This window comes from Cydia fagiglandana, chromosome 2 (genome assembly GCF_963556715.1).
Source record: "Cydia fagiglandana chromosome 2, ilCydFagi1.1, whole genome shotgun sequence".
Lineage (NCBI taxonomy): Eukaryota > Metazoa > Arthropoda > Insecta > Lepidoptera > Tortricidae > Cydia > Cydia fagiglandana.
Genome location: NC_085933.1, coordinates 537,369 through 1,460,279, shown reverse-complemented (window position 1 = coordinate 1,460,279; position 922,911 = coordinate 537,369). Strand labels below are relative to the sequence as shown.

Sequence of the window (922,911 nt, the reverse complement as noted above, 5' to 3'; positions counted from 1 at the left end):
TGGACGTCTGCCCACTTCTCTCTACGCACCTGAAGCGTGAGATACACTAAAACCATAAAGGGACTGAAAAAATAAATATTTACCTTATTTGTTGCCAGGGTGCCGATGGATCGATGAGGTCCAGAAAGACCTGTGTGACATCCAAGCGGCTGAATGGCGCAATCTAGTGTCGGAGGCTAAGATCCACTCCTGGTCGCTGAGCCAGAGTAAGTATTTGGTCCCGACAACTACTTACGTGGTCGTAGCCGTCGCCTCCTAGCGAATTAACAGCACACCTGACCGCGTAGCCAAGATGCCAATCGCTTACGCTCCGTAGCGATCGAGCTTTTCGTTGTCGAAGCGATAGCGATTGTAACCTTGCCTAGGCCGGCAGTACTCTCCAATCGTCCGCTCCCAGAAACTTCGCAACAATTTCTTAGTTTTTGCATCTGACTGCGACTTTTTAGCTTAACTATTTAATGATTGTCATATTAATCATATAATTTTATTACTACAGCTTTTCTAGTACATATTTAATTTTCCTCGTACATATTTAATCGTGAGGAAACCTGCATACATCTGCGAAGAAATTCATAGGTGTATGTGAAGTCCCCAATCCGCATTGGGCTAGCGTGGGGACTATAGCCCAAGCCCTCTCGCACACGAAAAGAGGCCTGTGCTCAGCAGTGGGACGTAAATAGGCTGAAATGATGATGATGATGATGATTTAATTTTACAGCGCATTGGCGCCCCTAGCTGTAACGCTGCAAAATTATATCTGAATAATTAAATATCAATATCAAATATCAAAATGATGGCGGTCGTCGGAGCGAGATAAAGATCTGAGAGTCTATCATTTAATCAGTTAATCATTGCAATAATGTACAACATTACAAGTATACAAGGTACACATACGTGAACGAAATATCGTTTGATATTTACCAGTCGATTTTCAGTGAAGGAAAACATCGTGAGGAAACCGGACTAATCCCTATAAGGCCTAGTTTACCCTCTGGGTTGGAAGGTCAGATGGCAGTTGCTTTCGTAAAAAGAAATGCCTACGCCAATTCTTGGGATTAGTTGCCAAGTGAACCCTCTGCTTCCATGAGCCGTGGCAAAATGTCGGCAGATGAGACTACAATTTTAAGGGATCGGCAACGCGCTTTTGACACAAGTTCAGTTGCAAACTTCTATGGGTTAGTAACTGCTTAGTAACGGACTGTATGCTTGTTTGCCACGACAAGAGCCACTCCCCTGCCACGCCTCCGCCACGCAACTGCGACGCAACACAAAGCAAATATCGTCGTAATGTGACTCCGCTGTCGTTTACTTTACTTAGTTATGTTTACATCTAACACAATGATTTGTTATTGTTATAACTGTTAATGTCAACAACGCCACTGGTTTTTGCATTTGGAATTGCCGTGGCTAAAAATAGTCGGTCAAGTGCGAGTCGGACTCGCGCACGAAGGGTTGCGCACCATTAGGTATGCGAAAAATAAAATCATCTTAGGTGTATGGGAGCCCCACTTAAATATTTATTTTATTCTGTTTTTAGGGTTCCGTACCTCAAAAGGAAAAAACGGAACCCTTATAGGATCACTCGTGCGTCTGTCTGTCTGTCCGTCTGTCACAGCCTATTTTTCGGAAACTACTGGACCAATTATGTTGAAATTTGGTAGGTACACATATGTAAATTAGTGACCCAAAGATGGACATGTAACGTAAACAAATGAATTTCAAACATGAGGGCACTTTTGGGGGGGTAAATGAGAAAGTTTATACATAAATAAAGTTTTTCAAACTATATCGTGTTAGATACCTATATATCAATGAAAGAGCTCATCTTGAGAATTTCAAATATATTTTTTAGTTTTGAAATACATAGGGTAGAAAATATTTAAGAAAATAGCCAAAAAATGGCAATTTTCCTCCTCCACCCCCCTTATCACCGAAACTACTGGGTCTAAAATTTCGCGGAAAGTTCAGCCAAATTTCCGAAGAAATATATATATAAATATAAATCGGAAACGCAAAATACTATCGTTTCTTATAGAAATTTCACAATTTTGGTAACTTACCGATGGCACATTAGTATTTTACACACAATAACTATCTAGAGAGCTACTTTACATTATATCTTAGCAGTTTACCATAATACAGATGTAGATAATTATTTTCCATCGTGTTTTCACGGAAACGTACGAACGTGTCTCGTTATTTCAGTCAGTCTCGGTACAAAAAGTAGGTACCTACTAGGGTTGACTGATGAAATAGCATGACACTAGTTACCTTATACATCTGTTCATCTATTCATGAACTAATTTGACCAATTACTAGAAGGTTTTTTTACGTTACTGAAATCATTTCAATTAAATTTATTTTACAGACAGACAGACAGGCAAAGTCAAACAAACGTCTCGGTAAACATACCGCATGTGATTTGAAATCAAGATCACATTAACACGATATTTGTGTCAATATTTAATCATTGTATTAATAATTTCCCCTGTTTTGCTCAGGCACAATCGAATGTTGAAAATGTTTGCGGAGCCATATATAGCCGGGTCGTAGTGAAGAGAGAAAAAGCGGGCAGTGACAATCTGACAATGTTATGGCTCCTCTACACGATGGCCCAACGCAGGCCACTCCAAGGGACGCAGCCATGCGGTAGAAGGAGATAGCAATATCACTTGCTCCCTCTAACGCATAAATGCGTCCCTTGGAGTGGCCGGCGTTGGCCCATCGTGTAGAGGAGCCATTATACCCAGTTAGTACCATTTAGTACTAATTAAGTAAAGTGGTGGTACTGTTGCTCGACGCGGTCCCAGTACATGTCATCTTGAAATTTAAGTCATTGTCAATAGAGGTGACAGCAGGGGGTCATCTATTGGGCATTAGCATATCGAGCACTAGTACCACCAGTCCAACCATAGTAGTGACGTTATTTTACAGCTACATTATAATGTATTATGTACAGTTACCTACACACATATTATAAGCTCTATAATGTGATGAGCCCTATACGTTGGACTGACCAGGTTCGCACCACCCTCGACACCACCGTACACGACGCTCTTCACGAGGCAGCAGATAGAAGTGTGTGGCGCCGAGTAGTCCACACAAAACTATTTCGACGAGATGGTCACGACCCTCAGCATTGAGGAAACCGACGCGAGGAGGAGGAGGAATGTGATGAGCATGTTATGACTGCGGCATTTGATTTCCTTGTTCAATATTCTTCTACTCATCATCAGATAGACTCAAGCTAAACTGTCGTTCAAACGCATGTTGCGCGAGAATTTCTTCGAGAAGCTCAGGCTCAGTGGTTTAATTGTCCATTGTAATCATAGTATTTTTATATTGGGTACATAAGTACATAAAGAGTTCTATTTAATTATGGCATATATTATAAATCGTTCTATTGTTTGTTTTATGTTACCAATCAAATAATACTGCGTTTTTTTTGTTTAATGTAAACATACTACTATTCCTGTTGGGTATGATGGTTGACTGATAGATAATACTTTTATGCATTGAGTCCGCCCTTTTTTAATGCAGTAAAATTTTAATGAATAAAAAGTATTCAGCGCACTACTTTTCTCTTCTCACTACGGACGGAGGAATACTGGCAAACTTACTGTTCACACAAGAAAATCCATGTTCAAACATCGACGATACATGCGAGAGATATAATATACCGTACGATCAGCTGTGATCTCATTGTCTCCAAGAATGCCTCAGGACAATTCGGTGGGTTTTCGCTTTAGGACTAAATTCAGTTTTTGCTGATAAGATGGTGGCCGGGAACGATGTGGAGGCTTCGGGGAGGAAGGAGGAGATTCCTCACGACCACCTGTTCATGGTGACGGGGTTGTCCTCGTCGAATTTGGAGAAGCTGGCGCATGGTAAGTGTTTCTTTATGTTTATACGAGTATTTATAGTTTGGCGAGCCATTTCCATCAGTAGAAAAAGGCAGTTAAAAAATGTAGGCCTCCCTTAGAAAATTTAAATTTCACGTCTTTTCCTACTGACAAATTGGGTTTGCCAGGGTATAGTTTGTCTTTTGTTTTTGTCTTACAAATTTTTGAACTCTTATCTGAGGACCTTAACCTATTGTTTGTGCTGATAAGGACTCTGACCGAACGTTTAGTTAACTACTTAACTTTTTCAAGAACGATATTTTCTGCTCTATAGGTACAGCACCTACTACTTTTGACTACCACATACGAGTATATATGAAAGGTTAAGTGATTTGTTTCCGAAGGAATTATTTTGTTTGTTACCTAGTGCAGTGCAATGTGATGCAATTAATGTAGACTATTACGTTACTATCAGTAGCGAACAATACGGGTATTTGACGGTAAATATTGATGTCTGTAAAATTTCTACTTGATATCTAAACACGAAGAAGATTCTTCCAATAGTAACAGCATAATAGCATGTACGTAGTACCTATCAGTAACAGTGTAGAGGTAGCTCACAACCCACATAAACTGAATATATTTTAATTAACTTCACGCTGGAATACATTTTTTTTTATAATTTAAACTTAAGTAAACCTTCTAAAAAGATTAATAAGTCATCAAAATTAAATTATTGAAGACCCGCTAGCCACAACTCCTACCTATAAAAATACACAAAAGCAATAAAAAGGAGTCACTTCGGTGGTAAATTTTCATTTTGCTTTTAAACAAAAAACCAATTGGAAAAACTATATTTATTTTATTTTCATCATATAACTGACAATACATTTAATTCATGTCAATAATCTTCTCTTAAAACTCGGAATGCGACGCACGCGCATACTTTTAGCGTGTGTCCGTCAAGAACATTGATAACGAAAATACACGGCATGTGAACGACCCGGGACCTGACACTGAAGTGCCCTCAAGGTCCAACCGGGAATAACTGGCCGTGGTTCCACTCTGTAGCACCCGTAAATTAACCACGATGACGTCGATGACAACAATGGCGATGGTGTATTTTAATGTCGACTATAATTATCGATGAGGCGCAAAATTATTCAAAAATTCCGTGTACAAAAGTTGAGAAAATAAGATTTTTTTTCTAATTGAATAAATCGTGCTCTTTAATTAATTTAGTGACCACTATTATAAAAAAATATTTAATACCCTACTGTTCATTTGACAACAGTAGATTGTTAACCAAGGGATGAAAGGGACTCATTTCTGCCGAGGTAGTTTGGCGCTCGAATGCAGTGAGAGCGCCAATAGTCCGAGGCTGAAATGATGCCTTTCATCCGAGTTAAACACTCTACTTTTCATTTCGAATACGACTATGGGATTAGGAATGGTTTCTTATAGTTACCAGTTTGCTTTTCTGAACATGTTCTAGATCACGTCCGAGTCTCCCGCAAAAATATGCTCAGAAAATCGTCAACAAGGTTAAGTACGTTAAATAATTGACCCATAAAAGCGTCGATCAAAACAAAATACGTCTCAGACTGTCTACTCTACATAACTGCCATATTCTTGCCGTCTTTTTCACCCCGTTAAATAGTAAATATGAGTGATAAAGATAGACTGATTGATGGTTGGAAGTTGTTTCAGTGGTTGACGCTCTGGCGTATTGCCAGGCTATAACCTAAGAGTATGTTCTCATTGATAGATTTTCAACGGCGAGAAGAGGTGATGCTGCTGCCCAGTGTACCATGAGCTCTAGCCCTGTAGCAAAATAAACGTAGTTTAATATAGTTCTTATATTGGTTTGGCCGAACTAAGAATTTGCTTGCGCTTTTCAAGCGGATGTAATGAAACTGAGCGAATGTCATTCTCGCACTTTATATTCGAATAGTTATTTAACGGTAAAGTATTTATAATTTATAATGCCGAAAGTGCCCGTTCGGTGCACGTGACGTCAATCGACTTTATTTATGGCAAAATTTAATTATGATGAGACGCTCTTCTTTTTAATGGAGTCACAGAATAAATAATAGTACTAAGTACAGAAGACTCACTCTCTAACAAAACGCGTCTGTTACGATCAGCACAGATATGGCCGGTAGGTGGCGACAGCGCCACGCGCGGCTTATGGCAAACCCCAAAATTGGGGCCGAACGGATGTACTTTTAGCTACCTGCGGCAAAGCGACGAAATCGCGGAGTGAGACACGCCTGATGGAGTTTAAAACAGTGATTTTTTTTCGTCTAGACTTGTTAGGTCATGATATCGCCAGGCTACATGTGTCCCTCTGCTGGGTCTTTTCTCATCATATTCATAAGAGATATTAAGTATAGCCCCCAACGCTACCCCAAGGACTACACACACACCGTAAAAAAAATTCGGTGATAAATATCCACATATTTTGTTCGGGAGTAGGTACCTACTAAGGTTTACTCGGGTAATTCCGAATGTCGAAAACTGTCGGATAATTCCGAAAAGAGACTTTTATTATGATGGAATTAAGGGTGATTTTCATCTGAATTTCGGAATTATCCGACATTCGGTATTACCCGAATACACCTTAATTAAATATATAGGACAGCGTCTGCAATGACAAATTACAACACAATATGTGACATTGTATTATTTGTATTATTATCTGGAACAAACAAACAGGTACTTACACTCAAATTATGTATTTGCACTGTATCACACTGCATCTAACGCAAATATATTTTGTAATGTTTCAAGGCAGGTATTACGTTGTATCAAAGGTAAATGGCACAGCAGGGTCGTATGCATTGAATCTACAAAGTTATTATGTTACTAAGTAACTAAACTAATAATGACTAAATTTTCTGCAAATTTTTATAGGGAGTTGGTCGTGATATAGTAAGTGTTTTTTTTATATATGTGTTTTAATGTTTTTGTATAACTGGTCAAGCCTAATCTTCTTCTTCCTCGCGTTATCCCGGCATTTTGCCACGGCTCATGAGAGCCTGGGGTCCGCTTGACAACTAATCCCATGATTTGACGTAGGCACTAGTTTTTACGAACTGATCAAGCCTAATAAATTTAAATATTTAAGTTTAGTTTTTAATTAATTTTATGTGTTATTAATAAAAGTTTCTCCTATTAATAAATCTTATTCCAGCTTTATTGTTACGCATTTAAATGCAACAATAGGACATATGAGTCAATCAGATAAAGAGTTCAACACCGTTCCGGGCAAGCACTGATTTTGCGCCGACCTCAGCTATAGTAGACCCAAACCAAACGGACGACTGGGATTATATCTCTATCTCTCTCACCCCACCTTCAGCCATGCGAGCGTGAATGAGAAGATTTACGACCCCGGTCGTCCATTTGGTTTGGGTGTACTATAGGGTATGCTGTTATCAGCTGGAGGTGGATTGACCCAGGGAGAGAGAGAGGTGGATTGAGTTCGTTTTTTTAGCATTAGAAAGAACTCCGCAGAAGCAAGCGTGCAGTTTTTATCAGGCTCGGTAATTGTTAATAATTATTGAATTATCTAATGTAGCATGGTCAATACATATGATTTACTTCAAATTGTTACCGCTAAAAGTGCCAGATTTAGAACCACAAGCGAAATTCTGCGAAGTTCTTTCTAATGCTAAAAAAACGGACTATAGACCCATTGATGGATAGCTTTCTTTCATTAAAACAAAGGATCATGAGTAGTTAAATCAAATAATTCTTACGACTTTTAGCCTATTCTGATTTAATTGTTACATAAATCCTGAATTTTTTTCAATGATAACTAGGATCGATTCAAATTAAGATTTTGTTATGGTTTTAATACGACCTTGACGATCGTCTTGATTTGACGCGTATCCCGCGCGTGTGTGTGTTTGTGTGTGTGTGTGCGTGTGTGTGTGTGTGTGTGTGTGTGTCCAAATCCGCCACTGCTCGCAGGATAATAGGAATTAAATCTAAGGCATCTTGAATGTTGGCTCTTTTATCATGTATGTATTTAAATGTATTGACAATGCAATGCTATGTGAAGCGGCAAGAATTCTCAAAGATAACATCTTACATGCCCAAACAACCCAGCAAAGTGCAAAACAGTTACACGTAATATTGAGCTGGTATTTGGCAAGATTAATTATAACATATGTTGTGCCATAGTTCGCAAACAAAAGTTTCGAGTTACCGGCAACGTTTCTTTAGTAACCAAATGTCGTGGTTTAAAATGTCTGTAAATATTTATTTAAAAACATTTCTACTGTGCGCTCCTGTATAATAAGGTTCCTGGGTCTAAAATTTTCGGAAAAACGCTCGAGCGTCTTTTTTTTTCTTTTCTTGGGCATGACAAAATTGAATGATTTCGATAACTAGGTGCATATTTCAAATACATTTTTCATACAACTTTTATTTACAATTACAATATAACATTAATATATTATGTTATCTTTGGGAATATAATAAGAAAATTAAGCTTTAAAGTGCGTACCTATATTATAATGTCCATAGAAAAACGTTTAACTGATAGTAAAAACGTTTTTAACCACCCTAGATTCGTAATACCATGATGCCACCATACCATAATACCACTTTAAACAAGTCTTTTAGTGGAATGGTCAGTAAACTTTGTAAATAGCTCATTTTAGTATCTTGGATTACGGATGACTCATACTCAAATGTTGACAACACGTGAATAATATTTTTGTTTTCGCGCACTGATTTGGCTGAATATACCTACGTGCACCTCTACTCGTACGTGCACTTTTGTATTTTATTTATTTACAATGCGGTTTTTAAATAACAATTTCTTTTCCCTAAGGAATATTTAACAAATGGCTTTTGGATGATTCAGCGCTGGTGGAATTGAATAGTACAATTTTCAAGCATTTTTTGAACTGTAACATGTTAAAGCAAAGAAATACGTTATTGTTGTGAAAATGTTAGCCCTAAATGTACTTTTTTTGTATCTTTCAGTACCAGAACCACCATCAGACTTCGAAACGGCCATCGCCGCCACGGGCTCCGGGCGCTTCAACGTGGCGCTGATGCTGTGCACCTTCCCCGCCTTCTGGAGTGCCGTCTCCGTCACCAGCTCCACCAGTTACATCTTCACCAGGGCCAAATGTGATATGCAGCTTAGCTTGCTTGACATGGGCACTGTTAACGCCATCACCTATGGAGGTATGTACCATCACATCACTTACACATAATTTTTTAGGGTTCCGTACCCAAAGGGTAAAACGGGACCCTATTACTTCGCTGTCCGTCCGTCCGTCCGTCTGTCCGTCTGTCTGTCACCAGGCTATATCTCACGAACCGTGATAGCTAGACAGTTGAAATTTTCACAGATGATGTATTTCTGTTGCCGCTATAACAACAAATACTAAAAACAGAATAAAATAAAGATTCAAACGTGATTTTTGACCAAAGTTAAGCAACGTCGGGCGTGGTCAGTACTTGGATGGGTGACCGTTTTCTTTTTGCATTTTTTTCCGTTTTTTTTTTGCTTTATGGTACGGAACCCTTGGTGCGCGAGTCCGACTCGCACTTGCCCGGTTTTTTTCTTACTATGTTTTCTGATGTCTCACGAGAATCTCGTAAGTCCGTGCTGCGGGCCTGGCCAAGATGACATACCTTAATATAAAACACCAATAGAAACTCAAATACAACAAACGCACACTGCCAAGGAATGGAATTCCTTGCCGGCGTCTATATTTCCGTGTTCTTATAACCCGGCAACCTTCAAATCAAGAGTGAACAGGCACCTTCTGGGCGAGCTCGCTCCATCGTAGGCCACGTCTACGCCTCGGCTAGTCTGTGGCCATGAGTAAGCCCATTCATAATTAAAAAAAAAAAAAAAATGTATGGAATTCGTCAGTGACTTTTCTTAGCATCTGTCTTATCCATACATTTTGTAATTTTCATTTGTCGTTTCGCGATGTACGGGTGTCAATTTATCTAGGCCCCTAGGGCAAATCATGACCTACAGTTTGGAAGTCACACTTATCGCTTGGTTTCCAAGGCCTGTGTGCAAATATACCTTCCCAAGTAATGGAACTGACTGACATACCCGTAGCGTAGTCTCAAGCGGCGTGCTTCGGGGTTCAATCACAGGCCTTATTTTGTTTCATGTTAATAAGTTTAATCATAATTCAATAGTCTAATAATACCTACGCAATTAAATAGAAAAATGTAACAGGTGGCCGACTTAAGACTAGAGTCAGACCGTAAAAAGTCTGCAGCGATTTTGATAGCCCACGCAGTGCAAATGTCATTTTAAACGTCAAACTTCTATGAAATTATGACGTATAAATAACACTTGAAACTGCGTGGGCTATCAAATCCGCTGCAGACTTTTATTGGTGCGACTATATCTTTGTCGTTCGTTTGATGCACTATTTACACATAAACTTCCAATCAAACCCAATATTCTTATTCCATTTCCCGCAGAAAAATACAATAAAGCAGGATGAAACTTCAGTATCTATAGTAGGTAATGGTTCGCAACAATACGAAATATATCAGACGAGCAGAGACACGCGAGGCGGCGATAACGTAATTAATTGATACTTGTGGACGCAATGTTGTGACTGATGTCGGCACATCAATAACCGAGGTGGGGTCGTGACCTTCGACCTATTTATAAAAAAAGTTTTTGATAATAATAGCTAGTATAGAGGTACATAATAGCTTGAATTAATGCTTTATAAGGCTTCTGTAAAATCTCTAGGCAATAATCTACTTCAGGCTTACTTTAAAAATATTAGCTAACTACTTAGTTACAGAAATTACCGTTACTGGCTTACAAGGTGGCGCAAAATTCGTTGTTTTAAATACACTGGAAAATATTGTTTACCATTTTACCAAATATTTGTGTTTGTGTACCAATTCCAACAGAGCATATTTTTAAGATAATACTTTTGTGTAAATTTAATTTTTTAAACGACGTGTAAGTATTTAAGAAACATTATTCTAATGTTTTTTGTTAGTATATTTTGGTGGCAACCTGTAATGTCCCAATGGCACAGGTAGCGTTCCCATGATGAAGTATGTACAGAATAAATAAGGGTATCTAAAATCAAAGGAACCCGTTGGATCATTTGCGAAAATTGTTTTTCATCAGTCCGTTATTTGTTAGGTCAGTCCCATGACTGTGACATTAACAATTTAATTATGTTTACGTCGTGTAAGGAAACACCGGAAAGTTTGCAAGCCAGCGTGTATGAGTGACGTTCAAATCCCCCGGCAAACGGTCACGACATGTAGGTAAACGTAGAAGTCGTAGCACCGTGACGTCAGCTAACGTCAGTAACCGAAAACAAGGAATGAATTAATCTTTGTGATAAAAGCATCGGCGGGTTGACAGATTTTGACATTCAAAAATACACCTTATGGCACTGGTCCCACCGCGAGCTAGTAAGCTATGAGCTATCGGCTATAAACACGAACAAAAGATAAGCACTCCCCGTGTAAATAAAAGAGACACGGCGATATTTATAAATAGTTACTCGCTCAGCGGTGAGCTATAAATATCGCCGTGTCTCTTTTATTTACACGGGAGTGCTTATCTTTTGTTCGTGTTTATAGCCGATAGCTCATAGCTTACTAGCTCGCGGTGGGACCAGTGCCTTTAGAAAGTTCCCGTTTAGATAGGGATTATTAATTTATTTATTACTTACTTAATGTTTTAAACTGTTGACGACTGTTTCATATTAACATTTACGTCACTCATTGGCTTCTATTTAGTAAGAGTAACAGAAATAAATGCCGAGGACATTTCATGGGATTGCGGAGTATATTCACAAGAGTGCTGACCGTAGACGCAAGATTTGTATTGAGCTGTCAAGTATTTTATGTAAAATCCGTGCTTAGTTAAAACAATCTTTAGCTTTACGTAGGTATAAGATTTTTTTGAAGCAGAAAAACTATAAAGGTCTTTCGTTGACTACGGAAACATAATAAATAATACACATCCAGAGAACCAAACAATAATTTGTGTATGTTTTTGTTACATCTACGTAAATAAACTTTATCTGAATATTGAATGAAAGTCATGATAACACGTGTTATTTTCAATTAAAAATAACAAAGGAACATTCCAAAAAAGGAGTATTTATTTACATTATGACTGCTTAGTCAATATTAATTGTTGCTAATATTATAGAACATAATTATCTTAATTAAATAATTACCTAGCCGACATCTAATTAAGTAGCGTGGCGGTATACACACGCCAACAATACGAACGGTAATTCGCAGTCACATAAAATAAATAACGCTGAAATTATCGCGGGAAAGTTTGTTTTCTGATTACTATTGCTCAAGAACATAAACTCTTATCTACCTATTGGTATGTAACGCGTCCCTTAGGGCGCATACGGTGATATTTCCACCATATGCACCCTAGTGACATCTACCGTAAGAGTGTTGCACTTCTTAAATATATGTATACCTACCTGTTGTTCCAGGAATGATCTCATCGGCAATGATCTGGGGGTTCTTGTCGGACACACTGGGCCGGCGCCGCATCATGGTGTGGGGCTTCTTCTGCGCGGGGCTGGTCGAGGTGGCCGCCAGCATGAGCCAGAACTTCCCCATGCTGCTGGTCACCAGGTTCGCCAGCGGGTTCCTGTAAGTCACAGTGACTTCTTGTCGGACACACTGGGCCGGCGCCGCAGCCGCAGCCTACTTTATATTACCTACTTTATTTCCATTGATTTTAAAATTTCGGAAACCACCTACGCTAAAGTTAGTTAGGCTTTATGTTAGTATCGTGACGTATCAGGTGCCCCAATTTGTTTCCCCTTCTGTTTTTAATTGTTCTCAACAGAGATCTCCTCTCACCTACCAAATTTATTACTTCCGTATTTGTTTCCTCTCTTTCCAGCTTATACCTTCCATTCTTCTCCATGTCCACATTTCAAAAGCGCTCAATCTGTCTCTATCACGCTGGATTAATGTTCACGCAAAGGTAGATATTCTCAAAATCTATTAAATTTTCTTTTCTTGTGTTCCCAGCTTCAACGGCCCGTTCGCAGTCCTGATCTCATACTTGGCAGAGATGCACCGCACGGAGCTGCGCGCGCGCGTCATCCTGCTCACCAGCCTCTTCTACACATTCGCGAACTCCACCCTCCCCCTACTAGCCTGGGGGGTGCTTACACATGACTGGACTTTCCAGATCACTGAGAAATTCGGTAAGAACCACTAGCCTTTTCTACACATTCGCTAACACCACACTACCCTTTATCACCTGGGGAGAGCTTACACATGACTGGACGTTCCACATAACTCAGTCAGTGGTGCAATAGGGTGGAAAGCGAGTAAAACGCCACGAAGGCCCGTGTTAATGCAATCACTTTACTGATCACCATCATCTTTAATATCGACCAACAACATACCTGCTCGTATGAGCCAAATGTAGTCACCAATAATTAGTATTTAGTATTAAGATTATTGCCATGCCCTAACAGGGTACCATGTACCGAATTTATAATGTTTTAATACCATCCTATGTAAAAATTAACATGGACGCAATAAAGATATTATGAATAAAACTCAAACATGACCGAATATTCCAAATACATTGGCGATAAGTTGGATAAAAATGTATCACCAAAGAAAAAAATATTTGACATTTGGTTTCAAAAATGTTTGAATGTCTGTCCTCAGTGATCCACTCCTGGAATCTGTTCCTCCTGGCGACAGCTCTGATGCCGCTCCTCACGGGTCTGGTCTTCCTCTTCCTGCCGGAGAGCCCCAAGTTCCTGATGTCGCGCGGCCGGAATGAGGAAGCCATGGAGGTGTTCAGGAAGATATACAGGCTCAATACGGGGAACCCGAAGGAGGATTATCCGGTAATTTTCGTTATTATTCATAGGTTATATCCAACATGGCAATCTTTTATTGTTATAATTAATTGAAAAGATTGCATAATCAAACCTAATCTATAAAATATAAATAAACTTAAAAATAATATTCCCTGTCACTGCCGATGGGCAGTGTGTCCAAAAGGCTGCCCGCATTGCCACGTTGGATGGTATATGTGATGTTTTGAGCAAAATAGTGGCCAGGGCCACACACATGTGAATAAAAAGTAACATAAATGTTACATTCTTATGAAGTTTTGTCTTCTTCTCATATTTTCAGATCAAATGTCTAGTGGAAGAAAAGACAGAGCAGCAGGCGAGTGGCGTGGCAGCACTCAGGGGTGGGTGGGCACAGCTGGCCCCCCTCTTCCGGATGCCTCACGTCAAGTGGCTAGCGCTCATCTGTGCCATTCACGTTTTCACCATGTTTGGGTAAGTTCCAAATGGTTGACATAAAGTCAATATGGTAAAGACCAGCATTTAATAACTGAAAAATAAATAATAAAACTAACGTACGTAGCATGCTCAACTTAGCTTTCCCAGTAGCCACTTCGATCTAAAATTTAGTAATCGGGCAATCGAGGCGCTAGGCGAAGACCCTGAGAAGACTGTTGCATATTTGATGGATCGTTGTCTATATTATATACGAGAAGAGGAAAACCGAGGAAAAGGTGGATGGACTGTGTGAGAGGTGATATGAAACGAACGCAAGTGAATGATGAAATGACAGGCGACAGAGAGGTGTGGAAGAGAGAGACATGCTGCGCCGACCCCAAGTGAATGGGACAAGGGCAAGATAATGATGATGTTGTCTATATTATATCACTAATTATTTACAGGTCCAACACGCTCCGCCTCTGGTACCCCCAGCTCGCTGCCATGATCAACTCAGACTCTTCAGAGAGCCTCTGCTCGGCCATAGCTCCTTCTAACGTTACAGTTGTCTTCGAGGAAGGCTGCCAGCCCATACAGACGGACATGATGACGTATATGCAGAGTGTTATTGTGGGCGCTGGCTCTGCACTAACCTATGGGATTGGAGGAATGCTGGTTAATCGGTAAGGGTCTTTTATAACGCGAAATAGAGTAAATTTTTTACTTAGCACTCAATATGATTGCTTGCTTGCCAGAGAGTAGCATAGAATAGCTTTTTATTCGTAAACACATATATAAATAAATAATAAATAAATATTATAGGACATTCTTACACAGATTGACTAAGTCCCACAGTAAGCTCAAGAAGGCTTGTGTTGTGGGTACTCAGACAACGATATATATAATATACAAATACTTAAATACATAGAAAACACCCATGACTCAGGAACAAATATCTGTATCATCATACAAATAAATGCCCTTACTGGGATTCGAACCCAGGACCATCGGCTTCGCAGGCAGGGTCACTACCCACTAGGCCAGACCGGTCGTCAAACATATGTAGATAATCATACATAAAAAAAATATAGTGAAAATATAATAGTGTAACGAAATGGCCCATTCTCAGCATGTTACTGGCGACTTCCAGCGCTGATCTTCCAATGAGTAAATTCTAGAATTTTAATTTGATATTTAAGTAATACTCTCGTTATAAATCGTAATTGTAAACTGTACCCTCTTAGGAGGAGAATTCCGGCATAAAAGTGTCCTGATATCCTCTTTCCATTTCTAGGTTATAAACTAGGTATCAGTGTGCCAGTTTCATTGGAATCTATTCAGTGATTTTTTTTGTGTGATGGAGGATAAAACCATATAAATGTGGCCACCACCACCAGGCTATCACATTGATTTTATTATCAAAACAAGATGTTTTTATAACTCTTAGCAATAAACCTTGCTTATTCGTTCTTCAGTATGATGCATATTAAATTTATGAATGCCAGGTGTGGTAAGAAGCTAGTGTCAGCGGTGTGCAGCATCAGCAGCGCCGTGGTCGTGATCCTGATGCCGTTCCTCGGCAACGGCGCTGATGCTGTAGTGGCTCTGATGACCACAGCCATGGCGCTTACGTCGCTCAGCGGCGCTGCGTTGTCCAGCATCACCGTAGACCTGTTCCCTACTTCTCTAAGGTAATATTTTGTGTGTACAGCATCATGATTATGATCCTGATGCTCCTCGGCAACAGCGCTGATGCTGTAGTGGCTCTGATGACCACAGTGCTGGCGCTTACGTCGCTCAGCGGGGCTGCGCTGTCCAGCATCACCGTAGACCTGTTTCCTACTTCTCTCAGGTAACATTACATTACAATACTTACTAATTTAGAATAAATTTAAAAGTGGAAAAGTTACTGTCTTGATTGAGACTTGAACTCACGGCCTCTGGATTGATACTCCAGCGCTCTGCCATCTGAGCTACCAAGACCTGCTTGTTGTTGTCCTGCTGTTTCTGCTTGTTAAAAATTAAAATTATTTACTTACTCCTTACAATGTGTATCATTGAAATTAAACTTCTAAGAGAGTAAAAATGGGGCTGAATAAGTTTGAATTCAGATTTCTACGACTCTCTCCTCTTAGGAGGATGAAAGTAGGGGTAAAAGTTTTTAACGGCTTATATTCGGACGATATCACGGGCGACCTCTGCCCTCTCCATCCTGTAATTTCTTATAATAATTAATTTTGTCACAGGGTGATGGCGATGGCAACATTCTTGATGATGGGGCGAATGGGCACCATAACCGGGACGGTCACCTTCCCCGCACTCATCGACTTCGGCTGCCTTCCACCTTTTATCACCATCTGCGCCGTCTTAGCTGGTAATACTCTTCTTGTTATGCCTTCTAGTAGTTAGCAGCAACAGTTTGAAACCAGAGGGCTTACCGCGAAAACCGAAATTCGCAAATTGCGGGGATTTTTCTCTTTTACTCTAATGAAGACTTAATCAGAGTGACAGAGAAAGATGCCCGTAATTTGAGAACTTCGATTTTCGCGGTTATAGCCCAGGTGCGTCAGATTGAAACCAGGTGCTACACTGAAACGGACTTCATTTTAATATTTTAACATGCCAACTTTAGAACACAAGGGATTCCCCGTTTCGCAACGATTTTCATGAGTAGTGACATCTAGTAAATCCTGTGAACACCAAGTTATCATATTTTGTTCTTTACCTCACTATGATAGGGTACTATTTGTAGTAAACACCGTTTGGCGCATTTCTGTTCAACGCAAGCTACGTGCGTGCATACGATAGAACGAACGAGTTCAAAGGATGCACGATAGATGGCGCTATTCTTAATTCATAGTGAATAAACTTTAGGGAATGATAAAAAATAAAAATAATTAAGTATGCTTAATCATTTCTTACACTTTGAATCGAGGTTTATATTTAGTAGCTAATAAATTCCTACTATACGTGACATTTCGTGTGTAAAATTTTATACAGGTTAAGTTATTTTTCACCACACCAGCTCGGAAAGACTTACTTTGCACTTAGAAAACGAATAGCAAAGTTGCATTTTATCCACATGTGTGGCAAAGTAATCAAATGCAAATTTTGAGTTGTTTTCTTATGTTTGCTGGTACTCTTAGAATTGACTTTTAAATGATGATTTTGGATGATAAATATTTAATAACATTCATTTGGATTTGATTTGGTTTGATTTTGTTTGATATTTGCTTCGGATTGGTGTGGTGAAAAATTTTGTGTTTCAGTCGGGGGCAAATTTTGTTTAACCCTCGTGTTTTGAAACCCTCGCCACGCTCAAGATTCCATTTTTCGAATCTTTCGCTTGCTCGGGTATCAATATTAGCACGAGCGGTTAAACAACAACTTTGCCCCCTTGTAAAACAAATAACTATTTATACTCCCTAAAGTTGTTGGATCCAGTCATTTGATATTTGATATTTATTGAAATCAAATTTTACAGCATTACAGCTAACACCAATGCACTGTAAAATCAAGTAGTAAAATAAAGTACCTAAGTAATAATAAAGCGATTAATGTCATGTCAAGCCATGAATTCTAGGACTATTCGGACTATTAAAATTTAACCATAACTTGTTGTTTTCAGTTTGTGGCGTTGCTTGTTTCCTGCTGCCGAATACAACATTGAAGAAATTGGAATAAGTTACCTAGAAGCTTCGTTTTTATTATGTTACTGAAACTAAAAATACAGGTTGAATGGCTACCTGGGATATAAAATCTTGGGTATGAGATTTTTATATTCGTGTACTGCCAGGTACCTATACTGCCTAAAATTTATATTATGAATTTTCGTGTTTTGTAACTTTTATCATTTAGGTATAGTACTTTATGTACCTACATACTCGTATTTAGTCTTGATATGTGATAATGTGAACTGTTATTAGCGTAAATATGTCAGATGGGGTAAGGTAAGACAAACACTGGGGCAAAAGTAACACTTGTAGGGAATCCACATACTGTTACTCTTGCCCCTAGTAAAATAAACTATGTTTATCTTATCTTACCCCACATAACCTTAGTATGTTTAAGAAAACTTGTCATTCCTGGCCCCGTAGACAACATGCCAATCGCTAACACTCCGTAACGCAACTGTCACTGTCACACTAATAAAAAGAGTGATAGAGAGACACAAAGTGATTCGATGGCGAAGTTCAAGCGATTGTCACCTTGGCTAGACCTGTTTTATTCTACTCCATTTTGTAAATATATTAATGTTGTATTTGTTTGTGACAACCGTCCAGGCTAGGGATAAAAAATAATTAAAAGTCTAGTTTAAAAATAATCTGTTCTTTTATTTAATTCCATTTTGATCTCAGGCGCTCACAACTTAGCTCTTAATCAGGGATAACAATTACTACCTATCTACATTATTTAAAATTTATATTATTATTTTTTATTATCAACATATTTTTAAGTAATGTAAGTTGTGTAGGGTCCGTGCACTTTGTGCATGGACTTAAGTCCGTCTAAGCTAAGTGTGCAATCTGACATCGACAAAATGTAACCGCGCCACTATAAATGCCATACAGGAATAAGACATTTATAACAGCACTGCCACACGCTTGTCGCTTTCCAAATCGATGCAGACTTATCTTCATAAATATGATTTTAGGGGTCAAAATTAAAAGACAGGCAGAGTTCCCACATCGATAACCTATCGATACTTTTCCAATTTCAGACAGTGAATTTAATTTGAGTATCATTTCGTACCTTGTCACGGTGACTATTAATATGAAAGTAGCTATAGGGACCTTATACCTACTATCGTCACTGTGACAAGGTACAGTCAACAACAGAGCTAAGAATACAGGCAAAGTGCCAAAAATATGTATACACGACCGTAATGTACAGGCAATAAAGTACATATTTTTTACACTTTGCCTGTATTCATAGCTCTGTTGTTGACTGTACGAATTGATACTGAATTTAAACTTAATGACCGTACTAGTGATAGCTCCCAGCTTTGAAAGTGTTATTTTTAGTATTATGGAGTCAGTGATAATGTAGGTTACATAAGGAACCTTCAAATTATCGCCTACTTCTGTCTTTTAATTTTGCCCCCCAAAATCCGATCTCTGCTCATCTTATACGGACTCTATACATTGTTTAAAAATACGTGTATTTGTTAAGGCGTACATCAGTCTAATGCAATGACTAAACAGCACATTATCTTTTAAACAACATTCGGTCCTACCTAATGCTTTAAAATCAACATTATGCTTCAAAACGTTTTGTGACCGCGTAAACAAAGGCTTCTATCTAGATAGGCACAATTTTAACAAGGTCAATATGGCGAAGACCGTCTACAAGCGCTTTCGTCGCTTTTAACCATTGCTTTGTACACATAGGTACTTCACTTATAGATGTACCCTCATAATGATTTTTACGCGGCCTAAAGGGACCCACTGATTAACAGTCCGCCGGACGGCCTGTCAGTTATAACAAAATTTTGACAGTTCCGAACAACTGACAGGCCGATACCGTCCGGCGGACTGTTAACCAGTGGGCCCCTTTAAACGCTAGCGACAACGTCAACTCAAACGCATTGCATCTCGCTTGAAGCAATGTCAGTATGAAGGAGCTGCATAGTGAGTTAGTTATGCAGTCGCTAGCGAATATGTCAGTGTAAAACTCGTGGTAAGGATAAAGATCGGTAGAGCAGAAGGAGTGATCTTCCTTTCCGACTGTCTCTGAGCGACGTACGCATAAAACACAATGCCCTATGAAGGTCATCCAAGCAATAAATTTATCCGAACTTCCCTATATTGACCTTAATTTTCTAAAGTGACTGAAATTTCAATGGCTATTATCAGCTAAATTTACCTATTACCGGCATCTTATAAGGTACCATTATAAATAATATTTTGACAAAACTATTGCATTTTATAGACCTATCGAACGGTTTTAAAAACAGTTTTTTTTAGTAAAATTAAACTCTTGGACAGTTCAAGTGTGACAAAAATTTGATTTAAATACATTAATTGGTCAGTGGGCATTAATTTCAAGATTTTCTATTGGTCACTTAAAAATGGAGCTACGTGTAAATAAGTAGCCGCGATAGCTTATTGATTCAGAGGGCCTAGCAAAAATGTCAATCGTTTATGCCTTAACGAAACGGTAATGTCTCTCTATCACATTTCTGTGCGACAGAGAGACATAACCATTTCTTTGAACGATTGGCATCTTAGCTAGGCCCCCGGAATGAAACAATGAATACATTGAGCAGTGCCTAGTAAAGTTACACAGAATTCGCAACAAAGATAGTCACGAGTAGCCGCACAGTTCAAGTCATTTCTTAATCTATTCCAGTAGAAAGACGGGTACCAATCGTTGCTTGAAAAATACGAATTAATAATACTAATAAGAATCCAAAACAGTAAGTATTAAAAAAAAAAATTAGCAGACTAAAGGATTAAACCGATCGGCTACTTGTGATTTTATATCTTGGTAAAAAAACTACTCCCTACCGAATCGGCCAAAATGCATGCAAGTATTCTTAAAAGTGAAACTACACATGAGTTTCATCTGGTTTGCATATATGTATATGTAAAGAAATGCCGAAAAAATATTTTTAGAAACAGTCAATAGTGAAACCGGTAGTGACAGCAAACGGTAACGGTAGTGACATTGACAGCGAGTCACCCTGGCCGAGACGGCAGCCGCGGATAACGAAGCTAGACCTTTAAAGACTAGATAAACTTTATTGTCATCGACTCACTCGGTCCTAAAGCGTGTTATGTATATACTTTACCCTTAAATTCGAGCTTTTCCATTCAAACATTTGTATAACTATGTAAAGACTTAACTTTATAGGCCAGTGAAATTGACAGTAGTATCCTACGTAAATTTTGGATTTATTATAGGTACTTGAATACAACGCAAGGCACAATGTTTATTCTGTAGACATTACCTATCTATTTTTAAATCATTTTATTATAAAATTGGCAGATCTTCGTAGTTTAAGAGTAGTGTCACGTCGGTCGGTTGACGGGAATGTCAGCACTGTTTAGTGACATCGCCATGGTTCCCGGTGTAGCTCGGCGCAAGGCCGCTTAGAAATGCTTACACAGCCTTCACATTAAACAAACTATCTCGCAATACATCAGTGTCAATTACTGTACAAAAAGAACTCTATACACTAACTCTTAAATAATTGTACAATCTAAGGTAAGGCATATTTTAAAATATAAATAGTTTAATTACATATTTATAGTACATAATTGTAAGTATTAATTTATTATTTACAGTCTCGCGTTGTCTTAAGTCGAGCGCTATACATAATACAATCCTTACAATTGTATAGGTGACTATACATGGTGCACACAGTGTTGACAGTAAGGCCTCATAAATATCATGACTTTCAAAAGTGCTACGTATCACAAGACTTGCCGCTACAAATATATCAGCCACGAAAATACGTCGTGACGTCAATGTGATCATGTTACTCCTTAAAAACAGGAATAACATGACGGGACATAAACACAACTGAAATGCAGGCTATTGACATGTGTTAAAAATGATCTCATCACCTCACTCGTGGGTATTGATCTGTTCTGAAAGGGTTAATGTCACAATGAAGCTGACATATTTGTAGATGTGACGATGTGACACAGAGCAATGCTCACAGAAAACGCAGCAGCGGATAGAGGCAATAAGTCGCACTCCACAAAAAATTGGCTTCTCCAATTTCAGCGAGTTACTTCACGAAAAATGGCGTGACATGGTAATGACTGAAAGTGACATGGTAATGACATGAAGTAATGCGGTAATGACAATGGTGGCTCTCCTAACGTCCCGCGTCTCCCGTGAGAACACATTCACACAATAAATTCATTAAAATCACTGGTCACAAGGCCTCTCCACATAAACCTGTTTAAATTTTAACATCACATAAATAATTGGTTAAGTTCATGAACACCGCGTCCGTAAAAACGTTTATAAAAACACAATCCCGTATAAAAAGTTTTATAAGCACTAGGGTCAGCTGGGGGGCGCGAGGAGGACCTCGAGCCAGCAGGGGCAGGCGGTGACGTCCCGGCGCGAGTACTTGGGGCCCCAGCCCTTGGCGAAGGAGATGCGCACGGAGCGCGGGTCCACGGGGCCGACGTGCGGCAGCGAGGCCGCGGGCGGCGGCGCGGCGGGGTCGAACACGCGCAGGCAGTGCCCGGGCGGCACGCGCCACACCAGCAGCGCGCGCGCCGCCGCCGCGTCCAGCGCCGGCGAGCTGCAGAACACGGGCTGCTGGCTCCTGTTGTACAGCCACACGCCGTCCGACTCCAGGGAGAGAGTCACGCCCAGACCGATTTTGGATCGGATCTTCTTCACCTGGAACCAAATAAATGGTCTCGTTAGTTCTCGTAGAAAATTAATAATGAATGAATGAAAACATTTATTTTCAGGCAACTATTGGGCCATAGACATAGATAAATACCTTAAAACTAGCATACATATATATCTTAAAACTAAAAACACAATTATGGCTGCGATGCAGTTCGCTTCAAGTTTCTACCGGACGTACAGATCATGATCCTATTTTAAATGCGAAAGTAACTCCTTCTGTCCATCTGTTCCCTCTTCACGTATAAACCGCTGGATCGTTGGCCCGGGGTAGGACATAGGACAGTTTTTTATCAATCACTACTTATCATAACTACACGCAGACGAAGTCGCGGGCAAAAGCTAGTTCATCATAAAAAAATATGTTTAACCGCGAGTAGGTACGCTAGTAAAATGACTAGGGCCATATATATAACGTTTGAGGTCAAGCTTGTATGAAAATGCATAATTTTATTTTAATTATTGAACCTATTTACTAGTACGCTAAGTGGTACTAAAATGGTACTCATTTTAGTACCTGCTTATCTAATTAATATTGGAATTCTAGTTATTACTACTGTTAGGTTATAATTATAATAGATTAAGCAATTAAAATTTTAGAGTGCTGATGTAAATAAATTCTCTTCGTATTTCGAAAGATATTGAAATCATTGATAATTGTAGACAAATATATACAGAGTAATTTAACATTCAACAACGGATAATGGTCAATATTGAACGATATTATAGTACAAAACTGTCAATCTGAGAATAGTTCTAATGAAATGTATAATAATATGAGCGATGACCAGTCTGGCCTAGTGGATAGTGACCCTGCCTATGAAGCCGATGGTCCCGTGTTCGAATCCTGGTAAGGGCATTTATTTGTATGATGATACAGATACTTGTTCCTGAGTCATGGTTGTTTACTATATATTTAAGTATTTATATATTATATATATCGTTGTCTGAGTACCCACAACACGAGCCTTCTTGAGATTACTGTGGGGCTTAGTCAATTTGTGTAAAAAGACGTTATTTAGGTGCAAGTGATAGTGATAGGAGGCCACACATATACATATAGTATGATAAACGGTACTAAATCTTTATCAAACTAAATTTAGCACTGATTTCAATACTGCGCGTAGTGAGACATGACATGATAACCTTTGGATCACTAGAATCATAAGTCTATACGGCCTTTAGTATTTTGTAGGCAGGCGTTATGTGTTATGTCCATTGCAACCATATAAGTTTACGTACTTAATTTTTTTTACACTGACTATGTATATTTAATTCAACATTGATCCTTTTGTCATCATATCAGAATCTGCATGATAAACGAATCCCGAATCAACCGAATCCAATCTCTTGAAATATTAAAGGCACACGGCACACCTACTTATAAGCAACAACAACAATTAACAATTGTCTTATTGCATTCCCCTTATTTTTAACGCAACTCCAACAACTTTAAAACAATAAAACCTTAACGACAAAACAATATAACAAGGTAATACGTATCTAAATAACAACAATATTTAGATACGTACTTATTACCTCTCTTGCATTTGGTGAAGTAAACATAAAATGATGGCTTTGTTGTCTTTTTCTGTTAAAGGTTGTTTACCTGATCAGCTTTAGTGGCGTCCTCCAACGCGTCGAGACAGAGGCCGGCGCGGCCGGCGCCGGCGCCGCCGAACACATCCACGCAGCGCACGCGCACGCCGAACTGCCGGCCCACGCGCCGCGCCAGCTCCCAGTACGCTAGCCGGCACCACTCCGTTTCCCACGTGCCTTTCTCTGGAATTGGAAAAAATAAGTTTCTAAACCACAGGAATTCAGAATCATGGCGGCTGCCAAATAGTTAATGAACTATGAAGTGTATTGCCAAAAGACCCATTCCCATGAATTATCTCAGTTTAGATTGGCATTTGCTGTGAACGATTGTCACCTTGCTTAGGTCCCCAATGTCGACATTCCCTATGAGACTACCAATTTTGGAGTGTTTACCTTTGATCCCATAGTAAAAAGTTGTTCACCTATGTACCTATTCATCTCGCGAATTATAGGTAAATGTTAGAAAAATAGTCATGTTGTATTTAGTTCAATAGTTAGAGCTGACATGAAATAGTTCAGTTCATGTGTTTCAAGTATGCACGCAAGTGCATAAACAGGTGAGTTCAAAGTTCTTATTTATAACCCCGCAAGGAATCCGGGCTCGCCGTGACAGCAGCATTAATATTAGGGATTACATCACTCATTGTTGTCGGATGTCGGTTCCAGCAGAGCATGCCAAGGTAGAAAGTCCACGTTAACTGGCGTGTAACGTATGGAAAGCGTTTTGACGCCGGCTAGTTTTGTTTTAGAGATTGCCACATCCTGGGTTTGAATCCTTGGTTTTAGTCAGACTGTGCAGATTGGTTATAGCAAGAGACGAAGATAAAATTGTCGAAATATAGTAACTTGACAGACTGACAGTATGATAACAGGTTTAACATAAGTAAACCTTACGGGATATCGATTTATCTAAATATTTTATGTGGGTAAAATTTTATGTAGGTACCAGAAAGCTGTGGAAGATAGTCATTTTTCGATTGAGGTACTTCATAAAAATCATAAACGATCTAAACCCAGGAGACTCTGGAGAACACAAAATCAAAATCCCACCTTCCCCAGTAGACATCGCAGTCCCACGCCGCCGGCTTGGTGGCGCCGGGGCGGCGGCGATCGATCGTCAAGGTTACACACGTGGTGCCACGGCCCTGGGTTTCTGGCCGAATCATTCTGGTGTAATTCGCGAAAACAGTATTTTGATGGGAAATAGTTCGCCCCGAAGAAACCTTAACTATGTAACTCTAACTACGGATTTCCAAACTATGCCCGCGAGACTGTCAATTTAGCTTGCGAAAATTGTATATACAATCCAGCCCGTTAGAAACTTTAAAGAGCGGGCTTGACGGCCAAAACAGTTTGTAATCCCTTGGTCTAACTGCTTTAACCTTCTGGCCCAAACTTCCCATATTCGAACATGCTTAAAAATGTTCCTGCTAAATGTCATGAACTTTGTAATAGAGTCTGTGCGGAAAGAGAAGAGTCGTGAAATGTATGGGATCCAATACATTCTACAACTCTTCTCTTTCCACACAGACTTTATAAATAGAGTCAAATCAAGTTTACTTTGCACAGACTTTGCAAAGAAACAATGTGGAAGTAAATGTTAATTCCTATAAAATAAATACACTACCATAGGTACTGTTCTGTCAAACTCAGTGCAGAATTAGCTTAGTTAGACGGACTTCATCAACAAAAAAAAATCAATTCGAAATCAAAGTTCGAATTCCACTCCTATTCTCCTCCACGTATCTTCACCTAGTTACGACTTATCAGGCCGCGTAGCCAAGATGCCAATCGCTTACGCTCCGTAGCGATCGAAACGCAACTGTCACTGTCGCACTAATATGGAAGAGTGATAGAGAGACATAATGCTTTTCGTTGTCGAAGCGATAGCGATTGTAACCTTGGCTACGCCGGCAGGAACTAAGTTCGAGTGCGAGGCCGTTGCTCCGAGATTTAACTTTAAACCGTGTTTGTCCATACGTGACGTTATCTGCTTTATAATAGGTTATAAAGGGCTAGCCCTACTTACATAATAGATAAATTATGTTAAAATGTATTAAGTGCAGGCGAGGTTCGGTCAATGTTTGTTGATACTTTTGATATACCAGGCCGCCGGTGGCAAACTTGCAAGCAGGGCGGTTTGTAAGTGATCACCACAGCCTATAGATGCTTGCGAATGTAGATATACTACTACTCTGTCCGTTGCACGTTGCCGAACATTTAAAAACCTGTTGTTCCCTTTGAAGAACTCGTTTAATACTCCCTTGGGGAAACCTCTACAGGTTAGCCAAATATCTGGCTTCGGCCAGAAATCGGCGCACTCGATGGCCTTCTGTAGTGGTAGCGCGCACCACTAAAGAGTTGCAGTGCACGAGTGGCGCGATCGAAGATAGAACAAACTCAGCGTGTAACCAGTGTTCTGGTGTATATAATCCACGCCTTCAGCAGGCGTGGCGGTGTGATGCAAGCGCGATACATAAAGCGCCTTACTCGGTAGTGATTTGTATGATGCCTCGACACTGAAAGACTTACTTTCGGAAGATACTACTATAGGTACTACTACTTGATGGCGCAGCGACCCAAAATGAGTCTTGGCCTCCGACACGAGTAAACGGCAGTTGCCTCGATCCTGGGCTATAACCGCGAAAATCGAAGTTCGCAAATTGCGGACATTTTTCTTTGTCAGTCTTATTAGCCCCTCTGCGCAATCTCCCGCCAGTTATCGGCTTGAAGATCGCGCGAGTCCGCTTTAACCTCATCGCCCCAGCGATACCAAAGTCGATAAAATAGTAGATAGGATAATAGGATAGTTACCTTCGCCGTCAGTGGCGAGAGAGCCCGCAGTTAGCCGCTCGTGGTCGGTCCTCCTCGCGTCTGCTGTGCTCTCTCCGTGGTCTGGAATCAAACGAACATATATCCTTAAATAAACCGACTAATCACAGAGGAGTTCAGAGGACTGTGCTATGCAGACCTGCAAATGACGCAGAATGACATATGGTGGCCCTAGCTATATATGCTAGTAGGGTGTCATCAGTGTCAGGTTTACCCCTAACATGTCAGGATTGCCCCTAACATGTCAGGGTTGCCCCTAACATGTCAGGATTGCCCCTAACATGACAGGATTTTTAGTCCTTCGATTGCGGAGGGACTTAGCGAGTGTCAGGTTTTGTTAGAAACCCCAACTAAACACTAGAAGACAGTTAATAGTTTAAAGTTAGGCAGAGGATAGGGAAGGTTATGCTATACTTCAGCGAAATGTAGCGAGTGGGTTGATCCACGACGTTTTGGAATAAAGAATTTTATTTGAACTAACAAGTTATCGTGTTAATAATATAACACCGCTCAGCCGGCCGGCGTATTATGGATGGCTTTATCCATCTTTATCCACGTGATAAAATAACTGTCACTTTTTAACACCGTGGGATAGAAAGTGACGGACACCGTTTTATCACGCTGTCACGTAGACAAGAACGACCACCATATCCGTACAGGACTGTACGTGTAGCAAAACTTACAGTAATAAATCAAGTTGTGAGTCACTTTCGTATGTCAAAAATAAAGTTTCATTTAGGTAGTTATATAGCCTCTTTATGACTTTTGCCTTTATGAATGACTGATTTAAATATAGTCTAAATTATCATTTAAAAAAACTCAAGGAAAAATCCTGAGCTATAACCAAAAAAACATATTCTGATCATATATCGACTATAGGACCTGTCTCGAGATGACATCACATAAGGACACCTGTGGAGAGCCGGTCCAAAAACAAAAGATCAGTCACTCCAGGATTCTAGACTTAATTAATGTTGCATAAGATCGAGATTAGATTAGCCTTGACTGTGGATTTATGTCGTTATTGGTTCTACGCAGGCGTGTGTGCGTGTACGCACACGGGCGCGTCGCAGACGGATTTATAGACCGTCTTATACTTGTTTCTTGCGAGGTTCGGTACTGATGAATGATTTTGGTGATATGTGATTTCTTTTATATTATACTAGCCATGTCTGCGGCTCCGCCTGCGGGGAAAGTGTCATTTCATGTCCCCGAAAAGGGTAATTTCCAAAATTATAACATTTATAACCCACGTCCATCCTATGGGCTTGCACTCTCTAAGTATGTACCCTGTGATTATGAATATTTGAATGTTATCGTGCATTAATAGCTGAAAAGAGAAAAGAAAAATTTGAAATAAGCATATTAAAAAACTTGGAGAAAAGTAAAAAAGCTTGGAAAAATCTAAATTACTAGTCTCCAAGTAGCGTAACATAACTGCCTATAAATTACTAGGACAACCTTTTCCTGACAGTATGTTAATTAATAGTCATTCGACTAAAAGAACCACACAATACAGAAAATTTAGTTATTTGTTCCTGCAATTAAAATGTATAAAAACAGTATATATTACGCTTATATATCATAGTATATAATCAAGAAACATACACAGGTATTAGCATTTAATCGACCAAATGAAGGTCATATAGCTTATATACGTTGTAATTATGTAAAACTGAGACCACACCTATTCTACTCATAATACAAAATAATAATGAATTAAAACGTACTTTGATACTGATACATATCTTAATTTATAACATAATGAAACGTATAATTAAGTGCTTTGAAATTGGCCGTTTTTAAGTTAATATTGCGATTTCGCTGATAAAATCTGTAACATACAAGGTGTAACATAAATAGTGGGGATCTGTTTAAGGGCATATTCGGTATCGTGTTCTGATTTAAAAAAAGCAGAACATTTTATTCGCGTCAAAAAATGTTCTTCTGCTTTTTCCTAAACAACAAAATAAAATAATGAATACATTTGGACCCCTAAGAGAGTCGTCACCTGTCACAATTTTTTATTATACCTAATATAATAAGCCTTTTTATTCTGAACTTCTCTGTGTATGAGTACCTACTAGACATGTACTTGGTTATTATAATATGCCTCAAAGCTCAGTTTGCCTCTCGGTTATTTTTTGGTAGTTACGTTTCTATTTCTATTACATTCTTAAGTCAAATCGGGCCTCACCGCTCTCAACATTTAATGTAGAAATGCTATGTTTTGAAATACCAACACGTGTACATGACATAACGCTGTACTGGAGGAAACTGTTGTTTAACAACATACTCTCTGTTTTTAACTCTACATAATAATGGACGCTGGAATGTCACACTTGGTGAAGGTTTGAGTTTACCGAAACGTGATTTAGAAAGTATAATTGTTTTTTCAAAGTCCGACTGATTGGATTCTAAGTTATATATTTTTTAAATAATTTCAACATAAAAGATAGAGATGAAAAATTATTTTAACTGCACAAATTTTTTACAGCCGGAGCTTCCGGAGCTTCGTTTTCTATGGAAAGCACCACGTGATCACCGATCAGCCGTCATAGAAAACGCCATGTCGGACGCCTCGGCCCGGGCACGGCCCGGTCTAGCGTGAGTCATCCTAGGCACTTACATCGACAAAAGGATTATTAAGGATTGCGTAGCAATGTTTTGAAATGAGTCTTTGACATATATTTATGTACCAATATTTTGTTTGAGTATAGATACATGATTTACGCACATTATTGCCATATGTACTCTGCTTGTAACGGCACTAATATAATCTTTTTAGGCTTGGAAAGGAAGTTGAAAGAAAAAATTCTTCTAAAATAGTTGGAAAATCGATAGTTTAGTACTTATAGCATAAAAAATAGAGAATAGTGATGTAGTGCCGAGCGTAGCGGGAAGTGCAATAAAAAGCTACGTGGGCATTCCTCGGCCGCCGGTGTCATTGAGCTTTCAACTATTCGGCGCCGGCGCACGTCAGGGCCGTCACACAGCTTATTCTTCACCAAGCAAAGCACGAGCGAAGCGTTCAGAAAAGCTTCTTCTCTTCTCTATGTATATATACAGATCGCATTTCTCAACAGATTCCCGTGAAATTTTGTGAGCAGGTTCGATCTTTGGATTTTTTGTCGATTTTTTTAATTACGAAATGGCTGAGCCATAAGATGTACATATTTTTTGTTATTATGTTGTTTGATGTTATATTGGTTACAGTTACAGCTATGCGAGTAAGCTACGACGATTTGATTCGTTCAAACATGGCAATAATGATAAATAAATCAAGAAAATCTTAAACATATCAACTTAGCAAGCGACAACCCTGAAAGCAGCGTGTGAATTTCCGCGCCGTGGTAGCGACAGCGACTAACGATAAGCGGATAACGACAGATATATATCGCTAGCCTTCATAAGATATACGTTTAAAATCAATAATATAAATAAGTTTTTAGCAAAAATTTCATTTTTGGTACAAGCTTTTATCGCTGTGTGTACTTTTTTTACGACAGATAACTAATACTCATCGAGACAATTCTAAAAAACCCTAATATAATTAAGTTGCGTTGTTTCATCACAGAGTTCCTATGGCCACCTCCTGTCTCCATCATCAGATCAGCTCGATGGTACCATAATATTGCATTGTCATCCGATTTCTACATGCATGCAGAATTTCAGCTCCATCGGAAACCGGAAAGTGGATCAAATTTAACTTGCAAGATTTGAGTACCTACAGACAGCGGGATAGGTGAAACTAATGGTAACATTCTATTTCTGAATTAAATATCTAAATAAATAAATAAAATAAATAAATAAATTTCTGATTGCAGCTGCACTACTACTACTGAACGCGTCGCTGTCATTGTCAATTTCCATAGTAAAATGAGCAGTAATGCAGCTTTCGTTGGAAATGGACTGTCACCTTAAATAAAATCTTGTAAAAAAATGAACATCTGAAGATGCCTCGTAGAGAGGCGAAACACGTGTCGAGTACCTATTGTTCTTTTAGTGGTGGTTTGTTATATTTCTTTGCATATTTATTTTTGCGGTGGGAGGGTGGGAACTAGGGCATGCAGTACCGGTCCCGGTACCAAGAATTTCATTTCCCGGTTCTGGGCATTGCCGGAACCGGGATTCCCGGTTCTTCCCGGTTCTCAAGGCATCTTTTGATTACTTTTAAGAAATTGTTTCTGTTAGCGTACAATTTTTATGAATGACTTATTTTCATATGAATAATTGCATAAGAATTAATAAATGACTTATTTTATTATAAACAAAGACTTAATTGGCGTTTCAACCTATTTTACGAAATTAACCGGCACACATTGCCTCCGCCTGGGCCGAGCCACACGGCCGTAGCGTAGTCGATGCACTCAGCACTATGACGGCACGAATGCCTACTTTACTAGGTTAGTTTGTCGGGTTATTTGGGTCCCCCATTTCATAGCACCATTATTAAATGTTATATAATGTCCTGAGCTAAAGTACTAAAACATGACTACTATTGAAATGGGAATAAATAGTCATATGATGAGAACCGGGAAGTACCGGTACCGGGTCTTCAGTACCGGTTCTTTTGACACCATAAAATTCCCGGGAATTCCCGGGAATATGAGAACCGGGATTTCCCGGGAGCATGCCCTAGTGGGAACATTAATTGCATGTAAAAAATACGCAAGTAAGTATAACGGGTTAGTAAGTTATCTTTTCGCATCCGCATTAGCAAAGTAATGTTTTGGTTTAAATTTTAAAAAATGATACCTGTAATTTTGTCTAGCACGCGTATTCGGGAAACGAGATAATCACAAGATCTAGAAACGATATAGAGATCAACTAGATTTACATTAGATATCGACTAGATGTGACTTGGATATCTAAGTCATAACTTGTCGAAATCGTTCAAGAGGACCTCCGGAATCGCGGAAACGTCAAATTTGACATATCTATCTTGTCGAAATCGTTCAAGAGGACCTCCAGAATCGCGGAAACGTCAAATTTGACATATCTTACAAATATCTTTAAATTATCCATATCGTAACTTGCTGAGGTCTAGTAGAGATCTAATACATTTTCAGAATCGAGCCGTAGGGCTTTAGGGCGACCAAATTTATTGCCCAAATGTATTTGCACGTCTTATCATGTATTTTTATTTTGTTTATTTTTATTTGCATCGTAATTTCTCTGTTTTCTGTTTATACCTGTGTAAGAGTTTCCTTTTCTATGACAAATGGTCAAAAATATGCACAGAACAATAATAGCCTGGTGCTTTAAATGCCAAAATAAAAGTCGCAATTCAGAAAATAAAATTGCGTCCGTATATTAATATCGATATACTTTCAGATGATGTGCACAGAGCTAATGTTACTGAATACTTGTGCCTCATGAGCGAACATGGTTTAGCGTCAGCCATAAGTAAACCCACTAGAGAGCGTGCTTGCTTAGACCACATTTTTGTCAGATCGAAATCTAAAGTAGTAGGTATGGTTTGCGAAACAGATGTAACAGACCACAAGATGGTTGCCGTTGGAATCACCTTAACCCGATCCAGGCCAGTAGTTAAGAATAAGCTCCGATCACTTATCGACTTTGGTGGCGTTGCTGCTGAACTTTCATTGGTCAACTGGGCCCCGGTCTTGGAGGCAAACGACATGAACCTCGCTCTTGATTTATTTATGTCAACCTTCGGATCCGCAGTTGAAAATAACACGCGGGAAGTAACTATAAGTAGAACGAAGTTTACATTAAAACCATGGATGACGCCAGGGCTGCTTCGATGTGCTCGGCATCGAGACAGATTACACCTAAAGGCAAGGCAAAATCCAGATGACGAAATTTCAAAAGTAACTTACAACCGGTACAAAAATTTCTTTAACAACCTTCTAAGGAAGCTAAAGCACGAATACGAACAAAGCCTTCTCTTGACCCATAACAAAAACCCCAAGAAGCTGTGGAGCACGATAAGAAACATATGCAACATCCCAAAAAAACCGACTCAACACGCTGACTTAATTGATTCTAGTGACCCCAAGCAGTCCTTGAATAGGTGCAATAACTTTTTTTCGTCGGCGGGTAAAAAGCTTGCAGATACATCTTTTGCTCAAACTGGGGATTGTTAGAAGTCTTTGGCCGCCAAGGTAAACATAACAGAAAGTCCCGCCGAATCCTTCTTCATGCACCCTACAAATGTCAATGAAATCAGGAATATTATCTCGCAGCTTAAAAATAATAGTGCGCCGGGCCTGGATGGTATCAGCGGCGATCTGATCAAATCTGTTGGCCACTTATTATTGCAACCATTAGTACATATTTATAACCTAAGTTTAAGTACGGGTCACTTTCCTGAACAGTGGAAAATAGCATCTATCACCCCCATATATAAGGACGGACCTAAGAATGAACCTGGCAACTATAGACCTATATCCCTACTCAGTGTACTCTCGAAGATTCTGGAAAAACTGGTCAATAACAGACTCATCAGGTTCCTAGAAAGGAGTGGAGCACTGTCTGAGAGACAATTTGGCTTTAGGGCACATAGGTCCACTGAGGATGCCATCTCGCTCTTGGCCAATCTAATTTCTGCCAACTTGGACAATAACATAAATTGCATCGGCGTCTTCTTGGACCTGGCCAAGGCCTTTGACACTGTGTCTATACCAATACTCCTTAAAAAGCTTGAAAAATTGGGGATACGGGGCGTGTCATTGGACTGGTTCGAAAGTTATCTATTGAACAGGAGACAACTGGTTAGAGTGGATTGCCACAAGAGCGAGCTGGATAAAGTGGAATTTGGGGTCCCGCAGGGGAGCGTGCTTGGTCCTACATTATTCTTAATCTACATCAATGACATTCACAACATTTCCCTTTCCCACGCTGAAATAATCTGCTATGCTGATGACACAGTGATCCTGTTTAAAGGTGATACTTGGGAGAGTGTTTTTGCTGCAGCAGAAAAGGGTATGAGTAACGTCGCCTGCTGGCTACGAAATAACCTTCTAACCCTAAATAGCAAAAAGACTAAATTCCTGTGTTTTCATAAATCTGCCGCTTCCAGTCCCTCTAAATCTAAACAATTAATCAAAATTCATAACTGTAATAATTTCAAGAGCTTACTATCATGTTCTTGTGAAGTAATATGTCGTACCGACTCTGTCAAATATCTCGGCTTACTCATAGACGAAAACTTAAATTTCAAAGCCCATATAAAATGTCTCTCTAACTGAATTAGAAAAACGATGTACATATTTAAGAAACTTAGACACTCCGCAGACTTGATACTCTTAAAAAATATATATATATCCCTATGTCAGTCTCTAATCACATACGCCATCTCAGTATGGGGCAGTGCCGCCAAGACGTCAATCTTAATGGCTGAAAGAGCTCAACGTTCGGTCTTAAAGGTAATGCTCAAAAAGCCCTTCCGATATTCGACAAGCAGCCTCTACCAAGAAGCTAAAGTACTCACAGTCCGCCAGCTCTACATACATAAAGTCTGTCTTTCGATACATAGAAACGCTGTTAAGTCTGAAAATTATGCGGAATTACTTTCTAAACGCGTATTTAAATTACCTATCCCGAGGGTAAATACCGCTTTTGGGAGACGATTTGGCGACGTCCTTAGCTCTTTGATCTATAATACGGCCGTAAAGTTCCAGAGCGAATTAATTAATTGCACTGTGCATGTAGCTAAAAGGTTACTTTTTAATTGGTTATTATCACTTGATTATAATGAGACTGAGACATTACTTCTAAAAATTGTTTAAAACAATTCTGGAATAAATATAAAACTAACTAAACTAGATTAAAATTTGATAACTCTAAAAATTGTTTAACTCAAGACTTTAATAGATATAGGTATAAAAATAACTGATTAGACTAAGATATTATTAACTGATACTAAAGTTGAACCTAGAAACAAAAATTAATAGTAATGTTATAACAGATTACATAGTTTTAAAAATGTTATAATTAAAATTATTTTACTTATCTTAAGTTGACTTGCATGACATACAATGTACATCTGGTCTCCCGCGATACAGGCCTAGCCTAGTGCGGGGACTCCTGGAATCTCTGAATGTCAAGTTGGTTATGCACAACTCTTATCAGTAACTCGTGTTGTTATGTTACCACTGTATTCTTTCTGTGCAATAAAAATATTTTTTACTTTTTTTTACTTTATGATAAAACCCAGATTTAACTTTTATTTTACCCCATAACTTAAAGTAATCATGTTAATGCACAATTTTGTCGAAACTCCAGTTAGGTGGTTTGTTTCTGGCCATAAATCAGCTGTGACGTGTTAAATCGACCACACCTCGGACACGCGACCCGTAGAACGAAGCTCCGTTTTTAGGGTTCCGTAGCCGAAATGGAAACAGTCACTTCCATTATACCACGTCAGTGGCAAGTCTTGTCTGTCTGTATGTCACAGTCATTTTAACTTTGTTAAGATAGAGTTTTGTACAATTTTGAGATATGACGTTTGGTTTTACGCTATACATGTAAAAAAAAAGTACCTAATCAGTTTCATCAGGCTCCTTTAACATACATTTTAGTAGAATCACTTATAATTTTACAGTAAAACTCTACCGTTATTAGCTTTTACAGTATCTCAATAAAAATAATGTAGACTACAAATAAAAATACAGTTAACCCTTTAAAACTAAACAATTAAACATACCACTAACATGTAACCCACTTATACACTCAAGAGCAGTGAAAACGAGTCAGTTTGTACACAAAGTGCTATACAAAGTGACCAATTTTCATTGCTATTGAGTGTATTTTTATCAAACCCCATCCAAAACTTAAAAGCGCTCTTAAGAACTTAGAAACGCTCAGAAGCATTACGGTTTCGTGCAGAGATAATCATCAGTATCAATGGAAAATTAACCTTAAGCGCAAATGATAGAGTTGAAATTTGTTTGTTAAAATAAGACAGAGCAGGAAGATATAAAATATGCTTAATTTTGAAAAAGGTTTTTAATCTAAGGTAAGAGTTAATGCATTCAGCCAGCCTTATTGAGAGCTAAATCCGTTCTAAACAAGGTTTTTATATCCTAAATGTTAATTATTATATCAATTTTAATAAATGCCCGCATGCTGGTAACACATACACAATTTAGAGTGCGCGAAAAACATGGTGCGCGACATAGGCCGTCGACTTAGGCAGAAGGGGGAGGACCCCCGCTCCGAGTCGTTTCTGGTGCAAAGGCTATCCATAGCCATCCAGCGCGGCAATGCCGCGAGTATTATGGGCACTTTTGCACCGGAAGCGTCTAGGAGCGGCAGCAATGTTTAGTTAGTAACTTGTGTGTGTTTAGTTTGTAAGTATGACTAACTGTATGTATGTTTTGATATAAATAAGTTTGAAACTTATGGCGTAGGTACGAGAAGGCATGTTAATTAGCTTATTATTAACAACAAATAAACCCAATAAAAATTTAGAGTATAGAGAGATTAGAGGGTTTAGAGATTTTTAGAGTACCTATACTTACACAATTTTAAAAATTTGGTCACTTTAATAGTTTAGTTAGATTCGAGTTTATGAGGGCACCTAACCTACTACTAAAAGCTATCTCTTTTATGAACAAAACTGGACCCTAAATATACCTACCTATCTTTATATGACGTAACTTAAGATATTTGAAGATATTAGTAGGTATAGATTCAGATAAAGGCAGAGCCTTGAACACAAAAAAAAAACAGATTAGGAATTGAGGTTTCAAAACAAGTCCCAACAAGTAAAATGAGACGATTTCAAAAAACACTTAGCCCGCTATCGTTTTCCGAAAACTAATTGATTCAATAGATAGGAACGCAGTTTCCTCTCAATGGACCTTATTTTTTTCTTTCAAATTCCTTTCGATTCCATTACTTGATGACAAAATCAAAAGCGTTCGTCCCTCATGTTAAGACGATGGATTAGAGTTCATTTTGAAAGAATCTGAGAGAAAAACCAAAACAAACATCTGAAACATACAAGTAAAACAAAAGCGTTCATTACCGCTCTTAAAGATAAGCTGTTAAAGTTCACTTTTGAACAATCGAAATGCAAAAGACTCTAACGTCTACATGCTTGCACTGCCACCTTTGAATCAATGTATTAAAGTCTATATTCAAGTTAAATAACCGTATAATCGAAATGTCTTCTCACGTGTGTTTCTTCGAATTCATTCATTTACATCTCCGAGTTTTGAAATTCGAATGTCATTTGAATTTCAGACGTTGGTCTTCGAAGTGTACAGGGCTTAGATGCTGAAAGATTTTGAGTCGTATTGTGTAGATTTTAAGGTTGATTTGGGGTTGTGAGTAGTTTAGGTCCTGTTACTAAGTGCTCTCGTATCGGTTGTGATAAGAGTCCATTAATGCTATCATGGTACCGAAGCGCCGGCTGTAGGTGTTCCTACGCCCTTCCTAACACGCAACTTCAGACTTTTGGTCGTTGGGATAAAATCTGAATTCGAGTGACAGGTTACGATACTTTTAACGTGTTTAATATACTGTGGGAGTATGAGAATCCCATTGATATTCTGTTTAAAAAGTATGGGTCGAAGGCATCCTCTACGCTCTACCACTAATATAGGTACCTAATATCTAAAATCGAAAGTCAATACTTAACCAAGGGATGAAAATTTACCCACTGGGCCATAACGGTCGTCAATATACCTTAACATAATTATGCCTACTTATTATTCGTAACAAAACAATCCTATTTAATTCCCCTATTTGACTAGAAAATATTAGCAAAATGGCGAATCGCGGCGTCCAGAAGGGCGAAAAGGGGAAACCCTATGATGAATCCTGGTTTCCCCGCAAGCGTACGGGATTTTCCTCCATCTGTCTGGCTCGATCATTGGATAAGTACACTCAAGAGCAGTAAAAACGGTTTGGTTTAAAAGTACATTTATTTTACTAGCTGACATGTGTTAATTTTTCTTGGATGGAGTTCTGAGACTTATAATAGTTAAAATTAACGCCAAGGAAAGTTATGAGTCCCATTTCTAATATGTTAGTTCTTTTACCAAGGGAGTAGCGAATGGAGTGAAGTATATATTTTTTATATTACGCTGAAATCTATGATTTCTTGAAAGCATGCCTTTGCCAAAAATCAAGATAAATATCTAATGACATTCTATATAAGTAAGTAGAGTTGGATTTTTTAAGATGTCCCAATGTTCTTTAAAACAGTCTTATAAAACTGCATAATGTGCTAACACTACTGTGTTTCGACAACTCATGTTTAGCCCTTTATAGGGCACACTCATATATTATGTGGCTAAAATGAACAGCCTATCTATAACGTCATCTTTTTGTATTTTTTTATGACTTTAAATAGGCGCTGAGGCTTGAAACGTGTATTTTTTTTAACCTGGACCGTTAAGGGGTTGAACTTACTTGTTTTGAAAGCCAAAGTTATACGTTACTCAGGCACATTAGAAGACCACCGAGTCATATACGAACGTTGCGGTCCACAGAGCCCGAGTCAAAAGGTAGATAACCAAAAGCGGTGCCGAGCTGCGCCGGAGTGGAATCCAGTTCGCTGTTCCCACAGCTTAGCTAGCGAATGAGTTAACCAGAATATTATTTATTTTATTTTATTGTTTCAGAATATTGTTTATTTTATTTTTTATTTTTTTAATAAACCCCTCTGCGTTTTAGATTTTGCTGGCTAGGTTCAACGAATTTAATTATTAGATCAGAAGTTCAAAATGAGTAGAGAGTAAGATCTCGTGCTATCTCTCCGATTACGTGTAGGTTTGATAGTAGATGGTGTCAAATGTAATGAAAATTTGAACCCACGACAATTATCTTAAGCGCTAGTATGAGGAAGGGTTAATAATTTACCCTAGTGAGTCGGCCAAGGGCGGCGCATTTTGATATCGTCGAAGGCCCAGCGGAGGGGCAAATGATGTAATTTTAATCCCATCAAAAACATAAATGTAAAAAAGGAGAGCCAAGTTCAATACAAAAATTATGCTTGGCTGTGGGGTTCGCCGCAAAAAGAATGGAGATTTAAATGAGTGCCAAGTTCTATGCAAAATCCAAATATGTATTTATAGGAACAAAATAACATTATAAACAAGTATTAAACTCTATTTCTTTGCTTTATTGGATACCTATAACAATTGCTGTTATTTAAAAAAAATGCGAGATCTTAAAGCAGGTTAGATTTGACTTGGCCAGTTTTCATTACATCAATCATTTTATAAAGTTATTCAACATATATATTTTGTAATTCTGATAAAAAGCCAAATCTAACCTACTTTAAGATCTCACATTTTTTTTAAATAACAGCAATTGTTATAGGTATCCAATAAAGCAAAGAAATAGAGTTTAATACTTGTTTATAATGTTATTTTGTTCCTATAAATACATATTTGGATTTTGCATAGAACTTGGCACTCATTTAAATCTCCATTCTTTTTGCGGCGAACCCCACAGCCAAGCATAATTTTTGTATTGAACTTGGCTCTCCTTTTTAACATTTATGTTTTTGATGGGATATCAATACTTTTTGTAAAGAAAACTACGCAGGTATTGAGATTTAATGTTTTTTCTTGTGTTTCCGCTGCATGTTTTTTACTTCTGTTCTTTGTATTAATTATGTGGTGCCGCGCGCCGCCAACGACACACCGTTGGCCGGTGGTTTAGCGCGTATTACAGGTTTTTTGTATGGGGACCCCCCCCTATTTTTTAACTTTTTTTATTTTTAGATTTTTTCCTACGCTTACACACAATTACCGAGCTGGATTCCAAATTTCATCCTTCTAGGTCATCTGGAAGTAGGTTAGGTTTAGGTACTATATGCCAGTCACAATAAAAAAGAAATTTGTATGGGAACCCCCCTATTTATTAACTTTTTTTTGTTTTTAGATTTTTTCCTACGCTTACACACAATAACCGAGCTGGATTCCAAATTTCATCCTTCTAGGTCATCTGGAAGTAGGTTAGGTTTAGGTACTTATATGTCAGTCACAATAAAAAATGGTTTTTTTGTATGGGGACCCCCCTATTTTATAACTTTTTTTAATTTTTAGATTTTTTCCTACGCTTTCACACCATAACTGAGCTGGATTCCAAATTTCATCCTTCTAGGTCATCTGGAAGTAGGTTAGGTTTAGGTACTTATATGTCAGTCACAATAAAAAATGGTTTTTTGTATGGGGACCCCCCCTATTTTATAACTTTTTTTAATTTTTAGATTTTTTCCTACGCTTTCACACAATAACTGAGCTGGATTCCAAATTTCATCCTTCTAGGTCATCTGGAAGTAGGTTAGGTTTAGGTACTATAGGTATGTCAGTCAGTCTTAAAATTTACGACTTTTTGACCTTCATATCTTTATAACCGTTTGAGCTAGCTTCATGAAATTTGGGCTTCTAGATGTCCTTATGGATATAATTAAACACACGTAGTTTTATGTGTTTACGTTAAAGATGTTTTGAGTTATAGAAGGGTCAAAAGTGGCACCAAGTGGTTCGTGTAATATTACACTTGGCGCTGGCTAGCCAGTTCCTTTGCTTGAACTTGGCTTGACACGCTGCCGCGTGTCTAGATATTTGGTCTCCAGGGAAGGGGGGAGGGGCATCTGCCCCGCAAAATCTTCCCTTTTAGGTATATCTCAGATACTAAAATGGCAGCTCTATTGCCCACTTTACAAGATATCTTTAATTCTGATGAGCGACAAAATTGGACAATCGAACAAAACTCACGGAAACAAAAATAAAATTTAGCGGGCAATGTCAATATAAGCTAATTTTTAAGCTCGGGCTAAAGTTCCACTGGTCAACAACATCCCACCGCTCGTCAGCCACGGGAATGTGCCGCCGGGCGGCGCCCGCGCTTCCCGGAACACTCACTAGAGATAGGCACAGTCGATAACGCTCACGATAAAAAATATAAACGCCCTCATTTATTTTAAGGGTTGATCGGACGTACTGACAGCTCGGATCAGCTATTTTATGCATCCCGCCGTCGATTAAGAACGTCACGATATTTTTTTCTGTGAATGCTAAAAAAGGAAGGTTTGAGTTAGTTATATTTTTAAATAACTCAATTTTCTACTATTTTAAGATGTACCTATATTAACAGCGTAGCGTTCGTAAGTCGTAAACTACCCTAGCTATCGTAGACTGCTCTTATCACCTCATCGCCTTTCAATTGGGGTTAAATATTTAAATACAAGCTGCCAATACAAGAAACAAAAGATCAGCTTATAACATCAGTTCAGCAGAACTGGCGGTTTGACTGGAAGTAAGTACAATATTCGCAAGGACAAAAGATAAAATAGTAGTCATTATTAAATGTAGTTCCCATTATTAAGATAGCTGCTTTCGATTTATAACAACTTGTTATTAATCGAGAGGTCACATCGGTCAATTTCGCGTTGAATATGTAATTGCTACTTATACATTACTACATATCTCAGCGTGCATGTACCGCGATAAACTAAAATAATCAGCTACTTATACATGATGCATACATAGTTATACATGCCCTAAGCTCCCGATCGTATATTATATCAATTATACTATGTATAAAATGGCGCCTGCGCGTTCTATAGTTCGCTGAGACGAGTGAATCACGAACGATAACTGATAACATTATCGGTGCTAATTAAATACTCGCGTATCCATCGACAGGCTATTCAACTAATTAGAAATAAGTATACTTTGTATAGATCTCACTATCTTATACTAACATCGAATCAACCTGAATGTGGCATATTCGTGAACAATACATCGGACGAAAAATATTGTGCTTGCAAGGTAAACGGGCCGTAAATTTTAGTATTCGATTTTTTTAAATTAGATTTCGATAATATTTGGTCTGTAGATAGATAATGTCAACATATATGTCCTAAGATTGTTCCTCTGAGTTAACGAAAACGTGATTATGAAAAATGGTATTTTCGTAACGCAACGGACAATAAAGTTGTGATTTCGTATTTATTCCACCCAAAATGCGGAGAAAATCAGATCAGACTAAACAAATCTTACTTTAGTAAGAGTTATAAGACCATCCCCGTGATCGCGTTTTTTTTTACTGTTCCATTAAAAACATCGACATGGCCAGTCAAAATGCCAATGTTTTTCTGAGAGGATTCCATAGCATAAATTGTGCCCAGGCAATTCAAATAACATCAGACTACATGATTTAAGGGATTGATAAACCATATAATAAGATATATAATTAATTATTATTTCGTTTTAGACAGATAGCAGACGCAGGTACTTATCTAAATTTATAATTCACTTAACACGATTTCACTGTTTTAGATACGTACTAAGTATTCCATAGAATTATCTACTGGGACCACCCGATAATTCGCGATTAGGATTCGGATCAAGTCCATCGCGTCATTGATCTGCGATCCGGATGTGACGTCAAATAGAAAACGGACCTTTTCTAGTCAGATAACACCAATAACAATATCTATGCATCCGTGTATTTCATTAATCGAAAATATCGTGCTCAAAACTGCATCGAAATCGACTGCGTCTCATCCCTACCGCGCATTCCATCGGGCCGCCATCTTTAAACTACATTATTAATGTGTACTGCCCCGGTAAACATCAAGTGGCGTTTTTAGGCATCACGCCGGGGCAGATATATTTGTTTTTAATCTACTCGCCCGACGCTAGGGATGTGTCAATCGGTTTTGGGCACAAAGGGGCACGTGGGAACGGATTGTTGTGATTTATTGACGGGATGATCGTCAATTGACCTGATAATTTTGCAATAGGTTTTCGTATAACCTTTTGACTTATTTTAATTTGTTTTTCTAGTACTTTATTAGATCCCTCACATGTTTTACTACCTCTATGATAAAAATGGAATAGACGCCCTCTTATAAACACACAATGTGCACTTATTAATTATGTGCATTGTGCACTAAGATTACCTTGAACTTTTGAAAGATTAGTCTTAAAGTTTAAAACTCACCCTTAGTTTTAACGTCATCCATCGCGTACGGCGTGTATGGCGGGGGAGGGATTTCTGGAACAAACATACAACATTATAGCTTCATATAAACCATTATCGTTTATGTCATTGCAAAAATCCTCTCTTATATAGTCTAAGTCGCCTTTTATTTTAAAACGACATACTTAAATTGAAGGAAATTTCTTGTAATACTAATTTAATTTCCTATGGAATGAGCTGGTCTCTTTAGAAACTAGAAGAGTCGTGTAAAGCTGCTATCCAAATATATTTTTTTAAACATTAACTTATTGACTCACATTTATAGACGGGTCTATCGTGAATTTATTTTATTACCTTTAGGGTCTCCCCAAATATATCGACGCGCATTCGGCAAAAGCCGATAGGAAAAAGCTTTATGTCCGCGCAATAAGAGCGAAAAAGTCGTCGTTCGGCTCGGCTCGCATCGGCCGGCACCTGCCAACGCGTCGACGGCTTTTTCGCTCTTATTGCGCGGACATAAAGCTTTTTCCTATCGGCTTTTGCCGAATGCGCGTCGATATATTTGGGGAGACCCTTATTTACCGACGTTTCGACACGGGTTTCACTGGTCGTGGTCGCGGCTAAAACTATAAGTATGAAGCGATAGACCCGTCTATAAATGTGAGTTAATATGTATACAAACCGCGAAAATGTTAAATATTAGAGTAAATTCTTGATATCTAAAGCAACCCCCCTACAGAATAGACAATGAAACAAGGAAAGAATTCCTGAAATATCTTGACCAATTAAAGGAAAGAAGAACAAATAACCTTTACAGCTTGGCAAAAAAGAGTAGAAATTAAAAAATTGCAACATTGTAGTGTCGTCCCGTTTTCTTATATACATTGGTTTGAAAGGGACGACACTACGTGTTGCCACTTTTTAATCTCTAGTCTTTTTTGCCAGGCTGTAAATACCCAAAACCAAGCCAAACCCAAACAAGATTATGCAAATAATTAATCAGTTTTAAAAACAATAAAAGTTCTAATTTCAAACTCGCCCGACCAGTCCGGCCAACCGCGTTACGTCAAAAAAAGAACGTTAAACAAACATGGCGCAGGTAGGATTCCGACCGTAATTACCCGCCGGGAACCGAACCTTGATCCTCGACAACCTATACTTTGACCTAGTAAAAATTTTGTTTGGGAACTGTCATTTTCTTAATTTTGGTTGTTAGAGTTGAATTACAGAAATAATTTTGTAAAAGTGGTGTTTTTCTTGCGTGGTATTGTCTTTGAACCTATTATAGTGTGCTTAAGGTTTTCTGATTGGTATCTAATATTGTATCAATATATATTTATGAGTAAAAGAAGTTTTTTACTAGAAATTATAGAATACTGTAATAGTATAGTAATACCTTTATGAGACTCTATTTCAACCTTCTTTTATTTTTAAACGAAGAATTAAATAGATCCATCCAATAAGAGCAATAGGTAACCATCATAAGGCATAACATTTCAACACGAGATTAGTTATTTTTTTTACATGGGGGCAAAGTTATTGTTTAACCGCTCGTGCTAATATTGATACCCGAGCAAGCGAAAGATTCCAAAATTAAACCACGAGCGTAGCGAGTGGTTCGAAAAATGGAATCTTGAGCGTTGAGAGGGTTTCAAAGCACGAGGGTTAAACAAAATTTGCCCCCGAGTGAAACACAACATTTTTCACCACACCAATCCGAAGAAAATATTAAATGTAAAATATCAAACAAAATCAAACCTAATCAAATCCAAATGAATGTTATTAAATATTTATCATCTAAAATCATCATTTAAAAGTCAATCCTACCAGAAAACATAAGAAAACACCTCAAAATTTGCATTTGATTACTTTGCCTCACATGTGAATAAAATGCAACTTTGCTAGTTTTTGAAGTGCAAAGTAAGCCTCTCCGAGCTGGTGTGGTGAAAAATATTTTTTTGTTTTTTAATTTATTCTTCAGAAAAGTATGGTAAATTTTAAACCTCTATTAGGTTTGCCAAACTTATGTTTAACGGGGACATGATGCACTCATTTTCAACTTTAGTACCTTAATTTGATCTTCTACGTACTTGTATCATAAAAGGAAATCATAGAATATTAATTTTAACTATATAACTCCCTTGAGACTCGAACATATTAAAATTAATTTAAGCGTTTATTCGGCTTTATTCGAGAGTAGCGATTAAAGTAATTAAAAAAAATACTTTTACATAAAATTAATAAATAATTGAATTAGAAATACTATGTGAAACCTATAAAACGCTATAAGAAGTTAAAAAGTAAAAAACTTATGTGTGTGAAGAGAAAAAAATAACCTTTAAAACTCTTAAATATACCTACATATTATTTATGCAAGTAATATTGACATCATATTGAAGAAAAATCACCCAACAACGGAGCGGTTTTATAAGGAGCGGTAGTTATTTTCTCTCAAACAGAGGATGAGACACAAATGACCGATTTTGAACGCCAAGCACGCACTCGGTGATTTCCAATTTGGCGCCACCGGGTACGTGTTGCCGACCATTTGGGTGCACATAATATCAATGAACCACTAAGTACATTCTTTATTCCTAAAACTTTGTCGACGTGTTTTTGGGCCACCTTGTACAAAGTCAGTACTGAGTTAACTACACGGACTCAATATGTTAGTATTCAAATGTTTAAGACAAATAGATAATTTGTTACGATTTCAATACAAGCCCAACCCCCTATCCCGAGTTATTTCAAACAAAACTAGTTCGCGTTCCCAGCCTGTTGTTGCGACAACTGCATGCAATAAAATACAATGTGAGTCAGCGGCTGAAAGCAGAAAAAGACGAAGTAAATGACCCTAAACGCATCATGTTATAAATAATATCAGTTCTAACGCGGGAGCTATGTGTAGTGCGCGGTATTGCAAATGCTTCGCGAGTTCAGCGATTAGGGAAACTATTTTCATAATACGTCGGTGGTAAACAAGCATAAGAACCCCATACTCCCCTTGAGAAAACCACGGCAGCTCATTCCACAGCCGGAGCGTCCGCGGGAGAAAATTCCTCTTAAACCACACAGTAGCGTAAATGTTGTTTTCAGATAAAGTATAAATTGGAAAAATATAATTCAACTTGTAGCTTCAGGATACCGGTCCATCGCTCTACCTACTTAGCCACAGTATCTTTAACTTAAGACTTGTTAAACCTAACTATGTAGTTACAGTTAAGTAGCTCATGAGCTCTAATTGTAGCGATACGAAAACGCCTAATATGTATATTATGTAACCTCTCCGATCCGACATAGTTTTAAAACTTTTTAAAGATCTCAAAGTTATGTTAAGTAAAGTAACATAACTTTGAGAACCTCGGCTCAGGAAACTCTTGTAACCAATAAGAATGAACGAACAGTGCCCATAGTTTAGAGGCGAAGCGCCGACGAGGTTGTCGAGCCCGCCGCGATATCGTACGCTCTTCAACGAGATCGCCAGTACACATAGTAATGTGTATAAATACAAAGTGGCGTGACTGAAATTTCTTCTCAAACTATTACGTCATAACCACCAAAACGGGCCTAAGGAAAACCAACTTTACATTTCAGCAATAAAGCGCAATTTTAATCACGTCTTAATTACAAGTCATTAGCTCATTCCGTCAAAGCTTAAACAAACGCGTCGCGATTTAAAACGAATTGAAACCACATAATTTCAAGGTTCAAATTGCAATGTGCGTGCGTGATATATCGTGTTTCAATTATTGAAGAAATCAGTCAATGAAGAATGGGTTCTGTTTAAATTTAGATAGAGTCTAAATTAGATAGGCGGTGATCGGAATGCTGGCTGATGAGAGAGAACGGTGGCGAGTACGGCATGTGTAATTAATCTGAACATTCAATCTATACAATAAATACCGACGGTATGTCCTTCGCCGAGTAACTGGCGAACTGGTCAATCTAGACTCCCTTATTGATTGCTTTATCGATGGAAAACAGACGTTCGCCCTTAGGTAACCTCTTGTATTGACGTACGATGCGTTATTATTTAGTTCCTGATTACAGAAAGTGTTCACTTCTAGCCAAATCAAACTGATCTGTAAATAGCTAGGAATCAAGAGTTATATGCAGTCTTTGCTCCTACTACACCAAGTTTTGAAGAAAATCAAACGAGAGATTTTAATGCAATAAATCGTCGGGTGACAAGTAGGGATGTACCGACTAGTCGCCGACTAGTCGGGAAAGCCGACTATTCGGCCACATTTGTAGTCGGCGATTAGTCGGCGACTAGTCGGAAAAAATGGCCGATTAGTCGGCACGTTATTAGTAAAAGAAAAACAGAAAAAAAAGAAAACAACAGTCAATATTTACCATATGTTTTATGTCTATTTTACTAAAATACCTATTCAGGGTGCACACGAAAACTTTTGTTCATATAATTAACCGTTTGATCGTTATTATATGTTGGTGGGCTTGTGTTTTACTCTACATACAGGTCGATCTCAGCTGATGCTCGTGTAATTTCATGGGCAAGTTCGATAGTAAAATATTTTTTTATTATTCAGTTTTTTTTAATGGTGGAGCCATGGGGAACTTTTAATGTTATTGCAAAATTTAGACAGGGCACGTTGCTCGTAAAGACGCTAACCACAGGGGATATGTTCTTAACTGGCGACTACGTACGGGAAATAGAGCCTTGAAAATACCTCCTTCAAGCTGTTCTGACGGTCTGCTCAGCATCGCAAAATAAAAGAAAGACAGAAATTGAACGAGGATTCATGTGATAGGTCTTTGAACCTGTAGAGAACACCTTCCAAGCTAATATGATGAATAGCGCAATCAAATGAGCAAAACTATTGTTTTCACCAGAACTTATACGAAACTATGATCTGGCCGACTAGCCGACTAGTCGGCCGACTAATCGGCCATTCGAGCGCCGATTAGTCGGCCAGTCGGCTAGTCGGCCAAATCAATAGTCGGTACATCACTAGTGACAAGCAAAAGTCACTATGTACTATCAAAAAATTAAAGTAGCAATGCAATTTATTACACTTGTAACACGGTTTATTGTCCAATAATTTCAATGGTGTTAGTTAGTGACTTTTGCTTGGCACCCGACGAAATACACGGATCGATTCGGGAAATGAATTAGAGACTCACTAGATATGAAATAGTTAAGATATGTGACGTTCCACTGCCAAAGGTACCTTATGGCGGCTGGCGCCGCGATTCGGGAAATGAATTAGAGATTAACTAGATATGAAATAGTGAAGATATGTGACGTTCCACGGAAAAAGGTACCTTATGGCGGCTGGCGCTTACGTCGCATAGCGCCGCAATAATATTGGAGCGGCGTTAATAATAGACAATAACATATCTTTACTAAATCGTATCTAGTTAATCTCTAATTCATTTCCAGAATCACGCAGTCAGTTAACAAAACGCGGTGACTAAGTGATTACTACGTCAGATCTTCCGACTGTATTCCATTATTGTGTAACCTTTTGTATGTAAATAAATCTTGAATTTTGTGTTTATTACCCGTACTTGAATGACGAATTAAGCATATAAGTACAGTTAAAGATGGATGCGTGTGTGTTTCTTTAAATGTATTATGACAAAAGTTATGGTGTGTCAAATATAATCAGTATCTCTTATAATCGCCGGAGATATAGTTATCATTATTTTGAGAAGTTGTCATTTCATAGCCAATGATTTATGTTCAATTCTTTAATGTAGTTAAGGCTTAAGACATATCAAAACATTTAATAATTAATTATACTATTTGTCTTAAAAATGAAAATAAATGATAAATAAGAATGAAATCCAGTCTTAAAAAATCATATTATACGAGAAATCTCAAATATAAATCGGTATGCAAAATAAACAAATAATAAATTCAATTTAAAATGCTATAAATCAGAGCGGGCGAGCTAAATATTCTGGCGTTTGGGTCGCGGGCAGTGTCTCAAGGACGGAAAACAGGAACCAATCAAAACTTAGCTTTTAAGTCTAGCTTATGAAATTACTATATTATAGAGGTGTAGGGTTAGAGCCGGCGTACCTTTATTTGACGTTCATAAGCGCATTGTAATATGCCTACTTGTAACTTTATCCTTCTTCTTAATTTTAAAACAGTGTAAGGAGATTGCAGAAATACGTTAAGGTTGGATACATAGTGTTTTTCAAATGCCAAATTTATAATCCAAATATTAAGTTATGTTATGATGTAGACTAAAGTTAAATAGAAGAGTTAAGTAAAACATGAAAAAGTAAGGTGCGTGAAATTCTAATGATACATGACCCGAAAGAAATAATCCAGTAGAAAACAAGGTGATAACGCCACGGTAAATTAAACAATAACGCACCCCACCTAAAGCTTCTAAAATTCGAAAAACGAACGCGTGTGAATCGCTCGAAATAGCCCGCCCGAATTATAACATGGGTGGCGCCAGCGGCGGCGCCGGCGCCCACGCGTTGCTTAGTGTTCTGTAGTGCTGCCACCTGTCGGACAGCTGCGTCTAGCCTAGGAGCATGTCCGGATCCAGACTTTAATGACAGCTCATATTGTCGCCGGTGCGAAGAATGAGTTTAGATTTGGTCTCAGCTTTTCTTTTCAGTTTGCTAATAATTACTTGGAATCATACTCATTGTGAGTGACTTCGTGCAAGTTTGAGAGCCGGAACAGATAGACAATTGCAACGTCCAAACAATAGTATCAGTGGAGGAAGATCGACGCTAAATGCTTATAGTTTTTGCTCGGAGGATTATTTTATTTCGTTTAAATGATGTCACTTTAAACAAAAAATTATGAGAAGATATTTTATATAAGCAGTCTTAAACTTGAATTATCAAAATTCTTGATATTTTGTTTATTTTCGTAAAAAGAAGACAGACGTCGCTACTCAAGAATCTCAGGCCGTCCATCAACTAGAATCTGCACTTTGATTTCCAGCCAGGTTATTACGTGCACGAGCTGAAATATTACAGCCGGCTGGTCCAAGTCCAAAAATTCTTAGGGATCGTTGACTCTCGGCGTTAGAATGTAGTGTGACGCGAGTGGACCTTGCCAGCACACCGGAAACATTGCATACGGAAGGAATGTGACGCCATGTGAAGCTAAAGGTTAAACCTATTTTGGATTTGCTTAGATATAAGCAACAGTACAGTTGGACATAGAAAACTAAGATTCTAAGTATGTCCACGACAGCTTTCAACGTTCGCTTGACGTCTTTAAATTTCTTGTCTTGCGTCAATCGCATACCATAGTGATTGCTACGACGCATGTAAGTTAATAGAATTTTGGGCATCTATTTCAGGCAAATACTTAGGTAAAGAACATTGGACCTGTTGGGAAACAAAACAGAACAACTCCAAAAAACTATAAGCAATAACAACAGATAACAATGCACATGTTCGTAAAAACTCGATTAGAAATTGATGATGCCATCAAGTCACAGGATGAGGTAAAGTAATAGCCAAATGCTCTATAAGGAGACGATTGAAATTCTCCTCACATAGCCAGTAAGACGACATATGACGCCAGGAAAAAGTTAATTTATGCCCGTTTGGAATAAAACTGCAATTCCTGGCTCCATTGAATTTTAATGTCAAACTAAGCATGTTTCACGTAGAGATGAATTACTAATTACAGTTAATTAGTCTCTACATTGGTGGACTGAACGTGGCGGCGGTTCTTTAGAAAAATTAATTAACACTCATTAGTAAAACACCAAATGAGCAGAAATTTTGTTTCCACACAAGTGTTGTTTTCTTATGAATTTTATAGTGGGAAGTGTGATTATGGAATCTAATCATTAGACAAATAAGCTGTGTGTAATGTACGAATTCTCGCATAACAATTACAGGAATAAATAACTTTTAAGTCTGTGTTTTGTCAATTACAATGCAATTTATACAGTTACAGCAAGAGCCAATAATGTAGACCTTTATATTATAGTGTTTAAACTGTAGCATTTCTTAGATAGGATTCTGAGATCATAAATTCTTAATATTATGGTTGTTTCCAGCGATTTATCAAACATTTCAGATGATAAATATGTTAGTTCCCGGCCGGTACTACAGTTAATAATGTTATACATTGGATCACGTTTTTGGGGACAAAGTATTGTTAGTTTAAAAACTATTCAAAATGATAGAAACTGTAAATTAGAATATCTAGAAGCGGAAGAACTTCAATAAAAATAGAAAAATATCTAAGACTCATATTCATGACTAATGCTGAATTGTATTAAGTAGATAGTTATATCTATACTACTTCTGTATATTTAAACCTGATGACGTGTATTGTATTAAAACTTTAAAAGCGAAAAAGAGAAAGTATAGAGGATTGAATCACAAAATGTCAAGTGCGCAGGAGCAGGAGCGCCTCATAAAGCAAAATCCATATTTTATTGCCGTCGCCTAGGGCGCTCAGGTTTTCCTGGTAAGATCTAATATAGCTTGATTTAGTGACTGGTTTGTTGGTTTTTCGAGCTGTCTCTGGGCCCCTCCGATCGCTTTGCTAATAAACACGATATTTTTTCCAGTTTCGCAAGCACGGGAGCAACCGGTTCCGCTCAGGCGCCTGTCAATGGGCCTCGCTCGATAGTTCTCTAAACATTCGACCGATAAACGTCTAGAAAACCATAGTCTTTTAATACCTAAACTTTAAACAGGCGACGGTGCCAGACTTCCGCATAAAAGAGTCGTAAACAACGTCGATAATAAGGCAGCCATTCACAAATCCAACAAAACTCAAAAACATCAGACAATCGAAAAAAAAACCAATCACGAAAATCGAGTTGAGCTTACGCAGTGTGGTGAGCGTACCTGCGCCGACGCACCCCCCTCCGGCGGGGCCCCCGCCCCCCGCGCGCGCCGCCCGCGGGCGGCTGCGCGGCGCGCCTGGCGCCGGCGCCAGCCAGCCGACAAGCAATTATGGCTAAATAAATATCGGCCATGCCGCCGCCGACGCGTCGCTAACAGATGGATTCTTATACGGTTATATCTAGACGACATCATTAAATTTTGGCTGTTGTAATGGCCAGGTGAAATGGCGTGTGGGCACGGAATCACTTGTAAATGGTGGTTACGAGACGATAACGTCGCCGGCTAATTGCCTGAGTAATGGACACCGATTTTGTTGTATCGGGATTAGCGGGCGATGGGCGATGTTTGTCGGTGAGGCAGCGTCGCGGCGTCGGCGCCGATAAGATAACGATCCCGCGTCGCGCTGACGCCGGCTCTCATAAGAACATTTACAAATAAAGGCCGCCGGCACCGAGATTGGCGCCGAAACGCGAATAAACGCCTTGAGCATAAACTTACTGTACGTTCGAGCGATTCGTGCGAGACTTTTGAATTTGCGAATTTATGCCTGCAATAAAATCACGGAAAATGTTGCGAACCCGGCAGGTGCACACGTAACAGCTGTTAGTAAAGATGGTGAAGCAAATCTTTTACAGACAGGTTCGTTTCATAGTTGTAACGGAACACGGTGACATAATAATTTAAACGGCGCTGCCAAAAACCGGGATGACAAATGATCGGCGTGTCGACCTGTAGTCGAGGGAAAAAAAACAGAAACAAAAGAACGGCGGGTGAAAAAGTGCACGCAAGTCGAAAGAATGACGATTAAGACGGCGTCGACGGTATATTTAGCGGCGTCTGTGGGAACCGCCGCGAAAGTTGACAAAAACAGTGGCGGCAGTCGCGAGCCTTGCGCCGCCGCAAAAAACGGCGCAGGTGAGGTCCGCGGACAACCGACATTGCCTCCGGATGTGCTCACTGCACCTACAAAGGAAATTTGAGAAGAGATTACAAAGAAAATTCCAACTGGACAAAGCTAGACGCTAAATCACCAAGATACGGACAATAAATCAACCATGCCCGTCAATAATTCCATGAAATTAATAAATATATCGCTCATGATTAATGTAAAGACACTAGCCGGACCACCATTTATAGAAGCTAAAAAACTTGAAATTTTATTGACCACGCTATCAGATTATTCTCACGGACAAGCGTCAGTATGGAGAGGCATTAAGTACCTATTTCCTCGGCTTTCTTCTTAATTAATATGCTAACAGGCATTGTCAACACACCTACGTGGCTCCTAAGTACTACACGTGGTGTGGGCGGCGGCTGTGCGTTCGTTGATGTCATGGCCACTCATTACTTACAAACTGATTCTGTAGAGATTGACATGGCAGTAAGTTATAGAATCGAATTTAGACGATTTCAGCAGAATCTTGCTACCTTTTATATGGCACAATCTGATATAAAGCAAAAATTAACAGCATATGACGAGGAAGTCGCAATCTAACATTAAAATGTTGTAGCGAATGATATGGCGAATAGTTTTGGAATCAACAGCATTACAGCAAAATCTTTTAAGAATGGAGACATTGAATACCTAATTAACAAAATCAAGAGCTTATACAAGATCGAAAATAACGGGGAAGACGCAATTGTGCTATGTAAACAGCTAGAACCCTGAACCGAAATACATATATTGAAAGCAATTTAGTTCACGAGTATGCCGCATTCCACACCAATGAGAAACAAATGAAATATGTTAACATGTCAAACGATTATGTCGCATATTTAGTCCGCATACCAATTTACAATGTGGTGACATTAAACGAATACAATATTATTGAAACATATTTAAAAATTATTTGTGATCTTTAAAATCTAATACGAGATTTCGAGTCCCCCGAAAAATCTTAACTTCAAAATTTTTAACTTTAAGACGTTTTAGCTGGACCATAAGTAAACAGTTTCGTTTAATAATTTAGTGTGTAACAAACCTTGTTTATAAACTATATTATTTTAAGTATGCTATCCTTTTTAGTTTTCTTCACTTATTTTGTTGAATTTTTTCATACCAATATTAACTACACACTAAATGAGCGCGTGCTCGGTTTTACAAGTTCTTTATCTTGTTATTTTGTATAAAGTACATTTAGATATTTGGTAAAGATTTGATAGAGAATTAGATATGCACGATACACTGAAGAAAAACAGTGATTACATAAGGTAAAATAATAATATCTAGATAGCGACAAAAGTACTGACATTGAATTCCTAACGAAGTTAAGTATATTTTACGTTTGTGCCAGTTAAAATTAAATCAGTGTACTGATTGTTTGAAAAAGAAAGCTTTTAATTTAGTACACTTGAAACAAAAACCGATCGACTATAACGCACAAGCCCGTCTCAGCATGGTAGCATTTTTTAAAACAAAAAAGTCGTGTACAAAGACGGGCCGCAATTTCTTGGGCCGGGAATTAAAAACTTGACTTGGCATGCATTGTGGACAAGTTCTGCTGCTTTTCATTTTGTGCCCGTCGTTTTCAATTGGCATTCCTTCCATTAGCTTACCCGTCTACTAGATTTCAAGGAACTTGATAAAACAGACGTTTTTTTTGTGACTCTCATGCTGCGGCACATTTCTTGTTTTAAGCACAATGTAACAAGTACTTATATGTATGAATGGATCGATTATCACAATCAGTTTGATTGCAAAAGTATGATTGGTTTTAGCTGATTTTAATTAGCTGTGGGTTTATTATTTCTTTATTTTAGTCTACTCCACACAAAGATTTCTTGAAATTTAATCCAATCCAAGGTAACTGAAAAACGGGTTGAAATTTTTTCGACTTCTACGCAGATTAAGATCTCTACAAAAATCGTCTTTGTACAACAAACCGTCAACAATTCATTGAAAACATAGCAAACCTTAAATATTGTCTATTAATAAGACAATATTATAATTGATATTTCCTATACCCAATAGGGTACCCTATTGGGCAAATGGGCATGGGAAATAATTACCAACGATTTTACATTTGATAGAATAACGCCAGTATAATCGAAAACAAGATTCTTCGTAGTTTATTTCGCGATCCAGCTGGATGCGCGTGCGTCGCGTCAGGGCGGCGCCGGCGCGACCTTGCCTGCTATCGCCGAGTGACCCTCGCAGATTAGCTGATTGCAGGGTTACCATGCCGTTTGTATGGTGACTAAACCATACTAAACACAAATAAATATTCTTTTCTCAAAAAAAATCTAGGGAAATTTCAAGATAGAAAAGACCGGTGTCTTGAAAATTTCGAAATTTTGACCTAGACTAGTAATTCAAAATTTGCCATGCTGACGGGCGATTAGCAGACTAGCCGATACTGCCATGCCAACATTAAGTATCTTCTATGGTAAGATATTTATTTTATATCTGAAAGAAAGAGCTCACGGAATACCAAAAATTTGGCATTCTACGTGTGGACCTTAGTTGTAGTACCTACTAGCTAGACTTTAGTTGGGTAGTTTGGGCTTACTGCAATGAAATTTCATGATTTGCCTAGCCTTGTTAAATCAGTCCTCTACAAGATTTTTTCTTATACATCAGGACTGCTTCGGGGTACGTCTTGTCAACAAGTTCCTAATATATTTCGAGCCAGCTATGTTAGTTTCTTCATTTGGTGGCCTATTTTAACTAGTCTTGAAAATTGGCTTTTTGCTAAATAGATGGAAGGAGATGCTTGATGTTTTCAGATATAAGTACTGATATTTCTTTTAGACCAAGACAAATGCTTTTTAATAGCAAGCTCCTAATAGAAACACAAGAGACGAGTATATGTTGAAGGTGCCATGTCAAATCTACGAAATAAGATGATTGTCTCTTTTTGTACAGGCCTCGTCCTCGTATCATACCTTCCTAAATTAAATTAGAGTGAAGAGTGACCTTTTATTGAGGCTGATAGTTTAAGTTAGGCACATAATTATGAGTAAATTGCGGAATTATTTGAGAAGGTACTATTTCAGAATTACTTCTGGATTGAAATGGTATTGGACAAAGGCACACCACACTGCAAAATGAATAGACAATACGAGATCTTTTAGAGGGTAATTATATCAATAAACAAGTATATTCTTAGATTCTTTAGACATAGACCCTGTGATAGTTAGCTATAGATTTGATAGTCATGTTAGGAACTTTGTATATGACATCATGCCAAATTGATATATCAAATATCAGACTGGGATCAAATAACTATATGTAAGTATTTAGGAATGCCAATCGAATCATCTGTATAATAGTAACATACGAGTAGAAACCATTGCCATGGAACCATCTGCTAATACTGCATAGACAAGAATTCCTTGTGTTTTTTCTCAGAACTACTTATTTAAGCATACAAATGTACCTTCATGTATTTTTCTTTATAGGTAACAATTGTATTAACATAACGCAATCGTTGGTTTTTTGTTTGCGTGGTGTCATTTTCATGTCAAATACATAATTCTTCTGATTCGACAGTTCAGCTTGATTTAAATTCGTCTTCTTTTAGCATGAGTAATAATGTCTGAATAAGTAAAACTAACAGAATGACGTTAAATTGTAATCGTCAGCTTAATATTATGAATGGCGTGGTTTTAGATGACACGTAGAAACTTGAGAATCCAGAATTTGATGATAAAGGAGTTCCAGCTAATAATGAATGGAACGATGAAACGATTAAAGGAAATTATGATGAAATAATGTTTTGTTTTCGTAGTACGATAATACAGTTAGACAACTAGAAACACGTGTTGGCTGATATCATAATTGGGGAGTATATATGTGTTAGTCATATTTAACGTAACTTTGAATTTGATAATGTGTTTAATGTATTTAACAATATTTGTCATTTGCGTTAATGAACAATCTGATGGGCGTCTAAGTGAAGTCTTATAAGAAATATTTGAACATGAGAGCCTCGTACATCATTTTGAAGATGTTTTAATGGGGGATATAAATTTTCTGCTAACGATTCACGCTCAACACTTTTAACATAGGTATTCAACAAGTGCTAACAAGTTTTAACGGATCATATAGGATCCTACCATTCCTACCTACACTTGTATCGAAACATTTGAACTTAAAGAGTTTTCCGTTACATTACATTAGTTGATAACTTCTCTGCAACCATCATGTCCATGATGCTTGAAGTTTTTGATGCACGTACGGGGTAAACTCCTGTTCCAACATGAATTCGGACTGGATGGCATTGAAAACGATGTAATCATAAAAACTGGACCCTTTGGATTTTGTTTAGAAGTTTTAGAACACGTTCAGACGCTGATGTAAGCCGCTAAAAATAGACGCGCACGGAAATGTTTACTATCCCTCGTAGATACAACCGAGTAACTACCAGTAATCTATGATAACTATACATCTTTTAAAAGATAAATTCTACAATTTGGCACATACTTGTAGGAAAAAAATGCTTAGTAATTGATAAAGATTTCAAAATCAGCGTAGTATTTGACGCAACTGCTAAGTTTGCCTAGGCTTCATATCTCAAGAACAGTCTAAAGGTTTACATTCACGATGGCAACACTCAAAACAACCAAAATGAAGAAAGCGATGCTTGACGTGACGTCACTATAACGTAACGAAGCTGATACAGAGACAAACAGTAGTGATAAGTGGTGATAACGATTTGCACTGATACCGCTGCAACGGCAAGCACGTGAAGAAAAATCCAGGGAATATTCTATTTCAACGCAGAACACAGCACTGAACACTTCACTGTTTACTTCACTTGTTGCTCGGGTCAACGCCCTGCACGTACCGGGTTCCGACAGTCTGCTCCAATGGTGAGGATTGCAGCAGTTCTGCTCCCGGCACACCGGGAGGCGCCTCAGCTCGTTGAGGTCCCTCAAGTCGGGGAATCTGAACAGTCTGGTCACAACGAGTTTGAGATTGGGATCCGCTGGCACACATTCTGAGGCGGGTGGGGTGTCCAGCGCGCGGGAGAGTCTCCTGAGAGTGTCGTCGGGGATGTGGTTTGCGCCGGCGGCTGCTAGCCGCCGCCGCAGCGCGCGTCTCCGGAACATCACATGCCGGCAGCGCTCACGAGGCGCGGGACGGCCGCGCATCACCCGCGCACGACATTGCTCGCCGCGTGCGCCCGCTCGACTGGCCGCGTCGGGCCACTGACGCGGCGGCGCTGTGTTGCCGGCGTCTACTTTTTAATGGCAGAGATAATAGTTTGAGTTTCAATGTCTACGAGTTGAATTGACGCCGCTTGAACTGAGCGACCTTTTACGTCCCCCAGATTACTTAGTCTTTGTGAGTTGTGAGACTTTTGAGTGCTACAACGACAATAGTGTAACTGCTCAAAACAACAGTCATTATACCAATATGGGCCATTGTTGTCTTTAAATAAATAAAATTGAAATTGAAATTATTGTTAATTTGTTCACATAAGTATTGTATTTATAAATCTTTATATGAAATTGATCATGAACATTAAGTATGTAATTTATCAATTTCTTACACATGTTTAAGTCTTTTAAGAAGTCTTAACATGTCTTCAATGTCAATTGAACATTAGCAAACAAATTAAGTTCGGCCGCTTACGCTGTGAGGAGAATTAGACAATTGACTAATGTTGAGACAGCTCGCCTTGTTTATTATAGTTATTTTCATAGTGTAATGTCATATGGTATTCTGGTTTGGGGCAAAGCAGCTGACATACAGACTATATTTGTCTTACAAAAGAGAGCCATTCGTTCTATATATAATTTAAGGGTACGTGAATCATTAAGAGAACTTTTTAAAGAAATTAATATTTTAACTGTAGCTTCCCAATACATATATGATAGTATTATTTATGTTGTTAAGAATCTAGACTCCTTCACTAAGAATTCTGATGTCCATAACTATAATACTAGAAATAAAAATAAGCTTGCTATCAGAAAGTTTCGTGTTCGTAAAGTACAGAAGTCATTCGTTGGGCAATGCATTCATTTTTATAACAAGTTACCTGAGGATGCTTTAAGATTACCCTTTCCAGCTCTTAAGAATTACTTAAAAAAGTCATTGATGTTGAAGGCTTATTACAGAGTCGAGGACTACTTGACAGACAAACATGCATGGTCCAAACCAGAAACTGTAATAACGACAAGTAGCAATTAAAAATATTGTATTATGTGTAGAGTTAAAGGTGACTCAGCTCAGGTAAGAAAGCACATCAAATTGTATGAAAGCATCTCATAACAATCAGTCAGATTCATATAATATGTATTCTCATTTCTTTTATTGATTTTAATTTCTTTTCCTTTTGTAAGATTTGATATGTTTTCTGAAAGAGCTACGTATTTGTGATTTCATGTACATATATGTTTATTTTTTAATAATAATAATGAATAAGGGAGTTTTTATTTAATATTTTGCGCATTTATATGCGCTACTGTACAAAACTCAATTAGCTAATAATCGTTTGTCTTTATCTGTCATTTTGACTTATATATTATCTTATCTTATTATTTTCGGGGGCCCTTGCGTATACACTTCGACCCATAGGGATCTTTTGTGCAATCACCCCCAAGCTACCCTCTAGCTTATCTATGTTGACTATAGTTATCAAAACAATCGCAACTAACTACCTACCCTACATATTTAAAAAATCTCGACTCTCTCCAAATCGCTTAGCCCTGGCCACCCCACGGCGGGTAGAGACGCGCGGGGGGGCTGGCGCCACCGGCGGCGTCAGGTGCCTACTCGTGTGTGCGTGAGGCGCCACAACCGCGCCGAGATTATACAGGCAGACGGGACACACGGTGATTATTGTAGAGCGTGTTTTGTGAGCCTCTGAGAGGACAGATAATTATCTTCTCAAAGACCCACGCTAGAACTAGTGCCATTCGTGTGTGCGTGAGGCGCCACAACCGCGCCGAGATTACACAGGCAGACGGGACACACGGTGATTATTGTAGAGCGTGTTTTGTGAGCCGCTGAGAGGACAGGTAGTTTAGTCTTCTTAAAGGCGCACGGTAGAACTAGTGCCATTCGTGTGTACGTGAGGCGCCACAACCGCGCCCAGATTATACCGGCAGAGGGGACACACGGTGACTGTTTGTAGAGCGTGTTTTGTGAGCCTCTGAGAGTACAGATAATTATCTTCTCAAAAAAAAAAAGACGCACGGTAGAACTAGTGCCATTCGTGTTGCGTGAGGCGCCATAACCGCGCCGAGATTATACAGGCAGACGGGACACACGGTGACTGTTTCTAGAGCGTGTTTTGTGAGCCTCTGAGAGGACAGGTAGTTTAGTCTTCTCAAAGACGCACGGTAGAACTAGTGCCATTCGTGTTGCGTGAGGCGCCATAACCGCGCCGAGATTATACAGGCAGACGGGACACACGGTGACTGTTTCTAGAGCGTGTTTTGTGAGCCTCTGAGAGGACAGGCAGTTTAGTCTTCTCAAAGACGCACGGTAGAACTAGTGCCATTCGTGTGTGCGTGGGGCACCACAACCGCGCCGAGATTATACAGTCAGAGGGGATACACGGTGATTGTTTGTAGAGCGTATTTTGTGAGCCTCTGAGAGGACAGGTAGTTTAATCTTCTCAAAGACGCACGGTAGAACTAGTGCCATTATAGCGCCGAGATAACACAGGCAGACGGGACACACCGTGATTATTGTAGAGCGTGTTTTGTGAGCCTCTGAGAGGACAGGTAGTTTAGTCTTCTCAAAGACGCACAGTCAAACTAATGCCATTCGTGTGTGCGTGGGACCCCATAGGTGAGGTGCCAGATACAAAATAAAATAGAAGGAAGCTAGAAGAAGAAGTGGCGTCAGTTTTTTATACCTAATTGCGACGATATCAGACGTTAAATGAATCTGACTACAACTGGCACTTAAACTGTTGGGACCTTACATAGTTAGTTACGTATGTCAACGTACTAGTAATGACTTAATTAGTGTTACTACGCGTAGCCATAATTCCTTACTACAATCGCGTCTTCCTTCACCTCCGCTTTAATAAAATAAAATTGCAGATGAGGATAAAAATTGCTTATCGTATGCAACTACAGTACAATTTTAGGTAATTTTTGAACAACCCCCTCTGAGTAAAACTTACCCAGAACTTGTGGATTTTTTCGTTAAAACAAATGAATTAATACACAATTCTCTGAAAAATCATACACTTAATTTAAGTGAACGATTAAGCTACCACCTCTAAGTCACTCAGTACAGGCATAATTTCCCACAATCGCGTCTACACCTGCACTACTCTTTGGCCCGCCGTCGTCCGGAATGCGCGGTAAAGACACATCAAGTTAATAAATATCGGCGCTCCTGCGAGTGCGGGTTCGGTCCCCGCGCCGGCATTTAGGCATTAGGCTGACCTAATGTCGCTTCTAGGAATACTCTTAGGCGTTTTGGATTTTTAGGGTTCCGTACCCAAAGAGTAAAACGGGACCCTATTACTAAGACTTCGCTGTCCATCCGTCCGTCCGTCCGTCCGTCTGTCACCAGGCTGTATCTCACGAACCGTGATAGCTAGACAGTTGAAATTTTCACAGATGATGTATTTCTGTTGCCGCTATAACAACAAATACTAAAAACAGAATAAAACAAAGATTTAAATGGGGCTCACATACAACAAACGTGATTTTTGACCAAAGTTAAGCAACGTCGGGAGTGGTCAGTACTTGGATGGGTGACCGTTTCTTTTTGCTTTTTTTTTGTTTTTTTTTGCATTATGGTATGGAACCCTTCGTGCGCGAGTCCGACTCGCACTTGCCCGGTTTTTTTATTACCAAAATTAGGGAATGCAGTAATGCGATGCAATTAAAGTTTCCCAATCCTGATTATGTGCCATTTTTATACGTATTATTTAATATCGACTGAATAAATTGGGTAAATCAAACTGTTACTATATTTACACTCAGCAGCAGAAGTTGCTAAGCGGGCGAGGTGTTCAAAATTACCTTGACGCGCTCTTATTCTCTTAACAATAAAGTCGCGTCAAGATATTTTGAACACCTCGACCGCTTAGCGACTTCTGCTGCTGACTGTATATAAGACTAACAATAAATGTCAAAATTAATAAGCCCCAACACGCAAATAAAATGCACCAATTTTGATAAATCAAGTGTAAGAACCACCGCTAAGTAGAGTTAGACCAAGAAAAGTCTGCAGCGATTTTGATAGCCCACGCAGTACAAGGTGTTATTTATACGTCATCATTTCATTGAAGTTTGACGTTTAAAATAACACTTGCACTGCGTGGGCTATCAAAATCATTGCAGTCTTTTCTTGGTCTAACTCTAGTAAACCTGCCTACATATAAAAATTTTAGTTACAGTACGTAACTTACCACATAGCGGTCAAAATCAAACCACCCAATAAAGTAATATCCAATTCCAATTTGATTCAAACAGAATTGGCCGCTTGCGTCGGTGCTTGACCTACTAGCAATACGTTTTCAATCCAATTTCAACACTATGAAAGTTTTCAGAATAGATTCGAGAACGATAAAGTTAATATAAAATATCCTCCTAATCCCCAAGGTCCTACCCATAGTACTTAATAATTTCAATGAAATTTAAACCATATTAAAATAGGAATAGAGTTGCAATTGTTTTATTTTGTTCAATTTTCAAATGAAACAAACTTAACTATTCCCTGCACTATAGGTTAAAATTTCAGTGGCTGGTTTTTGATTTTTCATTTGTATGGGTCGGCTTTAGGAGGCTATGGGCCCGATTCGGATTTTGAAATAGATGTCTATTAGATATCTTTTAGACATCACCAAGATACGATAAATAACGATACCTATGTTTAAGATCTAACCTGCCAAATTTGACATTTGCGCGATTCTGGAGATACTCTTGAAGGATTTCCACAGGATATGACTTAGAGATCCAATTCACATCTAATAGATATCTTACTCTATCTAACGTAAAAGTGACATTGGTAGCCTGAATTGCGCTGCAAAAGAGAACTAGTTGATATCTAAACAACGTATCTAGAATGGATCTAGTACGTGTCGTCTCTTGTGAATATCTTGAAGTTCGAATACGGCAGTATTATGGTAGCGTAGAAATCTGCCTCATTGTCTTTTAGGAAGACAAAGTCAAATTCAGATTTAACAATGTATTTTTAATTTATTTTTAACAATGTGGTGTATATTTTTTTTTGTAAATGTCATATGGGCTTAATAAGACTTGAAATAAATGTTTTTTTTTATTACGATTATGATCTTTTTTGATATGACCTTGAAAGGCGCTCACGCTGATTGATGCATGCGAAATAAAATAAAAGTCATGCGTGAGTTGCGTCAGAGCTGTATCAAAACCAGAACAAATTGATAAATCTGAATCGTGCTCCAGATATCGCTTCGTAAGTTTGTCAGTCAACTTGTAAGTAGTCTTATGAGAGTTTATGAGAGTAGTGTATTCAGCCGGCGTATTATGGATAGTTTTATCCATCTTTATCCACGTGATAAAATAACTGTCACTTTTTAACACCGTGGATTAGAAAGTGACGGACACCGTTTTAACTCCCTGTCACGTGTATAAGAACGATCATCATATCCGTACAGATTAAGGTTTATAATGTGAGAGAAAACCAGACGACCACGTGTTTGTGAACAATCTTAAAGTGCGACATAAACTAGTAGAAATTAAATAAAATGGAACTAAAAAAAATCCATACTAAATTGTTGCCATGTTTAAGCATTTTATATCAAAAGTGTGACGGTTACGTAGGGGTTACGTAGGAAGTGGCGCCCTCAATAATTTTCTACAATTTCTATACTATATGTGTTAAAAATTTAGAAAAATAGATATAAGTTATATTTTAACAAAAACGACTGTAAGTTAACTTACTACTGGTATTTCTTTATATCAATCACATTATCTGCTATTCTATCGCAAATATTTGGTTAATCTTAAAAGAAGAAGAAACAAGATGATTACTGTTACATGGAAATTAATTAGGAACTATAACTTGGCATACTCCCAATTTCTTTTTAAATGGGCGCCCAACATGGGGCCAAATAATTTATATTGGTTTTATCCTGTTTCTATTCTCTTCTTACATTTTCGATATTTAATGGAGAAAAAAAAATAACAGTTTTTCAATTAACGATATCCGTTGTAACTTAAGAGTTGCTTTTAAATGCACAAAGAAGCAGGTAGGTAAAAAGCTCAAATAAAATACTAATAAATTAAAAATATAACTGTTAATAAAATAATGAAATTATCAATAAGTACCTTTTCACTCCGCATGACAGTCTATAAACATCAGGAAAAACATCACAAACAACATCACAGTCAAAAATCCTCAACAATTTATAAACGTCTAGTTTCAGAAACGGCATTTAACAACACTAAAACTTCAAAAATATTAATGTGACATTTGGCTTAAATGTCTCGCATTCATAATTTAAAAAAAAAAGACTTGCGATAAACTTCTTACTTTTTAAATATTGTCGCGGGAAATTCGTAGAGTATTCATTGAAAATGGCGTGCGCTCCGTTCGGAAGCTGTGAGGGAAATGGCGGGAAGAGCTGTGGCGGCCGTATTTATGGAGGGGCTTGTGAATGAATGAATCCTTTAGAAGCTGTAAAGTTTGCGCGTTAAACAATTCACAAGTTGTCTATGGTCGTTGATGAGGTTTAATTTGATGTCTTTATTTACCATTATGTTTTTATTTTGTTTGATGAAAATATTGCTTGTTTGATAAAGTTTTTATTAGAAGACTTTTTAGGCTTTTCAAATAAAGGCAGTTTGTAATTATATAATATTAAATGTGTAAAAATATGAAGACATTTTTTTTTAAATGTCCGCTAACTTTGTAAGTTTGTATCAAATTCCACTGTTTTAGTATATAGAAGAATTAATTTTACCTTGTATAATATAGGAACTTTAACCTTACTAATATTTAAAAAATATATTTATATTTTACCGAGGATTCAGCAATGAAAATATAGTTGGTCAAGCAAATCTTGTCAGTAGAAAAACGAGGCAAATTTAAAAAAATGTAGGCGTGAAGGGTTAACGTGCCATAGAAAATTTGAATTTCGCGCCTTTTTCTACCGACAAGATTTGTTTGACCAGCTATAAAAGACTACTTTATTAAATTCTGATTTAGCAAAATATTTTTAAATGATACATTGCCTGTAAAAATCACTAGGCGTGTTTACCTTTATTTACTGGCAGACTGGCACATACAATAAACCTGTTTTCCACAACAAATGGGCCACGTAATTAAGTATTTAAGTAAGTAGATATAATAGTAAGTTGGAAGACAACAAACAAGCAAGACGTAGGTGACTGGATGGCGCGGCGCCCCGGCGCCCGCCGTGCGGCGCCAACCGAATAAATCCATACAAATATCGGCAAATAATTAAACAACCATATTAGAAGGGGTAGACTATTGGATATACTGTTGGTGAATAGTTGTAATAGTTTTTTTTTTAATTTTCATAGATAAATGCAGAAAGTTTGATTGCCGCCGCGACGTCGCGGCGTCAGTCGAGGCTTCAGCGTACTATCAGTATTATTAACTAGTTAATGTGGTGCCATGTACCTACACTGATATTCAGAATTGAAAGAGAAATGTATTTTGTGAGATTACATGTAATACGTAAAGTTAAAGTTACTTTAGTTTTCATAGTTTTAAGTTTTTTTACAAGCCTTTAATCGCAATTTATAAATGTATATTGTAGCAAATTTAGTCCACTTTAAAAACGCCCTAGGAAGTTACTACCAAAAACTAGTACTTTAGCGTTATAATCGCCCTAATCTAAAAAAAATTGCGGTTTATTCGATTTTTGACAAAGTTGCGTTCGGCGCTCGTAGTCACAAACTTGGATTAGGGTCTCCCCAAATATATCGACGCGCATTCGGCAAAAGCCGATAGGAAAAAGCTTTATGTCCGCGCAATAAGAGCGAAAAAGTCGTCGTTCGGCTCGGCTCGCATCGGCCGGCACCTGCCAACGCGTCGACGGCTTTTTCGCTCTTATTGCGCGGACATAAAGCTTTTGCCGAATGCGCGTCAATATATTTGGGGAGACCCTTATTCATTGGGCCAACATCATAAACAAGTCTGCAAAAAATCAGAACTACCGGATTTGACGCAAAAGAGCCAGGTTACAAAATTCGACAAAGTTACTGGATTATGTCTACTTCAACTTAAAAAGAAAAGTAATTACATGCACGTTGCCGAACCCCTCACCGTTCATAACACAACAGTATGGGTAGGGTAGGGTCCAATGTTACCTATTTGGCTGCGGTTTTCTGTAAGGTGGTGGAGGTACTTCCCAGTTGGGATCTGCTCTAGATCTGAAATGACATTCGCTGTGTTGTGAGTGTTCTCTTATCATAGATAGCACTATACATCGTTGTTTCCTATTCAATAAAATTGTGGTCAAAAGTAGATCTACATTATTTTTTGTTTACTTTTTTAATTAATTTAAAATTATTTTTGTAGAAAATAAAGAAAAAACAAGCATATTTAAAAAAAAATTAGTTTGGGTAAACTAAATTAAACAAAACTGTTAAGGATTGTAGTCTTAAAATAATTTCGCCTGGCAACATTATCGTTCAAACTTAAAAAAAAAAAAAACTATACCTCTTCCCCTTCTCGTATCGCGAATGTAACATGTCGGGCGCATCTCGCTGCGCTAATTATTATTTTCGAATATTATCGTCTCGGTTCATCTAAAAGATTCAATTTTGTCTGTAAACTGTGTGTACTCATTGTGGAAGGCTAATCAGTTGAAGAAGCACTGCTCCTGCTCCGTTTCGGTGTCCACGCTGGTCCAGGTAACTCGGATTCGAGGTAAGTCTAGACGAGCCGAAGGTCTGAGAAGCCTGCGCCAGCCTCCACCGAGAGCTGCACCGTCATCTACAGCTCAGCAAGGTGAGTGCTTTTACCAATTGACCTAGCCTGTCCTCAGTTCCACGGTATATCGTTTCGTATCTCGTCTCGTAATTCGCTTGAATACAGTCCACATAATTTTTAAATATCGAAGTAAAATAATCCCCTTAACATTTTTTGGTCCCACGATCCGGATAACTTGTAAGGTGACCGTGGTTATTTTCGCTTTAAATATCAGTTTTCATCAATAAATTGTTCATTATAAAATCATAAAAACATTGGAGGGTAAGATTGAAACACTTGGCTTGGGCGTTTTTCCGTTAGTTAAACTATCGAGCGTTTAGTTCATAGACTAAAATTGTGTGTCGAATTAATTACGTTTCTGAACGCAACTTTTAGCTGTCATTTTTGACAAGTTATCAATTGAATTGAAAATCATAACCTATCATTGTTATCGAATCAAATAGTTTTGTTGTTGTTTTAGTGATTCAATATACATATTTTTACAAAATAAACATGACACTTGGTGGGGATTCGTCCGAAAGTTTCGACAAGAGCCGTGTAGGTCGGGATTATGCGTTCGTGCGGATGGAGTATATAAAGAGTTCCGATCTGCAAGGTTATTGTTTACAAGATGTAATTAAACTTGAAAGTGAATTTCATGCCTTTCAAATTGAATTGCTTTCGGCGATTCCAGCTGGTGATAGGTCAAGTGAATTAGAAATATCATCACAGTTCGAACAAATGGTAAAATCCATAAAAATACGTTTAGCGGAAATAAAACCTGAAGTGTTAAATAAAAGTGACAGTTGCGGTTCAAGTTCGAGTGTTAAATTACCTAAAATTAATATAGTTCCTTTCGATTCGAAAATTGAGAATTGGGTGTCGTTCATCCAGATCTTTGACTCGCTGATTCACAGTAAAAATATCCCGGCAGTAGAAAAGTTGCACTATTTGTTGTCGAGTGTAACCGGCCATGCTTTTGACTTAATTAAAAATTACCCATTGTGTGATGAAAATTATTTAATGGCCTATAACACACTAAAATTACATTTTGAGAAAAAAAGGGTGATTGCCAGTATATTTTATGAAAAAATATTAAAATGTGAGGCGGCGAAGTCCAAGACTGCATCGGAATTAGTTAGAGTTTGTCGAACCTTTAAGGAAAACTTAGAAATTTTATCAAAGTATCAATTGCCTGACAGGAACTTTATGTTATTCCATGCACTTTGGTCAAAATTAGATGTTAGTAGTAAGGAAGCTTTTGAGTTGCAACTTGAATCAAACACAGAAATTCCCAGTTATGAGGAATTAATTTCGTTTATTGAAAAGCGGAGCCAGGCATTAGAGAACAGCGTTGGTAAGTCGTTAACATTATCTAGTAAACCAGTGTATAGTAAGCCAGTGTCGAATAAGGCTAAGCCTGCTCTCCTTGTGCCGCCAGTGAGCAACTGTGCTATGTGTTCCGCACCGGGACACAAATTGGATAACTGTACTAAATTTTTGGAACTGCAGCCATTGGAAAGGTTTGCTCAGGTAAAGGAGAGGAGACTTTGCATACTTTGTTGTAGGCCATCACACTCGGTTAAAAATTGTAAATCATCGGTGACTTGTGGCATCTGCAAGCGCAGACACCACACATTATTGCATTTCGAAAAGGATAAGGAGTTGGAACCAACAGCTCCGCCGACCCAAGTGGCATTGGCTGTGCATAATGCAAATGCACTAAGTTTATTCTCGACAGCTATCGTGCTGATAAAAAATAAATTTAATAATTTTGTACCAATTCGAATGCTGATGGATAATGCTTCTGCTTGTAACTTTGTAACATTGAAGTGCGCTCAAAAACTTGGAATACCAATTAGAAATAATTCACCAACGGTGAACGGTGTTGGTCTGTCATCGACTGACACTTTTGGAATTGTCGATTGTGAGATAGTTCCTTCGAATGGGGACTCCTCATGCAAATTTTCGTTTGAAGCGTTCGTGCTTCCCAAGATCTGCCATGATATGCCACCAGAACCACTGAATGTGTCTTCTTGGAGGCATCTGAAGGATTTATGTAGATCTTGCTGATCCGTCTTTCCACAAATCTGGACCAATAGACATGCTGGTTAACGTCAACCTTTTCGCTGCTGCACTACAATCTGGTGTTGTCAAGGGCAACGCAGATGAGCCCATAGCTGTCCGCACTGTTTTCGGCTGGTTGGTAATGGGTGAGTGCCCTATAAACGTTAACACTTCTCGTTCTCGTTGTCATAAAGGTTCAGAAGGTGATACTCAGAGGTGCTATCTCGTGTCGAGTCTATCATTAGACAATAATATCAAGCGCTTCTGGGAACTGGAAAGTGTAGATCCTCCCAAAAATATCGTTTTGTCGAAATCAGCAAAGTCGTGTGAAAACCAAAGGGAAACTTCATATTGTCGCACTCCCGAGGGTAGGATGGTAGGGTAAACCCTCCAGTGAATGAACACCCCCCCCCCCCGAGAATGAACAAAATCACGTTTTTTGTCTAAAATAAGAAATGTAGCAATTTCTTCCACTTGTCTTATTTTTTTTCTTATTAACAATTCTATTTCCTATGCAATGACAACCCGTAATAAATTTATTTTCGACCAGTTAGGATGTGACTGGCATTTGAAGTTTACGTGTTTCTGGATTTGAAGTTTTGTATGGAAATATTAGATCCCACATAAGAACAGTGTACGTTTGGAGCAACATATGAAGTGCTTATTTAATCTTTACCAGTACAAAGTTTAGTTATTTGGTTAGATTAAGAGTTGAACCTTCTATTTGTGTACACTTTGTCGGCATATTACGCGATTAAGTCTTTATTTTTTATAGTTCCATTACTGGCTCATCAAATGTTCTGAAACCAGTAAATGAACAGTGTGTTCATTTACTGGTGTCGCGTAGATTTAATGTTTTTCCCAAATGTATATGTAAACGCAATCGTATTGAGCTTGTTTTTTGTGATTCTGCATAGAAAACGATTCTGATTAATTTAGCCAGTATTGGAACAAACCAAATTTCTATAGTCCATTTACTAGATTTGTCATGCCTATGTATGAACAATACAAAATTTGGCTTGTTCATTTATTGGATTTCTACTAATTCTATGTATGAACAGTGTAACCACGAACAATGCAGTGACAAGTTTATTATTTTAAGCATTATTTAGTGAGCATGACCCCTTTTCATCAAAATATGTACGTTGGTTCTTGTTTTAATGGTTGATTTTATTTTTTCCTTTTAATATGTAACGGGTTTCTATGTTATCGGTGAATAACCATCATTTCATTACATTCTAATCGATTTGAAGTCAATATGGAGGGATAAAAAGATATAAACGCTATCGCTATACCTATTAAAATAGAGCCGGAAACGGTGTTTGTGATAAAAATGATTTTATTGTGCTAATTAAAAGAGTTAAATAATGTTCATTCACTGGGTTTTTCGGTGTTCATTCACTAGTTTTTATGTTCATCCATTAGGTTTTTGGGTAGTTTTTGGTAAATTCTGGTATAACTCAAAAACTATGAAAGTAATTAAAAATTGCATAAATTACTTTCTTATTTATTAAATGAGGATTGATTAAATTGCAGTTAATTATACCAATTATTAATGAATGCTGAGCAATGATTTTTCAAACTTGGATAATTGCTTAAGTGTTCATTCACTGGTGGTCTTACCCTATAGTACCATTAACTTATGTCGACCCTCAGGATAAACCCAGGTTTTCAAATTCTCGTGAGATAGCTCTCAAGCGTCTCTTAAATTTAGAGAGGAAATTCAAATTGAATCCTCAGTTTCGAACAGATTATGTCAATTTCATGGATGACTACCTTAGTTGTGGTCACATGGTGGAAGTTGATCCTCCCTTGTCGTTTGAAGATCAACTTCACAATTTCGAAAACGTCCATGATTTATCGTTAAAAATTCTCGGTTTGTCGTGGCTTCCCAAGGAAGATACTTTCACATTCAAGACCTCCTTGAATGATTGTCGTTGTACGAAGCGATCGATCCTCTCGGACATCGCTCGTATTTTTGATCCTCTGGGTCTATTGTCGCCTGTCGTATTTTTCGCAAAATATTTAATACAACTTCTATGGGTTTCTGGTGTCGATTGGGACAGCGAGGTTCCTATCGCTATCGCTCAAGAATGGCGTAAATTCAAATCGCAATTGGGGGAAATGAGCTCGTTGTCCATTCCCCGTAGAATGGTTGTATCTTTCGTATCGTTACAGCTTCACGGGTACTGTGACGCCTCGGAGAAGGGTTACTGTGCTGTCATTTATTGTCGTGTCGTTCAAAATGACGGATCCGTTGTCGTGCGTCTTTGTTGCGCTAAAACGAAGGTGGCCCCACTTCGTAAATGTTCTATCCCGAGATGTGAGCTGTTAGCTGCTGTCTTGTTGTCGGATTTGATTGTCTCGTTTACAGAAGCTCTAAAAGATTTTCACACTTTTGATGATATCCACGCTTGGTCAGATTCTACTGTCGCGCTGACTTGGATTCGTTCGTGTCCATCAAAGTGGAAAACTTTTGTGGCGAATAGGGTTGCGCACATACAAGAGAACGTCCCCCCTGAAAATTGGCACCACGTGTCTGGTTCGGATAATCCAGCGGATTGCGGCTCCCGCGGTTTGTTACCTGCTGATTTAATCCAGAATACGCTATGGTGGGCGGGGCCTACTTGGCTGTCTAATCCTCAAGAATCTTGGCCACAATCTGAGATCCTTTCAGATCAAGCTGCTTCGAACGAGCAAAAAATCTACAGTTTGTTCACAGACTCTAATATATCGTTGATTGACAACATCATGAGCAGATTCTCGTCTTTACAACGCATATTGCGTATATTCGCTTATTGTTTTCGGTACATGCATAACTTGCAAAAATCATCGTCGAAAATCACAGATCCAAACCTGTCGTCTGAAGAAATTATGAAAGTTCTTCATTTTCTCGTGAAACATGTCCAGGAGCGAGCTTTCGCTCCAGAATTGCGGTGCATGTTGACAGATAAGTCAACCCACTCTCTATCGAAGCCCATGCGGAAATTGGCGCCGTTTGTGGATGAGCGTGGAATGCTAAGGGTGGGCGGTCGCCTTTCTAAAGGAGACCTGTCGTTCGATGTGAAACATCCACTATTATTGCCTCGTGATCATAGGTTGACTACGCTGATCATTGAGGACTACCATCACCGGTTTATGCACCCTGGATTGCAAACATTGCAAAATTTATTAGCCCAAGAATTCTGGGTTCTATCGGCAAGAAGGGCTATAAATTCGGTTATTTCATCTTGTATGAAATATTTTCGCGCTCGGCCTAAAGTGGCATCTCCTCCAATAATGGGCAACTTACCATCGTTTCGAATTAATCAAATTAAACCATTTTCGTCAGCGGCAGTAGATTACGCTGGTCCCTTTGATACTTGTTTGGCCCGGGGCCGTGGTCTACGCACATTTAAATCGTATATTTGCGTTTTCGTATGCACTGCCACCAAAGCAGTACATCTTGAGCTGGCCTCAGAGCTCACCACAGAGGCATATCTCGCAGCTCTGCGCCGTTTCATTTCGCGCCGCGGCCGGTGCTCTAGGCTGATCTCGGATCAGGGTAGAAACTTTATTGGCGCATCCAATATGCTCCAAGAATTCATGGCCAAGGCTTCACGTGCAGAACAAATAAATTTCGTTTCTAACCCGCCCGGCAGCACACATTTCTCGGGGTTACCCGAGGCTGGTGTAAAGTCAGTAAAGACACATCTCGCTCGCGTCGTGGGCTCTCAGCACCTTACATTTAAGGAATTCTATACCATTTTGACCCAAATTGAGGCGATGCTGAACTCACGGCCTTTGTCCCCTGTCAGCTCGGACCCAAACGACCTGTCAGTTTTGACCCCCGGACATTTCCTTACTTTGGAGCCGCTCACCATATTGCCTGAAAGCAACATGGTAGATGCGAAATTAGGTCCACTTCAGAGATGGAAATTATTACAAAAGATCCATCAAGATTTCTGGCGCAAGTGGCACCTCGAATATCTGCACACATTGCAGCAGCGCCACAAATGGTTCGATGGTCAGAAAAACATTGTCGTCGGGACGCTCGTGCTCATTGTCAATGAGCAATGTAGCCCCATGAAGTGGAAAATTGGCCGGGTGGTACAACTCCATCCAGGAAGTGACGGGATTTGTCGTGTTGTCACAGTTCGCACAGAATCGGGCGAACTTAAACGTCCGATAGTTAAACTGTGTCCCTTACCTTTGCAAAACTAGTGTTAATTCACTATCTTATAGTCATAAGTATTAATTTTATCGTAAATTTAGATTAAAGAAAAAAAATATATAGTAATAAGAAAATAAACCCTGAGCCATGTCGATTCTATTTTATCCTCAGTTGACAATAACAGTACAAACTTGTGGAAAATACGTTGTATTTTGGTGGGCGGAAAATGTTAAGGATTGTAGTCTTAAAATAATTTCGCCTGGCAACATTATCGTTCAAACTTAAAAAAAAAAAAAACTATACCTCTTCCCCTTCTCGTATCGCGAATGTAACATGTCGGGCGCATCTCGCTGCGCTAATTATTATTTTCGAATATTATCGTCTCGGTTCATCTAAAAGATTCAATTTTGTCTGTAAACTGTGTGTACTCATTGTGGAAGGCTAATCAGTTGAAGAAGCACTGCTCCTGCTCCGTTTCGGTGTCCACACTGGTCCAGGTAACTCGGATTCGAGGTAAGTCTAGACGAGCCGAAGGTCTGAGAAGCCTGCGCCAGCCTCCACCGAGAGCTGCACCGTCATCTACAGCTCAGCAAGGTGAGTGCTTTTACCAATTGACCTAGCCTGTCCTCAGTTCCACGGTATATCGTTTCGTATCTCGTCTCGTAATTCGCTTGAATACAGTCCACATAATTTTTAAATATCGAAGTAAAATAATCCCCTTAACAAAAACATTATACATTAAATTGCTGAAATGGCTTTAGCATTCTTGATTTAGACGAAAGTGATACCAAACTGTACCATCAATTATTTTTAAATTTCGTTCCTCTTTAAATTAAAATATTGCACCAAAAATGTAATTTGTTCCCTTCTTAAATCAATCTGTGAGTCAAGAGGAAAAAAGTACTTTAGTTTCGTACTTAACTTGTCACAATTGTTAGTTATTCAGTTACAAATCTTATAAGCGTGTAAAAAGCAGAGTCGAAAAGTCATAGCATTTGACAAATAGCGCTACTAACTGTTATGATAGTATTTATGATCGATAGCATCATGTCAAGCGGCGAAGAAAACAGGGAACAGCGGTGACCGAACGGCGCGGCCGCGCGGAGCCGGCGCGCCAACGCCGCCACCGAAGGCGTGCCGTTCGGATTCCAGTACCGTAAGGTCGGGGTACTTTAGCCCTTACAAGGTTACTTACTCGTAGTCCATCCATGAAAACCCATTTAATGAAATAATAAATTCTTGAAAAGCGTTGAGTGGCGACTAAACGCTTACACAAAAACAGATTAATCACATAATGTAATTTTTAAGAATTTGTGCTTTCTCAGGCGGACGTAAGCCGACCAAATGTATCAATTCAATAAATAAAATAGGTGTTCATGGGTGAACAAAGTAACCTTGGGGAGCTAAAGTACCCCGACCTTACGGTACAATAGAAATAGAAATAGAAAATATTTATTTGTCGTAAAAACATACATTAGGTACAACATCAAGTTACATAAAGAAATATACACAAAATAGGATGCCGCACAGAATACCTAAGCAGTGTCCAAGTTTGTAAGACACTGCGCTGGTTTTCAGGGCACCCAAAATTAAAAAGTAATAGTTGTGTTTGTTAATTTGTTGTCACATCTCTGTATCTGATGATCCCTTAAAAACTAGACAAATCCTTTTACAAATTGATAGACTTTTTGTAAGGGAAGGCGGACCGATCGGATTTCGGTATAGAGTAAGTATAGGTATAATATACTTTGACAAATAGTTATAAAAGTTCTGCTGTTAATTTAATGACTCCTTAAAAAAACTAGACAGGTATATGGGTTTCTTAACACTTTTAATAAGATATTTAATGAGAAGAAAGACTGTCGCGATAAGAATAAAAAAATATTTGGAGAACTGACTTAAGCACTTGTATTCATTCACTAATCACCAATGCGCGTTTAAGATGACAAATTAATTTAAAGTGGCTCTAGTTAGGAACATGTTAGATAAGAGTAAGACGTTAGTTACTTGACATTTCAATTGAATTACCTAACGAAAAGAACACCAAAAAAAAACAAATTCTTAGCTGAAAATAAATAAAAGACTGTTGTAAAGAGTATCCGAACGGCCAGCTGCATCCGACATCCGGCGCGCCGGCGGAGTCGCACGCCTGAAAAATTATCATCTCCGGCCGGACCGGGCCCTTACGAGCTTACGACTTACGTAACGTGTAAATAGAGCCGGACCAAACTAACTCTGCACGGCATTTGCAATGGCTCATAGTGTTGTGTTCCTGCTGGTGAGTAAGGTTGCCACAGAGCTCAACGAGAGTGAGCTGTTAGGCTCGGCAACGCGCATGTAACACGTCTGGAGTTGCAGGCATCCATAGGCTATAATTAATTCTTCCAGCCAACATGAGTAAACAAAAACAATTCAAAATTGGCATCAATTTACTTTGCCCCTCTTTGGCTACTTTCTCATCCGTTTTTGAAAAAAAAATCCGTTTATTTAAGACAACATAGGTCCAACGCATTCGGCTTTCCTGGAACCTCGCCGTATAGCAGCAAGACGGCAACAGAGGGGTTTTAGTGGGTAAACCTGGGGTCTCATTAGCCCACAACAGGGAGTTCCACATAACCATCCCGGCCCGTCCCCGCGCCGGGTGGTATGCGTAAAAGCATTTCCCCTCTTTAAAAAAAAGTTCCAACACATCACATTACAATTTACATAGAGTTAACAATAAAATAATATATAAACACTAATGAAGAGAGCCTTTACGAGATGGTGTAGTTTCGTCGGTTAAAAAGAATAAATATCAAATTATCAAACCTGTTCACTAAACTCGTTTGAGAACTTGAGGTAATTGAGTCAGACCCAGATAGTCTGCAACGATTGTGATAGCACCCGGAGCGCAAGTGTTATTTTAAACGTCAAACTTCTATGAAATAATGACGTAGGGTAAACCCTCCAGTGAATGAACACCCCCCAGTGAATGAACAAAATCACGTTTTTCGTCTAAAATAAGAAATATAGCAATTTCTTCCACTTGTCTTATTTTTTTTCTTATTAACAACTCTATTTCCTATGCAATGACAACCCGTAATAAATTTATTTTCGACAAGTTACGATGTGACTGGCGTTCGAAGTTTACGTGTTTCTGGTCGTTTCTCAAAAAGTTGGCACCGCCACCTGTAAATAGGTTTATGTTAGAACTTTTTTTTCGTTATGTACTATTTTTATATATAAAAAATTAATACATATTTAGAGAGACTTTTTACACAGAGGCCTAATACTTTGAAAAAAATTTAATAAATATTGATTACAAAAAAAAATATTGTAACTACGTTTATCCGTTAACCTGCCGTGTCCCAACGCGAGGTACTGATGTTCCGAGCTATGAAAACCACACAAAATATTAACTTAATTTAACGGCATTACCGTATTTTATTAACATATATCCTTAAGTTTTAAAGTATTACTATCGCATAACAATATTATACTTATATTTTAAGTTATTCGGCTTCAAAGTTTGTCCAATGCAATTCTTAACAGTCACCTGGCGCGTCACATTCACGACGATTGTATAACCCCCACCGCACCTTTCCCGTCTCACTCCGCACGAGCTGAAGCCGTCACTCATCAGCTATCACCTGGTAGGACGAAGACGTGGTTATTGTGCTTCGCAAATAAAACACAAACGACAAAGTATCGGAAATTGGAGTTTGTAATGGGTAAGTACTCTTTATCCTGGAGTCGATATCTTGCTAATTATGTAACCTATCGCATTACTATCAAGATATGTAACGTAAACAATAGTTTAGTTTTATATGCCTAAGTATGGAGTTCATCAAGCTAATACATTTTGTGTATTCGCGATAAAACTGCCATTTTCCCCATCACCTGCATATCGTCCACCTGGCTAAAACTGCCAGGTGGATGAGATTTTGCGGCAGGTTAATGTCACTGATACCACAACTAATACTCGTAACTATATAATTATATAGCGGTTATATCGCTTTTGTGTGTTAATTTAGGAATAAAAACTATCCTGTCTGTTAAAACTGCATATTATTGAAATTTTTGTACTTTTGTCTTAAGTCTCGTTAACCTGTCCAAAAAAGTCAGGTGAATGATGCAATGGCAGGTGAACGAAGCGTCCTTCACCTGCCATATGACAGGTGATCGATAATTATTTAAAATCCACGTTACATATACTCAAACTAGATTTGTGACGTCCCACGGGAAAAGGTACCTTATGAGGGTTTTCAGTTTTAGACATATATTAAAATGTTTTGTAAAAAGTATAAGTATATGCAGATTAGTCCCGTTCTTGTCAAAACCCAGTTCTGATGATGGGATCTATGAAGAATCGAGGGAACTCCTCAAATCTTAAAGGCATACATATAGTGATTTTTGTGTTTTTATTTACAAATCAAGCATATACATTCACAAAAGTGACATTGGATGAAGTGGAACTGCTGATGAAGATCAGAACGAAACTCTTCAATGACGCATAGTTCACGTTTGGCGATTTGTCCTCTTCGTTATGTTTGTTAAGCAAGATAAGTTTACAAGCTGCATTTTTGTCAATCTCGAGTTCTGATGATGGGATCCATGAGGAATCGAGGGAACTCCTCAAATCTTAAAGGCATACATATAGTGATTTTTGTGTTTTTATTTACAAATCAAGCATATACATTCACAAAAGTGACATTGGATGAAGTTGAACTGCTGATGAAGATCAGAACGGAACTCTTCAACGATGCATAGTTCACGTTTGGCGATTTGTCCTCTTCGTTATGTTTGTTAAGCAAGATAAGTTTATAAGCTGCATTTTTGTCAATCTCGAGTTCTGATGATGGGATCCATGAGGAATCGAGGGAACTCCTCAAACCTTAAAGGCATGCGTATAGTGACTTTTGGATTTACATCAGAAAATCAAGCATTTTCATTAAAAACTGTCGCATTTGATGAAGTGGAACTGCTGATGATGATTAGAACAGAACTCTTCAACGATGCATAGTACACGTTTGGCGATTTAGATTTTGACTTGGATTGGGACTGGGGCTGGGACCCGGACCCAGACTCGGGCCCGGACTCGGACCCGGACTGTGACTCGGACCCGGACCTAGACTCAAACCCGGAGTCGGACCTGGACCTGGATCCCGGCTCTTATCTGAACCTGAACCCGGACCTAACCTGACCTGACCTTGCACCAAACCTGAGTTCCACTAGGTACTGCGAGGGTTCAACATCAGCTCTATCTTGGGTACTGCTTTCCCAAGTGCTCATCAAGACGTGTCGAATGACCAAAACAGCGTGTGTCTATGTTGCACCAAATCTGAGTTCCACTAGGTACTGCGAGGGTTCAGCATCAGCTCTATCTTAGTAACCACTTTTCCAAGTGTTCATCAAGACGTGTTGGATGACCAAAACAGCGTGTGTCTATGTTGCACCAAACCTGAGTTCCACCAGTTACTGCGAGGGTTCAGCATCAGCTCTATCTTGGGTACTGCTCTTCCAAGTGCTCATCAAGACGTGTTGGATGACCAAAACAGCGTGTGTCTATGTTGCACCAAACCTGAGTTCCACTAGTTACTGCGAGGGTTCAGCATCAGCTCTATCTTGGGTACTGCTCTTCCAAGTGCTCATCAAGACGTGTTGGATGACCAAAACAGCGTGTGTCTATGTTGCACCAAACCTGAGTTCCACTAGGTACTGCGAGGGTTCAGCATCAGCTCTATCTTAGTAACCACTTTTCCAAGTGTTCATCAAGACGTGTTGGATGACCAAAACAGCGTGTGTCTATGTTGCACCAAACCTGAGTTCCACTAGGTACTGCGAGGGTTCAGCATCAGCTCTATCTTAGTAACCACTTTTCCAAGTGTTCATCAAGACGTGTTGGATGACCAAAACAGCGTGTGTCTATGTTGCACCAAACCTGAGTTCCACTAGGTACTGCGATGGTCCAGCATCAGCTCTATCTTGAGTTCTGCTCTCCCAAGTGCTCACCAAGACGAGTTGGATGACCAAAACTGCATGTGCCTATGTTGCACCAAACCTGAGTTCCACTAGGTACTGCCAGGGTGAATAGACAGTAAGATTGAATGTTTACTTATTCACAGAAACTTGTTGTTAAATTGGGAATCGAATCGAAGGTGAGGTGGGTCAGAATCCAAAATTTTAATCATCGTGGTGGACAATAAGGTCCCTTTTTACAGAAGATGACACATTTTTCGATTATTTTTAGAAGGCATTGAAAATGATGTGGTGGACAGGTGGATGACACTCATTACAGGTGAACGATGACAAGAAACCAGGTTAACGGCAACGGACACAGGTTAATGACGCCTCTCGATAACCTGTCAATATTTTCATTGGAATTTGTACTTATTTCTCGATAACCTGCTTCTACTATCGATAACCTGGAGACAAAATATCTTTCACCTGTCCTTGATATCATTAACCTGAATTTCAAACGCCTATATCTCCTAAACTAATTGAAGGAATTGCTTCCCTTCCACATTTTCTAATAGTTAAAGTTGCCTTTTAACGATCCCAATAAAAAAAAATGCGAAAATGCAAAATTTTTGAAAAACGTTAACGTTAACCTGGCGGTGCCAACTTTTTGAGAAACGACCTTCTGGATTTGAAGTTTTGTATGAAAATATTAGATCCCACATAAGAACAGTGTACGTTTGGAGCAACATATGAAGTGCTTATTTAATTTTTACCAGTACAAAGTTTAGTTATTTGGTTAGATTAAGAGTTGAACCTTCTATTTATGTACACTTTGTCGGCGTATTATGCGATTAAGTCTTTATTTTTTGTAGTTCCATTACTGGCTCATCAAATGTTCTGAAACCAGTAAATAAACAGTGTGTTCATTTACTGGTATCGCGTATTCATTTTTTTTCCAAATGTATATGTAAACGCAATCGTATTGAGCTTGTTTTTTGTGATTCTGCATAGAAAACGATTCTGATTCATTTAGCCAGTATTGGAACAAACCAAATTTCTATAGTCCATTTACTAGATTTGTCATGCCTATGTATGAACAATACAAAATTTGGCTTGTTCATTTATTGGATTTCTACTAATTCTATGTATGAACAGTGTAACCACGAACAATGCAGTGACAAGTTTATTATTTTAAGCATTATTTGGTGAGCATGACCCCTTTTCATCAAAATATGCACGTTGGTTCTTGTTTTAATGGTTGATTTTATTTTTTCCTTTTAATATGTAACTGGTTTCTATGTTATTGGTGAATAACCATCATTTTATTACATTCTAATCGATTCAAAGTCAATATGGAGGGATAAAAAGATATAAACGCTATCACTATACCTATTAAAATAGAGCCGGAAACGGTGTTTGTGATAAAAATGATTTTATTATGCTAATTAAAAAGAGTTAAATAATGTTCATTCACTGGGTTTTTCGGTGTTCATTCACTAGTTTTTATGTTCATTCATTAGGTTTTTGGGTAGTTTTTGGTAAATTCTGGTATAACTCAAAAACTATGAAAGTAATTAAAAATCGCAGAAATTACTTTCTTATTTATTAAATGAGGATTGATAAACTTGCAGTTAATTATTCCAATTATTAATACATGCTGAGCAATGATTTTTCAAACTTGGATAATTGCTTAAGTGTTCATTCACTGGTGGTCTTACCCTATCACTTACACTGCACATGCGTCTGCTATCAAAATTGTTGCACACTTACCTCGGCCTAACTTATGACATACGAAAACTTTTTAAAAAGCCTGAAACGCTGCGGTAGCGCTTAACATCATCACCATCATCATCATCATCTCAGCCATAAGACGTCCACAACTGACATAGGCCTCCCCCTTGGACCTCTATTCGTACCGGTTGGACGCGACCCGCATCCAGCGTCTTCCGGCGGCCTTAACAAGGTCGTCCGTCCATCTTGTGGGTGGACGTCCTACGCTGCGCTTGCTAGTCCGTGGTCTCCACTCGAGCACTTTTCGACCCCATCGGCCATCATCTCTGCGAGCTTTCTTTCTGTAGCGCGTAACGCTCGTTGAAAAAAGAAAAAAGATGAATCACAATGTCCATAATTAAAGTTCTAACATGACTATGACAATGACCGTTTCAAACCACAGGCGGGGGCAATAACCCAATAAGTCACAATTTAATTGGCAGTGAGGTGTCGTCGACATGTCCGTGCATACAGCTCGCAAACATCTGTACGTACGGTCCAGGTCATAAATATGTATACAATTTATCACGCTTTTTAACCACATGATGTTAGAGTTCACCATTGTACTCGTATGTATGTTTTTGTGCACCATTGTAAATACAAATTCAGAAAAAAATAAAAGGTTAACTGGAAGAGATCCCTCATAGGGATAAGTTCGCCCTTGTACTTCTTACTAATTGTATGTTATTTTTAATGTATTTTCGTACAATAAAGAGTTTACTACTACTAATACTTTTGTACTTTTCAGTTTTTTTCATATTGCAATTGAAATTAAATTCGCGTAGCTCGTCTACGACTGCCGCTACGGTCCGGCTTTCTACGAAGATGCATTTTTTATTTTTCGTAGCGTCTACTAGAAACAAGTGAATAAATGACGGATAAAAGTGCAGAAGTAGAAAAATTATAGACACAGACAAAACATCCTCCAGACTGAGCATAGTCGCGCTACCCCCTCTGCCACGCATACGGTAATTTTACTCCATGTTCGAGTTGAAAGTGTCTTTATGTGACGTCCGTGTCTTTAAACGGACCAATCACGGCATGGGACTTCGCTCACCTCGTCCCGCGCACCCCCGCATTTTTGGCATCATCGGTTGCATGAAATAATTGCTCTAAACTCGGTCTAGAGGATTTCTAGTCTATGATTATAGATAACGAATGGTTCCGAATCCTACTCAGAAGTATACGGAATATCTAACCTGTAGGCACCCTGTAACCTGCAAAAGGGGGAGGCCTATGTTCAGCAGTGGACGTCTTATGGCTGAGATGATGATGATGATGAGGCACCCTGTAAGTGGAGTAGTAAAAATCTGGTATTACTCCGTGGTCTTACTGGTGGTCTCCGAATATCGACGCTTACTTTTTTAAGTTTGAGACTTCAGACTATTCTAGTAACCGAATTTTAGAAAATATATTTTTCAAATAATGTAGACCTCTAAGAAAGTATTTTTTTGTAATAAGTTTATTTCAAAGAAGCTATCTATGTGTAACATATTGAATATAAAATAACTTATTAAAATAAACTAAAACTACAAACAAATTAAAATTAATACTAAAATAAAAGAAACTTACCTTACTTAAATTTTTTTGTTAATTCAAATCACTAGATCAGTGAAAATGGGTTAGAAAGTTTTTAACCCACATATTATGTAAGGCCAGCAAGAAGCCTATTCGAACTTACTTACATTATGACATCAAAATGATGTCTGTTTGTTATCATCACCCACCCTCTCTCTTGCACCAATACATGAACTAACAAGCACGATTGAATTTCACTCGCGAAAGTCGCGAATGAGCACAAAAATACATAAATAAAAAAAAAATTAGATATTAATATTTACGGTTGAATCGGCCTCCAGCCCGATTCAGATTTAACTATTTGTTACTGTTTTGAGCTTATTTTAATACAACCTCGAAGATAGCTCACGCTGATTGGTGCAAGCAAATTGAAGTGAAATTCGTCACTTATCGATCACTACGTCATGGTCGTGTCAAAACCAGATAAATGACCATAACAAATTGTCAAATTAGAATCGAGTACCATGTCGTTTTTGAATGTCTGACCATCAGAATGGATGGACTAACACAGGTGCAGGCTTTGATTAGTAGATATCTTCCGCCCGCGATTTAGTTTGCGTAGTCATTAAAATTAGACCAAGAAAAGTCTGCAGAGACAGCATCACACGCAGTGCGGGATGTTATTTTAATCGTCAAACTTTTATGAAATTATAACATATAAATGGGTGTGCTGTCAAATCTCTGCAGACTTTTCTTGGTCTAACTCTAATGACTTCTAAGCAAACAAAATCGCGCGCGGAAGCTATCTGAAAACTAATTGACTGTAGGTGTAACATGATTTATAAACGGTGTGCGTTGATTTACGATGTAGAAATGGCGACTCACGCGCATACATTGTCGGTTATCGGATCCTGATGCGATATTCATAAGGGACATTAGGAACTTCGGCGATTTGAATAAAACAAACAGATGAACAATTTGTTTAAAGAAGTAGGTCGCACTTCAAATCGTTCTGTAGGTAACAAAGAATTTAAGATTCATTGATTATTAATATAAAAAGGAAGTGCTATTACTGACAAACTTTTCATACAATTTCTATTTCGGGGGAAAACGGTTTCATTTTAACTAATAAATCTTAACATAATCACTTTGATTTTGATGTCGATCGCCTCAGTATAATATATTCATGGTTTATAGGTTCCGCGTTTTACTTTTGTTTTGTAGGTATTTATGATTTTTTGAGTTTTTTGTTGGTAGGTACAGTCATCAGCAATAGTATCACACCTAGGGCCACAAAAATATATGACGCGCTCTTATTGCGCTCCAAATAAGAACGTGTCACATATTTTTGCGGCCCTAGTTGTGTAAGATACTATTGCTGATGACTACTACTGCTGTTCTAGATATCCTCCAGTGCATCGTGTAGGCCTCGAAGGTTGACGGTTGACGATATCGACGAGTAGAATATAGCTAGCGCCCTGGTAGCAAAAGCCATTATTACGAAAAAAACACAATTAACTTCGAAAATATACATATGAGGCTCATACAAAGGGACTAGCAGTCATAAGTGTCTTGTTTACTTGTCAATGAGTGCCCGGACTTGAGGGGGAATCGATAAGGCACCCCTAAACAGTGTCACCATTGCTATGCAATGCAAACACTCAAAAACTATTGGGCAGTGCGGTGTGGCCGCGGAACGAGCGGGGCGCCTAGCGGAGCGGACTGCCTACTGACGGCCTAGCCAAGTAGGACTGCAATCGCTTGCGCTTCGCCATCGAATCGCTTTGTGTCTCTCTATCGCTCTTCCATATTTAGTGTGCACGTTGGCTACGCACCCCGAGTTTTCCAATTCGCGAAATTTCGGAATCATATCAGAGTAAAAATCATATTTTTGTATGAGAAACAATATTTTCTATTTCCAAAATGGGAAACTTCTTTAGTTTTGTGAAACTGAATATATTTTCCAATATTTTGGAAACTTTCCGCAGATTCAACATTAGTTCTGGTGTAACTAACAGCTAATAAAAGGGATAAAGGTATAAGGTAAAGTGGGGTAAAACTCTAACATACTTAGTTTATTCTGCTCGGAGAAAGACAAAGTATGAGGATTCCATACAAGTGATAGTCTTACCCCGGTGATGGTAAGACGAGTAGGTAAAATCTTGCAATCAATATTACATCTGAAACAGCTGGACTGCGGAATATAACTGTTATGAGATGCACTATGGTTGTAACTAATTAAATAGCGTTTCAAACTGTTCTGTGAAATCGGTTATTTATTCTACTGTGACCGGCAAAATTGCTAGATAAAGGATGACTCACGCTGGACCGGGCCGTGTTGGGGCCGGGGCTTCCGGCGCGTCATTTTCTATTGAAAGCATCACGTGATCACCTGTCATGTCATAGAAAAATAAGCCCCGGAAGCTCCGGCCCGGACACGGTCTGGTCTAATGTGAGTCATCCTTAAATCTCACAAACTAAAAAACCGGGCAAGTGCGAGTCGGACTCGCGCGCGAAGGGTTCCGTACCATAATGCAAAGTAAGGCAAAAAAGAAACGGTCACCAATCCAAGTACTGACCCCGCCTGACGTTGCTCAACTTCGGTCAAAAATCACGTTTGTTGTATGGGAGCCCCACTTAAATCTTTATTTTATTCTGTTTTTAGTATTTGTTGTTATAGCGGCAACAGAAATACATCATCTGTGAAAATTTCAACTGTCTAGCTATCACGGTTCGTGAGATACAGCCTGGTGACAGACAGACGGACGGACGGACGGACAGCAGAGTCTTAGTAATAGGGTCCCGTTTTACCTTTTGGGTACGGAACCCTAAAGTGTTTGCGGTGTCCGCTAGTTTCCTGGCCCCGTGGCGCGGCCGCCGCACCGGCGCGCCGCGCCGACCGGCGTCGGCGCCGCCGCGGCGTGCGTTTTATTATAAACACGCGTTACTGAATGGTTACAGATAACATCTTAACAGTGTCAGCTTACACTGTCTTAGAGACATCACATTTTAATTAACCTTTTCAGGGGGACAAAGTTTGATATCTAGTCGTCCCACAGAAGATTTAATACTTAAATAGCTATTGAATCTTATGTGGCTATAGGTATATTCCTAGCAGTCCTAGCAGTTTAAGTACCAAAGACAACTTTCCAAAGTTGCCAAAATTATAAAGTTCTCAGAAATTTAAATTTAGCAAACAATGAATAGTACATTATTGCAGAGGCCGGGAAAGATAGTGCTTTTCTCCAAACATGCGAGGAAATAAGCTAAAATAATTATTATTTAAGCATCAAGCATCACTCAAATCAAACCTTCACATCCAAAATGTCAAAAACAATTTCCCCCTTTAATTAATTTTTAAAAGTTAAAGGCACAAACTTATTCTGCCATTCAGTACCATTCAATATTCGTTCATTCAATATAATTGCGCAATATAGTTTGTCAAACCAACTTTTCAGTCAGTAAGAACCAGGAAAACTACACCCATCCTTTTCTTTTGGGTGCTAGTACTAGTGTAAGACAAAGATAGTATGATTCTCTTTGTCTATGTTTGAAATGAGAAAGTCCTTTGACAAACTATGTAACCTTTATGAACACGGATGAGATTTAAAAAAAATATAAAAATAATCTTTGATTTTATTAAGCAGTATTCGCACGATCATACACGTGAAATGATAGCTGATCGAGTCGTGTAGAAGCGGCTCGCGGCAATAATAATTGGCTGTTTGCGTTTTTTATTATTAAAAAGTAAAAAACACTACAGTAATAAGTTATTACTGTAGTGTTTTTTTACTTCCCGTCCGCTAGAACAGGACAGCGATAGTTTGATGTTTTTTAGTTAGAGTTTGACATTAACGAAGAACTTCCCGTACTATTTTTGCTACAGTAAGGTGAACATTTCCGAGCATATTGGAGAAAAGCATGTTAATAAAATATTTCCTCTGCCTGTCTAATAGAAGTACATATGTGCATTTTAAATAATAATGATATCATCATCATCATCATCATCTCAGCCTATATACGTCCCACTGCTGGGCACAGGCCTCCTCTCATGCGCGAGAGGGCTTGGGCTATAGTCCCCACGCTAGCCCAATGCGGATTGGGGACTTCACATACACCTTTGAATTTCTTCGCAGATGTATGCAGGTTTCCTCACGATGTTTTCCTTCACCGAAAAGCTAGTGGTAAATATCAAATGATATTTCGTACATAAGTTTCGAAAAACTCATTGGTACGAGCCAGGATTTGAACCCGCGACCTCCGGATTGAAAGTCAGACGTCATATCCACTCGGCCACCACTGCTTAATAATGATATAACTAGTGATATATATAATAACTACGATGGGAGCAGCAAGTACGAATATGTTCTAAAAGTATGATTGCGATTTTATTTTAGTTGTTATTATGTTAATTTTAATTTTGTTTACCTATTTAGTTCAAATTGTGTATTTTAATTTGCATGCCACTAAATATTTAAATGGTGAATTGTGTTGAGCCATATAGGTACATATGTTATTTTAAGTCCATCGCAACACATTTGTAATTTGTACCTGACCTTAATTCTAGCAATTTAAAACTTTTAAACTATGAAGTAAGTACGAGTATGAAGAAGTAAGTACGACATCGGAGTGGAAGTTTGATATATGATAATCATAATAACGACCCACATCGTATTAACTTCAAATGGTAAACTTTGAAGTTCACCACTAACGAAATTGGGCCCCTATTGATATAATCTATCACAATATTCACGCTGCATCGGGACTTCGGGAGCCGTCGAGAATTGGGGGAGGATCTGCAGCGGACGGCGCCCGCCGAGGCGGCGCGGGCCGAGCGCCCGGCGCCCCCGGCCCGGGGTTGTCAGGCTGGTGATAGTCACACCAAGAAAAGTCCGCAACGATTTTGGTAGCACACGCAGTGCAAGTGTTATTATAATTTCTGCGAAATTGTGACGTAGAAATAACACTTGCACTGCGTATGCTATCAAAATCGTTGAAGACTCATCTTGGTCTAACTCTACGCACTTACAAACAGAACCGACATCGAAATGCAGTTCCATTTTTACAAAAGTCGCATTCAAAGAACAATTTATTTAATCTTCATGGAGAAAGAACCAGATTTTAAAAACAAATCAAAATCATATCATTTCACTCATTCATCGCGCCTACATTTAATTTGCCGCTCTTTCCTACTGACGAAAATGGCATGACAGACTTTAGTACAACCTCACAAAATTCAACAATGTCTGGGGAAATTTTGCCAAGTCTGGCAACACTGCAAGTTTGTTTTGGTCACCGTTGGCCCGAAGGCCAAATGGCGCGGACAGGACTCACAAACAAGCATGGACTGCCTAATGAGGCACAATAAATGGCACAATACGTTTTATAAGCTTTTATCTGCCTTCACTTGTTTTATTATTTACGAGTCTTGAGATGATTTGGTCTTGGGAGGTAAATATTTCTACAGGAGTTATGTAGAGTTAACTTTTGCATTTATTATCATATCATAATAAACTGCTACTGTATTTAGGTACAACGAAACTTGTAGATATTATGAAGTCTCGGACCTTTAGCCCCCTAAGGTCCAGCCATAGAGAAAAGCCATGCAAGTGAAATGTAAAACGATGATTTAAGAAATAGAACCCAAAGGGTAAAAACCGGGCCCTATTACTAAGACTACACTGTCCTTCTGTCTGTCACCAGGCTGTACCTCATGAGCCGTGACGTTCTTTAACTGCTTCGTCGACCAACAAAAAAAATTATTAACATAAACTTAGAACTGTATGAATATGACTGTGGGGACCATATATATGGACTAGCCTAGGCTTGCCTAGGCCCGTAGATGTATCTGTGGCGTATCTACCTAGTTATACAACGGTAATAGGTAAACATAATCTGGCATAGGTAGTAAGACAGTATGTTGGCGCCCGTGTATTTGGTCGACGGCGCGCCGGCCCGCCGCCGCCGCCGCGGGTTGTCGGCACGAGCCACGGGAAGTAGCGGTTAGTTGTCCGTTGTCACGCATCAGCTCTCCAAACGCCGGCCCGCCGACAGCGTACCAGATACCTACACCCCCAAGCCCCCCCCCCCCCTCGGCGCCGACGGTGGCCCGCGCGAACGTCGTTCAGAAGCGCAATATGGCCCTCAGGTATGATAATACTATTACTTATTCTGTGCCTCAGGTAAAAAAGTTTGGAGATCCCTGCTTTAGATTATTAAAAAAACTATTTATTTTATTTAGACAACTTGTAAATATGTACAATGATACAACCATTTCTATCATTTGAACTTTTACATGGGCTGACGGCTGCTGCAGCTGCTGTCTTGCTGCAGTAACTGTCTTGCTGCAGTAACTGTCTTGCTACTGTGCAATTATATTAGTGTTTAGAAGATTTGTGACTGTCCATGTATTTAAGTTTCATGGTTATTTAATTTATTTCAACTATAAGGACAAACCATGGAAGTGATCAGTTTTTAGCGATGAGAACACTTGTTTTCTTTAGTATTAGTAGTAGTAGTAGTAATCACTTTATTGTACACAACACAGGTTTACATAATATAATTATATATATATATATATATACACAAGTGTATATATATAATATATATAATTCTATATAATGTATGTAATGTATGTATGTGTGTGTATTCTTTAATAATGTAAGTAGGTTAGATACTGTAGTATTTAAGTATTTATGCTATTTTAATATCGAAAAATTAAATGATTTATTTTATTTTAATTTACCGCCGCTGCTCGTAACTTGGGGCACCCCCACAGCCCCACTAATGATTGCTCATGATTTATTTGGGAGCCCATTTTTATAGCTCACGATTTCGGGGGTCCCGACCGAGCCGCGGTGGCGCGGTCGCGGTCGACTATTGTCTTTGTACAAGGGGACAATAACGTTATAACAAACTAGAGGTTAATTACGTTATAAAAGGTAATAAGTACAACAAAGTTGCCTGGTGATATTGGGACGGCAAAAAAAAGAAAAAAAACAACGGGTTGCACTCCGGAAGAGCCGGCAGAAGTGAAAACTCAATGACATAGCTGCAGACTTTTCTTGGTCTAACTGTACTACGTCTTTAAGGTGTATGGTAACGTCACCAATTATGGGGCATTTAAGCGAAAAATTGGAGTATCTACTAGCTATATAGTACTCTAGAGTACTTACAGACAAAATTGGCGTACTTACTTTTGATATTTCACTTATACCTATATATTGAACTGTTAACTCGAAAATCTATTATTTATTTGCAAACGTTACCAATAACTGACGTGCCCGCAAAATGCCCCTCGAGTGCGATGTATAGCCATAATGTACGGATGATATTTTTGGAGCACTTTTTTTCACTGGTGATTCCGAGTGGAAATAGTTAGGTAATATAAAAATTCTAAAAACTGAAATGCAAGTTTGGGGTATGTACAGTCAAGGAATTTAAATTCCGACCCATTTCGTACTTTGTCACAGTGACAATCAATATGAAAGCCGCTAGAGACCTCATACGGTTGTCACTGTGACAAAGTACGAAATGGGTCGGAATTTAAATTCCTTGACTGTACCTACAACTTAAAATATAAATGGCCAAATGCGACACACAGAAAACATCCGGACATATGAAATCGCAGTAATTCATTCAACCACACTTTCACCCCCTAAGCGTCGCTTGCACCATAACCCAGTGTCAAATTGTACTGGTAACCATGGTAAAACCAGGTTTAATCGGTTAACTCCGGGTTAGTGAATATATCAGCCTTTTTTAACTGTTTTTCTATACTTAAAATGTTTTTCTAATTTCAATGCCTTTCTGTAGTTTAGGCTCGGAGTTTAGGCCAGCGGTCGGCAACCAGCGGCACGCGAACTTCTCACTTGCGACCCGCGAGTCTCCCTATTTTATATGTAATATTGACAAGTGACAATGTCTGATACAGTCATAAATATTAATTAAAACTAAAATATTACTTTGCTAATCCGCGAAAAGATAACGTGCTAGTCAATCAGTGCTAACCCGTTATACTTACTTGCGTATTTTTACATTCCGTTGCCGGGCGTCAGACCGTCAACAACTTCTGAGGATGCCTCGTAGAGAGGCGAAACACATGTCGAGTATTATTCTTTTGGTGGTGGTTTGTTATATTTATTTGCGTATTTATTTTTGCGGTGGGAGGGTGGGAATATTAATTGCATGTAAAAATACGCAAGTAAGTATAACGGGTTAGCACTGATTGACTAGCATGTTATCTTTTCGCGGATTTGCAAAGTAATATTTTAGTTTAAATTAATATGGATTTCCGCAAAGTAACGCCTGATTCTATTCACTATTTCATAAATATTAACAAAGTGCGGCCCGCGTCCACTTCGTTAACTGCTATGTGGCCCTTGGCTGCTAAAAGGTTGCCGACCGCTGGTTTAGGCTAACGCGATTATTTTATATGTATACATAATTAGATAGGAAAATGTATGGATAACAAGTTACCCAAATGAAAGTCCGTATTATTTATAAATCATATGTAATATAAAATTAGAATTAAAGCTAGATGACATAAAATACTTAAATCGGGTGTGATGAAAAATTCGCAGAAATACTTTTTACGACTATAAATCATATAAACTAGTCTTCTTGTTACATTTATTGAAGTCAAGTCAGGTTGCTAAATACTGTAGCTGCAAATATGACAGCTTATGTAGGTGGCGCTGCACGAACGATACCGTAAAACTATCCAACTGCCCAAAACTAACTTCAGGAGTGACTAATATTCGAATGTCGCAGTTATAAGAGAAAATGTGACGGTCCATGAGCAAAGGTACCTTATGGCGGTTGGCGCTTACGTCCAGTACCGTCTTTACCGTAAGGGAACGCGGGGCCCGTGCCCGGTACACTACACCATCACATGACATGATGATGATGATGATGGGGTTGTACTGATTACAGTTGGGTAGTTTTAAGGTAGCATATTTTAGTATTCCTCGGTTTGCGTTCAATAACAATAAAAAATAGGGTAAAAATCTTATAGAATTTCCGTACAAAACGTACCTATTATATTACTTATTATATGTTCATTGGAAAATTCCATCACACCAGGACCCCGTTTTATAGTCTAAATTACAATTTAACATGTGTAAATTGGCAACATTAACCTTTTGAACGCCAAACGGCGCATCCATTTGCCGTGCCCCTGACGTCGCGGGGGTAAAATTTAGTTTTGTGAATAAATTAATGCCAACCTAAAAGTGGGGTGTTTTTCAGTAGATTTCCATCAAAAAACGATCGTCGTCAAATGCCGCCTTTGGCATCGTTGTCACGATTATGCGTTGACGTCAATTGCCGTCTGTGGCGTACAAAAGGCCTTTTGACCGGTGTTGCCAGTACAGACTTGAGAAATTGTAATTTGATTTATAAAATCGGGCCCAGCTATTTTGACAGCTCATCTGCCGTGGAAGGAGCCACTCGTGGCAATTACATACAAAATGAGTAAGAAATCAGTATCTAACTAAAAATATCTTAAGAAATCTGACCTTGACCGGTAAAAAATATAGTTCATTTTGGAAGGGTTATTATTATTTTATGTACTTATGTAACATTTAGTCTAAATTGCTTTCTAAAACTATAGTTGAATGTAGCAAACTTCATACATTGCCGTTCATTGCTATTTCCTTGTGTTATGTTCTGTTTGATAGTCAATATTCGTATCATTTTTAAATGAACTTGAAAAATGTATACCTCGGGCTAGTCTATCATAATCAGTGACCAGTTTTCATTAATTTTGAGTGTAATCCATTTATACGTACTGGAACTGCCTGAGAAATAGATTTTTCGATAATTTTATTCTACCAATACATTTATTGTAACTGTATTTAACATATATCTATTTTAATTTTTTTATTTAGATTTAAATCAAATTAAAATTCGAGAATGATATAGACCGTGTTCCGTAATAATATAACTTCATTTCTAAAGTAGCACTTAGTATTGAAATATAAACTTTAGTGCGTGGCAATAGGATTAAATTTCTGAAGTTGCGTTTGGCTTCGAGCCATCAGGGGTAGTTCGATATACGACAGGTCTATTCATAAGAGCTGGCTCAAATAGAATGAATGAGTGAATGAAAACATCTGTGTGTATCACATTAACCAATAAAATGGTTGCGCTGACTGTATACCGATACAGGTGTCACTTATACAATGAGTTTCGTTCACTCCATTCGAGCCTTGTACATTTGCCTGTCGGTGTATTGTATGTGGCAATATAAACCGTAGTGGGTGGCAATAGAGTTCAGTATCTAAAGTTACGTTTACCGGTGGTCTTTTTACGTTTGTGTGTTGGCGTATGTGGCAATATAGACCTTAGTGTGTGGCAATTGGGTTCAATTTCTGAAGTTACGGTTGGCCTTGAAGCCGCCACCTCCTCCCCCTGGCGCTGATTTTAGGAACAGTTCGATGTAACGGTGGTCCATGTTGTTTTTGTCGCGACGCATGGCCTGCAAGATTAAAAAATTACATATTTCAAGTACAAGAAAAAAACCGGGCAAGTGCGAGTCGGACTCGCGCACGAAGGGTTCCGTACCATAATGCAAAAAAACAAAACAAAAAAAAAGCAAAAAAATAACGGTCACCCATCCAAGTACTGACCACTCCCGACGTTGCTTATCTTTGGTCAAAAATCACGCTTGTTGTATGGGAGCCCCATTTAAATCTTTATTTTATTCTGTTTTTAGTATTTGTTGTAATAGCGGCAACAGAAATACATCATCTGTGAAAATTTCAACTGTCTAGCTATCACGGTTCGTGAGATACAGCCTGGTGACAGACGGACGGACGGACGGACGGACGGACAGCGAAGTCTTAGTAATAGGGTCCCGTTTTACCCTTTGGGTACGGAACCCTAAAAAAGGAAATTTGATTAATAAAATAATATTATTTGAAAAGAGAATCATTCGGCTTCGGTTCGAGAACGCAACGACAAAATCGCGCGCACGAGATAAACTGCCTACCTTTTTCTAGTCCATACAAATAATTTTGTATTACAAGAGATTTAAATACAACCTCGGTTGTGCTGTATACAGCAGAAAAAAATGTTTTTTTTTTTTAATGCTAAAAGACTAAAAATTCTGTTGAATCCTTATCACCAGTGATCGGGGATTAGGTTGCAACGCCGTGGGATCAGTAGAATTTTTTGTATGGATACGGGAGTAATCCCGCAATATGGATTGAATTTTTCACAAAAACCGGGCAAGTGCGAGTCGGACTCGCGCACGAAGGGTTCCGTACCATAAAGCAAAAAAAAAACGGAAAAAAATGCAAAAAGAAAACGGTCACCCATCCAAGTACTGACCACGCCCGACGTTGCTTAACTTTGGTCAAAAATCACGTTTGCTGTATGGGAGCCCCACTTAAATCTTTATTTTATTCTGTTTTTAGTATTTGTTGTTATAGCGGCAACAGAAATACATCATCTGTGAAAATTTCAACTGTCTAGCTATCACGGTTCGTGAGATACAGCCTGGTGACAGACAGACGGACAGACGGACGGACGGACAGCGAAGTCTTAGTAATAGGGTCCCGTTTTACCCTTTGGGTACGGAACCCTAAAAACGCTATATTTTTGAAATACAATTACCTCCTAAAAACTTTTCATAAGAAAAAAAACATTATTTACCGCTAGTGGCAACCAAATCCCCGATCACTGCTTATCAAAGACCAGAGTGAGGTTAAAGACACTTATTACCAATATTACTACGAAATCAGTTTGCAATAAAAATTAAGTGACACCAACCCGCATGGCGTCCTCGTGGCACTCGAATTCGACGTCAGCTTCTCCCGAAGGCCGCCCGCTGTTGTCGTACAGTATGTTGATGTTCATTGGCCGGATGGGTTTGAAGAACTGTAAGCAGAAATACCATCTCAGAAATTCTACGAGGTGGTGAGGAAAGCGATGGACCGGAATCGATGGCGAGAGTGTTCGTGCCCGAACACAACCCAGCAACCACGATCATCAGTCATGATGGATGCGACAAATGGTGTTTAATTTGTTCTCCTTTTATATCTGTGACAGCGGTAAGGTCAATTTGATGTTAAATTTTGAAGTGAAGGCTCATAGACGGTGCAAGAACTCGCATGCTAGTTTCATTACATTGCGGTATTTGATTGGTCGGTTGAATAGGATGTAACCAATAGTCCTCAATGTAAATAAAATCGCACGCGAATTAGCGCGTCGTCTAAATCAGGCTTTTATTCATAGATTCAGCGACAGTTTTCATACGCACAAAGCTAAAATACCACCAACACCTACAACTAGGGAATGCAATACCGGGATACCAGGATCCCGAAATACCGGGATCCCGCATGCAATTTGCGGGATTAATCCCGCTCGTAAATTAAGCGGGATCCCGCGGGATTTGCGGGATCGAAGAGCGACGTGGTTCTTACGTGTTACTACAAGGAACACAGGCTCGGGCACGTGCCTACTGGCGAAAATTCTTCACGGAGCCTAAATGCATCTATGGTGGAAAGGGGTAATGACATGGAAGAGCATTTTGCCCGAATTTGTCTATTTATTTCATCACACTTGCTCGTAAAAGGTGTTATGTTACGTAGGCGACGCGGTACATTAAATCTTAAATTTGTACCCAGGGAATTTTGTTATGTAGGTACGTCCGAAATTAGGCATTTTTTTTATTGTTTTCCCTCTTTTTTCCTCACAGGTGTGATGAAAAACATTGTATGTGCCACGAGTGGTACAGGACTTACGAAATCGCGTTAATTATGCCTTTACACACGTTCTTAAATTCTTGATTACTGTCATTATACCGTATTCTTTTAATACAAAATGTACTATTTCTAATTTTAGTTTACTTTTTGTTTTCAACCTTCAAATTTAGTACTAATTCGTAAAATTGTATACTAATTTGCGGGATCCCGCAAATACCGGGATCCCGCGGGACTTAAAATGGCAATCCCGCGGAATACCGGGATTGAGTTTCTCATGCGGGATTGCATTCCCTACCTACAACAATTTACCAGTTTACCAGTTTCTACTTGAATTTAGGATTGATACTGTTCAGAGTATTATTTTCTTTTCCGTTGCGTTGTAACGGTTTTTTAACGCTTTGTACGTGTGGGGAAGTTCAAAATCGCCGCCTCCGCGCCGGAACCCGCTACGCCTACGCCCGCCTAAACCGCTCGAGAAGTTATCCTAACATGTATTTAGTTACGTAGACATCTGATGGTGACGCCTTAAAAGGCATCTCTCATAAAAACTCAGTGGAACAGGGATGTATGGAGGTGACATGGTGTACTTACGTAGGCGACATCTTGTGGCGACGCCTTGAAAGGCAGCCCTCTCATGTGCACGCAGTGTCCGCCGCCACCGCCGCCGCCGCCGCCTCGTCGGAACCCGCCGCGACCGCCAAAGCCGCCGGAGAAGTTGTCACCTGCGAAAAATGGAAGCAATCGTTATTCAATTTTACTCTTCAGAGACCCACACCTAGCATGTGCGTCTAGTCAGCGATATTGTATGGAAGGTGGTATCGCTGCGCATTTGCCGTCAACGTTGCGTCGAGTAGCAGCTATAAAGTTAACTAAACGTTGACGCTCGGAAGTCACTAATGTAGTCGCCATTGCTAGTCGGTAGGTGTCGCTCAGGGTTGCGCATAGCGCCGAGTTGAGCACAAAAGGTGAAGTTGAGATGCTTTACGGGAGAAACTTTTAATTACTTATAACATTGATAAGGGGGTTTGGTGATTTTAAATTACCATTTCAACAATGAATACTAAAAATTAAAAATAATACAAGGAGCCGAGTTTGCCCAGGTTTCTCATGCGAAATCGGAGTCAGTCGAGTCGTTAGAGTCTGCCCAGATAGCGCAATTTACGCGCGAGCTTACGTAGCTCTAGTATCTCGTAAATCGTGGTATCCGGAGTATCCGGACAAGGTCAGCACAGAAGCGCGAACTTGCCTCTGTTGTAGCCGCCTCGGCCGCGCGCCGGGCGGGCCTGGAAGCGGTCGTTGCGGTCGTAGGGCGCCGGCCGGTAGCCGCGCGCCGAGCGGAAGCCCCCGCCCTCCATGCGCGCGCCGTACGCGCGCACCTCGTCCGCCGAGCTCAAGAACACCTCTATGTATCTGTGGAGGAAGGGTCGGGTTACTGGTTGTTCGTGTCTGTATGACGACTCTTCGATACGCGAGCCTACACCAGAAAAGTTGAAGTGCCGATTCGCTGAATTTGGCCTGTTTTTTTTTTATATTCAAAACCTTAGCTAAAGTAATGGACAATTTCAGACATATTTCAATTTACATGTTTAAAAGAAAAAGATAAACTTTATACAAAAAACAACACAGTACTTCTGTTATTGCGAATTACCAGTTGTGTCTTTGGCTCGCGTAACGCAAGAGAATATTTCGTTTCGTTCATATTACAATATTCATTTATTACAATCATATCGTAATTATCATGAGCTTTGCACAGCACCCTTGAAGACTTTTTTAAATGAAGGATCATGGTCTGATAATCCTAAAACCCGACCCGTAGTGATATACCTAGAAATAGGTATCATATCATACAGTAAGGATAGGCGACGCACACAACAATGTTATGAATACACGTAGACGTGAATGATGGGTGTATAAATTCCATATTGCACCTTTGAAACAAAACAAAACTCACTCAAAAAAAGTGAGATTACGAGTGAATTTCTATCAAGGATAAACTGTATATAATATAATTTTATCTAAGTATACTTTTTCCATATGTATGTGTACTACCAAAAGCCTGAAAAATTCATCCGTAAATACCGTTTTATAAGCTCAAATCTACAAGACAATTTGTCTTCAAGGATACCTCTCAAAACTCGTGCCGTCTGATCATTTCACATGTTTATCACTACATTAAGTTTATACAATGCAATGAACTATAATTATACTTCCCTTTATACAATGCAAATCGTATTTTAACTGCGGTGTCTCTCACAGTCGTACCTGATGTATGTGCAAGTAAAGGTTATATTATAGCTATATGTTAGAATGACAAATTAAATATGAAGTCACTCAAGCAGATGTCATTCCGGAGGCGAGAAAGCTACTAGCGATCGACTATTTTCTCGCGTATTAAACATACTAGTATGCAGCAAAGATTCCGGTGGGACAAAAGCTTTATCAAAATAAGAACAGACTTCATAAAACTGTATGTCATCATGTTATGGTCTTTGGGCCGGGAACACACAAACTAAAAAAATTATAAACCCCCTTTCGAACTCTTGAAGTCAGTAAAAAGAAGCCCACATTCGTCGTTGATCGAAGATTGTTTATATTGATAGTATTTTTTTCAACTCAACCGTAAAGGAACACGCTCATAACTACTCGCTTTTCGCGCTCTTCTGACATGTCCTATACCCGAACGACATTACATCAGGATAGACTGTGAGTATCGCCCTTTATTTAAAACTAAACGCTGTCATAGACAACCGTTTTCACCCAATACCACAGACTAATAATCCCGCTCGTTCCTCTTCCCCTCTCCGCCCGCCGCCGCCCCGCTCCCGTCCCTCGCTCGCCCAACCTTCGACAACTCAACAACCAATCACTGGTGCACTGTAATGCTGCCTTGTATACGGCGTCTGCGTACAAGTCAGCTGCAGTTTCTGCGGCGCATTTTACAAAGTTACAATTTTACAAGTGGTGAAACACTGTTTTATAAACTTGAAGCTCTATAAAATGCGGTTTTAGGCCCTCCTGCATAGAAGTTGACTTACATGGAGGGTCAGATAACTCTGCAGCTGACAGTACCAGCATGGAGACGTAGCAGTGAGACATTACGGTGATTTTGCTAATCATAGTGACTCAGGGACAAAAAATATTAAATTGCAAATTTGCCGCTCACGACTGCGTATTTAGAAAATAAACATTATGTCATGTTATTGTGCAAAATTATAGATCTTTCTTGTCAATATAGATCTATATTTAAATTACTATTACTTCCCCATCACTTACAATAAGTTTAGTATCATGTAACAACATAATATAACTCAGCTGAAACGTCGGAATTTAAGGTAAAAACAATGAAATCATATCGCGGTAAAGCCGTTTGTGTAATTAAATATGTGTACAAAACGTGAGAGTTTAATGTGTTATATAACATAATATAAACAACCACGATCATAAACATTCATTGTTGGATATTATGAAGTTACAAACCAAGCAAACAAAAATTTATTGTCTTTTCTTTAGGCTTATAAAAACGTTACAAATGAAACTAACAAAATCACCGCATAACTTCCATAGGCAGCATTACGAGTGCAGTAATTTAAACCAACTTTTTATGCAATAATACATCCCATAAATTAACTAATTTAACTCCAATGTGTAGGCCACCTTGCTTTAAAGAATAATAATTAAAGTTGCGTCATTTGAAACATAATTACGCCCCATTTCTGTAGCTCTTTTTGTGTGATGTAGTATTATAAACATAAAACAAACAAGTTCTGTAAAGCAAGGGTCCAAAAGTAAGAGGGTCCCAAGAATAACCCACTACACCAATACTGTAGTCGTGGTTTGGTTTTGCTCGTAATTGGGGGATGGCATTATCTAAAACCTAAGCCTACCCCTTAAAAAACTTTACTTTTTGATACAGTATATTTTTGAGCCCACCTCTCGAAATAATATCGTTTTATCTGTTGTTATAAATATAGGTTCAATAGACTTCCATTTGGCAAAGGCAGACTGTATTCATGCCAATTTTTTTAAACATAATAATATTGATATGCTTTCCAAATATACAAGACAAACATTATCTTTAAATTGTGTGACATAGTTAATATTTTATTACGTTTCATGTCTGATGTCACAGTTATAAGTAAATAATTTATATTTGTGGTTCGGTACACTTATTTGATAAAAGTTTCACAACTTGGCATGCATTTAGCAAAAATGTGGAATCAAGCCATCAAGTGTTTTTTCTCCCTCCACTTTTCTATGTAGATTTTTTACATTTAAAAACATAACTGGCAAAGCCAGAAACATATTGACAGCTTACTAAAATTGCCATCACCTTGCACTGCTAATATCGCTCAGCTTTTCTTTTGAACTTGGCCATGCCACATATCTGGATGTTTTTTTTTAATCCCCCCTCTCACCACCCCCCTCACGGCCCAAACCCGACAGCAATAAACAACATTCCCCCCACCTGTGTCCTATTTTCTCCCTGTCCCTCGACAGCGCCTGATCCGCGCTCTCCTTGTCTGAGAAGTGTACGAAGGCCTCTCCAGAGGCTCGACCCGTGGCGTCCGATAGCAAATGCACCCCGTCAGTAGCGACGTTCAACCCTGAGCCCACAGTGTGTAATCAGATTATATCATGGAGTCACTAGTGTAAGTTACATCGATGGTTGTCTCAGATTGGAAATGACTTCGACTCGCATTACTACTAAAGCGCTTTGGTACCCTAAACGTCGAGAATCGAAAGTCCGTCTTTGCCTCTGTGTCAAGATAGATGAACTCGATTCTCGATGTTCGCGATAGCCTCCCGGAACGGCAAAACTGTGTTTTCGCACCCTCCCGTAAAATCTTGTGAAACAAGAAAGAAAAACTATGTGTAACTTTTTGCTGTACTAATTACTTGGTCATGACAAAAATTCATGTATCTTTGACAAGGTGTGACCTCTTGATGAGGCGATTAGAATACTGTATATTATTGTGTCATAAAATAGTACAGTAATCATTAAACATTTTTGACCGAACGATTATGTTTCCAAAAAATGTGAGCCTTATTTCTTTTTTGTTTGAAATAAATTATGACATGCGTTCATCGTTGTAACTTATAAAAGTGTTGATGCTGTTTTCGATGAAGGGGTGAAAAGGTTTGTAATTAGTGTGTGTGTAAGCTTTTAGTAAAGTTCGGATCAAAGGGTACTCACGCGAGCTTTGGGCTAATGTAACGCGAATTATGCGAAGAGCCTCTAGTTCTTTTGAAAAGATTGATACAAATTATAACAGCAAGCTGGTTCTTTTTTAAGTAACGGAAACGCGCATAATGTAGTATAGCATATATTGTACGCCCCATCGAATTTAGACGTGGCGGCACATTTTAGCGTCTTGTTGCATATAACAATATAACAATTTCGAATGTTGGAACAATTGTTCTTTTAGTCTTTGACACAGACAAATACAAATTATAACTGTTCTAATTGTAGTGTGGTATTGTTCAAGGATATGCTTACCAGTGAACTGAGACATGATTTTTGGTGGCCCTGTAAAATCCAGGAAAATATTCAGACAAATATGTTACTGTAACTTCACCAAAAGTCTCAGTTAAGTGGTATCTCCAAGTGGAATGTACTCGAGTTGTGTATAAACCTTTTCACCCCTATGTTACAGGAGTTTCCCCAAAAAAATCCAATATAACCGCAAGTCTTCACAAAAAACTTACCATCGAAGAACTGGACAATTTCTTCCTTTGAGCAGCCAAACGGCAGGCCTCGGAGCTTGACGATGCCCATATCATCGGTCACGTGGGGGAGACTGCCAAAGCCGTTTTCGCTTTGGCGCATGGCGTTCAGAGCCCATTCCATGTCTTGGCGGTCAGTGGAGAAAACTGAAACAGATAATTCGTTTATTTTTACTACAATTCAAAAAGGTTATAAACAAATGGACTGCCTTAATTAACCTCGTAAGACCCAGCATATAAAGTTTTCATATTTTTAATTTGAACTTTATTCTATTAAGTAAATTGGAACGAATTTCGTTTGTTTTAAAAAGCAATGCAACAGAACAAATGCTACTTTATTTGGTTCATGTAAGATTTAAATTAGATTGCATGATTATGTACATTGTAATGTAGTTTAAGGAGGTTAAAACCTTATTTTTAACAGCAGTACAAGATAATAAGATCACCAAAATTACCTTCAATGTATCTCTTCCCCATATTCTCCTTGTCCTTTTTCAAGGCTTCATCAACATCCTCTGGAGTCTCGACTTCAACAAAGCACTCTCCCGAGGGCCTGCCAGGCCGCACTTCAGTGAGATGCACACCTGGCAACAAAATTCAATCATTGAATAATGATACAGCATGATACAGATAGTATAGTACAGATACAGATAGTATTGGTATATTACAGAAATTTCTCTGCATGTTCATTAATGTTTCTTTTGAATGACAAGTAAGCAGAAAGCTCTAGGGCTCTTCCTGACATTTTAATACAACTCGCTGACTGATACATTCAACAATCTTAAAAGTTATTCCAACAGCTGTATTAGACCAGATCAGCCTACGTGACACACAAGTCCACACGTCTGCCCTTCAAAGCTATTTTTACAAGTTGTATAAGGATCATTGACAATGCGGCGGTTCTCAAAATCGAAATTAAAATAAATGCATATAAAGTATAAAAACCAAGTTATGCGCACTTTCCACAAGTCACCGGCGTCATTGTTTCTGGCAGTAAAAAGAATAGTTAAAAAATAATTATAAAAGAGAATAAATAGACCGGTTGTTTCTTTTTACAGTACATTAAAATACAAATATGTAGGCCCTCACCATCCTTTCCGTTCAGTACGTTGACGCCGCTGAGAAAGTCGAGGACGTCTTCAACGGTCGTGGAGAAAGGCAAGCCTCTCAGCTTCACAATGTTGCCGCCGTCGCCAGACCCCAACATTTTCGACACTAAAACTACACCAACAGTTCAATATTATGCACGAAAAGCAATACTCAAGTACGCGATCGGTGCTCAAGCCGCCAATGATATTTAATTTTAGAAAATTTTGGCGTCGTCGGCCATCACATCACAGCACGCATGCGTAAGGTAGCTAACACACTATCGCACCGCACCAAGGTCATTGAGGGACGCACCCATAAGTAAGAGGAAGAAAGCGATATCTCTTTCTCCCTCTTACTTATGGGTGCGTCCCTCAATGACCTTGGTGCGGTGCGATAGTGTGTTAGCTACTTAAACGAGAACGTCATTTCAATAGTGTGGAGCATTTGACGATAAATGGTGGATATCGATATTATTGTTTTGTCGGTGTCAAGCCTAAATAAAGCGGTTATTAAGCCCCCTCCAGAATATGCGCGTGAATCGCGCGTGAAGCCGCGAACGCGAGTGTGGAGTCGATTTCGCTGTCTGCGAAAATCGACGCCACACTTGCGTTCGCGGCTTCGCGCCGCGATTCGCGCACGAGTGTGGAGGAGGCTTTAAATCCACACTTGCGAAAGTTGAAAACGGATCTAATCTCGGATCCGTACCGAATGATCCGATATCGGCGAGCTCTAGCAAGCGTCGTTTTCCTTTTTATGAAATATCAGAACACTGTTAACAATATTTGACATGTAAAAAATATTTTGGTTTGAATTGCTAAAAATGGTCAATGTTTGATATTTACAGTTCAAATACTGTAAGCGATGTTCTGATATTTCGTGAAGCGGAAAACGACTCTTGCAAGTGTCATCAGGGCCTAGGCTTCACAGGCATCACCCTCAGGCCCAACGTCATCTTTCGACTAGAGATGCAACGGATAGTTGTTTGGCCGGATACCGAATACCGGATATCCGGCCTGGACACTGGCCGAATATCCGGTATCCGGCCGCCGGATATTCGGCCGGCGGAACTATACCTACATTTCGGTTTTTCAGGTGCGCATTCTGCAGGTTTGACCTGTTTCCTAGTAAACTTTCGCGTGGACTCATTTCTAGGTTCGAAATGAGTACGCGTGCAAGTCAGTGGAATGATTAAATTGTTTTAAAATAATAAACAAGTACGATTATGACCGTGTCTGTTTCTTAAATCCAATTTGTTTACTCCGAAATCAAGCACTATCCGGTATCCGGCCGGATAGTAAAATAGTAGCCGGATAGGCCGGATACCGGATAGTAACCGGATATCCGGTGCATCTCTACTTTCGACCGCAAGGGCCCGGCGACCGTGTGGATCTAATAAGCCCTTAAAGGGCTTAAAGTAAATCAGGGTCAAGAATGAGACAGCTGAATAAAATTTGAGTTGAAGGCTTTTGGATGGGTCATTTTATTAGAAATTAAGGTCTTAAGGTTTTTGTTTTATCATTAATTTAAACTGTGGAAAAGAAGAAATACAAAATATAATAATTGTTTGTAATGTAAATGTAAACACTTTGTCAGTCATGTTTTCAGTCAATCAACCCCTTGGCTTTTATCCCTATTCAGGGTTAGCGGGTGTCTGACACGGCTTCTGTCTCTGCATTTAGTCACTCCCTCTCCAATCATGCCAATCATGTTTTATCCATGTTAAATTAATTTGGCTGGCGCCATTTAGATAAATGAAACACTCACCATAAATTGCAAAAAAATATTGTAATTTAGTATTTATTTTTCAATACTTGGTATTTGTCGATATTGACATAAATATAATCATTTACCTCACTAGGCGTGACCATAAACAAAAACGAAAGTAACGAAACCACAGATAATGCAATACATAATGCCAAATCTTGACGAAGTCTTGGCCTGACAAGAAGAAAAAAAAACTATTGGCTATGACAGCTAACGCTGGCTGGTGGAGTGGTGGCTAGCTTTTTCAATAAATTTTATCTTCTGAATTTTCAGGAAGTGATTGTGCTTGTATTTCACAAACTGTGATTCTGTAAGTGTTAACGAGAGCATCAAAGCTGTCCAAAATGACGGTGGACGGCGACGAAAAACCGGAACGCGATCGCGTTTTCATGGACATAACGATCGGAGGGCTACCTTCCGGCCGGATTGTTTTTGAGCTGTACAATGATATTGCACCTAAAACCGCAGAGAATTTCCGCGCCTTGTGTGCTGGGGACGCCGGGATTGGGAAAGTTACAGGAAAACCTCTCACCTATAAGGTTAGTAAAAAATGTTACACTTTGGTTATTTGTAAATTTTGTGTTTGCGTCTTACGCATTTACTCCAACTATTAGTAATGGTCATCAAACTCAATCAACATGAAAGGCCATTAGCTGTTATCACTTAACGATATTGCAAACTTGACATACATTTAATATTTAATTCGTGAAATTTACTTTGATTAATGTAGCAATTCAGTTGTAAAATTGACATTACTGTAGGTTACATGTATACTTTATTTTGTACTACACCTTAACACAGCTCACAGTAAATAGCTAGCATAAGAATGAGTGAACAATTCAAAATTCAATACAATTTCAGGGTATGCTGTTCCATCGAGTGGTGAAGGATTTCATGATCCAAGGAGGAGATTTCACTAACTCCAATGGAACTGGTGGCGAGTCCATTTATGGAGGCACCTTTGAAGGTATACATTCAAATAATTATAGCATCATCATTTCTTCTCATTTCCCAACACTTCAAGAGGCTTATTTTATAGATTTTTGAAAAAACACTGCCACAACTGGGCACATGGACTTAATTTATGAAATATTTGTGTATTACTTCAAAGTTTTTTCCGATTTATTAAATGGAAACTGCATTTTAAGATATTTTTAACTTAACTCGACATCACCAATTTTTTTTTTTCAACTTTTAGATGAGACATTTGAGCTCCCCCATGACAGGCCTTATCTGTTGTCTATGGCTAACAGAGGCAAGGACACCAATGGCTCACAATTCTTCATGTAAGTTCTACGGCAAATGGTAAGGATGTTCCAAATTGTTTACATTATGTAGTGTAGGGATGCTCGTTCGGAAACAGGAGGGCTGTTGATCGCTTGCTGCATTCATTAGACTCAATTCCCTTGAGTTGGAGCTGCAGGTTACTGTCACAATGGCATTCCCACACTTCTCTTCAAATCATCTTGTTCTGCGGCAGAAAAGAAGAATATCTTTTATTTCCACATCCTTTAGTTCACTCTCATGTCATTTATTGCGACCATTATATTGCATTGCTACATACATAATACATCCTGGCAGTGCAAATTTTGAAATGGCAGCATATGTGACATTTTGGGTTAAATGACTTAATAAGATTGAATTATAATTGAATTTCCATGGCAGCAGCACCTTATTTCCAAACAAAAATTTGGATTCTCTTAGTTGAACACAACACTCGTTGTTTCCTAACTTTTATCGCGGTATTTTACGAATTTGTTTAAACAAGTGGCATTGGTAATAAAATGATTTAAATTTAATATTGCAATTAGTTCTAACAGATGGTGTTTTTTTCCAATACTTCAAAAATGACTGAAATAAATGCCGTCATTAACAATCAGGTTACGGTTAACGTTAAGGTCAAGGTTGTGGGGTTTTTAATTCCTGGATTATTTCAGTACATGCAAATATCGTTAATATTAATATTAGGGCTTCTGAGTTAGCTATAACACACATTATATACCCAGCAGGTCATATAAGTATATATGTATTAAAAATGCGAATACCAACCGTTTTAATCACAAATATTTATCAGTCTTCAACACAGGTCGTTGCACGTTGCCCGTACGAGCTAGCAAAGCAAAGCTAGGGTTGCCTATAAATGTCTACGATTAAGAAATTAAACATAAATCGAAGCAAATTGGGGTTGTATGGCTAACGCGCGCTTGTGTTGACTCTGCGGGCCTGCGCACGCATTCTTATTGTGGTGTGTTTAGGGTCAGGGCAATGTGCTGCACAGTAGCACAGTTGTACATATCATTTTCATCTCTCCTGTTCGGAAAGTTCACCTTTCATAGGCTGATAGCCGGGTGGGAAATTTCATTTTTACTTAATTACATAATTTTGACTTGCAACTGCTAACATTCTACATTTTGATCGAAAAAAGTCGAAAACCATAGACAATCCGATCTTAAATTGGGATGTATCTGAAACGGCCTTAATGTATACGCGCCTTAAAAAAAGTAAAATTGAATGAATGAATGTAATGTAATGATAATAAATCAACCTACATTTCTCGTGTTTGACTTTCCTCACAGTCGAAATGAAAAGTAGAGTGTTTAACTCGGGTAAAAGTAACCATCTCACCCTCGAACTATTGGCGCTCTCTCTTCGTTCGAGCGCCAAAATATCTCGGGTGAAATGGATCACTTTCCACTCTTGGTTAAAAATCTACTATATCAGCAATACTGGGTCCCCTGGGTTTAGCTATAGTATAAATAATGTAATAGTTCTTACGAGCAGATACTTATCTTATTGAAATGCGAATGTGGAGTTTTAAATACCTACACAATAACACAATAGAGCTACTTTCAATGAACACGTCGACAACCGCTCGCGGTGACGAAGCAACTCTAGGGCTGTCAACGCTTAGAAATATTAAACATAAATCGAAGCAATTTGGTGTTGTATGGCTAACGCGCGCTTGTGTTGTAGAGGCGGCGCGGCTGGACGCTGCGGGCCCGCGCACTCATTCTTGTTGTTCTGTGTGTTGTAGAACCACACAGCCGGCGCCTCATCTCGACAAGTGAGTATAATCTTTTTATCTTGCTTTTTTTTCGCGGTTATCCTCACCTGTTACCCAAAAATATTCATACTACTCATAGCTAGGATTTTTTCAGTAATTATCACTCTGGTAATGGTTAGTAAAGATATTTGTAGTAGTAAATGCAACACATTTTTTTAAATTTTCAACATACAGGGTGAAATTTAATTCACTGGCCAAATTGAAACAACCGAAAGAACTCGAAAAAATATTAAACACGTGTTTTTTCTTTTAATACCGCTCAGTACATTTTTTTCGAAATAACTCATCATCAAGTTGTCCTAAAAACCTCGTACGTTATGGTGAACCGACAACTACCCACTACACCCGCTTCTCTCTTATCAGTTAAGGTCATTGACACCCCGCCCCTCCCGCTGTTTGCAATCGCGTCACCAATTATGAACCCTATTGCAGCGAGATTACCTACATAAATTGCTAATTTTTCCTTTCATATTAACGGGCTTAGAACCGTCAAAATGCAAAGGCAACCCATTTTTAATCTAAAATGTTATTTCTGACTAATGATTATTAACAAAACGTCCGTGGCTTAAAAACAATGAGTAAAAACTAGGTCAGGAATCTTTGCATTCAGGCGTATTTAAAAAATTGAATCAACTTACGTACATTTGATAAAAAATCGACGCAATTAACGAAAGTCCCACGAGATGGTACTCTTGGATTCAATCCTTGTCTGCGAAGGCGTGGAACGGATTCCATTTCGTTCTTTGTGCACCACGTAAACACTCACCTTAATAAATAACACCGTACCACTTCGTAATATTCCCGGTTCGAAAACATTTTTTTTAACCTTAGTACGCGCGCGATTATTATTTTAAGGTTGGCGAGTGACGAGTGACTAATCATTTATGCTTACCGTTATGTTTACCGCTAGCGCGGAATGGTTTAGTTTAGACTACCCTCGAAATTGATAAACCTGTCTACCATCGCCAACACTAACTGGGTGGACCCTATTGCAACGATTATAAGGTTTAGTGACGGTCAGATAAGGGTTTTGCTGATGTTGTTGTTAAAACCTACTATTAGGTTTGTTTACATTTGTGGTAATAGGGTGATCACGACTCGTGGAAAATATTTAAAAATTGAAAAATGAAAATTAAAAAAAAGTGTACTCTTTTTTTTCGCTAAATAGATTCCTTAAGTGTAACCTAGTGCCGGGAATGAATATGGCCAGCGATTTAAATTTCACCCTGTATAATGAATATGATTGTCAGAATATTTTTCCTCTTTGTGGCTAATAACGGGTGGGAATAACTGCTATAATGAAATATCTTATAATTTTTCAATATAAAATATGAGCTACATTATTTAACCTTTTGAACGCCACAGACGGCAATTGACGTCAACGCAAAATCGTGACAACGACGCCAAACACAGCATTTGACGTCGATCGTGTTTTGCTGAAAATCTACTGAAAAACACTTTTATGTTGGCATTATTTATCTACAATACTAAATTTTACTTACCCCCGTGGCGTCAGTGGCACGGCAAATGGATGCGCCGTTTGGCGTTCAAAAGATTAAAGATTAAACCTCAGTGCACTATCATTGTTCTAAACTTCCATTTCCTTGGTCACAGTGTCCACGTAGTATTCGGAGCGGTGGTGAGCGGCGCGATGCTGGTGCGGCAGCTAGAGGCGCTCCCCGTCGACCGCAACTCGCGCCCTCTGCAGGACGCCGTCGTCGCCAACTGCGGTCAACTTGTGCGATTGAAAGGTTAGTTCATTGGACCATAGGGTTGAACAACATGCTTGGAAAATGATGACACTTCGACTCGGCCTTCCTGACTCATAATGCGCCCCGTCAACTTGGCCATCCTGACTTATTTCGCGGCCTGTCGACTTGGCCATTCTGACTCGACACGCCCTAATGTCTAAGTATTCGGAGCGGTGGTGAGTAGCGCGATGCTGGTGCGGCAGCTAGAGGCGCTCCCCGTCGACCGCAACTCGCGCCCTCTGCAGGACGCCGTCGTCGCCAACTGCGGTCAACTTGTGCGATTGAAAGGTTAGTTCATTGGACCATAGGGTTGAACAACATGCTTGGAAAATGATGACACTTCGACTCGGCCTTCCTGGCTCGTATCGCGACCCGTCTACTTGGCCATCCTGACTTATTTCGCGACCTGTTGACTCGGTCATTCCGACTAATCACATGCCTAAGTGTATAAGTATTCGGAGCGGTGGTGAGCGGCAGCCGGAGGCCCTCCCCGTCGACCGCAACTCGCGCCCCCTACAGGACGCCGTCGTCGCCAACTGCGGTCAACTTGTGCGGTTGAAAGGTCAGTTCATTGGACCATAGGGTTGAACAACATGCTTGGAAAATGATGACGCTTCGACTCGGCCTTCCTGACTCATAATGCGACCCGTCAACTTGGCCATCCTGACTTATTTCCCGACCTGTCGACTCGGCCATTTCGACTCATCACACGCCCTAATGTCTGAGTATTCGGAGCGGTGGTGAGCGGCGCGATGCTGGTGCGGCAGCTCGAGGCATTCCCCGTCGACCGCAACTCTCGCCCTCTGCAGGACGCCGTCGTCGCCAACTGCTGTCAACCTGTGTGTTTGAAAGGTCAGTCCATTGGACCGTAGGGTTGAACAACATGGTTGGAAAATAATGACATTTCGACTCGGCCTTCCTGACTCGTATCGCGACCCGTCAACTTGGCCATCCTGACTTATTTCGCGACCTGTTGACTCGGTCATTTCGACTCATCACTCGCCTAAGTGTATAAGTATTGGGAGCGTTGGTGAGCGGCACCATGCTGCACTGCACTCCATTTCTATAGTGAATTGTTCTCCTTATCTACTCCCTATAGTGAATTATTATTTTGTTACAGCCAAGAAACGTAAGGATAAGAAGAGTGAGGAAAGCGAAGCAGAATCTGAGAAGTCGCATAAGAAGGAAAAGAAACGGAAGAAGGACAAGAAAGAAAAGAAGAAGAAACGGTACGTAATAATCAATAGGTAATATCAGATATTAATATATGGTGAAATGGGGTAAGAAGAATATAAGTTTGTCACACACTACGGCGATTCCATAAAATGTTCTTGCCGTTTTTGCCTTACCCCTGGTCACCTCATGGCTATGCAATGTTCGAAGGCTTAACACATTCACTGCCAAGAACACGTGTGTGTTCATTTTGTACTGGAAACGGGGCGCCTAGCGTGGAAAGTGTTAAAAAAAACTCATTCACAAACAACCGACAAATGTCCATATCTGGATCTAATACTTGCGCTGCCAACAATATATAAAACTTTGACGTCAAAATTATGTTTACGTTTTGCGATCTAACATAAAAAAATATCCGTATATTTTCGTGTCTAACCCTATGTCTTGTTTTCAGCCACCAATCTACATCCGCAGACGAGGGTGAAATAACTGAACCCTCTCATCCCCTCGTGCAGACCTCGAAAATAGACCCGCGCGAGATCCCAGAGGTCCCCACTAACAGGTTCCTTATGCGAGGGGGCAGGGACAACGAGAGGGAGAGGGATAGGCCTGACCCTAGGAGGGACAGAGAGAGGTATTGTGTTGTTTTAGCAGCAAATTATGTAGCACAAGACTTTCAACCTTATAGGGGTAACACTGTAAAGTGTAAATACTATTCGTTAATGTTTTACTGCGTATCTGTAAGCTCGCATTTTGTTCTGAGTTTGGTATTCATTTTTAGGGTTCCGTACCCAAAGGGTAAAACGGGACCCTATTACTAAGACTCTCCTGTCCGTCCGTCGGTCCGTCTGTCACCAGGCTGTATCTCACGAACCGTGATAGCTAGACAGTTGAAATTTTCACAGATGTATTTCTGTTGCCGCTATAACAACAAATACTAAAAACAATAAAATAAAGATTTAAGTGGGGTTCCCATATAACAAACGTGATTTTTGACCGAAGTTAATCAACGTTGGGCGGGGTCAGTACTTGGATGGGTGACCGTTTTTTTTTTGCCTTTTTTTGCATTATGGTACGGAACCCTTCGTGGGCGAGTCCGAGTCGCACTTGCCCGGTTTTTGGTACAAACAGCAACACTCCTAACTGTACATCGGTGGACCTTATTACAAAAGGCGTAAGGTCCACAGATGTACAGTTAACAGTGTGGGCGGCGGTACTTCGACCTCTTGCAAAAATCACACTAATAACGTTGTTACAGTTTCAGCCAATTTCTCATGTAAGTTAACCTTTTGGACGCCAATGACCGATATATCCGCAGGTTCAACGCCAAAGACCGATTAATCGGTCACAGACAACAGTGCAATATAGACCTACGTGCATATGCATATAGTTCAATTTCAGTTTTGACACATCGGTGACGTGGCGTCCGCGTGACAGCTTTTGTGTTTGACACGGCGTCGGATTTTTTGAAAAGGATAAATAAAATTCTAAGAACTATTCGCGAGAAAATCGAAAGTTCATGTAAAAATCCAGCCACTGATTGGCAGAAAATTTTCGAGGGTCCATGGCATTCAGAAGGTTAACTTTTATTTTAATTTTTAGGATGCGTTACCGTGAAAGGGACCGTCATAACGCCTACACCCGCAGTGGTCGGATGATCAAGGGACGAGGCGTTTTCGTAAGTATCCGATGGTAATCTACAATAACTATTAGCCTAATAGTCTCCGCGCAACATTTGACGCTCGGACAGACGTGGCTCACTCCGCGGTTTCCTCGCGTCGCTACAAGTACATGCGGCCCATACCAATTTTGGTGTCTAGCAGAAGTAGTTGCCGCGCACCGCTACGGAACGGACATCTGCTCGCGTCACCTTGCGGTCATACGAGTATCTGTCGTAATAGATGCGTTTTATTAGAGAGTATATAGTTATATTTAAAACTTTCGCGTTTTGAACACATATTAACTCACATTTTTAAATTCGCGTGAGACCCGTCTATAAATGTGAGTTAGTATACCGGGTGTGGCCTGTAATACGAGCCAAAAATTTAACTGTAGGCTGTACTCCTCATACTGATCAACATTTGTTCAGCGACTTTTAAAAATAACTTGTGGTTTGATTTTTAATACACTTTAAAGTTTATTCTAAGACGCAATGTATTGCGAATTTTGTTATGTTCAAGGCGTGACAAGCCACGTCAATCACAGTGGCAAACATAGGGCGTGGCGGCGGCGTCCATTGAAGATAATATTTATTTTGTATGAAGAATAGGGAGTCTAAATACTTCATAAGTTTTAAAAGTTGTTGAACAAAAGTGTCATCGTTTGAGGAGTACAATCTATGTTTAAATTATTTGCTCGTGTTCCAGGCCACACCCGGTATAGTTAGTTCTGTACTTAGTACTATTATTTATTCTGTGGCTCGGAGAGCCTTTTATTGTTTTATGTGAGCCTTGAATTGAATTGAATAGAGTGTCCCACTGCTGCACAACGGCTTTTCTCCTGCCTTTCTACGTATCCCGGCCTTGACCCGTCTCCCACCAGTTCCAATCAAAGAGAGCATTTACATCTCAGTTTTAATGGGATGTTACACAGACAAAACATCCTCCAGACTATTTACATACTCGTACGGTAATTTTACTCCATGTTCGAGTCGAAAGTGTGTTTGTGTGACGTCCGTGTCTTTGAACGGACCAATCACGGCACGGGACTTCGCTCACCTCCTCCCGCCTCCCGCGCATTTTTGGCATCATCGGTTGCATGAAATAATTGCTCTAAACTCGGTCTAGAGGATTCCTAGACTACGGGATGTTATTATCACTACGTGGTGTAGTTAAGGCATTTTTACTGACAGTATTTTTTTTTTATCAAGCATTTTTTTTGTTGCAGCGCTACCGCACGCCTTCTCGCTCCCGCTCTCGCTCGCGCTCGGCGACCCCGCCTCACTGGCGGCAGGCGCAGCGGCGCATCATCAAATTATCCGAGTTTGAGGTAAAGTACACATTCCGTTATGACAAGGTTCAACGTCGAGTACAGTCAACAACAGAGCTATGAATACAGGCAAAGTGCCAAAAATATGTATACACGACCTTAATGTACAGGCAATAAAGTACTGTATACATATTTTTGACACTTTGCCTGTATTCATAGCTATGTTGTTGACTGTACCAATGTAAATACATATATAATAATATAATAATAATTCAGCCTATATACGTCCCACTGCTGGGCACAGGCCTCTTCTCACGAGGGTTTGGGCTAGAGTTGCCACGCTGACCCAATGCGGATTGGGGACTTCACAGACTGGTACAGTCAAGAAATTTAAATTCCGACCCATTTCGTACTTTGTCACAGTGACAACCGTATGAGGTCTCTAGCGGCTTTCATATTGATTGTCACTGTGACAAAGTACGAAATGGGTCGGAATTTAAATTCCTTGACTGTACGAGCCAGGATTTGAACCCGCGACCTCCGGATTGAAAGTCGGACGTCATATCCCCTCGGCCACCACCGGTTCCAATGTAAATAATATAATAAAATGTTGCAGGCCAATGGGGGTTGGGGTTGAGCTATCCTACGGATAGTGTAAAATTCTTGTTTTTTTTTTAATTTTATGGCCTGAATGCCTTTTAAGCCTAATCATGTAAAATAAGAGAGGAGGTCAACCGCCGAATCCAACTCGGTTGGGCAGCGTTCGGGAAACTACGTAATGTCTTTTCGTCCGACATACCTCAGTGCCTCAAGACGAAAGTCTTTAATCAATGTGTGTTACCAGTGATGACTTACGGCTCCGAAACGTGGTCTTTGACTATCGGCCTCATCTCAAAATTCAAAGTCGCCCAACGAGCTATGGAGAGGGCTATACTCGGAGTTTCTCTGCGTGATCGAATCATAAATGAGGAGATCCGTAGACGAACTAAAGTCACCGACATAGCCCACCGGATTAGCAAGCTGAAGTGGCAATGGGCAGGCCACATTGCGCGCAGAGAAGATGGCCGATGGGGTCGAAAAGTGCTCGAGTGGAGACCACGGACTAGCAAACGCAGCGTAGGACGTCCACCCACAAGATGGACGGACGACCTTGTTAAGGCCGCCGGAAGACGCTGGATGCGGATCGCTTCCAACCGGTACGAGTGGAGGTCCAAGGGGGAGGCCTATGTTCAGCAGTGGACGTCTTATGGCTGAGATGATGATGATGTGTAAAATAAAACTAGAGACAGGCAAAATCTGTGCTGGCGCCATCTATATTTTTTTTTAACTAATGCAAACCCCATTTAAACCCACTTGGCCACTTGTGTTGTGACGGTTAGAATTTGGGAAAATTTTCTAACAATGACAAGTGTATACATATTCGTTGTTTGTTGTAGCGATCAGAACAGGAGCGCGCAGATAGGGAACACCAGGAAGCGAAGAATAAGCCAAGCCGTCCGGACCCCAAACATACTCGAGAGCGTAAGTCTCGTTTGTTTATTATATTAAGTATACGATAAAATAATCAATTTAAGGAAAAACCGTGCTTCAAATTTGACCAATCATGTATGCAGATGGCGCAGTACGGCACCGCATATTATGCGGTAGCTCTGCTCGTTAAAAGTTGACGTTTGACATTCTAGTTACTATAAAATGTGGCATAGTATAAGCGCAATTTAATTCGGCTTTCGAACTATTATATTCTTTAAAATAAGGTTTTTTCTTAGTCTTTGTCGGTATTGGTTGTAACCAATAGTCCTCAATGTAACTAAAACGCTTACGAGCTCGCGCGCCGTCGAAATAGGCCCTTAAGGATCCAATCCAAGTATTCAGCGAATAATTGTTTTATTTGGCAGGCGCGGTGTCAGGCGGCACTCCGGAAGGTCCTTTTGAAGAGAAAGAAGAGGGCGAATGCGACACTACTCTTGGTAAGTAAACTAGTGCATTACAGTAAAAAAACTGCGTCGTGTCGAGTGTAGTACTGCCATTTGCACTATCAATTTCCGTAAAACAACCGAATCCGTTACACATCGTGCGTGCACGAAGTGCAGCCGCCGCGCCCACTCGAGCCGGAGGAAGGACCCCCGACGGGCCCGAAACATGTCGCCAATAGTGACAAAAAATTCGAGTGAGTGAAACCGTTGTGGTCTAAACAGTTTAAAATATGTCCCACAAAGGTTTAATTTCGATCACATCGTGCGTGTCGTAGGATGATCTGCCACCTATATTCCCTGAATCGGAAACTTAAACACGACACGAAAATACACAGGGGCTTTGGTGCTGCTCTCTACAATTCATGTACGCTCCCTATTTCTTGTGTGTATGAGGTTTTCTGAATTTGTAAATATGTGTTGTTCAATAATACTTTTTTGTGTGATCATACATTAATTACTTATTCTGTTTTAGAACGCTCACGTCACGAGAGAATCGACTATAACGCTCTGGACTTCGAAGAGGACATAGAACATGATGGTATGTGTTAACGAGAACTCTGTTTTATTACTACTTTAGTGTTTTATCTTTTCAGCACTTCAATCTGTTAATTTATTGACAGTAACACTGTTTTTTATTAACTATTTACAGAGGTCGAATGTTGTACCTATTAGAGTACATTATTGACCGAGTGTTAGCGAAGGTCTGTCTTTCATCTTGGGGAGAAAATGCTTTCGTATGTCAAATGTTTTCCTATACAGGTTGCAATCCTCAACCGATTCTCGTGAAACTTGTGAGCAGCAGTTTTTGCTTTTTTTTTTAAATGTCGGAGTCATACATTTAATCAGTTTTAAGTTATGCTCGCGAGGTCTACTGCTCACAGAGCGGCGTTTTATTTTAGTAAGAAAAGTTTTTTTTTTTATGTTTAAATTTCAGTACGTTAACGTTAATGTTAGTGCGCACAAGAGCTGCATGACCTGATCCCACCATCCCCTTTCCATCATCGGACGTCCAGGCGCGGGGAGCGAATGCACCCGTACGTGGTTAATATTCCATGTGTCCGCACAAAACGATTTGCCTCGTCTTTTTTGGTAAGGACGGCTAAGGAATGGAATGCGCTCCCGTCATCTGTATTCCCTGAGAAATATGACCTCGGTCTCTTTAAGGTTAGAGTGAATAGGCTATTACTGAACCGGTGAGCTCCATCTTAGGCTCGGTCTTCACTTTCCATCAGGTGTGTCTAGAGCCAATCGCCGATCAGTTTATAATAATAAAAAACCGGGCAAGTGCGAGTCGGACTCGGTCGGTACCATAATGAAGAAAAAAAACGGAAAAAAATGCAAAAAAAACGGTCACCCATCCAAGTACTGACCACGCCCGACGTTGCTTAACTTTGGTCAAAAATCACGTTTGTTGTATGGGAGCCCCATTTAAATCTTTATTTTATTCTGTTTTTAGTATTTGTTGTTATAGCGGCAACAGAAATACATCATCTGTGAAAATTTCAACTGTCTAGCTATCACGGTTCGTGAGATACAGCCTGGTGACAGACGAACGGACGGACGGACGGACGGACGGACAAACGGACGGACAGCGAAGTCTTAGTAATAGGGTCCCGTTTTACCCTTTGGGTACGGAACCCTAAAAAAGGGTCACGAATATAATGTAGTTATGATATAAGGTGTTGTTTAGAAGCGGCCGCCCGCCCGCCGCGCCGGCGCCGCTCGCCCGCGCGCGAGTCGCGCGCCGACATGCTCGCGCTGGCGCTCGGCGTCGACCCCAAGCACGACCAGAGGTATAATCATAGACAAGAATAGTACATTATTGCAGAGGCCGGGAAAGGGCAATTCGTGGATGAGTTACGATTTTCGAAAGAAGACGAATCCACGAATTGCTATTCCTGCCGAGGCATATATAGTGCTTTTCTCCAAACATGCGAGGAAAGAAGATAAAATAATAATTATTTAAGCATCAAGCATCACTGAAATCGAACCTTCACATCCAAAATGTCAAAAATAGTTTCCCTCTTTAATTATTTTTTAAAAGTTAAAGGCCCAAACTTATTCCGCCATTCAGTACCATTCAATATTCGTTCATTCAATATTTGTCAGTAAGAACCAGGAAAACTATACCCATCCTTTTCTTTTGGGTGCTAGTACTAGTGTAAGACAAAGATAGTATGATTCTCTCTGTCTATGTTTGAAATGTGAAAGTTCTTTGACAAACTATATAAGCTTATTAAATGCGGCGGCGATTATAAAAAAAATATAAAAATAATCTTTGATTTTATTAAGCAATATTCGCACGATAATACACGTGCACAACGGTCTTGTAAGAACGAGACAAGTAAGGTCGTTTATCTCACTATCTCACTCTATCCTATAGCTTGAAATGATAGCTGATCGAGTCGTGTAGAAGCGGCTCGCGGCAATAATAATTTGGCTGTTTGGGTTTTTTTATTTAAAAAAAGTAAAAAACACTTCAGTAATAAGTTATTACTGTAGTGTTTTTTTACTTCCCGTCCGCTAGAACAGGACAGCGATAGTTTGATTTTTTTAAATTAGAGTTTGACACGAAGAACTTCCCGTACTATTTTTGCTACAATAAGGTGAACATTTCCGAGCATATTGGAGAAAATATCTATGTACGTACAAGTACAGGGTAGACAATTTCATGGAATGCTCCTTTACTGGTATCTTTCTATGTTGACACAATATTCAACTTGATCCCTTGCTAAACAAACAAGTATCTTCCCAGGGAACTGGACTCCCGCCACCCTCGCCGCCGCCTCGGCCCCGCCTCCACCGTGGTGGCTGCGGCCCCGCGCCTCTCCTCCGCCGTGGTCGCTGAACCCGTCCGGGCCAAGCACGCCCAAGGCCAGGAGGAGAGGAAACCGGCGGACGGGGAGTATGACCCCTTCTCTATGCTGAGGAGCACCTTCCAGGGTAACAAGCCCAAGGAACCGCCCAGGTAATCATTATCATCACCATTTTATACTCCGTTTTATCAAGCTTACGCGAGTAAAGCATAGCCAAGGCCAGGAGGAGAGGAGACCGGCGGACGGGGAGTATGACCTCTTCTCCATGCTGAGGAGCACCTTCCAGGGTAACAAGCCCAAGGAACCGCCCAGGTAATCATTATCATAGCCAAAATGACAGCCCAATCTGTCAACTAACTAGGCGAAGAACACATGGTAAATCATTATTGTCATATACCATGACAGTTGCAGTCTCGTCTACCCGCGTCGCGCTCTGTAAGAGCTTCATGGTCGTAAGTACATTCCTGTTCAACACCATCCTTCTATAGCAATAAACTAGAATAACCATAGGCCTAGCATCAGCCGTAGTGGCTGCGGCCCCGCGCCTCTCCTCCGCCGTGGTCGCTGAACCCATCCGGGCCAAGCACGCGCAAGGCCAGGAGGAGAGGAGACCGGCGGACGGGGAGTATGACCCCTTCTCCATGCTGAGGAGCACCTTCCAGGGTAACAAGCCTAAGGAACCGCCCAGGTAATCATTATCATCACCATTTTATACTCTGCCGTAGTCGCAGCCAGGGAGTATGATTCTTTCTCCATCGTCACTCGAGAATATTAACGAATTAATCGTCGATCAGGTACTAATATTATTATGGCACAAATCTAATGGTGCAAGGATAATCTTTTGGAATGCAAAATGGCGGCCATGCACTTTTTTGTGACTCTTCATAGTAGTCGATTTCAAGGTTTTCTGGGCTGAAGATTTCGAAAATCAGGTAATTCTGGAATCCATGCACATCAGGATTGAATTGCATCCTATTATTAGTACTTTCTACCTTATTGGCCAAAAAATATCGCTATTTTGCAAACTATTTGTCTACAGAAAAGAAGAACGACCCGAACCGCGTCGAGAACGGCACCAAGAAAAAGAGAAAGAACGCGAACACAAGGAAAAGGAACAAGACAGAACAAAAGAGAGGGAAGATAGGCGCGATAGGCACAGGAGCGAGAAAGACGACAGGGAAAATCGCAATGATCGCAAAGACAAGAGGGAAGAGCGCAGCGAACGTCGCTCGCGTTCTAAAGAGAGAGATAGAACTAGAGATCGCAGTGAGAGAAAGAGAGAGGTATCAGACGATAGAAGGAGGAAAGATAGTGAGAGTGGTAGGCGCAGCGGATCCCGTGATAAGGACAGAAAGATTGACAGGGATAGAAAAGACAGTAGATCCAATGAGAGAGTGAGAAGGGATACGGAACGCACCGAGGAAGACAGGAATAGAAAACGAAGCAAGTCCAACGATCGGAGAGATAAGAGACGTAGTTCTAACGAAAGGGACAGAAAGCGCAGCAGGTCCCAGGAGAGGGAAAGAGACAGGAAACGCAGCAGGTCCAATGAGAGGGAAAGGGATAGGAAACGAACCAGGTCTAATGAGAGGGAAAGAGATAGGAAACGCAGCAGATCCAATGATAGGAGAGTGAGGAGGGACACGGAGCGCAGCGGGACGAGGGAAGGGGACAGAGATAGGAGTGAGAGGAAGAAGCGATCCAGATCGAAGTCCAGGTGAGTTTGAGATGCTAAAAGTCAATAAAGCATCTATGATATAAGGCTGTTAACCAGCTGTTCTCAATGCTGCATGAAAAAGTGACGTTCCAGGTACCTCTACCCATGGAACGTAATATATTGATAGCTGTTTTAAAAAAAACATGCCATAGTTTTCAATTCATCATGTTTACTTATTACTTAAATATTTCGTACTCAAATTTTTAGTTTTCCGTACAAAACTTTGTTCACGGAACACTTATTTGGAACAAATACAATACTATTTATAGCACACCACACTTCACACAGTTTACAATACATGTACAGAATCAGATAATGACCATTGGTAGCAACAGGCGGTCTTATCGTTTAAAAGTGATCTCTTCCAGACAAGCTTTGGGTAGGGGAGATAATGAAATTATAAAAAGTCGAACCTAATTTTTTTTTTTGGGAATAAGATTTATTGTAATTCAACATATCATATTTTCTTCGGTTTTACCGTTATTTTGATTGATAACCGTTTTATAACCAATTCAAATAGATTTTCAGCAGAAGGTAAGCTATGGGATTACAATTATTTTTACATAAATATTTTTTTTTATAATACTTATTAATTAACATCCCATAGGCGTCGGAAGACATACATTATCAGGTGAGCTGTGCCTTCATCTTAAATTCCCAATAGATTGTTTTTAAAATTGTAGGTTTTGAGGTCCCATTTATCGTCCCAGAATTACTACCTAATGATTCGGTCAAATTGTGTTTTTTGTAAAACTAATTATAGCCAGCATTCTATGAATGTAGTATGATACCTTTGGATATGGTGCTTTACACACACTAGCGTCCCGTCCCCTCCCCTGACGCAACCCCCTTTTAGCATAAATATGTCCCGGTTGAGAGTTTTTTTTGTTTTTTGGGGAAAGTATACAATATAGGAAAAAAGTGTCAATGAAAGACATGTTCCCTATTAAATTCTAAACAAAAAAGGTTATATTCATTTTTTTGATACGACGCACCATATTGATGTTATAGCTAGATGAACTTCGACAAAATTTAACCGTTGAAAAACTTGTTGAAGTTTAATATAACATAGTACGTGACAGTACAGAAAGAAATCTTCACGGAGAATAAGCTTGCAAGCTTATTCTCCGTGAAGATACCTTATATTGAACTTCACCAAGTTAATGCATGAATATGGTGAGTCTTACCAAAAAGTTGTATATAACCTTATTTGTTTAAAATTTATTAAGGATTATTTCTTACCTTGACACTTTTTTCCTAACTTTAATACTTTTCTCAAAAATAAAAAAAAAACCGTAATCCGGGACATATTTCGTGCTAAAAGGGGGGTTGCGTCAGGGGGAGGGGGAGGGACGCTAGTGTGCGTAAAGCACCATACCCTAAGGTATCATACTACATTCATAAAAGGCTGGCTATAATTAGTTTGTCTTTCCCATACATTAGAACACAATTTAACCGAATCATAAGGGATAAGATTGGCTCGGGACCGGGACAAATGGCGTACTCGAAGAGAGGCTTATGCTCAGCAGTGGGCGATAAAAGGCTGATATAACGGTGATGATGATGATGAGTGGTATTCCACCTGTCCGATTTCTTTGTCCAATGTGCATTGCGTCTCACTCTCTCATCAAGCAAAATGTGAGACGCAAATATTACTAGGCCTTATTTACTGGGCCTCGAAATACGTTTTGTCAGCCTTACACTATCCACACGCTGCTCCGCTATGTGAGCGAGGCAGCGCTATACTCGTATATAGCAATGTCCCGCTCGCACACCGAAGCATCGAGCGTGGCTCTTGGGATTATAGTATGAATAATCTCAGGTGAATTTTTCGGGCTCGGACCCTAATCTGTTAAACAAAAGATATTGTTTCCTTTATGCAGTGGTTTCAATGCTTACTGCTAATAGCCCCGACGTAAGTAACGGGAACAAACCCATTTAAAAAGCAAATTTACCATTCTAATTATATGGTTCAAATTCTTGAATCAGCCCATTCGGAGATAACACGTTTTTGTTATCTCAAAAAACAAGACCACCCTAATTGTTCTCCGAACAAGCTGTCATATGAATTTGAACCTTAATACTATCACGATAGATGCTTTTTAAACGACATTGTAGCTTTGGCACGAGCTGTAGCCCGCTCTTAACTCTTTTCGTCCTGGTGGTCATCTATACCAACCACCTATTTACATACATCCCCTTCAAAAATTTTAGTCAATTTTGAAGGGGATGTATGTAAATAGGTGGTTGGTATAGATGACCACCAGGACGAAAAGAGTTAAAAGAAACAAAGGCTTTTGTTTAACGGATTAGCACCCGAACTCGAAAAAATAATCTGAGATAATTCATACTATAATGTGTATTGTTATTCCAGAAGCAACTCGCCTTCGTCTCGGCGTGGCAAGCGCTCTGCCTCGGGAGGCAAGTCACCGCAGCATGACAAGAAAAAGGTATGTACGTACAGATTTACCCCCTTATTCATAAACGTCTACTAAAATTGATAAGCTGATAATAATCGTTTGTCCCTTTCCGACGTATTGGTATGATGGAAAGGGACAAACGATTATTAGCGATTTGTCCTTTTGATGATGGAATGATTTGATACCTTAGTGTATTTGATGTATGTGTATTATAGTGTATCTCTGTCTTACACAGGAGGAGGAGAGGGACGAAGCTCGCAAAGAGCTGATGGAGATCGTGCGACTCATCAAATCGCGCCAGAAGGATCGAGAATCCAAAGCCCAAGGTAAGACTGACCAGAATTTAAAGGCTCAGTAATAGCAAAGATACATTGATTGAGTAAGATGCGTAAAATCTAAGACAATTTCGTGCTTCGAGTTTGACAGGTAAAGGAGATGGCGCTGTACCGTCGACGTCAAAGATACTACATTTTTCGCCTTATTACAAAGGCATAAGGTGCAAAAGTGTAAACATATCTTTGACGTCGACTGTACATCTCCATAACTCTGATTGTCAAAAGTTGACGTTTGACAATTCAGTGACCGCAAAACATATGGTGCAGTACAGCACGATTTTTCCTTAGACTTTGCCTCTCTATTACAATCAATTCTCTTTAGTAATAGCTAGCAAGAAAAATCATAAATTAAAATGCAAAATTGGTTACTTGGTCCTCGCATCAATTTAGCTCTGAATTATATAGGGGCTTAATAAGGTTATCATTGAGATAGTTTTGTATATAATAGTATTTTATATGATGCAGATATAGGGAGCTTTTTAGTGCTGAGTGGCCTAAGTAGGTACGAGATTGAAAAGCTGGATTAGTAGTATCACTATTGTACACAATACTTTTTCTACGAGTCAACTAAAATTATACTTTTTCTACTAGGTAAAAATCCTAAAATATTTGATAAAAATTAGGTAAGTATCTCACTAGAATCAGATAAAATATGGTACAAAAGACATCAACGCACTGTATTATATTTTTAAATAGTAGCGCGTTTATGCCTTTTCCCCCTGACCGCGGCGACACGCGATTCGGCGAATTCATTATAGTTGACTAAAGCGTTTCGTAACTTCAAAGTTGAGTCGGCAGCCCATAGTGAAAAGTAAGCGATTTCAGTTTGGTATACGAAATCTTAATTCAATAATCTTAATTTAAAGTCATGTAGAAAAAATTTTTTAATGACAATTCTTTATTGTACTTTATTCGCAGAAGCTCAGAAGAAAGGACGGTCGGGCTCCTCCGCGTCGGACCGTAGCGCCAGTCCGCGGTAACTATGCATTTATATCATCATCATCATTACAGCCTTTATACGTCCCACTGCTGAGCACAGGCCTCCTTTCATGCGCGAGAGGGCTTGGGCTATAGTCCCCACGCTAGCCCAATGCGGATTGGGGATTGCTTTTATATATTACATGTAAATAGAGCTGCACGCGTCTATATAGGCTACGGCAGAGGCCTCCAAAGCACGGCCTGGCCCACCACATGCCATACAATGTGCGAAAAGCAAGCGGTATGGCATGAAGGTCAAAATATGTAAAAATCCCTGGGCTTTAGCAAAGACATATATGTAACTTCGTATAAGATGAATAAAGTCTACGAAAAAAACGTGCCTCGGACATCAAGAAAAAGTCATTCTCGGATAGATGCCGCACACACTTTTAGCCTATGATCAGCTAGATGGCGTGACGACGCCGTTTCATATTTAACAATTTTAACACATAGATATCATTGAATGAACATGGATCAAAATGATATAAAAATAATAAAATCATTTTATCAATATATATATATATTTTTTGATAATTTTATATGTTTTTATTTTGAGTTTTACTCGTGTGGCGATAGATGGCAGTAAATTAACTGTGACTACAAAATTTACTATGACAGGACCCCTCTATACTATCTATTCTCTTTGGCTTTAGTAACCGCTAATACGATAGCCGGGTCGTACGAGGGACGTCTGAAAACTTATAAGCCTAAGGTATTTCGAGGTTGTATATGTGTTTATGATACTGGCCGCTAGAAAGGCCATTTAAAAATAAATTATTAAGAAAACAATATGTCAGATTTTTATTATTCTGTTTCGAGATATTCAACTAGAAACTACATAATGTGTGAATTACCAGCGAATATTACGAAAATTGAGCATCGTGCTGTAATTAAGTTCCTTACAAAAAGTGAAAAATCACCGCAGTGTATTTTTGAGGAAATGGCTATTATTTACGGTGCTTCTGGGCCTTCTTATGCCACAGTCAAAAAGTGGAGTCGCTTATTTAAACTCGGGCGGGAATCCATCGAAGACGACCCCCGCTCAGGGCGGCCAATATCGGTAGTGACCGAAGAAAACGTAGCCAAAGTCAAAAAGTTGGTATTGGAAGATAGAAGAATTAAGGTTTGGCAAATAGCTGAGGTCCTAGGTATAAGTAAAGAACGAGTCGGAGAAATTTTACACGAACATTTGCACATGAGTAAAGTTAGTGCTCGTTGGGTGCCGAAAATGCTTACTGCCTTCGATAAAGAACGTCGTGTTGAAACTTCCCAGGCGTTTTTAGACTTGTGCGAAGATAATATAGACGAAGTTTGTTCCCGAATAGTAACTGTCGATGAAACATGGATCAGACAGTATGACCCGGAGTGTAAGTCCGAATCAATGCAGTGGATTGAGAAGGGAGAACGGCCGCCGAAGAAATTTAAAGTGCAAAAGTCGGCCTCTAAGTTAATGGCTACGGTGTTTTGGGACTGTGATGGTATTCTTTTAATCGATTATTTAGAAAAGGGTTCCACAATAAATGCACTTTATTATGCAGATCTTGTAAGACAGGTACGACAAGCAATAGTTGAAAAAAGGAGAGGTAAACTAAGGAAAGGAATTTTGTTTTTGCAAGACAACGCACCCGTCCACACCGCTCATGTTGCGAGGCGTGCTTTGAAGGAAGTTGGCTTTGACGAAATCGACCACCCACCGTACAGCCCCGACCTAGCCCCTAGCGACTATTTTCTATTCAATAATTTGAAGAAAGAGTTGAGGGGAAAGCGATTTACTAGTGACGAAGAGATGAAGGCGGCCGTAGAGGAGCATTTTGAAGGGCAAAATAAAGAATATTTTTTTAATGGGCTAAAAGCACTATATAAAAAATGTAAAAAGTGCATTGATTTGGGAGGAGATTATATCGAAAAATAAACAGTGATTTACCTTTGAAAATTGTGTTTTTGTATCTTAGGCTTAGAAGTTTTCAGACGTCCCTCGTATAAGGCCCACTTGCACCTTTCCTCTAACCCGGGGTTGAGCGGTTAAACCATTAACCCAGTTAGTGGAATGTAAACCTAACCCCGGGTTAGTAGAACGGTGCAAGTGGGCCTAATTGTTAGCTACTGATGATGTGGTATAGATGCCTCAGAGTAGGTACTTATAATATAAATTAAAATCTATTTAAAAATTGATTTTAATTTATATTTATGCACAAAATATCCGCCTTCTTGATGACGTCATACCTTAACAAATACGTATACTACGATACATAACGATATTGTGTAGTATAATATTAATTAAAGTTGCCTTGTCCCCGCAGCCGCCGGTCGCCGTCGCCGCGCCGCCGGCGCTCGCGCAGCCCGCGCCGCCGCCGCTCCGAGGACCGATAGCGACGACGACTTTAAACTGTGACATCTCAACAAGCCACGATGACAACGCGACAATGTTTGTTTAAAGGTCTCCCCACACTTATCCATGCGTTCAGCAATAGTCAATAGAAAAAAGCATCGTATCTACGCAATAAAGGCGTATCCAGATTAGTCAATTTTTCGCCAATCTGATTAAATTGCCCGATTGAAACAGGACGTGCGGACGCAAACGCCAATTTGGCTCGCCGAATTCAATCGCCGATAATGACCGATATTACCGATAAAATGAGGTGCGGACGCAATAATACCAATTTGTGAGGCCGATATTTTCGTTATGGGGCATTTTTTCAATTTAGAGGGCTCTAATATATTACCATAGATCTAAAATTGGAGATTGACGCCAATTTCATTTCTGGTCAAATCGACTTATTGATGAGTCTGGATACCGCTTAAGGTCCGTGCCGAGCCGAGCGACGTTTTTTTCGTTCTTATGGAGAACGGCGAGACGAAGAGGGAGCAGTATGTACACACTCGTTCTCAGCCTACGTACGAGTGTGTATTGCCGCCATAGCCGGTATCATTGCGTAGACATAATGCTATTTTGTATCGACTTCTGCCGATTCCGCGTCGATAAGTGTGGGGCAAGTCGAAATTAAAAATTGTAGGTATTCTGTTTATTCTCGTAAGGCCCAATGTGCATTACAATGTACACTCATTTTTAATCTAGAGTTAGACCAAGAATAGTCTGCAGCGATTTTTAAAACCCACGCAGTGCAAGTTCTATGAAATTATAAATAACACTTGCACTGCGTGGGCTATCAAAATCGCTGCAGACTTTTCTTGGTCTAACTCTAATTACCTTTCATAAATCAAATAATGTTGCATTTCTAAAATGTCATTACATTTTGAAATAAACGAATTTCATCTCAATTTACTACATAACACGGTTCAAATTAAAAATAGGAGAATTTTGTCAAGCAGGCCTTACGACGTTTATAATTTTGCCTTGACGTTTTGGTGTTTACTTTGAGTCCTAAAATTTATGTGTTTTATAACTATGAATTAAAAATATTTCTGTTTTCGATTAGTAGTAACATTATGATAGTAGGTAAGGCAATGTTCTTATAGTTTAGGTGTATTTGGAGACCAAAAAAATCTTGGAGCTAAAATGTAAATCATTGGACGAAAATGACCTCTAGGCCTAGCACAGAGGCGCGAGGCCTACGGGCATGTTATACAAAGATGTACGGTTGGTTTAGACTTGAGTCCTTTGAGTCATCTGCTTTTAGACTCTACAGTGTTGCCACTTTTTAATTTCAATTTTTTGCCAAGCTGTAAATTACTTTCTATACATCTCGCTTGCACTAATATGTGAGTACGAGCTAGCGGCATAGAAAGTAAGTTACTTAGACGCGAGTGAATATGTCAGTGGTACTTGACTGCGGACTCTTTCGTCAGTCTTTTCAGATTACTATTTTTTAGGGTTCCGTACCCAAAGGGTAAAACGGGACCCTATTACTAAGACTTCGCTGTCCGTCCATCCGTCCGTCCGTCCGTCCGTCTGTCACCAGGCTGTATCTCACGAACCGTGATAGCTAGACAGTTGAAATTTTCACAGATGATGTATTTCTGTTGCCGCTATAACAACAAATACTAAAAACAGAATAACATAAAGATTTAAATGGGGCTCCCATACAACAAACGTGATTTTTGACCAAAGTTAAGCAACGTCGGGAGTGGTCAGTACTTGGATGGGTGACCGTTTTTTTTTTCTTTTTCTTTTTTTTTTTTGCATTATGGTACGGAACCCTTCGTGCGCGAGTCCGACTCGCACTTGCCCGGTTTTTTTCACAAGAGCAGAGATTTGAAAAGTAGTAGAGTTCTGCTTTAGAGAAAGACTCAAGTTGCTACCAACACTATTGTATATGAATTACTAGAGTTTACACCATTTCTCATCATATTATCAATTATTTTATTTTACAATAGTCATACAATGAAGTTTAAAAGTGTCTTTCTGTATAAAACATTTGTGCTAATGACACTTTCGCTAATAATATTCTATAGATACCTTTTAATATGGCACATGCATATTTTATTTTGCTTTCCTATGGAATTTTTATTATTTAAGGACAACCATAAGAATGAATTCAGATTCAGACCAAGATAAGCCCGATTTTGAGTCCAGACAGTGCAAGTGTTATTTTAAAAGTCAAACTTCTATGAAATAATAAATAACACTTGTTCAACCCATGCTGTCAAAATCGTTGCAGAGTTATCTTGGCCTAACTCTAGCTAAATTTCACGTATCTTATAAGTTTTTGGTTTTTTAGACTGTCGACTTAATGAAAATGTAGTGTTCTAAATCGGTTCTTATTCTTAAGCTGTATGGTATATTATGTGACTATTATCTCAATAAATGTATTAAATTAAAACGTGTTTTTGTTAACAACATGCGCAACGTGTAATGTTATTTTCATCCTCCCTTATTCATAAAATTCTATAAGCTTAAATTAGTTAACCCTTTACCGGCTGACATTTCAAAAATGACAATCGAATATAAGTAGAAGACATGTTTGAAGTACCGTATGTGGGAAATACAGGGTGATTTCGGGGTCGTGGAGCAAGAGAGTCAGACATCATACAGAATCCAAAGATGAGCCTAATGATGTTGTTAATTATTGCAATTTTTTTTTTATTATGAATGGGCTTACTCATGGCCACAGACTAGTCGAGGCGTAGACGTGGCCTACGATGGAGCGAGCTCGCCCAGAAGGTGCCTGTTCACTCTTGATTTGAAGGTTGCCGGGTTAATCAAGAATTATTAACAATTATTGTTTATCAAGAATAATGATGATAATTTTCCAGATGACAAGTAGGAAAAAACATTTTTGCATACAATTTGGTGACCCTACTCAATGTGACGTCTTGTCGCTTTCCATACAGCGTATGTCAAAAGTCATAGGGTGACCATGATTACTTAGTATAACATTAATTTTACTTGAATAATTAAAGTAATTATAATTATGTTTTAATCAAATACTAAGTACCATGTGATAATGTGGATCATTTACAGAGTCAGAAAAAGTAGTTCTGGATCACCACCCAGAAATCACCCTGTATACACGGTGTAACATGAGTAAACCGAATAATTTTAACAGTGTATTCCTGATCATATTTAGAGACAAAAATGTCCTATAAACTTTGAATTTCGCCTAGTTTCAGAGATATTATTAATTTAAAAAAAAACAAGTTTTTATTGTTACATAGTGTTAAAGTCCTATTTGATGGTGATGTTGCTGCTATGGGACGAAGTCTAAATATCCTTATTGATAGATGTCAAAAAGTGACAAGTAACCACTTTGCAAAAAGTAGGTTCTACGAAAAAAAAATATAAAATCAATTTTAAGTAACAAGTTTACCAATAACATTTATTTTTTATGTTCAAATACATTCAAAAAATTTAAAAAAAAGTAAACAAAAAAAAAATTTTTTTTTGGTGAAATTGAATTGAACTCATTCATTTTTTACTTCTTTTGACCTCAGAAATGCGTGGTTAAAATTATTCGGTTTCCTCATGTTACACCGTGTATATCCCTTAGCCTAGTAAATGGTTAATTTATGTTTTATCCCTTTCGTTATAAGTCAAAATAACAAATTACTTAAGATAAACGATTAGCTAATACAGGCTTGTAGAGCGTTTGTGAATAACGCCACTCATCTGAAGGCTCAGTACGAGTGCGCCGCGACGGTATCCCTCGCGCGCGATTGACTAACCCATCCCTTTCTTAAGATCGCGCGCGAGATAATGTCGCGGCGTACTCTTGCTAAGTACTGCAGATCTAAAATGCAGGACACTACCCCATACCCATCAATCTACATCATTAGGGCGCCTAGCCAAGATAACAATCATACATCAACAAACGCCAAACAAAAAGAAAAATAATTTTTAAGAAAAAAAAACCGACTTCTGTGGGGGCCGGTGAAAGATTATTGTAGATGGTACACTATGTAGAAAAGGAGGTAAAACCACCCACTTTTCTACTAGCATTTCGCTTCTGTAAGGGTCGTAGTTCTAGCCTAACCTAACCCTTGTTCGGTTCTGTGAGGATCGCAGTTCAAACCTAACCTAACCCACAAAACGGCGGGGGTTTAAGCGGGAGGGGCTAGTAAGATTGGTATCATCATACTTTATACCTACATTTTATGGTAGGTAATCATAGTGGTTTATTTAGTTAAGGGTATCATAGTGGTTTTCCGGGTCAAGGTCCGGGTCCGAAACCGAGTCCGAGTTCGGGTCCGAGTCCAGGTCCGAATCCGGGTCCGAGTCCGGGTCCGGGTCCGGGTCCGGGTCAGGGTCCGAACCGGATCCGGGTATGAGTCCGGTTCTCGGTCCGAGTCCGGGTCCCAGTCCAAGTCAAAATCGAAATTCGTAATCACCAAACGTGTACTCTATGCGTCGTTGAAGAGTTCTGTTCTTGTCATCATCAGCAGTTTCACTTCATCAAATGCGACAGTTTTTAATGTAAATGCTTGATTTTATGATGATAATACAAAAATCTCTATACGCATGCCTTTAATATTTGAGGAGTTCTCTCAATTCCCTATGGATCCCATCATGAGAACTGGAGCTTGACAAAAATGTGCCTTAAAAACTAAACTTGCTTAACAAACATAACGAAGAGGAAAAATCGCCAAACGTGAACTATGCGTCGTTGAAGAGTTCTGTTCTGATCATCATCAGCAGTTCCACTTCATCAAATGCGACAGTTTATAATGAAAATGCTAGATTTTCTAATGTAAATGCAAAAATCTGTATACGCATGCCTTTAAGATTTGAGGATTTCTCTCGATTCCTCATGGATCCCATCATCAGAACTCTAGCTTGACAAAAATGTGGGTTAGAAACTTAACTTGCTTAACAAACATAACGAAGAGGACAAATCGCCAACCATGAACTATGCGTCGTTGAAGAGTTCCGTTCTGATCATCATTGGCAGTTCCACTTCATCAAATGCGACAGTTTTTAATGAAAATGCTTGATTTTCTGATGTAAATACAAATATCTCTATACGCATGCCTTTAATATTTGAGGAGTTCCCTCGACTCCTTATGGATCCCATCATCAGAACTGGAGCTTGACAAAAAAGTGCTTTAAAAACTTAACTATGTATTTTAAGAAGGCCAGGTTTTCCACTGATCTGTTATACCAAATCAGCGGAATCTTATCAGTTCGGAAATTGTACATCTTGCAGACCATTCTAAAAAAGCATAAAACTCTCCCGTACAACCCAAACTACAAGAATAAGAGGCACAAAATATATATTGCTAAGGTGGTTAAGACTAAAACTAAATTTGCGAGATCACAGTACGTCACCACATCTGCGCACCTTTACAATAAAATTAATAATTTACTAGATATTCACTCCAAACCGCATACAGAGTGCAAACATGTTTTAATTAAATGGTTGCAGAGTAAAACGTATGATGAGACAGAAAATTTACTGAGATAAAGCCCACGCTCAACACACACACACACCCACACGCACCCCCACACACACTCACACACACACACACACACACACACACACACACACACACACACACACATATACACACAGAAGAACCCATAAATTTAATTGTTTATGAATTAAAATTAGCATAGTTAAACCTTAGCAATACCTTACCTCCGTAGGTACCTATTAGACTTAGTTTTAGTTTATAAGTAATAAAAGTAGTGCTTCTTTTGTATTTCTGTTGTAATACTGTATACTGTAATTTTCCGTAATTGATTAGTTTAGTTTAATTTAATTGTATACCTAAGTACATTATGTTATCAAACTGCACAACGGGACTTAATCGCGTATTTAAGTTTTAAGATTTACCTCCGACGTTTCGAGGACGGCGTTGTCCCCGTGGTCTCGGAGAAGACTGGCTCAAGTTGACATCAACATCTTCTAGCCGCGCGAGTTTTTCGAACTACCCGCACTTGGTCTTGCTTATCAGTTTGAACGTTTTGCGCACTAGGGATGTCACTCTGTCGACACACAACACTAACGATATTCGATTTATCGACTGTCTGATAAACAAGACCAAGTGCGGGTAGTTCGAAAAACTCGCGCGGCTAGAAGATGTTGATGTCAACTTGAGCCAGTCTTCTCCGAGACCACGGGGACAACGCCGTCCTCGAAACGTCGGAGGTAAATCTTAAAACTTAAATACGCGATTAAGTCCCGTTGTGCAGTTTGATAATGTTTAATAATCGTGAAAGTTTAAATCAGTGTTTTACATTATGTTACATAGGGAAGAGCGGTGTTACCCAATACGGGCATATGTTTGCTTACAGGGTAGCTCCATCCCTTGCATCATTAATATGTGTATTTTTTGGAAATAAAGAATTTTGTATTTGTATTTGTATTTGTAACTTGCTTAACAAACATAACAAAGAGGAAAAATCGCCAAACCTGAACTATGCGTCGTTGAAGAGTTCTGTTCTGATCATCATCAGCAGTTCCACTTCATCAAATGCGACAGTTTATAATGAAAATGCTAGATTTTCTAATGTAAATACAAAAATCTCTATACGCATGCCTTTAAGATTTGAGGAGTTCTCTCGATTCCTCATGGATCCCATCATCAGAACTCGAGCTTGACAAAAATGTGGCTTAGAAACTTAACTTGCTTAACAAACATAACGAAGAGGACAAATCGCCAACCATGAACTATGCGTCGTTGAAGAGTTCCGTTCTGATCATCATCAGCAGTTCCACTTCATCAAATGTCACTTTTTTGGATGTATATGCTTGATTTGTTGATAAAAACCCAAAAATCACTATATGTATGCCTTTAAGATTTGAGGAGTTCCCTCGATTCCTCATGGATCCCATTATCAGAACTGGGTTTTGATAAAAACGGGACCAATCTGTATGCATATACATTCAATCAAAAAAAGAATTTTCAAAATCGGTCCAGTAATGACGGAGATATGGAGTAACAAACATAAAAAATAAAAAAAATAAAAATAATAAAAATAAAAAAAAACATACAACCGAATTGATAACCTCCTCCTTTGGGATTTGGAAGTCGGTTAATAAATCCGGATGACAGATGCTACGAAAAGTCACATTTGGCGTTTTCTATCAATGATGGGATCTTATAACATTAACATCGGCCGGCCTAGCCAAGGTTACAATCGCTATCGCTCTTACTACTATCCATATTAGTGTGACAGTGACAGTTGCGTTTCTATCGCTACGGAGCGTAAATTGGCATTTTGGCTACGCGGCCTGGGGTCCGAGCTTTGCTCAGAAAACATAACAACTCAAAAATGTGCTTTTTCCCAGATGAGACCTAGCTAGAGTGACGGCACCAATCATGGACATGTTAAGCGCACTAAATTAGAATTTCGTTTAAAAATGGGATGTTTTTTGACGATACAAAAATGGTGATTTTTTTTTCGGCACTTAAATACATGAGGAACATTTAAACAAAACCAAAAATTCTGTATGTTTAATATATAATTAATAAAAAATATATAAATTGAAATTTACGAAATCACCATTGATGGACATCAAAAATTCAGTAATGGACACCCAGTCATGGACATGGACCCAATTATGAACATCCATTAATGGACACTTTTATATTGAACACATAAATGAAACAAATGATGTCACAAATCAACTTTTATTAATACTATTTGAACTTTCATTTAGATTTCTAAGTTATACTATAAGAGTTTTAGTCCGGTTGCCGGCTGCATGAAACAAACCTGATCAAAAAATAGAATATACCTACCCTGTAGAGGTACCTGACATTTAGTAGCTTCCAACGCACTTGTTCGGCCTAGGCTTAACCTGGCAGATTTTGTACAAATGGCAAAAACGTTGGACAAAAATTCATCAAAAAAAACCTCATCGAAAAATAGAATGAAACTTGTATCGTAGGATACCTGACTTTGGGGACAGTAAAAAAAAAGTGGTCGGCCTCACCTTAGCCTGGCAGTTTTTCCAGTCCGACCAGATTTATTGGACCACATGACAGCTACAATTTACTTCATCGAAAAATAGAATTGTTGACGTATGTCTTGGTCGGCCTCACCTCACCTTAACCTGGCAGCTTTTGCATTCCGACCAAATTTATAAAAAAAAACATGAAAAAAGTATCCATATATAGTAGTATATGAAAAATCGTATGAAACTTGTATGGTACGATAGCTGCCTTTGAGGACAGTAAAAAAAAATGGTCGGCCAAATCCTGTATTGGCCGGCCGATTGGCGATTGGGTCGATCAAATTTGTGGTACCACGTGAGAGCTACAATTTACCTCATCAAAAAATAGAATGAAACAAACTGATTATAATAGCTAAAATAAACCTGTTAACGTATGGCTTGGTCGGCCTCACCTTAGCCTGGCAATTTTTGCTGTCAGGCTACGAGTTTTTGCAGTTCAACCAAATTTGTGGTACCACGTGACAGCTACAATTTACCTTGTCGAAAAATAGGATGAAAAAAAACGGATTATAATAGCTAAAATAAACCTGTTGACGTGTGGCTTGGTCGGTCTCACCTTAGCCTGGCAGTTTTTGCAGTCCGACCAAATTTGTGGTACCACGTGTCAGCTACTATGCCTACAATTTACCTCATCGAAAAATAGAATGAAACAAACAGATTATAATAGCTAAAATAAACCTGTTGACGTGTCTTGGTCGGCCTCACCATAACCAGTCAGTTTTTGCAGTCCGACCACAGTTATAAAAAAATCATCAAAAAAATCTTATCGAAAAATCGTATGAAACTTGTATGGTACGATAGCTACCTTTGCGGACAGTAAAGTGGTCGGCCAAATCCTGTGTTGGCAGGATCCTGTGTCCGACCAATTTTGTGGTACCACGTGAGAGCTACAATTTACTTCATCAAAAAATTTAATGAAACAAACTGATTATAATAGCTAAAATAAACTTGTTGACGTATGGCTTGGTCGGCCTCACCGTAACCTGGCAGTTTTTGCAGTCCAACCAAATTTGTGGTACCACGTGACAGCTATTATTTGCCTCATAGAAAAATAGGATGAATAAAAAACGGATTATAATAGCAAAATAAACCTGTTGACGTATGGCTTGGTCGGCCACGCCTTAGCCTGGCAGTTTTTGCAGTCCGACCACATTTATTCATCCATCTAAGACAAAACAAAGAGCCCAATTATGGACAACTAAAAATACCCAGTTATGGACATCGTACATTATTGGAAAATAAAGAGCAATCACAAAATCAACCCAACTAAAATGTTTAGTGCAATAAATTAAATAATTTAACACAATAAACTAAAAAAGTAATAAAAAGCTTAAGCTTGGACACTTGTCCATTACTGAATTTCATAAAATATCGAATCCAGTAATGAACAAACCCCACAAAAAACGTATTGCTGTGATTGGACATATTCAACTTAGCTCAATTTACTTGCAATATAGTATTATTCTGTAAAAATAACATCAAATCTCATTACAACATAACACAAGATAACACCATGCACAAATATGTACTCACCTCCTTAACGATTTCAACAACAATAACGGATTTTTATGACCAGCGCCCGCAATGAGATTTCACTTCGCAGCCATCTTAGAACAAAACGGCTGATTTTGGTGACGTGTGTCAAAATGACAGCTCAAACGTCTATTGGTTATGCTTTAGTGTTGCCAGTTGAAAAATGTTAGGACAGTTGCTTAATAAATTCAATCAACGTAAGAAATGTCCATAATTGGTGCCGTGTCCATTACTGGTGCCGTCACCCTAGATGGATTTATAGGCCCCGAAAACCCACATAGCTAATTTCGAAATCGTTGAGCCGTTTCCGAGATCTCCGAAATATAGGTATACAAGTATTGCTCGTTTATTTAAACGACTTTCTTATTTATATATTTACAATTCACCAGCAGAGAACCGGCACTCGTCAGATTTCGTCAAACCTAAATTTACCAATACCAAATTGTACCTATTGTATTTCATACTAGTCGCTACAATGGTGCCTTTGGTTTGCAGAGCGAATATCTCTAGGAATCGTAATGAAAAACATTCCAGGAATATCAGATTCCGGTCCACGTGTCTATTGTTACGAATCATATATTATTTTTTACCGTAATTCTCAGTACCTACTATTTCACAAATCACGCGAGGTGTATTTCGGCTACTTTTTGACTCCCCTCCCCCTTGGTTATATTTGGTGAGGTTTTTGGCTACTCTTCCTCCCCCACATAACCATACGTGTATGTTTTTGAAATTTTTCCATCTGACCGGTCAAGGCCACGCGCTCCATAATTTCGCAAAATAGACTCGCTATTTTGAAGTGTGGATTGGAGAAAAAGTATCTAAGTACTCATGTGTAGGTATTTTTCTTAGTTTCGTTCACTGTAGAAAAATACACGTGAGGTCTATACCCCCCTCGCCCAACGCGATCTGTCGTGATTTTTTCATGACCCCTCCCTATCCCCTATCGAACCTCGCGTGATTTGTGCACTAACCTATTATATTTGGTTAATTCAAAGTCCGCACGTGTTGCGTAGCGGTCACTCGGCTTAAATAAGTCCCTCCCAAGTACCCTGTTTCGCTTAATCATCCCCTTTTCAACTCGTATCATACTGACCTGCCTTAACACGCGGCCAGTTAACAAACTTGGCCTTTGTTATTACCTAATGGAGTTACAAATCCTAAACTTGATTAATATCTGAAATTTTAAGGTTTCATAAATATACAGCTTACCCAATAACAAAACATTTTGTCGTAGGTTGTGACTTTTCAGGGCTTCGGAGAGTCGAAGTTATTTCTAATATCCCAATGTTTAGAAATCATAAAAACGTTTTACAAAAAAAAAGAAAACCGACTTCAAACATATCAGTTGGTAACGCATAGACTTAAAAAGGATAATATTTTATTTCATCCTTTTTGAAGTCGGTTTTCTTTTTTTGAAAAAAGTTTTTTTTTTCCATTTTTAGTTTTAACGCATTGTTAAGAGCGCGACGCATGAATGAAAAACAACATCATGATTAACACTAAATTCGTGTACCTACTTTAATAAAAGTGTAATCAGGAATTTTCTCGATTCCATCCGGGAAATTATAATTCCTGTCACTACACTAAATCCATCCTCCGCCCCGCCACTGACCCCATCCCTCAACCCCCCGATCACTCTACCTCACGGCGCATCAACCCCTGATCCATGAACCCCTCGACCCTGAACGAGCAGCCCTTCAACCGCCATTCCCCGACCCCTTATTAACTCCTAACCCTAACCCCCGATCAGTAGCCTTACCAGCTTACCAAGAATTTGACATTGATTTATTCGCTAGCGTGTGTGTAACTTCTTTGTTTGTAAGTTACGAAGACGTTAGCGTCGCTAATTTAGCGAATATGTCAATGTCAAACTCGTGGTAAGGCTACACATGCACTACATCAAATTGGCGGTTTTCGGAAGCAAATGCTCGAGTTACTTTAGAAAACACCGAAATCACTTTACACGTGCCTTTAAAAACTGAGGAGTTCCCTCAATTCCTCATGAATTCCATCATCAGACCAGAACCAAAAATAATACGGAAATACCTTGGAGGTAACACCTTCCAAACAAAAAAAGAATTACACAAATCGGACTATGTCGGAGTAATCGGTGAACATACATAGAAAAAAAAATAGCCACAACCGAATACAGAACCTCCTCCTTCTATGAAATGGAAGTCGGTTAAAAAGAATAGCCCCCAAAAGTGGCCCCCGTATTTAGAATTCATTATTCTATTTTGCAAGCCCGTCTTTGGGTCACCGACTTGCATAAGTGTAGGTAAATTCATGCTCAATCGATGCAGTAGTGTCGGAGCACAGTGGGTATGACAAACGGACGAACAGACAGACACACACACGACACGATTCGAACGTTAAGATTAGGTAGAGTTTGTGCGGAAAGAGAAGAGTCGTGGCAGAAACGGGAACTAGCATTTTGAATTTTATATGGCAATCAAACCTTTGACACCTGTCTTGTAAAAAGTAAACAAACTTCTGTCATTGTATATTTTTATTAACAAAAACCGCAAGTTTTATGTATATAATATTTTCAAAACACGATAAAACCGTACATAAAACCACAAGGAAAATTATATTTAACATTGTTCGGTTTTGTAATTAAAGTAATTATAATTATGTTTTAATCAAATACTACCATGTGATAATGTGGATCATTTACAGAGGTAGAAAAAGTAGTTCTGGATCACCACCCAGAAATCACCCTGTATACACGGAGTAACATGAGTAAACCGAATAATTTTAACAGTGTATTCCTGATCATATTTAGAGACAAAAATGTCCTATGAACTTTGAATTTCGCCTAGTTTCAGAGATATTATTAATTTAAAAAAAAACAAGTTTTTATTGTTACATAGTGTTAAAGTCCTATTTGATGGTGATGTTGCTGCTATGGGACGAAGTCTAAATATCCTTATTGATAGATGTCAAAAAGTGACAAGTAACACTTTGCAAAAAGTAGGTTCTACGAAAAAAAAATATAAAATCAATTTTAAGTGACAAGTTTACCAATAACATTTATTTTTTATGTTCAAATACATTCAAAAAATTGAAAAAAAACTAAACAAAAAAAAAATTTTTTTTTGGTGAAATTGAATTGAACTCATTCATGTTTTACTTCTTTTGACCTCAGAAATGCGTGGTTAAAATTATTCGGTTTGCTCATGTTACACCGTGTATATCCCTTAGCCTGGTAAATGGTTAATTGATGTTTTATCCCTTTCGTTATAAGTCAAAATAACAAATTACTTAAGATAAACGATTAGCTAATACAGGCTTGTAGAGCGTTTGTGAATAACGCCACTCATCTGAAGGCTTAGTACGAGTGCGCCGCGACGGTATCCCTCGCGCGCGATTGACTAACCCATCCCTTTCTTAAGATCGCGCGCGAGATAATGTCGCGGCGTACTCTTGCTAAGTACTGCAGATCTAAAATGCAGGACACTACCCAATACCCATCAATCTACATCATTAGGGCGCCTAGCCAAGATAACAATCATACATCGACAAACGCCAAACAAAAAGAAAAATAAATCCGGATGACAGATGCTACGAAAAGTCACATTTTATTTGGCGTTTTCTATCAATGATGGGATCTTATAACATTAACATCTGGGGTCCGAGCTTTGCTCAGAAAACATAACAACTCAAAAATGCGCGTTGTCCCAGATGAGACCTAGCTAGAGGGATTTATACCCCCGAAAACCCACATAGCTAATTTCGAAATCGTTGAGCCGTTTCCGAGATCTCCGAAATATATACAAGAATTGCTCGTTTATTTAAACGATTTTCTTATTTATATATTTACAATTCACCAGCAGAGAACCGGCACTCGTCAGATTTCGTCAAACCTAAATTTACCAATACCAAATTGTACCTATTGTATTTCATACTAGTCGCTACAATGGTGCCTTGGGTTTGTAGAGCGAATATCTCTAGGAATCGTAATGAAAAACATTCCAGGAATATCAGATTCCGGTCCACGTGTCTATTGTTACGAATCATATATTATTTTTTACCTTAGTACTTACTATTTCACAAATCACGCGAGGTGTTTTCGGCTACTTTTTGACTCCCCTCCCCCTTGGTTATATTTGGTGAGGTTTTTGGCTACTCTTCCTCCCCCACATAACCATACGTGTATGTTTTTGAAATTTTTCCATCCGACCGGTCAAGGCCACGCGCTCCATAATTTCGTAAAATAGACTCGCTATTTTGAAGTGTGGATTGGAGAAAAAGTATCTAAGTACTCATGTGTAGGTATTTTTCTTAGTTTCGTTCACTGTAGAAAAATACACGTGAGGTCTCCTTATACCCCCCTCCCCCAACGCGATCTGTCGTAATTTTTTCATGACCCCTATCGAACCTCGCGTGATTTGTGCACTAACCTATTATATTTGGTTAATTCAAAGTCCGCACGTGTTGCGTAGCGGTCACTCGGCTTAAATAAGTCCCTCCCAAGTACCCTGTTTCGCTTAATCACCCCCTTTTCAACTCGTATCATACTGACCTGCCTTAACACGCGGCCAGTTAACAAACTTGGCCTTTGTTCAGTGTTGCCAGATGGTCACAAAAGTCACATTTTTCGTGAATTTTGGGCTTCTCGTGTGACATGTGCGTGACTTTCGATCATGAGGCAATTTTTGTGACTTTTTAAGCTAGTCGAATTTTGGACAAGTTTAATTCTGCAATTCGTATTATTTAGGAACGCAGTGAACGCACCCAAGTTGACACTTGCACTGGCACTTTGACGTTACATCCACCATCACGTTTATTATAATAGTCGTGGCAAAATGAGACTTGTTACCTTGACATGACGGTGTTATTTAGTTTGATAGTATACCTAGTAGTTATCTATACGCCTCTGGAGGCCTCTGATTCGATCGGGCAGTTTAATCAAATGGCGAAAATTTGACTAATCTGAATACGCCTTAAATCGGAGATTGACGCCAATTTTATTTCTGATCAAATCAGTCGATTTGTTCATCCCGTCTGGATACCGCTTAAAGGCTCTCGTGATTGTTCAAAAACTGATAAGAAAGTTGCATTTTATCCACATGTGAGGCAAAGTAATCAAGTGCAAATTTTGCTGGTAGAATTGATTATTTTCAGGAACAAAAATATCAATAGATTTATAGTGATATTAGTATATTAGTACCCCTAAATTGAAAAAATGCCCCAAAAAGAAAATACTGTCGTCACAAATTGGTATTCTTGCGCCCGTACTCCGTTTTATCGGTCATAATCGGCGATTTAATTCGGCGAGCCAAATTGGCGTTTGCGTCCCCACGTCCTGATTCGTTCGGGCAATTTAATCAGATTGGTGAAAAATTGACTAGTCTGGATACGCCTTAAAATTCATGAAATCGATCACAAAATTAAATAGCATTAAGTATGAAAATGTGTGTTTCAAAAAGAAAAATCATATAAAGTTAGTAGATTTTTGTGAAATATATTATTTTCTGAATCTGAAAATCGATTTAAAGTTGGTCAAGCAGATCTTGTCAGTAGAAAAAGGCGTCAAATTAGAAAAATGTAGGCGCAAAGGGATATCGTCTCAGAGAAAATTTGAATTTCGCGGCTTTTTGTACTGACAAGATTTGCTTGACCAGCTATACCTACCCATACAATACAATAATATAAAAATGTGACTTAAGCAGCAAAAACGTGACTTTTAGGGAAACGAAACGTAACTTAGGACTCCAGAGCCCTGGCAACACTGCCTTTGTTATTACCTAATGGAGTTACAAATCCTAAACTTGATTAATATCTGAAATTTTAAGGTTTCATAAATATACAGCTTACCCAATATTACAAAACATTTTGTCGTAGGTTGTGACTTTTCAGGGCTTCGGAGAGTCGAAGTTATTTCTAATACATATCCCAATGTTTAGAAATCATAAAAACTTTTTACAAAAAAAAGAAAACCGACTTCAAACATATCAGTTGGTAACGCATAGACTTAAAAAGGATAATATTTTATTTCATCCTTTTTGAAGTCGGTTTTCTTTTTTTTGTAAAAAGTTTTTTTTCCATTTTTAGTTTTAACGCATTGTTAAGAGCGCGACGCATGAATGAAAAACAACATCATGATTAACACTAAATTCGTGTACCTACTTTAATAAAAGTGTAATCAGGAATTTTCTCGATTCCGTCCGGGAAATTATAATTCCTGTCACTACACTAAATCCATCCTCCGCCCCGCCACTGACCCAATCCCTCAACCCCCCGATCACTCTACCTCACGGCGCATCAAACCCTGATCCATGAACCCCTCGACCCTGAACCAGCAGCCCTTCAACCGCCATTCCCCGCACTGTTAAAAATTATGTAATTTTACATGCAAAAAAATTACATAATCCTGTAAAATTCCCGAAAAATCTGGGAAATTTACGGAAAAATATGACATTTTACGTAATTCTCGTAAATTTTTCATTTTTTCGGTAAAATCAATAATTTTTATGTAGTTTTACATAAAATTTATGTAATAATCACTAAGCCATGAATATTTACATAAAATCTGTAAAATTACATGGAATGTTCGGGATAAATACATTTTGGTATGTATTTTTTACGATTGAAGAGGGAATTTTACTTAGAAATCTCGCAATATTACCTATTTTCGTGAAAAATACATTTTTATGTAAATTGACTTACGTCTTATGTAATATTCCGTAAGATATCAGTAAAATTACAAAAAAACATTATGAAATTTCCCAACATTTCTTTAATTTTACATATATTCTGTTCAATTTACTGTTTAAATGGTCTTTTTACATAACATATATGTAATAATCACTAAGAGATGGAAGTTTACATAACATCTGTAAAATTACATGGAATGTTTGGGACAAATACTTTTTTTTATGTGTTTTTAACAATTAAAAAGAGAATTTTACATAAACATCTCGTAATTTTACAAATTTTTTTTCAAATTACATATTTGTGTAAATTTACTTACGTGTAATGTAATATTCGGAATAATGTCAGGAAAATTACAAACAATAATATAAAATTTCCAAAAAATTCTTTAATTTTACATATTTTCTGTAAATTTACTGTTTAAATGTGTCGCTTTACATAATAAATATATAATAATCACTAAGAGATAGAAGTTTACATAAAATCTGTAAAATTACATGGAATGTTTGGGACAAATACATTTTTTTATGTGTTTATATCAATTAAAATGGGTATTTTACATAAAAATCTCATAATTTTACCTAATTTTGTGAAAATTACATTTTTGTGTAAAGTTACTCACGTCTTATGTAAAATTCCAAAAAATGTCATTAAAATCACAAAAAACATTATGAAGTTTCCCAACATTTCTTCATTTTACATATATATTCTGTAGAAATTACTGTTTAAATGGTATTTTTACATAATAAATATGTAATAATTACTAAGAGATGAACGTTTACATAAAATCTGTAAAATTACATGGAACTTTTGGGACAAATACTTTTTTAATGTGTTTTTAACAATTAAATCGGGAATTTGACATAAAAATCTCGTAATTTTACCATTTTTTATTGAGAAACACATTTTTATTACAATTTACTTACTTCTTATGTAATATTCCGAAAAATATCAGAAAAATTACAAAAAACATAATGAAATTTCCCAACATTTTTTTAATTTTATAAATTTTCTGTAAACTTCCTGTTCAAATGGGTCTTTTTACACGATACATATGTAATAATCACTAAGAAATGCCCGTTTACATAAATATCTGTAATACTACACTTGATTTTTAACAATTGGAACGGGTATTTTACATAAAAATCTCGCAAATTTATTATTTCTTTTGAAAAATACATTTTTATGTAAATTTACTTAAGTCTTATGTAATATTCCGAAACATGTCAGTAATATTACAAACAATATAATGAAATTTACCAATATCTTCTTAATGGTATACCTACATATTTTCTGTAAATTTACTGGTAAAATAAATAAATAATATATAGGACAATTTTACACAAATTAACCTAGTCCCACAGTAAGCTCAATAAGGATTGTGTTGTGGGCACTTTAGGTATAAATGTATAATCGATACATTCTTGAATACATAGGCAACATCCATAACTCCTGATGAACAAATATATTACGTGATAATAGACACACAAATAAATGCTCTGACCAGGATGCAAACCCGGGACGTCCTGCTTTATAGGCAGGGTCACTATCAACTAATAGGCTAAGGAGGCCGTGAATATGTTTTTTTTTACATATTCAATATGTATTGTATAGTAATCACTAAGACAATGGACTTTTACATAAAATCTGTAAAATTACATGGAATGTCAGGGACAAAAATAATTTTATTATCTACGTATTTTTCTATATTATATAAAGCTGCAATACGACTGACTGATGACACAATTGTTCTCCCAGAAGGAGGTTCGTGGTGTGTTAGACTTTGACAGTTTCATATAGAGGGCGGTCTCGTGATCTCCAGAAAATTCCGACTTTTGGTCTACCGCTTCCGGTCAGAAAAATGTTGGACGGGCCGGCCAAACGGTCAGACCTAGGTGGTGCTCGACCAAATGTCATAGAGGGACCCTGGCAGTTTTTAACGCGGCGCTGAGCTTCGAAACCCAGCGCTGCCGTGTCACGCGCATCTCATGTAACTTTAAAAGTCGAGTTTCGAGATAATTACGTTTAAAGTTTTAAAGATTCAAATGCTGTTATCGTTGACGGTTCGTCGTAATTTTTTTATTTTATCTAATCTATAGTTCGTTTTTTTTAGCATTAGAAAGAACTCCACAGAAGTAAGCGTGCAGTTTTTATCAGGCTCTTTAATTGTTAATAATTATTGAATTATCTAATGTAGCACGGTCAATAGATATAATTTACTTCAAATTATTACCGCTAAAAGTGCCGGATTTGGAACCACAAGCTTACTTCTGCGAAGTTCTTTCTAATGCTAAAAAAAACGAACTATACATGTAGGAAATATGGTCACAGACTGGGCCCTTTAATTTTTGTTTCGCATAATTGAATAGTTTTCATTTTATTCGAATTAAATGTTTCCGCATGATCAACTCTTCCATACTATAGTGGTCACACGAAGTCATGTAAGTCAAGTTACATGACATTCGCGTGATCAGACGTGACACGTATTACTATAGGAATATTGTTGTCGTATAAATCAAGCGCTCGGCCAGTCATGCCTAACTCCGGTAACTTAAGAAACGATGTTGATATTTTGGTTGTGTCAGTCATACAACTTAAGTTAACTGAGTTGTGCCTGACGCCATCGGCAAAAAAATGAAGTTACATGAGTTAGCCATATGCTTTTCTCAGTAAATAATGAAGATTTTCAAAATTTTCTTATAGAAGATATATATTTAATGGTTTTTAAGACGATTTAGACTGGTTATTCGTAACTCATGTAACTCGAGTTAACGGAGTTAGGCGTGACACGGCAGAGCGAAGGTCGAAGGCCGAGCTCCGCGTAGGGCCGAAGGCCCGGAGCGTCCTTTTCGATTTCCCAAACACGCGAGGCCGAAGGCCGAGCTGCAGGAATGAAGTGCTCGCAAGCGGATCTTTTTGTCCTAGCAAAAGTACAACTTTATTTCTTTTTCCCTTTGGAAAACAAACTACTACACAATTACAACAGCAACAACAACATTACCAACAACAACACATCAACAACAGCACCAACAGCAAACAACACGCGTACCGCGGGGAACTTTACATAAAAGTGTCGTGATTTTACCTACTTTCGTGAATTTTTTTTTATGTAAATTTACTTATCTATTATGTAATATTCAGAAAAATGCCAGTAAAATTAAAAACAATACAATGAAATTTTCCAATATTTCTTTAATTTTCTGCAAATTTACTATTTCAATGTGTGTCTTTACATTACATTTCTATTTATTTTATTTCAAACAAGTTAAACAGCATAAAAGTAAAAATACCAAACTACTACTTAACTAACTTAGCGCCACTTGCACCGTCCCACTAATCCGAGGTTAACCGGTTAAACCGTTAATCCAGTGTCAAATTGTACTGGTAACCAAGGTAACTCCAGATTTAACCGGTTAACCCCGGGTTAGTGGAATGGTGCAAGGGGCCCTTAGGGTGGTATTCCACCTGTCAAATTTGCATTCAATTTCTTTGTCCAATGTCAGTGCATCTCACTCTCTCATTATTAAGTGTGAGTGATAACAATAAATAAGTACTGTGTGTTTATAACTTTTTTTTATTATTTTGTAAGTGTTTTTATATTTTACTTTTATATTCATATTATAATTAACCTAACTTAAGAAGAAAAATAAATAAAGAGAATAAGTACTAAAAAGTACGGAACCCTCGGTGGGCGAGTCCCACTCGCACTTGTCCGGTTTTTTTCACATTTATGAATTCCTAGCTCTTGCCCGCGAGTTCGTCTGGTAACATACGAGTACCCATTAAGGGTGACTCACGTTAGACCGGGCCGTGCCCGGGCCGGAGCTTCCGGCGCATCGTTTTCTATGGAATGCATCCCGTGTTCGCCTGTCATGTCATAGAAACGTACCTAAGCGCCGGAAGCTCCGGCCCGGATGCGGCCCGGTCTAACGTGAGCGTGAGTTATCCTTTACCTACATACATAGAATAGAACACAAACTACTTAATGCCTAATGGTAACATTCCATTTCTAACCGCAGCTGCATTACTGTCAATTTTACTATGGAAATTGACAATGACAGCGACGCGTTCAGTACCGGTAGTGCAGCTGCGGTTAGAAATGGAATGTTACCATAAAGCTGCTAACAGTGCTAACACATTACCGCACCGCACCAAGGACATTGTCAAGGTTGTTGTCAAGGTCTTACTTATGGGTGCGTCGCAATGACCTTGGTGCGGTGCGGTAATGTGTCCAATGATATGTTTGTCCAATGTCATGGCATCTCACTCTCTCTCTCAAGCAAAATGTCAAAAGACAAAACACACATTGGACAAAGAAACAGAAACTGGACAGGTGGAATACCCTAATACAATTCCGTGAACAAGTTTTAACCTGCTGAGAATGCCGCCCGTGCGGTCGAAATTAAGAAGGTACTTAGGTACTTACTTAGTAAGTAGGTACAGTCACCTGCAATAATATGTTACTCTTCAAAGGCCGCAAAAATATCTGACACGACCTTATCTGTAGAGCCATACGAGCGTGTCACATATTATTGCGGCCTTCGAAGAGTAACATATTATTGCAGGTGACTGTACTTACCTAATTAATTTTAGGCAAAATCGGTTTGTGCTCACACCACATCGTTACTACTAATACCTACTTAAAGATAAATAGATTCATTCATATTATGTAAAGATAGAAATACTTAGTTACTTAATACGAAATCTACATACATATCTAGGTAGGTACCTACCTATTTATTTGGGTTCGTCTTTGACGTCTCTAAAAATAAATATGTCAAATATTCATATCAGACATAGGCATTTTTGAGAAAATTTTACAAGAATAGAATAACTTACAAAAAATGTATGTGGTTTGACAGTTTTTATGTCAAAGCGAGGTAAAGTCGCTAATTCGCCACCACCACCTGGCGGGATAAAAAGTTAGTTTTCCTCCCAATTAATTTTTAAGTAAATATGGGATAGGGTAAAATGCCCCAATTAGAAAAAAGGTAATCGATCATGACGTCTCTTTTTATTAAAAAATTAAGTCACAGCAAATATGTTACAAAAAATTATTAACTACATGTAATTAAAAACTACATAAAGCTACAACTAACTACAATATAAACTAAAATTATAAATAAAAACCTGGCTCCAGCTCTGTGCCTTTGGGCAGGGTGCCAAGAAGGCTAGCGGCATTGCCGCGCTGTCCAATTGTATTTTTCCACAGTTTTGTCTTTTCTGGTTCCACTAGGTACGGCCAGGGTTCAGCATCAGCTCAGCTCTATGTATACTAATACCTTCTCCCGAATGTAACAAACACTTTTCTGAAAACCACATCAAAATCGGTTCAGCTAAACGCGAGATAATCGCGGACAAATACACCGTGTAACATGAGGAAACCGAAATATTTTAAACCGAATAATTTTAACTGCGTATTCCTGATCATATTTAGAGACAAAAATGTCCTATAAACTTTTTTGAAATTCGCCTAGTTTCAGAGATAATATTAATTTAAAAAAAACAAGTTTTTATTGTTACACAGTGTAAAAGACCTTTTTGATGGTGATGTTGCTGCTATGGGACGTAGTCTAAAATATCCTTCTTGATAGATATCAAAAAGTGACAAGTAACGCTTTGCAAAAAGTAGGTTTTACGAAAAAAAAATGTAAAAATCAATTTTAAGTGAAAAGTTTACCAATCAACATCAAATAACATTTATTTTTATGTACATGTACATTCAAGAAATTGAAAAAACAAAACAACAACAAAAATTATTTTTTTGGTGAAGTATACCTAAACTCATCTTACATTTTTTCTTTCTTTTGACCTCAGAAATGCGTGGTTAAAGCTATTCGGTTTCCTCATATTACACCGTGTATACTTACAAACATTCCGTGTAGTTTTGGACATATTATAAAAGTTATTCAACGATTAATGCAGGTGGCTGGTAATAGGGCACTTTACCCTATGATAATAAATCTTCCTCGCGCTATCCCAGCTTTTTGCCACAGCTCATGGGAGCCTGGGAACTGCTTGGCAACTAATCCCGGGAATTGGCGTAGGCACTAGTTTTTACAGAAGCGACTGCCATCTGACCTTCTAACCCAGAGGGGAAACTAGGAAACTTGTTGGAATTAGTCCGGTTTCCTCACCATGTTTTCCTCTTCACCGAAAAGCGATTGGTAAATATCAAATGATACCTATTTCGTACATAAATTCTTTTCAACTTTACCGTATGATAAGCTCCAAAAAGAAATTAGAAAACTAAGGGATTCAGATAGGTCATTCATTGGCTCCAGGGAACCCCTTAATGTGAATTACAGCATCAAAGTTGGAAGCAACAAAACTTACGATGTTATTTATATGTACCAATGTCAGCAATTATTGGTAAAATTGTGTACCTAATTATTAATTTCGAAAAATAAACTATAAATCTTCAAATATGAATTCATATCCGTTAGCACTCGCGGATTGGACGAATTTTGTGCGGCACTAGCACACACCCAATCACGGATCAATATTATAACGCGCGCCAATGGCGCGCGAGCTACATGGATCACGCGATCGCTAGTCAGGCGCACCCCCCCCCGTAGCTGCGCTGTGCGCTGCGCAGTTCATGAGTTCACATCAAAATGGCGCTCGCTCACTCGCTGTGCGTAGAACGTAGTACTTGTGTAAACGTGTAAATAAATTGGAGATAGCATACAAGAAAACAGGTAAATATAAGTATTAGATATACCTTTACTTTCTTGCATCGAATATCTAGTGAAATCTGCATTAGACCTCAAAACGTTATGTACTTCCAGAAAGGGTTCGCGGTTCACCTTTTTTGTAACGGTTTCCTCGGCGTCCTTTACAAAGTCCAGTTGATATCGTGTCCTGTCCACGTCCAGGGTGGATCAGACCTGATCTACAAAATCTTGGAGCAGCCGCTTTCGTCGTATGCCATTAAAAAAATGTAAGTATTTATTAGCTAAGTACATCTAAATTTAAAACGATATTAGTACATGCTTGATTGTGTAGGTTAATTAAATAGTCACCAACACTAATAAATTGTGTTATTCTCTTACAGTAAAACATGCCCGTTATTAAAATTTGGTCAGTAGACCAAACAATCAAGAAAGCTGTTCCAATAATGGACCCAACTTTAAAAAATATCATTGAAAAAGGTGAGTAAATCTAAATTAATTTGACTTTTCGTAATGAAATATTTTTTGTGTAATTGTAGAATGTAGTGTATTGTAGAATAGACTATAATTGGATACCTACTGTTAAGCATTAATGTGCTGACTCAAACCACATTTATTTTGCAGTATGATGTCAATTTAAAAATTTGACGCTTGAAGTTGACAAGATAGAGCTGATGCTGAACCCTGGCTGTACCTAGTGGAACTCAGGTTTGGTGCAACATAGGCCCACGCTATTTTGATCATCCGTCACATAGAGGGAGAGCAATACCCAAGATATAATTCATAATCCATTTTCTTCCAGATGAGGTACCATCCTAAATATAGTAGTTCCATTTACTAATCTTATTAACTTTTTCTTTTCCAGGAACCATTAACCAGGGTTCAAGTTGCAGAGCTATCCGAAATAGCTGCGCCTAACATTGTATTTTTAGGTGAGACTTAATTATTATTACAATGATAAAATGCCTTACTTGCGAAGCATAACACTGTATGTTTCATATAATTTATAATTAATCATAATATAATCTATATGAAACATACAGTGTTAAAACGTAAATGTATTGAATAAATCTGTGGCCCTAGTGAAAAAGGGTACAAGTGTCGCGCAGCTTAGTTGTAAAAGGGGCATGGAACTTACACCCTTTTAAAACTGCGCTGCCCGAGACTTGTACCCTTACTCACTAGTAGTGCCACTTAACGTAATACGATAAATTATCTTATTTGAGGAGGAAGTATTAAATTTGGGGGCCTATTATATTACCTGTTTTAACCATTATGTTTTTTGTCCACAGATAATGAAAATATAATTATATTACTTGCTGGTAGAAAAAACGATTGTTAGCGAAACAGATTCTGCCTACGTCGTTACAACTATTGATGGCGGCTTACTGCAACTTGAATATGGAATATCCAGTGGACTGTCAAAACACATTAGAATTTATACAAAGGTATATTTTTATTAAAATAAATCCTAAAGAAGGAAGTCATAAGTAATCGTTTTTGATTTTTAAAAAGCGTTTTTCAATTAAAAGACATGTCAAGATCGCTTAACTTCTTGCAAGTTCTTTCTAATGCTAAAAAAACTAACTATAATTAATGTCAGTAACAAACATTTTCAGACAATTCGTTACTTGAAATGGTATAGGTTTCACGCATTAGATTCACATAGGCCTTATTAACCGAAACTTTTATAAGACTAATTCATAAGAAGTACTTATGTACATAAGATATAATTTATAGTGTCGTATATGTCTTCTACTTTTTGTACTCTGTCACAGAATAAATAATAATAATATGCACGTAGACGTGTATATACGCGTGTGCTCTATAATTTGAGTGTGTGAAATTCAATAAATTTATTTCTTTGTAATTTTGTTTTTTATTAAATAACCTCCAAACTGTAAATTGCTTGTTGTTTGTATATTATGACTGATAAAATTAGTTCGTTTTACATGTTATTAGGCGATATTTCCTAAAGAATTCAATACAAATTTTGTACATTTACATGCTATCGATAATTCTCAGGATTTTGCTATTAGCAAGTTGGTATTTGTTTTCTTATGTACTTTAATAAATGCAGTCTGCAGACAGGCTGCATTAATTAAAATACATAAGAAAAAAAACTAACGAATGGTTAATAACTAAATCCGGAGAATTACCGTAAATGTACAGAATTTGTATTGAATTTTACAGAAAAATATCCCCTAATAACATGAAATATTACCTAATTTTACAGGTAATAATACACAAACAACAAGTAATTTTACCTTGCCCATATTTAAAATCACAGTTTTCTTATGTAAAAATACATAAATTGTATCAGTAATATTACCGAATAAAATGGAAAAATACTTAAAAATCATTAAAAATACATAAAGTTTGTGGTAAAATCACATACGCAAACTGTAATAAAACACAATAATTTTGTAATATTACTGAATAAAAAGTAAATATACTTAAAAAAACATTAATAATAAATAAAGTTTGTGTAATTTTACAGACGAAATCTGTAACAAAATACATAATAATTCGGTAATATTCCCGAATAAAAAGGAAAAATACTTAAAAAAATCATTAATAATACATGTACTTTGTGTAAATTCACATACGAAATCTGTAATAAAACACATATTACTTCTGTGATATTACCAAATACAATGTAAATATACATAAAGTATCATTAATAATACAAAAACTTAATGTATTTTTACATACGAAATCTGTAACAAAACACATAATAATTGTGTAATGTTACCGAATAAAAAGTAAAAATACTCAAAAAACATTAATAATACATTAAGTTGGTGTAATTTCACACATGAAATCTGTAACAAAATACATAATAATTCGGTAATATTACTGAATAAAATGTAATCATACATAAAAATCATTACTAATACACAAACTTTATGTATTTATACATACGAAATTTGTAACAAAACATACAATTACCCTGTAATATTACCGAAAAAAATGTAAAAGTACGTAAGTGAAATTTTACGGATATGTAAAATTACATAAATGAGATTTTACAGATTATGTAAAATTACATAAGTGAGATTTTTACATATCTGACAGTATGATTATGTAAAATTACATAAATGTAATTTTACATAACCGTCAATTTGTTTGATTATGTAAAATTACATAAATGTAAAATTACATAATAATGAAATCAGGTCGATATGTAAAATTACATACGCCTTGTAAAATTACATAATTATGTAAAAATACAGAAAAGTTAGGGCAACGAAAGTTGCCCTAAAATTATGTAAAATTCCCTGAATATTTTTAACAGTGCGACCCCTTATTAACTCCTAACCCTAACCCCCGATCAGTAGCCTTACCAGCTTACCAAGAGTTTGACATTGATTTATTCGCTAGCGTGTGTGTAACTTACTTTCTTTGTTTGTAAGTTACGAAGACGTTAGCGTCGCTAATTTAGCGAATATGTCAATGTCAAACTCGTGGTAAGGCTACACTTGCACTACATCAAATTGGCGGTTTTCGGAAGCAAATGCTCGAGTTACTTTAGAAAACACCGAAATGACTTTACACGTGCCTTTAAAAACTGAGGAGTTCCCTCAATTCCTCATGAATTCCATCATCAGACCAGAACCAAAAATAATACGGAAATACCTTGGAGGTAACACCTTCCAAACAAAAAAAGAATTACACAAATCGGACTACGGATGTCGGAGTAATCGGTGAACGTACATAGAAAAAAAAATAGCCACAACCGAATACAGACCTCCTCCTTCTATGAAATGGAAGTCGGTTAAAAAGAATAGCCCCCAAAAGTGGCCCCCGTATTTAGAATTCATTATTCTATTTTGCAAGCCCGTCTTTGGGTCACCGACTTGCACAGGTGTAGGTAAATTCATTCTCAATCGATGCAGTAGTGTCGGAGCACAGTGGGTATGACAAACAGACGAACAGACAGACATACACGCACGACACGATTCGAACGTTAAGATACGTTAGTTAATAGATTAGATATGTCAGTGTCAAATGTGACGTTTCTTCAAACAAAAACGACACTTTTGACACTGACCCATCTACACTTAATCCATATCGTTTCTAGATCTATTAATTGACGAATCTTAAAGTTCGAATCGGGGAGACAGGGGTGATCCTAAAGGTATACCTACTTCCTCTTTTTTAAAATCACAGTACTAAAAATACTAAAATGGTTGTCCTGTGCTTGAAATTGAAATCATTTATGTTATAATAAGTGCCTCCGTCGTCTTGTCAGTATGTGACGATAGCCCGTAGGATTGCACAGTTGAAGTCCCAATGGGTCGGACAGTCTATTGGGGGAGACATGTACATGTCCAGCAGTGCATGTCCGCGTGGCTGATAGGTACGTAGGTAGGTATACAATCGACGTTAAGGACATTATACTATTTACATTAGTGCACCTTAAATCTGCAGCAAGCAATCTGGAAGCAGTGGTGGCCGAGTGGATATGACGTCTGACTTTCAATCCGGAGGTCGGGGGTTCAAATCCTGGCTCGTACCAATGAGTTTTTCGGAACTTATGTATGAAATATCATTTGATATTTACCACTAGCTTTTCGGTGAAGGAAAACATCGTGAGGAAACCTGCATACATCTGCGAAGAAATTCAAAGGTGTATGTGAAGTCCCCAATCCGCATTGGGCTAGCGTGGGGACTATATATATATATATATATATATATAGCCCAAGCCCTCTCGCGCATGAGAGGAGGCCTGTGCTCAGCAGTGGGACGTATATAGGCTGAAATGATGATGATGATGATGACCTTAAATCTTGTGAAATAAGACATAAAACTTAAACGTTTACCTATTTATTTTTCGACCTCGAATGCGCTAGGTAGTAGGTACCTACCTACCGTACCTACACTCACTGCCCGATTCGAAGTTTAAGATACCTCGATTAATAGATCTACAAACGATTATCTAGATTAGATGTGTCAGTGTCAAAAATGACGTTTTGTTTGAAGAAACGTCACATTTGACACTGACATATCTAATCCATATCGTTTCTAAATCTATTAATGGACGTATCTTAAAGTTTGAATCGGGGCGCCATTCGCAGCGGTAATGACCGCGTTCCCATAATTCACCAAACACATACGTAGATCGCAATCAAACTGGTCCGCCTACAAATTATGAATTGCATCGCACACATTCAACACTGAGATGACGTCACCGACTGATACGCAGAGAACTAGAGAGCAGTACCGAAATAAACTATTGGTCCCAAAATGTAATCTAGAAATGTATAAAAATAGCCCACACTACAACTGTATAGTCATTACTAATAAAATTCCATATTCCATTAAACAAGAACCTCGATATGCAGTATTTAAAAACAAGCTGAAAAAATTATTAATTGAAAAATGTTATTTATTACTCTGTAAAGGATTTTATTAACGATGACAATTTATTATAAACCTAATTTAATTATAAAATTGTATTTAGAGTATAATTTGACTTTGAAAATTATTAGAATTAATTTATTTTGATTGTATGAAATTATATTTGTTTTAACTTAATTGACTCGAATTTAATTAAATTGATTTTATTATTTTTAATTAGCTTTATTTGTAATTTTATCCAATTTATTTTATTTTGTTTTATTGTTTTAATTTAAATTATTTGTTTTTAATTAAATCGAATTTGTTTTAACCTAATTTAATTAGTTTTAAGTACTTATGTTGTGTGCCCTAGCAGGGCGTCATGGACTGACTTTATTTAATTATTTACACCTGTTTGCGTTTATGTACATGATTATATACAATGAATAAATGAATAAATGAATAAATGCTATGATCCAAAACAAACCTTTATTCTCTGCGTCCACTTTATTCATTTCCTGCGTTGCGCAAAGGGCGTACTTTGAATTTAAATTATGATAGCAATATGATATTTATCTCGTCTCGCATTTTGCATGTCTAAGAATTGGTTGCACGGGCGTTGCACCGTAAAGATTGACAAACGCTAGACCGGGCCGGAGCTTCCGGCGCTTCGTTTTCTATAAGCACCACGTGATCACCTATCAGCTGTCATAGAAAGTGACATGTTGGACGCATCGGCCCGGGCCCGGACCGGTCTAGCGTGAGTCATTCTCAAGTGCCCGTGACAGTTACGACGTGCATATAAAAATACTTTACTTATGTCCTATTTTCCAGTTTGTGTGATTTATTCATAATAATTAGGCTACATTTTGGCCTTTTCTTAAAATGAGAGATCTACCTATACATACATCACCTATTGAAAATTAACTTAAATATAATGTATTTCTATTTATTGTTTATATTTCTACCTCATTTTATCAAATTAGCAAAATTAAGGGCCCAACATACAATTTTTACATAACTTTGCCCACCATCAAATCTGCAAATAGGTGGGCAAAGTAATAATTCCAACATTATTATTTTATTTATTTAAGCATTCGTATTATCACAATTGACGTTCTAAGTAAATAACGAATATTTTATTAAACATTTTCCTATAAAAAAAACCGTGAAAATTTTGCTACATTTACGGTGTTAATTCGACAGGGACGCCTCACGATCGATGTCATCATGTTTTAAAAATCTGAATACGCCGTCTTACACTAGGTCAGTTCTTCATTTTACTGTGTAATATCGCTCTGGATCTCGTGAAATCGCGACCTACGACATTCTGATGGATATTCGTGAATATCAATATATGGGACACTATTTTTTATGCTCCTTACATGGAAAAACATCAAAAAATGGGCATAAATATGTAGATAACGTAGGTAACGTTAGATAATTACAGTCAAATACTTAATGAGCACAGAGTAGGTAAATTAAAATTACGTATTACTTAGCTTTTAGGCAATATAGCACCTTAAATGCCTTGAGATGTGTAAACAATTTCCGGTGTCGGATGTAGGTTGTCGTGGTAGTAGGTACCTAAGTAAACGGCAAGTCTTAGAGATTACCTAATAAAATATTTGAACCAGCAAGAATTTGAAAGATGTAGCTAAATCTGTCTTTGATGTCATCGACTTGCATCTCACGTCGAGGATGCACCGCGCGTGCTTAAAAGCGGAAGTATAATGCGATTATCGATTGCTATGACAGAAAATGCGTTGAATGGAAGGCGCGCGCGGGGGCGGTGCGCGGGGAGCCGCGTCGTTCGCTCGCCGGTCGCCAGTTAGTGCGCCACACGACGCGGGCTGCGACGCACGTACCACGCAGCCCGCTACGCCGGTATTTCGAGTGTAGTGCAAATGCTTGTGTTTATATGGCGCTCATGTTACTACAAGTGCTCGTGTTGGGTGTGTTCGCGGCAGCGGCCGATGGTTAGTCATTAGTGTTGTGTTTTTGAGCCACGTGCCGGTCCCGGGATATGTTTACGGCGGCCGACGCATGCGCCTGGATTGTTTGCGTCGTCCGCGGGTCAAACACCTAACCTACAAAGCCTATACTCGTTAGAGGCTGCCAAGTAAGTCTAGTTATACGGGGCAGGCGCTGGAGGCGATCGACATGCGGCCCGAAGAGTGTTGGAAACAGTAAAGGTTATATCCTCGTCCTTCCTCGTCCCGTTTTCGTATCTCAAGTCTAATGGGAGCTCCAATTTGAATGGTTATTAGATAATGCGGCATGTCCTCAGACCTGCATTCCGTTTGTTGCTCGTGCATGTCATACGCTCAAGGTCTACCTGGGATTTTTTGTCGCTCCGATGACCGTTTGATTGGAACACAATTCAATTCTAGCTGTTATGCTTTCTTTAAAAACTTGTTTGTGAGGTGTTACTGTTAGTCTTTCAAAACACAAGCCATTCATTACTTGTGTTTGAGAATATATTCACTGCCAGTTCTTTATTTAAATCGCGGACGTTGTTTGTGATGATCGTTATTTCTAGGTAAAATACCTACCCACCATTATATTTGCGAAGTTTAAGAGTACTTTCAAGTACTTGAAAGTTCCCAATTATCAAAAGTTTCCTATATAATAATTTGGTCTAACATACCTCCTAAATTGAATAATCGCTCATTGACTTGGGAGTACATAGTTAATTGTTTACTCATAAATGGCTGAACATCTAAAACAGGTAGCTTGGTAGTTACTCATGCCACTAGCAATCTGATTCATTATTCAATAGTAATTCATTACTTATCCATTATAATACAGGTTTTCTTGTTACCGCCGCAAATTACTATTGTATTTTCATCGGATCTACATACGCTTAGTGGGCGCTTATTTAAGTTGGTAAAATCTGATTGTAGAAAGAGTCGGACCAAGGTCTAAGCTACCTCTGCATCACATTGCATTGACAAAGTATGGAAATGTCATCATTCATGTCATTACTGACGTTAATACGATTTCCTCACTTTGTTCGGTTCGAGTCGCTGCTAAGTTAGCTTAGACGGACTCTATTTAGATATTTTACGTGTAATATGTAACATCAGAACCTATTGTAGATAGATAGTTTTCTTACACAATGCATTGTAAAACCAACCATAATAAATCATTCATTACCTTTTGTATTTTTATTTGTGTTTATGTCGAAGTGTCAAAATCATCTGCACATGTTCTATTACAACCTTAAAGTCAGTAGCAAAGAATGTCAGTAGTAAAGAAAACTGATCACATTAGGAGTCAAGTAATCAAGACCACCGTACCAACTGCCTGAAACTGCAAATGACAACTGAAAACGTTTTGGTCTTCGTTTACTCCCACCCAAAACCAGTATCCAAAGGCAGTAGCAAACGCCGGAGTGGGTTTAGTGGGTAGGGCCAAATTCTCCCCCTTCTCGTTAAGAGAGGGAAAAGGGGCGGCGAGTCCCACACACCGTGCGTAAATGCATTCCCACACCGTCAAATAAAGAAAGGTTCTAAAGTGGCCACACTCGCAACCATTTTTGTAAGGCATCAAGACAGGGCTTTGGGCCAGAAGCTTCCCACTAAGGTGTTAACGATCTGTACTGATATGACGGCCGTGTTGTCTACAACTCTACATGATAGAGTGACGAAGACAGAACAGAGCATGTCACTTTCAGTTGCAAGGCGTTAAAATATGACGGTTGTTTTATCACGCCGATAAAGTTATCCTTCTCCATCATATGCCTGCTGGTCAGGATCTCAGTAAACTTTCTATATAGGTACTCTTACCTAAGCAAAGACATCCTAAAGAACCTGATGAATGACACTACCACAGTTTGCTAAATATGGTTAAATAATCTTTGTAATAATTTCCAAGTACAAAATCTAAGTTAGAGCAATAAGTAAGTAGGTACCTAATGAAATAATTCCTATATTTCTCAATATTTGTGGAACTTGATTCCCAGAGAGCTTCAAAGGCACCTAGATCTAACCTCCAACGTTATTTACGTACTTAAATCTTATTAAGTGCCTCACAAACAAGAATTATTAGGTTGAATAACTCGTTTGAGATCTCGCAGCCTGAAAGCTCAAAATTGGATCAGTTATGGTATAAAAATATGAGGTAGTTATAGTAAGAAAATTCGAAAAATGGTAGTTATGTGACATACTTACATCTCTAGGTACTTACTTTACTTTATTCTTGTGCGTCCAGACTATAGAAATTTGTCGTTTTTGCATAAGTACAAAGACAAACAATATTTGTATTATACCATTATCATAAAACTATGCTAAAATTTAATTTTAAGTCTCTTTTTGCTGCCATTAGCGGAGATCCGAGATCGAATTTTAATTGGGGCAGTTTTTATTAATTGTCAATCATTATTCTACATCAAAATTCTACCTACTGTTCAGATTTCTAATTATCAGCCATTGGCAAAAAGCGTTAATTGAAAATTATCTTCATAAACCAAGATAAAGAGGCACCAGCACGGGCCAAAAATTTACACATTCTAAATGGAAAGATTATGAAGAAATCTCTGAGTTAATTTATCATAAGAAAATTTAGGTATCTACCACACTCAATGTTATGGTTATAATTATGAGGATGTGTCAAGTCAATAAGTATTTAACAAGGTTACACGTTACTGTGTTGCGAATACTGTATGAGACCTTCGCATACCATTGATACATAAATGCAGGCCAAATAGAAGTAACAACACCTCATTCTTACAGAAAGTGATCCAAGTTCAGGCGCTAATGGATATCCTTGACATTCACCTCACTTAAGTTATAGTTTCGCTATTGTTTGACGGCACAGATATGTAATACCATTGGGATAAAGGTGATAATTGTATACATATTTCTGGTGTGGTAATTGATAGGATATTCTCCCATAGCGGCCAGAAACGCGAGCCGTGTCGGCTAAGTGTTCCATTGTTGTTTTACTTGGGAAAAGCGCTATCTAGGCTATCTCTTATTATGTAGGCGATAATCTCATTCAGTGTGGGAAGCAATCCAGGATGAATTATGACGAAAGATAAATCTGCCTGAAATATTAATTGTGAGAATTTTTGGCATGAAACAGGAATAAAAAAGAAATTTGGAGATAATAAATACCTAAAGAAAATATGGACAAAGTAATATAACTTGTTACTGCAACGAAAGAACTGAAAAATAGAAAGATAATACATATACCAAGCAGTAATTGATTACACATGTAAGGTAAGGATGGAAATAAATATAACCTGAAACCTGAATAAACACAGTATCCATAACACTTCAGATCCGGAAGGAAACTAAGTTGTAAACAAAAGTCAAATATTTTGATGCGTGAGAGGTCACAGGTATCGAATCCAAATGTCCTAAAGAAAATGCAGAATTTCAGATACCTACAATGTTGATCTGTTTGAGAATGCTCGGTAATTTATTTGGCGATATTGTAATAATTATGATCGATGAATCTGTTTATCTATCCATCAACTGCGGAGTGTAGGCTTTAGTCAAATTTATCGACTGTGCGTCGTCTGATATCATGTAACCATCAAATAAGTGATATTGACATTATTATGAATGATGATAGACTTAGAGTCCTAAGTCCAGCAGCGAAAAGGCTGATAATGTTGATGAGAGATTTGCAACTGCACTGCGTAACAACGGGTCAGCAATAAAGGAGACAGGCATTTTAATAAAAACTGCCAACCTCAATCAGGTTCTGGACAAGCTCGCATACACCGGTACTCGTGGTAAATTAATAGGAATCCTCAATCACGCTGGAGGACGCATTGTGTATGTTTCAATTAATTTTCTGCTTCATTCGTATACGATTACAAGGTTCTTATTTCTTCGAGTACCTGATGTCTTTGATAAAGTTCCGAATAAACAAATCATCTCTACTGGAATACGAACCAAAATAAACAAAATATAAGAAGAAGATATCTCTAAACAATCAAAAGATAATAAGAATATTTGCAAATAACAGAGTAAACATTAAACTTCAGTCAAGGGGACGAAAATAAATATTTCTTGAATCATCTGATAGAATAGATGACATTTGGAAAGCTAAGACGAAACACCAATTAGGTCTAACTAGGACAACTACTCCTACTCTAGCAGCTCCTAAATATGTCTAAATTAATGAAATCTCGTAAACGATGTGCGACAAATATTATCTTACTGCAATCACAATGAAAAAGAAATAAAGATTTTGTTGGTATAAAAGAAACCCGGTATACGTTAATTGAAGATAAGGATGGTGACTTCTTGTATGCATATGAAATGAGAAAGGCAATTGTCCATGTGATTGTCTATCTATGGCATTGTCGAATTCCTTGGGTAAAAAGGGACCATTGACAACGATAGTGCCTTTCATGAATGGAATCTAGAAAAGTGGCATCTATTATTAGCCTTTTCCATTTGATATTTGGTCAAAGCTAAATATGGATCAGCGATGAAAATGCTCAAGTCGTTCTAATTATTAATAAAAGTAAGGAATATTAATCCCGTCATTAAAACATGTTTAACAAAAGACAGGAGTCGGCTGTTCATCAAGCGAACAACCGCTCCACGTCTCCATAGATTGTAATTAGCTGTAAGTAGGATAAGGCAAAATAAACAACATTTTATATGTATATAAATTTACTCCGTACATACACTAACAAGCAGCATACTACTTGGCACTTATACAGATCTTTCAGACAAACATAAGTAGCTGACACATCCACAGCCCGAATACAAGTAACATACGAACTAGAGAAATAAACATCTTTCTATTCTATTTCTATTCTATTCTACTATAACATGCTAGTTAAATAATTAGGTGAAAATGTAATATTACAAAGTTGTGAGATAGATGCTCGCACGGATAGGTACAGAATAAACCATCGGACTTGGTTGTATAATATACGTTATTATACGTTATACCACTACACAGAGCAATAGGATCCTAAAACACAGCTGTTACGCCAAAACGAAAATGGCAAATACTTTGTTGGTACAAGCATTTAACAAATAATCTATTTATAGCTTCAGCTTCATTGCTATTGTAATTTTATGTTATTAAATGGTATGAGATTAAAACTTGAAATAATGAATTATTATTAATACACCACATTCTCATTTGAGCTGCGAGACTTACATATTTCTACGTGTTGTCTTTGATGGGATCACATAAACGGTTAGCTCCATTGACAGTTTTAATTCTCACGCAGCACCAAATAATAAGTCAGTTAATCGCTCTGCTCTACGTATTTCATCGCTTGCCAAAAGGGGCCATGCTTATTTTTTACTCATGTCCGGTAAAAAAGCGTGTGATGACTGTAATCAAGGTTGAACCGAACGGTTAGCTAATAGATTGTAGAGCGTAGACACAGGGCCAGGGCTATAACTGCGAAAATCGAAGTTCGCAAATTGCGGGGATCTTTCTCTTTTACTCCAATGACGGCGTAATTAGAGTGACAGAGAAAAATCCCCGCAATTTGTGAATTTCGGTTTCCGCGGTAGCCCCTCAGTGGTATTATTCACAAAATCACAACGTAAGCCTTATTGAGCCTTAAAGATTGCTGTGGGACTAGGTTTATTTGTGTAAGATTGTCCAATAATGACAGTGAAGTCTTGCTAAGCGCGCTAATTAGTAATTAATATGATAATTATAGACGTACCAGCATCAGTTGCCTGCCTAATATGGAATAATACTCGTATATAAATAAATAAGAACCTAATATTATTTCAATTAATTAATTTAATTGCTCAGGTGAGCTCTACTTGCTAGTTCCCTAAGCAGTTTTGGTTTTGTTAGTTTGCAACGACACAGTTCTGAACATAGAAAGTTTGGTTAGTTTTTGTATGAAGATGAACAATTCATTTTTTTGTAACTTTGCCCACTGTTAAAAAAATATTCAATTATAAGGGTACATTATAATAGGACAAAAGTCTGTCATCCTTGTGTAATAATGTTAATAAAATATAAAAATTTAGTTAAAATGTTATCATATGTAGGTACATAAGCACAACTGCACAGTGCCGACGTTTTGATCCGCGTCTTAATAGACGTTTTCATTAATAAAAAACGTGTTTTATGCTCACTTGCACGTGCCACCGGTATAAATATGTAGTCTAATACAAGTAAGAAACAATAGGCGGTAAAAATACACATCACAATAGGTGGGCAAAGTTGCAATGTTTGAAGATACATCTTTATGGTCTGATGTGATGTCATTGTGGTCTTAACATCTGATGAAAATCTAAATAAAATTATTTGACCATACGGCACGATACGATATTATAGTGTGTTTAATATTATTCCGTTATAATTTTATATTCAGGGAGACGATTTTTGAATTTCGAGCGCTCGATTTCGTCACTCGAAAATTTGTTACAACGGCGAAATTATATTTTTGAAATACGAGCGATAGAAATTGGGGCTCTATGTAGTGGTATTGAGCACTCAAATCAATTTTATAAAATGCCTAGTAGTGGAGATAGTACCTATTCAAGAGAGAACACAAAATCGAGCGATCGAAATTAAAAAATCGGCCCCCAGATAACGAACATTCGGTCTTCAACTTTTGCAGTAGGCCCATCATCATCATCATCTCAGCCATAAGACGTCCACTGCTGAACATATATAGGCCTCCCCCTTGGACCTCCATTCGTACCGGTTGGAAGCGACCCGCATCCAGCGTCTTCCGGCGGCCTTAACAAGGTCGTCCGTCCATCTTGTGGGTGCCATCAGTAGGCCCTCAGTAAGTCAGTATTATTGATATAATGGTAGCGCTTATTATATCGTCTTGTCATATCGTCACCCTCGCACTTGTTAGACAGTGGATGGCCACGATGACAGTCGATAAATCGCGACCATCTTAGGCCCGTAGACGTCGAAAATAATACAATTTTAAACTTGCCACGAATTCAAGGTTGCTTTAATATAATTGATAATATTGAATTATTCATTTTGATTCAAAAGTAGAGTAATAAGGTATAATTAATGGGCGTTAGTCTAATTTTGTCGAGTCGTTTCACGGACTTAATTTTCCCCTTGAAATTACTTCTTATAAGAAATAGAAATTAAAGCCAGGATTAACGATTTTCTGTTCTCTATCGTAATGGTAGGGTGTCTTTTTACCCTTGTCGCTTATCTATGGCTAAGGGTTTTAATTTTTGAATTTTCGTGGTATTTCCCGACCGATAAGCGATGGGCGACGGCTTGCTTACCATCAGATTTGTCTTCTCGCTTGCCTCTTATATCATAAAAAATACCAATATTATGCGGGCAAAGTCGCGGGCGTACGCTAGTACCCTTGGTATGGATAGGTATACGTAAGTGAAAAAACATTTTGCGTTTTTTTTTTACATTGTTATCAGAGTCGGCCGGAAAAATCCGGCCCTATTCCTTTTTACCCTAAGAAAAAGTTGTGGCGTAAGCCTGATTCAAATGTATGGCATCGAGCCAAACGTTCTCAATACAGGGCCTGAATTGATGGATGGGGGAAATAGGATATGATACGAAGAGCCTTTTATATACAGAAACTAGTGAAATAATCATTAATAATGTATCAACGGATTTCAGGTCATAATTTTATGAATGCGCACCCGCCGCCATTAAACCGCACCCATACAATTGAAGCGTCGCTCTTTCATACGAATGCTTAATTTCAGATTCTTCAGATTATTTCAGAATATCTGTGTAAAATGAAAGTGTACAACTACGGTGGCGGTGGTTAGGTTCGTGTGACTCCGTCTACATCTGTTTGATGAATGACATTTCGGACGTCTCGGCCCAGGCACGGCCCGGTCTAGCGTGAGTCATCCTTTGTTCGTTGCGTCCCGGATACACAGCTATATTCGAACTTTAAGATACGTCAAATAATAGATATGGAAACGATATAGATCAGATATGTCAGTGTCAAACAAGTGTCAAAATTGACGTTTTTGTTTGAAGAAACGTCGCTTTTGACACTTGTTTGACACTGACATATCTAATCCATATCTTTTCTAGATCTATTAACTGACGTATCTTAAAGTTCGAATTGGGCCGATAGATAGGTATTTACTATAGGCACAGAATAAATAATTAGGGTTCCGTACCCAAAGGGTAAAACGGGACCCTATTACTAAGACTACGTTGTCCGTCCGTCCGTCCGTCCGTCCGTCCGTCCGTCTGTCACCAGGCTGTATCTCACGAACCGTGACAGCTAGACAGTTGAAATTTTCACAGATGATGTATTTCTGTTGCCGCTATAACAACAAATACTAAAAACAGAATAAAATAAAGATTTAAATGGGGCTCCCATACAACAAACGTGATTTTTGACCAAAGTTAAGCAACGTCGGGCGTGGTCAGTACTTGGATGGGTGACCGTTTATTTTTGCTTTTTTTTTGTTTTTTTTTTGCATTATGGTACGGAACCCTTCGTGCGCGAGTCCGACTCGCACTTGCCCGGTTTTTATTTTAGTACTAGGTACAGAAGACTCACTCTCTAACAAAACGCGTCTGTTACGATCAGCACAGATATGGCCGCTAGGTGGCGACAGCGCCACGCGCGGCTTATGGCAAAACCCAAAATTGGGGCCGAACGGATGCACTTTTAGCTACCTGTAGCAAAGCGACGGAATCGCGGAGTGAGCCACGCCTGCTATAGGTCTTAAAACGCGACGTTACCTACTACTGATTTTAGATTGAACTTTTTTCGTATCGCCTCGCCGTATTTCTCATAAAACCGTGGAAACGATGGAAAATCCTTGAACGCAGTAATAGCTCAATATATAAAGCTCATTGTTACCGAATTAAAGGCTTGCTACACGGTCGCCGACAAGCCATCTAACCGTCTGACCTTGGTCTGTCCTTGGACAGTTTTGGTCAAATTTTGTTGGTAACAACCGTCTACACGGTCCGGGACAGACCAAGGCCACGCGGTTTGGGGGCTTGTCGGCGACCGTGTAGCAGGCCTTTTATCATGGGCGAATTCCTACGTTCGATATCCAAATCGATATAAAATAAACCTGGTGGAAATCAGAGTAGCGTAGTGCGGGGCGCGGGGCGCGGGGGGCGCCGCGTGCTCGCAAGGTCAGGGGCCCCTGCGCGCCGAACCTTCGTACTTACACCGCTGACCAGTCATATACCCTATTTATACTACCGTAAGGCTCAGTAATCGTCAATTAACTACGCCAATGATGGTACTACGCGTCTATTGACCAAAAACGGCAATGTGGCATTTGCGTGCCTTTGTTTTTCGCTTAATGAATGTTTTGAACGCGTGTGTATTTTCTTTTAGGCTCGTACTGGGGTATAATACACCTGCTGGCAATGAAAAACGTTTTGGTTCCAACGCGTCTAGTCGCTTTGACGAAAAAATGGCGCAAAAAACATGGACATGTAGGTGCGCGTGAGATCTACCTAATTTTTGAGCAATTAATATTTGCAAAACGAGTTCGTCTGTCTCGCTCTCGTGTATCGGGGTTAGGGTTGCCAGATCGAAAGGCGCTAATATCGGGAAACAATATCAATTTTTCGGGATTTTGGGACTTCAGTCGGGAAAAAAAAAACATTCGAATTAAAGTAATTGTATTAAAAACAGCTATATTTTACATTATTGGCACTACGTCAGCTCGCTTGCTCGACGACAGTTCGGAACTTGAAATTATTGTTTTATAACGTGAAGCTGTTTTTCGGGACAGTTTACACTTTGTCGGGAATCGGGAACACATGCTAAAAATCGGGAGAATCCCGCCAAATCCCGACCATCTGGCAACCCTAATCGGGGTTCTTGGAATAGGCAATTACTAATGTTTTGGTGATTTCGTATTGGAATTCGATGCTATTGTGGGTTGTGGGAACGCGACGCGAGATTGCGAGATGGACTAACTAGAATAGGTATATTGGGTATATTAGGTATCTCCGTGTGCCTAGGTTTTTGGAGAAGCCTTTGAGTGTTAAAACATACGAATAGTATGATATGAATAGTATCCATCAAAATTACTTATGTTGGTGGACCATTTTTAGGGTTCCGTAGCCAAATGGCAAAAAACGGAACCCTTATAGATTCGTCATGTCTGTCTGTCTGTCTGTCTGTCTGTCCGTCCGTATGTCACAGCCACTTTTATCAGAAACTATAAACACTATACTCTTGAAACTTGGTGAGTAGATGTATTCTGTGAACCGCATTAAGATTTTCATACAAAAATAGAAAAAAAACGGTAAATTTTTAGGGTTCCCCATACATAGAACTGAAACTCAAAAAAAAAATTTTCATCAAACCCATACGTGTATCTATGGATAGGTCTTCAAAAATGATATTGAGGTTTCTAATATCATTTTCTTCTAAACTGAATAGTTTGCGCGAGAGACTCTTCCAAAGTGGTAAAATGTGTCCCCCCCCCCCTGTAACTTCTAAAATAAGAGAATGTTAAAACTAAAAAAAATATATGATGTACATTACCATGCAAACTTCCACCGAAAATTGGTTTGAACAAGATTTGGTAAGTAGTTTTTTTTTAATACGTCATAAACCGTAAACCGCAATTTTATTATGTCACTTGCTGTTACGGAACCCTTCATGGGCGAGTCCGACTCGCACTTGGCCGCTTTTTTTAAAGATGTACCTATAGGTAAGTAGTTCGTTTTTTTTACATTTTATGTTATTATTTCTACTGACTGTCCGAGGCTGAAATGATGCCTTTCACCCGAGTTAAACACTCTACTTTTCATTTCGAATACGAGGAAATTAAAATGCATGTTTTTTTTAAAACATGACTAAGTATAAACTTGTAGGTACTTGATAGTATTTTTTGAGGGTAATAGGTACTTTCAATTAACAATTTAGGCAATAAAATTATCGTTATTTATGGAAGTCAAATATCAGAATGGAAATTGTATAACAAATCCATTTATACCCAAATTTCAATTGCTTATCGTAAAAAAATTTATAAAATCTTACTTGGAACCTAAAATGCCTAGTGCAGAAACGTATCTTTTTCTGCACACCTTTTCGAACAACAATGACCCTTTTTCAGAGCATGAGAAATGAAAAAAAAATTCTATTCTTCAACATTAAAACTCCTTTTGCTTTTGCAATTTTGCAGGATACTATTCTGTAACGTCCGCAAAACAAAATTCGAATATCCCATTCAAAACTTTTGTACGAGCATAGATCTGGAACTTAACATCCTAAAAGTTGTGACATAGCTATGTCACCAGCGCGCCATGTCACCGCAGCGACGCGCCCTGTACGGAATCCGGCCACACCGACACGACGGCGCGGTGCGGGGCGCGACGGAGGGGAGCACCAACCGGCAGCTATATAACCGCGCGCAGCACTCAGTACAGGATCCATTCCGTCCCCGCCGCTTCTCGGCGACACACCTCTCCTAGCCCCTTTATTGCGGTCGCGGCCGGGGTGACATATGTGCGCCTAGGCCAGGCTGTTCCCTTCCATCACGGGCTGGAGCGGTCACCGCCCGCCAGTGAATCCTCATACGCAAGGCCTGTAGCGGACACCGCCGGCCGGCGTAGCCCCTGCCCTCAATCTAACCTTCCCACCGACCACGATTACTTACACCTCTCCTAGCCCCTTTATTGCGGTCGCGGCCGGGGTGACATATGTGCGCCTAGGCCAGGCTGTTCCCTTCCATCACGGGCTGGAGCGGTCACCGCCCGCCAGTGAATCCTCATACGCAAGGCCTGTAGCGGACACCGCCGGCCGGCGTAGCCCCTGCCCTCAATCTAACCTTCCCACCGACCACGATTACTTACACCTCTCCTAGCCCCTTTCTTGCGGTCGCGGCCGGGGTGACATATGTGCGCCTAGGCCAGGCTGTTCCCTTCCATCACGGGCTGGAGCGGTCACCGCCTGCCAGTGAATCCTCATACGCAGGGCCTGTAGCGGACACCGCCGGCCGGCGTAACTCCTGCCCTCGATCGTCCCTATCATTCCCGCCTACCACGATCTAACCCGGAGCTAGGTTTGCGTGTAGATTAACTAGGGCACTCGCGTATCCCGCCGCTACTATAGGGAATCGGCCCACCGGGGCATATTAGTGATAAGTGTTAGCTATTAAGTGTTTTCAATAAACGGCATAAAGCCCCGTCTATACCAGTGTACTATCCGTGTTTGTGTTAACAACCCGTAAATCCCCTTTCTCCCAAATCTGAGACTAGCTCGGTAAACCTCTCCAGCCTTCCAGGCCGAGGGGATATGTGACTCCTGCTTAGGCAGCACATCACAAAGTCTAGTATGCATTCTTACTGCCAAGTTTGTGCAAAGTTAACGTGATCAGAGTTAGTGAAAAGCTCAGCATTTAGGGTAAAACTCGCCATCTATTTAGTAAACTTCATAACTATACTAGTAGTTTGCCTAGATTTGTGACCTCCTTAAGTATTTGAAAAAAAAACTAACTACGAGGGAAAAGTAAATTGTTAGAGTATCACATAAAGACCAGAAAGACTGCTAAAGTTAACACCGAACTGAATAGAAGTTAGACAAAGGAAAGTCTGCAGAGATTTTGACAGCACACGCAGTGCAGCCGGCGTATTATGGATGGTTTTATCCATTTTTATCCACGTGATAAAACCACTGTCACTTTTTAAAACCGTGGGTTAGAAAGTGTCGGACACCGTTTTATCACGCTGTCACGTAGACAAGAATGACCATCATATCCGTACAGGTGTTATCTGGTGTTATTTCATATAGGGCAAACTAGGCACTGCATGTGCTATCAAAATCTCTGCATATTTTTCTTGGTCTAACTAAACCTATCCACCTACCTATCAACTAAATATTTGTAAACCTTACTGGGGGCTTATTAATAGCCAAGACAAAGATACATTGATTGAGTATGTTGCGTAAAATCTAAGACAATTTCGTGCTTCGAATTTGACAGGTAAACGAGATGGCGCTGTATATACAGCTCCATACATTTTGCGGTAACTCTGATTGTCAAAAGCTGACGTTCGACAATTATGTGACCGCAAAACATGGGGAAGCACAGCGCCAACTGTTTTGGATGTCAAACTAAGGGGCACATTTTTTCCTTAGACTTTACGCTATTATAATATTTTAGCCAAGATGACAATCGTATGCAGAAAACGAAACGAAACGCTACTAAGATCAACGTAGGTTCTATCACGCTCCGTGATTGTTGAGGCATTTAGTGTCCCAGCTAAATTGGTTGTTCAATACTTTACATGAAATTTCTAATATAGCTAGAACCCTAAATAAATGACATAACAATCACTCTAGATAGTATCGAAAAATTCGAAATGATAGTGTTTTATTTCGTTTACTGCATATGATTGTCATTGTCATCTCGAATAGGCTCCCTATATATCAAGACGGACGATTGGTATGACAGGAATGACCAAGCGCAACTAACTATAAGTACCTACATGTATACATATACACAGATTATATAGCTGGATGTATACATACATTAACCACGTGTCCATTGTTTGGCAGCGACGTTTACATTCGTTATGGCAGGGCGGGGCCGATGACTCAACCGGGCCCATTATCGGACACATAGGTACCTAATGTCGAACCACAATTACTACTGCTCTAGGAGACGCCCAGTTTCATGGAATTAAGGAATTACTGTTGAAGAAATTTGTGCTTAATTCCTATCATATATATAACTGTACAACGTTAGCGAAGGTTTCGGTTTCAGCTTGGGCAAAAATGGTTAGGCAGGTTAGGGGAGACCGTGATGAGTTGAAACAGAGGTAAGTTGAAACAACGTGAATTTTGCGGTATTTATAATCGTCTTGAGGCAAGGACACATATTGAGGAACCAACGGGTTACTAGGACGCGGCTAAACATCGTTTTTTCCACGATATCAGTTATATATGTCTCAAAAATTACGTTGTTTAAACTTACCTCTGTTTTAAGTCACCTCGGTCTCCCCTACGTATGTCCGGATATTCGGGATGTTCTCTGCATGTCGCATTTCTAAACCGATTCTCGTGAAATTTTGGGAGCAGAATTCTTCTTTCCTTTCGTTACTTGGAAAAAGTTAATAAAGGCGGAAATTGGCATAATAGTAGTTTATGTGACTGCTACATAATGAAAGGCATTAAAACACGAGTGTGGGTTTAAGAAACGAACGAAGTGAGTTTCTTAAAAGGATCACACGAGTGTTTTAATGCCTAATTATGTACAGTTACATACACTACTTTATCTACACACATATAATTACCTTCTTTTATACATTCACTAACCTCATATTTCAGCCGACATCCATCGTTACTCTCTGGCGGAACTCGCAGATTTGAGAGGTGCCGTCTCCTTAAATATGTTTTTATCACTAATTTTACATGAATTTTTTTCTTAAAACATGTTTAAAAACAAGAAAACAAATTAATTTTATAAGTACCTAAAACTAATTAAAAGATAAACTGTACGTCAAATGGCGGTAAGTAAATGAAAACTTTTTTCACACATGTCACGCATCCGTAGTTTTTTTTTAATTCATAGAAAAACGAATGAAGTCCCTATTCTCATGTCACTCGAGATAAAATGTCGTACGGTTTATATTAAAAAAATATACTGAATTGACGTTTCGTATCGATAATTGTTTTAATATCTATGGATACTAGAATAGACACCCACTTGAGTTTTGACAGCTGTTCTAAATTTAAACTCATAACCTTACAAAAATCTATAAAGTTATAACTTTAAACTCTTTAAAGTACAGATTTTACCTACTACCACAGATAAGAAAGTACTCATAGTAAAATTGGTTGTCATAATGCTAGTCATTTCCTATGGTTTCTGAATGCATTTTAGAGCATTAATGATATGTGCGTAGATAAAGGATAAAACGATATCTAATAGGTAGGTACCTACATATGCCGCGAACATCGAAAATCGAAATTACGTTATCTGAGCGTTTCTTTTACTTTTTGCCATTTTTAGCCGTACCCAAAGGGTAAAACGGGACCCTATTACTAAGACTTCGCTGTCCGTCCGTCCGTTCGTCCGTCCGTCCGTCCGTCTGTCAGTCACCAGGCTGTATCTCACGAACCGTGATAGCTAGACAGTTGAAATTTTTACAGATGATGTATTTCTGTTGCCGCTATAACAACAAATACTAAAAACAGAATAAAATAAAGATTTATGTGGGGCTCCCATACAGCAAACGTGATTTTTGACCAAAGTTAAGCAACGTCGGGCGTGGTCAGTACTTGGATGGGTGACCGCGTTCTTTTTGCATTTTTTTTCAGTTTTTTTTTTGCTTTATGGTACGGAACCCTTCGTGCGCGGGTCCGACTCGCACTTGCCCTCAGAATCACGAGCTCTGTCGGTCCTAATAGGATAAAAAATGTACCAGAGTTTTTGTCCTATTGTGTTACCATTTCCCCACATACTTTGTAATCTTTGTATGGCGGTAACAAAAACGAAAGTTTGAAATATGTATGGAAATATTAGGACACTTTTTTCTCCTATAAGGATGATAAGGGCTTGCGATCCAGACTAAAAATAACACAAATGTGGCAAAAAAGGTCACAATATATAAAAATGGCAAAAAATAAAACTCGGAAATAAAAGAAACGGTCATCTAGTCATCTATGTCTATCGCACTTTGCATATTTGAAGAAAGAGGTTTGAAACGAAGTAGGTAACTTACCGAAATTTCGGCAGTTCATGTTTTCGGCTTCACTAAGGATTCGAAATCGGTAAGCGAACCAACCACATCCTGTTTTTATGAATAATCTTGTAACTTCCAGTGTTTAACAACGCAACAAGCTGAAATACAAACAAACTCGACTACCTAATAATAAGGCAAGTGAAAGCAAGAGAGCAAACAATTTTTATCAAGTTAGGTACATACTCGTATAAGTACATATGTAATGGGACCATTAGTAGAAGTAATTGTATGCATAATATCCGATTATTAGCCAGAAAGAACGTTGATATTTTAGTTTTTTTTTTGAGGGGGCTCCAAATCATAAAGATATGAAGCTACTTAATTATAACCTAAATAGTTATAAATAGGACTATTGGTAAAATTATATACCGTAAAACGGGGTGAAAAGACACGATTATCAACTTCAAGGACGATTTTCACCAATAATCCAAATAATAAAAGTAAAAATTTACTGACCCCTTTTATTTATTTATTTATTTATCACGTAAAAGTGCTTGTTGATAGTTTTTTGCAAAAAAATGCTTAATTATTGAGAAAATTGGTGATATTATTCATTATTTAGGTAGGTACTATCTGTAGTACCTACCTAAATAATAAATAATATTACTATATTACCAGGTTAGCTAACTTTAACTACTTTAATGTCACTACATTTACCGCTAGAACAAAGTTCAGACAGGCTTCATTTCTTACCTCGGTGAGGCCTTCCTTTAGAGTCAAAAAAATCTAACTTTTCGGCAGTTTGATTTAACTTCTTTTGGTATCAATGTAGATAGTAAATAGTATACTATATACGTATTCCAAAAAATCTGATTTTAGAGATGTACATTTTTAAATATAACAAGTTGAAAGAAAAAGTTCAAAATTTCTCTATTCACCCCGCGATTTCTGTTGACCCCGTTTTACGGTACCTAATATTAGATTTTTCACATTTCTAATTTACTTTATTAAGTACCTACAGCAATAGAGAAACGGCACATCCAAACTAGCTTCACTAAAACTGCCAGGTCGGTACTGTTATTAGTCGAGAACCATGAGTTATATTTTTTTATTTCAAATTGTACATAGGTACCTACAACATTTTATGCGGATTTAATTATAATAACAATTAGCTCAATCATAACCGGAAAAGCTTTACTATTTTCCTCAATTCCCAGCAAAACTACGACTATTAATATTATCCCTATATTTTTCAGCACTAGGATTATTTACATATATTTGTTTGGCTTCGTAGAATCGCCCCGACCTTGTTAGTTTCCCTAACTAGATAAAAATATGCGCACGACATACTTACTAAGTACCTAAGTAGGATAAACACAGAGTTGAAATATAGCCAGAGATACTTATGTGCTGTCGGATGATTTTCCAAAATTGCGAAAAGGACTATGCGTCAAAATAATGGTTCAAAACCAACAGAGTTGAGATTAAGGTTGTTAGATAGGTATTTCTATGAACTTCATTTCGTTCTATGGGCACCAAGCCGATTTCCATTGTTGAAGATAAGATAAGATAAGATAAGATAAGATAAGATACCATTTATTGTTTAACTGTGTACAAGGATGTTACATAGTAATATTAGGAACCAACAGTTTATCCATCACGGACGTACAATATAATTATGACTAACCTATAACTAAATAACAAAATTAATACATGCAGACACTATTATCATAATCGTCAAACTCTTTCATACTGTAGAAGACTCTACTAATAAGCCATTTTTTTAAAATGGTTTTAAATTGTTTACTGTCGATAGACTTTATTTCAACAGGCAACTTGTTAAAAACTTTTACTGCTGCAATGTAGGCACTTTTATCCATAAGTTTATTATTGGCCTTTGGAATACGATAGTTATATTTATATTGCATTCGCAAGTTATCGTTAATTGTGGACAGTTTTGTGAAATACTCTCCATTGCGCTTTACAAAAAGGCAAAGCTCGAGTATGTATATTCCAGTTAAAGTCAAAATCTGCTTTTCCTTGAAAACAGTTCTAACTGAGTGACGGTAATGCAAGTGAAACATGTTTCGTAAGCATCTTTTTTGTAACCTGAATGTAGTTAGAACATCGACCGAATCACCCCAATAAATTATACCATACGTGAGTTGTGAATAAACATTTCCATAGTATGCGCTCTTAACGACATTCTCTGAACATGTTTCAGAGAGTATTGATAAGGCATAGGCTGCTTTTGCAATTTTACAGTTTAAATCTGCAATGTGAGACTTCCAGTTGAGATGAGAATCTACTGTAATGCCTAGGAATTTAGCGCTGTCTACTTGATCTATAGTCACCGATTCTTGTGTTACCGTGATAGACACGGGTGAAGTTCTATAATTTCTAAATTGGACGAGTTTTGTTTTGTTTAAATTTACGTTAAGGTTTAATGTTTTCAGCCATTCTACTACAGTGCCTAGTGTGTTGTTAATACTGAGTTCAAGTTGCTCGTCCGTTAATGATCCTGTAAATAAAAGCGTAGCGTCATCAGCAAATAGAACGCATAATTCGGTGACAACTTTGGGTAATTCATTAATATAAATTAGAAAAATAAGTGGACCTAATACACTTCCTTGTGGAACTCCTACGTTAACAGTTTCAAAGTCTGATTGCTCCTGCTCTATGGATTTTGTCAAATTATTAAACGATTCTATAACTGTCGCCTGCTTCCTATCACATAAATAAGTTTTGAAAAGTTGTAGAGCATTTCCCCGTATTCCTAAATTTTCTAATTGACGTAAAACAGTATTATGAACCACACAATCAAAGGCTTTAGATAGGTCCAACAAAAGGGCAAAACATGGTCTCTTATTATTAATCTCATCCCATATGTGCATAAAAATCTTAAATATTGCCAATGATGTAGATTTTCCTTTTTGAAATCCGAACTGATTGGGATTGAGTATTTTGTTTGTTTGTATGAAGCTAAATAATCTACTGTAAATAACTTTCTCGAAGATTTTCGAAAAGGTTGGAAGCAGAGCAATCGGTCTATAATTACTAATTTGATCCTTCTCACCTTTTTTATATAAAGGTTTAATTAAGGCTTTTTTTAAATCTTCAGGAAATATTCCCGTCTCAAGAGTTAGGTTTAAAATATGTATCAATGGATCAGATATAAAATCAATACTAGCTTTAATTACTTGTACTGGAATAGAGTCGTGACCAACACTTTTTTTATTGCTTAACGATTTTACAATGTTTTTCAGTTCATTTTTGTCAACAGGGTTTAGAAAAATGCTTTTGCACACGGTTTGGGAAATAACTTTATAACATTTATCACAGGAAGCTTTACTCGAGTTTTGATTAAGAAAAAAATGGTTAAAAGTCTCGGCGATAGTTGAGGGATTCGATATACTAATTCCATCATTCGTTACTTTCTTTATCATTGTCTTCAAAGGGTTTACGGAAGAAGTATGTTGCTTAATCAGTGCCCATGAAGCTTTAGATTTATTGGCACTATTGTAAATAAATTTATCATTTGTGATTATTTTTGCACGACGTATCACTTTTTTGTACAGTTTACAGTACATCTTATAATTAGTTAAAATCTGGACATTTTTGTACCTCTGAGTTAACAAGTGCATTTTACGTTTGGTTTTACTTGCCTTTACGATACCTCTCGTTTTCCAGTTTGGGTTACTCTTGTACGTCTTACGAACAGTTTCGAGGGGTATTGTTAAGTCAAATATTAACTTATACATATCAATAAACGCCTGATATGCACTATTTGAGTCCTGTTTCTCGAATACATCAGAGAATTTAGTCTGTGAAATGTACTTAATAAAAATTTCTATGTTCTTATCAATGTTTCTTCTTTTAACAAACCAGTATTTCTCTTTGAAAGCAAGTGAGGTAGGAAAAGTAATTATCTGACCTGTGTGATCAGATATACCCAAGTTTAAGACTTTGGCTGTGCATTGTCGAAAGTTTGAGATTAAGTTGTCAATGCACGTTTGAGACGTATTCGTGATTCTAGTCGGTTCTATAATTTTGGCATTAAAGTTATACTTATTTAAACAAGAAATGAAAGATTGCTTTGCTGAATCGTTACTTAATAAATTAATATTAAAATCACCTGCCAAAATTACTTTACGCTTAAAATTACGAGAACGCAGTGTTAATTTGTCAAGTAGTACTTCTAAACTTTGAAAGAAAAACAATATGTCGCTATCGGGGCTTCTGTATATACACACAACTATACAGTTTAGTTCAGGTATTAAAACGCCGCAAGCTTCGAAGTGCAACTCTTTTGACAGAGCAGAAACCCATTCTAGGTTTACAAAGTTTATGGATTTTTTTACATAAATGCAGACCCCGCCTCGAGTCATTTTGCTTCTACAAAATTGTGAACCCAACATGTAGTCATTAATCTGGAGTAATTGTGCATCATTCTTTTTTAAAAATGTTTCAGAACAGCAGAGAACATCTATGTTTATGGAGTCTGTTAAAATTTCTAATTCTCCAATTTTTGACTTTATACCTTGCACATTTTGGTGAAAAACTGAAAAGGTACAATTATTGGAGTCGAAAAAAATCACATTCGTTATGAACGTCAATTGGTTTTTCGATTATATTTTCGTCTAATTCCATTTTTGTTTGAGTATCTTTAAAGGTATAGTAGTCATACTTATAGTTAAGAGTAAGTATCCGATTTAACAATGCTGAACTTAATCTAAATTTCCTATTTCTAAAAGATAAAGAGCCGTCATATGGAGTTATATAATAAGACCATTGTTTATATTCAACACATAGCAACTTATACATTTCGTTGATACTAGGAACATTAAGATTTATGTTAAGGTATACATCGCTAAGCAAAATGTTAGTGTGTGATAATCGCTCCATGTAATTATATAGAGTTGCCTGTAATTTCATGAGGCTTTTATCATTTTGGCCACTTATTATAAGCACATAGTCATACTTGGTAAAATCCTTACACAGAATTAAACAAGATTCTAAAAGTTTGTCTGTTGATGCTCCTGGTTTTACAATAGCCGTAACAATGTGTGAATCACCGAGGTGGTTTTGTAGATACCTTCGTAAAAATACACATTTTTCATCTGCAACCACCAACCACCATTGGTATTATATCTAACGCCACAACGCGATTTGTTGATGAGTTCGCATCACGCGATTCACGCGCGCGAGCGCAGAACTAGCACCATTCTTAATGGTCCCTCCTTACATACATTATGTCAATGTTTGAAACATATTGTAAGCCACTATATTATCCAACATCGACACTGGCGGTCGTCAGTGGTACTTACTACATATTTCATTAACAGTAAAGTAATGAAATATACTTTGCGTCTCTCCTGACCAGCCTGCAGGTGTATTATGGGTATTGGGTGGCTTTATCCACGTGATAAAATAACTGTCACTTTTTAACACCGCAAGGTAGCGAACACCGCGTTTTATCACGCTGTCACGTAGACAAAAACGACCATCATATCCGTGGACCACCTTAACAGTTTTGTCCGCGGTCCTACCCCTATCTCTGTGTTTATCAACTCTGTGGAGAAACATATTATTTTAATCTCGTGTAATCAATCAAGAGTCAATCTAGATTCCCTTTCATACTCTTCCAAAGCATTATAAGTGTATTTAGGTCGATTATTGACTAAGGCCTAATTCAGACGCTATAGGTATATTATTAGGACATTTTATTAGCACAATTTTTTTTTACACAAATTAACTAAGCCCCACGGTAATATACAGTCAACCGGGCGAGCGAATGTCTTAAGTACATTCAACGTGGGTCATGCCTGTCAGTCAATATACGTACTTATATAGAATGGGACATAATACATAAATACTTATTACTATTCGTAAACATAAACACAAACGAAACAAAATATATTTGAAAAAAGGTACAAAAAAACCGGGCAAGTGCGAGTCGGACTCGCGCACGAAGGGTTCCGTACCATAATGCAAAAAAAAAAACAACAAAAAAAGCAAAAAAAAAAACGGTCACCCATCCAAGTACTGACCACTCCCGACGTTGCTTAACTTTGGTCAAAAATCACGTTTGTTGTATGGGAGCCGCCCCATTCAAATCTTTATTTTATTCTGTTTTTAGTATTTGTTGTTATAGCGGCAACAGAAATACATCATCTGTGAAAATTTCAACTGTCTAGCTATCACGGTTCGTGAGATACAGCCTGGTGACAGACGGACGGACGGACGGACGGACAGCGAAGTCTTAGTAATAGCGTCCCGTTTTACCCTTTGGGTACGGAACCCTAAAAAGAAAGTGCCATGAAATGGCCTCATCTCATTATGTTGCTTTTCCAGCGCTGATCTTCCGATGATAAGTTTCATCCTTGAATATTTTAGGACAGTAATAATTTGCAAAATATATCGCTTATTTAAGCCGCCACGCCATTTTCCTGTACCGCTAAAAACCCTTAATACCCCGTCTGGAGTTAAACTCATGTTAGCTTACGAGTATCTACATAAACGAGAAACAAGTGCAAATGCATAATATATTCGCATTTTGTTTTTAATAGTTATTTGTTTTACAAGGGGGCAAAGTTGTTGTTTAACCGCTCATGCTAATATTGATATCCGAGCAAGCGAAAGATTCCAAAATTGGAATGGTTCGAAAAATGGAATCTTGAGCGTTGCGAGGGTTTCAAAGCTCGTGCTTTGAAACCCTCGCAACGCTCAAGATTACAAGAGTTAAACAAAATGCAACTTTGCTATCAGTTTTTGAAGTGTAAAGTAAGCCTTTCCGAGCTGGTGTGGTGAAAAATTAATTACTGTTTTAAAAATTAGTTCGACTCGTTTAGATTAGATGATCGACTCGTGTTTGATAAGTTGATAACTTCGTCTGTAGCTAACTATAGACATTTCTAAAAAACATCAAATATCTATAAGATGCACACGCATAATTGGTATTGTTGTAATATAATACACCTAGTACCTACCTAAGCAAATCCGTAATATTTTCGTTTGTATCTGTTAGGAAGACCTTATTGGCTTCATGATTGTAAATATCCTAATTATAAGTTTATATTGTGTTAAAGCTGTCGGTCTTCTAAAAAAAAAAATATAAAAATAAAATAAAATAAGATTATCCATAGTTATTGTATACTCGTAGGTATTCTTAGGATTACATGGGGATTATTGGGTTCAAGGACCCCTGAAAAGATGTGCAAAGGGAACAAGTTCCACAATACGAGGGGAGGACGAATATCTCAATGTCAGCACGCGATACATAATAACGGTTTATATTGTATGGTAGGTAAATAAGTAGCAAGTAGAAGTAGGTTCAATGACCTCCTAGTTAAGGGGCCTAGCCAAGTTGACAATCGTACAACGCCAAACGAAAAGAAAAAATCGGGATGAGAGATGTTACGAAAAGTAAAATGACTATAACCAAAGAAATATGTAAATTCGTATTCATATTCATATACATATTTATTGATAAAGATAATTAATTACACGATTTACACGTCAAGAATACAAATGTCAATCATAATTCATTAATTATAAATTAATAATCAAAGTACATACAATGTGTATTAACAATATTTCATCGCGACAAAAAATACCAAAATTAAATTTCTCACTAAAATACCTACTGCAAGTGCAAACATGGACTTTACAATTTACATATTTACATTTTGTGCGTGGATCGATGACAATAAGATGAATAAAGTCTAAGGAAAAAACGTGCCTCTGAAATCAAGAAAAAGTCATTCCCGGATGGATAGATGCCGCACACACCTTTAGCCCTATGCTCGGCTAGATGGCGTGACGACACCGTTTCATATTTAACAATTTTAAGACATAGATATTAGTGAATGAACATGGATCAAAATGATATAAAAATAATAAAATCATTTATCCATATATATACATTTTTATGATAATTTTATAAGTTATCGTTTTGAGTTTTAGTCGTGTGTCGATAGATGGCAGTAAATTTACTGTGACTACAAAATTTACTATGACAGGACCCCTCTATACTATCTATTCTTTTTGGCTCTACTAATAAAATCGTGTCAGATATTTTTGCAACCTTCGTTGTGTAACATTGTAAGCCGCTATTCTATTGGCTAAACAGGCTGAAGGCCTATGAATTCGTTAAAAAAGGAACTAAAATAAGTCTCCATTAGAACCGGATACTAAACAAGTCCTCAAAAAGTTTCAAAGCTATAAATTTAAGCAGGCTCCCCTTCGTTATAAATGCCTGACCTTCCACAACGTAAGGGACCCTAGACTGGGGACCCTTATATTGTGTGTTTCTTTGCTGTTAGTTCGAGTTTAGGTCTTTGTCTATGGGCGACATTGAATCAGTCAGGGATATATATTTCTGACCGGTTTGATGTTTTATGTATGAGGAATAAAGAGTTATATGCTTGAGAGGAACTGAATTGTTCACGAAGTAACTGTTAAAAATAACTGTCTTCACAAATGGGTATCTTCTTGGTCATTCTACCAAAATCTTATTCCCCTGGCCATATTTATTCGCAATTTCCAGAAAATTCCGCTTTATTAGCATCTCAATTTTGGTTACGTGTAACTCGTGTCAAGTTCCATCTGCAATCAAAATAGGTATAGCCAGAGGAATGAGATTCCAGGGAAATGAGAGTAGAATGACCCTCTTACGGTCTTCACCAGTGTACTGAGTTGATGTAGCCTGAGAAAAGAAAGACTATTTGAACTAGATTGTTACAACGTAGTCAACTTACTTGTACATATGTAGGTACCTATTATGACTAGAAAAACTTGAGTTTAATACTCAATTAAAATTATCGATTTAATTAAATTGTATAAGGTATTGAACTATTATTCCTCTATTAATTAACTTTTCCATTGATAAGAAAGTGATAATATTTTAATTCATGTTCATTCTCTATTCGTATGTTTGTTTTTAATTAATTTCAATTTCTCGAAGGCGATGGATATATTCAGGATTTTTTTTATATTGGATAATAGGAAAATCGGGGGAACTTATATATAACATATCATATCATAATCTAGGTACCTATAATATTTGTAGTAGGTAGGTACCTAGTCGTGTTTTTACTCTCAGGAGAATATAAGATTTCAGATCATAAGATTTAAAAACTTGACAATTTACTTATTTTATGACATCGATTCTTTTTTGTTCAAGTTTGTATTAATACTTGCCTGAACTGTTGTAAAGGAAAACTGTACCTATATATAGGTACACCTACAGTGCCGCAGAAGCAAAAAAAAGGCCTATTCTTAGCCCTAACGCTACGTCTTACGTAGGCGAACAACGCGCGAACGCGGCGCGGCGCGGCGCGGCGAAATCAATCCTTTGATGCCCATAGAAGTGTCCTACGTAACGCTACGTCTTACGTAGGCGAACAACGGGCGAACGCGGCGCGGCGCGGCGCGGCGAAATCAATCCTTTGATGCCCATAGAAGTGTCCTACGTAAGCGATCTCGTTGCGAACGCGGTGCGGCGCGATTTGCACGCGAATGTCAGGCGGCGCGGCGCGGCGCGGCGCGGCGGCGGCCGCTTTCGCCGCGCCGCGCCGCGCCGCGTTCGCGCGTTGTTCGCCTACGTAAGACGTAGCGTAAGCGATCTCGTTGCGAACGCGGTGCGGCGCGATTTGCACGCGAATGTCAGGCGGCGCGGCGGCGGCCGCTTTCGCCGCGCCGCGCCGCGCCGCGTTCGCGCGTTGTTCGCCTACGTAAGACGTAGCGTAATCCCTTTAACGTCAAAAGAATTGTAATCCGTTTAATTTCGAAGAAGCTTTTACATAAAGTCCAAACTCAAGCGAGGGGAGCCGTCAAATATTGACACAGGTCATTGGATAAGGATCTGAACTTCCAAACTCAAAAGAAGACAGAATATTTAAAAGATAGATCATTAACTGAAATTAATATACCGGGTGTGGCCTGTAATACGAGCAAAAAATTTAACTGTAGGCTGTACTCCTCACACTGACCAACATTTGTTCAGAAACTTTTAAAAATAACTTGTGGTTTGATTTCTAATAAACTTTTAAGTTTATTCTAAGGCGCACTGGCGCAATGTATTGCGAATTTTTGTTATGTTTAAGGCAGGATAGCAACGTCAATCACAAATGATATGGCATGGCGATGGCGTCCATTGAAGATAATATTTAGTTTGTATGTAAAATAGGAAGTCTAAAAACTTCATAATTTTTAAAAGTTGATAAACAAAAGGGTCACCGTTTAAGGAGTACAATCTATGTTTTAATTATTTGCTCGTGTTACAGGCCACACCCTGTATACCTACTTATTATACGTATGAAAAACTCATCACAGATGTAGTGCATAATTGTTTTCCATTGCATCCATTGCATATATACCTGTACATTTATCTAGTATATTTAATTTATTGCTCCTGTTACAGGCGCCACCCTAAATGTAATCTTTGAAAGGCGGCTTTGTCCATACTCTAATATTCGCATTATCCGATCCGATATCGAATGTCGGATACGATTACAAAGAATCAATTTTTTTAAATGTAAATTTGCTTTTTTATATTTATATTTTCTTTAAATAAATTGTTTATTGCTAAAAAGACAGCGTTAGTGGAAAAATAAAAGTATCGATGTCACACTCTAGTCTGTCTTTCTCTAAGGGTTGTCCGACATCCGTCCGATATCGGATCGGACCGTGTGGAAACGCTAATAAGGGTGAGCAGTAGATCCTACTTGTTCAAATTAATTTATATAAATCTATCCATAATCCCATATGAATCCATATGATATCAGATACGAATCTTTTAAATTCGCGTCAAGCGTGAATTCTCGTATTCATTATTATCCAACTGCGTGAGTCTAAAACGGGTTATGTTTATTGTGTATTGATGGACATCGGATTTAGATTATATCCAATCCCGATTCAATTGAATAATTGAAATGTGAAATGGTCCCAAGGACAGATTTAACACATTCACTGCCAACGTTTTCGTGGCGATACCAGTGGGGAGACACTCCTGACTTCGGTTGTACTCGGCACCGCTCGGCTCAGCATTGCTCCGAGCAATTATTAGGGTTGGCACCACTTGACTTCCTTTTGCGTGCACGACCACAGATAAGATAATCACTTGATTTTTGACAACCCTAAATAGCCGAAAGGGATAGTGCCATATATTAGAAAGTGATAGCATGATTCGACCCTGAACCGCTGTCAAACTTCGGGTTTGTAGGAAGTGTCTTTTCTGTACGGTAGTACTATCATTTATTCTGTGGCGATACACTCGTAACTGATCCCAGCGTTTTATGGCTCCTCTACACGATGGGCCAACGCCGGCCACTCCTAGGGACGCATTTATGCGTTAGAGGGAGCAAGTGATATTACTATCTCATTCCAACTGCATGGCTGCGTCCCTTGGAGTGGCCGGCGCTGGCCCATCGTGTAGAGGAGCCATTACCGCTTTGTAGAGGAAAGCGATTACGAACGGAACCCGCTGAGTGAGTTCCCGGCACTCAATATGTTAAATCTGACGAAACATCGCAGATTTTTTTGTTAACCCTTTGAACGTCACCTAATTCTGAATAGTATGGCTGTGACTGTATACCCCAAGTTTTAGTCGCATATGGCTAGAAAAACAACATGTTTGTACCTATTAAACCGAACACAAAGAACTCAGACCTAACTCAATCTAAAATATCTTGTCAATCACTAAACAAATGCCAAGCAAGCTCTACTCTATGACGGTATTATCCGAACTCGTTTGCCATTAGGAAGGAAAAAAAACCGGGCAAGTGCGAGTCGGACTCGCGCACGAAGGGTTCCGTAGTACCATAATGCAAAATAAAAAACGAAAAAAAAAACAAAAAAAAACGGTCGCCGATCCAAGTACTGACCACGACGCCCGACGTTGCTTAACTTTGGTCAAAAATCACGTTTGTTGTATGGAAGCCCCATTTAAATCTTTATTTTATTCTGTTTTTAGTATTTGTTGTTATAGCGGCAACAGAAATACATCATCTGTGAAAATTTCAACTGTTTAGCTATCACGGTTCATGAGATACAGCCTGGTGACACACAGACGGACGGACGGACGGACGGACAGCGAAGTCTTAGTTATAGGGTCCCGTTTTACCCTTTGGGTACGGAACCCTAAAAAGAGTTCGGTAGAAGGGCCCTGCACGACCAAGGCCGAGCGGTAGTGATGTTCGGTGTAGTTATCGATCGAGCCAAGGCACAATCGTACATCGAAATCGCAGAGAGAGTAAAGAAAAAAATGCAGATTCAACGAAAAATCACGTGATCATTTCCAGACATGTCACTTTCGATTGGCGTTTCATATCAACGACTGTTATGTTGGTAAGCCCACCGGGAAAAGTATTTGTGAATAAAGATGAATTTGTCTATAGGTCTTAGGGTAAAACTACAATACATAATTAATTTTTCGTGTTTCTAAAAAGGTCCACCAAATACATTTAAAATAATAAAATGTAGTACAAATTATCATAGAAAACGATGTCGTTTTTCGTACCTATTATTAGAAGTAGGTACTCAAACACTAAAAGAGCTTACAAAGTTAGTAGTAAATGCATTTTAACTGCTTTGCTAGACTAGTATAAGTCTAGGCTTGTTTTACGGCCTTAAAGTAGGCTTTGGTTTACGCCATTACGCTTATCTTAGATATAAACTTGTTTTATGCATTTAATATGGTACCATTGACTTTCTTGTATTCGCATTTACTATGTTATCCGAATGTACAGTGTGTCATTGCAATCTTAGGAACTGTCCTATTTGTTTTGATGCCCTGGGGTCCAAATGATAGGAAAGGACGAAATGTTTGAAAACAGAAGCATTTTCGGATGTTTATGTAACTACACCTTTAGGAATCGTCAGTATAGTTGATTACATACAAATACAAAATAGGTAAGTAAGTGGTAAATGAACGAGTGTAATTTAAATGCAGGTCTGGTATTCTCGGTAGCTGGGCGTAGGTATATAGGTACCTCCTTATAAAATGATTTAAATCGATACCTCGATTATCGATACAATGGCTCCCCTAGCAGCGCAGATGGGCCCTACTGATGGTACTACGACCTTTAACTTAGTATTAGAAACTGGTCAAACGCGATTTGGAGAGGATGTGCAAAAAAACCCTTTTGTATGGCGACAAAGGGAGCAGAGATTTCACTCATTTAATGGGTTTTAGGAATATGTTTTTTTTTAAGGCTCTAATAGTAGGTTCTTAAGCTTAAGAGCTTTTGTCAATTATATGACGTTAATTTTAAAGTGTACGACTGCATGTACACTGTACACAGGTGACTACCTGCAATAATATGATACTCCTCGAAGGCCGCAAAAATATGTGACACGCTCTTATGGCTCTACAAATAAGACCGTGTCAGATATTTTTGCGGCCTTCGTTGTGTTACATATTATTGCAGCTGACTGTACAATAATATAATAAATTGTTGTTAAGTACATTTGTTTTCGCAAGTGACTGAGGGTGAGTGTTATTGTTTGAGGAAACGTCACTTTTGACACTCAGATATCCGGTCCATATCGTATCTTCAGCAAATTTTCGACGTATCTTAAAGTTCGAATCAGGCTAGGGTTGCCAACTTTTTTTTGGTGGAATATAGTATTTTCCAGAATAGGTAAGGCATCAAAAATATAGTACATTTCAAACAAATATAGTAGGTACTTTTAGATAAAATACTAAACATGAGTGTAATATACTAATCTGAAATATAGTATTTTAGCGTACTACATATATATATATATATATACATATATATAGATGTAGTATTATAAAAAATAAAAAAATAAAAATAAAAATAAAATGAAATATGATGATGATATGATGATGCTGTGAAATATAGTATTTTAGCGTACTACATATATATATATATATATATATATAGATGTAGTACGCTAAAATACTATATTTCACTATATTTCACTATTTTATTTTTATTTTTCTTTATTTATTTTGTTAGTATATAGTCCAGAGAGCCAAAATATAGTACAATACTATATAATATAGTACGATTGGCAACCCTAAATCAGGCCGTGATTTTAAGGACGTAGAATTTCGTAGATGTTGGTACTAACTACTAATGTGTAGATTTCCTTCCCTACCGCCTTTTTACCGATATCCTTAGTTATCACTTATCTTACCCGGGATAAAAAATAGAACTCTCTCGACGACGATCTATCACTCGAACTTTTGTGCGCCCAAGAAGCTGAAAATTACACCCTTAACTGAATATCGATATCGATAAAATAGAACTCTACATCCCAAAAATATAAATTTTATCCCAAAAATGGCTTGGATCATTTTGGAAAAGAGCTGATTGGTACAGTCACCTGCAATAATATGTTACTCTTCTAAGGCCGCAATAATATGTGACACGCTCTTATGGCTCTACATATTTTAATAAGAACGTGTCAGATATGTTTGCGGCCTTCGAATAGTAACATATTATTGCAGGTGATTGTACTCTTCAAACTGCTGGATCGATTTCTATGAAACATAGCTAAGAACTATCAAAGGAAACTCGCTTTCAGGTAAAAAAAACCGCATCAAAATCGGCCCATCCGTTGGAGAGCTATGATGCCACAGACAGACAGATAGACATTGGCGTCAAACGTATAACACCTTTTGCGTCGGGGGTTAAAACAGAGTACAGATGTATATTTCTTTTTTTTTAGCATTAGAAAGAACTTGCAAGAAGGTAAGCGATTATGACATGTCTTTTAATTGAAAAACGCTTTTTAAAATACAAAAACTATTACATATGAAAGCAGAATAAGATAAGTGATTGTTTTAGATTCATAATTGTTACATATTTGCCGTAACTTATTTTTAAAATGTGTTTTTCAATTAAAAGACACATCAAGATTGTTTACCTAATTTCTAATGCTAAAAAAACGAACTATAGTGCATAACTGTTTTCCATCGTATTTTCTCGGAATCGTTCGTATTTGTCATGCTACTTCAGTCAACCTCAGTACTTTTTGTACTACTGACTGAAATAGCAACACGTTCGTACGTTGCCATGAAAATACGATGGAAAATAATTATGCACTACATCTGTAGGTATCTATTTCAAAATGAGGCGTCTGTTGTTGTTTACACGCCAAAAATAGCCTCTAATCCTTGGGTAGTAAGACTCACAATACACACTTTTGTAATCAAGAGCTCAAAACAAACGAACGTCTGCCGTAAGCCTGCGTAACATACGTGGAAATTTGTAGATCACCGATCGCTAGATCTCGCGCGATGCTGAATTGCGAAATTTTCCACATGAAAGTTTCAGAAACTTCTCACTTTTGTATGGGTATTGAAACTATCGGAAACCCAAAATGGAAATTTCTTATGTTTCTATTAAGTCTTCAAGAAATTACCGTATATTATTCCGACTTTGTGAAACTTTCCAAAACTTGTACATCTGTGTTTCGGGATAATAATTTGGCGCTATGAAATAATAATGGATTAAATGCAGCCCCACGAATGTTTACATTTACTTCTCACTATAGTTCTCACTAACCAATACTTACTTACTTCTTGTTTTGGTTGAGTGTCAAAATCTAGCCGAGTTATAGTGTAACGTTAAAAATTTTCATGGCCTTACTCCGTCTAGCGTGCAAGTGATCAGTTCGGAAAAACCAGATATAACCGCCGCCGGCGCACGCGAATTTCAACCCCATGGCCTTGGCATAAGGCCGACGCGTGTGTAACTATAACTTGGTGTGTTCGGTTCAGTTTTGTTCACACTCGAAACCCGCGGGCGCCCCGGCCGATGACCCCGCCAAAGATTAGTTAATATAAAGTAGACTGTTTCGCAAACGCGTTTTTTCTTTTGATAGGTAAAACCAATGCTAGTCCATGGGAAATGTTGAATCTTATGTTTATTAAAAATATTTATTACTCTCCTTTGTCGCGCTGTCGGGTAAAAAGGGCTTTAGTGCTTTTGACCATGTTGGTTGCATATCCATTATCTAGTGTGACATGGGTCATTATTTATATAGTAGTAAGTTATAACATTTCTAAATTCGACATATATATAGCCAAAAAATGCTGTTTATCCACTTGACTTCGATTTATTAGCCACGTGCTCAAAAATTTTTTCTCATTTGCACCTACCGGATTAACTTGCATACATATGTATTTACAACTAGGAAGTATGTATGTATATCAATTTTTTTTATTAGATAATTCTTTTGTTGTATTTTAAAATAGGTAGCCAAACTACTATATATACATTTTAAACTTAAATAGATGTTATATACTTACTAAAGAAAAATTGACCAAACCCTTCTGAGGCGTGACCGGAATCCACCGGCGCGCTCATTCTTTCTTCCGTGCCGGAATCGAACTGCGCTCTTTAGTTGCTCACTTGGTTTGGTCACTTTTTCTTAAGTAAGTATATGATAATCTATGTCAATTTATAAAATACATATTCATTTCAAACGTCAAATGTGTTATTTTATGTCGCAAGTATAACTTTATATTTTCAGACTGAAACCAGGAAAACGCTCGTTTCCCTATTCATGTTGTTTTTAAAGGGACCCAAGAAAATATTTGGAGAAAGTTTGAATGGGAAGCTTCCGAATGACTTATCTTTATGTATTTGAGTAAACGAAGATCATACCTATAAGAATTTTCTTTATTTGAATACAAAATATTTATTTGAATACAAAATACTAAAAGCTATAAGCTTTACTTAACAAAGAAGTCGGCAGAAAAGCAAGCACTTTAGAAAACCTAAAGTTATAAAGAAATTATTAAGATGTTTTTGCACACTCACCTACATAAACATGGCATTGAGGAATAACAACAGGGGGTCATCCATAGATTACGTCACACAAATTTCAAGATTTTTTGACTCCTTGTCACAATTGGCTTACCCTCACATATTTGGCAATTTTGTTTTCATCGAAATCGGCAATTCGAATTAGGTATTAATATTACAAATTTTTATAACTTTAAATGAAAATTACATAAATAAAAGCGATTATCATTGAAAATACTATTTATTTAACTATACCTACAGTGACTAAAAAAATCAATACAGTTACAGATAAAGTAAAAGTGACGTCATACATTTTGTGACTTCCCCTCCCCTTGTCACAACATGTCACTCCCTCCAGCGTGTGACGTAATTAATGGATGACCTCCAAGTACCTATACAAGTACCCAACTACTTTATAATGTTGACAGTGCAAACGAGTTTTTTTTTACGGCAGCCAATATCGTTTTCCGAGTTTGTTTTTCCAATTTAAAACCCATCCAAGTCTAAATTAATTCAATAATCAACCCCAAGATGTCTGCCTCAAACTGTATTGATTTCGCATCAACATTTACAACGCAATAACTCGCTACAGCCTTCTTTATTACTTTTTTACTACGTATCTATAACAATGTGATGAGTTGTTGACGTTCAAAATTAGTTTTATGATTCCGTACTCGAAGCCAATTTAAATCACCACGCACAATGGTTACACGAATTGAAAATTGTCATAGATGGGGTTCACTAACTAGGTTGTATTATTCTTAGGTTAAATTAAAACTTAACTACCAATATTAAGTTTGTTGTCAATTCTTTCATTTTTAATACAAGCTTCTATTGCTGACTACTTTTCTTTCTACAGTTAACTACTTAATGCTCATCGAGAATTCTAACCTATTGGTATTAATACAATGAGTTTGCGTTGTTTTTTCTCAGGGCACCATACACATGGGTGACGTGTCAGTTATAGGGCTGTCGTAGTCTGAAAATAAATCACGTATCTCATCTTTGAACGCGCGTAGGCAGATTACTCTTAGTCATCCATGTTGTCGCCTCTGCGCGCCCCATCATCGCCCAAACGTCATACCATAAACGTTGGGAAGTATTTTTTCTGGCATCTTACGCACTGTACTAGGCCGCGTGACCTTGTAGCGCTATTCTCCAACCTTACGTCAGAGCAACCCGTCCCTTTCCCACGCACATGAGTCACGGTGCGTGCGACAGAAACCGGCCTATCGACGGATGTTTTCGTTGATAGTAGGTGTGTAGGTCGGGTTATTTCGGAAGTCGGTGATAGCGTGGTAGTGTTGTGGTGGGCGTGTGTTTTTAATTTGGTCGGGTAGGGAGGCTCGCTAAAGGGCGTGAGCGTGGCAATTCTTGAACTATCTAAATGCACAACTTTTGCAGTATTAGTGCCGAAAATATATAAACAAACATTAAAAGAGATATAGGTTGACGATTATAATTTTACTGTACTTACGAATATTAGGTACACTGACAGGATGTGTTAAAACTACTAACACTTATTAATAGGAATTAAATTGTAAATCTTCTTTTCGAGGATTGGGTTTATTTAACGATAAGATAATATGATTGAAATGTCCGATTGAGTTAACATTTTGCATATGTCGGCGGCCGATCGTAAGATCAGGCAGATCGTAATGTTCCTGTGTATTGTTTTGAGGATAGTCACATTAAACCAATATATAGGTAAGATAGGTTCGTTAGGTTGCTTCAGATGCCCGAAGGGCAAACTGCCCAGAAATACTACTATCAAGATGCGGAAAGTTTCCAAAAAGATGGAAAAGTTATGGGAAATTTCAGGAAACTTTCAAAGGAAATAAACTTAACTTTCATTTCGGAAATGGAAAATTTCGATCCCCATACAAAAAGACGAGAAGAATCTGAAATGTTTCCATGCGGGAAATTCACAATTTCTTAAATTTTCTGTCGGCACATCACAGTCGGATGTCAGATCAAAGGTAGCTTAGTTAATAGGAATTCTCTAATAGGTAAAAGTTAAATACAGTTTACCAATTTAGCCACTATATAGAATCGTTATTGTAGTAGAAGTAGGTACAATAGTTAAATACATATAAGTAGGTATAATAGTGCATAATTATTTTTCATCATAGTTTTTACGGAAACTTACGAACGTGTTATTTCAGTCAGTCTCGGTACAAAAAGTACTGCAATGAGGTTGACTGAAGTAGCATGACAAATACGAACGTTTCCGAAAAAATACGATGAAAAACTATTATGCAGTACATCTGTATCCATAAGTACGGTTTGTCTGTATAGAATGATTTTTTTGTATTACTCATTTCATATTTCCTTTACAGCTTTGGGAAGGGACATATAACTTAGCAATGATAATTATTTTAACACATGTTGATTATATTTTAACAGAATACACGTGTTGAGCATTCAAACGTCCTAATTGTGTACCGTCCTCGGCCCCGTTTCCGGGTCGCTAACTACGGAATAAACACCATTTTCAATTGTATCAATAATGCCTATGGAAAAATACTTAAGTTAAAGTGACGTCACGAAGTTTGTGACTTCCTCCTCCCCCTTGTCACAACATGTCACATTTGACCCCCTCCCTTCCCCTAAACGTGTGACGTAATTAATGGATGACCCCTGAAGTGTTAATTTAAATCCCAACACAAAATGATGGGGATCGAGAATTATGCTCAAGTGACCAGCGATTCAACCCCAGTCGTAACGTAACCTGGGGGCTACCGCGAAAATCGAAGTTCGCAAATTGCAAGCATGATTCTGTGTCACTCTAATAACGCCTTCATTGGAGTAAAAGAGAAAGATCCCCGTAATTTGCGAATTTCGGTTTTCTCAGTAGTCCCTCAGGTTAGGTACGTTACGACTGGGGTTGAATAGTCACGAAGAAGATTTTTTTCTTTTTTTATGATTTTTTTAAGATGGCAACCATGTTCGTCTAAAATCTAGTATACACAGAGAGAATACAGTAAAAACACAGAGAGAGAGCGAGTACAGTATACATTCTAGTCAAGATATATCTATGTATTTATTGTGTAATTAATGTAATTATAAAAGTTGTAGCCGCACGTTATCAACCCTTTTGGGATAAGATCAACCTTTTAAATGTTTAAACGACTTTTAGTAATGGAAAGGTCTAGTAAAGGTTTATAGTTAGGGGTATTTAGTACCGGGATTGTGTCTACGTAATGTATGTGGGTTATTAAAAAGTTGTACAATGCCTACACTTCTTTTTTAATTTGGGGATGTTGATGTTATTCCCATTTCTACACTGAGAGAAAAATCATCACCAGGAATTAAAAAACAGTTCTGAACTGGGGGAAAAATTGAAGTTTTAGTAATAATTATGGACGTTTCACTATTTCTGTAAAGTTTATTTATTTCTACAAACAGCTCAGTAATCCCAAATATAATTTCAACAAACAGATAATAGAAATTGCAAGAACTAATAGAAATTGCAAAAGTCAATTTGTTCCTATTAGTTAACTCTCCTTGTCCCCGGAGTAAGTTTATTTTTGTAATTCTAAGTGTATTTTTGTTGTACTTTTCTCTCAGTGTACTCAGAATTATGAGCTCTTTCTATTCTTAAAGCAGAAAAAAAGTTTCCCGGTGACCACTTCGACCTAAAACTTAGTGATCGGGCAATCGGGGCGCTCGGCCAACACCCTGAGAAGACTGTTACCTATTTATTTGATTAATAGTTATATAGTAACTAAAATGATATAGTCGGACCAAGAAAAGAGGATTTGATCCGCTGCAGACTTTTCTTGGTCTAACTTTATTTGACCAGTAGTCAAATCACTTTCTTTTTTCGAACTGTCAAAACGATTTTGCTACTTACTATGGAATTTATATGAAACACTAGCATGTGACGTCACAAACAAATTACCTACTCTTTATAGTTTTATACGGGTTATAAAATAGAAATTGTGTCTAAAACTAACTGCTGTCTACGTTTCTCTATTAATCTTCTGGTGCTTAATTTCAGGTTGATGTAAAATAATTGCTTTTAAATGGGCATTTTCACTTAGGGCCACTTGCACCATCCCACTAACCCGAGGTTAAGCGGTTAAACCGTAAACCTAGTGTCAAATTGTACTGGTTACCATGGTAACTCCAGGTTTAACCGGTTAACCCCGGGTTAGTGGAATGGTGCAAGTAAGCCTTAATTGAACACCTTTAACGGCCGGTTAGCAATCGTTACAAAACTGATGGTCAATGTCAAATCCCATACATTTTGTCAGAAATGTAACGGCTAGACGTTACTGAAACACGACTTGAGTCGCGCTTAACTTGTACAAGTTAAATGAAAATGCCTAAATACATTCAGTTACCCTATTGTCTACGAGCCCCGATGCAAATGATTTCGTCTAGTTCCGCGCAACAATTTTGTTTATTTTAATAAATTTTACACATGAACATATAATGACCCAGTAATGGGAACCATAATAGCAATGTTTAATGTAGTTTATTTTGATCGTATAATAAAATTGCATGAGTCTTTTATTGCTGAAAAAAAGGAGTTTTCAAAAACGTTGTCCAAATCATATTGTTCTCTCTTACAGCACTGCTGCATGCATGGGCTCGAAACAAAATTTTCAGTACATTGGCAGAGCCCTATTGCTTTCCCTGGTAATAGCCCTTTTCACATATGTTGTAATCCTACCCGTCAAAAATAAACATTTTTTTTTTCTTTCAGTAGTTTCAGTACAAACGGTATTTCTTGTATTTGGATTTAGTTATTGCAGATTATTACCATATAAAATTAAATTACATTAGTATAAGCATTAAATATTAGCAATTTTTAAACAAAAACATTTTTTTTGAACAAACGCGAGAACCTCAAAAAATGGGGTCACCTGACGAAAACATATGCATCGGAGCTCGTAAACTCTGAACGCTGCCTAATCCTAATTAGCCTCCCTAGTCAGTGTAATTTAAACATAGTTATTGAACTATGTACTCGTGACGTAGCTCGCCTATAAATACAGTTTGGGTGGGCCGGGTCGATTCGCCTTGACCCTCCCGCCCGTTATATCATCGATTGACATGCGACGAAAATGCCATGCCACAACAAACAGACTATTATTACTAGAGTTAGACCAAGAAACGACAAACTTCTATGAAATTGTGACGTATAAATAACAATTACTGGGCTATCAAAATCGCTGCAGACTTTTCCTGGTCTAAATCTATCAACATCGCGTCAGGCGGTCTAGCATGAGTTGCGTTCTCGCGCGCGACACGGTCCCGTTTTCACCCTTAAAATACCTATGGATACGGAAACGGAACCCTAAAAATACCTATTACCTGGTACTAATGAAACCATAAAACATAAGATAAACTCATTGCAGAACATTCTTACAGCTGTGAACAGAATGAAAAGTTATTGTCCGCCAAAAAAAGCTAAAAAACCGCTGAAACTGCACAATAGGAAGTCCCGGTGAAGAAATGAGTGGAGTCTTTGAACTTAGTCTTTTAAACTAAGCGTCTTTAGATATTAATTTTAAGCTCCAGTTCTTTTTACTTGTCTATTCATGAGGTATTCAATATTCTGTCCAGTGTCTTCTATAAAAGACGTATTTTTTTAATATTTCATGATGTGATCAAGAACCTGTGTGGTTTAGATTCAATAGAGGCTAAATTAATTAATGTTTTTCATTTCATCCTTATCAAATAAAACCTGTATAACAGTAATGTTTCACACATTAGCACATACACAGCTCACAATCCAAAAATATTGTTAGTAGATTTGTGTTTGTGTGATAGTGAACAAGACCGAAGTGATCCCATAAGTGTTCCGTGAACAGTTGTACGGAACACTAAAAATTTACAAATTTATGCTAATTAGACTCGAGTTAGTCCGCATAAATCTGTTCCGAATCTAAATTTCTTCCCTATACTTACACAATAACAATAGGAGGTTAGTCAACAAAGATACCCGTTTCATTAATCGGAATCGACAAAAAATCTGTATTAATACTGGATTGTTGAACTAGTTGATCACAAAATTTCATCGAGAATCGGTTGAGAAATGCGTCCGGAAAAGCAGCCGTTCATACAAACGAAAACATTTTTGTCTGAAAGGACAATAAGTGGGATCGGTGAGGAGGCTATGAAACCCGCGATTACCTTTGCAAAAATCTAAAAAATTACTTAGAGTACTTAAGTATTATATGAATAAAATTGTATAGACATATTTAGGTACTCCAAGCGAAATGTCTCCAGTATCATTATTTTTTAAGTTCCGGAAAGAAATACCTACTTATTTTTGTCGATATAAGTATTTTTGATCTTCCTCTCAATATCGTTGAGTGAGCGCAACATATTGTAAAAAGAAACAAATCATTTCTAAAATTCGTACAGGGAAGTTATCCACGAAGGTTGTGATATTTATTTATATACATATTACCTTATTGCACAAATGAAATCAAGATGGAGACACAAGATACAAAGGGCGGACTTTACACCATAAGACAATTTCTATATGTATATTGGAAACTTGATACACGAAATATTTTATTAACAAATAAATCACTACCTATCAGTAAACATAACATAGGTACTTAATTTAATTTATGATAGAATAGATTATGAGAAAGATCGAATCAGTGTAAGTACAAAAACTGTTAGAAAACTAAAACTCGTAAAAATTCAAGTGGGTTCTGAATATCGACTGATTCTTTGTCTATGGTAGGAACCTGTTTCGTGTAGAAAAAAACCGAACACCATAGATAATTTTTCATTATCCTCTGAATTTATTCCGTACCTAACCATAGAGATATGGTTTCCTAATTTCGGACCGTGTGGGACGCGCTTTACACAGATCTTACCTCCGAAGTAGAATCAAAATTAATAGTACAGTCATTATATCTAAAAAACCGACCCTACCCGTGAATAATTAGTTCTTGGATTTTTTTTTCGTAGGTCCCTCGGGGGGGTCACTGGGAGTGTAAATTCAAAAAGTAGGCTTAATCAGGCTCCTGCGTATATTCGAAAAATGGTTTTTTTCCAAAGAAACGGTCTTTCTTCAATAACTCGGCCATTTTTGATTTTACAGTAAAACCGTGAAGACAAAAATTGTTCAGAATTTGATTTTCTATAACTTTGTTTCCCTTCATTTATGCCGTAAAGCGTGGAACATAGGAGATAATGATAATATTTTGAATTCGTCGCGCTTTTCAGGTTTAATTTCTAAAATATCGATTTTGGGGGAAAGAAGGTGGGAACCAAAATTGTTCAGAATTTGATTCTCTACAAGTTTAGTCCTCTTCATTTATGTCGTAAAGTTGAAAATAAACGAGATGTTGAAAATATTTTGAATTTGTCGGTTTTTTTAAATTTTATTTCCAAACTATCGATCCTAGAAGAAAAATTGTGAGGACCAAACTTTAGAGAATCAAATTTTCTAAATTTTTTGTCCTCACGGTTTTACTGTAAAATCAAAAATGACCGAGTTATTCAAGAAAAACCGTTTTTGGAATATACACAGGACCCTGATTCAGTCTACTTTTTGAATTTACACTCCCAGTGATTCCCCCGAGGGACGTACAAAAAAAAATCCAAGTACTGATTATTCACGGGAAGGGTCGGTTTTTTGGATATAATGACTGGACTAACTTGTAGAGCATCAAATTTCCTACAATTTTTGTCCTTACGGTTTTACTGTAAAATCAAAAATGGCCGAGTTATTGAAGAAAAACCGTTTTTTTGGAAAAAAAACATTTTTTGAATATACGCAGGAGCCTGATTAAGCCTACTTTTTGAATTTACACTCCCAGTGACCCCCCCGAGGGACCTACGAAAAAAAAATCCAAGAACTAATTATTCACGGGTCAAAATCTATAATGACTGTACTATAAGTTACCTAACAGTTTTGAATGATGTTAAGTTATCTGCGTCTCTATCTCTCAAATATGCAAGAGCGGTAGAGACGCCCTCAGCAAAGAGAATTAAGTCCCTCAGTTCTCTTTCATCGAGAGCTTAAGTTATAATAATATTACCTACAAATTCGCAAACTGTTTTGCGTATTACGTAACAGGACCACTGACGCAACATCCTTCGTTTTCCGAACACGTTTCAACAAGGTTCAACCCTAAAACGACGTATACGCCGTATTATTATATCGCAAAAAACACTTTTCGGTTTTGACGATCTAAATATCCGCATATGGCATTATCAATAGTGTTAGCGGTTAAAATTATGCCTTAATTGTAGGGAATAAAGTCTAATCTTGTTAGATGAATGCGCCATATTGAATGTTTAGTGTTATGGTTGTATCGATTAGGGTATGGTATTGGTCGTTTGATTGTTATAGGGTTGATATAAACGTACTATGTACAAATTAAGGTTCGTAAAAGCCCGTTACTAGACCTTAGGTACGTACGTACACGTAGGTCAATTTCTAACAATGTTGGCAGATTCGGTTTGGGACAGCCATATATATAATTAATTTTCTAAATAATTATGTAATGCAGAGGTAACGAATACAATTATTATTTATTTATTATTATTAATACATGGAATAAACTTACTATCTAATACAGTAATCTCCATGTGTACCTATATCAAAAAATAGAAGACAGAATATTTCATAAAATGTATCAAATCATTGACAGTGCACTTCACTCCGTCAGTATCGTTAGCTACTCTAGCGCTACTCTGGAGAGATTTTGAACTTTTATTTATATATAGTGTGGTCGGAAAGAGAAGAATCGTGGAATGTATTGGACTCCAGACATCCCCCCTCTTTCTCTTTCCGCAGAGTCTAGCTGACAGCTGGACACTTTTGCAACAGTTCTGCCATAAGAGATTGACGAGATTGTCATCCTTCCTCTACCGTCCATATAAATGTAGGCTCAGGTAACCAAACGTCAGGAATTTTCCTGACATGTCAGGAATTATTGCCGTTTGTCAGGAATGCGGCCGGAATACGAAAATGACAAAAATTACAACCTTTTGTATGCAGATAAGTTATAATTGATAGTGAGTTAGCCGTAGGCGTGAGGCCAGCTTGCAAATTAACGACTATAGGTACCTACTTACATAAGAATTTACATTTATTATACATCATATACCTAATAGACACATAAATTTAAGTGGTAATAGTTTCCGCTACAAAAAACAAGCTTAAAAAACTATCGTCTACCTAGTTTCCCGCAATAGCAACAAATTTAGAAAAACCGCAATCTTTTTATAAAAGCGCCGGAGAGGCAATCGAAATGAGTGCTCTTGGAAGCCGGGGTCCGCCACGTTCGTTGTAACGTCAAAAGGTCGCCGACCCCGGTGCAGCCATTCATCCCAAGTAACACAACGTAGCTGAATATTGTTTGAATAATAGAGCATGCCGTACTTAATGCTGAATAAGGTAGCTGTATAACAGCTGAATAAGCGTTATACAGACGTTATACAGAAGGTTTGGGCGCAAAGTGGGCAGTGCCCACGCCGCTTATTTCTGAATAACAGTAATGTAATAGCTATATAAGTGTATGCCCACACATTGAATCGCTGAATAACACTTGTATAGAGGCTGTCAAAAGCTTATATACTACTTTTAAACCAAAGTTATCCAGCTTTGTACACAATGAATCAGTTATTCACACGTTATGAAGCTTTTGGTTCCAAAGTGCATTTTTACAGAAAATATATTCAGATATTTGTGTTAAATCAATGATTTGTCTTCCATTTTAATTTGTGAACTCGTGTCAAAGTGTAGTTTCTGCAGTGAAAACTTACAAAATAAGGAGGACATCACCCATATATTTATTTGATGTTTACATAACTTCAATTTCATTGCGCATGCGACTTTACTGTTAATATATATATGCATTTTATTTAAAATTTTAAAGCGCCGCGTAAATAACGCACCGTTTCAAAAGTAAATATAGAAAATTTACTACTCCACATTTAAATTTGTACTTTTTCTGCGGTGTTTAGATGTTTTAGTGATAGAAAATGTACTTTAACAAGTTATGCTACGATAAAACTAGTTTTATAAATGAATAAAATGGGTTTTTCAGTTCATTTTCAATTCCTATCTAATTGTATAGGTTAGAAAGTGAGCAACCGTAATGGCGTCCGACTGTGCTGAATATAAGCTGCTGCCACAGCTATTATTGTGCTAATTTCTGAATAAGCATTCACATTATTCGCGTTACTAAGCAACATGTTAGATAATAATGGTCTTAACACAACAAGTTTTGAATAACATCAGTATAATAGTAATTGTTTTCTCAATCTTAAAGCCTATTAGGGTTCTATACACAAATAGTAAAAACCACATAGATCCTCACTACTTTGATGATAAAACATTATAGGTATGTAACACGGGCAATATTCAATCCTACTTCCCACTAATATTATAAACGCGATATAATATATAAGTTTTATGATAAATCTGGGGGCACGGCAGTTTACACAGTTATTTTTTCCGTTATCAGTTCCGACAAATATGTAGTAGGTAAAGGTAACGCAAAGATGTACGACGTGAGTACGAAGATGTATATAGTATGAGTATGGTATGGTTACGAGTATGGTATGAATATGAATATGGTATAGGTGCGAAGGTGAGGGTATATCATTCATTCATTCATATTAGTAGCGGGTATCACGGGTATGAGTACAATTAAGTATAGTTTGATATGGGCAGTATTGTTTAGGTATGAGTACGAGTACAGTGTGGGATGGGTATGAGTAGGCCCACTTGAAAACTAAAAACAGTCTGTTCAAAATCGACAGGAGAATCGATTTCGCTATGAGGGTGATTATTTTATTTTTCTCATACCCAGTCCAGTCTACAACTTTTTAATGCAACAATATGAATAACTAGCATTTGACACATTGTTTGCCAACTAACAACAACCTTAAATGGCCATTGGTAAACTTTATCTCGTTGCAATAAGGTATGAAAATGGTCAGTTAACAGTGTTTACGATGTTAACTAGCAATTGTTTTACGTCATTAAAAGTAGAGATGCAACGGATAGTTGTTTGGCCGGATTCCGGATATCCGGCCTGAACACTGGCCGAATATCCGGTATCCGGCCGCCGGATATTCGGCCGGCGGAACTATACCTACATTTCGGTTTTTCAGGTGCGCATTCTGCAGGTTTGACCTGTTTCCTAGTAAACGTTCGCGCGGACTCATTTCTAGGATCGAAATGAGTGCGCGTGCAAGTCAGTGGAATGATTAAATTGTTTTAAAATAATAAACAAGTACGATTATGGCCGTGTCTGTTTCTTAAATCCAATTTGTTTACTCCGAAATCATGCAATGTTACTATCCGGTATCCGGCCGAATAGAAGGTCACTATCCGGTATCCGGCCGAATAGAAGGTCACTATCCGGTATCCGGCCGGATAGGAAAATAGTGGCCGGATAGTAACCGGATATCCGGTGCATCTCTAATTAAAAGGACTATGCATCTTGTGTAAAATAACCAATCGAAGAAAATTGTTAAGAAAACTAAACCTCGATTTTTTAAATAATGGTTGGATTAAAGAATATGCGTACCTATTTATTCTTGATGCGTTCAAAATAAAATAAAAACACGCTCAAGCTCAAAGCAATCAGACTCAAGTAGCACTGTTGACCGTGTATAAAGCTACGGAACCCTCTCCACTGCGCACTTGTTGATACTAAGCAGTAGTTTGAATAGCGCTTCTCATTGCGTTCATTTTGCAGCTTTTAGCAAGAAAATATAGTATATGTGTACTAAAATCGCTATAACTTAAGTATAAGTGTTGTTTTAGTATTTATTATTCAGACGTTATGTCAATAAAAGCCATAATTAACCCATATATGCAGCTACTGAATAACAAATAATATGTGGATTTTATTACAGCTTCCAGTAATAGCGTCCACCTTTATTCAAAAACTAGCGTTAAAATAGAAACTGCAACCGCTTTTATACAGTTGAAAGTCTTCACCGACGCTTCTTTTCAGCATTTAGTAGCCACTATCACATTTTTCTTAATATTGTCTGCTTAAAATCATACAACACAGAATATATACAGCTAATTGCTGCTAATGCTGCTATTATGCAGCTTTTAGTAACCACAAATGCTTTAAGCTGAATAATGTCTAAGTAACTGTGTAAGAAATAAGTATTATTCAGCTTTAATATGCAAAACCAATACTATGCAAAATTTATTCAGCATTTATTGGTATAAAGGCCCCACTAGGCCCACATATTTTCTTATTCCGAATTTAGTAATTTCCACCGCATATACACAAAATGTATGCAATCTTAATTTGAATAAGATGATAATTTTACTCTATTATCCTGCTTGTGTGTTACTTGGGATACGTTTACGTTTCATTTAGGAAAAAGTTGTTTACGGGGAACCTACGTTTTATGTTTATGAGAAGATAGTTTCATATACTTATAACATTTTAACGTCTACATTTGGGTTTAGATTTTGGAACAAGTGGAATAATTATTTGTGCAACACATTTTAAAGTTAGTTTTTGCTGCGAGTGCTTATTTTGTTATGAGTCCCGAGGAAGTGATAAATTCTATAATAGAATCACGAGAATTCCTTAAAGAAAAACATTAACCCATTCACCTGTTTACCCATTCACCCAAAATAAGACAACCCAACCTTATAGGCTGACTTTCCACTGAGTCGAAGATAAGCGGTATGAGAGGAGACATAACATCTATACTTTTTCTCCACTCTATTGCTATTGGTTGGTTACAATGATTCCCGCACGTTTCTTCTAAATATCTACGCCTCAGTGGAAAGACAGCTATAGAGTTGGATAAAAAAAATTCAGCCTATATACGTCCCACTGCTGGGCACAGGTCTCCTCTCATGCGCGAGAGGGCTTGGGCTATACTGCCGTATTCGAACTTCAAGATATTCACAAGAGACGACACGTACTAGATCCATTCTAGATACGTTATAGTTTAGATATCAACTAGTTCTCTTTTCTTTCAATTCGGGCAACCAATGTCACGTTTACGTTAGATAGAGTAAGATATCTATTAGATGTGTATTAGATCTCTAAGTCATATCCTGTGGGAATCGTTCAAGAGTATCTCCAGAATCGCGCAAATGTCAAATTTGACAGGTTAGATCTTAAACATATCGTTATCGTATCTTGGTGATGTCTAAAATGTATCTAATAGATGTCTATTTCAAAATCCGAATCGGGCCCATAGTCCCTACGCCAGCCCAATGCTAGAGTTGAATATGTAAAAACCGGGCAAGTGCGAGTCGGACTCGCGCACCAAGGGTTCCGTACCATAATGCAAAAAAAAAAAACAAAAAACGATCACCCATCCAAGTACTGACCACTCCCGACGTTGCTTAACTTTGGTCAAAAATCACGTTTGTTGTATGGAAGCCCCATTTAAATCTTTATTTTATTCTGTTTTTAGTATTTGTTGTTATAGCGGTAACAGAAATACATCATCTGTGAAAATTTCAACTGTCTAGCTATCACGGTTCGTGAGATACAGCCTGGTGACAGACGGACGGACGGACGGACGGACGGACGGACGGACGGACGGACGGACGGACAGCGAAGTCTTAGTAATAGGGTCCCGTTTTACCCTTTGGGTACGGAACCCTAAAAAAGCAAAAAGAAGAATAGTGAAAAACTAACTTCATCATCCTGTCAATAGGTCATTGACCTCAACCCCGCTGCACTCATTCAATGCGTCAGTCAGAAAACCGAACAAAATATTAGCTAGGCTTCATAAATATGCGTTTCATTATACATTCATGGCATAATATGAAATGGCGTACGTTTTCCGACTGATTCATCGTTTGATTGTGTCAGTTGGCAATATTGAATGAAATATTTTTATGTGTTAGGTTTTTTGTAAAGAAAAAGGGACTTTATACTTACTGCCGCTTAATTTGTGCAAAATGAATGCCGAAATACATTTGTTGTCGGAGAATATACATTAAGAAGATCGATGGTTCATTTATCTATAAGTACCTATTTCATGCATCGTTTATTTGAGGGTTTCCAGATTTCAGATTTCAGATTTCAGATCATTTATTCGTAAATATCACATACATATTTATAAGTCACATAATAGGTACACACAGTTCATAATTAGTCAATTATTTACATTATGCAATAAGTTTATTACCTTAAAATTATTTATTACATTAATTTGTTTTTAGTAAACATACCTACAGGTTATGATTTACATATTAGGTATTTGATGTGTTAGGGTCAACGGGTTGGTCATTTGCAGAAACTCTGAGACAGTGTAACACGCTAGGTCCATTAACATTGCCTTCAGGTTTTTAGAGAATACAGCGTTGGTTTTAGCCTCTTTTATGTTTAGAGGAACATGGTTATATATGCTCGCCCCGGCAACACTGAGCGCTGCACGGGCCTTCGCCAGCCGCCGGTTCGGAGCTATTAGCAGCGGTTGCCTACGTGACGTCCTATTTAGTGTTTGGTAGGTTTGTAGGTTCTCGCGTATGTAGTTACAAGCTGTCAGTATATATATACTTGGCAGGGTTAAAATCTTATGATTTTTAAATATTTCTTTCGCCGGATGGTCGAGTGGTTTCCGATCAATGATGCGTAAGGCACGTTTCTGTAATTTAAAGAGTCTTTCCCAGGTGGCCGACGTGGCCCATAAGTCAATTCCTTGAATTAAGACACAGTGAAAATATCCAAAGTACGCTTTACGTAGGTTATTGGCAGACAGGGTGGGCGCGAGTCTGGACAGGGCGTAGCACGCCGAGGACAGCTTGTCGCACATGTGGTCGACGTGCGCGGCCCACGTCAGCCCGGCGTCGATCATGTACCCTAAGTACCTTGTCGTGTCTACTTGGGGAACTGTGATATCGTTTACTTTTATATTTATTGGGTTGTGTGTCTTTTTTAACTGAAAATGTATTATATTAGTTTTATCAACGTTTAGTAACATACCATTTGCCGTAAACCACTCGGCCATTTGATGCATTACGTGGGAAAGTTTCAATTTTAAGTTGTCTAAATTATCGGCGTTGACTATGATGCAGGTGTCATCTGCGAACATCACATACTCGGGGTAGGGACAAGCGGTTGTGATATCGTTTACCAAGACCAGAAACAAGTTATTGCCCATCACGGATCCTTGAGGAACAGCAGAACATCCTAACGGTTCCAGAATTGACTTCGTATTGAGCACGTATGTAGATTGCCTTCGATTGCTTAGAAACGAGGCAACAGCATCATGAAAACTTCCGCTGAAACCGTAGCGGGAGAGTTTGGCTAGTAAGAGTGAGTGGTCGATCATCTCGAAGGCGCGCGACAGGTCGCAGAACACCGCAGCGACCTGTCGCCCGCCCTCCAGGTGCGCCAGCACCCGCGTCACAACATCGCGCGCCGCGTCCGCCGTCGACCGCCCGGGTTGGTAGGCATATTGCTGCCGGTTTAATAAGTTATTAGATGTAATATGATTCATTATCCTATTGCTCATCATTCGCTCAAATATTTTTGAAATAACTGGTATCAGTGATATCGGGCGGAAATGTTTCGGTAGGTGCATCTCACCTTTGCCTTTGTAAACAGGCTGTACTTTAATTTCCTTTAGGCTATCAGGATATACTCCGGCGTGGATGCACTTATTGAATAATAATAGGAATAATGAGATTACAACCGGCGGGAAGCAGTCAATAATTTCAGTAGACATGTCATTGTTGTCTTTGGATTTTTTGCGTTTAATTTTTTTACATGTTATTAATATTTCATTCAACGTGAATGGTTCAAACATGTAGGGTGCAGGCGGTGCATCTTGTAGGTATTGATCTAGATATGCGAGCGCGGTGCGAGCGCACGGGTTTGAGTTGTTTACATTCGCATCAATGTAATACCTGTTTAGCTGCGCGGCGGCAGCGGCTGCACGCTGGCCGACGCTGCTGCCCGCAGCCTTACTAACAAATACATCAATTGCACCGCCCTTGCATTTCATATTTTTGCCCGTCTCTGCCGATATTACCCGCCATACACTTCTACACATGTTATCACCATTACTGTTTGATATAAGGTTGTTAATAAAATTACTACGTACTTGCCTCAACATTGTCCAGTAGTCACATTCTAAACTTTGCAGCATCAGCCGATCGGTGCGTGACTCAGTGCTGTCAGGTTGCGAGTGCGATGATAAAACCTGTTTAATTTTGTTTATCTTTTTACGTAAAGTTTTTACAGCTTCGTTGACCCACACACTTACAGTATTTTTTACTAAATGTTTTTTTATAGGAAAATAGATATCATAATAATGTTTGATGACATTCATTAAGAGTTCAGTTGTTTTGCTAGGGCAGTCACTTTTATTAAGAATTTGATCCCATTGATAGAAATTAAGACATTGAGTGAAGTCATTTTTTCGTTGAAATGTGAATGATCTTTTAGAAATATGGTTAAGTTGAGTTAATTGATTATTTGAGATGTCAACAATTATACATACACAGAAATGGTCAGATAAATTCAAGTCATAACACGATACAGATTTAATGTCATTTTTATTTATATTGCTATATGCGTGATCGATACAGGTCTTTGATGTATTAGTTATCCTAGTAGGTACATTTACTAGTTGCTTAAACCCAAATTGATGTACTGTATTTAATAGGGAAGCAGCCAGCAGAGAAGGGTCTTTATGCACGTGGAGCATAACGACCCTTTAGGCATGGAACGTCACATTTGTATTTGTTTTATGACTGCCTCGTAGCCTAGTCGGTAGTGCCCCTGCCTACTAGGTTACGAAGCAAGAGGTCCCGTGTTTAAATCCTGTTAAGGGCATTTATTTGTGTGTTTACCACAAATATTCCTGAGTTATGGATAACTTCTATGTATTGTCGCCGTCAGATATATCAAAGAGGCCGAGGTGCTGAAAAATATGTGAACACGCACTAGCGCCATGATAATAGAGGCGTGTTCAGATATTTGTGAGCACCTTGGCCGGTCCAATATATCTGATGACGACTGTACCCACAACACAAGCCTTATTGAGCTTATTGTATTATGTAAAATTGTCCTCTACTTATTTTTTCCAGTAAAAACCAAGCAAACTATTTGAAAGCGCATAAATTCTAAACACATAAGTATACTTAGTATGGCAATAAAGTTCAATAAAAGAAAGCTTTCGATTACGTACGCGGCTAGCCACTTTCACTGTCTAGGTGCACTAGGTTTTTAGCTCGGCTCTAAAAGGTCACCGGTTTTACTGGCTGGCTACACTGTTGCCAACATAACAACACGTATTGGTATCGGTAGTACAGTACCTATTAATTGCAAAAAAAGGTAGTGAATTAACGTATGAGTTTTTGAGTTTGTTTTGAGAGTCAAGAAGGTCCCATTTTTCACTTATATCTTGGAAACTTTGCGTTTTAGCAACATGACTATTTAGACAAACCGAAAGCTGATTAAATTTGCTACAAGTTTAAGTTAGTCAAGTTTTTCGATATCTTGAAAAGTTTTAGAGATATCCTCTTTTGAAAATTTATCGTTTTCGTATCCTCGCAAGTCCCCGCGTACTTTACTGTACTTTAATTCGAGTTTTGAACTCTTATAGAAATAAAAGAAAGTTCCAAATTCAAAAGTGCAAAAATTGACTTGGGTCTTACGAGGGTATAAATCGGGAGTAGGTATATATTCTCGCCTGTTTTTACTCGTAATGACGGGAACCTTTGTTCAGACTATACAATGCTTATGTCAGCGGCCGATCGTAAGATCAGGCAGATCGTAATGTTCCTGTGTAATGTTTTGACGATAGTCACATTAAGTAATCCAAGATATAGGTAGGATAGGTTAGTTAGGTTGCTTCAGATGCCCGAAGGGCAAACTGCCCAGAAATAGGAGCCCCGCGTAGCGGGGCTCCGTCGGCTCAGGGAACGAGTCAAAGATTTTCACGTTTCACGATATGCGTAGGAATTTCACGATATGCCTGATCTTACGATCGGCCGCCGACACATAGATAAATTAACTAGATTATTGTAGTGATGCATAAAAACATAATTAAATACATAAACATCCACAACTAAGCTACAAATCCCTTAACGCTCACACAATGCTTACGGATCTCTTTCAGAACCGCCCAATTGGAAAAACATGCTTCGGTAGGCCGCCGAAAACGCCCCGAAAAGATTGACAGGTCAATTCGAACATATATTGCAAACAGAATGATATTTGAATATCTCGTAATGGATTATGCCGTCTCGAGTTATATGATTACACTGGCATGTGTGTGTGAACCTAGCATATCAAGTGCTAGCATCTCAAACTTTTATGAGAGTTCTAGTAGCATCCCTAATAGTTCTACAGTTCTAGATGGTTTTTTTTAATAGTTCTGCTCATTTTCGCGAAAAAAATGAAATTTTAAAATGAGATGCTAACTTCACATTTTGACACTCCAGCATCCCAGCCATTACCCACTCCACAGCCTCGAAATAGCATTTAAATGAAAGATACTAACATTTCTAGACGATATATAATGAGTTCTAGTCAAAACTGTAAAAAAATTTTTTTCATATATGTATGGGACACGGACATGAAAAATAATTCTAGGTAAATTTTGATTAATGCTAAGTTTGAGCAAAAATCCGAGTTTTGACAACCAGCATCTCAGCAGTTCTGGATAGCGAGCTCCCACGTGCACAAGAATAACCACAGTTCTATCTTCTAGAAGGAAATTTGACATAGTTTTGATAGACTATGTCCGAAAATAGTCTCGAAATCGAGTAAATGCTAAGTTCTGAGCGTAGCATCCCAGCCAATGCAGGTCTGATACCCAGCATCTCAGCAATTCTGGATAGCCAGTTCCCTAGTGCACTAAAATAACCACAGTTCTATCTTCTAGAAGGAAATTTAGCAGATTTTTGGAGGATTATGTTTGAAATAGTGTCGAAATAGCCTGACAATAGCCTCGAAATCGAGTAAATGCTAAGTTCGGAGCTGGCATCCCAGCCAATGCGGGCTAGATACCTAGCATCTCAGCAGTTCTGGATAGTCAGCCCCCTAGAGCACTAGAATAACCACAGTTCTATCTTCTAGAAGGAAATTTGACAGAGTTTTGGAGGATTATGTTTGAAATAGTCTCGAAATCGAGAAATAGCTAAGTTCGGAGCTTAGCATCCCAGCCAATGCGGGCTGGATACCTAGCATCTCACCAGTTCTGGATAGCAAGCACCCTAAAGCATTAGAATACATGCCGTTCTATCTTCTAGAACGAAATTTGGCAAAGTTTTGAAAGATAGCCTTTCAAAACTCCAAAAAAGTATCAAAATCGAGGAATTGCTAAGTTCGGAACTTAGCATCCCAGTCAATGCAAGCCATACACCCAGCATCTCAGCAGTTCTGGATAGCCAACTCCCTAGAGCAATAGAAGAACCACAGTTCTATCTTCTAGAAGGAAATTTGACAGAGTTTCGATAGACTATGTCCGGGAATAGTATCGAAGTCTCGAAATCGACTAAATGCTAAGTTGTGAGCTTAGCATCCCAGCTAATGCAAGTCTGATACCCAGCATCTCAGCAGTTCTGGATAGCTAGCTCTCTATTGCTCTAGAAAAACTACAGTTCTATCTTCTAGAAGGAAATTTGACAGAGTTTTGATAGACTATGTCCGGAAATAGTATCAAAGTCTCGAAATCGACTAAATGCTAAGTTCTGAGCGTAGCATCCCAGCCAATGCAGGTCTGACACCCAGCATCTCAGCAGTTCTGGATAGCCAACTCCCTAGAGCACTAGAATAACCACAGTTCTATCTTCTAGAAGGAAATTTGACAGAGTTTCGATAGACTATGTCCGGAAATATTATCGAAGTCTCGAAATCGAAAAATAGCTTAGTTCTGAGCTAGCATCCCAGCCAATGCGGGTCAAACACCCAACATCTCAGCAGTACTGGATAGCCAGCTCCCTAGAGCACTAGAATATTCACAGTTCTATCTTCCAGAAGGAAATTTGACAGAGTTTTGATAGGCTATGTCCGAAAATAGTCTCGAAATCGAGTAAATGCTAAGTTCTGAGCTAGCATCCCAGCCAATGCGGGTCAAACACCCAGCATCTCAGCAGTTCTGGATAGCCAGCTTCCTGGAATACTAGAATAAACACAGTTCTATCTTCTAGAAGGAAACTTGACAGAGTTCTGATAGACTATGTCCGAAAATAGTATCGAAATCGACTAAATGCTAAGTTCTGAGCGTAGCATCCCAGCCAATGCAGGTCTGATACCCAGCATCTCAGCAATTCTGGATAGGCAGTTCCTTAGTGCACTAAAATAACCACAGTTCTATCTTCTAGAAGGAAATTTGGCAGAGTTTTGGAGGATTATGTTTGAAATAGTCTCGAAATCGAAAAATAGCTAAGTTCGGAGCTTAGCATCCCAGCCAATTCGGGCTGGATACCTAGCATCTCAGCAGTTCTGGATAGCAAGCACTCTAAAGCATTAGAATACATGCAGTTCTATCTTCTAGAACGAAAGTTGGCAAATTTTTGAAAGATAGTCTTTCAAAACTACAAAAAAGGATCGAAATCGAGGAGTTGCTATGTTCTGAGCTTGGCATCCCAGCCAATGCAGGTCTAATACCCAGCATCTCAGCATTTCTGGATAGCCAGCTCCCTAGAGCCCTAGAATAATCACAGTTCTATCTTCTAGAAATAAATTTGACGGAGTTTTGATAGACTATGTCCGAAAATAGTCTGAAAATCGAGTAAATGCTAAGTTCTGTGCGTAGCATCCCAGCCAATGCAAGTCTGATACCCAGCATCTCAGCCGTTCTGGATAGTCAGCTCCCTAGAGCACTAGAATAACCACAGTTCTATCTTCTAGAAGGAAATTGGACAGAGTTTTGATAGACTATGTCCGAAAATGGTATCGAAATTGAGTAAATGTTAAGTTCTGAGCTTAGCATCCCAGCCAATGCAGGTCTGATACCCAGCATCTCAGAAGTTCTGAATAGCTAAAACCCTAGTGCTCTAGAATAATTACAGTTCTATCTTCTAGAAGAAAATTTGACAGAGTTTTGATAGACTATCTTCGAAAATAGTCTCGAAATTGAGTAAATGCTAAGTTCTGAGCGTAGCATCCCAGCCAATGCAGGTCTGACACCCAGCATCTCAGCAGTTCTGGATAAGCAGCTCCCTAGTGTACTAGAATAACCACAGTTCTATCTTCTAGAACGAAATTTGGCAGAGTTTTGGAGGATTATGTTTGAAATAGTCTCGAATCTAGAATTAGCTAAGTTCGGAGCTTAGCAGCCCAGCCAATGCGGGCTAGATACCTAGCATCGCAGCAGTGCTGGATAGCAAGCACCCTAGTGAATTAGAATACATGCAGTTCTATCTTCTAGAATGAAATTTAGCAAAGTTTTGATAGACTATCTTCGAAAATAGTCTCGAAATTGAGTAAATGCTAAGTTCTGAACTTAGCATCCCAGCCAATGCAGGTCAGACACCCAGCATCTCAGCATTTCTGGATAGCCAACTCCCTAGAGCACTAGAATAACCACAGTTCTATCTTCTAGAAGGAAATTTGACAGAGTTTCGATAGACTATGTCCGGAAATAGTACCGAAGTCTCGAAATCGACTAAATGCTAAGTTGTGAGCTTAGCATCCCAGCTAATGCAAGTCTGATACCCAGCATCTCAGCAGTTCTGGATAGCTAGCTCTCTATTGCTCTAGAAAAACTACAGTTCTATCTTCTAGAAGGAAATTTGACAGAGTTTTGATAGACTATGTCCGGAAATAGTATCGAAGTCTCGAAATCGACTAAATGCTAAGTTCTGAGCGTAGCATCCCAGCCAATGCAGGTCTGATACCAAGCATCTCAGCAATTCTGGATAGGCAGTTCCTTAGTGCACTAAAATAACCACAGTTCTATCTTCTAGAAGGAAATTTGGCAGAGTTTTGGAGGATTATGTTTGAAATAGTCTCGAAATCGAGAAATAGCTAAGTTCGGAGCTTAGCATCCCAGCCAATTCGGGCTGGATACCTAGTATCTCAGCAGTTCTGGATAGCAAGCACTCTAAAGCATTAGAATACATGCAGTTCTATCTTCTAGAACGAAAGTTGGCAAATTTTTGAAAGATAGTCTTTCAAAACTACAAAAAAGGATCGAAATCGAGGAGTTGCTAAGTTCTGAGCTTGGCATCCCAGCCAATGCAGGTCTAATACCCAGCATCTCAGCATTTCTGGATAGCCAGCTCCCTAGAGCCCTAGAATAATCACAGTTCTATCTTCTAGAAATAAATTTGACGGAGTTTTGATAGACTATGTCCGAAAATAGTCTGTAAATCGAGTAAATGCTAAGTTCTGTGCATAGCATCCCAGCCAATGCAAGTCTGATACCCAGCATCTCAGCCGTTCTGGATAGTCAGCTCCCTAGAGCACTAGAATAACCACAGTTCTATAACACTTTAAACTCTCGCGTTTTGTACACATATCCACAGTTCCAACCACACCACCACACCACAACCACACCACCACCACACCACACCACAGTTCCACCACACCACCACACAGTATAACCACAGTTCTATCTTCTAGAAGGAAATTGGACAGAGTTTTGATAGACTATGTCCGAAAATGGTATCGAAATTGAGTAAATGTTAAGTTCTGAGCTTAGCATCCCAGCCAATGCAGGTCTGATACCCAGCATCTCAGAAGTTCTAAATAGCTAAAACCCTAGTGCTCTAGAATAATTACAGTTCTATCTTCTAGAAGGAAATTTGACAGAGTTTTGATAGACTATCTTCGAAAATGGTATCGAAATTGAGTAAATGTTAAGTTCTGAGCTTAGCATCCCAGCCAATGCAGGTCTGATACCCAGCATCTCAGAAGTTCTGAATAGCTAAAACCCTAGTGCTCTAGAATAATTACAGTTCTATCTTCTAGAAGAAAATTTGACAGAGTTTTGATAGACTATCTTCGAAAATAGTCTCGAAATTGAGTAAATGCTAAGTTCTGAGCGTAGCATCCCAGCCAATGCAGGTCTGACACCCAGCATCTCAGCAGTTCTGGATAAGCAGCTCCCTAGTGTACTAGAATAACCACAGTTCTATCTTCTAGAACGAAATTTGGCAGAGTTTTGGAGGATTATGTTTGAAATAGTCTCGAATCTAGAATTAGCTAAGTTCGGAGCTTAGCAGCCCAGCCAATGCGGGCTAGATACCTAGCATCGCAGCAGTGCTGGATAGCAAGCACCCTAGTGAATTAGAATACATGCAGTTCTATCTTCTAGAACGAAATTTAGCAAAGTTTTGAAAGATAGTCATTCAAAACTCCGAAAAAAGTATCGAAATAGAGGAATTGCTAAGTTCTGAACTTAGCATCCCAGCCAATGCAGGTCAGACACCCAGCAGCTCAGCAGTTCTGGATAGCCAACTCCCTAGAGCACTAGAATAACCACAGTTCTATCTTCTAGAAGGAAATTTGACAGAGTTTCGATAGACTATGTCCGGAAATAGTATCGAAGTCTCGAAATCGACTAAATGCTAAGTTGTGAGCTTAGCATCCCAGCTAATGCAAGTCTGATACCCAGCATCTCAGCAGTTCTGGATAGCTAGCTCTCTATTGCTCTAGAAAAACTACAGTTCTATCTTATAGAAGGAAATTTGACAGAGTTTTGATAGACTATCTCCGAAAATAGTCTCGAAATCGAGTAAATACTAAGCTCTGAGCGTAGCATCCCAGCAAATCCAGGTCTGATACCCAGCATCTCAGCAGTTCTGGATAGGCAGCTCTCTAGTGCACTAGAATAACCACAGTTCTATCTTCTAAAACCAAATTTGGCAGAGTTTTGGAGGTTTATGTTTGAAACAGTCTCGAAATCGAGAAATAGCTAAGTTCGGAGCTTAGCATCCCAGCCAATGCGGGGTAGATACCTAGCATCTCAGCAGTTCTAGATAGCAAGCACCCTAGTGAATGAGAATACATGCAGTTCTATCTTCTAGAACGAAATTTGGCAAAGTTTTGAAAGATAGTCTTTCAAAACTCCGAAAAATGTATCGAAATCGAGGAATTGCTAATTTCTGAGCTTGGCATACCAGCCAATGCAGGGCAGACACCCAGCATCTCAGCAGTTCTGGATAGACAGCTCCCTAGAGCACTAGAATAACCACAGATATATCCTTTAGAAGGGAATTTGACAGAGTTTTGATAGACTATCTCCGAAAATAGTCTCGAAATCGAGTAAATGCTAAGTTCTGAGCGTAGCATCCCAGCAAATCCAGGTCTGATACCCAGCATCTCAGCAGTTCTGGATAGGCAGCTCTCTAGTGCACTAGAATAACCACAGTTCTATCTTCTAAAACCAAATTTGGCAGAGTTTTGGAGGTTTATGTTTGAAACAGTCTCGAAATCGAGAAATAGCTAAGTTCGGACCATAGCATCCCAGCCAATGCGGGCTAGATACCTAGCATCTCAGCAGTTCTGTATAGCAAGCACCCTAGTGAATTAGAATACATGTAGTTCTATCTTCTAGAACGAAATTTGGCAAAGTTTTGAAAGATAGTCTTTCACAACTCCAAAAAATGTATCGAAATCGAGGAATTGCTAATTTCTGAGCTTGGCATACCAGCCAATGCAGGGCAGAGACCCAGCATCTCAGCAGTTCTGGATAGCCAGCTCCCTAGAGCACTAGAAGAACCACAGGTCTATCTTTTAGAAGGAAATTTGACAGAGTTTTGATAGACTATCTCCGAAAATAGTCTGAAAATCGAGTAAATGCTAAGTTCTGAGCGTAGCATCCCAGCAAATGCAGGTCTGATACCCTGCATCTCAGCAGTTCTGGATAGGCAGCTCTCTAGTGCACTAGAATGACTACAGTTCTATCTTCTAAAACGAAATTTGGCAGAGTCTTGGAGGATTATGTTTGAAACAGTCTCGAAATCGAGAAATAGCTAAGTTCGGAGCTTAGCATCCCAGCCAATGCGGGGTAGATACATAGCATCTCAGGAGTTCTGGATAGCAAGCACCCTAGTGAATAAGAATACATGCAGTTCTATCTTCTAGAACGTAATTTTGCAAATTTTTGAAAGATAGTCTTTCAAAACTCTGAAAAATCTATCAAAATCGAGGAATTGCTAATTTCTGAGCTTGGAATCCCAGCCAATGCAGGGCAGACACCCAGCATCTCAGCAGTTCTGGATAGCCAGCTCTTTAGAGCACTAGAATAATTACAGTTTTATCTTCTAGAAGGAAATTTGACAGAGTTTTGATAGACTATATACGGAACTAGTATCGAAGTCTCGAAATCGATTAAATGCTAAGTTGTGAGCTTAGCATCCCAGCTAATGCAGGTCTGATACCCAGCATCTCAGCAGTTCTGGATAGCTAGCTTCCTAGTGCTCTAGAAAAACTACAGTTCTATCTTCTAGAAGGAAATTTGATACAGTTTTGATAGACTATTTCCGAAAATAGTCTCGAAATCGAGTAAATGCTAAGTTCTGAGCTAGCATCCCAGCCAATGCAAGTCTGATATCCAGCATCTCAGCAGTTCTGGATAGACAGCTCCCTTGAGCACTAGAATAACCACAGTTCTATCTTCTAGAAGATAATTTGACAGAGTTTTGACAGACTATGTCCGACAATAGCCTCGAAATCGAGTAAATGCTAAGTTCGGATCTGGCATCCCAGCCAATGCGGGCTAGATACCTATCATCTCAGCAGTTTTGGATAGTCAGCCCCCTAGAGCACTAGAATAACCACAGTTCTATCTTCTAGAAGGAAATTTGTCAGAGTTTTGATAGACTATGTCCGAAAATAGTCTCGAAATCGAGTAAATGCTAAGTTCTGAGCGTAGCATCCCAGCCAATGCAGGTCTGATACCCAGCATCTCAGCAATTCTGGATAGCCAGTTCCCTAGTGCACTAAAATAACTACAGTTCTATCTTCTAGAAGGAAATTTGGCAGATTTTTGGAGGATTATGTTTGCTTAGCATCCCAGCCAATGCGGGCTGGATACCTAGCATCTCAGCAGTTCTGGATAGCAAGTACCCTAAAGCATTAGAATACATGCAGTTCTTTCTTCTAGAACGAAATTTTGCAAATTTTTGAAAGATAGTCTTTCAAAACTACAAAAAAGTATCGAAATCGAGGAATTGCTTAGTTCTGAGCTTGGCATCCCAGCCAATGCAGGTCTAATACCCAGCATCTCAGCATTTCTGGATAGCCAGCTCCTTAGAGCCCTAGAATAATCTCAGTTCTATCTTCTAGAAAGAAATTTGACAGAGTTTTGATAGACTATGTCCGAAACTAGTCTGAAAATCGAGTAAATGCTACGTTCTGTGCATAGCATCCCAGCCAATGCAAGTCTGATACCCAGCATCTCAGCAGTTCTGGATAGGCAGCTCCCTTGAGCACTAGAATAACCACAGTTCTATCTTCTAGAAGATAATTTGACAGAGTTTTGACAGTCTATGTCCGACAATAGCCTCGAAATCGAGTAAATGCTAAGTTCGGAGCTTAGCATCCCAGCCAATGCGGGCTGGATACCTAGCATCTCAGCAGTTCTGGATAGCAAGTACCCTAAAGCATTAGAATACATGCAGTTCTATCTTCTAGAACGAAATTTTGCAAATTTTTGAAAGATAGTCTTTCAAAACTACAAAAAAGTATCCAAATCGAGGAATTGCTTAGTTCTGAGCTTGGCATCCCAGCCAATGCAGGTCTAATACCCAGCACCTCAGCATTTATGGATAGCCAGCTCCTTAGAGCCCTAGAATAATCTCAGTTCTATCTTCTAGAAAGAAATTTGACAGAGTTTTGATAGACTATGTCCGAAACTAGTCTGAAAATCGAGTAAATGCTACGTTCTGTGCATAGCATCCCAGCCAATGCAAGTCTGATACCCAGCATCTCAGCAGTTCTGGATAGGCAGCTCCCTTGAGCACTAGAATAACCACAGTTCTATCTTCTAGAAGATAATTTGACAGAGTTTTGACAGACTATGTCCGACTATAGCCTCGAAATCGAGTAAATGCTAAGTTCGGAGCTGGCATCCCAGCCAATGCGGGCTAGATACCTAACATCTCAGCAGTTCTGGATATTTAGCCCTTTAGAGCACTAGAATAATCAAAGTTCTATCTTCTAGAAGGAAATTTGACAGAGTTTTGATAGACTATGTCCGAAAATAGTCTCGAAATCGATTAAATGCTAAGTTGTGAGCTTAGCATCCCAGCTACTGCAGGTCTGATACCCAGCATCTCAGCAATTCTGGATAGCCAGTTCCCTAGTGCACTAAAATAACCACAGTTCTATCTTCTAGAAGGAAATTTGGCAGATTTTTGGAGGATTATGTTTGAAATGGTCTCGAAATCGAGAAATAGCTAAGTTCGGAGCTTAGCATCCCAGCCAATGCGGGCTGGATACCTAGCATCTCAGCAGTTCAGGATAGCAAGCACCCTAAAGCATTAGAATACATGCAGTTCTTTCTTCTAGAACGAAATTTTGCAAATTTTTGAAAGATAGTCTTTCAAAACTACAAAAAAGTATCCAAATCGAAGAATTGCTTAGTTCTGAGCTTGGCATGGTTTACTAATATGTGGCCGAAAATTGTATGGCAAATTATCACTTCCCAAACTATTTTTCCCATAGTATCATTTGGCAAAACTATCAGATGGCAAACCAATGTTTCGCATATATAACATGTCGCAAATGATTATTTACAATATTATTGTATGGCAAAATATTTAGTTGGTCATGTTTCAAAATGTCTTTTATTGTTATGTCGAATGTATTGATAGGCATAAATTATTTTTCGCCTAATATTGTGATGCATACTACTAAATACCCTAATAATATAGTACTCAACTACTCATGGTACAAATTACAGTAGCATTTTATTTCGTTACGTAGGTAGTTTTTTCGAGATGTGCAGTTCAATGATGGAGGTAGTAATTTTGTTTACTACATTTCTGGCAACAGTTCGTTTTCTTGGGGGTCGCAGTTCTAACCTAACCTAACCCACCTTTTAGGCAACAGTTTGTTTTCGTGGGGTCGCAGTTCTGACCTAACCTAACCCACTTTTCTGGCAACAGCTCGTTTTCTTGGGGGTTGCTGTTCTAACCTAACCTAACCCACTTTTCTGGCAACAGTTCGTTTTCTTGGGGGTTGCAGTTCTAATCTAACCTAACCCACTTTTCTGGCAACAGTTCGTTTTCTTGGGGGTGGCAGTTCTAACCTAACCTAACCCACCTTTCAGGCAACAGTTTGTTTTCGTAGGGTCGCAGTTCTAACCTAACCTAACCCACTTTTCTGCCAACAGTTCGTTTTCTTGGGGGTCGGAGTTCTAATCTAACCTAACCCACCTTTCAGGCAACAGTTTGTTTTCGTGGGGACGCAGTTCTAACCTAACCTAAGCCACTTTTCTGGCAACAGTTCGTTTTCTTCGGGGTTGCAGTTCTAACCTAACCTAACCCACTTTTCTGGCAACAGTTCGTTTTCTTGGGGGTCGCAGTTCTAACCTAACCCACCTTTCAGGCAACAGTTTGTTTTCGTGGGGTCGCAGTTCTAACCTAACCTAACCCACTTTTCTGGCAACAGTTCGTTTTCTCGGGGGTCGCAGTTCTAACCTAACCTAACCCACCATTCAGGTAACAGTTTGTTTTCGTGTGGTCGCAGTTCTAACCTAACCTAACCCACTTTTCTGGCAACCGTTTGTTTTCTTGGGGATTGCAGTCATCTAACCTAAAACATGTTGGTACAGTCATCAAATCTATTAGCGTAGTGGCACCCGTCCATGGAAATATGTAGATACGTTTGTTAAAAAAAAAGCCACCAACAGGTCAAATAGCCATCAAAATATATTATGAAAAGTAAGTATAAATAAAGCAAACGTTTTTTGACAATTAAGAGTTAGCTAAGTTGAAACATTTGCTCAGTGACTATTTGTCTTAATGAATTTTGGTAAAATGAACATCTACTAAATAAAATTGTGATCAAATAAAAAGTATGCGAAGTTTCAATTTTGGCAAACGTTATGTAACAATAAATAGTTAGGTATAATAAAACATTTGCTTAGTGACTATTTTTCTAAATAAATCGTGGTAAAATGAACATCTGCTAAATAAAATTGTAGTCAAATAAAAATTATGCTAAATAATAATATGCTAAGCATTGGTTTGCCAACTAAAAGTACTGCAATAAGTTGGTTGGGAAGTGAAATTAGGCGAAAAATATTTCGGCGAGATGGCAGTACACCGCTTGGCATCCCAGCCAATGCATGTCTAATACCCAGCATCTCAGCATTTCTGGTTAGCCAGCTCCTTAGAGCCCTAGAATAATCTCAGTTCTATCTTCTAGCACAGGGCGGACACGCCATACATCGAAAATCATTTGCGTTTATATGTGTGCACGGCACGTCTGTACACGCGTCATTGTGTGAGTAAGTGGCTTAGGGCTGACTCGTGCGGCGCGCGGGGAAGGCGAAGCCGAGGTTTGCCGAGGCCGGCCGAAGGACACGACGACACAGAATAAGTAATAGTATTAGTAATAGTATCGACGAGCGGCCCGCTGCGTTGCATAATTCGACCGAAATACGTAAAAAAACAAAATATAGGTTTATGTTTTATTTCGCTCCAATTGTTGAATTGGTTTTGTCAGTTTATAGTCCTGCACGTACTTGAACTTTCAACACGCCATTATTAAATGTACCTTATTGTTGATGGCTATTGATTATTTTATATAACATTTTAAGAAATAATTATGTAAATTATTTCTTAAATTCTTAAAATTAAATTAAAAATCAAACGCGAATGTCCCGCGACCAACAAGTTCTTTTTTGTGAAAAGAGTGTTAAACTAAAAATAAAACATTTACGAGAAATATCTGTGTAGAAGGTCTAGTTACCTTAGGTACTTTAAATATTAAATGTTGGCTTAACATTCACAAATTCAACGAACGGGTTTTAATTCATATGATATTATTATTTTTACGCAAAAGTATAGCCTTATTTACTGATACATATTTCGTCTCTTTGGAAAACTATATTATTATTCATTTCTACAATAAGTAGGTATCCGTACTACCCGTACATCGCACAATACACCGGCATTTTTAACGTTGCGTCATCGCGTCGCGGCGTCGCTAGCCGAACTGAGCGTACGTCAGGAGTCCGTCAGAACTCAGTCGCGGGGCGAGGTAATCCGAGTCGGGGCGGGGCGGTGCGTGTCCGTTCTGTATGATAATACTATTACTTATTCTGTGCTTCCAGAAAGAAATTTGACAGAGTTTTGATAGACTATGTCCGAAACTAGTCTGAAAATCGACTAAATGCTAAGTTGTGAGCTTAGCATCCCAGCTAATGCAGGTCTGATACCCAGCATCTCAGGAGTTCTGGATAGCTAGCTCTCTAGTGCTCTAGAAAAACTACAGTTCTATCTTCTAGAAGGAAATTTGACAGAGTTTTGATAGACTATCTCCGAAAATAGTCTCGAAATCGAGTAAACGCTAAGTTCTGAGCTAGCATCCCAGCCAATGCGGGTCAAACACCCAGCATCTCAGCAGTTCTGGATAGCCAGCTCCCTGGAGTACTAGAATAAACACAGTTCTATCTTCTTCTTCTATTTCGAGGCTATAGTCGGACATAGTCTGTCAAAACTCTGTCAAATTATCTTCTAGAAGATAGAACTGTGGTTATTCTAGTGCTCAAGGGAGCTGCCTATCCAGAACTGCTGAGATGCTGGATATCAGACTTGCATTGGCTGGGATGCTATGCACAGAACGTAGCATTTACTCGATTTTCAGACTAGTTTCGGACATAGTCTATCAAAACTCTGTCAAATTTCTTTCTAGAAGATAGAACTGAGATTATTCTAGGGCTCTAAGGAGCTGGCTATCCAGAAATGCTGAGATGCTGGGTATCAGACTTGCATTGGCTGGGATGCTAGCTCAGAACTTAGCATTTACTCGATTTCGATACTATTTTCGGACATAGTCTATCAGAACTCTGTCAAGTTTCCTTCTAGAAGATAGAACTGTGTTTATTCTAGCACTCCAGGGAGCTGGCTATCCAGAACTGCTGAGATGCTGGGTGTTTGACCCGCATTGGCTGGGATGCTAGCTCAGAACTTAGCGTTTACTCGATTTCGAGACTATTTTCGGAGATAGTCTATCAAAACTCTGTCAAATTTCCTTCTAGAAGATAGAACTGTAGTTTTTCTAGAGTACTAGAGAGCTAGCTATCCAGAACTGCTGAGATGCTGGGTATCAGACCTGCATTAGCTGGGATGCTAAGCTCACAACTTAGCATTTAGTCGATTTTCAGACTATTTTCGGACATAGTCTATCAAAACTCTGTCAAATTTCTTTCTAGAAGATAGAACTGAGATTATTCTAGGGCTCTAAGGAGCTGGCTAACCAGAAATGCTGAGATGCTGGGTATTAGACCTGCATTGGCTGGGATGCCAAGCTCAGAACTAAGCAATTCTTCGATTTGGATACTTTTTTGTAGTTTTGAAAGACTATCTTTCAAAAATTTGCAAAATTTCGTTCTAGAAGAAAGAACTGCATGTATTCTAATGCTTTAGGGTGCTTGCTATCCAGAACTGCTGATATGCTAGGTATCCAGCCCGCATTGGCTGGGATGCTAAGCTCCGAACTTAGCTATTTCTCGATTTCGAGACCATTTCAAACATAATCCTCCAAAACTCTGCCAAATTTCCTTCTAGAAGATAGAACTGTGGTTATTTTAGTGCACTAAGGAACTGCCTATCCAGAATTGCTGAGATGCTGGGTATCAGACCTGCATTGGCTGGGATGCTACGCTCAGAACTTAGCATTTACTCGATTTCGATACTATTTTCGGACATAGTCTATCAGAACTCTGTCAAGTTTCCTTCTAGAAGATAGAACTGTGTTTATTCTAGTATTCCAGGAAGCTGGCTATCCAGAACTGCTGAGATGCTGGGTGTTTGACCCGCATTGGCTGGGATGCTAGCTCAGAACTTAGCATTTACTCGATTTCGAGACTATTTTCGGACATAGCCTATCAAAACTCTGTCAAATTTCCTTCTGGAAGATAGAACTGTGAATATTCTAGTGCTCTAGGGAGCTGGCTATCCAGAACTGCTGAGATGTTGGGTGTTTGACCCGCATTGGCTGGGATGCTAGCTCAGAACTAAGCTATTTTTCGATTTCGAGACTTCGATAATATTTCCGGACATAGTCTATCGAAACTCTGTCAAATTTCCTTCTACAAGATAGAACTGTGGTTATTCTAGTGCTCTAGGGAGTTGGCTATCCAGAACTGCTGAGATGCTGGGTGTCAGACCTGCATTGGCTGGGATGCTACGCTCAGAACTTAGCATTTAGTCGATTTCGAGACTTCGATACTATTTCCGGACATAGTCTATCAAAACTCTGTCAAATTTCCTTCTAGAAGATAGAACTGTAGTTTGTCTAGAGCAATAGAGAGCTAGCTATCCAGAACTGCTGAGATGCTGGGTATCAGACTTGCATTAGCTGGGATGCTAAGCTCACAACTTAGCATTTAGTCGATTTCGAGACTTCGATACTATTTCCGGACATAGTCTATCGAAACTCTGTCAAATTTCCTTCTAGAAGATAGAACTGTGGTTATTCTAGTGCTCTAGGGAGTTGGCTATCCAGAACTGCAGAGATGCTGGGTGTATGGCTTGCATTGACTGGGATGCTAAGTTCCGAACTTAGCAATTCGTCGATTTTGATACTTTTTTGGAGTTTTGAAAGGCTATCTTTCAAAACTTTGCCAAATTTCGTTCTAGAAGATAGAACGGCATGTATTCTAATGCTTTAGGGTGCTTGCTATCCAGAACTGGTGAGATGCTAGGTATCCAGCCCGCATTGGCTGGGATACTAAGCTCCGTACTTAGCTATTTCTCGATTTCGAGACTGTTTCAAACATAATCCTCCAAAACTCTGCCAAATTTGGTTTTAGAAGATAGAACTGTGGTTATTCTAGTGCACTAGAGAGCTGCCTTTCCAGAACTGCTGAGATGCAGGGTGTAAGACCTGGATTTGCTGGGATGCTACGCTCAGAACTTAGCATTTACTCGATTTCGAGACTATTTTCGGAGATAGTCTATCAAAACTCTGTCAAATTCCCTTCTAAAAGATAGATCTGTGGTTATTCTAGTGCTCTAGGGAGCTGACTATCCAGAACGGCTGAGATGCTGGGTATCAGACTTGCATTGGCTGGGATGCTACGCACAGAACTTAGCATTTACTCGATTTTCAGACTATTTTCGGACATAGTCTATCATAACTCCGTCAAATTTATTTCTAGAAGATAGAACTGTGATTATTCTAGGGCTCTAGGGAGCTGGCTATCCAGAAATGCTGAGATGCTGGGTATTAGACCTGCATTGGCTGGGATGCCAAGCTCAGAACTTAGCAACTCCTCGATTTCGATCCTTTTTTGTAGTTTTGAAAGACTATCTTTCAAAAATTTGCCAACTTTCGTTCTAAAAGATAGAACTGCATGTATTCTAATGCTTTAGAGTGCTTGCTATTCAGAACTGCTGAGATGCTAGGTATCCAGCCCGAATTGGCTGGGATGCTAAGCTCCGAACTTAGCTATTTTTCGATTTCGAGACTATTTCAAACATAATCCTCCAAAACTCTGCCAAATTTCCTTCTAGAAGATAGAACTGTGGTTATTTTAGTGCACTAAGGAACTGCCTATCCAGAATTGCTGAGATGCTGGGTATCAGACCTGCATTGGCTGGGATGCTACGCTCACAACTTAGCATTTAGTCGATTTCGAGACTTCGATACTATTTCCGGACATAGTCTATCGAAACTCTGTCAAATTTCCTTCTAGAAGATAGAACTGTGGTTATTCTAGTGCTCTAGGGAGTTGGCTATCCAGAACTGCTGAGATGCTGGGTGTCTGACCTGCATTGGCTGGGATGCTAAGTTCAGAACTTAGCAATTCCTCTATTTCGATACTTTTTTCGGAGTTTTGAAAGACTATCTTTCAAAACTTTGCTAAATTTCGTTCTAGAAGATAGAACTGCATGTATTCTAATTCACTAGGGTGCTTGCTATCCAGCACTGCTGCGATGCTAGGTATCTAGCCCGCATTGGCTGGGATGCTAAGCTCCGAACTTAGCTAATTCTAGATTCGAGACTATTTCAAACATAATCCCCCAAAACTCTGCCAAATTTCGTTCTAGAAGATAGAACTGTGGTTATTCTAGTACATTAGGGAGCTGCTTATCCAGAACTGCTGAGATGCTGGGTGTCAGACCTGCATTGGCTGGGATGCTACGCTCAGAACTTAGCATTTACTCAATTTCGAGACTATTTTCGAAGATAGTCTATCAAAACTCTGTCAAATTTCCTTCTAGAAGATAGAACTGTAATTATTCTAGAGCACTAGGGTTTTAGCTATTCAGAACTTCTGAGATGCTGGGTATCAGACCTGCATTGGCTGGGATGCTAAGCTAAGAACTTAACATTTACTCAATTTCGATACCATTTTCGGACATAGTCTATCAAAACTCTGTCCAATTTCCTTCTAGAAGATAGAACTGTGGTTATTCTAGTGCTCTAGGGAGCTGACTATCCAGAACGGCTGAGATGCTGGGTATCAGACTTGCATTGGCTGGGATGCTACGCACAGAACTTAGCATTTACTCGATTTTCAGACTATTTTCGGACATAGTCTATCAAAACTCCGTCAAATTTATTTCTAGAAGATAGAACTGTGATTATTCTAGGGCTCTAGGGAGCTGGCTATCCAGAAATGCTGAGATGCTGGGTATTAGACCTGCATTGGCTGGGATGCCAAGCTCAGAACATAGCAACTCCTCGATTTCGATCCTTTTTTGTAGTTTTGAAAGACTATCTTTCAAAAATTTGCCAACTTTCGTTCTAGAAGATAGAACTGCATGTATTCTAATGCTTTAGAGTGCTTGCTATCCAGAACTGCTGAGATGCTAGGTATCCAGCCCGAATTGGCTGGGATGCTAAGCTCCGAACTTAGCTATTTTTCGATTTCGAGACTATTTCAAACATAATCCTCCAAAACTCTGCCAAATTTCCTTCTAGAAGATAGAACTGTGGTTATTTTAGTGCACTAAGGAACTGCCTATCCAGAATTGCTGAGATGCTGGGTATCAGACCTGCATTGGCTGGGATGCTACGCTCAGAACTTAGCATTTAGTCGATTTCGATACTATTTTCGGACATAGTCTATCAGAACTCTGTCAAGTTTCCTTCTAGAAGATAGAACTGTGTTTATTCTAGTATTCCAGGAAGCTGGCTATCCAGAACTGCTGAGATGCTGGGTGTTTGACCCGCATTGGCTGGGATGCTAGCTCAGAACTTAGCATTTACTCGATTTCGAGACTATTTTCGGACATAGCCTATCAAAACTCTGTCAAATTTCCTTCTGGAAGATAGAACTGTGAATATTCTAGTGCTCTAGGGAGCTGGCTATCCAGAACTGCTGAGATGTTGGGTGTTTGACCCGCATTGGCTGGGATGCTAGCTCAGAACTAAGCTATTTTTCGATTTCGAGACTTCGATAATATTTCCGGACATAGTCTATCAATAATCATTTATTTCAAATAACAAAGATTCATAATACATAGTAATACATGGTTAGTAACACAATACTTATAATCTAGGTTAGTATTCTTATATCTATGGTATTTGTACATTAATAACTAAATAAATACTCCATTGCAACAGTGCGCACATCACTCGACCACTTGTGCATAGTTGGTGATGTGCAAACTGCAGCAATGCCGTATAAATGGACAATCAATCCTATCCGCTATCATGGCCAGGATGCTGTTGCGGCTATCCCGCACCCTCCGCACCAGGGACGCGCATTTCTTTCTAATTGTTGCATAAAAGCAGTCAACTCTCGCCTCTGCAAACATCCCCGATGCGCTGCAGCAGCGGGGCAGCCGCATCAGCATCCTGAACGCATTATTATATTGTACGCGTAGGGCTGAGTACGTTTTTCGAGTGTAGTTTACCCACAGGCTGCTCGTGTAAAAAGATGTGCAATAAGCTTTAAAAAGCGTTTTTTTAACTTCGTTGGAGCAACGAGCAAACCTGCGGGCTAACATATTGGCTCTCACTGACAGCGCCCTACGCTCCCTTTCCATATCACTATCGTCTTTAAGACTCGGAGTAAGTATATGCCCCAAGTATTTAAATTGCTGCACTCTATTTAGTGGAGAACCATACAATTTAACCTCCGGCACACTAGTAGGCACTTGATTCCCCCTGCCAAAAACCATGTATTCGGATTTATTTACATTATATATCAACCCATGATCTGAGGCATACTTTTCACAGGTACTCAGCAATTTCCTTAACCCACACACCGAGGCGCTCAGCAGGACCATGTCGTCCGCGTAACTTATATTGTTGACTGCTATGTCGTCCACATGGCAGCCAACATGTTGACCGCTAAGCTCCTCGATGAGTGAGTTAATATATACATTAAAAAGCGAGGGTGACGTCAGCCCCCCCTGCCTAACACCGCACTCCAGCCTATACCAGTCAGAGTATGTACCTGCCCATCTAACAGCGTTGACCTGATTTCCATACCAGTGTTTGAAAATTTGTATTAACTCCCACGGAACATTAATTTCCTTGAGTTTTTTCCACAAGATATCGTATGAAACCAGGTCAAACGCCTTCGACAGGTCAAGGAAACAGGCATAGATAGGAGTTTCTCGATCTGTGTAGTATCTGACGACATGCTTTAAACACAAGATGGCACTTTCGGTGGAAAGTCCGGGCCGAAACCCAAATTGGTTGTCATGCAGCTGCAGGTGTTGTTGCAATCGTGCGTTCAGCATGCCGTCAAACACTTTAGCTATGATAGTGGCCAGGGATATCGGCCTGTAGTTACTAGTATTGGACAGATCTCCCGTCTTATTTTTCACAATAGGCACCACTACCGTGCGTATGAGCTCAGGCGGTAAATATGAGTGGCTTACACAGAGGGTATAGAGCACAGCAAGTGTTCTTGCGAGGTGGGGACCCGCGAACTGGAGGTGCTCGACGCTGAGACCATCATGACCCGGAGATTTTCCTTTTGACATAGATTTTATCACTTGTCTGACTTCAGCCGCAGTAAAACTTACCTATCGAAACTCTGTCAAATTTCCTTCTAGAAGATAGAACTGTGGTTATTCTAGTGCTCTAGGGAGTTGGCTATCCAGAACTGCTGAGATGCTGGGTGTCAGACCTGCATTGGCTGGGATGCTACGCTCAGAACTTAGCATTTAGTCGATTTCGAGACTTTGATACTATTTCCGGACATAGTCTATCAAAACTCTGTCAAATTTCCTTCTAGAAGATAGAACTGTAGTTTTTCTAGAGCAATAGAGAGCTAGCTATCCAGAACTGCTGAGATGCTGGGTATCAGACTTGCATTAGCTGGGATGCTAAGCTCACAACTTAGCATTTAGTCGATTTCGAGACTTCGATACTATTCCCGGACATAGTCTATCGAAACTCTGTCAAATTTCCTTCTAGAAGATAGAACTGTGGTTCTTCTATTGCTCTAGGGAGTTGGCTATCCAGAACTGCTGAGATGCTGGGTGTATGGCTTGCATTGACTGGGATGCTAAGTTCCGAACTTAGCAATTCCTCGATTTTGATACTTTTTTGGAGTTTTGAAAGGCTATCTTTCAAAACTTTGCCAAATTTCGTTCTAGAAGATAGAACGGCATGTATTCTAATGCTTTAGGGTGCTTGCTATCCAGAACTGGTGAGATGCTAGGTATCCAGCCCGCATTGGCTGGGATGCTAAGCTCCGAACTTAGCTATTTCTCGATTTCGAGACTATTTCAAACATAATCCTCCAAAACTCTGTCAAATTTCCTTCTAGAAGATAGAACTGTGGTTATTCTAGTGCTCTAGGGGGCTGACTATCCAGAACTGCTGAGATGCTAGGTATCTAGCCCGCATTGGCTGGGATGCCAGCTCCGAACTTAGCATTTACTCGATTTCGAGGCTATTGTCAGGCTATTTCGACACTATTTCAAACATAATCCTCCAAAAATCTGCTAAATTTCCTTCTAGAAGATAGAACTGTGGTTATTTTAGTGCACTAGGGAACTGGCTATCCAGAATTGCTGAGATGCTGGGTATCAGACCTGCATTGGCTGGGATGCTACGCTCAGAACTTAGCATTTACTCGATTTCGAGACTATTTTCGGACATAGTCTATCAAAACTATGTCAAATTTCCTTCTAGAAGATAGAACTGTGGTTATTCTTGTGCACGTGGGAGCTCGCTATCCAGAACTGCTGAGATGCTGGTTGTCAAAACTCGGATTTTTGCTCAAACTTAGCATTAATCAAAATTTACCTAGAATTATTTTTCATGTCCGTGTCCCATACATATATGAAAAAAATTTTTTTACAGTTTTGACTAGAACTCATTATATATCGTCTAGAAATGTTAGTATCTTTCATTTAAATGCTATTTCGAGGCTGTGGAGTGGGTAATGGCTGGGATGCTGGAGTGTCAAAATGTGAAGTTAGCATCTCATTTTAAAATTTCATTTTTTTCGCGAAAATGAGCAGAACTATTAAAAAAAACCATCTAGAACTGTAGAACTATTAGGGATGCTACTAGAACTCTCATAAAAGTTTGAGATGCTAGCACTTGATATGCTAGGTTCACACACACCACTGGCATGCCGTAATATAGTGGCAGTGGAAGTAAACAAGAAGATGACGGATGGCGTCGTTAAGGAGGGTAATTAGTGTGCAGCGATGCCACCTGCCGCGATGCCGGCTCGTGTTGCGCAGGAGTCGAGTTGTTGCGCGGACCAGCGTATTGAAAGCACAGATCCACAATGTAAGATTGCCTGTCAATTATCAAAAGTTCGAACAAAATTGAAAGGTTAAAATAAAACCCTTCTTAAAATGCGTATGATGAAAGTCTTAAAAATGTATCCAAATTGTTAACTTTTATATTTTTTACTGAAAAGAAAATGCGTCGGTTTTTCCGAATGTTGTTAACTTATTAGACTTAAAATACTACTGGGCAAGTAAAGCCTTTGCGAATAAAGACCTTATAAAATCCATGGGCCAGTGTAGTTAAGCTCTCATCTCCTACGACTAGCTTTTGAGAGGATGGAGAGCTTACTTAGGCTTTAGTTTTAGGCTAGGATTTCTAGGCCGCGCTTAACTTTGGGTTCCAAACCGTGAATTGATTTGGATAAAATGTCACATTACAAAAGCAAAAAGGTGTCTCTGCAATATATATAAATCACTTTTTCTTTCATATAGGTATGATATAGGTATGGTCAGCTTATTAAACTTAAAAAATAAAATCATATTCTTTCAGAAAACCATTTGATTTCTTCACTAGTTGTAAAACAGTCGTGTATACGTGAAACCACAGGGAAATAAGTACATAAATTGATACTGCTCACTCCGTACATAGATAAAAACCCATTTATAATAAGTTTAACAATACTTCCCATATAATAACTTCTTATTATTGGATACGTAGGAACCTAAGTAAGAAAATCCATTTCCAATGATGAAACTAATGCCACCTAATTTACTATAGGGGGCAGCATAGGAACCGTCAGATTTTTGGCGAGAGGCGTAAATGTTACATTTACGCTTCCTATGTAGCGGCCAAGATGGCAGAACCTACTATGCACAAGGAAACGTACCTACTAGAACGGTATATGGTAGCACTTGTATTGGCAATGTACATGTGCACATATCGGCGCGATTCGGGAAATGAATTAGAGATTCACTAGATATGAAATAGTAAAGATATGTTACGTTACACGGAAAAAGGTACCATTACCCCGGCTGAATATTGGAGCAGCGTTAATAATAGCGTAAGCGCCAGCCGCCATAAGGTACCTTTTGCCGTGGAACGTCATATATCTTTACTATTTCATATCTAGCGAATCTCTAAATCATTTCCCGAATCGCGCCGTATGTTTCCGATTCAGGTCACAAGATGGCAGACCATCCAACGCGCACGGTCCCTATAGGTAGGTAGGCACGGTACCTACGCTTTGTGTTGATATTCCTCATACTGACTATCATATTCATATCTTAAGCCAGCGGTCGGCAACCTGCGGCCCGCGTGCCGCATGCGGCTCGTGAACCTGTCACTTGCGGCCCGAGGGCCGCCTTGGCTATTTTGTATCTAATAGTGACATACGACAATGTCTCATAAAGTCATAAATATTAACAAAGTACGGCCCGCGTCACCTCAGTTACTTAACTACTATGTGGCCCTTGGCTGGTAAAATGTTGCCGATCGCTGTCTTAAGCCATAAGCCATGAGCGTGGCTCTAAGCCAAGCCATGTTCTAAAAGTGCAAAGCAGAATGGGGTTAGTGGCAACGGCGCGCATTCCTGCGAGGCTCCCACGCCCCTCCCCCCCACCCCCCCGCTTCGGAAATGCCCAGCACATGCAAAGCCTAGCGCACGCCCCGAGAATAACGACGTAAGTGACGTTAGAGTCCGTCTACGATAACTTTGCGTCGATTTGAATAGAACCAATTTATATACCTACTTACAAATTAACTTATTGGAAATGCAGTGTGAATTCTATATAGCGACACTCACGGGACCAGACGTTTTTTGACGCTATATAGAGTTTTCGTTAGGTATATGGATAGAACTTAATACAAAAGTAAAGCAACTATAGCCAACAAATGTCGACGTTATTGAGCGTTTACACTGTTTTTTGACACAATTTGATGTATACCAATGAACCACACCTATGCACAATAGTTTGCTTTTTTTATTTTTTCATTATTTAAGAGTTGGGAGTTGGGAGCTTTTAAAAATTTGTATGAAATCTGTTTTTCGCTTCGAACTTTTATAAAAATAAAAAAAGCTAATAAGCGGGCATAGCTGTGTTTAAAATACATCATAAGTTGTGTAGAAATATCTTCCATAATGTCAATATCCAGGGAGGAAAATCAGGATTACGTTTGTATGAAGGATCAATCGTCTCCTTTCCTCTCAAATCCCAAGCGAACCTTATAGTTTCTCACTTACATCCTTCTGCCCCTGCACCGTAGAGCAGGGTGAATGCTCGCTCGCTGACCGTTGGATCGGAAATTGCTGGGATTATGAATCATGCGCAGGTACGCTAATATCTGCCCTTTATCATCTACACGCGACTTTGAACGTTATTATGCAACACATAAAGTCGATATTCGCAAGTAAGTTTGATGGATTAGCATTTAACTTTTTACGGGATCAGTTTATGCAACATGTGTATAGTGGAGTGGATTTTGTGACGTTTATTTAAAGCTTTCTTACGTAACAATTATTTAAAAAATATCACACGATAATTTAGTCGATGGTCGCTAAGTTTGATAGAACCAATATTAGCATTAGCTTTTTCATGCTACATGTGTGAATGCGAGGAGTTTTGCAAAAAGCCACACGATATTTTAGTTCGATAACCGAAAATACAGTTTCAGTGCGGACGAAAAGTTCGCATGCTTTTTTGGCTGTATCTAAACGTGATTTTTATGACAAATTCTTCCGAAACCGAAACTTCGTTCGGACACTATCCGCTAATAAAGTTGAATAAGTAATAATAAATAAATAAGCATACCTGCTTATTTACCTTTTTACATAGTACCAGTGAATGGTAAACTCGTAAGCTCTCATGCTAGACCGTATTGCGGTAGGGAAGACCGAGGTGAGTTAAAACAGAGGTAAGTTGACCACAACGTAATTTTTGAGACATATAAAACTGATATCGTGGAGAAATAAAACGACATTTAGCCGCGTCCCGCTGTGGTCCATCAATATGCGTCCTTGCCTCAAGACGATTATAAGTACCGCAAAATTCACATTGTTTCAACTTACCACTGTTTTAACTCACCTCGGTCTTTTTATGCGCGCCTGTGGGAAAGCATTTAGCTTAGTCCAGAATAACGAATATGTAAAGGAATGTACTAATATCAATTTGGACAAGAATGCTTTCGTATGTCTGTCGTCTGTCTGGTTATCTCCTCTAATGGCTAATTTCCTCTACAGATCGCCAACCAACTGAATCAATCCATTCTCGTGAAATGCGATCCATCGATAATAATTAATCTATTATTTTTTTCGATTAATTTTTTTTTTTCAAAATTAGGACCTTTGAGATCTCCAACTCACAAAGTGGAATAGGTAGGTATAGATAGAGCTATACACGGATGCCAGTGAATGCTAGTGCTAGCTCTCACCCTAGGCCGTATCGGTATGCGCGGCGGTCACGACAGTAACGGTCGGGAACGGAACACACGCCCACGGCGCATTTGCTTATCCCTGTGGGAAACTAGCATTCCTTAGCTTACAGTCAAGGGTGAATCCGAATCCATTTATTATTATTTCCACCAACATAAGCAAAAACAGCTTTTTTTTAATTCCTTTTTTTTTTTTTTTTATTATGCATGGGTTTACTCATGGCCACAGACTAGCCGAGGCGTAGACGTGGCCTACGATGGTGCGAGCTCGCCCAGAAGGTGCCTGTTCACTCTTGATTTGAAGGTTGCCGGGTTATAAGAGCACGGAAATATAGACGCCGGCAAGGAATTCCATTCCTTGGCAGTGCGCATAAGGAAAGCCATCATCATCCTTAGCCATACTTGCTAGTTAAACAGGCAAAAAACGATGGATGGATTGTGTGACCTGCGATATGGGCAGGAAGTAAAAGAGGAAACGTTTATAGGCAAGTCATAAACTGATTGAGCTTAGCCATGAACAGACAGACGAAATATGGGAAAACGGTCAATAATCAGGGTTAATAATAATTCTTTAATCATTTATTTACAAACAAGATATTATATACAGTACAGTGGTATTACTAAACGAAATTAAAAGCTAACCAAGGATACTGGCGGCATTTCCTCGCTGTATCGCAATGCTGATACGTTGTGCGATGTAGCCGCCAGCTGTTCGGTCCCCAAAGTCAATTATTAGGGTTAATTAAATGATTAAAGATAAATGCATGCCTAATTGATTAGTCAAAAATGCAGGCAATAATCTATTTAATTTTTTTATGTCATTCAACTCGTGCAGGAAACGTGAATGTGAAAATGCCCCTATTATTGTAATCATTCTATCCTTTTTAATAGCTCATTATTGTTATCGTAGGTGCCTCTTTCAACAGTTCTCCCTTGTCCCAGGTTCGACAACCGTTGGTTGTCCATTGTGGTAGGTCTACGACCCCTTGAACAATCATTATTGTATAGTTAACAATCATATTACGCACCTAATATACCTAATACAGCCTTCGCTCTATCAGTTATTATTGTTTTGATCCTTGAACTGTAGCTAGTTAATAAAGAACACTTTATTTCTGGTTCCTGTCCGATTTGATACAAAAGTGTCCTTAATTGAGAACGGTGGGCGGCCTGAAGTTTCTTGAAAAGTTCCTTATGGTTGCTATAAATAGGTATGTAGACGTGAAACTGAGTGAAGTAAAAGTAGCGTAGGAAGATGGACTTTAGGAAAAAAATCTTGGAAAAGGTAAAAAAAATTAAAAAGTATAAATAGTATGAAAACCATTTTAAATAGAATAATAAAGGTTTATATATGGTGCTACTTTATTAGTTGCAGATATTTTACTAGGGTAGGTGGGTAAGTTTTATTTATTTATTTATTTTATTAGTTTTAGTTTTAATTTATTTAGTCTATACTTAATTTTAATAATAGTTTGTATAAGTTTTGTTATTGAATAAATTTTATCACCGATATTTTAACAAATGATACTTTACTTTAAAACAATTAACTTAAAATAGAAATTAAGAATATTTAATTATTTTTTTTTGTTTTAATTTACCGAACAAAAATTAAATTTCATTATGGTTCGGCGGGAAAACTACTAAAGGTTATGAGGATGAAGTGGCCAGACAGTTAGGTGTTAGGTAAAAGAGGTACTAGAATCTGTTCAATGAGTTCACATTTAACAATCAAGTCGACTGAGTAAAGTAAAAATAGCGTAGGAAGATGGACTTTAGGAAAAAAAATTAGAAATGTAGGTAAAAAAATTTAAGAAGTATAAATACTATGAAAACCATTTTAAATAGAATAATATTCATGCAAAGGTCACATTATTTATTTAATTGGCTACTTATTTATGCAACGGTTTAGCGAATTTCATTTAATGACTCCATATAAGTCTTATACGGCAAATACATACACTAAAATCGACTTTAAAGTCATAGATTCAGTCCGAAAGTAACGAGTCAGGTGCGCGCACACCTGCTCGGATTTTAGCTTCTGAACTTTCATTGCAAATAAATAAATTGTTTTTATTAAAATGGTCCACTTTATTGCGTTATTTAGTAATGGTGTGCGATGAGATATGGTCCCATTATATTGGACTAATGTTTATGCACGGTAGATAAGCTATTACAGTTTTAACGGCCACCGAGCCTAGTCGGTAATGACCCTGCCAACGAAGCAGGAGGTACCGGGTTCGAATCCTGGTATGGGCTTTTATCAAATTGATGCCAATAGGAGTTGTTTTACTTTAATTAAGGGCTATCCGACATCCGATATCGGATCGGGCATCGGGCATTGTGAAAACGCTCTAAGGGTAACAAATTCTCGGGTATCAAAAGGGTAAAATAACTCGCACTGAGATCACTTTATCCGTTTGGGATGCCACTACGATACCACAAATAGACTCACAGATACACTAAGGGTTGGTTGCATCAAAGTTTCAACTTTCATAGTAAAGCGCCGAGGCGCGCCGGCTGACGTTGATCAGTCTGTCAAATGTGGTGTGGTTAGTTAGGAGGTGTGGTTGGTGTGTGTGGTTAGTTAAATGTGGTTAGGAGCTGTTTTACTTTAATTAAGGGCTATCCGACATCCGGTATCGGATCGGGCATCGGGCATTGTGAAAACGCTCTAAGGGTAACAAATTCTTTACCAGAACTCGCACTGAAATCACTTTATCCGTTTGGGATGCCACTACGATGACTAGGATACCACAGATAGACTCACAGATACACTAGATAAGCCCCTCTTTTTACATCAAGGCTTATGCGTCACTTGCACCTTTTTGAATTTCGACCACTCGATTTAGTCACTCGAAAATCGGTGGATAACGGCGAAATGCTAATTTTTGAAATACGACCATTTGAAATTTGGATCGAGTAGTATTGACCACTCATTTTCAATTCTATTAGTAGAATTTGAATGCCTAGTAGTGGAGATACATATTATTGAACGAAATACACAAAATCGAGCGGTCGAAATTCAAAAATCGGCCCCCTGGCCGCCGCCATACAATCGAGGTACGGTCTCATTTTAATAACTATTACAACAACAAGTACCTACCAGACTTAGATATAAATGTTTGCACATAAAATTCACGATTCATGCCTTTTGTTTAATATTAGAGCGTAATTTCAATTGTATGGAAGCGGCTTCTTGCCAGCGGGTACGTGTGCCTCTTAAAAATAATTCACATCCATACATAAAACATTCAACGGACTGGATCTATAACATTTTCGGATCAAATAGAAAATCTGTTCGCGTCTTTTCTGTAGACATACACAAAAGTTAAGGGCTATATAGGTTAATTTTCTTATTTAACCCTCATCCACGTGAAATGGTACTCCTTTTATTTAGAGAAGTATGATAAAATCATTACCTACACGCCCACAAGCTGTTAATTATTGCCCACAGGAGAGAAAACTAGTGTGTACATTTTTTTCTCCTACAGAAAAGACGCGACCACAGTTATCTGTTTGACCCTTTCATCAAACACAAACCGTTTTCTTCAGACTGATTTCTTACAAATATCTGTCTCAATATGTCTCCCGATCATTTTGAATTCATAATACTCCCCCTTGTGGGGTCGGGGCTAATCTCGCGTGAAATTGGGGGCCGATTACTTTGTCTTGGACATGCGATGGCAATCGGTGTCTGTCTACCTACGTGGTTTTGGGCTGTGGCCATTGATAAGCTGAGAGCGTATAGCGTCAGGGACTAACGGCCCGATTCGAACTTTAAGATACGTCAGTCAATAGATCTAGTAACGACATGGATTAGTTACGTCAGTGTCAAAAACGTCGCTTTTGACACTGACACATCTATTATCGCAGTAAGTGGTGATTTGGGGCAGATTAATTTTTGTGATGGACAATGCGATGGAAATCGACCGTGGGCGTTTTCAGCAATAAATATTGAAAACCTGATTCTTTCACATCTGGACGTTCTTGGGCTCATTCTACTCAGAATCCCAGAGATGTCCCAAAATGTCCATTCCATTACGTCACGTTTTAGTATGATAAAAATTTTCACTTGTATGTGCGTGACGTAGTGGAATGAACAATTTTCATAAAAATTTTTGGGACATTTTATTTATTATCAGAATTGAATATGCTAGTGATTCTGAGTTGAAATAACCCAAAAACACCGGGATCTGTGAGAATCGGGTTTTCGATATTTATTTCTGAAAACGCCCTCGAGGTTTAAAATTGCAAAGCGTGGAGCGCCAGGGAGTTAGTTATAAAATTTAGGGCCAACTACTGTGTCATATAATCATAATCATAATCAAATCATAATCATCATTTATTAATAATATAAAATTACATGTCAAATAGGTACTACAATATGTAGGAAGGTATTACATAATATTATTCTTATTCTATGACATAGGTTTACTTATAAATAGCTCTTTGTGGTCATAGAACGTCTGCTCGAGGAGCCAGTGTTTCAGTTTAGTTTTGAACATTGACGCACTTTTTGCAGTAACAATTTCACGCGGAAGGCAATTGTACACTTTTCGACCCATTACACGACTTAGCTTTTTGGTTTTCGCGAGTCTGTGCGACACGAGTGGCAGCATTCCAGCGCGCGCGCTGCGCGCTGCGTACCTACGCGGGGCTTCGATGATTGGATTGGAGTTATATGTATATGTAGGTAACTGAGCATAAAAAGTGTTTTGAATCTGAAAGACTAGCAGGTATGAATAAGCTAAGGGTAAATGCGCGACTTGAAGTTTCTAAAAACTACCTCGCACTAACGCTACGTCTTACGTAGGCGAACAACGCGCGAACGCGGCGCGGCGCGGCGCGGCGAAAGCGGCCGCCGCCGCGCCGCGCCGCGCCGCGCCGCCTGACATTCGCGTGCAAATCGCGCCGCACCGCGTTCGCAACGAGATCGCTTACGTAGGACACTTCTATGGGCATCAAAGGATTGATTTCGCCGCGCCGCGCCGCGCCGCGTTCGCGCGTTGTTCGCTTACGTAAGACGTAGCGTAATACAAGCCAGCAGCACTCTTGACCCCAGCCTTAAGCATATTTACACGAAGAAATATTGAATAAAATTGAATTAGCCGAGCAACCTTCGGCCAAAAACGTCCAGAAACATTGATTCATCTCGATATTGAAAATTGTATTTCGATAAAATGCTCTCACGTGCCACTTTATCGATTTAACTTCAATTTGGAGCGAAAAGGATTCGATGCTAGATCAAACGTTTTATGTAAGATTTTGTACAAAGTGTACAAAGGTCAAATATGCACATATTTATTTTCACCACACCAGCTCGGAAAGGCTTACTTTGCACTTCGAAAACTAATAGCAATTTTATTCACATGTGAGGCAAAGTAATCAAATGCAAATTTTAAGTTGTTTTCTTATGTTTGCTGGTAGAATTTACTTTTAAATTATGATTTTGGATAATAAATATTTAATAACATTCATTTGGATTTAATTTGGTTTGATTTTTTTGATATTTTACATTAAATATTTGCTTCGGGTTGGTGTGGTGAAAAATTTTGTGTTTCACTCGGGGGCAAATTTTGTTTAACCCTCGTGCTTTGAAACCCTCGCAACGCTCAAGATTCCATTTTCGAACCACTCGCTACGCTCGTGGTTCAATTTTGGAATCTTTCGCTTGCTCGGGCATCAATATTAGCACGAGCGGTTAAACAACAACTTTGCCCCCTTGTAAAACAAATAACTATTGAATAAGTCAATACTTATTCCTATTCCTATTGACGGTTCATGAAAATGTCGAATAAGATAAAACATTGTTTCATGTTTGCCGCCTGTAATTATTCAGCGTTGGCGTAGGTCATAAGACTTATAAGTGTCATAACACTCATAACATAAGTGTTTGAAGTATTGTATCTTAGTGTAAGAGTTGTAATATTTCATGTTAACAACACTTTTTGCCCCGATATGAACTTTACTGATACCTTTTTATTAAAATAGATCACTAAAAAATTATCGACCACTTTGCATTAATAAAATCAGTACACGTTCCCTCATGGTTACTACGAATCTAGTGAACAACGATTCGTACTCATATTTAATATAATTTCATTGTTTTTACCTTAAATTCCGACGTGTACATCGCGGTAGAACCGTTTGTGTAATTAAATATGTGTACAACACGCGAGATTTTAAAGTGTTATACAACGATTTGTACCTCGAAGTTTTGCACACTCTGATTGAACAGTTGACAATGTAAAGCTCGCAAAAGCTACTTTTTAATCCCGCCACCGCATTGCATCCGCGCGTGACAGCTGTCAAAGTGACAGCTCGGAGGGGACCGAGTTTGGACGACTTAATCAGCTTTTTAAATTGGAAATTCGCTTTGACATTAAAGTATCAGTTACGTGCCCTTCACGCATAACTATACTCAAGTGCATACTTTTTGATGCAACATACAGTACAAAATAATACATTCACTGCCCCCGACGCACATGTGCGTTCACCGTCATACAAGTTTGTTCCTAGGCCACGCCCCCTGGCAGTGAATGCGATAATCAAGGCTTTTTGGTGCAAAATAAACTGGTCTAAGTATTATTTTGGAAAACATTTTGAGTATCGATAGAATTGGAAAACACTGAAGTCGGAAACGAGTTATGCTATAAATGGTGCGTATTTTAAGTTGGTTTGAGAGATTGTTAACTTTACTTACTCTTGCCTGCTAGGTCTGCCGTAAAAGCTATAGGTGTAATCTGCAAGGTGTAATTGACGCCTGACGTATCTTTTTAATTTTGCTACGGCCATGCACTTAATTTGTGGATAGTAATCGTATAGAAAACTCTTAAGTAGGTAAACTATCGGTGTCAATTTCCTATAAAACACCACGCTATTCCTGCAGCCACTACAAGTTAAATAGGCGTGAGTAAGAGTGTCGCGTGCCTCCCCTCGTCCTTTCAACTCGCCGCCCACCTGCGCTGCGCTAAAACCTTAGAGTTCATCGCCCCGTACTATGCATATGTAGCCGATACTTGGCAGTAGGGCGTTGTGATGTGGGGGGCCGCAGAGTGCGAATATGTTGGTTTAGATGCAGTTATAGTGTTTACGTTTGCGAGCTTTTATGTAAGTGGCTAATTAACTGGTGTTGGTTTGTTTGATAATTGTTTAAAAAAATTCTTAGCAGTGAGAATGAATAACGACTTTACGAAATTAAATTAAATTCTTTGCTGCCTGAAATGAGACCTAACTGTCTGCAATTATTTAACCAAAAAAGCGGTCTATTAAAAAATAGGCATAGTGTATTATACAAACATATCAAGTAAAATTATATTTTAGGAACGTTTTGTTCTCTACGAGTAATAAATACCGTAAGTTATTCATTTTAGTTAGACAGTGGCGGATTTCCCATAAGGCACAGTAGGCCCGGGCCTAGGGCGGCAAGATATTAGGGGCGGCAAATTGTGACAAAAAATTCGCTGATGATAACAAAAAATAACTCAAAATTAGACCAGGCAACAAATTCTCAAAAAAGTACCTATAGAGGGAAATGCTTGCAACACAATTTTTGACTTTGTACCTATTTTTATTTGAACTATCTAGGAGGTGAACATATCAAAAGTCCCCGGCCGTAGCCCTTGAGCCAGGGGAAGAGAGAGGTCTCCGAAACTGCCGGACCAATTAAGTTGAAATTTGGCACACATATGTAAGTTTGTGACCCAAAGATGGACCGATAATAGTACATTGTGCAACATGGGGCGTAAGTTGAATATTGCAAACGAGAGTAAGTTAAATCGCGACGGCTTGCCAAAGCGATTTATAGGCTCGAGTTTGCAATATTATTACGCCCCGAGATACACACAATGTTTTTCCTCACACTTGCGATACAAAAAATAAGTTTAAAGACAAAAAACTGTTAATTATGGCACTAGAAACTTCATAACTCCCTAGGGTAAACGAATTTTCTATAACTCCCGCTACGCCTACGTGCAATTCCACATTTACTGAGCGAGTGTGATGAAAATTAATTTTAAATATGGCCTCCATATTTTGGGGGGTAAATGAGAAAATTTAAAAATAAAGTTTTTCAAACTATATCGTGTTACATATCAAATCAAAGAGCTCATTGTAAGAATCTCAGATATTTTTATAATTTTAGGATAAATAGTTTAGCAGTTATTCAAGAAAATAGTTTTTAATGTTTTTGTAGGTACATGAAAGTCAATGTTATTGGTAAAACTGTCACTTAAAATGAATAAGTATTTGCTTATTTTTTTCATAAAACCTATGTTCCTATGATCATGTCACAAGGACGTATAGTTTCTAAGATATAATCAGCTTAAGGGAGGAGCTTAACTCGATAGGCAAACGAAGAAGCGTCACGGTGGCATGGGTACCAGGACACCAAGGAGTGACGGGTAATGAGAGAGCGGACGAGATGGCAAGGAGGGGGGCGGAAACGGATCACATTGGTCCGGAACCGGCTCTGCCTATGTCAGCGGACGTCACGAAGGGAGTCATAGAGAAGGTAAAAGAGATGGAAGCACAAAGAGAATGGGAAGAAGAAACTGGATGTAGACAGTCGAAGATGATGATCAAAGGCATAGATCACAGGAGAACCAGGTATCTTCTGAAACTAGGTAAGAGCAGTCTGAGACTTCTGACAGGTATTATCACAGGTCATAACACCCTCAACAGACACCTTAAGATAATGGAGATTAGCAGAGATGCCTCCTGTCCACACTGTGGTAAGGAGGAGACTAGCTTACACCTACTAGCAGAATGTATTATGTATGCCGCACCGCGATATAATACATTCGGTAAAGACACTCTAAAAGAGAACGAACTAAAGGACGTCGAACTCAAAGATGTCCTTCTGTTCTGCAGGAAAACAAGAAGATTTGAGGAGAATGGTGAGGGAATGCCGCCGGGACAGTAACCTGCAGCTCCGACTCCAGGGAACCGGGCTGAATGAACGCGACACGCGATCGACAGCCCGCCTGCTTCCGGCCAGGCGTCCCTACCTACATCTACATCTACAAGATACAATAAGCGAAAAACCGAAAAATGTGACCTTCAAACCAAACCCCCCAACTTTTGATATGTTCACCTCCTAACGAGTCCAAAAAAAATACTAAGTAAAAAATGTGTCCCAAGCATTTCCCTCTATAATATATCTTTCCGATGCCTGATCTAAATGTAGTAAATATGATGGGTGCTGATGCTGAGAAAGGGGCGGCTACAAGGCTTGGGGCCTAGGGCGGCAAAGACTGCAAATCCGCCACTGTAGTTAGATTCAGTTAAACTAGATGTATGAAATATGCCTTTTCGTGTAAGTATACCTATACACAAAACAAAAGGGTGCCTACACGATACTTCCTACACTACTCGTATGATTACTAACGATCACCAATAAAACCTGCTAATATAAGATAAACTATCCTATAAAAACCATATAAAATAAAACAATAAACCATGGCGATAAAATGTAAGATTAATCTTGTTTTACGGCAGTAACACATTTACGCGAAACACCGGAAGTACCCGTACCCCCCCCGCCCCCCACACTGGAAAGTCTGTTTCCGGTCTGAATATTTCATGAACTCAAGAGCCCTTAAGGGGTAATATTTTATTATTAAGGTAATATGTTTTTCGAGTTACAAAGTATGAAAGAAATTTGGGCGTTTGCCGGTAAACGGTGTTTTGGGGGTTATTATGTATTTAAGGGATGTTACCTCGTTTTAGGGGCCTCGTGTAGGGGCTAAGGTATAATCTTTATAAATTGCTTTACACGAAACTTCCGTGTCTACTCGTATCACCGTCAGTTCATATCACTGGTAGAGTTAGACCTAGAGATTTGTCTTAAGTCTCGGATATGCATTAGACTAAATAGACATAGACATGGAACAATTTTATTCAACATCACATGAAATGACAGAGTTAAATGATTACATGAAATGATAGTGTGAAATATAATGAGAATTATAGCCACAATTTTCTTGTTATGATGAAGTGCCTGTGCTTATTTATTTAATATTTATTGCTCAGGGAATAAAGCACAAAAGCACAAAAGGTCAGTCAACTATCAGGCCAAACAGATAAGTTTTGGCATTTGGGCGTGTTTAGGTTGCTTTATGAGGATGTTATTAATGTCGGCGGCCGATTGTAATGTTCCTGTGTAATGTTTTGACGATAGTCACATTAAACCAATATATAGGTAGGATAGGTTCGTTAGGTTGCTTCAGATGCCCGAGGGGCGAACTGCCCAGAAATAGGTGCCCCGCTACGCGGGGCTCCGTCGACTCAGGGAACGAGTCAAAGATTTTCACGTTTATACATAGATCAATATGCCTGATCTTACGATCAGCTGCGGACATTAATATAAGAAAGGATCAATTAAATTCGCTTTTAGTAGGTACGTATTCTTATTCCTATTTCTTAACATCATTGCGTGAAATCACAAATTACTTAACATTAACATAAGAGACAAATGAAACCATTTACTAAAGTAATGTACAGGGGCTGTATTCGACAAGGCACATTTGACGTATCAACTGGATATCGAGTTGATGTGGATGAATCGTGACTCAGGTCCATAACATTAGATGTTTAGGTAAGGAACTCAGGAAAGTACTTAATGTTTATGACACTCACGTGACAACGTCGGGGTAACGACTGACCGTCCTAGGTACAGTCAGTATCAGTAGTGGAGTATGAAACAACGTACTATTTTTTTTTAATTATTATAGCCTTTTTGTCGTGGCACCCTTATTAATGCTGTTTGTTTGCTCTTCCCTTTTTTTTTCTCTATTTAAATGTTTTGGGTGCCCGCTTGCCAGTCGGCATAGGCCTCCTCCAGTCTTCTCCATTCGTTCCTGTCTCTGGCGACCCTGCTCCATGTGGCACCAGCAACAGGCCTGATGTCATCATCCCATCGTTTGAACTGCCTTCCTCTCTTTCTTTTGCAGCCCCTTGGGTACCACTGGATCACTTTTTTACTCCATTTATCTATGCTTTGCTACAACGTACAGTCAAGTGTAAAAATATTGATACAGAGGTGCACATAACTTACTCAAAAATATGTCCCATAGTTCTTAGTTCGCTGACATAAGCGCTATGAAACATATTTTTGAGTATGATGTGTGTACTCATATTTTTACACTTGACTATAGTATTTTGCCACCATAGAATACTTTTCCATTAAGTATGAAATAGAAATATATTAGGTCAGTTCACGTTAAAAACCCTCTGGGACAGTAGTACTACCATCTAGTTCAACTGGTAGTACAAATGATACACCTTAGGGTCACTAGTACTACTTTTAAAAATACAAGAATATCCCTCGGGTTTTGTCATAGACCACTGTATTATCTGATCTCCATACAAACTTTCAACTTTTACTTTGTACTTCACCACCTTAGGGGATGAATTTTATAAAACGCTGAAATAAGTTTTCTTGTATTTTAATAATATATCATTTAACGAAGTTTCAAATTCGTAGCTCAAAAGAAAACTTTAACCCCATACAAACTTTCATCCCCTTTTTAACCCTGTTAGGGGATGAATTTTACAAAACGCTGAAATTACTTTTATTGTCTTCTAATAATATCCCCAAATACAAAAATTTTTTGATATACATACAAACTTTCAACCCCTTTTTCACCACCTTGGGGAATGAATTTTCAAAACGCTGAAATCAGTTTTCTTGTATTTGAATTTCGTACTTTTTTACAAACTACAGGACAGTTGTACTACCGGTCTGCCGTTATGGTAATGATGTGTGTTCTTTCATGTTTTATGTTTCTTTTTGTACAATAAAGTATTTTACTACTACTACTACTACTATGGTCACTAGTACTACTAGGGTGTATTATTTGTACTACCAGTTGAACTAGATGGTAGTACTACTGTCCCAGAGGGGTTAAAAAGTATCAGCAATAGTTTGATTATTATTTATATAACTACCAGTGACTAGCTTAACAAATGATATATTTTGATAAACTTTTCTCTAGTTTAGTGAGATATGTCTTAGAGGGCTGGTATCCAGGGCCTAAATTCCATTAAAAAAATATGAATTCAACACAATTCTAGGGCTTGACAGAGCAAGCTATGCTTGCGCCATCTGCTAAATACTTCGACCGGCCAACCCCAGGCGATCAATAATTAATTGGCACAAAAAATATTTACTTCCATAACGTTCTTATTGTATCTAAAAAAACTTGGTCTGAAGAAACTTCCTGACGCATCTATGTTTATAATTGCCGCCTTTTTATTGAGGGATATAATTGGTCAGACATCAGTCTATATTTTCCTTGAATTTCGCAATGAATCAAAGTTGCTCCGATGGGTGTAAACATGATCTTGTATTCCAGTCACATGAGCCATTGTTGAGAGGAAGTCCGTCCTAGGCTGAACGGATGTTTTTTCACCTGCGGCATTATTTTCATAAAGGTATCATTAAATCGAAATAATAATGATGAAAAAAACAGTTGGAGTATTACAGGTAGGGTTGACATATGAAAAAAAATTATATCCTGACAAAAGTTCGGACAATACCGTAAAAATACTGACATTTCCTGAGCGGTTATTTTTTCCAAGCCCACTATCTGGTATTCAAGGTATCTCGGTATCTCGGTATTCAAGGCACGGAGGCCTAATTAAAGGTTTTGGAAATCTGCTTCAGCTTTTGAGGTGATTAGTTGAGGTTTCTATAAACCCTGATTAATCCTGACATGTTAGGCGTAATCCTGACGAATGGTAGGTTATTAGACTTATTAGCAAGCCTAAATAAAATTCCAATATAAAATTGATAACATCACGGCCATTTATTCTATCTAATACAGTGGCGGATTTGAAGTCTTTGCCGCCCTAGGCCCCAGGCCCCGTAGTCGCCCCTTTCTCAGCACCCATCATATTGACTACATTTTGAGTTTTTTACAATTTGGCGCCTCTAATATCTTTCCGTCCTAGGCCTACTTGGTCTAATATGAAAATATGTCTTCTTCGTTGTAATGCCGCGGCGCTCTGCCGCCCTGCCCTCGCATCAGGTGTGTCGCAGGCCTAAAACACGTCCTAGGCCAGCCATTCTCAAAGTGTGTTCCGCGGAACCCTAGGGTTCCGCAAAGCCTCTGTTGGGGTTCCGCGAAAATATACTTGTAATAAGGGGTCATCCATTAATTACATCACACGTTTAGGGGGAGGGAGGGGGTCAACAAAATGTGACATATTGTGACATGGGGGAGGGGGGAGACACAAACTTTGTGACGTCACTTTAACTTCATCAGTAACCGAAAATTAATTTAAATTATTTTATTCGCTGTACATTTAAATAACAAGTTTTTAAAACGATAATCGTTCTTATTCGTTTAATTTTCTTTCCTAAGCAGTTTTAGGTTATAAAATTACTAATATTTATATCGCCAAAAATATTTTGATAAAATATTAATAATACTTAGGTACTTACTTAATACTTAATTCGATTTGGCGATTTCGTAGAAAAAATGTGACGTCACACTAGGGGGGAGGGGGTTTGCCAAATGTGACCAAGTGTGACAAGGAGGGGGGGAGGGGTCAAAAAACCTAGAAATTCGTGTGACGTAATTAATGGATGACCCCTAATGAGAAAAAACCAGCTCTTCTATAGGTATATCTGGTCCACAGTGATGAACGAAGATTTTTAATTTGGGGTTCCGTCAAATATTTCGCTTGCCGAAAGGATTCCGTCACTAAAAAAGTTTGAGAACCGCTGTCCTAGGCATTGTGATTCCACGGCGCTCTGCCTAGGTCTGTTCTGCGAACCCGCATTTCCTATGAGGCATTAGTATGTCCCGCGGCGTTTCTTCTTTATGACCAAGACCATTCTTTATGCTTTCCTGGTTGCTATCTTAATGGCTTTTTAATTTTATATTAAATAAGCGAACCAAGAATTCTTTTTGCGAATACTTTTTGAAAAATTTCAAGCCCATTTCCACAAATCCACACCCATAAAGAATAAATACTCGTAGTCGTATAAAGAAAATCGCTTGATAAATATTGCAAATTATAAGGTTGTCCGTTCGATCGACACCTATAATGTAAATTACATACATAAAATTATTTATAGTCATATTTACAAAACAATCAACTTTATTTCAAATCATAGTTTGACGTCTGACATTTTTGATTTGCATGATTAAGTCACAAAACAAATAAATAATATTTACGCACAATATGCCGTCGATGCCAATTCTGTTTCAAAAAATTGATAAATTTTTAATCATATTTTGATAGGACCCTGAGTCATGTCATCATTTTATTAAAATTCATTCATCATTACAGTAAAATTAGTTTTACTTAACCTTACCACCACAGAACAAGTTTTTAATATGTTCTGTGCTTACCACTTATTTATTTTCTTTCTTTACTTATGAATGAATTTTTATAATACCTAAATGTAGGCCGGATATTAAATGCAATAAAAAAACTTGTTTAGAACTTTGACGCTATTTGATTTGAATATTAATGTGTTATGACTGGCCAACACACTTTTATGTCCGTTGCATAGAGTTCAAAATAGTACCAACAAGAATTTAAGTTGTCTGATAACTTATTATAACTGTTTTTGTAATTTAAATCCTAAAACGTAGGCGATTAAGTCTATATTTAAATGGTCTATCTCGTGAGTCAAGGCGCAGTGATAGACGGACAATAAAGAACCGCTATTGTATTTGCAATTTTAGTAGTAAATCATAGAGTCTATATTTGAATGAAATATTGAATCACGTCTAGTGAAGGCTTCATGGAATACATCCTATAGACGTCGCATATACACGCTTCCATAATAACTTAAGTGACACTCAGTTTTCGCCTCAAAGTTTTTTTACGTGTAGCCGCAGCATTGTCACATTATAATTAAATTTATTCATATAAGTAATGTGTAAGTATTTACGATGCGCTCTTAACCTCTAGCACCCATGGGTTAAATCTTACCAAGACAAATGCAGTTTTAAATTTCATAATAAAGATATTTTTTTAGGCCCACTTGCACCATTCGTTATATGTCTCTCTATCGCTCACTATAAACAAGAGTAGGCGATAGAGATTCAGATAACGAAATTTCGTGCCACCTGTGCTAAGACGAACTCTATGGGCCCGATTCGGATTATGTAATAGACATCTATTAGACATCTTTTAGACATCACCAAGATACGATAACGATATGTTTAAGATCTAACCTGTCAAATTTGACATTTGCGCGATTCTGGAGATACTCTTGAACGATTTCCACAGGATATGACTTAGAGATCTAATTCACATCTAATAGATATCTTACTCTATCTAACGTAAAAGTGACATTGGTTGCCCGAATTGCGCTGCAAAAGAGAACTAGTTGATATCTAAACTATAACGTATCTAGAATGGATCTAGTACGTGTTGTCTCTTGTGAATATCTTGAAGTTCGAATACGGCAATTTATGAGTATTAAATGATCTATCTAGTCGATGAGTAATCTGTAATAGGCTCAGACAGCCTTGGTCGCGATCGTTGGCGGCGCTCACGCATCTGAAGTAGTTGTTTTCGCGCTTTTCCTGGGCTTACGTCACTCGGCTGGGCCTAGTTGACCCCACACAACTACAATGTACAAGATTGCCTGTTAAGAGGACAGTGGATGACCGTTTCTTAAATACAAGCGTAGTTCCCGTTTCACTCCCTGGATATTGATCATCATCATCATCATCATCACCACCATCATCATCATCATCATCACCACCATCATCATCATCATCATCATTATCCTTAAGAACCTAGCTCTTGTCGGCGGAGTAATCGCAATTCCGTTCTTCTCTATGCCACTGTTTTGAGCTGATACGTCACTACGTTAATTTTCTTTTTGGCCTGGTCAATATATGCAAATCTCGGTCTTCCTCTGCCTCTCTGTTTTTCTATTCTGCCTTCAATTATAGACTTGATGTAAGTATCGTGACGTATCAGGTGCCCTAATTATTGATATTGCTCTGGATATTGATATTATGGAAATATTTTTACACAATTTATTATAAAATTCTTAAACATGGCAACAATTTAGTATGGACATGTAATAGTTCCATTGTTTTAAGTTCTGCTATTTTATGTTGCACATACTTAGCGACCTATATATCCTATATTCGGGAGAATATCACTCCAGTGCGGAAATCCTTAAATATTTGTTGGCAAAATAGAACACCAGAGCAACCCGCAATTCGCCGGCCTTTAAGATTGGAGTAGGTACTCTCTTCTCTTGAAGATCCTATCGGTCCAGAAATACCGCGGACAGTTCTTTCCACATGAAAGCCGTTTAGGGATGGGGCCCTAACCTCGCCCAACACTTGCAGTGTATCGATTACTCAGCGACGGTACTTAGCGACCTATCCTAATGTCCGGGACAATGTTACTCGAGTGCGGAAATCCTTAGTATCAAAGCCCTCCTATTTATTAGCTGACTTCAATTCCAAGAAGGTTTTGTATTCGGTTGTGGCTTCTTATGTATGTTTATGGTTGTTTAGATATAGTTATTTTTTTCGACCGATCATGATACAAAAATAAATATTTTATCTTCTAGCAAACCCTCTGAGTTAAAATGTGGCAAATCATGTTCATGTAACACTGTAATTATTTGGTTTAAATTAAAACCACATTGACAACAGAAACTATCCGCACACAGTGCCTACAACTACCAGGCGAGCATACTCAACCAAGAGGTTCGATCACATTCCGTGCGACAGAGACGGCCGGCGGCTCGCCGCGGGTGCGACAGGGACAGCCATGACCTACATCAATAGCGCTGGAATGCTGCAGTGGAATGCACAATGCACATAGAAGCTTGCTACGTTGTTCCCATACGTGAGGAGAGTCCAATTCTACTAGTTAATAAAAGGACAATGGACGTAGAGAAACATACACACGTAGTCGCGCGAATTAACTTTTAGACCGACAGTTTTGAGTGTCTATTTTATTCAAAATGTCTCTGGAGTTACCAAGAAATTGGGCTTCTAATATACAAAGTTCCTGATTATTAGGTCCAATCCAATCTAATATAAAAACTACACGGACTTGAAAGTCTAATTTTCTTACTTTATCATTATAGTTATGCTAAAACCTTCTAGTTACTTCTTTGAAATGTATCGTATACTTTTGTAATGTCACAGAAAAGACGTAATAAAAATCTGTACACTCCTTTTTCGAAAAACCCTGGTAATGTATCTCCACGGAAAACCTCGACAGGACTCATTCCACAGCCGGAGTGTCTGCGGAAAGGAAATTCCTCTTAAACCGCACAGTGTTTTCTTCTTTGCCTCTAGGGTGTGAGGATGAACACACTGCTGACGGCGAGCGGTGCGGTGATAGAAAGCGGCCGTTGGCGTCTTCTTCTTCTTCTACTTAGCGTTATCCCGGTCTTTGCCAGGGTCGGCTTTCCTTGCCTTCCTCCACTTTGCTCGATCCTGGGCGTCGTCTCATGTGAGCCCGTTCACGCTCATAATATGTGCTTTTCATAACATCAGGCCATCGCTTTTTTGGTCTGCCTTATTCTTCAGAGCACAGCCCATTGTACTATCAGCCGTAAAAGTGCATGGCGACTTTATCAATGAATTCATTCATAATATTTCCAGGCAATTTCGCAGCTCACTTATACAAGACACACTTACATTGGTAATATCATGACTTCATGAGTTCCTGGTTCGCTTCTTGATGGTGAACGTTGGGAACATCGTTCCTGCATGCAGTTATTGCAGTTTAAATTGGCTGCAATGACGTAATGGTTTTATGAGATAATTTCAATGGGCGTTCTCTCAGGCCACTTGATGTTTGGACTGACTGCACCGCTTCGGCGAAATGCCAGTACATTCTCTATCTATTACTCGAATGTTTCAAATTAACAAAAGTGATTTCACTTAGCACCTACCTACCGCAAAACGATTTGCATTAATCTCGGAATAATTAAGGGTAGAGGAGCGCGTACACATCGTATAGGTCGACATCTAGAAAATGTGATTATCAACGCATTCATTTCCTTTCCTTAAAAGTTTATAGTTGAGGTTTATATTTTGAAATCGGAAATCTGCCGCTAGACATACTGTATATTCTTCAAATTTTTGCTTTGAAAACTGAAATGATGTTCTTTTATTTATTCTGAAGAACGAAAATCTTTAGGATAAACATTAAAAGGTTTCCGTTTTTCTCTCGAAGGCTGTCAAAGTTTGTAAATATTAAATAGAAGTCTCTTCGTATTATGTCCCTTGTCTGATTATGTTTAACGAAGGTATATAGGTATAACTTTTTGATCTGAAATGTCAAAGTGCCGATTTATTTCACAGTTTGTCCGTGTCCATTATTTCGACCTGAATTATAATAATTATAACGCTGTACACGTGTGTAAATGTAGCCTAGTCGGTATTGGCCCTGCTTACGATGCAGAAGTACAGGGTTCAAATCCTGGTAAGGGCTATTTGTGTGGTCATCAGTTTCTCTTAATTTCACTTCATCACTTACTAAAAAATGTCTCCCGCCCTTTTTAGTTCACTAACTTTACGATGCCTACCAGTGGCGGCGCGTCAAACATATCCATAGGCAAGCCGGGCTAATTTGGCTTACATATTTCCTTTATAACTTTACTCAAACGTCCAAAAACAGGCAAGCCGGTGGGAATCGGCTTTTATGGACGCGCCGCCACTGATGCCTACAGGAAAGGCACGAACCAGTTAAGCATACTAATATAATGTATTTGACCCATGTACTAAATTAATTAAGGTCTATTAGGGTTTAATTTCAAACGAAACTTCCTAGTCTCACAGATCCCATTCGACCAAATGCGGATAAGCCCTATGTAGCCACATGGGACTTAGAATTAATCTAATAATAAGCCCTCGTGCGTAAACTGATGTCGGAATCATGTTTATATTGTGTATTGAGTTGTTGATTTGAGGCCTTATATATTATAATGTAACTAGCGACCCGCGACCCGTTACATTACGCAAACGGGTTACACAAAACCTTAACAAATATACACATATATAAACCTTCCTTAAGAATCACTCTATTGATAGGTGAAGACCGCATGAAAATCCGTTCAGAATTTTTTGAGTTCATCGCAAACATACATACACCCAAACAGACAGACGCGTCGGGGGACTTTGCTTTATAAGGTGTAGTGAAGTTTGTACAGTCGCCATCAGATATATCGGAGCAGCCAAGGTGTTTACAAATATCTGAACACGCCTGTATTATCAGAGCGTTAGAGTGCGCGTTCAGATATTGTGAATACCTTGGCCGCGCCAATATAATAAATAAATAAATAAATATCATAGGACATTTTTACACAAATTGACTAAGCCCCACGGTAAGCTCAAGAAGGCTTGTGTTGTGGGTACTCAGACAACGATATAAATATAATATATAAATACTTAAAATACATAGAAAACAACCATGACTGAGGAACAAATATCTGTATCATAATACAAAAAAATGCCCTTACCAGGATTCGAACCCGGGACCATCGGCTTCATAGGCAGGGTCACTACCCACTAGGCCAGACCGGTCGTCATATATCTGATGGCGTTTTATAGAATTTATTCAGCACCAGCTTTTGTCAGGATTTTCAAACGGAATGTCGTAGTGTTGGTTAAGAGCCGAGTTTTTCGAGTCCCCTGTTTTAAAATCCACTCAGTTTTTTTGATCCTTACTAATCGGAATCGAGCTTCGATTCCTTTTTAACGCGTTAGAGACTCGAGTCCTTTATAGACGAGCCCTTTCCTGACAAAATAGCACAGGAAACATCGATATCTCAGGAAGAAAATATTCGTGATACACACAAATAAATGCTTTTATAATTTATAGTACTTTTCAACCGCGATGGGTACGCCAAATCTCGTAAAATAGGATTTAGATGTCATCTGCCAGCGTACCCTTCCTGTTTGAAAATTACTATACCAAGATTTCAATCCAGGATTTCCTACATATAAATATTATTATATACCTATAGTGGCTATAGTGTTACACTTATTACCCACTAAGCTATGAGGCCCTTATTTCATGCCTTCTACATGTGTGTACACTTTAAAATGTGTTAGGGCTTGGACGCCGACGCTGTACGAAATCGTGTAAAACATCAAAAACCCTCCAGAAATAAATCTGTATTTAGTATATGGGTAACGGAAGGCACGCCCGGCATACTGAAATACTTACTAATATTACGGAATACCTTTTGACGTGACCTTGAACTTCGCTTTCTTTTGATCGCGTCACGCGTGCCTGGCTAGGGTTCCGTTCTTATGGTACCCATATATGTAGGTACTCACTGAAATCTCAAATTGGCCAAAAATGCAGTATGTTGTCGTATGTTCTCTACATGTCGAATATCTTAACCGATTCTCGGGAAATTTTGTGAGCAGTTTTGATAATTATATAATTTTTTTTGTCCAATCTGAGGCCAACGAACGAACATCCAAACATCGAAAATTCTTTATCTACCTCTATATACAAGAGCGATAGAGAATATTAGAGATAGAGTAATTTAGATTTTCGTTTTTCGCAGTAGGCCCTCTGATTTTAGATATTTGTCACAATGGCGGTGCCACAGGTAATATATTTCTTCACTTTTAAGCTATGCAAAGACAGAGCTTTTAGTATTATACAATAGGTACCTCGGGCGATTTTTCATCCCACGTATTTTCGTGAATTCTGCTAAAAGTCGAACGGCGAACGAAAATTGCGGTTACCTATTGAAATTATTTGCGGGACCTCTACTCTCTCCAATACGGCGTTACCCAAGTTTTTGCTTCCCGGTTAATACTGCGCATGTCACACACCATCTCTTTCTTTCACACAACATCCCCATCCTCTCGCTCGCTCCCACGCAATGTTTTCACCAATAAATTATTAGGTTAGATTAGTAAACTTAGCCGCATCATTTCTCTTGTAGCGTTGTTTAAATGTGAACTCTATTTTTAGACAGTTACGGTGACTTTTCCAATTACAGAAGTGGACGGCGTAAGTTAGGGTAAGTTGGTAATGTCAAGTGGAGTAACTTTTTGTTTGAGTTGTTATTTTGATATGATAGTCTTTTGTTTGGTTGAATTGAGTTGTATAATTTCTTACGTAGGTAATACAGTTTACAGTTTATTTGCATTGAGTTTTGTTAGTATTTTATTTGGTTTGGTTTGCAAATCCATTTTTTATGTGCGAAGTGTGCGTTGGGGCAAATAAAAACGTATTTTCATTTTATTTTATTTTCTGTCACTTGCGTTGATCCTCTTTGGATCGCTGAGCCATATTAGTTAGTTAGTTCTGTCACTTGTGACCGTTTTTAGTGTTCCGTACAAAACTTTGTTCACGGAACACTTATGGGATCACTTCGGTCTTGCAAATCAGTTAAATGCATTTTTTTACACGTTGCGATACAGTCACGGTGTAGAAGCGATTCAGTAATTTATATTAATATATTTGAATACTATCGGTGTACGGTACCAATACAAAATAGTTCTGTTATAGTGTAGGTATCCTAGGGTCCAACAGCCAAAAAAAAGCTTAAAGGGTCATTATTTTCATCATTTAGTTTATTTTATTCCTTAGTAAATAGACCAGGTACCTTAGTAATGAGGTTACTTTGTAGAAAACTAACAATTTCGGCGAGGCAATATGTGAAGAACCAACAATCTTAACTGTTTGGAAAGGCCATAAAATAATAAAACCATCTTAGTCGAGGGTCCACCGCCAAAATTGAAAATAGAAATTTCGTTATCTGCCTCTTTATCACTCGAATATGCAGAGTGATAGAGAGGCAGGACGTTTCGATTATTGGTTTTTGCGGCAGGCCTTTTGGTACTCGGCGATCTTTCCTTGGGGCTACAACGGCATATTAGCTAAATGATCTCGAGGGCCTACCGCGAACCACGTTCGACGTGTTGCCTCTCTGTAGCACTTGTAAATTCGTACATAAGTGTGACAGGGAGGCAACACGTCGAACGTGATTCGCGGTAGGACCTCAGAGATTCTCGGGCCGCAACGTAAGATAAATTTATAAACAAGACATAAGTACTTGAAATTGCTTGAGTAATATTAAATGGAGGGTATGTGCAGGTCGAGAACGTTCTCTATTTTGTGTGGGGAACGTTCTCGGTCGTGAATATTCATGTTATTTATAATATTTATAGTTAAATAAGCTTGGAGCTTTACTGCCGTAAGTATTCGAACTTCAAGATATTCACAAGAGACGACATACGTACTGGATCTATTCCAGATACGTTATAGTTTAGATATTAACTAGTTCCCTTTTGCAGCGCAATTCGGGCAGCCAATGTCACTTTTACGTTAGATAGAGTAAGATATCTATTAGATGTGAATTGGATCTCTAAGTCATATCCTGTGGAAATCGTTCAAGAGTATCTCCAGAATCGCGCAAATGTCAAATTTGACAGGTTAGATCTTAATATCGTTGTCGTATCTTGGTGATGTCTAAATCATATAATAGATGTATATTTCAAAATCCGTATCGGGCCCTTACTTGTGTGAGTTGTGTATAAAAATTTCAACAGATGTGGTGCTTTAGTTAGCTATTTGTTTTTGTTTTCCGAACAATTAAAATGATAGTTAAACATAAAATTCTACTTTTATCACTAAACATTAAAATTAAATATTTTTGAACATATTAAAAATATAATTTAATTAAAAACATCCCTAACGGTCTAATTAAATATTTAATAATCATCCGGATGGCTACATCAGAATAAAAGCAATTAATTTCAGAGTCGCCGTCAAAATACCGGTACTAACTTTTAATTAGCCTTTTAGATAATTCTGTAAAAAAGGTGGTTATTTTTTTCCACCTGCCTATACTGCGGAGTGCGGACCCTCTGCGGACCTCCCACGGGGCCACGGTAATCATAACCAGTACATACTTTGAGATTCATATTTTGTTTTTAATAATCATACAGGATGTCCCAAGACTATGGGACATCAAGGGAAAGTACCTTAAATATCGTAGATAGGATATTTTGCTGAAAGAAGACATTATTTTAATTTAAAAAACAATTTAAACTGCATTCATAGATTTTTAAATAATTACATGGTTGAACCGGGAATAGAACCCGCTACACGAGAAAAAAAAATCAGCCTGTAGTTTTATCATACCGATAGAAAGGATTCATCATAAGGATTATTTTTTTTCTAAATAACATAGTGTCAGAAATAAAAGGAAGACCATGAATTTTAACATTTTTTAATCAAAATTAATCAATTTAATTTATCAAATGCTCAAAATGAGTCCCATTCTATTGAATACAAAGTAGCACTCTTTTGATTACTTCGCTAAATTTCACATCAAATGTTGTGTTTATTTCAGTTCATAACAACATGTTGCGAAGAAATGTATAGCAGTTATTCTTGTATGCCTAATGCCTATTAACCTACACTAAATAAAGTTTCGAATTATAGTTGTATATCGTGACTTGACGTAGGTACTGCTTGCTTATACTGTGCCTCGTAAACGAGTAGGCATTTCAATACCTTTTCGCGGAAGCCTCCCTGTGGGATCATTTTTCACCACCCCGCATTTTGTTAAATATTTGACGGGTATCTATTCGGCACGCACAAAGTCCTATAGTCATTGACGTAATATCTCGGGACCTTACAGGTACTAAAAATGGTACTGTTCAGCGGTGTCACTCACGAATTCGAGCCAATCGTGCAGTCTAACGCAACTAGTTTCGACGACGAACTCATCAACCAATCGCGTTGTAGCGGTGTCACACCGCTATTCTGAGGGAACCGCGAACCACGTCCGACGTGTTGTCTCCCTGTCACACTTATTACGTACGAATTTACAAGTGCGACAAAGAGGCAAAACGTCGAACGTGGTTCGCGGTAGGCCCTCTGCCCCATTCTTCTTGCCCGCGTAAGGTCAGTCCAGTACGTCAATGCCTATAGTCCAGTGCGACGTAAACTACTGAACCGATTAGTGTTTTCACTTTGTCCGATCCGATATCGGTTGTAGAATCATACATTCTACAACCGATACCGCGGGGACTCACGGCCCGATGAACTTCCGATCGAACTTTAATATACGTTAAATATTACGTCTAGATACGATATGGATTAGATATCCCAGGGTCACAAGTGACGTTTTTGTTTGAACAAGCGTCTTTGACACTGAGATATCTAATCCATATCGTATCCATACGTAATATTTGACGCACCTATTTTAAAGTTCGAATAGGGCCGAATATTAAATGAAACAGTCGTCCACAGTTAAGAACAAGTAGTAATATTAATCCCTAATTTGTACTTAATCAGAACTGTAATAATGGAACTTTCCAATTGTAAACTTGGATGAGAATTTTCCCAGATATTTTCAGATATTTTGAGAGAATGTCCTGTAACTTGGACATTGCTATACCTACTTCGTTTTTTTTAGCATTAGAAAAAGGTTAAATAAACAATCTTGACGTAATTTTTATTGAAAAAAACTTTTGAAAAATAGCTAAGTCACAGCAAACAGTGATAATTTTAAATAATTGTTGGTATGTTTATAAAGCGTTTTTGAATAAAAAGCCTCGCGCACGAAGGGTTCCGTACCATTACGCAAAAAACGGCAAAAAAATCACGTTTGTTGTATGGGAGCCCCACTTAAATATTTATTTTATTTTGTATTTAGTATTTGTTCTTATAGCGGCTATATAAATACATTATCTGTGAAAATTTGAACTGCCTAGCTATCACGGTTCATGAGATACAGCCTAGTGACAGACAGACAGACAGACGGACGGACGGATAGACGGCCAGCGGAGTCTTAGTAATAAGGCCCGTTTGTACCCTTTGGGTACGGAAGCCTAAAAACGAGGTTTAATATGGAAGCAGTAGAATTAGTATAAAAGGTAGGAATGGCGGTAATAAATCCATATTTAACTCGCAGTCTAATTAAGGGCTATCCCTTAATCCCGGTGATCGTGATAATTACGCTAGTGTTGGGACGTGCGAGAAACGTGGAACATCGACAGTCGCAACTGTGCGATTTTATTCAAACTTGTTCACTTCACTTTTTTTATTTAGAAAATATAGGTAAAAGGTACACTGGTGGTTAATTGATTTATGGGTGAAACAGAAAACTGTGTTACGTCTTTCCTGTAGACATACACAAGAGTTAAGGACTATAAAGGTTAATTTTCTTATTTAACCCTTATCCACGTGAAAAGTCCTCCTTTTATTTAGAGAACTATGATAAAATCATTACTTACATGCCCACAAGCTGTTAACTATTGCCCAAAGCAGAGAAAAATGTACAGTTCGCGCGAACACACTAGTTTTCTCTCCTGTGGGCAATAGTTAACAGCTTGTGGGTTCGCCTTTGTAAATTGTAACATACATATTTTGTTTTATTGTATCTTCCACCTGAATTATGTACATACGATGAAATGTTGTGTTATGTGTTACAAAAAAAGTCAACTGTCTAGCTATCATGGTTCATGAGATACAGCCTGGTGACAGGCACACGGATAGACGGACGGTGGAGTCTTAGTAATAGGGTCCCGTTTCTACCCTTTGGGTACGGAACCCTAAAAACAACCGCAATTAGGTAATTTTTTTATACTTTTTAGTTGTTAATAAAACAGTTATATTATAACTGATAGATATAATATTTATAAGCAAAGGCACATCACTAATTTCGCCCAAAGCATTACTTCAATGAAACGAGCCTTTCATGTGATTCACTTAAATCTGAGCTCGTGAACAAAAACTTTGTAGGATTTTCTTTTAATTCGCTTTGTACTAATTTTATTGTTTTAATCCTTTAAAGTGGGTTTATTTTTATAAATTACTTAACCTCGTGCTTACATTTTGTCCTACCCAGGTCATAGATCATCCTTAGGGCATTCGTAAGTTGGCGTATTGATTGCTGTAATAATGAAAAAAAAAACTAGTTAATTGGAAAATATTTTCAAAATTGCTTTCTTAGGGTTATATATGAGGATATTAGCTATACACGGCGCGATTCGGGAAATGAATTAGAGATTCACTAGATATGAAATAGTAAAGATATGTGACGTTCCACGGCCAAAGATACCATTGCCCCGGCTGAATATTGGAGCGCCGTTAACAATAGCGTAAGCGCTAGCCGACATATGGTACCTTTTGCAGTGGAACGTCACATATCTTTACTATTTCATATCTACTGAATCTCTAATTCGTTTCCCGTATCGAGCTGATAATTTGATGTAGGTATATTTTACAAAATTATTTTGAACGGTATCGTATCTGAAGAAGCCCAAACTTGATATAGTTTGAAAATTATTATTAATCTAATAAAAAAAAAATTGTAGTCTGTTCGAGATCCAGAAAACGGTGAAAAATAGAGATAATACTCCTAAAAATACGTGTGATACCTCATTGGATTTTGAAATAGACATCTATATATTAGACATCTTTTAGACATCACCAAGATACGATAACGATATGTTTAAGATCTAACCTGTCAAATTTGACATTTGCGCGATTCTGGAGATGCCCTTGAACAGTCAGCATCAGATATACCTGAGCGGGTAAGGTGTCCAAGAAAACATATACACTTCAATCGTCACAAAAATAAGGACATCTAAGTTGTCATTTTAGCATAGGCTTTCAGTTCGTCACATATATCTTAACTTCTGAGTTTTTCTTTAACACATACACCCTTATTTAATCACAATGACAATAACGGTTAGAAACTCAGTGGTAACTAAGCACTCAAATTCAAGCTGCTGTCATTAATACCTACACGCACTGCCAATCACGTACGTCAGCAGCCAGGGTGCCACTAGTTGCTAAGCAGTTGTTATTTCAATGGTAACTAAGCATCAACATTTTATCTGTTTAACTTTTAAAAAAATACTGTAGCAGCTACGAATTTACACCTCCTTTCTTAAAGAAGTATTTTATCGTCAAGTGTCAAACTTAGACAATAAATAAGTAGGTTTTACGAGAATGATAGGTTTTTTATTTTAACTATCATAGGCGGCTGTTCTTCCAAATCGTAGAGCATATTATATGTTAATATATTCATTTAGCCCGCTTATTGTACTAAAATATACTATATAGTACTAAAATACGATGCTCCGAATCGATCAAAGAACGAAGGAGAAAATAATAGAATTGAAACTTAACACGTTCTCTGTCCCAATCTGACATGTAAACCTTATGGCTTTGTAATAGAGGCTAGCCGTTAAAACCATCACTGTCATGCATATACACCTACGTAATATGCTAACTGTTGACCATAGGAATGACGAATTTTGTTTTTACAACTTAGCAGAGAGGATAGAGTATACGGAGTTATATACAGTATGTATCAGAACGAAAGGCCAAGAAAGAGACCCATAACATTAATGTTTAGGTCATACTGAGCAACTTTTACTATGGGACCAACCCCGAAACCCCGGAAAAAAATTACTCTCCCATAGAAAATTTCAACATCAGACCAGCAAAATGTATGAAACTTCCAAGTATTTTTCCGCGTTTTCGGGGTTAGTCCCATTGTAAAAGTTGTTCAGTATGACCTAAACATTAATGGGTCTCTTTCTTGGCCTTTCGTTCAAACTAACGTTCGTACTAACAATAAGTTCAAAGATATAGAGTATGTTGATACATACAACCACCACACACGTACCACCACATACGTATAACCAGTATAACCTAGCAGTAAACATCAAATGTCATTCCGCACAGGAGTAATCTAAGGAACGCTTACTGCGGGTTCAAACCTACAACGTCCTGTTAGAAAGTCGTACATACTCTACATGTGACATATCTTCAAAAAACATATAAACGTATGCGAAATTAATATAAAACCACAAATTAAGTAATAATAGAAATGAAACCCAAAAAAAAAGCTGTAATCTCTAGGTGCATCCGACTGAGATTTGAACCCGCGTGCTCTGCTTTGAAAAGCAAACGCCTTAGTAACAAGACCACAACGTGCGTTGACAATTGGTTCTAAATTCGGCTTCAGTTAGCTTTCGCTATGTGTCACTCATTCGTTTTGATGATTCTATTCAATAAAAGAAATAGTTTGCAGTAAGCTGACTGACAGGCCTTTGTCAATGGTTGAAGGGCAAAACGTGAGATAGATGTATGTGATGACAAGACTGTACTGCTTTCGATGATTGTCAAAACGCTTTACCTGAAATTAGCATAGCTATGATTCATTCAATATACGACCATACAGGTATGCTTTAAACCATGGACCTAGAATACTACGGACGTAGTTTTGCTAAGACAAAAACTGTGATTCCATCATCCACCAATTTCCTAGTATTTACGCGTGACACACACACATTGACAGTTATCTCAATGCCCTCATCCACCAATTTGCCGTCAGACGGTTCAAAACGTCAGTGAAGTAAATTTGTCCAAGGAAAATGTAAAACATGCCGGCATGTGTAGTTAAATCCTGCAAGAATTGTACCGATCGAAAGAAAAAAAGTGACGGAATAACTTTTCATAGCTATTTTTATCAATTATCATGGTATTGTACATAAAATCTCCATATTTCATTGTTTATAAATACGAAACAGGAGTGTGACCAGGAAGTTGAATAGGGTAATTCCCCGAAAGTAGGGTAATTGATGCCCTTCTTATTAAATCATTATGTACATAAGCGATCATTTAGGACATTTAGCTAAATAGCTAAATTATTGATTTTGCATTTCAAACTAGATCGGTATGGTAATTTCCCGATAATAAGGAAATTAAAGAACATGAATAATTTTTGATAGCTAACGTTTATTTGTTATGTAAGGAAAATAGTTGTTTCACCATTAGGGGAGAATTTGTGTTACATGGTATCACTCGTCTACACGCACACTTTCAAACCGTCCGCCATTGCAGGGTCACAGTTTGTCTTAAGTGACATTCCCTCTGTCAAATATATAACTCTATGCTTTAAACGTCTATTTTTCCATATTGTTCAGATATATTTGACACGTTGACCGCTTAGATACCAATGGTTTTTTGACAGCTAAGGTATCAATGATTTGTTGTAAGTGTAGAAATTAATGAATAGCGACTGTTAAGATATTTGTGACATGTTGAGCGCTCACAAGTAAATGCTACCATGACAGTCAACAACTTTTTGACAGTTTAAACGTTTACCTCTTTTTGAGCACCTGGAGTGTATAGCGACTTCTGCTGCTGACTGAACGATTACCACAGGATATAACTTAGAGATCCAATTCACATCTAATAGATATCTTACTCTATCTAACGTAAAAGTGACATTGGTTGCCCGAATTGCGCTGCAAAAGAGAACTAGTTGATATTTAAACTATAACGTATCTAAGAATGGATCTAATACGTGTCGTCTCGTGTGAATATCTTGAAGTTTGAATACGGCTGTATAGCACTAGCTGTCGCACTCACGCGGGTGGGTAACATTCTAATCCGTCGCACGCGCCCGCGTCAGCCTTGCTGACCTATACTATTTTTCATTAACCCGCTAACCCGCTCCGTACAACAGCGCCGGGTTCTGTTTATGATATTATATTTAAATTATAAAGTAACCTAAAACGTGCTGGCCCATTTTCCTGCTTTTCAATCAGCATCTTTTCCCCTGACACGGATAAATCTTGAACCCCGGATATCGTATGACTTGCACGAACTTGCTACGTTCTCTCCATCTATCAGAGGTTACGTTAGGCTCCATATTTTAGTCTTGACGGACGTAGCCGAAATTAAAGCGGAATGAATAATATTTGTTTTGTTTTATTTAGACGTAGCTACGGCGGACATTTCTGGGCTATAACTGCGAAAATCGAAGTTCGCAAATTGCGGGGATTTTTCTCTTTCACTCTAATTACGCCTTCATTGGAATAAAAGAGAAAGATCCCCGCAATTTGCGAATTTCGGTTTTCGCGGTAGCCGCTCTGGCTTTAAAAAACGATACATATGTATATGACTGACACGTTTTACTGACAGTTATTCTCATCTTCATAAACGCAGCTTTGAATATTACCCGACACACCATTTTAAAAGTTAAATCGAAAAAGAAAGACTTGATGGCAAGAAGAATGTTCCAACATCAGAAGGCCTACCCATGATTATAATCGTACATAGATAAACGCCAACGAAAAATAAAAATGTAGCTGGATGACAGATCAAAAATGATGTGACTATTTCCATACATCAAGTTTGCATTGGCATTTTCTATCAACGATTGTCATCTTGGCTAGGCTCTTAGATATGTTTTAGGTCAATTAGTACAGATGTAGTGCATAATTATTTTCCATCGTTTTTTCACGGAAACTTAACGTGTCTTGTTATTTCAGTCAGTTTCGGTACAAAAAGTACTGAGATTGACTGAAGTAGTATGATAAATACGAATGATTCCAAGAAAATACGATGGAAAACAATTATGCACATATCTATACCTACATAGTCTACATATACCTACCTAAAATTATAAACATAAGAAACCAAACCCAACAAAATGTTCATTTCTTTTGTTAAGAATCTAGTTTTCCCTGACATTAATATATCTCCATTCCATGCTCATCTTCATATTCATACCCTGACTTGCACATCACAATATTCAGTCTATCCATCACATGTTATGTGAGCCGCCATAACTCACCGGTGACGGAACGAGCTGAAATGAATCCGAACTTGCGCGCTCTGGTTGCTAAAATAATTTGGAAGCATTTATATTGTTGTTTAGGAGTTACAATTTTATTAGCTGTATAAAAGATGACTCACGTTAGACCGGGCCGGAACGGCCGGGCCAGGCTTCCGGCGCATCATTTTCTATGGAAAGCATCACGTGATCGCCTGTCATGTCATAGAAAAGTAAGCCCCGGAAGCGCCGCCGGCCCGGACACGGTCTAACGTGAATAACTCACGTGCCTTTAGATACTTTATAAATAGTTCGAGCGTAAAAAGTCTGCAGCGATTTTGATAGCCCACGCAGTGCAAGTGTCATTTTAAACGTCAAACTTCTATGAAATTATGACGTATAAATAACACTTACACTGCGTGGGCTATCAAATCCGCTGCAGAGTTTTATTGGTGCGACTATATAAAGGGTTGTCTATCTCACGTTAATTTAAAACTAAAACTAACGGCGAGATTTTTCCTATTTCTTCCCTCTTTATTTCCCCCACATTTATTTAGTTCTTGGCGCTAAAAGTCCAGGGTTGAAGAGACTGACCAACTTCGCTTTCAAGTAAGTCATTCTCTCCCTGACTTCGGCAGAATTCTGGTGCCTTCGAACTGAGGTTTGTGATAATCATTAATCATTAGTCTAGTAAATATATAAATAGTTCTATAATCAAAGAGTCCAAGGGAAAACCGTTGACAGTCAAGTTTTTTAAATTAAAGTTCCATGCTTGTAAAGAAAAACCGTTTTTAAATCGCTCCTCTTTAAAACATCTAGCTATTACATAATTATAAAATTTGTACGCTCACAGTTATAGCAAAACTAATATTTATAGACGCACTCATACAGATACAATATAAGTAGGTACTGAAGAAGATTGAGAAAAAGAAAAAAATAATAGGTACCTAATTAAAAAAGCTTTGAGGTACTTACGGTTTTTTTAAAGAAAAACACTGTGTCTGAGTTTTCCTTGGGTTCTTCGGTCATAGAGCTTGCAGTGCTTGCACTATTAGAAAATAACGATTTCTTTTGTTTTCCAGATGTTCCGCTAACATGGTATTGGTCGTCGCGCACGCTCGTGCCGTGCACCCTGCCTGCGCCGGCGCCGCAGTTACGCAAGCCGCCCCCCCTGCGCGGGGAGGACCCCCCCACCCCTTACTCCTGGCGGCGTGATGGGGTAAACGACACTCACAAGTAAGACACATTCATAAAACAATCATAGCTATAGACCGACCGCTTAAATGAGTCCTCGCCTGCGCGGTACGGGGGCGCCGGGGCGGGGGAGCGCCCGCACCTTCCTCGCCACCCTTAGTCGTCCTACCCCTTTCCCCCCCTTACCGCGCAGGCGAAGACGCATTTAAGCGGTCGGTCTATAGACCCTATTCCAAGTTTAATGGCACTCCACTTACAAGACATGTTACAATCACATGGTTCGCGGTTCGAATGGAGGCTTTTAGGTGTGCTACAACTTTTAGATAAGTACTATATCCACCTGTTGTTACAGAATCCTGGCCAACGGCACATTAGACATACGCAAGCGTGAAGGCGCAGATGGCGTATACCAGTGCACCGCCGCGTTGCGCCGCGGCGCGTTGCTGGGCTACCCTGTGCGACTGAAGACTGCCCGTGAGTACATTTCGTCATATCTATTTCTAACAAAATATTACAAAAATCTTCGGTTACTAAAGCTAGTATTGAACCAGAGTTTTCAGGCAAAGTGCTGAAAGCTAGATCTGTGTATGACCTGACTTTGAAGCGAGCTTTGGTGCTTATGCACTAAGACTTTTCTCAAACTTTAGCAACGTCAGCAACGTAATTACGGTTTGACTGAGTGATAATTTGCCTTGTGACGCCTTTCTATGGGACATAGTACTATTAAACTCAATATAGGCAGCACAGAAAAACATATATAAATATTATGTTCATACCCTGACAGATTTCTTGGAGTTTACTGCCAATGTCAAGCAATTATCGGTTCGAAACGACTTCCGAGAATCTTTCCATACCTACATACATTAGATGGAAGAATCATCCACCATTATTTGGGCTATGTAGGTGCTGAACTGTAGGTAGGTACTTATTAGTCCTTTCGTATCTAGGTACTTATATACAATTAGACAGTTATATACAAGGGAGAGGACCTCTGACGCTCGCGCGGGTTCGTACCTGGTGCAAAGGTTGGCCATCCAACATGCTATCCAACATGGTAACGCGGCAAGTATAATGGGCACCTTTGCACCCGGTACAGCCCGCGGAGGCCTTTTAGATTAAAATATTTTAATATTTAGATATATTTAAGTTACTTTTGTATGATTATTTATGTACCCTGTATATTCTTAATAAAATGTAGTAATTGATTAGACAGTTGAAGGTCTTAATATTATATGTAGTTAAGTACATAAAAAATATGAGTAAATCAAAAAACAGATTTTCAAACTGATCTCAGTTAAAATCTTCTACGTTAAGTTATTGGTAGAAGAATAGTGTTATTTCGAATATTGTATCATAAGTAAATCCCAATTATTTATTATAATACAATAAATTAAATTAAATTGTAAACTACATTCCTACTATCTAAAATTAAAAACAAAAATTAAAAACTAAAATTAAAAACCAAACTAATCTATATTAAAATAAATCTAAAAAAGGCCCCCGTGGCATTGTGCCAAAGATGCTGGCAGCATTCCCTCGCTGAATCGCAATACTGATTCATATAAGCACAACTTCTTTTCTATTCTCTATTTACCTATTCTTGTTTTATTTATGAGTAAATCTACGGTTGGAAAATAGTTTCGGCTACTGTCTGAGACAGGAAAAATACCTAAAGAATACTTTGATGTCCTCAAACATAAATGATTCAGGGTTATTTCCGATTCGTAAACAAGTTTTTCTATTTCGTTCCAGTTTGTCTTATAAATGGATTCAATTCGCCGCTGTTTTGTTTCAATTTGGGTCTCGTTGTTAACAATATATTTGTTTACTGGGTATTCATTTGACGCAAGTAATTCGCAGAGAATATTGAGATATTTCTATTTTGAGATAAAAATGTGTAATAGTCTTTATTTTTTAAAGAGGTTTGTTTGTTATGGATATTAAATAGAAAAACGCATAAAAATAATACAAAATACATATTATAAGCACATTATAAAACGCCTAAACCTAGGCTGGGCAGGGCCCAGGGTGCCGGTGGTCAGGGCCGCAGAGGAAGAAATCGTCAGAATAACTGCACCGTGTCCAAGACTACCGCCTTTTGCATCTGAGTCTGCCACTTAGCCACATTCTTTCAAGGATGTTAGTCGAGACTCTTCGCCATAATGTTAAATATCATTTGTTAGTCTATTCCCACAGCTGGACAAAGATCCCCCTCTCTTTCCTCTACGCCTTTCACTTAAATTATTTGTCTTAAAATGTCTTGGTATTATCCTGGCGATATCAAGTCAGTAGCGAAAAAAGATAATTTAATATGAAAAGAAAAAGCAATATAGGTTAACAATATAATAAGTGGGTGCTCTCCAGATTGAGCGTTGAATTTGTGTCGCTATTTACGTTTTTGAAGGGAAATATAATGTTATTGATATTACCTTATAATTTAATACCAAAAATGTATATTATATACTTCTGCCTTTCATTTTCTTTGATTTAGAATATTTAAAAACTATTTATTTCATGCTTTGGGCTTGATGGCGCTTATCATGCTATGATGTGATATAATAGGCATAACATATTGCATCTTCGGTATAGCGATGTGCCGTTACCGGTAAAATACCCAAGGTGGGAAAATTCCCAGTAATGTTACCGGTAAGATTCCCCAGAATCAGTAATATACGGTAATATTCAAATTAAGTAAATGTCAACATAAGTTGTTTTACATTAAATCATTACTTGTCAACAAATGCATCATACGAAGTGCAAAAAATCAACATAGGTTTACTTTTCTAGTAAATTCCCAATACTACTGGTAATTTTCCCAATGTTACTCGGTATTTTACCAATATTACTAGGAAGTATTCCCCTTGTCTGGGCAAGTGGGCGTAGTCAGTTCCAGTCAAAACCACTCAATGAATAATACCAGAATTTTAGTAAAACTAAAACGAAAATGTAAAAATCACATTGATTTAATAATAATCATCACATTATTATTATGAGTAGGTAAGGTGTAGTACAATGACATTGTTTTTATATGTTATTTATTTGATTTATTAAGTTATTTTCTTTATTTTGTTTATTTACATTATTTTATTTTTATTCTTATTTTATTAATTATTTTTTTATTTTTATTTAATTAATTAGTTATTTAATTAATAAATTTATTTATTTCATTAATTTATTTAGTTTATTGATTTATTTATTTTATTTATTTATTTTAGTGACAGAAAAACGCCCGCAATTGACGAACCTCGATTTTTTAGGTTATAGCCCAGTACTTACGGGATACAGCGTAATATGTACTACATTGCTTCGCAACTCCGCTAAGATTGAGTGTAAGAGATAGCTGATGCTACGAGTGGAAGAGACGTAAATATAATTAAGCCATTTCTACATGTTTTAAATTAAATTAATTCAATTATAACGTAAGCGTTCAAGTACGAGTATATTACCCGCTTTTGGGAATATTACCGGTAAGAATGGTAATTTACTAGTAATATTCCCAAGTGGTAAAATACCGGTAATGGTATTTTACTCTCGGCACATCACTACTTCGGTATAAATATAATGCATGAGGCTGCTAGAATGTAGAATATTGCTAGCATGCCTACACGCTCAGATGGCTTAATTGACTATGCCGCAATGAGAGGCGTGGTATTCAAAACTGATATCAATTAGCCAAAAAAGCAAAACGGTCCGACACAGATAATTTCATAATCATTTAGATTTCCAAATTTGGTTACGATTGGTTAAGTTTTGGAGGAGGAAAAAGAGGAGTACGAAACCTCGATTTTTGTCATTTTTACGCAGGATTTTTCGCCTCAGCTGCAGTTGTCCCTATCGCACTAATTTTAGGGGCGGAGTCAAGTTTCTAAATACGTACACAGCCAGAAAAGTGATGGGCAATAGTCGACATTTAATGTCGATAATCTAGTGATGTAAGAAGTTATCGATAAACCGTCTTGTGTGAAAATATCTAGATCCTCCTAAGACACAAGGGGTTTGCGTTGAGAGGGAACACATTTTTGTAGTTACATAGGTACAATCTATTTTGAACTTTTTGATTCTAATATTTCAAATTAGAAATCAAAATCAAAAATATTTTATTGCATGGTTATGGGTTTACAAAATTTTTAGGTACAGTCACGCTCCGTAATTGTCGAGCAATTTAAGGTCCTAGCTAGGGAATGCAATCTCGCACCAAGATTGGCGATTCGAGATCTCGCACGAAAAATCCGAATCGAGATTGGGTGTTTCGAGATCTCGACAGTCAGATTTTCGGGATCGAGATTAATATCTCGACGAGATCGAATTTGACAAAGTAACTAAAAATGTGTTATTTTAATCAATAATCTCTAGACATCGTAAAATCGGGCGTATCGAGATATTCCTAGGAATATAATGAAACGCCGACATTTCATGATCTGCCTAGCGAACACCAGCCATTTTGCGCAAACCTCAAGGTGTGATATTCTGATATTCCTATAGTCTATAGGCAAATTAAACAAAAGTCGTCTCCTTCACGATTTTCGTCGACATCTCTTCTAAATACCTAAAACTGGTATGGACGTGTTCCTCGTGGTCTCCAGAATATGAATAAACCGGTTTTTATTTTATGGAGGGGGGAGGGGGACGTGTCGAAAAAAAGGAAGGAAAAAGTGAGCGGCCGACCAGCATTGATATTTGTTCACGTCTTTAGTCCTATGGGACCGATCGGTTCGTGTGAGATGTCGTTTGAAAGAGTATTAAACGTGCAATTATTGTTTTATAATAACCGTAGTCATGACTGTAGTAATTTACAAAATATTTAAAATACATATATGATTTTTTACCGTGCATGGATGGCATAAGTACTGACAAAACATGCGTCTAACTCAATAAATTATAACTTTACCGCAATTAATGTTATTATAAAATATACGAAAAATTTCATTAGCTTTCCAAAAACATAAGTTTTATTGATGTATGATATTATACATATAACAAAGTAATGATGAATTTTGTTCCGTCACGTAAATGGCGGGCGACCGACCTCAACTGATCATTATTTCTCGGGTTCTATTTTACTGATCAATTGGTGATGCATACCATTAGAAAGAATATTAAACATACTATAATTGGTTTCTAATAACCGTAGTCATAACTGTAGTCATTTACAAAATCATTGAAAATATATGATTCTCGATCAATTATTTTACAATGCGCCCGCTATGAAGCTAGGAATATCAAAGAATGCATTGCTCTGATGGATCTGCCGTCTCTTTTATAAGGAAGATCGTGATATGCCTGGGTTAATATTAGATCAGGAAATGGTGGCGTTTCATGATACGCCAAGGATTACGATTTTACGATATGCCGCCGACATACTACTTATTTAAGGTACCTCATGTTATATTTTGAAAATACTTCTATGAAATGCTATCGATGTTAAACCACTATTTACCTTTACTTAGAAATTGCGTAACAATAATAGAGCTAAAGCCGGACACATAATAGCACTGCCTGAACAACATGAATCTAAGGTCATATATTACTTAAAACAAAGTATTTCACTTTCAGTCTTGTTCGAGATCTCGAATATATTAATCGAGATCTCGACCGAGATTGCATATATCGAGATTTCCTGTTAACTAGGTTAAATTTCGAAAATACGTGCGAGATCTAGCGAGATCTCGAAATTGCGAGATCTAGATAGCATTCCCTAGTCCTAGCTGAATTAGTTGTTTCATACACTTACTCTTACTCTATAGAATGTCCAATCCTGCCTTACAAAGACGTTAATATTTATATTTGTCATGTCTATACTTCGTTTCTGAGCATTATTGAAAAAAGAAAATACTTGATACTAGTATTAACCACTAAGTACATAAATAGGGTAATTCGCCAGTAACAGGCCACTATTAGTAACTGGCCACGCCAAACCAAAAATGAATTCTATTCACCTATAAATAGAATTCATTTTAGTATAAGGTGGCCAGTTATTGAAACCTTATACCTACTACTTATAGCCAAGGAAATTAGAATCTTGTTGTATTTTCAATTGGGTTCATTTTCATTTGTTCGAATTTTTTACGAGACAAATGAAATGCTACCTACTTTCTTTTTAATTAAGGTTGACATTCCATCGAAACTCATCCTAATGTACATTAGGCGGCACGAGGCTATAGGTGAATAGAATTCATTTTTAGTTTAGGGCGGCCAGTTACTTGCAAATTACCCTATTCGATATCGAGTTCCGTAAACGTAAGCCGGGTAAGTAAAAAAGTTCAATCGCAATAGGGTAATTCGTCAGTGGCCACCCCAAACCAAAAATGAATTATATTCACCTATAAATAGAATTAATTTTAGTATAAAGTGGCCAGTTATTGAAGTTATTGAAACCTTATACTAAAATGAATTCTGTTTATAGGTGAATAGGATTCATTTTTAGTTTAGGGCGGCCAGTTATTAAAAGTGGCCAGTTACTGGCGAATTACCCTACTTAGTAGTAGCAGTAACAAAAAGTGGCAATGCAAATTGCAATCAGTGAGGTGCGCGCCAGCGCGAGTACGGGTGCACCGCACGCGTCTGTGTGCGTGCATTACACATACAAATACAGTCTCTCACGGCGCGGTTACGCCCCGTCAGAGCGACGGGTATATTCAGCTTGAAATCTCAAAATTGACTTTTAGCTCAGCTCCCGTTTCGTCTTAAATATTTACAAGGCTTTCCGCAAAGAAAATGGCTTTTTTACCACAAAACTCTATTTTATTTCTCTGTATCCTGTTATAGGGTTCGTGGGATAACTCATAAATTGGGTGTAATGTTGCCGGCTTCTCACAAGGCCTTCTGACACGTGGTCTTTTTTACCCGACTGATAAGATAGAGATGGTTAAGCCCCCTCATACCTACCTACATACGTAAAACTTAGGAAATGAACCTGTAATAATTTTTTGACATTTTCCAATAAACGATTACGAACTTATTACATTTTATAGACGTTTGAGACCAAGGTCTGAAATAAATGATTTTTATTTATTTCATTTATGAATTACGTTTTACTGTATATCTATTATTTTTTAGCAAGCTGTGTAACCCAAAAAACTGTCGGTATGTCATTAATTCAGTATACTTAAGTCTATCTATCTAGAAGGTGATAGACCATTAATATTTTGGTGTCAGTCGGATTTTCCTATTTCCTGGGATCATTTTGTTAAACTGTTGATTGTAACATAACTTTAAAAAACCTGGCAAGTGCGAGTCGGACTCGCCCACCGAGGGCTCCGTACTTTTTAGTATTTGTTGTTATAGCGGTAACAGAAATACATCATCTGTGAAAATTTCAACTGTCATGTCATGGTTCATGAGATACAGCACGTTGCCAGACAGACTGACAGTTTTTATCCTTTGGGTACGGAACCCTAAAAATACATTTATTTTCGTCTATTCTAAAAGCCTTTTGACACGTCTTGAGCCTAATTTCATAAAATTTCCTTCTAAATTCGTCAGTTATCTGATATCAAAAGGTACAGGTGTACCGTTTGAATGATCAAAAGAGATGTCCGTTTCCGCTCCGCCATCTTGGAATCTTCTGTTCCAACGCTTTGCATTAAAATGATTGTCAGCGGTTCTTACGGCGGGATTCGGGAAATGAATTAGACATTCACTAGATATGAAATAGTAACGATATGTGACATTCCACGGCAAATGGTACCTTATGGCCGCAATAATATTGGAGCGGCTTTAATAATAGCGTTTAAGCGCCGACCGTCATAGGGTACCTTTTTTCTTAGAACGTCACATATCGTTACTATTTCATATCTAGTGAATGTCTAATGCATTTCCCGAATCGCGCCGTTAGTGTTCTTGTTCGTCTTATCGGAAAATGTAACGTTTAATGCGATAAAACTGGAGTAGGGTTGTTCAGTTATACGCAATTACTTTTAATGTAATTTAACTAATTTATTTATACGGTTCTTTGAAAAAAAATCTTTTCCGTCTTTCTTTCACTTAAAATACTTAAATTAAAATCACATTAAAATGTACCATAGGTACTAGAGTTAGACAGAGAAAAGTCTGCAGCAATTTTGATAGCATACGCAGTACAAGTGTTATTTAATACGTCATAATTTCATAGGTAGTGGTTTGACGTTTAAAATAACACTTGCACTGCGTATGCTGTCAAAATCGCTGCAGGCTTTTCTTGGTCTAAGTCTATGTTTTTATCTTGTATATGGACTACACACAAAAAAAAAACTCGTGTCAAATATTCATCCATACAGTTCCGTACTTATTCATTCATAACAATCTCATAATAATTCATAATAACAAGGATCTACCTATGTAATTTTTGTGAGACATATATGGCATATGAAAATTTGGTTTTCAACTTTTTGAAGTCCGTCATACTGCAAGAACTTTCGTAATCATATACGTACAGCCAGCAGCAGAAGTTGCTAAACGGACCAGGTGTTCAAAATGATCTCGACGCGACTTTAACGTTAAGAGAATAAGAGCGTGTCAAGGTAATTTTTTGAACACCACGCCAGCTTAGCAACTACTGCTGCTGACTGTACTTCGCAAGAAGTGTACAAACGCAATCGTTACAAGCTACAAGTTCTTCTGTCGCTTCTAACTTCATATAGTTCTATAGTATACTTCGTATAGTTTACGTTCAGTGAGAGAAGGACCTGAAGCTGAACCCACGGGGCCTAAAGATCTATTCCAGTTTACAGTACTCAAATTGCAAAGTCTGGAACGTTACATGAAACATGATTGAAGTCCTGAAACAATGTAGCTCGTCCAAGTAGCCGACACCTCGCCTCCAGGGGCATTGTTGTTGGTTTATTGCCCAACTAGTTATTCCGCGGTTAAGGGTCTTGGGAATGTCGGGTCCATTTGTAAACAGTTCACTAAGCTTCTTGATTAGTGGTTCGTATTTATTACAGCCAGTATTTAATCTAATGATAAATTCGATTATATAATAAAAATCGGCTCTGCTATTGAACGTTACTTTTTAATATACATATGTGACGTCCCACGAGTAAAGGTGCCTTATGGCGGTTGACGCTTACGCTATTAATAACGCCGCTCCAATATTATTGCGGCGCTATGCGACGTAAGCGCCAGCCGCCATAAGATACCTTTTGCCGTGGAACGTCACATATATAGTTTTGATCGAAAAAATAAATTAAGTTTACGCCATATGTCATGTTATTCGTGTTATAAAATAATTAGATCCCCTTGTACTGAGATGTCTAAGTCAGAGTCAGATCAAGCTGATGCGGCAAATTTTGGCCCGATTGAAACTTTAAGATATGTCAATTAATAGATCTAGAAACCATATGGATTAGATGTGGCAGTTTCAAAAGTGACGTTGTTTGAAGAGACATCACATTTCACACTGACATATCTAATCCAGATCGTTTCTAGATCTATTAACTGACGTATCTTAGAGTTCGAATCGGGCAGTTTGATACTCGTAGCACAGAACGTGAAAGTGTTATTTTAAAGGTCATAATTTCATAGACATTTGCCGTTTATGATAACACTTCCACACTTTTTTCTGTCAACGTTGGCGTAAGGGTTAGGCGGACCTTTACTCCAAATAGGGCCCAAAGTCCAAACGCACGTTTGAGCTATTACATCATTAGTACCATTAGGCACGTGACTTGTTTTCCGAAAATACAGTCCCTAACTCCGACAGGCTGAAATCCCTGATAAAGTTACCTAAGTACAGTCAGCCTGCAATAGTAGAGGATGACAGTACGCGAGAATAGTAAAAGGCTACCAAAATATCGTCCTTAAATAGTGTAATTTCTAAAGTTCGATCTCTGTGGTGAGCGATCAGCGAGGCGTGAAGCGTTAGGGCTCCTCTACACGATGGGCCAACGCCGGCCACTCTAAGGGACGCAGCTATGCGGTAGAATGAGATTGCAATATCACTTGCTCCCTCTAACGCATAAATGCGTCCCTTGGAGTGGCCGGCGTTGGCCCATCGTGTAGAGGAGCCGTTACGTGCAGCGTTGCGTCCAGCGTCCATTAGGCTGCGGTCTGGACGCACGCGACCGGCGGCGCGGCGAGCGTCAAATCGTCGAGCGTAATGTTTGAATGACCTTGATTTAGCAATTCTTTTAAAAGTGACCGATGATTTGCTGTAACCGACCCTATTAATGAAATAGAATGCAAACGAGTAGAGGAATTGCCTGATGGTAAGCAATTACCGTCGCATGAGGACACCTGCAACATCAGACGAGTTGTAAGTGCGGTGCCGGCCTTTAAGATGGGAGTACGCTGTAAATCTAACTAAATAATATCTATTTGGCTGTCCATGGCCATCCAGTGGGGTAATGCCGTGAGTATTATGGGCACTTTTGCACCAGAAGCCATAAAGATCGGGTTTGACTAATAGTTAGATACTTTCTTTGTAATTATTTAAGAATTTTAAGATGTAAAATTCCTAATATTTAAATAAATTCTTTATTTGGAAAATTATTAAAGGGTGCCAGATACTATTATCGCGTTTTAATATCTGCTACTATTGATAGTATTGATGTCGACTGTACCATTGTCGCTGTCCCAGAAAACAAAGTTTACGACCTATTATGTGACCCGTCTCGGCAACTCGTTAAAAACTTCTGGCTTTGGATCGTACAAACTTCCATTCAAATATTATCATTATCATTGGGCGTGATCCTGATCGCGTTTAGAGTTCGCACGTTGTTTTTATGAGTTGTGTTAGGAAGATTTAGAGGTCAATTCGAACGTACTTTGATATCAAAATGATGTCATTTTGTTATCGTTCGCACGTGTATTTCGCTCGCTTGTTCGTAGATGTACTGGCTCGAGCGACACACGTACGGGCGAATGGTAACAAAGAAACATAATTTTGACATCAAAATATTAGTTGAGTTGATGTAATGTGTGTGCTGATTTCAGGTATTAATGTTTTTTAAACTGTGACTGAGAGTAGTGAGACGTACTAACATTGAATAATTTTACGGTTTAGACTCATTTGTTTTTACAACACACATACACTGCTCGCACTGTTAGTGCTTGAGAAAGGAGACCTAGGCTCTCCGAAACATGTCGCGCGAGTGACTAAAAACAAGTGAGTCTAAACCGTAAAATTATTCAATGTAATAAGAGTTATGGCCCAATTGGAACTTTAAGATACGTCAGTTAATAGATCTAGAAAAGATATGGATAAGATATGTCAGTGTCAAACAAGTGTCAAAAGCGACGTTTCTTCAAACAAAAACGTCACTTTTGACACTTGTTTGACACTGACATATCTAATCTATATCGTTTCCATATCTATTATTTGACGTATCTTAAAGTTAGAATATAGCTGTTATTGTATTGTTTTATAATAATGTATAGAAATCATGAAAGTTAAATTTATGTTAATTGATGAAAGACTGACGAGCTGATTGGTCCGGGAATGGCAAATTGACCTCATTTACGACTTACAACTCATTCGTAGAAGCCTATTGACCGCAGAACAGCGGAATGAATTCCACTTACTAATTACAAGATCAGTCCCTGACATGATTACTGATACCGTAAAATGGGGTGAGTTGGGTGAAATTTGACTTTCAAACCTCGATAAATTTTATTTTTACATGTGAAAACTGAATGGTGTACATAATAAGTGGTTCGGATGTTTGTATTTTAGTTTGTATTTTATTTTGGGTAGTTCCATTTCATAACTTTGACGATAAAGAGGAAAACCCACCTCACCCCGTAGTGCCTCGTATTTGGGGAGGGTTTTTCATACAAAGGTGATTTTGGAAGATTGTTGGAACGTTTTTTTTTTATTATGCGTATTACTATAGCCCCACTTTAAATTGGAATACATTATTTTTGTAGCAGTAGCCTTAAAATCCCTTCTCACCCCCCTCTCAAACCTTCTCTCCCCATTCATAACCCAACTCTCCCCGCGATACCTACTCACCCCGTTTTACGGTACTAATACGACTGCTGTAGAGAACGGCTATGTTCACATAGGTGTTAACCAGGGCCGTCTTAAACTAAGCTGGGGGCCTTGGGCACATAAGAATTTGGGGCCCTTTTGGAAAGTAAAGAAAGCTAATTAAACTAAAATGTTTCTACTGTGATCTTCTATTGAGTAGGGGTAAGTAATCAAATATACTGTGACTGTATGTCCTTCGGGGCCCCAAGAGGATGGGGGACCCTGGGCACGGGCCCCGTGTGCCCTTATGGTAAAGACGGTACTGGTGTTAACTAATAAACTTATAACATAATTACTGAAAATAAAAAAACCGGCCGAGTGCGAGTCGGACTCGCGCACGAAGGGTTTCGTACCATTATGCAAAAAACGGCAAAAGAATCACGTTTGTTTTATGGGAGCCCCACCTAAATATATATTTTATTCTGTTTTAATAAATCTATATTTATTTTATTCTGTTTTACTAAATCTATATTTATTTTATTCTGTTTTAATAAATATAATAAATCTGTTTTAACATAAATACATTATCTGTGAAAATTTCAACTATAGCTATCGGTTCATGAACCTGGTGACAGAGAGACCGGACAGTGGAGTCGTAGTAATAGGGTCCCGTTTTTACCCTTTAGGTACGGAACCTTGGTACAAATGTACCTATGACTTGTCAAATTGGAAAATTGGTACACATGTACCTATGACTAGTCATCAGAGTTTTTGTACAGAACTAACTATTAACAAATGTAGTAATTAATAATTTATCATAAGTCATGAATGCTCGTTTACATAACTGCCGGCGTAGCCAAGGTTACAATCGCTATCGCTTCGACAACGAAAACCATTATGTCTGGATTATGCGATGTTTATGCCATTATTGTTTCCACCTAGTCGCGATTCTACACAATATGAATTCCACGCAGCTGAAGTTTATCACGAGCGTTATTCTTCACAGTCATTATTTCATCACAGTCTTGATTCTACCTAGTAGCGATTCTACACAATATTTATTCCACACATCTGCAGTTTATCACATGCGTTATTCCTCACAGTCATTATTTCAACACAATCTTGATTCTACCTAGTAGTGATTCTACACAATATTTATTCCACACATCTGCAGTTTATCACATGCGTTATTCCTCACAGTCATTATTTCAACACAATCTTGATTCTACCTAGTAGTGATTCTACACAATATTTATTCCACACATCTGCAGTTTATCACACACAAATATATTACTATACAATCGTCGCAACTCTTATTAATGTTCGACATCGGTCACATTTCTGGTAAAAAGGCACCTTATATGAGTATTTTTTACCCGACTACGGCAACGCAAAAGGAGGGTTATGATTTTGACCGGTATGTATGTGGGTATGTATGTATGTATGTATGTATGTTCATCTGTTCCCTCATAACTTCTAAAGTACTTATTATAATTTAATAAACGATGTGTCATTCGAATCGTCTTAATCGTCCGCTGGTTATAGGCTATATGGCGTCACAAAAAAATGAACACTGCGCCCTCTACAGGTCATTAAGTCACGAACCAAAAAACTAAAATTAAGTAATGATGATGTGTTATACATCATTGGAAAGAGCTCAATTAGCACATTTCAAATATATAAATATTGTTAGCGTTTGCACCCGGCTTTGCTTGCATGCGCCAGATAAAACATTAAATTTTCGGTTAGGTGATTCGAACTATGAATCTACAAGTGCTCTGGATTCTATCCGCGTGTTACGCGACTACGGCGATACAAGAAGGTTTTTGCAAAAGAACTTTGTTTGGCCGCTATACATGGTGTTTTTTTTAATGTCCTGCAACATTTTATAACGTGAATAGGTATAGAAGTCCTGATCAGCCAAAATGTATGAAACAGTCAATTCTTTTACAAGATACGTACGTGTTCCGAAGCCGGGCACCTTCGGCGCCCTCGTACTAAAATTGTCGGGCGTAGCCCGACGTACGCGTTCCAGAGCCGGGCGCCTTCGGCGCCCTCATACTAAAAGAGTCGGGCGGAGCCCGACGTACGCGTTCCAAGGCCGGGCGCCTTCGGCGCCCTCATACTAAAAGAGTCGGGCGGAGCCCGACGTACGCGTTGCAAAGTCGGGCGCCTTCGGCGCCCTCATACTAAAAGAGTCGGGCGTAGCCCGACGTATGCGTTCCAAAGACAGTCGCCATCGGCGCCCTCATAGGCACTAAAGGAGTCGGGCGTAGCCCGATATAGGCGGCGCTCTGCGTGCATTTCTGTACTGAGGACGCCCTCGCAAAAGTAATATAAAGTGACTTCAAAAAGTTAGTAACGAAATCATGACCCCAAAATTAATTAAATAAAAAATAAGTTCAAAAACTAAAACCCGACTACTGCAAATCGCGCTCTAAAAATTATGAAACAAGATAGAATTCTTATCTAAAATATCAAGCAGAAAATATTATAAATGTTACCATTTTTTTTATATAAAGTAGAACGTAATATAATTTACTGAATTTTTTATATATTTACAGAGATTCAGAGGATAGCCGTGGTCGTATGCCACATTACTTTATAATCGTGGCATACGACCACGGCGATCCTCTGCTTGATATTTTCTGCTTGATATTTTAGATAAGAATTCTATCTTGTTTCATAATTTTTAGAGGGCGATTTGCAGTAGTCGGGTTTTAGTTTTTGAACTTATTTTTTATTTAATTAATTTTGGGGTCATGATTTCGTTACTAACTTTTTGAAGTCACTTTATATTACTTTTGCGAGGGCGTCCTCAGTACAGAAATGCACGCAGAGCGCCGCCTATATCGGGCTACGCCCGACTCCTTTAGTGCCTATGAGGGCGCCGATGGCGACTGTCTTTGGAACGCATACGTCGGGCTACGCCCGACTCTTTTAGTATGAGGGCGCCGAAGGCGCCCGACTTTGCAACGCGTACGTCGGGCTCCGCCCGACTCTTTTAGTATGAGGGCGCCGAAGGCGCCCGGCTTTGGAACGCGTACGTCGGGCTCCGCCCGACTCTTTTAGTATGAGGGCGCCGAAGGCGCCCGGCTCTGGAACGCGTACGTCGGGCTGCGCCCGACAATTTTAGTACGAGGGCGCCGAAGGTGCCCGGCTTCGGAACACGTACGTATCTTGTAAAAGAATTGACTGTTTCATACATTTTGGCTGATCAGGACTTCTATACCTATTCACGTTATAAAATGTTGCAGGACATTAAAAAAAACACCATGTATAGCGGCCAAACAAAGTTCTTTTGCAAAAACCTTCTTGTATCGCCGTAGTCGCGTAACACGCGGATAGAATCCAGAGCGCTTGTAGATTCATAGTTCGAATCACCTAACCGAAAATTTAATGTTTTATCTGGCGCATGCAAGCAAAGCCGGGTGCAAACGCTAACAATATTTATATATTTGAAATGTGCTAATTGAGCTCTTTCCAATGATGTATAACACATCATCATTACTTAATTTTAGTTTTTTGGTTCGTGACTTAATGACCTGTAGAGGGCGCAGTGTTCATTTTTTTGTGACGCCATATAGCCTATAACCAGCGGACGATTAAGACGATTCGAATGACACATCGTTTATTAAATTATAATAAGTACTTTAGAAGTTATGAGGGAACAGATGAACATACATACATACATACATACATACATACCCACATACATACCGGTCAAAATCATAACCCTCCTTTTGCGTTGCCGTAGTCGGGTAAAAAATACTCATATAAGGTGCCTTTTTACCAGAAATGTGACCGATGTCGAACATTAATAAGAGTTGCGACGATTGTATAGTAATATATTTGTGTGTGATAAACTGCAGATGTGTGGAATAAATATTGTGTAGAATCACTACTAGGTAGAATCAAGATTGTGTTGAAATAATGACTGTGAGGAATAACGCATGTGATAAACTGCAGATGTGTGGAATAAATATTGTGTAGAATCACTACTAGGTAGAATCAAGATTGTGTTGAAATAATGACTGTGAGGAATAACGCATGTGATAAACTGCAGATGTGTGGAATAAATATTGTGTAGAATCGCTACTAGGTAGAATCAAGACTGTGTTGAAATAATGACTGTGAAGAATAACGCTCGTGATAAACTTCAGCTGCGTGGAATTCATATTGTGTAGAATCGCGACTAGGTGGAAACAATAATGGCATAAACATCGCATAATCCTTATGTCTCTCTATCACACTTCCATATTAGTGCGACAGTGACAGTTGCGTTTCGATCGCTACGGAGCGTAAGCGATCGGCATCTTGGCTACGCGGCCTGTATGTATACTCGTATTATATTGTATATATAGGTATTGTATATAAAACATTCAACACGAGCCAACTATACAATTATTTATTGATTGGAAAGCTAAGTAATTGGCCCATAACTTTGATTAAGACAGCAACAGTACACAATAAGGCTCGTGCCACACGCACAACGAGCAGCGATCGTAACAGAAACATTGTACAATAAGGCTCGTGCCTCACACAAAGCGAGTAGCGATAACAAGCAAACTTTAGTGAGGATAAATAGACAGTATGTATAACTATTGTATTGTGTAACTATTTCCATACAAAAGCGCGAATATTCTAAAGGTTAATTATTGAGTAATTGGGAATTCAGTTAGGTATTGTTACAATTTCTATAACGATGCGTGTATCGACGGCGAAGTACCATGAACTCCTAACTAACATTTTTAGTGATACCTACACATTTTCATTCATTTAGTAAAAATAAATAGGAGTTCCTGGTACTTCGCCGTCGATATCAATTATCAACTCTCTTATCGCACAAATTATCACTATCATATAAAAAAATATCACTTAAGACTATTCATCATCATCGTCATATTATATCAGTCAGAGGACGTCCACTGCTGGACATAAGCCTCCCCCAAAGAGTGCCCCAATGACCGGTCTTGTGCCACCCGAGTCCAGCGGACTCCCGCGACCTTTACCCGGTCATCAGTCCATAAAGTAATAAACGAAAAAAAAAACACGTAGAAAATCCCTACCAACCAAGAAACGTTTTAAAAGGCGGTTAAAATGCGCTCGACCATAACTAAGTACTCGCGTCTACAGCGTAGCCGTAGCACCGCTACGAATATGCTACGAATTTATTGCTCACCACTAGTTATAACAAGTAGTAGCAGCATATAAAAAGTACTTACTTAGTTATCGGTAAGTAAATTGATAAAGTATTTCCGAGCATTTTCAGCAAAAAGTTTACCAGTAACTTACTTTTTTTAAGAATACCTATATAATTTAAAAAAACCGTTTTGTATCGCCGTATATATTTAGATAACATGCGAATAGAATCCTGTGCTTGTAGATTCGTAAAGTTCGAATTATCTACCCGAGAAATTAATATTAAGTAAAGCCGTATGCAAAAGCTATCAATATGTATATGTCGGGAATTGTGGGCGTATCATACTATCTGCAGCACATCAGAACCTTCAATCGTGGATGACGAGGGCCTTCAATGAAATACGTTGTTCAACTCACAATCTTTACTGCACAAGACTCATTACAAATCACAGCACGCGATACGTTTCTTATCTTAAGCAAACCAGTGGATTTAACCCAGGAGCCGCCACAGACGTCATCTTCTCCCGTTCGTTCTCATCGTGCTTCATCTGAAGATTCATTGACAGCATAACTTCAATTATTCTGGACTTCAATTGTTTTTAACAGCGCACTCTATGACGTCTTAGCGGAACTGCGTCGAACGCCACTCAGGTGTTCGCGTAACACCCTAGTTTGCTCTATTTGTCAAGGTTTGCATGATAAAACGCCTCTTGAAGGCGATAGATGGCACATTTCAGCCGTTCTCCGACACGGCCCACCTGACATTGTACGGGTCCCTCCGTACATTATCCTCCTTTGTGACTCTCACTGGTAGACTAGAGCGAAGATCAGATTTCTTCTTCTTCCAAAAGAGACTGTAGAGCGCAGTTCATCTGCACCACCACGGCGTCCTGACATTGTATGCATCACTGCATACATCTGTGGACAGAATACAACAATCTGAGGTATCTAAGCTCAATTGCTCGGCCTACCTGACCAAAGTAAGTTCTTCCATAACTTTTGAATACTGACAGGCAACTCTTTCAATAACACGCACATAGATCATTGTCGTGAATGAACAAGTTCAGCGCCACCTTCTCAATAACAGTACCAACAACTTGACTTTACAACATCTTGGTTCCAACACACAGCTAGCCTCATCGCCTGGCCGAAACCCCGCAGTTGCAGTTACGAATAGGACTGTGCCCTCCAGCACCCAGCCCTCAAACGCCCTCTGAACAACTCAGGATCCGGTTGCGATCGCCAACTCATGTGATGAACTTCTCAAATAAACTATTCTGAATGGTATCATTACTGTTAATTTGAAAGGGGTGTGAACCACGTTTTGTCTTTCATGTCAATATCATAAAACCAAATGGTTACTTAGCTATTATTATTCATGCAAAATGCTAAACTGACAGCAAAAATGACTAGTTAAGATTTCTTCAGCTTTTATGGGGTTAAAGTCACCTTTTAGGTTCTTCAAATAGAATTACGCAATTTTAACACTTTTCAACGAATACAGTTACAATTCATAAAATAATGGTACCAACTCACATGATTTCCAACCTCCAGTGACAGTCTAGAAACCAGTAAATATGCAGCTCATCTCGGTTTCTGTAAACAAACTAAGGCACCCATGTTTATGCAACCGCAGCTGCAACCCGTGCGAGACGGGAGATCTCGCAGCAACTATCTTCGTTCTTCATGGTGAACAGCAGAGGGCTGTAAACGTGTTTACTTAGATTTACCTACAATATTTACAACAATCACAACAACATTTCCACGAATATTTCACACAACATAACATAAAACGTAATTATGAAAAAACTTGATCACAATTTACAAAACATGAAATATGTCAACTGTCATTTCACTTCAAATATTTTCCATCACGATACTTCTTTATTTTCCACCAGCGCCAGCATGAGATTTCTTCATTTTCTAAGGCCTTTATAAGTCTTGAATTAAGGAATGCCAGGGATTTTCAAATTCAGGGCAGATTTTCGGGACCTTCAGTCCACCTTCATTTGGCAAATTTGAGCTTTCAAGAGGAATTCCGTAGCGAATTCCGTGTGTTCGGCCGCACTTCTGATGTCGGGAATTGTGGGCGTATCATACTATCTGCAGCACATCAGAACCTTCAATCGTGGATGACGAGGGCCTTCAATGAAATACGTTGTTCAACTCACAATCTTTACTGCACAAGACTCATTACAAATCACAGCACGCGATACGTTTCTTATCTTAAGCAAACCAGTGGATTTGACCCAGGAGCCGCCACAGACGTCATCTTCTCCCGTTCGTTCTCATCGTGCTTCATCTGAAGATTCATTGACAGCATAACTTCAATTGTTCTGGACTTCAATTGTTTTTAACAGCGCACTCTATGACGTCTTAGCGGAACTGCGTCGAACGCCACTCAGGTGTTCGCGTAACACCCTAGTTTGCTCTATTTGTCAAGGTTTGCATGATAAAACGCCTCTTGAAGGCGATAGATGGCACATTTCAGCCGTTCTCCGACATATATATTTGACATGTGCTAATTAAGCCCTTACAAATGATATAGGCAGGACACGCCATCATTACTTATTTATATTTTTTTGCTTCGTGACATTTGTTGACATTATGACCTCTAGAGGGCGCCCAGTTCATTTGTTTGTGACGTCATATAGGCTATAACCAGCGGACGATTAAGGCGATTAGAACGACTCATCGTTTGTCAAATTTTAATGAGTACTTTAGAAGTTATGAGAGAACAAATGAACATACATACCCACATACATACTGGTAAAATCTTCATCCTCCTTTTACGTTGCCGTAGTCGGGTAGAAAACATCAACTTTTTGGTTATTTCTACTTAGAATCACGAGAAAAAAGATCCTCACTCTGTAAAAATCTAAAAAAATCAAACGGCGGGGCATAACTATGGTATACATTCAATGAGTAGAAATATTTTACATTATGGTATACGTACTGGTGCTCGACGGTGACAGCAAGGTGTCATCTATTGGGCATTAGCATGTCGAGCGCTAGTACGTTTACCTTATCCAGGGAGGAAAATGGGAACTACGTTTGTATAAAGAAGCGGTCGCGGTCGTCCCCATTCCTCTTAATTCACATAACGGCGTCGGTATTTCAACTTTAACTTTATTTAATGATATTTAAGGTAATTTATTACTTTAGATTATTGGTTCGTTCATTCGTCTGTAATTAAATTTACTTAATTTTAATCCGAACCCCTGTGTAAATTTCATTCGATAGCGTGACTAGCGTTCGCGTTTGCGTTATGTCTATTTTTATATGGGATTTTGAACAGCGCGCCAAGCGGGACGTTTTAGAAACTTAAACTCCCATATGAAATGACTCAAATGACACTCGCAAACGCATACGTCACGTCGCTTACGAATGAAATTTACACAAGGGGTACAGGTATTCCGTAGAAATAAATTATACATATAAGGGCCACTTGCACCATCCCACTAACCCGCGGTTAAGCGGTTAAACCATAAATCTAGTGTCAAACTGTACTGGTAACCATGGTAACTCCAGGTTTAACCGGTTAACCCCGGGTTGGTGGAATGGTGCAAGTGGGCCTAATACAGTCTATGTCCGACCATGGGGCTTTAAATCCAGGGCTTGATTTTACTCGCTAAACTGAGCTACTTTTACTATGGGACCAACCCTAAAATTGGGGAAAAATTTTTGGCTTTTCCATAGAAAACGTCGACATCTGATCAGCCAAAATGTATGAAAAAGTGATTTTTTTCGGGATTTCGGGGTTGGTGCCATAATAAAAGTAGTTCAGTTTAGCGAGTAGAATCGGGCCCTGGATTTAAAGCCCCATGGTCAGACACACCCTGTATATATGTATATATGTACTTAATCATATTCACAAGGAAAGTCAACATAAAAGCAAAATCTAAGTAAAATCATGTCAAAAGTCTAGAACTATACCGAATTAACACTACTGTCTAGATTTCTAGAATATTATAATACCAACCTATATTATAATTTATGTTAATTAATTTCCTCTAAGGGACGCGGCGAGCCCAAATTAATACCTACATATTTGGTATCTCTTAGAAGTCTTAGAAGCCTTATAAAGAACCTGCGATTCTTTAGGTGTTGTATACGAGTAGGTACTTTGTTTAACCAGAGACACGTTAACGGTAATAAAGCAATTATTTATTCTGTGAACTTTGTCAACACGCGTGGGGCAACGTAACAAAAGAACCAATAATCTCGGAAAATGACTGCGGCCTACGTGCAGATCTATCTTGTCGTGGCGTTTGGGATGCGCAGAGGGAGGCGTTGTTTGATATCCGTGTCGTCGACACTGACGCTCCTTCTTACCTCTCACGACCCGTCACATCTGTACTAAAATCAGCTGAAGACGAAAAGCAGAGAAAATATTCCACGGCCTGTGAAATGCGACATGCAACGTTCACCCCACTTGTAACATCTGTTGACAGCGTCTATGCACCCCAAATGTCCTCCTTTATAAAACATATGGCAGAAACCATATCTCAACGGTGGAACCGTTCTCTAAGCACCATACTGGGCTGGCTGAGATGTAGGATCAGTATCGCCGTTATACGCGCCACCAGCATGTGTATCCGAGGCACACGCCACCGTTTTAAGTCGACCGCCAGGTGGCTTGGGTTCGACGACGGTGCTGCCCTTCCACACATCGATTGAAACCACTTTTCTACCCTACCCACATATGTATTACCTAACCCTTTGCCTATGTACTTATGATTGTTTTAATGTAATAAATTTTTGTTGATTATTTATTACTAGCTGTTGCCCGCGACTTCGTCCGCGTGGAATCTTATCTTCAACATTTTACATCTTTAGTACTTATAATTTTCATATCCAAGCAATGTTGAAATTAAGTACTTTTCTTTTTTAGCAAGTTGTATGAAGTTTTAAGTCAAGTGGATTTTGATGTTGGTTGCTGAAATTACTTTTCTTATATTCACATAATAGGTATATGCCCTTAATACAAAGATAACTCAAGATAATATATTATAGGCGTTCTAAACAGTAAAAAACTCACGTCCCACGTATTTATTGTATTCTGTTTTTAGTATTCGTTGTTATAGCGGCAACAGAAATACAACATCTGTGAAAATTTCAACTGCCTAGCTATGACGGTTCATGAGATACTGCCTGGTGACAGACAGACAGATGGACAGCGAATTCTTAGTAATAGGGTCCCATTTTTACCCTTCGGGTACGGAACCCTAAAAAGTGAGTCTATATTATATCCTAATCTCTGTGTCGAGTGTTATATATGTCCATTATTTACCTAGCCTCCTCGTCTCACGCCTGTACTTAATTAAACAACGCATAATTTACCAAAACTGAAAACGTAGCAAAAAACAATACCCACACGAAACCGCCTTTGTATTGTGCTGGTGAAATATGTGGGCAATTTTCTCTTTGTGAGTAACAGTATGTTTAGATTACCTAAGAGGACATTAAGGACAGGATCATGGGGAAAATTACGTAGGTATACTTACTTAATTAAAGGTTACATTCTAATTGCGTCAGCATTGCTGTCAATTGCATTGCTGCAGGTATATTAACATCAATATCTACGTCCTAGATAAGTACCTACTTACCTATACACTGGCAGACAAGGTGGATTTTTAAACCCACTCTGAGGGCCGATTCATGATCCCGTGCTGCTATGCGAAATATTTGAAATACCTACAATTTAACATAATCTTCTTTCCACAGACCTGGACAAGTTCTCCAAATACCCTGAAAACACGACGGCCCGGCGCGGACAGCCGGTCGCCATACCCTGCGTTGTCAGCTCAGCGCCGCCCGCCACCATCTCCTGGCTGAAGGATGACCAGGACCTTCCTGCTGACGACAGGTAACTACCACCAGAACCACGTTCTCCAAATACCCTGAAAACACGACGGCCCGGCGCGGACAGCCGGTGGCCCTGCCCTGCGTCGTCAGCTCAGCGCCGCCCGCCACCATCTCCTGGTTGAAGGATGACCAGGACCTTCCTGCTGACGACAGGTAACTACCACCAGAACCAAGTTCTCCAAATACCCTGAAAACACGACGGCCCGGCGCGGACAGCCGGTGGCCCTGCCCTGCGTCGTCAGCTCAGCGCCGCCCGCCACCATCTCCTGGCTGAAGGATGACCAGGACCTTCCTGCTGACGACAGGTATGTTACTGTTATTGGCACCGATTTCCGCAGTTAGCCGGCATGTATGCCATTGTACATGATTTGTAAGTCGGCTAGATTTAACCAGTCTATGAATAGTTTTATAAGTTGGTATTCATCATAGTCTAAGTATTAATGAAGTATTCAGTATAGTATAAGTATTAACTTATACTCGCAGCAACAGGTGTGATTTAATAAAGTAATTATATTTGTTTCAGATACTATATGCTGAAAGATCAGCTGCTTATTACTGAAGTGCGAGACAGTGATGCTGGTCTATACAGGTAATCATTTCTTCCCACTCACATGCAGTACCGTCTTTGCCATAAGGGCACACGGGGCCCGTGCCCAGGGCCCACAACCTCAGGGGGCCTTGAAGGACAGAACAGTAACAGCATATTTGATTACCCATAAAAAATAGAAGATCATAGTAGAAAAAGTTTAATTCGCTTTCTTTACTTTCCATAAGGGCCCCATTTCTTATACACCCAAGGGCCGCAGCATATATAGTTTAAGACAGCCTTGCTCGCATGCTTTTATTCTCTTAATAATAAAGTATTATTAAGAGAATAAAACCACTCCTTATATATAGTATAGTACCTATTACCTACTCGTATTTTGTCCTTTTTGACTTGATTTTGACAGAGTAAAAAAGAGAAGTTTTTTTTTTTTTACTTTTATATCTTTCATATTTGGTCTTTTAATTTTTGTAATTTTGGTAAAATGGAAGGTACAGGACGGGATACGGGACAAACGCTAGGAGGATGATGAGCGATGAACCTATCTTTTGATTTTCTTTGTTCTTAAATTTGCGAGCGTAATGACAGCCAACCAGCTCTTTTGATATCATGGCTTCTCATCATTTCGTCGCTTTGTTTTGCCCTTGGACCGCTCATTATTTTTGTCCTATATCTTATTACTCATTAAATGGGTGTGTTGATTTTAAACAACTCCCTCTATTAGCTAGGTACTTCTGCATACAATTACGGGACATACTCATTTACTTAATAAAATTAACGGAGCGGGGCCCGGGTTTCCGTTGCCGGGCGTCAGACCGTCAACATCTCCTGAGGATGCCTCGTAGAGAGGCGAAACACGTGTCGAGTATTGTTCTTTTGGTGGTGGTTTGTTATATTTATTTGTGTATTTATTCTTGCGGTGGGAGGGTGGAAACATTAATTGCATGTATTAAATACACAAGTAAGTATAACGGGTTAGCACTGATTGACTAACACGTTATCTTTTCGTGGATTAGCAAAGTAATATTTTTGGTTTTAATTAATATGGATTTCCGCAAAGTAACGCCAATTCTATTCACTATACTCATTTACTTCCAGATGTATAGCAACAAACTCATACGTGAACAAAACTCGGACCAGCCACGGTGGACGGCTGCACGTGGCACCATCAGAACCTCAAGCCCTGGAGTTCATGCCCACCTTCGAAGACCACCAGCTACTGGTTCCAGAAGGAGGGGATGCGGTCCTACCGTGTCCTGTCTCTGGATGGCCAAGGCCATCTGAAGTAAGCAGAAAGATTAACTATTGCGCCACTTAGGGTCCTAGCTAAATTGGTTGTTCAATACTTCCGCTATAGAATTTCCAATTTAGCAAGAACCCTAAATGGCATAACAATCCCGGGTTACCTGGTGACAGTACCTACCTCAACAAAGCTTCTCCACGCCTCGCCGATCTTGAGGTCCCCAAAGGCAGTAGAGCAAGCTCCGTCAGGTCAGAATGCTAGGAGCACTTCAGTAGGTTGTTGAGAGTCCCTGCAGATCTTGATGGTCAAGTAGCCCCAAAGCGGACTGGAGGTAAAAACGCATAATAGGGACCGTCAAAGTCTGTGTTGTTTGTTACTCTATTTCGCAACAACCGTTAGAAAGATTCGGGTGAACTTTGAAACAAAAATAGCTATCTAGATTACACATTTCGTTACTTGAGTTTTTTAATAACAAAATTAATTATTTACTTAATAATAGGACTTATTGTGATACAGGTAATCTGGGACCTGGCGGGAAAACGGGTGTACAGCGGCCCTGTGCTCGTCTTGACTAATGTAGACGTGTCACAAGACGGCGTTTATACCTGCCATGTACCAGGGCATCAGGATTTAAAGAAGGTAAGGTCATAGTTCTAGACTATCACGTAGACATGCCAGTGGGCGTGCTAGGGCTGAAATGATGACGATGATGAAACATGACACTCTTAGGCTCACTTGCACCATCCGCACCTTGCACCGGTTTAACCGGTTAACCCCGGATTAGTGGAATGGTGCAAGTGGGCCTTTGTAGGCTTAATAGTATAGCTACAACCTCAATAGCGAGCGTCAAGCGGCGCGCTTAGTGGGGCATGCAGCGTCCAAGCTCGGCCACGATATTGCCCGACTTGCGGCCGCCGCCGTCGCTAGTCACGCAATGTCCTGACTGAGCCGTCATGCTTCGAAGGGAGCTCAGCCAAACTGTGTAATGTGTGTAGCGATAACGATAGCCCACGGTATTTCCGGGACGACCTTCAAAACTTTCAGAAAAGAGTGTGCTCCCATCTTTAATGCCGGCAACGCATTATCAATCAACCTCTGGTGTTGCAGGAGTCCCGCACGCTCCGCTCGAGCGTTCACTTGGTTTGCACACAAGACCCTTGTTGCTTCCTTGGTTGCTTGGTTTGCTTGGTTTGACATACACGGTGTAACATGAGGAAACCGAATAATTTTAACCACGCATTTCTGAGGTCAAAAGAAGTAAAAAATGTAATATGAGTTAAGGTCAATTCCGCCAAAATTTTTTTTTTGTTTTGTTTTTTTTTTCACGTTTTTGAATGTATTTGTACTTAATAAATAAATGTTATTGGTAAACTTGTCACTTAAAATTGATTTTTACATTTTTTTTTCGTAAAACCCACTTTTTGCAGTGTTACTTGTCACTTTTTGACATCTATCTATAAGGATATTTAGACTACGTCCCATAGCAGCAACATCACCATCAAAAAGGCCTTTTACACTATGTAACAATAAAAACTTGTTTTTTTTTAATTAATAATATCTCTGAAAGTAGGCGAATTTCAAAAAAGTTTATACGACATTTTTGTCTCTAAATATGATCAGGAATACGCTGTTAAAATTATTCGGTTTACTCATGTTACACCGTGTATATCTATGGACAATTGGACAGGCCTTAGGGACATTAAGAATAAACATAGGTACGGTACCTGTTTCATCATTCCATGACTTTACGTGGCAAAGGCTACTGCCTAAAGTACCAAAGAACAGACTTATATCGACCGGGATCTGAACCGTGATTACCTTTTGTATTGTTTTCGAGCTCCCGATATCTTCATCTTCACGGGTTACGGATGATAGCGGGTGGGTATCAAAGTTGTGTAGACCGCGCTCGGTCAAAACAAAACAATACAAAAGATAATCACTCCATATCCCAGTCGATGTAACTCTAGTGAAACTAACCGTGAATCATTCAAAACTGTTACCAAAGAACCGTTTGTGAAGTTGAACAGCCGTCATCCCCGCTCCCCTTTGAGCGCGACTTGTAAATGATCAAAGACTTCCCTGTTCCCATTTTGCTGATTTGTATTAAATTATATATTACGAATAATGAGCTCAGGTGAACGCCCTTCCGTGTTTTTTGTATTCCTAATTTGATCAGATACCTAATTGATATTTGAAAGGTATCATTGAAATTTACAAAATTAACACATTAACACACAAAGTAACATGTTTATGTCTTAGTTTTTTACTTCCAATTTTCTGTAAAGATGTTTTGATATCAGCGATAGTTTCTTGGTTTTATCTCACCAGGATACTTGTTGAAATTATATCAGAGTATTTTTTATTTAATGAATATAAGGAAAAATCGTATTTAATAGCAATACCGATGAAATCAGCCCCGGGCGTGCGGTGAATCATAAACAACACTCGAATTGATAAATCATAAATCATAAGTACCTTGTTTTTATTTCTTTTCTATCTCTTATACCGATTATTTGGACACGTTTAAGGGCGAGGTCATGTAAAAATATTTTTGTTTATGGTCTCAAAACATTTTATTATTTAATTCACTTTTGAATTTTTGCAATAATTCTCAGTGAAACCTGTGAGATGGATTTCCACTTAATGGCTAATAATTTCTTTTTTTTTCTTTTATTTTATAAATAAATAAATATTATAGGACATTCTTACACAGATTGACTAAGTCCCACAGTAAGCTCAAGAAGGCTTGTGTTGTGGGTACTCAGACAACGATATACATATATTGTATATTGTAGCTCGGGCGATTTTCCGCAACTCGACGTCTTGCGCCTATTTTGCGTGATAGGGGGTGGGCTAGTCTTGCCAGCCCAGCTCCTCGAGGAATCCTATCAAACCTTTGATGTTGAGTAGGACCTCGGGGAGGTCACTCGGGGATCCGAGATGTTTTGCCCTGTATGGGGCCAATCCGCTGCATTCCAACACCACGTGAGAGGCTGTTTCTTCTTCCTCCATGCATCCACGGCATAGGGGACTGTCTGTGACACCTGTTATAAAAAGATGTTTGTTAAAAAGTCCATGACCTGTTATGACACTGGTTACCATACTCAGTCGAACCTTTCCTAGTTGAAGGAGCGCCCTTGTGAGCTTACCGTTCATGCTAGGCATGGCCTGCTTGGCCTGTCTGCATCCAGTTTGGTTTAGCCAGTGTTCTGTGTGTAGTTTCCCTGTACGTGCCAGCAGCATTGAGCGTACCTTACTAAACGGTATCGGGAGGATCGGTTCCGGGCCTATCGCCCCCGCACCCGATCCTTGTCTGGCGAGCTCGTCCGCGGCGTCGTTACCTCGGGATCCACTGTGTCCTTTGATCCATTGTAAGGTGATCTTATTGTTCTGACATACCTCCATTAGTCGTTCGTGGCATTCGTGTATAAGTTTGGATGTGACTATATGGCTTTTTAGGGCCATTAAGACTGCTCTGCTGTCGGAGAGTATGCGGATGGAGGATCCTACTACCTTCCTTGCAGTGACAAAACGATATATATAATATACAAATACTTAAATACATTGAAAACACCCATGACTCAGGAACAAATATCTGTATCTTCATACAAATGAATGCCCTTACTGGGATTCGAACCCAGGACCATCGGCTTCGCAGGCAGGGTCACTACCCACTAGGCCAGACCGGTCGTCAAATTTCGGTTATTAATTCCGTAAATAGATCTTGCGTGGGTTGGAAATTATTTATATAAATAGGTATTGATTGATTCGTAAATATGGGCTGGTTAATAGAGAAGACTAAAGGCGTATCCAGACTAGTCAATTTTTCGCCAATCTGATTAAATTGGCCGATGGAATCAGGACGTGCGCACGCAAAAGCCAATTTGACTCGCTGAATTCAACCGCTGATAATGACTGGGGCATTCTTTCAATTTAGAGGGCTCTAATATCACCATAAATCTAAAATTGGTGATTAAATTTGAGATTGACGCCAATTTCATTTCGTATCAAATCGGTCGACTTGATCATCCCGTACATCCATATAACGCCGCGTGATTTTAGTTTTGTGCGTATGAAAATAGTCATGTAAGTAACAATCATAAAAATACCTAAATCTCAAAAGGAAAACACTAAAAGTACCAATTCCCTCACGATGCGTAGAAGTAAGTAACTAACGTGCATAAGAATGCTCACTGCCAAGTTTATAGCATAGAATTTAGATGACAAAGAACAACTGTCAATCTTCAAAAGTGTGACCAAAAATGAAATGCAAGTGTGTGCGTAAATTGTCTATGTGAGATCAAGAATAGTGATGTCATGTTACAACATATTAATAATCTGTCGATGTTTGATTGCTTTATCGACTACTTTTTCAAATGTGTTATTTTAAACACTAACATTCTATGACATTATGATGTATAAATAACACTTGCACTGCGTTTGCCATAAAAATCGTTGCAGACTTATCTTAATGTAACTCTTACTGTGTTAGAAAGTGAAGTTATCATGACACGCTAAACATGAACACCTTCAAAAAAGTATAACAATCGTTATTATTTGAAGTCGGTTATAAAAGATAATATCCTAATGATGTCTTGTGAAGAAATAATTACATAGCTATTAATATACCGACAAGTTATCGATACTGTCATATGAACATTTTGTCAAGCCCTAGCGTAAACTAACAGTTTATGTTTTTACACAAAATATTCTAAATTATTGACTAATATGATAAAATATTAGCACGGAACGGAAGAAAAACTTATAATGAACTGTATAAACCGGCTTCTTACACTTTTTACGCTGTTAATTTGACAAAATATCGCTATGAAAATTTCGCTCGGAATATCATAAATCCTCTGAAATGAGTATTTGCTTGGATTAACTATTTGAACCTGTGACACTGCAATCCGGCACACTACAAGACACCATCTTCACTGAATTACTTCATTTAATACTTTTCGTCCTAATCCATGTATATTTTTCAATTTGAAAATTACCGTGATACGCTCTTGGCCGTCCGCGACCGTCGTCAAACTCAAAAGTGGTTACGTTTTCTCATTGGTAGTCTGACTCTTTCGCACTCATGGGATGTTCATATACGTGATGGCTTCCTTTTCGCACACTTAAGCTGTCTGTCAAGCGTGAGCGAATCCTAGGTCTATGGTTTATAGGGTTAAATAGCGTCAAAACTATTCAGCCGATATATGTGAATAAGGTGTCAAAAGAATCGAAACATTTCAACGGACTATTTAAGAAATTCTAAAAAGTGTATGTTGTAGTCGATTTATTACTTTTTAGAATTAAATATTTTATTTGTTTTTCTCCTTTTTATTTGGTATTTTAGCAAGGACCCGACATTTTACTTGAAGGTGTAATTTCCTTCAAATATTCTATAAGGGTGCTCGATAAACATGGTTGATAAATACTTATCTTGAAAATAATCAAAGACTTGACGTGAATAGACAACGCATTATTAATGCTTAAACAGTTTTAGGACTTTTAGGTGACGCTTCTCTTAGTGACCTAGGCTGCCGTATCACGTCAAACTCCGTTAACTCGAGTTACATGAGTTACGGATAACCAGTCTAAATCGTCTTAAAAACCATTAAATATATATCTTCTAAAAGAAAAGCATATGACTAACTCATGTAACTTCATTTTTTTGCCGATGGCGTCAGGCACAACTCAGTTAACTTGAGTTGTATGACTGACACAACCAAAATATCAACATCGTTTCTTAAGTTACCGGAGTTAGGCATGACTGGCCGAGCGCTTGATTTATACGAAAACAATAAATTTGGTATAGTAATACGTGTCACGTTTGATCACGCGTATGTCATGTAACTTGACTTCGTGTGACCACTATAGTAGGTATGGAAGAGTTGATCATGCAAAATCATTTAATTCGAATAAAATAAAGACTATTCAATTATGCGAAAAGCAAAATTAAAGGGCCCAATCTGTGACCATATTTCCAACATGTATATTAGAAAACATAAAAAAAACTACGACGAACCGTCAACGATAACAGCATTTGAATCTTTAAAACTTTAAACGTAATTATCTCGAAACTCAACTTTTAAAGTTACATGAGATGCGCGTGACTCGGCAGTAGGGGAGTATAGCTAAAGTCGGACCAAAAAAAGTCTGCAGCGGATTTGATAGCCCACGCAGTGTATGTGTTATTTATACGTCATAATTTCATAGAAGTTTGACGTTTAAAATAGCACATGCACTGCGTGGGCTATCAAATCCGCAGCAGACTTCTTGGTCTGACTCTACTAAATCTTGACACTTGGCAAATCAAACAAATCAAATCGTACATTGACAAATATGCTGATCGAAATGAAAAACATATATCGGGTTGACAGATGCAGCAAAAAATCACGTATAGTAGTATACCCTAAAATGGACGTGGAACCAGTAATGGGACAAAAAAACATAATTCCTCTAAAATAAGTATCTAAAAGTAGTTTATAAACACTGGCTGTATATTATCATAAATAAGAGCCCTAGAGCTGTTTCAGTTTGAAGTTTCATTAAATTTGGTTGCTGTTTAAGAAATTGGCGTCAACCCAAAAGTTGTCGTGTCACTGAAAAAAAATACCACTACGAATTCTTAACAACTTCGCTAAGAGAGGTGAGTTAATTTATTAAAGTTCAATTAATTATTAATACTTGATGAAAACTAGAATGTGTTTTGTTAATTGCATTTACCATGAGATAAGGTATACAACACACTATGTTGTGACTCCACAGAGTAAAAAAATAGTGGTATTTGGCCCAATCCCATTATAGGAGCTGTAATTGAAAGAATGATGCTTGCCATGCCATAATTTCATGTTAAACAATACAGAAGTAAAATGTAGTTACGAAATGTGTCAATCAGGAGGTATTCTCGGACTCCAAACTCTCCAAACTTTTATTTAACTTGCCCTGTTAGTTAGTGTGGGTCCAATCTTGGTAGCTGAATTTGAGCCACTTTTCGATTTCCGATTCAGTTGAAATTTTGTGTAAGTACGTAAAATCGGATGATAATGCAATATTATGATAACATGGACCTAAATCTGATGATGGAGACACGAGGTGGCCATGGGAACTTTATCGCAATGAACCCTAACTAATTGTGTTTGGGTATATTAGAATTGTCTCGATGGATCTAATACAATAATAATTGGCTGTGGAAAGAAAAATACATTCAGCGATAAAAGCTTATACCAAAAATTTATTTTTTTGCCGTAACTTACTCCCCATTTCAATATTTTATACTGATAGAGCAATGTCCATTACCGGGGGCCCATTACTGGAGCTTTGGTGTCCATGACTGGAGAAAAAAGACATAGTTTTAATTTGTTAAATATGTGGAAACTAATTGCTGTATCTTTGATACAACACGCCTAAAACATGAAAGATGGATAGGACTTTCATCTTTTAACACGCTAAGCGGTAGACCATTTACATGTATACGGGAAATATCATAAATACTCCAAATTTCCTCTTAAATGTCCCATGACTGGTGCTGTTACTATAATCATTTCCATACATTTTATTACACTTTGGATTGGCGTTTTCTGACAACATTGTCCGAATGTTTACAGAAAACGTTACGGTTGAATCAATTTTGATTTGTCATTTTTGTCCAGAATATTGTAAACAATTGTAAAAGTTTTCATGTTATGGTTGTTATGATAGCTGCATGATTTCCCTTCGACTTCTTGGCACCTGTCCTAACATTTGTTATTTGTCACTATATTAACGTAGAATAAGCAGCAGCTGCCGTAATTAATATAATTGTATAGTTATTAATTTAATGAGTAGGTACATTTAATTAATAACTATACAATAACCATAAAGAAGTCATAAAAATTAATAACTTAAATAGTTAAGTCGGCACTAATCTATGCGTTTACGACATTTACCTACGACAAATACCATTCTTAAGTACTCATTCAGCATTCATAAGTCTTACCGTACTTAAGTACTCAAGATACGATTACTGCTAAATATGTAAAACTACCTAAGTGTAATAAAAATATCTATCTACAGGTGAAAAACAACCAATTTAAATATATCTTTCTTCTTTTCTTGTATATGGAACATACTCTGATGGAATTTAGCTACATGTATTATATACTTATCTTATCTTATTGTTTTCGGGGGCCCTTGCGGATACACTTCCACCCATAGGGATCTTTTGTGCAATAACCCCCTAGAAAAGATATGTCAACTACTACTCTTATATATTTTACTTATATATGTTTAAATATATTTCATTGCTAAAATTGTTATACAAAGAAAAGAGAATTAGAAGTAGGTATGTTATACTTCTGCTCTAATTTCTTTTTAGGTACCTATATTATATATATCAATTCAATGTTGATGTTAAATATCAGGGGGACATACAGAAATGTCCAAAATGTACGGTCACTCGCGTTGTCTAGTCGTTGAGTCTGTGACTCTGTGTATATTTTGTTCCTTGAGGTGGTCCTGTTAACATAAATTATTTCGCACGAGTAACCTCACTAAATTATAGGAAGTGGTTTGGATAAATAATCGTACGATTTATATTTTTTCCACGTGGTTCGTATATATTGATATTTAATATAACTGTGAAGTATCAACATCATTATTTATATATTACTAGCGTCTGCACTCGACTTTGTATATTGATTTAATTTGATGATAACAGACACATACTGCCGTATTCGAACTTCAAGATATTCACAAGAGACGACACGTACTAAATCCATTCTAGATACGTTATAGTTTAGATATCAAATAGTTCTCTTTTGCAGCGCAATTCGGGCAACCAATGTCACTTTTACGTTAGATAGAGTGAGATATCTATTAGGTGTGAATTGGATCTCTAAGTCATATCCTGTGGAAATCGTTCATGAGTATCTCCAGAATCGCGCAAATGTCATATTTGACAGGTTAGATCTTAAACATATCGTTATCGTATCTTGGTGATGTCTAAAAGATATCTAATAGATGTCTATTTCAAAATCCGAATCGGGCCCGTAGTCAGTAGGATGACTCACGCTAGACCGGGCCGTGCCTGGGCCGAGACGTCCGAAATGTCATTTTCTATGACGGCTGATCGGTGATTACGTGGTGCTTTCCATACAAAACGAAGCGCCGGAAGCTCCGGCCCGGCCCCGGCGCGGTCTAGCGTGAGTCATCCTTTAAGTATGCACTTTCACATTTATAATTTTTATAATATGTACATATTAGCAGGCGTGTCTCACTCCGTAATTTCGTCGCTTTGCTACAGGTAGCTAAAAGTGCATCCGTTCGGCCCCAATTTTGGAGTTATAAGCCGCGCGTGGCGCTGCACGCTGTCGCCACCTAGCGGCCATAACTGTGCTGATCGTAACAGACGCGTTTTGTTAGAGAGTGAGTCTTCTGTACTTATAGTACTATTATTTATTCTGTGGTATTAGTAGGTACAACTATAATTGACAGTTCCGTTACTTAGGTACTGACGACATGACACAAGGTAAACCGAAGAGGAATCTTACAATTGGAAATAGTGATAACAACAATACCATTTGTCGGTATAAACCATTTCAGTCCGTCGTAAATCGTAAATCGTAAATAAGTTAGTTTCTACAAATTATCCTCTCCTCTATAGTTCGTTTTTTTTAGCATTAGAAATTAGGTAAACAATCTTGAAGTGTCTTTTAATTGAAAAACACATTTTAAAAATAAGTTGCGGCAAATATGTAACAATTATGAATCTAATACGATCATTTATATTCTTCTGCTTTCATAAGTAATAGTTTTTGAATTTAAAAAGCGTTTTTCAATTAAAAGACATGTCAAGATCGCTTACCTTCTTGCAAGTTCTTTCTAATGCTAAAAAAACGAACTATACGTATGCAAATTTTCAGCTCAATTGTAAATCGGGAAGTGGGTCAAATAGTCAAATTTAACATCCAAGATTTTACCCACAATAACTAACATAATTACATACTAACATGCCAAGTTAAATAAAAACATATCAAAAAACCGGCCTCGCGATACTCGGATCACTCGGATGATGCAAAATAATGTTACACGTGCAGACGGATACACTTAATTGTTATGCGAGTTGTAAAGACCGAGATATCTCGTTTAACCAGATTTTATTTATAAGTTGCAGACAATGTTTTGCTAATTATGGGCAGGGACTGATTTCGTTACGGTAGGTATAAATAGTACGGTACCGCTATTGTTTATCAATACATATACTGGCCTAAAGCTAAAACGATACCATTAGGATTAAGATTAAGGTATCGAAAAACTAACGGTAGGTACCAATATATTCCGCTACTATCTTAGAAAAAAATATTTCTCGCTATCGGAATCCAACCGAAATGTAACGGTATGACGTAATACCGGTAAAGATTCATACCCTTTAAGGACCTTAATACAGACTACGTAGGATCCGCCGTCGAGCATACACACTGCGCCGCGGACCCGTAGTCGTTGTCGCGGGCTCGCTTGGTCACACTCACGCGCTCACGCCCGCTCCCGCTATGTATTGTACATTAAGCTTTATTTTCCGTTTATGATAATTATGATATGATGCAGTCCTTGATTATGGGATTATACGATTTCAAGCTAATTATGAATGGCTTAACCCAATTAAATGTGATGCCCGTTCTTGCCTACGCCACAGCGTGATAAAATGGTGTTCAGTCACTTTTAATCCCGCGGTGTTAAAAACTGACGGTTATGAGTACACATCGGTAACTCGTGGCATTTAGGTAGCACTTAAAAGATTTATTCCTAATTATTATTTGGGTTAATTAGTTAATAATATTAAACAAAGTTAAAAATTAATAAACAACACTAATTCCTATACGAGTCGAGAAAAAGAAACAACTAAAAAAAGGAATTAATTAAACTAATCTTTTAATTGCTACCTACCTAAATGCCACGAGTTACCGATGTGTAGTTATGAGTTATTTACATTGAAGATAACGCACTATTTCATGGCTCTTGCAATTTTTTCCAAATATTCTTAATAACAAACGGTGAATGTCCCGTAATAAAATTTAGTTTTTATTATTAAAATAATGCTGTTAACAAATTGTGTTTTCTTCACTAATCTTCTTATATACGCAGGTATATTACACAACAATTAAAGCAAGAAGCAACGCAGCTTAATCTAATCCATTTTTTACCAACCGTTTTTAATAGAAAATTTGTGCATAATTACCTCAGCATCAAAAGGAGTCTACAACAATTTTAATTTACTTTATAATATTTTAGTAAAATTAATATAACCGCGCCGTTAAAAAATTACGATCCTGTGGATAGAGTCTGGCTACTGAAATATTACCCAAATGTTTGGCGGGAAATTAAAAAAATCTTGGGCTGGTCACACTTTGTGTAATAGGAATTATAGTTTTGATACTAGAAAATATTTTTGATTTTCTGTGCACACGTAAGGTACCTAGGATATAAGTTAGATATACGTTGACGTGCACTCAAAGTCAGCTCACATAATTTCTACCACTATGTAAAGTACAGTCTACGATAAACAAATATGTTAACACTTTCTCACCATATACCATTTTAACAAGGCGAAAAATGAAATGTAGTGTAAATAAGACCTAGTTTGATAATACCGTAATATTAATCCATCACTAAAAAAATACATAAGTACTATGCCAAATATGTTAAATGCTAAGTATCAAAATATTTATAGAGCACCAACCTCCTAATTTGTTTACATTTGTTTAGGAGTTGTAAACATTGCAATTTTTCGTAATACAACGGTACACGTCGCCTTCGCACATTGTCGTAATTATTTACGAGCTTAAAGAATAGTTTGCGAACCTCACTCAGTATAGACATTATTCATATTATTTAAAATAAACCCCTTATAAACCGCAAACAATTTGAATGAATGACATAAACTGACAACTGACTTTTAGATTTTTTTTAAATCATAGACAATTGGTGATGCAACAACGAAATATCCGTCAACAATTTTTGGCTAGCCAGACTCTATTAAACGTTTATACTCCGTAAGGCTATGATGGTCGACTGGATAAATGATATGGCTGTATAAATGATGATAAAACTGACATATGTAAGTAAATTGACAAAAATAAAACGTAAGTACGCACTTGGTGGTCTTTTATAACCGAAGATGTATTGTTACGGTAATGATCACTTTTTATGTCATTGTTATTACGGTGGAAAGCCTACGGTATTTGCTGTTTTGAAGCTTACTTGCACCGTTTAGGAGGGTGCGGTTCACTGTATATAACAACTATGGATATATTATTGGTCGATATAACGATCAACGGATATAATTTATTAGATATATACATACGAATGACATATTTTTATCAGATATATCGCTCATACAGTATAAAAGCTATTTGCAATAATATCTTTCAATCTAATGCTAAGGTAGTATAACGCACATAATTCCAATAAGGTTCGGTATAGCATTAATTAGCTATTATGTATTATAGACATATTATTATTTGATATTGGAGAGTCGAATTAAGTATGGTATAGGTTAAAAAAAAATCGATACAGTAATCCCCATATCTAAAGAGGAAGGCGGCTCGGGGGGCTCGCATAACAAAGAAGAGCATGTACAACCGCTGTTTTAGGTTGGGTTAGGTTAGGTTCGTTAGTTATCTTTTGTCCCTCAGAGCAGAAAATAGAAGCGGGGCTTCGTCGATTTATCTCCAAGTCATATTTGCTATGTTAAAACCTATATTAGTATGATGTCTAAATGTAAGCTCTCCGCATAAATTTTATTTTATGGATCGAACCTAAAATAATTTCACACACGATAAAATAATGAAGTTTTTTTTTTCAGTAATTTTAAATGTTGGTGTTGGAGTTCGATGAAGATACTGGCACATCACCACTACAAAGGTTAAAGAGTGTGTCACTTAGCTATCTGTCAATTCTGATATATAACTGAAAAATGTATGATCTTATGTGAATTCTATATTAGTAAAATAAAACAAACGTTTACTTAAAACATATATTTCTTTCATCCGCCTCTCCACCCAACAAGTGGTAGCAGAGCGTGGTTTGCAAGTTAAATGTAGTCGGTGAAAATAAAACTTCGTCCAAAATGAGCACGTCGGCAGCAACCGCTTCGTCGTCGTACCATCGGATCGAAGCCCTAACGAAAGAAAATTACGATACGTGGTGTCTCCAAGCGCAAGCAGTGCTAATCAAAAATGGCCTGTGGGGATACGCAAGCGGAGATATACCAGAGCCGGATGCAACTAGCAACGAGACGGAAAAGAAAGAATTTCTACACAAAGATCTACTAGCAAGGTCAGAATTATTACTTCTCATCTCGCCTTCAGAGTTGAAGCAAATAAAAGGTTGCAAAACTTCGTCCGAGCTTTGGAAAAAACTAAAAAGCATTTACCAAAGTACTGGTCCCGCAAGAAAAGCAACATTGCTGAAGCATCTCATACTGAAAAAACATGACAACGGTGACGTCCGCGAACACCTTAACGACTTCATGGACACCGTCGATAAATTAGCAGACATGGGTATAACTTTAAATACTGATCTACTAAGTATAATGATGCTATACAGCTTACCCGCTTCATTCGAAAACTTCAGAATAGCGGTAGAATCAAGGGATACTCTACCAAAGCCTGAAGAACTGAAAATTAAAATTATAGAAGAAAGCGAAGCTAGACAAAACCAAGATGCGCAAAAAGAGAGAAGAGAAGGTGCGTTCTATTCCAAGAAAAAGCCTAAATACTGTCAGAAGTGCAAGAAAAAGGGGCATAATACCGAAGAATGCTGGAGTAAGAAGAATAAACATCAGCCAAATCAACCATTCCACAAAAAGGATGAGAAAAACTTCAGCATAACTCCTACTTGCCTGTCCATCACCTCTGCTGATACCTGGTGTCTGGACAGCGGCTGCACGTCCCATATGTGTGCACAGGAAGATAATTTTGAGAACATGAACTCCGAAACTGGAACTTTGCGGCTAGCGTCTGAAAATCACATCGCTAAAGTTGAAGGAAAAGGAAAAGTACGTATAAACGTCCAAAACGAAACAATTAACCTCCATGATGCATTGTACGTACCTACCTTGGCATCAAACTTAATGTCAGTCGCAAAGATTACTGATAAAGGAAACACAGTACTGTTCACAAAAGATAAGGCATATGTTAAAGACCAAAAAGGTAAAGTAACTCTAACTGCCACGAAAGAAAACGGCCTGTACTACACAAAGGGAGAAAAAGCAAATATAGCAAAGACAGTCAGCAACATTGAAATTTGGCATCGAAAACTTGGACATCTTAATGAAAATGACTTGAAGTTAGCTGCAAACAAGAAATTGATTAGAGGACTCGAACTAGGAGGAGGAAATTTACCGGACTGCGAAGTATGCATCAAAGGGAAAATGGCCAGACTGCCATTTTCATCCTTAGACGGACCACAATCTACACAAGCGCTGGAAATTGTGCATAGTGACGTCTGTGGGCCCGTCAACACTGAAACACTAGCCGGATCTAAATATTTCCTAACATTCCTGGACGACTACACTAAATATTGTTGCATCTACTTCATATCGAACAAAAGCGAAGTATTCGAGAAGTTTAAGGAATACAAAAGCAAAGTCGAAAAGTTTCATAACAGACCGATAAAGAGTCTACAATCGGACAATGGAACAGAATACTGCAATAGACAATTCGATAACTTTCTAAAAGAACATGGAATCAAGAGAAGGCTCACAGCACCGTACACGCCTCAACAGAATGGCCAAAGCGAACGCAAAAATAGATCTCTTCTTGACAGAGCACGGTGTTTGATGATCGAAGGAAACATACCTCAAAAACTGTGGGCCGAAGCAGTATACACAGCGAACTATCTCATCAACCGAAGCCCAGCTAAAGCCCTAAAAGGTTGTACACCATATGAAAAGTGGACCGGCCGTACTCCATCTGGAAATCACCTGCGTATATTTGGATGTAAAGCTTTTGTCCTAAACAAACATAGAAAAGGAAAATTTACACCAAAATGTACAGAAGGAGTCTTCATGGGCTATGCACAGCTAGCAAAAGGTTATCGCATTTACATTCCTGAAAAACAAGGTATTGTAATAAGCAGAGACGTGAAGTTCATCGATAAAATGTATTATAAAGAGGATGTTGATCGTACCGAAGAAAACTACGATGATTTCTTTGAAAAACAGGAACAACAGGAACGTGTGAGACCTGAAACAGAAATCAAGGTTAATAAAAATACAGAAAGAAAGAGGAAGGAAAAACAAAGAAAGAAGAAGAAAAACTTACCTGTAGTAGAAGTTGAATTCTCTTCAAACCCTATCCATGAAACTGTAGTCGCACCTCCTGAACCAGAACCTGAAGATGGTGATTTTGAAGCCAACGAAGAACCTCCAGAACCTGAAGATAATGAATTTGCAGAACCTGAAAATGATGAAATAAACATCAACAGTACTACAAACGAGGAGCCAAGACCTCGTAGAGAGCGTAAAACTCCAATATGGCACAAAGATTATGAACTAATTGATCAATCATCAAATTCAGATGAAAGTCAAGAGTCATTGGATGAAGACATGGACGAACTCTCATTTATATGCGAAAAAGATCTCAAAAACGAAGAGTGGCATGACGCTATCAAAGCGGAAATAAAAGCTCATATAAAGAATGGAACATGGAAAATTGTCAAGAAAGAGAATGACATGAAAATTATTGACCACAAAATGGTTTTGAGAAACAAATGGACTCCCGAAAAAGGAGAGATAAAGAAGGCCAGACTTGTTGCGCGCGGATTTGGACAAAGACCTGGAATCGATTTCAATGAAACTTTTGCACCAGTTGCCAAATTAAGTACCATTCGATCTGTAATTGGACTAGCAGTCGAAGAGGACTTAAAACTTAACCAAATGGATGTCACGACGGCATACCTGAATGGCGACCTGGCAGAAAATATATTTATGAAGTTTCCAGAGTATACCGAGCAATACGTAGCCGAAATTATGGTAGAGGCATGTGACGAAGATGATTTTACTTTGTATGACAAGGCAAAGAACATGCTAGAAGATATCAAAAGTATCGGACAAGAAAAAGTATGTCACCTCAAAAAGGCCCTCTATGGACTAAAACAAGCAGGAAGGCAATGGTATACAAGATTAGATACCGAACTAAAGAAAATAGGATTTCAAGCGTCGAAAGCTGATCCTTGTGTCTACATATTAGTCAAAGGAGGAGAAAAGACAGTAATTGCCATATATGTAGACGACCTTCTTATTGCTTACTCTTGCCCTAAAATACTGGCCGAAATTAAGAAAAAGTTAAACCAACAATTCGAAATGAAAGATTTAGGACAACCAAAACGTCTAATCGGAATTGATATGGAATACAAAGGAAATAAAATAAAATTAACCCAAAAGAAATTTATTGAAGAAACATTAAAGAAATTTAAGATGGAAGATTGCAAAACCGCGACTACTCCGATGGAAATTAACTTAAATCTGGAGCCTAACAGGAAAGGAGGAGAGGATAACATACCGTATAGAAACCTAATAGGAACATTAATGTATCTCTCCGTCGCTACCCGACCCGACGTAACGTATGCGGTTAATTACCTATCAAGATTCAACGATTGTTTTGGACCGGAGCACTTTAAATCAGCCAAGCGAGTACTACGATACTTAAAAGGTACGACTGACGTCGGCCTAACTTACTCTAAGGCACAAAAGCCATTAGATGGCATGGCAGATGCTGACTGGGGCGCTTGCAAATTGGACAGAAAGTCCTGCTCTGGTTATACTTTCAAATACGCCGGGGCAGCAATCAGTTGGGCATCTAAGAAACAAAGAAGTGTGGCCCTTTCGACAGCAGAATCAGAGTACACAGCTCTCACAGAGGCTGCGAAGGAAGCAGTTCACCTAAGATCGCTGTTTAGAGATTTGGGCATTGATTTTGGACAGATAACGATTTGGAGCGACAATCAAGCCGCCATAAAATTGGGACACAACCCAATAGTATCCTCCAAATCGAAGCATATAGATCTGAAAGTACACTACATCAGAGATTGTGTAAAACAAGGTGTACTCAAGATCGCGTACAAGTGTACGGAAGAGATGGAGGCTGACCTTTTAACAAAGGCACTACCAGGGCCCAGGCTCGCTATGCTTAGAGGCAAGCTGGGCGTGCTGCAGTAGTGGCGTCGTGAGGAGGAGTGTTGGAGTTCGATGAAGATACTGGCACATCACCACTACAAAGGTTAAAGAGTGTGTCACTTAGCTATCTGTCAATTCTGATATATAACTGAAAAATGTATGATCTTATGTGAATTCTATATTAGTAAAATAAAACAAACGTTTACTTAAAACATATATTTCTTTCATCCGCCTCTCCACCCAACAGTTGGGTATTTCAATTTTATAGACGAAATATTTAATGTATGTAATATCATATATTATACAGTTAGACATTATGTCATTTATAACTTATATTGGGTAATCGTTAGATTGAATTTATTTTATATCTACCCTTAACTATACAATATAAAATTATTCCTCTTGTTGGTATACACATTATTGATTATATTACCTTAGTGATTATCTCGATTATCGGTGATTATATAGTGATTATAGAAACTTATATGAAATATGACTGATAAATAACTTTTACACTGCGTGGGCTACAAATCCGCTGCAGACTTTTTTTGGTGCGACTCTAGACCGAGCCAAGGCGTCCGACATGTACATTTTCTATGACGGGTTGATCAGTGATCACGTGGTGCTCTCCATAGAAAAGGAAGCGTCAGAAGCTCCGGCCCGGTCCCGGTCCGGTCTACCGTCATCCTTTTCACATGTAATGTTTTTGATGGGATATATATTTCTACATAACTATGTCCTTGTCCCCAGACATACAACGTGACAGTGACCAAACCTGTCAACATCACTCTGCCGCCGGTGTCAAAAGAAGCTATTCGAGCCAGCACCATCCGGTTCAACTGCACCGCTACAGGCCGACCGGAGCCTAATATCACTTGGTACAAGGACGGAGTACCATTGGCTCTTACTGAGAAGGTGAGTATAGAAATAGAAATCATTTATTCGTTTGAATAAACAGTGCTAGGCGTGGGCGAAGTGCAGCCTCGCGCCCCAAGGGGGGCCTCGTGCGAGGCGCCTACGGGCACAGTGAAAGAAAAGGGCCTCACAGATGCGACTTCGCCCACGGGTAGATTAGTTCACGCTATGCCATTGAGCATAAATACAGAAGAGAAAATTATACAAAACAGAAAATAGTGGCATGAAATGGTCTCATCTCAGCATGACGCTGGCGACTTTCAGCGCTGAGCTTTCGATGAGACCATCAGTGGACTCCATAGGTACTATGGACAGCAACAAAGTGTGCGAGTGACACTATAAACGTCTTTTTAGGGTTCCTTATTTATAGCATTTCTCTGCTGATGGAGACTTGTTTTGTTAATGCAGTTCTTTTTAATAGACGTAAAAAAGCTATAAAACCCACGTTCTGTCGGCGTAGGAGAATTGGAAATGCTAATTGTGTAATCGATATTTCAGATTGGGTTGTGGAAAGCTGCGTTCCTGAATCCGGGCGACGAGGAACGTATCGAGCTGGTCATCAACAGCATCACGTCTAAAGACGCTGGTAGGTATCTAGTATTCAATACTAAACCTGACGGTTTACCGCTAACTTTCTAAAACCCCACCTGTCTACATCTCCGGTATCGGGTAGCCCCCCCCTTCTCATCTTCTGCTTCCTATGTAGTTAAAGTTTAACAAACCCCGCAGAGTTTTGGTTGTTCTCTCGAGAATTTTCTGTACGAACCAGTGGTACCTAGTTCTTCTTCTTCTTCCTCGGTCCTTCATTGCTGAGGATCGCGACCATGTGTGCTCCGCTCCGTCCGTGTAGTTTTTGCTCAAGCGAAAATATCTAAAATGAAGAATATTTACCTGCAAATTATTGACTCTAAACTTCATCTTTGCAGGTGTATACCAATGTTTCGCAAGTAACAACGTGTCAATGGCGTCAGCGTGGGCGACGCTGACGGTCACGGGGCCGCCGGCCATCGCCGCCCCTCAAGACATCACCTGCGCCCCGCTGGGAGCTCAGGAGGTGCTCGTGCGGTGGGCCCCGGTTCCTACGGACGTGCTGGCCTATACTGTACATACTACGGCTCAAGGTATGTATTTATGTAGTAAGTCTTAGGATATCTGGATCACCCCAAGAGTCAAGACATATATGTGATAGATGCGGCAAAAAATGTAGATCGGCTAATATTCAGCCATCGCAGTCGATGTAGGCGGTAGACTACCTCTTCAAAATACAATTGGTCGCTGCAACTATAAACTGGCAAAGATGACGTGGCCATTAGAATTATGAAGATTAGTGGTCTTTATATACGAACACTCCTGGGTGCTTAGGAAATTCTAGTCCAGTGGGCGCCTTACCTAAAGGAATGTTGGCTTATGCTTTAAGACACATCACTCTTCAAGCTTCAGCTCAAGGCTAACAATTTTATTTAAGGAGGTCTTAGGAGACATCTCACAATATGACGGCTTATTTTACAGATTTTTTTTTAAATAGTTTCTGGTCTGACACGCATCGCTGATCAAGCTGTTCCTCCAGATAAAACTACCTTTCTGCGGTTGCTAAATAATTCCCTTAGATTTAAACCGCCACTGTTTCGCGATTTATATTTCTGTCCTTTTTTCCAGAACCTGGTGGGACAGGGATGCCGCTAGGACCTCCCGTGCAAGACCCTCGCGCCGTGGTGAGCGTGCCTAAAGCGCTCACGCCATACCGCTTTCAAGTAAGCTGTCTCTCTAAACTAAGGACGCTAAGCACGAAGAATTTAGGACATTGACCCGCCTCCTCCTATCTCTATCGCACGCGCATATTTATATTGCTGTCTCGCTCGCACAGTGTTATTGCCCGCTGACATCATGAGCGGAACAGCAATATAATTACGCGCGTGCGATAGAAATAGGAACAAGCGGGTCAATGTACCAAATTTTACGTGCTCAGCATCTACTTTAGTAAACCCTCATGTTTTTCGTTTTAAATTAAAATGTGTAATTATTTATGTATGCATATTGAAAGGAATTTTTATTGTAGGTTCGGGCATATATTCAATCTGCCAAGGGTGCTGCCACTGATTTCTCGGATTTCGTGGTCTGCCAAGGACAAGGAGGTAAGTGTAATTTAAACAAAGCTACCTCATGTTTATGTGTAGTTTGTCTAAGGACGGTCTCATTTCAATCATAGACAAAGAGAATCATACCATCTTTGTCTTACACTAGTATTAGCACCCAAAAGAAAATGATGAGTATAGTTTTCCCGGCTCTTACTGACTGACAGTTTGGTTTGACCAACTATAGTATTATAGTATGAATTTTCTGAAAGAGAGGGAAACTGTTGACGCTGTTAATGTCAGCGTCAAGTCAAGAGTATGACGCTTAGAGCGTTTCCTTTTTCTTGGCGTTCTGGTAAAGCCTTTCTTTGTTCGAACGCGCCTCGCTGCCGCAGGCCAGTCGTTCTATTTATAACATACAATATAAACGACGGCTCACGTTGACAACGACTTAAAGTGACTCACGTTAGACCGGGCCGTGTCCGGGCCGGAGCTTCCGGCGCATCGTTTTTCTATGGAAAGCATCACGTGATCGCCTGTTGTGTCATAAAAAAGTAAGCGCCGTAAAACGATGCGCCGGAAGCTCCGGCCCGGACACGGCCCGGTCTAACATGAGTCATCCTTAATCACGACATTGCGCGAAATGAATTCATAAAAAGAAATTACAAAACTGATGATTATTTTACTAAAACTGATACTTTTAGTGACAGCGTTTAGCCAATAAAACACTATTTGAGGGTTAAAACACATTATAGAAAAAGGTCACTTCTGTGGACAATACAATCAATGTTATGTAACGATTTTGGTACATAGATACGCCTGTAAAGGTGCCGCGTAAAAATTAGCTTTAGGTACCTTAAAATTTGCGATGTCTACAGGAAAGACGCGAACGAGTTTGCTAAAAAATATGTATGACCCTTGCCAGTTATTTAACACATTCACTGCCTCCGGCGCACATGTGGGTCCACCGTCATACAAGTTTGTTCCTAGGCCACGCCCCCTGATGGCAGTGAATGATGTACCGACTATGGTTTTGGCCGACTAGCCGACTAATCGGCGCTCGGATGGCCGATTAGTTGGCTAGTCGGCCAAGTTCATAATCGTTACTTCTCGATAAAGATTACATTCGTATGGCAACAGTAGTAGCTTTATTCAAGTTCGGATACATTAGAAAAACAATTTTTTTTGCTCCTTCCGTCGTTGCGCTTTCAATATCAACTGAAAGATGTTCCGTGCTACTGCTACGATACACCTTCATAACTTTCTATAGGTACATGAATTTATTATGAACATAAGCACATTTTTTACCCTAAATACGTATTTGAGTAGAATGGTCATGTAACATTTGATTAATATTGGCTCGTTATTTTATTTATGTCCTGCTTTCTGTAATTAAAAATAGGCCGACTAATCGACCTTTTTTGCCGACTAGTCGCCGACTAATCGCCGACTACAAATGTGGACGGACAGTAGTCGGCTTTCCCGACTAGTCGGTACATCCCTACGTTAAATCTATACAACAGTGCGTGTGTCTTTTCCAGTTCCAATAAACCTGACGAAGGATGACAAGTCGGTGTTGGTGTCATGGCAGAAGTTCGCTAAGCAGGCTCCTGGGGTGGTGGAGTGGGTCCTGCAGAGTCGGATGGCGGACAAGCATGACGTCATCACCAATGTCACTTTGGATGGGACGGTCACCAACTATACTTTAGATAGTAAGTGGCATATAGACTCCTTTTTTTATCGTAGCATTTTCGGTTGCAACCCAAAGGTGCTCTAGATCCGCTTTTGGCACCTTATCCTAATAATTGGTGTAACAAACTATACTTTAGATAGTAAGTGGATATATAGTCTACTTCTTTTTTATCTTAGCATTTTCGGTTGCGACCCAAAGGTGCTCTGGATCCGCTTTTGGCAACCTAATCCCAATAATTGGTGTAACAAACTATACTTTAGATAGTAAGTGGATATATAGTCTACTTCTTTTTCATCTTAGCATTTTCGGTTGCAACCCAAAGTTGCTCTGGATCCGCTTTTGGCAACCTAATCCCAATAATTGGTGTATCAAACTATACTTTAGATACTAAGTGGATACATAGTCTACTTCTTTTTCATCTTAGCATTTTCGGTTGCAACCCAAAGCTGCTCTGGATCCGCTTTTGGCAACCTAATCCCAATAATTGGTGTAATAAACTATACTTTAGATAATAAGTGGATATATAGTCTACTTCTTTTTCATCTTAGCATTTTCGGTTGCAACCCAAAGCTGCTCTGGATCCGCTTTTGGCAACCTAATCCTAATAATTGGTGTAACAAACTATACTTTAGATAGTAAGTGGTATATAGCCTACTTCTTTTCATCTTATCATTTTCGGTTGCAACCCAAAGTTGCTCTGGATCCGCTTTTGGCAACCTAATCCTAATACATAATTGGTGTAACAAACTATACTTTAGATAGTAAGTGGATATATAGCCTACTTCTTTTCATCTTAGCATTTTCGGTTGCAACCCAAAGGTGCTCTGGATCCGTTTTTGGCAACCTATAATCCCAGTAATTGGTGTAGACTCCGGTTTATACGAAAGGGATTACCCTGAGACCTGTGACCTTCTAAGTCAGAGAGGAAATTTAGCCTCCCTGGACTAGTCTTGCTTTCTCATGAGGAAAAAGTCCTTCCCCATTAAGCAACTTGTAGGTAAATATCAAGTGTGTCAATATTCTCTCATTGATACGAACGTGCGTTTTGAATCCATGACTTCCACTTTAAGACTGACTTATCGATCTATTTCGGTACCAATGCTTTAACAATGACCTCATTGTACATTGTGTTAGAGATCGGAGCGGCCAAGCTACTCAAAAATATCTTAACACGCACTCTAACGTCTTGACAATAAAGACGCATTCAAGTGTTTGTGAGCGCCTTGGCCGCTCCGGTATATCTGATACCAAAAATATTCATATACCAAGCAATCTTTGCAGTTTCAGGGTTTTTCTACTAATAAACCCCTACTTTATTTTCTTTATAGTTCCCGAATACGGTGACCTTCAAATCCGCGTGCTGGGGACCCGCACTCGACCCTGGCTGCAGCAGAACCTGAGCAGCGTGCCGTGGCGGTCCTTGGACCTTAGCACTGGGTGAGGTTTGATCGCCAACCGACTGCCAGTAGTAGTGGGCAAGGCCTAATAATGCTAAACATAAGAATGCTAGGGGAAAATCAGCTGCCAGAAAAGTAGATTACGTTAGAATTGCGACCAGATACTGGTTAGTAATAATTTAATTTAATTTAATATGTACAAGCTAGGCCGAAGGTTTAAAGAAACTGAGAATCAAAGGCTAACTTATATCAATATAACTCTTCCAGAGGTAACCTTCCTAATAATCCTAATAATTTTAATGACTGGAAAACTGTTAAATAGTGGCTAGCTGGACCCCTATTCGACAAGCGACGTTTGACGTATCGTGTTGATCTCCCGTTGATGTGGGAAAAATCATAAGTTATCGAATACGTACAATGTCAAAATTTGACATTAACAATCCACAGTTAGGGTGACAAGCAAACCAAACCGAACCACCCTTAGTTTAGAGTTGAGTTTTGGTTGTACCAAATGATATTATCCACCGTTGATGGAATCAACACTCAGTATGCAATAAAATCAACTGTTGATTTGACGTGGATGCGAAATCTGACAGTTGTACATGTCGAATTTGGCCCCTGGTAAATATGTAAAAATGTAATTAAAACAAAACATAACCTACGTATCAGAATACTATTACTAGTTTGATGATTGTCAGCATTTAACACATTACTTTTTGACTCATAATGTACAGCAATGTCAAAGTGGCGATAACCTCTTCATAGCAAAACATGACAGTAATTTTAAATCACAGTGACGTACGGGCGACGCCGCGAAACATTCAAGTGACGAAGATCACGACCCGCGGCTTCACCGTACAGTGGGAGACCGATGACCTCGCGCCCAGGAAATACAAGTTCCTGGTCTGCGTGCTCAAGATCGACGATCCGTCGAGCGACGATGGCAACTGTCAGTACAGGTAAGTTCATGGTAGGACATTTGGAAGCACGGTGGTCAGCATCTGCGTTATAAGGACGTGTTCAAACGACACCTTAACGCTTGCAAAATCAACCCTGAGCGTTGGGAGGAGCTTGCTACAGACAGGTCATCTTGGCGGTCGACCATCTTTAACCGCATCAAATCGTTTGAGGAAAACCGCCTCAACATCTTAGATGCCAAACGCCAACAACGTAAAAAGAGACCGAAGCCTAGGTCTCCTTTCTCAACCACTAACGGTGCGAGGTGCGAGCCTCTTTCACGACGGCCGTGTATCGCGTACGGATTAAATACCTAGGTACTCTTTTAAATTGTAATTTGTTTTGTGAAGTCGGTTTTTTTTAGTGTTCCGTACAAAACTTTGTTCACGGAACACTTATGGGATCACTTCGGTCTTGTTTCGTTAACAGTTTAACTACAGGCCAAAAGGAAAAATACCTCCTCTTTTCTTCTTCACACCCAAAATAGGACTTCGAGAACTCTAATCACCTCTAATACCTAACATTGTTATGTTGCAGCGACAAGCACTCAGTGACGATAGACAACCTCCAGCCGGCCAGCGATTATGAAGTGCGCGTGGAAACCCAGCTGCAAGACCTCGAGGCTGTTGAAGCGCAGCTGCCGTATCGCGTGGCTACGCTGGCTGAGGAAGGTAAACTCATTTAACATATCACAAGCAGTTTAGCGAGATCTATAGTTCGTTTTTTTTAGCATTAGAAAGAACTTGCAAGAAGGTAAGCGATCTTGACATGTCTTTTAATTGAAAAACGCTTTTTAAAAACCAAAATCTATTACTTATGAAAGCAGAAGGATATAAATGATCGTATTAGATTCATAATTGTTACATATTTGCCGTAACTTATTTTTAAAATGTGTTTTTCAATTAAAAGACACATCAAGATTGTTTACCTTTTTTCTAATGCTAAAAAAAACGAGGTATAAAAGTGCGTCCAAATCTGGCAAAAACGCCGCGAGAAGCGACAGGTGATAAAGCCTCTCCGATTAATCTTTAAAATGGCTTTCAAAAAATATAAAATTATCTATCTGTTCCGCTCATATTATGTGTGTGTTCCAGGTTTTGTGTTAAAGTATATGATTTAATTTCTACAATTCGCAGACGCAAAGTTGATCTACAAGTACATCAACACCACGACAGTACGAGTGTCGTGGAATGGAGTCGGTCGGTACACCGTGCGACACAGGCAGAAGCTGGGACCGCTGGGCGACTGGTCTACTGTCAACACTGATGGGAACACCGTACTCGTGAGTAAAGGGTCTCTTTTGCTATAAGTACCTACTAAAGGCTTCCACATGTTACGGCGGCGGCAACCGGCAGAGAGCGGTGATAAGTGGAGGCGAGAGATGAGGATCTTGGCGCCTCACTCCCACGCTATCCCGTTTACTAAGCTCAGCTATAAGTGAAGTACGGTACACCGTGCGACACAGGTAGAAGCTGGGACCGCTGGGCGACTGGTCTACTGTCAACACTGATGGGAACACCGTACTGGTCTTTGTTTTGTAGAGTATTTGGAAGTACCCACATATTGTTCAAAATCTCGGAGTCATAGTCGTACTTTAACCTAAAACCTTATGGCTCCTCTACACGATAGGCGAACGCCGGCCACTCCAAGGGACGCATTTATGCGCTAGAGGGAGCAAGTGATATTGCTATCTCATTCTACCGCATGGCTGCGTCCCTTGGAGTGGCCGGCGTTGGCCCATCATGTAGAGGAGCTATTAAACCTAAGCTAACCATATCTCTGATCAATTCTAAAATGTCATTTCATAAAATGATTAAAATCTACGATCGCCACGACATATTTAGGTATGTGACTAAATATGTATTTTTTACAGTTGACCGGCCTGGATCCGAACTCGGAGACCTACGTGGAGGTGATCAGCAACGAAGGCAAAGCTGGGAGTGACACTCTTACCATCCCACCACAGATCAAGGATCTTGGTAAGTGCACATTTACGTAGTAGTAGTAGTAATCACTTTATTGTACACAACACAGGTTTACATAATATTTACAGAAATAAAGGTACAAAGGCGAGCTTATCCCTGCAAGGGATCTCTTTACGGTGTTAGGACTCGGTGAATTTTGCTATTATTTACACGTGTATCACATCTTAGGGTAATATTCCATTTCCAACAACAGCTGCTCTACTGTCAATTTTACTACGGAAATTTACAATGACAGCGACGCGTTCAGTACCGGTAGTGCAGCTGCGGTTAGAAATGGAATGTTACCATTACTTTGAAATAAGGAAAAATTCTCGCTACTTATTAGTTCGTACCTGCTTAGGGCCTACCGCGAAAACCAAAAACCAAAAGTATTTGTAGATTGGTCTTCAAGACCATAAATACATTCATTAATTAAAATTGATTTTATAGTTTCGATGTTAAGATAGAACATACATACACTGTTAACAAGACTTTCCTCTTGTGAGACCCTATAGATATATAGATTTGTGGTATTCTGACTCATTTAAATAACCTTTCAGATGCCAAGGACCTGTCCTACGTGTACACAAGCAGCGGCATCACAGTGTCGTGGGTCGGCAGCGGCCCCAGAGTTGTCAAGTTCGCGCAGAACATCACACAGCCACTCGAGAAGTGGCGCGTTGTCAACGTCACTGAAAACCATGTTCAGGTAAACACTGCTGTCTATGTGTACCTTGTTATAAATAGTACTTATCACAGTGTTGGCACTGGTCCCAGAGGGGTCATATTCGCGCAGAATATCACGCAGCCCCTCGAGAAGTGGTGTGTTGTCTACGTCACTGAGAACTATGTTCAGGTTAGCTAAAACCTTCGTTATTCTGCCTATATAAGGTGGCTTGCGGCTTATTTATTTATTTTATTTTATTTTATTACAAGGAGATAGAACAGAAGCATGCAAGTGAAGAACAATATGGATAGAATATACGTAACTAGTACAATATAGATTATGCTGTTTCCTTAAACATATCTCACCGAGAACATAAGTGGTATTAAAATGTAAACCTAGTAACATGCAGACACTTAACTATTTTAACTACAACTACTAAAACGACTTTAATTTACAGTTAAACATAATAATTTATATTATGAAAGTTACGATCCATAAAATATCTATCTTACTGTTTACTTACTGTGTTTTTTTTTGTACAATTTTGTGACAGCAGCCTTGAATGAGGCGCGGGAGCATGAGAATAAATCTACATTAGAGAGTAGCTTTATATCCAAGACCACAAGAGAATGAAAGCACAACGATATATAATTTGAAGGCTCAATTATTGAGGAAACCACACATTGCTAGTTAACCGTAAGTAAGGCACAGAGGAAGTACCACCACGATTAATTCCAAACAATTAACGTAAGCACTTTTTTACGAAAGGGCTTACCATCTGACATTCCGACCCAAAAAGGAATCTATGCCCGGCTCGTGAACCTGTCACTTGCGGCCCGAGAGCCGCCTTGGCTATTTTGTATGTAATAGTGACAAACGACATTGTCTCATAAAGTCATAAATATTAACAAAGTACGGCCCGCGTCACCTCCGTTAACTACTATTTGGCCCTTGGCTGCTAAAAGGTTGCCGACCGCTGCCTTATTGCGACTACGTAATCTGTCTAGCTTATTTACCTACTAAGTTCATAATATTGCTGTATTTGTTCACAGCTTGTGGGTCTAGACCTATCACTGCCGACATACGTGACAGTGACAGCGCAGGGCACGGGACAGGTGCTTACTATCCCTCCGGCCCCGGAGCAGCCCTCCATCGCCGTAGGTGAGACACTCTTCGAATAATAACTACCTACAGCTTTTGGACAACACAGGAGCCCCATAATTTGAGCGTCACTGCTAGTTTAAGTTTCCGATTCATACCGCAAAATGGCGGTATCGTCTTGGGTCGTCCCATTCGTTTTTTGTCAAGTTCTTAAATTAGTACTATTCTGCTTTCGTCACGCATTCTACATTGAGAGCCACCGACGATTGTGACGAATGTAGAATGGGTGACGAAAGCAGAATAGGATTAATTCTATATTTAATCTTGTCTCTACATGTCAACATTACAATCTAAAACAAAACGCATATGCACATAATAGACATTAAAAAATTCAAACAAAAGGTTCAAATTAAAAATGTCAAAACTTTATATGGGTTTTACGATGTTAACACTATAGTGTGACCTTGTTTGTAATAATGTGTTAGCTTTTATGACAGGCGTGGGCATCGGGTGCGCGGCGTGCGTGCTGCTGGTGCTGGCGGCGGCCGCGCTGCTGGTGTGGCGGCGGAGGAAAATGGCCGCCTCACCTGTCAGGTAACTCCTCACCACTTTTTTTCACTGCTGGGTGCGGCTGCTGGCCACTGCTGTCGCCGTGTGTGAAGTCACACAAGCGGTTTTTTAATGACAAACTATAAAGTTCACATAGCCAAAGGTTGCAATCTCAAAAAATGCAAAAATCTGCAAAAAATTCTAATCCAGTCATACATTGCATATTAGTTTTAAAAGTACACAAAATATTATACCTACGCGATATATTATTTTTACAAGAAATATTTTTGTTTGTGATCAATGTGATTATATTGTAAATTTACTATTGAATAAAAAAAGGAATAAGTGAACAGTCATTAATTAGAAATTATTTTTAAATGCAGATCGCGACGAAGGACCATGTCCCCTATGGAGGGACACGAAGGAGAGAGCTCGGAAATGAAGGTACGGTGTCCAATTTCTACAAACCACTTGAATAACTTGATATTGATTTGTCATTAGGTATTACTAAATATGTACAGTAAAAAAAACCCTTAAATTATTTTATTTTTAATTTAAACGTTGAGGCAGGTTGATGAGAATGACAATAGACACTGAGGGCCCGATTCGGATTTTGATATAGACATCTATTAGATATATTTTAGACATCACCAAGATACGATAACGATATGTTTAAGATCTAACCTGTCAAAATTGTCATTTGCGCGATTCTGGAGATACTCTTGAACGATTTCCACAGGATACGACTTAGAGATCCAATTCACATCTAATAGATATCTTACTATATCTAAAGTAAAAGTGATATTGGTTGCCCAAATTGCGCTGCAAAAGAGAACTAGTTGATATCTAAACTATAACGTATCTAGAATGGATCTAGTACGTGTCGTCTCTTGTGAATATCTTGAAGTTCAAATACGGCAACGAATGCTCGTAATGTTCCTTAATATTACTTGTTTATTTAAATAGAATATTGGAGGTCGCCTGGCAAACGGCGGCGCCGCTGGAGAGCCGCTCCTCAACGGCCACGTGCACATCACCGAGAACCCCACGGTCAGTATAACAACTAAACAAAATACACAGAATAAGTATCCCTAAATACTCTAAACTCAACAAAAACTTTCCTCCCACAGTCGAAAACCCCAAACGGAAAGATGAAGAAAGGCCGCTACGAGCCGTTCGACGTGTCGCGACACGACGCCGACACGACGCTCGAGACCGTCCTCGAGGCCGACACGTCCGCGTCCTACCTCCTCGACACCTCCCGACGCCCCGACTTCGACACCTCCAGGTCCTCCCGCGATCTGAGCACCAACAACTCCTTCAACAAACTACCTGACGATAATATGAACTCCGAAATCACCCGGAGTTCGGAGTTTACGCTAGACAACAGCAAAATTCAACCCACGCTTCAACCCAACGGTTGAGACCCCCCCTCTCGCCCCCACTCCCGAATTACACAGGGATAGGCGATCCCTCGCAGGCCTCCGGGCCGCTAGTTACTGGAGACTGTTTAGGACGGCGCGAGGATAGCTTGGCGTGTTTTGTTCCTAATAGACTTTATTTTTAACGACGTAAGGCTGATTTTTGATAACAAGTACGAGTACAAAGTATAATTTATCGGTTCTTTCAAGCGCGGAGCCATCCTCGCGCACTTTGTTACGCTGTATATATAACTATAGCCCGTTTTGGCGTGTATATAGAGTTATTAAATCGGCCTGAGATTATTTGGAAACAGCGTGGAGACAATAATATGGCCGTGGCGCCCGCTATGCGTATGTCTAGAAATACAGTGCCTCTGACACCGGACTTCCTGTCTAATAGCCTAGTTTCACCGTTAGTGCAACGTAATCGTACAAAATATAGACCAAAATGAAATCCAAACACCCATTATAGTACCTAAATTCACGTGTACATAACATTTAAAGTATTTATCGATGTTAAATGACGGTTATATTGTGTTTTCTGACTTTCATAGACAGTTCTTAGACAAAGCCTGAGAAGCTATAAGTTACCTTCACAATTTGCATTCCAATTCCATTGATTATATTATATACCTACCTACTGTACGCCTCAGATTGTACACATACATACTACGTACCTTATAGATATGCTGCTTCAACTGACAGAGATTAAAGACAACAAAATGACGTACGGCTAAATACAATGGGGTTAGAAATTGTCAAAGGGTTTTATAGATGCCGCTAGCATACGTTTAATCTGTCTCTAGTTTTGTTTTATGAGCTTAAACAGCTAGCATCCGAGCCATAAAATAAAAAAAAGAAGGAACTAGTGACACAATTCGTAGGATTGACAGGTATATACCTATATACCTATCCTGGCGCTATTTGTAAAATACTTTGAATGCCAACCCCAATGAACATCTGTCCGTGGGACATTGGCCTCCGAATATCTGTCTGTAGCGCAGCAATTTTCCAACGCACATATAAATATAAATATAATCATGTTACACACTTATTTTGTTTCTTCGTTACATGCGCTTAGATTTCAGGATTTTGATATAGAACTAGAAGATAGCCCCGTATTTCGTAGAAGGGAAACTATACAGAATATGTAGGTAATAAGAATTGTACACAGAAATGACAGGGACTAACATCCTCCGTATTTATTTCCGCAGTTGTTAATATAATAATAATAACTTCGACACTGAGATATTTAGAAATATGACAGAGCCCAAAGGCGAAGGTCATACTTTCAGTTCGCTAACGTTAATTATTCCCGTTAATTATTATTATATAAGTTTATTTATTCTATTTTAATTTGTTTAGATTTTATTATGCCTACTGTGTAGGTACCTACTAGCGCATGTAACGAAGAGACCTGTTACTTTACACTATTACAATAAAAAGTTATTCAAACTAGGATACTTAAAAACCTAAGAGAAAACAAGTAGATAGTATAAAAATATATAAATAATAAATAATTTATTGCAACGAACTAACTGATATGAAATGGTATTAAATTCTAGTATACACGTTATTGAATTCAAAGTTATTCCGAGTTAGACGCACGTACGCTGTTTTTCAAAGTTATTCCGAGTTAGACGCACGTACGCTGTTTTTCAAAGTTATTCCGAGTTAGACGCACGTACGCTGTTTTTCAAAGTTATTCCGAGTTAGACGCACGTACGCTGTTTTTCAAAGTTATTCCGAGTTAGACGCACGTACGCTGTTTTTCAAAGTTATTCCGAGTTAGACGCACGTACGCTGTTTTTCAAAGTTATTCCGAGTTAGACGCACGTACGCTGTTTTTCCCATGTTTGCGGTAATTTTTGTTAACTCTGTTGAAACTAAAATGTTTTCGGTGTTCAGAAATATTCTTTTGACAAATTTGCGATTTTTTTTTTAAAAACAACGGTCACCCAATACATCATGAACATTATCTACGTACCATGACGCTCCGCGATTTGCTGCGCCATTTAGCGTTCTAGCTAAATTGGTTGTTTAATAATTACGCTATAGAATTTCCAATTTAGCAAGAACCCTAAATGGCATAAGTAACAATCCTAGAGTCTGTGCGAAAAGAAAAGAGTCTTGGAATATAATGAAAGCAATACATTCTACTACTCTACCCGCACAGACTACTACTAATGAATCGGCGCTCGCTTTATTTTCGAAAAGAGCGTCCTCCCGTCTTAAAGGCCGGTAATGTACTTGCAGCCTTGGTGTTGCAGTTGTCCATGGCTGACGGTAATTGCTTACCATCAAGTAATTCGTCTGTGCGTGTGCTTCTTACATGTCATTGCAGATGCAGTTCATAATTGTATTCCATCGTATTTTCTCGGAAACGTTCGTATTTCTCATGCTATTTCAGTCAATCTCATTACTTTTTGTACCGAGACTGACTGAAATGGCAAGACACGTTCGTACGTTTCCGTGAAAATACGATGGAAAATAATTATGCCCTACATCTGTATAATGCTCAGTCAAAACTGTGTTTAATTGTTTAGTCAACCATGTATTAGAATATTTCTGAACACCTGGCTGCTCGACGACGAAGTTCATTGTTTATTCCATATCACAATTATATCTACCTCATTTTCTTCGTTATAAGATTATTTTAAAATTTATACGTAATATTAAATTAAGTTTACTGTAATTACCCATCGACCCCGTAGATATGCCGAAAGGTATTTACTGGTTAGCTAGTTTATTTATTTATTAATAATAGTAAGTTTTGCTAATGATTTTTCTAACAAGCTATTTTTTTTACCATAATTACAATATAATGCCTTTAAAGTTTATTTGAAACACAAAAAATAGTTACTACCAATTTGGCTTATGAGATTTTTTGGCAATTAATTATTAAAACTAGTTTGGCGGTCTATTAAAATTACATAGGTATATGTATGTATTTCTTGTATTAAGTGGTTTTGGTACGAAATTTATTATTAAACGCCTATTGAGTTTGCTTTTCTAATTATATGTATTCAAGTTTATTATAAGAAAAAATAATTAAACAGGTCTATAGTTATTGATTTATGTTGCATAGACAACGTATCAATAGTATGACTACATGGTTTAGTAAAAGCACCTAGGTACAATTTATATTAATTGTAAAAAATAAGCTGTTTGTGTTTTCTAAAGTATAATTTATTTAGTAATAAATGACAAACAGCTTTTTGGAGACAAAGTGGTACAAAGCAGATGAGGATATTAAAATAAATAGTATTAACCGCCTCCGTGTTATTTTGTCATTTTACGTATGTGGAAGAACTTTCAGCAATAATAAAATTTAACATACAAATAAGACACTGACTTTTTAAAGCACAAACAGCTATGTAAATATATTTAAAATGAAGTATAAAACTCAGTTTAAATTAAAAAAAAAACGCCGACTATGTACCTGAAATTTCAATTACTCTAAGTTAACTAGGCTTAGGCGTAGTGTTAGGTCTTTTAAAAATCTAGGATTTTATCTTCGACGCTAGGTTTTTTAACAGGGTCTAAATTTAAATTCTGGAAAAGGCTCGACGGGTAAGCTGGGATTTTGGATATAGTATTGATTTTGCGTGCAAGAATTCTGCTGTTGTCTTTATGTTTAACATTTTACTTGTGTGTTAACTCCATCTTGTACAATTTGTCTGTAATATGACACAACATATTGACGTTGATAATAGAAAACTTTACCTACACTTCGCAGGAACCCTGATGGACTCTGCATAAACTTGATCTACCAACCAACATTACGGAAAAAAACATCCCATAATGTTGTCCCATTCCGTAATGTTGGTTATTTATTAACCAACATTACGGAAAAAAATATCTGTATTGATATTTTATGCTTAATATTTAGCATAATAATATGTTTTTTTTTTCTAGTGCTATCAGGAAATTTGCGAAGTATGACTTTAGTATGAGTTATGTTCGGCCAAATTTAGCAACAAGTCAGCTACATTGTATGACGATCTGTTAAACATATCTTTTTAGTCTCAGATGCTACCGAACTAGTACTAAATAAGTGGAGCTAAAAACATGAATGCTTTCAAACAGATTGAGCGCTATACCTTACTTTTACGAAATAATTTGTAAAATAGAGTTTTAGTGATACGTTTTAAGCTAATATACATTTTGTAGCTATTACGCAAGTTCACTCGAGGTTGTGTTACATATTTATTTCTGACCATTTTATTTGTTTTTAATATTTATGAACTTATCACTGTTAAGTTTTTATTTGTATTATTATCAACCAGGAACCAAAATGAATTTCTTATCGTATTACGGCTACCTGAGTACTGTACAACGTTTTTAGTATTCCCATAGTTTAAGATATACCTACTTTTACATTTTCATTTAATGAATAGGACAGCTAATACTAGTAGTTGAAATAGATCTATAGTCAGAGCAAAATATTAATACAAGGCAGTAGTGGGCCATCATTTCAAGTTGTACACTACACTTTTTTATTTAGACTTTTTTATGTTTTTTCTACTCACATTCACGAGCTCATTCGATTCTAATAGGAGAAAAAAGTGTTCCAAGACTTTTATTTCCACTCCGTTACTAATTTTCATAATCTTTGTATGGCGGTAACGGAATGAAAGAAACGAAACACGGTTTCCAAAAAAATTTTTGGGTCTTTTTTTTCTCCTATTAGGATCTAAAGAACTCATGATTCTGAGCGTAAATAACATTAAAAAAATCCTATATTTGAAAAAAGAGATAGTGTACAACCTTGAAAAATCTTACCCTAGTATTCTCTCTCACAACTTTATATTTTATATATTTATTTCAAGTGAAGAATGCCTTAAAAATCGAATAAAATTGTATTAACTTACTTTTACTACTCTGTCTTGTTTTATAAATTTCTTGTTTACTTTTACTACCAGTAGTTTAGTCGTTTAAGGTATTTAAGTAATATCTGTAATATTTACGATACAAATAGCAATTAGTAGGTATTCATCAGGTTAATATCTTGACTAGTATACTTTCATGGGTATAACAATCATATAGATAACACAAGTTGTATCTTAGAAACTAGGCCGTCATAAGTTTTATGTTTTTATTTTTTATGTCAATTTGTGCGCATAATTGCACTTGCCTTAAATGCACTAAGTATTCATTTGTAAACCTACCACTGATACCTAAAAATTAATTTTGCGCCGTTGGGTGAAGGATATAGGTATTTTATATGCTTAATTTGGCGATTTGACTAAACCATGAAAGTATACTAAAAATAAATATTTCACATATAAAAATGTTATATTTCATTCTCTTTTAAGAAATTCAAAACACACTTTTTTAATTTCTGAAACTGATTATTTTGACCATCGGCTTGTCCGTCCTTTCGAAAGTAATATAAAATTAAGCCTGAATTTGTGCCTCTGATTATTCTGCATATTTTTTAACGTAAATAGTAAAGTATTTTACACTTTTATACAATTTTTAACCATCATAACTAAAACGGGTATTTATTTTACAAACCATTCCATGTAATCTACCATTTGATTTGTTCAAAGTAGGTCGATATCGGTAGATGGCGTTGTTAACAATTATTGTGACTATTTAAGGTGATTATTCTACAATTTGATTTTGTATGTTTTTGGATACATGCACAAAAGGTTACAAGTTACAAACCATAAAAACTGTTAATACGATTTGAACTCTGTCAAAAAAACAAAAGTCATTAATTTAAATGACAAACTTAAGAGGATGGATCCTTTTCCACAAATTTAGTTCTAATATAGTCTAAAAACATGTTAAACAGTCGTAGTTATTCTACCAATTAAGGCCTACGATAAGTACACTATTTTATCCTACATTCCATTATCTGCAATAGTTTCACCATGCATATTAATTTATTGTAAATACAATAATTTATTATTTTGTTAACAGTTTATGTTTGCCTTCATATATTTTAAATAACCGCAGAGCAATATTGTAGAGATACTAAAGTATCTTGCGCGTACAATTAGGTTAGTATGAATTTTGATGTTAACTGTTCTGGAGTTAAACTGGCACTTTAAATATTTTGGTTACGGCTTGGCTTTGTAATCGTAACAGGCACAGGGATATTGTTTTTTCTTAACCAGTGCATAAAACTGAACCACCAATTACGCTATGTCTGCAGCGACTTAGCAGTGGCAAAGTTTGGCCGTACCATATTTGACGTGACGCACGAGTTAGCGTAGACGTACCTAATTTACTATAAGATTAATTTTATTTAAAGTACCTACACTTTATATTTTTTTAAGATTTAGATTTTTTTGTGTTATTTTTACTTGGAATCACGAGCTTCTTTGTTCCTAACAGATGAATGAATTCCAAAAATGTCATACGTTCGCGTTCCTTCCATTACGAAACCGTCATAATAAAGTGTATAAAAATTGGTCACGAAATGGAAATAAAAATCTTGGGACACTCTTTTTTCCTATCAGGATTAGTAGAAATAAAATATAAAAATCCAAATAAAAAAGTGAAGTGTACAACTTTAAATAAACTGACTTATTTTGGGTGCAGACTTAGCGTAGACAGCATCTAGTATTAGTAAAACCTTTATTAGTACATATTTGACAGATTGATGCTTTTCCCGAGTCGTTACCACGTAAAACGTTAGCGTAAAGCCTTCGAGCGATATTTTTGCACGACGCATCGAACACGACTCGTGTTTCGGTGAACATGTACTTAGACTACAGCGTCCATTATATTATAACGTTAGGCGCGGAAACTGTATGGCGTTTTCAATTTGATATTTGAGCTGTAAAGGTCGACTTATATTTACAGACATTTAGCGTGCCAGATACTAGTCGTGGCAGGCGAAATAAAATTCTTGTATACACTGTCTATTAACTTATTCAGAATCATATCTATCGTTACACGGCCGTGCAGACGCCGACAGATAAATGTATAGCACAACATTCAATGTTTGTAAATATAAATGGACCCTAAATCCTATTTTACTTTGTTTTATTAGGCTTGGAAACGGAGTTGTTGATGGTTTTGCAATGGTTTATTTTTGATTAGTAAATATTATTTTCCATTTATTTTAAGCTTTGTTTAAGTAAAATTGAAATTCAGTCTTCAAGTTACCGTCTTTATATTATTTTCAGTTGTATCATGCCTTTGCAAATAATTATTAAGATTTGTAATTTTGGTCAACAATAAATTATTGCATTACCCTTAACCAGGAGTGGGTAATATAAATTGTTGTGTAAATTAAGAAATAATTATACAGTATAACGAAGTGGTGGCTCAACTGTAAGTTTAGGTAACTCGCCTGTAAAGTTTATTTTGATTTGAAATTTTATACAGAAGTTACCCCTTGATATTACTAAAATAGTCGCCAACGATGTTAAAACTGACTATTACAGTACCACTTTATTTAACCACTTTGAAATCGTTTATAAAGTAAAATAAAATTATATAATGATAAACAGTACCTACTAATTAAATAATTTTGTTAAATAACGTAATGTTAAGCTTGTTTCCAGAACCAGGACTGTTGAACTACTAAACGTCTAAAGTAACGAAAATGTTATATGGCATTGATGTTATAAATAATGTATGTTGCAATATTCATCTCGAACTAATGTAAGGGAACTGTGTTGGGGGCTCCGGGAATCTAAAATAAAACAACTAAAAATCATGCTAACATTAATAAAAGAATGTCCACTTGACCGTCCGACGATAGCATAGTATCCGAAACCAATATGCTCTTAACCGTCCGCGGGAACCTTACTATCCAAAGGGGTGGAAGAAAGATTTGATTTCAGAGCTATCTAACGGAATATTTCGGCATTATTTACTGATTCTCTTGATGCCAGATGACAGAAAGTTGTGAATGCGCAGCGCGGGGCGTGCGTCGCTAAAAAAACCCGGACGGTTGACAGGAAAACAGTCTCGCGGGCCGGACGGTCTAGTGGCTAAAAAGATATGCGATATATGATAATCGATTCTCAAAAAACTTGGCCGTGTTAGAGCCATCGTGCCCTACACCTAATACGTTTGATATAAATTACCTATATTGATATACAGGGTCTCCCACGGCTATGCCTTTCTTTTCTCGTGCGGCGGGTTCGATTCCCGGTTCAACCATGTAATTATTTAAAAATCTATGAATGCAGTTTAAATTGTTTTTTAAATTAAAATAATGTCTTCTTTCAGTAAAATGTTCCATCCACAATATTTAGGGTACTTTCCCTCCATGTGGCATAGCCGTGGGACGCCCTGTATAAGATTTTTTTGTCTCGTTATTTCTTGCATTTATTTTTTTGTAAGTATATTTGACAAATGCAAATGGTAATAAAGGTTCAATTTTCGCGTTTTAAACCTGTTGTTTTGAAAGCTAGTGGCCGTTATAGACTTCAATAAGTACCTAAATTTCAATATTATCCAACATAGGCAATACATATAGATCCCTGCGTCCCACAATACAAAAGTTAGTATTGTAAATTAAAATTATAATTAAATCTACCTCAACCAAATTACCCTTTAATGTTGTTTGTAAGTGTTCTTTTGAGTCTTATTACTAATGAATTGTAGTGTTTTTCACATGGCTCGTTTCATTATAATGATATTATTTCCTACCTTTTGATACGGTAACTATTGTTACCGAAGTATTGAATGGTTGACGGAGTGTTACAGCGTATTGTCATGATTGAAGCGATATTAAATTTTAAATAAATAAATGCCTTTTTATTTCAGTCCCACCACAGTCAATATCCATAACATTCGTTTATAGTAGGTACTAATTTGAAGAAAATAAGATTTACAGTACGTATGGTCCTATTTTCCCGCACTAGTGCGAAAAAAATACTACTTTTCGTGCGAATGTCAAATTTTAAAGGGCCATATGTACTGTAAAACGTTGTACGATACACGTGCGAATAAGTAATTCGCAACTCGTGTCGGTTTAAAACTCTTACTTCGGTCGTGTTTTAATTTATCGCCACTCATTTCGAATTTCCTCTTTTTCGCACTTTTATCGTAAATAACTATTTTGTTTTGCATTTGTAAGCTGGTCAAGAGAAAACGAATGAAACAAAAGTTTATAATAAATATTTTATTGTGGATTTAATGTTATTTTTAAAGTAAACGAGTAATCTACTCCATCCAGGGGTCATCAAATTTCCTTTACCTCATGAGGTCAATTCAATTTTAAGAATTTGTTATGGTTTTGATACGACAATGACGATCGTCTTGGTAAGTAGTTGGTTCGTATCTCACGGACGACTTTTACTTCATTACGCATGCACCGCGCGTAAGGTCTTCAAGACCTCGACAAAAGTTTTAATTTGGCTCCCGGCCTTTGCCCGATTCCTTTTCGCGGGCCGGATTGTATGATATTTAGCTCTAACGTTTAAATACGCCTTTCTGAGTGCCTAAAGCAGTTGAACCGTCGTAGGAGACCACGAAGAGCCTAGCCAAGATGACAATCGTAGAATGTTGTTCAGTGTTTGTTGGGCAGATGCACTAGTAAGCTCTGTCGGCAGAGCCGCGACACGGCGCCTTCGTCGCGGTCCTTGCGGCGCAGGCGGGCCGCTAGCCGCGCGAGGCTGAACCGGGAGCGAGTGCGCCTCTCGCCGCGCCCTCCTGGCAGCAAAACGAAATACCAAGATCAAGTCTTATGTCTTCTCAGACATAGCACTAGAGATTTGTGGAGAAATTGGGGGGAGGCCTTTGGCCAGCATTGGGACAGGCTCCAAATAATAATAAGTCTTAGTTACCGGTATATCTTGAGTCTTCATCATCAAGATTTTCACTAACAGCATGTATCATCATCGACTTTAAATATTGTTTTATTACGATTAACGTATCTTATTAACGTTGTGGTAGAATGAAATTAATGAATGCTGACACCCCAAAATCACGGCGGCGAAGGTAGGTAGTTGAGAGGGTACCTAGGAATGCTATAAAACTTATTACTTTTAGGTTGCTTCTTGAATGCTGGCACGGATTTAATTTTTCTTGAAAGCTGGCACGGACTGAGAAATTTGACAGTTCAATACAAATCTTGCGCCAGTTCTTATTACTCTTATGAATCTACCTACAACACCAAAATATTCTTAGCGCCTTGCGCGAATACATGAGACAACTTTCTTTCTTGACGTTTTTAGCGCCCAAAAGGCTAGTGTTAAAGACAAACTACAAGAAACCTCATCTTGTTTCTCACACAGAAGAAAAATGTGGGTGCTCACCTTCTGCGACCCGTTGCCAGGACTCAGGGTCCACGTTGACCATGCCTGTTGAAGCACTCCGGCCTAGTGCGGACTCCTGTGGGCCTGAGGACTGGGACTCTGTCACGTCACTCTCGCAGCTGATGCGGCTGGACCTGACAAATATAGGATAGATTCCTTAAAACTTGCATATCTTTGTACACACTTTTAACAAAACAATTGTTCACTTTATGGCATGAGTGTGTGTGTGCTGGTAGAAGGTTATGTGTAGAGGGCGGAGTACCGGTGGCAAATTTCACACTAAATGTATGGAGTCGCCTAAGTATTCTTATGATTAAATAAATAACGAATAAATGATTAATTTTGCATAATGATTTTTAGGAACTTATAGAAATTATCTTACGAGCATACAAATATAATGTAATATGTTGTTAATATCTATAATACATAATAATATGTTTTCTTATCAAAACATTATCATTAGGTACTAAATACTAGACTAAGTTATACCTGCCAAACGATATATTATTTTCAGGACCATTCAATTACAATTGAGGACTGGAATTATGTGTTCGAGATCCTTCTCACAATCTACACTTAAGTGCGTATCCATGTTATAAAATGACTGGACTATGGCCACATGTTCCTGGTTTTTCGGAGTGAATCGGTTTCTTAATTTATTGAAGATCCATTTATGAGTGGAAAACGATCGATCTACATCTACTGATGTCATGGTTGCATGTTTGAGGACTTGTTTATAATTTTCCATTGTAATCATATTCCTTAATTCGTCAGCATCTGCGTTTCTATCTAGAACCAATTCGAGTTTATTTCGCACGGTTTCACTTCCTTGGAGGCTTAAAATAGTCCTAACTATATCTATTACCAGAAAACTTTCTTCTATCGGAATTTTAGTGCATAGTGTTAAGTACTTACTTCCAATTTACGAGTAGGTACCATACTAAGTACATTAGGTAAATGAATAATTTTATTATTCAAGCCTAAAATAATAATTATAAAAACGACTCCATACCTTTTGTGTGAAATTTGCCACCGGTACTCCGCCCTCTAGTTATGTGAAAGAAAAAAATTCGAAAAATTAAAACACATTCTGGCTGCAATGTTTTACGCAACCACAACACGTCAGGACACCGCCGAAATTTGGCTTTCTTCGGCAAAAACTCTCTACATGTTTGCTTTTTGTAAACATTTGGCGACACGTATTTAATAGCATATGATATGAGCACTACCATCAACGCTTTTAATAAGCCATTAATGGTTTATGCTTTTGCAATAATTTTTCCGAATGAACAATGAACAGTGTGGCCAAGTTACGTTAAAATTTCCAACGAACAATTAGAAGAATCTCACCTATCTCCAGGCCTAAGATCACTAGCCGAGCTCGTCCCCTCCCGCCTCATCGGAACAGGAGACGAAAGGAACCTCTCCCTCGCAGCTCGTATCCTCGCTGCCCTCTCCGACAGCTGACTAGCTTCAATCTCCATGGCCACTGACTCCACAGTCGATATAGATCTCGCAAACAGCTCAGGATTTTCTTTCACTATTTTAGTTATGCTTGGAAATTCAGACATCTGTCTTAAAAGCGTAGTCTCGACAATTGGATTAGGTTTTTCAGGTACATTAATAACATCTGGTACAATAGTGTCTGTGCTTGCGTTGCATTTAATAGTCTCTTGGCTGTCTTCCATTTCTTTCTGCAATGGGGTTTCTGGTATAGGTGGTTCGGGGTGTAGAGCGTTGGCACTCCGGGATTTGAGGACGCCATCTAGGCCGGGTGGCTGGACGGGTGTAAGTCGTTTTTCTGCTGAAGTTTGGTCTCTTCTGGATAGTTGACAGGCGCTCGCCGACTTTTGAACTTCCCTCTCGAGGAATGGGTTATTTCTGTAAAGTAAATTAAAATAGTTATTTACGATACAAGTGCGAAAAAGAGCAAATTCGAAACGAGTGGCGATAAATTAAAACACGACCAAAGGGAGTGTTTTAAATCGACACGAGATGCGAATTACCCATTCGCACGTGTATCGTACAACGTTTTACAGTACATATGGCCCTTTAAACTTTTGACATACGCACGAAAAGTGCTATTTTACGCACTAGTGCGGGAAAATAGGACCATATGTACTGTAAATACTTTTTTAATATTTTCAAGTGTTAGAAAAGTTTTTAAGAGCTTTGGTAGCACTGTTCGTAGAGCAATAACGTGTCAGTGCTTGAGAGCCTTCAGTATATGTAAAACACTGATTTAAACTTTCACGATTATTTAACATTATGAAACTACACAACGGGACTTAATCGCGTATTTAAGTTTTAAGATTTACCTCCGACGTTTCGAGGACGGCGTTGTCCCCGTGGTCTCGGAGAAGACTGGCTTAATACGACTAACTAAATATAGGTTCCGGAACCTATATTTAATGGCTCACGATCGTGCGCCTGGTACCATATCTACCTCAATTTACTTGCATCTATGTGGCCGCGCGAGTTTTTCGAACTACCCGCACTTGGTCTTGTTTATCAGTTTGAACGTTTTGCGCACTAGGGATGTCACTCTGTCGACACACAACACTAACGATATTCGATTTATCGACTGTCGATATTCTTTTCCGCTTACATTTACTAATGACTGGATTACATGTGGATGAGATCTTAAAACCCTCGTCCCGATTAAAATTGCAATGTTTTTTGATTTCGCACTTTTCTACTGTAGAAATGGCGATCTGTGGAACTTAAATACGCGATTAAGTCCCGTTGTGTAGTTTCATAATGTTCAGTATATGTATCTCGCAAGTGGTGATGGCTTAAATATTTCATGTTTTCTTTGTTACTTCTTGGACGTTCTTAATCCTAAACTACCTAATCAGTCTATCTATTTATCCGTTTGTTTGTTTCGTCCGTATCCTGACTATATGGTTACCTGATATTAACCCCAACGGGCATGTCGGGAGGGCGTCGTCTCTCTAAAGCAGGGGAGCGCCAGGCCGGTGATGAAGCACCACTGCTGGGAGGCGTATGACCTGGTAACAATTAAATTATTATCAAATAGCCAATGAATTAAAAAAAAATGTTGGGTTTTCTAAGAATGCTATGGGCACTATGCTGTAGTTTTTTTTAGTTTGACACTGTTCCAGATGAAGGTACCACACCAAAAATCATTCCAAGCGTTAACAGAACTATTAATATATACTAGCGTTTACAAATGACATTTTAGTAGAAGGCTCCAGTTTACCTTCCTCACTGATCTTCATATTGTAACGCTGAATCATAATCCTTATTGACGGGGCAGTTTCCTTAGGCTGTGGTTTCCTCTGTGATGACGGTGACGTCGGCAGAGGCGGTCTTGTCGTTGGCCTCTGTTCCTCTTGAAGATCCCCAGAACTCTTCGAACGAGAGTACTCCTGCTTCGCCTTTCTTTCAGCCTTTTTAGTGTGTCTGACTTGCTCTGAGGGTCTGACATCATCAAGATCCTCAACGTCGACTGGGATGACAGCTCTGGGGACAGATTCGCCACTTCGGACGACGGGGGAGAATATTTTGCGGGTTGTTTTCACTATGACTTCTGGTGAACCCTCCCGGGGTCCAGGAGCTTTCAGTTTGAGAACGAAGACCTTGGGAATAAATGAGTGTGGTTAGTTTTATCAGCACATGCTTGTTCATATAGTTGAAGCATTCAATGATTGAATAAGCAAAGAACAAAAATAGTTTTAGAGGAAAATTGGCCATAGTTTAATAACAAAAGAGCTACCTCTCCTTCGGAATCCGAATGTAATGATGTTGGCGGAGTTCTAGGCCTCTCCGAAGCCCGTCGAGGCCTCTTTCTTCTCCTTGGAATCTCCACAGTTACCGTGTCCACATCCTGCTCGGTGTCACTCTCTGAAGGCTTTGATTGCTCTCTTTCCAATCTTGCTCGTGACTTAGATTTCTTTTTCCCATTACTTTTGTTATCATCTTTCTTTTTGTCTTCTTTTAGATCTTCGATGTCTTCTTTACTCTTTGTTTTTTCTCTAACTTCAGATTGTTTAATAGTTTTTGAAGGATTGTATACTTTAACTACTTCTTCCCTGACTGTGGCTGGCTCATAATGTGTGTCAGGTTCAACTTCTTCTGTTTCTTCAGTAAACCGACTTGAACTGCCCCTTTCTATTTCTTCTATGGTTTTTCTGATAAACTTTGCATCTTCCTCTATGCTTGGTTGTCTCGCCATTTTTCTTCTGTTTGTCTTTTCTGAAGGTTTTGACTGTAACAAGTTAAATATTAATTGTTTGGTAAACAAAATTGAATTAGTTGTTAAGGCAATTAGATGTGGTTTGTCACCTGTTCACGAGTGCTCTTGGGTCTAGCGCCAGTCTGTCCATTTGCTTTCACTGTGCGAGATCCTAAAATGTAGATATATACAATTATAATCTAGTCTATTACGACTATATTCTAGGATAGTGATAGTGAGTGGATCTCCGATCTATCTCAAAAATATGTTTCAAATTAAATCAGAACAATATGGTTAGTATTATGAAAACAACCAGAAAAACACGAAGTGTGAAGTTTACATTTAATAATGATGACTATTGAATGCATAAAGGCTAGTGCCTTACCTTCGTTAGGCTGTGTGACTGCAGCACTACTAGTTTCACACAACAATCTTGCTTCAGCAAGTCCATAGCTATACACCGGCTGCTGCGGTGCGGGACGCGGGGAGACGGCCACTAGAGGAGCTGCTGTGCAGACCTCTTCGGCTTCTACTTCTACTAGGACTGCGCCACGGGCCGGTGGGTCTTCGTCGTCCACTAGCTGTAAACAAAGTTTCATAAGTCTTTGTAAAGTTGTCAAAGAATGCTTTTAGCGCTGACTGTAGTTTGAAGTCATCTTTCACCCATATTTACAAATTCAAACGAATCTATCTCTAAAGAAGTATTGTTTTATCACAATTGCTAGCTTCGTTCTTATGAACAGAACCACGAGATCGATTTTGATCGATTTTCTTTTATTTCTTTTCAATTACGACAAAATAAATTGAGTTCTCTCTTACCTTAATAAGTAGGCATTATGATTTTCCTCACTGCCTCATTTTGATCTAACGTAGCGTAGAGAGTTATGTGTGTATTTTTATCCTTACCAAATGCTCTCTCTCGTATTCCGACTCGAAGTCATCAGCGTCATTAACGCTGAGACTAGAAGCGTGGAGGTGCCCAGATGCCATAGATGGCGCGACGCTGCCATCTGACTGTGTTCTTGTTAGTTGTGCTGGTGCCGCCTGGGCATAATCAAAACAATGTATAAATTACAATAGGTAAAGGCTAGGTAGGATATTTAGGGAAATTCTACAAATAGGTAGTGCTTTTCAAATACGTTTTATCGAGTCAACCAAAATAATGAAAGTTGGTATCTTTTGAAATAAGACTCCCGTAAATTAAGGCCAGTCCTGTTGGATTGAGGAAAAAGTCTCATTCAAGTCTAAATAGTCATTAAAACGACACAAGTTTTTCTAAATGTAAATTACCCTTGCCGCTTTGCTGCGTGCCCGGGCGGCACGTAACAGCGCCGATGTGGACGCTTCGGGAGCAATCCCTCGTGACTTCTCCCACTCGTGGAGTTTACGTGTGAAAGAGCGAGAAATGCCTGGAACGAAAGACATTGGTTAGGTTTAGGGGTCCCGTGAAGCAAGCAAAAGTCAAGACTTAATTTTTCTGGTAACTCGACACAAGGTTTACAAATACAATTAAATCCGCCGTCAGCAATCAAAGACAATATACCTTGGAACTTGAAGAGACCTGTCGACGTCTGCACCAGAACTTGATCCGGCTTGCTCTGCTCTCCCCACGACGGCACAGAGTTCGTCTCTTTCATACGGTTCCATGCATCTGAAAGGGTACAATTTGGATAGTAAGTTCCCAAATTTGCAAGGTTTTCCATTCCATGTTCCATTACATTATCAACAAGTAAAACGTTTGAAGAACTTGACCCCCCCTAGGTTTTTCTCACAAAAACCCTTTTACAGTACATATGGTCCTATTTTCCCGCACTAGTGCGTAAAATAGCACTTTTCGTGCGATGTTAAAAGTTTAAAGGGCCATACCATATGTACTGTAAAACGTTGTACGATACACGTGCGAATAGGTAATCCGCAACTCGTGTCGATTTAAAACACTCCCTTCGGTCGTGTTTTAATTTATCGCCACTCGTTTCGAATTTCCTCTTTTTCGCACTTGTATCGTAAATAACTATTCTGGTTCAAAGTCATTTTAAGCACACTTTAGGTACGTATGAGTCGTATGACTAACAAATTAATACCGACCGATTAAAACACTTCGTTCACGAAAATTCTCGGGCGTACTTTCTATAAAAATACCTCTCACATAATTGTATGAAATTTTTTTCGGCTGTAAATAGTTAGGACGGGTTGCATCAAGCGCAATTAACGAACTGACGTAATAGGTAACTATGACGGAGGTCGTAGCTGTTATTCCGTAGATATAAGTCAAACTTTTTAAAAAAGTGCCAAAATTTTTACGAACTCGTAATACCTACCCCACTTTTTCAAGAAGTCCTCGCTCAGATCCTTACGCTCCGGCACGAAGGGCGGTGGTTGCATTCCCTTCAGCATCTGCCATTCATCTAGCTTCTTCTGGAAGTCTGCTGACAGCTGTTCCCTGGTCGGGACAGGGCGGGCGGGGCCTTTTGTGACTGCTTCTATATAAAAGAGGCAAAAATTAATATTTTGATCTGAATCACTTTAGATTAATCTTGGTCATTGATATAATTTAGTAGGCGTATCATGAACCCTCTAACCATGAGATTCTGAATGATACACATTTATATTTATTTATAAATGAGAATTTGATATTTTATGTCAACTGTATAGTACTTTAGATACCTATCGTTGACGTCCACGACCGATGTATGTTTGACCGTCACGATAAATGCGTCCTAGTTAAATGATGATGCAGTAACAGCATATAGTGTCATCCTCTTCCACGGTAATGAGACAAATGCTTTCGCGGTATGTATGGTCATGGACGTGGACGTATATTAGAAGAAAACTTGTTTTTTTTTTAATTTTCATATGAAGACGTTACCGCTGTTGAGTTTCCCCCTGCGGTCGGAGAATTCTCGTCCCAATCGGGTCTGCAGCGCGGCATAATCTCGAGCAATCTCATCTCTGAAGCCACTAGCCTCGCACCCGCTGCTCAAGCCTTCAGTTTCTGAAACAACAACATTTTTATATGAGTAATTTTCCTTTGGAAATAAAGGACTAAACGTTAAGTGGACGAGCCACCTAAAGCTACCTGTATCAATGGAGAAGAGCAGTAAAAGGTAAGTTAACTTTGTAGGGAATCCTACGTTTTTCTCAGACAAAAAACTATCTGTATGACTTTAATCCACAGACTTTTAACTATAAGGTTTATCGGAACTCAGCAGGGATCTTTTTCTTCAAGACTCATTTTTAGGGTTCCGTAGTCGACTAGGAACCCTTATAGTTTCGCCAAGTCCGTCTGTCTGTCCGAGGCTTTGCTCCGTGATCCTTAGTGCTAGAAAGCTGCAATTTGGCATGGATATAACACAATACATAAATCCGATAAAATCGTATGTACAATAAAATCTAATAAAACAATATTTTACGGTATCTCCCTTACACGTAAAGTGGGGGGTGTATTTTGCCCATAGATTAGTATATAGAGTCTGGCTAGCCAAAATTTGTTGACAGATATTTCGTTGTTGTATCACCAATTGTCTATGATTTAAAAAAAAGCTAAAAGTTAGTTGACAATTTATGTCATTCATTCAAATTATTTGCGGTTTATAAGGGGTTTCTTTTAAATAATATTAATAATTTCTATACTGAGTGAGGTTCGCAAACTATTATTCAAGCTCGTAAATAATTACGACAATGTGCGAAGTCGACGTGTAGCGTTGTATAACGAAAAACTGCAATGTTTACAACTCCTAACCAAATGTAAACAAATTAGGAGGTTGGTGCTCTATAAATATTTTGATACTTTAAGTACTAGTTCTAACATTTGCCTATTACTTTGATTAACTACGTGAATTTATTAATGCCTGAATCCCATAAATAGGACAAATGTATAAAGAAACGGATAAACTAAAAGTCCTGAAAAATATCTATAAAATCTAAATATTGGAACGTAAACATATGTGTTTGTCGTTGACTGCACTTTAAATAATGGTAGAAATTATGTGAGCTGACTTAGAGTGCACGTAAACGTTTATTTAACTTATTTCCTTAGGTACCTTACTTGTACACAGAATATCAAAAATACTATCTAGTATCAAAACTATAATTCCTAGTACACAAAGTGTGACCAGCCCAAGATTTTATGAATTTCCCGCCAAAAATGTAGGTAAAATTTCAGTAGCCAGACTATATATGTTATATTTTGCCAATGTTATTTTGACAATTATCTGGCTGCATTCAATGATTGTCGCTGTATAGGCTAGAATAAAAATAAAAAAACCTAAATAATGTTACTCTACGGCAAAAATGTCATGGCCAAACTGATTGATGTATTGAAAATTATGTCAAAACATAAATAAATGGTGTAAAACATTATAAACAATACAAAACATAACATAATGACCATCGTTACCTAAATAATATTGTTATTGTTTACTCAAAAGGAGGAGGAAAATTGGGCGTCGGAAAGGAAGCGTTTAAAAACAATGTAAGTTAATTCGTTTGAGCCAGATGGGCCACTTGATTGAATTTCCCACTGTATAAGTAAGCTGAGGGCCTACCGCGAACCACGTTCGACGTGTTGCCACCCTGTCACACTTACGTACGAATTTACAAGTGTGACAGAGAAGCAACACGTCGAACGTGATTCGGGGTAGGCCCTGTGATTGGATTACTGTCGTGTAAGACCGAACAGGCTTTGCTACAGGAGAACAATATAGATTAGAAACGATCCAAGAATGCATACCCACATATCCCTATAGGCTCCTTGATGTACCACTTGGCATGAACACTTAGCGTGATCCTAGTCTGATGATTCCCTACAAGTGTTGGTATGTTCCTCTTGTCCCGGTGGTTCTCTTACCACACTTGACCTTACCGTCATCTAGTACAATGTTTATTTAATATAAATCAAATAATGAAATAAATATTCTGGGATAATCTTATCTTAATCTTAATCGTCCTCTTCCTTTTCCTCGCGTTGTCTCGGCATTTTGCCACAGTTCATGGGAGCCTGGCGCTTGGCAAGTGGCAACTAAAGCTTAAGCGGCTAAGTAAATCGTCCTATTGCTATGAAATGTTCCTTTGGATATTTTGTTTTTGCAGGCATCCGAACACACAGGCGCAGACCAATGTTTATCAAAATCCTTGTTTTGATTATAGTCTGCGGAGCCCTATATAAGTTGGTAAGTACTTTGGTACAAAATGCCTAACATCTTCATAGTTAGGTATCTGGTTTCATGCCTGTGGGCCAGATTCGGATTTTGAAATATACATCTATTAGATATCTTTTAGACATCACCAAGATACGATAACGATATGTTTAAGATCTAACCTGTCAAATTTGACATTTGCGCGATTCTGGAGACACTCTTGAACGATTTCCACAGGATGTGACTTAGAGATCCAATTCACTTCTAATAGATATCTTACTCTAGCTAACGTAAAAGTGACATTGGTTGCCCGAATTGCGCTGTAAAAGAGAACTAGTTGATATCTAAACTATAACGTATCTAGAATGGATCTAGTACGTGTCGTCTCTTGTGAATATCTTGAAGTTTGAATACGGCAGTGTATGGCCGCTTGTAGACGTCCGGTGTTTTCGCCGGACAACGGACCGTGTTACGCAACTACGTCTAGTTTTGTATGTGCCTACAGAGAACTGCACCCAAGAATACAAGACATCGTCACCGAACACGGAAAATTGTCCGGCGAAAACACCGGACGTCTACAAGCGGCCTACCTCTTCGACCCGTATATTAGTCAATTATTATGGTTGATCTAGGTGCGGTCCCACGGCTGCGGCGCGTCGTGCCAGAGTCGCGGAGTCGACTCTTCCACCATTTGCCACTGCGAGTGCGCCACGTGCCCGTGCTCGCCGTTACAGTAAGTATAAATATTCCTTCGATACAGTCCTTTGACCTTTGGAGGTCGCGGGTTCAAACCGGGCTCGTACCAATGAGTTTAACGGAACGTATGTACGAAATATTATTTGATATTTACCAGTCTCTTTTCGGTGAAGGAAAACATCGTGAGGAAACCGGACTAATCCCAATAAGGCCTAGTTTCCCCTCTGGGTTGGAAGGTCAGATGGCAATCGCTTACGTAAAAACTAGTGCCTACGTCAATTCTTAGGATTAGTTGTCAAGCGGACCCCAGGCTCCCATGAGCCGTGGCAAAAATGCCGGGATAACGAGACGAAGAAGACAGTCCTTGGACCTTAAAGAAGAAACACTTGACGATCGTCTTAGTGATTGGCACGCATCTTAAAAGTTTTGAATGATTCACGGTTACCTTTTTTTTCACGTTTACCGTGATTACCTTTTTAGGGTTCCGTACCCAAAGGGTAAAACGGGACCCTATTACTAAGACTTCGCTGTCCGTCCGTCCGTCTGTCTGTCACCAGGCTGTATCTCACGAACCGTGATAGCTAGACAGTTGAAATTTTCACAGATGATATATTTCTGTTGCCGCTATAACAACAAATACTAAAAACAGAATAAAATAAAGATTTAAGTGGGGCTCCCATACAGCAAACTTGATTTTTGACCAAAGTTAAGCAACGTCGGGCGTGGTCAGTACTTGGATGGGTGACCGTTTTCTTTTTGCATTTTTTCCGTTTTTTTTTTTGCTTTATGGTACGGAACCCTTCGTGCGCGAGTCCGACTCGCACTTGCACGGTTTTTTTTTCACGGTTCCTTTCCCGGTCAATATAAGTCTAGTGGCACGCATATTACCCACAACTTGCACTGCATTTCGTATCCACCAACCATCGTGAGGTATCTTCAAGGTCGTATCAAAACCAGTTCAAACTTATAACAAATTTTAAAGTCGGAATCGATCACCGAGTTTGTGCACCACTTTTCTTGCGAGACGGATTATGCTGTGTGGTGTGCCGCTTTATGACAACCATACATTGTAAAGTAAACTATAAGTTTTATTTTTGAAATCGGGTAACTATAATATATCAATTTAGTGGATCATATTATGCTAAGCCTGTCCCGTGAGCCCGTGACTCCACGTTTGCGCATTAAGGTGACAGTCCATTTCCAACGACAGCTGCACTACTGTTCATTTTACTATGGAAATTGACAATGACAGGGACGCGTTCAGTACCGGTAGCGGCGGTAGCGCAGCTGTGGTTAGAAATGGAATGTTACCATTAGGTATGTTTAGAGCGATTAAATATGTATAAGATGTCAGACTTTCGTAATTTCAGAATTAATTAGATTGAAAGTTGCATTAGTCAAATTTTACATGTTGAATAAATGTTTCAGGGCCTTCGATGTTATCCCAAAGACATTGGAGAATTATTACAATCAAGGAAAAGATCGCGTGAGGGAGTTCCAGCAACAGGCAGGGGTGAGTATCAATTAATCAATAATATTTACTTTATTTCGAACTAAAATCCTTGATGTGTTAGTAACATACTAATACTGAAGAATACTTATAGCGTTAGTACAAACATAACATTAACATACATTTTGAAATAATGGGGCAAGTAGCTGCTGCATCTAGGGTTGCCAGATCGAAAGGCGCTATTATCGGGAAACAATATAAGTTTGTTAGTAATTAACAGAGCTCGGCAGGGGTGAGCCATTTTGACGTCACTTATGTCAAGTGTAGATATTAATATAGATACACCTTAGAAATAAATATTAAAATAAAACTTTATTAATTATAATTAAAGTTAAATGACAATGCCTTTTGTACAAATAAACTTTAATAGTAGCATATGGATGGATATACATATTATTTGAAGAGGTTTACTAAAAAAGCTTGCTATAAAATTCATTTGTTTTAATGGCGACGTAAAGATCGTAGCAGAAAGGCAGCCTAAATAAAATAATTTATTTAGTTATTAAATTACACCACATATACCATCGAATGACAAGGCATGTCCATGTTGTGCAAACTCTGAAAACAGCTCACCCCCGCCGAGCTCTGGTAATTAAACACAACGATATTTTACATTAGTGGCACTGCGTCAGCTAGCTCGCTAGACGACAGTTCGGAACTTTAAATTATTGTTTTATAACGTGAAGCTGTTTTTCGGGACAGTTTACACTTTTTCGGGAATCGGGAACACATGCTAAAAATCGGGAGAATCCCGCCAAATCCCGACCATTTGGCAACCATATAGCTGCATCCAATGCTTCAGCCACGGTGAGTCCCGCCGGTCGGCCAACGTGCACAGAGCGGCTACCGCGAAACCCGAAATTCACAAATTGCGGGGATCTTTCTTTTTTACTCCAACGAAGGCGTAATTAGAGTGACAGAGAAAAATCCCCGCAATTTGCGAACTTCGATTTTCGCGGTTATAGCCCAGGATGGTATTCGTACTGGCGGGCCACCGCCTCAACAACGAGCTGTACCGCTTCTGATCTGGAGCTAATGATCCTGATGAATTATGTAATGTGTCTTAGCTGCAGATATAACTGGCCCCCTGCATAGAAACTTGGTTGCTTGGTTGAAACGTTCACGAGGCAATTCCCATAAAGCCGATACTGTTTCAATTTATTAACGTTCTAAGGGTTGACACCGTATCGTACCTTCAATATGAATATCTATAATAAACAATGTACACAGCTCTAATATATTATCCAAGATAAATATTAAGCTAATAGGCAAAGGGTTAGGTAATACATATGTGGGTAGGGTAGAAAAGTGGTTTCAATCGATGTGTGGAAGGGCGGCACCGAAATATTAAGCTAATGTTTTTAGTCACTCGCACGATATGTTACCGCCAGTCCAAGACGACCCAATGAATCTACGGATGTCGAAACAAAAAGTGCACAAGTAAATAGCTTTCCCTTCTATGTATAAATAGTACAATAATGGACCTAACTATGTCCTTCAACTACGTCCAAGATAGATGGGCAGCCGTAACCAAATGAAGTCAAATGTTTACCTTTTTCCAATAAAAAAAAAAACCGCAGTTACCTATGCAGAAAACTACTTTGGGCCCGATTCGGATTTTGAAATAGACATCTATTAGATATCTTGAAGTTCGAATACGGCAGTTTGACAAAAATAAAAAGTTGGTCGCTTTCGACAGAACTATACGGTCCCTAATGGACAATATACTACTAATAGTACAGGATGTACTGCGGTCGCCAAGTCACCAACGCGCCTGCCAAGCGTTAAGCGTGACGATTGTGCACAAGTATCTAGTAGGATCTCTAAAATAAGGCAAGAGAGGTGGGGAGACATGACCGAACGGTCTTAGGAAACTTTCAGTAGGAGGAGCATCATAGACTAGGAATCCTCTAGCCTCTTGGGGTTCAATGTCCTAGTACTAGTATAAATTACCTCCAATGAAATATAAATCTTAATGAAATGGAATAGAGTTTCTTTTATTTCGTTTCGTTCGATTTTAAAACAAAACAAATTCAACTTTATTTTCTAATACCGTTGATTCAAATTTGATTGCCAATTTTCCTTGTATGGTGGGCCGCTAGAGGCTAGACCGAGTTTAGAACAATTATTCCGTTCAAAGACACGGACGTCACACAAAGACACTTTCGACTCGAACATGGAGTAAAATTACCGTATGCGTGGCAGAGGGGGTAGCGCAACTATGCTCAGTCTGGAGGATGTTTTGTGTGTAAGTAGCATATAGGTAGAAAGTGCTATTATGTTTGTCGTTGTTATAGTCCCACTTTTCATGACTTCTACTTCTAAAACGTCCTACATCAAAACGGTAGACGTATTGTTGTTACCCACCGTTTGCTGGTGGGTAACAATGAACCCGACTAAATTACGTAGGTTGTTTTTGGTATGTTGTCAGGAACATTAAGACGTGTTGTTTAATTAATTTAAATAAGATATTTATGTAAATCTTTCTTTCAAGTACTCACCGATCACGATGACATCGCCCTTAGTGATTGACGAGTCCCATCGAGCTTCGCACCACAATTTCGATCCCCCTTTCTGCACGCCGGAGGCCGAAAGAGGCCGATCTAGACGTAAGTTATTGGCCATATTTTTACACAGACAATTTTAATGATTTAAATCTAAACTTCAATTGATATTATTCGGCAACTTTGCTGCACGGTCAGTTGTCAGACCTTGGCAAGGAAATCGATTCTAATATAATTATTTGTAGTTTTGAATTGGTTTTGATCCGACCTTGATCGTCTTGATCAGCGGTCGGCAACCTGCGGCCCGCGGGCTGCATGCGGCTCGTGAAACTGTCACTTGCGGCCCGAGTGCCGCCTTGGCTATTTTGTATGTAATAGTGACAAACGACAATGTCTCATAAAGTCAAAGATATTAACAAAGTACGGCCCGCGTCACCTCCGTTAACTACTATGTGGCCCTTGGTTGCTAAAAGGTTGCCGACCGCTGGTCTTGATAATTGGCGCGCATCTCACGCACAACTTTCGCATGCACCAAGCATGGGCTGTGTGAGAGATCATAAATATGAAAGATAGTGAATGATGAGATGATAACCGACAGAGAGGTATGGAAGAAGATGACATGCTGTGCCGACCCCAAGTGATGGGAAAAGAGCAAGCGAAAGATGGTTTTCTTAGGCCCACTTGCACCATTCCACTAACCTGGGGTTAACCGGTTAAACCATGGTTACCAGTACAATTTGACACTTGGTTGACGGTTAAACCGCTTAACCCCGGGTTAGTGGGATGGTGCAAGTGGGCCTTAGAGTAATAAACCAAAAAGAAAGAAAGGCAGTACCTAGTCATTTTTCTAGAGTTAGACAAGAAAAGTCTTATTTATACGTCATAATTTCATAGAAGTTTGATGTTAAAATAACACTTGCACTGCGTGGGCTATCAAAATCCCTGCAGACTGTTCTCGGTCTAACTTTACCAGTTGTTTACGAACATTTTCCCTTCCACAGCTTCAACAAGCAAAATAGAGGAACCCGCCAGGATCCCGGCGGCGTGCAAGAGATGCAAGTCAAAGGGGATGACCTGCATGCGATCCTGTCCCAGAGCTAAAAATGTTAACACTGCTAGCAATACGGACTAAAGTACGGACGATTCTTAACGCCACTTGCACCATCCCACTAACCCGGGGTTAACCGGTTAAAACGTTAACACAGTGTCAAATTGTACTGTAGACCATGGTAACTCAAGGTTTAACCGGCTAAACTCGGGTTAGTGAGTGGTCCGTGTCCCTAGAACTTGCTTGCAATTTACGTTACAATGCCGACTACTAAGGTAATCGGCATTAAAAAGTTTGATCAGATACCGCAATGTAACGTAAATTGCATGCAAGTTCTTGATAGTCTACGCCTCGTTTTATGACTGATTTAAATGGTTCCAACTGAACCCGAAAATGTACGGGAGCATACAGCGCACTCTATTTCATGACGTATTTGTTTAATGAAATTTTTGTGTCTGTAAGTAGTATCAAGTTAAATAAATACGTATCGTACTGTCATAATGAAGTTTTATTGATCATCTTTAAATGTCCGGCAAACTCGATCCCGTGTGTACTTGGGGTGTACTCTCATGCGTACCTACGTATAATTGTAACTTTTGCGTCTACCTGATAAGCCTCCTCCACACTCGTGCGCGAATCGCGGCGCGAAGCCGCGAACGTGAGTGTGGCGTCGATTTTCGCAGACAGCGAAATCGACTCCACACTCGCGTTCGCGGCTTCGCCCGCGATTCACGCGCATAGTCTGGAGGGGGCTATACGCACCGTGTACAGTCGGCGTCATATAGTATGTAGCATCCAAAGTATTCAAATAGTTCGGTTCATATTATATGGTGTACCGTGTACCAAACTATTTGAATACTTTGGATGCTACCTACTATATGACGCTGACTATGCAACTACTATCACTACACCTTATCTAAACAAACTCTCCCCGCCGCGTCCGTCTGTTTGTGTGTTCGTATGTTCGCGATAAACTCAAAAACTACTGAACGGGTTTTCATGCGGTTTCTACCTATCAATATAGTGATTCTTGAGGAAGGTTTCGGTGTATAATTTATCAACCCACGCGAAGCCGGGGCGGGTCGCTAGTAATAAATAGTTTTAACTTCTAGAAGGTTGTATTGACCATATTTAGACTTATTAGGTACTATAATACTCTTTGACACCTACCTACTCCAGAAACGGAAGTAGAACTTCACTAATGACATCTATCAAAACATCACCAAAATAATGTGTACAATAATCCATACAAAATCATAATATTTTTAATAATGAGACAAATTTCATGTAAAATATGAGAAAGAAGTCATTCTATAAAACGTCAATACGAATGAAGAATCCAGGCCGTTTCATTGTATTTGGTGCCAACAACTAGGTACTTACTTGAAACTATGCCGCGACGTATGTATGATTTTGCATTAGGTAGAGTTAGACCAAACATAAGTCTGTAGCGATTTTGATAGCCCACGCAGTGCAAGTGTTATTAATACGTCATAATTTCATAGAAGTTAAAAATAACACTTGCCCTGCTGCTATCAAAATATCTGCAGTCTTTTCTTGGTCTAACTCTACCACATATTTTATAATAGACGAAAACGTAGGCGTATGACGCGTACGCATATATATATGTAATTGAAATAAATTAATGGAAACAGACAAAATACTTACTGGACGCTACAATGTACTTTCATTATGCATTAGTCGATATTTTCACTCGAAATATGACTGAAGCTTACACATTGAACTATTTTAATAAGTACCTACTACGGCCGGCATAGAGAACACGTATATGTGAATCTCGTGACCTAAAGGCGTGTGCACGCAGTGCACGCAGTGCACACCGGCTGCGTGTGCGTGACGTGCACGTGCGCGTGCGGCGTTGTTGTATGTTCCTATACAGATACTTACGAGAGACGGCACACCGCTTGAGTGACGTGTGCGTGTGCGGCTCCAACATTTTAGCGCGCGCGCACGTGTCACGTGCACGTCACGCACACGCAAGCCGCTGTGCACAGGAACGCGTAAGCACCAAGAATGTCACGGCGCTTTGGTCGCGTGGTATAGGTTACGATTAGGAAAATTTCATGGTTTGGTATGTATTTTCTATGTAATATGTATGTTGTGTGTATGTTTGTAGTCGTGCAAAAGGTACGACTTACCGCGTGATTTATCGTGACGGTAGAACGCCGTTGAAGCACAGTAAGTAGTACACTGCGTGTCATGTCGAGGTCGTACCCTATAAATAACAAAACAACAAGGAATTTCTTTCTACCTCTTCTTCCTCGCGTTATCCCGGCATTTTGCCACGGCTCACTTAGGAGCCTGGGGTCCGCTTGACAACTAATCCCATGATTTGACGTAGGCACTAGTTTTTACGAAAGCGACTGCCATCTGAACTTCCAACCCAGAGGGTAAACTAGGCCTTATTGGGATTAGTCCGGTATCCTCACGATGTTTTCCTTCACCGAAAAGCGACTGGTAAATATCAAATGATATTTCGTACATAAGTTCCGAAAAACTCATTGGTACGAGCCGGGGTTCGAACCCGCGACCTCCAGATTGCATGTCGCACGCTCTCACCGCTAGGCCACCAGCGCTCTTCAGCGAATTTCTTTCTACCTCTACCGCTCGAATATGCAATTGCGACGGAGAAGCAAACAGATTATTTTGTGGTAGCCTGCTAAAATCATTTGGTACAAGCAGGCGTGGCTCACTTCGCGATTTCGTCGCTTTGCTACAGGTACTAGCTAAAAGCTAAATACATCCCTTCCACTCTTCCATAAGCCGGGCGTGGCGCTGTCGCCACCTAGCGGCCATATTTGTCCGGCCCCCTAGCCAAGGTTACAATCGCTATCGCTTCGACAACGAAAAGCATTATGTATCTCTATCACTCTTCCACATTAGTGTGACAGTGACAGTTGCGTTTCGATCGCTACGGAGCGTTAGCGATTGGCATCTTGGCTACGCGGCCTGATCGTAAGTATCGTAACAGACGCGTTTTGTTAGAGAGTGAGTCTTCTGTACCTAGTACTATTATTTATTCTGTGGTACAAGTCCTCGTTTTTATTTCAGCAAGATCAAGAAGCTCTGAGTTCTCGTTGTCACCGCGGCTCGATGATTCTATTATAGAAAGGGGTTTGTAACTACATTCTATAGAAATTACACCGTAATATTAATACCAAGACCGAACGGGGTGGTTATTTGCATTTTTCAATATTATAGTTCGTTTTTTAGCATTAGAGAAAAAGACTATGCTATCTTGACGTGTCTTTTCATTGAAATAACAGTAACTATATATAATTCATAATTGTTACATATTCGCCGTGACATATTTTTCAAAAGTGTTTTTCAATAAAAAAGACACGTAAAGATTGTTTAGCTTGTATCTAATGCTTAAAAAACGAACTATAAATATAGATCCTTAATTAATAGAGATTAAGTGCATGGTCTCACTTTTCATTTTCCTCGCGTTTGTCCCGGCTTTCACGGAGGGAGGGAGGGAGCTAGTGGTCGGTTTGGCAACTAATCTCAAAAATTGGCGTAGGAATTAGTTTTTACGAAAGTGACTACTATCCGCCCTTTCAAACCATAGGGTAAACTAGACCTTATTGAGATTAGCCCGGTTTCCTCGCGATGTTTTCCTTCGCCGAGACGCGAGTGCGTACAGTATACGTAGGTACTGTAAGAAAATACGAAGTTAAGTATAATGTCACAGTCGTCCAGAAAATAAATTCCTAGACAAGTCGAGAACGAATGTGTACATTGCTCCTTTCTTTCGCTCTAACTCGTTTCGTCTCCGATTTTTTGCTGAATTATTCATGGTATGAAAAGTTGTCAATTATTTTAGTTTATGACTATTTTACTCATTATTATGCCGTGTCCTGTTCAGATTAGTTTAAGTAAGGTTTGTAATTATTTGTAATGAGTTATTTCTGAAATTACACTTTTAAAAGATATAAGGTGTATTCGGGTAATACCGAATGTCGGATAATTCCGAAATTCAGATGAAAATCACCCTTAATTCCATCATAATAAAAGTCTCATTTCGGAATTATCCGACAGTTTTCGACATTTGGAATTACCCGAGTAAACCTTAAAGTGTAAGTTTTTACATTGCAGAGGCTTACGAAGGCGATTTTGAGATGTGCCAATTAATAAAAAGTTTGTTTCTTATAATGTCCTTCTTCCTGGTTGTCTTTGTAAGTAACATTTATTATTTCGACTGTATGAATAAATTGAAACTCAATAGAAAAATATCTAAGTACCACACAAGAGACGTTGGCATAAGTAGTGTATATGTAGTTACTCGTAAATAAGAAGTACTTATAATAGTTATTTGTTTTACAAATGGGCAAAGTTGTTGTTTAACCGCTCGTGCTAATATTGATACCCGAGCAAGCGAAAGATTCCAAAATTGAACCAAGAGCGTAGCGATAGTAGTTCGAAAAATGGAATCTTCAGCGATGCGATGGTTTCAAAGCACGAGGGTTAAACAAAATTTGTCCCCGAGTGAAACACAAAATTTTTCACCACACCAACTCGAAGCAAATATTAAATGTAAAATATCCAAATGAATGTTATTAAATATTTATCATCCAAAATCATCATTTAAAAGTTAATTCTACCAGCAAACATAAGAAAACAACTCAAAATTTGCATTTGATTACTTTGCCTTACATGTGAAGAAAGTGCAACTTTGCTATCAGTTTTTGAAGTGCAAAGTAAGCCTTTCCGAGCTGGTGTGGTGAAAAATTTATTATTATTAATGCATATTTTGAGTTGTTTTCTTATGTTTGCTGGTAGAATTGCCTTTTAAATGATGGTTTTGGATGATAAATATTTAATAACATTCATTTGGATTTGATTTGGTTTGATTTTGCTTGATATCTTACAGTTAATATTTTCTTGGGGTTGGTGTGGTGAAAAATTTTGTGTTTCACTCGGGGGCAAATTTTGTTTAACCCTCGTGCTTTGAAACCCTCGCAACGCTCAAGATTCCATTTTTCGAACCACTCGCTACGCTCGTGGTTCAATTTCGAATCTTTCGCTTGCTCGGGTATCAATATTAGCACGAGCGGTTAAACAACAACTTTGCCCCCTTGTAAAACAAATAACTATAAATACATCACCTTGAGCGGAACTCGAGTTAGTGATAGGTACTTACTTAAGAAAATCGTCCAATGTCATGGAGTAGACTATCAGGGTGCCCAGGGTAATCTTATTATATCTTCGCCGGTAGACACCAGAGGGGTCGCAAATGCGTTGTCGGCTTTTGTGATGGGAGTACGAGTACGCCATATTGTTTCTTTTGTCTTTCTACGATACGAATTCGAATTAGCATCATTGTTTCAGATGGTGTCAACAAAAAACAACCCAAGCCTTCAGAATCTTGTAGAATGTCAGGATATAGTTCCTGATATACAGTGTATTCTGTGCAATATGTACATTTGCCTGTTACAGTAAGTATACATCTATAATACCTGTGGTTTTCCATCATCAACATCATTCGCTTGCCTTTTGCCCATCACTTGGGGCATGTTTGTTCCTTCCATACTTCTCTGTTGTTCGTCATCTCATCATTCACCTGCTTTTTTTTTCATATCATCTCTCACACAATACATCCACCCTTTCCCAGGTTTTCCTTTCTACCTATCGTTCGAAGTCATCACTTAAAAGTCAAATCACGAGGAGTCAATAAAATTTTTGCATCAAATTACTTTGCCACTCTCTGTGTGTGTGGTGGAATTTGGTTAACCTGAGAAATTTAATTAAAAAGTACATAAGGGTCATTCCATGTGATTTCAACAAATTTGAATTAAAAAGTGTGCCGCATGATTTTTGATTTGCATTAAAAAAATTGAGGATATATTTCATGGTGGCAGAAGTGCTGAACCACCACCAGTTTTTTTTTATCTTTTAATTTCCAAGTTTTGCCCATTCGAAGTTAGCAGTGGAGTCAAATTCTTGCTTGTACAAAATCAGACCTAACTTTTTTTCTATAAAAGGTAACGAAATAATTATTACTTTTTTTGATTAGGTAAGAAATGTGGATATTATACTGTATGACAAAATTTATCTGAATTAACTACAAAAAAAATGGTGACCACCCGAAGTGTACACCTAATTGGTCAATTATTGCAATTTTAAAATGGTTCTTGTGCCAACCCTGTTGCATATCAAATATTACTTTTTTCTGAAATATAATGTACTTGCCGTGTTCATCTTGTAAAATAAATATAATTGTGTTAGATCAATTACTTCTAATAGAAAAATGTAAGTGAAAATTGAGAAATTCGAAAAATGCTCGTGTTTGACTCTAAAAAAATCCATGTGGAAGAGAAAATAAAAATTTGATTGTAGTCAGAAAATATAGCTGATAATTTCGTTACTTAGATTTAGAAAAAAAAGTTTTGTTATTTTGCCTATTTTTTGAAATATGATTTTTTTTACATGCTACTTTTTACAACTATCGATACAAAATGTTTTATGTTATAAATTAATAAAAATGGGACGGTAATTGGTCATACGGATATTATTTACGTTTTTTATGTTCAAATATTTTTTTTGACATGGCAATAATTTCATTTGTAAATTTAATGAGGGTAGAAATTCGACAATGCACTGTTACCTGACAAGGATTGTGAATCACTTGCGAATGTTTCTTAATTTAGCCGTGTAGTGAATAACCGACGCCTCCTGACTTGTTAACAAGCTTTATTTGCATGTTACATGGCTAAATTACGAACATAAGTAAACGGCTCAATAATCCTTATCGAAGTTCTATAGGAAATCGTATTTATCTAGGAGATAATGAAGTGGTGCAAACTCTTTGTAGTAAGTGCTTGTGTTATTAATAGTTGACTGTTCAAATTCATGGGATCAAGTTCTTTTTCGTCTCAAAATCAGATGTCGAAGAAGCTGAGGTATATCTATCAGAGCGATTTAAAAATATAAGGACCATAAAAAATACACGTTCTTATCATAGCTTCGTTCCCATTTCTCAAAATGAATTAAAAGTGCGACGTTATTCAACTTCAGAAAATTTTGAAGTAGCAAAGGTTTGCAAATGATTTTTTTTTGTATAAATATATAAAGTAAATTTCAATCGTCTGGATTTTATTTATATTCTTCCATCGAATTCATTCATATTTATAAGTTTAAGGTCATATGTATTTTAATCTGCATAAATACAACAAGAGCGAAAATGTATGAGACGAGCAGTTTAAAAAATCATATTTCAAAAAATAGGCAAAATAACAAAACTTTTTTTTCTAAATCTAATTAACGAAGATATCAGCTATATTTGCTGACTAAAATCAAATTTTTATTTTATCTTCCACATGGATTTTTTTAGAGTCAAACACGAGCATTTTTCGAATTTCTCAATTTTCACTTATATTTTTCTATTAGAAGTAATTGATCTAACACAATTATATTAATTTTACAAGATGAACCCGGCAAGTACTTTATATTTCAGAAAAAAGTAATATTTGATATGCACCAGGGTTGGCACAAGAACCAATTTAAAATTGCAATAATTGACCAATTAGGTATACACTTCGGGTGGTCACCATTTTTTTTGTAGTTAATTCAGATAAATTTTGTCATACAGTATAATATCCACATTTCTTACCTAATCAAAAAAAGTAATAATTATTTCTTTACCTTTTATAGAAAAAAAGTTAGGTCTGATTTTGTACAAGCAGGAATTTAACCCCATTGTTAACTTCGAATGGGCAAAACTTGGAAATTAAAAGATAAAAAAAAAACTGGTGGTGGTTCAGCACTTCTGCCACCATGAAGTATGTATATCCTCAATTTTTTTTATTCAAATCAAAAATCATACGGCACACTCGATTTGTTGAAATCACCTGGAATGACCCATAATCAATTAACTTATATTTTGTCTTTAACAGTTTATTGCTGAAGTTGATGGCATTAGTGGAACTCTTCTGTAAATGTTTACTATATACTTTCAACTTGGTCATAATTGAGGTATTTATGCATATTTTAATACATTTTCTTATTTTTTTAGATTGTATTTTGACACTTTTTTTTTGAGAATTTTATAAATTTATATAACATCTAGTCGCCGAGGCCTTTAGACAGGTATGCCATTTCATTCTAATCTGAACCTTTAGGTACCTATTTTATCAAATCAAAATTGCATTTTCTTGGCAAGTTTAGATGTTTGGCCCCGTAAACAACATGACCATCGCTAACGTTCCGTAGGGAATGAAATGCAACTGTCACTGTCACACTAATATGAAAGAGTGATAGTGTTAGACCAAGAAAAGTCTGCAGCGATTTTGATAGTTCACGCAGTGCAAGTATTATTCTTAACGTCAAACATCTATGAAATTATGACGTTTGAATAACACTTGCACTGCGTGGGCTATCAAAATCGCTGCAGACTTGTCTTGGTCTAGCTCTATAGTTCGTTTTTTTAGCATTAGAAAGAAGGTAAGCGATCTTGACATGTCTTTTAATTGAAAATCGATTTTTAAAAACCGGGCAAGTGCGAGTCGGACTCGCGCACGAAGGGTTCCGTACCATAATGCAAAAAAAAAAAAAACAAAAAAAAGCAAAAAGAAAACGGTCACCCATCCAAGTACTGACCCCTCCCGACGTTGCTTAACTTTGGTCAAAAATCACGTTTGTTGTATGGGAGCCCCATTTAAATCTTTATTTTATTCTGTTTTTAGTATTTGTTGTTATAGCGGCAACAGAAATACATCATCTGTGAAAATTTCAACTGTCTAGCTATCACGGTTCGTGAGATACAGCCTGGTGACAGACGGACGGACGGACGGACGGACGGACAGCGAAGTCGTAGTAATAGGGTCCCGTTTTACCCTTTGGGTACGGAACCCTAAAAATCAGTAATTATTACTTATGGAAGCAGAAGAAATTTACATAGTTACATATTTCCCGTGACTTACTTATTTTTAAAACCTGTTTTTCAATAAAAAAACACATCAAGATTGTTTACCTTATTTCTAATGCTATCACCTTGGCTAGGCCACCTGTGGCCTATTTTATAAAGCTACAAATTACAATTTACAAGCGGAAGTCTCGTTCTAACACGTAGCGTTGAGAGAGCGGCTATTTAGAGGTTGTCAGCTCTTACCCCTATCTGTATACTGAGAGAGCGGCTATTTAGAGGTTGTCAGCTCTTACCCCTATCTGTATACTACGTGTTCCAAAATTCAACGATAAGCTGGCACCAGAAGATGGACCTGCTCATGACTACTCGAGGAAACATAATAAAAAAAACCGGGCAAGTGCGAGTCGGACTCGCGCACGAAGGGTTCCGTACCATAATGCAAAAAAAAAAACAAAAAAAGCAAAAAATAAACGGTCACCCATCCAAGTACTGACCACTCCCGACGTTACTTAACTTTGGTCTAAAATCACGTTTGTTGTATGAGAGCCCCATTTAAATCTTTATTTTATTCTGTTTTTAGTATTTGTTGTTATAGCGGCGACAAAAATACATCATCTGTGAAAATTTCAACTGTCTAGCTATCACGGTTCGTGAGATACAGCCTGGTGACAGACAGACGGACGGACGGACGGACGGACGGACGGACGGACGGACGGACAGCGAAGTCTTAGTAACTAAAAAAAATATCGGCTCGATTCGGAAAATGAGTTAGATATCTATTAGACATCAAGAAGTTACGATATTGATAATTGAAAGATATTTGTAAGGTAGATATGTCAAATTTGACGTTTCCGCGATTCTGGACGTCCTCTTGAACGATTTCCACAAGTTATGACTTAGATATCCAAGTCACATCTAGTCGATATCTAATGTAGATCTAGTTGATCTCTATATCGTCTCTAATCTTGCAATTATCTCGTTTCCCGAATACGCGTGTATATCTCAATTTATCATAGAATTACAAGAAAAAATAAAAATCGACAGTTCTACAATTCCTTCCAATTCCCTATGTCTACAATTTTACATTTTTTTTTTTCAATTTTTAGGGTTCCGTACCTAACCTCAAGAAGTTACGATATTGATAATTGAAAGATATTTGTAAGGTAGATATGTCAAATTTGACGTTTCCGCGATTCTGGACGTCCTCTTGAACGATTTCCACAAGTTATGACTTAGATATCCAAGTCACATCTAGTCGATATCTAATGTAGATCTAGTTGATCTCTATATCGTCTCTAATCTTGCAATTATCTCGTTTCCCGAATACGCGTGTATATCTCAATTTATTATAGAATTACAAGAAAAAATAAAAATCGACAGTTCTACAATTCCTTCCAATTCCCTATGTCTACAATTTTACATTTTTTTTTTCAATTTTTAGGGTTCCGTACCCAAAGGGTAAAACGGGACCCTATTACTAAGACTTCGCTGTCCGTCCGTCCGTCCGTCTGTCCGTCTGTCTGTCATCAGGCTGTATCTCACGAACCGTGATAGCTAGACAGTTGAAATTTTCACAGATGATGTATTTCTGTTGCCGCTATAACAACAAATACTAAAAACAGAATAAAATAAAGATTTAAGTGGGGCTCCCATACAGCAAACGTGATTTTTGACTAAAGTTAAGCAACGTCGGGCGTGGTCAGTACTTGGGTGGGTGACCGTTTTCTTTTTCCATTTTTTTCCGTTTTTTTTTTGCTTTATGGTACGGAACCCTTCGTGCGCGAGTCCGACTCGCACTTGCTCGGTTTTTTTTATTATGTTTCCTCGAGTAGTCATGAGCAGGTCTATCTTCTGGTGCCAGTTTATCGTTGAATTTTGGGACACGTTGTATAAATAGGTACTTAGATGGTGTTATTTTCACATTTTAATTCATCAATCTAATAACTCTTACAATCCTCGTAAGGTAAACGTACTAATGCTCGACATGCTAATGCCCAATAGATGACACCTTGCTGTCACCTCTTTTGACAATGACTTACCTAAGTTTACAGATGACATGTACTGGTACCGCGCGTCGAGCACCAGTATGGTTACCTTGTTAGGGTTCCGTACCCAAAGGGTAAAACGGGGCCCTATTACTAAGACTTCGCTGTCCGTCCATCCGTCCGTCCGTCCGTCTGTCACCAGGCTGTATCTCACGAACCGTGATAGCTAGACAGTTGAAATTTTCACAGATGATGTATTTCTGTTGCCGCTATAACAACAAATACTAAAAACAGAATAAAATAACCATTTAAATGGGGCTTCCATACAACAAACGTGATTTTTGACCAAAGTTAAGCAACGTCGGGAGTGGTCAGTACTTGGATGGGTGACCGTTTTTTTTTTTCCTTTTTTTCGTTTTTTTTTTTGCATTATGGTACGGAACCCTTCGTGCGCGAGTCCGACTCGCACTTGCCCGGTTTTTTTTTAAAACATGCAGTGTATTCGAAACACCACCCGCCTCATGACACAGCTGATCGCAAAACACGAAAATCGAAATTTCGTTATCTGTCTCTCTATCGCTCGATTAAGCAAGAGTAATAGCTGCAGATAACGAAATTTAGATATTCGTATTTCGCGGCAGGCCCTCTGAGCAGTATTGCCAGCGCATCTGTTACATTTATTTTGACACCACAGGTGGCAATGTTGGCATACCCTACTTTCCAGGCCTATTTTACTATTATTGTGTTTCAGATATACTAGTAGTCTAAAACATGGTCTTCTCTTCCCAGAGTGACACAAGCCTACGTCACAATAACATGGCCGCTATATATAGCGCTATCGCATATTATCATACAGCGCTGTCGCATGATGACGTAGGCTTGTGTCAGTCAGGTGACCTAGAAAAGACGGGAAGAGAGTACCAGGCGGAGTATATTATTATACCATGTGTTTCAGATTACGCGAATAATAGAACATACACATTGTGAACGCCCCGTGAGTTCTTTCAAAAGTGTCTCCAAAATGGTATTCAATAAAAGACAGATATGTTAAGATTCAGTTAGTGGAAACCGTTTTCTCTCGAAATGGAAATTGTATGCAAAAGTACAGGTGAAGTAAATGTCATTTTCTCAGTAGCTATATTTCCCTCTTAAAGTTGGTGTTTAAGTCTCGTGGATGTGGTATAAAGTTACTTTTTATGCTTTAGTTTATTTACGTAAAGTAATATCATCTATTTCGACCCTTATTGCCATATCAATAAAATTCAAAATCAGCCATAAAAACTGCTACTGCTGCAGATGGCCCCCATGACGTGGGCGCGTACCTAGGTACTCTTTTCATTAATCTTGAATAAAATATGAATGTGGGTTACTTACCCACTTATTATGGTATAATCTGCTATAGTCCGTTTTTTTAGCATTAGAAAGGACTTCGCAGAAGTAAGCTTGTGGTTCCAAATGCGGCACTTTTAGCGGTAATAATTTGAAGTAAATTATATGTATTGACCATGCTACATTAGATAATTCAATAATTATTAACAAATAACGAGCCTGATAAAAACTGCACGCTTGCTTCTGTGGAGTTCTTTCTAATGCTAAAAAAACGGACTATAGAGTTAGACCAGTTTTTTTTCATATAATCCATTCCAAGACTCCAAGTCTCCAACGATTTTGATATCACACGCAGTAAAAGTTTGTTTTAAACGTCTAACTTCTATGAAATTATAACGTAGAAATAAAACTTGCACTGCGTATGCTCATGATCTCTGCGTATTATCAAAATCGTTGCAGACTTTTCTTGGTCGAACTCTATCATATCCCTACGAATATTTAAATGCGAGTATCCTTATTTGTCTGACGATCTGCTTTACGCTTAAGACGAAACGGGAGCTGAGCTAAAAGTCAATTTTGAGATTTCAAGCTGAATATACCCGTCGCTCTGACGGGGCGTAACCGCGGCGTGAGAGACTGTATTTGTATGTGTACTTAATGCACGCACACAGACGCGTGCGGTGCGCCCGTACTCGCGCTGGCGCGCACCTCACTGATTGCAATTTGCATTGCCACTTTTTGTTACTGCTACTACTAAGTAGGGTAATTCGCCAGTAACTGGCCACTTTTAATAACTGGCCGCCCTAAACTAAAAATGAATCCTATTCACCTATAAACAGAATTCATTTTAGTATAAGATTTCAATAACTTCAATAACTGGCCACTTTATACTAAAATTAATTCTATTTATAGGTGAATATAATTCATTTTTGGTTTGGGGTGGCCACTGACGAATTACCCTATTGCGATTGAACTTTTTTACTTACCCGGCTTACGTTTACGGAACTCGATATCGAATAGGGTAATTCGCCAGTAACTGGCCGCCCTAAACTAAAAATGAATTCAGAGGCGTAACTAGGGGGGGGTTGGAGGGGGCACGTGCCCCGGGCGCCGTCCAAGGGGGGGGCGCCAAAATCGGCAAAATACCTCCCATAGAAAATGGACCAGCCAAAATGTAGGACACCGCCAAATGTATACAGGATGGTCCAAACCTTGACCTCCAATAATTTTTTTTAGAATCGTCGTCGTGGGTTTATCGGAATACAGGGCGTCCCAAGACTATAGGACATCAAGGGAAAGTACTTTAAATATCGTAGATAGGATATTTTGCTGAAAGAAGACTTTATTTTAATTTAAAAAGCAATTTAATCTGCATTCATAGATTTTTAAATAATTACATGGTTGAACCGGGAATCGAACCCGCTACACGAGAAAAAAAAATCAGCCTGTAGTTTTATTATACCGATCGAAAGGATTCATGCAGTTTAAATTGTTTTTTAAATTAAAATAAAGTCTTCTTTCAGCTAAATATCCTATCTACGATATTTAAGGTACTTTCCCTTGATGTCCCATAGTCTTGGGACACCCCGTATACCCCATGTATGTTAGCCGATTTTTCGTAGTTTACGAGTTTGTTAAGAAATTCCTGGGTGCAGCTTTGCTTTGCTTTTATGTCTTCTAATAATTGTTATTAGAAGACATAAAATAATAATTGTTATTGTTGTTGTTAATTGTTATTGTTGTGTGTTGTGTTGTTGTAATTGTTTTGTAATAATTGTGGTATTTGCACTGATAACATGAAATAGCGATGGGGAAGTGACCCCACAAAAGAGGACTTTTTTTAAAGAGTTACTAATTTGGAAGCTTTCCACCTCAGTTCCTTTGACCGGCGACTCTCAAAAATTTGTACAATTAAGTATAATTTTTTTGACCTTTTAAAAAACTTTGGGTCTACTACCCTGGCTAGTCTGTTTCTAAAATAACAAAAAGTCCTTGAAATCGCTTGTATTTTTTATTTATTTAGGTAAGGGCAATATCTAAGCTTGACATGCTTGAACGTAAAAGTTTGTCTTTTTTTCCCAACTCAGCGAAGTGAGGATGCTGTTTTTTTAGCAACTGCGCCGTTTGTCAAGGATTATGTTACAAAAAGGAACATTTAATAAAGTTCAATAGTTTTTTTTATAAATTAAATTTTCACCCCGGAATTTCTTAACAAAAGTTAAAAGTAATAAAAATCATAATTCGAAAACTACGAAACTAACATACATACTTATTCTGATAGCCCACAACGTGAGAAATTTAAAAAAATTATGGACGTCAAGGTTTGGGCCACCCTGTATAAGACATGACGTGCTAACATCGCTCGTTCTGTGATACTAGAATGTCGTGAAAAACCTGTGTCAGGTATTGAGAGCATTATATCCAGAGCTTCGGTGTGGGATCGGGACAATTTAGTCCAATTCAATCCCACCAAGACTCAATTTTGCGCGTTTAGCGCTAAGAAAACCTAATTTTTCAAGGCACAAGCCTTCCCATGTCAGGGAGTATTGGGAGCCTCGGTGTTGACATCTCTATCAGTGACGTCCAATGATTTCGTAGCCACCTTGCTGGGTAGGCTGCGCTCGTATCCCAAAAAACTCGGTGTGCTCAATAAAGGGAGGCGATACTTTACTCTGGGGTAAACAGATCCCATTTATTGAGTACTGCTGTCACCTTTGGGCAGGAGCATCTGGATGCCACCTTGGACCCTTCAAATCAGTTCAAAGGTGCGCTGTACCTATGAATAGTCTACGATCCCAAACTCACAAGCGATATTGAACCTTTAAGTCTAAGGAGATCTCCAAAAAATAAGTGTATAAGTTTTAAAATGGTCGGCAACGCGCATGTAACGCCTCTGGAGTGTATATAGACGTCCATAGGATGCGGTGACCGCTTACTATCAGGTGGGTCGTAAGCTTTTTAGCCACCGATGTACTAAAAAAACACTTATTTGTCTCAATTAAAAGTAAACTTTAATAAGTAAAAAAGTAACCCTTTTGTTAGTTCATTTCGTTTGGGAGGGGGGGGGGGGGCGCAAATTTGGTGCCTGCCCCGGGCGCCATATCCTCTAGCTACGCCACTGAATGAATTCTATTCACCTCTATACAGAATTCATTTTAGTAGGTATTAATTTAGTAGGTAAGGTTTCAATAACTGGCCACCTTATACTAAAATGAATTCTATTTATAGGTGAATAGAATTCATTTTTGGTTTGGCGTGGCCAGTTACTAATAGTGGCCTGTTACTGGCGAATTACCCTATTTATGTACTTAGTGGTTAATACTAGTATCAAGTAAGTATTTTTTTTTTCAATAATGCTCAGAAACGAAGTATAGACATGACAAATACAGGGTGATTCATGAGACGTGAGCAGGACTAATCCTGCACACTCAGTAACTGATAATTGACCGATCACCGTCGTATTTAGGTGAAACAACCACAATTTTTCCTATTTTTTAACTTTTTGGTGAGGGCAAATTTAATTATCTACAATCATGGTTACCCTACAAGACCCAATTAATAACCATAAAACCTCTTTAACCGTAATGACAGCATTTGATTACGAAGAAATAAACTGTCAAACTTGAGTGAGATACGAGTTTTCAAAAGTAACCAGACCGTGATGACAGTGATGACATTCAATTTGACACAGAATATCAGTAGTTTAGTATTCTAATTATAGGGTGACCATGCATGTCGTAAATAAATTTATTAATTTTTTTTTTCAACACGAGTAGAAATTTAACGTTAATCTTACTAATACTGATACGAAACAGTTGCTTATAATTTACAAAAGGCGCAGTCTTAGTCCTGCTCACGTCTCCTGAATCACCCTGTATAAATATTAACGTCTTTGTAAGGCAGGATTGGACATTCTATAGAGTAAGAGTAAGTGTATGAAACAACCAATTCAGCTAAGACTAGGGAATGCTATCTAGATCTCGCAATTTCGAGATCTCGCTAGATCTCGCACGTATTTTGGAAATTTAACCTAGTTGACAGGAAATCTCGATATATGCAATCTCAGTCGAGATCTCGATTAATATATTCGAGATCTCGAACAAGACTGAAAGTGAAATACTTTGTTTTAAGTAATATATGACCTTAGATTCATGTTGTTCAGGCAGTGCTATTATGTGTCCGGCTTTAGCTCTATTATTGTTACGCAGTTTCTAACATCTAGTGGTTTAACATCGATAGCATTTCATAGAAGTAAAGTAAAAATTAAAATTGATTTTATGTTAAATATTTAATTTGTTGTTGTTATTATCAAAATATAACATGAGGTACCTTAAATAAGTAGTATGTCGGCGGCATATCGTAAAATTGTAATCCTTGGCGTATCATGAAACGCCACCATTTCCTGATCTAATATTAACCCAGGCATATCACGATCTTCCTTATGAAAGAGACGGCAGATCCATCAGAGCAATGCATTCTTTGATATTCCTAGCTTCATAGCGGGCGCATTGTAAAATAATTGATCGAGAAATCATATACATATTTTCAATTATTTTGTAAATGACTACAGTTATGACTACGGTTATTAGAAACCAATTATAGTATGTTTAATATTCTTTATAATGGTATGCATCACCAATTGATCAGTAAAATAGAACCCGAGAAATAATGATCAGTTGAGGTCGGTCGCCCGCCATTTACGTGACGGAACAAAATTCATCATTACTTTGTTATATGTATAATAGTTATCATACATCAATAAAACTTATGTTTTTGGAAAGCTAATGAAATTTTTCGTATATTTTATAATAACATTAATTGCGGTAAAGTTATAATTTATTGAGTTAGACGCATGTTTTGTCAGTACTTATGCCATCCATGCACGGTAAAAAATCATATTTTTTTACATATTTTGTAAATGACTACAGTCATGACTACGGTTATTATAAAACAATAATTGCACGTTTAATACTCTTTCAAACGACATCTCACACGAACCGATCGGTCCCATAGGACTAAAGACGTGAACAAATATCAATGCTGGTCGGCCGCCCACTTTTTTCTTCCTTTTTTTCGACACGTCCCCCCCCCCCTCCATAAAATAAAAACCGGTTTATTCATATTCTGGAGACCACGAGGAACACGTCCATACCAGTTTTAGGTATTTAGAAGAGATGTCGACGAAAATCGTGAAGGAGACGACTTTTGTTTAATTTGCCTATAGACTATAGGAATATCAGAATATCACACCTTTAGGTTTGCGCAAAATGGCTGGTGTTCGCTAGGCAGATCATGAAATGTCGACGTTTCATTATATTCCTAGGAATATCTCGATACGCCCGACTTTACGATGTCTATATATATGGAATTCTTAGAGATTATTGATTAAAATAACACATTTTTAGTTACTTTGTCAAATTCGATCTCGTCGAGATATTAATCTCGATCCCGAAAATCTGACTGTCGAGATCTCGAAACACCCAATCTCGATTCGGATTTTTCGTGCGAGATCTCGAATCGCCAATCTTGGTGCGAGATTGCATTCCCTAGCTAGGACCTTAAATTGCTCGACAATTACGGAGCGTGACTGTACCTAAAAATTTTGTAAACCCATAACCATGCAATAAAATATTTTTGATTTTGATTTCTAATTTGAAATATTAGAATCAAAAAGTTCAAAATAGATTGTACCTATGTAACTACAAAAATGTGTTCCCTCTCAACGCAAAACCCCTTGTGTCTTAGGAGGATCTAGATATTTTCACACAAGACGGTTTATCGATAACTTCTTACATCACTAGATTATCGACATTAAATGTCGACTATTGCCCATCACTTTTCTGGCTGTGTACGTATTTAGAAACTTGACTCCGCCCCTAAAATTAGTGCGATAGGGACAACTGCAGCTGAGGCGAAAAATCCTGCGTAAAAATGACAAAAATCGAGGTTTCGTCCTCCTCTTTTTCCTCCTCCAAAACTTAACCAATCGTAACCAAATTTGGAAATCTAAATGAAATTATCTGTGTCGGACCGTTTTGCTTTTTTGGCTTATTGATATCAGTTTTGAATACCACGCCTCTCATTGCGGCATAGTCAATTAGGCCATTTTGGCCATTTTTGAAGGGCTCTAGCGCCTTAAAAAACAAAAATATCAAAAAAAGCAAAACGGTCCGACACAGATATTGACAATATTAATCTGTGTTGAAAAAATCATTGCTCTAGCTTCAAAAACCACGGAGGAAAACGAGGACTACGTTTGTATGGAGAAATGACCACTCCTGTTGGCTCTTAAGTCGCTGAACCGTTTAGATGATTTTTTTAATGGAGACAGTTAAAGTTGTGGAGGACAAAGGATAGTTTTTATTATAGAAAGCATCAATAATCGTATATAATATCATAAAACTATTACGTCAACGAAGAGGTATTGTTATTCATTTTAATAGTAGTATACTTTTTTTCTCATATTACAGATATAGAACATAAAACATAAAATATCCACTGCAAAATCCATTCCGATGATTGTGAATATAGTTACTTTTTTAATATGTAAGTTTTTTTTTATATTGTAACTTGTGTTCTACATACAGACTCTTTTTGTTTGATTAGATACTTTTGACGCGTAGTCTGATCTCCTAGTTTTGATGCTCACTGTATCTACGTATATCCCTAAACCCTCACAAAAAAAGTGTTTAGCCGAAATATACATCAAAATGATCTATCATATGCTAGATCTTTATTTTCGCTGGCATTTTCGATGATTCAGTTCGACGTTCGGGATAAATCTACTTATCTAAATATTATTAAAAGTGATTTCTCGAAAATCGCACTTCGATAGCAATGAAACGGGTGTAAAACGCGTCGTAAAGCGGTTCGATTCGGCTTTCGCAACGTTTGTATATGGGTAGAGCTATTTTTGTGTTGCGAGTGGAATGGCGAGTGTCATAATATGTTTGTGGGGTTTATTGGTTTTGGCGGTGAGGATTATCCACTTTTATCATAATTTCTACCCCGGGTTTTTTCGGACCCGGGTATGTCCTTAAACTATACGTCCAGGACCCGGGTATGTCCTTAAACCACGTCCAAGACCACCGGTGGACGGGCAGCAGCGTCCCTCAAATTCGGTGTACTCGACTGCGATCGTCAACCCGCCTGCCAAGCGTGGCGATTATGGCATTCACCCCCCAAAAAAGGGGGAGGCCTATGTTCAGCAGTGGACGTCTTATGGCTGAGATGATGATGATGATGATGATCATAATTTCTGGTGCTCTAGAAAGTATTGTAAGTCTCGGAGCATGTAAATAAGACAGCTACCGTTTTATTACTAGTCCGGCGATACTTTACCAGTGAAGCTGCCGATGTCGTTGTAAAATTTCTTGGTGCTGTATAATATAAAAGTATATAGGAGATATTTTACCAAGTACCTTACTACAATTTTTTAAGGATACCATAAGATTATGTTAGAACGCCATTTAAGTTTATATTTTTTTATAAGTTAAGTTATCTATTTTATATCAAATACATAGTGTAGTCGGTAACCTTGCTAAATTTAACTTTTTTATGCAAGTTTACTTACAGTTTACAAGTTTACAGATATCACCAGCATACAGCGAGGATGCAACTCCGACAGGGAATGAAGTGCCTCAAGAGGTGGACAAAGTGATAGAGGATGAGATCACCGGCAAACTCAGCAAAGACCTGGCGCAGAGCATCGAGAAGAAATTCCTGGTAGACTTGGAGAAGTAGGTTTCAATGCTTCAATAGGATACCTATTACAAATAGAAGGGAAGTAGGGGAAGGCCTTTGGCCTCCTGATCTCGGCCTGAAGCTCGCCCTACTATGGGCTTACGACACAGTAAAGCGACATGGTGTTCATGGCCTACATACATACAGTGTTTTCTGTAACAGGAGCAATAAATTAAACTGTAGGCTGTACTCCTCAAACTGACCAACATTTGTTCAGCAACTTTTAAAAATTATAAATCCTTTAGACTTCCTCTTTTTCATACAAAATAAATATTGCCTTCAATGTACGCTGACATCAGTGTGTTTGACGTTACTTGTCACGCTTTTAACATAACAAAATTTGCAATACATTGCGTCTTAGAATAAACTTTAAAGTGTAATAATAATCAAACCAGGATAACTCCTGGTTTTCAAAAGTTGCTGAACAAATGATGGTCAGTTTGAGGAGTACAGCCTACAGTTTAATTTATTTCTCCTGTCACAGAAAACACACTGTATATGTTGTTAAGTTTATAGTAAAAACTAGATGCATCCATAAAAGGATTATTTCCAACGGATTGCAGCACACAAGTGATCGAAAGAATAGAATTTCATATTGAAACAATAGTTCTATTTTAATAACTACTTAAACGTTTCTGCAGATCAGTGAACATGGTGCTGGTAAAGATCCAGTTGCTGCTGCAGAACGGCACCACACACATCCTGGAGCGGCTGTCCGACCTTCAGGGGCAGTTAGAGGAGATCAGGAAGTCTACAGGAACAGAGGTTTCAATAAAGTTGATATATTTCTATCTTCGAACAGACTATACAAAAGATCCTCTGTTCTTTTCCTGCATGAATGAATACTTTTTTACTGACCTAAAAGAATGTCCTAATGGTGGACAAATGTCTTCCCTCTTTCCCACCATTTGGTCCTGGCTAATGCGAACTCCCGCTACTTTTTGTACTATACCACAGTATAATAAAGAGTAAGTTACTAACGTACAGTATGGACACTCCCTGCCTCCCGTGGAAAGTGCCGCCCACCCGCTCTCGGTTACCTCACAGTTACCGGCTGGCAAGGACGCGACGATGCGGTGTGCAGAGCGGAGGCCACGTAAAATATTCAAATATTCAACAAATATTTACAAAACCTATCAGATCACACTGAAAACAACACAATATCTATATGAACAAAAAATCATGTTTTCAACTTACGTAATATTTTGGTGGCCTGATTTCCTTACAAAAATTGTGTTACTTCGTTTATACCGATTCAAAATAGGAAACTATTGTATAAATCGAGCTTAGATACCCACCTTACAGCATAATACGATTCTTATTTATTCCTAATTCGTGCAATAAGTTTTGAGTCGCTGAGGTCATCGAACTTGACAACAAAATGGCGAGAACCCTCGCACGTCTTATCTCACTCACACAAGCATAGAACGCGTTCACCTACACGAGCTTAGCTGTCTGCGTAGGAACGCGTTTGTTTCATACATTTGATCGCCAGTGTCCGGGGTGTGACTATACGCCAAATATATCCACTTACTAGAACCCTGTCCAGAGCAACTTCTTTCGCTTCCTTCGCTGGTTTCTAGTTGCTTTAAATATGTAATCAAAGAAAATTCAACAAGATCTTCTCCTTCCAAGTTCCACACACACCTTTTCCTCGAACACTCTTTGTCTCTATTGAAAAAAAAAGTCGGGTAATTTCAATTGCCACGTGCCTTAAAGAGCGTGAAAATTAGGGTACAACCCTACACAGGCCAGCATGGGGACTATAGTCCAAGCCCTCTCGCGCACAAGAGGAGGCCTATGCCCAGTGCCCAGTGCCCAGTGTTGTGCGTAGGTATATAGGCGAATGATTAATGTCCACTGCCGTATTTGCAGCTGGACACATGCCTCAAAGAGCGCGAGAACGAGACCGCCCAGCTAGCTGAGAAGGCGATGCATCAGATGGTGGTGTGTGGATACGCCCTGATAGGGCATAACCCTACACAGGCCGTCGGTGCGGTTATTACTTTGAAGAACATGATCAAGACGCGTCTGCAGCCCGTAAGTGACTTCAATTGTCAATCTATTTTAATAGAGCGTGTATTTGTATATAATCACAAATTCATAAATTCTTACCGTTTAATTTACTTTGTTATTGTGATTCATGTTTATTTTTTTATTCCAAATAAATCTATTTCTAAATGTGCATGTTTATGGGTCATCCATTAATTACGTCACACGAATTTCTAGGTTTTTTGACCCCTCCCCCCCTCCTTGTCACACTTGGTCACATTTGGCAAACCCCTCCCCCCTAGTGTGACGTCACATTTTTTCTACGAAATCGCCAAATCAATTTAAGTAAGTAGGTACCTAAGTATTATTAATATTTTATCAAAATATTTTTGACGATATAAATATTAAAAATTTCATAACCCAAAACTGCTTAGGGCAGAAAATTAAACGAATAAAAACGATTATCGTTTTAAAAACTTGTTATTTAAATGTACAGCGAATAAAATAATTTAAATCAATTTTTGGTTACTGATGAAGTTAAAGTGACGTCACAAAGTTTGTGTTTCCCCCCTCCCCCATGTCACAATATGTCACATTTTCTTGACCCCCTCCCTCCCCCTAAACGTGTGATGTAATTAATGGATGACCCCTTAGTTTAATATCCCGGTTCCAGGTCCGCGCACAGAAGAAGGAACTTGACGAATTGCTGAAGGCTTGCGGTCACCAGCACAGCTCTTTGAAGAAGGTCATCAAATGTGTCATCGCTCAGGTATTGATTTATCTAACGTTTTGATTCCTTAGCTCCACTTTCACCATCCTATATACTAAGCCGGGCCGGGGTTAAGCGGTTAAACCGCTAACCCAGTGTCAAATGGTGACCATGGTAACTCCAGATTTAACCGGTTAACCCTGGTTAGTGGAATGGTGAAATGGCGCTTACTGATTACTATTTAGCCTTGCGTCGGATAAACTGTTAAGGTATGGCATCTTAGGAATATAAAATCTTAGGGTCCCAGTAGGACGTAAATCTGTCAAAGCCATTTTAAGGTTACCAATGTTAACATTCTAATCTCCATTTTTTTTCTGCAGATTTTTTAATTGCTGTACCAAGCGTTTGGCTCTATATTATTTAAATTGACCTATAACTTAGGTATTTAATCCTTAGGAATTTATCATTATTTTACAATCGCAATCTGTCAGGAATAAAAAAGTCTAAATTAGGATAATACTAAGTAAAAGTAAGTACTTCAACATAAAGGATATTTCTCAAAATTAAAATAATTACAAATAATCTCTCAAGCCCATATTAGGGGCTCATTTCTCGAACGGTATTAGACTAATATTATTAGTCCACAAACTGTCAAATCGTATAGGTTGCCAAGTTGCCATGGCAACACACTAATAATATTAGACTAATATCGTTCGAGAAATGAGCCCCAGTTCAAACACTACAATTCTCAAGCATATAAATTATTGAATCACAACTCCGTGTAATTTAATTTTGAAATAAGTAACTCAAGCGTTCTTATTCGCGGTTCCCAGTAAACACGCGTTCGTGTATTCTCCGTGTCTTTGAGTTGTAATTTATGCGCCACGAACGCCGAGTATATTTTGGAAATATGTTTATTTCCCGCTCTGACACTTGGAGTGACGGACATGTTTGAACATTTCTTTAACAACTGCGTTTCGTTTGGTTGGTAAGCCTGTAAATTTTCGTGATGAGAACCATGAGATATTTGGCGCGGCCAATTTGAATTCGCATGGCAGACTATAAAACCGGGCAAGTGCGAGTCTGACTGGCGCACGAAGGGTTCCGTACCATAATGCAAAAAAAGGCAAAAAAAAACGGTCACACCCGGATGGGTGTACTGTGAATACTAAAAACAGAATAAAATAAAGATTTAAGTGGGGCTCCCATACAACAAACGTGATTTTTGACCGAAGTTAAGCAACGTCGGGCGGGGTCAGTACTTATCCAAGTACTGACCCCGCCCGACGTTGCTTAACTTCGGTCAAAAATCACGTTTGTTGTATGGGAGCCCCACTTAAATCTTTATTTTATTCTGTTTTTAGTATTTGTTGTTATAGCGGCAACAGAAATACATCATCTGTGAAAATTTCAACTATCTAGCTATCACGGTTCGTGAGATACAGCCTGGTGACAGACGGACGGACGGAAGGACGGACGGACGGACGGACAGCACAGTCTTAGTAATAGGGTCCCGTTTTACCTTTTGGGTAGGGAACCCTAAAAAGCACCACCATAGTATAAAGCATTAGACTAATATTATTAGTGTGTTGTCATAGGAACCCGTACCATTTGACAGATGTGGACTAACAATATTTGTATAATACCGTTTAACACATTCACTGCCCCCGACGCACATGTGCGTTCACCGTCATACGTTTGTACCTAGGCCTCGCCCCCCCCCTGGCAGTGAATGCGTTAAGAAATAGGTCCCAGTTCGTAGGAAAAAAGTAGGCCCCAGGTCATCAATATGGATACAACAAAATAAGTAGTCGCGTTTCACATTAGTTAGTAGGTACGACAGTTGCCATGCGTAGTGGCCACAACTTGTTTCTCACTCTCCATTTTGTAGTTAAGGTGATCAATCAGTTTATTTAAATTATTTTGTAGGTATTTCAAACATCTACATCTTTTCATTGAGCATATTATTTTCTCACACCTACACATATACTGGAATAGCGAAACTCGATCTAGGTCACACGGATAGATCTTTCATGGATCGTGCTAACATCCGTTGGTAGTGTAGAAATAGCGTCTATGGTTCAAATTCGCTGATATTCACTTTTTTTTAATAATTAAATAATCCACAGGTCACTAATAGTATTTTTCAAACAGCATGGGTACGGATGTCAACTCCATACGATTTAAAACCTTAAAACGCAAAATATTGTTGATGTGACATATTTCACCGTACCCATAACTGCTTGAAAAATACTGTAGGCAATTTTAACTACTTAAAGTTTGTGTCATTTCTTTCTTTCCATTTCTTTTTTTTCTATTCAACAGCCACAGAATACTGAGGGAAGTAGTGTCACCCAATGTATGGGACGTGCAAATTTTGGTATCGGATGAATTCACTTGGCACAGATATAGTATACGTAATGGCCCGGATGTCTACCGGGCTCAATTAGCTTAGCTTTACGTATATTACATCTGCGCTAAGTGAATTCATCCGATACCAAAATTTGCACCTTATGACACTACTTCCCTCAGTAAGAAATTGACTTTTTTTCAGACAGCTAACAGAAAAACTGACAGCGTGAGCTTGGAAATAGGGTTCCAATTGTTTGAGTACGGAACCCTAAAATTATTTTGGATATAAAACATCTATATCTAGTATCTGGTCTAGTCGTATTCAAATTAAATGTTCATTTCATCATAGATGGTTCGTTTGCGTTTCAGTCGCCCATGGTAAAGGCAGCCATGATGGATGTGACTAGTCAACTGATGCAGGGAGTAGTCGAACTGACGAAGATACTCGCCCACGGCGCCATGCACGAAGCTTGCCTCATAGAAGTCATCAGAACAGTCGAAGACGAAGCCTTGGGCCTCGTAAGCAACGTTAGGAATTGTGCATTTGGAAACTTTACTGAAGAAGCTAACAAATTCATAGAAGAAAACAACGCAACAATACTCGATATACCTACAAAGAAGAATCGTAAAATTAAAGTAGATCCAAATAAGAAAGAAGTTGTAGAAATGAAGAAATTAATCAGGAGAATGCTAAGTGAGGGTAATGTAGATGATTTAGACAAGCGCTTTAAGAAGAAGTTGAAAAAACTGCAAAAGGATCTGGCATCTGGTGAAACCGAGACCAATGCAACAACAAATGTAAATGTCACTTTAAATGATACTAAAGTAGATTTGAACAGCACTTCATTTGTTTCAGCGGTGATTTCAAATGATATCTAAAATATTATGTGAGATGTTTTTATTTCAATATCAGCTTGTAGAACACGTTTTATTTCCAAACATATTAGAGAATCTAAAAATAAACTCGCTTTATTATTTGACGCTGTTGATGTGATAAATCGTTAAATTTATAATATATAGCGACTGATGGATGGTTTGCCATAAACTATGGAGAATAATATTTTAGAGCTATAATGATGAAACCGAGTCCGTGGTAACTTTTCGTGATAATTAAAAAAAATATCGTGAATCATTACGACATGGATATTTGTATTGAAAAAAACTTTCACGACTTAAACATTGTTAAACTTAAAGTCCCATTTTCGTGGAGTAGAGATACTATTTTTTAACTGGGAAATTGCTACTATTTATCTAGACGTAGTATCTGAGAGTCTACCGCGAAAAACGAACATTGAAATTTGCTTATCTGTCGCTCTCTAGCCCTTGCATATTCGAGCGACCGAGATATAGATAATAAAATATCGATTTTCACTTTTAAGACAAAACAGGAGCTGAGTTTTAAATATTTTAGGTAAATATACCTGTCTCGCTAACGGAAGCGGCTCCTAAAACTAGTCTGATAAGCACAAGGCGAAAAATCCTGCGTAAAAATCTCAAACATCGAGGTTTCGTACTCGACTGTTTCCTCCTCCAAAACGTAACCAATCGTAACCAAATTTGGAAATCTAAATGATTATGAAATTATATGTGTCGGACCGTTTTTCTCTTTTAGCTAATTTATATCAGTTTTGAATACTACGCCTCTCATTGCGGCATAGTCAATGAGACCATTTTGGCCATTTTTGAAGGGCTCTAGCGCCTTAAAAAACAAAAATATCAATAAAAGCAAAACGGTCCGACACAGATATTGACAATATTAATCTGTGTTGAAAAAATCTTTGTTCTAGCATCAAAACCCACGGAGGAAACAGTCGAGTACGTTTGTATGGAGAAATGACCATTCCTGTTGGCTCTTAAGGGCCCTGTTGGTCCTAACCCAAAGCAGGTGACCGACGTTTTTTTTTCTAAATTTAACTCAATCCCACTAGCAAGCAAGGCAACGTCTAAAATAAATTATCGGGATTACTGTTACCTGGTATTATGGATCAAATATTTAAATGAGTAATGTGTCCGCCATCATAGATTTAGCTAGGATCAGTCATATCCTGCTTGGTAGCCCTAACCCGAATCAACTTTCATCGCTACTATTTACGCTATCTCTTGAAAGAGGTTGCGGCAATGCGTGAACTCCGGCGCATGTTGTAAACATATTTTATGTTTATGTTACTGATTGGTAAGGAATATTGAGGGTAAACGTATCATACGAAGATAATTTTTGGCTATGCTTTGTAAAATATGGTGGGGTATTGTAAAATATGAAAGAAAAGCAAATTAGTGATTCTGATGCCGACGTTGTTCCTTTCTGAAACTTTGACTCCCAGAATTCAGTTATAAATAAAATAAAAATAAATCATTCAGCCTATAACTCCTATAAGTATACGTCCAACTGCTGGGCACAGAGGGGCTACCGTGAAAACCGAAATTTGCAAATTGCGGGGATCTTTCTCTTTTACTCCAATGAAGGCGTAATGAGAGTGACAGAGAAAAATGCCCGCAATTTGCTAACTGCGATTTTCGCGGTTATAGCCCAGGCCCAGCCTCATGAGCGTGAGGGCTTGGGCTATAGTCCTCACGCTAGCCCAGTGCGGATTGGGGACTTCACCTTTGAATTTCTTCGCAGGTGTATGCAGGTTTCCTCACGGTGTTTTCCTTCACCGAAAAGCCAAAAAAAAGTACTTAATATCCTGACTCAATGCAGTTTGATTAAATTTTAAATATTATCAAGCGCTTAAATTGTATAGTCGGTATTTGCCGGTAGTTTCTTTGCTAACAAAACTGGAGGTCCCTAATACTGGCTTCGAATCCTAGTAAGGTAATATTTCTCTATATACGGCAAAAAGTGCCGATCGGCCATTGGTCTATAGGTACAGTCATCGCAGTCGATGTAGGCTGTAGACTACCTCCTCAAAATAATTTCTTCAGTCGCTGCAACTATCATCTGCAAAGATGCTGTGGCCAATGATGATTATCTATCGCCAATTTTTCCAAATAGGGTCATGACCAACCCTCCCACTCTAGTTTCCATGACCGTATCATGTGGCTGGAGGTGAATGACTCCGTCACCTACATTTCCTCTAATTATTTTTTTCTCTGGATCGGAGCCAAATTTTAATGGACGCGCGCGCAGACAGCCGGCAAAGTGTTTCTCTCATGTTTTAGGTAGACTTTTGGGTGTTACCTATTAGGTATATATTTTTAAAATGTATGGCTTTCTAACGTCGATATTTTATAACGATGTAGCCTAGTCGGTAGTGAACTTTGCTTACGAAGCTGTAGAGTATTATCTACTACTCAGTCTATCTATCTGGTTTTGTACAAAAATCACAGTTGGATCGTGCGGAGTGAGTTTCAGATTTTCGAATGGTCTTTTCAATGTTTGCTGTATTAAAATGGAGGACATTAGTTGGTTTAATATGTAGAAGTCATAAAAGTCATAAACTATCGATAATTTTATTCATTGTGGCAAAACCTAGAGTAAAGATTACAATACTAGTTGTAAGTGTTATAACTGCACCTGCCATGGCATGAAAGCCAAGATTTGGAGAGCACTATACCGTCGCCCACTACTACCTCTTGTTTATGGCCTTATACAGCCATGTCTTGTTTGTCTAGACTGGATCTCTCTAATAAGTTATCACCCATTCTGCTACATGTAATATTTTATTTTTATTTTATTTTATTTATTTATTTTATTTTATTTATTAGGAAAACTTACAGCTTGAGTAACAAGTTAGGTAATAACATAGAGACAGTAAGCCAATTACAAGTTTCCACAGGTAGAAACTGTATACAGTATATAGCGTGCGAACTTACAAATTTAATAAATAATACTTACTTACAATTATATTTTGCTTAACATGGAGAATAGACTTACACAGTGGACGAGAAGAACAAAAGAGAAATACTAATATATTAAAAAAAAAAAACGACAGAAGTAGGTACATAAGTGTTAACAGTGGGAGAAGTCTTGGCTCATTAGTTTGCGTATAGAACTAAAGCTGTCACAGAACAGATCGATGAAATCATGATGTTTGCAAAGCTGATTGAAAGACCTAGAAGCTCTTAGAAGAAAGGAGTTTTTCCTGTATTTACTACGAACAAAGGGAATATGGAACGTTTTTTTGGTGCGACAAGGTATGCGTGAGGGGACTGAGAGCATCAATTTCGCTAATAGATCAGGACAGTCTACATAGTTCTGAGCAATTTTCATAATGTAAATTACGTCAGATATATATATTTTTAATTGAGATTGTTTAAGTACAGTCAACGGTAAAAATATGGGTGTAGACAACTTACTCAAAAATATGTCCCATAGTTCTTAATTCACTGACATAAGAGTTATGGGACATATTTTTGAAATTATTTGTACACCCATATTTTTACCGTTGACTGTACCACCCGGTTAAAAGATTTTTTTATGACATAATTATAATCCTAAACCGAAACATATATGAGACGTTTTTGGTTAATATACCTACTGGCTGCCAAAAGATACGGACGATTTCCTAATATTTGAAGACATGACACTTGTTTTCTCTTAAGATTTAAAGTAATTTTATTTTACCTCTAGAGTTAACTTTTTGTTTTTATTATACATAAAATCACACACACTTAAATAAAAAAAATTGTACTGACACCTGACCGTAAAGGACGTACGAATCAAAAATGCTTATGGTTCTGAAAAAGAAAACCTGAATATAAGTTCTTATAACGTTGACTATACAAAAAAAACAATCATAAGCTCGTCTAGACCAAGTCAGACCAATAAATTATCACCCACTTCACGAGAAATACTGGAAATAACACGAAAAAGGTTGATCTCGTTGAAGTGATCAGCTATATTTTCCCAGTCGACTCAGTAGAGGATTATGATAGTATTATGTGGACACATTTGTTCATTTAAGTATACTTCGTAGAATTTATTCGAAATTGTTTCGGTAAAACTGGAAATTGTCCGCATATAGGTATGTAGATTTCGCGCCATCAAACACCTGCAGGAATAGACATTTTCTTGGACGATACACACATTTTAATTTTCCACTACCTACACTACAGTAAATGCGTCATCTTCGACGTATTCATCGTCTGTTTGTTTCTCACCACTTTAAACTAACGGCTCGGCCACGACATTGCGCGACTGGCGGTGGCGGCGGCAACCATAGGTTGGAGCGAGACAGCGATCGGACCTTTCGTTCTCACCTACGGTTCCCAACGCCGCCCCCGGTCGCGCAAAGTCGTGGCCGGGCCGTAAACTGTGGAATAAACTGTTGGCCGCGGAATTTCCGGACCGATATGACATTGAAACCTTTAATAAAACACCTTCAGACCTACACTTCTGTACTGAATGTACATTCTTACTGAATAAAGATATTCTTTATTACAGAATAAAGATATTTATATTTGTATTTGTATTCTGAATAGTCTGACCAAATAAAGGAAGCCACCGACTCTTCCAAGCTACATCATATCATCATAGTAGTGAGGGCTACTTTGGACCGCAACCGATGGAGACAGATTGTTTATTTGAGGGGTTCCAGAACCACGATCCTCAGTAATGAGGGACCGACCAGAGAGAGAATGTACATTAATTATTTATCGCATGACTAATCCGATCGAAAACACGCTCTCAAACAATAATAACAATGAATGTTTAGTAAATATTGGACGCAAGCAAGGAAACCACATTATGAACATCCTGTGGGTTCACGGAATCGCCGGCCAAAACATTTCTGAAGCACGGACTACAATGTGAACACCATGTAGATGAATCAACAGGGTTAAAAAGGATTTTGGATCGTTAATTTTAAATCTCGGGGGCAAGCAATGTCAAAATATTTGATAACAAAATTCTGCTACTTTTCACCGATTTATATTTTCACGATTTGTACCTACACTTTATTATGTTAGTTTTTCTTCGAGACCACGGGGACGATGCCGTCGTCGAAACGTCTGAGGTCATTTTAAACGCCATTAATTCATTTTGTATATGAAAATTCGGTTTAAAAATAACGATAAAATAAAATCTGAAAAGCTTCCATCGATCTTCACAAATAGAACAGTCAAATACGTCAATTAAAAGTTAAAGTAAAACATTTCGATTACCGCATTCATGTCAGGCGCGGATCCACCGTTGTGGGCACGGTGGGCATGCCCACAACCCTAATAGGGTGCCCTATTGATTCCCAGTAGAATTACGCCGATTTTTGTTTCGCAGACGCTTTGGCAGAATTTAAATAGAGTAGTCAGTTGATCGATACGCAGATTTACTTTTCGTACAATGAACGTTTGTTGGTGAAAGTAAAATTGCCCGAGTAAATTAACCATTGGCCGAAACATAGTACCGGTCATAAGTATTTAATATCAGCTGAAAACTCAAATTATTAATTATACAGAATAAACAGCAATTTTTTAAATTGTAAACTTATAGCTTAAATTTAAAAATTCATAATTTTTTGTACATACTATTAATTAAATTCCAGCTTTTAATTGACTGTCATAGGAGTTTTAGTCTATATGGGTATAGAAAGGGCTCCATAGACCTTAAAAAAAATCGCATGCGGTAAAATTCCGACTATACTTAAGTGTAGGGGCAAGTGCTCTACATGTGGACATTTTCCAGATTTCGGCCTTAGTTTGTTCATAAATCATAAACTATTGACAATGTCAAAAACTTACTTATTTCTTTTGAACAATTATTAATTCGTCTATCATTGCAGACTAGTTTTATGACGTTAGCTGACTAGGAACCTAGAAATAAATGTTAAAATTGATACAATGTTTGTCCATGTGATCGAGTGCCACTTGACAAAAACTTTAAAAAAAGTTATAAAACGTTACTCGACTGAAGGTTGTTTGATGAAAAGATTACTGAATGATATGTGAATCAAGAGTCTACCAAAAGTCAGTCGACTAAAAGTTACATCTACGAATAATTGACTCTGCGAAATCATTTTCGGCGAAACGTTGTGTAAGCGAATCCACAATCTTCTAACAATTGGTCGGGGAATCATTAGGGTAGATGCCCCAGCTGAATACAGAGCCCTAATTATTTGCAAGAATATAGGTTATTTACTAACAGGGGCAATTATTTCTTCTTAATACCAGCTTTTACAGCCGAAGGAGTTTCTAGCGTAGTTATCTATCTAAGCGCCACTTGCATCATCATACTAACCCGGGGTTAACTGGTAAAACCTGGAGTTACCATGGTTACCAGTAAAATTTGACACTGGGTTAACGGGGTAACCCCGGGTTAGTGGGATGGTACAAGTGGCGCTAAGTGTGTATAGACTGAAATAAATCGCTTGCGATCCCTCTGCGAATTTATTGGTCGGGGAATCATCAGGTACCCTCGACTCGCACTTGGCCGATTTTGGAGTGGCTGTGACCACAACCTTTTTTGAGGGCTGGATCCGCGCCTGATTCATGTCAAGGTTCTCTATGACGTAGGTACACACACGGGCCAATTCGAGTATTGGTTATTCGGTCTGTTTCCGATACGATACTCATATATCAGTGGCAGTGTCAAAAGTGACATTTCTTCAACCAAAACCATCACTTTTGACACTGACAGATTATCGGAAACAGATCGAACAACTAACAATCAAATTGGCCTGATAGTTAACTCTTTATAAGCTCTATTGCATGGTAATAAAGTATATAGTTCTATGGTCCATAAGTTGTAACAGCAACACTAAAATGGACCTCACATCAACGCAATAAGGTTACATATTGCCAGTTAACATGTGGCCGATGGTGTGTAGAAACGGGGCGAAGAAATAGAGCTGCGGTACGGTCGAGTCTAAAAACATCTTTACACGCCAACGTTCCAAAAATATATTTACACGAGCGTACTGTCAGTGTCTTAGAGGCGTGTAAACATATTTTTGGAACGTTGGCTTGTAAAGATATCTGTGATCTCGACTGTACCTATAAAGAGCAATGGTTTCAGAGGGTTTTACATCGATTTTATTATGGAATTTACGGCTTCACTGTACCTATTGCCTGAAAATTGGCGGGTAAAAGACGTCATGTCAGTACACACATGTCGTCGTAAAAGACCACATAGCGCTTGCAACACAATAAGCGGCCTTGCAAAATGGTTAAAAAGATTTCGATGCTTTGTTTTGGAAGAAATAGCATAATTCATTTTGGCTTTCCAAGCCTTAAACTACAAGCGGTGTACGTAAATTTTACGCCCTAGCGTAAAAAACTTTGAAGACGTTTTCAGGAGAAATAGTTTGGCACCGTCAATTTGATTAGATTGTAAACCAAGAGAACATATACCCAATTCCGAGTTCACGTTATCTTACTGGCGTTCATCCGGGTACGGCGCTAGTATAATAACCGCCTTACATCAGGAAAAGGTTTGCTATCTAAATTCTCAGAATCAAAATCAGAATCAGAAACTTTTTTTTACTTTATAAAGATTACATGCAATATATACTACCACTTACCAACATCCGTAAAGAATGCCGAGTGCCTATTAGGGCTGGAGGGTACGGACGCCGAGGCCGACGTGAGGAAAGCTCGCTTCACCTTCGTCCATTTCGAGGCCCGTGGAGGCCGGTGCTGCGGCGGCCTCGCGCCCAGTTCCAGTGAGCGCTGCTTGCGGAGGACGGGGTGGGATGGCTCGGATTCTGTTGTAGAAAATTATAACGTTAGGTGTTTTAATCAATATAATGTTACTGAGGGTGCTTCACTATCTCTCCCATCACACAAAGACCGTCTTTTCAACGGTATCACGTCTGGTGAGAACTTGTATCCTCTGGTCTTCTTCTTAACGACTTCTTGGAACACTTATTAACATATCACAAACTTTTGGAAGAAGGTATCCATCCTTAGAGTGTCAAGACCGAGATATCCATAATGGAATTAGTAACCTTTCAAAAGCCTTACCTAACTCCTCAGACGAAGGTATAGTCAACGTCAGCGCTGGTGGTGCGTCACTGTCTCCTCCATCACTTAAAGACCGTCTCCTCAACGGTACTACGTCTGGAGAACTCTTGGATCCTCTGGTCTTCTTCCGGACGGACTCCCGCCCTGTTTGGATGATGTCCCGCATCTTTCCCCAAGGTCCTTTGTGGAGTTTGTTCGGAGATGGAGAGGTGGAGCTGTCATCCTGAGGTGACAAAAGCTCTATGCTAGAATTTATGTTAGGAACTTGAATAGTTACAAAATAGTTGAAACTATCAACATTAATTTATTTTTATCAGGTAGTATTTAATTAATATATTTAGCTTTTATTTAACTTGCAATGTTTGCATATTTGTATGCTCGGATCAAATGTGGGTCTTCCCATTAAGTATTCCATTGAACTGAAACTTCATGTAAGTTGGGTGACAATGCAATATTATGGTACCATTACCATCGAGGTAATTTAATTATTGGAGACAGGAGGTGACCATAGGAACTCTGTTATAAAACAACGCAACCTAATTGTCTTTGTAATAATACTTACGGTTAACCACATTTAATGCAAATAAAGAATTTACTTTACTTTGGGTTTGTTAGAATTATCTCAATGAGTATAAGTTGCCTATTAAAAGAAAAGTATATTCGGCGACAAAAACTTGTATCAAAAATGAAAATATAAAAAGTTTGCGGGTAGTTACCTGCGGAGGAGCATGTAGAAAGGTGTTGTCATTTTCATCACAGCGCAGGATGTTCTTTCGGCATAGGCCTGCAACAATCAGGACAAATTCACAACGAGTATTGATATTACTGGCGGCCTAACCAAACGATAATCGTAACACTTACATTGTTGACATTATGTACTATTAATTCTATGATGCATGCCAAATATTTAATAATTATTGACGATCATTATAAATTCATATATGTAGAGTATTAATTTAGAGCAATTAAATAATAGTGTTACTTTTACCTAATTAATTTAAAATGATGGACTGATGGCATTGTAAACTGTTTCGTGAAGACAATGGTTTTTGAAGATTATTTGTTATTTTTATAACTCTTTAAACGTTGCACATTGATATCAATTCTCGATCATATCGCAAGATTTGCGCCAATCATCCTGTGTTTATGTTTGGCTATTCGTGGAGACGTGAGTGCGCTGAAGCATCAGTCATCTAATATTATGTAAGCATAACAGCCCTTAAGTGACATTGGGAAATCAGTTTCATCGTGGGATTCATTATATCATATCATATCATATCATATCATATATCATTTATTATCAGGCAACTAAGGCCCATAGATACATGCCTTACAAACTAACATACATACAATAGTAAAATCTTACAAGCTAAAAAAATCATCACGCAAGACTACTTTATGATACGGAACTGACCACCAAACCGCCTGTCACCGTTAAGGTTTCACTTAATTTTATTATATGCGAGGTTTCATAGTTCACTGCTGAGTAACGTTTGGTCAGTTCGCTAATTGTGGTTGGTACAACTGGTCCTAATACACTCTAGCAAACAAAAAAGAAAAATTCAAATCCTCCCCCCCTAAGAATTCGGAAAACATATAGAAAAAAGATCTGGACGGATTTAGAAACATTTCCATTCTGGAGGTCTTCAAAAAATAGCAAACAAAGTCTTTGAGTTATCCTAGCAATCCAAGGCATATCTGTAGTGGTCCCGTCTTTATACCACGGCTTACTAAGGGACTTAAGGGAGCTTGAGGTCTGCTCGGCAAAAACTGGCGTACAAAAGCAGCTCCCATCTGACTTTCAAACGAAGTAGGGAATCCAAAGATCATCATCTCAGCCATAAGACGTCCACTGCTGAACATAGGCCTCCCCCTTGGACCTCCATACGTGCCGGTTGGAAGCGACCCGCATCCAGCGTCTTCCGGCGACCTTAACAAGATCGTCTGTCCATCTTGTGGGTGGACGTCCTACGCTGCGCTTGCTAGTCCGTGGTCTCCACTCGAGCACTTTTCGACCCCATCGGCCATCTTCTCTGCGTGCAATGTGGCCTGCCCATTGCCACTTCAGCTTGCTAATCCGGTGGGCTATGTCGGTGACTTTAGTTCGTCTACGGATCTCCTCATTTCTGATTCGATCACGTAGAGAAACTCCGAGCATAGCCCTCTCGATAGCTCGTTGAGCGACTTTGAGTTTTGAGATGAGGCCGATAGTGAAAGACCACGTTTCGGAGCCGTAAGTCATCACTGGTAACACACATTGATTAAAGACTTTCGTCTTGAGGCACTGAGGTATGTCGGACGAAAAGACATTACGTAGTTTCCCGAACGCATCGCGATAAAACATAAAAATGTACATCCTATCTGCTGAATCTGCTCTACTTTCTTGCTCGTCGTAGTTCTGGAAGATCATTCGTCGGTAAACAAATTGATAATTCGCAGTGATCCAGCGTACGCGCACGATTTCGAACGTTTACGGCTGCTCAAGTGTAAACCGTGATTTCAATAAAACTAGCAACATGTGAATTGAAAATTTATATAACTTAATACTCGCAGCATAGGAGCGCTGGTGGCCCAGCGGTAAGAGCGTGCGACTTTCAATCCGGAGGTCGCGGGTTCAAACCCCGGCTCGTACCAATGAGTTTTTCGGAACTTATGTACGAATTATCATTTGATATTTGCCAGTCGCTTTTCGGTGAAGGAAAACATCGTGAGGAAACCGGACTAATCCCAATAAGGTCTAGTTTCCCCTCTGGGTTGGAAGGTCAGATGGCAGTCGCTTTCGTAAAAACTAGTGCCTACGTCAAATCATGGGATTAGTTGTCAAGCGGACCCCAGGCTCCCATGAGCCGTGGCAAAATGCCGGGAAAACGCGAGGAAGAAAAGAGAGACTCGTAGCATAGCCAAGTTTTTTGGGGGCATTAACTTGATATTTCTTGGACGGTCGTATCAAACATCAAACATCAAACATCAACATTTATTCAGCAAATAGGCCACAAGGGCACTTTTACACGTCAACATTGAATTTACATAAAAGCAAAAATAATAACATCAACAATTTTATAAAATAAAACTAACAATTCAATCTAACATTTTACAATTACAAAGAGATGTATATGGTCTCTTAATGTCGAATTACATACAAAATACAGATAAAAAAACACACACAAAAAAAATCTATAATATTTAGAGGTGTAAATGTCTCTAGGTGTCAGAACTATAAGATTATATAGTTTATCAAGTTATCCTTAGAGATGTATAAGGTCTCCAAGAGTCAATATCCTGTATAATTAATACATTCATTAAAAGAAAAGAAACATACGAGAACAGAATGAGGCGTCTCACTGTAATTAATTAATAAAAGTTACTAAGTATAATAGCTCGTGTTAGCTTAACAGACCAGTCTCCACAAACAGCACCCGTTCACGAGTATGACGCGTATCTCAGCCATCGCCTCCCTCAACCTTCATTCGGGAAAGTGGCGACCCGATCAACAACGCCACCGTAAGCAAAGACTTTTAAGCGAGCATGACATGTTCAAGCTACCGGCCTATATTAATATTAAAATAGTAATAACATGTAGCTGTAAGACACGGCATTTGTGCTCATATGTTACATAAAAAGACAGTAATATAGCTTCACATAATTACTAGCCTAAGTTGACTTAGAGATGTAAAGGTCTCTAAGTGTCAGAAACATTAAAAATATAGGTAAGTATGTACAATCAAAAATTAAAATCAAATAAATAAATATGTACTTAGAGATGTATAAGGTCTCCAAGTGTCCAAAACTAAAATTAAATTAAACAATATAATCAAGCGAGAACATCATTGTCTCATGTGTCAATTCTACTGGACACTAGCATATTTAATTCACAATGTAAAAAAAAAACAATATTTATTTAATTCTTATTATACTAATGAAATCAAGCTACCGGCTTAAAAGCATCTCTATCGTTTATGAAATCATTTACAGTGTAGTACGCCTTACGTAACAAGGAGTGCTTAATGTGCGACTTAAATTTATGAAGTGGTAAATTCACTACATCAGTGGGGACTTTGTTATAAAAACGTGTACAGTTCCCGACGAAAGACGTACTAACCTTACGGAGGCGGTGGGCGGGCACAGCAAGTTTATGTTTGTTTCTAGTGTTATAGTTATGGATATCACTGTTAACCTTGAATTCGTGGATGTTTTTCCGAACATACATAATATTCTCTAGTATGTATTGAGATGCAACGGTAAGAATGTTAACTTCTTTGAATTTCTCTCTTAGGGATACTCGAGCGCCCAGTCCATAGATGGAACGTACAGCTCGTTTTTGCAGCACAAATATTGTCTGAATATCTGCCGCTTTTCCCCACAACAGAATTCCATAAGACATAACACTATGGAAGTAACTAAAGTATACCAGCCTGGCCGTCTCTACGTTTGTCAGCTGTTTGATTCTCCTCACTGCATAGGCTGCTGAACTAAGTTTTCCGGCTAGAGTGCCTATATGTGCATGCCATTGCAGTTTGGAGTCTAGAGTGACTCCCAGGAAAACAGTTCGGTCCTCAAATTTCAGCGTATCACCTTTTATTTTAATCTTGCTGTTATTTACCTGCTTGACGTTAGGTAGCGTAAACTTGATGCATTTGGTTTTCTTGGCGTTCAAAAGCAAATTGTTTGCCGTAAACCAGTTTACAATGGTAGATAGCGCGTCATTAATGCTCTCGAAGCTATTTTCCTTTCTGTCCACTTTAAATATAAGGGAAGTGTCATCTGCAAATAACACTATACTTATCATGTCTATCTTGCACAACTTTTGGTAAGTCATTAATGTATACCAAAAACAGGAAGGGACCAAGAATTGAACCTTGAGGCACTCCGAGGGCTACCGGGGACCCCGCCGATTGAGTTCCATTAATAACTACTCGCTGAGTTCTATCCGAAAGGTACGATGAGACCAGGTCAAGGGCACTAGCTTTTATCCCATAGCGGCTTAATTTTCTCTTTAAATTTTCGTGATCAACGCAATCAAATGCCTTTGACAGATCACAGAAAATTCCAACAGCATCTTGAGCTTTTTCCCAAGCATCAAAGATGTGTTTTAGAAGTACCGCACCGGCGTCAGTAGTTGATCGACCTTTGGTGAAACCAAATTGATTGCTGTCAAGCAGTTTGTTTCTGTTGAAATGTGACAATAGTTGATTCAGAATAAGTTTCTCGAACACTTTGCTTAATGCCGGTAGTATTGAAATCGGTCTAAAGTTCGTGGGATCTGTTCTCGTTCCTGATTTAAACAGAGGGATAATTTTGCTATGTTTCATAATATCTGGAAAAATTCCAGCATCAATGCATCTGTTGAAAATCTCAGCTAAGTATGGTGTAATTGACTCAATGATGGAATCTAATACTTTGACAGACAGGCCCCAAAGATCTTCTGTTTTCTTTAAATTTAAAGACCTAAAAGTCTTAAGAACTATATTCGATGAGACATACGAAAATTTGAAGATTTCTGTACATTCTGCCACATTTGTCTTCAAAATTTCTTCAGCGACGTCTGGCGATGAATTAAGGGATCTTGTTGTTTCTACCGGGATATTCGAGAAAAACCGCTCAAAATGATCTGCGACTTCACGGTCGGAACTTACTAAAGTGTCAGCAATTCGTAGGTTGTAGTGCGGATCCTTCAGTTTACGTTTTCCAGTTTCATTACTGATAACTTGCCATACAGTTTTGACTTTATCGCTGGAATTTAGGATCTTTTTCGACAAATAATCGGCTTTAGCGGCGACACACAACATTTTAAAAGATTTAGAATAATTTTTGACGTACTCCAGAAATTCCGGTCTTTTATCAGTTGCCGTATCTTCAAAAAGGTCTCTTTATACAAATAGTCCATTAAATCCCTTGTTTCAAAACTTTTCGTGGGCCACCAGCCACTTAACTCGCCACAATACACTGCTTCTTTTAGGCTTATAAAGGTTTGTTGGTGTTCCTAAAAATCCTGACACTCGCCAAGTCTTCTGCAATCTTGACAAAGGCCGAACATCTTGACATGTCCAGCAAATCTCGCCACGATACGTTCCCACAACTACGTCGCATACGGGTTAAAAACGTCTGTCTAACGGATGTTAGATCGAGGAATGCGGTCTATTACAGAATAGGATACCGAATGCCGTGTGAAAAGTATGGCGGCGCATTGGATTTCTAAAAATAACCTTATGTTTTGATATTATTATATGAGTTAGATCAGATTTTGTAGATATTTTGGCGCCACGTGGGTTTGCGAACGATTTCGATATTATTTATAGTGTATAGTGTGAAAACAATAATGAAAAATTTCATCATAGAAATGTTGGATCAGAGATTCAGAGACAAAAAAGTAATAGACTGTTAAAAGTATAGACTGACGACCTCGCGTTATTATAGTGAGTTTGCATGGTGATTATCTGTCTTTGTAAGTGAATTGTCTCTCATATTAATCTTCTGACTCATATCCGGTTAATAAACTATAAGTGTAAATACAATATCTATTCATATTAAATGGGTATTCTCGTAAAATTTTAGAGTTTGCTTGTAAACACGTCATCGGTGCAATGTTCTTAGAACGCATCACGCCACGAATGTAATAAACAGGATAAGTTTGCGTACATTCCAATCTTTAGATACCTCTGAATAATATTTTATTTACGCAAAATACAAGTTACTTCTGGGAACTGAGTAAAATTGTTTACTGCACGTGACGTTTGTAATGCACCATGTTCACACTATTGTCTGAAAATTTGTAAAACTAATTAACGACTGAAACTAACTGATGTGTGTACAGTGAGATCTCTAAGCTTACCTACTTATCTCTCTATGCTAATACGTAATGAGCTCCTACCAAAAGCTCCTTCTCACCTGGTTCCCGTAACTCTTCGCAGCTAGAGTTGGGCGTGAGTGAGAGCGCGCTGCCTGGAGTAAGGCTCGCCGAGTCCCGTTCAGGGTGCGCTAGACTTGGAGGGGACGAGCCCAGACCAGGCGGGGAGGAGCCAGCTAGGGCCACCACCCCCACCATCGCGCCGCACGCCACCGCGCTGCCGGTTGTCTGCGGCCATTGGGCCTTCTCCCATCTGCGAGGAAAGATAAGATTTAGACGCGACATTAAGACACCTGGTACTAATCATCCGCTCATAATATGGCAGTGTAGTCTGTCCGCTTTTCTTAGAAATCGGAGAGGCTTATACTAACTAGTCAAATCAGCTAATCTTTATGAAACGATTTGTTACAATGAGATTAGAATGAGGACGCATTATGTGACATCATAATAATCACAATGAAACTCCTTTTAATGTATAATTATAATTATACAGTATAAGACTTATAAGAGATCTATAAGTATAAGAACAGTACGGGTATAGTTGTCGTTCTTGTCTACGTGACAGCGTGATAAAACAGTGTCCGTCATCCCGCGGTGTTAAAAAGTGTCAGTTATTTTATCACGTAGATAAAACCATTCATAATACGCCGGCAAGAAACAACCTTGGCAGTCACATTACGACAGGCGGGCAAGGCGGGTCATTCTTAGCAGCACTTTGCATGGAAACTTAAGATGGTCAGGGCTATAACCGCGAAAATCGAAGTTCGCAAATTGCGGGCATTTTTATCTGTCACTCTAATTACGCCTTCATTGGAGTAAAAGAGAAAGATCTCCGCATTTGCGAATTTCGGTTTTCGCGGTAACCCCTCAGACTTGATTTACCGACGGTAAGTATAAAACCTTTGAGTCGCTCAGACACATTACGTCAATACAATAAAAACAGTCAAATTTCAGCTCTCACTTTTAATCCTGAAAGTAGTTTTTCGGCTGACAAAAATAGATCCCTGAGAATCAAGAGGTTAAGTCACGGTGTTGCCGACATTGTAGTGCTACCATAAAGCTCAAAATAGACCGCGCACAGCAATAATCAGCAGAGTGGATTTGTTTGAATTGAGAATGCCACGGCATTTCATACAATGTAATCTATTGTACCATCGCTCACACTATTAGCCTTCGAGCAACACGGAAGGGAGGCGGCATTCGCACTATTTCCCCTCTGCCGAGGTACAAGATTAGCGCGTCAATTTAATCTAGCGCGGGTAATAAAACTAGTTGCACTTGGATTTTTCACTAGACCGAGTCCAGACGCGTGCGTGAACACTGCTGCACAAAAATGCCTGTTTGCTCGGTTTTTTGTTATAAAAAGAGGTCGGGGACATCAAATTTACAAAAAGAAAGTGTTACATTTCACATGTAATATTTTTTTTTACATATCATACGTTAAATTACATTTAAATACAATTATTATATTTTAGTCTCAAGTAATTGTTGGATTTATCGATTTTGCTCGCTCAGTACAAATTGCGGATCGGTCGAGCGACAAATCCGACTTCTCATCTCTCAGAATACAATGACATACTTCAACGAAAATGTGTTAGTGTGCGTGTTGTGACACTAGTCACTCGTCCGTACACAAAAAGAGATCGAGGTTTGCAAAATTTGTCTTTGACGTGTGTCATTTTCTATGTATTTGTGTCGTCATTACAGATTGGATTTTGTATGTAAGTGTGTGAGAAATGCGACTGTGTGCACCTTTCCCCCCGCGAAAAATGGCAGAAAGATTTGTACGGCGAGATATCGCTTGGGCCCCTCCCTTCCGACATGTCGGAAGCCGGTGTTGCTCGAAGCTATTAGCTGTCCATTGGTAAACCTTATTACAAAAGGCATAAGGTCCACCGATGGACAGTTAAGAGTGTTGTTGTTTGGATTAGACCAGGTACCTACAAACAACCTGCTTACCTGCCTCCGGGTGGACGACCTTATGACTTTTGTAATAAGGTCCACTGATGAATAGTAAAGTGTTGCTGTTTGTACCTAATAGCACTCGATATTTCAAAAATTAGTTCTTACAGCGTTCTAATCACGGTTCTAATAACCCTTTGATGTACTTAGGGTCGGTTGCACCAAATCGTCTGTCACTCACCGTTGAAGCGTTCGCTAAATTTTATTGTATGGGACGTTGATCAGTGTATTAACTGTAGTTGGTAGTGCATCTGAGGGGCTACCGCGAAAACCGAAATTCGCATTTTGCCGGGATCTTTCTCGTTTACTCCAATGAAGGCGTAATTAGAGTGACAGAGAAAGATGCCCGCAATTTGCGAACTTGGATTTTCGCGGTTATAGCCCTGGCCCTTATTTACATTCGACATCAATGTTTTCGAGGGGTCTCTATTGTTTCCCAAATAGTTTTAAGTCATAATGTATTGTTTGTCCGACGCGTTTCTGAGGAAAACCAATTATGACATTTATGACTCATAATTGGTTTTTCTCAGAAACCTAACCTAACCTAGAGAATAACCTTACATATACAAAAATCCCGAAAAGTTAACGGTTTCAGTTTTATCGATCGAGTCGATAATATATGACAAACAATACATTATGACTTAAAACATTATGGGCAACAAAGGGACCCCGTTTTTGAGAAATGTAATGTTTTGTTTTGGGCGCGAAAGGAGACCGTCGATTTTTGGCCCCCTAAGGACTGATCGCGTATTCACATTAATTATGTCATTGCAAATTGCATGCAGAGATAGTGTCAGTCTGCAACGATTTGGATAGCACACGCAGTGCAAGTGTTACTTTAAACGTCAAACTTCTATGAAATTATGACGTATAAATAACACTTGCACTGCGTGTGGTATCAAAATCGTTGCAAACTTACCTCGGTCTAAATGTAGCTTAGTCCGACTCTATTATTTTTCCGTAATAATCCCTACAAATACTATGGGTGGAATCACATCTATCAGCATCGAGCCGCATTTATGTATGAGAAATCGCTCGTTAGTATGAAGATGCGTACGCATGCTTTCAGCTTTCCGATGCGTACGCATCTTCATACTAACGAGCAATATCTCATACATAAAATGCGACTCGATGCTGATAGATGTGATTCCACCCTATTACGACATTTAGATTAATTAATCAAACACTAAACGGCTATGTTGGCAAGTGACACGACCGCGACATAAAACATTTCAAGTATTTATGTAGCTTTTTGTTGAAATAGCAACGAGATGATATTTTTAGATCTATTTACTGTTATGTACCTACACATTTAATTGTCTGTTCGGCGTAAATAATGACAGGACTCATTATATCAATACGTGTGTCACTGTCTCATTTGATCAATAAATAAATTATCATTATGGCTAGAGTTAGACCAAGAAAAGTCTGCAGCGGTTTTAATAGCCCACGCAGTGAAAGTGTTATTTACCTATACGTCATAACTTCATAGACGTTTGACGTTTAAAATAACACTTACACTGCGCGGGCTATCAAAATCGCTGCAGGTTTTCTTGGTCTAACTCTACGATAATGCCATAAACTGGAGGTAGTTTATCATGTGATAAATTGATAATGATAAACGATAAAGTATTGAACTTATTAGGCGATAAAAATCTATAGGTATTCAAGGACTCGTTTTCAGCAGAGAACTAGATGACTATTCGACGGAATTGACAACCCTTGCCCTGTGATTAAATGATATTATGATAGTAAAGTACCTAGTGTACCTACCTACATAAGTATATGGGACCAACACGTATTATCTGTATTATTTACAAATCCCATCACCGTCCTACATTCTACTATCAAGAACGTTCACAATGCCATAAGCCCGTTGAAAATCACTTAAATGGGATGATTTAAGACAATAAGTACATCTTTTAAGATCTCTCCGGAGATATGCATGGAACACATCACCTCTGTCACTTTTTGTTAATTTCAGGCTCAAGAAAACACTCACCTAAAAGCGGCCTTCACTTTAGTCCACTTTGAAACTTTAGATTTCTCCACTTCTTTGCAAAAAATGCCCTCCGATCGTCTTCTTAGCGGCGTGCCCGGCGTTGCGTCACTTTCATCCCCTCCAGCCGACCTGGCCCTCTGTCTCCTGAGTAACGAGCCCCCAAACCTTCCGTGACCCTTCCACTTTGACCCTGACCTCTTCATACTTCTCCCTCCAGCCATTATACTATCAAACAACACCTGGCCATACTCACTTTCCAATTCAGCGTCAAACGCTTCGTTTATCATCTGCATTTCTTTAGCTTCAGATTTTAACAGCACGTTTTCTTGTTCTATCTTCTTATACATTTCATGCAGACGCTTCAAATGGTTCACATCTCGCAGCTTTTTTAAAAGACGAGCGTTGTGCTCTTTTAAAGTTACGAATTGATCTAACAGCTGTACTAACTTCTCTAGCTGTTCTAACGCTTCGACAGTATCTTTGGTTTTAACAGCGAGATCTTTACCCCGTTTAGAAGCTAAGTCGTCACGATCTTTGAGTCTTTGGAGCATGCTTTCGCACAGCGTTTCTGGATCGAGGACTTCTCCTTCAGGGAGTGACCAGGAGTATTCTAAGCTAGGTCCGGCAGTGCATGGTGAGGATCCCTCGTCAGATGGAGTCTGTGGTTTTACTGAGAGCGAGGCAGGAGGCTCGCCTCTCCGCCGCTTATGCAGAGAAGTCCCACTCGGAGGAAGCTCGGCCAACTCTTTCTCTTTCTCATGGCCGACAGTGACGTCACTGCTTTCTTTCAATGACATCATGCTGCAGCTGCGTCTGGCCTATTTATAAATGAAAATAAACGCACGTGCGGAGTTCGGCGGGGCGAGACAGAATGTTACGGAATGCATTTCGTGATTTGCTACTAGTGATACATTGCTTTCTAAATATTGTCTACTTACACTGCACTATTAATACTTTTATATGAGGCTAAGCAGATCAGCTTTATGACTAAATACAGCCTTTTAACTCACACACTTAATATTTTATGACGTTTCACTTTTAATACTTTTGCTTAAGTAACTTTCAAGTTCAACTTTCTATGTAGAAATTATTGATTATTTATAACACTTGCATATCCTATATCGTTTTCACTTCAGCTTAATGTTAAGTTAAATTTACATCCCCGTATTGTTTCATAGCCACTTAAGTAATAGCTACATATTTGACTATTTATTTATTATTTATTTATTAGTCAAATAAGTAACACAGCATTACAGTAAAACCAAGGCACTGTGAAACTACAAAATAAAATACAATAAGTACAAAGAAACAAATAAAAACCAAAGACAAATTAAACATTAGATTTATAATGCTATCGATAATTCATTCCGCCCAAGCCTGCGCGCGCGCTGTTAGGCGGGCGGCCGCGCACTGCCGACGGCCGAGCTTTCACGACCGCTTCCGAAAATCACCGATTTACTATTTTTAACCTTACCACACTTTCACTCCCTCATGCCAAACGATTATCAATCCTCTCACAATATTATTTAGGTTGTGTTAAACTGTATTTGATTCTCTTGTACTTGTAAATGTATTACCACATTTTTTCGGATAGGTTTTTGAAATGTGAACCTTGTTGGAAATGAGTTAGGGTTTTGTATAAGATGTTCGGATTTCCGTGTTCAGTATGCTTTCTTTTGCTAAGACATTACTTTTGTACACGGAACACATTAACCCATATTTGTTAAAAACCGAGTAAATAAAAGTTTTATGTTTCAGTCTTGAATCTTTTAATCGAGTCACTTCGCCGATTCTTAGAAATAATTAAAATTTATTACAGCTTTTTGGTACTTCAAGAATTTGTGATCAAGCGATTTCAATAGAGTTTTCCGATGTTGTTATTATTTAAGAATCAAAATCCTAATATTTTAGTAAATCTTCGATGTCTTATGATATGAGTAATAAAACTAATTTGCAAGACACCCACTTTATTAAGGTATATTAAACTTTACCTGTACAATTTAAAAGAAAGATTACTGTTACCTGATGCTAAACGCGTTACACAAAACAAAACCAATGTACAAATTGAAAAACACATTAAGATTGAAGACAATTTTATACATATTACATACCTACATGTAAATCTGCATTTTGTAATCGTTTAGTCGTATTGTGCGGTTAATACGGGCCCACTGGCTCTAATAGCAAGGTACATACAAAATTCCTTATCCCTTGCATCTTCCCACTCACCACGCCCTTCTATCGTTTCATTTGTTTCTGTATTTCCGACTTTCAGCTTAAAATACTCAGGAAAAAGTCCTTCCCTGATTGTCGGCAAAAAATCTGAAATGTCCAAGAATATCCTATCCAGAGAACATTCTGTTCCATTTCTAAAGTCACCGCATCCTTTAGTTGAAAATGCTCTAGGCCCTTCAGGAGACAGCACCAGGAATTTATGTTCTTGCGTCATTGAAACTAAATATCTTAGAGAATTATCCCAACTCGAGTCGTTGAAATGACAGAATTCTTGTTTTCTATATTTAATCTCGTACCAAGTTCGTCGGTTGAAGCCTATTGCAGAATTACTGAAGTTCGGGCCCCAAGCATTGACCACTAGTGTGTTGTTATTTAGACTATACTGCTCGGGCCGAGGCAAACGCGACGCGAGAGACAAAATGCGACATTCCGGACAAAACACCGTCTGAAGCTTCTCTAACATCTTCCCCATGTGGATGAAATCACTCGTCAAGTACTGCTCAGATTCCAGAAAATATATGTAGCCATCGTATTTCTTGAGCACCTCGATATGATCAAAAACCTGACTAGTGACCCACCACCAGAAAAGCTTGGACTGCGCAAGGGTAGCGTTTCTTTGATTCGACGAAATGCACTTGTTGATTTCTTTGCAAAATCTCGCGTCCCTGCCAGGATATATGTTGGGGTATATTTGAGTGCTGTACGGATAGAAGATTTGCATTATTCTAACAAATGGCGTGCGTTTCAACATTAAATTAATCTCAATATCGTAAAAGTCATGGGCACAAATGAGAAGACTTTTAGTTATGAATCTCATTTTACGTATAGAGTCTAAAAATACAACTAAATGTTTGATATTATTGTGAATTTTAACAACTAGAACAGTTTCGAAGCTCGAGTCTTCTAAACCAAGTTTCCTAGCGTTACGGATCCGCTGCTTTTCATTAATGAACTTCATCATCTTGCTCATATCAAATATTTTATCTTCCATAGAATAAGTTTTTCTAAATTTATGAAACATTGTATCTTCATCTATATCTTCAGCTTCCATTTCATCTATCTTTTTCAAATAGTTTTGCCTTTCTGCCCATTTGAACTTTTGCAGTTTATCGTTAAGAATTTGGCTAATAAGTAAAACTAGACAGACACAAAGCAGAATCAGGAATATTATTGTCTTTTTTAAGATACTCATCGTAATGATTATTGGGATTTATCAATCGATTATTTCACCGGTGAGTAGTGCGTTATATATATATATTTTATATTTGTTATTTTTGTCGATTTTTTAATTATTTTATATTTTTAGAGAGCCGACAGTAAATATTTTTTTAGAGTTGTTTATTTTGTAAATGTTGACAGCTGCCATATATTACTTTTACTTAATAAGAGGATAAAGTTGCAGAGGTTTATAATGATAAGTATTAAAAAAGAGAATATAATCCCTTCTAGAATCTCTGCGGAAAGAGAAGAGTCGTGGAATGTGTAGGAACCAATACATTTTTCGACTCTTCTCTCTCCGCACAGACTCTATAGATACTGTTACACATTTGAGTACTGTATTCTTTGTTAGTTTTGTTACACATGCTCTGCAATATCATAAAAACCACAGTCAACACTTTGAGCCTGAAGATACCTTTGTTACATTACATACACGTAAATTTACATTTTGTAATCATTCACTTGTATGAGATTAAGAATACGCACTTGTTTTAATACACGCTGCTGGTTCTAATAGCAATGTACATACAAAACTTTTGATCCCTTGCATCTTCCCACCCACCACGCCATTCCATGATTTCATTTGTTTCTGTCCCTCTGACTTTCAGCTCAAAATACTCCGGGAATAGTCCTCCCTGGATTTTCCGTAGAAAATCTGAAATGTCCATGGATATCCTATCCAGAGAACATTTTGTTCCATTTCTAAAGTCACCACATCCTTTAGTTGAAAATGCTTTAGGCCCTTCAGGAGAAAGCACCAACAATTTCTGTTCCTGCGTCGTTGAAAATAAATATTTTAGAGAATTATCCCAACTGTAGTCGTTGAAATAACAGAATTCTTGTTTTCTATATTTAATCTCGTACCAAGTTCGTCTGTTGAAGCCTATTGCAGAATGACTAAAGTTCGAGCCCCAAGAATCGACCACTAGTGTGTTGTTATTTAGACTATACTGCTCGGGCCGAGGCAAACGCGACGCGAGAGACAAAATGCGACATTCCGGACAAAACACCGTCTGAAGCTTCTCTAACATGTTCCTCATGTGGATGAAATCACTCGTCAAGTACTGCTCAGATTCCAGAAAATATATGTAGCCATCATATTTCTTGAGCACCTCGATATGATCAAAAACCTGACTAGTGACCCACCACCAAAAAAGCTTTGACTGCGCAAGGGTGGCATTTCGTTTATTAGATGAAATGCACCTGTTGATTTCTTTGCAAAATTTCGCGTCTCTTCCAGGATATATGTTGGAGTATATTTGAGTGCTGTACGGATAGAAGATTTGCATTATTCTAACAAATGGCATGCGTTTCAACATTAAATTAATCTCAACATCGTAAAAGTCATGGGCACAAATGAGAAGACTTTTAGTTATGAATTTCATTTTACGTAAAGAGTCTAAAAATACAGCTAAATGTTTGATAGTATTGTGAATTCTAACGACTAAAATAGTTTCAAAGTTCGAATCTTTTAAATTAAGTTTCCTAGCGTTATGGATCCGCTGTTTTTCATTAATGAACTTCATCTTCTTGCTCATAACAATTATTTTGTCTTGCATAGAATAAGTTTCTCCATATTTGTGAAAGATTGTATCTTCATCCATATCTTTAGCTTCTATTTCATCTAGTTTTTTCAAATAGTTTTCCCTTGCTACCAATTTGTACTTTTGTAGTTTATCGTTAAGAATTAGGCCAATAAGTATAACTAGGCAGAAACAAAGCAGAGATAGAAATACTATTGTTCTTTTTAAGATACTCATGTTCTGGTTATTGGAATTCATCAATTAACTACCTATATCACTGGTGAGTGAAAGTGCATTTTATACTTTTATACTTCTATAATTGTAATTTTAATGTATTTTTTTATTATTTTCCATTTCTTAGAGAGCCAACAGTAAATATTTTTTAGGGTTATTTATTTTGAAAATATTGACAGCTGCTGCCATAGATTAGTTTTGCTTAATAGAAGGATAAAGCTACAGAGGTTTATAATAGTAAGTATCAACAAACATAATAGAATAATCTGTTTTTTCTCTATTTGTCTCTAGTATCTCTGCTAATAAATTATAAATGCGAAAGTAACAGTGTTTGTCCGTTACCTCTTCACGGTTTTATCGCTGAACCTATTAAGATTACTTGATACTTATGAAGGTTTTAGAGTGTCAGGGGAAAAACTAAGGATTGTTTTTATCACGGAGATTATCGTTATACTCAGGCAAATTTCTAGCAACGATAAATCCGATGTAAACATCAGGGCAAGATTTTCGAATCAAAGTAGGACGCAGTTATACATTAGAGAAAACAAGCGTTATTGCGATCGCGTTATTCTAGCATCAGTACATAAAAGCTTCTTGCTTTAATATATACTTTATGTTTTTTAATGTCACAGTCAAAGAGAATATACATAGAATATACCACTACGTGCAAAGACTACGTGTCACAGTGACGGGACCATATTTTTAGCTTGTAATACTATTACTATACTATTTAGGTATATAGTTTATTACTTTTATAAATTGTAAAAAGTAAACATCTCTGAAACAGTACCAATTAACAATTAATTATGATACAACATGAGACTCAAAACTGCAGTAACCAAACTATTGATTGTTATTTTAATTTGCATAGTAGCAATAATGTTATATCTTCTTATCAATTGGAAACCAAAACAACAAACGTTGTTGGAGGACGGACTAGTATTAGTCACATCAAAACCTAAACACAAAAAAGTAAACATGGAGCATGATATACAGTATCTCAAGTATCATGATAATCCTGGTGTAGTGCGTCAATTAAAGCAACTAAAGAAGATTGTTCAGCAAATAAATGAACGCGAGCATATAATAAATAATAAACAGTATAGAGGCTTGGAGTTTGATCATACAGTTTTAGTGATACGAGTTCTTCCTGACATAAGATATTTATTTTTATTCTTGGACTCGATAAGACGTATTGAGGGTATTCGTAAGATTCGTCTGTTAATCTTCGCACACGATTATTATGATGAAGAAATTAATAAAGTTATTACAACCATGCAGTACGCAAGAGCTATACAAATATATTACCCGTATAGCATTCAGTTGCATCCAGAGGTTTACCCTGGCGAAGACCACAGATACTGCGAAAAGTTAAACCAGTGTTTGAATTCATATAAGCGAAACCCAGTTCTTTCTCAAGCAAAGCTCTTCTGGTGGTGGGTCGCCAACCAAGTGTTTGACCATATCGGAGTTCTGAAGAATTACCAAGGTTATATATATTTTCTTGAAACTGATAAATATTTGACCAGAGATTTCATCGTCATGGCTAAGCTCTTGGAACGTATTCAGCCAAAGCTCTGTTCGGAATGTCGGTTTTTATCCCTGGGGTCATATTCTCCTCGAGAGAAACTGTATCGTCCAAAGAGTGTGAGTTTCATAATAAGTGCCTGGGGATGGTCGAACTACAGCAATTCTGGGTTTGGCTTCAACAGAACGACCTGGCTTGAGATTAAACGTTTAAAACAACAGTTCTGTTACTTCAGGGACCCAAGTTGGGAAAAGTCATTGTTACATTTAGCCTCAAAGACGAGTAAGAATCATCTTTACACACTTTTCCTTGAGGCGCCTAGATTTTTTCCTCTTTCTGGATGTGGAGCGTTTAGAAACGGCACAGAATGTACTTTAGATAGAGTTTACAGTGATATAGTTACATTCATAGCCACCATGAGATATTGGGAAGGTACTCAAACTTTCAATGCGAAACTTGATACGTCCTTTGTAAAGAACGAGGTAGAAGCGAGGGGCCAGTGGGGAGACGCAAGGGACATGGACTTTTGTATGTTTTTCACCAGTGCAGGAGGTAGGCGCTTATTTTATTGAAATGATGTACCAACAACATGTTATTTCTTTTAATAAACAAGTTAACAAGATTACCTGTTTTGCTAAGAATAGAGTAAACGTTGCAAAATATTGTGATTTCTCTACTCTTGCGTAGATAAAGCTAAAACAGTTTTGTTTGAATGGAAGATTTTTGGATTTATATTTTAGACTAACCGCAATAATGCGGTTTATTGACAGTGCGATAGCGAAGGTCTTCCTGTCAGCTTGAACAATTAAATAAGATATAATATTTATTTCATTGAAAATATCAAAATTATAATTTTGTATGTCCGTTTTTCTCCTATGCAAGGCGCATTTCTCAACCGATTCTTGTGAAATTTTATGAGCAGGTTCTGTAATTAGACAGATTTTTTTCTATCGTTTAGTTTTTTTGAAAATGTTCATATTGATGAAAATGACATAAAGGACTTAGATGCAGATAGCAGTAGGTCTATGGCACTTGATGGCACTTAAGACCATTGTGAGTTCGCTGTGATTATGACTGAACGAAGTATTTTACATTTTATTAAGCTTTTGAAGTTTATCGCGAGTTCTAAAGGTCACAGAGCCACTAGTTATAAATTAGGACGGGTACCGCAGTGGCCGTTAGGCGAAGAACCCACGGTAGCGAAGTGGCACCAATTCTCATTGGCTCCTCTACACGATGGGCCAACGCCGGCCACTCCAAGCATTTATGCGTTAGAGGGAGCAAGTGATATTGCTATCTCATTCTACCGCATGGCTGCGTCCCTTGGAGTGGCCGGCGTTGGCCCATCGTGTAGAGGAGCCATCAGCGGGGACCGGCGAAGGCGCGGCGTCGTGTGTCCGGCCTAGGCGGATTACCTACACACCGTGATACAAATTTTCACATCGTGCCTCCACCGTTCCACGCGGTGCAGATGGCAGATGGCCTACCACGAACCACGTTCGACGTATTGCCTCCCTGTCACACTTACGTACGAATTTACAAATGCGAGAGAGAGGCAACACGTCGAACGTGGTTCGCGGGAGGCCCTCTGCACTGCGTGGGTTCTTCGCCTTCGTGTACGCTGGAGACGCCGATTAAATTCCTGCGGTATCGTCTTGGGTCGTCCCATTCGTTATTCGTCAAGTTCTTAAATTAGTTCTATTCTGCTTTCGTCACCCATTTTACATTCGTCACAATCATCGGTGGCTTTCAATGTAGAATGAGTGACGAAAGCAGAATAGGACTAATTTATGAACTTGACGAAAAACGAATGGGACGACCCAAGACGATACCATTCCTGCCTGGGCCACTGGAGGGTCACTTTTTCTTTGATACGTATAGTTTGCTAAAGGACTGTCTCATTTCAAACATAGACAGAGAGAATCATACTATCTTTGTCTTACAATAGTATTAGCACCCAAAAGAAAAGGATGAGTATAGTTTATTTGTTCTTATTTACTGACAAATGTGGTTCGATCAACAATATATAGGTAACGTCCATATAACGTCTATTTCAAGTTCAGGCCAATGATGATGATAGAAATGGAATAGTGGTGACGGGGAGCAAAAATATGCATTCGAATGTAATTTAAACCTATAAGAGAAACACAGAGAAACAACTAGGTACCTACTATGCATGGCTTCAATATATAATCAATATAAATAAGTAAATCTATGATAAATATGTAGCTACTATGTTTATATAATATTTATTTCGACGTAAACAATATACCAATATATGGAGGAGACAGTAGGAGTTACATAAAAAATATAGATATACATATACATTTCTTGAGGGATTTTCACTCTTCAGTACCTACTATAATGTTCAGTAGAGGATTCTTGCTCCGTCTTCGCATGCTCCAAAAGCTTTGATACGTCGTCTTGTACCTCTGACTCTTACGGAGATAGTTCTTATCACAGTAATTTGAACTTTAACTTTCAGCCAGAAAATTATTTATAAATATGTCTTTCCCCATTTATCATTCAATTTTGATGCTGTTTTCTTTAAGAAAGTATTGTAGAGTCTGTGCGGAAAGAGAAGAGTCGTGGCAGAAACGGGAACTAACATTTTAAATTTTATATGGCAATCAAACCTTTGACATATGTCTTGTAAAAAGTAAACAAACTTCTGTCATTGTATATTATATTAAGAGGGCGTCGAGGAGGGTAAATTTTCAGATTCTGTCAAATTACCCCATTTCACACACAAACGCAGCTCACGCACACTACCTCAATTTACTGGGACAGGTCAGTGACCCCTAATGTTTTTTTAAAGGTGCTGTTTCGAGTTTAGTGTTAACTACTGACCTTCTTTGAGGAATTTAAACTGTCAAAGCTTTCCTTTGTGAGAAGACAGAGAAAAAACACTTTTTATATATAGCTTTCCTTGTTTGTTCATGTCATGTCATAGGTATGTGACGTATTAGGTAATTAATTATTTTCGTTGTTGACTTTTGTATTAAGATAGGTACAAAACGGCGACGCTCTTAACTGTCCATCGGTAGACCTTATGCCTTTTGTAATAAGGTTTATGGACTGTCAGTTAACAGTGTGGTGGTGTGCGATGGTAGGTATGCGGTTTGTAGACATAGACCAAATTAAACCTAGGAGTTTTATTATTAAAGATATAAGAAATCGTCTACTTTACCTACTCGAAAAAAGTGGACTCTATCTAAAATTATCCCTTCATTAGTTATAGGTCTTGTAACATTTTTTACAACTATAGACGCTTATTATATTTCACTTATAACTTAATTTTTAAAGCTCTGTTGATAATAAGGCTTTAAAAACATCTAATAAAATTCAGGTACTACACTTATACTTTTGTAAGTCAGTAAGTGATGCTTACTTAAAACTTATCGGGAAATCAAATAACTCATAACTACCTATATTAAAATATTTAAATTTACTAATTCATCTCATACGTTCAATAAGGCCCGGGACTGGGCCTTGTCACCCGCACCGACAGAGGGCCTTTTTAGTCCTACATAATATTAAAGAACTGTGTCCCGGATAGTATGGGTTCTGGTCCATGACGCGTCCTGAATTAACTTATACAGGGTGTAATTGTTAAGTGTGGCCAGGCTACAATTCCGTAAATATAACAGATATCAGAAAACTTCAAATTGATATCGAAAGTGCGTTACCTAATGAGTAAAATTACATTAATAACTTTTTTTAAATAAATGCAGAAATATCCCAAACATTAACTTCCAATCAAACCCTCCCATACATTTAGTACGACGACTCAACCCTCAAAGAACGTCGGTGTTGTAAGAGACAAAACTGCTTGAGATTCATTATTTGCGATAATAAACTGTAATAAAATAATAAAACTACCGTTTATGGAATAATAAATCTAACACTTATTTTTTAAGGAAGTACATTTTTTGTTTACAGTAGTTTCTCGAAATGACGCCCTTCTTGTGCGATACATTGACGGGCTCCCTTAAATATTTCTAAATTAACTTTGCGGCGTGATTAAAAAATAAATGTTAGATTTATTATTTCATAAACGGTAGTTTTATTATTTTATTACAGTTTATTATCGCAAATAATGAATCTCAAGCAGATTTATCTCTTACAACACCAACGTTCTTTGAGGGGTGAGTCGTCGTACTAAATGTATGGGTGGGTTTGAAGTTAATGTTTGGGATATTTCTGCTTTTATTAAAAAAATATATTAATGTAATTTTACTCATTGGATAACGCACTTTCGATATCAATTTGAAATTTTCTGATATCTGTTATATTTACGGATTTATAGCCCGGCTACACTTAACGATTACACCCTGTATATCATTAGATAATTCATAGCCTATATCTATAGAATAAATCGTTCTTATGAGCGTATTTGGTGGGCATCCCTTATTAGTAAAAAAGCCTACTGCTTTATAATAGGGTGGCAATGGTGGCAGAAACCCATTTCATTTGTAAAATTGTAGGGATGAATGTATAGTTTATTGTAAATCCCAAATATATTAAATTACCCGCGGACAGAGCGACCGATTTTATTATTAGATAATTTTCACATGTATGAGCTCTGTTCTGTGTAAGTAATCCTAGAGCAGCTGTAAGCGCTGCGCGCCGTGTTTGACGGTCTAACGATCCGCCCTCGGCTGCAGCGCTGACAGCGATGTATTGTGCCCGCTTCCCGCAGGCGCAGAGAGCTAGACGAACGTTGTTATCGAGGCTGTCATACTAAGTTGCTTTTTCCCGTTAAATTTGTGTTTTGTAATTATTATTTGGCTTTCGCTCTTTCTCCTTCTGTTTGTATAAAGATAGATAGATGTGTGTATTGTGTGTCGTAACGGACAATAAATCGGTGTGCGAAAACGAACGCTTGGTGCCTATTATTTGCTCCTGCATCTGCACCCGCTTACCACGCCTAGCACAACTCTACCTTCCACATCTACAAAATTATCACCTGTAATTTATCTGTAAAATATTAAAACATTGTATTCACACTTTTCAAATGCCAGATTCAGTTTTTTTTTTTAAATGTTTGACTTTGGCCATAATTCAATTTGAATAGAAATCATCACCGCCACGCGCTACTAATTAATATTCAGAAAAAATATATGAGTGCCTATTTTTATTTTTTTGACAAGTAGATTTTATTCTAGAAATTATAGACTAGTATTTTTTATACAATCTTTTTAATGTTTGACGATCCTTCTGTGAAATTCTTAGTGTTAAATTTGATATGTATAATAATCCAATTTTATTATGGAATAATATTAACATCAATAAATTGTTCTGATAGTTAGATTAAGATTAATTACGATTCATAAGAGCTTGTTGCTAGGCCTAGATTTTGCAATTTTTTATTTAGTACAAATCACCACACTGTGATTGTAAAGGCCAAAATTGTCCTAAAATTACATATCATTATCATTTATTGTGCAAAAATCAGTTTATTTGTATGAATCGTTATACCTATATACGATTATTTAAAAACTGAATTCCTCGTCCCTAAATTATACAAAAATGATATATAACTTGCCCTAGTTGCTAAAAGCATGAAGAAAGCATGAAATATAGCATAGATTGGACTTCATAGATTGGAGCCGACCATTTCCCCTCTTCCCTTATTTTTGGTATACTAAGCCACTAGTATTGGGTTGCCTATAATTATTTTTCTTTGAATGTACTCGTAAACCTCTATCCGTTAGTATGCGATTCATTAATGGACGCACCATGGCCCAAATCGGGACACGGTTCTTTAACACGTAATGTTAATAATCAGTGAACATCTTTAATTACGCTCAAATGCTTAAGTTTCAGTACAGGTAAAAGTACATATGAACTGTACTTTTAATGGTTAGTACAATCGGCATCAAATGGAGAGTGACGGCCAAAGTGACCAAATATAGCTATAGGATCTAAATGTGGACGAATAAGGTCAGGTGAAGCATATAAGGCCCACCTTTATTTTAACTGAAATAGTTATATTAATAATCAGGATATTATGACCAAATCAATGTTTCTTCATATATACCAAAATAGTTATAAAAATATTCCGGCGCTTTTGAAAAATACACGTTTTATAAAAAAACCATACCATGTTGGTTCGAAACCGGGCCTTGTTACTTGCACTGACAGTTGAACACTGACTTGAACATAAGTTCAAGAATAATAGAAAATATTACCGGGCCTTATTAGCTTTTATCATGAATTAATTTCATCTTCAATTTAAAATGGTCTATAGTAAAATACGGCCTACATGAGTCATGGAAAAACAAATTGTATTTTATTTAGAAAGTACTTATAATATATGTTGTTCATAATCTTCAGTAAGCTGACTTCTAGGAGTCTATCTATTATAATTAATGTAGATTGACAGTTTACTTAGCAAATTGTACTTTTATACCTTTGAAACAAGCATTTGAGCGTAATTAATGATGTTTACTGATTGTTAATCTTAAATATACCTATTATGTAGGGCACTTAAATTATTTTAGCGGACCGAGCGGATATGTATGTTTGTAGACCACTTTTTTATTTAAATAATTAAATTGTAATTAATTCAAAAAAAGGTTACTACAATTAGGGATATAGATACCTCACCTAACTTATTACAAAGCATTACAAAAACGTCCAAAGGCCAAAGCCACACTGATAAGACATAAGACCTCATAAATACCTATAAATAAACGTTCACTGAAAAAAACCCTAAGGCATTTCTGATAAGTAATTATTTTTCGTTACTGAGTTATCGTTTTGCACCGAATATCAATGAAATAAAAGCACGTTAATTTGATAGATACATTTATATAAAAATCGTCACATGGAACCAATATAGGTACTCGTAAACCAGACCACTGCGGTATTGGCTTTAAATATCGTTCTTTCAACTGATAATATAGCCACAAAAACTCGCTGAGACTGCAGGTCGAGTCTTGATTTCAATTTCTTGATGATATATCATTGAATTAACTTTCAAAGCACGTGATAGCTCTCAGAATAGCAACAAAACTGGTTGAAACTAAGAATTTTATTGCTGATATTATGTGAACAACATTGCTTCGTCTTCATAAATAAAATTTTAATAATTTATATTGTTTACGTTAAAATGTGAAGAAATTTGTTGATAAATTGTCTATCTAGTATATTGACATTATGTCATATATGTTTTTAAAATGACGTAATATGAATGCCAGCACAATGAAAATTTATTCCAATAAGATAAAACAAATCTTCAAACTTTTTTCATTTTTAGTGAATTAGGAAGAAACTAATTACACTGATTTGGTTGTGTTCGTATATTTTTTATATAATTTGTTATATTTTTAAAGTATTATGACTTATGAATAAAAACAAATCAAAATTTTAATGACTCTTGATCTCCGTGTGACATTATTCATTTACCCTATTTATTTTGAACACAGTTTTTCACTGGTATCATCATTCGTATACGGACATGAATTTATGTCATAAATGAACTGTCAAAATGGGAGATTTTAAGTACGCGTCCGCTCCGGACGGCCCACAGCGGGCATCTGATTCAAAGGAGAATTTGACAGATATGGCGGATGTATGGAAATTTTACGAAAGTTTACGTTTACGATTGAGTTTCTCTGTTGTCTTTAAGAGGAAAAATAGGAAAAGCCTGATTCGTTGTAGTCCAGTTATCTGGCTTTCGAAATCACTCGATTTTATAGCTTGAGCATCGAAATTTTTATACAAATTTTACTAAACGCTGACACTCGTTCATCTCGTTTTAGGTACAACTTTGCATGAGTGTATTTATTATATTGTAAATGATTTCAAATTTTCAAGGGTGATTCGTTGTAAACACACTCTTTGGGATAATAATGATATTTATTATAAAAAAAATTATCAAGAGATGTGGACGCTAGCCACTAAACGGTGACTGCCTTTTTCGCTGATTTTGCTCGATGCAGTCTTAACAAAAACCGCAAGTTTTATGCATAAAATATTTTCAAAACACGATGAAACCGTACATAAAACCACGAAAAATTATATTTAACATTGTTCGGTTTTGTCAGCGGGAAGAAAACGGCTAAAAGCCGACTATCGACTTACAAAAAGTCGCGGAACGTGTTTCCGCTATTCACGGGTATTGATGTTGTATTTAATATTAAATAATTACCTATTTAATAAGCCCCCTAAGTAACTTGTCTCCGGTACATAATCGGTAAGTATATTAATTCAAAATATATTAATTTTCATAAATATGCAGGTCATTCATGATCTTTAAAATAACTGACAAATAGTCTTGATACTTGCCATTTTATGCACATTTATATGTAATTTTTTTTCAGGATTGTGTAAAAGTACCTACGGTATCTCGAATAAAAGACCGCTAAGTAGGTGATATGCAAGAATTCGTAATCTACGTGCCGGATTCAAGCACATCCAGTTCCTCACATCAGTCCCTGGTTGTTCTGAAACTAGCTCAAACATAAGTGACATTGAATATTTTAATTCAGACTTCGATTACAAAGAATAAAACTTTTTCATAAAAATATTTCTTTATTTGTAAGTTCGTTTACTAGGTTCTGTTAGTTACGAAATTATAAGTATTTCATATTTAGCAGACTTTTCGGCGAAGTAAAATATCGTGAGATGAGAGAACCGGACATATCCCAATAAGGCCTACCTACTTATGCACTATTTTTATTCATATTCATATTTATTATTAATAATGTACAGATACATTACAAGTCAAGTTTACAATTGGTTAAATATATCCCAGATAGTAAAATTACAGGTCTAATGCCCAATTTCTACCCGATCTACCCGGTTTTGTATTAAAATAACTGTTGGACTGCACATATTAGGTAGTACATAAATGAGACTCTATCTTGTTTGGTACTAAAATTACAGTTGTTTGGTACTAAAGTTACAAATTCTTAACTAGTTTTAGCAGTTTTGTCAATCGCACTGTCACTTTTTAGTATGTGAGACATAAAAACAAGAGTGTGTTTTAAAAAGAAAACTAGTGCCTGCGCTAAATCAGAGGATTGATTTGACGAGCCGACACCACCACCAGGCTCCGTTTAGTAAGCCGTGGTAAAAAACCGGAACAAAAGGGATACAAGTATCATGACCTTTAGTGTCGTACTATAATCACGTGACCAGTGTTGTCAGCATAGCAAAAACCATAAAATAGCACTGGCGCGCCCTCAAATCCCACGACTCTTCTCTTTCCGCACAGACTCTATTCACTACCTCTAGGTCTCCGTCTCATGAAATGACTAGTGGTGTAAAAGAGGCTCTTAGGTCCTCTATGTTGCTCTGTCGTCTGTATCTATATGTCTATGATCTTTGTAGTCTGTGACGTGTAATGTTTACTTATGTCAAAACGACTTATTCATATTCATGTTATCGCTTACCCGTTCGTACATACCCGTTCGCATAATAGTTGTTCGCATGTCCACAAATGAAATCCAAATTAGCAAGTACCTAATCAATATGATCATGGTGTAAACAGATTCATTATTTACAATAAACATAAACCTCATATTAAATAAATATATAAAGATAGACGTTACACAAAAACTAACCTCAAATTTTAAAACAACATGAAAGATGTCGAAAGTTAGAATTTGTGTATTTTGTGTCTTAATTCTCATTTTGCTATGTATTTTAGCGTTAATGGCTGCTATTCTATACAAAAGGGCGATATACAAGGGTTGGAGTCAAACATACAGTCAATCAGAAGATGATGTAATAAACGATACTATTTTATACAAATTCCGCGAAAGTGCTAAAGTCGTCAACAGAAGACAAAGAATAAAGCAAATTGTCCGTCAAGTGAATAAACGCCAGTATATCCATAACTATAAGAATAACAGCTGTTTGAAAATGGACACCACAGTTTTAGTGATACGTGTACATCAGAATATAAGCTATTTATCAATATTCTTAAAATCGATACGTCAGGTTTGGGCGATCAACGAGAGTCTCCTCATCTTCGCTCATGACTACTTTGATGACAAAATCAATTTTGCAGTAAGAGGTTTGAAGTGTGCTAAAGTTATGCAGATATTCTACCCACACAGTATACAGATATATCCAAACAGATATCCAGGCGAAGATGCAACATACTGTCAACAGTTAGATCAGTGTATTGATTCGAGAAGAAGGGACCCAATTCTAGTCCACAAAAAGCTTTTCTGGTGGTGGACCACCAATGAAGTGTTCGACTATATCAAAGTTCTCAGAAACTATACAGGCGTTGTTTATTTTATAGAAACAGATAATTACTTGAGTAGTGATTTCATTCATATGGCCAGAATGTTGGAGCAGTTACATCCAACGTTTTGCACGGATTGTCAGATTTTATCGCTTGGTTTTGGTGCTATAAAACCTCGACCCGAAATGTATTATCCCGAAAATAGCCACCTAATTATAAGTGTCTGGGGATTATCCAACTATAGTAATTCGGGAATCGGGTTTAACAGAACAACTTGGAACGAGATCAGACGTTTGAAAAAACACTTTTGCAAATTCAATGATGTTAGCTGGGAAAAATCTTTAGGATACTTGAGTTTGCAGACGCGTCGCCGACGGTTCTATATACTTTCTACTGAAGGGCCCAGGTTCTTTCCCCTCGCCGATTGTGGGGCGTTCAGAAATGGAACAGGCTGTGATTTGAATAGAAATTACTTAGACATAATAGGGTTCCTTCCCAAAATTAATCACGGGCGTTTTTCTTACGTTTTTAAGCTGAAATTTGATGGTTGGGAGACGAATACTACAAAAACTATATATCAATCAATGGAATCAATCGGACAGTGGGGAGACGCGAGAGATATTAAGTTGTGTATGTTTTTTGCCAATAAAAAGAGATATGAAATGTTGTGATCAAAACTTATGTTTTATTTGCAACACCTACTTATTTATCAGACGCTGAATAGCGTCAAATTGTCAATGTAGTACAAAATATCCATGGTAATTTGCAATTCTTCAACTTGGCCACACCACTATTAAGATCGTGTCATCTTGTTCAATATCACGAAGTTGTCGTTCACCGTTCAGCTCAATTTGTTTCAAGCTCTCTGCTTCTGTGTTGTAGTAACGGCTCACAGCTAGTATTATACAAAACGAGATCAAAATCAAGAGCAACACCGCCGCCTTTTGTGTTATATTCATGCTGACTGAACCGAGACTTCGCGTGAAGCACGTACCTCGGGATCATTCCAGGATTTATGGTTTACTATGGTTAATCGGAAATAAAGTGATATAAAAATAAATTACATGTTGCCTTACATTTATGTTATGACATTAAGTGCAGACTTTGGTACAGTACAGACTATACTTACTATACCTACTCCATAACCTACTCATTGGTGCAGACGTGCAGACAGTAAATATTTGACAGCATGCTAAAGAGTATTTAGTAAAGAGGATGAAAGACTTTCGAATGATCAGAACATGGCGGATCGTGCTTAATATACTACTATATATTTGCTATACGTATACTCTTTAATCGTGCTCCAGACATTTGATGAACAGACATGAAGAACAGCTGGAGCAGCAGTACAAAACAAAGCATAATGGCGGCCGCGATTACGAACGGCCGTATGATGTCCAAAGAAATAATTACCGTAACATCGGGGTACTTTGTCCCAAAATCAAGATACTTTTTACTTTTCGTTTGAGCACTTCAATTTTAATCGTTTTATGACACTTTTATAGTCATAGGTATTTAACTGTGGGTATAATCAACTCATGCACATACGTAAAACTTAATAAATCAACCTCTAAATATTTTTTTGATTTTTCGCAAAGTTTGAGCCAAAGTTGCACTTTGAAGCGGGTTTCTTTGGCCCTCGATTTTTCATTGAGTACAACGTAACGGTTTGCAATAAAAGCGCAAAGAAAGCTGTTTAGATTTACTACACAATACATATGTATATCAAATAAGGACATAGTAGTAAGATTCATTTGTTTTTATTACACTAAAAAAGCAAACTAATAAACACAAAGTAATAAATCTATTAAACATGGTTTTTTTAATAAAAACTTTGCCAAAACAATCAGAAAAACCTTCTACACTTATCCATCATAATCATTAGAAATAGTTAACGTGCATAACTATAATTATCATATGAAAAAATAGTTTTCCTATAGAATTATTTAACTAGGTAGGCACCTAGTTAACAGTCGACTGTAACAAATCAGTCTTAAAAATTGATAATCATTATATAAGATATTAAACTTATGCGGCAGATGTTCTTTATCTTTGTTTCATTAATTCCATTACAATCCAGAGAATCTGTCTTTGAAACCTGAGCCTGTGGTTCATCCTGTGCTCCAGCACAGGATGAACCACAGGCTGCTGTTCCTGGGATCGCGATTTATAACCTGCGTCAATAGTAAATTGTCTTCTTAGTTATCAGATTGATGTCGTGCCGTTATGAGAGCTTCAGTAGATAAAGCGAGACTATATCTGCGTCGCTGCTCTCTGTGAAGGAAATGTTTACCCATGGGTCAAAGAAACCCGAAAACGATAGCCAAAGAATACTTTGATTTTCAATAACATATAATTCTCACAATAATGTCTTAAATTCTATGATTTATACCACATTAGGATCCTAGATACATATCTGTTACGATTAATAACAATCAAACACTTAAACTTATTAGCTTTCTTTGTTTCAAGAAAAAGTTTGCACATTATAAAATCGCGTAGTATATAGGTAACCACTTGTGACCGAAATTATGCACTGACCAATCAGCGTTGTTAACGTGAAACTGTTTCTACCCACCGCCCCATACGGTCATCTATCGATGAATAGCGCGAAATACATCGATAGGTCCTGACGTGCGGCGTGACGGGAAGTTCAATCTTTTTTTCGTTTTGGGACAAAGTAACCCCCTTGGGCTAAAGTACCCCGATGTTACGGTACTCGCAGCATTTCCTCATTAACTGCACCCATTGCGCTTGCCATTCAATTTATAATCGTTAGAATCATGTCGGTGTAGCTCTCCCCATTTGACTCTATCCAGGGCCGCCTCCTTGAGTAGGTATGACCTACGACATTACACCTTTTCTTTTTCATAATATCCTATCAAAATTATATATTAAACAACAGAATGCAAAAAATAAATACAAAATGTCTGGAACATGATCAAACATGATCCACCATGTTCCGTAGATCATTCGAAAGTCTTTCACCCTCTTTACTAAATACTCTTTAGTATCTTGTCAAATATTTTCTGTATGTAATGTCATCACATAGAAAGCAATTTTGATAGAATATATTTTTTATATAAATTTATTTAGATATCATTTATTTTTATATCGTTTTATTTCCGGTTAACCAATGTAAACCATGAATCCTAGAATGATTCCGAGGTACGTACTTCACGCGAAGTCTCGGTTCAGCATGAACATAACACAAAAGGCGGCGGTGCTCTTGATTTTGATCTCGTTTTGTATAATACTAGCTGTGAGCCGTTACTGCAACACAAAAGAAGAGAGCTTGAAACAAATTGATCTGAACGATGAACAAGAATTTTCTGTTGTAGAAGACGACACGACCTTCGCACAAAACAAATTTAAACAAATGACACGTGAAAAATATAAAATAAAAAATATAAAAAAAATAATCACACCCATCAACGACCAACAACGTATTAGGTTTGTTAAAAAGTTAAATGCCACCACTTTATTAAAAGCGTTAGAAAGGTATAAAAACTGCACTAACCAAAAATTAGACACCGTTTTGGTGGTACAAGTACATGGTAATCACAGATATGTGCAAGTGTTATTAGAATCATTACGCAGAGTAATGGGAATACACGAGAGTCTGTTGATCTTTGCGCATGACCAATATCATCCTACAGTTTATGACATTTTAAATAATGTACACTTTACAAGAGTATTGCAAATATTTTACCCGTACAGTGTTCAGCTTCATCCATACATATATCCAGGCGAAGATTTCAAAATTTGTCCAGAATTGAATAACTGTTTTTACTCCTACGAAAGAGACCCAATCAAATCTCAAAAAAAGCTTTTCTGGTGGTGGATAATCAACGAAGTATTCGACCATGTCGAGATTCTTAAGAAATACGATGGTTATATCTATTTTTTAGAAGCTGAGCAGTATTTAACCACTGATTTTATCCTCATGGCGAAGACATTAGAGGACAAACTACCGTATTTATGTGCTGGATGTAAAATTCTATCCCTTGCTACTAGACCACCGAGACCCGAGCTATATCGTCGCGATAACTGTGGTCTGGTAGTAAATGTTTGGGGATGGTCTAAGACTAAGTATATCAGCTCAGGAATGGGCTTTAATAGGACAACTTGGAATGAGATAAAAAACCTTAAAGAAGAGTTTTGCTATTTTGACGATGGAAGTTGGGAAAACTCGTTGAAACACTTGGCTTCTAAGACGCGTCAGAAGAGGTTTTACATGTTTTCAGTGGAAGGACCTAGGATTTTTCCTACAAACGATTGCACAAAGCTTGCAAACCGTACCGTCTGCGACATTTCTTCTATGTACTTGGAGGTCGCAAAGTTAATTCGCACCACGGCCCGCGGGCTCTTCCCTTATAAGTTTAAGCTGGAGTTTGATGATATGGATTGGAATGACAGTGATATAGTGGAAGCGAATGGGGGGTGGGACGATGCGAGGGACAGAGAGCTGTGCATTTTCATGGCTAGTCACGGCAGGCGTGTGTATTATTGATTAAATCAGTTTTTGTTTTTTATTAAAGAGCGTCTGGTTTTAAACTGTAACCTTCTTTGTGCAGTAGACGTTAAACAAGAACGTTAAACAATAACATTAGTAAATTGACTTCCTTTTTGCTATTTTGCTTTTATATTTGCATATTCTTTACCGATTAGTTTCTATTCCATCCACGAGATAACCTCTAATGATGGATATTTTTTTTATTTTTTTTTATGAGTATAAGGCGTTATTAATAGTCCATACTAATATAGTAGTACCTTAACTAATATAGATGGGGATGTACGGCTCCGTACAATATGCGGTATGTTATGTTCAACTCTGAGTATGAAATAAAACGAAAATATTTGTTTTCAGGCAGGTATTGGCCCATAGATACTTTACCTTAAAACTAGCATACATATTTATTATATAATATATCTTATTTATTTGTCGTATGGCATCAAGTACAGTTAGTGGATTTTAATTAAATATATTAATTTAGAGATTGAGGTTTGCACTCTTCAGTTACTCGATGGCCCTTTCACTTAGGTTCGCGAGGTCTGCAATCCGTCCCTTGAATTTGGTGAAAGGGCATTCCAGAACAATGTGTTCGACCGTTCTGCTCAGGGCACAGAATAAATAATAGTACTAAGTACAGAAGACTCACTCTCTAACAAAACGCGTCTGTTACGATCAGCACAGATATGGCCGCTAGGTGGCGACAGCGCCACGCGCGGCTTATGGCAAACCCCAAAATTGGGGCCGAACGGATGTACTTTTAGCTACCTGTAGCAAAGCGACGAAATCGCGGAGTGAGCCACGCCTGCTCAGGGTCACCACACACGCACTGAGGGGAGACACACCAGCCCCTTTTATAACAGTGATAGGCACAGTTTCCAACGTCTGTTCGAAGAAATAGGAAATTTTCATGTGAAGCTTTCACTTATTTATAAACTTTTGGGTTACAGTCAGTGCTACCTACTGACTTCATGCTTTAAATTAAAATTAAAATTGTTTGAAGGACCAACTGAGATAATTTTTGGAAGATCTAAGTTTCTTGCACAGTCGAGTTAATTCCTGAACACCTTTATCGTTGATAGCTTTTATCGCTACGAGTAAAGAGTTAAAGAGAGTCCACGCCGTCTTTTGTTTGTTTCTTATGCGAGAAAATAGTCAATAGCTTATCGCTTAGTAGGTACTCGCCCTTGGTGGGACTAGTACCTAAAGGTGTTTGGAAATTAACTTTACTGTGCAAGAAACTTAGATCTTACAAAAATAATCACAGTTGGTCCTTAAAAAATATAAATATTTAAAGCATAAAGTCAGTAAGTAACACTGACTGTAACCCAAAAGTTTATAAGTGAAAGTTTCACTTGAAAATTACGCAATATGCACCCTTAAAGTGTATGTTCTCGTATTATATACTCTTTACTGAATTTACTGAATACTCTTTATTATCATGTCAAATATTTATTGTCTGACATGACTCACTAAGGAACATATAAAGAAATATTGATTTAGATAGAATTCCTTTTTACATCGCTTTATTGTTGGTTTACTGAAGTAAACCATAAATCTTAAAATGATCCTGAGGTACGTGCTTCACGCGAAGTCTCGGCTCAGCATGAATATAACACAAAAGGCGGCGGTGATGCTCACGATTTTGATCTTGTTTTGTATAATACTAGCTGTGAGCCGTTACTGCAACACAGAAGCAGAGAGTTTGAAACAAATTAAGCTGGACGGTGAACGACGATTTCCTGATATTGAACAAGACGACACGACCTTCTTAAAAAACAAACTTCAAAAAATCGCACATGCTAAACATAAAATTAAATATATTAAAAACATAATTACACCCATCAACGACCAACAACGTATTGGACGTGTTAAAAAGTTAAATGCCACCGCTATGTTAAAAGCGTTAGAAGCTTATAAAAACTTCACTAACCAAAAATTAGACACCGTTTTGTTAATACAAGTACATGGCAACTACAGATACTTGCAAGTATTATTAGAATCATTACGCAGAGTAATGGGAATACACGAGAGTCTATTGATCTTCGTACATGACCAATATCATCCTAAACTTCATAAGATTTTAAATGATGTACATTTTACAAGAGTGTTGCAATTATTTTACCCGTACAGTGTTCAGCTTCATCCCTACAGATTTCCAGGTGAAGATCTTAAATTTTGTCCAGAATTAGATAACTGTATTAGCTCCAACGAACGAGACCCAATCGATTCTCAAAAAAAGCTTTTTTGGTGGTGGTCTATCAACGAAGTATTTGATCAAGTCGAGATTCTTAAAAAATACGACGGTTACATCTATTTTTTGGAAGTTGAACAGTATTTAACTTCAGATTTTATCCTCATGGCGAAGACATTAGAGAGAAAACGACCGTATTTATGTCCTGAATGTAAAATTCTATCCCTTGCTACTAGACTGCCAAAACCTGAGCTGTATCGCCGCCAAAACAGCAGTCTGATAATAAGCGTCTGGGGATGGACGAACCCTAAATATATCAGCTCAGGATTCGGCTTGAATAGGTCAACGTGGAACGAGATTAAAGAATTAAAAGAAGAATTTTGTTACTTCGACGATAACTCATGGGAAAACTCGTTGAAATACGTGGCTTCTCAGTCGCGTCAGAAGGCGTTCTACATGCTTTCAATTGAAGCACCAAGGATTTTTCCCACAAACGATTGCACAAAGCTTGCAAACCGTACCAGCTGCGACATTGCTTCCACGTACTTGGATGTCGCAAGGTTCATTCGCACAACGGCCCGCGGGCTCTTCCCTGAATCGTTTCAGTTGGAGTTTGATGATATGGAGGGCTTGAATAACACTGATCTAGTGGAAGAGTTGGGAGGGTGGGACGATGCGAGGGACAGAGAGCTGTGCATTTTCATGGCCAGTCACGGCAGGCGTCTGTATTATTGAACTTTTTGTTTTTAATTAAAGAGTGTCTAGTTTTAAACTGTAGCTTCTTTTTAGGCTTTTTTTTGTAGGCGTTAAAACATGAAATGCAAAACCTTATTAATTGATATCGAACATGCTTTCCATAGTTAGTTGAAATTATCTTCGTTTTTGGCTTTTATTAACTTCTATTCCATCCTCAACACAGTTTATTTACCACGCTTTAATCTCGAGATCAACTATAACTTATTTTTAAATCTCATTCCATTAATGATGGTCAACGGGTACATATAAATGTATATTTACAAAACAAAATGCTTTATTGATTTATACATTTTATAATACAATCAAACACAATCTTACACACAAAGGAACTTGTACGAGTACCTAATTAAATCACAATTCTTGAGCAAATTCTTATTTCTAGAGCTAGGCCTTCCTATTGAGCCTTTTTTAACACGTCAATCTTATTTAATGAAATTATAGTAGCCATCTGAATATCAGGATACTTTAGCACTTTTTATAAAGATTATTAATAAGATAGTTTCATAATCAATTGAGAAAATGACCTTTACAGTACATATGGCCCTATTTTCCCGCACTACACTGATTTAAACTTTCACGATTATTAAACATTATCAAACTGCACAACGGGACTTAATCGCGTATTTAAGTTTTAAGATTTACCTCCGACGTTTCGAGGACGGCGTTGTCCCCGTGGTCTCGGAGAAGACTGGCTCAAGTTGACATCAACATCTTCTAGCCGCGCGAGTTTTTCGAACTACCCGCACTTGGTCTTGTTTATCAGTTTGAACGTTTTGCGCACTAGGGATGTCACTCTGTCGACACACAACACTAACGATATTCGATTTATCGACTGTCGATATTCGTTTCCGCTTACATTTACTAATGACTGGATTCCATGTGGATGAGATCTTAAAACCCTCGTCCCGATTAAAATTGCAATGTTTTTTGATTTCAATGATCTTAAAACTTAAATACGCGATTAAGTCCCGTTGTGCAGTTTGATAATGTTTCCCGCACTAGTGCGTAAAATAGCACTTTTCGTGTGTATGTCAAAAGTTTAAAGGGCCATATGTACTGTAAAACGTTGTACGTTACACGTGCGAATAGGTAATTCGCAACTCGTGTCGATTTAAAACACTCCCTTCGGTCGTGTTTTAATTTATCGCTTCGGATTTCCTCTTTTTCGCACTTGTATCGTAAATAATTATTGTCACCAGCGACAGTAAAACAAATTGATTAACATCTCATTCACGATCGAAAAGCTATAAGGTATACCCGGGTAAGATCGGATGTAGATGTAGGGTCGTAAGATCGCAATTGCTTTTGAAATTGTAGTTATTCTGCATTACTAGCAATACGATGTGTGACGCTATTTCATCCCTCCCCACTAGCCACATTGTAGTTAACCACTCAGTCGTATGTTACGAACCTTTAAAAAACCTTAGCATTAAGTCCGATCTAAGTCCAGGAAGAAGGTTTTTTGGTTTAGCGTCGTGAAAAAATGTAATTCAACTTTGAATGTAGATCCCCTAAACTATCCGGCCTTACCCGGATATAAATACCTTACACCTTACACATTAGGTGCAGTGGACAACATGACACTATCTCATCTGTGGAATTTCTTCTTAAAAGGTACTTTCAGTGAAATTAAAGGTATGCACTTATTCTACAAAATTCGTAGAGATTCTTAAATTAATCTTGACCACTATTTGTCACTATTGGTCATATCATACTCGTACCTACACCGTAAGACCAAAGTGGCAAATACAAATGCTTTAAGAACATGATGGTTATTGATAGTTTAAGTTTATGCTAAGAGTTCTTGGCGCTATGTGACTCTTTCAAAGGTTCTTGGCATTAAATCGTGTATTTTGGTCTGATAATATTGGTTTTTACTTTAGCTAACTACTATTAACGGTAGCTACAATTATGAGCCTTGAATTGATTTCTTACAATCTGGACCTGGAAGGGTTAGAAACAAGAAATCTCGGTACCATGGGTTTCTTTAAGCCTTTTTTGCCTTTAAAGAGTTGATGGCTAGTCAGATCTTAACCATAATCTGTTCCAGGGTCTTCCGCTGCAGGTCCGGCACAGTGGCGTCCTCATGAGGCCTGCCAACTGGCAGCAGAAGTTCCAGACGCTCGTTGCCCGGCCTGCACAGTAGTGCTTTCAGACGCGCGTTGCAGTTTAAGGGTGTGGACGTCAGGGCTACCAGGCCGCAGTACTGGAAATAGAAGGTAAACCGTAAGTAATTAGTCCTTATTGTTAAAACTTATCAAATTTCTGGTAAATTGCATTACTTTCTAACAAAGATAAATTCGGCGGATAGGGACAAAGTACTACAAACAGATATAATCTACAAATGGCGGACCTAATGACTTATAGCAATCTGTTCCAGTGAACCATCATAAATTTGAGATTTTTGATTTATCATACATTTGAGAGAAGTTAATGAATAAAGCCATGTCATTAAGGGAAATGGAACGAGCTATGTTCGAAGTTTTTCTATAAGATCGCATTAGAAGTGAGGAGATCTACAAAAGTTGAAAGGTCGTTGGCTTAGTTTAGATAGTTGCTAAACTTAAGTGGCAGAGGTGACTGATAGAACTGATGACCAACGAGGTAATAAGGGTGACTGACTACCGCATCAAAAAAAGGTCCCATAAGGTGAGTGGAGCAACGACCGCTGATATGACTGTTATTTTCTGACTAGAATATATATTTGAAGCATTATACATCAGCAGGTAACTTAGAAGTCACAAAGTGTGTCGGTATTTATATTTACCTGTATCGCAGCCAGTAGAATCCCAGCAGCTATCGCCACACTGATCTCACTATAATAATGCATCCTCTTGGTATTATCTTCTTTCCAAGAGTGCGTCTGCCGAAATACCAGCAGCAACGCAGGTGCATCAGACAAATATGGCTTTTCAGCCTTCGTCCGGAAAGGCATCAAGTCTGTCGTCCATTGCTTGGACATCCTCTGTCGGTAGTTGAGGTCTTCTTCTTCTTCTACGATTTCGCGGATGGCTTCCTTCATTTCTGGGTCTTGGACGACCACGAATGTCCAGGGTTCGGTGTGGGCTCCTGATGGGGAGGTGCCTGGAAGAATACATATTTATATTTAAGGGAAAACTTATAGTGTCACCTTCTGGGAGGTAAGAATAAAAAGGTTTTTATAACGTAAACGTCCCTGAAGTTTCGCTTGTATGCTTTTTAGGATCCTGTACCAAATAATACCCTCTGACGCTGTTGTTCCGTCGCTCTTTCTATCTATTAACCGATGATCTGTGCCGTCACATTCTCAAAAGCCACTGGACCCGCATGCTTTTAATATACGAATATACTGTGGCTCACAAAGTTTCACAACCTGTACAGTGTACAAGTGGCTCAACACACGCGAATTACAGCGCCATACGTAAGAACCTCCTGTGGAACCGCCTCAGGGATTAACATCCTCACGGCCCGCCGCTGAGCCATCAACTCATAATATATTCCCTAGACCACTGCAGGATCACATCATCAGAGTGGTTGACCGGCTTGTACCGGACATGGGGAAATCTTTAGGAATGGTACAAGTTACTGGAGAATTTATTGAGACTGTTTAGTTTACCTGCAGTCTTAATGATGTTCTCAAGAACCTCCCGTGGATCTGGCTCTGTGCTGAACATCCTCACGGACCGCCGCAGCATGGGCCATCAGCTCGTAATACTTCCTAGACCGCTGCAGAATCTCGTCATCAGAGCGGTGGACCGGCTTATACCGGATATGGGGTGTGTCTTCAGGAATGGCAGGAGTTACTGGAGAATTTTTAGTTTACCTGCAGTCTTAATGATGTTCTCAAGAACCTCCTGTGGAACTGGCTCTGTGCTGAACATCCTCACCGACCGCCGCTGAGCCATCAGCTCGTAATACTCCCTAGACCGCTGCAGGATCTCGTCATCAGAGCGGTGTACCGGCTTGTACGGGACGTGGGGTGTGTCTTCAGGAATGGCTGAAGTTAGAATCGGGTCCGGGTCGTCCTCGGGAAAGTCGCGTTCGCGCTCTGGAAAAGTTATTTGTGTGTGAGTGACTTCGATTGTATCTAGTGTATCTAACGAGTACTTATTATTAAACTAAACGCCTGAATTTTTCATCATAGCAATGTGCCTATCACAAAGCTGAAAACAGCAACGTCCTATCAGAAATTATTTTTAGTTACGTATTTGTTTTACAAGGCGATGTGGTGAAAACAAAATAGCAAACCCTTAGCCACAATAGCAAACACTCTTAACACCAAGAATATACAGGTTGTTTGGTACATCGTTTGCCAAATTAAAACGGCAGATAGGTTGAGTCATTTGCTATCTTTTCAGGCCTAGAAATTTTTAAGTTGGTGCAAATTTTTTTTTACTTCTATGACAGTTTTTCGTAAATTTCAAATTTTTACTTTCGTAGTATTAAAAAAAACCAAGGCCAATTTTGTTTTTCTAGGCATGAGATGAGAAGATAGCAAATGACTCAAGCTATCTGCCGTTGTAATTTGGCAAACGATGTACCAAACACCCTGTATACTACATGCATAACTCCGAGGGTGATCTTTATAAAATCGACAAAATTGCGATTTACCTCCTGAGACTAAATGTACATTATAATGTACATAATCGTGCAAACTAATTTGAACCTTTCATGAACCAAATAAAGTAGCATTTCTTTTGTATCATTGCTTTTTAAAACAAACGAAATTCGTTCCAATTTACTTATAGAATAAGGTTCAAATAAAAAATTTGAAAACTTAAATACTTAATTATGCTGTTTACGATGTTAAAATTTAAAATACTGTGAAATTACATGTGTGTAATCGTATCGATCAATTTTCCGCTTGTTTTGAGCGACCGTTGATATTAATACTTATCACTATACAACTTAAATAAGTACATAAAAGGGATTATAAGCGAACGTTAGATTTTAAGGATAATGAAAATATTATAGTATTTTACAAACTCGATGGGTACAGTGGCCGGTGTCATCTCCATATACATATCGGGTGTGGCCTATAATATGAGCAAAAAATTAAACTGTAGGCTGTACTCCTCATATTGACCAACCTTTGTTCAGCGACTTTTAAAAGTAACTTGTAGTTTGATTAATACACTTTAAAGTTTATTCTAAGACGCAATGTATTGAGAATTTTGTCAAGTTTAAGGCGTGACAAGCAACGTCAATCACAATGATATGGCGTGGCGATGGCGTCCATTGAAGATAATATTCATTTTGTATGAAAAATAGGGAGTCTAAATACTTCATAATTTTTAAAAGTTGTTGAACAAAAGTGTCACCGTTTGAGGAGTACAATCTATGTTTTAATTATTTGCTCATGTTACAGGCCACACCCGGTATAAAAAGTACTAAGTGTACTTAAATACACAGGAAAACATCCACAACTAGGAAAAGAGTGTGACATACCTACTTAAATGTAGAACAAAGTTAACTCTGACCTACGATACTGCGGGTCACTCACTTATCTGTCTGACACATTTACTTACTCAATGGCAGCTAATAGGTAATATGTTTTTAACCGACTTCCAAATCCCAAAGGAGGAGGTTATCAATTCGGTTGTATGTTTTTTTTTTTTATTTTTTTTATTTTTTTTTTTTTTTTTTTTTTTATGTTTGTTACTCCATATCTCCGTCATTACTGGACCGATTTTGAAAATTCTTTTTTTGATTGAATGTATATGCATACAGATTGGTCCCGTTTTTGTCAAAACCCAGTTCTGATGATGGGATGCATGAGGAATCGAGGGAACTCCTCAAATCTTAAAGGCATACATATAGTGATTTTTGGGTTTTTATCAACAAATCAAGCATATACATCCAAAAAAGTGACATATGATGAAGTGGAACTGCTGATGATGATCAGAACGGAACTCTTCAATGACGCATAGTTCACGTTTGGCGATTTGTCCTCTTCGTTATGTTTGTTAAGCAAGTTAAGTTTTTAAGCCACATTTTTGTCAAGCTCGAGTTCTGATGATGGGATCCATGAGGAATCGAGGGAACTCCTCAAATCTTAAAGGCATACGTATAGAATTTTTTGTATTTTCATCATAAAATCAAGCATTTACATTAAAAACTGTCGCATTTGATGAAGTGGAACTGCTGATGATGATCAGAACAGAACTCTTCAACGACGCATAGTTCACGTTTGGCGATTTGTCCTCTTCGTTATGTTTGTTAAGCAAGTTTAGTTTTTAAGCCACATTTCTGTCAAGCTCGAGTTCTGATGATGGGATCCATGAGAAATCGAGGGAACTCCTCAAATTTTAAAGGCATGCGTATAGAGATTTTTGTATTTTCATCAGAAAATCAAGCATTTTCATTAAAAACTGTCGCATTTGATGAAGTGGAACTGCTGATGATGATCAGAACGGAACTCTTCAACGACGCATAGTTCACGTTTGGCGATTTGTCCTCTTCGTTATGTTTGTTAAGCAAGTTTAGTTTTTAAGCCACATTTCTGTCAAGCTCGAGTTCTGATGTTGGGATCCATAAGGAATCGAGGGAACTCCTCAAATCTTAAAGGCATACGTATAGAATTTTTTGTATTTTCATCATAAAATCAAGCATTTACATTAAAAACTGACGCATTTGATGAAGTGGAACTGCTGATGATGATCAGAACAGAACTCTTCAACGACGCATAGTACATGTTTGGTGATTTCGAATTTCGGTTTTGACTTGGACTGGGACCCGGACTCATACCCGGATCCGGTTCGGACCCGGACTCGGACTCGGACTCGGACCCGGACTCGGATCCGGACTCGGACCCGGACTCGGACCCGGACTCGGACCCGGACTCGGACCCGGACTCGGACCCGGACTCGGACCCGGACTCGGACCCGGACTCGGACCGGGACTCGGACCCGGACTCTGACTCAGAGACCCGGACCTTGACCCGGAAAACCACTATGATACCTAAACTAAATAAACCACTATGATTACCTACCATAAAATGTGGGTATGATGATGCCAAACCCCTCCCGCTCAAACTCCCGTACACCGCACCGCATGCGCCGTTAAGTGGGTTAGGTTAGGTTTGAACTGCGATCCTCACAGAACCGAACAAAAGTGGGTTAGGTTTGGTTAGAACTGCGAGTCTTACAGAAACGAAATGCTACTAGAAAAGTGGGTTTGATTAGGTTCGAACTGCGATCCTCACAGAACCGAACTGCTATCAGAGAAGTGGGTTAGGTTAGGCTAGAACTACGACCCTTACGGAAATGAAATGCTACTAGAAAGTACTCGTTTTACCTCCTTTTCTACATAGTGCACCATCTACCATAATCTTTCACCGGGCCCCATAGAAGTCGGTTTTTTTTTCTTAAAAATTATACAGAACATATGATGCAAATTGATGGCGCTAGTGCGGTAATAACTATAGTATAGTCGCACCAATAAAAGTCACCAAGATAGGAATACGCTCTTTTCTTGAGGATGCATACGTACTTACAAATTATGCTAGGGAAATTTTATTACTTTGAAAAAAAAAAAGGATTTGTAGTGCACTAAGTATTAGCTTCTGCCCGCGACTTTGGCTGCGTGCGATGATGATGATGATCCTGTCCTTCCTCGGGCCTCTAACTATATCCATACCAAATTGCATCTAAATCGGTTCAGCGGTTTAAGCCTAAAGAGGGAATATATACACAAACAGAGGGGTCTACACAAAGAAACATTAAAGCCCCTTGAACCTTTGATTTCTAGACTAACTTCTTACAATGTAACTAGGTTACAATTATTAGCATGACATTAACCTGAGCATTGTATCTCATCCTATCAAGGTAGTTCAACAAACTTATTAAAATGATCGTTTTCTTTCTAACCTTGGTCATGTTGAGTCAGCAAATCTATTAAATTAGTTTTGCTGACAGTAACTGCCATATTCTCATCATCATCATCATATCAGCCTTTTATCGCCCACTTCTGAGCATAGGCCTCAAATACAGTCAAAAATTCAAACCTATTAGTCTTATTACCATTTCATACTTTGTCACAGTGAGAATCTAAGAATCTATATGAAAGTCGCCAGGGACCTCAGTACGGCTACCATCAGTTTGACATTGACTTAAACGCTATCGTGAACGTAATTTACTTTCTATATATCTCTTTCGCACTAATATGTCAGTACGAGCGAGATGCATAGAAAGTAAATTACGTTCACGATAGCGTTTATGCCAATGCCAAACTGACGGTAGCCGTAGGTACAGTCATCAGCAATAGTATCTTACACAACTAGGGCCGCAAAAATATGTGACACGTTCTTATTTGGAGCGCAATAAGAGCGCGTCATATATTTTTGCGGCCCTAGTTGTGTAAGATACTATTGCTGATGACTGTACTACTCTGTACCTAATCAGGGATACTATTATCACTGTGACAAGGTACGAACTGATACTGAAATTCTTTGACCATACTGTATATGTTAGTAGGCACAGGTGAGTATTCTTAGTATAAACCTGATATCATTGTTTGAACTCTTATTGGTGCATGCTAGTTTTATCACGCTTGGCTCACATAAAAAACAAAAACATTACCAGGCTAAAAATAACACAAGGGAGACTCGATGTTTTTTTATGTTGTTAAGGGCGTTTGCGTCACGAAAAATAAATATAAAAACTCTGCTGAACCGACATATCGTTGGAACTTGTTCTGAGAAGTAGTTACGCGCGTCACTATTTGCAATCGTATTAATGTTAATACGTTAATAATTTAAAATTCGCCTTTTTCTGCCAAATAGTAAGGTCAGGCGTGTCTTTAGTAGCAAGGTAAAAAAATATTTACATTTTATAACAGTATGTCCGTTTTTTTATAACGGACCCGGGTATGTCCTTAAACTACGTCCAGGACCCGGGTATGTCCTTAAACCACGTCCAAGACCACCGGTGGACGGGCAGCAGCGTCCCTCAAATTCGGTGTACTCGACTGCGATCGCCAACCCGCCTGCCAAGCGTGGCGATTATGGCATTCACCCCCCAAAAAAGGGGGAGGCCTATGTTCAGCAGTGGACGTCTTATGGCTGAGATGATGATGATGATGAACAGTATTTAATTTATTAATTTTATCTATTTTTTTTGCTACTTACATCTCCGTATCTGGTAAATAGATACCTATCTTAAACACAAAACAATTATTTTAAGATCGGCTTTATTAAATAATAGATTTCAAAGTTAAGGTGGTTCTCATTTTTTGTTTTCATTAATAAGTATTAAGTATTTTTCCCTGAGTTCGACGACAGTATTTGGAAAATTATTTTCCTATAATGAAAATTAAACTAATAAAAAAAACAAGGTATAAGTAGTAGTACGGTTTGAATTATGTACCTAGTTGATTCCATCCATTGTCCTGATATTTTATAGGCACACCTAGGTACATCTCCAGAGTGTTGTAGAGACCTTCATTTTGAACATGTTTGTACCTCAGATGTAATAAAGGCGTTTAAATCAATTAATGTCAAAAAAACGAATGACCTCTGGGGAGTCTCTGTCCATGCTGTCAAATCCTTAGTAGAAATTGTAGCGCCTGACTTGGTAGTTATATTTAACAACAGTGTCGATTGCGGCGAGTTTCCTGATTTAATGAAACATAGTAAAATAACTCCTTTGTTTAAATCTGGTAGCAGCTCTGACCCCACTAACTTTAGACTGATATCTGTGCTACCAACATTCAGCAAGATTTTTGAAAAATTAGTTCTTTCACAATTAGTACGACATTTTAACGGCAATAATTTAATGCATAATAAGCAGTTTGGTTTCACACGGGGTCGCTCAACAACCGATGCTGGTGTTGAGCTAATTAAGCATATTTTCGATGCCTGGGAGGAGTCACGAGATGCTTTAGGTGTCTTCTGTGATTTGTCTAAGGCGTTCGACTGCGTTTGTCATGAAACATTGATCAGGAAACTACACTATTATGGAGTTAGAGGATCGGCACTGAATTTACTTAAGTCCTACTTAAATGGTAGAATACAAAGGGTCGATGTGAGTGGACAGCGATCACCGGGGTCATTGGTCTCTATGGGTGTACCACAGGGGTCAATATTGGGGCCTTTCCTGTTCCTTATCTACATAAATGACTTGCCATTCCTTGTAAAGACCCACCATGACATAGTATTGTTTGCAGACGACACCTCACTTATTTTCAAAGTCAAACGACAGCAACAAGCGTACAATGATGTAAACGATGCTATTTCAAAGGTAGTAAATTGGTTCAATGTTAATAATTTATTGTTAAATGAGAAAAAGACTAAATGTATTCAGTTTGTCACTAGTAGTAACGTAAGGCATGTGCAAACAAGTGTCATTGTGAAGGATGAGGAATTGGAATTAGTTGATAGTACAGTTTTTCTTGGTATAACTTTAGATTCTAAACTTCAGTGGGGTCCCCATATTGCTACTCTTTCGAGTAGACTGAGTTCTGCAGCTTTTGCAGTGAGCAAAATCCGTCAGTTAACTGATGTGAAAACAGCTCGATTAGTATATTTTAGTTACTTCCATAGCATTATGGCATATGGTATTTTACTGTGGGGCGGTGCTTCAGAGATAAATACCATTTTTGTTCTGCAGAAGCGGGCTATTCGAGCAATATATAAATTGAACCATAGAGACTCACTTAGAGATAAATTCAAGGAAATTGACATAATGACAGTGCACTGTCAATATATTTATGAGAATATTCTGTATGTACATAAAAATATTGTTAATTTTAGGAAAAATTGTGACATTCATAATATTAATACTAGAAATAAACATAAACTCGCAGTGCCCTTCACACGGCTCCATAAAATTAAAAAATCATTCATGGGTAATTGTGTAAGATTTTATAATAAACTTCCAAACCATATTACTGAATTATCAATTAATAAATTTAAAAATTATGTAAAGCGTAAACTTATTTCTAAAGCTTATTATACCACACAAGACTACATGAGTGATAAAACAACGTGGGATTAATGGTGACTCGAAATAGATAATTCAATGTATGTACTTCTTTGTTAAGTTTTATTGACATTTAGATTTTATTCTAGAAACATTCTAGACTAGTATTTTTTATACAATTTTTTTTATGTTTGACGATCTTTTTGTGAAATTCTTAGTATTGAATTTGATCTGTATAATAATCCAATATTACTATGGAATAATATTAACTTCAATAAATTGCTCTGATAATTAGCTTAAGATAATATATTATTATGTAAAACGTTCATAAGTGCTTGTTACTAGGCCTACATGAATAAAGTATTTTTGACTTTGACTTTGAAAAATATTGCTCTGCTGTATTTATAGTACCTAATTCATTAACTGACTTAGATACTATTTGTATTCCTTAATAATGAACTGTATACTACTTAAATACTTAAACGGGACTTAGGTAATCTTGTATTATTAAGAAATTTTTATGTTAGAATACCTTTTTTGAAGTCTTTATGTTACAGATCATAAATGAGCTGTAACTCGCGTGTGTAGTCTACATAAATTCATCATAAACAATCATTATAATGTAGGTCTACCTACAATCGGGGTAATCGCACATCCGTAATGATGATATCAATAATCGAAAACAATTGCAACACGACGCGGCATATGGAGGTCGCGTGGGATTTGTTGGAGTTTACTCTTTTCATAGAAATGTTTTTACTTAGGTTAGGTACTTATTTAGGGCGTTTTCTTTAATAAACTGCAATGAACATACCCTTTTACTATGTTAGTTTATCTTAGGTTATACTGAGCAACTTATACTATGGGACTAACACCGAAATCATGAGAAAAAATCTTGTTACAGTTTCGAACTGGTTTTGATACGACTTGATGATCGTCTTGGTGATATCGCATCTCACGCACGACTTTCACTTCATTTTGCATGCACCTGTCAGCGGACGTATCAAAACAAGATCAAAACCTTAACAAGTTGTTGAATCTGAAACATTCTCCTTATTCTCACAGAGGTTTATCTTCCCCACCGGTGGTACAGTCAGCAGCAGAAGTAGCTAAGCGAGTCAGGTGTTCAAAATGATCTTGACGCGACTTCTGCTGCTGACTGTAGGGGTTTTTTATCAGTTTTATCACTCAGGATCAACGTCCTATCGACCAACAGATGTTGCTTTTGTTTTTTTAATTATTTATGTAACTTTATAAATGGGAATGCTTGAAGTTATGTCAGTAGATGAAAACGACTGCTTGCTGAATTATTTTATATGAAAAAAGAATATTTATTTTAAAAACATAATAATATGAAAGTGTATTTATAAGGGGCTAAACTACCCTAAAAATATCTTAAGTAGATAGGTAGGTATCTACTACCTACCTAGGTTCCGGGAACATTGAGCTATAAGACCTTTGAAAGCTGCATATCTTACCGCTTCGCTTAACTTAATACTTATGGAAATCATTTTCAAAACAAGTATTCCTGACCTATTCGCTGACGTGATAGATGGCAATTATCTCTTCTCGTGGCTTTATTTTTATGTACAATAAAGTAAATACATACATACATACAATTATTCCGATTTTATAAATAACATATCGACTATTAAGTATGTCCCAAAACACTATTTAGGTACCTCAGCTAAAAATTGGTAAGTAGCTATGCAAAAAAATAAATAAAATATAGTGTCCTAGGACAGATAATTGCCACTTTGATTCCTCCTAGCGGGGAAGACATAAAACTTTTTTAGGGTTCCGTACCCAAAGGGTAAAACGGGACCCTATTACTAAGACTTCGCTGTCCGTCCGTCCGTCCGTTCGTCCGTCCGTCCGTCCGTCCGTCCGTCCGTCTGTCCGTCTGTCTGTCACCAGGCTGTATCTCACGAAACGTTATAGCTAGACAGTTGAAATTTTCACAGATGATGTATTTCTGTTGCCGCTATAACAACAAATACTAAAAACAGAATAAAATAAAGATTTAAGTGGGGCTCCCATACAGCAAACGTGATTTTTGACCAAAGTTAAGCAACGTCGGGCGTGGTCAGTACTTGGATGGGTGACCGTTTTCTTTTTGCATTTTTTTCCGTTTTTTTTTGCTTTAAGGTACGGAACCCTTCGTGCGCCAGTCCGACTCGCACTTGCCCGGTTTTTGAAAGGTGATGTGAAAAATATCAAGCCAATGTCATACGTAGGTACTGGTATTTTAACAGAGCCTTACGGAGCAGGTACAAGTTACCAAGTTGGTCTAATGATGTAACTAAGTACCTACTTATACTACAACCGGCTTCCTAAGTACCTGGTACTTCCACATATTAATGTACCTACACAGAAGCAATTAAAACGGGTCACTTTGAACGACCATTTCTATAAATAGTCAGAGATTTAGATTGCTCTTGAGTGTAATAGGTATTTATTACGTATTATTAGTATTGTATTTGGAAACGTAATTTTGATAAGATAACGTTAAATCCTCCTGACGACCAGCGTCCTATACGTGGTACATATGCCCTAATCAAGTTTTGACTTTTTGCTAACTTGACAGAGTTTAATTTAAACTAGCAAAATTTTATTTCCTCTCGTCAGGTCAGGAGGCTATGCAGCTTTTGCTAACTGTAGCTACCAGCTGTCACCCTTATTCTATTATAATAATAGAGGCCACTGAACTCCACACAAAAACTCCACACAAGCGAGATGAAAATGCTCAGATGGGCGGGAGGAGTGAGAGTGACTCGATTGGACAGGGTCAGAAATGAATTTATTAGGGGAATGGGAATCCTTTAAGGTAGCACCTATAGTTGAAAAAGTAAAGGAAAGTCGATTGCGCTGGTATGGCCATATCCTTAGACGTGATGATGACCATTCTGTTAAAAAGGCCCTAAATATACCCAACCAATCCCGAGGAAGGGGAAGACCGGGTGGTCTTCCCTGGTGGTCACACATGCAGAAAGAGATCCGCGGAAAGAGAACCTGAGTACGCAGACAAGAACAGAGCACTCTGGCGCAGATACAAAGAGCCCCGACCCCAGATAAACTGGGAAGAGGGCCAGGCAAAGAAGAAGAGAGGTCACTCACTGAAAAATATCAATCAACCGGAAACAAAATACCTATATAATTGACAGTGTACTGTTACGTACAACACCTACAATCTCTACTTTATTGACTATCGATTGATTAGGTAGGTACGCATGTTTCATTAATTGATCGACTACTTATGCGCGATAAGCACGATAACGCGCAAAGAATTTCAAACGAATTTGCAATTTTTTTCAAAATTCCCGTAAGTAACAAGAACGCCGCCAAGAGGGGGGGGGGGCAGCTGAGTCTGACGTGATTAATGGACAGCCCCTCAGCAAAAATCTATGAACGTATGCACAGTATTATGCGCTTAACCCTTTACTTACTTTAAGTCCACTCACAAACACACCTTTTATACCTTTAAATATTAGTAATAAACACACAAATATATTCCCTGACCGGGACTCGAACCCGGGATCTGCTTCATTGGCACGGTCACTAGTTAAGTGTCACTACCGAACTAGGCTAGGACTCCTAGGAGGCCGTTTAACTCATTTGCTTTTAAAACTTTCCAGCTTAAAGGGGCCAGTATAATAAAGGTTTTATAAGCCTTTTGAATGCAGGTACATTGACCTGGTATTAGGTAAGTACCTGCATTCATACACGAATGCCTAATGTTATCGGAACTGAAAAGAAAACACGGTATAAGTATAACTCGGGTAAGTAGGTAGTACTACTCAAAGTTACTCAATCTAGTTTACCTGTACCTACTCAAGCATTTTTCTATTTTATAAACAGTTATTAAAACACTGTTGTATAAGAAACCAGTGTTTAATATTGTATCTATACCTACCTAGGTATTATATGTGAACCATAATTTTCATATTCATATTCATATTCACTAAATTTAGGTAGGTAAATTAAAATTACAATATAAATATTTTGTTTACTACCTAACTCTAAAGACTTGCCTTTCAGTGTAGGTACATATTTTGATTTAATTTCCTTTTTATTTTATTTTTTGTTTTTAGGGTTCCGTACCGAAAGGGTAAAAACGGGAAGGGTATTACTAAGACTACGCTAAGCTGTCCGTCCGTCTGTCTGTCTGGCCCTGGCTGTGTCTCATGAACGGTGATAGCTAGGCAGTTGAAATTACTTATTTGGTACTTATTTGGTGTGCGTAATGGTACGGAACCCTTCGTGCGCGACTTCGACTCTCATCAAACCTCTCCTGCTAATCTATGGGACATAAAAATACAAATTAAAAACTAACCTCTCCCGGTCCCTGCTCCATTTAGCGCCAATCTTTTGGCATTATGCCGCACCGCCTGAGCCTCAACCCTCTTCTTATGAAACAAAGTAAACACCACGAAAGAAACCAACAACATCGTGTACACAATAAAACAGTGGTTCTCCAGCGTCCATATCGACGCGGAAATAAAGTTCATTTTAACAACTTAAACACCGGCACAAGCGGCGCGATCGAAGACAACCAACTAACTACAGTTGAATTCGATTATTTATTTCATTTGCCAAGCTATTTGCGTCTGATAAAATAGAACTCATTCTATTTTAAATCTTGCTTGCTTGTGTTAAGAATTACATTGATTGTAATGGAGTGTAAATGTCGAATAGTTGGCTGGTTCTGTTGGCGGGCTTTGTGATGGCCTTGGCTTTTTATTTTGCTATTATTTTATGCATGTAGCGCAAAAAAGCGTCTCGCAGTTTATTGCACTTTGTGTCGTAGGTATATTTAAGCTCCACGAGGCATGAGAAATTTCATGGATCCATACAATGAAAAATGTATGGGATCCATACATTTTTCATTGTATGGATATAAACTATCTCTGCAACTGACTGTACATACGAGTGTAGCAGAAGAAGTAAGAACGCACGATTTATTTTATCAACCACTTAAATTTTCTATTTATTTATTTTATCACCCTGTATTTATTTTGTCACCAGTTTTTCATACAAATTTTGGGTGTCAGTTTTCTAATAACGGTCCATACAAAACGTATTATGTGAAAATGCGGTACAGAACTGATATTTTTATGGGACACACTTTTATCTTTTCTCAATATTTAAATCAATAGTCCCAGTAATATAATTCTGAGTAGAAATAACCCAAAAGTTAATGTATTTTCGAAAAAAAGTAAAGTGAAAATACACAAATAAATGTCCTTACTCCTACGAGAATGCAAACCTCCTACCTGGATATAATTATATTATACCGGGTGTGGCCTGTAACATGAGCAAAAAATTAAACTGTAGGCTGTACTCCTCATACTGACCAACAATTGTTCAGCGACTTTTAAAAATAACTTGTGGTTTGATTTTTAATACACTTTAAAGTTTATTCTTGGACGCAATGTATTGCGAATTTTGTTATGTTTAAGGCGTGACAAGCAACGTCAATCACAATGATATGGCGTGGCGATGGCGTCCATTGAAGATAATATTTATTTTGTATGAAAAATAAGGAGTCTAAATACTTCATAATTTTTAAAAGTTGTTGAACAAAAGTTTCACCGTTTGAGGAGTACAATCTATGTTTTAATTATTTGCTCGTGTTACAGGCCACACCCGGTATATTATATAGTTAGCAACGTTCGTGTTTTCAACGGGCAATTTCCAAGATACTCGGACCTAGTAGTAACGTAGGTATCTAGGTAGGATACCTAGGTGTGAAGATGGTGAAACTTCCCACAAAGTGGGTCAAGGAGATAAAACAGGTCCTAAGTATAGCGGAATGAAGGAATTGCAGGTTGCTAGATGCCATGTTACCAACTATGATTTTAAAATTTATTTAGCATAATATGTTTACAAGCATGATAATTGCATCACTACTTGACCCTAAGACATACAGATAATCCTACAGGGTGAATTTTGGGTGCAAAATTATCTTAAAACTACTAATTTTGTCAACTAATTTACTTTAGTCTGTAATAGCGCATAAAGTAACATTTGCACTCGTGATGGTGATATTTATACTGAATGCAATTAGGTGTCCGTAAAATTGTTTAATAGACAGGAATATTTTTAATTAACTACTTAGGTCAGTAGAACGTATATTACCTAAACTAAGCTAAAGCAGGAAATTGGTATTTATCTTAATTAACGTGTACCTGCCTAAAACACAATTTCAGAGCGAAGTTTAAATGGTGTGATCGTGTGTGTGTGTGATGGTATTACCGTCGTGCCTTGAAACACTCGCAACGCTCATGAGTCTATGAATATCACAATGGAAATTATACGACAATTCCATTTTGTATCAAAGTTTCATTGTTAAAATTGTAAAAAAATGCACTTTGAAAATAAAATTCCCTAGAGTCGAAACGTATAACTTTCAACACGCTTCATATAACCTACCTACCTAAACAAAATTTCCTGATTACTTTAAAGACCCTTTCTGTCAGAAATCGATTAATATATATAACACGTAGGCACAGAATATCTAATAGTACTACACGTAGGTACAGAGGCAATTAAAATTGCAGGTGCAACGCATATGCAGTTGTATCACTTGTATCTAAGAATGCAGGAATGTGACAAAGTTATCAATGCGGTTGGTTTAGCGCTTCGGTCGACTGGACTACAGGAATTTGTATAAGAAAGTGTTGATGACGAGTTTTGTCGGGGGCATGAGTAAGTTTGTAGGATTTACTGTTGTAGGATATTTGCGAGATATAAATAATAGAAGTTTATAGACTTTATGCGATAGTGGCGCCGCCCTGGTGGCTAGACCTAGACAGAGGTGACAGTGGTGGCTAGACTTGACACTTAACCTTTCATATTTTTCACGCGTCGAACTCGGTCATATTTTTTCTTCGAGCAACACCGGCTTCCGACACATTATTTTTTAGTTTCCACCTGAGGCGGCGCCACAAGTCATGCACGGAGCGAATAAAGGAGAACAGCCGGAGATAGAAGAAAGATGCTTCGGCTCGCTCGGTCAATTATGGCTGCGTTTCCACCAGAGATGTGCAGGGATGCGTAGCAAGGGATATATTATGTTTGTTTGTAACATCACCGCGCACATTGGGCGGTTGTAAATAAAAAAGCTAAGGGTCTCGCCCGTCTTTTGTTTTTTATTCATAAATTTTTCCTTGGGAAAGGTTGTTGGATATAGCAATTCTGTAATTATTATTTTAATGCGACTGTATGTTAATAATTAGTGATAAAGTTTAATACCAGAGCTGCCACTAATGCAGGTAAAGTTTGTATAATTGTATATATAGCATTAAGTTTAGGTTTATGTTGAAATTAAACCTAATCCAAGTCTTATTTGTACGTAATGCACGTCACTGGTTCTTGTAACGGAATAAGGCTTGGGTTAGGTTTCGACTACAAGTCTAAGAACGTACGATTGTTCCAGCCCTTTCTTCTACCTTTTAAATTGAAGAGCTACTACTGTTGCTGCTTATTATTTGAATAATTGCTGCTGAAGCTTTCCTCTCTGTGGACCTTGCTGCGTGGAGCCTACGTTGCTAAAGCTGATTCCTGCACCCGCAGCCACAGTTGATCGTACGGTTCGACTAAGAATGCATGGGATTCAAGAACGTTAAGGCAGTGACGATATTTATTTGGTTTAGGTTCAAGTACTGACAGAAATTAGTTTATTTTATTGTACATATTTTCATATTATATTTTTTTACTGTAAAGAACCTGATTTTCTTTTACCGCACTAGCTAGCCGGCTACATTGGCGCCCAAAGAACCAATAAAATCACTACCTACACGCTGAGCGACAATAGGTAAAAGAAGTGACTCTAATGGTTCTTAAAAAAACATACCCCTCGTTACACATCCTCGCACATGTCTGGTGGAAACGCAGCCTAAGGCGATATATACCCATGACTAGTACAAGTTTCGTACTTCACACCACATACAATTAGTACATATTAGTATATATTATCGCTTTTTAGCGATAGGACGGCCTGTGTCACTCTCCACCCTCTCTTAACCTATATAAATAAATATATAAATACATAATTTCCTAATTACACTAATAATTGGCCACGTGATCGTCTAGTCTAGTAGTTAGGACCCCTCTGAAGTGAACCGAGATACCCTAGATTCTTTAATGAGTAACAGCTATATTTTGGACTCCAATATTATTTTACTTTACCTAGATTGTAAGAAGATAATTATGGTACTGAAGATATGTTTTTTTATGATATTAAAGAATAATCTGAAGGGTATTTTAATTGAGTCTCAGACACAGTATATTGAACAAATTTCAAGGCAAGATATTATTGTTATTGTTAAATATTCGAATGGTATGAATATAATATGAATTTAAAAATGTTTTTGGTAAAATCCTGCTACGCCTATTAAGCTCCCGGGGTACTATAGAGGCAGCACTCCTGAGGTAAGCTCATTTACTCCCTAGCATTTTAAGGATAATTATATTTAACTATCATCTTCTAAACGACGTGTGATTTACTCACACATACTGCCTCCATATTTCGATGCAGGTCTGGGAGCTCTTAGTCCGATAACAATATCAATCGGATCACCTACCCTACCTCTAGCCAGACGGGCTTTGACCAGCACTCCGGAACCTATGCGCTCCTAGATGACGATGGAAAGAAGTGCCAAAGTATCCATCAGTCATCAAAATTACTTATCTTTTTTATATTCAATAGCTAGGGATACTAATCCCTTAGTCCCATTCCCCAGAACTGATAATATAGTCAGAATTCCTAGTTCTCTAGATGTATAAACAAAGTACCGAGTTTATTTGCTAATTATTATGTTTATTGAAACTGAAATATCAAGATGAGCATTATTTCACTCAACTTTTCCCATTGAACTACTCTTGTCTTGCCAAAGGGGTCCCTAAAACAGAACTAATCTTCGATCCTTCCATCTCAGACCAGTCTGTACTCCTAAACCCAGCTTGATATTTAAGTATTGATCATGAAAACCTGATTGAACCACTCAGTACCTCGTCCCCACTCCAGAAAACCAGAAATATAAAATAGAAATGTTATAAAACCGTTAATGATCCCCATATAAATTAGAAAATAGGAAGATTTAGACAGTAGAACCTTCACCTTTTAAACACACATATTTTAGGATAAAGAAACCATATTTTTAAACCCTTAAAGATAAATATATTATTATTATATCAACCATATCAATTTTATAAACTAGAACTAAAAGAACCCTAAAAAAACAACAAATGAGTGTGTGATTCTACCCTAACTCTAACCACTGTCCCTAATCTAGTATAACCAAAGCACAGTTCATTCTTACCATTGACCTGGTACTTTGGAATATACGCAAGTGTAGTCCCTACGAGAAGCTGTAATCATTCAGCGAGCGATTCTGAGAATTTCAACCTATAGGCTCGAGTTATTGCCCCCCCCCGAGGCATTTGGTACAAAGACCGGGTGGCAACTCGGGTAGGACGACCCTATTGTGTCTAAGAATGGTATAAATAAATATATTTAATATACGAGGTCCCCGAATACTGTAGGTTTCAAATGGGCCCGGATTACTCCAGATGATTCACACGTGAAATCTCCCATTTTACTAGCTACAGCTGGACATCGGTAGACCAAGGAGGGAGAGATATTTGGCTTTCTATGTAGGTAAAAAGATAAGCCCCAAGACAACCCTCATCTTGGTAAATAGGAAAAACCTCCTTCCATCCGTCGTTTGTCACCGTTAGGATAACAGATGAAAGGCTAGACAAACTGTCTGTCTAGACACTGATTTGGTTTCGAAATATATAAAAATAGTCTAGGAGTTTTCGGGTACAATTTTGAAACAATTATCCTTAATTATTCAATAATAATGCCATATAATAGACATTATATTTAAAACAAATAACTAAACTGAATCTAATTGATTTCTATGTCAAGAAGGCCCAAAATGATAGTGAAATACTCAGTACAGATGGACGTAGTTACGCGAAAACGTTCCAACCCACAGCGACCCCATTTTGAGATAAACGCAATTTTGTGTTTTAGCGGTACACTTTTTCCCTGTAATTATTTCAGGCAAATACTATTGGTTTTACTGTGGAATGCCAAACTGGTTATTCAATGATATGCATATTTTTTGTAAATACATAATACAAGGGGCATATAAATAGGTAAAACGAGTTTGAAACGTTTTCGCTAAATTTAATTTTGTATGAAACTTGTTAAATAGCAATTATGCATAAACGTTCCAAAACGAATTTAAGTGTATGTAATGAATTTAAATTGACCTAAAGCATATAACATTGTTTTCTTCTTTTTGGTTATTTAAGTTTGATTGGTTAAGTTTTGGAGGAGGAAACAGTCGAGTACGAAACCTCGATTTTTGATATTTTTACGCAGGATGTTTCGCCTGTCCTCTAGGCTCTGAGCAGCCCTACGGACATCCGCCTCGTTTTGCCCCAGGAGGGCTAGGTCGTCTGCATACCCAATAATTCGGTGGCTACCGTTCAACTCTACTCCGCCACCAGAGGCTATAACTTTCTTGGTGACATATTCGAGCACCAAGTTGAAAAGTATGGGAGAGAGAGCATCCCCTTGCTTGAGACCCGTACCGACATCAAACTGGTCTGTTAGGCCGACTCCCGTTTTCACCGTCATTTTGCTCGTTGAGGAAGAGGCAGTGAAGGTTGACCTACGAATTAGTCGGGAGAAAACTGAGTACCTTCATATAAAGCGATACAGAAATAACTCTATTCGTAGGAAAGATCTCACTATAGGACAAACCTCTTACAAAGGTGTAGAGAAATTTAAATATCTTGGGTGTATCGTCACAGACAGCAATCGGAGGGAAGAGGAGATCCAAACCCGAATTCAGAACGCGCTCCGGTGCACAGCTGCTCTTCTTAAAGTGTTGGTGTCCAGGCTAATGACCAGAAAGACGAAACTCCGTATATACAAGACTATAATCAGACCGATCTTGATGTACGGATGCGAAGCCTGGACCCTAACACAAAGAGAGGAATACGCACTGCTGGTGGCTGAACGGAGGATCTACCAGAAGATACTTGGACCCACTCGCGGAGAAGATGGCTCATGGAGGATACCTACGCAGGAACCAGGAAATCGAAGATCTAGTGGCCGAGCCCAATATAGTCGGAGAAACGAAAGCCTCAAGACTCCGATGGCTCGGGCACGTGGTCCGTATGGGTGAAGATCGAGCGGTTTGGAGAGCGTACTCGGGCCGTTCGGAGGGTCGACGACCGGTTGGGCGTCCTAGGTATCGCTGGAGCGATGAGGTCGTGAAAGATCTGAACGAGCTCGGTGCCGTCGATTGGACAGAAACGGCGCATGACAGAGAAGCATGGCGTTCCTTAGTGTCAGAGGCCAAGATCCACTTCGGGTCACTGCGCCACGGCAGTAAGTAAGTAAGTAAGTATGTTTCGCCTGTGCTGCAGTTGTACTTATCGCACTAATTTTAAGGGCGGAGTCAAGTTTCTAAATAAGTACACAGACAGAAAAGTGATGGGCAATCGTCGACATTTAATGTCGATAATCTAGTGATGTAAGAAGCGCTGGTGGCCTAGCGGTGAGAGCGTGCGACTTGCAATCTGGAGGTCGCGGGTTCAAACCCCGGCTCGTACCAATGAGTTTATCGGAACTTATGTACGAAATGTCATTTGATATTTACCAGTCTCTTTTCGGTGAAGGAAAACATCGTGAGGAAACCGGACTAATCCCAATAAGGCCTAGTTTATCCTCTGGGTTAGAAGGTCAGATGGCAGTCGCTTACTTAAAAACTAGTTCCTACGTCAAATCATGGGATTAGTTGTCAAGTGGACCCCAGGTTCTCATGAGCCGTGGCGAAATGCCGGGATAACGCGAGGAAGAAGAATCTAGTGATGTAAGAAGTTATCGATAAACCGTCTTGTGTGAAAATATCTAGATCATCCTGAGAGACAAGGGGTTTTGGGTTGAGAGGGAACACATTTTTGAAGTTATGTACCTATAAAATCTATTTTGAACTTTTTGATTCTAATATTTCAAAATTGAAATTGATATGAAATTTATTTTATTGCATGGTCATGGGTTTACAAAATTCTTTAGGTACAAGATTGGCGATTCGAAATCTCGCACGAAATATCCGAATAGAGATTGGGTATAATATTTTAATTTTTTGTTTTTTTTGAGGTTGGGTGATTCGAGATCTCGAGAGTCACACTTTCGAGATCGAGATTAATATCTCGACGAGATCGAATTTGACAAAGTAACTAAAAATGAGTTATTTTAATCAAAAATCTCTAAGAATTCCATATTCATAAATATGTCGGCGGCACATCGGCATATTTCTTTTTCAGATTCCTGCTACTCTTTTTTAAAAAAAATTGTAATTATAAAAAAATGTAAAATACGTTATTTAGTCGTTTCTGCTTTACTCACTTTTTTGTTCGAAAGGGCATTTTTTGTTCTAAAAATAGATTCCTTGTCCTTAATTTATCCGAAAATAATATATTACATGCCCTAATAGGTATAGTTTTAGAGAAATGCAGCTCCAAGTGAAGCGCGGCAGTGTTGAACTTCCCCCCCCCCACTAATTGAGAGGTGGCTCTCGATGTCTCCCCGGTCTGTATCTGCTCAAGACCAGCTAAGAATCAACTGTGCCAAGTTTCGGCGCATAGTCACAAAGTGCAAGGTCCCCATACAACGGTGTGCGCTAACAAACCAGCTACATGACATTTAATGACAGGTAGGTCCGCGGCGGCGTTTCGTTTCACATGTGCGTTTCGTTGGTGCTGTCATTTTACGGGAGCAAAGAGTAATAATGTTGCCACCTTTATTGTATACCTTTATTAAATAATAGCAAAAATGGATCAAGTATATGTGGATCGTTTATAGCAAAAAATTAGAAAATAATATATTATAATAAAATGTTCCAATTTATTTAGAACAGTCTTCGCAACTTAAAAAAACAGTATGGATTAATCTAAAAGGTTTCAAATTACATGGAACATTTTTGCAGAAATAAAAAATGTATAAAGATTTTGCAAAAACGTTCCAACATACATGGATCACTTAAGAAATAATTTGGCCAAGCCCGAGATAGCTCGAGGCATTTAGTGTTCCGTACGGCTAACCATCAGTTTGGCATTGACATAAACGATATCGTGAACGTAATTTACTTCCTATAGGTATATCTCTTTCGCACACACTGACTTACAGAGGTTGTTTGCCTGTTTTTAGGATACCGTATTCAACTACACACACAGAACAATAGTACAAGTGTCTAAGTGCGAAGGCCGAAGGCCGAGCTTTAGCAAAATGACAGTGCTTTAGCACAGAGCAATAGTACAAGTGTCTTAATGTGAAGGCCAAAGGCCGACCTCCGCGTAGCCCGAAGGCCCGAAGCGTCCAGGATGTCAGTGCTTTAACACAGAACAATAGTACAAGTGTCTAAATGCGAAAGCCGGAGGCCGAGCTCCGCGTAGGGCCGAAGGGCCGAAGCGTCCAGGATGTTAGTACTTAAACACAAAACAATAGTATAAGTATCTAAATGCGAAGGCCGAAGGCCCGAAGCCTGTGTTTAACCACTGACATCTTGCAGGCTTCGGGCCTTCGGCCCTACGCGGAGCTCGGCCTCCGGCCTTCGCATTTAGACACTTGTATTAATTACCTGTGTTTAGAACTGACCTCTTGGATGTTTCGGGCTTTCGGCCCAATGCGACTTCAGCCTTTGGATCTTGCGATTTAGACACTTGTACTTAAAAATACTTGGAAAAGTTACGGGAGGCGCGCGTCTGTCGGACGCTTCGGATCTTCGAATCGCTCCTTCGGCCTTTGCATTTAGTTAGATTCTTGTAATATTGCTTTGTGTTTGAATACCGAAGTCGAGCATCTCGCGAATGCTTGATGTTATGATGTATTATAATAATTTAGAGTAAGGCCAAGCGCGCACCACGATTTTTTGTCGTGCGATAATTTTGTCGCAGAAATGCAACGTATGTGTTTATATGTTAGCGCGCGCATATGCGACAAAAAAATCGCAGCGATTTTAAAATTGTGATTTGTCACATTTTTCCGCGATTGTTCGCGACGCGATTGTCGCAAAGTGAATTGCAGCATGCGGAGTTGTATGGCCCCGCGCGCACTATGATAATAAAATCGCACCCCGGCCGGACCTCAGTCGGCATTTCGCTCTCCAAACCCCAACATCTAGGCACCTGCATCTCCAATGGAGTCTCAAAATGAGACGCTAGATGTTGACCATTTAATTATGGAAATAGACGCGGATCACCTTTGTGTTATAAATGCTGAAAGTCATACAGCAATCGCATATTAAAGACACGTTTCATGACAAGCGACTGGTACGAAATCCACGTTGAGAATGAACAAATCGTCGACTTTTTCATCGCAGTGCACGCAGTGAATTTTCTGCGATATATTACAGTGCGATTCTAAAATCGTGTCGCAAAAATTAAAATCGTGGTGCGCGCTTGGCCTATTATACCTTAAATTTGAATTTAGAACTCATTATTTTTTTTATTTGATTTTGTTTCTAGTTCCATGCCATATATATAGACTTTTATATTATTTAGAACTGCTAAAAAATAAAGAGTCCGTCTAAGCTAACAAAGTGAGAGTGTAAGAGTGAGATAAACGTCATATTTTCATAGAAAATTGACATTAATGATGACACAGTCACACTTTGTCATTGCAAATTCCATACAGAGTTAGCTTGGTCCGATTCTATCAATAATTGGACGTAGTTTAGGGAAAAGGATATACTTAATCCACGATAATCTGTTAAATAAAATTCAAAAACAAAAGCCATTAATTTAAATGACGTAGTTTATGGATGAATCCTTTTCGCTAAACTACGTTCAATTGATACGAAACTCAGTCCGAGTTTATATAATTAGAGTTAGACCAAGAAAAGTATGCAGCGATTTTGATAGCACTCGCAGTGCAAGCGTTATTTTAAACATCATACTTCTATGAAATTAATGACGTATAAAAATAACACTTGCACTGCGTGGGCTATCAAAATCGAATCGCTGCAGACTTTTCTTGGTCTAACTTAAAGTTTTTATAATGTAAGTACTTCTAATGCAATATAAACCGCATTAATAGGTTATTTAGTGTTATTACTGTAGAGTTAAGCTGACAAAAAATATAAGTTATGAGTATGAGTCAGTTATGAATATTTTCTGCACGTCTTGAATTTTGGCCGAGGAAACGTGTTTTTCAGAGAATTTAAAAAAGAAAATCTTTGCGATTACTGTATTTAAAAGAAAAAATATTTTAGTAGAACTGGGATTCATGGGTACCAAATCTTAACACGTTCGCGGACGCGGATTGCATAGCATCCGTTTTTGTACTCCTCCTGGTGACGCGCCTGCTATTGCATCCGTTATTCTTTTTAAATTTCTTCGTTGAAATGCTTATCAATCCGCTTAACCACAGTATAATATTATTCATCAACTTTTCCTCTACCAGTCACCAGAGTCAAATAATGCGTACTGCCATATTACATAGTTTTATCGAAGTTAAAAATTATCCTGTGACGTCTCCAAATTGGCCCCCCTTTCTGTGACGCGGATTCTATAGCATTCGTCTTTGTATGGCAGCTCCCTTAGTAGCCCGGCAGGTGCGTCTGGGAGTGGACACATGTAATTTGGGTCAATTTCGTGCGCGATCGCGATTTTGACGTATTTTTATAAAATCGTAATTAATGTTTTTCTTACAATTTATTTAAGTTTTTCATTGTGTTTTAATAAACAAACGTGTTTACTTGCTGTTAATTACACTACAGTAAAATTTTGATAACGATTAATGTGAAAAAGTGAGGCATGAATGTGTATACCTATTATTGAAATAATTACGTTACTAGTCATAGTTTTGGTCATATAATTGTGTATTATAGCCTGTTGGCGCTCGATGATCACCTCCCACAAGGTAAGCACCTTATGACACGCATTTGTGGTATCATTCTGTGTATATTTCATGCCTTGTATTTGGTGCAGATGCATCCGAAAAAGAATATAAAGTTGGGTGAATCATCGCTTGGCAGGAAAAGTGGTGGACGCTTTACGTCCAGAACTTAACGCGGCGGTGCGTTACAGGGAACTGAAAAAGTGTAATGCGGTACATATTGACACTTTTGAGAAGTAGTGTTGGCGTAAAATGCTGCGTATACCTTGGACAGCTAGAAGAACAAACCTCTCATTTTAAGAGAGCTCAACATTGCAACTCGGCTCTCTACAACATGCTATGAGACCCATGACTGGGCCTTTAGATTAGAGCCGGTCTCCAACGCATAATTTGTAGGTAGTATCACATAATTTGAGGTCGAATGAACAGCGAACGTGCTTGGCATGGGGTATGTATGAGATGGACTCAATATTACAATGATAAGCAAAGAGGGAACAAAACAGAAGAAGAAAATTGTTTGAAGAGGTCAGCAAATGAGTCTTTAGAGCAAAAATCGCGCCCTTAGGAAGTCAGAAGTCTCAGCCATCAAGTCCATCGAGCACGATGTATGAATGCTATAACATGCGATGTCATATAAAATCCCATCTTGACTACGTCATGTGACAGACATGCTTATGCATCGGAATTGTATAGCATTTGTTGTCACATAGCGTATAAAAAATATACTTCATATTGACGCGGATTGCATAGCATTCGCCTTGCATAGCATTACGCGTCATATACAAACCTAAAAGATATATTTGTAGTGACAGGAATGCTATAACAGTCCCAATATTTCCATACAAAATTTAGGTGTCCAACTGGTGTGACTGAGCGTCCGCGAACGTGTTAACTGACATTTTTGTCTCTGCGCTGGCTGTAAGGTTGACGAAATATCTCTCAAACAAGTTTGAACAAGATCGGCTTACTTTAAATATTTCGTCAATTTACCTTTGTTTCTAAAAACTGCGATATTTAACTGTCATATACTATTAATGTCTTCCAAAATTATTTTCTCGTAACAGGACTGAGGGGCTACCGCGAAAACCGAAATTCGCAATTTGCGGGGATCTTTCTCTTTTACTCCAATGAAGGCGTAATTAGAGTGACAGAGAAAAATGCTCGCAATTTGCGAACTTCTATTTTCGCGGTTATAGCCCTGAATCTTGTTGCTCACCGATCCGTTCAAAAATATACATAAGTACTGAATATAATTAATAGATATTATAATTATACAATTAATACATAAATGTAATGGTACTTAATTAAAAAGAATATTGTGTATATTGTTTCGACGAATCAGATACTCTCAATAAAATCTATAGATGAGGCCAAAGCTGTTCATAAATATTAAATGACTTTATTATCTCTATACGCCTTACGAACTCTATGTGTCCTATTGTGGAAAAAAAAAACACAACGACAGTGAAGAACGGAATTCTTAATTTGAATTTTTCAGATATTTGAGATGCCTAGTCCATTGGTTGGAAAGCCCGTTCGAAATTTAAACTTATTTGCAATATAATAAGGTCGTATTTTGTGGATCTCTCTCATACTTATAGTAGGCTATTCAGATAAAATTAAATATCCAACAAAAATAAGCAAGCAGAATTAAACTTTGTATCAAAGACATAAGTCATAAATTTCAATGCCAAAGTTTTAACTAAGGATCTTTCTCGTTAAAATTAGGTACTGCCTAATATGAATTGACCAGTGTAAGCATCAGTTAGCTAGCCCTAAGCAACCAAAGATCAAGCTGCAGTTGAAAAACTAATAAAGTAGCTAGGGTTCTAAGTGACAAAAAAAGGTCGAACCTTTTTTTTCTTGATTAAAGCATGAAACTTGGCACAGTTGTTCCTTATATCAAACCAAGCCGATTTCGATCGGTAGCCCGAAGGAGCCCCCCCTCTGGGGCCGGAGAGGGGGGGGGGGGTCAAAGTACCGCTCGCCCGGCTTCATTCTTAAAATTCTAACAGGCCCCGTTTAGCTAATAGGTCATATTTGGTATCAATTTCGGATAAATCAATAACGTAGAATTCATTTCTGGTATAAAAAATTAGCAATTTGTAGAAAAAAATAAAAAAAAACTCAAAATATCTAATTTTTCAAGTTTAATTTTTGTTTCTTATTTATTGTCAGAATTAAACTGCCTGGTTTTTCTACATTGAAAAAATATGATGATAAAGCCTATTTAATGCAGATTTTAAAAACATAACTTTTACATATCTTCATTAAGAGGAAATTGCATAAAAAAAAACTTATATCGTCTCGCGCCGGTGAATATCTTTTTACCGACATCGGAATCGATATAGACAACATCCGAAGTACACACTCTGGAGACCGATTAAAAGTATTGTTTATTGTTGTAGATAGATAAAGATAGAAAAGCGTACAAATATTTTCTTATGTGTCGTTCAGTGAAAAAAGGGACCTTGGAAAAAATTATCACAGAGCCTCGCGTTTGTATAGAAGCATACTCGTAGGTATTTAGTTAGTGCCAACCACTCCATGGACTCCATGGTCGCTGTTCTCAATAGGGGATATTACTGCAATGTTCTGCCGCCAAAGTGCAGCACTACCGACTCTAGTAAATTCATAAACTAACTTATACATACTGTACCTTAAACTGTTTTTTGACAAGTTTTCACAGACAATAAAATATGACATTGATGCATCAAGGCGGTTTGTTAACCAGGGCCTATCGGTAAAAGCGAAAATCGAAATTAAGTTATCTGCCTCTTTATCGAATATGCAAGAGTGATAGAGGGATTAGACAACGAAACTTCGATTTTCTTGTTTCGCGGCAGACCCCCAGATTGTTAGTGATTGACAGATAGTGGTAGTGGCGCTACCTACGCAGAGTTTTGCGTAATATTCCCTCTTAATAAGAAGTAAACTATAAGTATTATTTAATCTGCTTACTTATTACATTATACCACACTTTAATGTTGCGTCTTGTGTATTAATGCAATTCCTTCCCCCGACACATGAATGGATACATTTCATAATTCACGTATATATGTCAGTTTCAACCATATTCTGGCCACAGCAGGGTTGTCAGAACAGTTTGGAAACAGTCATCTGCTCCTTGCTTCCATTCCCAAGAAGACGGACTGAGCAAGTTTGACGACGAACTAATGTCTGATCCCAAACACCAACCACACGGTACACTGCGCGTAATGAGGCATTTATACGGCTCCCTTTTGAACAGGTATAACATTATACAACTCTTCATTTCAATATCCCGGTGTAACTTGTCTTCTTCAATATTGCACTTATTACCGAACATATAATATCTCATTTTAGTATTTTAGGGGAATGCTTTTAGCCACCGCTATTGCTCCATCTTGTAAGAGCTTGGATCCTTGTAGTAGCATGGCTGAACTCTGAACAGGTTCCGTGTTTCGAACTCACTTTTTCTACCCTTTCAGCTGAATGCTCGAAACAGGGGTAAGACTTCAACTCTTTTAGGGTAAATAAAAGAGTTTATTTAAGTAGCTTACAGAATAGATAATTTTATTGGCTTAAAAATAGAATTCCCTGGCCTATTGTGGATGCAATGGAGTGACATGTGATATAATTGAGTTTTCCACTGTGTCAACGTGAGCCCACAAATCCTGTAGTTGGGGAAATATTCGTACGCATGAATCTAGTCTAGCTGCTATAACTACATCGTCTATGTCTACTGTGCTTATCAATACCTTGCAATGACTGTTTTACAGCATCTGCAACTAGGGCCATCATATGAAATGAATCGGACTCTTCATGGTTCTTGGAGTATTCGGAATCTCACGAGGAACATTACTTATAACATGTTTCTCTACACAATTTCGCGATGGCATAAATAAGGACTTATAACTCTTCGAAGTTTTGTCAACACAGTGTCTCAAAATGATTTACCTAGTGCTAAAGAAATGAGTTTCACTAAAATATCAGTGGTTATAAGTGAAGCTTATCATCATGGTAAATTTAACTCTTATATCTATTGGGCTCTGAAACACCAGGAGTCTTACTCGTATTCCAAGCATTCTCTCGATCGACCTTGTAATACTGTAAGCTCAATAAGACTTGTGATAATAAGACTAGATTATATATATATATGATAATATGTATTTGATAAATACACTCAAAACATCCATAGGTAATTCAGGAACAAGCTTTCACGATAAACACAAATATATGCCTTCTAGGATTTGAACTGGGTTCCCCATTTAATATATGGTGTATAAAAGTGAGATCTAAGCATAGACCCTTTTTAGCTTGGCCGATACAAGGATTCAAGCTCCTACAGGATAGAGCAATATCAGTAAATCTAATAAATAACATTCGCCAAAAGTTTATTATAACTTCATATGATGATATGTGAAATAGCCTTGTAAAGTGAATACCTTACTGATAAAGCCGTTGCTAAATAATAAAAAAAATGCCTGAAATAATTCTTTACTTGAATAGACTATTGAAACAGAAGCAGCCTTATCAGGATAGAATTATATGTTTGGGGCTTGGGGGCAGACGTTAGTTCCTCTTTAAACTTGCTCAGTCTGTCTTCTTGGGAATGGAAGCAAGGAGCAGATGACTGTTTCCAAACTGTTCTGACAACCCTGCTGTGGCCAGAATATGGTTGAAACTGACATATATTATATACGTGAATGATGAAATGTACGCATTCATGTGCCGGGGGAAGGAATTGTTTTTTTAATACACAAGTCGCAAAATTAAAGTGTGGTATAATGTAATAAAAATATTTAATAATACTTACAGTTCTTATTCATTGAGAATAGCGACTATGGAGTCCATGGAGTGGTTTACACTAATTAAATACGAGTATGCTTCTATACAAACGCGAGGCTCTATGATAATTTATTCCTAGGTCCCTTTTTTTACTGAACGACACATAAAAAATAGTATTTGTACACTTTTCTATCTTTATAATAGGATCTATAAAGGATCTACAACAACAAACAATACATTTAATCGGTCTCCAGAGTGTGTACTTCGGATGTTGTCCATAACGATGCCGATGTCGGTAAAAAGATATTCACCGCGCGAGACGATATAAGATTTTTTTTACGCAATTTTCTTTTAATAAAGGTAAGGACAAGTTACGTTTTTAAAATCTGCATTAAATAGGCTTTATTGTCATATTTTTTATATGTAGAAAAACCAGGCAGTTTAATTTTGATACTAAATAAAAAATAAATATTACACTTGAAAAATTAGATTTTTTAATTTTTTTTAATTTTTTTTCTACAAATTGCAATTTTTTTATATCAGAAATGAATTCTACGTTATTGATTTATCCGAAATTGATACCAAATATGACCTATTAGCTTAACGGGGCCTGTTAGAATTTTAAGAATGAAGCCGGGCGGAGCGGTACTTTGACCCCCCCTCTCGGGCCCCAGAGGGGGGGCTCCTTCGGGCTACCGATCGAAATCGGCTTTATTTGATATAAGGAACAACTGTGCCAAGTTTCATGCTTTAATCAAGAAAAAAAAGGTGTTTGCACTTAACATCCTCACTAAAGATAAAGTTAAGCTGATAATTTTCCCGCCGTCTCCATGGTTCTTTAAGTTGGGTATTGACTGGTCAGCTGCCTGTTAGCTATAGTTTTCGCGAAAATCGCCAGGACAGAGGTGACAATTTTTGTATGAAAACTTGCAACTTTAAATGCATTTTTTGACGAAACTATTGCAGTCTAAAATGAAGTCAAAATCAGGCCATCGACTCAATTTTTTGCAAGCTTTCTAATGGTACCCCACACGATTCTTACAAATGAAAAAAGTTTCAGCCTACCCCTCTCAACCCCCTAAATTTCCCCCTTTAATAAGAAATAAGCAGTTTTGACTTATTTACAATATGAGTGGTGGTAATTGCTATAACTGTTCCAAATTTTAGGTATCTATGTCAAACGGTCTCTGAGAAAAACGTATTTAACTGATTTGCAAGACCGAAGTGATCCCATAAGTGTTCCGTAAACAAAGTTTTGTACGGAACACTAAAAATTAAATGTGCGTTTTATGAATTTAGTATAATGTTTCAAGACAAGTGGAACATTATAACGATATGTTATTCTATAAGGAGTTTTTAACAATATGTTTCAGTATGCATGTAATGTTTTTACTTTATTTTGAGTACACGTCCTTGGTATAATGGTGGGTTGGAACATTTGGGTCAAACTTTATTGATGAAACTAACCTAAAAATACTAGCATCTTTGTGTGCACATGATGTAATATGTCAAAAATAGTACCCTGGTTATGGTAACTCATTTTCGAGTGACTTGTGGGTTGGAACGTTTTCGCGTAACTACGTCCAGATGCATTAAATTCCAACGTTACGAAGTATTGACCCCGCACTGTCCGAACAATAACACATCTTCTAACTCTAGCCTTCCGAAAACATTCGTCCCCGAAAGCCAACGATAGATAACCAGAGTATTCACTAGACTCTAAACCTTCGTTACAAAACTCCTATTAAAAATTAATAGCAAAGTGAAAATACTCCGCTCGAATAATACCCAAGCTTAAACATTATGGAAACATAAAATTGTCTCCACAACGCCAAACAAAGATACGAATTCCAAATATTAACTCTATGAGACAAAGACATAGTCTTTTCCTCGATAAAGCCAAACACTTAGAAAAATGAACAGAGTTTTTCCACTCACCAGTAATTTTGACGCACTTTATGAAAACCAAAGTCAGGTGTCGGTCCGGATGCTGAAGATAAACTAAACTTGTGACCGCTCCTCTCAGCCCTTTTATATGATTCGTTGCTAACTCAGACACGCTAGTTCAGTCAAAACATCTGTGCTGCACCTGCCTACTTGAGACATCTCTTCCAAGAATCATGTCCGAAGTACGAGCGCACCTGCGCGCCACCCCTAGTTGAGACAGAACACCTGCCTACCTCAGACATCTCTTCCAAGAATCATGTCCGAGTTACGAGCGCACCTGCGCCTCCACCCTTAGTTCAGTCACATTCACCTTGAAAATGATACCTATCTTCAACGAATTATCTACAAAAATCAACCTTACATCTTTCACTTAAGAATTATTTTGGCCCGACGAAGTAGTTCAGACACGCTCTGTAATTAAGACATTTGATACCTCAGAACCAAAGGTCGTAACGACACATTATCTGTGTAGCCCTTGTGCCTCACACGTAAGATTTATTTTTGATTGATGTCACTTCCTAGAGCCATCTATGGATTTCTTACGCAACTACTTGAACGTTAGGTGTCTCGTTGATAACGCTCCGTCGGTCAATACATAACTTGTTATGAACTTAATTCCCTCCACTGCCCACAGATGGCGTTGTTATCAAACGTTTTAACTTAATATTTATATTGAAGTATGAGTAAAATCTAATTCAATTTCATAATTAAGGCTTTTTATTACTTAAATGTTTTATATTTATAGATAGGGCTTACGGCTAGTTACACCTGTTGTTTTATTTGTATTGTTTTCTGTAATGAGGTGTGCAATAAAGAGTATTTGTATTGTATTGTATTGTATATATTATACATAATTATACATTTGAATTAACTACCACTAATAAATGCAGTGACCAGAAACATTTCGAGATTTCATTGTTCCATTGTCGATTGATTTAATTTTGTGGGTGAAACGGATGACCCGCGTTAAATGTGTTCTTGTTTTGTATGCAAGTAAATAGGTATACTCAGAGCCGTGAAAATGGGTCATTTTAAAATAAGGCTTCCATACAAAATTACAAGTTTTCATTGCGTTAATGTATAGGGAAATGGAAAGCGGTTTTCATTGGCATTTTATTGCCCTTTTTGCATGGAGTGAAAACAATTTTTAAACTAATCAAAGTACGAGTATGAGACGATTCCCCTTTTATTCGTGTACTAGCGACCCGTCCCGGCTTCGCACGTGTTACCCTTAACAAATTATATACACCTAAGCCTCGAGAATCACTTTATTAATAGGTGAAAATCGCATGAAAATCCGTTCAGCAGTTTTTGAGTTATCGCGACGTATACAGACAGACGCGGCGGGAGACTTTCTTATATAAGATGTATAGATCTAGGCTGATCTAAAAATAATGAAATAACGTTTTCGAGTGGTGACACTGGTGACCCCTTTGAAAACCCTCATTAAATTCCTCAATTAAATAGGGCAAGAAGAACATAGTCAAAAATTATAATAAAACAAAGCAAAAGAGTAAATAATACCCAGTATATTTTAATAATCATAGTAACAAACAGTCTTTTAAAACGTATTAACATATCCTTACATCTACAAATAGCCTAATATTATTTACATTTGTATGATAATGACGATAGAAGCAAAGATCAACAACATGCATTTGTTTTCCAAAAGCTGAATTTTCTACTAAGGTATTCTAAGGAGCACGTGGATATTACTGACTTTGTTTCTATATGAAAAAAAAAATTTCTACAATCATTATTTTTTGGTGGTCTTCACATTAATATTCTTTACATTTGTCCTTCATCAATTCAATATTTTTTACATTAATTTTATTTACAGACTGTCTGACCGACGTGTTCATCATAGGATCCTTCTTGCCTTGTATAAAATTAGGGTAATCATTACTAGAACCTTCACTTGTATGTGAGATCTCCTTCTGATTTAATATAGGGACTTCTGTCACTATCCTGTTAATCTCATTTACTTCATTAGGCACACTAGGCACGTCGTTTTCTAGAAAATGGAAATCATTATGCATTAAATACAGAGATTCTAAAGGAAAGTTCATTTCATACCGAGATAGTAGTTTGTTGTCATCTGAATTATCATCTATTTCGATGACATCGTTCTGAGGATCGGATACATCTAAAGTTCCAGCAGAAAGATCTAGATGTCCTGAATATTGTTCTCCAATAATATTATCAATTAAGTACTGATCTATTATAGAAGGATTTGTCGTTGTATTGTTCATAGCCATGTTGTAAAAAGCGTCGCTTTTCACTTCATTCTTTATCTCTTTGAAGTTCTTATGAATATCTTCTAAAGGTGGTGATGCTTTATACTCCCTGCTTAGAGACTGGTTACTCATTATGTTAGCGTTACACATGCGCTCTAAACTCGGAGATTGCGTATTTTGTTTAATCGTAGCTTCTATTTTAATGTAACTAGGATCGTTATTTTGTATTTTTTGAGGCGGTGGAAGGATGATGGAGTTTACGTTCATCTGACTGTTGAATGTGAACATCTGTGAGTTGTCAACGTTGTCTACGGGAGGTGTGGAGGCATCATGGAGCATTGTTTCTTGAGGGTATGGTATGATATTACTAGGGGATTCGCTAAGCTCTGGCTCTGGCTGTAGCTGCATAAACTGAGTTGTTATTAGGTTATTAAAAGTAACTGCTCCTAGTCCAAATCTCTCATTATCTTCTAATCTTTTAAACGCCATCTTTTGCTGAGAATGGAACATATTCTCCTGATCAGGACCTTTTAATATCAGATTACTTTTCACTGATATTTTAGGTTTTTTCCTAGGCATTCCATCTGGCTCTATTAAATTGACAGGGGAATTACTAGATGAGGGTACTGGTAGGATTTGTGTAGGTTTTATGATAGGTCCGGTAACTTTAGTCATTGGGAGGGAAATTTTATGGACAGGGTTTAAAGTTATGTTCTGCATGGACAGTTGTGCTGGTGGGAGTCGGATGGGGAAATTAGCCATGATATTGTTGCTCATATTGCTAATTACTGAATGATTCGACACTAAAGAGTTCACTGTGCTGTTTGGGCACAAAGTCTGCTCCATTGGGACTGAAGTATTCAAATAGTGTAGGTTCCCCTGAGTAGCATCATATGTTAAATTCTGCAGAGTATGTTGTGTAGTATACTGCCTATCCATTAAAGTATCATTTGAACTTTCAGAAATAAGACAGTCGGAATTATTATCGTCTTTACTAAGATCAGTTACGATAACTTGCGAATCGAAATTGCTTTGCTGTTTTTCATTGGCAGAATTTGCATAATTTTTGGAAAAATTCTGCGATAATGTTTCAGACAAACTATCACAATCATACACTTCAATAGGGATATCGTTAACTGGTTTAGGGCTCTGTTCCTTACTTTCTTCATTGACTTTGGCTGTTTCTTCAACTTTCTCCGTAGTTTCGCGCGGTACAGTCCAAGCTAGTTTTTTCGACTTGGTCATTTCTATTAACAACTGTATTCCTTCTTTATCAGTGTGAGTAGTAAGGTGGGTGAGGTACTTATCTTTACTGACAGTCTTGAAGACACAGTATGGGCAGCGGTGTAGATCAGTTGACGTCACGTTGGGGTGCATTGAGATCATGTGACTTGCGAAGTTGTTCGATTGAATGGTGCTGAACGGACAATGTTTGCACTTATATGCGACTTCTTTAGTGTGTACTTTTTTGTGGCGTCTCATGGCGTTGTGGTCGGCGGCGCGGTAGCTGCATTGATCACACGAATAGGGCTTGTCGCCTGAAATAGAGTAAATAACAAGTTAAAAATGTACGGAAATGTTAATTCCATTCGCTGGGAACAGTGGTATGACCAGTCCAACTGACAAAAATCATCTTTTTAATTTTTATGTCTGTCGCTTACTGTAAATTAATATGGTACGATACTGCAAGTTTCTCACCTTGAATACCCTAACATTAATTGTATACATCGCAGCTGGAAGGACGATAATCGCAAATAATGAAAAAAGCACTTTCACGTTAAAAAGTGTAACCTATGTCAGTCAGGTATGTCACCCGCCTCTACAAACAATCGTTTTTTAACCCTTTTTGGGGCTGCATCAATCTACAAAGTTTTCCTAAAAATTCAAATGTATTATTAACCCAGCTGTCATTTTGTATAATTACCCAACCTACTAACCAAATTTCACGACAATCGGATGATAAATGCGGCCTGCAGACAAGAACATAACATGCAAAAGAATTTTTGCCCAAGCTGTAACACTCGGTTAATTAGGTCCATGGTACCACCGCCCACACTGTTAACTGTACATCGGTGGACCTTATGCCTTTCGTAATAAGGTCCAACAATGTAAAGTTAGGAGTGTTGCTATTTGTACATGACACTCACCAGTATGTGATCTCAAATGCACCTTCATCTCATCCTTCCTCGAAGCAGTATAATCGCAATGGCAACACTTGAACGGTCTCAGCTTCTCATGGACTGCTGACACATGCAGCTTCAGTCTTCGCTTGGTGAGGAACTGCTGCGGGCAGATGGAGCATTTGTGCGCTGGGTCTTCCTTGTGGAACATTTTGTGCTTGGAGAGCTGGTTGGCGGTTTTGAAGGATTTTTTGCAGATGGTACCTGAAATTGGGAAGAGAAAGGTTACAGAATAAAGAGAAAGGGGACTGTGAATATTGTAGGGTCTGTGGCCTAAATTGAAAACTTAAACTTGAAACTTTACCCTAATGAGCATGCTAACCCTACTATTCATAGTATTCCAGCACACTATATTGTTCGCCTAAATCAGAAACTTAAACTTGAGAGTCATGCTAATGAAGATCCATTATTCCAGCATTTTTATAAGTACCTACCATATTCTGGAAGGAAAAAATTTGGAGAGAATGTAGCACTTGCAACAGTCCCGCAATATCAAGCACAATAACCAACTAAAGCTCTGCCTACATATTATAATGACATAATATTACACAACACATCCAATAATAACTATTGGTAAGTTGGACAGTTGCTATTCAAAAGTCTGTTTACATTATTAAAGTTAATTTATACAGTTAATAAATAGAGAAAAATGCACATCACATCACATTAACACTATAGACTCAGGAACTTGTTACTGTTACTACTACACATTTTAGGGGTGTGCAATAAATACTAGTAATTGGTTAATTAATCCAACAACATTAATGTGACTGCAACTTACAAGGATAAGCCTTCACCTTCCCATGGCACTTTATATGCTGGTTGTACCTGGCCCGTTTGTATGTTTTAAACCCACAAATCTCGCATGTCGGCATCTCCATGTCTATCTCATGCGTCTTCCAGAGATGTGTGTGTATTGCCTCCGTATCCACAAACACCATGGCACACTCCGGACATTTAAATATATTTTTAAAATGGCATTTTCTGTGATATGCTAATTTTTCTTCGCTTTTTAACCGAAACCGACAATTGTTGACTGAGCACAGCAAAGTTTCCTGGTCTATTTTCTCCTCCGTCTTATCAGTAGCTGTATTCAGAGGTTTACACATGAGTTTTGCCAGCTTGCCGAGCCTGTTGACTGGATCCATGCTGTCCATAGACTGATTGATGTTACTATCTATGGGTTTTCTAGGTTGAATAGATGAAATCAGGTCTGGAGTGACACTGGACATTTGTAAGACATTACAAGCTGTCACCGGAGTCACAGCATTGGTCACATTCACATACTGGGTTGAAATCGGATTTGTATACACAATGTTTATGCTAGCTTCTTGTATGATCTCCTTGGGATCAACCTTTTCAAAATTTGGTGTGCTCATCTTCTGCAATTCATCCACAGATATGAAAGCAACACCTTGAGGCAGAGATTCATTATTTGCATTAACAATATCTGGAACTATTTCGATAACCTGTGGTATTTTAACGTCAGCTTCCTGAGGCGTAGACTGACTCGTGTTGTCTTCTTTCTTTAATTTGGCATCTTTTAGTGCAAGTTGGACGAGGCTTTTGACCATTTTCTTGACGTCTTTGATCCCCATTTTGTGATGGTTGCGGAGATGGTTCCGTAAGGTCTCTTCCGCGTCGAAAATGCTCGAACAACCTGGGCAGTGGATCTGTATGTTGTCCGCGAGGCCGTTGCTCTTTGCGAGGTCGGGATGTGCCGTGAACAGGTGGAACTTTATGTCATCCTCAGCTAGAGCCATGTACGGGCACGCTTCGCACTTAAAGAAGGCCGTAGACCCTACGGATTTCTCTTCATATGACATCAATTTGTCCTTCACTGCTGGTTTGGCGTCACTTGTATGTGCCTGCGCCCCAGGCTCCACGTTCATGATAAAACATTGTGACGACATTGTTCCGTTATGACCAGCACTTTTGATTTAAGTGATCATTTTGATAAAGAACATGTTTTATAAGAAAAACACAATAGAAACACGAACGAAATAAACAGGGAAATCAGCTGTCAACTGAAGTATGTCAAAAAGCTGTCAATCAAGTCAAACGTCAATAATCTTCAGCTGCGTTCAACAAGATTTTAATAAATTTTGAATTAAAATAAATCAGGTAAAACAAAATAAGAAGCATGATTTATAAGCACAACATAAAACACAGCACATTTTTTTTGTATAGCCCACAATCTATAACATGGCTTTTTATGAACGCATTTGTTACACATAACATTCCATTGTACGCATGACTGCATTCATCTAAAAGCACAATCAATGAAGATTAAATGTAGACCAATATAACACACAACAAGAAAATATAAAAATGTATTTTATTTAAACTTTTTAAATAATTTAAATAATCAAATCTATTAGCAATCAATATTCATTTCTTTCAATTCACTCCATACTGCGTATAACGGAAAGTGCCCTAAACGCTGACGTTTCCTTTGGCCGGCGATTGTCAATTTACATTCGTGCTTCGTGTATTTTGTCTTGATTAAAAACCACATAAAAATGACTGTAAGTGTTTCTTCTTTCCGATTTTCGCATATGTAATCACTATTAAAGCATGTATCTCATTATTTTACTTTGTTTCTAGTTGGAAATCGAATCTATGGTGCGCTATGCCTCGCCTATCAACCCGGCGATTTTCCCGCACCTAACGATGCTTCTCCTGGGCATTGGCATCTTCTTCACAGCGTGGTTCTTCGTGTACGAAGTCACAAGCTCTAAAGGCAACCGGGACTTGTTTAAGGAACTTCTCTTGTCCCTCGTTGCAGCTCTGTTCTCTGGCTTTGGAATCCTATTCTTGCTGTTGTGGGTAGGGATATATGTGTAACATTCGCCAAGTTATAGTTTATAAGTTATTATTATGCACCATTCCTGGGAGATTGGGAGGGACTGAACAGTCTCTGATGAGAAATGTTTTATATTTTAAGGAGTAAAGTTTATGCTATCTACATGCCTTGTTTTCTTTCAAAATTCCAATTGCAGAGTTTTTTTGGACCCAATATTTTCTTAATGACCTTAAGAAAACTGTCACATATTAGGGAAGACTTGATTGTACTTGGTCACCTAAATTACAAAATAAATAAAAAATAAGCAAGCTGATGAGAATTATACTTAAGAACGGGTAAAATTAAAAGGAATTAAAACCTCAAGGCCCACCCTCTGCTAGAGGATGTGCCCAAAAGTACTGTATAAGATGTGTGTGTGTAAAAGTACTGCATTGCATAAGGCTATGCGCTTGCTGAGGAACAGAATAAGTACTATGGAGAAATCTGGCCAACAGAAGGACATGATGTCAAGATCCTCAGCACTGAGAGAATAACAAGAAAGCCAACAGGCATGATCAGACCGGAGGCCAAGAGATGCTTTTGGACTACTGCACTAAATAGGTACCTAAGTACTTAAAATGTAGGTACAGATACAAAGAAGAAGATCCTTGCAAATTTAGCAATATATTCAGATTTACGATTTACTATTATATTCCGTAAGGCGTTATTTTATTTAATATCGGCGTGGCATATTTAGGTACAGTCAGGAAAGCTGTTATCTTGGCACCCCTGCATACTCTGCATTCTGCCAGTGCCAACACTGCCAACAAACTGCTCTACATTTTGGCAAAAAAGTGCTTATTCACTGTAATCTCGTTTTATTTGGATTAAATAAATAAAAATACACATTTGTATGCAGGGAATCCCTGCCAGGGATGCTAAAGCTAATAGTTTTGCCTACTGTACACGCGTACATGCTGTACATTTTGAAAAATACCTATTGTGTTCAGAAAGGGCCCAAACCCACTACCTATGATTTGGAAACCGCATGTTTAGTTGCCCCTTGGCAAACGGCAATCCAAACTTATTATGTTTACCCGACTAGGCAAAGAAAAAGGAGGGTCAACCAGTCAACCAATGGGCTAAACCAGATATTAAGTAGGTAAACTTACCGAATGACGTGCCTAAATAAAGTCATTGTCATCATCGATTTGCACCGAACCGGCCTTGGCGGTACTTTAAATACTCGCAAGTGGCGGTAATATATTGAAATCATATTCAAATAGAAAACAGATGACGAAGATTGGAAAGGAATTCGGCTGTTTATTAGTGACAATGTAGTTATTTACTAATTAGACAACCACATTTGAAGAACAACAATGGTTTTAACCGTTTTCAAAATCGAATGTCGAAGTTTTCAGAACGCCCTATAAGTATATAACAGACGAAGCACAAACCACAGCCGTTTTTGAGGAATTTCTTTCCGCCGAGCGACGCTCCGGCTGTGGAATGAGTTTCCTGCCGAGGTTTTGGCGAGGGGCTATACTTAGTTATGGTGTGGGGTTCTTCTAAAAAGGAGTCTGCAGGTTTTTAAAAGGGTCGACAACGCGTACATACATAACACCACTAAAGTTGCAGGCGTCCATAGGTGCGGTATGATTACTTAACATATGGTGGGCCGTATGCTTGTTAGCCACAGACGTGGTATTAAAAAATCTTTTCATTTGGGACAGTTATTCTTTAAATCTGAGCTCCATTAAAGACTTCAAAATCTTGTACGCGGTTAAAGGTATCACAGTCTGTGATTCACGTTAATGTGTTACAGTCTGCTTGAAATATGATAGTGACGCCGATTTTTACGATGTAGAAGGCAAACGAGCCGATGTATCGCCTGATGGTAAACGGTTACCGTCGCCCATGGATACCCGCTACACTAGCGGGGTTGTAAATGCGTTGCCGGCCTTTAAGATAGGTAATTCGCTCGTCTCTTGAAGGTTTGAAGGTTTTATCGGTCCGGAAATACAGCAGGCGACAATTTAGCTGAGTAAATACGTATTTTACAACATTGTTAGTAAATAATTCGTACTTAAATAAGAATATTCTCGGCGAACAATTTACGCAGACGGTGTGGCTTGTTTCCACCAATCAGAGACGAAGTTAGATAGGGTGATCACTGATTGCCATTAGTTCGGAACCAGTTTAGGTACTCATTGTGAATAGGAAGCGAAGCGTTAATACCTACCATAGAATAGATTAAAATACTATAGTCCAAGCAACGTAGAATTCATTTTTGAAAGTTATGAATTGACATTTATTAATAGTACCTACCTAAATAAGTATATTATACCGTGGCCAGATTTTGATTACGGCCCCGACACTATCATTAGCAATGACATGAAATTTCATCACTCTCCAGCGTTTGGTCCAGTCAGGTCATGACATTCTTAAATCTCCCCACACACTTATCAGTATTTCTATCAGTATTTTCATCATTACTTGTCACGGGGAATTTTAAGTTATTATTTTCCTAACCGTTCTTAGTTATGTTGTAGTGTACGTTTTGAAGAACACAAAACCAAGACATTATTCAAGCATCGATTCAAATATTTCTAACCTGTCGTAACTAAATATACTATGTACTGTGGCAACTCTATATCCGATGAGCCAGAAAAATGCAGAAAAATAAATAGGTAACTAAAAAGAATATTTATTTGTTTCAACCTTTTCGTGCGTGCGTGCGTCATGACTGTGTGAAAGATTGGTAGTTAAAAAATGTATACAATTTTTTTTTATTATTCTTACCACGAACCGGGAATCAAACTATTCTTAAAGTACGATCAGCATCATATAGTAGGTAGCATCCAAAGTACCTATCCAAATAGTTCGGTACGCCATACATACCTATTATTATATGGTGTACCGAACTATTTGAATAGTTACTTTGGATGCTACCTACTATACGGCGCTGACTGTACCTACTGGATTCTTCTTTTATGTAAGGTTAACAGTGATATCCATAACTATAACACTAGAAACAAACATAAACTTGCTGTGCCCGCCCACCGCCTCCGTAAGGTTAGTACGTCTTTCGTCGGGAACTGTACACGTTTTTATAACAAAGTCCCCACTGATGTAGTGGATTTACCACTTCATAAATTTAAGTCGCACATTAAGCACTCCTTGTTACGTAAGGCGTACTACACTGTAAATGATTTTATAAACGATAGAGATGCTTTTAAGCCGGTAGCTTGATTTCATTAGTATAATAAGAATTAAATAAATATTGTTTTTTTTTACATTGTGAATTAAATATGCTAGTGTTGACACAGTAGAATTGACACATGAGACAATGATGTTCTCGCTTGATTATATTGTTTAATTTAATTTTAGTTTTGGACACTTGGAGACCTTATACATCTCTAAGTACATATTTATTTATTTGATTTTTATTTTTGATTGTACATACTTACCTATATTTTTAATGTTTCTGACACTTAGAGACCTTTACATCTCTAAGTCAACTTAGGCTAGTAATTATGTGAAGCTATATTACTGTCTTTTTATGTAACATATGAGCACAAAATGCCGTGTCTTACAGCTACATGTTATTACTATTTTAATATTAATATAGGCCGGTAGCTTGAACATGTCATGCTCGCTTAAAAGTCTTTGCTTACGGTGGCGTTGTTGATCGGGTCGCCACTTTCCCGAATGAAGGTTGAGGGAGGCGATGGCTGAGATACGCGTCATACTCGTGAACGGGTGCTGTTTGTGGAGACTGGTCTGTTAAGCTAACACGAGCTATTATACTTAGTAACTTTTATTAATTAATTACAGTGAGACGCCTCATTCTGTTCTCGTATGTTTCTTTTCTTTTAATGAATGTATTAATTATACAGGATATTGACTCTTGGAGACCTTATACATCTCTAAGGATAACTTGATAAACTATATAATCTTATAGTTCTGACACCTAGAGACATTTACACCTCTAAATATTATAGATTTTTTTTGTGTGTGTTTTTTTATCTGTATTTTGTATGTAATTCGACATTAAGAGACCATATACATCTCTTAGTAATTGTAATACGTTAGATTGAATTGTTAGTTTTATTTTATAAAATTGTTGATGTTATTATTTTTGCTTTTATGTAAATTCAATGTTGACGTGTAAAAGTGCCCTTGTGGCCTATTTGCTGAATAAATGTTGATGTTTTGATGTTTTGATGTTAAGAATGTATGCGTATTTGGTTAAGAAAAAAGGTACCTGATATGTAACCTAGTTAACTTACCTATAATAAAAATATGTACTTTGTTTTTATTTGGTTAGTAAAATAAAAACGGCTATGGCAGAAATTTAATTGATGTTTTGAAGAAAACTGAATACAATTTATTTCGTCTTAAAGATCTATATTGTGTTCCTTCGAACTTTATCTGAGTATCTCTTTTCGTTTCAGATCCTTATGAAAAAGTCTTTAGTACCGCATTTTTCTGTCGCATTCTATATATTATGCTGAGGGAAGGACCTTTAAGACACAGGTTTTTGGGGTATCAGAAATACTAATACTTGTACATAATTATTAAAAAAGTGGTTAGGATTTTGCTGATTAAAACTAGTCGGGGTTTCTGCGGTTGACCTGACGTTTAGTAAAATCAATATCTATGGAGGTTCGAAGTAAGGAGGTATAAAAAAAGAGTCCGTCATAAAGCAAGTTCGAACGGGATAGTCTTATATGGAACATTCAACCATAAACACTAACTATTCATTCTCAATTAGTCATAAAACTTTTTAAGCTTTACAGGCCTGATTTAGTTAATATGTTTTATCCCTTTCTTACAAATACATAAGTCAAAATGAGAGATAAAGACCAAAACGAGAAGATCAAAACTATTCATAGCTAATTCAGGCCAGTAACGCGTTTATGAATAATGCCATAAACCAGAGAGTTTACTTATAGGATAGATGCATACTTACAACATGTTATTATATAAGGCCATATACAGAATATACGAAATAGGGATGTTGACCATATTTTAAAAAATATATTGAACTCCATGCACGAAATAAAACGCAAAAGGGAATATTACGCAAAAGTCGGCGTAGGGTCCACTAGCAAATTCAGAGGGTCTACTTCGAAATGCGAAAATCTAAATTTCGTTATCAGTCTCTAACGCTCGAATACGCAAGAGTGATAAAGAGGCAGAAAACGAAATTACGCGGTAAGCCCTCAGTATGTGCTAGAGGCGCCCCCTACGCAGAGTATTGCGTAATATTATTCTATTTCCCTGAATAGGGAATATTACTCGAAACTCTGCGTAGGGGGCGCCACTACCACAATCCATCACAATCTGGGGGTCTACCGCGAAACACGAAATTTCGTTATCTAACCTCTCTATCACTTTTCATCATCATCATCCTCACTTTTGCATATTCGAACGATAAAGAGGCAGATAACTAAATTTCGATTTTCGCGTTTCCCGGTAAAAATATAATTAAATTGTTGTAAACAACTTAAAATAAAAGGTTTTTAATTTTTATTTCATGTATGGAAAATTTTTAGAAAGGGACAGAGATTTTCTTTATGTATCGTATTCTGCATGTTTTCCTTTTTTCTTGAGAGTCAAGTGAAAATAAACTTTAGAGCAATGATATTAATAGAGTAGGTATACTTCACTTATTGATTTAAATGCCAGTAATGACTCTTGTTAGTATAAAACCTTCTTCTAAAGTACTTTAAATGATGGAATGAGGGATTAGAGTGATGCGCTCCACTCACTATCAGTATAATGTCATTGTTTTGACATTTCTTCAAAAATATTAAAAATGTTTAATAACTTCATTATCGTCCATCATTCTTTCTGTCATTTCTGATTTCATCATTCTAATCAATTCACTGTCAGTATAATGTCATTTCTAGTATCATTACTTTGACATAACTCCAATACTGATGGAAATTATTTAAATAAACTTCATTACTTGCCGTCATTCCTTCATGACACTCCCTACACTATCACTAAAAACGTCATTCCGTCAAAGTAATGTCAGTATCCATGATAGTGTCGGGGCCGTAGATATCATGAAATGACAGTTTATTATTCATCACTACCGTAATAAAATGGGGTGAGTAGGGTCAAAACTGAAATGCAAACCTCGATAACATTTTATTTTTACATATGAAAACTGAATGGTGTAAGTATATAATAAGTGTTCCGGACATTTGTATATTAGTTTTTATTTTATTTTGGGTAGTTCCATTTCATAACTTTGACGATAAATAGGAAAAACCACCTCACCCCGTAGTGCCTCGTATTTAGGGTGAGAGGGGTTTTTATACAAAAGTGATTTTGGAAGATTGTTGGATCGATTTTTTTTTATTATGCGTATTACTATATTATAGCTCCATTTTAAATTGGAATACATAATTTCTGTAGCAGTAGCCTTAAAATCCCTTCTCACCCCCCTCTCAAACCTTCTCTCCCCATTCATAACTCACCTCTCCCCGCGAAACCAAGGTACTCACCCCGTTTTACGGTACTTCGTGTACATATATTTATTCTGTGTATGAATTAAGTATATAAGCACACCCTGCACACCTGAAGCACAGAATAAGTTACCCTGCCTGTGCCTGTGTGGTAGCCTGGAGCTAAATATACATGATACAAATAAAATAAGTACCTGTTAATAATACCTAATACCTATACCTAATTGCCACGAATATGACATCTCACCGAGGTCTCAAGACTCTCAAGAAGATCATGGAAAATTTGCGCATTGTATAATATACCTAGGTACCTACCTAAGTGATGAATTTGCGCAACCTTTACTTATACCTATGCTAAGTTAGACCAAAACAATTCTGCAACGGTTTTAATAGCATACGCAGTGCAAGCGTAATTTAAACGTCATAATAAAATTTATTCATAGAAGTTTCTTCTTCTTCTTCACGGCTCATGGGAGCCTGGGGTCAGCTTGGCAACTAATCCCATGATTTGACATAGGCACTAGTTTTACGAAAGCGACTGCCATCTGACCTTTCAACCCAGAGGGTAAACTAGGCCTTATTGGGATAAGTCCGGTTTCCTCACGATGTTTTCCTTCACCGAAAAGCTACTGGCAAATATCGAATGATATTTCGTACATAAGTTCCGAAAAACTCATTGGTACGAGTCGGGGTTTGAACCCGCGACCTCCAGATTGCAAGTCGCACGCTCTTACCGCTAGGCCACCAACGCTTAATTTATTCATAGAAGTTTGACGTTTAAAATAACACAACAAGTAGATAGAGTTAAACCAAGGTAAGTTTGCAAAGGTCTACATCTACTTGTTGCTTATTTAAATAGACTTGTAGCGGTACTAGAGGGTCTACCGCGAACCACGTTCGACGTGTTACCTCCCTGTCACACTTACGTACGAATTGACAAGTGTGATAGAGGCATCACGTCGAGTAGGTAGGCCCTGGTAAGTACCTACTTGTGCTTTGTTTACCTGCCACTTATTTCTAGTTTCGGCGATATCCGGGAAATATAGAACGTCATCGTGTGCGTAACGTTGACGCGTTTAGTATCATTATTAGCACCAATTCAGTAAGTACGAGTAGAGTAGGTATATTTATTTAAAAAACAATAGGCTTTACTGGAACTCATCTTTTAAAGGTAGTTTTTAATACTTCCTCCTGAAAGTTCCAGCATATCAAATATTGGAGCCTAATTTTTTGGTTGTGACATAGCTAATATCGGCCAGACGGCGCGATTCGAGAAATGAATTAGAGATTAACTAGATACGATATAGTAAAGATATGTGTCGTCCCACGGGTAAAGGTACCTTATGGCGGTTGGCGCTTACGCTATTATTAACGTTGCTCCAATATTATTGCGGCGCTATGCGACGTAAGCGCCGGCCGCCATAAGGTAAATTTTTCCGTGGAACGTCACATATGTTCACTATTTCATATCTAGTGAATCTCTAATTCATTTCCCGAATCGCGGCGCCAGCCGCCAATAAGGTACCTTTTTTCAGTAGAACGTCACATATTTTTACTATTTCATATCTAGTGTATCTCTTATTCATTTCCCGAATCGCGCGCAGAATCTGTCTCGACAGAGTTTTAGGTTTCACTTTGCACTCGTCTTCCCTGTGACAATTCTTTCAACGGAGGTGTAAAGGAGCGCATTCTAATTTTATAAATATACCAAATATGTATGAGATTTCCCTCTATTTTTCTAAGATCTCAGAAGGCGTATAATTAGAGTGACAGAGAAAAATACCCGCAATTTGCGAACTTCGATGTTCGCGGTTATAGGCCAGATCCTGAAAGGGGTCATTCATTAATTACATCACACGTTTAGGGGGAGGGAGGGGGTTAAGAAAATGTGACATATTGTGACATGGGGGAGGGGGAGACACAAACTTTGTGACGTCACTTTTACTTCATCAGTAACCGAAAATTTGTTTAAATTATTTTATTCGCTGTACATTTAAATAAATAACAAGTTTTTAAAACGATAATCGTCTTTATTCGTTTAATTTTCTTTCCTTAGCAGTTTTGGGTTATAAAATTACTAATATTTATATCGTCAAAAATATTTTGATAAAATATTAATAATACTTAGATACTTACTTAATTCGATTTGGCGATTTCGTAGAAAAAATGTGACGTCACACTATGGGGGAGGGGTTTGCCAAATGTGACCAAGTGTGACAAGGAGGGGGGGAGGGGTCAAAAAACCTAGAAATTCGTGTGACGTAATTAATGGATGACCCCAAACTAATAAGAGGACTCTTTCACATTGGGTACTAATGGTACTTTCTTACAATCTTCCAGGGAAATTAGGTACCATAACTTCTTATATGAATCTAACATCAAGACCGTAACAGAGGGACTACCGCGCGAAACCGAAATTCGCAAATTGCGGGGATCTTTCTCTTTTACTCCAATGAAGGAGGATAGAGTGACAGAGAAAAATGCCCGCAATTTGCGAACTACGATTTTCGCGGTTATAGCCCTGTTGCCATCAAATATACCGGAGCGGCAAAGGTGCGCACAAATATCTGCACACGCCTCTATTGTGAATTGTGTGTTGTGTGTAGGTATTTTTGACGACCTCGGCCGCTCCGATATATCTAATGGCGACTGTACCAGAGAGCCTACCGCGAACCACGTTCGATGTATTGCCTCTCTATCGCACTTGTAAATTTGTACGTAAGTTTGACAGGGAGGCAAGGTGGTTCGCGGTAGATCTTCAGTATTGCGATGAGGCTTGTTACGACATAACGACATATAGATGGTCAAGCAAATCTTGTCAGTAGAAAAAGGCGGCAAATTTAAAAAATGTAGGCGCGAAGGGTTATCGTCTCATAGAAAATTTGAATTTCGCGCCTTTTTCTACTGACAAGTTTTGCTTGACCAAGTATATATAGATAAAAGATAACCACAAAATCCTTGCGGATTTCCTCCCTTTTGAATTGTTAAAAGTTAATTGCAAAAAATTGTACTTACGTAATTAAGAAGCTGTGATTCTTGTTTAATTTTATTTTATTGATTCATTGGGGTTACGCAAATTAACCATGTAGGTAATCTGTATTTTTTGTACATACCTAATTCATACACACAAGTCTATAGTATTACGCACTTTCATTCTTACTAAATTTAAATTAAACTTAAATATAAATTGCTTAACTGTCGTAACACAACAATGGAATCAATTAATTTTAGACTATTTATAGATCCTTAACTATGTTTTTTTAGGGTTCCGTACCCAAAGGGTAAAACGGGACCCTATTACTAAGACTTCGCTGTCCGTCCGTCCGTCCGTCCGTCTGTCACCAGGCTGTATCTCACGAACCGTGATATGATAGCTAGACAGTTGAAATTTTCACAGATGATGTATTTCTGTTGCCGCTATAACAACAAATACTAAAAACAGAATAAAATAAAGATTTAAATGGGGCTCCCATACAACAAACGTGATTTTTGACCAAAGTTAAGCAACGTCGGGAGTGGTCAGTACTTGGATGGGTGACTGTTTTCTGTTTTTTTTTTATTATGGTACGGAACCCTTCGTGCGCGAGTCTGACTCGCACTTGCCCGGTTTTTTTACAATTCACTCTAACCCTGTTTACAAAAGATAAACAAAACAAAGTCAAAGATCAAATATTCAAGAACAATGTTATTATTTAAGTTAAAACGTTAGGAACATTTTTTGTAGCCAGTGGAGGTGAAAAGAGCATTGACGTAAGCAGGGCTTTTTGGCAACAATATTATTATAATTATTATTTGGGTATTTGGTATAGAAAAAAAATCGCAAAAAAGAGTGTTAATTACACTTTAATATATTTAAGGCCATTCAAGTATTAGGTAGGTTAAATTAATAACCCTTCGGTCGTGTTTTAAAATTTGCCACACGTTGCGAATTTCCTATTTTTCGCATACTTGTATCGTAAATAACTAAAATATTAGTATTTGAAATAGGGACCGTGCGCGTTGTGGCCTGAATCGAAAACATAATATGTGATGTGGCACATGTAGGTACATTGCCAAAACATGTTTCATATAAATTCCATAGTATCAAAATCGTTTTAACAGTTCGAAAAAAGAAACTGATTTGACTATGGTTTTAGTAGGTGCCTATGGCTTATTATCTGTCAAGCCATTTCCATAAGTAGTAAAAAGCGGCAAATTTATAAAATGTAGGCCTTTTTCTACTGACAAGCTTGTTTGACCGGCTATATTAGTTCACGACAGGTTTTAGTGAATCGATCACAAAACTCACTAACAGTATCGTAAAAATTATTATGTATCGACTGTATCCTATTACTCGTTTTCCTTGAATTTTGTTTTAATATTGCTGTTCTTGATAACGATAATATTCATTCAAGATTTTTACACATTGGGTATTTTGTCCAAGATTCGAGAAACAAATTTATGTTAATATTATCTTCTAGAACGTTGTTCAAACGGTTTTAGGCTATACTACTAGTGCGGTTGTGTAAAAGCGTATGGAATTCCACGACAACACAAATAATATACTAACTAACTTTATTAGCCTGATACAGGGTGATTTCTGGGTCGTGATCCAGAATCACTTTTTCTGACTCTGTAAATGATCCACATTATTATATGGTAGTATTTGATTAAACGAGAGTGTGCCCAAGAGCTACACGAGCTTATTCCACCGTCCCCATTCTACCATCGGACTTTTAGACGCACGGCCGGTTTCCATCCTTACTTGGTAGATATTCCACCAATTCGCACGAAGCGCTTTGCTTCTACTTTCCTTATGCGCACTGCCAAGGAATGGAATTCCTTGCCGGCGTCTATATTTCCGTGTTCTTATAACCCGGCAACCTTCAAATCAAGAGTGAACAGGCACCTTCTGGGCGAGCTCGCTCCATCGTGGGCCACGTCTACGCCTCGGCTAGTCTGTGGCCATGAGTAAGCCCATTCATAATAATAAAAAAAAACGATAATTACTTTAATTATTCTTATTTTTCAAGCAAAATTAATGTTATACTTTTAAGTAATTATGGTCACCCTATGACTTTTGACATACGCTGTATAGAAAGCGACAAGACGTCACATTGAGTAGGGTCACCAAAATGTATGCAAAAATGTTTTTTCCTACTTGTTATCTGGAAAATAATCATCATTATTGGTGATATACAATAATTAACAACATCATCTTTGGATTCTGTATAATGTCTGGCTCTCTTGCTCCACGACCCCGAAATCACCCTGTATAGTTCTAAAAATATTATGCCCCATATAAAGTAATATTATTGCCAAATACGAAAACCCTTTCCCGACCTTTTCCTTACTGAAAATGTGCTTATACGATGGAAAACTCTTAACCCAAGACCATAGTGGTAAAAGTATCAACCGTAATGATGAGATACGCAGGAGAGCCAGAGTGGTCGACAGGTATTTGACTGTATTTAAAATAAATTATTTGTAAATATACAGGGTGTTTGGTACATCGTTTGCCAAATTAAAACGGCAGATAGGTTGAGTCATTTTCTATCTACTCATGCATAGAAAAAAAAATAGGCCATGGTTTTTGTTTCTACTGCTCAAGTAAAAGTTAGAAATTTACGAAAAACTGCCATAGAAGTGAAAAAAAATATTTTTTTCACCAAATTAAAAATTTCTAGGCCTGAGAAGTGTCAAATGACTCAACCTATCTGCAGTTTTAATTTGCCAAAAAAATGTACCAAACATCCTGTATATTGTAATTAACTTTAAATGAATAAAAATAGGACAAATAAATTATTTTAACCATGCATGAAATAAGGCACCAGAAGATTAATAGAGAAACCTAGACTGCTTATTTTGAGACACAATTTCTATTTTAAAACTCTTATAAAACTATAAAGAGTAGGTATTTTGATTATGACGTCACTGCTAGTGTTTCATATATGTGACGTCACGATCAAATTACCTACTCTTTTTAGTTTTTTACTCGTTTTTAAATTATACAATGTGTCTAAAAATAACTGCTGTCTACGTTTCTCTATTAATCTTCTGGTGCTTTATTTATTCCATGGTATAAAATAATTTATTTTGAATACAGTCAAATACCCTGTTGCAAGCCTTAAGGTTGATCACGCTAGACCGGGCCGTGCCCGGGCCAAAGCGTCCGATATATCATTTTCTATGAGGGCTGCTCGGTGATCACGTGGTACTTTCTATAGAAAACAAACGCCGAAAGCTCCTTGGAGATAAGCAGGTAGGCAAGTTGGAGCAGAAAGTTTCTTGAGTGGCGACTACGGGCCCGATTCGGATTTTGAAATAGACATCTATTAAACATCTTTTTAGACATCACCAAGATACGATAACGATATGTTTAAGATCTAACCTGTCAAATTTGACATTTGCGCGAGTCTGGAGATACTCTTGAACGATTTCCACAGGATATGACTTAGAGATCCAATTCACATCTAATAGATATCTTATTCTATCTAACATAAAAGTGACATTAGTTGCCCGAATTGCGCTGCAAAAGAGAACTAGTTGATATCTAAACTATAACGTATCTAGAATGGATCTAGTACGTGTCGTCTCTTGTGAATATCGTGAAGGTCGAATACGGCAGTACGGCCCGGAAGATGCAGCTTGGGAAGGCCCGCTACAAGATGGCCCGACGATCTGGTCAACATTTCAGGAACGGGTTGGATGACGTCAGCACGTGATCGGCCGCTGTGGAGATAATTGAGGAAAGCATTATAATGTACAAACTTATCTAATTGATGTCTACCTAAATGCACACTCTTAATTTTTTCCTTTTGGTAATTAATATTGTTCTACCTGAGATACAGTATTTTCCTAGTTCAGGTAAAACTGGTAGAAGTTATTGAAAAAACGTACTTTATAAGATATTCTTAACCGTAGTTAAATCTATATGACTATGTTTTCTAAATTAAAAAAAATGTCCAGCGGTGGAGGTCTTTCGGCTGATATGACGATGTTGAAAACCTATTTACTAGCTATTTATAAACACGTGTTTACAATACATTCTATAATTAGCTAATCGTATTCCGCATACAATATCCTCTAGCCGCCCATACCTCAAACCTTGCCAAGCAAAATGAAATTTTAGTTTGTCAACACAAAGTTCAAATTGGAATGGAACAGGACCCTTTTATAGGTCTCTGGGCGGCTAGAGGATATATGTATACAAATGCCATTAGATATATCGCAGCGGCCAAAGTGCTCACGAATATATCTGAACACGCATTCTAACTTAGCGCCTTGGCAATAGAGGCGTGTAGATATTTGTGAGCACCTTGAGCGCTCCGATATATCTGATAGCTATTGCACCAATAGAAACACTCTTGACATCCATCGTGGTGGCTACATCCATGGATGTAGTCAAGAAAAGTGGTACATTAGACCCCTGCATGCAAACCATTTATATGCACGGGCGCTAAGCCAATACTTTTGCTGAATGTACCTTAAGGATTAAGGTGACGTTCCCTGCAGTAATGCAGTCGACTACAGCAGTACTGCCGACTGCCGCCGTTTACTGACGCAAATGTCGAAATCGATGTTGCTGCAGGGGTGCGAAACTCCTGACTTCGGCCAAATTCGGCTCCGCTCGGCTCAGCATTGGTCCGAGCAATTATTAGGGTTGACAACACTTGACGTCCATTTGCGTGCACGACCACGATAATGCTTGAATTTTGACAACCCTAAATAGCCGAAAAAGATAGTGCCATATATTAGAAAGCGACAGCATGATTCTACCCTGAACCGCTGACAAACTTCGGTTTTGTAGGAAATTTCCTTTCTGTACGGCAGTACACAGGACACTTTCTTTAAAACTATATTAGAAGGCAAAATCGAAGCTAGGAGAGGAAGAGGAAAACCATGAGCAAGCTATAAACACACACAACAACTAAAAGCAAAAGCAAATGTCGTGTCTTACAGGGACCTAAAGAACCTGGCCGAGGACCGCGAAAACTGGCGCATATTCCACCGACAAGAGCCATGCTCTTAAATTATGATGATGATGATGATGATGACGGCAGTACTATTATTTATTCTGTGGTTATTGCCCGTATTTTTGACATTTGCGGCAGTAATGTCGCGCTGCAGTACTGCTGCAGTAATGCCGGTGCAGTCTGAATCCGAACGGCACCTTTACGAATTGTCAATTACCAGCGACGCGACGGTAGGAATGAAACCAGTACCTATGACGTGTTATACATAATTTAAAGTAATTTTTGTTTAGCCAACACATGTGCAGGGCGCGTGGCGATGGGATCGATTGATTGTGTGCGGCCATGTGCGTAAATGGAGATTTTCTGTTAAGGCCAAGTAGTAAAGAAAAGTTTAATTAGGTACTTATTCCACGAACTATTTTTTTTTTGACTTAAAGCTTCTTGCTCGTTTCAGTGGGATATCTATTTGTTGTTTTTTTGCTCTTTTATGTACCTTGTTCCTCGATTTTTCGAACCGATTTGAAAATTTCTTTGGCTTTAAAAGGGTGACCCTTTTCAATAATAAATTTAATTTAATGTAATATATTTAGTTTAATGTAATATTTTTATTTGTATAAATTTTACGGGGTTGTAATTTATTGTAATTTAATTTAATTTAATTTTTATTGTAAATCTTGACAATGTTATTAGTTTTAATTTTTAATTTAATTTTTATTTTATTATTTTAAATCTAATGGAATTTAGTTACACAAACAAGCATACGGCCCACCTGATGGTAAGCAGTCAATTAAAACACAAATGACAGTATTGACAGGGACCAATGGAAACGCGGGAGACCTCCAGCCGGCGCATGTGACTCATTTATGAAATTAAGTGTGGATTAAGCAAGGGGGCGCACCTACTACGCAAACGTTTGACAGAATTCTGAACCTACTTCGCCTTAACAATGACATCATGCCAGGTAACATCGAAAAATGTAAGTCATTGGTCACAGACCATAACAAGAGGCGCGCGCATCGGTCGTCGCGCGGTTCAAAACTCGCGGGCCTTCGGAATTCGAGTGAAAACCGACAGTATGTGAACGCGAACTAGTGTGATTATGAAAATTGGAAACAGTGTTATTTTGAAAGAAAAAGAAACGGAATAATAAATATTTTTTTTATATTTCAGGTAAGTTTAAATAAATTATTTTAATTAAATCATTAGAATTTTAATTAATGTTAATTCATCGCAATAAATGCCTAACAAGCGATATAAAAATCTGTACATACTTATAGTACCTATAGGTAGAATACAAAAAAATAATATTGTTATTAATTATGTATGTGTGCTTTTTTAATGAAAAAAAGCATTTATTTAAAGTTAATGTTTGTCAAGTTTTGAGAACCTAGAGATAGTGGGTACTATCATTTTCATAAATTTCATAATAGTAGGTAGGTACATTTCTATACAAATGTGAAAAGTATAAGATATTCGCCACTCGTTGCGAATTACCTCATTTAATCGCACATAATTATATCCTACAAAATTTTACAGTACCTACATATTATGGTCCTTTCAACTTTAGATATACCTAGGCACTTAAAGTGCTACCAGGGGTGCGAAACTCCTGAGATCGGTCAAACTCGGCTCCGCTCGGCTCGGCATTGCTCCGAGCAATTATTAGGGTTGGCACCACTTACCTTCTGCGTGCGCGACCACAGATAAGATAATCACTTGAATTTTGACAACCCTAAATAGCCGAAAGGGATAGTGTCATATATTAGAAAGGGATAGCATGATTCGACCCTGAACCGCTGTCAAACTTCGGTTTTGTAGGAAGTTTCCTTTCTGTACGGTAGTACTATTATTTATTCTGTGGTGCTACTTACCGCACTAGTGCCGTAAAGTGCCATAACATCACACAGATTAGTCCAAAATCCGTAATTATTATTGCTGTTCATCGAAATAAGGGTGGACAACAACCAACATCTAATTCAGCGGTCGGCAACATTTTAACAGCCAAGGGCCACATCGTAGTTAAGGAAGTTGACGCGGGCCGCACATTTGTTAATATGTGTGACTTTATCAGACATTGTCGTTTGACAATATTACATACTAAGTAGCAATGGGCTCGCGGGCCGCTTGTTGCCGACCGCTGATCTAATTGATTACTACAACAGTACCTTACGTTTATTTTACTTACATATGACGACAGAAAAAAAATCGTCATTAATACACTCAATATTGATAAAAATAGGTTATACTCATGTTTTATAAAAAGTGACCTGTTTTATTATCTCTTGGTTATGAAACATCTAAGAAGTTGTTGCTTATTAATCATGGTTGCCCAGCGGTTGCCGCGTTATGCAATAATATGATCTGAAACAAAGGAAAAACGGTTAACACCGCGTTATTATTATAATCGGAGATGCACGGGTCCGCCCCCAATGTCGATAGCGTCTAGTGAACAATACAGGAAAAAATATTTCTTAATATATAAAATATTTTTATGTCTGTTTTGAGACGCTTTTTACATTTATTTTTGTAGATTTTCTCAAAACTGACTAAGTAATTCATAAACTTAAAAAAGACCAAAGCATAGCCATCCAAAGGGGGAACGCAGCCAGCCTTATGGGAACCCTTCCACAGGGTTCGGACCTGGGTGTTCTAGCCTAATATACCGAGTGTGGCCTGTAATATGAGCAAAACAAAAAATTAAACTGTAGGCTGTACTCCTCATACTGACCAACATTTGTTAAGCGAAAAAAAATTACTAGATCTCGTTCAATCCAATTTTCGGTGGAAGTTTGCATGTAGGCCAAGCAATAAGAAGTTATAGAGGGAAATGCTAGGAACACAATTTTTGACTCCGTAGCTTTGTTTGAACTAGTTACGAGGTGAACATATCAAAAGTCCCCGGCCGTAGCCCCGGTGCTGGGGGGTAGAGGGGGGAAAGAAGGTCTCATTTTTCGGTTTTTCACTTATATCTTGGAAACTTTGCGTCTTAGCGACATGACTACTAAGACAAACCAAAAGCTGATAAAATTTGTTACAAGTTTTATTCAGTCAAGTTTTTCGATATCTTGAATAGGCTTTGAGATATCCGCTCTTGAAAGTTTATTTAGGGCTTTCAATTTTATCTTGATATCTACACTAGTGAAGCTCTTAGGCCGTGTTTGGTATCATTTTCGTATAAGTCGTGGGTGCTGAATTCATTTTTGGTATCACATTGACACCATACCTAAGAAAAAACACATAAACTTTAAACAAATACCTTTTTTTTTAAATTCCTCTTCACGCTTAAACCGCTCAACCGATTTAATTGAAATTTGGTATGCAGATATTTCGAGTCCCAAGACAGGACATAAGATACTTTATATCTCAATAATCATCCTTTAAAGTTGTGAAATAGAGTATGGGGGGAATTCAACTTCGTCGACGAAACTGCATTCCTGAGGTTAATACTGCTTAAGGTAAGGTTTATAGTCATGTTTAGTATCATTTTCATCTAAATCACAGATGTATACTATCCTAAATTTCATCTATACCGGTTCAGCGGTTATTGACTCCCCATACAAACTTCCACCCCACTTTTCACACCCTCAAAAGATGTTTTTCGTTATAAAAACTATCTTATGTCCTGTGTCAAGACTGAAACTATTTCTATACCAAATTTCAACGAAATTGGTTCAGCGGGTTAAGCGTGAAGAGGGATTTAAAAAAATATGTTTTTTTAAATTTTGGTTTTACTTCGAAATAGTGTTAATGTGATACCATAAATGAATTCAGCACCCCCGATTTGTACGAAAATGATACCAAACATGGCCTAACAGCTTCAATGATGTAGATATCAAGATAAAATTAAAATCCCTAAATAAACTTTCAAGAGCGGGTATCTCAAAAACTATTCAAGATATCGAAAAACTTGACTGAATAAAACTTGTAACAAATTTTATCAGCTTTCGGTTTGTCTTAGTAGTCATGTCGCTAAGACGCAAAGTTTCCAAGATATCAATGAAAAACCGAAAAATTCGACCTTCTTACCCCCCTCTACCCCCCAGCACCGGGGCTACAACCAGGGACTTTTGATATGTTCACCTCCTAACTAGTCCAAACAAAGTTACGGAGTCAAAAATTGTGTTCCAAGCATTTCCCTCTACAACGTTTTTTGAGCATTCATTTCCTGACCTAATGGTAATGTATATCATATATTTTTAGTGTTCCGTACAAAACATTGTTCACGGAACACTTATTTTTTAGTTTTATCATTCTCTTATTTTAGGGGGACACACATTTTACCACTTTGGAAGTGTCTCTCGCGCAAACTATTCAGTTTAGAAAAAAATGATATTATTAGAAACCTCAATATCATTTTTTAAGATCTATCCATAGATACCCCACACGTATGGGTTTGATGAAAAAAAAAATTAAGTTTCAGTTCTAAGTATGGGGGACCCCCAAAATTTATTGTTTTTTTTTCTATTTTTGTGTGAAAATCTTAATGCGGTTCACAGAATACATCTACTTACCAAGTTTCAACAGTATAGTTCTTCTAGTTTCGGAAAAAAGTGGCTGTGACATACGGACGGACAGACAGACAGGCAGACAGACATGACGAATCTATAAGGGTTCCGTTTTTTGCCATTTGGCTACGGAACCCTTATAGGACAACTCGTGCGTCTGTCTGTCCGTCTGTCACAGCGTATTTTCTCCGAAACTACTGGACCAATTAAGTTGAAATTTATGTATGTTTGTAACCCAAAGACGGACATGTAACTAACGTAAACAAATGAATTTTAAACAAGGAGGCTGCTTTTGGGGGGTAACTGAGAAAATTAAAATATAAAGTTTTTCAAACTATATCATGTTATATAGGTACCTATTAAATGAAAGTGCTCATTGTGTGAATCTCAAATATATAAAATAAATAAATAAATAAATATTATAGGACATTCTTACACAGATTGACCAAGCCCCACAGTAAGCTCAAGAAAACTAACTTCAGTAAGCTTGTGTTGTGGGTACTCAGACAACGATATATATAATATATAAATACTTAAATACATATAGAAAACAACCATATAATTATTTTTTTTTTTAATTTGAGAATAAACAGTTTAGAAGTAAGTAATTCAAGAAAATTTGGCAAAAAATTACCATTCCCTATTACCAAATTGAGTAATGTACGGAACCCTTGGAACGCGAGTCCGACTCGCACTTGGCCAGTTTTTTTTTAAATATTTATTGGTTCACCAATAGTAAAATTGTTAAGGTACACTTTGTTACAGCTTAACGTACCGGTCTGGCCGAGTGGGTAGTGACCCTGCCTAATGAAGCCGATGGTCCTGAGTTCGAATCCTGAGTCATGGATGTTTTCTATGTATTTAAGTCATCATCATCATCATCATCTCAGCCATAAGACGTCCACTGCTGAACATAGGCCTCCCCCTTGGACCTCCATTCGTACCGGTTGAAAGCGAACCGCATCCAGCGTCCTCCGGCGACCTTAACAAGGTCGTCTGTCCATCTTGTGAGTGGACGTCCTACGCTGCGCTTGCTAGTCCGTGGTCTCCACTCGAGCACTTTTTGACCCCATCGGCCATCTTCTCTGCGTGCAATGTGGCCCGCCCATTGCCACATCAGCTTGCTAATCCGGTGGGCTATGTCGGTGACTTTAGTTCGTCTACGGATCTCCTCACTTCTGATTCGTATTTAAGTATTTGTATATAATATATTATCTTTCTTTGAGTACCCACAACACAAACTTTCTTAGCTTACCGTGGGACTTAGTCAATTTGTGTCAGAATGTCCCTATAATATTTATATTGATTTATTTGTTAAATAAAAATACAACCACATTGACTCTTATCGCTAAGCGTAAGAATTACTTAAAGGTAAACAGACGAGGCGAGGACAGATGGGAATGATTTATATGTAGCGTCTATTCCCATCTATACCCACCGGGGACAAATGGGATAACACCGGAATTGGGGGTAGCATAAGCACATACAGATTTATCATAATCATAATCATTTATTCGACGCAATCTATGGTATTAGCTGGTATTAGGTTCAGATGTTTTAAGTTTAAATGTGTGTACAGCATGGACCCTACATTTAGAGTTAGGTAAGTTATTGTTTTTTTTATAAAGTCGCACCAAACAAAGTCTGCAGCGGATTTGATAGCCCACGCAGTGTATAGTTCGTTTTTTTTAGCATTAGAAAGAACTTCAAAGAAGGTAAGCGATCTTGGCATGTCTTTTAATTGAAAAACGCTTTTTAATAATCAATAACTATTACTTATGAAAGCAGAAGAATACAAATGATCGTATTACATTCGTAATTGTTACATATTTGCCGTAACTTATTTTTAAAATGTGTTTTTCAATTAAAAGACACATCAAGAATGCACCCTTGAAATTAACGGAAATCAAAAAAAACACTGTGTATATAAGAGTCGCAATTTTTTTTTTATTGTTTCAGTGGATCGAATGTTGCCAATGAGCCATGGCGTTCAACACGACCCGAGAAGCCAAGTTGATGGCGAGAAGTAAGTACTTACCTACTTACTTTAATTAAATACTTATATTAATCGGTAGCGATTTCCCTGGGTTCGAATCTTGGTTAGGGTATTTTTTGCTTGCGAAATTTGTTCATGTTTAAAAAGTTTTTAATTTTTTTTAAAGTCATTAACCCCTTTTTAATATTTTTTTAAGCCTCAATTAGTTAATTTATGTCTTATCCATCTTAAAATAATAAATATATATTTTTTTTTTCGATGTGGCGCGTGCACAGCTCTTATGAGCAAGGACCCCGCTAAGGATACGGGCGAGCCTTGCTCATATGCATATCTGTCGCCAGTTTTCCCTTAGTCGCCTTATACGACACCCACGGGACGAGATGGGGTGGTGCTATTCTTTTCTGAGGGCCTACCGCGAACCACGTTCGACGTGTTGCCTCCCTGTCACACTTACGTACGAATTTACAAGTGAGACAGAGAGCAAACACGTCGAACGTGGTTCGCGGTAGGCCATCTGATGCCGGCACCACACGGCACGATAAAATATTACTTATAGGATCTTTTTACACAAATTGACTAAGCCCATCTTATCCCTTATCTTACAAATACATGAGTCAAATAATAACAGGTAAAGACAAAATTAGTTAATTCAGGTTTGTAGACTCTGACCAGGCTAACTTTGCACAAACTTGGCAGCATACTTGACCTCGCACTTGGCATGAAAACTTAGCGCGATTCGACTCTAGCGCGTCTATGAATTACTCCATTAGTATCCAAGGTACAGCTGATAGTACAGTCACCTGCAATAATATGTTACACAATGAAGGCTTCAAAAACATCTGACACGATCTTATTTGTAGAGCCATAAGAGCGTGTCACATATTTTTGCGGCCTTCAAAGAGTAACATATTATTGCTGGTGACTGTACGTAACAATTAAGCTTGGGTTAGTGTGGGGCTAAATCGACCTGCAAATCAATCAATTAATAATTTTTGACTCAACCACAATTTTATTATACCTTGCAGGAAGACTGATGATCGCCTTTTTTGTTGGAGTTCTGTGCATCATCATATCAGCGATACTGATGGCCATCAATCCCGTCCACATCATAGCTAAGTTTGTGAGTATTAGAGATGCACCGGATATCCGGTTACTATCCGGTATCCGGCCTATCCGGCCATTATTGTGTTTAAAGTTTCTATTATTTTACTATTCGGCCGGTATGGTGACCTACTATCCGGCCGGATACCGGATAGTAACATTGCATGATTTCAGAGTAAACATAATTGGATTTAAGAAACAATCACGGTCATAATCGTACTTGTCGAGGACTAATTGGAGGTTTGATATGTTATTTACTTTTTATATATTTTGTCTATGTTTTATGGTATTTTGTTTTACCTTTTCTTTTTTACACTAGTTGTCATTAAATGCTGATTGAAAGCCCAGCTTTTTCGTTTGCTCCCAAATTTTAGCTATCGAAGTGTAAATTGTCCTGGATTCCGGGACAGTACTTGTTTATTATTTTAAAACAATTTAATCATTCCACTGAATTGCACGCGCACTCATTTCGAACCTAGAAATGAGTCCGCGCGAACGTTTACTAGGAAACAGGTCAAACCTGCAGAATGCGCACCTGAAAAACCGAAACGTAGGTATAGTTCCGTTGGCCGAATATTCGGCGGTCGGATACCGGATATTCGGCCGATGGTCAGGCCGATGGTCAGGCCGAATATCCGGTATCCGGCCAAACAACTATCCGTTGCATCTCTAGTGAGTATTTTATATGCTCAGGGTTGGAATGAAGATGATAATTGATAAAAACTGTCCTACGATTCCTACGCCCTTCCCCGGGCTTCAAATTATCTCCATAACAAATTACATCTTTATCGGTTTAGCTGTTTAGTCGGTTTAAGCGTGGAGGAGTAACATAAGACAGACATTTCGATAATTTCTGTTCTAGCTTCTTAAGCTCCGTCAAAACACATCCGATTTTATTTTCTATCGGTAGTAAAAACTTCTTAACCACTTTTTCTAAAGCGTCGACCGTGGACTTTGCCATAATTAACTTAAAATAAAATAAAATAAATAATTAACTTTTTATTTAATTTTAACCGCGCGAGCACTTGCAACTTGCAAGTGTTGCTTGTCGGACAACCGACGTACGCCGCGTTCTTTTGCATTTATAATATTACTAGTAGTAGGTATGGGGTTAAATATGAATAGGTTATGTTTGGCACCAAATGAACGTGAAAAGGCTCAGCGAATAATTATTGGCTATGTTTTGTACGTGTTGAGACATTACTGTCACAAATTAGATGTATGTAAAAATTACGTATTCATTGCGTTAAATATTATCGTAGTATTATTTGTCTCTTTCATTCAATTAACAAAACATTTTTACGATTCTCTACCAAGCCTAAACCGAAACCGGAATGCATATGGTTATTTAAACATGTTCTGGATTTCCTGTGATAAATTATAGTGAATGTAGGAAAGAGGTACTTACTTGTAAATTTAGCATTCTATCCGTTTCTGTTCAAGGTGGGACATGATATGGAATATTAAAGGCTTGTGTAACTCTCTCGCTTTGGTATCCTCACGTACAGTTGACACCACTTTAGCAATACGTTGTAAAGTGTACTAGGCCAGTACGTGTATTCCTTAATTTTTAACTGTCAGTCAAAAAGGTTTTCAGTTTGACTTGTTACCTCAAAACCTTCGTTATTTGCAAAGCGAATTAATTATTTTTTGAAGATTTAACCTAAATGATAACATTTTTGTGAGATATGTACTTTCATTGTAATTTTAATGGTTTGATATATTCTTGCTATTTATCTATAACTTTCATATGTACATACATCGTAGTGTATCGTAGCGTGGTCAGAGTCAAGCAAAATAAACAATGAGTCTGCCAACTTTACATCATATTACAAATTTCAAATAGGAATCCATATTCATATTTCTGTGATCCGAGCACGGCACACACAAGGGATAGTAGCTAAATTACTCGTATTAATCTATAACACAAAATTGATACGAAAAAAATCTCTTCTTCGGCAGTAGGTTAAGTTAAAATTAACGAAATCACAAACAGTAGGTAACTAGTGTAACTACCAATAAAAAGCTATGAATGACCTTTTTACTAGTTATTGCTAAAAAGTTATGACAACTAGCAATTGTCAAATACGGATGTCGAATTCCGTTGTAAGATATTGACATAATACTTAACGTGTATAATAACTTAGTTCAATTATATAGTGACAATAACATACTAATTGATTTACAATTCCATGAATATCATGACGTCACTTACGTTACCATAAGATAATGTGTTAATGAAAACATATAAGACAAAAATATTGAGGCAATCTGTGACTACGAGAATTACATAGTTTTTAATCCAAATATGAAGCAATGAGGACAAATCAGGAACTGATAGGAATCGCAAGTCAAGTGCCGCTTTTTAATATAATTTAGTATATTTGAAAATCACGAAACATACTCGTACCTAATTTAACAACTCTTTTTTTTTCAGCAAACACGCATTGCCCCCAACTCCCTCCCATACCACCTACTCCAGTCAGAGGTGGAGGGGGTCCACGTGAAGGCATACCTCTTCAATGTCACCAACCCCGTGGAGTTCCTGAGCGGGAGGGACCATAAGATGAAGATGCAGGAGATCGGCCCTTTTAGCTACAAGTGAGAGGTTATTGTTAAGTTAGAGCGACGCCGCCATTTTGTATGTTATTTAAATAACACATAACCTTAAACATGTATAGGCAATGACAAATTGATAGGCATCTTGATCATCAAAATTAATTAGGTAGTTTTTAAGATTTAAAATAATAAGTATGTATATCACATAGAAAATTGTGCATCGAAAACCACTCTGCTTTCTGATTGACGTTGCTAAGTTAGCCCTCCGCGTTATGAGTGAACAACTACAAAAAGGCAATAAGACACTGACAAATAAATAGTCATTACATATATCATTAAAATGAATCAAGTAGTTTATAAGATTCACAAGAATAAATGTATCAGAAAATTATGCGTCGAAAACCACGCTGCTCGCGGATTGACGTTGTTAAGTTAGCCCACGGGGTTATGAGTATGAGTGTAAAATAGTCAGGGATAGAGGGGGTCCAATTGAAGGCGTACCTCCTTAAAGGGACCGTAACATGAAGATGCAGGAGATCGACCCTTTTAGCTACAAATGAGAGGTTATTGTTAAGCTAGTGTAATAAATATTAAAAAAAAATCCAAATAAACTGTTCATGGCTGCAAAACAGTAAAAAACCATTTAAGTATCTGAAAATTTATATTCTGTGACAGCTCATATGGTTCTCTTTTATTTTTAAATTAACTGTCGCCATTATCTATTAAAAAAACACACTCACATAGAGTACGAATACTAGTTAGAAACTTGCATCAAAAACTACTCTGAGCGCGGGTTGTAAGTAGTCAAATAGTCCTTTGCGTGATGACCACCTATCTTTTTAAAATAGTGAAAACGCGTTTTAACTAAGGTAATAAGGAAAATTTGTTGTAGTTTGGAGAAAACCGTAACTTAAATAGGTTTAAAATGTTTAATTCTTTACAGAGAACTTCGCTCCAACGATGATTTAGAGCTGGACCTAGAAGAAGGTGTGGTGCGATACACGCCCAACGTGAATGTAGAGTTCGTTCCTGAGGAGTCTATCGGACGCCCAGAGGACATCAATGTCACCATACCTAACATTGCTATGCTGGTGAGGAAATATGATTTTTTACACATTGGTGGCGGTGGCTAACAAGCATACAATCCGCCTATAAGTACCTAAATTCTTACAGTCCCTTTAAATCTCTGTATACATCCTGGTTGAAGAACCTTGTACTGCCTTCTGAGAAGACCAGCTCGAAACGTTCGCGAAAGAAAACTCCTTTGAAAACTGTGCGCAATTATTATTATACCAGTAGAGTAGGCAAAGTATAGAGCCACGACAGAGACCGCGGACTAGATAAAGTACGTATCTTTTTCAAATTATGAAAAGGTAGTTTATCTCGCGACCGAGATACTGTCGTAGCGCTTCTGTGTGAAAAAAGCGGCCAAGTGCGAGTCGGACTCGCCCATGAAGGGTTCCGTAACAGCAAGTAACACAATAAAATTGCGGTTTACGGTTTATGACGTATTAAAAAAAAACTACTTACCAAATCTTTTTCAAACCAATTTTCGGTGGAAGTTTGCATGGTAATGTATATCATATATTTTCTTTAGTTTTATCATACTCTTATTTTAGAAGTTACAGGGGGGGGGACACACATTTTACAACTTTGGAAGTGTCTCTCGCGCAAACTATTCAGTTTAGAAGAAAATGATATTAGAAACCTCAATATCATTTTTGAAGACCTATCCATAGATACCCCACACGTATGGGTTTAATGAAAAAAAAATTTTTGAGTTTCAGTTCTATGTATGAGGAACCCTAAAAATTTATTGTTTTTTTTCTATTTTTGTATGAAAATCTTAATGCGGTTTACAGAATACATCTACTTACCAAGTTTCAACAATATAGTGCTTATAGTTTCGGAACAAAGTGGCTGTGACATACGGACGGACAGACAGACAGACAGACAGACAGACAGACATGACTAATCTATAAGGGTTCCGTTTTTTGCCATTTGGCTACGGAACCCTAAAAAGAACGCTTTACAGATGGCCTCGAAGTTTCGGATTCGACCAAACACACAAATATAGTTGTTAATATTATATTATATATACTTTGATAACTTTTCCTCCTCAGAGCATGACGGCCATGATGTCCTCATACCCATTCTGGACGCGGTTCGGCTACAACGCCTTGCAGAAACAGGTCGACTCACGAGCGATCATAACTGGTAAGTAATATAGCATACTTATACCCTTTGCCCACGAATTCGTCCGTAAAAAACTTCCAATCCTTAGAACTTCTGTAGGAATTTTAAGCCCTCATTGGTGGAATTATGTAGTCTTCCTCTTCTTATGGTGCGATATCCTATCGGATGTCGGCGATCATCATGCGAAAGTTTTCTCTGTTATTTGCCGTTTTTGAAAGAGTGGCGGCGTCCTTGGTACCGGTCCAATCCTTAATATTATTGCTCCATGTTGTTCTAGGTCTTCCTAAACCTTCTATTTTGCCTTCCATTATATTTCTTAGTGTATGTCGTATTTACTATTTCTGTAGATGTGGCCGAAGTAGGCTATTTTTCTTCTTTTTTATGATAAAGTAAAATTAAGTAACTAAACGTTAACATGAAGTTATATTAAATGTATTAAATGTTGCAGTCCCGGCACACGAGTACTTGTGGGGGTACGACGAAGCCCTCATCACCGTGGGGAACACGTTCATGCCCGGATGGATACACTTCTCCAAGATGGGGATCATGGACAGGGTACGTAAGTAAAAAGAGTCAGAAATGAAACACGGTTTAATGCCAAAACTTTCAATCTGACCTTCAAATGTAAGACACAGACATATTAAATATAGGTATGTATTTTACATACTCACGTATTTTACATCGAAAAATGCTCGACATGTTTCACTCCGTACCGAGGAGTTTCGTCAGGTGTCCAATAAAGAGTGTATTGTATTATATATAATAATAATAATACGGTAGCTTGGGCCTTGCCCCGCTGCTGGCGGCACCCTAGGTTAGGTTTTTTATAATGTGTTTATATGTATTTTTTCTCAAACATGCAATAGAATATTGAGGTTATGTTCCTTATAATAGGCTGCGAAGTATGACGTTTCAGGTGCGGCTAGGACAAGAGGTAGATAATGGAATTTCATACAAATCTTGCAGGCCTAGGCCGGCAAAGTCCTCTTTTTTAATTTCCATTTCACAGATATTTGTGCCACAGCATCGTGGCATTCAGCCATTAAAAAAAACTAGTGGCAGTATTTGCTTTATGGTTCGTAATGACACTCTGCCACTACGCCTATAAAAAAAAACAAAAAACAATGTATGCTATAATTTGCAGTTTTATTTGTATAAAATCAACATGAACATAATAAAATATAATACATTATTAGCCAAATTCTATAATTTTAACTACACAAATAAAAACATTTAAAATATTTCATATAAACCTTAGCGGTAAAAGGGTCTACTCAAACACGCTTAGTTATTTTTTTTTAATTGTTATATTTTTTAAAAATGTTCATTCTGTATTTCTGTTTTATTGGATTTATGGTGCGTTGTTGATTTTTTTACTTTAATACGAGTTCCGACAAAATAATGAAATTAATATTAATTGTAATCGTAGGAGTTGGAATTGGCAGCGTAAGCAGAATTGATTTTAAATAACTTATTGCCTCTGCCGCCAAGTCAAAGACGAAGTAGGTATGTATATGGCTGCTTATGGCAATTTTATTATTTGAGAAACTAAGAAAAATGGCTTAAAGTTTATTAGAAACAGTTTTGTGGCATATTTTAAAGAAATGAAAGTAACTACAAAATCGTCAACACTGTGGAAATTATACTTATTTACTCCATACATAAAGCAACGATGTATATGAAACATGATATCAACATGAAAGACTATGTAAACTTATGTGACGAAAACGACAATCAGGCGGATACTAGGCGAAAAAATCAAAGATACATGAAAATATACGGGAAGTAAAAATCCACGACTCGTGTAAAACATACGCGTGATAAGTGTTAGTTATATTTTGGGTGTAGTTTACTTTTAGTTGTTTCTATAATTAAAACTTGGGTTTCGTGGATTTTTTATTTTATTTATTTCATTACATGTTTGAGAAAAGCACTATACATACCTCGGCGGGAAATGGGGTTGCCCGCGCTCAGACCTATCCGGCCTCGCTTCGCTCGGCCGTCTATATGTCTTCGGCCGGCAACCCCTTTCGTCCCGGCCTCTGTAGTAATGTACTATTATTGTTTTGCAAGTGTTTTTGTATTTTACTTTTATATTCATATTATAAAAATACCTAATCTGATGGAAAATAAATAAAGAGAATAATAATAAATTCTTTGTTTTTCAGCTATACGACAAGACGGTCCCGAATCGGCTTGTAGTTGGTGCAAGAGATGCTGATAAGTTTGAGATTAAGTCCTTGAACGGAGTCAGTGGACTACGGCCCTGGGGGTACGAGGATAATACGACCAGGTAAGGAATTTCACTAACTGGGCCGATTATTATTTTGTTTGTAGTTGATTTTTTTCATCATTCTGGTGAAGAATAGATAGAGTTCCCTGTTCTGAATAATATAAGCACAAATTCAACGTAAGTCCACATATACATGTCCATGTTTCAAAAGCTTCCACTCAGTTACGAAATCAAAAGGTATGTAAATTATATACATTTTTTGGGACAAGTTTTGCTTTCGTATTTTATCCTCATATCCCTCTTTCAGAACAAAATGCAACACCTTCATCAATGCATACGAGGGCGTGGCTTACCCGGACGACATGACCCCTGACAAGGAAATCCGGATCTTCCGGAACGTTCTGTGCCGGTTCCTGGAGCTGGACTACCAGGTAAGGTTATCAGGCATCAGGAAATTTTTAAAATTTCAGAAATTAGGTGATTTTATTTGTCAGCACTTCGAATTGATCATGTCAGGAGTTTTATATAAATAAAAAAATAATTAACAGTAATAGGAAAAATTAATAAACTAAAGTAGATATTAATAGGGCACCTAGATATATGTATAATAAAAAGAGGGACTAGGTGCTTGAAGCCGGGTTCGCAACGGTGTCTTAAGCTTAGTGTAGTTATCATTATCTAGCAGTTTTGACGGTCAGAAAGTGCACATAATTTTCTGAAGTTTGAGCGTCTAGTACTTACTTACTCAGGGCACTGGGCCACCATGGAACCGAAAAGTCAGAATCTTTGACTATGTATACCTACATCAGGAATATCGTCTGTAAGTAATTTAGACATTTATCCTTTTCAGGAGCAAATCACCATGGACTTCGGAGCTGATGCGTTGGTGTACAAGATCAGCAACCGGACGTATTCACCAGGGAAGGACAACGAGTGCCTCTGTGGCAAGGGGATCTGCATGGACGGACTGTCGGATCTCTCGCCGTGTTTTTATGGTGAGTTTTGATGACTTCGAAAGGATGTAGCAAGATACTCGTAGCCTTTCAAAATTTGCCCCCAAAGCTTTGAGTTCTGAACTAAGGTGCTGGTACTAGTTCTCGAAATGCTAAAGTCCAATAGAAGACACTGTGCTATCACCTCTATTGACAATGATTTACGTTTCAAGATGACATGTACTGGGACTGCGTCGTCGTATTACCAGATGATGACCTATAAGTAGAAAAACCGTCATACAAAATTTTACAGAAAAATAGGTAAAAAACTCGAAAAATGTTACCTACTTATCATGAATGTTTTTAACATAACATCATAATAATATAATAATCATACAATCATTGAAAGGTGTATGTGAAGTCCCCAATCCGCATTGGGCTAGCGTGGGGACTATAGCCCAAAACCCTCTCGTGCTTGAGAGGAGGCCTGTGCCCAGCAGTGGGACGTATTTAGGCTAAATTATTATTATTTATTTTATACAATAATTTAAGGGTTAATTCAACCTGAGTCACCTGAGTCTCAATACGACTCAGTTTGGCCTACAAGCATGAAACTCCATCGCCTTTCCAGGTCTGCCTCTCGCCATGTCCAACGCGCACTTTCTAAACGCGCCTCCTGAAATGTACGAGCGGATCGATGGCCTTCAACCGGACGAGGCCAAGCACGGAGGACGGTTTCTCATTGAACCGGTAAGGATCAATCAGTTCTGAATAATCCATACTATATTCAACTTTGACCTTTTGATTTTTTTGACCATGAACTCCCATAAGGCCTTAAAATACGGCCAAAGTGGTAAAATGTTGAGCATTGAAATGAAAGATCTCTCCTTCTTCATCTCCTTCAATGCTTTCTTAAATGTTTATATGTCGTATCAGGCTGTCAAGGAAAAAGCCAAGGAAAGAAATACTTGGAGATCGCTTCACCGACAAGAGCGCAGCTCTTAAATTTCGATAACGATGTTTGTATTTTCACTCATGAGAAAGGAAAATATTCATGATGAATAACTAGGATACCAATCCAAGGACCTCCAGATTTGTAGACAGGGACCGACAAGGCTAGGAAAAGTCATTAACATTTACTTTCATGTTTTGGGATTTTGTGTACGCAGCATTAAATAAAAATATTTATCATATTTGCAGCAAATCGGAGCCGTAATAGAGACGGAGTTCACAGTGCAGGTGAACATCGTGATGGGAGATGTCAGCTTCAATGATGAGGCCAAAGCCATGTCCGGCATGGTTGTGCCGGTTGGATACTTTAAAATTGTAAGTATTTAAGAAAACAGGGCTGGATGTTACACCCTACCCTATCCAGGGAGAAAATGAATTCGTGACTTTGGTTACGGCCACTTGACAACCAAGAAATTCCAAGCGCTGCCCTTAGATCGATCATTTAGTATATATGGAGATGGATGAAGAAGTTCTTAAATAGGCGTGATAAAGGACAATTGGTGGAAAAACTTCCTATCTCCTAGAAGATAACATAGGATCATCATCATCTTTATGTCATCCAAAAACTTTGCAAGATGGCCGGTCTTCAAGAAGGTTTCCCCATGCAGCATTTCCAAAAATGTTGTTGTAAAAAATGATCTTTAAGCTAAAACTTTGGCAAATTCTTGTCACTCTGTAAGTACAGATTCAAGGCAAGCTAACTGTCTTCGTTCTTAATTCGGTTATTATATATTTTTATTTTGCTACACCAGAAAACGTTAGGTCATAACAATATTAACAGACGTTGTGTCTATTGCAGATACTCCCAGCTCTGCCTGAACACACCAAAGATCAGCTCAATCTCATGTATAAGACTGGACCTGCCATCTTCTTAGCGGTCGAGATATCACTGTACATCCTCGGCACCCTTCTCATAACCTATTCCTTCGTCCAAGTCTGCAGAACGTGGCTCTGCGCTGATGAAAGAGCTATTGAGTACCAGACCCCGAGTGATGAGAAGAAAGCGACGATACTGTGCGTCCCGTTGATGGACTTTGATTCTAAAAGCAATAGTTTCTTGTGATAAGTCTAGTTGAGGACCCAGCTGTGTCATCATCATTAGACAACGAATGTAATGCGTTTAGACAGCGAACATCGAAAATCGAATTTTCGTTGTCTGCTTTTCTATCGCTCTTGCATTAGGTAATAGAGATACCGAAATTTCGATTTTCGAAGTTCGGAGTTAAGGCCTCAGTAGGCAGGGAACCTTATGGGTGAAATAGGTGAAAGTAAAGTTGAACAAAACTATTAAATTTTCGGCAAATCATGAAAAAATTTAGCGACAACTCAAAGAAAGTTGAATATAAGTGAACTTTTATATTTTGTCGAATGAAAGGATAAGGTGGTTGTATTGCCTCACTGCGCATAATTGCCGTAACTGTAATTAACCAAGCAAAGCAGAGGCAAATCTGACATATTCCGTGTACAGCAAATTTGCATAGGGCTGTAATAAAGCTTGAGACTATTATACTTATATTTTTTTACAGGTGGGACTGAAACAGGAGCAAATATTTAAACGAGTAGAATTCTTAAGTAATTAAGTGATTTAAACACAATAAAATTGTGAAATTTTTTGCTCGTGTTTTAGACCATCCCGTATATTAGGCATAGTTTATACGTTGATAGGTGCTAGCCGTAGCATATAATTATGATAATCATAAAGGTGCGTTTTAATGTTTGTCAGCAAGCAAGTCACGGCATGTGACTTGCCACACATGGTAACTGATGTGCTATCGAAAAGTTTCATAAATTGCGAAATTTTGATATCTAGATAATATTTTAGAAATCTTTGGAAACTTTCCGCAAGTTGCATAAATAAAAACGCACCAAAATATTTAAAATGTACCTAATACAGGGTTACACCGTTTTGCTCAAGCAGTGATATTTTGCACTAGAATAAATAAGAGTATTTAAGTCATTTGTAAATTTAATTTTAATTTACAAGGGGAAATGCGTTTAAGGATTTTAAGTATTTAATACTGATCCATTTAGGTTATTTTAGGGTGTATTCCTATCTGTCCCCGTCCCACGTGATCAAGGTGGGGACAGATGGGAATACACATTTAGAAATAAATATTACTGTGATACGTGGAGGCACGTAAAACATACTTACCTAATATTTATATAGGTACTTAAATTGAGCAATTTTTTGTGTTCATTAATAGACTTTTATTATATTACCACCTATAGATTATCTTAAATAATCCAAATAAATATGATATCTATAGTTTGTCAAAGGACTGTCTCATTTGAATGATAGATAGAGATAATCATACTATCTTTGTCTTGCACTAGTACCCAGAAGAAAAGGTTGAGTGTAGTTTTCCTGGTTCTTACTGACTGACAAATTGGTTTGACCAACTATATATTTGCCATTATCACAAATGTTTAATAAAAAAAATATATTTAATTCTATTGCAGATTGTGTTTAAGTTGTTTAACGACATTGATAAATTTCACATAATTGCCAATTTCTTGCGAAAAATATAAGTATGCTTTTCTATATTTTGATTGATATTTTATCGATTGTTGAATAAATGTTCTATTTTACTTACTTAGTAATTAAATACGAATTCGTAAATATTATTTTCAATACGTCCTCACACTCCATGTAAATATTATAAGTAGGTAGATAATTTTTTTGGTTTCGGATTTATATAAATTATATTTTATACAATTTTAAAAATAATATGTTGAAAATAAAAAAAGGAACAAAGGTACAAAAATAAGCTATTGTAAATAAAAAAATTATAATATGAAAATTACACCTTTCCTTTACAAAACCTTTTTCGCGATAGATAAGTCGCTGGCCCAATATTACAGGGTTCTATGTTACATTAAATTTTCAAGACAGTTGTTGAAATTCAACTTAATGTCACTATGACAATGTTCAAATTTCAGTACGATAAAAGTGAAACTTAGAACTTTGTAATATTGGGCCAGCGAAGTGTCAATATTGCGATTAATTTAGAAAAAAGAATATTTATTTACTTTATATACCGACAAATTGCAATTGAAGATTTTTTTCCTTTTGAACGCCATCTGTTAAACCCGAGAAAGTTACGCGCATTGCGCACGCGCACGCCGCACGCCATAAGCTAGCAAATGTCCAAGGTTACTTTAATACCGTACGGTGCTATAGCTGACTCCACGGGCACGACTTCTTACGGCGCCTTTAAAGGTTCTTGGCGTTCAAAGAGTTAAATATTTTAACTTACAACCTGGCCTTCTGTCCTTTACAAATTTCCAAAATATTTCGGTGTCGGAGTACTTCAAAAAATATAAAATTAGCCCAGTCAGTTTTCACCAAAATTTTCTACGAATACCATCGCCCACACTGTCAACTATACCTACATCATTATGCCTTTTGTAATAAGGTCCACCGATGCATGTACAGTTAGGAGTGTTGCTGTTTGTACACTACTCACGTAAAAAACTTAGCAACTCCCTGTTTTAAGCATGCCTCTTTTTTGGTCTTCTCACATGTATCAGACTTCTATGACGCCCATAATAATCGAAATCTCTAGAACTACTGTCACTGTCCGTGTCCGTGTCCGTGTAATAATCACTATCATCTGTCTCATCACTAGAGCTATATTGATGTTTGCACTTATACTTCTTCCTGTCTTTCTTGATCAGTCTTTGTATATCCTTGAGCGGGGGATGGTCGTGTTCCACTGGCTCGAAGAATGTTCTCGCGTGGACCACGATTGGTGCTTGTGGTGGTGGCGGATACATAAGTGGCATAGGTGGTACAGGCGGTACAGGGATCAGAGGGTAAGGGCAGTTGTCAAAGCAACCAGCCGCGGTACAGCAAGGCTTCATAGCTTCATCAGGTTTTTTTGTAGATGTAGTGTTTTCAACAGTATTGTTTAAATTTGGTTTATGGAGATTCGATTGCATATATTGTTGTATTAGCAGCTGATTGTAATCAAAAGGTAATCCATTTACTGACAAACTTTGGAAGTCAAAGTTTGGTAAAAATATTTGGTTGAGGAACACTGCGTAAAGTATAGAGCGCATTTTGGTAATGGTGAAAGCTGAATTGATTCATACTTTGATATAAGGAAACTTTGTGTACGTAATCAGTGATTGTTCATTGAAATTGAAATCTATAGAAGGTAATTATGTAAGGTAACTCATTGTTATACAAGTTCCAGGCCAGGTGCATACATCGGAGTGGAAAAGGAGCAGCTATTTGAAACGATTTTTATTTTGTGGGGGTGATAGTTCCTAATATAGTTAAGCGCAATCTCACAGTAGGTATGTCCCAAAAATTCTTTACGAAAATATCGTACCTACGTTTTCGTAGCTCAACAAAAAATTGCATAAATGTCGACATTGTTTTCGGGATAAGTTTTGTTTTCATATTTATTCCGCTCAGAAGTAGGAATCCCTAAAATTAGTTAGTGAGCTTTCATCGAAATCTATAGCAAAATAAAAATAGAACGGGGTCCATTTTAGGATCCCGTACCCGAACTACCCACAAGCGCCAAAGAGAACTCTTACTAAAGACTCCACTCTCTCTTACCTTATACCTATACCTTATACCTTACCTATTACCTATTACCTATTAGTATACCTTATACCTATTACCTACCTACATACTTACGTAATAGGTAGACTATGCATTTTTACAGAGAACAGTGTAATAACAAAAAATAATAATAAAAATTAATTTATATAAATATAAAAGTATAACATTTACAAACAAGAAGAGAAACTTGATTTTATTACCTGTTTATATCGCAATACTAAAAACGCACTTGGTCGGTTCAATTCCAACACTTATCTTCTATAAAATATTGTAATTATTGAACAACATCAAAAGATACTGTAAGGTTAGTAATTTTCTTGTTTGGCGGCGGACTGAATATGACAGTTCTACTATCTTTCCCACCGACCGCAGATCTTCGACCACTTTTAGGATATTCAACGCTTTTTGATCTATCTGTCTCCATCCCCATCAAATGCGCAGCATCATTCTCGCTAATCTTTTTCTGAAACTTCACTTTACCTTGCTTGCTTATGTAGGATATCATCGGTTTTACAAGCTTCGTTTTAGGATATTCAACGCTTTTTGATCTATCTGTTTCCGTCCCCATCAAATGCGCAGCATCATTCTCGCTAATCTTTTTCTGAAACTTCACTTTACCTTGCTTGCTTATGTAGGATAACATCGGTTTTACAAGCTTCGTTTTATCTACAACTGTCCCTGTATCATCACTCGTTTCAAAACTTCTAGCGTTCTTTCGGTAGTTACTTGAGTGTCTTTTGCTTTTTTTGATTTTTCGGTTTGTTCTGCGATGCCAATATTCGTCAGAATCAGTATTTGTGTCGGAGGAAATGTCTGAAGAATGTAAAGAATATGAAGAATCACTAGTTTCGCTCGAGCTCTTCGAATCAATGGGTACTCTTCGCGGCGGACGTCTGAAAGGTGGCAAGGGGAAGATGAAAACAGGACCTGGAGCGGGAGGTAGCATAGGATACATAGGCATGGGTGCGGGTACCATGGGCATGGGTGCTGGTACCATAGGAATGGGTGGCGGTGGTCTAGGAGGCTCAGGCCTCGGAGTATCGCCATTACTTTTACATCTGCACCTCTGATGACACGGAGAGCAAAACGAGTAAAACGCAGGTGTACAGCTTGGAGCGCAAATGCACGGTGGACAGGGAGGACATTGCTTTGGCCTCGGTTTGTCAGCGCAGAAGCTTGGAGGAGGCGCTTGTGGTAACATGAAAGGCATGGGAAATCCAAAAGGTAAAGGAAATGCAATTGCACACTTCTCATCACCGTCATTCGGTGCTTCGGTTGTCGTGGTAGTAGTAGTGGTTCTCCTCGTCACTATAACAGGGACTGGGACAGGGTAGGGTACTGGGACTGGTACGGGTGGCGGCGGTGGCGCCATCATGACCATGGGCGGTGGAGGTGGAGCTGGTTGAAACATTGGCATGGGCATCGCAAATTGTACGTTTACTGTCCGCATAGCAACTAAGAATATGATTGCCGATATCCATGGTCTCTGTAACAAGACATTAAAAGTCGGTTCTGGTTACCAAGTCTGAACTATGTTTAATCTTGCTACATACACCACTAATATTGAAAAGTACAATATTTTTGTGCAGCTGTATCTTAAGATTTTAATAGTCCTGAAATACATGTCCTATATTAAAGAATTTAAAGATAAATTTACCAGTTCTCAGTGCCTCTAGCCTAGCCGGTTCGATTCCGGCCTCGGCCACTGGAGGACTTGGTCACTTTTTCTGTAGTTAATGACACCTATGTTAGTTTATATCTATTCAAATATCAAAATCTTACACTGTCCATTTTGTAGCACTGATTATTATAGAAAATATTCAGTAATCGATGGATTTTAAGGCAGCTCAAGTGATCTATGAATTGAACACACGGATACATTTTGGTACCAATAGTTATATGAGTTTATAACATTGAATTTATATGTAAAATACAGGCACCTTACCACTGTATGGGGTTGTGTAACACAGCTATTCAATATTCGCGTCAGCCATAAAATGTAATTTTTCGATTTACATAATGTTCATGCATTAAAAAACGAATGTCAGTTTTTATTCTTTGAAAATCTTGACTATGATAACAACAACCATAAGGAGACTGGTTTAGTAGAATACTTATACGTTTTTATAAAATTATTATTTAGTTAAGTACTTACAAACGTGTCGGAAGCTGATGTTGCTTGAAGACAATATTCGATGATATATTTTTTATTCAGATTATGATGATTATTTGATGAGATTTATTAAAATCGTTCTGATTGCGTTAAATCTTAAAATATGATGCTAACATCAATGTATAGATTATGCATAGTGACGGGACGTCTATTGAACTCAAATCCCAGTTGTACAATTTTCATTGAGCTCAAAGTGAAAAGAAAAAGTCGTATGCAAAGTTAGAAAACGGCCTATCTACTAAAAGTTTTGAGGCGCCGCCACTGCACTGTTATGGAGAGTTATTTTATTTGGGTCATACTCATACACATATTATAGTAGGTAGGTATGCTTACACATTCGTGTCTTTCCTGTAGACATCACAATGTTAAGGGAATCTAAAGCAAAATTTTATGCTGCACCCATACAAACGGAATATTTAATTCAGTAGGTACTTGAGACTCAAATATAAGGGAAAGGGTTTTAAGTCTTAACTTAAACTATGCTTAAACTACTTACCATGGTGATCGAATCCTACTCCTAAATGAAATCTGACCATCTGCGTGAATGTCCACTGAACTACTGAACGTTATCAGAGTTTGACTCGTTCATTTTTATCAGGAACAATGAAAATGGTGAATGACGATGCGGCCGAATTCAAAAGATTCTCGAGGACGAGTACATAATTGAAATGCATCTAAAGTTTGTGCGGAAAGAGAAGAGTCGTGAAATGTAGGGGAGCCCATATATTACATTCTACGACTCTTCTCTATCCACTCAGACCCTAACCGATACTCTCATGAGAAAAAAACCTAATAGCTTTTTTTAACCTTTCAGAGTGTGGTGGTCAAAAATCGTGGGTTAAAATCTCGGTGGTGCTATAAAACAAAATATCGCTCTCGAAAAAAATGCAATAACATAGACTCCTGAGTCCCAGTCATTTATTGCAGTTTCCAATTTGGAGCCTTCTTTTATTCCATTATAGTTCCAAATTCGATTTGATTTTGTCCTTATAAAAGGACATCTTAGGAGGATAGGCAATATAACTTGTTCCGGATCCTTATTATACACAGAGAAGAGGTTTCATTGATAAATCAAGAGACCTTTTATTTGGAAAGCCTATTTTTTGTTGCTGTAATGCTCATCCTGGTTCCGAGGCGAATATTAATGTTATAAAATTTAATTTGAGACTTCGTTATACTTAAGTAAACTATGACCCCCTGAACTAAACACTTTGCGCCTTCTTATATACCCTACTTAACGTTCGAAATAACACAATCGTCATGTATATAAATACAATATTTTATTTACAACTATATATAAAAGTACAAAATGATCTATAAATACATTACATCTACACATGTATATTACTGTTGCTGTTTATTTTTCATGCCTTGTTGTATTTCTTTTTGACGGGCTTTTCTTTGTCGTACTTGAATATTTTTAATTACTTCTTTATGATCTGCCTCTTTCGACCAGTCTTTAGTATTAACATTTTTATTAGGCCTCGTCTCTTCTTCAATTGGGCCATATTTATTGTTTGTCTCTTGTGGTCCATTTACAGTACCTGTTTCTTCATTAGGTCCTTTATTATCACCTAACCAATCCTTTGCTTCATCTTTTGAAATCGATTTTTCAAATATAACAAATCCATCTTTACTAACATATTGTAGAACAGGCGTTAGATAGTCCTGTTTTCTAGCATACCTAATTTTCTTATGTCTCCTCATAGACCTGCGGTTCTTCCAATTCCAATGTTTTCTGTCAGAGTCACTTGAATCAGTGTCAGAACTTGAGCTTGTATCGGTGTCCGAGTCATCAAAGTGAGAGTGTGGGCGATCATGGTGATGATGTGATTTCTTGATAATCTTGACTTTCCTCTTGTAGGGTCCAGAAGGCTTTCTTGTATCTCTTCTAGGATCCTTATAAGCTGGATCAGGAGAGTAGAAAGGCATAACAATGACTGGAAGTTTGGCAGATGGAGGACCACCGAGCATTGGCATGCCCATGGGCATTCCAGGTAAACCCATAGGCATGGGACCCATGGGTAGTGGTGGACTCATTCCCGTGGGCATTGGAGGTATTCCCATAGGCAGTGGTGGAGGGAAGGGAGCAGGCAGAGGTTTTTCCGGTCTAGGGGCAGGATTCCCTGGAATTGCTGGTGGGCCAGGCATGAAAGGAGGAAACTGAGGAGGCAAGGGTGGTGCCTGGAAAGGCTGGCTGGTCATCTTGCAGTGCATTGGTAGAGTTTGAGGGAGGAATTGGAAGTTGGTCGGACATGGTGGCAGTTCAGGCTCAGGGTCTTTGGCGAAGACTGCCGTGAAGCTTACCAGTATTACGTAGGAGCGCAGTTTCCTGGCCATTTTAATCTGTAAAAAGAGGATATAACTTATGAAATGTGGCGTGAAGAATTTGATGATTTTTTCATTATTTTGTACGTCATTTCCCAGTGGGGTGATGACAATCTGGTCACGTTCAATGCCTCCAAAACGCAGGCGTGTCTATTTTCCGCAAAACGGAGTCCATTCGACCTGACTCCTTCTTTCCGGGGTGCATCTGTACCTATTACCGACAGCCTGGAACTCCTCGGCATGGAGCTGAGTTCAGTCCTCGGCTTCGGCAGCTTCATTGAGTCTAAAGCACAAACTGCGGCCAGAAAGCTGGGCGTCCTAAATAAGGTGAAGCGATACTTCACACCTGGACAGCTTCTAACACTTTACAAAGCTCAAGTCCGGTCGTGTATGGAGTATTGCAGCCACCTGTGGGATGGCTCAGCTAAATACCAACTCGCCGCTTTGGACTCAGTGGAGCGCAGAGCCAGGAGGATGATTGGCGACAAGAAGCTAACGGCTAAGCTTCAGACTTTGGCCCATCGGCGGAAAGTCGCCAGCCTGTCGGTATTCTACAGGTTGCACTTCGGGGAGTGTGCCCAAGAGCTACACGAGCTCATTCCACCGTCCCCATTCTACCATCGGACTTTTAGACGCACGGCCGGTTTCCATCCTTACTTGGTAGATATTCCGCCAATTCGCACTAAGCGCTTTGCTTCTACTTTCCTTATGCGCACTGCCAAGGAATGGAATTCCTTGCCGGCGTCTATATTTCCGTGCTCTTATAACCCGGCAACCTTCAAATCAAGAGTGAACAGGCACCTTCTGGGCGAGCTCGCTCCATCGTAGGCCACGTCTACGCCTCGGCTAGTCTGTGGCCATGAGTAAACCCATGCATAATAAAAAAAAAAAAAAAAACGTATTTCACTTTCTACTGGCATTACATACCTACTTAATTACTTATGTAAACTATTTTCAAAGTGCACAAATGATGCCAGACACACAGAATAATGACAAAATATACCAGAGTTTAAAATACCATGATAATGAACTACTAAAGGTTTTCAAACATACCTTATCAATACCATTAAAATCGAGACGACTTTTTTTCACACCTAACTTAAGACTCGTCTATTTATCCCAAATTGCTCTCTCCAAAGCGTTTCTTGAAATGCGTATATGCAAGGAGCCGCTTTTATGTAAATCAAAAATCATGAGGCCAGGTGGCCAGGGGACAATAAGTCGATAACGTAAGATTTACATAATCAAGCATACAATGTGCTTATTGTCGATTTGACTTACGTAAATCGGGATTATAGGATCTGTAAGTGTACGAATGTACGATATAGACTTATATAGACTGACTTAGTCATGTCATTTACAAAACTGCCTAGGAAACCAGCATAACTTTGACCGATACATGATGGTAGCTGCTACAATTAAGTCTAGGTGTCTATGCTCAGTTAATACACGTTTGTTGTTTCGTGAATACTCATATACGTCTTAGGTTTAAGACGAATGAATATGTATGTTTGTATACAGGCATGTTACATATGAACTTACATAATAATCTCATTGTGTCGAGTTAAAATTACGCTATTTAACAGCATGTAAAATCGGTTTTTCGTAGTCGCGTCTGAATTTTGATTGACTTCGCTAGTTCTTGCCGCACAGTATTTGATATAAGATATAGTTATATATGACAACTATAATATTCATTAAAATATCAAGGTATGTACTGTATATATAGCCTATCTCATGGCCTATCTGTTTAAGTTTTGTTTCATTAGGTATATCTGTAGATATTCTTAAACATCTTCTCATTTTCAAAATTATGATATTGTACCTACACAAGGTGAAGCGTCAAACATCAAGGCCTTAAAGTAAAAACCACTACCTATTTTCAGATGAACCTCCACCATGTCACTCTATTCATGACACTCCACGTGATCCACACGAAAGCCCAGTTCCCAATGCAGTTCCCTTCAGCAATGCCCATGCCAATGGGCATGCCACCCATGCCAATGCAAATGCCAATCGTCGGCCCGCCACAACTGCCAAGCGTCGTAATGCCATACCATTCCCGCACAGCCGATAAATTTAGAGAGAAACCAAGGAAGCCAAAAAGGCCAAAGAAAAAGAAAAAACCAAAAAAGAATCGTTATGAATCTGAATCCCATTCTGACAGTTCTGATGATAGTGGTTCTACGTCTGGGTCTGAAAGTCTTGAAATTAATCATACCCGTAGATCTAATCACAAGAGAAGACGCGAGGTCCTCACGCCTGTGGTGTCTTACGTGACCAATGATGGATATGTGATATATCAGAAAAAGATAAAGAAGGATCGGGCTAAGGACTGGTTGGAGTTGGGAAAGAACTCGGATCCTAATGCGCTGGAAATCAAGGATAGTGAGAGTGATGAGGTTGAGGGGAAGGCTTCGGTTCGGAAGCGTCGTTTTAAGTCGCGTCGCTCACAGCGCGGCGATTGAGTACCTGCAGGCTACAATTTAACTACTAAGGCTTTCTTTCCACTGAGGCAAAGAGCTAGGAGATGTGCGGGAATCAAGTGAATCAACCAATAAAATTGATTGTAATCCACATATTTTCTCCGCTTCGCTGGATTACAACCTAAGATGCTATTGATTGATTTCTGCGCGCCTCCTCTTATCTCCGCCTCAATGAAAAGCGCGCCAGACTTACAACTAGGTACTAAAGCTATAGTGTAAATAAATTGATAAAAGCGTACGTTAATGTAAATTTGATATATTTGTATAAAGTATATGATTGTTTCAGATGTGTTTTAATTTAAGTAAATTCTTCCATTTAAGTATTTAATTTACTAATTAACGATTCCGAGTAAAGAAATCCCAGGGAAAAGAAGTTTGATAAAAATTAAAGAAAATATTTGGGTATACCTCAGGGTGTATCGTAAAAGGCCCAAGGAAAAATGCAAAATATATAATATAGGAGTTGGAAAACCTTTCAAAATTTTCGACCAAAGCTACAGTCGTTCTGGTTCTTATTGCCTATACGACTTACATAAATATCTAGTGTAGGTATACATTAAGTAGGCTAGCGTCTTTGTGTGATTTAGGACCTATTATGAATTGTGTTAGTATGTGTTACGTAGAACCTGCGATTTTCTTCGCAACACGGGTTTTAGCGCAGTCTTTGTTCGTTGAAGTTTAACAACACACCTGCAGGTATGTAAACTTATATTAATTGATTTACCTACTTACGTATTATCTTTATTAGAAATTGTAAAATTAAAGTTGAGTTGAGTTATTCATCTATTAATTATCTAATTGATTAACCCAGGTGGCTATTATATTAAAACCCGGATCCAAGGGCCTAGCCAAGAAGACAATCGTTTACGTCGTAGCGAACGAAACGCCTCTCTCTCCCTATCGCACTAATATGGAAGAGTGATAGAGTCTTGGCTTGGCCCCAGATATGTGTAGGTACTGAGCGGCTACCGCGAAAACCGAAATTCGCAAATTGCGGGGATCTTTCTCTTTTACTCCAACGAAGGCGTAATTAGAGTGACAGAGAAAAATCCCCGCAATTTGCGAACTTAGATTTTCGGGGTTATAGCACTGATACCTACTTGTTTAGTACGCTAGTATTTGCCTTGCGTATGCGTTGTAGTGGTCTAAAGGCTTTAATATTTAAACACATCCACGTCGGCGTCGGTAATATGAAATAGTTATTTGTTTTACAAGGGGGCAAAGTTGTTGTTTAACCGCTCGTGCTAATATTGATACCCGAGCAAGCGAAAGATTTCAAAATTGAACCACGAGCGTAGCGAGTGGTTCGAAAAATGGAATCTTGAGCTTGAGCGTTGCGAGGGTGTCAAAGCACGAGGGTTAAACAAAATTTGTCCCTGAGTGAAACACAAAATTTTTCACCACACCAACCCGAAGCAAATATTAAATGTAAAATATCAAACAAAATCAAATCCAAATGAATGTTATTAAATATTTATCATCCTAAATCATCATTTAAAAGTCAATTCTATCAGCAAACTTAAAAAAAAAACTTATAATTTGCATTTGATTTCTTTACCTCACATGTGAATAAAATCCAACTTTACTATCAGTTTTTGAAGTGCAAAGTAAGCCTTTCCGAGCTGGTGTGGTGAAAAAGCTATTTAATAAGCGTGCAATGCATAGGTGTACTTACATTTGTGGTTTTCAGGCTATGTTTCTGATACTTCTTACTATCACAACGACGGGGGTAGTCTTCACCAGCGCTCAGCATTGGCCGCATGTTCAACAACAGAACTACGCTGCATTGCCACAAACTCCATATTACCCGTTCCAGCAAGGCCAACCATATCCAGGCATGCTACCGTATGGGCAAGAGTGGATGCAAGCCAGTCCACAAAAACCACCTTGGCCCTTTAGAGCAGGGTATCTGTACGGTCCGCCGGGACATAGGGCTCCTTTATTTTTTGCTTCGTAGATTAGGCATTATATAGGCAATTTGTAGTTTTAGTAATTATTGATAAAAATAAATACTATAAAGTTGAATGACAGTTCGGTTAATGTTTGAATAATTTGCTATAAAAAATGTTTTAAACCTTTTTTACAGAAAAATACAGCTTCTTGTTGTCATATTGTCTATGATTACTGTCTATGGTATGTACAGAAATGTTGCCAGGAAATAAAATAAACGGATGTCTTACAAAATCTGTAATTGTGATTGAGTTATTTTACTGAAGCATTTTTAATTAATATATCGAATAGAGTGGTATAACTAAAAATCTGGTTGTAATGAAAATACATTCCACCATATAAGATTCACAGCTGTGGGGGAACAACTAATGTAAAAGCTTATAATTTAGTTATTAATATATTCAGGTCTTTAATCTTTATGTTAACTATGTTTATATATACTTCTTGGTATTTATTCCCTTTAAATTTGTGATATTTTTATAAAAGTTAAATTGGGCATGGGGGGCAAATTTACTGTCCTATTTACCTCAAAATTCAAGATATTTTACAAAACAGTATGGCAACACGATAACCCTGAAACGTCAATGTCAAAATAATCAAATCAAGACAAATAGACCACAAATAGACCAAAAAATACGTGTCGGCAGTCGGTGTCGCGTTAGTCGAAGTGATAACATTATCCGTGTTTTCTGTATTTTTTGTGTAATATGAAGTGTTTTTTACCGGTTCCATAACAATAGTCGCTTCTGACAATGCACGGATACGTTCGCAAGCTACACAATTTCTCTTAAAGTGCGTTCTGTGTGTGAAAATCGGAGTCATGTTATAGTGCCGTGTTTTTTAACTTTAGGGAAAAAACATGGATGTGTCTTTAGATAAGGATTGGAAAAGCAAGCTTGGATTTCAAATTAACTTCAAATCGGATTCCGAAGAAGACCCGTAAGTGTAGTTTTATTTGATTTAATGTAATTGAGTGGTTTAGGTTTAATCGTAGCTGATACGCAGTTATCAGTTGGTTTCGAGAGTTTTATGGGTTGCTAATAATCTAATGGAGTGGTTATACGGCCAAGTTCAGAGTGGAGTTTACGACTACAATTAAGCTGAGATAGCATAGCATTTCTGTTTTATGTTGTGTACCTATGGAATTATTTTATACCTAGTTTATTGTGTTTATATGCTTTTACAAAGGTTTTTGAGGATTTGATGCACTTTGCAACACACTTGTAAAATTGTTTTGTTACTTTTAGGTGGATTAGATACAAAAAATTAATAATCATCATAATCATAATCATAATCATACGTGTTGGATCTGTGTCCCCACGCAAGCCTATCAAAAAACCGGGATTATAGGCCCGTGATATCCAAAAGGAGATACAAAATCATAATCATAATCATTTATTGTATAATATTAATATTACATGTCACTTATTTACAAACAATATTGAATAAAATTAATTAATAATATAGGCGATAATCATTAATATAATTAATTATACTCTAGGTATAAACTCATAATTTAAGTTTTAAATATTCGTCAATACTGTAAAATGTGTGTTCGAGAAGCCAACTTTTTAATTTATTTTTAAAACAAGCTAGAGACGGAGCCGAGGTGATTGACACTGGCAACTTGTTATATACAGTCGGGCACATCACGCGAGTTAGCTTCCCCGATCTCGCGAGTCGTCGCTTTACCGGCAACAGCATGTTCGGGTGACGAAGCTCGCGGGCTGAATCAGCGCGTTTTTTAAAATGGCACATATTTTTATAAGCATAGGTGGCAATCTGTAATATTATTACTGACGGCACGGTTACCAAGCCAACCAAGCTCCTTGAAGTAGGTCCTTACGGAGGTGTCTTGAGACAGCTGCATCACCGCGCGCACGGCTCTTTTTTGGAGTCGGAATGCTCGTTGCCAGTCCGTGGCGCGCCCCCACAGCTCTGTGCCGTACTGCAGAAGCGAGTGGATGGTTGCAAAGTAGCACGTCCGTACTACATGCCTCGGCACGACTCGACCGAGGCGGCGCAGTGCGAAGCATGCTCCGCCTAGCTTCCCACATAGCTTATCTACATGGGGAGCCCAGGACAGCTTCCGGTCTACTTCGAACCCCAAGAATGTGGTAGATTCTACCTGCTCCAAACATACGCCGCCAGCTTGAACCTTTAGTGATCTCGGTGTGCGGCCACCGACTTGAAAATGGATAAAATGAGTCTTGGTTAAATTGAGCGCTAGGCCGTTCAGACTAAACCACCGAGATAACTGGTTCGCGGCGTCGTTGAGACAGGTCTCCAGGTCATCCAAATTTGGCGCCGTTATAACACCTGCAACATCATCTGCATACATTAGAATGAATAATGAAGGTACATTAATCAATCAATAAAGTGTAACACCCTATAATCCTCACCTCCCCTCACCAAAGTTTATAGAGTTAGATGGTTGGACCAAGATAAGTCTGCATGGCATTTGCATAGACAGTGTCAATGTTATTATCAAATTTGTAATAAAATGTGATGTTTATAATGACATTGGTGCAAAGCTTCCAATCCCGCCTAGGTCACATTTTATTTTATAAAGGCCCTGTAACCCTCTAGGAACCATTGTGTGTTAGAAAGACACATTGAGAGAAATTACAGGTAATATAGCAAAAATACTGAATTCTTATAAAAATTTCAGCACTCAGAATGGTTAAATTATGTAGATATATTATTTAAAAAACAAGATTTATCCTCTAGCTACCCACACATAAAACTTGCCAAGACAAATTAAATTTTTATATGGCAAAGTAAGGCTCAAAATTGATCTTGGTCTCTAAGTGGCTAGAGCAGCAATTCTCGAAGTGTGCTCTGTGGACCCCTAGGGCTCTGCAAAACCCCTGTTGATAATAGTTGTAATAATAATTTAAAAATAACCAGCTTTTTTAAAGGAATGTGTGGTTCACAGTGAAAAACTAAAAATTTTGAATTTGGGGCTGTCATATATTTTGCTTTCCAAAAGGGTTCCATCACCAAAAAAGTTTGCAAACCACTCGGCTAGAAAATAATTTATAGAAGTGGTCATGCAAACATCATATGAAATTGAATACAACCCATTTCGCAGATCAAAAGTCAAGGACGCACATCCTGTCTCGCACCTCTTGAGACGATATTTACACATGTATTGCATCTATAAATAGCTTAATAACCTGTTAATGCCGGAGATACATTATCACAACCAGCCCATCAGCTGATAAGAGCAGAGTAAATAGGAACTTAAATTATAATCAGATACCAGATTGTATAGAAACTAGTTGGTAAACTGTTGTTAGTTCAGCTTTGGTTTCTATTGTGTTTTTATAGTTTTTAGTAGTTATTTTTATTACTTACAAAAGTAAATTTACAAGATAATGACAAGCAAACATTAAAAACCTAAAGTTGCCCGGGGCATTGTCCCCAGGACGCTTGCTACGTTTCCCCGCTGGATTGCCAGACAGCTGCTGAGCGAAATATTCGCCCGCTCGAAAGTCGCCAGACATCTAGCAAAGTTTATTTGAAAGGACCATGGGCAACTTTGTATGGAGCCTTGCCCCAAAACCAACAGAGTTGATATTGAGAGTTAGGTCATTAGATAGGTATTTCTCTGTACTTCATTTCGTTCTATGGGCACCAAGCGGAATTCAATTGCAGAACTGAGATATTGGTATTTTAGCCAAAATGTCGTCATCCTTATACCTAGGCAATAGGGTTCAATTACGTAAATTAATTGCTGCAGGGTAGATGTTCGCGCACCGCCGGTCGTATTTGCGCGCTCGCCCTGCGGTGGACTCTATTGCCTAGGTAATAAGGGTGACGACATTTGACTAAAATACTAGTATCTCAGTTCTGCAATGGAATTCCGCTTGGTGCCCATAGAACGAAGTGAAGTACAGAGAAATACCTATCTAATGACCTAACTCTCAAATCTGTTGGTTTTGGGGCAATTTTGACGCGTAGTCCTTTCTTTCACAACTTGTCCTGCACCTCTAGCACAACTGGCCGCGACAGGCGTGAGAAGTGACAGATCGGCGCGACTTGGCGGTTTGTCGCGTGTTGGCAGCACAACTCACGCGCGAGAGCCGCGACAAACTCGCGATCAGGTGTCACTGTCAGAAAATGACAACGATCGCGACTTTGAACTAAAATCCGTAGCACAACTGCCTATTTTGAGACAAAATATTCTCTCGTCTTTATGTCAATCCGCGAGTCGAAGTCTACGCGACTTTATAACGCGACTCGCTCTCGCGGGTGGTTTGCTTGTACTTTTTTAACTAAACTCATGATAATTATAACTTAAAAACAAGTTTCATGTATTATGTAATAATATAATTTGTATAATTACTTATTGCCCTAAGGAATAAGGAAGTATGGAACAATCACTAAATGCGCTTTACGCACTCTTATATCGATTATGTACGGTGATACCTACAAGTACCACAACACACCCATCATGTTTACAACTTTAATTTCAAACAGCTAGCTTGTAGGTACTCAATTAAATAATTAGGTACATATATATGTAGGATTTTTAAATTTCAATTCAGGTTCGTAAGTTTGTAAAAGTAATCCTAAGCTTCCTTACACAAAACTTTCATTTTCTAACCTAACCTAACAACGGAGCCCGCTTGCTTGTACACAAATGAAGCCGATGAGGAGGTAGGTACAAATGTTCAAAACAAACTATCCAACTTATTAAGTAAGCCATAGTCTTAGTAGTAATATTTACGATCACGGTTAGATTTCAACAATCTCTTACTATTTAGGTACCGTTTGGAACCTTCCTCGACTTCAACAAAACATACCTACATGTGGCCTGTGCCCGCTGCATCGTACTCTAACAGAATGATGTAATACGTGGCTATAACAGGATCATGTCCGGCTCAAAATCATGCTTTGTATGAAATATTATCAGTCAACACCCACTAAACCATTCCGTCCCCTGCTAACACCATACCGTTACGTGACTGGACCGAGCCGACCAACAATATTTTGAAGGAGTCGATACGCTCATGTCATAGTCTGCGTAGGTAGCATAGGTACGGTTATCATATGGTCTACCATATTTAAACTCCTCTAGATCATACCCGTGTTCTAGATGTTTTACTTCATGTTTGACAGGGCCTGATATACTTAATCATGCTATGATATGTTGCTGTCAACATTAGGTATGAAGTGGGCCTTGGGGAGCTAATTAATAATGGCTTCTAGGAGTTCTAGGTACTTACCTACCTACTTTATTTTTGTTTCTTTTCAGGTAAAAATACAGGAGAGAAAAAAAACAATATTTAAATTAATAGTATATTGCTTTGCCTTATATATTCTTGCAATATTCGACTTCTTATTATTAAACCTAATATATATTAACATCTAGAACCACTATAGAGAAATTGTAAGAATCTTCTTTATTACCCTTGAAAAGTATTTTCTCTCTTCCTTTTTCTTCGACATGCGGCGTAGGACAATTAAATATCACCCTGGAAAGAAAATTGATTTGTAAACAAGACAATAGAATATGGTCATGACTTCATCGAGGACTATGAAATAAGCTTTTCATATCAATTTGTCAAATCATAAACAGTTAGGTACACAGTACACACACATGCCATCCATTATTGGCACAAGAAAAACTATATGAAACTTATTTGAGAGTTACTGTGGCAGCTTAGATAGGTACGCCATAACCATTAGGGTTATTATTAATAGTTCACTTCCTCGGTGGTGTTCTTAAAGCTAAAGCGCTTCTCACATCTTAGTTATTTTAGAAAAGGGGACAGCTCCGCGTTTGAAACCTACAAGCTTGCCTAGTGTGTTTCTTTTCCTGAATCTCCACTTCGGGTCCCGTTGGCACGTTCCTGTTAATAATATTTTCCTTTGGGTGCTGGGATATCAATCGTGTCTAGGATAATGCTGAACTTATTCTGAAAAAAAAAGCATTATTTACAACAGGAATATGAGAACAAAACCAATAATAGCAATTCCATTATTATAGTTACTTACAAAAATATTTTATTTAAAAGGTTTATTAAACAGAAATTTTTAAACAATATATACTTTAAGGAATATTATCAATATTAAGTATATAAGGCTCTATTACTTACATTTTTTCATATTTTTCCCTTAATTAAATGTTGACAAAATTTGAAAGTTCCTTGACTTTGACAGGAAAAACTTAACCATCGACAAAAAACTAGATTTTTTACCACCAAAGAACGAATGATTTAGCGCATCCCTGGTTTCCGATTCAGTGTTGCCACTTGCAAATATCGATTTGTTTAGACTTTGATTTCGCCGGGTAACACTGACGAGTCGCGCCGCGACTTTGAGTTCTCTACGCGGCTGTTGCAGTCGCGGGTACAAGTTATGCTACGGAAATCGACAGATTTGACAGCCGCGGGAATGGCGACTCGAGTCGCGGTCTAAGTCGCGGATGCAAGATGTGCTAGAGGTGCTGATCGCGAGTTTGTCGCGGTTCTCGCGCACGAGTTGTGCCAACACGCGACAAGCCCTCGAGTCTTGCCGGATTGTCTCTACTCGCACCTGTCGCGGTAAGTTATGCTAGAGGTGCTGGTGTAGTAAATAGTAATTTACACAATATAAAAGTCGCTAGAGACTTCATACTATTGTCACTGTGACTAGGGTTGCCAGATGGTCGGGATTTGGCGGGATTCTCCCGATTTTTAGCATGTGTTCCCGATTCCCGACAAAAATGTAAACTGTTTCGAAAAACAGCTTCACGTTAAAAAACAATAATTTCAAGTTCCAAACTGCCGTCGAGTGAGCGAGCTGACGTAGTGCCAATAATGTAAAATATCGTTGTTTTTAATACAATTACTTTAATTTGAATATATTTTTTTCCCGACTCAAGTCCTAAAATCCCGAAAAATTTATATTGTTTCCCGTTTCCTGTCATTCCATGACTGTACAGTCCGCAGCAGAAGTTGCTAAGCGGGCCAGGTGTTCAAAATGATCTTGATGCGACTTTATTGGTAAGAGAATAAGAGTGTGTCAAGATTAGAGATGCACCGGATGTCCGGTTACTATCCGGTATTCGGCCTATCCGGCCATTATTTTACTATCCGGCCGGATACCGGATAGTGACCTACTATCCGGTCGGATACCGGATAGTAACATTGCTTGATCTCGGAGTTAACAAATTGGATTTAAGAAACAGACACGGTCATAATCGTAATTGTGTATTATTTTAAAACATTTTAATCATTCCACTGACTTGCACGCGCACTCATTTCGAACCTAGAAATGAGTCCGCGCGAAATTTTACTAGGAAACAGGTCAAACCTGCACAATGCGTAACTGGAAAACCAAAATGTCGGTATAGTTCCGCTGGCCGAATTCGGCCGATGGTCAGGCCTAATATCCGGTATCCGGCCAAACAACTATCCGTTGCATCTCTAGTCAGGATAATTTTGAACACCTCGCCCGCTTAGCAACTTCTGCTGCTAACTTTACATCATAATATCATAAACGTCCAATTTCTATGACACTTTCACAGTTTTTTCTCTCAAAATCAATGCAGATTAGGTTAGCTAGGCGGACTCTAAAAGTGGCATAACAAAAGTGGTAGTGACTTGACACCTTTTTACCGTAAATACCGGTTAGAATAACATTATTTGCTAATGAGTTTGGCGTCTGCCATCTATTTACTTCTATACCTACTGCAAAAACGGTAGTTAACATCTTCTGTATACCTAATATCTTTATTTGACTTGAAGACATAAAATCTAGTGTGACTTGCGTTGTCACGGCATATTTGAAGTAACGCTTCCAATGTAGTATGGTAGGTATGGAGTCACAGGAAGAAGAAGTTTCAAATTTGATCCCTACTACGATACTCTCCAACGATATTTACTGCTATAATTATGTGTCGGCGGCCGATCGTAAGATCAGGCGGATCGTAATGTTCCTGTGTATTGTTTTGAGGATAGTCACATTAAACCAATATATAGGTAAGATTTATGTTCGTTAGGTTGCTTCAGATGCCCGAAGGGCAAACTGCCCAGAAATAGCAGCCCCGCGTAGCGGGGCTCCGTCGACTCAGGGAACGAGTCAAAGATTTTCACGTTTCACGATATGCCTAGGAATTTCACGATATGCCTGATATTACGTTCGGCCACAGACATAATATATGTACAGTGGTGTTCAAAAGTGCATCGAGATGTTTCAACCGTAATATTAAGGCATTACGGTCGACATTTATCCATCCACTTTTGAACGCCACTGTACCTATCTAACAATAGCGCACCTAACCAAGTGGGCCTTATTGCCTTGAATTACGGTTGATAATGAACCGCTTATGTCTCTAATTATGCTTACCAGATAAATGACGTGTTGCTGTTATCTATTATAAACAGACCTGTTAATCCTGTTATCATTAATGCAGCACGAGCCCTACGACCTTGTCCGCCCGTCACCTTAGAACAGAATAGAACACACAATATGTCTTCTTCCTCGCGTTATCCCGGCATTTTGCCACGGCTCATGGGAGCCTGGGGTCCGCTTGACAACTAATCCCATGATTTGACGTAGGCAATATTTTTTACGAAAGCGACTGCCATCTGACCTTCCAACCCAGAGGGGAAACTAGGTCTTGTTGGGATTAGTCCGGTTTCCTCACAATGTTTTCCTTCACCGAAAAGCGACTGGCAAATATCAAATGATATTTCGTACATAAGTTCCGAAAAACTCATTGGTACGAGCCGGGGTTTGAACCCGCGACCTCCGGATTGAAAGTCGCACGCTCTTACCGCTAGGCCACCAGCGCTTGTTCTAGAACACACAATATGTATAGTATAGTTAAGAATTCTGACTATCTACTAAAGCCTTTAAGCGCCACTTGCGCCATTCCACTAACCCAGGGTTAACCGGTTAAATCTGTAGTTACCATGGTTATCAGTACAATTAGGGTTAAGCGGTTAAACCCTTAAGTAACCCCGAGTTAGTGGGATGGTGCAAGAGGCGCGTGTGAGAAAAGCGAATTAAAATAGCTGTCTAAGTAAATAAGGAGAAACCCCACTTCCATGTAAATAAGCAAATTTAAATATAAAACTCAAAATGAATAATCAATATTACTTCTATTCCCATTACTGCCTAATAACACTATGTTTGGCGTATAATTTAGGCATAACTTGTCGTTAGTTATTTATTTACCTTGGTTCAAAGTATATACAACTGCTAAAACAATCACTGGTTGTTATTGGGGTTATAAGTATCATAAATAAAATAATAAACACTACATGTGTTGAAAATAAAACTGTTTATTAAAGTCAATCATCCTATTTATTCACCTTATTATCAACAACTAATAAATATAATTACTAAGAGTAATTATTCACTAAGAGATGATTGAATTAATTAATCCATCTATTTAATTAATCAAGTAAATACTTAATTATTATAATACATATTATTAATTATCAACATAGTATTTACTTAACTTTGAATATTCCTTTGGCGACGATTAACTCAGTGCTGATGCTCAAAGCAGACTGACACAAATGAATTTGGTCAGGCCCTTTTATGCCCATCGCTAGCCAGCCACTTGCACCTGGTTAATTATGCCACTTGTCATTCCACAAATGACGTCACAATCGTGGTTTCTCATGTACCTCGTCCATTTATCGAAATATCCAACATAAAATGATTATAACATCTTTTCATTAAATTCCGTTATACATAATTACTAATCAGTAATATATATACATAATAAATCACTTAAAAGTAATGTACAAATCTTAGTAGTAGGTTAACTACTATATTATTATTAAAGTTACCACTACCCCTGTTTCTCTTATCTACCGTGGTTTCGTATCGTACCCACATAAATCACCAATTGTGTAAACTTCACGTGAAGTTGTGTTTAAGTGTTTAAATAGTGCAATATATTATCAACATTGGACTTCAAAGAGAAACAGGTCAGTTTCATACGTAATACAATTTGTACATAGGATAATAATATTCTAACACGGCCATACTGACTTGTACTTCGTTCCCGAAGTACACCTCATTATGGTCTGTTAGGTAAGTATTGTATGATCATACAATTTCGATACCCATTACTATAGTTTGGCCAGAGACTGTCTCATCTCAAACATAGATAGAAATAATCATATTATATTTGCCTTATGCTAGTACTAGCACCCAATAAAAACAAAATATAAGATAAACATATACATATATATTGCGCATCTCTCTTTTTTTTTTTCAGGCCAACACTTCAAATGCACCATTTTTTTTTTTTGCATTTCTCTTTTTTTTTTTTTTTTCAGGCCAACACGTGTACAAATGCACCAGTTATTTCTTTTTGCATTTCTCTCTCTCTTTTTTTTTTTTTACCATGGATTTCTCAACTTCATCAAGCATTCTTTCATACATCATTCTCTTTTTTTTTTTCATTGGCCATAAAGTGATATATGACTTGCTCATAACATCACCATCATCATCGTCAGTCATATGACCAACCAACATACATCTCTTACATACATCTCTTTACTTTGTCTTTTTTTTTATAATACATAAATTATCACCATAAGTATATAAACTTCTTAGTCCCATAGCAAGCTCAACTAGCTTATGTTTCGGGCACTAGAAGACGATAGAGATGTATAAATATATTTATGCATATGTACATAAATATTCATACTTATATACATAAAATAAACATTCACGGCTAAGGAACAAATCCTTCCGATAAACACACAAATAGATGTACCCACTGGGTATCGAACCCGGGAACTCCAACCTGGTAGGCAATCTCTTCTTTTTTTTTTGACAAATGAAAACGCCAACACATGAAAGTTTCCAATCCAAGACCTCCAACCTCCGTAAAACTTACTAAGTTCTTCTTCTATAAGCTTACAACCACAATAAATAATGAACTTAAAAGTGGGGAAATAAAACTAAGCTTTACGTATCTGTTCAATACAAAATAATTTTGGCATTCAGCTGGCATTTAGATGGTCGGGGAGGCCTTGTACAACATGGAGGCGGTCAGTTGAGAAGGAGGCTGACTCAAGTGGACTCGACTGGAAAGAGCTGGAAGTAGCTGCTCAAAATTGTGACAAATGGAAAATAATTCTGCGAGCCCTATGTCCCTAATTAATTTACAATAAATTATGTTTAAAAACCATTCTCCTGCCACTGGTAACGTCTATCCTACAAGGAGATCTTATCCTTTATTGTTTAACAGAAATAAACATTTTTTTTCATTTTCATTCTATTAGAACTTCCTACGTTGGATCGCTCCTAAGAATTTTATATAAACCTAACCTAACATAATTTTTAACTCCGTTCGGCCATCCCACAAAACAACTAGGTACTCTAAAAGTCAGTGGTCAGAATTCTCTATAATGTATTCAATATGTATAGATCTATCTCTGAAGCTTCGATGGCAAAAATGCGGTTACATATAATAGGAAACGTACTTCTTCTTAAATGTTTTTTTTTTTTGAGCTTCGATCGTAACTGTATTTAAACCTATTTAGCAGATAACGAGATAATCTCCTAGTTGAATCTTAATTGTGCAAAAGAACTTATCGTACAAAGGCGTACTTTTCATACAAAAGTCATTCTCTAGGACAGCGGTATTATGGTCGCATTTTATCACCCGCCATTCCATGAGTTACTCTCGTATTACATTTTTGTTAGAACGTGACAGGCATGGTGGCAAATGACAAAGAGCCGACCGTATTAGCCCTACAGAAGGTCATAGGTACAAAATTGCCTAGTACAATTAATTACCACCTGACCATGTGAATGGTGGTACATATACATATAACGGTTTAAAATATTGTATTATTATTTATTTACGTTCCTTACAAGTCAGCTAGACGAATTTTCCTAAAGGAATACGTTTATCTTATACTCATTAATCGATCGTACCTACTCTAAGTTGTGTATTTTTCTTTTTTTTTAATAAAGTAATTTTATTACCAAGAGAATATGTCCTTTTTATTTACTGAATAATTTTCATGTGCAAAACACTACCTTTCAACTTTCACGGTTTCAAAACATTATTTACTAATACGGGACTTCAATTTTATTACCTCTGATAACCACAAGAACAACTGACTAGTCTACTTTTTGTACGACGTAATTGTCTAAAGTTGTCACTGAGGTATCTCTTATTTTAGTAGTCATTTAATATTCAATCAATTAGTAAATTTATTAAGCTAACTGGAAGCATACTATCAAAAACGCTTTTATGTCAAAATTTTAAAACACGTATTACTATCTGTACACGGAACTAGCAGTAAGTCTCCTATCTTACGACGGTATGTACAAAATTGTAAATAACCGTTATTACTATTTATGCAAGTATCACGACTACAGACTGTTGTATATCGATAAGCTTACGAGGAGCTTGAAGATTAAAAAGTATGCTGACTTTATCCTATACAGTACTTTACAACGACCTGACAGTTGAATATTATTTATTTTATTTCATTTACTGTTCTTACTTATTTAAACAGTCTCTTGTATCTTTAAGATATGTGACTTCGATATCAGACTATTAAAAAAACTAACCTAAGTAACTGGCATTATATAAATATTAAGTACCTAACAGATATTATAATAATATTTATTATCGTGTCAATCGTAACAAAAATAAGAAATAATGTGACTATTCAAATACAAAGAACGTACGAGGGCATTTTCACTTTCCCGTATACCGTTAACGGTCGGTTAAGAAAAGTCTCAAAACTGACGATCAATATCAAAACCGTGACACTTAAATAAAGTATCAAATTCGTAACTAAACCGGCAGCTGAACGTGACTTGAAATACCTAACTTATGACACGCGGTAAGTTACAATTCAAATGCCCATTATATTTAACCGCTTAGCTAAATTCAAACGTAGTCTTTAATGGAGACCTCAAACTCTTCTAATAAAATAAGATTAGAGTTGTAGCTAACTGATTTCGAAAAATAATTATCCGGGCTATAAATAACGTTATTTCAACGTTTTCACAAATAACCCTTTTTTATTCTCCTATTCAATCATTAACCAAATCGTCGTTTTAAATAGAATATATTTATTTAAGTCTCATTATGGCTGGTTACATACGACCGGTTATAAAAAGAGCAGATGTTTACGTTTATCCAAATCAGTAACTATTCGTAGGTAGTTTCGCGGTGAAGGTAATAATACTGATGTTGACGACGTTTAAGGTATTTAACATAAATAGTCCTACTTTTTAAATTAAACCAAATTTTAACATACCAGAAACAACATAGGTAATTCATCAGTCATCCTTCCAGACAGGCGCCACTCCGCAGCGTCTCACAGGCGCGGCAGTTTCTGTTTCGCGATTTCCTTTAAGCTGTTTGCTGCTGTTCTTCATAAAAAGTGTCATGCTTAGTATACCAAATATCTTGTTTCACCTGGGGTTTTCACTGAAAATGAGATACCAGCAGTGTCCTTGTGTCCAGTATAGCGCAGCATACAGTTCTTAGAGTTGGGTAGCGTCCGGCTTTTGACTAGCATAATCAGTCGTATACTCGTACTGCTCCTGAAACATTAGTTTTGTAGGCATAGAATGTGTGTAACATCCCACTTCTGATGTGAGAAAAGCGAATTAAAATAGCTGTCTAAGTAAATAAGGAGAAACCCCACTTCCATGTAAATAAGCAAATTTAAATATAAAACTCAAAATGAATAATCAATATTACTTCTATTCCCATTACTGCCTAATAACACTATGTTTGGCGTATAATTTAGGCATAACTTGTCGTTAGTTATTTATTTACCTTGGTTCAAAGTATATACAACTGCTAAAACAATCACTGGTTGTTATTGGGGTTATAAGTATCATAAATAAAATAATAAACACTACATGTGTTGAAAATAAAACTGTTTATTAAAGTCAATCATCCTATTTATTCACCTTATTATCAACAACTAATAAATATAATTACTAAGAGTAATTATTCACTAAGAGATGATTGAATTAATTAATCCATCTATTTAATTAATCAAGTAAATACTTAATTATTATAATACATATTATTAATTATCAACATAGTATTTACTTAACTTTGAATATTCCTTTGGCGACGATTAACTCAGTGCTGATGCTCAAAGCAGACTGACACAAATGAATTTGGTCAGGCCCTTTTATGCCCATCGCTAGCCAGCCACTTGCACCTGGTTAATTATGCCACTTGTCATTCCACAAATGACGTCACAATCGTGGTTTCTCATGTACCTCGTCCATTTATCGAAATATCCAACATAAAATGATTATAACATCTTTTCATTAAATTCCGTTATACATAATTACTAATCAGTAATATATATACATAATAAATCACTTAAAAGTAATGTACAAATCTTAGTAGTAGGTTAACTACTATATTATTATTAAAGTTACCACTACCCCTGTTTCTCTTATCTACCGTGGTTTCGTATCGTACCCACATAAATCACCAATTGTGTAAACTTCACGTGAAGTTGTGTTTAAGTGTTTAAATAGTGCAATATATTATCAACATTGGACTTCAAAGAGAAACAGGTCAGTTTCATACGTAATACAATTTGTACATAGGATAATAATATTCTAACACGCGCAACTGGCTAAAAATTATGCAAGCCTCACGACGAGTTTGTTTGACACTGACATATTCGCTAACGTCTGCGTAACTTACTTTCGATACGTCTCGCTGGTTACTCACACTAATATGCCAAGACGAGCGAGATGCATAGACAGTAAGTTACGCACACGTTAGCTAATACAGTGGCGTAGCTAGGGGGGGGGGGGCGGCGGAGGCGGTCCGCCCCGGGTGTCACCCATTCAGGGGTGACATCCGACCGTGAACATCAGTAGTGCCACTAGTGCCACCTATAAAAATTCGTAAAATCATGTAAAATGAAAGCGATGGAGTAAATCCTGAGCTATTTAACATATAAATTACAATTACTCTTTTTAAATATATTTTACAATTTTGATTGAATTTTGGGGTGACACCCACAATTTCCGCACCGGGTGCCACCCATGCTAGCTACGCCACTGAGCTAATATGTCAGGTCAGTGTCACACTCGTGACTCGTGGTAAGGTTACAGATAGAGTTTTATGGACACTCCGTTACTTACGAATACATTTAGGTACACAATTATTTTTTTAGAAAATCTTAGGATGGATACTTCGTCGGCGTCAGGCGTTAGTGAGAGACAAAGACAACACGATCCCTTTCGCTATACCACTTTCCTTTTCAGATCAGGTAGCCTTTTATACTTTAATATTAAAGTTCATAGTATCGCTCGCTATCTGCTTAGTAATAGTTAGGTTATCTGTTTTGCAAGACAGTAAAAATTCTATGGCTATAGTTCGTTTTTTTTAGCATTAGAAAGAACTCCACAGAAGCAAGCGTGCAGTTTTTATCAGGCTCGTTATTTGTTAATAATTATTGAATTATCTAATGAAGCATGGTCAATACATATAATTTACTTCAAATTAATAACGCTAAAAGTGCCGGATTTGGAACCACAAGTTTACTTCTGCGAAGTTCTTTCTAATGCTAAAAAAACTGACTATACGTAGTACTATTAGTACTATTACTGAGTATTACCTATACTCGTAGAATAGTGAGTTTTTTTCACATAGAGTTGTGAATTACGCTCGGCCGTGACCCTGCGAACGCAAACGAACACGGTTTTCGGACAATCATGATTTGAATATTTTGTACACTTTTGACAAACACATCGTAAATCTTATTACTAAAGGAATAAGGTTCAATGATGGTCAGTTAAGAATTGCTGTTTCTAATTACATACCTTAACGGTTTGCTAGCAATTTTGTGGCAAATTTTAATGGGCGCTTACCGCAATTTACATTTCAAATCTTGTTATAAACTGAAACAGATGTTATATACTAGTGACCAAGTCTTCAGCTTACCGGCTCACGCTCTGGATCTGTTGGCAGTGGGGGGACACTCCTAACTTCGGGCAAACTCGGCTCCGTTCGGCACAGCATTGCTTCGAGCAATTATTAGGGTTGACACAACTTGACGTCCCTTTGCGTGCACGACTACAAATAAAATAATGCCTTAAATTTTGACAATCCTAAATAGCCGAAAGGGATATATATATAGTGCCATAAGTTAGAAAGAGATATGATTTGAACCTGAATCGCTGTCAAACTTCGGTTTTGTAGGAAGTGCTCTTTCTGTACGGTAGTACTATTACTTATTCTGTGCTGTTGGCTACCCGGCCACGGCGGTACGATGTGATAGACAGTTAATAGTGTTGCTGAGTACCTATGTACTTCGCAATCAACTATAATTGCTCAATTACCATTAACATGCCAATGTCTATAAGTACTGTTATACCTGTAATGAATACCTAACCAATCTAACCTTTTTTTTAAAGAGGGGTATGCTTTACGCATACCACCCGGCGCGGGGACGGGCCGGGATGGTTATGTGGGACTCCCTGTTGTGAGCTAATGAGACCTCAGGTTTACCCACTAAAACCCCTCTGTTGCCGCCTTGCTACTATATGGTGAGGTCCCAGGAACGCCGAAGTACTTTTCCGCATCCTCGCCAAATTAATCTAACCTAACCTTACTATATGTATTCTGTTCCATGAAGTACTAATGGAATAAAGAATGTAAACAAACCAAACCACGTGACTCAGTCAAATGAGATACGTACAATATTTTGCATGAGTAAAATTATATAATTGACTGAGCTAGCACGTTCACGGCTCCTACCTTTTAGCGCACGCGCACGTGCACGGCTTCGTACACGCAGCCGGTGTGGCGTGGCCCTAATGGTTTAAAGTCTGGTCAGTGGTCATGTAGATTTGCCGATTTTGCCGGGTACTTATCTACTAAAGATTTAGTATCTAAATAACCTAACGCACAGAAACTCTAACAAACCTAACTCTCTATCAAAACGCATCTGTTACGATCAGGAGCAGGACAGATATGGCCGCTAGGTGGCGACAGCGCCACGTGCGGCTTATGGCAAACCCCAAAATTGGGGCCGAACGGATGCACTTTTAGCTACCTGTATCAAAGCGACAAAATCGCGGAGTGAGCCACGCCTGCCTGACGTACGATTTTTGCATACTGAGAAGGATCGGCTGTCGTTGGATACCGTATGTCGGTATGTCGGTAATATGCCAAAGAATCCCCTGCCGTGCCATGTCGATAGTGGGCGCCGGGCCTAATGGGGTCTGCTGACTATACTATACAGGTCTAGACAAAGTAGAATAAAATTGCTGGCAAACTATCGTACAAAACGCTTAAAACACTATTTACGTAAGACCTTGGTATGCACTAACAACTCATCTGTTCCGCTTCCATACAATGAAACTATTCTCAAACAGCCTGTAAAATGTTTACTGAAATAGTTTAGAAACGTACTGCTATTATTAGTCCTTATCCTGCAAGCGATTATTGCTGTTTATAACAAAAACATAGTTGCAATTTACTGGTAATTTATACTTAGATAAAATCTGAGAGAAAACATATAAAAACTCAAAAATGCGCATTTTTCCAGAGATAAGACCTAAGGCTTGAACACGTGAAAATTTGGGCACATAAAATTACAAATAAATAGAAAATAAATGTCTAATGGAGCGAAATATATATTGAATATAATTGAAAATATTATAATTATATCTTGCAATCTTCGGGAATGTATTAGCAACTCATACAAGTCGAACTTTTTATTTTGCGTTATTGCTTGAAGTGAACTCTAATCTAACACTTAACATGCTCAAATATGTTAAACATTTTACAATTTTGCATACAAATTTCATTTAGCACCACTATTTTGAGAGCAGATAAGCTCTTGCTAACTCTTAATCTAACTTGACTTCAATTTTTGTGCATATTTTTAAGATATTTGTACCTTTTATGCAACATAAGAAAAGATAGGTTTCGGTCTTTATGTAATAAGAACGCTGTATGTTCCTATTGTTCCTAGTTTCTTTTTTTTCTCATTTCAATCTCGTGTTTTTCTGCTTTCTGTCTTTCCAATCATTACCGTCTCCGCAACATTTCAAAAACACAAAAACAAATCGATTCTTGATATATTAACATTTTCACAAGTTTCTTTAGCCTAATCGAATTTTCCAAGGCTATTGATGCAAAGTGATTTCGCTCCGTTATTGTTTAAAGGTCGTTATCATAAAAACGAATTATGGTAGTTCTCAAAACTATTGTGGTATCACATATTCCTCATGCTATAGCGATTTTAATTTAAGTTAAATCGCCCTCGAAAACCTTCATAGGTAACATATCAAATTTCATCGAAATCGTTAGAGCCGTTTCCGAGATCCCCGAAATATATAAATAAACAAGAATTGCTCGTTTAAATTAAAGGTGTTAGATAGATACGTTTAAATGTTTGATTAACAGGCTGAATCGTAGAGTCCGTCTCAGTTGACTCACAGTCAACTTTGCACGGACTTGCTCAGAACAAAGCATAATTATTTTCATAGTTTGACATCAATGATGAACATATTAATGATATTACATTGCCCACACTTTGTCATTACAAATGCGAAGCAAAATTAGTTTGGTCCGACTCAATAAGTTTGAAATGAAGGCCTGAATAATGATTCACGTTAATTCCCATTTATCTCTTAATTATATTAATGACTAATTGTATTAAGTAGCTTAAGTTTTTTTTTCTTTCTGTCTTAAACCTACAACTTGTTGCTACGGAGGAGCGGGGCTTCCTGATACAGGTATAATATATTACTTAATAGGAAGTCCCAACCTTGTTATATGTACAATGTACATATATTTGTTATCGTGTAATTTTCATCTCTAAAACGGGTTTTAAATCCCTACTATTCCTATTTACTGTGTATGTCTGTTCTGTGACCTTAAACTGCTAAGCCTAATATTTAAGTATGTAGATGTAATTCGGTGTCGATATGGCTCGCGTCTCTGGACATATAATAGTTTTTATCACGAATATCCCTTAACCTTTTGACCGCCATATCATTTTTCGTGTCGTGTCGACGGCGGTAAGAAGTTACACGAAGTTTTGTCATATTTATCAGGCCGCGGCGAAATGAGCTTCGGTCGACGCCGGTTAAAAGCCTGAAGGGTAGACTTGATTATGGAATTGTAATACCAACTTTTTTTTCATTCCAGTGACGTAAACGACGTTGTAATGCGTCGCCCGCCGCCGTCGCGTCGCTCCACCGAGTTCTTGCTCGATGATGTCGGCGACGGAGCGGAGGCTGATCTACTTAGCAGCACGCCGCCGAGAGCGCTTATCAGGAAAAAGGAGAAGGCTAGAAGGTAAATACTGAACTAGGGGTGCCTAAGTGGACGCTCGAGTTGGGCGTGCAGCGGGGCGGGGCGTGCGGCGTGCATGTTAAACAAATACAAACGTATAGGAGCGGCCTTAGTGCACGCTGCTCAAATAATTTGTGAGCCCGACGCCACGCTGCACGCCCCGCCGAACGCTGCGCTCCAAGCGTCCACTCAGGCCTTACACTAATACTGTGAGTCCTAAAGACCTCGCTTTGTTCGACGGAATACTGGCTTGATGACTTCAGAGACGGGGTAGAAGCGTACCTACTTAGCAGCACACTGCCCAGAACAGAACAGAAATTTCGCTGTACATTCCAAACAAAGAGAATTTAGACTAGAGGAATATTGTCAAATTGATATTGTAGGAACTCTGTTAAACAACGCAACCTTAAAGTCCTTAAAATGGTCTCGAATCGACGAGTAGTAGGTATACGACTGTATAAAAGTTCGGCGGTAAGAGCTTATTTATATCACAAATAAAATTAATATCAAAAAGTTATTTAGTTCGAGTATGTTTGATGACTAAACCATGTCCGATATTAGTCATCTATTATTATTTTACCCCGCCAGATGATTGTTGACGTACGTGTTATCATGTGGCCTATCTTATCAGCTATTTATGTCTGACTCTCGACTACACCGGTTGATTGATGTTAATTGCTACGGAGACTGAATACAAAACGTAACGAATAAAAAACCTAATAAATACTGATCTAGCCGTCCAGTATCATAAGAACGCAAAGATGACAATGATGATATTGCTCTAATGACAAGTTGGACGTATCGATCAAATTAATAATAACAATAAGAACCAAGGGTCAGATGCAGAAGGCGGTAATTTTGGACACGGCGCGTATAGTACGTCGATTCCTCACTCTGCGGCCCTGACCACCGGCAGCTTGGGCCCTGCCCCGTTGCCGGCGGCACCCTAGGTTAGGATTTTATAATGTGTTTATATGTATTTTTTATTGTTTTGTAAGTGTTTTTATATTTTACTTTTATATTCATATTATAAATAACCTAACTTAAGACGAAAAATAAATAAAGAGAATAAGAATAATTTATTAATTATTATCGTAACAGAATACATGGTAAAACTTGCACAAATGTTGTCCTGTGTGTCCCAAACTAGGCTGAGCCTGTATCTTGAGACCCACCGAGCCGGTTCTACATAAACATTTTACCCGATGATACCTACACTTGGATATAGTATAACAATGAATCAAATACCTATAGTTAAAATACTTTACGTTTTACATTATAAGGTTGAGAACTCAATACAGAGATCAATACAGGTTTCGATTTCCATGCAAATTAATAATATAGATGCATCATACAAAATTTATATGGAGACAGCCACTCTGATACTATCAAATCAATCAGATTTCGATGAACTTTACTTACGATTACCATCACTTTAAATATAAGTTTAACACGTGTATCAGACCCTAGTAAAGTAGTTTTCGATAAAGAAATTATCGTAAAGAAAAAATCCGGCCCTGGGTTTAGTGATCTCATTAAAAAAAATATTATTAATCCCTGGAACCTGGAATGTAATATAAGCGTTTACTGGCTTGCGTGGAGTAACAAACTTTACGAAGTTATTATTATTTGTAACTCTATTTTGGTTTTCACGGACCTATAAATCCCGGTCTTTTGATAGGCTCGTGGGGATATAGATCCAACATGTAGAGGCCCTTTGGAGAGCTTTAATGTCATGTAAAACGCCTGCTTCAGAGCCCACTGTGTCCCACTGCTGGGCAAAGGCCGGCCCCTCTTCTTCCACTCGTCTCTGTACGAAGTAGTGTGATAAAAATAAAATATGTATTATAATTTCTGATTGTAGATGGTGTGTTTTTGGCAGGGAGAATATAGACGAGGCGAGGTTCCAGAAAATGATGCGGGACAGAAGAAACACAACCGTCTACGTGTCTTCCAGCGATTCTCCTGTCATACCAGGTAAGTCATGTTATTAACCCACCATCATAACTTGACACCTCCCATTCTATTCAACTTACCAAATTTTTAAGACCGAAAAGAAAACCGAGAGGTCTTCTAAAACTGGTTGGCTGTATGAACTTGTAGCTATATTTGGAACGTTTCCAATAAAACAGTTCATGTATACTTACTTTTGTCATACCAAGATTACTGATAAAAACCCTCGTATGAATATTCACGGATTTGTGTGTAATGAAGCGTATACGCAACGCAGTGAATGGTGCATCCTTGAAATTTAATTGTAAGTCTCAAGTTAGCTTGGGCAAACTCTAACGTTTGATAATCCAATCCTCACAAAACGTATAAGGGGGCTTAGAACAATCCTTAGCTTTCATATTGGCGGTCGCTATATTATTACTTATATTAGTACTTCACTAGGTTTATATCGACCGGTATATGAACCGTAAGTCTATATAAGTCTAGTGAAACTAACCGTGAATCATTCAAAACTGTAATGAAACTGTATTTTACGCTGATGCCTGTGAGTACACGTAGAAAACATTTGTCTGTGATTAAGTCAGCCATAAAATACGACGAATGTGTTTTTGGTTTCAGAGCGTTTAAAGAAACGATGGAGCTTAAAACGATCCACCGACAGAGACTGGAAGAACGAGATGGGACAGCGAGGAGAACCCAAAGCAGACTCGCTGCCACTCATCGAAACACCGGCCGTGCCTACTCTGGTAAGTTAATATACATCAAGGACTAATCTTACCGTTCTTTGTTAGAAAGATAAGAGCCGAGGACGAACTCCAACAAGATGGAGCGATCAATTAAAAGGGGCCCCAGCCTCAACCGACTTTTGCTCGGTTGTCAGAGACGCGATGAACAGGCACCGTTGGAGGCAGATCATAAAGACCAGGTGTGGAGCATCCACATCCACCGATGACCACGATCCTCAGTCATGAGGGAGCGACCACAGAGAGAGAGAGAGATGTCTTTCAGTAAAATGAACGTATAAGGACGACGGCGATGCGGGTAGGCTTGCCATATAAAAAAAATATGCTTACAAAAGTCTCGACACACCTTAAAAATCCTTCATTTTATTGGGCGGACATTTCTTCAAACCCCACTGGGATCTCTTTAATTAGACCTCCCGTATGTACGAATAGAAGTTTTTTATTTATTTGCTGTAGCTATACAAGCCACCATATGCTGTAGCTACAACTCCAAACTTTTAGCTAGTCTAGTGGTTAGTTGAGGTTTCTAAAAACCCTGACATTCGCGAAGTCCCCCCGCAACCCCGACAAAGCACAAACAATCCTCACATGTCAAGATTGTGAAGGTAATTCTGAATTATAAGTATAGCAACTTTAGATGTGCGAAATGCCTGTTAATAAAAATTTGTTTCTGCCCATAAAGGCTAACGTTCCCATTTTCACATTCCAGTAAAATTATAATTTCAATCTGATTTGTTTTCGTTATATTACGACCTTAGAGTGACTAGCGATGCATTTGGCGTGCACTACTAAATTTTAATTTCTGAATATCACACTTGACATCAAATGTAGAACTTTTAAGTCTACAAATAAAATATATCAAACAAGATACTGATAACTTACATATCAAGACTATTGTTTACGATAATTATTTACACTTAACTTTTATTAAGATCATAAAACAAATGTAACAATAACAAGCGTATCGCATGTATGTTACTATTATAGTTAAATTGTAATAGCTTTAACATTACTTAACCTCATGTCATGTGGTGAAACGATACCAGAATGTCACCGCTAGTGCTCATTATGTTTCACAATAAACATTGTAATTCACGCTTGGAAATTCTTGTACCTTTATTGACCGAGCATGAGCGCGAAGGACTCCCTTCTAGTTTAGGCAAAAATGTTTTCGTATGTCCGGATTGTCTGACTGTAAGGTTGTTCTTCACGATCGTATTTCTCAACCGATTCTCGTGAATTTTTGTGAGCAGATTCGATAATCACTACGTTTACCTATCCTCGCTCAGCGCAGCTCTATAGGTTCTTAACAAAAACATCCCTCTCTTCGCATCCTAGCGCATCTTTGATGAGATAACGCCTTTTCAGGCTGCGTTTCCAGCCTTAAGATGCCCGAATGATAGGAAAGCCCTGTAACATTCGGAAAAAGTCTATTAGCATATATTCGAATTCTGATTAACCTTTATATTTCTCCAGGTGGAATCCTGCAGTCGCTTCATGTCCCTAACCTCGCGCCTCAAATGTCGCGCCTCGCACGCCGAGCGAGCGGACGAGCGAGAGACACCGCAAGAACAGCTGCCAGAGTCCCGGGTCAACTTCCACCGTACCTTCAGCATGCTCATTAACATGGGAAATGTCGATAAAGGCTGTAGAAGAACGGTGAGTTTCTAATACATTCATGTCTCTAACCTCGCGCCTCGCACGCAGAGCGAGCGGACGAGAGAGAGACACCGCAAGAACAGCTGCCAGAGTCCCGGGTCAACTTCCACCGTACCTTCAGCATGCTCATTAACATGGGGAATGTGGATAAAGGCTGTAGAAGAACGGTGAGTTTCTAATGCATTCATGTCTCCAATCTCGCGCCTCAAATGTCTCTCGTGCCTCGCTTTACGCTGTCTCGAGTTTATAATTTTTTCCCCACCTCAAAAAGTGCACAGCGCCGCTAAAGAAGTTTTCACTTTATATACATTTTTTTGATAATTTTATACGTTTTCATTTTGAGTTTTAGTCGTGTGTCGATAGATGGCAGTAAATGTACTGTGACTACAAAATTTACAAAGACAGAACCCCTCTATACTATCTATTCTTTTTGCCTATATAGACCAACTTTAGGGATTCGGTTCGAAGAACCAACTTTAAGTACCTATCTCAACAGCAGCTAAATTTTGCTTGACAGAACTTAATTATCAAACAAAATACAATTATTTCTTAGCCACTTCTGAGTTGCTAATTTAAAATGTAATCCCTTTTTGCGTCGGGGGCTAAAGTTGCATTTCTGTTTTATTAACTTATCATCATAGCTCCCCAACGTATGAACCGATTTGAGTGCGGTTTTCGGTATGCTATTTAACAAAGTTAGGTTTTAACTTACTAAAGCCCCCTTGCACCATCCCACTAACCCGGGGTTAACCGGTTAAACCTGGAGTTGCCATGGTTACCCATACAATTTGACACCGGGTTAACGGTTTAACCGCTTACCCCGGGTTAGTGGGATGGTGCAAGTGGGCCTAAATGACGTTGTTATAGTTATCTAGTTTTGTTTTAAATATGATATTCTTTTCAGATAAGCCGAGAAGAACAAGTATGGCAGAACGAGTTAAAAGACCTGATATGGCTGGAGCTTCAGGCCAAGATAGCTGGCCGCACGCTGGCGCAGCAAGATCTCTTCCTATGTTCTCAGAGGAACGTCATACCTACTTTGATTAAGAATATTATTGATTATAAGTAAGTGTAACAACTTTTCTTCAAAAGTTAGTTCTAAAGGCCTTCTTGGTTCCGGACTTAGGGTCAGTTGCACAAAACCGACTGTCCCCGTTGAAGCGTTCGCTAAATTTTATTGTATGATAAGTTTCATAGGTCACTGTTGAGTGAAGTTGAACAGTCCGCTAAATGTGGTCGGTGCAACTGGACCTTAATCGCATAATTTAAATAACTCGATCGAGTCCCTATGTAATAAAATACTTGCTATACCTGCTTGGAATACGATTGTAAGTCTACGTTTTATTATTATTTATTACTTGTCTTAAAGGGCCTCTGCGATGTTGGTTTTAGCCCCACGCACACCTCCCAAAAGTCCGGGCCCCCACGGTACCGAGATATTGTAAGACATAACCCTCGGTCCTGAGATATTGTAACTATTGTAAGACATAATAATAAATCCAATTTGCCAGTAGGAACTATGATTGTTCAAGTTGTATAGATGTTCGACCGTTCGCGCCTAAATTTTGTCAGCCATCTTTTCCACTAATAAAATTGGCATGCCAGACTATATCCTCCTAAGACCCTACCTATAGAACTTCATCAGTTCAATGAAATTTCAATCGTATTCAATTGGAACAGAATCGTCGCTTTTGCATTGTTTAGTTCAATTTTCAAGCAACGCAAAATCAACTCTGTTTCTTACACCGTAAGTTCAAATTTCAGTGGCAAATTTTGGATTTTCTATTTGTATGGCTGGGCCTTAGGATATATTGTACTTTTTTAGGTTCGTAAATCCGAATCCGTGCAAAGGGCGGTCGAAGCGGCTTTGCGCGACCAACGGTTCCCGAGAAGATCTCACCCACGAAGACCCTGATGACGAGACAGGTACGCCACGTTACGCCAAAGTGGTCAAATATATCAGAACACCTTTGATCTTCTTCTTCCTCGCGTTATCCCGACATTTTGCCACGGCTCATGGGAGACTGGGGTCCGCTTGACAACAAACCCCAAGAATTGACGTAGGCACTAGTTTTTACGAAAGCGACTGCCATCTGACATTCCAACCCAGAGGGGAAACTAGGCCTTATTGGCATTAGTCCGGTTTTCTTACGATGTTTTCCTTCACCGAAAAGCAACTGGTAAATATCAAATGATATTTAGTACATAAGTTCCGAAAAACTCATTGGTACGAGCGGATTGCAAGTCGCACGCTCTCACCGCTAGGCCACCAGCGCTTCACACTAGAACACCTTTGATATCGTAGATATAAGGATTTATTTATATGGTATGAAAGTTGTGTTAGGATATATCTAGGCCACGAAATATAATGAAGTTGTTGGTTGACGTTGGTCCCAAATTCGTCAATGTAAAAGGCTGAGTATTCACAGCCAGCAATTCCCTTTTTCGATAATAATGTTCCATTTTTTGTAAACCACTTGTCTCTATATAAATTCTTAGTCTTTAAGAACAACCACTGTACTATACTTTTCTCAATAAATTATTTGTATTATTTGTATTAGCACCTTTGCTGCGGCACCGGGTTAAATCAGCCCGATGCAATCACAAACATAATAGCGGCAGCAAAAGTGTTAACTACACTCGACATCCCTTTGACTTTTATAATTATTTCAATGGAGTTGGCAACTGTCAAAGGTTTGCATAGATGGCGCCATCATAGATGAGTTCTAAGAGATTTTTCTTATCTGGCATCCAGGGAATAAAATTCTATTTAAAAAAACAAGAAGTTGACACAAATGTATGGATTGATAGGGCAAGCTAGCGCCATCTGCTAGATACTTCGAGAGGCCAACCCCATTACTACAAACCTTAATTTCAGAGGAAGACAAACTCGGCTGCCTCTCTTTCGACTGTCGGCTATGCTCGTCCGCCATCGGCGCGGCCATGACGGAAGTTAGAACCTTGCTGGAGTCCTTCCACCGCGCCAGCGCCCTGTACCCCTCCACGCAGGCCATGACCGCCGACCACAAGCTGCTGGCGACCAGTCTGTTTCAGAACAGGATCAAGGTATTCGTTCGACTGTCGCCTGTGCTCGTCCGCCATCGGCGCGGCCATGACAGAAGTTAGAACATTGCTGGAGTCCTTCCACCGCGCCAGCGCCCTGTACCCCTCCACGCAGGCCATGACCGCCGACCACAAGCTGCTGGCGACCAGTCTGTTTCAGAACAGGATCAAGGTATTCGTTCGACTGTCGCCTGTGCTCGTCCGCCATCGGCGCGGCCATGACAGAAGTTAGAACCTTGCTTGAGTCCTTCCACCGCGCCAGCGCCCTGTCCCCCTCCACGCAGGCCATGACCGCCGACCACAAGCTGCTGGCGACCAGTCTGTTTCAGAACAGGATCAAGGTATTCGTTCGACTGTCGCCTGTGCTCGTCCGCCATCGGCGCGGCCATGACAGAAGTTAGAACCTTGCTTGAGTCCTTCCACCGCGCCAGCGCCCTGTCCACGCAGGCCATGACCGCCGACCACAAGCTGCTGGCGACCAGTCTGTTTCAGAACAGGATCAAGGTATTTAGGGGCAATTTCATTTTAACTTGTACTTTAAAGCGCGACTTAACTCGTGTCAGTAACGTCTAAGCGTCACATTCCTGACAAAACGGGGTTTGACATTGACCGTCAGTTTTGTGACGGTTACTAACCGGCCGTTAATGCCAGTTAAGTGAAAATGCCCTTAGAAAGGATGGATGTTTACACTAATCACAGTACTTGTTACCAAAAAAAGGTTACAAGTAAAAAATCTAGGTTACTAAGGAAAAAACTAGGTTACATATAAATAAACTAGGTTAAAGTAACGAACATAGGTTACAAATAAAAAAAAGATCAACTGGAGTAAAAAATCTAGTCAACTGCTTTAAGCTAATCAATCTTTTTTGGATTGAAAAAAAAAAGTGTTTATTCTGAAATTTTGTGCTGACATTTAAATACATAATGATCTTCTGCCAAACAGAGTGGTTTGTTGGCATCGCAACAAGGCAAGGTATGGTAACTACTATTGTTCCAAAAAACTTAATTAGGCATTGTATTGTTCCAGGCGCTCTGTTTGTGGTACAACATGGCGATGCATATGCGACTGAAGATTCTGTCCGTCCGCCGTCTATTGGCCACCGTCGGCGCCAAGGGCCGGCCTGCTTTGCCCGACTATCCCTGTGTCGAACCTAGCATAGACGGGTATGATATAAAATCCGTAGAGTATTTTATGCAACGGTCATATAAAAGAGATTTTAATCGGCACTGAGAATTACTTCTGTATTAAAACAAAGAAACTTTTTAGACACTGAAATATGAGAAACAATTTCTAACTTTGGAAATTCGAAGCATTATGCTCACACGAGTCAAAAAAATCCTGTGCATTATATAATTCACACTAATGTAAGATCAAAAACGATCTTAATAGCAATATAAAACGATATTTAATGTAAAAATTAAAAAAATCAATTCTGCTTTTTAACAGAGTCCGCAGAGATCGCGACGCAGATCAATGCAGCCAGCGCCAAGTGCGCTTCAACTGCGACAACCCTACGAGCTCCACCAATAGCGACGAGAGTTGCCCCACGGAGAACCAATCAGAGGTCGAGAAAGAACCTCTCGGCCAATCGGAGAGCGGTGCGGAAGAGTCAGGGGTGGCGCAGAGTGATGGAGAGAAAAATAAAGATGAGACTGATTGTGTTATTAGGACAGGTTTGTATTTATTTTGGACTGGCTTCTGCCCACCAAAATGTCTGCGTGGGACGATGATGATGATCATATATTCTTTTCCGGGCCTCAAACTATCTCATTTTAACTATTTTCATCTATGTCGTTTGTGCGGTTTAAGCGTGACAAGGTAACAGATAGACATCAGACAAAGTTACTGTCACATTTATAATATTACTAGGGATTTTGAGTAATACGTACTTTTGTTAATTTATCATCAATATAAGTATTATTTCACCAGTACAAGCTCTTTAAAGTCATATTTTTACAAGCTTTTATTTAGTTTCACCTGTCCTGTTGTCGCTCTATAATCAAATCTTGCAAGTTAAATTTGATCCACTTCCCGGTTTCCTCTTCCGGTTGAGCTGAAATTTTTCATACATACGTAAGTCGGGGACAATGCAATATTATGGTGTCATCGAGCTGATCTGATGGTGGAGACCGGAGGTGGCCATAGGAACTCTGTGATAAAACAACGAAACCTTATTGTGTTTGGGGTTTTTAGAATTGTCTCGATATTAATTGCCCGTGTAAAGAAAAGTACAGTCAGCGATAAAAGCTTGTACCAAAAATATTTTTTTTGCCAAAACCTGATTACTTTGTATACTTTATATAATTGTAACTACCCAAACACCTTAGGCCCACTTGCACCATCCCACTAACCCGGAGTTAAGCGGTTTAACCGTCAACCCAGTGTAAAATTGTACTGCTAACCAGGTAACTCCATGCTTAACCGGTTAACCCCGGATTAGTGGTACGGTGCAAGTGGGCCTTACTGTTTCGTCTTCGAACAGCTTAAAATTAATTCATTCCGTTTATCAGATGAAAACGGCCAAACTACACCCGAGATTATAATCTCCGACGCAAAATACAGCACCAACGACACCAGCACTTCGAGTGAGAGCGGCTACATGTCAGAAAGAGAAAGATGGTTCAACTGCAGCTCACCCGAGTCTGTGTTCAATGTTGGGTCGTTGGCCGATCTGACAAGGTTGAGGCTGCTGGAGAAATGCGATGTTTCGCCTTATAGGTGAGTCTAATGCCAATCACGACACATATGCGTCATTTGTTTTATATACTGCACCTTTGCTGGAGATATGTTTCGCCTCGTTGGTGACTCTAATGCCAATCACGACACATATGCGTCATTTGTTTTATATACTGCACCTTTGCTGGAGATATGTTTCGCCTCGTTGGTGACTCTAATGCCAATCACGACACATGTGCGTCATTTGTTTTATATACTGCACCTTTGCTGGAGAAATGTTTCGCCTCGTGGGTGACTCTAATGCCAATGACGACACATATGCGTTAAGTTAAAATACTGAACCTACGATATTAGTACGTCAAGTGAAAGCGACTACGTGTCAGAAAGAGAAAGATATACACCGATCTGACAAGGTTGAGGTTGCTGTAAAAATGCGATGTTTACAGGTGAGTCTAATGCCTATCTTTATTCTAAAGCTCGAGTTTTGAGATGCGCTTAACACATTCATTACCACTAAGTGCTACGGGTTACGCTCGTAGCGCGTAGCCACGGTTTCGCCGTATGTAGCGCGTAGTCGCTACGAACAGTGTACCCGACAGTCGGGTTCTTGGTGTTGAATGTGTTAAAAGCACTGGACTCGGGATAGACTCGGAAATTTTTTTTAACCTCTAGCCGCCCATACGTCAAACCTTGCCAAGCAAAATGAAATTTTATTTTGTCAATTCAAAGTTCAAATTAGAATGGAACAGGAGACCTTTTTATAGATCTCTGGGCGGTTAGAGGTTAACGATGACTCTCTTAAAAACGAGTCTTGTTCTTCAACTTCAGACTCAAAAGACTCGAATATGTATACATTGTACCAACACTGTGTATGACCATTATATTATATTTTAACCTCTATGGATCGAACACGGTATATACATTTAGGGTGAGAGACTATTTGTGTGTGTCTGTGCACATGAATGATGGACACCACTTATCGCCGGACCGGATCGACCGATTCAGTTACGGTTTTATGTAAACTTTTGTACTGAAGTTATTTTATTATACAAGACGTCCACGTTTGGAACTTATTAATCTTGTTTGTCCTCAGAGAGTATCACTACGAGATCCTGAAGATCCAGGGAGTGCGGCGGTCGATGATGTTCATACACAAACTGCGCACCAAGTTGCTCAACAAAGTCTACCTCACGTTCCTGCTGCCTGAGGTATGTTGAAAATGAAAATATGATTAAACACACGTAGTTTTATGTGTTTACGTTAAAGATGTAAAAGCAATAATAGTCCGCCATTTTGAAAAAAAATCTAAAATATGAATATACAAAAAAAATCTATTTAACCGTCGAACCTGCTCACAAAATTTCACGAGAATCTGTTGAGAATTGCGACCTGTAGAGAACATTCGGAAACACGAAAGCATTTACGCCCAAAGCTGAAAAAAAAAAACTAAACCTAACTTAACTTCGCTAAAGCTTCGGTCAACTAAATATTTTAAGATTATCAATATTTCAGAATACGCTGGACGAATCTAATAGAGAAGAAGATCCGACGGACGCATCAGATGAGAAAGATGACAAGACACAAAGGGCCAGGGAAGGTGAAGACGAACAGGAGTTGAGGAGGTACCCTGCTTTTTATATTTCCTCCACTTAAATTTGAACCTACAGTGTAAGAAACAGAGTTGATTTTGCGTTGTTACAAAATTAAAGGAAACAATGCAAAAGCGATTCTGTTCCATTTGAATATTATTGAAAAGAAGTACCTACTATACAATAGTCGTTTTTTTAGCATTACAAAGAACTTGCAAGAAGGTAAGCGATCTTAACATGTCTTTTAATTGATAAACGCTTTTTAAAAATCAAAAACGATTACTTATGAAAGCAGAAGAATATAAATGATCGTATTAGATTCATAATTGTTACATATTTGCCGTAACTTATTTTTAAAATGTGTTTTTCAATTAAAAGACACATCAGGATTGTTTACCTTATTTCTAATGAAAAAAAAAAAAACGATCTATAGGTAGGATCCGGGGGGGAAAAATACGTTTTTTATTAGCCATTCGTATCTAATCCAATAATCTAATTTACTGATAAGTCAAATCAGCTACTATTGAAATGACGTACTTTTTAGTCTTCACATATCTGATTTGATTTAAGTAAAAGATGTGTGTTTCGTGTTTTTGAAACCCGGTCCCGCATTGTATGTCTTTATCTACTACTAAGTGAGTCCACCATCAATATCAAATAAAGCTATTTTAATAAAGACTCGAAGTTAATGGTAGTAAAAGAGACGTAATAAGTTGTGATTATCCACCTTTTATAAGAGCTTTGACGATATAAAAGACGAATTAAGAGCGCAAGAGTTGAATGACCTACTTTCTTCCGTTTTCTTGATTTAGTAAACTAGCCTATTCTATTCTTCGACAAATTACCATCTCACCCTCATTTAAACATCCCTTAATGTATTTTTATTCAGCCTAACCCTTCCAGATTCGGGTGCTGGTCCGAGGAAACCCTATCAATGGGGTTACCCTCGTACCGCAACCACTTCCTGCTGCTCAGCAGCATCTGCATGGAGGCCGTGCATGACTACCTCACGCTGCGGCTCGAAGGCCGCCCGGAGCATCCCTCTTGTCTCACCATAAAGCAGGTAACAGAGTATTTTAAAATAATTTGACTATAGATTCGGGTGCTGGTCCGAGGAAACCCTATCAATGGGGTTACCCTCGTACCGCAACCACTTTCTGCTGCTCAGCAGCATCTGCATGGAGGCCGTGCATGACTACCTCACCCTGCGGCTCGAAGCCCGACCGGAGCATCCCTCTTGTCTCACTATAAAGCAGGTAACAGAGTATTTTTATAGAATATTTACCCTATCAATGGGGTTACCCTCGTACCGCAACCACTTCCTGCTGCTCAGCAGCATCTGCACGGAGGCCGTGCATGACTACCTCACGCTGCGGCTCGAAGGCCATGCGGTAGAATGAGATAGTAATATCACTTGCTCCCTCTAACGCATAAATGCGTCCCTTGGAGTGGCCGGCGCTGGGCCATCGTGTAGAGAAGCCATTATATAATTTGACTATAACTGACGCGTCGAATCATGAATATCGTGATCCTTAAGACAGTTAATTCATTTTTATATTGAGCACCTGTCACGTCAAAAGTTTGTAGACATTTTTAAGCAAGCTGGTAACACATTAATTTAAGGATAAATATTTTAATAAAACCTGCAAACTGTCCCAAACGGCAACTCTAAAGTATAGAGATAAATAACTGCGTTTAATAAACTAACAGAGCCGGTGTAGCTTTATTTGACGTTCATAAGCGTATTGTAATATGCCTACTTGAATAATAAACTATCTTTATTTCTTTATCTTTAACGAGCTGGTACGCTCAAGACACATCGAATTTTAAACAGCATTTTTAATGTCACATTACAGTTTTTGAAAAAATAAATGGAGTTTTTGATTAAAAATTCAAAGGCTTTTTTTTAAACTTTGTGGATTTAATAACTTAACTTTGTTTCAGCTAATCCACGAACTGAAAGAGGGTCTGGACATCGCGACGACAATGCGTCAAGCGTTCGTTGGCAACATCGAAGTAGCGCTCCGCGGCTGCCGCGCCGGCCACGCGGCGAGACAGGACCTGTTACTCATTATTAAGACCTTCGATGCCAGCGTCGAAGATGTTTTCAAGGTTAACTTTGGACTTGAGCATTTTTCTTCCATTTAAAACACCTTAAACACACGAACTCGCAGCCATAAAGCCGCTCCCATACAATCGAAATTACGCTCTAATTCTACAACGACATGCTTAAATTACATGAAACTTGGCATGAACATTTATGTAACTCATATATATGTATGATACTACTTTTCTTTTCTAAAAATTGTTATAAAAAGAAAATAGAGCGAGAATAAGTTGTACCTACGAGTTGTACTTACGAGTGTTAAATTTTGTGATTATGAATCTGCTTTGATTATATAGATTATTATTTGTCCACAGCAATACCTATCCTACTTAACTGCCATGTCTGAAGTCGAGCACATGCCCCGCTCGAGCTTGGAGGCCGAATGGAGCTTCGTGGCTCGAGTGGCCGAGCGCGGCTCGTGGGTCAAAGACCTCGCGCCTGTCGCCTTCACGTGAGTTATATCCATACCCCGGCCGGCGAGAGCAAAAATGCGTTGACAGCTTAATAGTGCGAGGACACACACTTTGGTCGATGTCGATAAAAACAACACGATGTACTGGACCACCGTTATGATATGCAGAAGTATTAATTATTGTTGTAAACAAAATTAAAACCAAGTGTTTGTATTTATTCAGTATTTTATGTAATTTTCGTAATATACAATTAGCATTTTTTCTAAATTTTCTGATTTTAAACTCCTTCGCCTTGCCGATAAAATCCATTTCATCCAACTAAAGGACCGTTCTAAATCTACTGTAGTAATCGGAGCAAAACGAAATAGTGATTATGAATTTGTTCTGTATTAGGTAGTTCCACTTCTCTGCCAGATATCAATTTATTTAAATTGTTTAAAGTTAAAATGCCAACGTTCTTCTTTAACACATTCTGATAGTTATTGTGAATAACTTTATAATAATAATAATTTTATGTTGATAGAAAATTGTTTTAGGGGTATTCTTAGAAACGCGTGGAGGTATCAAGTTGAAATTAATAACAAATACTAATGGCTCAGTTTAAAAAAAAAATTGTGCTTAATTAAAAGTCGACTATTCTATCGACATCCATATGTCGATAGAATAGTCGATATTTAATTAAGCACTAGGAGCAGACGCATTTTTGCTCTCGCCGGCCGGGGTATGACTTATATCTTACATCTATCCTACTTAACTGCCATGTCTGAAGTCGAGCACATGCCCCGCTCGAGCTAGAGGCCGAATGGAGCTTCGTGGCTCGAGTGGCCGAGCGCGGCTCGTGGGTCAAAGACCTCGCGCCTGTCGCCTTCACGTGAGTTATATCTTACATCTATCCTACTTAACTGCCATGTCTGAAGTCGAGCACATGCCCCGCTCGAGCTAGAGGCCGAATGGAGCTTCGTGGCTCGAGTGGCCGAGCGCGGCTCGTGGGTCAAAGACCTCGCGCCTGTCGCCTTCACGTAAGTTATATCTTACATCTATCCTACTTAACTGCCATGTCTGAAGTCGAGCACATGCCCCGCTCGAGCTTGGAGGCCGAATGGAGCTTCGTGGCTCGAGTGGCCGAGCGCGGCTCGTGGGTCAAAGACCTCGCGCCTGTCGCCTTCACGTAAATTATATCTTACATCTATCCTACTTAACTGCCATGTCTGAAGTCGAGCACATGCCCCGCTCGAGCTTGGAGGCCGAATGGAGCTTCGTGGCTCGAGTGGCCGAGCGCGGCTCGTGGGTCAAAGACCTCGCGCATGTCGCCTTCACGTAAGTTATATCTTACATCTATCCTACTTAACTGCCATGTCTGAAGTCGAGCACATGCCCCGCTCGAGCTAGAGGCTGAATGGAGCTTCGTGGCTCGAGTGGCCGAGCGCGGCTCGTGGGTCTAAGACCTCGCGCCTGTCGCCTTCACGTGAGTAATGTAGGCATATGACATATGTCATGGGTTCCCCTTCACTTCGTTGGTCACCGTGTTTTACTTATTTTAAGAATAGTTTTTGATCTGTCTTCATTATCAAAGTCTGTGTAACTCACACATCAAGAACAAGACATCCTCCAGACTGTTCGTACTAATATAAATTGTATGTATTGCAGTGACATCGCGTGTAACCAGCTGAATAGAGTAATGAAACAATTCGAGGCTAAAATAGCAGCAATCGACCAAGTAAACAAGCCTGAGCCGGACAGGTAACATTTTATTTTTGATCTCGACTGCTTTTAGTAACAAATAAATTCTTAGACTTTTTACCTACCTAACCGTTTGACTGCCAAAGATGTCAACTGACGACTAACCTTTTTGCATTCCGATTTCCGACAAATACGATAGAAAATAATGATGCACTACAACTGTAGCTTGTTTGCAGATACGTGTTCTACACGCTATGCCGAGAGGCGCAGAGCGTGTTCGCTAGCGAGCGCGAGGCGGCGCTGCAGGCCGCGGCCTTCGCTCGGGCGCTCGCCTCGCACCACGCTCGCGCTAGCCCGGACGCGAGGCGCGCCAGGCGGAGGATCTACGTAAGTTTACAGATACGTGTCTACACGCTATGCCGAGAGGCGCAGAGCGTGTTCGCTAGCGAGCGCGAGGCGGCGCTGCAGGCCGCGGCCTTCGCTCGGGCGCTCGCCTCGCACCACGCTCGCGCTAGCCCGGACGCGAGGCGCGCCAGGCGGAGGATCTACGTAAGTTTACAGATACGTGTCTACACGCTATGCCGAGAGGCGCAGAGCGTGTTCGCTAGCGAGCGCGAGGCGGCGCTGCAGGCCGCGGCCTTCGCTCGGGCGCTCGCCTCGCACCACGCTCGCGCTAGCCCGGACGCGAGGCGCGCCAGGCGGAGGATCTACGTAAGTTTACAGATACGTGTCTACACGCTATGCCGAGAGGCGCAGAGCGTGTTCGCTAGCGAGCGCGAGGCGGCGCTGCAATAATGGTTTTGCAAGAATTTTTTTATTTTATTATTATTTGATACTAGTGGCTCTATGAGCTGTAGACATCGCGAACCCTCAATATTTATTATTACACCTGCTCACCAAATTTCCCGTGAATCGGTTGAAAAATAATGCGTATGTAGACGAAAATATACCGACATACTACATAATATTTGCCTAAGCTGATACGGAGACCATCGCTTTCGCTCGGTCAAAAATAGGCTTTAAAGTCCCAGTTTTTGTCCACAGGAAAGTCTATTCCAATTACGTGAGTGCATCGTCCGACACACCATGGAGATCCTCGAGCACGCCAGCAAGAGTCCTCCTGAGGAATATATTCACGAGGTCACAGATGGCGTCGTGGCTAGGGTCAGAGATCTTCTGCTGCAGATATATAGACTTGGCTTCGAGGTAGGAACCTTTCTCTCTTGCACTGTACTTATTAGAAAGAGCCAGCAAGAGCCCTCCTGAAGAGTATATCCACGAAGTCACAGATATGGCTTCGTGGCTAGGGTCAGAGATCTTCTGCTGCAGATATACAGACTTGGCTTCGAGGTAGGAACCTTTCTCTCTTGCACTGTACTTATTAGAAAGAGCCAGCTGGAATCCTCCCGAAGAGTATATACACGAAGTCACTGATTGTGTCGTGGCTAGGGTCAGAGATCTTCTGCTGCAGATATACAGGCTTGGCTTCGAGGTAAGAACCTCTTTCTCTCTCTTTCTCTCTCTGACGCGGTATTGGATAGAAAGAGCCAACAAGAGTATACAGGCTTAACATCAAGGTACCTTTCATAATAAAAAAAAGTAACATCTCCTTTGCACTGTACTGGCCGTAAGATGCCAATCGCTTACGCTCCGTAGCGATCGAAACGCAGCTGTCACTGTCGGACTAATATGTATGAGTGATAGAGAGACATAATGCTTTTCGTTGTCGAAGCGATAGCGATTGTAACCTTGCCTAGGCCGGCTGAACAGAAAGGGGAGATTTTCGAGTGAGCTAGCAAGAATTTAAGGTAAAGAATAATCTGTATACTCGTATTTCTTAGGTGTGAATCTCGTTTTGTCACTTCCACACTTTGCACTTTAGTGGCGTCTCACTTTAAATAAGGTGCATCCTTGTAAGGTAATTCGGGAACTAATATTGGTCGTGCATTTCGACTGCATGATTTAATAATCCATATTATGCATGTATCACTACTTAGAGAATATAACCAATCGGAGTCGTCATTAACAGGCGTTCCCCTCTGTCGAAAATAGGCGGCCAATGGTCAACCACATGTCAACAACATGTATGGACTGACGTTTATCTGACATGACGTTCCTATACATTTGATGTACCCCTCCCCCGCAAAAAACGGCAGACTATTTTGTACCGAAAATTATAGACATGGCCTCTCCGTTGGTTATATCCTCTAAGTATCACTAACAATTGAAGTTTTATTTACTCTTTATAATAGTAAGGCATTTAAGTACCTATAATCTTAATACAAACAGCAACACTCCTAATTGTACATCGGTGGACCTTATTACAAAAGGTATAAAGTCCACCGTTGTACAGTTAACAGTGTGGGCGATATGTACAGTACATTAAGAAACCGCGGAGTAATAAAATTCAAAAATGTATGTGAAGTTCCAAACCCACTTTAGACCAGGAACCATAACTCAATCCCTACAAAAACGGTTTCCTATATTTTTTACTAAACTTACTCGGATGCCTCGCACGCACCGCACGGCTAACACGCATGCGCGCACCGTCCACAGCTGCACCGCGAGTGCTACAGGCTGGCGCACGGCGGCGGCGGCCGGCCCGCGCCGCGCGCGCCGCGCCCCGCCTCGCTGCAGCCGCCGCGCGCGCGCCCCGTCCGCCCCAGGCGCCCCGAGACCATGCAAGTGCACGACTCCGTCAATCCTATGGTAAATGGTTCCGGATGGTTCGTCGCTTTGCTTTGTGTTGCCCGGGTCTAATATTAGTCTTAATGCTTTTATCTACGCACATATACTTGGTCAAGCAGATCTTGTCAGTAGAAAAAGGCGGCAAATTTGAAAAATGTAGGCGCGATGGGTTATCGTCCCATAGAAAATTTGAATTTCGCGCCTTTTTTTACTGACAAGATTTGCTTGACCAGCTATATCATTACTGCTCTAAAATGCATTCAGAAACCGTAGGAAATGACCAGCATTATCACAACCAATTTTACTATGAGAACTTTCTTATCTGTGGTAGTAGGTAAAATTTGTACTTTAAAGTTATAACTTTACAGATTTTTGTAAGGTTATGAGTTTTAAATTTGGAACAGCTGTCAAAACTCAAGTGGGTGTCTATTCTAGTATCCATAGATATTAAAACAATTATCGATACGAAACGTCAATTCGGTATATTTTTTTAATATAAACCGTACGACATTTGATGTCGAGTGGCATGAGAATAGGGACTTCATTCTTTTGTCTATGAATTAAAAAAAACTACGGATGCGTGACATTTGTGAAAAAAAGTTTTCATTTACCGCCATTTGACTTACAGTTTCATCTTTTAATTACTTTTAGGTTATAAAATTGATTTGATAGTTGTTTTTAAACAAACTTTAAGCAAAAGTATCGTGTAAATGAGTGATAAAAAGATATTTAGGAGCCGCCACCTCTCAAATCTGCGAGTTAAGTCAGACAGCAACGATGTATGTCGGTTGAAATATGAGGTTAGTGAATATATAATAGAAGGTAATAATATGTGTGTAGATAAAGTAGTGTATGTAACTGTACATAATTAGGCATTAAAACACTCGTGTGATCCTTTTAAGAAACTCACTTCGTTCGTTTCTTAAACCCACACTCGTATTTTAATGCCTTTCATTATGTAGCAGTCACATAAACTACTATTATGTCACGTTTTCCTGGTACTTTTAGTGCATCAACATCAATCCGCCGCCGAGAAACTCATGCGGCCGAGGTCTACCTATCTATTTATCTATATATTATTTGGCAAGTTCGCTTTGTGTTATTGCGTGGTTTGATTGTCTTAATGTTCCTCCTGCTATGTCATTTTCTCCTGGTACTGTGAGTGTCTCGACCGTCAATATTGCTTTAGATATCCTTTGGTTTCTACTCATAAATAGATGGTCGGGGAGGTCGGGGAAGCTTCGCTTGGTATTTTTGTGTCTTATATTGTTTTGATGTTCCTCCTGTTATATCATTAATTCCTCCAGTATGTACTGTTACTTCCTCAACAATAATTCATATTTGTCACTATTTTTTTAAAACATAATTTCCACAGATACACAAGGAGCTACACCGCTTCGTGAAAGAGTGCCGTCGGCCTCGCGCACCGCGCTGGCTACTACGCTCCGAGTCCGTCAATGAGGACGAGACAGAAGGGACCTTCGCTGAGATCGACTATCCTGAAATCAAGGTGCATTAACTTTACGTCATTAGCGGTATATTTGCTATACCTTCATACAGTGGATCTATAAAGAGAGATCTTCGTGACGTGCGATTCGGCTCCACTTGCCGTCGGCCTCGCTGAGATTGACTATCCTGTTATCAAGGGATAAATTGCAACACCGGTGGACCTTATCTCGTTGCCTTAAGGTTTACTTTAATTGTGTTAATGATCGCCTTTGTTATCTTCTGACACCTACATCACAGAATAAGTAATAGTACATATTATCATACAGAACGGCCACGCACCGCCCCGCCCCGACTCGCGTTACCTCGCCCTGCGACTGGCCGCTTCCGCACACATACACAATGACGCGTGAAAGCGACTTACCCACACATACACAATGACGCGTGTACAGACGTGCCGCGCACACATAAACGCAAATGATTTTTGATGTATGGCGTGTCCGCCCTGTGCCTACATTTTAGCGCTATAAACAGAATGTTATTAATTGGATTTATTTTTATATTTATTTTCCACAGACCCAGGTCTCAATAGAGGAGCTCCTAGGCTCCCCTCCGCCTCCGCCACAGCCCCGGGTCGAGCATGAGCCACACACAGACGAAGAAGCCTGGAGCGCTGCGGTCGCTCGCGCTATAGTCTGCTTCGCGCGCTGCTGGATGCGATTTGTTCTGGAACGATGCGAGCGCGGCCGCGGCCGGAGGCCTAGGTTAGTTTACTTGCTTTTATATCCTAGATACTAACATGAGGTCGATCGTAGCGAGTTAGAGAGAGTGAGATAGGGTCATATTCAGAGGGCGGAATTGCTCATGACGAAAATCAAACGTCAGTAGAGTTGTAACGTTGAATTTTATCGACTATTGAATAAACTGAAATTATATTTACCTAGCGTATCTTTAATTATTTATTAACAAAACTAAACCTCAAATCCATAAGCAAACAATAATAGACTTCATATGAACATTACGGAATGACATTTAAATAAAAGACAATATAAAACGATAATTTTAAAAACTACTTAACTAGTACTGCATTATTAAAAGTACCTAAGTTTCAATACAACCTAAGGATTCAAATCACCTGTGAACTAATTTTCATCGTTTAAAATGTAAAAGGTGACTGAACTTATCGATAGCTGAAAAAATCGATAAAATTCAACGTTCTCTCTATTGACGTTTGATTTTTGCCATGGGCAATTCCGCCCTCTGGTCATATTAGACAGAGACACTGCGCTATCTATGCCCCCGTCTCAGTAGAAGAGCTCCTAAACTGTATACATCGCACACATGTAAAGGTTAAATGCTAATAAGTAATAGCTTATGTGAATTCTTCATGTATGTTTGCAGCTGTATCATAAAACTTCTTTTTGTCAGATGGGCGAGTCAAGGGCTAGAGTTTCTAATGCTGGCATGCGACCCTTACAACACGAGGCATCTCAGCGACGAAGAATTCGAGGTATTCTTGACTTTTTTTATTGCGATTAAAACAAATGAAGAAATTGTAACAAGTATCAACCCGCTGGCCCAATATTAGGGTTCTATGTTACATTTTCAAGATAGTTGAAATTCGACTTAATGTCACTATGACAATGTTCAAATTTCGGTTCGATAAAAGTGAAACATAGAACCCTTTAATATTGAGCCAGCGAACTGTAAGGCACATAAGTATACTAATGCCCACTTGCACCATCCCAATAACCCGGGGTTAAGCGGTTAAATGAACCCACTGTCAAATTGTACTGGTAACCATGGTAACCGGTTTAACCGGTTAACCCCGGGTTAGTGGAATGGTGCAAGTGGCCCTAAAACGCGTAAAGGTTATAAACTTTTCTCATGTCTTGTTGTCTTCATATGTCTTTCGATTTGTTGATAATGTTTGGTTAATGTTTGGTCGATATGTCAGGAGCTGAAGCATCTAATGGACGGTTGCATCTCCCACGTGATCGGGTCGCGCGGCACGACCAAAGGTCCGGACTCCGAGCCCTCACCGCGGCCCCGACACCGGTTGCACGTGAGTTAACTACCAGCGGACTTATGTCACCCCAAAAACGACACCTTTGAGCTTAGCTAGTATTGATCTAAACTGCCTTCCTACTGCAAAAAGATCATATTTTAAATTTAAATACGTAACTATTACCAGTCACTGATCAAAAAGGCTGTAATGATTGCAAACCTTTACACAACAAATGTGCTAATGACATCGTTTAACAAATACTGGGCGTACAAACAAGAAATGAGATGTAGAGTTAATTCTAAGAACTCGCATAGCTCGATCGAAATTCTCATCTCAGCTTCCTTAGTTAAGTACTTCCAATGGCGCGACAAATTTTGTCTAATATCTTCATCCAATGGGGTTGGCCGGTCAAAGTATTTAGCAGATGGCGCTATCATAACTTGCCCCGTTAATCCCTAGAAATGTGTCAAGTTATTGTCATTTTTATGCCCAGGCCTTTAAGCTAAATCTCATAGAAAAAGGGGCAAGCTATGATGGTGCCATCTATGCAAACCTTTGACAGTTGCCAACCCCATTGTCGCGATCCTTTGCGACTGTCCTCCTGTTGATTTACTTGGTCTTCCCCTGCACAATCCAGCATTCTCTTTTTCCACAGTATTTTATTTCTTATGTTACAGAGTCCTTTACCAAGCCAGACGGGTGCTCCCAAAGAAAGCTTGACTCCTTCTACGCCGCCGGGAGACCCGGAAGCGGCCCCGAACTTCAACGTACCTGACCCACATGGTAATAGTACATTATTGCAGAGGCCGGGATGCAATTCGTGGATGAGTTTCGATTTTGTCGGACGACGCGAAGCGGAGTCCGACAAAGAAGACGAATCCACGAATTGCTATTCCTGCCGAGGCATATATAGTGCTTTTCTCCAAACATGCGAGGAAATAAGCTAAAATAATTATTATTTAACCATCAAGCATCACTCAAATCAAACCTTCACATCCAAAATGTCAAAAACAATTTCCCTCTTTAATTAATTTTTAAAAGTTAAAGTTACAAACTTATTCTGCCATTCAGTATTCGTTCATTCAATATAATTGTGCAATATAGTTGGTCAAACCAACTTTTCAGTCAGTAAGAACCAGGAAAACTATACCCATCCTTTTCTTTTGGGTGCTAGTACTGGTCTAAGACAAAGATAGTATGATTCTCTTTGTCTATGTTTGAAATGAGAAAGTCCTTTGACAAACTATATAAGCTTTATGAACACGGATGAGATTTAAAAAAAATATAAAAATAATCTTTGATTTTATTAAGCAGTATTCGCACGATCATACACGTGAAATGATAGCTGATAGGGTCGTGTAGAAGCGGCTCGCGGCAATAATAATTGGCCGTTTGCGTTTTTTATTATTAAAAAGTAAAAAACACTACAGTAATAAGTTATTACTGTAGTGTTTTTTTACTTCCCGTCCGCTAGAACAGGACAGCGATAGTTTGATGTTTTTTAATTAGAGTTTGACATTAACGAAGAACTTCCCGTAGTATTTTTGCTACAGTAAGGTGAACATTTCCGAGCATATTGGAGAAAATTATATTTCTTTGTCGTCACACTCTTGTCAGAGTCATATCAGGGCCGGTGGCAAGCTTCACAATCCGTCGCCATTCTTCCCGTACTGTAGGCACTGTAGCTCTTCTTGTAAATTCGTGGAGTGGTCCATTGAGTGCATTTGTTACTAGGTCTCTCCAACGCATTGGTGACCTACCGCGCTTTGTGCCTTCAACTTTTCCTTGCACTACAAGTCGTCAAAGAAATAGTATTAGGAACTTCAGCAATAAAGTCTTGAAATTACCCACACCTCCAATTTTATAGTTCATTCTTTTTAGCATTAAAAAGAACTTGCAAGAAGGTAAGCGATCTTGACATGTCTTTTAATTGAAAAACGCTTTTTGAAAACCAAAAACTATTACCTATGAAAGCAGAAGAATATACATGATCGTATTAGATTCATAACTGTTACATATTTGCCGTAACTTATTTTTAAAATGTGTTTTTCAATTAAAAGACACATCAAGATTGTTTACCTTATTTCTAATGCTAAAAAAACGAACTATAGTCTCATCTTCTTCCTAGTGTCGTCCCTCATGTTCCTTCTGACCTTCCAACCCAGAAGGGGAACAAGGCTTCATTGAACTAGTCCGGTTTCCTCACGATGTTTTCCGTTTCCACTTTTTGTATTCTTGTGCATAATTTTGAGGCCTATGACAAAGAGGTTTAAACGGTAGTCTTGTTTAAAGAAAAGCTATCACATCTTTGGCATAAATGGCCTAGGTTTTACTCTCCGTTCATTATGTTTTTTTTTCTTGTAGCGCGCACGAGAAGCGTCATGGAAGCGATAAAGAAATTAGACATGTCCCGTGACGCAGCCCTACGTTCCATGAAAGCTGTTGGCCGAGTCGCCGAGCCGGCCGTGACACATGACTACGAGCCGCGAGTACGGCAGGTCACCTTTAAATGGCAGCGCGGACTTAAAATCGGCGCGGGCACTTTTGGAAAGGTTAGTGAAGAAAAAAAGCTACGTATATTACGAAAATATATATTCCGACACCCACTTGATCTGTCAAAAATGTGGCTTCTACTTATTTTACCATATGGTGGCAAAGCGTACGGCTCGCTTAATAGTAAGTAGATTCCATAGCCTATTGGTGCTTGTAATACCTTGTCGGTGTACATTTTGCTTAGACCAGCGGTCGGCAACCTGCGGCCCGCGGGCCGCATGCGGCTCGTGAACCTGTCACTTGCGGCCCGAGTGCCGCCTTAGCTATTTTGTATGTAATAGTGACAAACGACAATGTCTCATAAAGTCATAAATATTAACAAAGTACGGCCCGCGTCACCTCTGTTAACTACTATATAGCCCTTGGCTGCTAAAAGATTGCCGACCGCTGGCTTAGATGGATGGACTTTATTCCTCGCGTACGGCAGGTCACCTTTAACCCTTATCTTGGCATCGTAACACCCGTGATACATGGAACTTAAAAAAATCTAGCAGGTTCATTTTACAACCTAACAAAATAATTCTGCCATCAATATGTCGAGCTACCCTTCTTACTTATAGAAAAAAATAATTGACACGAGTGTCATTGTAAATTAATTAGTAATAATTAACATGGCGCCGCGGAAACAATAGATTTCGGTTCGTACTGGAAGTTTTGCATTTATTTGTTATGTTAGTATATATTTTGATATCTTTACTGTCTCTTAGTGCATACGTATTTACAATGCCTTCGAATTTAAAAACATTTAATACACAGAACCTTACATGAAACTGTTATGTATTATATTTGATACACTGCCAAGAACTCAGAAATGTACATATCGAAAGGATTGTATTACATTTAATACATTGCCAAGTTATCGTCAAAATAGTTTTACATGATTTTTTATTTTTTTTATTTTTGTGGGGTTACAAAACATGCTTCAATTATTTAATATTAGTTGTCGTATTATTTACTTATTAAACTTAATTTTTTTTAATTACTAGATGTTATTTAACTATATATTCGTATGCCGTAGCATTATTGCTACGCCGTAGCCCGTAGCACGGAAATATATGTGTATGGCAAAAAATGGCCCCAAAGTAAAAAAAATGTATTTTTTTTTACTTTTAATATTTTACTCAACTTTTTGCTGTTTACTTTTCATATTTTACTCAACTTTTTGCTGACGTCTTTTTTGAATCTTTACGGGATCAGATTTTCCGCCCATGTGATCAGGTATTCGTAGATATAATTTATTTTTACAGGTTTAATAGTCATCTGATGCTTTAAATTGCGTTTAATTAGCAGTAAATGCTAATTTCTTATGCATTATATGTTTTATTTTAATTAAAATCTTCATTTTTCTTCTAAAAAGTAGGTAACTATTTTGTCGAGTTATTGGCATTGTATCAAATATAATACATTTGATTTTCCGAAACTGGAAAATCCTGGATTATTTTCCTTATTTTTTAATAGTCTAGTATGCTCAATAGGTGACAAAAAACTAAAAAAATGTTTATATTTAAGATATTTTGAGCCTTGCCAAGATAAGGGTTAAATGGCAGCGCGGCTGGAAGATCAGCGCTGGCACTTTTGGAAAGGTTCTTTACCCTCATTACTTAACCTTTTCACTGCCAAAGACGTGAACTGACGCGCGCGGTTGCAGCCTAATCAATCTTAAATCATTCTGACAAGGTGAACCTTGTCGTCGTGAACGACGGGAAAGGGTTATAAGCCATTTTGTCGTGTCTTATGACTCCCTTACACGACACGGCAGCAAACGTCTTCAGTTGGATAATATTCTACTAGCTCTCGTTCCGTCAATTATGCTTGGTAACCACTACTACTACCGTCTTACGGCTCGGCCACGACATCCAGCGACTTGCGACGGCGGGAGCGATAACCATAGGTTGGACCGAAAGGTCCGATCGCTGTGTCACGCTCCGTAGCCGAGGCGTTAGGCATTCTTGGCGTCCAAAAAACCTTGTAGAATACATTTAAAGTTTTTACTTCAGGACTGAGAAATCTAAAGGACGTATATAGGCTAAATACGTATGAATTCAATAGAGTTCTTTAGGTCTATATATTACAGAATACTTTTAACTTTTAAGTATTACCAGGCGTGGCTCACTCCGCGATTTCGTCGCGTAGCAACAAGTAGCTACAAGTACATCCGTCCCACACCAATTTTGGTGGCTAGCCACCAGTGGCGGCGCGTCAAACATATCCATAGGCAAGCCAGGGCTAATTTGGCTTACATATTTCCTTTACAACTCTGCTCAAACGTCCAAAAACAGGCAATCCGGTGGGAATCGGCTTTTATGGACGCGCCGCCACTGCTGGCCAAGTAGCCATAGGCCGCGCGTGGCGTTGTCGCCACCTAGCGGTCATGTCTTTCCTAATCGTTACAGACGCGTTTTGTTAGAGAGTGAATCTTCTGTACCTAGTACTATTTATTTCTTTTACATATTTAAACTTTTCATTCCAGGTGTACACCGTAGTAAACACGGAGACGGGTCAGCTCCTCGCCATGAAAGAGGTGAGCATCGCCGCGGGCGACCGCCGCGCCATGCAGCGCGCCGCCAACGAGCTGCGCGTGCTCGAGGGCGCGCAGCACCCGCACCTGGTGCGCTACTACGGGATAGAGGTCCATAGGGTGAGTAGAGTACAGATGAAATACACATTGGCATTAAGAGCGCATCGAAGAGCACACTAGCGCCACTGCTAAATAATCGTGATTTAAATTTAACGAAAAATATTTACCGAAGGGGGGCGCTACGTACTGTATTTTGTATTTAAGTACCTTTTCAATACATCAAACTAGTTTTTATGTTGCTGGATTCGTCGATCTATGAGCTCAAAACAAAAACGGCCGTTTTAACTTTAGACGCGTGGATAGGACGATTTTCACACAAATAGACTAAGCCCCACGATAAATAACAATACAAAATTATCTGTTATCAGGAGGAAATGCTGATCTTCATGGAGCTATGCGTGGAGGGTTCTCTAGAAACCCTGATCGCGACATCTGGCGCATTACCCGAACAAACAGTACGGCGGTATACAGCGCAACTACTCAGCGCAGTCTCAGAGTTACATGCGAGGAACATCGCGCATAGAGATATTAAGAGTGAGTGCCATCAACCTATAGCATATATTACAGAATATGTTCTGTAATATCCCTGTTCATCAAAAGCTTGTAACTTATAATACATGTGGAAGTCCCTTTCTAACAAAAGCTGTCAAAAAGGGACTTCCACTTAAATTACAAGTTACAAGTTTTTGATTAACAGGGCACAGTTCTTAGATAAACCTTAGAGCATTTAATAACCGGAGTCGCCTTTAAGAGCTTACCCCTCTGCCGAAAACGTTGCACAATTGTGCAAACTTTTGTATGGGCTGACGTTTATCTGACATGGCTATTCGTACGTTACGTACAAATCGTATACAAATAACCATACATTTGAGGTGCCCCTGCCCCGCACAAATCGGCAGACTGTTTTGTACAGAAAATGACAGCCAAGGCGTTTCCAGTTAATAAATGCTTTAAGATAAAAGAGGTATAAGAGCTTTTTGGAAGAACTATAGTACTGGTCATCAAGCACTGTTCTGGTGAACATTCGCTATAGGTAGGAGTGTTCATGAAAGAGTTTGACGTTAACCTAAAGCAGTTTTCTAATAAAACTATTCGCCATAATGTCGTATATTTACCCTACCTTATTGGAAATATTTTTTCAAGTTTATCTTTTCCTAAAAAATAATGTGTTACTATTACTATACTTACTACCATGAGTTTCGCTTCATAGATGTGTCTTCCAGGTGGCAACATATTTCTGATGAACGAAGGGCACTGCCTGAAGCTGGGTGACTTCGGGTGTGCGGTCAAGATCCGCGCCACCACCACGGCCGCTGGCGAGCTGCAGGGATACGTCGGCACACAAGGTACTTAAATATTCTCTACAGGTAGGGCGAAACGAAACCTCAAAATTTTATAAAATCCAACATGCAACATCAATACATCATCCATTTTGAAAATGTGACCCCTCTAAACTCTAATTAATAAATGTACGAGTAAGTATATGTCAAAATTTTAAATTGTCCTGGCTGCCATATATCTAATACATTTAAACGAGCAATTCTTGTTTATATATGTTGCAGTCAAAAGTGTGAACTGGTCATAAGAACTTTTAACCGACAAAAACAGGCAAAACTGCTTTTGACTGAGCATGTTGGTCAAAAGTAGTTTTACCTGAAAATCATACCTATTTCTGGCAGCAGTTTCGTTTTTATGGCGTAGCAAAAAAAAATAACCCTAACCTACCTATCTCAGGGAAGAGTTTCGTTTTTTGGGCGTAGCATAAAAAAAAAACCCTAACCTACCTATCTCTGCGAGTACTTTTGACTGATAGTAACAGTCACAATTACTATTAACCAATGATTTTCAGGTAAAACTACTTTTGACCAACATGCTCAGTCAAAAGCAGTTTTGCCTGTTTTTGTCAGTTACTTAAAAGTTCTTTTGACCAGTTCACACTTTTGACCGCGACATATATATCTCTGAAACATTTCGATGAAATTTGCTATATGGGGGTTTTCGGGGGCGATAAAATAATCTAGCTAGGTCTCATCTCTGGGAAAACGCGCATTTTTTTTAATTTTTTGATGTTTTCCGAACAAAGCTCGGTCTCTCAGATATTGACATGTCAAAGGAGAGCTTTGCGTTAAATATACGAGAAGAGTAACAGTATTTCCTTTGCAGCATACATGGCGCCCGAGGTATTCATGAAGTCGGACGGGCACGGGCGAGCAACGGACATCTGGTCGCTCGGCTGCGTCGTCACAGAAATGGCTTCAGGCAAAGTATGATTACTTGAATATTGAATATAATACGAGTGTTCGAGAGTGAAATTATCTCGGCTGATATTGAGACCTATTGTTAGTTCCGTTAATAATCAACTAAATATTTCTTACTATAAGAGCACAAACTTGCTCGCGATTTTAGTATTATTGAGAATGAGGTTGTGAACTTTTGAGGTTTCATCCAATTAACAGGCGTATGTTAACAGGAGTAAAACTGTACTCCATTTTCACAGTCACAATAAATTTGAGTACCTAGCCTGTCTTAACACCAAAGTTTTCTTATATTGTGAATAAATTACCGTGTCAATCGCACATTCTGTTGTATTCTGCTTCGGTTTTGTTTTTATGTTCTGTGTTGTTTTGTGTTTGTTTTACGTGTCAATGGGTACACTGAAAATCAGCGTCGTAACACTACTCATGTGCTGCGACACATGCTGAGTGTTATCCTTTTTGGAACAATTTTCCAATAAAAGTATCATTCATTCATTCATTTAATTCCGCTCGTTTTTCATACTCAACAGAGCCTGAAAGACCCTAAAAAAGTAAAACTAATTTCTTTATTCCAGCGACCGTTCCCCGAGTACGATAGCAACTACCAAATAATGTTCGTAGTCGGCATGGGCGGCCGGCCGCACATACCCGAGTCGCTCTCCGAAGAAGGGCAACAGTTCTGCTTGCTCTGCCTCACGCACGACCCGGACAAGAGGCCGAAGGCTGAGGCCCTCAAGCTACACCACTTTCTCATGGTGAGTGCTAAAATATCGTTATTTATTTAATTAGGATGATAAGGGGCGATTTTCATTAAAAGTTGGTTATTAGATAGTTTTTAAATACTTTTTATAATTTTAATGAAAATCGGCGGCGGAATATTGTTCTAAAAATCTTCCTCTCGGTAGGTACCATCGCCCACACTATTAACTGTTTATCGGTAAACCTTATTACAGAAGTGCCCATAATGCTCACAGCATTACCCCGCTGGATGGCTGTGGACAGCCTTTGCACCAGAAACGATCCTCTCTCTTTTTCCTAAGTTATCAACTTTTGTTTTTTTTTGCTAAATCATTGAGTTTTTAAAGCTACTGTGTATTAACCTAGTGCTAAAACGAATTTATTCTTATTTCAGGTGAAAAACGACGAATGCTTCGAATGCCAGCCGGGAAAGTTCCTATAAACCGCGATTTCGACCTACTATCAAAAACTACCATCACGTTCATAAGGGTACGGCCTTGTGACGAGCGTCCAGCGGAGCGTTCGACTAGGTGTGCGGCGTGGCATCGAGCGCAGAACTTCACAACTTATCTACAATTAATAGAAACATATTAAAATATTAGGAAAAAGGTATTTTTAAAACTACTTAAACAGAAGTATGCAGATGAACAAATGCATTTATTGTTGGTTTTTAGAGCAATGGACTTTTCAATTATAAAAAATGTAATTTTTATATATGTAGAGTCGAACCAATAAAAGTCTGCAGCGGATTTGATAGCCCACGCAGTGTAAGTGTTATTTATACGTCATATTTTCATAGAAGCGTGACGTGGGCTATCAAATCCGCTGCAGACATTTCTTGGTCCGACTATAGTAATATTAACTGTATGAATAATATCGATTAGCTTAGTCTTTTAGGTCTCAATGGTTTTATTATAGTTAGTTATCTCATTTTTAATGTGATTTTAAGCGTAAATTATATAACAATATTATGAATTCAATATATTTTTGACTAGATAAAATTCAGTGTTGTTTTGTAAATTTGTAGCCATTATAACATTAGTTCTACATATACATGAAATATAAAACTTACCAAAAATTTATGGCCAGAACTGTTTAGATTTTTAAGAGATATATGATACATTTATTTTATGATAAATCTCTGATTCAGTCACACATTATTTTAGGAAATGACGTATACGTTGTTAAGACGTTAATTGTTATATGTATATATTTGTTTTATCTTGGACGATTGAGTAATAATAAATAAATAATCAAAGTAAGTCTTCTTTTTATTGTGATTATCAATATTTACAGTCGCCATCAGATATATCGGAGCGACCAAGATGCTCGCAAATATCTGAACATTGTCTCTATTAGAAAGATGTGTGCAAAAGTGACGAAAAACTTCCGTGGGTCACAGTCATTGAATATGTTTATTAATACGGGTTAGTAACATTTGCTGTAGCCCGCAGTCTGAGTGGGTCCGTCAATGTGTGCTTCCGTTGAAGAAACTCCTCGCTATGGAGCGAAACATGTCGAGCAATTTTCGACTTACATGAGTGACCCGATTTGATATAATTAGCGTCACTTGCACCATCCCACTAACCCGGGGTTAACTGGTTAAACCAATATATCTGATAGCCATTGTACATATAAATTCAAAAGTCTTAACTGCCCCTTGATAGCCTTTACGGTCTTTTTAATAAGGTTCAATATAACCTAATGACTTAAAATAGAAATTGTAGTAAAATGTATGGGAATAAATAAAACCCTGCTTCGTTAATAATATTTATTGAGAGCAACATTCAATTGACATTGGACATACAATCTACTGATATGCTTAGTTACTTGCGCTAACAGAAATGCTAGTCGCTTAGAGGAAACTGGGGACACTTGCTTCCCTAGAACATTAAACTGCAAATAATAGGTAGGCATGAACTTTCTTATTTTATAACCGTAGTATTTTGACTCCGTAGAGTACAAACAGCAACATTCCTATCTATATCAGTGGACCTTATTACAAAAGGCATAAGGTTCACCGATGTAGGTACAGTTAACAGTCTTAGTTAACTTATTTTAGATATATTGGTTGTTTCAATTAAATATGTGCCACAAAGCTTACTAGACAACCTTTGGTTATCAAAGAACAAAAATAAGAGTTGAAACATCATAACATTTAGTAGTAGTAATCACTTTATTACATTTAACAACCGTCCCCAGTCTCCCCTACCGCTAACGCACAGGTACTGGTGAACTTAGCTAGACTAAGGAACAGTCGGATAGACGATCTGACATTTTGTAACCCGTATACCAGATACTAGTGAATACAGAAGACTGGCAACCTTCGTAAAACGCCACGAGCCTCATCTCATTACACGTCGCATTTGCTCATACTTTGTTTTTTTTTTAATGATATAATGAGGCATTCGAGCTGACGAATCGCCTGGTTATCGTCACTCATTGCCACTTTGCAACATCAGAGGGGTGCGAGTCGAATGACTTTCCCGGAAATTAAGAAATTTAAAAGCGTGTACCTGCGAATACGCTCTTTTCATGAAGGTTTGAAGCTCGTATCGGTCGGGTCCGGATTACCAAAATTAGGTTACAAAATGTACAGAATACACTTATAATTATCAATGGTATGACTGATCATCCAATATGGAATCTACAGTAAAGCCTAACAAATCTAACAATTATATTTCAAGCTTTTTGATATACGAGTCTATACGACACGACCGCGGAGAATTTTGTTGCTACTCTTACATATTCATGGGATATTGTACTTCTATGTATTTACTATTAATATTGTAAAAATGTCCGTAAATGCAGGATGTTTTTCAAACCTTAGCCTTGGCAAGTATGGCCACATGCCACATACTTTGTTAATTATCATAGACATCATAGTCACAAATTTAAATGCATTTTCTGATAATTCACACGATCACTCTATCGTTTAGTAGGTACCTACAGTCGCCATCAGATATATCAGAGCGGCCAAGGTGTTCACAATATCTGAACACGCACTCTAACGCCTTGACAATAGAGGCGTGTTCAGATATTTGTGAGCGCCTTAGCTGCTCCGATATATCTGATGGCGACTGTACATACCTACTGGCCTATAACCGCGAAAATCGAAGTTCGCAAATTGCGGGCATTTTTCTCTGTCACTCTAATTACGCCTTCATTGGTGTAAAAGAGAAAGATCCCCGCAATTTGCGAATTTTGGTTTTCGCGGTAGCCCCTCTGAGCGCCGAGAGTGAGCGCCTAAGCGCCTACGTAATTAAAAACTTCCACGAAAAAAAACTTGTTAAGTATATTTTTCACCTCAGCAGCTCGAACAAGGGTACTTTGCTTCTTAAAAACAGTGAGCAAAATGCGATTTTGCTCACTGAGTCATTTTGTCTCACTCAGTGAGCAAAATCGCGTTTTGCTCACTGAGTGAGACAAAATGAGTGAGTAAAATCGCATTTTGCTCACTGAGTGAGACAAAATGTCATTCAAGTGACCTTTATAGTCAAATGTCATTTCAACATGCGGGGTCTAATACAAGTTCGATATACTTGGGTTCTATTATCTCTGTCCCTCTAGGTATGTTCTCACTGCTTAGGGCGAAAAATTTTGTGTACTACACGAGATCAAAGTTATTTACATCTCGTGCGCTTTTGAATCCCTTACTACGCTCAAGATTCTAAATTAGATTCACTCGCTACGCTCGTGAATCTATTATAGAATCTTTCGCTTGCACGGGACTCAAAATAAGCACTCGAAGAAATATCAAACTTTGATCTCTTGTTGTACAAATAACTATTGTCTTTTAAGGCGCACAACAACAAAATGCTCCGTGTTTTTGCCAGTTAATGGCATTAGTCAGCAACAAATGTAACTAAACCACCCTTAGTTAGAATGATCTGAACATACCTTAATTATTAACACAGAAAGTGTATCGGTCATTTTGAACATCTGGCTTGTGTAGTGTAGGTACATCTGCTGTTGACTCTACCACACTAATAAACTAGTTCTATAACTAACGAACAATCAACAAGTGATATATTTCTATTTAATATCATTTTGCTTTAATGAGAAAGTGAGATGCACTGACATTGGACAAAAAAATTGGACAGGTAGTATACCATCCTAAGACATTTTAATGATTTTACAAACGTATTTTTGCGTACGAGTTTGAAAGTTTTTTGACTGAGGAAGCGCCGTGCATTAAACACAGGCAAGCGGAATTTCCCTACCGTTAACCGACTGTAGTCCAAAAGCTCCCAACTACTGACGATGATGATGGTTTTACGGTACGATTCCTCGGAACTCGATTACAGACGCATTTTCAGATTAATTTTCTTTAAAGTATATTCAATTCTATTTTGTTCTTGTTAGGTAAAATAGACACGTAGAATATATTTCAAATACCTTCTAGAATTTCAGGATCGGGTAATTACTTATACTACCAATCTTATTCCACTACGGTAAAAAAATCAATACGGGAGTAATGCAAACTAAGCTTTAAGCGGGTATCCCTACTTTCCAACAGATGCCGCTACTGGTCTATATTCGTGGACATGGATTTTTTAGTGTCATAATGTTTTGCTATACCCAACAATCATTTCACCTATCACTTATAACAACTCATAATAAAATAATACTAATAGCATAGGTACATATTTGTTCATCAAAAATATAAATCACAAAAATAACATTATCATTAAGAAAATACGGTATCTATAGGTAATAAAACAGACTCGATCGCATCACAAAATATTGTTAAAATATTGATTTTTATTTGATAACACTCGTAATAAACAATAAAAAATGAGATTATGTCGTATAATAATCTAATACAATTACTTTTTTGTTACTCTACTTGACACAAGGTGGCGTTGTGCACTTACTCTTGGTGAACAGCAAGAGACATCTATCGTATGATTATAGAACTATTCTTAACATTCACTTACACCTACAATTATTATATCAGGACATTTTGATATGTATCCGTTTCACTTACGACTACAAATTGATATGTTTTTGATATTCTTGGTCATGTCTCACATGATCGTTGACATTTGATATGTATAAGTTGCCTTACAATTACTAAGTTAGAACTACGATTAACATTTAATTGCATTTTCTATTTAACATTTAATCTGAGTTGGTAAATTATCCATAACCTCGTAAGACCCAGGCCGTACAAGAAATTAAAACCAAGTTAAAGGATATAGAGTAGTTTAAAAATCTTTGTTTATTAATTGAACGGAAGAAAATAAATTGAAGCTCTCTTTTTTGATAGGTTATTAAAATTTCATCGAACTTAATAAGTACTATGGGTAGGACCGTAAGCCTTACGAGGATAAGGATAAGGATATTAGGTTTTAATCCTCATTATTTTATTAAATACTAACATATTAAATAAGTAAATTATAACCCTGATAAAAAGAATATTGATGGCGTAAATATCACAATTTAACGTAATAAGATATAGTTACACAATTCCATTAAAAATTATAATTTTAACATGTTGTAAGGTAGGTATTTCGGTCATGTTTTAATTTATCGCCACCCGTTTGCGAATTACCTATTTTTCCCACTTGTATGTAAATATATTATTGTAAAATTTTAAGTATTTTAAATAAATAATAATGGGTGGAATAGGTATATGAAAATAAAGGTTTTTTTAAAGCACATGTGCGTGTAATACACAATATCAAAGGCTTATTAGTTTTTTATTGCAGCCACACATATAAAAGATAATAAAATGGATCATATAGCCTTAAATCTAAGTTTAATCGTTTTTTTTTATTAAATATTAATATAAGTTTTTTTAGGGGACAACAAATGTATAATTTAAACAATCTAGTAACTATGGGAAACACATTTTTCACAATAAATAATATGTGCATCGAATGTCACATAGTATGTTATATAATATAGTAGGTATACCTACGTTTTATGTTAAACAATCTTTGATATCAACTTAGTTTCTCAATAAAATATTTTACCCGTAATAAACAATACGTAGCACGTGCATCTAAAGGCAATTAACAATATATTTGAGTATAAAATACACCTAAAACATTTCTAATTTTTTTTTTATTCAATAAATACTTTTTTTATCCTGAAAGATAAACATATCAAATTAATTCTACTGTGGCTTTGGTATATAATTTGCATTTAAAGATTAAACACTAGATTCGTATATAGTCTACTTATTCACTAAGTATATTTGGAATTTGCATTCCACAAATTGACTAGATTTTACGACTAAAACATTTTACATAAAAGTTGTAAGCGTCAGAACATTTATAAGATTTTTTATAAGGACAATTTTTTTGATATGTTTTCGTTACTTAATCGTATTAATCGTTTCTTACTCGTACATCTACACAATGTGCGTATTAAATACGGAAACAAATTGAACATTTTGTAACTTATAATAATGATATTTTTAAACTTTCAAAACATCGCTTAAAAAGCGGCTAACATAAGTTAGTATTTAATTTTTATATATTTTTTTAATTATTCCCAAATAAATACTACTGTTTTGATGATTTCCATTTAAATATAATATAATATATTCGGATAACTTTACTTATTTACTAAATATATTTGGATTATAATACATATTTAACAAATTGAACGAGATCATACGACTAAAACATTTTACATACAAATTGTAAGCTTTAAAGTCGAACATTTACAGCTACATTTTAGGACATTATTTTTGATATGTTTTAGTTTCCTTACCCTTCAATTACGTTTCTTACAACTACTTAATGTGCGTATTACATACGGGATAAAGTTGATTATATATTTCGTAAACTGTTCATAAACATTCAAAATATCGCTTGGAAAGCGACCAACGTTTATTTTATATATTTTTCATATCCTTTTTAATACTTCTCCAATATAATGACAAACCAGACACTGATTACTAATTTACGAGGTTATTTTTTTTACTTTGCTTAATTTATTTGATATTATAATAATTTGATGATATTAATCAAAACGTCGTGCATTCAACGAACATGTCTATACATTGCGGCTACTTACTCTTTTTCTCTGGATAATTTGGTAGGCGCATAATCAAGGAAGAAACCCCTCGAAATATTACTGCGAAAGATGTTTTTGTACATTTTTAAACTTTTTTGCCTACAGTGAGATTAGTTTATAACCCGTTTAGCTCCTAACCACAAACATATCATCCTGTTTTCCAGTACACAAAATCTTGACCCACCTTCAATTCTTTAAAATTAGTTTACATTACCAAATACCTCCTGGTGTGGTGTTCCTCATCACCCTTTTGACTCCACCTCATACCTGCCGACACAAAGCCTTTGTATTGATGACAGGCCACGACGCAAATGTTGAGGTTTAGGTCTGCCGATGCTGGAACATCAGCTTCATGGAGTCCAGTGCCTCCTCCAGCGACTGCCTGTAGGCCTCCGTGTTGGTGACGCTGGACGACACGAAGGACGAGATGCAGAAGATGATGGAGTCCTTCTTGGGGTTGTAGCAGACGCCGTACCCGTCGGGGACGACAGCTCCGTAGCCCATGAACGTGCCGTCAGCGGTGGTGGCCACCTGGGAATGGAAAATTGTTATCGTTAAGTTGGCTTAGCAGGATGTTGGCTTTGTCTTTCATTATAGCTGAAACAACAGCACATCAGTAAGTCTACTGATGATCAGTTAAGAGTATTACCTGACTAGTGCTCAGCTTAAACTCGTTCATCAGCTTGTACGTGGGATCAGTGAACAGCTCCGGGAGCGGACCCTGGGCCCGCGCCGTCTCCCGCAGCCCTAGGAGATGGTTGTCGATGCCCCGGCCCAGGATGTTGGCTTCCATTATGGCGGTCTGCTTCTTCGCTGCTTCATCGAAGAGCTCTAGTTTCTTCTGTTCCTGGAAGTAAGCGGTTGATGGACCAAAGGCTTGAGTTTTGAAAAGCGAATTCTTATACCTCTCGCGACGAATGATGGTTCCATCAAGTCTCTTTTGGTTAAGGAATGAGTTTTTACCATATTTTTACTGCTTAAATGGGACACTTCCAAATAAAGCCATGTCCTAAACTTCCATAAAATGTCTACAAATATTTTACGTGACAGCTACTAACATAAGAAATAACTGTCATAGGTCATAGGGACTATCATTCGACGCGAGAGGTACCTATAAGAGTTAAGAACCAGGTATAAGCTGTGTTTTAATATACTTATAGTAACAGCACCAGTCATGGGACATTTAAGAGGAAATTTGGAGTATTTATGATAGTTCCCGTATACATGTAAATGGTCTACCGCTTAGCGTGTTAAAAGATGAAAGTCCTATCCGTCTTTCATGTTTTAGGCGTGTTGTATCAAAGATACAGCAATTAGTTTCCACATATTTAACAAATTAAAACTATGCTTGTTTTCTCTAGTCATGGACACCAAAGCTCCAGTAATGGGCCCCCGGTAATGGACGTGGATCCAGTAATGGGCCCCCTATAATGGGCATTGCTCTATCAGTATAAAATATTGAAATGGGGAATAAGTTACGGCAAAAAAATCAATTTTTGGTATAAGCTTTTATCGCTGAATGTATTTTTCTTTCCACAGCCAATTATTATTGTATTAGATCCATCGAGACAATTCTAATATACCCAAACACAATTAGTTAGGGTTTATTGCGATAAAGTTCCCATGGCCACCTCCTGTCTCCATCATCAGATTAGGTCCATGTTATCATAATATTGCATTATCATCCGATTTTACATACTTACACAAAATTTCAACTGAATCGGAAATCGAAAAGTGGCTCAAATTCAGCTACCAAGATTGGACCCACACTAACTAACAGGGCAAGTTAAATAAAAGTTTGGAAAAACTATATTAATTTATCCGAAGTCCGAGAATACCTCCTGATTGACATATTTCGTAACTACATTTTACTTCTGTATTGTTTAAACATGAAATTATGGCATGGCAAGCATCATTCTGTCAATTGTCTCATCATAGGAGGTACGCAGTTTTACAGCTCCTATAATGGGATTGGGCCAAATACCACTATTTTTTTACATCTACGGAGTCACAACATAGTGTGTTGTATACCTTATCTCATGGTAAATGCAATTAACAAAACACATTCTAGTTTTCATCAAGTATTAATTAATTGAAATTTAATAAATTAACTCACCTCTCTTAGCGAAGTTGTTAAGAATTCGTAGTGGTATTTTTTTTCAGTGACACGACAACTTTTGGGTTGACGCCAATTTCTTAAAAAGCAACCAAATTTAATGTAACTTCAAACTGAAACAGCTCTAGGGCTCTTATTTATGATAACCAGTGTTTATAGACTACTTTTAGATACTTATTTTAGAGGAATTATGTTTTTTTGTCCCATTACTGGTTCCACGTCCATTATAGGGTATACTACTATACCACATACTAAAAATACAGCAGAAACGACCAACCAATTGTACCTACATACATAAGCAATATCATACAATTTCCCACAATTTTTGTACGACTTCCATAAAATGTAATTTGGAAAACTAAGTATCTAACACAGATGCACACACTTACTTGTTACATACTCCCACAATCTACAATTTTGGAACCTACATTTTGGATAAAGGTTTCAACACTAGTCAAGCTCTTAATGTTTCTACAAGCCTAATTCTATAGCTTTAAGGTCGAATCGCCGTTATTGTTACTGCAGACTAACGAAACAAATAAAAGTTTATATAATATAGCCCAGAGGGCATACCGTGAAAAACGAAACGCACGAAGAGCGATTCAGAGGTAGATAACGAAATTTCGATTTATTCGTGTTTCGCGGCAGTCCCTCAAATTTCGAAGCTAAACATTGACTTATGACTACAAGCGTGTAACAACAGGAAAAGTGTACCACCCATCCCCTATAAAGAAAAATACACCTTTTTCAAGTTGTATGAGGATATGACGATTTTCTCCAAAACAATATGCCTATAACCTACTAGATTCCACTATACATTGACACAAGCTAAATTAAGTGTGGCACGTCAACTGCCGAGTTCCTCAACCAACATAAATTAACAAACTTATTTTTATGGCTGTATGACGATTTTATCGATAGCAAAGCGACGATCACCCACTAAATTCCGCTAGACATTGACACAAGCTAGCTAAAGTGTGGCATGTCAAATGTCAAGTTCCTCACCCCATATAAATTAAAAGACACCTTTTTCTGGCTGTCATCAGCCTCGGAGAGGGGCGGGGTCTCGTCAGCACACATGGCCTTGGCCCAGGCCAGGGCGGGGAGGTGGGCTGAGCGGATGTTGTCCACTCGGCCTTCGAGGAAGCGGCGGAGGGAAGCTGATTCGTAAGTGGACACCAGGTGTCCGTACATTCTGAGAAGCAAAGGAGTAATTTGGTCGGCAATCTGGCCTCATGTTGATAAAATATTGACAGCTTAATGTCTTCACCATCAAAGTAAAATGATGTCTCCAATTAGTTTTTGGTTAAGCTATCATATGGTGAACTAATAAATAAATATGCCTTAATCAGTTAAAAAAGTTAAAATAATCTAGGGGGAGTGGAGACCTTGGGGAGAGTCTCGTCCAGTATGATGATATCAAAAAAACAGCTGGATCAAAATGGGTACAAAGAGCACAAAATAGAACAGAATGGCAAACATTGAAGGAGGCTTACATCTCAAGAATTGAAAAGGACTAAAAAGAAGATGAATCCAGGGATTATTTTAAATATATAGGTATTGTTTTATTAAGGTCCTGACATTTTTTAGTTGCGGTCTTTGATCTAGAGTCCTTGTGTAAGATATCCCTATAATAATATTAATATTTATTTATCTTACTTAAAGTAGGCATACTGCATGGCGAGCTGAATGTAGACGTCCGGGCTGGTGCGGCAGCTCTTCATGTACTCCCGCCCGTAGCCCTTGTACGTGTACACTTTCACATCCAGGTCCGAGATGTTGCTGGAACATTCAGGCAATATTAATCTATATCCATCTTTAGTTTTTATAGAGTCTGCAAGATTCCCTGCTGAACATTTCTGGCTTGTTAACTTAAAATTGGATCAGAGCGATGGAGCGGCATTTGTCACAATATAGCTACAAAAAAAATTATACCGATAACATATTAACATCTACAATCTCACTGTCAACTTCAGTCATCAGAGTAGCTCAAGGGGCCATGTTATGACTAAAGCACACTACACACACAGGTAAGGTAAGGTATAGTTCATCTTCTATTTTTCATTAATCTAACTCGAACGTGATTCTCATCAGCGAAATAGAATTTCCCATAAAACATTGTCTCATTGGACGCTTCGGCGCGGGCCTGGCCCAGTCTAGCGTGAGTCATCCTTTACTCTGTTCTTTCATCAAATTCTATCGGAGAATTGTTTTCCTTAATCAAGGTACATACCGATCAATCTCCCTCCCAGCTTGCTCAATCATCCTCTCAACATCAGTCGTGAGGATCCACTTCATGGCCTGCGGAGCGGGCAGCAGGGCCAGCGGCGGGGCAGGCCGGGCCGCCACCGCAGCCCGAGCCAGCGCCCGCTCGGCCAGACGAACCACCGCCACGCCTTCGGCCGCGCTGTGCTCGTAGCACATACCCACGGTGCCGTCGGATGATATGATCAGCTGGAAATTACGATTGGTGAATTAGTTTGCTCATAGGTAGTTAAATAATAATTTGAAAGTACAAAAGATTTTAGCACAGGAAACGACAATGGGCCGGCCAGGGATGAAGAGCTTATCTGTAAAACGGCAGTTGCAGTTATACATTTGACCGACTAGCTTAGTGAAGCGAATAGCAAATAAGCAGAAAAATCATTAACAAATTAACTCACATTATAGACGATGTGAGTTAATATGTATTCAAAACGCGAAAGTTTAAAATATTATAATCATTAACAAAATTTTTCGAAAGTATATTCGCCACGGTCACCGATTCATCCACGCACAAGTATTCTTGAAGAGTTTCTGGGCTCACCTGGACAGTCTTATCAAACCAGCGGTTAGCAGAGTGATGCTTAGTCCCTGCTCCATGCATGGCTCGTAAGAACGCGTTGGTGTCAGCGTCAGCGTCAGCTCTGTCCCCGCCGGCCTCGTCGAGGCACACGATGCACAGCGCGCGGGAGATCAGCTCCATGTTGTGACGGTTGGTCTCGTCTGGAATGGAAGAATAAGGGATTTTAGGCGTGCCTCATGTTTAAGGGATGAATTGATAACATAGAGTTGCCAAGATAGCAATCATTCATCGTAATGTCAATGTCTGGGAATTCTCGTTTCGTTTAGGCAGACCTAATTAAGCTGCCCAAGCGAGCCATGCCAGGATAACGTTAGTAGGGTGATGACGAGCATATCTATTACAAAGAAGTTGGTAGTTTTTACTTAGAAGAGTAGGTTAGATACTTTTACTTTCTTATAGGAACAATAATGGCCCCACAAGAGAGCGGTGACTGCATCTACCATGGCCACATCTTGTTATGTTTGATCCTTCGCAGAGTATGTCCAGGCGTCCTTCGGCAGGGAAGACAGAAGCGTGCGTCTAGGGGTTTACTGAACCAACCTACCTTCAGGCGAACCTACCTGACCTACCTTCAGGTAGGGAAGATAGGAGCCCCACACGTGGCACCGGCGGGGCCCATGCTGCATCTACCATGGCCATCAGGAGTTGTGCTTGAATCATGTCTGGTTAGATTGGACACCTACCCTCACAGAGTATGTCCCTCGCTCTGGCCCAGGCGTCCCTTGGCAGGGAAGATAGGAGCCCCACACGGGGCGCCGGCGGGGCCCCTGCTGCGTCCACCATGGCCATCAGGAGCTGTGCTTGAATCTCGCCAGGGGTCAGGCGTCCGCGGTCGGCAGCTTTCACTGGGATGGGGTAGAACTGGAAAAGGGAGACATTTTTTAAAGTTTATCGTTGGTTTCTGTGCTGGTAACTTTTTATGAGGTGGAGTTGTTATACTGGTGGAGTATCACGCCTAGATTAGATTGTATAATAAATAACTCTTTGTTTTAATGTAATCGAAATTTAAGGTTAAGTCATAATTTCATTCAACCGTATAAACTGTATCCAAATGTCTTAAGCAGAAGAATCAATTGAAATTAATGTACAGTAAGCATTAAACTATAACATTAACTATAGTGGCTGTGTGAGTTGTAGACCTCGCAAACCTCATCCGAGGCATTTAAAAAAAACCCAAAAATTGCTTTGACAATTTTTTTTACATAAATTATAATTAGCATAGGTAATTAATTATCCAACTAGCTCACCAAATTTTACAAGAATCGGTTGAAATATGCCACATATAGAACATCCGAACATACAAACGCATTTTTGATCAAGCTGAAACGGAGATCTTCCCTTTCGATCGGTCAATTCAACATGCACATGGAATTTTAGTATTTTTAGCTTGGGCACAGTTACAGCTGTCATTTTCGTACAATTTATAACCTCTAAAACTCGATATCTCGCAAAATTGTATTGAGATCGTACCCAAGCTGTTTTTGTTGTAAAAATACCATAAACTGTAAAGTCGTAAATTGTTAACTACGGGTTACACATGTTAACATGCATGTGACACCCTGTCAAAAATTATTTTCTTTCTTTCTTTCTATGGCCCGCGAATAGACACAGAAGTTGATGTATGATCTTCAGTGAACTACCGATAGCGCCTTCTATCTTGCTCTCCGCGCCATCTATTGACAAAAAGCGTCAACCGCCATAAAGTACCTTTACTCGTGGGACGTCACATCTTTCTTATAAAGACACTTAAATGGTCTGCAAAGTTTTACTATTACGGTGTAAAGTATTTTTACGAACCACAATATGTACGTGTTTAAAGGAACTATTATAATAATAATAATAAAATTCTTTATTGTGCACTACTAAAGAAAAGTACATAATAGAAAAAAAAAACAGGACTTAAATGACAGGATTATATACTTGTTTAGAAACAAACCATAAATTCTGTCTCTAAACTGTAATCTAATTCTCAAAACTTAGGTCATCTCATAATGTTGTTAAGAGTTAAGAGAACGATGCCGCAGTAAACCTACTTTAAACAGTAGGTATTAAAAGAAATTTGTTATGGGTAGTAAAAGTCATACCTACATATGTAGGTACATTCGTCGTAACCACTAGTGTAGTATTATACAGATCTAACGGTCATTAATTAAAACAATCTAGTTACGTTTTAAAATATTACAGAATCTAAAGTTTTACACTGTGTTGTATACTTATTTAGTTAAAATATTTTACATGTGCTGAAATGTACCATCTCGGTTGGTAAATAAACGCCATCTCGTGTTGAGTAGAAAAAACGAATACTTAATAATTATTAGATTTTAGTCCATTTAATTAGCATTTTCATTTACTAATAACAACTAATAATGTTGTTAACATGATTTTTATCATAATTGCAGTGTGAGTCAAGAGAATACATAAATGCACCAATGGTCAATCTGGGCTTTGTATTCTTCTTCTGTTTATTTTATTAATTCCTAGCTAGCCACTGTTCTTGGAGACCGCGAGGACAATTCTTCGAAACATCGGAGGTAATTTAAAAGTAATTTTAAGTTGCTTTTAAGTGCTGTTACAAAAATGAAAATCGTGAAAGTTTAAATCAGTGTTTCGTATATATCTGTTTAGTTAATTTAACTTTTAAAACTACTTTGTGCAACTGTCAAGAGAAGTTTACTGTGACGAGGGACGGACGGCTAAGTAACGAGATTACTTCAGACATTGAATTAGAGGGGTCCACAGCTCGCAAAACTAACTAAATACTCCCTAGATTTCAATGGAAAAGTCTAATAAATAAAGTTACGTCAAAGAAAGCAGAAAAAGTCCATTTAGTGGAACATATTACATACTCTTTTTGGTGAGTCCCAAGATACAGGCTCTGCCTAGTTGGGGCACAGAATCAATAATAGTACTAGATACAAGAGGACTCACTCTCTAACAAAACGCGTCTGTCACTATCAGCACAGATATTGCCGCTAGGTGGCGACAGCGCCACGCGCGGCTTATGGCAAACCCCAAAATTGGGGTCGAACGGATGGACTTTTAGCTACCTGTAGCAAAGCGACGAAATCGCGGAGTGAGCCACGCCTGGTTTGGGGTTTACCGGACACTTTTTGTGCATGCTACTGTATTCTTAGTTATTAACTCATATTTATAGTTTCTATTTGCGAATTTATTTTATTACCTTTATTTACCGACGTTTCGACACAGGTTTCACTGGTCGTGGTCGCTGCTATTGATGTCCCAGCAAAATGTCAAAACAGAGATTTGTGTAACTACCCGAAAAGTGTATGAAAAAGTCAAAATAATTTTATTCTAATTGTTACTCTTATTCGTAACTCCATTTAGGTTTTTAAGGGCGTATAAATCCCGGTCTTTTGATAAGCTTGCGTGGGGATATACATCCAACACGTAAAGGCCCCTTGGAGAGCTTTAATGTCATGTTGAATTGTTATATTGAGTACTAGCTTTTGCCCCCGACTTCGTCTGCGTGGAATTAGTAATTTGGGTACCATAATTTTTAAACAAATCTGCTTTTTATATTACACCCTTCTTTTCACCCCCAAAATGGATGACTAATTAGTCAAAACTGCGACCTTTCTTTATTTGTAGCGGAAGGTTTTTTGAGCCCTTTTTAATTTAAGATAGGTATTATTTTCTTTTATTTAATTATTAAATTTGTATCTTCACTTCCAACTCCACTCCAACTTGGAGGTTCGAGAAGTTGAAGTTGAAGAAGTTGAAGAAATTGGAGAAGTTGAAGACGAAGAAATGGAAGTTAAAGTTGGAGAAGTCGGAGAAGTCGAAGTTGAAGAAATTGGATAAATTGAAGAAGTTTAAGAAAATAAAGAAGTTGGAGATTTGAAGAAGTGTAAGTTGGAGAAGTCAAAGAAGTTGAATACGCTAGCGCAGTTGAAGAAGTGAAATAGATCGGAGAAGTTTAAGTTGAAGAAGTTGAAGTTGACTTAGGTGAAGAAGTTCTTGAAGTCGAAGACGGTTAGGAAGATAAAGAAGTTGGAGTAGTTGAAGTTGAAGAAGTTGGGAAAGTTGAAGATGTTGGGGAAGTTGAAGAAGTTGGAGAAATTGAGGAAGTTGAAGTTGAAGAAGTTGGAGAAGTTGAAGTTGAATAAGTTCAAAAGGTTGAAGAAGTAGAGAAGTTGAACTTGAAGAAGTTGAAATTGAAGAAGTTGAAAAGGTTGGAGAAGATGAAGTTGAAGAAGTAGGAGAAGTTGAATTTAAAGAAGTAGGAGAAGCTGAAGTTAGAGAAGTTGAAGTTGAAGAAGTTGAACCTTAAAAGACAAAAGTTCAGAATAGATCGTGAAATATATAACTTACTTTTCTTGTTGCACCATTTTTATTACATCTCTGTTTAGCCCTATGGTTGACTGGTAGAGAATACCTTTAGGCATTAAGTCCGCCATCTCTACATTTTATTTGTATTTTGTGCAATAATGTTTAAATAAATATAATATACCTACAAATATTTGTACCTGGTGAGGTGTCGGGTCTCGGAGGCTAGACATTTCTAGAACAGTCCAGAACATTCGAGAGTATTCGGGAGCACTCCACAGCATTTCAGAACATTCTGGTATGTTGTCGAATATTTGAGAACATTCTAGATCATTGTGGAGTATTCCAGAACACTTTCGAATGTCGTGGAATATTCTGGAACATTCGAAGCAATCTCGGGTCTCGGGTCTTTACCTCAGGTTGGGTCGGTGGCTAGATATTTCTAGAACAGTTCAGACCATTCGAGAGTATTCGAGGGCATTCCACAGCATTTCTAACATTCTAGATCATTGTGGAACATTCCAGAATACTTTCGAATGTTCTAGAATATTATATCGTTCCCCGGGACTCAAACTATCTGTATTCCAAATTTCAACCAAATCGGTTTAGCGGTTATTGATTCCCCATACAAACTTCCATCCCCTTTTTCACCCCCTTAAAGTGGAATTTTTGGGATAAAAACTACCCTATGTCCTTCCCCAGGACTCAAACTACCCCTATGCCAAATTTCAACTAAATCGGTTCAGCGGTTTAAGCGTGAAGAGGTAACAGACAGACAGACAGACAGACAGACAGACAGACACACTTTCGCATTTATAATATTAGTATGGATGTGTTCCCTCGTATTTCCCCACGAAACTAATCGGGATATTTTGGTATACTAACATAGTTCCTGCAAGCCACGACAACCAGTTCCTCCTGCTCCCCTTCTGGACGCATGATTGGTAGCTCCAGACGGTCCTTGCCCAGCTGTGGGATGCGGCACACGCCCAGCAGGCGGTAGTACTGCAGCATGCAGAGAGGCTAGCCCTATAATACCTACTGCACCATTGGTATACTAACGTAGTTCCTGCAAGCCACGACCACGAGTTCCTCTTGCTCCCCTTCTGGACGCATGGGTGGTAGCTCCAGACGGTCCTTGCCCAGCTGTGGGATGCGGCACACGCCCAGCAGGCGGTAGAACTGAGCCATGCAGAGAGGTTGGCCTTTCTCGCGGCTGGTGGCTCGCTCTAGAGGAAGCTCGCCTCTGTAACATGCAAGGGTGAACGTGTCAGTTAAAATTTTAAATGAAAAGTGCGAATCGGACTCGCCCACCGAGGGTTCCGTACTTATAGCAGCAACAGAAATACATCATTTGTGAAAATTTCAACTGTCATGTGATACAGCCTGGTGACAGACAAACGGACAGACGGACAGTAGTAATAGGTAAGGTCCCGTTTTTACCCTTTGGGTATGGAACCCTAAAAATGGGTTACCAAAAGATTCATATTTGCAACTTGCGATTACATGGAATTTTTGTAATTACGTTATAAACCTTCCTCCCGTGGTTAAAGCCTCAGCGTGCAGTCCATACAAGTTACAGTTGGGTTGCAGTCCGTCTGTGCCGACCCTAAACGTACCTGTCAAGCATCTCCTTATAATCCAGCAGATCGTCGATGAACAGCGCGGCAAGGTCGGCGACCTCGTCCACCTTGGCGAACCGCCGGCTGGGGAACACCATGCCGGGGTTGGAGTTGATGGGCAGCGGCAGCCGCACCTTCAGGTACATGTCGTCCAGCCAGTAGTCTGTCACCTGTAACAATAACTCAATGTACAGCTTGGCCAAAAAGAGTAGAAAGGGCTGAGCTTCAGTCTTTGGCCCATCGGCGTCGCCAGCCTGTCGGTATTCTACAGGTTGCACTTCGGGGAGGCCCAAGAGCTACACGAGCTTATTCCACCGTCCCCATTCTAGCATCGGACTCTTAGACGCACGGCTGGTCTCCATCCTTACTTGGTAGATATTCCACCAATTCACATGAAGCGCTTTGCTTCTTCTTTCCTTATGCGCACTGCCAAGGAATGGAATTCCTTGCTGGCGTCTATATTTCCGTGTTCTTATAACCCGGCAACCTTCAAATCAAGAGTGAACAGGCACCTTCTGGGCGAGCTCGCTCCATCGTAGGCCACGTCTACGCCTAGGCTAGTCTGTGGCCATGAGTCTTCGGAAAACGGAGTAAGTAATCGAACCATTTAAGTATATGTTATACCTATATATCACAATAATCGGCACAGTACTTAGGACGGTAATTCCACATGTCCAATGTCATTGCGTCTCACTTTATCATTAAGCAAAATGTGAAATGCAATACACATTAGACAAAGAAATTGGATGGGTGGAATACCACCCTTAGCTACGAAGATGCGATGGCGTCTCTTCTTTGACCAATCTTTGACTGTCAAAGTCGTGCCACAAGATTCTAACAGATGGCGGGTAGATCTACCCTTGTGTCATAATATCGTGTCAAAGTGACACAACATTTGACTTACCATCAGGACAATTTAACGCAACAAATAAAATATTTATGTGGTAAAAATCCAATACATAACAACAAAGTTTAAAACCCACTCAGTGATGTGTAAACTGTGATAGTGACATTTCCATGAGGCTGGAGAATTCCCTTTTAATGCGTTCATGTGTGTGATGGTCGAGAATTGTGGGCTCGAGTTCACACCTCGGTTGTGTTGTATAGAGCAGAAAAAAACGTTTGCATTTTTTTAAATATGACTCAAAATTCGGCCAGGATCCTTATCATAAATACATAAGAGGCAAATGTAGCAGCACCAACACTACCAGCAGCAGGCGCGTTTCTATGTAAGTATTGTATTTATTGATGCTTCTCGTATATTTTAGAGAAGTATGAACTCCTTCAACTTATTATACAAGGAAAGATCCAAGGGAAAAGATCATCCGGACGAAGACGTAACTCATGGCTCCAAAATCTCCGAACATGGTTCAAGCAGAGCACACGCTCATTATTCCGCGCAGCTGTGTCTAAAGTTCGTATAGCCCTCATGATAGCCGACCTCCGGTAGGAGATGGCACTGGAAGAAGAAGAAGAAGTATATTTTACATGATTTTGATCTTTCTCGTACTGATATATTGGTGCGATAGAGAAGGAATGCGATCGAGTTAACGTAAATGCAGACACTAACGTAAATGTCAACTCGTGGTACGGCTACATTACTGAAATACACACCTATGTTCTTACACCTTTTCAATTTTAGATTGATATAACGTTTTGGCTCTTTCTTGACCTTGAAACAGATAATTACAAAAAAAATATGTGTGTAGGCATAGGAAACAGATTTAGGTATTTTAACTTAACCCTTTCCATACACAATAAGAATTACATGAATAATAAAACAATTTCATAAAACAACAATTTATTAATACGTATAAATACATGTAGGTACATAATCTTAATAATATAATAGATAAACGAACACTAACACGCTTAAATAAATGCAACAAAATAAGCCGTAATTTACCTACATTATGCAATAAATAAGGTCAACGTATGATGCTATACAACACCATCTGCTGTATCGGCTATAATATTGTGCACTAGTTTAGGCGTTTCAGTATTCCTTTCAGCCTTACAAACGAGTTAAAAATAACGATTATACGGAACTGTTGGACTTAAAAAGAATATCGTTTTCTTTGGCCTAGTGACCTGAGGAGATGGCGATAGTGTCTGTTCTGGGGACCTTTCCGCACTATAGTACATATGTTCTTGCGTCTCCGAAGCATCTACTATTACCCCTGACTTATCAACTCTAGGAGGACTCTTAAAATGCCTCCTTCCATTCACTTGGTTCTGTTCTTCGTTGTAAATATAAGTCCTGACAGATTCCACTCTGTCTCTGAGGAAATTGGGCTTCATAAGAGTGGGCATGTAATACGGTACGTCTATAACAGGTTCAAACTTTATCTTTCGTGCTGTTTCTACACCTGAACGACGTCGAGGCTTTAATTTCGTCCGCACTTCGTCTATCTTCTCCCTCCATGATTGGCCAGGTTTGTGATGAAATTGGAAGTTACTTCTATAAAAATCGCGATCATCTGGCATTATGATTTCCTTTGGCATTACTCGCCTTACGGGGTTCATTTTAAAATCTTCAAATGAATTGAATTTTGGTCTCAATATAACGCGTTTTGGCACCGGTGTCCCGACTGGCTCAACTTTGATCTGAAGCCTAGGCACGGGTAAGGAGTCCGATTTTACCATTCCAAAGTAATTTCCTTTCGTCGTGACCGGTCGTCGAAAAGAGAGGAAGTCATCAGTATTCATCATTATCATTGGGCGCTTTCTATTCTTTATATGAATACGATTGAATGATCTCCGTTGTGTTTGTTTTGAAAGCTTTTCAATAGGATGGAGGTAGGTGATGTTATTAGTAAAATTGTAAAGAGTGTCATTTGTTAGGGTGTTCTCAAAATCATTATATGTTTTTGTCGTATTATATTTATCCGTTAAGAGTCTTGAAGGAACTTCAGACTTTGAGTTAAATTTGGTTTGTTTAGACAGAGGTTTGCTAACTTTTACATTTAAAAGTGATTTAATACTGTTAATGTGTTTTGTATAAATAGTTGAATATGTAGTTTTAATTTTTCTAACATCAGGTGGCAGGGTGAGTTCTTCCTCAGTTAAAGCTTTATATGTGTTGTAAACGATTGATTTAGTAGTTTCGTGTTTTGGCTTATTATTTTGTGCTAACTGATTATTATTTTCATTACCACTTCTTGCGAGTAATTCAAAATATGTAGGTTGGATAGTCCCGTGATAATTATTTTGTTTATAAACATATATGTCATTTATTGGATGTGTTTGGTTATAATACTTACTAATATGTACTAAAGGATTTTCGGTGCTATTGTCTTGACTAAGCCTAGCGTTACTATTATAAGTTGGTGATTTGACCAAGCTTATATGTTTAGAAAGATTGGTGTGAAATATAAATTTAGATTTAAAAATATTTTTGAGTATCCTTTCCTTTCTAGAATTATTCACAATTCTACTCGTGATAAAAATAGTTTTTGTGAATAAATTGTTATAGTCAAGATTTTTCAATACATCTTTATTTTTTGCGATCTCTTTGCTTCTTACACTTTCATTTTTCGTCGTAGTATTTGGGACAACGAATGTGGTTATTATTTGATCTTGGGAAATTCTTGCATTGTTTAGGATTTTGTTTTCTAAATTAGAACTATCAGGAGACATTGTAAGTCTTGTAGTTTCTAAATAATTTGATGTATCATAGGGAATATCAGTCGATTTATCATAAATGTGTGTGTCGGTTGCGTTTGTACTTTTTTGATAGATAGTAGTATTTTCATATTTTTTAGCTATTATTGGATCAATATTATGTTTACCTGTATGTAGACCGAAAGATTTTGCATAAATTTGCTCTGCTGATGAATCATTGGTGGATTGAAAGTTATTACTGTGATTGTTCATGTTTAATAAATCTTCAAAAGAGGTTTTAGAAGTTGTAGTAAATGCTGTGCTTTTACTAGTACCATTATTGTTAGTTAGACTTTTAGATTTGCTCCTACCTGTAGAAATAGTTACTGCAGACTTATCTGAGGCCAAAAATACGTGGACATATGGCAAAGTTATTTGAGTCGTGTTATGTATTTTTTTATCTTCCTTTAGAGGGATATACGATACGGCTTTCTGAAGTGGAATCTTTGTATTTTGTGCACTTTGAAACGATGAATCTGTAGACGTAGAGATAATTGTAAATTTGTCAATGAATTCTCTCTCGATTTGATGACTCAGATTATCTTCCTTATTCAATAATTCATTGTAAATATTAGTATGAATGTTAGGTGAAATATTCATATTTTTGGTAGAAAATTCGTTGGCAAACTTTGTTTGCGAAGCATTGAATTCGCGAAATGTTATGATTTTATTTTGAGTCTTATTTTTGATTTTCAAATAGTCAGTTTTTTCTTCATTTAAACTTGGTGAATAAGGTGTAGTATTTCGTGAAATTTGTCCGTCTATTGTTGGCAGCTCATTTACTTCGATATGGTTACTAGTCATCAATTGATTATTTGTTACATAAGTGTCATTGTTGTCTGTGCTATTAAGTTTGTAACCGAAAGTATATGCTTTTGTGTCAAGTGATCCTTGAGTATCAGAAAAATCGTCTGTGAGGACGGGTTGACGTAAATTTGTGCTTATTTTTGTTATTGTATCTCCAACGTTTTGAATTACCTTTACTAGATGGTTCAGGGTTGATTGATTATCATTAATTTTAAATATAACTTGCATACCATCTGTATAATACTCGCGTGGTTTTAAAGAATATGGCAATGTGCTTTGAAATTTCGTCCTAAATGTGTCTTTGAGCAATGATTTACGTGCGTCGATATTTGTCAGATTATATTTTTTTACATATTTCAGATAATCTGTGAGCGAATCAAAAGCGATGGTATCGGTAGGTAATTCCGTAAATATTGTCGACATCGGTGAATCATTTACCTTCTTTATTAATGCATTAGAAGAAGTCTTTTGATTTAAGTATGGTTGTAAGTCTTGCATAGTCAAGGATTTTATCATATCTGAGCTTACTCTAGATACATTGTTTGCTTTAGTGTTGTGTTCAATACTTTCTATAGTGTTGAGCATATTAGGAATTACTAAAACATGTGATCGAGATGTGACTTGAACTTTTGTATGGTCAGTGCTATTATTAACTATTACGTATTTAGTTGGTTTCATTAAATTATAAGAAACGTTATACATAACCAAACCGTTAGGTATATTCGGGCTGATAGTTGACGAATCTATTTTTTGATCGAGTGTTTTAATCTCATCCAAAAGATGTTTTGGCAAGTTTGATATGTTTTGATGCAAATTATAGATTTGTGATCGTTTGATATCGTGAATGTAAGAAGTCGGCAATTTAAGTGGTTCTGCATTTAAATCTGATGTAGAACGTATTTTGTTTGATGATAGGTCATATATAATAGAATTGCCATCAGTTACACTCGTGAAAAGAGTATTTGTTTGATGTCTAGGTTTCCTTTGAGTTGCTATATGTGGTTTTGTGGAAAATGTTTTGGTGGTTGAAGTTTTATCGATAGCTTCAGTTTGTAATGAAAATGTTGTATCATTGCTAGGTACATTGTATTTATCATCCATTAATCCGATAATGGTTGTTTGATCTAAATAAGGGTTCGAGGAGTATGTTTCGTTTCTGATACTGACACGGGCTTTATTACCAAGAGTATTTATAAATGAGGGTTTAGTTGTATTTATAACTGTGTTTCCTGAATTCTTTAATATGTAAAATACTTTTGAGTCCATATTTGGCAGTAAACTACTACTATAGTTATTTATCTTGTCCACGGAAATTATATCATTCATATTATCAGTTTTATTTTTAGGTAAAGTGTGTATAATTAGTTTGGCAGGGTACGAAGTCTCTAATTTAAAATCTTTAGTAGTTTGAACAGCAGCTTTCTTTGAAGTCATGTCTTTATTAACCTTTGATATATTGAGATCAATAGTATTTTGATTATGTTGTTTTAAGTCTGGTTTTGAAAATGTTATATCAAAACCACTTGAAAATGAAAATGTACGTTCTTTTTTTAATATTTTCTTTATCTTGTTTATCATATTTGATACTGAGTATTCTGGACTTGATGACTTTATATTTTCTTTTCCGATGTTAAGCTCAATATTTGTACTTGTAGTGTCATCTAAATTTCTTGAAACTATGTCAATTTTTGAAATAAAATCCCGAGTATTCATATTATTAACTAAAGTTGTTGTTTTGATACTGTCTGTATGATTTTTGTATGGATTTTCTTGTGTTGTGTATAAGGGACTTTCAGTTATATTATTTAGATTAATTTTTTTTTCGAAATCGACAGCCGGAGAGAATGCAGGTTTATCAGTAAATATCTGGGTCAGTAACTTATTGTTTTCTTTAGAAAAATTTGCCAAGTGAGATTCGTTATCAGTATTTAGAATAGTATAACTGTTACTTGTAAATGGAACGTCTGTGACCGTGTCAATTTGACTAGCTAAATAAGGTTGTGTGAAAAACGAATTATTTTTTGTTGACACCGTGATAGTTGACACTTCGTTAAATACTTCATTTAATTGAGGATTTACATCTAATGCACTAGCGAACGTATAATCGTCAATTTTAGAATCATAACTGTTTTGACTACTAGTCTTAATTGGTTGATTTTTCTCGTCATTATCAGCTAAATATGGTTTTGTATTGTATAACATGTAGTTACTAAAATCTGTATCCAATTTATCAGCAAATACGGGTATATTTGTAATTGGTGCAATTTTTGATGGGATACTTAATAGGCTTTCATTTCTTACACTTTTGTCATTTTTATCATCTGAAAGTAGAATGTTAGTATCATCAGCTATGCTTTCTAACTCACTTTGAGGATATGTACTGTATAAACCGCTAAGGCCAGTGTCCAAATTATCATTGAATGCGAATGTGATTTTCAGCTCAGTTTCTGGCGATGTGGTTATTTGACTTTCAGTTCTAGGTGTTTGGACAATTTTGTCGTCTGGTAGTAGAATATTAGTATTCTCAGTTATACTTTCTTGCTGACTAAGAGAGTGTGTTGTGTCAAAATTAATATCTGAAGACCTAGCCTGTTTTATTCCTGTTGTAATAGAACTATCATTTTTTTTAATCGAGTCAACCTCTTTTGATTGGATGATGTTATCAGTGACTTTGCTTTTTGGATATTGATCCGTTGGTTTCGTATGGTAAAATATGTATTTATCCAAATCCTTTTCCATATTATTATGAAATGCGGATGTCACTATTGATTCGGTTTTTGGTGAAATGCTAACTTGTATTTCATTTTCAGAAATTTGCGCAATGTTACCCCCTGGAAATGGAATATTGGTATTTTCAGTTATATTTTCAATCTTAATTTGTGTTGTGCTGAAAGATTTGATGCCAGGAGCATAAGTATGTTTAATGGCCTCTGTTATAGAGTCATCTATTTTTTGAGTTGCTTTATGTGTTGGTGTTCTATCTATTTTATTAGTGCTAGAGTAAACGTCTTTTGATTGATTAATTTCATCATCTATATCGCTTATTAGATATTGATCTGTTGTGTACGATTTTGTATCATTAAATATGTCGTTAATGTAATCTGTATCCGAATCAGCAGAATCTGTATCCAATGCAACGTCTTTAGTGAAATCGGGATCCAAAGTAGCTATAACGGGCGCTGTTTTCGGTGAAACGATTATGAGGCTTGCATTTTTTTTATTTTTGACAATGTCGTCAGATGACGGTAGACTGTTAGTACCTTCAGTTAAACTTTCAAGATATGCTTTGTTTAAAAAATCGATGTCAGAAGCACTAGTCGTTTTTATTTCACCTGTCATAGAAGCAATTTTCTTCTGACTTGCTTCACTTATCGGTGTGCTATTACTGTTTTGATAAGTACTGGATGTCACGTCTTTTGATTGATTAGTTTCATCATCTATATCGCTTATTAGATATTGATCTGTTGTGTACGATTTTGTATCATTAAATATGTCGTTAGTGAAATCCGTATCCAAGTAAGCAACATCTGTATCCAATGCAACATTATTTTTTAGCGCCTCTGTTGTAGAGTCATGGACTGATTGAGTTTCTTTAAATACTGGTGTCGTATGTTCATTAATTTCAAAATTACTATAGAAAAAACTTGTTTGTTGAATTATGTCATCTTTGATTTTAGTTCTTGGGTATTGATCAGTTGTAACTGGTTGTGCACTGTAATATATGTCTTTAGTGAAATTAGGATCCAAAGTAGATATAGCTATGACGGGCGCTGTTTTTGGTGAAACGCTTATGAGGCTTGTATTTTCATTCTTTTTAACAACGTCGTCAGATGAAGGTAAAATTGTAGTACTTTCAGTTAAACTTTCAAGATATGCTGTGTTCAAAGAAGCAATGTCAGAAGCACTAGTAGTTTTTATTACATCTGTTATGGAAGCGATTATTTTCTGACTTGCTTCACTTATCGGTATGCTATTATTATTTTGATAAGTACTGGATGTCACCTCTTTTGATTGATTAATTTCGTCATCTATATCGCTTATTAGATATTGATCTGTTGTGTACGATTTTGTATCATTAAATATGTCGTTAGTGTAATCCGTATCCCAATCAGCAGCATCTGCATCCAATGCAACGTTAGTGTTTAGTGCTTCTGTTATAGCGTCATTGGCTATTTGAGTTTCTTTAAGTACCGGTGTCGTATGTTCATTAATTTCAAAATTACTATAGAAAAAACTTTTTTGTTGAATAATGTCTTTGATTTTAGTTCTTGGGAATTGATCAGTTGTAACTGTTTTTGTATCGTAAAGTACGTCTTTAGTGAAATCGGGATCCAAAGTAGCTATAACGGGCGCTGTTTTCGGTGAAACGATTATGAGGCTTGTATTTTCATTATTTTTAACAATGTCGTCAGATGAAGGTAAAATTGTAGTACTTTCAGTTAAACTTCCAAGATATGTTGTGTTTAAAGAATCAATGTCAGAAGCACTAGTAGTGTTTATTGCATCTGTCAAAGAAGCAATTATTTTCTGACTTGCTTTACTTATCGGTATGCTATTATAGTTTTGAAAAGGATTGGGTTTCACATCTTTTGATTGATTAATTTCATCGTCTATTTTGCTTATTGGATATTGATCTGTTGTGTACGATTTTGTATCATAAAATATGTCGTTAGTGAAATCCGTATTCAAGTCAGCAGCATCTGTATCCAATGCAACATTATTTTTTAGCGCCTCTGTTGTAGAGTCATGGACTGATTGAGTTGCTTTAAATACTGGTGTCGTATCTTCGTTAATTTCAAAAGTACTAAATACAAAACTTTTTTGTTGAATAATGTCATCTTTGATTTTAGTTCTTGGGTATTGATCAGTTGTAACTGGTTTTATATCGTAAAGTACGTCTTTAGTGAAATCGGGATCCAAAGTAGCTATAACGGGTGCTGTTTTCGGTGAAACGATTATGAGGCTTGCATTTTCTTTATTTTTGACAATGTTGTCAGATGACGGTAGACTGTTAGTACCTTCAGTTAAACTTTCAAGATATGCTGTCTTTAAAAAATCGATGTCAGAAGCACTAGTCGTTTTTATTTCACCTGTCATAGAAGCAATTTTCTTCTGACTTGCTTCACTTATCGGTGTGCTGTTACTGTTTTGATAAGTACTGGATGTCACGTCTTTTGATTGATTTATTTCATCATCTATATCGCTGATTAGATATTGATCTGTTGTGTACGATTTTGTATCATTAAATAAGTCGTTAGTGAAATCCGTATCCAAGTCAGCAACATCTGTATCCAATGCAACATTATTTTTTAGCGCCTCTGTTGTAGAGTCATGTACTGATTGAGTTTCTTTAAATACCGGTGTCGTATGTTCATTAATTTCAAAATTACTATAGAAAAAACTTTTTTGTTGAATAATGTCATCTTTGATTTTAGTTCTTGGGAATTGATCACTTGTAACTGGTTTTATATCGTAAAGTAAGTCTTTTGTGAAATCGGGATCCAAAGTAGCTATAACGGGCGCTGTTTTCGGTGAAACAATTACGAGTCTTGCATTTTTTTTATTTTTGACAATGTCGTCAGATGACGGTAGACTGTTAGTACCTTCAGTTAAACTTTCAACATATGCTGTGTTTAAAAAATCCATGTCTGAAGCACTAGTCGTTTTTATTTCACCTGTCATGGAAGCAATTTTCTTCTGACTTGCTTCACTTATCGGTGTGCTATTACTGTTTTGATAAGTACTGGATATCACGTCTTTTGATTGATTAATTTCATTATCTATATCGCTGATTAGATATTGATCTGTTGTGTACGATTTTGTATGATTAAATAAGTCGTTAGTGAAATCCGTATCCAAGTCAGCAACATCTGTATCCAATGCAATATTATTTTTTAGCGCCTCTGTTGTAGAGTCATGGACTGACTGAGTTTCTTTAAATACCGGTGTCGTATGTTCATTAATATCAAAATTACTATAGAAAAAACTTTTTTGTTGAATAATGTCTTTGAATTTAGATCTTGGGAATTGATCAGTTGTAACTGGTTTTGTATCGTAAAGTACGTCTTTAGTGAAATCGGGATCCAAAGTAGCTATAACAGGCGCTGTTTTCGGTGAAACGATTATGAGGCTTGTATTTTCATTATTTTTAACAATGTCGTCAGATGAAGGTAAAATTGTAGTACTTTCAGTTAAACTTCCAAGATATGTTGTGTTTAAATAATCAATGTCAGAAGCACTAGTAGTGTTTATTGCATCTGTCAAAGAAGCAATTATTTCCTGACTTGCTTTACTTATCGGTATGCTATTATAGTTTTGAAAAGGATTGGGTTTCACATCTTTTGATTGATTAATTTCATCGTCTATTTTGCTTATTGGATATTGATCTGTTGTGTACGATTTTGTATCATAAAATATGTCGTTAGTGAAATCCATATCCAAGTCAGCAGCATCTGTATCCAATGCAACATTATTTTTTAGCGCCTCTGTTGTAGAGTCATGGACTGATTGAGTTGCTTTAAATACCGGTGTCGTATCTTCATTACTTTCAAAAGTACTAAATACAAAACTTTTTTGTTGAATAAAGTCATCTTTGATTTTAGTTCTTGGGTATTGATCAGTTGTAACTGGTTTTGTATCGTAAAGTACGTCTTTAGTGAAATCGGGATACAAAGTAGCTATAACGGGCGCTGTTTTCGGTGAAACGATTATGAGGCTTGCATTTTTATTATTTTTGACAATGTCGTCAGATGACGGTAGACTGTTAGTACCTTCAGTTAAACTTTCAACATATGCTGTGTTTAAAAAATCGATGTCTGAAGCACTAGTCGTTTTTATTTCACCTGTCATAGAAGCAATTTTCTTCTGACTTGCTTCACTTATCGGTGTGCTATTACTGTTTTGATAAGTACTGGATGTCACGTCTTTTGATTGATTAATTTCATCATCTATATCGCTGATTAGATATTGATCTGTTGTGTACGATTTTGTATCATTAAATAAGTCGTTAGTGAAATCCGTATCCAAGTCAGCAACATCTGTATCCAATGCAATATTATTTTTTAGCGCCTCTGTTGTAGAGTCATGGACTGATTGAGTTTCTTTAAATACCGGTGTCGTATGTTCATTAATATCAAAATTACTATAGAAAAAACTTTTTTGTTGAATAATGTCATCTTTGATTTTAGTTCTTGGGAATTGATCAGTTGTACTTTCAGTTAAACTTTCAAAATATGCTGTGTTCAAAGAATCAATGTTAGAAGCACTAGTAGTTTTTATTACACCTGTTATGGAAGCAATTATTTTCTGACTTGCTTCACTTATCGGTATGCCATTATTGATTAAAACAGCATTAGATTTCACGTCGCTTGATTGATTAATTTTATCATCTATATAGCTTTTTGGATATTGATCTGTTGTATATGCTTTTGTATCGTTAAATATGTCGTTAGTGAAATCCGTATCCAAGTCTGTATCCACATCTGTATCCATTGCATTGGATAATGCAACATTATCTTTTAGTGCCTCTATTATAGAGTCATTGACTGTTTGAGTTGCTGTAAATACCGGTGTCGTATCTTTATTAATTTCAAAAGTACTGAAGACAATGTCTTTTGATTTTAATATTTCATCTCCGAATCCATTTCTTGTATATTGATCCGTTGTGTATGAACTTGTATGATATAATGTGCCTTTACTAAAATTTGTGTTCAAATTATCAGCAATTGCGGATGTAGCAAAGTCTGGGCCAATTTTATGCGAAACGCTTATTGAGCTTTTATTTCCAGCAAACAGAAAATTTGTATCATCGGTTGAGCTTTCAAGCTTAAAAGGAGGGTATGTGGTGTCTAAAATGTTAATATCAAAAGAACCACTATATTTTATGGTCTCTGTTATAGAATCATTGAAGTTTTTAGTTCCTATACTTAACGGTACCGTGTCTTTATTGATTTCAACAGTACTAGAGCCACTGTCTTTTGATTGTATGATTTCTTCTCCAATTTCACTTATTGTATATGGATTTAGTGTGGGTTTTGTATCGTAAAATTGCTGTTTACTGAAATCTGTTTTAAAATTATCATTTAATGTGGATGTAACTGCGATTAGCGCCATTTCTGATGAAACTTTATTTTGGCTTTCAATTGGATATTTTACATCCAACACATCAGTTAGATACTCAATTTTAAATTTATTGAAAACTTGAGCTTTAGTGGTCATCGGTGTCTTGTCAGTATTTAAATTAATGCCAAGTGTGGTATGGTTCGATGAATCGGATTTACTTCCGATTTGAATATTTAGGGATTGATTTTGGTTTGGTTGATTGAACTTTGAATTGACATCTTTTAATCTTGAATGTGTAAAACCCTGAACTGTAGAATCATAAATACTTTGTGTAGCACTACTTATCGATTTCCCGTTATTATTACTTGTATGGTTGGCAAAATATTTATCAAATAAATTGTCAGCTCTAAATGTTTTATTTTCAGTATTTGAATATGGTTTTGTACTGTGGAATATTTCTTTTGCATAATTATTGTGGTTAGTAATAGTATAGAATTCATCAACATCAGATTGAATTATATTTAAAACTTGTTCTGATGGCACGCCGATTATATTCGCATATTCTGGAGAAGTCAAGGCCAACCCTTGTGTAATATTCATAGGCGTAGGCATAAATAAATAAATAGTAGACGGCATTTGTTTTTTATTCATTACTTCATCTTTTGTTTGATCCACTGAATACATCCTATCCGGTGATGTAGTTTTTTGTAGGATGTTAGTAGAGTGTTTAGTTTTTTCTGTGCTTGATAAAGTGTAGTTTAATTTTATTCCATGGTCCCGCATGTTAGACTCTGTTACAAAATTTAATATTTTTTGAACAGTTTTATCTTTCGTGACATATTTACTTGTTTGAAAATTAGTATCAGTAATTGAATAAGGTTGACTTTTAGAATTTTCAGTATTATTATCGCCCTGGAAATACAATTTTGTGTCCTTTGATTCTGTCATTCTTGGATACATTGGCGACACGGTAGGATTATAGTCAGAATTCATATTTTTCATCTCTTCGTACACGTGGCCTGTGGCAGTTGAATCAATATACGTTTCAGCTTTACTTCCAATCTGCTGGATCTGGTCAGTAAGTGTAACCATAGTAGATGTATTATTTGAATACTTAAAAATGTTTATTTCGTTATTTTCATTAGAAAGTGCAGGTTTCAAAGTATAGTTTTCGTTTGGCTTTACTTTGAAAGAAGTGACATATTGATTTTTTGCATTGTCTAATTCTAAGCTTGATGTATTATATTTATTAGTGTTTAAAATATTTGTGTTGGTGTTTTCCATGTTGTAATCAAAGTCGATTTTATTTTCAATGTATTTATCCGTGACATATAAGTAGTCTGTATTGGTTGTAAGTTGCTCTGGGGATTTTTCTAATGTTGGCTCATTTGCCTCTGGTTGTTCTTTTTCAATTTTCGTCAAATCTCCTGTATAATTATCGGTACTAACACCATTTTTTGAACTATTATCCTTTATTTCTGGAATAATTTTAAGTCGCTGAGGCAGAGTGATATTTTGCACGGGATAAGTTATTGTGTTGAGTTTTTTATTTGGGTTGATATTTAAATTACTAAATTTTTCGACTGACTCCAGCGTAGTTGGAGGTTGTGTGACAGTTGTTGTTTTTGTCTGCTGAGTTTGTATATACTTGTTATCACTCAAAACGGTTACAAAGAGAGAGTTTTTGTTTATCGGATTAACATCGTTTGCTGCTTTGTACGACATATTTTTTATCACTTTTGAATTAAAATCGTCTTTAGGAACACTTTCAATATTGACGATGTTACTTGTTTTGTTATCTTTTTCCAACTTATCTCGGTCTCGTACATAGTCTAGTAGGGTTTTGTTTGATTGTTTATTTATGGTATAGTTGGGATCTGTTTTATTTTGATGATTTTTAATCTCTGGGTACGGTGTAGATTCTGTATAATGTTCTAACTCATTTATTTTTTCGGTAAAATCCGGTAGCGTTAATTGATTGGTTACGGTAATGTTAGGATCTATTTTAGTTTGATTGATATATTTGGTAGAAATGTCTGACGTTGCAGTAGTAGTAGAATTAACACTTAACGTAGACATATCATTATTATAAAAAAGGTGGTTTTCTATTTCTGAGGGGGTATTTACGACGTTTTCTTTTAAATTGTTAAAAGTTCCTAAGCCTGCAGTATAATCATTCGTAACGCGGGAACCATCAATCGTGTCGTTATGTTTATTATATAAAATTGTGCCATATGATTGAGTTAGGTTAGTGACTTTATTAGTGTCATTGCTAACCGTAGAATGTACATTGGTGGTAGGTAAATAACTTTCTGGCTCCAATGTAACTAAAAATTCTGTAATATTGAATGGCGGATTTCTATTTAGCACTTCTAAATCTTCTTTTATCGACTCATTACTTACTAGTTCAATTGCTTTATTTCTTTGTGGTTCTGTTTCTAATAAAATTGTGGGTATTGATGATGCAGTTGTGTTGTTTTCTTTGGAAAACATTTCGGAATTAGCGGTATCCGAAATGTTTTCCAAAGATTCTGTAAAATGGTTAGTATATTTTACTGTAAAATAACTATTATCTTTACTTAAAGTAGATGTTGATATATTAGTTATTTTGGTTGGAGTAAATTGATGATCTGTATGTTCTGTAGAGTGCATTTTTTTGGTCAATGATATACAGATACTGAAAAGAGTAGGCATAGAATTTGGTTCTAGAAATGTTTTTGCGAGTTTGTCATTATTGTTACTTGTTAGCTCACCTGCTGTCGCGAGATTTTGGGTTATCACGTTTACAGCCTGTTCTGCAAATAAATCATGTAGTGAAATCTTTTTTTGTTTGTTATTTGCTGTAACTACGATTTCTAAAGTATGTTCTATTGGAAAATTAGATACCGTAGACACATCTCTATAATCAGTCGGAAGGGGGCTTGTTATGGTGTTGGAGTCAAGGGCAGATAGTTTTTCAGTCGTTGGTGATGTCGAAAGTGGATTGTTAGTTCGATCCCAATAGGTTAATTTTCGTCTTGTTATTCTATCAATTTGTGGATAACTTATATCTGGTGGTTGTGTTACCTGTAACTTAGTATTTGGAGAATCAATAGTTCTAATATGTACCTTTTTATGAATGTTGAAAAACTCAGTTGGCGTAATTGGTTCATAACTTTCAGTAGGATAAAACAAATGGTTCTTAAATTTAGTGACTACACTATTTGTTTCATTGTTGACGACACGGCTTGGCACGGTTGTGTCATGCTTTTTAGGAAAACTATTTGGTGAAACTGTAACTTCTTGTTCAGGTGATGTTATTTGTTTCTTGACAGTTATCCATTTGTCGTCCTTTTCATGACTGGGTTCATCATCCAATATACGGTTCATCCATATTTCCTTTGAATTCGTATAGTTCAGCAAGTGTTTAGATTCAGGCATATTTATTAAAGGATTTGAAATACTGTATACACCCTCGGTAATTAAATCACTTTTTAACTTATTTCGTTTCATAACTGTTTTTAGTGTAGTCGATCGTTTGAGCTTTTTCTTCTTCAATCTTTTATCGTACAATTTCACTAGAGACTTGATTTTTAATATTGTTTCTTTTAAATTTCTAGAATTTTCTGTAGTATAAGAGCTTGTGGTTATTTTTGAGTCAAAACTTTCATTTGGAAAGTTTATTTGACACACTGGTTCATCCGTTTTGTTACTGCAACACATTTTAGTGTAATCAGAATGATAAGGTTCAGAAGTTACATCAATATAAACTTTAATTGTATTATGTCGATGCATTAATTTAAAAACTTTTGTCTTATTATTTCGTTCACTTTGTAGTAAAAAAGTGTAGATAGATTTTAAGGCACAGTCCGGGGCATCTTTTGGTGTTAGGCTTTCTTCACTGACATTTTCTTTTTGACCAAATCTAGCATCAATAATGTCTATGTCTATTGGCGAATGTGTGTGTAAGGTACTGTTAAGTTCATCGGTAAGTTTGGTATAGTTGGATATTAAGAGGCCTCTATCATTTACTGGATAGAAGGTAAGTATTACTATAATATTATGCTTGTCAGGGACGCGCGCCAGTTTTTGTGTATGTTTATACAAACTGTATTTCCTCGTACGGAATCTATGGTAACTACGAGTCTTTATAAAAGTTTGGTATAAAATGTCTTCAAGTCTTGCTTCATTGGTATCAGTTCTGACCTCTTGCTGAAGAATATTTTTATTAGCTTGAATATGTATTCTTCCACAGTCACTTTTCAGCACAAATTCCTTTTCTTCATCTGAGGATATATTAGCGCTTTTATTAACCTTCGATGCCACTTCATTTTTTAAATCATAACAAGTTTTTTTATAAATATTCTGATAAATATCCAGTACCTTCTTGCTCGAATCTTTGTTGTTATCTTCGACTTGCAGCGAGTTGGTACCACCACTGAACGATGCACTTTCAAGTTGCTTTGCTTTTAAAGTTTCACGCATACAAACACACAAGCTTTTGAGTAGTTGTAGAGAGACATCCAACAGCCGATCGTCAGTGGTCGCAGCGTCCACTGTTTGCAGAAGCCTCATCAACACGGGGTTCTTTGCCGTCAGTCCTACAGCCGTGTCAGTAGTCAGAAAGGCACAGTTTTCGACTACTACCGAAGAGATGAAAATGAACAAATACTTGAACATTTTAGGTTAAAGGTTCGTTCTTGCGTGAGGGCATGTTATCGTGGTGCCGGCCGAACAATACCGTTGACGAGTTGTTTTGGGTAACATTACGGAAAGGAAACACGCTTAACTGATAAGGGCACTCGGTCTGCAAACATGTATTACTGTGCTGTGACTTAATTAACCTTATCCTTTTCACTCCTAAATATAACGGTAGTGAAAAACAGCATTAAGAAAGATAAAACATTCAGAGTCCACAAATACAACTAATTTATTTTTAGTTTTATTTGGTCTGGTTTTTACAAGACATAAGTAAGTAAATATTCTTTATTGTGCATCATAAAGTTAAAAAATACACATACACAGAAAGTAAATCACAATCTTACGACTAGGTAACAACAGGCGGTCTTATCGCCAAACAGCGATCTTTTCCAGACAACCTTTCAAATTTCAAGGAAATTGTCTTTCGAACAGCTGAACTTTCAGTAGGTATTTCAGCTATTGTATCGATGAAACACTTTCACTGTATTATTTTCTGGTGCTGGTAAGCAGAAACGTCCACGTAGTCTTGTCTTCAGACTTGGGAATCTAGAACAAGCAGCTTAGGAAGCTATACATTCTGGTATAGTAAGTGCAAGCTGCAAATTTATGAATCAATTCAATTGTTGCTTACCCAATTATCCACCTCCACCCGCCTGGCGAGCAGCGCCGCCTGCAGCTTCGGCCCCGGGTCCTCAAGGAAGGCCTTAGCCAGGGCCCTGGTGTGCTCCAGCTGCGACTGGCTGGAGACCACGGCCGCAGCCATGTCCACATACGTCTCCAGGGTCGCCTGGAGATCTGGGACGGGCAGCTTCGGGAGCTGCACATTCTGGAAACAGTTTAGATTTTGAACTCCGTGGAAGCGAATAAGTAAGACAAGAAGGCCTAAATCGGGCAGTAATTTTGCTTGTTTGTAGGGAATTATGTCTTAGCTAGTGACCCACCCGCCCCGGCTTCGCACGGGTTACACAAAATCTTAGCACATTATACACCTAAACTTTTCACAGGAAACATTCTATTGATAAGTGAAAGTCGCATGAAAATCCGATCAGTAGTTTTTGAGTTTATCGCGAACATACAGACAGACAGAGGCGGGGGACTTTTTTTATACGGTAACTATACGGTGTAGTGATTAGGTACACAGAAAATAGTGCCCTATATAATAATGCTATAATCTTCATGCTATAATAGTATAGGTCTATTGAATAAAATTACCTACTTAAAATAAAATTTTAGGATTTTAAATCGTGTAACTTTCTGAACTAATGACCCACTGGATTCACTGAAAAAATTATTTGCCTATCAATTTGAAATAAGTAGGTAATTGTAGAAACCCAGGATTTCTGAATGCCCTTTACCATAATGGCTAAGTCATTACGTTTGAAATAGTATTCCTAGAAACTGTTCTCTTTAGAAATAGAGCTACATTTACCCGTTGGAAAAGGTATACTTAATGTCTTGGTATTCCAATTGTTTATAAACTTGGTCTTATATTATTGATTTTACTAGTGTTTATGAGTTATCGAACGTTGTGTATTAGACCTTAAACTCCTTAAGGCAGAGTCTAGTAAACAACTGGACTTAGACTTGTTTAAGCGCTCTAACAGGCACAAAATATCCTTTAAAAGAATTAAGCAAAAAAGCGGCCAAGTGCGAGACTCGCCCATGAAGGGTCCCATAACAGCAAGTACCATAATAAAAATGCGGTTTACGATTTACGACGATTAAAAAAAACTACTTACTAGAACTCGTTCAAACCAATTTTCGGTGGAAGTTAGCATGGTAATGTACATCATTTTTTTTTTGAGTTATATCATGCATTCTCTTTAGAAGTTACAGGTGGGGGGGGGGACACATTTTACCAAGTGTCTCTCGCGCAAACTATGCAGTTTAGAAAGAAATATATTAGAAACCTCAATATCATTTTTAAAGACCTATCCATATAGATACCCCACACGTATGGGTATGATGAAAAAAAAAATAAGTTTCAGTTCTATTTTAATTTATTGTTTTTTTTATTTTTGTGTGAAAATCTTAATGCGGTTCACAGAATATATCTATTTACCAAGTTTCAACAGTATAGCTCTTATAGTTTCGGAAAAAAGTGGCTGTGACATACGGACGGACAGACAGACATGACGAATATAGATTCGTAGGTAGAGTTATAAGGGTTCTGTTTTTTGCCATTTGGCTACGGAACCCTAAAAATGATGAGATGCGCGAGACACATAGCCCGTATGGTTGTTTTCAGTGTTCTATATTTTTAGCTTCCGCTCCTTACTTCGTATTCGTCCTCGTCTCCCTGCTGGCTGAGCCATCGCTTCGGCAGAGACAGCAGCGACTCGCCCCATCCTATAACAAACAAAATACTTATCAAAATGTATTGAAAAACAAAATAAAATCAAGTTGATTCGTCAAGGAAGTTCGTTCACTTGGAATGACTGAGGGCCCGATTCGGATTTTGAAATAAACATCTATTAGATATCTTTTAGACATCACCAAGATACGATAACGATATGTTTAAGATCTCTCTCTAGTCGTTTTCTTCATTGCTGAAGGTCGTGTCCGTCTTGAAATTTTCTGATGACCTCTGTCACCAAGCGCTGACAGTTTCATGTTTTTAATTACCTGTTGATGCGTACCTGGCCTGTTCCTACGATAAAATAGGTACAGTATAATATGCCTTAGCCATTACAATATCCCTGCGATCGGTCACTGTCGTCCGAGATTCGTCCCTGGTTCATCTCGCTATACATCTTTTTCCGTGTGACGCCCCCTAATTGATGCATGCATCGACAAATGGCTTTATTACGGGGGGCATTGTATTGCGGGGTGTGGAAGCAAAGAAACAGTCCAATCATTGAAGTAAATATAAAAATAGGGCAATCTTATTCAAATAAAACTAGCACTAAGTTCTTTAACTTATGTATCTTCACTACAATACATAATACCTTGAAAAAATCTCATATCTCGCACTGCTACTCAAAGTTAAAACGCAGTAACTCTATATACATACCATCCATAGTTGGTACCTCATTTTTATTTTTATTGACATAACACGATATGAGTTTTTTCAAAGTAGTCACGATATATCCCCCCTCTCTGCTCGGTCAATAGGTACAGAACTCATATTTTCTTTGCAATAAATAAAGGTTTACCTATATCGCCCTAGCCTCAAACTAAATTAGCAGATTGATGCGTGTAATAGCGCGTCTATTGAATAACGCCAAAAAATTACCGTAACATTTTTTACTCATCTTACATCGTCCCGTATATGGCTACAATTCCCGCGTCCCTCCCATCGGTCACTTTCGCACCGTAAGCAATTCGATTTGTCGCCGATCGCTATTCCTCCCCGCGACACCCCTTAATTAAGTAATACGTCAGTGACATTACTCTTTAACGATTGATGAGACTACGTTTACATTCATTTGTAACTTGTAGAGCGTGACTTATTAAATGTGTACAGTTGCATTATATTTATTATTAGCCTGTAGGAGTGTCCCACTGCTGGGCAAAGGCCTCCCCTCTTTCGCCCCATTTGGTCCTATCCGATGCACACTCCCGCGACTCTTTGCAAAATGTGTCATGGTCGTCACTCCATTTTTGAATTAATTAATTGAAAATAGATTATTTTTCAAAACACAGAACTTTATATAAGTGGTTTTGATGCAGAACCTGTGGGGAGACAGTCCTTCTTTCGGGCAAACTCGGCTACATTCGGCTCAGGATTTATTAGGGTTGGCACCACTTGGCGTCCTTTTGCGTGCACGACCACAGATAAGATAAAGACTTGAATTTTGACAACCTTAAATAGCCGACCCAGCAAACATTTTAAGTATTTTTTCCTAGGCTCGAAGAAGATTTTACCAATTTAAGTGAAAATTACGTCCTAAGTCACCAATTATTTTACGTATTGTACGCTTTTACTTCCAAGTCAAAATATAGGGATAATAAAACGTAAATTTCACTTCATAAATACACCATGAAGTCAGGGACTTAGGGGTTGAAAATAAGGCGAAATATTAGGTAAAATTAACCTTAAACCCTGACCAATAGGTCAAATCTACTAATAAGGTATTTTAGGTGTATTTGCGACGTAATTATTACTTATACGGGGACTATGAAGTCACGGACTTAATGGTTGAAAATAAGTCGAATTACTAGGTAAAATTTACTTCGTACCCTAACCAATAGGTCAAATATACTAATAAGGCCTATTAGGTGTATATGCGACGTAATTATTTCTTATACGGAGACCATGAAGTCAGGGACTTAATGGTTGAAAATCTGTCGAAATATTAGGTAAAATTAACTTCGACCCTGACCAATAGGTCAAATGTACTAATAAGGCATTTTAGGTGTATATGCGACGTAATTATTTCTTATACGGGGACCATGAAGTCAGGGACTTAATGGTTCAAAATAAGTCGAAATATTAGGTAAAATTAACTGCAAAGTCTGACCAATAGGTCAAATGTACTAATAAGACATTTTAGGTGTATTTGCGACGTAATTATTTCTTATACGGAGACCTTTAGGTCGTCGATTTTATGTCGATTTAGCTACTAATTTTAGGTAAATGTTACTTAAAATAGATACCAAATTGCGATCATATAGTTAAAATCACTTGTAAAGTACTATCAATACCATAAGGTTGTGCCGCCATTTTATTTCATTATAACGAGATGCTAAATATGAAATTGCATAATTTAAGTTGTTATATCTTGAATGGTGCCATCGCACGGTACTTCATTGTGCTAATATTCAAAATAAAACAATATTTTTGATCAAGTCAATACACTCACACACACAAATATTCAATTACAACACTCAATTACAAGCAACTATATGCATTTTGATTTTATAAAATGTTGAAAACTTAAATATTTCAAAAGCCCATTGATAGTTTTCTATGTAAACCTAACATACTGCACGAAAAAATTTTCTGTGCACTAGATTTCATCTTTCTTCATCAGCGTAATCGGCCTAAATTATTTTACATGACTTAGTGGCCGCCATTATCATTCCACAACTTAAAGTTGTTTTCTTGTTAGACATTTTGTTTCTGAGTGAATAGAATATATAAGCGTAATGTTTGTGTCTCTTTTTCTCTTCATCGCGTCTCATCTAAATATTGCCTCGCAGAGTAATTATATGGATAAAAATATGTCGCCATCACGTCTAAAGGTGGTAAAGATTACCAAATTAGTACATTTTAACTACGCGGCACGTCGTGGCGACGTCGAATCCACGTCGGAAACATGACCTAGTGTTGACCTAATGGTTGTAATCACTAATTTACCGTCAATAAATACGTCGCCGGCACGTGCGTTTTTTCCCCATTTATGTCGACTCGACGTGCCCACGACGTCGATTCGACGTGCCTCATTTTGGTCCCCTAAATTGTGCGACCAAAAATAGGTGCCTTTTTCGGAATATCGACCAAAAATGTTTGCTGGGGAAAGGGATAGTGCCATACATTAGAAAGGGATAGCATAATTCGTCCCTGAATCGCTGTCAAACTTCGGTTTTGTAGGAAGTGTCCTTTCTGTACGGTAGTACTATATTTATTCTGTGGCAGCACTCGAAGACAGTCACATAACTAAATGCTAAGTGCCTTAGAATACTTACGTCGGTATATATTCCTTTGTCTTTAATGTTCCCAAAATTCAAGGCCAATAGCAAAAAGTAGTCTAGTTTTTATTCTATTCGAGATGAGTCTGACGGGTCCACATTTTATAAGGTAAAGAGGACCTACTGCGACTGTCGAAAATCGAAACTTCGTTATTATCTTTCTCTATAGCTCGTACCTATATTCGAGCGATGGAGAGAGATGTTCACGGCTCTAAGTTCCTACTTATCCTACTCTGCTCTGAAGATTTATTTTACACCACACTGTTGTAATGTAACCCCTTGCCCCCTACCCCTCAAACATGACCGAGTTGGTTGCGCGCAGCAAAGCTGGGGATTACCACACTTGTCAAACAACCACGGTTGACCGACCTACCCTAAAGGCATGTTTACACTAGGAGTGGCATTTGGACTTAAAAAAATGATATTGATTCGCCAATCATTGACGAATTCATGTATGCAAGTGTACTGCGACTTACAATACAATTCAATGTCAAACAAAAAATTTTGAATCCGATTGGCTCTAATTCGTGAGTGACACCTCTGTACTGGCACCATTCTTAGTGCCCGTAAGGCCCGTCTATAGATATATATGTCAATACTTAGAAACATTATCTTAGATAGACCAATCTAAACTCTTGGAACTCATACTTGGGTACATTTTATATAGGTAACAATCGACCTAAGCGCGTTATTATGGCTACTCTACACGATGGGCCAACGCCGGCCACTCCAAGGGACGCATTTATACGTTAGAGGGAGCAAGTGATAATGCTATCTCATTCTACCGCATGGCTGCGTCCCTTGGAGTGGCCGGCGTTGGCCCATCGTGTAGAGGAGCCATTACATAGCATGAATAAAACGAGTTTCCATCTTTTTAATGTAACTTAATATAACATAATTTAAGGAAATATGAGTGGTTTTCACGTACATTTTCGTATAATTTTCCGTCTGCGCGTCCCACGCTCCCATTAGGCCTCTTTTGAAACTGGACCCCCCCCCCCCCCGGGCCTCGCAGGTGTGAGTTCGCACGGCGAAAATCGATACAATTTGGCTGCGGGCGAGGTGAAAGTCAGCGTGCAGACGGTTTTAGGAAATATAAAGTACTTATTCAAACAATACTTATTTATTTATTTATTTCAGATGTTCTAATTGACCTACGCAACACACTATTAATTTGTCAGACACTTTAGGTATTGTTATGTTTTAATAATAAAGTGTAAAAGTAAACCTTTCAGAAATGAAACCACCCGAACAAATGTATGTTTTGTTAGGGATGAACTGTTCGCAATAAATAAGTTCTGATTATAGCAAACAAATTTTAATTACAAAATTTTGCAAACTCTTACATCTCTGTTGAATTTTGTCTTATACTAACAAACCTTAATGTAAGAAAACTGAAATATGAAGACAAACGATGATCATCACTATCATTAGTTTGTTAGAATTTGACTGACTGATCACTGATCACGCAACTAGCCCCACTAACCCGGGGTTAACCGGTTAAACCGTTAACGCAGTGTCAAAATCTACTGGTAGCCATGGTAACTCCATGTTTAACCTGTTAACCCCGTGGTGGGCCCTTAGATAGACGAACGAACACTATAGGAAACTGAGGGGGGCTACTCGGGACCTTAAAAACAGATGATTCCTGCCCGGATATAGTGCTAATGCTAATAGAAAAGAAACCGTTAATACCGCTCCATCGGGGAGCTAATGGGGGCTACTTCCGGTTCCGTTGGCGAGCGCTTCCGGTCGCCATGTCTCTGAAAATGGAGTCTTTGTGGAGGAAGCAATTCATTATTTTTCTTTAAGACACATCAGATAGGTATCAAATAAATCGACGTAATAAACAGTAGAGTAAATTTTTTTAAGTAGACACGCCTGCTACTATGTTCTTAAATAGTACATTATTGTCGAGGCTCGGAAGTAGCTACTTGCAGGCTGAGGATTCGTTTTAAACGGACGACCTTGGGAGTCCGTTTAATTGAATCCGAAGCCAGCAAGTAGCCTTCCAGCCGAGTCATATATAGTGCTTTTCTCAAAAATGGTGCAAGAAATATAAATATCATAGAAATATTTTACAAAACCAACGTTCTTACGTATATATTTTCACAGAAAAAAGCCCTTGCCGCCTTTTTATTTTTTTAATAAAAAAATAGAAGTGTATTTTTCTGCCGAAAATACGCCAACCTATTTGAGACAACTAAATAGTCGCGGTACTAATCATCTGTTTGGCTGTTTAATGGGCCTGTGCCTTCATTTAATATGGCCATATCAAATTTTAAAAAGTTTGGAATCGACAAATAATGAAATTTGTATGCAACATTGCAGTCCCAAAAGCGAGACTGCAATGTTTTAAACTTTTTAATTTTTGAGTGACCATGAACTACGCGCTTCGCGACCTGTTTTTTAGACGGCAAAGTCGACCTTGCCGTCCATTTTTGAGATAAATATATTTATTTATCATCATCATCATCATCTCAGCCATAAGACGTCCACTGCTGAACATAGGCCTCCCCCTTGTTATGGGGGGTGAATGCCATAATCGCCACGCTTGGCAGGCGGGTTGGCGATCGCAGTCGAGTACACCGAATTTGAGGGACGCTGCTGCCCGTCCACCGGTGGTCTTGGACGTAGTTTAAGGACATACCCGGGTATTTATTTATTTATACAGTGACTATATTAAATATACTTTGCCATAAATTGTCGGTGTCAAACTCGTGTCTTCATTCTCTTAGTGGAACGACCTTACTAATGTGAGTGTCTCGTGCTGAGATCGGTATCAGTGGCTTTGTCTACTATTCAGACACCCACTCAAATTATCCACACACAACCACTATTAATATATTATTAATGAATTAAGTACTTACCTATAATATTACGTACCTAAATATATAAACACTAGGTATATTTGAAATTTAGTCTATAAATTCATTTTAGGTATTAGTGTAGATATATTATTATTCCGTTTTGTTACTATCCGTACCTAATATTTTGACAATTGTGATTACTTGATTAGATTAAGATATAAAATTATACTTATACATCAGCACCAGAGTGTGACTTGTTTGCGTGGAGATGGGCGAATGTGTGCCGGGAGTGTCTGAGGTTTTGTGAGATGATGGATGATAGGCTTTCCAGCACTTGCATTTGAGTTTTAATGTTTAAGTATGTAATTAGTTTATTATGCGGTGTATTGGCATACGCTGTGATGCCGTGTAAATGTATTTAAATAATAAATAAATAAATAAATAAATAAATAATACTTTATATTTAAATGGCTACTTTCGAAATAACTGTAGAATACGTGCTACACAACAGTTTCACCGTAATGGGCGGTTGCCGTGCTGTACGATTGATTGCCGAGTCCAGGCCTTGACCTTATTCATAGGTTCTTATCCAAAGGTATTTATTAAACCAGAATACTTGTCGAATTATCCTGTAGAGTGTGAGTATCGGAGTGGCTAGGGCGCCCACAAATATATGAACACGCCTCTATTGTCAGGGTGTTAGAGTTCGTGTTCAGATATTGTGAACATCTTGGCCGCTCCGATATATCTAAAAGCGAATGTACTAATATTACTTAAACAAATTTTACGGTTTGAGAGGGCTAACGCAAATTTGTAATCAATTTTCAAACGTAAATAAATAAATAAATGCACACGGAAACTATAGGTACTATATTTGCAAGGGCAGACTCTAACCAAAACCTTTGAGGGTTCAAGTTGGCTCGATTGAAAAAATCACGAAAATACCACAGCAGTGTAATTTTAATATAAAATAACTTGTGATATTATCTGATGGGCAAAATTTAAAACGAAAGTATATTTTCAGAGTAAATAGAAAAAGGGTTACACACCTGCGCGATGGCCAAATCTATCGTCGCAAGTTCTGTTGTTTTCTTCTAATCTCTTGGTTTCACGCCCCGTTCAGTCCCAAAATTCTGTGTGTACCTACTGCAATTGATTCCGCCCTCGGCAAATATGAATAAACATCACAACATTAAGACGTTAATGCTTTTCTCGTTATGATTACAAAAGCGAGAGCGGTTACAATTTCAATATAATTATTAATTATACCTACAGTATGTAACTGAACGAAAAGCTATTACTCAAACCCGTTAATGTTCAGGTCATAGTAAGCAACTTTTACTATGGGTACAACCACGAAATCGCGAAAAAAAAATTTACTCCGCCATAGGAAATTTCAACATCAGATGGGTTTGAGTAATTGCTTTTAGTTCAGTTACATACTGTATTTACATTTTTTATAGTTACAATTGTAACCGCTCTGCGAATTGTAAAAGCTCGTTATAACACGCCTAGCGTGTATTGTGGGTACCGGGTAGGTTGTATGTTTATAATAAGGGTCGCGGCACACTCGGAGCGCGGATCGTGGAGACGTGACAGCGAGACGGTGACGTAGGGCTGCCACACGGCTCGATTCGGAAAATGAATTAGATTTCTACTAGGTTTCAACAAGTTACGATATGGATAATTTAAAGATATTTGTAATTTAAAGATATATGGATAATTTAAAGATAGATATGTCAAATTTGACGTTTCCGCGATTCTGGAGGTCCTCTTGTACGATTTCGACAAGTTATGACTTAGATATTCAAGTCACATCTAGTCAATATCTAATGTAGATCTAGTTGATCTCTATATCGTCTCTAGATCTTGTGATTATCTCGAAATCCGAATAGGCCTGACAGGCTTTGTAGCTACTTATGTTCTGTCGGAAACATTCCGAAATTGTGAAATTTTCACATTGAGTAATTTCAGAAACTTCGCATATATTTCTATAGGCTTATATTTTTCCGTTTCCATAATTTCGTATGAAATTTTCCTGAAATTTCCGAAAACTTTTCTAACTGTTTAGAACTTATCCGCAACTTGCGCATCAGTACTTGTGGTGTTATTGATAAAAGCGTCTGGCAAAAAATCTAAGATGCTCTCGATAATCGTTTGTCTTTCTCTGTCATTTTGGTATTTTTGTTAGAAAGATTCAAAGTTTGCCTCTTTCTAACCTGCCTGCCTGGCAAACATTAACATTAAGTCTTATTAAAAATATCTAAAGTTTAGACGGTTGGAAACCAGCAAGGTTATCTTGGCCCGAAGCTTTGTAGGCTGTTGGCAGCAGGAGCTTAATAAATCAAGTCGAGGTTTTAAATTTAGATTCGGCTCGGTGCCAACCCTGCAATGCACCTGCAGACATATAATGGATGACTTTATCCACGTGATAAAATACGTAACATTATTTAGCACCACGCAATTGAATGTGGCAGACACTGTTATGTTGTGTGTGTTGTTGTTGTGTTATTGTTGTTTGTTGGTGTTGTGTTTGTTTGTTTGGGTCGTATTTGTCACGTAGACAAATACGACCATCATCCGATCCGACCGTAATCTATTCTGTGCCATTAGTATCTTAGTAATTTAGGGAACGTGATCCTGAAATGTTAAAAATGTAATAAGTCATATTAAGCAAATTTCCCCATGGGAATAACCATAAAATTACGATTAAAATCTTAAGGATACCTTTAGGGCTCGAATTAGACGAATCGTATGGGCCTAAGAGCCCTAGGATTTTCATTATTTTCATATCGGTCCCTTGAGAAATCTTGTTCAGTATGACCGTCTTAATACATTTTAGTTATTCGAGATCACGACCCCAAAATTCCCCAGTATACAATACTTAAGGGGCCCACTGATTAACAGTCCGCCGGCCGGTATCGGTCTGTCAATTGTTCGGAGCTGTCAAAAATTTTGTTCTAACTGACAGGCCGATACCGTCCGGCGGACTGTTAATAAGTGGGCCACTTAACATATGTGTTATCAAAATTATTAACTGATTTAAACTTAGAATCATCGCCAACCCTGTGCCACACCTGTACGATCGATCGCACCTGGTTGCCTGGCGACGCCCCCCGCTAGTTAAGCGGCCCACTTTTTGATGCTCCTGACGCGCTGCGGCCCGAGGGTTTGTGTCTGCTGTTGTTTGTAGTTTATGATATTTTTAGCTTTGAAAAGAGTTTGAAGGCTTTAGTTACTTATATTTGACCCTAATAATAATAATAGGCAAAGCAAGTACCTAGACTTAGCTCACGAGATAACCGCCATGTGGGATGTTGACTCGACGATCATTGTTCCTATAGTCGTGTCAGCGAACGGTCTCATAGCGAAGAGTCTCGACCAACACCTAGAGAGACTCTCGCTAGGTGGTTGGATCAAGGGTCAGATGCAGAAGGCGGTAATTTTGGACACGGCGCGTATAGTACGTCGATTCCTCACTCTGCGGCCCTGACCACCGGCAGCTTGGGCCCTGCCCCGCTGCCGGCGGCATCCTAGGTTAGGTTTTTTATAATGTGTTTATAACTTTTTTTTATTGTTTTGTAAGTGTTTTTATATTTTACTTTTATATTCATATTATAATTAACCTAACTTAAGAAGAAAAATAAATAAAGAGAATAATAGGCAATATTAATTTATAATATAACACTGAACCGATTTGTAGTTTTAGACGCTCATTCGACGTAAAATTTAACCGTTATTAATATTGAATACAATTACATTTTCCATCGAATGTACCGGTCTCGAGCTGCATACAAGCAAAAATCTGAAAAAAGAGCAAAAATTTAATTTAACTCGAATTAGACGCATTTAGGCCCAAAAGAAGGTATTACAACGATTTCTGCTGGAAATTAATTCTTGGATAAAAAAAGTAATTTCACTGGCCTCTTCCACGCGAAAAGGCCTCGACAAACGATTGACTATGACGAAGCACCGCGATAAACGAGGGACGTGATATGTATCACAATTTACTTTATTCGTGCCAAATAGAGGCATTTATCTCAATAAATTATCGACAAACGTGGGTAAGGTAAAATTCAATAAATAATATAACAGCTTTTTAGGTAAAATGATAGCCGGTCCTGTTTTTTCTCGTGTAACATAAAATACCTAGTTATTAGGGTAACAAGAGAGCAAAGTTGTTTTTTTTCTGCGTGAGCTGTTATCAGTCCCGGATAAATTGAAAAACATATTTAGATTGGGATCAAGTTAACATTTTTTTGCGGTTGCGTTTTTTACTATTGAGGCATATGTAATTCAAGAGCTTTCTCTAATAATAGGTACCTAAAGAAGTTTTCGTTCCGAAAGACCTCTCCATTTAGGAAACCTATCATTTTATTTTCGAAATAAAAATACCTTATAATCATTTTTCCTTTTAAGTTGCGTGAAACACGATTATTCTTTACCAACGTTAAACCGTTTTAAAACAAGAAAGTAAATTAGGTTTTCAAAAGAACGTGAACATATTTTTCCCGGACATTATTTGTCTACGTAGGTATTGTTTTATCTAGTTCATTCTCGGAATAAATTCGTTCGTGTTTTTTACGAGTTTAATTAGAATTCAGTGTGTTGGCGGAACACTGCGTGGGTGTCGTAATCAAGTTAGGTACACTCGAGGGCAACGCAAGTGGGTTAGTTTATGGGCCGATTTTTTCCCTAGATTGGGGTAAAATTCGGCTGGTTTTGAATAAATACACCTCAGGCTCAAAGCAAATCTAGTTTACGACGGTTCATCACATTACTTGCTCGGTGCCGTGGTGACAGTTTATACCTAGATATAGTTCAATGTTTCTGTAAGGTTAATACGGATAAGTTGGCTGCGGGTTAAGTGTGGCTGAAATTCGATCATGTGACTCATGTCACTTTTTTCTTAAGTATCATATTTTTAAATTGCGAATATGCCCATAGGTGCCGTGGGGGTTTTTTCGCCCCTATCTTTACCGAAGTTTCCGCTCTCTGCGTGGCCGCAGGCGCGAGGCAAATCTAGTTTACGATGGATCATCACATTACTTGCTCGGTGCCGTGGTGAGAGCTTGTATCTAGCCCAATGTTTCCTAAGGTAAGGGGGGTGGGGGGTAAGACTAACATAGTTTATTTTGCTCGGGGCAAGACAAACAGCATGAGGATTAATAATATAATAGTTTAACCTTACCTTACATATTTATCTATTTTCTTGTATATTATTATATACATCATTAAGTACTCTAGCACATAATATGAGCTTACTGTGGGACTGAGTAGTTTTTTGTAGGATTTGAAATTTTCTATGGGTATAATATCGTATTCATCTCCCCTGTCCCTATATCTGTTACCTATCCATAGCTTCAACTACCTTAATCATTTACAAAACCTTCTGACACCTACGTACACGTTTATTAATAGGTTTTCCGAACAAATAAGAGTTCGTTAAAAATAGATGACTCAGCAAACTATTCGTCTACAAAGAACTTCGTTTCGAATGGAAAAACCCGCTGGCACGCCCGCCCCGTGTTGAACGATACACAGAACAAGTATTGTACAGTTTATTGACTTCAAACAATGTACACAACAGACATAACTCCCACGTCACTATTACACGCCAATATATGCACCTCCGCTATAAAAAAAGTCTGTACCTATATATGTCTGTAAATAGTATAAGTAACGCTAACAGGCGTATGCGTCAACATACTGTGTCAATATTAGTATTATATAACACCGCCCAGGCCTGGAATTAACTTTCCAGCCATTTTCTTTCTTGCGCGACTAATGATACTTTTTTGCGAACGTATTAGTGCGACGATAGAATCTTTTCTTTTTCGTAATACCAAGAAAATACTGACCTATTTTTTTGAAAGGTTGTTTTAACTAGGGTCCTTATGCTCCTACTTTATTTTTCATATGAAGCGCTAATTTTAACAGTTATAAATATTTTACTACGAAATAGAATGTCTTCAAATTGCTACCGCGACGAAATTGCGGACTCTACACTTAACTATTTTCTAATTGACCATTCTATACGGCTACCATCAGTTTGGCATTGACATAAACGCTATCGCAAACGTAATTTACTTTCTATATATCTCTTTCGCACTAATATGTCAGTACGAGCGAGATGCATAGAAAGTAAATTATAGGTACGTTCACGATAGCGTTTATGTCAATGCCAAACTGATGGTAGCGGTACTAGACAGTAGACATATTATAATTCACTACTCCGACCTCCCTTGACCTAGGTAACAATTTATAAGCTATTTATCAATGTAGCACATAGTTACATAATTATAGTAGATTTTATATATCGTTATCACTGTTTCTACTCGAATATCTGATTTTAGAACCCCATCGATGCTCACACCATGATGATTCGTGCCGACGTCGCGACGTTGTTTCAAGAGCTAATCCCATCGCCCGGGACCTGAACCCTTCGAGGGACCTTTATTTGCTCCCTTTTTGCCTAATTAAAACTTGCCGTGTGTTGAATTGAGGGGTAGTAAGGGCTCTTCATTCGGACATGCTCTTTGATCAAGCTTACAAAGCAATTTGGTTGTTTTATGTAATTATCCACATTAAAAAAAACTGGCCAAAAAATAATGTGACACACTTTTTTATTGCTGGCTGTACTTCTTATCATTTTCATGTATATCAAGTGCTTCTCGAGACATTTTTTAATGAATCTGAGGAAAATCAAAAATCTAAATCTCTCTCTCTATCGCTCGAATATGCAAAAGTGATAGAAAGGCAGATAACGAAATTTCGATTTTAGTTTTTCGCGGCAGGCCCTCTGAACTCAATATGTTTGTGTTTTTCCATCAAGAAGTTCCTTATCAGTTCCATGTCATAAGAATTACGGAAGTAATTTTTACAAATTATAACTGAATTAGTAGTAGTAGTAGTAGTAGTAGTAAACTCTTTATTGTACAAAAAGACATAATTATTAAAAATAACAAACAATTAGTAAGAAGTACAAGGACGAACTTATCCCTTTACCACCTTTACTTTATCCTTTTTATTAGATATCAGATAAGTAGGTACTGTTTCAAATTTAAGTTATAAGATTTAAAGTAAATATTAATCTGGGAGACCGAGCTTTGTTTCCAGAGGTAAGATTTAGCAAGATCGATGTTTCGCCGCTCCAAATTTCATCGAAATCGTTAGAGCCGTTTCCGAGATCTCCAAAATAGCGGCGCGATTCGGGAAATGAATTAGACATTCACTAGATATAAAATAGTAACGATATGTGACGTTCCACGACAAAAGGTACCCTATGGCGGTTGGCGCTTGCGCTATTATTAACGTCGCTCCAATATTATTGCGGCTATAAGGTACCTTTTGCCGTGGAACGTCACATATCGTTACTATTTCATATCTAGTAAATGTCTAATCCATTTCCCGAATCGCGCCGTAGGTATATAAATATATATACAAGAATTGTTCGTTTAAAGATATAACTGACGCAGTGAAGTTAAATAACACTGTAAAAATCCCGAAAGCTTGAGTACTCTCTAAATTTAGAAGTCTGTTAATTCTCCCTTCGATTGAGACGTCCGCCCTCGCGGTCCCCCTCGCAGGCGCGGGTCAAACGGTCGTGAAAATTTAACGAGCCTCCTATTACTACGTTATCGAATACCTTAGTATGTTTCAAGTGTTTCTTTAATATTTTAACATTTTTAACGGTCAAATTACACAGGTCAATTGTTTTGACTTCTATTTGAACGGTCAGGTTGTAGGACGTCGCTTGAATATTTTATTATTTTATGATCATTAGTCTATCAATAGTAAGACAAATTCTATTCCAAACACATTAGACATACCTATTATCATCCAATTATTTTTGTAAATAAATATTTTAAAAATACTTAGTTAAACCATTAATAGGCAGTCTATCGGCGCGATAAGGGAAATGAATTAGAGATTCACTAGATATGAAATAGTAAAGATATGTGACGTTCCACGGCAAAAGGTACCTTATAGCGGCTGTCGCTTACGCTATTATTAACGCCGTGGAACGTCACATATCTTTACTATTCCATATCTAGAGTGAATCTCTAATTCCTTTCCCGAATCGCGCCGTATTTCTTTAACTTTACTAGAAATAATAGTAAGTACCATATCTCGAAAAACAGATAATAACGCCATGAACACCTGCCTCTTTGTATTATATTTGTGTTTGGTACTGAATTTGTTATAGTCTTTTCTTGATATATCACTTGCAGCTCACATCCCTCGCACTAATATACAGCAGCAATAGTAATAGAACATGGTACGGTCAGCCAAGAAAGTGATCTACCATTTTTCGACTCTATCAATCAGATGATAGAGTCGAAAAGTGGTAGACCACTTTCTTGGCTGACTGTACCAGCAGCACAAAAACTGCAATCCGGCGCTCCCCTCCGCCCGTGAGTGATGTTTTCATTATGGCGGGTGGTTTCGTAGCGCTACGCCGCGTAGCACCCTCGTAGCGCTCATTATGTGCTACGCGTGGACAGGATCTAAATTCTTATGTTTGATACCTATTACGGTCCAATTCGAACATTGCTTATAAGATGTCACAGCGATACTGTCACTGTATCGCTGTGACATCGTACAAGCATATACATATTGTTCGAATTGGGCCGCTACTCTTAATGAGCCCGATTCTGATTTTATCATTTGTTATGGTTTTGGTATGATTTTGATACGACCTTGAAGATCGCTAACGCTCATTGGTGCATGCGAAATGAAAAAAAATCTAAATCAAGCTCACTGCTATAGTTAGATTTGTTGAAATGTCCGAATGGTACGAAAAGCTCTTAATATCCATCCATCACTATACTAACGGCTCGATTCGGGAAATGAATTAGAGACTCACAGGCCTATTCGGATTTCGAGATAATCACAAGATCTAGAGACAATTTAGAGATCAACTAGATCTACATTAGATATCGACTAGATGTGACTTGGATATCTAAGTCATAACTTGTCGAAATCGTTCAAAAGGACCTCCAGAATCGCGGAAACGTCAAATTTGACATATATATCTTACAAATATCTTTAAATTATCCATATCGTAACTTGTTGAAGTCTAGTAGAAATCTAATTCATTTTCCGAATCGAGCCGTCACTAGATATGAAACAGTAAAGATACGTGACGTTCCACTGCAAAAGGTCCCTTATGGCGGCTGGCGCCGCGATTCGGGAAATGAATTAGAGATTAACTAGATACGATATAGTAAAGATAATATCTTTACCTTTTATCTTCTTCTTTCTTTTTTCTTTTTTCTTTTTTTTTTTTCTTTTTTTTCTTTTTTCTTTTTATCGCGCTCTAACTATCATGTGAAGAAAGTAAAATAAACCTGAATTGCCAACTAGCTTGAATATATTTTATGGAGGTAATCTTATCGATTCATTTGTTATCTTAACCAAACCAATAAATTACTAACAAGACCTCGACAAGACCCTAAAAACATTATTGTCCCTCAAGTAATTACTTAATTTTCCTCCCCGAACCTCGACCCGCGCTAATTTGACTAATTAACGGAACAAAACACCCCAGTCTCCCCTTTGCCAAGCAAATATTACCCTAAGAGCGTTATCACACTGTCCGATCCGATATTGGATGTAGGATCGTACACCTGCAATGTAATCGAGCCGCCGCGCCCCCTTCAGCGGTCAGGCACACTACAGCAAACATTATGCCTTCATACACGGTGTAACATGAATGAGGAAACCGAATAATTTTAACCACGCATTTCTGAGGTCAAAAGAAGGAAATAATAACATCAACAATTTTATAAAATTGTTGATGTTATTATTTTTGCTTTTATGTAAATTCAATGTTGACGTGTAAAAGTGCCCTTGTGGCCTATTTGCTGAATAAATGTTGATGTTGATGATGTTGATGTTGAAAAAATTTAATATGAGCTTAGGTCAATTACGCCAAAAAAAATTTTTTTTTTTTGTTTTTTAAATTTTTTTAATGTACATAAAAATAAATGTTATTGGTAAACTTGTCACTTAAAATTGGTTTTTAAATTTTTTTTTCGTAAAACCTATTTTTTGCAATGTGTTACTTGTCACTTTTTGACATCTATCAATAAGGATATTTAGACTACGTCCCATAGCAGCAACATCACCATCAAAAAGGCCTTTTACACTATGTAACAATAAAAACTTGTTTTTTTTTAAATTAATATTATCTCTGGAACTTGGCGAATTTCAAAAAAGTTTATAGGACATTTTTTTCTCTAAATATGATCAGGAATACGCTGTTAAAATTATTCTGTTTCCTCATGTTACACCGTGTATTTATACTTACATGAACTAAAATTATCGGTCCGACAGCTAACGGAGGTTTCAACATTAAGTGCTAATGCGATATCGGATGTCGAGAACAGTTGTTAGAAAGTGGCATAAAGTCCGCCTTTATTACGTTGCCGAATAATTTTTTGCAATAATAAATTCCTTAAATAAAGAATAAATATAGAAAAACACATTTTATTTTGACCCAATATCCGATATCGTATCGGGCAATGTGAAAACGCTCTTACACCAACCACATAACACAATCGATCTAACATAAACCGCCAAATCAAATTGAACCATAAAACAATACAATTAAAGTCTTAAATTAACTAGATTGTGTTTATCGAATTTGCGTTTGGAGTTTGTTGAGTAAGTGTTGTTTGAAATTGAGTTTTGTGGTTATTAATGTTATGGTGTAAAATCGTGTGGAGGTAATTTTGTTTCGCGTGCCTAATGGTTCAGGAGATAAACATCTCATATTATTGTATTCACTGTAATGAGTAGATATTATGTTTTGAAAGTTCAATTTACTATAGTTCGTTTTTTTAGCATTAGAAATTAGGTAAACAATCTTGAAGTGTCTTTTAATTGAAAAACACATTTTAAAAATAAGTTGCGGCAAATATGTAACAATTATGAATCTAATACGATCATTTATATTCTTCTGCTTTCATAAGTAATATAATAGTTTTTGAATTTTAAAAAGCGTTTTTCAATTAAAAGACATGTCAAGATCGCTTACCTTCTTGCAAGTTTTTCTTTCTTTCTAATGCTAAAAAAACGAACTATAGTTGGAGAACCTAATAGTGAGTAATGAATTCGTGGGTTTAATGTTTAAACCCACGAATTCATTACTTTATATTACGGTTTAGATATTTTATTATAAACCTACCTATGTTTTGTTCTAATCCCGTAAGGCCTACCATACAAATTTTTCCTATTTTTAATTTTGGCTTTATAGTATAGTCCATTAGGATTATACGTTTGTTTGAGAATGAAAGAAAAAAGCAATTTTAACGGAGCTGTTTACCTATATTGTAATGCATTTTGGCCCTTACGAGTTTAAAGACGTAGACACGTTTACTACTACGCTACTCTGCACTATTATTTTTATTTTTTCATCCCCTTTTGTGGTCAATATCAAATGTAACTTTTTGGATGACTCAGCACTTGAAATTTTTCGAATAAGGATTCGATAATATAAAATCAACAATTTTATCAAGTAACTCCTATGTTTTGAATATGAAATTATTTGAAAGGACGCACGAATTTAATCCTCGACACAAAATAACCAAATTGTATCTCCTAAACGTTCGTGCTCGTCTGCGACTAAATGAAGTGTATTCATAAATAAATTTATTTTCAGACCGGTCCTTATCATATTAAGACCGTCCGCACCGGCGTACGTAATTAAGTTTTTGCTAGTTTTGCTACGTAGACGTTGCGTCTACATCTTTTACGCTAACGGTGTGGTGTGGACGGTCCTTTATGGTTAAATTCTGATTACCTACTCCAAAATAAGAATCCAGTTTTTCAAAAAAACTCTGTAAAAAGTTGTAGATCAAAGCTGTTAGAAAGATTTTTGCCTAAGAATAAGGTATATCCTCCTAAGGCCCAAGGTCCTGTAGTACTTATTCAGTTCAATGAAATTTAAATCATATTCAATTGGAACAGAGTTGCTTTTTCTTTGTTTCGTTTAGTTTTTTGAATAACGCAAAATCAACTCTATTTTCTACACTAAAGGTTCAAATTTCTGTGGCAAATATCGCATTTTTCATTTGTATGGCTGGGCCTTAGGAGGATATAAGCATAGTATATACTCGTAGTTCATCCATCTTTTGCCTCTCTCTTAACTTAAGAAGAAAAATAAATAAATAAAAAGCAGTATTATAAATTAATAAAACTCTGTTTGGTGTAACAATTTTATTTGATTCGATCACTGAATTCCCACTTAGATACAACTAGATAGAATATATCGCTTATGTTATGTATAATCTGACAGTTTCGTTACATCTTACTCCTACTACGGTTCAGTTGCTGGAATATCTTGCATTCTTTTTGTACTAGACTAACCAGAAAGAGACCGAGAAATTCCTACAATTTCAATAATATATAAGTTCACAAAATTTTCGTTGATTCTGTCTAAGTTAACTTTGCAACGACTTGAATAGGATAAAAAGAGGGAGTGTTATTATCAACGTCTTACTTTTATAGAAATTATGATATTACCACACTTTGCCATTACAAATACCACGCAGAGTTAGCTTGGTCTAAGTCTACACATATTTGTCATTTATTATTTTCTGTTATAAAAAAATATTTTTCCATTTTGCGTGAACTTAAACCTTTTTGATATGCATCAGCACAATGTGATGTTGTTTTAAGCCCGATTCGAATTTTAAGATACGTCAATTAACAGATCTAGAAACGATACGGTTTAGATATGTCAGTGTCAAAAGTGACGTTTCTTTAGACAAAAATGTCACTTTTGACATTTTAGTTTCTCGATCTATTAATTGACGTATCTTAAACGACGTTCGGGCACAAATATTTGTTTCATCTCACTCTCAAATAGAGGAGACATTAAATATTTAGAAATTGGAGGCGTGTCCGGAAACACAAAATAGGATACTAACTTGATATCGATATGAGTGCGTCTGGCTTCTACAAATATATGTGTTAGAGCGACAAGCCCTGACATTGAATTCTAAACAGTATCATATTTTTCATTTCCAAATATGCCTCTGGATAATACTTTGTTGTCTAAATTAGAGATTTCATTAATTTCTTATTACTGTAGTGCAAAAACTCAAGAAACGATAAAGGAATTTCTAATATCATTCAATTACGTATGTTTTAGGTAGGGTGACCAGCCAGAATGACACATAATTACAGGATATTCCATCAACTTGACAACTTTGAACGATTACATCAAACGATTACATTTATAATTTATTTAAAAAGCTTTATATTATATTTTATACTGAGGGCTTAGCCAAGATGCCCATCGTTTCGTTCGCTACGGCGCAAACGATTGGTATCTTGGCTAGGTTCCCTGATAACGAAACCCAAACAAAACCATAGAGATTGTAACCATCAACAGTCATCGCTACTAGCTAAATGCTATATTACATTAATTTTATATGATTCAAGTGATCTAAGTTATAACTTCTAATGTGTAATATCGAGTATGCTTCATGAGTATATATAATGACGCGATTATTGAAATACATTTAGAATGCTTATTAAGTAATAACTAAGTATTGTTGAAGGAATTTTCAAACCCATGACTGTGCCGATATTTGATATAGGTAATCGAAAATATCTATATCGGCTTAATTTCGCTACAATCAACATTGATTTATCTAAAACAGAGTTAATAAAATTAATAAATTTTCAAAACGGACGAATAATAAAAATATAGTTTTTATAAATAATGTTAAAGAAAGAAACAAAACTGAGGTATTCCTTGAACCCATTTATAACACAATATTTATAAATCGACTTATAGTTTACAATTTATGCTTTATTTGGTTAACTAAGATTCAACTAATTTCTAAGTATTAATTACCTACCGAGCCAAATATTAACAGCCTATAATCATATTACAATGATACTGATTGCACTACACTTATTTAAATATTATATTATAGGATAATTATATTATAGAATTTGAACAAATCAAATAATTTAGGCGATTAGGTTTAAAACGCGTTAAATTAGTAGGGTTAATTCATTCAGAATGGAACATATTTAAGTATTATTTTAATTTGAATTACATTTAAGCTTATAAGGGTTGTTGTTTTGCGTAATAAGAATATATTTTTATTTGTTGATTACTGTTAACACTACTCGAAGAATTCTATTTGTGAGAGAGGAAGGGAGATAGCAAGGATTTGATTAGTCTACTATGTTTGATACTCATATCTATCACTCATACTTGCGTGGGCCTCCGATTGCTATATTTACATTATATGCCTACTTATCATGTTTATAGCTATGTTATGTTTAATATGGTACATTGGAAAAATGCACGGTACGATTTCGTCGACTTATTTCCTAAGATGTTCTTAACGTACTAATGAGAGAACTTTTTATACCAACACACGTTACTACACATGTGGTCGTTAATAAGAAGCTTAATAATATTTTCATAATTTGTCCCAAAAGCGACTCATGGTCACCCTAGTCAAACAAAAGAAGCGGATAGGGATTCTATAATTATTTACTAATATGAGATAATCCCATTAGTTTCATAACTAACTTGTTAATTTGGTGTTAATTTATTAGAAACATGAAACTAAAATAAATAATAATGTAACTCAACTAAATCTAACCTTTTTTTTTCAATATTTGTTAAACTATTATTATATACTTTATATTTATACCTACGGATTATACAATCATTATTTTTTAAGAAATAAAAATTATTAAATTAACCCAGGAAATAAAGCACATGATGACTCAAAAAAAAAAAGATAAATGACTAACTGGTATCTGCGAACAGCATTACAGGTAAATATGAGGTTTAAACATAAACTTTAAAATATATATTTTATTTTATAATTTAGTTTATTTATTAAATGTTTTTGTATAGAGTATTCACTTTACGTTTAAGGTAAAATAAAGTAATAATAATATAGTGTCATGTTTGTAATACGTTGGGTTGAATATTTGATACTAGGTAATTTTTACCGCCTTAATCATAAAACTTTACGGGCCTCATTTAGTTAAATTATGTTTTATCCCTTTCTTACAAATATAAAAGTCAAAATGACAGATAAGGACCAACAATTTGCTAAGAGGTTTGTAGTACGTTTATGAATAGGGGGTAAATCGACTGAGAATTATATATATTTGGAAGGCGTAACGAACAACCAGATGGAGTATTCGCTTGTATTTCAACTCTTAAATTTAGCTTTTTTTAGTCGACAAAATTTTAATATGAAATAAATAAGGAACAATAATAATTACAAAAATAAATTATTTATTGATAAAAACAAAGAAAGGAATAAACAAACATAATAAAACTTACAAAACTAAAGATAAAAAATTACATAAATATAAAACAAGAAAACGCTTCAAGATTACTTAAAGTTACAGCTACGAGGAAAGTTATAATTTGGAAGATATACAATTTAATTTAATATAGGTATACAGTGTGGAAAGATAAGTCGGGCCCTGGAGGGAAACTACCTTAAATCCTTAAGCTGGGTAATTTTACTTAAAGGAGACATTCCTTTATTTTTAAAAAGAAACAAAACTGCATTCAAAGTTTTTTCTTTTTTTCTTCAATTTCGCTTGGCTAAAAAAACCTTGAGTACTAAATATTACATTTTATGGATATTTTGTACGACAAACGAGTGTAAGACCTAATATTTCTTGGAGAAATGTTATCATTAATATTAACTGTATCGACTAACAGAATAAAATTGCGAGATTTTATTTTTTGTAATTTTCAGTCGGTTCGAGTCCCGTGCGAGGCAAACGTGTTTTAGGAAATCTTTAAATGTAGTTTTGTTTCTTTTTAAAAATAAAGGAATGACTCCTTTAAGTAAAATGAGCCAGCTCAAGGATTTAAGGTAGTTTCCCTCCAAGACCCGACTTATCTTTCCACACTGTATAGTTATGAAATGTTAAGATACAGTACTAACGGACGGGTGCTGATCTAATTTTGGAAATCCAACGGCAAACTTTTCTAGATAGATTAATTTTTACACTTAAATTTGAAATCAATACTAAGTATGTATTATATTAAGAAATTCGAATTTATTTAGAATTCATCAATCAGACGCCAAATAAACATATATTTATACAATATTAGTAATTTTAATATAAGTAGCTAAGAAGCAAAGTTGTTGATAATAAATATATTATGAAGATTGCTGTTAGATTTCATGCAATAGTTAGTTTCATAGTGACATAGAATTAATATTCAAACCAGAAATGCATGTGATATTTGTTTTATAACTTATTTCCCATAAATTTTAATGTTTATATTTCATGCGTAAATACGAGTGATTATAATATAGATTTCAAAATATTTTATATAAGTACAAGTAGTATTTATAAAGAACATTTTGTGATCCGATTTCTAACATAAGGAAAACTGATAAAATGAAATAAAATTCATAGAAACGTTATTTATATGTTAAACATACCTACATGCATTTCTAATTGAATTGAATTATGAATATTATGATAAATTATTTGATGATTCGTGAAACAGCCAATCAGTTACACTTACATTCCAAAATTAACACGTACATTCATGAAGATCGAATAATATTTAATTAATTACTTACATTTATAGGTTATTTAGAATTAACTAAATTAATACCATCAATTTATTCAATTACTGGACAGATAAAAAAAAATGTAGACATTAAAAAAAAATATGACGTCATAGTTCCCTTACCGACAATAATTATTAATAAGTAAATTTGTTCAAAAATGTTGTAAAATTCTGATATGTTTACGATTTTTGAGCATAAGGAAATTGATGTCGTCACTCTTTTATAAATAATGTTATAAACAAAAAAAATAAAAAAAATAAATGATATTTCATACAAATTTTGAGGATATTAAATAAATGTTAAAGCACTATAAATGAAAAATATTTTTTATAACACTCATAATACCTAAAGTGTAAATGTGCGTCTCTCTTCGACAAGCCCTACCAACTAGCAACATATGTTATTTTTATATTTATAAAATAGAATAGTAAAATTTTAGTAATTACAGAAAGGAGTTTGCTTAAGGTCTTGTAATTACTTTGAATATTTTAAGCTTTTTGAATATTAATGAACTGATTATATTAGTTAATTGTTTTTGTGTTGTAACAAATTCAAATTAATTATCTGCAACATAAACATCAGATCACCTTAAGCATATTCTATTACGTAAATAAAGAAAAATACAATAAAATTAAAGGCTGACCGTCTGTACAACTTTAAAATTACAAGTGTAATTTGTATTAAACCTTGAAAATATTTATTTAAAACAAATATACGTATAATAGTTTAAAATGCCATAGTCACGCAATATCTAACGCTACGTCTTACGTAGGCGAACAACGCGCGAACGCGGCGCGGCGCGGCGCGGCGAAAGCGGCCGCCGCCGCGCCGCGCCGTGCCGCGCCGCCTGACATTCGCGTGCAAATCGCGCCGCACCGCGTTCGCAACGAGATCGCTTACGTAGGACACTTCTATGGGCATCAAAGGATTGATTTCGCCGCGCCGCGCCGCGCCGCGTTCGCGCGTTGTTCGCCTACGTAAGACGTAGCGTAAATCTCCAAAAGCTATCTTATATAAACCACAATATCAATATAGCTCTACGTAAAGAGATAATATATAAAACTAGCGCAGTATATGTATATCCTTACATTTAATGATATGTATGTGATATCGGTTCCTTTATTGCTAACAGTAATTTGCACGATATAAAATATAACGCACACCTAGTACTAAACACATCGACTAGCGTTCATGACTGAATTGACATAAAACATGTGCTTAATAATACAAATTTTAATTTTGCTTTAGAAGCTGGCAACTTTGTACAAACTCGTCAGAAATAAATAGATGTCATCAACAGTGATTTGCTCGAGCTAGTACTTACACAAATTTTTAATTATGTGCTTGTATTAGTTATTGATGTCACTTTCTTATAAAATTAGTGTAAGTACTTTCATTATCTTTTTCTTCTTTTTAGCTTTTCCCATTTTCTTGTAGTTTGCCTCTACTCGATCGTTAATGTTATTGTATTCGTCCTCATCCTTCTCTCTTATTTTTTTGCTAAATTATCTTTGTTCATGTTGTCTAGTGGGTTTATCATTAATATTATCAATATGTATTTTTAAACATGTACAAAACACTGTTTACGACAAATATATTAGTAGAACAAAATTTTGTCTTTTAGACATTCACTCAAGTACAACTTAAAGAATTTAATCGTCATATTCACGTCAATTGCACCCACGAACGCCTCACTAACGACAAATGTCACCTTGTGCTACTAATTAATTGAATTTCGGGAGAATTTGACACAAAAATTGACTATAAACTTACATTATATTTTAAAGTGTCAGTCAAAATGTCTGATTAGACCGCTCCATGGCGGTTATGTGCACTTTTTAATGTTATGTTATATGTGCATAACAAGTTGTGCGAACAGAAAGTGCAGGAGGAGCTCTAACGTTGCTATTGTACTCTCCAGGCTATGACTAAGTCCAACACTTCAACTCAAACGGTACCGTGGTATATTTAGAGTAAGATACCCAGTAACGTCCCCTGAGGCACTCTAAAACTGTACGATATGTACTAGCGATTTTACTATTGCGAATTACAATTACTTTAGAGGGATAATTGAACGTGTTTGGTAACAATACTGAATAAATTAATAAAGAGAGGTCATTAAATTTCTCTCATATTGTGATTTTACAACAGTAATAAGTACCTAACCTTATCCAAAGCTATAGCAAGTTCACAATATATTTTAGCAGTTAGTTTAGTTTTTATATTTGGTGAATTTAAGCTTTTATTGTTTAAAACAGACACAAAACATACATAAATCACCTCATGGTATATGTTATCTGCACATTCGATTATTGATCACTTAGGTGTTATCCTTTCAGCTCAGTCTCTAGAAATGTTTCACCCTGTAAAGATACATAATTCTAGCATAGTTTTAATTACTGGTTAGTTAATGGGTACCTTACAGTTTCGGGGATCTGTCGTCAGAACAACTGAATCCCTAGTCGTCATAAGAACGACAATATTCATAATAGGATTCACTTTTATCTTTATACACTCTTTCAATTGACATATCGGGCGCGTCACTTTTTCTTGTACAATTATCTTTAGTTTCCTTTAATTTGACTCTGTGATACAGTCTACCGTTAAATATATCCTCGGAGAGTAGAAACAGTTAGGCAAATATGGATTCAAATGTCTTATTTGTGACCTGCTTTATGATATGCTTTATAGTATATGACATCAATTTATGGTTACACGCTTAAGCAGGGTGTTTCTCTCCACCGAAGGATGCAATATCTTGCCCTCCCGCGTTTCTACCATCAATATACCAAAACACAGACTACACTGTACACTTAGAAATAATTTAAAACTACCCTTATCCTACGTGAATCAAAAGATTCTGATATGTTTCGTTACCTTGGTTGCAACTTTATCACAAGTTGGTTGAACCTAAATTAATTGATATAATAATTGAATATGTTTATGAGAATTGATATAAGCAATACACTAGATCTTACTCTAATATTGCTGATATAGCATAGGATACATCTTAATCTGTATCTTAATTAGTAAAGATATATTCACAGTCAAAGGCGACAAAATGACGGCAATGAACCTTATGTACAAAACATATATGTACTTTTTGATAATTTTACTTTTATTTTAAATTGGTAATACCATTAAGCGAGTCCATAAACGCAAATGTAATTTCGGTCACATGTCAAAACATTTACAACATGATAGCGCTTGAATTTTCTAACGCGATATTATTTAACAATGTGACAAAAATTAACTACAGTAAGTGCCAGAAGATTAGTAATATATATGACATCTTAGGCCCTCACGTGATTTTGAGTGCGTTTACCCCACTGCTCCCCAAACATTAATATGTAAAAATAAACATCTACCTTAACCGAGACTATTTGCTACCTAGATTCTGGGAATTTAATGTACCATTTAAATATAGTTTGATCCGATTAATAACTATGTCTAATCGAAGGCAAATTCAACAGTGGTATGTATTAGTATATCCAGAACAATACAGATCAACAAGAAACAGGCAACTGCTCGCCCCGTAGCGCTCGTCGTGACCTTCTGTTTGGAGTATTTTTGACGCTAGTTTGCTGCCTGAGATTTCACAATATGTACCTTCGTAAATTCCACTGCCTATCCACAAATATTTGAAAGGGTCTCATTTGTCTTCTCAAGACAATAAATAGTGTCTTCCCTTTGAAACCCTTGACGTTAATTCTCCATTGTGTAACTTTTATAGCCCAAAACCCAAAATGATGTTTCACTATAAAAAATATTTGTTAGGTACGATAAATTTAACTGACATGATCAGTTTCTATTAAAATGACTACCAAGAGAGAATAAGAGGCAGTTTTTATGGAAAAACGTCATTATACTATAAATAAACGATAATAGTACGACCATTATAAGGCATTTGGGACTTTGACTACACGTATGAGCTATTTATAGCGGTAATGTATGACATATCTCAGTAACCTAACCCAGCTGTCCTCATGAATTGTATTTAGGACGCAATCAGTTTAATAATTTCTTTCAAAGTAGTGGTATGCACCATTACAATGCTAATTATATAAAGCATCATAATTTTGGTAAAAAACGAGGTCTCGGACCCGACGAAGCGAGCAGTGTAAAATTATCTACAATACGTTATTTATTACAAGCACAGCTATGAAAGACATCTAGTCAGACACGAAACAACCGCCGCCGCCGCGGCTCAGTGATCGAAGTTATACCCAAATATTATAATTACACAACAAGTAAATTCAAAAAAGACAACAACACCGAATGAGGGCTCTAGAAGCCTTGCCGGAAGGGGTTCTTAACCGGGGCCGGTCCGGCGGGGGCGGCCGGCGCGGCGGGGGCCGCTCGGAATGGGTTCGAGGCCGGCGGCTGCGACGGCAGCTGCCGCGGCTGATTGTACTCCTGTTGTTGATACTCCTGCTGATACCCTTGCTGTTGCTGCTGGTCATAACCCTGGCTATAACCCTGGTTGTTCTGGTACCCGCCCTGCTGATACGATTGGTCGTAAGAGTAGCTGCCCGCGTCTACGCTGGTCTCCTGCACCTGCTCTCCACCCACGTTCGAGTACTCCAGATGATTCTTATAGTCACCATTCACTGGCCGCTGCTCCTGCAGGCTGTACGTCTGGTACTCTTTGTCGGGCGGGTCTGCCATTAATATGTTGGCTTCGTTCTCGAACGGCTTGAAGTCGTAGATGTGCCGCAGGTACATGAGCACTGGCGCGTACATGAGGTTACTGAATGCGATGAACAGGTTGAGCGCTGTGAAGCCGATCGCTTCTACGACCTCACCGGCGATAATCGGGCCGACGGCGTACGCGAACGAGTACGAGATGTCGGCGATGGCGTAAATACTTCCATATACGGAAACATAGCGCACGTCCACTAAGTACCCTAGCATTGGGAGCAAAGCCGTGTCAATCAACGCTATTCCAAAGCATATTCCGCAGATTGGAATCATCAGCATCTTGTATGAACTAGCGAATGGGATGATGAAGCAGCACAAGCCTTCGAGTGCTAACCCACCCGCCGCCATCAACCACTGGTGTTGAGGGTACTTTCTCGCCATCTTGACCGTTATAATTACCCCGAGCACGTGCGGAAAGAACGCTGGCAACCATATCATACCGATCTTCCAGTTATCTTTAGTGAGGTTATCTTCCATCCAGAAGGAGATCGTTGGCTCGAGGAAAGCCAAGGCCACGTTAGACATCATCAGCGCGCCGGCGCAGACGGCGATATATGGGTCCATGAGAAGTTTCCAGATCGGTGTGCCGGCCACTTTCGGCTGGTTGGCTTCCTTTATTTGCGTTTTGAGCGGCTTCATCACAAGTAATAACATAAATCCGTCAAGAAGTGAAATCAGAGCCAGGATTAAAAATGGTACTTCTTTTCCCGCAAACTGATAGAGTGCTCCTCCGAAAGGCGGAGCGACGAGACATCCGAAGCTGATGAAAGCGAGAGCGATACCCAAGGCCTTAGACCGTTCCTGCTCCTCTGTAAACCTGTCGGCAATCATCGCCAGACCTGCAGTGTCCGCGAACGCGGAGCCCACCCCCTGCAGACTCCTCGCGAAGAACAGCATGCTGTAGCTCCGTCCGCACGCGAATATCGACGTAGACAAGAACATTATAATGAGCCCGATCATCATAGGCACATCGTATCCTATACGATCGATTAAGGCACCAGAAAACGGGTTGATCATGAGCTGAACGATCGCTTTTGAAGCGAAGAGCACGCCTGTGGCGGAGTCTTGGCCCTCGTGCGACGCCGGTATGATTTTGGTCGGGATGATGGTACGGTTGCCTTCTATGATGGGGTCGAGGGTGACGACGTGGTCGTAGCCCGCCTCGCCCCACGCGCCGATGTAGCGCAGGTAGTCGGGGATGATCGGTACAATAACCATGTACAACATGTTGTCTAAGAGCAGCGCTATAGACACGATAACCAGGATAATCTTTCTCTGCGCGCTTGGCTCCTGGGTCTTCTCCCAAATTATCTCCCGCACTTCTTTCACCTCCAGGTTGACCATGGGGATGGTGGTGCTGTCGATCTTTTGCCATATCGATTGCGGTCCCTCGGCCATCTTGAAGGTTTCTCACAGCTTCGGCTAAATACAATGTGTGTCGCGAGGATCTTTTACCATATTCGGAGGGGCCCGAGTCCCCTTCCTGTCGACTCGTGTCTGCGTTTCTCAGTGATCATTGGCCCCGCCTCCGACGCGACCCTTCGGGACTTCGGAACCTGACAACAAACAGAAATGATCATTGAGTTATCATTTCGTTGGCATACGGGGCGGGTGAGAATTGTTTCAAAAGGATTTTGAGTCGATCTTTGTTTCTGTTAGTTGAGTGGTTCCTTAGTCCCGAGCGGTAAAGTCAACATCTTCTATCCAAAGACGATTCAGAGTCCTTTTGAACAAAGCACAGTTAAATTTTGATATAAGAGGGGTGCACAATTAACACATAGGGTAATCACTATTGATAAGAAGTAATAAATCATAATCATAGATTAGGCACAAAAAATTTCAATGTCGAAAATAATTAAAATATTTTTACTAAAAACGTATGTAAAAATATTAAATGAAAAACGGCTCGGTTCTGAAAATGTATTAGATCTCTACTAGACCTCAACAAGTTACGATATGGATAATTTAAAGATATTTGTAAGATAGATATGTCAAATTTGACATTTCCGCGATTCTGGAGGCCCTCTTGAACGATTTCGACAAGTTATGACTTAGATATCCAAGTCAAATCTAGTCGATATCTAATGTAAATCTAGTTGATCTCTATATCGTTTCTAGATCTTGTGATTATCTCGTTTCCCGAATACGCGTGAAAGTCTTCACCCACAAACTGGTCTAATAGTCTTTTTAAAACATGTGACCGTCTGAAGCAGAGATAATATCGATATTTACGAGTAGAAGAACATTAATTAAGTGTAAAAGACTTTCAGGCGTATAAAAGCAATGCTGATTGAAGTAGCTACACCAAGCTATCCTATCCATGACCTAACCGTATAAGTATTAATGCTCAATTTAAAAACAGGTTTTATTAAAAGTGTTCTTCTTTCCAGTAGGTATCAAAAATAACGAGCATGAATTTGTTTCATCGCTGAAGGGTCACAGAAAAATTGTAAGTACGTCCATCTTTCAATTATGCATTCTATCGGAGGCATATCGGCCTGTTTGCAATCCAATTTGCATGGAGACAGTGCAGGTCACTCCCATCGCTTACTAAACAAGGGGAGTTAAGTCCGTTAAGACTTGTTTAAATGAACCAGTACGGTTACTACTAGTTTGGACATTGAGATATTAGCTCGCGTCTACTTAAATTACTTTCTATACATCTCGCTTGCACTAATATGCCAGTACGAGCGAGATGCATAAAAAGTAAGTTACTTAGACGTTAGTGAATATGTCAATGTCAAAACTGGTGGTAGTGAGTCCCAGTATTAGACTATATCCTTAAATCAGGAACAGACACAAAAAAAATACAATTTAAGCTGTCACTTACATTATTATTAAGTACCTATCCCAAGAATACGCTCGAAAATGAGAAAAAAATTATAATAACGGAAGCCTTAAAATATCTTATAATATTCCAATTCTATAAGATAATATGACAGCTCATATTCCCCACATCCCAATCTTATGAAGCCTCATTTGTGCGCACATTAAACATCAAAGGAAATAAAAGTCGTCAGTTCATGAAACATGAGTCATGACGGGCCCCATTTGACAAGAAAGTTATGTAGTCATGACTAAGTAACAGGATAAACTTAATACTGCGTTAACGAAAACACGTGTTACAGATAAAATATTTTTAAGACTGCGTCGAGCAAAATCAGCGAAAAATGCAATCACCGTTTAGTCGCTAGCGTTCACATCAGGGATATCCCTAATTGTAATAACCTTTATTTGAATGAATCCAAATTTATTGATCTATCTACAATCCGCATTCCTCAAGCTACGCGCCTTAACTACATTTTTTAGGGTTCCGTACCCAAAGGGTAAAACGGGACCATATTACTAAGACTTCGCTGTCCGTCCGTCCGTCCGTCTGTCACCAGGCTGTATCTCACGAACCGTGATAGCTAGACAGTTGAAATTTTCACAGATGATGTATTTCAGTTGCCGCTATAACAACAAATACTAAAAACAGAATAAAATAAAGATTTAAATGGGGCTCCCATACAACAAACGTGATTTTTGACCAAAGTTAAGCAACGTCGGGAGGGGTCAGTACTTGGATGGGTGACCGTTTTCTTTTTGCTTTTTTTTGTTTTTTTTTGCATTATGGTACGGAACCCTTCGTGCGCGAGTCCGACTCGCACTTGCCCGGTTTTTTTAAATATCTAATTGCGTGTATTGCGTCTTTAGATGAGTGTGTATGTATTGCCGTGCCGTTCTGACCTTCTTTTCTCAATCATAATTTTACATATATCTAAATGTACCAGAATCATCAGAATCAGAATCAAAAAACTTTTTTACAAAGTGACGTCGGATTACACTTATGATATTTATTGGGGCAAAAGCTGATGATAAGCGTTCGTTCTGGCCTGCAGCCAAGTGGGCCAAGTTAAGAGCCAAGATCTTGACATCCTTCAGCTGATGGCTCTCGATCTTGGCCCGCCGAGCTTTAACTTTATAAACTCAATTTAATGTTACTGAATCAACTATACCGTGGTGTGTATTTTAAATATTAATTGACTTTATGTAACTGTACGTGATTAGAAATTGAAATACTCATGTGATGTTTCTATAAAATTCGCTTTGAGATGGTTTCATAAACCCTCGTATTATAATGTATTTTATTAAGTAGCAGTCACATAAACTACTAATTAAACTTCTTAACTATTACACATATTTATTTAAGCAAAAGCTGCGCATTAGCCTGGCCGGCAGCCAAGTGGGGCAAGTCAAGAGCCGCGTTCTTGACATCCTCCAGCCGATGGCTAAATCATATCCTTTTTTTTATGTTAAACGTAAGCAAATAAGCAAAAGTTTCAGAAGTATTCAATAGCCGCATTTGTCCGGTATCAAAGGAAAATATTATTGCAATATCAGCATATCCACCCCACAATTATAATATTATTTTAATTTGTCCTCACCAGAGGAAATATGGCGTGCTTTCCTATCGTGCACCATAACTGATTACATCTGCCCCTTTACAAATACACTGACTTTTCGTGAACCTTATATCAAACACATATAGTTCAATTATGTTCAGTGAAGTTGTACGCGCCCTTGGGCATCGAGTGTTCGTTCGTGCTAGAGCGGTGAAAAACGCCCCTACGTCGCATGTTCGAGAGGCTATTATGTAATGGAGTTTTTTCGATGGTCGACTAAAATAATTAGTTTATTTATTTGTGAGCCAAGGTGTGTTTTCACGGCTGTAATCATGCTTTAGCAGTCTTGAAAAAGTTCATTCTAGTGCTTTTTATGTAGGTATTGTACTAAATTAAATAGTACCTAGCTAAGTAAGAATAAGAAAAACCGGGCAAGTGCGAGTCAGACTCGCGCACGAAGGGTTCCGTACCAAAATGCAAAAAAAAAACAAAAAAGCAAAAACAAAAACGGTCACCCATCCAAATACTGACCACTCCCGACGTTGCTTAACTTTGGTCAAAAATCACGTTTGTTGTATGGGAGCCCCATTTAAATCTTTATTTTATTCTGTTTTTAGTATTTGTTGTTATAGCGGCAACAGAAATACATCATCTGTGAAAATTTCAACTGTCTAGCTATCACGGTTCGTGAGATACAGCCTGGTGACAGACGGACGGACGGACGGACGGACGGACGGACAGCGAAGTCTTAGTAATAGGGTCCCGTTTTACCCTTTGGGTACGGAACCCTAAAAATTAATATACCTAAATAAAGGCTTTAATCTCTTGAAAGTCACAAATTAATCCTCTCGAAACAGAGAATTGTGAATCTGTTTTGTACACGTACAAATAAGTACAAGTATAATCGAATATCCTAAATTAGTAACAGAAAAATACAACATAATACATTAAACTGCTTAAGTAGGTATATAATAAATAAACATAATAAAGTCTGCTAATATTGATTCAGTCTTCAGAACTTTTTCCAAACCGAATGCAAAAAGGGCATATCATGTCGTGGAAATCTTAAAAGTAAGATCTTTCTTGAATTACCCAGCCACGAGCATGGAAGGCTTTCTCGTGGAGTGTTTGCGATCGCGTTACCCGAGAATCCCACGGGTACACGGATGGTTTACGGTACCCCTAGTGCAGCTGAGGTGAGTAGGTACCTACACCCTACACCGTATACGTCTACGGAATTTCAGTAAAGGGGTGGCATTATTTTTAGAAGACAATAACCAAAACCTATGAAATAATAATCAAAAAATCTTTCAGTCGGCGTACATTTTTACAAACGATTGTATGTACGAATTTTTGGGTCAAATCTTGCAAGCTAAAGTAAACCCACTTGCCAATATTCTATTGAGCTGAAACTTCACATACCTCATAATTATGTAAGCTGTGCGACAATGCAATATCATGGTGGGTCAAACACAAAACTGTGTTCGCGTCTTTCCTGCAGACATACATAAGAGTTAAGGGCTATAAAGATGAATTTTCTTATTTAACCCTTATCCACGTGAAAAGGTCCTCCTTTTATTTAGGGAACTATGATAAAATCATTACTTACATGCCCAGGCCCACAAGCTGTTAACTATTGCCCACAGGAGAAAAAAATGTACAGTTCGCGCGAACACGCTAGTTTTCTCTCCTGTGGGCAATAGTTAACAGCTTGTGGGCATGTAAGTAATGATTTTATCATAGTTCTTTAAATAAAAGGGGGACCTTTTCACGTGGATAAGGGTTAAATAAGAAAATTAACCTTTATAGCCCTTAACTCTTGTGTATGTCTACAGGAAAGACCAGAACACAGTTTTCTGTTTGACCCTAGCTGGTACCATCGAACTGACCTGATGATGGACACAGGAGGTGGCCATTGGAAATCTGTGATATAACAACGCAACCTTGTGTTTGTATGTCTTACAGTTGTCTCGGTGAGTACTAGGTTTCTGTTGAAACTACGGAACCCTAAAAAGTCGAGGATAATAGCTTGTATTCAACAAAAATCTTTAATATATACCTGTTATTGCCAGTGCTGTCCATTGTCTGTCCACCTCATTATCTAGTCTATTTGAGACATTTTAGTAAACCTATTTGTCGCAGGTGTAGTCCCGTCTGAGCAATTTCCTGTCTAGTGCAACAGCGTCCGAGACAAAGAAAATTTTCACGTTAAACTTTGCTTGGGTCAAAAAGACCAGAAAGAAGAATACAATTTCAACGGAATTCATTGAATACCTATGTCATCGAAGTTATAAGGTTTTGGCTGATTTTTATCATAATCTATCGTACTCCTATAAATATCAGTACCTATAACTTTGGTAGTTTATAAGTAGGTGTATAATTTGCCTTACAATCACTCGCAATTTCTTTAAGAGCAAATTTTGTAAAATAATAGTACTTATGTTGAATACAAATCCATTACCAAACCTACAAAATAATGTTACTTATCTATATATATAAATGCAAGTGTCCTGACTGACTGACTGACTGACTGACTGACTGACTGACTGACTGACTGATTCATCAACGCAGAGCCGAAACTACAAAAGCCAGAGAGTTGAAATTTGCACACCAGATTGCTTTTATAAAGTGTACAAGAGATAAGAAGCGATTTTGAGAAATTCAACCCCTAAGGGGGTTAAAAAGAGGATGAAAGTTTGTATGGGGTTAAAGTTTTCTTTTGAGCTAGGAATTTGAAACTTCGTAAAAAGATATATTATTAAAATACAAGAAAACTTATTTCAGCGTTTTAGAAAATTCATCCCCCAAGGTGGTGAAAAAGGGGTTGAAAGTTTGTATGGATATCAAAAAAATTTTCGAGCGCGGGACTTGAATCTTTGTATTTGGGGATATTATTAGAAGACAATAAAAGTAATTTCAGCGTTTTGTAAAATTCATCCCCTAACAGGGTTAAAAAGGGGATGAAAGTTTGTATGGGGTTAAAGTTTTCTTTTGAGCTACGAATTTGAAACTTCGTTAAAAGATATATTATTAAAATACAAGAAAACTAATTTCAGCGTTTTTGAAAATTCATCCCCTAAGGTGGTGAAAAAGGGGTTGAAAGTTTGTATGGATATCAAACATTTTTTCGAGTGTGGGACTTGAATCTTTGTATTTAGGGATATTATTAGAAGACAGGAAAAGTAATTTCAGCGTTTTGTAAATTTCATCCCCTAACAGGGTTAAAAAGGGGTTGAAAGTTTGAATCCATTACAAATGGTTTTGAAACTTCTTAGAAAGGCATAATAGCCGATTACAAAAAAAAATAATTGCATCGTTTTTGGAATTTCAACCCTTAAGGGGGTTAAAAGGGGGATGAAAGTTCGTCTGCGGGAGCAAATTTTATTTTAAGCAAGGAACTTGAAACTTTGTAAAAACGTTTTAAATTAAAATACAAGAAAACTAATTTCAGCGTTTTTGAAAATTCATCCCCAAGCTGGTGAAAAAGGGGTTGAAAGTTTGTATGGATATCATACATTTTTTCGAGCGCGGGATTTGAATCTTTGTACCTATTTGGGGATATTATTAGAAGACAATCAAAGTGATTTCAGCGATTTGTAAAATTCATCCCCTAACAGGGTTAAAATGGGGTTCAAAGTTTGAATCCATTACAAATGCTTTGAAACTTCTTAGAAAGACATAATAGCCGATTACAAAAAAAAGTATGTAGGTAATTGCAACGTTTTTGGAAATTCAACCCCTAAGGGGTTGAAAGTTCGTCTTGGGGTGTAAATTTAATTTTTAGCTAGGAACTTGAACTTTTTGCAAAAAAAGGGTATTAAATTAAAAAACATGAAAACTAATTCAAGCATTTTTGAAAATCATCCCCCGAGGTGGTGAGAAAGGGGTTGAAAGTTTGTATGGAGATCAGGTATTCTGTGAGTGCGGAACCTGAATCTTTGTATAAGGGCATACGAGTAGGTAGAGGTACCTATTATGAGAATAGTTTTCTTATATCCTTAGTAGATTTTAATACAAGGATAACTAGTCACTCATCCACATGTTTAGATCACGTTTACACTAACTGCAAAGCTGGCGTAACGCATGCATCTCCTGTGACGACTAACATAAGCGATCATCTCGCGGTGCGCTGCGAGGCGGTATACCGGGCTCGCGCACCGCCTGCGCTGACGCGGATGGCGCGCGCAGTCACTCATGTGAACCGAGCTGGTTTTATTGAAGCCATTTACAGCATCGACTGGGATGACCTGTGGAGTCGTCGAGGTCATACGGCCGATCAGATGGCCACGTCCATTATTAATATAATCAATAATCAGTTTGAAATTTTTTTCCCGCTTAAAAAAATATGTAATCGTAAACAGCATACCTGGCTATCTGATGACATTTTTAATGCAAAATTATTACTTTTTGACATAATTAAAATTAGCAATATATTTCCTAATGACGAACGTGTAAAGAACATTACTTGGATTGCGCACAAAAAATATAGTGAGTTAGTAAGGCAGGGTAAATATGACCACTATATTAATATCATTACAAAGAGCCAAAATGCCTCAAAATCCATGTGGCAAATTATTAACAAGGAGCGGGGCCAATCATCACGCCGCCCTCAGACTGATTTCACAGATATCGTCGTAAATTCGAGCGGTGCAGGGTTTGGTTCCAAGCAGGCTGCAGCGAGCGCTATGAACCAACGGTTCGCGTGCGCGGCGGCGGCTTGCGGTGCGCCGAACGCAGACTTGTCACAAGTGCGAATTGCGCTAAAACTTGCTCGAGCGCCCGCTGGCCGCTGCTTCCGCCTGCGGCTGTTCTCTGCAGAAGAGGTATATCGTATAATAACTAAAGTTATTCCTCATAAAACCACGAAAGACCTGTACGGAATTTCTATGGAGCTTTTATTCATCGCCGCGGCTCCCCTGTCACCAGTACTAGCGGGTCTGTTTAACCAATGTATCTTTGAAGGTGTGTTTCCCTCCCCCTTGAAAATGAGTAAAATATCTCCTCTGTTTAAGGGGAAGGGAAAAAGAGAAGACATTGATGCCTACAGGCCCGTCTCCATTATACCGGCGGTGGCAAAAGTATTCGAGAACGGTCTTAGTTCTCGCTTAATGGAGTTTTTAACAGCCACTGATGCCCTGTCCGAACGTCAATACGCCTACCGCGCGGGCCGCTCGACGTGTGCGATGACGCGCGAGTTGGTGCGCCGTGTGTTGGATGCTCGAGAGTGTGGCCAGCAAGTCGCAGCGTTGTGCTGCGACTTATCGAAGGCTTTCGATGTAGCAGACCACGGCGTACTCGCTATTAAGCTACGTCATTACGGCATTGGAGGCAAGGCCCACGCACTCGTATGTGATATGCTGCGCGGACGGTCACAGGTGGTTGTGTCTGATGGAGGCAGAGTGAGGTCAGAGCCTATATCTACAACAATGGGCGTTGCCCAGGGGTCGTCGGTATCCAATATACTTTTCTCATCGCTTCTTAATGATCTTCCAGAAGCCATAGTAGAGGGAGAAGTATATATGTATGCCGACGACGTAGCCGTGGTAGTGTGTGCACCTGACATTGACAAACTCGAGCAATGTCTGAATAAAGTCGCAAATCAGGTGTCACAGTACTTTAGAAGCAATGGCCTGGTACTAAACCTTAATAAAACCCACTTTCTCCACTTCTATCTCGGGGGTAGAGGCCCAAGAAACCTTGGAGTGTTTGTGGATGGTGTCCAAGTGGGTCAAGTGCAGAATACCACCTTCCTGGGTTTTGGGCTCGACAGAGGACTGCAGTGGGAATCGCACATAGGCAAAGTGTGTAACAAGCTAGCAAGTGCCTGCTTTGCCCTGCGACGTCTGGCGAGAGTGGTGCCCAGGAGGGTGGTGCGGTCTTGTTACTTTGCCACTGTACACTCACTCCTACAATACGGCGCAGAGCTGTGGGGCCGCGCTGCCGAATGGGAGCGTGTCTTTCGCATGCAAAAGAGAGCCGTCCGAGCGATTGTGCAAGTGAGTCAGAGTGACTCTGCGAGACCTCACTTTAAGGACCTTGGGATACTCACTCTGCCCTCCATTGTGATTTTCCAAGTAGCTACATACGTGCGATGTCACCTTGACGAGTACTCGAGTGGATCCGATATTCATGGACGAAACCTGCGAAACGCCCGAAAACTCGTGGGCGTGAAGCGTAGATTGGCAAAATCCGCAAAACTCACCCATGTAATGGGACCAGCAGTTTACAACCGTCTGCCACCACACGTCACAGATGCGCCGTCACTGACCAGCTTTAAATTTAGGCTTAAACGATGGCTTGTAGAGCACACTTTTTACAGTTTTGCAGACTTTATGAATTAAGTTATTACCTATGTTACCGTAGGTACCTATATCTTTATTTGACATTTTATTTATTGTTCTAATTCTAATTTTATTTTAATTTAAATTTATTTTGTTCTATACCTACTTTGATGTAACATTGTAAAATGACATGTAATATGAATTATTATTAATAAACGAATATGAATATGAATATATGAATACAAGAAAAGTAATTTCAGCAACCAACATCAAAATCCACTTGACTTAAAACTTCATAAAATAAAAGAAAAGTACTTAATTTCAACATTGCTTGGATATGAAAATTATAGGTACCGTAAAACGGGGCGAGTAGGTTTCGCGGGGAGAGTTGGGTTATGAATGGGGAGAGAAGGTTTGAGAGGGGGGTGAGAAGGGATTTTAAGGCTCCTGCTACAAAAATAATGTATTCCAATTTAAAATGGGGCTATAGTAATACGCATAATAAAAAAAAATCGATCCGACAATCTTCCAAAATCACCTTTGTATGAAAAATCCTCTCACCCCAAATACGAGGCACTACGGGGTGCGCTGGGTTTTCCTCTTTATCGTCAAAGTTATTAAATGGAACTACCCAAAATGAAATACAAACTAAAATACAAACGTCCGAACCACTTATTATATATACACCATTCAGTTTTCACATGTAAAAATAAAATTTTATCGAGGTTTGAAAGTCAAATTTCACCCAACTCACCCCATTTTACGGTACTAAAGATGTAAAATGTTGAAGATAAGATTCCACGCGGACGAAGTCGCGGGCAACAGCTAGTACTCTTATAAAGGGCTTTACTTAACAAAATCGAATCGAAATCGAACACCTACCTACTTACTTTACAAAAAGTTTACATCTTTTTTTAGAAAGCCTTAGAATTTTCAGTAAGTATAACCTAAAAATACGAGTGCACACCTTGCTAGTCTCTAATAATTGGACCATTCGCGGTGACCTCGGGGCCAGACGGGTCGATAGCGACGTCTAAAATAACCTGCGACGTAGCTTAACATTGCTCCAGTGAGCGTGTGTTGTAGGCTTTTTGAAGTGAAAACTTCTTTAGCGGCGCTGTGCGTCTTTTTATGATGGAAAAAAATGTTAAACTCGCGACAGGTCACGTGACCGTAAGATTCGTAAGACGGACACGTGACGATCGAAAAACTGTTACAATATTATGAAACTACACAACGGGACTTGATCGCGTATTTAAGTTTTAAGATTAACCTCCGACGTTATGAGGACGGCGTTGTCCCCGTGGTCTCGGACTTAAATACGCGATTAAGTCCCGTTGTGTAGTTTCATAATGTTAAATAATCGTGAAAGTTTAAATCAGAACTGTTACAATGTCATTGAGTTCTCACTTCTCCCGGCACTCCCGGAGTGCAACCCGTTTTTTTATGATATAGGAGGCAAAAAGGCCTAGTTTACCTTCTGAGTAGGAAGGCCAGATGGCAATTGCTTTCGTAAAAACTAGTGCCTAGGCCAATTCTCTGGATTAGTTGCTAAGCGGACCCCAGGCTCCCATGAGCCGTGGCAAAATGCCGGGATAACCCGAGGAAGATGATGATGATGAGGAGGCAAACAAGCAGACGAATCGATGTAGACTGCCTCGGTGATCATATCTATGGTGATGATATCTAAAGAAAACGAAGTGTCGGACGCCTCGACCCTGACCCGGAGCGGTCTATCGCGTCATCGTTAATCATATCAAATGACAAAATATAAATAAAGTAAAGAGTTCGACATGTAAGAAAGCAATGTTTATCTTCATGTTATTCTTTCCTATTTTATTGCATTTGCTAAAATTTAAATTCTTTTTTAATTTTAGATTTAAATTTAAAACCTTTCAAGCAACAAAACCTTTTCTTAAATTAACTAGTGCTTTATTGTTCATATGTTAGAAGTAAGTTAGAATATGCCTCTCAGGTCTGGAACCCTTGCTACCATACATATATAGACAGAATCGAACGCATTCAGCAAAAATTCGTAAAACACCTTTGCTTTAAATTGAAATATCCCTACAGTTCTTCCAACTATCTTAAAATATGTAAGCACCATCACCTTGTCCCTTTACAAAAACGCCGTGAAGTAGCCGATATTAGCTACCTAATAAGTATTACTAATGGTGTAATCGATTGCCCCGAGTTGCTAAGTAAACTGTGTTTCAAAACCCCCTCTCGTTCTAAAAGGTATCATCCCCCATTAGCAATCAAAAATGCATCTTCCAAATACAGACAGAATAGTTTTTTAACGCGCGCCAGTCGTAACCTTAACGAGTTGTCTAAAGAATTTGATATTGATATATTCAACTGTAGAATCCCTAACGTGAGACGTAATTTAGTGCAGAGATATTTCGAGTCTATTGAGTGAGCGTGTTGTCGCCTTCTTAAATACCTACAAATGTATTATTAATATTTTTACTTTAATAGTCCTCATTTTGTTACTTGTTAATTAGTATCTTTGTAACTTTCAATTTATCTTTATTAGATATGATTTGTGTTGGCTTTGTTCACATATGTGCTTGCGATAGTGCGTAACCTTAGTATAAGTAGTACCTGTTAGTTTAGTATTATGTTACTACCTGTGAGTTCCTATAATTGGCTTTCTGTATCCATTATAATTTCTATGGTATTGTCATAGCTGTTGGTTCTCCAAATAAATAAAATAAAAAAATAAATAAAAAAATAAACTCAAAAATTCTTCTATTTAAAGAACCTACTTAAAAAATTCCGACGCGATTTTTCTTCTCTAAGCCCGCTTAGCACAATTTTCCAATATTATTCTTTTCGTATAACTTTTTCGCCTTGTTTGGAATAATCGGGCCCTTAGCAGTAAAAACACCGGGACACGGGGTCGGAATTCGAATTAGATGGGGCGCTAACTAGATTTGTATTAAAGCAAACAGAGGCATTAGGGGCGGAATTACTATGTTGCATATTTGTACAGTCGACGTCAAAGAGAAATTTACAGCCAAAGTAACAAAAAAATGTTTACACGACCTAAATGCTATGACAATAAAGTCGTGTAAATAATTTTTTGTAACGTTAGTCGTAAAGATCTCTTTGACGTCGACTGTACATGACGTCAATCTTTTTTATAATATTTTTTGTGAAGTTTCTTTGTAAGTATATCTACATATTTTTGACTATAGAAAAAAGAAAATATATTTAGTATAATTAACACAAAAAACCGGGCAAGTGCGAGTCGGACTCGCGCACGAAGGGTTCCGTACCATAATGCAAAAAAAGGCAAAAAAAAACGGTCACCCATCCAAGTACTGACCCCGCCCGACGTTGCTTAACTTCGGTCAAAAATCACGTTTGTTGTATGGGAGCCCCACTTAAATCTCTGTTTTATTCTGTTTTTAGTATTTGTTGCTATAGCGGCAACAGAAATACATCATCTGTGAAAATTTCAACTGTCTATCACGGTTCGTGAGATACAGCCTGGTGACAGACGGACGGATGGACGGACAGCAGAGTCTTAGTAATAGGGTCCCGTTTTACCCTTTGGGTACGGAACCCTAAAAAGGTATACAAGTAACAGACGATGAAAAGGACGACTACTAGGCGTTACCGTAAAGTGTCATTCTATGGAACTTGCTATGTAAACAAACCGCCATATTGAAATTGTCTCTGAATGATGAATTTACTAGTGACTTTTATTTACATAGTTAGCAAGTTCCATAGAAGCACTGGTGGCCTAGCGGTGAGAGCGTGCGACTTGCAATCTGGAGGTCGCGGGTTCAAACCCCGGCTCGTACCAATGAGTTTTTCGGAACTTATATACGAAATATCATTTGATATTTACCAGTCGCTTTTCGGTGAAGGAAAACATCGTGAGGAAACCGGACTAATCCCAATAAGGCCTAGTTTACCCTCTGGGTTGGAAGGTCAGATGGCAGTCGCTTTCGTAAAAACTAGCGCCTACGTCAAATCATGGGATTAGTTGTCAAGCGGACCCCAGGCTCCCATGGGCCGTGGCGAAATGCCGGGATAACGCCAGGAAGAAGAAGCAAGTTCCATAGAATAACACTTATAGGTATTTATATAGCACTTTTAGGTTGAATGATGCTAACGCTAATTGGTTATTTTATTACAATTTGAAATACAAAAAATACCATACATACTTAGATGCAGCCCCGTCTGGAAATACCCTCATCTCATCGAACCCCTAGATTCCGTCCTTAAAGTTACACTTTCATCAATCCTCAACGTCAACCTAGACAACCGCGCCTGGACCCAGGCCTCTTTGCCAATTCGTCATGGCGGCCTGGACATCCGGCAAGTTGTCAGCGTCGCCCTCCCAGCTTTTTTGTCCTCTTTCCACAGCACGCAAGATCTCGCCAATAAAATTTTTTGCCCTCCTTCCGACAATATCTGCATCCAAATACAGAACGAGGCCAAAATTGCTTGGACGCAAGCCTGCCCGGAAAATCCAATCCCAGCCTTCGTTCAGTCACAAAAACTTTGGGACGAGCCCCTCTGCAGAGCCACCCTAAAGGCACTTATTGATAATACTCAAAGTTCTGCAGAGCGCGCTCGTCTCCTAGCCGTATCGGAGCCAGAGTCAGGGCTCTGGCTTCATGCATTGCCATCCCCCAACATAGGCACCCTCCTAGAAAAAACGACCCTCACACTCGCTACCAGTCTGCGATTGGGGGTCAAAACTAATGAGCCCCACCGCTGCCGCTGTGGCTCCAATGTTGACGAGCTGGGCCACCACGGCTTATCCTGCCAGAGAAGCGCGGGCCGCATCTCTCGCCATGCCTCCCTGAATGATGTCATCCGGAGGGCGCTTGCTTCCGTTAGCGTGCCGGCCATACTTGAGCCGAACGGTATCGCACGTGACGACGGCAAGCGGCCCGACGGAATGACACTTATTCCGTGGAGGCTGGGGAGGACGCTTGTGTGGGACGCCACCTGCGTTGACACGCTGGCGCCGTCCCACCTACAGGCGACCTCCGTCAGGGCGGGAGCTGCGGCTACAACCGCAGAACAGAACAAGCGGCGCAAATATGCTGTCCTCGGTGAGGGATACATATTTGCGCCATTTGGCGTAGAGACTCTGGGACCGTGGGGGCCTAGCGCAAAAGCCTTATTTAAGGAAATGTCCCAGCGTCTCATCGACACCACAGGTGACCAGAGGGCTGGCAGCTACCTCGGCCAGAGAATAAGCCTGGCCATCCAAAAAGGAAACGCTGCCAGCCTCCTGGGCACCATAACAAACGAAGGCCACCTGGGGAGCATTTTTTATTTATAAGTTCTGTTAAATTTTAGTTTTAATTTTAATGTTGTTTTTATTATCACTTTATTTGTTATTGGTAAATAAAAAAAATTTTATATACAAAAATACCATTGCAATCAGAAGGTCCTAAAGAACACGTTATAACAAGTTAATAAAAACAACATAAAACGGATTTGATTCTCGCAAATCATGAAACGAATTACCAAAAATTAATTACACAGGTATACAGACGTTTGTTGAAATACAAAAAGAATCTATCTATAAATGTTTGAAATCCCCGTTCGTTTCACGTCGGGCCCTCAAAGGGCAGGTAGGGCGAGGTAATTTGAGGGCCCGTGCCCTCACGGCCGCGGGGGTGCCAGCTTCAGACTCGAATCAACCGTGTTGGGAGAGAAAATGCAGTCTTTTAAATACAAGACTGATGGCAAATAGGTTGTGTTTAAAGTGTATAAAACTTTGAGTGGGCTGAATCAATCTTTTCAAGTAATTGTAATCTCTTTTTAGTAAGTACAGAGAATTTAAAAACTTAGAATAGTTAACTAAGTTGCCGAAGGTGCCTCAATATACATAATTTCTATAGGGTTCCGTGACCAAAATGGCAAAAACATAGCTCTTATAGTTTCATAACATCAGTCTGTCCGTCCGTGCGTCTGTCCTTATCTTAAAAATATTTCATAGCATATTTAATGTGTTCCTTAGTTGGTTTTTCATTAGTTCCTAATTTTCTCTTCCTTGTGTTCCATAGATTTAATTGGATTGTTTTGAATATGCACGAATATGTCATATTGTGTTATATTGTATGTTTCACCAACCCTATTGATTCACACTAGTAATTGTCAGAGAATTTCCTGCCAACAACAGTCTTCAGAACAAAAGCTAACCTGCACCGTTCATTGCTATCCAGGCTGAAACAAACCTTAATACGTTAGCATAAGGTAAACTATTTAATAACTCGTGCTAGTAATTGCTACTGTATTTGCTGCCACCGGCAGATCCGGGGACAAAAGGCAAAGCTGCTGTGTTCCCACACTGTTGATTCCTTGCTAGTCAGATATGGACCTTAGTTTGCTGCATTAAGGTCTTAGTTTAAATGCAAGACAATTATTAGACTGTGGCTATTAATGAATTTTCTATTCAGAACGACTTAGACACAAACTAAGCCTAAGTATCGGGTACAATGGGTACTAGGCTACGATAAATATTATACACACTTCAATGGATAAATCAAATTAAATATCATTTATTGTCAGGCAATAAAGGCCCAAAGACCTTACAGACATACCTCTATAACTCTGTAATCTTAATAACTGAAAATTATTTTGGCGAAACGACAGTTTTTTGCTATGTCGCCTATGTCACGTGTAAGATTCGTCACATTTCCACATGGAACTGCCGAAATACCACACCCTTTGGGCAAAAGTTCGCGCTTGCAATGGTTTCTATAATAGCAACAATCTATAGAAAGTAACTATATCTTCATAATTAAACAATTATTTTCCATTCCTTCATTCCATTCCTTAATTTAAACAAGGCCTTGAATTAATATAAATCCAGTTGGACCCACTGAACCAAACGCACAGCAGGCGATATCAAAACAATTACTCCTCGCCACCATAATGGTCGGGTGGAGATGATCAAAGAGCTGTAGGGCTCTGCGTGTACCTAACTGTAACCTATATACCTACAGATTGAGACATATTTAATAGTATACCTAATACCGTTACTTTATATTTGCTATTGTCTTTTGTTAAAATGTATTTTTGCAACATCAATTTACTGTAAGTAAATAAATAATTGGGGACAATTTAGAGAATGTAGTGGAACTGGCCCCGTAGCCAAGATGCCAATCGCTAACGCTCCGTAGCGATCGAAACGCAACTGTCACTGTCACACCAATGGGGAAGAGTGATAGAGATACATAATGCTTTTCGTTGTCGAAGCGATAGCGATTGTAACCTTGGCTAGGCGGCCAGGGTTGTTACCTACAGGCTATTTTCCTAATCCTAAGCCATCTGCGATGTCATACTGAACGACTTTAGCACTAACTCCGATCGCGAAAAAATTGACTTTGGCTGAAAAACTATCCGTTAAGATGCATTGGGATAGCTTCGGAAGCGAGGTAAACTAGAAGCATTTTTTATTGTAGCAACGGTAAGCAATGCTTTGGTTGCAGTAGGGTACATGGTACATACGTGTTACTAAAATATGAAGTGCTTCTAGTTCTGGGGACATTTGGCATTTTTATATGCATCATACGATTTTTATGCAAAATCTACATAACATACAGCAATAGGTTACCTAAATATTGATTGCTCTTTGACAGATTTCAAACGCACGAATGAAGCGCAGCGGGAGGTAAAATAATTACGGCTCAGTAGAGACGATCAAAGCACTCTGCAGGGTTCTGCGTTTGAGTCCGTAGGTTTAGATACCTACTGGGTACATAGGATACTTGCGTGAAACATTGAAAAGCAATTCAAGCGGTATGATTTCATTGTCATTGACAAGTACTGGTAGTTGAGCGAGCGATGGTACCTACATACAAGAGGGTGCGTAAAGCCACGAAATTAGAAGAAAACAAAATTTATACGCTTGAAACTTGTGACGGATATATGTAGCTTACGAGTATCTGTGAGAAATACAGATTTTAAACAAAAACAAAACTTCGAACAATTTTTTATTAACCTTTGCGTTTTCTACCTTCTTTAAAGTAAAAAAAGCGTCACAGCAGCATTGCATTACTGTAGATCTATTTACCCCCGACGCCCGGTTCTGATGTCGCAACTAGTCACGGCTTAGACATGGTTTAGATACGACCTTGAAGATATCTCACGTTGATTTTCAAACACGAAATTAGTTGAAAATCGTGCGTGAGATGCGCGCCAATAACCAAGAGGATCGCGTTTCTAAATTGTGTCTATTTGCAGCAATTAAATAAACGCTTTATTTATCTACCTGTCTATCCAAGGCCGTATCAAACCCATAAAAAGTTATAAAATCTGAATTGTCCACCCGGTCTCCCCTAACCCTAACGCCGCGGGGCCTTTGTCCGCAACTCGTAATTTAGTTACGGTTTCCATACCGGATACAGGGAAGTGAATAAAAAAAACCATTAGCCTCCCTTTTTCATTAGTCGAGGTCAAAAATGAAGGCAGCAACGCACTTACAACCCCTCTGGTGTCGCGGGTGTCCTTGGGCGAAGGTAACCGCTTACCATCAGACGATTCGTCTGCTAGTTTGCCTCCTATATCATGAAACAAATATCTGAATAAGTCTGGACTGGTGATTATCTTTAACTAAGTAACTATGTTAATATTCTTCTTCTTGTTTCCATCCTGTTACCCCCTGCTGGGGTGTAGGGCTCGAATTTTTTTCTTCCACTGACTCCGGTCCTGGGCAGCTTGGGTAGCTGGGTAGCTTGGGTTGTTAATATTATATTTACGAAATTATGATAACTTATAAACGGTGTTCACATTGGACGCTTGCACGTCACTCTGGGGTGTGAACAACACGCTCATACACCGGGCGACGTTTGAATTCGTATTGTACCTAAATCAGGTAGATATATCTTACCTTGCCTAAGTTGTAGGAGCACAAACCTTAGGTACAAAAATAGTATACCTAGATTTGAATAAGAAGAACGTTATTAAAATATTGTACTCGTATGTACTTATTCGAACAAAAACAACCAAAATGAAAGCCTCCTCCTTCCCTTTAGTCCTCAGCGAAGCTTGTAAAAATATAGCCTAAAAAATGTCGCCTTGTCGCCTCCCATACTCATTCTTTTTTTATATTACTAAGCCGAAACATCGTTAGCTCCGTTACATCGTTCATTCCAATCCTATGAATGTTAAGAAGACTCCCAACAAGACCATCCAATCTCCAAGCCAAATGGAAAAGGAAAACAACACTTATTTTCTCAACTTTGTCATTACAAACATACTCCAAAAAATCTGCGTAAGCCCTAAGTCAAACCGATAAAGTCTAAAGTTAAACGAAAAGATCTCGATTGACGGTAAAGATAAATTGGTCGCTAGCTTTTTGAGGGGAGAATGGGCGAAAGTGGATTATATCGCCGGGCTCAGGGGACAGGGGAGAACGGGGCGCGGTGAGAAAAGTTTGCGTAAGTCAGCTGTAATCTGGTTTCCTCTACAGTTTTTGATGCTGTAGCAAAATTTTAAGTTTTATAATGATGGGAAAAGATTTTAAATTATTTTTTTTACTTAAAGCATTTGTTTATCTTATAACTAAAGTTAATCATAGTAAGAAGTGGCTTGCACTTGTGTAGGAGCCCGAAAGGGGACTCGCTGCAATATTTTTTAAGTACAGTCGCCATCAGATATATGTATCGGAGCGGCCAAGGTGCTCACAAATATCTGAACACGCCTCTATTGTCAAGGCGTTAGAGTGCGTGTTCAGATATTGTGAACACCTTGGCCGCTCCGATATATCTGATGGCGACTGTACCTACCTACCTTACATGGTAAATGATTAAAAATAACTATCAAATCTGAACAGCTGTCTTCTGGAATTCTTGGATATTACAAGAGACTAAGGTAAGGTGGGGTTAGACTGTCACCGGGACAAGACTAACACTTGTTTGGAATCCTTGTCTTTGTCTATTGCCCGGAGCAAAATAAACTATGTTCGTCTTGCTCAACCTTACCTTATTACATAATTCATGAAAATATTTTGATGTGACCCATACCGCTCTGCCGCGAGTGCCGCGAATGCAGAGGAAGCTGGTTCGTTCCCAGCCCTGGGCATTTAAGGCCTTGGTCACTTTTTTTCGTATATTATGACATCTATTTCAGTTTAATTCTTGAATATACATACAAAAAAATAAATCTAGAACCTCTCTTTGAAGTCGATTAAAAATGAATAATCCTGTTAACCCTTCAAACCGAAGGGTTTTCGTTCCGATAGGCCACGTGTCTGCTCAGCCAAGTGCTCTTGTTACCGATACCCATTGTTTTCGAGGCGGGGTTAACAATGCCCGTTGTGATCATTGGAGGGTTAAGGCACTTGTGAGGGCACTTGTCAAGGTAAATCTAACAATGAGCGAGTTTTCATTGCCACTTAACCCTTACCCGGTCTGACGGTTCATTAAATGACAATAGAATGTCATTGTTATTCAATCAATAATGAATATAGAGTCGGACCGAAAAAGGTCTGCAGCGGATTTGATAGCCCACGCAGTGCAAGAGTTATTTATACGTCATAATTTCATAGAAGTTTGACGTTTAAAATAACACTTGCACTGCGTGGGCTATCAGATCCGCTGCAGACTAAGTATTCTTGGTCTGACTCTAGTGAGAACACATATTTGAAGTGTGGCATGTGGTAACTTGCGCGAAAATTGCGACGGAATTTAAGGATTTTATATAAATAAAAAATATATTTCTTTAATTTTGCTAGTTAGATCCCTCGACTTAATCACTAGCTATATAGCGTATTGAAGTGTAGCACTACCTTAGAGTGTGCGCTGGCGGCGTATCACTCACAAGCAGTCGCATGGCTACGTTACGGGCTTCTCTTGTGGGGCCACAGCACCGACATTCAAAACGTTTTCATCATGCAGAAAAAATGTATCAGGATCCTAGTAAATATACATCCCACCAAAAACATTTCATGTAAAGTGTTGCCAAGACTAGGCACATAAAGCTTTTACACTAAAAAGTTATCAGATCCCGTAGTAGGTACCAAGACTTTTACTCTGTAAGTCCTAACTTTATAAGCTCTAACTGTATAAAGCCAACATCTTGGTCAAACAGTACGGCTTGGCCGTTTCGTTGCAATCACATAAACACTCCCTGGGTGGATTTTTTGCACAAAGTAGTAACACAGGTCTTACAAATTCTGAAAGTGTTCATAAATATGGCAACAACGAAACGGCCAAGCCGTACTGTTTGACCAAGATGTTGGCTTTATACAGTTAGAGCTTATAAAGTTAGGACTTACAGAGTAAAAGTCTTGGTACCTACTACGGGATCTGATAACTTTTTAGTGTAAAAGCTTTATGTACCTAGTCTTGGCAACACTTTACATGAAATGTTTTTGGTGGGATTTCATTCATTTTTGTAAGAGGTGATTATACCAGTTAGAAATAACATATTCGTTTATAGATACATTAATTAACTCCACATAATACGAGTACTTGACGTTGGTTTGGTACCTGTCTGAAGTGCTCGATATTCCTTTCCTCAACTTGCACTGGCACGATCCCGTGCATGGCCCTTTCAGGCTGACCAGGGGCGGTTAGCCTATTCTCACGAACTCGCTGAAAAGCCGCTGTTATCATTGCGAGCATTGTGTGGATGTCGTCAATTTGGAAAGTGTTTCCGATAAAGCCGTGAGCTGCAGTTCCACGTGTATCAACAACTCTCGAACATCGTAACCCATTTTAAAGAAAATCTAATACAAGTTTTGCAAATTTTTTGGTTTGTTTTGACAACCCGACGTGTTGATGACTTTTAAAATTGTCATGTCACAGTTTACAAAAAACTCTTTAATTACTGTATTAGAACCTCCGTATATGAACGCAATGATAAGGACGACAATAATTTTGTGATAGTTGTCTCACTTTTCTAGCCCCGTCCCCGTACCACGGCATGCCTCGTACCACGCGCTTTAGCGATATGAGAAACAACAAAAGGGAATATTACGGAAAACTCTGCGTAGAGGGCGTCACTAACTCAATCACATGGCCTGCCGTGAAACACGACAGTCGAAAGTTCGGTTTCTGCCTCTCTATCACTCTTGCCTATTCGATCGATAGAGAGGCATATATAACGAAATTTCTATTTTCGCGTTTCGCGGTAGGCCACCTGTAAACAAACATCAATGTCATATACTCCGTGTATTTTAAAATGCGTTTTTTGACATAGGTCACTCACAACAACAATACAACGTAAAATGTCTTGCACATCGAAATCACAAAGGAAGACAATTGCACTGCGAACGTTTACGTTCTACGTCTTTTTTTTTAATTTTAGGGTTGGCCGGACACCACCGTTATGAATCGGTAGTCGTCTAAGTAAATCGATATGAATTTTTCATTCTACTTTTAATAAAAATAAGGAAAAGGTGGATAATTAACTGTAAATATGGATATATTTATCGCTACCTAACAGACAACAAATTTGATACAAAAATAACATAATTAAACTTTAAAACAGATCACCAGTTAGTTTCGATTTTGACGATGGGTGTGACCTACTCGGACGGTGTATTAAATGCATTTACCTTGCGGGAAAACCATATAATTCTAGCTCTATTTAAATCTTAAATAAAAATTCATTATACGTCACAATTCGATACCTCAGTCTATAGGTAGGTGCCATCCAATCGTAATTGCTTGCTGTGACAATCGATTTGGGTTAACATCTCTATAAACGTCAGTCATAAAGTGTCAAATAACGCATTTTAAAATGCACGGAGTATAGTGAAAACTTGTAAAAAACTGTTTAAGGCCTAATATGTATAAGTTACTCTATGGTTTAGTAGGTGCACCAGTGCTGCACTCTGGCGGCAGAACATTGCAGTAATACTCCCTATTGTATGTATTACAAATTGTATGTTTATAGAAATTTAATAAAAATATTCACATAATTGGGATTGTTTTTAATGACCCAAGCGTTAACGAAGGTCTCCGATTCAGCTTACTCAACCGATTATTGTGAATTTTGTGTTCTCGTGTAATTTTTTACCATTTTTTTGGTAGGAACCCTTCGAGCGCGGCGAGTCCGATTCGCACTTGGTCGGTTATTTTTTAAATTAAAATTTGTGCTATTTTGTATTAACCAAGCGAGTGCGAAGTGCGAGCTAAGCGTATCCGTTTCAGTTCGGCAAAAATATTTTCTTGTCTCCAGTGTCTCCAGCTGTTCTCCTGTACAAGGTATAGCTCCATCTTTTCGAGCGATCATCATCTTGGAGACACTTTTTGATATTTAACAAATTTAATACATAACTGTGAAAGAATAAGGATCAAAGTTAAATGGCGTTTTAAAAGTTTTAAACATATGTCGAAAGATGGCAGTAAATTCACTTCGACAATCCCCCTATATTTCAAATTCGCTTTGTAGGAAGTAAGGTTTTGAAAAGTTTACGAAAAGAAACAGTGTCAATATAGAGGGCGCTACTTGGCTGGTTTACGTGAAGCTGGTTCAAATCTGCATTTCCAAAACTTTTTGCTTTTTTTTATTGTTGTTTCTTTATTAGCACTCCGATCACTGCTACCACACAAAATTTCAGGATTCTAGTACTTCAGGAACCCATGTTTTCAGGTTTACGGCAAATTTTAGGTACCCCCATTTCAAGGGGTTGCAGGGCGAAAGTTACAGATTTCTCATCACCATATGTGTTAGCATACAGACCTATCCTTACATACCAAATTTCAGCCTTCTAGGTCTTCAGGAAGTAGTCTGTATTTTCTATGACACGAATTTCATGTGGTTCGGACAGTGAAAATTAAAGAATCTATAAAATTTTAAGTATAATAGGTAGCCTAATAAAACTTGGTGGTTTTGATAAGTTCACTAACTACATAGTATACAAAAAATTTCAGCTCTCTAGCATTATCCAAGCCGAAATTACGAGGGTTCGAAAATACGACGAAACGTGCCGAGAAAAGATATGCACTGCCTTTTGCCCTTTGTCTCGTCTTGGCGGGGGCACGGCCGTGCCCCCAGATCCACCCCACAGCTGTAGATCACACTTCAAAGATCTTAACTTACTGACCCTCCCCTCTCTGTACATTTTGGAAGTAGCTACATTTGTCCGAAAAAACCTACATTTATTCCAATTTTGTCAAAACCCTCGACGTCAACACTACATAGAACTTCCGGAGCCTAAATTAGAAATATATAAGAACGAACCATACTACAGGGCCATAAATGTTTATAACAAAATCCCCACTTATTTAAAAACAGACTCCAATTTCATAAACCGCCTTAAAACTATGCTGATGGATAAATGTTACTACTCAATAGCCGAATATATGGAGGATGATACTATGTAATAAATAAATAGTAACTTGTGCAGATAATATAAATATAATTGTATTATATTATAACATATATATTTTATATTAATACAAAAAGTAATAAGTACTTAAAACGTAATGTAGTTAGTAAACCTTGTTTATAGGTAATAAGATTCAAGTATTCATTAGAAGAGGCTGTTAAACTTAAAAGTGCAATTTAGAAAATGTATAAGTATTACTTTGTAGAGAAGTGCAATTTAGATAATGTTAATGTATAAGTATTATAATATCGAACCTAAGTATAAGTCAGTAGTAATAATAACCAAAACTATTGTTAACTAATTAACTAAATTGTTAACCACCAAAATTTTGCTACACCCTTTCCAGGGTCCATGTATTTAACATCTGTACTATGGTATGCAAATAAAGATCTCTTATCTCTTATCTCTATTTTCTTTGGAAATTATACAGCCATGGTATGCAGCGTAACCATATACAACTGAAAATAAATTAAAATAGACATGTTTTCGTGATTTTTCCATCGTACAACTCATTAATAAAAGCTTTTAGAGGTAGCCCTTATAAACATAGTTAAGTCTTTGTGCGATTTTTATTTATTTATTTATGATTGACTATCAAAACTAGAATTTTCCTTAGCCCCCTTTTGTGAATTCTACTACTCGCGCACGCAATGAAATAGTTATTTGTTTTACAAGGGGGCAAAGTTGTTGTTTAACCGCTCGTGCTAATATTGATACCCGAGCAAGCGAAAGATTCCAAAATTGAACCACGAGTGTAGCGAGTGGTTCGAAAAATGGAATCTTGAGCGTTGCGAGGGTTTCAAAGCACGAGGGTTAAACAAAATTTGCCCCCGAGTGAAACACAACATTTTTCATCACACCGTCCCGAAGCAAATATTAAATGTAAAATATCAAACAAAATCAAATCCAAATGAATGTTATTAAATATTTATCATCCAAAATCATAATTTAAAAGTCAATTCTACCAGCAAACATAAGAAAACAACTCAAAATATGCATTTGATTACTTTGCCTCACATGTGAATAAAATGCAACTTTGCTATCCGTTTTTGAAGTGCAAAGTACGCCTTTCCGAGCTGGTGTGGTGAAAATACTATTATAGTTAGTTATCATCTCGGCTTCCTCCCTCGCACAGGGGAGACATGTGTAGATTGAGTAACGGGGGTAACAAGATACCTACAGAAGGATATTAATTGTGTGTCATGTTACTCATGTTTGCCGTTATACGATGACGTGTTGAGTTTGCGATTCTTGGTATAATTGACATTGCTAATAGTTTATATAATTAGTTTAAAACACGTGGGAGATGGGAGCAAGATTAAAGCATGTCAGTGAGACAGTTAGCTCGCGTAAATTAATTAGTTATAATTATAGCTGAGTAGCTTAACCTTTCACCTTTCGACCTTGTTAAGGTCGCCGGAAGACGCTGGATGCGGGTCGCTTCCAACCGGCACGTATGGAGATCCAAGGGGGAGGCCTAGGTATATTCAGCAGTGGACGTCTTATGGCTGAGATGATCATGATGATGATGAGCTTAACCTTTGATAATTATGTGTGGTGATCATAAATTGAGGGTTCTAACCTTTGTTGCGCTGTATAGCAGGTTTTTTTTTTATTTTTACACAAGACTAGAGGACTATTGTCAAAGTAAATTATGTAGTCAGTACATGTATTTACTGCCATTTATTGACACAAATGATTAAAACTTTTAGAACGCCACGAAACGGAATTCATAATCAAATAAATAAGTAAATACTCTAGTTCAATATTATACATATAGAAAATAAGTAAATTTGAGACAGACAAACAAAACGTTAGTCATTAAATTTTCACGGGCGGGGGCATCGCGTAATTGAGAGGGGACCGGGGCCGAACGAACCCTCGGAATATACGTGGATAGATTCTTTTCATATTTGTATAATAAAGGTTCGCAGGTACAGGACTTCAGGGTTTAAGAACCCTGGGGGCCGATTTTTGAAATTCGACCACTCGATTTCGTGTATTTCGTTAAATGATATTTCCACTACTAGGCGTTTAAATTCTACTAATAGAATTGAAATCGAGTGGCCAATACCACTAGATTCCAAATTTCGATCACTCGTATTTCAAAAATTAGCATTTCGCCGTTTTCCACCGATTTTCGAGTGACGAAATCGAGTGATCGAAATTCAAAAATCGGCCCCCTGGAATATGAATAGCAAACTCAACACGTTCCTGGCTCGTACCAAAGACAATTTAGACTATAGTTCATTTTTTTAGCATTAGAAAGAACTTGAAAGAAGGTAAGCGATCTTGACATGTCTTTTAATTGGAAAAATGCATTTTAAAAATCAATAACTATTATTTATGAAAGCAGAAGAATATAAATGATCGTATTAGATTCATAATTGATACATATTTGCCGTAACTTATTTTTAAAATGTGTTTTTCAATTAAAAGACGCATAAAGATTGTTTACCTTATTTCCATTGCTAAAAAAAAACGAGCTATAGAGGAATATTGTCAAAGTAAATTATGTAGTCAGTACAATTACTGCCATCTTTCGATTCAATTCAATTCAATTCAATTCTTTATTGATAAAAATATAATTTTACATGTCAGGTATATATATGCTACAAATATAAATACAAATAAAACACAAATACAAAAAAATAAATATATATATTAATATTGATACAAATGATTAAAACTTTTAGAACGCTATTTGTCTTTGATCCTAATTTTTCACTGATATGTGTTAAATTTGTTAGAAGATTGGCCAAAGGTATGGTGCCATCTTTTCGAGCGATGGCGCCATACCTTTGGCCTACTCTCGAGTAGATGGCGATACTTTTCAACAAATGGCGTTCTAAAAGTTTCAATCATTTGTGTCGAAAGATGGCAGTAAATGTACTGACTACATAATTTACCTTTACCATATTTCTCTATTTCAAATTCTCTATGAACCCTCTAGTGTAAGAGAAGAGGCCTGTGCCCAGCAGTGTGCCATATAGGCTGAATTATTATTATTATGCCCCAGGCATCAGTTTCGGTGCGTGTACTTACGCTCGGAAAACATTATACGCTTCCACTATCCGTCGGGAACTATAAACTGTCTGGATACTTTCCTTTCGCATTTATTCACACAACATTTTGTACCCGACATCCGAGCACCACCTAGTTTAAGTCGATCCCTGTATCAGAATCTCTTTTAGGTAAAAGTAGTTCAAGCTTATACTGGTTTCTCTGTAACGGATTAGTTATAATTTTTAAGAAAAAAAAAACCGACTTCTATGGGGGCCGGTGAAAGATTATTGTAGATGGTATAGGTATACTATGTAGAAAAGGAGGTAAAACCACCCACTTTTCTACTAGCATTTCGCTTCTGTAAGGGTCGTAGTTCTAGCCTAACCTAACCCACTTCTCTGATAGCAGTTCGGTTCTGTGAGGATCGCAGTTCAAACCTAACCTAACCCACTTAACGGCGCATGCGGTGCGGTGTACGGGGGTTTAAGCGGGAGGGGCTAGTAAGATTGGCATCATCATACTTATATACTTACACATTTTATGGTAGGTAATCATAGTGGTTTATTTAGTTAAGGTATCATAGTGGTTTTCCGGGTCAAGGTCCGGGTCCGAGTCCGGGTCTGAGTCCGGGTCCAAGTCCGGGTCCGAGCCCGGGTCCGAGGCCGGGTCCGGTCCGGGTCCGGGTCCGGTCCGGGTCCGAACCGGATCCGGTCCGGGTCCGAACCGGATCCGGGTATGAGTCCGGTTCTGGGTCCGAGTCCGGGTCCCAGTCCAAGTCAAAATCGAAATTCGTAATCACCAAATGTGTACTATGCGTTGTTGAAGAGTTCTATTCTGGTCATCATCAGCAGTTCCATTTCATCTAATGCGACAGTTTTTAATGTAAATGCTTGATTTTATGATGAAAATACAAAAAAATCTATGCGTATGCCTTTAATATTTGAGGAGTTCCCTCGATTCCTTATGGATCCCATCATCAAAACTCGAGCTTGACAAAAATGTGGCTTAAAAACTTAACTTGCTTAACAAACATAACGAAGAGGAAAAATCGCCAAACGTGAACTATGCGTCGTTGAAGAGTTCTGTTCTGATCATCATCAACAGTTCCACTTCATCAAATGCGACAGTTTTAAATGAAAATGCTTAATTTTCTGATGTAAATACAAAAATCTCTATACGCATGCCTTTAATATTTGAGGAGTTCCCTCGATTCCTTATGGATCCCATCATCAGAACTCGAGCTTGACAAAAATGTGCATTAAAAACTTAACTTGCTTAACAAACATAACGAAGAGGAAAAATCGCGAAACGTGAACTATGCGTCGTTGAAGAGTTCTGTTCTGATCATCATCAGCAGTTCCACTTCATCAAATGCGACAGTTTTTTAATGAAAATGCTTGATTTTTTGATGTAATTACAAAAATCTCTATACGCATGCCTTTAAGATTTGAGGAGTTCTCTCGATTCCTCATGGATCCCATCATCAGAACTCGAGCTTGACAAAAATGTAGCTTATAAACTGAACTTGCTTAACAAACATAACGAAGAGGACAAATCGCCAACCGTGAACTATGCGTCGTTGAGGAGTTCCGTTCTGATCATCATCAGCAGTTCCACTTCATCAAATGTCACTTTTTTGGATGTATATGCTTGATTTGATGATAAAAACCCAAAAATCACTATATGTATGCCTTTAAGATTTGAGGAGTTCCCTCGATTCCTCATGGGACCCATCATCAGAACTGGGTTTTGACAGAAACGGGACCAATCTGTATACATATACATTCAATCAAAAAAAAAATTTCAAAATCGGTCCAGTAATGACGGAGATATGGAGTAACAAACATAAAAAATAAAAAAAATAATAAAAAAAAACATACAACCGAATTGATAACCTCCTCCTTTGGGATTTGGAAGTCGGTTAAAAACATACAACCGAATTGATAACCTCCTCCTTTAGGATTTGGAAGTCGGTTAAAAACGCTGCGTGTATAATAGTGTAATAGTAGGGAGGTCGTTAGGAGCGTCTTGTGGGGAGACTAATGTAGGTGAAACTAAGTAAAACAGGCTTGCAGGGTGTCGTATAGCTTGGTTCGTATATGAAGTATAGCCTTGTTAGGGATTTTGGGGATGGTTTACATAGAATTGTTGCTTGTTTTGTAGTTGTTGCTTTTTAGGGTTCCGTACCCAAAGGGTAAAAGCGGGACCCTATTACTAAGACTCCACTGTCCATCTATCTGTCCACCTGTCGGTCTATCTGTCATCAGGCTGTATCTCATGAACCGTCAATCTAGACAGTTGAAATTTTCACAGATTATGTATTTCTGTTACTGCTTTAACAACAAATACTAAAAAGTACGGAACACTCGCACTTGTCCGGTTTATAGTTCGTCACAAAAGGAACTAAAGGAAACAACGAGTATAACAAAGTTTTAGATAAAACTAGTGCTACTATACGTGAGTGGAAGTGTTAATGAAGATAAAATAAGATTATTGGAAGCAATACCGTTGCTAGAGGGCAATAAACGACTTTATTGCCCCTGGAAATGCCCTCAGGGGGGCTTTAAATAAACTGTGACCTTTACATTGCAAATACTGCGGATGCACTTTTAGATCCTCATAAAAGTCAACTTGGAATATCGCACGGAATATTAATTAGTTACAATTAATTAAAGGACTAAGCAAAAAATATAATATTATGATTAATATGTGTCTGTCGGAGATTTCTCGGGAGACACATCTATCCTAATTTCCTCTATACACTGACAGATTTGTCCGTCAGTTACATATGTAATACAAGTGGAAGTCTCTTTTTGACAGCTTTTGTTAGAAATGGACTTCCACTTGTATTACTTGGACTACCTACGACCTATATCCCTAACTATTATGTATTTAATTGGTAACAAAAAACAAGGTAAACTTTGTAAGCTTTAAGATGTTCATTTTGTACCTACGTTGCTCTAATAATATTTCTCACTTCTTTTATCTATAGTATAATATCTAAGCCAGAAAACACCCACAAAATATCTTTGGAATATGTTGTACATTATTCGGTCGATTAGGCGCGCGCGGGTCGGGCCATAACTGTCGGATGTTATCGGTTTACAAGCGGCCTATTAGGCTGCAAATCATCAAGGGAAGGGCGTACTACACACACACTAGCGAATTTATAAGAGTTTTTTGTATGTTTATGGTATGTATCTTACATATTGTAGCGTTTATATAGTTCTTAGCTGTCCGTTTGGAGCACAGGGTATTGTTTTAAATTCCACGACAATGGTAAACAAGCATAGAGCCTGCCCAGTGGTAAGCGGTCACCGTAGCTCCATATTGAGGAGCGTCCGCGGGAGGAAATTCCTCTATAAACTAACTACTTATAACTAAACTGCTAAATGCTAATTTAGAATTAAATTTACGTCTATATTTTTTTTTTGTGACAAGTAGAGTAAAAAAAATAATCCATCACAGTCAATTGTTACTTGATACTTGTAGGTAATACCACAGCTACTAACGCGTTAAATGCGTCTGCAAGCCTCCTAAAGAAGATAAATCAACAAAGGGCCCCCTCCTTGATATTATCGTAATGAGCCTACCGCCTCGCGTCATTGCCTCGCCTCGTTGCCTCGCCGCATTGCTGCCTCGCAAAGAATTGGTCACCATGAATTATTCACTAGGTGTGAGAAACTTTTCTAGGCGTTTAGGAACTTTGAATTTATGGACATTTTTTTATAGAAAGGGTTGGTGCAGTTTAACGCTTGAACGACAATATTAAAAGATATAAAAAAAGGGCAGGAGGGCTGACAACATCAGCTTTTCTTCTACAAAGACCTAAGTGAAGTTTTTAGTGTCAATTACCAAAAAAATCATGAAAAATATCGATTAGGACTTTGTGTTTGCAAAATTATCCACTTTGAGCTTGCAAGTTCACCCAGATATTTTATGTCGAAGATAAGTTTTGATACTAAAGTAATTTGTAACTTGTAATTCACCCGTTTTGTGTTTAAATAGAAATTCGTTTTAAATTAGTCAATGAAAAAACAATGAAAAAATACTTAATTCAATTGAACATAAATCTACCTCTCAGCCTTCAAATAACCCGTATGCAATAAAGTGCTCAATACTCGTAAAGCAGACCACAAAAGTTAGTGATCCAATCTGCCCCACGCTCCCCTAACAATAAGCCGGGGAATGAACTAAAAGAAAATGGCGGTAATTTTGGACCGGGCCGGAAACGCCTGAAGACATTTGGGGGTGCACGGATCTATACTGTGTTGATAATGTTTTAACTTTCGCTGGTGAATGCAAAATGAAAAACATTCATATTTTTCGATCTGTCGTAAGTAAGCATAATTTTTTTTAAATTATACGCAAGCAAATTAGATGCTTAAAGATTTCAGCCGATATTGATATTTTCTATCGGACATACAATAATTTTAAAACAATCGATAAGTCTCCGCAAGATGCCCTAATTGAGAGTAATATTAAATCCAGATTAGATCCTATTCTATTACTCGTAAGAGTCGTAAGTATACCACACTTCACAATTTTCTTCATAGAGTCGTACCAACAAAAGTCTGCAGCGGATTTGATAGCCCACGCAGTGCAAGTATTATTTTAAACGTCAAACTATGAAATGATGACGTATAAATAACACTGGCACTGCGAGGGCTATCAAAATCGCTGCACACTTTTCGTGGCTTACTTAACTCTAATATTGCATAATATTTTTGTATTTTTGTCGCTGATAAAGTATAGTAGTGTTTATTCATAAAGTGAGTGTGCATTTTTGCAGCTGGGAGTACATGACATTAAACTTGCATCTACAATGTAGGTATCTATTTCTACGTGTCTATTCATAGAAGAACCCTAAATAGGTATCCTTATCCTGCCAACCATAATGCTAACATACCAATACTGTCAAAACAATCTCGATAACCGGGGGAAGCGGGGCAAAATCGCACAAGCGCCGGAACGGACACACTACAAGTGTCAAATTACGCAAACGATCTCGATAAGCCGGGGACACAGGGGTGAGTGGGGACGCTGATTACTCCACTAGATGTAGCATACGAAATTAACCGAAGTTATCAAGCATTGTACTCCTATATTATCGACCGGTACGACCTTCAAAGCTTCAAGAACAGAGCGTAGGTACTCCCATCTTAAACACTGGCAATATTTTTGTAACCCCTATGGTGTTGCAGGTCATTTGTCCGTGGCCATTTGCCTAAGATTAGGCAGGTCGTATGCTTGCCTGCCACCGATTTCCTACTAAACTACTACTGGGTACTGCCCATCCCTCTCTTATACAGTTAGAAAAATACGGGTGGTCTATCACGCGGCCGAAATACAGTCGCGCCTCTCCTATGCTAGGCCTACTGGTATCCATAATACAAGTTTTGTTTTATTTGAGGGTATCCCATATTATCTTAAATGTGGAATCTACTGTTGGCTAGTCTCGAGAGGGTAGGCCACGCGCCGCGGGTGCCGGCGCCACGCTTGCTGTGACAACCGGGACGGATGCTGTAATTGGGGGAACACAGATAGAAATATCTGCGTAGAATAAAGATCACTCTGATTTTGATCTCTTTGTTTATTTAGAGTACTAAATAGAATTAGTAGTAGCAGTAAAACGCTTTATTTCACAAAAAGAAAAAGAAAATACGAAAAAACACATCATAAGAACAAAGGCGAACTTATCCCTTTAAGGGTTCTATTCCTTGTTAGAGCTAAATTAATATTTTTTTTCATTAATTTGTTACCATAAATATTTAGAATATGTTACATTTGAAATACTGTACACCAATATTATTAAATTTATTTAATCTTGAAAAAAGGTAATAAATTAATTAATTACGAAACAATTCATTTTTTATGCCTATTTGTGTATCCACCGTTTTGTGTATAAAATACAAAAATGTATGTTGAATCTTACAATCAAAGAATTTGTTTATAAACCATTTCGTACCACGTCACCGTGACCAATAATATTATGAAAGCTGCTAACGTTTATTTTTTTATTCCGTAGACTAAAATGACATTTCATAGTAAGAACTAAAATGTCATTTCATACTATGAAATGTCATTTTAGTCTACCGAATAAAAAAATAGACTTTAGAGATCTCATATTATGATTATCATTGTGGCACAGCGAGGTACAAAATGGTACACAAACCGAATTTCTTAGGTACCGTACTCATTATTTACTGTATGCTTGTTACCTTTTCCTTTTAACTATAGTATGTATAAAGAATAAAGAATACGAGAAAATCCATTATTTAACACGCATAATTCCAGCAAAATGCTAAAGTTAAAGCTGACCGGTAGTCAGAAGGGGGCCAAAATTACCCGCAATACAAAATGTATAAACTTTACAACCTGCTCATTGCCCAGAACTAATGCTAAGACACATTCCTCTAAATACGAAACGCTGAATGTAAAAGCAAAAAAATCTCAAGCTTTTATGTAACAAATTCGATACAGTACAGTCGGTTGTAAAATGTCATATGTCAGTTATAAGTTATAACATGCTGTTACATATGCTCGTTTAGATATAGGGAACCAGGATCGAGATTGCATCCGCATAGTAATCAGCGCCCTCTGGCCCGAGCACCATTTATCGCCGTAACTAACCGTTTCCTGTGCTGACCTGCCCCGCTCTCCCCTTCGGACGTGATGTAGTTTTCGATTTGCAAAGGCCTGGGGTGCTGATGGGAATATATGCATTTATTTTTAGGGATACAATTCTATCTTTGAATCCATGTCTTTTATAATACTGTAACACAAAGTATGCGTTTTCAAAAAAGTGTTTCTATTTAGTATAGACAACACATAAAATAAGTACCTTATGTACAAAAAATCAGATATATAGTGTAAGTTATATTCATTACAAAACTCCCAAGAATTTCATATGTTAGTTTTCCGAACGATAATCGTCAAATAAGTATTTAAATAACTTCTGCAATAAAATTAAAGTGTTTTGCCTTAAACTTCAATAATTTCTAAATTAGTTACCTTCTTTCATAATAAGTATAGCGTTCTTACCTACCTACCTACTAATAAATATTACATTAGCTGCACCCTACTTAATTAAAAACAAATAAATTCCGTACACATAAAAGTTTTAACAAAAAATTAAGCTTAGCTCCCCTTAACCATCGCCCCTGTCTCCCCGCATTGTGGTACAACGGCAATAAATGTAAGGGGAGAGCGGGGTGTTCATTAAAAGTAGGATTAAGTGTGTTTGGTGGCACAATAAAGCTACTCAGAACGCAAAGGGCTTAAGTCTTTTGTTAATAAAGGGGAAATCTTACAAATTGTTTTGAGTGACATAACGTTTGTTAGAGCAACCGGAACAATTTGGTATTGCTTTATCTGAAGATCTTTACAAGTTTGCGGTTTAGATTGCTTTTGAGATGTGGGCTGATATAATGTAGTAATGTCTCAAATACTTTGTGTTTTACACGTGAAGTATGTATTATTTAATACTTATAGACAATGCACTTACGAATGTCAGAAACTACTACCGGTTCTAACTTTACATCAATGACAGCTACAAGAAAATATGACAAGGCGCATGAAACTCAACGGGACTTATTTACAGCGCAGCATTTTGCGTGCTGCACGCTTATTATACTTAAAGAAGTAATAATTTACAAATACATATTTGGTCATATTTGGTACCGATAACCGATCTTATATAGTTCGATTTAGCCCTAAACTAAGTAAATCTAGTACTATGAGTACCTAATAGGCGTTGATATAACTATACGTACTATGCAGTAGGTATACGTAGATACATACCATAATATTTACTCACGACAAAATACATGTTTCTTAGGGCACACTTTATGATTTTTATGCAAGTACGAAGAAGATAAATAGATCTAGTAAAAGACGAAACTTTTACTAGTGAGCAGACTTTTAGCATAAAAGGCAAAGAACCTTCGATAATCTAATGCCCAAAGGGCTTTACGCAGGGTATGAAAGTTTTTTAGGGAACTACGTAAAATGTTCAAATGTGTATCTAACACGATATTTTTTGGAAAACCGTATGCTTGCGCGTTTCGTTGTGCAAGATATTACATGTGAATATGTGTCATAAATTCGACCTTATTTCACATACTACACGCGGTCAATAAATATCATCGTATTTTATTTTAAGCTTATAGGTCAAGAAATGAATGCTCAAAAAACGTTGTAGAGGGAAATGCTAGGAACACAATTTTTGACTCCGTAACTTTGTTTGGACTAGTTAGGAGGTGAACATATCAAAAGTCCCCGGCTGTAGCCCCGCTGCTGGGGGGTAGAGGGGGGTAAGAAGGTCGAATTTTTCGGTTTTTCATTGATATCTTGGAAACTTTGCGTCTTAGCGACATGACTACTACGACAAACCGAAAGCTGATAAAATTTGTTACAAGTTTTATCCAGTCAAGTTTTTCGATATCATGAATAGTTTTTGAGATACCCGCTCTTGAAAGTTTATTTAGGGATTTTAATTTTATCTTGATATCTACGTCAGTGAAGCTGTTAGGCCATGTTTGGTATCATTTTCGTATAAATCGGGGGCGCTGAATTCATTTATGATATCACATTGACACTATTCCGAAGTAAAACCAAAATTTAAAAAAAATATATTTTTTTAAATCCCTCTTCACGCTTAAACTGCTGAACCAATTTCGTTGAAATTTGGTATAGAAATAGTTTCAGTCTCGACACAGAACATAGGATAGTTTTAATAACCAAAAGCATCTTTTGAGGGTGTGAAAAGTGGGGTGGAAGTTTGTATGGGGAGTCAATAACCGCTGAACCGGTTTAGATGAAATTTAGGACGGAATACATCTGTGATTTAGATGAAAATGATACCAAACATGACTTCAAACCTTACCTTGAGCAGTATTAACCTCAGGAATTCAGTTTCGTCGACGAAGTTGAATTCCCCCCATACTCCATTTCACAACTTTAAAGGATGATTATTGAGATAAAAAGTATCTTATGTCCTGTCTTGGGACTCGAAATATCTGTATACCAAATTTCAATTAAATCGGTTGAGCGGTTTAAGCGTGAAGAGGAATTTAAAAAAAAAGGTATTTGTTTAAAGTTTATATGTTTTTTCTTAGGAATGGTGTCAATGTGATACCAAAACTGAATTTAGCACCCCCGATTTATACGAAAATGATACCAAACACGGTCTAGCAGCTTCACTAATGTAGATATCAAGATAAAATTGAAAGCCCTAAATATACTTTCAAGAGCGGATATCTCAAAAACTATTCAAGATATCGAAAAACTTGACTGAATAAAACTTGTAACAAATTTTATCAGCTTTTGGTTTGTCTTAGTAGTCATGTCGCTAAGACGCAAAGTTTCCAAGATATAAGTGAAAAACCGAAAAATGAGACCTTCTTTCCCCCCTCTACCCCCCAGCACCGGGGCTACGGCCGGGGACTTTTGATATGTTCACCTCCTAACTAGTCCAAACAAAGTTACGTAGTCAAAAATTGTGTTCCTAGCATTTCCCTCTATAACTTCTTATTGCTTGGCCTATTAAGGTAGTTTTAATAGATTAATTGATCATATGTCCGGTTGTAGGTACTAATTTCAGCGCCATCTGCCGGAATGGAAACGCGAAGTCACGTAACGATTTATTGTCAGTGCGGTGCCAACCCCGAGTTCCCGCGAGTGTCGTGAAAGGCCGGGGATTGGTTCGGAGCTATTACTGCAATACCTCGGTGAGCAGTATTTTTATATCTCGTTAAAATTCGTTTAAGTTAATTCTCTTTATCGTTTACCTATTTTTAGCAAAGATTCATTAATTGTATTAGTTTTTTTTTATCAGTTATGGTTTATACAAATTGGTCCATTGAATTTGACCGCTATTGTAAATTGCATAGTAAATCTGATTGTCTAAAGTGGACGTTTGACAATTTAGTTACCACAACAAAACTTGTTTTTTCTTTAGCTGCCAAACTCAGAGGCGCGTTTTTTTTTTACACATACACATTACTATTTGAAGAACCTATGTTTCTACATATTATAATGCTTTAATTGTCGCAGTAATAACCTTGGATTTATTTAATAGTGTAGTGATGTAGGTATAAACATGTTTTTTTCGCAATTCAACCCCCAAAAAAATGAAAACATGGTTGAAATTTTTAACACCAATGAGAGTGCCGATGAGGCTATTTATATTTTAAAAATATATAAACTACATCTTCCAATGTGGCACGTAACGCAACATACCCCAATCGATACATCCCGCTATTTAAATAATAAATAAGCCGCTCCCACCCCCGCCCCGACTAGGGGGAACACACCTTAGCTTTTGGTGATTCTGTATTTACATTAAGTGGCAAATATTGACGGGTACGGTCAACATGTGTGTATAAATAATATATACGATTGTTTTATTAATTTTGGACATGTATTCAACAAAAGTCAATTTTAAGAAAAAAAATTAACTATGAAACAAATTAAATAATTATTACTTTCATTAAAATAATTTGATTTGTGATATTCGTTAGGCAACCGAACTAATTCCAAAAAGGCCTAGTTCCTTCTCTCGGTTGGAAGGTGGAAGGCCGGGACCCCAGCTCCTATGAACCGTCGGCCCGATTCTAACTTTAAGATACGTCAGTTAATAGATCTAGAAAAGATATGGATTAGATATGTCAGTGTCAAATGTGACGTTTCTTCAAACAAAAACATAACTTTTGACACTGACACATCTAAGGACTGTTCAGTTTACTAAGCGGACACTCTTACACCTCTTTTAATCGGCGAATTTAAAATCAATTGACGTACAGCTCATAACAATATAATTAACAATCCCTTATTTATCAATTGCTACATATTTGTTCCCATAATAGTCAAATATTTTTCCCGAAGGACCGAACAAATTTGGAACATAGCAAGTTAGTTCTGCAATTAGGATGCACAGGCTAGTATTCACTGCGAAAAATCGTAAATATGTACAAATTTTCCAAGTTAAACGTGAATAAAATAATTAAAATATTTGGAGAGCATCATATGCTTGAAGATTTTACAAAATCCCGGCACAGAAGCGGCCCGGCCAATCCAGAAACAAAAGTATTGTCATGCGGCTGTTAAAATCAATAAATTACTTATCGGTTCGCGAAATTCCTAAGACAGCAGGCGTTAGAGTAGGCACAGATTAAAATATAAGAAGTATGTACAATAAATGGACCCATAAAAAGAAAACAATGGACAAAAGAATTACAGAGCAGCGAAAGCAATCGAAAAAAAGAAGCGTCAAACTGTACTACATTTTACATTAAGATAAATTTCGTAGCATTTTAATGGACAACGGAAAATGCGTAAAATGTTGCTGTAGTACGTTACCAATGGCCCTGATGCTACCATGCCGTTGTAGAAGATCATATATTCGACGAGGAGAGTAACATCAAAATTGAACAATTCATGAAGAAAGTCCTTGTCTGGCAGGCAATTGGTTCCTGTGGCCTTAAAAAGTTTGTTCTATTTTGCGACATGAACTTTGGTTGCGACATTTACAGAAAATAATGTATCTAATAACGAGTACTTTCCGTCTATCAGACGCATAATGTCACCTCTTCATCTCGGCCTGATTTGGCAAGTGCCCACTATGCTGGTCAGAAAGTGAAGCTACTGAATTTGAAAAACATTGATTTCGTTCAAAAACAAGTCAACTCATCTAATTGCCCGGAGCTCCACTCCATCGAGTGGCACTAGACCAATGTGAAGATGCACTTAAAAAAGGGTAGATGAGAAGCTAAAACATTGAAAGAATTCAAACGAATGTTGTTTACAACTTGTCAAAAAGTGTCAAAAATTGATGTGCAGGCACTTGAACGGCGCAACCGTGTAAAAGTACGAAAATCTTACCGATGTTATTATATTATGCTATATTTACATTAAAATGTTTTGCGTTGGTTTCCGTTTTTATTATATTTATCTAAATAAAGCGATTCCAGAATTAGAAAAATGTAATATATACTTTTTTGTGTGTCCGCTTAATAAAATGAACAGTCCTTAATCCATATCGTTTCGAGATCTATTAATTGACGTATCTTAAAGTTAGAATAGGGCAGCGTGGCAAAAAGCCGGGACAACACGAGGAAGATGATTTGGATGTGTGTTATTCTAAGTAGAAACCCTACTATCTCCACAAAATCGGTACCAAATTTAGAAATACTCGTAAGTACCCAAGACCCGATTGTGCAACACACAACCTTTTTATATAAATTTACCTTTTTTTACGTTTTATTGTCTATGTTTTTTGATACCTTTTGTCTTTTTATTACTGACAAATTACATTTTGTTTTACCGTTGAAAATCCAGTGCCTTCTTATTTTACAGTCATCTATAAAACCGATGCCGATGCGACAAAGTTTTCCAGCTCAATAAAAGCGTTTTTCTTCAGCACATTTTTTTCCTAAATTTAAATTATGTCGCTGTTCTATAGTGAATAAAATATTTAAGCTATAATTTACGTATATTCTCTCATAAACTCGACACAACCTCTCACCGCTATTTTTCACCTTGATCCAAACATATTTCCCGTCCATTTGAAATCCGTCGTTTCCAACTGTACGGGTAGGTCGGGGCCCGTCGGCATCAAATATTCATATCCCAGGAGTGCCCGACCCCACTCTCCCCTCTGTTGCCATGTTGGGCAAATGTATGGAGAAAGTTAGGCCCAAACGTACTTAGCTCGCGTCTGAATGGCAGTGAGGGTAAAATAGAATATAGTTTGATATTTTTAAGCCCGACAATAACTTTCAGTAGAAAACTGGCCTATAATATTGCCCAGAGCAGGGTTCTGTTTACACAATCCGGCTTTTCTTTGTTCAATTTCTTTGGTTTTGACTTGAATAATGATTCTGTGACGCAAATAATTCAGCACTATTAAAATATATTTAAAACGGACCCAGTGAGGTAATTTAAGTCAGATTTCGATTGATATGTGTGTGTGCGTGTATCGTGTATGTGAGAGAGATATGTGGTGACAGGTGTCCGGACTAATCCCAATAAAGCCTAGTTAACTCTGATGGGTGTGAAGGTCAAATGGCAGTCGCTTTCGTAAAAACTAGGGCCTACGCCAATTCTTGGGGTTAATTGTCAAGCGGACCCTAGGCTCCCATGAGCCGTGGCAAAATGCTGGGACAACGCGAGGAAGATGATGTGGTGATAGGTGTGTGTATGTATTTTAATTTAAGGGTGTATTTTTAAAATTAAACATTATAATTCAGGACTTATTCAGCTGTGCCTCTTATTATCCATTAAAATCATAGTCGCAAACTAAGCTCTCTTTAAATACTACAATTGTCTAGAAATTAAAATAAATTAACCTATTACATAATATTCCAAATTACTTTAATAACCAGAAACCTTACCCAAGAAACAAGAGCGTTCCTTCCCTGAACCGTAATTGATGCAATTACGCCGGGGATCGCGGAGTTCGGAAACTATGATGAGCTAACGATAATTGACGAGCGTGTCAATTTCTGTCAATTATGGCATTTATGGCGGTCGGAAGTGGTTTGTGTTATAGTGCTGTGACAGAATGACAGAATTTGATATTTTTATCCTCGTCAGTCCCCGCGTATTTGTACAAGTACAAATTAAATTCGAGTTTTGAACTCTTATAGAAATATATGGGCAGGCCATATAATACTACATGGGCAGGTCCTCAAGGCAAAAGAAGGGAAGGAAGACCGGTCGATAGATGGGAAGACGAGCTGAAAAAATCAGCCCGCCCCAACTGGATTCAGGTAGCCCAATCTAGAGAGGACTGGCTATCTTTGGAGGAGGCTTCACCTGCAGAGGGGTTCTTGCAGATTAAAATTAATACCATTAATACCATCTGTACTAAATGTAAATAAAAAATGTAAATAAAAATTAGTTTTTAAATCACTAACAACTCTATTACTAACAAAAATGAATTACTTACTTATTAGATTTAACTTTTTTTTGTTTTAAATTTTTTTTGTAATCTGCAACGAAATAAAAGGCTTTTTATTTTATTTATTATATAGAAATAAAAGAAAGTTCTAAATTCAAATCGCAAAACTTTACTTGGGTCTTACGAGGTTACGGTTTGGTTGTCTTCCCTCTGATAAAGGGGAAATCGGATTAGCTAATAATTGTTTTAAAGTGATTAGCCTAGAGAATATATATTATGCTTTAGTATACTTATTTTCAAATCTTAAAAGGTCAAAAAATTAAAGTAACAGGGGCTTTAAAAACATAACAGAAGAAAAATAATTCCGAATCATAAAGCAAATTACAGAATTTTTCTATTTATTTTCCCAAGACTCAACAAACACGACTGCTCCTTTGCTAATGACATATCGCACCCTATTTGCCCAGTCTGTGCAAATATTTGCTCGTTAGCTGCAGCTGGCACTTATTGCAATGACGTAAGGTTCATTATTGCAGTGTGCTGTTTGCTCGTATTTATGAGTTGTTGGCATTGGGCTTGTTGGTAAAAAGTTTAGATGAAATGTAAACTGGGAGGATCCGGCGGATAAAACTGTATTTTTGTGTTTTATTTGGTTTTAAAAATTGTGCTTTGTTTTATTTTTAATGTGAACATCGAAAGATATTATTAATAAGGTAATATAAATAAAAAACATTAAGTAGGTACGTAATTGGTATTTGTGGTATTTCTACGGCCAAGTAGAAAATCAGACACAAGGTGACCGAAAAGAGGAAAAACTTTCACTAAATAAATGCAGCAATTTTGTACGTTGAAATCATACGAAGGGTAAGTACTTATACACATCTGTAAAATTGCATACCCTAATAAAGTGGGTATACACTTTTGCAGGTCGCTGTACGTGAGCATCAAATAGATAGAGACTGGCAAACTATCTACAGACAGGAATAAACATGTTGGTCGGTTTGACTGAAAGATACACTAGTTGTATAAAATATTATTCAAAAGTGCCTAAATTCTGTAGTGCTGCTAGAGCTATAAATAGCAGTGATAAAACTCCGAGCTTCAATATACTCGCCGTTATAAAGTGAAACTGTAGTCCTATAAATAGTGCATAGTTACAGCTACAGGCGACGTCATTCAACCGCTGCAGCAACGTTGCGACGGTTGTTATATAACACTCGGATCAATATACCCCTTTATATTACCTTTCCGTTTGTACATACACAGATTTAGTGTTCACATGTGTATTTTCACAATTTTAATGCAGCTGCAATGTTGACTAAAAATTATGTTTTATAATGTAGGTACTTATTGTATCATCAAACCTGCGTACCTAACAAATTGAACATCGAAAGATATTAGATACGAAGATACCTACTAGTAGTACTTCCAAATACTGATTGTACATATCTGTATCCCTGCATAAACCAAACTTACCCCCACTAAGAGTTCATAATGTACATCTACAGCGCTCATCATACTCGTAACATACCTGTGTCATTGAGTAGCAGTGACCCAACCTCGTTGGGCAGGTATCCGGGGTGGTGCTGTCTACGCACACCCCGGGTCTATTCATATCACGTACTCTACACTCAAATCTTTCCCGGATCACACAACTACACACCCAGAAACAACGCGTATGCCGATAGCGCCGAGTTTCTAGTTAGCAACAAAACACTTTATAGGGTGGAGGGGTTTAGTCCGTAGGCGGCTGGGAGAAAAATCTCCAGCGCAGCCGAGTCGGGCATGCTGCCGGATACCAGGCCGGCTTATTTTTCTTACTCATTATGAGTTCATGCTCATTATTACTAAATGCAGGGTTTATATGATCACATACCTGAGTCCCTGAGGTGCAGCGAGCCGACCTTGTTGGTCAGGTACCCGCGGATGGAGCTGGCCACGCGCGCTGGCGACGCCGTGCCCCGCAGCGCCTGCAGCCGCCCCAACAGCGCGCCTTCCTCCTCCACTTTCACCAGGGGGCGCCCCCCACGTTAACTCTTGTTACTAGCCTAGTATAGTTTGTTTGGTTAAGCTATCAGTGCATGGTTTGATATGTATTGGTTTTGGTTCAGTTGCCGCTCATGGTGTGCTCTGTAACAATATAAAGTCGTTTGAAAATTCTGCTTAAGGATGATTAGAATAAATAACGTGCAAGTTGAGGACTGATATCCTTTAGCTTTTTTAAATCAATTTTTTTCTCGTTATTTTGACAATGATATTTCGAGCTGCATATAGAGATATTCTTTATCCTCCTGCTGTTCATACATGATTAGGGTTTGCACGACGGATCCAAAATGTATGGAAAGATCCGCGGATCCGGATTGCAAACCCGACACATGATCCATAACTATAGGTTGCCATTGACAATATTGACATATATCTAAAGAGGAGTCTTACGGCACTAAGGATGGTCCTATCAGCGGTGTCACTCACTAATCCGAGCCAATAGTGCAGTCTTATTATTTTCATTCACAACTTGCAGTTTTACTTTTAAAAAGCGCAAACTATTCGTTGTGACGTACATAATAATCAGCAAAGCTGTTTGGTATGCACCCGGTATTCGATATGCGATTTAAAAGTCGATCCTGACATGACGAAATGTCGGAGTCCTATTCTGATTTAACTATTTTGGTTTGGTTTTGTTTGGTCATCTTAGACGCGCGTTTTACGCACGACTTTCACTTTTATTCGGATGCACCAATGAGTCCGGAGGTCGCGGGTTCAAATCCTGGCTCGTACCAATGAGTTTTTCGGAACTTATGTACTTTCGTACATCAAGCATCATTTCGTGAATCAAGTATCATTTGATATTTACCACTAGCTTTTCAGTGAAGGAAAACATCGTGAGGAAACCTGCATACACCTGCGAAGGAAATTCAAAGGTATATGTGAAGTCCCCAATCCGCATTGGGCTAGCGTGAGGACTATAGCCCAAGCCCTCTCGCGCATGGGAGGTGGCCTGTGCTCAGGAGTGGGACGTATATAGGCTGAAATAATGAATGATGATGATGGCCAATGAGCGTGAGCGATCGTCAAGTTCGTATCTAAATAAGATAAAAACGGTGTAACTGTTGACGGCAGAAGCTGATGTATTATTTATTTTACACTTATGTAGTTTAAATTAATGTCATATTTTAATTAATCTTAATTGGTAATCATTTCGCGTTGTAAATTGATGTGGGGTAAATTGTATGCTCAGTAAAAATAAGAATAGAATGGAGACCAATTTTGGGCTTACAAATGGATATTATATTAGATTCTGCCCGTGACTTAGTCTACATAAAATTAATATTTCCATGAACCAATTTTACAGTAAATTATATCCCCTTTTTAACGTCCTTAAGGGATGATTCTGAAATTAAAATTATCCTATGTCTTCTCGGAACTAAAAATATCTGTATACTTACCAAATTTCATCTAAATCAATTAAACGGTTAAAGAGCAAAGACCAGACAGACAGAGTAACTTTCTCATTTATAATATTAGTATGGATCATTGGTCTATGCATCTTGTTCGTACTTATATGTATGTACTCGTATAATTAAATTTTGGGACAAACCAGATGCGTTGCCAATTGCCATATATCAATAACAATCAAGAATAGATATTTTATAATCCGAATGCCACTCTAGGTATAAAAAAAGTTTTATACGGAGCTCTAAAAATTAAGGTCCCCGTGCACGCTAAATGAGGCAGTTAGCAAGTTTAGCAGTCTTGCTAGGTTTCGTAGAGAAGCTGGGTATGAGTAGCGCTACCTCGTTTTTCACGCAAAGTACAATGATTGTCGATTTGCGGAAAATGCGTAATATAAATTATATAAATAAGAAACTAGATTTCTTTTTCTTCCTGACTGTTTTTTGCATAGGTATGCACAAGTTTTTTACTTTATTAGCATATAATGTTACTCATGTAATGCCCTTGTGCTGGCAAGTCTCGCAAGTCTACAAAGGCAAACAACGTCAAGAGTCTCAAGTTCCGTCGCAAGTTTGTCTCGAGCGGAACCGGAAACGCGGCACTCCGCCACTTCCGGCCCGGGCCGCTTCCGGTACCTAGCGAAAATGACGCGAGTTTTACGTTAAAGGAAAAATTTGCATGTGCAAAAGGATTATATGTTGCCGTATAATTTTGAAAATATGTTTTTGACTTGTATGATCTTGCAATGCCAGGCAGTGCATGCCATATAAAAAAACTATTCTTTATTTGACATTAAGCATGCAGCGCGAGTATAATGATAGATGAAGGTTTTCATAGTTTAAATGCTACTATTGTGAATCGGATACTACTGTTCATTTTACTATGGAAATTGACAATGGCAGCGACGCGTTCAGTTCGGTAGTGCAGCTGTGGTTAGAAATGGAATGTTACCATTAACTTGCTTAGACATTTTAAAATTTAGCGTCATTTACAGTCGATCGTGGTCGTGAGGAAACCTGACTAATTAATCCCAATAAGGCCTACAGTTTCCCCTCTGGGTCGAAAGGTCAGATGGCAGTTACTTCCGTAAAAACTAGTGCGGACCTCGGGCTCCCATGAGCTGTAGCAAAATGCCGGGATAACGCGAGGAAGAAGAAGAAGATTTACATTTGATTATCAGTCTACAAGGCATTAAACAAACACACGAGTGTAGGTTTATTAAACGGGCTGTAAGCGAGTTTCATAAAACTCACCGCGAGTGATTCACGGCTCGATTCAGGAAATGAATAAGAGATGCACTAGATATGAAATAGTAAAGATATGTAACGTTCCACGGCAAAAGGTACCTTATGGCGGCTGGCGCCGCGATTCGAGAAATTAATTAGAGATTCACTAGATATGAAATAGTAAAGTTATGTGACGTTCCACGACAAAAGGTACCTTATGGCGACTGGCGCTTACGTCGCATAGCGCCGCAATAATATTGGAGCGACGTTAATAATCGTAAGCGCCAACCGCCATAAGGTACCTTTATCCGTGGGACGTCACATATCTTTACTATATCGTATCTAGTTAATCTCTAATTCACTTTCCGAATCGCGCCGTCAAGGCCTAATTATGTACAAGTTACATTCACTGTTTTATCTACACATACAGGTACATTTTATGTACAGGCCAATTCGAGTTTTAATTATTCGATCTGTTTCCAATATTGTACTGATGTGCCAGTGTCAAAAGTGACTTTTTTGGTTGAAGAAGTGTCACTTTTGACAGTGATAGATCAATATCATATTGTCATCAGCCTAATATAAAAAAAAAACATATTTGAAACGATGTTTAAAATGTGAATGACATTATAATAGATATCGGCGATATTATTACAAAATTATATTTTCACAGAAAAGAATATTTTCTTCAGGCTGACCGAAATTTGCGATTATTGAACGAAAATAACAAAATAAAGGGTTTGATATATTTGTGTAGATAAACCAATTTAATTGTACCAAATACTGTCACTTAAAGCGGCTAACAGGTTTATTTATGATCTAATAAGAAATAAGGCACTTGCGACATACTTAGGTATACAATCAATATTTTTTTCACCACTCCAGCTCGGAAAGGCTTACTTTGCACTTCGAAAACGAATAGCAAAGTTGCATTTTATCCACATGTGAGGCAAAGTAATGAAATGCAAATTTTGAGTTGTTTTCTTATATTTGCTGGTAGAATTGACTTTTAAATGATGATTTTTGATGATAAATATTTAATAACATTCATTTGGATTTGATTTGGTTTGATTTTGTTTGATATTTTACATTTAATATTTGCTTTAATATTTGGTGTGGTGAAAAATTTTGTGTTTCACTCGGGGGCAAATTTTGTTTAACCCTCGTGCTTTGAAACCCTCGCAACGCTCAAGATTCCATTTTTCGTACCACTCGCTACGCTCGTGGTTCAATTTTGGAATCTTTCGCTTGCTCGGGTATCAATATTAGCACGAGCGGTTAAACAACGACTTTGCCCCCTTGTAAAACAAATAACTATTGTTGTTTGAAAAATGGATTTTACTTATTGGGTTAAAATACTACAGGCTTTATGTGTTGGCTTAATTCTTGTAACCATTTCTCGAATTAATTCTGTCTCTTTCCTTCATATGTATCATAGGTTTATTGTCATCATCATCACACAACTAATAATTTTATTTTATTTTTTTTTAATTTTACCTGGTGCAAAGGCTGGCCATCGCTATCCAACGTGGTAACGCGGCAAGTATAACGGGCACCTTTGCACCCGGTACAGCCCGCGGAGGCCTTTTAGATTAAAATATTTTAATATTTAGATATATTTAAGTTACTTTTGTACCTGTACCATTAACCTTTTGTATAATAAAACTTTATTTAATTTATCAGACTTTTTTTTAATAAAGATAACACTGGATTGTTTTCAATTCAATATTTCAATAAAATATGAATTTTGATCGTAGAGAGGCGAAACACGTGTCGAGTAACTATTATTCTTTTGGTGGTGGTTTGTTATATTTATTTGCGTATTTATTTTTGCGGTGGGAGGGTGGGAACATTAATTGCATGTAAAAATACTTAAGTAAGTATAACGGGTTAGCACTGATTGACTAGCACGTTATCTTTTCGCGGATTAGCAAAGTAATATTTAGGTTTTGATTAAACCTAAAAAACATTATTTACTTAAAGGTTCTATTTATACGTTACATACGAGTATATTATTTTCCCAATTTATAATTTTCAAACTTTGTTTAGGAGCATTTTGCTGTCGCGTCGTAGTTATCACATTTTCACTTTATAGCGGAAGCAGTTATAAAGTTGACCCAAAAATTTTTTATTAAGCTATGAGCTTCATCACATATGTTCCTTGAGTAATTCTAAGCATTTCAAACCTGGGAGGCAATAAGAAATGTGTGTCTACTCGGATTTGTAATGGATTCAAACTTTCAACCCCTTTTTAACCCTGTTAGGGGATGAATTTTACAAAACGCTGAAATTACTTTTCCTGTCTTTTAATAATATCCCCAAATACAAAGATTCAAGTCCCGCGTTCGAAAATTTTTTTGTAATCCATACAAACTTTCAACTCCTTTTTCACCACCTTAGGGGATGAATTTTCAAAAACGCTGAAATTAGTTTTCTTGTATTTTAATAATATATCGTTTTACGAAGTTTCAAATTTCTAGCTTAAAATAAAACTTGAACCCCATACAAACTTTCATCCCCTTTTTAACCCCCTTAGGGGTTGAATTTCTCAAAATCGCTTCTTATCTCTTGTACACTTTATAAATGTAATCTAGTGTGCAAATTTCAACTTTATATCTTTTGTAGTTTCGGCTCCGCGTAGCAAAAACCTCCAACCAAATTTTTCACCTTTTTACGTTTTTCTTGTAAAATTACTATGAAATTGAAAAAACAAATATCAGCAATGAATTCTACGTCTTTGGTTTATACGAAAATGATACCAAACTTGCCCTAGTACCCACCAGGATCAGAGTAGATATTTTTTAAAGATGACGGATGGCGGCCGTCTTTGCACCCCACCCTCCCCCCCCCCCACTTCAGGCTAGAAATGCTTAGAATTACTCAAATATCAGATGTGGTGAAGCTCATAGCTTAATAAAATTTTTTTAGGTCATGTATGGCAGCGTTACATAACTGACTCCAGTATTTAGTTAACTATATTTTGATTTCGTGTTTTAAGCTTATATAAGGCTGATAGGATATACTATCCACCTAATTTTGAACTTTATTTTAAAGTCTATTTTGCATAATTTATGCCTGAGGGCCCGATTCGGATTATGGAATAGACATCTATTAGACATCACCAAGATACGATAACGATATGTTTAAGATCTAACCTTGCAAATTTGACATTTGCGCGATTCGGGAGATACTCTTGAACGATTTCCACAGGATATGACTTAGAGATCCAATTCACATCTAATAGATATCTTGCTCTATTTAACGTAAAAGTGACCCGATTCAACGTAAGGGTTGCCCAAATTACGCTGCAAAAGAGAACTAGTTGATATCTAAACTATAACGTATCTAAAATGGATCTAGTACGTGTCGTCTCTTGTGAATATCTTGAAGTTCGTATACGGCAGTGATACTTGTTAATACAAAATAATCAACTAAAAGTCAACGTTGAAATTTTCTTTATTTCCCACAAGCAACCATTTTGATTTCAGTTTCTCGTAGCGACTACGCCGACGGGCGCTACGCGCCGCTACGCCGCTACAACTCGTAGACCCGACGGTAAACGAACTTTTCCATTTTGAATTGAAATCCTTACTAACATCATAAATTTTAAAGTAACACTGTTTGTCTGTCAGTCTTTCTTTAACTTGTGTATGCTAAAACTACTGAACAGATTTAAATAAATAAAATTCATCGTAGAGATAGTGTTAGTCCCGGGGAAGGACATAGGATAGTTTTTATCGCAGAAATAATTTTATCAGACGAGGTCGGGGTCAGAAACTAGTTAATCTAAGTATTTAGAGTCTAACTAATAATAGTAATAATACTCTGCATCTAGTTAATCTGCATTAAAAGTGATGTGAATTATATTATACATATTATAATAGGAATTTGATATAATTCCCTGCCAAATCATCTTGAACTTACTATACTTATTTGATTATTATTATTAATTTATTACAGTTTAAAGTTAGGCTATACCACAGCAGTAAAATTTTAGTATAAAATACCCAGTAATATTTCAGAGGGATCCATCGAGTATACTTTAAACATAATTAACAAATTTCGCGCGGCGCGCTATATCTTTTATCCCTTTCTAATTTCTTGATACGGTATGTTTGTTCTAATTTGGTTCACAAATGAGAATGTGTCGGATATAGTTTTTCATAGAATTCCTGTTTCCTCTTGGCACTATGAAAAATGGGAAGTGAAATCTAGAATCTTGTTTTGATTAGAATTTAGGAGTTAGGACACTAAATCTACAGGCACTATATTTGTATGGAAGTGGATTTTTAACCATCTTCATAAAAGGAGGTTATCAATACGACCGGTTTCTTTTTATTCTTACATTTCAGAAATGAAGAATGGATTTAATATCAGATTTTTCGGCTTTTAAATTAAGATCATGTTTATGCAATTTTTTTGATATCTTACAAGTTTTAAATATTTGTTTTGAAATCAGTGTTGTGTGTTTCTTAATTGCCATAAAAAATTTTTGATTGCTCGTCAATTATTAATCTAAATTCCAATTACTCCATCATTGAGTCAATACTTAACGATCGACCGCAACACTTTAACCTTACTACCATATATATAAGGACCACTTTTGTATACACTCCAGCATGTACCGCATTCACGACCTTCACTAAAATCACTACTGCCCTCTCACTCACTCCCATATCTCCCTCACACATCACATAACCCTTACGTAAAAATTACGCAACTTTTCATAAAAAGCACAAACATTTAAGCACTTAAAACTACACTAAGGAAAACACTACTCGGAACGGGTTGAAAGATGAAACGTTCTAAATTCAAAAATAAAATGGCGGAATAACTATTGACCTTAAAATTGTGTTGGCGGTAGCTTGGCACACCTGGACGCGGCAGGCCCGGACTGGTTCCAAGCGCCATCGCCTTCGCGAGCCTCCACCCGCCATGCGCAGAACCCAGCCACGCCATTGGCCGATACGTTTCCGTGACGTCATGCCGCTTCAGCCAATGGGGCGGTCCTGAAAATTTCAAGTAGGTATGGAAGATCGGTCGATAGCTAAAAATAGGCGATGGGCCTAGGGTCGATACTGGCCGACGTTTGACCCTATAAAAGTGTTGAGATTTCTTTTTGTAACGATAGCCGGTCTTTATTTCTGTAAGTTAGTGGCTTTGAGTAATTTTGTTTTGAGGCATGCATCTAATTCAATGTCTTTTATTGTTGCTTGACGAACAATATGTGTACATATTAACATACAATTTCTATGAATATATATGTTAAAAGTCAGTGGTCATTTATAAGAGTTATAATTTAAATGTAGAGTGGAAGGCTACGTGCAAATATTGAAGATTTTTTCGACGTTTTAGTGACCAATTGATCCCAGAAAGCTCCACTTTAATTGCTAGGTACTTTTCAAAAAGGATATGTGTGTAGTGCGTAGTGTAAAAAATACAAAATATACGTTTATAAATCAATAATTAAATGGAATTGATATTGGAAGAGCGCGACATATTATATGGGTCCCAAGAAAAAGCAAAAAAAGTCAAGTCATTTAAACACAAGAAACAACCTCATATTTTTAAGTTGTAATTGTAACTAAAATAAAAATAACGGTTTTCAAATCCTTTTTCTTTACTCTTGACCAGCGGACGACCGCATCCCCATACAGTTCCCAATTTCCTCCTTTCCAAAATTTATTTTACCTACATTTAGGTACCATAGCTATACAAACAAAAAACTAATCCATACGAATTTTTAAAAGATTCGAATCACGCACGACACCTTATAAAACTAAGTCACCCGCCGTTGTCTGTTTGTATTCCCGATAAACTCAATAACTACTGAACGTATTTTCATGCGGTTTTCTCCTATCAATAAATAGAAGAATCTTTGAGGAAGGTTTAGGTGTATAAAGAGACAAGAGACGACACGTACTAGATCCTTTCTAGATACGTTATAGTTTAGATATCAACTAGTTCTCTTTTGCAGCGCAATTCGGGCAATCTATGTCACTATTACGTTAGATAGAGTAAGATATCTATTAGATGTGAATTGGATCTCTAAGTCATATCCTGTAGAAATCGTTCAAGAGTATCTCCAGAATCGCGCAATGTTCAAATTTGACAGGTTAGATCTTAAACAGTTCGTTATCGTATCTTGGTGATATCTAAAAGATCTAATAGATGTCTATTTGAACATCCGAATCGGGCCCATAGGGTAATAATATATCCATATAGGAAACCTACGTTTGCGTGGAGAAGTGGTCACGTGACGTGGCATCATCCCCTATATCGTCTTAACTTTTCTGTACCCCTGGCTCCTGGCGCAACCTGTTCATTTCTACTTTTATAAGTTCCCTGGCCCTGGCTATTCTAGTAGATCATAAAAGGTCACAAGTTTTATTTATTTATTTTATGTATAATTTTATTTTTATATAAAACCGTCGCGTTATATACGGGAGGCTCAGAAATACTTACGTAGACAATTTTTTACTGTAACTTATTGTTGATAAACATTTGCGTTTGTATATCAAAATTAAAAGAGAATATTTGCAAGATAACGAATTTTGTTTTATAAACGAAATCGCACTCGGGGGCTAGTTTTAATTATAGTAATATAAACCTCACTGCGTCTGAAGCAAAATCTTTTAAATCGCTTTACTACTTGTAATAAAACCACCCCCTATTTCCCTTACCGTTACACTTGCCTTCAATTGCCCCAAACCCACAAATACCAATATAAGCGGGCTCCGTTTTGAGTCGGCAGATTTGTTCGAAACTGGGTCAGCCACTAATCAGGAATCTACTTACTCGTAATTCCTTCCGAGGTGTAATGTAAGAGGGAACATGTCTAATATCCAACGAAAGTGAGATTAATGGGGATGTAAGGTAGCCAGCTTAGGGGCAGGTGTGTAGACAGCGATGTACCATCGCCCACACTGTTAACATCGGTGGACCTTATGCCTTTTGTAATAAGGTCCACCGATGGACAGTCAGGAGTGTTGCAAATATATATTTTTAAGAATTTTAGGTAAGCTTTTTTGGCAAAAAAAATGAACTTTGATACAAGCTTTTGTCGCTACAGTTTGCTTTCAACAGGCTACTAACGCTCATCAAGACAATTCAAACATAATTAATTTTGTTGTTTTAGTATCTTAGAGACCCTATGGACACCTCCTATGTGCATCATCAGATCAGCTCGCTGGTACCATGATATTGCATTATCACCCAACTTACATAATGAATGTGGATTAGGGTGGTCCAACTTTGTATGGAGAAAAAAAAGAATAATAAAGTTGATCTCCACAAGGCCCCATTCTATGATATAATAGTATTCTATATGCCAAATCTGAACTTGTTTGCTAATGATATAGTGGTGGCTATTATTGAGTAGCTGTATAGCTTGACATTACTTTTGAGAATTTTTCTTCAATTTTATCGTAAGAATTTCAACCTCAAGAGTCCTTTAATTCTTGTAAAGCTAATTAAAGTCAAAAAGTGATCCCGAAGGAAAAAGAACAGGAAAAATACTTGAAAAGTGTAATGGAACGGAACCAGGACTAAAACGTGCCCGGAATTAAGCAGTTTGCGTGAAAATGCTAATTCTCTCTTCAGCAAACAAAAAATATACCGGCCGTATACTTGAAAAGATCCTTATTTTAACCGTCTCCAAAATAAAAAGGATCAGTGAGTTTTTTTATATCTTTATAGTTCTAAACTATTTTAATATCCAAAAATGCCGCTCACACGCCATCATCATTTGCAGAAACGAAGCAAATATGAATGGAAGTTATATGAATGAGAGTTATACAGGTAACTATTTTGCAAGCACCATACAGGATTACTAATATGTTGCATAAAATTTATTGTCATATTTTACTTTCGCATAGCAACCCTTGGCAGAATCATCATTTCGCAGAATTACTTTTTGCATAAGTTTCATGGCATACTGTTGTTTCGCACAATTTTGTAAAGCAGAATAATGCAATGGCATAATCTCAATTTGAAGAATAATACTATAATCGAATAATTGTTTTGCCGAAAATTGCGTCGCATAATATGTACTTGGCATACTGTCTTTTCGCACAATTTCCTTAGGCAGAATAATTCATTGGCATACTGTTGATGAGAATAATATTTTGATGGATAGTTAGTTTCTCGCCGAAATAGGTACCCTACTACACCAATGAATACCTACTCCAACAGTACCTATTGAGCAGGGGTCGCAGTTCTAACCTAACCTAACCTACACTTCTGGAAGCAGTTTCTTTTGAGCAGGGGTCGCAGTTCTAACCTAACCTAACCTACACTTCTGGAAGCAGTTTCTTTTGAGCAGGGGTCGCAGTTCTAACCTAACCTAACCTACAGTTCTGGAAGCAGTTTCTTTTGAGGGGTGTGTAATGATCCGTATAACAATTTTTGATATATTTTCAAAATATATAACAACTTTTGATATAATTTCATGGTGTATAATCACTTAAGCGGTATAATGAACTTTTGATATAACAACAAAATAACTATTTTCATGGGATATAATGTTTAATCGATATAAAAGCTATTCGATATAACGTTTACTGGATATAATGAATATTTGTTATAAGTATTTATGGTATAATGTATTCAAATGTATAATAATAAGTTGAGGTTATAATAAAAAAAGTCGGTTCTGGCGCTTCGCCGGCCGCTACCGCGGCACGCTCGCTTCGCTCGCTCGGCTCGCGCGCTGTAGGGTCGCAGTTCTACCTAACACTCCTCCTCGCTTCGCTCGTCGTCGTACCTAACTGAGACCTGCCTTAAGTTCGAATACGTAGGTTGTTATAATAGTAGTAAATATTACAAATTATACCAGTACTACATTATGCCAACTGAGCGTTATATCGAACTTAATTATATACGCTGTTAATGTTAGATTAGAAGTTGTTATATTACAAGTTCATTATACTTGACGATAGTTAGACTCTTTAAGAATATACCATGTATTGTTATAGCAAAAGTGCATTATGTCCCTCAATCGTTATATCGACTAAAAATATATCAAAAGTTGTTATATGGACCGTTACGCACCCTCTTTTGAGTAGGGGTCGCAGTTCTAACCTAACCTAACCTACAGTTCTGGCAACAATTTCTTTTGTGTAGGGGTCGCAATTGTAACCTAACCTAACCTATAGTTCTGGCAGCAATTCCTTTTATGTAGAGGTCGCAGTTCTAACCTAACTTAACCTGTAGTTCTGGCAGCAATTCCTTTTCTGTAGGTTCAGTCAGCGACATGAGTATTATGCGGTAACAATTTCGGCAGAACTTTTATTCTGCTGCATAACATTCTGCGAAATTCAAGTCTACAATATGAGCAATATGCCATAAGAAATTCGGTGGAATGTAATTTATGCTACATACAATTCTGCGTATGTAAAATCGACGATAGTAGTATTCTGCTATTCAAAATTCTGCCAAATGAATGTTATGCGACATGACAGTTATGCTAATTATACAATTATGCAAAAGTATCATTCGGTTAAAAATGTTTCTGCGAAACCTGCTATGCGAAGTGTATTTCGGACAATCGATATTATGCAAGATAAAGGGAAGCCCACCAGGATTACTAATATGTTGCATAAAATTTATTGTCATATTTTACTTTCGCATAGCAACCCTTGGCAGAATCATCATTTCGCAGAATTACTTTTTGCATAAGTTTCATGGCATACTGTTGTTTCGCACAATTTTGTAAAGCAGAATAATGCAATGGCATAATCTCAATTTGAAGAATAATACTATAATCGAATAATTGTTTTGCCGAAAATTGCGTCGCATAATATGTACTTGGCATACTGTCTTTTCGCACAATTTCCTTAGGCAGAATAATTCATTGGCATACTGTTGATGAGAATAATATTTTGATGGATAGTTAGTTTCTCGCCGAAATAGGTACCCTACTACACCAATGAATACCTACTCCAACAGTACCTATTGAGCAGGGGTCGCAGTTCTAACCTAACCTAACCTACACTTCTGGAAGCAGTTTCTTTTGAGCAGGGGTCGCAGTTCTAACCTAACCTAACCTACACTTCTGGAAGCAGTTTCTTTTGAGCAGGGGTCGCAGTTCTAACCTAACCTAACCTACAGTTCTGGAAGCAGTTTCTTTTGAGGGGTGTGTAATGATCCGTATAACAATTTTTGATATATTTTCAAAATATATAACAACTTTTGATATAATTTCATGGTGTATAATCACTTAAGCGGTATAATGAACTTTTGATATAACAACAAAATAACTATTTTCATGGGATATAATGTTTAATCGATATAAAAGCTATTCGATATAACGTTTACTGGATATAATGAATATTTGTTATAAGTATTTATGGTATAATGTATTCAAATGTATAATAATAAGTTGAGGTTATAATAAAAAAAGTCGGTTCTGGCGCTTCGCCGGCCGCTACCGCGGCACGCTCGCTTCGCTCGCTCGGCTCGCGCGCTGTAGGGTCGCAGTTCTACCTAACACTCCTCCTCGCTTCGCTCGTCGTCGTACCTAACTGAGACCTGCCTTAAGTTCGAATACGTAGGTTGTTATAATAGTAGTAAATATTACAAATTATACCAGTACTACATTATGCCAACTGAGCGTTATATCGAACTTAATTATATACGCTGTTAATGTTAGATTAGAAGTTGTTATATTACAAGTTCATTATACTTGACGATAGTTAGACTCTTTAAGAATATACCATGTATTGTTATAGCAAAAGTGCATTATGTCCCTCAATCGTTATATCGACTAAAAATATATCAAAAGTTGTTATATGGACCGTTACGCACCCTCTTTTGAGTAGGGGTCGCAGTTCTAACCTAACCTAACCTACAGTTCTGGCAACAATTTCTTTTGTGTAGGGGTCGCAATTGTAACCTAACCTAACCTATAGTTCTGGCAGCAATTCCTTTTATGTAGAGGTCGCAGTTCTAACCTAACTTAACCTGTAGTTCTGGCAGCAATTCCTTTTCTGTAGGTTCAGTCAGCGACATGAGTATTATGCGGTAACAATTTCGGCAGAACTTTTATTCTGCTGCATAACATTCTGCGAAATTCAAGTCTACAATATGAGCAATATGCCATAAGAAATTCGGTGGAATGTAATTTATGCTACATACAATTCTGCGTATGTAAAATCGACGATAGTAGTATTCTGCTATTCAAAATTCTGCCAAATGAATGTTATGCGACATGACAGTTATGCTAATTATACAATTATGCAAAAGTATCATTCGGTTAAAAATGTTTCTGCGAAACCTGCTATGCGAAGTGTATTTCGGACAATCGATATTATGCAAGATAAAGGGAAGCCTAAGTCCAACATACTAACTGGGCCCTACAAGTCGAATTCGCACGTAGCTCATGTTGTGCATGCTGTTTCAACACTCATGCAGCGAAGTGCGATCTCGCATCACTGTGATAACTGCGTAACGCTATTTAAAACATCTGAAAGTACGCTAGTGTCGACATATCTATGTATGTTTATTCATTTGTTATTTAAACCCAATTATAGGAAATCCTTTGACAGCCGGAACGCAAATGGCGTTAGCGTTCGCTTCATTTGCCAATCGGCCGTTCGATTGACTGCGGTTTTGTGCAAACAGCCTGGAGCCCGTTCTGATTTAACAAGTTGTTACGGTTATGATCTAAATTTGATAAGACCTTGGATATCGCTCACGCTGATTGATGCAAGCGAAATGAAGTGAAAGTCGTGCGTGAGATAAGCATCAATCCCCAAGACGATCGTCGAGGTCATATCAAAACCATAACAAATTATTACTTCAATTAGAATCTACCTCATAGGCTCTTTCCAAATCAAAACAAATACTTCATTGGAAAGTTAGGGTATATAATATTTTAAACTTTCGCGTTTTGAATACCTACATATTAACTCACATTTATAGACGAGTCTATCGCGAATTTATTTTATTACCTTTATTTACTGACGTTTCGACACGGGTTTCACTGGTCGTGGTCGCGGCTGACTGATTTCCCAGCAAAATGTCAAAACAGAGATTTGTGCATCTACCCGACGAAACGTGTATGAAAAAGTTTGGTAGACATCACATTTTCAAACCAAACATTGTCGGTAAATAAAGGTAGTAAAATAAATTCGCTATAGACCCGTCTATAAATGTGAGTTAATAAATTAGGGTATTTCTTACACCCTAACTTATTAACTCACATGTATAGACGGTATATAGGGTATTTCTTATACCCTAACTTATTAACTCACATGTATAGACGGTATATAGGGTATTTCTTATACCCTAACTTATTAACTCACATGTATAGACGGTATATAGGGTATTTCTTATACCCTAACTTATTAACTCACATGTATAGACGGTATATAGGGTATTTCTTATACCCTAACTTATTAACTCACATGTATAGACGGTATATAGGGTATTTCTTATACCCTAACTTATTAACTCACATGTATAGACGGTATATAGGGTATTTCTTATACCCTAACTTATTAACTCACATGTATAGACGGTATATAGGGTATTTCTTATACCCTAACTTATTAACTCACATGTATAGACGGTATATAGGGTATTTCTTATACCCTAACTTATTAACTCACATTTATAGACGGTATATAGGGTATTTCTTATACCCTAACTTATTAACTCACATTTATAGACGGTATATAGGGTATTTCTTATACCCTAACTTATTAACTCACATTTATAGACGGTATATAGGGTATTTCTTATACCCTAACTTATTAACTCACATTTATAGACGGTATATAGGGTATTTCTTATACCCTAACTTATTAACTCACATTTATAGACGGTATATAGGGTATTTCTTATACCCTAACTTATTAACTCACATTCATAGACGGTACCTATATAGGGTATTTCTTATACCCTAACTTATTAACTCACATTTATAGACGGTACCTATATAGGGTATTTCTTATACCCTAACTTATTAACTCACATTTATAGACGGTACCTATATAGGGTATTTCTTATACCCTAACTTATTAACTCACATTTATAGACGGTACCTATATAGGGTATTTCTTATACCCTAACTTATTAACTCACATTCATAGACGGTACCTATATAGGGTATTTCTTATACCCTAACTTATTAACTCACATTCATAGACGGTACCTATATAGGGTATTTCTTATACCCTAACTTATTAACTCACAATCCCAACCTCGCCTATTATTTTTGTTTATTATGAAAATTACCTAAACCTTCCTACTAAAACTTATTCCAAATCTCTTCATGTTAAATAACATAATAAACGGTCGTAAGACAAGTTATAGTAGAACTATGTTTTTGTGCTAAATAGTTAAGCGGAAGTTACGTAATATTTAAAGGTGTAAGTATTTAGGGCACGTATTTTTACTAACCGTTATTTTCAACAAACTGCAACATTAACGGGGTTTGCTTATCAACGTTCAAAAGCCTAAAGTGTAACAAAAATTTGAAAAGTGGAACGATGTGATTTCCGGCGGAAGTTAGAAGCGCGTGCGTGGCGCCATCGACCGCGGGGCAATATGGGCCCGAGATCGTGTTGATACCGAAACGAGTTTTATGGTTACTCGAGACCCAGAATAAGAAATAGTATATCTATTTCATTCAGAATATACCAATACGCGTAATTGCGTATGTACAGTCCGCCGCAAATCGAATTACTACCACCAGGCGGCTCTGAGTCAGAGCCGCCTGGTGGTAGTAATTCGATTTTACTGACGTTTCGAGTCTGACCTGACAGAATATCAGTTAGTTTAAAAAACGATGACGGAAAGTACACAATGATAGTGCGCTTGCCAATTTTAAGTTTCAATAAATTCCACCCTTTTCACCCCCATAGCAGACGATTTTTGGGATGAAAACTATCATATGTCATTACTCAGGACTTAAAGCAGGATTCATTTTTTATCATACAGCAGTTTCCGCGTCAAGAGGTAACAGCCAGACTGACAGACAGACAGACGCAGAAGTTAGTTTCGCATTTATAATATTATCATAAAGGTTTAGAGGTAATTTTTATTGATAGGTATAAAAGAACCAAAGCAACTTCCAGTCTGCAATTCTGTACCAATACTCGAAATTTACGTGAAAAACTTTTGAATAGATTTCATGTCAGTCATTTCATGACGAAGCTGGAAATATCCGGTTTATCGACAAGAAACAGAAACGGACATACCCTCGTAATCCTTTATCTAGCTCTGGGAAGGCTTTTGCATTTATCACAATCTGGTAATTTAAATCCAAACGTATGCCGTCGTAATACGAATCAAATTCACAGCCACACATTTATTACTTAAGACCTTTTTGAATGTCACTACAAATGATATCTGCTAATTTAAATTTGGACTTAAAGTCTCTGTAGATAAACTTGTTTTTGGCTTGTTAGCATCCGAAAATGATAGGTATGTTTTGCTTGAGCACTTTTGGTGAGAATTACGGTTTTATCTCCGCGGTTAAGGCTGGTTTTTCTTCTATTCTAGATCAGATTTATACATGAATTCCGTTGGAATACGTCTTATTTTATTTCTGAATGTTAACGATGTAAGGTACCTCTTTTTCTATCGATTTCACCTTAAGTGTTAAGATGAAACAGGAACTGAGTTTTAAATATTTTAGTTAAATATACCCGTCTCGCTAACCGAAGCGGCTCCTAAAACTAGTGCGATAAGGACAAGGCGAAAAATCCTGCGTAAAAATCTCAAAAATCGAGGTTTCGTACTCAACTGTTTCCTCCTCCAAAACTTAACCAATCGTAACCAAATTCGGAAATCTAAATGATTATGAAATTATCTGTGTCGGACCGTTTTGTTTTTTTGGCTAATTTATATCAGTTTTGAATACTACGCCTCTCATTGCGGCATAGTCAATGAGGCAATTTTTGAAGGGCTTTAGTGCCTTAAAAAACAAAAATATCAAAAAAGCAAAACGGTCCGACACAGATATTGACAATATTAATCTGTGTTGAAAAAATCATAGCTCTAGCATCAAAACTCATGGAGGAAACAGTCGAGTACGATTGTATGGAGAAATGACCACTCCTGTTGGCTCTTAATAGTTTTTGTATTTTGTAACAAAGCATGTTGTCGCTATACTTTTTGTGTGTAGAATCATGACGAAGCCTGCGCTGAATATTGATATTGTACTTATTTTGTATTGTTACAACTAATGTCTTACTTACTTACATCGTGTTTTCGTGCCCCTCATATTTTACTTTTTTGCCTAACCTCCAACCCTTCACAAAGTCATCTAAATCCAAATCCAATTCTACCCTGTCCCAAATCCCCACGCTCATACATCACAACTGGACGGATCAAAATCGCTTGTTTGGTATCCTACGACGCCTGCAGAATTGTTAGTAGCAAGCGAGAGTGGTCACACTATTATCGACTTTAATGCGGTTATCACATTGGATGAGATTCACACGTCGCACGGTATTTGATGGCATTTTTACTTTAAACTGTGTACCATTAACGGCCGTTTAGCAATCGTCACAAAACTGACGGTCAATGTCAAATCCCATACATTTTGTGACGGTTAGACGTTACTGAAACACGACTTAAGTCGCGCTTTAAAGTACAAGTTAAAATGAAATTGCCCTTGAGCGAGACAACACTATGCGCGTATTATAGCGACATCCTGCTCGCACATCGGAGCGACGTGCGAACCGCATCCAGTGTGATAACCGCCTAAGGTTGAAGGTTATTGCCGAACGTTCCCTATTCGGTTGATAGTGTAGCCATATATAGGATTATTGTCGGACGTGTTTGGGCACTTTATGAAGTGTTCCGACAATACAGGGTGTTACTGACCATCGGGCTTTAAATCCAGGGCTCGATTCTACTCGCTAAACTGAGCTACTTTTATTATGGCACCAACCCCGAAATCTCGAAAAAAATTTTTTACATTTTCATACATTTTGTCTGATCAGATGTCGACGTTTTCTATGGAAAAGGCAAAAAAAAATTCCACGATTTTAGGGTTGGTCCCATAGTAAAAGTAGCTCAGTTTAGCGAGTAAAATCAAGCCCTGGAATAAAAGCCACATTGTCAGACACATACTGTATACTAGGGTGGAGCGAAATTATTTTTTTTGGATTTTGGTTTTCTAATAGTGACAAAAAGTTGCCTTTAGGGTTTAAGATAAGAAGTTATTATGACGACTTTACTATCAAAAGGGAGTAAGTGCCTCCGCAAGGTCAATGAACTTTTGTATGAAAAATGTTTATCCTGTATATAGCACCAACTTTGTTTAAGGATTATTTGGATTTAAAATGACAAATTTAGCTTTTTTACTTATTAGTTATTCTTTTTTATTTAAAGTTATTATTTTAGGTGAATAAAAAGTTCTCTCAGGCATTCACTTCTATAGTAATTATTGATTATACCAGTAGTCAAATATGGGCCGTATATACTGCAATGACGTATATTTGAAATATAGTCAAATTGACCCAGTAGAGGTAAAAATGTATGTTTTATGTCTTCATTATATCAGCGATGAAAGTGAATCCATGCTATTGCAAAATATCAATACCAATTTGACGAAATTTCCTGTGAATTCCAGTTTTCTATCTGATGATTAAGCGGAGGAGGGATACATATCGCTTTGGCCTTAAATATTGATTATAATATTATAAATACACAATTATATTTTTTTAAATATTATTTTTCTGAATTATTTATCAAAGTTGATTATTTTTGTTTCAGAAGACACTTAGTTTGTCGTTGTATATACTTTTATTGTAATTAATCACGTTTAATAACTTGTCGTCCTGAAGGGGGTTATACGGTGAGAAGAGTGTATAGTCTTCAAATATATTGCAAAACTTTTTATGAAGTCAAAATAAAAGAAAAAACTCTTTTAACACCTAAATGTATTCCAATCTACATATTTATCTAAAATAATAACTTTTTAAAAACAAAGGAAAACAATATTTAAGACATACGTATGAGAGTAAAAGTTGCTTGCACTCAGGTAGTGTTCGTGGTTTCTTCTTAGGTATTTGAAACCATTTATTATGGTTTATTTAACTGGAAAATGGATAATATCGAAGAAGGAAAACATATTTTTATGATATACAATAATCAATACATACACATCATGTTTTATTTTTTTATTTCGGTTATTTTCACTTAAGCGATGTTGATGCTGCCCGTATGGATTTTCAAGGCCCATTTCATCAAGCAATATTTTTTTTTATAAATTGGTACTTATATTTTAAATAAATATTTGTTTACTTAGGTGCTTACAGTAACTGTATAATTAAATATTTATGCAGGAAATGAAGCTTTATATCATTTTTGATGGTTACACACGTGTCACGTTTTTCCACTTCTTTAAATATTTTGAAGGCGATGCGGAGGCACAAGATGACGTCATAAAAAAATCACACAATATACTCTCACCCTAAGACAACTTTTCCGCACTATTAGAATTGAATCTACGAAAAAAAAATTTTTTCCATACAAGCGCGCTCCACCCTAATCTACAGTGTACTTGTTCTACATACAAGGACTTAAAATATGATTTTGTTTAGCTATTATAGAATGGTAGATACGAGTATATGTCTGACGCGTAGTCTGATCGGTTACTTTTGATGCAGACCGTACTGGGAATAAATTACTGAGAATATTTGGGCACACCTCCGGTCATCACTATTCGGGAGCTTGCCATTAGCGAGACAAATGCGACATCGCGACCCTTTTTAACTGGCCTTATTTAACTCCTGTAGACGCATAAAAAATTTCAATTTATTTTTATACTTTATTACAACTACACTCGGACCAAGCTAAATCTCCATGGCATATTTACAATGGCAAAGTGTGGCAATGTCAAATTATGTAAATATGGTGGACAAGATGACACTCACTTTGTTTTGTTCAATTTAGTGCAAATTTAGTCTCTTTCTACTAAAAATTAGCTTGCCAGACTATAATTTCAATGTCATGTTATGGCTCCTCTACACGTTGGCCCAACCTATTGGTCCAATATGTTGGGACAACGTGTAGAGGGGGTATTGGTGTCGGTTGGCTTTTGGCACGCGGGATGGCGATGAGTTGGCCGCGGTGTCGGTTTTTCGGCCGCGCATCAAAGGGATTGGCCAAGCGATTGCGGTACGCATCTACACGTGGCCCAATCGGTAGTTCGTGCTCGGACGCGGTCGAGGGTGGACGTTCATGCATTTTGTGTTTTTTAAAATTAAAAATGACGAATACGTGGCCACGTGTAGTAGCGTTCCGACCAAGGCACGGCCAACTCATGGGCCAAGCGTTGGCGGAGCGTTTGGCCAACGTGTAGAGGAGCCATTACAGTTTTACTGTGCCCGTGATCCTCGCCCAATCACGATCGTTCTGAATCTTAACCCGTGAACTAATGACCATTAATCAATACTCTTCTGATCTCATAATTAAAGTGATTGCCGTTACTGACCCTCCAGTTAATACGTTGGCCACATACTGAATGATGGTTTACGCACGCAGTCAAAATATTGTCAGTACTGAGACTTTATAAAAACGTGTGAGCTATATTTTAATAATATTTCTGTAGACCTAGTAGTGAAAAAGCGTAGCTTGTTTATTATATAAACTTAACAGGCGTTTTATACAGTCTCAGTACGGACAATATTATGACTGTGTTTGCATCAAGCGATCATTCGAGACTCGAGGCCTCAATTTTTATTCATACATGGCTACCTGTTTACTTTAGCTTTGTACACAAATATGTTTATTTCGCTCTATTTTCAATCGCTGCAAATGTTTATAAAAAGTTCCTTCTACGAACAGTACATAGGTTTTCTCATCACTCCATTAAAAACTCATGGGTCTCACCCAACTTATACTTTCTACATACCTATTATTATTCTACCTACACTATTTTGCGCCGCTATACTTAACTTAATAAGTACTCTAATTTATGTTAAATCGAAAAACAATAAATTGTATTTAACAGCGTTTTATTTGAAGTTAACATACCGAATTATTACACTGTGTAGCAGAGGTCAAACGAAAATATCAGGCCTCGAAGCAGTAATAATAATTATCCCTAGACCCTGACATATCATATCATCAGTGAAGCCGACACACTGAGCGCATTAACATTCACGTACGATTTATTGCAGGTGAACAGAAAAACAGGCCAAGTGCGAGTCTGTCTCGCGCTCTGAGGGTTCCGTGGCATAAGGATTATCGATAGTCGATCAGGTGAACTTATACTAACAATATACCTCGTACCTTACGAGGTACCTCACTCTATCTCTACATTAAGATATTTAAAAAAAAATCTTAAGTACGACTCACGTTTCATATTTTTTTCTTCCTTATTGATAGGTATGTAGTATTTTTAGTAACTATGGGTATTTGACCTATATTAGTTTAAATATAAGCAATATTGTACAGTACGTTTCTTATACGGGGGCGCTCTAATACACAGTACACTAAAATATAAATAAAATGACGATAAAAATTAAAAGTAGCTATACTCAAATAAATTTTGCTCAATATCTTACAATTTTGTGACAGGTAACATATAGTTTGCAAGTCCCATTTTTTGTAAGTAATAATAATAACATCGACATCATACATATTTTATTACTGTTATGCAAACATTTCTTTTAGTGAACGGTTTTCTTGCTTAAGCTTATTAGATGTCCGTTATTAGAAGTTCAGATGGTCCACCTACGACTTACGGAATCCTAAAAACGGAACCATGTAAAAACATGTCAATTGTTGTTAAACTTGTTCCAGACAACGCCAATGGCCATATGTCGAATAAAATGGAGTCCGTTTAAGATTCACATTATATTTAATGGTTGGGACGTTGATTGTTGTTAATTTTAACAACTAATTACAGTAACTATAAATGTACTATTCCTTACCAGCCTATATAATTAACATTAACTTAATCATTATCATTACCATCATAATAATAATTTATTGGTGGGAGCCTCGTCAGGTTTGGTGCCTATTAAACCAAATTAGGACAGGGGGCCGATTTTTGAATTTCGATCGCTCGATTTTGTCACTCGAAAATCGGTAGAAAATGATGTTATGCTAATTTTTGAAATACGGACTATCGAAATTTGGAATCTATTGGTATTGACCACTCGATTTCAATTCTATTAGTATAATTTAAATGCCTAGTAGTGGAGATATTACTTAACGAAATACACGAAATCGAGTGGTCGAAATTCAAAAAACGGCCTCCAGGCGCGTAACTGTACATTTGATTTTCTGTGGCGTGAGTCCTTGGAATGGAATGCGAGTGTGGCGATCCGGATCAAACGGTACACCACATTGTTTTTGAGTGGCAGATCTTAAGACCCTTTCGCCGAATGCCATGGAAAATTTTAAGCCATATGATAAATAAATAATTGGTGACTCAAGTTAGTACCATATATTTTTTCTAAAAATAACTATCCTCCTAACATTTACCACTTATTTTTGAAGACCATAACATATATTTCAATTAAACTCAAATAGAATTCGAGTAGAGGCTAATCTCGATAGATTAGTACATTTCAAATGAATAAGTACCTATTGTGTAAGTACTTAATATATCTTGGTGAAAGAACCTAAATAACACATTTAAAATATTAATCTAATGTACCATAATTGGAGGTGTCTTTCAATTAGATTCAAGTCAGCCAGTCTATTAGACTAAATGGTGCTAAATTCATAATAGTGACGACTGAGAAATACTCTTGCAACATATACATACCTAAGTACTATTGAGTGCGAATACTTAACGTTACATTCGTGTAAAAAAACGATAGCCTGTAGTAGCGAATAGTCGTTAGAAATATATTAAATGGTACTTACACAAAAGTAGATTTTAGATTGACTAAGGGTCGGTTGCACCAATCTGTCCGTCACCGTTAAAAGCGTTCGCAATTTTTTTTATGTATGGAAATTTTCATACTTCACTGCTGTTTGACGTTAATCGGTCTGTTAAATGTGGTTGGTGCAACTGGGCCTAAATGTGACGTTCGGATCGGAACTGCAGCTGCGTTACTGTTGCGACATTACTGCCGTGGCCTTATATTTGTCAAATAGTGTAATAAAATGAGCCTACAGAAATATTAAAAATTTGGTTAGTTTGGGGCTATGTCCATATAGGATCTGGACTATCGATCGTCCTCAAATATTAATAAAAATAAATATTTATTTATTCATATTGTACCAATCCTCACAACACTCAACCTGCCAATTAGAACCATTATAAGATAATTTGACAAGTGTCACCACACCACTGACTTCCGCATACCTCTGTTATGCAAAAGGTCACCATGCTTCTGACCCCTGCTTTGTTGACCACCATACATTGCGCCATGGAATACTATTGTATAATGATGTGCGAATGGAGTTAATGGTAATTCGCTGTTACTTAACAATTATTATTATTGAACAATAGTTATAATCGTCTCCATATAGTGGAGCGGCCAAGTTGAAGAGTAGCAACTTTCGTAGAACTGAAATAGTTATGTGTACAACAAGAGATCAAAGTTTGATATTTCTTTGAGTTCTTTTTTGAGTCCCGTGCAAGCGAAAGTTTCTAAGTATAATAGATTCACGAGCGTAGCGAATCGCATTTTGTTCACTGTTTTTAAAAAGCAAAGTACCCTTGTTCGACCTGCTGAGGTGAAAAGATTTATACGGACAAGTGGTATCGTTGGAATCAGCATGGTCTACTGATTATCATAATGCATGTTGTTACTTGTCACCTTCTATTTAAAGTGGTGGAATGAGTTTATATGACGTCACGAAGTCGGCAGCACAAACATTTTAACTTTTTCAAACATACCATGTGCAGTACCAAATGGAAGGGCTTTGTGAGTAGATTACAAATATATAACATAGTCTAACAATTTCACTACTTGGTATAACAAATTAGAAGAAAACGTCCAATAATTCCTCTCTCTCTCTCTCTCTCTCTAACCCTCTGTAACTGTGTTTCTCGTGTTTATATTTCTATGTACAATAAAGTAAATACATACATACATATAATTTCACAAAGACAAAGACAGTAAAATAATACAAAGTGATTAATGGAGTAATAATAGTACGTAAAGCAATAATATGTTAACTTTTTATCAAAGATAAATGGACACATTGTACCTATAGTTATGTTCATGATAATTGACTGTGAAGCATCATGTTGCGGTCGCTTGAGACGCGCCGGCAATGGATTTCCAAATAACATTATTATTCAGTCTACATTGGATTGACTTGATATTAGTAGTCGACAATAAAATTCATTTATAAAGCACCGTATGAAATTCTAAAATACTTAATTAGGTACCTACTCATAAGTATGTCTCATCATTAGCAAAGTTGTAAAATATAGGGACTCCAGTTAATTATTACGAAGGTTTTAACGCAAGTGTAATTGAGGTCGAGGTGTCCCATCAGGTCAAACAATCAGTGGGTCAAATGTATGCCTCTATATGACCACTGTAGTACCTATGCCACAAGCACTCCTTAAGCATATCGTAACATGTTGTTTAACGCCGTGCAAGAGAGACAAATAAAATCTCATTAGAATAAAACAGCACTTTATGAATTATGTAGGTGGTGCTGAGGTGTGGGGTGCTGAATTATATTGTTGCGATTTTACGCTTTAGAAGCGCATTCGGATTTAACAAGTATGATACCAATCTTTTACAAATAATACGATTGAGATTAAAGGCCTGTGCACACCGGCTGCGTGTGCGTGACGTGTACGTGCGCGTGCGGCGTTGTAGTATACAGATCCTTGCTTGCGTGACGTGTGCGTGTGCGGCTCCAACATTTTAGCGCACGCACACGCGCACGTCACGCACACGCAAGCCGGTGTGGCTCGGCCGTAATAATGTTAGTAATTAGGTATTATATTTCAACAATCTGAATACACCTTAAGCTAACTTTTTAATGAATTAAAATTGCAAATCTCCTTTGGAATGCTTTTAGGAAAGTTGCAATAGTATTCATACCGTGCAGTTTATGGGCCTTATTAAATTAAATTTTATTACACTACCTTATCTTATTAGTCTGTATTAGTCTGATACACTCTTTCTTATTACGATATTTTTACAAGGTTTTATTTATGTAACTTGCAATGTTTGTATGTATGAAGAAATGAGGAGACATTGTCTTCATACCTAATTAACAATCCATTTTTCTATTTCTTCGTTAGGATTTTTCGTAGTTTTGATATACTAGCGACCTGTCAGGCTTCGCACGGGTTAACAAATGATATCTACAATGACATATCTAAACCTTCCTCAAGAATCACTCTATTGATAGATGAAAATCGCATGAAAATCCGACCTGTAGTTTTTTTGAGAACAAACAAACAGACAGACGCGTCGGGGGACTTTGATAAGGTGTAGTAATGCATGGTGTAAGGAGTTAAGGTTATTTATTTCTCTATGGCCATGGCTTGGTAAGTACCGACTTGCATGCAAGTGTACATATAAACGCAGCACGTACTAATAGATCGTCCGCAATCGAGGATGATGACACAGTCGTAAAATTGAGTTTTACCGACTGTTGCTTCAATTGGCGAGAACGTTGAGGTCAACGGAGGTTTTTCTTCGTTTTTAGGATTCTTGAGGTAACATGGCAAGTATACGGTAAGCTTATAATTTCGGCATGTTTATCTGTTTGTCCATCCGTCTGTCTGTATGTTATAGCCATTTTACACGGACATTTTATGTATTTTGAAAGAGGTGTATTTAGTGATCCGCTACTTAAGTATTAACTAATACATCATATTAGAATTATTAGGTATAAGTGTGTTATAATCAACGGCATTACATAATAATTCAAAAAAATCTATAATTCATAGATTCTACTTTTGAAACTAATCACTTTGAAAGCCCAAGAGAATGTTTTGAAGTGAATAATTCTTGTTTAGTCAAAAAAATATAATCAGATTGTAAGAATTTCTTCTTCTCTGGTCTAATAAATGTGACGTACCGTTATGGGTGTGTTTTTAAACTATTTATCACGTACTAAAAATTAATCGACACAGAAACCCTTTGCCTCTCGTAAACATTGTCAACCGGTTACGCGGGTAAACATAACGGTCCCGGATGACACTGCGTGCGTAATCTAGTGTCGCTTAAGCAGGCCACTGACGAGCCTTCCAAATGGATGCCGTCACAATAGATTCATCCAAATGGACGGCATCCTAATATTAAACATTGTACGTATTTGATATTCACGGACCGATTTTGGATTGCAACCACGCTATTTGGACTGTTGGGAGGCTCGTCAGTGGCCACCTTTAGCCTCCCTACGTTAGATACTTGGTTATCACACAGGGGGCTGATTATTGAATTTCAACCGCTCGATTTCAAGAATTTCTTAAAATAATATCTCCACTATTAGGCATTTAAATTCTACTAATAGAATTAAAATCGACTAGTCAATACTCGTACAGTAATAGATTCCAAATTTCTATCGCTCGTATTTCAAAAATTAGCATTGCACCGTTTTCCACCGATTTTCGAGTGACGAAATCGAGCGATCGAAATTCAAAAATCGGCCCCCAGATGCGAATTCGCACGCACGAACCTTTAAAACGAGCAACTCTTTGCTGGTTGAGGTTTTCGGGGTAGAAAAATCGATCTAGCTAGGTCTTATCTTTTTTGTAGTTTTCCGAGCAATGCTCGGTCTCTCAGATATTAAATAATATATCACACATCATAGTGAACGTGTGAATTCTGATCGTTACGCACGTACATTGCATATGTGTGTGTGTGTGTGTGCTGCGCTGGGGCAACGTTTGTCATCACAATGTAAATAAAGTCTGGGTAGTTGTTTGCATTTTTTTTATTTGCCTCATTTTTCAACATACTATCGGATATGTCCTACTTTAAAAACGTGTTATTACTTGTAATATTGTATTTGTTTAACCTATGGCTTACACATCTCAGAAACGACTCAAGTTCTTAATGTCAGTAAATTGGACATCAAATCCTTACTCAACTATATAGATTCATTATCATTGTACAAAACAACACATACACAGCAACGTCAGACATAATTTTGGCTTTCTATTAGAGAAGGGTCCTTTCCTTTTCATGTGTATAAGAACCTTCCTTTCAGACAAGGGGCATGGAACATAGAGGCCCTTTTCTGATGGAAAAGTCCTTATGCACATGAAACTTATCTGATGGAAAGCCACAATTAACTACCTATTTAATACATACCTACAATATGTAAAAAGTGCAAAATCCATCAGCACAATAAAATTTTTTTATGTGCCCATTCTCACAGACAAAAATCCCGGAAAATATATTATTTCCTCATGGTTTTTCTTACATTAAAATAAATTGCACAAAACAACCGTAAGCATCACTATTTTTTCCTAGAATAGCAGTTGTTTTTTATAACATGTTTATTACTTCTAGTAAATCATCTTCCACCGTTGTTGCGGTCAGGTAATGGCGGAACCAAGTGGCAAATGGGCTAGAATCTAGATCGACATTAAGATTAACTGGGATAATTTTTGCGGTGACCCTTCACTGTACAGTCGACGTCAAAGATATGTTTCGCAACTTACTCCTATTACTTATGGGTCCTTGGTCGTTCCACACCAAAATAAAATATAAGGTGTAGGTTCTCGGACAGAGTAGGCTATCCTTCAGAGGTTAAAGCTGGCGATGCAATGGGTTCGCGTTTAAATATTTTTATGTCTTTGCGGAATAGCGGAAATCGGAATAATAGTTTTGCTGTCAACAGTCCAGCGTTGTCTATTTATTTAACATTCTAAATCGGGCAACAAGGCCCATATTACCAATACCTTACACCATTAACTACTAAATATGTGCAATTTTATAAACTTAAAAAACTCATGGTTACTCGCGTCATAAATATATTATAAAAGCCAATCGATTGACTCAGAAAGTTGGCTCATGCTATCATACTACGAACTAAAGAGCCGAATCTAAATAATGTCAAGTATAAATCAACATTCATATTTATTATTCTCATCACTCCCGGGCTACTGGCGGCAGTTAAAAGTTCAAATGTCACATTTAATGGGTGCCATAAGCCATAACCGAAATAGCGTGAGCGCAACGAGCAACCTCACAAATTGCATTGTTATTGACTAAATGCACGCACGCCCATCATGCCCGTAGCAATGGTCGTGAAGCCATAACATTGCTACCGGCATTGTTTAATGGTGCATCTATAAATTTTGTTTATTTTAGGCTGTTTTGCTCAATAAAAAATAAACTTAATCACGTACCTATAAATGATGGCTCACACTAGACCGGGCCATGGCTTCCTATATGTAATTTTCTATGACGGCTGATCAGTGATCACTTGGTGCTTTCCATAGAAAGCGAAGCGCCGGAAACCCTGGCCCAGCGTAAGTCATAATTTAAGCTGATGTTGTTGGCGTCTTGAAAACAGAGGTGTATTTGGCCTTCATAAACAAGCTGACATCGCGCTTTCCTACCCTTAGCAACACTTTTAGCCTCACTTCAGGTCAGCTCAATTTTATTGTGCGCAGTTCGCTTTCCAGGCTTCAGCGGACCGTCACTACGGAGCCAACGGCTGCAGTCTGGCGGTTACATTTGAAAGCGATGCGTTATTCACATCTCCCCTACAATAAAGTTACATACTTAAAGTATATTACATACTAAAGACAGTAAAATAAGAAATACGTTTATACCTACTTATTATTTTTCTGTTCGACGGAGCCGGAACGCGGCATCTTCGTGTAGCGCAGCGGGCAGCAATGTACAAATTGCAGAACATTCCCAAAAAGCGGAAACGTTCTCGAGAATGTTCTCAGAACATTCCTGCAACATGGAAATTATTGTTTAAACAAGAGAATATACTTGAAATAAAGTTTAAATAGGCATAACTTAAAACTAAATGTTATTATGCATATATTATTGTCTATTACAGTTAGCTATTTTGTTGATGTGATAAATTTACCAATAAATTGCTTAAATTCTCACTGTATATCAGAGAACATTTCGACTTTCGACAATATTTTCCAAAATTTTTTTTTGTTTCATTAGAATCTAGAGGCCTCTATCTCCCGCCATGCCAAATCTCAGCGCGCTCGGACCAAATTGAAAAAAATTAAAAAAAAAGTCGGCCATTTTGATTTTTTTTAATGCAGATTGTTTTGTCTCTGGGTCCTCTATGACATTTGGTCGAGCACCCCCCACCTATCACCCACCGTTTAAAAGTTGCCATACAAAATAAAAGTGGCCAGTTTTCCCGCAATTGTAGCATTTTTCCAAAAAACATTTTTTCATAAGTATCTAGGGGACCCCGAAATTCCGTGACCAAAATTTCAGCGCGCTAGGACAAAATTAAAAAAGTAAAAAAAAAAGCTTGCCATATTGAAAAAAAATGGCGGCGTCAAAAACTGCCATGGTCCCTCTATGACATTTGGTTGAGCACCCCCCACCTAAGTCTGACTTGTCAGTTCTGAGATATACACATCTAACAATAATTTGTATGTTTCATGTATTAAAAACGTGATACACATATTATCTGCTCTCGATTAAATCACACTAATTATCAATGGCTACCTCTCTAACATCGTGAACAAACTCCGTGACTAAGATTCGATTGTAATTTTGTAACCTTGTCATGTCATGCTCATGAAGCTTTGATCATATTTGACCATAAATTCTCACTTTAACACACCAATCTCAACCTAACTACGAATTTGCATTCCAAACTATAACAGTACATTTAAGGAGCTCGTATCATATCTTTTGATTCACTCCAAATTAAACCTTAGTTTTGTTGCCAATAGGTTGTAATATCTCTGACATATGAATGGGTTACGATATCTTATAAATATGTCGCGAATCTGACTTCAGAGCATTGTTCATAGTTTGTTTATTAAGTATCCATATTGAATATGAAGCCCTTAAATCCTAAATTCCGATATTTGAATTGTATTCCTGCCACGATTATAATTACAGGGTTGAGTAGAATGGTTAAGACCTCTTAGATCGTATTTCTTATGACATTATGAGTAAACTTGTCATAAACCATCACACTTTGAGAAGCATTAAAACATTTAATAACGAATCTTTATTAATTATTTATAACGTAACGTAGAATTTCACAAAGAAAAGGTTTATTGAAATCATACCCTAAACCTAAAGGGAACGGGAAAGAAAAGTTAAAATTCTTAACAATTAGTTATATCGTACAACGTCCATATAAAAACGCATAAGTAAATATAATCTCAAATATATCGTAAATTATTGTGTAGTTAAGTACCTCAGCATGTTATGGATTCCCATTAATTATAATTTAATGGTATTGGGTGCAATCATGCCATAAACGGCGCGCATGCGTACCCTTGAGTGTGTCGCAACCGAACATCATACCATAGCACCATTACCATTACACTGTTCACCGACCATTCCTCAATTTTATTGCAAAGCCAAGTTGCACTACACTGATGATCAGTTAAAAATGCTGCAGTTATACTTCATCACAGATGGAATTAGCAGATGAAAAAAGGGTTTTTTATAGGGTAATTCTCAGGATCTAAACTGTTTAGACGACAACGTTTTCACTCACTTGAATATTTAGTCTTAGGATCTAATTCAAGTATCATTTCTGAATTATACGTTTTAAACCTACGTAGTTCTAAATAAAATATCGGGGTGGACGTTTCATGACCCGTCATTCCGACGATCCAATTCAAATGGGCCCCTAGACGCTTAATACAAACTTGATGTCGTACAACATATATCACTCTAGCACTACTAATGATTATAAATTGATGATGATGATAAAAGGCGATCTATCGATCACTTTTAGCTTTAACTTTAAGCTTGTTGGCACTTATTTGAACTATAATTATGTTGTACGAGTACCTTATTCAAGTAAAGCGGTTTTCCTACTAAGTTCCTCGGTCTTTACTTATCAACAGTACTTTTCTGTAGTATTTTTTATTGCTAAGGTTTTTTTTTAGGGTTCCGTACCCAAAGGGTAAAATCGGACCCTATTACTAAGACTTCGCTGTCCGTCCGTCTGTCCGTCTGTCTGTCACCAGGCTGTATCTCACGAACCGTGATAGAAATGATGTATTTCTGTTGCCGCTATAACAACAAATACTAAAAACAGAATAAAATAAAGATTTAAATGGGGCTCCCATACAACAAACGTGATTTTTGACCAAAGTTAAGCAACGTCGGGAGTGGTCAGTACTTGGATGGGTGACCGTGTTTTTTTTGCTTTTTTTTTTGTTTTTTTTGCATTATGATACGGAACCCTTCGTGCGCGAGTCCGACTCGCACTTGCCCGGTTTTATTTGCCACTTTTTTGTGATGGCCAGAATCTAAATGGATTAATTTTGACCTTTACGTTTGTGACATCATTAATCTCTCATCTATTTCACAAATTCGCAATACCCAGTCCATGGCTAAAGAAACTCAATGCCATGATAAGGCCGAACATGTACGCACATTTGAAAACTCTTCACATTAAAAAACATTCAACTTTGAACTCGAGTCCCTTGCAATACGATCGACTTTTCTTAGCTTTTTTTTGCCAGGAGCTTTAAGATCGTGTAAAGCACTTTTGTACATTTTGCATCTTCTAATTTTAGCGCATTCAACATTAAACTCACGCCCTTCGCAATACGGTTAAATTCTCATTGACTTGTGTTAAGAGATAAGTGCTTGCTTTCGTTCGCATGCTTTTATTCAACATTTTGTGCGTAATTAGGGTCCGTGAACTTCGCGTGAGGAATATAAGCTTAATCTGCTATAATGCGATTAATTTGATTATCTATAATGAGTGGATGATTTTACAAATTATAGTTTAACTTAGGTAAACATTAATTATAAATTTAATGTTAATGTAGGTTTTTTTATTAGTTTCTGTATTTACTTAAGTTGATAATGAGCTCAAATTATCCATCAAGCACGTCGGAAGTTAAAATAACTTGAAGCCCACGGGCATAAATTTACAATACGTTACCGGCATTTAAGTACTCCGACTTCAAAAACAAATATTCTCAATTAGTCGAGTGTTTTACTAGTGACCGCTGTGATTCGGTTCGATTGTTATTAGGTGGGCGTGATTTTAGATGAATAGCAGGAAAAACTAACAAACTATGTAAGCTACGTAGATACCATAATTATAGGTGAGACCAATAAAAAAAACATGTGAAAACGTTAGATATCAGGTAATCCCTCATGTTGTACATACGTAATTATGAAAACTATTAGAGAAGCAGCAATTTGGCAATCCACATACCCACACATACTTACATAATACATACACACACATAGATACACAATATAGGTACTTAATTTGCATGACTTTTCATTTACGTCATTTGATCCGGAAAATACAAATTTAATGTACATAGCTTGGGTTTTACCATAAATTACTTTTTCTTTCGTACCACTAGACAAATTGACTATAGGTATACTTTATTAGTAGTAGATACAAATGTTAGTACATAATTAATTTCCATCGTAATTTCACGGAAACGTACGAACGTGTCTTGGAATTTCAGTCAGTCTCTACACAAAAAGTACTGAGGTTGACTAGCATGAGTAGCATGACAAAAACGAACGTTTCCGATAAAATACGATGGAAAACAATTATGCACTACATTGTGCTTTTGTTGAATAGTCCCCGTCTACATCCACCTACGCTACTTTTGATTCTGACTGTACATGTTGACGTGTAGTATTATATCTCACAGTCTGAATGTGATGATGAACAGATAAATAACATTAACATTATTATAAACACTCACACGCTTTAGTTGTTAAAACAATGACCATGGCTTTACGACACCTCACGCAAAATTCTCACTGCTTCCTCGAAACAAGGGCGAAGTGTGCCATCTCAAGGCTAGAGTCGGACCAAGGTAACTCTGCAGGACATTTGCAATGACAAAGTGTGGCGTGTCATCATTAATGTCAGATTTCTATGAAAATAAGGACTAGGTATTAGTAATAGTCCTTACTAGTAGGATAATTTTTATCGGTCATCATCATCATTATCAACGCTGAGAAAGTCGCGGGTAGAGGCTATTTTCTTATAATTTCGCCTTGTCTATCTATTTGTCTATCCGTTAGTCAGCGGCTGAATTCGTTGATTAGTAAATATAATGGCAAAGTAATTCAACACACATCCTGAATTTTCATGTAAGTACTCGTAGGTAATTGAATAAGTAAGAAGGACATATTAAATATATTAAGAACGGGTCACTCACGTATTTTAAGTCGATAAACGCTCGACATGTTTCACTCCGTACCGAGGAGTATATATTTAATATGTCTGTGTCTCACGGAAGTTTTGTTATTAAAGTAAGAAGGACACTAACGGCGCGATTCGGGAAATTAATTAGACATTCACTAGATATGAAATAGTAACGATATGTGACGTTCCACGCCAAAAGGTACCCTATGGCGGTTGGCGGTTACGCTATTACTAACGCCGCTCCAATATTATTGCGGCCATAAGGTACCTTTTGCCGTGGAACGTCATATATCGCTACTATTTCATATCTAGTTAATGTCTAATTCATTACCCGAATCGCGCCGTAATACAAGTAACAGCTAGCGCGCGTCACACATAAAATGGTGAAAATATACTTAATCGTTAAAGAAACCAGCACAGTGAAAAAGGTAATATAATAACATACATTATCATCTAGTTACTCTCTGTAATGCTCTAGACATCTTTAGCAGACAACCTGCAGCGGCATTCGAACATAAAAATCAGGTTTTGATATGATATTTCACGCAGCGAGTCTCGCTCGCACCAATATATAAGTTCGACCATGATGCACGTGTAATTTATAACGAAATAAGATCAATTCGTAAGTTCGAATCAACTTCCTAAAAACTACCAGCTTCAGACTCCGTATTAGGTATAAGCGCCACTTGCACCATTGCACTAACCCGGGGTTAACCGCTTAAAACTGGAGTTACCATGGTTACCAGTGCAATTTGACACTGGGGTAACGGTTTAACCGTTTAACCCCGGTTTAGTGGGATGGTGGAAGTGGCCCTAAGACGTTTTAACTATGCTCACGATACACAGAGTAGTAGTAGCCTAAGTTTTGCTTTTATGTCCCAGATACTAAAATTACAATTAAAACGGATAGTAATTTACTACCTAAGTACCTATATGTACACAATTGTCTTTCTTTTATACCAATTTGGTACTAAAATGACAGACGGGTCCGAGAAATTTGGGCAATCGCATTGTTAATTTAGTCGATATTTGGACTGTTTTTTATAGATGTAGGTACTACAGTCAGCAGCAGAAGTTGCTAAGCGGGCGAGGTGTTCAAAATTACCTTGATACGCTCTTATGCTCTTAACAATAAAGTCGGGCCAAGATCACTTTAACATTACGCCTGCTTAGCAACTTCTGCTGCTGATTGTACAAGCTGCGAAAAGTTTCCTCAAAGTTGGAAAAGTCATCGGAAATTTCAGGAAATTTTCACAGGAAATGGAGGAAACATTGCTATTGGAAATGAAAATATTCGATCCTCGTATATAAATATGAGAAGAGAGATCCGAAACATTTTCATGTGGAAATTTGCGAAATTTCGACGATTCCAAAAATTCCGACGGGGGAAAATAAGAATTAGAGGGTAAGTGATCTGTGTTTACCCTGTAGGTAAGTAGTCATCGTAAAGTTGCCAGAGCAACTTTATTCGTAGCCAACACGCTCCCTCGGGAATACCTAATGCTACACTTGGCATCTAAAGCACCATTAAATTGTTAACTAAAGAGGTACTTTGTAATTTTATATACAAAACTCCTCTGAGACTTGCATTCTATATTAGATATTCGTAAAGGCTAATACACATTTAATATAGTAAAGTAAGGGATTTAGACGGCATGCGATTTCTCTCATTGCGGACTGCGGTAACCAACAGGGTTAAGTCTAATTCAACCGACAAAACCCGCATGCGAGTTCTTGCATCGTCTAAATGAGCCCTAAGACTCTCTTTGACTACGCGTGTTCACACGCTAGTTGGATTTATGAAATTATACTGACGAGCCTTCCAACAGTCCATATAGCGTGGTTGGCAAAAATCCAAAATCGGGCCGTGAATGTCAAAAACGTACAATGTTTAATATTAGGATGCCGTCCATTTGGATGAATCCATTGTAACGACATCCATTTGGAAAGCTCGTCAGTGCTTTACAGTTGCGTTTCGCTCTACGCGTAAATAATGGTGACAGTTAGGTGGTAATTGCAGCTGCATTACCTACTGCTGCGATCCTGAGGGCCTACCGCGAACCACGTTCGTTGTGTTGACTCTCTGTCGCACTTGTAATTTCTTACGTAAATGTGAAAGGGATGCAACACGTCGAACGTGGTTCGCAGTAGGCCCTCTGACACGGGCGCTGTCACTGTCAATTTCCATAATAAAATGAGTGCGGCTGCGAGCGTATCTAAGGAAATGGATAGCAGGTACCTCGTCCGCGTCAAGGCCGCAGTAATGTCGCAACAGTAATGCAGCTGGAGGTACATTACAAAGTTTACAAACATCGCTTTTACGCCACGAGGGTCGCGTTTCATATGTATAATTTTTGCCAATAGTAGTACTAGCTTTTAAATGAAATGTGGAAAATGTTGGACTTACATAACCACAAAAGAGGAAAAAGTACTTATAGATACCCTTCTCTAGAAGTTCCATAGAAGAGTTGGCTAGAAAACTCTGATGCGATGAAGAGGTATATAATAATATAATAGGCGTCTATTTTCATTGTTATTCGACGTTTATAGTGCCACTGCCACACTTTGTCACTGCAAAGTCATTGCATTTACCTAAGTCCAACTCAATAAAATAAACTAAGTTAGAAACTTCACTGATGTGCAATTAAATCGGACCATTTCCTACGGAATTTTTTTAATAATGCTTAACTTAAAATATTTCGTTTCCGCATTCATAAAGTGTAAAATTTCCATTTTACATCTCATTATTGTGTTTTATCGTCGTATAAAAAGGCAGCTCATCAACTTATGTAAACAAAATTAATGAATAAACGGGACTTAATCGCGTATTATTACGTTTTAAAATTACTTCCGACCTTTCCCCGTCCCGGCAGTCTCGGGGAAGGTTTTCGTATATGTATAATCGTGTGTTAGAATCGTGAAAGTTCAAATCAAAATTAAATACAGAATAAACTGAGGAACATAATCTCAGGGACAATGGCGCAGACTGTACTAGTAGCAACACTTAACTGACCGAACTGTTGCTACGAGTAAATTAAATTTCAATGCTAAGCGCTTCTTTTCAATACAAAATGGCAGTGAATGTGACGCAACTTTTGAACTATGGGTCTAAAAAATATAAAAAAGTAGGCAAATGTAAAGCTAATTAGACTTTCAATGAAAACTATAATAGCGAACATGATCGACTAAAGGTTCCGTCAACAGGCGCATTTTCCGGGCGGCGTGAGAGTTTTATATGTAAAAGCGGCGCGCCCCGCTCAAACGCCGCCGTAAAACGCGCCTGTGTGACGGAGCCTTTGAGTTATTTTTGAGTTGTCGCTAAAAATTCTTCCCATCCAATACAAAGACGTAAGTACAAAAAGCACTGTGAAGGTAAGTAACCTACCTACTAGTAAAAGTACATGATTTTGACCTATTTATAGACATGAATGGGTAACTATGGAACCCTACACTGAGCATGGCCCCGATGCTCGTGGTCGGTTTTTTGTTTCTGCACGCAAACCTATTATAATTTAATTCTTGACTCTTACTCAGTACGTATCTTAATTCTACTAATTACTGTAGAATTTAGTATGTAAATTACCTAATATACAGGGTGGATCATTTCGAGAGACTGAGCTATCTATAGGTGACCTACAATCGAGTTATTATTGTAGTATATTCACAAATATGTATTGGTGTGGGTAGGTTTTTAAAATAATAAATCAGTCTGTAACCAGCTATCTTTGTGTTTACTTCATGGTGGCAGCGGTGCTCGGAAATATCGAATAAATTACAGTATTAAGTGTCGTGTGGTGAACTTTCAGCTTTAATAAAAGTGCACTGTTAGTAAATACGTGTTTTCAACAATGGAGCACGCGCGTCCTCCTGCGGAATTAACTTTAGAAGGCGGCCCGGCGAATCGTGCTGATTCATGGCGCAAATGGTTAAAGCAGTTTAAAGTATTTTTAAAGGCATCTGGTATAAACAAAGAAACTTCGGATGTACAAGCGAGTTTATTATTAAATCTAATCGGGTCCGAGGGATACGATGTGTACACTACGTTCAAGTTTGATAAGGAGGAGGATCGCGACGACATAACCAAGTTGATTGGAAAGTTTGATCAACATTTTGGCACGAAGACAAATGTTATTATGCTGCGATTTAAGTTTTTCACACGTACTCAAGAGCCGGGCGAAGGTATCGATGAATATGTAACCGCTTTGCGGATCATTAGTCAACAGTGTGAGTTTGATAAACTCGAAGATGGCTTGCTACGCGATCGCATCGTGTGCGGGATTAAGGATAGCGTAGTACGGGATAGACTCTTGCGCACAGAAGGGTTGACATTAGAAAAAGCTATACGAATATGTCAGTCGGGTGAAATAACGAGTGAAGAGAACAGGGAGATCGAAGGCGTGAAGAAGGAGTCGGTGAATAGCATGGCGGTAGATGCGTTAAGAAATCGCTCGGGCTATGGGCGCGGGTCGGCGCGTCGAGGCTGGCGCGGAGGCCGCGGAGGCGGCGCGCGCGCGCCTGGCGGCGGCGGCGGCGGCGCCGGCGCGGCATCCGGCGGCGCGGGAGCGGCCGGGAGCGCTAGAGAGCGATTGTGTGCATCGTGTGCTGAAAGTTATTGCGACGGCGGGGCCCGTTGCGCGGCTAAAAGTGTAAAGTGTTTTTTGTGCGGAAACAGAGGTCATTTCAAAAAAGTGTGTCCGGGGCGTAAATCAAACAAAGTGTATCAGCTACAGGAGGACAATGACGAGCTGTATTATTTGGACACTATCGATAAGGTCGATCACATCGAGGACTCTGAGTGGTATGAATCATTACCGTTACTTTGTTCGGATAGATTAGTAAGACATAAATTTAAGTTGGATACTGGCGCAGATCTTAACGTCATATCTAAATCTAATTTTGTGAAATTAGGCTTCTGTCTTTCGGATTTAAGCGCCGACAATGTAAAAGCGCAATCGTATTCTCTCCATTATATTCAATTTATAGGCTCGTGTATTATTAAATGCATATACAAACAGCAGGAATTTATGTTGAAATTTGTTATAGCAGATAATGACAATCAAAGTATTCTTGGAAAATACGCTCTGAGAGAATTAGGTCTAGTAAAGCGTGTCTATTCGCTAAACGTCGACGACTTTGCTGATTTATTCAGTGGCCTAGGTAAACTTCCGGGACAATATAAGATACCTATTGAAAGCGACGCGTGTCCATGCATTTGCCCTGTACGCAAAATACCGTTAGGTGTCAGGGATCAGCTGTTGACCGAGTTGACTCGTATGGAGAATTTAGGTGTCATACGTAAGGTTACACACCCTACATCGTGGGTAAATGCTATAGTTATGGTTGCAAAAAAAGACGGGAGTTTTCGAGTGTGCCTCGATCCACGACCTTTGAACCGCGTTATACGTCGTCAGCACTATCCATTGCCCACAGTAACAGAGATAGCGACAAAGTTAAAGGGGGCGCGTTATTTCAGTAAGTTAGACGCCAGGTCCGGGTTCTGGATGATCCAGTTAGACGATGACAGTGCTGATCTGTGCACATTTGGTACGCCATATGGTAGGTATCAATTTTTACGTTTACCATATGGAATTAATTCGGCTTCTGAGGTGTTTCACAGCAAAATAAGGCAGCTGCTGGAGGACCTCGAAGGTGTCGATTCGTTCGTCGATGACGTCATCGTCTGGGGAGCTACGGAGGAAGAGCATGACAGCCGGTTACGAATTTTGCTCGAAAGAGCGAGACAAGTAGGTATAAAATTTAATAAAGAAAAATGTGAATTTTGTGTGAGTGAGGTAACATATTTGGGTCATACTTTTAATTCGGAAGGGGTTAAAATTGACGACAAAAAATTAAAAGCTATAAAAGAAATGCCTAGCCCTAGTGACAGGCACTCTCTGGAAAGGTTTTTAGGTATGATCAATTATGTTGCCAAATTCATTCCATGTTACTCGGAACAAGTAGCTCCACTTAGAAACCTCCTTAAAAAAGACAATGAGTGGTGCTGGGGCGAGTGCGAGGAGCGCGTGGTGCGCGCGCTGAAGCAGGCGCTGTGTGAGGCGCCGGTGCTGGCGCTGTTCGCGCCGGATCGTCCCTGCGTGCTTTCTGTAGATGCGAGTAGCCAGGCCCTGGGGGCTGTTATCCTGCAGCAGGAGCGTCCGGTTGAGTTTGCTTCCGCCACGCTCACCGACACGCAGCAACGCTACGCGCAGATCGAGAAAGAGATGCTGGCGATTGTGTTTGCTCTCGAGAGGTTTCATCAGTATGTGTACGGGAAATCAGACGTGGTAGTTGAAACGGACCACAAACCCTTGGAAGCGCTGTTTAAGAAGTCCCTGGACGCTGTACCGGCTCGGCTACAGCGTATGATGCTGCGTGTTCAGAGGTATGATTTCTCTGTTGTATACAAACCTGGAAAGTACATGTTCATCGCGGATACTTTGTCCCGTGCGGCCCTTCCAGACCTAATGAGCGATAAGGTCTCACAGGAAGTTGACGATCAAACCTGTTTCCTGTTACGGTCGGTGCCTATAAGTGATAATAAGATGGATACTATAAGACAATTCACTCGCAATGACAAGGTATGTCAAGTTTTAATAAATTACATCAAAAACGGGTGGCCAAACTCAAAACACGAGTCTGATGAATCGGTGCGAGCATTATGGGACGGTAGGGAATGTTTTGAATACACAGACGGCGTGTTATTCAAAAACAATCTGGTGTATATTCCGACCGGTCTCCGATCAGAGATGGTATCCCGGGTCCACGAGGGCCACCTCGGCATAGACCGGTGCAAGCGGCGCGCCAGGGACGTGATGTGGTGGCCGGGCATGTCGCGTGACGTCGAGCGCGCCGTGCGCCGCTGCCGCACCTGCGCGCAGCACGCGCCCGCGCCGCAGCGGGAGCCGATGGTGCCGCACCTCATACCGGGCTTACCATGGGCCAAAGTTGGTTCGGACATTTTTGAGTACAAGAGTAAAAGCTACTTACTCTTAGTCGACTACTTTTCAAACTTTGTCGAGGTATGTCCATTAAGATCCATAAATTCAACCGCTGTAGTGCTAGCACTAAAGGATCAGTTTGCCCGACACGGAATTCCAGTGGAGCTCATCTCAGATAACGGCCCAGCCTATTCATCGAAGGAGTTCAAGAAATTTGCAGAACTCTGGGACTTCAGGCACTCCACGTCGTCGCCTAACTACGCTCAGTCAAACGGTCGCAGCGAACGAGCGGTAAGGACGATTAAAATGATCTTAAAAAAATCATTGGACTCGGGTTCAGACTTCTATTTAGGTTTATTGAATTTTAGAGCCACGCCGCGGGATGGAATCGCAAGCCCGGCACAACTCCTAATGGGTAGGAGATTAAATACTCGATTACCAGTTCACGAATATAAATTAGTACCGGATAGGGACAACACGGTTGATTATGATAATATAGTGCGTAATCAGGCGCGGAGTAAACAATGGCACGACGAGCGTGCGCGAGCGTTGCCGGAGCTGCAGCCAGGTGATGACGTCATCGCACTGGACGGCCACGGTGGTCGAAGGCGCGCGGCGCGAGTCACGGGCCGGGCAGCACAGCCGCGATCCTACTTCGTAACGGATGCCTCAGGCAAGCGTTATCGAAGAAATAGGCGACATCTGATTAAGCTGCAACCCGAAGATGCGTCTCCCACATCATCTCATCACGAGATATTGGACGGTGATGGTGCAGGGTGTTCTAGCGATGACAGTGTTTACGACGATGTAGGTGAGTCACTCGATACGGCCCCCGACACCGCGGTGCAGGACACGCGTTCTCAGACCGGTCAGCCTATTCGTCAACCTGTTCTTTCAGGGCCTAATGAAAATAGTAATCAGCGCTTACCGCGGGCTGCTGCAATCGAGGCTAAGAAAAAGTTAAAGCAATAATAACCAATGTTATAATGTTAAATACCGATAGGTATATTACATATTTACCTGTAGCAATCATGTATACTTATCGTAATTTATTACAGTACCTACTCATGTTAGCAAAAATAAAACTGTGAATAAGACGCATAGGTTATTCAAAAATAAACCTTGTGTATATGAGGATAAAGAAAGCGTTCATATAAGAACGATTAAGCAATGCATGTGATAGTTAAGGTATGTACCTAAACTAAAATTTAATGGTATGTTGGACCTTATGTAAGTATCAAAAACCACAGTTAAAATCCATTAAGAACCAGTGTTTTACTTAACAACGTAACATTACTATTCTGTAGCTTTGTTTTGTTTGTAAAACTGTTTCAATTATAACGCAAGTGTGTTATCATTAAGTTAGTAATACTCAAAAAAAAAATATATATATATATAGTAGTGTACCCTATAATGGGCGTGGAACCAGTAATGGGACAAAAAACCACAAATCCTCTAAAATAAGCATCTAAAAGTAGTTTATAAACACTGGCTGTATATTATCATAAATAAGAGTCCTAGAGCTGTTTCAGTTTAAAGTTTCATTAAATTTGGTTGTTTTTTAAGAAATTGGCGTCAACCCAAAAGTTGTCGTGTCACTGAAAAAAAATACCACTACGAATTCTTAACAACTTCGCTAAGAGAGGCGAGTTAATTTATTAAATTTTAATTAATTGATACTTGATGAAAACTAGAATGTATTTTGTTAATTGCATTTACCATGAGATAAGGTATACAACAAACTATGTTGTGACTCCACAGATGTAAAAAAAATAGTGGTATTTGGCTCAATCCCATTATAGGAGCTGTAAAACTGCGTACCTCCTATGATGGGACAATTGACAGAATGATGCTTGCCACACCATAATTTCATGTTTATATACAATACAGAAGAAAATGTAGTTACGAAATATGTCAATCAGGAGGTATTCTCGGACTTCGGATAAATTAATATCGTTTTTCCAAACTTTTATTTAACTTGCCCTGTTAGTTAGTGTGGGTCCAATCTTGGTAGCTGAATTTGAGCCACTTTTCGATTTCCGATTCAGTTGAAATTTTGTGTAAGTACGTAATTAAGTATGCAGATCGGATGATAATGCAATATTATGATAACATGGACCTGATCTGATTATGGAGACAGGAGGTGGCCGTAGGAACTTTATCGCAATAAACCCTAACTAATTGTGTTTGGGTATATTAGAATTGTATCGATGGATCTAATACAATAATAATTGGCTGTGGAAAGAAAAATACATTCAGCGATAAAAGCTTATACCAAAAATTGATTTTTTTGCCGTAACTTATTCCCCATTTCAATATTTTATACTGATAGAGCAATGTCCATTATAGGGGGCCCATTACTGGATCCACGTCCATTACTGGGGGCCCATTACTGGAGCTTTGGTGTCCATGACTGGAGAAAAAAAGCATAGTTTTAATTTGTTAAATATGTGGAAACTAATTGCAGTATCTTTGATACAACACGCCTAAAACATGAAAGACGGATAGGACTTTCATCTTTTAACACGCTAAGCGGTAGGCCATTTACATGTATAAGGGAAATATCATAAATACTCCAAATTTCCTCTTAAATGTCCCATGACTGGTGCTGTTACTATATATATATATATATATATAAGTTTATAGATAGTAAGTAACTTGTGGGCGATATTCATAACTGTACGGCCACAAAATAAGATTAAGATTATAGATACTGCATCTCACGAAGGTAAGGTGGCTAGTGAAATTGGACCTTGATAACATAATAATAAAAATGAAATCAAGTCTCTTCGTGAAATGTACTAGCTATAATTATACTGTGTAATGCTGAGCATAATTACTGTATTCTAAGTTGTTAAAACATGTTAATAGTTAGATAGCTTAATTCATTTCATTAAGAGGGAGATGTAGTATATTCACAAATATGTATTGGTGTGGGTAGGTTTTTAAAATAATAAATCAGTCTGTAACCAGCTATCTTTGTGTTTACTTCAATTATAGGTAATCGTAAAGCTGGATTAAGAAGTGAAACAAAATCATTAAACATTTTTATATCTGAAGACTTAAAAATGGTTTTAATTAATAGATTATAGTGCAATTACTTACGACAAGTGTTATCTCAATCAACAGTTTCCGTGTAAGACTAATAAGTGTACTCAAACCTTTTTTGTGGATTGCTTGTGACATTTTTTTAAATAGTTTACAAAATAAAACATCCACCCCTACGCAGTTGTTTAGAGCAGTGTTTATAAACATCTAGAAACTCAAAGTGAAGATAATTACTGTTAATAAATCACAAAACATCTAAAGTGCTTAACTGACATAACTCTCAAAAGTCAATGACCTCACAGCAAAACTTTGATAAGTGCAAATAATCAGTGCAACTACAAAAAAAGAGTGTCAGTGTAATAATTACTTGCGTATTCTTCTGACGGAATATAAATACAAGAACATTAAAACATAAAAAAGAATGTTGCATTAAAAACTTCTGTTGGACATTTCAATTCAAATCAAAACACGAGAAATGTAAACAAACCGTAACCCAATAGCAGCATAGAAGACCCGACCAATCAGGAAACATCACCACAGATAAGATACAGTTAGCACCTAGAGCAGTGGTTCTTAACCTGGGGGTAATTACCCCCGTGGGGGTAAAACTGGTATTTTACGGGGGTAATAAACTAACCTAATATAATAATACAACAAACGTACAGGTTATATTTTTTATTACCATTGGGAGGAGGGGTAAAATCAGGTTCCCTAGTTAGTCATAGGGGTGACCGGACTGAAAAGGTTAAGAACCACTGACCTAGAGCAAGCACGTATGTGCAAGAGTGTAAAAAAGACAACAACGCCATCTAGTTTTTAATTCCCACACTAGCATTCGATAAGAAACTTACATATTATGTTTAACAAAAGAAACAGATTACAATAAGAAATAACAATAAAAATAGGAGTTATTTATTCCAAAAAATACAAGAAGGATTTTATGCACAACAAAATGGGTCAACCAACAAAATGCGGTCATTGTGACACCAGAATCTCGAGCAGACGTTCACTGGACTGCTCATCTTGTCAAGTGCGGTACTGCTTAGACTGTCTGGAACGTATAGGAGTGAGTGGCAAAAGATACACTCTAATGACTATCGGTGATAAGAATAGATGGAAGTGCCGAATTTGCTGCGAAAAATTGCTCCCACAGAAACCAAGTACTCCTTTGCCGAAACCTGGCACATCAAGGCTGCCGCGCTTAGTTTACCCTCAGCCGAAAATGAGCACCCCCAGACAACAGAAGTTACCGAAACCCCATATAGACGACTCAATTGTAACAAACTCATCCATGGAAAGCAATGCACTAAGTGAGCTAGGTGATACAAAGTCTTCTCTAGCTGACGTAACAATAACGCCAAATAAGCCAGCTTCAAGTACAATTGTAGACTTGAATATCTCGCCAAATAATCCTCAATCGATCGCTCTAAACGGATTAGCGTCTTCACAAAACACGCATGCCCACCAACTGTCAGTTGCTGATTTTGTAAAAATAATAGACGAACGTCTTGAAAACCAAAAATCACCAAAACCACAGGGAACCTACCAAAATCTAAACACTAGCAAGACATTGGAATCTAACACTTTAAACAAGCTTCCGATCCGAAAACAAAACACAACAAAGAACCCTATTACTATAGAAGATTTCAGCAAGCTTCTTGATGAGAAATTGGAATTAAATAATCAGATAATAATTTCACGATTCACATCTATTGTACAGCACGAGATTCATGCGGCAATATCTTTATGTAAGTCCGAAATGACCATAAAAACCGATGATCTCTTTACTAAACAGTCGCTTATAGAAGACAGGATAAAAAATCTAAGTCACAAAATACAGATACTAGAAAATGAGAAGAGTGAGCTACAAAAAAACATAAAGTGTATTCAAGAACATACCTCACAAACGGGCTCAACAACATACAATAAAACCTTGGTACTACATGGTCTACACGAACAACATGGAGAAACAGAGGGAGACGTTCACCAAAAGGTTACATATATATTCCGCGACCTAATGAATATCAATATAGAAAATTACATTGAAGAAACTCGACGTATTGGTAAGAGAAAACACTCGAGACCTTTGGCAATAGAACTTCTCAGTAAAAAAATGATAAAACAGATACTACAACATAGACACCTTTTCCGAAATACCGGTCTTGCAATCACAGAGTATCTAGATGATATTTCTCTCAACACAAGAAGACAACTAACAAAGATTTTACAGGAAGCTAGGCGTGCAGGACACCATGCAGTAATCACAAACAACCAATTATTGATAAACGGTAAAGTCTATGAACCCAACAAACAACAAAACTTACCACATCAAGGACAAGACCATCCAAGTATGCCTCAGAATACTACACCGCCTCCGCCTGCCCAAGAAACTAAAGTAATCACAGACTACCAAACAAACAATCAACGAAATCATTCCTTTCGGAACTGACTTTTCGATTTTTATACAAAATGTACAAAGTTTAAAAAACAAAATGCACACATTAGAAAGTTTCTTAAGTGAAAAACAGTACGAAGCAATTTGTCTGACAGAAACCTGGATTAAAAAGGACCACAAGGATTACATTAACATACCTGGCTATCACCTTGCTGCTAACTTTGGGCGATCTGAACACAGAGGAGGAGGCACATCGATCTTGCTAAAAGATGGTATCGAATACAAGGAGAGACCCGATATAGCTGAACTTTCTCTAGAATCTGTTATAGAGTGTTGTAGTGTAGAAATTAAGCCAGATATATTGTTAGTAACTATCTACAGACCTGACCGTAACATAGAATCATTTTTTGAAGTTTTAGAACAGCTTATGTGTAAATTAAAAGTAAAAAGCCATAAGCATGTCATTATAGCAGGCGACTTCAATCTTAACAAGTTCCAGAACTCTGTGCACTACCAAAGACTAATCAATACAATGCTTGAGCTTAATCTCCACCAAATTGTTAATGCACCTACCAGAGAAACAAGTAATTCAGCCACCTGTATTGACCTCATATTCTCTAACTATAGAAACTTTGAGGTGAAAGTAGAAGACGAGGGACTCTCCGATCACAAATCTTTAACGTATAACTTTAAGCAGAATGTAAATTTGTTGAATAACATGTTCACCCTCAAAAGAAATTTTAATAATAACAATGTACAGAGATTTAAAGCAGCCCTAAATGATATCATATGGAACAACATTTTAGATAAACACAATAACATTAACACTAATTATAATATATTTCATTGTCATTTACAGAAACTACTAAATGAGATAATTCCGCAAAAAAATATTAGGGTTAATAAAAGTAAACCTAAACCTTGGCTAACAGAGGGCCTTAAAAAATCATGCCTCCACAAGAGATTATTAAGAACTATAGTTAATAATAATGACAACGATGTTCTAAAGAAGCATTATAAATCATACTCTAAAATCTTACAAAAATGCATTAAAAAATCGAAAAAGCTTAGTTACATCAAGGACATGAAAAAATCAACTAACAAAACTAAAACTATGTGGCAAGTAATAAAAAGGGTAACAGGAAAAAATACCAGTAAACAACACAAAAATATAGAACTAACAATCGATAACACTACAACTGATAATCCTCAGATCATCGCCAATGCATTTAATGATTACTTTACCTCTGTAGGCCAAAGCGACATAAATCAGCCCCGTGGTCGCCCTTGTCCTTCCCCGTCCATCAAATCAATATTCCTTCAGCCCGTGACAGAATTAGAAGTGCAAAAAGTAATAAATAACCTACCCAACAAATACACTTGCGGCTTTGACGAGATACCCCCAATTTTAATAAAAGCATGTAACAACGAACTAACACCACCGATCACATTATTAATTAACCAGTCCTTCCATGAATGTTGTTTTCCTGACAAGTTAAAAATTACAGCTATAAAACCAATTTTAAAAAAGGGCGGAAACCAGCATAATCTTGCTGACTACAGACCAATCGCTCTCCTACCCACAATCTCAAAAATATTTGAAAGATGTATGGCAGACCGAATTTATAACTTTCTCGAAAAGTTCAACCTATTAGAAGAGAACCAATTTGCCTTCCGCCAAAATCGATCAACCACCTTAGCAGTCTACACATTTATCCAAGGAATACTGGAACACCTTAAAACTAAAAACTACGCAATTGGTCTTATGTTGGACATGTCCAAGGCCTACGACAGGGTCTCTCACCCCATATTACTCACCAAACTGTATGAAATAGGAATTCGCGGAAATGCTCATAATTGGCTAAAATCATATCTGAACAATAGACAACAGTACGTACAAATAGACCACCACTGTAAAGACTCCGACAAACTAATAAAACCGCAATCTAACTGGCACACTATTAATAGCTCTATTCCCCAAGGTAGTGTATTAGGATGTTTGCTATTCCTAATTTACATTAACGACCTCTCTAAAATTACCAACCACAAATCTATCATATTTGCTGACGACGTTACCCTCCTGTTTAGACATGACAACGACTCCAATGACTACTCGCACATTAAAGAAACATTCACAAATATCTCTGACTGGTTACAGGATCACAATTTAGTAATAAATACAAATAAAACAAAGTTAATACAATTCAGGCCCTACCAGAAAAAACCTACCGATTTAACACCGCTGTTGAAGGATCTAAAAATAAAAGAAGACAAAGACTGCACTCTATTAGGGATAACTCTTGACACCCATATCAACTGGAAAAAACACATATCAAAAGTAAAATCTAAATTATGTTCTTTCCTTTTTGCCCTGAGCATCCTAAAGGCAAACACACATACTGAGTGCGCCTTGTCCGCATACCACTCATACGCTCAAGCTTGGCTTCGTTACGGTATTATATTATGGGGTCATAGCAGTGACGTTCATGATCTCTTTATAGCCCAAAAAAAATGTGTCCGCATACTTACTAATATACAACAAATCGACAGTTGCAAGAAACATTTCACCAACCTCCAAATTCTGACTCTCCACTCTCTGTACATTCTAGAAATTTCAATTTTTGTCAGAAAGAATATAAAATTATTTGAATATTGTAAAAGCGCACGTAGAAATAATAAGCTCGTCCCTCCGGAACCAATTTTAGACATCTACAAAAAAGGCCCTTATTTCAGGGCCATCCAGATTTACAATAAACTGCCTAACAATATCAGAAACATAGAAAACTTAAATTCATTCACATCAAAATTAAAATTCGTATTAATAGAGAAGGCATACTATTCCGTCCAAGAGTTCATGGAAGATAACTTTCTTTTGTAACTACCAGGTACTAATACTAATCCCCTGTGTAAATAATAATGTAGTTAAGTAGGTACAACTATTTAATTGTAAGTAGAAAATGTTTTAATTTAATTTTAAATTAGGCATAGTCCTAATGCTTATAAACTACCTAGATGTAAGATTTTATTTGCAATGCCCTAACAGGGTGCCATGTGTTCTCACAACCTTTTACTGTAACAACAAAATGTACCATGGTTTCGCAATAAAGAATTCTATTCTATTCTATTCTATTTACATTTTAAATTGACACATGTACTATATCACTAAATAGCATCTAGGTATAGACAAGATTGAAACATACAGATTTTTGCACTAATGTGTAATAAACTGTATCTCAAAAACGGTTAGGAATATTAAAGTCATTGATATGTGAGAAATAAAGTACGTAGCCTAAAAAATTCCCCGTTTGCTAAAAGTCCTTCGTTCTGTTCCACCCTATACAGAATACAGAATACAGACTTTATTGGTAAATATAAACATAGTTACATTTTACACGTCATTAACTTAAAACTATTGAGTACATTGTATTGTATTGTATTGTATACACGGTGTATAAACGGCTTAATTAGTAGTAAAGGTGTTACATAACTAAAACATTCGACGTAAACTTCAATTGAAAGTTTAATTATGTAAAAGTAATTACTTAGTTTACATGAATTAAACATAACTTAAGTGCGTATTTTTAGAACGTAAAACATAATATAGTAAACAAATGAAACGCCCGTATAATAAGTATAAATACTTATGAGAGAAATGCTGCCATACATTTACACATTACAAGTGAATTCAAAAGTAAACATATAGTTTTATAAAAGTAAATATTGTTTAATATATACATACCTAAGTATTAAAGTAATAAGAGCTTCGTATTTTTCTTTTTACATTAATTGTCACATTGATCACATTGTCAAATTGTTTTGATTCCATAATTTTAACAAAAACTGACAGGTATATGACATGATATAGTGTCACTCCTACACATCTGTCATTGTTTTTCATGAAATGACAATTGGCAGGAGTTATAATTGTAATGTAGATATAGAGTGACATTCCATTTCCAACTGCAGCTGTAATACTGTTCATTTTACTATGGTAATTGACAATGTCAGCGACGCGTTTCCATAGTAAAATGAACAGTATTGCAGCTGCAGTTGGAAATGGAAACGCGTCGCTGTCATTGTCAATTTCCATAGTAAAATGAACAGTATTGCAGCTGCAGTTGGAAACGGAATGCCACTTATAGTCGCACCAATAAAAGTCGCTGCAGACTTTTTACGGTCTAACTCTATTCATGTTTAAGCTGATGGCCGTGTTGCCAATGCTTCAATAAAAAAAAATTGGCACGAGCCGAAATCATTTATTAAACTTTTCGACAAGGTGTCAACAAGCTTTGAATACGAAGCTGTTGTATGGTTACATTGTATTATGTCATACAAGTGTGTTATTGGTCAACGCCCTATTGATTGGCGAATATGCAAGGTGTTGTAGGTTGCTTCTAGTTTTATTCTCGAAGGCATTGGTCATCGAAATTAAAGAGGCAATATAAATTACCTTATATGATACTCTTGACGCAACCAATTAAATTGACTGTTTTTGTATTTATTGTATGTAATATAAGTACAAACGATTTTTATAGGTATTGAAAAATTTTGTTAGGTATTTTTAATTTTTTAGCTTTCGTTATCTTAATTGTAGTTAATTTTAGTTTTATATTAATTTTACACTTATTATACAATAAACCTTTTATTGATTCTCACACAAATATACGAACATTATTATACATAATACAAATTTAATCGCCCCATTCAATTGATGAGCATTAGAATACTTACGCGTACGTCAATAATAAGTTTGTTGTTAAAAAAAGCCATGAGTAGTTACTCGTATGATTGTTATGAAAACGGCCATTCACAGACTGATGTTACGCTTCCATCACCGCGTTGATAGCGTACACCCGGTACAAATTACCTAAATGATGAGCACTAAACTTTAAAGTCCAGGACAATTGTCAATAATATCTGTAATATGCCGCAATCGTACGATTGTGTATTAGTTATAGGATTATCTTTATCTACACATCTCTAAGAAACAGTTGCGTCCATTACGTACATAATTACCTACATCAAAAACAACCACATATATTAGCCGAAATGCATAAATCTTCACAATAGCTCTTACCCCACCTACCAACCGACTTTACATCAATAACGGTACTTTTCCACGTTAAATGTCCCATGAAAAGTAGCGATCAACGGTAATCAGCACCATTTCTAAACAATTAACAAACTATTACGTAGGCATACATCACTGTGCCGAATACCTAGTTACACACAAGCCCAAATTGTGTGTGTGCGACCTTCAATATGCTAACATCTCGTCATACATGACACTTTTGATTTGACAAGTTGAATTGACTTTGGAATTTCGCAGTGCGGTGCAGATCAGGGCAGGATGCCAATTCAGACGTACATTTATGACATCAAAATGATATTTAAATGATAACAGTCACACGTTTGGATGAGGCCACGAATTCTTGGCTGGCTGGACCGAGCCCAAGCTTGCCATCCAAACCAACACAACAAAGGGCATGGGACACAATAGCCTGCGTTGCCACCCAGAACTCTCTCGTGGCAACATCTTGAGGAAAAGACCTCGCGAGGCTCTTAGCCGTGTCAAAACCAGAATCGGGCTTCTGGTTTTGACTTTATCATTTCACTAAACCTGTTTAGCGAAATGATAAAACTGGTTGACTTTTTGAGTTCGTTTCGTCAACTTACTGTCGTGGTTAGGGATTTTGTCAAATTCCTAAACAAATCTAGTGAAATGAAAAAGCGTTTCGCGTTTATTGGCCGATTTTGTCTTTTCACTAAACAGAGTCAGTGATTTGGTCAAATGACTGAATTTTTCTAGGGAAATGATGATATGGATTCGCCATTTTAACATCCTGCGTGATTTGATCATATCCCTTAGAGATTTGTTCAAATCTCTGTTTTGATCATTTCACTGCGACATATACACGCACACTGACAAAGATTTATCGGCCCGATTCGTGATATGCCTATCCGATGTTGGATGGTCTCTATGGGAAAGAAGCTGTTACAGTATTATAAATGTTATAATTCCAGTTACCAAAGAAAGTGCCGGCATCAGAAAAGAATAGCACCACCCCATCTCGTCCCGTGGGTGTAGTATAAGGCGACTAAGGGAAAACTGGCGACAGATATTCATATGAGCAAGGCTCGCCCGTATCCTTAGCGGGGTCCTTGCCCACAAGAGCTGTGCGCGCGCCACATCGAAAAAAAAAGTTACCAAAGAAATTACAAACTGGGCGAATATGATATTACTAGCGATATTCGACTTCAAGTCGGCGTCTAGTCAACTCTATGGCTGCTGCTGTACGCAACGTTGGCGCCACTGCGCAGCGACGCCATTTTCCATAGCGCTGAGCTGACTAAACGCCGACGCTTCAAAGACGCTGGGTGGCCTTGAAGTTTAACTTCAACCACAGAAGAAATAATAGTACTACCGTACAGAAAGGACACTTCCTACAAACCCGAAGTTTGACAGCGATTCAGGGTCGAATCATGTTATCCCTTTCTAATATATAGCACTATCCCTTTCGGCTATTTAGGGTTGGCAAAATTCAAGTGATTATCTTATCTATGGTCGTGCACGCACAAGGAAGTCAAGTGGTGCCAACCCTAATAATTGCTCGGAGCAATGCTGAGCCGAACGGAGCAGAGTTTGACCGAAGTCAGGAGTGTCTCCCCACTGCTTCAACGTACTGAACACCATATTTATATTGTGTTCCGATTGCGGGCCAAATTATGTCTAATTTGCCGAAATGTTCGACTAGGTATCTTTATGGGCCCATTGCCACACAATGATGTATTCATTTTCATTGATGATGGATCAAGTAGGTTACCATAATTTGGATAAGTACTGTAGTTATCTGAAATATGAATGGAAACTGTAATTATTCATGTCAATGTCCTGAGGTATAAAATATTACGAATATGACTGGCTGGTGGCTATATGTAACATATATATACGTATACATGTATATTAAGGAAACATTTATCTCTATATTTCTGATAAAGAGAGCTTTTGCCTTTGAACATTAAAATTAGCTTATAAATGTCTTTTTTGTGTGTTTTTGTTACACTCACACGAACACACACTCAGGTGAAAAAATGACTTGTACTTACTTTCATCATCAACATCATTATATAAGCCAGAAGACGTCCACTGCTGGACATAGGCCTCCCTAAAATTGTTGCTTTATCATAATAGGAGCATTCCACGGGCTGTCCCGTACAAACGCATTTTATTTGCTGTGTTGCGACTTTTTTTTTCGGCATTTAAAGCAGGCGATTATTTTTCTGTGCATATTTTTGACCATTTGTCATAGAAAAGGAAACTCTTATACCTTTAAATCTTCAGAAACTTCGCGTTTGTACGGGACAACGGTAGACAATTTCATGGAATGCTCCAATACGTTCTAAAGGTGCATCTAAATATCTAAGCGGTGTTTTCGCTAGACCTGAACGAACCCAAATAAATTATGCAGAGTTCCGAATGCAGCTGTGTTGCTTCGTTAGGCCGAATGCGAAATATTTGATCATCGTTGTTTGCCGCCGATTTACATATACGCCGTTATGTCATTCATTACGTGCTGCAGTCTACAACAGTCCCCGGTTTACTGTACGCAATAGTAAACACCCCTATGATGGACGTGGCACTAATAATGGGATGTATATCATAAATCTTGTAAAATAATCTCATCAGTCAGTTTGCCTCCTATGTCATCCCTTTCCTCCTCCTTGCTTCGTTCTCCTCAGTGCTGAGGGTCGTGACCTCCTAGTGGAGCACATGATTTCGGATTGCAGATTTCCAGCCTATCCGATCCCTTGCGACTTCTAAGGTATCATGGACCTTCATGTTGATTGCGAGTTGCTAACCTGGTCGGACCATCGCGTTGGACTGTGGCCCCTTCTCTTTCCTTCCACTGAACCTGTGACCATTAGCTTTTTCAGGTTGTCTCCAGTTTTCTTGGCTATGCGTCCAAAGAATTCAAATACTCTCCGAAGACAGTGCTTGAGAGCCTGGTGGTTACTCCAAGCTCCTTGAGTATCATCTCTTTCATCCATTTATCCGTGTCCATATTTTAGACCTTGACCGTACAAAGGATCGAATGGCGACCATCCTTTCTAAAGTCGGCTAAGTATGTAGGCCACAGCTACTAATTCGCAGCTCCATAAAACAATACCTACTTACTCGTCATTAAAATCATTGCACATTCCTAGGCCTTCGATCTTCATAGGCCATAACTTATGGTATTCCAATACCTAGAACAGACGAAGCAGTTCTCTTTAAAACCAAAGGAAAGTGACCTCAGTAGCATTCACAAAACATATAACAAACTAGATTTAGTAGTAGTAGTAGTAAAATACTTTATTGTACAAAAAGAAACATAAAACATGAAAGAACACACATCATTAGTACAAAGGCGAACTTATCCCTTTCAGGGTTCTCTTCCAGTTAACCCTTAATTAACTTAGATTAATAAATCTAATAGATAATAATAATAGATTAAATAGATAGATTTAATAGGTATTACCTATCCTTGTCTGAGTACCCACAACACAAGCCTTCTTGAGCTTACCGTGGGGCTTAGTCAATTTGTGTAAAAATGTCCTATAATATTTATTTATTTAGTCTTCGTTATGCGACAAGCTAGTCGTCAAGGACAAAAAAAGTGGTTCATAAAATTGTGACAGGTCCAATTCTAGCACTAGTTTAATGTCTATCCTTTGAAAGAAGAGGAACCGCAAAAAGGACATAATTACACAGAATACAGTGCTTGGATTTTTAATTCACACTAATATGATTTCTTCAACCAGAAATGTCACATTTGACACCTGATAGACCTAATTCGTAGACTGTTATTACAATCAGAAGGGCTAAGATGGCTGGCTCTTTATCATTTGTGTCACACCATACGTGTCACGTTCTAACAAGCACGTAAGTGCGAAAGTGACACATGATATGACAGGTGATAAAAACGCGACCATGATACCGCTGCAGGATTCTGTAAGCTATTGTATTCACACCCTAGCCTAGCACTTAGCGCACTTTGATGCAAATTACGAAAGGTCCAGCTCCGGTTACCGACCGATCGATCGCGCTCCACAAGGACATGGTGAATCATCTTTATATTACGGCTGTCTATTGTTCAATACGCGATTGTTAATTTGTGTGCTATTTTTGATTTTGTTTTAAATTCAGGAATTGTTGTTGGAATTCAGACGGCTCGATTCTGAAAATGTATTAGATCTCTACTAGACCTCAACAAGTTACGATATGGATAATTTAAAGATATTTGTAAGATAGATATGTCAAATTTGACGTTTCCGCGATTCTGGAGGCCCTCTTGAACGATTTCGACAAGTTATGACTTAGATATCCAAGTCACATCTAGTCGATATCTAATGTAAATCTAGTTGATCTCTATATCGTTTCTAGATCTTATGATTATCTCGTTTCCCGAATACGCGTAAGAGTCACTGTACTATCCGCAAATCAAAGAACCACCGGGGTCTTAAATCTTCTTTATTTCTTTCGATAATATATGGCACTGACTGTTAGTTAAGTTTGCAGAAAGCTTAATAAACTTTTTTTAATTACACCTCATGATACCGTCAAGAGCCGTTGACGACGGCGATAACTCATGAAAAATACCCTGATGAGCAACTGTCTCTAAATTACGTGCTTTTTATAAGCAGTATAAGAACGATTTCTTTGAATCCTGAAATTTCTGAATATACTTACGGTACCTATTTGTACTTGTTTTTATTTCAATTAAATCAAATATCAACCATCGTAATCATAATAATATTGACTACGATGGTAACAGAACGGTAGAGTTAAATTTCAATTTGGAGAAAAGCCATATAATTAGCTTTTAATATTTTCGACAAATCGCCAATAACATTGTTTTCTTCATAAAATTGCCCAGAACACAATCTTAAACATAAAAAAATATATGACAATCTGTCAAAAACCTCTTGGCCCTGTCGGTACAGTGAAGACAAGAGGGGGCGACGTATATAGAGAGATGCGCCGGAGGCCCGCGCAGTGCGTGCGTGCGCGCAGAATTGACAGCCAAGTTTGAGCGGGTTTCGCTCCGTGACGCCGGTGAGTAGTGCGGTGGATCGGACAAGTGGATCGGAGTTTACATTTAAGATTTGTGTGAAATATTCATCGGTTTTAAAAAGGGATGTAGTTATAGATTAAAAATCTTAAGTTATCCAGAAAATCAGAAAAAAGCTTAATTTAAAATAACTACGGATAAAATGATGCGATATTGTGATCCGCGACCAAATAATTGAGTGATGAAAATTTTAAATAAAAAAGCTGGCTGGTTATATAAAAAACGAAATCTAGAAAAATACTGATCGAGTCACAAAAAAAAAACAATGTGAACCTCCATTACACAATAAAACAATATGTTTCTAATTTTAAGGATTTATATAATAAAAATTCAACACATTGAAAACTCATCAATGTGCACAATGACAGCCAACTATAATAGTGAAAGTGATTTATGCAGATAATACCTATTTTCCCATAAAACATTCAACTGTGATCTAGAAGACAATAGGGGCGCATGCGTGTCTGCAAACAAATGAGATAAAAAATTATTAAGATCTAGGAGTTGACAATTTATACAAAATTGCTTAAGAACAAAATCCATAGGATTCATCGAATGTGTTCAAAAGTGTTTCGCTAATAGGTACACAAAATAGGTAAACCTGTGCTAACTAATAATATAATATGTACATATGGGACATGAGTGTTAATTATTGGACTTAAATTCAGTAAAAAAAAACCGGAAAAACAAACCATATTAAAAAATTACCTTAATCTTGATACAATGTACATTTTCCCTTAATTAAGTAAAATTATTATAGTTAAATAACTATGTTTGTCTGTTAATAAGCAAGTCGTGCGGAGAAACCTCGGATTCCTCGCAAATAATTTGCGGCGAGGAAATTATTGTTGTAATTGACTGATGTCATTGTAGCTCTCCAATTCAAAAAGATTTTGTCTCTAGGAGCAAATACCATGACAACTGTATAGACTACAACACCTCTCATCATCTCTGTGAACCAGGGCTCGGAACCGGTTTTTTTTTTAATCCCAAAATAGCCCAATATTTTTAATAATTTTATGCTCTTTCCGTAGGACTAAATCATGTATTTAGGTATTTACTTCGTATTATTAGATTGGCCCATCAAAAATGAAATAATAAACCAAAGAACTAAAAAGAACGTAATAATACCGGTATTTTTTGTATGAAGAAAAAACCGGTTCCGAGCCTTGCTGTGAACTATGTATAACGAAAGGTGTAATAATAATTTTACATGCCATTAAAGCTCTCCAATGGGTCTCTACGTGTTTCCCCTACGTGTCTTCTATATCCCCACGCAAACCTAACAAAAGACCCGGATTTATACGCCCGTAAAAACCTAAATGGAGTTACGAATAATAACAATAAACAAAACCATCTTATTCTGGTACTAATTTCAATTAATCTTACTCATACGGACTCAATAAATGTATGTCAAATTAAGATCATATTTTTGGAAACTAAATAAAGGCCAGTAGGTAGGTAGGGATAGTAGGTACGCCTGTGAATTTGTTTACCTACCTACTCGATCCGATCTCGATGTTAGTGTGTCTTAAGTTAATTAATGTCATTGATTGTTAAAATTATTAAAATGTGTTCACTATAAATGTTAGGGAATTCGATTAAACATTCAAATAAACTTTGTTTATTAAGCTTAGAATAAATTTAATAGTGGGAAATTTACTGTCTTGGGTGAGACTTGATCTCACGGCCTCTGGATCGATACTCCAGCGCCCTGCCATCTGAGCCACCAAGATCTCATCCATAGCCAGCAAATCTTTCCACCAAATTATGGGTCAAAGGGACCCTAGCGACATCTACCGTAAGAGTGACATCTTAAACGGCTACCGGAGTTCGAAGTCATATTTTTTTCCACTTAACTATAAATCTATTCTAAGCTTAATAGGTAGCATCGTTCGCATACGTTTCTGCTTGTTAAAAATTAAAACTTTGTTTATCTTCCGCAGACGCCGTCCGCTCTTCAAGATGGTGCATATAAAGACAATCGTAAGTAGAAACAAACTTTTTAGAATCATATCAAACATCAGCAGTATTTTGTAAACTATGACGATCCTTCTGGTACAGGTAGTTACTGAAATAGGCTGTAAAAAATATACAGACCTACTTTACCTACACCTTAAAATATTTGATAGAAGACAAAGTAAAGTCTTAAAGGATACTTAATAAACATCTCAAAGTTAAGTATCAAGCAAATCTTGTCAGTAAAAAAAGGCGCGGAATTCATATTTTCTATGGGACGATATCCCTTCGGGCCTACATATTTCAAATTTGCCGCCTTTTTCTACTGACAAGGTCTGCTTGACCAAGTATATCTTAAAGTTACATTTATTTGTACGTTTACCGATCTAATCCTCATTAATTTGTCATTGATATTTCAATATTATAATAATTTAAAGAATAATTTCTGAATTACTAAACAAGCTAACCCAAAAACTTCACATTGATCAAACAAGAACAATAGTCATTATCTTCCTAGCTTGGTCCCGAGACTCAGGATTCGATAAGGTTTTTGTCACGGCTCGTTAAGGTTGCTTTCGGCAACGTAATCCCAAGAATTGACGCAGGCACTAGTTTTTACTACAGCATCCTAATAGGATATTAGGTCTGGTTTTTCCACGATGTATCGCTTCATCGAAAAGCATTAATACTTTACCCCTTGACCCGCCAAAGATGTCAACTGACTCGCGCAGCTGCAGACCAATATGATCCTAATGTCTGTGCATTAATTTGGCGCGCCGCGCACGATAGGTGTCGCGTTCAAAACGTTATATATTAACTTAATATTTCATACGTAAGTACCGAGAAACCCACAGAATCCCATAAAGTATTCTACCTTGCCATGATACCTAGGCATTTGATGCAACATCTTGTTTAAAACCGTTTAGCGGTTCCCCGCTCACGTAACATGTCTACGTCTACATATAGTATTCGCATTCACCTAGTTATAAGATGATTCAGCCGCACCTAATTCACTCATTGTCAGAATTCGACACAGCTTGTCACTTTTCACATGCAAAATGGAGGCAACATTACATCGTATACGACCCCATTTTTGCAATCTGCATATACGGAAAAATGCATTTCAGCAAGAGCGTTTTGCGAGTGTCTTGTAAGCGTGAATTTGGTCTGTTATTTCCTCTCCCTCATCTCAAATATCATTGGAAAAATATAAATTTATTAAGTATTTATAGTTTGAGATATGTACACAGTATACGGTTTACCCACGCCTCATTCAAGATAATTATGCTGAAAACTGGTGGTAAATTATGTTTTTTTCAGCTTTACTAGACAAGTACATAGACAAACGTCTATGCACAGATGTCAGTGCACTAAAATTATGCCTTTTGAAAACTTAAAGATAATCCGCTCCGCTTAACGCTCCGTAAGACTGTAGCTTTATCCTAAACTATTACTGTAGGTATTGTCATTTGTTTCGTAATATTGTGGTGTTTTACTCGTCAAAGATGTGATTAAATCCAGTGACACCGCGACATAAAGTGATAATGGATATTACATTAGACTGTGTTACCTCTGATATTTTGAGATTAGTTTTACTCAATCAAAATTACTGTATACTGTATATACCTAATGACATTGTTGTCAACGACGTGTGAAATTGACATGCTATTTACAATAAAAATTTCCATCTGTGTATTTTCACAGCTTCCTATCACATGATGTTACGTTCACTCAATGTGTGCATACAAGTATATATTATATGTCGTAGACATTAGGTCTAAAACGCATAACATTAAGGCGCGAGATTATCGATGGATATGCAAATCGTAACAGCATTCATGTATTTTTTACTTTAATTGCGTGAGCGAGATGTGCTTTTAGGCATTGTTTGACATTACGAGTACCTTAATACGTATAACTGAGTTTATGCTTTACTTATGCCTTTTTAGGGTTCCGTAGCTAGTATTAGTATAATAGTAATCACCAAGCAAGTTGATATTGGTCGTAAATGTTTGGCTGTCTTTCTTGATTTAAAAAAAGCCTTTGACACCGTCTCTCACTCCATTCTTGTTCGAAAGCTAGAGACCATAGGTATAAGAGGGACACCTCTACAGCTCTTGGATAACTACCTCAGGGGTCGCTGCCAAATTGTTAAGATTGGAAATCATGTTAGTACAAAAAGAGATATCACGTATGGCGTCCCCCAGGGAAGTGTGCTAGGCCCAACTCTGTTTTTAACATATATCAACGACTTGTCGAATCTTGTCATTCACGGAGGAGAGATTTTCTCTTACGCAGATGACACGGTGGTTACTTTTGACGATAGTACCTGGGCTGGCGTTTTTGATAAAGCTGAGCAAGGTCTTCAACGTATATTTTCATGGTTAAATGCTAACCTTCTAACACTAAATATTACCAAAACAAATTACATATGCTTCACAAAGTATAAAAACACACAACCACCTGATACCCTTAAATTAAAAATACATACTTGTAACCCTCAGAACACTTTAGATTGTAATTGTAATGAAATAAAAAGAGTAAGCACCACTAAGTATCTTGGAATAATGCTAGATCAGAGGCTCTCATGGCATCCGCATATAGAGTTTATAGCTGGTCGGATTCGCAAGTTAATTTGGATATTTAAAATACTTAAGCATGTAGCGTCTAAAGCTTTACTTAAACAACTATATTTTACTTTAGCCCAGTCCGTTATGACTTATTGTATCCCAGTATGGGGCGGAACAAACAAGACCAAATTCATTGATGCTGAAAGGGGTCAAAGATGCCTTCTTAAAGTTATATACTCCAAACCTTATAGATACCCAACCACTGAACTGTACAAGGATTGTGATGTACTTAGTATGAGGAAACTTTATATTCTATTTTCACTACTAAAGCTACACAAAACTATAAAATTTAAACCACTCATAGTAACACGGAGGAGGAAAACAAATGTAATTCCTAAGCCACCTATTAAATCTGTTTATGCCAGAAGACAATTTACAAGCCAGTCTGTTCACCTATATAATCACATAAATAAAATTATTTCAATATACCCTTTGCAATTATACACTTGTAAGAAAGCTATAGTTGAATGGATTAGAAATTTAGACTACGAGGAAACAGAAGCACTTTTACAAAAACAATAGATACATATATATGTATATACATTTACCTATACCCCATTACACACACACACATACACACACACACACACACACACATACACACACACACACACACTCGCACACATATCTTAGCCTAAATTTAGTTTAGTTTAGTTTGTAAGATTTTCATTTAAGTATATTTTCGGTTACTTTGTATGTAACTTTGGTAGGAAGAGCGGGATCTCCTGCTACAAGTATAATTTTACTTACTTGGAGATTCCAACCATAATTTGTTGTACACAATATTGTAACCAATAAACGCTTTTTCATTTTTCATTTTCATTTTCAATAGTTTCATCATGTCCGTGTGTGATCCGTCCGTCTGTCTGTCCGTTTCTCACAAAAAACTTATCTTTTTGTCGGTCAAACGTGGAATCTACTAATTTCTTTGATTCAGTGAGACCAAACTCTGCGTCAGCATTTGACAGGATTCATTTTAGAAACTTATTTTAAAATTAAACTTTAGTTAAGAAGTTTTGCCTGTGACATAATGTGCGTGTCTCAAACGAAGAAGAAACTAGTTGGAAGTTTGTAAACCCAGTTTAAAGATTGCCTCTTTTCTCAGTAGACTGTGTAGTAGAATAAAACGAATCTTTTACGTGTGCTTTTAACTTAGTTTGTAACTGTTCAGAAATGGTGCACTAACTATTAATTTAGAATCCATGTATTTTATTAAGTAAATAATAGACATATACCTACAGGTATACATTAGGTTTTTCGTAAATTGTCTGTACCTCTAGACAACGGATTTAATGTCATTAGAGAATCTCTACCACTCAAACATCGGGGTAAACAGAAAGATAATAAACTGAAATAGACGTCATATACTAATGAGAAAGTAACCAAGCCCTCCAGTGACAGAGGCCGGATTCGAACCCACGTCTTCAGCTTAAAGATGACTCACGCTAGACCGGGCCGGAGTCGGGCCGGAGCTTCCGGCGCTTCGTTTTCTCTGAAAAGCACCACGTGATCACCGATCAGCCGTCATAGAAAATGACATGTCGGACGCCTCGGCCCGGGCACGGCCCGGTCTAGCGTGAGTCATCATTTACGCGGCTAACGCTAGACCTCTAGGCAACCCCACGATGGCAGTACGGTACCCGTCACAATTTCTCAAATATACGCAATATTACAGAGACTATGCGTCTTTGACCAACTCTAAGGGCGAGCAGTTACAATTTGATGTTCTGAAAGTTGTATAATTAACTAAGATGCCCTAAACTAAAAATGGCACTTAAAATGATGATTGGTTTTCCTTTTCTTTTCTATAGAGTCACGAATTATTTACTTTTAACATAAAGGAAACTATTAACTATTTCATAAGTCGGCAAACATAAGTCACTAGAACACGTTACCAGGCGAAAGTCCACAACAAAGAGCTTACGGCAAAGTTCCGTAAGCTGCTAAGAGCGTCACAAAAGCGTCACAAGCGTTACGTCAACGGGTTGCGTCACAATGATGTTTGAAGATGTGACTCTAACATTTTGTAACTAAGGATAAATGTAGTAACAATAGGTTAAGTTCATTAAAGCATTTCTGCCCGCCACTTCGCCTGCGTGGAATGATGATGATGATAAAAACTGGAACTATCTCCATACCAAATTTCATCTAAATTAGGGCAGCGGATTAAGCGCTGAAAAGGTAAAACTGACAGACTTACTTTCCTATTTAAGGGATGAGTTTACTGTCCTCAAGATTACATTAAACTTGTATGTTCGCTGCACGTGACATTCAATAAAGATACTGATTTAAACTTTCACGATTATTTAACATTATGAAACTACACAACGGGACTTAATCGCGTATTTAAGTTTTAAGATTTACCTCCGACGTTTCGAGGACGGCGTTGTCCCCGTGGTCTCGGAGAAGACTGGCTTAAGTTGACATCAACATCTTCTAGCCGCGCGAGTTTTTCGAACTACCCGCACTTGGTCTTGTTTATCAGTTTGAACGTTTTGCGTACTAGGGATGTCACTCTGTCGACACACAACACTAACGACGACGCAAAACGTACGGACGGTAAATCTTAAAACTTAAATACGCGATTAAGTCCCGTTGTGTAATTTCATAATTCAATAAAGATGTTAAGATATTTGATTGAACAATGTGAGATTTTTTGATAATATTTACCAAGACTTTCTGCACCAGGTTTTATTTAAGAATTAGCTTCTTTAAAAAAGTTGGTTAATTAATTCATATTTCCTCTACAGTTAAATTAAATTAGCTCCTGTGAATACTCTCTGACCTCACAATATTAATTTTTGTATACACGAATCCTTTCCTATGCATGCAAATGCATCTTGGGCAAATTGATAAGACATAATACGTACTTTCGTTGGCCTACATTTTCATATTATTTAACAGATATCTCTTGTCAAATAATTAATGTACCTATCATAGCCACCAGGCCGGCGCCGCATCCACCCAACCCCATGTCCCACTTTTCCAAAACCTGCCAAAGGTCAAGGTCCTTCCGCTTACGTCACCGCGCGCGTGCGGAACTAACCGACCGGTCCCGAAGCGCACGCGCACCGGCTTTCTTCGCCATTGGTTGCGCCTGCGCGTGAGTGAGTGATGCGCGGACAATAAAACAAATAGCGTGCGTATTGTCCGTAAACTCGCGTAACATACATGCTTATAAGGACCAAATAGAAACGAAATGCTTAGAATACCTTAACGTAAAAAGAACTTAATTATTTTATTAACTACATATTAGCTTCAAAAAATATTAAAAATAATAAATTATTTTATTGAATTATTACTTATTAGGAATGGTTTTATTAGAATTAGCTGAACACGCCTGTTCGAAACCGGCCCGGCCTCTGCCACTGAGAGGGGATATGTCACTTTTTCATTAGTAGGTACACCTATATGACATCTGTTTTAGTTTATAATGTAACAAAATATTAGATGTTTCGACAATGCATATAAACTATGTACTATTAAATGACCATTGCTAATAGATTTTTAGCAAACCGATCTGTTATGTTACTACAAATAAATAAATAAATATTATAGGATTTTTTTTACACAAATTGACTAAGCCCCACGGTAAGCTCAAGCTTGTGTTGTGGGTACTCAGACAACGATATATATAATATATATAAATATTTAAATACATAGAAAACAACCATGACTCAGGAACAAATATCTGTATCATCTTACAAATAAATGCCCTTACCAGGATTCGAACCTGGGACCATCGGCTTCATAGGCAGTGTCACTACCCACTAGGCCAGACCAGTTATCTATGACATGTAATTGCAGATTATTGTTTTTCTTACAACACCCACGCCTGCGTTATTTTTAACAGTTCAAATGTATTCTAAATTTTTTATAAATATTGTATCGCTTGATTCTTATAATGGCCACCGGAACCGAGTTATAAAGATAACTATGATCAAATTAATGTCCTTCTCAACAACAACGATGTTGTGAAGTGGCGACACTTAGATTAATCTGAGTTCTATACAATGAGATCGGCGTAAATATCAGCTGTACGCAGAAATCTAACGAAGAAGTGCTCTCATTGCACAATTGGGTGACACGCCGTGAGAATCTGAATACTTGGTCTAGTGATTAATTCACTTTTTTGGTATATATCGTCACTTTGTGTTCATATGTATTTTATTTATTAATGCAGCACATCATCACATGCCTATGCATGTGCGGCACATGTCTCTCTGCCAACAAACTGTCCTGCAGGTTGGCAGACGAAAAAAGTTTTAAAATTAAGTAGGTGTTTTTATCCTAAGTAAATGATTTTTTCTACTTAATTCTACTTACTACTTCATTTTACTTAATTGCTTTAGTTTGGTCGCACACATAGAAAAAAAAACCTTTTTCCTATTTTCCTTATTAGTTCACACATTCTTCTTCTTGATTAATTTACCTTTAAGCATTTAAACATAAATTGCAAACCTAGCAAACGTAAATAAACAAACCACTCACAATATAATACTCGTTCTAACATAACTTGACTAACACAATACATGTTCGCTAATCCCTTAAAACATTAGAAAGTTTTACAAATTCAGCCGCGACATGTAAATGTGTAGGCAATTTACCCAAATCTTAAGTAGAGCGCTAAACAGACTTAGTCTGCGACTCTTAAACCGAAAATGTTTAAAAATGAACAAGCTCTTGGGGTTTTTAGTACGTTTTTCGACCGAGGAAGACCATTCCACGGTTACGTCGGTTCCAAACACCGTAATATCTGCTAATGGTTATTACTGAACACTTACAGTTTAGCTTAAGTTAACAGAGTTGACAGTTGACACTACAGTCGTTAATCATATTTCGAGTTTCTTAAACGAAGTTCAAGTATACTTAAACGCATTATTATGGTTAAAATGGCAAAACGTAAAACATAAAATCTCCGGTTCAGTAATAAATGTTCTATAACAGTCAGATTATTTGATAATGTTGCTCCCATTTTCTCAATTCAATAATAGTGACTTCGAATAATAGTCTGGAAATTTGAATATTGAATTCCTTTGAAATAACTTATATAAACGACTCAATTCTTCAATATAGAACTCAAGAGTTCATTTCAATCTCCAAAATCCAAATTTCATATTTCGAAATCATAATATTTAAACAGTATAATAATATTAATAAGTATTTACAATCTCATAAAAAATGCAAATGCTTAAAATGCTGTAGGTGATCGCATTAAAATACACGCGCGCGCACATCATCTAAGCTTGCTCTCTATCATTCTGGGTTTGAGTGTAGGTACTTTTATCAATACTTTTCTAATTTCCTGCTAACAAGATCGTCGTTCAATACATCAATTACGTTCCTATTAACCACTTCCAAACAGATTATTTCCTTCACTTCACTCACAGTGCCTTCCAATTTCCGGTTTTCTACCTAAAACTCCGGGAAGGATTACTAATATGTTGCATAAAATTTATTGTCATATTTTACTTTCGCATAGCAACCCTTGGCAGAATCATCATTTCGCAGAATTACTTTTTGCATAAGTTTCATGGCATACTGTTGTTTCGCACAATTTTGTAAAGCAGAATAATGCAATGGCATAATCTCAATTTGAAGAATAATACTATAATCGAATAATTGTTTTGCCGAAAATTGCGTCGCATAATATGTACTTGGCATACTGTCTTTTCGCACAATTTCCTTAGGCAGAATAATTCATTGGCATACTGTTGATGAGAATAATATTTTGATGGATAGTTAGTTTCTCGCCGAAATAGGTACCCTACTACACCAATGAATACCTACTCCAACAGTACCTATTGAGCAGGGGTCGCAGTTCTAACCTAACCTAACCTACACTTCTGGAAGCAGTTTCTTTTGAGCAGGGGTCGCAGTTCTAACCTAACCTAACCTACACTTCTGGAAGCAGTTTCTTTTGAGCAGGGGTCGCAGTTCTAACCTAACCTAACCTACAGTTCTGGAAGCAGTTTCTTTTGAGGGGTGTGTAATGATCCGTATAACAATTTTTGATATATTTTCAAAATATATAACAACTTTTGATATAATTTCATGGTGTATAATCACTTAAGCGGTATAATGAACTTTTGATATAACAACAAAATAACTATTTTCATGGGATATAATGTTTAATCGATATAAAAGCTATTCGATATAACGTTTACTGGATATAATGAATATTTGTTATAAGTATTTATGGTATAATGTATTCAAATGTATAATAATAAGTTGAGGTTATAATAAAAAAAGTCGGTTCTGGCGCTTCGCCGGCCGCTACCGCGGCACGCTCGCTTCGCTCGCTCGGCTCGCGCGCTGTAGGGTCGCAGTTCTACCTAACACTCCTCCTCGCTTCGCTCGTCGTCGTACCTAACTGAGACCTGCCTTAAGTTCGAATACGTAGGTTGTTATAATAGTAGTAAATATTACAAATTATACCAGTACTACATTATGCCAACTGAGCGTTATATCGAACTTAATTATATACGCTGTTAATGTTAGATTAGAAGTTGTTATATTACAAGTTCATTATACTTGACGATAGTTAGACTCTTTAAGAATATACCATGTATTGTTATAGCAAAAGTGCATTATGTCCCTCAATCGTTATATCGACTAAAAATATATCAAAAGTTGTTATATGGACCGTTACGCACCCTCTTTTGAGTAGGGGTCGCAGTTCTAACCTAACCTAACCTACAGTTCTGGCAACAATTTCTTTTGTGTAGGGGTCGCAATTGTAACCTAACCTAACCTATAGTTCTGGCAGCAATTCCTTTTATGTAGAGGTCGCAGTTCTAACCTAACTTAACCTGTAGTTCTGGCAGCAATTCCTTTTCTGTAGGTTCAGTCAGCGACATGAGTATTATGCGGTAACAATTTCGGCAGAACTTTTATTCTGCTGCATAACATTCTGCGAAATTCAAGTCTACAATATGAGCAATATGCCATAAGAAATTCGGTGGAATGTAATTTATGCTACATACAATTCTGCGTATGTAAAATCGACGATAGTAGTATTCTGCTATTCAAAATTCTGCCAAATGAATGTTATGCGACATGACAGTTATGCTAATTATACAATTATGCAAAAGTATCATTCGGTTAAAAATGTTTCTGCGAAACCTGCTATGCGAAGTGTATTTCGGACAATCGATATTATGCAAGATAAAGGGAAGCCCTCCGGGAAAGTACAGAAAACCCGTGGGATTCTTTGTCTTCTCTATTAATGAACATTTCTACTTTCTTGTACATAATACGGGTAATCATTTACCGTCTTAACGCGTTGTTCCCGAGTTCTTTTGTTTATGGGTAATCAGGCTGCTATGAAGCTAATTACAATTATTATGGCGGGTAAAAACTCTGGTATTATTCATTGACAGGCAAATGTATAAAAGACTCTGTCATCGAAGCTGACAATTGTTAAATGACATACATTCACATAACAGAAGCGGTATCATGGTCGCATTTTTATCACCTTATCATGCCATGCGTCACTTTCGCACTTACATATTTGTTAGAACGCGACATGGCATGGTGACAAATGATAAAGAGCCGACCATCTTAACTCTACAGTGCAGTATATAATAATTGTGCAAGTCCCCACACTTCTTCAAACCTCTTCAATACTACGGAATTGACCTTTTAGCAATCTGACTCCCTAATCAATAACTATCGACATTACAATGGAATTATTCAGAACTTGACCTATAGTATCAATTACGTACCTAGTCTTTTATTCTATTAGTAGTAAAAGCTACAGAATACCGTCGGTATCCAGGCCACCTCTGGGTCATAGTTCACGTCACTTCATTTGCACTCTGATTACAACTTTTACGTAATCGCAATCCTATCGCAATGTATCTCGTGCTTTGCTGCTTTACTTGGTCAAATACTTGAGCGTTGGCTTAAAGAATTAGTAATGGACATAGCGCTCGGCACGCCTTCGTCGTGTTGAAAGTAAGTGGAACATGCTTTTACTTTCGCCGTGGGAAATGGCGGTCATGTGGTGTTATGTCACTTATTATTCAAATGTTAATGCAACTTCTTCAATGGGCTTAAGGTGTTTTATAATTTATTAGAGATCTAGACGATGAAGTAGACCAGAAAAAAATTAATACACCTGAGTGGTAATACGTAAATTTTTGAAGATGAACCACTTTTTTATACAAAACTCTCCTTGCCTTTTGCGCTAAACAGTATTTAGCCGGTGGTAAACTACTGAGAGTCAATCAAATCGCCTCTTTATATGGGTAGAAAATTTAGATCTATGTACAAGTATATATACGTATAATACAGTATGTAAACTTACTAAAACCATTTACTTAAGCCCGTTAATGAATGGGTGACACTGAGCAACTTTTACTATGGCACCGACTCGGAAATCGCGAAAAAAAATTTGGTTGTTTCATACATTTTGCTGGTGTAGCATTGAAATTTTCTATGGGAGAGTCAATTTTTTTTGCGCGATTTCTGGGTTGGTGCCATAGTAAAACTTGTTCAGTGTCACCCATTAATTAACGGACTTGAGTAAATGATTTTAGTAAGATTACATACTGTATATCATCAAAATTGTTTGAGTGTCTACACCATCTGATAAAAAAAGCAAGGTAATTCTAAAAGATTCGACCAAGGCCTAAATGTGGCCAAGACGCTCGTATTAAATACATAGTAAAGTTATTATCAAGGACTTTCTCGACACAACATTGACCGCAAACTTACTTCATATCAAGGTTTTTGATTTAAGTATGGTTACACAACGTAATATTTACACGAAACAATAATCAAAACAGGCAAATTTTGTATGATTCGAATAATTACCTAAACTTATACAATTAGAAGTTAAACTAAGTTTTTAACTTTATTCAAGAGTAAATTTAATGACAATGGATATTATACACGTTGTATACGTGTTGTACGTTGTATATAGAAATAAGTATATAAATGGACTGTTGTACAAGGATTTATTGTTCTTCTGTATTACACAGATTATAAGTATTTATGTATATCACATTTAAGCATTTCGACCTGATATTTCGAATTAATTCTGCCAGTGCCAACTTTCATATAGGTAGCAAGCAACCTTTAGTGAAATAAACAAACTACTTACTACTTACTAGTTTGTTGACGTGTTCTGTGATTAAATTTGTTTTCCATTCAGCACGCCATAATGTTTTTTTTTTTTTATAATATAAAATATATTATATATATATATATATTATAAAATATATATATATTATAAAAAAAAATGTTAGGTATTATGAAATCAAAATACAAAGCCAAAGTAACGAAGAAACTTACACAAACGCTAAGATTCATTAAGAGATTATGAGATGTTGGTTTCTTTGTCGCGAGTAAAATCTTTTTGGTCTATTATAGTACAAAGACGCGACAAATTCAATTGCGAGAAGCAAACCCTTCACACAATAATATAATATAAGAGTAGATATGGCTAAAAGTAAGGCTCTGTTCGCTTAAATGCGATGAAGTGAAAATGGCGGGAAAATACGCGACTTCGTAATGGAAAGTGTCATGGCGTCGCTCCGAATGCGATCTCTGTTGACTTCCGAGAAGACATCATTACTTACATTACATTGCAATACCTATAAATGCGAAAATAGTCATTACTCAGAGTATTTTAAGAATGAAATATTTTCGGGGCCTACTCGACTTGTAAGAGTGACAGATCATGTGTCTACCACCTGTCTAATTTTCTTATAATTTATTATTCTATCTACGAGATTTGGTACAAAAAACCGGGCAAGTGCGAGTCGGACTCGCGCACGAAGGGTTCCGTACCATAATGCAAAAAAAAAACAAAAAAAAGCAAAAAGAAAACGGTCACCCATCCAAGTACTGGCCCCTCCCGACGTTGCTTAACTTTGGTCAAAAATCACGTTTGTTGTATGGGAGCCCCATTTAAATCTTTATTTTATTCTGTTTTTAGTATTTGTTGTTATAGCGGCAACAGAAATACATCATCTGTGAAAATTTCAACTGTCTAGCTATCACGGTTCGTGAGATACAGCCTGGTGACAGACGGACGGACGGACGGACGGACAGCGAAGTCTTAGTAATAGGGTCCCGTTTTACCCTTTGGGTACGGAACCCTAAAAAGAACCTATGATATGTCTGATGCTAATGTTTTATGTTAAAACGGTATGTAGTTTTTAACATGAAAATTGTCAAATTAGTACCTAGATGTCGATAACGGCAAAATAATCTTATCTTCTTTCACAGGAGTATAAATTGTTCCATTAAGTCGTATTTTCAAATGCTTGCGGAGTTTGTTTAATTACATGTTAGTAAAATTTAAATGGCATTGTAAATGGGCAGTAAAACTGTAAAGTATTTTCATTGTGATAGCATTGTGAGTACTTTTATTCTCACGTATTTGAAACCATACATATTATTAAAATTAACTTTGAATGCTCCAACATACTTATGTTTATCTTAACAAATCGTTTTTAATTTTGCGTAACCTGGGAACTACATTAAATCAATCGCGTAACCGCCACCAAACCCCTCGCCCTAATAAACCTCTAACTTCCTTGGTATAAGGATACTTTTCGCATGATGATCAGATGATCGCATTGGTCAAACCTGAATGAACAATACCGGATGGTTGCGCAGACGCAGACGGTTCCCATGACAACGGTTCCCGTGAGACGCCCATCTAGCTTTTATATAGATTGTCATCTCTTGCGCAATCTGTCAAACTGTTTTATTACATGCATAGATAATGGGCGCCATGAATATAAAATAAGAGAAAATAATGATATGCATGAATACATAGATAATGACAAATAAACAAGAGCATAACCCTTCCGTTGGTTATTTTCGACCCGTTAACGCTATACATATAATAATTAATAATAGTGATGTGTCGAATCTAAAAGAACCCATAACACCCAGGTAGAGCCACTGAAATTCCTTGCCATAGTGAACCACCATCTTCTATCACATAACAAGAGAGTCTCATAAACGTCATAAACGTCGATCAAACGTAGAGTTTATCACCTTCGAGACACAAGCCGACCGCAGCATCAACTAGGAAGAGTTGCATCATACGCAGCTTAAAACCAACCGCGTTTTATAACCAGACAACGATTATATACACTAATGTTTATTCTATTAGGCATCCGTAACACAAACATTACTTGTTTAGCATAATTAGACATTATTGCAGATTTAAATACGCTTAGAAGGTTTCGAGTTCAACCACGCCATAAGAACAGGCTTGCTTGGCAAAAAAAACTGACACTAAAAAGGATAAAATAAGATACTTATTATTCCGTTTATATGCGCTAGCAACTGATACCTATGTTTAATGTCTGTCAACTAAGTTTACATAACTAGGTACATTTGTTAATGAAGCACGTACTAAATGGCCAATTTAAACTGCAAAATATGTAATTATATTATAGTAACAGTCGTAACAAATATTACTATCATAAACACTTATGTGGCTTAATTATTACGTTGTTGAATTCTTAATGATGCCTGCACGTCCATTCGGTAAATTGCATGGGACATTTAACCGCGATAGATAAACACATAATTTTCACTGACAATAGTTCAGCTCATTATTTATATCTCTGATTATCAGCATCATTGATTGAAACAATAATACGAAGATACACGTAACAAACCGAACAATGCCAACAAATCCACGCAACTCGATATAAATTATCGCACAAACATAACCAGAGAAAGTGTGAGGGTAATCCTTAATTAAAACAAAACATTTCATAAACAATAACAAGCATTTAACTAATAAACATTTTAGACTCTACAAGCAAGTGTTAAGGTCGCAATTCTTACTTACAAGTTATTGAAGATATAAGACGTAACAAAGTAATAAATTACTGTCTCACGATAATTAGAAGTTAACATTGTTAGTTTCTGAGCATTATGAGCAACTGAACGAATCAGCCGTGAAACATTCATTTATATTTTCTATGAGTCAAAACGACACAATAGATAAACCCTTTTTCTTAAACGATAATATCATATCAATCTTCTTTCGGTGAGAAGTGAGAATATATTTTTTACAATGTAAAATGAGTTTAGATACTTACTGTCTCTTATTTGAGCCAAGTGTAAATACAAATTGTTCAAGTATGTATTTTGCGATTGCGACAAATATTTAACCAACTAGAACTATTTTCCGTATTTGAATCCATAAGGTCATCTTTATCTAAAGTTGTTGTTCCTATTGTCACAATGTTGGTCACGTATCCGCAACATTTTCAAACAACGCAATGGCCCAGACTTGACTCATCTCACTTTTCAACATTCTACAATTGTGTTGACGCTGTTTCTCCAATTACTGGCTATTGGCATTCACTACTAGCGTCATTAGAACAAACATTGTAAAACCCAAGCTCCGATCCTTTTGGCATTATCCCTAATATGTGTACCTAACACAACCTGTCACTCGGCCATTTTATTTAAAGTTGTACTTCACTTTTTTCAGATTTGAGAATTATTATGTTATTTCGATTTAAAATCACGAGCTCTTTCGATCCCAATAGAAGAAAAAAAGAGTCCCAATCTTTTTATTCCATTCTATTACCTTTTTTCATATATTTTCATAGTGAGAACAGAATGGAAAGAAGGAAAAATGTATGGATATTTGGGGACCCTGTTCTCCTATCATAATTGAAAGAACTCGTAGTTCTGTGTAGAATTAACATACAAATTCCCAAAAGTGTCGTGTAGGTACATCTTTAGATGAAATGGCTCACTACCTCTTAGTCTGTTGGTAAATTCCTTTTACAAAACCTTACTTTTGTCCCGATATGGAAAGAGCTCTGGGAATGCGAATTTAAATAAATTTGCATGTTTTAATGGTCGTCATTGTTTCGCTCACTGCGCAACTGGGCTCTTTATCTGTGCGTTTTTGTGGAATCATTAAGTGCTTGGGCAAGAGCAGAGTACAAGACTAGACAAACATTGAAACAAAGGGGACGATTAGGTGCGTGAGGTGTTAAAGTATTTAGCGGTGTTGTACACCTAGCGCTTAGAAGGTTGGTTATTATGGTTGATTTTGTTGTCGTTGATGATTTAGCTGCGTGCGACCGGTTTCGAGTATTTAGATACTTTCAGAAAATTTAAATACGTAAAATTAGATATTTAAATTAGAGTTAGTCACAAACATCTATTTGTCTTTCTGTAAATTCGCTTTACTTATTACATAAGTACTGATGAGAACTGATGTGCCATTGGAAAATTTCCGAAGTGTTCACTCGGAAAATTTTCGGAAACCTCTTATATTTTTGTACAGGAAACGAAATTTCCCATTTACAAAATAACTTTCATTTTGTTTCCTGTAAAATATTACTGGAATTTCCGAGTACTTTTCCACCTTTTAGTAAATTTTCCGAAACTTGCACAACTTCAGCAGCGTCACGTTCATCCAAACTAAAACGTTAACCTCTAGCCGCCCAGAGACCTATAAAAAGGTCTCCTGTTCCATTCTAATTTGAACTTTGTGTTGACAAAATAAAATTTCATTTTGCTTGGCAAGGTTTGACGTATGGGCGGCTAGAGGTTAAACGTTTTTAGTAAGTTAAGTGCACTTATTACTACTAAGGCCAATTGCGATAAAATCTGCCACGAATCCCTTTGTCCTCACAATTCTGTTCCACGATGCCTCCAAAATCAGCCCAAGGTCACCCAAGGTCGTACTCATTACCCGTACCCACGCAATGACGAAAATCTTCTGTTTTGTTTAACAAGTCACCAAGACTATCAAGATGACTCAGTGACCTTAGAATCTAGGTTTTAATAATGACACCTAAATGCCATTAGCCCTGTTGTGGTCAAGTTGGTTTCAGGTGTCTAATTAGGTTAGCTAAGTGCTTATTATAATAAAACAATAGTAGAAGTTACAAAGTTGGTTTAAATTACACCGCCTTGAAGTTTTATATCAAAATGAATGTTGAGAGGTTTGAATTTTAGTCGCAAAGCCCACAACGATTCCTGATATAGAAATTTATTTGTATAAACCATAAATATTAAAGATTACCAATATTATCATAGAGCAATATATGATGTATAGATATACCTTTGGTCTTATCTTAGCTGTTTGTTTCTATTGTTAGTAGGGCAGTAAGTTTTCCCGCTATTATCATTAGTAACAGGCGTTTGTTATCAATATAAACCATAATACTACCATACCATATATATTATACCATAAACCATAATACTATTTTCCGACATACTCTTCTACTATTTACTACTACCTCCCAGTAACCTACCAGTGAAGTGGAAGCCAATTAAACCAGCGTACGTGCAGCATGCTGCGTGGCTTGTGCAAGAGCATGACTATTGCCGCTGCGCAGGAGTAATAGCAGATGGGCGATAAAAGCTAGGTCGTGCGTACTTTACGATGGCAATGGATACTTTCATTGAAATATCTTTATCCTGCATGTAGACCATAGATGTTCTTGTACATGCTTCGAATACATATATTAAGAGCTTAAATACAGGGTGTTTGGCACATCGTTTGCCAAATTAAAACGGCAGATAGCTTGAGTCATTTGCTATCTTCTCATGCCCAGAAAAACAAAATTGGCCACGGTTTTTTTTTACTACTACGCAAGTAAAAATTAGAAATTTACGAATAACTGTCATAGAAGTGAAAAAAATTTTTTTGCACCAAATTAAAAATTTCTAGGCCTGAGAAGATATCAAATGACTCAAGGACTCAACCTATCTGCCATTTTAATTTGGCAAATGATGTACCAAACACTCTGTATAACCTACCTACCCACATCCCATTCTTCGCTTTTTAATACTCGGCATACTCGCGTAAGTTCGGTGACAAATCAATACTTATTATGGTACCATCGAGCTGACCTGGATGGACACAGGAGGTGGCCATAGGAACTCTGGGATAAAATAAAGCAATCTAATCATGTTTGGGTTTGTAAACTTTGTAAATTATTTTTCTCTACAAAAAAAATTGTTTGTACATACAGTGGTAATTTTCTTGTAGAGACTACTCAAAATATCTGTGTGCAATGATTCAACCGGCTCAAAAAATCCTAGTTCTAACTCTTCGGCTAACAGGCAATTTCACATAATCGTTTTAAATTCTTAAAGCCTGCGATTTAAATATGTTAATACTAACTTTCCATATGCATTATATGCAAGGTCGACGTAAAAACCAAAATAGTGTTTTGGCAATGGCGTTGGCACGCGGCGCACGCGCCAATTTCACTTGTTTACTTTATTATCTACTGACTGTTTTGTAAACCGTGTGCGCACTGTTGGAGGTCACTTTCGCGGAAGACACTTGATCGTTATCTTAAAGTTATAGCTCTTATTGAAAAACATGCTAAGGCTTCGAAAAAAAACTTAAAAATGCATTCCACATTGTAAAATCATCGAACAATACATTGTCTTCCATCAATTTCCTGTTCATCGAGTACCTTGATGATCTGCCTCTGTTAGAACCGAACGGTATTCAGAATATATACAATCTGTTATAAATAGTTTAGATATTTTAATTTGCACGCTACTGCACTGCAGCGATGGTGGCAGTTATTGGTGCTCGCCAGATGCACTGCGAGTCAAATTGTAAAATTTAATAACCGCTTCTGCCGGCCTAGTCAAGGTTACAATCGCTATCGCTTCGACAACGAAAAGCATTATGTCTCTCTATCACTCTTCCTTATTAGCTCGACAGTGATAGTTGCGTTTCGATCGCTACGGAGCGTAAGCGATTGGCATCTTTGCTACCTACGCGGTCTGAGCGGCTACAGCTAAAACCGAAATTCGCAAATTGCGGGGATCTTTCTCTTTTATTCCAACGAAGGCGTAATTAGAGTGACAGAGAAAAATCCCTGCAATTTGCTAACTTCGATTTTCGCGGTTATAGCCCTCTCGACGCACGACGTGGTGTCCGTATATTTATAGGTCACTTTTTATTTGTTTATCTATATAGGTATCTAAAGCCTCATTTTATTTGTTTCCAGGTGTTCGCGGCGCTGCTGGTGGCCGTGGCAGCCAAGCCCCGCAGGATCCACTACAAGCGGGAAGGTAACGTCGGTTTGCAATACTAAGGGCCTGCGCGAGAGTCGACGTTCACATATAGCTAAGAATGTAGTCTGCTCCCCAACCTGGGGGCCTAGTCGACTAGTAAGACGACAATCGTTGTTAGAAATCGAAACTTGAATAATGTGCGTAATAGTCACGTGAATTTCCGTAACATCTGTCATCCCGATATTTTTTTTTATTTTTGTTTGGCGTTTACCGATGTACGATTGTCATCTTGACTGCCTTCCCTCCTCGAGCCCGCTTCCGATTTTAATCTTGTTATGAATCTTATGAAACGATTATGGATAAGATCTGTCAACTGTCAACAGTGATATTTCGGGACAATAAACTAATATCTTAATCGGGCTTTTATGCTCTCAACACAAAATACAACTCACGACAAATGTAAAAGCGGCCAAGTGCGAGTCGGACTCGCCCATGAAGGGTTCCGTAGCAGCAAGTAACATAATAAAATTGCGGTTAACGATTTATGACGATTAAAAAAAAACTACTTACTAGATCTCGTTCAAACCAATTTTCGGTGGAAGTTTGCATGGTAATGTATATCATATATTTTTTTTAGTTTTATCATTCTCTTATTTTAGAAGTTACAGGGGCTTTGGAAGGGTCTCTCGCGCAAACTATTCAGTTTAGAAAAAAATGATATTAGAAACCTCAATATCATTTTTGAAGACCTATCCATAGATAACCCACACGTATGGGATTGAAGAAAAAAAAATTTTTGAGTTTCAGTTCTAAGTATGGGGATTCCCAAAAATGATTGTTTTTTTTTTTCTATTTTTGTGTGAAAATCTTAATGCGGTTCACAGAATACATCTACCTACCAAGTTTTAACATTATAGTTCTTATAGTTTCGGAAAAAAGTGGCTGTGACATACAGACGGACAGACAGACAGACATGACGAATCTATAAGGGTTCCGTTTTTTTCCATTTGGCTACGGAACCCTAAAAAATTACAAAATCTAACAGCAATTTCACCATAACACATTATTTCTACTGACTATTATTAAACTTTACGATAGCAGTTTACTTTCCGCTATTAAATATTAATCAAACATTGGTCAAGTGAATTTACGTAATTTCTCTTACTCAATTTCTGTAATCTCTCAAGTGCGCACTCAAGGATAAGTATAAATACTCGCGAAAGCACTTCTGTTCTGTATTTGCAATATTACCTCAAAGATGAACAAATTATTTGCTAAACCAGAAAACAAACTTAGTTTGTGTGCAAGCGCTGTTAACATGAGGAGCATTTCATGTTTGAGTGTTAGCTTTAAGATTTGTCAATGTTGATATGCGAGTGTGACACCTAGGTCTACAACTTTACAGTAATAATTTGAATATACCTAGGTACTTTTTTTTAGGTACTAGGTAGGTAGAAGGTACTATTTCACTTAAATACGTGCGAAATAATGTGCAATGTGCATGGACTACCGACTCAAAACGCAGGCTCTACCAGTAAATCTAAGTTAATATAAACAATTTACAATATTTTAAATAAAGCCCCAATCCCTCTCCATATAGCGCCGCTGAGCTCATCCTACCTGCCACCATCGGGCGGCCGACCTTCGAGTAGCTACGGAGCCCCGGCGCCTTCGTCCAGTTATGGGGCCCCTGCACCCTCGTCCAGCTATGGCGCCCCTGCGCCGTCGTCCAGCTACGGAGCCCCGGCGCCAAGACCCTCAAGCAGCTATGGCGCTCCAGCACCTAGACCATCGTATAGCTTTGGCGCCCCTGCCCCAAGGCCGTCTAGCAGCTATGGTGCCCCAGCACCTAGACCGTCGTCCAGTTATGGTGCCCCCGCGCCAAGCAGGCCCTCGAGCAGTTACGGCGCCCCGCCTCCGTCTTCCAGCTACGGCGCTCCCGCCCCAAAGCCCTCTAGCAGCTACGGAGCACCCGCCCCATCTTCCAGCTACGGCGCTCCCGCCCCAAAGCCCTCTAGCAGCTATGGAGCACCAGCCCCATCTTCCAGCTATGGTGCTCCCGCCCCGCGCCCATCTTCAAGCTACGGTGCGCCCGCGCGTCCTCCAGCGACCAGTTATGGTGTGCCCACCGGTCCTTCCACAACCTACGGCGCTCCAGCTCCTAGACCTTCCAGCAGCTATGGAGCTCCCGCACCTAAACCTTCCAGCAGCTATGGCGCTCCTGCCCCATCAAGCTCCTATGGAGCCCCATCTCCTCCCTCAAGCTCTTACGGTGTTCCGGCCCAGCCCGCCCCAGTCCCGTCTAGCTCTTACGGCGCGCCTTCAAGCTCTTACGGCGCTCCTGCTCCGTCATCGACGTACGGCGCTCCCGGTGGCAGCAGCGGCAGCTTCGGTGGAAGCAGCAGCTTCGGTAGCAGCAGCGGAAGCTTCGGCGGACATGGAAGCAGTGGTGGAAGCGCTTTTGGCGGCAGCGGCTTCGGAAGTGGCAGCGGTTTTGGAAGCAGCGGACCTTCCTCAAGCTATGGCGCACCTTCAGCACCTTCGTCCAGCTACGGTGCCCCAGCTCAAGCCCCGTCTAGCAGCTATGGAGCTCCTAGCTCTGGCGGATTCTCTGGTGGACATTCCAGTGGTGGTTTCTCCTCCAGCGGCTCAAGCGGCTTCTCATCTAGCGGCAGCGGTTACTCCTCAGGAGGTTCTGGTGGATTCGGTGGTTCTTCTGGAGGCCACGGTTCAGGAGGCTACAGCTCAGGAGGCTCCGGTGGATTCGGTGGTGGATCCGGTGGTTACTCATCGGGTCCCGCTAGCGTACCTGATACCATCCAACAAAGCTACGACTCTAATGGCGGCTACTCTTATTAGGCGGCGTGAATGCGCATCAATCAGTGCTGTGTGTGATGCTAGGCGGTCAAGTGTTACCTGATACTTTAAAGTAGCGGCAAACTTGAAATAACTTGCATGGAATATTAGTACGAGTCCAGTCAGCAGGTGTCAACGGGTGAGGTATTCAAAATGCTCTTATTTTCTTAGAAAAAAATATGCTCAGATCATTTTGAACACTTCCTCCTTTTAGCGTAAGTATTCTGCAAGTATGGTTTTTGCCTGCGAACCAGAACCGCTACCACCAGTTTTGACATTGACAGATACGCTCGCGTCTAAGTAACTTACTTTCTATGCATCTCGCTCGTACTCGCATATTAGTGCAAGCGAGATGTATAGAAAGTAAGTTACTTAGACGCGAGCGTATCTGTTAATGTCAAAACTGGTGATAGCCGTATAGTTCAAGAATGCCGATTGCTTTAGAAATAATCTTATGATATTAGAAATTAACAATTATCAACTTGAATATATACGTAACCGAATTTAAACTGTCGTGAGACATATTTATACATTAAACTAATTTTACGGTTTAAACTCACGTGTTTATAATCACACGCGACATATTTCGGGGAGCCTAGGTCTACTTTCTCAAGCACTAACAGTGCGAGCAGCGTTCACGACGGCCGTGCTTCGGGTAGCGCCTGTTATTACTTAAGAAAGAAGACCTAGGCTCTTCGTCTAAAAATACGTGAGTTTAAATTATAAAATTAGTTTAATGAATATATTAACTCTACCATTGATAGCTAATAGACGTATTAAACAGGTATCTAAAAAATCCAGAAGGCTAGCAGAATGACCAAAATGTTTTTCTACTTCATATTAGCTTTGTAAAACGAGGGCATTTGTATAATTCTTCGGAGAAATGTGTATATGTCGTTGTTTTATATCATATAATATGACAAGTACATGCAATGTAAGTTTTATATCTTAACCTAAAGTCCGACATCAGAGATCTTCTACTCAATTGGAATTGTCTATTTAATAAACTTTATTTTAGTAAAGATTTCGAACTTTAGGTTCAGGCCCTTCCACCGGCTTACCGTGGCCGTGTCGTGTCGTGTCGGTCTCGTCTCGTTATACTCACTGTGTATGTATCGTAGCAACGAAAAGTATTAATTATTTAATTTTAATAAGCAATTGTACAAAATTTAGTTTAAGTACAAAATATTTTGTAAAAATAAAGTTTTGTAAATAATTGTTTGTTTTTTTTTTCATTTAAGGGAAGAGGCCTTTGCCCAGCAGTGGGAGACCAGAATAGGCTAGGAAAAAAAAGTCAGTATGGCAAACCTGACCACCACTCGACATTTTGGTATGGACAAGGAATTTAAATTCAGTACCATTTCGTACCTTGTCACAGTGACAATAGTATGAGGTTCCTAGAGTTAGACTGTAAAAAGTCTGCAGCGATTTTGATAGCCCACGCAGTGCAAGTGTCATTTTAAACGTCAAACTTCTATGAAACTATGATGTATAAATAACACTTACACTGCGTGGGCTATCAAATCCGCTGCAGACTTTTATTGGTGTGACTATAGCGACTTTCATATTGATTGCCACTGTGACAAGGTAGGAAATGGCACAGAAATTAAAGTATTTGACTATACAAGGAGAAACGAAGGAGACATTACTAAAGTTTAAGCATCGTCCACATTCATGAGTGGTACGGGCTCGCCGCTCGCCTTTGGTTCATTGAGTATGATCTGTAGGAGATGTTGTAGTAATAAGTAGACAAAATCTCGACATACTATGTTTATTGCGCCTGTCGGCGATCCACAACGGTACACATTTCACAGTTTCAATATTCAACAAGAACTAGGAATAAGTCAATAGTATATCTACAATCTAACAATGGACCGGTCGCTTCCTAACCTAAACGCGCAAACTTAATTTACGTACATATATATTTTTCAATAAATTCAATTTCTTGATATGTTGAGGTCAGTCATACAATTATTTATAAATAGAGAACGATATAAATATTTATTTTTGTTACACATTTTTATCGTATAGTACTTGATAAGGAATAAAATATAAAGTAGGCATCATAAATATAACAAAAACAATACTGCTTTGTAAAAAATAGTACAAGCTTTTTTAGACTGCTCCGTCGGTCAATTCAAATGAAATGAAAATGCAACCACTGAAAATTGACGAATAAAAAATATCGATTTATAAGATTTGATTACAAAGTTTGCATTCGTTAGATTTAACTTCAATTATTTAATATCGACAAAAACAACAGAGTTTAAGAGTTAGACCAAGAAAAATATGCTGCGAGTTTAATAGCACACGCACTGCTAGTGTTATTATATAATTACGTCATAATTTCATAAAAGTTTGACGTTTAAAATAACACTTGCACTGCGTGTGCTATCAAAATCGTTGCAGACTTTTCTTGGTCTAAGTCTACTGACAAGTCAACTCAGCTTCTTGTTTTCTAGCTGTCATAAAGTATAATGATAACCATTATGTTGATTTAATACGAGGATGACAACACTAACCTGTAATGCCTTACTTTTTTCAGTTTAAAAATAACTGAGGTTTATCCAATTATTTTCTAGAGCACTGCAAGCGACTTTTGACCACAAAATCAAAAGTGTCATCACATAAATCTAGTTATGGTTAAAGCAGCTCGAATAACCATTCAACGAAGATTTAACCTTTCAAAGATTTAAGATGCAGAGTATATATTTGAAATAATTTATTGCTTAGCTTGCTCTTAGGAAACTTTTAATTAAAATTGTATATACCCTTCGAAAGGTTAAGAAATGGTCAGGGACATACACTCAGTAGGATATAACTGGAATTATGTCCTCAAATATTCTTGGCATTTATATTTTAAGTCATCACTAAGGAAACAATTTAAAATATTCAAATTATAAGGTTTCAAATATATGTAAATATTTCTTGTATATTTTGGCTTAAAAATAAATATTTCACTTAAATTACAATCATATTTTTTAAACAGGATATAATTTAAAATAAAATATCCTAATACCATTTTATATATGGTATATGGTATACATTTGAACAAATTCGACTATTCTAGTTAGAAAGCGCGGCCGAAGAACAACAACGAACCTATAGCTACTTACAATTACTGATATGTATCCATCTCTATACTAAAGTTAAGATATGTTCAATAAGTTAACATTAAGTCACATTTATTTGATATGTTTCGTGTCGAAGTCTTAGCAAACTCTATTCTTTATACCTACATATAGGCAGGTGACTTGTATATCACATTCAAAATATACTTTGATATATTGCAACGCAGATCCTAAACTTCAATATACTATGTTATAGCTTTACAGCGTCATATAATTTAGTAATAACAATTTAAAACAGATATATAGGATAGACTTTAGTGAAAAGCGTGAACGAGTATATTAATTTGGACATTTGGTCGGGTGGGGAGGGGGGGACCAAGCCTATAGTATATTGAACACCGATACACACAGAGTTAAAACGTATCCTACAGGGTCACACATGTAAGTCCTGTGTTCAGTCACATGTACCGATGTGCCGTCGGGAAGTTTACAAAATTGTGAAATTTACACGTGGAATAATGTCGGAAATTTCTCATAATTTTCTATGGAAAAAATAATATCCGAAATTTCAATTTTTTTGTGAAATTTTCATAATATTTCCGGAAACCTTTTGGAAACTTTCCGCAACAAGCACATCAGTAGCTACATGGCCCTAGTGCGCAGCTATATACCGTGCACACATACAAATATATAAATGTGCAGACTTGAAACAAATATATCTGCACATATTAAAGTTAGGCTTAAAGCCTACACTATATACCTTTCAATAAAATTCAATATTCCTAAGTTTCGTTTAGTTTACATTATGTATCTGAGCTAAATAAATATTTGGAAAATTCTGCAGCTTTGCTTCGATAAATGCTTTTAATATATATTCATAAAAACTAACACTAATTTCGTGAGAAGCAATCGAGATCTACAAACAAATATTTACAAATAAATTTTCTACTAAGCTAAACATTATAAAACAACAACATCTATATTGCGTCAATTTGTAATAAAAATAATATTGCATCGTTTTTTTATACAGCATTTTTTTTGATAATTATCTACGTGGGTATTTGAAATTGATACAATTTCATGAATACTGCTTGAATCAATTCATTGCCCACACGCTCCACACTACTCGCGGTACAACACTGCGGGTCATTATACTGTATCGCAATTTAAGTTGAGTCTACTACAATTACACACTCTTGTTTGTGTATGATAAGGAGATCCGGATTAATAATTTTAATCATTTTAGTCATTTAAATAATTAGTAATTTTAGTCTTTTTTTTTCGACAAAGTTTTTTTTTTGCTTAAATTACAGCACTACCCAGGTTTTAACGCACGGTTTTTGGCGCCACACACACATTACGAAATGTTAAAAAAATTTATTCGACTTAAACCGATCCCGCACAACATTTTTAAAAATATGACTGTATTTTTATTGGCATTTAAGTAAAATAAACATACTGGCACTTCTAGAAAAATTAGGCACCAAAAATGATTTAAAACCAACGGCAAATGATAAATGACTCTAAAGTGCTCTAAACGTGAGCACACGTTACAAACGTTCACACAATACGAGTCGCGCGTGAAACATTCACTTTGCCGAAGTCGGACAAAAATTCAAACTCCGAAAGATTCAGCAAACTTATGTTTTCGACCAGACCAGACCAGATCTTAAAAACTTATTGCAAAAAGTGAAACTATTCCCTGGATACACCTAACACAAAAAGTGCTCTTTCTCTGAATGCAACCCTGTGTGAGTAGCCCCAACTTACAGTGTGATACCGTATAGCTACCCGCCACTATTCGCGCTATAAGCACGCAACACATATTTTGTGCTCCCATCTCATCTCTACATTAATTGACTTAAATAAGGAATCTTCTTTAATATAAATAATGTATACAATATCTCTCTAACAATTAAAGTTTATTCTGATATGTATGAGTTGCATACGCGATTTCGCGCTACTAGCTTTAAGTATAAGTACATATAAACATACTCTATAAACTGCAATCGTATTACCATGGGAGGCCTGGTCTATATGCTGTCCCTAGGCTGATATATCTTCGGCTATTACTCTTTGTCCAAAATAAATCCTACAGCATAGAAATATGCTATATTCTCTGTATCAAAAATTCTTCTGTTAAAAATTTTCAGGCCATGATTTTCCCGAAAATTTTCAACCTAGGGCGGACCAGGCCGATCTACATCGTCTAAGTGCTGGCACTTACAACTATGTGAAAAACGTCGTTGGTTACAAAAGAATCGGAAGAAGACACGTCCTTGATTTGAGCATCATTCCAGTCATATAGGGTGCTTTACGACACTCTGACACTTTGCACTCAGAAATAAAACTTCAGCCCCAGCAGTAATTCATAAAACTTAGCAAACCTCTGTTAAATGACAAGACAAACATTCCTTTGTAATAAGGCGAAAAATGTGAACATATATTATCATTGACGTCAAGTGTAGTTTCACTCAAAATCCAATTATATTGATTTCAACCATTTTATAAATAGACACAAGGCCACTTTTACACGTATAAAATCAATATATCAAATTAACAACCTCCGTTCAAAGATCAACAACTAACCAATCAGTAATTTACATCGAAACGCAGTTGCAGAGTGACATATAGCCAGCCCATACGTGCTTCTTTAATAGAAGTATGCATCGTCTCAGAAAGCTGTCTGTTTGCCAAGCGGCTGAACGGGTGGGGGGGCAGAGCTCGAACCAAACAGGGGGGTGGGTCCATCATTGGGGTCATCTAAGTCATCATCAGGTTCCAAGGCGGGGTTGATGCGTCCAGCACGCTCGTCCGGCCCGACCAGTGTGGACGCGGCTCCGTACAGCCGGCCCGGCACGCCGCCGAGCACGGACATCTGCTCGCCGGCCTCCGACGGCTCGTCTACACGGCCCATGTCCTCGGGGATGTTGACTACGCAGTTGAAGTAGTCGGATTCGGGGCTAAGGTAGCCGGAGTTGAAGAGGTACCTGCGGGAGAGAGATGAGGTTGAAAAATGTAGGTGGAACTGGTGCCCTCCACCAAGAGTTGAATTTTTTTGCAGTAGTATCATACCATGATGTACAGCAGTTTTGTCCATTTGTTGTGCAAAAAAAAGTAGTAAAGAACAATCTTCCAAAAAAAATTCAAAACACGACCTTCGATTTGGATGCATATTTTATCAAAATATAAAAGTTTCCCATTACTAAAATTAACTATTTCAACGATTAATGGTGTTTCGCCTAGCAGGGCCCAATAAAACGTCAACCATGCCGGAACTTAACGCAGCGAGTACCTACGCAACGCGTCCTATGCGTTCCGTTTTGGTCATACATATTTTCGCAGGTGGTGTGACCGGTTCTTAATTTTGTATACAAATAATACTCGTTTCATATGGGTAATTTTGCAATCCACCATCAAACATCAATGTCTAATCTAACCGTCTGTAATCTCAGGACCTATTTAGTTGTCATCTCGGATATCAGCGACGGATAATGGTTCAAGCTGCCGGTCGTGATGCGCCGCTTACGTCACGGCGTCACGCGACGCACGTCACGACAATGTCGTCACGACACTATGGATCGGTTGCACCAAACCGTCTGTCACTGTTAAAGCGTTCAATAAATAGAGTTGAAGTCAAGCAGACAACAACAAAATCGTGTAATTAACAGCGAGATTTTGAAAGTATTCTTTCTTCGTACCGATAGCTAGTTGAGTTGAACCGCTAACTGCAAGAAGGACCGAAAAGTCTCTTCAAGATTCATTCAACCTCAAGACTCTGCGGTGTTATCCACAGTCCATCAACAGTCCATCAAATGTGGGTCTCCCCACGTCTATCGACGCGGATTTGGCAAAAGCTTTTAGAAAACCGCTTTATGCCCACGCAATAAGAACTAAAAAGGCGTCGTTCGGTTCGAATCGGCTGCGGACGTTACGACGTTTTTTTCGAATATAGGTATTTGCCAACAAACTGTCATCTAGTTTGGCGAAAAAATACATCGAATGGTAATGAATACTGATGTGTATTATTATCAAGTAAAAAAAATCCTTCTAGTGGAGTAAAGGGCCTACCGTTTTACGGTACTCGCCTGGCGCATTCTAAGTCGCATCGAATACGTTCTGGAAGATTCGTGTGATATACAAACTTGATAGTAGACTAGTATACCTACTGTACGTTAGTGTCCTATTTTTATACAGAATATCAAAACTCGTTGGTCCAACAATTTCAAAGAAATATGCGAGAGACATTAATAATCAAAAGGCGTAGGCAGAACCCCCTGAAAAATGTATATCTCTCGGAATATACCCAAATAATTCATGTTCAAACTTTTGTCAGCTTTTGTCCAAAGTTAATATAACGAAGCAATTACATTAAGAAAAATATTTGTGTTTTCTTTTATTTCTTTGTAATGTCTTGACACTTAAATTTACAGTCCTACGATTTGCTTTGTTGGTATACTCGTACGACAACAATCTGAAAGAGACGTGTGAAGATATCTTAGCAGTTTTTGCACCGCGCTTTATATTTTATTCTTTGGGTATTTTTGATAACTTTATTTTATCTTTTCAATGATGCCATAGCGTTCAAAATAGATCCTGGTGCAAGAAGAAGATAAAAGCACACAAACAAATCACACAAAGCCTTGAAGATAAACTACATGATTATTTCGGACTAATCCCGCAATTTATTACCCATAATATTAGAAGGGAATCGTGTATCGCTCTAATGTTTAATCAAAATTATCAACCGATCAACCGTCGTGAGACGTTATATAAAATTATGAAAGGAAGGAACATTACGAGTACCAATTTAACAATTATTTGGTACAAATAAAAAGGAAGTATCTTTTGTAAAATGGACGCATTTAAACCTAGAAAGCATTCTTGGCATTATAAAACGTAACAATGTGAAGAACGGAATTTTCGGAAAAGTTTTAATTTAATTGCAGTGGAACCTCTATAACAAGAATTTCAGGGTAAAAGATAAAAATACTGGTCGACTTATCTATTTACTAAGAAAGCTTTTTTCAATTTCTACTTTTTTACTCCGTTTAAAAATCGGCTTGGCGACATAAAACTAATGAAAACGCATTTCATATATTTAAAACAGGGTGCGTAGTATTATTTTATCACGAGCCATACAGCCATATTCGAACAATGAGATACGTCAAATACTAGATATTGAAACGATATGGAATAGATATGTCAGTGTCAAACAAGTGTCAAAAGTGACGTTTTTGTTTGAAGAAATGTTAATTTTGACACTGACATATCTAATCCATATCGGTTCAATATCTAGTATTTGACGTCTCTCATTGTTCGAATACGGCTGATAGATTTATTGTAAATTAATAGCTTCAGATATATTCCAGATATACCCATAAATTCAACTGAGGGAAAAGGAGTTTTTCGAGCTACAGATGGAATGCTTACTGGATTACAGAGATTTAGGCTTTAATTTCAAGCGGCATTTTAATGATGATTCTAACGATGATGCTAACGATTATTCCCCTTTATTAATTAACCTTTGGCCGACATTCGAGTTATCGAGGTATTACTTGCATAATGACGGATTACTGTTTCTATAAAAGGCATCGAATACGGCGCTCTGTGAATTGTGCAAAGACGGTTGTCTCGTTTGGGATTATTGATTTGATGAGGTCCGACTAACAAGGTAGGTCTTAAAATTTAGAGAGGCAAATTAATGGCACTATTAGACTAACCAATGATCGGAATCACACACAGGTGAAGATGGAGATGAATTCCAAATGTAAAATAACTGACAGTTGCATGTCTACATATAGGATACACGATTGTTATCGTGTATCATATTTTTGGAGGGGGTTCGAAATTTTATATTTCCAAAATGAAATTTGCTTTGTATCCTGATAAATTTTCATGTAATTTCCGAGAACGTTCCCATTTTTTTTGGACACTTTCCACTACTTGGCCATACATACATCTGCATATACGTATGGCCTCTCTCCACAGCTCAATACATATAAAAAACGTGAGAAAAAAAATTCACGATAGATTAATAAATTCATAAGTAGGTACAAACGTAATCCCGTTATTAATTAATCCCCTTTTCCTCCTCCATCAAATTGAAAATTTTCGAAAAAAATATTATCTAATTTGTAAAAATACACAAATGTACATTTTTTCCTGTGATGTATAAACATTTAAATTCAAATACCCAAATTAACTAATATCGAATGCCTCATTAGTTAAGCGTTAACAATTACGTCCGGTCTGTTACAAGAAAATGAATATGAATAAGGGATGATGAATATATCTCAAACGGCTTCCTGAATTCGAAATAATTATTTGAATGAAAAGGTCGAAATAATATAATCATTCGTTGAATAGGTATCCTCGGAAGTTGTTAGTCTTCCCTTTTCAAGTTCCCTTTTGCGAGATAATTTGTGGCAAATGTCCTCAGTCTGAATTTTAAACATCTGCTTTGGTAAATAATTAGTCGAAATGTTGAGAAAATGTACGAGAGCATTGTCATAACTATATTCAGCTATTTTGTTGCAATTATCAGGCCTTTAAGGGCCTAATTTACAGAATTATAATTTGGGTTACTTATTCTTTTTTAATGCTTTTTTTTTCATTTCTTTTTTTAAACTATTACTGTGAAGCCATGGACGATTGCAACTCTTCCTAAAAGTACGTCCTTAAAAATATCAAAGACCCTAAAAATTACGCTTTTTCTTGAACAACATGCAGTAATTGATTTTTGTCCATATACTCATAATTTTACCCCATAGTCCAAATGGCTGTGAATATTAATTAATTACCGTCTACGGCATTGAAATGTAAAAGGAATAAATGAGCGATATTTACAATTTACATCCTGAATAATTAAGTTACAGCCCTCTGAATTGCTTGTCCTCTTTTAATGGATTTACATACAACTTCAAAGCGAGCATGCTAATTCGCCCACCAACCCCCAAAGTAAATTCTGGTAGGTACATTATTATATTATTTATTCCTAAATCATGGTAACAAGTACGGTGCTTAATCACCGGCAATTAATCAAACCAAAAAAAACGTAACGCCCTGGAACAGACAACCTACTTACATATTTCACCTCTCAAAATATGTAACAGTTCCATGTACTTAACGTTATTTAAAAAACAAAGGTAAAAGAAAATAGTTACCATGTACACCGAGTCGCAAAATTGCATGGCCCATTTATGAATGAATTCTCTAGTTCACTGTAGGTACATAGAAGAACACTAGAAAATATAAAGAGTTGTTTATAACTAAACCGCCGTAAGAGATGCGTAGTATAATCTTTTGGGTTCCTCCCAACCAGTCATCATCAGTCTCAGAAGAAGTAACAAAACTTATTTTATACTTACAACAATTGTATTATGCTTCTTAGGCGGGTCCGCTATTATAGGGTACAAAAAGAAGTAACAAAAGGTACACGGAGAGCCAGGATTTGAACGCCAACGTGAACAGCGACATCACCATCGCCATAGTCCTGAAGGGGAACAGCTGCTGTTCAATCTCCGGATCCCATCCAGGGTAGTGTATCAACGGGGCCCAACCCAGCCTCTCTCCTCCCGACAGCTTCTTAGGCATGGTCACTATATGTATATAGTATATATGTATGCTACAAAAAAAAGTAACAAAAGGTATACTTACACGGAGAGCCAGGATATGAACGCCAACGTGAACAGCGACATCACCATCGCCATAGTCCTGAAGGGGAACAGCTGCTGTTCAATCTCCGGATCCCATCCAGGGTAGTGTATCAACGGGGCCCAACCCAGCCTCTCTCCTCCCGACAGCTTCTTAGGCATGGTCACTATATGTATATAGTATATATGTATGCTACAAAAAAAAGTAACAAAAGGTATACTTACACGGACAGCCAGGATATGAACGCCAACGTGAACAGCGACATCACCATCGCCATAGTCCTGAAGGGGAACAGCTGCTGCTCAGTCTCCGGATCCCATCCAGGGTAGTGTATCAACGGGGCCAAGCCCAGCATCTTCTCGCCTCCCGTCAGCCGCACGAGGAGGGCCACTATGTACGCGGACAGCGAGCCGTAGGTGTTGCAGTACTTCTTGAAGTGGACCACCATGAGCAGTTGCGGGAAAAGGATCACGTAGACCAAGTCCGAGCACATCGACCTGGGGAAAAAAGAGCGATGTGAATAGCTGACTTTTAATTAGGTATTTTAAAGTCCCTCTTTGTTATTTTGTACAATTACTCGAATCATTCTACAAAGGCACTAATTCCGAAAAAGTATTGTTGTTTCCTTTTAATTTTAAAAGCCACAAGTTTCTTCTGTTGATAATATAAAAATATTTCCTTCCTCATATTTAAGCACGTGATATAACGGTAGCGGCGCGTCATAATTATAATGGTGTAGGAAAGCCTGAACTAATTTATTTTTGCGTGTCTTCGTGAGCCGTAGTAAAAAGTCGAACGGCTAAAATTAGGCAATTCAGTGGGAATCCAATTCACCACTGCTATAAGTATATGAAAATTATGAAATCATTGCCACATCATGAAATGATCAGTTCTAAGATCTGGCAATGACATATAATTAATGTACCTAATACACCGAGGCACCAAAGTCAAACATAACAGAAATTGCAATTTAATATAGCAGGTGCCTACACGACGGCGTAAAATATCCGAAAAAAACGTGTTACACTTTTAAACCTTCCCATTTCTGAGTTCCATAATCAAAGTAACTAAGCCGCGTAAGCCTGGCTTACAACGTCTTACAATTTTCTGTAACAAATGCAAATTTAGCAGCAACATGGGACGAAAAGGTAGGCGCTAATGAGAATGGATTGCCGCAATATAAAGAGAGTGAGGAAAGCGGAACTTTGTTTCTCGTACGTCGTCTGATTGAGCGATGATGCTCGTATAATTTAACCAATATGTCCAAAGTTTTCAATATACCTTATAATAAATACACTCAAGACCATGAAGAGCAATTCATGTGTAATTTCAAATTATTATCGTTTTTTTTTTTAATTTTAAGAATCTGCTTACGCGTCCAGGATATTCAGAGAAATAAACTCAACCCGTCGCCGTTGGGAAATCGATATGATGTCCTAAAATACGGTACGATGTCACAACGATAAACGGATTCGCTCATGCGCGCACTAAACACTATAATTAACCTTCGGGAATCCTATGTCAATACGAAACCTACAGACGATCCTAAGCCTTGCTTACGCGCGATGTGCGAAAAGGTCTTATGTCTCAATGATTTACATATAGCCTTACATCTATTTGATTATGCTTTTAAGTGGAAGATGATCACATACTACGGTGGTTCTAGAACGTAGTAAGCGCGTTGGAATATTTAAGGTTAGTAAATGTTTTAGAAATATAGATGTAATATGGTGTAGATGGTCACCGGTTGCTCAATTTTATTGAAGTGCGGTTTGAAAATGACTTCATATCGGGGTTAGTGTTTAGATAAAACGTACTAACGCAATTATTGTGTCGCAACCAAGGTCTAGTGTGAGTGTCACTATAAAAGCTAACAATTACTGGCTTGTGCATTCAACTTTTATTATAATATTTGTCTAACAAACTAAGTAGCCTTGCAAATGAAAATTGGTTTAAACTGGACCAACTACCTATCATCATTTCAATTTAAGTCAAAAAATAAACACGTAAAAACTCACAAGGCGAGCTTAGCCGCTTTACAGGATTATTTTAACACTGGTTAAAATACACAGGCAATTTGGTAGTAAAAATATGGAGGTAAGAATTATGAATGGCGCTGAAATGTTGATATGTGCGTGATACCTTATACTCAGGTGCCCATGCAAGTCCGTAATTTCTCTACATTGTAATATTTTAGGGGAAACATTCCAATGTACGAAGCGCACCGAAATTATTTACTTTCCGTACGTAACCGTTTCCGTTAATTAATTTGATAGGCAGCAAAAGTGCCGACGCTGTTAAAACGCGCTTCTGTAATAGTTTTCGCACTGTCGTAACTAACCTGAACCGAAAACGGCGGCGGCTTTTTTGATCGTCCGCCGTAAAAGGTGCTAATTGACACTGCCCATTACGCTAATGGACTTTGACCCGTCCGGCACATACAGTCGAAGACAGGATAAACCTGGTTTTTATTTTAATCTTTGAGGCATACGGCCCATAGACAGACTATCATACATACAATAATAGTATTGTTATAACGTTATACTCATGTTTGAACTTTATCTGTTAGTAGGTACATATATAAATTTAAATAAAAAATAAAAACATTTTCCAAATAGCATACATACATTAAATTTATAGACCCCTCTTTCTCCGTCGGGAGTTAAAAAAAGGTTATATTTTTCCAATAATAGGAAACACGACCTGCACAAAGCTGAACATCCAATTAGAGATCTTTTTATAGCAGCTTCCGGAATACGAGATGAAAAAGGGGTGAAATCAGGGAGTGAAGGGGTGAAGGGGGTAAAGGGGTGATCGAATTTCAATTAACGAGCCCCGCAGACTACATCCGGTTTAGTATGCACGGGGATTGTCTATTATTTGCACAAAGATTAAATAGTAAAATTGCAGATTTCTCAAAAGTGTAAAGGCGATATTTTAAATTACCATGGAATACGACTGCCGGTTGCTACTTTGCTTTAGCTGAAACTCTTATTTGCGATTTGCGAAGCCGTGTTTCGCGGTTTCGAGCTCGACATTCCATTACATTTTAAAATAGCTAGAGCTTAGGGATTTAATTTAAGATTTTCTTTTTAAGCTAACATTTTTATTAAGCTCTTTAGCTGCTTTTTAGCCACTCACGTGCTTTATGCAACGGTAAAGAACGTTGAATACAGTTAACTTTAGATAGTTTGAGTAAATGAAAACATGACTTGAGCCAACACATAGCAACGTCAATAGTTAATGAACCACTTTTTTGCCACGTCACGCATGCGTAATTTATAAAAGTACAATAAGTTTGCAAACTTATGAACGTAGGTAAAGAATTAGCACGAAAAAGTAACCCTTTTTCATCCAAATCGATTGCAGAGCGGGCAGCCTAGAATAGAACCAGAGATATTTGAATATCGACCCTTGTCAATGCCAATGTGGTAAGATATATCTTATCTGTGAGCGATCGAGAGAGCCCCGGAAAAAGTTATACAATTTATAGCGTAACGAAAAATTATTCTAAGTCAAAAAAAATTCATGAAAAAGAGATTCACTCATACCGATTCTAAACGAAGCAAATGGAAATTCTATAGCCATACAAGGAGTGGTATCGCCCTTTAGTGGATTATTGTAGAAGCAATGGTGACGAAATGGAGATAAATATGATGGATTTAGGTTTCTAGGCTTTGATATTCTTAGTTAAGCAGCTCCACTTTGGGAGATGCCTGTCCGATCCAAGTCAGATTATATCCGTCGATATTATGCTTGTCAGATAAATTAGGACAGAGATAGCTTCTCAAGCAGTCACTTGGGACAAATGGAGCAAGTACATCCGTGGGAAACTGTGCCTATTCTAGAATATAATTATGTACGGCGTAACGTCCGTTACTATAAAGCCCCTCCGCTAGATGAATACGAGTAGGTGAATACCTTCGGAAGGATGTTTGAATAATTATCTAAATACTGATTATGTCCGCTTAAATAAAATTAAACTGACTGCTAAGGTATTTTATCCTACCCTTTACCAAGCTTTATCCATAATAACGAAGTTATTTAAATGTATTGAGGTCTAGCTAACTTTAATAATGAACTAGGAATCCGACTCGTCCTCGAGTTTGGTCCTGTCACCGACCCAATCAGGTCAATCATCATAGGAGTGGCATTAGAACTTTGAAAATCGGATCTTGATTTAGAATAGAATAGAATAGAATAGAATGTTTTTATTCGTGACAAAAATTATAGATAAAACAACAGGTAACACTACCATGGTCACGAAATGGTCCCGACTCAGCAGGTGCTAGCCTAAAGGCTAGCGCTGGTCTTCCGTCGGGGCCATGGACTATTACAACTAAATTATAAGAGAACACATTATGACTACAATATTATGTAATAAGACTAAAATTACAGTTAATATGACAGTTAAAATGAGTGGCGGTTGTAGAAGAGACGAAAAGCAGTAATACTAGGAATGCGTCAAGGGTGCTTAAATGTAGCTAGTCTCAAGTTTGAGGCACTCTTCGTTTGATTGGTGTTCGAGCATAAACTTTTTTAAAGTTGATTTAAAACTGTGAATGCTTTGCAGGTTCCTAATAGGAGGAGGGATGTTGTTCCAACACTTAGTGGCTGCGTAACGAAAACTGCCGCGGAAGGCTGCTGATGTGTGTCTATGAGTTAGAAGTTGAGTCGCAGATCGCCGACCCCCGCGTGACACGGAAATGGACAGCTTCTCGTACAAATAAGTAGGAGCCTGAAGGTTTATTACACCAAAGAGCAAAGAAGCAAGATTTGATATTGATTTGACACTACTCGCTCGCAGTCTCGTTCGCATTAATATTAGACCAAAGACAGCAACAGATGTTGAACAAACCTCTCAGGCTATGACCCTCAATTTAGTTAAGTGTGTATCAAAAAGCCTCGAAAACGGCAGCTGTCGCTACATTGGTGGATTGACAAATAGCCAGCAAAATACGTAGGAAATAAAAATAACTTTAGTTGTTTCCTCCCAATTCATAATTTATAAAACGGTTGCTAATATAATTCAATATTTAAAAGAATAAAACAAAAATCTGCTGATTCTAATATTATCAAACGCGGTTACATTAGTCGACTAACAGATTTTATACAAAGCGCGAAGTCTTTATATTAAATACGGATGAGAGTAACATCGAATCAAGATCCAATTTGATGATTCGGAACGCCACCCATATAGCACGTGCCATCACGGACCCATTAGGTTTGCGACATCCGAGGTAATGGCGGCCGCCGGGGACGCACGACCAGTTTCAGCTAATATGACACTAAATTATTGTTATTGTCGGTAAGCAAGGCTGGATTAGATATTTGTAAGTCTACCAAAAAAAATCGATTGTTTGATCATGCGATTTTTTTTTTATTTGTCATTCTGAAATTTATTCATCTTCATATTTACGTAATAAGGTCTGAGTTTTCAAATATCAGATAAAATTATCTGTCAGACAAAGATGGTCTCTTTCTTTCACATGCAAGAAGAAAAAGAGAGTGTCATCTAAGGTAAAAAGAAGAACAAATTCATTGTTTCCTTTATATCAACTATAGTCGCACCAATAAAAGTCTGCAGCGGATTTGATAGCCCCCGCAGTGTAAGTGTTATTTATACGTCATAATTTCATAGAAGATTGACGTTTAAAATGACACTTGCACTGCGTGGGCTATCAAAATCGCTGCAAGACTTTTTACGGTCTAACTCTACCTTTAAAATCGGTATTCTTTACATACCGTTTTTTGTATGCTATTCAGTTTTACCTTCTGATGTGCCGACCAAAAGTTTCCAAAACTGAGAAATTTTCATGGGGATCGATATTATCCATTTTTAAATTGAATGAATGAAATTCCGAGTTCTTGTCCAACTTTTTTGAATTTTTCTGTGACTTGCACATTTATAGTTTTTCCTTGTTTTCCCTACACACTCTACGCAGTCGGCTGTTTTAAATATTCCCCGCACGTTCGAACAGATCAAAGCTCTCAGAATAATCCAGACATCTTCCTGACGTCACTTTAAACTGAGAGAAAGGCAACAACTGCAAATCCGATTGTATTTATTGGCTTGGGAGTCTGAAGTGCTTCGTCGGAGTTACTTCTTCAAATACTGAAGCATACTGAACGAAGCTTTTGCATATAATTTAAAACTTTGATTTTACTGGAAAACTTCAGGAGCCCGATTGAAATTTAGCATCTTGTTACGGTTTTGATAAGACCTCAACGATCGTCTTGGTGATACGCGCATCTCACGCACGACTTTCGCTTCATTGTCAGTCGAGTCATTATTGTGTCATGTCATTTCTTACCCTACCCTCACGGACGGATTTAAAAATAAAATGACCAGCAAGCATTGACGACGATGGTCACTTACCACAAGCCGTAGATGGAGGGGATGGTCAGAGCCATCAGCGTGGAAAGGAAGCCGACCACCAGGATGCTCACGCGCATCACCCAGATGATCTCCATTTCGGATGCGTTTTGGCGGAAGATCAGCTTGTACACGTTCCTGGCAACAAATTACAAGATTAATAATAAATAAGTACTTAATAGTCACTATACTTATATTAAAAACGACTGATAAAATATAGAAAAAATACGAAACCAAATCTTACGTCTTTGGACACTAAGAAAGCCGATATAATTATCAGAGATATATAGTTGTCAGAGATTTAGGGAAATCGTCAAAATCCTACCTGGCAAACATACTAGAAGCGCTCAGCACACTAGAGTCAGCCGAGGACATGACAGCAGCCGACACGGCTCCCAGTCCGAAGAAGGACACGATGTCCGGCGTCAGATACTGCAGGACGAGAGGTAAGATCATGGACGTCTGGTCTGACGTCAGCTCGCCGTCAGCCGTCAGGTCCCCCTTGAAGCCAGTCTCGTTCCACGCTGGAAGAAATGTCTTTGTTGAACAAACTGTCCAGATGATAATCGATAACGCACGTATAATAATATACTAGTTTGTTGCATCTTTAGTGTAAAGGTATGAGGTAAAAACACAGTACGCCTACTACGCTACTGCAGCAACACGCCGAAACTTTTTTTTTAAATACAAACAAACTTTTTAACATCAACAAGAGAATGTTATCAATGTTATCATATATCATCAAAACAGCATACATACTATTAAATGTTAAAGCTCACATATTATGCTTCACAAGTGACTCATAACAATTAATGGGCTAGTAATCAGGCTTCGTTAGAAAGATAACACCGCTTGCCTCGAGGCTAGGCAAAAACATTAGGTACACGGCTGTGTTTCATGAAAAAAACTGTATTTTTACGAAGTTTTTCATGACCAAACATGTTCAAAAAAGGAATGTAACAACAGAAAACATTTTTAAAGCGTGCAGCGTGTACCTAGGTACCTAAATATTCGGCTTGCGCACAAATACGTTGTTATTTTTACTATTTACTAAAGGCCATATACTTTGGTAAAGGCTTTGGAGACTGCTGCAAGCACTCGGGATACGTGTGACCTATTATTGCTCATTGATTATGTTATGTTAAAGGAAACATGTTTTTGGCAATGGCTCCAATGAGAACGGATGGGATGCCCATAAAGATGCACTATTTCAAGTATGAGAGCGACTGTTACTCGCTGGACCAGGAGAAGCCGATGAGTGACTTCGGCAATCTCAGAAGACTAACCTGTAGCTTTGGCGATGGCTCCAATAAGCACGGGCGGGATGGCCATGAAGATGCAACCGATGGCCGCCACGTACGAGAGGATCTGCGCTCGCCCCGCCGTCTTACTGCTCAGCACGCGTTGGAAATATACCTGGCATAGAACATTCTCGTTAATATATAAATTAATATTAAAATTTTGTGCGAGTGTAGAGTTATTATTCAAAAACAAAAAAGTTAAAAGACCAAGGTTAGGTTAATAAAATAATAACCCAACTATAAATACCTCTCTGTTACCCAACATCTCCCCTAACTAACTCACCAATCAAGTCACTCGGCAATCTCAGCATGATGAGTCCATCCCACAAAGTCTAAACCCAAATGATGTCCAAAAGGAGTGACGCAAAATATTAATTTCATAAGGCATCATAAGGTTACCAGCGTCAATAGATTTACGAGTTGTATTAAATGCCATTTGGTCCACAAAACTACAAACGACGTCGGCAGCATTTTTATTTTATGATCCTGTATCTCACAAATAAAAGGAAACAGAACAAACAGATCTCACCTGCCACGGAATCCCTCCAAAAATCAGCAACAGCCCATAATCTATATAAAACCAGTAGTATTTCTTGTCGATATGCCCTATCCAGTCCACATCCATTCCCCCCAGCGGCTTGACGTAGTCGTTGGCCCAGGCGAAGGGGATGCACATCCAGAGGCCGAGGAAGATGCAGAACAGCTGGATGACGTCGGTGTAGGCGACGGAGTAGAGGCCGCCGAAGAGCGTGTAGAAGACGGCCACGCACGCGCTGAAGATGACGGATGTGCGGTGGTCCATGTCGATGATGACGGCTAAGGTGGCGCCTGAGGAAGATAGATGTGTGTTAGCAAAACTTCTGTTTCCATTAGAAAATCCCTCCTCCTTCTGTTTCTTTTGTTTAGCTTTTTAGCCAATCTCTGTCTGTGTAGGATGTATATCTGTGACTCGCAGATATAATTTTTATTCTACTTTTATACAAAAAGATTTTACTCGTAGATATTAGCAAAAACGTAGATCATTAATTGTATACTAAGCAGTCTGCAAATGATACGCGCCCTCGCCTTAGGTAAACAAAAAAAGTGATACGATGGAAAGATTTGCCGGGGTCTTACTAGCTTCGGAACCTTCGGTAGTCAGGTTGCTCAGAGCAACTCAAGCGTCGTTCCAAAATGTGCTGGTATGGTTCGAATGTTGCTCAAGAGGGTAATAATTGTTTCTATATTTGGAAAAAAAAATGATATTAATCCAACTTTTTTAAATCTGCTGGATATGAAAAGGATAAAGGGAGAGCAGGAGGAATATTAAATAAAGTGCCAATTAGGTAAAGCCTATATATCTTAAGTTAATCAATTAATCATGAATATACCCACGCTCTTAATCAGGAATTGCTCGAAATTTTTAAAGAGGCTAAATTCGATTGGCCCAATTGTTTGGTCCGACATTATAGGTTTTAAACTGAAATAAATGTCATATACTAAGAAAAAGTGACCAAGGCCTCCAGTGCCCCAGGCTGGAATCGAACCAGCTTCCTGTGCTATCGCGGCAGGTGCCTAATAAGCCACTCGGCCACCGGGCCACCGGGCCACAGCGGCATAGGTCGAATTTTTCCAAGTATATGCACTTCTTACTGAAGGCTTATGGCGCCCCCTGGCCATCCCTAAGGTAGAACAGTATGGTTCGGATTTTCTGAAAATAATTTAATTTGTTCAAATACTTCTAATACTTAGTATTGTAGGTTTTGTCTAGCTATGTTATCTACATACAGAGTGATTCAGGAGACGTGAGCAGGACTAACACTGCGCATTTCGTAAATTATAAGCAACTGTTTCGTATCAGTATTAGTGAGGTTAACGTTAATTTTTTAGTCGTGTTGAATAATAAAGTTATTAATTTATTTACGACATGCATGGTCACCCTAAACTACCGATATTCTGTGTCAAATTTAATGTCGTCACGGTCTGGTTACTTTTGAAAACTCGTATCTCACACAAGTTTGACAGTTTATTTTCTTCGTAAAACGCTGTCATTACGGTTAAAGAGGTTTTATGTTTATTAATTAGGTCCTCTAGGGTGACCATGATTATAGAGAATTAAATGTACCCTCATCAAAAAGTAAAAAAATAGGAAAAAGTGTGGTTGATTCATCTAAATACGACGGTGATCGATCAATTATCAGTTACTGAGTGAGCAGGATTAGTCCTGCTCTCGTCTCATGAATCAGCCTGTATATCCATATAGCCGTATACTCGTACTTTTACTAGGTATTTTCACGCCTACCGTTGATTCGATAAATAAAGAATAATACAGACCAACTAGGTAGGTACCTTCTATTGAAACCTATATAAACCTAATTTCTGAAACACAAAGGAACGTGACACGCTTGGGATTTTTTCTCGTTACGTGCATGTAGGTACATATTGTAGTAAGTATAGGTAGGTAAATTAATCTTACACAAGCACGTAATTTCATTTTTATATTACGTTACTCATACGAGATGTTTTCAGAATATTAATTTTCAGCAAGTATGTTATCAGCTGGTTTTATAGTCCCCTGGGTTTTGTAAACTTACCAATAAGACTAATATCGATCCTATATACGACCCAACATAATGCTGTCAGAGCAAGGACAATAATATTGTCGCGCCAAGCGCGATGTAAGTTGGTAAGTGGTATCAACCAGGACTACTTTGTCATGTGGCAACACTGCCAGTCACCACAAAACAGATAGTACAGAAATCAATCTACATACAAAGCGCGCTCGAGCGAGAATTTATTACATCGTACATGAGAATGCGTATTTATTACACTTTAAATTAGATATAATCGTGCATTTCGTCTATCTCGAAATCATCGCAGGATATTTTCTGTGGCAAATTTGTAATATAACAATGACATTAAAATTAAAATACCTATTTGAGTTATTAATGTTATTACTAATTTATATTTCCATTCTTCCTGTTTTATCCTCAACATGAAATCAAACAACTAGATACGAGATACGATACGATAGATACGAATGCCACTACCACAATAGTTTTTTGTGCATAAGTCATAGTTCGCAACAATCGCAACCCTAGAGCGACCGCCGACCGTAGGTATGAAAAGTAAAGTACATACATGTGATTGACTTCTGTTCCTATCTGTTTTGTGCAGTCACTGACAGTTGACAGTTCCGATGGCGGGAAAAAGCACGATGGCGCCATTGGAGGAAAGATGGAGGTACGTGCAGGAGGCATAGGACGGCGCTGGGTGTACTGAGTCTGTACATGGTGCGCCTCCACGCGGTAACGGGAGCCTGCCCCGGTGAGTGTTTACACACATATTTATGCTTGTATAATCGACATCCTAGCTACATGGGAGTGGAACAAGGGGTTAACCAACGGTCCTTGGTTAACGTAGTTTCACTAAGACATAGTCCAGTCTCGATATTGGACTGGGAAGCCCGGGCGGGGCTTTCCGGAGTGTGTATCGGAAGCACACAGGCAATAACGCATGTAGTACGGTCGGTTATGAGTTGGAGTATAAGGGCCGGATCTAGGGGGCAGGCATATGGAGGATCCCGAGGGGGCAACGCCCCCTCGTCCAGGTGGTGTGTAGGACACCAGGGTACTAGACGGTAGTACCTAGTCTGGAGGCGACCGATCGTACAGGACGGGAGAGTCACTCTGGATAAGGCCAGTAGCCTGCACTCTCATATTGATACGAAACGTGCGATACCAACTCGGAAGTAAATGTACTTGTACATGTAACAGTGTGGTCGTAGGTGACCCCTTCTCCTACTCTCATGTAGCATGGTGTTATGTGTACTCATCTTATGATATTTTGTCGCCCAAGCGAATCTATACCCGATCGGATTCAGGCAAGTGTATTATACTTAGATGGGTATAGATGGCACGACAAATATTATGTCACATGTTTTATAATTTAACATTGGAGCTTTGAACCCAATTTTAATTCTGAACAAAAAAGAATAATTTGCAATAAGTACAAATACAAATGAGAATATCGTTTTTACCCAACTGCGAGATGTATAGTATAGGAGGGTAAGGTAAAATGTATAGTAATGTCATAACGTGACATCAGTGTATGTAGGTATGTTTTTAACTCCAACAACATTCAAATGTCACCTAGTTCAACATAAAGTAAATGGAATCCCCCGAAACTTTCCTGATGTTTCACTATTTGAATAAATTGCCAACACGGAAAAGTTGTAAAGGTCCCGCCCACGATCCCAGTTCACGTCGGTGGCAGTGCTGTTAAATTTATTACATTTGTGACACTAACGGAAAAGCTCGGCCAGCGGAGCGTGGCATGTAAGCTATTTAGTGTTTGCACCCACGTTAGTAGGTTACTATTTGACCTTTTACATTCATAAGGCTCATAGGATGTAGGTACCTATGCGTCATTGGTTTACGTTTGTTTTTCGCTATATATGTAACTATGTATTTAAAAACTTCTGGTAAATACCTACCTTACTAAGGTTTTCTTTACCTAATTACAAATATTAAAGCACTCATTCATTGTAAATTTTATCCACAAAACAAAACGGTAAGATTGAATGCAACTTTTAATAGGAATGGCAGAGGCTGGATTATTTAATTGCAACTGAACTCATTTAATTTTCATTTCATTACATTAAATACCATTTTAATATTTAATGGATAATTTTGCATTAACCAACAAAGTAAATATTCATAAATTCCTCTAGCTAGGTAAATGCTTACGTAAGCTTAATAAACTTTTCACTTGAAATCTTTAGCGGGCGCTTATTACAAGCCTGTTAATAACTCAACGTTTACATAAAATCTTAAGTAGGTAAATAAGTAAACTCTACTATGGTTATTAACTCGAATCATACTGCTATTTTTGAACTTTCGGCATTTCAAAACATAAAAAGCCCCTTAAGGGTCTGCGACGTTTGAGGTTAATAATTCTTTAAGTTTACGTTCTAAGTCAAGTTTAGTATCATTTTCAACTAAATCAAAGATGTAGACATAGATTTCATCGAAATCGGTTCAGCGTTTATTGATTTCCCATACAATCCTACACCTTACCTTTTCTTTTTAATGTATTTTTTTTGGAATAAAAACTATCCTATGTTCTTCCCCGGGACTCAAACTATCTCTATACCAAATTTTATCTAAATCGGTTGAGCGGTTATTGAATCCCCATACAAATTTCCTCCTCCCTTTTCACACCCTTAAGGGATGATTATTGAGATAAAAAGTATGCTATGTTATTCCCTGGGACTCAAACTATCTCTGTACCAAATTTTAACTAAATTGGTTCAGCAGTTTAAGGGTGAAGAGGGATAAAAAAAAAGTATTTTATATGTGTTTTTACTTCGGAATGGTGTCATTATGATATCAAAAATGAATTCGGCACCTCCAATGTATACGGAAACGATACCAAACTTGGCCTAGTAGCTTCAATGATACAGATATCAAGATCAAGTTGAGAGCCACCCCCCTAAAAATTTACATCAAAAATCTCAGTGGCTCCACTTCTTGAATCCATCCCTGGGTCCTAAGGACCAAAGGAAATCTCTTGTTCATGCAACGCCGTATGTTAGGCCCAGCACCATCCGCTAACACGCACCAATAGTATGAGATAAATAATGCCAAATACCACGATTATTATAAAGCAGTGTTGGCCGAACGTTAATTGCAATTGACCATTAGCCATTACAAATTGAACCGTAAACAGTAACGAACGGTTCAATTTGTAATGGTTAATGGTCAAGAATGATCAATTACATTAATGATTTGGCCAACACTGTTATCAAGCTCGTATCATTACCAAATTCAATATACTTTAACACACATTTGAATCAGAACCAGTCTCTGAAGGTGAAGTACCTACTTCATCTTCGAATAGCAGCCCTCAATCATATATATTGAGGATTGAGAAATTTACATCCCCCGTTTCACACAGCGTTGTACGCACTCCGCTACATAAGGCACATTCGCTTGGCAACCTTCACGGTAACATTAGAACTACATATTATATAGATACACGACATTTCACTTCACCGAAACCTTCCCAACCTGTTACAAGATTCTAGCTCGCAACTATTTCAGTACAGTTTCCAGTAAATTGACTAGCCTACATGACACACTCAACAACACATTTTACAACTTAATTTTATTCAGCGTGTCTTAAAACAAGCCTAAGTACCTATTATGTATGTTGTAGTTGTGCCGTAGCCCAGATAACAATCGTTTATTTTAAAAATTTTGTATAGTTGTTGATATGTTTTTCTTTATGTACCTATAAGCTTTAACATGTGTAACAAAATGACATTGTATAGCATATAGAACATAATACTAACAATAGTTTATAAGTCATAGTCGTAAGTACTAGCAAAAATGATCTCAGTTGGTCCTTAAATAAATGATAATTTAATTAATTAATTTTACGGAATAAATATGTTTCTTGGATTCGATCACATAGGTATGTCAACTAATGTCACGTCGCGTAAATAATTCCATACATTATTAAATTTGGATTGACGTTTTCTTAAAAACGAAAAAAAAGAATTTTAGATCCCGAATAATTAAAAACCTGTTACCTACTTTTAGAAGTCGGTAAAAAAACTTGAAACAACCTTCATATTGTTTCTGGCAGTGAAGCGTCGTGTCAAAGGGCTTTGTGAGAGCCGCCGCGGGCCAACGCTACATAAAAGAATGTTCCGCCCAGACTCCCTCTGCTGGCTAATGGCGTTATGATGTCGATAGATTTAAATAACTGATATACGTCATAAATTACAGGAAACCTAATCGGTAAATGCACTGAACCTAGTACTCAACAATCAAAAAGATTTCAATGCTTATCTTATTCGTTTTATAACTAACCATATTTTTCGATCAATTTTACTCGTATGGAAAAAGCATTGTAAATATGTGATTATTGTGTATATCCTGATAGCCATTGAGATCCTGTATGACTTTTTTTCTCCAGTCAGATGTTAATGCCCCCGATAAAAATAGTAAAAACATGAATAGCGATATCTATAACAATGAAGCACGCGACGTTTTCTTTTACAACCAATATGGGTTTAATATGGGCCTTTTATATATGTCAAATGTTTTAAGTAGCATCCTGGTAACGACACTTGCGTTCATTCGTGGCTGTTTAGCTCTATAGAATAATTTACTATTTCTCTGGTTTAACGTTTTGAATGTTGACTTGGCTTACCATGAATTATTAGTATTATTACATTGAAATTTAACTAGGGAGCCTGCAGATTTCATTGTGTTCAGAGAGAGGTGACTGTTAGTAGTATACCACCTGAATGTTTCTTATTCGGTCATCATTCATTAGTTCGTATTCATTACATCACGATCGGTCTGCGCTAAACTTGGCCTCGATCGATATCCGCCCTCTAGCGTGTTTCCGAAACTCTTCACAGACTACATTAGGGTGCATAATATATCAACCAATTTTCAACCCCATCAGTGCGGTAATTGCCTTTTGAGGTAACTCTTTTGATGGCAGTCAAAATTTTAACAGTATCAAAAATTGCGCGTAAAATTTTGATGTGTTCCGCCAGCGGTGATTGAGAATTAACAGCTCCAAATCAGAAAGTAATAGAAACATTGATTATTATTTAGGAATTATAATTTATCTGGATGACCGAGGAATAAATATCACGACTAAACCTACTATTACTAAAGCTATACCTATTTTCTACAAATTTTTGTACAGTTGACGTCAAAGATATGTTAACATTTTTCGACTAATAAGTCCTCTTTCCTGTGTAAAAGTTGTGTAAGTGTTGTGTGTTTCCTCTGTGTCTGTGTGTTTTGTCTGTTTCCTCTGTGTGTGTGTTGTGTCTGTGTGTCATGTGTCTTTGTTCCTCTGTAATAACAGCGGAACAAAGTGTAAAAGTGTAAAGATATCTTAAATGTTGACTGTACCTTTATTAGTTTCAGGACTTTACACCTTTTTTGGGTGAAATAAGCCGAATAAAACCTCAGCTTTTAAATACAAATCAAACGAAGTTGCAAAGCTTGTTCCGTTCGCACTTAAATTTCCCATAGAATTTCTAAATACAGCTTTGCATGTGTCAAGGTCGACGGTGCGAGATGCTATTTTCGTCTCTCCCGTAATGGGCCAGACAGTGACATGGGGGTTATTTCGATTGTTCACTTGTTAGGCCGGTGATTTTCAGCCTATAAGACGCGAAGTTTCTATAAAGGTATAAAGGAACCGCCGAGGCTCGCAAAACTGTAGTAAAATGGCCAGTCACTTTCTTGGCAAATTTCATTGAACATATATTGCTTAGGTAAAGGGGATGGCGTAAAATTTATGCTACTAAAAGCATATGAGTAGATAAACAACACAATTACAAGTCACAAAAAATGGCCGCGAATAATGCATTCCTAGGGGGCTCTCGCATCTATTAAGAGTATATGAAATGAATGATGAAAAATTACTCGTCTAGTATTTAAATCTATATTGTTACACGCAGTCGGCAGTCCAGATGAAATGAATATCAGCCCCGTCAAACTTATTTTAAGGCGGTATCTAATCCTGCGCTGTCCGTTCCGTGTCACATTACTCTGTACGACAACGGTCCTGTCCCAGCCCTCTCGGCACCTCTCGGCTAGCGTTTGAATATATCGGGGGCCTTTCAAATCTACCCGCGCTACAAGAACAATGCATTTAGTACAGTATCTTTAGCAAGATTGATTAGTAGTAGGAATGTAAGTATAGTAACGAAGATAGGACCGCTATGTTATCTTAACATATAAAATAATTTGTAAAAGCATTTTTTTAACGAACGTTTGCAAATATTGAATTTAAGTACGGCGCGCATATCAACTCAAAACGGCCACAAGACAAAACTTGTCAGAACAAATGCAATTTAGATTTGTCAAAATAAAGATTCAAATAATGGAAAACCTCTTTATATGCCTCTGAGCGTTCAGAGGACAGTTGTACAGTCACCTGCAAAAATATGTTACACAACGAAAGCCGCAAAAATATCTGACACGATCTTATTTGTAGAGCCATAAGAGCGTGTCACATATTTTTGCGGCCTTCAAATAGTACCATATTATTGCAGGTGACTGTACTGTATTATCCGTAACATGAAATGCTAGTTCACAATTAATTATCACTCGATATCCTATTTGAAAGCGAAAACGGAACCAAATAGATGATTCATTGTGGCAGAATTCAAATAGCTTTCGGTATATCTCTAGCTTTCTCGTGGCATTTGGCGAGTTTTCCTCAATTTGGCGTCTAAAGGATGTGCTGAGTGCGACAATGATTGCTATAAAGATCCGCGAAATGGTGATACGCGAGAAAATGTCTCCGAGGAGTTTTATAGGACACTTGGAGAAGTTTTGGAAGAGCCGTTTCTCACCTTAACACGGCTTTGGTAAATATTTGTTTTCAGTTCAGATTATTTCAGATTATTCAAAAGAACGGAAAGTTTTAAGGAAAATATTTTTCTTTATGGCATAGGAAGCAAACGAGCAGAAGAGTCGCCTGATGGTAAATTTAATTTAATAAATTCAGGCGACCTAGACTCGACCCTCGCCCATGAACGCCTGCAACAATCGAGAGGTTGCAAGTGCGTTGCCAGTCTTTAAGATGGGAGTACCCTTTTTTCTTCCGTCCGAAAATAACGCGAGCGACAGTTTATTTCACAATTTAGCTCCGGTAAGCCTACCAGCTTTTCTAATAAATACTATGGTAGGTACCTACAAAACAGTTTTCTCAGGTAGCTCGCTCATAGCTATGAAATATAAACTAGTACCTAAAGTCCTACACCAGTTAGACTCGAGCCGTAAACCCCTGTTAGTGCGAGTACAAGTAACTACCCCGACGCCAAAAGTGCCGTGAATCTTTAATACAAACCCCCTCCCCTCCCCTTCGTCCCAGACTTGCCCTCTAGCGCCCCCAACAAAATGCATTGTGTAGTGAACTCTGTTATTGATGAAAAGCAAATATAGTGTACCTGAGAATATGAGATTTTTGTTTGCCTACGACGAATTGGTTGGTACAGCGACCTTAAGGGTACCTATTTGAACTATTGCTTTTTAGGTAAAGGATAATGGTAATTTGTATTAGAATTTTGAGAAAATATTGAAATCTAGAGCTCTAAAAATAATGTTAGTCCTTTTAGTTTCATTCAAGCCTTTTTGCTAGTGATACGGTTTTATCATTGAGCCTTACGTAAAGTTCTAATGTAACCTACATTATTCACGTGATTAGAACTTACGCTTTGCAAATGAATTTAGAAGGACTTTTAAAATAAATATAATTAAATAAGTAGTAACGCGGCAAGTATAATGGGCACCTTTGCACCCGGTACAGCCCGCGGAGGCCTTTTAGATTAAAATATTTTAATATTTAGATATATTTAAGTTACTTTTGTATGATTATTTATGTACCCTGTATATTCTTAATAAAATTGGTTTTTTTTTTAATAAGTAGTGAAAATTACAAATTACTTAATGGTTCATGATGTGACTAAAAGTCCCCATACAATATACAATAAATATATATTGATAAACGTTATTAAAATGTTTATGACGAAGGTGATGCTCATGCAGACTTTTCCCATGCAACTCTCAGGACTCAGAAACAAATATCTGTGTTCAACACACCAATAAATGCCCTGACCGGAATTCAAACCCGTGACCATCGGCTTCATAGGCAGAGTAACTAAGACCGGTCTTCACCGTCATCTAAGTAATCTGTTTGAAAAAGATCGCACATTTTCCTGATATTCTTTATACCGAAGCGGGTGAAATCGGATCGCGACCAATAAAAGGATTAAGATAAGAATCTAATCGTGGAAAGATATCATCTTAATTGCTTTGAGCAATTTGCTCGGCTGTTATAACAGCTTAATGAAGAGAGGCATCGATAATTCAACTAAGAAAACTTCTTTTATAACAGATAAATACTTCCATGTGAAAAGATCAGGAATTAAAATTTAAATACCGATAGAAAATTTAAAGTGTAAACAAACAAATTTACCTATTTTGTTCTCTTTATGTAGGTATGTAGTATACACCCACCTACTGTTATATAGTATGTTTGTGAACAGAGCGAAAGATGGTACGTATTTTCGTCGCGCCAGTACTGATGGCAAAAACTGATTGCTTCCATCTGTTCACCTGCCCATTAGGCTAATGGATCTAGATCGGGATGAACGCAGATAGGTACCGTGACGCGTAATAAAAGCATCACTCTTCACTGATCATTTGGTGACCCTTATGCATTTGCAATATGGCTTACGAAATATCTCTTTGATGGTGCATAATTACTGAATTCAATCATATACTGTTTTGTGTCAAATGGAATCGATTCTAATTCAGAAACAGAAGCCGGTCTGGATACTTGGTTGATAAAAGCGGATTAATATATAAAACAATAAGTTTAGAAAATTCACTTTTACTAAGAACTCTAAGAAGTGATAATTATGAAAAAGTGAAACCATAAGTAATTTTAAATCATGAAATTGACCGACGCTTCAGTGTAACCGGTCCTCGCATTAACCTCGGAGCAGCGGTGTCATTTAGACAAACAGAAAATTAGGCACCCTGCCAACATACCAACCTCCACGCTTAGGGACAAATTAAGATAGGGGTTAAACTAGTTATGAAACAATTAAAATCGTTATAAAACTTTATCCACGCCAATTTGGTCATAAAAACATCAATAAAGGCCGGTACAGACCTTTATCGACCTGTATCGGCCCTTAAGGAAAAATTAAAGAGAAAGATTTCATGTGCAAACTTGAGGTTTACTCATATACTTATTGAAATAGGACCTAAACAGCAACCCGTTCGGTCCCACAAAATGTAAAGCGTCACGTATACTCGTATATAGTACTCATTAGAAATGGCGGGGTGATCTAGATGCGTTTGGCTAAGACTGGGGGGCGAATTCAGGATAGGAATTCGTGAAAGAAAAAGAGGCACGCCTTTTCCCAGGTAATAAATAAAACATAGGTACTAAATTTCGAAAGAGGTCGCGGGAACATCCAGCGGACTCCGGGAGTCCGGGACCCGCGCGGGTGGCACAAGAGCGGTCATTGTGGCACTCTTTGGGGGAGGCCTATGTCCAGTAGTAGACGTCCTCTAGCTGATATGATGATGATGATGAAATTTCGAAATAGGTATATAACTTACCCAGTGCAGCCAGGATGCCAGCAGCCCAGAAGACCTCTCCACACAGTGCTGGTAAGAACAGCAGGCCGCCCATACGGCTGCCGAAGGAGTCCTGCAGCGGATCCAGCATGGTCACGTAGCCCTGCTTCCTCATGGGGTTTGCGAAGAATATGCCGCCTGCAATAAACACCTCAATCAGTACGATAATCCATCATCACCACATCGTTCATCATTGTAGTCTTCAGTCGGCCACTGCTGAGCATAAGACCTCTCTTCCGATAATCCATAATTTTTGTTTACGACTTAGAGGATATAACCAACGGAGACGCCATGTCTAAAATTTTCGGTACAAAATAGTCTGCCGTTTTTTGCGGGGGAGGGGCACATCAAATGTATAGGTACGTCATGTCAGATAAACGTCAGTCCATACATATGGTTGACATGTGGTTGACCATTGGCCGCCTATTTTCGACAGAGGGGAACGCCTGTTAATGGCGGCTCCATTATTAATTACTCCGAGGTTTACGAAGTCCAAACTCTTAAGCCGACCACTGACTAACAGGCCGCCGGACGATATCGGCCTGTCAGTTAGAACAAAAATTTGACAGTTCCGAATAACTGACCGGTCGATATTGTCCGGCGGACTGTTAGTCAGTGGTCGGCTTTACGTCATTTTACGTCTGATTTAGTTCTTTATTCTAATTTTTTCTCTTCAACAAAATTGACAAGATTTTCTGTACATAAAGCGTATGCAAAAGTTCACCTTTGTAAAATAGTAACAAAAATTTAAGCGAACTCGGCACAATGTCGTCTATGGATTCTTAAGAGTGGATGGTGGCACGCCGCCAATATCAACCCGACTGGTTCGCGAGTACAATTCGCTACCAAAAGCTCGAGCATCGCTAGTCGGCGCTGGTTTTAAATGCATTTATTCAAATTACACTGAACATACCTACTAGATTTTTCTTTTTTTATACAGTTATAAATTAAGACTTAAACTTAAAGCATGACTCATGCTAGACCGAGCCGTGTCCGGGCCGAAGCTTGATGATTTTCATGTCACGTATGATCGCCTGTCATGTCATAGTAAAGTAAGCGCCAGAAGCACCGGCCCGGACACGGCCCGGTCTAACGTGAGTCATCCTTAATATTATTACTTTCATTCTAAGTACGTAAATCAGTCGGGGTAAGTGCGCCCATAGGCCCAACTGCGCCTATTCTAATAGATACAATCACAGCCCTTCCATCGTGATCATTTGATCAATCTTTACCTTTCTTTGCTGAGAAAAGCGCTCACGGTAGATGGTACTCCAGTCATTGGTTGTGATTGTATCTAAGCCGATGTATCTACTTTTCCTATTTGTGACCAGTGACCGTATACAACAGTATGCCATATCTTGGCATATGCCAAGAGGTAAAGAGAGAGGAGGGAGAGGTAAAGTTTCTTAGTAAATACGACAAATCAAGGTGCTTACCGAAGACCAGCGAGAGGGCATATCCGAATGGCGCCTGGCACCATACAAGTCCGGATGTGTAGATCGCCTCCGCCGTCCCGTTGATGTAGCCTCCGCCCACCCACGTCGCTGAAACATAACCTTACGTTAGCATCATCATCAAGGCAAAGCAGGAGAAGTCTCATCACAAGCAGCCCACTTCGTATCTTGAGATTACTAGCATTATACGGCTTGTCACTGAAACAAGGGACGTAGTGACCTAGTGACCTACCTACCTACCTAGCGTAGTGACCTACCTAGACACATAAATCAAATTCCTTGTATCATAACGAATCTCTTGACACCCAAACTCGTCGGAACCCTGTTAACACATTAGTATGCGTGTCTCCCGTCAGCTTTATCCCTGCTTCACGAGTTTGGTTTGAATGAGGACGGACCTGCCCTGAAGTTACTCTTTTAGTTTTAACTGTGTCATCGACTACCTAATATTTTGTACTTCCCGACTTCGCACGGGTTACACAAAACCTTAACAAACTACACTTAAACCTTCCTCAAGAATCACTCTATTGATAGGTGAAAACCCGCATGAAAATCATTAGTTTTTGATTTTATCGCGAACATACAGTCAGGTGTAGTGATAGTGATGGGATGAATTTGCTACGGGCTACGGCGTAGCATTTCGTAGCAAAGCTATATTTACACTGGTAATTCACCTAATGCGGTTGCCAAATACCACAATTTCAATAGTAAATAAAGACTTATGTCCAAATAGCCGAAAGCTCCTGTAAAATTGGATATTACATAATAAAATAAGTAATATTTGTATCTACCTTATCAATAAACATATTCAATAAAATAAGTAATATACATTGTACAGTCAGTTGCAGAGATAGTAAACCCCTTTTACAAACACGTTTAGGGGGGTCAGTTATCTATGCAGATCGATTTTGAGAGGTAATTTTGAAACCTTAGCAAGCTTAGTAACTTTTGCTGCAGCCTGTACATAGGTTTAAGCGGAGATCCTCTCTTCAAAATACAACTAACATTTAAAGAAAGCAACGTTAAAATATGAATCCACTAAATGTGTCCACGGCTCACTTGTTTGGTGAACAGCATGATGGACGATGTGGCGGCGAGCCGTGAAGGTTACAAGGTCAACCAGGAGTTAATATTAATGTTGACGTAGTTAATGAAAGTGGTTCATTAATACGAGGCCACCCTAATAGTAGGGAAATGAGATTGTTATGTTATTAAATAATTGTTGTTTACTGTCCTCATGTCTCTCTTGCTCTGCTTATCTCTGTACCTATGTAGTTATCTAGTTATTTTTGTATACGTTAATGTCATGATTAAACTTTATTGCACCGAGTAGAGACACACCTTTAGGGATTTTGGCATTGTTTTTTAGACTAGTGCATTTTGCTTTTGGATAGCACGGTGTATTCGTAAAGTTGAACTGCTGATGCAGATCTTAAACTTATGGCATATAATATGAACCAGTAACATCGTTTTTAGTCCGGCTTGTAGCAGATTATTTAAAGAATTAAAAAGTTTTCAATTATAAAGGCAGTTATGCAAAAACGTGGGCAGTTCACTTATTTTTAGACGTGAAAAATCCCGCAATTAAAAAACATACCATCGGGACATCCATATCCTAACCCAACCAAAAAAGGGAGGTTTATTATATGATAGGTGGCATGTCACGAACGTCGAGACATGTTGTGAGAATCAAGACTCATGAACCGCATGGCTGCCATAAACCATTTAGTTGAGGAAGGAAAACGGGGAATATCCTATTTCAGGGAGACGACCGCGAATATAGAGCCCCAGGGATTGTCAATACCCAATATCCACCAAGGGAACGATTTTGCTCGCCCACAGATAATGTCGAGCCTCTACCCTACTCAAAACAAACTTTAATAAAATATGTATGTCGGCGGCCGATCGTAAGATCAGGCATATCGTGAAATTCCTAGGCATATCGTGAAACGTGAAAACCTTTGACTCGTTCCCTGAGTCCAGGCATCTGAAGCAACCTAACGAACCTATCCTACCTATATTGGTTTAATGTGACTAATCGTCAAAACATTACACGGGAACATTAGGATCTGCCTTATCACTTATTACACTACCAACTACCTATCATCTGCCTGCAGCTTCGTCTACGTATAATTAGTAGGTACTTTTCAGACCCTTAATAGTTTTTTGTATAAAATCTATACTATGTCCTTTCACAATACTGGAACACTTATCCCGCTACACACTATCTTGTGAAAGAGCCTGCAAATATGTAAGGTCTAATCTGTCTAATCAGAACCACGGTCGCAACACGCGCGGCGAGCACCTCCTGCTGGTCCCGCGCTGCCGACTGGCCAAGGCTCGGAAGTCACTCGGTGTCATGGGTGTAAAAATTTACAACACACTTCCGAAAGAGGTCATTAACTCAGCTAGTGAGGCAATATTTGTAAGTAAACTTAAGAAAATGTTAATTAGTTTAGCTTGTTATACAATAAGTGAATTTATGTTGAGAACTGCTGATGTCATTGTAACTAATAACTTAAATAAGTGATAACTATGTATATATTCTGCTGTGTGACGTGTAAAATTATTTATAATTTTATCAATAAATATCTCAATCTCAATCTCAATCTCAGAGCTCTTGAGGCCTACTTACAGAATAATTTTATTCATATTAAAATTCATCTGTACATACTTATTAAGTTCAACAAGGGTTCAGCGGTTTTAGCGTGAACGGACACAATATTAAGCCGACCACTGACTAACAGGCCGCCGGACGATATCGGCCTGTCAGTTAGAACAAAAATTTTAAAGTTCCGAACAACTGACCGGTAGGGATTTCGGTAACTTCGATAATAAAGAAAATTGATTTTTACTGAAATGATTTAAAAATCTGAAGGTCCTGCATCTTTATGATTTGTTCAGCACACTCCCAACCACTCCCAACAAGAAATACAATATGCAAAATGGATATAAAAGTACCTACCCTGCCGTCCCCTTGCCAACACAGCCATTCCCTCGGCTTACTGAGTTATTGCCTCATTCTATCCAGGATAAGTGTGAACCCCTTACAATAGGGCAATTTCCTATAAATAAATTATGTGGTTTCACAGCGGTAGTATATAATATGGAAATACACTGAAAATAATTGGAAAACAATATCAAACATATTTTTACGCTTTCATTTGCATAATTTCAAATGAACAAAAACTCATCAGAAGCAGGAATCATTGTGCCATTAGGTACATAATACGTTCTGACACAACAATCATAGTAACAACTCGTTCTAACGTGTCATAAAGAAAAGCTGATTTGACTGCCTAAAACACTATCCGATAACAACCCAGCTTGTTGGAGACAAATGGTTGTCAAGTGATGGAAATAACAACGGAATAGGTACTCAAATTTCACCCCTCATTACCATCCGACCTTTGCTGCCTGACCTGTTTGTAAGATAACAAGTCGACTTTCGTTATCACAGAGCCTACATTTTTGTGTAAGCAGAGACGATTGTCATAATAATCTTTAAAAACACGGAAAAACGACTTCGCAAAACACTTTAAAAATACATTTGAAATCATTTATAGCCTAGTGCATCTCATACTTTCATTACCGAGTTCCGTTACCTTCATTTTAACTGACTACGATAAAGCCGGAAACACACTGCAACCATTATGTTATAATCGTAACTATTACAAGCGTTTCGTAACACAAAGGGTGGAACAAAATCGTTATCAGCTGACCGAGTTTCTTCCGACGTTAAAAGTAACATAATTGGCTAGCCACTCGAATATGACTCTTCTTCGATTGACGTAAGGGTTACTTTAAAAATGAATCTACCCCTTCAGTGATGGCTGTTATACTGGGACCGGCTTGGAGACTGCTTGGCGCCGGTAGCAAATGACGCATATATCCTGTTACTTTTGATTAAATGTAGCCATTATAGTTGAAAATTTCTCTATCACACTTATATGGTCCCAGGAAGGCTGAAAAAGACATGTGTCGTAACTTGGTTGAAGGCAATTGTACATAATTACACATATGTATTTATGTTACCTATCCTAATAAATACAATTCCTTATTCAGAAATTTTATTCGACTAAGAAAACGAAGGTATTTAACTTCAACATTTAAAAAAAGCTAGTGTACAGTCGACGTCACAGATATGTTTACACTTTTGCACCTTACTCCCTTGTAATAAGGCGAAAACTGTAAACATAATATTTGACGTCGACTGTACAATCTACGATCAAGTCACTTCAATTGATATATATGTCGTAGTCAGATCGTATAATCCGCCGTATTACATTACGGCTAGCCGTTTTCAAAAACAGGGGCGTTTTGAAATGCGGCGGTTCGACGATTAGCCGGATTGTCACTGCGATACGTTCTTCAATAAGGCGGCCCACGTTTAGCCGCATCGTACATTGTAGAGTGACCAGTTCTTTCGGTCGCCTACGTAACCGGACTTTGACAATGTTTGCAATTTAATTTATTTCTACCATGGTCCCAACGCACTACATGTGTTTCTTTTCCAAAACATTTCCTTCACAACTTAAATAGACGGAGCCCCGCAAGCGGGGCTCCTATTTCTGGGCGGTTTGCCCTTCGGGCATCTGAAGTTACCTAACGAACCTAACCTAATTACCTACCTACGCTTTTTTCCCCAAAGTGTAATGTTTTCACGGACGTCTCACTTAATCAATAGGTAGGTAGGTTAGGTTCGTTAGGTAGCTTCAGATGCCCGAAGGGCAAACCGCTCAGAAATAGGAGCCCCGCGAAGCGGGGCTCCGTCTAGTTAAGTTGTGAAGGAAATTTTTTTTTGAAAAGAAACAGTCCGGCAAACTCCAGATTTGATGGACACCCCAGCGTTTGTCAGGCAGCGCCACGAGTGTTAAAAATGGGAACTAAAAACTGTCAAAGCGGCGGCTAATGACTCGCTGTATTACATTACGGCTAGTCGTGTTGAAGAACGTATGGCGCCGAATACATTCCGGCGGATTCTCATTCAGCCGCATTCAATACGGCTAATCGTTAAACCGCCGCATTTCAAAACGCCCCTGTTTTTGAAAACGGCTAGCCGTAATGTAATACGGCGGATTATACGATCCGACTGCGACATATATATTTCACAAAATGTTCCTAAATATCCATGGAGTTACGATTCTGATAAATAATTTGCAATTTGGAATTACTTCACGTTGGGAAAGGTAATTTTTATAAAGTTATTTCAACCACACGCATCAAAAAGAGACTTAACCACAGACTTAAGACTTAACAGTAGTTTTATTAATAAAAATGTTACCTACAGCCACTCGCTAGACTCGTTTGACACCACTTATTACTCGTAAACGTGTAATGACGCTAATGTGCCCATCAAACCTTTGTTTACGACTTAATGAATGGAAGACCTTTTTTTTAACATTCATGACTTACTTTTAGGGTTTCTGCTCGAGAATTCCCGAGGCGAGAAATCTCGAGAAATGTGTCCTACTTAAGTCGAGACGGGAAAAAAATATTCAATGCCTCGAGAACTCGAGAAATAAATCTGTTGTGATAAATAAAAAGAAAACACGCGTTTAACACAATCATGATGTGTCTATGATGTATTTGTTTAGGTAGTTAAATAAATATGAACAATGTTTTATTTTTTACATTTTCAGGTAGGAACATACTTACTTAAAACATTTATTACCAACCAAATAAAAAACTACCTTGATCCGTCCCCTATCGTTCTAGCTTTAACCGATTTTCATGTTTTGAAACTTTTGAACTATCATGATTCATGACATTCATGTAGTGTCTTTTTATTGAAAAACGCTTTTAATTTTTTTGTAACGAATTATAGGACTATGTAATAGCAATATGTAATAGCAAATATTACAAAACTAAATTACTATTGATAAATCAAATCATCCGGATATATTCCTATTAGCAAAATATTTCAATTTTAGCAGCTTTATTGTTACGTTGAGTAAGTACGAGTAAATAATAGTAATTAGTAAAACTTCTGTAAGTTTTGTCACATCGAGTTAAGTTTGTTAACTTGAATATTGCTGCCTAATAAAATACCATATTGCGGTTTGTTTACATTTTGTTGAATACCCAAAGAAATACACTATAGCATAACACATCGCCGGTGCACACGCCTGCACCTATAGTTTTTTTTTGTTGTTGTATTTTTGATTATTAAGTGCAATTTATGGTGACTAAAAATGTACCATATGTTTGATTATTGATCTCACCTACGATTCCTATCAATCTGATTTGTAAAAAAGCAAAAAAAAAATTAAATAACATGGTGTTTTTGGAGCTTTCAAAATTTCTCGAGATACTCGAGAAACTCGAGAAATGTTGGTCGAGAATTCCCGTGCCTCGAGAAATTAAAAAGGTCGAGAAACCAGAAACCCTACTTACTTTGTATTTAAAAGGAAAGCCGCCAGGCTACTCGTAATCTAGAGACCCACGCAGACCTCACCAGTAGTTAAAATGCCGACAAAGTGAACGATGGAACGCCCAGCTACCATCACCTCCGACTCAGAAACATTGCCAGGCTACTTGCGGCCTAAGGGACTACAGCAGACGTCACCAATAAAGATACCGACGGGGCAGCCCTTCAGCATAATTTCCTCTTCAGAATCATTGCCATTCGTCTTACGACTTAAATCCCACACCAAGACTCACCAGTGATACCTAAATATGCCGACAAACAGCCCGATGGAGTCTTCTTCCCTTCCGAGTCATTGCCTGCCGGCTTTTTGCGGCCCGCCCAGATGCCCACGGCCAGAACTACTAGAAGCTTACAACAGTACTCACCAGTCATAGTGAATATGCCGACGAACAGCCCGATGGACCGGCCAGCCAGCATCACCTCCTCCTCCGAATCATTTCCTGCCGGTTTCTTGCGGCCCGCCCAGATGCCCACGGCCAGAACTACTAGAAGCTTACAACAGAACTCACCAGTCATAGTGAATATGCCGACGAACAGCCCGATGGAGCGGCCAGCCAACATCACCTCCTCTTCAGAGTCATTTCCTGCCGGTTTCTTGCGGCCCGCCCAGATGCCCACGGCCAGGATCAGCACGTAGAACAAGATGATGGAGATCACGCCCGCTATGTTGATCATCTTGGATGTTGGTTAACCGACTGCCGAGAAATATGGCTGGTAAGGTTTCTGCTACATGTTCATGCTTTCGATAAGACTTTAGCATTCTTATACAACATAGATTAGTGACTTTAGGTTTGGAATTACGATATAAATTACCTTCTAAGAAATAAGTGGAAATAGTAGTTAAATAAAATTACTTTTGAATTTGAACTAAAGAAAAGGATGTACAGGTATATTCGGTACCGATATATTATAAAGGCTGATCAATTACCTAGAGGTTTTTGAGTATCTCTTACAGGCACGACTTATTTTTTGTTACATTAAACAAGTCTTTAGTATTAAACAAAGGAAATGATGTCTTAATAGGTTAATATTAACTTTAAGATCTGTTCTGGCTTTGATTTTGATTACAGAATGTACACTCATGAAAAATATAGAGTACTTAGCTTATATTTTTGCGCTACTTTACATTTCGGTAATAACAGCGTGGTGAATTCATAAATAGTTAGAACCTCTTGATGGTCAATCAGTACAAGCTATCATTATTATAGTCGAATCCGTGTGATAGCTGATAATGTAACTTACTTGTCAGTAACGTCTCCCGAGATCGTCGCAGCCTCCCTCACTAACAGTCCACTCCCATATTTAGGATATAAACACGAATCCAAAATATAATCGTCTAAATAACACTATCACCGTGCACGTTTAACGAATGTTCACTAAAGCTACCGGCATGCTAGGCGCGCAGCTGTCGCCCCATCGGAGGGAGGTTTTCTGCGAAGGGCTGTTCCTGGTCCTAAAGCTTAGCCCACACATGAGCCCTGGGCAGGATGTTCATCGAGGAGGCTTACGTAAGGCTCATCGTGCACGTGCACAGGTGACAGCGGGCCTAATGGCGGACTGCGCAGAGGACCGCGCGGATCGATCCGCTTGACGTCATTGGTTCCCGGCGCGCCGCCGCGCATGACTCGCGCCTCCTTCTGACCGCACCACTACATGTAAATCCCGCTTTTTACACTTCCTACCCTATCCATCGCCTCTTTCGAAATAATACCAACCTTCCCAGCTCTTTACAACCCATCGTTGGATGCGCAGCGAGCGCGGCGCGTTGGTCATCGGTTTGAATGTCATGCGAAGAGTCAGCATTGGTCGGACTGGAACCAGTGGTGCTGGCAAAGTCTCTCATTGACAAATTGATTGATGAGCGGTCGTAATGGCTGCCTTGGAGTCGTATGCCAGCACTGGGGAAAACATTATTTCTTTATGAACTGATAATTGACCATTTGTACACCCTGTGGACTAATAATAGTAATTTATAAAACCACCTAAATTAACTTCTATTTAATCACTTAACATTATTAATGGTCGAACCCATATTTTCTATGAATGAAACAATAGCTTGCATATTATATGCTCTACGCAGGCTTTGTTATCGTAGGAAAATTGTAGGCTGGCCTTTTCGCATAATTTATAAATAAATAAAATAAAATAAATAACACGTATTACTATGACCCTGGGGGAGACTATGCTGGCCTTGGCCGATAACTTGCCTAGCTAGGCCACTCTTTCAGGACCATGTCGACAAATTGTAAATAAAAGCATGAATACATATTTTCTGAAGCAAATTCTGTTTTTGTGTCAAAATTTTCTTTCATTTTTATATAGGTACTCTCCTAGTAACATAGTAAACAATGAAAGATCTAAAGCTTTCTTTTAATGAAAATGTAGCGCTGTTTATAAAATGTCAAAATATACTCTTCTTCCTCGCGTTATCCCGGCATTTTGCCACGGTTCACATAGGAGCCTGGGGTCCGCTTGACACTAATCCCATGATTTGACGTAGGCACTAGTTTTTACGAAAGCGACTGCCATCTGACCTTCCAACCCAGAGGGGAAACTAGGCCTTATTGGGATTAAGTAGTCCGGTTTCCTCACGATGTTTTCCTAAAGCGACTAGTAAATATCAAATGATATTTCGTACATAAGTTCCGAAAAACTCATTGGTACGAGCCGGGGTTTGAACCCGCGACCTCCGGATTGCAAGTCGCACGCTCTTACCGCGGCCACCAGCGCTTCTGAACATCAAAATATCAAATATCAAAATATACGAAATACTAAAACGTAGTGATCATACGTATGCTCTTTGCGAAATACTGTTAACAACGTAGTGATTCAATTCTCCGTGCTGTTAACTACATTTGTTTGACGTCAGACATCAAAGGATTTTCCTTTATTTTTCCTTGTCAATAAATAAAATAAATAAATACAAGCTTGTAAATATGGAGTGTAGAAGTAACCTCTACCTTCCATACTTGTAAATTTCAAGCAAATTTATTCAAGCCTATATAAAATTGAAAAGGTTTCATATCATAGTTACAACCATAGATTTATTATATTATATAAAACCTTTTTTATTACGAGAGTTTTCAGCAAATAATGTTTTCAGGTTCCTTTTTCAATAATGTAATCCTATTCACCTCGCCTACTTTGACGCTGTCAATGTCAATTCACGTCTCACACTTTGTTATGTTTAAATAATGTTTATTTGCCGAAAAATCCAAGCGTAATACCAAACTTCTCCCCCATGCCGATAAATTAAGTGTCATCGACCATAATTAGGTTATTATCATTACTTTCGCGAAACTGAAGCCTCGAGAATCAAGATGCATGATACGGTAACGATTTTTGTACAACTTTGAACTCTATGTTTACGTTATAAGTTATAAGTGCTATTGGTTACAATGGAAACGGTGATGTCTTTTCCTTATTTTCGTTAAACGTACCTACTCCACATCCTGCCCCCCTTTTACCTACTTTGTTATTGAATAAAGGGATGCATGAACATATGTTTTATAACGAGGCAACGTGTTCGTTCTAGGCCTCTTTGGCTTTACCCATAATGCCAAGAACGCTTATCAGGCGTAGGCGGCGTAGGTACCTACGCTGTACGTAAAGTTGGTTTGCTAACCTGTTTGAATGGTGTTGGTGCCTGCATGACAACTTACCAATTAATATGTCTATGCTTGCACTATGACCCCTTAAATAAGGAGTATTAAGGTAACTTCTATAGCATCTATAGCATTCTACAAGGCAAGTTTACAAAGTGCTTTGTAAAGTCAGACATGAGACAAACTATGCTTCAGAAGCTGATAAAGTGGTTGTTGAACGTTAAAGTTCGCTCTGATGGCTGCCTGGCCCGCTATGCGACCTCGTAACCCCGATCCGATATGACCTCCTCAAATGTTAGTCAAACGTTGAATCTCAAAGTTAGGTCATACTCGTAAAGGAACTTGAGTGAAACCTTGTCCGGCGAAATCTGAGGTATATTGATGGAGTTAGAAAACTCCGTTTTAATTCTTGCACGATACCTTTATACCTAATATGTAATGGAGTCAAAGAAGACTCCATTACTGATGTGTTGTTGAATTTTGATACTGTCTGTCTGTACGTAGGTAGTAGATAATTAGTCAGGTTGGCTATAAAATAGTGAAACATTTTCAAACTTTAATTTATTATTTATGATAGAAAATGGTCAGCAATCAAGAGACTAATTAATTTTTTATTAAGTGTCATTCCATGCCGTCATTTAAAATTTTATTACGGATTGTAAGTCATCCTGTTTGTCCAAATCAGTAGTTTCGTCAAAACGGCCTTTTTTTTCATATAACTGAGTCCCTAGAAGCAAAGTCAGCAACATCAATTTGAGTCGAATTCTGGTTTAACAATTTGTTATGGTTTAGATATTATTTTCATACGACCTCGCAGATCGCTCACGCTGATTGGTGCATGCCAAACGAAGTGATAGTGGTGTGCCTGATGCGCCTCAATTACAAACACGATCGACAAGGTCGCATCAAAACCAGCTTATACCCATAACAAATTATTAAATTAGAATTGGGAGATCAACTCTAATTTCATAATTTGTTATGAGTTTAAGCTGGTTTTGATTGTCTTTGGTTGGTTTTGGTTGTGGAGTGTAATACATAGTAAAAATGTCTTTTTGTCCCAGATATTGCGGCTTGCTGATGTGTGGAAGACATGCAACAAGATTCGCGCCGCCGCTTTCCGCGTGGGCCTCAACTTGTGGGACTGGTACCGTCCGCTGGACCCCGAGGGCAACTCGCTCATCTCTGGTAAAACCTATACTGCACTCACCGTCGACTGTTTATTAGCTCTGGTCTGGTACATTGTATACCTCTAGTTTGGCACTGTTCTCCAAAAACTTCCCCAATACACAGTATTTTATATCGTATTGGAGAGTCCAAGTTTATGTCAGTGCTTAACAGGCCTGCACTGCTGCACTCCATCTCCATGGTTGGAATATTGGAAGCCGAGATCTCACAACACGCAGACTTTTATTGCATTGCCACCAGCTGTTTCACTTCAAAACGGAATTCGATATCGGAATTTAGTCCTTAAACCGCCTCGTTAATTGGATGTACAAGCAAAGGTTTCCTAGATTAGCGTTACAGTAGGAGCTCAAGACATTCCTAGTTCCCTAGATCATCCCTGTCGCCCTACTAGGTTGCCATAAGTCGGCGCGTCCATAAAAGCCGATTCCCACCGGCTTGCCTGTTTTTGGACGTTAGAGTAGAGTGGAAATATGTAATCCAAATTAGGCGGGTTGTCTATGGATATGTTTGACGCGCCTCCACTGGTAGGTACCTACCTATACTTTAATATCGTTGCAGAGTCCAAGTTCGTGTCGGTGCTAGCCGGGCCGCTGCGCACCGTGGTCGGCTTGTCTGATGCCGAGATCTCACAACTCGCCGACTATTTCCGCACGCAAGACGGACGCGTCCTCTACCACCAGCTGTGTCAGCTTATCCATGGCGAAGGTCAGTCACAGCACTAACAATATATCTAGATTAAATAATTAGTTCAGAGTCCCAGTTCGTATCGGTATTGTCACATGAAACATACAACATAGTAAGTAAACACTTGTTGGCACGTTACCATTTCGTACTGAAAATGAAATTCATACCTATTCGACAAATCTACAGGATAATAAAAAAGATTCCAATTTAGTTATCATAAACTTTTTCTGCAAATAGTTAGCCGTTACAGCAAATATCCGTTAAACGATAACTAGCATTAAGCACGCGAGCTAAACATTACGCTACAGCCTACACTTCATACCTGAACTTTGCAAACAATGCCTAAGTAAATCATGTATATATACCTACCTACGTACTGAACTCGAAGTAATCTTCTTTTCACCACCACATCACTCCCGTCAAATGAGTAAAAGCTCACCAATTTTACTTCTTTTTATTTCTTTTTTTAGACGGCTGATCGTAAAATCTTCCAGATCATGAAAAATAGCGGGCCTCTATTCTATCATTCCCTAAAACGTGTAGAAAGTAGGTGGAGGTGTTTCATTTGCATCATAGCATGGTGTACTCCAAGACGCGAGTATTTGGGGTCTGATGTTGCCCATACCCATGGGCGACGATGACCGCTTCCCATCAGGCGGCTCATCTGCTAGACAGCTGATTATATTACGTTAAAAATTAAGATACCTACGAATAGTTTTTTTTAATAATAGTTTCCCTTTCAGACGGCGTAGAGAGTTGTTCTGGTGCATGCGTTAAATATTAACAGTACCTGGGTCAAACAGATCACTGTGTTACGTTCTTTCCTGTGGACATACACAAAGTTAAGGGCTATAAAGATTAATTTTCTTATTTAACCCTTATCCACGTAAAAAGGTCCTCCTTTTATTTACAGAACTATGATAAAATCATTACTTACATGCCCACAAGCTGTTAACTATTGCCCACAGGAGAGAAAACTAGCGTGTTCGCGCGAACTGTACATTTTTCTCCCCTGTGGGCAATAGTTAACAGCTTGTGGGCATGTAAGTAATGATTTTATTATAGTTCTGTAAATAAAAGGAGGACCTTTTTACGTGGGTTAGGGTTAAATAAGAAAATTAACCTTTATAGCCCTTAACTTTGTGTATGTCCACAGGAAAGAACGTAACACAGTGATCTGTTTGACCCACCTACCAATTTGTGGAGCCTTGATCAAACATTTTGTAATGAGTTTGCCTTAATAATACTGTCTAATTCTTAATAAATATTCAACTTACGGCATCTACGTCTTTTGAACTTCGAATAGCATTGTAAGCGTAGCGAATTATACATATATATATATCCTGGGCAGGTTTTGTAATACTTTGAGTCAATCTCATGCTGATGCTTGAGAAATGTGAACACAGGTATGAGTTCATACGAAATTTCCAATAAAGAAATTGCATAATAATATACATTTAGTTTTCAAGTTCTTAAAATATCTTAATTATTAAAATTATATTGTAAACTACCTAATTAAAGTACCTACCTACAAATATTTACTATGATCCCAAATAACTCATTATCCGGAACTCAAGGAAATTCTTTGAAGTAAGGGTCCACTGAAAATCAGCGTCGTTGCACTAAGTGCTCCGACACATGCTGAGTGGTATCCTCTTTGAAACAACCAATTAAACTAACCTATGTTACATGTTTGTCTGTATTAATTTTAAGATGTGTTGTTTCAAATAAATTATTTTCTATTCTATTCTATTCTATTCTAAGTACAGCCAGTCTTTACTTTTCCATTTACTTGTAAGTAGTCGAGTCTGTAGTACGTCGCGGTGGCTTCGACGTTATGCAATTTATTTGCTGTCAACTTGTCACGTCTGTTCGGTTTACTAACATCCCTTTAAAAATACGGTTAACCCTACTTCAATATACAAGAGTGCGTCTAAATAAGCAAACTTTGCACCGACTTGAATAGAACAAATTGAGGAGTGTCATTATGAACGTCATATTTTCATAGATACCTATTTGACATTAATATGACATTGGCACATTTTGTCATTATGTGTTAGCTTTGGTCCGACTCTAAGGTTGCCTCCAGAATCTCACGAACTAAATTGACAGGTCAATGTGCACAAATGATACCACCGTTTGGCCAGTGCTGTTCATATCGATATTTTCAAAAAAGTTTGAATTAGAGAATATCGCGAGAATTCATCGCTAGTGGCGCTACTGTTGCGCGGTCAGTTGAAATGTATCTTTAAGTAATTTAAATTATTTTACACATGTTACTTGGTATTTCGAAAATTGTGCAATTTTATAGTAATATGAGTAGATACAAGGATATTATTTATTTATTTTATTTTATTTGTTAGGAAAACTTACAGCTAGAGTAACAAGTTGTAGGTGATAACATAGAAATAGTGATTTTGGCTCAAATTACAAATAAGGCCGACCCAGACAGGGAATAAGATAAGATTTCTCATTAATTTTGTGTGGTGTGGACGTAAAAATTAAATCGTCTCGGTTATCTCTATTGCTTCGATTGTAAAGAAGACCAGTCCCTAAACTGGACATTCAAGTTGACAATTAGGTCAGAATTTAAATACAGTTAGACCAAAAAAAAGTCTGCACCGATTTTAATAGCCCACGCAGTACAAGTATTATTTTACGTCAAAATTCTATGAAATTATGACGTATTAAATAACAGTTGCACTGCGTGGGATATCAAAATCGCTGCAGACTTTTCGGGTTAAAGAATTTTTTATTTTCTCAAAAAGAAATTTACATTTCACTTATATGAGAAACATTTTATATAACATTTGATGAATAGGTACATAAAACTTTACTGACTTTAATTATCGATCAATCTCATCTACCGGTCACATTGTATAAAATTAAATCACCAATTTTATATTTATGGCGACAACCGCGAGCTCTTGATATAAACATCTTGCCCCCAAACCTGCATAAACTTTTCAGTTTCACATCCGCACCTCCTGATTTGATTGGTAACGTCACAATGTTACAATTGAATCAACCGCTTTTCTCGTCACATTCATACAAATCGAAATAGTCTGTGACCCCTTTATAATTATGACATGGGTAGTGAGTGCATCTTACTTATCGATATCATTTTATCGACATATACCCCTGACTATTTTTTCTTTGCTATTCCTGGTATCATTTTATTTGTCAAACTCCTGTCAATTTAGTTCGCGAGTTTCTGGAGGCAACTATAGTATCTGACCACGGTAAGTTTCATGCCAAGTACTACGTCAAGGATGGCGCTAATATGGAATATACCTATGTATAATTGTCATTCATAGAAGTTAGTGCAAACTTAGAGGGTGAATTTTGCTGGATGTCTATTTAATTGTCTACAATATTATAGGCTACGAAGAAGCTTATTAGTTAGCTGTGAATGAGTTGACAGAGCATAGTTGCACCATCCACCGTTGTACCATCGTTGTACACATATATTTACCAATCGTAAGCTTTATTGTCACGAGAAAAAGTCCACTAGTAGCAGGTCTAGTATGTTGCTATGCTAAGAATGCCCTCGAAACCCTGAATCTATGACGTCACAATACATGTCGCTCGTGACATTTGCCCCGCAGCGAGGGCACTCACGTCGAGGACATAAGCTTCTTGCCACTTCACATAACGAGAGATCAGCGCCAGTTTAATCCAGTTTTCTTTTTAACAAAGCTATTGTTAATTTAAAGCCCAGTCCAGTTTTTCCTGCAAACGCACATCGTCGTGTCTCTGATTTTTGATGCAATATGGTTAAGGAACATTCAGATAACTATAATATAGTATTAGGGTTTGCTCCCAGGAAATATCGGCACCGAAAGTACCGGAATTTCCCTATATTTAGAGCCAAGAAAAGAACTGCAATATCAAAATTAAAATCCTGGTACTTTCGTGATTTTCGAGACAAACAACCCGGATTTATTAAACATTTCCGGTTCTTCAATCCCAAGATGGTATGTTCCAGATGCGGGTGGGCGGGAAAAGATATCAGCCGACTGTCTGCTAGAGGCCTGCCCTCCGCCGCCGGAGCCGGAGTGCCACCGCCTCGACCAGTGGCAGATGAGGCGCCTCTGCTGCTTGCTGGCCACCATCGCGGCGCGAGAACTGCCCTTGAAACCTTACTTCCAGGATTATGAGCTGGTAAAGCACACAAAAGTTTAAAGTCATCTCCGTTACCTAACCGTAACCTACACCTCATGTTGCAATAGAGGCGTTGCTAATAGTTATAGGCGATGTGCGTGACGACCTACGGCCTAGCACCGTGAATTTTTTTACTAGAAGAAAGAAAACACCTGTGGTAAGGGAGTTTTAGAGAGCCTCGAAAATACACCTAGGTACTTCACCGACACCACTTTTAGGTACTTGCCACTGGGTAGTGTTCTTAGCTTCGTGCTTGTTGCCTATTGTCTAGTTGCTGTTGGTTAATGTGCCATCCCTTGTGGACCAAAGTTCATTAGATAAGTCAAATTAGATTTAGGATACCCTTGTGACTTTTTACATATTTATTTTATTCTCCAGGTAGCAAAAAACGACGGCCGCATCACGTTCGCTCACTTCGCCCGCATCCTCAACTACATCGGCGTGCTGGTTTCCACTGAGGACTTCAACTTGCTGGTGCGCCGGTTCATCAAGGACTCCTACACGCTGGACTATGTCGAGTTCCTCAAGGCTGTTGAGGCGGTTAAGAAGGAGGGCATTAGAGGGCTTGGAGTGGTACAGTATAATTTACTACTAATGTTTGCTACTTGTTTTCATTAGCAGGGATATTGTCTCTGGCGGCCAATTTCTGCTCATCATCATGTTCGGCCTCCATGTTATCCGGAGCAATTTTTTATTTATTTTTTTAATTAGGATCTTATCTAGAATTTGAAAGTGCCAACCAATAAATTATTATTAATACATTATTAGGTACTGATTTCTGCTATCACTTATCAAACTATTAACTTTAACAGGAATACAACAACCCCGTAGCGGTGATCGACACGACGCTTCCCAAGCTATCACGTCCCGAGATCGAGGCGGGACGCTCCACCGCGCCCCTCGGCGCCAACGACTGTTTCCACCCGGCACTCAAGCAGCCAAGGCCGACGCGCCAACTCATCGAGCTGATGATGCGCGTCCAGGAGTACGTGTTACAGCGGAAGATACGGGTTTCGGAGTTCTTTAGAGTCAGTTCTGCTGGATATATTAGTAGTGTGTCTAGTTCCCATGATGGCATAGGCCAAGCCATTTAAATTTAACATAAGTCATAGACATAGCCCATGCTATTTTTTTCTGAACACAGAAAATATATGGATATTTATCACTAAACAACGGTTTTATCAGGGCTTTTCAACGCCCAGCAGCGGGTGATCCCATTCATCAGATTCTTCTATTATATCTGATTTTTCAGGACTTCGATCCCCTGAACAGTGGTCGAATCGCGCCGGCGGACTTCCGTCGCGCGATGGACGCGATGGGGCTGGGGACGATCCTATCGGCGCAAGAGGCAGTTTGCGTGCTTCGACATTACGTGGACCCTAACGACAACAACCGAATCTGCTGGCGAACGTTTGAGGATGACTGCGATCAAGGTATATCCAGGACACTTACATGCCCTATTAGGGTCAGACTCGATGCTCCGATCAGTGTTAAATTCACGAAGGATCCGAGTATCACTTAGATGTAACAAGTCGGGCCTTTGCTCATTCTTTCTCTATTTCTATCATGTGCAGTATTCGCTATAAAGGAGCTCGAGAAGCACCCGGATGTACAGGCGGGCGCGGTAGCGGAGGCGGTAGCGGCGCTGCCAGCGATCGGGTCACCGAGCGAACGCGGTGGACTAGGGGAACACGAGCTGGATGCGGCGCAGGCGGCCTTACTGCGTGTGCGAGCCGCGGTGAAAGAGAGGAGTATAGATCTGAGGCCATCGTTTGGAGAGCATGACGAGTGAGTGGCGTTGAGTTACTAGCTTACTAGAGAACGTCCCGTCTAGGCTGGCGCGGAAGTGGAGGCGTCATCAGCTCAGCTCCCACTTTGGAGAGACATTATTACCTTCGATCAGAGAGCTAGCATACTTAACGATAACCTTCGAGTTGGGGGATTTCCATATACTTTATTACATCGCAGCTCGCAGGTTTGACCACCCCAATAAGGATTAGGAACACCTGATATAAACAGTTTAGTACCTTGAATTGCAGATCACACAATACAACTTTTTTTTATTACGTACCTACCTATTACATCATCCCATAAGCGAAGCAATACATGTTCTCAGACACAACAACGGCCACGTATCGCGCGGCCAGCTCCGGCGCGTCCTCGCCCGCCTCGGCGTGCTCCCCACACCTGAGCAAGTGCGAGCCCTAGAGCTGCGCTACCTGGACGACTGCGGCTTCAGCTACGTGAAGCTCCTGGACGACTTGGAAGAGAGGCCGGTGGAGAGCGCGGTCATCTCGGGACCGCCGGCCCCGCCGCGAGGGCAGCACAGCAGGAAGGTGAACCCGCTGGAGACGGATATAGTGCAAATACTGGCGAAGATTAAGGGAAAGGTACGTAAAAGGACCCCAGGCAATTTTTGTCTAAAAGTGAATATGATTATCATAATTACTTATCATTCACCACAAAACGTGATACCTCAGATACGCATAAACCAGACCACTGCCTTGACAACAAAACAACTAAATTCAAAACATTCGTTAAATTAAAGTCGTGGATTGATTTGACACATTTTTTTAGCCAAACCATGGAACATTAACAGATACTTTTCATGCACAGATGGTCCGCGAAGGCATACGGCCTCTAGACTTCTTGCAACAGCATGACAAGCACAACGAGCTAGTGATCCCCCGCGCCGACTTCTATCGCGGTCTGGCGTCCGCGGGGCTTGCGCTCACTCCCTTGGAGATGGATACGCTTATGGAAGTGTGAGTAGAGTTCGCTTTTCTGTTGTCACTACATAATGTGGATCTTTTGCGATGTCTATTACGTTGTCTCTATGAAACACATAATACTACGATCTACCTAAGTCTTCTTTCAATAATAGATATCACTGAAGCAGCGAGGTTTAGGCTTTGCCCTATATAGGTATAGTATATATCCATCAAGTTCAACTAGGGTTACCTACATACTTATCAATGGCTAGTCGGTAAAAAATCTCTCAGGACTGACATTAGTTCAACTGCTAATACCTACCTATAGGTAAGCGAAAATCATCATTTAGTGAAATGTCATAAATGTTATTCAAATGCAGACTTATCACAGCGGGATTCTCTCACTTTTTTTATGGATGGACTTCATTATTCGTAAAGTGGATAGATATGCACTTTTTCTCAAAAATGGACGGCAAAGTCGACTTTGCCGTCTAAAAAATCGGTCGCGAAGCGCGTAGTTTATGGTTAGTCAAAAATTAAAAAGTTAAAAACATTGCAGTCTCGATTTTGGGATTGCAATGTTGCATACAAATTCCATTATTTGTCGAGTTCCAAACTTTTTAAAAGTTGAAATGGCCATATCAAATGAAGGCACAGGCCCAATAAACAGCCAAACAGATGATTAGTACCGCGACTATTTAGGTGTCTCAAATAGGTTGGCGTATTTTTGGCAGAAAAATACACTTCTATTTTTTTATTAAAAAAATAAAAAGGCGGCAACGGCTTTTCTCTGTGAAAATATATACAGCAGAACGTTGCTTTTGTAAAATATTTCTATGATATTTATATTTCTTGCACCATTTTTGAGAAAAGCACTATATATGACTCGGCTGGAAGGCTACTTGCTGGCTTCGGATTCAATTAAACGGACTCCCAAGGTCGTCCGTTTAAAACGAATCCTCAGCCTGCAAGTAGCTACTTCCGAGCCTCGACAATAATGTACTATTTCTCAAAAATGGACGGCAAAGTCGACTTTGCCGTTTAAAAAATAGGTCGCGAAGCGCGTAGTTTATGGTCACTCACAAATTAAAAAGCTAAAAACATTGCAGTCTCGCTTTTGGGACTGCAATGTTGCATACAAATTCCATTATTTGTCGAGTTCCAAACTTTTTAAAATTTGAAATGGCCATATTAAATGAAGGCACAGGCCCATTAAACAGCCAAACAGATGATTAGTACCGCGACTATTTAGTTGTCTCAAATAGTTTGGCGTATTTTCGGCAGAAAAATACACTTCTACTTTTTTATTAAAAAAAATAAAAGGCGGCAATGGCTTTTTTCTGTGAAAATATATACGTAAGAACGTTGGTTTTGTAAAATATTTCTACGATATTTATATTTCTTGCACCATTTTTGAGAAAAGCACTATATATGACTCGGCTGGAAGGCTACTTGCTGGCTTCGGATTCAATTAAACGGACTCCCAAGGTCGTCCGTTTAAAACGAATCCTCAGCCTGCAAGTAGCTACTGCCGAGCCTCGACAATAATGTACTATTCCAGCTCGCTGCACAGTGAACTAAGTACAAACGATGACATTGACACCTATTCTGTTGGCAGGTTTTGCGCACCCGCGCGCCGTCGCTACGTGGAGTACCGCCGCTTCGCGGACACCGTGGGCGAGTGCCTCACGCAAGGCAGCCTCGAGCGGGCCCCGCTCCTTGAACCCATACCTCATGTCCCAACCATCGACTCGCCGCTCAACCACCTCAACTTTGAGGAAAGGAACACCGTGTCTCTCGCTCTCGCCAAGCTGGCTAAGTTCCCTGATCAGCTGTCGAACATTCTCGAGGTGTTTAAGGTACGAGTACATCATATTTTTTTCCTGGATTTTTGTTACAATTCGCTAATAGGAGAACACAGCGTTTTGACCTGAAACGCTTATCTGACCATTGGTAGACCTTAAACCGTTGCACTAAGGTTGAAAATGAAATGGAATGGTTAAATGTTATATGTAACACCTCAACTTTGAGGAGATGAACACCCTGTCCCTCGCTCTCGCCAAGTTGGCCAAGTTCTTTGACCAGCTGTCGAACATTCTCGAGGTGTTTAAGGTAATATCTAAACCTTAGAATACAATTAAATATCAAACCCTAATATGGCCGGCTCTGCACCATCTGTTTAACTCTGATGAACTGTTATAACAGGATATGGACCACGAGCGTTGCGGCACGATCCCGCGCGTGTCCGCGGACCGGGCGCTGTGTGCGCGCGGTCTTCTATCTCTGGTCTCAGCTCGAGAACGGGATCTAGTCTACAAGGCGTTCGGCTATCAGCGCGGCTGCGGCGACGAGGTACGGACCGTTGGATATTTATTGGCGGGAAAAATAGTTGTTTGCTTTACTAAGTTCTAGTTAGGGTGTATTTTTTTATACCATAGTTTTTTTTTTTGCTTTGTCCCAATAGTGTGGCGTATCGTTGGATAGGTCTTTCAAAACGAAGTGTCTCCTAAAACCATTTTTTGATATAGTTAATATTTTCTGAAATATGCGCTCCGAATGAAATTATTTTACTTCCATCCGTTATCGGATCGGACAATGTGAAAACGCTCTAACTCTAATATTGTCACTTTCCAGGTGAACTACCGAGCGTTGTGCAGTGCCCTAGACATCTTATTCGCGACGGCGGCCGGCCCGCCCTGCTGATCCCTGGGCCGGCTCTCCGTACTTCCACCGAACGGAGTCAGAGCGGCTGCCGCGAAAACCGATATTCGTCACAAATTGCGGGGATCCAACGAAGGCGTAATTAGAGTGACAGAGAAAAATCCCCGCAATTTGCGAACTTCGATTTTCGCGGTTATAGCCCTGTCACCATCTCATCAGATATAATATCGGAACGACCACGGAGCTCGCAAATATCTGCACACACATTGTTTTGAGCATCTTGGCGGCTGAAATAAAATTTGATAGCGACTGGACCTAAATATTGAAAAAGGAGTTTTCGAAGTCGTTTAATGTTTCGTACTGTGATGCTGGGCTCGGAAACCGGTATTTGCTCCATACAAAAATACCGGTATTATTACGTTCTTTTTCGTTCTTTGATTTATTATTTCTTTTTTAATTGGACAATCTGATAACATAACACAGATTCGTTACCTAAATACATGATCTAGTCTTACGTAAAGAGCATAAAATAATTAAAATATTGGTCTATTTCGGGGTTTTTTAAAAATACCGGTTCCTAGCCCTGCTGTGATGTGTATCAAAATTTAGTAAACGTATAATATTGTAATGCATTATATACTTTTTTTTTGTGTACCACATGACATCCCTCTCTCTCGGGTCAGGACTTTATTATCTAGGTCCCTCGAGTTTTAACAGCTGAAGTATCTACTTCAGCTGCGTAAAGGCGCTGTAGCTCAAAATTTTCTTGAAATTAACTCTTCTACAATACTTTGCTGGGTATTTAGAATACTGCTATCTAGTGAAAGAATCGTAAACTAAAACTGCAGAAAGCTTTGAGCAAAATAAAAACCAAAGTTAATCGTAAGTTATAAATTTCTTTATCAGGAATCCAGTGTCTTTATTTTTAGTAAGTATCCAGTATTCGATAGTCGAACTATTGACGGCATCCAGAGCGGTCCGGATGGTCGCACACATGCGTGTCCGGGTTGAAGAGCAGCCCGGCCGGACACTGCCGGCAGATGGGCGCCGCGTGGCCCGGCGGGCAGTAATAGAAGAGGTCGCAGGCGTCCGGATGCGGGTGCAGCCCGTCGCTCGACCGGAACGGGCAGCCTACCGGGGTCACGGACATGCTCTTGCATTTCTCGGGTATATCGCTATAACATAAACCGTTTTCGTGATTTCTTAAATATGTAGAAGTGTCAACGTATAGCTGCGTCTCTTCTCTGTAATCAGGGTGTCTAACGCGAAAGCCAAAATTCACAATTTGCGGTTATCTTTGTTTTACTCCAACGAAGGCTTAGAGTTACAGAGAAAGATGCCCGCATTTTGCGAACTTCGATTTTCGCGGTAGTTGTTCCCTCATTGGGGGATTGTGTTTTCTAACTCCCTCCCTCGAGTTATCCCGGCATTTTGCCACGGCTCATGGGAGCCTGGGGTCCGCTTGACAACTAATCCCAAGAATTAACGTATGCACTAGTGTTTACGGAAGCGACTGCCATCTGACTTTTCAACCCAGAGGGGAAACTAGGCCTTATTGGGATTAGCCCGGTTTCCTCACGATGTTTATTAATAAACCAATTAATTTATGTATAAATCAGTATAGGTATTACTATTGTTGTCCTACTGATCCCCAAATTTTCTTCTTTGACACAGTTTTATGTTGTTTATTTTTTGCTTTAGAAATGAGGCCACCATTTGCCGTTTATGATAAAGCGAAAACTAAGGCCGCGCCACTGGCTGGACGATCGATGCAGTCTTACGCAAAATGACTTTAGCGCCTGTAAGTCAATTCTGAGCAAAATGATATGTAACAGCAGCAGGCTGACAGTCGCCTGGGGTTGCCTGGGACCTTGTGCAACAACAAGTCTTTTAATCGGTATAAATTGGAGCCTAATAGCTATACTGTATCGTGATTTGAAATATGTAATTATACTAACACTCTTACTAACACTATATACAGTTTTTTTGCAAAAACTTCGAACGAATTTATGCTAGAAATGTAGGACCCGGTTGTGTATTAGGGATTTAGGTAACGACTTCATATTATTAAATTATTGCCCAATTAGAAATGAAATATTTAACAAAGAACGAATAAAACTTTCCCATACAATAAATACCGGTATCCTATCTTTTTTGCTAGTGATTATAAGGTGGTTATATTATTTTCTTTGATCCGATCCCTGACTATAACACCATCTTGCCAGTCCTATATAAATGGCGTTGTTATTTGTTATAGGATATACATATTAAGCAAAACTCTCCATAGGGGGCGGGCGCTGTAATGTAAACAAACTGCCTTGATGCCTCAACCTCAATGTCATATTACATTATTATTAGGTATTAGCAATGTGTATAAGTTACCTACTCTATGGTTTACTAGCTAGCTTAGTGCTGCACTCTGGCGGCAGAACATTGCAAGAATACCCCCTATAGAATCACTTATTTACCTATCCTCGCTCAGCGCAGCTAGTGGACAAATGCAATATTGGTATTTATTCTTAGCAAACATTTCTCGCTACGTATACTCGACCCAATTTATCACGCACACGCCATCATTGTAGGAAGAGATTCGTGAAAGAGGTGCAGCAGTTTATTGGGGTCCATAGAATTGGGGTCAGGCCCGGCCCACTATACTCTTTCTGGTGAAGTTATAGCTTTTTGATTTAGTGATTACATTGTTTACTAAACAATAGTCATTCATGAACAAATATCCAGGAACGCAAAAATAGTTATTTGTTTTACAAGGGGGCAAAGTTGTCGTAACCCTTTGACCGCCGTTGGCATGTATACAAGACAACGATAGAACGATACACTGGCGCCGCTGTCTTGTATACAAGACACACATTCAACCGCTCGGTAAATGTGAAAAAACATCAATTGTAGTATATTTTTACACTCGTGTTAATGTTTTAGGTCTTTGATTTTTAAAATAATTGCATTTAAGGCAGATAAATAAATCCATTCTTTTATAATAAGGCAATCAAAAAAATTGCTCTAGTTTTCAACGTTTTTCATGTTCCTCGTCGCCGTTGTCTTGTATACAAGACAGCTAGGGATGGGAATGTTAATTCGATATGAGAATATTAGAGATGCAACGGATAGTTGTTTGGCCGGATACTGGATATTCGGCCTGACCATCGGCCGAATATCCGGTATCCGGCCGCCGAATATCGGCCAGCAGAGCTGCACCTACATTTCGGTTTTTCAGGTGCGCATTCTGCAGTTTTGACCTGTTTCTAAGTGAACGTTCGCGCTAAAGTCGAGTGAATTTGTAGTGTAAACTCTAAGTGAATTTCTAGGTTCGAAATGAGTGCGCGTGCAAGTCAGTTGAATCTCTAAATTGTTTTAAAATAATAAACAAGTACGATTATGACCGTGACTGTTTCTTAAATCCAATTTGTTTACTCCAAAATCAAGCAATGGTACTATCCGGTATTCGGCCGGATAGTAGGGCACTATCCGGTATCCGGCCGGATATTAAAATACTGGCCGGATAGGGCGGATACCGGATAGTAACCGAATATCCGGTGCATCTCTAGAGAATATTCAAAATAAATATCAAGTGGCCAATCTGGTTTTATTTAAGCATTTGAACACCTGTTAAATGCCAATTGGTGATAACTAGTAACTAGAATACGTTAAACGAGAGAGAGACAGGCATAACTGACCGTAGTTATGCAGAAAAGGACCAACTCATTTTTTTTGTCAATGCAGAAAGCGACCAAAGCTACTGAGTTAGGGTGTAAGTCACTTCGACAAAAATAAAAAGTTGGTCGCTTTCTACAGAACTACGGTCAACTATAGCTGGAGTTCAGGGAACTTGTTCAGCTGTCCATAGTAGAGTCAGACAAGTAAATCTGTCCTTGTGGTCTATTTGCAGAACAAATGATTCATTTTGAGATGATAGTGTAGTGGGGAGTGATACCCTGCAGTGACCGCTTCGCACAAGAATGGTACCTACAGGCGGACGCTCGGACTAGTCAGTGTCGCCTAACTATGAGAATGTTATGTATTTGAAATTGACGAAAAATTATTATGGTAGGGAGGGTGTAATACGGGAACTGACAAGCTCTTCTAAGGAACATGTCGAATGTGAAACATGCATTCTCGAACATTTCTGATCCCCACCCTTTTCCAATATTATTGTTCTTCACTCATTGACAATTCAACCCACGTGTCATTTTCCCCAAAGCAGTTCCGGTACATTTATATTATCGACACACGATGCGCGGCTCTAACCATACGCTTATAAAGTTTACGTACCGACAAGCGCTTACGCCGTTGACCTAGAGACTATTATTACTTAATCTGCGCGGAAACGGTCCTTGTCGGTCTGCACTGCGGCCAGTCCATGCGCGCCGTTGTCATGTATACAAGACTTCTCGTAGAGCCTAGTGCGGTGATATTACGTCATGAATCGATATTGTTTAGTGGTTGTTTTTAATGATAAAGACCTTTATTTTTAACATTGTCGTGTGTAAAAAATATGTTAATTTTTGGCATTCTCGAAATAAATTAAAGTTGGTTAAGAACAAAGCCAAATTGAGAAGATTTTTACCATAAATTGTAAATATCGATATCACATTTTGCAATCCCTAAACTTTTTATTAGTTGTTTACTTAGAATTTACTCTGGCGTGTGAGTGAGCGTCTTTGCGGACTAGATCCGGCGGCCAAAAGGTTCCTCTCATGCGAATATTGATAACCGAGCAAGCGAAAGATTCCAAAATTGAATTCGAAAAATGGAATCTTGATCGTTGCGAGGGTTTCAAAGCACGAGGGTTAAACAAAATTTGCCCCCCCCCCCCCTCCAGAGTGAAACAAAATTTGCCCCGCCCTCCCCCCCCCCCCTCCAGAGTGAAACAAAATTTTTCACCACCAACCCGAAGCAAATATATCAAACAAAATTAAATCACAAATCAATATGTAAAATATCCAAAATCAAACCAAATCAAATGAATGTTATTAAATATTTATCATCCAAAATCATCATCATTTAAAAGTCAATTCTAACGGCAAAGAAAACGACTCAAAATTTGCATTGCCTCACATGTGAATTACTGATAGCAAAGTGCAACTTGAAAGTAAGCCTTTTAGAGCTGGTGTGGTAAAAAGGTAATTCACAGCTCTTTTGTCGATTTAACCTTTTGGCCGCCGGACCTAGTCCGCAAAGACGCTCACTCACACGCCAGAGCAAATTTTAAGTAAACAACTAATAAAAAGTTTAGGGATTGCAAATAGTGATATCGATATTTACAATATTTAATAAAAATCTTTTTAATTTAGCTTTGTTCTTATCCTGTTTTAATTTCATTCCAAATTGCCAAAATTAAACATATGTTTTACACCCGAAAATGTTTAAAATATAGGGATTTAACATAAAAAACAACCACTAAACAATGTCGATTCAAGACGTGATATCGCTGCACTAGGCTGTACGAGAAGTCTTTTATACAAGACAACGGCGCCCATGGACTGCCCGCAGTGCAGACCGACAAGGACTGTTTCCGCGCGGATCAATTAATAATAGTCTCTAGGTCAACGGCGTAAGCGCTTGTCGGTACGTAAACTTTATTGGCGTAACGTTAAAGCTGCGCATCATGTGTCGATAAAGTCAATATACCGGAACCGTTTTAGTGAAAATTACACGTGGGTTGAATTTTTTATGAGTGAAGATATTATTCCGGAATTAGAATCTATCATTATAATTTCAGTTTGGTTTACATTAATCTATAGGTAAACTCTTATCAAAAAAACGTTCAACGACTTGTTATAAAAAAATTACACATTAACTTCAATGTTATAACAATAAAAGTAAAGTCTGATAAACAGGTATGTCCCTGTACCACACTTGTGCGAAGCGGTCGCTGCGGTGTATCCCTTCCCACTAAGCTATAAAATAACATCAATTATTTTTTTTATTTATCTCTTCTGCAATTAAATAGTCCACAATCTACAATGGCAAATTTACTTGTCTGACTCTACTTTATAGAGCTAAAGAAGCTACCTGAACTTTAAATATAGTTATGCCTATCTGACTCTCGTTCTACGTATTCTAGTAAGTAGTTACCTACTATTCGTTGAAAAAAATTGGCGATTAACAAGTGTTCAAATACTTAGATAAAAACATATTTCTGACTTTATATTTACTTTAAAAATTCCCATATCGAGTTAACATTCCCATCCCTAGCTGTCTTTTATACAAGACAACGGCGACGAGGAACATGAAAAATGTTGAAAATTGGAGCAATTTTTTTAAATGCCTTATTATAAAAGAAGGGATTTATATAGCGGCTTAAAAAGCAAATAAATGAAAAAACAAAGACTTTAAATATGAACACGAGTGTAAATGAAATTGCAATTGTTATTATTTTCACATTAACTCAGTGGTTGAATTTGTGTCTTGTATACAAGACGACGGCGCCAGCGTATCGTTCTATCGTTGTCTTCTATACCGGACAACGGCGGTCAAAGGGTTAAAACACCTCTTCTCCCTTCGGTCGTGTTTCAATTTACCGCCACTCTTTGCGAATTTCCTACGTTTCGCACTTGTATCGTATGTACTATTTTGCATTCCTCTAAATTTGTCCACGAGTGTAGTAGTATATTTGGAAATAGATACTTACTTTTCGAATTCCTCAGCATAGCTTGCAGCTACCAGCAGGACCAAGCCCAGAAGTTTGCAGACCATTGTGGTAGGTTGACGAATATTTTACAACGATAACCAAGGAAATGATAACCAAGGAAGGTGCCAGTGTCATTTTATACGAAATTTAGATATTTACATCAGATAAACTTCAAATGCCTCTTATAATTACAAGGAAAAGGTTTTAGCTAACGACAGAAATCACGAGTGGCACTATTTATCAAATTAAATTATCTAGTGTTAACTAATGAGAACATAAGCAATTAGAGCTCATTACGATACATGATCAGGCTTCACAAAGAGAAGACTATTTGTAATAATCAAACATTCTCAAACACGCTATCATGATTATGATTAGTATGTACGAGCTAGAAAATATAATTATAACCTCGCTTGAAATTTCGAAGGTATACGAGGAGGGAAACTCCTTGAGGCCTTTGATATTGCATAAGTATAGGTCATTTACGTGGCGCACCAAAATTAATGGTTCGGATTTTTCGAGTGTAAGCAAAATCCTCAAATTTTATATTTTTATTATATGAAGCAGATAAATTATCCCATGAAGTCTGGTTCCTTCAATTCCTAAGACACAAAAACAGGACTAAAAGTCAATTGTTTATTTACACATTCGTTTTATTTCGACATACACAATCGTATATCTCCAGAAGTTTGTTCATGTCCGAGACTTAATCTAAGAATTAAATTTCATTCCTACTCAATGGAAGAAACATCTATGTTTGTATAAAATACATGATTCTGATTCCTTGTAAGATTACCAAAATTAAACATACAAAAGTACAACATTTCTGCAATGAGATCCCAATCAAACAACTGTCAATGGAGGCGCTCTCGCGACCTCGCGCATTCACACAACAAGCACGCAGCGAACGGCGGCAGCCCGCGGCCCTACACTGTACCTTACTGGACTCCAATAAAAAAGGAAACAATTTAAATAAAGAAAATTGAATCTAATCAATCTGCAATAATACTCAGTGAATCTATAATCCATTCTATATTATAATAAGTATGTAACGCCGTTCAAGCACGGCACTGTTACACGAGACATTTATCCTTAAAAAATCTTCTTAAAAAAGATTAATTTCTTATAATAATAATGTGGAATGGAATGAAGTGCCCCCGGCGCGGCAGCGGGGCACGGGGGGCACTCATGACCGGGCACTTAACCTGCAACAACCAACAACCAAGTCACTCATCGTCCACTAACGGTCGGTCTGACCGAGCGTTTTGATACTCTGTCAGACCGTGCACACCGCACTCTTGTCGATCTACGAGCACCGACACCCCGGGGGGTTCTGCTATCGCTAGCGCCGAGGCTCGCGTCAGAGCTCTCAGACTTGTGCAAGATTCATCATAATAAAAATTCAAAGTTAACAGGTGAGAAAAGCTACAAGTTAATAAGTATAGAGATACTGAGGGATTCTCACCTTACTATTGGACTGAGATGACTATTGGCAGGTACGCGAGTGTCGGGTTCAGTAGGGCTGGTGCCTCTGGTTGGCACGGCCGCCGCCGCCGCCGCGCTGCTTGCCGCCCTGGTAGCCGGCTGTAACACCACCCACGATATAGCTCCCGCTACACGCTACACACGCCCGATCAAAAGCTCGCGCACATGTCGCACGCACCACTGTTGGCGCACTAGTTAAACACTAGACATCCGACGACGCATCTGTTCGAGCTCTTTTTCTGTCTACTCTATTTCTATACTGTAAATATAACGTGCACTGTGACTAAGTAACGTTAAGAAAAACCGATGAAACAAAGGAAAAGCTCCGTGTGCCGTCACTAGTCCGTGTAGTGATACTAGTGATCGAGGCCATGCAAAAAGCGAACTAATAGTCATATGAATGTGTCAAAATATACTATGGGTTAGAACACGGTGTTTTAAATTATGAGACTATGCTACGGTATGTTATGTGGAAGCCGGACAGACAAGACTACAACACAACACGTATCTACTGGATGCCTTCAAGACTAGTGAAGAGTGGGAGATCAGTGAACGAATTAGTAGCGTACAAGCCGGTGGTATAGTATATGAACTAGTAGGCAACAAAACGTTCGGTGCATGAACTATGGGATCGGTAGATACCTTTCCCGCGCGGAGCCGTGCGCGCGCCGTAGCCGCCCTCGTACCCTCCGTACCCGCCGTAGTCTGCCCAACACAATGCCATTAGTGCTAGTGCCTAGTGCCGCTCGACCCTACCATACTCACACTCGCTCTATTCGCACCGATTCCTTCCACTCCACTTGTCTAATACTCAATCTATAGTCTAGTAAACTCTAGTAGCTTAGTCTGACCTATCCCTGCTGCGGTGTCTAATTAGTGCTCCTAGTCGCTAGTCCAGTGTGCTGTTAGTAATGAAGTTAGCCGATGAGTGGTGTTGGTGGCGCCTCGGGGGGTGCGGGAGGGACGGGGGTGATATATGGAAACACATTGAGAATTTTCGTAACAGTGCTTTATTAAAAGCTTCATCATATCTTTATCACTTTCACAATGTCTCTCCATATATTACCCCAATTCCCAGATGTAGCATGTGGCGAGAGTGTTAGGTAAAAACTAAATACCAAAAGAAAATAAAAACTCGAGCGACATTGCTACATATGTCAAAAGTGGTATTACAAATAAAACTTATAAAACATAAGGCGGGTAACATATGTACAGATAGTAACCCGGTGAACGAGACGATGACAATGGTCCTCGGGTTCGCTACAAGCCTACACCTCACATACACCTCAAGCACGCGGACAGTATACACGGCGCCGAGCCAGTGTGCCAACAGTGATGCTAATATTATCCTCCAACTAAACAGATATGCAAAATTAAAATGAATCGCAAACAAGTTATATGAAATGATGAATTCCTAAATACTCAAAAAGATTAGATCAACCCATGGTTATATTCAGATATATACTGTCACCCCGACAACATTCAACTACACATTATCTCGATAGAATATTAAAAGTAAATAGTTATAATAGAAAAATAAATATTTTCTACACACTAACATATATAGCTAAAGTTCACGTGATGTCGATCGCTTCGAATCAAATGTAAGATATACATTACAAGGTAAATAGGCATCTCAAGGACGGAGTCGCCCCGCGTGCAACGTTAACCTAGCGCGCCCGGAGGCAGCCTTACTCTACATTTACATCCTAAGGATCAGGTAACATCAGTCGAGGTAATGTGTCGGTGAGCAGGCTAGCGGTGGGTCGCTAATTATCTAGTTCTGCTTGCCGCGTTTACCGTAATTGGGGTATCCGGAGTAATCGTAACCGCCGTAGCCCCCGTAGCCGTCGTAGCCATAACCGCCGTAGCCGTAGCCGTCGTATCCGCCGCCGTAGCCGCCCTGGCCGTAGCCGTAGCCGCCGTAGCCCTGGTTGCCCCAGGCGCCCTGGCCGCCGTAGCCGCCGCGGCCGCCGCGTCCGCCGCGCGAGCCCCGGCCTCCGCGCCCGCCGCGCCCGGTCATGCCGCCGGGGCCGTCGGGCTTGGGCGTCGCCCTCTTGACATCAACCTGACAAAAACATTTAGATAAGAAAAACGCTCACTAGCACACAACAAGACACTTGTTGGTTAGTAACTCAGGAATGTGGGTAAAAGCTGGCTTCAATGAAATTTCAGAAGCAGAACTGAATAAAATCATCATTTGAATATTTAGAAAATAACCATTGAGACAAGCTGGAACTGAATAACCAAAACAAAAAAGAGTACCAATAGTTATTAATGAAATTTTCTCAAACATTCTTACCTCCTTTCCGGCGATGGTCTGTTTCGGAGTCTTGAGAAGTTCATTCACAACCTGCTCAGACTCGAAGGTGATAAAACAGAATCCTTTTCTTTGGTTCTTTGTCTTGTCAAAAGGCATTTCAACTTCAATGATCTGAAAAAGAAAAGCTCATTTTACATCTGCATTTTTGTTTCTTCAATATGTATATGTTTTATTGTTATAGTCAGTGGCCCGGTTTTATCTTCAGTAGTTCTCTAGAAAAAATAAAATCTCACCAATTCCGGAGTTTGTCATCATATTGTAGAATCAGTCTTTAAATATCAGCTACCATATTTATGATCAAAGAGTGACCAGTGTTGAAATTAAACAAAGTAGCAATGAACTTACGGTTCCAAAGTTGCTGAAGAAGTTCTTGATTTCATCATCTGAGATTTCACTGCTGAGGCCTCCGACAAAGATTTTTCCGTGTCTCGCTTTGGCCTTCTTTGGGTCTACTTTCTTGTTGTTGATTGTGTGGTCTCCGGCAGCCATAACCTTGTCGATGGAGTCAGGTGCCTTGAAAACAATGAAGGCAAAGCCTCGTGATCGGCCGGTGTTGGGGTCTGTCTTGACATTGATGCTATCAATCTCACCATATGCACTGAAGTGATCACGTAATTCCTCTGAAAAGATAAAATAATATATAAATCTTTCATCCAAACTTTAGTAGGTGGGATGCAGAAATATTTATATAACTCAGGAATGTGGGTAAAAGTTTTCTTCAATGACATTTCAGAAGCAGAACTGAATGAGATCATCGTTCTAAATTTAGAATAATATTGTGTGAATGAAAATGAAAGATGCTTACTGTCTGTAGTTTCCCAGCTCAATCCTCCGACAAACAGTTTTCTGTGAAGATTGAAATGAGCATTAACAACACGAAACTGACATCAAGAGTTGTTGTCTCGATTCAGAAACTGACTTATTATTAAACATTAAAGTTTAGAATTAAAACTAATGCAGTACTTGTTTACAGTACTTTACAGCTACTATTTTTGTTCAAAAAACAAACTCCAAGCACTGCAGCAAAACAAATTGTGAACCTGTAAGTTAAAATTAGGAATCTGGAAATTTAACATTATGACAACAAAAAAATGAAACAAGATGTTACAGTGATATCGCAAGATTTGAAATTGGCAAGAGAGAACGAGGCCCAAAGTTAAGTGGCCAGATCAATCTAGTCAGTTTGGTCGTGTTTTACTTTAGTGTGAGCCCAGCAGCAATGTAAATACCATCGTTTCCTCGGCGACAGCTGCGGCGGCGACGCAGGCTCACACCTGCAGAGAGACAGAGCGTTAGTCGCGCCCCAAACTGACCGCGGGCGCCGCCGGCCCGGGCCTGTCCGCCGGCGACGCCCGACCTAGCACCGATTTAAAATCTTGCAAGTACCCGACCGTTCCGCGACTATTAGTAACAGCTCGACACAAATTACACGACCAACCGCAAATACAATTACCATTTTCATTGCCGACGGACAAATCGATAACAAGAAACCGGTGCCGGGTGCAAGCGACGCGCAAATGCGACGCCATTTTACTCACGCGCCTTCCGAGATAATGGACATTCTGACAAAAGTAGTCTGAAACTTACTTCCAATGAAAACTATGACATCTAGGAATAAATTTACATTGCGAAGATCGAACTGTAAGGATAAAAACGCAAAATTTTGAAAACGTAAAGAGGATTACAATGGATTCGAATGAAGCCGGGGATCGCCGCCATTGCGGCGGGCAAAGATCGTATACTGAAAGGAATATTATAAAGCTAATTTATACTTTACTCTAAACTGCTGCTACTAAAAATATGTAGTAATGTACAAAAAACACAGTAAAGATACAAATTAAGCCGGTGTAAAGTAAAAATCAATATACCTGTCGTCATCGCGTCCCGGGGCTTCGCTACCATTATCTTGTTGTCCATTATCACCTCCACCGTTCTCTGCATTTCCATTTAATTGATTATCGGTCACGTCTTGTGCAAAATTGTCGTTATTGGCCATGACTTAAGTTTTAGCTAACTGCTAAATTAATGATAAACTAAAAACTAAGGTCCGTACACGACCTTCAACACTGAATGCCAAATGCAGAAGGAAGAAGGGAAATGCGTGATGAGTCGGCGCGAAACGGTTTGTTATGTTGGTAATGACCAAAGAGACGCGCTTTTTTTTGCAATGATTCATCCCTACCACTTGAACAACCAATCAGAGGCGAGAATAAATAACTGTTGTTGGCAGGTCAATGGCATCTTGGCGACCAAAGACAGAGATAGAATAAGAAATTATGCATGGACAAAAGAGACAGAAGCAAGCGCTATGAAATCAATAATCTTACCAACATAACAAATTACCGCGTTTGTGCGGAAGTTCAGTTCAGAAAATGATTACATTTATTCGTATTTCTAAATTAACAAGTTTTATAATATTAAAAATAAGTATAAAACTTACTTGCTCTCGGTAAAACATAACTAATTTCAGTGCAAAATGACCTGTTTTATTGAATTTTAATTTGTTATAGACAAATACAAGCATCTATTAAGTGAGCATTACACTAGTGCTTTTGTACTAATAATACCTGACGACAGAGACGCAGCTATGCGTTGACACTTCTTCGCATTGCTGCGTCCCTGTCGTCAGTCACTAAATTAAATAAGGTGTGTGCAGCATTTAAGCACTGGTGTATTAAGTCTGGCAAACACAACTAGTCAGTCAGTAAGAACCAGGAAAATTATACTTATTCCTTTCTTTTACAATAGTTACAAATTACAAGTACTAGCGTTAGACAAAGACAGTATGATTCTCTCTGTATAAGACAGTTCTGGGACAAACTATTTGCTATAAATAATGTTGTTTTTACTTTTCAAATTACTAAAACAGTAAACTAAGTGAGAGAAAATTAGCGTTTTTTTCTTACATAATTATGTGAATATGAATGCCTGTTCGGCTACTTCCGCTGTTTTTTTTTTCTTTGTAATGTATTGCATATACGTATTGTGGTACCTTCGTGTTCGTGGAGCCCCCTCCAGACTATGCGCGTGAATCGCGGGCGAAGCCGCGAACGCGAGTGTGGAGTCCGCACGTAGACCTGCGAAATCGACTCCACACTCGCGTTCGCGGTTTCGCCCGCGATTCACGCGCATAGTCTGGAGGGGGCTTGGTACCATTTAATTCTCTTTGGTGGTACCAAAATTCACGGGAAACCTAATAATATTTCATAGTACCATCGCCCACACTCTTCAGTGTCCATCGGTGGACCTTATGGCTTGTGTAATAAGGTCCACTGATGGAAAATTAAGAGGGTTGCTGTTTATTAAGTTATTTGCTGCACATTGTGTATTATGGGCGGCGAATAAGAATTTATAAAAGAGTGTGAATTGAATTTTAACACGAGAAACGTGAAAATAAAACTTCTGCCTGGTTTCGCGTTTTCAGTATTTATAGGATGTATGGCCCGCCTCGCCAAGCAAATAAAATAAAGGAAAACTTGCGGTGCGGCGGTTGCGATTGGCAAAAGTCAGAAAGTCATTTGTAGGACAATCGATCCATTTTACAATAAATAGGTATTAGTCACAGATGTAGTTTTTAATTTATGTTTATAATTTTTTTTTGTTTAAATTACATGTATTTCATAAATTAATCACATAACAGATTTCCCATACCGTTAATTTAAAATAGTTGTCAAAGAGTTGTAAAAACCAAACTGTAACTAACTACTACTACTACTACTAGTAGGGAATGCAATTTGCGGGATTAATCCCGCTCGTAAATTAAGCGGGATCCCGCGGGATTTGCGGGATCGAAGAGCAACGTGGTTCTTACGTGTTACTACACTGAATACAGGCTCGGGCACGTGCCTACTGGCGAAAATTCTTCACGGAGCCTAAATGCATCTATGGACGAAAGGGGTAATGACAATGACACGGAAGAGCATTTTGCCCGAATTTGTCTATTTATTTCATCACACTTGCTCGTAAAAGGTGTTATTTTACGTAGGCGACGCAGTCCGTAAATCTTAAATTTGTACCCAGGGAATTTTGTTATGTAGGTACGTCCGAAATTGGGCAGATTTTTTATTGTTTTCCCTCTTTTTTCCTCACAGGCGTGATGAAAAACATTGCGTGTGCCACGAGTGGTACAGGACTTACGAAATCGCGTTAATTAAGCCTTTACACACGTTCTTAAATTCTTGATTACTGTCATTATACCGTATTCTTTTAATACAAAATGTACTATTTCTAATTTTATTTTACTTTTTGTTTTCAACCTTCAAATTTAGTACTAATTCGTAAAATTGTATACTAACTTGTGCGGGATCCCGCAAATACCGGGATCCCGCGGGACTTAAAATGGCAATCCCGCGGAATACCGGGATTGAGTTCCTCATGCGGGATTGCGTTCCCTAACTACTAGCTAACTAAGCTAAACTTGGCTAAACTAAACTAGCTGTAACTAAGAAAGCCTACTACAAAATATCAGATTATTTAACTGATAAAAATGATGGGATGATTGTGATATTGTACCGTAAAGTAAAGAGTCTGTTGTTAATTATTTATTACTACTAATAAAATACAAACTGACATGTAGGTATCAATAATGTAATGTTGGTACCTACAAGACGGACACAAGTGTATCTTGTTCTTGTATACCTATGTGGGAAATAAATAAACATAATATAAATTGGGCTGAAAAAATTCAGGTCGAAATTTAGTATCACCTAAGTGTAATGAAACCTTTTACGACCAAGTGTGATGAAAATTATCATGATTATCATGAACGTTGAAGGTACCGTATGTACACGACAGTAGAATTATTAGTAAGTATTCTAAATTACAATTTACATTCCAGCTGGTCTCAAATACTAAAATAACTTCTCGATTGGCCACGTATCTAATCAACAAAATAACACAATACTAACTAAAATAATACTATTTTAGGGTCTTGGTTTGAATATTCAAGGTTTAAATTTGCCGCTATGATTGTTGGATGGTAGTGTAGAACAGATTTTATATATTTTATTACGGAAAATCCTTTCATCGATTCCTATTTTTTAACCAAATAAACTACCACAGTAAAGTTAAAATTTACAATGAAGCAAAATATGTGTAAAGAAAATTTTACAAAAGGCGAACTTAAATTAGATCCAACCTCCTCAAAAAATCAACTTGGTATTATAGTAATTAAAAAAAAAACATTTTTACTATAGCAACATCGGTTAAATTGACACCGAACGGTGAGGTAGGCTCTTTTTCTGTTTTCAGTCCTTATTTATCGTGAAAATTACTCGAATTTCGTGATATTCCGCCGCAGCACACACCAGTTTAATGCCTAAAATTTGCTGAGGTAAGTTTTAATGTATGATGAGTCCAGGCAGGGCGCATATGAAAGGGATATTTTGATTGTCGGCAGATCCATGAAGGTTAATCTTTCATGGTATTTGAGCGATTCATCAGCTCCTGCCGAAGAAAAAGCCTTATTAGGTTGTATTCTTTCCTTTTTTCCTGGTTAGTAACAACGTTAAAGGAAATTGAGGCTGTTGCGAACGTTGAGCAGTGTTAGTGGTCGCCATGCGTGCTTGACAATACATGGAGCAGTCAGTTGGCATTGGCAGCAGGCCGGGAGCGCCGCGAGCGCCCGCGGACCTGCCCGCTGCGCTCGCCCACTGCTCCGATTTTCTTGTTTGTTTGTGTCCCTGACACTTGCAACCTTTTTGTCTGCACAACATATGTCATTGTGCTGTAGAGTAAGTCAAGGATTCTGACGATTTGTTTACAAACGTAATGCAATTCTACTGATAATGTAACAGATGTCAGATTAAGGTCTGTTACATTGTGTTAGACTTAATTGCTGCACTTGCAGATTTGCAAGCGGTTTCAACAGGTCAAACTGTCACAGATGTAGTTCATTGTTCTCATGGAGTTATATTAGTTTATGAGGATTTGGATAAAATGTAATTAATATGATTTGAAAGAATTACCATAAAAGAAACGAAAACTGATAATTAGACTCATATGCATGAGAAATAATCAAATATGCAATATTAAAAGCTGACTCTTGGAAGTTTATGTTGTCTGTTTTAGAAAACTTTTTATTGAGAAGTCATTTATATGATGATTCAGAAATTAGAAATAGGAACAGTAAGGTTTTGCTTTATTTGGTTTGTTTATTGACACTTTAACATGCTTCTTTAATAGAGAGAGAAGTTATTAATTCAAATTATTACACTATTATATTGTATATTCTAGACTTAGTGAACCATAGCAAAAAGCCAGGGCATCATATTTGCAATATAGAATGTTTAGGGCAAAAAAAATTGAACAGAGGTTGAAATAAACTATATTCATTGTTAGACACACTAGTAAAAGGTTCGGTAATTATGTTGACAAAGTTTCACTGATGTGGAATATATAACAACAGTTGTTGCAGCTATTATGAGGAAATAAATCCACACTACCTTTATTCCTCCTTTATTATGTGCAATAAAGTTTTAAATAAAATATTTAAATATGGCTGATACAAATATAATTTAAAAAAAATTAAGTAATATGGCTGATATTAGGATTATAAAATAAACTCCTAATCAGAATTCACAGTGTCAGTTCTATTCTTTCAAAATTTTACTTTTGTTGCGCATGCTGTGCATTGCGTAAAATTCATTCATAAAATGGGTATGCTCTTTTGCAGGTAAAGTTGCTAAGCGGCTGAGGTGTTCAAAATTAATAAGACGCTTTATTATTTAAGAATATAAGAGTATGTTACCTTCGGGCGCAGCACAGTTCCATTTTTATCGCCTGTCACTATGTACGTCCCTTTGCCCTGCGGCCTGAACTGCATTTTAAACACCTCATTCGTTTAGCTATTTTGCTGTCTGGGAGTGCAAATCCATGGTATTCATGACTTGTCTTATACATAACATTTGGATTATTTGTCTTATGTGGTCCATACATGTTATTGTTTTCAGGCTTACAGCAGAGGGCAGTGTCGGGTCTCGTGAACAAGAGCGATGGTAATGGAGGCGTCCCCATCCCCCTCCCCGCAGAGCGTCGGCCGCGAGTTCGTCCGCCAGTACTACACGCTGCTGAACAAGGCACCCACACACCTCCACAGGTATGTTAGACTCTGACCATGTTAACTTTGCACAAACTTGGCAATAAAAATATCATACTTGATGAAGCACTTGGCATGAACATTCCAAACATGATTAGTTTGCGTTGTTTTATCACAGAGTTCCTATGGCAACCTCCTGTGTCCATCGTCAGATCAGCTCAACAGTACCATGATATGTATTGCACTGTCACTCAACTTACATATTTATGTGAAATTTCAGCTCTAAGGGGAAGGGAAGTGGGTCTAATTTAGCCTGCAAGATTTAACCTGAACAAACTTTACAAACATAGATAATTAAAAGCTTACCCCCATATTCATAAACGTTCACTAAAGTTGACAAGCCGATAATTTCCATCATACCAATACACCGGAAACGGACCAATGATTATTATCGGCTTGTCAACTTTACTAAACATTTATGGATAAGGGGGTTAGTTAATAAAAACTCGAAAAATCACCATGCTCTATGGTTTTGTTTTAAATTACCTGCTCCTTTAAGTTAATAGATCTACCTGGAAGATCTTTTATGATTATAACGGTTAATTCATTGTTTTATTCGAGGTCTAAAAGCCCATGTCTTTGTGAAATCATTTCTATTGTTTTCATTACTGAGAAGCAAGTTTATCCCGAAATCATCACATTTACATCCATATGGTGATTAACTGATTATCATTAACTAATTTGTTTTGATATATTTATACAATTGGACAGATTTTGATTAAATTTGTACTTAATGGGTACATCTTACTTTATTAATTATCATATATGTAGGTATGTACTTTTCCTATAATTACCTATCTAATTAGTTTTTATTTTAATGATACATTGTAAATTTTGACAGATTTTTGATTAAAGTTTTAATAGGTAAATCTAACCTATTTAATCTTCATATAATGTATACTTACATACTTTTCCTGTTATAGAGTCGCGTTATATTTTAACTGTTCAATAATTTGTTATTAGAGCACGATGCACGTAAAACTGACTCCAAATATTTAATCGAATAATCGACGCTCCGGTACCTATAAGACACTAAAGACTCCGTCACACAGGTGCGTTTAGCGGGCGGCGCGCCGCTTTTACATATAAAACTCTTACGCGACGCTCACGCCCCGCCCGTAAAACGCGCCTGTGTGACGGAACCTTAATCGTGAGATCGTGACAGTCCAAATGTTAATCAAATTAGGTGTTATTTAGTCAAGTTATGCAGTGTAAACCCGCGTGGTAATGTGCGGAAATCCCCGGAGAAGTTATCAATGCCGAACCTCGGTGTTCCGCGTCACTCTATATCTTAGTGGTGAGGTGACTCAGTTATTGCTCCTCAGTACTGCCCAGAACTCTATTGTTCCCTATTCATCAAATTAGGTGTTATTTTGGACAAGTTTAGACTATATACGCCTCGTGGTAATTTCTGAGAATCCCTAGGAAGTTGTTTGCGCCAAACCTTCTGCGGCGCTTCGTTATTGCCCGCGTCATTCACTATCTCTGATTAGTCGTGAGTCATGTCGTATTTGCTCCTGTTTAAGACTGTCTAAATTCCATTCTATATTAACATTATTATTCACTAATAATAATACCGTGGACAGCAAAACGAACCAACAAATCCATTCTCAACCAACTCAGGATCAAATCCAGACTATCCACAATCTGTTACCAACGAGTCCTTAGCTATTTTGGACATATTGCTCGAAGGCAGCCAAATAACCTAAAGAAACTGGTTGTTGTTGGAAAAGTGGATGGCAAAAGGCCGAGAGGACGGTCACCCACCCGTTGGTCCGATCAAGTAAGGAACATAACAGGACTTACTGTCACTACTGCCCTTAGACAAGCCGAAGACAGGGTGAAATGGAAGCAGCTCGTCGAGGCCTCGGTGAAGGCATTTCAAGACAGGCACCTTCAGCAATGAAGAACACGAAGAAGATGATTCACTAATGGCTCCTCTACACGATGGGCCAACGCCGGCCACTCCAAGGGACGCATGCGTTAGAGGGAGCACGTGATATTGCTATCTTATTCTACCGTATGGCTGCGTCCCTTGGAGTGGCCGGCGTTGGCCCATCGTGTAGAGGAGCCATAATAATAGATACACCTCAATGGTTTCACTTGATGATCAAAAGTAGCATTTATAAGGTAGGAAGATCAAGAAGGTACTCTTATAATTTCGCCTAATCCACGTACTTCGGGTCGTCCGATCGTATGTCACAGGCATTTTACTCAACGAACTCTTATTACATTTTAAGTAAAATATATCCGGAAATAAAGACTAAAAGTAAAAAAAATACAACATTCAATTATATAGCTAACTAAACAGAGACCGGTAAATATAATAAAATAGACATTAATTTAGCATTTTTATGTAACCTAATAAATGTCTATAAATTAACTAACCTAGGTAAACTCTTATGCTCTGTACATACCTACTATTAATAGCAAAGTGAACTAATAGGAACATTGACCCGGATTTCATCATAACTTCAGCAAAAAATATACCTACCCAGTGAAAACGAAACGGAAAAAACATCGTCAACAACTTCCGCGTTCTATACCACTTTATTTATACCGAAGAATACTTAATATTAGTGTATGTAGTCAATAATAATTGATTCGTTTTGTTTTTACCCATCTATGTTAAAGAAAATGGTATGATTTCTATGATCTGTGAATGTGTTCTTATTTCTTATTATGTATGTTGCACCCTAACTTTGAAATTACTAAAATGTTGATGGATAAGGTGTCCATTTATTGTGTCGGTTAAAACTGTACCTTATTTTTGACCAATATTTATGTCAAAGTCTAGTCAAAGGTCCCACTTACCATAAGGGCGAGATTTGCTTCTTGTATCTGTATACGAATAACCTGTCAGGGGGTCCTTATGGCAAACGACAAAGTAGGACTTGTTGCTTGGAAAAGACACATTTAATTGCAAATCTATTATTTCTATACAAAGAATAAAATTCATTGGGATACAGTTTTAAACTTTTCATTTTTCTTTTTAAATTAAACACCGTTGTTGTCCACGTCTTGAAATCTACCGAACGAGATTTGTTGAAACCTGCACACTCGTAAACCGACTCGTATTCGTATAAAGCCAAAGGCAAGTAACCAATCACGCCCTGATTGGTTACTTGCCGGCAGCTATTTATGACCGCTTCTGCCTTGAAATCAAATATCAATTAATGATATGAGTCGGAAACCTTGCGCCCCTTCATTTAATTTACTAGATGTGTGCATAAAAAAGTTTTTATGCTCCAATGGGGTTGGCCGGTCGAAGTATTTAGCAGATGGCGCCAGCATATCTTGCCCTGTCAATCCCTACCACTGTGTCAAATTCTTCTTTTTTTAATAGAATTTTATGCCCTGGATGCCAGCCCTTTAAGTGAACTCTCATAGAACTCAACTAGAGAATGGGGCAAGCTCTGATGGCGCCATCTATGCAAACCTTTGTCAGTTGCCAAGCCCATTATAGAAGAATGTTTGGTTCAGGTTCTATAACAACTACTCGTCGTTCGTGCACGGCGGGCTGGACGCGCCGCACCGGGAGACGCTCCCCGTGGTCGGCCAGAAGCAGATCCACAACCGCATCCAGCAGCTCAACTTCCGCGACTGCCATGCCAAGATCAGCCAGGTATGTACAGAATACAATCCTCTCTTGAAGTAGGGGTTTTAATGACTCAGCTTTAATATCCTTTGACAAAAAAAATCGAATTTTCACAAAAGAATCCATCACAACATGCCGTTATTTTATCTTTTATCAGCAGTTCATCAAAAATCGCTTTTTGGAAATACTCAAGTTACTAAATATTAACCAAATCACGTTCGTTTTTTTTAGCATTAGAAAGAACTTGCAAGAAGGTAAGCGATTTTGACATGTCTTTTAATTGAAAAACGCTTTTTAAAATTCAAAAACTATTACTGATGAAAGCAGAAGAATATAAATGATCGTATTAGATTCATAATTGTTACATATTTGCCGTAACTTATTTTTAAAATGTGTTTTTCAATTAAAAGACACATCAAGATTGTTTACCTAATTTCTAATGCTAAAAAAAACGAACTATATATGTGTGGTGCAGGTGTGCGATGTACCTTTGATATTTGCAGAGTTCGTTGGATTGCTGTAGGATCCTATCATAAGATAAAATTCTATTTAAATTTTAAATTAGTCCTGTCTTCGAAAAATTACAAATAAAACACATCCCGACGAATTGAGAAAGAAATTGGAATAATATGTTTTCTATATATTTTTTTTATAAATTGTCAGGTGGACTCGCAGGCGACGCTCGGGAACGGTGTGGTGGTGCAGGTGACGGGCGAGCTGTCCAACGGCGGCGCCCCCATGCGGCGCTTCACGCAGACTTTCGTGCTCGCGGCCCAGTCGCCCAAGAAGTACTACGTGCACAACGACATCTTCCGCTACCAGGTCAGTCTATAGTAATGCAAGTTGTAGATAGAGGGCAGCACCCTCATGCGGCGTGGTGGTGTAGGCGGGCGAGCTGTCCAACGGCGGCGCCCCCAGGCGGCGCTTCACGCAGACCTTCGTGCTCGCGGCCCAGTCGCCCAAGAAGTACTACGTGCACAACGACATCTTCCGCTACCAGGTCAGTCTATAGTAATGCAAGTTGTAGATAGAGGGCAGCACCCTCATGCGGCGTGGTGGTGTAGGCGGGCGAGCTGTCCAACGGCGGCGCCCCCATGCGGCGCTTCACGCAGACCTTCGTGCTCGCGGCCCAGTCGCCCAAGAAGTACTACGTGCACAACGACATCTTCCGCTACCAGGTCAGTCTATAGTAATGCAAGTTGAAGATAGAGGGCAGCACCCTCACACGGCGAGCTGGCCAACCACGGCGCCTCTATTCGTCGCGAATTTGTAAGGATAAGCATATTTTTTTTTGTTATCTTATTCATTTTGACAGTGAATCATTAATACCAATAAAAATCTATCTATCTATGCCGTTACTATTATGAACGATAATATGGATGCGATGCAATCTGTCACTTGTGTCGTAGTAATGAGTTCGTTTGTGTGTGTTCAGGACCTGGTGCCGGAGGACGAGGAGCCGGGCTCGCCCGCGGAGCCGGCGGGCTACTTCCCCCCGCCGCCCTTCCCGCCCGCCTTCCCCGCGCCGCCCGTCCTGGACGAGCCCACGCTCAACGGCCACCAGCCCGAGCGGCTGCACGGTCAGTACACTAGAACACCCGAGAGACGTTTTTTAGGGTACCGTACCCAAAGGGTAAAACCGTCCGTCTGTCACCAGGTTGTATCTCACGAACCGTGATCTGATAGCTAGATAGTTGAAATTTTCACAGATGATGTATTTCTGTTGCCGCTATAATAACAAATACTAAAAACAGAATCAAATAAAGATTAAAGTGGGGCTCCCATACAACAAACGTGATTTTTGACCGAAGTTAAGCAAAGTCGGGCGGGATCAGTACTTGGATGGGTGATCGTTTTTTAGGGTTCCGTACCCAAAGGGTAAAACGGGACCCTATTACTAAGACTTCGCTGTCCGTCCGTCCGTCCGACCGTCCGTCCGTCCGTCTGTCACCAGGCTGTATCTCACGAACCGTGATAGCTAGACAGTTGAAATTTTCACAGATGATGTATTTCTGTTGCCGCTATAACAACAAATACTAAAAACAGAATAAAATAAAGATTTAAATGGGGGTCCCATACAACAAACGTGATTTTTGACCAAAGTTAAGCAACGTCGGGAGGGGTCAGTACTTGGATGGGTGACCGTTTTCTTTTAGCTTTTTTTGTTTTTTTTTTTGCATTATGGTACGGAACCCTTCGTGCGCGAGTCCGACTCGCACTTGCCCGTTTTTTTTTGCCTTTTTTTGCATTATGGTACGGATACGGAATCCTTCGTGCGACGTGAGTCCGACTCGCACTTGCTCGGTTTTCTTATTTATATACTATCGACTGAAACTCTAGGTTCAGTAGGCCAAGCGCATGATTGGTGCGACAGTGTCTCGCCGTCTTTTTCTAAATGTATTAATTAAAAAGGGACAGTCTCTCTCTCTCTCTCTCCGGCAGATGTGTCAGATTTAGTAACCGATATATAATGAAATGGTATTATTCCAGTGTCGGCGGGCGCGGCGCCGCCGGCCGCGTCGCCGCCGCCCGCGCCCCCCGCGCCCGCGCCCCCCGCGCCCCCCGCGCCCCCCGCGCCCCCCGCGCCCCCCGCGCCCGAGCCGGAGCCCGAGCCGCCGCGCGAGCCCACGCCGCCGCCCGTGCAGCAGCCGCAGCCCGGTACGTGAAGCATTGTTATCTCAAACTGCCCCCCCCGAGGGTCGTGAAACGCCCCGCCGCAGACGTGCACTCGGTTTGAACATTCAGGAGGTGTGTATTCTTTGATGTTTTGAAGATGGGTGGGCCGATTCGAAAACTCTTTGTTTTACAGTGGGGCTCATTGTGTGGACGCATATAATGGTGGCATTCTAGAGAAATCTAACAAATTCTTGAACTATGATATGCTCACACAATTCGTGCAATTTTTCTTGTGACGTAACCTTTCATGAAAACATCATTAATTTCACTAATTTTAATTAGAAAACAAATGACGTCACACTGTTTTATATGTAATGTTAATTATTCGTAGTGGTCCCCCCTGAGCCGAAAACGTACGCCAACCTGCTGAAGTCGTCCGCGCCGGTGTCGGCGGCGCCGGCGCCCTCGTCCGTGGCGCCTGCGCCCGCGCACGTGCACGCGGCCGCGCCGGCGCCGCAGGAGCAGCGCCCGCGCGTGGCGCGCCCGCCCAGGGACTCGCAGCCCAACGGTAAATACACCAAATAACTACGTCAACCCGCCTGTCGCCACCAGCGTCTGGAGACTCGCAGCCTGGTAAACTATTACACGGTGCTCCTGTCGAAACATGTACTGCACTGTACTGCAGTACATGCACCTGCTGAATTGTCGACGAATGGCAGCGACACGTAGGTTTAGAGCAGCGGTCGACAACCAGCGGCCTCTCCCTTGCGGCCCGCGAACCTCCCTAGCTATTTTATGTGTAATACTGACGAACGACAATGTCTACTAAAGTCACAAATATTACCAAAGTGCGGCCCGCGTTATCTTCATTAACTTCTATGTGGCCCCTGGCTGCTAAAAGGTTGCCGACCGCTGGTTTAGAGCGATGATTCTACGTATTGAGGGACGGCCAACGCAAACATTAGACGGACGCGACTGATGTTCACAATGACACGCGAAAGGACCGCTCGTATAATTTTATTTTATTTTATTCTTTTACATAAGGAGATCCAACAGCTAACTAAATGACAATGGAATCTTAAATAGATATATAGAGCCAATTACAGGAACTCGCAAATAGATATGTAGTAAAAACATATACTTAAGTAACACGCATCACACACACACACACACACACACACAGACACACACACACACACACACACACACACACACACACACACACACACATCGCACACATGAAAGAGATAAGACTCAAACCAAAACTAACAACATTCGCTTACATAATCAAACCCTACTACCGGTGACAGGACACCAATTAAATTAGTGTAAAAACAAAGAAAAAAAAAACTGAAAAACTAAGAACAAAATAAAGTGTTATGTTATAACTTAGATACTACATATACAAAGCACTCATTTACGAGATACATAAAAAATGCCTAATTGAAACACATTTCCGTCAATTTACGCCTCACGGAGAGTATGTCGCAATTAAATATATCAATATCAAGCTCTTTCGTTAGCTTATTCAAGTTACGGCTCGCACGGTTAAGAAAACTATTATGTCTGTAGTTGGATGATGTTCGCTTTAATGAGATAGGAGGAAAGTGTCTTTTTAACCGAGAAGAATTATGTGTGACATCCCTAACCTAATTCTACATATGTTGGAGGGAAATGTAAGTGTGATGAAGCCTTGCGAAGGTCAGCTGCCGCTGTGTCGGTAGATTATAAATGTGAGCCAACTGAACGCTCCTACTCAATGAAAAATCAAGTTAGGTATGTTTACACGTAATGAGCCGTTTTACGCCATGAATTTCCACATTAAATGGCTCATTTTGTATGAATGTGTAGTGAGAACGTTTTAGAACTAAAGGAATTTGAAATTTCCTGATATCCCCATTTTAGATATAGTCCGACCGCTTAAATGAGTCGTCGCCTGCGCGGTGCGGGGGCGACCGGGCGGGACGACGTGCGGGGCGGGGGCGGGGGCGGGGGCCGGACCTGCCGCCCCCGCCCCCGCCCCCGCCCCGCACGTCCCGCCCCGTCGCCCCCGTACTTCGAGCAACACGGAAGGGAGGCGGCATTTGCACTATTTCCCCTCTGCCTAGGTACAAGATCAACTGATCTAGCGCGGGTATTAAAACTAGTTGCGCTCGGATTTTTCACTAGACCGAGTCCAGACGCGCGCGTGAACACAGCAGCAGAAAAAATGCCTAATTGCTCGTTCTTTTTGTCGTAAAAAGAGGTCTGGGGCAACAAATTTACAAAAAGAAAGGTGTTACTTTTCACATGTAATATTTATTTTACATATCATACGTTTAATTACATTTAAACACAATTATTATATTTTAGTCTCGTGTAATTGATGGATTTATTGATTTTGCTCGCCCAGTACAAATTGCGGATCGGTCGAGCGACAAATCCGACTTCTTATCTCTCAGAATACTTCGACGAAAATGTATTAGTGTGAGTGTTGTGACACTTGTGACTCGTCCGTACACAAAAAGAGATCAAGGTTTGCAAGATTTGTCTTTGACGTGTGTCATTTTCTATGTATTTGTGTCGTCATTACAGATTGGATTTTGTATGTAAGTATGTGAGAAGTGCGACTGTGTGCACCTTTCCCCCCGCAAAAAATGGCAGTAAGATTTGTACGGTGAAATATCGCTTGGGCCCCTTTCTTCCGATGTGTCGGAAGCCGGTGTTGCTCGAAGCCCCCGTACCGCGCAGGCGACGACTCATTTAAGCGGCCGGACTATAGGTACTTGGTGTGAATTCTACAAGTACATGTAAAATTATTGTTTGATGTTACTAACATTGAGTATTAATTCCAGAAGGCAGCCGCAACGAGCGCGGGCCTCGCGACGGCGACCGTGAGCGCGACTCGCGGGACTCGCGCGACTCCCGGGACTCGCGGCGCTACTCGGACTCGCAGCAGCTGTTCCTGGGCAACGTGCCGCCGTCCGCCACCGAGGAGGAGCTGCGCGCGCTGTTCTCGCGCTTCGGGCCCGTGGCCGAGCTGCGCGTGCTGGGCCGCGCGCCGCACCCGCACTACGGCTTCCTCACGTACGAGAGCGCCAAGCACGCGCAGGACTGTCTCAGCGCGCAGGTACCCCCCCCCCGCATGCCACACCACGTAGGAAACACATAAGAGTGTTTATATAAGTTTCGAAACCTAATGAAGGCCGAAGGCCCGAAACGTCCCATGCGTTCACCCAAACACGCGAGGCCGAAGGCCGAGTTGCGGAAGTGCAGTGCTCCCTAGAATTCCCGAGCACTCGAACCCGAAGGCCGAACTACGAGATGTTAGTGCTTGCACGCAAACTATTTCTTACGAGTAGGGCATGCAGTACCGGTTCCGGTACCAAGAATTTCATTTCCCGGTTCTGGGCATGGCCGGAACCGGGATTCCCGGTTCTTCCCGGTTCTCAAGGTATCTTTTGATTATTTTTAAGAAATTGATTATGTTAGCGTACAATCTTTATGAATGACTTATTTTCATATAAATATTTGCATAAGAATTAATAAATGACTTATTTTATTGTAAACAAGCACTTAAACGGCGTTCCAACCTATTTTACGAAATTAACCGGCACACTGCCTCCGCCTGTAGCGTAGTCGATGCACTCAGCACTATGACGGCCTGCACGAATGCCTACTTTACTAGGTTAGTTTGTCGGGTTATTTGAGTCCCCCGTTTCATAGCACTATTATTAAATGTTATATAAAGTCCCGAGCTAAAGTACTAAAACATTAACTACTATTGAAATGGGAATAAATAGTCATATGATGAGAACCGGGAAGTACCGGTACCAGGTCTTCAGTACCGGTTCTTTTGACACTATAAAATTCCCGGGAATTCCCGGGAATATGAGAACCGGGAATTCCCGGGAGCATACCCTACTTACGAGCAAGAGTACTGTATTTTTTTTTCTTTGGAAAACATACTTCACAACTAAAACAACAGCCCCAACTCAACAACAACTACACGACAACATGGGCCCCCCGCACCAAGCAAAACTGTAGTTTGTAAATGGGTTAGTTACACTTACACGCTTAAAATAGGTCAGGAAATGAATGCTCAAAAAACGTTGTAGCGGGAAATGCTAGGAACACAATTTTTGACTCCGTAACTTTGTTTGGACTAGTTAGGAGGTGAACATATCAAAAGTCCCCGGCTGTAGCCCCGATGCTGGGGGGTAGAGGGGGGTAAGAAGGTCGATTTTTTCGGTTTTTCATTGATATCTTGGAAACTTTGCGTCTTAGCGACATGACTACTAAGACAACCGAAAGCTGATAAAATTAGTAACAAGTTTTATCCAGTCAAGTTTTTCGATATCTTGAATAGTTTTTGAGATACCCGCTCTTGAAAGTTTATTTAGGGATTTTAATTTTATCTTGATATCTACATAAGTGAAGCTGTTAGGCCATGTTTGGTATCATTTTCGTATAAATCGGGGGTGCTGAATTCATTTATGGTATCACATTGACACTATTCCGAAGTAAAACCAAAATTTTAAAAAATATATTTTTTTAAATGCCTCTTCACGCTTAAACCGCTGAAACAATTTCGTTGAAATTTGGTATAGAAATAGTTTCAGTCTCGACACAGGACATAGGATACCCCTCTACCCCCCAGCACCGGGGCTACGGCCGGGGATTTTTGATGTATTCTATACCTTCTTATTGCTTGGCCTAAAGAGCGTCGTTGGTCGTTGCGAACTGATAATTGTCTGTGACATGGTAAAACTGAGTGAGCATATCTTAATGTTGGCACATGCCTCACACGTACGTTATGGTTCTATACTTTGTTTTCTGTGTGTAAAATAGTAGTAACAGTAAGTTATTCCCCCCCAGCCGCTGTACTTCCCGGCGGACAGCCCGGACGGCGTGAAGCTGAACGTGGAGGAGAAGAAGGCGCGCGGCGCCGCGGCCCGCGACCCGCCGCGCCGCCGCCCCTCCTCCTCGCACCGCGCCTTCCCCGCGCCGCCCCGCCAGCCCTACCGCCGCTAACGGTATACATACTATACTTCCCGGCGGACAGCCCGGACGGCGTGAAGCTGAACGTGGAGGAGAAGAAGCGGCCCGCGACCCGCCGCGCCGCCGCCCCTCCTCCTCGCACCGCGCCTTCCCCGCGCCGCCCCGCCAGCCCTACCGCCGCTAACGGTATACATACTATACTTCCCGGCGGACAGCCCGGACGGCGTGAAGCTGAACGTGGAGGAGAAGAAGCGGCCCGCGACCCGCCGCGCCGCCGCCCCTCCTCCTCGCACCGCGCCTTCCCCGCGCCGCCCCGCCAGCCCTACCGCCGCTAACGGTATACATACTATACTTCCCGGCGGACAGCCCGGACGGCGTGAAGCTGAACGTGGAGGAGAAGAAGCGGCCCGCGACCCGCCGCGCCGCCGCCCCTCCTCCTCGCACCGCGCCTTCCCCGCGCCGCCCCGCCAGCCCTACCGCCGCTAACGGTATACATACTATACTTCCCGGCGGACAGCCCGGACGGCGTGAAGCTGAACGTGGAGGAGAAGAAGCGGCCCGCGACCCGCCGCGCCGCCGCCCCTCCTCCTCGCACCGCGCCTTCCCCGCGCCGCCCCGCCAGCCCTACCGCCGCTAACGGTATACATACTATACTTCCCGGCGGACAGCCCGGACGGCGTGAAGCTGAACGTGGAGGAGAAGAAGCGGCCCGCGACCCGCCGCGCCGCCGCCCCTCCTCCTCGCACCGCGCCTTCCCCGCGCCGCCCCGCCAGCCCTACCGCCGCTAACGGTATACATACTATACTTCCCGGCGGACAGCCCGGACGGCGTGAAGCTGAACGTGGAGGAGAAGAAGCGGCCCGCGACCCGCCGCGCCGCCGCCCCTCCTCCTCGCACCGCGCCTTCCCCGCGCCGCCCCGCCAGCCCTACCGCCGCTAACGGTATACATACTATACTTCCCGGCGGACAGCCCGGACGGCGTGAAGCTGAACGTGGAGGAGAAGAAGCGGCCCGCGACCCGCCGCGCCGCCGCCCCTCCTCCTCGCACCGCGCCTTCCCCGCGCCGCCCCGCCAGCCCTACCGCCGCTAACGGTATACATACTATACTTCCCGGCGGACAGCCCGGACGGCGTGAAGCTGAACGTGGAGGAGAAGAAGCGGCCCGCGACCCGCCGCGCCGCCGCCCCTCCTCCTCGCACCGCGCCTTCCCCGCGCCGCCCCGCCAGCCCTACCGCCGCTAACGGTATACATACTATACTTCCCGGCGGACAGCCCGGACGGCGTGAAGCTGAACGTGGAGGAGAAGAAGCGGCCCGCGACCCGCCGCGCCGCCGCCCCTCCTCCTCGCACCGCGCCTTCCCCGCGCCGCCCCGCCAGCCCTACCGCCGCTAACGGTATACATACTATACTTCCCGGCGGACAGCCCGGACGGCGTGAAGCTGAACGTGGAGGAGAAGAAGCGGCCCGCGACCCGCCGCGCCGCCGCCCCTCCTCCTCGCACCGCGCCTTCCCCGCGCCGCCCCGCCAGCCCTACCGCCGCTAACGGTATACATACTATACTTCCCGGCGGACAGCCCGGACGGCGTGAAGCTGAACGTGGAGGAGAAGAAGCGGCCCGCGACCCGCCGCGCCGCCGCCCCTCCTCCTCGCACCGCGCCTTCCCCGCGCCGCCCCGCCAGCCCTACCGCCGCTAACGGTATACATACTATACTTCCCGGCGGACAGCCCGGACGGCGTGAAGCTGAACGTGGAGGAGAAGAAGCGGCCCGCGACCCGCCGCGCCGCCGCCCCTCCTCCTCGCACCGCGCCTTCCCCGCGCCGCCCCGCCAGCCCTACCGCCGCTAACGGTATACATACTATACTTCCCGGCGGACAGCCCGGACGGCGTGAAGCTGAACGTGGAGGAGAAGAAGCGGCCCGCGACCCGCCGCGCCGCCGCCCCTCCTCCTCGCACCGCGCCTTCCCCGCGCCGCCCCGCCAGCCCTACCGCCGCTAACGGTATACATACTATACTTCCCGGCGGACAGCCCGGACGGCGTGAAGCTGAACGTGGAGGAGAAGAAGCGGCCCGCGACCCGCCGCGCCGCCGCCCCTCCTCCTCGCACCGCGCCTTCCCCGCGCCGCCCCGCCAGCCCTACCGCCGCTAACGGTATACATACTATACTTCCCGGCGGACAGCCCGGACGGCGTGAAGCTGAACGTGGAGGAGAAGAAGCGGCCCGCGACCCGCCGCGCCGCCGCCCCTCCTCCTCGCACCGCGCCTTCCCCGCGCCGCCCCGCCAGCCCTACCGCCGCTAACGGTATACATACTATACTTCCCGGCGGACAGCCCGGACGGCGTGAAGCTGAACGTGGAGGAGAAGAAGCGGCCCGCGACCCGCCGCGCCGCCGCCCCTCCTCCTCGCACCGCGCCTTCCCCGCGCCGCCCCGCCAGCCCTACCGCCGCTAACGGTATACATACTATACTTCCCGGCGGACAGCCCGGACGGCGTGAAGCTGAACGTGGAGGAGAAGAAGCGGCCCGCGACCCGCCGCGCCGCCGCCCCTCCTCCTCGCACCGCGCCTTCCCCGCGCCGCCCCGCCAGCCCTACCGCCGCTAACGGTATACATACTATACTTCCCGGCGGACAGCCCGGACGGCGTGAAGCTGAACGTGGAGGAGAAGAAGCGGCCCGCGACCCGCCGCGCCGCCGCCCCTCCTCCTCGCACCGCGCCTTCCCCGCGCCGCCCCGCCAGCCCTACCGCCGCTAACGGTATACATACTATACTTCCCGGCGGACAGCCCGGACGGCGTGAAGCTGAACGTGGAGGAGAAGAAGCGGCCCGCGACCCGCCGCGCCGCCGCCCCTCCTCCTCGCACCGCGCCTTCCCCGCGCCGCCCCGCCAGCCCTACCGCCGCTAACGGTATACATACTATACTTCCCGGCGGACAGCCCGGACGGCGTGAAGCTGAACGTGGAGGAGAAGAAGCGGCCCGCGACCCGCCGCGCCGCCGCCCCTCCTCCTCGCACCGCGCCTTCCCCGCGCCGCCCCGCCAGCCCTACCGCCGCTAACGGTATACATACTATACTTCCCGGCGGACAGCCCGGACGGCGTGAAGCTGAACGTGGAGGAGAAGAAGCGGCCCGCGACCCGCCGCGCCGCCGCCCCTCCTCCTCGCACCGCGCCTTCCCCGCGCCGCCCCGCCAGCCCTACCGCCGCTAACGGTATACATACTATACTTCCCGGCGGACAGCCCGGACGGCGTGAAGCTGAACGTGGAGGAGAAGAAGCGGCCCGCGACCCGCCGCGCCGCCGCCCCTCCTCCTCGCACCGCGCCTTCCCCGCGCCGCCCCGCCAGCCCTACCGCCGCTAACGGTATACATACTATACTTCCCGGCGGACAGCCCGGACGGCGTGAAGCTGAACGTGGAGGAGAAGAAGCGGCCCGCGACCCGCCGCGCCGCCGCCCCTCCTCCTCGCACCGCGCCTTCCCCGCGCCGCCCCGCCAGCCCTACCGCCGCTAACGGTATACATACTATACTTCCCGGCGGACAGCCCGGACGGCGTGAAGCTGAACGTGGAGGAGAAGAAGCGGCCCGCGACCCGCCGCGCCGCCGCCCCTCCTCCTCGCACCGCGCCTTCCCCGCGCCGCCCCGCCAGCCCTACCGCCGCTAACGGTATACATACTATACTTCCCGGCGGACAGCCCGGACGGCGTGAAGCTGAACGTGGAGGAGAAGAAGCGGCCCGCGACCCGCCGCGCCGCCGCCCCTCCTCCTCGCACCGCGCCTTCCCCGCGCCGCCCCGCCAGCCCTACCGCCGCTAACGGTATACATACTATACTTCCCGGCGGACAGCCCGGACGGCGTGAAGCTGAACGTGGAGGAGAAGAAGCGGCCCGCGACCCGCCGCGCCGCCGCCCCTCCTCCTCGCACCGCGCCTTCCCCGCGCCGCCCCGCCAGCCCTACCGCCGCTAACGGTATACATACTATACTTCCCGGCGGACAGCCCGGACGGCGTGAAGCTGAACGTGGAGGAGAAGAAGCGGCCCGCGACCCGCCGCGCCGCCGCCCCTCCTCCTCGCACCGCGCCTTCCCCGCGCCGCCCCGCCAGCCCTACCGCCGCTAACGGTATACATACTATACTTCCCGGCGGACAGCCCGGACGGCGTGAAGCTGAACGTGGAGGAGAAGAAGCGGCCCGCGACCCGCCGCGCCGCCGCCCCTCCTCCTCGCACCGCGCCTTCCCCGCGCCGCCCCGCCAGCCCTACCGCCGCTAACGGTATACATACTATACTTCCCGGCGGACAGCCCGGACGGCGTGAAGCTGAACGTGGAGGAGAAGAAGCGGCCCGCGACCCGCCGCGCCGCCGCCCCTCCTCCTCGCACCGCGCCTTCCCCGCGCCGCCCCGCCAGCCCTACCGCCGCTAACGGTATACATACTATACTTCCCGGCGGACAGCCCGGACGGCGTGAAGCTGAACGTGGAGGAGAAGAAGCGGCCCGCGACCCGCCGCGCCGCCGCCCCTCCTCCTCGCACCGCGCCTTCCCCGCGCCGCCCCGCCAGCCCTACCGCCGCTAACGGTATACATACTATACTTCCCGGCGGACAGCCCGGACGGCGTGAAGCTGAACGTGGAGGAGAAGAAGCGGCCCGCGACCCGCCGCGCCGCCGCCCCTCCTCCTCGCACCGCGCCTTCCCCGCGCCGCCCCGCCAGCCCTACCGCCGCTAACGGTATACATACTATACTTCCCGGCGGACAGCCCGGACGGCGTGAAGCTGAACGTGGAGGAGAAGAAGCGGCCCGCGACCCGCCGCGCCGCCGCCCCTCCTCCTCGCACCGCGCCTTCCCCGCGCCGCCCCGCCAGCCCTACCGCCGCTAACGGTATACATACTATACTTCCCGGCGGACAGCCCGGACGGCGTGAAGCTGAACGTGGAGGAGAAGAAGCGGCCCGCGACCCGCCGCGCCGCCGCCCCTCCTCCTCGCACCGCGCCTTCCCCGCGCCGCCCCGCCAGCCCTACCGCCGCTAACGGTATACATACTATACTTCCCGGCGGACAGCCCGGACGGCGTGAAGCTGAACGTGGAGGAGAAGAAGCGGCCCGCGACCCGCCGCGCCGCCGCCCCTCCTCCTCGCACCGCGCCTTCCCCGCGCCGCCCCGCCAGCCCTACCGCCGCTAACGGTATACATACTATACTTCCCGGCGGACAGCCCGGACGGCGTGAAGCTGAACGTGGAGGAGAAGAAGCGGCCCGCGACCCGCCGCGCCGCCGCCCCTCCTCGCACCGCGCCTTCCCCGCGCCGCCCCGCCAGCCCTACCGCCGCTAACGGTATACATACTATACTTTCCGGCGGACAGCCCGGACGGCGTGAAGCTGAACGTGGAGGAGAAGAAGCGGCCCGCGACCCGCCGCGCCGCCGCCCCTCCTCCTCGCACCGCGCCTTCCCCGCGCCGCCCCGCCAGCTCTACCGCCGCTAACGGTATACATACTATACTTCCCGGCGGACAGCCCGGACGGCGTGAAGCTGAACGTGGAGGAGAAGAAGCGGCCCGCGACCCGCCGCGCCGCCGCCCCTCCTCCTCGCACCGCGCCTTCCCCGCGCCGCCCCGCCAGCCCTACCGCCGCTAACGGTATACATACTATACTTCCCGGCGGACAGCCCGGACGGCGTGAAGCTGAACGTGGAGGAGAAGAAGGCGCGCGGCGCCGCCCCTCCTCCTCGCACCGCGCCTTCCCCGCGCCGCCCCGCCAGCCCTACCGCCGCTAACGGTATACATACTATACTTCCCGGCGGACAGCCCGGACGGCGTGAAGCTGAACGTGGAGGAGAAGAAGCGGCCCGCGACCCGCCGCGCCGCCGCCCCTCCTCCTCGCACCGCGCCTTCCCCGCGCCGCCCCGCCAGCCCTACCGCCGCTAACGGTATACATACTATACTTCCCGGCGGACAGCCCGGACGGCGTGAAGCTGAACGTGGAGGAGAAGAAGCGGCCCGCGACCCGCCGCGCCGCCGCCCCTCCTCCTCGCACCGCGCCTTCCCCGCGCCGCTCCGCCAGCCCTACCGCCGCTAACGGTATACATACTATACTTCCCGGCGGACAGCCCGGACGGCGTGAAGCTGAACGTGGAGGAGAAGAAGCGGCCCGCGACCCGCCGCGCCGCCGCCCCTCCTCCTCGCACCGCGCCTTCCCCGCGCCGCCCCGCCAGCCCTACCGCCGCTAACGGTAGGGACACACATCTCTCGTCCTCGGCATAACCACCACACTCAAGACTCGACTCCGGCTCCGACGTGTGAAAACAAGTATTGTGTGTACGGCGGCCGTATCCTGTAACTCTCGACTAAAGATCGGTTTTCCTAGGATAGCGGTGCCGTCATATAGCGGCCGTCTCCATACTAAATAATACGACTCACGACGATGATGACGACGACGATGGATGTCGTAGTATTTGTATGGAGACGGCCGCTATATGACGGCACCGCTATCCTAGGAAACGAGAGCATAAGGTTTGACACGGTTGCGCGACGCTAGCGAGACATCTCGCAAGTTATTTGTACGGAACGTGGTCTTACATGGCCCGCCTGCATCTAGCATCAAGCACCCACTTAATTCCTGACAACTTGCTAAACGACGCATGCACACAGTGTCACGCATGCGACGTCAGCCGTGAGGATAACCACGCTCCGCATGTGTGATGTCGCTAACATGAGCCCGTTTGTGGCAGTGTCCGGCAGCGGTAGTCACGTCGCGGGGACCTCCCGCTTGTGTCGCGCAGTCCTTACTCTGATTACCTGTAATAAAAGGCATACATATGCCGCTAACATTTGAATACGTTTGCATTTCTTCAACTTGAGTACAGTCGCCATCAGATATATCGGAGCGGCCAAAGTGTTCACAATATCTGAACACGCACTCTAATGCCTTGACAATAGAGGCGTGTTCAGATATTTGTGAACACCTTGGCTGCTCCGATATATCTGATGGCGACTGTACATACACTTTGAATTTTCATACTTCCTTACCTATCTAAGCTAATTATTACTTTTACAGACGCACCTCGGCGCTCCTTCCTCCATGCGACCGCGGCGGGACCCTACGAGGCCCCACACACCTGTCACCCGCTAACCGTATCACTTCACACTTAACTCGGACGGTCCGTGACAACTATGCTTCAAGACTAGGCTGACTTTGATTAACCATAGAGTTATTAGTTGTTGCGTAAACTCTAAGAACAATTCGTGTCTCCAAGTTTGACAGCCGAAATAGATGGCGCTGCAATGTTTTGCTGTTATTAAAATGTCAAACTTTTGACAAACATAATGCGCTCAATGTGCGAATCCTTAGCACCATCTTGGTGGGAGTACATCGTTTATTCTAGCTAATATAATTATTTTGTTGAGATTTTCTACCTCTAATTGACTGGCAAGGGTCCTAAAGGCGGCCATTTCTCTAATATAATAATAGCACCATCTACATCTGCTGTCCAATTCGAAGTACGAATTAATCTTAGACAGGTCTTCAATCAAAGGATCTTTGATTACATTAACTAATGGGAGCACCATTAGTTAATATAACCAAATAACGTTATATTATAACATTGTGTGACAGGGACAACATAATAAAACACTATCAGTAGTCAGTACTATCATGTCGTACAGCCTGTCACACGATGTTAGGTATATAATAGCCAGTGAGGCAGCACTATAAGTAAATTTTAAATAAGGTTGTAAAACCACTGACAAATATCTAACGAGCCGTCTAAGTTAAATCGGAAGGCATTAAACTACCCAAACTGTATAGACAGTACTCAATTGTTCTCAAACATTTGACCATACTTCAAATTTAATTTGAGTACGGTATGACACTATGCAGTTTTCGGGCGAAAGTAGACGTTATGGACGTTATGTCAGTTGCGTACGGTTCATATTTGAGAGCCTCTATGTACTTAGTGATTAGTTAATTCGCTGTAAATTCAAGTCTAATTAATATTACCATGTATATTCCCACTTTAAACTCTTATTAGCAATAATAGTTATAAGTTATGTGTGAAGAAAATATCTACCTTATAAAATACAATGATTTTCGAGATATAATTTCCCCCTCTAAATATAAAGTGGAAATACATATGGTGATTTAAAATGAACTTATACCATAGCCTTATGACAAAACTGCCCTTGTAATATGTGGGTCGCTAAAATCTTACGCATCTGTAAAAACGATAGATATAAAGACTTAACGCAAAATAAAGGAGCACAAAGCTTCTATAGGTGTTATTAACTCAGACGGTTAGTGAGTTGATATGGTTTAATAAGTGTTTAAAGTTGCGAGTTTTATTTTTATTATGATCAGTCATTAAAAATTAATACTTATACTAAGTTTTCTTCCAAATTAGGCCATAAAAAACGAACGCGCTATAAACCACCAACCATCTGAGTTAAGTGCTGTAGCATTATTTGTATGCGCATTTATGTCAGTATAATATTAAACCAGTGAACGCCATAACCATTAATGCCCACTTGCACCATTCTATTAACCCGGGGTTAACCGGTTAAACCTGGTTACCAACAATTTGACACTGGGTTGACGGTTAAACCGCTTAACCCCGGGTTAGTGGGATGATGCAAGTGGGCCTAAGGCGTCGTAAAAAAGTGCCAGTGGCAGGTACCAAGAACGCTTATTAGTGCTGTGGCGTACGTTGTCAAAGTAACCTTCAACGTTTCCAGTACGGTTTATATTTGCTAGCTTACGCCAGAGATGATGTTGGCGTGTGCATGACGTTCTTGGGTTAGTCAGATGGCGTTCGACAGGATAAAAAGTCTGTAAACGCAATTCAATTTCTCTCACAGTCAAATTCAATTGCACATTTTAGTTTATAGTATTAGAAGTGACAGTGGGTGTAAGGTGACCGGGTGACCGGCCCGCGCGGGCAACATTAACACGCTTCGCATATCGCTTCTCTTATTATTTTCTTTAAGTAGTTAGATAGTAAATTAATAATAATTTCGGTCGGGCTCGCCCGCGTTAACTTTAATCACCGGATTTGTCGTAAAATGCATATTTATGCTCGATTTGATAGAGGCGCTTGCTCGGCTCGGCCCCTAAGGTCTCTCGAACTACATTTCGAACGAAGTTCACTGCGGGACAGTTCTTCAAGGATACCCACTACGCAGCTACATAGTTAATCTAGCTTGTGTGTGCTTAATTGACGAAACCCCACCTCATTTATATATTGCATATTAGTCAAAAACCGTAAATGTATGATGAAAAAAGTCAAATAACGGCATAGATTCTAAAGATAGAGTAAACAAGGCTTACAGGCGCCTTGCGTGCATTACATACTATAATGTGCGCATGCCGTATTGGACTGGTCTGGGCATATTAGGTTAACGTAGGCCAATCTAAGGGACGCAGTTATGCGAGAGAACAAGCGATATTGCTCTCATTCCACCGTATAGCTGCGTCCTTTAGATTGGCCTACATTAGCTCAATATGTATTACTCGTCATTACAAAGTTAAATACACTTTCGAATATTCTACGTGAATTTCAAGCTGTATGAATAAAAGTAGTATCGTCGGCATAGGGGCACGTCCGGGCCAGTGCAGCGTGTATGTCACGGAGAATGTCTGTATTCCTTGTGCATCTACTCGGCCGAATCTAGAGCGGAGCGAGAGCTTCAAATGTGCTAGACTGCCTAGATCCGGTCCTGTGACGCTTTTACCAATGTTCCACTTCCATAAACGTGCTAAATTAAAATGATTCTTAAATTTTGTGGTGTTTTTAATTTAGCACGGTCATAAAGTCGCGCTTAATCGTTACTATGGGGTTAAAAATGCTCAACGCAGACGGCGCTACGGTGTAACTGTTCCAATAAAATTTCGTGAAGCCGAACGCTACACATTCTTTTGCTTTAAAAAATACAACTCAGCCATGCAGCAAACGATGTCACGTTTAATGCTATCAATCCGCGAGATGCCGTATATCATTTTTTTTCATCTTTAGCAAAAATGGAAATCTAATCTAATTTAGATTTTTGGAATTCACTGTAGGTCTCCATAGCGGGACAGAAAAACCATTGACTACAAATATCAATCTATCACTGGAAGTTCTATAAAGCGCCCTCTATGGTGAGTAATTGTTGAACCACAACAGTTTTTAACCCCATTGCCACGGATCCTTCGGCGGTAGTTGCATAATTCCCATAATTAATGTTCAGTAATCGGGAAAAGTAGCCTTTACTAACTCGTTCGCGTTGTCTATAATATTGGGACTTATAAATATCGTCTATCCTAATGTAAATAGTTCTCCTAATTTCGTTACTTAAAGTTTCTAAATATGTATAACTTATTTTAACCCTTACATGCATGAAGTATCAATACTCATGCCAAAACAACCAAAGTGACAACCAAATTCACTTTAAATAATTAATATCGTATAATAACAGTCTTAATTTGAAGAGTATTTGTTTGGCACTTGTCTTATTTCAGTACAGATGTAATAACAGTAATGATGTAAAACAGGGCATAATTGTTTTCCATCGTATTATCTCGGAAACGTTCGTATATTTCGTGCTACTTCAGTCAACCTCAGTACTTGTACAGGGACTGACTGAAATAGCAAAACACGTTCGTCGAAAAACCGATGGAAAATAATTATAATGCACTACATCTGTATATTCTGTATCGTTATTGATACTTCATGCATCTAAAGGCTCCGTCACACAGTAGCGTTATGCGGGCGGCGCGTGAGCAAGGCGCGCCGCTTTTACATATAAAACGCTCACGCCCCGCCCGGAAAACGCGCCTGTGTGACGGAACCTTAAGAGTGAAATCGGCTGAAAATTGCATTAGGACAGACATATATGAAATAAGTAGATCACCCATAAGAAGTATATTGACTGATTGTTTCTACGATTCACAATTATTTTCTATGTGATATTCAAAGTAATGAAGTTATTTTTCGCGTCTATTCACTTACGGTATTATTAACTTAGTTGAATACAAGTTATATAACACGAACATTTTGTCTTCTAGATGTAGGTCTAGTTTATTATTGTATGATTTCTAACCGGTCCTACGTTCTGTGGCAAAACGCACATATATAAATTATATAGTCTCTTGTTTTAAGTATTTAAAAGAATGTAAACAATCAAAATTACATGACTCGAACATTTAGACAATGATCAAATACCATAGCCTCCAAAGTCCCAGCTATACAAATGCAAAACCCAAAATTTGCCAATGAAATTTGAACCTATAGTGGAGAGAATAGGATTAATTTTTATTTGTTGGAAAATGTAACGAAACAAAAGAAATGGAACTCTGTTCTAATTGAATATGGTTAAAATTTCATGGAACTGTAGAAGTACTATAGGACCTTGTAGGTAGGACCTTGGGCCTTAGGAGGATAGATAAATAAGGTTGTTGACTATGGTTTATCAGTGACCGAATGACCGAGTCAAATAGATTTTTGTTTACTTTTTTAATTACCTAAAAAAAGAGAATTCTAATTAGGAAACTATTATTTTAAAAAGTGAAAACTTATACCTGTGCAATTCAACTCTGTTGATGTATTTGTAGGGCCATTTTGTTTATATACTGTATATTGACGTGGTTCAACTGATGTTATGGTCGAAATAATACGAGAACGGGTTTTCAAAGTAACTTTCGACCGTAAGTCTATTTAGACAAGTTTCAAAATGCACTGACTGTGGAAATATTAAAGATTTCGACCATAGACAGAAAATAATTATGAGGATATTCCATAGATATAAAGATCTTGATGTGACAATCATAAATCTATGGATGCTTTCGTTTATTCGTGTAATTTTACGAAAGCAAGTACAGTTAGTAGCACATATCTATAAAAAAAAGTTAGTGTACAGTCGAGTACAACATCTTTACAAGCCTACGTTCCAAAAATATAAATTTACACAACCCTTTATTCTTGTCAGTGTCTCAGAGGCGTGTAAATATATTTTAAAGATGTTAGTGAGTTCGACTGTAACAACACACTTAACTAACCAGATTGTATTTTATTCCCTTTCAATAAGGTTTAAAATGGCCAGTTAATTGTGTTGCCAATATAAACGTATAGAAGTAACTGCTGTACTCGTCGCTATACCGGTTACCGCAGGGTACCGTGTACGTATGTATTTAGAATGAGCTCGCGTTTACGCGGCATATTACAGGGGTCTGCCGGCTGCGACAGAGACAACATATTTCAGCGGTCTCTTTCATGCGACAGGGAACTGTGATACTTAATCATGATACAGCGGGTCTATATTTAAATCACGTTGGTAAAGGCCTTCGGACTTCGATGCAGAATGTAAAATTGGCACCATAAGTAACTGAGTACAGTAGAGTTCATAATATGTATACAAGATTACGTACTCGACTGTAACTCAACGAGTTGTTCAAAATTACCTACACACGCTCTAAATCTTTTAGCAATAAATTTGTGTTCAGATAATTTTGGCATCACCCGCTTGACATCGTCCGCTTGGCTAATTCCGATTTTATTACGCAGTGATTTGCACCGTTGAGACAGAAAAATATAAACGAAATAATTATTGGTCTCTTTTGACAAAGTTAATAGAAACTTTAGATATGCTTGTAAGTTATTTTTAATGTTTTTTTTACTAAACAAATTGTGTATGTATTTCGCCCGCAGGCCCCTGGCTCTGATCATGAACTTATGTGTTACTGTTTTGTATATTTTTCATTTTGTACTGAATTGTGTAAATGTCAGATTGTGACATAGTTTCGGCTAGTGGTGGGGCCCGACATAACCCTTCTGATGCCCACGACCGATATAAATATTACATGTATGCAATAAGTAGGTAAGGGTTAGTATTAGATGGACAGAAAAGCAACTGGATATAATAGCGAATCTTAAAGATATAAGGGAACTTAGATTGTATGACAAGTTGCCTTTAAGTGTTTGTTAAAAAGTCGGTAATGCACATGTGACATGTTACACCCTAAAAGCCCTAAGGGCTTGTTATAGTTGACTCGTACATAAATAAAAATGACCAGTTGTATTTCTGGCCACTTGGTACCTATTTTGTAAAACTGCAAATTATTACTTTACAATTCTAAGCTGGCAACACTACGGGTTACTAGGTCTACCTTTTTGCAAGACCCTTTCTGCCATCTGACAGCTAATAGAGACAAGTTAAAAGATACGTTTCTCTGTCTCTCAGCAGAAAGTTTTCGGCGAAAAGGTAGATGTAATAAGCATTTATTCGAGGTAAGCGCGTGACCTTATCAATAATTTAAGTGTTGCCAGTTTAGACTTGTAAAATTGTAACTTACATATTTATAAGCTTGTAATTTTCGCTGTTTATATCGGTCGCAGCGTTTAAGAGTCAGTATCAGAGAGTTTTTGCCTTCATTTCTTTGGACATATTTATGTGGAAGTGTTTTGACATTAAGATGATATTTTTAGTTGTCTGATTGAGGTCCCTGAATACTCCCAAACCACCAGAAATATCATTGAAGATAGATCCCACACTAGCATCATTTGAGCGTCGGCGTTTAGTCAGCGGTATGGGAAATGGTGTCGCTGCGCAGTTGCGCCAACGTTGCGTCGCGCAGCAACCACAGTTGACTATAGTTCGTTTTCTTTAGCATTAGAAACAACTTGAAAGAAGGTAAGCGATCTTGACATATCTTTTAATTGAAAAACGCTTTATAAAAATCAGTAACTATTACTTATGTTAGCAGAAGAATATAAATGATCGTATTAGATTCATAATTGTTACATATTTGCCGTAACTTATTTTTAAAACCTGTTTTTCAATTAAAAGACACATCCAGATTGTTTACCTTATTTCTAATGCTAAAAAAAAAAGAACTATAGACGCCGACGCTCTGGAGACGCTAGTGTGGAGTGTCTCTGAAATGTAGACACACTTGTACAATAATTAGGCGATTGTAACTCCGTGATACTGACCCTTTAAGGGTTAAGGCCCCGTCGTGTTCCAAGCGACAGATTCCAAATCGTTAGCGTACCATTCTGTTCTATGTATTCATAGTATATTATATCGATCGAATTTGTTTTGGATTGTTCTAAATATTGTACAATATATATTATAGAGTCCTGGACCCCGTCTCAACCGTCGCTGGCGAATATAATAAAAATTCATAAGTACATTAATGTATGTCTCATTTGGTAAATACCTTAAACCACATTATTTCCTATCCAATAGCCTTTACTTTGTTTCACATTTAAGCCGGTTCTACCTCCTATATTATTGGCACTGCTTTAAGTACAGTAAAGTGTAAAAATTTGGGTGCACTCATACTCAAAAATATGTCCCCCGGCTCTTATGTCAGCGAATTAGCAGCTATCGGACATATTTTTGAGTATTAGTTGTATGCACCCATATTTTTACACTTGACTGAACTGTACCGTAAAATTTGCAAAAACACTTGAACAAGTTTCATTTTATATTGGTGTCCACTTTACCGCCACGCCGCTATAATGTGTATTTTTTTTCTAGATGAAGTAAGGGATTGTGCACAAATCACGCGAGGTCCGATGGGGGGAGGGGGGTCACGAAAAAATCACGATAGATCACTTTGGGGGTGGGGGGTATAAAGGAAACCTCACGTGTATGTATAACATGGATCTTCACTCTGCACTTCAAAATAGTGAGTCTATTTAACGAAAATATAAAAATAAACACGATTTTCTATGTACAGTCGACGTCAAAGAGATCTTTACAACTAACGTTACAAAAAATTATTTACACGACTTTATTGTCATAGCATTTAGGTCGTGTAAACATTTTTTTGTTACTTTGGCTGTAAATTTCTCTTTGACGTCGACTGTACAAGACAATTTATCTTAAAATTAGGTCGAATGAAAAAATTTCAAAAAAATACACGTGAGGTTGTGTGGGGGGAGGGGGGTTGCCAAAAACCTCACCAAATATCACCAAGGGGGAGGAGGGGTCAAAAAGTAGCCGAAAACACCTCGCGTGATTTGTGCACAACCCCTAAGTGACAATTGTTGAGACATTAATTACAGATACAGATTCAGATTTCAAATACAGAATATTGGGGCGCTTGATATTAATTCCTGACCCAGAGAAAATAAGAAAAAATATATGTCGAGAGATGTATATAACAAAACAGAAAATTTACCACTTTGATGGTAGGTGCTTAGGTATATGACTTTTCTTTCTGTTATATCTATAATGTGTTAGTTTAATTCCTGACGTTTGGGTGATGATAATAATACTATATTTTAAAATTATGACGTTTAAAATAACACTTGCATACTGTGCTACCAAACACGCTACAGAGCTAACTTAGCCTGTCTCTACAGTCAGCGATAAAAGCCTCTGTCATAAAGATTTCATACATATAAATATTACTTGTTTACAAAATTAATTAGGCCACACTTCAACCGAGCACCATCTTAGGCAGTTTTATATTTCAGCGCCCGCTGCACATACACGATACGAGTATACACAAACTCGCTCGGAACCGCCACCGCCGTCCGGCGCACATCGTGGAAGCCAGTCGGAGCTCCACGGCCGCCGCACGAGGACGCCTCCAAAACGGTCAGTCTTTACTTTACCTACTTTGTCGTTCTAACTTTTTACAATTTTTCCATGTTTAAAACTTTGTTAATGAAATATGTAGAAACTAGTTGTGATTGAGGGCTTTATAAAAAGTTTTTCGATTATACAAACTGAAATTTTTATCTCGAGTCTGAAACTGGCAGTGGAACTGAATGTCTCAACTGAATTTGACTTTTGGAACCTAGTTTTAGCGGGAAAACATCTAATTCACGTTAAAATCGGAGGACATTTGTATAAATATGGCCGTTTATGTCTTGACCTGATAATATCTCTATACAGGAAGCATGGGCCCAGATAAGACGTAAAAAAGGTCAATTTTTAATTACGTACGTAATTTTTAATTCAACGTAGTGAAAAATATTAATGAGAAACCTATGAATATTATACGCTTATTTTGAATTAATTAGATTTACGTTTACCGGTCTAACTAATAATAAAAATTTCACTACTTAATACATACCTTTGTGTAAGTATATACACCGTGTTTTTATTGAATTCCGTTAACTTCGGGGTATGGTTAAGAACGTTTAAGTCAACTAATTGGCATAGTTAATTTTCCAAAAAAAAAATTTTTTTTGCCTTTTTTTTAAAGAAAAAATTAAGTTTAAAAAGTAATTAAATGTAGCATATAGCGTTGTTGTAACACGGGCATTACATTTAACTCAACCAAACTATTGAAATCTGTGACATATCAATGTCATTTCGAACATCGATCGACCGAGATTGTACTTAAGTTTAGTAGTAAATGTATGAACTCATTCTTAACACTAACCAATATGTAAACCAGCCCTAAGGCAAGTGTACACGCTTGTAGAGGCCTTATAGGAAAAAAATAAATTATTGATTATCTCCGAAATGGAATTACATAATTAGAACATCGGTGTCTTTGAGAAAGTTACTTAATTTAAGCTCAGGAATGCACCCTTGAAATTAACGGAAATAAAAAAAAACACGGTGTATATGTTTTTGAAACTGACATTACGCGGTGAATGTCTTTGAAGTTAGAAATACCTATATCTATTACATGTAATAGACTTAAAAAACACATTCGGCAAATCTGCTGTTCAGTCGGTTAATATATTACCTACCCCAGTAAACTAAGAATATTTTACAAGTATTTCCTGACAACGATGATAGAAAACAGAGGCCCAGAATAAGCATTAGTATTATCAGGAGTTTACGTTTTCTAATTAGTTTTTTTTGCGGTTTTTATAGTCTTTTTCAAGAGTTATTATCCATCTGGATAAAGTATTCAACGTATTCAGTTAACTGCTCTTTTGTAAACCTTATCACAATAATATAAGGTCCACTGGGCGTCTATTACGTGTGTTCCCTATTGTAAGTTTCATTTTACCAAACTATAGTCCAAACGCTTCCAACAGTCCCAACTATAGTCCAAAACTAACTCGAGTACCTATCTTCGTTTAGGTGTGATTAATATTCGAATGCCGTATTTCTATATGGCAGGTTATATAAAAAATATGTATTTACAAAAATGGAAGGAAAAACTGGGACTAATCCAAAAAGTATGCTGTAATCATATATATATATATATATATTGAACGTGTGGACCTTAATTCCTATATCTGTGGTGTGGACCATAGCTGTGATACCTCCTGATGGATATAGCTGGGTAGTTCTACGGCACTTTACATTTTAAAATAGGTATTGATATCAATGTCAAATAATGTATGTTCTATGTGTTAATCTCTTATTTCGTACGATGATCTCCCGTTGATCGGAGTACACGTTCGGCGGTGGAGTCCTGCGTTTTTTTTTGCCCTCTAAGGTTTATAGGAATCTGGAATGCCGCAAGCGTCTGCCAAAGCGACTCTTACCGAACTGTTTCGAGAACACGCATAAAGAAACCTTATTACTACTGAATAAGTTCTATAATTGTACGGCTTGTTATTAAACTTATGTCGTTGTAATGTTAATTCGATAAAGTGGTTTCGTCGGGATAATCTTTCGCGATCGTCAGCCATTGGCGATATAAAACCTCGTAAGCTGTTACTTTAGTCAGGGTATCACTATTCTAAACAAGACTAGTTGTAAATTTTAAATTTAACTTAGCAGCTCGACCAAAAGTAATTTGCACGATAGCTAAATTATTTATATTTCAGGCACTTAATTATATCCCTCACTAATCTTACTATACACTCAATCTTCTCGCTATAATCGCTCGCTACGCTCAAGATTCTGTTCTTAAGAGCCAACAGGAGTGGACGTTTCTCCATACAAACGTACTCGACTGTTTCCTACGTGGGTTTTGATGCTAGGGTTAGGGTTCCGTACCCAAAGGGTAAAACGGGACCCTATTACTAAGACTTCGCTGGCCGTCCGTCCGTCCGTCCGTCCGTCCGTCCGTCTGTCACCAGGCTGTATCTCACGAACCGTGATAGCTAGACAGTTGAAATTTTCACAGATGATGTATTTCTGTTGCCGCTATAACAACAAATACTAAAAACAGAATAAAATAATGATTTAAATGGGGCTCCCATACAACAAACGTGATTTTTGACCAAAGTTAAGCAACGTCGGGAGGGGTCAGTACTTGGATGGGTTTTTTTTTTTTGCTTTTTTTTTGTTTTTTTTTTTGAATTATGGTACGGAACCCTTCGTGCGCGAGTCCAACTCGCACTTGCCCGGTTTTTTTTAATTTTTGTTTTTAAGGCGCTATAGCCCTTCAAAAATGGCCTATTAATTGAATATGCCACAATGAGAGGCGTAGTATTCAAAACTGATATCAATTAGCCAAATAAGCAAAACGGTCGGACTCAGATAATTTCATAATCATTTAGATTTCCAAGTTTGATTGGGATGGGTTAAGTTTTGGAGGAGGAAACAGTCGAGTACGAAACCTCGATTTTTGAGATTTTTCGCAGGATTTTTCGCCTTGTCCTTATCGCACTAGTTTTAGGAGCCGGTTCCGTTAGCGAGACGGGTACATTTACCTAAAATATTTGAAACTCAGCTCCTGTTTCGTCTTAAAACCTAAGAGCTATAATAGCTTTATCGCATAAATCGCATTGCACCCATTTACGCGTAAAGGCGTATTTCTTTCATAAAATCATTAGGGTTTTATTTATATGCTGCTTTTAACTCGGGGAGTGGCAGAGAGGTCATCTAGAAAACAGTAAGAAATTTAAATAATGTTTGCTAGATTAATTTTGCAAGCCAGGACTAGAAACATTAGATATTCCAAGGCCCAAGTCTAATTAGAAACGGGATTTAGACATTCCCCGTCCTCAGCTTAGCGAGTAGTACTTTACTGTAGTCATTTACTGAAACTCCAACTTTGTGAATTTAATATTGCTCTCAATAAAACATTTTAGCTGCCAGACATCCATTCGCTAGAAAAACGTCAAATATTTTATGAGTACAAGTTAGATTTGTTCAGTTGATTATTATTCATACCCTTTACCCTTTTTATGTGCAAATAATTAAATGATTATGACTATTCCTTATTCATTCATTCAAAATAGATGACAAATAAATCTGTGCAGTTTTGGTGCCAATTCTCTTCTAAACAACAAATAGTCGCATACTTGCACTCTGAAACAGGCAGTCTAAATATTTACGTTGTGTTGCGTTGTTGTGAGAAACATTTGGCTCGTGAAATACTAGTTTGTAAAATAGGTTATTGTATCTTACTATACGTACCCACACTTATACTACTTAGGCCCACTTGCACCATTCACCTAACCCGTAGTTAAGCGGTTAAACCTTTAACTTAATGTCAAATTGTACTGGTAACCATGGTAACGCCAAGTTTATCCGGTTAACCCCGGGTTTGTGGAATGGTGCAAGCGGGCCTTAACTAGTGTCCGACCGAAGGTTCGGTTTCGGTTTCGTCCAGTTTCGGCCAAAAAATCATGTTTCGGCTGTAGTTTCGGTTTCGGCCAAAAAACGGCCGAACCCTTCGGCCGAAACTTACAAAATGGTACTTCTGAATAAGACCAACAGTTGGGGAATAAGTAGGACAACAATATTAATACCTACATATTATACTGATACAGAAATTAATTGGTTTATTATAAAACACAATTCCACTAATGAGGGCGCCACTGGACGGTCGACGCAGACTTAAGAGGCTGTCAATCAATACCTATAACGCACACACTGTCTAATTGTTTCGGAGTGATTTTATCTCAATTTACCTGTGGTTTGTGTTCCACTGTCCTCTACTTCAGCTTAGCCTTTGGCCTCGCTGCGCCATGCTCGGCCTATGGTCTCGCTTTTTAATACAATGGACATTGGTTGGAGTCTGTGCTCAACTACTTATCCTGAAGCCTGAAGCACAGCTTTGAGTTCGCATGAAAGTTCGCCTCACTGGGGCACTTCGGACTTCGGACTTTTAGGCCCAGGTGAAGATTGGTATTGGTACCCGGCCTTGCGATAGTGTCAACAAAAAATTTCGCACTCGCGTTTTTGGTTGACCCTGTATCTACATGTTAACTTGATCGGTGAATAAATACAGTTAGACCAAGAAAATTCTGCAATGATTTTGATAACATACGCAGTGCAACTAGTGCAAATGTTATTTATACGTTATGATTTCATAGAAGTTTAACGTTTCAAATAACACTTGCACTGCGTGTGTTATCAAAATCCTTGCAGAATTATCTTGGTCTAACTCTAGTAATTTTCTTAAAAAACTGCTTAAGTAACATCAATTTCAAGGATAACTATTGGGTGTTGACAGCCCCATAATATGTGTATAAAAGGGGTTTTATGACATTTTTCAACGATTTTAACAAGTCTACAAAAGTTTCGGTTTCGGTTTCGGCCGAAACTAGAGCCAAAGCCGAACATTCGGTTTCGGTTTCGGTTTCGGCAAAAAAACATGTTTCGGTCGGACACTACGCAACTATAGTCGGGAGTAGGCAAACTCAAAGAGAATTAAATCACTACGTTTTAGGCACACTTATAATTGACTTTTGACAGTTGTGATTTGTTGACCTTTATATGTATTTATTAATCTAAGGTTGTTGTTCAACGGTCGATTTCTTATACTTATGCATATGAGTCGATTAACTTCAAACTCGGGTAAATCCATCTGTCAGATTATGCGATTTTGGTATTAAGAAAAGGTAATAGGGTAGCTATTTGATGAGAGGGTCGAATGGATTTACCCGAGTTTGAAGTTAAGCGACTCATGTAGGTAACTACTTAAAACATACAACCTAACATAACTAGGTTACTTTAACATTGAAGTTAAGTACATGGATTGGCAAATGGCAAAAGCTATCATCATCATCATCATCTCAGCCATAAGACGTCCACTGCTGAACATAGGCCTCCCCCTTTTGGGGGGTGTATGCCATAATCGCCACGCTTGGCAGGCGGGTTGGCGATCGCAGTCGAAAAAAAAAAGCTAATTGCCCTAAAATTTAATTAGTGATTTTTAATTAAGCTTGTAAAAGGAATACCTATCAAATAACTTATGAGAGAAATTGGATACACATAAAATTAATTACCTAATGTGGTTCCCACGGCGATTCACCTCAAAGTTTCAGCAATTTGGTGAATTTATGAGTTAATATTAATTAAATATTAAGTACACCTTTGAAGAATAATAAATAAAGGTATCGTTGAAAATTGGCTATGCAGTGGGGAATTCATTAAAAAGGTATGGGACAATCATACTCAAATAGATTTAGTTAAATAGATATAATGACGTACAGTACAAAAATAACATGCATATTTAAATAAAACCTACCGTTTCGAAATTATCTTTCGCTAGCAAGAAGTATCGCAAGTAGGGATTGCAATCCGGTCCGGCGGATCCGGTAATCCGGCCGGATCCGGCACATTTTTCATGATACCGGATCCGGCAAAATTCACCGGATCCGGTCCCGGATCCGGTAAAGTGAAATAAAGCGCTAAAATATAAAATAACAGCTTAAAACACTGCTAAAATTTAAAAGTTCTCGCCAGTATTCGAATTTTCTCGCTCGCAAACAGCAACACAACAACTTGTTTGTTAGTTGACGCCAGTCTTCTAGCCGACGAAATATGTGTCGTCAGATTTCCGTGCATCGTAAGTACTGGATTGGTTTATATTCAATTTATTGTGTTGTTACATTGTAATTTAATGTACATGTTCTTTCGTTTTATTTTGTACATATAATAAGTGTTACCTGCATTTAAAATATAATGAATAAATATTTATAAAATTAAATAGAGAAATATATGTTGACTTTTGACGACCGGTCTGACCTAGCCAGTGGGTAGTGATCCTGCCTGTGGAGCCGCGATCCTGGGTTTTCGAATCCCGGTAAGGACAATTATTTGTGTGATGAGCACAGATATTTGTTCCTGAGTCATGGTTGCTTTCTATGTATTTAATTTTAAGTATTTGTATATTATATATCGTTGTCTGAGTACCAACAACACAAGCTTTCTTGAGCTTACCGTGGGGCTTAGCTTAGTCAATTTGTGTAAAAATGTCCTATAATATTTATTTATTATTATTTGTTTGTCCTTTCCATATCTCGGGACCATGGGATCCCGGACCTTTGGGAGGCGTGCGTGGGGCCGAAGCCAACAGCGCAGAGGCCCTTTAAGACAGTTTACTCTAAAAGCAAGGGATACACATGGCGGATACCATCCCCGAGCGCACAATATGATACATCCGGAGATGGTCCCCGCCAGGTGCAAAGACTATTGCAGTGCAGCACTTTTGTGCTGCGATGGGAACTAAGGTCATGGGCTATTGATATGCAAGTTGGATGGACTGGATAATGGGTTATGGGAGGAGACTAGCGGACACCTGCCGTGACAATCAGTCTCAAAATTGTGTAAGACAGGTGGTGACTCGCCTACTCATTTAGTGGGCCCTACAACGGCCGCACGCACAGTGCGACAATAGGGCAACACTTCGGAGCGGCTGTAAGGTTGTCGAGAGGTGAGTCTGCGGTAGCCAGATCCCGGTGATCCGTTCAGCAGGCCGCCGGCGTTATGACATTTTACACTTCCAACCTGGAGCATAGGTCCCGCTCTTGCGACTCCACTCTGGCCGGCCAATCAAGGCAAGCACAGAGGCGAGGGCCAGATGACAGGGCCCTCTGGAATAGGGGTCCGCGGTGTCGCCACTCACCGTCAGCTCGCCACAAGCTGCCCCCGCGTATTTATTATTATTATTATTTATATGTTATTTTGTTATTATTATGCTACTAAATGTACTTGTATCTTGTATAGGTATACACGTTTATTGATTTTGTTTGCTAAAACTAAAATGGTTGAATTGAGAGCACCTTTTTGTTGGAAATGTGGGTTGGGCTATAGATATTTTAAGAGAAAAAGATTTTATTTGTGGTTAAGTAATGAAAACGTTGATTTTTGAAACTTAAAACAGCCGTCATCGAATTAAACTGTTGTGAGACATTCTAACATTGAATAATTTACGGTTTAGACTCACTTGTTTTTAGTCACTCGCGCGACATGTTTCGGAGAGCCTAGGTCTCCTGTTAAGACACCCGTTTTATTAATCCATTAAAAAATATCCTTAACTTCGCATATAACGCTAAAAACATGATAAAATACGCAGAGGCGTAGCTAGAGGATATGGCGCCCGGGGCAGGCACCGAATTTGCGCCCCCCCCTCCCTCCTAACGAAAGGTCTTGTGCATTTTGGCGCCCCCCCGTTGGACGGCGCCCGGGGCACGTGCCCCCTCCAACCCCCCCCTAGTTACGCCACTGAAAATACGTGACTTGATGAATTTTTTATCCGCAATACCAATCCGGCCGGATCCGGCCGGATCCGCCGGATTGAGGCCAAAATCCGGCCGGATCCGGCCGGATTCAAAACCAGTCCGGATTGCAATCCCTAATCGCAAGCCATTTTTTGATATTCTTGAAATGGATCAATTTTGCTAATCAAAGCCAAAATATGTAGATATTTGTCACTGCCAAATCTGTGCCGGACCTACCAACTATATAGACTGAAAAGCCGTTAGCTAACTACGCTACGCTATAAAGTAAAGACGGTAGGTCGGCCGGTAGCCTAAATTTCAAACTATGCAATATCAAAACTAGAAATATTTGGTCCTATTCTTACGCGTTGACTCACATTGTTAAAGTGAACTTATTCAGATTCTGGCGCAACAGCAATCTCTACAATAAACAAGTGCATCAAACGACCATCTGTTAGCTTCAATTAATATCGGCCATGGTAATGAAACCAATGAACCGCACAATGAAATTGTAGCGAATGCTCTACATTTCTACATGTGCATTTAGGTCGCCTTGAGCAATTAAAATAAATGGGCACATAAACATACGTTGTATGATATATTCTGCCGTATTCGAACTTCAAGATATTCACAAGAGACGACACGTACTAGATCCATTCTAGATACGTTATACATAGTTTAGATATCAACTAGTTCTCTTTTGCAGCGCAATTCGGGCAACCAATGTCACTTTTACGTTAGATAGAGTTAGAGTAAGATATCTATTAGATGTGAATTGAATCTCTAAGTCATATCCTGTGGAAATCGTTCAAGAGTATCTCCAGAATCGCGCAAATGTCAAATTTGACAGGTGAGATCTTAAACATATCGTTATCGTATCTTGGTGATGTCTAAAAGATATCTAATAGATGTCTATTTCAAAATCCGAATCGGTTCCATTGTTCGAGTTAGACCAAGCTAACATGCTTTTCAGTGACAAAGTGTGAAAATGTCTTAATAAACATCAAAGTGTCAGTGTCCGACCGAAACCGGATTTTTATGCCGAAACCAAAACTTTGGTCGGACACCCGAAAATACAGTTAGTTAAGCTACCGCGCGGCCTAAAGGTTCAGCAGTTGTTTGGCCAAAACCGAACCTTCGGCCGAAATATGATTTTTAAGCCGAAACCGAAACCGAAACTTCGGTCGCACTCTACAAATTACTACGAGTACCTATGACGTTTATAATTTGTTTTGTGTGTTTTGTTTTGTCAAATGTCAGTTCAAAGTTAGCTTAACTATCTAATAGAGATTCTAATAGAGTTAAACAGTATCCAGACTTATAAACAAATATTTTAACGTGTGCTAGGGGTTTTATCCATATTTAACACATATGTATATCCATGTGTTGGTTATACGTAGGGTACATGTGTTATCATTTTAATTTTAATCCAATTTAGCGTCGGGATTTATTGACACCCTGTGTAAATACGATCCGTAACACACGTTATTAACCGGCAGCAGAAACAAATCCTGACCAAATATTAGCAACAAACACATTCTAATACTAATACCGTCCTTATTGACACAGGGCATGAGGGCACACGTAAACTATCGCACGAGGCAATTTTGGCCATATTTGCTTAGGCCCGCTAAGACATATTATGTTTATTATTGTCTTTCAGAAGCTTTTTAGCTGTAAAATGTAGAATATTAGCAACAAACCCATTCTAATACTAATACCGTCCATATTAACACAGGGCACACGTAAAACTATCGCGCAGGGCAATTTGGCCATATTTGCTTAGGTTAGGCGTCTAGCTTTAAGCCGGCCCGCCAAGACGTATATTAGGTATGCTTATAGCTGTCTGTTTGAAGCTTTTTAGCTGTAAAATGTAGAATATTAGCAACAAACACTTACTTCTAACACTAATAAAATAAAACCGTCCGTATTATTTAACATAGGTCGCACGTAAACTATCGCGCAGAGCAATTTGGCCATATTTACTTAGGCCCCGCCCGAGCTCAGTCGGTCCGCCAAGTTTTGCTTCTATTTAAGCCAAATATTGCTTCTTCCTGTCCGATTAACCTAGAATTTACTGTTAAGTTCTCATAGGCATATTAGGCATTCCGTAACTTTAGTGACAATGCACATAACAATGTGGGATAATTATTAGGCTGACCTGATGATGAAGTCCAAGAGTGGACATAGTATCTGTGATAATACAAAGCGATCTCATTGAGTTTGAACTCGTTAGAGTCGCCTTTATGGGTGCCTAATGATGATTGACTAAAAATGTGCAATCGTAGATAAAAGCATGGATTGAAAATGAAAGGGTCTAGCCGCAATCCTATAGTGAAACTGCCGCTGGCTGAAATGTATACCTTTCTTAGGCGCGTTTATTTGTCTTATTATAAGATATCGCGCGCTTTACCAAAATTTATTTTATAAAAAGAAAAATATGTCCTAGATAAATCTGTTCAGGACTCCTGGTTATTTCAAAGCCAACGCCATAAATTCGTAAAACAGCAAGCCATAACTCTTCCAGAACGTGTTGGATATAACTAATAGTATATGTCTGGTCGCGTGTGCTCGGACCATTACCGTGTCTGGCGACATGAATTATGGTCTTCCGATGTTCTTATGAAACTTGCCATGTGTTGTTGATCACTTGGTGATTTGGGCGATCTATCTTTTTATATGTCTTGTATTCATTTTAATAGTAGGTACCTAGGTAAGGATATTCCTTGCCTAGAAATTTGAAGGATCTATAACGTAACGCAAATAACCCTTACCAAACAAATATTACCTACATTATTTACCTACAATGTTTTACTAATAGGTACATATTATATTTACCCAAGCAGGGGGTACAGGATGATAAGAAAAGCAGAAGACATATTAGGCACTGAGTCAAGCTAACTCCCTTATTGAACCTCACATTCATTACATTACAGTCATAATATGACACAAAAAGCTTCAATTATTTTTATCTCCGAGAGGTCAACCAGATAGCAGTTTCCGTCGCGAATACACCACATTACAACTACATAAAAGTTATATGTCTCTCCCACGTGATTTGGTTATCGCTGTTGAAAATATTGACCTATTTAATTTAAAAACGGTTTTGCAAACAAGACTACTGCGCGAATCAATTTAGGAGGGATCAGCAAAATTGAGAAATAGACAATTTTAGCTGCTTAGGATGGTTGTTGAATGGCGGTATATTTTTATCGTGTTTTGATGTTAAATTCGGGTGGCGGCTAAATTCAAAGTGGAGTAATAAAATAATAAAAAACATGTTGTCAGCGATATTTGCAAAATATAATTGCCTACCTGCTCCCAACCTGGTAATACGCGTAATCTTAAATTAACAATGTACGAGGAACAAGCACAAAATTAATTTTAAATTCTAGCAACATCGGAAACAGATGGACATCCCACACATATCCGCGCCAATGTTGCCAACATTAATTCTTGTACACACTAGCATGGTGCAATAGATCGAGTTGTTTGACCTAAAATCTATCTCCGTCTCTATCGCAAGAACCACAGAGATGATCTTCAGATTTGGATGTAGCCTGTAAATGTTGGTAGGAACTCCAGTCTTTTGAGGGTAAGTGTGAAGAACTCGACACATTTTCACGCTTAAATAAATTCTGACTATTAGTCGGGTCCTTTATTGAGTCCACATAATTTGTGTGCATTGTAATTTTTCATCAAGTCATTGCTTCTTTTTATTTTTTAATAAATTGAGAGTTATCTGAAAAGGACTCCTACAAAAAGACTCGGGTCTCTAGCAAGTTAAAAAGCCGAGCTTCGACTTAGTTATAATTTTTATTTTTATTTTATTGGTATTCAGGATAACAACAGCCGTAAATATAACTAAGACATATTAATGCTTACATAAAAATAAGGCCAATAATGACCCTACCTATAAGTAGCCTCCTAGTGAGGCCGCATGACACATTCAGGTGGCTCCAGAAATAAGTTCTGCAGTCATTCCGGGAACAGTTTAATGTTCGTCGTAAACTGTACCCATAATGTAACCAATTGATATGGTTACCATGCGCACGCGCACGCACAAATTTAGATCTTATTAACAGTAGATATGGTTCAAATTTGATTAAGTCTATCGATAGCACGCGTTAATTTATATGCAGAATTTTAACCTTTATTCATATGTGGTTAATGTCTAATATAAGTTGTACATGTTAAATGTGAGTTGTGCTTGGTAAATGGGGTCGCCTCGCTCCTGAGGTTATCAAGAGTGATATAAGTTTAAAAATATTGATATATCGTAAGTTTTTTAACTCACTGATTGAAGCGAAACATGCTCTAGTAACATACATTAATATTATTAGACTATTAGCTACCATACCTAGTAGCCTGCGTAAAATTGTATACAAAAATCAAGACAAAAAAATAATCGTTGAACGAAGGTCGATTGGTAGAAAATGTTCTATCTATAAGTATTAGTCTATTACTCGTAGTACACTACGTTCGTCCGCCTTTTGTACTTTATTTTCTTTATTTTTTGTTTAAGAAGTTAATATGAAATACAAGTCCTTCCATGCTTGCTAAACTTTTTCATTATGAATCTTATGAAGTTATGACGTAGATTGAATACAAGAATGCATAGTGTCGATGATAGGTATGCATTTCGATCATTTATTTGGCCCTATATGGCTCGAATCTCAAATATTTCTCGGACCAACGCCTGGCCATATATTGAGACATGATCCCCTTTGCAGCTGTGACATGTCTGCATCTGCAACGGTCATCAAATGATCTCATCGTAGGCCCAAACAAAGTCGTCCATTCAGCGCGGTCTCGGATATCCTGCTAGGATTATTTTATTAATCTTTATTGCACCATACATGATATGTAGTACACGCGGCGAACTTAATGCCTTAAGGCATTCTGTACCAACCAAAGGATTAGTGTTAGGTATCGTCACATAATTTATGTTCACTTCCCAGTAATGCTCTTAAGGTAAAATGTTAAAATATTAGCCACAGTCCACTCAACTATTGGGATTAGGCTATCAAATACTACGGACGTTTACATTTCACTTTTTGATCCTATTGTCTCAACACATTCATGTAAATTGCCTCATTGTGGTTTTCGTAAATTATCTACCTTCTTCTGTACGTTTCTTTACGAACATGACTGTCTTTCTTACAATCCTCTGGGAAATCTGCATATGAAATATCCCCAAAACGCACATTACCCTCGTCAAACAAACAAGACGCGGCGTGATGGCGGTTTCTTTGGCCATTTTAACAAAGGGATGTATTATGATTTTTACGGATCTCCGAAATTGTACCGACGTATCTTAAGTAGGTATCATTTGCCAACGTTTTTATACCATGTTGGTGGCAAACAAGCATTCGGCGCAGACCGTACAAATAGGCCAAATATAATAATAATTATAAAATTCTCTTTATTTATTTTTCTTCTTAAGTTAGGTTATTATAATATGAATATAAAAGTAAAATATAAAAACACTTACAAAACAATAAAAAAAATTTATAAACACATTATAAAATTCCAGCAGGCATTCTACATGACATCAAATCTCTCCAAACGGCCTCTACGTGTTGATCTATATCCCCACGCACGCCTTATAAATGACCAGGTTTAAAAGACCCGAGAGTTAACACGGAAAAAAATAACAAATTGATTGTAATAAAATGGGGCTGCAATGCCAATAATTTAACTTGTGTTGCAGCATCCTAAATTGATGAGTGGCATAAGTTTGACGTCAAATAATCGGGTCAATGGAAACAAATAGCGATGCAATGCCAGTTGAGATCAATTCAGCAATTATTCGGCTGTGGGTGCCAAGGGACGGCGGCGGCGGCTTCTGAAGTTTCTGGACTTGAGGTCTTAATTGAAATACCTCGGGGTAGGTCACTGGGACATTGTGTTGATGATAAACTCGTTTAGGTGATGAGTCGGCCAACTTATTCTTATTTCAGCTACAGAGTAAGAGTAGGTATGCTTGTTTCGCGAAGGACACTTAAGATCTTTAGTACTGGAGTTGTCCTGACGGCCTTGTTAAGATGAGAAACGTTAATAAAAAACGCATTTTCATCTAAATCGGTTGAGGGTTTTAAGTGTCAATAGAGTTAGACAGACAGAAATACATACTAATTAAAATATTAGTAGGGATAGCGTCCATTTTTCTAAAGAAGATGCCAGTTCTAGGGTTTTATGCAACAGCTTCAGAGTCATAAAGATTGTTGCTTACATTGTTATTGGACATGATATCATCCCAGTTGATGTCAGTCCCCGAGGCCCCAAGGCCTAACCGTAGCGTTTGCATCATAGCTTCATAGTTACATTATCACTTGGTACAATATGTCGAAAATAGAACATAGATTACAATAGCACGTTTATTAAAACATATGTTAAATATAATACTCAAATAGGGACCATCGTAAAAGTAATGGCTGAAAAATTAATTTTAAAGGGTTAATTTTCATTTAAATAAAGTGTAATAGGTAGGTAATCAACTAATCAGTAAATACTCGTCGCATCGACTTTTATACCTAAGTAATACTCGTAGTGGGTATCCAATATACAACATATTCTATGAAATAGATTACATTACCATACTTATTGCAGTAAGCCAACCGCTTCTGTAAGCACTTTTAGGTACTTGCAGCTTTCGTTTCGCTGACTCAAGCGGCGCTAGCGGGAGCGATGCCCGGCTTCGGTACTCTTTATACATACAATGGTACGCAAATACATTCGTAAATATGCACTTTGTAGTATTAGAATGGAATATGTAAAGGGGTTGGGCATTTCTATTAAAAGTTGTACAGATCCCCAACTTTCGTTTTAGAGTTGAGAATTTCATATTTATCTCTAACGGGTTAGAATGTCCCTAATGTTTTGTGTCCATTTGGTTACGTTTATATTATACAGACCTACGAAGCTAACTCTGCGTGGCATTTGCAATGACAAAATGTGGCAATGTCATAATTAATGGCGTTTATAATGACAACCTCTCACTTTGTTGTGTTCAAGTCGGTGCAAAGTTAAAATAAAATAAAATATGAGGGGACATCTTACACAAATCAATCTAGCCCCAAACTAAGCAAAGCTTGTAGGTACTATGGGTGCTATAGGCGACAATATACATACTTATATAGATAAATACATAGAAAACACCCGTGACGCAGGAAAAAATATTTGTGTTCATCACACAAATAAATGCCCTTACCGGGATTCGAACCCCTGGACCAACGGCTTCATAGGCAGGATCACTACCCACTAGGCCGTCAAGTTAGCTTAACCGGATTCTGTCGTAATTCTTGCACAAACGTAACATCCTGTCCTGTGTTAAAGCTTTGTTCTCCGGTGTAAGTACCTACGCTGTAAACCCGCGCGTGCCCTCACAGCGATGGAAGGGATATCGCGGTTTACAGTACAAAACGTGCCGTTACAGATAAAAGCTACCTATCAATATCAAATATCTTGAATTGTATTGTATTTTATTTATTGCAATTCACATGCACATTAAACTGCCTACTACTACTTGGTATTGACTAGGTACACGAAACGAATCTTACTCGAGTAATGATCTGTTTTGAAATAAGATTTATTTCATGTTACTGATAAATATCGGTCAAAGGGATAAGTTTACCTTTGTTTACATACCTTAACCATGTTTAATTCGTGTTTCGTACACTATACTTACTACTCGTACTACAATAACGTTAAACGGGCCAATAAAACATTCATTCGTTCATTGTGATTCGGTAAACGTAAGCTGTGTGCTCGTTTATCTCGCGAGTTTAAAAGTAAACGGGTCCCTTCTTCCATTTGTACGAGAGAGGGGTCGAGCGAATGACCGAATGAATTTTGAATGGGAGTAGACGTGTACCTAGTGCACCTATATATAAGGAATACAACTGTTTATGTTTTATAGACTCTATTTTAATGCCATGAAGGTTCAAGAATGACCATGTTTTCCGGGATTATACAATACGATATTATAAAGGCTCAGAGTGACATCTTTTATGGCTAGTAAACGAGGTGTTTTTGGCGGTGTGGCCGCTCGTTTACACAATCAACTGAAGTCTAAAATAGCTCAGTTCAAGGAACTATAACAAGTAACGCATGCTACCTACTGAACCCATTCTGTGTACGCGTCATACCCTGTTTCTGGGGCCTTTTACCACGTCCCACGCTGTAGGCTAGTCAATCGGGGCTAGGAACATTGTGGTGACTCTTAATGTAGTAAATAAACGCCTAATAACTATTTACTGTGCTCATGTGCCTCATGTGCTGTGTTGTGTCACTGGTGACTGTTGAGTTTTGATGACCTGTCGCCCGCGGTAAGGTATTTCCGAACCGACACGACCAAGATCTTCAAGAAACATATTAGGTACCTAATGCTATATCTATTTTATGTATTTCTATTAAAACGGGGTCTTTCCGCTCATTTCTGACACGTTTCGATTCGTAACGAGGAGTTTCAACGGGGGCACGCGTTGGCACCGACGGAGACCAATCTGCGTGAGAAACGTTTAATTTTTATTTTTTATTATGTTTTAAGTATTTTCAAACATGTCGAGCAATCTTCGGCTTAAAATATGTGAATTGCGTTTTCATAATTAAGTATGTTTAAAATGTCTGTGTCTCACGGAAGTTTTGTCATGATACACTTTTACCACACTTTTTTTACACTTCACAGCAGCTAACATATACAATACACAGTTCCACAAGTGAACGTACGATATATGTACAGTCGAGGTTAAAGATATGTTTACATTTTTCGCCTTATTACAAAGCAGTAAGGTGCAAAAATGTAAACATATCTTTGAGGTCGACTGTACTACAGTTAGGTACTGTGTTAAAACATTTAATATAGCAAATACCTAATGTTAGTTTCTGTTTGTTCCAGTTAATGATGAAGGGCCACCTGCTGTTGCTGGCCCTGCTGGTCGCAGCCATCTGCACCGTCGACGCCCAGGTGAGACAACAAGACAAACTGTTGCTGTCGCTCTCCTGCACCCCTTCGCGTGACGCGTTACTTTTCAGCATCTCCGTTCCGCTCCAGTGTGGCTAGCACATGATTGGCGCGACAGTATCTCGCCCGCGAAATAGACTGCCCGTCCCTCTTTAATTAATACAGTTAGAAAAAAACGGGTAGTCTATCTCGCGGGCGAGTTACTGTCGCGCCCCTCCTGAGCTAGTTCAAGTTTAAAATGAAAGGGTATTTAGTTGTTGCTTTCATTTGAAGATGCAATGGAATAGTGCAATCCGGCACTGCACATTCTCTAATAAGATAAAGCTATTATTGTACGACGGTGTTTAAAACTGTAGTTTGTATTTTGAAATGGACGTTTTTAGGGTTCCGTACCCAAAGGGTAAAACGGGACCCTATTACTAAGACTTCGCTGTCCGTCCGTCCGTCCGTCCGTCTGTCACCAGGCTGTATCTCACGAACCGTGACAGCTAGACAGTTGAAATTTTCACAGATGATGTATTTCTGTTGCCGCTATAATAACAAATACTAAAAACAGAATAAAATAAAGATTTAAATGGGGCTCCCATACAACAAACGTGATTTTTGACCAAAGTTAAGCAACGTCGGGAGTGGTCAGTACTTGGATGGGTGACCGTTTTTTTTTATTTTTATTTTTGCTTATGGTACGGAACCCTTCGTGCCCGAGTCCGACTCGCACTTGCCCGGTTTTTTATCTCACCTGAACCCCTTAGTGTAAATTCATTCGATAGCGTGACGAGCGTTCACGTTTGAGGAGTTTATGTCTATTTTTTGTATGGGATTTTGAACAGCTCGTCAAGCGGGACGTTTTGGAAACTCATAATCCCATACAAAATTAAAATGACACTTTACGCAAACGCGCCGTTCATCACGCTATCGAATGAAATTTACACTAGGGGTACTGTTAGCCTGGGCGAATATACACGTTTTAAAACCCAGTAAAGAAGCCACGAAGTGAAACGAAGCGAAGTTAAAATTTTATCCGTTTTTCCACAGAAACACCGTAGACGTCACAAGCGTCTCCGCACGACGACCACCACCACCGTCGCACCGACGCGGGAGGAGCACCGCGGTGACGCCGAGGACAGGGAGGACGCCGAGGCTGATAATCTAGAGATGGGCATGATAGAGAGGGAGGACGAGAGGCGGTACCAGGTATGATGGACAGAGACACAATACTGGTCTGTATGAGAAACACCGTAGACGTCACAAGCGTCTCCGCACGACGACCACCACCACCGTCGCACCGACGCGGGAGGAGCACCGCGGTGACGCCGAGGACAGGGAGGACGCCGAGGCTGATAATCTAGAGATGGGCATGATAGAGAGGGAGGACGAGAGGCGGTACCAGGTAGGATAGACAGAGACACAATACTGGCCCACACATAGGTAGTCTTTATGAGAAACACCGCAGACGTCACAAGCGTCTCCGCACGACGACCACCACACCGTCGCACCGACGCGGGAGGAGCACCGCGGTGACGCCAAGGACAGGGAGGACGCCGAGGCTGATCATCTCGAGATGGGCATGATAGAGAGGGAGGACGAGAGGCGGTACCAGGTATGATAGACAGAGACACAGTAGGTACTGATGGCCCACATATAGTCTGTATCACACAGTCCCTCCCTCCCACCGTCACTTTAACTGTACGAATATGCTATAAAATAATTTTAGATTTTTTTTTCATTATAATAAACTGATCGGCGATTGGCTCTAGTCACACCTGATGGAAAGTGAAGACCGAGCCTAAGATGGAGCTCACCGGTTCAGTAATAGCCTATTCACTCTAGCTTTAAAGAGACCGAGGTCATATTTCTCAGGGAATACAGATGCCGGGAGCGCATTCCATTCCTTAGCCGTCCTTACCAAAAAAGACGAGGCAAATCGTTTATAAATATTTTTAGAGTGTTTAAATAATATAAGATCTTAAGCAATGTTAGAGTAACTACAGTGAAACCTGGTTAATTGGCACCTGGATAAATGGAAAACCTCAATAATTGCAACCAAAAGTCCGGTCCCGGTCCCTTGAGACCAAAAGGCCTCTATAATTGAAATTTTGGAACCTCTATAATTGCAATTCAGATTTTAGTGCTTTTCGTAATTTTGCCTCTATAATTGACCACATCGCAACTTAAGACCTCTATAATTGACACTGAGCTAAAAAAATCCGTTATTTTTGCTCTTGTTTTTACCTCTATTATTGAAACGAGTCTTGCTTGTTACCTCTGTAATTGAAATAATGTAGTTATAGACAGCAGAAACAATATTTTAATAGCAATTATCATTTTATTTATATCTCCATCCAGAATTTAATTTATTTATTGGGTATCTATCACGGCCTGTAGTAGGTGAAATAGTTTTGATCAATAAAAAACAAAGTATGCTTTTTACATTCTAATAAAACTTTCTTCTACAATTCAAGAGAATTTTTTTAAACCCAAATGATAAGAAAATAAAGTGTACTGTAATTAATGTAGTGTAAAAGTGCAAGTATAGACAGAAGCAATATATAAACCAGAAACCCAGAACGTAAGCGTGTAAATCAGTTTAAATGGTTATTTGCACCTCCATAAAAGAAATTTGTCAGAACGCAACCTCTATTAATGAAAACCTCTATAATTGACACAACGATTTTTTGAACCTCGTTAATTGAAACGACCTGCTTAAATGAAAAACCTGGTTAATTGACAAAAACTGGCCGGTCCCTTGAGATTGCAATTATCCAGGTTCCACTGTATTAAGTTATTTTTAGAAAAACAGTAACGCCTCTGTCTCCAGAATTTGTTGACTGTTTATGACGCAACGCTATACTGTTTCTCGTAAATAAATTATGTGCTGGCATAATTATGAATGCGATAGTCTTTAGGTACCTATTTCCGTATTTGTAATAATTATTATCTAGTAAATTATTGCTGAAGCGAAGTAGGGTATACTGTATACTTAATAATCTAATACGTATAAAAGAGTTCCGATACCTAATAGTTTGTTTTGACATAATCATCAACTGTTTTAGAGAATTTAGAGGGATACAGATGAAGTCACAATTAGGAGTTAGGACAGAAGCTAGTTATACATAAGTATGTATTAAAATAATTATACATTTTCGCAGGAAGCGCAGCGTAAGCGTCTAAACGAGATTGGAGCCGACATCAATGATGTATTCCCCGATGGTGAGTAGCTATTTTTACAGACTTACAATTTCCTTCTCAATACTCTATCCGAGAAATCAAGCCCGCTCTTCAAATTATAATCACAATAGTACTACTAGTATCGTACATTTCATCTCGGCTAATGAGAAAAGATGGCTACTGTTGAGATATCGGTTCTTTTTTTGGCAAAGATTTTGTGTTCTTGTATTGTAGCAATCTTTATGAAAACTTGTATAAGTAATAAGTACTAGGTATAATATATACCCTGTGTTTTCAATTGATGCTTATGATTTTATTTCATGCAGGTGCCGATCCGTGCCTAAAGGTCCACTGCAGCGCCGGTCGTGTTTGCGAAATCGATGAACACGGCGAGGCCGTCTGCAACTGCATCAAGGAGTGCCCTGACGAGACCGACCTGCGCCGCAAGGTAAGGATACAGTACCTACTTTTAAAACATGAATTTGCCTCTATCGGCTTTTGTCTATCGCGTATTATTCAAGAAAGTAAAGTCCTGTAATTGATCGGCGCATTCAGTCAGAGACCACCTAGGGTCTACGTTTACCAACACACACTTGGCTGTACTCTACGCTTTGCCTTCTGTGTTCCTATCACTATACATTTTCCCAGTCATTGATCTCTCCTTCGTACTAACTATTAAGTATGTTGTTTTCTGAAGGTGTGCACCAACCACAACGAGACCTGGCCCTCCGACTGCGAGGTCTACCAGCAGCGCTGCCTCTGTCTCGACGGCTCAGAGGCCTGCAAAGGCCCCGAGTTCCACCATCTCCAGATCGAGTACTACGGCGAGTGCCGCGAGATGCCTGTAAGTTTTACCAGCTGTTCCAGATCTCTTTAGCTCTTATAGTTCTTAAACTTGAGTAGTACAATAGTAGAGGAATACATCTGGGTGATTAAAGTGCCCAAAAACACCTGAATATGCGCACGTTTTGAAGAGGACTTCTTAACCTATACGAGAGTCGAGACTAATGACGATAAAAAGTTATTGAGGTTAATCGACACATTTAGGGTTTGTTGTACCAAACCATCTGTTAACGTTAAAGCGTTCACTAAATATTTATTGTATGGGAAGTTCATAAGATCTCTGCTGCGCTGCGTGACGTTGATCAGTCTGTTAACTATGGTTGGTGCAACTGGCCCTTTGTGTTTAGGCCTCGTGTCTATTCATTATTACAAAATATGATGTCTGTATTACAGGAATGCACAGAAAGCGAGATGGCCGACTTCCCCCGGCGCATGCGCGACTGGCTCTTCAACATCATGCGCGACCTCGCCGAGCGTCGCGAACTTTCTGCGCACTTCCAGCGCATGGAGCGCGAGGCCGAAGCCAACCTTACTAGGAGATGGACCAACGCTGCAATCTGGAAGTGGTGTGACCTTGACGCCCATGACAATGACAGGTAACAAGCTAACAAGCATAAGTTGCCCTACACTGTAAATATCTGTTCAACATGTGCGACCTGGCTGAGCGTCGCGAACTATCTGCGCACTTCCAACGCATGGAACGCGAGGCCGAAGCCAACCTTACTAGGAGAAGGACTAATGCTGCTATCTGGAAGTGGTATGACCTTGACGCCCATGACAATGACAGGTAACAAGCATAACTTGCCCTACACTGTAAATATCTGTTCAACATGTGCGACCTGGCTGAGCGTCGTGAACTATCTGCGCACTTCCAACGCATGGAACGCGAGGCCGAAGCCAACCTTACTAGGCTCGGAGTAATTAACAATGGAGCCGCCATTAACATTGATTATTTTTTGGTAAATGTCTTTTTTCTTTTAAGTTGATTCTTTAACTCTCTGGAATGATGGCCACAGGCATTTAACCAGTATTATACGTACTGTTTTTAACTCTGTACTACCGTTCAAAAAGAATGCGAGTGCAGTGGCCAAACTTCTCAAGGGCCTCTAAATTTCACAAAATTGTATCCTGGATTATTTGACAGATTCGTGTCCAAACACGAGCTCTTCCCAATCCGGGCTCCGCTGATGGCCCTGGAGCACTGCATCGCGCCCTTCCTGGAGCTGTGCGACGCGGACCGCGACCACCGCATCACCCTCGCCGAGTGGGGCAAGTGCCTCGAGCTGGACGAGGTAACCTTACTCTTTATTAACTCTCTCGTCGACATATGCAGTGTTTTCCACGAAGGTCCCTACCGCTGATGCTTTAACCGGTGATATAAAGTGCCCGAACGAGGAACGGTAACTATTTATTAACGAACTTTCGTTTTGGAAGGAGCCATCGCCACCTACAACGGCTACAACAATGATAAACACATTATCATCATCATATCAGTCAGACTTTATCGCCCACTGCTGAGCATAAGGCCTATCTCCGATTTGTCCCGACCCTGAACTAATCTCATCCAGAACCATGCCAGTGACCCTGACCCGCAATATTCTGAATGTCAAATGATAAACCACAATAGGAGCAAAGAGACGCTCGTAGTCGACTTGAAAGTACAGTACTTAGTCAAAAAAGCCTCTATCAACATATTTTTTTCTCAAATATTTTTTGTTATAAACTTGCAGACGGAGCTGGAAGATCGCTGCGACGAGTTCATCGGCGACGGCGACAGCGTCGAGGACGCGTAAGCCGCTGCGCAGGTGCGCACAGCCAGTGCAACACTGCCATACTTAACTAAGTTATAACCTCAAAAGCAATGCACATGGGTGAACAACATTTTTAAACACTTTTAGTTTTTAGAAGATTCCAAATCAAAGTTAAACGCCAAGTTTTGTTGGTGCCGTTTTAGGGCAAAACAATTAATTAATAAAAGATGGCAAAACAATATATGGTAAAAACCTTGAGGACTGACATAAAGAACACAGAGCAAGATGAAGAAGATATGTACTTATGGAAACTAGACATTGTGATCACGTTGACATAATGAAACTTTCCATAGAAAAGTTATCAAAACTTTGGAAACTTGGAAACTTAACCTCAATGCATTGCTAATCAACACTAACCTTAGTTCATAACTCTTAAAGTACCCTAGATTACTGTACAGTTCATTTTAAGAATACTCGACAGCATTGTCTTTATTTTGTAATACAATTAATGTACTGTGATGCCACAACCAAAAACGGTTAAGAATGTTTTATTAATAAACTTAAAACTACAAACTGTGTTTTACTCTACCTTCAAATGGCAAGTAGATAGAGTCGGACCAAGATAAGACTGCGGCGAGTTTGATAGCACAGAGAGTGAAAGGTGAACTGCTTGACCAACTATTTATTTAATCTTTATTGCACATAAGGAAATACACTGTACAAAAGGCGAACTTAATGCCATAAGGCATTCTCTACCAGTCAACCTTTAGGCAAAGCAGATAAGTTGTAGGCGGTGCAAAAACATGTAGTAGATGATACAATTAGGTACCTGTACGAACACAATACAATCATAATAAATACACTAATATAAACATACATAAATATAAATAATATTGATACAAATACATATACCTACTTACATATACATATACATACATACATACATATGAAATCAGATGAACTTACAAAACAGAAACATTCAAGATTTTCCAGTACTGCCAGCAAAGTGCTCACTTAAGGATTTTTTAAAAGCAAATCTGTTCGGACACTGTTTAATTTTGACAGGGAGACTATTCCAAAGGCGAGCTGCCTGAATTGAGAAGGAATCGGACATATAACCAGTTCGGTGAGATGGTATAGACAGAGAAAGATTGCCAGAAGAGCGAAGCTGACGGACACGAGAGACACCATAGTAGTGGAAGAAAGATTTTAGATATTCGGGGGACTGAGGGTCGTTAAGAACAGAAAAAAGGGTGCAGAGCATGCGAATTTTGCGACGAATACGAATAGGAAACCAGCCAAGTTTAGAGCGGAATGAGGAGACATGATCGTATTTACGGAGACAGAAAACAAAACGAATGCAATTATTCATTAAACGATCTAATTTATCCAGGAGCTCCTCATTTAAGTCCGGATAACACACATCACCATAGTCGATTATTGGCAGTATTAAAGTTTGTACGAGCAATATTTTTGTTTTAATTGGTAAAAAGTGTTTAAGCCTGTTGAGTGCATGAAGAGAACCAGTAACTTTACGGCTAATTTCGGCTACCTGTGTCCTCCAGCTCAGGGTACTATCCCGAAAGACACCCAAGTCTTTTACACTTTGGCTGTAGGGAATAGGCGTGCCATTAAAGTATACAGGAGGTGTAATATCGACTTTAAGGAGCTGTCGGGCGCCGCCTATGACAATGGCCTGACACTTGGAGGGGTTAACGAATAGACCGAACTTCTCAGACCAATGTTGGATGTGTCTGAGATCCAGATTTAGCTTATTAATGGTGGCAGTAAGGTCGGCAATGTTACACTGGTCATAGAGTTGCAGGTCGTCGGCGTAGAGATGGTACGAGCAGCGAAGGTCTGGAGTGATAAAATTGACAAATATAGAAAATAATAGGGGTGAAAGAATACCTCCTTGTGTAACTATAAACAACTTATTTAAATATTTATGACCTAAATATATCTATGAATTAACAACCCTAAAATAATACTGAATTAAAACTAACAACCCTAAATATATCTAAAATAAAACAAGGAATATAAAAAATACTGAAAGAGGCCTCCCCGCGCTACCCCCGGCGCAAAGGTGCCCATCACACTCGCTGCGTTACCACGTTGAATTGCGATAGACAGCCTTTGCACCAAGAAAAACCCGGAGCGCGGGTCAAGGCCCCTTCCTTGCAGGCGCGACCTACTTCCCGAGTTTTTAAAGTCTATAAAGTTTGGACATATAGCAAATAGTGCATTTGGTATTGTCAGATCGTCACGGACTTTATGATCCATTTAGAGTTTACTTTACATTGGACATTCATACAGACAGTATTGAGCACCCAATTTAGCTTGAACCCTGTCAAGTTGTTCAATGAAAGTCCGTGACGACCGGTACGTAGCCCTGACCCCTCCTTCGAATTGTATGAGAGTAGGTACCTATTTTTTTACATTTATTTCTTTAATCGGTAGATACCTATGTAATCGAATAAGGATTGTAAAAGAAGAATTATTAAATTTGTCTAGTACTATTAGTGATTGTGCATAGGTACCTACAAAATCTAAAAAACTTCCAGTTTGAACTTTTACCGGGTAAAAATCGCAAAAGTACGATAAACAACTGACTGACTGAGAATATTAGACCTTATCCTTATCTGATAATTTATCTAAGAGAGTAAATATCGAAAAAAATAAGGTACTGGGTGCTCAGCTACTTTTGTTACTTACTTTTTCCTCGGTTGCAAACATCATCTACTCGGGTATTAATAATATACCATTTGAGATTAAGTTTGTTTCATATCAACTTTATTGTTATATTGGGCAGAAACCTGCACACGTATTTGTTTTTTTTTAGAGGTAAATTCTCCATCCATCCGCCCGCCATTTTATTTCCCACCCAAACCCAAACAAAACAATCGCGCGCGTTGAACGCGGAGCTGTGCAAGGGTACCAACCCACATAAATAAATATGTTTTAATTTTGTGTGATAAAAAGCTTTTAAATTACACATCATTTTTACAATTATCATACACGTAATGAGACTCTGTATAATGTGTTATACAATCTTTAAATTAATTATACAAATATTAACAAACAAAAAGATTTCTTAAAAACCAATAACCATTTCCGAACGAACATGTTTGGGAGTTATGCGTCACATCCTGTTACGTGGGGTTGGCTACATTGAGCGCATCGCTAGGCAGCGCTGCCATCTTTCTTTTTCCGTTATTAGTCGATTTGGCGCCTTCCTGTGTTGGTTGTTCTCGATTGTGGTGATTGTGTTACACGTTTCAAAATGGTGAGTTTTGCAAGATTTCGTGAAAATATGTCGACTTTGTGGTGATTTTGTTGTGTAATTCAGTGCATAATGGTGTTATCTACTTACTGGCGAAGTTTCAGCTTGATAGCACTTAATTTAATGGGTTTTTTCGTGAATTTTAGGCTGGTGGTAAAGCGGGCAAAGATTCTGGTAAAGCCAAGGCGAAAGCAGTATCCAGATCAGCGAGGGCTGGTCTTCAGGTATGTTGAATATATATCTTAATTCATTTGATGATTTTTAAGCATAAAATCAAAGGTGATATCGTTATGACAAAATATTTTTCAATATTGAATAATACGCATGATCTTCTTTAGTATGGCGGCGATTCGTTTTGTACCAAGGAATCAATAGGAATTTACAATGACTTGTAATTTCAGTTCCCCGTTGGAAGAATTCATAGACATCTTAAAAATAGGACAACGAGTCATGGACGTGTTGGAGCCACCGCCGCTGTATATTCTGCAGCCATCCTGGAATACTTGACCGCCGAGGTAAGCTATAAACCTACGCGACGCCTCTCTTGTCAATATGGCGGCTAGCGCTAAAGCGTAATTATAATACACAGAACTATCTAGAAAACCCATGCATAATATCCTTTTGAACCCTGTTTTCATATGGGTTAAATTACAAAACATTAAATGTATATTTTTTTGTTGACATTGTCAATATTCTAACCTCCTCAATTTTGGCGGGAAATGTTTGGGTTCTGTGAGGCAACAGTATTTGAATGTTTTAATAATACAATTTAAATGTATTTTGTATCAGCGAACAGTGTAGGATTAATTACTTTAACTGTACTTTCCGTAGAAAAACAAAGCAAAAGGATAGTTTTACAGCCATCTAGATAACATTGTTGTAATGTTTTATTGTTTAGGTGTTGGAGTTGGCAGGGAATGCTTCTAAAGATCTGAAGGTGAAGCGTATCACTCCCCGGCATTTGCAACTGGCCATCAGAGGAGACGAGGAGTTGGACAGTCTCATCAAAGCGACCATTGCTGGTGGTGGTGTCATTCCTCATATACACAAATCTCTCATCGGCAAGAAAGGTGGACCTGGAGCTCCCGTCTAATTAATTATAGGTAAGATGATTTTGAAAACTTAGTTGGTTATTTTATTATACCTAGTGGGCAAGATAACTTCATTCAATAATAATTGATTATGCCAGCATATTTGAAAGTATCATACTTACTAATTATCACATTCACTTTTCAATATCTACTTCATGCATTGTTATCAAAGCAAAGGTGATGAAATTAGTGTTTTGTTACATTTTGATATTCAATCATTTACAAAATGTTTGGAACATGTTTATGTTTTTATTTTATACTGCTTATTCTAGGGTTTTTATATTATTTTTTGATATCATGATAGTACTCTTGAATTGTTTTCAAATTAAAAGCTCACTGATAGAATTCTGATACAGGAAATTAACATACAATTTTTATCTGCAGGTACTCACTCATATTAAAAGTTCATACTGCTGCATTTGACAAGACCGGACCTGAAGTCAACATTGTGAAAGCTCATCTCAACATTAAATTTTGCAACTAGTGATGTGGACAGTGGAGTGACTACTGAGAACTCTTGTTCTGGACTAAATAGCATAAGAATAGGATTAATTAGCATTAAGAAGATTTGAAATATGATTGTATTAGTAATTAAGTTTATCTTTCTGTTCATTCATGGAACATTTTTTACTCTGGACAAATGTTGTGTTCAACTATTTTAAAATTAAAATTATTTGCTACTGGTTTCACATCTCTTAGTTTCCCATGAAAGCCTTGATCGTGGTGAAGCTGGTGCAATCTAATTTTAATACATCGACTGCAATTGTGAATTGAGTTATATGTAAGCTCTAAGCTGTAAATGTTAATGTTCTGTAACAACTTGCTCTATAATTTTGTAAGGACATGATTGTATTAGCGATAGCAAAAAATAAGACATTGTTCAAAATTGTAATTTTGGTATGATTGAACTGTTACAAGTTGTAAGAAATGTGTTTTGTTCTTTAAAATATATTGAGGAAGCACTATATTTCTTTTTTTCCTAATCATTAAAAAAATATGGCTATTGACTAATCTCAGAAAGTGTCTGCAGTCTAGCGATCTAGCGAAATTGTAGTCTTAATAATTACGTTCCCATGGACATGTATATTATATTGATGCCCATTCCTTTCATACATTTATGGATATCGGAGACTGGTCAATAGTTCAGAGGAATTCTGCATGTGTACCTGCCATATCAATAAGTCTAGCGTCGACTGTCCTTTTATAAAATATTTAATTTTGGCCTGTGATTTGTACTCTCTTTTTCTATATATATACTCGACCCTACCCAGAGCCCAGAGGGTCTATCTAAATTTCGCTATCCGCCTCTATCGTTCAAATATGCAAGAGTGATAAATAAAACTTTGGGCAGAGCAAGTTCAACTGTAACCTGAGGGGAAAAGAAATCCTATAGAATTATAAATATTAGGATAAAAGCAAATCACCACAGTCAGGCGTGGCTCACTCCGCGATTTCGTCGCTTTGCTACAGGTAGCTAAAAGTCCATCCGTTCGACCCCAATTTTGGGGTTTGCCATTAGCCGCGCGTGGCGCTGTCGCCACCTAGCGGCCATATCGATGCTGATCGTCACATACGCGTTTTGTTAGAGAGTGAGTCGTCTGTACCTAGTACTATTATTTATTCTGTGCCACATTTCAAAAGTATCAACGAAGGTAGGTCAAGATTTGAAGCATAAAGCGCTTGTGCGTCAAGAGTACATAGATGGTTTTTACTGTAAGTGCTGATTTTGGATCCCCTAGCAGGGAAGGAAGCGAAATATAGGTAACCTACTTCAATAGAATCACAAGCGTAGACAATGGCTCTAAATTGGAATATCAGCTTAGTTAGTGAGAAACTGTATATCTTGCGGTTATTATTGGTGATATGGTTTTATTGTTTAAGTTAACTTTTTGCAACATTTAATGTATAAAATATATTTAAGCTTGAAACTTTTTGAATAATATGACATGGCTGACTAACTTAAAGTTCGTGGCCTAGCCTAAAATATCGAAAAAAAAAAGCTATTTGACAGCTCCAACGTCGCCATTTTACCTCTTAACTAAATTTCAATTCATTGTTGATTTGATTTGTTTTCCAGGGCATATTTTATGCAACTACTGCCTTGCTAGTTGTTGTGGTGCTCTGAAGAACTTCAGTGTGTGTTTTCAAGTAAATGAGGACCCTTGAAGTGGGTTCCTGACTGTGAATTAGGTTAACTTTGTGCAGTGGTTGAGTAAAAGCATAATGAGTTCTCGGCATCGCGACAGGAGCCGTTCCCGATCTCGTGATCGCGAGCGGCACAAGGAGCGCGACCGGGAGAAGGGTCGAGACCGGGATCGGGACCGAGAGCGTGACAGGGATAAAGATCGAGACCGTGACCGCGATAGAGACCGCGGGCGGGACCGGGACAGGGACCGCCACCGCTCTAAGAGGTGAGGAGAAAACTCAGGTCTCTTTACATATGTTCCCAATATTTACTTCTCAAGCATGGTATTTTCTGCTATGAAGAACGATCTTGTCCTACTAAATTATGTATGTTGAAGGAACAGATTCACCTAATTTAGAAACATGAATATATTTATGTTTTAGAGACAAGGAGGACCGAGGCCGTAGCCGTGACAGGCACAAGGAAAAACGCCGTAGTCGGAGCCGGAGTCATAGTCGTGGACGGAAGTCCAAAGATAGGTTAGTAATTAATTATACTATCTCATACTTTCAAATCTTAATATTCTCTTGGCCAATAAACAAGACAAAAATATATATATATATACAGGGTGATTCATGAGACGTGAGCAGGACTAATCCTGCACACTCAGTAACTGATAATTGATCGATCACCATCGTATTTAGGTGAAACAACCACACTTTTTCCTATTTTTTAACTTTTTGGTGAGGACAATTTTAATTCTCTACTATCATTGTCACCCTACAAGACCTAATTAATAAACATAAAACCTCTTTTACGAAGAAAATAAAATGTCAAACCTGAGTGAGATACGAGTTTTCAAAAGTAACCAGACCGTGATGACAGTGATGACATTCAATTTGACACAGAATATCGATAGTTTAGTATTCTAATGTTAGGGTGACCATCCATGTCGTAAATAAATTAATAACTTTTTTTTTCAATACGACTAAAAATTAACGTTATCCTCACTAATATTGATAGGAAACAGTTGCTTGTAATTTACGAAATGCGCAGTGTTAGTCCTGCTCACGTCTCCTGAATCACCCTGTATATATATATATTAGACGTGTGCGCCGATTAAGAAAAGGTCGGCGGCGGCGTTTGCCAAAAAATCGGCGGCGGCGGCGTGTTTTCGGCGTGAAATCGGCGTGACCTTGACTTTCAAGTTTCTTAAGAAAAATCATTAAATTTGTTTTTTTCTTGAAAATTTGATCAATGCAGGTTGCTGGTCAGTGAACTACGTATAGTTTGAATATGCTGTGAGTAAAATAGGGTTTGTAAATGAATATAGGATATGTATAATAACTTGATTTCCCTAATACTGGCTTGCATTAAGAGGTTACCTGGTCCCAATGACCTTCGATCTGATCTGTAACTCTCCGTTTTCTCAAGCTTTCCATGGCTTAAACAATTAAAAATGACGTACTTTAACAAAACAGAACTCCACATATCGTTGAAATTTGCTAAACATAGTGGACTGCTTCTTCTCTTCTTCTTCTTTTTAGCCCTTTTCAATCTTTGAGATGTAGGCCTTCTTCAATTTTTGTCATTCTGATCTATTTTGTGCCCTTTGTGATCCAGCTGTTCTTTTGATGTCGTCATACCAACGCATCGTTGGTTTTCCTACTGGGCGTGACTCTCCCCAAGGTCTCCACTCTACTAGTGGACTACTATGGCTTCTTTTTAATGGTTTTGTTATCGTACAAGCACCAGGCTCACTGAAACGTATCTTCTTCTTAGTTTTCTCGTTGCTGAGGATCGTGACATATATGTAATTTGTCTCCATTTCGTGCGGTCATAAGCCATGTGGACTGCACGGTGCAGACTTCCGCAAGCCGACCTCTTCATAGTCTATCACACATGCTCCAACTCGAGCACGTTTACCATTCGTTCGGCTTTTTTAAATTCATGTTTCTCCACGTCATGCGGTGGATAATATGTCCGAAGAATCTAAGGGCTCACCCATGGCATCTTGGGACGAGCTGAGTGGCGATATAGAGCTCTCTGAGAAAGGAGGGGTTTGTTCTTCTAGCTGTCCAAGGTATAAGCAGCAGTTTTTGTTCGTTCGTTAACAGTAGACTGTGAATACTTAGGATTATTCAGTTACTTTAATTGGTGTGTCAAATAGCTTCTGCAACTGGCTATTCAGTTTCATTTACTTAATGAACTGAATAGTTGATGTATATATGACAACTGTATTAAATAATACAAAAAAATCCATATTGTAATCGAAAAACCAAATTGGAATAGCTAATTAACAACACTCAAGGTCACGCCGATTTCACGCCGATCATTTATCGGCGGCGGCGGCGTGGTCAAAAAGACCGGCGGCGGCGGCGCGCCGGCGCGGCGCACACGTCTAATATATATATATATATATATAATTTTTTGAGTATAACAATATTAGTCCCTGTTCCATTTCCAAGATTCAAAATTTGGCTTACCATGTTTTTTGCATACAGGGATGGAACCATAGCCCTCCTGGACCAGATGGTGGGCACCACCACGAAGGCCACAGCACGGGCAGTGGCCGGCAATGGAGTGGCCAACCCTGCAGCGCACGCCGCCATCCTTGCTGCAGCAGCTGTTGCCCAGGTATGTATTGTTAACCTCTCCGATCCCACAACCCATATATGCCTTATTATTACGCCACATATTTGTGCCCTTGGGATCGGACAGATTAATGACAGCTGTGTATTTTCAATGTTAGATTAATTTGCAACTAACAATGTTGCAAAGAAAGTGACTATGTTTTATAATGATATTGGAGAATAGTATAGTGCAGTGCAGCTGATACTGTTGAGAAAAGTTTCAAACTTTTAAATTTTTCTTAAAAAGCTAGTCTCCACTGCAATTGTAGTCACCAGTCTAATAGTGATGTCAAATATTGCATTTAATATTTTCAGCATAATCAAAATGAATGCCAGGTAACAAAACATGTTCAAATTTCATTGTGAATGGTCTGTGTGAGTTTGTTATACACAATTTAAAACAAAAACTTAATTTTTTTTAGAAGTATGTCAACTACATGGTAAGCTGTACTTTGCTACTTGTTTAAACTGTGACTTATTACTATTTTCACAACTTTTAACTGTATTTCAGCATTTAACTAGGCTGATAAAATGGTTTAAATTGTTAAGGATTTTTTTTTATATATTCTATTTTGTAATGGAGTTTTTCATAATGCCATGACTCTTGCAGTCTCAAGTCGTGTGCTCCAAACGAATGTCTTTTTTCAGTTTTCTTAGTTATGCAAACGTTTAAGTTTTCGTTTTGATGACCCAATTATTTTTAGTGTTCCATATAAAACTTTGTTCACGGAACACTTATGGGATCACTTCGGTTTTGCAAATCAGTTATTTCATAAGCAATGGATACAACCTGGTCTGGGATAAACATTAAGATAAGAGAACTTTCCAAAGACTTGTCGAAAACGTGTTCGCAGACATTCGTGGCGCAGCGCCGCATGGCGGCCCCGGTGCAGCCGGCGGCGGCCGCGGCGGCGGCTCTGTCGGCCGCCACCGCTATCCCGCCACCCACCTCCGTGCAGCAGAAGCTCGAGCAGCTGCAGGCGCGCTCCGAGGGCAGATACAGGGACAAGTCCCAACCCCCGCAGGACTACCACCCTGATGATGACACGGACGACGGCCAGGGTAATAATTGCAATTAATTGGGATATCATAATTCAATATCAATTATCAATGAAACATTGGGTTCATTATTTTAATCTTAATATAGACATAGGAAATTATATGTTGTTGATTGAACTCCTTGCTTCCCACAGATTCGATATGGGGTAAGCAAATAGTATTAATTTTTTTTAATTTTTTTAAAATCAAGGTAATTTTTGGGCTGGCTATTTTAGATGGATATAGGTTAACCCCCTTATTCATAAACGTTTATTAAAGTTAACAAGCCGATAATAATCGTTTGTCCCTTTCCATCATACTAATACGTCGACAATAGTACATTATTGTCGAGGCTCGGAAGTAGCTACTTGCAGGCTGAGGATTCGTTTTAAACGGACGACCTTGGGAGTCCGTTTAATTGAATCCGAAGCCAGCAAGTAGCCTTCCAGCCGAGTCATATATAGTGCTTTTCTCAAAAATGGTGCAAGAAATATAAATATCATAGAAATATTTTACAAAAGCAACGTTCTTACATATATATTTTGACAGAAAAAAACCCTTGCCGCCTTTTTATTTTTTTTAATAAAAAAATAGAAGTGTATTTTTCTGACAAAAATATGCCAACCTATTTGAGACATTTAAATAGTCGCGGTACTATTCATCTGTTTGGCTGTTTAATGGGCCTGTGCCTTCATTTGATATGGTAATTTCAACTTTTAAAAAGTTTGGAACTCGACAAATAATGGAATTTGTATGCAACATTGCAGTCCCAAAATCGAGACTGCAATGTTTTTAACTTTTTAATTTTCGTCTGTCCATAAACTACGCGCTTCGCGACCAATTTTTTAGACGGCAAAGTCGACTTTGCCGTCCATTTTTGAGAAAACGATTATTATCGGCTTGTCAACTTTAGTAAACGGTTATGAATAAGGGGGTAAAAGTTTTTAGGATGAATAAATTAAACAAACACACTATTATTTACTAGACGCGATAATATTGGTGGTGTGTGTGTGTGTGTGTGTGTGTGGCAGGTCCGCCGGGCGAGACGGCGGCGGAGCGGCGCGCGCGGCGGCGGCGCACGCGCTGGACGGGCGGCGCGCACGACAAGACCTTCATCCCCGGCCTGCCCACCGCGCTGCCCTCCACGCTCACCCCGCAGCAGGAGGAGCAGTATCTACGTGAGTATCTCATATAATATACATTACCTGTTAGGTAGTTACGCTACTGTTGTGTTTTGCAACCGGCTGTAATCTATTTTTTACAATGTGCTACTTAATTATTATCATGTCAAGGGAAGGAGGCAATTGCTGGCCAACTGGTATGTGTATTTTTCGACGTAAATCGTGAACAAGACAAATTCGTGGTTGGTTGACAATGGGCTTCAGGGATAATAGAATTTGTATACAACATTGATATTGTGTAAACCGAGGCTGCAATGTAATGAACTTTCTAATTTTTAATTTACCGATCGTGAGGAATTATGCACTTCCAAATTTAAACCAGCAAAGTCAACTTTGTCAGATTTATACGACAAATTGAGAAGAATATAGCTCGTGCGTATTGCGTGGCGGTTGAATCGAAAACAACTATCGCACTTGAAGCTAAAATAGTGAGAAATAGAATATGGGCTGAGAAATTGTTTAATAAATGCAGATGATCCAGTTTTAGTAACTGGACTAGTCAGCCAAGAATTGATATTTTGGTGGCTTTCCATAAATATGAGAAAATATGTGAAAACTGCATACAAAGACTGGATCACATGCTAAATTTACTTGAAATTTATTGTACATATTTAATACATTGTCTGAGTTTTCAAAAAACATGGCTTAAATTCTAACATTTGAAACAAATGTAACTCAATTTCCAACAGATCTGTAAATTGCCTTTTTATTGTACCAGTCAATAAAAATGTGTGCTTTGAGACTCAGACAATTTTATAACTGGTTTTATCTAATTTTAAATAATCAATATGACTCCCTATATGCTACATTGTTAATATTACTTTTTGATTATGATTTATCGGCTATCAGTTTTTAATGTATGTTCACTGTTTTGGGATCATACCAATTTTTTATATCAGGGCCATATTTAAACCGCGGCATTTATTTAATGTTATTTACTACTGGACGTAGTTTAGTGAAAAGGATTTATCCTCGACCATTTATTATTATAATGAAATAGTTTTATTTTGACAGAAGGTTAAAATGTGATAGACAGATCTTCGTAGGTCATTTTCCCTAAATTATGTCCATGTGCATTAATCCTAATCGTTTTGCATCAAAATTACTTTCATTTCAGCAATAATGTCTTACAACGTGTCTTAAATCCCTATAGTTATAAGTTGGGTAAGTGCGGGTGGGTGCGGGGGTATTTGGTCGTGTTCTAATGCGTCGGTTGCTCGCTGCGGGCTAATCCCTTCCCTTGCAGTGCAGCTGCAGATCGAGGAGGTGTCGCGCAAGCTGCGCTCGGGCGACCTGGGCATCCCGGCCAACATCGACGAGAGGTAATCTACTGCGGGCTGCCTGAGGCCAGCCGCGTGCCGACGTCGGCTGCCGGCAGAGGCCGGCGCGAGAGGTTTAACATATCTATTACTGTGTGACTCGGAAGGCGGATTTGACTTGCGGTTTTAGACGCAAACTATAGATTGAGCTAGATGAAGCAAGCAACTTCAACACTATGAAAACCAAGCGTGACGTAGGCACAAGTTGAAGATGCGAAACTCCGTTTTTCGGCTTTGGTTGAATTTTAATTAATCAGAGCACAATTAGGCGTTTTATATTGGTAAAACCATCTTCTAGCGCGACTCAGTAATTATAGTTGCTGCGTCTAGTTCTATATATAGTCTGCGTCTAGTGCTAGAGTCTGGCTACTGAAATTTTACCTAAATTTTTGGCGGGAAATTCAAAAAATTTTGGGCTGGTCACACTTTGTGTAGTAGGAATTATAGTTTTGATACTCGACAATATTTATGATATTCTGTGTACAAGTATGGTACCTAAGGAAATAAGTTAAATAAACGTTTACGTGCACTCAAAGTCAGCTCACATAATTTCTACCACTATTTAAAGTACAGTCAACGACAAACACCTAATGTTTACGTTCCAATATTTAGATTTTATAGATATTTTTCAGAACTTTTAGTTTATCCGTTTCTTTGTACACTTCTCATATTTATGAGATTCAGGCATTAATAAATTCACGTACTTAATCAAAGTAATACGCAAATGTTAGAACTAGTACTTAAAGTATCAAAATATTTATAGAGCACCAACCTCCTAATTTGTTTACATTTGGTTAGGAGTTGTAAACATTGCAGTTTTTCGTTATACAACGCTACACGTCGACTTCGCACATTGTCGTAATTATTTACGAGCTTAAATAATAGTTAGCGAACTTCACTCAGTATAGAAATGATTAATATTATTTAAAATAAACCCATTATAAACCGCAAACAATTTGAATGAATGACATAAATTGACAACTGACTTTTAGCTTTTTTTTTAAATCATAGACAATTGGTGATACAACAACGAAATATCTGTCAACAATTTTTGGTTAGCCAGACTCTATATATATTCACCTCTAGATTTTCCTAAAAATAGTTTCCCAAAATAAGGGAATAAACAGTCCAAATAGTTAATTTTACAGTAAGATTATCATTATATGATTCGTGTTGTCTTTAAAAAGATGCTGCGAATAGTAGAAATAACGGTAATATGTTAGTAAATAATTCAGACTCCGTCCGCCTTCACTTGTAATGTTATATAATGAGATATAAATAATTTATTAAAATCCTTACATTTAATTAATGAATCGGCCGCTCTGTTTTACAGGACAGTTAGACAGCGACGCCCACTATATCGTGATAAATATTTATTATATTCACAATTTAATGCAAACACAGGTGTACAAAAGGTTTACTTACTGTGTCTCGCTGTAAAGAACAGATCACTTTCTGAAAATAACATTTAGAATCTCCATTTTTACCTATAAACCATTTTTATTTTGATTCAGAACAAAAAACAAAAATTACCCTTGTCCTTATGTCGCTCAAGGATTTTCCCCTTGTAACCAACTTCAAGCAGGAAGCTCAAACTACAAAACATTAATTATATATATCAACTCAGGAAGAGAGATGGCGCTGTCATAAAATGTATTAACGAAATTTTATTTTTAAAGGATGTGTGTTCCTGCACCTTCCGCCGGGCCGAACCGATGACAATTATAACATTAATCTAAAGGCAACCTAATGGCTTGTCATGTTGCAGGTCCCGAAACTCGATTAATCCTAACGGTTCTTTTCAGCCACAGGAAATTAATCAATAACCCTAATCCAATTATTTTCAGGGCTAATATGAATAATGATTATATTGCAGGTTGCTAATCTATTCTTTCTCAGGGCATTAGGGCGAGTTTAGGATAGCGTAGGGCAGGGTTTAAGGTGGAATCACACTCGCGGTCTAAAATTTAAAAAAAATGTGCGTTGTCTTTGAATCGTTTGTTGATGCTACGTTGATAATAATAGATTTCAATATTTTTACAATCTCATGAGTAGAGTTTGGTCTGACTTTGAACCCTAAAACCTTATAGTCGGCTAATTTAGAGAGTCCGGTCCTAATACAGCGTGCGTTAAATGTTGGTCCCTTTTTGTCTAATCTATCATTGCATTCATTGCCTACAATGAATACTACTCTATGAAATTTATTAATTATTAGTTGACCAGGCATTTATCGCTCGTTTATATAGATTTATAGTTCTTTTAGTTTAATGACCAGACTCACGCATTGTTCACATGTGCACATAGATTAAATAAGTATATCAGGAATCAATGTTTTCAAAACAATTCACATATAGAGTACGGGTGTCAGAATGATTACACAGCTACATAGAGTACTAATTGCAAAAAAAGTTGTGAATAAACGAATGAATGAATGTGAGTCAAGTTCACTATAATATGTGTCGAAGTCTAGTCAAAGGTCCCACTTAGTCTCTTACCATAATGACGATATTTGCTTGTCTTTATACAAATAATCTGTCAGCATCCTTATGGCAAATGAAAAAGTGGGACTTTTTGCTTGGAAACGACACATTTAAGCTAAATACCCTGAAGAAATTTTTAGGTAAATCTTATAGTTGGCTTGCTAGTGATCTCTACTCTGTTGTGCCTATTCAGTGATAATCATTAAATTGATAATGCACATTAACAAATATTGAAGTAAAGCCTCGTTTCGAAAACCAGTCTTCGTAATGTATGTGCACTTGTGCCGTGCGTGAGACGACGAACGTCGCTACATTCCCCTGTTCCCCAGGTCGCCATCCCCCGAGCCGATCTACTCGACGGACGGCAAGCGGCTGAACACCCGCGAGTACCGCACCAGGCGCAAGCTGGAGGAGGAGCGCCACCGGCTCGTCACCAGGATGCAGACCATCAACCCGGACTTCAAGCCCCCTCCGGACTACAAGTGAGTATAGAGTTATTCATGTGGAATGTACGTCAAGTGTAAAAATATGGGTGCATATAACTTATTCAAAAATATGACCCATAGCTCTTATGTCACCGATATGCACCCATATTTTTACTTAGTTGCATTGAGCATAAAACGAAAAAAGATGTCATCTTGAAAAATATTGGTAACATAGCCCACCTCGAAAGTCTAATAAAAGGTTGATGTTTAACTTTGTGTGTGTTTTCGTAGGCCACCAATAATCCGCGTGCACGACAAAGTGATGATCCCTCAAGAGCAGCACCCCGACATCAACTTCGTGGGGCTCCTGATCGGGCCGCGAGGCAACACGCTCAAGGCCATGGAGAAAGAGACCGGCGCCAAAATCATCATCAGGGGCAAGGGATCAGTCAAGGAGGGCAAGGTAAAGTAGACCGTATGTCGTTGTTTGAAGGTTTACTTCGTGAGACTCCTGGTATGATTCTGCTATGGCGAAGAAGACAGGCGTTAATATCAGCATCAGAGGCAGCACTTGCTTGTTGTTGTGAAATATCAATGTCAAATTGAGTTTTTATAATTTGGACTTGTTAAGTTTCACATACGTTAATGAATAACGTTATGTATATATGTTTTTTGTAGGTCGGTCGCAAAGATGGGCAGCCGCTGCCGGGCGAAGACGAGCCTCTTCACGCGTACATCACGGCTGCCAGCGCCGAGTGCGTCAAGAAGGCTCTTGATAAGATCAAGGAGGTTATTCGACAGGGCGTTGAGGTTAGTTATTTTCTCTCGATATTTTATTTTATTTCAATCAACATACATTATTTGAATGGTTTTTGAATTCCTTGATCTCCATCATGCTTCGAGCAACACGGAAGGGAGGCGGCATTCGCACTATTTCCCCTCTGCCGAGGTATAAGATTAGCGCGTCAATAAAATCTAGCGCGAGTAATAAAACTAGTTGCACTTGGATTTTTCACTAGACTGAGTCCAGACGCGCGCGTGAACACTGCTGCACAAAAATGCCTGTTTGCTCGGTTTTTTGTTATAAAAAGAGGTCGGGGACATCAAATTTACAAAAAGAAAGTGTTACATTTCACATGTAATATTTTTTTTACATATCATACGTTTAATTACATTTAAATACAATTATTATATTTTAGTCTCAAGTAATTGTCGGATTTATCGATTTTACTCGCTCAGTACAAATTGCGGATCGGTCGAGCGACAAATCCGACTTCTCATCTCTCAGAATACAATGACATACTTCAAAGAAAATGTGTTAGTGTGCGTGTTGTGACACTAGTCACTCGTCCGTACACAAAAAGAGATCGAGGTTTGCAAGATTTGTCTTTGACGTGTGTCATTTTCTATGTATTTGTATCGTCATTACAGAGGGCCTACCGCAAACCACGTTCGACGTGTTGCCTCCCTGTCACACTTACGTATGAATTTACAAGTGCCATAGAGAGGCAACACGTCGAACGTGGTTCGCGGTAGGGCCTTTGATTGGATTTTGTATGTAAGTGTGTGAGAAGTGCGACTGTGTGCACCTTCCCCCCGCGAAAAATGGCAGAATGATTTGTACGGTGAGATATCGCTTGGGCCCCTACCTTCCGACGTGTCGGAAGCCGGTGTTGCTCGAAGCCATCATGTTTAAAATAGGGCGCACTCATGTTGAGTCGCCACGTCTGTTTCATGACTCTTGGGCCATATCTGTCTGAAGTCTACTTATTACTTTATTAAAACATTAAGTTCTGTTTTCCTAGGATAGCGGTGCCGTCATATAGCGGCAGTCTCCATACAAAATATTACTTTATCCATATTTAGCTGTATTATTTTGTATGCAACCGATATCGGACTATTCGCGGACGGCCCAGAACGCAAAATGCCTACATCATTTTCGTCGTTTTATCTTTACGTTAGCGATGTCGACGGGGCTCCTATTCTGTGCGGTTTGGGCTTCGGCCATTTGAAGATACCTAACGAACCCAGCCTACCTGTATAAAAAAGTGGTCATTTTGCGTTCTAGACCGTTCGCGATGTAGACTAAAAGCGATATAGGCAAAATATTACAGTAGTCATTTTGCGTTCTAGACCGTAGACCGGGATAAGGCTAGGCAGAGAGAGAGAGAGACCGTCCGCGACTATATCCCGTTATCCTAGACAAACAGAGTTTTAGCAATTTTATTGGACGTAAAACGAGCTTCCGGAACTCGGGCCCTAAACTTCTACTTCTTAATACTCCTGTGCGTTTTCTAATGAGCATAATCTATCCAGGTTCCAGAAGGGCAGAACGACCTGCGGCGCATGCAGTTGCGCGAGCTCGCGCAACTGAACGGCACGCTGCGCGAGTCCGACGCGCCGCGCTGCGCCAACTGCTCCGCGCTCGACCACAAGACCTGGCTCTGCCCTGACAAGCCCAACGTCACGTCGGCCGTCGTGTGCTCCGCCTGCGGAGGCGCCGGGCACATAGCGAGGGACTGTCGCGCCAGGCGGCCCGGACATACACCCACCTCCATGCCTAACAAGGTGGGTGTAGTACCAGCAAAATATTGAATATAGAAATTTGATATTAGACCAGTCAAATCTTACAAAAAAATCTCCTAAAAAAACAATGCGTGATGTAGTTCTATATTTTTTTAAATATTATTTGGCATCCTTGGAGGAATGTGAAACTATGTTTTGCAAGCAATAAAAAGTTGTGCTCCCTGCGTAATTTGCAAAAAAGTGCAAAAATTTCGGAGTTTTTTCAGTTTTTGCACTTTTATTAAAAAGCAATGGGTTTTTGGTCAAAACTTGCTATGTAACGCTAAAAGAAGATTAAATTTGGAACAATTTAAGCCCATGTATAGCGCCGCACGTTTAATAGTTCATGAGATATGGAACTTTAAAAAAAGGGTATTTTTTTCCTTAGAATGAAATTTTTAGTTTTTCCTATATTTCAGGACAAATATCGGCACAACCGCTCATGCTATCAGATATATTGCGATAAATAAAGTTGTAGCGTATTTAATTACCTTTCATATAAGTGCAAAAAAGGGCCAGTAAGTTCTACAGTTCTCTAGTTATCGTAAAAAAATAAAATTGCTATAATGAGGAAGGCAACTAATCTATTGTTTTAAGGCATTGTCAAAATCCGTACAAAAGGCAGTACCATCGTCGAGAATGCCATCTACGATTAACTTTTACCGGCCTTCTCGGATAGCAGCAGAGCGATGTTAGAGATCAACCATTTTTAAAATGCACTCCCTTCTTAAGCACTTCATTCATTCAGTAATGAAATCAAGATACAAACTGTAGATTGACTTGCTTTTAGGCTCCACTTTTTGGTCTTAGCCATTGATTGTAGTCCACGATACCGATTCTTATTTAAGAATTAGTTCTGGTTTTAATCTTGTTTTGATACGACCTTGACGACAGTTCACGGTGATTGGCGTGGTGTTGGCGAAACGCACCAGAAGCTGGAAGCAGCTCACTGGAAGTTGTGTCTTTAGATATCTAGCTGTCTGTGAGTCGTGTTAATCCAAGATCACGATAATATCCTAACCACAACAAATTGATACATCAGAATCAGCTACCATTACCCACGCTAAGTATATGTTTGTGCTATAGGCATGGATGTGACTCAGTCTTGTCAAGTTACCAGTATATTATAACTTCTTCAGTGGTTTACCGTATTTACACGGAATATTGCAAATGCAAATTCTTTTCCAATGGCTGTTAAGGCTAAATGTATGTGGAGCTACTGCTAAGTGAGTTGTCAATCCACGGGTTGTGACTATAAATAACTAATATAACTATTTCAGTCTTTACTGTACAAATGAATTTATAGTCTGGACCAATTAAAAACAAAAAAAAATTAGACTAATTTATCAATAGAAAATACGGCAAATACATATTGAAGTTTTTGAGTTACAAATTGGATATTTAAGTAGGTACCTATATGTGTAATTCGTAATCATAATCAAATATATCTCAATGTTAACATGATTAACTAATTATGCTAAAAGAATATCTCATTGCTAGAAAGTAACAAATGTATGCAATCTACCCGGCTTGGCAGATCATGCATCATGTTAACACACACTTATCTATACCTTACTGAATAAAGACTAGTACATACTACGTGTTTCGTTTAGTTCTTCTTCTATTCCCGATTTGTCAATCTATACACCTTTGTATGCAGTTAAGACTCTTAGTAATAGGATATTGTTAGTTAAAACCCGTAGATTATAACACAAACATATTACCTAGAGTGGGTAATGGTAGCTGATTCTGATGTATCCATTTGTTGTGGTTATATTCGATACAGGATATTATCGTGATTTTGTATTAACACGACTCACAGTACAGCCAAGAGCACTAAAAAGCGACAGCTATTGACACGACTATCCGTGATTCCGATGCGTTTCGTCAACACCACGCCAATCACCGTGAACTATCGTCAAGGTCGTATCAAAACAAGATCAAAACCAGAACTAATTTTTAAATAAGAATCGGTATCGTGGACTACAATCAATGGCTAAGACTAAAAAGTGGAGCCTAAAAACAAGCCAAACTACAGTTTGTATCTTGATTTCATTACTGAATGAATGAAGTGCTTAAGAGGGGAGTGCATTTTAAAAATGGTTGATCTCTAACATCGCTCTGCTGCTATCCGAGAAGGCCGGTAAAAGTTAATCGTAGATGGCACTCTCGACGATGGTACTGCCTTTTGTACGGATTTTGACAATGCCTTAAAAACAATACATTAGTTGCCTTCCTCATTATAGCAATTTCATTTTTTTACGATAACTAGAGAACTGTAGAACTTATTGACCTTTTCTTGCACTTAAATGAAAGGTAATTAAATTTGCTACAACTTTATTTATCGCAATATATCTCATAGCATGAGCGGTTGTGCCGATATTTGTCCTGAAATATAGGAAAAACTAAAAATTTCATTCTAAGGAAAAAAATACCATTTTTTTAAAGTTCCATATCTCATGAACTATTTAACATGCGGCGCTATACATGGGCTTAAATTGTTCCAAATTTAATCTTCTTTTAGCATTACATAGCAAGTTTTGACCAAAGACCCATAGCTTTTTAATAAAAGTGCAAAAACTGAAAAAACTCAGAAATTTTTGCAGTTTTTTGCAAATTACGCAGGGAGCACAACTTTTTTTTGCTTGCAAAACATAGTCTCACATTCCTCCAATGACTATAAACAATATATAAAAAATACAGAACTACATCACGCAATGTTTTTTTATTGTAAGATTTGACCGCTCTATATTGGCTGATTTGGCTGCTGTTTTTTTATGTTTAGTTCCTAAACTGACCATGTGGCGCTAGTGGTACGATGGTGGACGTTCGGTCGTATACGTTTACTTACCGGTGTTGTTCGATATAACATATTCATTATTTATCGCCAAGTCAAAACACCTGGCGGCTCGGTCTAGACGAGCCTAAGGGGTCATCCATTAATTACATCACACGTTTAGGGGGAGGGAGGGGGTCAAGAAAATGTGACATATTGTGACATGGGGGAGGGGAGAGACACAAACTTTGTGACGTCACTTTAACTTCATCAGTAACCGAAAATTTATTTAAATTATTTTATTCGCTGTACATTTAAATAACAAGTGTTTTTAAAACGATAATCGTTTTTATTCATTTAATTTTCTTTTCTGAACAGTTTTGGGTTATAAAATTACTAATATTTATATTGTCAAAAATATTTTGATAAAATATTAATAATACTTAGGTACTTACTTAATTCGATTTGGCGATTTCGTAGAAAAAATGTGACGTCACACTAAGCCTCCCCCTTAGTGTGACGTCACATTTTGGTTTGCCAAATGTGACCAAGTGTGACAAGGAGGGAGGGAGGGGTCAAAAAACCTAGAAATTCGTGTGACGTAATTAATGGATGACCCCCTAATGTGACGTCAGCGGTGGTGTGTTCCGACTGTGGAGGCGCACTGCGGAGATCAAATGTAACTCTTGTTGTAATTAGTAGTTATAAATTGACACTGTTTGTCCATTTCCAGGCTAAGATCGACGAAGAGTACATGTCTCTAATGGCGGAGTTGGGCGAGGCGCCGCCGCCCGGCAGCAACCACAGCGGCGGGGGAGGGGGAGGCGGAGGGGGAGGGGGCAACAACGCGCGCCGGTTCGGCGGCGGCCTGTTCCAGCAGGCGCCGCCCGCGCGAGCGCTCTGCGCTCCACCGCCGCAAGGTACCTAACATCATGATAACACAAGTAGAACATTTGATAATACAACGATTCCCTTGGAACAGGATTTCTTAAGCCGAAGGGTATGCGAAACCTAAGGGTGAGACAGTTATTGTAAAGGGCTCGCGTTAAAGTTAAAACATACCATTTGACAGAGACTGAGCTAGTTTGTTGCCCATAAAAAAATGCGCTTTAATAAAATTAAGAAGTATAGAAGGGGAGATTTTAGAAGCTTCTAAAACAAAAATGCTTATGTCCGTGTGGTATCCTTAATAAACATTTTGACAAAAAGGATTCCAACACTTGCAATATAATTTTTTCTGCTATATAATTTTTGATGACTTGTGGTTGACAGGCAACATCCCGCCGTCGCTGCCGCCGCCGCCGACCGCGTACCCGCCGCCGCCGCCGCCGCCGCACGCTGCGCCGTGGCTCGGTAATTGCTTTATTTTATTCGATCAAGACGGCTAGCACACGACTCGTGAGATATCAAGTTCAAAATAAATACAAAGTGAGTTCGAGCCACACCCAAACACGCAGCACAGTACATTTTTCATTTATTTATAAGCCAATCCTAGAACTTACATAAGTGGCTTGAATTCTCTTCCACCGATGTGCAATGCAGCTGCCAGAGGCCTGCTGGATCTAATAATGATAGCTAAGAACATTAATTAGAGGGTTTCGATGTTCTCGAAATCATTAACCATTGAATGTGTCTCTTCTCTTAGTCCATTCTAGTATTATTAGAAATGGTTCTGTTGTCATAAATGTTTCGTTGTGCGCAGGCGTGGCCAACAACCAGCCGCCGCCGCCGGGCCTGCCGCCCGCCTTCCCGCCGCCGCCGCCGCCGCAGCACCACCAGGTACGACACTATTTCAAAATGCACACAAGAATAAAATTACCAATATTATCCATTTGCAGATTTTTAAAACGTACTGAGTTTAATTCCAAGAAGGAGGATGTTCTGTATACTGCTGTGGCTTTTTATGTATGTTTTTTGATTATTCTGAGCCCCGTGGTCTGATTTGTTTTTTTTTTATTTCACTATTTAACAAGAAAGCGCCTTTGAAGCTTTCACAACAAAGGTTTACATTTGAACACAGAGTACTATTTTAAGTATACTTACTCAAATTTTTCTTTCATTATGATATTCTTGCTTTACAGAATTATTATGATTTCGATTATTCTTTCTAAAGGTAACTCTAAGATTTACTGTTTGTTTTCCATATGAGTTATGATTATGTACATAGCCTATTCAAAATACTTTTATTTTCCTTAAAATTTGTTAAAACAAAATTTCATCTATTTATATAATTGTATTAATGATAAGGTTTATTTTAATACTTGATGAGTGTTTGCCCGCAGGGTGACAAGATGGGCCCCGGCCCCATGCAACACATGGCGCCGCCGCCGCCACCGCCTGGTAACTATCATTTTACATACTATTTGCACATACATACATATGCTATAATCTCCATATTATGTATCTCGTCGTATACCAAGTGTTGAAACGTAGTATTATTGGTCCCCCAGGTATGATGGGCATCCCCCCGCCGGGCATGGGCGGGCCGCCGCCGGGCGCGGGGGGGTGGCGCGGCGTGGGGGTGGGGGTGGGGGGGTACAACCCGCCGCCGTGGGGCGCGCCGCCGCCGCCCTTCCTCGCGCCGCCGCCGCCGCCGCCGCCCGCCAACCACGATTAATGTCGTCACATCACTACACCACCGTGATGTCGTCTTGCCAACTTACAAATTCGGTTGCACTAAACTGTCTGTCTCCGTTAAAACGATTGATAAATTGCACTATATAAAAAGAGTTCACAGCTAAGTGACGTTGATCAAGTGACGTCGGTCGGTTGTAAGTGGTGCTATTAGCCCTAAATCTAGCAACTATTGAAGATGCGTCTCCAATTTACAAGTTGGAAATAAAAGACATGTTATGCGAGCAATACACTCGCCATTTGATATATCGGGACGCCTAATGACTCAAAAGTATCTGAACACGGCTCTATTGTAAGTATCCTCTGCCTTGGTTAGCAACTAAAATAATTCAGCCCCGATACCCCGCAAGCACTAAAATACACAAGTGCACTGCACTTTCATTACAATAGATATAACAGTATTTCAAATCCCAAACTTAACAAGGAATTCCATATTAAAAATCGAAACGTAACGAGCTATTCAAACTGCTTAATCGCAATAAATAAATTAAATAAATGCTATGTACAAAGTTGAAGCAATACGGCCCGTCCAGTGTAGTACGCCGCTAGACCCACCTTTAGGGATATAAGTCTAAGTTCACTCGCATAGTTACTTTTCGATAGGAATTATGTTTATTAACATATTGAACCTAGATTCTATGTTTTAATATTATAATTTGTCCATATATTGCAACTACGAAAAAAAAATTATAATTAGACTAGCGAGCGAATTGTGGTCCCGATTACAGTGATTGCATGATAATAAGTTTTTCATTCAATCGCGCAGTATAAAAATAAACTTCACTGATCATGATAACCGCATCCATCATACGTTTGCTGTAAATAGATACAGACTGAAAAAAAATGTTGGGTGATGTCGCCTTGTTTGACCCTCGGGACGCCAGGAAGGCCTATAGACGTGTAGTCGTGCCCTCAGCGTCGTTCAAATGTTTATGACGTGTGGCGTTCAGAGGGTTAAGAATGTTAGTTGGACTCGAGTAATCATTTTGCCGATATACTTGCTAAAATGAGATGAGAAAACCATTGAAGAGTCCGTCTAAGTTAATTGCTTGGAAGTGACAAAGTGTGGAAATGCCTCTATAAATGTAGTGGCACTCCGATACTGTTGTCATTGTCACTGCAGTATTTGTGCAGTTAGCTTGGTACACCTCTGTGTAGAATGTATATGTAATCGATACATTGCCGGATAAGTGGCGCTAAGATTCGAAGATTTAGTAATAATGTATAATACCCATTGATTTGACACGTTCTATCACAACTATGAAATGATATGACAAATAAGTATGTATAAAATTGGTATATTAATAAATAGATATGATAAATAAAGTAATTGTTTTATTTCTTAGCGAGTGTATATTAAAATAGGGTAATTAGCCAGTAACTGGCCTCCCTAAACTAAAAATGATTTTAACATAGTTTATTTTAGTATAGGGTTTCAATACTTTCAATATCTGGCCAGCCTTCAATAACAATTAATTCTTTTTATAGATGAATAGAATTAATTTTTACTATAGGGTGGCCACTTACTGGCGAATTACCCTATAACTACCAATTTTATTATAACTTCGCCATGTCGTCACTTAGGTACGACGTATGTTACGTATACTCTGTATCTTTAGGTATTTAAACAAAAGTAAACAGAGTCAATCATAAATATATGTTTATATGTAATAAACATTACATGATCAAATGATGTAGGCTAAAGTTAGGTCGTTCAGTGATTGATCCAGGCGGTTTTGTATTTGGGTAGTTAACCAATAAATGTTATAACTACCCGAAAATGTACAAATTGTTTACTTTTGTTTCAATACCTAAAGATACAGACTATAGGTACGACACTGGTCCTGGCTCGATACAGCCTCTTGTCTGTGTATTACTATGATACGGATCGGACCGTAGTTTTAAGCCCCATTTAGACGATTCAAGAAGTTGCATGCGATATTTGGTCGATCGCTAGAATTCATTGTTCTCCTTAGTTAGAAATGTATAGAATATTGCATGCAAGTTCTTGAACCGTCTAAATGCGGCTTCAGTCATCTCTTACCTTATTTTTCTACTTATGAATGATCACTTTTCATTCGCATACATAGCAGAAGTTCCAAAGGGGGCGAGGTGTTCAAAATTACCTTCGCACGCACTTATTCTCTTAACAATAAGGTCGCGTCAAGATCATTATGAACACCTCGCCCGCTAAACAACTTCTGCTGCTGTCTGGTAGTGGTACGGCCTTTATTAGGGTTTCTTATTGACTACAGTTAATAAGCAGGTTCAAAGATTTAAGAACAAAGACACATTTTAGGATTTATTCACTTTTTATTATATAATTGTTCGCGTCGTATTACATTAACTAAATCAAATAAACATGTCGGGCGCTGAGTGGCGCATCGATGTAAATGCGTCAATAATATCTACACACTTAACTTAGCTCCTACGATATGAGATTAGTTAGACACGAGCGCCGCCCAAAAGGATACTTCCTTTTAAATTCTATCAAATTCATACAAAAATCTCAATACAAAAAGTGTATGGGAAGTACAGATTTTTCGCAAAAACATACAAAATATTAATAAATAATCTCATTAGATAGCGTCAATCTAATTCATTGCAGTATACTACCGATGCTGAATGGCAACCGCAGTACATATTTTGTAGCTCAAGCTCTCAGAGGTCAAGAGAAAACGCTGTGTCTCAGCCGTCATACATTTGTATTTCATAGATTCGAGATATCGCTCGAAGCGTTTCTCCGTCGACAGAGTTATTAAGCCTACGTCACACACAGCGTGACGTCGTCGTCCTTCGCCCCTCTTATGAAATAGATTATTACATAGTTCCTAGTTTGGAACTGTTAATTAATAGGCCATTAAGGTCGCCTTAGTGTGTTGATTGACAACCGCGTTATTGCAGGCGGAAGGTCCTGCGATGGGGTCAGTGTTTCTGTTAGGGCCAGTTGCACCAACCGCATTTGACAGACTGATCAACGTCAGCCGGCGCGCCCCGGCGCTTCACTATGAAACTTTCCATACATAAAAATTTAGCGAACTCTTTAACGATACGAACAGTTTGGTGCAACCGACCCTTAGTATATTAGATATAATCAATCCATTAGAAGACGCCACCATAGAACCATTCCAAATTGACATGTAGACAGAGATTCCTTCAATTTTATTAATAACGTTACTTTGACATGGTTCTACGGTGGCCGGGCCTATTTGGTAGACCTATATTGATAGTGAAAGGTATAAATAGTAACTAGAAAATAAAATACATCAAGTGACCAACACTCCTTGACGGTACAAATCAATTCGTACCTACTTTAAATGTACTCTTTAGTACTTAAGCACTCAATTGACACAATATAAGATATAATGAAAATAATTGAATACATTATGTAAATAGAAATTAATCTTAGATTAACGTTAGAATTGATTTAAAATGAAAACTATGTTACGTCATCACAATAAATAAATAAGTAACTTAACATCAAAATAATATAAACAACATATGTAATCGGAGCAATTCATCTCATCTCGTGTACGTACTAGTAATAAAATAATTAGACTCATTTAGTTAGGTCTCAGTAATGCTAAATCTCATTTAGGATTTTAGATACGAACATGTTTCGCTGAATCGTATCATAATTAACAATTCATTCGTATTAATAGTTTCAAGTTCTTAAGGAATTTAAATACCTTGTGTTTTTACCGATACTTACTTATTCCAAATTCGCGATACGACAGATTATTAAGCGACTACTACAGAAGCTGATTGCGGAAAATTACAGTGTTTAAGTTCTAAGAAACTAAAATAATAAGATATTTTATATCTCTGGGTGCGTAGCCAACATGTCAATCGTTAAGCTCAATCAATAAATTTTTGTGTATTATGGCTCCATCAGGGCTTGATGATTCCGCCAGTGTCGAGGTTGGATAACACACGGCCAGTATGATATAGATCGTCGGTGATGTACAGACGGTGTTCGGTAGAGTATCCATCCACCCTACAAACAAACACGAGCCATTCAACCTACGGACAACACAACTACTTCCAATAGTTAAAGACGTCACATCGTTAAGCTTCGTAGCGAACGAAAAGCAACTGTCATTGTCGCACTAATATTAGGAAGAGTGATAGAGAAACAAAGGGTTTCGTTATCGTAGCGCAAACGAGTGTCACCTTGGCTAGGCACCCAGGTACAGTACAAAGATATATTTGACTTCGAAATGACATTCCCATTGTCCAACGCCCAATCACCAGTGTTTGTACAGTCGGCGCCCTAACATAAGTATCCACTTTTCTATAAGGCTAGTATGGCGACGCGGGTAGTTGGAACACTTACTGTACTAGATGACAGATGGGTGGTACAAATTGGAGCAATCAGACTGTCATTACAGTATCTAGTATTAAAAAAAACAGGTTTACACTTTTACAGCGCTTTTTACAAAATAATATGATTATTTTTGACTGGATAGCAAACCATCCGGTTGCACGTCAATTATTTACTAAACTAATAACTAAACGAAAAAATTTGCCACTTCAATATACTAGATTCAAAAAATGTCAGTACTGCGATAGCCGAGGAGGCAACATCTATTTACAATCCCAATGGAATAAAACACTAAATATTACAAATAAAATGATCCCTAGAAACACGACAAAACTTCTTTGGGCAAATATATAGAATATTTGGTGTTTTATTTAGACCATTGATTTCTCAGTCGAGTCGGGTATTATTTTCGGTAAAGTTACGCGTACAAATATAAATATGTATATCAATCCCCTACATTCATTATCACAAACTGAGTGTCTAAAAAATAGTAACAATATTATTAGCATGACCAAAACTTTTTGAAATGTACCAAAGCTAAGATTAGCTTAATGCAAATTGCCTTTGTATTTTTTTATTGTACTATTTTTGAGACACCTCTTCTATGTATATAGTATATTAGTATGTGACTTGCCTTCAGCACTAAATACCAACACAGGGGGTATCTCGTCTGTCTTCTATTTTGTTACATTGCAAGGGGATTACAGAAAACGTATATATCGAAATAAGCGTAATAATTTAATGTCTCACACAAATAAACTCACTAAAATATATCTGTCACTTTTTTTGTGGAGTCAATAAGTCTTGTCATATATTGCGCACATCGTTATACAATTTATTTGTAGTTAGTACAGTAGTTATAAAAAGTCGATTTTAGTGCTGAAGGCTCGAGCCGGCGGCGGAGCGCCCGGGGTCACTACGCGAGGCACACTCGAAACCTTAGCCTAGGGTACGTTACATAAGGAGTTACAAGAAATACACTACAAAATATAATTTACTTTTGGGCAGTGAGAGTCGAAGCGCTTAGCAAGATAAAGTATAGTCACGTTCTTATCTTCTTATACTTTTTTCTATTTACTTACGCTTGGTTTTTAGTTGTAGTTGTGTACAGGTGTAGTTCATAATCCTTTGGCCATGGTATTTATCGAACGTTCGTATAGTATAGTCGTGCTACTTCAGTCAACCTCAGTACTTTTTGTACAACACGTGCGTTTCCGTAAAAATACGATGGTAAATAATTATGCACTACATCTATAACACTGCCGATCCATCAAAATCTATTATACAAACTTCTTTTTTCTTAACTACATGAGTGACAAGACACGTTAACAATTGTTTTATTGTTGTCAGGTGTTATTTTTATATTTATTTATTTGTAATAAATAGAAAATGTAAATCTTTAGAGCTAATTTAAATGTAAAATCATAGAGACCTACGGTATCCAAATTACAGTACATACTGGCCGTATTTAAATATTTTTGACAGCTCGTTTTTCCGCGAATTGGTCATCACATATTTATACATGGTCTACCCCTGCGCTTCGACGAAGTGTTTTAGGAATTTTCTATTCCTAAATTATTTTTTAGAATTAACTTTTAAGTGTTAGAAAGCACTTGAAGTCACTCTTTTCTAATGTGCTTGTTTAGGTAATTATACTTTTAAACTGCACTTTATTGCTTTATTTTGAAGGTCTACTTTCAAAGACATACGTTTTTAATAAGGCGTAATTTGACGAATTGGATCCACCCTCAAATTTGCCATTAAAATGTATGACTCTTTTTTGACAGAGAGTTAAATTTTACTGACAAATTTTTGTGAGTTTGATCCTTTTCCCTAAATTAGGTATATTATAATAAAAAAGACTATTTGAAAAACTAGTGTTAGCAAGATCTTAAGATGATTTTCCCAGTTTTTCAAATTATAAGTTCTTTTACACCAAAAATAAACCATGTGAAAATAAACAATAAAAAAAGACTGTGTGTCATAGTAGTAATACCTTAATCATAAAGCTATTTTTAATGTTGCCATCAAGTTTCAAACCTTCTTCCTCAATGCGACATAAAAGTAGAGGTTATAAATAAAGCCACAAAGTGGTGGTTAGGTGGTAGGTACCGGAGCGGGCCTCATCGGGCCTCCTTGGCGGTGAGCTTCTCGATGAGTTCCTGCAGCGGCGCCAGCTCGCGCCGCTCGATCAGGCTGAACTCCTGCACGAAGAATATGAAGTGCTTGAACGACGTGTTGAGGTGCGCCTCCTCGCCTAGCGTTACCACCTGGAAAACACATACGCTTTTGTTAAACCATTCATTCAAGAGGCGATTATAACTCTTAGAGGTGTGATCGTATACTAAGTTGAGGTGAATGATTACTCATACAACTATATGGAGTAGTACAGTTGAGGAAATTCTTTAGCAATTTGCGGTTCAAGTAAATTTGATGTACATACTTATGCTAAGAGCTGTCCAATGTAAAGTGAACCATAAACCTATATCTGTGGCTAACATGTGGTTGTTATTACCTGAGGGAAGTGCTGGTGGTAGATATGGGCGTACACACGGAACAACCTCTTTAAGATCGTCTTCGCAATGCTTTGGAAGTTCTTCGGGAATGGTACCCCTGTAAAAAATATTAGAACCTTAGGTAATCATCATAGTCAATAAGAAAAAATAACATAATATCAACTATCAAGTTGGTGGAAATAACAACTCTTCAACATTTAATCGGTTTCTTGGATGCCAATCCATTTATCTGGTTGGCACTTGAACATAATGTACATAACACAAGCCTCTTCCTACAAAGAGTATTAGATATAATTAGTTACTTGGCTATCTTGGAAGGGAATAGAGTCTCATCATGCAGCTGATCTTGCGCCCAGGTCAATCAAATAGTTAATATATTCCAGTGTAGGTCATTTAATCGATTTCTTGACCGCCAGTCCATCCACCCAGTGGTACTCATACTTGGGGCTGTCAGACATGACAGCGCAGCGCAGGCCTCCTACTGATAGAAGATATTGAATAGACTTACCAATCTTAGAAGGGAAGAGTGTCTCATCATCCAGCTGATCTTGCGCCCAGGTCATCAAATAGTCAATATATTTGGGTGCAGAGCATTTGATGGGTTTCTTGACAGCCAGTCCGTCCGCCCAGTGGTACTCGTACTTGGGGCCGGCGGACATGACGGCGCAGGCCTCCTCCGTGCAGAACTCGGTGATGGTGCCGTACAGCATGTTGATTTGGTTGAAGAAGTCCACGGCTGGGGAAAGATACGCCATTAGTGTTTTCGTGTGTTGGGACATTGGCTAAGTAGTGATTATGCTATGATCTCATGGGGTATATTTGGCCTCTTATTTCGATTCTCTCCCACAGTTTCCAAGGATTAAAAAAAAACCGGCCAAGTGCGAATCGGACTCGCGTTCCAAGGGTTCCGTATATTACTCAATTTTTAACAATGTATTTTTTATATGTGAAACGCGAGTGAATTGCCATTAAAAAACCCGTAGGGGTCTGATCAAAAACTAAGTAATTAGTCCGACTCACGCTTGACTACCTATTGAGACCTATTTTATGTACTTTTTTTAAAATTTTAGACCCAGTAGTTTCGGAAATAAAGGGGGGGAATGGTCATTTTTTGCCTATTTTCTTGAATTACTTCTAAACTGTTTATTCTAAAATTATAATTTATTTTTTTGATAAAATGAATATTTTAGGAAATAATCGCCTCGAAAGAAACAAAATGTACGTGAGGATTTTTTTTTGGTGGCAACCCTGTGATGTGGGATGTTGTTGGAAAGGTCTTTCAAAATGAATAGGGGTTCTAGAAGAACATTTGATAAAGTGGATATTTTCGGAAATAATCGCTTTGAAAGAAACAAAATGTGAGTGACAATTTTTTTATCGATTCAACCTTATAGTGTGGGATGTCGTTGGATAGGTCTTTTAAAATAAATAGGGGTCTTTAAACAACATTTCTTGATAAAGTAAATCATTGCGGAAATAATCGTTTAGAAAGAAAAAAAAGGTTTTTCCTTCTAACTTTTGAACTATCTGTCCAAAAAATATGAAAAAAATCATGAAAATATTGCTTAAAAAACTCAATCATATAAAATTAAAACAAACTTGATCACTTAAGCCGTTTATGAGTTATCGCTAAAAGTCTTCCCTTCTTATTTTAATTAAAAGCCTGGCAACCCTTATTTGTGACCGGATTTTCGCAGGCAACCCTATACCATCGTATTTGCAATAAAATTACCATCATTTTAATGTATAATTCAAGCGTCAGACAGATGAGTGCAATTATCGATATAAAATCACCGCTTTAAACACGGCAACCACATAATAGTGACCGGAAAAAGATAGGCAACCTAGTTGATTTATGTTGTACAAGTTGTATACTTTCCATTGAAACTTATTTCGTTCGTCAGACAAATCGGTGAAATTTGCAGAAAAAATTTTTTTTTTCAAAAATTTATTAAAAATAGCCTTGACCATTTTTCTTTAGGCAACCCTATTTATTTATGTTCTGGAACATATTTTCTTTCATATTTTCATAGTTTCATCCGTCAGACAAATTGGTGAAGGTCCCATATATTTACCTAACTCTTTATTTTCACTATGTTATTTTTATGTATGTATATTGTCTGTGTGATTACGAATAAAAACATTCTATTCTAATTCTATCATAATTCCCAGCAGACGCAGACAACGTCGCGTGCAGAAGCTGGTACTTAATATGACTTGTACAATTTGTATAAGTAATCTCATTGATGTTTTGTTACATTGTGACTATCCTCGTCCAGATTGACCTGATCTTTAAGTTTATATTGTATTGTTAGTCATAGGTCTCAATAAAATGGTCCCCAACAGCATGTCCCCCTGCAACAGTGAGTGCAGCGGGATCAATAAACACAGACTCAATTAGGTGAAGTGGGAGTGGCGTGTTATCAAACAATGACTCACTGGGGCACTGCTTTAATAGCTCTCCTATACTTCATTATAATTATATATCAGTACTTATTTCCTTGTTAAAATATAATTCATGGGAGTAGTATCTCTCAGTGGCAGTTGTTTTGCTTCTGTGTGACTTTTGTGTGTATAGGAAATTTTAAAACACAAGGCGTTGTTTTTTGTACAGCTTGTATTTTGTTAGAACATAAACACATTTGTTTGTTTGTGTCATGGATTAAGCATTGGGTACATTTAGCATAAATATCTTTTTAAATTCTGACTAAACTAGCCCTGAACAATGGAATTGCAAAACTAAATGGCACATACCATAGTAAAATAGAAAAAGGTAGTTATAGTGATTAATTGGTTATTGATTGGTTATCAGAGTTAACACAGTTGACTGCCTATTTTTTATATCCATGTATGAAAAAATGGTTAGTTAAAAATGTTGCTGTTAGTACAGTTACCTGCAATAATGTGTTACTGTTCGAAGACCACAAAAATATGGCTCTACAAATAACATTGTGGCAGATATTTTTGCAGCCTTTGTTGTCTAATATATTATTGCACATGGCTGTACAACTGTGGGTGGTCATAAGCCCAATTGACTTAATTGTACCATAATTATTCCACAACAGAAAAATACTTATTCATTGATATATTCATAATGATTGTTATTGTTAAACACAAGCATGTGATATGAGCAGCTTCCTGTTGGCACCATTGTATTACAATATGGGCACATGACTCACAGGATATAGTGAGGAAAATGGAGCATAATTATTAATATGTTAATTACTCAGACTGCTTGGAGTTAAGGCATAGGAAAATACATACATGTAAAGAAACATGTGCGAAAGTGATATGTTCCTAAGTTTTGTAGTTCTAGCTCAACATTGAAAATGTCAGTCAGGCTAATGGAACTAGAAAATAGATTATTTCTTCCAAGATCAGTCAACTATTGTTCTGTTCAATACTTTATTCAAGATTTAAAGCTTTTGCAAGGTCTTCATGATATTTCAATCAACAGAGACTTTAGTCAATGAAGAAAATTTCAAGTTTGAGTGACTTAGTCAACTACAATTCCGCTACAGGCAACATGGAGGGGTATAAACTTACTGTTGACAGCAATCCACTCATTGGGGTCCTCTCCCTCGGGCAGCAGCACCGCGAGGCGCAGGTTGCCGGAGCCCAGCGTGGCCGCTGCGTGCCGCATCAGGTCGTACTGGTGGGTGCCTTCCGGAATGTTTTTCTTCGGCTTGAAGGTCTTGTTGGACCTGCTCCCACTGGAACATGACACATCTTCTTTTAAGGCCCACAATATACGGCACGAATAACGCATGCCACGAGAGATTCTGTGAATGACTATAGTTTCCTTTAACACCAATGGGATATGATGAGAAAAAGAGAAATTCAAAAATAGTAACTAGATAAACAATATTACATTCGTCAAAGATCAATTTTTTATGTAGCAACAGCTGAAATGGGTGCTAAACTATGGGTTACTGAAGGATAGGAATTTTACCGAGAGGGCGCGAGACGAGGGCGGAATGAGTCAAAATATGGTGACAAAGGGCTGGCCCGTGCGCTCACGGCCGCGGCGCTCGCAGGCACTGCAGGCCGAGGGGCCCGCTAGGGCGGCCAGCGCCGCGCCCGGCACCAATCTGTTTAATTACTGCCCAAGCTCCGCGCGAACGTAAACAAGACGTCAGCGGACGGAAGACCGTCCGGTTATAAATAGACCTCTCCGGCAACCACACGCACTCTGATACTTACAACAAAAAGCTCATCTTGAAAGTGGATTGAGCCTGCGCTTTATTCTAAAATATTTTCCGCTTTTGTAGCACCAAATCATTAAAAATAGGTTATAACAATAAAAACCTTTTAATTTTTAGATGCACTTCACTTGTCAAAAGTTTATTGCAATTCTAATTTTTTTTCATTTCCAGTTGATAGGCTAAAGATTTTATATTCTGCCAAACGTAAGTAACATAACATAATTAACATAACCAAATGATCGATTTTTACATTTAATGAAATGAATTATAAAATTAATTCATTAATTTGAATAATAATTATTCATTTTTATAAAAAAATCGGAAAATCCAAAATTGACAAAAGATTTTTTCCAATAGCAACTCTATTTTTGACAATTCACTGACGGAGCCCTAGAATACGAGGCGAATAATCGAGTTTTTCGTCAGTGAGACGACCCAGGGAAGATTTTGTGCAGGCAATCTAATTGTGAATCAATAGCAAAATGCAGGGACTCAGTCTGGCAAGTTTGAAGAAGCACAAGGCTGTAAGTAAAAATCAATATTTACTGCTGAAATTGCAACTCTACAACTCTTACATAATTAACCTATAATATCTTTAAAAGGTACTATATTCTGTGTATACCGAAATATGATGCGTAGCAGAGGTCACTGATGTTATTAAATAGTCTCACGTGAAACCTTAATATAGTGTAATTTCAAGTTTCTATTAGGTTTTGTCTAGACATTAATTAATTCAACGCCATTTTACATGATAAGGGTGTAAAACATGAATTTGCACATACAGCTGACAAAGCCTTTACTCTCATCTGAGATCTTAAATACTTTATTGTTATTTATTCTCATTACAAAGTGAATAGTCCGAGTTCTAACATGGAGGTTTTGGATATATACTGGCAATCAAATTCATGAAGAGCTTTTTAGATATAATGTACAAAGATGCTATGAGTGATACAATAAGATTAAAACTAATTTTCAGTTTGTATTGCAATTCAGCGGGGTAATGCTGCCAGCATCTACGGCACCTTGCTGAGGAGTGATTTTTTATTGTAGTTTAGGTTTAGAGATTTTTTATTTTGATTAATTTTTAGTTCTTATATTGGATTTTGACAAATTAGTTTTTTGAACATTATATTTTCTTGGTATGGGTATGTGCGCCATATTCTTGCCTTTTCCTAGGATAGCAGTGCCGTCATATAGTGTCCTTCTATTCATACTAAATAATATAGCTTAAATATGGATGTCTTAGTGTTTGTATGGAGACGGCCGCTATATGACGGCACTGCTATCCTAGGAAACCAAAGCATTACCAATTACACAGATTTTTTTGTGATGTGTCAGATTTTACAAAAATCTTTCTTGTGTATAACAGTTGATCCCTCTGTACGTGTGTACGGCATTGGGCTGCGGCGGCGCCGTGTTCTATGTGATCCGCCTGGCCACCAAGTCTCCCGAGGTCTCCTGGAGCAAGAAGAACAACCCCGAGCCCTGGGAGGAGTACCGCAACAAGCAACACAAGGTACTCTTTATTACTCTTAAAAGATCCCAACTAGCAAAATCACGCTAACAACAGTCTCTAGACTACAATTTTGTCGCTCTTATATTGATTTTATATCATCGTATAAGCCCGGGTTTGGGCACAAAGCATAAGCGTATTTATTTTAATATCGTTCTAATATCAGTCTAATTGAATGTTGTTTGCATTCACAGTAATCTTTTTCAAAACTATATTAAGCTGCTTTAGGCTAATATCGCTTTTACGTAAGTATCTTGTAAGCCTACATAGGCTTATATTGGTCGAACGTAAGTATCTTGTAAGCCTACATAGGCTTATATTGGTCAAACGTAAGTATCTTGTAAGCCTACATAGGCTTATATTGGTCGAACGTAAGTATCTTGTAAGCCTACATAGGCTTATATTGGTCGAACGTTAGAATCTTGTCAGCCTAAATAAGCTTATTTTGGTTTGAAACATTCTATTTGTGAAGTATAAATATACGGGTGAAATTAACTGCAACGTGACAAAAACATATTAGTGTAAGTGTTTATGAAACTTTTTATGAATTATGTTGAAATATAATAACCTGCTGTTTATCATCGTCTGTTTATGTTTCAGGGTAAGTATTCACATGGGAAAATATTATTTATTGTAAAGTAGACCGTTTGTTTTACACTTCAAACTTTATGCGCCTACTCAAATATGGTATTTGAATATTTTTATAATTATTTTATTTCTTTATTTTGTATTGATAGTCAGCCATTGATGTAGGTGCATTTTTCAAGCGCACTATTAGAGTATTTTAAGCATTCTGAATACAAATGGTGTGGCCATGTTGAATAAATAACGGTTCCTTGCTTTACTTATACTAACAATAGTGTTCCCAAAAACGATTTAAGATCAAACCATCTTATATTGATCTTCTCTTTTGTGATATAAGTGTCTTGATCTTATATCACTCTAATATCTTACTAAAGTGCTGCTGTTGATCTTATTATAGCTTTAGTAAGATCAGAAAAGTACGTACTTACAGTGTTCTTATGCTATGTTAATATTAGTCTTACATTCTTACAATAGCATTTAGAAATCTAATATAAAATCAAATGAACTAAGAGAATGAGGATATAAGACCAGGTACTCTCAAGTTCAATGAGACTTCGTAAATGTTGTTGTAAGAGCAAGAGGCATATAATAGTATTATGCTATGTTGATATTAGTCTTACATTCTTATAATAGCATTTAGAAAGTCTAATATAAGATCAAATGAACTAAGAGAATGTGGATATAAGACCAGGTACTCTCAAGTTCAATGAGACTTCGTAAATGTTGTTGTAAGAGCAAGAGGCTTACTATAATAGTATTATGCTATGTTGATATTAGTCTTACATTCTTATAATAGCATTTATAAAGTCTAATATAAGATCAAATGAACTTAGAGAATGTGGATATAAGACCAGGTACTCTCAAGTTCAATGAGACTTCGTAAATGTTGTTGTAAGAGCAAGAGGCTTATAATAGTATTATGCTATGTTGATATTAGTCTTAAATTCTTATAATAGCATTTATAAAGTCTAATATAAGATCAAATGAACTTAGAGAATGTGGATATAAGACCACGTACTCTCAAGTTCAATGAGACTTCGTAAATGTTGTTGTAAGAGCAAGAGGCTTATAATAGTATTATGCTATGTTGATATTAGCCTTACATTCTTATAATAGCATTTAGAAAGTCTAATATAAGATCAAATGAACTTAGAGAATGTGGATATAAGACCAAGTACTCTCAAGTTCAATGAGACTTAGTAAATGTTATTGTAAGAGCGAGAGGCTCATAATAGTATTATGCCATGTTGATATTAGTCTTACATTCTTATAATAGCATTTAGAAAGTCTATTATAAGATCAAATGAACTTAGAGAATGTGGATATAAGACCAGGTACTCTCAAGTTCAATGAGACTTAGTAAATGTTATTGTAAGAGTGAGAGGCTTATAATGGTATTATAAAATGCTCTTATATACATATATAAGACTAGGTAATAAGACTAAACTTACTAAAGTGCGTATTAGCTTGTCTAAGACTAATATAAGAGCGATGATAAGTTCAAAACAAAAATAAGAGCGCTATAAGCTCACTACTCTTATAAAGTGCGCAATCTGAGACTTTTTTGCTAGTTGGGATGTCAACATATGAAGATTTATTTCCATGGATTGACAACTATCTTCTTGTGATTTTTAACACATTCAGTGCTAAGAACCCGCTAGTCTTAACCCTACACCTTTGATAGAAGCAAAGTCAATTCCCGATATAATAAAGTTTTTTTAAATAATACAATGATGGTCGCAAACAGGAATACGGCCCGCCCGATGGTAAGTGGTAATCGTAGCCCATAGATGCCTGTGACGTCAGCAACAGTGATTTTACAATTCGCCGCACCTGTCACCGATGTGAAATTGGGGCCAGGAGTTAAAAACCGGTTCTGTACTGGGGGAAAAAATGAAGTTTTAGTAATAATTATGGATGTTTCACTATTTCTGTAAAATTTATTTATTTCTACAAACAGCTCAGTAATCCCAAATATAATTTCAACAAACAGATAATAGAAATTGCAAGAACTAATAGAAATTGCAAAAGTCAATTTGTTCCCATTAGTTAACTCTCCTTGTCCCCGGATTAAGTTTATTTTTGTAATTCTAAGTGTATTTTTGTTGTACATTTCTCTCAGTGTATATTCTGTATTTAGTTTTCTCATGTAGTAAGGAGATCTGTAATGGTGCAAACTGCGGTGGTGTTGTAATGGTCTGTCTACCTTGCATCCCTTCAACATGAATACGGGGGCTAACATAACATAGCAAAACATAGGATATTTTTGGATAGAGATACAGATGAAGTTAAAATGATGTCATAAAGTTTGTGTCTCCCCCCTCCCCCTTGTCACATTTTCATGACCCCCTCCTACCCATGACCACCCCCTAAACGTGTAACGTGATTAATGGATTCTAGTAAGGTTTAAATTTGCTTGTACTAATGGTGTTGACAATGACATTTGACAAACAAGATACACATGAGCAAGACCTATTATACATAAGCTACTGTTACACATGCTCTAAAATAGCATGCTAAAAAGCGTGCTATTGGGTATGCTCAATATGAGCATGCTCATGAGCAGTTTACATTTGCTAGCAATAGGCATGCTAGTTTTAAGTATGCTCCTGAATAAGCATGCTCAAAGCAAACACGCCAATACACATGCTATTTTATAGCGTGCTCTCTCGCTCTCTGTCAGGCCAAATAAAGCCATGGACAATCAAACAGCTATCCGTATGGAGCTGAATAAGATCATCCTTTTGCTGGCGATGCAATGCATCCAGAAGCTTATATCAGCTCGACATAAAAAGAAAAGAAAGAGAAAGATTTGGGTCCGTGATTGGATATCTAGAAGATAGGACTTTGGAGCAAGTGCTCAATTGCTTACAGAAATGCGAGTAGAAGATGCTGCGAGTTATAAAAATTTTTTTGCGGATGCTGCCGCATCAATTTGACTTTTTACTCTCTCAAGTTGAAAGCGCTATACGGAAACAAGATACTAAGCATGTTCAATAAGCAAACCTGTTCACACGCGCTAAAAGCACGCCCCCCTCCACCCGCGCTGCAGGTAGCATGACCAAAAATCGCACGACCGTTGATTTTTGAGCAAACTCAAAATGCGCATGCTCATTATGAGCAATGTTTCGACACACATGCTACTAAGTAGCAATTGCTCAATAGTGGCATGCTTTTGTGCTAGAAATCAGCATGTGTAACAGTAGCTTTACTTTACTCTTTGAGCAAGACCATCAAATGCTAAATGGGATGAAAATGTAATTTATGGTGATTTTGTTTATGTGTATCTCAACTCAAAATCATTTCATGTTTAATTTGTTTTTATTTACAACATGCGTTTTTTCTGTTTACAGTTCTACTCTCCGATCCGAGACTACTCCAAGGAGGAGTCGCCGGCCCCCAAGTACTAAGTTCCAGGTTCCCATTCTGCTACTGCTTTAGATTGTCTTTATTTAATAAATAGCAATTATGTGATAAGTTATCTGTTATTTTATTTAACAATGTCTTCCCACACGTACAAGGTTTTTTTATTATTATTGGGGTTTTCAATGCCGTGGCCCGTGATACAAAAAACAAAATGTTTACCTCAACTGTACACGTACAATTATTGTACATTCACCCGGCATGTGGTTACTACAGTAACGTGTAAATATAACTTTGACTAGATTTTAACCCAACTACAGAAAACGAAAAGCAAGGTGGAATAATCTATAATGAGGGTTTGTATGTTTGTTCTACACTCCGTTCAAACTACTGAGCCGATTTTGATGAAGGAGGCCGAGGTGACATTAAAGTAAAAGTTTATCGTTAGTTTCAATTGTGATTATTTTATTTATAAGATGAACGCCATTACCAATAAAACAATAGTTCAATAAAAAATATTTATTTACTACAAGTTTACAAGTACTTAACTTCATTGAAAATCATTATAAATTATGTGATTTCACATGCAGTATTAATAAATTTGTTTATATATTACCCTAATAGAATCCTTCTCGCACTAAAAGCACCTACCGAAGTGGCCTGACAAACATAAAGTAAATGTACACACTGGAGTTCAATTTAACCAGAAATCGTGACACAAAACCTATGACAAGGAGATTCATATTCTGTTTTAAGTTAAAAAGCGTATAAGAATCCAATCGCCGCTTTAAATTCACGATATCTGTATGTGTTTATTTAATGTGTAAAGTCCACGTCAAGGATGAGTACATTATTCAGGTTGTAATAGATTCAGATTCATCTATTCTTAAAGAATAAGACATTACACAAAATGCTTTCACTAAAAGATGAAAATGACTAAACTAATAATTGATGTAATAGTGTATACTTATTTTTGTCGTAAATGCGTTTGTGGAGCATCAGTCGGTGATCACAGACTTATTCAATATAATAAAAACAACATATCAACAGCCGACATTATAAAAATACAATTAATACATATTATTGACAATTGTGACAATTATGCAATATGACAACTCATTTGGTTAGTGCAAGGAGAACAAAATAAAACGTATTAATTCTTATTTACCACGAAACGAATCTTGTATTTTATTGTTGTACATTTAAATGTGGTTGACTTGCCAGTAAGCATTTATAAATTAGAAATGAACTCTGTGCCATAAGGCCCATAAGTAACAAAGTTAGTATTCGTGTGTTCATCTACAAATGGATAGGCTTACCTATTTGATAAAATAAGGCCATTTTTTTAGTGTTACATAACATAACAACACGAGTTCAACTCGTATCGAAAACTAAACTATTAACTAAAATATTTAAATCAATAAAAAATTTAAAATGTATTTTTTTGGTGTTAGTATAATTTCGGTGTGAACCTGCCTAAAACAAGCGTATCAACAGTTATAAATCCAACATTAGTAACAACCTTGCACCGAATCCTTACAACTAGGGATACTATAAATATACGGTACTTATTATTAAGACCTAGATCTGGAGCGTTTTAACCCGAACTTTAATATAGTCTAAAGTTTCGTGTAGGAGTGCACCTATTCATACATGTTCAATCCCTTTTCCATGCCGCACCAATCTATAAGGTTTTCCCAAAAATATCGAAATATTTTCCAATTAATCTAGCTTTGATGATTCATTTGAAGACAAGTCACATTTCATGAAAGTGCAATCTAATTTGAACCTTAAATCTCAATGCTAAAGTTGAAATTCTATTAGCGCGTACATATGTGTCAATAAATCGTACCGTGCCTGGAAAAAGTTTGAAAGCATATACGTCAACTATTCGGGCTCCGTCCGTCGCAGTGTTGCAGCTTCATTCTAGGTGGTGTAGTCGGTTCTACTGTGTGCCATAGGGGTTGTAGCCGTGAGGAGGGGGTTGCGGGTACCCCTGCGGGGCGGGGGGGTGCTGGTAGGGCTGGTAGGGCTGCGTGGGCAGGCGCGGCGCGTGGTGCGGGTAGGGCAGCGTGGCGTACGGGTTGTAGCCGGTCGGCATGGGCGCCGCGTAGTAGTACGGGGCCGCGCCGTACGGTAACGGCATGCCTGTAACATAACATATTATCAGAGAAAGCACAAACTGACTGAGACTAAACAGTGTTAGAGAAAGATGTGGCTACTATTTTTTTAGTAAGTGGAAAGATGTTACCTTGTGGTTGCATGGGGTACGGCAGAGCGGCCGCCGCGGGGGCTGCGGGGGCGGCCGGGGCTGCGGGCGCCGCGCTGGGCGGCGGCGGCCGCGGCGGCGGGTCCTTCCGCGCTACCGCGGCTGGCTGCAGAAATAGATAATGTTAGGAATGTAAGTAAGTTTAAATATTGGTGTTTATGGGTCGATTGTGTTTGGAAAGTTTTTGAGAAATTAAGCGTAGTCAAACTTCTCTCGACTTTCTGATTATGATAAAAATTGATAAATCTTAAATAAAAAAAAAAAATACCTCTTGAGCGGGCGTCTGCGGGGGGTCTGGGGCGGGGCGGGAGACCCTCGAGGCGTCCTGCGTGAGGTCCTTGAGTAGCTCCTCCTTCTCGGTGCGGCGCGCGAAGCAGAAGTCGGAGATCTTGTTCTGGAACGTCACCAGCAGCTGTGGACGAATAACTGGTTAAATTAATCCAACTTATGATTGGTTTACAAAACTTACGCCAGTCGTATTTCATGAGCAGCAAATCTAAACGGAATAATTAAGAATAATAAATTAAAGTTTGCACGTCTTTCTGACGCTCCTTGGAAGATGTCAAACTTTGCTCGACTCTTTCTTTATATTACACTTGAACGGTAATTCTGTATTGCCCTGCTCTATTTGGTGCCTAAATGTGGAAACACTCTTTTTTAGAGCTGTGATATATTGGGCTGGTCTCCTTTATGGGACGCATTTCTCAACTGATGCTCATAAAATTTATTGGACATTTTTCAAAATGGCGGAGTCATAGGATTTATACCAATAATCTGTATCTTTAGGCATTTAAATAAAAGTAAACAAAATTTACCCTCAAATGGCTCCTTAAGCCAGTTAAGGGTAGATGAAAACGTAACATGATCAAATAATGTACGTCAAAGTCAGGTCTTCTAGTGACTGATCCAGGCGGTTTTGTATTTGGTTGGTAAACCAATAAAATATTAAAAGTACCCAAAAATTTACAAATTGTTTGTTTACTTTTATTTGAATACCTAAAGATACAGAGTATACAGGTCACAGAGCCACTAGTACATGTGTTACCTGTGTGAGGTCGTTGTAGAACTTGACGCCCTCCTTGAGGTTGTTGGTGAGGTCGGCGTAGGCGTCGTGCGCGGCGCACAGGCGGCCCAGCGCCGCGCCGCGCGACCCGCCGCCGCCGCCCGCCGCCGCGAAGCGCGCGTGCGCCTGCTGGATCTCCGCCACTAACGAGTCCTACAAAACGAAAAATGGATAAATACTTATTCAGCAGTAGGAAACGAATTTGCGTCGTGTAGAAATTTCACGAATTGAACGAAAATATTGAGGTTTCTTATAAGATAATGATTTATTTTCAGACAACAGTCCACAGTATACAACCCCACCTGCTGCTGCTGCAGGGCGGCGGCGCGGCGCTGCAGCGGCGCCAGCGCGGCGCCCAGCGCGCCCGCCGTCAGCGCCGGCTCGTCCAGCGCGCCGTCTGCGGCTAACGCCGACAGGAACTGCTCCTGCACACACATCAATTGACGGTTATAACGATCACTTACACGCGACAATGGCGTGGGGCGTAATCATTTGGGGAAACTCTATAATAGTCTGCCTCAAACCTCAATACGATCGCTAGCGGTTGTGACTCCATACCAATACATTTATGCAAGAATTGTTTCGTAATACAGGATAACGAAATATAGTCCTGGCAATTATACACTTTCGGCCTAATCCGTGAATTCTATCCATATTTACACATTAGATATTAGCAATTAGTTACACTCTTAACTCTATCACACATTACGGCACAAGTGCGATAATATAATTAAAAAAAAACCGGGCAAGTGCGAGTCGGACTCGCGCACGAAGGGTTCCGTACCATAATGCAAAAAAAAAGCAAAAAAAAAAACGGTCACCCATCCAAGTACTGACCACTCCCGACGTTGCTTAACTTTGGTCAAAAATCACGTTTGTTGTATGGGAGCCCCCTTTAAATCTTTATTTTATTATGTTTTTAGTATTTGTTGTTATAGCGGCAACAGAAATACATCTTATTTTTTTTATGAATGGGCTTACTCATGGCCACAGACTAGCCGAGGCGTAGACGTGGCCTACGATGGAGCGAGCTCGCCCAGAAGGTGCCTGTTCACTCTTGATTTGATTTTCTGTTCATCTGTGAAAATTTCAACTGTCTAGCTATCACGGTTCGTGAGATACAGCCTGGTGACAGACGGACGGATGGACAGCGAAGTCTTATTTAGTAATAGGGTCCCGTTTTAGTCTTTGGGTACGGAACCCTAAAAAGCACGCGTGCGTAATATTTCGAGTTATGAGCCTAAAATCTGTTCAATAAATTCCACGTTACGAGCAAGTGTGTTGAAAAAACAGTAAACCTTCAGATCAAGAGTGACGTCCTTGAGATCGTTCTCGAGGCTGTCCCGCTCCTTCTTGAGCGTCTCCACCCTCGCCAGCAGCGCGCGCAGCTCCGCGGCCGCCGAGCCCGCGCCGGCGCCGCCGCCGCCGCCGCCCGCCGCCTCCGGCACGCCGGCCGTGATCTCGCCGTCGCTGCGACCCAGGAGCTCGATGTCCTGGCGAAACATATCAATGATTAAAGACTAGCCCCCTTATTCATAAAACTTTACGGGCTTGATTTAGTTCAATTAGGGTGTTATCTCTTTCTAATACATAAGTCAAAATGACAGACAAAGAAAGCCGATTGACGCTTGTAGCGCGTTTATGAATAAGAGGGTAGAGATACAAACGGCAAATAAGTGACTCCAAAACTTGTGTAGCAAATTGTATTATGTGTTCCGTACTCCACATCGGATATCTTCATTGAGAGAGTAACGCGATCGTTGACCAATGATGCCGCTAGCGTCTATGTAGTCGCTCCGCCCCACGCCGTGACGTAGTTCCGCTTCCACTTCCTGCGAACCGTTGCTCGCTTCCCGCTACTCGCCACCGCCATGTCATTGTTTCGTCGACCGTCTTGACCGATGGTCCGCAAATATTTTTTGCGTATATTTTTGCAGCATGGTGCTTTTACATTTCCGATCCAAAGCTCGGTCGATTAAAATAGTGAGATATGGCAGAGATCGCCGATATTAGTCTTTTGGCGGTCTCGCGATCGAAGCCATCGAACGGTGCTTTTCGATTCTACCCACTTTTTTCTTGCTAAATTAATTTTCGCATTCCATGCTGCTAAAATCGTTACCGTTAACTCGCATTTTCGAGATCGAAGTAGGAAGTGCGTCAGTGGTTTTTGTTAACAAGTGGTAACAAGTCGCTCCGCATCGGAGAGGGAACGTGCGGTCATCGTGCCTGCGGCGGCGGCGGCGGCGCCCGGGCGGCGCGGCGGCGGACGGCCTGCGCGCGCCGCTGCCGGGGGCCGCGCTTCGCTGATAAGGAGGTTTGGATTGTCTCGAACCATCCGGTGAGCCAGTTTAAGATATTCTAGAAGTTACTTCGTCACTCGCGGAGGGTTCTCAGGCAGTAGCCTGGGAGTACCTCGTGTTGTTAGTTGCGGCGCGACCGGGGCGCCCCGTCCCCCGGCGCGGGGGCGCGGGCCCGGCGCCCGCCCCCACCCGCGCGCGCCGCGCCGGCGCCACGTCTTTCTTCTGCTGTCGTCCAAGGTGACTCCGAGACACCGCGACGCTGCGGGCCACGGGGACGCCTCCAGTCCGCAGGACTCGGAGAGACGTCACACGCCCGCTCCTGTTACTGCAGTCGCGGTGCGGACGCCTCCAGTCCGCGGGACTCCGAGAGACGTCACACGCCCGCTCCTGTTGCTGCAGTCGCGGTGCGGACGCCTCCAGTCCGCGGGACTCCGAGAGACGTCACACGCCCGCTCCTGTTGCTGCAGTCGCGGTGCGGACGCCTCCAGTCCGCGGGACTCCGAGAGACGTCACACGCCCGCTCCTGTTGCTGCAGTCGCGGTGCGGACGCCTCCAGTCCGCGGGACTCCGAGAGACGTCACACGCCCGCTCCTGTTGCTGCAGTCGCGGTGCGGACGCCTCCAGTCCGCGGGACTCCGAGAGACGTCACACGCCCGCTCCTGTTGCTGCAGTCGCGGTGCGGACGCCTCCAGTCCGCGGGACTCCGAGAGACGTCACACGCCCGCTCCTGTTGCTGCAGTCGCGGTGCGGACGCCTCCAGTCCGCGGGACTCCGAGAGACGTCACACGCCCGCTCCTGTTGCTGCAGTCGCGGTACGGACGCCTCCAGTCCGCGGGACTCCGAGAGGCGTCACACGCCCGCTCCTGTTGCTGCAGTCGCGGTGCGGACGCCTCCAGTCCGCGGGACTCCGAGAGACGTCACACGCCCGCTCCTGTTGCTGCAGTCGCGGTGCGGACGCCTCCAGTCCGCGGGACTCCGAGAGACGTCACACGCCCGCTCCTGTTGCTGCAGTCGCGGTGCGGACGCCTCCAGTCCGCGGGACTCCGAGAGACGTCACACGCCCGCTCCTGTTGCTGCAGTCGCGGTGCGGACGCCTCCAGTCCGCGGGACTCCGAGAGACGTCACACGCCCGCTCCTGTTGCTGCAGTCGCGGTGCGGACGCCTCCAGTCCGCGGGACTCCGAGAGACGTCACACGCCCGCTCCTGTTGCTGCAGTCGCGGTGCGGACGCCTCCAGTCCGCGGGACTCCGAGAGACGTCACACGCCCGCTCCTGTTGCTGCAGTCGCGGTGCGGACGCCTCCAGTCCGCGGGACTCCGAGAGACGTCACACGCCCGCTCCTGTTGCTGCAGTCGCGGTGCGGACGCCTCCAGTCCGCGGGACTCCGAGAGACGTCACACGCCCGCTCCTGTTGCTGCAGTCGCGGTGCGGACGCCTCCAGTCCGCGGGACTCCGAGAGACGTCACACGCCCGCTCCTGTTGCTGCAGTCGCGGTACGGACGCCTCCAGTCCGCGGGACTCCGAGAGGCGTCACACGCCCGCTCCTGTTGCTGCAGTCGCGGTGCGGACGCCTCCAGTCCGCGGGACTCCGAGAGACGTTGTAGCATGGAGTGACTCACACACACAGCTGACCACCCACCGCGAATCGATTTAATAAATTAATTGTTCATTTTCCAAATGTAATATGATACCATGTAATCCGATATTGCAAACATAAAAATAATGTTACATTTCCTCAACCTTGTACTTTAGACCTAGTGTAAAGAACAAAGGAAGTGCTTTCCTATATAAACCGCACATTTAATTATAAAATACAATTGATATCCAACCGTTGCGTGTATCACTCATAAACCACCTTCTCCGAGCCGAAGGCTTACACTTCATGGCGACCCTGCCAGTCGGGCTGCTCGAGGCAGCCCCGGCTTAGACGCCGCCCACCGCCAGCCGGCCAGCCACCCAGCCGCCCAGCCAGCCAGCTAGCCCAGTTTAAACGCCGCATAGTAGCCCAGCCAGCCAACCAGCCCCGCCGCCACTACCAACACCGCCTGTGCCTAACAGCAAACACCAGATGACTACAGGCCAGGACGAGTGCGGCATGTGCGCGCCGCCCGACACCGGCGCCAGTGTGCTCCCCAAACCCCACCCGCACCCGCGCTACAACAACAAGGCCGCCCGGCTCCGAACCTTCGAAGATTGGCCCAAGAGCATGAAGCAGAAGCCCGAGGAGCTCGCCGAGGCCGGCTTCTACTACACCGGCCAGAGCGACAAGACCAAGTGCTTCTACTGCGACGGAGGACTCAAGGACTGGGAGGAGGACGACGTCCCATGGGAGCAGCACGCGCGTTGGTTCGACCGGTGCGCGTACGTTCAGCTCGTCAAGGGAGAAGATTACGTCCAGAAGGTCATGAGCAGCCAAAAAGGAAAAGTCATCATTGCTCCGAACAAAGCGTCCAACAGCGCAAGCACTAGCCAAGCTCACAGCGGCACAGGGGCGATGATAACAATAATAATAACGGTGGATACCACGGGACAGAAAGCCACAACAAGAACAGTCCAGTGGGCCACAAAAACACCAGGTATTCACCGTCGACCCCAACTACGAACTCGGCCGGATCACCAGCCACCTCATGGACATGGCAGAGCCCACACTTCCAGGAGGCAATACCGAAGCCGTTACGTATACCGCAGCCAAACGCAAAACTAACAAGTAAGCAAGCACACCAACTACTTAAGAATTTTTATTTTCGCCTTATTACAATTATCAGTTAAAATTATCATTAAGTATAATATTAATCAAATCCATAATCTATCTACCTATGTAAAGATAGATCTATAATCATAATAATGAATAATCTATTCTTTAAACATGCAGATCCGTCTGCGAGCGATATTTCAATTTCTACTATCTATTTATCTATTAATAAAAATTATAATTAATTTACGATTACTACTTGATGACGAAAACCAGGACATGAATATATGTTAAAAAAATATATTCACCAGTTAACGATAAATAATAATTATTAAAATAAAACAAGTAATAAAACATACATATAGATAAAATTAAATATCAACAACTTCTTAAAATAAAACAAGTAATAAAACATACATGTAGATAAAATTAAATATCAACAACTTATTAAAATAAAACAAGTAATAAAACATACATATAGATAAAATTAAATACCAAAAACTTGCTAAAATAAAACAATTAATAACACAAATATATTTTCTAATAACCATCAATAAATTTTACCGAGGCATCATTCGTTAAATTTTAAAACACATAAACAAAATTAAAACAAACAAAACACATATAACGCGTCGCATGGTTAACTCAAACAGCTTTATACAATCAGCAATTTTTAATAACTGAGACGGGGTGCATTCCATTATTTCCATCTTTACAATTAACTTAACAAATATATCTTCATATAGGTATCTAAAAGACCACAATAAAAAGAAAAACACCTCAACAATAATATTATTTAGCATCGATTAAAACATAACAAACCCATTTCCCAACGTAAAGACAAAACCACTATCACACTAACCAAACATTGGACTAACTGACAAACACTAGAATCTACTATTCCACACATAAAACAGCATCACTTATTATCTTTTCGAATTATTAACCAATTTAACGTTCAAAAACTTAGCTTTCACACCATTTGGTTTTCAATACGCAACATATTTAATATATTTCTTTAAAGGCCATCTTAACCAGTTACAATTTAATTTCGTGTTTTCCAAAAGAAAAACAAACAAAAAAAACCCCAATCAAATCATTTCGCTATTACAATCAATCAATCAAACTTTTATTGGTAAATTAGAAGTATTTTACATGTCAACACTTTATTACAATTACAAAACACATTATTATTTTATACATGAAAACATTACTTACACAGAATATTATTATTATTTTAGGTCAAATAATTTCAACTTACATATACTTTAATACCTTTGTTGCGAATTATAATCCATATTTTTATCTATTCAATTTACAAATTTGATTTCAATTTTTTTTATTAATTAACGGTATAACTAATTTCTATGACATGTAGTCAATCAGAGTAAATATTTAATTTTTAAATCTAAAGTAAATAAATAACAATCTTACATTAACATACGTTAACTTACATTTATATATCAATAATATTCAGTCCACGGATCTATTACTTAACTAATTAGAAATTGCATAAAAATAAGAAAATGCTATCAGCCAGTCCCCACTCTCATATACTCATAATAACCAAATATAAGGGATAATACAAAAATTTAAATAAAACAATCAAAAATCACGTCCAACAAATTACCAATAACAACAAAACATACAAAGTAACACAAACATATGAACACTAGCTACTAACCAACTTAAACATATGATATGATTAATGGGATGCACCAGACTCGTGAAGGCCGCGTCACGCGTACTCGTCACACGCCACCCAATACGGATGAACATGCAACATATGCTATGTCATCTCAAATTTCGAGTACCTACCTACATAGAAAGAAGAAAAATAAATAACCATAAACAGTTCTTACATTAACGCATTATTAGAGTTTTAAACTAAAAAATTATCGCAACACATAATATGAAGATCAAGGCATAATATAGGTACTATACGAAAAGCTATACACTACATATAATGAAAGACAAATAATAAAAAAAAAGGAAAAATATAAATATCACATTGAGAGAGCTAAATCAGATAAGTGTTGCAACCATTAGCCTGATCAACTAAAATTTATTGTGACTCTTATATGCTTTAAGTTTTCAAAATGATGATTTCCTTTCAAAATGGGGTAGCTCGTGGAATTAAATAATAGCATGTAAGCAAGGTACACCAGGATACAACCAGGCAATAACCCTTGAAACCTGACCATGATTCGATCGAGCATCAATCGTGGAGACTCCTTGGGCACACGGAAAGGTTTTTTTGTTATTCCGATGTGTGAAAACAACTGTCTGGTAATACATATTAACGCGTAATATGTATTAGCGCGCTATAATAAATAATGTCCATGCAAACAATTGCATGTTGATTTTTGTATCCTTAATAAATATATTTTATGTAAAAAAAAAGGTCGGCCGACCGAGAGCGCTAACTATTAAAAGCTTTGAGCTTTGAGCGCTGTGTACTTTTTAAAAGACAGGTGACAAGTATCACAAAGTCAGCTTACAATTATTAGGTCACAATGCAGACATTGCAAAATGGCTCATTGGCGATCAATTATTACACAATGCAGACATTACAAAATGGCTCATTGGCGATTAATTATTACAATAATAAACAATTTTCCACAAATCACGAGCAAAAAAAATTCTGATGAAAAAATAAATAGAAATAAATGAAAACCCCAGGGAAAATAATAGACACTATAACACATCAGAATAATATTTTTCTTTTACAAGCACTGAATCCTTGAGACATCATGATAGGGTCGAGTATTACCTTGCATGGAGGTCTTTGGACACATATTATGTTTATTAATAAAAACATGTGTTAAAAACAGCCTGTAAAAAAAAGTATATATGTATATACATACATATAAGAATCAAATATAGCATTATACTAAAAAAAATCTAATAAAATAAAAACAGCTATCAATCAGAACAAAAAGAGAAGAAGAATCAGATAAGAAAAGAAATAAATAATACAATAAATTACGTACTAAATATGCCCGAAGATGTGGTTTCAGCAAAAAATGTGAACCAATTTAAAAATAAATTAGACAAACACATCAATACATTTACTTGTCAACGATAACTATTAATGATTACTAGATACAGGCAGTGTCAGTTGTCACAACTGCCTGCCTGCTTACAAAATAATAAATAATAAATAAATAATAAATATATTTATGAATAAAATAAAATTAAAACAAAGAACATTAATTAAATAACAAAATTAATAAACGTAATAACAACATTAAATAAATACCTACAATTACAGCGATAATAATAAATAAATCAATTAAATAAAAATAAAAATACTTACTTAATTAAAAATAAGTTAAATTAATGACAAAAAAATTAAATCACAAAAAAACCCTTACATGTAAATACAATACACGTTGTATTGTGTCCATAATATAATAATAAATTAATGAATTAATGACCAGTTTGCATGTCGAAGAAAATTCGCAAAGATACCTAACAACCTATTTACCATACCCACAATAGGTCAACGTAATAATTAAAAAAAAAAAACATATATCATAAATACAAAACGTATTTCACTCAAAAGAATACTACTTAATTTAAAAGTTTAGAGTATTACATTATACTACAATACGAGTTTTGCGTCATCAATGTAGAAAAATCCTTTTAACCACATAGTTATTATTACCCAATGTATAAAAGAGCCATATACTGTTATTCAAAATCAGGGTACACATATTAGCATTAAGTAAGAACATATGTTAAAAAGAAAAACCCAGCCAATTGCAATTTTTTCGAGACCAATAATTATATCCTGACTTATGGACACATGAAATTCTTATCGACACCGGCGCAAGCCTAAGCACAATAACACAAGCCGCAGCATTGAAAACCCAAGGTCGCATGCAATCCAAGCTGACCTACATACACGGGATAGGAGGAACAATTACATCATACGATACAATTGCACTACGCTTAGAGAGTGATAGTCAATATTACCCGCACGAATTTCACGTATTCCAAAAATTACCATTACAAGTTCACGGAATAATTGGACAAGACTTTTTAATAAAATACAATTGCGTCATAGATTATGAAAAAACAACAATCACTTTAAACAACAACAACAAACTAGTAACAATACCATTAAATTTAGAGACTTACAGCCACCAAAACAACTATCCTAACCACACACAGTTACCAGCAAGAACGGAATCCAGCATAAAATTGCCAACAAATTATCCAAGGGAATTACGTCATTTCAGCCAGCAAGATCGGAAAAGGAATTTTCGTAGCCAATACATTAATAAGCACCAAAAAAGGAAATATAACGGTTAAGGAACTAACTTTGACAAATTTCACACCGCAAATAACACCGTTAAGCGATTATGATTGTTTTTCATTCGAAAATACTAAAACAGATGCGGACAGAGTAAAATTACTATTTTCCCTCATGAAGCTAGACAATTTAAACGCTGACAAAAGCGACTCTATTAACAGCATATGCGCGAAATACGCCGGCATATTCCAATTGCCAGGCGACTTACTCAATACGACCAACCTATATGAACAAAAAAAAATACGGTTGAACCCCAAAAGTATACAGTAAATACGAAAGTGCTATCTTCAGTATTGAAATAGAGTCAAATAACGAACAAACATCATAACAACACAAACAATAGGGCTCCCAACCGCATAAGGACCAGAGAAAATATATCATGTATCATACCGACACCTCTAGATAACCATAACTCGATAATAAGCATTGTATAAACATAATTTTAGCACCAAACTACATTGTATAAGCCATCTATAGACATAAGTTAACTTTGTGTAAACTTAGATATTAAATACCTATAGCAAACTATGATTTCAACATGTATAATCCCATATCATTTACATATATGATGTATTAGTGTAGCCCATAGGCATAAGTAAAACAAAAAAAATACACATAATAATGTAAAGACAAAAACAAACATAACTATGTATTTTTGTCTCAAAAAAAAGGAAGGACGTGTAGCATGGAGTGACTCACACACACAGCTGACCACCCACCGCGAATCGATTTAATAAATTAATTGTTCATTTTCCAAATGTAATATGATACCATGTAATCCGATATTGCAAACATAAAAATAATGTTACATTTCCTCAACCTTGTACTTTAGACCTAGTGTAAAGAACAAAGGAAATGCTTTCCTATATAAACCGCACATTTAATTATAAAATACAATTGATATCCAACCGTTGCGTGTATCACTCATAAACCACCTTCTCCGAGCCGAAGGCTTACACTTCAACGTCACACGCCCGCTCCTGTTGCTGCAGTCACGGTACGGACGCCTCCAGTCCGCGGGACTCCGCGAGACGTTACACGCCCGCTCCTATTGCTGCAGTTGCGGTGCGGACGCTTCCAGTCCAGCGGGACTCCGAGAGATCCGCGTGGCTCTGCGAGACGTCACACGCCCGCTCCTGCAGCTGCGGGCGCATCGCAGCCCCAAGCGCCAAGGTGAAGGCGGACCGCTTCTGCGTCCCGACTGCTCTAGCGGAAGGAAGGTAAGTTACGTGTAAGCAGTGGAAATGCTACGAGTACAGCGACGATCGCCGCGTTGGTTGCCGCCCGTCATGACGTTTCGCTGGTGACCTACGCGCCGGTGGTGACCACCACGATGGCACCGCCGAGGGCAACAGCGTCGCCGTGATGATGTGTGCAGCTACGAGCCTAGCCATCGGCGCCTCCCGTGCCGGTAACGTCCGTCACGCGCACCGGCGCCTGTCGAGCTGGCCGCCACGACGGCGCCTCTCGCACCTGAGCCTGGCGACGGTGGCCGCCATGATGGCGCCGCCCGCTCGATGACGCCGCCTGCCCCCTGAGCTGGCCGCCACGATGGCGCCTCTCGCATTACGCATCGACGCGGCGGCGGCGGCTGCCACAATGGCGCTGCCCGCCACGATGATGCCGCCCGCCACGATGGCACCACCACCTGCGCACTGGCGCCTCTCGAGCTGGCCGCCACGATGGCGCCTCTCGCCTCACAGCAGTGCCTCCCAGACCAGCCAGCCAGACGGCGACCGCCTCATGCACCGGTGCCTCCCGAGCTGGCCGCCACGATGGCGCCTCTCGCATCACGCACCGGCGCCTCCCGAGCCGGTGGCGGCGGCCGCCACGATGGAGCCGCCCGCCTCACGCGACAACGCCTCTAGAGCGGGCCGCCACTATGGGTCCTCGCCTCACGCACCAGCGCTTCCCGAACCAGTGGCGGCCGCCATGAGCTGCCCGGCCTCAGGCACCGGTGCCCCCCCCCCCCCCCCCGAGCCGGCCGCCACGATGGCGCCCCTAGCTTCACGCACCGGCGCCTCCCGAGCGGCGGCGATTGCCACAATCACGCCGATGCTGTCCACCGATGCTGCAACTACGACGATGTCGTCCCTTGCTCGCTGGGCGCCACAGTATCAGTTTTGTCCTGTCCACATGGTTCCATTGAGGTACGCAGGCGCCTATAGCTATGGTGCAGGTATAGGTATGGTATGGTACAGCACGAACAGACCGCTAAGCTCTTGGTTTCGGTTAAAGAATCCTCCGGCGACGGCAGACAAGGTCGTAAAGAGCCCCGTCCTAGCGCGGCTCGACTGCCCGGAGTTGAAAGCGGTAAGATATGTCGATACTCAGAGGAAAATACGTCGTGTTCCCGGGCTTCATAAAGGTGCTGATCGACTTCGCTGTGTCGCTTCGAAGTTCCTACGACTTCTCGAGGCCATGGAGTGGTCCAACCGGAGAACAGCTAGCGACAAGGCCCTGTGCGACCGCTCGAAACCGAGGTGAAAGGCATCGAAAAGGTCTGCAGACTTCACATAATTATCTCTGCTTGCTCGCGCTCTCCAGCTTAAGTTCCGTCTTACAAAGACGAACTCGTGCGAAAAGCCATAATAAACAAAATGGGACAAATAAACCCGCTGCGCCTGAACAAGCTTGAGTTTCCGGTGCTAAGAGAAAGGGGCCAGGAGGACTCCAGCAGTTTCCATCTGTCTGTATTCGACTTTATCGAAACACTTTTGTTACGCAAAGCGCCAAAATCGATTTTAGACTTGATTTCATCAGTTCGATTTCCTTAAAAGCATGCTACTAACTCGATGCCCTATACTAACTCGATATAGGGTGTCTCTTCGGATAAAGCGAATTAGACCACCACGCTCCTAGACATCACGTGGGACACGCGGCACAACACACCGATTGAAAGTTTTCTTTTTCACGACATACAGGCCTGCCTTGCTGCAGAGTTTCTCGCAGAAATGAGACTCAATGCCTTCTGTTCAGTCTCAAATTCGCAAACTTTAGTTCATGGAGGAAGGTGAAGCCTTCGCAGTCCCCAGCAACACGGAGCTGCCGAAAGCCTCGCACCACTTTCTTCCTCATCTTATGCAAGCAGTCCGTTACAATCTCCAATATTGGTAGACAATGTACGAGGTAAGGCCCTTTCAGCGAAGAGTAACCGTTAACGGGCCGCATCTGCAGCGCTGACGACAGAAGTGTAAACATACAACTGCACCGGTACAGTATACATAAAACGACGGCGACACTACATCCCTTCCGTTACTACGGCTGTCGCAAAAACTGTTGATGCCAGCAGATCGTCTACAGGTCGCGCTGGTTGCTTGCTACTTGCCAGGTCGGTACAACCCCCGAGGGCGACGGTTTATCAAGAAGTCACTGCGCGCCCGAGTGGCAGCTGCGCCCAGCAGCCGCCGAGACTGTCTTCACCTGACAGGCGCCTTGTTGGCCGGCCTCCGCCTTCGAGAGCCCTCGCACTGTGCCACGGTATTTCTTAACAGACTCATTGAACTGCTACCACGACCTTTGACAGCTGCCTGTGAGACTTGGCATGGATGTCTCCACCTCCCAGCCTAGTCTGTGTACTGCGACGGCGTGATAAGGAGTCTTAAAGCAGCTGTGGTAAGCTTGCAATTTACTGGCGGTCCTAGTGAACACAACGTCAGACCGCCCTCCCTTACGAGTCAACGACCTTAAGAATGAGGCGTAGCTCTTGTCAGATAGGACGCTCCAACACCGAGCTGGCGGGATCAGGAGTGACATCCGCTACTGGCGTGACTGGCGCATGCATATAACATGCCAAGGTCTAACGCTACGTAGCGAACGAAACGCAACTGTCACTGTCTCACTAATATGGAAGAACCGGATATTCCCGATTCCGGTACTGTGTTTGTATAGAAAACAGTAACGGGAGCCCCTAGATCGTCCCCTTGTCTAGGCTGCATGTACGGCCACAATGTAGAAACGGTCTTTATGGTGCATCAAAAATAAGATCATCTGCCAGGTACCTCTATCCAGTGAAGTAGCGAGCTATCTCAGACGTCTATTTCTATTATCCATGTTAGCTTTCAGAACGATACTCGTTCATAAGCCTCTCACAAGTGCTGTGTATGAACCACTATCGGACACTATGCCTTCTTCCAACGCCATTAATAGCGAGACCAGCGCCTCCCAAAGCACCAGCTTGGGACGCGAGACATCTACTTGCCCTAATTTAAATAGCCCTACAACGTTAGGTACGTTAGAAGAAGTACGATAGAATAGCTGCCGCACTTTTGCTGTTAGCATCAGGCCGCAGGGTCAATGACCTTACTCTACTACACTGTAGCCCGGGCAATTACATAGATGACTTTAACGCTATTATTTTGTGTCCGAAATTCGGCTCTAAACCAGATAACGTGTCTTACCGACTGGACTCTTAGAAGCTCCGGAATAAAGTATAGACCCAGTATAAGTAGGTAGTCTGGGTACGTCACCTTGCGAGAATTACACAAAATGTTAGGGGACACTTCGCTTATTTCTTTCAGCCACAGTCTCATCCAAGCCGGCCTCGCCTACGATTGCTTTTGATCCACGATGTACTTAATAACTAAATTGGCTGGAAAGCTATTCACTTAGCGATATTTTCGCTTATATGTTAATTGGGAACATGACTCGCCGAGATTCTGCGGATCGGATGCGATTTCGAATGAGAATTCTCTTAAACCAGTTTAACGTCAGATTCGAACCTGAGATTACAATTTCAATTCTCAATTTCCTGTAATTCACATTATAACGAGTCACTGTGATTTCATGGGTTGCAATATGGTGTATACATATTTATTCTTTCTCTGAGTTCTATGACAGTAGGTGTAGCCCTATCGCTTGCGCGCCCGCTAACTCGCCACCAGGAGATAATAAACAGGTCTCAATGAAGATATCCGATGTGGAGTACGGAACACATAATATAAAAATTTTACCTTCCAATAAAATTATTATTATGTTTCCTATCCACATCGGATATCTGAGTAATGCCTTCCTGGCAGGCTACTAGGCTACTTTTATGCCGACGGTACTTCTCCTCAACAATGACATGGCGGTGGCGAGTGGCGGGAAGCGAGCAACGGTTCGCAGGAAGTGGAAGCGGAACTACGTCACGGCGTGGGGCGGAGCGACTACATAGACGCTAGCGGCATCATTGGTCAACGATCGCGTTACTCTCTCAATGAAGATATCCGATGTGGATAGGAAACATAATAATAATTTTATTGGAAGGTAAAATTTTTATATTACCTACTTTGGTACCAAAAGCTTTTAAGATATAAAATATTTATTCGTGACGTTCACAAAACCAACCTTTTCTAAAACAAATACCAAGTATTGATGGCAATACCGACACCATGACACGACTTAAAAGTTTTCGTTCAATCACTTTATGAATAGTGTTGATAATATGCACTCTTCCGCCTGAGTCAACTTGTTTGAGTTGTAAAACGTTCATAAGTGCTAATAAAATATACTTTGAACTTTAGTGAAGCCGCACGGCGTGAGATCCCAGCGAGCATCAGTATCGACTCACCTCCTTGTGTTGCGCGAACTTCTGCTGCACGATGGCGTCAGCGCGGACAGCGTTGTCAATGATCTGGCGGTACTTGGCGGCGTTGGCGCGGAAGGCCTCGGTGAGCTGCGGGGAGGGCGTGCGGCCCCAGCGCGCGCCGAACTGGCTGCGGAGCGCCGCGTCCGCTTCCTCTTCCTCGCGTAGCATGCGTTCCGCCTGTCAATATAATCATATTTTAGTAAAAACTTCAACTCGGTATTAGGGCAAGTGTAAACGCCGTCCTGCTCATACTCCTGGTTGCCGCCAGACGCAGTGAAATGACCAACAGTAGAAGGACCAGCAAATGGTTACCCTTTAAACGGGCTTTAATGGCATCAGCTCAGTATGCAATAATTGCCAAAATATTCGGTTTGCATACCTTTGAAAACAAAAAATAATTCCTAGAAGAGAAAGCAAAGTTTCATGTCATTTACTTGAGAAATGTATTCTACTTCTGTCGTAACCGCAGGCGGGTTCAGGGATGCTAGGACGCTTACTTCTTATCGATCTTGACATATATTCTGCTTCAGTAGCAGACAGTAGAGCTACCGTTAACAACACTTACCTCGTCCAAAATGTCCCTATTCCGCTGCAATAATTGCGGCAACTCCTCCATTAGGGCTCGTAAAGCCCCCGGGCCGCCGGCGGCGCGCACGGCGGCCGCCTTGCTCCGGATGGACTCCGGGAGCTCCCCCGAGTCCTGCTCCTCCACGCAGGCCGGCAGGTTCAGCGAGGCCAGGATGCTGTTGAGGAGCTGGGTGGCCTCGCGGAGCTTGTTCACCTGGAAATTTACTCGATCGAGTATTGTGCGGTTAGAGTTTAGAGACAAGCGAAGGATTGCATAAGGTACATTTTTATAAACAATGTTGTACTTTTTGTGTTCAAAAATCGCTTCGATCGAGTGGCAACTCGATCACACTGTGCAGCATTATAGGCTCATTTAGACGGTGCGAGAACTCGCATGCGAGTTTCATTACATTGCGGTATTTGATCGGTCGGTTGAATTGGATGTACCTAATCTTCTTTCCAGTCGTATCCTCATTGCCGAGGGTCGCGATTGCCAACGCTTAATAAACAGGTCCATGTCGGTGGGAGAGGGACGGGGTTACAGAGTCAGTATTAGTGTACTCGTACCTCGGCATTGACGGCCTCGGCCCTCCTGGCGGCGGCGGCCTGCAGCGCGCGGTGCGCGGCGGCGGGCAGCAGCGCGGCGAACAGGTCGCGGCGCGCGGGGGGAGGGGCGCCCCAGCGCGCGGGGGGAGGCAGCGCCTTGGCCACGGCGGCGCGCGCCACCGGCTCCAGCGCACGCGCCTCCGGGATGCGCTCGTGGTAGATGAAGTCGTTGTCTTTCGTGGCTTCCGCGAGGAACCTGGGGGTGGGGAAATCTACCTCAGTGACACTCAATAGTTATTTGTTTTACAAGGGGGCAAAGTTGTTGTTTAACCGCTCGTGCTAATATTGATACCTGAGCGAGCGAAAGATTCCAAAATTGAACCACGAGCGTAGCGAGTGGTTCGAAAAATTGAATCTTGAGCGTTGCGAGGGTTTCAAAGCACGAGGGTTAAACAAAATTTGCCCCGGAGTGAAACACAAAATTTTTCACCACACCAACCCGAAGCAAATATTAAATGTAAAATATCAAACAAAATCAAATCCAAATGAATGTTATTAAATATTTTTCATCCAAAATCATCATTTAAAAGCCAATTCTACCAGCAAACATAAGACAACAACTCAAAATTTGCATTTGATTACTTTGCCTCACATGTGAATAAAACGCAACTTTGCTATCAGTTTTTGAAGTGCAAAGTAAGGCTTTTCGAGTTGGTGTGGTGAAAAAGATTAAAACGATCTCCACCTTGAGACGAGATATCGCCTCGGCCAGCCTTATTCCTGTAGACCCTGCACCATTGTGCTGGCCCTTCTGAGCTGTTCCTATAAGGAGTGTAAGGGCACCTGCGGCCCGCCCGAGGCTGTAGCTCCTTCACGTCCAGCTGGAGACGTCTCCTTTTGCTGGAGACCCTAAATTACCACATGGCCTTGGTGAGCTTCTCCTGTAAAGGGATTTGCAACCGGCCCTGATCTCCAGTTGTTCCATATCCACCTAAAGACGTCTCCTATTGCTGCCGACCCTGGATCGTTACCTCATGGCTTTAGTAAGCTGCTCCGACAAAAGGGGCGCCTGCGGCAGCCTGCCCAGGGCTCCTTTCAGCTGTTCCACGGCCACCTGGAGACGGGATATCTCCTCGCCGACCGCTTTGTTGGCGCGGCAGACCATGCCCTGGAAGAGTTGGGTCAGGCCGCGGAACGCCATCTGTTTTGCTGTTATCTGCACAGAGAAAAATCTAGAGTATTGTATGACAATGAGTTTTGAGTACGATTTGGAAAGTATATTTTTTCCCGATTAATTTGGTAATCTACACTACTTGTGGTAGATTAATTTGGTGGTGGAATACTGGATGTTTTGCATTTGATTGTTTTGATACGTGTCCGCATACTATAAAGTGTCCCAATAGAGATGTTTCCTATACTTAAAATAAATTATTTCAAACGGTGCACGAAATAAAGCACCTGATAATTATTAGAAAACATAGATAGCAGCTATTTTTAAACACAATTTAATAAATCGGATTGAAATATAAAAAGCAGGTGAGTTTACCGTGACGTCACTATATTTGTTTTAATATAAATTCCATATTAGCAAATCGTTTCGACAGTTCTAAAAATGAAGCTGATTTGACTAGTAGGAATGTAGCCTATCGAGTAGTTGACAAGAGGTTAATGAATTATGAACCTAACCATTCAGAATAATAAGGTTTGCTTACAAATATAATGGAAGTCCACTCGTTGTTTGCTGCATCACTGATCAAACGCACTCAGTGGATACTAAACCTAATTTTACTCGTATACGTATTCAGCTTTGTTTCAGCATACTTTGACAATTCACATTCTCGTCTCGTCATTGACAACGTACACAGAGGATACTCTAATATAGTAAAAGTATTAAGATATGTTTTGACTTACAATGGCGGACCACTCGCGGTCGAACAGCGCCCGCTGCGGCTCCCGGTTGATCATGCGCAGCGCGTCTGTGTAGAGCTCCTCGCACTGCGCACACACTCGCGCCACCATGCCCTCTTTCATCTCATCTGTACAAACAATTTCAGACAAGAATACTTTTATAGAATAACCAGAACATTGTATCCAATGGGCGATTGTGCACTACAATGAATTTTACTGTCCGGCAGTCCGAGTTTTTCCGGTCCGATATGGCACGCCATTAAATGTATATAGTAGCTTGTGCACTAGACGTAATTTTACCGTCCGACATTTTACTTTTCCCCATTCCGAACAGTTTTTTTCCGGTCCGAGATGACAGCTATGAAAAACGTGTTTATGCTTGTGCACCGCATCTGGAATTAGTATTATTCATGACTTGGCCGGGCGGGGGCGGGCTAGGGGTTACCTCTCTTTTAGTAAAAACACGGACAAGTGCACAAGCCAATCATCCCTTTTTTTTCATGCCACTGCGCCGCACCACCTGCGAGTAAAAAGACGGACAAGTGCACAAGCCAATCATCCGTTTTTTTCATGCCATATCGGACCATGAAAACTCAGACTGCCGGACAGTAAAATTGATTGTAGTCACAAAACAGATAGGTACAGAAATCAACCTTCATACAAAGCGCGCTCGAGCAACGCACACATAGACACTGCTCACGGACACGATATCTCGGACCAGTTGGGACCAGTGCGAGCGCGAGTGCCATCCGCTTGAGACACGCGTCTGTGAACTTTTTTGTGCAATAATGGAGAAACAAAACAAAAAGTTATTATAACTGTACAGTGGACGGTTGTTTAAATTCAACATTAAACGGTGGATTGTCGTTTTTTAAGCTACCAGTGGTTTCAGAGAGAATGCGTATGCGAATTTATTACATTGTACATGAGAATGCGAATTTATTACACTTAAAAATATAATAATCGTGTATTTCGCCAACTCGGAATCATCGCAAGATATTTTCTGTGGCAAATTTGTAATATAACAATGACATTAAAATTAAAATACCTATTTGAGTTATTAATGTTATTATTAATTTATATTTCCATTCTTCCCGTTTCATCCTCAACAATAAATCAAACAACTAGATACGAGATACGATACGATGGATACGAGTGCCACTACCACGATAGTTTTTTGTGCATAAGTCATAGTTCGCAACAATCGCAACCCTAGAGCGACCGCCGAGCGTAGGTATGAAAAGTAAAGTACATACATGTGATTGACTTCTGTACTTATCTATTTTGTGTTGTAGTGCACAATCGCCCAATAGGTAAACACATTCCGATGTCTGGTTGAGGCGAGATAATAGTTAGGGAGGCGAATAGGGGAATTTTCGGCAATACTCGAGCGTGGCAGTTTAAGATATGAGAGATACCTTAGACCTAATAGAACAACCTTGTAAAGTATTTAGCTCTATATGTAATGACGCGCGCCTAGGATAGACGATCAGATTAGTAAAAAAAAATGGATAGTCTGAAATACTCGAGCGCGTCAGATTAAGATATTGGTGGTTGATTTTAGTGTTTAAAGACTAAATTTAACTAATCTGACGATAAGTCCTTGACGCCGCCGAGTTATAGGGTCGCGAACTTGTAAAAAAAAACGTTAATCCGGCATTCTCGAGCGCGATTTTTTATTTTTTTATTTTGAAGAATATAATCTAAAACTTACTAAAAATACAAAATCTGCCGGTTTCCGCATGACCGGAAGTGTGGAGGAGCCATTTCGTCTTCCTAAGAACGCGTTGCGGCATATAAGTCGCGAACGATACATTTTACAAAAAAAAGTTTAAATAAACAAAAAAGGTAATTTTATTTTACACAAAAAAGGTCTCTTTACATAAGAAAGGAAAAAAAAGAAACCAAACCAAACCAAAAAACCTTTTTCGGCCAGATTAAGAGAACCCACCAACATTTTTGTCAGATTAAAAAAATATGCTTTCAGGATACCGAGATAATATGAAAATCTGACGCGCTCGAGTATTTCAAAAAAACTTTTATTTATTGCATTTTCAAAAATTCATCGTAACTTATCGTCACGCCGAAATCGTCAGTTTTTTTAAAGGAAGCTTCCTTGGGGCCTACTTAACACCCCTTCCGAAAATCTGACGCGCTCGAGTAAATTTTTTTTTTTGCATTTTTGACTACTTTATATGCCTACCCCCACCACGCAAACCGGCAGATTAGTATACCGTTGTTATCAGAGGCACTCGGGGCATACGTAGTATGAATATCTGACGCGCTCGAGAATGCCCAAGTAACTGTTTTTTTTAACATTTTTGAAAAACCGTACACGCCAAACCCACCGCTAAAATGGTTTTTGCCATACGAGCTTTTCTTTTCGAAATTATTTTATCTTTCGATTTTGATAGGTCTCGACGGCGCCGTTGAATTACGCCATTTAGCTACCTCGCCTCCCTAACTATAAGGTGAGTTTTATAAAGGAATTAGATTAATTAAATCCAAGAGAAACCTAACTTAAAATATCGTACCTAATTGGATATTACCACCAGGAATACGTTATTAAAATTAAGGACTGAAAGCTTATTGGGGCTCACGACTAAAAATTACAGGAGATATGGTCGGTTACGACATTCAGACAGTGCTAAGAAATATGAGCCACGAGTCGCCTGCCAGTTTGGATGGAACCGGGGCACGGCCAATACCGTGTTGGGGACGCTATATACCTCGGATGCACTTGTAAGCGATGACCTCCTGCGCCTGGGCGAGCATGAGCGCGGCGAGGGCCTGCAGCGTGTCGGGCTGCAGGTCGGGCGTGGGCTCCTGGTGCACCGCGCCCATCACCGTGCCCTTCAGGTGCGCGAACACGCCCGCCGCTTGCTGATGAATATCAATAAACTGTCTAAACGAATGCCCGTTCCGAGTACATATTAGATTTGAAGGTATTCTTAAGTTGTGGATACTGTATAACGGTTATATTTATTGCGCAAATAAGAAACACAGCATTACTGTATAAAACCAAGGCACTGTGAAAATACAAAATTAAAGAAAAGACAAAGAAAAACAATAAACATGTAAGAAATTAGATTTGGGCGACGACGTAACGGTGTGGCTCCATAGTGTCGTCTCTTAGGCGTAGGGTAGGTTGCCTCGGAACCGCCGAAACACCACACCCTTCGGCCAGAAGTCCGCGCTTGCGATGGTGTCCTGCAGCGGCCGCGGCACGCGCACCACAAATTAACTGAAGTGCACATAGTGACGCGACTGTAGCTGGTGCACTCTCAGCGTGTAGCCAGTCTTCCGGCGGACGTACTCCACCGGTTTATTATTTAAATAGTACAAGTCATAAAACGCCCTGCCATAGCCACTGACATGAATCACTTGCCTGTCACTCGACACTTTATATAAACTAAGCTCAATGAATACCAATTAAGCCACTAAGTGTAGCGCATTCTTACAAAAGGAACACAGAACATTAAATGTATTAGGTTAGGTCGGTAAAGTGTTATCAGAGATGGGCATCATTCGAATAAACAATAATTTACGATTTTTTACTCGACAAAGCGTTGGAGTGCGTGTTCAGATATTATTGAGCACCACGGCCACTCCAATATATCTGATGGGGACTGTAGTCGTCAAATTGCATAGCCACTTTATTATTAAATTCATTCTTAACGTGCCCATGCAATTTTGCAGCTAGCTGTACTTAAAGTAAATTTAAAGAAATCTCGTAAAACTGATTCAAGTTCATTCATACCCTTTGCTCTACGTTCATACCCGTATATACCCACGCTAACTACGGTCTTTATTTATAAATACGCTTTTTATGAACAAGCGTCTAAGAATAACCACTTATAAGTTCAAGTGTCATCAGGAAAAGATAAGGGCCAAGTTGGTAATGAAAGAGAGATTTACCGACTGAGAGAGATTTAAGTCCTAAACCTAGACTACTTGTTGACGATAACATCTTATCAGTGCGTGTGAATGACATCTGAGACAGTAATTCCTGTCCATTAGCGAGTGAGCTCACATTTATTAGCGTGGCGTCGTCTCAGAGTGATATGTACAGTTATCTCTGTGTATTTTATTTATCTATGGCGGCTGTAGCGAATGCATTTGACTCTGTTCTTACAATCGTTCTTATATGTAAGGACGTGATTCATACTAATATTTAACTCACGTATTTTTTGTCACTTGCGCATGAGTTGCACGACATATATGTAACGTAGAGCCTCAGTCTCAATTTTCAAGGATTAAGTAGAATAAAAGTGTACTGATTTCAATATAAAAGTATGGGTTTGGGTTATTACTTTTATAGTGTTTTTATAGTACGTGTTATAAACTTGCAGTCATTAAGATGCATTTTGCTGAAAGTAAACACTCTTGTTTACAAACTCAAAACTCAACATATACTTTATTCATGTAGGCCTACCAACAAGCTCTTATGAATCGTAATGGGAATCAACTGTCATACCTGCATCCATCCACTGTTTCATACCTGCAGCAGCTTGGTGGCCAGCTTGAGCGAGTCCTCCGTGTCGAGCGGCTGCTGCGAGGCCAGCACACTCTGCAGGGCTCCGATGTTGAACAGGATGCACACATGCTCATACGCCAGCGAGCTCACAGCTGTAATACATACATGTTGTTATTGCAACTGTATCAAAATATATTGCATACAATCACAATACTCAGACATGACGGAATTACAAGAGATTATTGCCACTATATGAGTATAGAATATAAGTAAGTTAAATTCTGTCTTGAAAATTAAAAGTATCATTATGTATAAGTTGATTCTACTCTTTTTCCTTTGGTTTGGTGCATAGCATTTCGGGTTTAAGTTAAAAAGCTTTCGTTTTACAAAGTGAAGGCCCACTATTTTTTTAATTTTAAATAGATTATTTACTAATGGTCTGTTAAGAGTGTTTGTGTAATATTGCGCCTATTTTGTGTGATTGTTAATATGGATTATGGTGCAGATTTAAGAAAAATGAATGTCACTGTTGGTTTCACAAATAAACTGTTGTACAATCATTTACAGAAAATAATCTGGTTGCAAACAAAACTGATAATTTCTCAGAACCTAATGATTCTCTCTCATTTTTAGGGTTCCATACCCAAAGGGTAAAAACGGGACCCTATTACTAAGACTCCACTGTCTGTCTGTCACCAGGCTACTCTGGTAAAAATGATATGGGCTATGAAGATATTTAAAGTTTCATGCCTATACAGATACACACATCCATACATACATTACATACATAGATACATTATATATTGTTGTTATTTACTAATACATACCTATAACTTTTTGTTGTATGGTAGGCTTATTTCAATGTGACTAGTATCACTATGTAATTTCTTCAAAAGTATACATTGCAAATGGCAATCAGGTACAAAACAAATCTAGACGGTGATTATTACAAATTTGTGATGGTAACTATTAATAGTCAAATTGCTTAGTTGATATTATTACCGTGTCAACAACTCACATACTAACCCCAATTGGTTTGAAATTTGTCAACTCAGTAGTGCTCATGAGTCACAAGTCTATTTTATTTGTGATGGCATTGTTTTATGTGTAACAGCTCAATCATAATATCTGACAAAGATTTTTTAAATGTTTTAATGTTTAAAGGTAACAATACAAACCAGAAATGCAAGTACTGGGGTTTAGTTTAGACATAAAATGCTATATATTTTAGAGAAGTAATTGGGAAATGTATATTTTACTTACTGTATGTGATTATAAGAGCAATATATTTTAGTAAGAAGTGTATATAAACTTACTAAGACTAATCCTTCCTCCGAAGAGTGATCCCCGGTCAAAGGCATCCTTCCACTTGAAGGGGATCTGCACCTCCTGCGGTGGCACCTTCTCCTCCAGCGACGCCAGCTGGTCGTAGTAGCTGCGCACACAACACACACTGACTACACGTAAACAACGCGCGCGGCTGCGCCCTACACGGCCCTTTGTTTACAAGGTCGATCACACACAAAACACATGTTTATCAACACATTTCTATTCCAAAAAACCTACAAGCCGGACTAATTTACTAAAAAAATAGCGCAATAGGAATAAATAATGATTCAATGGCGATAAATGAGTCATCTATGTACCTGTAGAGAACGTCGAGCGAGGCCCTGTCGTACACCTTCCATATCGCGTCGGAGCGCAGCCGCGCCAGCTCCGTCAGCGAGTCCGTGCAGTCCTCCGCGCCCTCATAGGTGTTCTGCAGCAGATTCCGCAGTGGTTTTACCAGTTCTACGTCCGCGGACTTCTTCAACGGCACCGCAATCAACTCGGCCATGACTGCGACTGTCACCTTTTGACAATCGGTTGACAACAGATCGACTGCGACTGACAGCTGCATTCTATATTGTCTTCGTATTTTGTGCATAGCAACACAGGGGTATGAATTAACGATTTATTGATTTACCGTTTATTGTTAAATTTTATTATAATAAAAACAAAATTAAATATTTCTGTTCGTCTGATAACCCCATGTCTCCGTTGGACTTCATTTATTAAAAGTCCCGAATTGTTTTCGATATTTCCGGTGGAAACCATAAAGAAAATGTCATGGTGATTATGCACGAAATTTGAATTTGTTCAGATTTTTCATTGTGACGTTGTGTAAATAAATTACCAATAAATATATAAAAAAATGTTAAATTGTTAGTGTTGAATTGCAATGGTACAGTCGAAGCTTATACAAAGAATGTAAGTACATACATATTGAATGTAAGTGCAGGTAGTGCAGCCCACAGCGAATGAATGCTATCAATGTGTCTTCGGAAAAACGGAGCAAAACAAATGTGAGTAGGTGGGTAGTGAAGGTTGGGCATGCGCGGTGAGGGTGCGTGCGGCTCGTGGAGGCGCGCGGGGGCGGTGCACTGAGCGGTCGCGTCGCGCTCCGGGACTGCACGCGTGTCACGTTCGCTGCTGTCCTCCGCCACGCCAGCGGCTCCCTCCTATCCCAGGGTCTCCGCAGCCCTACGACCTCCAATCGCCCGACTAGCTTCCCAATACCGCGCTCGAATCACGATCATCGCTCGCGACAAACTGTTGCTTCTGCAATCGATACATCGCAGTGTGCTTTTGTTTTGGTCTCGAGCCGTGGAGCGTGCCGTCTAATACGCACTTGGGGCTCCTCCGAGCTGCAAGCTGCAGTGCGAGCTGGTACACCGAAAATCTTCAGACTTTTCCGTAAGTTTATATAATAATCCTAATAGGCATGCTTTTGCCCGTGTGTTTTTTGCAAAGTTGAACATGGAAGCTTTTGCATTATTTACCTACAGTTCGAAGGTGGCAGTTGTGTCCGTAAGTTCATGAATAGTGGATGCATTTGCGATAAGGGGGCGTGCGAGCGGGCGTAAGTATGGGAAGCGCAGCACACTGTTAGGTCGATAGCGCACCGTGACCCTGCACCCTGCTCCCAGCGCACCCATGGACGTGGTATTACGCCGTACTTTCTCAGGGTGAATATCCTGGCTTTTTTAAATGTTTTCTTTATTATTAGAGCGACGAACCAAATATTTAGTCAAACTTGAAGCTTATACTAACTGTTGCCAATGTATATTTTTATTGGTCGTGAGTTGAGAAGATTTAAACGTAATATTTTAAAGATTTCCCAACGAGTACAAAAAATACAGATGTGAAAGTAGAGTTACATGTGTAGGTATTGGTTTAGACGTAGCTTATAAGCTACGGTCATCGCTTATTATTACGCGAACAGTAAGTTTTTTTGCCGCCAAAGGGTTGCTAAAACCTGAAAATCATAATTTATCAGAGAAACCCGACACAGAAGTTTAGTGATATTGCTCCTTATATAAACACCACGTGGCACTAAGATACTATAATCTAGCTGCAACGTACTGGCAACATGCCATCGCCTTATGTCGTA

General features: G+C 38.6%; 33 protein-coding genes, 3 long non-coding RNA genes and 2 other non-coding genes across 48 annotated transcripts; 18 read left to right on the top strand and 20 right to left on the bottom strand.

Moving 5' to 3' along the window:
* The first annotated feature begins 3,698 nt into the window (after positions 1 to 3,698).
* LOC134673855 (synaptic vesicle glycoprotein 2C-like) lies at positions 3,699 to 17,859 on the top strand. Its single transcript, XM_063531896.1, has 10 exons — positions 3,699 to 3,887; positions 8,844 to 9,050; positions 12,338 to 12,500; positions 12,888 to 13,066; positions 13,542 to 13,726; positions 14,019 to 14,170; positions 14,578 to 14,796; positions 15,619 to 15,804; positions 16,360 to 16,487; positions 17,742 to 17,859. The coding sequence occupies exons 1-10, from the start codon at positions 3,776 to 3,778 to the stop codon at positions 17,795 to 17,797; spliced, it is 1,587 nt and encodes a 528-aa protein (XP_063387966.1). The 5' UTR covers positions 3,699 to 3,775; the 3' UTR covers positions 17,798 to 17,859.
* Positions 17,860 to 19,640: 1,781 nt separating this feature from the next.
* On the bottom strand, positions 19,641 to 57,905 carry LOC134674060 (mothers against decapentaplegic homolog 6). Its single transcript, XM_063532113.1, has 5 exons — positions 57,451 to 57,905; positions 42,866 to 42,919; positions 26,906 to 26,986; positions 24,102 to 24,274; positions 19,641 to 22,480 (listed from the first exon to the last, which is right to left on the bottom strand). Exons 1-5 carry the CDS (start codon positions 57,755 to 57,757, stop codon positions 22,136 to 22,138), a joined length of 960 nt encoding a protein of 319 aa, XP_063388183.1. The 5' UTR covers positions 57,758 to 57,905; the 3' UTR covers positions 19,641 to 22,135.
* Positions 57,906 to 90,446: 32,541 nt separating this feature from the next.
* Positions 90,447 to 101,730, bottom strand: LOC134673383 (heterogeneous nuclear ribonucleoprotein F-like). The gene is made up of 8 exons (XM_063531357.1): positions 101,475 to 101,730; positions 100,841 to 100,969; positions 100,368 to 100,532; positions 99,127 to 99,265; positions 95,908 to 96,071; positions 95,253 to 95,383; positions 93,727 to 93,834; positions 90,447 to 92,431 (listed from the first exon to the last, which is right to left on the bottom strand). Exons 1-8 carry the CDS (start codon positions 101,590 to 101,592, stop codon positions 92,318 to 92,320), a joined length of 1,068 nt encoding a protein of 355 aa, XP_063387427.1. The 5' UTR covers positions 101,593 to 101,730; the 3' UTR covers positions 90,447 to 92,317.
* Positions 101,731 to 103,448: 1,718 nt separating this feature from the next.
* On the top strand, positions 103,449 to 127,174 carry LOC134672218 (peptidyl-prolyl cis-trans isomerase G). The gene is made up of 20 exons (XM_063530122.1): positions 103,449 to 103,777; positions 104,100 to 104,205; positions 104,437 to 104,524; positions 106,273 to 106,302; positions 107,917 to 108,053; positions 109,174 to 109,282; positions 109,681 to 109,860; positions 110,829 to 110,904; positions 112,113 to 112,214; positions 113,591 to 113,675; positions 114,050 to 114,121; positions 114,600 to 114,665; positions 115,818 to 115,920; positions 116,883 to 117,095; positions 117,443 to 117,631; positions 117,983 to 118,660; positions 121,035 to 121,110; positions 121,316 to 121,406; positions 122,334 to 122,391; positions 124,694 to 127,174. Exons 1-20 carry the CDS (start codon positions 103,583 to 103,585, stop codon positions 124,761 to 124,763), a joined length of 2,724 nt encoding a protein of 907 aa, XP_063386192.1. The 5' UTR covers positions 103,449 to 103,582; the 3' UTR covers positions 124,764 to 127,174.
* Positions 127,175 to 130,912: 3,738 nt separating this feature from the next.
* LOC134673879 (scavenger receptor class B member 1-like) lies at positions 130,913 to 484,794 on the top strand. Its single transcript, XM_063531937.1, has 13 exons — positions 130,913 to 130,939; positions 471,889 to 471,955; positions 472,951 to 473,045; positions 475,464 to 475,627; positions 476,529 to 476,676; positions 477,709 to 477,802; positions 478,230 to 478,336; positions 479,950 to 480,074; positions 480,322 to 480,445; positions 480,865 to 481,009; positions 481,578 to 481,696; positions 482,147 to 482,272; positions 482,757 to 484,794. The coding sequence occupies exons 2-13, from the start codon at positions 471,913 to 471,915 to the stop codon at positions 483,018 to 483,020; spliced, it is 1,554 nt and encodes a 517-aa protein (XP_063388007.1). The 5' UTR covers positions 130,913 to 130,939; positions 471,889 to 471,912; the 3' UTR covers positions 483,021 to 484,794.
* On the top strand, positions 147,522 to 149,488 carry LOC134673377 (uncharacterized). The gene is made up of 4 exons (XR_010099471.1): positions 147,522 to 147,645; positions 147,736 to 147,887; positions 148,002 to 148,550; positions 148,911 to 149,488. It is a non-coding gene; the product is annotated as an uncharacterized LOC134673377 (long non-coding RNA).
* Positions 154,785 to 324,540, top strand: LOC134672207 (protogenin-like). The gene is made up of 25 exons (XM_063530111.1): positions 154,785 to 154,940; positions 261,137 to 261,290; positions 261,601 to 261,722; positions 284,005 to 284,146; positions 284,313 to 284,450; positions 284,669 to 284,734; positions 285,788 to 285,974; positions 286,449 to 286,571; positions 303,832 to 303,996; positions 304,495 to 304,582; positions 304,923 to 305,117; positions 305,653 to 305,747; positions 306,053 to 306,128; positions 307,610 to 307,780; positions 309,090 to 309,198; positions 309,953 to 310,117; positions 310,653 to 310,786; positions 311,252 to 311,397; positions 311,989 to 312,094; positions 312,640 to 312,788; positions 313,799 to 313,907; positions 314,345 to 314,441; positions 314,780 to 314,840; positions 315,363 to 315,446; positions 315,527 to 324,540. Exons 1-25 carry the CDS (start codon positions 154,883 to 154,885, stop codon positions 315,818 to 315,820), a joined length of 3,234 nt encoding a protein of 1,077 aa, XP_063386181.1. The 5' UTR covers positions 154,785 to 154,882; the 3' UTR covers positions 315,821 to 324,540.
* On the bottom strand, positions 325,234 to 387,020 carry LOC134673618 (uncharacterized). 2 transcript variants are annotated; one of them, XM_063531618.1, is made up of 18 exons: positions 385,841 to 387,020; positions 381,918 to 382,129; positions 375,749 to 375,816; positions 375,033 to 375,255; positions 374,591 to 374,773; positions 333,114 to 333,239; positions 332,566 to 332,727; positions 331,791 to 331,898; positions 331,538 to 331,656; positions 331,154 to 331,291; positions 330,633 to 330,828; positions 330,358 to 330,419; positions 329,789 to 330,280; positions 329,273 to 329,651; positions 328,961 to 329,060; positions 327,400 to 327,930; positions 326,050 to 326,183; positions 325,234 to 325,444 (listed from the first exon to the last, which is right to left on the bottom strand). In XM_063531618.1, exons 1-18 carry the CDS (start codon positions 386,638 to 386,640, stop codon positions 325,302 to 325,304), a joined length of 4,176 nt encoding a protein of 1,391 aa, XP_063387688.1. In that variant the 5' UTR covers positions 386,641 to 387,020; the 3' UTR covers positions 325,234 to 325,301. The 2 variants fall into 2 exon arrangements, with proteins under 2 accessions (XP_063387688.1, XP_063387695.1); XM_063531625.1 differs by having other exon boundaries at positions 332,566 to 332,724.
* LOC134671822 (uncharacterized) lies at positions 334,536 to 341,224 on the top strand. Its single transcript, XM_063529652.1, has 7 exons — positions 334,536 to 334,718; positions 335,336 to 335,415; positions 336,015 to 336,115; positions 337,507 to 337,591; positions 338,954 to 339,028; positions 340,083 to 340,197; positions 341,094 to 341,224. The coding sequence occupies exons 2-7, from the start codon at positions 335,362 to 335,364 to the stop codon at positions 341,222 to 341,224; spliced, it is 561 nt and encodes a 186-aa protein (XP_063385722.1). The 5' UTR covers positions 334,536 to 334,718; positions 335,336 to 335,361.
* Positions 360,155 to 367,100, top strand: LOC134679563 (uncharacterized). 2 transcript variants are annotated; one of them, XM_063538520.1, is made up of 6 exons: positions 360,155 to 360,315; positions 360,932 to 361,080; positions 361,726 to 361,849; positions 362,960 to 363,124; positions 363,750 to 363,845; positions 366,507 to 367,100. In XM_063538520.1, exons 1-6 carry the CDS (start codon positions 360,271 to 360,273, stop codon positions 367,014 to 367,016), a joined length of 1,089 nt encoding a protein of 362 aa, XP_063394590.1. In that variant the 5' UTR covers positions 360,155 to 360,270; the 3' UTR covers positions 367,017 to 367,100. The 2 variants fall into 2 exon arrangements, with proteins under 2 accessions (XP_063394590.1, XP_063394589.1); XM_063538519.1 differs by having other exon boundaries at positions 360,187 to 360,315; positions 360,917 to 361,080.
* LOC134674078 (iodotyrosine deiodinase 1) lies at positions 411,001 to 425,693 on the bottom strand. The gene is made up of 4 exons (XM_063532137.1): positions 425,480 to 425,693; positions 414,051 to 414,275; positions 413,016 to 413,332; positions 411,001 to 412,454 (listed from the first exon to the last, which is right to left on the bottom strand). Exons 1-4 carry the CDS (start codon positions 425,652 to 425,654, stop codon positions 412,272 to 412,274), a joined length of 900 nt encoding a protein of 299 aa, XP_063388207.1. The 5' UTR covers positions 425,655 to 425,693; the 3' UTR covers positions 411,001 to 412,271.
* On the bottom strand, positions 445,300 to 450,171 carry LOC134673367 (RE1-silencing transcription factor-like). Its single transcript, XM_063531342.1, has 3 exons — positions 448,984 to 450,171; positions 448,170 to 448,406; positions 445,300 to 447,560 (listed from the first exon to the last, which is right to left on the bottom strand). The coding sequence occupies exons 1-3, from the start codon at positions 450,113 to 450,115 to the stop codon at positions 445,564 to 445,566; spliced, it is 3,366 nt and encodes a 1,121-aa protein (XP_063387412.1). The 5' UTR covers positions 450,116 to 450,171; the 3' UTR covers positions 445,300 to 445,563.
* Positions 450,620 to 451,170, top strand: LOC134679562 (transmembrane protein 258). The gene is made up of 2 exons (XM_063538518.1): positions 450,620 to 450,730; positions 450,810 to 451,170. The coding sequence occupies exons 1-2, from the start codon at positions 450,725 to 450,727 to the stop codon at positions 451,047 to 451,049; spliced, it is 246 nt and encodes an 81-aa protein (XP_063394588.1). The 5' UTR covers positions 450,620 to 450,724; the 3' UTR covers positions 451,050 to 451,170.
* A 1,862-nt stretch (positions 484,795 to 486,656) lies between the features above and the next one.
* Positions 486,657 to 489,331, bottom strand: LOC134674002 (uncharacterized). 3 transcript variants are annotated; one of them, XM_063532069.1, is made up of 3 exons: positions 488,316 to 488,462; positions 487,152 to 488,019; positions 486,657 to 487,013 (listed from the first exon to the last, which is right to left on the bottom strand). In XM_063532069.1, the coding sequence occupies exons 1-3, from the start codon at positions 488,412 to 488,414 to the stop codon at positions 486,808 to 486,810; spliced, it is 1,173 nt and encodes a 390-aa protein (XP_063388139.1). In that variant the 5' UTR covers positions 488,415 to 488,462; the 3' UTR covers positions 486,657 to 486,807. The 3 variants fall into 3 exon arrangements, with proteins under 3 accessions (XP_063388139.1, XP_063388133.1, XP_063388130.1); XM_063532063.1 differs by lacking the exon at positions 488,316 to 488,462 and adding an exon at positions 489,203 to 489,331 and having other exon boundaries at positions 486,657 to 488,019; XM_063532060.1 differs by having other exon boundaries at positions 486,657 to 488,019.
* A 643-nt stretch (positions 489,332 to 489,974) lies between these two features.
* LOC134674049 (ribonuclease 3-like) lies at positions 489,975 to 492,229 on the bottom strand. The gene is made up of 2 exons (XM_063532102.1): positions 492,088 to 492,229; positions 489,975 to 491,052 (listed from the first exon to the last, which is right to left on the bottom strand). Exon 2 carries the CDS (start codon positions 491,044 to 491,046, stop codon positions 490,051 to 490,053), a length of 996 nt encoding a protein of 331 aa, XP_063388172.1. The 5' UTR covers positions 491,047 to 491,052; positions 492,088 to 492,229; the 3' UTR covers positions 489,975 to 490,050.
* A 310-nt stretch (positions 492,230 to 492,539) lies between these two features.
* Positions 492,540 to 493,541, top strand: LOC134679561 (uncharacterized). Its single transcript, XM_063538517.1, has 2 exons — positions 492,540 to 492,744; positions 492,921 to 493,541. The coding sequence occupies exon 2, from the start codon at positions 492,921 to 492,923 to the stop codon at positions 493,500 to 493,502; it is 582 nt and encodes a 193-aa protein (XP_063394587.1). The 5' UTR covers positions 492,540 to 492,744; the 3' UTR covers positions 493,503 to 493,541.
* Positions 493,542 to 496,105: 2,564 nt separating this feature from the next.
* LOC134672197 (uncharacterized) lies at positions 496,106 to 546,167 on the top strand. The gene is made up of 34 exons (XM_063530101.1): positions 496,106 to 496,409; positions 514,609 to 514,758; positions 516,620 to 516,732; positions 517,327 to 517,454; positions 518,928 to 519,110; positions 520,015 to 520,175; positions 520,936 to 521,036; positions 521,989 to 522,176; positions 522,289 to 522,400; positions 522,508 to 522,677; positions 523,201 to 523,337; positions 523,621 to 523,847; positions 524,685 to 524,892; positions 525,944 to 526,058; positions 526,363 to 526,472; positions 527,343 to 527,502; positions 528,384 to 528,551; positions 528,861 to 528,997; positions 530,607 to 530,699; positions 530,876 to 531,350; positions 531,684 to 531,845; positions 533,196 to 533,348; positions 534,703 to 534,837; positions 535,350 to 535,537; positions 536,202 to 536,283; positions 536,731 to 536,838; positions 537,459 to 537,564; positions 539,146 to 539,333; positions 541,805 to 541,972; positions 542,281 to 542,446; positions 543,136 to 543,258; positions 544,076 to 544,176; positions 544,743 to 544,922; positions 545,300 to 546,167. The coding sequence occupies exons 1-34, from the start codon at positions 496,330 to 496,332 to the stop codon at positions 545,345 to 545,347; spliced, it is 5,124 nt and encodes a 1,707-aa protein (XP_063386171.1). The 5' UTR covers positions 496,106 to 496,329; the 3' UTR covers positions 545,348 to 546,167.
* LOC134673360 (uncharacterized) lies at positions 500,762 to 501,400 on the bottom strand. Its single transcript, XR_010099468.1, has 2 exons — positions 501,273 to 501,400; positions 500,762 to 500,953 (listed from the first exon to the last, which is right to left on the bottom strand). It is a non-coding gene; the product is annotated as an uncharacterized LOC134673360 (long non-coding RNA).
* A 495-nt stretch (positions 546,168 to 546,662) lies between the features above and the next one.
* LOC134673926 (choline O-acetyltransferase) lies at positions 546,663 to 562,208 on the bottom strand. Of its 4 annotated transcripts, none has more exons than XM_063531971.1 (8): positions 562,071 to 562,208; positions 557,582 to 557,759; positions 556,860 to 557,038; positions 556,287 to 556,507; positions 555,713 to 555,835; positions 555,059 to 555,248; positions 552,587 to 552,784; positions 546,663 to 552,468 (listed from the first exon to the last, which is right to left on the bottom strand). In XM_063531971.1, the coding sequence occupies exons 1-8, from the start codon at positions 562,197 to 562,199 to the stop codon at positions 552,259 to 552,261; spliced, it is 1,428 nt and encodes a 475-aa protein (XP_063388041.1). In that variant the 5' UTR covers positions 562,200 to 562,208; the 3' UTR covers positions 546,663 to 552,258. The 4 variants fall into 4 exon arrangements, with proteins under 4 accessions (XP_063388041.1, XP_063388048.1, XP_063388056.1 ...); XM_063531978.1 differs by having other exon boundaries at positions 552,587 to 552,778; XM_063531986.1 differs by having other exon boundaries at positions 555,080 to 555,248.
* Positions 562,209 to 564,777: 2,569 nt separating this feature from the next.
* On the bottom strand, positions 564,778 to 567,026 carry LOC134673693 (uncharacterized). Its single transcript, XM_063531701.1, has one exon. It carries the CDS (start codon positions 566,681 to 566,683, stop codon positions 564,833 to 564,835), a length of 1,851 nt encoding a protein of 616 aa, XP_063387771.1. The 5' UTR covers positions 566,684 to 567,026; the 3' UTR covers positions 564,778 to 564,832.
* Positions 567,027 to 578,121: 11,095 nt separating this feature from the next.
* On the bottom strand, positions 578,122 to 580,035 carry LOC134672187 (uncharacterized). Its single transcript, XM_063530089.1, has 2 exons — positions 578,405 to 580,035; positions 578,122 to 578,133 (listed from the first exon to the last, which is right to left on the bottom strand). Exons 1-2 carry the CDS (start codon positions 579,995 to 579,997, stop codon positions 578,122 to 578,124), a joined length of 1,605 nt encoding a protein of 534 aa, XP_063386159.1. The 5' UTR covers positions 579,998 to 580,035.
* A 26,021-nt stretch (positions 580,036 to 606,056) lies between these two features.
* On the bottom strand, positions 606,057 to 661,328 carry LOC134673707 (vesicular acetylcholine transporter). The gene is made up of 3 exons (XM_063531710.1): positions 661,178 to 661,328; positions 653,533 to 653,786; positions 606,057 to 611,317 (listed from the first exon to the last, which is right to left on the bottom strand). The coding sequence occupies exon 3, from the start codon at positions 611,157 to 611,159 to the stop codon at positions 609,348 to 609,350; it is 1,812 nt and encodes a 603-aa protein (XP_063387780.1). The 5' UTR covers positions 611,160 to 611,317; positions 653,533 to 653,786; positions 661,178 to 661,328; the 3' UTR covers positions 606,057 to 609,347.
* On the top strand, positions 617,720 to 733,617 carry LOC134673986 (pro-resilin). Of its 2 annotated transcripts, XM_063532042.1 has the most exons (4): positions 709,955 to 710,036; positions 711,999 to 712,038; positions 730,628 to 730,691; positions 732,235 to 733,617. In XM_063532042.1, exons 2-4 carry the CDS (start codon positions 712,018 to 712,020, stop codon positions 733,491 to 733,493), a joined length of 1,344 nt encoding a protein of 447 aa, XP_063388112.1. In that variant the 5' UTR covers positions 709,955 to 710,036; positions 711,999 to 712,017; the 3' UTR covers positions 733,494 to 733,617. The 2 variants fall into 2 exon arrangements, with proteins under 2 accessions (XP_063388119.1, XP_063388112.1); XM_063532049.1 differs by lacking the exons at positions 709,955 to 710,036; positions 711,999 to 712,038 and adding an exon at positions 617,720 to 617,724 and having other exon boundaries at positions 730,629 to 730,691.
* A 1,628-nt stretch (positions 733,618 to 735,245) lies between these two features.
* On the bottom strand, positions 735,246 to 773,861 carry LOC134673350 (high-affinity choline transporter 1). Its single transcript, XM_063531323.1, has 10 exons — positions 773,197 to 773,861; positions 772,464 to 772,649; positions 765,507 to 765,614; positions 764,053 to 764,208; positions 752,424 to 752,722; positions 751,880 to 752,009; positions 750,919 to 751,117; positions 750,597 to 750,731; positions 744,442 to 744,714; positions 735,246 to 739,551 (listed from the first exon to the last, which is right to left on the bottom strand). Exons 2-10 carry the CDS (start codon positions 772,627 to 772,629, stop codon positions 739,236 to 739,238), a joined length of 1,782 nt encoding a protein of 593 aa, XP_063387393.1. The 5' UTR covers positions 772,630 to 772,649; positions 773,197 to 773,861; the 3' UTR covers positions 735,246 to 739,235.
* A 1,236-nt stretch (positions 773,862 to 775,097) lies between these two features.
* On the top strand, positions 775,098 to 787,552 carry LOC134673670 (uncharacterized). The gene is made up of 14 exons (XM_063531685.1): positions 775,098 to 775,286; positions 776,621 to 776,744; positions 777,303 to 777,449; positions 781,417 to 781,592; positions 781,971 to 782,165; positions 782,405 to 782,620; positions 782,845 to 783,025; positions 783,167 to 783,380; positions 783,709 to 783,982; positions 784,209 to 784,357; positions 785,922 to 786,162; positions 786,509 to 786,655; positions 786,938 to 787,042; positions 787,164 to 787,552. The coding sequence occupies exons 1-13, from the start codon at positions 775,275 to 775,277 to the stop codon at positions 787,004 to 787,006; spliced, it is 2,145 nt and encodes a 714-aa protein (XP_063387755.1). The 5' UTR covers positions 775,098 to 775,274; the 3' UTR covers positions 787,007 to 787,042; positions 787,164 to 787,552.
* A 340-nt stretch (positions 787,553 to 787,892) lies between these two features.
* Positions 787,893 to 793,735, bottom strand: LOC134673342 (uncharacterized). The gene is made up of 2 exons (XM_063531310.1): positions 793,611 to 793,735; positions 787,893 to 788,139 (listed from the first exon to the last, which is right to left on the bottom strand). The coding sequence occupies exons 1-2, from the start codon at positions 793,673 to 793,675 to the stop codon at positions 787,920 to 787,922; spliced, it is 285 nt and encodes a 94-aa protein (XP_063387380.1). The 5' UTR covers positions 793,676 to 793,735; the 3' UTR covers positions 787,893 to 787,919.
* Positions 793,736 to 794,232: 497 nt separating this feature from the next.
* LOC134673325 (RNA-binding protein squid) lies at positions 794,233 to 799,524 on the bottom strand. 2 transcript variants are annotated; one of them, XM_063531299.1, is made up of 8 exons: positions 799,287 to 799,524; positions 798,224 to 798,264; positions 797,764 to 798,038; positions 797,398 to 797,529; positions 796,896 to 797,163; positions 795,738 to 795,800; positions 795,076 to 795,194; positions 794,233 to 794,815 (listed from the first exon to the last, which is right to left on the bottom strand). In XM_063531299.1, exons 1-7 carry the CDS (start codon positions 799,412 to 799,414, stop codon positions 795,124 to 795,126), a joined length of 978 nt encoding a protein of 325 aa, XP_063387369.1. In that variant the 5' UTR covers positions 799,415 to 799,524; the 3' UTR covers positions 794,233 to 794,815; positions 795,076 to 795,123. The 2 variants fall into 2 exon arrangements, with proteins under 2 accessions (XP_063387369.1, XP_063387371.1); XM_063531301.1 differs by lacking the exon at positions 795,738 to 795,800 and having other exon boundaries at positions 799,287 to 799,522.
* LOC134679727 (small nucleolar RNA snR61/Z1/Z11) lies at positions 797,228 to 797,300 on the bottom strand. The gene has a single exon (XR_010100394.1). It is a non-coding gene; the product is annotated as a small nucleolar RNA snR61/Z1/Z11 (small nucleolar RNA).
* On the bottom strand, positions 798,109 to 798,181 carry LOC134679726 (small nucleolar RNA snR61/Z1/Z11). The gene has a single exon (XR_010100393.1). It is a non-coding gene; the product is annotated as a small nucleolar RNA snR61/Z1/Z11 (small nucleolar RNA).
* Positions 799,525 to 802,623: 3,099 nt separating the features above from the next.
* On the top strand, positions 802,624 to 815,741 carry LOC134672176 (ras GTPase-activating protein-binding protein 1). Its single transcript, XM_063530079.1, has 11 exons — positions 802,624 to 802,750; positions 804,369 to 804,514; positions 807,998 to 808,139; positions 808,776 to 808,934; positions 808,999 to 809,112; positions 809,177 to 809,290; positions 809,548 to 809,692; positions 810,648 to 810,770; positions 811,120 to 811,296; positions 813,563 to 813,837; positions 815,586 to 815,741. The coding sequence occupies exons 2-11, from the start codon at positions 804,411 to 804,413 to the stop codon at positions 815,739 to 815,741; spliced, it is 1,509 nt and encodes a 502-aa protein (XP_063386149.1). The 5' UTR covers positions 802,624 to 802,750; positions 804,369 to 804,410.
* Positions 815,742 to 815,752: 11 nt separating this feature from the next.
* LOC134672167 (uncharacterized PE-PGRS family protein PE_PGRS54-like) lies at positions 815,753 to 821,776 on the bottom strand. Its single transcript, XM_063530070.1, has 18 exons — positions 821,633 to 821,776; positions 821,036 to 821,312; positions 820,586 to 820,720; positions 820,284 to 820,418; positions 819,982 to 820,116; positions 819,680 to 819,814; positions 819,378 to 819,512; positions 819,076 to 819,210; positions 818,774 to 818,908; positions 818,472 to 818,606; positions 818,170 to 818,304; positions 817,868 to 818,002; positions 817,566 to 817,700; positions 817,264 to 817,398; positions 816,962 to 817,096; positions 816,660 to 816,794; positions 816,347 to 816,492; positions 815,753 to 816,181 (listed from the first exon to the last, which is right to left on the bottom strand). The coding sequence occupies exons 1-18, from the start codon at positions 821,774 to 821,776 to the stop codon at positions 815,753 to 815,755; spliced, it is 2,886 nt and encodes a 961-aa protein (XP_063386140.1).
* A 62-nt stretch (positions 821,777 to 821,838) lies between these two features.
* LOC134674294 (uncharacterized) lies at positions 821,839 to 829,852 on the top strand. The gene is made up of 2 exons (XR_010099591.1): positions 821,839 to 821,919; positions 822,745 to 829,852. It is a non-coding gene; the product is annotated as an uncharacterized LOC134674294 (long non-coding RNA).
* A 1,329-nt stretch (positions 829,853 to 831,181) lies between these two features.
* On the top strand, positions 831,182 to 854,284 carry LOC134674127 (SPARC). Of its 2 annotated transcripts, XM_063532193.1 has the most exons (9): positions 831,182 to 831,266; positions 847,884 to 847,952; positions 848,985 to 849,143; positions 851,099 to 851,159; positions 851,444 to 851,565; positions 851,815 to 851,961; positions 852,354 to 852,556; positions 853,105 to 853,252; positions 853,691 to 854,284. In XM_063532193.1, exons 2-9 carry the CDS (start codon positions 847,887 to 847,889, stop codon positions 853,751 to 853,753), a joined length of 969 nt encoding a protein of 322 aa, XP_063388263.1. In that variant the 5' UTR covers positions 831,182 to 831,266; positions 847,884 to 847,886; the 3' UTR covers positions 853,754 to 854,284. The 2 variants fall into 2 exon arrangements, with proteins under 2 accessions (XP_063388263.1, XP_063388256.1); XM_063532186.1 differs by lacking the exons at positions 831,182 to 831,266; positions 847,884 to 847,952; positions 848,985 to 849,143 and adding an exon at positions 849,396 to 849,549.
* A 2,562-nt stretch (positions 854,285 to 856,846) lies between these two features.
* Positions 856,847 to 859,050, top strand: LOC134673315 (histone H2A.V). Its single transcript, XM_063531288.1, has 5 exons — positions 856,847 to 856,997; positions 857,141 to 857,218; positions 857,396 to 857,509; positions 857,893 to 858,097; positions 858,470 to 859,050. The coding sequence occupies exons 1-4, from the start codon at positions 856,995 to 856,997 to the stop codon at positions 858,085 to 858,087; spliced, it is 390 nt and encodes a 129-aa protein (XP_063387358.1). The 5' UTR covers positions 856,847 to 856,994; the 3' UTR covers positions 858,088 to 858,097; positions 858,470 to 859,050.
* Positions 859,051 to 860,110: 1,060 nt separating this feature from the next.
* Positions 860,111 to 878,587, top strand: LOC134673680 (splicing factor 1). Its single transcript, XM_063531697.1, has 15 exons — positions 860,111 to 860,496; positions 860,654 to 860,749; positions 862,715 to 862,847; positions 863,698 to 863,905; positions 864,913 to 865,059; positions 866,309 to 866,384; positions 869,191 to 869,343; positions 869,578 to 869,749; positions 869,965 to 870,096; positions 871,603 to 871,854; positions 875,361 to 875,547; positions 875,900 to 875,980; positions 876,330 to 876,406; positions 876,910 to 876,967; positions 877,078 to 878,587. The coding sequence occupies exons 1-15, from the start codon at positions 860,309 to 860,311 to the stop codon at positions 877,242 to 877,244; spliced, it is 2,127 nt and encodes a 708-aa protein (XP_063387767.1). The 5' UTR covers positions 860,111 to 860,308; the 3' UTR covers positions 877,245 to 878,587.
* Positions 878,588 to 879,554: 967 nt separating this feature from the next.
* On the bottom strand, positions 879,555 to 888,469 carry LOC134673299 (MOB kinase activator-like 1). Its single transcript, XM_063531264.1, has 5 exons — positions 888,305 to 888,469; positions 887,648 to 887,814; positions 884,610 to 884,837; positions 884,101 to 884,198; positions 879,555 to 883,855 (listed from the first exon to the last, which is right to left on the bottom strand). Exons 1-5 carry the CDS (start codon positions 888,316 to 888,318, stop codon positions 883,709 to 883,711), a joined length of 654 nt encoding a protein of 217 aa, XP_063387334.1. The 5' UTR covers positions 888,319 to 888,469; the 3' UTR covers positions 879,555 to 883,708.
* A 203-nt stretch (positions 888,470 to 888,672) lies between these two features.
* On the top strand, positions 888,673 to 893,885 carry LOC134673307 (cytochrome c oxidase subunit NDUFA4). The gene is made up of 3 exons (XM_063531276.1): positions 888,673 to 888,830; positions 889,676 to 889,822; positions 893,758 to 893,885. Exons 1-3 carry the CDS (start codon positions 888,789 to 888,791, stop codon positions 893,812 to 893,814), a joined length of 246 nt encoding a protein of 81 aa, XP_063387346.1. The 5' UTR covers positions 888,673 to 888,788; the 3' UTR covers positions 893,815 to 893,885.
* Positions 893,886 to 894,271: 386 nt separating this feature from the next.
* LOC134673291 (programmed cell death 6-interacting protein) lies at positions 894,272 to 921,386 on the bottom strand. The gene is made up of 15 exons (XM_063531257.1): positions 921,125 to 921,386; positions 920,795 to 920,913; positions 919,503 to 919,630; positions 917,731 to 917,884; positions 915,005 to 915,129; positions 914,125 to 914,309; positions 913,115 to 913,349; positions 912,546 to 912,761; positions 911,963 to 912,157; positions 898,398 to 898,592; positions 897,402 to 897,524; positions 897,082 to 897,252; positions 896,305 to 896,448; positions 896,019 to 896,142; positions 894,272 to 895,915 (listed from the first exon to the last, which is right to left on the bottom strand). Exons 1-15 carry the CDS (start codon positions 921,376 to 921,378, stop codon positions 895,713 to 895,715), a joined length of 2,571 nt encoding a protein of 856 aa, XP_063387327.1. The 5' UTR covers positions 921,379 to 921,386; the 3' UTR covers positions 894,272 to 895,712.
* Positions 921,387 to 922,911: the final 1,525 nt, after the last annotated feature.

Coding starts and splice junctions, on each gene's coding strand:
- LOC134673291 (XM_063531257.1), bottom strand. CDS start 921,378: ATGCAGCTGTCAGTCGCAGTCGATCTGTTGTCAACCGATTGTCAAAAG. Junction 917,885..919,502: donor TGGCCACCAAGCTGCTGCAG/GTATGAAACAGT, acceptor GATATTCATCAG/CAAGCGGCGGGCGTGTTCGC. Junction 915,130..917,730: donor CGCTTACAAGTGCATCCGAG/GTATATAGCGTC, acceptor TTGTTTGTACAG/ATGAGATGAAAGAGGGCATG.
- LOC134672197 (XM_063530101.1), top strand. CDS start 496,330: ATGGATGTGTCTTTAGATAAGGATTGGAAAAGCAAGCTTGGATTTCAA. Junction 514,759..516,619: donor AAAAAGGAGAAGGCTAGAAG/GTAAATACTGAA, acceptor TTCTGATTGTAG/ATGGTGTGTTTTTGGCAGGG. Junction 522,678..523,200: donor TGTTTCAGAACAGGATCAAG/GTATTTAGGGGC, acceptor GTATTGTTCCAG/GCGCTCTGTTTGTGGTACAA.
- LOC134674078 (XM_063532137.1), bottom strand. CDS start 425,654: ATGAACTTTATTTCCGCGTCGATATGGACGCTGGAGAACCACTGTTTT. Junction 414,276..425,479: donor TGGAGCAGGGACCGGGAGAG/GTTAGTTTTTAA, acceptor TAACTTTTCCAG/AGCGCGAACGCGACTTTCCC. Junction 413,333..414,050: donor GAACATCATTAAGACTGCAG/GTAAACTAAAAA, acceptor GTATTCTTCCAG/GCACCTCCCCATCAGGAGCC.
- LOC134673342 (XM_063531310.1), bottom strand. CDS start 793,675: ATGGTCTGCAAACTTCTGGGCTTGGTCCTGCTGGTAGCTGCAAGCTAT. Junction 788,140..793,610: donor TATGCTGAGGAATTCGAAAA/GTAAGTATCTAT, acceptor TTTATGTTATAG/CGATATACCCGAGAAATGCA.
- LOC134673315 (XM_063531288.1), top strand. Junction 857,219..857,395: donor CAGCGAGGGCTGGTCTTCAG/GTATGTTGAATA, acceptor TTGTAATTTCAG/TTCCCCGTTGGAAGAATTCA. Junction 857,510..857,892: donor TGGAATACTTGACCGCCGAG/GTAAGCTATAAA, acceptor TTTATTGTTTAG/GTGTTGGAGTTGGCAGGGAA.
- LOC134672176 (XM_063530079.1), top strand. CDS start 804,411: ATGGTAATGGAGGCGTCCCCATCCCCCTCCCCGCAGAGCGTCGGCCGC. Junction 808,935..808,998: donor ACGACATCTTCCGCTACCAG/GTCAGTCTATAG, acceptor GTGGTGGTGTAG/GCGGGCGAGCTGTCCAACGG. Junction 809,693..810,647: donor CCAGCCCGAGCGGCTGCACG/GTCAGTACACTA, acceptor CGCCGCCCGCGC/CCCCCGCGCCCGCGCCCCCC.
- LOC134673350 (XM_063531323.1), bottom strand. CDS start 772,629: ATGATCAACATAGCGGGCGTGATCTCCATCATCTTGTTCTACGTGCTG. Junction 751,118..751,879: donor AGCCATCGCCAAAGCTACAG/GTTAGTCTTCTG, acceptor CATTTCTTCCAG/CGTGGAACGAGACTGGCTTC. Junction 739,552..744,441: donor TTCATATCCTGGCTGTCCGT/GTAAGTATACCT, acceptor TCTCTCCCGCAG/GTACCTCTTCAACTCCGGCT.
- LOC134674049 (XM_063532102.1), bottom strand. CDS start 491,046: ATGGCCAGGAAACTGCGCTCCTACGTAATACTGGTAAGCTTCACGGCA.
- LOC134679561 (XM_063538517.1), top strand. CDS start 492,921: ATGAACCTCCACCATGTCACTCTATTCATGACACTCCACGTGATCCAC.
- LOC134672167 (XM_063530070.1), bottom strand. CDS start 821,776: ATGTATACCGTTAGCGGCGGTAGGGCTGGCGGAGCGGCGCGGGGAAGG. Junction 818,909..819,075: donor GCTGTCCGCCGGGAAGTATA/GTATGTATACCG, acceptor GTATACCGTTAG/CGGCGGTAGGGCTGGCGGGG. Junction 818,305..818,471: donor GCTGTCCGCCGGGAAGTATA/GTATGTATACCG, acceptor GTATACCGTTAG/CGGCGGTAGGGCTGGCGGGG.
- LOC134673307 (XM_063531276.1), top strand. CDS start 888,789: ATGCAGGGACTCAGTCTGGCAAGTTTGAAGAAGCACAAGGCT. Junction 888,831..889,675: donor GTTTGAAGAAGCACAAGGCT/GTAAGTAAAAAT, acceptor TGTGTATAACAG/TTGATCCCTCTGTACGTGTG. Junction 889,823..893,757: donor ACCGCAACAAGCAACACAAG/GTACTCTTTATT, acceptor TTCTGTTTACAG/TTCTACTCTCCGATCCGAGA.
- LOC134674127 (XM_063532193.1), top strand. CDS start 847,887: ATGATGAAGGGCCACCTGCTGTTGCTGGCCCTGCTGGTCGCAGCCATC. Junction 849,144..851,098: donor AGGACGAGAGGCGGTACCAG/GTATGATGGACA, acceptor ACATTTTCGCAG/GAAGCGCAGCGTAAGCGTCT. Junction 853,253..853,690: donor AGTGCCTCGAGCTGGACGAG/GTAACCTTACTC, acceptor ATAAACTTGCAG/ACGGAGCTGGAAGATCGCTG.
- LOC134674002 (XM_063532060.1), bottom strand. CDS start 488,414: ATGTATCCGTGTGTTCAATTCATAGATCACTTGAGCTGCCTTAAAATC. Junction 488,020..488,315: donor AGTGCTACAAAATGGACAGT/GTAAGATTTTGA, acceptor GTCTTGTTACAG/AGACCATGGATATCGGCAAT.
- LOC134674060 (XM_063532113.1), bottom strand. CDS start 57,757: ATGCGCGGCCGTCCCGCGCCTCGTGAGCGCTGCCGGCATGTGATGTTC. Junction 42,920..57,450: donor GAGCAGACTGTCGGAACCCG/GTACGTGCAGGG, acceptor TGTTTGTTCCAG/AAATCCCTCCCCCGCCATAC. Junction 26,987..42,865: donor GGATGACGTTAAAACTAAGG/GTGAGTTTTAAA, acceptor GTTTGATTCCAG/ACCACGGAGAGAGCACAGCA.
- LOC134673618 (XM_063531618.1), bottom strand. CDS start 386,640: ATGATGTCATTGAAAGAAAGCAGTGACGTCACTGTCGGCCATGAGAAA. Junction 375,817..381,917: donor CGAAGAGTTACGGGAACCAG/GTGAGAAGGAGC, acceptor TGATTGTTGCAG/GCCTATGCCGAAAGAACATC. Junction 332,728..333,113: donor CAGGGGGAAACTCAACAGCG/GTAACGTCTTCA, acceptor TCTTTTATATAG/AAGCAGTCACAAAAGGCCCC.
- LOC134673670 (XM_063531685.1), top strand. Junction 776,745..777,302: donor GGGCAACTCGCTCATCTCTG/GTAAAACCTATA, acceptor ATATCGTTGCAG/AGTCCAAGTTCGTGTCGGTG. Junction 782,166..782,404: donor GCATTAGAGGGCTTGGAGTG/GTACAGTATAAT, acceptor TAACTTTAACAG/GAATACAACAACCCCGTAGC.
- LOC134673926 (XM_063531971.1), bottom strand. CDS start 562,199: ATGCTGCAGTACTACCGCCTGCTGGGCGTGTGCCGCATCCCACAGCTG. Junction 557,760..562,070: donor TCGTGGCTTGCAGGAACTAT/GTTAGTATACCA, acceptor TCCCTTTTCCAG/TTCTACCCCATCCCAGTGAA. Junction 556,508..556,859: donor GGTTTGATAAGACTGTCCAG/GTGAGCCCAGAA, acceptor CGTAATTTCCAG/CTGATCATATCATCCGACGG.
- LOC134673680 (XM_063531697.1), top strand. CDS start 860,309: ATGAGTTCTCGGCATCGCGACAGGAGCCGTTCCCGATCTCGTGATCGC. Junction 862,848..863,697: donor CTGCAGCAGCTGTTGCCCAG/GTATGTATTGTT, acceptor ACGTGTTCGCAG/ACATTCGTGGCGCAGCGCCG. Junction 866,385..869,190: donor CCGGCCAACATCGACGAGAG/GTAATCTACTGC, acceptor CCTGTTCCCCAG/GTCGCCATCCCCCGAGCCGA.
- LOC134672187 (XM_063530089.1), bottom strand. CDS start 579,997: ATGTTCAAGTATTTGTTCATTTTCATCTCTTCGGTAGTAGTCGAAAAC.
- LOC134673325 (XM_063531299.1), bottom strand. CDS start 799,414: ATGGCCAATAACGACAATTTTGCACAAGACGTGACCGATAATCAATTA. Junction 798,265..799,286: donor CCGGGACGCGATGACGACAG/GTATATTGATTT, acceptor CAATCTTCACAG/AAAACTGTTTGTCGGAGGAT. Junction 795,195..795,737: donor CACGGCTCCGCGCGGGAAAG/GTATCTACCGAT, acceptor GTGGTGTTACAG/CCGGCTACCAGGGCGGCAAG.
- LOC134671822 (XM_063529652.1), top strand. CDS start 335,362: ATGTTTATCAAAATCCTTGTTTTGATTATAGTCTGCGGAGCCCTATAT. Junction 335,416..336,014: donor GCGGAGCCCTATATAAGTTG/GTAAGTACTTTG, acceptor TGGTTGATCTAG/GTGCGGTCCCACGGCTGCGG. Junction 340,198..341,093: donor CGAAAGAGGCCGATCTAGAC/GTAAGTTATTGG, acceptor TCCCTTCCACAG/CTTCAACAAGCAAAATAGAG.
- LOC134673367 (XM_063531342.1), bottom strand. CDS start 450,115: ATGTCGTCACAATGTTTTATCATGAACGTGGAGCCTGGGGCGCAGGCA. Junction 448,407..448,983: donor GAAGGTGAAGGCTTATCCTT/GTAAGTTGCAGT, acceptor TCCCAATTTCAG/GTACCATCTGCAAAAAATCC. Junction 447,561..448,169: donor GCATTTGAGATCACATACTG/GTGAGTGTCATG, acceptor ACTCTATTTCAG/GCGACAAGCCCTATTCGTGT.
- LOC134673383 (XM_063531357.1), bottom strand. CDS start 101,592: ATGTTGGGGTCTGGCGACGGCGGCAACATTGTGAAGCTGAGAGGCTTG. Junction 100,970..101,474: donor CGTACTGAACGGAAAGGATG/GTGAGGGCCTAC, acceptor TTTTGTTGCCAG/GTGTGCATCTCACTGAAGTG. Junction 95,384..95,907: donor CCGAGGCGGCTACAACAGAG/GCAAGTTCGCGC, acceptor CATTTTTCGCAG/GTGACAACTTCTCCGGCGGC.
- LOC134679563 (XM_063538519.1), top strand. CDS start 360,271: ATGGCGAGTGTCATAATATGTTTGTGGGGTTTATTGGTTTTGGCG. Junction 360,316..360,916: donor GGGGTTTATTGGTTTTGGCG/GTGAGGATTATC, acceptor GTTTACTTACAG/TTTACAAGTTTACAGATATC. Junction 363,125..363,749: donor TCAAGACGCGTCTGCAGCCC/GTAAGTGACTTC, acceptor TCCCGGTTCCAG/GTCCGCGCACAGAAGAAGGA.
- LOC134672218 (XM_063530122.1), top strand. CDS start 103,583: ATGACGGTGGACGGCGACGAAAAACCGGAACGCGATCGCGTTTTCATG. Junction 106,303..107,916: donor CCGGCGCCTCATCTCGACAA/GTGAGTATAATC, acceptor CCTTGGTCACAG/TGTCCACGTAGTATTCGGAG. Junction 113,676..114,049: donor CCCCAAACATACTCGAGAGC/GTAAGTCTCGTT, acceptor TTTATTTGGCAG/GCGCGGTGTCAGGCGGCACT.
- LOC134673879 (XM_063531937.1), top strand. CDS start 471,913: ATGGCGTTCAACACGACCCGAGAAGCCAAGTTGATGGCGAGAA. Junction 480,075..480,321: donor TACGAGGATAATACGACCAG/GTAAGGAATTTC, acceptor TCCCTCTTTCAG/AACAAAATGCAACACCTTCA. Junction 480,446..480,864: donor TCCTGGAGCTGGACTACCAG/GTAAGGTTATCA, acceptor TATCCTTTTCAG/GAGCAAATCACCATGGACTT.
- LOC134673855 (XM_063531896.1), top strand. CDS start 3,776: ATGGTGGCCGGGAACGATGTGGAGGCTTCGGGGAGGAAGGAGGAGATT. Junction 3,888..8,843: donor TTTGGAGAAGCTGGCGCATG/GTAAGTGTTTCT, acceptor TGTATCTTTCAG/TACCAGAACCACCATCAGAC. Junction 14,171..14,577: donor CACGTTTTCACCATGTTTGG/GTAAGTTCCAAA, acceptor AATTATTTACAG/GTCCAACACGCTCCGCCTCT.
- LOC134673707 (XM_063531710.1), bottom strand. CDS start 611,159: ATGGCCGAGGGACCGCAATCGATATGGCAAAAGATCGACAGCACCACC.
- LOC134673986 (XM_063532042.1), top strand. CDS start 712,018: ATGGTGCATATAAAGACAATC. Junction 712,039..730,627: donor TGGTGCATATAAAGACAATC/GTAAGTAGAAAC, acceptor ATTTGTTTCCAG/GTGTTCGCGGCGCTGCTGGT. Junction 730,692..732,234: donor GATCCACTACAAGCGGGAAG/GTAACGTCGGTT, acceptor CTCTCCATATAG/CGCCGCTGAGCTCATCCTAC.
- LOC134673693 (XM_063531701.1), bottom strand. CDS start 566,683: ATGAACAATCACAGTAATAACTTTCAATCCACCAATGATTCATCAGCA.
- LOC134673299 (XM_063531264.1), bottom strand. Junction 884,838..887,647: donor TGAGTGGATTGCTGTCAACA/GTAAGTTTATAC, acceptor ATCTTTCCCCAG/CCGTGGACTTCTTCAACCAA. Junction 884,199..884,609: donor ACTCTTCCCTTCTAAGATTG/GTAAGTCTATTC, acceptor TATTTTTTACAG/GGGTACCATTCCCGAAGAAC.
- LOC134672207 (XM_063530111.1), top strand. CDS start 154,883: ATGGCGCTCATGTTACTACAAGTGCTCGTGTTGGGTGTGTTCGCGGCA. Junction 284,451..284,668: donor GACCTTCCTGCTGACGACAG/GTATGTTACTGT, acceptor TATTTGTTTCAG/ATACTATATGCTGAAAGATC. Junction 307,781..309,089: donor CACCAACTATACTTTAGATA/GTAAGTGGCATA, acceptor TTTTCTTTATAG/TTCCCGAATACGGTGACCTT.